Here is a 1,008,639-nt window from a genome sequence, read left to right as displayed (position 1 = left end):
ATAGCTTCAACATTTTCCCCTTGGAATTCTCCAGTTTTCATAAGTAAGAAAAAAAACAGGTAAATGGAGAATGTTAACTGACTTTAGAGCCATTAATTCAGTTATACAACCTATGGGGATATTGCAGCCAGCACTGCCTTCTCCTACTATGATTCCAAAAAATTGGCCTTTAATAGTCATAGATTTAAAAGACTTTCTTTGCTATCCCCTTAGCTGAGCAAGACTGTGAATAGTTTGCATTTACAATTCCTGTGTACACAACCTACAGTCTGCTAAGTGTTTTCATTGGAAAGTGTTGCCACAGGGCGTGTTAAACAGTCCAACAATTTGCCAGATGTATGTAGGGCAAGCAATTGAACCTACTTGTAAAAAATTTTCACAGTGTTACATTATTCATTATATGGGTGATATAGTTTGTGCTGCCCCCACTCGAGAAATATTACTCCAATGTTATGATCACTTGCAAAATGTGATTTCTCATGCTGGTTTAATTATAGCTCCTGACAAAATTTAGACTACTACTCCTTACTCCTACTTCGGGACCTTAGTAAATGACACTACAATAGTGCCACAGAAAGTAACCATACGTAGGGCTCAATTGAAAACATTAAATGACTTTCAAAAATTACTGTGGGGCATTAATTGGATGCAACCTGCTCTAGGCATTCCTACCTATGCCATGAGTAATCTATTTTCTATCCAGTGATGCCCAACTTGCCAAATGGTGCATTCCTCATCGTTTACAGGAGGAGTTAATCCTTGAGGATTGGAACCTAATTCTTTTTGGCAAATAGATGTCACACATGTTCTCTCATTCAGGAGACTAGCTTAGGTACATGTATGTGTGGACACCTTTTCTCACTTTGTCTGGGCTACATGCCAATCAGGAGAGTCTTCTGCCTGTGTTAAACGTCACCTTTTGCAGTGTTTTGCAGTGATGGGCATTCCAGCTTCTACTAAAACAGATAATGCCCCAGGCTATACTAGCCAAGTTCTAGCTACATTTCTCTCTGTATGGAATATTAAACACATTATTGGTGTCCCATATAATTCTCAAAGACAAGCCATAGTCTTTGAAACATAGTCCCTGAAACAGCAGTTGCAAAAGCAAAAGGGGGAAAACAGGGACTACAGGACACCTCATATACAATTGAATCTAGCATTATTGACTTTAAATTTTTTGAGCCTGCCTAAAGGCCAGGTGCTATCAGCAGCTGAACAGCATCTACAGAAACCAGCTGCAAAGACAGAAGCAGAACAACTGGTTTAATGGAGAGATCTGATGACAAAAAGTTGGGAAATAGGTAAAATAATAACTTGGCATAGAGGTTATGCTTGTGTTTCTCCAGGACTGAATCAACAGCCAATTTGGATACTATCAAGACAGCTGAAACCTTATCATGAGCCAGATGCTGAGGAAGAGATTCCAAGAGGATCCCGAGGACCCCCCAGTTGCAGCCATGTCAAGACTGATGCTAAGGAGGACCCCAACTGTCACAAGCAACACCCATTGAACACAGCCACCAACCAGAGGACAGATCAAGAAACTGTCACAGATGGTGGAAGAAAACCTGAGGAAAGTGGGACAACCAGTCACAATGAGTAATTTAATGGTAGCTATGATAGCAGTGATCACCATTGCCATGAGTATTGCTTCAACAAGGGCTGACACAGAGAACAATTATACTTATTAGGCATATTTATCAATCTTGGCTAGCAATAATGCCTGGATGTAATCACTCTATAACACATTTACACATGCTTTCTAGTCTCAGTATTTACCATAATGAATCTGCTCCTATAATTCAGGCATACCACCCTCAAAAATCTATTTGTAAAAGAATTGGACCTGGCCAGAAATAATGAACATACTTATTTAGGAAGACTGCATTGCAGAACAGGCAGAGGTGCTGCGCAGCGATTCCTATGGAATCATTATTGATTGGTCCCCTAAGGAGATGTTTAGCTTGAATTATACCTCTTAGTCTGCGTGCCACAGCCACACTATGTTCAGCTGGTCTAAACAAAACAGTCAGATGGTAGAAATGGTAAGAAATATGGCAAGAGTTCCTATTGTCTGGAAACATGGCGGTATAGTGGCACCTCAACCTCAAATGATACGGCCTGCTCTAGAAGCTAAACATAAGGATTTGTGGAAACTATTAATGGCTCTTAATAAGATCAAAATTTAAGAAAGAATTAAAAAGCATCTAGAAGGATACTCTACAAACTTCTCTTTGGATATTGCAAAATTAAAAGTACAAATATTTAAGGCATCCCAGGCACACCTGACCTTAACACCAGGAACTGGAGTACTTGAAGGAACTGCAGACGGATTAGCAGCTATTAACCCATTAAAATGGATAAAAACACTTGGAGGCTCTATGATTTCAATAATGATTTTGCTATTAATCTGTGTTGTTTGTCTTTGTATAGTCTGCAAATGCAGATCCCGACTCCTGTGAGAAGTGGCTCATCGTGATAAAGCCGCCTTTGCTTTTGTCATTTTGCAAAAACCAAAAGGGGGAACATGTTGGGAACAGGCCCCCAAATCTGGCCATAAACTGGCCCCAAAACTGGCCATATACAAAATCTCTGCAGCACTGTGACATGCTCGTGATGGCTATGATGCCCATGCTGAAGGTTGTGGGTTTACTGAAATGAGGACAAGGAACACCTGGCCCACCCAGGACAGAAAACCACTTAAGGCGTTCCTAAACCACAAACAATAGCATGAGTGATCTGTGCCTTAAGGACATGTTTCTGCTGCAGATAACTAGCCAGAGCCCATCCCTTTGTTTCGGCCCATCCCTTTGTTTCCCATTTTAATCTATAATCTATAGAAACAATGCTTATCATTGGCTTGCTGTCAATAAATATGTGGGTAAAACTCTGTTCATGGTTCTCAGCTCTGAAGGCTGCCAGCCCCCTGATTTCCCACTCCACACTCTATATTTCTGTGTGTGTGTCTTTAATTCCTCTAGTGCCGCTGAGTTAGGGCCTCCACGACTGAGCTGGTCTCGGCATCATTCCACCCCCAACCCCTCCCAAATCTCATGTCCTCACATTTCAAAACCAATCATGCCTTCCCAAAAGTCCCCCAAAGTCTTATTTCAGCATTAACTCAAAAGTCCACAGTCCAAATTCTCAACTGAGACAAGGCAAGTCCCTTCCATCTATAAGCCTGTAAAATAAAAAGCAAGTTAGTTACTTCCTAGAATGTACCCCATACAATGAGGGTACAGACATTGGATAAATACAGCCATTCCAAATGGGAGAAATTGGCCAAAACACAGGGGCTAAAGACCTCATGCAAGTCCGAAATCCAGTGGGACAGTCAAATATTAAAGCTCCAGAATGATCATTGAATGCAGCTTTTCCAAGCACACAGTGCAAGATGTTGGTGCATCTACCATTCTGGGGTCTGGAGGATGGTGGCCCTCTACTCACAGCTCCACTAGGCAGTGCCCCAATGGGGACTCTGTGTGGGGGCTCCAATCCATTTCCAATCCACACTGCCCTAGCAGAGGCTCTCCATGAAGGCATCGCCCCTGTAGCCAACTTCTGCCTGGACATCCAGCCATTTCCATATGTCCTCTGAAATCTAGGCACAGGTTCCTAAACCTCAATTCTTGACTTCTGTGTACATGCAGGCTCAATACCACATGAAAGCTGCCAAGGTTTGGAGCTTGCATGCTTTGAAGCCATGGCCCAAGATGTACCTCGGTCCCTTTTAGCCATAGCTAGAGCAGCTGGGATGCAGGGCACCAAGTCCCTATGCTGCACATAGCAGGGGGGCCCTGGGCCCGGCCCACAAAATCATTTTTTTTCCCTAGGCCTCTGGGCCTGTGATGGAAGGGGCTGCTGCAATGGTCTCTGACATGCCCTGGGGACATTTTCCCCATTGTCTTGGCAATGAACATTTAGCTCCTAGTTACTTATGCAAATTTCTGCAGCTGGTTTGAATTTCTCCTCAGAAAATGGGTTTTTCAGCTGGGCATGGTGTCTCACCCCTGTACTTTTCAGCTGGGTGTGGTGGCTCACTCCCAGCACTTTGGGAGGCCAAGGCAGGTGGATCACCTGAGGTCAGGAGTTCAAGACCAGCCTGGCCAACATGATGAAAACCCATCTGTACTAAAAATATAAAAATTAACTAGGCGTGGTGGCAGGCGCCTATAATCCCAGCTACTTGGGAGGATGAGGCAGGAGAATTGGTTGAGCCTGGGAGGCAGTGTTTGCAGTCAGCCAAGATCGCACCATTGCACTCCAGCCTGGGTGACAAGAGAGAAACTCCGTCTCAAAAAAAAAAAAAAAAGAAAAAAAGGCCAGGCATGGTGGCTCATGCCTGTAATCCCAGCACTTTGGGAGGCTGAGGCAGGCAGATCACTTGAGGGCAGAGGTTCGGGACCGGCCTGGCCAACATGGTGAAACCCCATCTCTACTAAAAATACAAAAATTAGCTGTGTGTGGTGGCAGGCACTTGTAATTCCAGCTACTCGGGAGGCTGAGGCAGGAGAATTAATTGAACCTGGGAGGCGGAGGTTGCAATGAGCCGAGATGGTGCCACTGCACTTCATCCTGGGTGACAGAGCAAGACTCTGTCTCAAAAAAAAAAGGTGGGGGGTTATTTTCTATCCTATTACATTGTCCGGCCTCAAATTTTCTCAATTTTTATGCTCTGTTTCTCTTTTAAAATTGAATGCTTATAACAGCACCTAAGTCACATTTGAATGCTTTGCTGCTTAGAAATTTCTTCCGCTGGGTACCCTAAATCATCTCCCTCAAGTTCAAAGTTCCACAAATCTCTAGCACAGGGACAAAATGCCTCCAGTCTCTTTGCTAAAACATAGCAAGAGTCACCTTTACTCCAGCTCCCAACAAGTTCCTCATCTGCATCTGAGACCACCTCAGCCTGGATTTCATTGTCCATATCATTATCAGCATTTTGGTCAAAGCCATTCAACAAGTCTCTATGAAGTTCCAAACTTTCTCACTTTTTCCTTTGTCTGAGCCCTCCAAACTGTTCCAACCTGTTCCTGTTACCTGGTTCCAAAGTCGTTTCCACATTTTCGGGTATCTTTACAGCAGCACTCCACTATACTGGTACCAATGTACTATATGAGTCTGTCTTCACACTGCTGATGAAGACATACCCAAGACTGGGTAATTTATAAAGAAAAAGAGGTTTAATGGACTTACAGTTCCACGTGGCTGGGGAGGCCTCACAATCATGGTGGAAGGCAAAAGGCACGTCTTACACAGCAACAGGCAAGAGAGAATAATAACGAAGCAAAAGGGATTACCCTTTATAAACCCATCAGATCTCGTGAGAATTATTCACTACCACGAGAACAGTATGGAGGAAACTGCCCCCATGATTCAATTATCTCCCCTGGTCCCTCCCACAACATATGGGAATTATGGGAGTTACAATTCAAGATGAGATTTGGCTGGGGACACAGCCAAACCATATCAATGACTAACCCTGACCTCATCCTAACTCTAGTACTGATACTCACTTTGACTCTGACCATGACTCTCACCCAGATGCCTATCATGACATTGACCATAAACCTGGAAGTCATGTAAATCTGACTCCCACTCATCCCTAACCCAGATTCTGGCCCTGATCTTGGCCCTATCTCTCATGCTGATCTAACCCTGCCCTTGACCTGATTCTCACACTCAGCAATGCTGACACTGGTTGTCATTCAGGCCCTAGGACTCCCCCTGGACCCTGACCCTGGCCTGAACAAGATTCTCAACCTGACCATAATCCATGTGTAGATCATGACTGATTTTGACTCTCAACCAGATCCTGAACTCAGCTTGACCCTGAACTCATCTCACCTTTTTCCTCACTCTCAGCTTCTGCTTAATCAGACCCTAACCTTCATGCTGATCCCAACCCTACGCACGAGTTGGTCATTAGCCTGACCCTTCTAATCTTCATCCTGACATGAATGTGTTCTGACCCTTACCCTCACTCTGACCTTGACTGTGAGCTCCACTCTATCACTGATACTGAACCTCATTAGAACTTGATCATGACCCTGACCCTCACCATGCCCCTGACTCTGATCTTGACTTTTACCTTGAACCTGATGATTTTCCTCACTCTGAATAGGACCCTTACTCTGACCCTCACTTTCTCTCAGGCTATTGCGAGCCTGACCCTCGCAATAATTCTGACCTCGATGTCAAACTGACATAATTTGACACTGACTTTGACCCTGAGCCTGACACTCACCTGGTTCTTACTTTCATACTGACCTTGACTCTCTCACATAGACACTGACCATGAACCTGAACCTGACATCAAATCGCACACCCATTCTCACCCTCTGACCCTCAACTTGAGCTTGACCCTTACCCTCACCCTGTACCTAACCTTAACCTGATTCTAACCCTAACTCTTACCCTCACCCAAATTTGTTCCTGCACTTGAAATGTGAGTTTTGTGGTTCAGAAGTCAGCCATGGGCTTCACTGGACTAAAATCAAGGGGTTGGCAGGGATGCATTCCTTTCTAGAGGCTCTAGGGGATAATCGGTTTCCTCACCATTTCCAGCTTCTAGCGGCTGCCTACATTCTTTGGTCTGTGGCCCCTGCCTCCATTTTCAAAGCCAGCAGTAGCAGGTCAAATCCTCACTTTATATCACTCTGAAGATTCTTTTCTGGCTTTTCTCTACCACTTTTAAGGATTTGGGATTTTTTTTTTTTTGATAGCTTTGCTCTGTTGCCCAGGCTGGAGTGCAGTGGCATGATTTTGGCTTACTGCGTCCTCTGCCTCTTGGGTTCAAACAATTCTCCTGCCTCAGCCTTCCAAGTAGCTGGGATTACAGATGCACACAACCACATCTGGCTAATTTTTGTATTTTTAGTAGGTATGGGGTTTCGCCATGTTGGCTAGGCTGGTCTTGAATTCCTGAGCTCAAGCAATTCTGCCCACCTCAGCCATCCAAAATGCTGGGATTACAGGTGTAAGCCACCATGCGTGGCCAGGATTTGGGATTATTTTGGGTCCACCTGGATAATCCAGGGCTTCTTTCTACCTCAAGGTAAAACGATTAGCAACTTAATCATTTTTGCCATGTAATGGGATGTTCACAGGTCCCAGGGATTAAGGCATAGGCATCTTTGGGGGCCATTATTCTGCCCACCACAACTCTAACTGTACCCTTGCTTTCATCTGACCTACATTCTGACACTGACCCTGACCATGAAGATCAACATGTCCCTTTCTCTGATCCTAACACTGAATTTGACTGTCACCTTGTCCCTGGCTGGCACCATGAACCTAACTGAAGGTGTGACCTGACCCTCACCCTGACTCTGACCTTGACATTGACAAGGAATAGACCTTCACCCTGACAGTCACCATGACCCTGTGCTGACCTTGATGGTGACTCTCACTGACTCTGGCCCTCATGCTGACCCTGACCCTATTCTCAACTTTACCTTTATTCTGACCCTTATCCTCACCATGACCCTGACCCTAAACCTCATCTTGACTGTGGTTGGCTGAGTAATAGCTCCCACAGATGTGCATGTTCCAATTCCCAGACCTGTGAATATGGTACTTTGCCAATATGATTAAGAGTCTTAATACAAAAAATTAGCCTGGTGTGGGCCAGGCATGGTGGCTCACGCCTGTAATCCCAACACTTTGGGAAGCCGAGGCAGGCAGATCACAAGGTCAGGAGTTTGAGATCAGCCTGGCCAATATGGTGAAACCCCGTCTCTATTAAAAATACAAAAATTAGCCAGGCGTGGTGGCAGGCGCCTGTAGTCCCAGCTACTCAGGAGGCTGAGGCAGGAGAATCGCTTGGACCCGGGAGGCGGAGGTTGCAGTGAGCCGAGATCTCGCTGCTGCACTCCAGCCTGGGTGACAGAGCAAGACTCCATCTCAAAAACAACAACAACAACAAAAAATTAGCCTGTTGTCATGGCGTGCACCTGTAGTCCCAGCTACTCAGGAGGCTGAGGTGGGAGGATTGCTTGCTTGAGCCTGGGAAGTTGAGGTTGCAGTGAGTTGCAGTGAACTGCACCCCATCCTGGGCAACAGAGTGAGACTTAATTAGGCCGGGCATGGTGGCTCACGCCTGTAATACCAGCACTTTGAGAGGCCGAGGGGGATGGATCACTTGAGCCCAGGAGTTTGAGATCAGCCTGGCCAACATGGTGAAACCCCGTCTCTACTAAAAATACAAAAATTAGCTGGGCATGATGGTGCATGTTTGTAATCCCAGCTACTTGGGAGGCCAAGGAAGGAGGATCACTTGAACCTGGGAAGTGGAGGTTGCAGTGAGCCGAGATTGCACCACTGCACTCTAGCCTGGGTGACAGAGTGAGACTCCATCTCAAAAAAATATTTTTTAATTAAAAATTTTTTAATTAAAAATTTTTTTTAAAAAAAACAGGGTCTCATTATGTTGCCCAGGCTGGTCTTGAACTCTTGAGCTCAAGTGATCCTCTTGCCCCTGCCTTGCTAGGATTACAGGCATGAGCCACCACTCCCAGCCCAAAAGAAGAGTCTTGAGATAGGGAGATTGTTCTGGATTATCTGGGTGAGCTCACTATAATCACAAGGGCCCTATATTAGTCAGGGTTCTACAGAGAATAAAAAACAAGAGGATGTGTATCTATGTACAGACTTGGAGATATACTTTAAGAAATTTGGTTAGGCTGGGTGTGATGGCTCACCCTTGTAATCCCAGCACTTTGGGAGGCCAAGGTGGGTGGATCACCTGATGTCAGGAGTTCATGAACAGCCTGGCCAACATGGTGAAACCCCGTCTCTACTAAAAATACAAAAATTAGCCAGGTGTGGTGGCAGGTGCCTGTAATCCCAGCTACTTGGGAGGCTGAGGTAGGAGAATTGCTCAAACTCAGGAGGTGGAGGCTGCTATGAGCCAAGACCGCACCATTGCACTTCAGCCTGGGCAACAAGAGTGAAAACTGTTAAAGAAAAGAAAAGAAAAGAAATTTGCTTACATGATTGTGGAGACTTTGTGCTTCTAAAATCTGATAGGGTAGGCTGGAGACCCAGGGAAGAGCTGCAGTTTGAGTCCAGAAACAGGCTGCCGGCAGAATTCCTTCTAGGTAGAGGAAGGTTGGTCAGTCTTTTTTATGTTCAGGCCTTCAACTGCTCACCTGAATTATGGGAAACAATTTCCTTTACTCAGAGTTCACTGATTGAATGTTATTCTAATAAAAAAAATACTTTCACAAGAAATATCCAAAATAATGTTTCTTTTTTTTCTTTTTTGATAGAATCTTGCTCTGTCACCAGGCTGGAGTGCAACAGTTAGTGTGATCTCCACTCACTGCAACCTCTGCCTCCCAGGTTCAAGCAATTCTCATGCCTCAGCCTCCCCAGTGGCTGGGAGTACAGGTGTGCACCACCATGCCCAGCTAATTTTTGTGTTTTTAGTAGAGACAGGGTTTCACCATGTTGGCCAGGCTGGTTTTGAACTCTTAGCCTCAAGTGATTTGCTCACTTTGGCCTCCCAAAGTGCTGGGATCGCAGGCGTGAGCCACCATGCCTGGCCAGAATAACGTTTCATGAAATATCTGGGCCCAATGGCCCAGCTAAGTTGACACATAAATATTAATCACCACAAGTCCTAAGGGAAAGAGGAGTAAGGATGATCAGAGTTAGAGAAGATGTGACTAGGATAAAAATAGTGATAAAGAGAGAGGGAGAGAATGGATGGAGGAGGAGAGAGAGGAATTTGAAGATGCTTCCCTGCTGGCATTGAAGATGGAGTAAGGGAGATGAGCCATGAAATGCAAGAGGCTTTTAGAAGCTGAAAAAGGCAAGGAAAGAAATTCTCTCCTAGGGCCTCTAGAAGGAATACAGCCCTGCTGATCCATTTTAGACCTATTTTGGGTAGTAACTATCTAGGGCTGGTGGTGCAGGAGGTAAAGGAATTTACCAGGACTGTTGTAGATAAAGACAGATTTATTAGAGAAGGTATGAAAATACTTGCAAGATTGCAACGGGCAGTACAGCAGAGAAGGGGCTGCCCGCAAAGAGGCTAGGGCTGCAAGCAAGTTTTTTTTTTTTTTTTTGAGATGGAGTCTCACTCTGTTGCTCAGGCTGGAGTGCAGTGGCATTATCTCAGCTCACTGAAACCTCCACCTCCTGGGTTCAAGCAATTCTCCTGTGTCAGCCTCCCAAGAAGCTGGGATTAGAGGCGCCTGCCACCATACGTGGCTAATTTTTGTATTTTTAGTAGAGATGTGGTTTCTCTATATTGGTAAGCCCGGTCTTGAACTCCTGACCTCAGGTGATCCACCCTCCTCAGCCACCCAAAATGCTGGGATTACAAGCATGAGCCACTGTGCGGGCCTTGGAAGGAAGTTTTATAGGGTTGTGCTGGAGGGGGCTACATGCAGAATGAGGTCATTGTGCCCTGGGGACAAGGTCATTGTGCCCATGGAATGAGGTAGAGGTCATTGTAATTAGCCATCTCTCAGAGCAATTGTTTCTTGTTCTTGCCCACCTAGACCCCTGCCCAACCCAGGGCCCCTTCCTCCTGGTTGCTTACTTACCTTCTCAGGACTCCACACTTCTGATCTCCACAGCTGTAAGATAATAAATGTGTGTTGTTTAGGCCATCAGATTTTTCACTCCTGTAGTTCAGCAAGCAGGAGGGAGTGGCACCCAGTGGCCTCTTCACTTCTGTAGCTCAGTGAGCAGAAAGGAGTGGCATCCAGCGGCCTCTTCACTTCCATAGCTCAGTGAGTGGGAGGGAATGTTACAGCTCTTTTACTCCTGCCACCCATAGCTAGGTGAGCAAGAGCATTACAGCCCTTTAGCTCCTGTGGTTCAGCAAGTTCCGGGTTCTTGTCCTGCAACCAAGAGGAATAAGGTATGGGGACACTGGAGAGTGAGTAAGGCAGAGTAGAGTTTTACTGAGCAACAGAAAGAAAGCTCTCAGCAGTGAGAGGGTACCCAAAATCAGGTTGCTGTCTGTGAGGCTGAATCTGGGGGTTTTATGAGCTTAGAATGGGAGAATGCATGCTGATTGGTCCATGGGTAGGCTTGGAAGATGAACCATTCATTTGGTTAAAAGGCATCATTAAGAAGGAACCAATCAAGAGAGAATGGGTAAGATGGAGATAGAAGCTTTCACTCTGGTTGTGGACTCTACCCAGAACTGGCAGCTCAGTTTTCAGGCTTCAGACAGTCCTTGGCCTGAAGGTTGAGTTTCACCAGGGACCTGTCTGCCTAGGATTTTGTCTGTCTCCTGTCACTATCAGTAATGTGCTACAGCAGCAATAGGAAAGTAATATACTACTCAAACTTTAGATGTCAACTTAAAAATCATTTCTGTTTAAATTTGTAAAACAAATGTTAACTGAGTCCCACTCAGTAACACCCACTGGGCTTATAGCAACCATGTTCTGAGATGGATCTGCATTGTCTCTGACTCCCTCCTGTGATTTCTTTGTAGCACTAATCACAAGTGCTAATGGAAGAGTGATCTGATGGCTTTCTGTTTAATATCTGTATCCCTGTGCTCCTAGACAGTAGGCTCTTTGAAGACAGTCACCATAGTCCAACTTTCCAGGAGACCTGAAGGAAGGGGCTAAATGTGGGGCTTTGGGTCCTGGGTCAGCACAAGAAAGGTGGTGGGTGAGGACTCACTTGGATTCTCATTTGTCCAGGCTCTGTCCTGGAGGGAGCAGAAGGGAAGGAGCAAGGGAAAACCTGCCCAGGCCACTAGCCCCGCTGGGCCTACGAAGGCAGTGTGGGTGTCAGTGTGTAACAACTGGCTCTCCAGGATGGGGGCAGGGAAGCCATCTGCCAATTTCTGTGGTGTAAATGCTCCTGACATGGCTGATTTCCAGACACCAGTGATGTTCCTGAAAGTGGAGTTGGGAAGTTTAGAGTGTGTTCTCTGATACCAACCAATTCTTCAGATTCTCTGATATCAACTGGGTGTCCAACAATTTAAGAAATAAAAATGAAATCCTAAACTCCCCAGCCAACTGAAGGAACTCCCTCTTGGCCAAGGAGACCCCAGAGAAACCTTGAAAACAGTTCCAGGCCATGACAGGGTGGAAGGTTGGACACATCTTGTTATACTCCTCCCTAACCACAATTAGGCTTTTTCCCCTAAGGGCTAAACAGAACAATCAACCAATTGCCTGCTGCTACCCCTTGTTTTGTGGTTTTGGCACAACCACCACCAATCATGAAGTGGTTTCGGCCAGTCTACAGAGGATGTGTAGTAAGGGTTTTTATGTCCTCTGCTTCACTTTTTTATGTCAGAGCACTGAAAAACTCAACCTTCAGATCATGCTAACACCACCATTTTTGAACATCGGTTTCTTATAAAGGCATGAAGCTCAACTGCACGTGCACATGGTTCTACGTTCATAAATATTCATGACTCCTTCTATAGCTTATTGAATATGTATATTTGGCCACACCATTCAGCATAAATCCCTATCTCACTCTTCTACCTTCGAAGTGTCTGTTTCTGGCTTCTGGACCGATGCTATGCTCCCCAGCCTCTCAGAATGGCTACCCTGGAGGCTGCAAACCTTTGTGAGAAATAAAGCTCTCCTTTCCACATTTATCAATCTCATTATTCTTCTTTGGTTGACAAATTCATTTCAATTCTGACACTAATCACCCAGATTAGCATTAGACCCCACAAGTTAAATGGCTCAGTCCCACAAAACTGCCCCCACTTCAGACACCCAGGCCACCCATATCTCTGTCTGGCTGACTACAAATTAGGGGTTCCTACAACACCCTCATTATATTTGATAATTTTCTAAAATGGCTCACAGAACTAAGGAAAACACTTTTACTTACATTTACTGGTTTATTATATTTAAAGAGTGTTTTTTTTTTTAGAGATTGGGTGTCAGGATATTGCCCAGGCTGGTCTCAAACTCCTGGCCTCAAACGATCCTCCCACCTCAGCCTCCCAAATGTTGGGATTATAGGCATGAGCCACTGTGCCTGGCCTACAAGTTTATTATAAAGGACAGAAGTTGGTTTTGTTTTGTTTTTTTAGTCCCGCTGTGTGATGTTACCCAGACTGGAGTGCAATGGTGCAATCATGGCTCACTGCAGCCTCAACCTCCTGAGCACAAGTGATCCTTCCAGCTTAGCCTCCCAAGTAGCTGGGACTACAGCCACATGCCACCACACCTGGCTATTTTTTTTTTTTTTTGTATTTTTTGTAGAGATGGGGGTCTCACCATGTTGGCCAGGCTGGTCTTGAACTCCTGGGGTCAACAGATCCTCCCATCTCAGCCTCCCAAAATGTTGTGATTACAGGCATGAACCACTGCACCCTGCCTACTAGTTTATTATAAAGGATACAACTTGGGAACAGACAAATGGAAAGCACGCATAGGGAAAGCTATGTGGGGAGGGGTATGAAGCTTCCATGCCCTGGAGGCACCACCCTCGTGTCCTCAGTGTGTTTGCCAATCCAGAAGCTCTTGGAGTCTCATTGTTCAAGAGCTTTTACAGAACTCAATCTCTAGCTCCCCCTCCTCCTTCCCAGCTGTCAGTGGGTACAGCTGAAAGTTCCCACCCTCTAATCACTTGGTCTTTCTGGTGACCAGCCCCCTCCTGAGGCTATAAGTGGGGCTCATCTCATTAGCATAAACTCAGGTTATCCAAAAGGACTCATTATAAATAACAAAAGACACTCTATCACTCAGGAAATTCTAAGTGTTTTAGGAGCTCTGTGCTAGTGTACAAAGACCAAATGTATATATATTTTTGTATTACACCATAGGAAAAGATATGCTGCAGCACGTTACTGCACTATGCATGAATAAATATCCCTCAAGAAGATAGTCACATTCAAATTAAATTAAAATAATTATGGAAACTGACCAGGTGGTTGAAATGAAAAAAAATTAAATGTGATTGGTATTATTTTATTTTATTTTCTGAGACAGGGTCTCACTCTGTTGCCCAGGCTGGAGTGCAGTGGTGTGATCTCTTACTGCAACCTCCGCCACGTGGGCTCAAGCAATCCTCCCATCTCAGCCTCCCAAGTAGCTGCAACTATAGGCATCACCATCATGCCCAGCTAACTTTTATATTTTTTATAGAGATGGGGTTTCACCATGTTGCCCAGGCTGGAGATGTGATTGGTTTTAAATAGATATTACTTTTGTTTTAAAAATAATTTAATTGCAAGTTTTACAATTTAATTGTTAATAATAGGTTAACTGCAAGAAATAAAAATAAAATTCTAAGCCCCCAACTGACTGAATGGATCCTCTCTTGCCCATGGGAACCCCAGAGAAACCCTGGAAGACAGAATTAATGGCCACAATGGGAAGGGAGATCAGAAATACCTCATTATACCCCCTCCCTTACTAATAGCTATTAGGTTTTATTCTGTAAGGACTAAACAGAAACCATCTCTTTCAAATACTACTAGCTTATCTTCCCAGGTACATAACAAAGACAAGATAAAAGTAATTCTTCATTCCTCCCCGAGCCCCCCTGCTTCATCTGTTCCCTTTAGCTTCAAATGTTCACCTTATCTTATGTAAAATGTAGATTTATTGGGTATTAACAAAAGCCTCACAAACATGTAATTATTTGTCTCACTGCTGCCTCCCCAGCCTTTTTTTTTTTTTTTTCTGAGGCAAGGTCTCACTCTGTTACCCAGGTTGTAGTGCAGTGGCTCACTGAAACCTCTGCCCCTCCAGGCTCAAGCTATTCTCCCACCTCAGCCTCCCAAGTAGCTGGTGACCACAGGTGTCCACTACCACGCCCAGCTAAGTTTCTTTCTTTTTTTTTTTTTGTAGAGATGGAGTTCTGCTACGTTGCCTAGGCTGGTCTTGAACTCTTGGGCTCAAGTGATCAGTCCATCTCAGCCTCCGTAAGTGCTGGGATTACAGGCATGAGCCACCACTCCTGGCGCACCCCCCAACCTTTTTAAAGGAAAATGTATAAATAATAAACCTCTTTGGGAAAATACAGTCACAGAAGCTTCTGTGACTCCTGTTTTCCCAGGCATACCCTCTACTTGGCTGAATAAACTTTGATGATTCACGACTTAGGTCTAAATCACTCATTTTGGTGGTCAACTGTCAGCTCACAACAGTCCTTAAAACTTAACAATTTCCTCTTGTGAGCCGGTATAAGCTAGCCTCAGCACTCCACTCCACAAAATTATTTACTTTCATCATTTGTCCATATGACAAGCAATGAAATGTCTGGCAAAGATTTCCAAATATAAGCAAACATTTTATATGTATATATATATTTTAAAAGTATATCTTAATATACATTTATATATTTATATACTATAATATATAAGTATTATAAATATATGTATTTATATAAATATAATATATAATATGATATTTATATTATAAATATATATATATATATTTTTTTTCTTTTTGAGATGGAGTCTTGCTCTGTCACCCAGGCTGGAGTGCAGTGGTACAATCTCTGCTCACTGGAACCTCCACCTCCCGGGTTCAAGCGATTCTCCTGCCTCAGTCTCCTGAGTAGCTGGGATTACAGACGTTCACCACCACGCCCAGCTAATTTTTTGTATTTTTAGTAGAGACAGAGTTTCACCATGTTGGCCAGGCTGGTCTCCACCTCCTGGGCTCAAGTGATCTGCCTGCCTCGGCCTTCCAAAGTGCTGGGATTACAGGTGTGAGACACTGCGCCTGACCACAAACACATATTTACTTTATTTTATTTATTTATTTTTTTGAGATGACTCTGTTGCCCAGGCTGGAGTGCAGTGGCACTATCTCAGCAACCCCTGCCTCCCAAGCCCAAGTGATCCTCCCACCTCAGCCTCCCAAGTAGCTGGGACTACAGTCACACATCACTGGGCCTGGCTAATTTTTGTATTTTGTGTAGAGACAGGGTTTCACCATGTTGCCCAGGATGGTCTCAAATTTCTGGACTCAAGCAATCAGCCCACATTGGCCTCCCAAAGTGTTGGGATCACAGACACAAGCCACTGTGCCCAGCCTGCAAATATATATTTAAATAGATTCTAGGCTTGTGTTTGAAAAGAGGAGTAAGAGCAGACCTCACCAGCCCATCTGGCCTCTTGTTTCCAGTGGTCAGCATCTGAGAAGTGAGCAGAGGCCTTTCTCCCATGCCTCCTCCTGGATGTCCCATGGGCACCACCTCCACATGCTAGTTTCAAGCACAGGCTACCCTGGTGAACAGACCACATTTGGAAATGCATATGTTTCTGTTTGTTTTCTGGCCCAGAGCCCATTCGGTAAGCTGAGTTTTTAGTGTCCCCATTAAGGACAGTGACAACAGTGACAGAAGCTCATTCACTGTCAGTGGCAGCCTTGACTTTAGGGCCCCAGGGGCTGTCCTCCCTTTATCCTGCCTGGCTCAGAAGATGCCCACAATGGTTTATCAGTGAGTCCAAAAGCATGGCCCCAGCCCCCAGGTGGGCTGCCTGGATTCTGCTTTGGGTCATGGGCCTATATCTTCCTACCCTCAATCTGCTGTCTTTTCACCCAGAGCACAGTTGCCAGAGCCCCAGAGGGTGTGCATGGCTCAGAGATTGGCATCCCCAGCAGGCAATGGCGTCAGGGTGGGGGCTGGCTGGTTTTGAGAGAGTGGAAAGAGTTTCCAAGTCAGACTGATCTGGACGGGGGTCACTGGCCCACCAAGTCACTTTCCTTCTACAAACTATTGTGAAGATGATAATGTTATAGCTCAATGGGTTCTTCTTACCTGCTGCACAGATAAAGCCAATGCATTGAGATAGTGGCATTGGAGCAGAGAAAGAGTTTGATTATCACAAGGCAGCTGAGTGGAAAGACAGAAGGTATTTCTCAAATTGGTCTCCCTGAGAATTTGGAGGCTAGGGTTTTTAAGGACTTCTTTCACGGGCAGGGGGCCAGAGAGTGAGAAATCCTGATTGGCTGGGTCAGGGATAAAATCATAGGAACTTAATTCCTGGTGGGGGGTCAGTGGTCTTAGTGGCATCAGTTGTTCCACCGGAATGCAAAGCCTGAAAAATATCTCAAACACCAGTCTTAGGTCTTACAATAGCAATGTTATCAATAGGGGCAATTAGGTACATTACAAATTATAAATCTTGTGACCACTGGCTACATGACTCCTGAGCAGTAAGCAAGTTACAAAACATGACTAGTTGTCATTTATTTAATTTAATTTTTTTTTGTTTTGAGACAGGGTTTCACTCTGTTGCCCAGGCAAGAGTGCAATGGCACAATCATAGTTCACTGAAGCCTCGACCTTCTGGGCTCAAGCAATCCTCCCACCTCAGCCTTCTGGGTAGCTGGGACTACGGGTGCATGCCACCACACCTATCTAATTTTTTGTATTTTCTGTAGAGATACGGTCTAGGCTGGTCTCAAACTCCTAGGGTCAAGCGATCCACCTGCCTTGGCCTCCCAAAGTGTTGGGATTACAGGCATACCCACCTTGCCTGGCTTGCCTAGTTATCATTTATCTATGCATAGGTCTTAGCAGAATTCAGACCCCTCCTATAATTCTAACTTTGTGGTCTTTTATTAGTTTTACAAAGGCGACATCCATCCCCAGACAAGTAGGGGGGTAGTTTTGGGAAGGTACCATTGCTATTGCTTTAAGGTTAAACTGCACACTAAACTCCTTCCATGGCAAGCTTGGCCTACACCCAGGAATGAGCAAAGACAATCAGCTTGTGAGGTTGGAAGCAAGATGGAATCAGTTACGTCTTTCACTGTCATAATTTTTGCAAGAACAATTTCAGTAAGGCCTATTCAGAGCACTTAGCTATTGGCAGCCACTCTGGTGGTGGAAATGGTGACAGTGGCAGTGACAATGATGATGATGATGATGGTAGTGATGATGACAATAATGACTACAATGATGAATCGCCCCCATCCCACTGGGCAGCACTGCACTGGTGAGGGATGTCCCTCCATCCCCACCTTTATATACAGAACCTTGTCTTTTACAACCCTCCCAACTCCAGGACAGTCTTCCTGTGGGTGAGCCTGGAGGTCATCACTGTTTCAAAGGGAAACCTTTGAGCAGAATGAGATGCAAACAGTGATGACTTCCAGGCTCACCCACAGGAAGACTGTCTTGGAGTATTATAAGGATGAATGAGTAGTAGCAGAATGAGGATGTTTCTAAGCTCTCTCCAGTCCCTGAACAAATTATTCCAGTTAGGTTGCATTGTCACTTGATATCATTTGCTGTAACAGAACTTGTAGTCACAGTGTCTCCGGTATATGACTCAGTGTAGTGGCACAGAGCGGATCCAGGAGAGTCCCATCAAGCTCATTGCTCACTCAATGGATGACTCTTCACTGAGAACTTATGATGTGCCATGATCTAGCTGGTGTTCTGAGGACATTGAGAGGATCCCTCTCAGGGATGGTTACAATAAAGCTCCTGGTCTCTGGAAGAAACAGACACACATTCAAACAATTACAATGCCATGCTATGGGCAGGGACCAGCCTGGCACCAAGAGAAGAGTGGCAACTCCACCTGGAGGAGTGAGCCATCATGCCTGGCTTGTGTAGTAAATTTCTATTCAACTCCATTGGCTTATCCATTTACTTATAAACATACAGACATCCAGATAGTAACTTTAAGCTCCAATACTGCAGTCTTTTGTTTCTTAGGAATTCAGGCCTACTTTGGTGACTGGGGGCTCTTTCTATTGGCTCTTTTTTTTTTTTTTTTTTCATTTTGTGACAGAGTTTTGCTCTTGTTGTCCAGGCTGGAGTACAACGGCGCGGTCTTGGCTCACTGCAACCTCCACCTCCCAGGTTCAAGTGATTTTCCTGTCTCAGCCTCCTGAGTAGCTGAGATTACAGGTGCATGCCACCACACCCTGCCAATCTTTGAGTTTTTAGGAGAGATGGGGTTTCGCCCTGTTGGTCAGGCTGGTCTCAAACTCCTGATCTCAGGTGATCCACCCACCTTGGCCTCCCAAAGCGCTGGGATTACAGGTATGAGCCACCACGTCCAGCCACTGGCTCCTGTTTTACTTTGACTTAATGAAGCGACATTGTTCGTTTGGGGTAATACTTGAGGTTCATTGCCTCATGCTGAGGAAATCAAGGATGCGGACATATGTGGAGTGAGGTTAAGAGCAGAGGTTTAATAGGTGAAAGAAAGAGACTGGCTTGAGGAGGCGGTGTCTGATTTACATTAGGGCCCAAAGATCAGTTGGACCAGGGGTGACATTTACATAGTGCATGAAGAAGCTGGCTACCCCACCCTAATCTTCTTATTATGCAAATGGATGTTCTATTCAGCCAGCGCCCATGTTGTCTGCTCCTTACTGTACATGTGGTTGGCAAAGCAAAGGGAAGATGGAGCCCCCATGTTGAACATGCTTGGTCCCCAGGTAGCCTTTTCCTATTGGCACAGCTGCCAGCATTCACCTGTGCAAGTTTCCAGCTTGCTTATCTATGTCTGCAGCTCGATTTTACAGGCTGCTATTTGTTAGAAAATAAATGATTTTGGGGCTGCTTTTCATTAAAAGGGAAACCTTACTGAGGACTTCCTTACCCTCACTATCTGCCTAAATAATTTCTTTTTAACTCCAATATCATTAATTTCATCTGTTTTTTTTTCCTGAACACTTTTTAACTTTTTTTGTTTGTTATTTTTCATCCTTTTTTGAATGTCTGAAGACCACACTTTTTGATAGTTCAAGATTATCCTAGCTCATATATTTACTGTCCCAGCCCTAGTACCAGCCATTTCTTCAAACAGCCCTGATTCCTTTTATTAAAGAATGATGGCCAGGCGCGGTGGCTCATGCCTGTAATCCCAGCACTTTGGGAGGCCGAGGTGGGTAGATCACGAGGACAGGAGTTCAAGGCCAGCCAGGCCAAGATGGTGAAACCCCGTCTCTACTGAAAATACAAAAATCAGCTGGGCACAGTGGCAGGTGTCTGTAATCCCAGCTACTCAGGAGGCTGAGGCAGGAGAATCGCTTGAACCAGGGAGGCAGAGGTTGCAGTGAGCCAAGAATGTGCCACTGCACTCTAGCCTGGGCGACAGAGCAAGACTCTTTCTCAAAAAAAAAAAAAAAAAAAGAATGATATTAGCTGGACGTAGCAGCTCATACCTGTAATCCCTGCTGAGGCAGGAGAATCACTTAAGCCCAGGAGTTCGAGACCAGCCTGGGCAATGTAGTGAGACCCTGTCTCTACAAAAACTAAAAAAAAAAAAAAAAATTAGCTGAATGTGGTTGCACACACCTGTAGTACCAGCTGCTTAGAAAGCAGGAGGATTTCTTAAGCCCAGGAGTTTGAGGTTGCAGTGAGTCATGATCACACCATTGCACTTCAGTCTGGGCAACAGAGTGAGACCCTGTCTCAATAATAATAACAACAAATCTGGCTTTCCAGATTTTCTTTTTCTTTTCTTTTTTAAAAAATTAATTAGATAGAGATGGGGTCTCACTATGTTGCCCAGGCTGGTCTCAAACTCTTGGACTCAAGCAACCCTGCTTCAGCCTCCCAAAGTGTTGGGATTACAGGTGTGAGCCACCATGCCTAGCCTAATTTGTTTCTTTATATTGCTGATTAGTATTCTATTACATGAATATATCCCAATTTGCCCATGCATTTTTGAGAGCAAAACTTGCCTCTTCTAACTTTGTTCCAGTGGTTGAAGATCTGTAAGTTAACTGACAATAGACACATTAGCAGGGGACAATACTTGGCTTCTTTTCCTGCAAGTATCTTTGTAGGACATAATGCACCAAATGGCAGGATCCAGTTTTCAAAGAGGTGAAAATAGCTCAAAGACAATGAACAGGATTAGAATCTGATCCTGTGAGATTCTAAAATCTCAAGAGTGAGTTATCGTTTTCCATTGAAACATAAAATTTTTTGTACAGTCACCCTTATTTTTGATGAAATATAATCAAAGTAAAATTATTCTTGTTTGCAAAATAAGTCTAGATCAGACTTAGAGTTTGCCTGATTATTTACATAAGTTCAGTAAGAATGGTAACCATATAGGTCTTTTTAAGTTGGCTTTCCTGGAACTTTTCATAAGGAATGTTAGGTTGAGGCTGGGCATGGTGTCTCATACCTGTAATCCCAGCACTTTGGGAAGCCAAGGTCAGGGGATCTCTTGAGCCCGGGAGTTCGACCAGCCTGGCCACAAGCAAAACCTGTCTCAATTTAAAAAAAAAAAAAAAAAAAAAGGACTATCAGGTTGGACTTTTAAAAGCCCTCTTGAGGCTAGGAAGCCAAGCCAAGGATCTACCACCAGACTTCACCTGCAGTAACTATAGATTTGGGTGAATTCTCCTCTTCTTGACCCCAAAATATCCTGTTTTCTGGTCTTTTCAGGAAGTGACCATCTCTACTCACTTGTTAGGTTTGGAACTCTGTAATTCAGGTATCAGGCTCCCTGTCACACAGAGGGTTTTGTAACCTAGAGGTTTTGGTGAACATTGGTTCTGTAAAGTCAACCTTAGTTCCTTAAAATTATCTGGTCATATCTGATCCTATGTACATCATTCTCAACTGGGACATTACAGTCAATGCATTTGTGACATTACCAATTTTCTCAATTATGTCCTGTTATAAGGTAAAGAGATTCTTATTGAATTTATGCAAATAACTATATTGCCATGAAACTAAAAATATTCAATAAGAGTTTCTAAATTCTGGAGGGATCAGGCAGGGAGAAAAAGATAAATATTTCATTTCTGTTTATAAAAGTATAGTCTCCTAAATTGTTATAGGATATAGTTATCATAAGAGAAAAAGTTTCTTTAAATCCAGAAAATAGAACATTAAAGAACCAGCAATAGTTGGGTGTGGTGGCGTATAATCCCAGATACTCAGGCAGCTGAGGTGGAAGGATGCTTCAACCCAAGAGTTTGATACCAGTGTGGACAACATAGTGAGGCTCCATCTCTAATCCATCAAAAAAGAAAAAAAAAAAGCCTGGCGTGGTGGCATATGCCTGTATTTCTAGCTACTTGGGAGGCTGAGGCGGGAGGATTGCCTGAGCCCCAAAATTCCAGGCTGCAGTGAGCTATGATGATGCCACTGTACTACAGCCTGGGACACAGAGCAAGATGCCGTCTCTAAAAATAATAATAATAGGCCAGGGGCAGTGGCTCACGCTTGTAATCCCAGCACTTTGGGAGGCCCAGGTGGGCTTGCTTGAGATCAGGAGTTCGAGACCAGCCTGGCCAACATGGTGAAACCCCGTCTCTACTAAAAATACAAAAATTAGCCAGGCGTGGTGGCAGGCTCCTGTAGTCCCAGCTACTGGGGAGGCTGAGGCAAGAGAATCGCTTGAACCCAAGAGGTGGAGGTTGCAGTGAGCCCAGATTGTGCCACGGCACTCCAGCAGCCTGGGTGACAGAGTGAGGCTCCGTCTCAAAAAAAAAAAAAAAAAAAGATATAAATTGGCTATGGTTAAGATCTAATGAAAGTTCATTATAATGCAAGGAAATTTGGTTGTTTCTGTGGCATACAACATTTAAAATACTAACTGAAATTATGACTTATAACATTACATTGGGACATATCTTGGATAGGGAGGACATTGACAAATTTCCAGGGACTTGACACAATTTCTGAAACAATAACATTTTACCCATACAAATATAACCTAGAGAAGGTTAGTATCTCTTTCTCTCTCTCTCTTTTTTGAGAGAAGGTCTCTTCCACCAAGGTGGGAGTGCAGTGGCCTAATCATGGCTTACTGCAGCCTTGACCTCCTGGGCTCAGGCGATCCTCCCACTTCAGCCTCCCTAGTAGCTGGGACTATAAGTGTGTGCCATCACACCCGGCTATGGTGTGTGTGTGTGTGTGTGTGTGTGTGTGTGTGTGTGTGTGAAAGCAAGTTTATTAGAGAAGTAAAGAAACAAAAGAATGGCTACTCCACAGGCAGAGCAACCTAATTTTTGTATTTTTTGTAGAGGTGGGTTGGTTGCAGGGTGCAGGGGTGTCTAGGCTGGTCTCAAACTCCTGGGCTCAAGCGGTTCTCCCACCTCAGCCGCTCAAGGTGCTGGGATTAAGGTGTGAACCACTGTGCCTGGCTAAGTAGTTCTCATTTGACATTGCTTTCCATGTGATTTAATGTAACTTTAGAATTTTTATAGCTTGTATTATTATTTTTTTGAGACGGAATTTCGCTCTTGTTGCTCAGGCTGGAGTGCAATGGCGCGATCTCGGCTCACAGCAACCTCCACCTCCCAGGTTCAAGCGATTCTCCTGCCTCAGCCTCCCGAGTAGCTGGGATTACAGGCATGCGTCACCACGCCCGGCTAATTTTGTATTTTTAGTAGAGACGGGGGTTTCTCCATGTTGGTCAGGCTGGTCTCGAACTCCCGACCTCAGGTGATCCGCTCGCCTCAGCCTCCCAAAGTGCTGGGATTACAGGCGTGAGCCACCGCGCCCGGCCAGCTTTGTATTTTAAATTTAAGTCAATGGACTATTTTGAATGAATTTTTGTGAAACTTGTAAAGTTTGGATCTACATTTATTTCGTTCCGATTAATAATTTCTTTAACATTTTTGAGAAAGACACAGGATAGTGGGCCCCATTTTATTTTGAACGTCCGTAATCATGGCATTGAACGATCTGAATTTAATTAATTCAACCAGACAGCCAGGAGGGGGCACGCGGCCACCGCTAAACAGTGAGCGAGCGCCGAGGGCCCCGCGCTGCCCCAGATGACCAGCAGGGGGCGTGCGAGCCGCCTTGTCGGACCCCTGAGAAGCCCCCACCGCCTCCGTGCTCCTACTGCGGCCGCCAGCGCCGGGCCCGCAGTGAGGAGGAGAACCTCATTTTCCTCAACACAGATCTAAGGGGACACCGCCTCACTTTGAGACAACTTGAGGCTGCGTCAGTGGTGAGTAAAATCCTTCCTGTCACAGTCCTGACTACTGAGGAGCAGTTGGTCTTCAGAACCCCCAGTAGAGGAAGGGCTTCATGTGGAATTTTGGAAATAAAAAACCCCGGTTTCCACCACACAGGAGGTCCTTCTCAACAGCTAAGACACAGTGGCTGCTAGTATAATACCACGCAGCAGCCTTTTAATACTAACATCACATTCAGAGGCTTACCAGGGAGACTGGTTTCCTAGCTTTGGCTGAACTGGATTTGGGTCAGGCTTAGCCTCTGGAATGAAGTTTGGTGTCACCTCTGCTTTACTGACGCGGTATTGACGTGGTTGATTGATTGATTGATTGATTTTTTTTTTCTAGAGACAGAGCTCCCTATGTTGCCCAGGCTCCAAATCGTGACCTCAAGTGATCCGCCCGCCTCAGCCTTCCAAAGTGCTGGGATTACAGGCCTGAACCACCATGCCTTAGCCTTATTTTTCATTTTTTAGACAGTCTCAATCTGTCAGGCTGGAGTGCAGTGGCACGATCATAGCTCACTGCAGCCTTTAACGTCTGGGCTGAAGGATCCTCCCGTTTCATCTTCCTGAGTAGCTGGGACTACAGGCATGCACCACCAAGCCTGGCTAATTTTTAATTTTATTGTAGAGAAGATGTCTATGTTGCCCAGGCTGGTCTTCAGCTCCTGGATGCAAGCGTTCCTCACGCAAGCGAACCCAGCCCACATGGTTGTTTAAAAAAGTAATTACTGAGGTCAGGAGTTCAAGACCAGCCTGGCCAACATGGTAAAACCCCGTCTCTACTAAAAATACAAAAATTAGCCGAGTGTAGGGGCAGGTGCCTGTAATCCCAGCTACTCCGGAGGCTGAGGCAGGAGAATCGCTTAAACCCAGGAGGCGGAAGTTGCAGTGAGCTGAGATTGAGCCACTGCACTCCAGCCTGGGCGACAGAACAAGACTCCGTCTCAAAAAAAAAAAAAGTAATTACTTTTTGAGGCTGGGCGTGGTGGCTCACGCCTGTAATCCCAGCACTTTGAGAGGCCCAGGCAGGAGGATCACTTGAACCCAGGAGTTCGAGATCAGCCTAGCCAACATGGTGAAACCCCGTCTCTACCAAAAAATACAAAAATAGCAGGGCATGGTGATGTGTACCTATAATCCCAGCTACTCGGGAGGCGGAGGCAAGAGAATCTCATGAACTTGAGAGGTGGAGGTTGCAGTGAAATTGCACCTTTGCATTGCAGCCTGGGCGACAGAGGGAGACTGTCTTAAATAAATAAATAAATAAAAGTAATTACTTTTTGATAATTTCATTCTTATGGAAAACTTGCAATAGCAATACAAATCCCTGTCCTTTCTATCAAAGTCTCCAGTGGTTATTGCTGTACCAGATTTGTAATTTCACACAAAATACTTGTTTTTTTACCCAAAGCAGGGACACTCTCCCAGGTAACAATCACTCTCCCCTTTATCAGGAAATCGACAAGAATTACAAAAATGACCTGGGCGTGGTGGCACACGCCTGTGATCCCAGCTACTCAGGAGGCTGAGGCAGGAGAATCACTGGAACCTGGGAGGTGGAGGTTGCAGTGAGCAGAGATGGACCCAGTGCACTTTAGCCTGGGGGACAGAGTGAGACTCAGTCTCAGAAAAAAAAAAAAAGAAAGAAAGAAAAAGAAAAGAAAAAGAAATTAACACAGTGTCCACATGGCAATCCAGTCCTCAGACCTACTTTGCTTCACCACCTGCTCCAGTGTGGGTGGGAAAAAGATTATCTGCATTTAAAAATTTTTTTCTAACTCCTTGAGTGGCAGATAAAGCAATTTTTATGCCAGACACTGATACTTACATTATGGCTCTGAGCTCAAGATTTTAACCTGTCTGATCTGAGAGCCTAACTTTTCTAAACATTTATGTAATTCTTCTAGACTATTAGTCTTTCAATTACCTGTTTTGTCACCATACACAGTTGTTAGGCAGGCAAACCTAAATTTACATTTCCGAAAGGGACAGTTCAGGTGTCTAGGTTGTTTATCATGGAGCTGTTATTTGTAAAGTCATTAATTTGAAATGGCTTTAAGTCTTTTTTTAAAAAATCTTGGCTCAAATGTCATAAGCAGTGATTTTTATCTCAACACCAGCAGAAAAGTCAGCAGATTGAAAGTAGGCAGGAAAAAAATAAAATAGAGAGATAGAGAACTTCGAAGATTTTGCTTGTTAACCGCATAGTTGGTTGTAGTTTTCTTAGTGACCATCTGAGCTCTGAACTTTCCTTGATAGAATTTGCCCATCTGTTTCAAAATGTGCATGAGAATGAGCCATAATATAGTCAGCTGGAATCCTCAAAGGAAGGTTGTTTTGGCATGGCTTTAGAGTTTAGGATCTCATTCCATTTCTTTTTCTTTATTTTTATTTTTTTGTTTTTGTTTTTTTGAGACACAGTCTCACTCTGTTGCCCAGGCTGGAGTGCAGTGGTTTGACCTTGGCTCACTGCAACATCTTCTGGCTGGATTCAGGCTATTCTCCTTTCTCAGCCTCCTGAGTAGCTGGGAGTACAGGCGCCTGCCACCACGCCTGGCTAATTTTTGTATCTTTAGCAGAGATGGGATTTCACCATGTTGGCCAGGCTGGTCTTGAACTCCTGACCTCAAATGATCTGCCTACCTCAGCCTCCCAAAGTGCTGGGATTGCAGGCATGAGCCACTGTGCCCGGCTTCATTCCATTTCTTATTAATCTCTTGAGAGCAAAGAAATTCCCATAAATCTTTTCAGGGAATGTCAGGAGTTTGGACCAATATTTTACATCAATTTCAGTATGGTAACCACGTTCCTTCACCAAAGTAATACTTTTCACAACACACTGCATAAGTAACATTTGTGGAAACGTCTTTTTAAAATAGTATATAAATAACATTTCAGAAGCCTGTTTAACATGACTACAAACACTTCACTACATTCATTACTTCCTTACATGGAAGTTACACGGTTCACAACAAACTTTGTAAGTAGCATTTAAAAATTTTCTTCTACTTCTTTCCTATCTGGATGTCTGTCATGCTTTTTCTTGCTTGATTGTTGTGGCTAGGACTTCCAGTACTATATTGAATAGACATGGTGAGAGTTGGCATCTTTGTCTTGTTCCTGATCTTAGAGGAAAAAATATTTTCACAGTTAAATATGTTAGCTGTGGGCTTGTCAGAGATAGTCTTTGTCGTGCTGAGAAACATTACTCTTTTTTCAACATTCCTCTTTTGTTTTGGAGACAGGGTCTTGCTCTGTCACCCAGGCTGGAGTGCAGTGGTGCGATCTTGGCTCACTGCAACTTCTGCCTCCTCAGTTCAAGTGATTCTCCTGCCTCAGCCTCCCAAGTAGCTGGGATTACAAGTGTGTGCCACTGCACCCGGCTAATTTTTGTATTTTTAGTAGAAATGGGGTTTCACCATGTTGGCCGTGTTTTACCATGTTGGCCATCTTGAACTCCTGACCTCAGGTGACCCGCCCACCTGGGCCTCCCAAACTGCTGGGATTACAGGCATGAGCCACTGTGCCCGGCCTCAAAAGATTTTTAAATTTCTTCTTTGAGGCTGGGCACAGTGGCACACACCGGTAATCCCAGCACTTTGGGAGGCCAAGGCAGGCAGATTGCTTAAGCCCAGAAGTTTGAGACCAGCCTGGGCAACATGGTGAAACCCCTTCTCTACAAAAAATACAAAAAGCCAGATGTGGTGGTATGAGCCTGTAGTCCCAAGCTACTGGGGAGGCTGAGGTGGGGGGATCACTTGGACCCAGGAGGTTGAGGTTGTGGTGAGCTATTGAGCGACTAAGTGGCTAAGTTGGCTGGACTTCCTGGGTCAATAGGGACTTCCCTAAGGGGACTTTTCCCTAAGCCAAAATGAGTCATAGCTGCAAGCTAAGGGATTGAAACTTCAACCAATCAAAGGGGACTTTCTCCTAAGCCAAAATGAGTCATAGCTGCAAGCTAAGGGATTGAAACTTCAACCAATCATATAGGGAGTTTAAGCTCTAGCTGCAGCGTGATGTTTTTAACCAATCAGGCCCACCAACCCACAAGCGGATAGAAAATAAGCTAATCCTATAGGACAGGAAAAGGAAAAGGAAAAGGGAAGGAGTCATAAGGGCATATAAGCATAAGACACTCAAGCCAGGGCAACCCTTCCAGGTCCCCTTCCACCACGTGGAAGCTTTACTTTCACTTTTGCTTTACATTCACTTTCGCTTTAATAAATCTTGCTGCCACACACTCTTTGGGTCCACACGTTTCTCTAATTGAGCTGTAACACTTGCCACTGTGGTCCACAGCTTCATTCCTTGAAGCCCATGAGACCACAAACTCTTCGATCAAGAAAAACCTTTGATCGGAAGAAGACTTCTCATCTCACTATCATGTCACTGCACTCCAGTATGAGTGACGGAGTGAGACCCCATCTCAAAAAAAAAAATAATTCTTTGACCCATTGGTTGTATAGGAGCATGTTGTTTAAATTCTACATATTTGTGAATTTTCTGAAATTACTCCTATTATTGATTTCTAGTTTTATACCATTGTGATCAGAAAAGATACTTGTTATGATTTCAGTTTTCTTAATTTGTTATGACTTATTTTGTGACCTGATATATACTCTATCTTGGAGAATGTTCCATGTGCACTTGAGAAGATTGTGTATTCTGAATGACATGGTTTGCAGCTGTCCATAAGATCTGAAACATTATTTAAACATGTGTCTTCAGACGCTTCACTACATACATTACTTCCATTCACTAAAATAACACTGTTCATAACATATTGTAGCTCTGTCACCCAGGCCGGAGTGTAGTGGTATGATCACAGCTCACTGCAGCCTAGAACTGCTGGACTCAAGTGATCCTTCCACTTCAGCCTCCCAGAGTTCTGGAACTATGCCACCACACTCTGCTAATTTTAAATTTTTTGTAGAGAGTATCGTTATGTTGCCTAGGCTGGTCTTGAACTCCTGGACTCAAGCAATTCTCCTGCCTCGGCCTCCCAAAGTGCTGGGATTACAGGCATGAGCCACCATGCTTGACCACTAAGTAGCTTTCAAAGAAGCATCTTTCAAACAAGTATGTTTGTCATTTATTATATGCATGAGTGTGGCAAACCACTTTCATCCACTGAGTTAACACTGTTAACAACATAGTGTGTAAGTTACATTCTTTAGAAACATCATTTTTAATTAATTAGTTAATTAATTAATTTTGTAGAGTCTCATTATGTTGTCCAGGCTGGTCTGGAACAAAAATTAGCATAGTGGCATGCACCTGTAATCCCAGCTACACGGGAGGCTGAGGCAGGAGAATTGCTTGAACCCAGGAGATGGAGGTTGCAGTGAGCCAAGATCGTGCCATTGCACTCCAGCCTGGGCGATAGAGTGAGACTCTGTCTGAAAAAAAAAAAAAGTTGATTCAGGTCACAGTTAATGCAAATGTTTCAAAACTGGGTTTCTGATATTTGTAAATGTCTTTGTTTATTACATAAGAGTGTATTACCATTAAAGTTGGTATTGTATTGCTTTCAAAATGAGAAGGTAGGCTGGGCACAATGCCTCACACCTGTGATCCCAGCACTTTGGTAAACCAAGACAGGAGGATCACTTGAACCCAGGAGTTAAAGACCAGCCTGGGCAACATAATGAGACCCTGTCTCTACCAAAAAAAAAAAAAATGGTGTGGTGGCATATGCCTGTAGTCTCAGCTACTCAGGAGGCTGAGATGGGAGGACTGCTCGTGCCTGGATGGTTGAGGCCGCAGTGAGCCACACGCCACTACCCTCCAGCCTGGGCAAAAGAAGTGAGACTGTCTCAACTGTCTCAGAAAAAAAAAAGAAAAAAAAGAAATATGGTCTGTAAAACTCTTAGCACCTTGCCTGGAACATAAAGCTTGCTTAATAAATGGTAGTTAATATAATTTCTAGAAGTCAGCAAAAGAGACTGTAACTGCCCAAGGGGTTCACCTTACCCACTGCCTAGACAAGAGCCAATTCATCAAGACAGGGAATTATAATAGAGAAAGAGTAATTCACACAGGCCCGGCCATGGGGGAGACTGGAGTTTTATTATTACTCAAATCAGTCTCCCCCAGCATTCGCCCACCTTGGCCTCCCAAAGTGCTAGGATTACAGGCATGAGCCACTGCACCTGGCCTGGGGAGCAGAGTTTTTAAGGATAACTTGGTGGGTGGGGGGAAGCCAGTGAGCCAGGAGTGCTGATTGGTCAGGGATGAAATCATAGGGAGTCAAAGCTGTCTGCTTGTGATGAGTCAGTTCCTGGGTCGGGGGCCACAAGATCAGGTGAGCCAGTTTATTGATCTGAGTGATGCCAGCTGATCCATCAAGTACAGGGTCTGCAAAATATCTCAAGCCCTGATCTTAGGAGCAGTTTAGGGAGGGTCAGAATTTTGTAGCCTCCAGCTTCATGACTCCTAAACCATAATTTCTAATCTTGTGGCTAATGTTAGTCCTACGAAGGCAATCTAGTCCCCAGGGAAGAAGGAGGTCTGCTTTGGGAAAGGGCTGTTACCATCTTTGTTTAAACTATAAACTAAGTTTCTCCCAAAGTTAGTTCAGCCTATGCCCAGGAATGAACAAGGACAACTTGGAGGTTAGAAGCAAGATGGAGTCAGTTAAGTTAGATCCCTTTCACTGTCTCAGCCATACTTTTGCAAAGGTAGTTTCAATCCCTCCCTTTGGGTTTTATAATACCTCAATCTTAAGGTGTAGGCTATGAAGATGGGAAAAGGCTGTTGATCACTTTGGCTTCTTCCTGCTGAAAGGGGACATAGTGGGAATGAGAGTGAACCCCAAGGTGGGAAGAGTGGAACTGCTTTGCAATTGTCTGAGCATACTCATGCAGGCATGGTTGAGCTTCCAAGGCTTGCAAGGTAAAAACATTAGTATTCTCATCTATAGTTTTAGTACAGTATTTATGTGAACAGCATACTATAAGGTAAATAATGAGTCCTAGGATGAGGAGTACAATTCCCAAGTTTAAAAGCAAAGATTTGAAAGCATTAGTTTGGAGACTTCTAACCCATAAAGAATTTAGAATTTAGTCTAAACTGCAGAAAAAACCTCAAGAACAGCTAACAACAGTGTACTATAGTTTTTCTTTTGAAGCACAATTTTTCTCTCTCCAGTGCCCATTTTTATTAAAAACAATCATGATAGAACTGATTTGCTTACAAAATAAACTTCAGTCTTAACTGTACTTGGCCTGATTATTTGCATAAGGTGCAGCAAGAATAATTATTTTTCAATTAGGCTTTTAAAATTGGCTTTGATAGAACTCTCTTCCATGAAGAATCTCAGATAAGACTTTTTAAAGGCCAACCCCAGCCATGGATTTGTACCCTCAAATACCTATGAGTTGGGTGAATTCCTCTCCTCTTGAGGTCCCAAGATAACTTGGTGTTCCTGGGCCTGTTAGAAAATGACATTCTTTACTTACCACAGATCAGAAACCTTGTACAGGCACCCTGTGTGGACAAGGTATAAGGCCAGATGCCCCAATGGGCTTTAATTGGCTCTAAAAGTCCACTTTGATTCTTTAAAGGAAGCATGCCATTCAAGTCAAAGCCTTGGTAAAATAACCAATTTCTCCAGTTGTGTCCTGTTACAAAAGAAAACAGATTCTTATTGCACTTATGCAATTAACTATACCTCTGTAAGTTGAGAATACTCACAAATAGTTTCCAAATTCTGGAGAAATCAGGCAGAGAGGAACAAATATGCTCCAAGTTTTGTTCACAGGAGTATATTTTACTCATTTGTTAAAAGTTGCAAATAGCTCTAAAGAAATAAGTTATCTTGACTGAACACAAAAGGTTTAGCAATGTTTAACACATTAGCTCTCCATGAGAGTCCTAGAAGTTTGGTTTTTTTCCTCTATTCCAATAGCACATTTTTTTTTTTTTTTCTGAGACAGAGTCTTGCTCTGTCACCCAGGCTGGAAGTGCAGTGGCATGATCTTGGCTCACTGCAACCTCCACCTCCCAGGTTCAAGCAATTCCCCTCCTTCAGCCTCCTGAGTAGCTGGGATTACAGGTGTGTGCCACCACGCCCAACTAATTTTCATATTTTTAGTAGAGATGGGGTTTCACCATGTTGGCCAGGCTGGTCTTGAACTCCTGACCTCAAGTGATCTGCCTGTCTTGGCCTTCCAAAGTGTTGGGATTACAGGCATAAGCCACCACACCTGACCAATAGCACAGTTTTTAAAGTTATCTGAGACCTGAACTCAGAGTCCTGTATCTGATTATAAACTACCTTTTGAAAAGGACTAAAGCAAGACAAAATGTCTGTGGATGACAAAAGTCTATAGCTACAATTGACTAGGAATTTTGGTTACTTCTGTGGCATACAACAATTTTACATAACAATTATAATTATTGATAAAGTACACTAAATTATATCAACATTATAGAAGTTTCTCATAATTTTGGAACACATACCAATAACATATTTATACAAATACAGTCCAAAGAAAACCAAACACTATTCACTCTTCTATTTGAAAGTTTTTTTTTCTATTCTAATGTCACAATCTCCTAGTTATTAATCAGAAAACTGGATTTAAGAGCACCTGTTAGGCTGGGCGCTATGGCTCACGCCTGTTATCCCAGCACTTTGGGAGGCCAAGGTAGGTGGATCACCTGAGGTCAGGAGTTCGAGACCAGGCTGGCCAACATGGCAAAACCCCGTCTCTCCTAAAAATACAAAAATTAGCCAGGTGTGGTGGCAGTTGTCTGTAATCCCAGCTACTTGGGAGGCTGAGGCAAGAGAATTGCTTGAACCCAGAAGGCGGAGGTTGCAGTGAGCCAAGATTGTGCCATCGCACTCCAGCCTGGGGGACAAGAGCGAGTGAGATGTTGTCTCCAAAAAAAAAAAAAAAAAAAAGAGGACCTGTTAAATTTTGTAGCTGATTATAAAATTACCTTTTAAAGAGGAGCAAAGTGAGACAACAATTATCGGCAGATGACAAAAACATTTTAGGGCAGCCACAGTTAAAGGCACAATTGACAAGGAAATTTACCTCTGTGGCACACAGTCATTTTTGGGTTTTAGAGGACCTAATATCTAAAATATTAGGTTAGGAAGAGACATAATTTATAATTTGATTTTGGAAAATTTGTCAAATATCAAAGGTTTAAAACACTGGATGTCACAAAATAGATTCTTGAACTCCTGACCTCGTGATCTGCCCACCTCAGGCTCCGAAAGTGCTGAGATTACAGATGTGAGCCACTGCGCTCGGCCGGGCACTTATTTTTCTAAGCCAAGTAATCAGAGCTCTTTTATATGTAAACACACACACACATGCAACACATATAAATACAGACAGACAGAAGATTCAGCACTTGTAAGATTTTTCATTTGCCAGTTTCTTAATTGGATTACTGGCTTCAGGCTGGAGCCCTTGGAGGAACAGGACCAGGAAAGCATCCATTTCTAGGGCCAAATAAGCAGCAAATAAGCAGCTGAAGGCAAAGACAGAGCCCCAAAATTAAGGGTGCCATTTTATACTGGATCCCCAAAAGGAGAAGACAGTGCAGTGCTTCTGCTCTGCATTTCGCTGCAGGTAACCCAAAGCTAATCAGCCCATTTTGTAATTAGCCCATCCTTCATGGGAGTTTCATCTCCCAGTGTGGGGTGAGGATATTCCCTTATCTTCCAGGTGGCCAAGAGCATGCTTCCCTGATCCAAGTGTGCAAAGAGTCAAGTATCCCTCCATAAGTACTATTAGCCATCCCTTAAAGTGTATTTCCTACCTAGTGGTTACACACCAAAGCTCTCTCATAATGCAAAGTAATTTCTGATACCCCCAAAACTCAAAACCGTCAGATAACACAATGTAAAACAGAACAGAGCCTTTGATTTTGAGAGGGAGCTATCCACTTTTAATTCCTGGAGTTTTATAAGGAAAACAGAGGTTTTTCCCCAAAACGGGGTCTGTGGTACTTCCTCTGTTTTTCCCAATGAGTCCCAGGCTACCAGAAGTTATCTCAGAGCCTCTCATGTGTGCATGAAGAGTGGCAAGACAAAAAAAAAAAAAAAATCGGAGGAAAATAATTCAGTTGACTGAGAAGAAAAAAACCTTTTTCCAGAAAAACAAGGTCCGAGAAGAGAAAAAGTTAAAGGACTTTAAAATATATCTATAGCTTGTTTATCCACTTTTAATTAAGCTGAATTTTAACCATAGTGCTCTTTAAAAAAGAAATCCGTTCAGATCTCTTATTACCCAACTTTAGCCATGCCAAGCAGCCAATATTTCTAGTTTCTGAGCTTTACCAGAGGTAAACTCCTAGGTGCTTCAAAGACATGGTAGGCAGTTTCTTTTTTACAAGATTTAGAATCTCCACAAAGTAGCTCAGAGAAAGGAAAATTCAAGAGAGGAAATTAGAAGCTATCAATCGGGGGGGGGGAGGGGGGGAGAACCTCAATAAATGGCAAAGTTACAGAAATAACAAACCAGAAAGGAATCATTCCAGACGCCAACAATTGAACCCAGGCCACCACTGTCAAAAGATAATGCCTTAGCTACTGAGCTATCCAGCATTGAGCAGTTTCTAGCTTTCCCCAGAAGGAGCCTAAAGAAGCCAATTTCAAATTTGCAAGACTTTTAACTGTTCAAGAAAAATTTTTAGGACTATGATATGAACCCCAAAATTCCTGTCTTCTGGATGGTGGAAACCAAAAGAAAGTATCTCCACATTGTCACAAGGTTAAGCTCTTAAGCACACAGAACAAGACAGAGAAATTTCATACAGTATTGGCTTCAGGAACCCGTAGCAAAGTTTGTAACTGACCAGCCTGCTGAGCTGGCTTGAAAAGCAGGCTTATGGGGTCCTAAACCCACGTTCTATCCTGTGATACCCCTTTCTCCATTGCAGAATACAGAAGGACAAATTCTTAGCACAAACTACACCAGATTTGCTACAGCCTAAGACTAGTCTCGCAAATCCTTTTTTCTACTAATCAAACCCTCGCAGAGGAGACAGTTTACTATTTACCAAGACAGAGAAAGAGAGAGAGAGACCAGAAACTTGGCTAATAAGAATTTCTTACCCTTTTTGCTGGCATATCAGGTTTCCGGGTTCCCTTTCTCTGCAGCTTCCAGAAGAACGGAGTGGCTTCTGATGCCCCTGCTTGCTTGTGCTATAGATGTGGGTTTCAAGCCACTTTACAAGAGAAAATCACCCTTTATTGTTTTATGAAACCATAGACAATATTCTTAATTTGCAAGATGCTGCCCAATGGGCTGCATGGGGAGCCGAATTAACATTTTCCAACCCAGCAAAATATACATAACAAAACAGACATTAGTTACCTCGTTCAGCACCCATAATCAACCTAGCAAAGCTCAAACTTCTTCCCGTTGGTCCCTGTTGTCTTTGATCCACTCTAGGTGGGGAGGGACGACCTCCGAATGGTAATTCACAGTTGGGGTCTCTGGGCAAGGCAAAGAAGAGATAGTCACCTTGTTGAGCCTCCTTTAGGGCTCATTGAATGTGACCAGACAAATAAGGAGGGTTCTCTGAGTTGGGCCTGCTGGACTTCCATCAGCAACCCCTTCTGAGATCCCTTTCACATGTACAAACACACACAAAGATGAGATGGACAGAAGGCCTTCCAAATCAGATCCCTAACCAAGAACTCCGAGAGTATCCCTTCCAAACTGTCCTCCTATTCTCCATCTGAGAAACCTCCTTGAAATCTTCCTGATTGAGGAGAAGTCTCCCGAACCAGGACTCTTCCTACTAGTTAGAAAGAGCCAACTGAGACCCTCACAGGAGCTGAACAGACACCCCTCAGTGGGGCTACAGACACAGAGACCCCATGGTGGAGCCACAAACAGATGCCCCACAATGGGGCTACAGACACCCCACCACAGGGCTACAGAACCAGTCAGGAGAAGGAAGTCAGCGTTGGCAGTGCCTAGGATACTCATCAATCCAGACACCCTGCAATGGGGCTGCAGACAGACATCCACCATGGGGCTACAGGCAGATACCTTGTGATAGGGCTACAGTTAAGGGACATCTCCCCAGGACTATTACTCCATTGCAATTAAACCCATGCACATTGGGTTGGCAGCATCCTGCCAGTAGAGAGAGTACCAGAGACAGCCCCCAGTCCAAGAGAACTAGGTAGCTGCTTGGGCTTGCTTCTGGATCCATCGCTGGAGGGGGGCCACTGACCCACGGGCAGGTAGCCACACAGGCAGTGCTGGGACCGGGTGGTTTCAAGAGTTTCCTGTTTCTTAGTAGCTCATTCTTATTCCACAACTAAAAAAAAAAAAAAAGAAAAGAAAAGCTGGGTTTAGAGAATTTAAGGTACCTGTTACATTCAGGGAAAGTGCTGGCCTCAGATGTGGCTGTACGCAAGGCTTCTGCACATGCTAGTCCCTCTACCTGGACTGCTCTCCCCATCCCTTGCCCACTGGCACCTGGTGAAACTCGTCAACCTTCAGGTTTTAGCACATTCTTTAGGGAAGTCTCCTCTGACTTGCCTAAAAAAAACTCTCCCTAGCTTAAGCCTTTAAAAATCTCTTTGTAGGCCAGGCATGGTGGCTTATGCCTGTAATCTCAGCACTTTGGGATGCCAAGGTGGGACAATCACTTGAGACCAGGAGTTTGAGACCGTCTCTATAAAAAACAATTAGCTAGGGTGGCCTATAGTCCTAGCTACTTGGGAGGCTGAGGCAGGAGGATTGCTTGAGCCCACAAATTTGAGGTTACAGTGAGCTGAGATCACTCCACTGCACTCCAGCCTGGGCAGAAGTTTAGCTGTCTTGGGCCTCTTACTCCCTTTACACCTCCATCTCCAATGTCACAACTAATTGGCTGGGTTATCGCAGGATTTTCCAAAAACAACCCTTTTCTGGAGGAACTCAGGTGTCATTGACTAAAATGTAATACTTAAAAAATTTTGACTTGATTCCTTGAGGTGGAGGATCATGAGGTATATTTTTGGGATTTCAAGGTCCCATAAGGAATATTTTTTTCTCTCCTCCCAATTTTGGAGACCAATTAAGCTATAGATGAGAGAGAGAGAGAGAGAGAGAGAGAGAGATATGAAGTTTTAAAAAATAGTTTTTTGGTAAAGTTGGTTGGGGAATGTGGGGATCTGCAGCCAAATAGGTTTGGCTCTGTCTTAGGGTAACTGTGTCATAGGGTAATGCAGAGCACCCGATCCTGTTGCTGTTCGGGGCGCCACTTGTAACCCCCAACATAAGGCTGGAAAGTCCAGAGTGAGTTTAAGGTTGTAAAAGTTCTTTAATAAATAAACAGAGTAACCTTAGCTCTCTGGGGCTAGTAAACTCAGATCGAGTGATTGAATTATGTGGTCTCTACTAGACAGCCGCTTTTCCATCTTTACCAGACCTGTCAGTAAACAGTGTTAAAGCATTAAGTATTGGGGAGTGCAATGCTGCTCCAAATTGCCTTTTACTTAAAGGAATCCTGATGATATCAGGGTCATAACTTAGCAATTGACTTCATTAATCATTAAGATGGCAAGCTGAAATAAGTAACAAGAAGTTTAAAAAGAAAACCTGAAAGCATCTCTAGAAGCAGAGACTTAAATAATAAACTTTAACCATGTGCTTAAAGCCATAGGCAGAGTAGCTTAAATCTTGTAATTGAGTTTTCAGGCTGGCCAAGTTTATAGACTTTAATCTAGCAAACAGTCTTGAAAACTGTGACTCACTAGCTGGGAAACTCAATTTAGGACTCTTTTAGCGAGTACAAATCAAAGACTCTCTGTAATCAGTGGGTTAAGATAGTCATTCATGCATAAGTTTTCACTACACTTAGAACTTTTCTTCACTTTCTGAGAAGGACACAACATTTTTACCCTCTAATTTAACTGTAGCAGGATGAGCTGCAGACAAAACCCCTCAGACGCCGAGTTAAAGAAGGAAGGGCTTTATTCAGCCAGGAGCATTGGCAAGACTCACGTCTCAAAAACCGAGCTCCCCGAGTGAGCAATTCCTGTCCGTCTTAAGGGCTTACAACTCTAAGGGGGTCCGTTTGAGAGGGTCTTGATCGATTGAGCAAGCAGGGGGTACGTGACTTGGGGTGCATGCACCGGTAATTAGAACGGAGCAGAACAGGACAGGGATTTCACAGTGCTATTCTATACAATGTCTGGAGTCTGTAGATAACATAACCAATTAGGTCAGGGGTCGATCTTTAACTACCAAGCCCAGGGTGTGGCGCCGGGCTGTCTGCCTGTGGATTTCATTTCTGCCTTTTAGTTTTTACTTCTTCTTTCTTTGGAGGCAGAAATTGGGCATAAGACAATATGAGGGGTGGTCTCCTCCCTTATAACAAATATCATTTAATTAGGTTTACAGTTCTCCTTTAAAGGGTAATGTGTGGTTTTACATGCCTAGCTTTTAATTACTCTTTAATTCATGGGCCCTCTGTAATCTCTCTCCCTTCAGAGGTTACTGTTATATTTAATTTGAATTTGGAAAGCTACATCAGGGGTAGGAGAGAGATAACAATAGTGGCCATTATTAGAAAAGAGGCTTTTCAAATTCTTACATTTTACTTAAATCTTAGTAGAGAATCATAGCCTGGGACATAACACATGAAATTTTGCTATGGGCTGCCCACAGAGCCAGAGGGCAGCGGTGCAGGTCCTGGGTGGCAGCCATGTTGTACTTGCTTAGGCTTTGCCTGTGTCTGCCCCGCTCCCTCCTTCCTTTGCTGGGGGGATGCTGCCGGCCTGGATGGACCTTGTCAGCTTGATCACTGAGAACTTTTCTGCCGCTGAGCATTTTCTTCCACCCACTGCCTGCTTGGCCATGCGGTTTCAGCTTCTAATGCCTTTTTTCTTATCTTTTTATAAACATACACCTGATTGCCTTGCCGATTTTGCATTACTGAGCAGGTTAAGAGCTTTCTTTCCAATGCTGCCTGCTTAGGACAGGGACTTGTTATAAGTAAAGTTTCAGTGCCACAAAAGAAATAGCACTCGAATATAAAGTTTTCTTTTTAATTCTCAGCAAGACACCGTACTTCTGTAGAAGGGTTCACCCTTACAGATGGAGCAATGGTGAATGCACACCTGGACAAGGGAGGGGAAGGGGTTCTTATCCCTGACATATGTGGCCCCTGCTGCTGTGTCGTTCCCCTATTGGCTAGGGTTAGACCGCACAGGGTAAACTAATTCCGATTGGCTAATTTAAAGAGAGTGACAGGGCGAGCGGGTTAGTGGGAAAAATGGTTATGGCAGAGCAGGAAATCGGAATGAGTCAGGGTGGAGCAGGTAATCAAAAAAGGTTGTTTTATGAAGAAGTTAAGTTTAAAAGTCAAAGGCAAAGAATTAAACATACTGGCATATTGATTCTTTGAAGAGAAATTTAGAACTCATATCTAACATTCCCTCCTCTTGCATTTCCTTACAGCTCTTTCTCTTCAAACTTCTTTAACATGCCTTGGCTTAGTTGTTCTGCTTGATTTTCCAAAAGAAGAACCTTCTCTGGATAAGGCAGAGGATAGTGAAGGGAGGATTTAGTAAGTACCATTTTTATGAGCCTCTGCACCAACCCACTGATGCATGGTGTGACACAGCACCTGACAAGAATAAGTACAACTATTACGGCTGCGAGGGAAGTAAGAATTGAGGCTATTATTGTTTTCCATTTACCGAACCACCTTTCTAGCCATCCTGTAAAGGAGTCATTTACCCCTGAGTTGTTGGCTAACTCACTGGACAGAGCAGTCAGACCTTGCAATGGCTTTGTTATAGTTCCATCAGGGGTGGTGTTGTTTGGGATGAAGGTACAACATTGAGTTTTAATCATGACACAAACTCCTCCTCTTTCTGTTAATATCATGTCTAAGGCTATTCTGTTTTCCCAAGCCATCTGGCTGGTAGCCCGTAATTGCTCAGCTATTCCTTTAACAGCATCTCTACCATAGTTAATAAATCATTGTTGGTTGTAGTAGATGTAGGCTATCCAATCTACATTTTTATGGTCACCCACCAAAATATTGACTCAAATCCTGTAGCTGTTTGATTTTGGGCTTTAAATTGATCTGATATTCCCCAAGGGACTCCAATTGCATTTAAATGGATGTGAGAGTTGAAAGACCCATAAGGGTTTTCTCTCACTTTACCATGTCTTATTTTTCCTCCCTCTGGTTGATGAAATGCCAGGGTGAAAGGGATAGCCAATTGGACTAAAGCACAAGTGACACTCCAATTATTTGGCAGAGTGCCCAGTAAAGGTCCACCACAATACCACCACACCTCCACTCAGGGATGAACAAGGGCTGACTGATAAGCTCTTGAAAATTCTTAAACTCACTGCATCCCTTCAGGTCTCCAAGGAATGCTGAGTTTCCTCCCTGTCGTGAGAAACATGAAGTAAACTTAGTGTTGGGAGATGGAAGCTGGTTGGCACTTGGGGGCCGACATACAGGGTGCCGGACTTCGGGATATAGCAGAGAGAGAGCTTGGCACGACTTACTACTCCAGGCTGTAGAATCCTGGAAAAGACCTACCGTGCAGCCCTCGCCCAGTCGACTGGAGGACCACCCTAGTGGAAAGGGGACAATCTGGGCCTCTGGCCTGCCATGTGCACAAGCATAACAATTGCTTTTGTTTAACGTGTGGATGGAATATTTGATCCATTCCAACCAGGCATTTGCATCTTGGTATTCTGTCTTAATTGCCAAAGTTTAAGTCTTTAACTTCTACAATAGCTATCTTGGTCTTGTCATTAGATGGAGGAGGAACAGTTGTTCCATTGCGAGACGTTTTGGAAAAAGGCTTAGAGGAAGGTGCAGGCAGCAGTGGATCAAAGAAATGCATTTCAAGGAATCCAATAGGGTCTGTCCCTGAAACCTCAGCCCCCATACCATAAAACCAGCTTAAAGAAGGAAACTGGCTTAGAAAAGGGGAAGAACTTCGAGGGTTTGAGATAATAACCTGTGTAGGATTGCACTGGTTTAGCTGACAGTTAGTGAAGGGCTGTCCCTCTGGTAAAATAAATGTATGGTTTTAGGAAATTACAAAAACCGGTTGGGGCAGTCCATTCTTGCTCTTTAGTGGTCCACAGAATGTAGGACCAACTACGGCATAAAAGCTCCACCTCGGATGGGGCAAGACTCCTGGCTGACACTGGGGTCTTTATTGAAATCTTCCCAGATTAAATGGTCCCAATTCACTAATGCCCAGTCTGAGGAGAGTCAGGAGGAACAAAGGTACTTTTCTGAAGTAGAGAGCTGTCTTTGACTTGGCAAGTCCCCACAGGGTATAACAAGGCAAGCATTAAATGCAATAGTTTGAGGCAAAATTGACTTGGTTATGTTAAAAACTAGATGTTCAGCAATAGAGTGAGGAAAGAAGAAAGAGTAATAGAATAGGTGAAAGAGGGTTAAATTTTCCTTGGCTTTAGTTGGTAGGGTTTTCCCCTAGGACTATGGCCCACAACTCTGGAGGGGGCAGCGCTTTCTTGACTCAGGTGTGATGAGTCCTTACCCTTTTTGCTGTACAAACAGCAGTCTCAATGGTTAGCAGCACAAGGTAGGGTCCTTCCCAGGCTCGCTCGAGTTTTCCTTCTTTCCACCCTTTGATGAGAAGGTGATCCTCAGGCGGGTGCTGGTTTACTGGAAATTCTAGGGGTGGACCTGTGCTAAAAGACTTAGTTTTGAGGGAAAGGAAAGTGGAAGATAAACCAAGTATATAATTTCTAAGAAATTGATCTTTTGTCTTAAATGTGGGGACATCAGCAGTGGACTTCATAGTCCTTGGTGCCTTCTTATTGAGAAATTTCCTTTAGCACCTATTTTTATTAGTTTTTAGACCAAAGAAAGCCAAACACCATTTCATATTTGACAATGCTTCCTGTATGATTTTATACCAGAAAAGCTAAATTTCACCTTGATATTAGTGTGTTATTAATGTTAAACTAAATTTTAATAAAACCTTGTAGACATATTTATCTAATTTTAATGTCTCACCATAAGGTAAGATTTTTATAGACTCTTTTTCACATTTTATAATTTTTGTTAAAGAGCAGGTTAGTGCTTTTAGAAAAACCTGTTGTGCTTTTATTTTAATGTCCAGTTCACAGAAAGATTGGATGATACCCCTTTTACTTTAGCCAGTATGTTTACACACAGAATTTCTTTTACAATTAACATTTTAAAGCTTGCTTAAGCCTTTAAAACAAATTTTTAAACCTTTTAATGTAGGTAAAAATCCACATTCTTATGCCTCCTTATAATCCTTTTACCAAAAGTGTATTTTACTTTCCTTGCACACCTTGCACATAAACTGTTTCTTCAATAGTTTTACATTCAGGAGGCCTAATTACTTGTACATTATACAATATCTCTTGCATAAATTCTCTTTTATAACTTTTTTTTTCATGACTTTCACAATCTTCAACATGCCTCAACTTTCTGACTTGTTGCAAACATCCCTTTCTTTAAACAACCAGTTAACTTATTTTAGGACAAGAATTTACCATGTAACATTCATTTTATATAAATTCTTCCCCCCCATCCCCTTTTTTTTCCATTCTTCTCCAAAGCGAACTTCCTTCATGTCTGTGGACTAGACTGCCTAAGGCCACGAGATTAGAAGTTAGGATAATACATGTTACACTGTTAACTTTTAGCAAATTTTACTTTTGTTGAAAACCTTGTAAGTTTGGGATTTCCATTATCCTTTGCTATTAATAAGACCTTGTTTAGTCCAAATTAACTTAGAATTGGTATAGATGGTTCCTTCCTGGTTCTCTAAGTACTTTAAGGCTTGGCTGAGTGCAAAGAGCTCACACGTTTGAGTAGACCAATTATTAGGCAATTTCCCTAACTCTGCTTCTACAAGAGTTTCCCTATTGTTATATATAAACTTTCGGTGCCGCAAAAGGAATAGCAATTGAATATAAAATTTTCTTTTTAATTCTCAGCAAGGCAAGTTACTTCTATAGCAGGCTGCGCCTTACAGATGGAGCAATGGTGAGCACACACCTGGCCAAGGGAGGGGAAGGGGTTTTTATCCCTGATGCACGTGGCCCCTGCTGCTGTGTCGTTCCCCTATTGGCTAGGGTTAGGCCACACAGGATAAACTAATTCCGACTGGCTAATTTAAAGAGAATGGCGGGGTGAGTGCTTTGGCGGGAGTCAGGGCAGAGCAGGTAGCAGGTAATCGGAATGAGTCAGGATTGAGAAGGTAATCAAAAATGTTGCTTTACAAGGAAGTTAAGTTTAAAAGTAGAAGGCAAAGAATTGAACATACTGACATATTCTTTCAAAAGAAATTTAGAACTCATATATAACAACCCCTTCCCTTGTATTTCTTTACAGCTTTCTTTTCAAAAGTTTTTTTAACATGTCCTGGCTTAGTTGTTTTGCTTGATTTTCCAAAAGAAGCAGCTTCTCTGGATAAGGTGGAGGATAGTGAAGGGAGGTTTTAGTAAGTGATATTTTTATGAGCCTCTGCACCAACCCAGGATGCATGGTATGACACGGCACCCAACAAGAATAAGTACACCTATTACGGCTGCGAGGGAAGTAAGAATTGAGGCTATTATTCCTTTCCATTTACTGAACTACTTTTCTAGCCATCCTGTAAAGGGGTCATTTACCCCTGAGTTGCTGGCTAACTCATTGGGCAGAGCAATCAGACCTTGCAATGCCTTTGTTATACTTCCATCAGGGGTGGTGTTGTTTGGGATGAAGGTACAACATTGAGTTTTAATGATGACACAAACCCCTCCTCTTTCTGCAAATATCATGTCTAAGGGTATCCTATTTTCCCAAGCCATCTGGCTGGTAGCCCGTAATTGTTCAGCTATTCCTTTAACAGCATCTCTACTGTAGTTAATAAATTGCTGTTGGTTGTAATAGATATAGTTTATCCAATCTACATTTTTATTAATTGTCACCTACCAAAAATATTGACTCAAATCCTGCAGCTATTTGATTTTGGGCTTTAAATTGATCTGGTATTCCCTGTGGGACTCTAATTGTGTCTAAATAGACATGAGAGTCAAAAGACCCGTAAAGGGTTTCTCTCGCTTTATGATGTCTTATTTTTCCTCCCTCTGGTTGATGAAATGCCAGGGTGAAAGGGATAGCCAACTGGACTAAAGCACAAGGGCCACTCCAGTTATTTGGCAGAGTGTCCAGTAAAGATCCACCACAATACCACCACACATCTGCTCGGGGATGAACAAAGACTGATTGATTGATAAACTCTTGAAAATTCTTAAGCTCACTGCATCCCTTCAGGTCTCCAAGGAACACTAAGTTTCCTCCCTTTCGTGAGAGACATGAAGTAAACTTAGTGTTGGGAGATGGAAGCTGAATGGCCCTTGGGGGCTGACCCGCAGGGTGCTGGACTAAGGGATATAGCAGAGAGACCGCTTGGCACGACTTGTTGCTCCAGGCTGTAGAATCCCGGAAAAAAGCTACCATGCAGCCCACACCTGGTCGACTGGAGGACCACCTTAGTGGAAAGGGGACAATCTGGGCCTCTGGCCTGCCATGTGCACAAGCATAACAATTGCTTTTGTTTAACATGTGGATGGAATATTTGATCCATTCCAACCAGGCATTTGCATCTTGGTATCCTGTCTTAATTGCCAAAGTTTGTTTTAAGTCTTTAACTTCTATGATCCTTTAGTAAAATGAATGTATGGCTTTAGGAAATTACAAAAACTGGTTGGGGCAGTCCATCCTTGCTCTTTTGTGGTCCACAGAACATTGGATCAACTATGGCGTAAAAGCTCTACATTGGGGGCAACAATCCTGGTTAACAATGGGGTCTTTATCAAAGTCTCCCTCGATTAAATGGTCCCAGTTCACTAATGCCCAGTCTGAGGAGAGTAAGGAGGGCCAGAGGTACTTTTCTGAAGTAGAGAGCTGTCTTTGACTTGGCAAGTCCCCACAGGGTATAACAAGGCAAGCATTAAATACAATAGTTTGAGGCAAAATTGACTTGGTTATGTTAATAACTAGATGGTCAGCAATAAAGCTAGGAAAGATGAAAGAGTAATAGAATAGATGAAAAGAATTAAATTTTTCTTTGCTTTAGTTTGGTAGGGTTTTCCCCAAGGACTATGGCCTATGACTCTGGAGGGGGTGGCACTTTCTTGACTCGGGTGTGATGAGTCCATCCTTTTTTCACTGTACGAATAGCAGTCTTGGTGGTTAGCAGCACAAGGTGGGGTCCTTCCCAGGCTGGCTGGAGTTTTCCTTCTTTCCACCCTTTGATGAGACCGTGATCTTCAGGCTGTTGCTGGTTTACCGGAAATTCTAGGGGTGGTACCTGTGCTAAAAGACTTTTAGTTTTGAGGGAAAGGAAAGTGGAAGATAAACCAAGTATATAATTTCTAAGAAATTGATCTTTTGTCTTAAATGTGGGGACATCAGCAGTGGGCTTTATAGTCCTTGGTGTCTTCTTACTGAGAAATTTCCTTTAGCACCTATTTTTATTAGTTTTTAGACCAAAGAAAGCCAAACACCATTTTATGTTTGACAGTGCTTCCTGTGTGATTTTATACCAGATAAGCTAAATTTCACCTTTATATTAGTGTGTTATTAATGTTAAATTTAGTTTTCATAAAACTTTGTAGACATATTTATTCAATTTTTAATGTCTGACCATAAGATTTTTATAAACTTTTTAACCTTTTATAATTTTTGTTAAAGAGCAGGTTAGTGCTTTTAGAAAAACCTGTTGTGCTTTTAAGGTCCAGTTCACAGAAAAACTGGATGATACCCCTTTAACTTTAGCCAGTATGTTTACACACAGAATTTCTTTTACAATTAACATTTCAAAAGTTGCTTAAACCCTTAAAAGAAAATATTTATTTATTTATTTAACCTTTTAATGTAGGTAAAAATCCACATTCTTATGCTTCCTTATAATCCTTTTACCAAAGGTATATTTTACTTTCCTTATACACCTTGCACATAAACTGTTTCTTCAATAGTTTTACATTCAGGAGGCCTAATTACTTTTAAATTATACAACACTCCTTGCATAAATTCCCTTTTATAACATTTTTTTTTTCCACGACTTTCACAGACAATTCTTCAACATGCCTCAACTTTCTGACTTGTTGCAAACATCCCTTTCTTTAAACAACCAGTTAATTTATTTTAGGACAAGAATTTATCATATAACATTCTTTGAACATAAATTATCCTCCCCCTCCCCCTGCTTATTTTTTTTTCAAAGATGACAACCATTCTTTTCCAAAGTGAACTTCTTTCATGTCTGTGGACTAGACTGCCTGAGGCCACAAGATTATAAGTTAGGATAGTACACTTACACTGTTAACTTTTAGCACATTTTACTTTTGTTAAAAACCTTGTAAGTTTGGGATTTCAATTATTCTTTGCTATTAATAAGACCTTGTTCAGTCCAAATTAACTTAGAATTGGTATAGATGGCTCCTTCCTGATTCTGTAAGTACTTTAAGTCTTGGCTGAGTGCAAACAGCTCACACGTTTGAGCAGACCAATTATTAGGCAATTTCCCTAACTCTGCTTTTACAAGAGTTTCCCTATCAATTACTGAATACCTATTGTGTCTTTTTCCCTCAATCACCTGGGAGGAACCACCTATCATCCTGTCCTGAAGGGAGTTCCTCCTAGGTCTGGTCAAGGCTTTGTATGGTCATTAAGATTTAGATCCCCTGTTAAGAAACTTGCTGGGTTAAGGGAATTATCAGTGGTTAATGTTAAATCATCTTTTTCTAACAGAATAGCCCCATATTTTAAGATTTTTGAGTTAGTAAGCTACCTTTGTTTTCTTTTTTTACTTAGGATAGTTCTGAACTGGTGAGGTGTGCTCACAACGAGGTTTCCTCTAAAAGCTATTTTTCTACTTTCTTCTCTTAGGAAAGCAATTGCCGCTACAGATTAAATGCATTTGAGCCACCCACTACTGAGTTAAGGATTTTTTATAGGAAAGCTATGGGTTGTCAGTGGCCTCAGTGCTTTTGAGCTATGCCCTTGTTTACACTGACAACAAGGTGGTATTGGAGTGTTATGGGGTCATGGAGAAGACCTTCAATTATCAATTATAGGTTTTAAATTTACCTGGCTTTTAAAGGAATAGGGTACACTGTTTTCTCTTTACTACTTCTCTCTCTCTCTCTGGCATTGTCTCTCTTTCTCTTTGACTCCCTCTTTGTCTGTGTCTCTTCCTGTCTCTCTCTGCCTTTCTTTCTCTCTCTCTGACTCCCTCTTTGCCTGTCTCTTCCTCTCTCTCTGCCTCTCTTTGCCCTCTCTCTCCACCCCCCCCCCACCTTTCCTCTCTGCTGTTCTTTCCCTGCCTCTGCCAGCCACTTACACTGCTGTTCTCTCCTCTCCTTCCCCTTCCCCTGGGGAGGGACCGGCAGGAGCGGAGCTACTCTTTCTTCCCCTGAAAAGAGGATGCCCAAGATGGACATTAACTCGACACAAGTGTACAACTGAGGTTCTAAGAATTGGTCAATATGGTCTGCCACTCTGTAAGGGTCATCTAGTAGCAGTTTAAGCTCCTTTTTAAAATTCTGGACTTCTGAACTGGTTAAGGGAGCATTTACAAAGCCAATGGCCCCCCCTCCTTGTGGTAACTCTTTCAAAGGAAAGAGCGTCGGGGCTGACCCCTTAGGTACAGAGGGAAATGGGAAATTCTGAATATCCTTTTTTACATTGTTCTATCTCACGCTGGAGTCCTTTTAGAGAGGGGTATTTAGGCTGAGAGGGAACAGGCTGTTGGGATGGTAATTCCCAAGAGTCAGGGTTATAAGGAGGAGGGATAATGTGAGTAGAGAAGGACTTTGGAACGGGATCTGAGGCAGCACTGGCTGTCTGAGGGGAAAGACTGGGGACACTGAACAGGGGAAGATAGTCTAGGGGATTCCATGTGCTGGAATTTTTAGGCATGAGAACTAGCTCCTCTGACTTTTCATTTTGAGGTGCCAGATTGGGTTCTTCCCTATTTGTTTTTAAGGGAAAAAGGAGGGCAAGTCCTTGCCTCCAACGAAGGGCATAGCCTAGTCCTTCTTGAGACACTGGACCTTTAACATATCCGATTAGAAGCTGACACATTACATCCTCATTCGACACAAACTTTGGCCAGAAGATTGAGGGTTTGAGGATGGGTCCCTGAGTCCAAATAAAACAGAAATATTTTATCATTTGTTGCTTTTTCCTATGTTTAGTCCTTTCATTATCCTTCCAGTTTTAGCATGAGACCTAGGGGGCTATCCGGGGGGATATCTTTGTTACCATCTTATTCCCCTTGCTCCCTGTCTTGCTTGGGGTATTTCCCATCTTGTTGGTTTTGGGGTAAGGTTCAAGGTTCAATTTCCCTTACTGGAAATTTCTTTGTTTTTTTGGGGTGAGGCTTGATTTCCCCACTGGAAATTTCTTGCCTTATGGGGTGAGGCTCGATCTCCCCACTATAAATTTCTTGCCTTATGGGGTGAAGCTCAATTTCCCCACTGGAAATTTCTTGCCTTTTGGGGTGAGGCTCAATTTCCCCACTGGAAATTTCTTGCCTTTAGGGGTGAGGCTCAATTTCCCCACTGAAAATTTCTTGCCTTTTGGGGTGGGGCTCAATTTCCCCACTGGAAATTTCTTGCCTTTTGGGGTGAGACTCAATTTCCCCATCGGAAGTTTCTTGCCTTTTAGGGTGAGGCTCAATTTCCCCCACTGGAAATTTCTTGCCTTTTCTACTACTGGAGGTTTATGTGAGGTTCAATCCCCCCCAGTGGGGATGTCTTGCCTCTTTTTAACCTCTAAGCCACCCCGACCAAGGAGTACTTCACCACACCCCACCCCCACGGCTTTTTTACCTTGGTTCTGACCCAGGAAATACTTTACTGGCTCCCATGGCTTCTCCTTCCTTGGTCTGTGCACAGAGTCATCACCGCAGTATGTGAGGATCCTTTAAGCTAGGTTGCTGGCCAGTTTTTTTTTCTTTTTTCCATGTTGCTGAGAGCTCAGGCTATTCCTTGCATTGGGTGGGTCTTGATTTCTCACTCCTGAGGCCACCAAAGGGGACAGGGTGCACCTCCTCACGAGAGAGAACCAGAGACCACCCCCGGAGGGGAATGTAATCAAGGGCAAGTCTCCAAATTGTTATATATAAAGATTCGGTGCTGCAAAAGAAATAGCACTCGAATATAAAATTTTCTTTTTAATTCTCAGCAAGGCAATATACTTCTATAGAAGGGTGCGCTCTTACAGATGGAGCAATGGTGAGCGCACACCTGGACAAGGGAGGGGAATGGGTTCTTATCCCTGATGCACATGGCCCCTGCTGCTTGCTGTGTTGTTCCCCTATTGGCTAGGGTTAGAAGCACAGGCTAAACTAATTCCGATTGGCTAAAGAGAATGATGAGGTGAGTGCTTTGGTGGGAATCAGGGCAGAGCAGATAGCAGGTAATCGGAATGAGTTAGGGTGGAGCAGGTGATTGGATTGAGTCAGGGTGGAGTAGGTTAATTGGAAAAGGTTGCTTTATGAGGAAGTTTAAAAGTAGAAGGTAAAGAATTGAACATACTGACATATTAATTCTTTGAAAAGAAATTTAGAACTCATATCCAACTCTATCAGTTACTGAATACCCATTGTGTCTTTTTCTCTCAAACACCCAGGAGGAACCATCTATCATCCTGTCCTGAAGGGAGTTCCTCCTAGGTCTGGTCAGACCTTTTTATAGTAATTAATTGAGATTTAGATACCCTGTTAGGAAATCTGCTGGGTTAAGGGAATTTTCAGTAGTTAATGTTGAATCATTTTTTTTTAACCGAATAGCCTCATACTTTCTTCTGTTAGCAAAGCAGTTGTTGCTACAGATTGAATGTATTTGGGCCATCCATGGGTTACGGATTTTTGATTAGGAAGGCTATGGATTATCAGTGGCCTCAGTGCTCTTGGGCTACGCCCTTGTTTACACTGACAGAAAGGTGGTATTGGAGTGTTACAGGGTCACAGAGAAGACCTTCAATTATCAATTATAGGTTTTAAATTTACCCTGGCTTTTAAAGAAATAATGTACACTGTTTTCTCTTTACTACTTCTATCTCTCTCTTTCTCTCTTTAACTTTGTGTTTCTCTCTGACTCCCTCTCTGTCTCTTCCTCTCTCTCTGCCTTTCTCTTTCTCTTTGACTCCCTCTTTGTCTCTTCCTCTCTCTCTCTCTGCCTCCTCTCTCTCTCTCTCTTTCCCCAAAACATAAGTTTTGTCTTTTGTTTCTGTTTTTCTTTGTCCCTTTTCAAGTATACTTTCTGAGCTTCCCTGAGAAACTCACTTAGGAGACAGTCTTCCCAATTGTCTGTCTTTTGTAACTTTTTTGAAATGTCTGGCCAACTTTTAGTGACAAATTGGAGTTTCAACATTCCTTGCCCAAGGGGATCATCCAAATCGAGGCCTGCATATTACCTCATTTGCTCCCTCAGTCTGTCTAGGAATCTCATAGGCCCTTCATCCTTTTCCTGTTGTATATCAAATGCTTTAGAAAGATTTGGGGTTCAGGGTACTGATTCCCAAATCCCTGTTATTATCATCTCCCTTAGGTCCTGCATATTTTCGCAGTGGTCTGCGTTGTTATTGTCCCACCAGGGGTTTCGAGCGGAGAATTTCTGGTCCATGGTAGGAACATTTTCAACGGGAGTGTGCTTATGTTCCCAAACTACCATAGCAGCCCTACGAATTATACTCCTTTCTTCCCCTGAAAAGAGGATGCCCAAGATGGACATTAACTCGACCCAAGTATACAACTGAGGTTCTAAGAATTGGTCAATATGGTCTGCCACTCTGTAAGGGTCATCTAGTAGCGGTTTAAGCTCCTTTTAAAAATTCCGGACTTCTGAACTGGTCAAGGGAGCATTTACAAAGCAAGTGCCCCCCTCCCCCACCCCTCCTTGTGGGACCTCTTTCAAAGGGAAGAGGGTCGGGGCTGAACCCTTAGATACGGAGGGAAATGGGAAATTCTGAATATCCTTTTTTACACTGTTCTACCTCACGCTGGAGTCCTTTTAGAGAGGGGTATTTAGGTTGGGAGGGAACAGGCGGGTGGGATGGTAATTCCTAAGAGTCAGGGTTTTAAGGAGGAGGGATAACGAGAGTAGAGGTGGGGATTTGGAACAGGATCTGAGGCAGCAGTGGCTGTCTGAGGGGAAAGATTGGGGACACTGAACGGGGAAAGATAGTCTAGGGGATCCCATGTGCTGGAATTTTTAGGCATGAGAACTGGCTCCTCTGACTTTTCATTTTGAGGTGCCAGATTGGGTTCTTCCCTATCTGTTTTTAAGGGAAAAAGGAGAGTAGGTCCTTGCCTCTAGCAAAGGGCATAGCCTAATTCTTGAGACACTGGACCTTTATCATTAACACGTCGGATTAGAAGCTGACACATTACATCCTTATTCGACATAAACTTTGGCCAGAAGATCAAGGATTTGAGGATGGGTCCCTGAGTCCAAATAAAACAGAAATATTTTATCATTTGTTGCTTTTTCCTATGTTTAGTCCTTTCATTATCCTTCCAGTATTTTAACATGAGACCTAGGGGGCCATCCAGGATGATATCTTTGTTACCATCTTTATTTATCTTGCTCCCTGTCTTGCTTGGGGTATTTCCCATCTTGATGGTTTTGGGTTAAGGTTCAAGGTTCAATTTCCCTTACTGGAAATTTCTTGCCTTTTGGGGTGAGGCTCAATTTCCCCCACTGGAAATTTCTTGCCTTTTGGGGTGAGGCTCAATTTCCCCACTGGAAATCTCTTGCCTTTTGGGGTGAGCTCAATTTCCCCCCTGGAAATTTCTTGCCTTTTCTACTACTGGAGGTTTGTGTGATGTCTTGCCTCTTTTTAACCTCTATGCTACCCCAACCAAGGAGTACTTCATTGCCCCCCCGCGGCTTTCTTACCTTGGTCCTGACCACCAAGGATATACTTTACCGGCTCCCGTGGTGTCTTTTCCTCCGTCCGTGCACAGACTTGCATGGCCGTTAGGGAGGCCATTATGGAGGATCCAGCTAGGTTGCTGGCCAGTTTCTTTTTGCTTTGCTGAGAGCTCGGGTTATTCCTTGCACTGGGTGGGTCCTAATTTCTCACCCCTGAGGCTGCCACAAGGGGGCGGGGCGCGCCTCCTCATGAGAGAGGACTTGAGACTACCCCTGGAGGGGAATGTAATCACAGGCGAGCCCCCAAGTTGTTTTAAGTAAAGTTTCGGTGCCGCAAAAGAAATAGCACTTGAATATAAAATTTTCTTTTTAATTCTCAGCAAGTCAATGTACTTCTACAGAAGGGTGCGCCCTTACAGATGGAGCAATGGTTGAGTGCACACCTGGACAAGGGAGGGGAAAGGGTTCTTATCCCTGATGCACATGGCCCCTGCTGCTGTGTCATTCCCCTATTGGCTAGGGTTAGACCACACAGGCCAAACTAACTCCAACTGGCTAATTTAAAGAGAGTGACAGGGTGAGTGGTTTGGCGGGAAAAATGGTTATGGCAGAGCAGGAAATCGGAATGAGTCAGGATGGAGCAGGTAATCGAAAAAGGTTGCTTTATGAGGAAGTTAAGTTTACAAGTAGAAGGCAAAGAATTGAACATACTGACATACTGATTCTTTAAAGAGAAATTTAGAACTCATATCTAACACACTGATGGCTATAGCATATCCTCTGTCCTTTTTCCTATCTATTGGAGGAGGAGACTTAGGTGAGACCTCCGTTTCCTGTTATTTTGACCCAGTGATATTGGGACTGAGGGAAGAGGAGGTGATAAGGCAGGTGACATTTTCTCCTCCTTCCTCTTTTTAGGCTCTTCTGTGTGTAACTGAGCCAGGGCTGCTCTAATTAAAGCCCATAACATTAAAGATTTTACTGGGACCTGATGCCTTTGCACCTGATGTTGTTTAAGATTTCTCCCCACTTGTTCCCAGAGTTCTACATCTAGTGTTCTTTCCTCTGGGAACCATGGGCTTTGTACTCCATTATTGACCACACTAGTTTTTAATTCCTTCAACAACTGAAATTCTAGTGGGGTGTGTTCATGAATAAACTGCTGTGGATTATTGGGATCAGGCCTTATGGAAACAGGAACAGCGCAAGGTCCTAAGGGCTCTCCAGCTATGACAGCAGAGCGTAAAATTCTTTGTATTGGGGTTTCTATTTGTGCTACTGAAGGAGGCAGTACAGATGTTTCTGCAATTGGAGGAGGCGGTATAGGCCAATTTTTATCCTCTCTGTTTTTTATTTTCAATTGGAGCTGTGGGTGGGACAACATATTCTTTCAGATTTTTAGATTCAGGCTGTTGTCCCACAGAATAATAAGGAGATAATGGTAGAAGTACAGTACAAACTAAACTCCAAGTGGAGAAAACAGAAGAATCAACTAAGAATCAGCTAAGACCTTTTTGATGAGCCTGTTTTAATCCTTCTCCTGCTTTGTCTCAATTTTCCATATCAAGGATGCCTGCCTGTGGGAACCATGGGTTATGCGTAATAACCTTTTGTGGCTTCTGCAGGAGGTTAGTGTCTGCGAATTAACCTAAGCTCCAGACTGTCTCTACAGAACTTTAAGCAACTGCACATAATGTTTTTCTTCAATAGACAAATTCTTCCCCTTGTTAGCCTGATTCAGAAAACTTCCTGTTCCTAGTACTTCTTTAAAGCACTGCTCCCAGTACCTCTTTACGGCACTGATCAGTACCTCTTTAGGGCACTGACCTTATCTCTGCTGCTGGCAGACTCGTTTCGGGGTCCCCATTCGCCTTGTCAATTTCAGTTCCTCTGCTCCAGCGGACTTTCTTCATTCATGTCCTCGAAGTCCTGTGTTCGGATGCCACTATGCAGAGCACCCGATCCTGTTGCTGTTTGGGGTGCCACTTGTAACCTGCATGGACCTCGGGGGACTGAACAAAGGGGGGCGAATGTGGGAATAAAAGACAAGACACAAAAGAGTATATTTGGAAGAAGAGGTCAAGGGGCATCTTGCCTCTAGTGGACAAGGGCCGTGAGCTTTACACAGCCCTCTGTATTTATTAGGTGAAAGAGACAGCAAGAAAGTGGGAGGATGGTTGTCGGGTAATTGTCAGTCAGCCGTTTGGTTCACAGCGGGCTTGTGAACAATAGGCGCTAGATTTCTCAATAGATAACTTCCAGGAGCCCGGCGCCAGGGCATGATGTCCCTCAGCAAACATTTTGGTGGCAAGGCAGTGTGAGTTTGCCCACATCCTGCATTCATGATAAACAGTTCGCTGTTTGATCATATAGCCTCCAGCGGAATGCTGAGTTGGTCACGTCCCGCGGGCCTTTGGCTCCCTGCAGGGTAACTCTGTCTTAGGATAACTCTTAGGCTCCACCTTAGGGTAACTCTGTCTTAGGCTCTTAAACTCTTAGGGTAACTCTTAGGCTCTGTCTTAGGGTAACTGTCTTAGGCTCTGTCTTAGGGTAACTGCCCTGTCTTAGGGTAACTCAATTCTTCATCACAGCTGCAGGTCACCTACTTGCAGAGGAAGAGTCTGCTTTAGTCACCTGCCACGTGGACAAGCTTGGGTGCATCCTAAGGATGTCGGTTCAGAGGGAGAAGGTGGCTGGGTGTCATGTGTTTAGTCCCTTTTCCAGCTTCACCAGACAGGCAGGTCACTGCTGCCACAGGGAGAGGGGCTGAGGGGCAAAGGGCACCTCTGTGGTCACTCTTGCCTGGAGACACAAGGCCCTCCTGAAGGACCCCTCAACACTTAGGAGCATTAGTACAGCGGGATTAAGGGCTTTTTTTTTCTTCAAATTGGACAGAGGGACAGACTGCTGAGGAATACATGTGGATTCTTTCCTTCTGTGACACTCTGAAAGAATTGTGACTGGGGCATGGGGTGCCACCTTCAGAGGCAGGAGTGTTTAGGAAATGCCACAGTGGCACATGACCTGCGTGGGCTCCAGCAGCAGCAGCAACCTGCAGGGTAGATAGGGCAGCTGAGAACACGAGAGCAGAAGGGCGGTGACTCTATCATCTCGGAGGGTTCTGTTCAAACAACATTTTCTAGTATACAATGAAAAGAGACCTGGTGCCAGGCATGGTGGCTCATGCCTCTAATCCCAGCACTTTGGGAGGCCGAGGCAGGTGGATTACCTGAGGTTGGGAGTTCGAGCGAGACCAGGCTGGCTAACGTGGCGAAACCTCATCTCTACTAAAACTACAAAAATTAGCCAGGATTAGGCACGCGCCTGTAATCCTCAGCTCCTTGGGAGACTGAGGCAGGATAACTGATTGAACCCAGGAGGTGGAAGCTGCAGTGAACCGAGATGGTGCCACTACACTCCATCCTGGGTGACACAGTGAGACTCTCAAAAAAAAAAAAAAAAAAAAAAGAGGCCTGCTAGTACTCATCTCATAGGGCTGTTAGGAGGAGTAAGTGAAATCAGACATACAAAGCATTTAGCTCAGCTCAACCAACGCTCATTCTCGCCTTGTCCCCACTGCATAGCCCCTAACCCCAAATATCCCAACATAGCTCATAACAATAAGATTCTTGTTTCCCCAACATGTTTAATTTTAAGAATAGAGATAATGGTCAACTCTTGAGAAGAACCAAATGCTGGTGCCATCTTGGAAGTGCTACATCACCTCCTCCTCTTACTTCCTTGAACAGCAATATTTCTGGATTTCTTCTGCAAGCCCCAGGCAGTGCAGGATGCGTTTCTTTTCAGCAGCCAGTTCCTTCTCAGAGAACTGGCCCAAGAGTTTCTGGACAAATATATTTTGATCTTTCAGAAATATGTTCTTATTCACTCCTACATTTGGCACATTCTCCAAGGACCCAGACTTGAAATGGAAGCTTAAATATCTGTTTCGTTTTAGACCAGGTCCTTTTTCTTCAATCCATGACAGTGGACTGCAAAGACAAAAGACAAAAGAATCATGTTAGAGATTACACAAGAGCACAAGTGGGTGCTTGCTGGCACCAGACCGCCTGGTAACATGTCCTTGTCAGGCACCCATCCTCCTTGCAGCCACCAGCCTCCCAGAGGCTGTGGGTGACTGTGTCAACCTCACAGCCAAACAGTCTTTAATTTAATTTTGCCATCAGGCAGGGGAATTCATTCAGTGACTTTTTTTTTTCTGGGATGGAGCCTTGCTCTGTCACCCAGGCTGGAGTGCAGTGGTGCAATCTCGACCCACTGCAACCTCTGCCTTCTGGGTTCAAGCAATTTTCCTGCCTCAGCCTCCCAAGTAGCTGGGATTACAGGCGCCTGCCACCATGCCTGGCTACTTTTTAAAAAAATATTTTTAGTAGAAATGGGGTTTTGCCATGTCAGCCAGGCTAGTCTTGAATTCCTGACCTCAAGAGACCCACCTGCCTTGGCCTCCCAAACTGCTGGGATTACAGGCGTGAGCCACTGCACCTGGCCTCCCATGACTAGTTTTAAAAGCTCATAGTACAGTCTAGCAAATGTTCTGGGAGATGGCAACAAAGATTAACTTTTATTTTGGCACTGAATAAAAATAAACTTGAGGTATTCTACGTAGTCTGCCTAAGAAAATTTCTCATGTCTTTTTTTTGAGATGTTTGCTCTTGTTGCCCAGGCTGGAGTGCAGTGGTGCAATCTCGGCTCACTGCAACCTCTGCCTCCAGGTTCAAACGATTCTCCTGCCTCAGGCTCCCCAGTACCTGGGATTACAGGCACCTGCCACCACGCCTGGCTAATTTTTGTATTTTTAGTAGAGACAAGGTTTCACCATGTTGGCCAAGCTGGTCTTGAACTCTCAACTTCAGGTGATCCAACTGCCTTAGCCTCCCAAAGTGCTGGGATTACAGGCGTGAGCCATTGTGCCCGGCCTCTCATGTCCTTTTAAATAATATGGAATCTTGGGATTTGAGGGAATGCAGAATGTCAAGATCTTTCTTGTACCTCAATTTCCTCACTAGTAAAAATAAGTAATGGTAATAAGTATACAGCTTTACCTATCTTGCTGTGACATTGTGAGATAAAAATGCAGTTTGTGGCCAGGCGTGGAGGCTGATGTGGGTGGATCGCTTGAGCCCAGGAATTTGAGACCGGCCTAGACAGTATAGCAAAAACCCATCTTACCCAAAAATACGAAAATCAGCCAGTCTCATAACCCGGTCTCAAAATAAATAAATAAATAGATAAAAAAATTTAAAAATGCAATTTGGGACACGGAAAGTACTATGATTTTAAGAAGTTACTATTATATTATATTAACTGCTCTCTGTCCCAATCCCTCATCTGATGCTTGCCTCTCCTGTGCAAAAATGAGAGCCAGGGCTGGGTGCAGTGGCTCATGCGTGTAATCTCAGCATTTTGAGAGGCCAAGGTGAGCAGATCACTTGAGGTCAGGAGTTCAAGACCATCCTGACCAACATGGTGAAACCTTGTCTCTACTAACAATACAAAAATGAGCCGGGCGTGGTGGCAGGCGCCTATAATCCCAGCTACTCGGGAGGCTGAGGCAGGACAATCACTTGAACCCGGGAGATGGAGGTTGCAGTGAGCTGAGATCACACCACCGCACTCCAGCCTGGGTGACAGAGCAAGACTTTGTCTCATAAAAAAAAAAAAAAAAGAGAGAGAGAGTCAGCCTCTGCCTCCCCAACATCTTGCTTCCTCATTGACTTCTACTCAACTTCAAGACCAAACAAGGCACCGCCTCCCATCAGAACCATGAGCTGACCTAGTCCAGGTTCCCCTTCCCTGTGCTCCTACAGCACCCTACAGTATCTTTACCTCTAATTACAGGGTGCTACAACTGTCTGTGTATAGGTCTGACCACGGCTGCAATCCTAACACTCACATGGCCACACCAGAGCCCGGGCCACCACTGTTGGTCACTCCATAGGGAGCACTGCCAAGTTCCATGTGCTTTGCTTTCATCTGCCAGGCCTCTCTGCCTTTTCCTAGCGAAGAAGAAACTCCTCAAAATGGACTAGATCAGGCTTCATTCAGGAACTCAAATTCTTTTTTCTTTTTAAAATACCCAGTGTCTGCTTCTTTTACTACCAGGAGACCCACCTCTCTGCAAAGGCATCCAGAAACACTCTAAAACCCTTACTGTTCTAAATAATTTACAGAGCCCAGGTGCTTTGGGAGGAAAATTATGAATGTGCTTTTGTTAAAAAAGACCTGGTATGAGAAATAAGTCAGAATGTTTTGGGAACAGTGTGACAGGGTGATGGGATGCTAAAGCTGAAACACAGACCCTCACACTCTGGCTGCACTGAGGGGTGAATGTGTGGCCCTGCGGGGAACATGTACAGTGTTAATGGCAGGGTCTAGGGAGTAGGTGGATGGGTGTTTACTTAAAAATTCTTTCAACTTCACAATATGCCCGAAAACTTTCATAAGAAAACACAGGAAAAAAATCAGGTCACAGAGTTAACATAATTTCTTTTTCTTTTCTTTTTTTTCAAGAAGGAGTCTCGCTCTGTTGCCCAGGCTGAAATGCAGTGGCCTGATCTCAGCTCACTGCAACCTCTGCCTCCCAGGTTCAAGCAATTCTCCTGCCTCAGCCTGCCAAGGAGCTGGGACTGCAGGCATGCACCGCCACACCGGCTAATTTTTGCATTTTTAGTAGAGACAGGGTTTCACCATGTTAGCCAGGCTGGTCTCAAACTCCTGACCTCAGGTGATCCACCACCCTTGGCCTCCCCAAGTGCTGGGATTATAGGCCTGAGCCACCACGCCCAGCCAAGGTAATGTAATTTCCACTACTAATCTGCTATGAATGACTTGCATGACTTAGGCAACCTGCTGGCATTCTGTAAGCCTCTGTCTACTGACTGGCAGATGGGATTATGTTTGTCTTCTTTACCTCACAGGGCTGCTGAGAGGATGAGATGAGGCAACACAAGTGCAATCTCAGCACTCCATCTGCAGAAGCAGACAGCCCTTCTGGAGCTGGGAGTGAGGGTCTAGCCCCTCGGGGCTCCCTTTGGATCATACCTGCAAATGTACTAGGATGTCCTTAAATTTCCTCCTCCTCATGGCTTCTCATGACTTACCTTTTCTTCTCTGTCTCCAGACACACTGTCATTTTCATATACTGATCTTCCTTTCGCTCTTCCAAAGTGGCAGACACAAGAGAAAGCTCCCCAAAGAGGGAGACCAGCCAGGTCAGGCGAGAGATGCCGCTGAATGCAGGGAAGCCAAACCGCTCTTCTTCCAACGGGCCAGCTGTGGGAAATCACAAATGCTGTGGGAACTGGGAAGCAGGAATGCCAAGTGGAAAGCAGGACAGGGGGGTGGGGGTGGCGGGGGTGTGAAAAGATGTGGCCGAGTGATCAGTACAATGGGACCTTGCCTTATGTGGTAGGCAGGCAACGTGATTAATGATACTGATGAAAACTCAGGTGGCTGAACTTCAACTCTATCATAAAAGCATCTCTGTCTTTTCCTGTTTATTAAATTGAGTTTTAGTAAAACATTCTACTGGAAACAGCAGTCAATCCAGCCAAACAGGATAATAAAAAAGTTTCAGGCTTCTAATATATACATCTATGTACACATATGTAGATATACATACACACACACACACACACAACACATACCTACATATACATATATATATATCCTCTTTAGTGATTTAAAGTAGTCTGGTAAAAGTAGAAGAATCAAAGTATTTTAGCCCTGCAAGCCTGTATTCTTATAACTACCTGATGTGTAAGTGGCAATAAGGTATGAAGGTATTATAATAGCTATGGAGAAAATGGTAATACCTTTGAGCTATTTCAATATCAAGAAAATTGATACAATGTTAAATGTTTTCTTAGTCTTCCTAATCTTGTGAACAAAAAAGTACACTCAAAAGAGTATTGGGGCCAGGCGTGGTGGCTCACGCCTGTAGTCCCAGCACTTTGGGAGGCCAAGGTGGGTGGATCACTTGAGTTCGAGACTAGCCTGGCCAACATGGCAAAACCCCGTCTCTAGTAAAAAAAAATACAAAAATTACCCGGGCATAGTGACGGGTGCCTGTAACCCCAGCTACTTGGGAGGCTGAGGCAGGAGAATCACTTTAGCCCGGGAGGCAGAGGTTGCAGTAAGCCTAAAAAGGCCACGTACAGTAGCTCATGCCTATAATACCAGCACTTCGGGAGGCCAAGGCTGGCAGACTGCTTGCGCCCAGGAGTTCAAGACCAGCCTAGGCAACATAGCAAGACTCTGTCTCTACAAAAAAACACACAAAATTAGGCGGGTGTCGTGGTGCACACCTGCAGCCCCAGCTACTCAGGAAGCTAAGGTGGGAGGATCATCTGGGCCTGAGGAGTTCGAGGTTACAGTGAGCCATAATTGTACCACTGCATTCCAGCCTGGGTGACAGAGTGATACCCTATATCAAAAAAATATATATATATAAACATAAAAAAGAGTATTGGTGTGAGAAATCCATTTGGTCAAGATACTGCTCCCGTCTGCCTCCAGCCAAAATCTTAAACATAACCTAAGTTTAAAAGACTTCATATCTGTTACATTACATTATAAACAAAACATTTCTTATGACCTTGATATTCACTTAAAACAATGACTAATAACAATGAGTATATTCTTAAAAAGTAATAAGTTATATATAAAACCAAACAAAAATTAGAATTTTCATAGACAATATGGTTTGAAATCACTGGGGCCTAAGTATCAAACTTACAAAACAAAAAGACTTCCCCAGGGCTGGTTACTGTCTGCTCTAGTTCTTTTTTGTTTGTTTGTTTGTTTGTTTTTGAGACAGAGTCTCGTTGTCACCTAGGCTGTGCAGTGGTGCGATCTCGGCTCACTACAACCTCTGCCTCCTGGGTTAAAGCGATTTTCTTGCCTCAGCCTTTCAAGTAGCTGAAATTACAGGTGCGTGCCACCATGCCCGACTAATTTTTGTATTTTTTTTTTTTAGTAGAGACGGTGTTTCACCATGTTGGCCAGACTGGTCTCAAACTCCTGACCTCAGGTGATCCACCAGCCTCAGCTTCCCCAAGTGCTGGAATTACAGGCGTGAGCCACTATGCCCAGCCTAGTTCTTTGGACAGAATACTAAGCAGCCACCCACAACAGTTCCAGCCACTTAGAGAGCTGAGCTCCAATCCAGCTCTGTCTCATGACCGCTACGTTACCTCTGTGAAGCCACTCATGCCTCTGAACTTCAGTTTATCTGTATAATGGGGGTAGTGAATACCACTTTATAGGATTGTCATATGGATTAATGCACATCACAGTTACTTGTACTTAACTTACTTAACTTAACACAGTTTCTTGTACAAATTAATGGTTTGTACTCTCATTATATTACCATTTTCAAGGATGAAGACAGATTTTGAAATGAGGTTCTACTATGTATCAGTGGCTTTACCGTGCAAAAATGCCAGGCCATGTCAGGGTCTCCTTTCTGTAATGAAAGCCCTCAGGAATGGTGGCCCAGGTGCCCAACGATACGGCCAGAGAAGGAGCCCATCCAAAAGTGGCCACAAGAGCAGGAGCTTCCTGCATGCCCATTTCCTATTGCTAACGGAGCTGCTCAAAGAGTGACCAACATCAAGTAAACAGCTACAAATACAGATCAGATACTGTGGTCAGCTGGGCACGGTGGCTCATGCCTGTAATCCCAGCACTTTGGAGGCCAAGACAGGTGGATCACTTGAGCCCAGGAGTTTGAGATGAGGCTGGGCAACATAGGGAGACACTGTTTACACAAATTTTAAAATTAGCTGGGTATTGTGGCGCACATCTGTGTTTCCAGCTACTTGGAAGGCTGAGGTGGGAGGACTGCTTGAGCCTGGGAGGTTGAGGCTACAGTGAGCTATGATTGCACCACTGCACTCCAGCCTGGGCAACAGAGTAAGACCTGGGCAACAGAGTAAGAACAGAATAAGTAAATATTTATTATTTATTATAAATAAATAAATAAATACTGTGGTTGCTGCCAATGTCCTTGTAACTTGCTAGAGGAGGAAGGGAGCTCTTCATATTATATTTGCTTTGCAAGGAAGTATAAAAATGTTCTCCTCTCCAAGCACCTCTCATCCTTTTAAAAGAGTTTTAATGTACAACTTCCTGTTGAAAAATAATCTCCAACTAGTTAATAGGTTGGGACAGAGCACAAATATGCTTGAGATTTCTAACATACTCTTTACCCAAGGGCCACCAAGGAATTAAATCCCATCTGGGAAAATTAAGTGGCCCTGAGTCAGAGAGTCTTGAGCAGAAATGAATATAAGCTCCCATCCCAGAGAGCCAGGAAAGAATCTGGCTGGTCTTTGGACCTCACATGTGACCTGTGATCCCACGTAGCACTGACCTGTGAAGAGGAGCGACCCTTTCAGCAGGTCTTTCCCCACCACTTCTTTTTTCAGGAAAGCGAATTCCTCCATCAAGAGTTCAACATGCTCCTCGTGCAAGACTTTTCCTGTAACGACAAAAATGGAATAAAAAGGGCAGTCGTCAGTTGTGTCTAGGTGTGCATCCCAGAGGGTACTCTGTCATCCCCTAACACAAGACATGAAGCACTCATAACTGCCCTGGGCACATGGCCAGGATGGCCTCCCTACCACTGTCACCCACCCCAGCTGAAGAGGCTGCTACTTCTAAGCTTACAACAGAAATGAATGAAATGAAGGCCAGGCATGGTGGCTCATGCCTGTAATCCCAGCACTTTGGAAGGCCGAGGCTGGCAGATCACCTGAGGTCAGGAGTTCCAGACCAGCCTGGCCAACATGGTGAAACCCCACCTCTACTAAAAATACAAAAATTACCCAGGTGTGGTGGTGGGCACCTGTAAGCCCACCTTCTTGGGAGGCTGAGGCAGGAGAATCACTAGAACCTGGGAGGCAGAAATTGCAGTGGGCCAAGATTGCATCACTGCACTCCAGCCTGGGCGACAGAGTGAGACTCCGTTTCAAAAAGAAAAAGAAAAAAAGAGAAATGAATGAAACGAAAACCTGAGAAATGAAATGAAAATTTAAGAGAACAAGATGGTATCTACCTGTGTCCAAAGGCAAGATGAGATCAGGGATGTGTCTGTGGGCCAGGAGACAGTTAGCTACTGTTCTAGACAGGAGGAGGCAGTGCAGCATAAAAATCTAACAGAGTAAGAACGTGCCCAGGCTTGGTGGCTCATGCCTATAATCCCAGCACTTTGGGAGGCCAAGGCAAGTGGATTGCCTAAGCTCAGGAGTTTGAGACCAGCCTGGGCAACATGGCAAAACCTGGCCTCTACAAAAAATACAAAAAATTAGCTAGGTGTGGTGGCATGCACCTGTGGTCCCAGCTACTTGGGAGGCTGAGCTGGGAAGATCACTTGAACCTGGGAGGTGGAGGTTGCAGTTAGCCAAGATCGTACCAGTGCACTGCAGCCCATCTCAAAAAATAAAAATAAAAATAAAATAAAATAAATTTTGGATTATAAAAGAAAGCTGTTAACAATTTTTTTGCTATATAAAATTTTTTCGCTCTATAAAAATTTTTTCATTTCTAGGCCAAAAGCTTCCTAAAACACCAGAACTATTTTGTGATTAAGTACAAAGTGTGGTTATGATCTACAGTTTCACTGAAACAGACAGAAATCTGGGTCAGTGGGAGATGCTCCTGGGACGGTTGCCTTTGTCTAACCCAGCATCACAGCAAATACTGCCAAATGCTCTGGGCTTGACCTGCACCTCAGGAGCAAGGAGGATGTCTGTCGCAGGAGTCTCCAGAAATGTCAGGTGTGTGGGAGGATGGGGTCCTTCCCACCCACTCCTTCAGACGTGAATGTGGCAAAAGGAACTTCTTGTGATAAGTAGAAGCTTTCTGGCACAAAATGGCTTTGCAACAACTAAATGGCACAAAATGCTTTGCAATAAGTACAAGCTTTTCTCCTCACAGGTAGTTTCGCCCACTGCCCCCCACCCCACCGTGAAACTCTGGGGAACATGTTATATTTTCCCCAGCACTATGTAACAGTCTCTGTGTTTCCACATCCATGGTTATTAAAGAAACTATGTATTTTCCAGCTGTGTCTTTTGTTGTTTTCCTGTCGTTCACTCAATGCCTGATTGTGATAAACACACATGGTAACCACAGTACACACACACATCCGTATCCATATATTCCCAGGTCTGTTCACTGAAAGGGCTTGCAGAGATAGCCCAAAGCCATAAGCACAAGCAGTGTCCAAATCTTGCCATCAAAACGTTATTAGCCATTGGAGAACTGACTAATTCCAAGGCTGAGGCAGAGAAAGTACAAGATGAGCCTTAACCACTTTGTGCCAGAAAGCAAGAATTCAAAGAATAATGGAAACATAACAAAATGACAAGGGAGCTGGCAGGAAGAGGTTCCCCACTGAGCAAATTTGGAACAATGTGGACATCAATATGAATAATAAAAAGTAACAACAGCACTGAATAGAAAAACAAAACAAAGCTATGAGTTTCTACTGATATAAAATAATAAATGAATATCAGACAGTGTGATGAGAATGGATATTTAACTAGTTATAAACTACCTTCTCACAAAATAATCACTGATTACAAAGGGAAAAAAAGTAACTTTCAGTGGAAAAGCCCGTCAGACACCACCTAATGAAGTGATATCATTAGTAATTAGATGAACTGATATTGGATGTTACCTGACAGAACACAATGTGAAAAACAGCATCGTTTCCTTTTTTTTTTTTTTTTTTTTTTTTTTTTTGTGAGATGGGGAGTCTCCCTCTGTCACCCAGGCTGGAGTATAGTGGTGCGATCTCGTCTCACTGCAAACTGTGCCTCCCGGGTTCAAGAAATTCTCCTGCCTCAGCCTCCCGAGTAGCTGGAATTACAGGTGCCCACATCATGCCTGGCTAATTTTTTTGATATTTTCAGTAGAGACGGGGTTTCACAGTGTAGGCCAGGCTGGTTTTGAACTCCTGACCTCAAGTAATCTGCCTGCCTTGGCCTCCCAAAGTGCTAGGATTACAGGTGTGAGCCACCATGCCTGGCCACTTGCATACTATTTCTGTGAAAGATGCATACCCCAAATCTAATCATGAAGAAACATCAGATATATTCAAATTTAGGGACATTTTACACAATAACTAACTGTAATATTCATAATTGTCAAGAAAAGATGGAGGAACTGTCCAGAATGAAGGACACTAAAAGTGACATGTCAATAAAAGATAATACATGATTTTGAACTCAGTCATTTTGCCATAAAGAATGTTATTGGGACAACTGGTGAAATTTGAATGAGGTTTGAGGATTAGATTGTTGTAATGTACCAATGCCAATTTCCAGATTTTGATGGTTGTATGCGGTTACATGCATACCTCAGAGATCCTGCAGGTTTCATTCCAGACCACCACAATAAAGTGAATATTGCAATAAAGGGAGTCACATGAATATTTTAGTTTCCCGGTTCATACACAAGTTATGTTTATACTATATTGTAGTTTGTTAAGTATGTGATAACACTATGTTTAGGAAAACAACGTACGTACCTTAATTTAAAAATACGTTATTGAGCTGGGCATGTTGGCCCATGCCTGTAATTCCAGCACTTTGGGAGGCTCAGGCAGGCGGATCACTTGAGGCCAGGAGTTCAAGACCAGCCTGGCCAACATGGCGAAACCCCATCTCTGCTAAAAATACAAAAATTAGCTGTGTGTGGTGGTGTGCACCTATAATCCCAGTTACTCAGGTGGCTGAGGCACAAGAATCACTTGAACCCAGGAGGCGGAGGTTTGCGCCACTGCGTTCAAGCCTAGGTAACAGGGCGAGACTGTCTTAAAAAACCAAAAAACAAAAACAAACAAAAAATGCTACCATCTGATCCTCCATCTTTTTGCTGAAGGAAGGTCTTGCTTCCATGTTGATGGCTGCTGACTGATGCTGGTGGTTACTGACGGTGGCTGTGGATTTGATTTGCATTTTCTATAAGGATTAGTGGTATTGAGCATCTTTTCATATGATTGTTTGCCGTCTGAATAACTTCTTCAGAAAAATGTCTATCCAAGTCCTTTGCCCATTTTAAAATCAGTTTATTTGGTTTGTTTGTTGTTGAGTTGTAGAGTTCTTTAGACATTCTGGATATTGATCTCTTATCAAAGATAAGATTTGCAGATATCTTCACCCATTACATAGACTGCTTTTTCACTCAGTTGATTGCTTCCTTTGAGGCACAGAAGGTTTTAAGTTTGATTAGTCCATTTGTCTGTTTTTTGCTTTTTTTGCCTGTGTTTTTGATGTCGTATGTAAGACATTATTGCCAAATCCAATATCTTGATGCTTTCCCATGTTTTCTTCTAACAATATTACAGTTTTAGGTCTTAAATTTAGTTCTTTAATCCATTTGAGTGAATTTTTTATATGGTGTAAGGTAAGTGTCCAACTTCATTCTTTTGCATGTGGATATCCTGTTTTCCTGGGACCACTTTTTGAAGAGACTGAAACACTTGGTAGAATTCTCCAGTGAAGCCATCTGGTTTTAGGCTTTTCTTTATTGGGAGGTGTTTAATTACTGGTTCAATCTCCTTACTAGTTATAAATCTGTTCAGATTTTTGTTTCTTCATGATTCAGTCTTAGTAGGTTATATGCTACTAGGTATTTATCCCTTTCTAGATTATCCGATTGTTGGAGTATAACAATTGTATAAGTGTTCATTGTAGTCTCATATAATCCTTTTTATTTCAGCAGCATTTGTTGTAATGTCTCCTCTTTCACTTCTGACTTTAGTTTGAGTCTTTACTCTTTTTTTCTTTTCTTTTCTTTTCTTTTTTTTTTTTTTTTGTGAGACAGAGTCTCGCTCTGTTGCCCAGGATGGAGTACAGTGGTGCAATCTCGGCTCACCACAACCTCCCCTCAGCACAACCTCCACCTCCTGGGTTCAAGTGATTCTCCTGTCTCAGCCTCCCGAGTAGCTGGGACTATAGGCATGTGCCACCATGCCTGGCTAATTTTTGTATTTTTAGTAGAGATGGGGTTGCACTATTTTGGCCAGGCAGGTCTTGGACTCTTGACCTTGTGATCTGTCCTCCTTGGCCTCCCAAAATGCTGGGATTACAGGCGTGAGCCACTGCACCCGGCCGACTCTTTTTTTTCTTAATCTGCTAAAATTCTGTCAATTTTATGGATTTTTTTCAAAAAAACTTGGTTTTGTTGATTTTTTTCTATTGCTTTTCTACTCTCTATTTTATTTATGTTCTAATCTTTACTTGCTTTTTTCTGCTAATTTTCGATTGAGTTTGCTCTTCTTTTCCTAGTCCCTTGAAATGTAAAGTTAGGATGTTGAATTGAGATCTTTCTTCTTGTTTAATGTAAGCATTTACAACTATCCACTTCTCTCTTAGTACTGCTTTCATTACATCTTGTCAGTTTTGTATTGTTTTGTTTTGTTTGAGCAGAGTCTCACTCCATCGCCCAGGCTGGAGTGCAGTGGTGCGATCTCCCTCACTGCAACCTCTGCCTCCTGGGTTTAAGCAATTCTCCTGCCTCAGCCTCCCCAGTAGCTGGGACTATATGTGCGCGCCACCACACCTGGCTAATTTTTGTATTTTTAGTAGAGATGGGGTTTCACCATGTTGGCTAGGCTGGTCTTGAAATCCTGACCTCAGGTGATTCGCCCGCCTCAGCCTCCCAAAGTGCTGGGATTACAGGCACAATCTATTTTTATTATTTATTTATGTATGTATTTAATTTCTGAGATGGAGTCTCACTGTGTCGCCCAGGCTAAAGTGCAATGCCACAATCTTGGCTCACTGCAACCTCCACCTCCTGGGTTCAAGCGATTCTCGTGCCTTAGCCTCTGGAGTAGCTGGGATTACAGGCACGTGCCACCAGGCCCAGCTAATTTTTGTATTATTAGTAGAGACGGAGTTTCACCATGTTGCCCAGGCTCCTCTTGAAATCCTGACTTCAGGTGATCCACCAGCCTCGGCTTCCCAAAGTGCTGGGATGACAGGCATGAGCCACCACACCCGACTGCATAATCTATTTTAAACTGCTAACAACTTAACTCAATCACATACAAAATTCTACTCCTTTATATCTCTGACCCCCCATTTTGCTATTAATGTTACCAATTACATCTTTTTATACTATACATCCATTAACATAGTTTGTATTTTTTTGTCTTTTAAATTCTATGCCAGGATTTAAAGTGATATTTATTTATTTAGAGATAGAGTTTCATGGTGTTACCCAGGCTGGAGTGCAGTGGCACCATCTCAGCTCACTGCAACCTCCGCCTCCCAGGTTCAAGCAATTCTGCTGCCTCAGCCTCCTGAGTAGCTGGGACTACAGGCAAGCGCCACCACGCCCAGCTAATTTTTTTATTTTTAGTAGAGATGGGGTTTCACCATGTTGGCCAGGATGGTCTTGAACTCCTGACCTCAAATGATCTGCTTGCCTCGGCCTCCCCAAGTCCTGGGATTACAGGCTTGAGCCACCGTGCCTGGCCTAAAGTGATTTATATGTCAACATTACAATACTACGGAAGTCTGTATTTGTCTATATATTTACCTTTACCAGAGAGCAATATTTTTGTGTTGCTGTCTAGTGTTTTCACTTTAACTTGAAAGACTTCCTTTAGCATTTCCTGTAGGGCAGGTCTAGTAGTGATCAACTCACTTGGTTTTTGTTTGTCTGGGTAGGTCTTTTAAAGAATTTTTATTTTTATTTTTGAGACAGGGTCTCACTCTGTTGCCCAGACTAGAGTGCAGTGGCCCGATCATGGTTCAGTGCAGCCTCAACCTCCTAAGGTTCAGGTGAACTTCCAAGTAGCTGGGACTACCGGTATGCACCACCACACCCAGTTAATTTTTGTATTTTCAGTAGAGATGGGGTTTCACCATGTTGCCCAGGCTGGTCTCAAACTCCTGGGCTCAAATAATCTATCCATCAGAGCCTCCTAAAGTGCTGGGATTACAGGTGTGAGCCACTGTGCCCAGCTGAGTCTTTTTTTTTTTTTCTTGTAATTAAAAATTTTGTATGCCGGGCACGGTCACTCATGCCTGTAATCCCAGCACTTTGGGAGGCCGAGGTGGGTGGATCGCGAGGTCAGGAGTTTGAGACCATTGTGTCCAACATCGTGAAACCCCATCTCTACTAAAAATACAAAAATTAGCTGGGCATGGTGGTGGGCGCCTGTAATCCTAGCTACTCAGGAGGCTGAGGAAGGAGAATCCCTTGAACCCAGGAGGCGGAGGTTGCAGTGAGCTGAGATGGTGCCATTGAACTCCAGCCTGGGTGACACAGCAAGACTCTGTACCCCACCAAAAAAAAAAAAAAAAAAGTTGTAAAAGATTTTTGTAGAAACAGGGTCTCATTATGTTGCCCAGGGTTGTCCCAAGCTCCTTGGCCTCCCAAAGTGCTGGGCTGACAGGGCATGAGCCACTGCGTCTGGCCTGGGAAAGTCTTAATTTCTCCCTTCTGGAGGGTGGTATGGCTTAGGGGAACAAATGTGAACTTAAGAGCCCTGTAGGATTTGATTAAAATCTCTACCTCCCACTTAGTAGTCATGTTATTAGCTTTGTGACCTGGCACAAATTAACTTCTTTGAGCCATATTTTTCTATACAGCATCTAGAGAAAATATATACCTCCAAGGGATTCTAGAAGAATTAAGCAAAATAACATATGAAGTGCTTAGCAGAGTTTCCAAGTTCCTAGCATATACTAAATATTTAATAAATGGTTATTCCTGTTTAGAAACAACAAAAACTACAAACTATGCAAATAAGACAATCAGTTTCTCTGATTTGAGCATTTTTAGGATATCCCAGCATTTAGCAATATAAGTATCACATGAATAAAGCCAAAATAATATCATGACATAAGCATAGGTGAAAACTAATTCATATTTTTTCCTTAGAGTGAGTAAAATAAGCTGATAAGCTTTGACCAAAAGTTTGCAAATTCCCACCCATCCTTCTGCCCTCCACTATCTGTGTTTACAGTGTGGGGGTGAGGAGGCAGTTGGGAGCCCACAGTGCCAGTGTAGCCAGGAGGAGGAGATATCTGAAATGGGGTTAAGTTTTAAAGGCATAAAGATGATATCACAGAAATCCTGGAGGCAGAAACTCTTGGTAAGATACATTACCTTTCTGCTCAGCCAGCTCCCACAGTTCCTGAGCGGCCGCCAATGACAGTGTCATGGGGTATTCCACAAGGACGTGCTTGCCAGCATTAAGGAACTGCCTTTGGTAAACGAGACAAATACAGAGAAAGAACACTTCGAATAAGCTTCACTGAAATGCTCTGCATAATAGAGAACAGAATGTTATAAAGGCATGAGAGTTTCTGTGTGTGAATGTGTCATGACTGGGGGTAGGAGTCAGTGCCACGGGATATGGAGGAAGAACTGTATCCCACATTGTTTTCTACTATCCTGTGACAGATCAACTTTCTGGTTATGTGTTAATTTGAACATTCAACCATTCATTTATTCAACTAAGTACTATTTACCAATTACTGTGGAGGAGAAATAAAGACACATTAACAAATAAATTTCCTATCACCACATGGTAGCTATAAAGGCTACAAAACCCACAGCGGCTAGCTTTGCCTGAGGCAGTCTGAAAAGATTTCACTAAGGACCTATGAACTGGGTCTCAAAGTATGAGCAGACATTTTCCAGGTGCAACATGTGAGTATATTTCACTGTGAGCAGCGTATGCAGGGGCTTGGGCATTTGTGGGGCTTTGTTCAATCGGCAAACTTCAGTGTGGCAGGGGAGTGGACTACAGGCCGTGGAGGATAATAACGTTGGAAAAGTAGCTGGGGGCCTGACTGTGAAGGACCTACAATTCTGTGCTCAGCAGTTCAGATTTCATTCTGTGGATACCAGAGTACAAATATTTATAAGCATGGGACTTATGTCAGAATCACTTTTCTTAAGGAAATACACTCTGGTGCCAGAAAAGGTTAAGGAAAGCCAAGGAGAGGTGTTTTTGTCTACTCTAGAGCTAGACTGATAAAGAGGAAGCATCTTACCCGTGGGAAACAGCATGGTGGGAGCAGCTGTAAGAACCTAGAAGGAAGCTAGACTGAGGAAGGCAGCTGGCACTTCCCTGTTAGCTGCCAGGTCCTGAGGGTTAAAGGAACTCAACCGTTATTTTATGACATTGAAAGCACAAAGGAGAAAACGTTGGAAGCTGATCCAAACTGAGAAGGGAGTATGATAATTTGCCAAGGATGCCGGCTCCACATCCTAAACTGTCTGGTGAGAAGAAGGAGGCCACTACTGTTGAAAACTACTCTCGATGGGTTTTTACAGAGAAATAAAACACTTTAATTCTGAATGTTTCTAATGTTTCAAATTACACATACTAAATATTAATTTTACTATTTTTCACTTCCTTATATATTTATAACCAGCAATAAGAATTTCTTAATGTTTTGACACTTCTGTGATTGGTCACAGAGCAATTGTAATTTTCTCACTGGCTCTTCTGACTCCTTTGCAGGGTGTTTTAGCTTGCTTGCTCATTTTTGCAGTACTGCACTGCTGTGTAAGGCAAGGACTGCCTGTGTGGAAAACCCACCTGATGTAGTCCTCATGGCTGGAGCTCTCACTGCAGATATAGGCGACCTCCACCTCTTGGCTGGAAAGAGCATCCTCCAAAGAAATCTGCTGGACTCCATCAATGCTCCCGAGCTCCCTTCTATTTCAGAGTAACAGAGAAATGGAACTCAATGGTAGACAGAAGAAAGGAGCACCATCCTTCTCCCCTCCTCCCGACAGGTCCTGGTGATCTGCTGCCAGAAATGAAGAAATGAGTTTCTTCTCTCCCACTTCCAGGCTATTTTCCATTGTGGAGTGAGAAAAATAGCCTCAGAGTTCAAGTCAGGGGATCTGGCATTGAGTGCCAACAGTACCATTCACAGCGTGTATGACCTGGGAGAGTCTTGAATTACTTCATCTCCAAAACAAAAGAAACAGCTGGGCGCGGTGGCTCAAGCCTATAATCCCAGCACTTTGGGAGGCCGAGGTGGGTGGATCACTTGAGGTCAGGAGTTCAAGACCAGCCTGGCCAACATGGTGAAAACCTGTATCTACAAAAAATACAAAAGTTAGCCAAATGTGGTGGTGGGCGCCTGTAATCCCAGCTACCTGGGAGGCTGAGGCAGGAGAATCACTTGAATCCGGGAGATGGAGGTTGCAGTGAGCCGAGATTGCACCACAGCACTCCAGCCTGGGTGACAGAGCAAGACTCCTCAAAAATAAAATAACATAAAAATAAAAGGAACAATCTACTTTTATCTCATGAGAAGTGATCTCTATGGTCACTTCCAGTTCCAAGCACTTGGCCAAACATTGTGACTACCAAACCTAATCCAAATCCAATACGTTAACACATTTAGGGTGCAAACTGGCATGCGACTTCGAGCTACTTTATAGCTAAGCTAACGAAGCCCAGTAGTATGTACGCACACATGTTTGTGTGTGTGTGTGTCTGTGTGTGTGTTTGTGTGTGTGTGTGTGTCTTCCTCCCTCTGGCCGACTGAGCTCATTGGAAGGTGAGGAATTCGTTCTCCATGATTTCTCCTATAATGCCTAGCACATAATAGGCAGTGATAGCCTTGACTAACCAGGAGCAGAAGCAGGAGGGGAACCCAAGGCCTTCTGACTCTTCTAGAGCATGGGGGAGCTGCAGTCTTCGAAGAGCCAAAGCCCCAGCAGTCCGTACACCTCCCAGTGCAGCGGCTGGGGCAGGAGAGTAGCCCTCTAAGGGTGGCAGTCATGGGGGAATGTGGGACAGCTAGCAAGCAGAAGGCCCTCAGCCCGCTCAGAGCTCCAGCTGAGCTGCAGCAGGCAGAAAGCATTCAGGAAAATTTAGCTCCCAAAGAGTATTATGCTAGGTTTCTTTAATGGGGCCACCCAAACTAAATTGCTCAATTTCAGCAATACTTATTGTTTGCCTATTATGTACTAGGCGCTGTAGGAGAAATCATGGAGAACAAATTAAAATCATCGCCTTTCAATGAGCTCAGTCAGCTAGAGGAAGACACACACACACACACACACACACACACGTACATACCACTACCACAAGACTACCAGGAGAAATGTGGTGCTTGGAAGTAGGAGATGGAGACTCAGGGTGGGAAAGGAATACACCAGAAAAGCTTCCTGGGGAGGAGGTAGAACTTAGCAGGTAGGTCAGGAAGGGAAGGGTATGTGAAGAGGGAAACAGTGTGAGTACTGGCAGGGCTGTCATGCAGGGGTGTGACCTGGCCATCCTCCCATACAACCTGGGTAGTGTAGGTGTTCCCACTGAGCTGACCCTGGAAGCCAACTGGCAGAGGACTGGGGCTTAAGGGAAAAGGAAAGGTCCCATTTCAGCCTTGCGCCCAAGTGCTGTGTGTGGTCCCAGCTCCAGATAGGGGTGCGATGGGGGTTACGGTGCTGCCTGATCTTAACTTTGCTCTCCCATTTGTGTGCAGCTCCCTTGGAATCTTATGGGGAGGAGAAGGCTGGCCCAAGGGCAGATTCTAGCACTTCTGGGTCTCCCTGGTGCTTCCAAGCCCATTTTAAATCCTTAAAAGTGGGGCCATGTTTTGAGACAGGCCGGAAGAGGATGGCCCCATGAATGAAAACATGAAAAAATTTCTACATAGACTATCACAATTGTTACTTATGCTTTGTGTAAATATTTATCTGATGTCTCTAAAGCACTAGAAAAAGAGTTGCCTAACTTGCTCACTACCATGTCTTCAGGCCCAGCCCAGTGCCTGCACCTAGTCCAAAATTAATATGGATAAATGATGTTACACAGGATTAGTCTGGTGCCTGTATCTAGTTCACAATTAATATTGACAAATGATGTTATACAGGATTAGTCTGGTGAGTGGTGCGTGTGTGTGTGTGTGTGTACAGGGGTGAGTGGAAAATTTGAGCATGGGGGAAGAAGAAACAAGGTGATAAGTTTGATTTTGACTGGAGATAAATGAATCCTTAAAGAAAAGGGGGAGGCTGGGTGCACTGGCTCACGCCTATAATCTCAGCACTTTGGGAGGCCGAGGCAGGAGGATCACTTGACCCCAGGAGTTTGAGACCAGTCTAGGCAACATAGGGAGACCCTGTCTCTACAAAAAAAAAAAAAAAATTATCCAGGCGTGGTGGTGTGTGTGTCTGTAGTCCCAGCTACTCAGAAGGCTGAGGCAGGAGGACCACTTGAGCTGTGAGGCGGGAGGATCACTTGAGCCCAGACGGTCAAGGCTGCAGTGCGCTGTGATTGCACCATTGCGCTGCAGCTTGGGTGACAGAGTGAGACTCTGTCTCAAAAAAAATAATAATAATAATAAAAGTGAGGCTCAAAATTACCAATGGCAAAAGAACACATGGTGTTTAAAAGATGGGCTTTGGAAACAGACTTCTGCTCAACTTCAGTTCTTAGACTTTCCAGCTGTGTGACCTCAGGCAGATTACTTAACCTTTCTGTGGTTCAGCCTCCTTATCTGTAAACTGGGGGGTTAATAACACTACGCAGAAGGAAATATCACATGTAGAGCCCAGGACCACCTAGGATGGCTGTCATGATGACTATGTCAGGATTCCCCGGTGCACACCGAAAGCCTTTCAGGCCAAAGCCCCATGCATGTGTTTTCTGTGCCCCTTCTCTAACTGTCAGCCTTGAGCTCACCCTCCTGCCTCTGTCTTCCAGTCTCCCAGGCCAACCTACTGTGCATCCCAGCTGCAGGCCCAGCAAGCTTCAGTTCCCAGACCCATCCCAACCTGAGATCTTATGGGGCTGACCCTAAGCACAGTTCTCAGTTGGGAGATGGCTCTCCCTGCCCTGGGTCTGGAAAATCTCCATGTCCTGCAGCTAATCCGCCTCACTGGGCTTTCCATGAATTATGAAGCACAAAGACATTGTGAGCCACCTCGACACGAAGCCAATCAGGTTCAGGAACGCTGAGGAAGGGTGTGGATTCCGCAAGTCCCTCATCCGCACGGAGCCGGCTCGGCCAACACCAACCACCACCACGCCAAACTTCCTCTCGGGCTGAAACACAAGGGACCAAGGTGGAGTCTGAAAACACTGTAGGCATCGAGCAGAAAACTACAAAACAAAGGAGCTGGCAGGGTCCCGACGAGCAAGATGGAAGCCAGCCCAAAACACACAGGAAGCCACAGCATCAGGATGGGATGAGACAGTCCCCGAAATGGGGGCTTGGAGAGAAGTCAGTCCCGCCAAAACCTGTTCTTGAAGGTGCTCCACCATGTCTTTAGGTTGAAAACCTTCCGAGTACCCACAGAAAGTGTTCCCCCAATTTGGCTCTCCACTTCTACTGCCCCATCTCCAATAATGAGGGAGCTTTCCCCATTAACCCAGACCCAGCCCATGGCCTGGTACTTCTGCCCTCCCTGGGTCCCTCCTCCAGTGGACACATGAATCTGATACTACTGGGAGTCATTCAGAGGGCACAGCTTCTTCATCAGATGCTGGCAGAGGAGGCAAATGGGCAAACCATGATTGGTCACCTTACTCAGCGTGGGATCCAGAGGCTTTGACTCTTCACTACAGCCTTCTGAGTTCCACATTTAAGATACTGCAGTATCTTAAATATTATTTAAGTGCACTGCTGGAGGCTGTATGTGAACAGTATTACAGTGAAAAATCAAACTGACTTTTAAGTTATACAGCAACTCAGTATAATAAAAACTGATAAAATTTATCTCCATGCACTGGGCACGGTGGCTCACGCCTGTAATCCCAGCACTTTGGGAGGCCGAGGCAGGTGGATCACTTGAGGTCAGGAGTTCCAGACCAGCCTGGCCAACATGGAGAAACCTCGTCTCTACTAAAAATACAAAAATTAGCTGGGCCTGTTGGCAGGCGCCTGTAATCCCAGCTACTTAGGAGGCCGAGGCAGGAGAATTGCTTGAACCTGGGAGGCGGAGATTGCAGTGACCCAAGATAGCGCCACTGCACTCCAGCCTGGGTGACAGAGTGAGACTCTATCTCAAAAAAAAAAAAATTATCTCCATGCATCCCTTAAACTCACTTCTTGGATGCCTCTGAGCATAGAAACATGAATGTCATCTCAGATTTGCCCCTTTTCTTCACCTCTGTACCCAGTTGTCACCACTTCCCACTGACTCTGCCCCTCTTCCTGTGCCCACTGCTCTTGTCTTCTCCTTCCAGGATTTCTTCCAAATGTTTGGGGATTTGCCAAATGTTTTTCTATTATTGATTTCTCATTTAATCCCACTGTGGTCAGAGAACATTCTTTAAATGATTTGAATCCTTTTAGATTTATTGAGATATTTTATGATACGGGATGTGGTCTACCTTGGTTAATGTTCTGGGCACACTTGAAAAGAATGTGTATTCTGCTATTGTTGGGTGGAGTGTTCTATAAGTCTGTTAGATCAAGTTGGTTGATTGTGTTGTTCAGGTCTTCGTATCCTTCCTGATTTTCTGTCTCCTTGCTCTAGCAATTATTGAGGGTAGAGAAATCTCTGAATATAATTGTATATAACTGTGTATTTCTCCTTTCAGTTCTATCAGTTTTGACCCACATATTTCAAAACTCTGTTATTAGATACATACAAGTTTAGGATGGTTATGTCCTTTTTTTTAATTGACCCCTTTATCTTTCTAAAATGACCATTTTTATTCCTGGTAATATTTTTTGCCCTATAATTTATTTTGTCTGATATTAACAATCCATTCCCAATTTCTGTTGATCAGTGTTGCATAATACATTTTTTCCCCAACCTTTCACATTTAATCTATATGTGTTTTCATAGCTATAGTTAGTTTCTTATAGGCAGCATATAGTTAGGTCTTGCTTTTTTTTACTCAGTCTAACAATCTCTGCCTTTTAGTTGAAACGTTTAGACAATTTACATTGTGATTATTGATATGGTTGGGTTTCCATTCAAATTCTATAGAAATCCTGCTATTTGTTCAATCTGTTCTTTTTCCCCTCTTTTCCTGCCTTATTTTGGATTAATTAGAATATTTATTATGATTCCATTTTATCCCATTTGTTGGCTATTAGCTATAACTCTTTTTCAGAAGTTAAGGATTTTATATTATATATTTTACTTACCACAGTCTACTTTAAAGTAATATTATGCACTATTCCACATATACTATAAAGAACCTGACAACAGTACACTTCCATTTCTTTTCTCCTAGACCTTGTACTGTTGTTATACAATTCAATATTGAAGCGAGAGATTCTCCAGAACTTGCCCAGAAGCCAAGACGTCTGGAAAGGATCTCAGCCTCTGTCAGCCTGCAGCTTGGGAAGAGTGATTCACAGAGCCTGACTGTCCACTGCTGCTAAACCATACACTGGCCTTGGCTCACACATCTGACTGAACTGTCTCCTATGACTAACTGCCTCTCTTTCTTCAGCCTTGCAAGTTTCCTGGGAGTCCTGGGAGTGGACTTCACATATAAAAGGGGACTCTGGGAGACCTAGTTCCTGGCTTCTCTTCTGGAAGTCAGGGAAGAGTATAGGAAGGAGTGGCCACAGTGCCCAACTGACAATTGACAATTTCACCAAGTAAGTCCTTTTTGGGTTACTAGTCTTGTTTTCTTTTCTTTTTTTTTTTTTTTGGTAATTTCTAATTACCAAAAAGCAGTAAGACAGCCTCTGGAGAAATCTGTACAGCCAAAACACATATTAATGATCAAATATTAATATTTGTTTCCCTTTCAATCAAGAAAAGAAGACTAGCAATCCCCTTATTAGGTTAAATATTTATGGCATTCTTAAGGTTACCGTATTACTACATTCCAGATAATAACCAGGATATGCTTCTACCAGCTTAAAAAAAAGGCACAAGGTTAAGAAACAGCTCCATTATCTATAAATAAGCCAAACTGCTTTTTAAGATTTCATTAGTTAATGATACACACAAACTTGCATACAAAACCTGGCTTGCACAGTGTGTCAGGCTAAATTATAAACTGCTTTAGGATTTGGTTTCGATATTACTGCCTTGCAAAACTGACACACAGGGACAAGATATGGGTGAAAGGCCCAGTGCAGTAGCTCATGTCTGTAAACCCAGCACTCTGGGAGGCTGAGGTGGGCGGATCACTTGAGGTCAGGAGTTTCCAGACTTGCCCGACCAACATAGTGAAACCCTGCCTCTACTAAAAATACAAAAAATTAGCCAGGTATGGTGGTGGCGGGTGCCTGTAACCCCAGCTACTTGGTAGCCTGAGGCAGGAGAATCGCTTGAACCGGGGAGGCAGGGGTTGCGGTGAGCCAAGATTGCACCACTGCACTTCAGCCTGGGCGACAGAGCAACACTCCATCTCAAAAAAAAAAAAAAAAAAAAAAAGATATGAGTGAAGACACTGGTATCTTAATAGTCAAGCTGCTCTTAGGGGAAGAACTTTATTTTTGAGAAAAATTACTTGTTAGGCCTTTTAACGTGAGCCTCTTCATTTTACATGAGGGATCTTGAAGGTGCGTTCTGAAGGGAAACTGCAAATCAGAGATGGCTAGACCACTCTGTAGTAGCAGCTAAAACTTTGGGGCTAGGAACCAGTAGGAGGCAGAGGAAAGGGGAAAGTGCACGCAGGTTAGCAAAAGGCTAAAATCTGCAGAGAAGGAAGCCAGTGAGAAACGCCCAGTGGAGGAGGGAGCAATGGACTTCCAGAAACCAGGACATCCACAGTTCCATTTTCAGTTGTCTGCTGTGCTCTGCTATCCTGAACCTTTGGGAAAATGCCACTACAAATAGCCCTATAGAGGTGGTATTTAAGGAACAAAGAACAGGAGCAGTTTTGAGACAGCAGAAAAGGACACATAAGCACAGCAAAGTGACTAAAAAACTCACTTAGGTCCAAATCACAGTCACAGAGTGAGCTTGCGCCCCCACCCTTGGACTCAGAGAAGCTGGTGTTTGGCACTCCAGATGCAAAAATGGAGTTCATAGTTAGGAATGTGCTCTGCCAACTTAGAAAAAAAATTTTTTTTGAGATAAAGAGGGTAGAAGAAAATGTAAAATCACTGTAGAAAAACTTCAAGGTGAGGCATGAGGGCAGGTGCTGAAAAGGTGGAAGGAGAGTCCAGGCAGTTGGACAGAACAAACTAGTCGTTTTCATCCACTATTTGCAAGAATTAAAAAAAAGTTTGATAACACATTGGTTGGCCTGGGGAAACAGGTATGTTCATATGTTGCAGGAGGGAGAGAAGAACCTGCTTTATGGAGAGCAACTTGGAAATATTTATTACAAATTAAAATGCAAATGCCCTTTGTTCTGGTAAATCCAACTGTAAGATAATGTGTCCTATAGAGCTACACAAGTCAAGTGACTTAGGCTTACTGCAGCCTTGCTTATAACAAGCAAAAGATGGAAATAATCTATATGTCATTAATAACAGGCTGGCTATGAAAGTTATGATAGACTCGTGATATAGAGTATTACATGGCAATATAAAAATAAAAGAACGAGGAAGCCCTTTATATATTGAAAGGGACTGGTCTCCAAGATAGATGATCGGGTGAAAGAAGCAAACGACAGCCTAGTGTGCACTGTGTGCTACAGTCTGTGTAGTAACAGGAGGGGTGGTAGCCAAAGGAAAAAGATACTGTCTATGTTTAGAATCTCTTTGAAAGGACAGCCCAGAAACCTGTAACACTGAAACTGGCGACATGCTCTTGCTGGGAGCAAGAAAAACAGAGTGGCTGGGAAACAGGGATAGGAGGGAAGAAGGCTTCTCATAGAAAATATTTTTTTTTCTTTTTTTCCTCTTTAAAGTTTAGAATCACACAAATGTATTCACTATCTAAAATATAAACCACCACTGAAAACAGACATAAATATCAGAGGGCTGCTCTAGGAAGGTGAGAATTCTGCAGTGTATAGCGCCTTGGCTCACTCCCGCTTCCCTTCCTGGAGCTCCCTCTACAGTGCTCAGAGTCCTCTGCTGCCCCTGCCCCTGCCCTGTCCAATGACCCCAAGTGCCCCAGACTCCTCTCACCCCTCCTGGCCCTGCTGCAATTGGTTTTCACTCCCATACCTCCCTGCTTCACCGTGGGTCATCCAAGACCTTCTCATCACATTCAAGGGCTTCTTCTCAGCCACATCCTCCTGGACTTCAGACATGAGTGACCCTTACCTGGACCTTCTTCAAACTCACTCCTTCCTTTCTTCTCTTACCTCATGCTACCGAGGTTTTCTTTTCACATTTCACTTTCTTTCTTCATTTTACCCAAGATGTGCATATTTCCCAAAGCTCAGTCTTCATCCCTCTATTTTTCTCTCTCTCCCATGTCCCCAGAATATGGGGGTCCCTCATTCTCAGGGTTTCCATGACCACCTCTATGCCAAAGACCCTAGCATCCTGAGCTGTGGGCCATCCTCTCTTCCAAGCCGCATTCCCAAGGCATTTCAACCTGGCTTTCCCACCGCGCCCTGGATCTTCACGCTGTGTGCTAAACTCCAATTATCCACCCTTCCTGACAGGTTGTACTCTGAACTTCTGGGCAAAAGCCAGTAGCTCTAGGAATCCTGGCAGCCCCCAGCTTTAAATGCTTGGAGTCATTCCTGCATTCAACAAACATCCTGGGATCAAAGCCCGACTGTGGCCGATGGTCCTTCTTCTGTCTTTCTCCCTCCAGCCAGCCTCTGGGCCACAACTAGTTTTGCTTGAAAATTTCTGTCATATGATTTCCTTTCTCTACACTTTCACTGACCCTCCCAAGCTCTGGATTGCATTAGAAGATTACTTAACAGTCTCTGAATCATCCTATCATTTAGTCAACTGATAATTAGTGAAGATAAGCTATGCATGAGGCATCAAGTCAGATGCCATGGGGATGCTAAGATGAGCGAGGCACCCCGACAGCTACAGTCAAAGCAGGAGGGGAAGGTAACGAAAGAAAAGATACATAAAGCACAATGGAAATTCATAAGAGGGAGGTATGACTTCCCGAGAGAGGACTCTTGAGAAAACTGTTTGTGCAGTACAAAGGACATTTGAACTGGATGGATGGGATTAGCTGGATATAGGCAAGAACAAAGGCATTCATGGGTCAAAAACATCAGGGCTTAGATCTCTGTGATGCTCCTTAACCCCCTGTGACTTACAGCAATTGACTTATTGCTCATTTTCCTCATCTACAAAATGGGTAATAATAGCATCTTGCTCCTAGGCCTTTTGTTAGGACTAAATGGATGCACATTCTGGGCTGCTGTGTAGCAGATTAACTATATATCTTTAACATACAGAAAAATGGAGAATGAGATATAAATGATATAAAATACAATTATGTACATTAAAAGTATATCAGGCTGGGCACTGTGGCTCATGCCTGTAATCCCAGCACTTTGGGAGGTCGAGAGGCATTTGGGTCACTTGAGGTCAGGAGTTCAAGACCAGCCTGGCCAACATGGCAAAACTCAGTCTCTACTAAAATTAGCTGGGTGTGGTGGCCCACTCCTATAATCCCCGCTACATGGGAGGCTGCAGCTGAAGAATTGCTTGAAACGGGAGGCCGAGGTTGCAGTGAGCTGAGATCACACCACTGCACTCCAGCCTGGGTGACAAGGGTGAGACTGTTTCAGGAAAAAAAAAGTATATCACACAGGAGGTGATATATGTTGCCAGGGGTCAGTAGCAAGGGGAGGTTGTGACTATAAAGGGGCAACAGAAAAGAATGTTTTGGGGTGAGGTTCTGCATCCTGACATCCTGGGGTGATGGTTACACATATGTGTTTTAATGGGTAAACCTCTACACCAAAAAAAAAGAGGCAGTTTTACTGCATATAATTTTTTTTTTTTTTTTGAGGCAGAGTCTTGCTCTGTAGCCCAGGCTGGAGTGCAATGGCACAATCTTGGCTCACTGCAACCTCTGCCTCCTGGGTTCAAGTGATTCTCCTGCCTCAGCCTCCTGAGTAGCTGGGATTACAGGCATGTGCCACTACGCCTAATTTTTGTATTTTTAGTAGAGATGGGGTTTCGCCATGTTGGCCAGGCTGGTATCAAACTCCTGACCTCAGTTGATCCGCCCACCTCGGCCTCCCAAAGTTTTGGGATTACAGGCATGCGCCACGGCGCCCAGCCTACTGTATATAAATTTAGAAGGTATTTGCACAAAAACAAAATGTTTCATGAACATACACAAATAAAAAAGGAAAACCACTTAATTCATTAGAATAGTTGGCTTTGGCAGGGTGAGAATGGGGATGGAGAGAAAATGAATAAAATATAAATAAGTCTGAGAGCGGGGCCTTGCACAGCACAACAGAGGCAATGTGTCAGGAACTGGGTGTGTGGACCGTCCCTGTGCCTGAGGTCTCTTCCCCCTGCCTTCCAAAAGGGAGAGGGAATGGCCTAGAGGAGGGTGAGGAAAGCAAAGGAGAAGAAGAAAAGAATTAGGTAAGTGAGGAAGTGATGAGGAGGCAGGAAGTAGGATAAGGAAGGGACAGACTGGAAAGATATGGTGGTCCCACTTAGCGATAAGTTCCATGAGCATGAGTACCACACTTACATTTTTACCATTAGAGCCATCAAGCCAGGTCTAGAGTCTGGTACAGTATGGTGTCACATAAATATTGGTGACTACATCAAGGCAATGACAGGATTTACAGCCTTGGTCACTGGCTGCTGGCTTGTGGGAACAGAGTGAGGGGACTGGAGCGCCTGGCCCACAGATGGCCCTTCGAGGAGGAGCAGATTTGGGGCAGGTGAAAGCAGAAAGTACAGCCTGGGTTATAACGGGCTTGGGGTCCCTGTGGCAGCTGTGACTGAGATGAGTGACAGGCATGGTGGCTCATGCCTGTAAACCCAGCACTTTGGGAGGCCGAGGTGGGAGGATCACTCGAGGTCAGGGGTTCAAGCCCAGCCTGGCCAACATAGTGAAACCCCATCTCTACTAAAAACACAAAAATTACCCAGGTGTGGTGGTGCTCCTGTAATCCCAGCTACTTGGTAGGCTGAGGTGGGAGAATCGCATGAACCCGGGAGGCAGAGGTTGCAGTGAGCCAAGATCACGCCACTGTACTCCAGCTGGGTGACAGAATGAGGCTCTATCTCAAAAAAAAAGAAAAAGAAAAAAAATATAAAATATATATATGTAAGGAACAGCAGAGGAGGACCCAAGTCTAGCATGTTCTTACAAGGTTAAGAGGAAAAGCCATCAAAAAGGACAGAAGAGATCACTGATGACTGATGGAACTGCTCCTGGACCAGGGTGTATAAGCTTAATATTAATGCAAAGCTTCTATTGTTTCTTTAGAACTTAAAAGATCCTAAGAATTAGAGCAAGCCACAGGGTGAGCCACAGGGGCCTTCAGATAAGGAGGTCAGAGGCACAAGAAAGTGGTTACCAGAAGTCAGCCCCAAGTGGGGCAGGGCTGGTCAAGATAACGTAATAGGGAGACTTACTTTTGGCTGTTTTCCATTCTGTAGCCTGAGTTTTACACTATGAACATGTGTCTACATTATTACAAAATAAATTTTTATAAAATTTACAGAGATCATCATTGACCCTGACAAGACTCATTTCGGTATATAATATGGGAAAAGAAACCAGACTGCAACAGGCTGAGAATGACCCAGGGAAGAGAAAACGGAGAAATTAACTGCAGGTATCTTTTTTGAGAAGCCTGCCTTGCAGGGGATGAGAAAGATAGGATAGTGGAGCCAAGATGGCCGAATAGGAACAGCTCCGGTCTACAGCTCCCAGCGTGAGCAACGCAGAAGACGGGTGATTTCTGCATTTCCATCTGAGGTACCGGGTTCACCTCACTAGGGAGTGCCAGACAGTGGGTGCAGTGCACCGTGTGCAAGCCGAAGCAGGGCGAGGCAGTGCCTCACTCGGGAAGCGCAAGGGGTCAGGGAGTTCCCTTTCCTAGTCAAAGAAAGGGGTGACAGACAGCACCTGGAAAATTGGGTCACTCCCACCCTAATACTGCGCTTTTCCAACAGGCTTAAAAAACAGCACAACAGGAGATTATATTCTGCACATGGCTCGGCGGGTCCTATGCCCACGGAGTCTCGCTGATTGCTAGCACAGCAGTCTGAGATCAAACTGCAAGGTGGCAGCAAGGCTGGGGGAGGGGCGCCTGCCATTGCCCAGGCTTGCTTAGGTAAACAAAGCAGCCGGGAAGCTCGAACTGGGTGGGGCCCACCACAGCTCAAGGAGGCCTGCCTGCCTCTGTAGGCTCCACCTCTGGGGGCAGGGCACAGACAAACAAAAAGACAGCAGTAACCTCTGCAGACTTAAACGTTCCTGTCTGACAGCTTTGAAGAGAGTAGTGGTTCTCCCAGCACGCAGCTGGAGATCTGAGAACAGGCAGACTGCCTCCTCAAGTGGGTCCCTGACCCCCGAGCAGCCTAACTGGGAGGCACCCCCAAGTAGGGGCAGACTGACACCTCACACAGCCAGGTACTCCTCTGAGACAAAACTTCCAGAGGACCGATCAGGCAGCAGCATTTGCGGTTCACGAAAATCCGCTGTTCTACAGCCACCGCTGTACTGCAGCCACCGCTGCTGATACCCAGGCAAACGGTCTGGAGTGGACCTCTAGCAAACTCCAACAGACCTGCAACTGAGGGTCCTGTCTGTTAGAAGGAAAACTAACAAACAGAAAGGACATCCACACCAAAAACCCATCTGTACATCACCATCATCAAAGACCAAAGGTAGATAAAACCACAAAGATGGGGAAAAAACAGAGCAGAAAAACTGGAAACTCTAAAAAGCAGAGCGCCTCTCCTCCTCCAAAGGAATGCAGTTCCTCACCAGCAACGGAACAAAGCTGGACGGAGAATGGCTTTGATGAGTTGAGAGAAGAAGGCTTCAGATGATCAAACTACTCTGAGCTACAGGAGGAAATTCAAACCAATGGCAAAGAAGTTAAAAACTTTGAAAAAAAATTAGATGAATGTATAACTAGAATAACCAATACAGAGAAATGCTTAAAGGAGCTGATGGAGCTGAAAGCCAAGGCTCGAGAACTACGTGAAGAATGCAGAAGCCTCAGGAGCCAATGCGATCAACTGGAAGAAAGGGTATCAGTGACGGAAGATGAAATGAATGAAATGAAGCGAGAAGGGAAGTTTAGAGAAAGAAGAATAAAAAGAAATGAACAAAGTCTCCAAGAAATATGGGACTATGTGAAAAGACCAAATCTACGTCTGATTGGTGTACCTGAAAGTGACGGGGAGAATGGAACGAAGTTAGAAAACACTCTGCAGGATATTATCCAGGAGAACTTCCCCAATCTAGCAAGGCAGGCCAACATTCAGATTCAGGAAATACAGAGAACACCACAAAGATACTCCTCGAGAAAAGCAACTCCAAGACATATAATTGTCAGATTCACCAAAGTTGAAATGAAGGAAAAAATGTTAAGGGCAGCCAGAGAGAAAGGTCGGGTTATCCACAAAGGGAAGCCCATCAGACTAACAGCGGATCTCTCGGCAGAAACTCTACAAGCCAGAAGAGAGTGGGGGCCAATATTCAACATTCTTAAAGAAAAGAATTTTCAACCCAGAATTTCATATCCAGCCAAACTAAGCTTCATAAGTGAAGGAGAAATAAAATACTTTACAGACAAGCAAATGCTGAGAGATTTTGTCACCACCAGGCCTGCCCTAAAAGAGCTCCTGAAGGAAGCACTAAACATGGAAAGGAACAACCGGTACCAGCCACTGCAAAAACATGCCAAATTGTAAAGACCATCAAGGCTAGGAAGAAACTGCATCAACTAACGAGCAAAATAACCAGCTAACATCATAATGACAGGATCAAATTCACACATAACAATATTAACTTTAAATGTAAATGGGCTAAATGCTCCAATTAAAAGACACAGACTGGCAAATTGGATAAAGAGTCAAGACCCATCAGTGTGCTGTATTCAGGAAACCCATCTCACGTGCAGAGACACACATAGGCTCAAAATAAAGGGATGGAGGAAGATCTACCAAGCAAATGGAAAACAAAAAATGGTAGGGGTTGCAATCCTAGTCTCTGATAAAACAGAATTTAAACCAACAAAGATCAAAAGAGACAAAGAAGGCCATTACATAATGATAAAGGGATCAATTCAACAAGAAGAGCTAACTATCCTAAATATATATGCACCCAATACAGGAGCACCCAGATTCATAAAGCAAGTCCTGAGTGACCTACAAAGAGACTTAGACTCCCACACAATAATAATGGGAGACTTTAACACCCCACTGTCAACATTAGACAAATCAACGAGACAGAAAGTTAACAAGGATACCCAGGAATTGAACTCAGCTCTGCACCAAGCAGACCTAATAGACATCTACAGAACTCTCCACCCCAAATCAACAGAATATACATTTTTTTCGGCACCACACCAGACCTATTCCAAAACTGACCACACAGTTGGAAGTAAAGCACTCCTCAGAAGATGTAAAAGAACAGAAATTATAACAAACTGTCTCTCAGACCACAGTGCAATCAAACTAGAACTCAGGATTAAGAAACTCACTCAAAACTGCTCAACTACATGGAAACTGAACAACCAGCTCCTGAATGACTACTGGGTACATAATGAAATGAAGGCAGAAATAAAGATGTTCTTTGAAACCAATGAGAATAAAGACACAACATACCAGAATCTCTGGGACACATTCAAAGCAGTGTGTAGAGGGAAATTTATAGCACTAAATGCCCACAAGAGAAAGCAGGAAAGATCTAAAATTGACACCCTAACATCACAATTAAAAGAACTAGAAAAGCAAGAGCAAACACATTCAAAAGCTAGCAGAAGGCAAGAAATAACTAAAATCAGAGCAGAATTGAAGGAAACAGAGACACAAAAAACCCTTCAAAAAAATTAATGAATCCAGGAGCTGGTTTTTTGAAAAGATCAACAAAATTGATAGACCGCTAGCAAGACTAATAAATAAGAAAAGAGAGAAGAATCAAATAGACGCAATAAAAAATGATAAAGGGGATATCACTACCAATCCCACAGAAATACAAACTACCATCAGAGAATACTACAAACACCTCTACGCAAATAAACTAGAAAATCTAGAAGAAATGGATAAATTCCTCAACACATACACCCTCCCAAGACTAAACCAGGAAGAAGTTGAATCTCTGAATAGACCAATAACAGGCTCTGAAATTGTGGCAATAATCAATAGCTTATCAACCAAAAAGAGTCCAGGACGAGATGGATTCACAGCCAAATTCTACCAGAGGTACAAGGAGGAGCTGGTACCATTCCTTCTGAAACTATTACAATCAACAGAAAAAGAGGGAATCCTCCCTAACTCATTTTATGAGGCCAGCGTCATCCTGATACCAAAGCCTGGCAGAGACACAACCAAAAAAGAGAATTTTAGACCAATATCCTTGATGAACATTGATGCAAAAATCCTCAATAAAATACTGGCAAACCAAATCCAGCAGCACATCAAAAAGCTTATCCACCATGATCAAGTGGGCTTCATCCCTGGAATGCAAGGCTGGTTCAACATATGCAAATCAATAACGGTAATCCAGCATATAAACAGAACCAAAGACAAAAACCACATGATTATCTCAATAGATGCAGAAAAGGCCCTTGACAAAATTCAACAATGCTTCATGCTAAAAACTCTCAATAAATTAGGTATTGATGGGACATATCTCAAAATAATAAGAGCTATCTATGACAAACCCACAGCCAATATCATAACGAATGGGCAAAAACTGGAAGCATTCCCTTTGAAAACTGGCACAAGACAGGGATGCCCTCTCTCACCACTCCTATTCAACATAGTGTTGGAAGTTCTGGCCAGGGCAATCAGGCAGGAGAAGGAAATAAAGGGTATTCAATTAGGAAAAGAGGAAGTCAAATTGTCCCTGTTTGCAGATGACATGATTGTATATCTAGAAAACCCCATTGTCTCAGCCCAAAATCTCCTTAAGCTGATAAGCAACTTCAGCAAAGTCTCAGGGTACAAAATCAATGTACAAAAATCACAAGCATTGTTATACACCAATAACAGACAAACAGAGAGTCAAATCATGAGTGAACTCCCATTCACAATTGCTTCAAAGAGAATAAAATGGGTAGGAATCCAACTTACAAGGGACGTGAAGGACCTCTTCAAAGAGAACTACAAACCACTGCTCAATGAAATAAAAGAGGATACAAACAAATGGAAGAACATTCCATGCTCATGGGTTGGAAGAATCAATATCGTGAAAATGGCCATACTGCCCAAGGTAATTTATATATTCAATGCCATCCCCATCAAGCTACAAATGACTTTCTTCACAGAATTGGAAAAAACTACTTTAAAGTTCATATGGAACCAAAAAAGAGCCCGCATTGCCAAGTCAATCCTAAGCCAAAAGAACAAAGCCGGAGGCATCACACTACCTGACTTCTAACTATACTACAAGGCTACGGTAACCAAAACAGCATGGTACTGGTACCAAAACAGAGATATAGATCAATGGAACAGAACAGAGCCCTCAGAAATAATGCCGCATATCTACAACTATCTGATCTTTGACAAACCCGACAAAAACAAGCAATGGGGAAAGGATTCCCTATTTAATAAATGGTGCTGGGAAAACTGGCTAGCCATATGTAGAAAGCTGAAACTGGATCCCTTCCTTACACCTTATACAAAAATTAATTCAAGATGGATTAAAGACTTACATGTTAGACCTAAAACCATAAAACCCTAGAAGAAAACCTAGGCAATACCATTCAGGACATAGGCATGGGCAAGGACTTCATGTCTAAAACACCAAAAGCAATGGCAACAAAAGCCAAAATGGACAAATGGGATCTAATTAAACTAAAGAGCTTCTGCACAGCAAAAGAAACTACCATCAGAGTGAACAGGCAACCTACAAAATGGGAGAAAATTTTCCCAACCTACTCATCTGACAAAGGGCTAATATCCAGAATCTACAATGAACTCAAACAAATTTACAAGAAAAAAACAAACAACCCCATCAAAAAGTGGGCGAAGGATATGAATAGACACTTCTCAAAAGAAGACATTTATGTAGCCAAAAAACACATGAAAAAGTGCTCATCATCACTGGCCATCAGAGAAATGCAAATCAAAACCACAATAAGATGCCATCTCACACCAGTTAGAATGGTGATCATTAAAAAGTCAGGAAACAACAGGTGCTGGAGAGGATGTGGAGAAACAAGAACACTTTTACACTGTTGGTGTGACTGTAAACTAGTTCAACCCTTGTGGAAGTCAGTGTGGCGATTCCTCAGGGATCTAGAACTGGAAATACCATTTGACCCAGCCATCCCATTACTGGGTATATACCCAAAGGACTATAAATCATGCTGCTATAAAGACACATGCACACGTATGTTTATTGCGGCACTATTCACAAAAGCAAAGACTTGGAACCAACCCAAATGTCCATCAATGATAGACTGGATTAAGAAAATGTGGCACATATACACCATGGAATACTATGCAGCCATAAAAAATGATGAGTTCATGTCCTTTGTAGGGACATGGATGAAACTGGAAATCATCATTCTCAGCAAGCTATCGCAAGGACAAAAAACCAAACACCGCATGTTCTCACTGATAGGTGGGAATTGAACAATGAGAACACATGGACACAGGAAGGGGAACATCGAACTCCGGGGACTGTTGTGGGGTGGGGGGAGAGGGGAGGGATAGCATTAGGAGATATACCTAATGTTAAATGACAAGTTAATGAGTGCAGTACACCAACATGGCACATGTATACATATGTAACTAACCTGCACATTATGCACATGTACCCTAAAACTTAAAGTATAATAATAATAAAATAAAATTAAATTAAAAAAAGAAAGATAGGATAACAGTTGCTGGACAAGATGTGAGGTGTCATTTTGTTCTGAAGAAAGCATTTTGAAATATCGATGAGAAAGAGGTAGTGGGAATTAGGTTAATGATGCACATGGCAAAGGAGATAACTAAGGAGGTGGTGCAAGGTCTGAGCAGGCAGGAGTGTGCAGTTTCAGAGGAGAAGGGTATACCGTCACTAGGTGATATGGTTATACTTTGTGTCCCCACCCAAATCTCATCTTGAATTGTAATCCCCATAATCCCTGTGTGTCAAGGGAGGAGCCAGGTGGAGGTAACTGAATCACGGGGGTGGTTTCCCCCATGCCGTTCTCATGATAGTGAGTTCTCACGAGATCTGATGGTTTTATAAGGGGGTCTTCCCCCTTCGCTCAGCACTTTGCCTTCTTGCCACCTTGTGAAGAAGGTGCCTTGCTTTCCCTTTGCCTTCCACCATAATTGTTGTTTCCTGAGGCCTCCCCAGCCATGCTGAACTGTGAGTCAATTAAACCTCTTTCCTTTTTAAATTACCCAGTCTTGGGCAGTTCTTTATAGCAGCATGAAAATGGACCAGGAATGTCTCATACCAGACAGGGATACATCCCCCTTTCTTCTTTCCACACCCAGCCCTGGGGCAGGGGGGAAGCTGCTCCAGGATGGGCCTGAGTAGTTGAAGCCAATCACAAAATCCCTGCTCCTCAGACACACTATGGTCCAGGACCTGATTCTGGCCAATAAGACCGAAGGAGACATTTGATGGGGCTTCAAATAAAGGCTCCCACTCCCCTGAAGGAGTTGCAGGAAGCCACTTCTTCCTGCTGATGAAAGGGAATGCGAACATATGTGGCCCCAACTGCCACTGCAGCCATCTTGCTGCCACATGGGCACCTGCCCTAGGATGCAACCAACAGCTGGATGGAGAGCAGAGAGATGAAAAGCTCCTGGATCCTTGAGGCAGTCACTGAGCCGCAGGATCGACCAGCCCTGAAGCCTGCCCTTCACCTGGACTTCCAGGAAAAAGCCACATTAAGTCAGGCTTTCTGGTGTTCACAACCTGGAACTTTCTCACTGACAAACATCCCTTGCACTGTGACAGGAGGAACAGGACAAATGGAGAGGCAGGAATTGAGGGAGATGATGTCAGATGGAATGTTTACATTTTCCTCTGTAAAATGAAAAGGGATCCTGATGCTAAGAGTGAGGGGGACCTTCGAGGAGGACAGAGCTTAGGGAGAGGGATGAAGCCTGGAGCTGGGGGTTCAGGGCACTGGCAAGGAGCTGCCTAGAGTGACAGGGGGCCTGGCGGGTGGTGCTGAGCACCAGATAAGGGTGTTGAGACATCTGCCAGCTGCAAACAGCACAAGGCTGTGCCACTCACCCAAGACCCCCCTCTTGTGGGGATGGCCTCTGTGTTTGCCATGTGGATGGACAGGACAAGTGGGAAAAGCATAGTGGGCGTCAGCACAGCAGTGGCTGAAGTGATGAACCCCAAGGTCTAGGCTCCACTTGGAAGGGAGTGAACAGAGGAAGGGGCTGATGGGTAAAACAAAAGGAAAAAACAAAAGGATAAGGAGCTAGACATCTCCATGCATCAAAGAACTGGAAGTGAGAGCACCAAGGAGACAATGCAGAGAAAGTGTTTCCAGAATAACACAAAGCAGGGATCTGGGCCCAGCAACCTCCATGCCCCACTACTAGCCAGAGCTAGGGAGTGTTGTTTCAGGATTAGCTGCAGTGGGTAAGTTCGAATGAAGCCAGACAGACACAGATAAGAACTCAGAGGGGCCTAGTTCTTCCTGCATCACCCAGAACCACGTGCACTTCAGTAGGCTAGAGGGGAAATGTTCTCAAGTTTGTGCTGATGTTTCTGAAAGGGAATGGAGACTCTGCAAAGGAGAAATGAGGGACACAATAAGAAAAGCATCCCTTAAACTGGTCTTTGTAAAGAACTCACCTCTGCATTCATCTTGGTCTCTTCCTTCGGTCACTGTAAAGACAAAAGCAGAGGTTCAGGTCCCTGGTGGCACCTGCCCAAACTCCAGGCAAACATTCCCCTTTGCCACCCCATGCTCCCCCACTGCTTCCTGTCCCATCATTCTCATGTTTCCCAAATGCCTTCACCACCTGTGCCTTCCAGCTAGGATACCCAGGCCAGTGTCTACTTTGGGGCTGGTGGTAGCTGACTTCCCTGGGATGTCACACCAGCAATGCTTCCTTAGAGAAGGGCATTTCCAAGCCCAGATCCGTCTCCTACATTGGAAGAGCAGCTGCAATCGGGATGCCTCCATGGGAAGGATGCACTTCCCAAAACTGGTGCTTGAAGAGGACAGTTTTTTATCTGGCTTTTTAAATGGGGACAAGCAAGGCAATAAGAAATATGTACTTTTTTTTCTTCCTAGCTGAGTTTCTGGAGGACTGCAATTTAGTATGTTCAAAGAATAGTCCAAGAAGCCGCTCCGGACCCTCAGCATTAAGACGAAGGAGGGGGCAAACAGGTGAGCAGGGGTAGCAAGGAAGGAGGGGTGACAAGAGGAGATGAGGGGAGACCAGAGAGTGAAGGAAAAGAAAGCAACAACACGGCTTAACAGGGGTCCTCAACTTTAATGTACCCCTAGGATTCTTGTTGAAAATGCATATTTCTGGGTTTCACTCCCAGATTCTGATTTGGAAGGCCAAGAGTGGAGGGGAGGCCATGAATCTGCATTTTCACCAAGCATCCAGGTAAAGGCACACAGACGGTCAGGAGCCACACCTGGACAAACACTGGAATGACAGTAGAACAGAGGCCTGTAAAGATTAATTTTTTCTCTCACTTGTTAGAGCCACTAGAATCACCACTGTATTTTAACTAAAACTGGGCAGGAAAGGTCAGGCAAATGGATAACCAGAGGTGATGAAAAATGCACTACAGATGCCTCTCCAGCCCCTCCACCTGCATAGGCTGTCCAGGAAGCCGATGACGATGACCACTCCTAGCTTGCAGAGGGCAGAAGGCCTCTGAAAAGGGAAGGCTGTGGCAACCCCTGCCCTTGGACCCAGCACAGCATTTGATCTCATTCTCTTTGGTTAAGCACAGGGATGAGAACCATGAATGACAGTGAAATAACCACCCCCATTCCAAAACAAACAAAACCGACCTTGGCAACCTTAAGACTACCCGGGGAAGGGGGCATGGGTGATCGTGTAGGCTTTGTGTTGAAAATAGCCTGCTTTTGGAGCTGGGCGCAGTGGCTCACGCCTGTAATCCCAGTACTTTGGGAGGACAAGGAAGGCAGATCACCTGAGGTCAGGAGTTCCAGGCCAGCCTGGCTAACATGGCGAAACCCCGTCTCTACTAAAAATACAAAAATTAGCCGGGTGTGGTGGCGCATGCCTGTAATTCCCACCTACTCGGGAGGCTGAGGCAGAAGAATTGCTTGAACCTGGGAGGAGGAGGCTGCAGTGAGCCAAGATCGAGCCACTGCACTCCCAGACTGGGCGACAGAGTGAGACTCTGTCTCAAAGAAAAAAAAAAAAAGAAAATAGCCTGCTTTCGGCAACTCCCCTCCCTTCTCTCTTCCCATTGCTCCTTCCTGCTTTGAGAGTGGGTCTCATGACCCAACCTGGCCAGCACACATGATGCCTTTCCTTTTGCAGTCTGGAGCCTTTTCACATCTGAAAAAAATCTGAAAAAGGGAACCTACTAGAAGAAAAACTCCAAAAAGCAGAATGTGACAAAGAAAGTGGACTTTCTTCTCAGATCCTGGGGAGGCAGTATAGGTGTGATGTCTTTTTATGCATAAAATATCTCAGAAAGGCCGGGCACGGTAGCTCACACCTGTAATCCCAGCACTGTGGGAGGCTGAGGTGGGAGGATTGCTTGAGCCCAGGAGTCCGAGACCAGCTTGGGCAACATGGCAAGACCCTGTCTTTACTTAAAAAATTAAAAAATTAGCCAGGCATTGTGGCATACACCTATAGTCCTAGCTACTTGGGAGGCTGGGGCAGGAGGATTACTTGAGCCCAGGAATTTGAGGCTGCAGTGAGCTATGATCACGCCACTGCACTCCAGCCTAGAGTGATAGTGACATGAGTCACTATCTCACATGTCGTCACCTCTGTCACTCACAGGGTGACAGAGACCTTATCTCTTTTTTCCCCAAACTATTTTGTACCCAGATGAGAGACCCTGTCTCATTTAAAAAAAAAAAAAATCTCAGAAGGATAACTAAGACACTGAGAGCTGACCCGCAGGTGGTGGGTGGGGTGGGAGCGCCAGCACTCTAAGTAGGAGGGTGCATGAAGACACGGGAGCAGAGGGTCCCCAGCAAGCACACTCTGCTCGCCCTCCCCTGGCTACCTGGAGGCCCCACAGAGATGCCCTCCCCAACACCCTACTGTGCTTTACTTCTGTTTTTAAGAACTTTCATTCAAGTCTCCCTTGGAGCTTGCACGTGAGTGATAGTCAGATAACAGAACAGTGACAGAACAGATAACAGATAACAGAACACCCAAATGTGAGGAGGATGAGAACAGATGTGAGCCTCTCTGGGTCAGCTAGTTCATACACATTAACCCTAATCCTCAGAACCCTGGCAAAAAAAAAAGCTAGTATTAATTCCATTTTACAGACGAAGTGCCTGGAGTTCAGGGAGGGTAAAGCACCCTGCTTCACAGCCAAGGCACTGCGGCACTGCCCTGCAATTTCCAGACTTTCTGGTTCTAGACTCAAACCCAGGCTGTGCCAGAGGCCTTGACAGGTCCTGTCTTACATTCACCCAGAGAGCTTCAAGGATAAACAGGAGACCTGGTGTCCAGTCCTGTCAGTCCTGAACTACCCAAGCAACAACGACGGTCAAACGGGTCATAGGCTGTAGGCTGAATGGTTGGACTTCATCTCCAAGGTCTGCTCCAGCTCTAAATTGCTCTCTGGTTCCCAGAAAAGGAAATTCAGGTAACTCTTATAACAGGCAGAATGATACCCTCAGTCATGATCACAGAATGTAAATTCTGATTATAGCAAGAAGGCCTATCTGACTGACAGATCAAAATGTTTGCCAGAGTGTGTTGGTTAAAGTGTGGTCAGGAATACACTCTGATATTATTGGGGGACTACAAGTGGGTAGCATCTCTGTGGAGGGTAGTGCAGCAATAGCTCTTAAAATTCCAATCTGACCTAGCAATTCTACTGCTTCCTATTTCTTTCTCCAGCCCCCAAACTACATTCAGAAGAAACTGCCCTGAGTCCTTTGACCTTGCAGAAATCTCACTACTACTTGCTCTCCCTTTCTTTTTTTTTTGTAATTAACATATCTATTTGTAACTAATTTAACTTTTCCAAATTCTCATTTGCAAATGAGATTCATATAGTTAAAACTGAATATACAAACAACATATTAGGAGGATCAAAATTTACACTACTCAAACATGACTCCTTAAGACTGACTTTAACATGTTCTTTCAATTTTATTCAAATCAGATGTCCCCCCTCCAGCATTTATCATTTTAAAAAATGAATTTAATGCTATCAAAAGGTGATGTTCACTTTAATCCTGTTTGCCTTCATGTCACTGTCATGAGCCTTCATTCCAGACCACATACATAAAGAGGGCCAGCACCACATGGCCGGTGACCACGGCAACAATAGCAGCATAAAAACAGCTGTCCTTATTGGATATCCCAAGGGCGCCTCCAGATATATAAGATTTAGTTGTGAAATATAAATAACCCGATAGGAACAGTGATCATTAAAGCTGTGAAGAACAGGAGCGTCTTCAGTGTAGATGCTAATGAGCTTTCTTTTCCGAACTTAGGAGGCTGCAGTGCGTTCAGCGCCACTTTATCTGGGTGCTCCACAGTGTAGTTGTGCTGGCACAGGTGCTCGGTGGCAGGCTACTTGCTTTTCTTTTCTAATGAGATCTTAGAGGAAAGTTTTCCTATAAAAGTGGCCTACAGAACATTACTTATGAACTTTATTGTTTTCCTACATAATCTGGGGAAAGCAAAACAAAAGAAAACAAACAAACGAAAGGATGTGGAGAGATGCATATGCACGAGAAAGAAGCCTAAATGGAACTCGTACACTGGGCATCAGGGGTGTACCACCTAGAATAAGTGGCATTGCTGTTTATTTGTTTATTTTTCAGGGTCAGGGTTTTGTTCTTTAACACAGACTGGAATGCAGTGGCACGCATGATCACAGCTCACTGCAACGTCGAACTCCTGGGTTCAAGTGATCCTCCTGCCTCGGCCTCCCAAAGTTCTGAGACTGCAGGCATGAGCCACTGCACCTGGCCACATTGCTGTTTTTAAAGCACATTCAGCTGGGGTACCCCAGCTAGTTGCTCACAGAGCTGTGAGTGACTGGCAGGACCTGCCATGGTCACATAACTGTAACGGCCAGACAGATCCTTTCTGTGCTGTTTCCCCTTCTGCTTTCAACTCCCCCTTACGATAAGATGCACCGTCAGGAGAGGCAGCAATCCCAGGCCAAGCGAGATCTGGCTCCACCTTCCAACTCTCTGCCTGCCCATCACACAGCTCCCTCTCCTTTCCTCCCCATTGTCTGGCCAGGACTAGTTAAACTCTGAACAGAATCAAGGAGGAACTTTATTCTGTATTTTAATATATCTTAAAATATCTAAGACCTAATCCTGTAACAAAAAGGTTTTGGTTTGTTTAGTTTTCCTTTTTTTATTTAAATTTCAAAGGTGTACTATTTAAATGGTCAAACACAAAAACATTCTATTTTCTAACTTTTAGTATTATGCTGAGAAATATTTTCCCAAAAGACTTATATTAAATAGATACATTTTTATTTTCTTTTAGATTTTTAACTTTTTTTTTTTTTTTTTTCCCTGAGACAGAGTTTCACTCTTGTCACTCAGGCTGGAGTGCAATGGTGGGATCTCGGCTCACTGCAACCTCTGCCTCCCAGGTTCAAGCCATTCTCCCACCTCAGCCTCCTGAGTAGCTGGGATTACAGGCGCCTACCACCACACCACCACGCTAATTATTTTTAGTAGAAATGGGGTTTCGCCATGTTGGCCAGGCTGGTCTGGAACTCCTCACCTCAGGTGATCCACCCACCTCGGCCTCCCAAAATGCTGGGATTACAGGCATGAGCTACCACGCCTTGCCTTAACTTTTCTTTATTTACATTTTTATTTTTTAATCAAATCTAAATAGTATTTTGGTATATGGCATGAGATAAGGCTCTAAATTTACATTTCTCCAAATAGTTGAGTTGTTTCTACATTATCGAATATTTAATCCTTTCCCCCAGTGACTCCACATTTAAATTTTTATGAATACAGTTATTCTTTTTTTCACTTTTTTCTGCTGTATCACAGACCTCTATTCCCATGGTTATAACATACTGTTTACATGATTGTGGCTTTACAGTGTTTCAATACCTGGTAATTCAAGTTCTCTCATTAATTTTAGAACATCTTACCAAGTTAAAAAATTCCACTGGGACTGTGACTATGATTGCATCAAATTTATACATTAAATTAGGGTGAATTAATAAGCCTTCCCATCCAGAAACATGGTATGCCTTTCTAAGAGCAGCCAATTTAAAAATAAATAAATAGGCCGGGTGTGGAGGCTCACGGCTGTAATCCTAGCACTTTGGGAGGCCGAGGCGGGCGGATCACTTGAGGCCAGGAGTTCAAGACGAGCCTGGCCAACATGGTGAAACCGTGTCTCTACTAAAATTACAAAAATTAGCAGGGGGTGGTGGCACGAGCCTGTAATACCAGCTATTCGGGAGGCTGAGACATGAGAATTGCTTGAACCCAGGAGGCAGAGGTTGCAGTGAGCCGAGATCACACCACTGCACTCCAGCTTGGGCAACAGAGCAAGACTCTGTCTCTAAATAAACAAATAATTTAAAAAGAAGAATCTTGAGTTAGTTCCTGAATTATTGCATAATGACAAATAACAGCTCAGGCTGCAGTGACTCACTAGAAAGTTGAAAGAAAAAAGTCAACACCTTTGCAGAAACAACTTGCTTGAAGCAATTTAAAGCAGGTTTCTCCTCCCCCCGTATCTACTGCAGCCGGTCTGCAAAACAGTCTTGGAGTTTGAGCCTTTATTTGCTTTGACTCCGAAACACAACGGGCTCAGGTGCACACAGATGAGCTATCTCTCTAGAGGGATGAAGAGCCAGCCTGTGACCCCAGAGAACAGAGTTCTAGACCTGGCTTGGCACCCACTAGCTATGTGATCAAGAGCAGGACACGGGGTCCCTTGTGCCTTAGTTTCTGCACCTTGAAATAGAAGAGGGGGCAGATGAACTTAGATGACCCTTATGTTCTCTTTCTGTGCTAACATATCACTTTAACCCACTTTACTTCTTTTTTTTGCGGGGGGTGGGGGGTTCTCTTTCGGTTTAACTTTCTTGGTGTCTGGCTTGGTTAACTGAAGGTTTTTAGCTTCTCTTCTGGCTCCGCAAGCAAACTAGGTTGAGGCTCAGGTTGCAGCCATCAAGTTCCCAGGCACAAAGGTTCTGTACAGATAGGGCTTTTCCTTGGTACTCTGCCAAAGAGAAGCCACTCTCTTCCCCACCCCACTTTCCAGCCCCTATCTGCTCTATGTCCCTCCTCTACCTCCTCCTCACCACTTCAAAAGCTTCTACCTTTTACTGAAAGTGATCTTAATATAACAGGAGAGAAATGAGATGAGGTCAATTACTTTCACTAAAGTCTAGTGTATTTAAACTTGGAAGGGCATAATCACGTTTGAAAAGAGCTGCTTATTAACTCAAATAATTGTAGAACAATGTGTAACTCTATTTCAAAATAGGGTTGAGAGCAGAACTTTCTGGAGTCCCATACCTGTTCTTGGGCACTGACCACTCCCAGAAGGTCCAGATCATAACTATGTTCCCTTAGTGCTGAAAGATGATTTCTGCCCAGCCGAGTGCTACAGGAACTGCGTACACAGGCACAACTCACAAGTGCGGGGGCGGGGCGGGCAGGGGAAGGAATGCAAATCTTCCACACGCCAGAATATGTGTGGGTCTAACTTTTGTTTCTAACATTTTAAAAGCTCAATAATTATGCTTTCAAAGATCTCTAGAGAGAACATCTTTCTTCAGCAGATCGAGATTTTTTACAAGCAAGATTTCACAACGTGTTATCTGCATCCTCAATATTAATTACATAAATAATTTTATTCTCTACACTGACTATATCATGTTCTTTCACTGTTTTGTTTTCCTTTAGATTTTTTAAGGCGCTCCAAGTTCTCAGATTTCAGGTGAGGAACTTCAAGGCCTTTTCAAAGTCTGAGGTTTTCTGAGTTTGTAAAAGAGAAACGGCTAAGTTACAAGAAAAATCATTACGTATAAATTTGACTTATATAAAATATTCAACTATTCACTCAGGCATCAGCAAATATTTGTTTTAGCACAACAAACAGCACACATGAGTTGAAATATGGTGGACAGAAAACAAACCTAAAGAAATCCTGTAGCACCTAAAAAGAGAATGACACGACATTACTTCATGAAACAGAGCCAGGGGTCAAAAGCAGTAGTGGCCCACGGGTGCGCAGTATGTGCTTTGTTTTTCAAAAACATTTTTTGCCTATTTCCTTTTATTCCCACAATATCCCTAAGAAGTAGAGCGCCCCCCGTGCCCCAACCTTCATTCTGCAGAGGCAGAAAGACATTGGATCCCTTGCTGATGGTGGTCCCTGGTGGTCCCTCCTCAGCAGGCAGGCTGACTGTACTCTTAGCATCCAGCTGGGTTTAGCCAGTGGAGGAGATCGGCAGGCAAGAAACAGAAAGAGAGAGGCTAGGGTACTTGTGCTCCCCCTGCCTGGTTCCTCAGGCTGCTGCTCTGGCAGTGGCTGCATTCTGTGATGGCCACAGCAGGTCTGGAAGGGAGTGGCTCCTCCAGCAGTATTCCAGCCCCCTCCTCCCAGCTCTGGTCCCCTCCCTACCCCTTCAAACCAGAGAGGGGATGGTGCCCACTGAAGCTCTTCCCTGTGTGCCTCACCATCACTTGTTGGCTCCTCCAATCCTGCCCACTCTTCTATAAAAAGTCTCCTTAAAATTCCTTTCATTTTTATGCTTTTCACTGTTGGGATTCCCAACTGATAAACTTGGCAGTATATCAGTTTGCAGCATCCCTGGCCTTTCCCCACTAGATGCCAGTGGCACATACCGTTTTCCCCCCAGCACGACAATCAGAAATGTCAGTAACAACTACTGGGTTAAGGGCCGGGCACGGTGGCTCATGCCTGTAATCCCAGCACTTTGGGAGGCCGAGGCGGGCATGGGGCTGATCATGAGGTCAAGAGATCGAGACCATCCTGGCCAACATGGTGAAACCCCATGTCTACTAAAAATACAAAAATTACCTGGGTATGGTGGCGTGCACCTGTAGTCCCAGCTACTCGGGAGGCTGAGGCAGGAGAATTGCTCGAACCTGGGAGGCGGAGGTTGCAATGAGCCGAGACCGTCCCACTGCACTCCAGCCTGGGTGACAGAGCAAGACTCCATCTTAAAAAAAAAAAAAAAAAAAAAAAGGAACTACTGGGTTCATGGAAATCACTAAATTATTGCTGACAAAGCTCTAGAGTTTCACATTCCAATTTGCACGTGGGAGAGATGCAAAATCTCACAGTAAATTAATAGCACAGCCAGGACTAAACAGCTTCCTTGGCTTACATTATGTTTCCCTTTTGATTTCAGTCTCTTTCCCACATGCAAATTGGAATCTGAAACTCCAGAGCTTTGTCAGCAATAAATTAGTGATTTTCATTAACCCAGTATTTCTCACCAACATTTCTGATTGTTGTACTCGGGGGGAAAAGGGTATGTGCCATTGGCATCTAGTAGGGAAAGGCCAGGGATGCTGCAAAACATCCTGTGATGCACAGGACACCTTCCTACCCCAACTACACATACACAAAGAATTATCCAGCCCAAAATGTCAACAGTGCCAGAGTTGAAAAAGCCTGGATTACACATCATGCAGAATGAACTACAGCTGTGACCTTCCTCCTTGTTCCTCCTCAAACGCCCTCTCAAGTATCTATTATTGCCCCAAAGCCAGGTGACTCACAGAAGTATGGGGAAGGATTAGGGAGAGGGTGACCCTCTCAGGTGGGGCCAGCTGCCAGCCTCAGAGGTCTAAGGGTAAAGGTAAAAGCAACTCTTGCCCTGGAGGGAGTTGGATACTTTGGGATCTATTGAGAAAAATATAATAGCTACATGGGACACAAGTCTGGAAATATATACATCAAAATATTACCAGTAATTATGTCTCTAAGTGGTGAAACTTTTAGTGACTACTTTCTTTTTGCTTCTCTGTACACTTTAAACTTTTCTATAAAGATTAGTTAACATAATTATTCAAAACTCTAAAAAACATTACAAACTATGCCACTTTCACTGACTGCATCCCTCCTAGCCCCAAACTGAACAGACTTTCACAGGGCAATAACATATCAAGGTGCTCTGATAATGAAGTCCACAGAAAATTTTCCCTATAACTGAGAATCAGGAAAGGCTCTGCTTCCTTCAAGGCCATTAACATTTGGGGGATCAATGAATGAATGAATGAATGAAGTTGCCATGTATGTTTTACTTTCAAAAGACAAGAACCATGTAACTGACCAAGTTTACCTTTCTAGAAACAAATTTGGGACTCAACTACAAAAATATAGGCCTGCAATGACCTATAAGGGAGCCGCTACACAGAGTGGCTATTGGAATATAAATTAATTAAATATAGCACATTTTCATAATCACAGAAAATTCTATTGGATAACACTGAAACACTTCATTCTTTTTTTCCCCTGGAATAGTTTCTTGTACTTATACTTTCTCTCATCTCAATTCCTGGCCATATTTATCTTCTATTTATTTGTTACTATTCTGTGATTTTGTTGCAAATGACCTTAATTCCTTTGTGGATCAATTTGGGGCATTGTACTTTGGAAATATCAGTGTGTATATATGTCACTGTTCCTGAGAGTTCAACCTTCATTTCTGACCATAAGGCAGATCTAGCAGCTCATGTAATGTAGCTATTTCCTCACAGCTCAAAGACGGAAGAGAGGCCGGGTGAAATGGCTCACGCCTGTAATCCCAGCACTTTGGGGAGGCCATGGTGGGTGGATTACTTGAGGTCAGGAGTTCGAGACCAACCTAGCCAACATGGCAAAACCCTGTCTCTACTAAAAGTATAAAAATTAGCTGGTCATGGTGGTGCGTGCCTGTAATCCCAGCTACTTAGGAAGCTGAGGAATGAGAATCACTTGAACCCAGGGGGCGGAGGTTGCAGTGAGCCAAGATGGCGCCACTGCACTCCAGCCTGGGCGACACAGTGAGACTCCATCTCAAAAAAAAAAAAAAAAGACTCAAGAGGACATTGTCAGGAACTAAGCTCCCCTGTCACAAAGGCACTATATTCAGTGTTTTTTTTTTTAAATACACAAAAAGGTATACACTGTCCATTAATGGAAAGTTTCACTATTTGATTAAAGCTTAATTTGAAGCTGAGTAATGCAATGTCTTTTTCAAATTCCAAAATACATGGCTATCAACTTATTTCTAAAATCTTAAATATATGATTTACCACAAAAAACAAATGGCCCAACCTGTTACTACTGATAAATATATGATCATGTCATCAGAGTCCTGGATACGCCAAAGAGAATCAGAAATGAAAATGCGCGCAGCTCCTGCACAGTGGGATTCCCTGTCAGCCCACGGTTCTGATGGAGTGTCGCCTCTACATAGAAGTCAGTGCAATTTTGAGTATTTTACCAGATTTTCAGTTCTAGAAAAAATGACTGGGAGTAATAAGCAGTGTAGATCAAAAACTAAATACAATTATAACAAAGATGAAAATTAATAGATGTGGCCCAAAGTGGCAAATCTTTGACTTTAATCACATGCTAACTGGATAGGCAGGGGGTACAAAGAATAAAAAAGTAAAGATCGGCCGGGCGCGGTGACTCATGCCACGCCTGTTATAATCCCAGCACTTTGGGAGGCCGAGGCGGGTGGATCACCTGAGGTCAGAAGAATTGCTTGAACCCAGCAGGTGGAAGTTGCAGTGAGCCGAGATCGCGCCACTGTACTCCAGCCTGGTGACAGGGCGAGGCTCTGTCTCAAAAAAAAAAAAAAAAAAAAATTACATATGAAATGTGGGAAAACACACTGAGAATTATTCCTAAAAAAGTTGAAGTATAATTAGAGACCCTATTGTAATTTTTAGCTCTCTGGCTACAGAATTTCCCTTCTGATACTTTGTCTAACATTTGACTTGTTTTTCTGGAATGCATCCCGTTAAGGGAAGGATGAGCATATTTATCAATACAATCTTTTAGGAAATAATTAGGAATATACCAATACCTTTATTTCCATAATTTTAATATCTTCTTGGGAATCGTACTATAGAAATTACATTAATGATGGAAAAACTTTCAGCACAGTATTGCTTCCTTTGTAGGTGGTGATGATGACAGCTAACATTTACTGAATCCTTCCCATGCTGAAAACCCTATTGTAAGCTATTTATGTTCGCTAAGTCACTTATTCTTCAGGGCTATCCTACTAAGTAAGCATTATGATTACCCCCACTTTTACAGGTGAGAAAATCGAGGCAACAAGAGGTTGGTTAACGTGCCCAAGATCAGATCGCACAGCGGTATAATAGGATGGAAAACTCCTATCACATAATGAACGTTAAGTGAAAAAAATTAGTATCCAAAACTGTAAGTCTGATGTCTCATTCTTTTTATAATTTAAGTAGTTTATAAATACCCTCATTATTAGCCATATTTCTGAGCACTTCATATGTAGAGTGCACTTTACAGAACACTGTCATGTAACCCTCACACCGTCTACGAAATAAGTGATAGTTTCCAGTTTCCAAAAACGAAAGCGGGGCTAGGAGAGGCCAAGTGCCTCGCGTGGCGCCTCAGGATTCGCCCCAGCGGAGCAGACCCCAGGGCATCCCAGGCGGGTCCCGGCCGAGCTAGCGGCCCTGCGGTGGCTACGCCCGGGCCCAGCCGCTCGCGCTCCTGGAGCCGCCGGACTACGCGGCACGCGGACGCCGAGCCTGCCCTCTTGGGTCTACATAAAAACCGAAACTACGGGCAGTCTTAACCGAAATGGAGACTTAATTTTTTAGACTGTCTTTTGTGTAGTTGAGAAAGCCCCTTGCCGGGACCCGCGCTGCTGGGCCTCCGACCGCGTCCTCACTCCGGGCCCGGGCGGGGCGGGGCGGGGCAGGCGGCGCCCAGGCTGCGTCCCGGCTCTGGCGGCCGCGGGCCCGGGCCTCCTGCGGGCCTGGGGCTTCGAGCTCAGGCCCTAGCGCTCTATGGAAGCCGCGCGCGACCCCCGCTCCCCTGCGCGCGACCCCCGTTCCCCGCGCGCGCCTCACCTGACGCGGGCACCGCTCTCCGTGCAGCCTCCGGGCGCCACCGGCTTTGCGGACCGGGGCGGGATCCCAGCTCCGATTGGCTGCCCGGCTGGGGGGCGGGGGCCCCGAAGCGGGGTGGCGGAGACCGGGAGGGGACCGGAGGCGGTGGGGAAGGGAGTGGACGGAAGGGGAGGGAGGGTCCCGGCCTCGTGCGGTCGCGCGTGAGATCCTGGCCTCTGTGCCCTGGGTCTGGCGCCTGGGGCCGTAAGAACCGTCCGTGCGCCTGCCCTGTTCTCTGCACCCAGCTTGGTGGCGAGGGGTGGGTGGTGGGTGCCGGCCGACCGGAGGGCGTATGGAAGTGGCTGGGCCCCCTCACGGTGTGCCTGGCCCCCTCACGGTGTGCCTGGCCCCGGCGTGGGGGGGGCAGGCCCGGGGGGTGTCGCATCTCTCTTATCCGCCCCCCACTCACCACGTAGAACCCACTGGATCCCATTGGTATTTAGTGGCCCCGGGCCGACTGAACTGGCGCCGAGGCTTACCTGAGTCCTTCCTGTAAATGTGAGGAGCGGAGGGAATATTCCAGGAGGCCGGTGTCTGCGATGTCCTGCTCTTGGGTAGCTAGGAAGTAGTGAACGTGGTCTAGGGAACTGCCTGGGCTCTTATCCACCTGGGAATGGGTTTGTTGGGGATCCTGATGTGGGAGAAGCCAGGGAGCTTCTAGCCTAGTGGGGCTAGGGGAGAAAACAGGGAGAGGGGTGGATTAGGCTGAAGGAAAGAGATCTCTGATCTTAAAGGCAGCGTTCTGACGGGTAAGGTTGACTGGCATTTTCCCCAACAAAGAGTTCTAGTACCGTATTCCATGACCTGACAAGCCTGTTTAAGTGAGGTTTTGTTGAGTGCAAAGAGAGAAGGCTTGGCTTTGAATTTTTATCTCCAGGCGGGACCTGCCTCCTGAACTCCATACTCCTCTATCCAGCTGCCTCCTTAATACCTCCTCTTGGATCTCTAAAATACATTTCAATCTCAACACATCCAAATCTGTGCCCCTGATCTCTTCCCCATAGCATCACCATCTCGATGGCAACTCCATCTTCCAGTTGTCAAGGCCAGAAACCTTGCTGTTTCAGAAACCTTTCTCTCACATCCCACCTCCAGGGCCCAAAAATTCTGTTGGTTGGATCTCCCTAGCATACCCAGAGCCTGACCACTTCTTACCTCTGCCTCCATCATCTGCTACCTGGGTCATGACAGTGGTCTCTTCCCTGATATCCCTGCAGCCTGTCCCCATAAAGCAGCCAGAGTGACCTTAAAAAAAGAAAGCCAGATCAAATTCCTCCTCTGCCCAAAACCTTCCCAGTGGTTTCCCAAACTCAGAGTAAAACCCAAAGCCCTGCCTGATCTGCTCCTCTGTTACCCCTACAACCTCATCTGCTACTGCCTCCCCACTGGCTCACTCTGCTCCAGTCACTCTGGCCTCCCTGCTATTTCTTATGCAAGGCAGACAGGGCTCTGCTGCAGGGTCTTTGCACAGGCTCCTGTCTGTTTGGAATGCTCGACTACTTCTCACTCTTCCTGATATTTTCTCAAATGCTGCCTCATTGAGAACTACCCTAACCACTCCATTTGAAATTGCCACCTGCCCCACTCCTGAATGACTTATTTCTTTAGCTCCTGACTGAATTTGTTTATTTAGCTTATTGTTTGTTATCTGTCTCTTCCATCCACCCCTCCCTGCTGCTGCCCCTTGGGTCATGATATGTCCTTTCTCGGAAAAATAACTGCCACTGATGAGGTACCATATTTTCACTGGCAAGGCCTAGGACATAAGCCAAACTCTGGGGTCTGATTGTGCAGTCACTTTAAATAAACCACAAGAGAAAAGAGTGATTCCCCAAAAGGACATGCTGAGTGCTGCTGCTAGGAGAAGGGATGCTGGCTAGGCAAAACCACAGATGTTCACTTGCTGAGTCAGACCAGTACACCCAGAGGAGCTTTGGGAAAGCCTGTGAGAGGGGCCCTCCATGTCCTTGAGAGCAGAATTTAAAGATGAGACCTCTAACCCCCTCACTTTCTTGTAATGATGTGTTATGAATGCATTGATTTATTTATCTTATCCTTCTAAAGTCTAGTTTTGTATTCAGTTTCTACTTTTTTGAGTAAGAGCTTCCCATTCTACAAAGTAGTGACTCTCTTCAACCTGAAGAACTTTGTGGGAGGTTGGGGGGACAGTAAGACTGCTGTAGGCCACAAGTGACAGAAACCCCACCCAAACAGATTAACAGTTAGGAGGTGTATTAAGGCTCCAGCTCCATTTCTGTGTCATTCTCTTAGCTCTTTTTCTCCTATGTGTAACAAGATATGAAAGTATAGATTTTGATTAGGACAACAAGATATACTAATGTGAAATTCTAGGAAGAGATCTCCAAAGATGTAAGAAAGAATCAGGCGGGAGCCACCTGTAATCGCAACACTTTGGGAGGCCCAGGCAGGCAGGTCGCAGCCTGGGCAACATGGTAAGACCCCGTCTCTACTAAAAATACAAAAATTAGCCAGGTATGGTGGCATATGCCTATACTCCCAGCTACTCTGGGAGGGAGGCTGAGGCATGAGAATCACTTGAACCCGGGAGACAGAGGTTGCAGTGAGCCAAGATAGCACTACTGCACTACAGCCTGGGAGACAAAGTGAGACTCCATCTAAAAAAAAAAAAATTAAAAAAATAATAAAAGTAAAAAATAAAATAAAATAAATAAATAAAAAGAAGGAATTGGAGAGTGGAAGGAGGGTTTGGTGAAGAAATCTCTGACAGAGGCCGGGTGCGGTGGCTTAATGCCTGTAATCCCAGCACTTTGGGAGGCCGAGGCAGGCAGATCACTTGAGGTCAGGAATTTGAGATCAGCCTGGGCAACATGGTGAAACCCCGTTTCCATTAGAAATACAAAAATTAGCCAGGCACAGTGGAGCGTACCTGTAGTTCCAGTTATTCAGGAGGCTGATGCAGGAGAATCGCTTGAATCTGAGAGGCAGAGGTTATAGTGAGCTGGGATCTCCCCACCTCACTCCAGCCTGGGCGACAGAATGAGACTCCGTCTCAAAAAAAGAAAAAAAGGGGCAGGCGCGGTGGCTCACACCTGTAATCCCAGCACTTTGGGAGGCCGAGGTGGGCAGATCACCTGAGGTCAGGAGTTCAGGACCAGCCTGGCCAATGTGGTGAAACCCCGTCTCTACTAAAAATACAAATAAAAAAAAAAAATTTAGCCAGGCATGGTGGTACGTGCCCATAATCCCAGCTACTCGGGAGGTTGAGGCAGGAGAATTGCTTGAACCTGGGAGGCAGAGGTTGCAGTGAGCCAAGATCATGCCATTGCACTGCAGCCTGGGCGACGAGTGAGACTCTGTATCAAAGAAAAAGAAAAGGCCAGGCGCAGTGGCTCACACTTGTAATCCCAGCACTTTGGGAGGCCGAGGCGGGCAGATCACGAGATCAGGAGATCGAGACCATCCTGGCTAACACGGAGAAACCCCGTCTCTACTAAAAATACAAAAAATTAGTCAGACGTAGTGGGGGGCGCCTGTAGTCCCAGCTACTCGGGAGGCTGAGGCAGGAGAATGGCGTGAACCCGGGAGGCGGAGCTTGCAGTGAGCTCCAGCCTGGGCAACAGAGCGAGACTCCGTCTCAAAAAAAAAAAAAAAGAAAAAAAGAAAAAAGAAATCTCTGACAGAGCTTTTGCTGTGCTGTGAGTTTACTTCCTCCCCACTGAGGGAAGCTTCCGCAGCCCATTTCCTTCACTTCATGCCTACAGGCTTCCAGCCATTTGGGGAGCTTGTTAGGTATGTTGGTGCACATGGAGACTCTCTGGTCACTTACCTCCCACCTGAAAAAGGCATGCAGTGGTCGGCTGTCAGCCCACACATGCCGAGGGGTCCCAAGATGCATTTGTGTTTCCCATGGATCAGATATGGGCCATGCAGGAGACAGTGCCCTTGGATCCAGTCCAGTAAGGCTGCCTGGAAGGGCAGGAAGCTGGCGGTGAATGCCAGATATGTAGAGGTGAGGAAGAAGTCACAGTACATGTACCCACAGGGAGAACTGCTGGAGAGAGGTCTGGCATGGTCATCTCCAAAGAGCTGATGAACACTACAGTCCAAAAAATGACATCATGTATTGTCATAGTCCATTCAGGCTACTATAACAAATACCTTGGACTGGGTAATTTATAAACAGCAGAAATTTATGGCTCTTAGTTCTAGGGGCCGGGAAGTCTAAGACCAAGGTGCTAGGAGATTCAGTGTCTGGTGAGGGCTCAGTCTGCTTCAAAGATGGTGCCTTCTCATGCATCCTACATGGTGCAAGGGGCAAGCCAGCTCCCTTCAACTTTTTTTTTTTTTTTTTTTTTCTGAGACGGTGTCTCACCCTGTCACCCAGGCTGGAGTGCAGTGGCTCATCTCAGCTCACTGCAGCCTCTGCCTCCCGTGGAACCTCCTGAGTAGCTAGGATTATAGGTGCGTGCCACCACACCCAGCTAATTTTTAAATTTTTTTGTAGAGACAAGCCCTTGCTATACTCCCTGCGCTAGTCTGAAACTCGTGCACTCAAGAGGTCCTCTGCCTTGACCTCCCAAAGTGCTGAGGTTACAGGGGTGAGCCACCACACCCAACCAAGATGTTGCAGTTTTGAAAGGATCTCAGGCAGAAGCAGGACAGTGCAGTATTCAGCGTGCATTAGCCTATTTATGAAATCCTCTGAGATACCACCAGGGGAGGGGGCCACTGAGTAAGGTTCTGCAAGTACAGGTAGAAATAATTATCCAGAAAAAAAAAAGGAGAATAAATCTAAATGTGAACTTATTTATAAGTACAGGTGAGGGAGGTTTGAAAACATGGTGGCACATGCCTGTAATCCCAGGACTTGGGAGGCTGAGGCAGGAGAATTGCTTGAAACTGGGAGGTGGAGGTTGCAGTGAGCTGAGGTCGCACCATTGCACTCCAGTCTGGGCAAAAAGAGTGAAACTTTGTCTCAAAAAAAAAAAAAAAAAAAAGATTTGGAGGAACTCCTCCTTCCTCAGAAAAGACTGCCCAGGAAAATCTTCCTTGTTTTTGAAAAAGGAAGCAGTGATCTAAAATGCTATTTAAAATGTTTACCAGAAAAATGATTCAACTATCTGTTTCATCATTTACCTCTCCACCCCTATTGGCTTCCTCTGTAATCTGCAGTGGGTTTTTTTAATTGACTCCTTTTGTTGACCAGTATTTTATTTTTCTTCTGCAAAATGTGCTAACTCATGCCAATTACCCACAGCTTTAGGATGGCACACCCACATTTTTTCCCTCCACCTGGGTGATAGACTCACCAAGAGTCAGGGTAGTGAATGGACTACCCTGAGTGGAATTGTGTCCCCCCAAAAAAGATACATTGAAGTCCTAACCTTTAGTTCCTCAGAATGTGACTTTGTGAAGATAGGGTTGTTACAGAGGTAATCAAGTTAAAATGAGGTTATTAGGGGAGTCCTACCTAGTATGACTGGTGTCCTTACGAGAAGAGGAAAGTTGGATGCACAGACACTGTATTAGTCAGGGTTCTCTAGAGGAACTAGACCTAATAGGATATAGGAGTTTATTAAGGAATATTGACTTACATGATTACAAGGTCCCACAATGTAGGCTATCTGCAAGCTGAGGAGCAAGGAAGCCAGTCAGAGTCCCAAAGCTGAAGAACTTGGAGTCCAATGTTCTAGGGCAGGAAGCATCCAGCACAGGAGAAAGATGTAGTCTGGGAGGCTAAGCCAGTCTAGTCTTTCCATGTTCCTCTGCCTGCTTTCATTCTGGCTCCACTGGCAGGTGATTAGATTGTGCCCACCCAGATTGAAGGAGGGTCTCCCTTTCCCAGTCCACTGACTCAAATGTTAATCTCCTTTGGTAACACCCTGACAGACATACCCAGGAACGATACTTTGCATCTTTCAATCTAATCAAGTTGACAATATTAACCATCACAGACACCCACACAGAGAAAATGGCCACATGAAGACAGAGAAATGGACTGATGCATCTGCAAGCCAAGGAGTGCCAAAGACTGTCAGCAAACGACTTAAAGACAAGAAGAAGCAGTGAAAGAGCCTTCCCCTCCAGGTTGCAGATGAAGCGCAACCCTGCTGACACCTTGATTTTCAGACTTCCGGCCTCCAGAGCTGAGACAATACATTTGTGTTGCTCTAAGCCACCTAGTTTATGGAACTTTGTTGGGTGGCCCTACAAACTAATGCAGCCTATGTATGCCAATGCCAGTTATATTTTTTATTGTAATTATATAATTTAAGTAAATATATAAACTCATTAATTAATTTAAAAAGAAGTTATTCCTAAGAAAATTAAGTTGAATGCTTTGGAAAGACTTGATAGAAGAGGATCATTTAAAAAATTGCTGTTGGATTAGAAGTGGGAAAGCAACTGTAAAATGCCGGAAGGAAAAAAATGTAGGGTTCTGCACTCAAAATACTCTGAAAGTATTTTAAAGCTCTCCTTTAAATAAATATTAGAAATCTTTGATGATGCCTAGTGTGGGTCATGCAGAAACGATGATATGAAACTCTAGGCCAGGTGCCATGGCTCATGCCTGTAATCCCAGCACTTTGGGAGGCCGAGGCAGATGGATCGCTTGAGTCCAGGAGTTCAAGACCAGCTTGGGCAACATAGCAAGACCTCATCTCTATAAAAAATACAAAAATTAGCCAGGTGTAGTAGTGCATATCTGTAGTCCCAGCTATTTGGGAGGCTGAGGTGGGAGGATAGCTTGAGCCTGGGAGGTTGAGGCTGTAGTGAGCTGTGATCATGCCACTCCACTCCAGCCTGAGTGACAGAGTGAGAACCTGTCACACACACACAAGCACACACACACACCCATGCCAACTTCTAATCATCAGTTATATATTCAAATAAATGCTTTGAATCTATGGAAAAGATTGACAATCAAATATGTATTTATGTGTTTTAGTTTAAATTATGTGAGGTATGCATGTGTCATTTTTTAAATTTTATTTTAATAGAAAAAATAGAGACAGGGTCTCACTATGTTGCCTAGGTTGGTCTTGAACTCCTGGGCTCAAGCGATCTTCTTGCCTCAGCCTCCTAGGGTGCAGTGATTACAGGCATGAGCCACCATGCTTGGCGTGTGTATAATTTTTTTTTTTTTAAGACAGATTCTCACTCTGTCACCCAGGCTGGAGTGCAATGGCATGATCTCGGCTCACTGCAACCTCCGCCTCCCAGGTTCAAGCAATTCTCTTGCCTCAGCCTCCCGAGTAGCTGGGACTACAGGCACACGCCGCCACACCTGGCTAATTTTTTTTTTTTTTTTGTATTTTAGTAGAGATGGGGTTTCATGTGTTGCCCAGGCCGGTCTCGAACTCCTGAGCTCAGGCAGTCCACCCACCTTGGCCTCCCAAAGTGCTAGGATTACAGGCGTGAGCCACCGTGCCCGGCCTGTGTATGAATTTTTAAGTAATTCTTCATTTTGACTTTTGTGGTTAGCTGATCATCTATGTGCAGACTAAATGGATAAGAGAGCCACTAATGTGTTGTTTTGGGGGTTTCAGAACTAGATATGAGTTTGAAAGTTCGTTCAAGGAGCTGTGCATATTGTGCAAGTTACTAAATTTTTCTAAGTTTCAGTTTCCTGATTTGTATAAAATGAGAATAATACCTACGACCCACAAGTGTTGTGAAATTAAGTGACACAATGAACTTAAACGGTCTAGTAGTATTAGATGTTTTTCCACTTAAAGTGGGAGAAAACTCAATCTAACATGGCTTAAACAAAAAGAGAATAAATTGATTTGTGGCAATAACGAAATTGTAAGGGAGCATTGGCTCCAGACACAACTAGTCTCAGTCCTGCAAGTGATGTCCCAGAACCTGGTTTCTCTGTGTATATCTGTCAGCTACTCCTTGTTGGCTTAATCCTTGGACACAATCTCTCTGGCAAGATGTGCACAGCAGGCATTTCCCCCCGCCTTATCTTCCTAAGTTCAAATTCAGTGGCAAAGAGTGCCTGTTAAAGCCCCTCTTGGAGCCCTGTAAAATGTTTTCTTGCATCCCCTTCTGATATGGTTTGGATCTGTGTTCCCGCCCAAATCTCATGTCGAATTGTAATCCCCAGTATTGGCGGTGGGGCCTGGTAGGAGGCGATTAGATCATGGGGGCAGATTTTCCTCTTGGTGCTGGTAATGAGATTTGGTCGTTTAAAAGTGTGCCTCACCTCCCCCCAACCTCTCTTGCTCCCACTCTGGTCATGTAAGATGAGTCTGTTAACCCTTCTGCCAGGATTGTAAGTTTCATAATGCCTTTCCAGAAGCCAAGTAGATGTCAGCTGCCATCACGCCAGCTGCAGCAGAGGCTGCACACTCCATAGAGCTGGTGGGAGCCCCGCCCCTTCTGAGTCGCAGAGGGAGCTCCCTGGGTCCCGATGCAGCTGCCCAAACTGCAGCTGCAGACCCAGGCCTCCAGCTCTATGGAGCAGGCTGGAGCCATGCCCTCCTGGGTGGGGCTGCAGCCACCCAAACCTCGGCTGTGGATCCAAGCCTCCCTGTGCTCTTGGTGGGGACCGTGAGCAGGTAGGATTTGCCCTCCCGGGTGCAGATGCAGCCTTCCAACCACAGTTGCAGACCTGGGCCTCCCACTCTAGGGAGCAGGCAGGAGCCAGGACAAATGGGACCTCCACCCCTTCCGAGTTGGTGGGGCAAGAGCTCCTGGGGCGCAGCTGTGGCCTCCATCCCAGGCTCAGGACCCGGGCATCTCTGCACCCTACACGCTCAGTGGCCCAGGAAGAGCCCCCCAACTTCCCTGGAGGCTGGGGGTGTCTGCCACTGCTGCCTGGCCTCTCTCCTCTCCGGGGGCCTGCCCTGATCTAGGAGAGGGGTTGGGGCTGAGCCCCAGGGCCATGAATGGCAGCAGGAGGCAGACAGCTTCCTGGGTGGAAGGGGGCAGGTCCCTGTAAGGCCCCTCCTTCAGGCCAGGGAGGGCCTGAAGCCTGGGGGCTAGGCTGCCAGTCTTGCAGAGTGGAGTGGGGACTCGGTGCCTCTTCTGGCACCCATGGCCACCCATGGACCAATTGGCATGCACGTCTTCCCCTCTGAGGTCCATAAAAGCCCTGGGCTCAGCCAGAGGAGGGCAGAGGGTGGGGAGTACAGAGAGAGTTGATGGGACAGGACGATCAGCTGCAGAGAGGAGCTACTCTCTCTGTTGAGAGCTTCAGGGACCTGCAGATATGTCGGGACTACCAGCTGCAGAGAGGAGTGACCCTCTCCAGGGCACCCTCTCTGCTGAGAGCTGGACACTCCATGGGATGACCTCCCTACAGAGAGGAGCTATCCCCTGCTGGTCTCCTCTGAGCTCTTCTAACAGTTGATAAAGCTCATCTTCATCTTGTTTACCCTTCACTTACCTGCATACCTCATTCCTCCCGGATGTAGGACAAGAACTTGGACAAGAACTTGGGCAAAGGTGCCACTGGCCACAGAGGTTTCTGGCCAGGCAGTTGACACCCCAAAGATCCCATAACACCAGCATCATGCTTCCTGTACAGCCTGTGGAACCATGAGCCAATTAAACCTCTGTTCTTTATAAATTATCCAGTCTCAGGTATTTCTTTATAGCAGTGCAAGAGAACAGACTAATACACCTTCATTCTGATTAGGCTACATAACTACCTCTGGGTTAATCAGTGTCCCAGAGGAAAGCATGATTTGATTTGGAGGGAGTAGGTCTGATGCTCCACACAAATCATGTGCACTGGTTGGGGCAAGGGAGTTCTCTCCAGAGAAACTGGAACAGTATTGAGAGCAAGGGAAATGGATTCTGAGTAGCTAAAAACACTAACTGTTCATACACTAGCTCTGAGGGCGATGTCTAGTAAGAAATCAGCATTAGCTGACTCTCTGCAGTGTCTTCCACCCCAAACCCTTAACTCCAGCTTCCCTTTTGGCTTTAGTGAGAGCACTGCCTTTGTTAGGGCAGATGCTCCTGGCATTCCCCCAACTCTGCTATTCCTTTTGGTTTTATTTTATTTTATTTTATTATTTTATTTTATTTGAGACGGAGTCTTGCTCTGTTGCAAAGGCTGGAATGCAGTGGCACGATCTCGGCTCACTGCAACCTCTGCCTCCCAGGTTCAAGCAATTCTCCTGCCTCAGCCTCCCGAGTAGCTGGGGTTACAGGCACCCGCCATCACACCAGGCTAATTTTTGTATTTTTAGTAGAGATGTGGTTTCACCATGTTGGCCAGGCTGGTTTCAAACTCCTGACCTCAGGTGATCTGCCCGCCTTGGCCTCCCAAAGTGCTAGGATTACAGGCATGAGCCACTGCACCCGGCCCCCTTTGGCTTTAAATACTCAGCTGTGAACCCAGCTCATCTGCCAGGCCAGAATGTGGCGAATCTCCCCGCATCCAGTCCTGCTCTTCCAACTGCCTGGCAATGTCCTTGGCTATTAGGGCCATTATCAGCCCATCCCTCCCACCCACCACTCCAGTTCAGTCCAATGCCTCCTTCAAGTTTCAAAGTTGCCTCTCAGTTTCAGGACATCAAGATGTGGTAAAGTATCAACTACTTCATGAATCTATACATTTAATGCTTATCCTTGATTTTTTTGTCTTTTCGAACTTAAATTTTAATTTTTGTCTAAACTACATATGGAAACTTAGCCATCTCCTATTATTTGGATTGGAAAACTCGACTTTGTCCACTTCTTTAAGTGTTTGTAGTGTAGTAGTTGTCCACCCAGTGAAGTTGGCTGTTTAATACAATACTGCCGTAAAAACAAGGAATCAACCTCAATATCTATTCTCCTGCTTTCGGTTCCCCAAATGTTGGCTGGACACATGCTGCCCAGAATAGACCATGTTACATAGCCTCCTTTGCAGCAAAATATGGTTATGAGATTAAGTTCTAATTGGAAGTATGCAAATTGATGTGACTTGTACAATTTCTAAGGCATTCCCTTAAAAGACAAGAGTGTTCCCTCAACTGCTCACGTTTCCATCCATTTTGGCTGGAATGTAGATCCAGTGGACATGGTGGCATGCTCTTTTGCCTTTGTGGAAGAGGGTGACACCCTAGAACAGGGAATGGCACATTTCTTCTGTAAAGGGCCAGATGGTAAATATTTTCAGCTTTATGGGACACCTAGGCTCTGTCACAGCTGCTAACTCTGCTGTTGTAGGGGAAAGCAACCACAGACAATATGTAAACAATGGGCATGGCTGTGTTCTAGGAAAACTTTATTTACCGAAACAGGGAGTGGCTGAATTTTCTCTGCAGGCTACAGTTGACTGACCCCAAATCTAGAACACAATAAGGCAACAATATAAAAAAAAAGTGGGGCCAGGTGCAGCGGCTCACGCCTGTAATCCCAGCGATTTGGGAGGCTGAGGTGGGCCGATCACTTGAGACCAGGAGTTGGAGACCAGCCTGGGCAACGTAGCGAAACCCTGTCTCTACAAAAAAAAATATAAACATTAGCCGGGTGTGGTGGTGCATGCCTCTAGTCCCATCCACTCGGGAGACTGAGGCCAGAGGATCACTTGGGCCTGGGAGGTTGAGGTTGTAGTGAGCTGAGATCGTTCCACTGCACTCCAGCCTGGGCAACAGAGTGAGATCCTGTCTCAAAAAAGAAAAAAAGATAATAAAAAGCTTCTGTCCCCAACACTATCAAGGTATGAGGGGTAGGGGAGAGTTAACTGGTCTTCTATAGAGAGATCTCTTTTGTTTAAGCCACTGTATTTTGGGGAATCATTGTTTCAGCAGCTGTATCTTAATAATGTTTTTTTTTTTTTTTGATACCATCAAGCCAGAATCTTCTTTTTTTTTTTTCTTGAGACAGAGTCTCACTCTGTTGCCCAGGCTGGAGTGCAGTGGCGCAATCTCGGCTCACCACAACCTCCACCTCCCGGTTCAAGTGATTCTCCTGCCTCAACCTCCCGAGTAGCTGGGATTACAGGTGCCCACCAACACGTCTGGCTAATTTTTGTATTTTTAGTAGAGACAAGGTTTCACCATGTTGGCCAGGCTGGTCTCAAACTCCTGACCTCAGGTGATCCACCTGCCTTGGCCTCCCAAAGTGCTGGGATTACAGGCATGAGCCACAACACCCAGACTCTTCTTAACTTTTTGGACCACAAAGCTCAGTCCTTCTCGCTCATTCTCTCTGACTCTGTCCTCACAGGACCCTGTGAGGTTATAAACTGGCTTGACTCCTAGAAATTCTCATGGAATCTACATAGCTCTCAGGCCACTCTCCATGTTTTTTTTCTTTTACCAACAGACTTTCCTGTGTTTCTCAGTGTATTGAAGTCTGGCTTCTACCTCTGTCCTCCACCATAACTGAAGATCCCTACTGCCAGTGTGGGCTTCCCAGGTGTCACCCTACTTAGCCTCTCCATTGCATCTGCCATGGTGACCCCCTTCTGCAGCCCCTTCTCCCCATGGCCCCCTTCCTTCCTGCTTTCATGAAGCTCTCCCCCGTTGCGTTATGCAGCACTAACCTATCCTTCCATGTTTCTTCCTCATACATCTCTGCCTAATTCAGCTTAGCCACTTTCACTAGTTATTCTTCCTCTGCCTGGCCCTCCGTGTTGACAATATGGCCAGTTGCACCCTTGGTTCTCATTCAGTCCCCTCCTGGATTCCCACAAATTCCTCAGGCTTTCATGATGCATCATATTCTAATGACTTCTGAATATGTACCTTCAGGCTAGATTGCTCTCTGAAGCTCAAACTTGTATGCCCAACTGCCTATTTTGTTCCAGGTGATCTTCTAAATCTGTCATTCTTGGGCTTGGCACAGTGGCTCACACCTGTAGTCCCAGCATGTTGGGAGGCCAAGGTGGGCTGATCACTTGGGGTCAGGAGTTGGAGACCAGCCTGGCCAACATGGTGAAACCCTATCTCTACTAAAAATACAAAATGAGCCAGGTGTGGTGGCGCATGCCTGTAATCCCAGCTAGTCAGGAGGCTGAAGCAGGAGAATCACTTGAACCCTGGCAATGGAGGTTGGAGTGAGCCAAGATGGCGCCGCTGTACTCCAGCCTGGGCAACAGAGTGAGACTGCTTCAAAAAAATAGAATAAAATAAAATAAATCTGTCATTCTCCTTTTGTTTATTAGTTGGAATTCTTCTATTCAGAAGAATTTTCCCTCATCAGCTATTTGGTTACCCTGAAATATAATATATATAGAAAATGCAGATGAATGCTTACTTGTTTTTCCTTACTTACCTATATTCAGAACACTGTTGGTGTTCTAACAACCACCAAAAAGAATCAGGAAAGTAGTTTCTGTAGTTAACACTATGAACTTATAGGTTTTCATATAGATTTAATGAATTTTGATTCAAGATAGTCATTATTTATTTTGATGCTCAAATTTGCCGCATATTTGGCTGGGTCCAGTTGATGTCTGCATTCTTTTAACGTGATTCCAGTAGACTTTGATAGCTTTCCTCCTTTCAGATATAACAAGATATTTCAGGTTCATTTTTCATATTTCCCGTTCCATATCTGGAGATGATAATTTCTTCAAAGAGCCCTGGTTTCTCTTGGAGAGGAATGGTATTAAAGACCACAATCCGGACCGGGCGCGGTGGCTCATGCCTGTAATCCCAGCACTTTGCGAGGCCGAGGCGGGCGGATCACGAGGTCAGGAGATCGAGACCATCCTGCCTAACACAGTGAAACCCCGTCTCTATTAAAAATACAAAAAATTAGCCGGGTGTGGTGGTGGGCGCCTGTAGTCCCAGCTACTCAGGAGGCTGAGGCAGGAGAATCGCGTGAACCCGGGAGGCGGAGCTTGCAGTGAGCCGAGATCGTGCCACTGCACTCCAGCCTGGGCGACAGAATGAGACTCCGTCTCAAAAAAAAAAAAAAAAAAAAAAGACCACAATCCGACCACTAGGGATATTCGTTGCTAATGGGTTATCATTATTTGTAGGACTTTTTAGTAAATACGGCTAGGATATTATTTGTTTATTTGTTTGTTTGTTTGAGACAGGGTCTTATTCTGTTGTCCAAGCTAGAGTGCAATGCTGTGGCCATAGCTCGCTATAACCTCCAACTGCTGGGCTCAAGCAATCCTCCCACCTCTACCTCCCAAAGTGCTGGGATTACAGGCATGAGCCATCATGCCTGGCCTGGAAATATTTATTTCTTTGGGAGAGAAAAATAAGTTAATTCTATACTTATTACCAATACTTTTAATTCAAAATAAAGACTACTAGGTTTTTATTCTTTGATTTTGTATTTGCATCCCATTTTCTTGTTGTGAAAATGTTGGTTCCCAGCAACACTTATATAATTATTTATTGTCTTTTATCCTAATACACACATATACATTAAATATATAAACTATTATAACATCAAAATGATAATATTACTCCAAATAGAAATGTACTGAATTCAATTTATAATTTCTTTGCAGATATTTTTGTCATGAGATGTATAGTTAAAATACAGTGCTTTAAAGTCATGATAATCATGGCTGGGCGTAGTAGCTCATGCCACCTGTAATCCCAGCACTTTGGGAGGCCAAGGCAGGTGTATCACTTGAGGTCAGGAGTTTGAGACCAGCCTGGTCAACATGGAGAAACACTGTCTCTACTAAAAATAAAAAATTAGCTGGGCGTGGTGGCACTTGGCCTGTAATCCCAGCTACTTGGGAGGCTGAGGCACGAGAATTGCTTGAACCCGGGAGGTGGAGGTTGCAGTGAGCCAAGACTGAGCCACTCCATTCCCAGCCTGGGCGACAGAGTGAGACTGTGTCTCAAAAGAAAAAAAAAAAAAAAGGCGGGCATGGTGGCTCACACCTGTAATCCTAGCACTTTGGGAGGCCAAGGTGGGTAGATTGCCTGAGCTCAGGAGTTTGAGACCACCCTGGGCAACATGGTGAAACCCCGTCTCTACTAAAATTAAAAAAAAAAAATTAGCCAGGCATGGTGGTGGGCGCCTGTAGTCTCAGCTACTCGGGAGGCTGAGGCAGGAGAATTGCTTGAACATGGGAGGCGGAAGTTGCAGCGAGCCGAGCTTGAAACATTGCACTCTAGCCTAGGTGACAGAGTGAGACTGTCTCAAAAAAAAAAAAAAAAGAAAAGGAAAAAAAACCCATAAATACATGATAATCTTTCTCCAAGTGTTTATACCACTACCTTTTCTTTTTTGCTTTTTTTTTTTGAGACAGAGTCTCACTCTGTAACACAGGCAGGAGTGCAGTGGCATGATCTCGGCTCACTGCAACCTCCGCCTCCCAGATTCCAGTAATCCTCCTGCCTCAGCCTTCTGAGTAGCTGGGAATGCAGGTGCGCACCACCACACTGGGCTAATTTTTGTATTTTTAGTAGTGACGGGGTTTCACCATGTTTCCCAGGCTTGTCTCGAACTCCTGAACTCAAGCAATCCGCTTACCTTGGCTTCCCAGGTGCTGGGATTACAGGTGTTAGCCAGTGCACCTGGTCCTAACTTTATGTAGAATTAGTCTCATTTGTTTCATTTTTCCTTTGTTTTTAGAGTTTGATGTTTAAATGTATTTTTAATTTAAATTTTTGTTTTAAATTATGTATAACATATATTTGGTTCCAAAATAAAAGCCATAAAACTTGGTATTTTCAGAGGATTACTTTCCATCTCTGTTTCCTTTTCTCTGTTCTTCCCCTATTTCCTATAAAATGGGAATTTAGGTTATTTCCAATGCTATGCATTAAAAACAATGCTCATGGATGTATATTTTCATATTTCATAATATACAGCTTAAAGTTGCATATTCACAGTAGATTCCCAGAAGTAGGATGGCTGTGCCAAAAAGTACCTATTAGCTTTGTTAGACATGGCCAAAATTCCCTTTCAGAAGAGTTGCACAAATTTGAAAATCCACCAGCAATGAGGTTTATTTCCCTACAGCCTCACCAACAGGATGTATTGTCATACTTTAACATTTTTGCCTAAGTGTAAAGTATTATGTCAGTTGTATTTTTCTATAGTGAATGAGTTTACACTTTTTTTCATATTTTTCATGGCCTTTATATTGTGAATTGTCAGTTCATGTCTTTTTCCAAGTTTGTATTGGATTTTTGGCTCTTTGTCCCTCAACTGACAAGATTTCTTTATAAATTAGGGATATTAGTCATTTTTACATGATATATTTATTTTTATTTTTGGAGACAGGGTCTTACTTTGTCACCCAGACTGGAGTGCAGTGATGTGATCATAGCTTACTGCAGCCTTGAATTCCTGGGCTCAAGTGATCCTCCTGCCTTGGCCTCCTTGGGACTACAGGTGCATGTCACCATGCCTGGCTAATTTTTAATTCTTTTTTTTTATAGAGAAGGGGTCACACTATGTTGCCTAGGCTGATCTTGGATTCCTGGCCTTAAATGATCCTCCCCCTTGAACCTCCCAAAGTGCCCTACAATACGTCATGTGGCTGCACCTACATCATATATTGCACCCAGCCACATAATATATTGTGCACCCAGCCAGAAGATATATTGCAAATTGAATATTTTCTTACATTTAATAGTTGTCTTTAGATTTTGTTTATGGTGCTTTTGTCATGCAAAATTTTAAAATTTAATTTTCTGTCAAATTTATCTTTTTTGTTGTTGTTGTTTGTTTTTGAGATGGAGTCTTGCTCTGTTGCCTAGGCTGGAGTGCAGTGGCATGGTCTCAGCTCACTACAACCTCTGCTTCCCAGGTTCAAGCGATTCTCCTGCCTCAGCCTCCCGAGAAGCTGGGATTACAGGTGCCTGGCACCATGCCTGGCTAATTTTTTGTATTTTTAGTAGAGATGGGGTTTGACCATGTTGGCCAGGCTGGTCTCCAACTCCTGACCTCATGATCTGCCCACCTTAGCCTCCCAAAGTGCTGGGATTACAGGCATGAGCCACTGCACCTGGCCAAATTTATCCATCTTTTAATGCCTCTAGATTTGAAGTCATAGTTTTAAAAACCTTTTCCTACCCCAAAGTGTAATAGGAATTCACCTATGGTCTTTTTTTCCCCTCTTACTTGTATAGTTTTATTTTTTACATATAGATTCTTAATCCATTTGGAGTTTCTTCTCGTTTATTGTGTGAAGTATGAATATGATTTTATCATTTTTCCAAGTGACTACCTAGTTTTCTCAGAACCATTTATTAAAATGTCTACCTCAGTGATTTGAGAGATGGCTTCTATCTAAATTTCCATATGTACAGTACTTGGGTCTATTTCTAGGCTTTCCATAATATTCCACTTATCTACTTATCTATTCATGTGCCTGTATCACTGTTTTAATTATGGCAGCTTTATAGTATGTTTTAATATCTAATAAGGCTACCCTCACAATTTTTCTTTTTCATTGTTTTCCTGGCAACTCTGGAATCTCTGCTTTTCCATATAAACTTAAGTATTGACTTGTCTAATGCTCTAAAATAGCTTGTTGGTAATTTCTTTGAGATTGCGTTGAATTTATAAATTAACTTAGGGAATTTATAAATTAACTCATTATAAATCTTTATAATGAGGTTTTTTTTTTTAATGGTGGTGTTCTAGTCTGTATTTGTATCTTTCAAGGGTGTTTTAAAATCTTTCTCATGTAGGTTTTGCATATTTCTTGATAAATTCAATCCAAGTATTTAATATTTTTTGTTGCTATCATAAATAGGGTTTTCTCTACCTTTTAGTCCTCTGTTTAATGTCTGTGTCTATGAAGGCATATATGATATGATCATCATATATTAACTTTATGGCCTGCATTTTTAATAAGTCATGTCACTACTTGAGTTATTTTTATCATTGTTTCTCTGAGGGTTTTCAGGTTTTACTATCATATCATCTACAAACAAAAATAGTTACGATTGAGCACAGTGGCTCACATCTGTAATCCCAGCACTTTGGGAGGCCGAGACTGGCAGATCACTTGGGGCCAGGAGTTCAAGACCAGCCTGGCCAACACGGTGAAACCCCATCTCTACCGAAAAATACAAAAATTAGTCAGGCGTGGTGGCATGTGCCTATAGTTCCAGCTACTTGGGAGGCTGAGGCACGAGAATCGCTTGAACCTGGGAGGCGACGGTTGCAGTGAGCCGAGATTGTGCCATTGTACTCCAGCCTGGGTGACAGAGTGAGAGCCTGCCTAAAAAAAAAAAAAAAAAAAGAAAAAGAAAAAAGAAAAAGAAAAAGAAAAAGAAATAGGGTTACTTATACATTATTCATTCTTCTGACTGATTGGATTTCTCTCTGTGGTGAAAAGTTACTTTGTTTCTGATCCTAATGGAAATACTTCTAGTGTTTCCCATTAAGTAAGATATTGACTTTAAAACTAAAATGTGTGTGTATATGTACGTATGTGTGTAAACATTGTCATATTAGGAAAGTCTCCTTCAATTCCTTTTTTCTTAAGAGGTTTTTTTTTTTTAAAAATAATGAAAAGGTATGAAAATTTATCAAAGGCTTTTTCATCATTTATGGAAAGAACCATGTGAATTTTTCTTGATATTGGACCAATGTTGCATCCTGGAATAAATCCACTAATTCATGGTGTGCATTGTTTTCTTAATGTGTTGTTAGATTCCATTTGCTAATATTTATGTTTCTGCATCAATATTCATGATATTGACCTGTAGTTTTCTTTCTTAGCACTGACTTTATCTGGTTTGGTATCAGTGTTATACTTGCTTTATAAAAGGAGTTAAGAAGATTTTCTTCCTTTTCAATGTTCTAGAATAATGTAGAAAACATTGGGACTATTTGGTCTTCGAAAGTTCAGCAGAATTTTTCTATGAAACTATTTAGGCCTGGTGCTTTTGGGGAGTAGTTTCTTAATAACATTCTCTACTTCTTTTATGGAAATGTTTTCTTATAACAAAGAATGTGATCAATTTTGGTAATCTTTTGTGCTTCAAAGAACACCATCAAGAAAGTGAAAAGACAACTCATAGAATAAGTTAATTTTTTTTGCAAATTATGTATCTGATAAGGGACTTGTATCTAGAATATATAAAGAAGTATTGCAACTCATTTTTAAAAAAAGACCAAGAGACCAATTTAAAAAGGGGTAAAGGATCTACACAGGCATTTCTCCAAAGGAGATATATATATAAGCACTTGAAAAGATGCTCAACACCAGTACTCATCAAGGAAATGCAAATATAAAACACAATGAAATACCACTTTGCTTCCAGTAGAATGGTGATATAGTTTGTATATCATCTCATGTTGAATTGTAATCCTCAGTATTGGATGTGAGGTCTGGTGGGAGGTGATTGGATCATGGGGGTGGATTCCTCATGAATGGTTTAGCACCATTCTCTTGGTGCTGTCCTCGTGATAGTTCTCAAGAGATCTGGTAGTTTAAAAGTGTGTAGCACCTCCCTCCAACTGTCTCTCTTACTCCTGCTCCTGCCATGTAAGACTCTAGCTTCCTCCTTTGCCTTCTGCCATGATTGAAAGCTCCCTGAAGCCTCCCCAGAAGCAGGTGCACTATGCTTCCTGTATAGCTTGCAGAACTGTGAGCCATTTTCTTATAAATTACCCAGTCTTGTGCGGTGGCTCACACCTGTAATCTCAGCACTTTGGGAGGCCGAGGCGCGTGGATCACCTGAGGTCAGGAGTTCGAGACCAGCCTGGACAACATGGGAAAATGCTGTCTGTACTAAAAATACAAAAATTAGCCTGTCGTGGTCGTGGGCACCTGTAATCCCAGCTACTCGGGAGGCTGAGGCAGGAGAATAGCTTGAACTCGGAAGGTGCAGATTCCAGTGAGCCAAGATCTTGCCACTGCACTCCAGCCTGGGTGACAAAGTGAGACCCTGTCTCAAAAAAAAAAAAAAAAAAAAAAACCAAAGAAAAAGAAAAAAAGTAGGTAAAATCACTCACATCTGCTCATCATAGTTGTTTTGTAAAGCATTGGAAAAAATCATCTTTCAGAGTAAGAGGAAGAACTGGAGAACAGAAATTTAGTGACAGTAGGTTTGCAATAACCTTGGTAAAAGTGTCTTGGATAATCTGACTACTAAATGAAGGAATTTATTAGAAGCTTTAAAAATCCAAGATGAAGATGCTACTAAGTTTCTCACAAAGTAACATTGGCTGTAATGAAAGCTATATCGTAACTGAAAAGACGGCATACTTGCCATAAAGTTACAGAGATGAACAGATTAGTGGTTGCTAAGGCTTACAGAGAGGGTCTGGCAGGAAAGACAGGAATTGACTGTGGCTATGAAAGGGAAGTAGCAGGGATCCTTGTGATGAAATTGTTTGGAATCTTAACTGGGGTGATGGTTAGATGAATAGAAATGTGATAAAATTGCATAGAACTACACACACACACACACACACACACACACACACACACACACACACAGATGTGCATATAAAACTGGTGAAATCTGAATAAATTCTGTGGATTGTACCAATGTCAACTTCCTGGTGTTACAGGATCTCTGGGGTGTCAACTTTTCTGGTCAGAAACCTCTGTGGCCGAGGCGCCTTTGCCTGAGTTCTTGTCCTGTGTCCAGGAAGAATGAGGTATGCAGGCAAGTGAAGGGTGAAGAAGAAGAGTTTTATTTAGTGTTAGAATAGTTCAGAGGAGTGGGTAGCTCCTCTCTGTAGGCAGGTCTTCTCATTGAGTGTTCGGCTCTCAGCAGAGAGAAGGCCCTGGAGATGGTGGCTTCCCTCCGTAGGCAAGTCATTTGAATGTCTCTGCAGGTCTCTGAAGCTCTTCCAGAGAGGGTGGCTCCTCTCTGCCAGCAGATCATCTCTGCAGCTCTCAGTGGAGAGGGTACTCCTCTCTGCAGCTGGTCCTCCCACCCTCTCTCTGTCCTCTTCCTCCTCTGGCCATCCTCTACCCTGCTCTGGCTGAGCCCAGGGCTTTATGGACCTCAGAGGGGAGGAAGGGCCGGCTGATTGGTCCATGGGCAGCCATGGGCACCCGGAAGAGGCACCATGAGTCCCCACTCCAGTGGTGGGACTGGCAGCCTGGCCCCCAGTCTTTAGGCCCTCCCTGGCCTGAAGGTGGGGCCTTACTGGGGACCTGTCCTTTTCTGCCCAAGAATCAATCTGCCTCCTGCTGCCATTCATGGCCCTAGGGCTCGGCCTCAATCCCTAGTCAGAGATCAGAGCAGGTGCTAGGAGTGGAGAGAGGCCAGGCAGCAGGATAAGACACCCCCAAGGCTGCAGGAATGTTGGGGGTTGGGGGAGGAAAGGGGGCAGCCACAGCTGCACCTGGGAGTTCCCACCCTGCCATCTTGGACGGAGCAGGGCTCCTGCATATCCTCAGCTCCTGCCTGCTTCCTGGAGCCAGGAGGCCCACGTCTGCAGCCGTGGGCATGGGCAGCTGCAGCTGCACCTGGGAGGGCAGATCCTTCCTGTTCCTGGCTCCCCCAAGAGCACAGGGAAGCTCGGATCCACAGCTGCAGTTTGGGTGGCTGTAGCTCTGCCCAGGAGGGCAGGTTTCCTGCCTGCTCCATAGAGGAGGAGACCTGGGTCTGCAGCTGAGGTTTCAGAGCTGTCCCAACTCAGAAGGGGCAGGGGTCCCACTGGCTCCATGGCATGTGCAGTCCCAGCCATACTTCCCGGCTGCAGTCGCCATGATGGCAGCAGTCACTGCCATCACTGGTTTCAACACTGTTGTATAGCTATGTTACCACTGCAGAATACTGGGTGAAGGGTACACAGGACTGCTCTTTACATTTTTTCTCCTAAATTTCCTGTGAATCTATAATTATTTCAAAATAAATTTTTTTAAAAAAACAAGATTCTTGGAAATCCACATAAAGTTTCAATAATTTTAGAAATTAGCTCCTCCTTTTTGTAACTCTGTGCTTTGTCTCAATATTTCCTTGGCTGGAAATGCTCTTCTTTTCCATTGCCTAAATCCTATTTTTTTAGGACATCTTCCAGGATGCTTTCCCTAATTAATTTTTTTCTTGTTCTTTTGTTGAGCTACTGATACATCTTAGATCTAATCAGACTCTCTCCAAATATTTCCCTCCCTTCCTCTCATAGGTGGATGGTGGTTGCTGCGGTGCACAGCCTAGGAATGAAATGCTCATTACCCCACTGGCTTAGGCGCTTCCTTCAGGAACTGCCTCGGTGAAAAAGAACTGTTTCATTCTTGGTCGTGGTTCCCTCCTGGAGTGGCTGATATACAATGTGGGGGTGTTAAAGTTTAACCTTTTGCTTCATTTCAGGACATCTGTGAAGGTCATACCATCTTCAGAACTTTTAATGTTTGCAGGACCTGTAATAACTCCTCCTCTTTCATATCTGATATTGTTAATTTGCCCTCCCTCCCTCCCTCCTTCCTTCCTTCCTTATCTCACGCTGTTGCTCTAGCTGGAATGCAATGATGCAATCATAGCTCACTATAACCTCAAAGTCCTGGGCTCAAGCAATCCTCTCACCTCAGCCTCACATCTGTAGCTGGGACTATGGGCATGTGCCACCATGCTTGGCTATAAAAAAAATTTTTTTTTTTTAGAGATGAGGTCCTGCTATCTTGCCTAGGCTGATCTTGAACTCCTGGCTCCAAGCAATCCTCCTGCCTTGGCCTACCAAAGTGCTAGGTTTATAGGAGTGAGTCACTGTGCCTGGCCGGCCTTCAGTTTTTGAGTCTTAGATGGCTCAAAAGGTTTGACACATGTATGTTTCAGATGTCAGCCAGAAATGTGGGCAGCTCATACATACAAATAGTTTGGTTTGCCTTCTCTCTGACTTCTTTCCTTTATGGGGGATTTCCTTTCTTGGATTTCCCCCCACTTTCCAGATGCACTATGTATCAAAAACTCTGGTTTTTGAAGCCAGTAAGATTGAGAGTAACAACTGGGGCCTGTCCTCAAGCAGAAAGCCCATGACAATGGGAAACCCCCTGGGTCCCATTCCTTTCTTCCCAGCATCAACTTCCCTCTGGTATCTACCTTCTTAGGGTGTTCTCCAGTACCTTTAGGTAGTTATTTTTTGTACTTGGTCCAGAGCTTTTAGTTTTTATCTATGGGAAGATTGGTCCAATAGGAGGTACTCAGCTCTAACTAGAAACAGAACTCCTTATTTTTCTTCTAATGTCTCTACTGATCTCTACTGATTTCTCTTCTTTCATTCCTGATATTGGTAATTTGTGTTCTCTCTCTCTTTCTTTTGACTGATCAGTTTAGCTACAGGTTTACCAATTTTATTGGTCTTGTGGGCGGAGGATCACCTAGGTGACAAGGCAAGAGACTAAAGGCACAAACTGTTTCAGTATAATAAAGAAAACAGTTAGAATAAGAATAGTCATAATACAAATTAGATATAGAGATGATCATGGACAATTATCAATCATTATTATAAACATTATTAATCATTAGCTTTTAATATTATTCTTTGTTGCATTACTAATATAACCTAGGAATAACCAGCGGGTATACGCTCAGGTGCTGAAGGGACATTGTGAGAAGTGACCTAGAAGGCAAGAGGTGAGCCCTCTGTCACGCCTGCATAATGGCCGCTTGAGGGTTCCTTGGTCAAGCGGTAATGCCAGTGTCTGGGAAGGCACCTGTTACTTAGCAGACTGTGAAAGGGAGTCTCCTTTCCTTGGAGGAGTCAGGGAACACTCTGCTCCACCAGCTTCTTGTGGAAGGCTGGATATTATCCAGGCCTGCCCGCAGTCATCCGGAGGCCTAAACCCCTCCCTGTGGTGCTGTGTTTCAACGGTCATGCTCCTTGTCTACTTTGATGTTCCTCCCATACTCCTGGTTCCTCTTTGAAGTTCGTAGTAGATAGCAGTAGAAGAAATAGTGAAAGTCTTAAAGTCTTTGATCTTTCTTATAAGTGCATAGAAGAAAACGCTGACGTATGCTGCCTTCTCTCTCTCTCTGCTTTGGCTACCTAAGAGGGAAGGGCCCCCTGTCCTATGATCATGTGACTTGCTTCACGTTGTCAACCACTTAGAAGATTCACCCTCCTTACCCTGCCCCCTTGTCTTGTATGCAATAAATATCAGCGAGCCCAGCCGTTCAGGGCCACTACCGGTCTCCGCATCTTGATGGTAGTGGTCCCCCGGGCCCAGCTGCTTTCTCTTTATCTCTTTGTCTTGTGTCTTTATTTATTACAATCTCTTGTCTCCGCACATGGGGAGAACACCCGCTAAGCCCCGTAGGGCTAGACCCTACAGGTCTTTTAAAAAAACCAGCTTTTTTAGCTGGGTGCAGTGTTGAGTGCCTGTAATCCCCAGCTACTCCAAAGACTGAGGTGGGAGGATTGCTTGAGCCCAGAAGTTTGTGACCAGCCTAGGAAACATAGCAAGACTTCATCTCAAAAATAAATAAACTGAAAAAAGAACTAGCTCTTTTACTTAATTGATTTCCAAAATTATCTTTATTATTTCATTTTCTATTATTTTTAATTTTCCCCCCAATTTCTTAAAGTGGAAGCTAAAATAATTTAACTTATACTTTTTCTTTTCTTATATTTTTATTCCTTATATTAAGAATGCAATGCTATAATTTTCCTCTCTAAAGCACTACTTTAACTGCATTCAATGCCTTTTGATATATATTTTTATTTTTATTCACTTCAAAATACGCCTGTTTCCTTTACCATTACTTCTTTGACCCATGAGTCAAAATGTATACTTAATTTCAAAAGAAGTGTGTTACTTAATTTCAAAATATTTGTGTTTTCCAGATATCTGTTACTAATTTATAATTATGGTAAGACAAAAAACTTTATACAATTTCAATGTATTTAAGTTTATCAATGTTTATGAACTGGCATAAAAATATTCTACACACTTAAAAGGTGCATTTAGCTATTTATGGAGTGTTCTATAAATATTAAACAGGTCAAGTTGGTTAATAGTGTTGCTCCAGTTTTTTATGCACTTACTGATTTTTTGGTCTAGTTTTTCTATTAATTGCTGAGAGATGAATGTTAAAATCTCCACTACAATTTTCAATTTTTCTTTTCTTTTTTCTTCTTTTTTTTAGATGGAGTCTCACTCTGTCACCCAGGCTGGAGTGCAGTGCTGCAATCTCGGCTCACTGCAACCTCTACCTCCTGGGTTCAAGCAATTCTCCTGCCTCAGCCTCCTGAGTAGCTGGGATTACAGGTGCACGCCATCATGCCAGGCCGATTTTTGTATTTTTAGAAGAGACAGGGTTTCACCCTGTTGGTCAGGCTGGTCTTGAACTCCTGACCTCGCGATCCGTCCACCTTGGCCTCTCAAAGTGCTGGGACTACAGGTGTGAACCACCGCACCCAGCCTACAATTTCCAATTTTTTGAATTGTCCTGTCAGTCTTTGCTTCACATTTATTGAAGCTCTGCTATTAGTTCCAAACAATTTTTTTTATTTTGAGACGGAGTCTCGCTCTGTTGCCCAGGCTGGAGTGCAGTGGCACGATCTCGGCTCACTGCAACCTCTGCCTCCCAGGTTCAAGCGATTCTACTGCCTCAGCCTCCTGAGTAGATGGGATTACAGATGCGCACCACGACGCCTGGCCAATTTTTGTATTTTTAGTAGAGATGGGGTTTCACTATGTTGGTCACACTGGTCTCGAACTCCTGACCTCGTGATCCGCCTGCCTTAGCCTCCCACAGTGCTGGGATTACAGGCGTGAGCCACTGCGCCTGGCCAGATTCATACAAATTTAAGACTGTTATATCTTCTTGATGATCTAACCCAATTATTATAAAATGTCCTTTATTTTTTGCAATCAGCATATTTGAACAGCTACAATTTCCTATAACAAAATTATAGGAGGTGCACATTATTTCCTATAACAAACATGTAGAGCATGTGCTTGGAGTACATGTAAAAGCAAACACAAAAGCAAAAAACAAAAAACATGTAGAGCAAGCATTAACTTTACATTAAACAGGACATATTGTAAGAGATAAATAACTTTTTCAGGGTTAAAAATCAGGATATCACAGGTGAATTTCTTGTAAACAAACTAGGCAGGACTGAATTTCATGCTGGTAGTAAGATAAGCAAGAAAGGACATTCATACCAACCTAGCTAATGTTAATTTTCTCAGTGTCTTTGAGGTAAATACTGTCTAACTTTTACTTATTTTTATGACAGGACATTATGGCACGCTCAATGCTTTGTTTTCTCAAAGCTCTTATGCCAAAATTTTCTTCTTTCTCTCAATAGGTGGATAGTTCCTTAACATGATAAAAGATGTCTACTTCAGTCCTTAAAACCAGCATCATGCTTAATGGGAAAATTCTAAAGATATCTCATTAAAGATAGGAATAAGACATAAAAGTCTACTGTCATTATTATTATTAAATATTTTACTGGAGATACTAGCCAAAACAATTAGATATGAGAAAGTAGAGGTATAAAACTTGGAAAGAAGTAGGTAAAACTATTTCAATGATAAGATTGCAATCTTAGAAATTCTACCAGAATGAACTCCAAACAATAAAGCAACTTAGTAAGGCAGTGGATCACAATATTAATATGCAGGAAATGATACTTTCATGTATACATACAACTACGATGTGTAGTAACCTCATTCAGATTTGATAGTTATAGGATCCTGCTGCTCTTGAGTGAATCTCAAAGCAGCCATTTAACCACTTAACAGTAGCCCTCATACAGCATTATAGTCAGCCCCTCCTCTCTTCACCTCCTACCCCTTCCCTGGCTCCTTAGTTTAAAAGTATCAAAACAGACCCTTTCTTTAAATATATAGAAAAAGAGAGGTAGAATGTGTATTTTGATGGGTAATTTTGGCTATAAGAAACAGAATCCCTGACTTAAGGTGAGTTAATAATAACTAAAATTTATTAAGCACTTAAAATACTTACAATATGACCAGCACTATTTTAACCCATTTAATCTTTATGGCATCTCTATCAGAAAACAGTAAGGATCCCAGCACTCTGGGAGGCCAAGGTGGGTGGATCACTGAGGTCAGGAGTTCAAGAGAAGCCTGGCCAACATGGTGAAACCCCTTCTCTACTAAAAATACAAAAATTAGCCAGGCGTGGCAGTGCATGCCTGTAGTTACAGCTACTTGGGAGGCTGAAGCAGGAGAATTGCTTGAACCCGGGAGGCAGAGGTTGCAGTGAGCTGAGATCATGCCACTGCATTCCTGCCTGGGCGACAGAGTGAGACTCAGTCTCAGAAAAACAGAAAACAAAAACAATAAGGAAACTTATTAGACATTCCTACAAGGCATTCAGATACAGGGTGAGCTCCAGGTTTGGAATGATGTCACCAAGGACATTGTTTTATAACTTGTTCAGTTGTCCTCAGCATTGGTCCATCAGTTTTATTCCTTGTGATGGGCAAGATGGCTACTAATGACAGTGTGGGATAGATGTTTCGACGTCAAGAGGACAGTATATCAGAAACTTTCTCCTGAGCATGAAATAGAGGTCCTTTCCTTCAGTCAGATTGCGCCAACCTGGGTCATATACTCGTTCCTTGATTAGCAACTATTTCCAAAAAAATTCTGTGTGAAGACTGGTTTAATCAGTATCATTTTGATTCTGGGAACAGGGCAGCTATCTGAATAAAATAAGGATTTTGGTACAAAGGAGTTAGAGGAAAATGAATATTGGATAGGTAACATTATTCACTATAGAGTTTTGTTTTTAATGTAAAATTTAGACGACAAAAAAATTCTGTGTGATGACTGGTTTAATCAGTATCATTTTGATTCTGGGAACAGGGCAGCTATCTGAATAAAATAAGGATTTTGGTACAAAGGAGTTAGAGGAAAATGAATATTGGATAGGTAACATTATTCACTATAGAGTTTTGTTTTTAATGTAAAATTTAGACGAAAACTTTAGCAGATTTAAGTCCAGTGATAGAAATGTTAAGTTCTGAGTTTTCAAGCAAATGGTCAGAAAAGCCTATTTAATGTTTTATTACTTACAAAGTAAACATATTTCTCTTTCTGGTACAGAACGGGAGCTAATTGATCTCGGGTTCATTTTCATGAACGTTGTATGAAATGCACATATACCAAACCTCATAAGCTTTTTATTAGTTGATTTATTCTTTGAAATATTAAGCTTGGTGTAAGGTATTATAACCTCAATCTCTTTGAAAATGTAATAAGTCAATAATCAATGTTGCATCAATGAATATTACTCAGTGGATGCCTATTTTATTTCTTCTTTTTCTCTAAGAACCATTTAAATAGTCCTTATGGCCGAGCACTTCACAATCTGATTAGTTTCTATTAATTCTTTGGAAAAGAAACATTCTGGGAAGTCAGAATTCAGCGGTAGGTTGCTTTGATAATGTGCTCATTTAGCTAGTGGATTCCAGAGTGATAGAATGTATGTTTGGCAACCTAATTGTTGTGGAGGAAGAAAAGAACTTCTGTTAGAAGTTTTTAAAAAAGTTTAAAAATTGTTTTTACCTCATCAAAAGTTTGATGTCTTGTGAGTTTTATAGCATGCATAATATATTAATGCCATACATGACACATGTAAATATATATATATTTTTTCTGATAGGGATGTGTGAGCAAGAGTTTAAAGAAGAATGCCCCAGTCTAAAGTTAATTAGTCTTGGAGTGATGGCTTCGCAGAGGAAAGATACTGGATTTCAAGCTTGACATTAAGGTGATAATAGTGGTGACTATGGAATAATCAATATAAAAATAATAACAGCTAACAGTTACTGAGCGCCTACAAACTGCCAGACACTACTCTAAGTGCTTCACATCCTCATAACAAATTTATGAGGTAAATGCTATTATTATCCACCAGCCTTCTGAAATTTTCTTACCCCGTTACTCCCTGGTGTTAACTGGGTACTTAATTTGTCGAATAAAATAAAATTTAGTGCTGCCAAATTTGTCAGCTGAACGGGGCGGCAGGAATTTCAGTGCTAGAGTGGGGGGCCAGACGGCCCGGGGCTTCGTGTCCTTGGAGGCCAGCGGAAGCGCCGCATACCTGTGAGGAGCAACGTGAGCCGGTGGCTTATATTTCCTGGGCTAGTGCTACTGGACTGAATGCATTTGCAATAACCGGACGCAGAAAAAAAAAAAAAAAGCGGGGACCAGGGGAGGCGAAACCCTTCCCGGCGCGAGTCCGAGCGTCTGAGAAGCAGAAGCCACACGTCCCGGCGACCTAAGTTCTGGATCAGCCGGCCGGAGGACCCGTGTTAGCATTTACAATCCGAGGTGAGCTGAAGCCTCCGGTTGTCCCGGTTCGACGCTCTAGCCCTGCGAGCAGCCGACGCCGGAAGTCTCTACTGCTCCCCGCTGGCGCGCAGGACCGCGGGCATTTACCCGTGCTTTCCCAAGCCTGGAAGAACTCGTCATGCTCTTTGTAGCGTGGTGCTTCTGTTGCTCACAGGTTAGTCTCCCGCGGTATAAGAGTCTCCGTCTTCCCCCCAGCAAGAAGCGTTTGTTCCTGCAATTCGGGGGGCCGCCTTTGCGCGCGGGGTGCGCTGCTTCTTGGAGAGTTCCCTCACGGGTCACATCGCGGAGGTTCGCGCCGGCGCCGGGTCGCGGCCTCCCTGCGCAGCTTCTTTGGCACCTGGTAACCTTCAGTGGCTCCGTCCGCTCGGAGTTAGGAGGCTGTGTCGAGCTAACCTTGACCTTGTCCTGCAGTTTTTGCTGACCATCCCCAACAGCACACTGTAAAGAGTTAGGGTCCTCTCGAAGAGTTGGGACTGGGCACTTTTGTTGGTAGTGCTAAATTTCAACACCCTGAGGAGTACGCTGCCCAAATTATTGTAGGAAAGAATTACCTGGTTTAGTGGTTATAATACTTTTTGTCCCCACCACACTTGAATAACAGAAAAACCCTCCCAACAGGGGCTGACTGCAAAAGTGATTTTCTGTGTAGGGGACATTGGATGTATTTATGTATATATCAGTGCCTATCAGTCTGTATGTGTGTTTGGGGGTGGATGCTGTGTAATTTAAAAAAATCTATGGAGATTCTGATAATTTGATAACCTGTTTCTCCGGTCTTCCCCTGATTCCTCCCCATTCTCCCCGGAGGGCTATTGCTTTATTTCTGAGGTGGCTCACGTTTGGATAGAAGTAGCAACTCTCCGCTTACACCTGCACGTTTAAAACGCATATCAGATTGTGTTATTTCTGTCCTCAGAATCTTCCTGGCCTTCCCGTTGCTTTCAGGATAATACACATTTCTTAGCCTAACTTCAAGGGCCTACAGGGTCTTGATTCTGCTGAGTTTTTCAGTCTTTGCTACTTTCATGGAAAACACACCTGCAGGTACACTCATATTATGCTCCCACCATGCCAGTCTACGGTAATTTAATAACTTTAGATATGGCAAAGTTTTATATGGTTTACTCAAGTTTTAATTTTTGTTCTAGCATTTAGCCAAAATCGATTGAATTCATAATATTGCTAGGCACTGTTTTAAAAACGGGATAAAATGAAAACAAAACAAAACACAAAACAAAAGTCTTCAGTCCTTTAAAAAAATAAAACAGCTTCCTGACACATAGTTCACCTACCGTAGAGTTCACCATTTAAAACGTAGCGGTGCCTCACGCCTGTAATCCCAGCACTTTGGGAGGCCGAGGCGGGTGGATCACGAGGTCAGGAGATCAAGACCGTCCTGGCTAACACGGTGAAACCCCGTCTCCACTAAAAATACAAAAAATTAGCCGGGCGTGGTGGCGGGAGCCTGTAGTCCCAGCTACTTGGGAGGCTGAGGCAGGAGGATGGTGTGAACCCGGGAGGTGGAGCTTGCAGTGAGCCGAGATTGCGCCACTGCACTCCAGCCTGGGCGAGAGAGCTAGACTCCATCTCAAAAAAAAAAAAAAAGAAAGAAAACCTAAAAGTAATTAGTACATTAGTACATTCACAAAGTTGTACAACCATCATCATAAAATATGCTGTAATCTTCTTCACCTTCATTAGTTGGTTTAATTTTCTATTTCAGACAGACTCCAATAAGTTATTCTTGTATTCTTTTGTTCATGTTTAATATGCTGCATTCAGTTTGTGAGAGCCATATTGGAACAATTGAACATTTTCATCACTCCAAAAGGAAACCCTGTACTTATTCAGCAGGCTCACCTGACTTCCCCATCCCCACTCCCCATTCTAAGCCCTAAGCAACTATGAATTGACTGACTGTATATTTGACTATTCTGGATTATTCATGTGAGTGAAATCATACAGCATGTGGTCTTTTTCAACTGGCTTCTTTTACTTAACATTCATGTTCATCTGTGTTGTATTTAATAGCATGTGTCAGTACTTTTTTTTATTGCTGGTTAATCTTTTATGGGTATTACCACGATTTATTTTCCATTAGTTAGTGGACGTTTGGATTGTTTCCACCTTTTGGCCATTATGTGTAATGCTGCTGTGAACATTCACCTACAAGTTTTTGTGTGGACATCATGTTTTCATTTCTCTTGCGTATGTGCCTAGGAGTGAAATGGCTGGGTCATATGGTAGCTCTGTTTAACATTTTAAGAAATGGTCAGACTGTTTTCCAAAGCATCAGTGTGCATCTTTTTAACATTCGCACCAGTAGTGTATTAGGGTTTTGATTTCTCACTCCTTGCCAACACTTGTCATTATCTGTCTTTCTGATTCTAGCCATTCCAGTGGGTGTGAAGTGTGTGTCATTGTGTTTTCATTCTTTTTCGTTGACATGTAATAATTGTACATATTTAGGGACTACAGAGTGATATTTTGATAAATGTATACAATGTGTAGTGATCAAATCAGGTAATTAGTATGTCCACCACCTGAAACGTTCATCTTTTCTTTGTGTTGCGACCATTAAAAATCTCCTAACTTTTTGAAAATATTATGGTTTCAAATCGTATTTCCCTGATGGCTAATGATGTTGAGCATCTTTTCAAGTGCTTATTGCCCATTTATTTATCTTCTTTGGAGAAATGTGTACTCAGATCCTCTGCCCATTTTTAAATTAGGTTCTTTTTTGTAATTGAGTTGCAAGAGTTCTTTATATATTCTAGATACAAGTCATTTATCAGATATGTGATAGTCTTTTAGATTATGCTACCGTTCTTTTAAATGAAAAGCACATGAGATTAATTTTTTGTAGCCCTGGAGACCTCCTTATGGGTATGTGGCTGTGGTTTAGAGAGTGATGGTTTTCCAACAACTACGTGGGAGGCCAGGCCCAGGAAAAATGCTGTGAAAGAACCCGTGAGGAGCATTTTAAGACTTGAAAAATGAAGCAAGGAAAAACTTTATAATTTGCCATTCCGTATGGAGTTTTGTCTTTATTGATTTTTAGGAGTTCTTTGTGTAGGGATTTAAGCCATTGACTGTTAGATATGTGGCAGATATTTTCAATCTATTTAGTTAACTTTGTTTTATATTTTTTACTATATTGTTTTACATTTTTGTGTAGTCAGGACTTTGCCTCTAAAAGCCTTCTGGCTAATAGTTTAGGATATTGTTCTTTAATTATAGGAGTTATAGAAACTGACATAGTAGTTCCCAGTTAGTGTGACATCTGAGTCCCTGGTGGTATATTTAGCCTAAGAGTGTTCATTGTTTCAGACATTGTTGCCTCCCTGTCTCTCTGCCTTGAAAAATGTGCCATGATCTGCTTCAACTTTGTTCATTTAACTCTCTATTTTAAACAGACTCCAAGAAGTTATTCTTTTATCCTCTTGTTCATGTTTCATATGCTGCATTAGATTTGTGAGAGCCATATTGGACAGTTGGTCACCAAATAGTAGGTACTTTTTTCATACTAGCAGGCATTTATTTGAAGATTATTTAATGTATGCAGAGGTTGAGTGTAGCTATTGTGTTCTGTATTGTTTGGGGCATGTTGGAAAAAGTAGTTTTATAAAATCCTATTAACATTGTTTTGTATTTTTTTAATTTTGTTGGTTAAAAGGCAGTAGTAGTAATATATATAGTATATATATAATATATATATTTTTTGAGATGGAGTTTCGCTCTTGGTACCCAGGCTGGAGTGCAATGGTGCGATCTCGGCTTACTGCAACCTCCGCCTCCTGGGTTCAAGTGATTCTCCTGCCCCAGCCTCCTGAGTAGCTGAGATTACAGGTGACTGCCACCATGCCCAGCTAATTTTTTTGTTTTATAGTAGAGACGGGGTTTCACCATGCTGGCTAGGTTGGTCTGGAACTCCTGACCTCAGGTGATCCACCGCCTCGGCCTCCTAAAGTGCTGGGGTTATAGGCATGAGCCATTGCGCCCAGCCAGTAGTAAAAGTATTTTTAGAAACTGAGCATTTTGAGAATCTAAGGAAAGTGATATACAATAGCTTCCAGAAAAAAATTGCATCTCTCTGTTTACATATAATGGCCAAGATTTCATTCTTTCCCCTTGGCTTGATTCCAGTTAGAACTGTGTGTTTCTTGTTTCAGTGTTTTGTCTTTTCTTTTTTAAAATTGTGATAGAATATACATAACATAAAATTGGCCATTTTAACTATTTGTAAAGATACAGTTCAGTGCCATTAAGTACTTTAACATTGTTGTGTAACCATAACCACCATCTATCTCCAGAACACTTTTTTCTTTTTCTTTTTTTTTTTTTGAGATGGAGTTTCGTTCATGTTGCCCTGGCTGGAGTGCAGTGGCGTGTTCTCAGCTTACCGCAACCCCCACCTCCCGGGTTCAAGTGATTCTCCTGCCTCAGCCTCCCGAGTAGCTGGGATTACAGGCATGCGCCACCACACCTAGCTAATTTTGTATTTTTAGTACAGACGGGGTTTCTCCATGTTGGTCATGCTGGTCTTGAACTCTCGACCTCAGGTGATCTGCCCACCTCAGCCTCCCAAAGTGCTGGGATTGCAGGCGTGCGCCACTGCGCCCGACCCAGAGCACTTTTATCTCCACACACTGCACCCATTAAATGATAAATCTCCGTTCCTCCCTCTTTCCAGTCCCTGGCAACTACCATTATATTTTCTGTCTATGAATGTGACTATTCTAGGGTCCTCATAAAAGTGGAATCATAAAATATTTGTCCTTTTGAGTCTGGTTTATTTCATTTAGCATGTCTTCAAGGTTAATTCATGTTGTGGCATGTGTTGGAATTTTCATTTTTTTAAAGACTGAATAGTATTACATTGTATTCCATAGAACACATTTTGTTTATCCATTCATTAGTCGATAGATATTTGGGTTGTTGCCACCTTTTGGCTATTGTGAATAGTGCTGCTGTGAACATTGGTATACAAATGTCTGAGTTCCTGCTTTCAATTCTTTTTTTTTTTTTCTTTGAGATGGAGTCTTGCTCTGTCTCCCAGGCTGGAGTGCAGTGGTGTGATCTTGGCTCACTGCAACCTCTGCCTCCTGGTTCAAGTGATTCTCCTGCCTCAGCCTCTCGAGTAGCTGGGACTACAGGCGTGCACCACCACGCAGGCTAATTTTTATATTTTTAGTAGAGACAGGGTTTTGCTATGTTGGCCAGGCTGGTCTTGAACTCCTGACCTCAAGGGATCCGCCCACCTCAGTGTCCCAAAGTGCTGGGATAACAGGTGTGAGCCACCGCGCCTGGCTGTGCTTTCAGTTCTTTTAGGTATACGTATCCAGAAGTGGAATTGCTGGATTGTAGGGTAATTCTGTTGATTTTTTTGAGGAACTGCCCGTATGCTTTAGTGTTTTTGTTATTTGCATAAAAGATGAGATTTAAAGGAATTGTGTAATTTAGGCATGGATTATCACGTTTACCTTTCCAAAGGACTATTTCCTACTTGAAGGGGTGTAGGTGTTTTTGTATTAGGACTTGGAGATCTTTGAGTTTTAAAATTATTGCAATTCAGACTAAATAAAAAGTTTATCATGGATAGTTTTCCAAATTGTAAACATCTCTATGATCCAAGATTTTTTGGTTTTTGTTTTTTGAGACAGGGTCTCACTTTGTCACCCAGGCTGGAGTGCAGTGCCATGAACATGGCTCAGTGCAGCCTTGACCTCATGGGCTCAAGTGATCCTCCTGCTTTAGCCCCTCAAGTAGTTGGGACTACAGGCACATGCCACCACGCCGGGCTAATTTTTATATTTTTTGTTGAGATGGGATTTTGCCATGTTGCCCAGGCTGGGCTCAAACTCCTGAGCTCAAGCGATCCGCCCACCTCAGCCTCCCAAAGTGCTGGGATTACAGGTGTGAGCCACCTTGCCTGGCCTTTTTTTTTTCTTAATGCTTTCTGTGTTTTTAGTCTTTTTGGGGAAATTACCCATCATGACAGACTCTAAAATGGAGGTGAGTTTGCAAACTTGTATAGTTCCAAAAGTCTGTGAATTATTCCGGTATCATACTACTGCTCCATTTGGATGCTTTGGCAATTACCCTGGTGTGCTGTGACTATTGCTGCTTCTGACAGGCAAGTTTACCTCCCTCAATGCAAATATAACCATGTCATTAGTTGAAGATTAGGAGATGACCAGCATTATTCTCTTTTACGACTGTATCATTCTTTTTTCAACTATTCTCCTGTTGTTGGAACTGCAAATTATTGTGGGTACTGCAATCCATTTGAATAGCTGTGACCTCCCAGGGATCACTGGGAAAATGTAGAAAAACAGACAACAGTGTGGCTCAACCAAAACTTAGAAAACTAAGATTGCATGTAGCTGCCAGATCCTGGGAACAGGATGGCTTAAGGGCAGCCCTAAGGGATAAAGGGTAGAGGATTATATGTGTTACACCCTTTCTACCAACCTCTCCCTCCCATTGCAACAGCTTTCATAAGGTCTCAGTTTAATATTTCATTATTACTTTACAACCCATATCATTTTATTAACAGCAAGTATATTATCAGGAGAGATGGGAGGAACTGGTATCTTAATGTGACTTTTGCTCTTAGTTTGGGTCTCTGTCATTTGGACTCTGGTGATCTTTTATCTTGTGGGCTCTTGGTGCCTTAAGACATTTGGCATTTGCAAATGTACTGGAAAGGTCCCCAGATGGACTTAGATGTTCCAGATCTCGTGGAACTTTGATGTCACTTGCATTCATAAGTGATCTAGCAAATACCAAGATTACATAGATGCCAAGCACCCAACTTTCCCTGTTTATGCACCAGCTTTTTGAGGGAGATGAAATGCAATCACATAAAGAATGTACTAGCTGGGCGTGGTGGCTCATGCCTGTAATCCCAGCACTTTGGGAGGCCAAGGCAGTCGGATCACTTGAGATCAGGAGTTCCAGACCAGCCTGGCCAACATGGTGAAACCCCGTCTCTACTAAAAATACAAAAATTAGCTGGGCGTGATGGCATGTGCCTGTAGTCCTAGCTACTCGCAGCTGGTACGAGGCACAAGAATCTCTTGAACCTGGGAGGCAGAGGTTGCAGGGAGCTGAGATTGTGCCATTGCACTCTAGCCTGGGCGATAGAACGAGACTCTCGTTTTGTCGTAGGGAAAAGCATTTCCTAGCCAGGCGTGGTGGCTCATGCCTGTAATCCCAGCACTTTGGGGGGCCAAGGTGGGCAGATCACTTGAGTCCAGGAGTTTGAGACCAGCTTGGGCAAAGTGGCGAAACCCCATCTCTCTACTAAAAATACAAAAGAACTAGCTGGGCATGGTGGTGCACACCTTTGGTTCCAGCTGCTCAGGAGGCTGAGGTGGGAAGATCACCTGAGTCTGGGAGGTCGAGGCTGTAGTGAGTTGCAGTGGCGCCACTGCACTCCAGCCTGAGTGACAGAGTGAGACCCTGTCTCAAAAAAAAAAAAAAAAAGTTACCAGAATCAACGGTGAATGTCCTAACTTTTGGTTATAGATTGTTCCTCTCATTGAAATGTTCTGTGCTAGGGGCAAAGATTGACTTCTGGTGTGCAATGGTAGTCTTTAGAAACACTTCTACATCCATATTTAAGTATGTCAGCATGCAGTATTACATTAGAATCTTTCTAATGTTTTTTGGGCTTCAAGCCTTTGAGCTATAAGTAGCAAAACTTTGAAATTTATGTGAATACTTTCACATTATAACTTACGACTTTTCCCATGGTACTGAGTATTTGTATTCTCTTACCTTGTTTTTTTTTTAAATTACCGTACAGTAAAATAAACTTTTTATATTATAAATTTTAACCCATGTACTGATTTCTATAACCAACACCATAGTCAGGATGCAGAATAGTTGCCTCACCTCAAAAACTCCCTAGTGCTATCTCTTCATGGTTAAATCTTCCCCTTACCCAAATAACCAAAACCAAAAAGTAAATGCCATTTTGTGTTTTTATTGTGGGAAGCAGTTACATTACATCCTTGCTTTTCCTCTTTATTAGGGATTTAATCTAAGCATGTTGGGCTAGAAAGGATAAAGTCAACAGTCTCTTCATTTTTTTTTGAGAAATTCATAAACTTTCTCATGCATTTAGTGTTTAGGAATAAAAACATTTGGCTAGTTATCTCTTCCAACAGGTGGCAGTGTTGTGCTATATAATAGGATTTACTAATAAAGATTGTGGCTTTTTGTCAGCTGGACGATAATTGCTGTACATTTTTTACATCAGAAAATCAAGATGGTTAATTAAGAACTGACATTTAACTATTGAAATTATTTTTTAAAGTCTATTTCAAAATTCATCTTATTCTTGTAATGTTACTAGTAAAGCAGTCTATGGATAAAAGTATTCCTTAATACATTTGTATTTGTTTTCAGTGTTTGCAGAATTATGAATTAACTCTTTCCTTAAGGTTAACCTTTGTAGCGGGAATAACTCCAGTGTTGTGGATGAATCTGTGAGTAATAGAGGCTTATCAGTGTGACTTCAGATGTTTTATGTTTCAGCCTTCTCTATCACATGTAGGAATCCCTTTATAACATCTCTGGTAGTTGGTGGCATTGATCAGTAAATGGAGCAGCCATGGAAGAAAGATACAGGTTCTAATTGCCAGCATCCTGATTGTGAAGCCTTAATGGAGATGTTCAGTGAGAAATGATGAAGAGGAAGCTTGTGAGACATTTGCACTTAGGTGACTCATAGGTTTTCGAAGCTAACCCATCCAAAAAATGGATTCTCTTTTTCTTTATACTTCCAGCAACTTAATGTCTGGCAGTATATACTTCCCTAGGGACTGGGGCTGCCATTCATCCAGAGGCTCCTGAGTAATATCCAGGGTCACTTTAAGACCTCTCAGTGTTCTCTAAATTCTACCTCCTAAATATTTTCAAATATGGCCACTTCATCTTTACCTCTCTCGTTGCACAGAACAATGATTTTTCACCTAGATATACTGCTTCCTAATTGATCTGCCAGGATATATTATTACCCCTATTTTTCACACAGCAGCCATTTTTAAAAAATGTAAAATCTGATCATGTCACTCCCCATATTTTTATTCTTAAACAAGTTTGTGAGAAAGTTTGTAAGTTTCTGAAAAAAAAAGAAAAAGGAAGGGGACCATGTTGATTTTATCCTTTCTAGTCCATCATACTTAGATAAAACGCTTAATAAAGAGGAAAGGCAGGGATGCAACATTACTGCTTCCCACAATAAAAACACAAAATTATACTGAGCATTGGAACTCTTTTTTTCCTTTTTTTTTTTGACAGAGTTTTGCTTTGTTGCCCAGGCTGGAGTGCAGTGGTGCGATCTTGGCTCACTGCAATCTTTCCTCCCGGTTTCAAGCAATTCTCCTGCCTCAGCCTCCCGAGTAGCTGGGATTACAGGTGCCCGCCACCATGCCTGGCTAATTTTTATGATTTTAGTAGAGATGGGGTTTCACCATGTTGGCCAGGCTGGTCTTGAACTCCTGACCTCAAGTGACCCGCCCACCTTGGCCTCCCAAAGTGCTGGGATTACAGGTGTGAGCCACCATGCCTGGCCTTTTACTTTTTATTTTACGTAGAATAAACCCCAAATATTTAACTTGACCCACAACATTCCTCCCTCCTCCCTGTTCTGTGATGTGGCCTCTCTTCTTTCTGTTATAGTCTCATCTCATGCCAGTTTCCCCTTGTTCACTGTGCTCCAGCTTCTCTGGTGTTCTCTTTGCTCCTTGATTGGAGGAGGTGGGGAGAATAGATTCAAGGAAACCTGTTTGTAAGCAAACATACATTTCAGGTAATGAAAACAAGGCTTAATACTATATTGAAATATGTGGGTCAGGGGACATTTTCATAGTAGTCAGGAAGCCATCCATCCCTTTGTCACTTTTCAACTCCTCAGACTGAATCTAGGGATAAATGCACACCTGAGTACAGATTCGGTGTGTGGGGAAAGTTATGTTCTAATAGAAAAGGAAATTTAGAACTCGACAGTGATTACCTGTAATACTGTTAGTTGTGGATAATCCTTTATATTTGGTAGCTCTCACTTAGTTTGACTTTATTTTTGTAATTTCATTCTTCTAGCATTTCATTATTTATTAACTTTGATTTTTCTGTATGACAGCCTTGCCTCACTAACCACTTGGACTATACAGCCATCTGGGGCTTAGAGGCTATTAGTGGCATCCCTAATAAGTAATAGTTGTGCAGTCTGTGCTTGAGTTTCTTGTTTCCAAGGCAGTTCATTCCTGCTGGAGATAGTTTTATTTATTAAGAAGCTCTTCTTGGCCAGGTGTGGTGGCTCATGCCTATAATCCCAGCACTTTGGGTGGCTGAGCTGGGCAGATCACTTGAGGTCAGGAGTTCGAGACCAACCTGGCCAACATGGTGAAACCTCGTCTCTACTAAAAATACAAAAATTAGCTGGGTGTGGTGGCGCATGTAATCCCAGCTACTTGGGAGGCTGAGGCAGGAGAATTGCTTGAACCTGGGAGGTGGAGCTTGCGGTGAGCTGAGATTACGCCACTGCACTCCAGCCTGGGTGACAGAGTGAGACTCCATCTCAAAAAAAAAAAAAAAATGTAGATTCCTGGTAGATTGAATCTACTTCTAATCTTGCTCCCTGTTGAAACCCCATTAAAACTGCAGTAAAAACCCAATGGACATGGAAAATAGACAACATCAACATAGTGTAGAGTACTGAAAAGCCTAAGAATGAGTCGAAATTAACTGACACCCAAGACTTATGAATCCTGAGTTGGCAGAGGGAAAAACTATGAACCAATCAGATTTATCCTCTAAATCCTCATAAAGCTCAAGAAGTAGCAAAGCCAAGTATCTCTGAAAATTGAGGTGCAAAAGACATGAAATAAGGAAGATTGGATAATTGTTGCTAAGAAACAACTCTCCCAATGCATACTATTCACCTTGGGACAGATTCTGGAGGTTCAGAGCAGATGATCTCTGGATAAAGTTATGTTTCTGTATGGGAAGTCACTCCCAGAATTTCTCAGGAAATTTGTATGTTATTTTAAATCCCAAACCCTGAGGAAAGTTACTGGTAATTCCAAATTGGGAAAACAGAATCATTTTCATGAGAATTAAAGATCTGTGGTCAATAGTATTAGATGTGATTGGTTCTTAGAGCTCCACTGATGTCAAGTGGAAAGCAAGAGCAGGACATGCTGACACCGACTAAAACCTTAAGTTGTACATCTCTGGGAGCTGAGACAAGAGCATCTAGGAGATAAGCTTGTGATCTAGACAGCCAGTCTCATAGCTGTTGCCATCTTATAAATAAATGTGTTTTTATACTCTATCTGCTGCTAACAGTTATTCTTACAAATAAATAATAATACATTTGTATGCATAGTCCACTTCATATAAACGCTATTAGTGGTGTTTCAAGAAATAAAAAATTTGAAAGCAAAATAAGTCCTAAAGTTGGCAGTACAATATATTATTCTGTATGGTAGTATATTAGTCCGTTTTCACACTGCTGATAAAGACATACCTGAGACTGGGCAATTTACAAAAGAAAGAGGTTTAACTGGACTTACTGTCTCATGTGGCTGGGGAATCCTCACAGTCATGGTGGAAGGCAAAGAGGAGCAAGTCCTGTCTTACATAGATGGCAGCAGGCAAAGAGAGAATGAGAAAGATGCAAAGTGGAAACCCTTGATAAAACCATCAGATCTTGTGAGACTTATTCACTACCACAAGAAAAGTATGGGGGAAACCGCCCCCATGATTCAGTTATCTCCCATTGGGTCCCTCCCACAACACATGGGAATTATAGGAGTACAATTCAAGATGAGATTTGAATAGGGACATAGAGCCAAACCATATTGTTCCCCCCCCGGCCCCTGCCAAATCTCATGTCCTCACATTTCAAAACCAATCATGCCTTCCCGACAGTCCCCCAAAATCTTAACTCATTTCAGCATTAACCCAAAAGTTCACAGTTCAAAGTTTCATCTGAGACAAGGCAAGTCCCTTCTGCCTATAAGCCCGTAAAATCAAATGCAACCTAATTACTCCCTAGATAGAATGGGTTTACAGGTATTGGGTAAATATAGTCATTCCAAATAGGAGAAATTGGCCAAAACAAAGGGGTTTCAGGGCCCATGCAAGTCTGAAATCCAGCGGGGCAGTCAAATTTTAAAGCTCCAAAATGATCTCCTTTGACTCCAGGTCTCACATCTGGGTCATGCTGTTGGAGCTGCCTATGGTCTTGGGTAGCTCCACCCCTGTGGCTTTGCAGGGCATAGCCTCCCTCCAGGCTGCTTTCATAGGCTGGCATTGAGTGTCTGTGACTTTTCCAGGTGGATGGTGCAAGCTGTCAGTGGATCTACCATTCTGGGGTCTGGAGGATGGTGGCCCTCTTCTCACAGCTTCACTAGGTAGTGCCCCAGTAGGGACTCTGTGTGGGGGCTCCAACCCCACATTTTCCTTCTGCACTGCCCTAGCAGAGGTTCTCCATGAGGGCCCCACCCCGCAGCAGACTTTTGCCTGGGCTTCCATACATTTCCATACATCTTCTGAAATCTAGGTGGAGGTTCCCAAACCTCAGTTCTTAGCTTCTGTGTGCCTGTAGACTCACCACCATGTGGAAGCTGCCAAGGTTGAGGCTTCCACTCTCTGAAGCCACAACCCAAGCTCTGCATTGGCCCCTTTCAGCCACAGCTGGAGTAGCTGGGACACAGGGCACCAAGTTCCTAGGCTGCACACAGCATGGGGACCTTGGGCCTGGACCACAAAACCACTTTTTCCTCCTGGGCCTCTCGTCCTGTGATGGGAGGGGCTGCCGTGAAAGTCTCTGACATGGCCTGGATACATTTTCCCCATGGTCTTGGTGATTAACATTGGGCTCCCTGCTACTTTTGCAAATTTCTGCAGCCAGCTTGAATTTCTCCTCATAAAATGGGCTTTTCTTTCCTATCACATTGTCAGGCTGTAAATTTTCTGAACTTTTATGCCCTGTTTCCCTTTTAAAATGGAATGCTTTTAACAGCACCCAAGTTACCTTTTGAATGCTTTGCTGCTTAGAAATTTCTTCTGCTAGATACCCTAAAAATCATCTCTCTCAAGTTCTAAGTTCCACAAATCTCTAGGGTGGGGCAAAATGCTGCCAGTCTCTTGCTAAAACATAACAGGAGTCACCTTTGCTCCAGTTCCCAACAAGTTCCTCATCTCCATCTGAGACCACCTCAGCTTGGAACCTTACTCTTCATATCACTATCAGCATTTTTGTCAAATCCATTCAACAAGTCTCTAGGAAGTTCCAAACCTTCCCACATTTTCGTGTCTTCTTTTGAGCCCTCCAAACTGTTCCAACCTCTGCTTGTTACTCACTTCCAAAGTCACTTCCACATTTTTGGGTATCTTCAACAACACCCCACTGCTGGTACCAATTTACTTTATTAGTCCGTTTTCATGCTGTTGATAAAGACATACCTGAGACTGGGCAATTTACAAAAGAAAGAGGTTTAATTGGACTTACAGTTCCATGTGGCTGGGGAAGCCTCACAATCATGGCAGAAGGCAAGGAGGAGCAAGTCCTATCTTACATGGATGGCAGCAGGCAAAGAGAGAATGAGGAGGATGCAAAAGCGGAAACCCCTGATAAAACCATCAGATCTCTTGAGGCTATTCACTATCGGAAAACTGCCCCCATGATTCGATTATCTCCCACTGGGTCCCTCCCACAACACGTGGGAATTATGGGAGTACGATTCAGGATGAGATTTGAGTGGGGACACAGAGCCAAGTCATATCAGGTAGTGTTATTCTTGCTATATTGTGTCTCTAAATACTACCCGTGTTTGTTGGTGTTTTTGAGTTTAAATATTCACTATAGACTGTCATCCTTTGTAAATACTTTAGGAGAGGAATTACAAGAGAAAAAGATATAGTGTTTTTGTGGGATACTTCAACATGAAATGAGAACTTGATCTAAAATTAGTGAAAGCAATATTCAAAGGCAAAACAAAAATGAGAGGAGGCAGCCAAAATAGTTAATCATTAAGAAGGTAAACAAGCTTATATGAAGCAACATACTCTTTTTTTTTTTTTTTGAGATAGAGTCTTGCTCTGTTGCCCAGGCTGGAGTGCAGTGGCACGATCTCCGCTCACTGCAACGTCTGCCTCCCGGGTTCACGCCATTCTCCTGCCTCAGCCTTCCGAGTAGCTGGGACTACAGGTGCTTGCCACCACGCCTGGCATTTTTTTTTGTATTTTTAGTAGAGACGGAGTTTCACCAAGCAACATACCCTTAACATTCAATTTAAAGATGCTGTTTGATGCACTCAGATTAATTTGATCAATGTCAATGTTAAATGTATGAATTTTTTCCTGTATCAGGAATATTATGAAACAAAGTTCAAGACTATTGGAAAAGGCAAGTAATACTTGGTGTGTTTCAAGCTTTCATATTAAGAATGATAACTTCTAAATACAGTATTATCTTTCAGTTTTTAGAATGATTTTTATTTGGCATTTATTTTTGTATTAAATGTTTCCTTTTTTTTTTTTTTTTTTTTTTTTTTAGACAAGAGGCTCACTCTTTTGCCCAGGCTGGAGTGCAGTGGTGCAGTCTTGGCTTACTGCAACTGCTACCTCCCGGGCTCAAGTGATCTTGTGCCTCAGCCACCTGAGTAGCTGGGATTATAGGTGTGCACCACCATGTCCAGCTAAATTTTTTGTAGTTTTAGTAGACGAGATTTCACCATGTTGGCCAGGCTGGTCTCGAACTCCTGGCTGCAAGTGATCCATCTGCATTGGTTTCCCAAAGTGCTGGGATTACAGATGTGAGCCACTGTGCCCACCCTATTGTTTCTTTTTTAATTTCTTCTAGTATCCCGTGTCTGTGTCAGATACAAATCATTTTTATACATTTTCTCAATATATAATTTTTTTTTTTTTTGAGATGGAGTTTCGCTCTTGTAGCCCAGGCTGGAGTGCAATGGCACTATCTCAGCTCACTGCAACCTCTGCCTCCCGGGTTCAAGCAATTCTCCTGCCTCAGCCTCCCGAGTAGCTGGGATTACAGGCTTGCACCACCATACCCGGCTAATTTTTGTATTTCTTAGTAGAGATGGGGTTTCACCATGTTGGCCAGGCTAGCGTTGAACTCCTGACCTCAGGCAATCCACCCTCCTCGGCCTCCCAAAGTGCTGGGATTACAGGTATGAGCCACCACACCCAGCCTCAATATATAATTTTTATACTGTATTGGTTCATACTAGTAATAAGCCATAGGTTTATAATTGTATCTTTATTTTTTAAACAGAAAATCTTTTAAAGTTTTAGTATAACTCTATTACAAAAAGATGATTCACTATTTATTTTTATTTTTAATTTTTTTAGAGACATGGTTTTGCTCTGTCACCCAGGCTGGAGTGCAGTGGCATGATCCTACCTCATTGCAACCTGGAAGTCCCGGACTCAAGTGATCCTCCCTCCTGAGTAGCTGGGACTATTGGTGCATACCACCGTGCCTGGCTAATTTTTTTTTCCTGCCATCTGTGTTTTAATATATTTTTTAAACAGAGTGCAGTGGTGTGATCTCGGCTCACTGCAACCTTTGTCTCTTTGGTTCAAGGAATTCTGCCTCAGCCTCTTGAGTAGCTGGGATTATGGGTGTGCGCCACCATGCCTGGCTAATTTTTGTATTTTTAGTAGAGACAGGCTTTCACCATGTTGGTCAGGCTGGTCTCGAACTCCTGATGTCAAATGATCTGCCCACCTTGGCCTCCCAAAGTGCTGGAATTACAGGCCTGAGCCAGTGCACCTAGCTCTAGACCCCCAGTCTTAATCATAAGCAAATACCCAAGGATTACCAGTTATTTGAGGAAAGCATCCAGCATCAAAGGTGGGTGGTGGGAATTAAGCAAAACAAAAAAGCAACTTGGAAGAAATACAGACTTTGCAGGGGAAAAAAACAGTTACCAACAATCTCCTACCCCAATTACAGATATATTCAGAGAGATGAGATGAAGATGAATAAAAACAGGATGCTCTATAAAGGACTAGCCATAAAACTTACCAGAGACTTGGGCAGGGAGAGGGGAAGGTAGGTAGGGAGAGGTCGTTCAAATGAGTACAAAGTTATAGTTAGGAGGAATAAGTTCTGGTATTCTATTCCACAGAAGGGTGATTATGGTTAATAGTAAGGTATTGTAGCAAAATTGCTAGAAGAGAGGCTTTTGAGTGTTCTTACCAGAAGGAAGTGATAAGTGCGTGAGATGATGGACATGCTAAATACTCTGATTTGATCATTATATAACATATATATGTATTGAGGCTGGGCATGGTGGCTCATGCCTGTATCCCCAGCACTTTGGGAGGCCAAGGTGGGCAGATTACTTGAGGTCAGGAGTTCAAGATCAGCCTGGGCAACATGGCAAAACCCCATTTCCACTAAAAATACAAAAATTAGCCAGGCATGGTGGTGCATCCTGTCATCCCAGCTATTTGGGAGGCTGAGGCAGGAGAATTGCTTGAGCCAGGAGGCAAAGTTTGCAGTGAGCTGAGATCACGCCACTGCACTCCAGCTTGGGTGACAGAACGAGACTCTGTCTCAAATAGCAAAAGAAAACAAGACAAAAAAACCATATATATGTATTTAAACCTCAAATTGTACCCCTCAAATATATGTAATGACAATGTGTCAATAAAAAAAAAAGTCCAGCTAGAAAATGAAAAAAGTTTAAAACATGATAGTGGAAATGAAAATCTTTGGAAGGTTGTAAGATAATGGTCAGGAAATCTCCTAAGAAGTAGGCAAAAAGACAGAGGACACTTAGCTGACTGTTCCTGAGGTTCAATGTTTATACAGTTGAGTTGCAGATAAAATAGGGGAAATGAAAAGGTGAAAATAATTCAAGAAAACGACCAACAGTAGAAGATTGAAGTTTGCAGATTGAATGTGCCTGCCATGTGTTCAGTCTAATAAATATACCCACACTGGGGCCCATCATTAGGAAATTTCAGGACACCGTGTGGTAAAGAGATGATTCTGGAGTGAAAAAAACCCAGATCACATATACAGGATCAGGAATCAGAATGACTTTGGATTTCTATGTAGCACCCTGGAAGTGTGAAAGCAGTGAAGCAATGCCGCCTTCAAAATTCTGGAGGAATATGAGTGTAGTGGCTCACACCTGTAATCCCAGCACTTTGTGGGGCCGAGGCAGGTGGGTTACCTGAGGTCAGGAGTTGGAGACCAGCCTGGCCAACATGGTAAAACCCCGTCTATACCAAAAATACAAAAATTAGCTGGGCATGGTGGTGGGCGCCTGTAGTCCCAGGTACTCTGGAGGCTGAGGCAGGAGAATCACTTGAACCCGGGAGGTGGAGGTTGCAGTGAGCCGAGATTGTGCCATTGTACTCCAGCCTGGGCGACAGAGTGAGACTCTGTCTCAAAAAAAAAAGTTTCTTTTTCCCTGGAGGGATAGAAGAAAAACAAAAGAAGAAAAGAAAAGCAAGGGAATGATTAAATCAGGATAATAGCTACCTCGGTGGAGGGAAGGGGATGGGATCAGGGTGTCTTAATGTCTTGGTAAAAGTCCGTGTTTTAATAGGGGTAGTGGACACTTGGGAGTTTATTGTTATTAGTTTCTCTTCGTATTCACACATATATTTTATATATTATATGTTCAGTCATGTGCCACTTAGTGACATTTCAGTCAGCAGTGAACTGCATAGATGACACTGGTTCCATAAGATTATAGTACTATATTTGTACTGCACCTTTTCTGTGTTTAGATACACAAATGCTTATCATTGTGTTATAATTGCCTACAGTATTCAGTACAGTGACATGCTGTACCTGTTTATAGCCTAGGAGCAGTAGGCCATACCATACAGCTTAGGTGTGTTGTAGGCTGTACCATCTAGGTTTGTGTAAGTACACGCTATGATGTTCACACAATGATGAAATTGCCTAACTATACATTTCTTAGAATGTATCCTGATTGTTAGGTGACACATGACTATTTGATACATGTGAAAATACAAACTTTTTAAAAAGCAGATTCCCACCTTTTGACTCAATGGATCAGAGATTCTCTTTCTCTCTCTCTCTTTTTCTTTCTTTTGACAGAGTCTCGCTCTGGCCAGAGATTTTCTAAATAATGGTCAGGAATCTGCATTGTAAGTCTTACTCTTTGGTAAGAATATTACTGTAGTTGATCTGTTGTTCTTATTGTGTTATCTAGTATTACTGATGTGGTATGATGAGCACATAATAAAGTGGGTACATTATTTCCCTACATTGAGTTAACCATGCTCTCTTATATATGTATATATGGAAATTGTTGGTCTCTGATTAGTTACACCCAGGTGTATGCTAGTGACCCTTATTTTTTCATGAGCCTTTAATACCCTCATTTTAATTTCTCTCAGAATATGTTAAGAACCAAACCACAAGATTTCTGCTGTCACTGCACTGAAATTGTAAAAAATGTGGGATGGGATATTACATGTGCTCTAACATGTATTAAGGATCCAACATCTTTTTACAAAAATGAAAAAAAAAAACCATCAACAAATACAGTATTGTTCTTAAAGATTGCTGGTTGGAGCAGTTATCTCAAAAGGCTTCCATGTGACTTGCTACATTTAATGACAATGAAACCCTGGCAGCTGCTTATTGTTTTAGTGTCACTTGTATATTCCCTGGTGGAAAATCTAGTTTTTCAGCTCAGTTGTGAAACAAATATCACAGATACCAGCACTGTGGTGTTTTGGAAAGGGCTTAGCACCTGAGGTTTCAGTTAAGATCTGATATCCAGTAATTTATTTTTCACTTTGGACAAGTTTACCTAACCTTTCTGAATCCTATTGTTTGTTTGTAATTTGGTTCACCAGTAATACCTATTGGAGTTGGGAGAATAAAATGAGATAGTTTATGTCAAGCACCTGCTGCACTGCCTAGTTGTTAAAGAAATATTATTTTCCTTCTGTAAACATCCTTTACTCAAGCCAGACATCTGGGAATCATCCATAAATCTTTTCTATTCTTCACCTACCAAAGAGCTATCCATTTCATCTTCTTAGTAGCTCTAGAAAGGGAATGAGACATGACCCATATTTTATAACATTGGGCTTTAGGCAGTAACTATTAATAAATCAACTGTTTAGGACATATCTTAAAAATATATATATATATATATATTTTTTTTTTTTTTTTTTTTTTTTTTTTGAGACAGAGTCTTGCTCTTTCACCCAAGCTGGAATGCAGTGGTGTGATCTCAGCTCATGGCAACCTCCTCCTCCCAGGTTCAAGTGATTCTCCTGCCTCAGCCTCCCAAGTAGCTGGGATTAAGGCATGTGCCACAATGCCTGGCTGATTTTTGTATTTTTAGTAGAGGCAGGGTTTCACCATGTTGGCCAGGCTGGTCTCAAACTCCTGACCTCTAGTGATCCGCCTGCCTCAGCCTCCCAAAGTGCTGGGATTACAGGTGTGCGCCACCGCATCTGGCAACTCATAATAATTTGAGTTGGTGTTGGAATAATGCTCATTGTTATTTTTACTTTCATTTATTTTTATTTTTAGGCTTAACATTTTCATGTGTGAGTTTAGCCTTGCAGGATGTTAATAGTGAAAAAGTGTGCACTTTGCACAGAGACATTTCTAGGTTCAAATCTAAGTTTTGCAGTCTTAGGCCCTCAGGCAAGTTAGGTACCCCTTCTAGGCTGGCTTTATGATATTTTTTAAGTGTGTTAATAAGATTTAGTTACGGGCTATCACATCATTAAAAGATAAATTTATATGACAGTGCAGAAGGCCAAGAAGAGCCAAGATACTCTTCAAGAATAAAGTGGGACAATTTGTTTTATCAGATATGAAATTAAAAAAAATAAAACTGGATTAACAAAGACAGTGTTATATTGGTGCAGGGATACACAACAGTCTTGGTTAGTATAGTAGATTGGTGGGACAGAATAAGTAATACAGAAATAGACATGTGAATATGTAGATACTTAATTTGTTATAAAGATAACGTGCAGAACGGTGACAATATATTTCAGTAAATAGTGCTGAAGCATTTTATATATATGCATGTTCATGCGTATACACACACACACACACACACACACACACACACACACACAATAAAACAAAGTGAATCAAGACCTGTATCTCATATTACACCCCAAATGAATTCTCAGTGGATTGTAGATCTACCTGTGAAAGGCAAAACAGTAAAGATTATAGGAGATAGGCCGGGCATGGTGGCTCACACCTGTAATCCCAGCACTTTGGGAGGCCGAGGCAGGTGGATAACGAGGTCAGGAGATTGAGACCATCCTGGCTAACATGGTGAAACCCCGTCTCTATTAAAAAAAATACAAAAAATTAGCCAGGTGTGGTGGCAGGCGCCTGTAGTCCCAGCTACTCGGTAGGCTGAGGCAGGAGAATGGTGTGAACCTGGGAGGCGGAGCTTGCACTGAGCTGAGATCGTGCCACTGCACTCCAGACTGGGAGAGAGAATGAGACTCTGTCTCAAAAAAAAAAAAAAGATTATAGGAGATAATATAGGAAAATATCTATGTGACCTTACAGTATGAAGAGTTTTCTTAAATGGACACAAAAAAGCATTAACCATAAAAAATGATATATTGGAATTTATTAAAACCAAGAATTTCTGCTTATCAAAAATCATGTTTAAGAGAGTGAAAGGCAAGCCAAAGAGTAGGAAAAGATGGTTGCAACTCTGTGACAAAGGGATTATGTATAGGATATGGGAAGGACTACAAATCAGTGAGAAAAAGGCCAGTAGAATAATGGTAATAAAAGATAAGAGAGAAAAAGACAAGCCAATAGAATAATGGGTAAGAGAGAAAAAGACAAGCCAGTAGAATAATGGGTAAGAGACTTGAACAGGCACTTCACCAAAAAGAATATCCAAGTGGCCAGTAAAAATAAGAAAAGGTGCCAAAGAGCACAAATCATTAGAGAAATGCAGATTAAAATCATAATGGCATATAACTGTTACACACCTGCCAGAATACTAAATAGAAGGATTAATAATGCAGAGGGATTGTGGGAATATGGAGCAATGGAGCAAGGAATTTTTTTTTTTTTTTAGAAAAGGTCTTGCTTTGTTACCCAGACTGGAGTGCAGTGGTACGATCTCGGCTCACTGCAGTCTTGACCTCCCAGGCTCAAGCAATCCTCTCACTTTAGCCTCCTGAGCAGTTGGGCCTACAGACATGTGCCACCACACCCAGCTAACTTTATTTATTTTTTGTAGAGATGAGTTCTCACTATGTTGCCCAGATTTGTCTTGAATTCAAGTGATCCCTCCGCCTCAGCGTTCCAAAGTGTTAGGACTTTTTTTTTGAGACGGAGTGTTGCTCTGTTGCCCAGGCTGAAGTGCAGTGGTGTGATCTTGGCTCACCGCAACCTCCGCCTCCGGGGTTCAAGCAATTCTCCTGCCTCAGGCTCCTGAGTAGCTGGGATTACAGGCGCATGCCACCATGCCTGGCTAATTTTTGTATTTTTAGTAGAGACGGGGTTTCACCATGTTGGTCAGGCTGGAAGTGTTAGGATTATAGGCATGAGCCACCATGCCCAAGGAAATTTTTTTACACTGTTGGATATAACCACTTTGGTAACCTGGCAGTGTAGAAGCAGAATGTATGCATGCTCTGTGACTTTGTAATTTTACTTCCACAGAAATGGTGGGCATGTGTGCGTTGAAGTAGTGTGTATAAGAATGTTTATAGCACCACTATTTGTACTAGCTCAAAATAGTTGTGTGGGGAGATTTCCATCAACAGTATAGTAAGTAAATTATTATACATTTCAAACGTGGACTACTGTACTGTAATGAAAATGAACAAACTCAATTTACACAATATGGATGAACCTTAAAAACATGATGTTGAACAAAACCCACACACAAAAGAATCCATACTACTGTATATGATTCCACTTAAATAGATTTTAAAATCAGACAGTACAGAACTAGAATGTTAGAAGTCAAGATGATAGTTACCTTTGGAGAGGAGGGAGGGGTTAATGATTGGAAAGAAGTGGGAAGGAACCAATGGGCTACTGGCAGTCCTCAATTTCTAGGACTCTGGTGGTTACATGGGTGCTTGGTTTGTTTTAATTCATGGGGCTGAACATTTATGTTTTGTGCACTTTTCTTTGTGTGATAGACTTTTAAAAAAAAGAACCACTCAGTTTTTAATACCCAGTAAATATTCAATATGAGATCTTCCTCCTCCTCCATCTAATTTGTAAGTATTTGCATATGCCTTTTGCCCATTAATTTGTTTCAGTCTTGATGTTGTATTTATTAATTTGACTGAACTCTTTAAAGATTACTAGAGACAGTTTTAGCCAGCAAGGCTTTGCCCTTGAAAATTCACTCAGGCTGGAGTGCAGTGGCGTGATCTTGGCTCACTGCAACTTCAGCCTCCTGCAACCTCAGCCTCCTGGGTTCAAGAAATTCTCCTGCCTCAGCCTCCTGAGTAGCTAGCTGGGATTACAGGCACCTGCCACCATGCCCGGCTAATTTTTGTATTTTTAGAAAAGATAGGCATCTCCATGTTGGCCAGGCTGGTCTTGAACTCCTGATCTCAAGTGATCTGCCCACCTCAGCCTCCCAAAGTGCTGGGATTACAGGTGTGAGCCACCATGTCTGGCTTTTTCTTTTTCTTTTTTTTGAGACAAGGTCTTTCTCTGTTGCCCAGGCTGGAGTGCAGTGGTCCTATCACAGCTCACTGCAGCCTCAGCCTCCCAGACTCAAGCAATCCTCCCATCTCAGCCTCTCAAGTAGCTGGGACCTCAGGCATGCACCACCATGCCCAGCTAATTTTTCTATTTTTTTGTGGAGACAGTCTTTCACTATGTTGTCCAGGCTGATTTTAAACTCCTGGGCTCAAGTGACCTGCTGACCTTGCCCTCCTAAAGTTCTGGGATTATAGGTGTGAGCCACTGCACCTGGCTGGGTTTTTTTATTTTTTTATTTTTTTATTTTTTATTTTTTAAGATGTGTTCTTGCTTTGTTACCCAGGCTGGAGTACAGTGCCATGATCTCGGCTCACTGCAGCCTCCGCCTCCTGGCTCAAGTGATTCTCCCACCTCAGCCTCCTGAGTAGCTGGGACCACAGGTGTGTGCCACCATGTCTGGTTAATTTTTGTATTTATTTATTTATTTTTTTGTAGAGATGGGGTTTTGCCATGTTCCTCAGGCTAGTGTTGAATTGAGCTCAAGTGATCTGCCTGCCTCAGCCTCCCAAAGTACTGGGATTACAGGCGTGAGCCACTGCGCCTGGCTTGGATTCTAATATTAATATATACTTTTTTAGCTTTTGAATCAAAATGCTCTAAGTATTTGTGTAAAAGAGATTTTTTTTTTCCAGTAGTGTAGGAGATGAAAACTTTACTTTTATTCAAGTTATGAAAATTGCTTTCATGCTTTATTCTTTAACAATAATTTTGGACAAATAGCAAGATGGCTATCTAGAGGCAGCTAGGAAGAGCCTCTCCCACTGAGACCAGGCCATCAAGTAGGCCAGCACACTCTGAACAGATCTTTGGAAAGAAGGCATTGAGAGTGGACAGAGGGAGGATGCAGATACCAGGCTGAAAGGGGAGGAAGCTGGAAACCCTGCACAGGGTTGCCAAGCACCACGGTTTGTCGGTTTGTCGCTGGCCCTGAGTCGCTCCTAGGGATGGGGTGAGTGAAATTGATGTGGAGTGGCCCACTCTTGCCGCGGACCTCTGGGAGCCTACCTGTGGGAGACCCCATGATTCTCATGAACATCTGAGCTGGCAGGAAGAACTTCCTGGAGAGTTGACAGAGATGGAACTCTAGCCTGCATGGAGCCCAGAGGGTTTGTTGTGGGAACAGTTGCAGTGGAGCATGGCTGTGGATATCCATAACACCATACTCCTCTAGGCAGCTCTAGCCTTTGTTGGCTGCCAGACCTGGACAATAGAGGGCTGGCTTGCTTGTGGAATGGGACCAGTCTGATCTGAGGACCTCCCCCAACTGCCCGTTGCTGGCCTCTGTTAGGGTCCCTCCCTGCCTGGCTGTACCTGCTTGCAGCACAGCCTCAGCTTGCCAGCAGCCATCACTATAGCTTTTTGCCATAAGACCGTATCTGTCCATTGGAGTGCTTTTGCAAATGGACCCAGACCCCTGCCAATGTGCACCTGCCGGTAGCCTTCCCCTGCTGGCACGTGCCCACCTGCAGCCTTCTCCTGCCAGTGTGCATTTGCCCACAGCTTCCCCGTGCCACTCTGCAGGCATGCATGTGCGTGGGAGCCTATTGCTGCCCCACCAGAGTTCTTTTGCTGGCAGCTGCCATCGGAGTGTTGTTGCCAGTGGACCGGGAACATCTCAGCTCCTTCAGAGCAGTAGGTACTTAACCTCAAGGAGCCAGAAAATAAAGCCACAGGCCTGGTCCCAGCACCACAAGGATTAGAGCATGTAGCCCAGGAGTGCTCTGTTGAGCCTTGGCCTCCTGAAAGCATCCACAATGAAGCCAGTTGACTAAACCAAACAAATATTAGTCAAACTTTCAGGAGCATCAAAGAATATAAAAAGCAAGAAGTCCCATGCAAAAAGTAACAACTTCAAAGATTACAGGATATCAGCCCACACAGGTAAGAAAGAACCAGTGCAAGAACTCTGGCAACTCTAAAAGCCAGAGTGTTTTTTTAACCTCCAAACGACTGCACTAGCTCCCCAGCAATGGTTCTTAACCGGGCTGAAAAGACTGAAATGACAGACATAGAATTCAGAATCTGGATAGCAAGGAAGCTAGTCGACATAGAGGAGAAGGTTGAAACCCAATCCAGGGAACACAGTAAGAGTGCAAGAGTTGAAAGACCACAAAGCCATTTTAAGAAAGAACCAAACTGAACTTCCAGAAATGAAAATTTACTACAGGAATTTCAGAATGCAATTGGAAGTGTTAATAACAGAATAGATCAAGCTGAGGAAGGAATCTCAGAACTTGAAGACTGCTCCTTTGAATCAATGCAGGTAGACAAAAATGAAAAAAGAGTTAAAAAATGAACAAAACCTCCAAAAAATATGGGATTATGTAAAGAGACCAAACCTGTGACTCATTGGCATTCCTGAAAGAGATGGGGGGAGAGCAGTGACTTGGAAAACATAATTGAGGATATCTTCCGTGAAAATTTCCCCAACCTTGCTATAGAGGGACATGCAAATTTAGGAAGTTCAGAGAAGCCCTGTACCATACCCACATACTATACAAGATGACCTTCCCCAAGACACATAGTCACCAGGTTGTCCAAAGTCATCATGAGAGAAAATATCTTCAAGGCAGCTATATAGAAGGTGCAGGCCACATACTAAGGTAGCCCCATCCAGCTAATAGGAGGCCTTTCAGCAGAAACCTTACATGCCAGAAGGGATTATATTCAGCATCCTTAAAGAAAAGAAATTCCAAGCAAGAATTTTATGTCTGGCCAAACTAAGCTTTATAAGCGAAAGAAAAATAAAATCCTTTTCAGGCAAGCAAATGCTAAGAGAATTTGTTACCAGCAGACTTACAAGAGGTCCTTAAGGGAGTGCTAAACATGGAAATTAAATACTGGTACCTGCCACCACAAAAACACACTTAAGTACATAGCCCACTGACACAATAAAGCAAGTATATTATCTACATAACAACTAGCTAATAACATGACAGGATGAAATTCTCACATAGCAATATTAACCTTGAATGTAAATGACCTACTTAAAAGAGTGGCTAATTGGATAAAGAAGCAAGACCCAACTATATGCTGTTTTCAAGAGACTCATCTTGCATGCAGTGACATCCATAGGCTCAAAGTGAAGGGATGGAGAAAGACCTGTCAAGTAAGCAAACAGAAAACAAACAAAACAGAGCAGGGATTGCTATTTTTATTTCAGACAAAACCGACTTTAAACCAACAATAATAATAAAAAAGGACAAAGAAGGGCATTACATAGTGGATGATAAAAGATTCAATTCAACTAGAAGATTTAATGATCCTAAATATATATGCACCCAACACTAGAGCACCCAGATTCATAAAACAAATTCTTAGAGACCTGCAAAGAAACTTAGATGACCACACAACAATAGTGGGAGACTTCAATACCCTGCTGACAGTGTTAGAGCATCAATGCAGAAAACTAATAAAGATATTTGGGACCAAAACTTGACACTTGACCAAATGGACCTAACAGACATCTACAGAATACTTCACCCAACAAAAACAGAATATACATTCTTCTAATTTATACATGGTACCTATGCTAATATTGACCACATGCTTGGCCATAAAGCAATTCTAAAACAGACAAAAACCGAAATCATGCTAACCACACTGTCAGACCACAGTGCAATAAAAATAGAACTCAATACCAAGAAGATCCCCAAACCATACAATTACATGGAAATTAAACAGCCTGTTCCTGAATGACTTTTGGGTAAAGAATGAAATTAAGGCAGAAAAATATTTGAAACTAATGAAAACAAAGACACAACATACTAGAATCCTTGGGACACAACTAAAGGTTAAGAGGAAAGTTTATAGTGCTAAATGCCTACATCAAGAACTTAGAAAGATCTAAAATTAATGACCCAACACCACACCTAGAGGAACTCTAGAAAAACAAGAGCAAACCAACCTCAAAACTAGCAGAAGAAAAGCGATAACCAAAATCAGAGCTGAACTGATTGAGACATGAAAATCCATACAAAAGACCAACGAAACCAAAAGTTGGTTCTTTGAAAGAATAAATAAGATTGATAGATTGCTAGCTAGTTTGATAAAGAGAAAATCCAAATAAACACAATCAGATACGACAAAGGTGACGTTACCACCAACCCCACAGAAACACAAAAACCCTCAGAGACTATTATGAACACCCCTATGTAGAGAAACTAGAAAACCTAGAATAAATGGATAAATTTCTGGAAACATACAACCCCCCAAGATTGAACCCAAAAATGGCTAAAGCAATCCTAAGCAGAAAGAACAAAGTTGGAGGCATCATATTATCCGACTTCAAACTATGCTACAAGGCTACAGTAACCAAAACAGCATAGTACCAGTAGAAAGACAGACACATAGACCAATGGAACAGAATAGAGAGCCTGGAAATAAAGCTGCATACCTACAATCATCTGATCTTCAACAACGTTGACAACAGTAAGCAATGGGGAAAAGAGTCCCCTATTCAATAGATAGTGCTGGAATAACTGGCTCGCCATATACAGAGCAATGAAACTGGACCCCTGCCTTTCATCATATACAAAAATTAAGATGGATTAAAGACTTAAATGTAAAATCTAAAACTATAAAAACTTTAGAAGAATACCTAGGACAGTTATGTCGTAGGTTTTGTCATAGGTCCAACATTCTGGACATAGGCCTTGGCAAAGATTTCTTGACAGTTTTCCAAAGCAATTGCAACAAAACAAAAATAGATAAGCGAGACCTAAAAGTAAGGAGCTTCTGCACAGTGAAAGAAACTATCAACAGAGTAAACAGATACCCTACAGAGTGGGAGAAAATATTTGCAAACTATTCATCTGACAATGATCTAATATCCAGAATCTATAAGGAACTTAAGCAAACTTACAAGCAGAAAACAACCCCATTAAAGAGTGGGCAGGGGACATGAACAGACACTTTAAAAGAAGACATATATATGGCCAACAAACATGAAAAAATGCTCACTATCACTAATTATTAGAGAAATGCAAATGAAAACTACAATGAGATACTATCTCACACCAGTCAGAGTGGCTATTAACAACTCAATAACAGATGCTGGCAAGGTTGCAGAGAAAAGGGAATGCATATACACTGCTGGTGGGAGTTAAATTTGTTCAACCATTATGGAAAGCAGTTGTGACTATTCCTCAACTAAAAACAGAACTACCAATCTCATTACTGAACCCCAAAGGAATGTAAATTGTTCTACCAAGAAGACACATACATTTGTACATTTATTGCAGCACTATTCACAATAGCAAAGATATGGGCACCCAGGTGCCCATCAGTGGTGGACTGGATAAATAAAATTTGGTACATACACACCATGGAATACTGTGTGGCCATAAAAAAGAGCAGAATCATGTCCTTTACAGCAACATGAATGCAGCTGGAGGCCATTATCCTAAGCAAATTAACACAGGAATAGAAAACCAAATACCACACATTCTCACTTATAAGTGAGAGCTAAACAGTGAATGCATGAAGACACGAAGGGGAACAACAGACACTGGGGCTGTTGATGGAGGATTTGAGGATGGAGAGTGGGAGGAGGGTGAGGGTTGAAAAAACTACCTATTGGGTACTATGCTTACTACCTGGGAAATGAAATCATTTGTTCACCAAACCCCAGTGACATGCAGTATACCCATGTAAAAAATCTGCACATATACCACAGACCTAAAAAGTTCAAAAAGATTTTAAAAAGTAAAAAAGATAATTTTGTGACAAGGAGGTATTTCAACTTTGTTATGAAAAAGAATCTTCAAAATATATTGCTGTAAGTTTTAACAAAAACTTTTTGGTTTTGTTTATAGCTTGCTTGCTTTTGTAGGAGGGAAAGCAGGTGAGATAGGCAGGATTTACCAGCATAAGCTTATTACTACTGTTGGCAAAATGCTTTGTTTATGGCATCATTGCTGTGAGTCGAGGGAAGTCTTCTGTGCTTCCAGTAACAGCCTGAGATGTACCTACTTCTTTACAGAGCACCTAGTAGGGAGGTGTTTGTTTTGGGTGCTGTGGCCAGTGTTGCTATGGCTTCATTTTCTTAACTCACTACACTTGTAAACTATAAACAACATTTGCCAGTTTGTTTTTTCTTTAAAATAGGACTATTGTAAGAAAATGCAGAAAGGTTAGTGTGAGCATTGAATATTAAAGTAGCTATTTAGGTACCTTACTCTAACACACACACACACACACACACACACACGTATATATACACGTATATATGTGTACATATATATACGTGTATGTATATATATATATATATATCTGCCTACATTTTTATAAAAGCTGATTAGGGCATCTTTGTCAGTTTTTTTCTGTGATGGTAACGTATTTGAAATCTCAGGCCGGAATGAGTCAGAATATGGGTCTAGAAGAATTTTCTATGAGACAAATCAGACTACTTTCAGAGGCTTTCTTTTTTTGTTCTTTTGTTATAGAAAATTTTATGTATATACAGATTTAAAGAGCCTGTTAGATAGGTAGTGGATACCCATGTTAGCTATCATCTGTATTCAACAGCTATCAAAAGCATTAATTTGTACCGATGTTGAAATATTATTACTGATCGAGGTTTTTCCATACGTATGATTGTGGTCCATATTTTTTCTCCAACTTAAAAAATAGATTTGCCACTAGATGGTGCTAAATATTAAGAGGCCAATTTGGACAAGCTCCATTAAAGCCATTGAGCATCCTGGATTTGCTGGTACAGTCTTGATTTTTGTTTTTTTGCCGTATGAATACTTGGACTTCATGTTTTTATTTTTTAACGAGGACACTAAAGAGGTTGAAGTTAAGTCTTCACTTGTCCTTAGAGTGCTTACAAAGCGATGATAAAGATATATGTATACTTAATAGCTACTAGATGAAAAGTCAAAGGACAAACCAAAATCATACCTAAAATAATCCCAAGCCCTTGCATTTGTGTATCTGACTTTTTTTGTAAGACTGACTCTAATCATGCCTCAAGAATTCCGCACCTCCTGCTTAATTTCTCTTTCAACATATTTCTCAAGTGCCTTTGGCCATAACTTCTAAGATAGCTCTAGTTCTGAAATGATACTGTTGATGATATGCTAATTAGGTATTGGGATGTTGACAGCATTCTAAATATGCTTAGTGTCACTTTGAAGCCATCAAATAAGCTTCTGTGTAGGACATATTGAAACAAAACATTCTCTATCACAATTGTTTTACATTTGCTTCTCATGTCTGCGTGACAGTTTTGCTGTCTGTGTTAGAGAGTCAAGTGGAAATCTAATCTTTCAAGACTGGAAACTGTACTAGGAGCAAATATAAAACATACCTTTGCTAATTAGTACTTAAAACATCTTCACTTTTTAAAAAAAACAAATAGTAGGTTGGCTCTGCAAATCCCACAGTTCACTTTAAACAGACATAATTAACTCTGTAATTAATAAAGTGAATAAGAACTTCTAATTAAATCATAATAACTACCTTGGTTACAGCCAGAAAGATGCATGAATTTCTCCTCTCAAGGAGTTATGAACTAGGTACTTCTTGTTGCTGTGCTCTCTGTAAAATTCACTAACTGAGGGGTATATGTGTTTTTTTTCTGGATTTAATCCAGAAAAAGTGTATTGGAGTGCAGGGTTCATTTTTAAGGGTGTGTTCTTTTACGAGTGTCTCAATTAATGTCTTTACCTCCCACTCCTGTAATTTGGTGAAGGCAGTCAAGATATAATTGTAGCTTTCCTAACCCACGCTGTTCTGAGTTTTCCCAAGCCCTAGATGTCACTTCAGTGCTAAAATAAAGTACTGAGAAATGTAAAACTTTCTGGTTGACAATTGCAAGAATATTTATGCTAATATAAGATGGTGGCAGTGAGGGCTTGTGATTTTCAAATGTTCACTTTTCAGAATGGATTTATCAGCCTTTATGCAGATGGATAATTTGTGTGGTGGAAAAATGTGTGCTTGATGGTGTAACCTTCAAGCCGTATCTAATTGTTAAATGATTTAATCAGTGAGAACTGATAATGGACTTTTAAAACATATTCTAGCTTAGCTTAGTGTCCTTTAAAACTGGGAACCAAAGATCATGTGTAAGTATGGTATGCTATTTATGATTCACATCTCACAGCCACTAACAATTTATACAAATGATTAGCATAATAAGGTTGTCAGAGCTAGTTGGCTGGCGTCACTGTTGGCTCATGGCAGCCTACTGCATCAACTCTAAACCTTTACTATGGTTATGTATAGGAGGCTTTGCATTGCCTTTTGTCCTATGAGTCTCAAAGGTATTATATAAATATTAGTGGATGACAAGTTTTCAATATCTGTGTTGAATTATAACGAGGAAACCTTGAATTACAACAAGGAAACCATGGCATTGAGAGGTTTGTCATTTATACCAATGAGCTGGTCTTATACCTCTGCATCTGTAAATTGTGTATCAGTTTTCACATTTGAGATTTAAAAAAGGTAGACTTGCCTGTAAGAACAAGTTGGTTAGCAAGCAGTGAGTTCCTGGAAAAAAAAGCGTTTTAAGTTGGTTGTATTGACACCACTGAAATTAATTATCACTGAAATTAACCTTTCTGATTTACCTACTGGCTAAACGTTTGTTTTTCATATTGTCTATGATGCCATAAATGTGTTTTGACTTTGCAAAGTCAGTTTTTCTATAGGTTATGCTTTAATGTTTCTGGACTTTCATCCTGTATTAATCTAATTAATAAGTGATCTTGGTAATTTTTCTACTGATTTGAGCTAACATAGGCGCTTTCTGGTTTTGGTAAAATGTCTGAGAATGCAGAAGAGATTATCCTTCTCTTGCTGTGATTCGGAAACTCATGTCCCTAAATGAAAGAGCTGCTATCTACCTTTATATTAGTCATCCGTGGCAACTGGTGATTTTAGATGCTCACATGAGTCTTGGTGCCTTTTGCTGTGGTGTGTCTGCTTCAGATTGCATTTCCATTTCACAGCCCTTGCGTAGGGCAGTGCATTTATGTGGGAATGTTTACAGATGATTAATATTTAAATAGAAATGTGCCATGGAAGGACTTTTTAAGGAAAAGAAGCTGAGATGGAATACTGAGTGTGAGGGCAGCCAAATCTTTTCTTGTGGAATTCCAGAATTTTCAGGAAAGCCCTGACAGCTTTACCATTCATTTCAATTAGAAGAAGCTGGCAATTGTCATTTATGAAGTTTGGAAAGAAATTTTAATCAAATAAGTTTCCAGCTGGGTGCGGTGGCTCATACCTTAATCCAGCACTTTGGGAAGCCGAGGCAGGCGGATCACTTGAGGTCAGGAGTTTGAGACCAGCCTGGCCAACATGATGAAACCCTGTCTAATACAAAAATTAGCTGGGAATGGTGACACATGCCCCTGTAGTCCCAGCTACTCGGGAGGCTGAGACAGGAGAATCACTTGAACCAGGGAGGCAGAGGTTGCAGTGAGTCGAGATCATGCCACTGCACTCCAGCCTGGGCCACACAGTGAGATTCTGTCTCAAAAATAAATAAGTTTCCATGTGATATAATATGCTTAATTAAAATTATGAATATGTTAAGCATACAGAAGAATTTAGAGAATAACATAACAAATACCCATGTACCTATCATTTACTGATATCAGATTCTTATATTTTTACATATTTGCCAGGCTTTTCTTTTTTTTATTTGTTTTTTGTTTTTTGTTTTTTGAGATGGAGTCTCTGTCGCCAGGCTGGAGTGCAGTGGCATGATCTCGATTCACTGCAGCCTCTGTCTCCTGGGTTCAAGCGATTCTCCTGCCTCAGCCTCCCGAGTAGCTGGGACTACAGGCGTGTGTCACCATGCCGAGTTAATTTTTTGTATTTTTAGTAGATATGGGGTTTCACCATTTTGGCCAGGATGGTCTTGATCTCTTGACCTTGTGATCCGCCTGCCTTGGCTTCCCAAAGTGCTGGGATTACAGGTATGAGCCACTGTGCCCAGCCAGGCTTTTCTTTTTTGTAAAGAAAGAAAACAAAATGGATACAGTTGAAGCACCCTGTGTAATCTTCCCTGATTCTCTTTTTCTGTCTTCCTTCCTGCTCAGAAATAACCACTGTCTATATATATACATATATATACACACACATATGTATATATCAACATTTTTATTTTTATTTTATTATATATGGATGTAGCCTACACACACACCATCATACCTTACATATCATTCTGCAGTTTGCTTTTTATTAGTTCAGCCTTGTGATTTTGAACTACAGTCATGTTGATATTTGTAGTTTGGTCATTCATTTTAGGTGCTGTGTAGTATTCCATTGTATGCTTCTATTATAGTTTATACATTTCCTGATGATAGTCAAGTTTCTGGTTAATTTGCTTTTATAGACAATGGCAGTGAATATCTGATATGGTTTGGTTCTGTGTCCCTACCCAAATCTCACCTTGAATTATAATATTCCGCATATGTCAATGGCGGGGCCAGGTGGAGATAATTGAATCATTGGGGGCGGTTCCCCCCATACTGTTCTCGTGATAGTGTGAATTCTCACAAGATCTGATGGTTTTATAAGCATCTGGCATTTCCCCTGCTGGTTCATTTTCTCTTTGCCTCTTTACCGTTCATTTCAATTAGAAGAAACTGGCGATTGTTATTTATGAAGTTTGGAAAGAAATTTTAATCAAGTAAGTTTCTGGCCGGGTGCGGTGGCTCATACCTTAATCCCAGCACTCTGGGAAGCCAAGGCAGGCTTCCATGTGAGATGTGACTTGCTCTTCCTTGTCTTCCGCCGTGATTGTGAGGCCTCCCCAGTCCTGTGGAACTGTATGTCGATTAAACCTCTTTCTTTTGTAAATTTGCCCATTCCTCGGGTATGTCTTTATCAGCAGTGTGAAAATGGACTAATACAATATTCTTGCACAAGTTTCCTTTCGTATTTGTAAGGGAGTTGCTGTAGGCCCTGGGGTCTAGGATATATATGCAGAACTGCAATTGCTAGGCTGAAGGGTATATGCATTTTCAGTTTTACTAGTATTGCCAAATTGTTCTGTAAAGTATTTGGATTAATTTACATTCCCAGCAGTGGTATATAAAACTGTGTTCCAGATGTTGGTCACTCTTGGTTTTACCAGACTTAAATTTTTGGCATATGATTGGTATGTAATGACTTTTCATATTTCTCTAATTTGTATTTGCCGTAGTATTAATGAGTGTAAGCACTATTCATTCATTCATTCAACACATGAATTGAGGACTGCTCAGTGACAGGCCAAGTCCCATTTGCATACATTCTAGTGAAGGGAAATGGAAAATGAGTAGATGTGAAAATGCATAGTATCTTAGATGGTAATAAATGCTGTGGATAGAGAGAGAGAGAAGAGAGCATGTGCCATGTGGATAACTGGAGGAAGAAGATTCCTGGCAGAGAGAATACCAAATAAGACCCTCATGTCTGACATGCTCATAGAACTGCAAGGAGATCAGTGTGACTGGATTAGAGGGAGTAAGGAGGTAAAAAGAAGGAGATGAGGGGAGACAATAGAGAGGCCATAGTAAAGACTTCGTCTTTTACCTTGAATGTGATTCCATCTGAAATTTGAGGGTTTTGAGCAGAGGAAACAGTCTTATTTAGGCTTTAAAAGGATCACACTAGTTGCTCTGTTGAGAGGGGACTGTAAGGGAGGAAGCAGGAGGTTTGTCAGGACGCTGCTGTTATGATCCAGGGAAGAGATGATGGTAACTTAGTCTAAGAGTGTGGACAATGAAGGTGGCGAAAAGTGGTCAGTCTAGATCTAGATATATTTTGAAAGTAGAATCAACAAAATAAGCTGGGAAGTGTGAGAGAAAAAGTACAAAGTTTTTGGCCTGGCAGATAGAAGGCTGGAGTTGCCATTCATTGAAAGGGATCTGTGGCAGAAGCAGGTTTGAGGAAGAGGGAGAAGCCTGGAGTTTAATCTTGAACAACCAAGTTCCAGGTGCCTGCTCAGCATTCAGGTTGAGATGTGGACTACGCAGGTGATAACATGAGCCTGGAATACAAAGAGGCCTCAGAGGAATAAATGTCAGTATAGAGGAGTGGCTTAAAGCCATGAGATGGGATGAATGAGTGAGTGTAGAGAGAGAAGAGAAAGTCCAGAGTGAGCCCTGGGCTATTCCAGTGTTTAGAGTTGGGAGGATAAGGCTTACCAATAACAGAGATGGAAAAGAATTGCTCAATAAGGAGGAGAACCAAGAGTGAGTGGTGTGTCTTGGAAACCTAGTATAGATGCTGTTTCAAAGAAAGGACTGCTCAGCTGTATGGAATGCTCTAATAGATTGAGTAAAATGAGCGCTGAGAATTGACCTTTGGTTTTAACAATACGGAGGACATTAAAGACTTTCACAGGAGTTGTTTTGGTGGAGTGGTGAGGAGCTAAAAGTTAAGTTGGTGTGTTTTCAAGAGAAAATGGGAAAACAGGAATTGGAGATGGCAAAAATAGACATTATTTTTGAAGAGTTTCTTTCCAAAGAGGAGTAGAGAAATGGGACCATTGCTGAAGGAAGATATGGGATTAAGAGTGCTTTTTTTTTTTTTTAAAGATGGGAGCTATTATAGTGTTTTTGATGCTGATGTGACTAATATAGAGAGGGGGAAATTGATGATTCATGAGATGGGAGAATTGCTGGAATGTGGCTGAGGAGATGAAAGGAACTGGGATCTAGTGTGCAGTGGCGGGGTTGGTCTTAGGAGCACAGAGCATGCATCCATAGAGGCAAAGGGAAAGAGTACTTTGGCAGGTGAACTGGTAGATCCTTGTTGCTGTGGTTTTCTTAGTGAATTAGGAAGCAAGATCATCTGCTGAGCCTGAGGAAAGCAGAGGAGCTGTAGAGGTAAGAAGAGGAAAAGTTGTGACCTAGTCAACCAGGAGACTAAAATGGTGTGTGATTACAAGGCTGTACCAAGGTCCACTTGGAGTCAGCTGTCATAAGTGTATAGCAAGGTCAGTCAGTAGAGTTATGTTTATTTTTTTCCTCCAGCCAAATTCACTTGTTCGGATTAGGTAGAGAGTAGGATTTATCCAGGATTGGGGTTCCTGGTGATAATGATAGGGTAAGATGAGGTACGATAGTTGAGGGTATATTCGAAGGAGGGAAACTTTGAGTCTTAACGGTGGATCTAGACTCTAAGCTGGGTGAAGGATGGTGAAAAGATGGTAGGATCAGTGGATTATGGAACTTTAAAAATTATGGACTTTAAAAATGTTGGAGTGATGATATTTGAGGAGGGGAATTGAAAAGATAAGGGATGGCAGGAGAGTGGGATGCTAGAAATTGAGATTGTGGAGGGTGTCAGCTATTGGTAATGACAAGTTCTGGGGTATGATTGTGGGAATGAACCGCCGAGGTCAAGTGGAGTACTGGATTATGGGAGGAGAGGATGAGGTCAAGGATGATCTCTACAGATATTAAAATCAGTATGCATTTGACAAGAACAATGTTGGAGAGAGTGTCATAGCCAGGAGCTAAAATCTTTAAGGATTAAGGTTGGGGGTATCCTAATCCTGCCACAAGGTGGATTAGGGATGGGTGCAGTGATGATATAAGACTTGAAGCTGGGATCTTAGGGAGGTAGATGAGATAGTGATTTGGAAATGGCAGTGAGAAACGAGAACACCTGCCCTGTCTCCAGGCCTGCTGGGAAGAGGGATGTAAGAGAGAAGACAGCTGTGGCTGAATAAGGCTGCAGTGGAGAGCCAGGTTTCAGTTGGAAGTGGCTCTCAGCCCTGGTTGTACATTAAAATTGCAGGGGAGGGCTTGTAAACGTACCATTTCCCAGTCCTAGCCCCTGGACATTCTGACTCAGTCTGAGGTGGAGCTTGGACATAGATAATTTATTTTTAAAAAACTCCCAGGTGATTATAATATGCCATTACATTTAAGTCAGGGTTGTATCCCAAGCAGGAACCTTCAGAAAAGAGGTTGAGTAGTTGGGAATGATGGACATGCATTTCTGAGGATATAGGGAAAGGGGTTTGGGAGGGGTGGGGCATCTTTACAAAGTTTATTGGTCCTTTGGATCTTTGGATTTCCTATCTTGTGAATTGCCTAGTCATACTCATGACTCTTTTTTCTGTTGGTAAATGTTTGATTTGTTGTTTATTTTGGTTTGAGCTTTTTATTGAAGTATTACATGAATACTGAAAAATACACATCTGTACATCATGAAATGAGAACATTTCTAATAGCCAGAAGTTGCACTTGTGCCCCTTTCTGTCCACTGTCCTTTCTGCTGGGGAAGGTGGTTTTTTTTTTGTTGTTGTTGTTGTTTTGTTTTTTAAGACAGGGTCTTGCTGTGTTGCCTAGGCTGTAGTGCAGTGACGAGATCATGGCTTGCTGTAGCCTTGACCTCCTGGGCTCAATCGATCTTCCCAGCTCAGCCTCCCAAGTAGCTGAGACCACAGGCGCTGCCATCGTGCCCGGCTAAGATTTGTATTTTTTGTAGATACATGGCTTCACCATGTTGCGTAGGCTGGTCTTGAACTCCTGGTCTTAAGTGATCTGCCTGCCTCGGCCTCTTAGAGTGTTGGGATTACAGGCATGAGCCACTGCGCCTGGCCCAGGAAAGTTTGATTTTTAAAAGGAACTTTTATTAACTTGGTGATTATAAATTTCTCTCAGGATCAAATGTGGGACAGAGGCTAGCAGGCCCATCACAGAGGATCAGATGGTTGGATAATTCCCAGGCTGTGAGATATGGGGGTTATCTCTCTCTGGGTCTTTGTGTGAACCATACTAAGCTGGGGGCCACAGCTGAGGGGAGCTTGAACCAAGTTACAGGGTAACTTCCAGGTCCACTGCTGAGACTGATGTTGGTATGCAGATGAGCCTTTGCTGAGGCACAAGTGGGTGCGATTCCTCCTGGACACCTGGGCAGATGATTTTGGTTGCAGGCTCTGGGCCAAACGGCTGTAGCCAAACCCTTTGGGAATGGGGCTGTTTCTGAGTTTGAACCCGGGAGCACAGTCAGCAGGTCTGCTACCTGAGTGCTGACCTACACTTTCAGAATAGCCTTCCTAGGTCTTGGGCTCTACCTTGGTTTCATAACTGCCTACCTGAATCCTGAGGTTCTCACAGAGAGACTTTTTTCTGTGGATGGATGCAGAATTCTTGTCAGAGGATAGAGCAGGTGTCCTCTTATTCTGCCATCTTGCTGAGGTCTAGTGTAATTTTTTATGTGACTGGGAGGCTTAAATTCACCCAGAGTTTGTCTCCTCAGCAGACTATATGTTAGAGCTACTAGAAGGGTAGAATTCATGATTCTGACTTTCTGCATTTGTTTACTTCTGGACAGGAAAATGTTATATTGATGATAATTTCTTTCTTTCTTTCTTTCTTTCTTTCTTTCTTTCTTTCTTTCTTTCTTTCTTTCTTTTTCTTTCTTCCTTCCTTCCTTCCTTCCTTCCTTCCTTCCTTCCTCCCTCCCTCCCTCCCTCCCTCCCTCCCTCCCTCCCTCTCTCTCTTTCTCTTTCTTTCTTTCTTTCTTTCTTTCTTTCTTTCTTTCTTTCTTTCTTTCTTTCTTTCTTTCTTTTCTTTCTTTCTTTTTTTGAGTCAAGGTCTTGCTTTGTCACCCAGGCTGGAATGCAGTGGCATGATTATCGCTCACTGCAGCCCCAAACTCCTGGCCTCAGGGAGCAATCCTTCCACTGCAGCCTCCAGAGTAGCTGGACTATATATAGGCATGTACTACTGCGCCTGGCCAATTTTCTTTTCTTTTTGTTTTTTTTTTTTTTTTTTTTTTTGTAGTGATGAGGTCTCGCTATATTGCCCAGGCTGGTCTTTAACTCCTGGCCTCAAGTGAGTCTCCTGCCTTAGCTTCCCAAAGAGCTGAGATTACAGGTGTGAGCCACCATCCCTGGCCTGATGATGAATTTCTTGATTCTCTTGTAGGGCCCTCCTTCTTGCACTGTCCATTAATTTTCCAGTTATAGGGAAGAGGATATTCCATATGTTTGTAGATCTGAGAGACATTAGTCTGTGTTAGACCAACTAATTCTTACAGGCAGTGTATCAATGAGTCTTGCTTTTTTCCCCCTTTATTCATTAGGACAATCTCTGCCTTTTAGTCATAGTGTTTAGACAATTTACATTATTTTTTTTTAATTTATTTTTCTATTTCAATAGGTTTTTGGGAACAGGTGCCTTTGCATCCTCATAACTTAGCTCCCACATATGAGTGAGAACATACAATGTTTGGTTTTCCGTTCCTGAGTTACTTCACTTAGAATAATAGTCTTCAGTTCCATCCAGGTTGCTGCGAATGCAATTATTTCATTCATTTTTATGGCTGAGTAGTATTCCATGGTGTATATATGTATGTGTGTATATACATATATGTGTGTGTGTGTATATATGTGTGTGTGTGTATATATATGTGTGTCTGTACATACATATATATGTATATACCACATTTTCTTTATCCACTCGTTGATCGGCATTTGGGCTGGTTCCATAGTTTTGCAATTGCAAATTGTGCTGTTATAATATAAACTATGTTTGTGCAAGTATCTTTTTTGTATAAGGACCTCTTTTCCTCTGGGTAGATACCTAGTAGTGGGATTGTGGATCAAATGGTAGGTTGCTTTTAGTTCTTTAAGGAATCTTCACACTGTTTTTCATAGTGGTTGTACTAATTTACATTCCCACCAACAGTGTAAAAGTGTTCCCTTTTCACTGCATCCACACCAACATCTATTATTATTATTTTATTTTTTGATTATGGCCATTCTTGCAGACAATTTACATTTAATTATCAATATGTTCAGGTTTAAGTCTACCATCTTCATCTTTGTTTTCTATGTGTCCCATCTGTCTTTGTTTCTCTTTTCAGTTTTTAAAAACCTTTTGAATTAGTATTTTTAGTGATTTCATTTTATCTCCATTATTGGTTTATAAGCTGTGCCTTTTGTTTTATTTTTAGTGATTACTCTAGGGTTATATGTCTCTAAGCTTATCATAGTCTACATTTAAGTAATATGCCATTACATTTAAGTAATACACTATTTCATACAAGAACCTTACAACAACATACTTCCATTCTAACCCCCTGTCCCTTGTGCTATTTGTCACATATTTTATTACTATGTGTTATAAACCCCATAATACATTACCAGGTTTGCTTTAGTCATTAACTTTTAAAGAGCTTAAAAATGAGAAAATATGCCTTTTAACATTTATCCACATTTCTCATAGTACAAGTCTGCTTTCAGTGAATTCTCTGAGCTTTTGTTTGTCTGGAAAGTATTTATTTTGCCTTCATTTTTTGAAGGTATTTGTGGCTGGGCGTAGACTTCTGGGTTGACAGTTAAAAAAAAAATTCTAGCCAAACATTCTGCCTGCTGAGAAGTGTTTTTTTGACACAGGGACTGATTTCCTGCCCTGTGAGACCCCTCATTTCTGACCACTGAATGCCAGCAAGATTCTCCACAAACACACACATACCAGATTACAGTCAGTCTCTGCCTTGCCTTAATACATTTACATGGTTGAATGGAGAGTTCCTCCTTTGCTAATACAGCCTATATGAGCCTGAAGGAGAAGGCATGGTGCTTCCCACTCACATGACTCTTTCCATGCTTAAGGCAGTTTGTATTGTTCCTGAGTTTCTGTGCTCAAATGGAATCACTCATTTCTATCTGGGTCAAGGAGCTCAGTTAGGATGCTATTATCCAGGCAAAGGTGATGGTTGTGTGAATATAACTTCTTATTGGGTTGGTTTAGTTAAATTATGATGAACTGAGAAGATTTAAATACGTGGGGTTAGAGAGAAATAACACAGACTGTGAGCCAATCTCAGCTTCCCTTTTCTTCTTTTTTGTGTGATAGAATCGTAATTTGTAGCTGGGCACATTGTTGCTCTGTGAAAAAAAAGATTACATTTTTAAGTTCTTTTTGTAGCAAGATGTAGCCATATCACTATATTAAGATTAGTGAAAGTTGAAGCATTGTGAAAATTCTAGAAAGTATTATTGAAAGGACTGAGCCCTGCTTTACCTCTTTCCTACTGGCTATTATGTACATTTGATGGCAGGAGCTCAAACAGCCATTTTGGGCCTGGAAGTGGAAGGTGCATTTTGAGAATGACAGGTCATTAAGATGGAAAGAGCCCCTGACGTTATGAAACTATACACTGGACTGACTATATCTGGACTATTTTTTTTTTATGAGGATACATTCACTTTCTATCTTGTATAAGCCATTGCTTTTGTCTGTTTTTGTTCTTGTCTTATGTGGCTGCATGCAGCTGAACCTGATCCTGACTAATGAAGAAAGTGTGATAAAGAGGTTTTTAATCCTGGAAGACTGAGCAAATAGTGATACATTTGATAAAGTTATGGAATACAGAAGAAACAAACAGGGGCTTCTGAGGGTACATAATACTTAACTATAAAACAACTATATACTATTAATAATATGGAAAAAATCTCTTCAATGAAAGTTTTTTTATCATAAAAATATTCAAGTTGTATTTGAATCTTTTGTTTTCTGAGGCATAAGCATTAATTGCATACATTAATTACTTTAGGAATTTGATGACTTAGTCTTATGTCATAGTGGAGCTCTGATATATCAAGGCTCCTTCTGCTTCATACTCCTGTCCGTATTAGTTTGTTTTCATGCTGCTGATAAAGACATACCCAAAACTTGGAACAAAAAGAGGTTTAATTGGACTTACAGTTCCACATGGCTGGGGAGACCTCAGAATCATGGCGGGAGGTGAAAGGCACTTCTTACATGGTGATGGCAAGAGAAAAATGAGGAAGAAGCAAAAGCGGAAACCCCTGATAAACCCATCAGAGCTCGTGAGACTTATTCACTATCAAGAGAATAGCACAGCAAAGACTGGCCCCCATGATTCAGTTACCTCCCTCTGGGTCCCTCCCACAACACATGGCAATTCTGGGAGATAGAATTCAAGATGAGATTTGGGTGGGGACACAGCCAAACCATATCACTGCCTGTTAATGGAAGTACAGGTTTCAGCCACCTTCTTGAATTACAAAGAATTTTTTTTTTTTTTAGGTTTTGGGATGCTCAAAAGATATGTTGAAATAAAACATGGAAGAATGCATGATATGTTGGAACTATTTATAAAACACTATTTTCTTTTTGGATTAGGTCTTTTGCCTCAATCACTAACTATTGAATAACTTTTATCATGTGTTTTGAACTTTAATGTCAATTTTTGTCAAATACATGTAGGGAAAATTAATTCCATTTACTTTTTTTGCTTTATTTATCATCATAAAACTTTCAAATGCCAGTAATTTGGGAGTGTAGATTTCACAGTCCTTTTTTATTCTTTAAGCTATTCAGAGAATTTTTAGGATGCAGGTATATGTTTATATATATTTACTCTCTCCCTCTGATCTTTCTCTCTCAGGACAAATATGGTGGATTTGTAATGGTAGTTTTAAGCTTGAAGCTATCGAGGAAGCACTTTAAAATGTCTTAGGCAAGCTTGTTTTTCCTATTTTCTTGTCTGATAGTAATGAAAGCTGAGTGTCTCTTTTTATGCCTTTTAAAAAATGTCTTCTCTAGATGTTGGCAAACAAGTTGGAATATGAATGAACCATGAAATCGTTCATGGCAATTACTGTGGGAGGGAATAGGAAACTTCAGGGCAGATTCTGAGCTAGAGCTGATTTAATGCATCCTGGGGAAGCATTGGTCACTACTCAGGTAGCTTTGATGAGGTAAGTTAATAGCAGAGGATACTGCCAGAAACAAGCATGGATAAAGGAAGAAAAGAAATGAAAACAGTAAGACTATTGATTATAAAGTATAGGAGGGAATAGGATTTGGGGCCTCAGTGGAAATCCTTAGAGGCCAGAGGCTCTAAAAGCTGGGACTGCTTCATTTTTCCTTTGATATAATAGTCATTAAAAAACAATAGTAAGGCACAGCTAGTATCAACATGGGAACTCACTATATCAATTTTTTAAATACTTGTATTATAGGGTAGTACCATATACAGAGCCTTTTTCTCGTTGAAAACAAAGGCAAGCATGCTTTGAACTGAATTGACAGCTTTGTGCCTGTACAGATAAATATAACACTTTTCAGGTATTAATTCATGAATAGTCAATGAACCAGTAAAGGACAAAAAGTGACATATGGCAGCCTGGTGTGGATTAAGTGTGACTGTCACATTCCGCTCCCCACCTTTTTCCTTTCTCTAATTTATTAAAAGAAACAAAGCCGGCCGGGCGCGGTGGCTCACGCCTGTAATCCCAGCACTTTGGGAGGCCGAGGCGGGCGGATCACGAGGTCAGGAGATCGAGACCACGGTGAAACCCCGTCTCTACTAAAAATACAAAAAATTAGCCGGGCGCAGTGGCGGGCGCCTGTAGTCCCAGCTACTCGGGAGGCTGAGGCAGGAGAATGGCGTGAACCCGGAAGGCGGAGCTTGCAGTGAGCGGAGATCGCGCCACAGCACTCCCGCCTGGGCGACAGAACGAGACTCCGTCTCAAAAAAAAAAAAAAAAAAAGAAACAAAGCCAGAACACATAGCCAGAACACAGTACCTCCAGAAAAATTTACTTAAGGGAAGTCTTAACAGAAGAGAGTTTATTCATTAAATGTCTCATCTACTGTTTGGTTGTTTATGTTAATTGAAATTTTATTCAAAATGAAAATTTGACTGGAAGTCTTCAAATAAAGTTAAGCTGGTAAAGCAGTTTTTGTTTTTTAAAATTATTACTAAACCAGTATTTCCAAATAAGTAATATTTAGCCAGTTGTGTTAATTTTGCCAGAATGTTTCTCTGTAAATAAACTACAGGTGTAGCCTGTTTCTGTGCATTTTAGTACATAAACCAAAATAGAAAGCATTCTTGATTTTTTTGTATCAACCAGGATTTGTTAAAGATAGTGATTTATTATTTTTAGCAAATAATCAGATTTTATAGAAATTTCTTGGTGACTTTGAGGTGTTTACAGTAGTGTTTGGAGGAACTCTTAATGGGGAGGTATTTGTTCACAACCCAATTAATAACCCTACCACTTAAAAAACATCAGTCTTCTTGGCTGCTAATGAAGGTTGTGGTGTTAATTTGGTGAGACAGTTTGTACCTTGCTTTTGTCTGGGTTTGTTCCAGGACTCTGATTCTGACAGATTTAACACTGGAGAGGGTCTTCATAGCCTGATTCTCCAGCTCTCTCAATTCTACTCTAGTCTTTCCAAATCATTTGAAATCAGCAGAAGAATTAGCAGTAAGTTTTGATTAAGTACTTGTGATATAATCAATTAATATTTGTTTGGAATAGCTCCCCAACTTTCCCTACCCACCCCACCGCAAACCAAAAGATTCTGGAAACTTGCTCCTAGAATTGCAGCTTTCCTTCTGATATGAGAAAATTGTTGATATATATGTAAAGCATGTAGATCTTGTGTTGTAGATGTTTTAATGACACGTCAGAAATTAAAATCTCATTTGGGTTGGATCTGTAATGTTGGACACCAGATGATGGTGAGAAGTCAAGTTTGAGAGTAGGATGTCTATAGGGCACCCCTTTGCCTCTTCCAGAGCATTTACAATGATTTTTGTGATGGAATTTGCCACTACTGGAAATGACCATGGTGGAGAGGTTATAAGAGACACACATTTTATTTATTCTTTTCCTTTTTTTTTTTTTTTTTTAAGAGATGGGAGTCTTGTTCTGTTGCCCAGGCTGCTGGATTATAATGGTGCAATTATGAATCACTGCAGCCTCAAACTCCTGGGCTCAAGTGATCCTTCTGCCTCGGTTTCCCAAAGTATTGGCATTACAGGTGTGAGCCACTGCTCACTAACTAGTGAGCTAGTTTTCACTGCTAGAAAAACTAGCCTTGTTTTTCTTGGTAGAGAATCTCTCACTCTCTTCACTGATGGCTTCAGAGGGAGATGAATGTGAAGATAATAAAGTCTAAAGTTTCTTCAGAGCTCAGTCTGTCTCTCTGGGGTCCCATTGCCTATTTCAGATTCTGAATGGTATTTCAGGCTACCCCAAAAGTGTCAGATCTGGTCAAGAGTGTTGTTCTTATGTACTATAGAGTGTGCCACTTTTTGAGCAAGCAGTCAAGTATGGTAGTTAAGAGCATGCACTGTGAATCTTTGCTATAAGATGGTGGCGTCTTGTACTTTCCAGACATGTTATTTTCCACTTTCAACCCCTTGCTCTTTATAGCCTTCATTGAGAAGAGGGGTCTCTATCCTTTCCTCTTGAATTTGCACTGGCTCACGACTAGCCACAACTAGATTATGACCAATAGAATATGGTGAAAGTAATGCACGATGACTGAGGCTAAGTCAGAAAAGGCAGTGCAGCCTTCACCTTGTTTTCTGGGACACTTGCTTTTGGATCTCTGTGCTGCCATGTATGATGCTTGGCTATTCTGAAGCTGCAATGCTGTGAAGAAAGCTCAGGCTACAGAGAAAGGCTATATGTAGGACCCTAGTTCAGGGGTCCCCAATCCCATTCACCCACTCCCGGCCGCACAGCAGGAGGTGAGCTCTGCCTCCTGTTAGATCAGCAGCTATATTGAATTCTTATAGGAGTGCGAACCCTGTTGTGAGCTGTGCATATGAGGGATGTAGTTTGAGTGCTCCTTATGAGAATCTAATGCCTGATGATCTGAGGTGGAAGGTTTTATCCCAAAACCATCCCCCTGCCTCCTCTGTGGAAAAAAAATTACCTTTCTTGAAACTGGTCCCAGTGTCAAAATGGATGGAGACTGCTGCCCTAGTTGACAGCTCCAGTTTAGATTCTAGCCGACAGTAGCATCAACAATCGCACATGTAAGTGATTTCCTCAAATGATTCCGGTCCCATTGAGTCATCCCTAATTGTTGTGTCTTTTCAGTTGTGACCTCAAACATTGTTCCTTACCTTTGTGTTTGCTCTAAATTACTGACCCACAGAATTCATGCGTATGATAAAACTGTTTTTTCAAGTTGCATTTTGGTGACTTTCTTATGCAGCAAGAATAAAAACTTTGGCAAATTCTTGACTTTTGTGTCCCCTAGTTTCCAATCTTTAAAATGGTGATAATAATAGTACTTCTTCAGAGAAATGAGTTAGTATGTGTAAAGCACTTAAAACAGTACCTGGCACATAGTAAAGGTACTAAATTTGAACTACTTACTGAGAGAAATTCATTAGACTATTAAATGTTTTTTTTTTGAGACAGAGTCTCGCTCTGTCGCCCAGGCTGGAGTGCAGTGGCGCAATCTTGACTCACTGCAAACTTCACCTCCCAGGTTCATGCCATTCTCCTGCCTCAGACTCCCGAGTAGCTGGGACTACAGGTGCCTGCCACCATGCCTGGCTAACTTTTTGTATTTTTTTAGTAGAGATGAGGTTTCACCGTGTTAGCCAGGATGGTCTTGATCTCCTGACCTCGTGATCCACCTGCCTCGGCCACCCAAAGTGCTGCGATTACAGGCGTGAGCCACTGTGCCTGGCCAACTACTAAATGTTTTTGGGAGCATAGTTATGTTAAAAATAGTGAGCTCAGGGTTACTTTACTAATGAAATGATCATTATGATATGTAAAAAGGAAAAAAAACACAACTATATGACTTTTCTTAATTTGAAGTTATTTTCCACATTTGAGGAGTTAACGATTCTGATAATTGTTCTCAAGAGTATCAGTTGGTGGCTGGGCATGGTGGTTCATGCCTGTAATCCTAGCACTTTGGGAGGCCGAAGCTGGCAGATCACTTGAGGTCAGGAATTTGAGACCAGCCTGGCCAACATGGTGAAACCCCATCTCTACTAAAAACCCCATCTCTACAAAAATTAGCCAGGCGTGGCGGTGGGCACCTGTAAACCCAGCTATTCAGGAGGCTGAGGCACAAGATCACTAGAATTTGGGAGGCAGAGGTTGCAGTGAGCCAAGATCGTGCCATTGCACTCCAGCCTGGGCGACAGAGCAAGACTGTGTCTCAAAAACAAACAAACAAAAAACCCCAAAAAACAAACTATCAGCTTGTATAGGTAGGCTGTCTCCTCAAAATAACCTTGGCTTTCCTTGCTTGCCTGTTTATAGCTACCTATGAATTAAATGCTTTTGAAATGCATTTGTCATTTCCTTGATTATCTAGAATGACAAATTCTGTGTTTACTCGATAGAGTAGAACTTTAAAAAAAATCATCCTAAAATGTCATGTTCAAACTTTAAGTGATGTGGAGAAGAAATCAGTGTTTATATCATTATGTATAAAATCATTATAGACATTTATACTTTTCAGATGTTTACAATAATTATGTCTCAATTTTCATCTTTCTGTTGTGAAAGAATTCGGATTACTTCACTTTCTGTAATAGTACCTGTCACCGTGACATTTTAGTTGACCATGTTCAAACAGAGATCAATATCAACTTCTTTGTTTAAAAAATGTACCTATTGAAAAATATTTACTTTAGGCTAGCCATGTATGATATGCTTTCTTCCAGTTTCTCATTAAAATATGCGTATAGTTCCATAATGGCATTGAGAAAAGTAGTGATCAATAATTTCTCAGTTTTAAAGTTGTTTCTACTAACTACTTACTACATTGGAGTAGACTAAGAAAGTCTTAGTGGTCTGTTTATGGTTTGACTTCTAAAACAGGAGATTAACGTGGGAAGTGGGTAGGAAGAGGCTTTGATCTATTCCTGTTGTTCATACCTTGGAGACATGGGTTACCATGAATGACTATGGGAACTTGCACTATTTCGTTCATATTATGTATTTTATTACATATTAAAAGCCCATTAACCTCCTTAGAGATTTTTCTCTCTCCCAACTCTTCCAAACCCGCACGTTCCACACTATTTTTTATACATCTATTCAGAGACTAAATTTCCAATGTGCAATATGGAAGAGAATGAAAAGAAGGTGTTAGGATATTACATTCCAGGGATGTGATGTAGCAGTAGATGTGGTGTTAAGAAGAACCTTAAAAGGAGTGTGCTTTTGGGTTTTCAGGTTATCATTTATTTTCTGTTAAAAGACAAACTACAGAATGTTCCTGTTGATGTAGGAATGAATTCTCATAATATGAGAAGAAAGGAATAATAGATTTTAAATCAGCCCAACTTGGTTGTACTGCCTGCTTAGTACTATAAATTCAGCCATGGACTGTGTGTGTCAGCCTGTACACTTAAAACCTAACCAAATTAAGTGTGAGCAAATTTTCACCATCCACATTGATAGTGATGGGAATCAAGGGCAGTCTACAATACCCTGCCATTAAAAATTGTACCTTATTTTTGCAAGGATGATTTTCATGGGGACTATGAAAGAAATCTGTGTGAAAGATATCTCCGTAAAAGAAGGGAACCATTTCCCCAAAGATGCGGAAGAAAATCTTAAAAATAATATTGAATATGATTTATTACGATGTACAAAAGATATTTGTGAGAAGTGTCAGATTTTATTCTTAGTAACAGAGCAAAAAATATGACCTCTAGGAAACCAAAACAAAGTTATAACAAAAAATCAGAATGAGATTTTAAAAGGAGCTGGAATAAAGATGACCAAAAGAAAACAGTGACAACAATCTAAAAATGCAATAGCCAAAATCTGTAATGGCAGTTGCACATAGCAGAGCTGATCCTGCAGAAAATGGAGTCAATCCTATATACGATGAATGGGTCAATCCTATAGTATTTATTTGAGATTTTTTTAGGAGGAGAAAAAAATGACAGAAATGATGAGGGTAAAAATGACAGATACTGAAGACAGAGAAGTGCCATACTGATGAATAAGTTCCTAATGGAGAAACCAGAATAAATGGAACAGAAGCAAAATATAAAAGCAGAAGGAAACTTTCTTGAGCTGAAAAGTACCCCCCTCCCCAGAGACAGGGTCTCACTATATTGCCCAGGCTGGAGTGTAATGGGGCAATCTTTGCTCACTGCAACCTCTGCTTCCTGGGCTTAAACCATCTTCCCATCTCAGCCTCCCGAGTAGCTGCAACTACAGGCACACGCCACCATACTTGGCTAATTCTTTTGTATTTTTTGTAGAGATGGGGTTTTGCCATGTTGCCCAGGCTGGTCTCGAACTCCTGGGCTCAAGTGATTCTCCTGCCTCTGCCCCTCACAGTGCTGGGATTACAGGTGTGAGCCACCATGGCCCAGCCACTTCAGCTGAAAAGTTCTGAAGCTGTAGTTCCACAGCGTAGGCTTATTGTAGGCAAAATTAATGAAAATAAATCTCTGTCTGTCTCAATTCTGGTAGCATTTATAATTTTTGGAGATAAAGGGAAAAACTCATAGATTTAAAAACACATAGGCTACTCTAATGATATAGAAGTCAGTCTTACTTCATTGCAGATTTCTTTTTATTTATCCTGCAATGCATTCATTTGGCTTCTTAAATCTATGATTTGGTAATTAGTTCTGGAAAAAGCCACTAACTGATAAAGTGTTTCTTTTCTCTATTCAGTTTTTGAAACTTTAATTAAAGACGTTTTGGGCCCTCTTTTATACCCTTTACATTTCTTATGCTCTCCTCCCTACTTACTTTTTTTTTTTTTTTTTTTGTCTCCCTGTCCCAAATTCTGTATGGTAACTTCCAAGTGTGTGCTGGTGAAATGGCTCTCCGGGGAAAAAGAAGCCCTGATTTGTAGCATTTGTTGATTTCCATAGTATAAATATCCTTATCAAGGGTAGTTTCAGGCAACCAATTTGACTTTACTGATGCAGAATTAGGAAGAGCTACACATAATTGGTTCTTGAAAGCTTATTCAAACTACTTCCAGCATATCTCTAGACTTGTCTTTTGTCTTTCCATTATTTATTATCTCTGAAGGTGAATCTAATCTGTTAAACCTTTCCATTCAGTTCTTAGTTGGAGTTATATTTTATTTTTAGTTCTAGAGTCTCTATTTTTTCTTTTAGAAATCTGTTACTATTTATAGTGTTTAGTTCTCTGCTAAATGTTTCCAACCTGTCATTTTATTTCTTCTGTCACAGAAAACACATAGAATCTGCATCTGATAATCCACTTTCTAAGGTTCTTTCCTGACCCCTTTTCCTTTCTGCTGCTTCTTATTCCTACATTTCTTGCATACTCCACTATCCTTGACTGGGGCCTGGATATTGCATTTGAAGAATTATTTATAAGACTGATTTTAAGTCCACAGCGTAGGTACTTAGACAGTGTGCACTTGTGTCTGACCGAAACTTGGGAGTATTCTAGTCCAGGGGATGATTACAGACCCAAGTTTGAAGTTTGAGAAAAGCAGTGTGATGTTAGACCATAATCTAGTTCATGTCATTCTCACTGTGAGGATGTGCCCCTTTAGGATTCCAGTTTATTGTGAGGAGAATCTCAGATTAGATGGCCCTTGTTGTGTGGCCCTCAGCTTTATTTCTATCTTGGTCACCCTGAGAATCTTTTAAAACATAGGTTCTAGTTTCCCATGACCAATAAAGATACTTTAGAGGAAATGTGGTTTCAGAACTTGCTTTTCATGCTGAGTTTTCATTCTCCTTGTACTTTTTTTTTTGTGGTAAAATATAACATAAAATTTAGCATTTTTTTTTTTTTTTTTTTTTTGCAATGGAGTTTAGCTCTTGCCCAGGCTGGAGCACAGTGCTGCGATCCCGGCTCACTGCAACCTCCGCCTCCCGAGTTCAAGTGATTCTCCTGCCTCAGCCTCCCCAGTAGCTGGGACTACAGGCGCACGCCACCATGCCCAGCTAATTTTTTGTATGGGGTTTCACCATGTTGGCCAGGCTGGTCTCGACCTCCTGACCTCAAGTAATCAACCCGCCTTGGCCTTCAGAAGTGTTGGGATTACAGGCGTGAGCCACCACGCCTGGCCCTCAAGATACTTATAAATTTTCCTTTTGATTTTTCTTTGACTTAAAGGTGGAATTGGTGGATCATATGGTAATTCTGTGTTTAATTTTTTGAGGAACTGCCATATTTTCCACAGCAGCTGCACCATGTTATATTCTCACCAGTAATGCCATAATGGTTACAGTTTCTCCACATTCTAGCCAACATTTGTTATTTTCTATTTTTTTTTAAATAATTGCCATTCTAATGGGTGTGAAGTAGTGGTGTCTTATTGTGGTTTTGATTTGTGTTTTTCTGATGATGTTGAGCATCTTTTCATATGCCTATTGGCCATTTCATATCTTCTTTGAAAAAACATCTGTTCAAATCCTCTTCCCATTTTTGAATTTGCCTATTTTTTGTTGTTGAATTTTAGGAGTTCTTTATATATTCTATATAGTAGTCCATTATCAGATGTGTGAGTTGCAAATATTTTTTCCAGTACTGTGGGTTGCCTTTTAACTCTGTTGATAGTGTTTTCAGTTTCGATGTAGTCCAGTTTTGTCTATTTTGTTCTTTTGCTGCTTGTGCTTTTGATATCATATCCAAGTAATCATTGCCAAATCAAATGTGACAGAACTTTCCCCATATGTTTTCTTCTAAGAGTGTTATACTTTTAGCCCTAATGTTTATGTATTTGATCCATTTTGAGTTAATTTTTGTGTATGTTGTAAGCTAAGGGTCCAACTTCATACTTTTGCATGTGGATATTTATTTTCCCAGTGTTATTTGTTGAATTCTCTTTTTAGTTTTTACTTGGTAATTTCTTACTATCTTGTAATTTTTCAGTTCTTTTGAAAAGATGTTTTAAAATACTTTATACAAATTACTAAGTTGTTTTCAACAGGAAGGTTCATCTCTCAAACCCAACTCACTGTTATTAGTAATAGGAAAAATTTAGTGTTTCAAATCAACTTGATGAGAACACATGTGCTACCTGAATCCTCTAGGAGGGAAATTGCCTGTAGTCAGTGTTGTTAGTTTTTAAATACTGTTTGGTTGCAATTTTCATGGGAAAAAGGTACAGCTCATTAGCACATATCTGTATCTATATATGTATATATTTTGTATAACTAAATTCAGTAGGCTGAATTTCATCTTAGATTATAAACCTTTTTAAGTATTAAAAGACTTGTTAGAGGAGCAAATTACAATTTTTTTTTTTTTTTTTTTTTTTTTAAGACAGAGCCTCCCTTTCTCACCCAGGCTAGAGTGCAGTGGTATATGATCTTGGCTCACTGCAACCTCCTTCTCCTAGATTCAAGCGATTCTCTTGCCTCAGCCTCCTGAGTAGCTGAGATTACAGGCATGCACCACCACACCCAGCTAATTTTTGTATTTTTAGTAGAGGTGGGGTTTCACCATGTTGGCCAGGCTGATTTCGAACTCCTGACTTCAGGTGATCCACCCTTCTTGGCCTCCCAAAGTGCTGGGATTACAGGCGTGAGCCACTGAGCCCAGCTACAGAACAAAGATACAATTTTTTGTCAAGGATATGGGAATCATTAAAGCATTCCTGTTTCTCTCTTTTATTTGGCAAACCTCTGTTTTATTATCCCAAAACTTACTAAATAATAATTTTTCCTTTTTTGGTCATTAAATAAGTTCATACACCACATATATTAAATAAACGGTGTTAGAGTTTGTCCTTCCTTTTATGTTGTTAACTGAAATGGGTTTCTTTCCCAGATGTTTTAAAAGAGCATTTGTTGAGGAATAATGTAGTTTTTAAAGACTCCACAGTTTCTTTACCAATGCTGTAAAAGTTATGTTTAGAAAGAATTGAGTATTTTTCTCTATAGTATTTCCATGAACTTTCTTCTAATATTCAACATGAGAAATCTGAAAATGCTTACAAGAAAAACATATAGAAAGCAAAGAATTCTTAAGGCCAAGAAAGTGGAACATTAAGCATTTTGATCTGTTAGGCATCGTACAAAGGATGAAGAGACCCACCCCAAGGGGACTTAACAGTTGGCAAGGACAACCATAGTATCATAAATAAATTAAGCTAGAAAAAATACTAATGCATACTGTACCTCTATTATTTTAAGAGTGTAGAGCTTTCTTACACAATTCTTAGTGATAAATTCTCTTTGCTACCATTGACCATATAGTTTAAAATTTTCAGTTATTTTTTTCAGCCAACTTTGGATGTGTTCTGAAGTTTTTTTTTTTAAATTGACACATATTAATTGTACATATTTATGGGGTACAATGTGATATTTTGATACATGTGTACAATGTGTAATGATCAAGCCATGGTAATTAGCATATCCATCATCTAAAACACATCATTTCTTTTTGTTGGGAACATTCAGTATCCTCTTTTTTGCTGTTTGAAACTATATATTATGTTACCTATAATCATCCTACTGTGCTTTAGAACACTAGAACACTAGAATCTTCTGTTCTACTTTTTACTTATATGAGATCAACTTTTTTTAGCTTCTGCACATGAGTGAAGATGTGGTGGTGAACTTTCTGTCCTAGCCTATTGCACTTAATGTCTTCTAGTTCCATCTGTGTTGCTGTGAATGACAGGATTTCATTCTTTTTTTGTGGCTGAATAGTATTCTATTGCGTATATATACCACATTTTCTTTACCCATTATTCTGTTGTTGGACACTAGGTTGATTCCATATCTTGGCTATTGTGAATAGTGCTGCAGTAAACCTTATTTCTTTTTATTGTTTGTAAGTTTTTCACCCAGTAGGAAATCTGTAAGGCTTAGGTCTTCTATTTAAAATGTCACCTATTTAATCATGTTTAATTAGGTTGATGGAGGGGCAACTTTCCTATTTTTAAAATTTTGAAAACAAAGTGGATACTAATCGTACTTTCTTAAAATGGTATGCTGCTAACATTTTAAATTTAATGTTTTAAGTTGTATTTCTTTTACGAGATTTCTTTATTAGTAGCTACTTTGTTTATGAGGGAGCAGGGATAGGATTCCCATAAGTGAGAATAAGAAGCAGTTATCACCGATGGGTAGTAATTTTTAGGGGTCTGTTAAGGGTCTCTTAATATTAAAGGAATCAGAATAATACCATAATTCTTTTATTTAAATAGTACAAGTGAGCCATTGATTAACATCTGGCTTAGATGTTAATCTAGTGTTAGAATTAGATGTTAGATGTTAGAATTCAGTATAGGATCCCTTGATAAGATTTTTTAATGTAAGTTCTCTTGAACCAGTAGCACCTTTTTTCCCTTCAAAGTGTAATCTTGACATCTCTCTACAATTCAGAGTAGTGAATGGTCCTCAGGTGTTTAGCAGGTAATTTGTTACATGTAAAAATTAAAGTTTGTAATTAATATACCTCTATGCTACAAATTAGGGTGGATTTACACTTACTCTTTTTTTATTTTATTATTATTATACTTTAAGTTTTAGGGTACATGTGCACAATGTGCAGGTTTGTTACATATGTATACATGTGCCATGTTGGTGTGCTGCACCCATTAACTCGTCATTTAGCATTAGGTATATCTCCTAATGCTATCCCTCCCCCCTGCCCCCACCCCACAACAGTCCCTGGTGTGTGATGTTCCCCTTCCTGTGTGATGTTCCCCTTCCTGTGTCCATGTGTTCTCATTGTTCAATTCCCACCTATGAGTGAGAACACACGATGTTTGGTTTTTTGTTCTTGGGATAGTTTGCTGAGAATGATGGTTTCCAGTTTCATCCATGTCCCTACAAAGGACATGAAGTCTTCATTTTTTATGGCTGCATAGTATTCCATGGTGTATATGTGCCACATTTTCTTAATCCAGTCTATCGTTGTTGGACATTTGGGTTGGTTCCAAGTCTTTGCTATTGCTTGAAATAGTTTTGACATGTTTCCTTGAGCAGAGGAGAAAGTGATGGTGTTACAGTGAGTGCACTTATTTATTCTATAGCCTGACAGAGTATTTGTGATTGTAAATGTCATCTGTTTGTGTTGGGGAAGAACAAAAAATGAAGGGCTACTCCTGTGTTCAGGGTTTCTAAGAAAAACACAAAGTGTAATATCTGTTGAAAACAAACTTGGATGATGACTTTTAACCTTTAAAATTACCTTCAGCCAAGCACGTCTATCAACTTTACCAGCTGTTTTGAAAATACCTAATACCTGTGCCATGGTTCAGCTGTGAAGAGGACAGAGTTGGTTTGAATAAGAGTAGTTATAGGAAGTTTGTCCTTAAAAGTCCTGAAGATAAGTCTTGATGCTGAGTCATACATATTTACTCCCTCTGTGACTAACTGAATAAACTCAATTCATCAAGGAAATCGTGTCCTTGACTCAGGTCCATTTGTCACAAATCACACCCTCCAACTTTAGGATTACATCAGACTAAAATTATGGACAAAGCAAGTTGCTATGTTAATTCTTTTCTAACACAAGGAGTGGTTTATCATCACATTGCCCACAGTAATATCATTGCAGTTTTATATGTTTAGGGTGATTTCTCCAACTCTTCCTCAAAATTATAGAGTTTTATAAAGCCATTTTCATTTTTGGAGCAAGAAAGAAGTAAGCTTTGTTGTGTATTAGATGCTTACCACTTGCCAAACGTTGTATTATATGGAACATGAGACAAGTAACACACAGTTTCTACTTGCAGGCAAACAGGACAATATAACACATGAAACAGAATGAAAGTTTACTCAGAGTTGAATTTTAAGAATAGTTTTGATTTTTATCAAAGACCATCTTAGTTATTTATATGTGTTGAAGGTTTATAATCTGTAAATCTGAAGTGTTGGAGCTATTGGGTGGGGGAGAAAGAAGACTTAAAAATTCTACTTAGGAAGCTATTTGTAAACTCCCTTTTTTGTTTTTAACTTTTAGGTTGAGGGGTACATGTGCAGGTTTGTTATATAGGTAGATTTTGTGTCACAGGGGTTGGATGTACAGATTATTTTGCCACCTACGTAATAAGCATAGAACCTGATAGGTAGTTTTTCTGTCCTTACCTTCCTCCCTCCCTCCCTCCACCTTTAAGTAGGTCCTGGTGTCTGTTGTGCCTTTCTTTGTGTCTATACATATCCAATGTTTAGCTCCTACTTAGAAGAGAGAACCTGTGGTATTTGGTTTCCTGTTCCTGTGTTAATTCACTTAGGATAATGGCCTCCAGGTCCATCTGTGTTGCTGCAAAGGACATGATCTTGTTCTTTTTTATGGCTACATATTATTCCATGGTGTATATATACCACATTTTCTTTATCCATTCCACCATTGGTGGGCATTTAGGTTGATTCCATGTCTTTGCTATTGTGAATAGTGCAGTGATGAACATACGTGTGCATGTGTCTTTATGGAAGAGCAATTTTTATACCTTTGGGTATATACGCAATAATGAGATTGCTGGGTCAAATGGTAATTCTGCTTTGCGTTCTTTGAGAAATTGCCAAACTGCTTTCCACAATGGCTGAACTAATTTACATTCCTACTAGCAGTATGTAAGTGTTCCCTTTTCTCCGCAACCTTGCCAGCATCTGTTATTTTTTGACTTTTTAATAATAGCCATTTTCACTGCTGTGAGATGGTATCTCATTGTGGTTTTCATTTGCATTTATCTCATGATTAGTGATGTGGAACTTTTTTTCATATGCTTCTTGGCCACTTACATGTCTTCTTTTGAAAAGTGTCTGTTCATGTCCTTTGCCCACTTTTTAATGGGGTTGTTTATTGATTTAAGTTGCTTATAGATTCTGGATATTAGACCGTTGTTGGATGCATAATTTGCACATATTTTCTTCTGTAGGTTGTCTGTTTACTCTGTTGATAGTTTCTTTGCTGCACAGAAGCTCTGAAGCTTAATTAGATCTCACTTGTCAATTTTTGCTTTTGTTACAATTGCCTTTGGCATCTTCATGAAATCTTTGCCGTGTCCTATGTCCAGAATGTATTTCCTAGGTTATCTTCCAGAGTTTTTTTAGTTTTAGGTTTTACATCTAAGTCTTTAGTCCATCTTGAGTTGATTTTTGTATATGGTGTAAGGAAGGAGTCCAGTTTCAATCTTCTGTATATGGCTAGCCCATTATTTCAGCACCATTAATTGAACAGGGAGTCCTTTCCCCATTCTTTGTTTTTGTTAACTTTATCAAAGATTAGATGGTTGTAGGTGTGCGGCATTATTTCTGGGTTCCCTGTTCTGTTCCATTGGTATATGTGTCTGTTTCCTTCTTTCTGTCTCTCTCTCTTTTTTTTTTTTTTTTGGTTTGAGATGGAGCCTCGCTCTGTTGTCAGGCTGGAGTGCAGTGGCGTGATCTTGGCTCACTGCAACCTCTGCCTCCTGGGTTCAAGTGATTCTCCTGCCTCAGCTTCCTGAGTAGCTGGGACTACAGGTGTGCACCACCATGCCCAGCTAATTTTTGTATTTTTAGTAGAGATGGGGTTTCACCATGTTGGCCAGGATGGTCTCCATCTCTTGAACTCGTGATCTGCCCGCCTTGGCCTCCCAAAGTGTTGGGATTACAGGCGTGAGCCACTGTGCCTGGCCTGTTGAGGGTTTTTAATATGAAGGGATGTTGAATTTTATTGAAAGCCTTTGAGTTTGGGGATGATCATGTGGTTTTTGTTTTTATTTCTGTTTATGTGATGAATCACATTTATTGATTTGCATATATTGAACCAACCTTGCATCCCAGGAATAAAGCCTACTGATGGTGGTGGGTTAGCTTTGGATGTGCTGCTAGATTCGATTCGCTAGTATTTTATTGAGGATTTTTGCATCTGTGTTCATCAGGGATCTTGGCCTGCAGTTTTCTTACTGTGTCTCTGCCAGATTTTGGTATCAGAATGATGCTGGACTCAAATAATGAGTTAGGGAGGAGTCCATCCTTCAATTTTTTCAAACAATTTCGGTAGTATTGTTCCATACTAGCTCTTCTTTGTATGGGGTTGTTTTTGCATGTTGAATTGTTTCAATTTCTTACAGATTCTGGTTATTGGACCTTTGTTGGATGCATAGTGTATTAGTCTGTTCTCATGCTGCTATGAAGAAATACCCAAAACTGGGTAATTTATAAAGAAAAGAGGTTTCATTTACTCACAGTTCCACGTGGCTTGGGAGGCCTCAGGAAACTTAGAATCATGGCAGAAGGCACTTCTTCACAGGGCAGCAGGAGAGAGAATGAGTGCAAGCAGTGGAAATGGCAGACGCTTATAAAACCACCAGATCTCATGAGACTCACTATCACGAGAACAGCATGGGGGAAACTGCCCTGTGATCTGATTACCTCCACCTGGTCTTGCCCTTGACACATGTGTATTACAGTCCAAGATGAGGTTTTGGGTGGAGACACAGCCAAACCATATCACGTAGTTTGCAAATATTTTTTCTCGTTGTAGAAAAATATTTATCTCATGGCCTGCAGCCATGAGCATGGAGTGTTTTTCCATTTGTTTGTGTCATCTCTGATTTCTTTGAGCAGTATGTTTTGTAGTTCTCCTTGTAGAGACTTTAACCTCCTTCATTAGATATATTCCTAGATACCTTCTTTATTTTTTCGTGGCCATTATAAATGGGATTCTTTGTTCATTTTTAATTGGGTTGTCTTTTAATTATTGAGTTAACAATAGTTCTTTATATGTATTCTAGATACAAGTCCATTGCCAAATATATGATTTGCTTTTTTTTTTTCCGTTTCTGTGGGTTGTTTTCACTTTCTTCATGGTGTCACAAGTATTTTTAATGTTGTTAAAGTCCAATTTATCTATTTGTTTTTTGTCACTTGTGCTTTTGGTGTTATATCAAGGAACGATTGTCTAATCCAAGCTAATGAAGACTTATTCTCATGTTTCTTCTAGGAGTTTTAGAATTTAGTGCTTACATGTAGGTCTGTGATTCATTTTCAGTTGATTTTTGTGTATGGTGTTAGGAAGGGTTCCAACTTCATTTATTATTTTGCATGTGGATATCCAGTTGTCTCAGCATCATATGTTGAAAAGACTATTCATTCTTTCTCTATTTTATTGTCTTGGTACTCCTGTTGAAAATCAAATGACCTTGGATAAAAGGGTTTACTTCTGAACTCTCATCAGATGTTTTTAAATGGCAGTTTTAATTTTAATAAATTTACTGATAATTTATTGGAGAAATGATTATGAAACACATCCTGTGAGCCAGGCACTACCTTAGCTTGCAGAGTTATGGCAGTAAACAAGAGAGAGACTCCCTTGACCTTGCAGATTACATTTTAGTGGAGAATGAAAAGATATGTGAAGAATATAAAACACTTGGGAACATTAATTAGAGAAGGATAAAAGTATATGTTTGTGGGCATTACATTGTTTTCTTCACATAGCCCTCTATGTCTCTTTTAGTGCATTTAGCTCTTCCTGCCATGTCTATAGTTAATATTTTTATATGCATGTGTAATCTACCCGACTAGGCTAAACACTTCTTCAGGTCAAGGTCTGTCTTTGCCAGTCTCTCCCATCTAGATATAGTACGTGTTTAGTGGGTATGTGATGAATGAATAAATAGATTAATTACTTTTGGGGACTGAGTTTATGATGAAAATTTTTTTTTTTTTAGACCAAGTCTCACCCTGTTGCTCAGGCTGTAGTGCAGTGGTGCAGTCTCGGCTCACTGCAGCCTCTGCCTCCCAGGTTCAGGTGATTCTTCTGCCTTAGTCTCCCAAATAGCTGGGACTACAGGTACCCACCACCACACCCAGTTAATTTTTTTCTGTATTTTTAGTAGAGATCATGTTTCACCATGTTGGCCAGGCTGGTCTTGAACTCCTGATCTCAAGTGATCCTTCTGCCTCGGCCTCCCAAAGTGCTGGGATTACAGGCGTGAACCACTGTGCCTGGCCTGAATGTTTTATACACATCCATTAATATATGCATAAACCTTTAAAATATCCATGTTATTCAGAGCTGTTACAATAGTTTGGAAATAAGAGTGGAATCCTTTATATTTGTGTTACTCTAGGTTACACTTCTTTTTTTATCTAGAATCTCAAGCTAAGTCTCCCTGCTTCAGCCCAGATTTCTATTTGGTACTTAACCTCAGCCAGGGCCCCGCTTTCCTTTCCTTCCTCACTCAAGTAATTTCAGCCCTCATTCTGTCCATAATGAGTCACTGAGCACCTCTCTCATCTGTTTCCGTCAGGGAGTGAACCAATATTTTAAATTTTAACCCAAGAACAGAAACCTGGGCAAGTCCTGGGTAGGGTAAAGTTATTTGATGTGATGGTTTTTTTTTTTTAATTTTTTTTTGGTTTTAAGGAGTGAAAAGTTTAATAGGCAAGAAAGAAGGAAGGAAGAAGAAAACAGCTCCCCTGTACAAAGATAAAGGGAGGGGGCGATTCGAACAAAGAGAAAACCCTGTGTGCGTCAGAAAAGTGGCTGCTTATATGAGGAGGCTAGAGGAGGTGGTGCCTGATTTGCATAGCGCTCAGGGGATTGGTTTGACCAGGCATGTCACTCACGTAGCCCGCGGAAAAAACTGGCCCTCCCACCCTAGCTTTTTAATATGCAAATGCAGGGTGCCATGATGCTCTACACATATGGGGATATGTGGGGGCGGCCGTGTTGCCAGGCACCTGTGAGGCGAGGGGAAGAAGGTGGCAGGAATCACCATGTTTGGGTGGACCCAGTTTCTAATGGCCTGTATTTGCATATCAAAGGTTGCTGACTCGGCTCTAAGAGCTGGGGTTTGCTAGACAAGAAACGTTTCTGGAGCCGCTTTAAAGGAAATGAAAACTTCCCCAAGGACCCCTTTTCCTAGCTGCCTAAAATAATTTCTTAATAAACTCCTATAACATCCCCCCATGTGGAGATGTCACCATAACTGCTCTTAAGGGGTTTTGGGTGATGACTCTTTCTGGCTATTTCCTGCTGAGAAGGGGCATCGAATGGGGAACAGCAGCTAGGGCTTCTCCTGGGGTTGATCTAAGGGTCCTTGGAAGAAAGGTGTGTTCCTGTGTGGTTTAGTTTGCAGCACTATTTGGAGTTTGATTGCTTCTAGGTGAGAGGAAACAATTCAAGTTATAGTATTGAGTATACAGGGTCCAAATATTAATACAAGACATAAGTTCTCTGTCCAATATTTCAGTTAGAAGGTGCTACTCTGTATAACCCTATTGCAAATAGTAGAGTGAGTATAGCAGTTCCCACAAGTGTGGTATAGTAGATAATTTTCATCTAAAATTTTACTTGCCAAGATATTTGGGGATTTATGAAGTTCCTTGGTTTTATTTCCCAAACAAAGAAACCTCAGGGTTATGGGCACCCTACTCACTTTCATTACCTGGCAGAATTTGCAGGATAATTGCCCAGAACCAGCATATTGATCCAGATTTTTATGTTATCCATCCCATTTTGTTTCATCCAAGCTGTAGGAGATCGCCACTTGATTCACAGGAATAAGCAGGGTTAGTCTAAAATGTAGGCAAAAAGCTTAAAAACAATTAGACTAGGATTTAATGACAAATGTATGATAAGCTTTGGAGCACAATTTCTCTCTCCAGTCCTCATTTTTTGTAAAAACAAATTATGATAGGACCGTGTGTGTTGTTTGTAGAATAAATTTTAGTCTTATACTTGGCCTGATTATTTGCATAAAGTGCAGCAAGAGTGGTTATTTCTACATAGGCCTTTTGGATTGGCTTTGATGGAACTCTGTTCCACAGGAATCTCAGATAAGACCTTTAAAGCTGAGCCCAGCCATCCACATGGGTTTGTATCCTCAAATACCTGTGAGTTGGGTGATCTCCTCTTGAGGTCCCAAGATAAACTTGGAGCTGCTGGACCTGTTAGAAAGTGACATTCTTTACTGACGACAGGTTAAGATCTCTGTTCATGGACTGTGTAGACAAGGTATGAGGCCAGTACTCCCCAAGGGGCTTTTATTGGCTCTGCATGTCAAGCTTGATTCCTTAAAGGGAAACACACCCTTTCAGTCAAAGCCTTGGTAAAATAACCAGTTTTACCAATTGTGTCCTGTCGACAAAGAAAAATGGATTCTTATTGCACTGATGGAAACAATTATATTGCTGTAAGTTAAGAGTACTCACAGATAGTTTCCAAATTCTGGAGGAACCAGGCAGAGAAAAAGAAACATGCTCCAAATTTTGTTCACAGGAGCATACCTTATTCAATTATTAAAGGCCATAAATAGTTAAAATAAGTTTCCTGGACTCTGAAAAACAAAACAAGGATCAGCAATATTGCAAGCGAAAGTCAAAAAGGTGGCTTTAACTTTCTGAGTCCAGTCCATTTAATTAGCTCTTGTTTTGCTTGATATTTGTGAACATGTCAGTTCTTTGAGTCCTGTATGTTCTTCCTCTATTCCAGTGTTAACAATCTTCAAGGCTATTAAGAATCTGCATTTGAGAACATCTGTTAAAGTTCTTAATATGGCTTGATTATAAACCGTCTTTTGAGAAGGAACAAAGCAAGACAATTGTCTGTGAATGACAAAATTTCCAGGATACAGTTAAAAACATGTCAGACAAAAGTTTATTTATCTCTGTGGTTTACAATAACTTTACCCTTAATTATGATTGATAGCATATACTTAGACGTTAGAATTTTAGAAATCCCATTCAATTTGGGAACATATATTAGTATTCACCAAAATATAACTTAAAGAAGATTGGAAATATTTTGGCAATCTCATGTGACTAAACATGTCAAATAATCTTTTTTACCTCTTTTCTGAATGTTTCAGGGACCTTCTGAACCATCCAAAAAGCCAGGCATCAGGAAGGACAGTTTTGAAACTTGAAGTTTGATTTTGGGAGGCCTGTTAAATGTTAGAGGTTTAGAACATTTGATGTTATGAAATAGAATTCCAGATTGCCAAATGATGACTCAAAAGGCAAAAACCTTTCATTAGCCTTTACCATGACATGGAAATCCTGTTCAAAGCCAAAGTTTACCCTTGCATTAATTTATTAATGTTAACCCCAATTTGTTTCTATGAAATCTTATAGATCATTGCTTCTAATCATAACCAATTTGACTGGGAGGTGAAATTTTCACAAGCCTTTTATAACCCTTTTACTAAAGGGCAGATTAGTGTCTTAAGACCTGCTTGCCATGGTTTTATTTCAATGTCCAATTTGTGAAAAGACCATATAATACCCTTTTGAGTTTAATTAATATTCACTGTTAACTTTTAGCAACTTTTATTTTTGGTGAAAAATCTGGTTAGTAAGCAGTTTTAATTATATACTTGGTGTGGATCCTAGGACCCAGAGAGAAATGCAGATAAAAGTTTGACTTTTCAGCATCCAGCTCTATATGTCCCAGCCTTACCTATCTGTAAAGCAGGCAGTATACAATCTTGGAATGTTTAGCAAACCTAGTATCTAAGTTGTATGATTTAGACCACCTATTTGCATTTTGACGACACTTGCATTTTACCAATAATTCTTAAGACTGTTTTTATTTCTTGAAGTCATGTGAACTAAAAAATATTTAAGTGCTTATTTTTCTTTAAGCCAATTAGAGCTCTTTTTATAGACATTACACACAACACATATATAGCAACACAAACATATAGAAGATTGAGCCCTTGTTAAGATTTTTCATTTGCCAGTTTCTTAATAGGGTTACTGGCTTTAGGGTGGAGCCCTTAGAGAAACAAGGCCAGGTAGCATGCATTTTTTAGGGCCTAATAAGCAGGTACAGCTGAAGGCAAAGACAGATCCCTAAAATTAAGGGTGCCATTTTATACTGGATCTTGGGTCCGTATAAACAGTGTAGTGCTTCTACCATGCTCTTCATTGCAAGGCAACCCAAAGCCAATTGGCTTATTTTGTAATTAGCCCATGTGATGGTTATTTTTGTGTGTCAGCTTTAGTATAAGTATATAACTTAAAGAAGATTGAACATCTTAAGTGGCTAAAAGATGAGCTAAAAGATGTCCAGATGGCTGGTTAAACACAATTTCTGGAGGTATCTGTGAGGGTATTTTCAGAAGAGATTAGCATTTGAATCAGTAGACTGAAGATCTCCCTCACCAATGAGGTGGGTATCATGCAGCACATTGAGGGTCCCAAAAGAACAAAAAGGCAAAAGAAAGGACAAATTTACTCTGTCTGTGATACGATTTGGCTCTGTGTCCCCACCCAAATCTCATTTTGAATTGTAATACCCACGTGTGGAGGGAGGGAGGTGATTGGATCATGGTGGCAGTTTCCTAGATGCTGTTCTTGTGATAGTGAGAGAGTTCTCAGGAGATCTGATGGTTTTATAAATGGCTTTCCTCTGGGCTTTTCACTTTCTCTCCTGCCTGCCGCCATGAAGAGGTGCCTGCTTCCCCTTCTGCCATGATTGGAAGTTTCCTGAGGCCTCCCCAGCCATGTGGAACTGTGAGTCAACTAAACTTCATTTGTTTATAATTATTCAGTCTCAGGTGGTATCTTTATAGCAGTGTGAGAACGAATTAATACACTCTGCTTGAGCTGGGTTTTGCAGAACTCTTCTTAAGTTCTGTGAAACCACACATCTGAATAGGGCACTGCTTTTGTACTTTTTCCTGAAAAGTACAGAAGAGTGATGTATGTGAATGTTTACCTAAGCAATACCTTTCCTGTTTATAGCAGAAGAAGCCATTGTATTTTCTTTAAAGCATGGAATAGTAATGATTTATTTTCCTCACAACTGCAGATCCTTGGATTAATAGTTGATTTTCTTAATTTTGACGCTCTATACTGCTCGTTAAATACTGTGTATAATTTGGGATGTTGAGCAGTATGTTTTGTGATCTCATAAGACATCAGATTTAGATTGAAAGCTCAAATCTTTTCAGGAAAATGTCTGTTTTTTTCCCCATTTTATTGAAGTTGTAGTTCACAGTAGTAATAACGGTGTTATAGTGGATGAAATTTTTTTTTCCACCAAAAGCCATTAACATGTAAAACACATTAATGTTTTTTGAAATGAGCAATTCTCCTATTTTTCATATATTTCTTTTTTATTTTGAGACAGAGTTTCAAAATAATTTTGAAATGAGCAATTCACCTATTTGACTACACAGACTTCCAGTATGCTTGCATAAAAGGAAAAGTCATGTGAGAACATCGGAATTTAGAAGTACTTGAAAGTAAAAGACTGAAGACATAAAGGAAATGTAAGCAGGATGATAAATGTCAGTTGATTTAAACTGACAGGAGCTCTGTTCTGCTTTATAGCATATTCTTGTAGGGAGAGCTGATCCTAGCTGATGGCTAGCTCTGGAGCAGGCTTGTTGAAGCTGTTCATAAATGTATTTATGTTTTTAGAGACAGTATCTCACACTGTCACCCAGACTGGAGTATGGTGGCATGATTATGGTTCACTGAAGCCTTGAACCCCTGGGCTCAAGTGACCCTCCTACTTTAGGCTCCCAAATAGCTGGCATTACAGCAGTGTGCCACCTGTTCATAAATTTAGAACAATATTTAGTGTCAAGTTAGTGATTTTTCTAAGGGTGGAACAGGGATTACTACAAGGTGAACATGCTTCTGTAATCGCCACACAGGTCAGGAAATAAAACGTTATTTATATTCTATATTTCTTTATGTGATGTCTAGACACTATCTTCATATTCCCCAGAGGTAACTACTGTCCTGATTTAAAACACCATAGATTTTATGTGATTTAAAAATATATGGACACAGTATTATTTAGCCTAAAAAAGGAAGGGAATTTGGTCACCTTGATACTATGCGAAGTGAAATAAGCCATAACAAAAAGACAAATAATGGAGCCGGGTGTGGTGTTGCATGCCTGTAATCCCAGCCACTTGGAAGACTGAGGCAGGAGTATTGCTTGAACCTAGAAATTAGAGGCAGTAGTATGCCATGATCACAGCAGTTAATAGCTATTACAATCCAGCCTGGGCAATATAGCAAGACTCTCTCTCTCTCTCTCTCTCTCTCTCTTTCTAAAGACAAATACTAAATGATTCCATTTTTTAAAAAAAATTTATTTTTTGAGACAGGGTCTCTGTCACCCAGGCTGGAGTAAAGTGGCACGATCTTGGCTCACTGCAGCCTCTGACTCCTGGGCTTAAGGGATCATCCATTTTTCTCTTTTTAGTAGAGATGGGGTTTCACCATGTTGCCCAGACTGGTCTCAAACTCCTGAGCTCAAGCCATCTGCCTGCCTTGGCCGCCCAAAGTGTTGGGATTACAGGTGTGGCCACTGTGCCTGGCCTAAATGATTCCATTTAAATGAGGTATCTAAAGTAGTAAAATTCATAGAAGATATTAATAAAATGGTAGTTGCTGGGGCTTGGGGGATGGGGAAATGGAGAGTTGATGGTCAGTGGGTTTTAGGTTTTTTTTTGTGTGTGTGTTTTTTTTTTTTTTTTTTTTTTGAGATAGGGTCTTTATGTCGCAGAGGCTGGAGTGGAGTGGCATGATCATGGTTCACTGTAGTCTCAAACTCTTGGGCTCAAGTGATCCTCTTGCCCTGCCTCAGCCTCCTCAGTAGCTGGGACCACAGGCACGAGCCCGTAAGTTTTTGTCTTTAGTTTTTGATGTAGTAAATCTGTGTTGAAATTCAGAGTTATCGCAGATATCAAGAATTAGTATAAATCTAAATAATTAAGGCAGAGTGGTATTGTCACAAGGATTGACAAATAGATCAGTGGCATAGACTAGACTTGTATTAGGCTGTTTTTATTTTGCTATGAAGGAATACCTGAGATTGGGTAATTTATAAAGAAAAGAAGTTTAATTGGCTCATTATTCTGCAGGCTGTACAGGTGTGGTGCCAGCATCTGCTCAGCTTCTGGCAGGGGCCTCAGGGAGCTTTTACTCATGGCAGAAGGTGAAGTGGGACCAGGTACATCATATGGCAAGAGCAGGAGCGAGAGAGAGCTGGAGGAGGTGCCACATACTTGAAACAACCAGATCTCGCAAGAACTCACTATTGTGAAGATAGCACCAAGAGGATGGTGCCAACTCATTCAAGAGAAATCCACCCCAATCATCCAGTCACCTCCCACCAAGCCCCACCTCCAACATTGGGGATTACATTTAAACATGAGATTTTGGGGGACAAATACCCAAACTATATCAAGACTTTAGAAACAGATCCATACTGGTATGGCACTTGATTTATGACAAAAATAGTAATAACAGAGCAGTTGAGATAGGCCTGAGTTTTGAGACCTTGGGTCTCTTGGTTCCTTAGAGAGGCAATTCTCAAATATTTTGGCGTCAGGGCCCCTTTACATTCTGTTGTTTATGTGGGTTCTATCTATTGCTATTACTGTATTAGAAATTAAAACTGAGAACTGAAAAAATATTTATTCATTTTGAGAAAATAAACCCAGGTAACATTAACATAAATGGCATATCTTTATGAAAATTTTAAGATTTAGTGAGAATAACATTGTTTTACATTATTTCAAAAATTCTTTAATGTCTGGCTTGATAGAAGACAGATGTACCTGCTTCTGCATTCAATCTGTTGCAATATATTTTTATGGTTGAAATATATGAAAATAGGCCAGATGCAGTGGCTCACGCCTGTAATCCCAGCACTTTGGGAGGCTGAGGTGGATGGATCACGAGGTCAGGAGTTCAAGACCAGCTGGCCAACGTAGTGAAACCCCGTCTCTACTAAAAATACAAAAAAATTTAGCTGGGCGTGGTGGCAGGTGCCTGTAGTCCCAGCTATTTGGGAGGCTGAGGCAGGAGAATTGCTTGAACCTGGGAGGCGGAGGTTGCAGTGAGCCAGGATCGTGCCACTGCACTCCAGCCTGGGTGACACAGCGAGACTCTGTCTCAAAATAAAAAAGAAATATATGAAAATAATCTGTCCTCAAATAGATGCGTAGTTGGAAAAGGGAGGAGCATGTTCATAGCTTTTTCATGTTAATAGCCTTTTCAGATAATTGTAGATCTTCTTTGATACAACACCAAAACTTGGCAAGTGATAATTTCTTAAAGGTTAATTGTCATATGTAATCTGAAGGCTGATCAGTAAACCTTTTTGTATTCTGTTACATTAAAATTAATTTCTCTTGCATGATTTTGAAATACCATGCCTTGGTCATTTAAAAAATACTGATTTTTACTAACTTATGCAGATCATTAAAATGGTAAAACATTTTATTATAAATAACAAAAATTCATATTCATTACTTTCACCATGAATCTCATTAGCCAAAGTCTTATTTATTTGGTGGTAGATACAGTTTTTCCTTTTCAGGACAAGTAACATATTAGTGTTTTTTTGAAAATGGTTTTGACCTTGTGTTCACCCTGGAATGGTCTCAAGGCCCTCCAGAGGTACAAGGACCACACTCCAAGAGTGATTGAAGTTAGATAGAAACCCTGGATTGTGATCTAGGAAACTGGTATTTTCTTTCTGGAAATGTCTCTTTTTTTTTTTTTTGAGATGGAGTCTCGCTCTATCGCCCAGGCTGGAGTGCGGTGGCGCGATCTCGGCTCACACTGCAAGCTCCGCCTCCCGGGTTCACGCCATTCTCCTGCCTCAGCCTCCCCAGTAGCTGGGACTACAGGCGCCCGCCACCACGCCTGGCTAATTTTTTGTATTTTTAGTAGAGACGGGGTTTCACTGTGTTAGCCAGAATGGTTTAGATTTCCTGACCTGTGATCCGCCCGCTTTGGCCTCCCAAAGTGCTGGGATTACAGGCGTGAGCCACTGCACCCGGCCTGGAAAGGTCTGTTTCTTAGTAGAATCCCACTCTTTACCTACCACAAATCTAGTAACATCCTGTTAGATTGATGCCACAAACATTGATCTCCTATTCTATGTGTTAGATATGAGGCATTCTAAAATGGAAAACCCAATCCTAGCCTTAAAGTAGTTAAATGTCTATTGAGAATTAGGTAATTTAACAGCCATAGCATACTAAAGTAACTATTGTGAAAGTATAGGTGAAAGAAAATTAAGTTTGCCTTGGTAAGCCAAGGACCTCTTCTAACACTAAAATTAGCATTTGAGCTGAGACTTAAAGGGTGGTTAGGGTTGCCAGGGTGGACAGGAAGTGCCAGGGCCTGTGGCACTTACCATGTTCTGCTCAGTGTAACTCAGGAGGGTGGTTGGGATTTAAGAATGTGGTGAGGAAACTGGGCAGTAAGACCGTGTAATGCAAAGAAGCTTAGATTTTATTCTGAATAGGATGGGGAGCCATTGAAGAATGGGATACAATCAGTTTTCTGTATTAGAAGGATTCTAGACTAGAGAGGAATGAGGCCAAAGGCAGAGCAGTCTTGATAACCCCTTGGTTGAAAGAGATACTTAGGGGCCAAATTAGGGCATTTGGAGGATAAAGACAAGGTGGAAAATATCCAAAGATATTTAGGAAACAGATTGTATGGGTTTGAGGGGGCCTGATTAGATTGGGGGTAATTTAGGTGAGGAGCATAGGCCCTGGAGTCAGGCAGACCTGGGCTCAAATCCTGACTCTGTCACTTCTTAAAGGAGTGGCTCTCACAATTAACCCAAATCTCAGCTTCTTCACTTACAAAATAGGGAGAGTAATTCCTGCTTTATAAGACCCTTAAGAAGATTTGATAAGATACATGCAAAGCTCTTTCTTGCATGTGAGTAAACATATGGAAGCCACTTTTGTTTTTATGAGGATGACTCCCAGGTATCTGATTTAGGCACCTGGGTTGGTTCCGTTCACCAAGTAGGGAATGCAGGAAGGGGAGACCTGGTGTGGAGTGGAGGAGGGTCAGGGCAGGAGCTCACATGGGGACTTGTGGAAGTATTTACTAGGAATTTCAAGTGCAGAAGGGACACCTGGCCTGGAGATAGAGATGTGGGGATTATTTTAGTAGACCTAGATTCATGCCCTTGAATGAGATGTTCTTGGGGTCGGGGAGTAGGAAAGGGTATATAGAGTGTATCAATTTGCTAGGTCCGTCATTAACAAAATAGCACAGACTGGGTGGTTTAAATGACAGGAATATATTTTCTCACAGGTCTGGAGGTAGAAGTTGAAGATGAAGGTGTTGTCAGGGTTGGTTTCCTCTGAGGCCTTTTGCCTTGGCTTGTAGATGCCACCCTCTCCTTTTGTCTTAACACAGTCTTTTCTCTGTATGTGTGTATGTCTGAGTCCAGATTTCTTATCGGATTAAGATGCACCCTGAAAATCTCATATTAATTTAATTACCTCTTTAAAGACCTTTTTTCCAGATACTGTGATGTTCTGAGGACCTGGGAATTAGGGCTTCAACATATGAATTTTGGGAGGACACAATTCAGCCCCTAATATAGAATGGGGGGCTATGTAAAACAGGCAGGGGAGTGGAGAGGACTCTCCAGAGAAATAGAAAGCAAACACCTGAGTCTGTGAGAATAAAGGGAGGACTCTAGGGAGGGAAGAGTCAATAGCAAACCTCCCAGATTCCTTTTGTAGTCACTGATACCAAATTGTTTTATTTTTATAAATGTTTTTTTCTAAAATGGAGGCTCTTAATAGGAATGCTGAAGTAAATGTTTAATAGGGTTTGCCCTACTCATATTCATTTGCAAAATGGTTATGAATCAGAGTCCATTCCATGAAGTTTTTATGCCAGAAAGTACTGAATACCTTCTTGCTGTGGTTTAAAATCTACAAGAGAATGGCCTTGAAATGTATTTGTTCAAGCAGATGTCATGACTAATGATTTAGAAATCATGGTTTTCTATTTAAAACTTTCCATCAAGACTCTTTATCATTACTAAGTTCCAACTGCATGGTAGTTTTCAATGCTCAAGTTTTTTGTAAGGAGGTTTAAGGATAATATTGATAAATTCAGAAATCACTCTGCTATGCGCCTTGTCCTTCACCCTTTCCCCAATTTCTGTTAATAATTTGTCAACAAGTCCTGTTAATTCTGCTTCATATCTCAAGTGGATTTACTTCTTTGCAGGTCTGCTGCTACCAGCTAGTCCAAGCCACCACCAGCTCTGCCATGGAGCCTTTTAATTGGACTCCCTGCTTCCATTCTTGTCCTTTCTAGAGAAATCTTTAACAAAAAGCAAGTCATACTGTGTCATTTCCTGATTGAAACCTTCAGCATCTTCTCTTACACTTTGAGTAAAATCCAGACTCCCTACCATACCTACAAAACCTGCATGATGAAGACCCTGCCCTCTTGCCTGGCCTCCTCTTCCACACCTCATTCACGAGCCTGCCTTCTGCTTCTTGAAGATACCGAGCCTGTGGCTGCCTCAGGGCCTTGGCGTGTTTGGCGTGCCCTTCCCCTGGTTTTCAAATGATCCCTCCAGTCTCACATGTCACCTTGGCAGAGGTGCCGTTCTTCACTGCCACATTAAAATTGCGCTTCCCCCTTTCATATTCTAGTATGTCATGATATTTATTTGTTTGCTTATTTTTGAGAGAGTCTTCACATGGCATTTCCCACTTGAATATTTCAAGGTTTTGATAGTGAACACTGGCGAGAGGTAGGAGTGAAATTAGAGTAGATTTTAGAGGGAGAACAACCCTTACTATGTTATTTGGTCTTAAGAAAGTACAGTTTAGAAAACAATTCGATTTCATTCATTATTTGGGTTTTATAATTCATTATGAATATTAGCATATGTTTTATCAGGTGTTTATGTTATATCTTAGTTTCGAGAGGTTTGATTTGTTCTCAGATGACATTTTATCACATCTTTGAGCTAATTTCTTTTCAGTGGTAAATTTTTTTTTTTTGAGACAGTCTCGCTGTGTCGCCCAGGCTGGAGTGCAGTGGCGCAATCTCGGCTCACTGCAGGCTCTGCCTCTCAAGTTCACGCCATTCTCCTGCCTCCGCCTCCCGGTGCCCGCCACCATGCTGGGCTAATTTTTTGTATTTTTAGTAGAGACGAGGTTTCACTGTGTTAGCCAGGATGGTCTCGATCTCCTGACCCCGTGATCCACCCGCCTCGGCCTCCCAAAGTGCTGGGATTACAAGCGTGAGCCACAGCGCCGGGCCTTCAGCAGTAACTTTTTTAAAAAAAATAAATAAAATAGACTTAATTTTTTTATTTTAATTTTTATTTTTTGACACAGAGTCATACTCTGTCTCTCAGGCTGAAGTACAGTGGCAGGATCTTGGCTCACTGCAACCTCCGCCTCTCGTTGTTTTAATTTGCAATTTCCTAATAAACATATAATGTTGAGCACCTTTCATATGCTTATTTGCCTTCTCTGTATCTTTGGTGAGATGTTTGTTCAGCATTTTTGCCCATTTTCAAATTAAGTTGTTCATTTTCTTATTGTTGAATTTTACAAGTTCTTTGCATATTTTGGGTAACAATTCTTTTATCAGATGTCTTTAGTAAATATTTTCTCCCAGTCTGTGGCTTTTCTTCTTATTTTCTTAACACCCTATTTTTTTTTTAAAGTACTTATTACTAACTGAAGTGATCTTATTTGTTTACTGTTTGTCTCCTCACACTACAGCACAGGGTAAGGTCCATAAATGACCTGTCTGTTTTGTTCTCTTTTTTGTTTCTAGTGCCTAGCACGGCGCCTGGTTTTGGATGCAGTTGGCAAATATTTGTTGATTGAATGAATGGGTAACAACTGTTAACATTTTCAGTTTGTTTTATTCTCATTGAAAATGGCATCAAACTGATTTGAGTTCTTCCATCTTCTAATTTAAAACTTAAATTTCAGATTTTTACCATAATTTTCAAAATTAGGGATAATGGTTAGCCACTTGCAGTAGTATGAGAAGATAGTTCCACTATGGTTCAGATGAAGTTGATTTAAGATATGTAATTGCTAATCTATACACTTGCTTTGCCCTCTCCAGAGTGGTTCAGATTTACTTTCCCGGAGTAGTCACAGGACTGGGCAGTGAAAACAGGTTGGTTTATGTCAGTCCCACAAAGCTTTATGGGATGGGTGCTACCTGCTAGTGTTTACACATATATCGCCACAGATAACACATACACACATGTTGTACTTTGCAAGGTAAAAACTATATTACTCAAATTCTCTGTTCTTGACTGTTTTTTTTAATTTTTATTTTATATTTTATTTTATTTCTTTTTGAGATAGGGTCTCACTGTGTTGCCCAGGCTGGTCTTGAACTCCTGGACTCAAACAGTCCTCCTGCCTTGGACTCCCAAAGTGCTGGGATTACAGGCGTGAGCCACCGCAACCGGCCTTGACTGCTCTTTTGTTAGCTGGATTTGCTAAAACTGGAAAGCGATCTGTGGTCTCCCTCTCTAGTTCTTTTCTTTTCTTTTCTTTTCTTTTTTAATATTTGCGGTAGGTGGTAGTTTTTGGCTTTATTTTGGTATAATGATATTTGCTATGTTATGTTAATAACTACTGTATTATTGTTTATCTTTGTCTCAAATACTTTTTGTTTTTTTGTTTTTTGAGATGGAATCTCGCTCTGTAGCCATGCTGGAGTGCAGCAGCACGATTTTGGCTCACTGCAAACCTCTGCCTCTTGGGTTCAAGTGATTTCTCCTGCCTCAGCCTCCCGAGTAGCTGGGATTAGGGCTGCGCCACCATGCCCAGCCAATTTTTATATTTTTAGTAGAGACAGGGTTTCACCATGTTGGCCAGGATGGTCTCGATCTCTTGACCTCGTGATCCGCCTGCCTTGGCCTCCCAAAATGCTGGGATTACAGGCATGAGCCACCATGCCTGGCCTATGTTTTGTCTTAAATTCAACTCTTTGAATATTTCTGCCCTCCTTGTGTTTGTTTGAATGTTCCAAGTCTTCTATTTTTAAGTCTTTCTTTGCTTTTTAAATTGCTGCTCTTAAAAGTAACATATCTGAAAGAGGTTTTTAAAAATCCTTTTAGAAGATATTGTAAAAGGTATTTCCATTTTCAATGGCTGCATAACAAACCTTGTCAAAATTTAGTAGCTTACAACTAAAATAATTTTATTATCTTTCATGATTCCGTAGGTTGACTTGGATCAGCTGATGGTTCTTTTGTCCCATGGATGTTCTGCTGGTACTGCAGTCATCTGGTAGCCCACTTAAACTAGAATGTCCATGACAGCTCATTCACATGGCTAGTGCCTTGGTAGGGATGACTGGGTTCAACTGGAATATTGGAACAGTGGGGCATCTTCTCCCTCCCACCCATCTTAGGCCTCTTCCTCACAAAGTGGCTTCTTACGTGGTCTTTTTATGTAGCAAGAACCCCACTAGCAGGATAACCATAATTCTTATATAGTGGCTTAGGCTTCCCAAGAGTGCCAGAGTGCAAACTGCCAAGCCTCCTTAAAGTGGAGGCATGGAACAGTTCCAACATCAATTCTGCCTCCTCCTGTTGGTTGAAGCGAGTCATACAGCCAGTTGGATTAATTGGGGGAAGATACAACTATCAGGTGGTGTGGTTCACTGGGGCTGTCTTTACCTACATTTTATATGTTAATACTGGAGTTTTTAATTTTTTTTGAGATGGAAAATGTCTCAAAGGCTGGAGTGCAGTGGCGCAATCTCAGCTCACTGCAAACTCTGACTCCAGGATTCAAACGATTCTTCCGCCTCAGCCTCCTGAGTAGCTGGGATTACAGGTGATTACAGGGATTACACCACCATGCCCGGTTGATGTTATATTTTTAGTAGAGATGGGGGTTTCACCATGTTGGCCAGGCTGGTCTCGAACTCCTGACCTTAAGTGATCTGCCTGCCTCGGCCTCCCAAAGTGCTGGGATTGCAGGCGTGAGCCAACATGCCCGGCAATATCTGGAATTTTAGGCTGTATTGTAAATTTAAATATTGTATGTCTTTTTAAAAACTATGCCACTATGCCCGGCTAATATTTTGTATTTTTAGTAGAGATGGGGTACTAGTACTTGGCAGGAGGATTACTGGAGGCTAGGAATTGAAGACCAGCCTGGGCACCATAGTGAGATTCCATCTAAAATACTAAAAATAATTAAAATAATAAAAAGTAAAATAACAAAACACTAGATGTTTCTGTTCATTTTATAAGTAAACAATTATTTGGATTAATTGGTCTCAGTGCATGCTGCTGGTCCTAATATGCCATTATTTTTAAGGAATTTGGATTTTTTTTCAATAAGTTGCAATATGTTTTCAAATAATGTTTTCAGGATGTCTATGTAGATTATAGAATATCTTGAGTTTGTTCCAAATTTATAATGTCTTCCTCTTCACACAGTTTGGTTGGGCCTTTATTCTCAGGAATTTGTAGTTACAGAGAAGAAGCCTAAGGCTACTCCAATATGTCATCCTTTGTTGGTATACCTTTTGGGAAAATGGTATGTAAAATTTTACCAGGAGGTGTTGGTGAACGGAACTGGAACATGTTCTACATTTTTGTCTTTTTTCAAGTTTTCTTTTAGTATCATTTTTGTTTTATCTCATCTTCCATTTACTCTAGTTATTTAACATCAGAAGCAATGATCTGTTGAACAGATCTTAGTTTCTAAATCTCCACTTGCCATTTTCTTGCTCTTCATTTTTATATTCTTGTTCTTTCATTATGCATTTGGATTTTTTTTTCAATAACTTCCTGAATATGACTTCATTATGAATTTGGCTTTCTGCTATGTTAATTCTAGTTTGTGAGTTTCCTTGACATCACTCCTTATTTGAGTTTCTTCCCTTTCCTTCTTTAGCGTGTAGTGTCCTTTGTTCCCATCACGTGTGGTTCTTAACAGGCAGTCTTTCTACAACCAATTAAGTACCCAAAGTGATATTTTTCTCCATATTCTTTTATTTCTTAGAGTGAGTTTGTTATTGCACCGCTGCCAATCCTGCCTCTCCTTACTGCTGGGTTTACTTAGGATTGTAGTCTCTGAATGGATATAGAAACAGAGTGGGGTGGGGAAATGACAATGGCTGTCTCTGGAAGCTGGACTCATACCCAGTTTGGGGCTGGCCAGCCTGTTTCCTGATTGCTACAAACCCAGAAACTTTGAGCTGGGTGTGGAGAGAGGTGAAGGGCCGAACCCTTTCTCCACAGGCTTTCTGGCCATCTCTGCCAGGGTTCATTTGTCCATGGACATGTTTCTCTTTCTCTCTTCACTTACATTGTGGTTAGTGGAAATTTCCTCAGACTTTTGCAACTTGTTATGGTTCCAAGCAGGCCCTACTTTCTGTCTTTTCTTGTGTGTATCTTTATAGGTATTTTAAATGGAATTTCTGAAGTCATATCAGGAAGTGGTAGCTTGATACCCTCTTAAACTAAATGGCATCTTCCGTCATTTTACAGTTTATTAATCTTTAAAAAAAATCATTAATCCTTCCCATTGGCACAGGGACCCTCTCTCCAGGCAGTCTTGGTCTTCATGGGATGAGTAGCAGACATCTCTGATATTAGGTTGGTGCAAAAGTAATTGTGGTTTTCGCCATTACTTTCAGTGGTGAAAACCACAATTACTTTTGTGCCAACCTGTAGAAAGGGTGTTGGACAGCCTTTTATTAACATTCTTAACTCAGCTTAACAAAGGGAGCTTGCCTCGTGATTAAGAATAAAGGGTTACGGTAAGCCTTTCCTCTACAAGCATTCAAGTTATTCCATGATTTCAGAGCCAAAATGTGGTTAAAAAGTCAGCGCTAACATTTGTATACTTAATTTTTAAAATGCTTAATTTCATAGTCTTTTACTTAAAAAAACTTTTATCATGTTTACTCACATGCTTTTATCATTTTGCTTTTTAGTACTATCCTTTTGTCTCCCTTACCTTAAATTTGAGACATTTCATTCTTCAAAAAAGTTTAGCCTTCTTTTGTTTTGTTTTTGCCGTTCATACTTTTTTTTTGTTTGTTTGAGACGGAGTGTCGCTTTGTCGCCCAGGCTGGAGTGCAGTGGCGCAATCTCGGCTCACCGCAAGCTCCACCTCCCGGGTTCACGCCATTCTCCTGCCTCAGCCTCCCGAGTAGCTGGGACTACGGGTGCCCGCCACTATGCCTGGCTAATTTTTTGTATTTTTAGTAGAGACGGGGTTTCACCACGTTAGCCAGGATGGTCTCGATCTCCTGACCTCGTGATCCACCCGCCTCGGCCTCCCAAAGTGCTGGGATTACAGGTGTGAGCCACATACTTCTTTTTCTTAAATGCCAAAGTTTTAATCTTTATTTTTGGCCTTTTGGATTTTGTTTCTTATTCTTTTTCATTTTAATTTATATTGCCTTACTTTTTTCATCTCTATTGTCTTAAGCATAATTCTCTGTACTATCTTTCCACTGTCCCCCCACCCCCTCCCACCCTGACCCTTGACAACGGTTCGATTTTTAAAGGCTGGATGATATGTAATCCCCAGAGTGATAGTAGCAGTGGGCCATGCCCATTCAACAATAGGGAAGAACCATCTCTCCATTTCCTCCCAGTAGTCTCTAAGTGATTTTGTATCTCCTTTTTTTACCTTGTTCCCTTAAATTATAACTTGGGGATATATTGATTAAAACTATTTCCCAGAGTAGCAGTGATTTGCTTCTGGCAGATGGAAATGGCTTTTGGACAGCACATCCTACCTGTGTGAGAAGCTGATTCTTCTGAAATCCATGGTCTTGGCTCAGTGGAGAGACCATGCCCTCTGGAGTCAGACAGATGCATGTAATAGTTCTGATAGGGAATAGCTGCATGACCATAAGCAAGTTTCAGAACCTTTCTTTCTTAAGGCTTTTTTTCTAGTTCAGAAAGGCAAAAATAATATCTACCTTTCATGATTGTTTTAAGAACCAGGAGTAGTGCATATCAAACATCTTGCATGGTGCCTGGTCCGTAGTAGTTACCCAGATGTAGGACAAGCCAGGCCAGCCATGTTACCCAGAGGAACAGAGGTGAAGTGAATAGGTTATGCTTGGCAAAGCGCTGATTTAGAGGACTCTGGGTGTTAATAGGTCTGCTGGGAATGTCACATGGCCTGTGTTCATAGCCAGGCTTTTGGCCCTGCTCCTGCTTCAGGTACCTGTAATGCTGCTTTATGTGCTTTGTTCCCAGTATACCACTGGTTCCCAAGCCCGGCTGCAGATTGCGACTACTTGAGAAGGTTAAAACCCACCATTGCCTGGGTCTTTCCGCTGTCAATTCTATTTTAATTGGTCTGGGTGTGGCCTGGACATCTGTCTTGTTTGTTTGTTTTGAAACAGGGCCTCGCTCTGTTGCCCAGGCTGGAGTGCAGGGGCATGGTCTCGGCTCATGGCAACCTCCACCTCCTGGGCTCAAGCCATCCTCCTGCCTCAGCCTCCTGAGTAGCTGGGACCACAGGTGCATGCAACTACATCTGACTGATTTTTGTATTTTTTGTAGAGTTTCGGTTCCACCAAGTTGCCCAGGCTGGTCTTGAACTCCTGGGCTTAAGTGATCTTCCTGTCTTGGCCTCCTGAAAGGTGGGGATTACAGGCGTGAGCCACCGCACCTGGCCTGTTTTTTTTTTTTTTTTTTTTTTTAAGCTCTTCCTGTGATTCTGATGTGCTTCCCAGGTTGAAGTTGCACCACCTTCCTGCTTCCACCCTTGCCTTGTGGGATCCTGTCTATGGCTTGAACTCCCTGGCTGTTCTGTTGATCCGCCTGGTGATGCTTCCTCTGGTCCTGGCTGAGGGGAGGCTGACAGGAGGATCCTCCAGCCTGTGCCAGCTTGAGCAGCTGCTGCATCCGTTTAGCAGACTGTGCTTTGACTCTAGAAAGGGTTTAGTACTTTGGAAAAGGTTTATAAACTATTTGCCTTTGGAGGCCAAAGTCACCCCTTTGTGTATCAGAGCAGAGTTAAGACTGCTTTCCTCAGAGACCTTGGCCAGTGCTTTGTGCCACCTTCCTGTGGCTAACAAGTTCCTTGATTTTCAATACAGATGCAACCCTTGCCTTTTGGCGAACAGTTAAGCAAGTAAATCTGCCCTTATTTGGCAATGTAGTAGACTGATTGAACTTGAGTTTATTGCAGAGAATGGCACATCACATTTTTAAATTTTCACTTCTTACTAGAAGACTAGTTCTAAGAGGTAATATTCGTGCAGTTAGCCTAAACTCCATCTATTCCTCTACAGTGCCTTTTTGAATATTTGTTTTTTTGTGAGGTCGGGGGCTACCTAACACTCTTTGAAAGGCAGCTGAAGGGGCAGGTAAACTGAAGCTAGTTGAAAAGGAGCCCCTGCTGCCCCCCACTGACCCCTGAACCCATTTCCTGCCCACCACTCACACCCCAACCCCTGCTTTGACGTGGAAGGGCTCTGGGGAGACTTGGTTGATCCTCACTGCCTGAGCACTCTTGAGTCCTCACTCTTTCGGCTGCTTGTAAAATAATTCTTCTGTTTTTTTTTTTTTTTGGTGGTGGGGGAGTATGAATGTGGCTTTCAGAGTTGGATGTTATAAAACATAGTCATTTGGAAGTTGGGAACTTTTTATTTTTGTTATCTTGTTTTTAATACAGGATGTTTGCCACACGAGTCACTCGAGAGAATCTCTGAGTCCTGGCGAGGGCTTTCTGAGGCTTCGTGTGTTAGCAGCTGTTGTCTTCCAACTCAGCGGCAGGTTTGCCTTTCCCCACGGACACTCTGGACCTTGTAGCTCCTCAAGCTTCCCTGTCTATTGAGCAGATAGGAAGCCGTGTCAAATATGTGGCACCTTGAGGAAATGCCTAGTGAATGACAGTATGTCCTATTGTGCTCTAACTTTATTTCAGCCTTATTTCTTTTCTGAATATTATTTTTCATTTATCTTCATTTCCTTACCTATTTTCTTTTCTTCTAAAGTATGTATCTTTGTTAGCTCCATCATCCTTTTTGGAATGAGCAAGTATAAAAATAAGTAAATAAATAAGACCCATCCTAAGTATTTTAAGAAACCACCCTTTTGCGGCACACTTGCTACCTTGGTCTTAGCTCTGGGCTTTGGTGTCCTCTGGCAGTCCTGCTGCATTGCCTTCTCTCCCCCATCTGCCCACCCCTGTCCCAGAGAGATTTTTCTGTAGCCCCTCATCTGCAGAGTCCGACAGCTCAGGGTCGAGGGTCTTTCTTAGCAGTAATCACCCACTATGCTCTCACCCCTCCATTTCTGGACATGCTTCCTGTGGCTTCTCTCCTGCGCTTTACACTTCAGCAGTTCTTGTTTCTGCTCACTCTGCCTTTGTTTGTCATTTCCTGGATTTGAAGCTGTTCTGCTCTTTTCACCTTTCTCTTCTCAAGGTAAACTTCCTCTGTGAAACCTCCGCTGATGCCCTGCAGCAAGGTTGACCACTTCCTGAGTGTTACTTCCTCTCTTGGTGCATATGTCTGGTTGCACTAACCAGGCTGCTGCTAGCCCAAAGGCACCTTTGTGCAAATTAGAAAAAGACAACCATCCCCATCCCTTCTTCAAGATACTTTATAGTACTTCCAACTGTTGGCAAACTGTCTTAATAAAGATACAAATCTTTGATTTCTCTAATGTGCATGGTGCCCTACAAGGGTTGTGCAGTGCATAGCCGTGCAGTTGCATGTGATAGATCTATGTTATAATTATTTGTTTAATTGTCTGTATTCCCCTCAGGACCAAGGAAAATTCCTTATATCTTGATACTGTTTTTATATTCTTACTGTCTGACCAGATCAGACCCTCAGTAACCGTTTGCTAAACAAAAGAAGGAATGAAGGTACAAATATGTATCCACCTTGTCTGGAAAAATAGCAGGAAAGGCATGCCTGCCAAGGACTTTTACACTGAACAGTAAGAATATATTTTAGCTCAGAGACACTGTTTGTTTTCACATTTCAATATTGCTTTAATTAGATATCTTAAAGCTCGTGTACCACAGTGGTTGAAAGAGCAGATGCTGGAGCCAGACTGCATGAATTTGAATCCCAGTTCTACCACTTATTCACTTATTAGTGCACCTTTGGGCATGTTACTTAACCTTTCTGTGCCTCAGTTTACTCATCTGCAAAATGAGCGTGATGATAATAGTTCCTACTTCAAAGGGTTGTGAGAATTAAATGAATTATATAAAGTGCTTAGAATAGTACAAGACACATAATAGTCAGAGACAGAAGTATTAGGTATTATCAATATTGTTAAAGTCCATGTATAAGTTTACTGTACTATTGTTTCTTTTTAACTCTGAAGTGCTGTTTTCACTCTGTCACGTACAGCTTTTATTGCTAGCATCTTGCTTCTGCAGGTCCAGCCTCCTGTTGATTGGCCCTGTGTTTGTGCTGTGGTCAAAGCACTTGCTGTCTGCGGTTCTCCCTTGTGCACACCGGTTCTTTGGTTGCTGTAACAAAAACTACATAGGACACAGACAGGAAACCCGCAGGCTTTGTTTTTTCTTCCTAATTTGGCAGCAGAAGGGGGAAAAACCAGGGCCTTTCACAGACAAGGCTTGTTTTAGAGTTTAATTTTAACTTCTTGTTCGTGTTCTAAAGCTTGGGTTGGTAATAAATCTTGGCTGTATGAGACTAGAGAGAACTGGGCTTTAAAAATATGATTTTAATGTAAAATCTTTTCTAATTGCAGGACAACTTGCCTTTGATGATTTTCAAGAGAGTTGTGCTATGATGTGGCAAAAGGTAATGGAATGTTCCAGGGCCAAGTTCCCCACTAGAACCTGCCAGGGTATTCTCGAGTTAGACAATAGAAGAAAGTCACTCCCTGAATAGTTATGGGCTTCTCCTGGTCTTTAGGGTTCACTTGTGCTTTAACTTCACAGGAGGGATGGGCATTTTCTGCATTGTTTCCCACTCTGTCTTTCTCTCGTGTCTCATGCTGGCGTTGGAAGCTGTAACACTCTGGGAACCTCTCCATAACCCAGTCTGGCTGCCTCACCCTGTTGAGCTCTCTTCAAATTAAGCAAGATCTGACTAATACATTCTTCAGAGATGCTCTGACCGTTTTCATTATGAGAACTAAATGACTTTTCCCAGATCACATTACTGTAATTAACTTTACACTCATTTTGATACTCTTACATATTATAAGAGTGGATGGATGGTATGCTGTATTTACCGAGCTGGCATCCCTCCATCTGTTCATTCAGCCTGAGTCATAACCAGAGTTTCCTCATCCCAAGGGTGGTGCATTTTTCAAAATATGAAAGGAGCCAGTGACAGCTCCAGCCCATTCGCAGGCTTACAGGACCAGCCATTGCCACAAAGGATAAGCTTCCTGTTTACCAGTTGGCCTGAGACAAAGTGGTTGTGCTTCCTGGCCATGCGGGGCTTGGCACACAGTCTGGGCTGTGTCTGTCAGGATGGTGGGCTGAATGCTCGCTCTGTGCTGGGCTGGCTGGGGGTGGCAGGGCCCCCACAGCATGGGTCCTGGACATGGGCCACTCTCGAGAGGGCACCCTCAGGAGGGCACTCAGTTTGGCTTCAGAACCAACCCTGGCATTTGGAAAGGAAGCAAATGAGGGAGGGCGGTCTGGCCTCCTTTCTGGCTTCCTTAATGCTTCTTTCCTTTAGGGGTCCAAGCCGGGCAAATCCCCTTGGCACAAAACTGGGAATCCTACAATAAATTTGTATCTTTTGTTTTTAAGTATGCAGGAAGCAGGCGGTCAATGCCTCTGGGAGCAAGGATCCTTTTCCACGGTGTGTTCTATGCCGGGGGCTTTGCCATTGTGTATTACCTCATTCAAAGTAAGTATCCTGCTAGCCGCCTGCGGCCTGACCTCCTCCTAGCCTGCTCCTGCTCCTCCATCAGAGGAAATACTTGAGATGCTTTGTTTAGATTAGAGAAAGGAGGAGAGGGTGATTTTAAAGGCTAGTCCACCATTTCGTTGGCTATAGCTTCCTCTGTATCCTGTAATCTCAGTTTTTCCAGGAGCAACGAGTACAAATAAAAGGACCAGGACTAATATGCATAAGAAGCCCAGCAAAGCACGATGGGCTTTCAGTCCAGTGCACACACAGGGGCTCCATCAAGATTCTGAGATTATATAAAGAAGGGACAGAGGGAAGGGGAATACCAGATGGTTCACAGGTGGGGAAAGCTGTGGCTGTGCGTCCAGCATTGTCAGACTTTTTTTGCACTTTCATTCTCTGCTGTTGATTTAATGGAGGAGGGACCATGAGCAAGGAACTCTGGCAGGGGCAGAAAATAAAAGCAGAGACCACGATGGCAAAATCCCGACAGATGCCGCTTCCAGCCCCACTGCACTCAAATTTGAATTTGTAAAGACAGGCCACAATTACTGTCAGCAGCCAGGACATTTAAGGTCATTTTAATGCTACTGGTGGCAAAGCGGCAGCAGTTTTTTCTAGACTGGCTTTTTTTAGGCTCCTTTATCCCCACCCAGCTTGGCTCGTCATCCACTCTGCAACATTTTCACTTCTTCCCAGGATGTGAGTGTCACCAGCAGACAAGCAGACAGGCTCCAGTGTCCTCTCCAGCCTTTCTGCACCATCCTGCAGAGTTGGTGGAGTTGCAGAGTCTGGAGGGGGCCTGAGATGAGCGTTCCCAGGAATGATTCAGACTGAATAATTTGGCCTCCTCTTCCCTCTGCCAAAGGGACAGGGGCAGGACATGAGAGGGATGGGTGCACTTTTGGGTCAGGGTTCAGCTTTCTGGTGTGACAGCCTTTCTCCCTTAGGAGGCTGCTAAGTCGGTGAGACCTGGGCACTGCAGCCGACTGCCTGGGTTGAATGGTTGAATCTCGGCTCCAGCTCTTGACCAGCTATGTGGCCTTATGGGGGAGTCCGTCACCTTTCTGGGCATTAGTTACCTTATTGGTGTGATGTGTGGTAATGTTAGTGCTTGTGTATGAGGTGAGAATTGAATCTCACAACACAAGAGCTGTTGAACATTGTGAGATGTGTGGAATATTGAGAACAGTGCCTAGCCATAGAAATCACTCAATAAAGATTAGCTGTCTGGACCCTGCTTCTGTCCCTTCTTTTCCTATCATAGCTGGCACCGTGTTCATGCCTGTGGTATTCCCTGTATCCCTATTCCTGGGAAGCAGCCCAGGAGGGGGATTCCCTTGGCCTCTCCAGGGTCAGGTCACCTTTCCCTTCATTAGTGTGATGGGACCTTCAGAAGAGAAGCACTTTCTGCGGCCAAACTGAACACCCTGCTTGGGAAGCCTGCCTCTGCTCCCTCCTTTGGGCAGCTGATTATTAGAACTTACAGCTTCAGGGAGGTGCTTCCCGGAGTTCCCAGGTAGCCTGTGGGCTCAGAAGGATTCCTGAGACTGAGAGCAGTTTGAGTTGAAATGTTGGCTTAAATCTTGATGAATGAACATTTTCATATCCTGTTTCTAGGCCTGAGGGTTTTGTTGTTAATGTTGTGGTCTTTCTATTTTATGTCTCAACTTAGTGGAACAGGCAGTGTTGAGAAGTCAGGTATCATGGATTCTGGCCTCGGCTTTGCCATGGACCAGCTGTGTCACTTTGAACAAGTCATGGAATCATAGTAGGACTTTAGAGCAAACTTAGAGACTTGAGAGGAAACTTAGAGAAGAGCTGACCAAACCTCTTAGGTGTCAAAATAAGGCAATGAGTGAGGGTAGAAATGAGGTGAAGCAGAAAGGGTCTGCATGAGGTCAAGGCCCAAGGTCATCTGCACATCCCTGCAAAACACTGCCTGCCTGTGCTTTGGTTTTTGAGTCTGTAAAATGGACAATTTAGAGTAGATGGCCTTAATTATTCGTCCATCCACAGATTTCACGTTTCTGTTTCTACCCTGTACGTCAGTTGGATTATTTAATTTTCTGTGTAGTAGATTCTACCTGACCAAGTTCAATAAAGAAAATAAGTGTGTCTTTCGTCCTTAGAGTTTCATTCCAGGGCTTTATATTACAAGTTGGCAGTGGAGCAGCTGCAGAGCCATCCCGAGGCACAGGAAGCTCTGGGCCCTCCTCTCAACATCCATTATCTCAAGCTCATCGACAGGGAAAACTTCGTGGACATTGTTGATGCCAAGGTAATGTGCTTTCCCTGCGAACCGCAGGCTGGTGCCTGCTGAAGGAGAGGAGAGTCTACTGTCTCCTGGAAAGTCCTGGAGTTAAGGATTTGGGATGGGAAAATCCACTAAGTAAAGCTAGGTTTGGCACCTTTAAAAAAAGTTTTTCTATTATGGATTTTAATGTTTATATAAAATATATTTTATATTATAGATATTTCTGTATACTTTTCTTCCATTCTGGGGAATTGATGTGGCAGGGAATGCAGTGGGTATGCTGATGTCGCCATCTTGAATTGAAGGTAGTAGAGAAATGACCAGTGGTGGTTTGCTACCATGTTGGCTTTGATAGCTCTCAGCACTTTGGGAGGCTGAGGTAAGAGGATTGCTTGAGCCCTGGGGTTTGAAACCAGCCTGGGCAACACAGCAAGACCCTGTCTCTCTCTCTCTCTCTCTCTCTCTCTCTCTCTCTGTCTCTCTGCCTGCCTGCCTGCCTGCCTGCCTGCCTGCCTATCTATCTATCTATCTATCTATCTATCTATCTATCTATCTATCTATCTAATCTATCTATCTATAATTTAGCCAGGCGTGATAGTGCACACCTATAATCCCAGCTACCCAGGAGGCTGAAGCAGGAGGATCGCTTGAACCCAGGAGTTGGAGGCTGCAATGAGTTATGATCATGTCACTGCACTCCATCCTGGGTGACAGAGTGAAATTGTCTGTAAAATTAAAAAAAAAAGAGAAATGCATCTATATCCAGTCAGTGCTCATTCAAATGTACCCAACTCTTTAAACTTTGATTTTTAAAGTGTATTTATTTACATTGCTTCCACAGAATACCAACCCATTTTTTTAGCTATAACTTATCTTTTTGTACTTGATCACACTCACTTGCATGTAAAACACATTTGTTCTGTTTAACAAACATATTTTGAGTATATGCTCTGGTTTGAGAAATGATTCTAAGCTATGTGGGGAATAGAGGTGCAGAAGGCTTTTGGGGGTTTACAGTTGAAAATTCCTGAGTAAGACAGGGTGAGGGAAACCCTGTCACTATTGTGCAGGCCTAGGGGAAGTGGCTCGAGGCCTGGGAGATGGCTGTGAGGACTTTGAAAGGTGGAGAGGAACACCCGGCTGAGGAGCAGCATGCCTGGGAAAGTTCATCACTGTGTCGCCTGTCAGTGTGATACGGCAGTGGAGGCACAGGTGGGCGAGGTGGGTGTGGGCAGGTAGGAGGGGCTGCGGCCACCAGGGGCCACAGTGTCATCTTGGAAGGTGTGTGCTTGACTCTGGCAGCAGAAGCCCGTAAAGTATTTGGAGGATGAGTGAGGTGATCCGACCTACATTATTTTTTGTTATTTTTAGTATGTTCTTAATGGACCCAGCTCTAATGAGACTTTTTTCTAACTACAAAAGCAATTCATGCTCTGGTATTCTGATTAAAATATTCGGTTTTAAAAGAAGGTGGATTTGTGTAGATTGGTAATGCCCAGGGACTGGCTACGGGGAGCCATCTTTAGGAGAGAGATGTGGCCACACTGGTGTGCAGTGGTGAGAGCATGAACCAGAGGTGTGGCCTGGAGAAGCAAAAGACGGATGTGAAGCCATCGTGGCATCCAAGTGACAGAACTTGGTAACAGTCATGTATCAGGAGCGGGTGGGTCAGAGGTGATGGTCCAGTGTCCAGCATGGACGTGAGTGGAAGGACGGCAGCGACACTGCGTGAGAGAGGACATCCTGGAGGAGGAGCACAGGGAAGGGCTGGGCATGTGTGGAGTGCTCACTCTGTGCCAGGCCACCGGATTGCTCCCATGGTGTGGCGGAGCCTGTCTGTTGCTTCCTTGCCTTTGGTCACTTGGCTAGACCCCAGCAATCCTGAGAACTTGGAAAAGCCACTGGGTAGGTCTGGCTGTTGCGTTTCTCTCAGCACAGAGCCCAGCTGTAGCACTGAGGAATTGTGTGCCAAAGGCGCCTTTGCTGGGGCTGGTTGATGCAGCATCCATGATCTGGTGCTCCAGGAACCCCAGTGAGAGTAGGGTAAGGCCATGGTGGTTTTGGTGGGAGCTTTGTCCTGTCCAGCTTTCACTTTGGCCCCAGTGGTGCTGAGAGGGCGCCTTCCTGGGCTTCCCCACATCCCTGGGGCCTTGGCCATGCTGTGACTATGTTGGTTGTGGTGCTAGGTTCTGGCTTCTACTGCGGCCAAATGCTGTGACTCTGCAGTGACAGGAGTTCAGAGTCTGCTGCATCATGGCCACCTGGAGCCTCAGTGCACGCCTTCCAATTTGTGGACTATTTTTGACATTCTGTCAGGGTCCTTTCTTTATAATCAGCGGTTTGTGAGGATGCCTGTATACAGCATATGCCCTCTTATCCCAAATTCCTTTATTTGCAATTTTTACAGTTTTTCCAGAGGTGAGATGTTTCAGTTGTTCATGAAGTAATTGTCATACATTGGGATTTTTTCCCAAGTATGTGTGTGAGATAGTCACCAGTGACCAACACTTTGCTTTACCAGAACTCCTGCTTTAATCTTTGGCAAGGTCTGGCTGGTGAAGGAACCAACCTGTAAAGTGTCACATCTACCCATGGAAGCACAGCTGCCCACAGTTCAGACATTGGCCCCTCAGAGTTTGCTCTTCTTCAGAATCCTTCTTGCTTCTGCCCATTTCTTTCTCCTTCCTTTTTAAATTTTTTTTTAAAGCATCCAGAGATGCTCAGTGTATACTCTGTTGCTTAATTCTATAATTTCCAGAGAAAAGCTGTAGCTTGACTCAAACAGTGGGACCCTGAAAATTTGTTCTTTTTTAAAATTTTTTCTTGAGATGGAACCTTGCTCTGTTACCCAGGCTGGAGTACAGTGGTGTGATCTTGGCACACTGCAGCCTCCACCTCCCAGGTTCAAGCGATTCTCCTGCCTCACTCTCCTGAGTAGCTGGGACTATAGGTGTGCGCCACCATGCCCGGCTAAGTGTTTGTATTTCTAGTAGAGATGGGGTTTTGCCATATTGCCCAGCTGATCTCGAACTCCTGGCCTCAAGTGATCCACCTGCCTCAGCCTCCCAAAGTGCTGGGATTACAGGCGGAAGCCACCATACCCGGCCAAAGATTTGTTCTTGAAGTGTGACTAGGTGACTGCCTATTCACCTGAGTTATGGAGCCATGTTCCAAATCTTGTGCCTTCCTTCAGGTGTGTTTGGAAAGCACAAATGTGTACCTCAGTAGTTTCTTCTCTTGGTGGCAACTTGGAATGGGTGGGATACTCCCCGCCCCAATTCCCTCCCCTGCCCCTGCCCCGGGAGGTATCTTTGGCCATCACCGAGGACACAGGAAGGCACTCTGGGAGATGCCTGTCTCATGATGGGCTTCCTTATTAACTGTGCCTGTGTCTCCTTCGCGAGGCTCATACCTTCTTTGGTTTTCATGAGAAACCAAAAATATTGCATTCACTGTTTTTTTTCTCAATCGGAGTGTGATCAACTGCTTACGGGCTCTCAGGCTGACTCCCTGAGCATGGGCATGGCAGCACCTGGCAGCATCCCTGTGGTACGAGCCCAGCCTGTGGTGCTGGGGATGAAGGAGAAACTGAGAACTCTGTGTTGTCTTTCTCAGACAAGCCTTCATGTATTGTATTTTCTTTAAAGCCTGTTCTTTAGGGTCCAGGTCAAAATATGTACCAATTTCCTGGCAATAGGTCCCTCTTTAAAACAGTGAATTTTTTTTGGTATTTTATTGTGAAAAATTTCAAACGTACAAAAAAGACAAAAGAATTTATACTGTGAGCACCTATAGCTGGTACCTGGATTCTACAATTGGATTTTGCTCTGTTTCCATGAATCTGTATTGTTATTTTGTTGGATTACAAAGTAATTTTCAAACATCATACACATAAGCACATATATCATTAAGTAGAGTTTAATATTTGTTATGGTTCCTGGTTTTTTTTTTTTTTTTTGAGGTAAAATTTACATTCTGTGAAAGGCACAAATCCAAGCGTCCTATCTGATGAGTTTTAACAAATACACCCAGTTGTGTCACTCAAGCCGTTATCTAGATGTAGATTGTTCCCAGCACCTGAATTCCCTCGTGCCCTACCCAATGGGTCCCTTCTCACATCTTCCAGCTCCACCAGAGGCAGTCACTTTTCTTTTTTTTAAAATGATGTTTGAAAATTACTTTGTAATCCATCAAAATAACAACAGGTTTCCAGGACAGTTTAGCCTGTTCTAGAATTTAACATAAATACTTGTATACTCCTCCTGTGTAAAGCCCTTTGGCTTGGTGTGTTTTTGATATTCATCGATGTTGCTCCGTGTATCAGGAGTTTGCTCCTTTTTAACAGTGGACTTTTGAGCGATCATTGGAAGTACCCAGAGCATTGACATAGGAGTCCTCCTTGCCAAATGGAAAGACTGCCATTGACCTTACCAGCCAACCAAAGAGGGGCAGGACATTTGGAAAATCAAGTGGATTCTCCAGCTGGGCTGTTAGAAAAGAACTCACTTCTGTGGAGAATCACTGGATTTTATAGGCTTAGCTCTAGAAAGCATCATTTTGTCATCTTCTGAAATGACAATAATTATCCAATTACATCTCTCCTTTCTGTCATTTTACACCCACAGTTGAAGATTCCTGTCTCTGGATCCAAATCAGAGGGCCTTCTCTACGTCCACTCATCCAGAGGTGGCCCCTTTCAGAGGTATCCTGGGAAGGTGACGGCAGTGGGGGAGCGGGAGGAAGACTTCCTGATGAAAGCAACCCCAACTCCGTTTTCATTTGTTGTTAAATTACTGTGGGCATAGGAAGAATTATTTTTCAAGCTTGAAGCTGAAAGCTTCGTGGCCTGGGCAGCAAGCCAGTACTGCGGCTCTTAGCTGAGTCCAGTTTATCCATACAGTCTACTGAATTGCCCTCTCCTTATGCCGTTGAATTTGTAAAACTTTCCAGTTATAGTGATCTGGGTCTATCATAATTTGATGCTATGTTACAGCTTCTCACTTGACTGCCTCAATTGTTATAAATGAATAAAGGGCATGGACTCTTGTTCCAGAATTTATTCATCACATTCTTTGCATAAGCTCTCCACCCCTTAATTGGCTTTGCTTGTCTGGTTGCCAATAGCTACATCCACTCACTTCCCCCACGGGAAGCCTCTCTCATAGATGTTTGCTGTTTAGCCAGGCTGTATTTTAATTCCCAAGGACAAAAGGAGCAGGAGGCCCCACCTAGCTCACCCTGGGCTCACTGACCTCTGAGCCTGGGATTAGTGTACAAGCTGGCTGGATTCCATGCCAGGAACTGAAGGTCACTGTGAATTAGGAAATGAGAAATAAACTGCTCCTTCTTCCTGATGTCCCTTCCATTCGCCTGTCAGTCATTGTTAAGCCTGCCTTGAAGTCGAAGCTGGTTAAATAATGAGAGCCCATGGTAGAATGTTAAAAATTGTGTTGACACAGCACTCGCACAAAATAATGTTTAAAAAAATTTAAGGCATTATTCAAAACAACTGCTTTCCGCGCCCCTTTTTTTGACTACGGCTGTTGCCTCAGCCTTCATAGATTAGAGATACTATACTTTTGGTTTCTCTCAGGTGGCACCTTGACGAGGTCTTTTTAGAGCTCAAGGATGGTCAGCAGATTCCTGTGTTCAAGCTCAGTGGGGAAAACGGTGATGAAGTGAAAAAGGAGTAGAGACGACCCAGAAGACCCAGCTTGCTTCTAGTCCATCCTTCCCTCATCTCTACCATATGGCCACTGGGGTGGTGGCCCATCTCAGTGACAGACACTCCTGCAACCCAGTTTTCCAGCCACCAGTGGGATGATGGTATGTGCCAGCACATGGTAATTTTGGTGTAATTCTAACTTGGGCACAACAAATGCTATTTGTCATTTTTAAACTGAATCCGAAAGAAACTCCTATTATAAATTTAAGATAATGTAATGTATTTGAAAGTGCTTTGTATAAAAAAGCACATGATAAAAGGAATCAGAATTAATAAAATGTTTGTTGATCTTTGCTAGTTCTCATTTCTTTCCTTTCTCTTCCTCTTCCTTTCCCCTGGAATTTTCAGTCCTCATTACAAAGCCTGAAGCTTAGTAGCACTGAAGGGATTTTTTCTAAATTATTGACCTGAGAATGATGAGGAAGACCACTGGTTTTTCACTCTACCTTGAATTCATGTTGTTAAGTAGCTTGTGGACATTCTCTATCACTTTGGAATATTTTGTTTGCTTTGCTTTTATTTATTTCTATTTCAGACACCAACCATCTGCCCAGTTGAAGATTTGCAAAATAATTGTTTTTATTCCAAACATTTTGAAAGCTTAGAAAATTTATATGTGTACATATACATATAAAGTTAACTTAGGAAAGTTAGTTTGAAGCTAACAGCATCTGGCTGGGTGTGGTGGCCCATGCCTGTAATCCCAGCAATTTGGGAGGCCAAGGCAGGCGGATCACCTGAGGTCAGGAGTTTGAGACCAGCCTGGCCAACATGGTGAAACCTCGTCTCTACTGAAAATACAAAAAATTAGCCAGGCGTGGTGGCGGGCGCCTGTAATCCCAGCTACCTGGGAGGCTGAGGTGGGAGAATTGCTTGAATCCAGGAGGCAGAGGCTGCAGTGAGCCAAGATTTCATCACTGCACTCCAGCCTGGGCAACAAGAGCAAAACTCTGTCTCAGAAAAAAAAAAAAAAAAAAAAAAAAGGAAAGAAAAAGAAGGGAAAGGGAAGGAAAGGAAAAAGAAAGCTAATAGGTTCTTATCCATCTGCTTTCCAAACAACTTAACCGCATGTTAGATAATTGTATCCTTAGGTTTTATTAGTCTTATAAGGAAACATATTATAAAGCAAAAGAACTTCCTTCTGGGCACCAGAGCCTACAAAAACAGAAATCTGGTATCTGCTTTGAAAAGGTCAGTTTAACCCTCTTAGCATTAGCAGGCTTAATGCCATTGTGGTTGTCTACAATGAAGGACAGCCATGAGCTCTCTTCCTACATTCTTAATATTCATTGAAGAGAAGCCTCTCAGGAAAAAAAAAAAAAAAATGAGCTTAAACATGCTAGTAGAGTATGAGGTCTTCAGTTGTTACAAGTTATCTCTATTCTGGAGTTGTTTCTTTAAAAACATATTTATGTGTTCTTTGAGTAGATTATACAGTGAAAAGTGTCTCCCTGAGAGCACTTTTGTCAGTGTGTTCAGATAAATATTCCAATCTCTACAGTCTTTTAAAATAAATGGCAGAGCACTGTACAGTTTTGTGCTTTTGCTCTTTAAGTTACACACTGTCCTATTGTCTATATGTTGTGAATTTATGTGGTGCTTCCTATCTGTCTGTTCTCTGACAACTTTTACTTTATCTTAGTGTTTGAATTTTGTTTCTTTGCTATGGCCAAATTATAGAAAACCAGGGCTTAGGTTGGCCATCTGTTCTGAAGTAAAAGTAAGTGTAGAGTTTGAATTAATGGAGAGGCTTTTCTAATCTACCTGATAGGAAATAGTATTATGTAGTGAAGTGCTCCTTGATTTCTATTTGAAAGCCGCTATCTCGGGTATTTTTTCTGTTCACATTTACTTCCTGTGCACTTAATGCCTTTATGGGTGATTCTGAACAGGCTGGAACTTGATCACTGCAGTAGACACTGTCTTTCCTGTTCTTTGAGGATAGCAGTGATGTACACTTGCAGTCCACTGTTTCCTGTATATCCATTCATCACTGTGACTCAGCCATCGACTCCACTAACTACCTTAATGATGTCTTGGATAATGCATCAGAGGAAAAGGTGACTTTTTGAGGAAGGGCCCCCAGTACATCCCATAAAGAGACAGGATAGCCCAGAGACCAGAGAAAGGGGTTTCCTAGAATTATACAAACTGTAGACTTGTAAAGACTGCAGGAGAGGGATCACAGCCAGCAAATGGTAGCGTGACTCCTATGTGCTTTACTATAGAAGAGGCTGCAGGGCCTCCACCCACAAGTTCCTTACCAGCTAGTGTGCTGGGTGGATGGGCAGGGGTTGTAGAGAGTATTATAATACTGTGCCAAAAGAATTTCAAGCTGTGGTGCTAAAAATGATGTAGAAAAGAGAGATATCAGTTAGGGGGAATCTAAGAGGCTGTCCAGAGGCAGTAGTGTCCCTGTGGGCCTTGAAGTCCAAGATTTTGATAAGCAGACATGATGGAGAGCACAACATGCAAGTGGAAAGCACAACATGAAGAAAGGCCCCAGAGCGGGCAGATGGGAGCTGTGCTCCAGAAATCAGAAGCCCAGTTTGGACAGCGTGTAGATGAGCGCAGGTAAAGTAAAAGAGAGGCCTGGAAAGGTAGGTTGGCCACAGTGTGTGAATGCCACTGTTGACATTTTGCATACAATTTGTGGCCATCAAAGATTTGGGGGTAAGCACATGATTCTACTGTTAATGAAGGTTTCAGAGATTGTGCTGAATGTGTACTGACAAGACCTGTATGACTTTCAAGTAAGTCACAGATTTTACTGTCTTTGTTCAATTTTCCTAGAATTAGCCTCCACTTGCCTGCAAACATTCCCTATTCACCAACCCAAGGACATGATAATACCTGATAAGGTTTTATTGCTGAGTTTTGGTAAAATTTGTATACAGGAACAGTGACACTAAAATTACATATACACAAAACAGCCAGAACTTAACAATAGTTCCTTCTGTCCTCTGGCCACCAGCAAGGCCAGGGAAATGCTCAAGAAGCGGCAGTTCTGAAGGGTTTTCCCAAAGCAAGCAGCTTTGGAAGTGGCTTTAGGCCACTTGACTCTCTGGCGTTTTCAGTTTGTCCATCTGAAAAATATGAATAAATATTTACCAATCACTTGCCTTACAGGTGAGACAATGTTTATACTGCTCATTGGGATGCTTGGGCAAAAGATGCTGTTTTACACAGGAGGCTCAATGATGGGGGCGGTCCAGAAAGAGGTGGGAGGGTGATTGATAGGAAAACCTCCAGTCTCCACCCACTAGAAGATTCTCACCTCCTTAGTAATGCGCTCCTGGTTCAGGCATGTTTTTTGGCAGAGTTCCTGAGTTGAAAGCACTGTCAGGAATGTGTACAGAAAAACTGCGCCCATGTTATAATCCAGGGCAGAAAAGTAGGAAATGAAAATACTAAAAACATGCCTCTAAGACACGGGTTGGGTGCCGAAGTGAAATCTGACTTTGCAGGAGAGAGTACTTTTCATTCCTAAATTATCTTGCAAGTTTTTTTTCCCTTAGAGGAAATTTCCAAAAGGAATTTTTTTAAGGAAACTTTTTAATTGACTTATCAGATCACATGAGGTATGTTAAAAACCTTTTATTATTAAATAATAAGCCGCCAAGGCAGAAATTAGACCCCCTACTATACACCTAAAACATGTAACACTTATCTTTTAACACTTATCTTTTAACTTGAGCTACCACATCAGTCACCTTGCAGTCTTAATGACAAAGTAATTTTTCACTTCCAAATTATTTTTATGAAACGAGAAACTATAGACCTGTCTCCCTTATGAAGGTTGATGCAAATATTCAAAATAAAATATTAGTGAACTGAGTCCAGTGATATGTAGTGGTATATTGTATTATTTTTCACGAAATAGGTTGGTGCTTCTCCCTCTCAGTGCTCTTTCCTGTGGGAGGATTATACATCCCTGCCTCGTTGAACTTAGGTGTGACTGTGTGGCTTGTGAGTGGAAGTGGCATGCAGGACTTCTGAGTAAAAGTTTTAAGTGCCAGCCCTTGGTTCATGCTGTCCACTTTGCCTTCGTCCCTAAGATTGGTAATGTTCCAGATGGTGGCTACTTCAAGGGCTTGGGGGCTCGGACAGCTGACCCACAGTGGGACACGGAGCATAAGGGAGACATAAACCCTTACAAGCCCCTAAGATGGGGGGCTATTTGTTACCCCAGCTTAACCTAGTGCACCCTGCTGTTAACAGTGACTAATAGAGGTTTATTCCAGGAATGCAAAGGTGGTTCAATATCGGGAAATCCTGGAATTATTTTAACCTAAGACATGGCTTAGATCTAGGACTTAATATTCAATTGGAGAGACACACAAACCATTGATTGCAGAACATGTCCTTGGTGGTTTGACTGAGTCAATATTTATAAAATTATATAAAAGTTATATTTATAAGCATATATTTTATAAATTAAGCTACTTTCTAGGACCACATTGTTAGAAAATTCACTATTCAAAACAAAGTAGAAGAAACAAGAAAGAGTAGACACACTTCTCGCTATTCCTCCACTAAGTGCAGCCTGGACTTCCATAAAACAAACATCAGACTACTGTGAAAGATGAGAAGACCAAATGGCTAGGAACTTCAGTACCCAAGGAATAACACAGCATCGATTTCCCTGGGTTTTCTTTTGCCTAATATTGGGCAAATATGAGGCACTGGAGAAACCAGTACCCCAGAAACACCAATAGGAGCCAACGGCTAAGCAAAGCCTGGTGTCTCTAGCCAAAGGATCAGGACAGGGCAACTTAGAAAGATGGAGAACTCTAAGAAGTAACTGCCCTACTCTATGCAAACACCATGGAAAAACCCATGGCCCCAATCCCACAGCCTCATCAGCAAAAGCCAAGTGGGGAGCCTAGACCTTCTTTGCCTGTTGTAATGAGGCCTCCCCATCCCCTGCTGGAGCAGTGTCAGAGCTAGCCCAGCAGAGAGCTTGGGACATCTATCCCTGCAGGATGGTAATGAGGCCCACCCCCATAGTGTCAGTGGAGGCCATGTTGGGAGCTTAGACTTTTACCCTGACCCAGGAGGAACAACTGCCCCCACTCCCATGGTATCAGTGGGACCCACGTGTTCTAGCGGGAAGCTGCACTTAGCCACCCCTCCCCCTGCCTGTATTCAAAGGGGCTCAGTAGTGAGCCTGAACCATCAACCCCACCACATGCCCCCGTCACCCACTTGGGTGGTGTCAGAGTAGACCTACGAAAACATGATTCAAACAAGGTCCAGCGTCTCAAACCCAAATGGGCAGAATAGAACAGAAAGCCATGCTCTTATGCCAAGAACCAGGCAAATGTCAACCTGAATGAGAACAGAGAGTTAACAGACACCAACACCAAGATAACACAGATTTTAGAATTATCTGACAAGGATTTTGAAGCAGCCATCATTTAAAAAAAAGATTCAGTGAGCAATCATGAACATGCTTGGAATAAATGAAAAAAATAGGAAGTCTTAGAAGATGGCAGAATCAAATGGAAATTTTAGAATTGAGAAGAGTAAATGAAACAAAAATCTCACTGGATGGGTTAAACAGCAGAATGAGGAGTAACGAGAAAACAATCACTGAATTTAAAGATGAAATAAAAATCTGAGCGGAGAAAACAGACTGCAATTGGTACCTGTGGGCCTCTAGCTAAAGACCTAACATTTGAATCATGGCTCTAAGAAAGAGGAGAGGGAGGGTGGGGCTGAAAAAGTATTTGAAAAAAAAAATGGCTGAGAGTTTACAAATTTGTCAAAAACAAATGAACCTTTTATAGGCGTATATACCTAGTTTCATTGTGTTTTACTTTATTACACTTTGCAGATGCTGTGTTTTTTACAAATTGTGGGTTTGTGGCGACTGTCGAGCAAGTCTTTTGGTGCCACTTTTTCAACAGCTTGTGCTCACTTTGTGTCTGTGTCACATTTGGTAATTCTCACAATACTTCAGACTTTTAAATTACTCTATTATGGAGAGCTGTGATCAGTGATCTTTGATGTTACTATTGTAATTGTTTTGGGCACGATGAACCTCACCCACATAAGATGGTGAACTTAATTGATAAATGTGTGTGTTCTGACTGCTCCACTAATTGGCCATTCCCTCGTCTTTCTCCCACTTTTCAGGCCTCCCTATTCCCTGAGACACAACAGTATTGAAATTGGGCCAATTAATAACCCCACAGTGGCCTCTCACTAAATGTGAGAGGTGAGGAAGCTGCAGGAGAAAATTTGAAGCTAGCAGTGTTCATGAGATGTAAGTAAAGAAGCCATCTCCATAAAAGTACAACGTGACGCAGCAAGTGCTGATGGAGAAGCTGTAGAAGTTACACAGAAGATCTAGCTTGGACCATCGATGAAAGTGGCTACACTAAACAACAGATTTTAAATGTAGATAAAACAGCATTTTATTGGAAAAAGATGCCATCTAGGACTTTCATAGTTAGAAAAACTCAATGCCTGGCTTCAAAGGACAAGCTGACTCTTGTCAGGGGCTAGTGCAGCTGTGACTTTCAGTTAAAGCCAATGCTCATTGACTATTCTGAAAATCCCAGGGCCCTTAAGATATGCTGTATAAACGCAACAACAAAGCCTGGATGACGTTGGGTCTGTTTACAGCCTGGTCTACTGAGTAAGCCCACTGTTGAGACCTAGTGCTCAGAAAAAATAGATTTCTTTCAAAATATGGCTGGGTGCAGTGGCTCACACCGGTAATCCCAGCACTTTGGGAGGCTGGGGCGGGTGGATTGCTTGATGCCAGGAGTTCAAGACCAGCCTGGGCAACATGGTGAAACCCTGTCTCAAAAAACAAATCCAAAAAACCAAAATATTGCTACTCATTAACAATGCACCTGGTTACCCAAGAGCTCTGATGGAGATGTACAAGGAGATGAATACTGTTTTCATGCCTGCTAACACAGTATCCATTCTGCTGCTGATAGATCAAGAAGTACTTTTGACTTTCAAAACTTGTTATTTAAGAAATACATTTTGTGGTTTCTCTGATGGTTCTGGGCAGTCAGTTCAAAACCTTCTGGAAAGGATTCACCATTCTAGATGCCATCAAGAGCATTCAATTCACGGGAGGAGGTCAAAATATCAACATTAATTGGAATTTGGAAGAAATAGATTCCAATCCTCATGGAGGACTTGGAGGGTTTCAAGACTTCAGAGGAGGAAGGAACTGTAGATGGGCTGAAAATAGCAAGAGAACTAGAAGTGGAGGGGCCTAGAGATGTGACCGAATTGCTGTAACCTCAGGATCAAACTTGTATGGATGAGAAGTTCCTTCTCATGGACGAGCAAAGAAGGTGATTTCTTGAAATGGAATCTACTCCTGGTGAAGATGCTATGAACATTGTTGAAATGACAAAAGATTTAGAATATTCCATAAACTTAGCTGTGGCCAGGGTTTGAGAGGATTGACTCCTAATTTTGAAGTTCTACTGTGGGTAAATGCTGTCAAACAGCATTGCATGCCACAGAGGAATCTCTCATGAAAGAGTTAATAAATGCAGCAAACTTCACTGTTGTCTTACTTTAAGAAACTGCCACAGTCACTGCAGGCTTCAGCAACTTATCTTTTCCTACCCTCCTCTCGCATTTAAAAGTACTTTTAAATTAATGTATGTACATTATTTTTAGGCATAACACTGCTGCTCATTTAAAAAAACTACAGTATGAACCATGTTATATGCAGTGGAAAGGCAAAAAATTCATGTGACTTACTTGCTTGTATTTGGTTTATTGCAGTGGTCTGGAACTGAAAGTGATGCGTATTTCTGAGTTATGCCTGTATTTAAGAAGCTGAGTGAAACCCAAAGAAGTCCATGATAGGACAGACTTCTGAAAACTAAAGACAGAAAAAAGCTTGAAAGCATCAAGAAAGAAGTGAAATCTTAGCTAGAGGGAAAAGTAACTCAGATGACAGTGGATTTCTCTCTGGAAACCATGGAGGCCAGAAGGAAGTGAGACAAGTTCTTTTAGTGCCAGAAGAACTATCAACTTGTGGCTGGGCACGGTGGCTCACACCTGTAATCCCAGCACTTTGGGAGACCAAGGTGGGCAGATCACTTGAAGTCAGGAGTTTGAGACCAGCCTGGCCAACATGGCAAAACCCTGTCTCTACTAAAAATACAAAAATTAGCCAGGCATGGTGGCACATGCCTGTAATCTCAGCTACTTGGGAGGCTGAGGCACGAGAATTACTTGAACCCGGGAGGTGGAGGTTGCAGTGAGCCAAGATCCTGCCACTGCACTCCAGCCTGGGCAACAGAGCAAGACTGCCTCAAAACAAAACTCTGTCAACTCCAAATTCCTATTTGGTGAAATGATCCTTCAGGATTGATGGGGTAATAAAAACATTCTCGGTTGATAGAAAACTAAAAGAATTTGTTGAATGAGTCTACCCTATAGACCTTGAAAAGACCAACCCTAAAGGAAGTTCTTGAACCAGAAAGGAAACATTTAAAAAAAAAAAGTTTTGGGATGTCAGGAATAACGATGGAAACAGCAAAAATATGGGTAAATACAATAGACTTTCCTCCTTGAGTTTTCTAAATTGGTAGTGGAAGCAAAATTGTCTGACATAGATCTCAATGTACGTAGCAGGTTATGTTTAAGACAATTATAAATGGGGTGGGGAGGGGACGGGCAAGAGAGTTTTCTACATTTCACTCTAACTGGTAAAATGTAGATATCAACAGATCTTTATATAGCAGTGAAGCAGTTCCATATCTCAAATGTGTTGGTAGGAAGATAAAATGGCATAAAATGATATACATTGTGCAAATATCAATTTCCTGTAGTTACGTAAAGATGTATCTGTACTGTCTTTTCAACTCCCTGTAAGTCTGTAACTATTGCGAAATCAAAAGCTTTAAAAAGTATAGGATGAAAGTATTGAATATGCTGCTTTAAAAGGGACAGGGTACAGTTTTATTGGCTTAGAGAAAAAAAGCGGGGGCAGGGATGAGGTGACAGTCCTCCTCACCTGAATAATTGCAGCTGAGGATTAAACATATCTCTTCCCAAATACTTTATCTTCTAGGTATACTTCTCTTACAATTTATTAGAAAGCTGGTTACTTGAGATAACTAAAGAGATACTAATTTTCATGCAAACCCATCACAATGTATTGAAACTGAGATACTTTTCTGCTGCTAACATATTTAGGAAAAATAGTTTTATTTTTAGTAAATAAAATCTCCACTTATTTCAATAAAAATGGCAAGGAGAAAATGTCATAAGATTATCCTGCCATGTAAAATAAGCTGCTCCCCAAAGGACTGTGTCAAGATTGGTTTTAAATAGAAAATATCTATTTTAAATATATTTAGATTATAATTGCCTGGGGGTTGGCAAACTTTTTCTGTAAAGGGCCAGATACTAAATACCTTAGGCTGTACGGGCCTTCAGATCTCTGTCACAACTGTTCACCCGCGCGGTGTAGTGTGAAGGCATCCACATACAAAATGTAAACACACAGGTGTGGCTGTTCTAATAAAACCTCACCAAACAGGCAGCACAGGCCACAGTATGCTGACCTCTGCACTAGCCTCATCTCAGGTTAACTGTCCTCTAGTTATTAAAAAAGAAACCCAAAATTAAGTTACACAAAAGTAATTTTTAAAAACTACTTTGGACGTTAAAATGGGGCCAAAGGTAGAATCCACGGAGGTAAAAGTTCTTGACGAGCAGTCAGGAAATCTGAATGATTCTGTCCTTTGTTCTGCCCATAACCAGCTGTGAGCTCTTGGGCAAATCACATATTCCCTCTGCGATTCCATTATTGCATCTCTAATCTGAAAAAGTAGAGGAGGGATTCCATCCAATTTTGTTACTATAAATTTCAGTTCAAGCAAACTTACTCCCACTGTTACCAACAAAAGTTTCAAAAGACTCATTTAAATAATTTATAACATAGTTCTGGTTAGGCATGATGAGCTAAAAATGAGAGTTGGGGTATTAAAAGCAAACAAAAAAAGCTGAAATATGAAGACTATCCAAAAAACAACAGCATCAAAAACCATGAAATACACAGGGATACAGTTAAAGGATATATAGGATCTCTGCACTGAAAAATGTAAAACACTGCTGAGAAAAAATGAAGTAAATGGAAAAACATGTTTATGGATTGGATGACTACTTGACTTATAGATTCAGTGAATCCTAATAAAAATCCACAAGGCTTCTTCTGGGAGTAGTTTGGTGGAAATTGACAAAATTTATTTGGAAATGCAAAGGACCTAGAATAAACAAAGCAGTTTGCAGAAGAAGAAATTAGAACGTCTGTTTTACCTGAGATCAAGACTTACCAAGTTTTGACAAAAAGATAAACAGAATGGAACAAAACTAGAGCCACAGATATATGGTCAAATGATTTTAGACCGGGCACCAAAACAGTTTAACAGTGAAAGGAGACTCTTTGACAAGTGGTGCTGGAACCACTGAACGTTCAGTAGAATGTTCAAAGGTATTTGATGCCTACCTACTTTATGGCATATAAAAATACTAATTCAAGGTGAATCACAGACCTGAATATTCGCTACAACTATCATACTCCTAAGAAAAATAAGAGTATCTTCATGAGCTTGGGTAGGCAAAGACTTCTTAAAGAGCACAAAGAAAGCATTAACTATAAAACAAAAATTCATAAATTGGATTTCACCAAAACTAAACCCTTCTTCTCATCAACAGATACTACTGAGAACAGGCAAGCTATAGAGTGGGAAAAGATATGTGACACATAAATCTGACAATCCTTTATGTCCAGAATGCACAAAGGAGTCCTATCCAATTAAAAGGAAAAAAGGACATGAAAAGTACTGTCCATTAGTCATCAGGGAAATGCAAACTAAACCACCATGAGATACCGCCACATATCCAGAAGCATGGCTAAAATGCAACAGGTGGACAATACCAATTGTCGGCAAGGATGTAAAAAACAACCAGAGTACAATGTGCTGGCAGGAACACAAAACAGCACAATGGTTTTAGAAAACTGTTGGGCAGTTTCTTAAAAAGTTAAATATACAGCTACCATAAGACCTAGCAATTCTACTCCTAGCTTTTTAATCCAAGAGAAATGAAAACATGTCCACAAAAATCCCTGTACAAGAATATTTATAGCACATTTATAATAGCCCCACAGAAACAGCTCAGGGGTCCATGAACAGAAGGATAGCTACATAAACTGTCATGCATTCAAATAGCACGACACAACAATAAAAAGGAACAAACCAGGCTGGGCATGGTGGCTCACGCCTGTAATCCCAACACTTTGGGAGGCTGAGGTGGGTGGATCACTTGAGGTCAGGAGTTCGAGACCAGCTTGACCAACATGGTGCAACCCCATGTCTACTAAAAAAAAAATACAAAAATTAGCCGGGTGTGGTGGCGCATGCCTGTAATCCCAGCTACTTGGGGAGCTGAGGCAGGAGAATCCCTTGAACCTGGGAGGTGGAGGTTGCAGTGAGCCAAGATCCCACCATTGCACTCCAGCCTGGGCAACAAGAGCAAAACTCCAGTCTCAACAACACAACACAAAACAAAACAAGAAAAAGCAACAAACTGCTGATATAAGCATCGACATAGATGAATCTCAAAGACATCATGCTGAGTTACAGAAGCCAAATGGTGCATGCTGTATGATTCCAACTACATGAGTTTGAGGATAAGGAAAACCAGTGCAACAGAACAGGAGTGTGGTTAAAGGAGTGAGTACATTTGTCAAGCCTGATGAGACTGTATGGATTTAGATCTGTACATTTCATGATATGTAAATTATATCCCCTTCTCTCCAAAACAATAGTGATTAAGGCTCTCGAGGTTAAGATCAAGGTGTTCAATCTAGCTTTTTAAATTCCGCAACAGATAGAATGGATGAGGTGGCCAATCTTGGACAATAAATATAGTACATGGCTATTTTTCATTTTTATCAGTCTAATTCAAATTGAGGTGTGAGTTTAAAATGTATTTAGGATTAGTCTGCTGATGCTAGTCATCTTTCTCCTATCTATATTCATGTATGTTGGTGTCCATGGATTGGTATTTATTTTTTCTAAACAGGTATAGGCCTCTATGGACTGAGTCACGCACCACCCCCATTACATTACTGAGGACTATAATTCATGTTCTGTCTCACATTCTCTAAGTGATCTTTATAACCCTTTAATACATTTTTCTTCCAAACTGAGGTTAGCTGGAAAAATTTAAGAGATTCAACAATGAGCATCTGTCCTTCCTCTATACCACTACTAGAGAAAGGTATTAATTACCTCCTAGTTTTCATTTGAAAACAACAAAACACAAGATCAATCAAATATCATTTCCCAGTTGATTAAAACTTATACATTTTATACATTTCATAAACAACGTTTCACCACACCAAAATATTGTTGAATTATAGTTAAAACTGGATTTATAAACCGAGTAAACTCAATAGTACTGTTTAGTCCTTTATAAATTTGGTGATAGAAAAAAAGGAACATTAACAGCTTTAGATAAGTGTAGAGCTAGCTGGCAGTTATTAATAGATTTTATTTGGCCTAATACTATGAAGGCTCTTCATGCCCTGTTTTTATCTTATAAACCAAAAAATGCCAATACACCTTTACAAGTATATTCTGAAGGGCCTCTTAAAAAAGCACCCTATGACTCAGTATTTAAGCACAACAGCAGCTAAAGATACGCAGCAAACTGAAGTGGCCAGCTAAAAGAAAACAGATCTTTCTCACAAATACAGCAATTATATTAAATATATTTATTACGAGTATAAAATGGTTTTTAAAAAGCCCAAATGATTCTGATTTTAAAACTTGATGACAGATCCATCAAGTACAAACGTGTCATTCAATAGTGGTTATTTTTTCCTGGTCACCTCCTCCCTATTTTTTCAGAGAGATAAATATTTGCCTAATACTGTGTTTAACTTCTTCCAAGACTTACCTGAGACTCAAAACTGTGGCCATGGATATTCATTAAAAACTCTATCACTGTGGCACAATTTCTTCTTCTGCATTTTGGAGCTTGTTTAGGAATGCTAGGTTCCAGGAAACTGTATAAATAAAGCCAATTTAGTGAGAAAACAGTGCAACCTGGTTGTCTGAAGTGCCTGATGAATTTCACCTAATGGTGTAAAGGGCACTCCCAGGTGCTTTGACAGGTTCACACAGCAGGACTGGGTGAGATTACTGACTTTGTATATGTCTATGACATTTACACACATTTGGGTATTTACTGTACATACTTTAAAATAGTGGTTAGGTGCTGTCATTTTCATGATTTTGACAGTTGAGAAACCATGTTAGGGAGAGAGCTTTGTGTGACACCCTAATCAGACCGTGAAGGGACAGGTCTGAGTTGTTCATAGTGCAGAGCGAGGCATGGCCACGGTACACAGCACACAGGTGATAGGCAAATATTTAATGCACTGAGCCTTTTGTGTGTAAGGATAATTAGTTACTTTAAGGTATTCGGCATACACTTTTACATTTCCATATTTTAATTGGACTTTACTGGTCACTGTGGGGCATAGATACAACTGAACTGTTCAATCCTAATCAAATAAAACTATTAGTACATTCTTATACATCTTTTTGGGACAAAGTACCTCCTACTTACAGAGTATCCAATGTAAATTTTTTATGGACAAAGTAAATGTTTATAAATATTTTGGCATTTTATAACTTTTCCTAGCATAGCTTGAGGGCTGATAAGAAACTCAGCAGAAACAGGCTGTGGTTGGCATGAAGACACTCTCTCTCTCTCTCTCTCTCTCTGCTCTAGGGGATTTTACTCACTTTGGGACAAAAGCAATATAGTAGCATCTTTTCACTGACCAAGGTAACCAGAGTGTTGATCAGATCACACTGATACCTACAAGTGGCCAAAATTAAATGACAAGCATGGGGGGAGGTGCCAGGAAGTGGCAGGGGTATAGAGTGTGAGAGAGAACAGATGCATGTGAGTGTGGTGTGATGAGGGAAGCAGCTCAAGAGCTGACACCTAAACCCAGAATAATTTCAGAGGTGAAAAATTACCACCTCTCTTACTAGTGACATTGAAGAGAAAAAAAATTAGGGTTTTTCACTGATATGTTACTAGTATTTAGGCAAAAACACAACAGAAACCAAATCAAGTCACTATAAAGCAGTAAGAAAATATTTAAAAAAGACATTATCAAACTTTAGTGAATGTTATTCTAAGTCTCGAAAATTTAGATGTCTGTTTAGACTAAAATTTTGCCAAAAACAAATCCAAAGTGAAAAAGTAGCAATTTTAGTAGACATTAACAAACATTATGCAGATATAGATACACATATGAATAATGCAAGAGATTTACAGAAGTGTAGTTTTGGCACTTTTACTTGGATTTTTTAAAGAAAGTGAATACAAATATCTTTGTACACAAATTCTCATTCTGGAGAAACAGGATGTAGAATTCAAAGGTGCCAACATCTCCCTTCTTAAAAATAACATTGAAACGGGTAACTGTACCTGTTAAATCTCCTGGTTGGCAACTTTTAAAATCTGGCTTCCACCTAACTCCACAAATTTGACAAAGTTATTTTTGTTTGTGTAAGTGATACTGGTTATCCACTTCCAGTACATGTACCATTTGGCCAGAGGTCCATAAATAATATTAACATTTTCAATGTAGAAATCTTGAAGTTCTAAAGGGAAATATTGCTCAGTAGATAAATTCTCCTGGAATTTCTTGTAGCAAAGGTTCCTCAAATTTAAATCGTTTGGAAATGGCCTTTTGCTCCATTTTCTCTTTTTCAGACTGTCTGCATTGTCCTAGAGTATATGAAGTAACTACAATTAACTCTTCGGTTACAATGGATTCCTTGGTTTCTGATTTGTCGGTATCCGAATTAATTTCAGGCACAGAATGACCTTCTTGGAGGGCATTTGCTTCTTCTAGTGCCTTTTCCATCCTGAAAGAAGGCTCTTGAATACTGCTCTGTGTCAACCAGGGGTGCTTTAGACATTCTTCAGCAGTGGCTCGATCTCTGTAAAGATACATGTTTTACAGTTAAGACATGTTAGAACTTCAATTAAAATTAGAGCATAAGGTACTGTATTTATTGCATTATATTTTGGGAAGTCTGACAAGTTGGCAAAAATCTTACTGTGATTCCTGAATAAAACTATTAGTCTTGGAATTTGGGTGCAATTTCCCACAATGCTGAAAATTTTGTGAAAATGTTGAAATATTTTAAGTAAGTTATGTCTGAAACGCTCTCTTGAGAGACACCAAGAACAGATGGGAAGTATCTGCTAGAGATTAGCTGTCATTTCACTGTCAATTTCTACTAACCATGAATTATGAGTGCTATTTACTGCCATGACACATTTGCAATAATACAGTTTTGCTAATTAATATTTAAATCCTGTTATACTGAGGTATGGTTCACATTTTCTCAAAATATTTTCATTTTTGCCCCCTTTTCTTTCAAGTTATATTAAGCCAAGGGTTTCACCTAGATTTATGTCAACATTTTTGTGTTTCCATTATGGTGTTTTAGAAGTTGAACTATTTTTGGTTGGAGGAGATTCAAGAAAAAACTGTCAGTTTTTTAATACTGAATTTTTTAATATTGAATTAGTTCAATATTAAACTAATAAAAATAATACTTACTCAGGTTTCTTAACTAAAAGTGTCCTGATGAAATCAACAGCCGACTCAGACAAAACATCAAATTCTTCCTCAGAATAACTTAAATTCATCTGTGAGATGTTTAAGAATGTTTCTTGTTTATCATTGCCTAAGAAAGGTGATATTCCTGTAAGCATGACATATGTTAACACTCCAATGCTCCTAAATTAGAAAGAAAATGCAAGAAAAATTTAGTACCATACTCATTTCTTGAAACTAATTTGATCAATTTTTCATTAATAACTCTTACCACATATCTGTTGCCATGCTTATAGGATCATAACTAAGAATTTCAGGAGCTAGTATCAGAAAGAGAAGAAAACATTTAGTTTTGTGGAAAAAAATTCCTAATTTGCTCTAAGAGATAAAAAACTAAGCATTAGAAACTATAAGGCACTATCCAACGTTTGGGCTAAAATGAAAGGTTACCATAAATTAATATGAATTAATATAAAGCCTAACTAGATGTTTGTAATTAACTTGTTTACTTTTCACACTTCTACCCACCATTGTTGAGTCCCTAGTATTTTACAAAATATTTAAATATTTTAAAAACACCAAACATAAACTGACAATCTCTGTGTTATTAAGCATTGTCTCTATCAGATCATGGCTTTTAAAACTTTCTCACTACCACTGATATTTCTGCTTCTCCATTGCCCCACCCTCACCCGTGGCACTTTCTCCTCTCACCTGGGCCTTTTCAACTACTTGTCCCACCCCTCTGATCTATTTTTCTGTTGCAGTCAGAGTGAGCTTTTTAAAACATCTACCCATTAACAAAAAGTCAACAAGGTTAAAAAAAAAAATTGGGCATTCTGACACTACAGGCATGGGACAAAGGCAACTAAGTTGCATCTATAGAATTGAGAAAAATAATATGCTTTGAGGCTGGGTACCCAGCACTTTGCAAGGCCAAGGCAGGAGGATCGCTTGAACCAGGAGTTCAAGACCAGCCTGGGCAACATAATGAGACTCTGTCTCTACAAAAAATAAACAAAAGCTAGCCGAGTGTCATGGTGCATGCCTGTAGACCCAGCTATTGGGGAGGCTGAGGTGGGAGGATCACTTGAGTCTGGGAGGTCAAGGCTGCAGTAAGCCGAGATAGTGCCAGTGCACTCCAGCCTGGGTGATAGGGTGAGACTGTGTCTCACAAAAAAAAAAACAAAAACAAAAAACTTTGATATAAAGTAAATTGCTGCCACACATAAACACAATAGAAAGACACTGTCAAATATGCAAGGATTCAGGAAAAATATTATAAAAATGCTCCTTAAAAAAATCTACTCACAATCCACTTAACTAAAGATTTTTTTTTTCAAAACTATACAAATAAGGAGGCTAAACTATTAAAATGCAGTCAATAAGTACTGAATCCACAGAAAAACAGACCAAAGACTAAAAACTGTGGTAATTACAATTAAAAAAAGGAATGAAAATGTTCTATTTCTATGAAAAAACGAAATACTCAAGGTCATGTATCTACTACTCATTTGTGACAAACCCCCATAGAATAAATGAGTGGGAGGAAGAGGTTGGAAAGGAAATGCGAGGTATGCTAATCTCCTAAATTTTGATTTCTGAAATGGTTGAGTGAGAAACAGAGGTTGTGAATGTTAAAGTTTCAAAAGAAGTGACTAGGAAATTAAAAATGAAATGCATAGCATCCAAATTACCGGGGAAGAAACAGTAAAACAGACCACATAGCAAGACTGTGGGAGGAAGGGTACAGGAAATACCAATAGCTTACTTTTTTGAGTGCTTATTATGTGCTGAATACTGGTTTAAGGGCTTTGTACAGCAAATCCAATGAAATCCTTACAAATTCCCTATGAGGTCGGTACTATTACTAGCCCCTTTTTATGGACAGAGGAATCTGAGGTATAAAGAGATTTAAGGGCCAAGGTCACATAGATGGCAAGTACAGGGCCAGAACTCACACCAGTTTCTGTGTGTATGTAAAATGACTGTGGGAGGCATAAACTCACCTTTTAAAAGGTGAGTCACGGAAGGAAAAAGAGGAGAGTCCCTTTGTTTTTCTGTATTATGTACTTTTGAATCATTTTTAGTTTTTTTCTTTTTGGATTGAGCTTGTACTTCCATTATAATGTTTTGAGATGGGGAAAGGCTCTTGATAGAAAATTTAAAATTTACTAAGGAACAGAAAGCTCTAAAACAAATCACTAGCCTGGGCAACACAGTGAGACCCATCTTTACCAAAAAAACAAACAAAAAACTGGCCCGCTGTGCTGGCACGTGCCTGTGGTCCCAGCTACTCGGGAGGCTGAGGCAGGAGGAGCTCAAGTTGGGAGCTGCAGGAAGCTATGATGGTGCCACTGCATTCCAGCCTGGGTGGCAGAGTGAGACTCTCTCAAACAACAACAAAGAAAGCATTAAAACAAAACAAAAACCCACCTCATTCAGGGCAATAATTACTATTTTGATTTTTCAGCTCACAGACCTACATTCTGCAGTCTTGTGTATTTGAGCTTACAATGGTACCCATTAAATTTGGCTAAAACACTTGGGTTGCTGTTTTCCCTAAAGAAACACTATTAAGTCACATCCCCAAAACTAACTTAGTGGTCATGACGCATATTAGTCAGTGTACTGAAAATTAAGTATTCTGGCCCATTAAAATATATAAAAAATTTTAAAGGTTGTTTCTGTGCCTGTGGCATCTTTTATTATCTAATTAACTAAGGATCTTTTAAAAAATCTCTGAATTATTTTTTGAACTATCATTGCCATACAGGTTTGTTTTCTTCAACCCTATCGGCCCTCCTGAGTCTTTCTGTGCTCCGGATAGCTCTTTTCTTGTAACATCCTCAGTCCTTCAAGAACTACACACTCCTTTTACCCTCTTCTCTGAAAGGAGACCCTGCTCTCTTCATTCCCCCTCTTCTAGCCTGTATTTGCTCACTTCACACTTCTACCCTCAGGCACAGAGTCTTCCCTCAGGCCCAGGCCACAGCCTTCTCCATTCCTGCCACGGCCGCCCTCCTCTTCTCCCAGGTCTGCTGGCAGCCTAGGTGACTTCCACACTGATGTCCATGACCCAGACAGCCTACCTTCACAGCTTCTTGATTTCCTGGTCTAAAAAACTGCCTTTCCAGCCTTATATCCAAGGCCTCATAATTACAAAGAGCTATTTCACCACTGAAATTTTAAATATTAATATTCTTTTTTTTTTTTTTGAGACGGAGTCTCACTCTGTCGCCCAGGCTGGAGTGCAGTGGCACGATCTTGGCTCACTGCAAGCTCCGCCTCCCAGGTTCACGCCATTCTCCTGCCTCAGCCTCCCGAGTAGCTGGGACTACAAGTGCACACCATCACGCCTGGCTAATTTTTGTATTTTTAGTAGAGACGGGTTTTGCCATGTTGGCCAGGCTGGTCTCAGATTCCTGGCCTCAAGTGATCTGCCCACCTTGGCCTCCCAAAGTGCTGGGATTACAGGCGTGAGCCACTGCACTTGGCCTAAATATTAATAATCTAATCTCTGGTCACAACCTCTCAGTTTCACAGCCTTATTCTACAGATACCTTAAAAAGACCATCAAACTATTAATCTTTCAAACTCCAATTTTCCTCAGTCTATCAAAGAAAGTAATAGTTGACTTCTTTGATGATACGCCTACACCCATGGAGTATCATCATTCAGCTGCTTTCTTGCTGCTACCTTCAATGTTTAAGCTCCTTTTTCTTTCTGCCAGAAGCACTCAACCATGGATCCAACCAAATGCCCTCTCTGCTCCACACTTCTATGGAGCCTCAGACTTGGCAATTCCTTTGTCAATGTTTGTTATCAACCAGAACATCCTTAAAGGTCCTTACTTGTTAAATATCCTCCCACCCTCAGATAAGCTAATATCCTACTTTGTTAAGAAAATCCTCTCCTATTCCTTTTAGAAGTAATCCCTTCAAATTCTCTTAGCTCTGTAGTGAAGAGATAGTGAAGAGATCACCAATTTGGTATCTTACTCTTGAACGTTTTCCATTGTAAAATGTAATCCAAAGGAATAGATCTCTGATGGTAGAATTTCAACATAGTAGATAGCTGGCTCCACTATGAGTCATGCCACATGGACAAGTCCCCTAATGAAGGTGATGCCTGACCCCAGAACAAAACTACTTTTATGAATACTTACCCACATATTCAGGGGTACCCATAATTTCTCGGAGCTCTTCACTGTTCTTCAATATTCTTGAAAGGCCAAAATCAACAATCTTAATGTCACCCAATGGAGATTCACTTGTCAACAGAATATTCTGAGGCTAAAAGAAAATACACCCCCGCAAAAATCAATATAACTATGATTAAGTACACAAAACATGCAGCCCATAAAACATATTTCACCTATGAAACTGAGACTGAGGAATTTAACAGTAAACAGTCATTTGTTAAAGAAATATTTTTACAATTTATTGCCTATGTATAAGGCAGCAGGCCTGTACTCTCTTGTATTTTCAATCTCTTCCCCTACTCTGGCTCTTCCTCAGCATATAAATATGTTTCTATCCCTACCTTATGGAAACCATTCCCCATGATCCTGAATCTCCTTGCATGCAGCACGCTTGCTCCTACTATTCCCTCAAAGCTCAGCTTCTTGAAAGCATGGTCAAGCACAATTGGTATTGTTTTCTCAGTGCAACTAAATCTCTTCTGACCCCTTGACTGAATCTGCCTTCATTAAGGTCACAATAACTTCAATAATCAAAGACCCACCAAATCCCGTCTGTGTCTTTCAGGGACTATTTTGCATGCAATGATTTCTGTAGCACTGGGCACTGTCAAGCATCCTTGTATTGTTGAAATTCCTCCCCATTTTCTCCACCTTGGGTCTCTTCCTTCTTCTACAGATCCCTCACAATTTTCTCAATGTTTTCCTTCTGTCCTCCTTTTAAATATTTGTGTTGTTCAGGATCTCTCGCTGCATGGCCCTCTTCTCCCACCACTCTGCATTCTATTTTGGAGCGATTTCATCTACTTCCAAAGCTTCAGCTGCCACTTACATACTGATGACTTCTACCCTAAGTTCTCTCTGGACTTGTGAGTGGGGATATGTGGGGTGAGGACATGTACAGTAATGGGAAAGAGCTCCCCAGAGCCACAGAATCAGTGAGGTTCATATCCATGGAGTCATTTTTACCCAGTGGAAAATAACCTAAGATACTTTCACATAAAAAGACAAGCAAATATATTATGGACTAGAATGTAAAATTCATTAAATTTTTAAAACACGAAATTTGAAAGGAAAGTTTGTGCTTGCATTATAAAGGGTCCTCACTTAATGTTTTCTGCCATTAAGAATATTTCCAAAGGTAAGCTGAGAAACACTGGTAAATTACAAATACTTCACTCTAACACCCAGTGTTTTAAGATTGGGCCCCTGCTTCCTTTTCAAGATTAATCTGTCACGGCTCCAAAGGCAATCTGTGCTCCAAATCAAACAGTCTGTAATCCCTAAATAACACAGCTACTCCCACATCTCATGCCTTTACACACGTACTGCCTTTGTTCAGGACGCCCTCTCCCCTTTTCTGCCTGACAGATTTATTCTCATCCCTCATTCCATGCATGATGGGTCTCAATAAAGAACCAATTCCTCTGTAAAGCCTGCCCTGGCCTCCCCTGCTCCTTCCAGGGAGGGCTTAATGGCTGCCCCGTCCCTGCTCCACAGCATGGTGTACACAGCATGCTTACTCTATTGTTCTGTTAGCTGTTTGTTTCTGTCTCCATCACATTGGTCCTCTAGATGTATAGAATGAATGTTCACATTTCCTTTCCTTCCATTCATATTCTGCCCCTCCATCTGACTTCTGTCCTCTCATTCCACTACAAATCACAAAATCCAGTGATATTCTTCAATGCTTTTTTCTGGACCCCTCCCTTAGCAGTGTTTGACAAAGTTAACCACTCCTTCCTTGTTTATATGTTATCTTTCTCTTGGCTCCCATGACAAAACACTGTCCTGGCTTTCTTCCTATCTCTGGCTGTGTCTTCCATCTCCTCTGATGGGCCACCTTCTTTTACCTGGTCCACTGGATGCTGGGTTTCTCAAGGCTTGATCTTGAGGCCTTTCCTCTTTTTACTCCAAACTCTCAGCTTGCATGATCTGCACCCAAGGCTTAAATATCACCTACACCTTAAGACTCACAATGTTTTTCTCTCTTTCAGACCTCTTCAACCAGCTGCTTACCTATTATCTCCCCTTTGATGTCTCAAAGGTACCTCAAATTCAACATGACCAAAAACAGACTCCTATTTTCCTTCCTAAATCATATTCTCCCTATGCCAATGACAGGCGTCTCAGTGAATGCTATGATCATCCCTCAGAATAGGAGAGAACACTAACAATCATCTTGGCCATTCCTTTCCTCCCCGCTCTTCCATTTAGCTAACATGTCACCATAGTTGATTTTAAATACTAAATTCCAAGCATTTCTAGACTTTGCCTATTTCTCTCCATCTACGGAAAATTAAAGCTACCTTTCTTGCTCTATTGCAATGGCCTCTTCAAAGGTTTGCTAGGATCTGTTTTGCCCACATTGAAGCCAGAAGGTTCTTTTGTATTATATAAATTGGATCTGTTGTCCCCTTTCCTAAACCCTTCCACAGCCTCCCATTGCTCTTAGGTAACCTCCAAACTCCTTCGCATGGTGTGCATGTCCTGAGGTCCAGCTTCTGCCTAACTAGCTCTCCAGACTCATCATATGCCATGATCCCCCGGCTCCATGAAGCTGGGTCCCACGGGACACTTTCCAGTCTCATACTTGCCATGCTCCCTCTCACAAGAGTGAATTTGTATATGGTATTCCCTCAGTCTAGAACGCTTTTTTCTGTTCTTCTTTGCCTAGTCTCAACTTGGTGAGAAGGCCTAAGATGGTAGTGAAGCAGATTACAACAATTTCCATAGATGAGAGGGGCTACAATATGAAAAACGAAATTGAGGCATAGATGGTCCCTCCTTTTTTGAGACGGAGTCTCACTCTTTTGCCCAGGCTGGAGTGCAGTGGCGCGATCTCGGCTTACTGCAAGCTCCACCTCCCAGGTTCAGGCCATTCTCCTGCCTCAGCCTCCCGAGTAGCTGGGACTACAGGAGCCCGCCACCACGCCCGGCTAATTTTTTGTATTTTTAGTAGAGACGGGGTTTCACCGTGTTAGCCAGGATGGTCTCGATCTCCTGACCTCGTGATCCGCCCGTCTCAGCCTCCCAAAGTGCTGGGATTACAGGCGTGAGCCACCGCGCCCGGCCAGACGGTCCCTCTTTTTAAAAAGGGTCTTACCTTCTATCCAACCATCCTTCCTACCCTTTTCTATTATGAAAATGCCCGTAGGTTTATCAGTCTGAATTCAGAGAACGGGAAGAATCTACAGCTTCATGAGGACAGAAGCCACAGTACTGATTACTCTTTTGTCACTGTGATCAGTGCCTACCACACATTTATATTTGTTGGGTGAATGAATGGAAGAAACATAACTATAAAAAAATTAACAGGGTGTCTATTTTGTGTTAGGACTAGTGGTAGTATAAATATTAGCAATAAGAACGCCCTACTGTCAGAGTTTATAATCAAGAGAAAATAGATGAACCTGCCAGGCTCAAGTCACTCTTCTGTGAATTGCACCATGAAAGCAATATATACAAAGTGCTCAGGCGATAAATATATCAGAGTGATTAATTCTGCCCTGGAAAATTACAGAGGAGATATGTGAGCAGACCCTGAAGGGTAAAAAGATTTCCTCATTTTTTCAACAAATATTTATTGATTGCCTAATGAGCTAGGCCCTGGGGAAATAACAGAAAACAAGACACCAGTCCTCTCTTTTGGAGCCCTGCATCTTAAGACAAATAAGTACACCTCAGGTCGCTTTAAGCACTATGGGGAACTCAAAGCAGGGTGATGGGCGAGAGTGGTTGCTTGGGGTGTGTGCATGGGCATGTTATCTTTAGGGGAGTCAGAGAAGGCCTCTCTAAGAAGGCAACCTGAGGGAGGAGAGGACAATGTTAAAAAAGAGCCAGTCACAGCTCAGTGTCCTGGAGGGGTTGGAGTAAGCAGGAAGCATTCCAGGCAGAGGGAAGAGAAGTATAGAGGCCGTACTGCTGTGGAGCATCTGCAGGAAATCCTGTGTGGCTGGACGACAGCACAAGGCAAAAGGGGTACGAGTGGTGGGAGGCATGAGGTTGGAAAGGAAATGGCTAGGAGATCACAGGGCTTTGTAGGCTATTCTGGAGTAAATGGCAGAAGGCAGGCCACGTTTTCTTTGTTAATTAGCTTCTAGCTAATTCTTCACGAAAAAAACACCTATGTACCATCATGACTATGAGTCCTCAGACTTTTCAAGGCAATTTTAGTTTTCGTATGTTAATAAAATACTATAGTACAACAAAAGGGCTGGGCGCAGTGGCTCACATCTGTAATTCCAGCAATTTGGGAGGCCGAGGTGAGTGGATTGTTTGAGCTTAGGAGTTCGAGACCAGCCTGGGCAACATGATGAAAACCTGTCTCCACCAAAAATACAAAAAATTAGCCAGGCATGGTGGTGTACACCTGTAGTCCCAGCTACTTGGGAGGCCGAGGTGGGAGGATCACTTGAGCCTGGGAGGCAGAGGTTGCAGTGAGCCGAGATAGTGCCACTGCACTCCAATCTGGGTAACAGAATACGACCCTATCAAAAACAAACAAACAAACAAAAAACAAAACAAAAACTATAGTAACCACAAAATGTCTTATTATTCAGGCAAATTTGATAGGAGGGCTTTGGTTCAGTGATACATATTCATAATTGAATGTTTTGCCCTTTTGAGTACACGCAAAATGCCAGGTGAAATACTGCTAGGGAAAATCTTCACCAAATCTTGAGATTTTCTTGTGATTAGTAAACATGTACATTCTATGAATGTTCTTAAATACCATTTGTTCCCTTAAAATAGTTTAAATGTTTTTCCCTTTTATGTATTTACACTTTATATTCCCTGAGAAATGCTTTCTTTAGTTACTATGCAAAAACTAATTGGTTTGGTGGTAATGTTGTAAATCCTAAATCAGTGTGATCAAATTATTAAAATCTTATTGTATGAGAAGTCTAGGCCCTGTTACATGCATCTATGATACACCAATGTGAGAGACTTTCTAAAAATGAAGTTAAACAACTGAGAGAGAGGTTGCTAGAATAAACACATTTCTCATAAAATCAGAGCTATTTCATGGGATTTCAGTTAATATTTATTATGTGGCCTTTACCAACTAACTGTGCCCAATTTTGACCACAGGGCTATTTTTAAAAATAGACTTTGCTTCTCTAAATAAAATATATATACAATTACAGGACTATAAGCTCTGTTAGTTCTTCGATGGTGAAATATATCTACTTCCAATAAGCCGAAATACATGTCCTGAAAACAAAGCTAAGTACCTCAGCATTTACAATTTAGTTAAACTTCCTTTCTAGGGAATCCAGTTCATTATAAAGAAGTTGTGGCACACAAAATCTAGTTCTATTTAAAATATATGAATCCCAGGTAGTAAGGGAGAGAAAGAAGCAAGGTCAATCAATAGAGAGGTGATAACAGTGGAATAGGCAGAAAACCTGCAGACGGTCCGTAAATAGATGGTGGCTGTAGGGAAGTCTTTTATTTATCTCGGTATCTTCATCTTTGTACATAATCCATTTAACGTTTACTGAACAATCACCACTGGAGAAGATTTGGCGGCTAAGATCATTGTAAAGTTGAGGTTAACCTGCTCAATAAGGCTTAGGGTGTCATGGGCAGGGTTTTAAGGAACATTTTATCAGACAATTAAAGTTCTAGTATATTAACTATTAAAACCCAGGTTAGAGTAGAGAAATAGGTTAATAATCCCATCTAAATTAATTTGGGGGACTGTTTAGGAATGTTTTTATTACCCCTGCTTTCAAGTAATATACTGATGCTCAAATTTAAATCTCATATGGAAAGTCCCAGCTTCTGGCTACTTTTTTTGAAATTAATTTTTAGAAATTAATGTTTTAATAAAAAAGTTTTTGAGACAGGATCTCACTCTGTTCCCCAGGCTGGAATGCAGGGTGCAATCATAGCCCACTGCAGCCTCGAACTCCTGAGCTCAGGCAATCCTCCCACCTCAGCTTCCTCTGTAGCTGGGACTAAAGGCGCGTGCCACCATGGCTGGCTGATTTTTTTAATTTTTTGTGGAGATGAGGTCTCACTATGTTGCCTGGGCTGGTCTCAAACTCCTGGGCTCATGTGGTCCTTCTACCTCAGCCTCCCAAAGTGCTGGGATTACAGGTGTGAGCCACCACACCTGGCCTTCTTCTAGTCTACTTTTAACCATGAGCATAACTGGGTGGAAAAGTTAGTGATAGAATCCTAGTATAGTTGTCCCATGGTATCAGTGGGGATTGGTTCAGGGACTCCTTGCAGATACCAAAATCTGTGATGCTCAAGTTCCTGATAGGAAATGGTACAGTATTTGCATATAACCTAAGCACATCCTCCTGTAAACTTTAAATCATCTCTAGGTTACTCAGAATAGCTATTATAATACCACACATCACCTCATTTGTGTGGATTCAATGAAATACTTGGTGGGGGGCCAATTCAAGTTTAGCTTTTTGGAACTTTGTGGAATTTTTGCACCCTGAATATTTTCAACCTGTGGTTGGTTGAATCCATGGATGCAGAGGGCTGACTGTACTAACACTGCTGAAAGACTGAACCAGTACAACACCATTTGAAGAAAAAAGAGCAATAGATTTTAAGACCAGATTTCTTTGTGCTATTTTTAGTCAGTCCTCCCTCCCTCTGACAGGACTAAAACCAGGCCGCTGTACTGAATGACTAATTCACCAAATTATTGAGACTGTTTGGGTACTTTTAGTTGGTTTTGTTCTGACTTTGCCAGGGTTGTTGTTTCTCAGATTTGCAATTTCTGCAACATTTTATATATTAAACGAATGGGTTTTCTCTTAATCATGGCTTGTCTTTTCTATTTTTGTGGCTGTATGGACTCATACTTTTACAGACTCCTAAATCTGCATCTGCTACTCCCTCCCCCACCCCAAGAACTTTCCCAGCTCTATTTAAGATATTTGGCTGACAGTCTTCAGTGAATCAGTCTTTTGGCAAATTGATCATTCAGGCTCTGCACCAAAGCTAAGCAGTGTATTTCCCATAGCGTCAATTATATCCTTAATAGAAGCAACTATAACAGTTGTTTTAACTTCCAACTAACTTCTGTCACAGGGACAGGAGTTTCCCATTTTAACCAGCATGGAGACTAAATAGCCTAATAATTCAAAATTACCATACATATTGGGATTATCAGTTTTTAGAGAATGAAAACATAATATATTTAGCTTTGAGGCAATGTGGGAAAATAATTTCTTAAAAAATAGCCTAGTCTTTCAAACGCTTCTAGAGACCAAGAGTCAACATTATGAGCACACACTGTCGAAGACAGAGGACAGCAGACTCACTTCATCCAGACTCACAGAGGCCAATTGGAAATGACCTTTTAGTAGAAATCACTCCCGCATGCATGGTTGCCATACCAACCCCATCTCTATCCTCTCCCTCCAGTAGTTGACTCAGAGACATGTCTGACTGCACATGGAGGGGCATGAAGGCAGAAGGAAGGCTGAGAACCCTTTGGACCACTTTGTCTTCTAGTTCCTCTGGGTCGAGGAAACATGGAGAGTCCAGTTTCCAACATCAAAGGCCTGTCATCGTCATCAAGGCCTCTACTGAATCTGGAAAGAATTCTAAACCAAGTGTATTAGAGAGAAAGGAATATGATTGATACTGAATATACTGAGGAGAAAGGGATATAATTTCCTTGTGTAAATACACACTTAAAGTTGGTATTCAAGAACTTAATATTCACCTTTGATGCTCTCAAGTAACATCAAAGATCCATGACACATGGTGCTGACAACCTGTTTGACTTGCTACTTAATTAGTTCTTGAATAGTCACAGGTTCAACTGTCATAAGCTGAAAGCTCATTTCCTATAGGTGCAATGCTATTTAAATTGGGGTTCTCTTCCTGGAAGTCCATCATAAGACTAGTAAAACATCATTAAAAAATAAAACAGATACACGATTTTGCAAAGTTAAGAGTGTAAAACCAAACATGAAAGAAGCTACAGCATAAACATTTATTTTGGGAATTCCTCTGCATGGCTAATACTTAAAGTATTAGCCCAGTGAAAGTCCGTACTGCGGAGGCCATATCTTCCTTGTAAATGTTCCCGAGGGAAGCAAGGTGGAAATTTCTTGCAGCAAGGATCTTTGAACTTCTTATGCATATGACACACTGAAGGGGAAAAGCAATGCCCCCACCCAAGCTATGAAAGGTTTTAACTAGGTAACCTTCAGCATTAACATCAGGCCACCTCAGCGTGTGGGTGTGCACATGTCCATACTTGCTTTCAAAAAACGCCACTGTGTACCATGTGGCTACTGGGTCCTGAGTGTCCATTTTAGCCATGGTATTAAAAAATTAATATCTTTGAGAAAAGATAAATGTGTATAAAATGAATTTACATTGGCATCTTTCAAAAGAGAACAAGAAAACTTCCACATTGTTTTCTTTTCCCTGTATTTTTCTGTAGGAAACGAGTAAATTTTTCTGTAGGAAACTAGTATTTAAAAAGAAACTACCTTTCCACCTAAATTCAAATGGGACATTATCAAGTTTGCTGTAGAAGTCAACCTCCAGATTATACACACTGTATCCTCTTTTTTTTGTTTTGAGACGGAGTCTCATTCTGTCAGCCAGGCTGGAGTGCAGTGGCGCAATCTCGGCTCACTGCAACCGTCACCTCCCAGGTTCAAGCGATTCTCCTGCCTCAGCCTCCCAAGTAGCTGGGATTACAGGTGCCTGCCACCACACCCAGCTAATTTTTGTATTTTTCGTAGAGATAGGGTTTCACCATGTTGGCTAGGCTGGTCTCAAACTCCTGACCTCAAGCGATCTGCCCTCCTTGACCTCCCAAAGTGCTGGGATTACAGGCATGAGCCACTGCGCCCAGCCTGTACACTCCTTCTTGAGAGTGCGCCTTCATGCAATAAAAATTAAGCAGTTATTTATATAGTATTAAATATATACATATATGAATTTATATTTATATAGTATGACTCTATCTATCTATATAAATAAACAAAGGTATTACGGAATGTGCCATATAGCAGTTCTTTTTTTGAGACGAAGTCTCGCTCTGTTGCCTAGGCTAGAGTGCAATGGCGTGATCTCAGCTCACTGCAACCTCCACCTCCCGGATTCAAGCGATTCTCCCCCCTCAGCCTCTGGAGTAGCTGGGACTATAGGCGTGCGCCACCACACTTGGCTAATTTTTTGTATTTTTAGTAGACATGGGATTTCACCATGTTGGCCAGGCTGGTCTTGAACTCCTGACCTCAAGTGATCTGCCTGGCTCGGCCTCCCAAAGTGCTGGGATTACAGGCATGAGCCACCACACCTGGCCATATAGCAAGTCTTTTTTTTTTTTTTTTTTTTTTTTTGAGACGGAGTCTCGCTCTGTTGCCCAGGCTGGAGTGCAGTGGCACGATCTCGGCTCACTGCAAGCTCCACCTCCTGGGTTCACACCATTCTCCTGCCTCAGCCTCCCAAGTAGCTGGGACTACAGGCACCCACCACCATGCCTGGCTAATTTTTTTGTATTTTTACTACAGACAGGGTTTCACCGTGTTAGCCAGGATGGTCTCGATCTCCTGACCTTGTGATCCGCCCACCTCGGCCTCCCAAAGTGCTGGGATTACAGGCGTGAGCCACCGCGCCCGGCCCTGGCCATATAGCAATTCTTAAAGTGGCCCCTGGCCTGAAGTTTAAGCCTCGCCTTGCCCTACCCTGAATCAGAAACTTTAGGGTTGTGGCCTAGCAATTTGTATTAACAAGCCCTTCCAGGTGATTCTGATTCATGTCTGGGTCAGAGAACACTGCCATTAAGCATCTACTTTCTGCTAGAGGGGATACTACAGCAGAGGTCAAGGTAGATCAGTAGATGATCGTGGTGTGAGATGATGCTGCAATTCAGGATGGGAAAGTTTTTTGGGGGTGGTCCAGAGGCTTCGGCCTTCTCAGGTTACCATCCTTCCTAACCCTATTTCCTCTGGCCAGTAAGGCCATCTTTGTAAATGAAATAAACACTAGGAACTAGGGTTGCTGTGGCATGTTCTGTGTTTGAGGAATGTTTCATTTCCCCACAGTTGCACCTGGACTTGATATGAAAGTAACCATCAGAAAATCAACAGAGATCTTAAACTTGCCTACCACAGACACCTGCAGGAATATACTAAGAATCATCATAGTGGACCTTTATTGTCTCCTGAGCACCCATTCTTTGTTCTTTCAGAAACACAACTGGTTTTGAGAATCCATCCCTTCTTCACTCAGTCCACGTAAAGGTTAGGATGGTAGAAAGTGTTATACCTCTTCCTCCAGAGTTGGAGCCTATGACACTGATGACACTGGCATGGAAAGCCAAAGCCCTACACCAACCAGCACACTTACTGGTTCCAAATTGATCTACGCTGGTGTAATCAGAGTGAATCTCAGAACTTTGGACAGAGCTGTGAGCAGAGACTGACTTTCCTGCTGTCTCCAGGTAGCTGCAAGGCTGAACAGCAGCACCTACTTTATTACCATCTTACTGTCATTCAAAGAAGGCAGAGCTGAATGCTGGAGAAAAACTGAGTACTAGCAACAGTTTTTGAACCCTGAATACTGTCATAACTGAAGCTAGAATTATCCCTGGACTTGTTTGCCACTAAAATTTCCTTGTTTTGCTTACCCTGGTTTCAGCTGGCACCCTGATCACTTGAAAGGAACATAACTGATATACTGTCCTTTGTTTTTCTTTCCTTCCTCTTCTCCGCCTTTGATGATTTTAAATTAGAAATCTACCTGCCTCTAATCTCTTTAATTTTCTCATTTATTTACTGCTGCCTATTTTCCAAAACACTGCTTCTCGAATATTCCTGGCTCAAAAATCATCTATGTCTTCATGACATATGAAACCCCTAGAATCCAGCCTTTCCCCAGCTTTTAATATCTCCTAATTGATTTCTCAATTCCAGTGAAATGATTCCATTTATTTTTTTCCCAAACACATCACAAATATTCCTAACTCTTGTGAGCAATTTTCTCTCATTCTTCTCAACTTATCTAAATCCTAACTTTTCAAAAGATCTAGCTCAAGTTCTGTCTTATCATATTTTGAGTTCCTTTCTTTGGCATTGTATTATTTTGTATCTTTCCATGTACACATGTGTGCATTATCTCCCTGATAAAACTAACTGGCTAGAGGATAGGAGTAAAGACTCAATTCTAATATCCTTGTTACCTAATAATACACAAACGTGAAACATGTTTGAATAAATCACTGTTAAATATTTTATGTCTTGAATGTCATTCTTTAGCAATCTCAAAATTGTAATTTGAATCTTACCTTCAAATCAAGATGAACTACATCACGAGTGTGTAAAAAGTGAACACCTTCTAAAATCTGTCGCATAAGTCTTTGAACATCTTTTTCTTTAAAGGCTTCTTCTCTGTCTGCAACACACTGGTCAAAGATTTCACCCCCAGCAGCACTAGAGAAGGGCAAAATTAAAGTAATATATAACTCATAAGAAATGGCGAACACTTACACCAAAACTACAGAGTAAATTAATTACAGTCTGGCAGTAACTGTATACCTTTTTTAAAAAATGTATTTTTATTTTGAAAAATAGAGATGGGACCTCACTATGTTGCCCAGGCTGGTCTCAAACTCCTGTGCTCAAGTGATCCTCCCACCTTGGCCTCCAAAGGTGTTGGGATTACACGTATAAGCCTTTGTACCCAGCCTGTATAACTGTTAGTATGGATTTAACAACCTGAATCAAAACACGGTATAGGCTGAGCCAACTCAGTTCCAAGTAGCTCAAGATGCACCACGATGTAATGTACAGTTTACTAAGCCCTCTGCACATACAGGCCACAATTTGCTGGTAACAGAACTGTGTTCCTCAATTGAAATAAAGAACTGCATTTTGGCTGAAACAGTTTCTTAATCACAGTTTATTGTCATCTGAGTTCCTCAGCCCATTACTATCAATTTACATAAACACAAGGATTTCTTTACCTAAATTTTAAGAGCAATTAGTCTCTTTACACTATAAAGTTACCCATTCTTGCTTTTTTTTTTTTTTTTTTTTTTGAGACGGAGTCTTGCTCTGTCACCAGGCCGGAGTGCAGTGGCGTGATCTCAGCTCACTGCAACCTCCGCCTCCTGGGTTCAATCGATTCTCCTGCCTCAGCCTCCCGAGTAGCTGGGACTACAGGCGTGGGCCACCACGCCCGGCTAATTTTTTTGTATTTTAGTAGAGACGGGGTTTCACCAGGTTGGCCAGGATGATCTCGATCTCCTTGACCTCGTGAGCCACCCACCCTGGGCTCTCAAAGTGCTGGGATTACAGGCGTGAGCCACCATGCCCGGCCCCATTCTTGCTTTAACAAATGGTTTCTTCTTGGTGTTTTCAACAATTTAAGTAGTTTACATAAGCACAAAATATACTGCTAACTACAGTTTTGTGAAAATTTTCAAGTATGTATTTCAAATATAGACTATTATAATAAAATTGAGGCTGGGCACAGTGGCTCACACCTGTAATCCCAGCACCTTGGGAGGCTGAGGCAGGCAGATCACCTGAGATCAGGAATTCCAGACCAGCGTGACCAACATGGAGAAGCCCTGTCTCTACTAAAAATACAAAATTAGCCAGGCATGGTAGCGCATGCCTGTAATCCCAGCTACTCAGGAGGCTGAGGCAGGAGAATCACTTGAACCTGGGAGGCAGAAGTTGGGATGAACCGAGATCACACCATTGCACTCCAGCCTGGGCAACAAGAACAAAACTCCATCTCAAAAAAAAAAAAAAAAAAAAAAAAGAAAATCGAAAAGCTAGATTGAGTGACCATTAAGATGACATTCATTCCTCTCAAAAAAAAAGAGACTATATTTCTCTCGGTACAACATATAATCATATAACCCTGTTTAACTGTGGATTTTACTCATTAACTAAACTAAATGCCATATTAACTAATATCACTAAATGTGATCTCACTAAAGAACAATCTGAGATGTTAAAAGCATCTCTCAAGTATAGTAACAGAAAATATAATATTAACTAATTTACACAAAGTACTTTCCTTCACATGGAAGCTAGAGAAGCCCTATAATAGCTTTGCTTTTTCTATCTTTAACTACAGCAACACTACTTTTTAACCAAAAAATTTTACTGGGAAATTAATTAAAAAACTGTTAACAAAAAAAGTTTTGTACAAAAACTACTTTTACAGAAAACATTTAGAACTTTAAAATTTCAACTTTCTAGTGGTCATTGGAAAGTTGTGAGATGATTATCTTTTGACCAACATTATTCAGAGCCATATAACTGATGTTTAGAAGCTAAGAGTAACTGAGTTTCCCTAGCTGCCTGCACCTTGGCTGTATCATAGCTTCCCGCCTCAAACCAAACACTGTTTTTTCTATCTAAAGTAGCATTTCCATTTCTGTCCTGCTCTGAGGCCCAGTTTGGATCTTTACTTTCTCATTATTCAAATTCAACAAACCATCAAATATGTTAGGCCCTATGCTCCATCCTAGAGATAGAAAGATAATTACAAATAAGTATGTCTGGTCCTTCAAGCTCTAGTGGGGAAGAGAAAAATGAAAGATATTTAAATAACAAATACATATGCATTAATATATATGTGAAATTATATATTAAATGACTTGATAACTTAGCAATTGAGCAATTAATTGGAAAGGAAGTAGAAAAAAAAAATCTTGGAAAGATGACATTTATTCTGAGCCTTGAAGGATTACTTAGAAGTCCACTAGATGAAATGGTAACAGCACATCCTAGATAGAGGGAGCACATGTGTGAGGGCACATTGTGTAAAAAATACATGGTACACTCATTAAAGGGCAAGTTTCTACTTCCCCATCCAACCAAATGGTATGGCACTTGCCCTCTGGCTATAAACAACTAGAAAATTAAAGCATATGAACCAACTATTTCAGGCATTAGAACAACAGGTATAGGACCATGAGCTGTGAGAAAAGGTAAGCTCTCCAATCTTCCTACTTGGTAACAATTTATGGACAGGGGTATAGGGTAGGGGAGGAACCCAAGCAGAAGTGGAATGCAGCAGCCATGCTAAGCTGAGAAGACAGACTGGGAGTTTGGCAAGGCTAAGACAGCTGGAATTGGCAGGTGAGTACCAGAGAGGAGGGAGCTGCACAAAGAGATCTGCTCAATAGTACTTTGAAGTCTTAGACAAAATAACTCTGGAAAATTATAAGGCTGAGAAATTCCCAGTGTTCACAAAGAACAAGGGTAAGACATTTAAATTTTGTCAAGCTAGAGTAGAAAAGCCACTCTAAACACTGGGGCAACGAACAGACTTCTTTGGGAGGGCCATCCTTTATATCAAGGCTAACCTAGTTCTAGGTCTGTCCTAACCAAACTGATCTACAAGTAATTTAAATGACTGCCAAAACATACTTCACCATTCTTTAATGGGATAAAATCTACTCAACCCTGCAACATTCCAAATGTATGTCATTTTACCAAAAATTTCTAGATATCTGAAAATGCCACAAATTACAATTCACAACCAATAGGAAAAATAATAAAAGCAGACCCAGAAATGACAGAGATGATGGAATTGGCAGATAAGGACCTTAAAACAGGCATTATAAAGATGCTCAAAGATTTAAAGTAAAATATGAACATAATCATGTAAGAGATGGAGGTTACAAAAAGAACCAAAAGGAACTTTCATAGGTGAAAAATACAGTATCTCAAATGAAAAACCCATTGGATAGTCTTTATAGCAGATCAGACACTGCAGAAGAATCAGTGAATTTTAAGATGCAGCAAAATAAGCTGTCAATGGAAGCACAGAGAGAGAGAGGGAGGGAAAAAAGACTGAACAAAACAAACAGGACCCCAGGGATCTATGGGACAGCATCAAGCCATTTAATACACTGTAATTCAAGGAATAAGAGAAGAGAGGTAGGGGTAGGAAAATATTAGAAAACATACCCATGGCTGAAAAATTTCCAAATCTGATAAAAACTATAAACAAAAAAATTTAAGTAGCTCAATGAACTCCAAGCCAGATAAATACAAATAAAACCAAGGCACTATACTCAAATTGCTAAAAACCAGTGAGAAAGAGGAAAATCTTTAAAAAGGCACATTTATAGGTGAACCAAGGTAAGAATGATCACAGACTTCTTGTCGTAAATAATGCAGGGAAGATGACAATGGAATGACAAAAAAAGCAGTGTGCCAAGAATGTAGGGTGAGGTAGAAAAGGACTAGAAGGAGATGAGGTAGAATAGAAGTCAGGGAGAAGAGCACAGGATGAGGGGAAAACAACTCAAAAAATTCAGAGTAAGGCAATGATGGGCTAATATATACTGTGAAATGCCTCCTCCTCCAGGAAGCACTCCCTAACCTCCCAGGCAGAGTAAAGGAGCACAGTATATGGATAAAAGCAGAAGCTTTGGAATCTCACACTCCTGGACTAAATTCTGGCTCTGCTATTTGTAATACAGCACAACCTAAGGTTGATTTTTTTTTCTTATATATAAAATTGTGTTCTAAAATTTATAAACAGTGTAAATAAAGCATATAAGTAATATATATAAAGCTGGAAGACTTAGCATAGTGCCTGGCACATAGTGAATGCTTAATACATTTTGACTATTATACTCTAGTTCACACAACAACTAGTAAGAACTCCTAGTAAATCATCAACATTGCTGCAATCATTTATAGGCCAAATATCCCTTCTCTTAAATGTTTGGGACCAGAAGCATTTGGGATTTCATATTTTGAAATATTAGCATATACATAATGAGCTATATTGGGGGAGGGGACCCAAATCTAAACACAAAATACATTTATATTTCATATGCAACTTACATACATAGCCTGAAGATAATTTTATACAATGTTTTAAATAATTTTGTGCATGAAACAAAGTTTGTGTACACTGAACCATCAGAAAGTGAAGGTGTCACTCTCCGCCACCACGTGGAATCACAGCAAGTTTACACTTACACATACCTGCTGCATTAGCACAGCCCCCAGCATAGTTATTCTATCCTTAGCATCCTTAATTCCTATAAAGGTGATCTTATCAGCTGTGGTCAGCATCTTTCTGGGATAATATATAAGGTCAGATGTGGAATTTTCTACTGTGGCATCAGGTTAGCGCTCAAAGTTTCAAACTTTGGGACATTTCATTTCCAGGTTAAGAATGTTCAACCTCCATATCTATTTCCTTTGCTAGACTTTTAGCACCTGGAGATAAGGGGCTATGTTTTTTCACTTTTTATATGATCAGTACCTATTAGTATCTAGTGCACATAGCAGGTGCTTCAGGAATGATTAATTGATGCAGTGATCATAACTTGCCTGTTTCCATAACAACAATCTATTGATGCGGCTGAGAATTTTGGTATCTCAGTATCCAGAGTATATCTCTAAGACTTCCTCTTCAAACTAAAAGTAGAACATAAAAATTTTTGGCCAATTCATACTGATTTTGGTCTAAAAAAAACCTGATCATCAAAGAAACAGAAGCCACCAAACGTTTCTAAGCAAGAGAATAATATCACCAAATCTGTATTTTTATTATTTATCTAACAGTAGCAGGAGGGATTTCCCAGGATTGAAACCAGGGTGACCAGCTGAGAAGCTACTGGAGAGGTTTAAGCGGAAGACTTGGTAATTCATTATACTGTATAGGAGTGTTAAAGAGGAAAAAGGAATTAAGGATAACTTCGAGGTTTCTAGCTTGAGCAATGAAACAGATGGGGATACTAAACAAAAGAAAAACAGGCCTTAATAGGGCAATGCAGGAGTACTGATATTGACTGCTATTGACTGCACTGATACTGATATATTGACCAATAATGATCTGCAGTTGGACACAGGAATACGCAACAGGCAGCTGGAGCTTAAGAAAGGGGCAGAGGTTGGAAACAAAAATTTGGAAATAATCTGCATGTAAATGATAGCTGAAGCCACAAAAATAGATTGTTATCCAGGGTAAATGTATAAAACATAAATGTATGACATAAGTAACGCTGATGGAACTGGGGGGAACACTTACATTTATATAGTAGAAAAGGATAAACGGCTCTGAGAGGAGGAGGAGATTTTAAAAAAATAGGGCTGTGAAAGCCAAGGAAGAACATGATTTCAAGAAAGAAGGGATAATATCAAGTGTTCAAAGAGAGCAAGAACTGGCATGAATACTAAAATGAGGAGACTAATTTTGGCACACAGGACTGGTGACCTCATCAAAGTATTAGAAGAGCAGATGGCATTAGATTAAAAAGTGAATGGGGTATTGGCCCATGAACAGATGAGTGAATCAATGAAGTAGAACAAAACTGGAAGGTGAGGAATGCTATAAATCCAGACTATTCTTTTAACAAGTATAGCAGTAAGGAAAAGAGAAAGGCAAGACATAAGAGTCAAAGCTGAGGAAGGAATTTTAGCATAGAAGAGACTGAAATATTAGAAAACAAAGGGAAAAGAACCACCACGGGAGGAGGGACTGAAACTCTAGAAGAGGTTACATAACTTAGGAAAAAACAAAACACAGGTCCTAGAAAAGAAAGGATGAGAATTAAAGAACTTAAATAAGGGTTTCAGTCTTGGAAATAATTAGCTGAATCTCTTCCATTGAACAGCAGGGAAGGGCATGAGAGCAACAAAGACAGATATTAGAGGAAGAGAGGAGGGATGCTTGGGGAGTGTGTGTCTGATGGCCTTGATTTCTCCATATGGGGGAGAAAAGGCTAGGTATCTCATGAATGGTAGGAAGTAGGTGACACAGTAAAGATATTGATTAGCTCAGGGGGTGGGGGTGTTAAAAGGACATAAGAGATTAGGTACAGACTTGCCAAGCTATACCATGAGCCTAGCTGAAGATGGAACTCTTACACTTGTACTAAGTAGATGAAAAACGATCCAAGTCCTTCCAAGAATGTGTGGCAGCACAGGAGGAGGGACACACAGCATGCATTCTGGGTTTCAAATGGGCAAATGAGTTGCAGAGGATGACCAAGAGGAAGAGGGAAATAATGTGAGGTGCTGGTAAGAGAGGAATTGAATTAACTACTAAAGAGGAGAAGGAAAGAAAAGGGAAGAAAAAAGTCAGAAGCCGGGTGAAGACTGGAAGAACTGAAATGGGTCCCAGGATGAAAGGCTGAAGAGCAGGTTTTGCAAGAATGAGGAGATTTTGGAGACAGAAATTTCAGGTGGTCTTTTCTGGATCAATTTCCAATTCTACCTTAATCCTATCTGTAATAAACAGAAAAAAACAAATCCTTGGTAAGCAGCGGGCTCCCATATGAGATTCCTAAACTTATTTTTTAAAAAAACTTTTAACCGTTCTGCCATTTTTGGATATTCCTACTATCATAAATTAGAAATGCACTGTGACAAATACTTTTGTGCTTCTCATGTTCGTATTATTTCTTTAGAAGGGATTCCTACAAGTGAAATTATTGAATTAAAATATAAGAACACCATGTTTTTGAATTACATTCTCAAGAGTAACATGCTTAATATTTTAGCCATCCAGACTTCACCCGCTATAAACTTTTAAATAAAAACAACATAATGCCATACACATTATTTTGTAACATGCTTTTTTAAACTTAATATTTTAAATCTTTGACAATATATTTATAGTTACCTTAGCTTTTTAATGACTGCCCAGTAATCCACTTTGTGACATCACTTATTTAACCAACCTTTTTTCTAACAAACATTTAGATTATTTCTACCTTTTTGCTACATGGAGAATGCCATAAGGAACATTTTGGTAACATATCTTTGCAAAACTGCCTAATATTTCCTTGTGAAAAAAATTAATAAAAGTAAAATTAGGCCATGCATGGTGGCTCATGCTTATAAGCCCAGCATTTTGGGAGGCTGAGGCAGGAGGATTGCTTGAGGCCAGGAGTTTGAGACAAGCCTGGTCAACATAGTGAGACCCCATTATGTACCATCAAAAAATTTTTTCTAAAAGTAAAAGTGCTGGGTTAAAATGTATTTTTTTAAGGCTTTTGATACATACTTCAGACTGTCCTCCAGAAAAGTTATACTAAAATGGCTCAATCAATGAATATCGCTTTTGTTTATAATCACTGCCAGTTTGATAGGTGGAAATTCACAACTTATTTTAAAATTTACATTATAAAAATAAAAATATTTTCATCTGTATATAGGCAATTTACATTCATGTATGTCTGTGAAAATTTCTCTTCATATCACTTGTTCATTTTTTTTAAACCAGAGCTGATCATAATACTGAAAGACACAATCACAGATGCCATGATCCAGAATGTAAAAATCCCAAAAGATCAAAATCCCAAAAGATAAAAAATCCTTAAAGTCTAAAATCCCCAAATCACAATCTTGAACAATTAAAATCTCGACTGTTGAAATCCTGAAAACTGAATTCTAGGGAGGGGATTTCCACTGTGTTTTCAGTTGTATGCAGGCTAGGTGCATCATGGTAGGTGCATCTGTTACTGTCTTTATTTGGAAATTAAGTACAGTTTAAAGGAGATGCATTATGGGTGCCAAACTGACAAGGGGTGGATTTATGGTCTTAATTTCAGTTGTTGGCTTGACTGGATTAAAGAATACCTAGAAATTTGGGAAAGTATTATTTTGGGCGTGTCCGTGAGGGTGTTTCCAGAGATTAGTGTGGGAGTCCGAGTGGACTAGGTAGGAAAGAGATGCCTTCAGTGTTGGCAGGCACCATGTAATTGGAGAGAAGAAATATAGAAGGCAAGCTGGTCTCTCTCTCAGAGCTGGGACCAATTTTTCTCTTGCTGCTGTGGACATCAGAACTCCAGCCTTTAAATGCCAGGACTTACACCTGACCACCCCTGCTCCCTACACTCCCACTCCCTGGGGTTCTGAGGCTTTTGGCCTGGATTTAAAGTTAATGATTGGTTTCCCTGGTTCTGAGGCCTTTGCACTTGGACTGAGCCATGTTACCAGCATCCCAGGGTGTCCAGCTTGCAGGCCTATTGTGGAACTTCTCAGTCACCATAAGCACATAAGCCAGTTTCCTAATAAGTCCTTTCTCATATTTATACACATATCCTATTGGTTCTGTCTCTCTGGAGAAGCCTGACTAATAAAGATTTGGTACTGGGGAGGCCCAATATGATTCCTTCTCACTGTATTCCTTACAATACAATGGAAGAGACCTATGAAATTGTTCCTTCAAAAAAGGATGTGATTAAGTTAAGCATACAAGGCTACCTAATGGTTTAAAAGCTAATTATTATTGGTGCTTTGAAAGCAGAAAATAATTGAATTGCAATGGCTGAGCAATAACCAGGCTTTCAGGTGGACAACATATACTTACAAAATTTGTAGATCACAACCACTGTCCAAATACAAGTGCAGCAGGTGTTTCAAAGGTTATAGAAGTGAAAATGCAGGTGAAAAATCTAAGAACTCTTTCCTGCCAAATTATTCAATCATGTACAACTTCTGCCCCTTCACATATTGCACCAATTCACTATGCTATGCATTTCATCTTCGCATTATTTTCAATACTGGAAGTATGAATTGGGTGAAAATTTGAGGAGAGTTCTAATTCATTTTATGAATATTTTGCAAATTTGACTCCATCAAAATATATTATCACAATGTTGATTTTGTGTATGTAAAAACATTGAGGCCAGGCCTGGTGGCTGATGCCTGTAATCCCAGCACTTTGGGAGGCCAAGGCAGGTGGATCACCTGAGGTCAAGAGTTCGAAACCAGCCTGGCCAACATGGTGACACCCTGTCTCTACTAAAATTACAAAAAAATTAGCCAGGCGTGGTGGTGTGCACCTGTAATCCCAGCTACTGAGGAGGCTGACACAGGAGAATTGCTTGAACTGGGAGGCAGAGGTTGCGGTGAGCCGAGATCATGCCACTGCACTCCAGCCTGGGTCACAGAGGAAGACTCCGTCTCAAAAAAAAAAAACCAAAAACCAAAAAAGAACAACAAAAACATTTAAACTTTCTTAATAAATGAAGAGATGTCCTTTTTGTACATCTGCATTTGTGAAAAAAAATTTCTTGAGCTCTTGGCTCTTTGGGCAACTGCATATATGGTGATGACTCACTGAGGTTTTCGATCAATTTTGTCAAAAGACTTAGGTTGTTTGTCGTAGTATTTCAGAGGACCACAGTTATCAATGGAGGTGTACAGAATTATCAACTATGGGGATATACATTTATATATTTCACTTTTTGACCTATTTCCTTTTTTTTTTTTTTTTTTGAGACGGAGTCTTGCTGTGTCACCCAGGCTGGAGTGCAGTGGCACGATCTGTGCTCACTGCAAGCTCCACCTCCCAGGTTCACGCCATTCTCCTGCGTCAGCCTCCTGAGTAGCTGGGACTATAGGCGCCTGCTACCATGTCCAGCTAATTTTTTGTATATTTAGTAGAGACGAGGTTTCACTGTATTAGCCAGGATAGTCTCGATCTCCTGACCTCGTGATCCACCTGCCTCGGCCTCCCATAGTGCTGGGATTACAGGTGTGAGCCACCGTGCCTGGCCGACCATTTCTTTTATAAATATGGTTTATCTGCTCATAACCGTTACATTTGTGTGACTGTCGGTATATCTGAGTGTTATGTTTGTAAAAACATGTATGTTATTACTCTCTGTTTTAGCATGTAAATAAAGTGGCCTATGAAATGTCATGTATTAAAATTTTATTTTTAATTGACATAATAATTGGACAATTTATGGTATATAGTTATTTTTATGTTTCCTAAATAAATCCCCTTTTAAAATGTAAATAAATTTTTTTTGTTTTTTGAGACAGAGTCTCACTCTGTCACCCAGGCTGGAGTGCAGTGGCACTATCTCGGCTCACTGTAGCCTTGACCTCAGGTGATCCTACCACTTCAGCCTCCCAAGTAGCTGGGATTACAGGCATGCACCACCACTCCCAGCTAATTTTTGTATTTTTTGTAGAGACAGGGTTTCGCTATGTTGCCCAGGGTGGTCTCCAACTCCTGGGCTCAAGAAATCTTCCCACTTTGGCTGCCCAAAGTGCTGGGATTTGGCTGGGCTCACGCCTGTAAACCAGCACTTTGGGAGGCCGAGGTGGATGGATCACCTGAGGTCAGGAGTTTGAGCAGCCTCACCAACACGGTGAAACCCCATCTCTAAAAAAAATACAAAAAATTAGCCAGGCATAAAGGTGGACGGATGCCTGTAATCCTAGCTACTTGGGGGGCTGAGGCAGGAGAATCGCTTGAACCCATGAGCTGCAGTAAGCCGAGATTGTGCCAATGCACTCCAGTCTGGGCAACAAGAGTGAAAATCCATCTCAAAAAAAAAAAATAATAACAACAAAGTGCTGAACTACAGGCATGAGCCACCGCACCAAATAAATGTCTTTTACAGAATTTTTTAGGATTTTTTTTCCATAATTATATTTTCAAGATTTTGATCTTTTGGGATTGTGATTTTTGAGATTTTAGACCTTAGGGTTTTTGATTTTTTGGAATTTCAACATTTAAGATTGCATCTTTTGGGATTACGGTCCAAACCCTTTGTAAACTGGGAGGTTCATGTGTTTGTGTGTATTTGCAAGATCTGGTTATATATTCAAGCAACTTTAACCGCTTTGGCTAGATGAATATTAGAGGTATTTTTCCGAGTTTGTCTTTTCATTTTGTTTGGATTTATTGATGTATTAAGTCTTTTTTGTTTTTTTAAATTAATTATTTTTTAAAAGAGACAGGGTCTTTGTTATGTTGCTTAGGCTGATCTCAAACTCCTGGACTCAAGTAATCCTTCCTGCCTTGGCCTCCCAAAGTGCTGGGATTACAGGCATGAGTATTAAGGTTTTTTTTTTTTTTTTTTTGAGATGGAGTCTCACTTTGTCGCCCAGGTTAGAGTGCAGTGGCGCAATCTCAGCTCACTGCAACCTCCACCTCCTTGGTTCCAGCAATTCCCCTGCCTCAGGCTCCTGAGTAGCTGGGATTACAGGCACATGCCACCACGCCAGGCTAATTTTTTGTATTTGTAGTAGAGACTGGGTTTCACCATGTTGGCCAGACTGGTCTTGAACTCTTGACCTCAGGTGATCCTCCTGCCTCGGCCTCTCAAAGTGCCGGGATTACAGGCATGAGTCACCACGCCTGGTATGAAACCAGGATTTCTTAAGGAGAAAGAACAGTCCTTCATTTTTCAAAGCTGTTTTCTGTGCTGTTATCTACCTACTTAAATTGAAAACATAGTAAGAATCAAGACCACTGTTTCTAAAAGAAAGGAGATTAACTCAGACTATAAGAACATGTAAGGATTATAAAATGCCTTTTATTTTAATATTAGTTTGGTATTACTTTGTTAAGAATGCCTCTAATAAAATTGTAAGATAACCTTTTATCCAATTATGACAAGAATTTCATTAAAGAATGAAAATAAAAAAGCTAATATACATGCATCCTTGCAAATTTGGAACATGTTATATTAATAAGAGGAACACCTGAAGATGATCTAGAAAATTCTGAGATTTCCAGAGAACCAGGCCTGGCAACATTATCACAGATGAGTGGCATTCCGTAAAGGAAGTGTAGACTACCAAACAAACTTAATCTAAGAAAGACAATACTTACTATTCCAGAACTAAGATCATTTCTGATGCAGTCTCATAAACTTCATGTAAATTAATGACCCAAGGATTGTCTTGTGCTAGTTCAAGTACAGCAATCTCATGAATTATTTCCATCCGACAATCTTGGCCTTTTCTTCTTTTTCTCATGAACTTTGCAGCAAATTCTTTCCCAGAATCTTTCTTTATACATTTTCTCACCACTGCAAATTTCCCCCTAGAATTAAACAAAAACATTCACTGTTAAAGTTGACAACTTTCCAGAGATGGCAGATTTCAATGAAATTTCCAAATACCCATTGGTAGATATTCAAATTTAGCTTATATACAATCACAAAAGTAGAAACATCACTTAGAAATTTATATAGGCTACATCTATAGATTTATAGATTTATCAAATAAAACAAAATGTATAAACCTGCACAATTCATTTTCTAAAGAATAACAAATATTAAAGTCCATTTTTTTGCAGAGTTACACATAACTTAATTTTTTGCACATTTATACATAAAATGATTTAGGTCTCTAAAAAAGCCAGTTGAAGCCAGGCATGGTGCACCTTTGTAATCTCAGCATTTTGGGAGGCTGAGGCAGGTGGCTCACTTGAGGTCAGGAGTTCTGGACCAACCTGGCCAAAATGGCGAAACCCTGTCTCTACTAAAAATACAAAAATTAGCCAGGTGTAGTAGTGCTATGCCTGTAATCCCAGCTACTCAGGAGGCTGAGGCATGGGAATCGCTTGAACCTGGGAGGTGGAGGTTGCAGCGAGCTGAGATCATGCCACTGCACTCCAGACTGGATGACAGAGTGAGACTCTGTCTCCAGGGGGGAAAAAAAAAAAAAAAAAAAAGCCATTTGATTTTTTAATAGAAATTGGTCACCAGAATCCCTAATATGATGAATTTCACTGCACTAATTGACTCTAAAGAGCACTATCACTTTCTAAAGGTAAGGATCTCACTCATTTATCATTTTAACTAGAGCGTCAGCTAGAAATGTATTTTCTCATAAAGACAGATACAACAAAGTGTTATATTGATACATTACTATTTGTCATTACACTAATAAGTGGGTAAACCAGGGACTCAGTATAGCATACTGATTAAAAGTATGAGCTCTGGAATTAAACCTATGTGGGCTTGAACCCTATAAGTGGCACTTGACAGTAACCTTAGGTGGTTTATTTAACCTCTTTTAGTTTCATTTTTCTTTTCTTTTCTTTCTTTCTTTTTTTTTTTTTTTAAGAGACTGGGTCTCTCTATGTTGCTCAGGCTAGTATTGAACTCCTGGCCTCAAGTGATCCTGCTAGGATTAAAGGCATGAGCCTCCATGCCCTAAGTCTCATTTTTCTAATCTGTATAATAGGGACACAAATGGCATCTACTTCACAGGGTTCTAAGAATTAAAGAATAATATATTTCAATTGCTTAGCATGGTACTTGCCACACAGTAAGTGCTCAATAAATATTACTAATCACACAAACATCATTAAGCTGTGATAGTCATCACCCGTAAACATCCACTGAATCCTTAGGTTGAAAGACAACTTAGAAATCATACAGTATTTTACCTAACACCAAATGCCAATGTCTTATTTCAAACTGTGAGGTAATCTTTTCCACTACTGGGTACATATTATCTTAATAAGGTCTTCATTACAAGCCTAAACCTGACTTCAGTTGAAGGGTTACAGTCAGGGTCCTCTGCTGAGCAGTACAGACCAGACCTCACTCTCTTTTCCACATGGCAGTCTATCAGATACTGAACACAGCAAACACCATCTGTTAGCTGCCACTCCCTCTTCCCTTTCCCAATTTGCAATCAATCCCCATCCCCATGGGTTTTTTTTTTTTCCTTTAAGAGACAGGGTCTCACTCTGTTGCCCAGGCTGGAGTGCAGTGGCACCATCATAGCTCAATGCAGCCTTGGACTTCCGGGCTCAAGTGATCCTCCCACCTCAGCCTCCTGTATAGCTGGGATTACAGGCACATGCCACCATGCCCACCTCCCCATAAGGTTGACTCCCTATTATGGCTCAGCAGAAAATGTGCCAACCAAATCTGAAGCAACTAATCCAGGTATAATCGATCAAAGCATTACATCATTATTATTTTTGTTGCTCCTGGAACAATACAACCTAAGATTGATTGTTAAAAAACTTGACATGTTTTCATATTTCAAATTGGGCTGATAAACTACCTAGATTTTTTTCCACCTTGAATTTTTATCAAGTCAGTATCCTCATACTATATTTTAAAAATGATTGCTAAAAAATTTGGAATAATCAACAGCATAAACAGACAACCTACAGAATGGGAAAAAATATTTGCAAACTATGCCTCCAACAAAGGGATGATATCCAGAATCTACAAGGAACTCAAAAAACGAGAAAAAAAAACAACCTCATTGTTTTTTTTTTTTATATGAACAGACATTTTTTCAAAAGAGCAGCAAACAAACACATTAAAAAATGTTCAACATCACTAATCATCAGAGAAATGCAAATTAAAATCACAATGAGGTACTGCTTTACAGCAGTTGGAATGGCTATTAGTAAAAAGTTAAAAAACAACAAATGTTGGCGAACATACAAAGAAAAGGGAACGCTTATACACTGCTGGTGGAAATGTAAATTAGTTCAGCCACTATGGAAAGTAGTTTAGAGATTTCTCAAAGAACTACCATTTGACTTGGCTATCCCATTACAGGGTATCTGCCCAAAGGAAAAGAAATTATTGTATGAAAAAGACACCTGCACTCATATGTTAATCACAGCCCTATTCATAATAGCAAAGATACCAACCTAAGTGTCCATCAGTGGATGACTGGACTAAAAATATGGTGTGTATATGTATCATGGACTACTACACAGCCATAAAAATGATGTCTTGTGCAGTAACATGGATGGAACTGGATGTCATTATCCTAAGTGAGATGACTCAAGCAGGAAGTAAAAAACTGCCTGTTTTCACTTTTAAGTGGGAACTAAATGGATACACAGGCATAGAGTGGAAAAACAGACCAAACAGTAAGAGAGTGGGAAGGGGGTGAGGAATTAAATACTACCTATTGGGTACAATGTACGCTATTTAGGTGATGAGCACACTAAAAGCCCAGACTTCACCATGACCCAATATATCCATGTGACACAAATGCACTTGTACCCCTGAATCTATTTTTTTAAAAAGCTTTCTAAAAAATTAAGTGCAAGGCTTTAATTGCCCTGTTAAATTCTTTTTTGTTGTTGTTTTTGAGACACAGTCTCGTTCTGTCACCCAGGCTGGAGTGCAGTGGCACGATCTCGGCTCACTGCAACCTCCGCTTCTCGGGTTCAAGCAATTCTCATGCCTCAGCCTCCTGAATAGCTGGAATTACAAGCACATACCATCATGCCCAGCTAATTTTTTGATTTTTTTTTTTTTTTTTTTTTAGTACAGATGGGGTTTCGTCATGTTTGCCAGGCTGGTCTCGAACTCCTGGCCTCAAGTGATCCACCCACCTCGGCCTCCCAAAATGCTGGGATTGTAGGCATGAGCCACCATGCCTGGCCTGCCCTGTTAAATTCTAACTTCTAGGCTTTGATCTAGCATTCTAGACTACTGACATAATTTTGAGTAATTCTTCCTTCCCAGCTATTGTTAACTGCAAATATAATTTTCATGTCCTCCATGTTTTTATCATTAGTAATATAAATGTGGAATGACAAATCCTTAAGCATAGCCCTATGGCTGTTCAATTTGGTAACAACCTACCTAGCAGCACCCTTATTCAGATAAAAGTTCTTTTGTTCACAGAAATATGAAAGACTTCTACAGATATGGGAGAGAGTAACTATAAATGAATTCCTCAAAGAGTAATTAATACCTTTCATTTTATCCCACAAAATCATTAGGCTAACATCTCCATCAAGTTTTAAAAGGTTCCCAATGATCTCTGAATTCTTTTAAGACAGAAAACAATTGTTATTAATTTGATATTTTCATACCTACATGTCTGAAGTTTCAAGAGAAGAGAAAGTTTAATTTGTAAAAAATTCGTCTGAAATGAAGTCTCAACATATAATTGGCAGCAAACATGTTCCTGGTAAATTAGAAATGACTCAGTAGAACGGCCCTCAAACACATATCACACACACAAATGTTTACTGTTGCCACACCTGACATTCAAAGCAATAAAGTACTGTGCAGTAAGTAAAAAACTACTTATTACATAGCCTGAAAGTCTATTTTTAAAGACCAAATGGAAAGACAGCTAATTCAGCAAACAGAATTGGAACTCAAAATTATGTCAGTAGTCTAGAATGAAAGATCAAAACCTAGAAGTTAGAATTTAACAGGGCAAATTAAACACGGACTCACACACATTGCTAACCTGTGAACTGTGGGAGCCCTGTTACAGAACAGCCATTGCTAAATTCTGGGGCCTCTTCCCCATACTTATTCATCTGTTGCTCATGCTCCTCACCCATTCCTTTAGGTGCTAGAATGCAGTTCCCACGGCTCTCCTTTCATATCAATGACTACACTGACACCACCTTTGTTTTTCTGGAAACATTCCTCACAGTTCTAGATTTATTCTTTTCTTTCCAACATATCCTGTACTATACTAGGGTCAGCAAGTTTTTCTGTGAAGGGCAAGCAAGATGGTAAATATTTTTGGCTTTGTGGACCAGAGGGTCTCTGCAGCAATGACTCAAGTCCACTGTTGCAGAACAAAAGCAGCCATACAAGAAAGGTAAATGAATGGGTATGTTTGGCTTCCAATGAACCTTTTACACTGAAATTTAATTTCATAAGCTTTTCATGTTATTAAATATTACTCTTATTCTAATTTTTTTAACTATTAAAAAATGTAAAACATAAAAAATGTAAAAACAGCTTGCAAGGCTTTCAAAAATAGGTGGCTGGCTGTAGTTTGCTGACCCCTGCTCTATCCTATGCTGAATAAAACTCTTCCATCATTCTAATACCACATACCACTGAAACTGACATTATGACAGCAGGTCGCAATGATTTGAGGAAGCATGCATGCCTTCATCTCTAAATGACTGGTGCAATGGGAGGGGGACCCTTCAAACCACTCAAGGAGGAGTCAGAGAAGATAATAACGGATTTCTTGGAGCTGTTCTACACAGCCACATTGTATAAAGAAAACAGGAGATTCAGCATTCAAGCTGCAAAGTCCCAGTGTATATGCTCAGAATTACATTGACAGAGTTCCCTAAATTCCATACCTCAAAAGGGCTCCAACATGCATATTTTACCATGACTTTATGGTAAAAATTGTGACTGTACCTCAACCTTTAACTTTAGGTTATTGAGTCCTCTACAAAACATTTTAAAAATGATGTTTCCCTGACATTATGGGCCATGGTTATATACAGCTCTCTTGGGGCTGATGAGGTCCAAAGGGCATAAGATGTTTGTTGCACATCTACTTTTTTTGTTGACTCAAAAGCCAAACTTCTTCCTGGAATAAACAGTTGCCATAATTTTCAGGTATATTTTTTCATTTCAAAAACATCTATATTTTGCTAATAGGTACAAAACTGAGAACTTAGGTTTTCATTAAATATTTTGGGATGAATATCAGAAATGAATACATTTCAGAACTACTCACTGAAAACATATTCCAGAGAGGTGGGAAAGGTAAGATACATAAACAATTATAACAAGAGGAGGTGACATTTGATTGAGACCCACCAGTCCGAGCTCCCTAAGTCCTTTGCATTATCAGTGCCTAAAAACACTGCTTAGGGAGACAGGGTGAGTATCTTTAGGTAGGTATGTTTGCTAAGGAGTTTGGGCTTCATCAGGCTTAAAACTGGAACCTATTAGAATACTGAAAATAATTGTTTAGAAAAGATAATTCTGGTTGGGCACGGTGGCTCATGCCTGTAATACCAGCACTTTCGGAGGCTGAGGTAGGCGGATTGCTTGAGCCCAGGAGTTCGAGACCAGCCTGGGCAACGTGGCGAAATCTTGTCACTACAAAAAATACAAAAATTAGACAGGCGTGGTTGTGTGCACCTGTGGTCCTGGCACTTGAGATGCTGGGATGGGAGGATCAGTTGAGCCTGGGACATCTAGGCTGCCGAGATCATGCCACTGTACTCTAGCCTGGGCAACAGAATGAGACCCTGTCTCAAATAAAATAAAATAAAATAAAATAAAATAAAATTAAAATTAAAATTAAATAAAATTAAAATAAAATTATAAAATAAAATAAAACAAAACAGGTAATTCTAATAGTGTTGTGAAGAGTGGATTGCCAGTGATAACTAGAAACAGAGAGGCCAATAAAATAATTCAAAGCAGTAGGTCTGCACTCAAGTACCAGCGTAGGGACTGGGAAGAGAGAATATGTTTAAAAGACACTCAAAGTCAAGATTTATTAGCACTCCCTGGCAGGTGTGAGTTGTACGCAGAGATGAGAGGAGAAAGGAAAGGTGAAAGTCATGGATGACTTTTAGATTTTTAATATAGGTACTGTGTAAATGTGGTACCAGTTATAGTACTGTGTAATGTGGTAGGAGTTATAGTTGGACAGAAGGTTGAGCTGCCTTTTTTGGTAAAGAGAATCCCATTTATTGAAGGGATTCCAAATACAAATTCAAGTGTTGGATTATAAGCAAAGGTGAAGAGATAATAGAATATATAACATTCAGGTAAACATCAGAAAATGCACATGCTAATTTGAGCAGTACAAAGGGGAAGTAAAATAATGTCCAAGGTCCTGTTTTATTCTAGGTTAAAGTGCTTTGTTTATACCTTTATTATATTTATGTCAATCTTATATATTACAACTTGTTGTACTATGTCTCCCAGCTGGACTGTGAGTTTCAGGGACCTCACTTATTCTTCATCTTTTTATCTCCATAGTGCCCTGCACATGGCAGGTGTGCAAATATAATCAGCACACCTAGTATATATACTGCTTATTATTTTGTTAAATAAAAGTTTTATGGCAACTTAACCTCATGACATTTAATATACTGGACTACTTGCCATTCTCTCTTCACTGAATTTTTCTACTGCTCTGACTTGCTGTTTTATTGACAATGGCAACTACTACTGAAATTCCATCCATTCTTTACAGCCCAACTGAAATGTTATTTCCCCCATAAGACCTTCCAGTGGCATATCATCTTGCCTATAAAGGGGACAGTGATTGATCTGTTACATTTGGGAATAGCTTCCAGAGCCTAAGGTAGTGCTTTTATGTACTTGATACATAAGTACAGTATTTGCCTAATTACACTGGAGTGATGTCTTTTTTCTTTTTTTGAGACACAGTCCCACTCTGTCACCTAGGCTGGAGTACAGTGGCACTATCTCTGCTCACCACAACCTCCACCTCTCAAGTTCAAGGAATTCTCCCGCCTCAGCCTCCCAAGTAGCTGGGACTACAGGTGTGTGCCCAGCTAATTTTGTAATTTTAGTAGAGATGAGGTTTCACCATGTTGGCCAGGCTGCTCTCAAGCTTCTGACCTCAAGTGATCCGCCCACCTTGGCCTCCTAAAGTGCTGGGATTACAGGTGTGAGCCATGTCTTAAACGTAAAGAAGTTCCATTCAGGAAAAACCTAGAATGGATTTTGTCTTCCTTATCGCTGAAAGGACCAAGGAAAAGACCCTAGGCGTAAAAATCAGTGAGTCCATTCAAATAAGACATTAGCATGCGTGATAAGAAAAGGCAGGGCCTTACAAGTCAAACTTGGTTTTAAATTCTGGCTAACAAGTGTGTAATACTGGGCAATTTATTAATCCTTTGGAACCTGGGATTCCTCATCTGTAAAATGAGATCAATGGCACTTTACCATACAGGGCAGTGAAGACTATACAAAATTACATCTTTAAAGTGTGTAGCATTCAGCAAATGATCAATAATCAGTGGCTATTTTTATTGTTTTTGGCATTAATTTCAGATCTATGATATAACCAATGATAATAATTTAAAAAAAATATCAGAACAGGAGTTCTGGAGGTGAGCTATTAAGTCTACATAATGTGTAAATTCTCTCAAGAAATCTAGTTAACTTCTTACTTACCTGAAGAGGTGACTATAGCTACTTAGCTTTCTAATGCATTTGGTTCAATAATCATATTTTATAAAATTGTGTCATCTATGGTTTTATGAAAAGATTAAAATTCAAATTCTTACATTCATGTATTTTAAATTAAGATTTTAACATTTGAAGCATGAACTTTTCAAAATTAAACAGCTGACTGACTTAAAGTACCTGCCTAAGAGCAGAAGCCATACTTTCCAAGTAACTTTATTGTTGAACCACAAATATGGCCAATTTTCTTTTATCTATCCAAAGTATCAGATTACCCAAAACTGTTTGTAAATAAAATTCTTCAAACTAATGACTAGCTGTCAAGAAATCTTAAATAACATCTGTGTTAAAACAAAGCAATTTCTGCATGGATATTACTTAATAAAGGTCTTTATTTGTTAAAAAATGATAACTTATGACACACGCTTAAGTTCTTGTCAGATACAAAAACTGAAGCTATTACCTACAGCCATCAATCTAGGTAAGGACACACAGTCCCCAAAATACCCACCCAGAGTCCCCTTTCAGTTTGAATATTCTCTTATTCTCTGATAAAAATCCTCTCTTGTCCCTATTACCCCTGACTGCTCTGAGGAGAATGAGATAGGACATCCCTAATTTACTTTAAGGCCCCAGTGGGAACTTAACTATATGACACTGAAGCTTGGTCATGTTTGTTCCAATGTAGAACTCATTAACAGATCCTTTCCCCTGTCTCTACTAAAAATACAAAAAATTAGCCAGGCATGGTGGCAGGCGCCTATAGTCCCAGCTACTCGGGAGGCTGAGGCAGGAGAATGGCGTGAACCCAGGAGGCGGGTCTTGCGGTGAGCTGAGATCGCGCCACTGCACTCTAGCCTGGGCGACAGAGCGAGACTCCATCTCAAAAAAAAAAAAAAAAAACAAAAAACAATAAAAACATATCATTTCATTAAAATGACAGGAAATTGCTTTAGTCATAAGATACAGACTACAAATTATTCTTTGAAAAACATGTGTGGTGTAATGGGAATGATTTCAAAGTCAGGAGTCCCAGCTCTGTTATCTCTCACAAGACTTTTAAATCTGTCTTTGTTTTCTCATCTGAAAAATGGGGCTTTCCAAACAGGCTTGTGGTGAGAATCAATGAGATAATGCATGTGAAAGCACTTGTAAAACTGTAAGGCCTGCACATTATAAAGTACCTGTTTCAGATGGGAACTTGTATTTGTAACTTTTTTCCTTAGGAAAATCCAACTATTAGCATGTACTAATATTTTTAAAGTGTTCTTTTGGCTTAAAATATTTTTTTCTTAAGAAAAAATTTATCGGTATATTAAAAACATTAAAGTTGAGGACTAGATAATGAAAACAAATGTAAGGCAAATCATTTGCTATGAAACTGGTGTTATCTTTAAGTTCCTTGAAACATCTTTCTGTTTCTATATTATCAATAAACTCAAGGGAAATCAACACGAAAAAATTATCAGAACCCAAGGTCATTTCTCTTGTGTGCCCCAGTAACGAAATCATTAATGTGGTTTACATTGGCATACATCCTGACTCAAAGAAAGGTAACAAGCCTTAACCAGTCAAGCTTCAAGCAATAAAAGAATGTTTTACATCATATATTTACCCTTATTTACGCTGCTATGGACTCTGTTGGAGACATGAAAGAATGCAACATTTCTTAAATGATCAACATCACATCCTGTCATTACTCTGGAATCAATGTTGACCATTTAAAAAATTCTCTTTGAACAGTCATCTCATTGAAAGTTTTAGATCTGTGATAACATAGTAGCACCTGAAAAAGAATGATTTGTTTGAACAGTTAACTCATCACACCCCTTCTGCATTTTACTAAATGAAAGGCCATAGAATAAAATGAAAAAAAAAATCTGTTTTTCTTCCCACATCATTAAACTATTAACACGGGTATTCTCCAAGTTCTTTATCAGCGTGAGATTAATTAGTTATATCAGAAATGCAACCAGAGTTAATTGTTGGAAAAATAGGTTTTCTATCTTATCAAAGATGAAGCAGAGACACACTTAGCTATGTTAAAACCATAAATACAGGCAAAGTTTATAAAACTTAAACAAGGACTGCTTATACACAAACAGAACTTTTCCTTCCTGAGACTTCTGAACAGTTCCTGTGACTTCATTACTTTTGCCAGACATAGAGGCATTTTTTGAGATTGTGCAGGTTTTCTTTTTGGGTTACATTTAAAATAATAACATTTATTGAATTACACCATGAATTACATTTATTGAGTGCTTCCCCTAAGCTAAGCACAGCCTTAAGGCTATGTGTTTTACTTAATTCTCTCACCAACCCTATGAGGCAATAAACGGTTAGGTAATGCACTCAAGTCCACATAACTAGTAAGAGCCAAGATTCAATCTCACACTGTCTGACTCCAAAGCCAATGTTCTTAAGCACTGCATTAAACTCCTATGCGATAAAAAAGGGTGCCACAAGGGAAAGAATAGATTTAATTTTATTTTTCAGTTCCAGGCTCTTATATCAAGTATTTATCTAATAACTGCATTGTTATGCAGCTTTACAATCTACTCCTTTTGTAAAGAAATTTATGTAAGAAAAGATATGTAGAAGATATCACAATCTTAAAAAAAAACCTGATCGGAAAGCTAATTTTATAATGGAGTTTAAAACAAAAGTTGAAAGAAACATTCCTGAAGGAATTGGTACCATAACACCTGGTGGGGTGCAAATCAGTTTCCAGATTATAACATCTCCAAGACAGTGCTTGCCACCTGAAGACATTCGTTTTGTAATATTTGCACCGGTTTTCCTTGTGGAATGAAGCCAGACAACCAAATAATGGAAAAACGTAGTTTTCCTTTTTTTTTTTGGAGATGGAGTCTCACTCTGTCACCCAAGCTGGAGTGCAACGGCGCGATCTTGGCTCACTGCAACCTCCGCCTCCCGGGTTCAAGTGATTCGCCTACCTCAGCCTCACGAGTAGCTGGGATTACAGGCGCCCACCACCAGGCCCAGCTAATTATTGTATTTTTGGTACAGACGGGGTTTCACCATGTTGGCCAGGCTGGTCTGGAACTCCTGACCTCAGGTGATCCACCCGCCTCAGCCTCCCAAAGGGCTGGGATTATGGGCGTGAGCCACTGCGCCCGGCCAGTTTTCCTTTTTTCAGGTAATAGGGGTTACTTCAGAATGTTTGGAATGTCGACAAATTAGAATACACAGCTAAGTCACAGCTCCCTTCATCTTTTGTCACAAAGTATGCACAGATCCAGTCAACTAGGGCCTAGCAGTGAAGTAAATCTTGTTCCTGAAAGGTGTTTTTCCTTTTGTTAACATTTAGGAATAAGTAAGACTTTGTTAAGGTAGGATTCCACCCTCCCTACACCCCCACCCCCCAAAAAAAACTATTTCCAAAAGTTACCTTAATATGTGTAAGGCAGTGTGTTTTTAACATTATAACCAATGTTACATTGTTTGCCTTTCCAAGACCCCAGCTGAAGGCTGTTCCAACTGTCAGGCCCTTTCCCATTACAACATGGTGCTATTTTGCAACCATGACAAATGCTGGCAATAATGCGAACATTTACTGAACGCCATGTGGCAAGCCCAGTGGTATGCGCTTGACAAGCATGGCATCTTCAGGCCACCTCTGAGGTAGGTACTGTCATCATTATACGATTTTACGGATGAGGAAAGTGAGGCTGGAGAGTCTAACCCCTCCAAAGGCAAACACAGCAAGAAGGGCACGAATATGAACTCAGGTCTGCCCCCAAAGCCAGAGTATTTAACAACTTCTTCAAACTGTTCTCAAGGAAGAGTCGCCAAACCCCACAAAAATCACTCGATCACCCCTCTTCAGCATACAAAATGTAAAGCATCCGAACAGCCTGCACCTGCAACTTTACAGACCAAGTTGTAAGCTCTCTCTACTCCCACAAAAAAAGGGTGGGCTAGCGTGGGGTGGGGGGAGAAGGCAAGAATCGGTTCCCAGCAAAGTAAAAAGCGAGAAAAGGGCCAAGCGCCCACGAAAGAAACCAATCTAAACTCGAAGCAAAGGGACCTAAATGCTTTAGAACTAAAACGGCAGAAAACCAACCAAGAAAACGAAAATGAATTCAGCAGAAGACCGACACAAGGTAACAGAGCGCCGGTGCAAAGGAAGCGGTCACAACGGATGCTGTATTTTATTAAAACCACACAGGCAGACCAAGAAAGTCGCAAGAGTTGAAGGAAAAATGCAAAGTCGGCTCCACAGACCTCTGGTTTTCAGACCCGCTGCTCGGGGTGAAAGGCAGAGCGCGGCCCGCACCTTCTCTCGTTAAATAGCCATTCGAAACGCCACAGAGAACGAAAGGGCTGAGGAAAGTGTCCGCGCCTCCGGGACCGCCATCGAGTTACCACCACTCGCTTGCTGGGCGCGGCGCGTGGAGGGGGCGCTGGTGCGACTCGGCTGCCCTACTTGCCGTCGGCACCCAAGTTTGTGCCAAGTCACAACGCGCGTTATCGGCAGCAGCAACGCCACTTCAGCCTCGCCGCCGCGGCGCCGGCACTTATCGGCGCCCACGTCCCGCCCCGCGCGTCCGGGAAGGTTCCGCGCCGGGCCCCGCCCGTCCTCACCTGCCCAGCTCCCGGCCCGGGCACAGGCTGTAGCCGTCCTGGAAGGGCTCGGTGCGCACCACGGCGCGTATCTCTGTCAGCAGCCCGCGGGCCTGGGGCGGCGGCGGCGGCCGGCACGGCCCGCTCAGACCCCGGCCTGCCCGGCCCGAGCCTGAGGTGGCGCCTGGGGAGGAGCCGCCGCTGCCTGGCTTCTCCAAAGGGATCATGGTGTTCAGGCCCGCTTCTTTCCTGGCCGCCTGTTCACTCCGAGCAGCCGGAGGGTCACGGACCCGCCCCCGGCTCCTAGTGCCGGTCCGCGGAGCCTTCAAACACCCGCTCTCCCCAGCGCGGCGCTCGGACTGCGGCAGGCAGACTACCGGTAGCTCGGGCCCGCCCCGCGCCCCGCGACCGGCCCCGCCCCCGTGACCGCCCCGCGCCTGCCCTGCACCCTGCTTCTGGCCCCGGCCAACCCCTCCCCACGTCCGCCCCGCGCCCGACCCCGCCCCGGCCTCACTCCGTGGCCGCCCGCCCCCTCGCTGAGCTCCCGCGGGGTCCTGAGCGCCCGATGCCTCACGCGCGCCCTCTGCAGCTCAGGGGGAGAAGGTGCAGCTTTCGGGACGGCCCGGAGGCTGGAGGCGACTCACAGCACCACCCTTTGGCCAGGACAGCCTACTGCGTTAGCAGAGTTGCGCACCTGTTGAGCGTCTGAGAGTCACAAAAGCTGACCTTCGGTTAATAAAAGGCATTTGAGCTGTAAGCGGGACTTCACGTGGTGAGGAGGGGAGGGGTCTGGAGGCACTTCGGTTAATAAAAGGCATTTGAGCTGTAAGCAGGACTTCACGTGGTGGGGAGGGGTGATGAGATCCTGATCTCCGTACACTGGGAGAGGGGTCTGGAGGCAGAGTTGTATAAATATTATTAACCCTGCACACCGGCCCTATGAAATAGACACTATTATATTGTCTGTAGTCGTCTCTATATTTACTTTCGAGGTCCTCTCATCCGGTCTTACGACTTTAATTACCATCTATATGCTCATGACTACAGAATTTGTATCTCTAGCTTCCAAATATTCCCTGAACTTCAGACTGGTGTATTTGACTATGCATTTGGCATCTCCACTTACATGTCAAATTAGCATCTCAGACTTAACATACACAAAAGTAAGTTGCTGATTGGTCTTCATGAATGCACTCCTACCCAGCTTTCCCCGTCTCAGTTTTCTTCATCTCCTTCCTTCTAGCTGTTCAGGCCAAAAATCTTGGGATGAGCATTGATTCCTCTCTCATGCTCATCTCCAGTTTGTCAGTAAACCCTCTTGTCTTTTCCTTCAAACTAGATGCGGCGTTTGATCACTTCTCTCTATTTCCACCTTACCACCATGGCCTGAGCCATCGTTATCTCTTACCTGGATTATTGTGATAGTTTACTAACTGGACCACCTGCTTCCATCCTTCTTTCTCCCTAATGTCGCATAGTTCATTTTCAAGGCAATGAGAGTGATCTTTTAAAAATCGAAACCAAATCACACCACTGCTCTACTCAGACTGTCTCAGTGGAGTTTTGCTTCTGGCACTGATATACTAGTTTATTTGTGTTCAATATTCTCACTAAGAAAAAATAGAAAAGTTGACAAAAGTTAAAAATTTCCTCTCCCAGCAAGGACTTGGATGACTGAAATCCTGGAAAGATAGGCAGCTCAGAAAGCCACCACTTTTCCCATGAGGTATTTGATGATTTTAAAGCCATGGCTGAAAGAGTGAGAAAGTAAGCAGAGCTTTCAGTCATCTCATGGGGTTGGGGAGACAAAAAAAAAATTGGAGTTTAGGACCTATTTATGATGAGGGGCTGGTAAGCAACTAGGCTTTCAGCTGGGACTCCGAAGAGCTATACCCTAGGGGTGTGGATGAACGGGAAATAGACCCAAGGGCTGAAAACCAGCTTCAAATGGCAACAGTAAATATTCTCTCTGGGGAAAAAAAGCATCATTCAGAGCAACACATTACCCATATAATATTTTATACACCATGTCTGAAACTTAATTTAAACAAAGGACACAGAATTGTCTTAAAAACTAAGGGAAAAAGAAAACAGAAATAAACACACAGAAGATCCAGATATTAAAGTTTAAAGACAGATTTTAAAATAATTCTGTTAAATATCTTCAAGAAATTAAATTGCAAGATAAAGAGTTTTCAGCAGAGAACTGGAAACTCCAAAGAAGAATACAATGGAATTTTGGAATTGGAGAAAAAAACACACTAACTAAAACTACTACAGAATTATGGGCTTAATAACAGATGAGATACAACTTAAGCAAGAATTAGTGAAGCTAATAAGCAAAACAAAATATGAAAAATGACATACAAGAGATATGAAAGAACTTTCTATAAAAGAGATAAGGTCTCAGAAAGGAGACTATGACACATGTGATATGTGGTAAAACATTCTAACACACACGTAATTGGAATATCAGGAAGAGAGGTGAGAGAAAAAAGGAAAAGAAGCAGTATTTGAAAAGATAACGGCTGGAAATTTTTTAAAACTAATGAACAACAATTCTCAGAGTCAAGAAACATTATGAACATAGAGCAGGATTTCAAGCAAAGAAAACCATGTCTAGGCACATTGTAAACTACTGAGAAACAAAATCAAAAAGAAAAGGTTTAAAATCAGCAAAGAAAACAGAGATATAATCTGCAAATGAGCAACAATAAAATTAAAAGCTTATTCTCAAAGAACCAATGGAAGCCTAAACACCTTCAAATGTTTTCAAAGCGCTAGGAGAAATTACCTATCAACCTATATTATATACCCAGTAAAAATGATCTTCAAAATTGAAAATAAAATACAGCCAGTTTTATAACCAAGAAACACTAAGATCATCAGCTGATTTACATTAAAGGAAATTCCAAAAGGAGTTTTTCAGGCAGATGGAATATAATCCCAAATGAAATCATGGAGACATCTAAAGGAATGAAGAGCAATCAATCCTTTTATATATGGATAGATATAAATACATATATATATATGGATAGATATAAATAAACACAATTTATATAAAACAATAAAAATAACGTCATGTGAAGTTTAAATATATGTAGAATTAAAATATACACAATAGCAGCACAAAAAGTGAGATAGAGTAAATGAAAGTAAAGTGTTCTAAAGTCCTAGGATTGTATAGGAATTGATAAAAGTACTTGGCTTTAATACATCAATAATGAATATTATAATCTCTAGAATAACAGCAAAAGTAATAGAAAAAGAATGAATAACATGTAAAAAAGAGGGGAAATGAAAAAATAAAAAATAAAAGAAGCAAGAAAGGGAAAAAAGGAACACAGACAAGTAGAAACAAATAGATGATCACTTTGGGAAGCCAAGGAGGGTAGATCACCTGAGGTCAGGAGTTCGAGACCAGCCTGGTCAACATAGTGAAACCCCCATCTCTATTAAAATAAAACACAAAAAACGAGCTAGGCGTGGTGGTGGGCACCTGTAGTCCCAGCTACTCGGGAGGCTGAGGCAGGAGAATCACTTGAACCCAGGAGGCGGAGGCTGCAGTGAGCCGAGATTGTACCACTGCACTCCAGCCTGGGCAGCAGAGTGAAACTCTGTCTCAAAAAAAAAAAAAAAGGTAAATTTTTTAAAACAGGAGGGTTTTTTGGCAAGTACATTAAATATAAATGGAATCTATACTCCAGTTAAAAGGCAAATGCTATGGACAGAATTAAAAATAATATCAATTATATGTTGCTTGTAAGAGACACCTCAAATAAAAGGCTACAGAAAGATTGAAAGGATGGAAAGAATTATGCCATGTAAATACAGGCATATCTCATTTTATTGCAATTTGCTTTATTGCACTTTGCAGATATTACATTTTTTACGAACTGAAGGTTTGTGGCAACCTTGCATCAAGCAAGTCTACCAGTGCCATTTTTCCAACAGTATGTGCTGTCTTCATTTCTTTCTGTCACATTTTGGTAATTCTCACTATGTTTCAAACTTTATTATTACTATTATATCTGTTATGGTGGACCGTGATCTTTGATCTTTGATGTTATTATTGTAATTGCTTTTGGGTACCATGAATTGCACTCATGCAAAGTTAATTGATAAATGTGTGTGATCTAACTGCTCCACCAATCAGCCCCCCATTTCTCTTCCTCTCCTCAGGCCTCCCTATTCTCTGAAACACAACAATATTGAAATAGACCAATTAAAAACCCTAAAACAGCCTCTAAGTGTTCAAGTGAAAGGAAGATTCCCATGTCTTTTACTTGAAATAAAAGCTCAAAATGGTTAAGCTTAGTGAGGAAGGCATGTAGAAAGCCAAGATGGGCTGAAAGCTAGGCCTCTTGAGCCAGTTAGCCAAATTGTGAATACAAAGGAAAAGTTCTGGAAGGGAATTAAAAATACTACCCCAGTGAACATATTAAAAATACTACCCCAGTGAACATAGGAATGATAAAAATAGTGAAACAGCCTTCTTGCTGATATGGAGAAAGTTTGAGTGGTCTGGATAGAAGATCAAACCAGCCACAAGATTCCCTTAAGCCAAAGCCTAATCCAGAGCAAGGCTTTACCTCTCTTCAATTCTCTGAAGGCTGAGAGAGGTTAGGCAGCTGCCAAAGAAAAGTTTGAAGTTAGCAGAGGTTGATTCATGAGATTTAAGGAAAGAGACTATCTGCATAACATAAAAGTTCAAGGTGAAGTAGTAAGTGCTGATGTAGAAGCTGCAGGAATTTATTTAGAAGATCTAGCTCAAGTAATTGATGAAGAGAGCTATATGAAACAACAGGTTTTCAGTGTAGATTAAATGACTTTCTATTGGAAGAAGATGTCATCTAAGACTCAGAGTTAGAGAGTAAAAGTCCAGGCTTGGCTTCAAAGCTTCAAAGGACAGGCTGACTCCCTTGTTAGGGGCTAATGCAGCTCATGACTCTAAGGTGAAGCCGATGCTCTTTGACCACTCTAAAAATTCTAGGGCCTTTAAGAATTATGCCAAATCTACTCTGCCTATGCTCTAGAAATCGAAAAACAAAGGCTGGATGACAGCACATGTATTTACAACATAGTCTACTGAACATTTTAAGCCCAGTCTGGAGACCTAGTGCTCAGAAAAAAAAAATAGATTCCTTTCAAAATATTACTGCTCATTGACAATGTACCAACAACCCAAGAGCTCTGATGGAAATGTGCAAGGAGATGAATATTGTTTTCATGCCTGCTAACACAACATCCATTCTGCTGTCCATGGAACAAGGAGTAATTTTGACTTCCAAGTCTTGTTACTTCAGAAATATATTTTGTAAGGCTGTAGCTGCCATAGATAGTGAATCTTCTGATGGATCTGGGCAAAGTCAATTGAAAATCTTCTGACCATTTTAGATGTCATTAAGAGAATTCATGGTTCATGGGAGGAGTTAAAAATATCAACATTAACAGGAATTTGAGGAAGTTGATTCCAATCCTCATGGATGACTTTGAGGGGCTCAAGACATCAGTGGAAGATGCTTGTTATAGATGAGCAAAGAAAGTGGTTTCCTGAGATGGAATCTACTCCTGTTGAAGATGCCGTAAACACTGTTGAAATGACAACAAACGATTTAGAATATTACATAAACTTAGTTGATAAAATGGTGGCAATTTTGATTCCAATTTTGAAGGAAGTCCTACTGATAGAGGCAAGAGGCAGACAAAGGCCTAGGCAGATAGGGAAGGGTCCCCGGAGAATCTCCAACTCGCCCCACAAGTGTTTACATCAGATGTTTTGTGCAGATAAGGGAACCTGCACAGGGGACTTGCCTGAGCATGCCCGCAGTGAACTGGAGGCCCACAAGCACTGGGGGAATGGGGTGGAGCCACCAGGAATTCGTGTCTTATGCAGGGGAGGAGCCTGGCTAAGGAGCCTAGATAAGGAGCAAAAAAATCCTGCATCACTACTGTGTGGGTAAAATGCTATCAAACAGCATTGCATGCTACAGAGGAATCTTTTGTGAAAGAAAGGGTCAATCAATGTGGCAAACATCATCTTTGTCTTATATTAAGAAATTGCTACAGCCACCCTAACCTTCAGCTACCACCACCTTGATCAGTCAGTTGCCATCAGCATGGAGGCAAGACCCCTCACCAGCAAAAAAATTACAACTTACTGAAGGCTGAGATGATCAATAGCACTTTTTAGCAATATAGTATTTTAAAATTAATGTATGTTGTTTCGCATATACATTCATTTAAAATGTACAATGTATGTACATTGTTTTTCTAGACATAATGCTATTGCTCACTTAATAGACCATAGAATAGTGTAGACATAACTTATATATGCACTGGGAAACCAAAAAATTTGTGTGACTTGCTTTATTATGATATTATTACTGCAGTAGTCTGGAACTGAATCTGCAATATCTCTGGGTTATGTATGCCTATTGTGCCTAATAGAAAATTGGTTGTACCTATAAAAATATTAGACAAAGTAGATGTTAAGGCAAGAAGTATTATAAGAGATAAAATGCATTAGTGAAAAAAGAATCAATTCAATGCTATCTTTAAAAGATAGTATTGAAATATACGAAGCAAAATGACAGAACTAAAAGGAGAAATACACAAATCTACCATCACAACCTGAGATTTTTAACACATTCCTCTCTGTAACTGATAGAACAAGCAGGGAAAAAAATAGAAAGGACATAGAAGCATTGAACAACACAATGAACAAAATTGACATGATACACATACAACACTACAGAATATATATTATTTTGCTGCAAAAAGAATATTTATTGATTATGTAGTGGGTCGTAAAGCACTTTTCAACAATTTTAAAGGACTGAAATTCTATAGAGTATGCCCTATCATCATAGTGGAATTAAGGAAGAAACCAAATGTCATCTATTATTTTGATATAAAACAACCACAACCAAAAGCCACAATCACAAATAAGTGGAAATTGGCCAATTTACTTCTCATCTATGTTGACAGAAAATGCTGGGAAAAAACATTGCATAATATTCAATACCCACTCATGACTGATTAAAATAGAAGGGAATTTCCTAAACTTAAGAAGATACATCTCTAAAAAACCTACAGAAGTATTATCGTTGAAGTCAGAGGCACAGCAAAGTTACGTGCTATCACGACTCTTATTCAGTGTTGCAGTTGAGAACCTAAATAGTGCAGTAAGACACTCTGGCATTAATATTGGAAAGGAAGAATTTAAATGGTCATGAAGGAATAGTCACAATTGTTAAATGTAGAGAATTCTATATTCTACTTCTAGAATATCCAAAAGAATAAACTGGACCGGGCTCATGCCTGTAATCCTAACACTTTGGGAGACCGAGGTGGGAAGATCGCTTGAGCTTAGGAGTTTGAAACCAGCCTGGGCAACATAGTGAAACCTTGTTTCTATTAATGCTATTTTAAAATGTAATAAAAAAGGGCTGGGTGTGATGGCTCATGCCTGTAATCCCACCACTTTGGGAGGGAGGCCGAGGTGGGTGGATTGCTTGAGGTCAGGAGTTCAAGACCAGCCTGATCAACATGGTGAAACCCCGTCTCTACTAAAAATACAAAAATTAGCCGGGCATGGTGGCGGGCATCTGTAATTCCAGCTACTCGGGAGGCTGAGGCATAAGAATCGCTTAAACCCGGGAGGTGTAGGTTGCAGTGAGCCAGGATAGTGCCACTGCACTCCAGCCTGGGTGACAGCATGAGACCCCATCTCAAAAAAGAAAATTTTAAAATAAAAGAAAATAAATAAATAAGTAAAATGTAATAAAAAAGAATCAACTGAAAAATATTAAAATTAATATATTTTAAAAGACAATTAGGTTTAATAAAAATAAATCAATAGCATTCCTACATAATAACAATGAGATATGAAAGCTAATGGGGAACTATTCCATTTGAATAAAATGAAAATAAAGCATGCAGAAACGACCCTCACAAAAATGCACAAAGCTTATATTTTATTTTAAAGAATGTATCTATTCTAAGAGACATAAACAAATGCTTCAATAGAGATACATAGATGAAAAGATTAGATTCTGTAATTCTTTGGAAATAAATCAGTATCTTTAACAAAATTCTAATAAGTCTCAAAAATATGTCTTTTGGAATGTGTTAAAATTATCTCAGAGTTCATCATGAAGAATATCCAAATGAGTGTAGCTAGAAAATTTTTGCAAAAGAAAGTCGTAAGGAGAGAACTGTCCTAACATATTAAAATACAGTATGAAATAAGATAGCTCAACATAGCAGAATAGTTTTGAAATAGAGTTATAATATTTAAGAAACCACAATAAGCCCCAAATCTTCTAAATCATTAAATGTAAAACAAACAAACAAAAACTACAAAATCTAGAAAGAAATGACACATAACAATTAGCTGACTTTTTCTTTTTTTGTTGTTTTTTTGACACGGGGTCTCACTGTTGCCCAGACTGGAGTGGAGTGGTGCCAGCTCGGCTCACTGCAACCTCTGCCTCCTGGATTGAAGCGATTCTCTTGCCTCGGCCTCCCGAGTAGCTGGGATTACAGGCATGTGCCACCATGCTTGGCTAATTTTTGTATTTTTAGTAGAGACAGGTTTTTGCCATGTTGGCTAGGTTGGTCTTGAACTCCTGGCCTCAAATGATCCATCCTCCTTGGCCTCCCAAAGTGCTGGAATTACAGGCATTAGTCACTTTGCCTGGCCTTGACAATTAGCTGATTTCTGAAAGAAAAAGTAACTTCTAAGAAATAAAGCAGTGGAAAAAAACTCCAAGAAAAATATTTGACTACCTAATAATTCAAAAATCATTGCATATCAAAAAATGTTATATGCAAAGTTAGAAGGCAAACAAGCTGGAAATACATTAGCAAAAAGCATTATAGATAAAAATCATACCCTAAATGAAGAACATATAATAAGAGGTGTGCCAACACTATATTAGAAAGAGGTCAAAGAAAATAAAAGATTTTTTTATAGTGAAATGTTCAAATTTAATTTATATTTCCTGGAGAAATATAAATGGGGTTTCATTTTTGCCAATAAAATTGGCAAAGATTTTTAGGGTAATTCAATGCCCATTGTTAGTGATAATGGGGAGAAAGACTGGAAAGATAAAAACCCAAGTGCTTTTTGTTTCCTTGTGTTGTTCTGATCTGTGTTTTTCTGTATAGAGCGCTATACCTGATTTTATCAGATATTCTTACCTGGCCCACCTGTTTTAATATCAACCTGAGTTTATCTTTATCAAATTGCATTATAAGTGTATACTTTCTTTCTTCCTAGTTAGATCAGAAGGGACCATTTATTCTATATCCTCAGTGTGTATAAGTGACACTTTGTAAATATTGATGAATAGATGTGGTTGAATTGAGTATGCAATGCTCTTACTATCCGAGTAAGATAATGGTTAAATGAATTTTGATATATTTACCTGATAGGTTATTATGCAATACTTTTTTTTTTTTGAGATGGAGTTTCTCTTTTGTTGCCCAGGCTGGAGTGCAATAGTGTGATCTCAGCTCACTGCAACCTCCGCCTCCTGGGTTCAAGCTATGCTCCTTCCTCAGCCTCCCAAGTAGCTGGGATTACAAGCATGCACCACCATGCCCAGCTAATTTTGTATTTTTAGTAGAGATGGGGCTTCCCCATGTTGGTCAGGCTGGTCTCGAACTCCCCACCTCAGGTGATCCGCCTTCCTTGGCCTCCCAAAGTTCTGGGATTACAGGCGTGAGCCACCGTGCCTGGCACTTACATATCAACCTTTTGAAAAAGATTTTTAGGGTAGAAAATCAGTTTTCTTAGGTCAATCTGACAGAAGTTTAATCTAAAAAAAATCAACTGGGCAATATTTTTAAACATACAATTATAATAAAAGTATACTTTGTAAATATATATATATATGAAAAAGATAGATTCACTTATTTTTAGAAGCTAGGTCTTTCAAGTGCTGTAAGCTGCCAACATTCTCATTCGTGTTAAATACTTACAGGCTTCAAGGGACTTGTTTTAGCAAACAAACAAACAAAAAAGTAGGCCGAGCATGGTAGCTCATGCTTGTAATCCCAACACTTTGGGAGGCTGAGGTGGGCAGATGGCTTGAGCTCAGGAGTTCGAGACCGGCCTGGTCAACATGGTGAAATCCTGTCTCTACTACAACTACAAAATAATTAGCTGGGCGTGGTGGTGGGCGTCTGTAATCCCAGCTACTCGGGAGGCTGAGGCAGGAGAATTGCTCTAACCCAGGAGGCGGAGGTTGCAGTGAGTGGAGATCACACCACTGCACTCCAGCTTGGGCGACAGAGTAAGACTCTGTCTCAAAAAAAAAAAAAAAGTAAAAAGAAACTGTTCTTCTCAAACCTGCCTTTTCATGGTTTATAATCTTTCATCCCTGATTCATATATTTGAATCTTTCTTCATCGACTTGGACATTTAAAAGTAGTTATGTTGTGGCTTTTTTAGAATGCAGTACTATTTCAAGTTCCATTGGCTCATTCCATCTGTGGATTTTCTTTCCTAGTAATGGAGTTCCTTATATATTTTATACTTTTTTGATGATGAGCTCCTATTTTAACTGTAACTTTGTATTTTTAAATGTTTCAAATAGGGTCTGAGTTGGGAAAGAATCTCTATGATGTGGTTTCTAAATGGCCTCTGCCCTGACTACAGAGCTTGTTGATTGGGAGACAAATTTCTGGCTTAATTTCTCAATGGAGCTTGGGGGTTCTGAAGCATTTGGATGACGTGAATTTGTGTTCTGCACTGTCATGAGCCATGAGTCAGGATTCAGGATCTGTGGTTCACACCACTTCCTCCATCAAACAACTTATTGCCTGCTCTGTGCCAGCAGAGGAGGTTTTTACAACCCAGTCATGAAGAAGTCAGCACTTTCCCAATTTCAGGTTCAATGCCAAGAGTTCATTTTCAGTTCCTTGCTCTATAAGAAGACTGAGGGCTCAAGTCCTGACCCAGAAGAAAACCCATGTCCTTAAAGTGTTTAACCAATTCTTACTAACCACTGTAGCTGTAGGTTTCTTTTTATTGCTAGCTTCTTAGCTTCACTGTATATTACATTAAAAACAATATATATATATATTTTTTTTTTTTTTTTGAGATGGAGTCTTGCTGTCACCCAGGCTGCAGTGCAGTGGCACAATCTCAGCTCGCTGCAGCCTCTGCCTCCTGGGTTCCAGTGATTCTCCTGCCTCAGTCTCCTGGGTAGCTGGGATTACAGGCACACACCACCATGCCTGGCTAATTTTTGCATTTTTAGTAGAGACGGGGTTTCGCCATGTTGGCCAGGCTGGTCTCGAACTCCTGACCTCAGGCAATCCGCCCGCCTTGGCCTCCCAAAGTGCTGGGATTACAGGCGTGAGCCACCACGCCCGGCTTTTTTTTTTTTTTTTCTTTTTTTGAGACAGAGTCTCGCACTGTCGCCCAGGCTGGAGTGCAATGGCGCAATCTTGGCTCACTGCAACCTCCACCTACTGGGTTCATGTGATTCTCCTGCTTCAGTAATTAAGTAGCTTGGATTACAGGCACATACCACCACACCTGGCTAATTTTTTGTATTTTTAGTAGAGTCGGGGTTTCACTATGCTGGCCAGACTGATCTGGAACTCCTGACCTCATGATCAGCCCGCCTCAGGATCCCAAAGTGCAGGGATTACAGGCGTGGGCCACCATCTTTTTACATTTCGAGCATGAGGGTGGTGGTTGTTTTCAAGTCAGCTTAGTGCTCCATCTTAATTGGAAGTCTGCTATTGTTTGCTTGTTTTTTTGTTTTGGTTTATTTTTCAGTCAATTCAGCTGTCTTTTTATGTATTTTGCTTCTATTTCTCAGGGGTCATGTCTTCTGGCTAGCTATTCAGAATGCCAATTAGAAAATACATATTTTTTTTGAGCCAGAGTCTTGCTCTGTTGCCCAGGCTGGAGTGCAGTGGCATGATCATAGCTCACTGCAGCTTTGAACTCCCAGGCTCAAGGGATCCTCCCACCTCAGTCTCCTGAGTAGCTGGGACTATAGATGTGTACCACTGCATCTGGCTAATTAATTATTATTTTTTTTTTTTAGGAGAGATATGGTCTTGCTATGTTGCCCAGGCTGGTCTTGAACTCCTGGCCTCAAGCAGTCCTCTTGCCTTGGCCTCCCAAAGTGCTAGGACCACAGGCATGAGCCGCTGCACCTGGCCCAATTAGAAATTTTTTAATAATTTCAATTGTTGCCAGTAGTGAGTCATCTTCAGGGATGAACTCTTCCTTTGAGTCTTCAGGGTGCTGTTTCTTTTTCTTGTTCTGTGATGTTTGTCATAGTTTCCAGAATTATTTGTCCTTCAGTGAGTAAATTAGACCTAGCTTTTGCTAAGGAACTGTGTGTCTGTGTGTGTGTGTGTGTGTGTGTGTGTGTGTTTTGGTTCAACCCTCTGTTCATTTGGACACCTGGACTCCTACATCTGGACAGCAGGTAGGTGAGCACAGACCAACTGGAGAATCTGGTAAGTATTCATCTAAGTGAAGCTCAGTGGAACTGAGGAAGTATTGCCTTCTACCTTTACTGCTTGCTCTTCTGAAAAACTATGAAAACTACAAGCCACCGCAGGCTTGACCAGAAATGCTTCAGTTTCAAAGGCATTTGCATTTGCTGTCGCCTTTGACCAAGCCACTCTTCCTCCAGAGAGTGTCAACGCTCATTCTCTCATCTCTTAAGATTTTGCCCAAACATCATCTTTTGTCAGCACCTTCCCTAAAAATTCTTTTTATATTTCTAATCCCTTCTATTTCAACCCTCTTCATTTCCTTTCTCTTCCTTTCCTCTCCTTTTTCCCCGTCACACTTACCACCTCTCAACATACTCTATTATGTACTTACTTATTCTTTGTTTTGTTTACTGATGCAACACCAGTGCCTAAAACAATGCCCAGCACAGTGCTGATGTTCAATAAACATTTATTGATAAATTGAATAAATAAGTGCTTTGCCACTAGGGTTCTTCTTTCTCCTACCCTCCCCTACAGAATTTGTGTATGGGGGCTTCATCTTTTGGAATATGCGATACAGGATAATTTTCCTTTAGTTCCTGCTGTCTACATAGGAGTTCTAATCCAGGATAAACATAGAGTGTTACTGATGATGGGGTGGAAAGAGTATCTAAGAACAGTTTAGTGTCTGACCTGAATGAACGAAGTCACCTCCAGATCCACCAGTAAGATGCAATTTTGAACCATAACTTGGCCTTTGATATTTTAAAACTCTTGATACATATCATCAAATTATATTCAGAAAAGTTATGCCAACATGCCAATTTCTCTTTTCTCTGCAGTCTCATTATTAATTAATTAATTAATTATTATTTTTTTGAGACAAGGTCTCACTATGTTGACTAGGCTGGTCTCAAGCTCCGAGCCTCAAGCAGTCCTCCTGCCTTAGCCTCCTGAGTAGTTGGGATTTGTGAGCCACCAGACTTGGCCATTGTCAATTGAAACTAAAGAGTAGCTACCATGCATAGTGAATGCTCTCCTAAGGGTAAACGGTCAGTGTTTCTTCTCAAAAGTTATCCTAAAAAGGAAAGAATGCTGAATGGTCTTTGAATCAATTATCTATTGCCACAAAAAAGTACAGTGATCACAAAATATCACTGGTGTTTAACCATGCACTTTTAGTGTTGATGTCTCCGGGGTCAGCTGGAGGTTGGCCGGGTGGCTCTAATGATCCTGGCTGGGTTTGCTCAAGTACCTGGTGGTCAGCTGGCTGTTGGTTGATCTAGCCTGGCTCGGTTTGGCCCCTGACATCTCTCATTCTCCTCTTATTCCAGGCCTGCTCTCATGGTGATAGCACAGCAACAAGAGAGAGAGGTCAAGCTCAGCCGTGCAAGTACTTTACATGCCTCTGCTTGTGTTATGCTGGGTGGGTGGTTCAGGGAATGACTCAGAATGACCAACCACAGATGGAGGTGACTGCAAAGTTACAGGGTAAAGGATGTGACTTCAGGGGGGCTGAAGAATTGAGGCCCTTTTATGTGATCCACCACAATCTTAGAAGAGAGTTATTTCCCGTTGTCGTTTAATTTTTCCTACTGAAAGAATAAGGTTGGAAAAAGGGAAGAAGCTCTTTTTATGAGTGAATATAAAATTCTGGACAGGATAAAAGCCAGGACCCCATTTTTATTACATTTAAAAAGTAATAGGGATTATGTAACAACTGTGTAAGAAAAACAGAAAACTCTATAGGATGTACTCTTTGGAATAAAATGGAAAGAAATACAAGTTCTTGGGCATATATAACTTGCCCAATTATTTGAACAAATTAATTCTAATCTGAATAAGTTTTAATGCTAATTCAATCAGAAGTTCCAGACATTAAAAAGAAATCTCTTTGTAGCTGTATTCTCCCAGCTTTTAAAGATATGAAGGTTCTTAGGCTGATTGAATCACCTCTGCTCATTTCTTTGTTTACTGTTTCAGAAAAAAATATTTCCCTCTTTCTGGTATAATACATTTAAATTATTTTTCCCATTTTTATACATGCTCAAATTCTGTCTCCGAGTTCATTCCTGCCCATGCTTCCTCACCAGCAGAGACAATTGCTCCTGTTGCCTTTTCCTGTAGCACGTTGCTTATTATTTTTTAATGGCGTCATATTGTACTCAGGAGCCAGGTTTGGCGAGCTGGGTTGGGGAGACTACTCACACTGGAATCGGGCCAAATCTCAACTGGAGGAGAATAATGCATTATTATATTGTTAGATCATGAGCTCCCTGAGGGCAAAGACTGCCACTGGCCCCTGTGTCTGGCACAAGACCCAACACGTAACAAGTATTCAATAAGTGGTTACTTGAATGAGGTGGTGTGTGGTTGAGTGCTTGGGCCCTGGAGCTGGCTCCTTGTTCTCAAATCTTGGCTATGTCGTTTACTAACTGTGTGTCTTTGGGCAAGTTAGTTCACTTCTTTGTACTTTTTTTCTTTTTCAGCTTAAAAGAGGGATATAAAGGTAGCTATTTCATAAGATGATACATAAAAGGCATGTCAGAATTTATGATTGTTACTATTACTGCTGGAGGCTCTTAAGGTGGCAGGAAGGAGGATGTTACAGATTGAATCATGTCCTCCAAAGAAGATATACTGGAGCTCTAACTCCACCCAGTACCTCAAATATGATTCTATTTCCTTATTTGGAGGTAAGGTCTTTACAGAACTAATCAAGTTAAAGTGAGGTCATTAGCGTTAGCCCTAATCCAATATGATGTTGTCCTCATAAAAAGGAAAAGTGTAGACACACACACACACACACACACACACACACACACACACACAGTCATACAAAGATGAAGGCAGAGATCTACAAGCCAAGGAATGCCAAATACTGCAAGAAAACCACTGGAAACTAGGAGAGCGGGGTGGAATAGATGCTTTCCCACAACCCTGAGAAGGAACCAGCCCCCGACACCTTCATAGCAAACTGCTAGCCTTCTTTAAGCCACCCAACTTGGGGTTCTTTGTTCTGGCAGCCCTAGCAAACTTGCACAGAGGGGCCGTGGGAACCAGCAGCCCACATCCTTCTTTGGTGACTGCACACTGACCTTGGATTCCTGGCATCCAGTTGTACTCTTTCAGGTTCCATCTCTTCTGCATACCTCATGCTCCTGGCACATTTTTGAATGGTTATGCCAGGTCCAGAGCCCAGGACCCCACAGGATATTTTGTGATAAGGCGGTAGCCTTCAAGGTAAAACTCAGTGGCCTTGACATCAACTATTCTGTTCTCAGATCTCCAAGGTAAACCTGTTGGACAAAAGTGTCTAAGCCTATTCCCAGCCATAAATGTGATATGTAATTCCTGCAGCACTGATAAAGGTTGGCCTGATCCTCCATAACTCCCTTCACTTATTCTGTTAGAGAGCCATCCTCTATAAACACATCTAAACCATGTCTGGAGTACAAGCTATGTGTGTCACTTTTCCCTTTACAGTATATAATTAGTGAGCTGTCAGCACATTAATTGGAAAAGTATGGCCATAGAAATCAGGAGACCTGGCCGAGTGCGGTGTCTCAACCTGTAATCCCAGCACTTTGGGAAGCCAAGGCAGGTGGATCACTCGAGGCCAGGAGTTTGAGACCAGCCTGACCAACATGGTGAAACCCCATTTCTACTAAAAATACAAAAATTAGCTGGGCATGGTGGTGCACACCTGTAATTCCAGATACTTGGGAGGCTGAGACAGGAGAATTGCTTGAAACCGGGAGGTGGAGGCTGCAGTGAGCCGAGATCACGCCATTGCACTCTGGCCTGGGCAACAACAGTGAAACTCAGTCTCAAAATAAATAAATAAATAAAAATAAAAAAGAAATCAGGAGACCTGAAGTCCAATCTTGATTTCAGAGTAAGATTAAAGCAGAATACTATAATCTATGCCTCACTATAAATGATGATCTAGTCCAGATTTTCTCTTTATGACTTAGAAGAAAAGTGATTTTCAGTTAGAATAAATCTGAAGTCAGCCCAGCACGTGTGGAAAAATGCAATATTGGCCGGGCATGGTGGCTCATGTCTGTAATTCCAGTACTTTGGGAGGCCAAGGTGGGTGGATCACCTAAGGTCGGGAGTTCGAGACTAGCCTGACCAACATAGAGAAAACCTGTCTCTACTAAAAATACAAAATTAGCCGAGCGTGGTGGCGCATGCCTGTAATCCCAGCTACTCAGGAGGCTGAGGCAGGAGAATTGCTTGAACCCGGGAGGCAGAGGTTGCAGTGAGCCAAGATTGCACCATTGCACTCCAGCCTGGCCAACAAGAGCAAAGCTCTGTCTCAAAATAATAATAATAATAATAATAATAATAATAATAATAATAATAATAATAAAAGAAAAATGCCATATCAAGATGACTCTCTGTCTCCAAATCAGTCCGTCAGGTTTTTCCTTCTCCCAGTCCTCCCCACACTTTTTTCTAATAATAGAATATTTTCTCTTTAAAGAATAAATCAGCTTCCAACCACCCAGTAAGAGCCACATGGTTTGTCTTTTAGAGGCTTGGAAGGAGATCATGCTGTTTCCATCTTGGGAGTTTGTGATACGAGCCATAGGACACAATATGTTTGCCTAGTGGTGACCGTTGTCCTGGGATGACACTGGGTGTTAGGCAGTAGCCTGAAGCTTTCATAGAAGCATCTCCATAGCTAGGAATTTATATAAACCAGTGCACAACTGGTTTACATAAAGGGCACTAAAAAAAATGCTGCCCGTGTGGTTTGTGTAGGGTTCTTACAGCCATACACAAGGAACTTGTTACAAAAGCTCTCCTCTCTATTCATGGATATGTGAGCACATATTATGCTTTTTTGGGACTTTAAAAAAATCAGAGCAGCTGGTAACCTTCTGTGTTGTTTTATTGCTTACATCCAGCGAGAGAGTAAGGCAGGATACAGATTGTTATGTGTTGTCCTAGACTTCCGTTTGCAATAAGGAGCATACACAATGCCATACCAAAGTGAGTTTATTGACATTCCTTGAAGATGGTGTGATGGAAGAGAAAGCGCGGCCTGAGTATCACGTGACATTTCTCTTGCTGATGTAAGCAAAATCAGCCCAATAACGTGGACTTCTCCTGCTATTGACTAGAACAGACTTTTGAACAAAATTGTTGTAGACATTTCCTTGGATAAATTGGAAGCTGCAGGAAGTAGGCTAAAGGAACAATATTTACTCTATATACTACCTCTAGGCACCTTTTTTCCTACTAGAACAAAGGGACTACATGTCACTAACAGGAAAATAACACTTTCTCTTTTCTTTTGGACCTTATGATGGCTGGAACATCCATCCCAGATTTTTATGATATAGTATTGCGGTAGTTTTAATAATGAACACTGAAGTACGTAATAATAATAATAATAAAAATAATAATAATAATAATAATAAAGCACCACATTTGTTATGTAAAGTTCTAACTACTTTCATTTGAAAGTGTTTCATCTTGACTGGGAAAATATTTGTGGCAACTGAGAAATTTCCGAACCCAAATTTTGGACACATGGTTTGACACATGGACTGAAAATATGATGGATGTAATATTAAAACTACCCTGGAAAACTCAGCCATTGGCTTGCCACACAAATATACTTACTGTTCAAGGACATATGGTCATGTATTAAAAGAAAATTTAGATCTTGCATGTTTAACGCCTGCTCCCCCAAATCATATGTCTCTTTTTCTTAATTTTTTCACCACTCTCTCGGCATCTTCACAACCTCCACTCATTTATATACATAGGAAATTACAAAGAGTTCAGTAGATTTAGAATACTTCTCCTGACCTCACAGAATCAATTTCCATTTTTAGGATTATCATCTTCACACTGTAGAATAAAACATTTGTGATATCCATGAAATTATTATAACACTTTATAGAATTTTAAAAGCATTTTTCAAAGTTGTAACATAAATCTTCTCTTATTTATTGTTCTTGTTTGTCCCCTGATTAAAGGCGTTACACTCTTACTAAAATCAATTGTTTTAGGGAGATTGTGGCTTATAAATTTATAAGTGATTAATTTTGCAATTTGCCTCCATGGAGAAAACTCATGCTTAAAAAAAAATTACAGGTGGTAACAAATAGATCTGTCTTTCTGCCGAACTATATAATTTAAGGTGGTTTATACCTCCACCTAAGTGAAATTTAGTTCTATAGCTATTTCATTTCATATACATATTGAATGAAAAATTATATATAATTTAAAAATCAGCCTTATAAATAAGGTAAACATGAATTTCCATAACTTGTTTCTGTGTTCCTCTTCTCTTTGTTTTTCTTCCTTAAGGATTCTATGCAAGGTTGCAATAAAATATTACAAGCTTCATCTTCTTTCAGGTGACCGTGACATCAGCATTTCTTCATGAAATTTTGCACTTTTGTGAAAGAATGTTCCTGTTATGCTTTGTGGGATAGATCTATAGCTGTGACATCAGTAGTACTGGTGGATAAGGAAACGGTAGTTGAAAAATCATGTATGCCAAAGTTACCTATCTATATATAATTTCTGAGATACTGCATTCCTTTTGTATATGGGTAGATTAGATATTAATTAATCTAATTAATAGATTAATTAGTAATTTATATAAATTGCAAAGCTCTCCAGGAGCTGGTCCATCTTGTAAACAGCTTTCTCCTTTTCCAATGCCTGACAAATAATGTGAGTACTAGAAAGAGAGTGCTTGAATTAATGAGTATTTACATATATATAACACCAAGTTCTAAAGATAAAAGATGCCCCTATATTAGAGATGTTGTTGCAAGAGTTAGAATAAGGTTATGGTTCAATGATTTGCATAGTCCTTATGCTCTGATTTCATAAATAAAACAATAGCTCCATTGGAATCCATTATTTTTCAGATGCTGAACGTGTACTGAATTTTACATATCCCTCAAATTCTATATCATATAACTTACAGATTCCATCCTGTCTCAGTAAATATTCTTTTTAGACAATAAAAGTCTAAATTTCTATAATGTATACTCCTTGATTGACAACGGACACATCGCTGCAAGGGGTGCTGGGCATTGTAGATAATTCCTACTAAAAAAATGCTTTTATTTTTATTTATTTTTTTTTTAGATGGTGTCTCCCTTGATCATCCAGGCTGGAGTGCAGTGGCACAGTCTTGGCTCACTGCAACCTCTGCTTCTCAGGTTTGAGCGATTCTCCTTCCTCAGCCTCCCAAGTAGCTGGGACTACCGGCATGTGCCATCACGCCCGGCTAATTTTTGTATTTTTAGTAGAGATGGGGTTTCACCATGTTGGCCAGGCTTGTCTTGAACTCCTGACCTCAAGCGATCTCCCCACCTCGGCCTCCCAAAGTGCTGGGATTACAGGCATGAGCCACCGCTCCTGGCCGGAATGCTTTAGAGTGTAGGAACACAAATAACACACTGTCCAGACACAAACTGGTATAATGAGCCATTGGCTTCATATGAAATTCACTTCGTCTTACATTTCTCCCTTGTTTTAATATGGAAAACAATTAAATGACATTTAAATAGTGGGGTCTCTTGAGCTCTTCTTTTTCCCAGTGAAGAAAAACACTTTCATTTATGACCTATTTCAGGCAACATGGATAACAACGTTAGAAAAATAGCAAATGACCATTATGGTTGGGTTTATTTCAAATGTAGTTGAGAGGTTAGGCTGTCTTTGGAGCCTGCAGCTGTTTTTCTGACAACATGAAGTTTTCTGAGATATGTTTTCACTGAATGCTAAAAGAAACTGGATATTTATTTTGATACAAATCAACGTGCCTTTGGGGTGTTATGTTTCTGCCCCAGGAGGATTACTATGGGTGAAGGAGAAGTACTATGTTGCCCTTGATCCCTAACAAGCACCATCACTCTCTGCAGCTTCCTAGTGTGGTCCCGATGGACAATCGAATGCAAAGGAACTTGAACTCCATGATTAAGAAAGGAAAAGGAAAAAAAAATGTGAAAAAAAAATATCAAAGTTTTAAAAAAAGGGTTTGTCTGCCAAGCAAACAAAAGTCATGGCTTTAACAAAAGTCATGGTATCATCTACACATTTTTTTTTCCTTTGTGAAGAACTGTGGCTAGACTAAACAAAACAGAACAGTACAGAACTCAGGGATTCAAACCAAGGTAATATGTCCTTCTTCCCTTTCTCCAGTTGGCATTGCCACATTCTACATAAGACAATGGGGGCTGAAGCCTCATCCTTCATGCTACCTCAATCAAGAAGCTTTCTTTCTTGGACATGTGCACAAGTTTGTCCTTCTTGTGGTGTGAGTATTCACTAGGGATGCTCCCCCTCCTAAACTTCTCTTGAGTTGAGCCCACAATCCCCACAACCATTGGGATGCATTGCATTGCATCAGCAGCAGGTGTTTTCTTGCTGTTGTTAATCGTTAGAAGTGTCATATTTGCACCGTATGTCTAGGCTAGTTCCGGCTGATGGGACTGATGCCACATGTGAATCATGAGTTGAATGTATAAAAATTTCAGCTTTGCCACTGTTGTCCTTTGGATGGATATTATGCACAGGGAAAAGTAGATGGAGAGGAAAACAAAGAGTTGATCAGCTCCTAGTTCTGGAGTTGGTTATTAGAAATTATAAAAAATGGTGGCTCTGCTCAGAAGACATGGGCATATGAAAGCCTGGAGTGCTTAATGCTCACATTTTCCCTTCAATGATAGAAATGGAAGTAAACATTTATTACCATTTGGTCAAGTGTAGCTTAACTTGCATTCATATTTCATTGTTAGTAATGGAGGTATGTGGAGATATACACAGACCTTGAGACAGCTGTTTTTTAATATTGCATACAGGCTAGCAGTTCATTGAAAACAGAGGAGAGAAGCCTGAAGGTTAGATCTTAGAAGAAGGCAGTTCTTCATGCACAGCTTTTGTCAATCCTGATTTGGTTTGAAAATAAAAATCATGGAATACCAAAATCAAAGGAGAGTTGATTAAGGGAAAGGGAAAAGGGGATCATCCCAGGAAGGGTGATGTCACTGGCCAGGAAAATGTCAGGCGAGGTTCCATGTCCTCACTCAAGTCCAAAGGTGCTGGTTTCCTCTACTGCTGTTAACAGCTTTTCATACAACATGGAGTACGAGGGATACGGTGGAAGATCCAGTCGGTTGAAGCATGTGTGTGCCCTGAATGGGGAGAAGAGATTGGTGAGAGTGTTTGTTTCAATGATACAACTGGTTCTGGATCTGTGACTGTCTGAAGTTGTGATTCAAAAAGGAATCAAAAGTGAGCAGGACCATGATTTAGGACCACCATAAAACATTGCACACTAAAGAGCCACATTCCTCTAGAATGAATAGACTGGTGGAAGGAATGGAATAACTAAAAATGGGTTGTTTGCATTTGCAAGCAAACCAACTACACTAGAATGACACTAGCAAACTGATTATAAACTCTATGGTATCAGCCTGATTTGCAAATGAGTTACAAATTTTGATGTGGTCAATGAAGGAGGCAGAAATATAATTAGTATTGAAGGATTATATTCCTAAGTCTTCTTGCCCAGCTCTGATTTCTGAGCCTCTGTGAACCACATGCATCTATTTAGAGGAACCTGAGATGGCCTGGAATTCTGAGATCCAGTTCTCCATTCAAGTCAAGTGTGCTCTGGAGACAAGTCTGACTCCTCTACCCCAGTAGAACCCACAGAACCTAAAGTCGAAGTGCTGCATTTCCAAGAAAAGCTGCCCGTGTGAGCCAGTCCTCTCTGGATGCCTGGAGTGTCCTGGCGCCCGGGGTTCTAGCTTGCTTCATGTGCTTCCTCCTGCATGGCCAGTGTCTGCCTTAGACAAGGAATGTCTTCCTCGCCAGAGGCTAACACCTGGACCTGGAAGACTCATGTGGCTCTCCAGCAGTGGGTACAAGAAGCCCAGCACACATAGATTCCCTGCTGTGGAGCCTTGAATCACCTGACTAGCTGCTCCCTGCCAGAAGTTCTTTGTTTTTACAGAAACTTTGGCTGATGCCGAGTCCTGTACCGTAGTAGAGAGAAAGGTGGATGGGTGCAGGTGAAAGTTCATTTCCTGCCTTTTCCTCCCTAAGGGTGGTGTGTTGAAATGGTGTTTTCAGACACCAACCAGCACAGAAAAGGGCACTCTAAAATCAAACCAAATCAAATAAAATCAAATCACAAAACAAACATACAAAGAAACAAACAAAACTAAACTCTTCATTAGAGTTTTATTTGGGATATTAAACTCTTCTTTTCATTACAAGATCCCTAGGGGACTTGTGTATTATTTACACCTTTGTTTTAAAGTATATAAATCAGAGTATCAGATCACTGCCCAGGCTGATGCAGCACTCAGGTTACGGGGGGAGATTATTTTGGGAATAAGGAAGATGGGAAGAGGAAAGAGGGAAGGTGGGGTTTCCTGCCCATCGAGAATCTAGGGAGGATGCTGGTGTTTTCATCTGCCCAGCACCCATTCCTCCTCCTGGCAGTCCTTGGGGAACTATCCCTAACCCCTACCTCCCTCCTCCCTGTCCCTTTCCCCGCTCAAGCTCCAAAGGCAGGCACAGGGCAGTAGAGTGTCTGGTCTTAGGCCTTAAAGACATAACTGGGAAGAAACATACGAATACAGATTGGCAGAATTCTTAAATTATTATCTAAGATTCAAACAGGCCTTCCTTTACTTTAAAAGAAAATAATTGAAATACTTTACCTAGATGTAAATATTTGAGTGAAAGGGAACTCAGTAAATTGAGTAGGATGGTTACAGTGATTTCTCTCTATGTTAAAAAGATTGCAATGAAACTAGAACATACATTGGGCTATGGCTAAACAGGCGAAGTGGGGTGAAAAATCCCAAGCATGCTTTTGGAACTAGCTGAATTAGCCAGGGGCGAGATAGGAGCAGGCATCATCTTCATAGTTTTCTTCCTCTGGTCATTTTAACTGGCACTCATGAGTGGAAATATTACAGAAAAAAAATCACCTTTACAAATTAGTTGGAACCAAATTAATTCTGTAAAAGATCATTTCTGGGAGTAAACAGAAAGCATTGACGAATAGCACCTAGTCTGAACACTCATGGTTTACTTACTAGTTGCTTTTATTGCATTTATTTAGAGCCTTGGTGAACTCCCTTAGTTTGTCATCTAGAATGAACGAACACAATCAAATCATGATCCAATTCAGCATTCCTAAGAGCTCACCACCCTCCAGGTGTGGTTCTGACAGCACCGAGTGCCTGCTTACCTCATTCCCGTGCACCAAACCAAGCATTGCCCGGTGGTGTGGGGCAGTGGACAGCAAGAAACCAGGGCTTGGAAGACTTCTATGCTGACCCCGGTCTAGTCACTTACCAGCTTTATGACACTGGAAAAGTCAATTAATCTTCCTGAGCCTCAGTTTTCTCACTTGTAAAGTGGGGATAATAATATATGCTGCGTGCACCTCAAAGGGTTATGGGGAGGATCAACGCCAGAACACACATAAATGCGTTTTGTAACCTGTGAATCATCATTTAAACATAAGATTCTCTTAATAATGCAACCATGATTGTGATAATGATTTGGGGAACCGTGTCATACTTGTGGCAACTGAAGCCTCTGGAGTTTTGCACGTGACCTACTGGCAGGTGACTCACTCTCTTCTCACACTTGGTGCGATGGATGTTTTGGAGATCTGCACGGGTCTTTAAGTTGTGTCGAATTCCATGCCATTGGTGTCAAGCTAGGGTTCCAGCATTTTGAGATAATTTTGGATTGGGTTGTGCCAATCCCTGTATTGTTTATCCTTCTAACTGTGTCATCTACACAGTTGATCTCCCCGTCTCCTCTATTTTTCCAAGTTATAGATTGAAATGTTAACCAACACAGGGCCAAAGAAAGTCTTGCTCCTCTCTACTAGAGACCACTTTAAGGTTGTCTAGAAACACACAAAAGTGGCAGCAGTCACTCCTCTTTGCTGCCAATTGTTCAGCCGGTTATGTAAGTTGTGTCTTCCCTTCATGCCAATCTTCTTCCACTGCCTAACTACAGCCTTGTTCTCTTCAGATAGGCCTTGCTCTCTTTCCTTCTAAATTTACTCTTTTTCAAGTTTGCCAATAACCTCTTGATCCCTAAATCCAGAAGCCCATACCGCTCCACCTGCTCCAGCTCTTTAAAAGCATTTGACAGCTCTTCCTCTGGAACATCTCCCTCCTTGGCTTCTCCTTGGTTTCTCAATGGCTGCCATTTTCTCTGCTGAGCTCCCTGATGGCACCCTCAGGCCTCCTTTGTAGGTCCTCTTCTGGCCTTAGGTACTAGAGAGCAGCATTTCTCAGCTTGACACGATTCACTTTTCAAACTTGATAACTCTTTGTTGTGGGAGCTGTTTTGTGCATTGTGAGATGTTTAGCAGCATCCTTGGCTTCTACTCAATGGACACCAGTAGCACCCCTTCCCCTCAACCAAAAATGTCTCCAGACATTGTCAACTGCCTCTTGCGGGGGAAGAGGGGCAAAGTCGCCTTCCCCAGCCCCACTTTGAGAATCACTGCTACAGAGTAAACCAACTACTAACTTAACCAGGCCTCCAACTCCACCCTGGGTCTGGGCTTAGTTTACATCTGCAGTGAAACATGTTCATATTAGAATTTCGTTTGCAACTTTTAGGCCAGTTAATTGCTCATGACTCATAGCTTTGATATCCCTGGTCCCTGCCCCAAAGGTAAACCCAAAGATTCTCCCCTCTCCTTTATTCTATCTCCACACTGCCCAGTGCTACTTCGACTCTGACCTAGCTTCTGCCCTTCTCTTTCCTTCTGAGCCTTTCCTCTGTCCTCCTTTGAGCTCTTGTTCAAAGTAAAGAAACTTTGCCACCTCCTTAAGCTCTTTCCAGATGCTGCCTCCGGGTCCTAGTGTCCCATCTCCAGTTCTCATGGGTGGAAATTGCTCACTGCCCCACACGCTGTGACGTGGATGGACATTCTTCACACTCCCTGCTGTCAATTCCACGTCATGACTTTTGCAATCCTTGATCAGTTTCCATTCCTTTGAATCTCATGTCATTTAGATAATTTATTTTTAAAACCATAGGTTTTGGCTGGCATTTCATTTTAATGAAATAGGATAGAGCAGAAAATAGATTTTATTGCAGATAATAAGGGTAAAGTGCTGTTTTGAGGAACTTGAGTTTCAGATATACACACACATATGTGCAAATGAGTACATGTGCATGTCCTGAGTTGTGATATAAAAGGCATTTCTTTCTGTGGACTATGGTTTAAGAAGCTTGAAAATCAGTGATCCAGATAGATCTTTGGTTCCTTCTGACCCTCTGAACTTCTAACTTATTATGACTATTATCTGGCACTTTGCTGAAGTCTTCTTTTCCACTTCAAGTCCTCCTACCAGACTGTGTGGCAACTAAGTCCACATGGCTGACAGGGTGAACACCCAAGCCCCCAGTTCCTTGACCTCAACTCCAGTGACAGTCCTGCCTCTCATCTACTTCAACTATGAAATTATATCCCAGAAGCCTCTACCCTCAAAGTCCTTTCTCCTGGCCCTCACACATCTTTTAGCAGGCAGGGGCTTGGACTGACACAAAGGTTTTATGTAGCCTGGGCTATGACCGGGTTTTGCTGTGGCGGTGTCTGGCGCTCTCATCTGGGAAGCCAGTTGCCTTTCCTTTCTGCAGAGGAAGGACTTGAGGAAAGAGCTGAAGGCTGCCTCTCCCAGAGTGCAGGCCACATGCACTGTGGCTCACAGTACCTGGGAAGCCCATGCCACCCTGGGTCTGCTTTGCTTCCTGCCTGCTCAGGGCTTCCTGTCACCTGCCATAGTCAGGTCAGGTCTTCCCGAACGACAGTTTCTGGAAGTCAGAGGTTCTTTCTTTCTATCCACACATAGATGACATTTTTTTAGGTTCTTTGATCTTCAGACATTGTCCAAAGGAGATTGGACAGGGGTCACTATTCAGGGAGTTATTTTCAGTGTCCTCTTAGAGGCATTTGCTTCTTGTCCCAAGAAGAGGTCCCTACTTCCCCAAGAAACCATCTCGGGGGCTTGTGGTGCAGCAGCCCTCTTAGGGGTGCCTTGGTTCAGATATGAAGAACGTGTTCATAAGCCCAATGTCTGCCTTAGAAGCTCTCTGTGTGGGTTAATAATATTAATGTGTATTTCAAAGCTTCCAAAGCAAATATGGAAATTACATTCAATCTGTGACCCCAGATAACAGAAGCAATGACTCTCATTTCCTAAAGAATAGAGACTCCTCAGCACGGTCTTTTCTTTTTTCTTTCTTTTTTTTTTTTAATTTAATTTGAGACAAGGTCTCACTCTGTTGCCCAGCCTGGAGTGTGGTGGTGCAATCACAGTTCACTGCAGCCTCAGCCTCCTGGGCTCAAGTCATCCTCCTGCCTCAGCTTCCCAAATAGCTGGGACTACCGGTGCATGCCACCATGCCCAGCTAATTTTTTAAATTTTTTGTAGAGACGAGGTCTTGTCCTGTTGCCCAGGTTGGTCTTGAACTCTTGGGCGCAAGCTATCCGCCTGCCTTAGCCTCCCACAGTGCTAGGATTACAGGCGTGAGCCACTGCGCCCAGACAGCAGGGTCTTTTGTTTGTGGCTCACCAAACTCTTTCTCAACTGCATCCCCTGTGATGTTGCTCCGGGCATCTTACCCTCTGCACTGGCCAGCTGCACCTTCCTGAACACGTGCTGCCATTCCCCGCTCTCAGCCCTTGCTTGTGTTATTGCTTCAGCCTGGAAGCCCCCTTCTCCCTATTCCTTGCCTCCCAATCCTCCCCTAAATGCCAGTTTTTTAGTGGCATGTTCTCTAGGCAACTTGATTAGGAGGCTCTGTTTCACACTCTCGCAGCACGCTGCTCTTACCCCCTGTGCTCCTCTGATTCTACCTTGTGCTGTGATTAGTTACTATCAGGCCGTGTTCTCCCTAGATTGCAGGTTCCCACGGGCAGGTGTGTGGTTGTAGCTCAGCCCCTCCTCAAGCTGCATGCTATCATCAGTGATGACTCAAGCTGCATTTCTCTAAAATAAAAGCAAGATGTTTCCAAATAACTATATTCTTGAAATCATCATTCAACTTAACAAATGCAAATTCTGCCTTTTTAGTCTTCTTTTCTTGCCAGACTTACATTCACTAGGTTTAGCTATTGGTAGAGCCATGCAAACAACAAAGACCCTTGGAACTGAGGGTCTGCTGAACTGAGTGGGTGAAGCCAGGGCTGAAGCCTGCACCAGGGTGTTCAGCTGTGGTTAACCAGCTGGGCATGCCCATGAATGCTGACCGACACCAGGTGAATTGTCCTCGGGGAAAATCTGGGAAACCTAGGTGAAAGCTATAGTCCAGTAAATCCTTCTGCAATAAGGATTTAGCAAAGGTATTTGGGTGGCCATGTAGAAATAGAGCTGAGTTAAATGCAAAGCTTCTTTATAATTCGAACGTATCCTATTAGCAAAAGATAATAGGGGTCAATCTTTTCTTCTGTCTGTTGCAGCAGCGTTTCTCACTATAGCGCCTATGCACAACTGTCTCTTCAGTGCTTCCTGATCAGGAATGCACTACCCAGAGTGGCATAGAAAGGATTCAGGAAGTGCTGGGATTAAAACTCACAGTGCAGGGAATTTCTTCTGTAAAACTGCCTGGAGCCCCAGCGTCTCCTTTTCCACATTTATCCCACAATAGATGTGCTTTCTAAATAGAAGTCACCATAGAGACCCAGAGATACATGTATCCCCACATGTTCTAAAACTTGATAGGAAAAATCCGACACACCACAAATATATAATGATCCTATGAAGTATCAAGTGATACGCTGCAGAAGTACAGATAACGATGCTCGAGAGGTTACTTCCAGGTTCCAGCATTTTTATATTAATGTCCTTGCCTCTGCCCTCTCCTGTGTCAGACATTCATCTTTAAATTAAGTTGGGCTATGACAGCATCCCACAACTGACACATGGACCAAGATATTACAGCTCAAATACCATCAGTCATCAAAACCTCCCTAAGAATAATATAGTTTCAGTGCAAGTCTCACAGCCACCTCACCTTCACCTTTCCCTAATAACTCCAATGACAATACTTTGGGTGACAGGAAAGAATTCCATCCCAAAGGATGGTCACTCAAAATCAAATAGCAAAGTATACTTTGCCCTCTTCAGCAGGTTTCCCCGAAGGCTGGCAGGAGCTCTGTACCTGGGGAGAGAAGTAATTTTCCCCCATTTCTCTATGCAGAAGCGCCGAAGCCCATTGCTCCCACGGAGGGCTGCGAAGCCTTCGTAGGGCACGCTGGATGTTCCCGTGACAAACTGCAGTAATCTCAGCCTCTGCTCATTATTGAAGCGCTCCACCGCAGCCCAGAACCAGCGGATCACAAGATGCCCATCGTGGTAACCTGCACGAGGCAAAGGGAGGGAGGAAGACAGGATGTGGAGAAAAGAGGAAGGGGTGAGGAGGGAGAGAGAGATCAAACACATCAGGTATGATAGGAACGGAACCGCTGCTTTTGATCTGATTTCTCTTGTGATGGCCTTTAGAGAGGTCTAAAACAATTTGTGCAACCAGGTCAAGTTTTAGAACAAGAGCAGATTTAGAAAATAGTCATTTTATAAAAGGACTTTATGTTCTGTGATGTTCTCAGAGATGTCTGCTTTCTATTTAAACAACTGAGACTCCACTTAAAATGTTCCTGCCTCATATAGGTGTAGATAAGGAGTAGAAGGGCCTGGTAGAGACCAAAGGGCCTATGAATATAATATTGCATCATATTTCCTTTGTTTTGCTGTCTTAGCTCTTGGCAACCACATACCACGGGAGAGTCTAGGACTTACCAGTCTAGGCTGGAGGCGAACAGCCAGTTTCGTGAACAGGAGATCCCAGGCTCTCCCCTTGAGCAGCTGCTCTCAGGCCAGCCCTGGATGGATACATGCTGGGCCCATGGATTAAGTACTGGGTCCCTCTCACAGTAAGCTGGGGAGACCATGCTTGGATATATCAATTAAACGATTTGCCATTGACTGCAAATGCAAGAGGCATTCAGAGAGAGGAGAAATCTATGTGTGCCAAGGTAGAAGCAAGGAAAACTTCAGAAAGGAAGTGAAGCTACGAGCAGCGTGCAAAGGGCTTGTGCAAGTGGAGGGAAGAAGGAGGACATTCCTGGCAGGAAAAATAAAGAATAACAAGAAAGAGGAGGAAATATGCAGGCAACAGTAAGCCACTAGAGTAGAGGTGTGTCTGGTGAAGGCAGGAAGGAATATTTCCGGGGGGTGTTATGGGGCCTTAACAGCCAGGCAGAGACTTTTTTTTTTTTTTTTTTTTGAGACAGAATCTCGCTCTGTTGCCCAGGCTGGAGTGCAGTGGCATGATCTTGGCTCACTGCAACCTCTGCCTCCCGGGTTCAAGGGATCCTTCTATCTCAGCCTTTTGAGTAGCTGGGACTACAGGCATGTGCCACCACACCTGGCTAATTTTTGTATTTTTTTTAGAGGCAGGGTTTCACCAGGCTGGTCTCGAACTTATGAGTTCAAGCAATCTGTCTGCCTTGGTCTTCCAAAGTGCTGGGATTACAGGCATGAGTCACCATGCCCAGCTAGGCAGACAGCGGTTTTCATTCTATACCGATTTTATACTATAAGAGGCATTGCGGGGCTGAGTGTACTGGGGACATGAGGGAGGCTGAGGCGATGCCCCCAGCTCACTCTCTACTGTATTGATGGGATTTCTCTGTGATATTGTAAATGAAGAGTTGTGAGGCTAACAAAACCCTTCAAATCTATAAGTAATAAGGAACTTGTTTTGTGGGTAGGGAAGTGGCCTGATGAAAACAATGTTTCAGGAAGACAGGTCTGGCAGTGTGCAAGGTGAGTATTTAGGAAGGGTTAGACATTAGCTTTGGTGAAGGCCACGGTTAGAACCGTGTTGTGGCAAACCAGGATTGAGGCAGAGAGGGCTCCAATTCTGTAGGAAATGAGACACCCTTCCCTGGAGCCATGCACACTGCTCAGGAGCTGGGTCCTGGATGGAATGTTCTCTGCAAGCCTCTACATCGAGTTAAGCCAGAGACTCGACCAATATGAGGACGATGTCACCTGAAGGAAAGTTCAGGTTGGGAGTTGGAGAAAGGCATGTACAAGCTCCTGCTTTGTACTGAAGTAAGGCCAAGCTTTTTGTAGTCTTCAAAAAGTGATGAGTTATATATACATGCAATGGAATGTTATTTGGCTATAAAAAGGAATAAAATACTGAAACATGCTACATACAACATGGATGAACCTCAAAACAGTAGGCTAAGTCAAAGAAGCCAGACACGAAAGACTACATTTTGTATGATTCTATTTATATGGCATATCCAGAATAGGCAAATCCATTGAGACAGAAGGCAGATTGATGGTTGCCAGGGGTTGGGGGAAAGGGGCGTGAGAGTGAGAGCAACTGCTTCATGGGTACAGGGTTTCCTTTTGGGGTGATGAAAATATTCTGGAAGTAGCTAGAGGCAATGGTTGCACAAAACTGTGAATGTACTAAATGCCACTGACTTGTTCGCTTTAGTCAATTTTATTTTACATCAATTTCACCTCAACAAAACAATCTTTTGGAAAGTGCTGAGTTCTATTTGTGATCATTGCATCATTACAGCTCCTGCCCACTCACCTCCCCGGTACTCAGTGTTATTCCGCCAGTCATTTAGGTCGATTTCCGCGGTGCCAGCTATCACCAGCTCCAGCTCCCTGGCATCAAACACGGACACCAGCCTCGAGTCTACAACCTGAAATGCAGGTTAGGCTTCAGCATCCAGGTCCAAACACATGGAAAGGCTATGTTCATTATTATATTTATGTGGGTTAAACTGGGAAATTGACCATCACTGGCAATACTTTTTTTGAGTCTGTAATCATTTTTAACTTGAAAATTATTGCTATGATCTGAATGTTTATATCCTTTTCCTTCCCCAAATTCATATGTTGAAATCTTCACCCCTGAGGGGATCGTATTAGGAGGTGGGGCCTTTGGGGGGGTGCTTAGATATGAGAGCTTCATGCTTTTATTAAACACGCCCAAGACAGACCCCGTGTCCCTTCCTCCACATGAAGACACAGGGAGAAGGTACCATCTATGAACCAGAAGGTGGCCCCTTACCAGACACCAAATCTGCTAGTACCTTGATCTTGGACTTCCTAGCCTCCAAAACTGTGAGAAAAAAATGTCTGTTGCTGCAAGCCACCCACCTCACAGTATTTTGTTATAGCAGCTTGAACGATGATCATTGACTTAAATATTTTAGAACACAAGCCTTCATGAGCGGGGAACAGAAAAAAGAATCGCATGCTCCACTCCTAATGCTCCCTCTCAGAATGATTCTGTAAACAAATCTGACTCGACTTTCTTAAGTCACATTGAAGTTTTCAAATAATATTGGATTTTAAAGGCCAAGAGTCCACATCACTTTGAAGGACTTATTTAATAGCTATTAGTATTACTATTTCACTTAAAATGTAACCTTTCACATGCAATTATGACTTATTTCCTAAAATTGAGCATTTGTATTAAAACGACTGTATTTTCCATCCCTTCTCAAACCATGACCCTAAGATTAAAAGCCTCATGCTCACTGGACTGAGCTAGCTGGGTGGAAATTTGTCTTTTCCTTCTCTTCTTCTCTCACTTCCTTCCTCCCTCCTTAGAGATCTGGGAAGACTTGTTTTGTTAGGGTTCTGCATTCTGACTTTGCATCTTGTGCCAAGTGTACCCAGGCACAACTGAGGTCCTGTGGTGGTACCTCCTTTAATCAAACCAGTGGTGGACAAGACCATGGCCAGTGCACTTCTCCATTCTGGCAGGGAAGGAGAGCCTTCCACGACCCAAGACCTGAGAAAACGTTTATAGCCTCTGGTTTTTAAACTGGAGTTCAAGGACATCATAGGATGTCTAGCGGCCCTCCCTGTCTTCCTCATTTACCACTCAGCATAGATTACGTGGCACAACATGATGCTATAACAAAATAAAATTCTAGTGACAGTGGACAATACCCCCCAATGTCTTCACTTCACTTATTTTTGTTTCATTGACTGAAAGGAAACACCAGCTGCATATATTGTGACAAGAGATGCTAGATGTTTTCACGTCTGGCACGCCAGGGTCACATGCCAGTTGCTTGAAAGCATTTTTCACCCATAAGAGTTGAGTTTCCCAGAGAACTCTGACCCCTCAGCCCTCCACCACAAGAAGATCCTCAGTACTCCCTGGTGAGGAGCACTCGCTGAGCCCACTGCCCACCTTGGCTCTCCCTCTCTGTTTTCACCACCTGAGCTGCTGCTCCCTCAGGGAGCCTGGAGGATGAGGCCCCGTGAAGCAGCACCCTGGCCACAGCTTGCCTTCCCCAGGCCACCGGGCCTCACCTCGTAGAAGCCGCGCACCAGCGCCTCGGTCTGCTGTACCACGCCGCGCTCCACCCGCCACTTCACCATGCGCTCGATGTACTCCTTCTTGTTTTTCTCCGTCACCTGTGTGTTGGCTCCTCCAGACTTCAACTCCCTTTCCGTGACCTTGTAGGAAAACAGAAATATTGCGATGCTTGTCAGTTCTGCTTATCTCTCAGGGAGGCACACTGATTTTAGGGGGATGACCGTATGCCAAAAATCCTCTACAGGGCATTATTCAGCATTATTATCCCTGGAGTCTTTTTTCCTTGCTAAAGGTCACTAAAAGAGCTCTGGCTGTTCTAAGCAGATTGGAGCACAGTGGTGCAATCATAGCTTATTGCAGCCCTGCATTCCTGGGGGCAAATGACCCTCCTGCCTCAGCCTCCTGAGTAGCTGGGACCACAGACAAGCCCCACTCCGCCTGGTTAATTTTTTTTCTTTCTTCTTCTTCTTCTTTTTTTTTGGTAGAATGTGGTCTATGTTGCCCAGGCTAGTCTTGAACTCCTGGCCTTAACTGATCCTCCCAACTCCAAAGTATTGGGAGCCACTGCACCCGACCTCTAAGCAGATTGCTAAGCACCTTGGAAAGGCTACAGTTTTTGTTTTATACAGAGGAAACAAGTTTCCTATACTCAAGAGGCATAATGGAAATAAAAGGAAAATGTCCTAGGTTGTCCCTAATGGTGAAGCTGAATGTCTCAACACTACAATCACATACTTGATGCCCCCAAATCTCAATGACAGCAAATTCTTAACAGCCATCAGCTTCCACTCCCACAGCTGGCCAGAAGACAGTGGTCTTCTGGCAGAGGGTGGGGTATAATATTACACAGCCAGGGCAGCCTGACCCTGGGAAGGGAACCAGAAGCATGTAGGCACACACAGCAAATGGCGCTGCCACTTGTGTGATGATGCCTGTTTGTTAGGACATGCTTGAGTCATCAGGGAAGGCTATTATCTGTGTATCATCTTTTCACAGGCAAGGAGGTAGATAACATGCTAGACATTTTTTAAAAAATCAAAATATGTTCATGTATGAAGGGGGTAATCTTCAGTCATCTTAAATTCACTTAAGGGCTCACTGCAATGCTCAATGCTGCAAGACAAATGAGGCATCACTGGACTTAGTTACTGGTTTAAAGAAAAAAATACATATATGTTTGGCACTTGTGGACACAGGTACCTAAACAAAGCAGTCCATAAGTAGTCTGATGGTGACTTTTTCTTTTATCACTTAGGTGATTAGTGCCAATTATAAAATATTGGCTAATGATAAAATACTTGTTACCACCCAGCATCCATATTCTTTGGAATGTCTGATTTTTAGCGGCCCAGTTAAAGACTTTATTTTCCAACCTCTCTCACAGCTAGGTGTGGCATGTAAGTAAATTCTGTCCAATGGGATGTAAGCAGAAGTGTATGGCACTGTCAGGAGGCCTCCTTGAAGGGATGGGCTGTGTGTTCCTTTGTCCGGCTGCACTGAACACAGTTGTGATGGTTGGGATGCTGTACGCATCTGGGCTAAGAGTGCAGGGGGCCTACCCTAGCGATAGCAGTGGGGAGACCTGGAAGGAGCTTGATCCCTGAGGATTTTATCAAACAGAGCTTTTTTTGTTTTTGTTTTGAGACAGGGTCTCACTCTGTCACCCAGGCTGGAGTGCAGTGGTACAATCTCAGCTCTCTGCAACCTCTCTCTCCCAAGCTCAAGCGATTCTCCCACCTCAGCCTCCCAAGTAACTGGGACTATAGGTGCATGCCACCACACCTGACTAATTTTTTTTTATTTTTAGTACAGACAGGGTTTCGCCATGTTGGCCAGGCTGGTCTTGAGCTCCTGGCCTCAAGCGATCCACCCGCCTTGGCCTCCTGAAGTGCTAGGATTATAGGCGTGGACCACCACACTCAGCCTCAACAGGGCTTTTATATGAGAAAAAAAAAGCTTCTATTAATTTCAACAGGGTCATTTTTGGCTTCTTCACTAGTAGCTGAATCTAATCCTAAAGCCTACGGTGTCTTTCACCTGCATCCCTCTGCTCTCCACTGTCTAACAACTTGACAAAAGAAGGGCTGCAATTCAATCTTCTAAAACCACTCATTGTTCTTGGTGACCCCCTTTTGAAGAGAAATGAGATAAACTTTAAACAGGTATACAGGCTGACCCTTGAGCAGCGTGGGTTTGGACTGCATGGGTCCACTCGTACATGGATTTTTTTCAATAAATATATTGGGAATTTTTTTGGAGACTTACAACAATTTGAAAAAACTCGCAGATGACCTGCATACCTAGAAAATTAATAGAAGCTTTTTTAAAATGAAAAAAAAAGTTAGAAATGTAATGAGTCCATAAAATATATGTAGATACTAGTCTATTTTATCATTTACTAACATAAAATGTACACAAATCTATTATTAAAAAGTTAAAATTTATGAAAATGTACACACACAAACACTTAGAGCCTGTACATGGTGCCACTGGCAGTTGAGACAAATACAAACATCAAAATGCGGTATTAAATCATAACTGCATAAAATTAACTGTAGTACATACTGTACTATTGTAATAATTTTGTAGTCACCTCCTGCTGTTTTTTGCGATGAACGCAAGTGTTGCTGATGAATAGCCTCTCTCCAGTAAACTGTGTATCACAGTAAAAAGTGATCTTTCTTGTTTACTGAATATTTTCCACTGTGTTTAAGTGCAATATTGTAAACTTTGAATAACATTGTGGGACCCACACGAAGGGCCACTAATGATGCTGGAAATACTCCCAAGAAGCAGAGAAAAATCATGATATTACAAGGGAAAATTGAATTACTTGATAGGCACCATAGATTGAGGTCTGCAGATGTGGTTGCCCATCTTTTCAAAATAAATGAATCCAGCATAGGGACCATTGTAAAAAAGGAAAACGAAATTCATGAAGCCATCACTGCAGCTATGCCAGCAGGTGTGAAAACCTGGCACTTTTTGTGGAATATCTTTTTATCTCATATTGAAAACACAGCTTTTTTTTTTTTCTTTGAGCCAGAGTCTCACTCTGTCGCCAGGCTGGAGTGCAGTGGCGCAATCCTGGCTTGCTGCAATCTCTGCCTCCTGGGTTCAAGCGACTCTCCTGCCTCAGCCTCCCGAGTAGCTGAGATTACAGGCACGTGCCACCACACCTGGTTAATTTTTGTATTTTTAGTAGAGATGGGGTTTCACTATGTTGGCCAGGATGGTCTCGATCTCTTGACTTTGCGATCTGCCCACCTTGGCCTCCCAAAGTGCTGGGATTACAGGCATGAGCCACCATGCCTGGCTGAAAACACAGCTTTTATGTGAGTGCAGTATTGCTAGAACAATGGCATACATACCTGTAGACTCTAATATGATTCTAGATAAAGCAAAGTCATTATATGATAACTCAAAGCAAAAGGAAGGTGAAGGATCTAAAGTTGGAAAATTTAATGCCAGCAAAGGACGGTTTGATAATTTTAGAAACAGGTTTGGCTGAAAAAAATGTCAAGATAAGAAGAGAAGCAGCTCGTGCTGACCAAGAGGCAGCAGACGAATTCCCAGACACCATTAAGAAAATCACTGAGGAGAAAGGATATCGGCCTGTACAGGTTTTTAATGCAGGCGAAAGTGCCCCGTTCTGGAAAAAAAGCACCACAAAGGTCCCTTATTAGTAAGGAAGATAAGTGAGCACCAGGATTTAGGGCAGGAAGTGATAGGCTAACTCTGCTGTTTTGTGCAAACACATTTGGATTTATGATCAGGATTGCCCTTATCCATTAAAGCTTTAACCCCCGAGCCTTGAAGAGAAAAGATAACACCAGCTGCCAACAAGAAAGCCTGGATAATGAGAACCTCTTTTCTGGATTGGTTCTGTCAGTGCTTTGTTCCCGAAGTTAGGAAGTACCTTGCCAGAAAGGGACTACCTTTTAAAGTTTGTTTGTTTTTTTTTTTTTGATATTGGACAATGCCCTTGGCCACCCAGAACCCCTTGAGTTCAACACCAAGGCATCAAAGTGGTCTACCTGCCCCCCAAAACAACATCTCTAATTCAGCCTTTAGATCAGGAGTCATAGGAACTTTATGTCTCATTACACATGACACTCTATGGAAAGGATGTCAACACTATGGATGACTTCAATAGAGAGAACATTGTGAAATTCTGGAAAAGTTATGCCACTGAAGATGTTATAGAATAAGCCATGAAAGTCATCAAGCCCCAAACAATAAATTTCTGCTGGAGAGAACTGTGTCCAAATGTTATGCATAACCTCCCAGGATTTATGACAGAGCCAATCAAGGAAATCATGAAAGAGACTGTGGATATGGCAAAAAAAAAAAAAAAAAAAAAAAGGTTGGGGGTAAAGGGTTTCAAGATATAGATCTTGGAGAAATTCAAGAGCTGACAGACACCACGCCAGAGGAACTAACAGAAGATGACTTGATGGAGATGAATGCTTCTGAACCAGTGCCAGGTTCAGAAGGGGAAGAAGATCTAGAAGAAGCAGTGCCAGAAAACAAATCGATGTTAGACAATCTGGCAGAACGGTTCTGATTGTTTGACTGCTTTTGACTTCTTTTATGATAATGAACCTTTCTAGATATGGGCACTGAAACTAAAGCAAAGGATTGGTACTATATAGACACATTTTTAGAGAAAGGAAAAAGCAAAAACGACAGAAATTATGATGTATTTCCATAAAGTTACACCAAGTGTGCCTGCCTCTCCTGCCCCCCTTCCACCTCCTCCACCCCGAGACAACAAGACCAAACCTTCCTTTCCTGCTCCTCTTCAGCCTATTCAAAGTGAAGACAAACTTTATGATGATCCACTTCCACTCAATGAATAGAAAATATATTTTCTCTTCCTTATGATGTTCTTAATAAGGTTCTCTTTACTCTAGCTTTCCTTATTGTAAGCATGCAGTTTATAATACCTATAACCTACAAAATATTTGTTAATTGACCATTTTTGTTATTAATAAGACTTCTAGTCAACAGCAGGCTACCAGTAGTTAAGTTTTTGGAAAATCAAAAGTTATGCATGAATTTTCAACTGTACAGGACTCAGCGCCCTAACCTTTGCATTTTGAAGGGTCAACTGTACATTATTATAGATCTACAACACATTCTTATTTTTAGCACTGGGAACATTTAAGCTTTTTTTCTAAGTTGTCGAATTCCTACACTTTACACTAGAGGATTGTTCTTCTGTATCTTCAACTTTATTTTTTCCTCTAATTTTATGCATTCAGTTATTTGTAGTTGACTTCGTTTTCTTGAATAGACAGTATATGGCCATGGAATAAAATTCAAGTGGTGTAGAAGGCCATAAAATGAAAAGTCAGTTTTTCTCCCACCTAACCTCCCAGCCATGCAATCTCCCTTTCTGGAGACAGTCATCTCTACTTCCCTTCCAGGGAGATTCTATGCATATGCTGGGGAATGTATATATATCACCTTTAAAAATTTTTAGAGATGGGGTCTTGCTATGTTGCCCAGGCTGGTCTTGAACTCCTGGCTTCAAGAGATCCTTCCACCTCTGCCTCCCACAGTGCTGGGATTACAGGCATGAGCCACTGTGCCTGATCAACATAAACTCTTTTTCCCTGTAAACAGTAGTGTGTTTTACACACTGTTCTTCACTATCCTTTTTCTCTTAAAACTATATCTTAGACATTTTTCATGCCAATTTAGACCTGTGTTTTTCTTTCTTTATTGTTGTTAGTGTACCCTGTTTATTGCTCATGATTATATGTGAATTGAGGGGTTGGGGTGTCCTCATGCTTTTTAATAACCCCACATGATTTCACTACTTCATTTAGTAAATGTATCATTTATTTAACCAGTGCTCTACTGCTGGACATTTAGACTGTTACAGATATTTTTCAACTATCAACAAGGCTGTGATGAAGATCCTAATATATTAGTAATTTTAATTAGGTGTTAATGTATCGGTAGGACAAATTTCTAGACGTGTGCTGAGTCAAAGGCATGTGATTTAAAATATGAACCGATATCACCAAAGTGCCTTTCATAGAGAGTGAATCACACTTCCACCTACAATGGACAAGAAGGTCTGTTTCTCTACACCATCCCAAAATACTGGTAAATTTTCTGATTCTTGACATTCTAATGAGGGAAAATGGTATCTCACTATAGCGTTAATTTATTTTAAAAAATTGTAAATGAGATTATCTCCTTGTCTTTCCTTTTCTGGGAACTATCTATATTCTTTGTGACTTTTCTATTAGGTTGTTGACTGATAATTTCTTATTGATCTGTGGGATCTCTTCTGATATTGAAAGAAATAGTCTTTATGTTATGTATTAAACATTATGTTGCTTTCAATTTGTTTATAGTATAGTTTGTCATGCAGAAATTTAAAAATAATATTTGACTATGTCAGATGACTTCTATGACTTTGAGAATTTGTGCGATATCTGTATCAGCATTCTTTAGTGCAAGATTAAAAATAAAAATTATCTCTTTTTTCCTTTTTTAAAAATTTTTACATTCAGGTTTCTGATCCAGCTGGAATTTATTTAGTGTCATGAGTTAGGTTAGGGATCTAACTTAAAACTTTTACAGATGGCTACCCAGTTGTCTTAATACAGTTTGTTAAGTAATTGTGTATATTTTACAAACTTACCCTCTACAATAGGGCATATGTGAAAGATGGGCTAAAAGTAGTCATGCACAGAGAACAGTGTATTTTGCCTGTTCAGTGAGTACATGGCAGGGAAGTTAAATGAGTAGTTTTCTTTTTTTTTCTTTTTTTTTTTTTTTTTGTGAGATGGAGTTTTGCTCTTGTTGCCCAGGCTGGAGTGCAATGACGTGATCTCGGCTCACTGTAACTGCTGCCTCCTAGGTTCAAGCAATTCTCCTGTCTCAGCCTCCTGAGTAGCTGGGATTACAGGTGTCTGCCATCATCCCCAGCTAATTTTTGTATTTTTAGTAGAGACGGGGTTTCACCATGTTGGTCAGGCTGGTCTCGAACTCCTGACCTCAGGTGATCTGCCCACCTCAGCCTTCCAAAGTGCTGGGATTACAGGCGTGAGCCACCGTGCCCAGCCATGAGTAGCATATTCTTGAACATATTTAAATGTGCTCTCCAGAGTTGTAGGAAGAAATATTTTTTTCTCAAATACGTAAGACAGCATTCTTCAGAGGCATGTTTTTACAGAAGAAATACAACAGAATGTTGACATTTTCCAGGACCTAACCAAGATTCTTGACTGGGATGCGGTGCTTGGTGGCCTGCAGCATTCATTCATTCTCATGCAGCGACCCAGTGCACTGTCCACATTGATGTGAGGCACCTCTAAAGCATTCTGATTTAACTATCACAACAACCGCTGTTACGAATTACCTTATGTCACAGACTTTAGGTCTAGAAAATGAGGTTCCCCAAACCTTGTTTGTTAAATCTACTCAGGCTATGGTTATTTTCTGTTAAAATTGTAACCCATTTGATCCGAAGATTTGATGTTATATAAATGCTAGTAGAAAACAAATGGGAAACTTTATCTTATTATTTAGTGTTGAGATATATGTATTTTGGAGGAGTAGCTATCTGGATGTGATAAAAAGAATCATTTCTGTAATGGCACAGATAGCAGAAATCCCTGACGTATGTATGACGTACTTCACAAAAATGCTTTCTGATCCATTATCATATCTGATTTTCAAAAAACTCCATAAAGTAGATCCAGGTCATAACAAGAAAAAGAAGAAAGAGGACACGGGCAGATTTATTAAAGGAAGTAGTTCCCAAGGAATTGGTTTGAATGAATGAGATCCCTTATTCGCTAATTTAAAAACAAAATCCCATTACCACATGATCTAGCAATCTCACTTCTGTGTATATATCCAAAAGAATTGATCTATACAGCAGGGACTTGAACAGATATGTGTACACTCATGTTCATAGCAGCATGATTCACAATAGCCAAAAGGTGGAAAAACCCAGGTGTTCATCAACAGACAAATGGGTGAATGGATAAAGAAAATATGGCATATATGTATATATATTTGTTTATATATATATAATATACACATAATGAAATATTTTTCAGCTTTAAAAAGGAAGGAATATTTTATATACATATAAAGGAAGAATACTATATATATTTGTATATATATGTGCATATACATATATATCTACATAATGAAATATTATTTAGTCTTAAAAGGGAAGTAAATTCAGACACATGCTACAACATGGATGAGCCTTGAGGACATTATGCTAAGTGAAATAAGTCAGCCACAAAAAAACAAATATTGTATAATTCCACTTATATGAAGTATCTAGAGTAGTCAAATTCATAGAAACAGAAAATAGAATGGTAGTTGCCAGGAGTTGTGGGTGGGAGAAATGGAAAGTTATTGTTTAATGGGTACAGTTTCTGTTTTGCAAGATGAAAAAGTTCTGGAGATTGGATGGCCAACAATGTGGATATACTGAAGCACTGAAGTCTACACTTAAAAATGATTAAGATGATAACTTTATGTTATGTGCATTTTCCATAGTAAAAAACAAAATCCCTTTTCCAAACCCCATGTCACACAAACCTGTCCAAAAACCTCTTCATTAACAGTGAAAGTGAGGTCTAAGATGTCTGTGATGTTGTTGTCCTTCATCCACTGCAAACTCTGGTGGAATTCCTCATCCAAATATTCCAGGTCACTCAAATCACAGGGCCTGGGTGAATTCAGTGAGAAAGGCAAATTACCAAACAAATGGCTGCCCAGACCTCACTTCAAAATGTGGTTATATCATTCCTGGCTAAAACATCACAGACTTATCCTAACAATTGGATACTTTTGAATCCACTGATGAATCAGATTATTCAGTCATTTTAGTTCATTCAATGATTTTCCTTTGAAAAGGAAATGTGAAATTGTTTACAATAACAAACATGAAATAACTATTGACTCAGGGACTCTGCATGAAAATTGGAGAAAACTATCATTTTAAAACAGTTATGCTATAAACAGATCAGTTCTACTTAACAGTTTAATGCAATGTTTGTAATATTATTATAATTTTATATAAAATGATTCATCTCCATGATATGAGATTTTGATAATAGAATCTTCCCTTACAACAACAACAAAATCCCCAAATACCTTTTTATTGTGCTAAAAAATGTAAGTGATATCTAAGCACTCAGAACAGGAAGCCACCATAACCCTAACAGGAATGGTTAGGGCAAAATAGTGACAAAAGGGTCAGTGGCACCAGAGAGGTCGGTGTCCTTGCCCTGCAGACAGGGCTGGGTTGGAAGCATGGTCTGCAAAGCACTTACAGTCTCAGGAGTGCCTTGTAGAAGGGCCTCGTGAAGAAAGCGTCAAGAAGGTACTGATGGATCAGAGCCAGACCCAGGATGCGACCGCTAAACCTGAACCTGGAACACAGACAAGGCAGAGAAATCGGTAAGTGGAAATTTACATTGTTAAATATTTTAGTTTGCACTTTTATTTGATGTGTTTGAGCATTCATCTTAAGCTGCTTAAGGAATCTTCTCATTGATGACACAAGGGAGGCACCTGTTCTTGTCCTTTTGCTTTACCATGAACAATCCCTGTGTGCTTGTTAGGGACTAAAGGAAGCCTCCTCTTCCAGCCATGTAGCAGACTCGAGTCATTTTTCCAGAACCTTTTTCAGACCGTGGAGAATGAGGACCCAAGAAGAGAAAAGCACTGGGAAGGGGAATTCAGAAATCTTAGATAAAAAGCCCACACTGAACTGGAAGAGGACCCAGATCCAGTGACACAGAGGGCTTTCTGGATGTGCGTCCTTACCCATTCAAGCATTTTATCTACATTACCTAAGGTCCATGCTGGCAGGTGGAGGGTTTGAGTATGGAGCCCATATGGCAGTTGTGCTTGCAGATAGTGGGGAAGAGTTACATAGAATCACAATATGGTAAGAGATAAGCTGAATGAACATCACTCTTTAAAATTGCCAGCCACATAAAAGACAGAACGAGGTCACTGCTAAGAAGAACTGGCCATACAGATCTGGCCACCTCCAGATGTAAGTGCCTTTACTGATTTAAATGCTTGTCGGAGCATTGACTTCCTGAGCATTTTGCAAGTAACCTGCTTAGCAAAATGCTGAGGCTACCTGGGCTTGGTTCCATTGTTGCCTGCTCCTAAACCAGCTTCTTGCCTGCCTGGTCTAGCATCCTATGCTTTCCCCACCATGTGGGCCTTGCCTATCTCTGGCACCTACTTTCATAACTGGAGTCTTCCTGGTGTCCACTCTAAGTAGGTTTTCACCTTATCGGGGATTTAGTGGTGAATTTTCTCAGATCCTCCCTGGTGGAATTTCCAACTAATCTATCTCCAATGCCTTTTATGTGGCTCTTTTTAGACTCAGAGGGTTTCCTACTCTATAGCTGCTATAAAGATGTTAAAATGAATAGATTATCTGATTCCACAGAATAAATATATTTATAAAAACACTTCAAATTGGTATGTTTGAAGTAGTTGATTCTTTTTCCATGAAATAACATGCTAGTGTTATTGACTCTGAAGAGACTAGAGTCAAACAAAACCTCAGTGAAAGTGCTATGGGGCACTGTGGATAGGGGGCTTCTGGGACAATGGGTCCTTGGGCCTGGGTACCCCACCAGTGCTTCATTCCTGGGTGCCCTTTCCCGACCACCCCATAACTGACCAGTCTCCAAGACAGTAACCACAACCTGTGTATAAAAACAGTTATCTTCTACTCCAATAGAAGATTGGCTCACCTACTCTAAATAGACTCTAGGGCATTGTAACCAATGCTTCTAACATGATAGTAGGGTTGTGGCCATCTAGGTCGAGATGACCGAGATGATCCAAACCAGGAAAAGACTAAAGGTCAGCACAGAGGTGATGGGCCCGTGGTTCCGCACTTAGAGGTGGCCCCTGAGGGTCCAGTAAAGAGAGCTGGGAATCAAAGCAGGTAGTAAATATATGCAGATATGAAATAAATGATAACATTAAATGAGATTACTATTTTCAGCTTAGTGCTAAAAAATTAAATATCTCAATGAATTACAAATTTTCTAGCAAAATAAAAATTATTCAAATTTATTCAGGAAGATGTAGAAAACTTAAATAGACCGATAACCACAGTGCCAAGTAGGAAACTTTGAGGAGAAAGGACTATCTCCAAAATTGATACTGGGACTGGATATACATATTTTTAAAGACATGTTCTTTCAAAAACTCAAGGACAGTAAACCTTTCTGCTATTTCAACAGTTCCAGAAATCAGAAAAGGGTGGAAAACTTCTTAATTCATCATTGTGAGCTACCATAAACACAAAGTGGAACCTGGAAAAGATACAACAAGAAAGAAAACTAGAGAAATTGCACTTGTACATAAATCCTAAATTAACACAAGAGAATTGAACCTACTAGTTCATTCCCAGAATAATGCAAAATGATTAAGGATGTTCAATTAGATAAGGATAGTTCAGTATTAAAAATTCTATTACTAAAATCAAGTATAAGGTCAAAAGACAAAAATCATACCACTTTTTTTTGGTTACAAACTGGAAAGTTACTTGAAAATATCCATCACCAATTTCTGGAGAAAAAAAAATCTTTGTAGTAAACCAGCAATAGAACAATGCTTCCTTAACAAAATAAAGCACATCTATCTCAGCAATATATTTAACAGTAAAAATACTGATGCTTGTTACTACCACTCTTCACAATATTCTGTCAGTTCTAGTCACCGCGGTTAATTATAAATGAAAAATTGGAAACAGATTAGAAGTAACTTTTATCAAATGCCTACTGGGTAAAGGGCACGTTATTTACAATATCTCATTGACCCTTGCAACAATTCTATTTTATGGTTTTGGTCATCTCCATTTTGCAGATTAAGAAACCGAGGGTCAATAATTAGCCCCAGGCAAGTGGTTCAGCGAGGAAACTGACCCACATCTGCCTGACACCAGACCAGGCCTTTTCCTCTGTGTCTATTTTGAGATGTGAGCGATGGAGAGGTTGCTACTCTGGGTTCTGGGGCCAGGCTGCCTGGTGTGTGATCTTGTGCAAGCATTTAACCTCCCTCTTCTCAGTTTCTTCTTCTGGAAAACTTCACTATTTAATTGTTACCTATTTTTGCTATTAGTTTTTTATGTTAGCTACCAACATCTCTTGTGCTAATTAGATATATTTTGGTTCAGGTAATCTTCAACCAGCTTAAGCCCTCTAAGGCCACAGTGGTATCTCAAGGAATCCAGGGTCAGGAATGCAGTTGGGCCTCAGGAACTCCAGGGACATGAGTGATATCGCCCTCCCTCATCCAGTTTCTCCCTTTGGCTCCTCTAAGCTCATTTCTCCTCTCTCACTGCCAACACCTCCTGTGGTTTACATACCAGAGTTCAAGCGCAAGAGAGACCAACTTGACTCCCTCTGACCTAGGTCTAAATTTTCAGCATGATTCTCTGACTGTTCTAACTCAGGTTGGATGCCCACCGGATCAATCATGAGCAACCAGGGAAGAAATCTGAGTCTCGAGTACTTTGCAGCAAGGACCACTTTGCAGCAAGGACCACTCTCAACCAGCGGGTGGGATCACTGTTGCATGCCTCTCAACCAGGGGGTGTGGCGACGGGGTTTCCTAGCCCAGGGGACTGCAGCGCAGACTGCCAACAGAGAATTGTATATTTGCTTTGAATTGGGAAGACCATAAGGTGGAATTTCCAAAGTCAGAATTACACTGGTTTCTCGGACTGACATGGGCAACAAACAAGCCATAGCTTTTTTAAAAAAAATAACTGTGCAACAAAGCTATGATAACGTGGTTTGGCTTTACATAACCACAGACGGGATGACTCTAAGCCAGTCCCATATATACCATAAAATATATTCCAGAGCCATGAACTATGATCTGGGGCATATTTGTATAAAGCAAAATACAGCAACTGTACAATTCAAATCTAAAACAATAGCTGAAGGAAAATAAAACAATAGCTGATGAATTGCTGTGTGTGCAATTCCATGAATGAGAAAACACCTTCTAGTAATGGTGCACCTCCTTTATTTATCTTGTATATTTATCTCCCCTAAACTAAACAATTGCCTGTGGGGAAGTTGATTACATTAGCTGTTAACACAGGTCACAAACGAGGAGGAAGTATGAGACAGAAAGAAAATACTTTTCCTTAGTCTCTGGATCTAAGATAGTGTGTCTAGGTATGAAGAAACTATCCCAATAATTTAAGCAAAATTAAATGCTGAGGTTTCGAGCTAAGTTACTTGGCATAAATAGAGTTCAGAGGATAAAGTAAAATAAGACCCTACAGGAGTAGCGGAGCCGCTCCCTCTGCCTGTGGGTGTGAATCTGTTACTTAAATACCGGGCCCCAGGGCCCCGTTCGAGAGCCTGTGTGTGTGAGCTTGCAGGGCTTTGCTCACTTCTTTCTCTCCATGGATCTCAGGAGTCTCGACCGATGTTGCAGGCCACCCCTGCTCCTGGGGTGTAGCACTGCTCCCCTCTTTTTCTGCGCTGACATTCTGGCGGCCATGCTTGAACGCAGCTTCTACCGTCTCAGCCTCTGCAACTCAGCACATCACAGACGTGTGGTTCATGCGCTGCCTGTGCTGGTGCCGCCGCTGCCTGCCCAGGCTGCAGCCCCGCATCTGTGCTTTTTCCTGGCCTGTGCTCAGTTTTACTTTGCCAGGAGGGAGTGGCTCCTCCGTGTTGTCCTGCTGTCTTAGAGGGGCCTCGCGGAGGAGTTGCCTGGGCCCTAAGAGTTTACAGGGACTCTTTTGAAGTTTGCTCACCGTCCTTTAATCCCTAGGGCAGCCAGGGCCTGGTGGGTGGAGGGAACAGCTACCATGTTCACCTCTACCCCTCAGGCTGTGTTGGGCACCCTGGCTCCCTAGGCCATTCTTCTGCTTCTCATGGGGGCCATTGTATCTGAAGGGCCCCCAGGTCCCTGCTCAGAATCTGCTTTCTGCTGTTTCCCATGTGTGTCTAAGTTCCAACGATGGGTGCCCTTCAACTCCTCTTCACAAGAGAGACCTCAGCTCCCAGGTACCCAGCAGGTGCACATGCACACGTGGCTGAGGAGAGGAGGCAAGGCGGGTCAGCCCATGTAACCTCCCAGCAGCGGGTGGTGGGTCCCAGCCTTTTCCCCATTCTAGCCACACCCAGATGGGTCAGGAATGGAGCCTCCCCTGGGCAGTGGAGGGGGAAGAGTCTCTCTCTCTGGCAATGTTTTCGGTGTAATTTGAAACCTCCCAGGAGATTCTGACATGCCATCACCGTAAGACATATTCCTGACTTTTAAGAAACACATAAAGCATATTTTTCTATTTATTTATCAATTAGAGATGTGTTTCCACCCATTTAGACCTGAGACCACAGAAAGATTAGCAATATAGCAAAATACCAAGAACCCACATTTAACAACAACAACCAAATCCTTTCTATTGAGGATCAATGAAGTCCAAGTCTCCTTGGTGTGGAAAGCATGCTCTGTTTTCCTTCAGATGAAGAGCACAGACAGTTCATGGTTAGATTCCTCAATCCAAACCACAACTCTGTGGTTTGTGGGAACATTCCTGGACTCTGATATAAGTTATTTTCATATCCTTGGTTTTAGTATGTTGCAAGTTTTTGTTTTTGGTATCATCAACCCCTTCCCTCCTGCCAAAGAAAAATAACAGAATTGGTATTTTTTAGTGTAAAGTAAAATACAAGTGATATATAAAATATTTTTAAAAAAGTGAGTCAACTCTGTCACCCAAGGTGACATTTATGGCCCTGAGATGACTCTTCCCCTGATTACCAGTTGGTGAGAGCAGGGGCATACATACGTAGATGGGACCTCTGTGCCATCATGTTCCCACCACGGTACAGTACGGACACCCTCGATACATGCAAATAGTGGTTTTCATTATCCTTTAATACACTGCAAAATATTTCTTTTTAGGAATGCTCTATGCTTGGTTCAGCCGTTTCCCCTCTGATGGAAACATATATGTTTTTCATCCTTATCCTTCTGCTCATAGATCCTGAGGGGAAGCCTGGACCCAGTGTGCACTGGGACTGTGAACTGGGAATGAGCAAATGTCACTCTTGGTGCGCGCACATCAGCACCTCCCCAGATGTCTGGGAGATGAACTTGACCTACGCTGAAGAAAACTACAGCCACTCTGACCTTTCAAAAACACATGGAGGGCTCTTACGGCAGGAGATCTGAAGGGAGCTAATGTTATTGGCAAGGATTTCTCATAGTTCCATCTGGGTTTTGCACATTTTAGTGAGAGTTCAAAAGGTAATTGAGTTTCACACATTTCCAGCCCATCTTCCCAAGTGGCTTAAAGGCCCCAAAAAGACTCAACCCTCCCCTTCAGCGCATTGCTGTTTGTTGACTTGACTCTTCTTCGGGCCATTTGCCAACAATTCAAGGAAGGCAATGTGCTGTGGAGGATGATATCACAAGGTCTGATGTTAGGCTGCCTTGGTTTGGATCTTGTGACCTGTGTGACTTTGGGACACCTGTTTAATATCAGTTAACTTGCCTGCAAAATGGGAATCATATTGGCACCTACTGTATAGGACAGCTGCTAAGATGCTAAAAGTCCTTTGTACAAGGACTAGTGGAGGTCAGTCCACCTGAGAGTCTAATGAATTCCTATCCATAGACTGGCATGTCTAGTTTCTTACATCACACTCAGAACCCTAGGCCTAAAAACCCATTCTGAATTGAAGAGTGAAAACGTGGATTGGGCTGACAGTGGCTAGCCTGAAATTTCCTGCTGCAAACTTCTGCTCTGCTTACAAACAGCATTTATGTATCATGGTACCTGGCACAGTTAAGGTCTCAATTAAGATTTGTTGAATGGAATTAAACTGAAAATTATCATCTGGTTTTATCCCAGTGGAGCGCAACTATACAAACCCACAGAAAATGTCTGAAATGTCTTATACCATTTGAACCCTGTTTGACTAGGTTAATTGCTCAAATTTCCAATAGCTGCAGTAGGTCTCTACCCAGGAAGATGGACAGAAAGCACAAACTGCAGAGGAGAATTTAGGGGCTGAGTCAATGTATGGAAAGATGTGGCAAATGTTTTACATCAAGGGGCTGAAATAGCAGGTCTCCCTCTCCCTTCCTTCTCTCCCTCTTCAGTTTCTCTAGTGAACTACTGTTGGGGAACATGTTTTAGCAGGAATTAGTATGTAATGATTTCAGTGTATTTTTCAACAGATTATTTAAACGAAAGCAGTTTTTGTAATGACAAAAAAATGCAGTTGGGAAGTCTGCAAGAGGAATCTCTTATTTACAGGCCACGATTTATGGAAGGGGAAGCGGGATAGTTTGCCAAGCCAAGAAAATAAAAGACCTAATGATACTCTGGAAGGACATTTTGGATAGTGAAAGAAAAGACTTTAAAAGCCTTCTAGTTAATCCTTTTATACGAAAGTGATATAAAAATTGAGCGAAACCCTCAGTGCAGCACCCAGGCAATATGCCAAGTCTGAAAAGGCTCTGTAGGGCATTTCTGGCAGTTTGATTTCCCGGCATTAAACTTGGGCTGCTAAGGATTGATTCAAGGGGTCTCCTGCTTTGGGTGACCTTCTTAGTCTCTTCTTCTTGATCTGTTGCCCCAACAGATCAGGCTACTCATCTCCTTCTGCTTAATTCTTGGCTTCTGCATCTTTTGATGCATCACAGCTCAGCATGAAAAATACTCCCTGATAAGCTTCAGACTTGGGAGACCCAAAGCTGGGTCTTCCTGCCTGGAGAGCTGATCACATGGTGTACTGGGCACTGTAAAGAGGCTGGGCATTTGGTGATAATGTGCTTGGCTCTTGTGCCTTTGGTGAGGAGGTGGGGGCTGAGGCAGATGCAGGAACATGTGGCAGGACACTGAGGTCTGTTAAAAACCCTGCACGCAGTCGTTAGTCTATAAAGGCCTCTTCTAACCACTATGGCATCTTCTGGAGCACAAACGTCTGTCGAAACAAGCACTGTACTGGCAAATTTTGGGGGTTCACACATTTTGTTGGGTCAGTGAATGAGGCCAGAGGGTTGCTATAACTGCATCCATGCCTGGATGCCTCCAGGACACCATTGTAATGTCCTGTTTCCCAAGCCATGACTCTGGGGACTGCATTCACCTATGCATTGCCTACCACCTGTAGGTTGACAGCCAGGTGGTTTGTGTCAGCTGAGTTCTAGAAGATTCTTTCTGTAGCAGTCATGTTTTCTATCTCTGATACTTCCTGGATCTTTCCCAGACACTGCTTCCCTGGTAATGGACCAGGACTTGCATGGGTTAAGTTCCTTTAAGGAGTCTTTTGCAGTTCTCAAAAGAATAGAGTTGGTTCCTCAGCCTCAGCACTGTTGATGTTTGCTTTCTGGTGTATTATAGGATGTTTAACAGCATCTCTGACTCCTACCTACTAGATGCCCAGTAGTACCAGCCTCCCAAGCTGGGACAACCCAAACTACCTCCTGACATTGCCAGTGTCCACTGGCGGTGGAGAGTGATGGTGCAAAATCAACCTCTCTTGAGAACCACTGGAATAGAGCACAGGGTGTGGGAAAATATATCTAAACAGGTGATGATATACTCCTTTCTAACTTGCCTTTCTTGAAAACTTGAAGAAGGCTGACTGGGCCCTCTGAGGCAATGCAGGTCTTACCCCTAAGGCTTTGTGCTCCACTCTGCACATTTGAGCAGCTTTTCATCATTCTCTGAATCTGTAAGTGTACTTCCTACCCCACCAAATATCATCTTAAACTCCCACCAATAATTTGGGCTCCAGGTTTCTTTTGGGGAAGTGATGATGGGGGAGAATAATTCCTTCTGAATGTGCCAGGGAGTGTCAACATTGCTGAGGGGATGATGCAGGACCTGAGTAAAGAAAAAGAGTGAGCTCCTGGAGAATGAGCATCACAAGCTGGGGGACAGCTTAGGGGATCTAAGGTGGGAAGGTGTGTGGTTTGCTTGAGCAATGCAAAGAGGCCAGTGGGGGTGGACTCCAGAGAGAGAAGGGGGAAATGGCAGAACATGAGTTTGGAGAGGCACCCAGGGGATAGATCATGCCGGACTTGGCAGGCCATGGGAAGGACTTTAGATTTCATTCTAAGTATGATGGGAATCCATTGGAAGTTTCGTGTAGGGTCTTTGGAATGAACCGATGTGTTAAAATGATCACTCTGGATGATGCATGGAGAGAGGTGAGTCTGGCAAGAGTGAAGGCAGAGGCCTGTCTGGAGGCTTCTGCATCCAGATGGGAGGTGATGGTGGCTTATACTGGGGGTGGTAGTGGAGGTGAGGAGGTCAGAGTCTGGATGTATTCTCAAGATACAGCCAAGGGAATTTACTGATGCATTTAAGGGGAGAGATGAGAAAAAGAGAGGCACCAGGAACAGTCCACGGCCTTGGGCCAGAGCAACCGGGTGCCATTTACTGAGATGGGAAACACCAGAACAGGGCTTGGAGGAGGAAATGGAGAGTTCTCTTTCAGACATATTACGTTTGTGCTGCCTATTTATATCTGAGTGGAGCTGTGGAGCAGGCAGTTGTACTTAGGAGTCAGTACCTCCGGGCACAGGGCCGCACTACAGATGTCACTGTGGGGCCGTCAGGATGCAGATGGCATTTGAAGCCAGGCATCTGGACAAGATCATGGAGGAAGTTTGTGCAGATGGAGAGGCGGACCCAGGGCTGAATGTTAATTGATGCAGCATTCGGGGATCTGGAAGATGAGAGGCAACAATAAAGTACATGAGAAAGAACAGGTGGCGAGGCTGGAGGAACAGGGATGTGGAGCGCATGGTGCAGGAAGGAGGCAGAGGCCGACTGTGTCAAATGCCTCTGAGATCAGGTAGTAAGCAGTCTGAGAGGTCACCAGATGGTTTTGGCAATCTTCATTAGGGGTGCAGGGGAGGAAGCTGGCTGGAGAGAATGGGAGGAGAGGCAGTGGAGAAAGCCAGCACAGATAACTCTTTCTAGGAATGCACCTCTAAAGGGGAGCAGTGGAGTGGTCAGTGGAGGAGGGCATGACATGGAGGTTTGGGTTGTTGTTTTTTCAATGTGAGGGAAATTGCAGTGTGTTCATACGTTTCCAATTTCAACAAACTTATCAAGTGCCTACTATGTGCCAGGTGCATAGGAAGATCCTAAGGTACTCATTCATTTTGAGTTTACAAGCTAGGAAGGGAGATAGACACAGCAATGCAGTATCTCATCACCACAGAGCAAGTGGTGAAGAGAAGTGCACAGGGTGCTGTGAAAACTCCGGGGAGGAAGCATAGCTTGGCTCTGGCGGGGTTAAATCCAGGCAGGCCTCCTGAAGGAGGTGACAAGTGAGGTAAGCCTAAGAATTAGCCTGGAAGAATGAATAGAAATTAGTTTGCTTAAGAGGACAGGGAAAGGCTTTCCAAGAAAATAAAATCACATCGGAAAAGAGTCAGGAAAGATAATGGTATGTGTTTAGAACAGCGTGCAATTCATGATTACTAGAGCATACAGAATGAGGAAGGACAAGATGTGAGATAAGGTTGTGGAGAGAGATAGCAGGAGGTCCTGGAAGGTCTTATTTTCCATGCCAACAAGTTCACCCTTTAAACTGTAGACGATGAGAACCCATTGACAGGTTTAAACAGGGGAGTGACATGCTTGTTTTGGCATTTTTAGAGAAATCACTTTGCACCCATATGAAGGATATAGATTTTAGGAGGGGGCAGATTTGGAGGTTATTACAATATGTCAAGGGCATCATGCCGAACAATTTGGAGGTAAATCAGCAGGACAGTGAGCAGCAGCAGAAGAGAAGGATGACAGGAAGAAGTGGCTTGGTGGGAGAGATTAATTATTAACTTGGAGGAGGATCAAAGTGGAGATGTCTAGTAGGTATTTTGATAATAAAGTTTGAAGCTCAATAGAGAGGTCAGAGCTGAAAATATAAATTTAGAATTCATATGTTAGTATGGAGAGAAGTTTATAAAGCAGTAAACTTTGATTACATTGCTATATTTTATATAAAATTATATCTGTCTTTCCATCCATCCATCCATCCATCCATCCATCCATAAAAGATATGGAAAAACTTAGGTCAGAAGAATAATGGCATTTATTTCTGTATGGAGATATTTTCTTATGTATATTAAATTTTTTCATAATGAGTATACCTTACTGATGTGATAAAACTATGTTTATTTACTTATAATAAAGATATAATAAAAACTAGGTGACAATGGCATGTCAGAATCTAAGATGGTAGAGTTTCAAATAGGAGTTTGTATCTACTGCAGTAAAGTGTCGATTACAGTAAAGCATGAGCCAGGCATGGTGGCTCATGCCTGTAATCCCAGCGCTTTGGAAGGCTGAGGTGGGTGGATCACCTGAGGTCAGGAGTTTGAAACCAGCCTGGCCAATGTGGTGAAACCCCATCTCTACTAAAAAAAAAAAAAAAAAAAAATTAGCCAAGCATGGTGGCACAGGCCTGTAATCCCAGCTACTTGAGAGGCTGAGGTGGGAGAATCGCTTGAACCTGGGAGGCGGAGGTTGCAGTGAGCCGAGATTGCACCACTGCACTCCAGCATGGGTGACAGAGCGAAACTCTGTCTCAAAAAAAAAATAAATAAAAATAAAAAAAGTAAAAAGTGGTAAGAGTTCACTGGCTCTGTTGATTAGATGGTCTCTGCTGCTCATGGAAAGGGCAGTGCTGGTGACGATTACTGAAATCAGACTTCAGTAGGTGAGGAAGTGAGTGAGGGAGAGGAGCAGAGCAGGGGGAGAGCATGAAGTGTAAAGATCCATGAGAAAGGGATGACTGCTGGAGAGGCATGGAGATGGGGACTGGTGGGCCTAGAGCCTGAGTGGGCAGGTCCAACTTGAGTGGAGGAATGGACTCCAGCGAGGGTGTTAAGGTTGGGTAGCATTTTTATTTGGGGTGAGAAATTGAAGTGGTCACCTCAGTGTTTCCATTTCAGTAGGGTCTGAAGTCATCTCACAGTGGACGTGATTTTGGTTGATGGAGGCTTTTGGGACAGTCAAATGGAAGATGCCCCTGTAACAGGACTGGTGAGCTTTGCTGTGGCACTTTCTGAGGTCAGGGAGTGTGATTTAGAATTGTACCCTTTCTTGGAATTATTTCATTTTCTCCAGGGCTAGAGCTATAGAAAACTACCCTGGCATGGAATGGGGAAGAGTGAGTTACAATACTAATCCACAGTGGCGTTTTGTCCTTCAGATGGGGTGCAAGCATGGAGCAGGGAGGGAATTGGGTGTGCAGGGAATGAAGGCGCTCAGGAGGCCTGGGATGAAGGAGGCCATGCCAGACTATGAGGAGACAGAGAATCCAAGGTGAGAACGAGCTTGGCAAGGAGCGATGGTAGGGGGAGGAGGTGGGAACGCCGGCTGTAGAATGATTGACAGTAGGATTTTAGAGTTTTCAGTTTCTGACATGGCACAGTTCTGGGTGATAATGAGGTTGAGAGGGCCACTGTGGGAGCAGGTGGCTGGAGTGGAATGTAGGTCACTGCCACGGGGGTTAGGTAGGTTTGGTCTATTCTCTACACCCACCTTTATTCAGATACTGTTTTGGGGAATGTGTAAAGAATCTCCTCCCCAATGCCCCATAAAAATTGTTTAAATATTGCAGATGCAAGTCATGATTTATATTTGGTTTTCATAGCTTCCCTTTATGTGGAAATGATTTTACAAATTAGCTGAGAAAACTTGAAGTTTTCTTCATCTGCCATGAAAGAGACTCTGCCAACACAGGATAATGACAGGATATTATCTTCGGATTGCTAATTAGCAACTGAAATGAATGTCTAGCCCTGGTGCCGCCAAGTCCCCTCCATTAATATCTGCCCTGCAGGGGGGCAGAGGAGTGAGACCAGAGCTGCTTCCCCTCAACGTGGTGGGCCAAGTGTGCGGTGTGCCTCTCTTTTAGAGAAAGCACTTCTAAAAGTACCTTATGCAGACTCTTAACAAACCCTCTGACCATATAGAGATGGCAAATAACATACTTAGTATTGCTCTTCAATTCAATGAAAAACCAGTTGTGGTAAAACTGATCATTCGAAAGTGTGATATTTTTTGACCCATCATTCTGGTTAGCTTGTGTTAATACTGAATGTATCAATCACATTTTCCCAGATTATAAGGATTAAATTAGGTTAATGTGGAAAGGAGTTAAGGAACAAAGATCCAGGAAAATAAACCTTCCCATAAATATAGAGAACATTACCCCACCTTTGATTTCCTCCCGTATCTAGATGTGTCCAGGTATGTTACCACTCTGGCCCTCAAAGATGCTTTCATTGACCTCTAAAGCATGATTTCTCCTTAGCTTCCAAATATTCTTTACTGGGAGAGTTGAAATATTTTGTTTTGCGATATCATGGATGCTCATGACTGAGATTATGTCTACAAGTCGCAAAAACGATGTGCATTTAGTTATCCAGGCAAGCAGCCTTTCATGGTCAAACGACTGAACAATTCACTCTACAAAATTAATCAAAGTAGTTAATTAATGGACCAAAATAGCTTAGCTCTCAGTTTAGCTATTAACGTTAGCTAATAGCTCAGTTTTTAGTTATTTAACTTTCTAGCTATTTTACCGTTGTCTGAGCCTCAGTCATTAGTTCTCCAGGTTGACTTTTTTGTGAATTTGCTTTATGAGCTCAGGCAAACAGTTGAAATTTTTTTCACTGGTTTCTCTGTTTACCTTGGGAGAATACTACCAATTTCTTCTCAGAGGCCTTTGGGGGCTTTTGGAAAGATTGGTGAATTTTCTATCAAAATCTGGTGTATTCTTTAGAAACAGACACTCCAAAGGTTCAGAGTGAAACATAATACTGCATTATTAAACTTGGTGGTTTCCATGATGGGAGGTATCTGAATGGGTTGAATATTGGCTCCCACAAGATATGCCCATATCCTAAACCCTGGAACCTGTGAACGTGATGTTATTTGGAGAAGGAGTCTTTGAAGATATAATTAAGTAAAGGACCTCAAGATAAGATGATCTTGGATTATCCAGGTGGGCCCTAATCCATCGACAAGCGTTCTTATAAGAGATAGAGAGGAGAGGACACAGGAACCGATGAGAAGGCCATGTGAGACAGAGGCAGAGACTGGAGTGATGCAGCCACAAGCCAAGGAGCCGTTGAAATCCCAGAAGCTGAAAGAGGTAAAAAAAGGGTCTCCCCTGGAGCCTTCAGAGGGAGTGTGGCCTTGCTGACACCTTGATTTTGGCCTTCTGGCTTCCAGAACTGAGAATGGCCAGTTTGTGGTAATTTGCTATGGCAGCCTTAGGAAAGTGAGGGAGTGCCCACCCGCAGCATAGCCCTCCTCCTTGCTTGTCCAGAACACCTTTCACTCAGCATAGGATCTTGGAATTTGTAAGTGTTCCACTAAAGTAATATATTTAATTTCACGCAAGAAGGGAATTTATCTAGTTTTAGAATGAGATACAGTGTCTAGTTCCAAGCCCAGAATTATATAGAAAATTTGACCATAAAAGGCTGCTTGCCTGGATAACTAAAGTGCTCTGAAACCTGCTATAGCCTCAAAAATTTTTTCTTTTTTTGAGACAGAGTCTCACTCTGTTGCCCAGGCTGAATGCAGTGATGCGATCTCGGCTCACTGCAGCTTTGACCTCCTGGGTTAAGTGATCCTCTCGCCTTAGTCTCCCGAGTAGCAGGGACCACAGTTGCACACCACCATGCCTGGCTAATTTATTTTTTGTAGAGACAGGTCTTGCTATGTTGCCCAGGGTAGTCTCAAACTCCTGGACTCAAGCAATCTTCCTGCCTTGGCCTCCCAAAGTGTTGGGATTACAGGCGTGAGCCACTGCACCTGGCCCTGCTATATCTTCATCTAACTGGATAATACAGGAAGGTGAAGGTTTAGAAGCCTTAATTATTTGAGCTGCACAGACCAGAGAATACAGGAATGGCAATGCCATTGTGTTCCGGGCAGAACCCAGAGTGCCTTATTGACCCTTTAAATGTTATTATCTCTTTCTTACCTGTGATGCATTAACCAATGCACAATATTTCCATAAATCTGAGTCAGGTTAAAAAAAATCAACTTGGGCTAAACCAAACAATGTTTAGAATTTCCACTCCATTCATTCATTCAATCTTTCTATGAATCATAAGTTATCTATCATCTGCAAGGCACTGTGCTAACTGCTGGAATACTTAGTGAACATAATAGACAAGGCCCTCATGCTCCCATGGAGTGTACAATCTAGGGACATTATGCTTCAGGAAGATGTTAGAATTATTTAAATATGACCTAAGTCTAAACTGATGTAGCATTCTGTAATTTTCACATGAATGGCAAAATAATAATGGCTCTGACAACATCAAGTTGCCATGCCACACAAGATCTATGTACTGATACAATCAGGATACCAGAAATACCTGAAGCTATTTAAGTAATTGGTTCTGAATTAATTGCATAGATAGAGGGAAAATATGGAATGCATAAGCCAAATAAAATACTAAATCAGTATAATATTGAGGCTTGTGACTATGTTCTATGATGCTTTATTGTTTTGAAGATTTACCTACTGATGATATTTTTCTTTAGATAATAGAATTTATTGATACTCTTTAAAATTAGACTATAAAGAGAAAGTCCCTAGAAGTCTGGATAGTAGGGACAGCCAGTGTAGCCTTTGTTTTCTATTCATCATCTGAAAGTAGGAAGCCTCCCCTCTCCTCTGTACCCCTAAAGGTCCCAAGGCTGATCTGCTCTCAGCCTAGGCTGGAGGATCCATTTCCTGGATTACATCACACACTTCCCTAGAGGTCTATAGTGATTCCCATTTATCGTTCACAATGATATTCCTGATCATTAGTTTTATACATCTCCACCAACATCCCCCTTCTCCGATCCTGAGATCACTGAGCTACCTTGGTTCTGTTCTCAATTTGATTAGGATTGTACCTCTGTCCCTGGTCCACCTCTGCTAATGCCATTTGCAGTACTTTTTTCAGCTGCGCTATTTTTAATTGAGAATAACTGATGCTAGGTGGTTTACAATGGGCCCACCCCTCCTGTCATTCCAGTTTCTGTTGTTGTCAAACTCTTTACCCTCCACCCCGCTGAATGTATCCCTCCTCTCATGAAACTGGGCTGAACAGAAAGACGTCTTTATACTTTCATATAATTTGCTTTTTAAACCTCTCCCAACAGACAAAAAGACTTTTGAATGCAATATATTGATTCTGTCCATTCTATTTAGCATTTAAATATTCAGGAAATGAACTGATTTCATGGAAATTACATTTTCAGTAATTTAAATAATAGTTCCAATTTTGTTAATTTTCATACTTAGAGTCAAGCCTAAAAATTTCTCAGCCATGATGCTGACCACATATTCCGACCGATTATTGGGCTTGATATTGTTACTAGAGTGCTTTACTTTCCTTTGTCCTTGAAGCAAATTTCTAAGGTAGGCAGCATCGATGTTCATTTGTGTAATCATGCCATAATACATTCATAAAAAAGAGTTTTGAATCAACAAATAAAGCATAATTTTTAATCCCTATTTTATATTAGGATGCTGAAATAAGATAATGTAAAGAGTCTGCTCAAGTTAATTAACGCTGATTCTCGTGAAAACCTCCTCAGTTTAAATCCTGATATACCAGGGAAATTTGGAGACTTGTAAATAGCATTTCATGCCCCTCTACAGGACACAGGAGCTCCTTCCACCTCCCACTAATGCTTGCTTACATAATTTTGCAGTAACTTCTTTTCCAAATATTACAAGCACACGGGAGAGCTAGAGGTGAAACAATAGCCCCAAACCTGGGTCTCCACAGTCTCTAGTAGGAACTTGTGAAAAAAGAATTCTTTCAATTTTAGCTCTGCATGGGCATGTCAAAGCCTCTCCACTCCTCTCTTCCCATCTACAAATAAGGGATAATAATGTTAGTATTTGCTTACTTACCTCACAGGAGAATGAAAAGAAAGAGTAATTTAATGTTAATAGGTTCTTTGAAGATGAAAAGTACTTCATAATTGCTAAGTTCTATTACATTTTTAAAAACCCATCTCAAAGATACCCCTCTTTCCTTATCCTTCTAACTTTGTTTAATTAAAAATAATTATCCTTTCTCAACCTCATTATTTAAGTAATAAGACTTCATGACGTTCCCACACAATGTATGTTTCCATGCTTTACTCAGTGTTACTGCCTTCAGGTTTGGTCTTCTCATATTTTCTAACTTCTTATATATTAGAAAATCTAGTGAAAACCTGTTGTGTCTGCCTGGGGTAGATTTCATTTCAGAGTGTGAAAACTGCATGAACAGCCAGCTTTTTTTCTCACACTCTTTGAAAGACTCTTGACGCTGCTAACATCTAAGGCAAAATTTCTCAAAGGTGGTGGTGACCCTTCCATTGGTATCTGAATCCCTGGGGTGTTTGTTAAGATCTAGGTACCTGGAGATCAGACTCTATGGGGTGGGTTATGGAAATCTGCATTTAAAATAAATTCTGCAGTTGCCGACTAAAATTTGAGAACCACCCATTCCAAGTCCCTCATCTTTTTTTTTAAGATGAAAAACATAGTCTGAAGGTCAAAAGTGAAGTTTTTTGCCTTAGGCATCACTCATTGCATTTCCTCATGGATACTGGAAGAAGGGATGGAGGACAGAGGCTTTTCTAGAAGCTGAGAGTATGAATGGCTCCACTTGGCCTCCTCTCACACCACCGCCTGCAGGCACATGCATCCTTGCCTCCTTACACCCCACTAATTGGGGGGGTCTTCTTTTTATCTAATCCCCCTCATATCACCAGCCTCTCCCTCCCTCTGGTTCTTGCTTTCGGCGCCTCTCTCATTAGTAAGTACATCTGCAATCTACACTTGCCATTTATTTCCCTCGATCTCAAGGAAAAAGGGGCTGACTCTTTTCTTTTTTTCGAGATGGCGTTTCCCTCTTGTTGCTCAGGCTGGAGTGCAATGGCGAGATCTCTGCTCACTGCAACCTCCACCTCCCGGGTTCAAGCAATTCTCCTGCTGGGGCTGACTCTCTTTCAAAGCTAATGTCTTCACTTGGGCTATCTATTGTCTTTCCCTGCCTCCTCTGGGCTCTTCTTCCATCCACTTTTTGCTCTCTCTTATAATTCAAGATTTCTCTCTCTTCTGACATTGTCTCCTCAAAGGCCTTGCATCCTTCTAGCGGCCCCACAAAGCCAAGCTCCTAGAAAGAGCAGTTTTCAGGGCTGTTTGATGCTGGTGTTTAAAAATACGAGCAAGGCCAGGCATGGCGGCTCATGACTATAATCCCAGCACTTTGGGAGGCCGAGGCAGGTGAATCAACTGAGGTCAGGAGTTCGAGACCCCCCCCGGCCAACATGGAGAAACCCCTTATGTACTAAAAACACAAAAATTAGCCGGGCCTGGTGGCACACACCTGTAATCCCAGCTACTTGAGAGGCTGAGGCAGGAGAATTGCTTGAACCTGGGAGGAGGAGGTTGCAGTGAGCCAAGATCGCACCATTGCACTCTAGCCTGGGGGACAAGAGCGAAATTCCATCTCAAAACAAACAAACAAACAAACAAGCAGAACTACCTTTGGAAAGAGAACACACAGTACAAAGAGTAGGCGGAAGTGCCAGCAATAACATCCCCACCACGGAGCTGTTTTTGGAATAAATATTAGGGAAGCAGAGTTTTGATTCTCTGCAGCTCCCTGTCCTCCTGGCACAATCAAATTTCCCTGCTCCTGGCTTTTATACCAAGGCCAGCATTGCTGTCATTCCCTGTGCTCCGTGCACATTCTTGTGGGCTGAGTTCAGGGTTTGGCCACAGGCTAGTCTCCTGTCTCCACAGCTAATAGGGGGTTTGGTGTAGGCCCTGGCATCCCCACCAGTGGTTTGCTTTGTAATTTTTCCCTCTTGGCCTGTGGGAGGACTGAGGCATGGTGTCTAGAACTCCTGCGCAGCTGCAGGCCTGCTTGGAGGGTGAGGTGGCTGTTGTGGGGCAGGTGAGAGCACGCCAGGGCCATAGCTAACCTCCAGCCTTCATGAAGAGCCCATGGCAACTCTGTGGGAATCCTTCCAGCAGCCCGCTTATGGCTGGAGACAGAGGTGTGGCTTCTATCTAAGCTTTTCCCTCTGACTCAGTCCAGGAGGCAACTGTCTTGGGAAGCAAATGATAACAGCATCTGGGAGATTCTCTTCTGGATGGACTAGCAGGGAATCAGGACATGAACTCAGTGGACTAACTGCACCGAGACTCACCTGGTCATTACTTGAAGGTCATTACTTAAAGTAAGTTCTTCAGTTGCCAACATTTGAAAACTAAAGTGTGTGGTTCAGTTATGCTGGTCCAATAATCAGAGAAGTCTAATATGTGAGTGTCTTAGTTCATTCCTGTGGCTATAACAAAATACCATGGCTTGAGTAATTTATAAATAATAGAAATTTATTTCTCACAGCTCTGAAGGCTGAGAAATCCAAGATCAAGGTGCCAAAAGATTCAGGGTCTGGTAAGGCCTTGTTCTCTGCTTCTAAGATGGACACCTTGCGGTATCCTCAAATGGCAGAATGGGAAGAGCAAAAGGGACTAGGCCACTCCCTTCAACCTCTTTTATAGGGGGACTGATCCCATTCACAAAGGTGGAGCCCTCATGACTTAATCACTTTCCCAAACGCCTCACTTCTTTTTCTGTTGTTGTTTATTTTTGAGATGGAGTTTTGCTTTTGTTGCTCAGGCTGGAGTGCAATGCAATTAGGCTCACTGCAACCTCTGCCTCCCAGGTTCAAGCGATTCTCCTGCCTTAGCCTTCCTGAGTAGCTGGGATTACAGACATGTGCCACCACGCCTGGCTAATTTTTGTATTTTTAGTAGAGATGGGGTTTCACCATGTTGTCAGACTGGTCTTGAACTCCTGACTTCAGGTGATCCACCCGCCTTGGCCTCCCAAAGTGCTGGGATTACAGGCATGACTTTCCTTGCCCAGCCAAGGTCTGACTTCTTAATACCATCACCTTGGGGGTTAAGTTTCAACCTATGAATTTTGGAAAAACACATATATTCAACCCGCAGCCATGACGTATTCCAAGGCTGAAAATGTTTTCCTAAAACTCTAGGCCTACAGAAATACTTTTAATCCTGCAAAAATTTTGCTTAACCTTTTCTTTTTCCAGTCTTCCATCATGAAAACAGTGATTCTCAACAGAGTGATTTTGCCTCCTAGGAGAATTGTGGCAATGTCTGGAAACATTTTTGGTTGTGACAGCTGGGGGTGATCGTGGTGGTGCTACTGTACCTAGTGGGCAAACTCACTCTCTCAAGGCCTTTTATAAGGGCCTTACTCCCATTCATGACTCTGCCCTCATCGTTTAATCACTTCTTAAAGGCCCCACCTCTTAATATCATCACGTTGGTGATTAAGTTTCAACATATGAATTCTGAGAGACGCATCCGTCAAACCACATCAGGCACTCTTATGTCCTTTTGGTGAACTAGGAGGCTGAGACTCAGATAGGTTAAGAAAGCTGCCCAGGTTCTACTGAGAGTTGGAGCAGGCATGAAACCTGGGTTTGCCTTTTGCTGTGTGGCACCTGCCTCAGGACCTGAAGGGTGCTGCCTCCATGCCAGAAACCACGCTGGCTGCAGAGGGCAAACCTGAACAATAAGATGTTGCCCTGATCCAGTTTAAAAGCTAACACAAAGTGGCCAGGGAGGGATGGAAGGAGAGACGCAGACAGTAGATTAGAGCAGTGCTTTCTCAAGCTATTTTGCACAGAAGCATAGAGATGGGGAGGAGGAAGAGCCTGAGGGGCTCAGTGAACCAGGCACCCCTCCTTGCCAGAGGCAAGGCTTCACTTTCGTCTGTTCTAGATTGGAGAACAAGGTTCCAGCTAAAAGGGTTTGGAAACCTTTGTGTTTTTTTTAAAAAAAACCTTAAAGTAGAATAATAATAATAAAAAAATAATTCAAGAGAAGATGAACATATTTGTCTTGAGAAGGTGCAGGAAATCATGAAGAAATCATGAATGAACTACACAGTATTTTAAGTGGATTTTCAGGGTAGGAAATTTGCGCCCATGTAAATGAGAGAAGAAGAACAGAAGAAACAATCGCGCACATATGGGCAGCAGAGCAAAGCCTAAGGAAGCGTGGGGAGGGCAGAGGAGGAGCTGCCCGGGAGAGGCAGATGGTGTCTCAAGGCAGGTGGTCCTCGTGCTTTGGCTGTCCTGAGAATCCGAGGAGTCCAGACTCCATTTCGTAGACAGTAGGGAATTAGTAAAGAGGTCTGTGCTGAGTAAAGGGGGGATAAATGGAAAAAGAGATAAAGAAGGGAAGAGACCCAGGGTAGGGTGAGCATAGTTGTACCATATACATGAGGCATTCACAATATGCCAGGAGCTCATGTGTAGAACAGTTTGTAGAACCCAGCATCAAGTCCTTAGGTGATAAGAATAGTGCATTGATGAATGCATATCTAAGACATTTGTTTACCACTAATAATTAAGCTAAGACATTTTTACCAAATGGCATCTTGGCTGTAAGAGATTTATTTATTTTTTACCCACAGATGTAATTTTTATATAGACTTTGGCTTCTCCTGGCATGGCTGGCTCCTGTTACCTCGGCTCATCTCCTGTGACACATATTGATAATCTAAAATGTGCCCTTCCATATTTTTTATCTGAATCATATAATCACATACTAATATATTTATATTTACATATCTCTAGCTACATACACACAGGCTTGGGGTTACTATTTTTCAGTTTTTGAATTGCGTTTTTCATGCTTTTCTGCTTTTCTTCTCTCAACAATATCTTGAGGAAATCTTTCTCTATCACCTGGTAAGGTTCTAATTCAGTCTTTTTTATGCCTCATATGACTGTGCAGTGTGGATCTGCTGTAATACATTTAACCATTCCCCTGCCGATGGACATTTGCATTGCTTCTAGGTTTGTGTCTTTACAAACAATGCTGAAATAAACACACCTGGGTGTTTTGTGCGGCAGTCCAGCATAGCTTTTAAAAGTCTGCACTAGGCCAGGCGCGGTGGCTCACGCCTGTAATCCCAGCACTTTGGGAGGCCGAGACGGGCCAATCATGAAGTCAGGAGTTTGAGACCAGCCTGGCCAAAATAGTGAAACCCCGTCTCTACTAAAAATACAAAAATTAGCCGGGTGTGATAGTGGGCGCCTGTAGTCCCAGCTACTCAGGAGGCTGAGGCAGGAGAATCGCTTGAACCAGGAAGGTGGAGGTTGCAGTGAGCCAAGATCGTGCCATTGCACTCCAGCCTGGTGACAGAGCAAGACTCTGTCTAAAAAAAAAAAAAGTCTGCACTCTAGAGTCAGACTGCATGTGATTGCTCCCTACCTCTGTCACTTACTAGCTCTTGTATTGGGCAAGTTTAAACCTCTATGGGTATGAGTTTCCTCATTTGTAAAATAGAGGATTATACTAGGTTATGTAATTCATGTTGAGCCTTTGCAAAAATACCTGGCCCATAATAAGGGCTCAATAAATATTACCTGTTATTACAAAAGTACTGAATATTAGTGCTTTTGTTTCTATGAGATAACTTTATGGGCTAAAGGGTATAGGGGTTTTAAAAATTTTAGTTTATATTGTGGATTGCATTCCCCCCTGAAAGGCTATAAAATTGCTTTCATGCATGTTTCTACCAACAATGCATGAAAGCATCCTTTTACTTATGTCCCCTCCAAAAATAAATAACTCTTCAATTTTTGGCAATTTGATCGTTATAAGGTGATATATCATTGTTACCTTAGTTTTCATTTCCTTCACCACTGGAAAAGTTGACATTTTTTAATGGGTTTATCAATCATTTGAATTTGTTCTTCTCTGACCAACTTTTTCATATTCTTTACCAGTTTTCCCAGGGTTGTATCTCCTCTTTTTTTCAAGTTGCAAGAGCTCTTTGAAATTTGTATTACAGATTTTCAACCTCTGATTTTCTTGAGTTGCAAAGATTAATTTTCAAGATCAAAGCTTGTCTTTTGACCTTGTTTATGGTATTTTTGTCAGAAAGTATTTTAACTTTTATATATTCAAATACGTTTTTTTTTTTTGAGATGGTGTCTCACTCTGTTGCCCAGGCTGGAGTGCAGTGGCGCAATCCAGGCCCACTGCAACCTTTGCTACCTGGGTTCAAGCAATTCTCCTGCCTCAGCCTCCTGAGTAGCTGGGATTACAGGCATGTGCCACTAGGCCTGGTTAATTTTTGTATTTTTTAGTAGAGATGGGGTTTCACCATGTTGGCCAGGATGGTCTCAAACTCCTGACCTCAAGTGATCCACCCGCCTTGGCCTCCTAAAGTGTTGGAATTAGAGGTGTGAGCCACTGTGCCCGGCCTTTCTTTTCTTTTATAGATTCTAGTTGTTGATTAAAAAGATTGTCTCTAAAAAGGTCTCTACCACTCAAGGTTTCTTGAGTTCATTTTATGTTCTCAATAATTTTTATGTTCTAGCATATGCATAAATTCACCTAGATTTTCCTGAAGAAATTTCATTCCTTTTTTTCACGTATTTTCAAAGTAGAGAGGAATCTAACATAATTTTCTTTTGGTTGCATACCCAGTTACAGTACTGGCATCATTAACTAAATAGTTAATTCTTTTCCTACTGGAAGTTTCTCACACATTCTGAAGAAAGCTGGGTTCAGAAATAGGACAGGCAGAATCCCAACCAATCCCGTACATTCTATGGTGACTTCTCATCTAACTTTTGCTCCACATCTTCTTTGAGAATTGATAGGGAGGCTACTGAGATTCAGCCAGAGATGGGGTCAGCAAAGCTCTTGTAGGTGTTCGTGAAAGAACCCAGGGGCTGTTGTTAGGGGTAGGGCTGGGGCTGGGGCTTACCTGATCTTAAACTCAGATCAAAAGTCCACACTGAGCTCTTTTGTCAGGAGGGCCCTGGGAGGTTGAAGGGCCATGAGACACCCAGTGGGATCTCATAATGTTGTGGTTTCTACCTACTAATTCAAGACTCTGCAGATGTAGCAAGGGATATTTAAAATGTGTTATCCGGGACTTCTTAAGTTCCATAAAACTCTACAATTACACTTAATACCCACTTACCCACTTGGCCAAACTCTAAACATGCACAAAAGAGCTTCCCTCCTCCCCCACTTCCCCTTGCTAAAGACCTGAAAACAGAAGATTTTTACCACCCAGGTAGTATCTGCTTGGGAAGGGAGAGAGGTCGGGGCTGGGGCAGAAGGGGGCAGGGGAGTCTGTTTATTTTGCAGTTAGCAAAGGGCCTTGGGATCCTCTTGGAAATTTTGGTTTGAGAGGTGGTAAAATGTCTGATTGTGACAACTGTAAGGTTAGATTCGTCACCACCACAGACATAAATGAGCTCACAGACATTTTGGTGGCTGCAGAGAAACTGATTAACAGCATCAAATCTGAAATCTGGCCCTGAAAATCCTTCTCACACTGACAATTATGTAAAGAGTGACTCATAACGTAGTCGTTTCTTAAAATGATACATGTTAGCACAAGCATAGGCCACATAACCACATTTCAGTTAATGACAGACCACATATACAACGGCGGTCTCAAAAGATTATAACGGAGCTGCCCTATACAGGTGTACCATTTCTTATCTTCTATACAATAATTTTACTGTACTTTTTCTATGTTTAGCTATGTTGAGATACACAAATACTTGCTATTGTGTTACAGTTGCCTAAGGTATTCAGTACAGTAACATGTTGTGCAGGTTTGTTGCCCAGGAGCAATAGGCTATAGCATAGAGCATAGGTGTGAGGTAGGCTCTGCCATCTAGGTTTGTGTAATTCCACTCTATGATGTTCACGCAATGATAAAATTGCTTAGTGATGCATTTCTCAGAGGTATCCCTGTCGTTAACTGACACATGACTGTACTTAAGACAAAGAAAATGTGTCTGAGGCGCTGGTATTCTTCCTAGGAATAGAGAAGGAACTCACCTATTTCAGTTGTTCAGACTTTTAGGGCATCTCAGATTTGCTCCAGGAAAAGTGACATTCAGAATGATTGGGACAAAAAGAATTTCCAGTGGTGATTTCAGAGAGAATAGTTGGTAGGAGCTTAAATGACACTCAACAATGAGTGAGAGGCTCCAAATTTACTTATTTATTTTTACTGTTTTTATTTATTTTATTTTAGTTTAAATATTCTGAACTAAAAATTGAAATGAGATAAAAATTCTCATTAACCAAGAAGTTTTACCTGAGAAGTATTCCATCCGTCCATCCATCCTTCCACTCAACCATCCGTCTATCTGTCCAGCCTGTCTTCTTCCCTCCCTCCTTTCTTTTTTTCCTTCCTTCCTTCCACACATATTTACTGAGCGCCAAGTATGTGACTAGGAAAGCTACAGCCAAGACTCTGGTCTCACTGGGCTTACATTTTCGGGAAGAAACGACAACGAATTATAAACATATTAATACTTTTTATAGTGATAAATTCAGTCAATATATTAAAGTAAGATGTTAAGTTGGAAAATTATAAATGGATGCACTATTTTAAATTGAGTGCTCAGGAAAGACCCTTAGAGAAGGGAATGTTTGAACTTAAATGTGAATCTTTCCTATATAAACATAATAGTTTGAAACTATATGCATTTGCAATATTCATGCATTGTATTAGACATAAAAATAAATTTGGACCTTTCACAATTCATTTATAGTTTTGTTTTTTATGCCTCCATTCAAAATATGCGAGCATTTTAACTTGGTAGTTTCTTATATATAATTTTGCAGCAAGTAAGTGAAGAGTTTCCAATGACACAAAGTTTTGGTAAATATTAAAAATGTTGAAATAACATATCTCACAGCATCTGGGAGTGTGCTACTATAATCTGGCTAATTCAGATTATAAAGAAGTATCATTTAAAATAGAGGGTACTACATAAAGAAGGAATGGTAGGTTGATTTTTAAAAAGGTGTCTTTGCACTGATAAGTATTTGGTAGAATTTTAGGTGCTCACCAGTGTCATTTCAAGCTATTTAGCCTGTCATATACTTAACTTCCCACCATTTATAATCTATCACCAAGTTTTGTTCATTCATTTGTTCATGCTCCTTCTGAAAAATCTTTCCATTTCTACTGCTTCTGCCCTATTTTGATTCTTTAATATCTCTTCCTACAACTATTTCACTAGCCTCTTAAATGACACCCCTATTGCCCACTCCAGTTCATCTTCCACTTGTAACCAGAGTTGACTTTCTGAGTTTAATAAAGATCTGATCAGGCTCTTCCTTTACTAATGAAATGCCTGGCTCCCTGTCATTGTCATCTTCATGACAAAACCCAAACGCCTGGGAATGCCATCAAATGCTTTTCCCTACCCGACACCAGGATGCCTTTCCAGCCTCTTTCTCTCTTCTGAGGCCACACCAAACTGACATCTGCTGTGAATGCTGGGCCCTCCATCTAGAATTCCCCACTCCTCTTCTCTGCCAGCCAATTATTCTCATTCATTTTTCCAAAGTTCCTTGTACCTCATTATTACAATACAATGTGATAAGCACTATAATAGAGGTATGCACAGCATTGGTCACATTGTATTTTAATTTGACCAATTATATATCTGACTTTGCCTTTGAATGGGGGCTAGATCCTGATGATAGAGCCATGATACCTGGGTTCCTATTCCTACCTGGTCCTCGACTATCTCTGTGGCTTTGTTTATGTCTGCACCTCATTTTCCTCATCTGTAAAAGTAGGATAACTCAGTATGTGGGTTATAATGTTGTAATAATAACATTATATCTGGGTTATAATGTTGTTAGACAGTGCCTGGTATATTTAGCATGTTCTCAATGGATCCTTCATTATTTAGCTTAATTATTAAATTATGTATCCCTAAAGATAGAAAATCAGGATACAATAAATATGAAAAGGATAAAAAAGTAGCATATGAGTGCCTCATCAATATGCAAATGACATCATCATAATCAAAGAATGAAGATATGAAATGTGGAATAGGCTGGGCACGTTGGCTCACGCCTGTAATCCCAGCACTTTGGGAGGCCAAGGAGGATGGATCACCTGAGGTCAGGAGTTTGAGACCAGCCTGTCCAACATGGTGAAACCCCGTCTCTACTAAAAATACAAAAATTAGCTGGGCGTGGTGGCATGTGCCTGTAATCCCAGCTACTTGGGAGGCTGAGGCAGGAGACTTGCTTGAACCAGGAGGTGGAGGTTGCAGTGAGCAAAGATTGCACTCAGCCTGGGGGACAAGAGCGAAATTCCATCTCAAAAAAAAAAAAAAGAAAAGAAAAGAAAAAAGAAATTTGGAATAGTATTCCAAGACTTCTGTCATCAAAGACACAACAGACACATACTGTTCTGTAAATTATAAGATTTCTGGTGGATGGGTTGAATGTCCTGAAATGTAGAGGCTCTTGTGGTAATTTTCCATTCCCTGCTCTCCTGTCCTCCACTAATTTCCCATCTTTTTCTGTCCTGCTCTGTGACTTAGGGACTGGCCACTGTGGGTTGCAGTATCTGGAGAGCCTCTGTCCTCTGGTTCATGGTTGGGTTTGGCCATTGGGACTGGAGGGTGGAAGAAGAGTGTTGATTGAGAGTGTTATTTCCCTGCTTTGCCCTGCTGTGGCCAGGTCTCGCAGGGGCTGTGTCCTTGAGTGACCACAGTGTCCATGGGTGGTCCCTTATAGGCTCCAGCTTTGAAAGAGCTCTTCTGACTCTAACTCCTCTTTCTCTTTGGCCTGAATATTATCACTGCTGACTTTGACATGGTCCTTTCAGTTTGGAAGTCAGTCGTACAAATAAGTAATGAAACAGCAATTGCAGAAAGTCTCTTTAGGTCAAAGGCAACAAAACAAAACAAAAATCAAAAATCCTGACCAAAAGCAAAAAACAAAAAAAAACCAAAACCCACAAACAGTTTTTTTTTCCAGCTTACTTAACGTGTGTAACACAGAATTTTCACTATATTTATTCATATTCGTATGTCTCAACACTGCACGAGAAAGAAAGGAAGTGGGTGGAATCATGATGCCCTGCTAGGGCTTTTGATTAAGCTGGCTCTATTCCAATGGATACAAAGCCCACACACAGGGAGCAGGAAGCCCAGAATGTCAAGTACCCACTCTCAAAGGGGAGCTTTCAGAGGAAGGACACACTGTCAGGGGTTTCTCCATTGATGTCTTTGGGCAGTGCCTTGCCTGGAAGTGGCCGCTGCAGGACCACGTGCAGTGTGAGAAGAAGGAGGAGGCCTTCCTTCAGTAACAAGCAGCATTCACGCGTCGTGGAGAGCAGAGTCCCAGAGTGTAAAGATCTTAAGGGACATGTGCATTTATCACTGACTTTGCAAGGGCTTTAAAACCACAGATAATACAGAAAAGTGTGAAATTTGAGCAATTAATTGCACATGGCAGGAGGGAGCACTTTATTAATCTTAACCCTGGTAGAAGGAAGAGACTGGTAGGACTTGTGGAATAATACTCATTTATGCACCCAGTGGTCGGGGAGATGTTCTGAACACCTGAAAGTGCCAGGTGTTGTGCTAGAGTGAAATAAGACAAAAGTGTCTCTGCTCCAATAGAGCTTATTTTTTAGAGGGAACTCAGAAAATGTGTAAGAGGATGGGACGCAGAAGAAGGTCAGCGAAGGATAAAGAAGCAGAATAACAACAACAAAAAAAGATAAAATTGACCACTGCAAAGTTGCTGCCTCCAGCCACAGCTGAGTACCGTGTCAATCCTGAGTGATGTTTAATCCTTTGAAGCCTTATAATGGATTTTTGCTAGGCATTAAAAAAATATAATCATGTAAGAGCAGCTGTGTTGAAACATTCATATAAACTCTACTCAGTGCATTTGGTTTCTCAGTTATTCCTCCATAGCAAACCAATCGGTATTAAATGTGTGTATGTTAAGCAGTAATAATTCTTCCAGTTAAAGGAAAACTCTAGTCCTTTCACTATTTCACTAGCCTACAAGCAACTGACTTTTAAATTCATCTAATTTTTATTAATGATTATGATAACATATAAAATTATGCTCAGCAGTACAAAATAGATCCATTTAGCTCATCAGCGTTTTACACATTTATAAATTTTATAAAATATGAATACCAATTTCACAGCATTTTCTGATAATGCCTCACTAGAGAATAAAATTTCTATTTTTGGAAAAAACCAACAACAACTTTTGAAGCTGACCTGGTTTGCCATGTTTATTTCGGGTCTGTGGTTATGCTTATCTCTGATTCCAGAGTGAAGGGAGGTGGGCAGGGCGTGGGTGTCCATTAAGGCACCTCTGTCCTTCCTGCAGGCCAAATCCTGCCCTGGCTTGTCCTGTGTCAAGGGACAATGTCCTGCTTTACAAAGTCAAGGCTGTGCCCATAGAAAGCCTTGTAATCTTTTGGTTTCTCCGTTTCCTTATGAGTGATGCACAGGCTCTGATGATTGTCATCCTCTTCACAGCCTCCATGAATCTCCTGATGAACTCCCTCAGAAGGTGGAAGGAGCACCTGACACCGACCCGAGATCAGCAGCAGCTACGCCCACGCTGTGGGCAGTTAAGAGGCAGCCAGTGGTACCAGTCGTGAGCGATCAGATTTGAGGACTCAGGATTCTGGTTTCCTGAGTGTCATGGACCTGCGGGCTGCAGAAATGACAGCGACAGGTCTTCAGGCAGGTGCCACAGCACCCACACACTGCCAGCATTTTGTGCAAAATACCCAAAGCCACATCACCAGATCTGGGCTCTCCTAGCTTCCCTTTGCTAAAATGCTGGCCAAAGAGCTTAACGAGCCACTCAGGGGCACAAGATAGGTGAAACCTGCATGTTTTGTTTGTTAAACTATTTGCCACATGGCACAAGAAAATAACAAAAAATAAACAAAAGGAATAACTGCAGCATCATGGTTTTGTTAAGATGTCCCAAAGCTGATCAGGGCTTCCTGTTGAAATCTAAATGAGACTCTTCCTAGGTGGCTTACATTCAGTCAGCTGTGGCTCTGTGCAAAGAAAACCAGTTTCCCTTGCTCAGAAATTTGGAGCCACTGATAAGAGAAGAAAAGTGTGATTCCACATGGAGGGTCATGATACAATCTGATCTCTGACCCCGTGGAGGTGAAGGGGCTTGTTCTGCATGCCAGGCTGAGGACTCTCGGGACTGAGGCATTCAGAGTCGCAGCTTTAAATCATAAGGGTTCCCTGCCCATTTCATCACAAGTCAGCAGCATCCAAAGAGTGGCGTTGAAGAAAATCTCATCACCGTGGGCTCAGTTTAGATTGCTAGTCGGCTCAGAAAGCTACCTGCAATTGCGTTTCCAGGATGCACCACAAATACTCTCCACATGAGGGAGAACATCAGTGGATGAAACTCAGCATGCTTAGTGCGGGGCCAAGTCCTCTAACAAAGGACACAGCGGTTAACCTGCATTTCGAGGACAGGCACTGTCAAGCCCTCATCAGGGATCCATCCAGAGAACTTTGGTAATTCTTGCAAAATCCCTGTATCACACAATTTCCTTCCTTAATGTGATGAAGTGTAACGGACACATCTATAAAGCTTCTTCAGTCCTGCAATGCATAGATGAGCAGAAGGCCACAAAGCCAGGTTGGTTGCAGGGACGGGGCAGCAGGCAAGGCATGGTCACTGTGGAAAGTGACGGAGGCCACTTTTAACAGGTAGTCCAGCCAAGTGTGGGCCACAGTATCTTCTGTGCTTCCCATCAGGCCTTCACCTGTGGCCTTATTTTGTGGCTGCACTGAAACATGCTTGACACCAAGGTTTTCTTCAAACGTCAGCTTCCATTCATCCCACCGTGGTACTTGTCCCTGTTGTCCTATGCCACCGTCTCCTCTTTTTGAAAGATTCACAGACTCCACTCCCCACTCCCTGACCCCCTAACTTGGACAGAGTGCGATATTTTTCCCTTGTGATTGAATACAATTCTCAGGCTTATCTATGTATCTCAGGCAAACATATGCCCACATATGTATATGTGCGTATAAGTGAGCATTTAAGCTATTGTATTGTAATTGTTGGTTGGCTCATGTGTTCCTCACACTAGTCTCTTTGAGGCATGAGACCTTGCTCATTTTATGTTTGTATCCTCCCAGAACATACTATGTGCTTAATTTATAATTGTTAAATTAGCGAAGGTATTCCTGATGCTATCCAGCATAGTCTTATATGGTAAGATATTTGATGAAAATATTTCTCTGTTGATTGCTGATTCCAATTCATGATCTCTAAGACACCATCTTAAATTTCATGCTCACAAACTAAGAGCTAGTTGAGGGATTGTATTAGGTATAATCTGTGTATGTGTATATTCCTGTGTTACAGGTCATAGCACTCTCTACCATCAGAATGGAGCCTGCCTGAATGTGAGCTCAGTGAGAGGCAGATTCCATTCTTGGGCCCGTCCACGGTGACTTGTCTGCTCTGCTCCATCATCCACTTATTCACAAGTTCTGGGGCAACAAAGGGCACGTTTTGTTTCATCTTGTGCCAAACCCTCGATGTGTACTCACTCACTCTACCTCATCTCAAGAACTTCAGGGCTGGGAGTGCATTTGGAGAGAAGGCATGTGCAATATCTGGAAGCCTTAGCACAGGTGGGTTATACTGATGCTCTATAGCCAAACTATAGGAACTTGGGTTCTAAGGCCAGCAGGCCCAGGTGTCACCCCAATGGCTCCCTTCAACAGCAGCATAAATAAGTCATGTCAGAAGAACTCACATTAGCCATCTCCAGGACTCATTTCCCTCTCAACAGCAGGAGCTCCTGCAGTCAGAACAGCGGTAATTTTCAAATCAGGCATGTGGTGATGCAGCAGGAAAGTGCCTGCATCCCAGGTGTCCCAGCAGCTTTCTGGAGACCTCTAATACCCACATCTGCACCACAAAACTGCACAGCATTGAGTGATACCAATCTTCTTATACATATAGGTAAGTGGTAATAGAATGCCTCAACAGCAGACCACCCAGGAACCAAAGACATACTGGATTTTCAAGTCAGAAGAATGCTTAGAGATCATCTGACCCAATAGCCATATTTTACAGTAAGATGCAGAAGCCAGTGTCCACAGTGCTAAAGCCACTGGTCCAAGGTGAAAGAATTTCAAACCCATAAATACCTCCAAGAAGCTTCCACTGGGACCCTATGATTTTAGTAAAATTATCAACATTCATGACCTATGTCTACTGATCTTAGCGTCTTCTCAGTAGGCAATTATTCTTTCTCACATCAATTTGCAGTTGCTATATTATCAGCATCCTTGGTAAATCCATCTTGTGTTCTGGGTGAAGACTAACAGATTCTTCCTTCTTGGACTCTGTCATTCACTCTCATCCCTCATAACATCTGGCCACTGCTCTAAACACAGTGGCCTTTGAGAAATGCTGCTGAATTCTGACTAAGAAAGAGGAGAACTTTCAAATACAAGAAAGTGAACATTATAGAGCTTACCACTCAAGATGGTTTTCTACAAATGCGGACATGGGGCTGATCTGCACCGTGTAAGTATCATTTGCCGAGTACTCAAAGAGTCCATAGTAAGGGTTGAAGAGCTCCTGAGACAGAAGGAAGAAGAACTCCCGCGAGGGGCCACTGTAGTCCAGGCTGCAAAGAAAGCAGAGGTCCAGGAAGCTCATTCTGTGCCCGGAGGTGGGGGGACCTGTTTGCACCCAGATTCTAGTGTGCCCTTTCAGAGTTGGGTGCTGGGGAAAGCAGAGAGCAGCCTCTGCTCTTTGGAGTGAATGCCAATGGCAGCATCAATTTGCTGTAGAAAATGAGGATGCAGTAATTGGTTTGGAGATGTTTCTTAACCAGATGTCCATGAATAAACTCTTATGGCAGCTTTCCTTAGTGTTTTCTTTTGATCATCTAACACCTCTGAGCTAAAACACACAGCTGGCCCATTGAATACAAGGCCTTTGTTGTGGGACACATAAAAGAATTTCCTGCAACAGTGAATGTGTGCATGCATGTGTGTGTGTGTATGTGTATGTGGGTGGACTGAAAAGGCTTCCAAGTTCATTTTGATACGCCTTCCTACATGGGCTTGCCCTTCATGGTTGAGGTGGTTTCCCATGAAATCACTGAAATGATATGAAAAGTTTGGCATGAAGTTGTATACATGCACTTTAAGAGAAAGAGTTTTTTAAATTAGATACTCAGAGGGGTACACCACCTAAAAAGGAAAGATTCAGTGCCCTGGGACTGTATTGTTGGCATATCCTCTTGTGCATGTCAATAATCTTAGGTTTTTGAAGATCATGGCATTTTTTAAAGCTTGGCAATACCTGAAAAGAAGGACCTCCTGGGAGAATGTGATCAGAATCGCATTGGGGTGAAGACTGACAGCTACTGTGCTCCTTCTTGAGAAAAATCACCCCTGACCCTGAGGCTCTGGCCCACCCTTGCTTAGGTGTCTGCATAAAACTCCTGGTGCCTCACCCCTCCTCTCCAACAAAGGTGACGTAGAGCTTGTTTCGCTGGAGCTCTTTCCGCGAATAGGCCATCACCTGATTGAAGGTTCCCTCCAACAAATGATCCCGGCGAATAATGAGCCTGAGAAGGAGAAGGGGTGGTGAGCAGTGGCCCTGAAGTCAGGATGCTGGACAGGGTTCTAAGTGAGTTGTGAGTCCAGGTTTAGGTTCTCACTCCCCAGCCTCTCCAAAGAGAGAGGAAAGAGCAGGACCCAGGTTCCGTCAGTTCATCGAGGGATTATCTGAACACACTTTTCAAAACATCAGGAGCACAAGGAAAATGTGTACACTTCTCGTGCATTCCATCATATGGAACTACTTTTAAGATAATTCATTTTGATCAACTCATAGGATATTGCTTAAGATTCCTGAGTTTGGGTTCAGCTTTTTGAGATGAAAATAATAAACCCAGAAGGGAAAATATAAACAACATTTTACTTAGACTTCAATTACAAAGTTACCAAGAATTTAAATTTGACCAATGAGTTAAATTTTTTTCCCAAGAATAAGTGAAGGGAAATATGAGATTTTTTATTTAGTTCAAGATTTCTTGTTTTCTGGAAAGGTCTACCCTGTGATTTTCGACATGCCTTTGTCTAAAATCTTCTGTTCTTTCTCATTCTCTTTCCCTCTCTTACCTTCTCTTCCTGCTTCCCTTCCAATTTCTTAATGTCCTTTCCTCTTTCCTTCCAGCTTCCCAACTTCCTTCTTCCCCCGCTTCAGACCATAACCACTACCACACCAGAGTAGCCAGTCTCAAAAACAATATTACAAGGGTGTAGGGGAGAAAGGGATTGAAAAATCTACTGTCTGAATTCAGTGCCAAGCACTGGAGCACTCACTTAATTTTCCCCGGACCCTGACCAAATCCTTTGGCTTCCAGTTTTCTGTAGAAATTGCGGAGCTTGGCCTCAAAGTCTCTTCGGTAGGGGGAAGGGGCTCTTGCACTGGCTCTCTGTAAACCTGCAGAGAGAAGCACACAGAGGTCATCACTTTCTTTCTTCTTCTTCTTCTTCTTTTTTTCTTTTTTGAGAAGGAGTCTCGCTCTGTTGCCCAGGCTGGAGTGCAGTGGTGTGCTCTCGGCTTACCGCAACTTCCACCTCCTGGGTTCAAGCGATTCTGCTACTTCAGCCTCCCGAGTAGCTGGGATCATAGGTGTGTGCCACCATACCTGGCTGATTTTTTTTGTATTTTTAGTACAGACGGGGTTTCACCATGTTGACCAGGCTGGTCTCAAACTCCTGACTTCAGGTGATTCACCCGCCTTGGCCTCCCAAAGTGCTGGGATTACAGGCATGCACTACCACACCCAGATAATTTTTGTTAATTTTTGTATTTTTAGTAGAGATGAGCTTTCACTACATTGGCCAGGCTGGTCTGGAACTCCTGACCTCAAGTGATCCGCCCACCTAGGCCTCCCAAAGTGCTGGGAGTACAGGCATGAGGTCATCAATTTCTGTGGAAGAACAAATACACAAAGTGACAGTGGAGCAAGAGCTCAACAGAGGCACATTCTGGCATCTCCATATTTTTCTTCTCCCACAAGCCCTTCATTTCCATCACTCTCTCAGTGACTTTTATAATAAATAGAAATAATATACTAAAGTATAAAAATAATATACTACATTCATTTATGAGTTCTAATGAGAATAAATATTTATGTCTTCCTCTCTAATTCTTTCAAGTTGTATTTCTCTTAAAAGGACATGGATGAGCATTTTTCTCAGCTTTAATTGTACTTGCATAATCTAAAATAATTAACATAAGCTGAACTAGACTAAACTTTTCTTGTAAGTTGCTACAAGAAGTGATTGAAACTATAATGAGGTAAGTAGGACTTTAGTACATGTGTCCATCATGTTCCTGTATTGATATTGATGCTCAAATAAACATACCTGTACACAAAGGCTCAGAGCATTTAGGAGTTTATATTAGATTAGAGTTTATATTAGATGACCTTGCATCATAAGAGTAAAGTTTACAATAATAATAATTCACTAACTCTACATAGAGGAGAACTTTTGTCTCATTTAGAGTGCTTTGTAAATACTTTACTATATATACCTTTTAATTTAAAAAAGGATGGAAAATTAACATTCTTACCCAAGTTTTAAAGGTGGTCAGAATCAAGGCTTGCCCATTCAATAACCATTTATTAGTTACTTACTATATTCCAGGTACTAAGCTTACAATTTAGAGAAGACTGATGCTGGTAAACTCTCAGAAATGAGTATATAATACAAGTTACAATGATTGCTATCCATGAAGGAAAGAAAACCAGTTCTTTGAGATCACAGAATCTGCTGGCTAAGTCTGGGAAGGCTTCTCTGGGGACAATCTAAAGAATAAATAGGCACAAATTAGATTGCATGGGTCAAGAAAAGCTATGCTTTAACTAAGAGAGGAGATGAGCTGGGAGAAGAAGAGCATTCCAGGTGGAAGATCAGCATGTGCAAAGGTCCTGTGGCGGAATGGAAAGCGGTACTCCAGTTTGTCTGGAGCACAGAGTCCAAGGACCAAAGTGGTACAAAAACAAGGCCTGAGAGGTGGGCAGGAGCTGCATGAAACAGGACAAGGTACATTGTTAAGCAATTTTGTTTTATGCTAAGTGTAGTAGGAAGCCCTTGCATAGTGGCTGGCATGATGTCACTTGAATCATAAAAACATTCATCTTCCTGCAGAAAAGAACAAAACCCCAGAGGACCAAGGGGGATTCAAAGAGCTCAAATGGGACTAGGCTGGCGTCAGTGGAGATGAAGTGAAGTGGGCAGAGAGGAGATGTATTTAAGAGGCAATGAATTGGATACAGGTAGTGGAGGAGAGGTGGGTTTCAGATTTTGTAACTGAACACCCTGCGGTGACATTCACTGAGACGGGGAGGAGTAGAAAAAGAACACATTTGTGGGGGAAGAGCATGAACTTGGTCTTTGATGATAGTCCCTTTGTCTGGAGAGATACACAGTTTGAGTGGAGAAAAAAGCCTGGGTTTGAGACTTAAGGATGATAGAAGGGGAGGATGAGGCTGCGGGAATGGCCAGGGAAGTAGATGAGATGTCTGGAGTGGTGTCCCAGAAGGAAACTGAAGAGGGGATGTTGGGGGACAGCAGTTGGTCATGTTACACGCTGCCGGAGATTAGGAAGGCTGAGAACTGCCCGCTGGATTGGGTGGCCAGAGTTCATGGCGACCTTAGTGAGGACACCTCCTTTCGTGACCTCCAGAGATGACAGAGAAGATGTGTACAGGTTTGCTAGCCTTGTGGGCAGGCCTTTGAAGAAGTTTCTGCTGGATGGCTTCAACTTCTCAGTGAGGTAAAACAGGACGTCATTTGCTAGGAGAGAGGAAGGGTGCTGAGGGTTGGAGGCTTTAGGGGAAATGTTTGAAATAATAGTAGAGGAGATCGAAAAAATGTGCTAGAATTTTCCTTTGGGTGTTCAAGGTTCATGTGAGATGAGAGATGACTAATTTAGAATTAATAATCTGCCTTGTGAGGTGAATTTACCCAAGAGTGCCTGATTGCAGAAGTGGGGGAAGCAGACAGGAAGGTTCATCTAGGGGTGAAGCTCTGCCAGAGGGTAGAAACAAAACGGAGAGGGCCAGGGGAGTTCAGGGCATTGGCAAGGGTGCTATTGAAATGATGAACCGCAGAATCTACGCTGCATCAGGGAAAGACGTTAGAAAGGAAAGGAGAAAAGTCCGTGAACCAGAGGCCTTGATGAGGCCAAAGGGTGGTAGTAGGAAGGGTAGTGGATCAAGCACATTGGAAGAGAAGAGGAGGTTTGAATTAGCGATTGTGGAGATGATCACAAGGTCAGGAATGTGATTTTGGGAGTAAGTGGTTGAGGCAGGGGAGGAGAAAGTCATTGCAGACAAAGTCTAGAGACTGGGAAGCCAGGGAACGGAATGAGGGTCCCTGTCGATGTTGAAGTCATCCAGGAGGACGGAAGGACCTGCTTGGGAAGGAGAGGAAGACTACAAGGCAGGGGCCACAGGCCTTGAGAATGAGAAAAAGGTTGGTAGATGACAGTAACTGGGAGAAAGGGAGGGGAGGGATATGGCTGAGTGATAAAAGCAAGGAAGCGTTGGGGCCCCGCCTACCTGGGCCCCAAACACCTGGGCCTGAGGGAACCAATGGCCACCACTTGAAAAGAAGTGGTCTTGGTGGAATACCAGGTTTTGGGATGTACACAGAACTAGAATACAGGTCTGTAAGTGCAAGTATAATTTTCTGTCCAGCACATTTCAGTATATTTTATTAATTATGATTTTCACTACCGCTGGTACTATCACCTGTCCCCATGATGACTGCTGTGCATTTTTCAAATAATTTCTGCTTTACAGAGTACTTTGGCATAAACTTCATGATTCACCATCTCTGTAGCACCTGGGTAGATTTCATACCAGTCTAAGAGAATGGGGATTGTAAAGTTTAAAATCAACGTATTTGGATTACATATTCTAGGACCCTGTGGTCAATGCTAGAGAATAAAGAAGTACTTTGACAAAATGAATTGGATGATTACTTAGATTCACGGCATCAGTCATATCTCTATCAGGAAAGTTTATTCCTTTTAGAATATCCAAATAATTCTCATATAGGAAATAACTCTTCATTTACTCTTATTTTTCTATTTGCAATATGATATCTCTCCCATATAATGATGTTAACATCATAGTCTAGTATCAAAGTCTGTAGACCAAAGCATAGGCACATTATCAGGCTGGGACAATCTCTACAACATGGCAGACCATCATGCAGTCCTACAGCTTCTCCAAACTTTTCCCCCCAAACCCCTTACTTTTGTCTTCGCTCCCCAAAAGTAGGTCATCCTATGAGTGCTAAAAGTGTGTGACTGTATTGATGTCGGCTCCAGCAAAGCTCCTGGTCTTTTTAGGCAATGGGATTTAATTATGTTGTGCGTCAGAGGTAGCAAGCATTGCACATTTCCTTAACAATGCTGTTGGTACACTTGTTTGGAGGAAGTGACAACAGGGAGATACTATCTTGAAAACATATTTTAACGACGAGCACAACTACCTCTAAGAGGGACTTCTGAATGCTACAACTTGGAGGAACCAGACTAAAAGATACTCTAGTCTGGAGACCTACGGCAGTACTGAATGATACTAACTCTGAGTGCGACATCCCTTCTCAGAGACAAAGCTTATTACCAAGTTCTGTTTCTCTTGGGAATTTTACCACTGGCTTCAAAAACCATGCTCCAACCCTGGCCCTAGAGCTTCTGAGATAGGATGTTCCTACATGTTTCAAACTGATCTCTTTTACTTTAAATGAAACCTACAACAATGTGATAATGCAAGTCAAATACGAATGGAAAAATTCTCCAATATCTGGATCCAGTCTGGAGGTATGGATTTGACCTAAGCTCTTTATCTTGATGAATCCAGAAAATATCTTTTTTTTCGTTTGTTTGTTTTTTGAGACAGGGTCTTGCTCTGTTGCCTAGTGCTTGGAGTGCAGTGGCACAATCTCGGTTCACTGCAACCTCTGTCTCCTGGGTTCAAGAGATCCCGCCTTAGCCTCCTGAATAGCTGATACTAAAGGCGTGCACCACCACACCTGGCTAATTAAAAAAAATTTTTTTTGGTAGAGATGAGGTCTCACTATATGGCCCAGGCTGGTCTCGAACTCTTGGGCTCAAGTGATCCGCCCACCTCAGCTTCCCAAAGTGCTGGGATTACGCGGGTTAGCCATTGTGTCTGGCGAAAATATCTTTTATTCACTAAACAGTTCAACATATGTATTCTCTCACTTGGAATGGAAAATACCTGCAAAGAATTTTTGTACCACAAGTTCATTCTCATACATAAAGAAAACAGGAGGAATAATTTTGAAATGTGTAAGGAAATTCTTTGGAATCTTTGTGGAGATATAACAATGGTTCCTAGTAGCTGTATCACCAAAAGTGGTGTGCAATCGATTCAGAGTCACAAGGCAGAATGTTTCAGAAAGGGCTCTTCCGTTTGAAATGCTCGGAGAGTGACTTTGGAATGCAACAATTTAGAGCAGGGACAGTAACCTTTTTCTGCAAAGGACCAGAGAGTAAATATTTGAGGCTTTGCAGACCATGTGGTTTCTGTTGCTATTACTCAAGTCTGGTGTGAAAGCTAGCATAGAACAGGCATGGCTGAGGTCCAATTACACTTTATTTATGGACACTGCAATTTAAATTTCATACAGTTTTCACATGTCATAAAATACTGTCTTAATTTTTTTCTTTTCTTTCTTTCTTTCTTTTTTATTTTTTTTTAGATAGGGACTCTCTTTGTTGTATGGGCAGGAGGGCAGTGGTGAAATCATAGCTCACTGCAGCCTCAACCTGCTGGGCTCAAGGAACCCTCCTGCTTCAGCCTCCCTAGTAGCTGGGACTACAGGCACATGCTACCTCACTTGGCTTAGTTTTAATTTTTTTGTAGAGAAGGGGAGCTCGCTATGTTGCCCAGGCTGGTCTTGAACTCCTGGACTCAAGTGATCCTTCTGGCTTGGCCTCCCAAAGCCCTGGGATTATAAGCATGAGCCACCTGCCCAGCAAAACATTTTTTTCCCAACCATTTCAAACTGTAAACCCCATTCTAGCTTGGGGGGCATTACAAAAAACAGGCAGCCATTTGTCAAAACCTGATAGAGTGCATTTTCAATTAGGGAATTGGGAAGGCCGAGAGAAAGAACACACACATACAGTTGCCTTTCATTCACCTTCACTGGAGGAAACACACGTGGCCACTTAACAGGAGCTATTAGGCCAGATTCCTGTTACCTGGGGAGTTCTGAGGTGAAGAACAGGGTGAACATCGGGGAGAGAAGCTATACCCAGGGTGGAAGGCAGCCTGCAGGGGGACGTAGGACATAATCTCTTCTTCAAAGAGACTGCATATGAAAAAAAAAAAAAAAAAAAAGAAAGAAAAGAAAGTCAGTTTTACATCCCTGAGAAAGTGTTCACGAATTGGGGTAGCAGCACTTACACTTCTCACAAAGCAACAAAAGCAATTAGATTTAAATGTAGTACAGAAAGATAGGTACATGCTGCTTGCAAATTCTCAGTGTTGTTTTAAACCTTGATTAATCCTACAACAAAGTCTCCATCAAGTACTTTACGCAGCTCTTGCTAGCTCAATTGCAAATCTAAGGACTGTGATGGACACAGGTACAAGGGTGGGGTCCCACTTGCGTTGCAGTTACTAGAATCCTCTAGAACAAGCGGTGAGTTTTTCAGTCTAGGCCATTTTCAGGGTGGCCGTGATGGAGGAGAGCTGCCCAGGGAAGCTTTTCCAGAAGGATTTCAGGCCTAGCCCCCTACCTCAGCAAAATGACCAGATCCGCATCACAGGACAACTTCTCAAGCCCGTGATTACCCTCAGTCCGAATGTAATGGATTTTCTCCCTGAATCATGTGAGAAAGAAGAGGAAAATTAGATGCCAACACATAAACTCAGAAATACATTTTCTTCTGATCTCTTATTTCCTCTTCCAATACTGCTGAATAGCAATGTCCTAACGTCCTATGTATTTTGCAGAATTCTAAGTTTGTATCACAGGCTCTCAGGATGCTCTATGAGGGATGGCTTTTCTACAGACTTGCACAGGTACAGAAGCTGAGGAACACAGCAAAGTTAGGTCCTCAGGTAGCTAAGACAGTCAGGAGTGGAGCTGGGTAAGAGATTGCTCCTGAAAGACTGTTCTGGGGCGGGGCACAGTGGCTCACACTTGTAATCCCAGCACTTTGGGAGGCTGAGGCAGGCAGATCACGAGATCAGGAGTTCAAGACCAGCCTGAGGAATATGGTGAAACCTTGTCTCTACTAACAATACAAAAATTAGCCAGGTGTGGTGTTGCCTGCCTGTAATCCCAGCTATTCAGGATGCTGAGGTAGGAGAATCGCTTGAACCGGGAGGCGGAAGTTGCAGTGAACTGAGATCGTGCCACTGCACTCCAGCCTGGGCGACAGAGGAAGACTTCATCTCAAAAAAAAAAAAAAAGACTGTTCTTGGCTCATGTCGTGTTGGAAGCCATGGGAGGAAAGAGTGAGTTGCGGGGTGAGTGTCTCTTGAGAAATCTTGTGCCTGATGGAAAATTTATGATGCCACATTGGGCACAGAGGGGGCCCGGCCCCAAGAACCAAGAACAGTCTCCCAGGTCAGTCAAGGCACAGGCATCAATTTTGTCTCTGTCAGCTACAACTCGTGTATTCTGATCCTTTTAGACAACCTCCAACTCCAACTCGGCAAATTATTTCAAGTAAGTCTATGGATAAGTAGGATTTTTTTGGATCAAATTAACTTTTTAATTTGCTTCCCTGATGTTACTCAAATATTACAAACACCATATCCAAGAATCTTTCTATCGTATGCATGCTTCAAAGGAGTTAATATTTTTTGCCTTTTTTGAAGAGATGCAGCAGAAATAGGGAAAATTAAGGATGTTTTTTTTTAATCTTTAACTTTTTTCTTTTCTTGTTTAATTTTTACACTTTGAGGTAATTTTAGAGTCATGTGTAATTATAAGAAATAAACAGACAGATCCTGTATACCCCTCACTCAGTTTCTCCCAGTGGTAAAAGATGGATGATTTTCTTTTCTTTTGTTTTCTTTCTTTCTTTCTTTCTTTTTTTTTTGAGACAGAGTCTTGCTCTGTTGCCCAGGCTGGAGGGCAGTGGTAAAATCTCAGCTCACTGCAACCTCTGCCTCCTGCGTTCAAACGATTCTTGTGCCTCAGCCTCCTGAGTAGCTGGGATTATAGGCATGCACCGCCACACTCAGCTAGGTTTTTGTATTTTCTTTAAAAAATTTTTTATTTTTTTGAGACAGGGTCTCACTCTGTTGCTCACTCTGCAGTGCAGTGACCTGATCACAGCTCACTGAAGCCCCAACCTCCCAAGGCTCCAGTGATCCTCCTGCCTCAGTCCCCCCATGTAGCTGGGACTACAAACGCACACCACCAGGCTTGGCTAATTTTTGTATTTTTAGTAGAGACAGGGTTTCACCATGTTGCGCAGGCTGGTCTTGAACTCCTGGGCTCAAGAGATTCGCCTGCCTCAGCCTCCCAAAGTGCTGGGATTACAGGCTTTAGCCACTGAGCCTGGCCCAAAAGATGAATGAAAAAAAAAATCTATTTTCCAAAATACTGCAGGTACAACTTTTTCCTCTCTTTGATTATATTAATATAAATCCAAATCTTCATCATAACTTAGAGATTTTCAGGCAAAAAATATAGTCAATTTGACCTTTTGGTATGGAGATCTTTTTTTTTAAGGCAAGGGAAGATTTTGAGCCTCTACAAAGATAGACAGAATGGGATTAAACAGGGAAATGCACTCTGATCCAACTTCAGTGCGGGTGAAGCACCGTTGCAGGAAATGGCATCACCAGAACCTGGGGGGTGTTCACAGTGGCTTCTTTGACTGGGTTGAAAAAGGGAGCAGCAGTGTCCACATGTCATTTAGCAGGGAACATGTGAAAGCCCAGCAAAGAGAACAGAACATCCCCATCTCTCTCATCACCTTCTTCTCCCTCTGCCTATGTCCTCAACCCCAGCCCTGGGCTTTCTCCTCCAAATCCTGACACCACCTCACAGCCCCGTTATTTGGAAGATGCTCTTGAATCTTCTCTAATTTAATGATTTTGGCCTTATGAATGACCTCAAATCTATATGCTCTCCCAATGATAATGTACCCTTGGGCAGGTTATCCTCCTGCCCCAAGGGATCAACATCTGGTTAAGCCACTGGCCTCCCTCCCTGCGGGAAAAAGAAGCCCAGAGAGGGCCATCTCCACTAGGGCAGCAAAGTGCAGTCCCCAGTTTAGAAAGTGCCACCCAGCACAGTGGTTCTATCGTGGCACCACCATATGGACCACATCCAGGTGTCTGAATGCTAAGCCCGATTTTCTGAGAGTTTTGGTGGCTCTCCACCAGACATTATATCCTCTGTCATGTCTGGCAACATGTCATGCATAGCCAGTGGTGTAAGGGACCTCCAGATGCCCCTGGGACTCCATCCCAAAGTGCACTGAGAACTGAGGAAGCCATCTAAGGGCAAGAATGCCAGCTGTCTCTCCTACATATATCCCTTGACCATCGGGAGAACTCCAGAGCACACTTTCCCTAGAGTTCAGGACAGGACAGGCGACTGCCTCCTTGACATCTTGACATTTGAAGCCGCTTGTGGCTTCAAAGACCTCAAAACTCAATATCCAAAATAAAATCCTTGACATTCTTCCTCTCCTCAAGCCAGTTCCTCCTCCACTCTTTCCCATCTCAGTAAATGATGCCATTATCCATTCACCTGCACAAGCCCCACACTTGGCTGTCATTCTTAATTACTCTCTTCTCCTCACCCACCATGTTCAAGCTGTCATCAGCTCCTGTTGTTTTTGCATCCACAGTATCACCCCAAACTGCTCCCTTCTCTTCATCCATATTTTCCCATTATCCACACGACCATCATCATGGATGAATATAATAGTCTCCTGCATAGCCCCTGTTCCATCTTATGCCCCTCCCCAGCCTATCTTTTCCCCACAGAGCTGCCTAAACATTGCATCTGTGTTTTTAACGACCACAGCTGCAATCATATTTCATTGGTGGTCATGAAAAACAGATGAAATATGATTGCATCTGTGGTCACTAAAAACACAGATGCAATCATATTTCTTTCCAGCTGAAAACTTCTCAATCACTTCTCAAATAGAATCGCAATTCAAATAAAATGTTTCCGGTTGGTGATAGGGCCTCCCTCTCCAACTTCACCATGGTAGGTCTCACCTACCCTCCCAATCTACTCCTGGGCCACACTAGCTTTCTTTCATTTTTCACCTACATCTAAGCTTTTCCTGCCTCAGGGCCATTGCATACTCTCTCCCTGATCTCCACTTTGCATCTCAAGGGACAATGCCTTCTCATCCTTCAGGTTTCAGCTTAAGCATCACCTACCTGGAAAAGCCTTCCCTGTGTTCTGTTTAGGATGTAAGTCCTCTTCCTCTGCACCAGCATATTATCCACTATTGCTGAATTCTAATCATGTTCTTCATGGCACTTAACATATTATGCAGCTGTATATGGCTTAAAAAAACAAACCCCAAGCTTGTCTATTATCTGTCTCCCTCAGTAGATTGTAAATTCATTGAGAATTTACAGGTCTGTTTCGCTTGCTACTGCATACATAGCCCTGGGACAATCCTGATTCAGATGAGTGACACAATCAAAGCACTAGTTGAAGGACCACCTCCATGCCCCTTGAAGATAACAGATGCCATTAACCTCTGGGTTTTCTGGCTCCATCCCCTTCTCTACATGTGGCTTCCTGCTTTTCACCGCAAGTCACTGCTGTCAACTGGACAGTTTTCTACATACTCAAACCCAGCAACTGGCTTTGCAGACCCAAGACAGAGACTCCATGACTCCCTGAGAATAGCAATGGCTGAACAGGGGTCACCATCTGCTCTTGGGGACCACAGAGGAAGCCATGAGTTCTTCTGGGTGGGGTCCTGAGGAGAGTGGTATTCTCTTCAACTCCTGAACCTTCAAAGTGGATCTGACTCACCCTGACATGGCACTCAGGGGCAGGTGGATGCCTCCTCATGGAAAGCAGGGCCTGGCTTCCTGCATCTCTTAAGCTTGACCTCCTGAAGAACAAGTTCTTGCTCTTTGCTTTCTGCTGTTTTAGTTCTATCATCACATAGTCCAGTTTCTGATAGTCATCGTGAGCCTTCTGTTTTTGATGAAATATTTGGGTTCTCAACCTGGGTCCACAGTTTCCTTAGGGTCCATTAACTATTTGAAATTATATTCAGAGGTTTATATTTATATGTGGAGGAGAGTCCATAAGTGCTTCCATCAGCATCTCAAAGGAGTCCATAACCTTAAAATAGGTTATTAGTTTCCATACTAGATAATTTCCAAGTTTTTTTTCCAATTCCAACGTGGCCTGATTTCAAGTTCCCCCAGCTCTGCAAAATCATAATTGTACAATCCCATATTGCAACAAAACATTTAAAGTTTCTTGGATTGTTGTAATGTGATATATAATAGGGATGAAAACAGTCTACTGCCTTTTGGAAATACATTCCACTCACTTATGTAGGGAATTACTTAAAAAAAAACCTTTTCTAATGATTAAAATGAGACTTTTGTGTCTTTGGTGAGTTGAAATTCTTCCACAAAGCAAGCAGTGAACTCACTACTTAATGGTAGAATCAGTAACGTAAAGAATGTTCAAGAACAACCACGCGTCAAAAACCCTTAAGATAATACAACATCCCTGGAAATCCCTTGAAAATTCCCTTGGGTTGTTAGGTGAGTCAAAGAGCAGCCCATGAATGAATGACCCAGGTGGCTGAATATGACTCTGCCTTCTGCAGCAGTGCAGTAATGAAACCAGGGGAGAGAATTCTTAAGAGTTGAACATAAATGAAAGTGGCCATTCATCACGCTAAAGATCACTTGTTCATGCTAAAGATCTTTCATTCACTCTAAAAGTAATTGGTGTTTCCTATTTTCAAAGTAGAGGACCAGGTTGTAAGGGGCAGAGTGGGCACAAAGACAAGGAAGAGAAAGGCCTTGCTCTAAAGAGCTTAGAGTGCTGTAGGGAGACACAAGTAAATGACAGAATACAAGAGATCTAAAAATATCTTCGAGGCACAAAAAGCATACTATCAAAGCAAGACAAAAGAAATACTAGGAAACCATCATTCTCAGCAAACTAACATAAGAACAGAAAACCAAACACTACATGTTCTCACTCATAAGTGGGAACTGAACAACGAGAACACATGGACACAGGGAGCGGAACATCACACACCGGGGCCTGTTGGGGAATGGGGGCTAGGGGAGGGATAGCATTAGGAGAAATACCTAATGTAGATGACGGGTTGATGGGTGCAGCAAACCACCATGGTGCATGTATACCTGTGTAACAATCCTGCACTTTCTGCACATTTATCCCAGAACTTAGAAGTATAATAAAAAAAATTAAAAACAAACAAACAAAAAAACAAATGCCATGGTAACATCAGGAAGTTCCCACCCCCTCAAAGAAAAAGAAATACTAAAGCTTGCCTAGATCACTGAAGTTTTGCTTTTGATCTGAGCCTTTAAAACGGGATGAGATGTCCTTAATAGGGAAGTCATTCCCGGAAAGACAAAGGCAGGAGAGTACGCAGCCTGTGTGGTGGAGGTGGAATACCCTGGAAGGAAAAGCTTAGTGCAGGATGGAGAGTTAGGTTAGGGCCAGACTTTGAGACCATGGACATTATGCTTAGAAATCTTGACTTTAGGCTGGGTGAGGTGGCTAACACCTGTAAGCCCAGTACTTTGGGAGGCTGAGATGGGTGGATCCCTTGAGGTCAGGAGTTTGAGACCAGCCTGACCAACATGGTGAAACTCCACCTCTAATAAATGCACAAAAATTAGCAAAATTTTGCTGGGTGTGGTGGCACATGCCTGTAGTCCCAGTTACTTGTCAGGTTGAGGCTCAGGAATTGCTTGAACCTGGGAGGCAGATGTTGCAGTGAGCTGAGATTGTACCATCTCACTTCAGCCCAGGCAACAGAGCAAGACTCTGTCTCAAAAAAAAAAAAAAATCTTGACTTTATTTCATATGTGATGGAAACCATGAAAGCTTTTTTGAAGGGTAGGGAGGTCATGATTTAATCTATGCTTTACGTAGGTAACTCTGGTTATGATAGGGTGATAGGGAATATTTTAGGAGAAACCCCTGTATGGTCCAGAAGAGAGATGATGAGCACCTAAACTTGAACCATGGCAGGGAGAAGAGAAAATGAGGATGGAGGAGAGAGTATGAGGAGGTGAATGTTTAGGTGTGGAGGTGGAAGAAGAGGGAGGAGAGGAGATCAGGGACAGCTGGGAGGGTAGTGGCTCTAATTTACAGAGTGAAAATACAGGGAAAAGAGGTGTCAATGAGGGGGTGTTGGAGGGGAAAGAATAGTGAATGATCCATTCTGGCGGGAGTGGCAAGGGTTGAAAAGCAGAGACTACTTGAAGCTGTCAGTGATTCCCCGAGGAAGTCGGAGTATGGTATTGCAGGTATCAGCCCCATTCACAAGACTGCACCACATGGGCAGGGAATAATGAAATGCAGCCGTTGATGGGATTCTAGCCTGCCCTGCCTTAACCTTTACACATCCTCAAGTAAGTATTGCAACCATGCCCACTTTGTGACCCCCATTTGGGAGACTAAGGGCAGAGAGTTGAATAACACGCCTCCATCAATAGTCCCTACCTGTTGGAGTGAAAATTCAAACGTCAAAGAGATGTACTCTTAACCCCCATGCCTCTCCAGATTTTGGAACGTTGGAGAGTAAACCGAAGGAAAAAGATGTTTGAATATTTTGGTGAGAAAGCAGGATTTAAGTTCAGGGAATATTTTCTCTTTTTATCATTTCAGATCGCTATCCCTTCCACATGTGATTCAGAGTTTCAGGGCACTTGTTCAAAAATGACCCTAATGAAGCATAAGATGTAAGTAGTTAGAACACACAAGAAACTTTTTGTTTGCTTTTTTATTTTCGAACACGGCTGCTCAATATTTGGTTTACCGTTCAACAATTATATTTCAAAACTAAAAGTAATTTATACAGTGCTGTACATAAATAATTTTTTAATGGAAGCTATTTTGTTTCCTTTCTGTCCTTCCCCCCCCTACATCAATGGAAATCATTTCAGTACCATATAAATGATATGTAATCTGATAATATGACCATCTCTGATTATGCCATTTCCCAGAATACAGGAACCCCGAACCCTTCATCTTGAGGATTCAAGTTCTCATTTAAATGCACAAATACAATGTATAATAAGCTTCCGCTCTGTCTCCACAGAGGTGTTTTCCCACCGGGAAAAATGGCTGGAAAGACCTAGAGTTCCAGGGAGTGAGGGGCGAGGCTTACCTGAGTGTGTGGTTTCTTGCTAAGCTTGGCTGACGCTCTTGCAGCATTTCAAAAATGTTTGGCTGGCGAAGAAATGCCACAATCTTGTCATTATATGCTGAAACAGACAAAAGCACAGTTGTGGTTGAGTCTGCAGCCCAGAGATAATCACTCTGATGATTGGAAAATGGCTGCTTGATACCAGGATTAATGAAGGAGTTTGAAGGGCAGGCAGCATACTCATCAAAAAAATGCAAGCTCTTGAGAGTTTTTAAAATATGACATAATAACATTATAATTTTTTAAGGGATCAAACTAAAAGTGAACCAGATCTCTGTTAATCGTCCTTAACGTTTCAGGATCTTTACTGGGTATTAATGCATCTCTGCATGAACAGGTAAAGGAGAACAAAATAGCTCTCCCATAAGAGGAGTTCTCCTCTCTTCCTTCTAACTTTTCTTGGTCATTTTGCTGTAGTTATGGAAAAGATTCTTTATGAGTGCAAAGTAATCCATGTGTCGATTTCCCAGTAGTGATAATGGAAATACCATTTAGATGCTCTCATTTCATTTTCCTCGATACAAGTGGCATATGTTTTGGAAAGAGGTGGCTGAAGTTAGGAATGGACACTGCAAACTTTATGCCATACATACATGGAAAGAGAGGTATACATTAAAAACTGTCTAAAAACAGTAAAATTCACCTCATTTAAACCTTGCTCTTGTGCACGGGATTAACAAATCACTGAATAGAATAAGGAAGAAAGGACCTGAGAGTTTGGGAAAGAACAGAAAAGACAGGGAGGGGAACAGATAGGTGAGGAGGAAGGGAGAGGGGAAAAGGACAGAGGGGTGGATGGTAGCAGGGGTCGGGGTGTGCACTATATCCTAAAAGAGGAGAAAGGAAAGACAGAATGTTGAATAGTAAAGGGTTCATGACAAAAACCAGAAAAACAAACAAAAAATCAAGTCTAGGTGTTGCTATTCTTTGAGCCAGGGGCTCAAACAAGCATGATACATACCCAGTGGCAATGACTCATGTTGATGTTGGCTTCGAATAGCAGCTACTAAGCTGTGTCCTGGCCTGGCCAGTAAAGAGGCTCCTCTGTTTCTAGAAACTTCTGAGGCCTAATTTTAGAATAAAAGCATAAGCATTAGAAATTTGTATCAATTTCAGATGTCTCTTGATACCAGTTTTTCAACCTAAGGGGTAAAAGATTTTGAAGTCACCTAAGTTGAAAAAGTAAAAAAGTGATGGAAAAGAAAGCTTACAAAAGTGTCTAAGTAGAGTTGATGATGTGCTATACTATGGTTAAGAAAGCCATCTGGCTCACGCCTGTAATCCTAGCACTTGGGGAGGCTGAGACCTTGATAACAAGGTCAGGAGTTTGAGACCAGCCTGGCCAACATAGTGAAACCCCATCTCTACTAAAAATACAAAACTTAGCCAGATGTGGTGGCAGATGCCTGTCATCCCACCTACTTGGGAAGCTGAGGCAGAAGAATCACTTGAACCTGGGAGGTAGGGGTTGCTGTGAGCCGAAATCACTCTGGCCTGGGCAACAGAGGAAGGCTCTGTTTCAAAAAAAAAGAAGTGATCATGTCAAAGTCATGAATATTAATCAAATTAATACACTGAATAGCCCAAGAAACATTTCTCATCATAAATTTGTTAAAGAGAGATAAATCCTAGATAAATATCATTGGTAAGGTACGCCTATAACTTTCCAAGGTAGCATTGAACTTTAGTACCAAATGTATAATGGACTTCTTGTTTAAATAGTATTGATTACATTCATTCTTTCTTGAATGCCTGTTATTGCATTCACTGTGCTGGCTTCTGTTCACATAGCATCTTATATATCCTAACAAATTCTGCAAGATAAGCATTATTAACCAAAATTTACAAATAGGGAATCTGAGGATCCAGGAAAAGTAAAGTTTCCCCAGGTTTACAACCGTAAGACAGGGGGATAACCAGGATTCTAATACTTGACTGCAAAGCACTTGTTTACTCCTTCCACACTGCCTGCCTGCTTCCAATATCTTGGTTCAGCTTAGGCATTTTGACAAAACTTCAGAGATAAATAACTTGCTTAGCCTAAAGTTGATACTTGTGATGATTAACTTTAAACTAAATTAGCTCAATTTTGCCAGTGCGGTGGCTCACACCTGTAATCCCAGCACTTTGGGAGGCTGAGGCAGGTGGATCACTTGAGGATAGGAGTTTGAGATTGGCCACCAGGGTGAAACCCCATTTCCACTAAAAATCTAAAAATAAGCCAGGCATGGTGGCGCATGCCTGTAATCCTAGCTACTCGGAAGGCTGAGGCACGAGAATCCCTTGAACCCAGGAGGCATAGGTTGCAGTGAACCGAGATTGCACCATTGCACTCCAGCCTGGGCGACACAGCAAGACTCTATCTCAAAAACAAAACAAAACAAAACAAAAAAACTAACTTAGCTCAATTTTAAATTTTGTAAATTAAAAAAAATCACCTTTGTAAAAGGTGAAAGAAAACTTTGCTGATCAATAAACTATGCAGTTCTAGAGCATGATAATGGACATTCTCACTGTGATTCTACATACATTTTGTTTTTTAAGACCCTTGCAGAGTAAGATGTTAAAATCTATAGAGGCATTATAGATTTTCCACATTGCAGTACATTCACCAGATATATGGGATTTAATGTAGAGTGTAACTCATCCTATGATATTTGTCAAAGTATGCTAAAATAGGCTTTAAAATAGTTAAGAATTTTGAAGTGTTAAAGACTTTAGACAAAGTAAACTTACAGAGTTTAATTGATCAAAGAATGGTGTGAGAATGGGGTGGTCCTCACTCAGAACCAGAACCAGAAAGGGAGGAGAGAGCTCCATTCTGCAACCATGGGCAGGCAGCATTTACGGTTGGGGAATGGGAGCATGGTACGGAAGCAGCTCAGTGTTTGCCTTATTTGAACATGGTCTGATCAGTTAGCCACCTGCAACTGACTGAAGCTTGGCTGTTGTGATTGGCTGAGACTCAACCCTTTGTTGCCAAAGTATACTCCCAAATTAGGCTTTCAGTTAATTCATGTCCCAAGTGAGGTGGCAATCCATTACGTAATGACTCAAAAGTATGAAGGCATCCTCAAGCCAAGTTTAATTTAATGTAACAGATGATAATTTTGTAAGACACTTAGAAAGAGTTCAAACATCCAGATTTAAAAAAAAGGAAAGACATTTCTCCCTCTGAGACCAGCATAAAACTCACTCACACAGAATTCAGGAAGGTGATGAGGACCAGTGCTACAAAGTCTAGACAAGTCAGTTCCAAACGGCCACTTAAGAATAGGCCATGTGTGATATTGCAGATCGTAATGTAGGGCAAATTACTTAACGATCCCTAATGACAAACACAGGCATTGCTGATTTTCCTTTGGTTCCCACTTCCATATTCCACACCCAAGGATAACATCCTTTGTATGCAGACAGGGGCCACCAGTTCACTCTCTGTGTGTGGTAGTCTTTGCTGCTTTTCTGGAAGTTGGGTAGAGATGCAGATGCATCTGTTTTCTCTCCTGGTCCTTCTTATTGCCCATGGCCTACTTGAAGGACAAGGGAGTAGATTTTGTGCCACTTTGGTGGACTTCTCACTTTGATGTCATTAGATCTCAGCTCTGCTCAGCTGGCAAAGCCAGACACCAGGGTTTAGAAGCTGGTATTTCTGCAGCAGCACATTCCAGTCTCAAATGTTTACAAAGCAAAAGATGAAAGAAAAGTTTGCTGATCAATAAACTATGCAGTATTGAATCCTCATACTTCTCTTTTTTCTCCATGAATAAATAAATAAATAAATATGTAAAGGCTTTCTGGGATTGAAATTATAAGTCTCTTTTTCTTGGAGGGAATCATGCCAGTTTGCCTTAACGTGTATTTAAAATATTATTGATCTTGTAAAGACAGGATTCTCAGAGACCCACCAGCTGAAGGTTATCTAAGTGATAAATTACAGAGGGAAACTGGGGAAACAGCCAGATCTGCTGGCTGAGCTCGGGAAGGCTTGGCTGTGCACTGGACTCAGGAAACATTTGTTGTTTCGCCCTGAGTGAAAGTGTCTAACTGTCAGGGCATCACCCAGAAATGAATAAGGCTTTGAAACAGAAAGAGGCTCACTTCTATTCCTGGCCTTCACAGGAAATTCATTAATGGTGCCTACTTCTGAGGTCACCCACTCACGGGTAAAGCTGAGCCAGATTGAAAAACTTCAGAAACCAGCTGAAGTCCAGTTAGCCCAAAGGCAGATGACTGACTGACAAACATTCTTCATGCCTAATATGAGTGTGATAGAGGAAATAACACAGGGGGAGATACGGCTTGCTGCGTCCCTGAGCCACAGAAATGTCTGCAAACGGTTGGTTGGTACTGGATGGCTCAAAGACCAGAGCCTGGAGAACAGGAGGATTGGATGGAAACGCCCTTCTCCAACAAGGGGCCCAGGAATGGACAGCGATGAAGACAGTTTCAGGCAGGGCTGGAGGAAATTCCGAGGGTCTGTTTGAACTAGGATTTAGTATGTGCTAGGATCCTTGAAGCCCTGTACTGGTACTAAACAATCCATCCCGAGGGACGTCTGACAGCAACTGAGTGACTGATTTGAATCTCACTGCAAACATGATGCCAACATGGCTTTCTTTCTTTTTCTTTCTTTTCTTTTCTTTCTTTCTTTCTCTTTCTTTCTTTCTTTCTTTCTTTCTTTCTTTCTTTCTTTCTTTCTTTCTTTCTCTTTCTTTCTTTCTCTCTCTCTCTTTCTTTCATTTCCTTCCTTCCTTCCTTCCTTCCTTCCTTCCTTCCTTCCTTCCTTCCTTCCTTCCTTCCTTCCTTCCTTCCTTCCTCTTTCTTTCTTTTTTGAGATGGAGTCTCACCCTGTTGCCTAGGCTGGAGTGCAGTGGCGCGATCTTGGCTCACTGCAACCTCTGCCTCCCGGGTTCAAGAGATTCTCATGCCTTAGCCTCCCGAGTAGTTGGGATTACAGGCATGCACCACCATGCCTGGTTAATTTTTCTATTTTTAGTAGAGATGGGGTTTTGCCATGTTGGCCAGGCTGGTTTTGAACTCCTGACTTCAGGTGATCTGCCTGCCTCGGTCTCCCAAAGTGCTGGGATTACAGGCTTTAGCCACTGTGACTGTCTGCCTGGCTGGCTGGCTGGCTGGCTTTCTTTCTTTCTTTTTTCTTTCTCTCTCTCTCTCTCTCTTCCTTTTTTTTTGAGACAGTCTCTGTTATCCAGGCTGGAGTGTAGTGGTGCAATTATAGCTCACTACAAGCTCAAACTCCTGGGCCCAAGCAATCTTCCTGCCTCAGCCTCCTGAATAGCAGGGACTATAGGCACACATCACTGTGCCCAGCTAATTTTAAAAATGTTTTTGTAGAGATGGGTTCTTGCTATGTTGCCTAGGCTGGTCTTGAACTCCTGGCTTCAAGAGATCCTCCTGCCCTGCCTCCCAAAGTGCTGGGATTACAGGTGTGAGCCACCATCCGCGGCCTGCTTTGTTTTCCTAAGGTCAGAAAATGACTACAGGACTGATTTTCCATTTAAAACCAAAATGACATGACTCTAATTTCCTGGCATTTGACCCCTTTGGTCTTATTAAGTTTCTCAGGGGTGTACGTGCGTGTGTGGGCACATGTGGTAAGGGGTGAGCGAGGGGAGAGAGAGCCCTTGGTGGCCTGCCTTTCCCCAGACATGCTGCAACAACTCTTCCATAATTGGGTAAAACCCAGTTTGTAGTAGGGACTACTTTTAGGATTTCTTTTTCTTTTGATATCGATCGCTTTCATCATAATTGTAAATGTGAAAACTTCAAACATTTAGCTCTCCAGACAAAACAAAATAGATATCCTCAGAAAATAGTTTTCAGCAACTGGTAAACAAGCTGCTCTTCAATGTTGCAATTTGGGAATGTACACTTGTGGGTTTCCTTAAAGCTGTGATTGAAAATTGCATGTTTTAGACTGAATTTGGGTTAATAATCAGCTAACCCTCTCTCTGCAAACACTGGAGACTTGATAAAAAAAAATGTAGCAAGTTCACAGGAAGGGCTCAAAGGACGAATTTACATTCCTCTCTAGATTCCTTCTGTGTTCTGAAAATAGATCATTAACAAAGTTGTCAGAATTATCTTAAGGAAACAAAAGAGAGATATTTGAGTTGTTCAATATTTTTATAATAAGAAGCGGGCAATAAACATCATGTTCAAGAAAGGCTTGTGTTAAATGATGGTAGATCCATGTGATTAAATATAGAAAAATGTTAATGGTGTGGAAACTGTCTACGAGGCACTAGGATATAGAACCATAGACAACACAATCTAATGTCTTTATTTTTATGTGTACCTGTGTCTCCAGATGGGGAATTATGCTTTTCCATCTGTGTCTGTATTCTGCATTCATTACATATTGTTCATACAGTGATGTGCCACATAGCGATGTTTCAGTCAACAATGGATGCATAGGCAATGGTGTTCCCATAAGCTTATAATAGAGCTGAAAAAGTCCTATCACTGGTCATGTCATAGCTGTCACAATGTCAGGTGTAATTGCTTTAAAAAAATAAAATTAGGCCAGGCACGGTGGCTCACGCCTGTAATCCCAGCACTTTGGGAGGCCGAGGCAGGTGGATCATGAGGTCAGGAGTTTGAGACCAGCCTGGCCAACACGGTGAAACCCCGTCTCTACTAAAGATACAAAAAATTAGCCGGGTGTAGGGGTGCGTGCCTGTAGCCTCAGCTACTCAGGAGGCTGAGGCAGAAGAATCACTTGAACCCAGGAGGAGGAGTTTGCAGCGAGCCAAGATCGTGCCATTGCACTCCGTGCCATTGCACTCCAGCCTGGGAGACAGGGTGAGACTCCATCTCAAAAAAAAAAAAATCGAACCAACCCAAATGCCCATCAATGATAGACTGGATAAAGAAAATGTGGCACATATACACCATGGAATACTATGCAGCCATAATAAAGGATGAGTTCGTGTCCTTGGCAGGGACATGGATGAAATGGATGAAACTGGAAACCATCATTCTCAGCAAAGTAACACAAGAAGAGAAAATCAAACACCTCATGTTCTCACTCATAAGTGGGAGTTGAACAATGAGAACACATGGACACAGGGAGGGGAACATGACACACAGGGGCCTGTAGTGGGGTTGGGGGCTGGGGGAGGAAGAGCATTAGGAGAAATACCTAATGTAAATGATGAGTTAATGGGTGCAGCAAACCCACATGGCACATGTATACAAATGTAACAAACCTGCGCATTGTAAACATGTACCCCAGAACTTAAAGTATAATAATAAAAAAAATTTAGTGTAGCCTAAGTGTGCAGTGTTTATATTCTACATTAGTGTACAGTAATGTCCTAGGCCTCACAGTCACTCACTCACTGACTCACCCAGAGCCACTTCCGTCCTTCAAGCTCCATTCACTGTAAGTATCCTATACAGGTGTACTATTTTTTAAATCTTTTATATTGTATTTTTACTTTACCTTTTCTATGTTTAGATATGTTTAGAGGCACAAATACCATTGTGTTACAACTGCCTACAGGATTCTGTACAGTTAATATGCTGTACAGGTTTGCAGCCTGGGAGCCATAGCCATACCGTACAGCCTAGGTGTGTGGTAGGCTATACCATCTAGGTTTGTGTAAGCGCACTCTAGGATGTCCACAGTGACAAGATTGCCTAACAACAACATTTTCAGAATGTATCCCTGCTGTTAAGTGATGTATGACTGTAATTAAACAGTTTATTTTCAAAGGTGTCTGAATTTTACAAACTTCCAGCCAAACCTGTGATCAAGTGCAGGTTACATTGAGCCAAGAGGAAAATGACCAATTTTAAGAAGCAATGCAGCAATTACTCTCCCCAAAAGCAAGCTTCCTGAATGAAGATTCCTTCATGTCACCAGAGCCCATGAAATGACTTCTGCCATCAAAGAAGCTCACTGCAAAGAATGACTAAGAGTGACTTCTGCTTCTAAAGTGAGAAGCAAGCTTCTCTTCCCTGTCAGACTCTTGCCCTTTCCTGAGGCAGTCACTGTCAAGCTTTTTTTTCGGTGTGTACCTTCCAGAAATTTTCTATGACTAACGATTTTCTAACCTGACCAAGATAAGATGGCAAAAGAAATGAAAATTATGTGCTCTGCTTATCCTTCCTTATTGATGTCAACTTATATTAGGAATTGCAGTGTAAACAAGGCAAATGTGTTACCCTTTCGTGATTTCCTTGCTAAGATGGGATCCAGTATTCATAGCACTCCACTTATCTGTGACCTATTCTGGTCACACATTCTGAGGAGAGATAAGGCCTGCTTTGCTGGTGCTTGAATATATTGCAGACAGATGTGCCTCCGCCTTAAAATGCAAGTGAAAGTGTCAAATAACGATCTTTTTATGTATAAATCCTATATTCGTAATAACTGCTTTCAGGAATCTGTCTGAAAATTTTCCAGGTGAGGTAAAGGACAATCCAAAATATTTTTAACAATGTTTCTATTAATAATCTGCCATTGGGGTTTGAAGAAAAACATTTTACCATTTAGGATCCTTAATATAGAAACCCATTTTAATTCTGTCCTTACATGCAATTTATAAAAAAATCAACTGCTGAATAACACTCAAGAGAATGGCTTATGTAGGTGAACAGAAAATACCCACACTTGTAAGTTGTAGTCTAAGAAATATCTATAGTTAATTCCCTATTGCCTGTGATACGGGACACAGAAAAATAATGGATTATGGAAATAACCCATCGATGATTGCTGAGTCTCATATTTCCATCTGTTTAACTGTCATATCTAATCAGATACCCTGCTATTTTCACACACATTATCAACTTGCCTAAAGACAAACCTGCCATCCTTCCGTCCTGCCTTTCCTGCTCCTCTTAGCTCTATGTAGTTAATGGGTCTCTTAGTTATGCGGTCCTGAAGACGTGGAATCAAGCCCCACAGACTCTGAGAATCACACAGCTGGAACACACGTTAGTGGTCACCCATTTGCAGAGGAAGCTGGGGTCCCTGGCAGGGGAGGAATGAACAATGATTGATACTCAGCTCCTCTGTGGACATGCCGGAGCTGGAACGCCTGTCTGCAGACTGAAGTCCCAGTGACTTTTTCCTCCACAACCCCTGACTTCCTTGAGCCTTCTCCCTATGGGCTGCCCTTTGTTTTCTCTTTGTCACCTCAACTCGGCCTCATCCCCTTCCATCTGATTGTGGCAGTGGTCTCTAGCAGGCCTCTCTCGAATAGCTCTTTGCCACAGCCCTTCCTCTTCTTGGCTTTCATTGTCTTCTTTTAAAAATATAAGTTTGTGGCTGGGCGTGGTGGCTCACGTCTGTAATCCCAGCACTTTGGGAGGCCGAGGCAGGCAGATCACTTGAGGTCAAGAGTTCGAGACCAGTCTGGCCAGCATGGTGAAACCCCGTCTCTACTGAAAATACAAAAATTAAACAGGTGTGGTGGTGCACGCCTGTAATCCCAACTACTTGGGAGGCTGAGGCAGGAGAATCGCTTGAACCCAGGAGGCAGAGGTTGCAGTGAGCCGAGATCGCACCACTGCACTCCAGCCTGGGTGACAGAGCGAGACTCTAGCTCAAAAAAAAAAAAAAAAAAAGAGTTTGCATGGATGACTGTTAGGAAACCTGAGCTGTGGTCCTGAACTCCCTATGTGAAGTGAGCTCTTGGTATTTCAGTTTACTGGACTGTAAAATAATGGTTCTTCACTGGGGTAATGCTACCATCTATGGGTGTGTGGAAATGCTGGGGGGCTGTTCTGTTTTGTTTTGTCATAATGACTTGGGGAACTGGGGGCACTCCTGACATTTAATGGATGGGGTCAGGAAAAAAAGTCCTGCAAGGTAATGGGATGATTCCACACATCAGAGAATTGTCCTGCCCCAAATGCCAAGAGTCTTTCCCCATCTCTCAAATGTGTTTTAGAGATGACTTCACCCTGAAACAATGGATGAATCAATTACTTTCCTCAAATTCATTCAGTGGTCCCTTAAAAAAGTTCCAACTCTTCCATGCAGCACTAAAGTTTTCTGAAAACCAAGGCACAGCAAGCGGGAACCTGTTGCTTGGCTCAGACCGAACTAGTCACTGTCTCTCTGTGAGCCTTTCTCAATCCGACCTCTGCACCTTTGCTTAGGCTGTGCTCTGTAAGGCTTCCCTTCCCCATCCTTTGTACCTATTCTACCAGTTTTCAAGTTCTAGTCAGGTACTTTATTTTATTTTATTATTTGTTTTGTTTTGTTGAGACAGAGTCTTGCACTGTTGCCTAGGCTGGAGTGCAGTGGTGTGAACACATTTAGCTTCAGCCTCTACCTCCCAGGCTCAAGCCATCCTCCCACTTCAGCCTCCCGAGAAGCTGGGAGCACAGGTGCACGCCACCACATCTGACTAATTTTTAAATTTTTGTAGAGAAAAGGTCCTGCCATGCTGCCCAGACTGGTTGCAAACTCCTAGGCTCAAGTGATGCTCCCATCTCAGCTTCCCAAAGTGTTTTCATTACAGGCATGAGTCACTGTGCCTGGCCAGGCACCTTATTTTAAAAGATACTTTTCCTTGGCTTCTTTTGAACTTTTGTGGCACTTATCCTAACATCTCTCTTGCCACTCAACCATATTCTGATTTCTCTCGTTACTTAACTCTGTATGTATTTTTGGCCTGGCTTCAAAAGTGGAATACAAACTTCTCTAAGGCAGGGATTGTCTCATATTTTGCATTCCACAGTGCTCATAGCAAGCCATGCATGGAATCAATTTTTGCTGAGCAAAATCACATCACAGCAAATGCAGTCAACATTTCCTACCACCCACTCCCCTCTATTTTGATACCAGAGTCCCTCTGTCTCCTTATCCCTAGGCTGAGGGCTCTTGCAGTGGGAGGAACCACATATTTATTTTCTTAGAGGCCGAGTCTTTGTTTTCTCTGGTGCACTGCCTCTGGATCAGATACTCTCTGCCTCTTGGCTTCTCTCTCCGTTGCTTTTCTTGGTGTCCTCTTCTGTCAGCCAAAAGCTACCAGAAGAGAGAGGATGGGCATAGGGATGGGTGAGGTTTGGAAATGTGACGAACAGTCAGGGTGGATGCATTAGGAAGCAGACAGATGGCTGGTACACAGCAACGCCCTTTCATCATATGTGTTAGAGTCTTCCAGCTAGTTCTTTTTTTTTTTTTTTTTTTGAGATGGAGTCTCGCTGTGTCGCTCAGGCTGGAGTGCAGTGGTGCCATCTCGGCTCACTGCAAGCTCTGCCTCCCGGGTTCACGCCTCAGCCTCCCGAGTAGCTGGGACTACAGGCACCCGCCACCATGCCTGACTAATTTTTTGTATTATTTTAGTAGAGATGGGGTTTCACCATGTTAGCCAGGATGGTCTTGATCTCCTGACCTCGTGATCTGCCTGCCTCGACCTCCTAAAGTGCTGGGATTACAGGTGTGAGCCATCACACCTGGCCCCAGCTAGTTCTTAACTGATACAGATGGCACTTTGCCATACATGTTATGGCAAATGATATTAATGATTTAAATGATATTAAATTAACTCTATTTGGGCTATTCAATCACATGAAACACATGTTTTAAAACAGGTAATGCAAGTGGTGTCCATGGTTTCAGTCTTGTTCTTTCAGTTAGAAAGGTTTTAAATATTTACATTTCAGACTAATTTCTTGTAATTGTAAGAGATCTGTATTTTAGGGACTTAATCTTGCACAACTGAAGTTTTTGTTTTATTGACAGTGAATCTGTCTGCAGTACTCAGCTACTTTATCACATGTAGTTACCCTATGTGGATACTGAAATTGTCTTAATGAGATTAAAGAGCTTGAACTTTTTAAAGGCATATTCAACTTCATGAAGAATTTTGAATTTATTCCCTATAATCTCAAGACAACCCACCTTGTACTTTGTGAAGTGTTACAGGAATGCCACCAGGGAGGGAGACTACGCATGTTGAACTGGGAAGCTGGGGCATTGCTTTCTGTAGTCTGTGAACACGTCTGCATCTAGCAAATCCTGACACCCATGTAATGCTCAGGGATGTGTAGTACTCCCTCTCTGCCTAGTCACATACACCTTATATATATGAAGAAAGAAAGATTTAGCATGCTTTCAGCAGTCTCCTGAAACAATGATACTTAAGACGACTCCATGAAAAAACATTCATTTTATCACACTGGCATTAAGCCATGAGTGCCACTGGTTGGAAATAGTTATGTTTCTCAGAGTATACACAGGACTCCTTCTGAAAAAGTGGTAAATAACTGGTGCCGATACATCAACAATAGGCTCTTCCCTTGAGACTTATGTTTGCTATCTGGAGGAGGTGGCTGCAGGGTGAATTGTTATCTTCCCAGTTTCTCTGGAGAGAAACTCCCTGGCTCTCCCTGGAATGACTCACTGTGGCATATGTGTGTGTGTGTATATATATATATATATGCGTATATATGTGTGTGTGTGTGTATATATATATATGCGTATATATGTGTGTGTATATATATACACACACACACACATATGTACACACACACACACGCACACACACACAAACTCACTCACCTACATACACATATATTCCTTTCCTTCCTACTCCATATTTTTGATTTTTTAACCTTATGATAATCCAATTCTAAAAGCTGTTTTATGGGAAGTAGTTCTCAGAAGCCACATCTCTTGAGGTCCTGGTGGTTTCCACAAAAAGAAGGCACAGATACTTGGGAAATGTCAATTAGGACATAAAAAGAAATTTGCTCATGATATTGTCAGGAACTGATCAGGAGCAAAAAAAGAGCTATGTTTTGAGTTTTGGCTCGAGAAAGAAGGGCAGGAAGAGTATGGGATATAGATACTAATTCAGAAAGGCAATGAAGTGATCCTTAGCCTTTCATGGTAGCCACAAAGTGCTGCCAAGGAAAGAGCACATTGTAGAGCGCGAATAGAGTGGGAATAGAGCACCACTTCCTGTGGCCTGGTTAATTCCCCCTAGTTTCTAGTCCATGGATACATTATTGAAGTATTTTCTAGGATGTTTTGGAGAGGTAGAAGTTTAAAGTTAGTCAGACATACCATGGCAGTTCCATGTATTCACACATGACAGGCCTCAGGAGGCACAGCTCCAGCCATAAGTGTAGGGATCTCCTGACAGTGCATTTTCAGTTTCCTTTCAACTAGACAGGTTTTTAGTAGTGGTGATTGTGTGGGACAAAAGGCAAGGCAGAAAAGGTAACTGAAGACAGCTCTGGGGTGTTAAGTGGGTGTCCCGGTCATCATTCTTCTACAAAGCAGGGTGCATATGGCTTAATCTCTTCCAGCGCAGGCAACCCTAGATCCTAGCCACTGAAGAACTGTTCTGCTCCCATGGAAGAGGCAGAGACTGTGACCGGTGAACAGTAGGGCGGGGTGTAGGGAGGGTTACCTCTCCAGCGCTGTAACTTCGGAGCCTCTGGAGGTGCTGTCGGTGAGTTAGATGATTGGGAAGACGACCGTTCTGAAGAGGGATTCGGGGGTCAATGAAAGTGGTAGCTCGACTGTTGTGGTCCACGAAAAAAGACTGCGAACAGACCAGTGAAAAAAAGCACCGTGTGGTGTGAGAATAGGCCAAAATGGAGTCAGTAATATACAGGAGTGCTACAGGGCCCAGGCCTCAGGTTTATTTCTGCCCAGCCTCCCCTACCCCTACTTCCTTTTTTAATCTACTCAAAACTCATCTATCTAGTTCAGGTTAAAAACTTGGCTGCACAGCAGGAGGTGAGCCACGGGCGAGTGAGCATTACCACTTGAGCTCCACCTCCTGTCAGATCAGTGGTGCCATTAGATTCTCATAGGAGCACAAACCCCATTGTGAACCGTGCATGTGTGGGATCTGGGTTGCACACTCCTTATGAGAATCTAATGCCTGATGATCTGTCACCGTCTCTCGTTACCCCCAGATGGCAGCATCTAATCACAGAAAACCAGCTCAGGGCTCCCACTGATTATACATCACAGTGAGCTATAGGATTATTTCATTATATAATACAATGTAATAATAATACAAATAAAGTGCATAATAAATGTAATGTGCTTGTCTTCCTAAAACTATCCCCTACCCTCCCATCCGTGGAAAAATTGCCTTCCATAAAACTGGTCCCTGGTGTCAGAAAGGTTGGAGACCACTGATCTAAATGGGGAACAGGACACTGTGCCTGTTTGCTCAGTAGCTGAATGAAGCAGTATCAGTCATAGATAAAACATGGAGTTTCTAAGTAGTGACTATAATACTTTATTCAACACAGAAAGTAAGAGCAATAGAGCCTTTACTGGGTTAAGATAATACTAGTAATTAATAATTTGTAGAGTATTTTATTTATATTTAAGATAAATGCTCTTTTTTATTATAGAATGTGTATATTTTCACTGAGAAAAAACTTTAAAAAGATAAAAAAGTAGAAAGAAGATAATAAAAATCACCCCAAATCAAAAAAAATTTTGATTTTTTCCTCCTTAGTTTTTTCTTTTCTATACATTCAAATATATACATATTTTCTTCACATCAAGATCTATAATTTTATGAGGTTTTTCACTTGTTATTTTATAAGTATTTCCCTAAATTATTAAATATTCTTTTAATGGAGAATTTTAATGACTACATGATATTGTTTGATGGAAGTATAACAATTAATTTTAGTACCCTTAATTGTTAGACATTTGACTTTTTTACTGTTTTAAAATAATGCTTCAATGAACACTTTTTTTTTGAGACGGAGTTTCACTCTCATTGCCTGTCACCCAGGCTGGAGTGCAGTGGCGCGATCTCAGCTCACTGCAACCTCTGCCTCCTGGGTTCAAGTGATTCTCCTGCCTCAGCCTCCTGAGTAGCTGGGATTACAGGTGCACACCCCCACACCCAGCTAATTTTGTATTTTTAGTACAGATGGGGTTTCTCCATGTTGGTCAGGCTGATCTCGAGCTCCTGACCTCAGGTGATCTGCCCACCTCGCCCTCCCAAAGTGCTGGGGTTACAGGCGTGAGCCACCAAGCCTGGCCGAACACTCTCGAATATAAATCCTTGTGCCATGTCTGAGTACCATATATATTCCAATATATGGCAACATTGTTCTTTAAATTTAAAATTATCTCTCATAAAAGAGAAAGTTATTACCTTTTTTTTCAACAAAACCCTTTGTACCATAAGACAACTTTTTAATTACTCTCTTTTCAACCAACAGTAACATTTGGTGAAGTCATATCAGCTTTAAATGACCTCAATCAATGCTAGTTTTAGATATTTTTAGGTTTACCTGACAAAAGTAGTTAAAAGAAATTTTATACAGATTTAGAAATTATTCTTGGAAGGTATGAGCTTATAATTTCAAGTATTTGATGTCACTGTAAACAAGCAGTTTAAAGAGCTTTATAAAAACTCATACAGGAAGTGGTTTCATAATTGAGATAAAAATACACCCCCCAGGAAAAAGGTAAATAACAACACTACTAATATCATGTGAATCAATATTTGTGACTTGCAGTAAAATTCCCCAAGATAGCATGCCACACAGATTCAAAAAGGGCTGTATGTTCAATTGGAACTGAAGATGATATACCCTTGAAAAATTGGTAGAGGACTCAAAAAATGACACTAGTGACGTCAAAAATACAAGGAAATGGAATGAGACTTAAATGGGAATGGGAAAAAACAAAATGCATCAACATGCTTTTTAAACACACAAGTGTAAGCTAACCTAACAAATATTAAAAATAGACTTTTCATTATTCAAATACATGCTGAGATGTTTAGAAATTAAATTAAATAGGTTCCTTATATTTGTGTATCTGTGGCAATTGTTTAGTATGCATTTCTAAAAGTTGAATTAATTACTTGGTTAAAGTTAGAAAAATATTTATGATTATTGATCCATACTAATAAACTATCTTCACAACAGTTGTCCAGATCTATCATGTTACCATTAGTTCATGAATCTTCCTCTTTATAATGCTCTCACAAATACTAATTTTGAAAGAACTCTTAGAAATGTTAAATGGTAAATAATGATGAATTACAATTTCCCAGGGAATCTACAAAAGAAAAACATTTTCTCATGGGCTAATTAGTCATTCCTTCCTTAGTGTGTTGCCTGCGATGTCTGTTCCCTTTTTTGCTATTGTTGTCGGGATGTTAAAGTTTTCTTATTTATTATCCAAGTGCTAAGTTATACATCTGCTTTCAAATTTGCTTTTGATATTTGTTTGCTTTATTTTCTAATACACTGAATTTTTAATATTCCTATGTATTCAAATCTCTCAATCATTCCTCTCCAGGGGTCAGTTAAGTGTTTAACTATATTTTTCTAGCTTTAGTTTAGGTGAGTTAATCGTTAACACTAAATCTTTACCTTTCTGAAACTTATTTTGGTATAATATTAAGTTGTAGTTTGACAGTTTTCTCAGAGAGCTCACTTTTCCAAATCATTCATTTCCTATTGTTTTATTATAAATACATTTCTTATAAATACTACTGTGTTTCAGGATATTTTATTTGCTCCAGTGGCCTGAGGCTTTTCACTGGTACCGCACTATTCCAATTATTAACATCTGTAGGGCAAGTTTCCTCTTTCTTTTCCAATATTTTCTTACATATTCTTGTCTGTTTTCATTTTTCCAGAGGAACTAATATTAATTTTATTAAGTTCCAAAAATAGTTCTATTGGGATTTTGTTTAGAATCACTTTGAGACTGCAAATGATTTCGGAGAGAATTCTTTCCTCATGATAGTTGGTGTAACCATTTCCCATTTCTGAACATGTCTATTAAAGAATTTTTTTCTTAGTACAGTTTTGTAGTTGTTTTACTGAAAGACACATATTTCTGGTTAAGATAATTTATAGGTATTTAATATTATCTGTTGCTCTTCTGAGTGTATCTTTTCCTATAATGTTTTATAACCCTTCATTGCTGGTACTCAGGAAAGTTATTATTTGTGTATTTACTTTTTGTCTGCTCATCATATTAAATGCTTCCATCAAATAAATGACTCTTAAGTATATCCTCTTGGATTTTTAATTGCAAATCATGTTAATTTTGTCTCCTTCTTTAGGAGGGCTCTTCTATTTTTACCTCCTTTTTTTGTAATATTGGTGAGTACTTCTAGAACAACGTTAAATAAGAAGTGGTGGTTGAAATCTTTTCTTATTCTTGATTTTTAAGGGAAAACTACTAGACCCGATTGTACAATAAGATGTCCACTGTTTTAAAGGAGGCTTTATTAGGTCACGAAAACATATTTACATTCTTAGTTTACCAAGAGTATTTGTTTTTAAAATATAAATGTGTATTCATCACACCTGTAATCCCAGCACTTTGGGAGGCCAAAGTAGGTGGATCTCTTGAGCTTGGGAGTTTGAGACTAGCCTGGGCAACATGGCGAAAACCTGTCTCTACCAAAAAAATACAAAAATATACCAAAAAAGCTAGGCGTAGTGGTTTTGCATCTGTGGTCCCAGCTACTCAGGAGACTGAGGTGGGAAGATTGCTGGAGCACAGGAAGTCGAGGCTGCAGTGAGCTGTGATCATGCCACTGCATTTCAGCCTAGGACACAGAGCGAGACCCAGTCTCACTAAATAAATAAATAAATAAATATTTAATTTTTATCAAGTAATTTTTAAAAAACACTTCTTAATCAACTGAAATTCCCTAATGCTACTAAGTCTTTGAGTATATCCTTTCTATATTTTATTAAGTATTGTTCACATGTATTTTCAACAATTTCTCAATGGTTTCTAAGTCTTTATTTTATTTTAAGCCCAAGAGTCATCTAGAACATTGCTTTTACTTTCCAGCTGGCAAAGATTTTGTTCTTACAATTGTGCTTAAATTTACTTACAATTCAGTTTTATTGCTATATGGCCACAGGATGTGACCTGGCTATATTCTGCTTTTTTGTTTTCTTTGCATTGTAGACTATCACCACTTACAAAAATAATCATGAAAAGTTGTCAGCTTCATTTTTGGGGCCCTTTTCCTTTTTTGTTGTTGTGGCAAAATATACGTAAAACAATAACAATTTTTAAGTGTACAGTTCAGTGGCATTAAGTATAATAAATTCTCACGGTTGTGCAACCATCACCACTCTCCTTCCCCAGCACTTTTTCACCTTCCCAAATTGAAACACTGTATCCACAAAACAATAACTCCTCATTTTCTACTCCTTGAAGCCCCTGGGAACCTCTGATCTACTTTCTATCTCTATAAATCTATTCTAGGTTCCTCATATGAGTGGAATCATAATTCTTGTCCTTCTGTGTCTTGCTTATTTCACTTAGCACAATGTCTTCAAGGTTCATTCATGTTGTAGCATGTGTCAGAATTTCATTTCTTTGTAAGGACAAACATTTCATTGCAGGTATATACCACATTTTGTTTATCCATTCATGTAAACTCTATTTCTAATAAAAGAATTAATATGTTTCATTCACATAAAGTTATATTATTTAAATCTCAAATTATTTTGTCTATTTAATCTGTCAAACTGATGGATATAAAACACATTTTCCTACTACGACTGTATGTCTTTCATCTCCTTTCATTTCTCCTTGATTTTTCTTTATTTAATATAATGTTATTATTTGGCTCATAAGGTACATGATTATTATATCTTTATTTTGCCATTGATTAATATAAAATATTTCTTTGATCCCCATTTAAGGATTTTTATTTATTTATTTATTTATTTTTTGAGACAGAGTCTCGCTCTGTCGCTCAGGCTGGAGTGCAGTGGCGCCATCTCGGCTCACTGCAAGCTCTGCCTCCCAGGTTCACGCCATTCTCCTGCCTCAGCCTCCCGAGTAGCTGGGACTACAGGCACCCGCCACCATGCCCAGCTAATTTTTTGTATTTTTAGTAGAGACGGGGTTTCACCATGTTAGCTAGGGTGGTCTCGATCTGCTGACCTCGTGATCCACCCGCCTTGGCCTCCCAAAGAGCTGGGATTACAGGCGTGAGCCACCGCGCCTGGCCCATTTAAGGATTATGATTGAAACTCCCCTTTGTATTATATTAATACATCACCACTGGTTTTTCTGTTATTGTCTTCACACTATATTAATATTTATTCTTTTATTTCTAAACTTTCTAAATCACCTCTTAGGTATGTCTTTTTGTAAACTGGATCTGTTTGTTACCAAAGCTGAGAGTGTTTTCCTTTTGGTATCTAAGTTTATCATGTTTCCACCTATTGCCATAACTGTTATGCTTGGCTTTACTTTTTTACTTTACTTACTTACTTGTTATCTTACTTTTATTATTTCCATCTTCTTTGCAATTTTTTGTGTGCTTTGTCATACAAACTCTATTTTGTTTGATTTTATCTTTTGAAGGATTTTGGAAGAGAAAAATTCTATTTTAAATGGTACAAACAGTTGCCTTTTAAGCTTGTCAGATTACCATATTTAACCTTTGTTTTTTAAATGATCCCGTTTTACTCCCCTTGAGCCCAACTAGCATAACTTTCCTTCCCCTGCTCATCTTCCCTATTCTCACTTCCTTACTTTTTTTTTTTTATTCCAGTCTGGTGATGTTGATCCAGACTGTTATTATACAACTATTCCATTTGTATTATACAACTTTTCCCATATTTTATTTAGACTTTTCCAATATGTTTTAAAGCATTTTAACAACAATTACTTTTATTTATACTTAGGTATTTGATTGATTTAAATACTCACCACTAGTCCTTTTTATACTATCATTTTCTCACTATTAATGTCGTGCTTTGATTCATTAGTGATCCATCTGGAGAATGGCTTTTGGTGTTTCATCAGTGTCTTAGTGTGTTTGTGTTGCTACACAGGAATACCTGAAACCAGGAAATTTCTAAAGAAAAAAGGTTTATTTGGCTCATGATCCTGCTGATTGGAAGACTGGGTGTCTGGTGAAAGCCCCAGGCTGCTTCCTTCCACTCACGGTGGAGGGTGAAGGGGAGCATGTGCAGAGATTTCATGGTAAGAGATGAAGCCAGACAGAGTGGGGGTAGAGGGTGGGTGCCAGGCTGTTTTTAACAACCAGCTCTAGAGGGAACTAATAAGGTGAGAACTCACTCATTGCTGCAAGGATGGCACCAGTTCTTCCTGAGGGATCTGTCCCTGTGACCCAAACACCTTCCACTAGGCCCCACCTCCAACACTGCCACAGTGGGGATTAAATTCCAGTGTGAGATTTGAAGGGGTCAAACAAATCATATCCAAACTATCAAACTGTAACAATCAGGATGGGTAAAAGAGTAGGGTAAACTCTGATTTTGCATGAGGTTGTTTTTGTGTCTGTGGATTTCTCTAGTTTCATTTTTAGGATGGGAAATTTGAAGCTTGTCTGATTTTTAATCTTTTGTAGGTAACTTTTATATTATCATGGCTGCATATTGATAAGATTTTTAAAGAATTTCTATTTAAAGACATTCCAGAACATGTGTAGATATATAATGTATTTTAATTACCTTTACTGTAATTTAGTGAGCCCAATTAATCTGCTCACCTTAATAATTTGTTTTAAATCAGCAACATTTTAATTTTAATATTTAATTAATATTTATTTAATATAATTAACATTAATACTTAATTATTCCTGCTATACCTAGTATTCTGGTTTCTTCCCTCAGGTAACTCTATAAGTCATTGGTGCAACAGAGATTTATTGAATGCCAACTATATACTAGGCACGATTCTTGGCCCTTGATGTTTTATCAATGAGCAAAACAAAGATTTCTGTTCTTAAAAAGCTTAAAATCCTGCCACAAGAAACAGACAATAAGCAATAAACCTAATAAATGTGTAAGTGACATGGGGGAGCACATGGCCTAGGGGTCAGGGAAGGTCGTGGTATTAACTTGGATGGTTAGGACAGGCATAGAGAAGATAAGTTTTTTCTTTTTTCAGTTTTTGCATTTCTTTTTTTTTACTGTCTCCTCCACTGATTGAAATCTGGTTCCTTCCTTCTGCTTTAGAGGCTGTTTCCGTGTTCATACGCCATATCAGTGATGAGATTTCACATAGCATCAGTGCTGCTCTGTTTTATCCCTATGCTATTATTACCTTTTGCTTTTCCCTGCAATCTTAAAACAGCTATTTTCAGACTACTTATGTCTGTTTCCTCTCAGCTTGTTTTCTGTTTGCGGCTTTTTCCTCTTAGTTAATAACAGAAGTCATGTGCTCCTGTACCATTTCATGGATGATGAATAGATGTCTTTTAAATAGTTCTATTTTCCAAAGAAAATTATACTTTCTGGGAAAAAAATATACTTTCTGAAAAAAAGACATGCTTTTTGTCAGACCAAGATTCTGTTTGCTTCTTGCAGTAGTGTCTCTTCCTAGGCCCCTTCTCATTTTATTTATTCATTCCTTAGCAGAGGCTGCCTTGGTCTCATGTCTGCCACAAGATAGGACCCATGGGGCCCATCACCCTACCTCTCTGATGGTGACTGCCTCCCTCAGCTTAGACTTGGAATGAGGTTTGAGGCACACATGCAATCTCTATAAAATTGGGCAGAAGGCTCTGTCCTCCTTTCTCAGACTCTGAAGATGGCAGATGAGTCAGATGCCAGCGTGTTCTTTGCCCCGGTCCTCCTGAAGCAGCAGAGCTCTGAGCTGCTTACCTCTGTCCCCTTTGTAGAGATGACCACGCATTCAAAGACACCAAACAGCTCTGCCCATCCCTTCTACTTCCTACCATGGTGGATAATAAAAGCAAATGTTGCCATCTTTGAATGTGTAGATAAAGCAAGAAGCAGATTGTCCAGGGTGAGGGGCAAGGACCTGCTCTGGCCAGCTATGAAGGTGGCTTTTGCATAGTGAGCTATGGCCACCCCACTGTTTAGTGAGTTGTATTCCTAACTCTCAGCCTCCTGTGCAGCATATCCTTTCCAAGTTAGAGGGTGAAACCTGTAAGACACGGTCCAAACATACTTTTCTCAATCTATTCCCCTTATCAATGGGCTTTGGCAATGAGATATTCTTTTATTTCCCCCACTTCACAATCTTGATCTTGGATTATTTTTGGGGACATTAAGAGAAAGTGGTAGATACTACTAATCTGTCATGATATTAATAATCATTCCTTCATTAACTTATTAACTTATTTATCTGGTTGTAAAATCATGAAGGCAACATAGGCATTACTGTTGCTATTTTAAGGCTCAGAAATGTGGAGTGACTTGCACAGGGTCATGTATTTAGACTGAGATGGACTAGTCCATGTATTTTTCCCACTATCCTCCTTTGTTCCTCTCTGACCACCCTATGGACTGTGGTAATACATTGCAAGTCTAAGGCTACTTTCCCCAGCAATTCACTACATGGTATGCCTCTTAGACATTCTGTAACTATGAGTGTGTGTATGTGTGTGTGTTCAATTAATAAGAAATTGCTGAGACCATTTATGTGTGTGTGTGTGAGCATGTGTGTGTAGGCACACAGCTAGTTTGTGTCATAACTGAAAGTCTTCTCATTTGAAATTCAGATTTTTTCTTTCTCATGTATGATATCTTCTTGCTAAAGAGAATTAGGGGGAAGAGGTCTTGTCAGAAATTCCCTCATATGCATTCCCAAATGGAACAAAACTCTCACAGTGCATCTCTGTGCTTCCCTGCTGGTGTGATGACCAGGAGATGTCACATCATCTGCATGTGTGCCATGGAGAACTAGGGCTTATTGCATTGGGAAGCCTCCTTGTCATTCCACTGTGCTCCCTGTCATCCTTATCTTGGTGCAAAAGCTGCAGTCATGGAAATCCAAGGCTCGGCAAACTGTTCACATTGGTGTGTGCTGTTTGCATGATGAACATGGTGGTGTCATCTTGGCATCCTGGTTAAGCAATAAATGTAAACGTGGCTACCCGAAACCGAGCTCTGATAAGCCACTCCTTCACTTTCTGTTCTGGCTCAGGCTTCATTTTCCCACCCTAATACATATCACCAAGTCCCCACATACAAATCATTGTCACTCTCCCAACAGAGGCCACGTCCAGTCAATGAGAAGGTCCCAGGGAGCAGATCCTGGCTACAGTGACTTTTCTACTACACATGTCCTTTCCCCTCCCCTAATTCATCCCTGGTTACAGAGGAGCTGGTCCTGGAGATTCATTTTATGAATGGACTTGTAATGAGTCCCCCATTCTTTCCCCATACACTCCAGAGAGTCCAGGTTCTGAGGCATACTAAGGGGTTTATAGGAGAGAGACTCATGGCTTCGAGGGGACATTGATGCCCCATCAGCTCCCTTTGGGGAACGTGGCTTTGCAGGCCCATGTTCACAGAGGAAAGGACACGTCACAGACATGACTGCAGGCAAAGCTTCTGGTTCCTTGGACCATAAAGAGGGAGGGATTCTCTCTGGTAAAGTTCATAGAAGGTTACACAGGTTCAGTTCTAGTACTTGGCCTGTCCTTTGAATACATCGAGATGGCTGATGAAGATTAGGAAAAATCCTTCTTGTTTTCAGACTCAGCTGGTCTTCTAAAGCATGGCCAGGAAGACCCAGTTTGGGTTAAGGTTATACAGAAGCAAAATGTAAGCCAGGAAGATCACATGGGCCTAGCACACCCCACCCTGCTTGTTAGGCTGTTTTACAGAAAACTTAAGGTGTATTAGAGAAATCACAACAAATAATCTAACAATGTCACTGCATTTAACCAATGAGTTCATCCCCTGAGAGTTAGCTGTCTAAGGAGGCAAACAACCGAAAGGTCATTGGACAGAATTCAGTTCCACATTCCAAACCTAAATTTAAAAAAAATGTAGACAGTGGTTCTTAATTACAGGGAACACATAGCAATGTCACAACAGTTGGCATCTAGCAGCGTGAGGGCTAGGAGTGCTGCTAATGTCCCGTAAGGCACAGGGTATTCCTCAGAGTAGTGCTGAGGTTGAGAAACCCAGATGTGGGTGGTTATCAGCCCCTTTACTGCTGGCGGCCGATAGCACATCTCTCAGACATAACTCCTCCCCACACTCTCCTCCTCACGCCCTTGCTAGCTTCACCCTGGGGAAGGAGCCTGTTTGATGAAAGCCCCGCACGTGGGTCACACTCACCTTTCCCTGCTGGTCCGTTTTGATCTCCCAGCCCCGGGGCAGTTCCAGCCGAGTGTCTGCGAACATGTTGATGAAATTCACCAAGTCCCGGTTGTGCTGGTAGCGTTCAAAATTGCGAGCATCCCGTCGGACTTTCAGAATCATGTGCTTTAAGCAGGTGCTACTGGTGAAGACTCGGTAGGCACTCTGAGACAGGTCAGGGCGGACGGGGTAAGGAGTGGGGAATTAGGAAAAACATAGAGCAAGCACACTATGAGCACCCTAACACTGCTAAGTGTGATTGTGACACAGCAGTTTATTGTGAGTGTGAGGTAGAGGCCTCAGAAAATGAGCTCTTGCTCAAGAAGTAAACACCCAGGAATTCGAGACCAGCCTGGGCTACATAGCGAGACCCTGTCTCTACAAAAAATTTAAAAAATTAGCTGGGCATGGTGGCATGTGCTTGTGATCCCAGCTACTTGGGAGGCTGAGGTGGGAGGATCACCTGAGTCTGAGAATAGAGGCTGCAGTGAGCTATGATTGTGCCGTTGCACTCCAGCCTGGACAACAGAGCAAGGCCTTGTCTCCAAAAAAAAAAAAAGTGAATGTGCATTGAATCATGCCCCCTTGGCCCACATGGACTATCTGTGATATCCGTTCCACCTGAGTGCTGTGCAGCTTGGGACACGGCCCACCTCTCTGTGCGACTCCACATGGTTTTCTCGCTGTCTCAGCCATGCCTGGCTCTCCTTGGCCTCCCTCTACCTGCCTGAGCCTCACTCCTCTCTCTCCTCCATGGTCCCTTCTCTGACTATTGAGGTCTGCCTTTGGTCCTCCTACTTGTCTAAAATGGGGAGCATTAATTTAGGGCCTCTGGGGATTGAAGGCTGGACATGAGAGGTCTGTCATTCCTTTGAACCCTATGTAAAAACTTGTGTGTGTGTATGTGTAGGGGGGTTGGAGGATGGGAAGAGATGAAGAAAGAAATGACAATGTGACGGTACACAGGGTTGGTGTGTGTGTGTGTGGTGGGGGCTGGTGGTGAAAGGACAGACCACGTGTAGACGGGGGGTTGGGCCAGTGGCACCTACTGGCCCAGTGCCACCTGCACCCAGGGCTGGGGCATGGCCATGTGCCATGCGCGTTCTCCCTGTGGTCCCCACAACACCTCTGGGGAGCTGCTTGGAATTGAGCCCAGGGCATCCCACAGGCTTCTCAGAAATAACCTGCTAAAAACTGATCCCCCCCTTTGCAGCCACGCCCTCCATCACCCAGTCAAACTCCACCTCCAGCTTAGTGCGGTCACTGCCTCACTCAGGTGCCCAAAGCAGAAACTACACTGTCTTTTTTGAGTTCTCATCTTGCACCCACTCGTGATCACGGTGGACCTAAGTGCTGCTGAGTCCACGAGAAATGTCCCTGAATGGAGCCATTCCTTGCCATGCTCCCACCCCTTCCTTAGGTCAGAGCCAGATCATCTCTCACTCAGCGGTTGAATCAGCCTGTGTCTTAACCCCCTCAGCTCAGTCTCTCCCCGACACTCTGCCAGAGAAAATGCATCATCAACCCCTCTGGTCAGGCAGCCCAAGTGCTACTCTTGGTTCCTGTGGCCTGCTGCAGTAGACCCAGGCTCCTTTGCATGAGTTACCAGGTGATCTGCTGCCCAATCTCAAGCCCCTCCTCCCCTCTCCCTCCTGCCAGCCACCCACACTCACCACCCTGGACTTATCCCCCAGGCCTCCTCACGGGTGCATCCTTTCTACAGATGTCCCTCTGCCTGGACTTCTTCCTGTCCACTTTCGACCTTCAGGACTCAATTCAGCCGCCTCCCCAAGAATGCTCCCTGGCGCCCCCAGAGCACTCTGTCCTCCCTCAGTTCGGCCTGGTCCTGTCACACTGGGCTGATGTTTTTCACGTCATTGCTCCTCAAAATGGGAACTCCTACTCTTTAGGTGTCACCTTAATCTGTCTTTGTGACTCCAGCACCTAGATCTGAGCCTGAACCACAGAAAATGTTTGTTGAATGGAAAAATTAATGAATATAGTGATATCATGCCATTGCTTTCTTGAAAATACCAAAAAAGCAATGAAAAAACTACATATGTAAAATCATATGAAATTTAACTTCAGCACGATATTCGAAAAAACCATATCAAAAGGAAACCTAGTTATTTACCTAGAAGAACTCTGCTTTGAAATTGTATCAGTGAAAATGATTTTATAAAATGATTAGGCTGAAGGGAATCTGGCCAATTCATAATCTTGCTCCTTTAAAATTTTAATAATAATAAAAACAGGTTTGTTTCCAAAGCACTTTCACTGACATTAACACATTTCAGCCTTAAAAAAAACCCAAAGAGGCAACAGCATTTCCAAATCCAGCCTTTTTCCTTTTTGGGAGACTCACGGATAGTCAAAAGAGTGGACTGAGCTGTTTTCTTTGTTTTTTCTTGCTTATGTTAAAATTCTACCCTTTTAGATCTATCAGATGACTTTACAAAGCTGTGTTTTGGGTCTTGCCGAGCCAGGCCGCCCCCTCTGCATTTTAGGGCACTCACATAATTGGCATGTAGCACAGTGAAGAACTCGGGGTTGGTGATGAACTTGACCGCTGGGGACTGCAGCAGCAAGGTGATTTTTTGTGAGTTCACTGGAGAAAGTGACCCTTCTCTCCTTAGATCTGAAAAAAAGTGAAGCAAAGCAACAGAATGCATTGGGAAAAAGGCATTTCAACCTCTGTACTTCGCTCCTGACAGTGGCAGCACACAAGCCTTCACCCACACAGCAGACTGTTGGATTTAGGCCAAGTGTCATTACTTTATGTATGTCAGTTAAGAATCATCATTTCCTTAGTAGTGTTTCGCATAACTTCAGTAAGGCTCAAGTCCTCCAACATCTCTTCCCTTTTATCACAATGATTTTCTTTCTTTTCTTTTCCCTCCCTCCCTTCCTTCCTTCTTTCCTTCCTTCCTTCTTTCTCTCTCTCTTTCCCTTTCTTTCTTTTTCTTTCTTTCATCTTTCTTTCCTTCTTTCTCTTTCTTCTCTCTCCTTCCTTCCTTCCTTCCCTCCCTCCCTCCTTCCCCCTTCCTTCCTTCCTTCCTTCCCTCTGTCCCTCCCTCCTCCCCCCTTCCTTCCTTCCTTCCCTCCCTCCCTTCTTTCTTCTTTCTTTCTCTTTCTTTTCTTCCTTTCTTCCTTTCTTCTTTCTTTCTTCTCTCTCTCTCTTTGTCTTTCTTGAGACAGCGTCTCGCTCTGTCATCCAGGCTGGAGTGCAGCCGCGCAATTGCAGCTCACCGCAGCCTTTAATTCCTGGGGTCAAGCCATCCTCCCAGATACTCAGCCTGCTGAGTAGCTGCGACTACAGGCATGCAGCACCATGCCTGGCTATTTTTTTCTTATTTCCTTCACAAGTTGCTAACCACAGCTGTGATAGATTGTTTGCAGAAAGGACCACAATTCCTCTCCTCCTTGTATCCACACCCAGTTGTATTGGGACTTCGCTGCTCTTCCCCTTGCTGAATTGGGGCTGGCCTTGTGCCTTGTTTCAACCAATAGAACATGTCAGAAGTGACAACGGGTCAGTTCTGCATCAGGGTTTCAAGAGACCTGTGTGTCTCCACTCTCTGGTAACCCTGCCACTGCCATGAGAATGAGCTTGGGCAAGCCTGCTGCAAGATGAGAGGCCACCAGGCCACAGGAGCAGGAACAAGCCACCCTAGTGGCAGCCATCTCAGGTCAGCCTGTGGCCGACTCCGCAGCTGACCCACGATGGACAGGTGAGCCCAGCAGCATCCTGAGGAACCACCCAGCTGAGCTCAGCTCAAATTGCCAACCTGTAGAACTGTGGGGTAGATGCATGGCTGTGAGTTTCAGCCACTAATTGTGGGATTTTTTTCTATACAGTAAATGCCAACTTATTTAATATCAAACTCAGAAATAAACTTTCTGCTGCTTTTTCCTCATGTTTCTAGTTACTTGGCTATTGTACCATGTCTCTCTCAGAAGTTTGAACAAAGAAATTAATAACAGGCCAGGTGTGATGTCTCGTGCCTGTAATCCTAGCACTTCGGGAGGCTGAGGCGGGAGGATCACTTGAGGCCAGGAATTTGAGACCAGCCTGGGCAACATAGCAAGACTCTGTCTCTACAAAAAATGAAAAAATTAGCCAGGCATGGTGGTGCATGCCTGAGGTCCCAGCTACTCAGGAGGCTGTGTTGGGAGGACTGTTTGAGCCCAGGAGTTTGAGGCTGCAGTGAGCTATGATCGCACCATGCACTCCAGCCTGGGTGAAAAAGAGAGACTCTGTCTTCAATAATAATAATAATAACAGAAAAACCTAAACTAGTCAGTTTAGTTAGCATACCTGGTAAAATGAATAGAAAGGGGGAAATTAAAATTGGTGGTGGAACTGTGGATGTGCATTTTGAAAAATCACATGAAAATGTCCAATATTCTGCATTGCTGTAGACAGCTAAGACCTGGCAGGATTGGAATCCCAGTGCTGCCTGCCCAGACTGTTCTCTAAGCCTTCTTTTGGCAAATAAATCTGCCATCATTTACCCAACTTAAAAAGAAAGTGGATTATTAGGATGTCACTGTGATAATCTTATCTCATTACAGGTTAAAAAAAAAAAAGTGGAAGCCAGTCTCATGCCTTTTGATTATCCTTGTCTGAGTCCCACTTGGGCAAATTCAAAGAAATGAAAACCATGAAAACCAGACCAAGGTGAATGCCTACTGTAGTGGGAAAAAATTCCCTCCTGTGGCATGCTGGAAAACCTCTTCACTCCCAGGTTCCTCTCTTGGGGGAACTGAATTTTATTCTACAAACAAGTGATTATTCCTAGTGTTGTCACATGGCTCCTTTGCAATATACTGTGAATTTTTATTGCATGTTTTATTTATAAGTGAAAAAATCCTTAGAACACCAACAAATACAATAAATTTACTTAACAATAACTTATAAATAAATAAAACATTTACTTAACAATAAATGATTGAGCCACTGACAAAGTTGCCTTGCTCCACAAGCACTGTAGCAAACTCAGCTCCATCCCCAGAATTCATCTGCTTTCCTGTCTCCAGATCCCCATGCCAGGGTGGTGGTGTTTCCTTCACTGTGATCACTTCTCCTAAGTTTCCTGGTGGGAAGCTCATTCTGTCTGCTTTCCCTTGCGGGCACCAGGCATGCCTCTGTCCTCCACCCTGGACTTCCACTCTCTTCACCCTGGGGCACATTGCTCCCCATGAGGCAGGGTGGGAGGCTTGTAGCCCTCTGTCACACAGCCCCTGAAAGCCATCACAGGTTGTGGGGACCCCTCCTCCAATACCTAAGCTGGACTGGGAAGATTCGGCTTCTGAGTCACTCCCTCCACCTCCGCCTCCTCCTGCTGGGGCTTGCTCGCAGCTTTGGCTGCCAGAATCTTCTTCGGACCTCTCTGTTGCAATGGTTCGCTGAATGTTTTGATACCTTTGCATTAGAAAATGGAAAGACAGGAGTTAACTTTGGTTTGCTCCTTGGGGGCCAAAACTCTGAATCAGATAATTGGAGAAATCTGTAAAGAATTGTCTTGAATGTCAGGAAAGAAATGCTTAAAATTCCCACAAGATAGCCAGAACAATTAGCAAGACAAGTATCTCTAAGACGATTCAAGTTCTTTTTGTTTTGCAAGCTATGATGAGTTTCAAGTATGGCGACTTTTAAAAAATCAACACAAATAATAACTAATCATGCAAAACAGCCTGTGCCCTGCATTAAACAAAATCAGGCTAAGTCTAAAATAAGAGTGTGGGAAGTAAATTAAAATGCTACAACTAAGATATCAAATTACCTCAACATTATTGTAATAAGTGTACAAACTGGGCTAGCAGTTCTACTCAGTTTTATTTGTCGGGTAATTGATATAATTGGGCAGAGGTCATGGAAATATTACATCTGATAGCATGCTGGCAAATAAATAAATGTTTTCTGCTTATTCAAAGGCTCATTTTGTTTTTCTTCCCAAGTTGGGGATTTAGTCATTTGGCCTGCCAGCTGGCCACCTTGCCAAGTACTAAATATTTCCTAACCCTTCCAATGTGTGCAGGCTCTGTGCTGGACTTTCAGATGGAAGAGAGGATTAGAATATGACATTGCCCTTTAAACACACACAGTCGAGATGTAACAAAAGGGAAATGGGACAGAAGCCATAACTCCAGCCAGGTGAAAGGCTGTCACAGACAGGCAAGAGGTATGTGGGACACAGATGAGGAGACTCCCAAGGTTTGTAAATTGTGAAGCTGGAGTATGAATTTGTTGGGGAGCTTGTTGGGAAAGGGCATTTCAGAAAAGAAACAACATGTACAAAAGCAGGCCACCCTTGGGGAGCTCTGAGATGCCTGGCAGCGGCATCAGGATGTGTGGGCACCTGGCAGGGCCAGGAGACCAGTGGAGAGGGAAGAGGGAGCCCCAGAGGGCGCCCTGCAGTAGGATGGGTGTTATTCTCTAGGCCACAGGTTCCCCAACCTGAGCTACGCAGAATCACCCGCAGGACTTAAAACACAGACTGCCAGCCCCACCCCCTGAGTCTCCGATTCAGTAGGTTTGGTGTAGGGCCCAAGAATGTGCATTTCTTTTTTCTTTTCTCTTTTTTTTTTCCAGAATGTGCATTTCTGATGAGTTCCCAGGTGATCCTGATGCTGCTGGCCCAGGGATCAATCTTGAGAATGAACCATTGCTCTTGGTGATGGGTGGCTGCTAAAAAAAAACCAGGCAGGGCCAGATGTACATGGAGATTGATCATCCAGTGTCGGAGTGGAGAATGCACTGGAGGAGAGGAGCTGGGAGCTGTGGAGAGCAGCTGGGGGCTCCTGCAACAGCCTAGGCTGGAGACTTTCCTGGAGACTTTTTGTCTCCAGGAAAGCAATGAAGGGGTGGAGGGAGGGGGTGAAGAGGAGGAGGAGGATGAGAGACAAGGTAGCAGGGAATAGCCTGTCTCCAAGTGCAGTCCCAGGTGGGAAAGCACGGGGATGCTCGCTGCACAGATGAGGCTCCACTATGGCAGGATTTCTGCAGACCAGTGCCCCGCTCTTTCCTTGACCTTACAGAGGAAAGCTTTTTTTACTGTAGTCTCCAGCCATTTGCAAGAGCATCATCTGAGTGATTGTTAAAGTTACAGAAATTGAAGCAAAAGAAAAATCTGCATTTCTAACGAGTTCTTTAGGAAGTATTATTTATATCTAGGTTTGAGAACTATTGGTCTAAGGGCTTTCTTTCAGTTTTATTTTATCTGGAGAGACTCCCACTCACTCTGACACCTTTCAGAAGCCACCTTTGCCTGTAGTGGTTACTGCAAGGCATTTCCTGAGCCGGCCTCTTAGAACAAAATGTGGAAGGGGGCAATGAGCTGAGTGGTGGTGGAATTACAGAGAGAATCATTTGTTGTAATTCACCACCCCGTACATCTGTGGTGGGAGGTTATGAAGAGTGATGGATGGTGAAGGATGGCACTCTGTGATCTTCTCTCTGCTGAGGACTCAGGGAATGTAGCCATGGCAGGAAAGCAGGGGTTGCCAGCAAGAAGCTGCCCAAGTGTGTGACCTTGACCAAGGCAGGGAACGGGGCCTGCCAAAGACTAAGGCAGCTGCTACTGGGAGGATTCCCTAAATGCTTTATGGCAGACTGCATTTCTCAAAATGGTTCAACGATATTTTTAGACCCACATGCTCTTCCAGAACTGTATCTCTCCTTTTAAAAGGTAGAATCCATGTCCCCTTCAACTACCTTGACTAATAGAGTTTGTAACAGTTCGTGATGGAACTTAGCAGCCATGCTCTGAGGTGGCCCAGGCCTCGTGGAAAGTCTCTGTGCAGGTGTCCTGGCTGAGAGGCCCAGCCCACAGCCAGCATCAACCTCCTAATATGTGAGTCTCCAGCCCCGGCCACCCTCTGACTGCAACTAGGAGATATTCTGGGAGAGAACTGCCTAGCTGGGCTCAATCAAACCAGAACCATGAGAAATAACGGTAAGAAGAAATGTTTGTGGTTGTTTTATGCCACTACGTTTGGTGTAGTTTTACTCAGCAACAGATGCCTGGAATAGGGCTTAGACAAATGTCAAGTTGTAGCCTCTCCTTTCCTTCCCAATATGCAGTAAACACAGCAGAGCATTATGAGTAAATATGATCTTATTTGATGAGGATAATGTCAGCAGTGTCACAACCTACTTCACATGTCCTCAGCTGGACCTTGGTTATTGCAGGCCTTACTGAGTCAACAGCCTCAAATCCTGCATTTGACCCTACGTCTGACCTCTGCCGAAGCACAGAGGCAGTTTGGGGAAGCAGGTCATGCAGTGACTTGAGGAGGGTCTCTCAGTCTTTCAGGGCAGGACTGCAGCCTCAGAGGCTCCCGAGCTTTAAACAGGAGAGGGAGGCAGCTCTCTTCTATTTCATTAGGAATTATCCATCAATATCCTCCTCCATTTTTTTGTAGCAAAAGGTTAAATATTTATAATAGATAGAGGGCTAATGAAAATTAGCTAGAAAGTCAGCTGAAATACATAATTTGTAAATGGACACACACACACACACGCACACACGCACACACACGCACGCGCGCACACACACGTACAAAGCCAAACAAGAAGGAAAAAAGCCCTCCAAAACCAAGCCAAACCAATCAGCCAACTACACAACCTCCCCCCTTTAAAAAAGCCCAAGAACAGACAATTCACATGGGAGAAACTACTCCTTATTAAAGAAAAGCTTATGGAAAACAAGTTGACCCTTGCTCCAACAAGTGAAATGTAAGTGGCATCAAAATACGAGGAGCACCTCTTACATCAACAAAAACAAATCAAAAGATAAGATGGAAGTGAAGCTGTAGCTGTTGGTAGAATAAACCCCTAGAACCGCAATGTCTAATGTAGAAAGCAGTTAGGCATTGATACCAAATGCCAAATCCACATTTATCTCCCTTGGCCTAATCTTTTGGGAATAGAACCCTAAGGAAACCCTCCACTATAAGGCAATCTTAGTATTTAGCAGGCCCTTGTGACAAAAAACAGTGACAAAAGCAATAAGCAAAACATTCAACAATATGAAATCAGGTTAACTAAACTTCAGCCATTCAGTGGAATACTATACAAGCAATTACATGTTAACCTGAAGACTATGCGGCAATATTAAATGCTTACAGTGTAGTAAGTGAAAAAAGAATATGAAACTAACTACATATCACCATCATAACCATGTAAGAATTGTGCATGCATATGGAAATTGAAGATGGATACATGTTTTTAAAAAGCTAAATTGGCTGGGCACAGTGGCTCATGTCTGTAATTCCAGCACTTTGGGAGGCCAAGACGGGGGGATGACCTGAAGCCAGGGGTTCGAGACAAGCCTGGCCAACATGGTGAGACCTTCTCTCTACTAAAAATGCAAAAATTAGCTGAGTGCAGTGGTGCATGCCTGTAGTCCCAGCTACTCGGGAGGCTGAGGTAGGAGAATCGCTTGAACCCGGGAGGCGGAGGTTGCAGTGAGCTGAGATAATGCCACTGCACTCCAGCCTGGGCGACAGAGTGAGACTCCATCTCAAAAAAAAAAAACTAAATCATCCTTGGGGTAGAGTGTAGATCACTTTTTTCTATTTAAAACTTCTATTTCCCTTAAATTATCATAATTTTATACAAATAATTAAAAAATAAAACTTCAGTTGATTATTTAAAATAAGAATACATATTTATATTTTCTGCTTTTCAGTAAATATTTGTGAAAGTAGAATTAATTAATTCTGGATATTCTGAAAGCATGGGAATTAACTCAGAAAATGATCTTGTACTGAGTAGTATTAAACTTCTGGTACCACACTAGGTGCTGGGAGCAGAAAAGGGTAGAAAGAAGAGTAAGGCAAAAAGGTAAGAACAGGCACAGAGGCAGGCACATTCCAGAAGCTATAGGGGAGGAAGTCACTGGCTCTGTGTGAGGGATTCTGGGACGGCTTCCTGGGGCACGACATTGAGTCAGGTCTGTAGGATGAGATATGTTTCAGGTGGGAGGCAGGTGGGAGGCATTTTCCTGCCATGGGAGCATGTGGCCAAGCCATAAAGGCCTGGAAGAGTGTGCCGCGTCTGGGGAATGGCTGAGTTGGAACATGGTCACTGCGACCTACCACACAAGCTTACACATTGATTGCTATTGTGTACTCTGTACTTCCTAGTTTTATGTCTCCTTGCACAAACACATTTGATTTTCACAATCATCTGGTTCAGCTCAAGGGAAACTCCTTGCAACACTGAATAATACTTCCACATGGCTGTGAGCCAGTAATCATTGTAAATTTCTCTGGATAACTGTGGGTTATCAAAAAAACGACTTTCTGTGTGGTCGCATGTGAGATGGATAGAAGACTGGAAATGTACTTTCTTGGGCTGCCTGTTATAATGCCAAATACAAAAAATTTTAAATGCTTCAAAGCAATAGGTTAAGTATGGAAAAATCTGGATACTTATCTGAAGGTTATCTGATCTTCCCTAGGTATGCTTTTTCACAAGAAATAAGTACCTTCTCAAAGTGCTAAATTCCTTTTCTTTTTATCTGTCCAGATGGATGTAGCAAATGCAACTTCCTATTCAGCAAGGTCCAGCTGCCTCTCCCAGCATGTTCATCTCCACTGGAGGGCACAGGAGTTTGTATATCAAAGGCTATAAAACTTATTTGGAGACCTGGTTCAGGATGGATTTGGCCTAATTTTTATATTATGCAAGCAGATCACCCCGATAAACTTTCATGGGTTTATGCCATAGGTCAAGGTGCTTCCTTCTGCTTCAGATTCATTGTCTTGCTTTGGTTAGTGTTCAAAACAGTACCTCTTATGAATACAGCCTGACGATACCCTCCCCTGTTTCTCTGCTAAACAATTGGAGCTTATCATTTTTGGCAAGACAGACCTAGGGGCTAACTTCTGCCTATGGAATCAACAGGGTCTCTATGTAAGATGAGCTTACTGTGTCTTCTACATTTTTAGTTACACGAATCTTGTTGCAATCACCATGAAAGGACTCTCCCATGGATTTTTGGTCCATTCATGTCTAGTAAAACTGGGTTATCAGGACTTCCTCTCTGTAACACGCTTTGTTGGGGTGAGAATGATTGTAAAGTGTGCTGCCAATGCAAGTCTTTTATGGTTTTTGTTAATGACTTAAAACACTCGGCTGCTGATGGGGAAAAGTGGAAAGCAAATGTCTTCCAAACGCTCAGGCAATGAAAAAATGTTCTGGTGATTTTCACCTAAAGCATGCTCCTCTGTGTACAACAGTAAACAGAAGTTCATTTTTATTTTTTTGTTTCCATGTTTTTTGTTTGTTTTTTTTTTTTTGAGATGGAGTCTTACTCTGTCTCCCAGGCTGGAGTGCAGTGGTGTGATGTCAGCTCACTGCAACCTCTGCCTCCCGGGTTCAAGCGATTCTCCTGCCTCAGCCTCCTGAGTAGCTGAGATTACAGGTGCCTGCCACCACGCTTGGCTAATTTTTTTGCATTCTTAGTAGAGACAGAGTTTTACCATGTTGGCCAGGCTGGTCTCGAACTCCTGACTTCAAATGATCCACCCGCCTCAGCCTCCCAAAGTGCTGGGATTACAGGCGTGAGCCACTGCACCCGGCCCCATGTGTTTTTAATAGGACTAAATTGTTTCTCCTCCTTTTCTTTCTGGCAGATAACAGTTAAGTCTCAAAGGCATTTGCTATCAGTAGGTGTGTTCCACAAACCCAGTTCTTCATTCTTTTTCGTCTTTCTCAACTTTTCCTTCACCTTCATACTTTTCATACTTGACATGAAAGCAAGACAGCATGTGGGTGCAATTTCAACTGAAGGAAGCCTCAGTTTGCATTCCTGGTAATTAAAAGTATCCTGAAGCTGCCACTCCAGTCTTAAAGAGCAAGATGTCAGAGACAATGCTTTATACTAGCTTACTGCATCATCTCTGACATGAATGGACCACTGTTTAAGCCTGATACTGTTTAAGGCTTTGTTTGCAGGTTAAAAACAAAATGACATCTTTACAATTTCAATAGAGAGGGCCTAGTTTTTCAACAAAATAATTCTCAAAAAATGCTTGTAAACATTTCTTTTTCTAAGATGCAGGCTTTTCAAGAATTATTATTGATGGGCATATATCAATTATGGAATCAGGGTAGGAATGCATACAGTGATTTATGAGACAGTTTATTCTCCAAGCAGCTTTTAGTTTTCTTATGGAACCTATCCTTGGAATGTGTTTAACTGAGGTCTCTATCCTTTTGAGAACTGTATGATGGGTGTGGACCAGTCTGCCAGAAAAATGTGTATCTATGTATAATTTGGGTACAGTGCCTGGAAAGTTCAAGGAACACTGACATCCTTGGTGAACATCGCAGGAGAGGGGCATACACTGGCCCTTGGTTAAAAACTCCTATTTTTGTGCCTAGGCTATTAAGAAGTTTAGACGATTTCCCATCCTTAAATGACACTCAAGCTTAACTTGTCTCTCGCCTCCAAATTCTAAATCTAGCTTTCCAAATACCTACTAGGAACAGGTTTCTTAAGATACTTAATTACTTTCCAGTCTCCTCATACAGTCTGAGCAGAAAAGTGTAAGGGGAGCGTCTCTAGCTGCCATTCTCCTTTCACTGTGGTTTAGGGGAGCTCATTGCATACTGATCACCAACCGCCTGTTGAGTTGCTCCATCTGCTGGATGGACCCCGATCTCCGCATGCCATCCGGGGTGGCTGCTGCCGTCGGACGCTGCCAGGTGGTTGTGCGGTTCACGTGGTCCACATAAAAGACCCGCCCGTGGCTGTCAATTCGAGCTTCCCAGTCTAGTGTTTAATAAAAAGGCAAAAAGAAAAATCAAGGACAAACTACTGACCCACGTGAAACACATACAACTTCCAAGTCTTCTGCAGGTAGAACTCACCATTGGTTCATGGCTGCAGGCCAGACCCTGCCCACAGCACCTGCCACCACGACTTCTGGGGCACTGGCATGAACTCGGGAGCTCAGAAAACAATTTAATGAACTTAGACTCTCTGCTGGGCCATATTAAACAGTAATTGTGGTTCCTTGATCAACACCTATGTTAAAATTCTAATACTTTCTTTTTTTTTTTCTTTTTGAGACAGAGTCTTGCTCTGTCACCCAGGCTGGAGTGCAGTGGTGCGATCTTGGCTCACTGCAACCTCCACCTCCTGGGTTCGAGCAATTCTCCTGACTCAGCCTTCCAAGTAGCTGGGATTACAGGTGCCTGCCACCAGGTCCGGCTAATTTTGGTATTTTTTAGTAGAGACAGGGTTTCACCATGTTGGCCATGGTTGGCAGGCTGGTCTCAAACTCCTGACCTCAGGTGATCTTCCCACCTCAGCCTTCCAAAGTGCTGAGATTACAGGCACGGGTCATCACACCCGTGATGGTGTGATGGTGTGACGAATACAAAAATTCTAATAATTTATAAAGAGAAAATCTACTGTTTAATGAATTTATTTCTTTAGAAATGTCCATCACCACTGTCACTCTTGTTGGCTACTCAAACGACAGCTGTGGAAGATTGGGGTATCCTCCAGTGCGAGCTGACACTGTGATGCTGGAGAATGCTTTCTTTGCTAAGTCTAACAGAGGGCGATTAGGTTCAGTGGAGAGAAGAATGGCCCTCAGATTAAAGCCAGTTTTAACTACTGTTCTAAAATCTTGGATGTGCGAATTTAGATGACCTCTGTCTTATACTTAGTAAACTTAATAGATTGCCTTTCCTTTTGAGTGGGTGAATGGAAGGAAATGATTGTTAGGGTTTCAAAACAGCGTTTTGATAAGTTGTTAATTAACAGTGTATATTCAACACGCAGCTGTCAAATATCTCTGGCCACCAAACGAAACCAGTAACTAGGAAGTACCCTTTTGTTGATAAATAACCATCACAAACTGTAGAGGGAGCCCGAGATAAAGAAAAGTTCCCTTGCTTCCCAAATTAAAAACAAAAGAAAACAAAAAAAAAGAAAACAAAAAGGTGGAAGCATGGATGATTCACTACATAATACAGGCAGGGGCTGAGCTGGGGTGAGGTGGGTGGAAAAGAGCTGGAAGCAATGTGTTCACGTCTGAGCGAAACATAGAAGAGCAATGCCTGCTGTACAGAGATGGGCAAAGCTTTTAGAGTCCACATATCACATTGTGGAAACAGCAGCAGTGTGATAAAGTTATGCTGAAAATGCACAAGACTAAAGAAGAAGAAGGAAAAGCAAAAGTGACTGCAAAAGGAGGAAAACCATCCAGCCTTTTCAGTGAGAAAAGCCATAGCTTTCGGGAGTAGGTCAGATACTAACAGTTTCATTGAAAACTTATCATTCAGGTAATGACATAGCAACTCTCATTTTTTTAAGGGAAAAAATATATTTGGCATATTTATGGTTTTATATGTACATAGTATATCTGTTTGTGGCATGATGGCTTATGCTTGACCTGATGGATTGTCAAATAATGCCCAGTAAAAACCAAAGTATCCCCAAACACCAAACTTAACTTATGAGACAAATTGAAGGAAAAATGTAGGCAGATTGTATAAATATGTCCTAGGAGATTTTGATTAAAATAGATCTAATGATTATCTAATGATAATCCAGCTGTCAAGTGTTAAGTGTAAATGGTAATTAGCTCATGGATGAAATTGTATATACATATGATTACTAGGTAATTAATCTTGATCTAGAAACTTAAAAATTTTAATGGATCCCAAACTAATATTAGTAAAAGCAGTAGGACAACTATTTTTCTTGAATCCAACATGACTGTCATCCAACAAAAAATGAGCATTAGTCTTTGAAGAGCATTGTGGAATTTAATTTGACTGAACAAACTGTGTAGCACTCACTCTGAACTAGAGACTGTGCCAGGTCCTGAGGACACAGAGATGAGTGACACATGACCCTGCCCTCCAGGAACCTACAGTAAAGAAAGGGGTCCTTCGCAGACAAAGGTTGGCTTTTATAAATTAAGGGAAAAAGCTAGAAAATGAAGCTGCAATAATGATAATTTATCATCACATGTTTCAATTCCTCATGGAAAAGTGTAGTAAGCCAAACAGCTGGGCTCTTTTGTCAATACATTAAATACCTGGAATGTATTGTGCTAATTATATACTCATATGTATTCAGAAAATAATAGCTAAGTGTAATCAGAAATTATGAACATGTTTTCTGGGTTGCTTTGTAAAGAATTTACTTTCACATATTTTATAACCAAAGGAAATAAATTTGAAATGGAACTTCAGGCATCAGCATGACTTGAAGGGCTCAGCACTGTGATGCCATGGGTTTGTCTAAAGAGCCACCTGAAAACAGTACCTTCACGATTCTGGGGCAAGTTATAGCAGTGCAGGTCAGGTCAATTCATTTGTGACCAAAGGATCTATTGCACACTAAATTATATGTTCTCCACAAAGTCCAAGAACAATATAGAACCTGATAATGTATCATATTTAGTTATTATATTAACAAAAACCTATACAACTGTGTATTTTGAACAATTTTAACAAATGTAATACTATTGCATAGTCTAGACCTTTCTCTTGAACTTCAGAGTCACACATTCAATTTCCTTCTTGACATTACTACCTGGATGACATCTCAAACACAGGATGATCGAAACCAAGTGTTGGATCCTTCCCATCAAAACCTGCTCTGCCTGCAGTCTTTCCTACCCAACTCAGTTGAAGACAACTCCATCTTTGTAGGTTGAAACTCTTAGGTCATTTTTGATACCTATCTTTCTCTCACATCCATATCCAATCTGTCATCAAATCTACCTTTAAAATATATGTCCAGAATCAGACCACTCCTCACCACCTCCACTGCTCCCACCCTGGCCCAAGCTACTATTGTTTGTCACCTGGGTTCCTGCATAAAGACATAATCTTATGTTGAATCTCATGCTTCTATCCTTCCTCTTCCCAATTTATTCCCTACACAGCAACTTGGGCAAACTTTTCAAAACCTGAGGCAGACAATGTCACTTCTCTGCTGAAAACTCTACAATGTCCTCCTTTCGTTCAGAGTAAAAGCCCTTAAGTGATTTACAAAGCCCTTAAATGGTTTACAAGGCCCTGCATGATCTGGGCCTTGCTAGTTCGCTAACCACATCACCTGCTGCCTTCTCCCTTCCTCAGTTTGCTCCAGATGCACTGGTCTCCTGTTCCTTAAACCCAGCAGGGTGTTTCCAACTCCCGACTGGCAGTGGCCATTCCCTGTGCCTGCAAAGCTCTTCCTGCCCAACACTTGCAGGGATAACTCTCCTAACCCTCAGGTGTTGTCTTCTCAATGAAGCCTATTCTCACCACTTGTTTTAAAACTGCAAACCAGCCACCCCCACACGAACTCAGAGATCCCTCACCCTGGTCTATTTTTGCTTTTCCATAGCATCTCCTATGCTAGGCCAGTCCCTGTTTAATTATTTTATTGTTTGCTAATCTGTCTTCCAGACTAGACTGTAAGCTCCATGAGGGCAGGAATCTTTGTTTTGCTTACCCACAATAGTACCTAGCACAGGGCAAACATTCAATAAATATTTGTTGAATGAATGAATATCAGCAATAAGGTAATTCTTGTACTATTTGAGATTATTTAACAATATTCAGTTGGTAGGATTCATTACCAATTTTTCTAAGGTCTTTCACTGTTATATGGATAGAAAACTGAAAGCTGTCTGGAGAAATTTGTTCTCATTATTGAAAGTGGCTTATATAAAGCAATTATTTTACAACGGATTTATGTACAATCATTTATAATATTTGCATGTATAACTAGTCATCTGTACTGCACAGATTCGAAGTAGATTCATGCATTGAAAGGTTATTTGTTGTGGGGAAAGCATCCCTTTCCTGGAGATAACATGTTATACATATTTTTCAAATAAATGTTACCTAGGAAGTATTTGTAGTGATGCTAAAATGTTACTCTTCATTTATAGAATGTCCATAAATCAGTGTATAAAGAAAGAAAGAAATCAGGCATCAAAAGTTCAAGGACATGATGTTTGGCTTTGCCCTTGAAAAACAAATATTGTGTTTCTTTAAATTAGTCCACATATAAAAGATGTTCTTTGATTTCTCACCAATAAATTACAGTTGAATAGGGAGAGGAGTGGTGTTCCTGTAAAGTACAGCACATTACCAAGAACAGATGAACTAAGAAATAAGCACTTCTCCTTTTGAAAACTGTAACTGCTTCATGTAAGCACAGGCAAAAGAATGTAAAGAAACACTGGGTCCTTGCATTCTGGAAAGATTTCGTAGTTGTAAAATCTATCAAATCTTAAATACTATCTTTGCTTGAAAAATAAGCAAAACCAAAACAGAGATGTTCTAGAATTCATGAACATATGTGATGCCAAGTGAATATATAATGTCTGGGGTATCAATTTCTTCCTATAAATTTATTAAATGGAGTATTATGAAGTTAAAGCTAGAATGGTATCTAGAGACTATCTAGGTCAAATCTTTCATTGAGCAGATGGAGACATTTAAACTTTATTTTTTAAATTTTACAAATGAGAAAACTAAGTCCCTGAGAGATTAAATGAATTTCCCAAGTTCAGATGACTAGTTAGATAATTATTAATTACCCACTACAGTTACCAGGAGAAACTGACATTGAATTCTATCTTAAAGATGATATTTTGCCTGGCAACCCCTAAGAACTGCAGAAGAAATTTGAAGCTATTCCCTATGGATGGAAGTTATAGTAAGGAAAGTACAAGTTCATGTGCCCAGATGGGTTGAAGTTGTTTTAACATATGGAGATGCTTGTGACGTAACAGATCCAATGGAGAACAATAGGATTATTCTATCTTGAACTGCAAATTTTAAATATAAAATGTAAAATTTGGGACTTAAAGGTCATGAACAGTTTGCAAAGACTAGTCAAGTCTAACAGAGAAATGCTCTCCATTTCAGAAGTTGAGAGGCACTGAAAACACTGTGTTATCTCTTCAAGATCACATGGTGAAACTATTAGTCAAAAAAACAAACTAAAAACCCCCAAAAAACCACCAGTTTTTAGAGCAGGTGTCATATTGGTCTTTGTTAACACTGTAAGGCACGGAGTCGGGAAAGACTTTAGATGTTTACACACAAATTCATACTGACCTGCTTAGACTTGATAGGAAGAGTTAAGACACAGATTTTAAAAACTAAAGCTTACTTGGTGGAAGAGGCTCATCGATTGTTGGGTAGTGATGATGTTCAGGCCTCAGGGAAGGAAGCTGGCTTACTGGCTGGGAATTATGGAGTATAGGACATTCACCTACGGACAAGATAGTCAATACATTCAGATTCATTCACTGCCGTGGCAACATCATCAAAAAAGCATGACTGTAAAACTAAGCACTACAAGAAACAACCCCAAAGAGTGGGAAATCCATTTGTGTGTGTGTGTCAGTTTGCTACATTCACAGTCATTCGTGAGGGGGGAAATATTTTTTTAAAAAAGAAGAAAATCAAAACACTTCATAACTAATGATCTGCGCCACACAGTCCAATATGTAGGATTTGAGTCTGATTCTGTAATGACCCGAATTTCCTGAATCAGAAAGTGGCACCAGAAAGGAACACAAGAGAAAATTAGCAGAGCCTGATTTTAGCCCAGTGGAGGAAATAGGCCTGTTTGAGGGAAATGCAGCGTTTTATAAGGTTCCACAAAAGTTCCTTGGGCTTATGCAAAATGACACCTCCTCACTTGGATAGGTTTCATCACAGGGCTGCCGAAAGGCTGTTTTTCAGATTTTTGAGGGGAATGAACTCTTAGATGGTACCAAGACAGGTCAAGGAGCTGGCGAGCCAAGAAAGTAAATTCCTGTAGTAGGAAAGCTGGAGGTTGGGGGGTTGGGGAGGGGAGCCAAGGGGCTGAGGGATCTCAGGACTGTCCAGATTATTTTGAGGAGAAATCAGACAAGCCAGGGTGCTCCGGAAAGAGGAAAGGACAAGAGACAAAGGAAGTAGATAAAAAGCAGAAAGACGGCGACAGGAAAGCTCAAAACACAGAAATGGGAAAGAAGGAGGAAGAAAGACAAACATGGAGAAAGTTTAGAAATAAACATTATATCCACAGGATGCATGCCTCAGATTATTAAAAGAAAACCTACAACAGACATAGCTTATACTGTTCTCAGTTCGGACTTATAATGAACTGAACGATGTTCTGAAGTGGTGTCCTCAGGCATGTAGAGCAGCCATGCAGAAGGCAGGCCTGCAGCACCAGCTGCTTGGGTCACATAATCAGAGGCCAGTGCTCTTGATCTTTGCAGAGTGAGAAGGGCCCGGGACAAAGGATGGCCCTTTTTTCAGATGGTTCCTCCTGCCTCACACCATGCTGGTTTTCTTGCAAAAGCCTTTAAGGGCCAGAGGGCAAAGGTCAGGCCTTTTCCTTCTTCTGTCCTCTGCTGATGCAAATAGCAAGTGTTCCATTATCCCTTGGGTCAAAAAGGAGAGAGACTGAAAAATGGTGGTCAAATGGTTGTAGGATCTCAAATGCTGAATATTTCCTAGAATATCCACACATGGAAAGGATGGTTATTTCTTCTCACTCTAGTTCTACGGAACTGATCAAAAATAAAAATAAATTAATTAGGAAGAAAGGTGGGTTTAATTTTGTGATTTAATTCCTAGAGCTCACTGGCAAACAGAAGGAGAGATATATTCAGGAACAAAGGGTCCTTTTAAATGTTAAATATAGAACATTATTTGTTGAGCAAATTCTGCTATGTTACTCAAATCCTCTGGGTCCTTGGAGATGCTAATGGAAAACAAGGAAGGTTCCCCTCATGCCGGCACCCAGTTCATTGTGGACAGACTGCTGTTCCAAAGATGGGCTCTGTGTTTAAGTGGATACCACACTCATGTTTGTTTGTATACATGTTTAGTGTCAGAAATTAAACAAAACCATGGTATAGTTGTTATGTCATCAGCTGCTGCATTTTTAACTTAGTTTCTTTAAAATCAACAATAGACTTACCTCTTGAAATTAATGCAACCAATCAGGTTAATTACTCCTCCAAGCTAGTGGAAATACAACATTGTTGACTGCCTGGGGTTAATGCAGCTGATCCCACCTGCTTGTGAACCCCAAGCAAATGCAATGATGTGACCAACATGTCTCAGCCGACTGAATGGATGGAGGCACTGAAGAAGCAAGCAGTTCTATTCTGCACAAGGACAGGGTTCCACATCATCACCCTTGCCTCAAACACAAAGCAAGTGTTGAAACCCGCCAGAACCTCCCAGAAAGAGATCTATTCCTCAGCTAAAAGCAAGCAACGTCGTTTTAAATTCCCTTCTATTTATAAATAATATAACCTAATTGTAGAGAAAGATAGGTTGCCTTGCATATTATTTGAAGCAAAGTGATTTATACCTAATAATGTGAAAATTTCCCTTGAATTATAAAGTACAGGAAATGCAAATTCAAAGGATTGTTTTAGATGCTTTATACAACATAATATAAACAGTTACCCTCACTGCTTGTCTGCCTGGAAGAACCCTCACTTGGTGGGAAGCAGAGTGCTTTTGTAGTATCATCTCATTAAATTTTCCCAACAACACTTTGAGGGAGATTCTGTAATTATACCCATTTTGCACATGAGGAAACTGAGGCACAGAACAGCTAGGTAACTTGGTGAGGAAGTGGGAGGAGTGAATATAAATCCAGGAGGCCTGACTCCAGGGCCTGAGCTCATAACAATGACATTATGTTACTCTTTTCATTTATCTGCAGAAGGTCTTTCAAGAACTATTTTAAATTAAACTTTTAAAAAGGAGGTATTTATAGAGGGAAATAAAGCAAAAAGTATGAAAAGAATACTAGCCTGTATAGTTGTCAGTTCAGACTTAGAACAGTGTTCCTCTATAAATTGTTGCAGCCTTATCTATGTGGGCACGTGGACAACAAATCCACCTGGGTTAATCTAATGCAGTTTTTTTTTCTCTCTCTCTTTTTTTTTGAGACAGAGTTCTGCTCTTGTTGCCCAGTTGGGAGTGCAATGGCACGATCTCAGCTCACTGCAACCTCTGCCTCCTGGGTTCAAGTGATTCTCCTGCCTCAGCCTCCCAAGTAGCTGAGATTACAGGTGCCCGCCACCGTGCCCAGCTAATATTTTGTATTTTTTTTTTTTTAGTAGAGACAGGGTTTCACCCTGTTGGCCAGGCTGGTCTTGAACTCCTGACCTCAGGCAATCCACCCACCTCGGCCTCCCAAAGTGCTGGGATTACAGGCGTGAGCCCACACACCCAGCCGTCTAATGCAGTTTCTACAGTAAAGGAATTTGCAATCTTAGAAGTCAAGGCGAAGGAGCAATAGGGATTTTTATGGAAGCAGAGGTCACCCACACAATCACGTATCAGGCAGGTCATGTTAAAGCCCTGCTTTCTTGAAGCATCTGCTGTTGTGAAGCCTGGTGGCAAGTGAAGGACAGTCCCACAATGCAGACACGGTTAGCCTGGGGACTCACTGCTGAGGCGGGGAAGGATGGCTGGGAAGAAGTCACATGCCAGCGTGTGCATGGCCTTCAGCAGATCAAGAGACCCCTCGGGAATCTTTTTATTTCCCCTTGTGATCGCCATAGTGAAGCATGTAGGTGCTTCTTAACCTTTTCTGAGTTTACACTCTGCAGAGTTCAGGAACTTAGATATTTCTTTAGAAACTGCCAGTGCCAATTCAGAGATGTCCACTGTGACCCTGAAACACTTCCTGCTCTTCCACCTGCTAGACTGTTGGCCTCTAAAGGGCAAGGATGTGACTTTTTTGTTTGTAAAACATGATCTTATATAAATTTACATTGAGCCAAGTTTCAATTGACCATGTGTAGATTATCTCCCAACATGGGGGCCAAAAAACTGTGCACTAAAACAGGGTTGTATGGCTCTGAGCTAAGAAAAGTGTCAGTACACTTTTTAATACAAAAAAAAAAAGCTTTTTAGTGAGAACAGTTATTTAGCTTTTTACCTCTTGACCCACAAAGCCTAAAGTATTTACTATCTGGCTCTTCACAGGAAAAATCTACAGACCTCTGTAACCCAACATCCCTGCCAGCTCCTATGTGTGCCTTTTATGTGGGAATCCCCCAATCTCCTTTTGTTGTATTATTTTAATTATGCTGTAATTATCGAGTAATGTCCATACATCACCTGATGCCACTCCATCTTCCTGCGCCCAGTGCATTACATCTGGCCTAGAATAAAGGAAGTCCTCGAAACATCCTTGTGAAAGAAAGGCATTTCCCATTCCCTTCTACTCACAGGAGGGATTTTCCATCCCGCTCCTTGTGGGTACCTTTCCATGCTGTCTGTTTTACCTTTCTGCCTGTGTTTCTTTTTCTCTACCAATTTCCTTGCGTTTCTCATTATTGCATGTGCCACCTTCTCTCACTCTTTTTCTGAAATGTAGAAGCGGGCATTATTGAATACTTAAAATTATTTTTTTTAATGCTCACTTTAGCTCCTGTTAAAAAAAAAATTTGTAGGCACCAGGGGTTTGTTTAGGTGCTAAGAATTCAAACATAAAGAAACACAACTCTGGCCCTTGATGAGCTTACAATCTAGAGAAAATATCCCCGCCTTTTGTTGGAGGCTAATTTCAACAGCAGAACAGCAAAATAGCAGAGGCTATGTTTTTCTCTTTTAAAACAACTGAATTATTTCATATTATTATGTGACTTTTCAATTTTTTTTCCCAGTCATACCACTGTCACTTGACTGGAAGACAGTTTCCACTCCTGGATAAGGAAATGCAAATTAATTTCACATATAATTCCACAGGCATGACTAAGAAAGAACATCTTTGGTTAAAACACAGAATACGTTTTAAAACTAATGGTGGCAGCTTTTGGATTTGATTCTTATTGGAAACAAAGTCATTTATACACAATCATGTTATTTTTCCCTTCCATTAGCCAAAATAGCCAACAACAACAACAACAACAACAAAACAAAACCAACAGTAATAACAAGAATTGAGTGGACATAAATAATGACAAATATATGTAGGCTAGACATATCTATATGTACGTACATGGGCTAGTTGAATTCTAAAACAGAGGTAAAATCTGTTCTTCAACTAATATTAACATCTATTGCTAATCTTCCATGTGCTTTGAAAGTCAGCAGATATTTACACATTATCCATTTAATGTAGATAGATTTTTCCCATGTATATCATTTGATACTAGTCTTGGGGCTCTGGCTGCTGTTAAGACTAGGATAACATGTACACTAACCAGTTCTGGTGATTAGTTAAAACAAACATAGAAGCACACATACAAGTGCACGCTCACATCCAACCAGTCGTAATTCCTGGTGTGTATCTGAGACATTGTGGGGTGTCAGCTACTCACAGTCATCTATGCTCATACACAGATACACATGCACACATGTATATACAAGACAGGCATACATTGCCCCAGCAACCCCGTTTGACACCGATCCCCCGCCCTTCTTGTTTTTAAACTGTTGGTGACACCTTTGTCCCCCTGATGGTCCTATTCTCACTCTGATCAGGTTTGAGGTCTAACCTTCTCTCCGATTGCTTGGACCTGCCACGGGGGATTCCAGACCTTCCGGGCTTCTTTCCACGTGCCCGCTAGGGGCGGCCAGCTCGTCTTGCCACGGCCCAGCGCCGTTCGTGGACTCCGGGTCCAGCTCAGGGCTCTGCATGGAGTCGGGTACCGACTCGAACGCGCTGTTCTCCTCCTCCTCGTCGTCTTGCGAGGAGAAGACCGTGCTCTCGGAGATCTTGGCGCTGTCCACGGAGGAGAAGCGCGTGTGGCTGGCGAACCTGTTGCCGTTGTAGCAGGAGGGGCTGTAGCACGAGGCGCTGTAGCACGAGCTGCTGTAGCAGGACGTGCTGTAGCACGAGGAGCTGTAGCACGAGGGGCTGCAGCAGGACGCGTCACAGCCCTCGCAACTGTGGTCCCCGCCTTGCCTGGGGCTGGAGTCGCTCTCGCTCCCGGTGCTGGGGTGCGTGTCGCCATCCTGGGCCGCGCCATTGGCCAGGCTGGGGAAGTGGCCCCCGGAGTGGCCAGGGTGCGCCGTGCCTGGAGTAGCCCCCTCGGGCTCTTCTCTGTCCTCTTCCAGGGCAGACGGGTCAGCGGCCACCGTGTCCACCTCGCTGAGCCCATCCTTCTCCGAGGAGTCCTTGAGGGTGGACTCCTCCTCCGCGCCGTCCTCCTCCTCTGCCGCGCTGCCGCCCTGGGCGGAGGGCATGCTGTGCAGCAGGGTGTGGATGCGGATGTAGTGTGTCCGCGGGGTCTCGGGGTCCCCGCAGGCTGACGCGATCACCGTCTCCAGCTCGGACACAGGCAAGGAGCAGGGCCTGCTTTTTCTCTTCACCGAGGCCCGCAGCTGCAGCCTGCCCTCTCCCTGCTCCAGGGTAGACACATCTCCCTCCTCCTCCTGCTCCTTCTCCTCTTCTTCCCTTCCAGCCCGGCTCTGGGTCGTTGCTTCCTCCTCCAAGGGCTCCTCCTTGGTGCTGGCTGGGGCTTCACCGTCTTCCAGCAGCAGTGCTGATGCCTCCTCACCCAGGTCCAGCTGCTCGGCCAGCTCTTCTGCACTGGGGGCAGGCTGGATGTCCTTTTGCACCTGGGCCAGGAGCTCCCCAGCCCCTTCAGGTCCCACAGAGACCATGCCCTGGTCTCCTGCCTCCGTGATGACTGCTGCTTCCTCAGCTGGTCTGGAAAGCTCTATGCTTTGGTTCCCTGGACCATCGGGGACACTGCCCTCACCCAGCTGCTCTGGCTTCCAGCTCTCAGAGGACTCTGGTGCCTCAGACCGAGGTTCCCCACTGCCGCTTTCCATCAGGTTGTTCATGGGGCTGTCCTGAATTTGGGCTGACTCAGGCTCGGTACTCAGGGAAATCTCCTCATCATCTGCTGGTAAGAAGAAAAATATGTCATTTCTCCCAGAAGAGAGCATTGTGGTGTTAGGATACCCTGTGGGACATGTAAGCCATCACTAAGGGATTTCTACATTAGGATATTGAATGTAGGTTGATGAGGGTTTCTCACTGGCCAGAGCTCTAGTGAAAAATTCTGTAAGAATGAGTTCTTGCTATGTTAACAACAACTTGCAGTCATGGATATATTTCCGAAATACGATTCAAAAAGGGAATTCATCTTTTGGTTAAAATGCCCAAAGCCTAGCACTAACCCAGTTCTGGGCACATAGTAGGTGCTCAACAGTGTTTGCCACATGGAATGACTTCCAGGGATGAGGGTAGTAGTGGTGTTATTTATAGCTCCTTGATGATTATATTTAGTTAATTGCATTTGCTCAGAATGTTTCCTATGCTTAGGTCCTGCAGGGTGGCATAAGGGGTAAGCAGGATTCTCAGGCAACCAGATTCTTCAAAGGCTGGATGAAGAATAGGAACAATCACAGTCATTCAATATCTCAGGCTGGAAGGTTCCCAACATTTAGAGTTTATTCCAATTTAAAAAAAACAAGGTCTTCACCTCAAGCAGCCATTCACGAGGTAGCATCCAGCCAGTGTTTAACTCTACCTTCCTGCAGCTGTTCTACTGGATTCCTGCCAGATGTGAAATTCCCCATTTCAAATGCATTAGTGCAAGTCACTAAAGAAAATCAGTCCCTCTGGTGAGCTGTAAAGCTGTCCTTATGGCTACACCAAAGGAAGAGTCAGTTGTATTCTCAGAATATAGAAATAGACTGAATTTGAAAAGACAAAATAGTCAAGGTGTTTTCTTACAATCTAAGTTGTATATTGGCACAGGAAAGTAGACCTGGAGTTTAATGAGTGGGTAGTGAAAAACTCCAGGCTCTAAGTTCTCAAGAGCTTCATTAGACTTAACAGCAACTTGTAAATGGTCCAGGAGGTCCTAACAGTTCTCAGTATGATCTATATTGAGATGTATGGGGGCTGCAGAAGAAGAGCAAAAATAAAATTATGAGGCATCTTATCATTCGTATTTTGAAATCTGTTTTAGCATTAAATGGAACACTGGATGATTCTGGAGTTTTCTGTCCTATTTATACTTTTCTTGTTTTTCTGTGATATTATAAAAATTCATTGTACAATTATAGTTCTTCAACATGACATTCTTCAGCAACTGGCTAGTCTATATCTAGTTACTAGGTAGAAAGATGTTTCACGTTCATTCATTCATTCATGTATGTGATGATTAAACACCTATGTGGGTGCTGGGGGTAGGATGATAAATAAGACAGAACTCCCTATCCATGTTGGCCTCATTGTTAACCTTCAGTCCACTGTCTACTCTGTACCTTTGGGTCACTAGAATGAAGAGGAGCTTCTCTATCAGGGGGACAGCAACCTGGCTTCCAGAATAGATCACTGGCTTCTGGACCTCAAATGGAGAAGATAACCACAAAACCTAGGATACATCTGGAGAGAACCATAGTTATTGTATTTTAGAAAAAGGAACCACACTTATGACACTAGCCTAGGACAAGACATGAAGTTCATGCTGAAAATACCTGGGTGGATGGAGGAAGTGATCTCAAATCGGAATTGCAGCTGTCCACTCACATGATCTGTTGGAAGCCTGCGGCCAAGTGTGTAGCTGACCACCCTATCCCTAGAAGGAAATAAGCACCATCACAGTTCTGGTCAATACCTCTCTTCCTAATGACCATGCAGTGTGCTTTCTATACCAGTGGGTGAGGCAGGCAAGCCCAGGGAAGTCCTGATGTGCTCAACAGCAATACAAAACTGTAAGGAAGTCCTTATCGAATACAGATGCCCCTTGAACTACCATGGATTATGACCCAATAAACTCATCAAAAGTTGAAAATACTGGCAATTCAAAAATGCATTTAATACATTTAGCCTGCCAAACATCATAGCTTAGCCTAGACTACCTTAAAAGTGCTTGGAACACTTACATTAGCCTACAAGTATGCAAAATCATGTAACACAAAAACAAAACTATTTTATAATAAAGTATTGGATATCTCATGTAATTTATTGAATACAGTCTACTGTAGAGTACAGTATCACTTGTTTACCCTGTGATCACATGGCTGACTGGGAGCTATGGCTTGCTGCTGCTGCCAGCTTCACGAAAGTATCGTGTTGTGTATCGCTAGCCAAGGAAAAGATCAAAATTCAAAATTCAAAATTCGATGTATGGTTTCTGCTGAATTCATTGTAAAGCAAAAAATGGTTAAGTTGAACGGACTGTCTGTATTCTAAAGCAGGGGTAGGGTAGGCAAATTACAGCCTGTGGGCTAAATGTGGCCCACCACCTGTTTTTGTGTGGTTGTGAGCTTTTTACATTTTAAATTGTTGGAAAAAGAAATAAAAGAAGAGTAACATTTTGTAGCATGTGAAAATTATATGAAATTCAAATTTCAGTGTCCATAAATAAAGTTTTATTGGAGCACGGCCATGCTTGTTAGCTTACGTATTATCTGTGGCAACTTTCATGCTATATTGGTAGAGTTGAGTAATTTAGACAGGGACTGTGGGCCTTGCAAAGCCTAAAATATTTACTACCTGGCCCTGTACAAAAAAGTTTGCCAACCTGTGTTCTAAAACAGAGAGAGAGAGAGAATAAAAAAAGACACGGATGTCCTTGGCCTGCTTTTCCTGTGCAGATTGCCATTTTCCAAATATGTCCTCAACGATGGACAGTGCCAGCAGATGCATATCTTGTGGTATATATGTAATGTCTAAGAAAGGATGCTGTCATGGTTACTGGAGAGTCTGTGGGCGCTACAGAATGGCACCTGCTCCAGGATGGAGCAGAGCAAGACTCGTGGGCTGAATTCTTTGGCTTGTGAGTTCCACTTAACACCAATTGCAGGGCTCCACATGTAGGGACCCCAAGTCTCCACCCTGGATTTTCATGCCATCCCCTCCACCCCCTCAAAGCAATTTCTTAATTATAAAAAGAAAACTTTCTAGAGGCAATCAACCTGAAACTTTGCTATTATATTTTCATTAACAATGCAGCTTCAGCAGAGTAAATTGCCCCTTACCTGGGCCTAAATAGGAAGAGTGACCACCTTTGGATATTCAGGAGTTAACAAACCCAGGGTACCCAGTAATAACAAACACATAGCCCCAAACCAGTTGTTACTCAGATGACTCTGTATTTATTCCATTTATTAGTTTGTGACATGAAAATAAAAAGATAAATCACTGGCTGATAGTGTTTTAATGTTTCTTTCTAGAAAACACTGGCATTATGAGACAACCTATATCCCAACAAGCCCCGACTTAAAAATTGTTCTTTGATAAGCCATGATTTAGTGTTTGGAGTTCCTCAGAAGTCCATTAAGTAAAGCATTATGTGCAGAAAAAAATAGGATGAGCTTCAGTATTTTGTCTGTTTAGAAAGAGCCTTTGGTCAATATTATGAAGTAGGTCTATTATGACCATAACAAAGACATCCCGAACCCAAAACTTAATTGAAATCAGGGGAGGCCTAAAGACAATCAGACAGTGGCACAAAAATTACATTTATTATGCTTTGCATTTACTTTCAGGGCTTTTCTTTTTTTTGCTTTTCACCCACTTAACAAATATTTTTTGAGCCCCTGCCATGTGAAAGGTGCTGCAGTTGATACAAAGCATGTCATACATCGCCCCTGCCTTTAAATAGCTTATGTCCAGCTGGGGGCATAAGGTAGGACCACTAAATAATGGTTCAAGACAGCCAGTGACACTTCAATGCGAAGGTGAGATGGTTAGAGTTACAGGCAGACAGCCAACAGAAGCCTGGGATTTTACAGGCCAAGGAATCGAAGGAGGATTGGAAATGAGAGTGCATGTGTGCCCAGGGGGGAAAGGTGCAAATATCTCAGGGCAGGGAGGCAGCCAGTACAGGTGGAGCCAAACGTTTCAGAAACCACGGATGCAGGGGGCTTTATGGGGAGAGCATGTGCTGAGGGCAGAGGGAAGCTGCGGTGCAAAGTGGATTCACTTTTGTTGTGGGTGCACTCTGGGGTTCTGCCATGGCTCAGGCTGCATGGCCACTGCTTCCATGGCCATCACCCCAACACTCTGCTCCTAACCACGGTGGGACACCTCCGGAGGAGGCAGCACTGCAGAAGTGGCCCCCAGGGGCTGTGGAAGCAGAAGGCTTTGGAGGAGGAGCTGCTCTGCGCCGCCACCAGGGGGCAGTCTATCATCCCATCAAAGAGGGTGGGAGGAAAAACGCCTCCATGGCTTGCTGTTGTTGCCTCTTGGAGAGGTGTAAGCTCAATCACACTCGATCTGTGCTCTCCATTTCCCTGGGTGGCAAGAACACTGGGAAAATCATAGCTAACCTTCTTTTGGTCGGGGACACCCTTTTCCACCTCAGGTACTTGCTTTCAGCTGGGGATGTGCCTTTCCACAGTGGGAGGCTTGGAGGGCGGGACAGTGCTAAGAAGATAGGAGCCGGCAGCTTGGACTTAGGAGAGAACTCAGCATGGGAGGGCAGAGGGGCTCTGCGGCTGCAGCGAGCTGGAGAGAGAAGTTCTGTTCCTTACGTACGAACTGGTATCTATCTAATGCATGCTGGGCGGCAGTGCACTGGGTGCTGGGGTAGAAAGAATCCCACACAGCCCCTGTTTTTGTTCTCCAGCCCACCCCCTGGCAGAGGTGCTAACAGCTGTGAGAGCAGCCAGTAGGGCAGAGAAGGAGAGAAATGAAAAGCATGGCCCACAATAAACTACAGAATCAGTCCTAGGAACCCTGAGAGAAGCCTGTTGTGTGGGGATGGCCCTCGGACTTTGGAGAGACACAGGTGTGAGTCTGAATTCCGGCCGGATCTCTGCCACCCACAAGCCTTGGGTTTACATAATTATTGATCCTTTTGAAGCCTTGTTTCCTCGTGCAGGAATGGTGATAATGCTGTCACAGAAGCATTATGAGGACTAAATGAAATAAAAAAGATCACAAGGAATACCATTTTCTTTTGTGTTCCTACTACGTGCCAGTGGCCGTGCTAGGTTCTTTATGTACACTTTTTGTCTGTTTAATCCTCACAACCATGAATGGCAAGTGCAAACACTGCATGTGACACGTGACTGCAGCTCCATAAACTCAGCTCCCTTTGGCTGGAGAGTTAGTGGCAGGTCTCTGTGCACCCTGCTGCCTACACACCATAAGGTTCCAATTAATAATAAATGTCTTTATGATAATTATCCGTGATTCCAAAGTCCTTCTGATAATCCAAAGAACTTTAAATTAAGACACTTGGAAATTCTGCATATTTTTTTCTCATTCTTTTGCTATCTTTGTAAGGGTTACATTGTATATAAGTATATGTTTATCAATAGAAAGCTTTATTTAGTGTTTTCAAATGTAGTCCCTGTTACCTAAAGAAATACATATTATACATAGGGCTGTTATCTGGTCATAGTCCACTTTAATGAGAACCATGAGTGGACATGAATGTAAAAGAGACAAAACAGAAACCCATTCTCATATACAATTGAATTCTGTGAGCATCTTAATTGCTGTCATTCCATGAGAATCATGCTTTCAAATTCTTATCCATGTTATCTAGCATCTGCAGATACTAGTGTCTTCTAAGTAAGAAACTCTACAGTAGTTACCCAGTATTCCATCTTGTTATGGAAATGTCACATATGATTAAATCTTACATACCAGACTGGCATATGAATGAAATAATATTCTTCATAGTAAAACAAACTTTAGTTTCTACCTGTACAGAAAAATGCCCCATTGAGGGCTTCTTTTAATACTGTTTAATATTTTTAATAGGATTTTTTACTCTCTTGGGTAAGTAACCAGTGTTACACATCAAGTGAAAAGGGATGGGTTTGTTTAATATAACAAACACTTATGTTGGCTCAGGCAACATAATTAGTAGGAAAAACAAAGGAAATATAATGATACCATTTTGACTCTCTGTGAGACTATACTATTGCAGCCTACAGGCCACCTTTGGGCACGACCTGTTGGTGGGAACCTAGTGATAGTAAGATCTCAGTCACAGGTTTACCCTATGGCGTGTCTCTCCAGGAGTCTTTGAACGGGCATCGACAGCTTTCCCAAGAAGCGCTTGATGATGGGGCGGCTCTTGGCAAACTTGTCCTTCACCTCAATTTCCAGCACGTCAGTGGGCAAGGACACAAAACTGAATTGCTGCAATGAAAGAATATGTCACATCAATTAACTGAGAGGTTGGAGGGCTGGTCAATTCCCAGTCCATCTGCCTTGATGCTGTCACTGTAAAACATCCTAGCTATAATATACCTATATATAAAGGGTCTCAGAAATGTTGTGAACCTGTTTATTCAGTAAATGAGGGGCAGCGACAAGATGCTTCTGCAGGGCTTAAAAATAGGCTTATTCTTTGAGATTCAAGCAGTAAAATCAGCATGCTTTAAAGAGAAAGAATGCCACCAAAGCCTCATCATACTTGATTGAAGGTATTATCATACTTTAAGAAAGAACAAGCACAAACTCACCTGTAATTAAGAAAATGTACTTTAAATAAACAATGCAATATGGTTTTTCATGATTATGATGGAAGAGATTTCTAGAAGTTTGGTAATACCCTGGATCCTTGAGAGGGGGAAGAGACAAGAATTCTCACACTGTTTTGGTGGGAATGCAAATTGATTTGACCTTTGGGAAAGGAACTGGCAATATTTACTGGCATTTAAACTGCAAATTCCTTCAACCTAGAATTATATTTTTAGAGATTTTCCTTCTGGATTAATTTGCGCAAATGTGCAAAAGATACATTTAACAGGGATGTTTATTGGAGCATTACTAACAATAGTAAAAGACTGGAGAAAAACCCAAAACTGTTTACAAAGAGGAAACTGGTTAAGTGAAGGCTGATAAATCTTTGAAACTGAGAACTCTGCCTTCGTTAAAAAGAAAGGGGTGAATCAACATACACAGACATGAAAAGACACCCGAGAAACTAGGTGAAAAAGCAAAGCACAGAAGAATACGAAGAGTAGGATTTCATTTGTACTTTGAACTGCAGAGAAAATGTCTAGAGGGGGATGCTCCAAACTGAAGTCCAGGAAGTGGGCTGGTAGGGGAGGGAGAAAGCAGGTCTTTTATATTTTACTTCATTTGATTCTAAAGTATTCATTTGTTAGCCGGTTATGGTGGCGGGCATCTGTAATCCCACCTGCTCTGGGAGACTGAGGCAGGAGAATTGCTTGAACCTGGGAGGTGGAGGTTGCAGTGAGCTGAGATTGCACTACTGGACTCCAGCCTGGGTGACAGAGTGAGACTCCATCTCAAAACAATATACACAAAAATTTTAAAAAGTACTTGTTTGTTAAATAGTGTATGGTGTGACTTTTAAAATAAAACAATACCAATTAAAGGAAGACCGTGACCATCAGAAGTTGGCTTGGTCAACATGAATGTCAGGCCTCAGAGCCCAAGCTAAGCCATCATATCCCCTGTGATCTGCACGTATACATCCAGATGGCCTGAAGTAACTGAAAAATCACAAAAGAAGTGAAAATGGCCTGTTCCTGCCTTAACTGATGACATTACCTTGTGAAATTCCTTCTCCTGGCTCAGAAGCTCCCCCACTGAGCACCTTGTGACCCCCACCCCTGCCTGCCAGAGAACAACCTCCTTTGACTATAATTTTCCACTGTCTACCCAAATCCTGTAAAACAGCCCCACCCATATCTCCCTTCGCTGACTCCCTTTTCGGACTCAGCCTGCCTGCGCCCAGGTGATTAAAAAGCTTTATTGCTCAGACAAAGCCTGTTTGGTGGTCTCTTCACATGAACACACGTGAAAATTAAAAGTGTAAAAAGGAGACTCGGGAAGGTAAATGTTGGCATTGCCCAGCCCAAACTACCTGGGAAGAGGAAGTCTTAATTAACATTGAATGTTACAGTCCCCTTAATCAAGGGCTGTGAAACACCTGAAATAAATACATATTTTTCTTTTATTCTGATGAATCCTAACAGCAATCCTTTTTTTTTTTTTTTTTTTTTTGAGACAAAGTCTAGTTCTCTTGCCCAGGCTGGAGTGCAGTGGCACAATCTTGGCTCACTGCAAGCTCTGCCTCCCAGGTTCACGCCATTCTCCTGCCTCAACCTCCCGAGTAGCTGGGACTATAGGCATCTGCCACCACGTCCAGCTAATTTTTTGTATTTTTAGTACAGACAGCGTTTCACTGTGTTAGCCAGGATGGTCTCCATCTCCTGACCTCGTGATCCGCCTGCCTCGGCCTCCCAAAGTGCTGGGATTACAGGCGTGAGCCACCACGCCCGGCCTAGCAATCTTTTAACTTTAGTTGATTTCTATTTACAGAGATTAAATATGTTGGGCATGCTAATGTGAGTATCTTCTTTGTGGCAGTCAGGATGAGCTAGGGCATGCTGCACTAACAGCCAACTTCCAAGTCTCAGGGGCTTCAAGTTGTATTTCTTGCTCACATTCTCACTGTGGGCTGATGGAGCAGCCACCCTCTCAAGCATTGCCAGTTACAGTGACAGAGGCAAAAAGAGCTCCCCCTGTAAATAAGTGTTCACTTCCAAACATAGCTCCTCAGAACTAGACACAGGCCCCAGCCACCCTCAGGGAGCAGGAAGTATAATCCTATAAGGTGCCTGGGAGATGGACCACAGAAATATTTGACAAACAGAACTAACGAGTTCCACAGTGACCATGTGGTACGTCTGATTGCTATTATAAATCAGTTTTAGTTAACTCCTATATAACTCCTAAGAACTAATCATTCCCAGTACTGAGAAAACTGAGTTATGGACATGTCAAGTTTGAGAATCCAACCCAGGAATAGGTACTACTCTAAAAAGGCCTTCCTAAGTGAGAATCCAGCCCTGCTGATTGTCTCAGGTCCTTAAAACTTCTATATCTTTGGTCCAGTTATTCCATTCTGGAGTGTATTATAATATATCTTCTAATCTAAATACCCAACAATAGGTTAGGTATAGGTGATATGCACATATAATAGTTTAACTTTTCTAAATTATAATAATTTATATATAAATATATATAATTACATGTAACACTAAATGCTAATAAGATGGGAAATGCTTGTTTTGCAGTGTTAAGTAACACAAACAGGACAAATACAATTCATGATCACAATAATATGAATTATATGAATAGAAAAAGACTGGAAAAAATTACAACAGATTTTATAACAGTTGTTTTACCAAGTAAGAATATATTTTCCCCCATTTCCTTTTTCTGTATTTTCCACACTTTCTATAATGAACACTTATTATTTTCACAAGGAAAAACGTAATCACCTTTATTAAAATGAGACTATTTCTACCTACAGTAGCCTACATGGGACACTGAAGCTAGCTTATCAAAATATATTATGAAACTTAGTGGGAGCTTCTGGGTTCTTTCCTCCCTCCACAAGAACTTTCTTCTTAAACTCTCTTCACACACCCATCCCTTCATCCCAGACATCAACCTCTCTCCCCACCAGGCCCTTTTCTCCATGCCATGGTTACTGGAGTCCATGTAGACCCCCAGCTAGGTCAGGCTCTGTTAAGAACTAGTGAGTAGTCCTGAAAATGTAAAAGTCTGTCTGTTTGTGGACCAGCTACTTGCACCCATGAGCCTCAAGCCAGTACATGGATTTCACCTGGCTACCCTGACTTGGCCTTTACTTCAAGCCTCTAAAGAACCTTTGGAGTGAGATAAACTTGGCTTTATTCCTAGCTCTGCACATCCAAGTTCTGGACTCTGTTATTCACAACCTCTCCAAACCTCAGCATCTTCACCTGTAGAATGGGAAAAGAAGGCCCACGCCATGTTAGACCAAATTTCTTCCCTCTCCATTCCTATTCTATCCAGACCCCACCTGCCTCATGATTTACTATCACCTTCTCCTTTTGACTCTCTGGTTATTGAACTTTCTTAAGTTTACTAACTCATTTCAGCTGGCCCTTAATGGCCACTAATCCTATACAGCTGTTTGTAGTAATCTGTAGGCCTATTTCAAATGCTTAGTATGCAGACAAAATCTATGATTGTCCTATTACTAAGGCACACTCTTTGTTTCCAGAGAAACGGCCACTTGGTTAAAAGATAAATTTGTGAACTATATCTGCAAAAGGTTTTTTGTTTTTTTTTAAAAAAAAGGATGTATTGTTGCCTAAGCCCTCTGCTGGTTTGGGAATTTTATCTCTTTGCATCTTACTTCACCAGTGAAAGAAAACCAGTGTGGAAATGACAAAGCCAATCCTGGGCATCCTTGGGGGTCTGATGTCTGGCTATTTTCCATCTTTGTCCTTTACCTTTTGATCTGAGCTTTTCAGAGCAACTGTAACACATGCTTGGGCCAACCAATGAATAAATGGCTCCTCATCTTCTCACAAGCTGTGAAACTGTCCTAAACAAAAGTCTACTGGCACTCGGGTCAGAAAAGAAAGTTCCATAGGTCATTTCTTCATCAGAGCATCAGAGTCTGAATTCTCTTTCTTGGCTTCACTTTAGGACTGAACTGTCAGGCCTTTTCAACTGAGCAGCAACAGCAGGAAGACAGCTGTACAAGGCCCACCGCTGGGGCCACTATGAGCAAGAATGATGCATATGGTATTCCTACAGGGTCACGCACCCTTCTGCCTAAAAGTAAACTTTCTTTTGTTTAAGCGCAGATGTTGGGATGCTTACTTTTGCTTTGACCAGTGGGTCTTAGCCTTGGTTCTCAGAAAAATCTGGAAGCTTCCACAATAGTACCCATTACTGGGTCCCATTCTTGACTATATTAGACTCCCTTGAGAGAGCAGGGCACTGGTAGTGTTTAAAGCTTATCAGGTGACTCCACTGTGCAACTGGGTGGAGAACCACTGTTCTCTCAGTAATAATCTATTTTAATATCAAATAATGTTACAGTTAGGAAAGTATTTCTTACACCAAATCTAAATCTTCCTCTGTGGCCTAAATATTTAGTCCAATGATCTGTAAAGCATTCTTCAAACCTGAGTTTAATAGCTTATTTTTTGTTGGCATTCTTATTAATGGAAGCAGATGGAAGTGAATCTCTACCCATTAGATGCCAGTGACACTCCCCTAGATATGGTAGCCAAAAATGTCTCCAGACATTGCCTCATGTCCTTTGGGGAGACAAAATCACCCTTGTTGAAAACCACTGATGTGCTCCTATCATCTTCAATCGTCCAGAGAGATATTAGCACTGGTGCTGCAATATAGGAGGATGTTATTTATTTTGTTTGTGTTGTTTACTCAATAGGCCATTTATAGAACTAAGATGCTTATTATATTCCATCTTGCTTCAGAAAAGATCTGAGGTAGATCGCCTCTAAACAGAACTTTTATAAATTGAACTTAATGAAATTAAAACAGGGTAACTAACTAAAGGAAATATTTAATTGGCAATTATGTAAACTGGTAGCAGTTGCATAATGAGCAATTTAGGCAGAGATTAGGAGAGTGTTGGTAAATAAAGGAGGGGAAAGTTGTATCCATTCATTCATAAACACTTTTTGGGCACTGGCTGTGAGCTGGGTGCTGGGACACAGCTACCACCCTTCTGTGCTGGAGTGCTGGGGCCACAGCCTCCAACTTTAGACCTCAGAGTCTTACACTGCAGGCAGAAAATGACAAAGCAGAAGATGCTATAGTAAGGCTTCCCAAAGGCTCAGCCTGATGGACAGGTAGAGACGATTTCCTAGAGAACATAATGCTTTAACTGAGTCTTAAAAAATAAACAACTGGGCCGGGCGCGGTGGCTCACACCTGTAATCCCAGCACTTTGGGAGGCCGAGGCGGGCGGATCACGAGGTCAGGAGATCGAGACCATCCCGGCTAAAACGGTGAAACCCCGTCTCTACTAAAAATACAAAAAATTAGCCGGGTGTAGTGGCGGGCGCCTGTAGTCCCAGCTACTTGGGAGGCTGAGGCAGGAGAATGGCGTGAACCCGGGAGGCGGAGCTTGCAGTGAGCCGAGATCCCGCCACTGCACTCCAGCCCGGGCGACAGAGCGAGACTCCGTCTCAAAAAAAAAAAAGAAATAAAATAAACAACTGGCCGGGTGCAGTGGCTCATGCCTGTAATCCCAGCACTTTGGAAGGCCGAGGTGGGTAGATCACAAGGTTAAGAGTTCAAGACAAGCCTGGCCAAGATGGTGAAACCCCCATCTCTACTAAAAACTACAAAAATTAGCCAGGCATGGTGGCAGGTGCCTGTAATCCCACCTACTTGGGAGGCTGAGGCAGGAAAATTGCTTGAACATTGGGTGACAGAGTGAGACTCCATCTCAAAAAAAAAAAAAAGCAAGTGTCGGTGGGATGAAGAAGGGGTGGGAGGAACATTCCAGGTAGAGGGGTGCCATGGGCAGGGGCTGAAGTTCACAGAGTACATGAGTCCCTTGGGGAACTGCAAGTGGCTTACTACCTCTGGGTCATACTGGAGAATCTTGTTGTGGATGAAACTGAATAGATATGCAGAATCCAGATCATGAACAGCCTCCTGGCCACAGCTTGGACTTATCCTGAAGGCATCTGGGAGCAACTAAAGGATCTGCACCATGCAAATGACACACTCAGATCTGCAGTGTAGAGAAGCCACTGAGGCAGTGCTGAGGGGTGGCCCATAGATGGGTCAGGCCTGGAGGAGGCAGATCAGGTAAGATAAGTGCAAAGTGGTGGGGAGACTAGCAGGCAAGGAGAAAAGGGTGGCAGAGTGTGGACTGGTTAAATGTCAGTGAGAGCTATGGAATGTGGGAGAGGAAGAGGTCACAAATTCCCGAGCCTGGATTCCCAAGATTGAGGGCATGTGGGAGGAGTGACATAGCTAGGAATGCAGAGAGGGGCTGAATGACTGAGTGTCCCAAAGCAATGAAGGAACAGAATGATGGAAATAGAGGCCTGGGCATGGAAGGATAGAAGACTGTACAGGGCTGGAGAGCTTGTGATATTTCAACAAGTTCTACGGTATAAGTGCAGGAATAGATGGCTCATGGTGAATGTAATTGAAGGTCAAAGAGATTGGAGTGGTCAAGGAAACTATGAGTCATTCATGTAGACCTTGATCATCTGGAGAAATGTTAAAGACATTGTTAAAGAAAAATAAAAATGGGGCTGGATGTGGTGGCTCATGCCTGTAATCCCAGCACTTCGGGAGGCTGAGGCAGGAGGAATGCTCAGAAGTTGGAGACCAGCCTGGCCAACATGGGAAAACCCCCTCTCTACTAAAAATACAAAAATTAGCCAGGCATAGTGGCATGCGCCTGTAATCCCAGCTACTTGGGAGGCTGAGGCAGGAGAATTGCTTGAACCCAGGAGGCAGAGGTTGTGGTGAGCCGAGATCACCCCACTGCACTCCAGCCTGGGGGACAGAGCGAGACTCCATCTCAATAATAATAATAATAATAAAGAAAAATAAAAATGGAGGCCACAGTCTAGATATACCCCAAAGCCAACTGCCCATAACCATGTAATCAAAACTTGTCATCCTAATTTCCCTGAAAGGCTCTTTCTAATTATAAACATAAAATGTAAGCTTTACCATCCTTGTCCACATGACTCAGCAAAATTAAACCAGTCAGCTATAGACAAATCGGCTTAAACAGCTCTGTTTTGCTTGAAAAGAAAAACGATAATGTATAACAGCCAATCATGGGAAAAGTCAAAATACTTCCTCCTTTATGCTTTATAAACTGTGTTGTAACTGCTTAGTGGAGCTTTTTACCACTTGGTTTGAAGTCTCCCAGATTGTAATCTATACTTTTTGTGTGACAATAAACTTTGCAATTTTTACTAACTTGATCTGCTTTTATTGTTGATATTATAAAAGGAAAATTGTGCCGTGGGTAGAAAGAGTTTTACTGGCTGTGGCAGAGTAAATAAGGGGATCCATTATTGCCTCAATGTAGCTAAGATGATGAGGATATGGATGTGAGGGTGATGCTACAATCAAAAAGGAGAAAACTTTGTGGGAAATTTCAGACCTGAGTGAGAAAGTATTTTCACTTACTATTTTCATTTAGGGAGAGGTATGAGAAAAAATGACTCCAGTCTGTGAGAACAGAGGTATAGTGATTCATTTATGCACACTCACAAATTTATGAAATTCAGAAAAGGTTAAGGATGGAAAACTGGTAAGGAAAGTTAATTTGATTTGGGTTGTGTTAAGTTTGAAGGGGTAGAGGATATTCAAGAGTAAGGCAGGAATACCAATTAGAAGTGGAGATTAGATACCTCATGATGTGGAGGAAGGTTAGTCTTAACTGTGTGACATAGGTCATGACATCAGTTAGACTGGCATCTAGCTTTGCCTCTCCTCTCTTGCAGCGAGATATAAAGGGGGGAAATGAAAAACAGGTTTCATTCACAAGAGGCTGCCTGGTACCATTCAGCCAATGCCATTATTTATTACTAATGGAAATTAAATGGACTGGACATGGTGCTTTCTGTGTAAAAGTTCTACCTGGAGGAGAAAGAGCAGGCAAGAAGCAAATGGAGCATGTGAACTATAGCTACTTTTCCTTAGAACCTTGCAATGTATGTGACTTTCAGTTCAGGTGGCACTAGTCATTAGGTTTAAAAATGACATTCAAAAACAGTGCTGCCTAAAGTCAAGGACAATGATAGACAACTCCATTAGTAGAGTAGGAATTGAATCAGGAGCATTCTTCCCCCTTCTCGCTAGCAATGTAACAGCGTTTTACATTAAGAAGTGGTGCCCTTGGAGTCTGGTCATGGGAGAAGATCTGCCCCTCCCAGTAGTGTGTGGTTTGACTCTATCCTAGGGAGGAAGTGCCGGAGACCATGCTGCTGAGACGTAAGCCTTGTAACTGCAGGGAATCTGCATATATGTATATATATATATATATATATATATATATATATATATATATATATATGCATATAATATATGGAAAGTTTATATTTCTTCTTGAAATATTTGCATAAGAGCAAATAAACTGGATTTTGATCAAGCCTTCACCATCTCTCTCCATATGAGAATCCTCAGCCACAAAACAGAATAATATTGATTTTATTTACACATACTGCTATGGCAAATTAGGCCAATATCAATATTTAGTTGTGGTTTGGTAGAATGGGAAGCAAGGTCTCTGTGTATGTATTTAAATATGTAATATGCATATAATTGTATATTATATGTAAAATTTGTATATTATATATTTGTATATTATATATCTGTACGTATTTGTATACATACATATACACATACATATATTACACATATATGTATTCTGTCTATGTCTGTATCCATATCTATATTTATATCCATATGTATATCTCCCATCTTTTACTTCTGGAGATGATTCACTTAAACACCTATAAAGAAAGCATAGGATTGGATGAACAGACTGGAAGCTAAGAACAAAATCTGCTGTGTGATCATAAGCAATGTAACTGACCTTCTTGTGCCTACTTTAGAGTGCCCAGAACACAGAAGGAAGAAAAGAGCTATTATTCTAACTTTGCCTTCTGCACGTGCTTTGTTGATAAACTGTCATCTTCAGTGATGCTCCTCATCTGTATATCTTGGTCAACCTTGGTCAAACTTCAGGAGCCCATATCCAATCAGTCAGTAAGTCTAAATTTTCTTCCTCACTCTAGAGTCCATTCTTTCCTCTTTACTTCCACTGGTCTAGGTATGGCTCTTGTCATTCCTTGTCCTTGTAATTACTTCCTAACTGGTCTCCCTGTCTTCAGCTTCTCTCTTACAATTGCCAGTAATGTCTCTAAAACACAGAAAAGCTTGGTACACAGAAACCACACGTGATGTGAACTGAGCACATTGATAAATGAGAAAATGAATGAATGGCAACTTCCTGTGGTAACTGGATAATGATACTGCAAAAATGGAATACAATCCAGGGTTGTGGGTCAGCTTAAATATACTCCTTTATGCATGCTAGACTGCACACTCAAAGCCCAACTCACACCAGTTATTGTTCTGGCAGAAAATCTACGGATTACGTTATAGTGATGGACTTCTCTGAAGAGGAAGCAAAGTGAAACTTTTCATCTGGTGTGGGGTTGGCACTGAAGGATAATAAATGTGGTAGAGAGAATTCTGAGATGGTCCTCAAGATTCCTGCCCCCTGTGTACACACTCTGTATAATCCCCTTCCACTAGGTGCAGGTGGGGCCTGTGAATGTGTTGGATGCCAAGCCATGATTAGATTACCAAACAACGGACCTTGAATTAATCAGTCGAAGGGGAGATTATTTGGGTGAGCCTGACCTAATTAGATCAGCCCTTAAAAACAAAAACACTGGGCCCTGTCTGAAGTCAGAGGGACAAAATGTGAGAAGGATTCAATGCAAGGGACATTCTCCATCAATGGCTTTGATGATGGAGAGGGTCAGGTGTCATGGACTGCTCTGGCCAATAACTAGCAAGGATCTCAATTCTGCCAACAACCTGAATGATCTTGGAAACAATGTTTTCACCAGACAAGGCCCTAGATGAGAACACAAGTGGTTTCAGCGTCTGAGATCCTGAGCCGAGAACGCAGGTTGTGCCCAGACTTCTGACCTACAGAATTGTGAGATAATAAATGGCTGCTCTTGTAAGTTGCTAAATTTGTGGCAATTTGTTATGTACTGATAGAAACCTAACGCAGTAGTCTAAATTAGGGCAAGTAACAGCATAATAGAGATATACTTTGAACAAATATGCAGTTATTTGTTGACAGTTGATGTTTAAATAAGTGTGCTGTAGGATCTCTGACACTTGTTTCTATGTGATGTTGACAATTCTAAGAAAAAGAGCTCTGAAGAGAAGTACTAGGTTAAAAGGGTGAAGAAATTTTACTGTTAGATGTCTCAAAGGCTTTAATTATACAAAATTCACACATTGTGAATTTGCAAGATAGTATGCAGTGCTTCCATATTTGACTGTGGCACCTCCCTCTGTGTGTTGTGTGTGTAGTATATGGTTGACTGACATTATATTGATCATAGTTGGGGAAACTGTTATTTTGTGTCTAGTTATACATCAAAGTACTGAGGGAAAAATAACTGTCAACCTAGAGTTCTATGTCCACAAAACTCTCATTTGAGAGTGAAGTAAAAATAAAAACATTTTCAAATATACAAAGACTTAGAGAGCTTAGCAACCATAAACTTTCAGGGCCTTTTTTTCAAACTTATAATTTATAGATTATAATAATACATCAAGGCATCAGATTAATAAAAAGAGATAGTAGAGATATAAAAAAACTATGGTTGTTCTCTCTATATATTTTGGAGATACAGCTTCCACGTTTTGCATATATTTTGGGTATATTACTATGAAAACATTCTGAAAATAAATAGAAAGCATATATAATGAATATTTTCCAGAAAATAAAAATTTTAAAATTAATTCAAGAGGAAATAGAAAACCTGAATAAATAACAAATAATTGAATTGATAATCAAACATCATGTAACCAGAACACGTTATAAGTACATTTTACCAAAATTTCTTGGATCAGATAATCCTGGTCTTTTACAAGCCAATCAAAGAAAATTTTTAAAAAGGGACAGCTACCCAAATCATTTTCTAAGGATAAGACATCTTTGATACAAACTGAATAAGCATAAGAAAGGAAATGAAAGACATTTTATTAACATAGATAATTACAGAAATCCCAAATAAAATTAGCTGCAAATCAAAAACAGTATTTGTATGAAAAATACTAAAATATGTCTTCCAGGCCAAGTGCTATCCATATGATCCCTCCTGTGAAATCAAGAGACCCTTTCTCCTTGGTCATTTCTAATGTTATTCAGGAGGGTGTGCAAGACTTTTGACATTCACCTTTTATACTAACTTTATTTCATCTTACTTTTTACTAAGACATTTCCCTGGTTTCCTGTTTCTCAACTATATTTAAATATATTTTATCTTGCCGTATTCTATGTATTTTGTATGTTTTCAGTACTAGAAGGGATGCAAATATTTGAAAGTGTATCTATATATAAACAGATGTAAAAGGATGTTCTGTGACCTCAGATTTGGCACTTTTGTGCTCATAGGAAAACTCAGGTCATTAAGTGCCCCATGATTGGTCAATAATTGGGGCCAGATACCCTCCTCATCCCATCAGACAGCTTGTTAGCAAGAAAATTTTGACTCTGTCTCTCCTCATCCCAGTCCCAACAATGCAGCCATAATCCTTGCAGAGAAAAGTTGAGGGGGATCTCTAAATCCCTTCCCATGACTCTGTTTTCTCTCAAAGGTGCTGGAGTAGAAAAAAGGGACAAAATAATATATGTCCTCTTCTCTGCGGTGGCTTGAATATCCCTACGAAAACTCATGTTGAAATTTAACTGCCATTTTAGCAGTATTAGAGGTGGGGCCTTTGAGAGGTGATTAGGTCATGAAGGCTCTGCCCTCATAAATGGATTAATGCTATTATTGAAGGCATTAATTATCAATGGGTTCATGATAAAAAGGATGACTTTGGCCTGGTTCTCCTTTCTCTTGTCTCTTGCTTCTGCTTCTGTCTTTCTACTATGTTCTCACCAGATGCCAGTGCCATGCTACTGGACTTCCCAGCTTCCAGAACTGTGAGCTGAATAAACTTCTTTTATTTATAAATTACCCAGTCTGTCGTATTCCATTATAGCAACAGAAAATGAACCAAGACAATTTCCAAGACCCTCAAACCACAATTCCAATCTGTAGTGGATAGCGCAGGAGGCTGGGGCAAGAAACAAGAGAGGTAAGCTGAATATAAAATTAGACTTGATTGGATTACTTATAAATACAAGTGACCAGAAGGTTATGGAATATGCCCAAGACATTATTAAGATACCCTACCGAATTGAGACTGCTCAATAAAGCATCTATCTATCTATCTATCTATCTATCTATCTATCTATCATCTATCTATCTATCTACCTAGCTATCCACATGTGTACATCTGCATATATGTACACGTGTGTGTGTGTGTGTGTGTGTGAGTGTCTTGGTAAATATATAAAATATCCACTTCTGTTCAAATGTCCTTGATTGTATTAGCTGGGCTTGAAAGCTTGTTGCAACTCCATTGCTATGGCTTTATGGCTTTGCCATTCCACTGTTCCACATTACCGGCAGGCTGCATAATATCCCCCTTCTGATTACTCTATCAATCACTGGACTTGTGCTGTATTAATTCTGTTTGTATGTTTCTCTCAAAAACACACTAAGTTATACCCATACCCATTATTCCCTCCCTAATATATAATGTTCTCTTAGTCAAGGATGGATGCGTTAATAATTTAAATGTTTGTCATAAGCTTTTACAAGATACATAATACCTTCTCTGCTCCCATTCTGGGCTTAAAATTTTAAAAAAATCCCAGAAAATGTGGGATTAGCTAATTAATCATGGTATCAGTATAGTGATAATTACATAATACATGAAATCAATAGCATAACCACAGTAATTCCGTTGTGACAAAATTGCAATTTAAAGTAATTTACAATATCACAAGAACTCTATTGATATTTCCTGATATTTTTAACTTTGAAAAGACTGCTGTTTTATTTTATTTATTTATTTATTTTTTTATTTATTTTTGAGACAAGGTCTTGCTCTGCCACCCTGGCTGGAGTGCAGTGGTGTGATCATGGCTCACTGCAGCCTTGACCCCCCGGGCTCAAGCCATTTTCCCACCTCAGCTTCCCGAGTACCTGGAACTACAGGCACACAACACCAGGCTCAGCTAATTTTAAATTTTGTGTGTGTGGAGATGGGGTTCTGCTATGTTGCCTAGGCTGGTCTTGAACTCCTGGGCTCAAGCGATCCTACCACCTTGGCTTCCCAAAGTGTTGGGATTAGAGGCGTGAGCCACTGCACCTGGCCTGTTCGTATTTTTTTAGTAACTTTTTTTCCAGGCTAATAACCCATTGCCCTGAAAAATGCTGAGAAAGCTACACGGAGCAAAGCCTGTCAGGACTTGAGATTTGTCACTGGAGCATAGTAATTTTCTTCCAGCAAGACAAGCCTGATGGAGACAAAGATGGGGACCTGCTAAGAGGGCCCCCAAAAGGATGGAATCACAGTCAGAGATGAGCCTGGCTGAAGTGGAATTTCTGCTGTGGCCGTTTTATGTAGATATGCCAAAGACAACTGCTACCATCTCTGAAATTTCTTTTGTTCTCTCCCACCTGCCTGCTCCATCATTCCTGATTCTTGTATTTCCTCATTTCTAGATACTCCTTTGGCTCTGTCTGTACCTGGTTTCTGTTTTTCTGAAGCCTTCGTGCTTAGAAATCTGCTTAGATCTGCTCTCCTCAGACTCTAGCCCCACCTTTGATTTTTGGTATCAGTCTTACAGGATGTCACTTTTAGTGTTAGTCTTCAACTTTTTCAATCAATGAACGAGGCACCAGTTCCAGCTCCAGTCTGTAGTGTTTGCCAATTTTCTTGGTGTAAATACTCCCTCGATGGCTGATTTCACTAAATGTGGAGTTGGGAAGAGTTGCACATGAGCTGTCAGCTCACATGAGCTGGCTCCAGCTCACCACCCACCACCATGGATGGATGTGCCAAGCTAACCCCTTGCCCAGCTCACTCTATTCCTCCATAAGACATTGGCAATGGTTTTCAAGGAGTTTCACTGCTGCACTCAAAAACTCCATCTTATGTCCTCAGAAGTTGAAAAATGATGCTAACAGACAAGTACAAGGAACACTTTGGCAAGTGAATATCAAACAGTGTGTCTCTGAGTCTCAGGTTCTGTGAATGAGCCTCAGGCATCACTGTAGAACAAGAGGCAGTACCTCCAGTCTCCCACCCCACGTAAACAGAAGAGTGTCCCCTATGTTTTCATGTTGGTGATTCATTCATGAGTTCCTTTCATAAAATGGTTCAGCAGCTGATTTTACTAACAAAAGAACTGGTTTTTGTACTTAGATGATGGTTGTCTATGTCAGGGAACTTAAAAAATCATTTGTGAAACTGCTGTCCTGGGGAAATAATGCCGTCTTTAGGGCTGCTCACACACTCACCACCAGTACCAGCTCTGCGTTTCAGAGAATGATTTTCTTCCATAAATGTGATTTTTTTGTGCTAATGACACTATGTTTACTTTGTCCAGGTCAAAAGCACACTTTAATGTCTGATTAAATTATCTTGTAATTTCTAATCAGTCAGGACTGAAGTGAATGATCTATCTTAAACCAATCAGAGATTGTTTACAACGCCTTGGGGCTGTCTGATGACAGTAATCACTTAGCAATTGTGCTTAAATCCTGGAGACCACGACTCTCGGCCAGGCACTGCGATTTATCTCCAGGTGACGACTCTCGGCCAGGCACTGCGATTTATCTCCAGGTGACAGGGCTTTTAGCTTAACCTGGCTGATTGTTCTGCTCCATCAAAAAGGTTTTGGCAATTTCCCTTTCTAATAAGTCTCATTCTCATTTACTCATGGTGTTGTTGAAATGATTAAATGTGGTAACTCTGGTAAACAATCTACCAGTATATATAATTCTGGTAAAGCACTCGGCATCAAGAAGTATCCTCTAAAGGCCGGGTGCTGTGGCTCATGCTTGTAATCCCAGCACTTTGGGAGGCTGAGGCAGGTAGATCATCTGACATCAGGCGTTCAAGACCAGCCTGGCTAATGAACATAGTGAAACCCCATCTCTACTAAAAATACAAAAAAATTAACCAGGCGTAGTGATGTGTGTCTGTAATCTCAGCTACTCGGGAGGCTGAGGTAGGAGAACTGCTGGAACCCAAGAGACGGAGGTTGCAGTGAGCTGAGATCGTACCACTGCACTCCAGCCTGGGTGACAGAGCGAGACTCCTCAAAAAAAAAAAAAAACAACAACAACCAAAAAACAATTAAAAAAAGAGAAGTATACTCTAAAAGTTCAGGCCCAACCCTGACCCCTGGTGTTTATGCCCATATTTGACTCTTTAAGTTGTCTGGCAGTGGTTTGGGTAATTGTAGGGTAATGGTTTGGTTATGTTTAAATTGTTTGGTAATGTTTTGGTTAGGTTGGTGCAAAGGTAATTGCAATTTTGGCCATTACTTTTAATGGCAAAACCGCAATTACGTTTCCTCCAATCTGATATTTAACAACATCTCACAACCAGCACCAGCATTAGAAAACACCCTGAGCTCGCTGTACTGTTTGTTTGATGTTCTTCTCACACACCAGAGCCCTAGTTTAAACATACTGTAGGGAGATAAGCAAAGGGATATTAAAGAGACCAGAAGACAAAAGCAAGGGATCATGGCTAAGTATATTTACCTCCACACTTCTCTGTGTTCATGCCTCAGGCTGGTCCAGGCTTCCTCGTTTCCCACCTGGCTTCTGTAATGTCTCCTAACTGATGTCCTTGCTCCCTGCCTCCTATCAGCAGAGTTGGAGAGTCTATGTTCCACACCTCACCAGCAGCCATCATTGTTGATCTTCTTCAGTTTGGCCATACCATTGCACACTGGTGAGTGTGCAGTGGTATCACACCATACTTTTAATTTTCATTCCTGGATGTCAAAATAAGTTAAACACCTTCTCATAGGTTTAGTGGCATTTGGACATCCCCGCTTTGTGTGGTGGCTGTTGAAGTCTTTGTTCCATTTTTCTGTTGGTTTCTGTCCTTTTCTTTTTGATTTTAGGAGGTAGTATTTATAGTCTAGATATTAGCTGTCACCTAGACATAGCTCAACATCTTTACCCACTCTGTGGCTTGCTCTTAATGTAAAGTTTTGATGAACGGTGGTTCTTAATTTTATTGCCATTCAATTAATTATTCTTTTATTTTATGATTAATGCTTTCTATTTTCTATTTAAGATTTTTTTGGCTTCCACAAGGACATGAAAGTATTCTTACTTGTTTTCTTATGAATTAGAAGCTTTATTGTTATAATTTCATATCTAAATGTACAATTGATTTGGAATAGACTGTGTATGTTGTGAGACTGCATTCAAGGTTTCTTTCTTTTCTGTATGGACAGCAAATTGACCCAACATCAAATATTGAACAGGCTATCCTTTCCATAACATACAGCAGCAGCACTATTGTCGTAAAACGATGATGCTATGTGGTGCATCTATTTCTGGATTCTCATCTATTTAATTAGCTATTTGTCTGTTCTGTGCCAATGCCACACTATTTAATTCTTAGAGCTTCATATTTTATCTGGACATCCGGCAGTATAAAAGTCCTGCTTTTTTTTTCTTTTCTTTTTCAAGACTCTCTTACCTCTACTTGGCATTTTGTATTTCAATACAAATGTTAGAATTAGCTTGTCAAGTTACATTAACATATCTCCCAGGATTTTGATTAGGATATCGCTGAAACCACAGATCAATTTGGGGAAGAATTGACACCTAAAGAATATTGACTTTTCTAAGCCTTGAACAATATCTCCTTTCATCTAGGCTGTTTTAAATTTCTCTCAGCAAAGTGGTAGTGCACGGTGTAACCATATTCCTCCTCTGCAGTTAGATTTATTCCTTGGTTTTTGATGCTACTGTAAATAATATCTTTTAACAATTTTTATTTTCTATTTGCATATAGAAATATGATTTATTTTACGTATCTACCTTTTATTTATTCAGTTACTTTGCTAAATTCACTAATTTGGGTAGTTTGGGTAATGTTTTGTACTGTTTACTGACACAACAATGTTATCTGAAAATACAGACAGTTTTGTGTCCTCCTTTCCAAAGCTGACATACTTTATTTGTTTATTTTTTTACCTTGTTGCACTGGCTAGAATCTCTAGCACAATATTAAACAGAAGTGGCTAAAGTGTGCATCCTTGTCTTGTTCTTGGTTCTAAGGAAATATATTTTAATATTTTACCAGTAAGTATAGTGTTTGCTGTGGATTTTATTGTTATTATTATTAATATATTAAGTCCTCTATTGGATTGAAAATGTCAAAAGTAAAGTAGAGGTTCCTCTTCAAAGACTTTCCTCACCTTCTAATTAGGAATAAATAGTAACTTCCCTTAGAAGCAAAATTTATTCAAAGACCTGTGCTAACATTCCTAAATATCTGCTAGCCGTAATAAAGAAATCAATGTACTTTATGTTCTTAGCTCCCACAATTTAGCCTAAATATTTGCCCTGGCATGCTTATATTGGTCCAAGTAAGCATTAGGTCATAGCCTGTTCCTCTTCCTTATTTGAAGGTGTTTTTACCTTTCTCAGCATTCCACAAGTTACTTCCTCCTTGCTTTGTTCTCCTCTGCCTTTGCCCCTTTTAAAAAGTTCTAAGTTGCTAGCCAATCGGGACAAATACAGAATGTGAGGTCCTGTGCCAGCCATTGGAAACTGGACACAGCAATAGAGTGGACGTGTCAGGTTATAAATGACCTTGTCTCCTTTGTTCGGCGTACTCTCGTGGCAAAACTGCTGGTGAGTGTACCCTTTCTGCAGAAAGTAAAAACAGCCTTGCTGGGGAAATTAAATTTATATTCAAATGCTATTTCTTTACGGCATTGGGAAACAAGCATTTCTAACAAAAAAGTTCCCTTCTATTCCTAGTTTTGTAGGAGTTGTTGAAAATCATAAATGAATATTAAATTTTATCAAAGTCTTTTTATGGATCTATGGAGATAAACATGATTTTTCTTCTTTATATTGTCAATGTGGTGGCTTACATTAATTTATTTTTATGTTAAATTATTTTACTAGTACACTTACAAAGAATAGCACAGAAGACAACATTTAAAACCTATATTAGCTTATAGGATAACTTATAAAGTACAGTGAAGAGATGGAATCTACTGGATGATAAAAATGCTACAAAATACATTTGTTGCTTGTTTTTAAAAATCCAAATGTTGGTAATGTCCAGAAAAATGTAAAATAATTGTTTCTAATTGCTACACAGTTAATTGCTAAAACTTGTTCACTGCAACAAGAGACGGGCATGGAATGAATTCTTCACAGTGGGATCTTTGCCCTGAATGCCGCCACAGTCACTGCAATAGTGGTACAGAGCAGCTAAAATGCCAATACAAATCTCACTATCTTTTTGGCTGGATGAACCAGGCAAAGAAGCCTGGGGCAACCAGCACCACCAGAGAGTAAAGGAGGAATTCCGGAAAGAAGAGAGCCAAAGGAGAGCCCCAAACGATGTATAGAAGCTCAGCCCAAGTTTATGGCTGATCCCAGAATCATACACGCACAGGGCAAATGAAATCAGTTTGCAGTTAGGGCTTAAAGAACTGAACTGAGATCTGAGGTGCCTCCCACCATATGGATGACAGTAGGAGCTGCGCCAAATCAATTGTCTGCTGTAACAAAACATCAATACCCCCTGGAGCAAAATCCAGAGTCTCTTCAGTATAACATTAACAATGCTCGAGACATCATCCAGAATGACTTAATTTATTAAAAAACACAAAACATGACCCATTTTCAATATTCTCCAGATGTTGAAATTATCAGGAAAATACTTTAAAGCAGCTATTATAACTATATCCAGTGTGGTAAAGGAAAATATTAACTTATGATGAATATAGATAGGTAAGAAATATCATCAGCAAAATAAAGCACATTAAAAAAAACCAAATGGCAATCTTAAAATAAAAAATTCTGATATCTGAAAATATTCATTGCATAGAAGCAATAGTAGAATGGAGTTTATAGAGAAAACATACAGTAAAATTGAAGATAGATCAATAGAAATCATGCAATTACAAGGAGAGAGAAAACAGCCTCAGGGACCTGTGGGACTCTGAAGATCTAGCATATGGATCATTTGGAGCTCAAGAAAAAGGGGAGAGAATTAAACAGAAGAATATTTGAAAAACATAAATAATGGCCAAACTTCCTTGATTTGGTGAAAACAAACTTATAGCTTCAAGAAGTTCAGTGAACCAACAATAGATTAAATTAGAGGAAAACTGTTATGAGTTGAATTGTGTCCCTCAACAGGTATGCTGAAGTCTAAGACCCTGGTGCTTTTGAATGCAAACTTATTTGGAAATAGGGTCTTTACAGATGTAATCAAGTTAAGATGAAGCCATTAGGGTGGGCCCTAATCCCGTATGACTGATGTCCCTCTAAGAAGAAGAAAATTTGGAACCAGAGACACACAGGGAGAACACCACGTGAAGATGGAGGCAGAGATGGAGTCTGCAAGCCAAGAATGCCAAGAATTGCCTACATCACTGGAGCTAGGAGAGAGGCATGGAACAGCTTTAGAGCCTTCAGAAGGAAACAACTCTGCCCACACCTTCATTTTGGACTTCTGGCCACCAGAACTATGAAACAATATATTTTTGTAGTTTTAAGCCACTCAATTTGTGGGACTTTGTTATGACAGCTCTAGGAAACTAATACAAAAACCATGCCTGGGAATGCCGAAATCCAACTTGAAAACCAAAGACAAAGAGAAAACCCTGAATCTGACAGAGAAAACTGACACCTGACAGATAGGAAAGCAACAATGATTTAAATCATTATAGATTTATTATTGGAAACTATGGAGACCATAACACAGTGGAACTGCATTTTAAACCTTTTTTTTGAGATGGGGTCTTGCTATGTTGCCCTGGCTGGCCTTGAACTCTGGGCTCAAGTGATACTCCCACCGCAGCCTCCCGAGTAGCTGGGATTGTAGGTGTGTGCCACCTCACTGGGCGGAACCATATTTTTTCAAGTGCTGAGGGGAAACATACCAGTTAACCCAGAATTCTATATCCAGTGAAAATATCCACAGAGAAAATATCTGCAGGACATTAAATAAAGACATTCAAATAAACAATAAGAGGATTAGACTCACCAGGCCCACTCTAGAAAGGCCAGGGGAAGGAGCTCATGATGAAGGGAAATGATATCAGAGGAAAACCCAGGTCTTCAGAAATAAATGAAGAGGCCAGGTGTGGTGGCTCATGCCTGTAATCTCAGCACTTTGGGAAATCAAGGCGGGTGGATCACCTGAGGTCAGGAGTTTGAGACAAGCCTGGCCAACATGGTGAAACCCATCTCTACTAAAAACACAAAAATTAGCTGGGCGTGGTGGTGGGTGCCTGTAATCCCAGCTACTCGGGAGGTTGAGGCAGGATAATCACTTGAACCCAGGAGGTGGAGGTTGCAGTGAGCCGAGATTGCGCCATTGCACTCCAGCCTGGGCGACCAGAGTGAAACTCCGCCTCAAAAAATAAATAAATGAGAGGAGCCAAGATGGCCGAATAGGAACAGCTCCGGTCTACAGCTCCCAGCGTGAGCGACGCAGAAGACGGGTGATTTCTGCATTTCCATCTGAGGTACTGGGTGCATCTCACTAGGGAGTGCCAGGCAGTGGGTGCAGGCCAGTGGGTGCGCACACCGTGCTCGAGCCGAAGCAGGGCGAGCATTGCCTCACCTGGGAAGCGCAAGGGGCCAGGGAGTTCCCTTTCCGAGTCAAAGAAAGGGGTGACGGACGCACCTGGAAAATCGGGTCACTCCCACCCGAATATTACGCTTTTCAGACCGGCTTAAAAAACGGCGCACCACGAGACTATATCCCACACCTGTCTCGGAGGGTCCTACGCCCACGGAATCTCGCTGATTGCTAGCACAGCAGTCTGAGATCAAACTGCAAGGCGGCAGCGAGGCTGGGGGAGGGGTGCCCGCCATTGCCCAGGCTTGCTTAGGTAAACAAAGCAGCCTGGAAGCTCGAACTGGGTGGAGCCCACCACAGCTCAAGGAGGCCTGCCTGCCACTGTAGGCCCCACCTCTGGGGGCAGGTCACAGACAAACAAAAAGACAGCAGTAACCTCTGCAGACTTAAATGTCCCTGTCTGACAGCTTTGAAGAGAGCAGTGGTTCTCCCAGCACGCAGCTGGAGATCTGAGAACCGGCAGACTGCCTCCTCAAGTGGGTCCCTGACCCCTGACCCCCGAGCAGCCTAACTGGGAGGCACCCCCCAGCAGGGGCACACTGACACCTCACACAGCAGGGTACTCCAACAGACCTGCAGCTGAGGGTGCTGTCTGTTAGAAGGAAAACTAACAAACAGAAAGGACATCCACACCGAAAACCCATCTGTACATCACCATCATCAAAGACCAAAAGTAGATAAAACCACAAAGATCGGGAAAAAACAGAACAGAAAAACTGGAAACTCTAAAACGCAGAGCATCTCTCCTCCTCCAAAGGAACGCAGTTCTTCACCAGCAACGGAACAAAGCTGGATGGAGAATGACTTTGACGAGCTGAGAGAAGAAGGCTTCAGACGATCAAATTACTCTGAGCTATGGGAGGACATTCAAACCAAAGGCAAAGAAGTTGAAAACTTTGAAAAAAATTTAGAAGAATGTATAACTAGAATAACCAATACAGAGAAGTGCTTAAAGGAGCTGATGGAGCTGAAAACCAAGGCTCGAGAACTACGTGAAGAATGCAGAAGCCTCAGGAGCCGATGCGATCAACTGGAAGAAAGGGTATCAGCGATGGAAGATGAAATGAATGAAATGAAGTGAGAAGGGAAGTTTAGAGAAAAAAGAATAAAAAGAAATGAGCAAAGCCTCCAAGAAATATGGGACTATGTGAAAAGACCAAATCTACGTCTGATTGGTGTACCTGAAAGTGATGGGGAGAATGGAACCAAGTTGGAAAACGCTCTGCAGGATATTATCCAGGAGAACTTCCCCAATCTAGCAAGGCAGGCCAATGTTCAGATTCAGGAAATACAGAGAACGCCACAAAGATACTCTTCGAGAAGAGCAACTCTAAGACATATAATTGTCAGATTCACCAAAGTTGAAATGAAGGAAAAAATGTTAAGGGCAGCCAGAGAGAAAGGTCGGGTTACCCTCAAAGGGAAGCCCATCAGACTAACAGCGGATCTCTCGGCAGAAACCCTACAAGCCAGAAGAGAGTGGGGGCCAATATTCAACATTCTTAAAGAAAAGAATTTTCAACCCAGAATTTCATATCCAGCCAAACTAAGCTTCATAAGTGAAGGAGAAATAAAATAATTTACAGACAAGCAAATGCTGAGAGATTTTGTCACCACCAGGCCTGCCCTAAAAGAGCTCCTGAAGGAAGTGCTAAACATGGAAAGGAACAACCGGTACCAGCCGCTGCAAAATCATGACAAAATGTAAAGACCATCGAGACTAGGAAGAAACTGCATCAACTAACGAGCAAAATAACCAGCTAACATCATAATGACAGGATCAAATTCACACATAACAATATTAACTTTAAATGTAAATGGGCTAAATGCTCCAATTAAAAGACACAGACTGGCAAATTGGCCTCATTTTATGAGGCCAGCATCATTCTGATACCAAAGCCGGGCAGAGACACAACCAAAAAAGAGAATTTTAGACCAATATCCTTGATGAACATTGATGCAAAAATCCTCAATAAAATACTGGTAAACCGAATCCAGCAGCAGATCAAAAAGCTTATCCACCATGATCAAGTGGGCTTCATCCCTGGGATGCAAGGCTGGTTCAATATACGCAAATCAATAAATGTAATCCAGCATATAAACAGAGCCAAAGACAAAAACCACATGATTATCTCAATAGATGCAGAAAAAGCCTTTGACAAAATTCAACAACCCTTCATGCTAAAAACTCTCAATAAATTAGGTATTGATGGGACATATTTCAAAATAATAAGAGCTGTCTATGACAAACCCACAGCCAATATCATACTGAATGGGCAAAAACTGGAAGCATTCCCTTTGAAAACTGGCACAAGACAGGGATGCCCTCTCTCACCACTCCTATTCAACATAGTATTGGAAGTTCTGGCCAGGGCAATTAGGCAGGAGAAGGAAATAAAGGGTATTCAATTAGGAAAAGAGGAAGTCAAATTGTCCCTGTTTGCAGACGACATGATTGTATATCTAGAAAACCCCATTGTCTCAGCCCAAAATCTCCTTAAGCTGATAAGCAACTTCAGCAAAGTCTCAGGATACAAAATCAATGTACAAAAATCACAAGCATTCTTATACACCAACAACAGATAAACAGAGAGCCAAATCATGAGTGAACTCCCATTCACAATTGCTTCAAAGAGAATAAAATACCTAGGAATCCAACTTACAAGGGATGTGAAGGACCTCTTCAAGGAGAACTAGAAACCACTGCTCAATGAAATAAAAGAGGATACAAACAAATGGAAGAACATTCCATGCTCATGGGTAGGAAGAATCAATATCGTGAAAATGGCCATACTGCCCAGGGTAATTTACAGATTCAATGCCATCCCCATCAAGCTACCAATGACTTTCTTCACAGAATTGGAAAAAACTACTTTAAAGTTCATATGGAACCAAAAAAGAGCCCGCATTGCCAAGTCAATCCTAAGCCAAAAGAACAAAGCTGGAGGAATCACACTACCTGACTTCAAACTATACTACAAGGCTACAGTAACCAAAACAGCATGGTACTGGTACCAAAACAGAGATATAGATCAATGGAACAGAACAGAGCCCTCAGAAATAACACCGCATACCTACAACTATCTGATCTTTGACAAACCTGAGAAAAACAAGCAATGGGGAAAGGATTCCCTATTTAATAAATGGTGCTGGGAAAACTGGCTAGCCATATGTAGGAAGCTGAAACTGGATCCCTTCCTTACACCTTATACAAAAATCAATTCAAGATGGATTAAAGATTTAAACGTTAGACCTAAAACCATAAAAACCCTAGAAGAAAACCTAGGCATTACCATTCAGGACATAGGCATGGGCAAGGACTTCATGTCCAAAACACCAAAAGCAATGGCAACAAAAGACAAAATTGACAAATGGGATCTAATTAAACTCAAGAGCTTCTGCACAGCAAAAGAAACTACCATCAGAGTGAACAGGCAACCTACAACATGGGAGAAAATTTTCGCAACCTACTCATCTGACAAAGGGCTAATATCCAGAATCTACAATGAACTCAAACAAATTTACAAGAAAAAAACAAACAACCCCATCAAAAAGTGGGCGAAGGACATGAACAGACACTTCTCAAAAGAAGACATTTATGCAGCCAAAAAACACATGAAAAAATGCTCATCATCACTGGCCATCAGAGAAATGCAAATCAAAACCACTATGAGATACCATCTCACACCAGTTAGAATGGCAATCATTAAAAAGTCAGGAAACAACAGGTGCTGGAGAGGATGCGGAGAAATAGGAACACTTTTACACTGTTGGTGGGACTGTAAACTGGTTCAACCATTGTGGAAGTCAGTGTGGCGATTCCTCAGGGATCTAGATTTAGAAATACCATTTGACCCAGCCATCCCATTACTGGGTATATACCCAAATGAGTATAAATCATGCTGCTATAAAGACACATGCACACGTATGTTTATTGCGGCATTATTCACAATAGCAAAGACTTGGAACCAACCCAAATGTCCAACAATGATAGACTGGATTAAGAAAATGTGGCACTTATACACCATGGAATACTATGCAGCCATAAAAAATGATGAGTTCATGTCCTTTGTAGGGACATGGATGAAATTGGAAATCATCATTCTCAGTAAACTATCGCAAGAACTAAAAACCAAACACCGCATATTCTCACTCATAGGTGGGAATTGAACATTGAGATCACATGGACACAGGAAGGGGAATATCATACTCTGGGGACTGTGGTGGGGTGGGGGGAGGGGGGAGGGATAGCATTGGGAGATATACCTAATGCTAGATGACGAGTTAGTGGGTGCAGCGCACCAGCATGGCACATGTATACATATGTAACTAACCTGCACAAGGTGCACATGTACCCTAAAACTTAAAGTATAATAATTAAAATAAATAAATAAATAAATAAATAAATAAATAAAAGAAATGAAAAGCATTAGAAATAGGAAATGTATGGGGAGGCATTAAGGACTATATTTTTTTCCTAGTTTCTTTAAAATACACATCCACTTAAAGCAAAAATTTTTAACATCGTCATGTAGGGTTTATAATGTATATACAATGTGATATATATAATAACTATAACAAGAAAGATCACGAGTGTGGATAAATGCAGGTAATATTGTTGAAGAGTTACTGCATTTTATGTAAAGTGGTACAAAATTAACTCAATGTAGATCATGAAAATATAGGAAGGTATTTTATGGTCCCTAAAGCAACTACAAAGGAAGTAACGCAAAGCCGTGTACCTAAAAATTCAGTAGATAAATTGAAATGAAATTCTAAAATATATTCAAATAATCCAAAAACAAGTCAAGAAGGGGAAATAAGAAAACAATCCAGAGGACAAACAGAAAACAAATAATAAAATAGTAGGCCTAAATACAATTACATGAATAAATATGTTAAATGGTAATGGGCCATTCATTCCTATTAAAAGGCAGAGATTATTGTAATAAATGAAATTAAGTCCGAAGAATATGCTGTCCATAGGCAATGCACTTTATAAGTAAAAACACAAACATTTTGAAAGTAAATGGAACAAACACTAAACATAAGGGAGGCTGGAGTGGCTATATTAGTGTGATAAAACAGCCTTCAAGACAAGGAGCACTACCAAAAATAAAGAAAAATATTTTAGAATTATAAACATGATGCATAGACATAACTATGCAAGTACCTAATACCAGAGCTTCAAAATACATGAAACAAAAGTTGACAGAATTAGAGAAACAGACAATTCCATGAACATAGTAAAGGATTTAAACATGCTTCTTGTGGCAACTGATAGAACAGCTAGACATAGAAAGCAATAAAGACACAGAGAATCTCTACAACTCAGTCAACCACCTTGACTCAACTGATATTTATAGGACTTGATATGCCACAATAGGAGAATATACATTCTTTTCAAGTTGATATGGTAAGCCTACCAAAATGCATCATATGCTGGACTGTAAAACATGGCTTGATAAATTTAAATAGATTGCAATCATATAGAGTATGTTCTCTAACCACAATAAAATAAAATTAAAAGTCAGTAACAAGAAGATATTTAGGAAAATCCCCAGGTTTGGAAATTAAACAACTTATTTCAAAATAATCCATGGGTCAAAGAAGGAATATGAAGAAATATTTTTGACGGAATGATAATAAAAGTATAAATTATATACAAATTTATAAAATGCAGTTAAAACAGAGATTAGAAGAAAACTTATTGCTTAAATAATTGTATTAGAGAATAAATGTAAGTCTAAAAGCAAGACCTAGACTTTTACCCTAAGGAGCTAAAAAAAAAAAAATAGAAGGCAATAAAGGAGATAAATAAATGAAAATAAGGGCATATATAAAAATAAATAGAAAACAGTTAAACATAGAGAAAATGATGTCAAGAGCTAGTTCTTTCACAAAATAAACAAATTTAATAAACCCATATTTAGATTGGTTAACAAACAAAGAGAAAAAAAGCAATTCACCAATATATAAATGAAAGAGGTATTGTCCTTAATAAGCCTACAAACATTAAAAGACAATAAAACAATACTTTGAACAACTTTATGCCAAACAACACAAAAAGATGGCAATATTTCTTGAAAGACAAATGCTTTCTCTTAGAAGAAATAGGTAATCTAAATGACTCTTTTTATTTAAAAGACTAAATTCATAATTTAAAGTCTTCTCACAGAGAAACTCCAGCCTAAGATGTTTTCACTGGTAAATTATATCAAACATTTAAGGAAGAAATAATAATTATACACAGACATTTCCAGAAAATATGAGGAGGAAAACTTCCTGTTGTGGACTGAAACCTGTTATAGACTGAATGTGTGTGTGTGTGTGTCTCCTTCCACCACCAACCCCCAAGTTCATATGTGAAACTCTAACACCCAAAGTGATGGTATTAAGAGGCCGGGCCTTTGGAGGTCATTACGTTTAGAGGAGTCATGAGGATAGGGTCCTCACGATGGGATTAGTGTCCTTATAAGAGTGTGCTCTCTTTCCTTTTCTCTCTTTCTAACGTGTGGATGGAGCAAGAAGGCAGCCATCTGCATCCCCAAAGAGGCCCTCACCAGAACCCAACCGTGCCAGCATCCTGGGCTCGGACTTCCCAGCTTCGGAACTTTGAGAAATACATATCTGTTGTTTAAGCCACCCAGTCATTTTCTCCCAGGAAGAAAATGCAAAGTCTTGCAAGGAGAAGGCTTTTTTGGCCTGTTGCTTTCTTCCTGCCTGGAATTTGGACTTGAGGCTTTAACAGAGGAGGATGAGGCCATCTGCTAAGGATGGTGCAGTGGCAGGCCCGGAGAGCTGGGATCCCTGGGGGCTCACTCAGCAGCGGCACCGCCTGGATCACCTCCCTCTGGATGTCTTGTTTGTGAGAAATATCAGAGCCAGCCAGACTTTCCCTTGCATGGAGCCAAATACATCCTTAACTGACATAATGGTAAGCAATGCCTGATCAAAGAAGGCTTTGAATGCTCTGCAGAGGAGCTATGACATTGACACTTGGACCCTGGGAACTGTAGTACAATTTAGGGGTTGAATGGACAGTTTTGCAGCAACACAAACCTTGGTTCAAATCTCCTTTAGCCAGTTACACACTGTTTAACTTGGGACATCAGTTATCCTCAGCCTGAGCCTTACCAGGGGGACATGAGATGAGGCATATTTTAGATCAATAACTCCAACTGCAGCACGTGGGATGGAAGGGAGGTGGCCCAGAGCAGAGGGCTGGGGAGAGTTTGCCAGTATTCTGCCAGAACAAAATCAGTGTTAACCAAAGCTTCAGAAATCATTTCAGAACTTAAAGTGAATTCTAGTTGACGTTTTTAGCCAAAAAACATTCTGATAGTGCTGGATTTTCCAAACATTCCCTGACACTTAAAACACCTTTATGACTAAATGTCTTAGAACAGGTTCCTCTAAAGTCCTTCAGAAGAGAGAAGCCTTTCCCCCCATACAAAATAAATTCTTTTGACATCTTTTATTATCTCTAGGAATGCAGGGAAGAGTTCAGAAATAATTGATGAACACAGGCAGGACTGAAGAAACAAATTAAGATTCATTATTCCATTCTAGCGGTGCTATCAGTGTTTTAGAATCTGTTGATAACCAACGCTAGGAGGAAGTTTAAGTACAAGTCTATTTCCCTCACGTCCACTTCAAAGCTCTAACGAAGCTCTTCTGGGAAGCCTGGGAGAGCGCTAATTAAGCCCAGGAAGGGGGTGGTATGATTTAATAGATAATAAAAAATCTTTGCTCTCATATGTCTAATTATGTTTTCTTGTCAAGGATGCTTGAAAGCTCTAAATCAGAGATGATCTACTCTGAAAAATAAAGGAAGAAATCCTCTCCAAAGCAAGTTCCTTTGGTGGGAGCACGTTTCCATCAATAATAGGCTGATGAGGGTAATCTAAGGCTCAGGTGGAGGATAACTGATCTCTCAAATTTATAAACTATTAACTGGCCACACTGGGATTAGAATCCAGGTTTCTATGACTGTAAAACTGTACTTTTAACCTACATTATACCCCATCCACTCTCATGACCTAGGCCTCCCCTCCCCTCAGTCACATGGTTTGGAGGTTATAGCTTCAAGCTCAGGTCTGGCAGGGAGGCAGCCAAATGGGTGGTGATGACTTTCTTTTTTCTTTCTTTTTTAGAGACAGGGTCTCGCTCTGTCACCCAGGTTGGAGTGCAGTGGCATGATCCCAGCTCACTACAACCTCTGCCTGTCAGGCTCAAGAAGTCCTCCCACATCAGCCTCTCCAGTAGCTGGGACCACAGGCACACACCGCCAGGCTCAGCTAATTTTTTTTTTTTTTTTGGTGGAGATGGGGTTTTGCCATATTGCCCAGGCTGGTCTTGAACTTCTGGAGTCAAGCGATTCACCTGCCCTAGCCTCCCTAAGAGCTACCTTGCCTGGCCAAATAAGTGGTGCCGACTTTCTACATGTCCTTTAGGAGAGAACTTGGAGGACCCTCCTAACCCCTGGCAAAGGCAACACTTTCAGGAGTGGAGAAGGGCCTTTGTAGACAACATAGACTATTCAATACTGTAGCAAGCTGCCCAGCCCTTTGCAAATCATGAAGATAGGATAAACCATTAGGCTTCATTATCTATTTAAATCAAACAATATTTAACCCAACCAGGGATATTTTAGGGCTTACTGATTCACCTATCCCAGGAACCTCCCAGTTTTAGAATCTCTGAAACTGGTCTAGAAGGCTATATTTAAGATTTGACACCCTTGCTCAAGGATCACATGCATGGGAAGAGCTGTGGAGAAACTGGAAGGCTCTGATCACAACTCTTGTCTTCCTTCTCCCACATGAAGGGCAGAGGGAAAGGCCGTCCTGCTCGCGGCATGGGTTCTGAATCAGAAGAGGCTACTGCATGCAGTGCAATGAAAAGTGTGTTAGTACTGTCCGGATGGACTTGATCAAGATCCCTGAGTTGCAACCCCTGGAGAACATGGCTCCCTTCTAAGACCATGACAGCCATAGATTGAGCAGCAGAGTCCAGGGCTCCATGAATGGAGGGAAGGAGGAGGGCTGGTTCACAGTCAGCCCTTTCACTTTTACTTGGGCTTTTTTTCAGGGCCCACAGCACTCACCTCGGCCTGCCAGATGGGGTTCACGGTGTTGCCTATGATCTTGGATCTCCTCTCCTGTCCATGGTGAGGGAGGGCGGGGAAGATGCTGTGTTTCCCAGGCTGAATGGAAATCTTCAGATAAGGGTCTGGGTTGAAAAACATCCCTTTCTTCAACCCCATGGCTTGGAAATCTATAAAATAAAGGATACTTTAATTTAAATATGTTTTAGGGAGGTTAACGACTGGCATTTGGTAACCACACCTTTCATGAGAGGACCATTGGCCCTTATGAACTAGATCTCTAGTGTTACTCAGGCAGGTAAACAGGCTGGGGTGAAGGAGTGAGGGTCACCCCAGGAAACGTGGGTAGCACAGGGAGAGAAAGTCCAACTTTGGAAATTTGATGGGTCCGGGTGTAAAATTCCTCTGCAAGGTGGAGACATTAAAAAAATAGGGGTTGTAGTCTCACGATATATGTGGGCCTCACTGAGTAAGGTGAGAGAATTGGCAGAAATAAAGAGAAAGGAGAGGATTAAAAGAGCACAGAGCGTGGACAATGGAGGAAAGAACAAACAAGACCTGGCCTCCACGGGGCTGAGTGCAGTCAATGAGGAGAGTTCTGAGAAACCCTGCTGCCAGGGAGGGCAGGGCTTTGAAAATCGAGCTGTTCTGTTTAATTGAAGATATCTGACCATGTACAATTTCATGCTGCACAAGGAGAGAGAGACAGAAAGAGTGTGTGTGCACAAGGTCATTTAAGGCAACAGTTTATAGTTGGATAATGTGAAATCACATTATATTTATTAGAAATATATTGATGATGTCAAGGAATATAATTTTTTTTGAGATGGAGTCACCCAGGCTGAAGTGCAGTGGTGGGATCTTGGCTCACTGCAAACTCTGCCTCCTGGGTTCAAGCATTTCTTCCTGCCTCAGCCTCTCGAGTAGCTGGGATTACAAGTGCCTATCACCATGCCTGGAGAATTTTTGTATTTTTAGTAGAGACAGATTTTCGCTGTGTTGGCTAGGCTGGTTTTGAACTCCTGACCTCAGGTGATCCGCCCGCCTCGGCCTCCCAAAGTGTTGGGATTACAGGTGTGAGCCACTGTGCCCAGCCAAGGAATATAATTTTTAAAGCTTTTCTATTATTGAAGTATTTTTCAAACAAAATTATTTACATTTATACACAAGTGAAACAAATGGAGGTAAAGATACACAGGATCAGGGATTCCCAGTCATGGTTTAAGTTGTGAGGGGTTTCAATAATTTGTTACTGACGAAAAAGCACAGTTGTTTTCATATGCACTTATTTAAAAGTTATTTTGAGTTGATCCAAGGTTATCCCCTTAATAAAATTATTCCTACTCTCTGGCATGATAATGTATTACTGCTCTGTGAAAGGGCTGTATATTCAAAATGACCACCAAATGCCAAAGGAGTTGAGAAACCAAAGAAGGAGGCAGACAAATCCAGTTTGTCGGTAAAAGGAGTTTTATTAGGGAACTCACAGATAAGCATGGTCTTGGGCTGTAGGAGACTGGTAGATCTCTGCACTGTTACTCCCTAGACCCAGGGCTTATGTACCATAGGGAAGGGGTATATAAGCCCTTGCTCTGTGCAAGACAATGAAAGGCAGCCCTCCAGAACAGGCAGGAATGCTGCATGCATCACAGCCTATTGTTTCTGTCATAACATCAAGGTTGACATGTTCTTACACTAGAGACAGTGGATAAAGTAGGAAGAGGAGGCATGCGCAAGACTGGGGGGTGATCAGAAGTCAACACAGCAGATTCACATCCACAATGGAGTCACTTTTGCCCCCACAATTGCCAATGAAAGAAAAAAGGCAGGAAGTACAAGCATCACAGAAATTTGCAAAACCCAGGCCACATCTGCAGGAATGTGTGTAGACAGAAGTTAACATAGCAGCCTGAGACTACTCAACTGCTTATAAGGTTGGCTCTTGGCTAATGTCTAGAAACCTGGATTTCAGGAGGGCTCCTACCTTCCCAGAACGGGTACGAGTGGCTCACTGTGCCTAAAGTGTTTGTGTAAATGATGTGGCTTATGGTGAACACTGCTTTCCTTCTGGGAGGCCGGAAGTTTGATGTGGGCTAAGCAGAAGATGCACACATGACCAGCACCACCCCCACTGTCCCCCAACCAGCCATCTAGTAGAAACCCAGTCTCAAGTCTCTAAGAAGCTTCCCTGGTAGACAGCATTTCCACGTGCTGTCACAGTTCACGCTGGGGGAATGAAGCATGTCTGTGTAACTCCACCGGGAGAGGCCCATTGGAAGCTTGCTCCTGGCTTCCTCCAGACTTTGCCCTAAGCACCTTTTCCCTTAGCTAATTTTGCTAAGTGTCCTTTCACTGTAATAAGTCATACCACGAGTATATCTAGATGCTGAGTCTTGTGAGTCCTCCTAGCAAATTGTTGAACCTAGGGGTGATCTTGGAGATCCTGACTTATTAGAGTGTGAAAGACATATATATATAAAACATTCATCATAAAATAGTGACTACCATTGCCTCCACCACCACCTACTATTTATTTGTTATCTACTAAATTCTGGGAACCATTCTAAGCACTTAAAATACATTTTCTGATTTAATCCTGAACACAAACTCCGCAAGGTAGAGATTATATCCTTAATACAAGAAAGAGAAAATGAAGGCTTACAGATTGTCAGGGCTGGTTGACATCAGAGATGAGATTTGAACCCGCCTCTTTGATTTCAAAGTCTGTGCTTTTGTTTTTTTGTTTGATTTTTTTGACATGGAGTTTCACTCTTGTTGCCCAGGCTGGAGTGCAATGGTGTAATCTTGGCTCACTGCAACCTCCGCCTCCCGGGTTCAAGCAATTCTCCTGCCTCAACCTACCGAGTAGCTGGGATTACAGGTACTCACCACCACCCCTGGCTAATTTTTTGTATTTTTAGTAGGGATAGGGTTTCATTAGGTTGGCCAGCTGGTCTTAAACTCTTGACGTAGGGTGATCTACCTCGGCCTCCCAAAGTGCTGGGATTACAGGTGTGAGCCACTGTGCCCGGCCCAAAGTCTGTGCTTTTAACCAATCTGTTATATTGTCTTTTTATAAAAATGTCAACTTTGGCATAGGTTAAATTCTCAAATATAAATGAGTCTTTTTCGATACACTTTGTTCTGTTCTATCAAACAACTTGTCCACATCTGCACCAACATGTCTTCATCAAATGTTTGATAGCTGCTAAATTAAGTCACTCTTATTGTTCTTATTTTTTTAAAAAGATAACACCTTTCTTTATCACTCAGCCATTTATTGTTCCAGATGAGCCTTATTAAATTTTAACAACTCCTTTCAAAACACTTGGATTTTGATTAGAACTGCATTGAATTTATATCTTAGCTTTGGGAGAATTAGTAGCTTTAGAAAACGGAGACTTCTACTCAAGAGCACATGTTTCTTCATTTGTACAGGTCTTCTTTCCTGTCCTTCAGCAAATGTTTACACTTTTCTTTATAAAGACTTACATATTTAATTTCAGTCTAAATACTCACTGAGATATACGTTTCATGGAATAAAAGTACTTGAAAACTGTTGCAATAAGAGGTATAATTTAAAAGGCACTGGACTGGTAGTCATTTGAGAACACTCATTGTTGAAATTTGTAACTTTGAGTAAACCAATTTAACTCTTTCAGGTCTTAATGTTTTCCCCTATGAGACTGTTGGGAGAAATGTCCATAAGAGCACATAGAGTTCTAGAATTTTCCAAAAGTAAATGCTACGTTAAAGGAGAATAGTTAATTTCTTCTCATTTTTGCCTGTATTTTTTGGTTCTGGTGATAGACATATGTACATTTATTATAATACTTAAAAATATAGAATGAAAAAATAGAATTTTAAAGTTATTTCAAATAACTAATTGAAATAATTATTTATTTCAAGTTAAGTACCCCCTCCCCACCAGTGGCAACCTTTGCCAAACCTTATTCCTCCTAGTATTTTTCTTTGCGTAGTTGAGAACATACTGCATATTCATTACTGCATCCAAGATTTTTCTTTTGACTTGCATCATATGTGTAAGAGACAAGAATATATCACCCCATTATATGTGAGAGCCTGGGAAACAATATCCCAAAATCTGTGACTTTGGCATAAGGATTATTTTGAGCTGAAGACAACTGAGAAGAAGTAGATAAAAGAAAAGCTCTTTGCCCTCTCGCTATTTTCCCAAAAGCAGGGCATAAATTTACAAAGGTGTCCCTCTTCCGCTCTCTACCAGGGGGATCAAAGGTTGATCACCAGAGATGACTTCAGACCAGTACCAACCAGGAGACAGCACCAGACGAATCTGCATAATAAACTGTACTAAACAGCATCTATCTACCATACCATAGCCTTCCCAGAACTTGCTGCCCCTGAAGACTCAAAGTCCTTTTCCTTTGCCCTGTCACTTCACTACAAATTGTACTGTTCTTTGTTGAAGACATTATGTAAGCTGAAATTCTAAGCCACTTCTTTGAGATTTACTCATTTTCCCTGGGTATCTCCTATGTATACATGAGATATACATGTTAATAACTTCTGTTTGTTTTTCTCTTGTTAATCTATCTTCTGTTACAGGGGGTCCTCAGCCAAGAACTTATGAAAACCAGAGGAAAAATTATTTCCCACGCCAACAACATCATAAGGATGTTCCCATGCCTTTTAGAACATTTTGAATACCCAATTCTTAAGAGTATATAGCATTTAATAATTTGGCTCTACGGTAATTTATTTAACCAAGCCCTAATTTTGAATGTTTAAGTTGTCTCCAATATATTTGTAAATAAATCTTTGTTTGCATTTCTGATTTTTTCAGTTAGAATGCTAAAAGTGCACTTCATTGAAAATTAAAGTGATAATATTTATCTAGAAAATGTATTACCTCCAGGCAGTGGTAAAAACAGGAAGTATAAATAGACTTGACAAGTAAAGCATTTGCATGAGCAATCTTGCTTTGATATGTTCATTGTACTGTTGGAGCTTTCTAAGAAGGCAATTCCATTATCTACTTTCTGCTTATTTCCCCTTTTAAACCCTAAAAAGAAAATCAGTCTTTTTATATTGCAATGTCCCCAATTCTCGAGTTTTCTTGGATTTTATCTCTGTATGCTGGAGTACATGCTTACATATTATTTTAAAGTGAGGTGTAAGTGTGGTAGTGTTTGAGCCCTTATAAACCTGAGGGTGTTCCTCTTGCCTTCCCACATATATGAAAATCTGGTGGACATGGAAATCTTGGGTAAAACAATTCTCCCCTTAGAACTTGTGAAATAGGAGAGTTCCCTGACCCCCCTCACAGGACATGCAACAGGGGTGTGGCTCGTATGCTCAAACCTCTTATGGGAGAGGGAGCATGCAGACGGGCAGGTGCAGGAACCGGAGTGAGTGCTTTTGGGCTCCGGCCCCGCGGTAGCATCTAGGGGAGGGTGTCTGTGACTCCTGGAGCCCCAGTGGGTGAGTTACAGTGCTCCTTTAGCTCTGCCATCTGCGGCTGGCTTAAGTGTTAACCAATTCATTGCCTTCTTGGTATCTGGATCCTTGTCTGGCGTCCAGGAAGAATCAGATCACACACCGACCTGAAGGATGGTGAATGCAGGGGTTTCAGTGATTGGCGGAGGTAGCTCTCAGCAGGATGAGTGGTGAGCTGGAAAGAGGATGGAGTGGGAAGATGATCTTCCCCTGGAGTTTGGCTGTCCCTCGGCCAATCTCCTCTTCGACCTTCCCCAACTGAACTCCTCTCAACATTCGGATGCTCCTTCTCTTCTCTCCTTCTCTGCCGTGCCACTCTTCTGTTGCTCTGCTCTTCTGCTCATCTGCTTGTGGAGCCTGGGATATGGGGCTTATATGGGTACAAGATAGAGGGGCATGGTGGGCCAAAATGCAACATTTGGGTGCGAAAACAGGAACGCCTGTTCCCATTTAGGGCCATGGGTTTCCAGGATTGAGGGTGGGGCCTTTGCTGGGTAACTGCCCTCTTCTACCCAGTATTTCCCTGTCTCCTGTCCGTATCACTTGGTAGGCTTTGCTTCATTATTTTGGCATCTCAGAAGACAAGTCTGAGATTAGCATGAGGATTGTTCTTTTGTACGTATCATGCATTTTCAGCCCAGATGTCTACTGTGGCTATATTTGGGGGAAAAAAAAAAAAAAAAAAACCTTTTTAAATGAGATTTGTCTAGGTGTTGGTCTCTTCATATACATTTCTTTCTCTGAGCACCTGATGGTCTTCTTTAATTTAAATACTCAAAATTATCTTCAGCTCAAGGAAGTTTTCTTCTATTACTGTTTCTGTTCAGTTTGTTCTGATTTCTTCATCAAAAACACTGATTATGTGTTGGCTCTGTATGTGCCATTCATCTTTTTTTCCCTCGTCCTTTTTGGACTTTGCCCTTCATTGATGCCTTCCGGGAGAGACTCTCAAGTCAATCTGTCATATCACTGATTCCCTTTCTGTAGTGGTGAGTGTGACCTGTACTGCTTTTGAAGGCTTTTAATTCTGTGATTGTACTTTTTAGAGTTTATTTTAAATCTCTTCTTGACTGCGGTAGACAGAATAATGACCTCACAAAGATGTTCACATCCTAATCCTTGGAGCCTATGAATATGTTACCTTACATGGTAAAAGGGACTCTGCAGAGTGATTAAGTTAAGGATCTTGCAGTAGAGAGATTTATCCTGGACTGTCCAGGTGAGTGCAACGTAATCACAGAGTCCTTGTCAGATGGAGGCAGGAAGAGCAAAATGAGGAGAAGGCAATGTGATGAGAGAAGCAGAGATTGGAGCAATGTAGCCATGAGCCAAAGAATGCTGGCAGCCTCTAGAAGCTGAAAGTGGCAAGGGATGGATTTGCACCAGAGCCCCCAGAAGGAACCAGCCTGGCTGACAGCTTGATTTTAGTCCCTTAACATTCATTCTGGACTTCTGACCTCCAGAACAGTAAGAGTACATTTGTGTTGTTTAAGCCACTAAGTTGGTGGCAATTTGTTATAGCAGCAAGAGAAAGCAAATACACTTGACTTTCTAAGTTTCTATTTTTGCAAGCTTTAAAAAACTCCCTTATCATCTTTTCTCATCTTTGATCTCTTATTTAATATGCTCTGCACTTCCCTCTATTTTGTTGAGGGTACAAGCAGATGAGTGATAAATATTTTACTTCTCTTTAGTAGGTATCTGTCAATAGAATAGTTTCTTTTTCTCTTGAGTATTATAGTCTTCGACTTTTTAATAGGGTAGAGTATTTTCTCCACACATTGTTCAAGTCAAAATTTCTGTTGTTTACCTACGAGCATGTCATGTAGTCCCGGCGTTTGTCCATCTTTAGTGAGTTTGGTTGTCCAACTGGTTGTTGCTGGAATCCTTAGCTCTGCTCTTATACTCAGAGCTGACCAGCATGGAGCAAATTTTTGATATTTTGTGGGCTTTGCTGATCTTTCTGTCTTGTCTTTTTTTGAGGCATGGAATTTATTTTTATTTTATTTTAGTCTTTTGAAGCAGGGTCTTGCTCTGTTGCCCAGCCTGGAGTACAGTTGCACAGTTAGAGCTCACTGTAGCCTCTAACCCCTGGGCTCAAGTGATCCTCCTGCCCCAGCTTCCTGAGTAGCTGGGACTATAGGTACATGCCACCATGGCTGGCTAACTTTTTTTACTTTTTGTAGCAATGGGATCTTGTTATATTACCCAGGTGGTCTCAAACTCCTGGGCTCAAGCAATCCTTCTGCCTTGGCCTCCCAAAGTGCTGGGATTATAGGTATGAGCCACCATGCCTGGCTGCATGGAATTTATTTTGATAGTTTCAACAGTATTTGCTTTTTGTCCTAGGCAGACATAGTGAATGCAACATACATATACATAGCCAACTACTGAGCATTATATGTCCATGACCATTCCAAGCTTGCTCCGCTAGCTACTAACTTTATATTCCTAGTCACTTTCCTTTGCTGGGAATGGTTGTCTTGGAATAAATGTAAGAAAAATGATGTGTTTGGGGACTGCAGGAGATGAACCAACCCTGATCACCTTATAAAGTAGCTTTGTGAACCAAGTTGGGGTGGTGGTGGGGCTTCCTCCTCTGGTAGGTCTGTGAGCCCATGTCTTCATGGCAGAGGCAAAGCAGAGATAAAGGAATAGAGACTGTCCCCTCCCCAGTCCTGCCCTGCTCACCATGCATGGCATTCCTCTTGGGCTTCAGGACTTGGACTTCACTGGACCTTTGGTTAGTGACAATTCCTCTTGGTTTCTGGCACATAGTTGTGCAGTATTCCTGGTTTCTACTGTTTTTGAAGGTTGGTATTAATCATTGTTATTTCTTAAGCATTTCAATAGGAGTTGCTAGCTTTTGCCTTAGAAGTACAAAATTAGTGAGTTGAAACCACCACTGCAAAATTATAACTGAGACAGTGAAAGAAATCTGACCTAACCAACTCCATCTTGCGTCTAACCTATAAGCTGTCTTTGTTCATTCCTGGGAACAGGCGCAACTAACTTTGGGAGGAACTTAGTTTATGGTTTACCTTTGAAACAAAGACAACAGCAGCTCTTTCCTGAAACAAACCCCCTTCTTGCCTGGAGACTAGACTGCATTTGTAGGACTAACAAATTAGTCAAAAGATTATAAATTATGATTTAGGAGTCATATAGCTGGAGGCTGCAAGATTCTGACTACCCCCAAATTGCTCCTGGAGATAATGTCAGTATTGTAAAACCTAAGATTAGTGCTTGAGATATTTTGCAGATGCTGTACTTGATGGATCAGCTGGCACCACCCAGGTGGCTAAACTGGCTCATCTGATCTTGTGACCCCCACCCAGGAACTGACTCAGCATAGGAGGACAGCTTCAACTCCTTATGATTTCATCTTCAACCCAACCAATCAGCACTCCTGACTAACTGGCCCCTACTCACCAAACTATCCTTAAAAATTCTGATGGCCGAATTCTCGGGGAGACTGATTTGAGTGATACTAAAACTCTGGTCTCCTGCACAGACAGTTCTGTGTGAATTACTCTTTCTCTACTGCAATTCCCCTCTCTTGATAAATCGGCTCTGTCTAGGCAGTGGGCAAGGTGAACACATTGGGTGGTTACAAGTTTTTTCTTCTTTTTTTTTTTCTTCAGCCTAGATATACACATGCTAACACTGTCAATGGATCAAAACATATTTGCTTTACTGGGCTCACTTAGACTTGAAAAGCCCAGTTAACAGTGTAGCTCCCAAGGAGGCACATGTACTTCATGCCTGTGACCTCTGGCATTCATGGCCTGCAACATCTGTTGATTTGACAAGCTAAGGTAGTAGTTTTCCAACTGTGCTCAACAGAGTCCTCAGGCTTTATGCCGCTGTGTCCCCTTAAAGACTGTTTAGGGTGGGATTGAGTGTGTGAAGCCCTGAGCTTTGTATATCATGTTAGCCAGAGCAGCTCAGTTTTTCTTTTAAACTTTTATTTATTTTATTTTATTTCATTTTTTTTGAGATGGAGTCTCACTCTGTTGCTTAGGTTGGAGTACAGTGGTGCAATCTCGGCTCACTGCAACCTCCACCTCCCATGTTCAAGCCATTCTCCTGCCTCAGCCTCCCAAGTAGCTGGGACTACAGGAGCCCGCCACCATGCCTGGCTAATTTTTGTATTTTTAGCAGAGATGAGGTTTTGCCAAGTTGGCCAGGCTGGTCTCAAACTTCTGACCTCAGGTGATCTGCTCACCTTGGCCTCCCAAAGTGCTGGGATTACAGGTGTGAGCCACCACTCCCAGCCCTAAACTTTTAATTTTTATATAATTCTGGGTTTACAGAAGAGTTCCAAAGATAATACAAAGATTTCCCACATAACCTTTGCCCAGTTTGTCCCATTATTAACATATGATGTTGTCAGGCATCTGAGCCCAAGCTAAGCCATCATATGCCCTGTGACCTGCACATATACATCCAGATGACCTGAAGCAACTGAAGAACCACAAAAGATGACATTCCACCACTGTGATCTGTTCCTGCCCCACTCTAACTGATCAATTGACCTTATGACAATACACCCTCCCCACCCTTGCAATAATGTATTTTGTGATACTCCCCCACCCTTAAGAAGGTACTTTGTAATATTCTCCCCACCCTTGAAATGTACTTGGTGAGATCCACCCGCTGCCCACAAAAAATTGCTCCTAACTCCACCTCCTATCCCAAACCTATAAGAACTAATGATAATCCCACCACCCTTTGCTGACTCTCTTTTCGTACTCAGCCCACCTGCACTCAGGTGAAATAAACAGCCATGTTACTCACACAAAGCCTGTTGGTGGACTCTCTTCACACAGACATGCATGACAGATGGAACCATGGTACATTCATGAAAACTAAAACGTTAACTTACTCTTAAATATTAAACTAAAATATTATTAGTTAACAGACTTAATTGGATTCCACTGATTTTTTTTCCATGAATGAGCATTTTTGAGCGGCTCAGTTATCTGTTTTGCCAGTTGTGCCCCATGTGAGGTTTTGTTTAGACAAAGAGTTGAATAGCTGCTTCTCTTCCCAGGTTTTCCTTACTTCCCCTTGTATATGCTCAACTACTGCTACATGGACCTGGGGGAAAGGTAGAACTGCAGCCTCCCTTTCCATCATCTCAACATGCTTTCACATCTATTACTTCCTAAACTCTCTATTATCCTTATGTGGTCAAGGGAAATTGAACAGATTTAAAAAACATTTTTGCTTTACAGATTGAGAAATTGAGGCACAGAGAGGTTGACTGACTTGTAGGTAAGAGTGAAATGGAAGTGAGTGTCTTCACTCTTGGTTGACATTCTTAGTCTCTCCACAAAGTCTCAGGTGAGCAAAACATACCTGAGAGAGAGAAGCTGATCAGCCTCCGACTTCCTTGTCCTTGGACGGTCTCATCAGCACCAATGCTTTTAAAAATCTGTAAAAAGAAGGAAAATGGGAGACAAACAAAACAAGCACTGAAATGGATATTCACACTTCAACACAAGCATGGTTATTCACAGTGATTTTACCAGCTACAGGCAACGAAGACAGTGATTTCACTGGGCAACTATTGATTAAAACAACTTTCTAGCAACCTAATGTTTTTCCCAGTAGTAGAGGATCTGCTAGTGGGGGTGATGGGTACTTTTCAGGAAAATGGAAATCAACAAACACAATTACTGTAATAGAAAAGACCCTTTGTAACTACTTATGCAAACCATGTCTTTTCACATTCAAATTTGCAAAAAGTATTTATTAAAGCAGGGCCTAAGGCACTAGAATGATAGGTCAATAGATGTTTACTATTGTAATTATAATGTATTTCCATTTAGCAAAGTAGAGTGTTGAACTGCTGCATCTCCACTTATTATTATTTAGGGATTTCCAGGAAACTGCTGGAGAGGAGCCTGAACAAGGCATTAAGGAGCTCTTCTGAGGTCTCTCTTAATTAATCAATTGCCTTCCTCGGAAATTTCAGAACACAATTGTTACATGGATTATCTAGAATCTAGTAGGTATTTGAAAACAATGTTGCTAAAATGTTTTGTTTTTCATCATTGCTCAATATTTAGTAATAGGTTAATCAAAATAGCTAGGGTTTTTGCTTCCATTCTCTTCTAGGAAGGTTTTATTCAGAAATGATTTTGAGTATTTGAAGGCAGAATGACTCTTCCTATTTGCCTTTGCATGTGTTGTATGTTTGCAGAAAATAATTTTAAAACTCTGGGTATTAAGCAAATCCACAGTGTCCATTTTTTAGAAGGTAATCTGTACTAGGAAGAGAAAAATGAAAATATCCATAATCTCTTGCTCAGAGTCTCACTATTTGTAGATTGTGTGGGTTCAGTCTTTTTCTTTCTTCTCTTAGTATTCTTGATGCTGTATAGGTTGTGATTGGATATTCACATCAACCTGCCTGATATGAGACTGGGAGTAATGACTGGGCATCACAGGGCTCACAGCTTCAGGCAAGGGGAGTACAAAGGGATTATTATTCATCTTTTCACACTGAAGCAGGTGCCCCTGGTGAGCCTGTGAGCTTGGCTGCTGCTTGTAGACAAATCTTGGTATGACTGCCCTGAAGCCCAAATGTGATGTGCATCTCAGGGATCCTGGGCTGTTCAGCAGAGGGAGCCAACCAGTGGAGTGACATACGGAATGGGGCTCGGCACCAGGCCAGATAAGAGATTGTCAAATTCTTTGACACATGTCTGTCCCTTAGAGTCTCATTTGATAAGAATCAGAGTAAAACATGGCCAGGATTGGTGAGTCAAAACTCTCATAGGTCCTGAGGTGTTATGAAAACTTGAAACTTACATTTGTCTTAAAGCTGCCTTTGCAAAATTATGGCTGAGACAGTGAAAGGGATCTAACTTAACTGACTCCATCTTGCTTCTAACCTCCAAGCTGTCCTTGTTCATTCCTGGGCATAGGCTGAACTAACTTTAGGAGAAACTTAGTTTGTAGTTTACAGTTTAAACAAAGACAGTAAAAGCCCTTTCCCAAAGCAGATCTCCTTCTTGCCTGGAGACTAGATTGTCTTTGTAGGACTAACGTTAGCTGCAAGATTAGAAATTATGGTTTAGGAGTCATGCAGCTGGAGGCTACAAGATTCTGGCCCTCCCTAAATTGCTCCTGAGATCAGTGTTTGAGATATTTCATAGACCCTGCACTTGATGGATCAGCTGGCACCACAAGATCAACAAACTGGCTAGTCTGATTTTGTGGCCCCCACCCAGGAACTGACCCACTGCAAGAAGACAGCTCCGACTCCCTATGATTTCATCTCTGACCAATCAGCATTCCTGGCTCACTAGCTTCCACCCCCTCCAACCCACTACTCCACCCTGCCCCACCAAGTTATCGTTAAAAACTCTGTCCCCTGAATGCTCCGGGAGATGGATTTGAGTAATAATAAACTCCGGTCTCCCGCACAGCACAGCCGGCTCTGCATGAATTACTCTTTCTCTATTGCAATTCCCCTGTCTTGATGAATCGGCTCTGTCTAGACAGTGGGCAAGGTGAACCCTTTGGGCAGTTACAGTCTCATTGGAATTCCTTCCTCAGGAAACTGACTCTCAGGTGAGGGACTGAAACTCACCAGATGCCCAGATCTAGACCATTGGATGCCATACCCCTTATTCATCTTCCTTAGTTCCTTAGACTCCTCCTTTGTTCCTGTTTTACATTCCTTCCCTGATATATAAACCCCAATTTTAGTTGCTCAAGGAGATGGATTTGAAACTTAACTCTTATTCTCCCAGTTAACATCACCCAAATAAAAAGCCTTCTTTCCTGGCAATACTCATTGTCTCAGTGATTGGCTTTCTATGCATGGAGCAATGGGACCTAGAATAAATCCCTGGCATTTTGACAACAATTAGCCTTCTTCACATCAGAGGGCCTTCTCCCTCCTCCTTTATGTCTGTTATTCCCATCAATGGCTGACACCAAGAAATGGAGATCAGCCATCAGTTCAGAGACCACATCCTCAGGCTAGACCATGCTTTTCTTAACTCTGAAGGTGGCCAGTCCTCATGGCATAATCAGGGCTTCCAAATTCCTTAGTGTTGTGGACTTTTCTTCTCTTGCAAGCCTGTGCCTGGACATGGCTGTGGGAGACCTCCACATGCTGACCACCCCTCCTCACAGTGCTATACTGCACCACCAGGACAATTAACAATCAATGGCTAAAGCCTCTGGCTCCTAATTCTAATTTAAAAATGTCCACCCCAAATTTGTCTCTTTCTAAGAATAAAAGTTCTTTGGGGGAACAATAGAAACTATAATTTTAATAATTATAGTTTATAGAATCGTAAGTCTAGAGTATGTGCATTCCAATGTATATTTTTTAAAAGTATAGGATTAAATGGCGTATTTCATGCTAAGCTGAAATGAGCTCAAACATGCAATGATAACAAAGGATGGTACATTTATTCCTTCCTTTTTAAAGCATACATATTTTGGTTCTTCATATTTAAATACTCCTCTGCTGGCATTCATAGTATTTACAAAGAAGCCTCTTCATCTTTATTGCATCAAAAACAGGTCTGTAGATGAAAAAAAAAAAAGAAGAAGAAAAAAGAGTATGTTTTCCAAAAGCTACTAAGCTCAGTGAGGAGACACATCATTTAAGTCTCCATAAAATCCCACCTAAATTCTTGGCTTTTCACTAACATCATTTACAAAGTCATCTAAGCACCACACTGATGATACAAAAATGGAGGGAATGGTAGCCATAATAAACATTTTCCAGGAAGTAAAAATGTTTGCCCAGTCTTAGGAAGGTTTGACAACCTGACTTCTCACTCGAGATGCGTTGCAGAAGCATGTTTGACGTTGAGAAATATGCTATACTCACAGACAGACTCTTTACAGTTTATTGACTGTGAAAATGATGTGAAGACTCAGCCCAAATAGTTTCACCCTGGAGCAACCTGAGGCTGCAGGCCTGCCAGGGACATGGCTGGTCTTCTCAGGGCTGACAAGCTCCCTTTGCTCTGTGGCTTGTCTGATGCCTGACTACCATTCTAACTGCTTGGTGCTGGGTCCTGTTGCCCCCCCTCTCTCTGTTGAAGCTCTGGCAGTTTCACTGTGTGTGTCTTGCACCCAAATGTTTCCACAACAGAGCATACTTGGCAAATGGTTTAACAGATTCCAAACTGAATCTGTTGTGGGGTGTAGAAGATTCTGCAGGGTATTGAGAAGCTCTTGGAGTTAAATTAAGAGCTTTGAGGTTAATTCAGATGTCTTTCTCTCCTACTCTCATTCTCATTTTCTCTCTACAATTGCCTTTTGAAAAGTTGTAAATATGAATTCACACCACTGTTGCACACCCCTAAAACTGCAATTCAGCAAAAGAGTGTGAAGATCAGCTCTTTTCACCCTGGCAGGGGATCTTCTGTTTCAGCAGTCCGGAGACTATAGCTCAGTTGACAGGGCTCCCTCGGCCTTTAGTCTCCAGCATGTTATTCAAATTTTACCCTTTCTTTGCACAGTATCACTGCATGAAAGATGAGGTGGTTTGCTAAAAATACACAGCAGCATCTAATCACACAGTCATATATGTGTGCTGACCTATATCCCAGGTCTTCCAGCCTCCCAAGACATCAGGGCTTCTCATACAGGCCCCTTCTGTTCCCAGAGGTAAGCAGCTATGCCCAAGGGCAAGGGTGCCTGCCTGGGAACATCATTTTACCCAAAATTTTGGGTTAAATTGTCTTTATTTTAAAAACAAATATGAAGAAACCTAAAGCTGAATGCCAAATGAGCATGTATTTGGAAGGTAAAGCAGGAGATTTCGAAGAACTTTCTAAGCTGCCTCTTGGAATGGCCCAGACCTGGGTTTACTTCCTTTGGGTAAAAGCTGGAGCTGCTCCCTTTAGTGCATATGGCATTTCCAATAGGAGTGTGGCCACATTATGCTCAATTCTGATGTGATAACTCCATTTACATACCCACGATTATTCTCAAATAATTACAGAATTATTTCCCCTAAACATGCTGACAAGGTTTGTTTTAGTTATAGAACAATTAAATTGACAATGAGGCAGAGATTAAAATTCATTATGTCACTGAGTCTTATTCATCTGGCCCAGAAAACTTTGATTTGCCTATAAATGAAAAGTATAAGGCTCCATAATAATAATGGAACCTAAAAATGAGGTGAAAATATCATTACATTATCATAATATGTAAGCTGTGGTGTATTGGCAGCTGAAAGTAGGGAATTACGAGTTCCACTTTGCATCAGAGATCTAGGGATTCCTCTAAAGTTCAGTATCTTTTACCTCCAAGACAAAGTCTATTAAATAATCAGATAGGCCTCAAAGCCACCTTAAAAGAGCAAGAAACAAAACTAAAAAGCAAACCAACCAAAGGCCCAAGTTCCTTTTCCACCTCCAAATCTCTGAGATGTTCAAACAAGTAAATGGTAGATAAGTAAACACACCTTACCCACGTTTACAGAGCACTGCTGAGTGCATTTCCCTCATTAGACCCTCATTATATGACTGTCATTCTAACTGCTTGCTGTTGGAGGCAGCACATTTCAAGTTCTCCAACAGAAAGACCTGTAAACTGAAAGGGCAAAGCCAACTTTAGGGGCCTAAACAAAAGAAACATAAGCCAACTGAATCCCAAGGAAATCTCCCCAACCTCAGGGACACTTGAGATAAAGACTAAGAAGTCCCAACAAAGGGGCTGGGGAAAGCAACACAGGTGAGTGGCACAGAGCCAGTTCTTCCATACGCACTATTTTAACTGTTTAAGAATTAGGTATCATTCACTCCCACTCCTGCTTACAAATGTGAAAGCTGAGCTAAGAACAATTCAATGACTTTGTTCCCGGACCAAACTGAGGGTCAGGCTGCTATTTCTCGTGGCCCAATAATGAGATACAGATGAACTGGGGAGGAAGAGAGTTTTCATTTCTATAACCAGCTACAGGGAGAAGATATAGAGATTATCACCAGACCAACTCAAAATTACAAAGTTTTCCAGAACTTACATACCTTCTAAGCTATATGTCTACGTGTAAGTGTGCATTCACCTAAAGATGTAAGTGATTAACTTCTTTTAATCTATGACTAAGGTCTGAGTCCTGAAGACCTTCTTCTGGAGCCTCAGTAAGTTTATTTAATTTAAATGGGTCTAGGTGCTAGGATGATTACCCTTATCTTGTCTCCTGCCAAATTCTAAAGGTTTGGGGAGTTCCTTTAGACCCCAATAAACTTGTTTGTGGAGGCCTGGGGAGTTTTTTCAGACCCCCAATAAAACTTGTTTAATTCTAAAAGGGTCCTGTTAAGAATTCCCTCCTTATCTTGTCATGCTTCAAGGCCCAGGAAAAGCCTAGGCAAAACTCTTGGTGGGCTCTTTGTTACATTCCAGCCATTGTATAAGGGCACTGGCTCAATCAGCTTTTAATGTTTAACCTAGCTCCTCAGTCAGTGCTGGGACAGTTGTAACGGAGGCCTGTGTTAGTGAGACCTGGCCTGCCACAACTTCACAAAATTCACTTGAGATGAATCAATATTTGGTCTGAAAGACTTAAAACAAGAGTTTCAGAACTCACTACCCCAACTCCATAGAGTCTGTTAACCCCCTGGGGTCATTTCCTCAGATCTAGCCTGGCTGCTTGCATCTCTTTTGCTCATATTTTGTTCATATTCTGCCTCCACAACTCTGCTGTTTTTTTTTTGTTTTTTTTTTTAAGAGTTGCTTGCTGTGCCACCCAGGCTGGATGCAGTAGCACCATCATAGCTCACTGCAGCTTTGACTTCCTAGACTCAAGTGGTCCTCCCACCTCAGACTCCTGGGTAGCTGGGACTACAGATGTGCACCACCATGCCTGGCAAATTAAAAAAATTTTTTTGTAGGAACGGGGTCTCACTATGTTGCCCAGGCTGGTCTGGAATTTCTGGGCTCCAGTGATCCTCTTGCTTTGGTCTCCCATGTGCTGAGATTCCAGGCATGAGCCACCATGCGTGGCCTCCCTTTGCTTTCTGATGCCACCATCACCAAGCCAGCTTCCAGTCTGCACAGCTCCTGCTTTCTTTACCACCTTGAAGACAAGGCACAGGGTCCTCAATTTCAGGGCTCTTATGCTAATCACTACGAGGAAAAAGAGAGGGGTTGGAAAAATGAGGCATTTATCCTATAGCTTTCATGGTGCGAATTGGAAATAATGAGTTAATTAGGAATGATTTTCTTTACTCTGATTGCTTTTGACCACACAGGCCTGCAAGATTTTAGCACCAGGAATACATCTCCTTCAGGCAAAGATCTGCTGCTTTTAGCTTACTAAAAATAATGAGGGGGCCAGGTGGGTGGCTCACACCTGTAATCTCAGCGCTTTGGGAGGCCAAAGTGGAAGGATCACTTGAGGCCAGGAGTTCAAAATCAGCCTGAGCAACATTGTGAGACTCTTTCTCTACAAAAATTTAGTCAGGCATGGTGGTGCACACCTGTAGTCCCAGTTACTTGGGAGGCTGAGGTAGGAGGATCCCTTGAGCCCAGGAGTTCAAGGCTGCAATGAGCCATGATCACACCACTGCACTCCAGCCTGGGTGACAGAATGAGATCCTGTCTCTTTAAAACAACGACAACAACAACAACAACAACAACAACAGCAACAACAATGTGATGAGAATGTGTAAGAAGCACTGTGCAAATGAAAATGCTAGCTGAGATTAATCCAATAGTAGATTTTCCCTGACGGTTCTTAGGGTGTAAAGTGATTCTTCTCTAACATAGCTTCTTGTGTAGTGCAGACTGTTCTAAAAGTGAGGACATACATTGTACTGAGTCCTAAAAAATAATTGAGTGGCATCTGCTCTAGTGCAGAGGTTCTCCAACTTTAGCATGCATCAGAATCGCCTACAGGGCTTGATAAAACACACATTGCTGGGCCCACCCCCAGAAGGACTGATTTTGTAAGTCTGGGGACGGCTCCAGCAGTCTGAATTGCTAACAAGTTCCCAGGTGACGCTGACGCTGGCGGTGGAGGGACCACACTTTGAGAAACACCACTCTCAAGGGTCTACATCTCTTAAATGGTAATGGAAAGATAGACATCTTAAAGTTGTCTCTAACTAAACCTCACCTACCCTCAAAACTGTCTTTCCCTGACTTGCGTGAGAATTAGATTCTGGCGACCCCTTGGCCACACAGGCTTTTGTTTTCAGGGCTTGGGCCTGCATCTTCCACTAGAAACAATGACCTGCTTCTTTGCATCCCCATCACTGGCACCTTGGTCCAGGCCCCACTCCTTTCTTGTCTGGATGACCATTACCCAGCCAGCTGTCCCCTCGGCCTGTGAAGGGGTCATCATCCCACCCTCTGTAGGCCAATCATTCTTACCTGGTTCAAACTCATCAAGAGGCACCCACTGGCACAGGTAAGGCTGGGCAGTGGGCTGCATGGCAAACTGTTGGGGTTTTCTTTGGCTCACAGAGTGTTTCAGCTGGGCATGGTGGCACACACCTGTAATCCCAGCTACTCGAGGGGCTGAGGCATGAGAATTGCTTGAGCCCAGGAGGCAGAGGTTTCAGTGAGCTGAGATTATGCCACTGCACTCCAGCCTGGGCTAGTCTCAAAAACAAAACAAAACAAAAAAACCCAGAATATCCAGCAGTAACACCCTGGGGCTGAGAAACAGTATCCTCCTCAGAAGCATCACACATCCCCAGGTGTCCTGTGACTGCTTCTTTCATTCCAAGCACCCACTGCTTCACGTTTGATAATCATTATGCAGTACACCACTCATAAGTCTTGTAATTAAAATTAGGAAGTTTTTCTAGCTTGGCAATATGAAAATCAATGGTTGGTCTGAAAGTCCATGGCATTTTAGATCTGATGACATGTGATAATGACCTGGCTCCCTGGAAGCTTTTGAATTTGCAGTTCTTGTCCTGAACATTTGACCTACAAATGTGATGTTGGCCATTATTGTATTGCATAATAACCAAGTCATGTTTTATTCCTTCTTTACAAAGAGATAAATAATTCAGGAATGCATGTTGAATTCCCTGGATGTGGAGTGGATGGATGGTTGGGAGCATTTACGGAGGTGGTCACAGGCAGGTGTACAATATGGTGTGAAGAGGCAGCCAGGCTGGAGCCAGCATGTCCCTTTCTCTGCCAGCTCCTCCTCTGTCTGTGTTAGGGTGAGGCAATCAATTGCTCTAATGCTCAGTTTTCTTTTGCATCAAATGGAGATCATAATAAAACGTATCTCACTGAGTTCCCCTGAGAACGGAATGGCATAATGTGTATAAAAGTGTCACATAATACATGTTCTAAATCAGGCTAATGTTGTTATTTATATTGTATTTGTTTTTTAACCTCTGACTTCTATCTTAAGAATTATGTTAGCAGATTATCTAATATCTGATTCCTTACTTTATAGATGAAAAACGTGAAGCATAAGCTAGTCAATCAAGGGGCCCACGAGGTCACATAACTGGTCACACCAGACAAATCGGGGCCAGAGCCCAGAATCCTGAACCCTCCATTCACTGTGGAGGAGAAATCTGTTGCCCTTTGTTAGATCATTTGGTCCAGCTTAGAAGAGTTATAAATATACCATAAGCTGAAAACCAACAAAAAGCATTGGTCTGTGTCTAACACCTATGAGTTATCAGTATGGTAATTTATATCCTTTAAAAAGGCTTCCTATGTAAATGTCTTGCTGCTGTTAGCATTTTCTGCATGTCTACAAGTCTGTAAAAGACCTGAAGATGGATGGTCCTGTTTCTCTAGTTGGTTATGGAATTAGATAAACATACAGGCAGAAGCAAGAAGGAAAGTTTCCTTTGTAAAAAGTATTTAAAACTTACTTTCTCCTTCAAACTTGAGGAACCTGAGTCCTTTAATCAGAAAGACACCAACACTGTAGTAGTTTTGGTGAATAAAGACCACAGAGAAAGACCTGGATCCTCTAAGACTTAGAAAAAGGTAGAACAGGAAGAGTGAAGATGAATCCGTTTCCATAACCTCGATCCATTCAAAGCCAGCCCAAGGGAAGGGGCTGGCTGGGGGCTGTGTGAGGAGGGGAGGGAGAACAATGGGATTGGTGGTGGGGAGAGATGGAAAGGGAGTGGGAGAATGAGGGCTGATGGTTTCATGACAAGAAAGAGCTGCTGTGAGGAAAAGATGGGACCAAAACACAGTTCTGGAAGCTGCCTCAGTACCTTCTAAATGGCTGGATCATGTTTCTGCCCATCCAGACTCTATTTGAAATACACACCTCAGGAAAACAAATGCGTTGCCTGGCATGCCACACTCATCTGGATTGACTTAATATGTGGGTAGTCTTGGCCTTATGTTTCTATCCTGTTTTCTAAGGAATTCATGTCAAGCTGCTATTTTAATTATTTTGTAAACAAAACCTGTCCTTATGTGAAATAAAAAATAAAAGCACAGTGCGGTGAGCTTCTGTTAGCTTCTACACCCTTCAGCTGGCCCAAATGAGGGAACTGATGGACACATTCCTCCCTCATCTGAGCTGATTTGAGAGTCCATGGACCTGAGATGAGGGCTTACAACTTGAGATGATAGGTGACACAGCTGAAGCTGGTGGGGAAGTGGGTGGGGCAGAATTTCTGGAAGGGTTTAATTAGAAGACAGCAGAAACATGCAGGGGGGGCAGGAACATCTCCCTGATTGCTTTGGCATCACGCTGGATCTAGGGGCAAGTGTTGGCAGCTCATGTAGGGTAAGTTGTTTGAGCTGGGGCAGCACTGCTTCTTCAGGGCTCATGCACATCCCTGGGAGTGGGTTTCTGTATCATGTGGGTAGTTAGAAACTCTGGGCTGAGTCGGGATGGCTTGGCTCTTCTCTTTCCTCCTCCACCTTCAACCTCCAAATACCAGGATGACTAGGGGGACCCTTCTGAGCCTTTGCAGCAGGCAGAATTCTAAGATGGGCCCCAAGATTTCCTGCCTCTGTGGTGTATGTGCTCAGGGACTGTGAATTACTCTGGAATCAGGATAGCTGACTTTAACAAAGGGACATTATAAGGGGCTGACTGAATCACACAAATTCTTTCAATCTGGGCCTAGAGGTCAAAGAGAGAGAGGAAGTCAAAGATTCAAGGTGAGAAGGGTTTGACACACCATTGCAGGCTGGAAGATGGAGGGGACCACGTGGTAAGGAATGTGGGCGGCATGAAGGACCCAGGTTGGCCCCTGGCTGAGTCAGCAAGGAAACAGGAAACAGGCACTTCTGTCCTAACCACAAGGAACTGAATTCTGCCAACAACAAGAATGAGCTTGAAAGTAGGCTTTTCCACAGAACTTCCAGATGAGAACTCAGCCTGGCTGACATTGATTTCAGGTATTTTACCTTGCAATAGACTGAGCAGAGAATCCAGCCATGCTGTCCAGGACTTCTGACCTATAGACCCACGAGCTAACTTTGTGATAATTTGTAACACAACAAAATAGGAAATGAATACAACCTTCTTCAAGCAATTTCCTTCATGATCCAAAGCTCATTTTCAACATATTCTTTTGCCTTGGGAGAAATATCTGCCTGATTGTAGAACCAACAACAGTTGTATTTCTCCTGGGAAACTATGGCTGGTCTTCATCTTCTGGAAACCATGAACTGTGTAATTGGCCTTGCTCTTCTGTTAGCAAGGGCAACATGAACTCATGGAGATCAGCCCCTTACCCCAGCTCTCTGAGGGACGGCTCTGCCATGGTGTAGGAGCTGCCCCAGGCTTTACCAAGACCATGTGAGTCAGACTGGGGGTGGGGAGGTGGGTGGGACTTGGGCATCTGTCCTCTTTAAGGCTCCCAGGTGAGTCCAGTGTATACTCAAGGATGTGAATCACAAAATTAGAGGGCAGAAGACAGAGGCAGAGAGACTAATTTGGAGGCAGCTGCAACAGTGTCTGAGTGACACTGACACAAACCCTGTCTGTCAGTACGCAGGAGGGGAGGGGAGAGGGGAGGGGAGGGGAGAGGGGAGGGGAGGGGAGAGGGGAGGGGAGGGGAGAGGGAAGGGGAGGGGAGAGGGGAGGGGTGGGGAGAGGGGAGGGGAGGGGAGAGGGGAGACTGCCAAGTGATAAAATGGATAGAACTTGGTGACCGATTGGAAGAGGGTGTTGAGGGAAAGAGAGATGCCCCTTTGGCTGAACCCGTTTCTTTGAATTCAGGATCTTTTTCTTACAAATTATGAAACTCCTTGTAATTATTGTCCTTCCAGAACTGCGTTTTGTCCTTTATCACCAAGTCTAGTTAAGGATGCAGGAGTGACAAGAGTTAGCTCTTTTCATCTAAGCATGTGAGGTTGGAGGGAGAAACTGCTTTGATTCTACTTTTTAAAATAGCGATTAAACCAAACGACTGCAAAGCCTTTGGGTAAATGAAATCATAGGAAGTGTGTCGGTTGCTGTTCCATCTGGGTCAGACAGTCTGCTTAGTGAAGACAAGGGCTGCATTTTGCATAGAGCTCTTTCCAGCCACCCACTCCCTCTCACGGAATAGATGAGCAATTTTGAGGGATAATCCAAAGAAGAATGGACATGGCTCATTCATGTGAGTGTAATGGCAAAAACATGATAATATTTACTCCTCACTGAATGAAAAGATGCCTAGAAAATGATTTTTTTTAAAGGCAAACGTTTTCCCCCTCACTGACTTGCTTTAAAATTTCTAAGTTGTATTCCCATCTAAAAATATGTTTAAGTTTTAGGCAAAGACGTATTTTTTTCTTGCTAATGTAACATCTTTTTTCCTATGGACATGCCACATGGATACTTAGGAAAAGCTCTCTAAGGTCCAAGGGTGAGCTTGCTGCCAGCCCCAGGCACACCGCCATCTTGGGGCTCTGTCTTCCTGCAGCAGCTGCCACATTCCCTCCAGAGGTGTTCCTGGGGCTTCCTGCTACCCATGGGTTGCTGGATCATGGGATGAGTGAATTAATCTTTCATTAAATACTGGCCAGCATCCAAGAACTTCACACCTACCTTCTTCTGCATTTCCAGGGGGTACGTGGAGAACCCCAAGACAACACTCACTTGTGCTCTAGAAGTAACCGGTAGTAATTCTCAACAAATTACAGTTGACTCTTGAACAACATGGGTTTGAACTGTGTGAGTCTACTTACACATGAATTTTTTCAGTACACATATTTGAAAACATGTTGGAGTTTGCAACAATTTGAAAAAACTTGCAGACAAAGCACCAACTCAGAGACAGCAAGACCAACTCCTCCTCTTCCTCCTCCTCCTCCTCAGTCTACTCAATGTAATGACAAGGATGAAAACCTTTATGATGATCCACTTCCACTTAATGACTAGCAAATATATTTTCTCTTCCTTATGACTTTCTTAATATTTTTTCTCTAGCTTACTTTATTGTAAGAATATGGTATATAATACAAATAACATATAAAATATGTTAATCAACTGTTACTGGCAAGGCTTCTAGTTAACAACAGGGTGTTAGTGGTTAAGTTTTGGGGGAGTCAAAAGTTATACACAAATGTTTGACTGCATGGGGGATTGGAAGCCCTAAACTCCTGTGTTGTTCAAGGGCCAACTGCATTTTCTTAGAAATATTTGCTAATATCCAGAATCTACAAGGAACTTGAACAAATTTATAAGAAAATAACCCTATCAAAAAGTGGGCAAAGGATATGAACAGATGCTTCTCAAAAGAAGGTATTTATGTGGCCAATAAACATATGTAAAAAAGCTCATCATCACTGGTCATTAGAGAAATGCAAATCAAAACCACAATGAGATGCCATTTCACGCCAGTTAGAATGGCAATTATTAAAAAGTCAGGAAACAACAGATGCTGGCGAGGCTGTGGAGAAACAGGAATATTTTTACACTATTGGTGGGAGTGTAAATTAGTTCAACCATTGTGGAAGACAGTGTGGCAATTCCTCAAGGATCTAGAACCAGAAATACCATTTGACTCAGCAATCCCATTACTGGGTATATACCCAAAGGATCATAAATCATGCTACTATAAAGACACATGCACACATATGTTTATTGTAGCACGATTTACAATAGCAAAGACTTGGAACCAACCCGAATACCCATCAATGATAGACTGGATAAAGAAAATGTGGCACACATACACCATGGAATACTATGCTGCCATAAAAAAATAATGAGTTCATGTCCTTTGCAGGTACGTGGATGAAGCCAGAAGCCATTGTTCTCAGTAAACTAACACAGGAACAGAAAACCAAACACCACATGTTCTCACTCATAAGTGGGAGTTGAAAAATGAGAACACATGGACACAGGGAAGGGAACATCACACACTGGGGCCTGTTGGGTGGTGGGGGACAAGGGGAGGGAGAGCATTAGGACAAACCCCTAATGCATGTGGGGCTTAAAACCTAGATGACGGGTTGATGGGTGCAGCAATCCACCATGGCACATGTATACCTATGTAACAAACCTGCATGTTTAGCACATGTATCCCAGAACTTAAAGTAAGATAATAAATCCACATTTCAGTCATCATTTTGAACTATGTGCAATCCATCCACTCAGTTCACTCATTTATCCAACCCCTCCCCCCACATCTATCCTTCCATCTGGTGGGATAGATCCACTGTCTATTCATCTTACAGATACTATTCTAGGGTCAGTAAATTCCTTTAAAAGAGACATCTTGAATGAGGGATTAAGCTCCTGCTTATAGGCAGTAACTCGTTATTTTTTGCACTTTCCAGTTTTGTATATGTTGTCCAAATATGCATTTTCTCTATGATGTTGAAATCTATGTATTTTGTAACCAGAGAGCTGGAGTAGTCCCAGAGAGAAACATTATAGAAAAGCTCACAAAACAGTACTAATTAACTTTTACTGGGTAGTTACCCCATGTGGGGCAAGTGCTGAGAGCATCACAGGCATTGCTTCACCGCATCCTCAGACACACTTTCCACAGTCCTCTGAAGGGGCTTCTATTTTTTTTTTTTTTCTTTTTTGAGACGGAGTCTCGCTCTGTCGCCCAGGCTGGAGTGCAGTGGCGCGATCTCGGCTCACTGCAAGCTCCGCCTCCTGGGTTCACGCCATTCTCCTGCCTCAGCCTCCCGAGCAGCTGGGACTACAGGCCCCCACCACCATGCCCAGCTAATTTTTTGTATTTTCTAGTAGAGACGGGGTTTCACCATGTTAGCCAGGATGGTTTCGCTCTCCTGACCTCGTGATCCATCTGCCTTGGCCTCCCAAAGTGCTGGGACTACAGGCGTGAGGGGCTTCTATTTTTATCTTCTATCCATATCATTATAAATCCAGAATTTGAGGCTCAGCTGGGTGTGGTGACTCACACCTGTAATCAGAGCACTCTGGGAGGCCAAGGCAGGAGGACTGCTTGAGGCCAGGAGTTTGAGACCAGCCTGGGCAACACAGTGAAACCCCATTTCTAAAAAAATTTTTAAAAAATTATCAGCCAGGTGTGGTGGCTCACACCTATAATCCCAGCACTTTGTGAGGCCAAGGCAGGCAGATCACCTGAGGTCGAGAGTTTGCGACCAGCCTAGCCAACATGGTGAAACTCTGTCTCTACTGAAAATACAAAAATTAGCTGGGTGTGGTGGCACATGCCTGTAATCCCAGCTACTTGGGAGGTTGAGACAGGAGAGAGAATTGGTTACTTGAGAGGTCGAGACAGGAGACAGGAGAATCACCCGGGAGGTGGAGGTTGCAGTGAGCGGATATCGCACCACTGCACTCCAGCCTAGGTGACAGAGCAAGACTCCATCTCAAAAAAAAAAAAAAAAAATTAGCCATGCATGGTAGCATGTGCCTGTAGTCCTAGCTACTCAGGAGGCAAAGGTGGGAGAATTGCTTGAGCCCAGGAGTTCAAGGCTGCAGTGAGCTGTGATCAAGCCATTGCCCTCCAGCTTTGGTAACAGAGCAAGACTCTTGCCTCCAAGAAGTAAATAAATAAATAAAAGTAAGAACTTTAATTCACCACAGCACCAAGATTCTAAAATGCCATCCACAGGTAGAAGATATATAACAAAGAACTATATCCAGAATATATAAAGAACTACAAATTAGCATGAAAAAAGTAAACAGCCCAATGGGAAAAGAGGACAAAAGATTTTGCAAACTCTTCACAAAAGCAGGAATCCAATGGCCAATAAACCTGGGGTCCCTAACATGAAAAAATGTTCACTTCATTAATCATCAGGAAGATACAAATAAAGCTACACTGCAATACTACTACATACCCTTTCACAACTAAAAATAAAAAGACAATATCAAGTGTTAGCAAGGATGTGGAACAACTGGAGCTCTCATACACTGCTGGTGGAAGTGTAAATTTGTAAAACCACTTTGTAAAACTTTAGCAGAATCTACTAAAAATTATCATATGCATAAACCATGACCTAATAATTTCACCCTAATTATATACCCATCAAAAGTTACATATATTGGCCAGGCCTGGTGGCTCATGCCTGTAATCCCAGCACTTCAGGAGGCCGAGGCAGGTGGATCACCTGAGGTCAGGAGTTTGAGATCAACCTGGCCAACATGGTGAAACCCTGTCTCTACTAAAAATACAAAAAAATTACCCGAGTGTGGTGGTAGGTGCCTGTAATCCCAGCTACTTGGAGGCTGAGGCAGGAGAATCGCTTGAACCCAGGAGATGGAGGTTGCAGTGAGCCAAGATCTCACCATTGCACCTTAGCCTAGGTAACAAGAGCAAAACTTCATCTAGGGGGAAAAAATCACATACATTCACCAAAAAAATGTATAAAAATATTCATAGCAGCAACACTAAACCCAAATGTCCATCAACAGTAGAATAAACTGGTACAGTCACACAAAAGAATGAAAAACTACAGCACGATATGGATTAATCCTACAAAAGTAATGTTGAGCAAAAGAAACTCAAAGAGGCTGGGCACAGTGGCTCATTCCTGTAATCCCAGCACTTTGGGAGGACAAGACAGGAGAATCGCTTGAGCCCAGGAGTTTGAGACCAGCGTGGGCAACAAAGCAAGACTCCATCTCTACAAAAATTTAAAAATTTTTAAAAATATTAGCCAGGTGTGGTGGCATGTGCCTGTAGTCCTAGCTACTCAGGAGGCTGAGGCAGGGGGATTGCTTGAGCACAGGAGGTCAAAGTTGCAGTGAACCTGATAACACCACTGAATTCTAGCCTGGGCTACAGAGTGAGACCTTGTCTCAACAAAAGAGAAATTGAGGCCCAAGGCCACCAAGTTATTAAGTGGCTGAGCCAGGGAATAACCCATGTTTGTTGGATACAAATGTTTTATGGGCCGTCTGCTGTGTGCCAGGTACTGCTCTGGTGGGTGATAAGGAACAGCTCTGAAGAGGACAGGCAGGTACATCTCTGCCCCTGGAGGCTGCCCTTTAGGAGGGAGGCAAACACAATTACAACACGAGCACCATGAATGAAAATAGTGATTGGAGAAAATAAAGAGCTGTGTGGAGAATAGTTTAGATAGGGTGGTGATGTAAGGCCTCTCCCAGGAGGGGACATTTGAGAAAACGATCTAAATGGGGGGAGGGAGTGAATTATTTATTTGGAGGAACTGTCCCAAGCAGAGAAACCTGAAGTGCAAGGGCCCTGAGGGAAGAACCATCTTGCTGTATTCAAGGATTAGAAAGAGGACTCTCGAGGCTGGAATTAGGTGGAAAGAATGAGGCAGTGTCAGGCAAGGGCAGAGCAGCAGGAATGATGGTGAAAAAGCCACTGGAGAGTTCTGAGTGGAATCGTTATGTAATGGGATGGAAGTGATTGAGCGGAGAGGACAGTGGACTATGCAGGAGAAGGAGGAGCTACTTTCAGGATCAAGGCTGCATAAAGACAAGATGGGATGGGATCCCATGTGCAAATGGAGAGGCTGGCCTGAGACAGTTGTCACTGGAAGGAGGCACAGCATGGGAGTGTGTGTGCAGGCAGGCTGGCTGTGTTCTGATTGCCTTCATTTCTCAGTGAGAGAGGGAAGGGCACTCTAGGTGTGAGGAAAATGGAAGTGTAAAGCAGCCTTCTCTCCACATCAGAGAGGTGCAGTGCTTCTGGGATTGAGCGTTAAAGGGAGCTTGAGATCTGTGGTCATAAGATTAAAGGAACACTCTTATGCTGCCTGCATGCAAGTAAAGAGTGGACAGAGAATTAAGTTTAACGAGGGTGGGGTTTTGCCAGGTGAGGGTGATGGGTTTTGTTTTACTTCAGTTGTGCTCTTAACTTCCTATGCCTATTAGTCCAACACAGTGCTTGTGTGAGCAAGGGCACACCGCCCCCCCATAAGCAATAACCACCCCATGTTCTATGTCTGGAAGGTAGGTTGTCCCTATTTTCTTTCCTGTTCAAAGCGCAAAGGGTTTTTTATTTTGTTTTTTGAGACAGTCTTGTCTGTTTCACCATCATTCCTGCTGCTCTGCCCTTGCCTGACATTGCCTCCTTCTTTTGTTTTTATTTTTGTTTTTTGAGACAGTCTCACTCTGTTGCCCAGGCTGGAGTGCAGTAGCGCAATCTCAGTTCATGGCAACCTCTGCCTCCTGGGTTCAAGCTATTCTCATGCCTCAGCCTCCTGAGTAGCTGGGATTACAGGTGCACACCACCACACTCAGCTAATTTTTTGTATTTTTAGTAGAAATGGGGTTTCACTATGTTGGCCAGGCTGGTCTCAAACTCCCGACCTCAAGTGATCCACCCGCCTTGGCCTCCCAAAGTGCTAGAATTACAGGTGTGAGCCACCATGCCTGGCCGAAAGTGCCAAGGGTTTTAACCATGCGTATTTGGGATGTCTGACAGGACAATGCAGAATCTTTCTAAGGCAGGTTATCTGAGAGAGCTCCGCTCATAAACCACATGATTGTTCTAGATAGCTCTTTGTTACAGGCTGCTCTCTGAAAAGTTAGATTCTCCTGCTCTTGAATAATCCTATTCCTGACAAGTCCTCTCCTCTCTCCTCATCCAGTAGTCACTGTGTACACAGGAGAGCAAAATCACCTCATATTTGCTAAGTCCTTAATAAAAGGCAAACTAAAGAGACTTAGAAATTTCTAGAAATGAAGGGTCTACAAAGAAGATGATTAGATTAGAATAACTAGATTACAAAAATATAATGTTGACAATTTTAAGCAAGCAAGCTTTTTTTCAAATCTGAAAGTGTAACACACATATATACATATTATATACTTGGCTAATAAAATTAAGTAGTTTCCAATTAAACTCAACTCTTTAAAACACAACTATTTATTAGTGACTATGTGTAAATGTATAAATTTGGATGTATAACTACATTGTACCCATAAACTGAGCATTAATGCTAAGGGTCTACTAACCTCCTTGGAAATGCAGTCATCTTTGTGTTCTGCCAGAGCAGCCATTTCTCATAAAAGAGAGTTGCAGTGAAGAATGCAGGCAGGGAAATTATCCATAGCTCTGGGGGAGGCATAAGAAAGTCCCCAGGATCAGACTTCCCTTTGATCCAAGGGCTGCTTGATAATTCCGACTTCCCATTGGCAGAGAGCACACAGATAAGGGCCTTTACACCCTGGCAACATGCCTGGGGACTTCATTAACTTAAGGGCTTCTGCCATCTTTGCTGTAAGTAACATAGGAAAAACTCACAAAGAGAAAAAAAATGTTATTTCTGTGCATTCATATGCAAGGATTTGATTCTAATTTTTTGGACTCTTTCAGGAAACAGCCCACCGGAGAAAACCCCTGATCTAAAAGCACCAGTCCTGTCTTAATCTACAGCACCTTAAATCCAGGGACACTTTCACCTAGTTTAGATGGTTGAAAGAAGTGGGATCTAATGCTCTACTAGAACCTGAGATTAATTATTGTGAGGGGGCAGGGTGAGGTCACAGTGAACCACAAACTCTTGAGTAAGCGCATTTTGAGGGCTTTGCTCCTTGGGTTAGTCTTAATGTGTGTTTTGAAGCAAAAGAAATGAGTTGATCATAGTTAATCCATTTGTTCATCGACCTGAACTTCCCTGTCCTCATAGAGCAAGAAGGGTAAAAAGCACTGATGGTAGAACATTCTGCCTTCAGAACAGGCTTGAAAAGGTAGTTGGTATGGAGGAGGAGATGGGCCTGGGCTGCCTTCCTCCCTACTCTGGGTCTCATGGTGTTGGGTGAGGCCAGGGATGGGAAGAGCACAGTCCCAGGCATCTCTGACTTGTCCGAATGCCTCTGTGCTACATTCATTCACCTGCTTACAAGTCAGACTAACTTTACTCATGTTGGCTCTGTGAGATCCTTGGGAAGTAAGAATTTATTTTTCTCAAGACTTTTACCTGAAGAAAAGTCTTTTTTTTTCACTAAAGTGTGACCACTAAATTGAATGCTGGAGTTGAAAGTTACAAATCTGAAATCAAGATCTATATATTTGAAATGTCTTTTTTTTTTGAGACAGAGTCCTTGCTCTGTCACCCAGGCTGGAGTGCAATGGCACGATCTCGGCTCACTGCAACCTCTGCCCCCTGGGTTCAAGCAATTGTCCTGCCTCAGCCTCCCAAGTAGCTGGGATTACAGACGCCTGCCACCACGCCCAGCTAATTTTTTATATTTTTGGTGGAGATGGGGTTTCACCATGTCAGCCAGGCTGATCTCGAACTCCTGACCTCAAGTGATCCACTTGCCTAGGCCTCCCAAAGTGCTGGGATTATAGGTGTAAGCCACTGTGCCGAGCTATATTTGAAATTTTTTATCCTTCAGTGAAATGTTAATACAAAGAGTTTTTATTGAGAGGCCATTTAGGATTTAAAAACCAGGATGTAATCAGCTAGACTTTTGCCAACTCACGGGCACCTACTGAGTAAAGGGCATGGTGTCCAATGGCCTGGAGAATCCACATAGCCCAGACGCTGGCTGGCTACCCCCATCCCAGGGAGACTTGCTATACTTATTTTAATTGCTGGCTCTGCAGTCAGAGATGATCAAAAAGCCCTTCCTTTCTGCAGGTTCCTGAGGCTCGTTGGGTGGTGAGATTATTACGGTGACATTTTTCTTCTGTTTATATGGATTCCCAAGGAACATGTACTATTTTACTTTTTAAATGTTAGAGCTGGTGGCATCTTACACGCTTATTTTGGTCCTAATTTTAATTCTAAAAACCTCTAGTGTTTCATGGTTAAGTATTGTAATAGGTGAGTATATGTTTGGTTTATTGGGTTATGTGGAGATGATCAAGCTCATATAAATAAAAATAAAATAGTGTGTGTATATATATGTGTGTATATATATACATATTTCATATATATATATATGATTATATATATGCACCTCAACCAGTAATTATACTGCCTTTTTCATTCAAATGTTATCTTTACCATGGCAAGTCTTGATTTTTAAAGAGCTTTTTTTCCTTTTTTTTTTTTTTTTTGAGAAGGGTCTCATCTGTCACCCAGGCTGGAGTACAATGGTTTGATCATGGCTCACTGCAGCCTTGACCTCCAGGGCTCAAGCAATCCTCTCACCATAGTCCCTCCAGTAGCTGGGATTACAGGCACATGCTATCATGCCTGGCTAATTTTTGTAGTTTTTGTAGAGACAGGGTTTTGCCATGTTGCCCAGGCTGGCCTTGAACTCCTGGTCTCAAGTGATCTGCCCACTTCAGCCTCCCAAACTGCTGGGATTATTGGTGAGCCACCATGCCTGGCCTGGAGCTTTTTTAAAAACAAGTGTTACAGAATACCTCTTTATTATTTTTTATTTAGCTAATTGGTGCAATAAGCCATACAATATATATTTAAGTAATAAAATAATAATACATCCTTGCAATCATTTCAGCATATCTCTTTATAAGTAATTAGTTTCCTTATTCACTACCGGTTTCTGCCATCCACAATTTTCGCAATCCTGAAATCGTATATTTGACATGTGGGCAATTTCTCTATTTTTACGTGCTTGAGAATGTCTGTATTTGGCATAGTCACATATCACTGACAACTGGTACAGTAGAGAACTATTTTTTTTTTCCCTTTAAATAGACATCTTACCAAGCACATCTTTGTGCTGTGAAGAGAACATTCAAATTTTCTTGGCTTTTGCTATTTTCCAGGCGTCCGACAGTTTCTCCTGTTTGTTTATAGCATTCTTCAGTTCAAAAATTCTTCCTCCAGGAACCCCTTGGCTCCTTTTGGAGTAAATTCAATGCAAGAAACTGAAGGAAATTTTAGGAAATTTCACAATGTTCTTAACATGATTCAAAAGAACATTTTATTTTTAAAACTTTATTAGAGCAATGAATGGTAAGAAGGACTATGTAGTTGCAGAAGCTTGCTGTGTATTGGATTATTATTGTTTTTTCTTATTTATGTGTCTACAAATTTTCTACTATGAACCTACATATATATTTTATTATATCAATTCCAGCTATCTGAAATATGAAGAATTTCAATTTTAATTAGGTATGTATTTTTTTAGATAAAAAATATTTTCATCTTTTTTTCACTGGTTATTATATTTCTCTATTTTTTTTTTTTTTTTTTTTTTTTTTTGAGACGGAGTCTAGCTCTGTCGCCCAGGCTGGAGTGCAGTGGCGGGATCTCGGCTCACTGCAAGCTCCGCCTCCCGGGTTCAAGCCATTCTCCTGCCTCAGCTTCCCAAGTAGCTGGGACTACAGGCGCCCGCCACTGCGCCCGGCTAATTTTTTGTATTTTTAGTAGAGACGGGGTTTCACCGTTTTAGCCGGGATGGTCTCGATCTCCTGACCTCGTGATCCGCCCGCCTCGGCCTCCCAAAGTGCATCTGTTGTTCATAAATTAGATTTCTGGGTTTTAAAAAGTTCTATTTTCATCTTCTGTTTCCACTGGGTTGGGGATGATTTTGTTTTAGTTTGTCTTCTAATTCAGTAATTCCTTTTCCCGTGGTCTCTAAGTCACATACCTGTGACTGTTGGTCAAAAGGTTGGACCCATTATCTCCTTACTGTCCTTCTTACCATTCTTTGCTCTCTCAGGAAGTTTCAAAGATACAATGTTCTCTTGAATCATGTAGAGAACAGGTGTAATTTTCTAGAATTTCTTTACATTGAATTTATTTCAAAAGGAGCCAACCTCTATGAATTTTCGTAGTGTTTCTTTTTATTTGAACCCCAGAATACTTTTTATATGAAATGAGTGATAACTTATTTCAATGCAAAGAATGAAACAACAAATAATTTTCCTGACCAAATAACCAGTGGAGTTTCCTCAAAGAAATACCTATATCAAGCAACCCGTGGATCCTCCTACAGAGGAATGGATAATCAGAATAGAGCATATACATACTAGGGAATACTATTCAGCCTTAAAAAGGGAGGAAATTCTGGCACACGCGGCAACATGGTTGAACCTTGAAGATACTATGTTCACTGAAATAAGCCAGGCACAAAAGGGCAAACACTGTATGATTCCTCCTATATGAGGTGCCTAGTGTGGTCAAATTCCTAGAGACAGGAAGTAGGATGGTGGCTGCCAAGGGCTCCGAGGATGGGGAGAATGAGGAGCTGGTGTTTAGTGGGGACAGAATTTCAGTTTGGGAAGATGAAAAGTCCTGGAGATAGACGGTGATGATGGTTGGACAACGTGAATGCACACAGTGTCACTGAGCTCTACATGCTGAAAAATGGTTATGATGGTAAATTTTGTTATGTATATTTTACCACAATTAAAAATTAAAAAAAAACAAACATGTAAATCTACTATACCAGCCATTAGAAGGGACAGTTTACTCAAATTTGTATTTGTAGGCACAGGCAAAGAAAAAAATAAGTTTAAAAAAAACAGTGAGATTCTTTTTTCAGAGCGAGACAGGGAAAAGAAAGAAAAGAAAGGAGCCGGGCATGGTGGCTCATGCCTGTAATCCCAGCACTTTGGGAAGCCAAGGCAGGAGGATCACTTGAGATCAGGAGTTTGAGACGAGCCTGGCCAACAGAGAAACCCCATCTCGACTAAAATACAAAATTCAGGTAGGAGAATCACTTGAATCTAAGAGGCAGAGGTTGCAGTGAGCCCAGATCAAGCCACTGCACTCCAGCCTGAGCAACAGAGGGAGACTCTGTCTCAAAAAGAAAAAAAAAAAAAAAAAAAAGGAAGAAGGCAGAACGACACCAACGTGCATGGGCAGCACCACAGAGCTCACTGTGATGCCTGCAGTGACTCCCAGCACCGTTAGTCTGCTTTGCCTCCATCTCTTCCTGCTCCAGGTTTGGGGCATCTTAATGACATTATAATCATCAGAAATTCCTCTCCATTTCTGGCCTAAGCACTTTCTTCATCTCTGGATTTAATTAAATCATGGGTTTCAGTATTGATTGGTTTTGTCTTTTCTGTTTATCATTCCCATAGGAATGGCTGTGGGGTTGATGGGTAGACTAAACAGGCATCTATATCACTTGATGAGCGTCTGACCCCTGCTCTGGAAAAGGAGGGATTTGGCAACCGTTTTAGCACTCATATATTAGCACATGCCAACATTCTTTCCCTTTGCATCAAGGACTAAATTGTGACACTACAAGTTTGAGCATCTAGATAAAGCCAGACCAGTCATGAGAAGAGAGAAAAGGGAATATTTAAAAAAAATTTAAAAATATTTTACAAGGCTTTTTCCTTGTAAAAAAATTTATTTAAAAAAATTATAGATGTTAAAATAGTTAACAGAGAAAACACAAAAAGCCACAATCCCACTATTTTGATAATTCCTGTGATTTTTTTAAAAAAGAAATCTATTGTTAGAAAACATAAACAAGTCTAAAAAAAGGAAAACAGTGGGGAGCGGGGAGGGATAGCATTAGGAGATATACCTAATGAAAACGACGAGTTAATGGGTGCAGCACACCAACATGGCACATGTATACATGTGTATACATATGTAACAAACCTGCACGTTGTGCACATGTACCCTAGAACTTAAAGTATAATAATAATAAAAAAAGGAAAATAACCCTTTGTTAGTAAATATAAACAGGTAAAAAAGAAAAGGCACAGAATGATAAGTGAAATCCTGCACACCCCACCCCCACATAATCCTCAAAGGTAGTCACTGTTACTCATTTCTTGTTATCCTTTCCTGGAAATAATTTTTCTAACTATTAATTAAAAACTACATCAATGGGGTAATATTAAAGGCACTGCTCTGAGCCTTGCTTTTGCACTTCATAAAACATATTGAGGCCGGGCTTGGTGGCTCACACCTGTAATCCCAGCACTTTGGGAGGCTGAGACGGGCAGATCTCCTGAGGTCAGGAGTTCAAGACCAGACTGGCCAACATGGTGAAATCCCATCTCTACTAAAAATACAAAAAAATTAGCGGGGCGTGGTGGTGGGCACCTGTAATCTCAGCTACTAGGGAGGTTGAGGCAGGAGAATCACTTGAACCAGGGAGGAGGAGGTTGCAGTGAGCCGAGACCGTGCCATTGCACTCTAGCCTGGGCAACAAGAACGAAACTCTGTCTCAAAACAAAACAAAATCCACCATCAACAAAAAATGTATTGAGAACCTTTCCCCATAATCACAATCTGCTCCCCTGCTGCTTTTGCCGTTAGAGTGTATCATCCAGTCTCCCTAACGGAGACACTGGCTTTCCTGTTGTTGCTGTTCCCACAATGCAGCAATGAATAATTTTGTCTATATATCCCAAATAGCTTTTGCAAATATGCCCAAGATAAATTTTGATAAATTTGATAAATTTTGCTAAACTGCCTTGAAAAAAATGGGCCCAATAGTGTACACATGCTTCTTTCACTCTCTTATCATCCCTGGGTACCATAAAACTTTTGAATTTTTGCTTTCTGATTGGAGCATTTAAAAAAATAGCCTTTCATTTATTTTACAGCAGGTTTAGGTCCACAGCAAAACTGAGCAGAAAGCACAGCATTCCCATATATCCCCTGTCCCCACACACGCACAGCCTCCCCAACTACCAACGTTCCACATAAGAGTGGCATATTTGTCACACTTGATGAGCCTACCCTGGCACATCATTATTACCCAAAGTGCATACTTCCCATCAGTGGTTACTGTTAGTGTTGTATATTCTGTGGGTTTTGACAAATGTATAATAACATGTAGCCACCATCATAGTATCATATTAAAGAATTTCATTGGCCAGGCGTGGTGGCTCACGCCTGTAATCCCAGCACTTTGGGAGGCCGAGGCGGGTGGATCACAAGGTCAGGAGATCGAGACCATCCTGGCTAACATGGTGAAACCCTGTCTCTACTAAAAATACAAAAAATTAGCCAGACGTGGTGGCGGGCACCTGTAGTCCCAGCTACTCGGGAGGCTGAGGCAGTAGAATCGCGAGAACCCAGGAAGTGGAGCTTGCAGTGGGCCGAGATTGCGCCACTGCACTCCAGCCTGGGTGACAGAGCAAGACTCCATTTCAAAAAAAAAAAAAAAAAGAATATCATTGCCCTAAAAATCCTCTGTGATCCTCCTATTCATCCTTCCCCGCTAAATCTTCACAACCACTGATCTTTTTTACTGTCTCCATATGTTTGGAAGGTCATATAGATGAATTGTGAAATTATGTAGGCTTTCAGATTGGCTTCTTTCACTTAGTAGTATGCATCTAAGATTTCCTCATGTCTTTTTATAGCTTGGCAGCTCATTTTTTTTTAGTACTGAATAATATTCCATTGTTTGGATGTAGCACAATTTATCTGCTTGCCTGCTAAAGGACATCTTGCATCCAAGATGCCTCCAAGTTTTGACAATTATGGATAGAGCTGCTGTAAACATGTGAAGATGTTTGTATGGACATAAGTTTTCAACTCCGTTGGGTGAATACCAAGGAGTGAGATTGCTGAATCATATGGTAAGGGTATGTTTAGTTTTGTAAGTAACAACCAAATTGTCTTCCAAAGTAGCTGTACCATTTTGCATTTCCACCAGCAATGAATGAGAGTTCCTGTTGCTCCATATCCTTGACAGAATTTTTTGTTGTTAGTGTTTGGATTTTGGCTATTTTAATAGGTATCTTTGGTACCTCATTGTTTTAATTTGCAGTTCTCTAATGACATATATTGTTGGGCATCTTTTCATATGCTAATTTTCCATTTGTGTATTTTTGGTGAGATATCTATCCAGGTGTTTTGCCCATTTTTAAAAGTTGGCTTGATTGCTTTCTCATTGTTGACTTTCGTGAGTTCTTGGTACATTGTGAATACTAGCCCTTGATCAAATATGTATTTTGCAGATATATTCTTCCAGTCTGTAATTTGTCTTCTCATTCTCTTGATGGAACATCTTTTGTGTGTTTATTGGCCGTTGCATTTTTCCCCCCTAAAAACTGACTTTAGGTTCTGGCCCATTTGTCAGATGGTTTGTCTTTTCTTTAATGATGTAAATTAGTTGATTTTGCTCTTAAAAGCTTAAGCTGTATCAGATTTATCTATCCCTCCATCATTTGAAAGACTTCACCTGTGAACTCATCCATTTCGTTTTGTTTTAGGGAAAGTGAACATTTCGTTTTGTCTATTCTGTGCTAAGCTCCTTGCCTCTAATCCCTGAGAAGTCAACATTTGGACCCTGCTGCAGAGAAAGAAGAGAAAAGCCTTTGTTTAAGAAGTCCTCATTTAATTTTCACGTCCTCTTTTTTCTAGGTCACTGGATATATTCATGTCAAGATTCATCATATGAATATATTTATCTTGATGTGTTCATTCACAATTTCTAGGTCAGGTAGTAAATGCCTAGGTAGTAAATAAATAATTCCAGCTTTCATAGTGCTGCCAAAGATTAAGGTGTTCTCTCCCAAAAAGGCAAAGGTAGACTTTTAACAGTACCAAGACTGTCAAATTGTCTCTTTATTTTTTTATTTTTTTTGAGACGGAGTTTCGCTCACTCTTGTAGCCCAGGCTGGAGTGCAATGGCGTGATCTTGGCTCACCGTAACCTCCGCCTCCCGAGTTCAAGCGATTCTCTTGCCTCAGCCTCCCGAGTAGCTGGGATTACAGGCATGTGCCACCACACCCGGCAAATTTTGTATTTTTAGTAGAGATGGAGTTTCTCCTTGTTGGTCAGGCTGGTCTCGAACTCTTGACCTCAGGTGATCTGCCTGCCTCGGCCTCCCAAAGTGCTAGGATTACAAGCATGAGCCACTGCGCCCGGCCCTAAATTGTCTCTTTATGTCAGCAAAGAGTGACATTTATATTTCCTGTGACAGAAGTCCATTATCTTTCTGGAGCCATGAACCCTGTTTATCTGATGAGTGCCTTGGATCCATTCCTAGCAACATGTGCAAATGTGCCCATGAAACACCAGGGCTTCATAGATGTCCTGACCCCAATTTCAGAATGTGGCTCTTACAAACATAGAAAGGATTTCCACTTTCCATTAGGATTTCCATTTCCACTTTCCATAAATTTTTTCTAATGTCATTTCTACAGAAAATGCAACTTGAAGAGAAGGTTTAGAACCAACTATTGGGGATCACAGAATGCTATTTGGCGTTTTGCTTCTTAGAGTCCAGACAGGAAGGATGTAAACCACCCACCCCTACACTATGGCAGCTGAACCATAGCTGGTGGGAAAGGTGTTTCAGAAAACAGCATCTCCAGACTTGAGACCCCAGAATGCCTCGTTAGTGTGAGCTCTGGACCTCTTCCCCTCAAACTGAACAGATTCCTTAATGTTGGGCTAGGATAGAATCTAAACTTCCAAAATGCCTCTTTGAGAGGTTAGAGATTGTGAGTAGGGCCTGGGTAAATTATCTAGAGAGAGGATGCCGAATCCCTTCCCTTTCTTTCTGTTCTAGAAGGGCAAGTCCACCTGATGCCTTGCCCAAAAAGCAAATGTACAAATGTCCCCACTGCTGATCAAACCTGAAATTAGTCTGATCAAAACCTGAAGGGACTTTTGCAGGAGACACATTTATGAATAAGCTGCCACTATATTCTGGGTTAAATTTGCTTACAAGAAATAAAAGGCTTGATCAGAAATCATGGCTGTGGTGTGTGCACATTTCAGCTTACTCCTTCTGGAAAACCCTGCATCATGTTCTGGGCCTGCCCATAATTGGTCCTTACAAAGTACCCTATATTGTCCACCTCCAGAGGCATGGAATAGTGCTCTGTCATTGCCTGTTTTCTTGTCTGTCTCCCCGCTACACACTTGCCCGTATCTTAGGCAGGTGGCTTGATGAGCATGGGGATTTGTCTTGTTTGGTTTTACATGCCTAATGGTTAGCCCCAAGGAGCTTACTGACAAATATTTACTGAGTACATAAATGACACTGAAGGCACAGACTACATAAAGATGCCCAGAATAACTGTTCTGAGCAGACCTCCATGGTTGAGGGGCAGAGTGTTGCATGGACTGGAGAGGTGGAAGCAGAAGGGCTGAGGAAGTGGAAGCAGGTTCTGGGAAAAGAAGATTAGAGGCAAGAGGCTTTGAGCATCAGAAAACAATTTGCCAGATTAGCAGCGAGAAAAAATGTGATGTGGATTCTCAGCTAGAATAAATTATACATTATGTTGATATCTAACCATCAACTTATATCACCCTTGGAAACTCCTTTTCTATTCCACCCTTGACTTTTGAGAATGGAGACAAAGTTTAAAAGTTAACAATAGTCAGAAGATCTTGTAAAATAACCCCTTAAAAAGGTCATTCTAAAACTCTCTAGTAAATGTCTGGGCAGCATTGATCCTTTGCATGTAAATAAATCATGTATGTAATTCTAGCTCAAGCACTCAAGATTACTTTTATTGTGTTTTATCTGTATCATTTAATCTATAGCTCCTACAAATCAAAATGCTTTCTTAAATTCTCCTCTAAGAAAAGGCTAGCAGACATTTATGAAGGGAATAAATAAAAATAGAATATTGTACTGTATAACTTCTTCAGACGTCTTGCTTCCCTAGCATAACTAGAATTACTTCAGTTAAAAACAGATTTTCAGAATATTAGGGACTAAGTCTCAAAATTTTGTCTCATCATAGTATTGTTAATGAGGTTTCCTTTTAGTGCTGGTTAGCTAAGTATTGGTGATATGCTGCAAAAATAAATTCTGGATGTAATAGTAAGGCAACAGGAAAACAATTCACAAAGGCTATTATAAAATCCAAGTCAAAAAATAAATGCCATGTCACTTTCCCAAAATACAATGGGGCCAAGTTTCCAAAATCAGAACTGGAAATGAGGCAAGTTTAAGAACATGGCTATAGTGCCATGAACCTGGTGATATCATGAAAGCCAGAATTCCAACTAAATCCTTAGAAAGCCCCATTTTCTTACGAGTTGAGGAAAATGACTCTGAAATTTCCCCAAGTCCCTCTTTGTGCAGAGACAGTTCTTTACATAACATAATGAATAGAAAACTACAATTAAGAGAAAATAGCATCTTGGGCAGTCCTGTGGTTCTGAGGTCTGTGTAAGGCTGCCTGCTCTCCCGGGATCTCAGGGGGTGGGTCCATCTCACTGGGGCAATGCAGTCCATCCCAATTAAACAGAGAACAAACTCTCCTTCTCCATTAGTTTTTGGATACTCCTTTTTGACACATTTCAAGGGTAAAATTGAGACTTCATCTGGACACACTGGATGAAGGGGATCCTTTGGCAACTTTGGGGACCTTCACCCCAATATTGAAGATACATGGTGATTGATGTTTATTGGAACCTGGTCTTGCCATTTAATCTCTGCCAAGCACAAGGGCTCAAGACCATTTATTATAAAGTTGAGGTGTCTTCCAAATTAATTGGCTTATGTCTAACAATTCTAGGTAGCTGGTCCCATCAGTCGGCAACCTGTGGATTCCTTTTGCTACTAATGCTACTAACTTGGTTGAAGTATTTTCCAGGACATTTTATAACCTATAGCAGCTGGTCCATAGTTGCTTTATTATGACTTGAAATTTTTTTTGAAATATCTACTTTTAAAATCCCCAAGAAAAATGCTACTATAGCCAAAGGTAATGACCTAGAATTTGGGGAAGGGAGGGTATTTATCAATTATTTGTCCACTGCAGGAGACTCAGACTGATGTGGAGGAGGAAAATCTTGGCCCTATTTTAGAGTGCTAATTTAGCCTATATTGGTGTGGAAATGTCCTATTGAGTTGCCTTTTTTTTTAAGAGAATAGTGTCAACTCTTACCTCTGCTCAGGGGGTCTGACAAGTATATGAATCTGTAAACATGAACTAGTGAAAAGATAGTTTAAATTTGTTCTTTGTTCTTTTTTTTTTTTGTGAGACAGTCTTGCTCTGTCGACCAGGCTGGAGTGCAGTGGTGTGATCTCGGCTCACTGCAACCTCTACCTCCCAGGTTCAAGTGATTCTTGTGCCTCAGCCTCCCAAGTAGCTAGGATTGCAGACATGCACCACCATGCTGGCTAATATTATTTTATTTTTTATTTTTTTATAGAGATGGGGTTTTGCCATGTTGGCCAGACTTGTCTTGAACTCCTGGCCACATGTGATACACTCACCTTGGCCTCCCAAAGTGCTAGGATTACAGGCGTGAGCCACTGCACCCAGCCGTTCTTTGTTCTTTGGCAAATAACTTTACTTTGAATGTTATGCTGTTCAGTTATTATCAAAAGCTTGGTTGCAGAGGCACTAGATTAACATGAAGGAAGAAGAAGAGGACCTTCCTATGTTTACTTCCAACTTCTCATTGAAAGAGCCAGAAGATACAGAATATGAAGTAAATAAATAAACAATAGCAATCTGAGGTAAGAATAAGAATAATCCAGTGTAACATAATCCTGATGGGTTTTCCACACATTTTAATGCTGATAAAGACAACATAAGAAATACATCTTTGACTACACATGACCCAGCCTCTAAATCTAGAGAAGTCTCTACTCCAGAGTAGATGGCCCCACACGGGTGGGAATGTCATGTCCTCAGCCTGCCCTGCATGCTGGTGGCCTTTCCCGATTGCTTGGACTCTACCAGAGTCATTCCCCAGCTACCTATTTTCTATCTGGAGGCCGCAGTCCCAGGCCTCAGAGTGGGTGGGGAGGAGGCCCACTGCACTGCCAGGTGAACGCTCTGTAGGGAGGGTCTCATAAACCAGGTGTGGGAGCAGTATGCTCGGGACTTGAAAGACTCTCACTTACCTGGCTCACACCAACAGCTTCAGACTGCATCAGAGTCTCCGGCACTGCAGGAGAACCGGCAGGCAAAGGGAGGGCCCCCACTCCCTCCAGCAGCCCCTACAGATGATGCCGGCTGGGTGCCTGAGAGTGGGAAGAGGAGGATGTGAAAACTCACTGTCAGGTCTAGACCCAGCAGGGCAGCCTGGTTATTTTCAGTGGACTGTGTGTTGGGCTAAGGACAGTTTACCCACCCTGTCTTTGGCAAACTGTCGTGATGGGCTGATTTCTGTTTTTTGATGTATAATCAGAGAAAGAAAAATATATCATGGGGCTTATTTAAGAAGACTGTAATGGTAATGCACAAGGGGGAGTTAGCAAGGGCCAGAATATGGAGAGGAAGAGCTTGCTTTGACAGTGATTTTCTACAGAAAATAAAAGAAAGACATAAAACGTGATAGGTGCTACTAATAAGACACAAAAAGTATGAAAAACAGGAAGATATATAGGGACAATAAGTCCTATATTCTTTAAACCTAAGACAACTAGGTCTCCTTCCCTGCCAGGCCTGAGCCATTTCTCACCCCGTGCCTTTGTACAGGCCATCCCTTCTGCTGGCCTTGCCTGTCTGTCTTCAAGGCATGGCCAAGGCCCACTCATGGCGCCTGCCTCAGGCCACGCCCCCTCCTCCGCAGCCAGCACAGCTGCTGCAGGTGCCTGGTCACGGCTTTCTCTATACATCAGCACAGCAGGCTTCACGCTCCAGTACTGGAGACTTTATATAGTATTATAATTTATAATGGAGTAACCGTGAGTTCTCAGTGACAGGGCTTATATTTCATTTATCTCTATAAGCACATCCATCATAGTTTCTGATATACAATAAATGAGAGCCCCAGAAAGACAAGAGTAGAAGACAACCTCTTTTTAAACAAGGACCTCAACAGTTGCCCATGGGACAAAGACAAAGATGAGAGGGAACAAGACAATGAGAAAAAGAATTGATGCATCGTGAGACCATACAATGCTCAGAAAATTAAAGCGCTGATTACACCAAAGGAGCATGTGACAGCTTGTTCCTCCTTTTCAAAGAATGGTAGGTTTAGCGTATTGTCACAGACCAACTCAGTGACTTTGGGGACATGATATAATGGCAATACACAGCAACTCTTCATAAGAGATGAATGCAGCAGCAGCAATCCTCAACCTAGAAGTTGACACTCCAAGTTTATCAACAAATTGATAGAGGGAAACCTCACAGCATTTCCCCTTAGAAACTGTGTGCTCAAGTCCCCAGACGAGACTGCAAAGGCTTATTTAACCCGGAAAGTTGCTAGATTATACCCAAACTGAGCTGGGTTGCAAAAAGTATAAGCGAAATGTGGTTCTGCTCCATCACCATATAGCCAAATGATCACTTAACCAGAAGGGTAGTTCCTGCCTCTCTCCACAGATGTGCTGGGCATCAACTAGAATAATGCGTGATAAACAGCTTTGAAAAGTGTGCCACGCCATCAAACAAAGGGGGCTCCTCCCAGTGGCTCCTATGAAACCTAATTGCCCGTGAAAATACAGTCCTGTGGGATTGTGTGTACTGCCTTCTGCCCTGGGACTCCAGGGACTCATTTTCACCATGACAATAGGAGCCCAGGATTTCTCTCTTTGTCCCTGGTGGCAGAGGGGCTATGCGATCGAGCTCTCACATGCTTGGGGACTAGAAGTTGTCTGCAGGATGTACATTCAAGTGTCAACCCAAGTGTCTACTGATTTGTGTGACAAAATCATTAAGGAGATAAAAATCAGGGTGACAGCAATATGTCAAAATATTTCAAGATGCCAGAGTTTGAAGTATGAGCAGCAGCAGCTCATGTGGAATGACAAAGATGAGGTCAGGGCAGTAGCAATCAGGCACCTGCTGAACCTTATGTCAACAGTGTGATGGAAGCATCTCATTTCCTCTTCTGAGGTACAAGCCTTTGTTTCTGGTGATGGCAGCCCTTGGGGAGCATATGCTTGTTGAAAATTTATCCTGCCCTAAGGGGCTGTACATCATACTTTAGAGGCCATTTTCTGGGCAGTTGGCCTCTTGCTTAATTTTAAGCCTACATTGCACAACACTGTGATGATGTGTCACATTTTGCACTGGTCTGAGCAGCAGGTGAACATCTGGAGTCTCCAGCAGGCTGAGTTCAGAGACGACAAATGCTCTAGGGAGCTTTATTTAAATAAGAAAAAGTGCTTCAGGTAAGAATTTGAATTCCAGGGCTGGCCAACACACCCACAGTATCATTCCAGAGCAGAAGAAGGTGAGGAACTCCTCTCCCCTACGAGCCTTGAGCCAACAGGCCAGTCCCATCAGTGGGCACAGCCCATTCCTGCTAAGGGATCCTTGTGTCTGCCTCATTCAGTGAACTGCTGTGTGTTGGCAAGAGGCCAGGCCTGCAGTGGAAGGGTTTTCCCTAATTGGCTTCACTCCACTTCCTGCCTCCTTCCTTCTCTGCCTGTTGTGTGCTCAGTGCCTTCCTGCTCTGTCTCCCTAGCTTCTGGTTCACTTTTTCTTTTCTGCCTCGATTTAGCTGTCTCTAAGCTACCTTGATTTAGTTGTCACTCCACCCTCAATGATTGGCTAACAGGTGTCAGGACATGTCTGGTTTTAAGGGGTACCCTCTTTTGAGGGATGCCCAAACAAACGGGCCTGGAAGAGAGGTTCTGGCACTCTGAGGACACTTCCCTAGATTCTCACACTTAAATTGCTGTCCGAGTCAGACAGGAATCACGTTCCAATCTGCATGGCCAGTGAGGGAAAAACAGCGAAGCCGTCAAAAGCACATGTGCCTCTCCCTCTCTTCCCACTGCGCTTCCCGCTATGAGTTCCGGGATGGGAAACCCAGTTCAGTGTCCAGTCCTGCCGAGGATGGAGGCAGCCAGGCTTTGGGCCTCGGGCCTGCTTACCTTACTGCTTACTACCAAGGCCTCAATTAGCTCATCTTCAGGATGCTGCAGAACTGATTTGCAAAGCAGCAAAATGGAATATTTTTTGGAGTCAAAGTCCTTTCTGAATCATTCATATTTCATGTCAAATACTTTCTCTCTCTCTCTTTTTTTTTTTTTTTTTTTTTGAGACGGAGTTTCACTCTTGTTGCCCAGGCTGGAGTGCAGTGGTGCGATCTCTGCTCACTGCACCTGGGTTCAAGTGATTCTTCTGCCTTAGCTTCCCAAGTAGCTGGGATTGCAGGCGCTTGCCACCATGCCTGGCTAATTTTGTATTTTTAGTAGAGACAGCGTTTCACCATGTTGGCCAGGCTGGTCTTAAACTCCTGACCTCAAGTGATCCGCCTGCCTGGGGACTCCCAAAGTGTTGGGATTACAGGCGTGAGCCACTGCGCCTGGCCTGTTTTTTTTTTAATGTAAAAAAAAAAAAAAAAAAAAAAAAAAGAGAGAGTCTTTTTTATTTCCACTAGCATGACAAAGTCCTCCACTGGTTTCTGTCCAGCCTCCCCAGTTGGTCATTTAAAATTTATGTGAAAAGGAAAAGGAATGCCATTTCTCAGTGCATTTCAGCCTAATCAGATGCATTAAGAACTAAGTGAGAAGCACTACAAAGATTAAAACTGGATTGTAACTTAGGAAGATGGCATCTATTACCACAGGCCTGAGCAAAGCCACACAGCAGGGAACAAAAGAAGTGACTTAAATCCTGGATCTGCAACGAGTTCTGTGACCTGAGATAGATTATTTAGGCTCCTTGGCCACTGTCCTCATTTATACACAGAGAAGGGTGAGAGATTCTGGTCTTTCCAGGCCTATCATGTTATAATTCTATGACTAAAATCAACCTGAGGCAATAAATCCTACTCCATTAATTTATTTACAAGACTAAAAGAAATAAAAACATAAGAAAATATAAATATTTAAAACCAAACAATTAAAAAATGTGATCCAAAGAAAAGGCTTCTTCACTGTGATTGCACATGTCTCTATTAGAAACATTTGGCCATCTAAGGAAAATAAAGAAGCTTGGCTCCTCCCTAACACACAAGTGTAGCATGAGCTTTAATAAGGTCGACTATGGATCTCATTCCTCTTGACCATTTTGAGGTGTCTTTCCATTTATTCATAATCAATCTATCAGTATATCTCCATATGTGTGTATGTACACGTACACACACACACACACACACACACACACACACGCACGCACAAGAACAAAATAGGAAAGTGAAGAAAGACCAGAGTTAGGTCTAACCAAAGACGGAGAAATGAGACTTACAGGAGCTGCCGAGTTTTTGACCGTGACACTGGGGGTGGTTGCTCGCAGGGCCCCACTCACTCCATGGTAGTATTTGAAGCAGATCTTAGTTTCAGCTGAAAGACAAACAAAAAATGAGACTGAGAAGTAGGGTGTAACCCAGGGAGAGACAGCTATGGCCACAGAGGACATCTCTAAGAACTGCAACATAATTCCCCCACGAGCAAGCCAGGCCACACTCGACAATGATGCTCCTCATGTGGCCTCAAGGACAGGTCTGACTTCTTAAAACTGTGACATGAAAAATTGTTCTGGCCTTAACATTTTTGTATCCAAGTTAAGTCCATTATTTAGACTTCTCAGCATCCATCCTACCCCATTAGAGGTCATTGATTTAAAACACTTAGTTCTAAGATGTGAGGTGGGTGGATGCCTATCACCTGTCTGTTTCTTCTGTAATGTCCTATTATTTAATTCATTGTGATTAATATCTTGGTAATTTGCAGAAAGACTTTGAGAAGTTATTGAAGTACATAGGAGAGAGGCATATTTTCTAAACTCCTGTACCCATCAATGATAACCTCTTTGCATCACAATTTGTTTCCTTCAAAGTTCTATAGATGTAGCTGGCAGTGGTAGCACGCATCTGTAGTTCCCAGCTACTTGGGAGGCTGAGGCAGGAGGATCACTTGAGCTCAGGACTTTAATGCTGCAGAGAGTTATAATCACATCAGTGCACTCCAGCCTGGGTAATAGGGTGAGACTCCATTTAAAAAAAAAAAAAAAGAAAGTTCTATAAATGGTTAAGCAGAATGTAAAGAGTTTAGGGGGATCACACTGGGTTTGAATTTCAGCTCCATTATTTACAATCTGTGAGACAATGAATAAGTCCCTGTACCCCCTGTTAAAATAGGACTTCATAAGACGTTGGTTAAGCAAATAAAAGTGCTTCGATTCAATTAAGTGCTCAGTAAATGTTAGTGATTGTGATGATGTGATGACTAAATGACAACATCAGTCCTTTTCCTTCTGGCATTTAGTTCCCTAGAGGACAAGATCTGTAGCCAACATGAGTTTAGTTCATTTGAAGGTGATTTGCTTTCCCCAATTCACTGTTTATAGGATTTGTTTTCTTAAAATTTAAAAAAATTACCAGGCTATGTCTTGGTCCCTTATATTTTGTTTGAAACAATATGAGAAATCTCCAATTTGAGATATTTTTTCTCAAATATGGAAATTTGCCTTCAATTATCATTTTAAAAATAATGTCTACAATTTTATTAGCATGCATTTGAAATGTGCTCAGAATGGAAAATACGAAAAATGAAGATAAGTATAAATGAAATAACAATCTTCTGAGATTTTTGCATAATTGAGACTATAAACTATAGAATAATACATTTTGCTTTTTTAAAAAATTGACATTATGAAATAAGCATGGCCAACTATCATTTAAAACTCCTCAAACAACATTACTTATTATACAGAACAACTGAATAGATTTACACATTGCAAATATTTCCTATATTTGGAAATTCAGGCTTTTCTCTGAAAATCAATTACTTTTTACAAATTATTTTTTAAGTTCAAATTTTCTCCCTAGGACAATGGAGCAAAAATCGCTAGATACCTACCCGGCATCCATTCTACCTTTCCTCCTTAATAACAGAATCTCAGTTTTATTTTGATTGATAATGTCCAGCTAAAGTACTACATTTTGCAGCCTCCCTGGCAGAATAACACCTATGCAGTTTACCATTGTTATTTTAGGATCTCTGTTATATGTAGCTAAACATAAACCTAACTGATATGTAAAGGTTTCCTCAATGCTGTAGATACGAATATTACAGTAGTCTTCTTTAGGTTAAAAGATATGGGCCGGGCACGGTGGCTCACGCCTGTAATCCCAACACTTTGGGAGGCCGAGGTGGGTGGATCATTTGTGGTCAGGAGTTTGAGATCAGCCTGGCCAACATGGTGAAACCTCATCTCTACTAAAAATACAAAAATTAGCTGGGCGTGGTGGTGCACTCCTGCAATCCCAGCTACTTCGGAAGGCTGAAGCAGGAGAATTGCTGGAACCCGGGAGGTGGAGGTGGCAGTGAGCCAAGATCACGCCATTGCACTCCAGCCTGGGCAACAGAGCAAGACTCAGTCTCAAAAAAAAAAAAAAAAAAAAAAAAGAATATATTTTAAGGATCCTCCCTTCCTGGGGCCAAATTGCTTTCCAAATAACACTTTACACTTCTATCAGGAAATGTGACTCTGACCATCTCATAGAACGCTTGTTAGCACTGAGCATCATCACTTAAAAATAGGCTTAAAATAGAATCCGATTATTATTTTTGTTTCATTTATTTGATTATTAGTAGGGTTAAACTTTTTCATTAAATTTTAATCAGCTATTTAAATTTTTTTGAAGCCATTTAATTGCAGTTGCTCAGGTTTTCCATTACCTGGGTGATGCCTGGATGCTAACCAGTCCCTCTGTTAGTGGATGTGTTCTTACTTCAGATATGCCTGTACTTTGAGTTTCCTTCCTGAGTCACTTTCTCGATAGTTCTTTCACATGTCTGTTGATTGTCTTTTCAAGCTCTTGGTGGACAATCTTATAACCCAGTTCTGTACTTATTCTCCAAGACACCTCAAAGTTGTCCCCATGTTAGGTCTACACACTCAGATCCAATACTGTGTTGGCCTGAGAGGCAAGTTTCCCATAAGTCAGGGATCAGGGAAGGACTCTGAATAAAGCAGTAAGCCATCTATCTAGTTAATCACAATGAGTTAGTGTTGCCTAGTGCATGAGTTACTCTGCCTGTAGGTGCCGGTGGGATCAGCATGGAGGGGCCAAATGGCCTCACCTTCATCTCAGTTGGGTGGAAAGGAATTTTAGGTACCAGGAATCCCAAACGGGCACTACTAGATTTCCATTTAAAGAAAAAATTATTTCAATGCCTTTGAGCAAAAAGGTCAGGGAAATTACATACAATCTTGCATTGAACTCTATTGCTAGATGAAAAGATCAGTGCATATTTTGAGCCAAGAATTCATGGAACACTTCAAACTCTGTACTCTTCTTTGTTTCTTCCATTTATAGTTTTTTATTGATACATAATAGATGTACATATTTTCAGGATACATGTGATGATTGAATACATTCATATAATTTGTAAAGATCAAATGAATGTAATTGGGATATACATCATCTTAATTATTTGTCTTTTTTTGTGCTAGAGACATTTGAATTATTGTAGCCATTTGGAAACATATTATAAATACATATAAATATATAAAAACATATTATAAATTACAAATTATAAATTATTATAAATTACAGTCACTCTATTGATGTATCAAACACTAGATTTTATTTCTTCTATCAAACTGTATATTTGTACCCATTAATCAATCTCTATTCATCTTCTTCTTCCTTCTACCTTTCTTGGTCTCTGGTAACCACCAATCTACTCTCAATCTCCATGAGATCCACTTTGTTAGCTCCCACATACGAATGAAAACATGCAATATTTATCTTTCTGTGCTTGGCTTATTTCACTTAACATAATGACCTCCAGTTCCATCCATGTTACTGCAAATGACAGAATTCCATTCTTTTTTGTGACTGAATACTATTACATACCACATTTTCTTTATCCACTCATCTATTAATGGGTACTTAGATTGATTCCATATTTTGACTGTTGTGATCAGTACTGCAATCAACATGGGAGTGCAGGTATCTCTTCGATATATTGATTTCCTTTCTTTTGCTATATACCCTGTAATGGAATTGCTGGGTCATATGGTAGTTCTATTTTTAATTTTTTGAGGAATCTGTTAGTTTTTCATAGTGGCTGTACTAATTTACATTCCCACCAGCAGTGTATGAGGGCTCCCCTTTTTCTGTGTTCTCACCAGCATTTGTTGCTCCCTGTCCTGTTTTAATTGGGGTGAATGATAACTCATTGTGGTTTTGATTTGCATTTCCCTGATGATTACTGATGTTGAGCATTTTTTTCATGCATCTGTTGGCCATTTGTCTGTCTTCTTTTAAGAAATGTCTATTCACATCTTTTAAAAGATGCTACTTAAAAATCAGATTGTTTTTTGCTCTTGAGTTGTTTACTATACCGCATACATTTTGGTATGCTGTATTTCTATTTGATTTGTTTCAAAAAATTTTAAAACTTTTTTCTTAATTTCTCCATTAGTTGTTCAGGAGCATGTAGTTTAATTTCCATGTGTTTGTGTAGTTTCTGAGATTTCTCTTGTTAATGATTTTGTTTTATTCCTTTTGTGGTCAGAGAAGATACTTGATAAGATTTCTACTTTTTTGAATTTGTTGACATTTATTTTGTGGCTTAATACATGGTCTATTCTGAAGAATGTTCCATGTGTTGATAGAAAAAATGTGTATTCTGCAGCAGTTGAGTGAAATGTTCTATAGATGTCAGTTAGGCCATGTGGTCAGTGTGTAGTTTATTTACATTTCCTTGCTGGAATGATATGGCCATTATGGAGAGTGGGGTATTGAAGTCCCCTATTATGATCATATTGTAGTGTATCTCTCATTTTAGATCTATTAATGTTTGCTTTACATATTTGGGAGCTCTGGTGTTGGGTGCATAGATATGCATAGATTTTCATAGCCGCTTGCTGAATTGACCCCTTTATCATTGTATAGTGACCTTCTTTATCTCTTTTTACAGTCTTTGATTTGTAGTCTATTTTATCTGATGTAAGCATAGGTACTCTTGCCCTTTATGGTTTCTAGTTGCATGGAATATCTTTTTCCACCTCAATACTTTCAGTCTATATGTGTCTTTATAGCTGAAGTGGGTTTCTTATAGGCAGCATATAGTTGGGTCTTGTTTCTTTATTAACTCAGCCACTCTATCCCTTTTAATTAGAGAATTGAGCATATTTATATTTGTTATTATTATTGATAAGTAAGGACTGATTACTGCCATTTTGTTGCTTGTTTTCTGTTTTTTATTTCATTTTATTTATTTTTTTAACGGAGTCTTGCTCTGTTGCCAGGCTAGAATGCAGTGGCGCAATCTTGGCTCACTGCAACCTCCGCCTCCTGTGTTCAAGTGATTCTCCTGCCTCAGCCTCCTGAGTAGCTGGGACTACAGGTGTGCGCCACCACACCCAGCTAATTTTTGTATTTTTAGTAGAGACAGGGTTTCACCATGTTGGCCAGGATGGTCTCGATCTCTTGACCTCATGATCTGCCTGCCTCAGCCTCCCAAAGTGCTGGGTTTCAGGCATGAGCTACTGTGCCTGGCCTCTGGTTGGTTTTTAACTGCTCTCTTCCTTTTTTCCATATTTCCTATCTTCCTTTGTGGTTAAGTTATTTTCTCTGGTAGTATGTTTTTTTGCTTTTTATTTTTAGTGAATCTATTATAGGTTTTGCATTTTGGTTGCCATGAGGCTTACAAAAAAATCTTATAGATGTAACAAGTTATTTTAAGGAGATGACAACTTATCTTAGATCACAAAGAATAGAAACAAAGAACAAATTTAAAAAAAAGCCTCTATAATTTAACTCCATCCTCCCAACATTTGGATTTTACATTGTCTCAATTTACATATTTTTATATTACTTATCTCTTAACAGGTTGCTAAAGGTATTACTGTTTTTGATCAATTTATCTTTTGGGCTTCCTACTAGAGATATGAATAGATTGCACACCACAATTACAGTATTAGAGTATCCTGGGTTTGTCTGCGTACTTAATTTTACTAGTGGATTTTATATCTTCAAACGTTTCCTTTTTACTCACTAGTGTTTTTTGTTTTTGTTTTTCAGATTAAATAACTCTCTTAAGCATTTCTTGTATGATGGGTCTGGTGGTAGTGAATTCTTTTAGCCTTTGTTTCTCTGGGAAATAATTTATCTCTTTTCTGTATTTGAAGGATAACTTTGCTGGATACGGAATTCCTGGGAGGCAGTTTTTTTTTTTTTCCTTTCAGCACTTGGAACATGTCATCTCACTCCCTCTTGGTCTCTATGGTTTCCATTAAGAAGTCTGCTGCCTGATGAACTGGAGTTCCTTTATATGTTCTTTGCTTTTATTCTCTTGCTGCTTTTAAGATGCCATCTTTGTCCTTGACCTTTGAAAGTTTGATTATTATATGCTGTGGGATAGCCTTATTTGAGTTGAATCTGTTTGGTGTTCTCTGATCTTTCTGTATCTGGATGGATATATACCTCTTTCTCAAGTTTTGGGAAGTGTTCTGTTATTATTTCTTTGAATAAATTTTCTCCTTGCTGTTGCTCAATTCCTTTTGAACACCAATAATTCTTAGATTTGGTCTTCTGAGGTAATTTTCTATGTCTTGTAGGTGATCTTTGTTCCTTTTTATTGTTTTTTCTTTTTTCTCCTCTGCGTATTTTCAAATAGCCTCTCTTTGAGCTCACTGATTCTTTTCTCTGTTTGATTCAGTCTGCTGTTGAGAACGTGTAATAAATTTTTCACTTCAGCAAATATATTTCTCAGTTCCAAGATTTGTTTTATTTTTAAAATTATTTCAATCTCTTTGTTAAATTTCCTTGATAAATTTCTGAATTGCTTTTTCTGTCTTATCTTGGAGATCGCTGAGTTTGTTTAAAACTGCTATTTTTCAGTTGTTAGAGAGTACACGTATTGCTGTCTCATTGGGGTCAATCACTAGTTCCTTTCTTTGCCCACTTGAGGAGGTCATGGTTTTCTGTTTGCTGTTTTTCTTGTAGATATACAGCTATGTCTTTGCATTGAAGGATTAGTTATTTATTTCAGTCTTCTCTGTCTGGCCTTTTTTTTTTTTTATTATTGGATATGTTTGTGTAGAGATTCTTTGTAATTTACCTGTTGATATCTTTCTTTTTTTTCCCCTACTATAAATAATTGCCTCCTTTTTGACACTAGATGGCACATTAAACCCAGGTTTGCCTCACTTCTAGTAAACAATCAGATTGCTGCCCATCCTGAATGGAGGAGGTCCCAAAAGGTTTATCCCAGGACTATGGAAAAACTGGCTAAGGGCTCATGCCAAGGGGATCTATGGAACAAGCTTTCCACGGCATGGTGCTGCTGAACACTCACTCTGATTTAGTGTCTCCTTTGGCTGAGCTATATCTCAGAGTTTCCAGGGGTGGTGGTCTTTCTTCCTTGCTTTGTCTATGGTTGCTCTCAGGGATAGTTCTCTCTTCAGGCACTCCCAATGCTTCTCGTGGGTTGAGGCAGGGACAAGTCTCCTCCCAGGGAACCCAAAATGATGTGGAAGCTGGTTGTCTACCTCCATTTCACTTTTTCCAGTGTATAAATCATGAGTTGGGGAAAAATTTTCCATGCACTTGGTGCCAGGTAGATTGAGGGGAGGGAGGGGCATTGTGGATATGGAAGTCTGATTCTCTTACCATCTGCTCAGAGTTTTTTTCACTGCTTTGTGGCCCTGAGAGCTGTCTTACCCTCATATTTGAGTTCTGGGATATTGCTGGTGATCATCTTGGTGCCATACAATTGTTTTAAATTTTCTGTGGGGGGAAGTGAAGCCATCTTGCCTCTATACTACCCTTTTGGAAATGGACGTCATGGTACTCTTCTGAGAAGTTGTTGGCAAAGGTTGTTTTCCTTTTTCTTAAACGAGTATTTTAATACTATGTTCCAGTGTTTAGCAACTTGATTATAAATTGATCTTCCTTTTATTTAACCTAAATATCCCTGTAATTTAAAATGATTTCCCATTCTAGCTGAAAAGGGATATTAAATCATTAACGTTTCTTCTTATTTAGGGGTGGGCTACAAATGAAAGCCATCCATAAATATTAAAACACATGCATCAATAATATATATATATTTATATTTTCAAGTTTGGGCCGGGGTGACCATGTCCTTCACGAAGTAGAGCAAAACTGAAGTTTCTACCACTATAAATATGTATATTTATACACAGATTGCAACTATAATCTTTATTTAAGGGCATGTATTCAGAGAGTACAGATTGTTTCACTTCAGTTTATTACCACTTAAAGAAAGGAGAAAATTGCTTCCCTGCCCCCCCACCTTCCTACACTGTTAAGGGATTAGTAGGCCAGCTGTAGCACTGGAGACATCAGTATGCAATGATGATAGGAGACCTGAGTAAGTAAAATGTTCAATTAAGTTTAAAAGCAATGACTTAAATTTGTCTTAACAGTTAATTAGCACTTACTATGTACCAGGGCATTAATAATATTTTCTAATTTGATCCTCACAAGAATCCTATGATGTATAGCCAATCATTATTAGCCTTCTTAAAAAAATGTGTTTAGCACAATGCTTGGCATATAATCAGACCTCAGTAAATGTCACCTGTCATTCTTATTTTACATCTAAGGAAAATGAGGTCAAAATTAAGGCCACTTACATAAGGTCACACATATGGTTCATGGCAGACCTAGGATTTAAGCAAACATTAACTCCTTTCTTGGTGATTTGTCTCTCAAAAGTTTTTAATAACTCAAGTTTGCTGACCAGCTAACAGAAGTAAACTTCCACTTTCAGTAATAATGTACTAGGTAATTCAGAGAACATCTAGAAAAGCTGTTAAAATGTAGAAATAATTCTGCCAAAAGTAGGGTTACCAAATCAAATACAGGACACCCAGTTAAAATTGAATTTCAGATAAACAAAGAATGAATTTTTAGTATAAGCAAGTTTCGATTATTGCATGGAATACACATACAATAAAAATATTATTCATTGTTTATTTTAAATTCAAATTTAATTAGATGTCCTGAAAGTTTTTTCCCCTAGATCTAGAAACCCTAGCCTGAAGGCATCAGAGACCTAGCAAGGCAGTGGAAAATAAAATAATGAGGTCAAGATACAGAACATGAAAACTCAGAGATAAGCCCAGGATTTGGGGTTGTTTCTCTAGGGGTAAGTGTGTTGATTCTAAAAGAAGCATCTGAGAGGCTGAGAAGCTGAAAAGAATATTTGACAGGTTTGCCGGGTTAAGGGGATAAAACTTAAAAATCTAAAGCCTGTCAAAAAGGAAAGCTCTGGTAATTCCCTTACGATTCAAGGTGGGACTCTGAATAATAAACGGATATACTGTTGAGAAATACACCAGCCTTAGCCCTCTGAATCATCTCAAGCCTTGAAATTCAATTGAGGTTATTCTGGATTGCTAGACATTGGTCAGAAGAAAATGTAAAACCCCTCAGGAGGAAAGTAGCATCATTCTAAGCCTCATCTGATTTCTACAAGTTTTCATTTACATTGTACTGTTCTTAATTAAAATTGACCAAGCACATGCAAAGACAAGGCAATGTAAAAAAAAAAAAAAAAAAAGAAGAAAGAAAAAAAACAGCTGACAAAGAAAAGGCAGATACATAGAATTTCCAGATATCAGAGTCATCAGATACAGGCATATGTTCCATAACAAGTAGATGTCACTCCTGGGAATCTCACCCCCATCCCCCACAGCAGCCACAGCAAGACCTGCCCTAAAAGTCTGAGCTCAGACACGTCTAGCCCTGCCCCCACCTGGTGGTCCTTCCCTACCCACCCTGGTAGTGGAAGATAAAGGGCATATAATCTTGAGAGTTCTAAGGCATCGCCCACCACTGGTCCCTCTGCATACTACTACAGCCGAAACTCTCTGGAAAGTGCCACCTCCTGGTAGGAGGCCAACCAGTACAAAAATAGAGCATTGAACAACCAAAGCCAAGGACCCCTATGGAGTCCATTGCACCCTCTGCCACCTCCACCAGAACAGGCACTGGTATTCATGGCTGAGAGACCTATAGATGGTTCACATCACAGGACTCTGTGCAGATAACCCCCAGTAACAGCCTGGAGGCAGGTAGACTCGCTGGGTGGCTAGACCCAGAAGAAAGACAACAATCACTGCAGTTTGGCTCACAGGAAGCCACACCGTAGGAAAAGGGGACAGTACTAATTCAAGGGAACACCCCAGAGGCAAAAGAATCTGAACAACAGCCTTCAGCCCTAGACCTTCCCTCTGATAGAGCCTACCCAAATGAAAAGGAACCAGAAAACACCAACCCTGGTAATATGATAAAACAAGTCTTGTCAATGCCTCCCAAAAATCACACTAGTGCACCAGCAATGGATCCAAACCAAGAAGAAATCCCTGATTTACCTGAAAAAGAATTCAGGAGGTTAGTTATTATGCTAATCAGGGAGGGACCACAGAAGGGCGAAGCCCAATGCAAGGAAATCCAAAAAATGATACAAGAAGTAAAGGGAGAAATAGTCATGGAAATAGATAGCTTAAAGAAAAAAACAATAAACAATTCAGGAAACTTTGGACACACTTTTAGAAATGTGAAATGCTCTGGAAAGTCACAGCAATAGAACTGAACAAGTAGAAGAAAGAAATTCAGAGCTTGAAGACAAGGTCTTTGAATTAACCCAATCTAACAAAGACAAAGGAAAAAGAGTAAGAAAACATGAACAAAGCCTCCAAGGAGTCTGGGATTATGTTAAATGACCAAACCTAAATATAAACGATATTCCTGAGGAAGAATAGAATTCTAAAAGCCTGGAAAACATTTGGGGGAATAATTGAGGAAAACTTCCCTGGCCTTGCAAGAGACCTAGACAGCCAAATACAAGAAGCACAAAGAACACCTGGGAAATTAACCACAAAAAGATCTTCCCCTAGGCACACTGTCATCAGGTTATCTAAAGTTAAGATGAAGGAAAGAATCTTAAGGTCTGTGAGATAGAAGCACCAGGTAAACTATAAAGGAAAACGTATCAGATTGACAGCAGATTTCTCAGCAGAAACCCTACAAGCTAGAAGGGATTGGGGCTCTATCTTCAGCCTCCTCAAACAAAACAATTATCAGCCAAGAATTTTGTATCTAGCGAAACTAAGCATCATATATGAAGGAAAGATATAGTCTCTTTCAGACAAACAAATGCTGAGAGAATTTGCCATTACCAAACCACCACTACAAGAACTGCTAAAAGGAGCTCTAAATCTTGAAACAAATCCTGAAAACACGTCAAAACAGAACCTCTTTAAAGCATAAATCACACAGGACCTATAAAACAAAAATACAATTTAAAAAGCATAAAAACAAAAACAAAGTACACAGGCAACAAAGAACATGATGAAAGCAATGGTACCTCATATTTCGATACTTACATTGAATGTAAATGGCCTAAATTCCCCACTTAAAAGATACAGAACCGCAGAATGGATAACTCACCAACCAACTATCTGCTGCCTTCAGGAGACTCAACTAACACATAAGGACTCACATAAAGTAAAGGGGTGAAAAAAGGCATTTCATGCAAATGGACACCAAAAGTGAGCAGGGGTAGCTATTATTATATAAGACAAAACAAACTTTAAAGCACCAGTGTTTAAAAGAGACAAAGAGGGACAGTATGTAAGGGTAAAAGACCTTGTCCAAAGGAAAATATCACAATCCTAAACATACATGCACCTAACACTGGAGCTCCCAAATTTATAAAACAATTACTAATAGACCTAAGAAATGATATAGACAGCAACATAATAGTAGTGGGGGAACTTCAATACTTCACTGACAGCACTAGACAGGTCATTAAGACAGGAAGTCAACAAAGAAACAATGGACTTAAACTATACCTTGGAACAAATGCACTTAACAGATAGACATAGAACATTTCATCCAACAGGCCGGGTGCAGTGGCTCACACTTGTAATCCCAGCACTTTGGGAGGCCGAGGCAGGCAGATGACTTGAGGTCAGGAGTTTGAGACCGGCCTAATCAACATGGAGAAACCCCGTCTCTACTAAAAATACAAAATTAGCCGGGCGTGGTGGCGCATGCCTGTAATCCCAACTACTCGGTAGGCTGAGGCAGGAGAATCACTTGAACCTGGGAGGCAAAGGTTGCAGTGAGCCGAGAGTGCGCCATTGCATTCCAGCCTGGGCAACCAGAGCAAAATTCCGTCTCAAAAAACAAAACAAAACAAAACAAAAACAAAAACGAAGAAAAAAAAGAACATTTCATTCAACAAACACAGAACACACATTCTATTCAACAGTGCATGGAACTTTCTCCAAGATAGATCATATGATAGGCCATAAAATGAGCCTCAATAAATTTAAGAAAACTGAAATTATATCAAGCACTCTCTCAGACCACAGTGTAATGAAACTGGAAATCAACTCCAAAAGGAACCTTTAAAACCATGCAAATACATGGAAATTAAATAAACTGCTCCTGAATGAGCACTGGTCAAAAACGAAATCAAGATGGAAATTAAAATATTCTTTGAACTGAATGACAATAATGACACAAACTATCAAAACCTCTGGGATACAGCAAAGGTGGTGCTAAGAGGAAAGTTCACAGCCCTAAATGCCGACATCAAAAAGTCTGAAAGAGCACAGACAGTTTAAGTCATATCTCAAGGAATTAGAGAAACAAGAACAAACCAAACCCAAACCCAGCAGAAGAAAGGAAATAACCAAGATCAGAGCAGAACTAAATGAAATTGAAACAAAAAAAAAATTACAAAAGATAAATGAAAACAAAAGCTGGTTCTTTGAAAAGATAAATAAAATTGACAGACCATTAGCAAGATTAACCAAGAAAAGAAGAGAGAATATTCAAATAACCTTACTAAGAAATGAAACAGGAGATATTACAACTGATACCACAGAAATACAAAAGACTATTCAAGGCTAGTATGAACACCTTTATGCACATAAACTAGAAAACTTAGAAGAAATGGATAAATTCCTGGAAAAATACAGCCCTCTTAGCTTAAATCAAGAAGAATTAGATACCCTGAGCAGACCAATAACAAGCAGTGAGATTAAAATGGTAATTAAAAAATTACAAACAAAAAAAAGTCCAGGACCAGACAGATTCACAGCAAAATTCTACCAGACATTGAAAGATGAATTGGTACTTTTGACACTATTCCACAAGATAGAGAAAGAAGGAACCCTCTCTAATTCATTCTGTGAAGCCAGCATTACCCTAATACCAAAACCAGGAAAGGACTTAACCAAAAAAGAAAACTACATACCGATGTCCTTGATGAACATAGATGCTAAAATCTTTAACAAAATAGTAGCTAAATGAATCCAACAATATATCAAAAAGATAATCCACCATGATCAAATGGGTTTTATAAGAGGGATGTAGGGATGGTTTAACATATGCAAGTCAATAAATGTGATATACCACATAAACAGAATTGAAAACAAAATCACATGATCATCTCAATAGATACAGAGAAAGCATTTGACAAAATCCAACATTTATGATTAAAACTTTCAGGAAAATCGTCACAGAAGGAACATACCTTAGTGCAATAAAAGCCATCTATGACAAACCCACAGCCAACAAAATACTGAATGGGGAAAAGTTGAAAGCAGTCCCTCCGAGAACTGGAATAAAACAAGGATGACCACTCTCACCACTCCTCTTCAACATGGTACTGGAAGTCCTAGCCAGAGCAATCAGACAAGAGAAAGAAATAAAGGGCATCCAAAGCAGTAAAGAGGAAGTCAAACTGTCACTGTTTGCTGATGATATGATCGTTTACCTTGAAAACCCTAAGGACTCCTCCAGAAAGCTCCTAGAACTGATAAAAGAATTCAGCAAAGTTTCTGGATACAAGATTAATGTACACAAATCAGTACCTCTTCTATACATCAACAGCAACCAAGCAGAGAATCAAATCAAGAACTCAACCCCTTTTACAATAGCTGCAAAAAAAAAAATTAAATTAAATTAAATTTTAAAAAATTTAAAAAACCTTAGGAATATACCTAACCAAGGAGTTGAAAGACCTCTACAAAGAAAAGTGCAAAACACTACTGAAAGAAATCACAGATGACACAAACAAATGGAAACACATCCCAAGCTCATGGATGGGTAGAATCAACATTGTGAAAATGACCACACTGCCAAAAGCAATCTACAAATTCAATGCAATCCCCTTCAGAATACCACCATCATTCTTCACAGCATTAGAAGACACAATTCTAAAATTCATATGGAACCAGAAAAGAGCCCACATAGCCAATGCAAGATTAAGCAAAAAGAACAAATCTGGAGGCATCATACTACCTGATTTCAAGCTATACTATAAGGCCATAGTCACCAAAACAGCATGGTACTGGTATAAAAATAGGCACATAGACTAGTGGAACAGAATAGAGAACCCAGAAATAAACCCAAATACTTACAGCCAACTGATCTTCCACAAAGCAAACAAAAACATAAAGTGGGGAAAGGATGCCCTTTTCAACAAATGGTGCTGGGATAATTGGCTAGCCTCATGTAGGAGAATGAAACTGGATCCTCACATCTCACCTTATACAAAAATCAACTCAAGATATATTAAGGACTTAAACCTAAGACCTGAAACTATAAAAATTCTAGAAGATAACATTGAAAAAACTTTCTAGACATTGGCTTAGGCAAGGATTTCACGACCAAGAACCCAAAAGCAAATGCAATAAAAACAAAGATAAATACCTAGGACCTAATTAAACTGAAGAGCTTTTGCATGGCACAAGGAACAGTCAGGAGAATAAACATACAACCCACATATTGGGAGAAAATCTTCACAATCTATACATCTGACAAAGGACTAATAGCCAGAATCTACAACAAACTCAAATCAGTAAGAAAAAAACAAACAATCCCATCAAAAAGTGGGCTAAGGACGTGAATAGACAATTCTCAAAAGAAGATATACAAATGGCCAACAAACATATGAAAAAATACTCAACATCACTAATTATCAGGGAAATGCAAATCAAAACCACAATGTGATACCACCTTACTCCTGCAAGAATGGCCATAATAAAAAAAATAAAAAAACAGTAGATGTTGGCGTGGATGTGGTGAACAGGGAACACTTCTACACTGCTGGTGGGAATGTAAACTAGTACAGCCACTATGGAAAACAGTGTGGCAATTCCTTAAAGAACTAAAAATAGAACTACCATTTGATCCAGCAATCCCACTACTGGGCATCTACCCAGAGGAAAAGAAGTCATTATTTGAAAAAGATACTTGCACAGGCATGTTTATAGCAGCACAATTCACAATTGCAAAATCGTGCAAGCAACCCAAATGCCCATCAATCAACAAGTGGCTGTAGTGTGTGTGTGTGTATATATATATATGATGTGTGTGTATATATATATGATGTGTGTGTGTGTGTGTGTGTGTGTGTGTATATATATGATGGAATACTACACAACCATAAAAATGAATGAATTAACATTTGCAGTGATCTGGATGAGGCTGGAGACTATTATTCTAAGTATAATGTAACTCAGGAAGGGAAAATCAAACATTGCATGTTCTCACTGATATGTGGGAGCTGAGCTATGAGGACACAAAGGCATAAGAATGATACAATGGACTTTGGGGACTTGTGGGGAAGAGTGAGAGGGGATCGAGGGATAAAAGACTACAGGTATGTTGTGGTGTATACATGGGTGATGGGTACATCAAAATCTCACAAATCACCACTAAAGAACTTACTCATGTAACCAAATACCACTTGTACCCCAATAACTTATGGAAAATAAAATAAAATAATAAAAATAAAAATAAAAAACCATAAAAGAGAATGATTTCAGTAACTTTCTTCTGATAAGAGATTGCCAACCATAGACTGGTTCTGGCTTGTTTACAGAGGCTGCACACCTGAGTGCCTCCATGTCCCTGCTTTAGCTTTTGATGTATACGGCCTAATAGTAATTCATTTAAATGTTAAGTCTCTACCCTAATGTTAACTTGGGTTGTATGTTACATACATGTTTTTCAATATGCATATTTCAGGAACCCCTTTGTGAATATTCATAACTCCTGCTATAACCCATTAAATATGTATACTTGGCCAACCTGTTCAACATAAGTTCCTCTTCTGCTCTCTCCTCCCTTAAAGTGCCTGTTTCCAGTCTTTGCTGAGCGGAGTCTATACTTCACAGCCTGTGGAATGGCCACCCTGCAGACTATAAACCCTTATACAAAATAAAGTCCCCTTTCTAAATTAAAAACAAAAAACAAGTAGATGTCACTGAACATATACTTAAAACACTCGAGCAAAAAGAAGACAAGATTGAAACTACTAGCAAAGAATTAAGTCTACAAAATGAACCAAACAGAAATTTTGAATCCGAGAAATTCTGATAAACTGTACTTTGAAATAGTGAACTCAATGAATAGGTTTAACAGTAGATTAAACAACACAGAGGAGAAATTTTAAGGAACTGGAATATAGGTCAGAAAAAAACCCAGAAAGAAGCATGCAGAGGAAAAGGATGGAAAATATAGACGAAAGAGCAAGAAACACACAGGATACTAGCAGATAGTCTAAAATATAGGTAACTGAAATCTAAAAGGACAGCAGAGAGATGATGGTGCTACATCGAAAGACATCAAGGTATAGATTCAAAAAGCCCTATGAATCCAAAAGGAACAAAGCAATCAGACATCAGAGAAAAAAAAAAAGACAAAAACAACATCATCATCCAATGAAGGAAAAAGCTAGCTTACCTTCAAAGGAGCAAGAGTCATATTGACAGACGACTTCTTAACACAAACAGAAACAATGGAAGACAAGGGAATGAGAACTTCAAAGTGCTGAAAGGAGATATCTGTCAACATAAAAATATGCTTTAAGAATACTGTTGTCCAGAGGACTTCATGACTAAAACACCAAAAGCAATGGCAAGAAAAGCCAAAATAGGCAAATGGGATCTAATTAAACTAAAGAGATTCTGCACAGCAAAAGAAACTACCATCAGAGTGAACAGGCAACCTACAGAATGGGAGAAAAGTTCTGCAATCTACCCATCTGACAAAGGGCTAATATCCAGAATCTACCAAGAACTTAAACAAATTTACAAGAAAAAAACCAAACAACCCCATCAAAAAGTGGGCAAAGGATATGAACAGACACTTCTCAAAAGAAGACATTTATGCAGCCAACAGACACACGAAGAAATGCTCTTCATCACTGGTCATCAGAGAAATGCAAATCAAAACCACAATGAGACACCATCTCACACCAGTTAGAATGGCGATCATTAAAAGGTCAGGAAACAACAGATGCTGGAGAGGATGTGGAGAAATAGGAACGCTTTTACACTGTTGGTGGGAGTGTAAACTAATTCAACCATTGTGGAGACAGTGTGGGATTCCTCAAGGATCTAGAACTAGAAATACCATTTGACCCCATTACTGGGTATATACCCAAAGGATTATAAATCATGCTACTATAAAGACACATGCACACGTATTTTTATTGCGGCACTATTCACAATAGCAAAGACTTGAAACCAACCCAAATGTCCATCAATGATAGAGTGGATTAAGAAAATGTGGCACATATACACCATGGAATACTATGCAGCCATAAAAAAGGATGAGTTCATGTCCTTTGCAGGGACATGGATGAAGCTGGAAAACATCATTCTCAGCAAACTATTGCAAGGACAGAAAACCAAACACTGCATGTTCTCACTCGTAGGTGGGAATTGAACAATGAGAACACTTGGACACAGGGCAGGGAATATCACACACGTCTGTCATAGGGTTGGGGGGCAGGGTGAGGGATAGCATTAGGAGAAATACCTAATGTAAATGACGAGTTGATGGGTGCAGCAAACCATCATGGCACATGTACACCTATGTAACAAACCTGCACGTTGTGCACATGTACCCTAGAACTTAAAGTATAATTAAAAAAAAAAAAAAGAATACTGTTGCCCAGACATTGCAGTTTGCCAGCACCGTGAATATCTGAACATCATGGCAAGTTTTTAGCTACTCAGGTGTTACAATATCTGCAATGCAAAAACACTGAGATCTTATGAACCAGAGTATAATCAGAGTTGATGAATTAGACAGAGATAGATCAGCACAGCCTTCCATTGTGAAGTCACTTATTTTGCAGAAAGGATCAAATTATCTACGTAGAAACATTTTTTTTTTTCTTTTGAGATGGAGTCTTGCTCTGTCTCCCACGCTGGAGTGCAGTGGTGCATCTTGGCTCACTGCCAGCTCCACCTCCCAGGTTCATGCCATTCTCCTGCCTCAGCCTCCTGAGTAGCTGGGACTACAGATGCCTGCCACTACGACCAGCTGATTTTTTTGTATCTTTAGTAGAGACAGGGTTTCCCTGTGTTAGCCAGGATGGTCTCGATCTCCTGACCTCATGATCTGCCTGCCTGCGCCTCCCAAAGTGCCAGGATTACAGGCGTGAGCCACCATGCCCGGCCTCTATGTATAAACATTCTTAAGAATAATGAACTTAAATCTGCTAATATGTCATTTACAAAATAGATGTGAGACTATATCCTCAAACCCCAAGAAAAGCAATTTTAACCAAAAAAGCTATAATTACTCTGTAAGAGTTAGCCTCAAGAGTTATCTAGAAGGAGGAATGGAAAGTACAATGTCTTCAGATGCTCAAAAAGATTAAGTAACAGTAGAATAATGTGATATAAATTGAGTCTGAAGAGTGTTTAGTTTCAGCAAGAGGAAACAATAAGAGCAGTACTTTTAGAGAAATAATCAACATTAATTGTATAAAACCTTGAGTCCTGCCAGTCTATCCTATATGGCAGTATATCCATTTGTATTTCTTTTTATGAATTAAATGGATTTTAAGAAATAAGCAGCTTAGAGAAAGGCTGTGACTTTTGATCAAAACAAAGGAAGGGTGAAGGGTTTCCAAATAAATGAGGATAAATGGAAATAATGTTCATTGACGAGGCATCTAACATTGATGATTCCACTCTAAGTGTAAATATTCATAGTAAACACTGGAAAATTTATGTTAATTTAAAAACTGATATTACCTGTTGAATCTCCTTAAGGTAAAATGTTAAAGCTTTTCAGGCGTGAGTCTGGTTTTTAACCAACACCAGAATGAAACAGTCATCTTTTATACATACTTGTCCTGCTGCATTTAATTTTAGCAACTTGTATCTAAGAACTCATTCAAAGGGATAAAATTACATAATTTTTAAAGCCATATTAAATTGCACCAAAACAACAACAAACCCTTGCTCTACTATAAACAGCCCTGAAAGTCATGATATTTTTGCTACTCAAATGATATTTTTGTAGTAAAATTATCATTAAAGTAATATATGGCTCTAACAGAAAAAATCTTATTGTATTACAGAATGTCATATTGACAGTCAAAATTTTATAATTTGATACAGGTATCATCTAACTTGGATTTGTACTTCCAAAAGTCATCATGATTTAGAATGCTGTATTACGGACTGGTTATATTAACTAAAACTAAACTAAAATTAAATTAATTTTAAAATAACTGGAAAAGTCATAAATGTTTAATAAACAGTAGATGTTTGTATTTTTAAGAATTTCACATTTGCCTAACTTATACAAATTGCCACGTGATAAACTCATGCTTCTCTAATAGCTAAATTCTGAGCTGTCTGGTTATGTGAATGAAAAATGGTTAATTGCAACTTCTTTTTGAAGTAATTGTGATAGCTGATATATATTTTTTACATGAGTAACTGTATATTACTTGACTAATTTGTTATTTAGAAGAATAAATCCCATGTTAATGTCTTTAAATACGATAGCATAGCAAAAGTGACCAAAACGAACCAATATGTAAAATGACACTGTAACTATTTATTTATTTATTTATTTATTTATTTATTTATTTATTTATAATACTGTAAGTTCTAGGGTACATGTGCACAATGTGCAGGTTTGTTACATAGTTATACATGTGCAATGTTAGTTTGCTGCACCCATCAACTCATCATTTACATTAGATATTTCACCTAATGCTATCCCTCCCCCTGCCCCCCAACCCTATGACAGACCCTGGGGTGTGATATTCCCTGCCCTGTGTCCAAGTGTTCTCATTGTTCAATTCCCACCTATGAGTGAGAACATGCAGTGTTTGGTTTTCTGTCCTTGTGATAGTTTGCTGAGAATGATGTTTTCCAGCTTCATCCAAGTCCCTGCAAAGGACATGAACTCATCCTTTTTTATGGCTGCATAGTATTCCATGGTGTATATGTGCCACATTTTCTTAATCCACTCTATCATTGATGGACATTTGGGTTGGTTCCAAGTCTTTGCTATTGTGAGTATTGCCACAATAAACATACGTGTGCATGTGTCTTTATAGTAGCATGATTTATAATCCTTTGGGTATATACCCAGTAATGGGATCAGGGGATCAAATGGTATTTCTAGTTCTAGATCCTTGAGGAATCGCCACACTGTCTTCCACAATGGTTGAACTAGTTTACACTCCCACCAACAGACGACACTGTAGCTTTAATTTAGGGGAAATACTTACTTCACGTGTCAGGGGGCCAATTCTAAATTCAAAAACAATCAAAAAATGCATTTTGTTTTCATTTCAGTGTTGATTACTGTCACCACCCCCAGACAGAGTTTTTGATCCCTGGGGCTATTGCTTGCACAGTTCAAAGGTAATTAGAGGCCGGGCGCAGTGGCTCACACCTGTAATCCCAGCACTTTGGAAGGCTGAGGTGGGTGGATCACCTGAGGTCAGGAGTGTGAGACCAGCCTAGCCAATATGGTGAACCCCCGTCTCTACTAAAAATACAAAAATTAGCTGGGCGTGATGGCTGGCGACTGTAATCCCAGCTACTCTGGAGGCTGAAGCAGGAGAATTGCTTGAACCCGGGAGGCAGCGGTTGCAGTGAGCTGAGACTGCTCTGCTGTACTCTAGCCTGGGCGACAGAGCGATACTCCGTCTTAGAAAAAAAAAAGGGGTGGGGGGTGGGAATTAGAGACTTCTTCTTTCTGCTAGGATAGAGTAGTTGCAGCACATGAATGCTTCTACAGCTAACTAAGTAAGCTGATTTTAAAACAAAATGTTTCCAGGCACTGCAGAGCAGTGGAATCTCAGATAGGACTAAAACTTCTAGATGAGAGGTTTCTGGTAACCTGTACCCCCTTTTTCCTGGTGGCTCACTAGATGGGGCGAGAGTTACAGCACAGGAGATCTCAAATACACAACTGGTTTCCCCTCAGACATTCACAAATACTGAAGCTTTGAGGGCAAAAGACTAAAAATCTAATCATGAAAACATTTGAAAAGTAGAGGCAAAATTTTCCATCTCTTGGTATTGAGGAGATCTGGCAGGGAGAGGGGCCCCACTGAAAGCCCTTGAGAGGGGTCCTAAGGAACATGGGATAGCCAGAGGGAGACTGTGGCTTACCAGAATTGGACTGCACCCCGCGGAGCTCCCCTCTTATTGGACAAGGCCATCAGCACCCCAACTGCCTAGCTGAGGACATGGCAAACCCTCTTTGGGAGAAGATGTCATCACCTAAAGTAACTCAAGTGTATAATATTTCATACCCAATGTATGGCAATTGACAGAAAATTACCAAGTACAGCAATAGATAGAAGCAGGGAAACAGAATCCTGATGCTGAAGTCATCTGGCAAAGACTTTAAAGAAGCAATGATGTACATAGAAAATGGATATATTAAGTACAGCCTTTGCCAGAAAATTAAAACCAATAGAAAAGAATCAAATGAGGATTTTATTACTGAAAAATAGAATAGCTGAAATTAGGAACTTTATGCATGTGTTTAGCAGGAGATCAGGTAGAGCAGAAAGAGGGTTCGTAAACCGGGAGATAGGTCGACTGAAAATATCCGGATTGAAAGAAGGTAGAGGAAAGAAAGGGGAGAAAGTACATAGAGAAAAAGGAACAGAGGGACACAATGGAATGATCCACCGTATGTAATTGGAGTTCCAGAGAATGGGGTAAAGCCAACTTTTGAGAAGATAATAGCTTCTCATTAAGCTTCAGGATAAGCCGTAGGATAAAAACAAGAAGCTCTGGTAAGCACATCATAGTTAAACTGATGAAATCCAAAGACAAAGATAAAAGTCTTAGAAGCATAAGATGGGGGAAGATAGTTACCTTCAAAGGAATGACAAAAAGACTAACCATTGACTTTTCAGAAGATAAATGACATTCCTAAGTGCTAAAGAGAAAAACACCTAACTTTGAGTTCCCGCTATATATATTGTGAAATTACTCTTCAAAACTATAGGTGAAATAGTGATGTTTTCAGACAAACAAAAACTGAGACTATTTATCTCCAGTGGGATTGCACTAAAAGAAATACTAAAGGGAACTCTTTTTTTTTTTTTAGAGGAAAATGATCCCAGACAGAAACACAGATGTGTGAGAAGGATGAAGAGAAACAGAACAGATTAAAATGTGAGTAAAGCTCTGCTTCTTGATTTGAGCGCTGTTTACGTGAAAGAGTTCCCTTTCTGAAAAATTCATAAGCTCTGCACTTAAATTTGTGCACTTTTCTGTGTGTGTGTTGTGCTTCAGCAAGAATTTTACCAAAATAAAGCAAAATAAAAACTGCTTAGAGGAAAATTGACAGTCTCATTGCATACATTAGACAAGAATGGCTACAAACCAACGAGCTAAGCAGCAATCTCAAGAAATTAGCAAAAGAACAACAAATTAAATCCAAGGAAAGTAGAAAGAAGGAAATGATAAAGAATAAAGAGCAGAAAGTAATTAAACAGAAAACAAACATATATAGAGGATCAAGAAAATCAAAAGTTAGATCTTTGAAAAGACTAATAAAATAAAAAATCCCTGGTGAGGGATATAGAAGGCAAGAGTGAAGAATATGAAGTATGAAAACAGGGCATCACACAGCACTGACGCTGCAGTCCCCTATCCTGGATGGAACCAGCTGAGTACTTTCTAAGCCTATCCCAAGCATTCAGGCTGGAGGCAGGGTATCCCAGCAGTGTCTCCCAGGCCAACGACAAGAGCAGCAGTAATATCATCACTGAGTCTAGTGCCTTCTGTGCCACAAAAGTCCCTAATCCTAGATCACTGGAGTAGGTCTCTGTGTTTCAATCTAAGTGGAGAGAATAATCTTGGCTGGTCAGATGGTGGAGGACTGAGTTGCCTGAAACCAGTTTTAGCTCTCTGGCACACAGGACATGGCAACTCAAAGCACATAAATATGCCAGGCCATCTGGCATGGTGCATATTCAATTGGTAGTTGCTTCTCCCAGTTGCAGTTGATTCAGATTCAGGGTGCAGGAACTGGATGTTTGTTCCTTCTAAGGGGCCCCTGACACTGCAAATGCAGCCTTCACAGCAAGTGAGTGTCTTCTATAAAAAAAAAGACATTGTGCTCCATTGGTGTGGGATTTCATGAAACTATAATGTCTGTAGGTTTAGAATTTGCTGGAATTGTTGCCTCTTGGGAGACAATGATCTTGGCTATTCGGCTGAGTTGGAGAGGCCATCCAGCAAGAGCATCTGAAGACACTGAGATGCTGTGATGAAGCAGGTTAGTGTCAGACTGTTAGAAGAAAAGGTGAGAAATGAAGTACATGCACATACCATCCTGTAACACCTGGGAAATAGTGTGTGCCTTCCCACAACATGTTGCAGCATGCACTGGCCACTTGGCTGACCTAGAGATGTCACCTTGGGGCTCTTGGCCACTTGACTGACCTAGAGATGTCACCTTGGGGCTCTCAAATATATCTTTGTCTGGGTAGGCTCAGAGATGAGTCTATATCAGATGACTCAAACAACTCAACAAGAAAAAAACAACCACATTAAAAACTGGGTAAAGGGCATGAACAGACATTTTGCAAAACAGGAAATACAAGTGGTCAACAAACACATGCTCAACATCACTAATCATCAGAGAAATGCAAATTAAAATCACAGTGAGATATTATACTAGTCAGAATGGCTATTATTTAAAAAGTCAAAAAACAATGGATGTTGGCATGGTTGCAGAGAAAGGGGGACACTCATATACTTTTGGTGGGAGTGTAAATTAGTTCAACCTCTATGGAAAACAATATGGAGATATTCCAAATAACTAAAAATAGAACTACCATTAGATCCAGCAAACCCACTACTAGGTACCTACCCAAAGGAAAAGAAATCATTAATTAAAAAGACATCTGCACTCCTATGTTTATTGCAGCACTATTCACAATAGCAAAGTCATGGAACCAACCTAAGTGTCACCAATAGTTGATTGGATAAAGAAAATGTATATATACACCATGGAATACTACACAGCCATAAAACATAAAATCATGTCCTTCGCAGCAACGTGGATGGAGCTGGAGGCCATTATCTTAAGTGAACTAACTCAGAAACAGCAAATCAAGCATCACATGCTTTAATGTATAAGTGAGAGCTAAACAATGGGTACACATGAGCATAAAGATGGAGATAATAGACTGAGGACCCCAAAAGTGGGGAGATTGGGAGAGGGATAAAGGTTGAAAAATTACTTATTGAGTTCAATATTCAATATTTGGGTGATGGGTAGATTAGAAGCCCAATCCTCATTATTATGCATGTAATACCCTTATAACAAACAAGCCATGTACCCCTTGAATTTAAAATGAAATAAGAGAAAATAAACAAGAAAAGAAAAAGTCATGGTCTGCACAGAGTCCTGAGAGGGAAGCTGGATTTTCTTTCAAAAGTCCAAATCTTGGCTGGGAGTGGTGGCTCACACCTGTAATCCCAGCACTTTGAGAGGCTGAGGTGAAGGACCACTAGAGGCCAGGAATTGGAGACTAGTCTGGATAACATAGTAAGACCCCATCTCTAAAAAAAATTTTTTTTTAAGTAGCTGGGCATGGTGGTGTGTGAGTGTGGTCCCAGCTACTCAGGAGGCTGAGGCAGGAGGATCACTTGAGCCCTTGAGGCCGCAGTGAGGTATGATCCCACCACTGTACTCCAGCCTGGGCAATAGAGTGAAAGAGAGAGAGAGAGAGAGAGAGAGAGAGAGAGAGAGAGAGAGAGAGAGAGAGAGAAAGAGAGAGAGAGAGAGAGAAAGAAAGAAAGAAAGAAAGAAGAAAGAAAGAAAGAGAAAGAAAGAAAGGGAGGGGAAGAAAGAGAGAGGAAGGAAGGAAGGAGAGAGAAAGAAAGAAAAAGAAAGAAAGAGAAAGAGAAAGGAAGGAAGGAGAGAGAGAGAAAGAGAGAGAGAGGGAAAGGAAGGAAGGAGAGAGAAAGAAAGAAAGAAAAAGAAAGAAAGGAGAGAGAAAGAGATAAAGACAGAAAGAGAGAAAGAAAGATGAAGGGAGAAAGAGAAAGAGAGAGATGAAGGGAGAAAGGGAGTCAAGGGAGAAAGAGGAAAAATGAAGAAAAGGAAAGAGATGGAAGGAAGGAAGGAAGAAAGGAAGAAAGAAAAAAGAAAGAAAGAAAGAGAGGAAAGGAGGAAGGAAGGAAAGAGATAAAAAAGGAAGGAAAGGAAAGGAAGGAAGGAAGGAAAAAGAAAGAAAGATTCCAAATATTGTAAGAATTTGTTTTGTGAGTATCTAAGTCATTTTGGACTGCTATAAAAATATCATAGACTGAGTTGCTTAAACTACAGACATTTATTCCTCACAGTTCTGAAGGCTGGAAAGTTCAATGTCAAGGTGCTGGTGGATCAGGTTTCTGCTAAGGGCTCTCTTCCTGGTTTGCAGATGGCTGCCTTCTTGCTGTGTTCTCACATAGCAAAGGGAGAGAAATCATGTGTCTCTTCCTCCTTTATAAAGGCATTAATTCCATTAGGAGGGCCCACTCACAAACATTAGTCTATAGCAGCGAGGTTGTAAGGTCACCATAACCACTTCATATGTGTCAAGCAGCTAGACTTCCATTTAACTGGTTCTGATATTTGAATATTAATTTTTTATATTGAGTTTGCCTGAAATGTATTTTTCTCTAATTTGGGAACTGCTGGTGATTAGGCTAGCAGTAAGGGTAAGGCCTGATTGTGGATTATTTTGACTACTTTTTTCTGCATGTTCCTGAACTCTTTCTGCCTTTTCCCTTCTATTATTGACTGTTTAAAAAGAATTGACATAATCTACTCTTCCCCTTCTGAAAAATATTTCATCATATTATTTTAATACTTAACCTTTTCATTGTTGAAGGGTTAGGCAGGTTTTAAGTGTTTAATTTTCACCAGAAATTTATGTTCTGTGTTATAGAAAATTCATATTGTAAAATAAGCCTCTTCTTTTCGAGGGTAAATATGAAGAAAAGAACAGAAGTTCCAAGAAAAGGCTGTGTCTGTAGGTCCAAATTTCTAGACTCGGTATAGAGATAGAGTATTTCATATGCCATTCTCTGGTAGAGGGTAGACTATTTGTAACTGTATTTTCCCCAAAGGATATGAGAAGCATAATGTCACAATTTCTCCCCTCTAAGGTGGGTTCTCTGATTTGGGATTTAAATTCATAAGCCTTGGATAACCTGGAAGAGACTGACATTCATTCTAATGACAATAAAACAAGGATGACTTTCTCCTTTTTCTTTTCTGCTTTTTGTCTGCTTACTTTCCTCAGGTAACACAGCTGGCAACAGCAATGTAAGTCTAAATATGTACCAGGTTCTGCAAACTCTGGTTTTGCTTAGAGAGAAGGAACAAGGCTTAGATTAGTAGCTGCTGCAACGGATAAGGGTTGTTTGTGTCTAAATTTTGTGGGTGTTGGCGGATTTTTCAATATTCTTAGGTACCATATTGACTCTAGAATTTTGGGAACGTGTGATACATGAGACAGAGACATCTGCATTAACAACATTTTGGGAGAGGTTTTGTATATTTTTGTATTGTTTGGACTCTGAACACTTTCCTGGTTGTTGAAAGCTGGAGTGGACAATGTAGCTGGCACCATTTGACAATGGCCTTGCAGTTGACTAGAGACCTATCTTGACTGATGTCAGAAAGTCCTGAGAGTGACCTCCGAATTGGTCCTGGGTAGATAAGATGCACAGAAGCTGCGAAAGTACTCAGGAAGGCACACACAATGTTCAGGCAGGACTTTCTGAAGCTCCACAGATCTCTGTCCTCACCAAAAACAGCTGTGGCTATGCACAACCATTGACTTGGCTGAAACACTCAATAGGTTAAAAGAGAGAGGTATAACGTAGGAATAAAGTGGAAAAAGTGAAAATTCTCCCTTTCCACTGCTTTTCTAACATCCGTTTCCTGGTCCCAGTGGAGGGAGGAGGAGTTGCTAAACTGGTTGGTCAGATTCCCAGTGTGGATTGGGCCATGTTTGACAGAGAGCAGAGTCCTCTGTTTTCAAAGGTGGTAACTTTCTGCCACCTCTTTATTACAAGGGGAAGGTAGATAGGTCAGTTGACTCTGTTATCTCCCTGTGGCTGACCCAGAGACCATCTGGCCCCTTCCCTCTGCCCGCATTTCCCTGTCTCTTCCTCTAGCAGGGAAACCCAACGTTTTGGGCTCAGGGGCATCTATAGGAAAGACAAGATGTAATGGCTGCTGTCCTTCAGCATAAGTCTCATGCTTCCTGCACTGGAATACTGAGCACCAGCTTAATTCATTCATTATATAATTGAATACATACTTATTAAGCCTTCTAAGGGGAAATGCTACTAGCAATAAAACACTCTTCTAAAATGTTATCTAGGTGTTGAAATTATAGACGATTTTTGCTTTGATCTTTTCCTCAAATTTTCTGTAGGGAATAAGTAATACTTTTATAAATGCATATACAAATGGAATCCATCCATACATAACAAATGCACCAAAACAGGGGCGATTCTGGATTTACCTGTGAGGAAGCGATTGAAATCCTGTGTTGCCTTTTCTTTTAATGTGACTTTCTCTACAGCTTTTTATAGGAGGCACACTGAGCTCCCCACTTGGGATCATCTGGATATGAGAAAGACTGTATACTAACCACCTTGATCTTCCTTCCAGACCTCCATTTTGGTAGAATGTGATAGTCTAGTGATGTCTGTATTCTCTGATGCCCCCCACATTTCCTTGCCTATCATACCAGGGAGGTAAGGCCCCCAGGAATGACTCCTACTTCAAAGTTCTATCCAGTGGATAAGCCAGTACTGAGCTCTCTATGGGACCAGAATTTTGCACCAATCCTCTGCCTTAGTCATGGGACCCCTACTGGCCTACTTTGGTCTATTGGCTAAAGAGCAGTCTCTGAAGGCAGGCTGTCTTGGTTCCCATCCCAGTCCTATCACTTGTTTGTTACCTGTGACTATGGGACCGGTTGAATTATCTTCCTCTGCCTCAGGTTTCTCATTAACAAAAAGGAAAAATAAAAATATCTGCCATCTAGGGTTCCATAAGGATTAAATGAGGCAATATATTTAAGGTGCTCAGCATGATGCCAGGTACATTGGGATGGCTCAAAGAAGTTTAGCTGCTGGTATTATTAGTGTTATTCCTCTACTCAGGACAGTAGCCTTACCCCAAACAACAGCCCAGGGGTCGGACCTTGCAGCCCATGTACTGTTCCCCAGGGATGAGCACAGGCCACACTCCTGAAGTGACCGCAGCCGCCTTTGCTCCCATCTGCTGTGTCTGTCTGTGTAATTGGACACCGTGGTGATCAGCTTGCCATGCCCTTCAGACACTGCCTCACCCACCTGGCTGCAGGTCCAGACACAGAATCTTAGTTAGGTCAGTGTCCCTTGTCTGCCCCATATTCTTGCCTGCCAAATTTGGCCTCTCGCCACACACACCTGCAACAGGCCTTTAGAGCAAGGCCCCATTTCAAGAATGTGGCCTGTGCGCATGCCTGGGGATCTGTATCCATCTCATGGAGATCAAAATGGGTTAACAGTCCCTTCCTTGGGTTGTTGAAGTCTTTAGAGGGTCTCAGCAGCCCGGGTTGAGGTTCCAGCTCCGTGTGTCTGTGATTTTGAGCAAAAGAGATTCATTTTGTATGTAGAGTGGCTTTGAAGAGGAAGAGGAGAAGCTTTTTATTTATTTATTTATTTTTGTAGAGATCCAATTTCACTGTACCACATCTGTGTAGATGAAAATCACTCCTGAGTTCTTCCAATTTCTTCTTATTATTTCTCTTCTTGTTAGGAAAGCGGGCACTGTAGAATGGTCAGCAGAAACACATTTCTTCCTGTCTCTTTGTTCCCATCTTGCACCTGCCACCTGCGTCACCCACACTTCTGGTCATCCCACCCCTAGCCAGTCAAGAGCTTCTAGGAAAGTCCTGTCCCATAACTGTTCTCTGGATCCTGTTGCCTACTGACTCCTCATGGCCTTCAATCCATCAAACTGCCCTTCAATGTCCCATATCTCTGACATTCCCATGGGCTCTGCCATGGTGCTGAAGCACAACAGATAATCCTGACCTCAAATCCCAGCTCCACCACCTACCACTCTGAACCTTAGGCAAGCTGCCATGATGCTCAGAGAATAAGATTTCTCACTGGATACAACAGTGATGGCGTCCACCTCATGGTAACATCCTTGCCAAGAACGTTGATACCTGTAAGCACTAAGTTAATGAGAGTCCCTATTTTTATGGCCTATTCCACTCAGTCTATAAACATGTGCAAGCTCACCCTGATCTTTTTTTTTTTTTTGAGACAGAGTCTTGCTCTGTCGCCCAGGCTGGAGTGCAGTGGCGCAATCTCGGCTCACTGCAAACTCCACCTCCTGGGTTCACGCCATTCTCCAGCCTCAGCCTCCCGAGTAGCTGGGACTATAGGCACCCACCACCACGTCCGGCTAATTTTTTGTATTTTTTTTAGTAGAGATGGGGTTTCACCATGTTAGCCAGGATGGTCTCGATCTCCTGACCTTGTGATCCGCCCGCCTCAGCCTCCCAAAGTGCTGGGATTACAGGTGTGAGCCACTGTGCCTGGCCCCACCCCGATCTTACATGGATGAAGCTAGAAACCATCATTCTGAGCAAACTATCGCAAGGACAGAAAACCAAACACCACATGTTCTCACTCATAGGTGGGAATTGAACAATGGGAACACTTGGACACAGGGTGGGGAACATCACACACGGGGGCCTGTCGTGGGGTGGGGGGAGTGGGGAGGGATAGCATCAGGAGATATACCTAATGTAAACGACGAGTTAATGGGTGCAGCACACCAACATGGCACATGTATACGTATGTAACAAACCTGCACGTTGTGCACATGTACCCTAGGACTTAAAGTATATAAAAAAATAAAATAAATAAATAAATAAATAAATAAAAGACTTCCCTTTGATTTTATTCCTCATTTGGTTACCTTCTCAGAGCCACTGTCATTGCCAGCCATCCCACAGGACTGCTGTATTCCCCTGGCCTCTTCTTTATCAGTGCAGACTCACCAGAGGGTCACCAACCACTCCAGCATGTTCACGCCTGAGCTTTTTCCTGGGACACAGAACTATTAGGGCCCAAACCAGGAGAGTTCCAGCAAACCAGGATGAACCAGTCACTCTATACCTTTCAGCCTACAGTCTTTCTCACCAACTCCTCGAACTATTTAGACAAAGCCCATAGCCCCCACATGGCCACCCTCCACAGGTGACTTCTGTATCTTCTGTGACTCTGTGGCGCTCAGCAGGTCATATTGATGACATCCTTGATGGTTTCTCCTCCCTTGACTTCCAGGGCCTTGCTCTTGATGGTTTCTCTGGTGCTCTGGTTACTATGGCTGTATAATCATCAAACCAAAAACTTGACAGCTTCAGCAGCACCCTCTTATTATCTCTCAAAGTTCTGTGAGGTGTGGGCTCAGCATGGCAGTTCTCCTGCGGATCTCACATGCTGTTGCCATTGACAGCAGCTAGGGCTAGACGTATGATGTGGCCTCTTGCCTGGTTGAGGATGGCTGGAAACTCTGGGCCTGCCAGCATGCTCTTGTCACACAGCCCCGAACACAGCTAGCCAGGGCTTCTCCCAGCCCAGCTGTCTCAGGGCTTTAAGAGTGAGTGTCCCAGGAGGGAGGAAGTGGAAGCTTCCAATATCTTGAGGCCTAGGCTGGAAGTTGGTACTTTAGTTTGGAAACCAGCCCAGGTCACAGCACCCACCCAGGCTCAAGGGGAGGCGACATGGACCCCGCCTCTCAATAGGAGGAGCATCAGGGAATTTATGGCCACCCTTAACCTGCCTAACTCCATGATCTCTCTTTCTCTTCTTCTTCCTCTTGCTCCTCGATGGAATTCCGTCCTCAACTCTCCTCTTCTCACAGTCTGTATCAGTCATCTTCACATTTACAGGCATATCAGAATAACATGGCATGCTTATTAAAAAGAAAGGCTCTTGCCTATGGAATCTGCATTTCTAATAACCACCCTGGGTAAACGACTGCCTTGCAATTTTCAGCAGGCTACACTTTGAGAAACACTACTTTACACTCCCCCTACACAAAGTCCTTCACACCCTCACTTCACACAGCAGTTGCTTGTTCCTTTCCCATCTCTGTTTCAAAGCCGGGTTCTTCTCCTTAGCACGCCGTGTCCGGGCAACTGTGTGCTGCATCTTTCCAGCCCACAGACACTTCAGCCTGAACTTGGTGTCTTCAATCCCCAAACTCGCCCCCTTTCTGACCCCTCAGTCTTGGATGATGTGCCGTAGAGGCAGCTGATTCTCCTTCTGCCCCTTTCCTCTCCCCAGGCACACATCCAGTTCCTCACCAAGCCATGTTGATCTTACCTCCTAAGCCTCTTTCTGAATCAGCCCCTTCCATTTTTCTCATTCCAGGTGTTCTTTGTTTCTCACCTGTTTTTATGCCATAGTTTCTTGGTGGTCTCAAGCCTCTAATATCAGCACCTTACAGTCTTCTCGCCACACTTCTGCCAGAATGCAGTTTCTAGAATGCAAGCCTAATCGGAATGCTTTTTCTACTTAAAGCATTTGCATAGCTCTGTGTGCTCTGCAGGCATATGTCTAAACTGCCTAGAACCTCTGACCCTGGGCTCCTTCCCTGGAATGTTTCTTTTCCAATTCTGTCTCACCTACCCCAGCCTCACCCCTTCCCACCCCTGTATGCCACTTGGCCCTGAGCCCAGACCTTCCTTCCCAACTGGCCGAGTTCCTGTAACTTGGAGGTGATTAGGTCTTTGCCCCAAGGTCAGGCTAGGGCTCCTCCTCTTACTATTTCACACAAAGCACAAAAAGAAGTACATGCTTGTCTCCCCAGTGTAATGCCAGAACCTTGGCATGCAGGGACGGAGCCTGCATGTCTAGATCTGAGCCCCTGGAGACCAGCACGATCCCCAGCAGGCCTCCAGCACAATAGGGCTAAGAGAGACAGCTGTATCTGTTATGTTCTCACACCGACTTGGCAACTTAAGGTTAATCCAGAAAAGTGTGACTTTGGGTTAATAGGGCCTTGACCCTTTATTTATGTCGATTGAGTGTTTTCTTCTCATTGGGAAGATCTGACATGTATCTGACTGGAAGCCGGCACCATCGTTTTGTATTGCTGCGAATCTGAATGGAATGTTCCGGTTATATCTTTCTGGCTGTTTTCTGTAATAACGCTCAGTCATGCTTTGTTATTTAATCTGAGGGACTGAGACCTCCATGCACTGCAGGTCAATTTTGATGTCCCCCAGATGCAATGGAATCCTTGATGTGCTGAGAAGTGACTGCACGCCTGCGTCTTGTCTTCCCACGTGGGCTGGGCCCTCCACTGCCACACGCCATTGTCTCATTGGCCGTGTTCAGTCAGATTGGCCTCTGGCAGCCCCATGCAGTTCAGACAGGGACCAGCAGCAACCGCAGCCCCTCTAGTTCACTGCTTCTTCTGTGTCCCATGTTGCAGGCCTTGACTGGGATTGCTGAAGGTGGATATGTTTCCCTGAAGTTGCCTTGCACGAATAGTCACAAACCCTTGTTTTTTTTGTTTTTTGTTTTTTGTTTTTAATTTGAGACAAGGTCTTGCTCCATAGCTCAGGCTAGACTGCAGACCTCCCCAGCTCAAGTGATTCTCCCATCTCAGCTTCCCAAGTAGCTGGGTCTACTGGTGCATGCCACCAAACAGAGCTAACATTTTTAAATTTTTATTTTTTGTAGAGATGGAGGTCTCACTTTGTTGCCCAGGCTGGTCTTGAGCTCCTGGGCTCTAGTGATCCTTCCGCCACTTCCTCCCAAAATGCTACGATTATAGGTGTGAGCCACTATGCCTGGCCCCAAATCCGTTTTATCATGTCATCCTAAAACTAAAATAATAATGATAATAATAATAATAATAATAATAATAATATAAATGGTTCATAGACTACATAAAGTCTAAGCACTTATCTTTCCTGTACTTCTCAGCTCCACCCTGCCGTGCCTTTAATCTTGCTCTTTAATCACTATTATGTTCTTTCTACATCCCATTAGCACACAGGATGCATAATATCTAATATATGATATCACATGATGCATGATAACCTCAAAGGGACAAAATTATCACTGTATGAATATTTCCAACCCTTTCACTTGGGGCTGCTAGAGAGTGCCTATGGACTTGGTAGCTTGGGCTCCTTCCTCTACCCAGGGGATGCCTCTCTAGCAAGATTAATTCTTTTGGGATTTTAAAGCAAAACTGGAAGGAAATAACGAAGGGAAGACCAACATGAGTACGAGGTATAACCAGAGGTAGGTTTATGGAGAAGTTTAGGTGGTAGGGACAGCAGGGAGGGGAATTAATTGTGTGGTGAAAGGATAAAAAGAATTTCAGGAGTATCACTGTGAACTCTATATTATTTTCCTAAAATTTAAGAAACACAAGTAAGAATATAAGCAACACGAATTACTTCACGACCGTTACACAGTGCAATTTTAACCATGATTTCAATTTAGCGTAGTGCTAAAGTGGGTGGGCAGCGGTGGGGGGAGTCTTGGTTTCCACGGAGCTCTATAAAAAAATCAGATGGCACAATAATATAAATACGCCTATTATCTTGCAGATATGTATATGGAGTCATACTTTTTCCTAACAGAAAACCTGTGAAGCAGTGCAATGATCACACCTTTACGTTGCACAGGTGGGGTTCAGTCTCCTCATGTAGACTTAACCTTCTTAAGGGCTTAGCGCCTATGGCCCAAGTATTTATTGTAGCACAGATTGAGACATCTCCTTGGAAATAACACAACAGTGATTGAAAATGGCAGCCCGCGGTGCAGTCCTTAGCCACACTGGCTCTAAAGGCAGAGCAGTCCTGGTGAAAACATGCCCAAGTTGAAATAAAAGGCTCTAACAACATGTCACCTTAACCATCTGGACTGTGGCCTGATGAAGCCCCTGTGTCTAGTCTTGGTGCTGGTGCCTCTGGTCCCAGCGAGCTTGTTCTGGCTCTGGCTGCTTCGCCGCAGGGAAACATTGCTCTGAATGTCAAGGGAGAGAAGGCCACCGGCTCCCCTGGAGCCCTGCTTTTCCTCCAGTGCCCTTTGGTCTCCAGCTTTGGCTGCAGAGCAGAGGGTTTCCCCACAGAAAACTCTCAGCATAAAGCCATTCATGTCTCAATTGTCACCAAGACACCAATATGTTCATTTCCAGAGCAGAAATAAAAGGTGGATGTACGATCCTGCCCTGTTTCCTCTCAGAGTGACACCTGTAATTCCTAATTCACAGCCCTCTAATTATGGCAGGGGGTCTGGTGTTGACTGAGCTCTTACTGTCCCTGACACATGGCTGGGCACTTCTCCTGAGTTTTTTCAGGTCATCTTCATGGGGCCGCCTTGTGGAGGACATATATCACTTTCATTTTATAGATGAAGAAACAGAATCTCAGAGTCCAGAGGGCCTCCCTGGGCGTGGGGTTGAGCCCCAAGTCACCGTGGCCATCATGCTGCCTCTGGCTTAGAAGCCACTGGCTGAAGCCCAGAGTGAGGAGGCAGATCCCGACAGCCCCTACCTGTGTGAGGTTCACCTCACCATGGTCAAGGGGGGAGTCATTACAAACTGTCAGTAAGGTTGGCTGCTTAGATTTTCTGTTATGTATCATCAGGAGCCCCTGTGTGTTTTTAAAATATGGGATGATGATTTAAATGGGATTAATGCCCTTGTAAGAGAGGTTGAAGGGGCACCCCAGCCCCTTTGGCCCCTCTGGTCCTACGCAGAAACAGCAAGAGGGCACTGTCTTTGAAGCTGAGCAGGCCCTCAGCAGAAGCAGAATCTGTTGGCACTGTGATCATGGACTTCCCAGCCTTTAGAATGGTGAGAAATAAATTTCTATTATTTATGAATTCCCCAGTGTAAGGTATTTTGTTATAACAGCCTCAACGGACTGAGACAGATGGCATGATGGAAAAGGATTTTAAAATGAGGTGCTAAAAAGGTTGAGGGGCGTTCTTCTGATGGGTGCAGGGAATGATGAGACCACAGCGTGCAGCAATCTGGGTGTGCATCCAGCCAGGTTTCCACACGAGGAAACGAGGGGCAAGACAGGCCGAGCCTAAGACTGACCCGGGAGGTGAGGTGGGATCCGGGATGAGTGGTGCTGACTGGCGGGGGCAGGACACTAGGGCAAGGCACGGAGGTTGAAAATGACTCCTGATTTCTCATTTATGCCTGGACAGCTGTGAGGAGGCGGTGCCTACGACAGTGACGACAACACAAGGGCGGGGGAGAAGGGCAGCCCCTTTGGCAGTGGTCTCTTTTTGCTGTAATCAGAGGTCAGTCCAGACACACTGCCCAGTTCTTCCTACTAAAATTGGATGAACAAGGAGGTACACAGAGCAGATCTTGGCCAGAGATCAAGACAGGATACCTTCTTTTCAGGATCACCTCATCTCAGTGTTCTGGGGCAATCCAAGCCCTGACTTGGAAGGATTCTGACAAAATACACAATGAACAAGGACTGTGCTAGCTCCCTCTGAAGGTCTGAATGGGCCAGCGGAGCCCAAATGCATGTATTAAAAAATGATAATTGAGTTACTACAATAATACAGTATCATATGACTTTATAGGATGGGTCAACTTAAGATTTCACCAGTTCTGTCTTCTGTCAGTGTTCAAGTTTGTATCTTTAGAGTTCTCATGTTATAGCCATTGACACTATGGTCAAATAGCCAGGTGCCCACTGGAGAAAAATTATGCCAGAGAATAAGAAATGATTCAGGCTTTATTTTCTTTAGTATTTTTATCAGGTATGTTACTCCTTGGAGAGTGCAGAAAATATTTGTTTAAAATATTCCTAATTTGATGGTACTTTCAAAATCAGATTTAGTCAGACCATTAAAAATTGTATAAATCAATAGCAATTACCTACTTCTAAATTGAATCATTATCCCCAAAGAAAAGTGCTATTAGAACCCTGCAGACTCCAGGTCATCTGCAATATACATCCAATCTCATAAAAAGAAATAACAAAAGGAAAAAATAAAGGGAAAAATAAAAACCAAAATAAAAGGTACACCTCATTTTATTTTATTATGTTAATTTAATCCCCAGGTAGAAAGAATGAGCTTCTGTTGTACTTCAATGTTTAAAATCTGGCCAATTTTTAATGTTTACAAAATTATTTTTAATTTTAAGAGAGTATAATTTACCAATTAGATTAATTGTGTTTATTACTGCCGGGAGACTGCAAAGAGTCTTATTTTTAGTTCATAATAGAAGCTTCTGTAACCCTTTGGATCATGGCTGGGATTCTGCATTTTTATTATAGCAAGAGAGCTTTGATGCTTGGATGTGTTAGGGAAGGATAGCCATATGAGAACGTTTCGTAGAGCCAATCTCTCCCTACTTGTTAATTTGGCACCTCTCAATCATACATTTTTGAAAGCACTAATTATTTCACATAACATGTAAATTTATATAGCATCTTATATACAATTTTAATGCATTCAGATCCCTAAAGCTATAATTCATTATAGCATCTTATTTTATTTATATTAATATATGTGCCTTGAGTTAATACTCTAATCATTTGCAAACTGAAGCTTTGTCTCAATAAATTTTTACTTTTTGACAAATTATACTACATTAGTTTGATATATTTGCAAAATGTAAGTACCTGCCTTTCCCATTGCACTTTCATTGATATTCCCAAAACACTGGGACATTGCTAGTCCAACAGGTATATTGTGGACCAACATCTTCTCAAGTCTGCACAAAAACATTTTACAATGTCATTATCTAAAGTGTTCAACTTTCAGTTATTTGGAATATGCCTTCTGCAAGCCTTTTTTTTTCTTTTTTGAGATAGAGTTTCACTCTTGTCGCCCAAACTGGAGTGCAATGGTGCGATCTCGGCTCACTGCAACCTCCGCCTCCCTGGTTCAAGAGATTCTCCTGCCTCAGCCTCCTGAGTAGCTGGGACTACAGGCTCATGCCACCGTGCCTGGCTAATTTTTGTATTTTAGCAGAGATGGGGTTTCACCATATGGGCCAGGGTGAAACCCTAGGTTGAACTTCTAACCTCGGGTGATCCCCCTACCTAGGCCTCCCAAAGTGCTGGGATTATAGGCATGAGTCACCGCGCACGGTCAAGCCATTTGTTTTTTATAGGATGCTGCTGCTTGACCAAGTTTGAATATGCTTTCATTCCATTATGCCAATGTTTATGTATTATAAAGAGATGGTTTTATATTATAATGTATTTTTGTCGTTGTTGTTGTGTTTGTTTTATGAGACAGGGTCTCATTCTGCCGCCCAGGCTGGAGTTCAGTGGCCAGGCTAGAGTTTAGTGGCACTATCATAGCTCACTGCAGCCTCAACTTCCACGGTACAGGTGATGCTTCCACCGCAGCCTCCCAAGTAGCTGCGACTACAGGCATACATCATCATACGTGACTAATTTTCTGCAGAGATGGGGTTTTTCCACATTGCCCAGGTTGGTCTCGAACTCCTGGGCTCAAGCAATCTGCCTGCCCTGGCCTCCCAAAGCTGGGATTACAGGTGTGAGCTACCTTGCCCGGCCTATAATGTATTTCTAATAATACTTAAAGTGTGTTTTCATACTGCCCATGAGGACAATTATATGAAGTGGTTATTTGGAATAAATATACAAGAAATGTTCTATATATGTTACAGAAATCTTTCAAAACTGCTTTGAAGAGAATGGCACTAGGGCTGGATTAATTTACAACACAAATTCCCCATTTTTTGGTGTGTTGGGCCATGCAAATGAGGAGATAGTCAGGAGATCATATAGTATCAAAGTGTAGAAGAGATGTGGCTTTATGGGATGTGGTCACTGCCCTTTGAATCTGAGTCAGGTATATTGAAATTCCCACCTAGGATTTCCTCTTCCTTAATATTTATCTTCTGGACTTAAAAAAGATAAAAACTTTCAAGTTGTGTTTGTGCCAGCACCATTGAGAACTGCTACTTTACTGTGACCTTAAAATGGGTTCTTATGTCTATTTCTCAATTAATTAGAGGCCAAAGGGAAAAAATTGGTGCATGGTGAGAGAGAAAAACCTCTCTTACCAAACTTCCATTGTAGGTTTGTGCACACATTCGAGTATTATGTCTAACAATCACTACTCATGCAAGTTTGTATCCTTTCCATTCTTCTTGAACTTTAGGAGGTTTATATCAGGTACCACTTGCTGGAGCCATCTTTACACCCCAAATAAGCCCATATTTCCTATGCTGAATGATGCTATTTGTTAGGTAATGGGAGAGGTCAACATGACCAGGGTGAAGGGTGTCTGCTGGGGAGGATGGAGAAGTAGGGCTGTGGGCTGAGGGCGAGTTTATGTTGGGGCTTGGCAGCTGAGCAGAGAGATTGCAGCTGATGCAATAGGAAAGAGGATCCATGGAGCTTTGGGGCAGATGGTAGCAAAATTGGGTTTAAGGGATTTTGCCTGGCATGGATTAGAGAGGAGAAAAGCCAGAGCCAGGGAGATAAGTAAAGAAAAGAAATTCTGGCCAGGTGCGGTGGCTCACGCCTGTAATCCCAGCACTTTGGGAGGCCAAGGCAGGTGGATTGCCTGAGGTCAGGAGTTCGAGACCAGCCTGGCTAGCATTCTGAAACCCCATCTCTACTAAAAATACAAAAAATGGTGGCAGGTGCCTGTAATCCCAGCTACGCGGGAGGCTGAGTCAGCAGAATCGCTTGAACCCGGGAGGCGGAGGTTGCAGTGAGCCGAGATTGTGCCATTGCACTCCAGCCTGGGCAACAAGAACGAAACTCCGTCTCAAAAAAAAGAAAAGAAATTCTCTTGCTGGGAGTTTTATTATGCCTATCTCAAACACAAGAGCCAGAAACCATATCTTACAAAATCATGTTCCCTCTACACCCTGATAGCATAAAAATTTCCTCGTTGTCTATTCATTCTGCATGAGCCAACACAAGAAAGAGCTATTGGTGTCATTGCCGGGAGCGGGGATACCATAAGTTTCTTCAAAGACAGACACCAGGACTTTCATCTTCACATCTATAGTCCTTGAAATACAGCAGGTCTTACAAAAATGTTTGTCAAGGGAGTGAATGAAAATAAGAGTGAATGAAAATGAAAGCAAAATATACTTGAGGATATAGTTTTTCCTGGACCACAAGTCAAATGCCAATGGATAACTTCAGATTCCTAGCCATGCATCTTTTTCTCTGAGAACTGGATAGCCGGAATAACAGATCACTCCATTTCCTTTCTGACATGCCACATTGAATGAACATCTGCTAACAACCAGAAAGTGCATGAAGAAGTTTGTCCATGAAATCACTCCATACCCAAGTGGAGGAGAAGGAGCTGTGGACTGAAGGTAAGCTGTGCATTCCCTCAGCTGGCAAATGTCAAGCCCATAATCTGAGCTTCGTATGTAGGAAATACCTACACACGAAGCCCACCTAGGTATTTCCTCATGCAATGAGAAATACACCAGTATGGGGACCCATGAAAAAAGCCTGCCATAACTCTGATAATGATTTATTTTCAAAGGCAGAAGAAAATTTTAGAAAACATATAAATAAGATATATGATAGAAAGTTTATACATTCAGAAATGTCAGTAGATTAAAAATCAAAGAAACAGGCTGGTAGTACCAATGTCTCACAGCCCTCCGGGGGAGCTGTGGCCAGAGCCAAAGGTCAGAGCAAAATGTGGAAAATCACTGACAGACTGGGACCATGGGCAGGAAGCCTTGAAGGATTTGGTCAAGCAAAGGCAAAACTGGAGGGTAGGATGCCTGTTGAGAAGACCTGGTCTAACTATGGCCACATTGGAGATGCCCCCGGAGGAGCCATGGAGTGAAAGTTAAGGGACCTGAGCCAAAGGGTCCCAAGTCCAGAGGCTTATGAATAGGAACCAACTCTTTCTTGGTATTAAAGGGGCAGCCCTCTGGGCTGGTTGGCTGGCTTTTATCCAACTGCCCTAGACCTCACCACTTACTACTGAACATCTTTTTAAGGATCTCTTTAAATCTACACCTCTCTTTTAGAGGGCCCATTTCTTAGTGGAGGCAGTGCAACGGGAACAAATAATGAAACAGTTGAATTCTGCTTCATCCATGTCTGCCAAGCCACAAGAATGGTAAAGGTACTCACGTTCCACAAAGTACGAGCTGGCATCGATCTTCCAGATGATCTGGCCCCGATGAGAACCATTGACTCCACGGTTTTTATAGTCCAGAAAGTTTTCGGACAAGACCTCATCTATATTCCCAGAGGAAGAAAGCAGAGCAGAGAAACATATCAGTCAACAGCATATTTAGGGGAATAAAAGAAAAGCAAAGGATACAAATGCTGCTTCCATCTCAACAGAAGAAAAAGCACCTGGAACCAGAGAATCAGAGAGCAGGAAGCACCCCAAGACGCCATTGGGACCAAACGCTTTTTATGCCGGGATCGCCTCCCAACCCCATAGCACTGCTGGCAGGAGATCATCTAGCTGGTTCTGGAACACCTCCAGAAACAGAGAAATAATTACTGCTATCGCGGTTCACTTCACTTTTAAATAGCTTTTCTATGTGTGAAAGCTCAGTGTGAAAATCTTCCTCCTAAAGCTTCTATGAACTGATCCCTATTTGAGCCTAAGGGCGAGACATAAAGAAAAAATCTCCCTTTGGGGTCTAGTTCTCACGGACTCCACTTCGAATCATCTCTCCTCCCACCTGGGCATCACCACCATCCTATACATGGTCGCACCCATGAACTTATCCATCCATCCATCATGCACTCATGCATTCATTGTTCATTCAGCAGCTGAAATCTAACCATCTGCCAGATGCTGGGGAAGGTGCAGGGGCTGTGGTGTTGGGCAAAACCAGTATGGTCTCTTCTGAACCAAAGCTTACAAACAATTGAGAAGACAGACTGTAAACACTAAGCAAAGGAATAAATGTTTGATTGTAACTTGTGATAAGAGATGGAAAGGAGGCGGGGTGCAGTGGCTCACACCTGTAATCCCAGCACTTTGAGAGGCCGAGGTGGGAAGATCACCTGAGGTCAGCAGTTCGAGACCAGCATGGCCAACATGGTGAAACATTGTCTCTACCAAAAAAAAAAAAAAAAATTACAAAAATTAGCCAGGCGTGGTGGCAGGCACCTATAATCTCAGCTATTTGGGAGGTTGAGGCAGGAGAATCGCTTGAACCCAGGAGGTGGAGTTTGCAGTGAACCAAGATCATATCCAGCCTGTTTACATAGCGAGACTCTGTCTCACAAAAAAAAAAAAAAAAAAAAAAAAGAAAAGAAAAGAAAGGAAAAGAACAGGGTGCTGTGATAGAGAGTGACAAGGAAGGAGGCCGGCGGGTGGGGGGCGGGTGGTCAGGAGAGCACTGAGGGAGGAGACGAGGCCTGGGAGGAGCTCTGGGTGACAGTGTGCTTTCACCTCCTGCTGTTCTCTGCTCATCACTTTGCAACCTATCGATGTTCTCTCTTTTTTTTTTTTTTTTGAGACGGAGTCTCGCTCTGTCGCCCAGGCCGGACTGCGGACTCCAGTGGCGCAATCTCGGCTCACTGCAAGCTCCGCTTCCCGGGTTCACGCCATTCTCCTGCCTCAGCCTCCCGAGTAGCTGGGACTACAGGCGCCCGCCACCGCGCCCGGCTAATTTTTTGTATTTTTAGTAGAGACGGGGTTTCACCGTGTTACCCAGGATGGTCTCGATCTCCTGACCTCATGATCCACCCGCCTCGGCCTCCCAAAGTGCTGGGATTACAGGCGTGAGCCACCGCGCCCGGCCCGATGTTCTCTTTAAAACCAGTGCCTGGAGAGAAATGCGGCATTCTTGAGGAGGACAGATCTGAGAATACCAAGCTGCCTGTCACCTCCTTGGTTCCAGACCCCACACTTTCAGTGCAGACTAAGACAGGGATGTGGCTTTCACCTTGATCTTCTATGGAGCCCTTGTAGTTTCCACTTCACCAGAAATAATCTGAGCTAGGTGGATCTGAGGCTGTGGGGAAAACCAAGTTTTGAGAGTCCAAATCCACCGTAGGGGCTGGAGGGACAACCTGGGCAAGGGCACCTGAGGGCAGGCCCAGAGCCCCAGCTCTGCAGAGAGCCCTTTTCATGATTGCCCTTTTCTCTCCTGACACCCTGCAGTTCACATGCTGCATCTGGCTGGACTGAGAAAACAGACAAGAGATGAAGTGCAAAAAGCACTGAGCTTGAAGCCAAAGGGCCCAGCTCTTGCCTTTTGTGCCATTTGCCAATAGTGTCACTTCTATAGTCTTTCTTCATCTGCAAAGTGGGGAGTACTTACAGGGGAGCACTAAATGAGATAACTGGTAAGCCTACTTGTAATCTGCTATGTGGATTGCACATTTTAGGCTGCCCCTTCTCTGGCAAAAAAATGACTGGGCAAATGAACACTCATTACCGATAAGAACTGTTTGTATCCTTTGGAAAATCGCTTGTTTGCAAAATTTGCCTGTCTTTTTATTCACAGTGTGTGCTCACAGCCCTGTTTGGGTTACCATGAAGATTGCATAATACATCTTTTACAGTAATTGCCTCATTTCTGCAAAAAGGCATAATATTTTCCTAGCTCCCTGGGTCTTCAGCAGAGATATAACAAGTTTCACACCCAGGTAGAAATTTGCCTCATTATAGCAGTTCTCCAAGGGATAGTATTTCCCCGAATTTCTCCACTCTGATCACTGGGATATTCCCTTTAATAGTCAGGGTCAGGGATTTATAGACAATAACACCTGGAAGAAGGATGTCCATTCATGCATGAGATAATGGGTATTGGGTACTTTGTTCTGTTCCAGACATAGTGCTAAACCCTGGGGATACACTGGTGAACAAGTCACGGTCTATGTTCTCAGGGAGTTTCTAATATATTTGGAGATTTATTCAAGAAAACAGGTAATTTCATTAGAATATAGAATGTACAAAAGGGGGTTAATTATCAAGGAACCACAGGAACATGAATGAGAAAAGGATGAAGGGGAGGTGGGAAGAATCAGCAAAGGATGACGAGGATGGCAAACACACACACACACACACACACACACACACACACACACACACAATAATGAGAAAAAAGTATATTTTGCTGTACACATTTAAACACAATATATTTTAAAGGACTGGCTGTTAGTCCTGATAAGCATCCCCTTCCCTCACACTAACAATAACACTTAATCACAAGTATCACACAAGAAAAATAGAGTAGTCAGTATTCTTGCCTGGGCTGAGAGGTCAAACCCTTCCCCAAAGGCATTTGTTACCAGTTGTTAGAAAAGTTACTAGTCTTTGCTTAGGAATCAAACTGCATTGACAGGGTCAGCTGCAGAAATCCAAAATCAGTCTACATATTTTATGCAGAAAGGGATTTAATGCAGGGAATTCAGGGCTGGAGAAGTGGACTCTAGGCAGGGCCTCTGGAATCAGGATAACTGCCTAACTGGCTCTCCAACGAGGCTGATGCCTTTGCCTCACTCGCAAGGGCTGCCCTGGGACCTGCTGAATATGAAAACTCAGTACAGTCACTGCAATCTGGAGGGCAGGAGGCTGCTGTCCAGGCCATGGCGGCTGTCTCTCCACCGGCGAAGACAGTGACCAGCCAGTGGCAAGCGGAGTAGGTCACTGCCTGCCCCCACCCCCACTGCCTGTTGGTGTCCAGGAAGCTAGAGAGTAGACACAGGATGCTGCTGCAGAAAAGCTCCATTTCTCAAGGCCATGCTTGTAGCAGCCACAGGCCCAAGAGCCTGGTCTAAGACCACTAGCTGTATTAGCTCAAGGAATCCTTTCAACAAGATTTTGAGGTAGGTGCTTATAGTATTTATCCCTATTTTGTAGTGAATGATTAAATAAACTGCCTAAGATCACATAGTAATGGTAGATGTAAGCTTCCCCACATTTCACATATTCACCTTCCCGATCTTGCACAGGTGCAGCTAAATGAATCGAATTTGCATCCAGAACATGGCTGCATGGGAGTCTGGGAAATGTAAATTTAGAGGACCAGATTCTGCACTAGGGGAAGGCACAGGAGATGAGAGGAAAGAAGAGAGTAGAGGGGAGGAGACGGGACGGGAGAGGAGAGGAGAGGAGGGGAGGGGAGGAGAGAAAAGGGGAGGGGAGAGGAGAACTGGAATGGATGCTGTGGGCCAAGCCACACTCTCCACCTCAGTGTGGAATGGGTGCTCTAGGCTCTCTACCAGGAGGCTGTTATTTTCTGCATTCTTGTCATGATGGAAGCCTCTTTGTGGGAGCAATATTACATCCCCTTTGAGGCAGGAAGCTTACATCTACCATTATTATGTGATCTTAGGCAGTTTATTTAATCACTCACTACAAAATGAGGATAAATACTATAAGTACCTACCTCAAAATCTTGTTGAAAGGATTCCTTGAGCTAATACAGCTAGTGGTCTTAGACCAGTGTCCAACATCTAATAAGCAGCTATTTCTGCTTAGAATCTGGGCCAAAAATAGGGCCCTCTATTGCAAATCCCTATGACACTTACTATGTAAAACCATTAATAATAACTTGAAGCACTAGCTCACATCAGTACTGTTCAAGATTTTGTCATCGTACATTTTGTACATAACATGTACAGAAAAGTTCCTCAGGAAAAGATTACATTTTCTGAGTGGTATGCATTTCTTCTGGTGTGTAGAATCCTACCACCTGCTCCTCAGTTTATAATAGAGAAAGGATCTTTGTGGATTATTATAATTTTAATCAGAAAGGTCTAATAAAGCTTACAGAAACAGACATACCTAAGAAACAAGTAATATATTTTCTCTGGATTTGTCTTCAAAATAAAAATCATAGCTATGATTTCCATGCCATAATCTATAATAGAAGAGTGGACAACAAACATGCTATTGCTGTTAAGAGTGGAATGAGCAAGTGAGCCCATAACTGATTAAAAGAGAGAATCAATATACTACCCAGGTCTCCTACACCCATCAGAAAAAAGATATGGCTTCCATTTTTCAGAGTAATTCATGCTTTCTGACAACCAAATCTTGGGAAAAAATCTCCCAGGATTCTCCCACTGTGGCTGGACCATGACTTCACTAAATAATGGGACAGGGCCAGGCGCGGTGGATCACGCCTGTAATCCCAGGAGTTTGGGAGGCCGAGGTGGGTGGATCAACTGAGGTCAGGAGTTTGAGATCAGCCTGGCCAACATGGTGAAACCCCATCTCTACTAAAAATAGAAAAATTAGCCAGGGGTGGTGGTGCATGCCTGTAATCCCAGCTACTTGAGAGGCTGAATCAGGAGAATCGCTTGAACCTGGGAGGCGGAGGTTGCAGTGAGCTGGGATCGTGCCATTGTACTCTAGCCTGGGCAACAGAGCGAGATTCCATCTCAAAATAATAGTAATAATGATAATAATAATAATAATAATAATAATAACAATAATAATGGGACGGGAGATATGGGGAGAATCTACTTGTCTTTCTTACTACTAGGCCAATGATGTAGAAGCGCCATTCTCTTGCAGAAGCAGGAACTCTAAGCATAAAGTGATAGAGGAGCTCCTAAAAATCAATGCCACTTTCTCCCCTTCTGTGGCCTTTCCTTCATATTGTTTCTTTGGACACAAGAATTCTGTTTGTGCCTTATACAGCTTCTGCTCTTCTAGATTCTAATAGGGTGCCTGATGTAAAGGAAAAACTTTAATTCTTCAAGAGTTGGGTTCCATAAATCAGCAGCCACACTTCACCCTCTACATCCAGGTATCTTCCCCCTCTTATGTCAGAACAGTCCTATTTGCTTTGAGAGCTCTAGAAGTCCTACCATGCTGAAAGCATCACAACCCTGGCCTCTGCTGGACATTTGATGGCACACGGATGTGCCATGGCCCATACCCAACACTGCACCACAATGCTGTGCTACCCCTGTGGCAGCATGAGTCCTGAGCCAGGGGAGGCAGCTGTGTGACTGTGGGAGCCACTGATTCGACATCTCCTCATTCATGAAATGACAGATGAGATGAAATCACCATCTCTACATTTCTCAGCCTAGATCTCTGATTTGATCTCTGGCAAAGCACGGAAAATGTGGAAGATAAGCTACTAAGGACTTACACATTATTGACTTTTAAGATTCACAGACAATTTCGGATTTGGAAGTTATTTTTGAAATGCTATGCCGTTGAAAGTGTTGGCATTTTGCATTACATAACTTCACAGTTATATATGTGTAGCTACAATGAGAATAACAAACTGTCAAATTAAGGTTCTAGGATGATAAGTTGTGGTTACTTTTGTCTCAGTCAAAATGTCATGTTAACACCAGATCTTATTCATTCATGGAGTTTCGTAATACCTGATATGGCTACCCACCCCCTCCTCTACTACCCTCTTCTTTGTTCTCTCTAGTCTCCTGGTTATCCTGCCCCTTCACCACCTCCTCTTCTTCTGTTTGAGTTCCTCGTCTGCCTCTCCCCTGCCCCCTCTCACTGTGACTATCTGGTGCTCTCTTTCTATACACAACACTAGAGTGAGCTTATCCACCCCCAAGGTGTCTGTTATCCCAAATCTACAACCCTAGCTCGGATCCCTGGTTGAGCTTCAGAACCATTCATTCATTCACTCACTGTGGACGCACGTCCCTCAGGTGTTCCACACTCAGTAATTCCATCTTGAGCTCATTACCTTCTCCCCAAACAGGCTTCTCTTCCAGTGGGTACCTAACTTGAGGAATAACATCAGCACTCACCAGCTGCGGGAAGATGCCCTTGAGTTGACTCAAAACTAGATCTGGGCTGGGCATGGTGGCTCATGCCTGTAATCTCAGCATTTTGGGAGGCTGAGGCTGAAGGATCACTTGAGCCCTGGAGTTTGAGCCTGGGCAATATAGTGAGACTCCATTTCAATAAAAAACCAAACCAAAAAACAAACCAAAACCAAAACCAAAACCAAACCAAATCAAACCAAAACCCTAGATTCGGAGCCTAAACCTAATTGCCTCAAGTGCTAAACAAAAGACACTCATGATGAAGGTCCGAATGGGTGGGAGGGGACTGTGGCAACACTGAAGGTTACAGGCCAGTCTAGGGAGGGTGCAGACGCTTAACTCCAGCTGATTAGAACCATGTGGTATCACAGGCTCAGGCTGCCAAATTGGAGGCTTTTGTGAAAGAAGCTAGAAAGTTGTGTTTCAACTTGAAACTTCTACATTTTAAGTGTGGATAATCAATCAAATTTAAAACAAAACAATGTAAATGAAACAAAATATGCGGCCGAGGGCAGTGGCTCACACCTGTAATCCCAGCACTATGGGAAGCCAAGGCAGGTGGATCACCTGAGGTCGGGAGTTCGAGACCAGCCTGACCAACATGGAGAAACCCTGTCTGTACTAAAAATACAAAACTAGCCAGGCGTGGTGGCACATGCCTGTAATCCCAGCTACTTGGGAGGCTGAGGCAGGAGAATCACTTGAACCCGGGAGGCAGAGGTTGCGGTGAGCTGAGATCGCACCACTGAACTCCAGCCTGTGCAACAAGAGCAAAACTCCATCTCAAAAAAAAAAAAAAATGCTCTTTAGGCTGTTATTTTGCAATCTCTGTTCTTAATCTATAGTATCTACTTTTATTCAAGAACAATTTTTTTTCAGAAATAAATTGAATTTTAACTTTTGGAAATCCAGTTCAGCTAGTCACAGCTATTTGTGTAAAAATTTCAACAATTTATGTACCTCCATCTTTACATTAATGTGTGTATTATAAACGCACTAACCAAGCTGATGGAAAAACCTTTAAGAGACCCAAGAATATTTCCCTGAGAACTAGTTAGTCAGCTAAGATCCCTTTTATTTTATCAGAAAAACTGTGCAGGTTGTAAACTACTCATAACAATCCATTACTTTCTGTGATGTTAAATCCGGTGTTGTGTGTCTGAATGTGCAAATGTTGCAGAGCACAGACTGAAGGCAGAAGGCCTGGCCTCGGATGACCCGGTGTTGAATCTGTTGACTCTTGTGGCCTTCCAGCAATTATAACTCGACTTTTGGGTAAACACATCAATTTCCATGACAGCTGATTCTATCACATAAAATAGATGAAATACATTTTTCATTTAAATTGGTTTTCATAATTATAAGATTTTCAAAACCAATCCGTGGGAATGGTGAAACTTTCATAAAAATAATTGCCTCAGCATCCAACTTATTTGCATAATTTGTTTTGTTTGCAAAGACCTGAGAAAATTCACATAGAACAATTTCTTCTAGTAAACTTTCAACTTTGGAACTTTCAAAATTTTGAATAAATCTCCACCTAAAGTAAGGCAAGTCAACTTTCTCCAACACCATGCCTGTATGCCTGTGAGTATAATCCCAGCTTGTCTGTTGAATACAAAGCAGTAAGAATGTTGGAAGAGCTGGCAAAGATTATGCTGGAAACTAAAGTGAAATTACCTCTACATACATTGGTTGGGCATATGGTGTTACTTTGTCTTATAAGCACATAGACTTAAAAACAGGCTTTGATATTAACTTATTCACAAGTAGAAGAGCTTCTATAGTTGCAAATGATAATGACATTTGTGTTTAACCACACCTGACTCTGCTATATCTCATGATTTTCTTCCATGGAATGGAGATGGCAAGAGAGACCTTATTGTCCATTTTGCAGAAAAACAAGGTCATGCAACAGTGGTCTTCAGTGTGTTAGAATCTGGCATATAACACAGTTGCTTGTATATTTTAATTATATTGTAGAGTTTATTAAAATGTGACAGCATATGTAAAAGTGAATTATGAATAATACACTTGGCACATTCTACTCACCAATGAGGTACATGCCAATCCAGTCCCCAGCGTCCACTTCCTCCTTTATGTCCCAGTGGATGACCAGGTCCTGAGAGTGCCCGATGGAATAGTAGGAGCTGCTGACCATGAGCGTGGAGCGGCTGTCCGAGGTGACCAGGTCAGTGTCGCTGGTGGAGCGGGGAATGGTGACGCCATCGTGGGGGCCGCCCCTGAGGTCCATGTTGTGGAACTGGTCGGGGTTGTAGCTGTATCGGAGCGGCTCCTTGCACCGGCGTCGGCTCTGGGAGTTTCTAGAAGGAGACGCCATGGCGGCCAGGCCTAAAAACCTGTTCTGGTACAGATTCTGTGGGAGCAAAGAGACAGTGAGCAGGGTCAGGGCACGCCGGCAACTCAGTCACCGTCATCACACGAAAACGAAAGATGTGCTGGGAGACACGCGCTGTGAGTGAGCTGCCCTGCTGGGCAGATATGAAACATGGCATAGAGCATCTTCCTCGTGACAAAGGCTGCAGCTCTGGGTTCACACGGGGACAGCAAGAACAAAAACACAAGTGCACCAGGGTGTCCTGCGTTTCCATGTTTTGTTGGAGTCTCTGCCTCTCCCGGCTCTAACCCACTTGATACCAGAAGGACTGGGATGTGCAGAATGACCCTGAAGGTGTGACTATTCCCCAACCAAATGCCATCCCTCGAGTTCTCCAACGTCAATTAGATTGGATCTGATTTTATCCTTCTTTAAGGCAAACGATGATTATCATTATTAACCTCTGAGTGATCCCTGCAGCATTCAGGTCCCTACACACAGCCCAGAATTAGGAGTGGTCCCTGCTGGGTGAGGCAGTCACTCCTCCATTTACATCTTTCACTCTACAGAATGCCTTCGGGCTGTATGAAGTTTCTATGAAGGATTTCAAACATCCTAGTACTCTTTGAATACGATGATTTTCAATAAAATCCAATCTCAGAGGACTGTATCTCCCTTGGAGCCAATGTTATTGTAGAAAACATTGTACCTGATGAGAAAAAATGCATTTTTGTATTGTTTACAACTTTGAGCACTTAAAATGAGCCAACCTGATGCAGAGCACTAACTCGTTTTGGGCACAGATAACTTTGAAAATACAGAAGGACAGGCAGCAAATAGAACTCATGCAGAAACAAGCAAGGGTGATTCTGACTTCATCAAAGTATATTAAAATTGCGTTTAAATGAACATTTTTGGGGGGTCCTGGTTATTGAAGTTCATGTTGTTCTATATGTAGTTTTCAAGAAGAGAAGATTAAGGCCTAAAAAAGTGTTGACTCATGAAGTTTAGATCCCAGGAACTGTAACTTCTTATGCACCTAATCAAATGCAAATTATTGACTTTTTGTTTACCAGCTATGATGAGCAGACCACAGCAATAGTCTACTCTTTCAGTTAGATCAATCTAGTTAGCAGTAATTTAGGCCTGCACTTTTTCCATCCTCCAAGACCAGGATGTTGTAAAAAGTCTATTAGCCTGAGAAAGCACAGCGTTGGCATTCTGAGTCTTGGTCCTCTATGGCCATGGGGCAGGCAGGCCCTTTCACTCATCTGTGTCTCCTGTTTGGAATTCCTTTGGCCCTACTGATGGTTGCTGCAGAATTATGACAGGCAGACAAGACAGACTCCAAAAAGCATCTCATCACCTTATTGGGGCCATATTTCTTATTTTTTCAAAATGCTTGTCACTATAGCAGTATGAAAATAGATGGACCATGGTGTTGCCTGGAAACCATCCCTCCTCTCAGGAAGACTGGCAAAGCGCTGAAGGCCAGGGAAGCAGGAACCACCCACCTATCTCAAGGCACCATGGCTATTCTGGGCAGTTCAGGGAGGATCTCAGTAAACTGACAGCCCTCCAGGAGGCTCTGTCCAGAGACCTTTGTAAAATCCCCAAACAGAAAGGCTGCTGCAAGAGCACAAGGTTTGTTTAGTTCCCACATACTTTAAGTGGGCTAATACCATCTTACAGTATTACAGAGATTCAAAATAATTATGAATTAGACCATAATCAAAGCTGAGGCAGCATCTACCAGCTTCCCAGCTGTGGGTCTATCACTGGACAATTTAATCTTTCTGGACCTCGGTTTCCTCCTCTGTAAATGGGCTGTTGTCAGAATTTAATGAGACAATGCAAGTCAAGTTCTTAGTACAGTACCTGCTCAATAAATAAAAATCTCTTGCTAAGATATTACTGGTAATGCTTTAGGAAGGAAACCTCACTGAGACATAGGGCCTGGGCACTCAGCCAGGCTCCGTCACTGAACAGGCTTCCTTCATGTCACCCCAGAGTCCTCACTCTTATGAACTTGCATTAAATTCAAGAAACCTTCAGGTTTTCTTACAAAATCAAAGTGCCAAGGGTTACACAGCCTAGTGTGTTTGTAAAGGTGCTCTATATACTGGTGCTCAGGGGAGAGGCTCCTTTATTTGTAAGGTTTACGATTGAGTAGGATATATTTGCATTCATGATGAAGAGCCTAAGATAAAGATTTTTATGTACGTGGTTTCAATCAGGGCCTCAAAAGGATTGTAGGGTCTTTCTCTTTTGCTGAAGACAATTCTGCTATTGTATTTTTACCAAAATCCCCTGGAAACTAGAGAACTCTCCTGAAACTGTCAAATTACGCCAGTGATCACTGTCCACATGGTGAGAGCAAAGATAGAGAAGGAAACATTAGTCAAAGAAGACGTTTGTCAGTGATTACTGGATTGGAACGATGACATTTGTCCGGGGTAAGCAGGGCAGCCTCAAAGCCGTCCCTTGCACCCCACCCTCTCCCACCACCCTGTCTTTGCACACATCCTCCCCATTCCTACTTGCAGGCAGGATCTGCACTTCTGCATCAGAATTATGCTCCAGCACCAACTCTGCTGTAACCGCTCCTTGCCTCCTTCCCATTCCCAAGAGTGGAACTTTCTGCTCCATGATGCACAGGAATCCCATTCCCCTGCAGGGATTCTTAGGTACTGTTGCTAGTTGATCTGTCCATGTTCACTCCTACACTGTGAAGTTTTCTCCTCTGTATATCCCCTGTACCTGGCATAATTCCTGCCATGAAAAGCCCCCAAAGCTTTAATTTATAGAAATTATTTTATTCAGTGATATCCCTTCTTGTTCCAGAAAGGGTTTAAGATGGCTTATAAAAATAGATAAAATGGCTGGGAGTGGTGGTTCAGGCCTGTAATCCCAGCACTTTGGGAGGCTGAGGCAGGTGGATCACTTGAGGTCAGGAGTTCAAGACCAGCCTGGCCAACGTGGCGAAGCCCCGTCTCTACTAAAAGTACAAAAATTAGCCGGGCGTGTTGGCAGGTGCCTGTAATCCCAGCTACTTGGGAGGTTGAGGCAGGAGAATTGCTGGAACCCAGGAGGCGGAGGTTGCAGTGAGCCAAGATTGTGCCACTGCACTCCTGGGCAACAAGAGCGAGACCCCGTCTCAAAAAAAAAAAAAAATTACAGAAAGGCATGATAATTTAGTAGTAGATGGTACATAGAAGAAAATAAAGATATGAACACAAAGTTATGTAGGAAGGAGATGAACTTAAAATTGTATTCCATCATGTCCTAAACAGATGTTTTATTAAAGACTCACAACAGTTGCTCCTTTTTATTTTTAATTTCCCAGCTTTATTGAGGTATAATTGACAAATAAAATTGTATGACTTTTAAGGTGTACAATGTGAAGATTTTATATATATATAAATATATTATATGTTATATTATATATAAATATATCATATAATATATATAAATATATCATATAATATATAAATATATCATATAATATATATAAATATATCATATAATATATAAATATATCATATAATATATATATATTATATATTATTATATAAAAATATATCATAATATATAAAAATATATATAAATATATTATAATATATAAAAATATATTATATATAAATATATAATATATAATATAATATATTATATATAAATATATTATATGTTATATTATATATAACATATATAATATATAATATATTATATTTATATATTATATGTTGTATTATATATAATACAATATAATATATAATATATTATATATACTGTATATTATATATTATATATTATATGTTCTATAATATATAAGATATACAGTATATATAATATATAATAATACATTTCACTATATGTGTGTGTGTATATATATATATATATATGTGTATATATATATATATATATAGTGAAATGATTACCACAATCAAGTTAGCTAGCACATCCATCCCTCACCTATTTACCCCATTTTTATTTTATTTTGTTTTGGTTTGTGGTGAGCACATTTGAGCAAATGTCAACAGTTGCTTCTTGAACACAGCAGGTGGATAGAGCTGATTGCTCAACATGCAATTCGTTTGTGGCTATGTTTCTCCCAGACATTCACAAGTGTTTCTAGCATATACTATAGACTCATCAGTCTGGAAGAAGCAATTTAATCATTCTCTCTTCACATCTGAACTGTGGGAGATAGATGAAGCTCTGTCCTGTTTTTAAATAGCCCTGGATAAAAGGCCACTGTCTTCCTAGACAGTGATTCCAATGTCTTACAACTCCACCATTCTTCCTAACCTCTAAAGCAGATCTCCCCAACAGGAGACCTCCTTTCTCTTTCCTCTCTGCAAAGGGTGGCCCTCCCAATCTCTGTATGTATGGGAAATCAACGGATATCACTAAATTTCTCCCAGCCTTTTCTCCAACCCACTAATAACTCAAGTATCTTTTGTCTTCTTTTCCCTTTGGTGATAGACAATATGAACTGATAGGAGGACCACAAGAATATCAGCAATAGTTTCAATAACACTGTAATTTTCCAGTTATTGGTTGTAATCACGTGGCCCTAGTTACGGGCTATGTCAAGCATAGATTTTAGTTGACGCTTGAAAAAATGGGTCTGATAAGTGAGCCTCTGAGAGCAATTTAAATACACTGTACAAAGTGCCCTGCTATGGGAGTAAAAACCATCTGCTGGTTTTTTTGTTTTTGGTTTTTTTTCCTATTTGTAGCAGAAGAGCCACCAATGTTTTGTTTATTTGTTTTGCTTTCCAACTTAAATGACATCGTAATTGTTGAAATGTTTTGAATTAAGTGATGTGCTCTTTGTTGTTTTTCTTTTTTTCTTAATCTTGGAATAGGCCTTGTGGGTTTAATATGTTTTAAGATAGTCTCATGGAGTATAGCACATTAACAAAAACAAAACCTGTAAAAAAACAGAATCTTAAAAGCAGAAAATCATCACTTCTAGGGATGGAACATGTTATTATGCATGGATTTTTTTTTTAAGAACCTGGAGACAAAAGATTCTGCTCTGTCAGTTTTTATCTAACTAAGTCATTAATAGCATTTCTGTCTTGGAATATAAAGCCGTGAGTGAGTGCCATCTCAGAAATGAAAAGAAAGCAGACAAAGGCATGTCTATAATAGAGAAAATGACTCTTAAAAATGGCCTCTACACCAAGGAATCAAAAATTGTAAGCGAAATACACAGCCCTTGAAGGAAGCTTCATTAAAGTATATAAGATGAGGTTATAGAAACTGGCATTACTTAGTTGGAAGAAAGAACGTAATACTTTTTTAGTCCATGAGCAGATTTTACTTTGATCAAGAAGATGCCTGCAGCTTTTGCTATCCTACACTCGGCTTTGTTACGCCACCAGGTGGGTAATGGGATTTAAAAAAAAAAAAAATCAAAGCTTATCTTTTTCTACAAAGGATTTGAGAAAATTTACAAACCAAGAAATGTATAATAAAATAGGAAAATACAAAACAGACAGAAATCAGGAAGTAGCAATATGAAGGAAGACAAAAATAGTTCTGAGCATTTGCTCTATGCAGCGGACTGTTGTACATCTCATTAAAACATTATCAAGGCCAGACATGGTGGCTTATGCCTGTAATCCCAGCACTTTGGGAGGCTGAGGTGGGTGGATTACCTGAAGTCAGTAGTTCAAGACCAGCTTGGGCAACATGGCGAAACCTCGTCTCTACTACAAATACACAAAATTAGGCTGGGCAGGGTGGCTCACACCTGTAATGCTGGCACTTTGGGAGGCTGAGGTGGGCGGATCATCTGAGGTTGGGAGTTCGAGACCAGCTTGACCAACATGGAGAAACCCCGTCTCTACTAAAAATACAAAATTAGCCAGGCGTGGTGGCACATGCCTGTAATCCCAGCTACTTGGGAGGCTGAGGCAGGAGAATCACTTGAACCCAGGAGGCAGAGGTTGCAGTGAGCCGAGATCGTGCCATTGAACTCCAGCCTGGGCAACAAGAGCGAAACTCCGTCTCAAAAAAAAAAAATTAGCTGGGCGTGGTGACGGGCGCCTGTAATCGCAGCTGCTGAAGCTGTGGCAGGGAGAATCGCTTGAACCCGGGAGGTGGAGGTTGCAGTGAGCCGAGATCATGCACTGTACTCTGTGACAGAATGAGACTCTGTCCCCCCCAAACAACAAACAACAACAACAACAACAACAACAACAAAACACTATCCAGTTTCACTATTCTCAGGTTGCTAGAAAACCCAGCTCAGAATGTTAATAAAAATTCTGAGGTCATCCATCGTGTGGCAGGAAATGGGGATTTGAGCCTGTTTATGGGCGATTATAAGAGGGCACTTTTATCATTCTTAAGCATTCTCTCCAAATTATAAAACAGATGGACAGAATTGCAGTAATTGAGATTCAGATACTTCTCTGAGCTTCTCGGCAGCCAAGAAGATAAAAGGAAAGCTTAGTTCTTATGATCAGAATACAGGGACTTTTTTCTTCCTCCAAGTTCTTAACGAAATGTTTCATCTTAGACTTTCTGTAGGAAACACAATGAAATGTGGTGAGTAAGATCTTAAGAGACTTTTAATCACGATTATAGTGGCAGATTCCTGGTACAAGGCTTTGACAAAAGCCAAGGTCATCGCAGGAAGAGAGTTCATTAGGGACTGAGCGACTGTGCTGTGTTGCCTTCCGACCACATTCCAAAGTCTACCTGGCTCAGTCACTTCTAGGGGAAGCTTTACCCCAAAGCTTCCACTCTGAACTCAGTGACTGTTCTCAGTCCCGCAGCTTCCTCTCTGGCCTCAATGGAGATTTCGATCAGAGCCTGAATGAGATGTTCTGTCTAAAACTGCCTTACCTGTCAACTTATTTTTTGTCAGTCCCCTCTACTTAGAAGGCAGGCACCAAGACAGCAGCCCAGCCTAGCTCCTTTAGGTCTGCATTTCCAGCAAAAGTAGTGCCTGGCAAGAACATAGATGATGCTCAGTAAATACTTTGTTGAGGCTGGGTGCTATGGCTCACGCCTGTAATCCCAACACTTTGGGAGGCCAAGGCGGGCATATCACCTGAGGCCAGGAGTTTGAGACCAGCCTGGCTAACATGGTGAAACCCCGTCTCTACTAAAAATACAAAAAAATTAGCCATGTGTGGTGACACGTGTCTGTAATCCCAGCTATCCCAGGAGGCTGAATCAGGAGAATCGCTTGAACCAGGGAGGTGGAGGCTGCAGTGAGCTAAGATTGCGCCACTGCACTCCAGCCTGGGTGACAGAGTGAGACTCCATATCGATAAATAAATAAATAAATAAATAAATAAATAAATAAATAAATAAATAACTGTGTTGAATGAATGAATGCACTTGTGGGTAACGTGTGGGCTGGGGTGCACCTGGACATGGGGCTCTGCTCCTTGAGCTCAGGAATTCTTGTAAGCACTAGGCTTGGTGCCCAGAATTGCTCGAATTGAGTTCCTGGTTCCTGGACTGCACTGGGATGGGTCAGGTGTCCGGATGCAGGACCAGCAGAAGCACCGGGAATCCCTGAGGCAGTACAGGAGAAGTGGGGATGGCCTGGGTTGGAGGGTTTGGAGACAGGCCAGGGCAGCTTTATCCAGAGCTCTACTTGCTGCTGGGCCCTGCTGGTCCTAACAGTCTAAAAGCAGAAACCTCCTACCCAACCCAATGGCAGGCACAAGAGATCACAAAAATCACTGCAGCCCACGCATTTCCTCTGAGTCACGACTGTTAAGGGAAACAATTCGTTAGGCTAAAAAGAAGGGCTCCACCTCTCTGGGAATTGCCTTCATCACCTGTCAAATAAGAAGAAAGTGTTGGGATGAGATTAAATACTGCCCCTGGGTCCTCCTCTCCCTCTCACATCCTGAGATTTGAGTCCTGCTTACCCATTTGTACCTCTGCTTGGGAACTGCTGTGTATGAGGGATGTTGTGGGACAGGGGCGGGTGTAGGGGCTCTCAGGTGTAAGGGAGGAGAGTGGGAGGTGGCTGCTAAACCACCATCTCTGTCTAACTCTTCAGCTCCCAGACACCTGTTCCTGAAACCTGTGCCTCAATTTGTGCTTTCAGCCTCAAAGCCATGTGCTAAAAAAGCTTTCTTTTGTGCTGGCCATTGTGTGGAAGAATATCACAGAATTACATAAACTAAATTGTGTGGGCTTCTTTTCTTTGAAAAAGAAATAAAATCCCACTCATTGCTGGCTGAAAGGGAACATTAGGGGGAGAAAATTTTAATAAGCAAATCAAGCCAAGCCAGATAATATCCACACAGGAAGTCATGATTTAAAATACAAGGAACTTGTTAAAATGCCAGTCAGACACATTATTTTAGGAACACATAATGCCTTATCGCTCATAAAAAAAAATCCACCAATAAGTGTAAGGTTGAACATCCCCTCCCACTTTTGACTCTGCAGCCCTTTGATGGCAGGTGTTGGGGGGCGGGGGGTGGGGTGGTCTTTGCTCCTTGTCGCTCGCACACCATTCTCACTCACACGTAAGAGAAACCAGCTGGAGGCCAGGCTCCAGGAGGGGCATGATTGGACCATTCACTGCTTTGCTCAAGTCTAGGACTGCTTGGTGCAGCTCTGGGTTATTTGGGAGGTTTATGTTTGGAGGCGTTCAGCAGCGAAGTTGCTGAAATCTGGGTGGTTTGTATGGGCAGAGGAATGGGCAGGGGGCTGTGGGTGTGGGAGAGGGAGGAAGGTGGCAGCCAGGAGGGCCTCGTCAGGTTAGCTGGGGCAAATTCCTGTTCATAATATTTAGCACCTCCTCTGGTTTACACAGAAAGGAAAGGTGAGAACTGGTATTCCTGTGTGTGTGTGTGCGCGCATGTGTGTGTGCACGTGTGTGGGTGTGTGTGGTGTGTGTGTAAGACACAGAGACAGAATGAATGGGAACTTACAGATGTGAGAAAGAGACCCATTTTTCCCTTCTCAATGTTAGGAAATACTGTTTCTTCCTCAGGAAGGCACTAGCCTGATTGAAAGTGGAAAAGTTTCCTCTTTACCTACTGATACCTGCAGAGGAAAAGGATATGTGTTCACCTCCCAGAACCACAGTGCGGCTCCAGGGGCCCAAGGCGCCCAGCTCCAGGAGCCCTGCGGACCATACAGGAGAGAAAGGGAGGTGGAGCTGCTGTGAGCCAGCCACATCATCCTCCCGGGGCGGCCCCGTACCGGGCATTTGTGAGGAGCCCCCATGATGACCTCAGCCTCACTCCATCCTGAGCCCAGCAGGGCTTGTGCTGTGCTGAGTGGGGTCACTGTGCCTCTTCCCGTAACCAGGGCACCACCACCTGCTTGGCTACAGTCCAGTCTCCAAAAGCCAACCCACAATACTGTGAATCACACAGGAACCCACAGTGACAGTCATGGGAGGGTTCTGGGCCAGCCCCTCCTCTTATTCACCGGGAAGCTGAAGCCTGAGAAGGGCAGCTGCCTGCCCTGACCACGCAGCAGGGGAGCAGCAGGGCCCCAAGTGGACCTTGAGACTCCCTGCGGCCAGTTAGCTGCCTCATCCATGGCCTGAGCTGCCTGGCTTGGGAGGGAGCCTCAGGCTTGTTGAGAAGCCTGAGGAGCCTCAGGCTGTTGTAAGCCAGTGTGTTTCCCTCCTCCATTCATGGTCGTGTCCTCATTTGCCTGCTATTAGGTGATGGGGCCAGACAGGGATTACAGTTCTAAGAAATACACTTAGGAGGGTTTCAGATGCAGTGCTGAGTTTGTATCCTCATTGAAATTAATACTCAAAAGCATGTTATCATTTGTCATGGAGGATCAAGGTGCTGTAAAGATGCTCTCTTTTAAATTCTTATATCCCCTGGGTGGTTTGACCCAGCATCTTTGGGTTTATTTTTAAGTAAATCCTGTCTTTGGTTTTATTCTCCTGCTTCTTTTTTTTTTTTTTTTGACAGAGTTTCCACTCTTGTTGCCTAGGCTGGAAGGAAATGGTGCGATCCCAGCTCACTGTAACCTCTGCCTCCCGGGTTCAAGAGATTCTCCTGCTTCAGCCTCCCGAGTAGCTGGGATTACAGGTGCGTGCCACCGTACCTGGCTAATTGTTTTGTATTTTTAGTAGAGAAGGGGTTTCACCATGTTGGCCAGGCTGGTCTTGAACTCCTGACCTCAAGTGATCCACCTTGACCTCCCAAAGAGCTGGAATTACAGGCGTGAGCCACTGCATCTGGCTTCTTCTTCCTTCCTTTAGCCCAGTCAATCAGGAAATGTGGATGGAGTCTTTAGTGTGTACCAGGCCTTGTGCTAAATGCTGAGTATGGATACAGAGAGGACTTAAACAGTGCTCATAGCCTCGGAGAGTTTGGTGCAGGAGGCAGACATTTAAGCAGTCAACTATGACACAATGGTGAGGGCAATAATGGGGTGGTGGGCATGGTCCCCCCTAGAAGGGAGAGAGATGCTGGGACCACCTTCCCAGATGGGAGGACATGGAAGCTGGACCTGGAAGGAAGGGGCAAGAGCTGAGGGAAATCCAATCTAAGCAGAAGGAACTTCTCGTGGAAAAGCGTATCTTTACTAGAAGCATGCTGAGCTTCCAGATTCAGCAGAGCTCCTCTTAGCTGTCTGCCAGACAGTGTTGGGGGCAGCTGGAAGTGTGTGAAAGGGGTCTCCCATGGCACACCAAGAAATAAGACCTTCTCCATTGGAGAGTGGGGGGCCACGGAGGTTTTGTTCACCTTAGAAACTTCACACTGCAGCAATGAGGGGGAGAGCAAGGTGGACAGAGCTGCTGTGTCTTGGGGAGCCCAAGTATAGCTCTCCTGAATGCCAAGGTCTACATGCAGGGAGAAGCTTTACCAATCAAGTGGTCCCTCAAGTCTAAACAAGTGGCACCGTGGCAGAAGTTACTGACAAAGTAGCAGGGGCGGCTCCTGGGCGGGTGCAGGGACAGTGTGCAGCTCTCACATCAGTGTGGGAGGTCATCGTACCTGCTTTTCCAGATCACCCATCAAGCCAGAAGAAGGCCCCATGTTGGACTGCAGCTCTGATAAGTGTGCCAGTCATTGGGATTATGAACCATAATGCCCATCATCAGTACACAGTGGGGTTGAACCAGCAGCAGCAGCACTTTCCTTTTGTGATCAAAGTGCCCCGGATGAACACGGCCATATCTGATATAAATTCAGTGTTGATGTCTCAGAGCATTTATGAGAGCAACTTAGAGCCATGATGAAGAGTGAAGCAGGCATGGCCGTTAGCAATATAAAGTCATCTCTCTCTCCTACATTTCATACCTATATTGGCAATATAAAGGAATCTCTCGCTCCTTCCACCCTTCTTCCACCCTCTTCTATCCCTCTTCCACCCTTGAAAGGAGACAAAGCCAGTTCATATTCCAGATGGGGCCACAGGTAGCACGTTCCTTCCCAGGTTCCTTCCCTGTCATCACTCTGCCCACTCTTGTGCTCTTTCTAGCTCTAACTGTCACTCAGTTCCAATTCTGGCTGCCACACGCCTTAGCCACACCAGGCTGCACCATCTCAGCAGCAGGCTGTGATAGGAGGACTGGCAGAGGTGGTTTACCTCAAGAGATTCCTATTGGAAGAGGAAGGAAATAAGGAAGAACTGGCAATATATGTATAGAATAGGCCTATCTGTAGTGATTTAGGATAGAATGGGGGAATTGAAAGGATAAGGAGGAGAATTAACCCACCAGCACCTCCGTCAAGCTCTCAACATTGATAGAAGAAAGAAATCACAACGAGGCAAAGACAAAGCCTTGCTTTTTAAGTGAGCCACAGCAGAATGGACACCTGTCTAACAGAGTAAGAGCTCCATGGGGAAAAGTCCAACAGCATCAAGATATCCCTGTGATCAAAACCAGCAAATCAGGTGACCTAGATGAGTGGCATATTGCTTTATTAGCAATTATTCAGGGGAATGGTAAAAGAAAGGAACAATTCTATTTTGAAAACAAAAAAATGGGATTTGATACTCAGCTCTGACAGCAAAGGAGAAATGATCACTAAGACTCTGTGATGTGGGCTGGGAGTGTGGAGGAATCACCTCAGTCCAAAGTTTCACTGGGTTCTAGAAGAACATTAAAAGGAAGGGGACACTTAGCTACTATGATTTCTTAAACGTCTCAGGCGACACTTACTGCTGAAATTCTTTAACATATTTAACAGAAAGTCTCTTCTGACATTTTCCACACAGCTAATCTTTCTGATTTTTCAGAGCTAAAAGGAAGGGACAACAATTGAGGCAGTTTGGAAACTTTTTTTTTTAAGTCTTTTTCTCAATTATGCAGGACTAAACTTGGAACCTTTGAACTCACGGACAAAAGCTATAGTCTGCTGTGGGATTTTGGACAGTATTTTCAATTTTACAGATGAGGGAAAAGGCACGGTTTTCGTGCAGTCCATCTCTATTGCTTAGATGCCCGTGACCATCTCCTAAGCTTGTCTCTGATACACCAAAGATGCACCAAATATACACCAAAGATACCGGGAAGGTACCAGCCCCACGGCCTCTCCCACCGATTCCGGCCTCGTGGAATCTTTGCTCAACAGTGTAGTATAGGTTCACATTAAATTCCATGAGATAAACAGTTGAATTGGTACTACCTCCTTGACTCTCTGTAGCAATTATCAGATGGCAAACCGATGATTATCATCTCACTAAGACATTTTTCACTTGTAAGCTGATGCTTAGACATCTCTGGCCTCGAGGATACGGTAATAGATTCAAGGGCACTCACTGCCATTTCCACTGGTTACAAGACAAGCCATCTATGTCCAGACTAATAGAAACTCAGAAGTCTCAATGATCTGGATATTTTAGAATTTCCTTTTCATTTGAGGCTTGAATTAATTATTCAGATAACATCTCTAATTTTCCATTTTTTACCTTGTATGCGGAAAACAGCAGAGATTAAAGTGCGGTCTCGCTCCAGAGAATAAGAGCTGTGAAAGGAGCCTCGAGATGTGGGGGCGGCAGACAGAGCCTGCACCTCGTGGTAAGTGGTGGCAACGGAGACCAGCTCATTGCAGCGAGGCCCCTGACTTGCCATTCACACTGCTTCTCAGGCTTTCTACAAAGCTCCAAGAGACTAAGTATTAAAAGGAAAGTGAGACAATGAAAGTAATTTGGGTTTTTCCAAGAGGAAACATCAGTGCTGAGGAAGCTAGAGCCACAGGTACATGCTACTGAGTCTTAATGCCTCACACACTGCAAGACTAGGGCTTTGCTCTTTGCAAAGGACAGGTCTCATTGCCATCGGTTATCAGAGATAAACTCATCATGTCAGTGCCTCAATTATGATCCCCAGTCGGAGGCTGGCATATGACTACTGCTTTATTAATACTACTTGGAGGCAGTTAGAAGCACATGTCAGGGGGACTGTAAACTGCTAAGGGTGCATTTCCCAGCAGGGCTTCATTTATTTATTCAGTCAACAAATGCACATGCCAAACCCTGGAAAATGAACTGAAATAGAAATCATGGCCTCTGCCCTGGAGATTTAGGACTTATTCGCGTGAAAATTTAATAACTCCAAATATTCTATGGAGTTTTCCATACCTAATTGCCAAAATGAGGTTGTTAGAAGAAAGCACCACTGCAGGGAGAGAGTGGGGTGAATATTCCAGACAGGGCGAATGGTGCACTCTATTCCAACTAGAATATAAAGGTACCAGGGCACATACTCTAAGTCCTATCCAATCTAAATTGTTTTTTTTCCTATTTTTCCCCAGAAACAGGGTCTCACCCTGTCACCCTGGCTGGAGTTCAGTGGTGCCACTAAAGCTCACTGCAACCTCGAATTCCTGGCTCAAGCTATCCTTCTGCCTCAGCTTTTTGAGTAGTTGGGACCACCGTCATGTACTATCATGTCTGGCTAATTTAAAAAAATGTTTTTCTAGAGACAGGTCTCTCTATGCTGCCCAGATTGGTCTTCAACTCCTGGCCTCCAGTAATCCTCCTGCTTTGGCCTCTCAAAGTGCTGGGAGTATAGGCGTGAGCCACCATGCCTGACCCAATTTAGTTTTTTTTTAGAAAAATCACTATGTTGTTTTCTAGTGACTCCACTGTATATATGTTTAAATTGCCATCTTATAAACACACTGGAGAAGAATCCTTAGAGCCAAACCCAATGCAGCTGTATTTTTCAGTCTTAGAGTGTCCATCAAAATCTGGGCAGTAATTTTCATCTCGATTACAGGAGCAGCGGAGGCATGATGGATCCTTGCTGTGACTGGTGCCTGGACATCCCTGCCAACCACCTTGGAGAATGGCACCTTCTGAGTGTGCCTGAACCACTCTTCTCCTTGGCTACCACTCTGAGTACTATCCCTAGAGACTACTGGCCACACACATCCACAGTCTCAATGTCCACAGAAGACATTGTTTTGCAGCATGCAAAAACAATCTGAAAGATGATAAAAAGCAATTTTCATAATTAATAAATTTCTACCTGCTGATTAGGAAGTGTTAGAAATAAATAAACAAACAAACAAGTGTAATTGTGACATTTTGGCAAGGGTTCCAACTTAAGGACTGAAATGTGCCCTTGCTCTGACTGTATCTAATTCAGTTCAATTGAACAAACATCCATTGAATATCTATTGTTTGTAAAGCTCTGGGCTAGCTGTTGTTCAGCATATGATCTCTGTTCTCAGGTCAAAACAAATGAGGCAGAAAAAGCTGAATGCATGAGATGAAAACAAAATTAAAAATAAAACAGCCTTCTTCCTGGAGATTCTAATTCAATAGGCTGGATGGGGCCCAGGCAGCTATATTTTACCAAGCATCAGCTCAGCCTGGTTCTGACCAGCAGGCAAGCACTCAGAAGGAGGCCATCACTGTCTCTAATTGGTGGTTGTCACAAAAAGCTGCAAAGGGGAGGTATAGTCACCTTGAGATATTTCAACAACAACTGCATGTTAAGTGCCTTGAAGGCACAGGTCAGACTTGGGCAAGTGGAGGACACAGAAGGGGGATGTTTCCAGCAAGGAGCAGAGCTGTGGAGGCCGCAAAGTGCACCCTGAACGGCTGGCCCTCTTGAGAGATGTCAAGAAGAACGTTGTTGGAACAGTTCATTTCTAAATGAACTCATCAGCCTTACTTTTTTCCATTAGTTCGCATTTGGCCTCATTTCTCAATCCAGAATGATGCAAAGGAGCCATAAACCTGAATTAAGACAAACAAAAGTGACATGGATAAATTTTCCTTGGACATCAGAGCACCAGGGTTGAGAGAGGAGAGAGGAGGGCTCATGTTTCAACTTGAGGCTTCCGCAGCTGCGTCCACAGCTGCGCCGCCAAGTTCAGAGTTGAGCATTCATGAGTGTGTGTCTTGTCATGAACCAGGGGCCTCACTGTCACCACTAGGAGGACACACCATAGACCTTCCTGGGCAACAAGAAAAGCTGAGCCACACTCTGCAAATTCCAAAGGCCTGAGAGAAGTCCAGAGTCGGGACTTTTGAGGAAAACCAGTCCATGCTAAAAATTTGAAAAATACAGAAAATTAAGAAAAAACAGCAAGGCCCCATAATTATGTAACACAGAGACTACCAGAATAATTATGCAGAAATATTTCCTGCATTTTTCCTTCATGCGTTTTACAAGATAGTTGGGACCACACATTTTTGTATTCTGCTTTTTTAAATGGTTAACTATTATAGTAGAAGAATTCCTCTTATGTGATTACAAATATATCACAAAATTATTTCAATAACCATAACATTTTAACACATGAATATTTATAATATAATTAGCAAGGTAATTCTATTTTTGTAACTTTAGGTTTCTTTAATTTTTCTCCATTATAAGTAATGCTAATTAAGCAGGCATGACCATGGGCCAATGAAAATATCTAAGTCAAAAGCAGCAATTTGTCTATAGATTTGAGTTTTTAAAAAATGATTAAAAACAATACGTCAATGTCATAGATGCCACTACTTTTGGAAAACAGTTTATTGCATCTTTCTCTGTTTATCTGGTATGAGTATAAATGGGCTTACAATGAAAAAGCTCCCTTACCAAAGTGATGTAGGAATTATTGCTTAGAGCTATGAGACTGAGAGATAGTGGGATATAAACAAAGGTCTCTTCTAAGGTCTTTAAAGGAGCTGGAAAATACGTAGGTCATGCAGATGTTCCACTGCCGCCACCAGCCCCTCCTCCACCACTCCTCCCCTCCCCCTTGGGCCTCTTGCCTCCCTGCCCTCTGGTCTTGTCTTCATTCTAGGGAAAGTCTCCCTCCAACAGCAGGCTGATCCAGGCCCCCCTGGGGAGTGGGACCTTCTCCGTATTCAGTATTGGTGTCTGCATCAAGGATGGCATGACAGTGGAACATCCCTGAACATAAAGATTGGGAGAGTGAAAGGAAAATAAATCTCAGGACTTTAAAAGCACTAAGCCACAGGGAAAATTCATGCTGGGAATTGTCTTGGGCCAACCTGCCTCCTATTCTATTCCTAAATAAGATAGCTACAAAGATAAAAAAGCCATATACCCCCCTCACAATTATAAAAAAGCTATATACCTCCCTCACAACTATAAAAATGATATACACCTCCCTCCCTCTCTCACAAAAGGAAATTCCTTGTGGACAAATAACAGGCAGAACTCAAAGTCGTCCCTCTGCTCACACGAGACAATGCATACCTGATTTTTTTCTTTTTTTGCCCTATTGTTTCACTAAGCCAGACTAAGGCATAAGTGACTATTCCTGTAAATTGTGTATTCAGTGAAAAGCTAATCAGAAACTCTAAAGAATGTAACTGTTTTTTTCTTATCTGCCTGTGACCTGGAAGCCCCCTCCCTGCTTGGCGTTGTCCTGCTTTCCGGACTGAATCAATGTACATCTTACATATTATACAATGTACATCTTACACATATAGATTGAAGTCTCACGTCTCCCTAAAATGTATAAAACCAAGCTGTTCCCTGACCACCTTGGCTCATGTTGTGAGGACCTCCTGAGGCTGCGTCACAGGTGCATCCTTAACCTTGGCAAAATAAACTTTCTAAATTGATTGAGACCCGTCTCAGATACTTTCTGGTTTATGGGGACAAAAGCTTTTGAAGTCAGACTGACCTGGGCTTAAACTCTCTTCCACCTGCTGCACAATCCTGACCAAAGACTAGGCTCTCCCAATGTCAGCAGGTTCAATCAAATAAGTCCTGACCCCTTCAGGAAATGTTGCTACAGCCACAAAACTGGAAGCTGGGACTGGGATGGGGACCGAGGAGCCAAGTATTAGCCAGGTGAATAATCTGCTTTTTTCTGACTGCATCCAGTGAGACCGGGAGGAGCTAGTTTTACAGCAACAGTGGCAGCTGATTCCCCAGGACTTCTGGAAGGCTCCTGGGAGGCTGAGTCACTTCACCTCTCTCTGCCAAGAAAATGCTATCTTAGAAACACCCTCCCTCTCTCATCCTCCCCCCTCCCCCCATGGGAACAGCTAGTTGCAGGACTATTGCCATTGTCTTGGAGATCTTCCCTGTTGTGGTCAGGTCACCTGTGTGGATGTACACGTTGCTCTTAAAGCCAGTTAGTGGACATGCCAAAGGCACCAGAGCCTCTGTGGTCCTAGGAGATGCAGCACCCTTTTTCCTTTTGGGAGTGAGCAGCTCAAAGTGTTTGGAAAACAGTGCATTTCACTGAGAGGTTTCCACTGCAATGCACATGAGAGTTTGCCCCTGCAGCAGCGGTCCCCAAACTTTTTGGCACGAGGGATCGATTTCATGGAAGACAATTTCTCCAAGGACAGTGTGTGTGGTGGGGGGTGTTTTCAAAATGAAACTGTTCCACCTCAGATTATCAGGCATTACTTATGTTCTCATAAGGAGCATGCAACCTAGATCCCTCAGATGTGCAGTTCACAATAGGGTTCATGCTCCTACGAAAATCTAATGTCGCTGCTTGTCTGATGGGAGGTGGCACTCAGGTGGTAACGCTTGCTTGCTGCTGCTCACCTCCTGCTGTGTGGCCCAGTTTTTAACAGGCCATGGGCTGGTACCAGTCTGTGCCCCAGGGGTTGAGGACCCCTGCCCTAAGGGTTTAAAGGTTATATAATGCACTAAAATTAAAGTTTCTAATTTAAAAAACAAAATCCTACCACCACACTAGAGGCTTTCTTCAGATCTGGAGCACTCCTTTAGGCATGTGATGCTGAAGGTTGAGGACTGAAGCTACAAGAAATGGCGCATTATTTGATACACGTATCTGAGGCAGCAGAATAGGGTCTGGAGACAGGGAACCTAAGGTTGTTTCATGCCGACTTCCTAGGACTAAATTGAAAGGAAAACCCTAACTTTCCATGCTTAAGTAACAAAAGGACCAGAGGCTACTCCCTTTGACCTTGTCTGCACTGCAGATGGGAATTTGGCTGTTTGTAACCAATCAGACTGATTGTGGGCTACCACTTCAGTTACAGGAGGTGAGCATGAAGTGGCCAATGGGAAACCTCTAGGGGGTATTTGAACCCAAGAAGATTCTGTATTCGGGCCCTTGAACCGCTGCTCGGGTCTGCTCCCACACTGTGGAGTGTACTTTCATTTTCTTTTTTTTCTTTTCTTTTCTTTTTTTTTTTTTTTTTGAGACATAGTCTCGCTGTGTCGCCCAGGCTGGAGCGCAGTGGCACAATCTCGGCTTACTGCAACCTCCGCCTCCCGGGTTCAAGCGATTCTTCTGCCCCAGCCTCCAGAGTAGATGGGACCACAGGCGCCTTCCACCACGCCCGGCTAATTCTATTTTTAGTAGAGATGGGGTTTCACCGTGTTAGCTAGGATGATCTTGATCTCCTGACCTCATGATCCACCCGCCTTGGCCTCCCAAAGTGATGGGATTACAGGTGTGACGTACTTTCATTTTCAATAAATCCCAGCTTTCGTTCTTTTGTTGCTTCATTCTTTCTTTGCTTTTCTGGGCATTTTGTCCAATTCTTTGTTCAAAATGCCAAGAACCTGGACAACTTGCAGTCACAACCCTCTACTAGTGACATATCCAGATTTTGCCTTGTACTATCATAGGGGCTGAGCTGAAGACAAAGCCCTCACACCCTGCTAGGAAAGTTTGCCTCACATGCATAACTTCAGAGAAGAGCCCCGGGTGCTGGGTGACATGTGCTGAATGGAAGAGGTATGTCACCAAAGGTCACCTTCCTAGCTCTGTTCCCAGTCCTCCTCTCCTCACACCTTGCCACTTACTGCTCAGCTGTCCCCTGAGCTCCCTCTCAGGCTCTGGGCCACACTTGTGCTTAGTCCTTGGTGGGGAATTTCAGGTGACACAGCAAAAAATACAACTGGCTTCTATTCTACTCTGACTTTGTGACCCTGGGTATTAGTTGGGCTTCAGTTGTTCTTATAACTACACCTTTGCCCTGATGCCTTGTTATCAAGGCTGGTTTCCAGGGGCCTTGTGATACAGAGGAGAGAGCATGGGCTTTGGGTCTGGACAGACCTTTGCACAAGTGCTGGCCGTAAAACTTAACTAGCAATGTGTTCTTATGAAAGCTAGTTGGCCTCTCTGAGCCTCCATTTCATCAGGTGAATAACCATCCTGGCTGGTTGTGATGGGGCTTAGGACACATTATCCTAAGATATGATTGTAGGAGACCAGAATATGCCACCCCAAAATATGCCTCTTTGGCATAAGGATTATTTCGAGCTGTTTATTTTGAGAAACTGCAGATGCAGAGAAGCTCTGAAACTGTTACCCTTTTGTAAGAGAAATTTACATCTATAAAGGAAATCTCCATTTGTAAGAGTTTCTCTCTCTCAGCCCCAGGAAGAGAAGGGTGACCCTGAATCACTAGAGACTGAATTAATGGAGAAGGCAGGGACTTAAAACTGCATAAAAAGCCTTACCTTTGTTTAAAGTGCTTTTCCTGGCCTCCTAATCTTAACTGGGCCTTTCCCTAGGCCCTTCTCTCTTTGTATTGGAGAACGATGTTATTTAAGCCTGACTTCTAAGATAATACTTTGAAATCTACTCGAGATTTACCCATTTCTCTGAGTTTTCCCCCATGAACAGATGAGATATACATTATTAAACTTCTGTTTGTTTTTCTCTTGTTAATGTTAATCTGTCTTTTGTTAGAGGGAGTCCCAGCTAAGAATTCATAAAGAACTGTAGAAAGTAAAAAGTTTCCTCTTCAAAGTTTCCTTTGTTGTTGAAGAATAAATCGTAAGTGTTAGAAATAGTAGTTTCTTTTAAAGACTAACTTCCTTCAAGTTTCCTTGCTTTGTGCTAATAACTCTTTGTTAAGCCCTATCCTATGTAGCTGCTAAATATAAAGGAATAAGTACATTCTATGTCCTTGTACTTTAACCAAGATATTTGTGCAGGACATGCTCACAGGAACGTTCCAGCTTGCAGCCTATGTCCCTTCCCTACTTGGCATAAGCAACTTCCTCTTTTCCTTTGTTCTCCCTTGCCTTTACCTATTTAAAAAAAGTTTTAAACTGTTAGCCAATCAAATTCAGTTTAGATTGTGAAGTCTAGCTCCAGCCAATGGATGCAAGACACAGCAGTAAGGATGATCCAAATGCGTAAAGGATAAATATGTCTGCTTTTCCTTTGTTCAGTGTACTCTCGTAGCAAGACTGCTAGCAGGTGTACCCTTTCTGCAGAAAGTAAAAATTGCCTTGCTGAGAGAACTAAATTTATGTTCGAGTGCTATTTCTTTGCAGCACCACGGAACAAGCATTCTGTTTCTAAATAAACATTGTACATATAACAGCGTGGAGGAGAAAACTATTTTTCCCCCCTGCAGATCTAAACAGTAAAGGGAACTGAGGTGGGGTTCTCTTGGCAATGGTTCATGTTACCACTGTGAGTATTCTCCATATGCAGTCTTCTCTTGATGGAAACTTCATCCTGGCTCCTCTGGGATGGGGTCCCTGCCTCGTCCTGCTATTCTCCCTGGACTGAAAACTGCTCCTGGAACTTCGTTCCACCATGGCTCTTAGGTCTCCACCATGACAACAGCTGGCTTGGATCCCAAGCACTGCCTCCCTGGGCCCCACCATGGGCACTCATGTGGGGGACTCCCTGTTGGCTTCAGAGACCCTCTGACTGCATGGACTATCCCCTACTACTTGTCACTGGGGCTCTGGACGTTATGACGTCCCTGTCAAGCTCCTAGGGACTGTAAACCAAAAATAAAATTCAGACATTGCCCAACTGACGGGATGGACCCCCTCTTGGCCAGGATGACCCCAGAGGAACCTGAAAAATGGAATTCCCATCCATGACAAGAAGGGAGGCCAGACATGCCTCGTTATACCCCCTCCCTTCTGGAGTTTAGGCACAGCTAACCAGCATTGAGGTTAAAAATCACAAGACCTCTATTTTATAGACAGAACAGGCTCTTTGTGGCAATAAGATACCAATACCAAATTATAAACAAAACCTAAAGCCATGCAATGCAAGTCACACCCTACAAACCATAAAATCTCATTAAACAGGCTTTTAAAATTTATCTTGGTGTCATGTGGCTTACTTTCCAAACTGACTGTGGTATAACATCACATGACAGATAGCAGACCCTGGAGAAAATAAAAATATTTTACCCCCAAATATATGTCTTTGACATCTTTTGAAATGGCCCTGCAAAGCTGTCTTTTGAGGGGGAAATCTGCATCTGTAGAGAATCTACATGAATGCAGACAGGCCTTCACTTTCCAGACCTTTCTTAGATCTAGGAGAGATTAAGTAAGAGTCTGACACCTTAAGTTCTGAAAAGAGACATTTACAATCTGTCTTTCTGAAGCCTTCTACCGATAAGGCTTCATCTACATAACAAAGGCCTTGGCCTCCACAACCCGCTTTATCCTAACTCAAGCTTTCCTTTCTACTGACTTCAAGTCTTTAGACAAAGCTCAACTCTCTCAACCAATTGTCAACTAAAGAATCCCTAAAACCCATCTATGACTTGCAAGCCCCCACTTCAAGATGTCCTGCCTTTTCCTGCCTAACCAGTGTACACCTTCCATGTACTGATTTATGTCCTTTCCTGTAACTCCTGTCTCCCTAAAATGTATAAAACCAAACTGTAACCACCTGGGCCACACTTTCTCAGGACCTCTTGAGATTGTTTTCCAGGCAGTGGTCACTTATATTGGCTCAGAATAAACCTCTTTAAATATTTTACAGAGTTCTGTTCTTCTGTTAATAAGACCACCTATGGGCCAGGCCAATGGGCATATGCCTGATCTACCAATGGTGGCTGGATTACTGTCCCCAGGGTCCTCGTTCCTCCTCTTCCACACTAGCCCATGACCTCCTAAAGTCCAAGCTATCATTCAGACAAGTAAGAACATCAGGGAGGTCTCATAAAGAGTCTGGAACCCAACCCCTGTAAGGGTAGAGCTGCCACTGCATGTAGGGACAGCATTAGAAAGTGCTGGAGGCTGGGCGTGGTGGCTCATACCTGTAATCCCAGCACTTTGGGAGGCCAAAGCAGGCAGATCACGAGGTCAGGAGATTGAGACCATCCTGGCCAACATGGTGAAACCCCGTCTTTACTAAAAATACAAAAATTAGCTGGGCGTGGTGGCACATGCCTGTAATCCCATCTACTCGGGAGGCTGAGGCAGGAGAATCACTTGAACCAGGGAGTCGGAGGTTGCAGTGAGCTGAGATCACGCCACTGCACTCCAGCCTGGTGACAGAGTGATCGATACTCTGTCTCAAAAAAAAAAAAAAAGAAAAGAGAAAGTGTTGGAGATGGCACTCCATTCTTTCACTGGATGGGAATTGGGAAATGCCTAGTACCAGCCAGGCACTGTTGTAGGCCATGGGATAAATTGGTGAGTTAAAGAGACAAAAGGCCCTGCCTGTGTGGAGCTTGTATTTGACTGCGTATAGCGCACCTGGATATCCCCGTAACTAAAATATAAGAATAAGGCAAGAGAGGTAGGCTGGGGCCAGGTCTGGGGAGCCCTGAATGTCAGCAGAAGAATTTGTCTTTGAGCTGAATTACCAACAGTGGGTGAGATGAACCACTGCACATTTGTCAGAAGAGTGGAGAATAACAGGGCAAAATGGACTTTTAGAAAAATGTCTCTGACAAGAGAGGGTGGGTGAATAATGACAACAAAACCTTTGCACAGCATTTTCCAATTTATAAGAGGCTTTATCAGCTATCACATCTCACAATCCTCCTGGGCTCTGGGAGTCAAATAAAGGCTCCACTCAGAGACAAGCCTGGGCACTGAGGGAGGAACTAGCCTGGGGCCACAGGATGAGTGAGTGGAGAGCGGGGCCTCAAAGCTCTGCCTTGTGACATCTCATCTTCTAGTCTGTATATTTCCCTTTCCTAGCAAAGACTGTATTTACCAAACACAGTGCACATTTTCTCTTTAAGGAGGGTGTTCAACTTAAAATTATGGAAAGCTTTATTACAATGTTTGCAGAAAAATGTCAAGAGAGAAGAATACTACCAGTATTGCCTGGGGATTTTTTTCAAATACACATGGCCACCTTCCTCCCTCCCTGCTCCCGGATTTTGACAGTGTCACTTAGATGTGTCTAATTTGCAAGAGCTCCTGTGACTCTACTACCTACAGCCTTCACTGCAGCATGTCCAGCTAATTCCCCTCCTCTTCTCATTGAGAAAGTTCAGTCCTGGTGGTTTGGGCTGTGTGTTTAATTGAAAAAGCCCTAGAGAAAGAAGAGATGTTAATATAACACTCTTGATGAAACAAGACAAGGGGAATATGTTTCCCATTTGTAACACACAGAAAATCTAACAATGAGTGCTGGTGGGTTGCTTTCCTCAACTATCTCTGTCTACATGGATATCTAATATGCATCTCAAGCCCACCTCCAAAAACAAGTTCTTGATTATCCCAGCCTTAAATGTGCTCTTCCCCATCTCCGTAGATGGTAACTCTATTCTTTCAGGTACCAGACTGAACACCTAGAGGCATCCTTAATGATTCTTCACACTCCTCAGGTACAATCCAGCCAATGCTGAAATGCAAGCTGTCTAAATCCAGACAATGCTGGCTTCAAAATCTGCCCTGTCCTCTGACCACTTCTCAGTCTCCCACTGCTATCTTCCCAGCCTCAGCCACCAGTATCTCTTACCTGGTCTATCAGGTCTCCTGACTTCTATCTTACATTCTGCTCTCCACAGAGCAGCCAGAGAAACCTTTAAAAAACCTAAATCAGGGATGCACATGGTGGCTTATGCCTGTAATCCCAGCACATTGGGAGGCTGAGGCAGGAGGATCACTCTAGGCCAGGAGTTGGAGACCAGCCTGGGCAATATAGTGAGACCCTGTCTCCAAACAAAGAAGAAAATGAAAAGAACTCTAAATCAGATCACATCCCCTCTGCCAAACCTTCCATGACTTCCTTCTCCCACCATTGCCTCCTTTTCCCTTGGGTCCAGCAACCCTGGACTCCTGGCTCTTCCTCCTGCCCGCCCATCACAACCCTGCCTCGGGGCCTCTGCACTCCCTACTCCCACTGCCAGGAATGTGCACCCCCAGACATCTCTGGGCCTCTGGCTCTCCCTTCATCAGGCCTCCATTCCAGCATCTCCACAGTACCTGCTCATCTACTCCTCCCTAATCCCCTGTGTAACATCCTTTGCCATGCTCACTCTCTTTCCCTATTCCCTGTATTATTTCTCTTTACAGAATTTAACACCACTGAAAACAAACATACACTCCGTTAGTTTATTGTTCATTTCCTCTCACAACAAGGTACATTCCATGAGGACTTTGTTACGTTCACTACTACGTACCTCCCCACCACCCCCAACCATCCTTAAACAACTCCCCGCTACCCCCAACCATCATTAAACAATGCCCGGGACACAGCAAATTACTCAATAACTTTTGAGTGGATGAATGAGAGAATGTCATTGCTATCATTGTATGCAAATTCTTCAAATCTATTGACTTTCACATTTCATTAGTATGGACAACTTAAATGATGACCCATGAAGTTCAGGGTGCTTCAACAAAAGGCAGGCATTCATGTAGCATATGGAGCTTCCTGAACTCTGTCCACAATTTTCAAAGTCTATGTAGGCCGAGACTATGACTTTTTAGTAGTTATAAGGTGTGATTCTGGGTGAGGCCTTGGTTGGTGATATCCCTCCTCCCAAACACCTTTGGGGGGGTGGGTGGCAGTTTGAACTTTTACCGGGCACAAAAATCATTTAAAAAGTGACAAACGAAAACTGCATTTGCCAATAGAAGTAGTAAAGAAAAAATAATAGCTGCCATTTTTGAGAGCTTATCATTTGCCAGCACTTTTACTAAATATTCCTTTAAATATTTACTATAATGAAACTGGCATTAAATTTACTTTCCCAGGGTAAAAACTGAGCAATGGTCAACTGGACAATCAGGAGAAAGGAAAATGCAGAAGTCAGCGATCCTGGTTGCACTACATCTCTGAAGGTTTGAGGACCCAAGCTAGCCTCAAAATCAAGGAAGGCTGTCATAGGGCACCCCCATCATAGGCTTGGGCAGTCTTGATGGCATTATCACTGGGCTGCATGCTCTGTGCTTCATGTGGTCCCAATAGTTGGATCTCAGAGGTCTCTTTTCTTCAAGGGAAACTTGTCTGTTTGGACTGTGCTGATTTCTCATCATCTCTCTGTTCAATTCATTTCTCTACCTGCCCTCCCTCCAAGTCATCCACCCTCTCAGGGTCCTGAGCTCCTCTCTTGAAAGCAAGGGCAATAATGTACTTACCCTCTGGCTTGTCCTTTCCATCTTGGACATGGCTCGAAGGTCTCTCTGATCTATCTCTGTGGTCTCTGATTTTTTGCAAGCCATATGACTTACTGACATAGACTAAGACGTCCCTAACTAGTTCTTGTGTTTAGACCACTGGCCTTTGCCAAAACTTGGATTCCTAGTACTTTCAGTATAATCTATTACTTCATGTCTAAGCATTTTCCTGGGATTAAAAAGAGTTAGCTTGCTATCTAGCTCACTGTCATTTATTTATTTTGCCCACTCAGTTTCTTTATTTTATTTTATTTTATTTTATTTTTTGTTGAGATGGGGTCTGTCACTCAGGCTGGAGTGAAGTAGTGCAATTACGGCTCACTGCAGCCTTGACTTCCTGGGCTGAATAGATCCTCCCACCTCAGCCACCTGCATGAGCCACCACACCCAGCTATTTTTAAAAATTTTTTAATAAAGATGGGGTCTTGCCATGTTGCCCAGGCTGGTCTCAAACTCCTAGGCTCAAGCAATCCACCTGCCTTGGCCTCCCAAAGTGCTGGGATTATAGGTGTGGACCACTGTAGGTTCTTTATTTTTTATGACTTTGGGTGGGCTCATTCCCGACTGCACTCCTGATGAATGGTTACAGTCCAAGTGGCATATGACTCATGAACTTCAGAGATCCTCATGGACCTATGCAGGCTGAGTTTTGATTTCCTAGTCCAGTGGTTGCCAACCTGGGATGCATGTTGAAATAGCTTGAAGAGCATTAACCAATGCAGATGTCTGGGTCCTAGCCTCCAGGGATTCTGACTTAACTGGCCAGTGGTGAGGTCTGAGTATCACGGTTTTTCAGAGCTCCACAGGTGAGACCCTGATCCAGTTTGTCTACATATCTAATCCCAGGAAGCTCTCACAACAACCTGTTCCATTTCCCCCTTTTGTCTTGAGCTGCATTTTACTGTGTCTATAAATATTGTCCTAGCAAGACCCAGTTAGCAGTAAGACTTGCTCTTTTTAAAAAGAGCTGGTCCATTTTTTACCCAAAAGTTATAATAAGTTAATATAACTACACTTAATAAATTCAAATATGAGAACCTTAAAGCAAAAAAAAAAAAATCCATACAGAAAGCACATAAATGTGAATAAAGCACAAAAGGAATAAAATCAGAGCCCTTCAAAGTTTCACATTATAAGACCTGGGGCAGTCCTGGCTCTGCCACTTGCCAGATCTGCAACCTTGGGTGTTTCTTAACCTTTTTCCTCCACAATTTCCTCATTAATAACATCAAATGTAAATTATATGATTTCCCATGTTTGTTGTGGAAAGAAAATGGAATAATACTTGTAAATGTACCTCATAAGGTTATTATTTTATTAAGAATAGAATAAAAATTATTTCAGGGAAGGGAAATTGGGGAGATGTTGGTCAAAGGATACATTTGACAGGATACATTAGATAGAAAGAATGAGTAAGTTCAAGTGATCTATTGTACAACAGGGTAACTGTAGATAATAACAAGGTATTGATCTTGAAAATTGACAAGGGAATAGATTCTTTCTTTCCCTTCCTTCCTTCCTTCTGTTTCTGTCTTTTTTTTTTTTTTTTTTTTTTGTAGAAATGGGTCTCACTTTGTTGCCCAGGCTGGTCTCAAACTCCTGGGCTCAAGCCATCTGCTGGTCTTGGCCTCCTAAATTGCTAGGATTATAGGCATAAGCCACTGCACTTGGCCCCAAGAGAATAGATTTTAAGTGCTCTCGCCACAAAAAAATAAGAAGTGTGTGAGATAATGCATATGTTACTTAGCTTGACTTAGCCATTCTACAATGCACACATATTTCAAAACAACATGTACATGATAAAGAAATATGATTTTCATTTGTCAATTAAAAAATGTTTAAAAAAGAAAATTATTTCAGATCTGGGAAAAACAGTCCTCCCATTTCCTATAAGATTACCTGTCACTAGGCAGCCTGCAGAGAACCAGGTGAGAAGGGTCCCCGCCCCACGGTCCTGCTTTAGAGTCACGTATCTCAAACACAGGAGAGCCCTGCTGCTGGAGACCCCATTATTAGCCCAGGCCCCTGACTCAATCCCCACATCTCTACTTCCCTTGTCCTTGAATCAAAGGGCAGACGCATCCTGGTGCTGGGAAGAGGTGTGGCTGTTCCACTCCTGACACTCAAGGCAGCCGCAGCTGGGGGAAGATTTCAGAAATGACACGCTCAGGTAGGAGAAATGACAATTTAATTAACTTGTCAACTGTTTCTCTCAGAAAACATGGAGGAAATAGATTGCTGCATTAAAAAAGCATCCTTTCCCAGCTGTGTCCAGTCTTATGTTTTTCCTCTTCCAAGTCAAGGTCCTACTTTGGGGTCCCACTTTGAGGGACGTTTTGCAATATTGAACAATATATGTTACTCTTACATCGATATATCTGTAGGTCTAAATCAGTGCTTGGTAAACGTTTTGGTTTCAGGACTGACCAACAATCTTGAATATTATTGAGGATGCTAAAGAACTTTTATTTATGTGGCTTATATCTATCAGTATTTATTATGTTAGAAATTAAGGCAAAACATGCAAACTATTTATATTGGTTCATTTGAGAACAATAAGAAACCCATAAAATGGATAACATATTTTATGCAAAATAAATACATTTTCCAAAATTAAAAAAAGTGAGAATTATGGCATCATTTAACATTTCTGAAAATGTCTTTAAGAGCTGGTTTAACAGAAGACAGCTGGATTCTCACACATACTTCTGACTTCAATGGGTTGTGATTATCACACTTCATGGAGCTTCTGAAAAACTCCGGTGTTCACTCGTGAGATAATGAGAGTGAAAAGGTCAAATAAAATCTTAATATTGCAATGAAATTAGTTTTGATTAGTTTTGACCTTACAGACCTTACTGAAGGCTCTGGGGGCCTTCCAGGGGTCCCCAAACTGTACACCGAGAATTTCTTTCTTTCTTTCTTTTTTTTTTTGGAGATAGTCTTACTCTATCACCCAGGTTGGAGTGCAGTGACAAGTGACATGATCTCGGCTCACTGCAACCTCTGCCTCCCAGGTTCAAGCAATTCTCCTGCCTCAGCCTCCCGAGTAGCTGGGATTACAGCTGCTTGCCACTGCGCTCAGCTAACTTATGTATTTTTAGTAGGGATGGGGTTTTCCCATGTTGGCCAGGCTGGTCTCGAACTCTTGACCTCAGGTGATCTGCCTGCCTTGGCCTCCCAAAGTGCTGGTATTACAGTCGTGAGCCACCGCACCCAGCCAACACTGGGAATTTCTGTTCAAGATATGCTGTGAATATCATGCTGTGAAGCATAATATTGATTCTATACATTGTCAGTTAGATGACTGTTGGATGCTAGAGAGGCAAATGGTCTTATAATAATATTTAATAAAATATAATTATTGAAAGTGTTTAAAATCAGCTTTATTAGTGACTTGCATTTAAATTTGGTATTTTATTTAACAATTTTAAAAGATATATTTAATGATATCTATTTATTATATTTTCTTGAACAGTTTGTGTCTCACTTTATAACTTCCAAATACTTAATCATATGTTCGGTCTCTCTTCTTATTCTTGCTCTGCTCTGGGCCTGGCATGTAGTGGGATTTGAGACAGCCTGTGAACACTGAACACTAGGCAAGAAACATGCCCATAGGGGCTGGAAACGACTTTACAGAAGGCAGATCTGACCCTTGTCGCCAGCTCCTGTCATCCGGATGGCATCACAGGGAAGGAAGTTCTCAGCAGATGAGTGAAGTCAGCGAAAAAGAGTGTGATGCGGGGCCCTTGCCACAGCAGCCCTTGCCTTGTCCTGCCACCTGCCTTTCCTCCTGCTCTGTTCATTAAAGTGATGCACCAGCCACTGAACTGGGTTTGCCCATTAAGCATCCTGGCTGGAGGGACATAAGTGACCCATGCACACAGCCGTAAGAGGCACATTCAGTGATCTAAGCTGAGCAAGACATTGCTCCTGCTGTAAATACATGTCCTTCAATCTAGCAGTAGAAATTAGACCTGTAACTAAATAGCTGCACAACTAATATCTGAGGCAGAGTGCAATAAAGTCACATTGCTCTATGACAGCTGGAAAGGAAACACAGTTAAGCTGGATGAGGGACTCGAAAAAGGCTCATGGAGAGAGTGTCAGACATGTTGGGACTTAAAGGATGCAGGGCAGGACTTTGAGTTCTTGCACATGCAGGATGCCATAAGAATCCAATTCTGAGCTAAGCATGGTGGCTCACACCCATAATATTAAATCCCAGCTACTTGGGAGGCTAAGGCAGGAGGATTACTTGAGGCCAGGAATACAAGAGACTAGCCTGGGCAACATAGTTAGACCTTGTCTCTCTAAAAAAAAAAAAAAAAAAAAAAAAAAGAAAGCAAAGAAAGAGAACAGAAAAAGAAAGAGGAGGATCTAATTCTGAAGGCAGAGCTAGAAGAGGCTTAGCAAGCAGTCTGGTTGTTAGCTGCAGTGCATTTGAGGGAGAGTGGACTGAGAGAAAGAAGAGCTGAGGCTGGAGAGGAGGCTACAGACTTGAAAGAGCTTGTGTTTGAAGTCAGGTCTGGGTTTAAACTCCAGCTCTCCCCTTGCTATTGTGATATTGCACAACTTCTGAATAACAGGTTTTCTATCTGTAAATGAGGAATAATTGTATTTCCACGATAAAGTTGTTTGAAAATCAGGGCTAATTCATGTATAGAGCTTGGCACACAGCAGGTGTCCACCCAATGTCAGCTATTGTTGGACACCAGCTGTGGAGAGCCTGGTGCAACAAGTCGCAGAGAGGGGCTCAGTCTGCAGGAAACAGGAGATAGGAGATGCCGTTTTGGAGCTGAGCCTGAGACAGTGATGGCCATGACGCAAATGATTCGGGCTGGGGCTTCCTGCAGTGACAGGGCCAAAGGCTGCTGAAGGGACTCTCAGCAGTGCTCTTTGCCACTTGCTTGGGTGGGCGGAGGTGAGGGGTGCAGAACTGCTGTGATGAGAAGCAGCGGGTCAGAAATCGCCTCACCTCCACTCCCCCAGTCAATGAGTGCAGGATCCTAGAATCTTAAGCCATCAAAAATCTTAAATGCCAATTTTCATGGGGGGAGAAACAGCCCCAAACAAAACGGGAAAAGAGAATACTGTGTCGGGAATGCATGAAAACCTCAGCATTTGGGTTACATTTCCAGTCTTCCTCTAACTGGAGACTTCCCCTCTCTTAACTGCCTTCTCCCTGTTCCTCAAACCCATTTGCTCCTAGTGAGCAAGAGTGTTATTGTCCACCTGAGGATATAGTTGGCTGGGGTTCTTTTCTTCAAGTGTCTCAAAGTGTTCTTTTCTGGCAGTGTCTTGAGGTCCTTTGTGTGTTCGTTCTCTTTCCAACAAAGTTGTAAAGGGAATGAGCCGAGATCCATTTCAGATCACAGAAACGGGGTGCTGGCTTTCTCATTGTACTGGGATTATCACGAGTACTCATCCTCCTCTCAAAAGTCTTCTAAGTGTGCTATTGTGCTCTTGCTTAAATTTGTAAAACTTTTTCTCCTTGTATTTCTGCTCACCAGGAACTACAATTCATCAAATAAAAGACAAGCTGGCAAAACTTGTCTTACGTCTCAGTGGCCTGGGATTGAGGTAACTTAGGTTCTAGTTGTCATTCTGCAGTTAACTAGCTGTGTGACTCGGCATTTTAATCGCCCTTTTTTGGAGTGGATTGCTATTTCCTAGAGTAAATTTGGACCAAATCCACAAGGTCCTGCCCCTCCCTGACACTGGACGGGTAAGGTCACAGGTGTTCAGTGGTGGAATCGCCACTCCATCTTGTGACCCTGCACTCCTGCACGATGCTATTTCCATGAGGATCTTGGATTAAACCAAAAGTGCAGATGGGCTCTGTCACCACTGGTGTTACCTAGAGGAGGCACTCTCTCCTTGGAGCATCTGACTCCTTTGGGAAAAGGTGATAAGAATTCCTAGTCCTGACCCAGCATCTGGGACAGAGATTTATCAGAGGATCCAGGGTCCCTTCACTCACCACTCCCTTTCCATGCTGAGACCACCCCAATCCCATTCTGACCTTCTCCTCTTCAGCCTCCCCAGTGAGCTGTGAAGACCATCTGTCTTCAGCAGATGCTCTGTCTCAGAAGATGGTCTAACTCAGAAGAGTTCCCCAGTGAAGGGAGCTCTTGGTGATTCTTGACCAAGGGGAAAGGCCCACTGAGCATCTACTGTAATAGTCGCTGCACTGCTGTGGTTTAGACAAAACAAGCAATGGTCCCTGTTCTCAAGCAACATAGAGTTTCAGGGAGACAGTCAAGGAAACAAATACACCAATAAAAATATACTTACAAATTACTATACCCCATGAAGGAAAAAAATCAGGTGCCATAAGAGAATCAAGGTGGGAGATATTTTGGAGAAGGTGGCAGAGGAGCTATCTGCAGAGAAAACACATCAGCTTCAGAACAAATGAAATGGGGACAAGGAGGGCGCACATTCTAGGCAGACGCATAGCCTGTGCAAAGGTATGAAGATGGGAATTCCCAACAGGTTCAAGGAACTAAGTGAAGACTAGTGAGGCCCCAGCATAGTAAAAAAGAAGAGCGTGGATGGTCGGGTTAGGCTCTAGATGAGGCAGAACCTTGCAGCTCACCGAGAGGATTTGCAATTTGGCCTAAATGCCATGGGACACTTTAGAGGGCAACAGGATCTGATGAAAGTGCAGGGCCTCTGGCTTATGAACAAATATTTTATTTAAAATGCTTCTTCTCACTCAATTGAAACTGTAAGGTAATCCCTCCCACACCCTAAAAAAAAGGACACAGAGAAGCATTTTGCTTTGTCTGCTACTTGTTCAAAATTAGTTCATAAAAATAAAACTTATTCAGTCAGTTCATTATCACAGAGTCCCCACAGCTGGAAGGGGAATGCCCTTACACATAGCACAAATTGAATACCCAACCTCAAGCCCACACCAAATGTTGAATCTGAAATAAATGGGTAGGAAATATAATCTAACCCAGCTCAAAGAAATAACACTGTCCTTGCTCTCAATCACTGAAAACTGCTGGATGTATTCATTTATGCAACTGACTTCCTGTAAGCCAGGGACTATGCTAGGCACTCCAGATACAGCAGCAAACACAGACAGAAATTTCTGTCCTCACAGAGCTTGAATCCTAATGGGGAGGAGACTACAAACAAGACAGTTAGGTAAATTATAATCTATATTAGAAAGGGATGAGGGTGTGGAGTGTGAGGCAGGGAAGGGAGTTAGGGAGCGTGGGTGGTTGCAATTGTAAATGCGGTGGTCAGGAAAGACCTCCTAGGGGTGACTTAGGAGGAGGAGGAGAAGTGACAACTTAGACCTCAAGGGAAAAAGCACTGGAAGCAGAGGGGAGACCAAGCCTGACACCCTTAAGCAGGTGCACCTGGGGAGTGGCAGGGAGGCCATGTGACTGGAGTGGAGAGAGAGGAGGGGAAGGGGAAAGAAGGCAAAAGGGGGATCAGATCACATAGAGCCTCGGAGGCCATGGTTGGGGCTCTGGGAGCCATCTGAGGCTCTGAACAGGGAAGTGACATGTTCCATGCTTTGAGAAGGCCCATGCTGGGGTCTGTGATGAGAACGGGCCGCATGGGTGGGAACAGGAGGAGCAGGTGGGAAGCCGCTGCAGTGATGGGGGAGCTGCCGCTTGCTAGAACCAGGGTGGGAGCTGCGGATGTGCCGAGAGACGATCAGATTCCAGATCTATTTTTGAGGCTAGAGGTTTGGATGTGGGGTGCAGAGAAAGGATGAGTCAAGGATGACACCACAGGTTTTGGCCGGAGAAACAGGAAGGAGGGAATCGCTGTTCACTGACATGAGGAAGATTGAAATGGCTGATGATCAGATAAGGATGTTGGCTGGAATATTTTAAGTTTGAGATGCTTATAAGACATCCCAGTTGAAGACCTCAAGCAGGAGCTGAATATTCAGGGGAACATTCAGGGGCAGGGTCTGAAATGGGCATATACATTTGGGGGTCACCTGCCAATATATGTTATTTCAAGTCACAAGAGTAGATGCGACCACCAGGAAGGGTATGGATAGCAGGAGAGGGCCAGGTCTGAGCCCAGGGGCAGCCCACAGTTAAAGGTCTGGGGGAGTCAGGGAAAGAGCCCAAGAAGGAGCACGAATTTGGAAAAAGAAAACAGGGAATGATGACTTCCTGGAAGCACATCAAGCTGCATTTCCTGGGAGGTACAGTCAACCGTGTCCAGCACAGAAGATGAGGGCTGAAAATGGGCCAGGGGAATTTCCAAAGTGGAGATCCTTGGTGGTTCTAACAAGAACAACTTTACTGAGGGAGTAGGAAGGAACTTCAGGCAGTCCAGATGCTTCTTGGAAGAAGTTCTGCTGGAAGAGGGGAGAAGACAATGTGTGGTAAATGGAGAAGGAAGTGGGAGATGACAAGATCTGGGAGAAATTGCTGGTGGATGCCTACGGAAATGGTCTAACTGAGGGAGAGAGAAGCTGCTGGAAAGACATCCTAGCAGGTGGCAAAGGGCAAGGCCTGGTGTGCAGGTGGGTCCCAGTCATGGCGGAGAATACAGTCATGGGTTCTTAGTTTCTATTTTTGGTTGGGCCAGTAAAGCCCCTTCCTCATCCCTCTTATCTGCTTATCAGTACAGACAGAAACGAAAAACCATGGCTTCAGGCTGCTAAACACCTAAAACAAAACCAAACGGAACAACAACAACAAGATAAGGTGGGTTTCACAAGCTTGGACATGCGGGCCGTTCACCTGTCATATAAAGGCAGGGAGGCAGCGTCATGGCGGCAGGTGGCAGTGGGAGTCAGTGGAAGCTCTTTTCTGATCCCTGCAATTGTCTCAACAAAGTGTGAAGTAGGGTCATCCATTGCCTGAGTAGGAGGATGGAGAGGAGATAAGGGAGGTTTGTTCATCTTCACATTTTACCTAATGAATGAACTGATTTCTCTTTCACATATATTATAAAATCTGTTCTTACATTAGATAGAGAAAGAAGAGGAGGACTAGAGAAAGGAGGAGACCAAAGAGCCCTGAGCATCCTGAAAATCCAAGAGAAAACCCAAATGAGGCTTCTGGCCAACACTGAGAAGATCCAACACATTTCTGAGTACAAATATAATCTGGCGAAGTGGGATTAGAGACGCCTGTATTTCTGCTGAACGCACTTTCTAAGCTCCGTGAGTGAAGGAGGGTTGCAGAGCATTCTGTATGGTTCAGGTGGTTGACTTCACTTTAGGAAAAGTAAAACTAAGAAAACAGAGAAGCTGGAGCATGTGCCAAATAAAGAACTTGCTCCTCAGGAGACAGGAAAGCTGAGCTAATTTTGTACGTACTATAAATCGTCAGTCAGCTTCAGTTTCAGATCTAGTTTCAAACCTGGAGTGTGCCAGTGGACAGGGAAGACTGCATTGGCCTAAAGCATTTAAACTTGCAAAAATAAATAGTATCATCAAATAAATAAGGCACATTTTATCAGGATTAGGCATAATTTATAATGACATAAAGATGATGGAATTCCACATGACACAGGAAAAGAACAGGCTACTTATGATTTTTAAAAGTAATTGTAATGTGAATTTCTACCTGCATTTTATTTTGACCAGTATCTTATTACCTATATATTTTTTAAAATGTAGTCTCTTTTTAAATTCTACAAACGACTGTGTGAGAAACTTATCCTTTTAAAATCAATGCCATACTGGGACCAGCATCACTGGAGGTCTCTATTTACTTGCTGGGACATAAGGGGAATTCTCAGGGGACCCCCACACACAAAGAGCTTATGAGTCTTGACATGGAAATCAATGTCCCTGGCCTTTTAGTAACTCTAAAGAACAGGCTATGCTAGGAGTCAGTCTGCTAGATTGATCCAAAATAAACTGTCCCTGGCATAGTTGTTATGTAAGATCATTTCTTACCATTTCTGATATCCCTTACACAGACAAGAAAAAAAATGAAAAGGTCACATCTTCCCACTGGGCCCCCATCAACAGGAACCAGAGCAGAGCCATCTGATAAGGGGCCTTCTGCACAATTGATTCTTTAAACCTCCTTATTCCTTAAACCTCTGCCTCTGTCTTCCAGTACAAGTATTGAATGCCATACACTATAATAGATCTCAATGTATGAAACAATTTTAACCACAAAAATCTAGTAAGAAAATTCAATAAGAGCTGACACTATAAAACACCATAAATCACCAGAGGTGGCCTGTGGATCAATTAGCAGGATATTGGCAAAACTCTGTAAAGCATTTGATTGAATAAACCCACAGCCACCTATCCAGCAAATTAACAATGACTGAAATTGTTGCAGGGAGTGAGTGGGGGAGGGTGGGAGGGTAGTGTGTGTGTGTGTGTGTGTGTGCGTGCGCATAAGAACAGACTACTTGGTGAGTAAATAGTGGAGGAAGATAGTGTGGATGAATTAATGACCAGGCTTCAAGGCAGCTCCGTAATTTGGGGAGGTGATTAGTGCATTTGCATCTACATTACTCTCCCTCACCCCTACTTTTCTAAAACTTAATACCATTTCTTCCATATTCACAGTTTTTATGATAAAAACAATGCTTACTAATTACAAGTAGTTTATAACAAATTTTTTAAGAAGCATTCAGAGAAAACCAAAAACCACCTCAAGCGTCATCACCCCAAGATAAGCACTATTATTATATTAGAGATTTCCTTCCATTCTATTTTCAATGCATGCATGTGTATTTTTCAGCCAACAAATACTATGCTGCATATACCATTAACATTGTGATTTACTTATGTAACATTATGTTATGAGAGATTTTTATTTTATTAAATAGTCTTAGGAGAATTCTTTCATAAAGGCTACACATTATTCCATATTATGGTATTACTAAATAGGATTTCAAGTAAACTTTTTGTTGGATTTTTAAAGATATTCTTAATTTTACACTATTTTAAATATATATATAATGCTGCAAATGAACATCTGTATAGCTTATTCCTTGCACCAATTTCTGAGTACTTTGCTCTGTTATTCTCTGAGGACCCTGATAACTCAGTGACACCATGGATGCTGAGCACCAAACTGCTTGCAAAGCACACGTAGAGACCCCTGGACACTTCCCTCTGCACTGAGTGCCCGTCTCAGGACATCTTCAACAGCATTGAGTTGTATAGTTTTTAATTTTTTTAATATGATAGGCAAAATGACAGTACTTTTCATTAGTTTGTGGTTTGTTTTCTAGCATGAGTAAATATCTTCTCATTGATTTCACAGTCTTTTTAAAGTTTTTACATGTCCTCACGTGTGACTCACATCTATCACATTGGCTGGTACACCATAGGTGCTCAATAAGTGTGTATCAAATAAAAACAATAAATGGAGAGATAGTTCGTGTCTATTTTTGTAATAGGATTTTACTGCGCGCTCTCTCTCGCTCTCTCTCTCTCTCTCTCCCTCCCTCCCCCGGGGCGTTCCTGAGTTTATTTGGGGCACACCCGGGGCGAGGAACCTGCACCTAAAAGAAGATGTTGGGCCTCTTGGTGGTGAAGCGTGGCCCGGCGGCACTTGTTGGCTGCGATCTCCTCCACCTTCATGATCTGGATGCAGTGGGCCTGGGTGCGGTGCCGGCCCATGGTGGTCAGGTCCCAGTATTCCCTGTATGTGTTGTGGGTGCAGCTCCGGGAGTCATAGAGCAGCCAGACGCTGAAGTTCTTTACCCGCAGGGGGACCTTCTCAAACACCTGTCCACAGTAGACAATCCAGCCTGAAGTCATCTTCATCTTCTTTAACTGAGATACAAAGTACCAGAAGCGGGACTTGGCGACGACATGATTTAGGCGCAAAGATTCGCATGCAGTAGAGGGGCAGTGTGTGGCATTTGGGGGTGGGCAAAGAGAGACCACCACCTTGTACTCTTTTAGTGCACCCGAGGCCTTCATGGCGTCCTTTCCGTGCCTGCCGCCACCCGCGCTTTTCTCCAGCACTTTGGGAGGCCGAGGCGGGTGGATCAACTGAGGTCAGGAGTTCGAGACCAGCCTGGTCAACATGGCAAAACCCCGTCTCCACTAAAAATACAAAAATTAACTGCGTGTGGTGGTGCGACCTGCAATCCCAGCTATTCAGGAGGCTGAGGTAGGAGAATCGCTTGAACCCGGGAGGTGGAGATTGCAGTGAGCCGAGATTGTGCCACCGCACTCCAGCTTGGGTGACAGAGAGACTCCATCTCAAAAAAAAAAAAAAGAATCATATTTTACAACTTCTGTCATATATTAAGGGAAAATGGGAAATTATCCACCGTTGTTGTAAATATGACACAATTTCCCAATATTTGCTTATCTTTTTATTTTGCTTATTTTTTTAACTTACAAAACTTCAACATTTTATATTGTCAAATATCCTGATTTCTTTTCCATTGTTATCATTCTGTTATTTTAGGCTTAAAAGATTTCTGTCTCTAACTTATTTATCCATATTTTCTTTTGAGTTTTTATGATTTCATACTTTATGTTTCACTCAAATCTATCAGGGATTGAGGTATGGGTAAAAGAGGAAATATATCTTAAAGTTTTTTTCAAAGTAGTTAACTAATTGTATTAGTAATACTTATTGTTTAATATATTCTTTACTCAAATATTTTTTATTCTATCACTATTATTTACGAAATTTATATTAGGGTCAATTTCTGTTCAATTTATATAGTTCCACTAATCTGTCATTATGTTGCTGCACTCATACCATTTCAATCTATTTATTTATTTATCTTTATTTTTTTCAACTTTTAGATTCAGGGGTACACGTGGAGGTTTGTTGCTTGGGTATATTGTGTGATTCTGAGGTTTGGGGTACACGTGTTCCTGTCAACCAGGTACTGAGCATTGTACCCAGCAATTAGTTTTTCAACCCTTGCCCCACTCCCTCCATCCCCCTTCTAGTAGAACCCAGTTTCTACTGTTGCCATCTTTATGTCTGTGAGTACCCAATGTTTAGCTCCCACTTGTAGGTAAGAACATGTAGTATTTGGTTTTCTGTTCCTGCACTAATTTGCTTAGTATTAATGGCCTCCCGCTGCATGCATGTTGCTGCAAAGGACATGATTCATTCTTTTTTATGGCTGCCTAGTATTCCATGGTGTATATGTACCACATTTTCTTTATTCAGTCCACAACTGATGGACACCTAGGTTGAATACATGTCTTTGCTATTGTGAATAGTGCAGCGATGATCATGCATTTGCCTGTGTCTTTTTGGTGTAACGGTTTGTTTTCTTTTGGAAATACACAGAGTAATGGGATTGCTGGGACAAACGATAGCTCTGTTTTAAGTTCTTTTGGAAATCTCCAAACTGCTCTTCACAGTGGCTGAACTAATTTACATTCCCACCAGCAGTGTATAAATGTTCCCTTTTCTCCACAGCCATGCCATCATCTGTTTTTTGACCCTAATAATAGCCATCCTGACTGATGTGAGATGGTATCTCATTCTGGTTTTGATTTGCATTTCTCTGATGATTAGTGACACGGAGCATTTCTTCATATGTTTGCTGGCTGCTTATATGTCTTCTTTTGAGAAGTGTCTGTTCATGTCTTTTGCCCATTTTTTAATGGGGTTGTTTTTTGCTTGTTCAATTAAGTTTTTATAGATTTTAGATATTAGACTTTTGTTGGATGCATAATTTGCAAATATTTTCTCCCATTCTGTAGGTTGTCTATTCACTCTGTTGATAGTTTCTTTTGCCATGCAGAAGCTCTTTAGTTTAATAGGTTCCACTTGTCAACTTTTGTTTTTGTTGCAATTGCTTTTGAGGACTTATAAATTCTTTCCTAAGGCTGATGTCCAGAATGGTGTTTCCTAGGTTTTCTTCTAGGATTCTTATAGTTTGAGAATTTAAATCTTTAATCCATCTTGAGTTAATTTTTGCATATGGTGAGAGATAGGGATTCAGTTTCATTCTTCTGCTTGTGACTAGCCAGTTTTTCCAGTATCATTTATTAGGGTCTCCTTTCCCTATTGTTTATTTTTGTCAATTTTGTTGGAGATTACATGACTGTAGGGGGGTGGCCTTATTTCTGGGTGCCCTACTCTGTTGCATTGGTCTGGGTCTGTTTTTGTAGAAGTACTGTGCTGTTTTGGTTACTGTAGCCTTATAACACAGTTTGAAGTCAGGTAATGTGATGCCTCCAGTGTTGTTCTTTTTGCTTAGGATTTCTTTGGCTATTCAAGCTCTTTTTGGTTCCATATGAATTTTAACATAGTTTTTTCCAATTCTGTAAAAAATGACACTGATAGTTTGATAAGAATAGTGTTGTATCTGTGGATTGCTTTGTGAAATACGGCCATTTTAATAATACTGATTCTTTCAATCCACGAGCATGGGATGTTTTTCTATTTGATTCCGTCATCCATGATTTATTTTATCAGTGTTTTGTAGTTCTCCTTGTACAAATCTTTCACTTCTTTGGTTAGATGTATTCCTAGATATCTCAATTTTTTAATCTATTGTAAATTGGATTGCATTCTTAATTTGGCTCTCAGTTTGAACATGTATAGAAATGCTACTGATTTTTGTCCATTGATTTTGTACCCTACAACCTTGCTAAAATCGTTTATCAGTTCTAATAGCCTTTTGACAGAGTCCTTAGGGTTTTCTAAGTACAGAATCATATAATTCGGGAAGAAAGAGTTCGACTTCTTCTTTTCCTGTTTGGATGCCCCTTTCATTTCTTTCTCTTGCCTAACTGCTTTGGCTAGCACTTCCAGTACTATGTTGAATAGGTGAGAGTTGTATCCTTTTCTTGTTCCAGTTCTCAAAGGGAATATTTCCAGTTTTTGCTCATTCCATATGATGTTGTCAATTACTTTTTAAACATACATTAATGTTCAATGTGGATGTACATACATCCACACTTCTTTCCCCAAAGTTTCTTGGTTAAGTTTTCCACTCAGTCTTCTAGATAATTTGTGGAATTTTAGAATGAAATATATATACATACAACACATGTACATCAAATTATATAAATCTATCTCCTTGACATTTTTAGATTTGCATTAAACCTGTATATTAATTTGTAGAGAAGTGAAGTTATCTAAAGCTCAGTGTTTCCATCCAGCCACATGATGTACCTCTCAATTTCTTCCCATCTTTCAGGTCCTTTAGTGAAATTTTATGGTTTTCTTCAGAGAGTTTCCACATACTTCTTTTCAAAGTTATCTCTAGGTACTTTATAACTAAGATTTTCTTACTTTCATATTTTCCAATTTGATATCACTGGTGTAAGTGAAATCTATTGATATCTACCATACTTATTTTGTATATTGCCACATTATTTAACTCTTTTTAATTCTAATAATATTTAAGTTGAATCAGTGCAATTTTTTAGTTCAATAATTAAACATCTGCAAATGCTATATTGATTTTTTCTAATACCTTGGTTTGTTTTGGTAGAGTTTTTGCCAGCCCCTGAGATGGTCTCAATTATCCTTACCACCTGATGTTCACAGCATTATGAAGTGCCCTTCCACACTGAACCAGAGCTTGTCAGTGTGACCAGTAGAATTCAGCAGGAGTAACAATGTGTGACTTCTCAGGCTAAGTCATAAAGGCACTGCAGCTTCTACCTCAGTCTCCTGGCTCCCTTGTTTGTGGAGAGGCAGCTGCCATGCTTTGAGGATGCACATGCAGTCCTGTGGAGAGCCCGAGTTGCTAGCTGATACCTCCATCTGACAGTTTCCCTAGTTTGCCAGCCACACTAGTGAGACACATTGGAAGTGGGTCCTCCTGCCCTAGTCAACCCATCAGATGACAGCAGCCCCAGCTGACATCTGACTTACAACCTTCTAAGAGATCCGAAGTCTAAACCTGCCAGCCAAGCTGCTGCTGAATGACTGACCGGCAGAAACCACGAGAGACTATTAAATGATTGCTGTTTTGAGTCACTAAATTTTAGGGCTGATTTGTTATGGTTTATTATTAAGCAACAGATAACACACAGAATTTCAAAAGAATGTAAGTGAAAAAAATCCAACAATTATTGAGCACTTACTATATTCTAGTAACAGGGCTTACAACAATGCTAATGTGGACATTCCTATTTCAGAGATGAAGATATAGAGGCTGAGAAATATTAAGTTAAAGCACGGCTTCTCAACCTTGTTTTACATTTTGAGCCAGATAATTCTTTGTTATGGCGGTTGTCCCATGCATTGCAGGGTTTCTAGCTTCTACACATCAGATTTCAGTAGCAGTCACCCAATTGCAAAAACCAAAAAATGCCTCCAGACATTGCCAATTGTCTCCTCAGAGGTAACCCTACCCTCACTTCCCGCCCCCAGCTTTGTATTCTTGCATGCATTAGACTACTTGTGTGTTATCAGACAGCCTAGACTTTTGACAACAGTTAAAAAGGCTCTAGGAATGCCCCAGTTTTCTACTTCCTGGTTATTCTGTAGGCTCTGTGGTGGGGTATTCCCAGATGGATGGTCTTGCCTTTCAATTCGTTTATTTCCTCCAGCACTCCAATCATCCTCTCCAGCTTCCTTCACTCCTATATTGAAACTGTCTTCCTAACCCAAATATGCTTCAAGTGTGAATTTCACATGTGTCTTTCTGGTTCCGACAATAGAGTGTTATTCTATGTTAGTGAAATGCCATGGGCGTGCATTTGAGGGGCACCCAGGCCTTGTCTCATAGAAAACCTCCTGGAGGAATCAACTCATCCAGTGAAGTGTGTGTCAGGGAAAGGGATCGGGGGCAACTTCAAACTGCTGCAGACAAAAAGAGCAGAATATGTGAGGGTTCTGTGGCCAATAGGAGCATGGCACATGCCAGCTGTGCTGTATTCAGTACAACTAAAACAGAGAATATTTCCAGCATGCTTGTTGTAGGAGATGGCAAGGTGTATGAATGGCAGGCAAACTGAAGAAGTAAGTAGAAGCCTGACAAAGGAAAGCAGTAGATGGTTTCCAGAGATGTCAAGAGGTAGATGGTCAGAACTTTATTAAATATTTCAGTGGTGAGGGAGAGGATGAATTAAGAATGGCACTCTGAGCTCTGACATGAGAGAGTGGGTAGAGGGTGGCACTGTTTACTTAAAAAAATGAACATAAGCCTAGGCAACATACCAAGACCCCATCTCTACAAAAAATAGAAAATAGAAAAATCAGCAAGGGTTGGTGGCGCACACTGGTAGTCCCAGTAGCTACTCAGGAGGCTGAGGTGGGAGGATCACTTGAGCCCAGGAGGTTGAAGCTGCAGTGAGCCATGATCACACTACTGCACTCCAGCCTGGGTGACAGAGCAAGATCTTGTTAAAAAAACAAACAAACAAACAACAACAACAACAACAAAACACAGGTCAGGAGAAGATGACACATTTGGAGTTTGTCATGCCTGAGGCACATGAAGTGGAAAAGCCCAGTGGACAGTTAGAAATGTGGATCTGACTCTCAGGAGCCCCCAGGGATTCATCATCCTACAGAGGAGTGTTTCTCAGTGTTGGCACTGGTAACATTTTGGGGCAGATACAGCTTTGCTGTGAGGCTGTCCAGGGCACAGTGGGATGTGCAGCTGCATCCCCGGCCTCTGCCCACTAGGTCCAGTAGCATGTCCAAGTCATGACAATGAAACATGTCTCCAGACATTGCCAAATGTCCGCGGGGGACAAAATCACCCCCAGGTGAGAGCCTCTGGGTTAAAGGTTTCACAGGGAATAAGGCTGCTAGGCTGCAGATCTTTGATTCAAATCTTGGTGGCCTATCTCTAAACTACAGCCCTTCTCCACTGAGCCATGTGTAAGGATCCCTGCCACACACTGTTACAGAACACTGCGAGTCTCCTTCTAGGATTTATCTCATTGGCTTATGTAACTAATTCTGTAGCTGAGTTGGAAATGTCTGTTTCCCCGAGGAGAAAGTAACCACCCTGAGGGCAGAGACTCTGCACACACAGGATGCCTAGTAGAGTCTCTTGCACTTTAGAGAGACTCAATGAATATTTTAAAATAAATGCGTAAATTATAAGTTGTTGGTTTTGATTTACTAATAATTTAAAGGGATTCTAGCACCAATATGAAGTGGCAAGTGTTCTATATTTGTCTGTGATAACTATCAGGTGAATTTTGTACTGCTTGAAAGTTTATCAGTATTCATTTGTGAAATGGTGTGGTTCTGAAAACTTCATTAAAAATTATCTGGCAAGTTTTATAGTTATGTTCATAACTTCAGTGTTTTGAAATTTTCTACTTCTTAAGTATGGTAATTTTCTAAGGAAATTAACTCATCAAGTCTTTCAAATATATTATTAAAATTCTGAACATAAAAATTTCTATTAATATTTCTCTTTGAACTATACATAATTTTATATTCCTTTTCTGATTCTAATCATGAATATTTGTTTTCTCTTAATTAGCTATGCCAGAGTGTTTGGTCCCCCAAGTAAATATTTTTAGATTTATTTATCAATGCCACTGTTTCACTATATTTTGTTTATAGTTTATTAATTTCTTCTTATATTTTAGTTATTTAATTTTTCTTTCCCTAGGTTTCTTTGGCTGAGGGTTTTCTAATTTTTTTTTACTTGAACACAGTTATTTTCTTTTCTTTCATCTTAAATAATAAAAACATACAGAACTGTGAATTTTTCCCTGTAAATAATTTTAGTCACATCTGCTAAGTTTTAATGTATAATTATTATATTGACATTATTTCCTAAATAGTCAAATTATGGCTTCAATTTCCCCTTTGGCCAATAGTACTTTTCAATCTGAAAATGTTTGAAATTTTAAAAATCATTAATGTCTAATTGTATTGTGATCGGAAAATGTGCCTTCAATAATTTCTCCTTTTTGAAATTTATTGAGGATGTTCTCATGCCCCAGTAGTATATTGCTAATTGTATAGATGCTTTATAGATCCTTGCAATGATGACATAGTCTATTTCATGGCAAAATGGTCAGTACAAGTTTTAATTGTAAATATTATTTGATTTTATGTAATATTATTTATCTTTTTTATGTGCAAAATAATGAATTAAAACTCCCAACACAATTACATACATTTCTGCTAACTTCTAGCAGTTTTTGCTTTACCTATTTTGATTCTATACTATTAGGAGTGTAGAGGATCATGGTCCTTTGTCACTGTAGATTATAACTTCATCAATACAGAATAATCAACTTTGTCCCATTAAACACTTCTCCTCCTCAAATCTCACTAGATTTCATATTAAGCTGACATTTATTTATTTTACTTTTATGTCTTTACTTTTAATCATTCCTTTTGCGTGTCTCTTTTAAATAGAATATAGATGAATTTTGTAGTTTGGTCCAGTTTGAGAATTTTTCTGTTGTTAGGTGATATTTATTTACATTTATTCTTGAAGGAGGTGTGCGGTATAATAAAAATATATATTTTATTTGGTCTTTATTTGTTCCTAGTTCCTGGCATAGAAGTTCTTAAAACATTTCCTGAGGCCGGGCACGGTGGCTCACGCCTGTAATCCCAGCACTTTGGGAGGCCGAGGCGGGTGGATCATGAGGTCGGGAGTTCAAGACCAGCCTGGCCAAGATGGTGAAACTCCGTCTCTATTAAAAATACAAAAAATTAGCTGGGCGTGGTGGCAGATGCCTGTAAGCCCAGCTACTCAGGAGGCTGAGGCAGAGAATTGCTTGAACCCGGGAGGCGGAGGACGCAGTGAGCCAAGATCGCACCACTGCACTCCAGCCTGAGTGACAGAGTGAGACTCTGTCTCAAAAAATGAAAACAAAACAAAACAAACAAAAAAACACTTCCTGAGTGAGAGAAGTGTCTTTTGTTACTCATAATCAGCCCCTTCACCCCTACCAGAGTTTATGGTAATGAGGTAGCTCTTGGTAGGTCCCTAGACAGCTTCAGGATGGGGGGCTGTCAACAGAGGAAACAACCATGTGACAAGAGGGTGGAAATTTTTAGCCCGCCCCTTGACCTTGGGAGAATGGGAAGGGGTAGAGACTGATCCAACAATCAATGGCCAGTGATTTAATCAATCATGCCTACATAATGCAGCCTCCATAAAAAACCCTAAATGATGTGGCCCAGGGGTGCTCCCGAGCTGGTGAATACACCTGGGTGCTGGGAGGGTGGTGCACCCCACCCTCCAGAATCCACACCCCCCCTCAAGTTTCCTCTTCATCTGGCTGTTCATTTGTACCCTTGATGAGAAGCTGTCATAGTAAGTATAGTTCTTCCCTGTGTTTTATAAGTCATTCTAGCAGATCATTGAACCTGAGGGGGGAGTTTTGGGAACCTTCAAATTTGTAGTTGCTTGGGCAAAAGCATGGGAATCCTGGGAACCCTGTTTTCGGCTGATGCCTGAAGTGGGAGCAGCCTTGTGAGAATGTGCCTTTAACCTGTAGGATTTGGGCTAACTCCAGGAGTGAGTGCCAGAATTGATTTGAATTGTTGGATACCCAGTTGGTCTCAGGGAACTGGAGAATTAGTGTGGAAGACCAGATGTTTGGTGTCAGGAGTGGTGTCAGAAAAAAGACAACAAAAGGTGTTTTAAACTTATTAGCATGAACCTTATGAAATTGCCATTTTTGTAGGTCAAGATAGCAAAGTATGAACAATTTTATACATTTCAACATAAACTTATGTTATCTGATATTATAGCTTCTCTTTTTATGCTTCTGTAATAAAATCTGTGCTCTTCTTTAGGCTGTCTGCTCTCAGCTACCCAGCACAAGGCAGGATGACACTTCCTGGCCCGCTGTGGTTAGGAGGGCCATGGGACCAATTCTGGCCAATGAGTTGTAAGCAGAGTAGGTGTAGCTTTCATGCTGAGGTGTTTAAATGGCTGTGCAGAACCCCAGAATTCTCCTTACCTCTGAGATGGAAACTGGCAACCTCAGAGATGGTGGCTGTCACCAGGACCAAGAGCGGCTAGAATGAGCAGAGCTACCCTCCCGACCCATAGACTAGGACAATGAGCAAAACATGGTCACCTGTTTAAGCCACTAAAATATGAGGGTTGTTTGTTTCCATGATAGAAGCTAGTGCATCCTGACCTACTTTCTGTCCATTTTGTTTTCCTAATTTCTTGACTATATGAAAATATACTTTTGCATCCATATTATCAAGTTTTCACGGTAAATAAGAAAAAATGGAGGAGCAAATTCAGTATTCCAAGTCATCTAGACTAATTATCCTCAGATATTTTAGAAGGGGAAGCAGACTGCAAGAACTATTTCTCGACAATAGCAATTTTTTTTTTTTTTTTTTTTTAAACCGAGTCTCACTCTGTCGCCCGGGCTGGAGTGCAGTGGTGCGATCTCGGCTCACTGCAAGCTCCGCCTCCTGGGTTCACGCCATTCTCCTGCCTCAGCCACCGGAGTAACTGAGACTACAGGTGCCCGCCACCACACCTGGCTAATTTTTTGTATTTTTAGTAGAGACGGGGTTCACTGTGTTAGCCAGGATGGTCTTGGTCTCCTGACCTTGTGATCTGCCCGCCTTGGCCTCCCAAAGTGCTGAGATTACAGGCGTGAGCCACCGCGCCTGGCTGACAATAGTAATTATTTTTTACAAAAGACAGATGCTCTATTGAAGAAAAACAAACATAAAAGCAAAATGTAGAGATTTATGGCTAAAGTCAGTGTGGTATACATAGAAAATGGAATACTATTCAATCTTTAAAAGGAGTAAAATTCCGTTATTTGCAATAACCTGGATGAACGTGGAGGATGTTCAGGTTATATGTTAAGCAACATAGCCAGGCACAGAAAGACATATGCTGCATGATCTCACTTATATGTGGAATCTAAAAAAGTCAAATTCACAGAAGCAGAGAGTAGAATGGTAGTTACCAGAGGCTGGGGGAAGGGGGAGGGATGGGGAGATGTTGGTCAAAAGGTATAATGTTTCCGTCAGTTAGAATAAGTTTTAGAGATCTATTGCGAAGTATGGTGACTGTAGTTAATAATAAGGTGTTGCATATTTCAAAACTGCAAAAACAGTAGATTTTAAATGTTCTCACCACAAAAAATAACTATGTAAGGATGGATATATTAATTAGCTTGTCTGAATCATTCCACAATATAAACGTATATAAAAACATAACATTTCATCCCGCAAATATATATTTGTTGGGATAATCCCACAGTTATTATTTGTCAAGTAAAATTTTTAAAAATTAGAGATTTGTGCATTTTTATCATTACTTTGTGATTTGTGAATGGTAAATAATAAAATTAAGAGGTAAGGAGTGGAGAAACATGAACTTAAATAAAAACAATAATAATGCTAGAAAGAATACAACAAATCCTGCAGCCTCTTCTTCTTTCTCTTTCTTTGGTCCCCTCTCTCTCCCTCCCTCCCTTCCTTTTGTCTCCTTCCCACCTTCCTCCCTCCCTTCTTCTCTGTTTCCTAGTATTTCTCCTTATGTTTTCCTTCCTATTAACAGAGCTCAGGGCCAGGAGCAGTGGCTTATGCCTGTAATCCCAGCACTTTGGGAGGCTGAGGCGGGCGGATCACAAGGTCAGGAGTTCAAGACCAGCCTGGCCAATATGGTGAAACCCTGTCTCTACTGAAAATATAAAAATTAGCCGGCCATAGTGGCACACGCCTGTAGTCCCAGCTACTCGGGAGGCTGAGGCATGAGAATTGCTTGAAACTGGGAGGCGGAGGTTGTAGTGAGCCAAGATGGCACCATTGCACTCCAGCCTGAGTGACAGAGTGAGACTCCATCTCAAACAACAACAACAACAACAAACAGAGCTCAGATTATTTTAGCAATTCCATGGCTTGTTCTGCAGTGCTATGCTGACAGGAATATTTGTAATTTTCTTTAATTCTTTTGTGTTTAATAAGTTAATGAAAACCCCCATCTCTATGTCCTTAAGAGGCAAAAATCTTTGAAGTTTTGAAGCTTTTAGATGCTTCAATAAAATTCCTGTTTCCTCTCTGAGAAAAATAACAATTTTTCTCTCTTTAGAATGTGGAAATTGAACTGTATTCTTTTCATCGCACAGGTAAGTAATTGCGGAAAATGCAGATAAGAAGAAATTATGCAAAATCCTGCTAGCCATCATAACCACTCTTGTCATTTTGATATCAATTCTTTTAAATATAACTATTACATACAAATGTGTAGCCTTCTGTTTTCAACAGACATGTGATGTGACTGTTCATAAATGGGTGGAAGCGACCTCCTTGTACTCAGATCAAGCCATATATGTGTCATGTAAGAGTCTGAGGATGTGATTGAATGGCAGGAGGGCCTGGGGACTGGGAAGTAGGGAGAAGGTGGAAGTGCAAATGGACAAGGATAGTGGCCCAGGGCTGTATACTTTACTTATAGAACATCTCCGGTCTATTTATAGTAGCTATTCAGAGGAAGCAAAGGAGGAAATGGCATTTTAAATGGTAAAGTTATTATTTTTAATAGTTTGTTTCCCCCTAGGAATGCATGTTAACCTCATTACTGCATTGAAGACTCTTTGGAGGAGAAAACTACTTTTCATAGCTTAGTTTTTGTGAGGTAACTGCTAAGTAAGTAATTATAGATTCATTTGAAGGCATCATAACACCAGGGAAAGAACATAGTTTTAAAATCATGAAGACTGGGTCTGAATCTCATCTCTGCCTCCATAGCTATAGGGTCCTGGGAAAGCCCAGGACTTATCCCTGCAGCCTCAGTTTCATCATATGTGAAATAATATCATCAATACCTTGTAAGCTGCTGTGAATGTTAAATTAGATGAAATCTATAAAGTGGCTGATATACAGATATCATTCAATGAATTATAGCCATTGTTTTCTTTTTTCTTGTAGCCTCAATATTTATTGATTTCTTTAGGTTATACACACACACACACACACGCACACATACATATATATATATTTTTTGAGACAGTGTCTCATTCTGTCACCCAGGGTGGAGTGTAGTGGCGCAATCTCAGCTCACTGCAACCTCCATCTCCTGGGTTCAAGCAATTCTCATGCCTCAGCCTCCCAAGTAGCTGGGATTACAGGTGTGTTCCACCATGCTTGGCTAATTTTTGTGTTTTTAGTAGAGACGGGGTTTCACCATACTGTCCAGGCTGGTCTTGAACTCCTGGTCTCAAGTGATTCTCCTGCCTTGGCTTCACACAGAGCTGGGATTACAGGCATAAACCACTGCACTGGACCAGGTTTGTAATTTTTTACTGACTAATTTGGTTAAGCAAGAAATAAGTAACACTGAAAAATTAAAAAAAATAAAAAATAAAAAATAAAAAACAAAACAAAGCAAAAACCTGCCAGTTACTCTTTTGTTATGAGACAGAAGCACTCATTGATGGGCCCCTTACTGTCACAATAAAGATATGATTGATATGGCCAAAATTCAGCAACCACTGAAATCTGAATTTTCGCTTTGTCAGTAGCCACTTGGTAAATAACATCACTGTCACAGAACAAAACGCTTTCCAGTTTGTCCCCTGCTGGTGTGCTTATCCCGTGTGTTTAACTGAAGGTACCATGTAATTGGGGTGGAGTCCGTGCCACATGTTCCTGGAGTTCAGAGCTGCCCGGTCCTGTACCAGGGGCAGCCAGGTCACTCTGCACCAGCTGCATTTAACCCCCAAGGGTTTAAACTGCCTTGCACTTGGGGCAGAGCTTCCAAGGGCCACTAGGGGGCAGCAAACATGTGAGAAAGAGCAAATAGAAGAGAACAAATCCGACGAGGAAGACATGGAAGTCATACTCCTCAGGAAAAAGGTTCTGCCCTCTTCAAAGAACATGCTTGGGATGCTACTCACAGCACAGCAACAGAACTGGAGCTCTAGACATAAGGCTCCTGTTTAAGGGGAAAAAAAGGCAATTTCTTTACATCAAGACAAACTACTTTTCCTATGCCAATAATTTTCAAATATTCATCACTAGCCATAACTTCTCTTATCAGTTCCAGGTCCCTATGGCCACTTGAATGCCTCAGTCTCCTGCGACTCATCCTCATTATACTTCCTTGTAAGCAACCTAGTGCAGAGCCCAAGAACTTGTTCCCTGGAGCCACACTGTCTGGGTTCCAATCCTACTTCAGCATTTACCAATTAATGCTTTGGGCAAGTTAATTAATTTCTTAATTTCCTCATCTGTAAAACTGGGGCAAAAATTGTACCAACCTCTCACTCTTGTAAAAGAGGTTAATGTTTGCAAACTTTCTTAGAATAGTGCTTGGCACACAATAGGCACTATGTGAATGCTTGTTGAATAAAAATAAATAATTCTTGCTCCTTTTCACAGTTTCCTTCATCAGTAAATGGCACCTTCATCCACCCAACTAGATGAAACCTACAAGTCAGTCTTGATACCCCTGTGTCCCTCATCTCCCACATCCAAGCAATGACTAAGTCCTATGACTTCTATCTACTAAATCACTAAATCAACCTTACATCTGTCCACCTCTCTCCATCTTCACAGATACCATCAACTAGTCCAAGCCACCATCATTTCTCACCTGAGCCACTCCTATGGCCTCCTGGTATCTCCTCAGCTACTCTGGTGCCTCTCTACTTTATCCAGAATTTTTCAAACACAAATTTGCTGCTTCATGACAGCAGAAGTGATCTGCACAGCTTAAAACACTTGAAAATCTTATTTTTCTTAGAATGAAAACAATAATCCATATTGTGTCCTATAATGGCTAGTGTGGCTCATCTCTTTTCCTTGCTCCCTGTGTTGCACCTATCTTGCCACTTTTCGGTCTTTCCACGTGAAGTGTTTTCTTTTGCAATGGGGGCTTTGCATATACCAGGAACATCTTCCCTTCTCAGTGCCTACTTAACATCTCACGCTTCTGATCTTAGTTCAGATAGTTCTTTCTTCAGAAAGCCTGTCTTGATCCCTTAACCAGATTGTACCCTCTATTATCTGTCCTCAGAGCATGGTGTATACATCCTCCACAAATTCTTTCTCAACTGGGGATGCCTTTCCATTGCCTTTAGGCATTCATTGTTCTGATAAGAAGTCAGCCATAATTTTTTGTCATTATTCCTCTATATGCAACATATCATTTTTTCCTGTGGTTGCTTTTATATTTTCTTTATCTTTGGTTTTCAGAAGTTTGACTATGATGTGCCTGGGTGTGGTTTTATTTGTGTCTCTACTACTTAGAATTCACTGAGATTCTTGAATCTATAGATTGATATTTTCTCATTGTATCCCATATATTTCAGCTGTTATTTCTTTAAATATGTTTTCTGGCCCATTCTCTCTCTCATTATTCTAGGATTGCAACTACTCACATTTTAGGCCATTTAATAGGTCACTGATTGATGATGGGTAAAGTGTTTTTAAATATTTTTTTTCCCTGTGCTTTAGTTTGAATAATTTCTATTAACCATTCTTTAAGTTCACTAATCTTTTCTTTCAGTTTCTGTTCTGCTGTTAAGCCTATTCAATCCATTATTTACATCAGATGTTTATTTTTACTCTAGAATTTCATTTGTTTCTTTTTTATGGCTCCCATTTCTCTGTTGTAATCCCCCAACTATTTATTCATTCTGGCCATCTTTTTCTGAACATCCTTGAATATATTTACAGTAGATGTTTTAAAGTCTTTCTCTGCTAGTTCCAGTATCTGATCCATCTGTGGGCCTGCTTCTGTTGATAGTATTTTTTCTATTTATTTATCATATTATCTTGCTTCTTTCCATGTTTTATAACTCTAAAAATTATATATTGAACGGTTTTTTTTTTTGGACATGGAGTCTCACTCTGTTGCCCAGGCTGGAGCGCAGCACTGCGATCTCAGCTCACTGCAACCTCCACCTCCTGAGTTCAAGTGATTCTCCTGCCTCAGCCTCCTGAGTAGCTGGGACTACAGGCATGCACCACCACACCTGGCTAATGTTTGTATTTTTAGTAGAGACAGGGTTTCGCCATGTCGGCCAGGCTGGTCTCGAAGTCCTAACCTTAGGTGATCCCCCCTCCTCTGCCTCCCAAGGTGCTGGAATTACAGGTTGAGCTGCTGCTCCTGGCCAAAGTGGACATTTTTTGTAGAAGAATAGTGCAGACTGAAGCATACTATTGTTTGTTTTGTTTTCCTTGAGAGTGCTGACTTTTTCCCATATCTGGGGGCTAAGGTAAAAGAGATCATTCATATTTCACTAAGAGTTGAATTGGTAAAAACAAAAACAAAACAAAACAAAACAAAAAAAACAAACTGGGGTGCACTTCCCACTGCTAGATGTAGGGATTTTCTATCCAAGCTTTCACCCTACAGAAGCCATTCCCTACCATCAGCAATGTAACTGTTGCCCAACTCAAGACATTTGCCTCTGTTAGCTCCAACAAATAAAAATATGTCTCTTTTTGCCAACCAAAAACGACAGGGCCAACAACAACTCTATAAGCACAGGCAATTTAACAAGTACGTTTTCAGTTAGTGCCATTTTTAATTCTAATTATCTTCTGTTAGGTAAAGTGGAGGATTTCTAGCTTTGCTGGGCCAATACATTAAAAAACATTCCAAGTCTGTCCTGGTTGTCTATATTCCCATTCAAGTACACTGGCTTAATCCAGTTTTGGAGACATTCTTGACCAGGATCTACCTGTAAATGAAATATATAATTAGTTCCATAATCTGGTATCCATACGCCTCTCAGTCGCTTTATTGGCACGCTACACTAGAAAAACATGGGGCTTGGGGTTAAACTAATGTGGGTTTGAATGCTAGCTCCACTACTTTTTAATGGGTAATTCTTTTTTTTTATTTTTTTATTTTTTTTATTTTTTATTTTTTTGAGATGGAGTCTCACTCTTTTGCCCAGGCTGAAGTGCAGTGGTACAATCTCGGCTCACTGCAACCTCCGCCTCCCAGGTTCAAGCGATTCTCATGCCTTAGCCTCCCGAGTAGCTGGGACTACAGGCCATGTGCCACCACACCCGGCTAATTTTTTTGTATTTTTAGTAGAGACAGGGTTTCACCATGTTGGCCAGGCTGGTCTCAAACTCATGACCTCAGGTGATCCACCTGCCTTGGCCTCCCACAGTGCTGAGATTACAGGCGTGAGCCACCACGCCTGGCCTTTACTGTGTAATTCTAACATCGCATTAAACTTTCTGATTTTCAATTTTATTATCTATAAAATAGAGAAGACAATATCAGATTCATAGGATTGGGAAGACTAATGAGCATTTAATAATTAATGAGCACTTAATGAAAACCTGCCAAGTGCCAGGAATGTGAAGAGTGCTTCACCCATGTTATCCCACTGAATACCACTATTCTTCTTCTTATTTCTAATTGCATATGAATAAATTAAGACATAGAGAGGCAAAATAACTTGCCTCAAGTCATCTAAGTCAGCAGTGGTAAAACATGGATACAAACCTAAAAACTCTGAGCTGAGAGTCTATACTCTTTAGCCCTTGTGCTAAAATTCCTGGTACTCTGTTGAGGGTCACCTCAACACACTGCTTTTACTAGTAATAATTAATAGTGTTAACATTAACCACACAAATAAAATAAATCCCCCATCAAGTCTGCTTGGTCTAGAGGATGGTGCTTGGTTTTGGTTTTTCACCTCCTCTCCACTGGAGGTTTGCTGCTACCCCTCCATCAGAGTGGGAATCTGACCCACCCAAACCCCATGCCTCTTGCTTCGGGCCCTAATCTGCCTTACTAATATCAGCCTTCTTACCTTGAAGGCAGAACCCTGTTTTACTGCCTACGTTAGTGATTCCCAGAGTGTACCCAACTAATCATGAGTTACTAGGTGATAGGTTAGAAAAATGTGATATAAATGCTGTGTTTCAAAATCCCCTTCTTGCCACATATTAGACTCAGAGAGGTCCTGCAGCAAATACATCAGATCAATTCTGTTTAACTTGGTGTTTCCCAAATTTACTTGACCACAGAACTCTTTCATGACCAACTACTAATAGCTCACTTTGGAATATTAATTAACATATACACTGTATTTGTGTGAACATCTCTTTGTGTCTTGTGCATTCGGGTGGCCCCACAGCCCTTAGTACAATAATCAGTTAAGGCTCACAGAATGAATGAATGAATGATGAAAAGGATGAGTGAGTATCTAATAACAATCATTGTGACACTAACTGTTAATTTGGGAACGGAGAGAGAGTGGGCATTTTTCTTTTTTGTTTCCTGATTTCTGTATCAATATTCTAAAATGCTTAGCTCTCAAGTTAAAATTAAGTCTTACTTGGCATAAATAGAGTTGAATAAGTGATTGTCAATACATGGTTTATATACCTTACTTTCTTTCTTTTTTGTGAGGGAGGTTGTTGGGGGAGGGGAAGCCAGATGCAGAGAAGGGGGATGAAGAATAGCAGGTTCTGTTCTAGGAAATATTGCTTTTAGTGAAGTAGCTTTTACTTATCTTATCACTCCCTTGGCACACATTAAGCTAATGTACTACTTATTAATTATTCCAGTATTTCACCATGATATTATTAATCAGAAATTACTTTGATGTTCATCTTTTCTTTTCTTTTTTTTTTTTTTTTTGAGATGAAGTTTCCCTCTTTTTGCCCAGGCTAGAGTGCAGTGGCGCAATCTTGGCTCACTGCAACCTCTGCCTCCCAGGTTCAAGCGATTCTCCTGCTTCAGCCTCCCGAGTAGCTGGGATTACAGGCGCCTGCCACCACGGCTGGCTAATTTTGTATTTTTAGTAGCGACAGGGTTTCACCATGTTGGCCAGGCTGGTCTTGAACTCCTGACCTCAGGTGATCCATCTGCCTTGGCCTCCCAAAGTGCTGGGATTACAGGTGTGAACCACCGTACCCAGCCGATGTTCATCTTTACTATGTTTTTACTTGGCTTGAACTATAATGCTCCCTTTTCACAGTGCTCCATGAGATCTTCAATGACAAACACAGTTTCAAAACCCACATACTCACTTTTCACATTTACTATTTTGGATTGTATGATAAAGCAAACAGCCAATCATTATTCTTTGCCTTAAAGAATCTCAAAACATTTACGAGGGCCTACTATGGACCTAGAGCGTGAGTTACCTATCCAATAATAGAAGATGGTGTGTGAGATGGTGAGCAGCACACTTTAAAGATTAAAAGGACAGTTTTAGCCATGACAAACTTTAGCTTGTTTTATTTTTCATACCTCTTCATATTAAATAATTAGGTCAGATTTTCTTGGAAGCAGATGACATAACTTTTTATAATAAGGAAAAGAAATCCTTCCTTCTCACCTAATTAACTACAACTCACATTTTAGTTCCTTAACTTCAGTCCAAATAAAGTCCTCCCTCCTCCCTCATGCATGCTCATAGAGCTGTCTTCTTTCCCTTCAGAATATCCACATTTCCTGTGAGTGGAATGGCTTTTCTCCTTCACTAAACTGGAGTCCTGTTAATAAGCTGGGGCTGGCTTGGCTCATCATGTCATCTCCTGCACCTGGCACAGTGCATGGCCCAGAAGAGCCACGTCACAAATATTTATGAATAAATCTGTTGAAAAATACATATTTATTGAATAAATCTTGTTTTTTTTTTTTTTTTTAGACAGAGTTTCACTCTTGTCACCCAGGCTGGAGTGCAGTGGTGCGATCTTGGCTCACTGCAACCTCTGCCTCCTGGGTTCAAGTGATTCTTCTGCCTCAGCCTCCTGAGTAGCTGGGATTACAGGTGTGCAACCATATCCAGCTAATTTTTGTATTTTTGGTAGAGAGGGGGTTTCACCATGTTGGCCAGGCTGGTCTTGAACTCCTGACCTTAGGTGATCCACCCACCTCAGCCTCCAAAAGTGCTGGGATTACAGGCATGAGCCACCAGGCCCGGCCTGAATAAATCTTATTTTATGCAACGGTGACTGAAGTTATCAAAATAAGGTAATGTAGTACCTGGAACAGTACTTGACTCTCTCCAGCTATTTTTATTTCAAACTCTTTTGCTTGGAAGTAGAATTCCAGATGAGGTATTAGCATAGTTGGGTTAGCTCCTTGGATCACATTGGGCACACTTGTCAAGTTTTTGATGCCCTAATTCTTAAATAACATAGAGTTTGTGTTCTAACATCTAATTGTCTTAATTGACTAGGGCATTGTGTTTCCTCTTCTAAACTTGTAATTATGGATCACTGGACTGAGTGTAAAGTAGCTATTGCACAGCCCAGCAAGGAATGACAAAGCTATCCTTAGTCAACAATAGAAAAGGTGATGAGGGGAGCAAACCAAGATGGCAGCCCCTAGTGGGGGTGATTCAACATCCCTTCTTCTAGTGACATAAAAGAAGGTTAGGGTGTATAAATGACTCTAGCAAAGACAAGTTTAGATAGATACAGTTACAGTTGGTTCTGTGGTTTTCAAAAGTAGAGAGTAGCCATCTCTCTGGGCATTACGACCAGTGCTGGAAGCGAAGAGAGATGGTAATTAAACTGAGGTGCAGCTGAGGAAATTCCTGGCTCCTCATACACTTTCGTATATCATATCTAAGAAAGCTGGAAGGCTGAACTCTCTGCTGACAATGGTGGGGGAGGCAAGGGGGCTTTTGTTGAGGTTCCTGCTAGTATGGTGTCAGCAGATTGTATATTGACTTAATGTTTGATTTGTGTGTTTTCCAGTACATTCTCCTGAACTCCTTGACATAACTTTCCAGTAAAAGTGCTTGTCTAGTAAGTCAGATATTTCCAGGAGGGCTGGGAAAGTGGAACCATGCCACCTGGCATTATTTCATAAAATTAATTACCTGAACGAATTCATGAAAAATTGCAAATACAAGTGCTACAATATAGAGTTACTGGGCCATGCCATATTTCTTCTCTCTAACAATTACCTGTGTTATTTTCACTTAAGTGGGGCTTCATTATTTTACTCTCAGTGGTCATTGATTCTCCACTGGAAAAAAAAGATCTTCTGTGTTTGGTCTCCTGGGATTTGAAAAGACCTGACGATAAGACTAAATTGGAGCCTGACTCAGGAAACAAAGACGCTTCCCAGGCAATTGTTCATCTAATCTGGGGATATTCATTACCAGTCAATCAAGATTTGCCTGGAAAATTTCCCTTAATATGAGCTTTAGATAGAAAGACTAGCAGTCAGCACAGACTCAGAGTCCAGAGATCTAAACCTCACTCAAGGTTGCACAGTGGGCAGCTTTAAGCAAGCCCCTCACTTCTCTAAGCCTGTTTCCTCAGTTATAAAATGAATGTATTCATGTGATATCTCTGCATATCTGTCTTTTTTTTTTTCTGAGACGGAATTTCACTCTTGTTGTCCAGGCTGGAGTGCAATGGCATGATCTTGGCTCACTGCAACCTCTGCCTTCCAGGTTCAGGCGACTCTTCTGCCTCAGCTTCCCCAGTAGCTGGGATTACAGGCACCTGCCACAATGCCTGGCTAATTTTTTTGTATTTTTAGTAGAGATGGGGTTTCACCATATTGGCCAGGCTGGTCTTGAACTCCTGACCTCAGGTGATCCACCCTGCTCCTCGGCCTCCCAATGCACATCTCTTAACATTGGAGGGAATGTCAAAGTTGATGATATATTTAAAGCTCTTGGAAAACTGAAGGCACGGAACAAAACTAAGTCAGAGTTATTAAAAGGTGGAATCAAGCTTAGAACAGAGCTATCAGCAGCCATAATAAAATAATAGGGTTTATTCTGACAATCTATGTTTGTGGGCTTCTAAACAGATGTGTACATAAAGTAAGGCTTGTATTTGAGAAATAAAGGAGGCTAGATTTGAGTTTATTCAGTGAGTGTGTAAATGGAGCCTGCATCCTCGCCATCACCACCACCATGGTCATCACCGTCATCATCACTACCAACAAGTGAGCAACAACTATGTGTAGGCATGTGGCAGGACTCTTCCTTCCCTTCATGCTACCGTTCAGTTCTCTCAAAAACTCAGGAGGCTTCTCTGTTACTGTCCTCATTCAAGAAAGGAGGAATGAGAGGCTCCAAGAGGTTGCCAGTGGTTCCCGAAACGGGCTGTGCATCAAAATGACCAGGATTTTTTTTTTTTTTTAAAGTGCGGATGTTTGAGCCTTGACCAGCTACTGAACCAGGTAAATCCCAAGCAGCTGAAAATCCATGTCCAAGCTCCACAGATGATTTTACTGAGCAGACAGACTTGCAAATGACTGGGCTAAATAACTTCTCCAAGGTTACGCAGCTGGAAGCAAAGTTGAACTCTAACCAAGGTTGGCCACTGGACTCCCGTGTCAGCTCTTAACCACTTTTGTCTTGTTCGATTGGTGGTTAACAGTGTATTTAACAACAACTGTCTTTTATTGACTTTAATTAGTTTTTCCACATTCTACATCTACTGTTAAACTACACTGCAAGACTACTTTCCCCCAGTAACCATTTAGGTGTTTTATAATAAATGACTTAGCCCCCAAGGATCTTTTATAGTCTGGCCAACTGCTAGTTATATTTACCTATAGATGGAGAGTGTAACTATCCATGATGAAGGTTACAAAATGCGTGGGTATGACTATGGGAACTCATAACCAATGATCAAATGACATCTGTACATTGGTGAAGGGAGTTTTTAATGAGAGGCTGGGATCAATGGGCCCAGAGGTAGCTGTGAAAGCCTCTGCATGGCTTGGGCCATGGTATAAGCCAGGGTGTTCCCAACTTAAATGTCTGCATGAATTACCTGGAAATCTTATTAAAGTGCAGATATTGATTCAGCATTTCTGGAGTGGGCTCTGGAGTTTACTTTTTGGAGCTCCCAGGTGATGCTAAAGCTGCCAGTTCTTGGGTGTAAGTACACATGGCCCTAAGACAGCTATGAAGAGATCCACTCTCAGCAGAAGAACCACAAGCCCTGGGAGTGAGCATCAGACAACTCCTCACTGACACGGATACTGACTGGGGGCAGAAACCTGGGAAGGATGCTCAGAGGTGAGCTACTGAAAGACCCACGTAGCAGGGGAAGGCATTGCCCAGAGAAAAACCTATTATCTATCATGGAGTAAGGAAGGGTGATGAGTGTAAGTGAAACACTTATATGCTGAGTAGAGGGCTCGCAGGTGTATGGTTCTGATAGTGATGCACATTTGGAAATATTCTGTGTGTTAAGGGAGTGAATTCTAGACCAACATTGGTTGAATCAGCAGAAACAGGAGGAGGATACTGCTGGATGCTGAGATTCTTACAAGTCAAGCCAAGGACCCCGTGGAATGTACCCCCCCAGAGCACTGGGTCCAGCTTGGATGAATGACACTGCCTCTTGCGATTGCTGAATTTCTACACCTACCTGTCAGGTAATAGCATTCTACTCTGAACAGCCACATGGAAATAAATAAACAGTAACTGGAGCAAAATAACATGCGCTTCAGCTAATTCCATTTGGGGAAGAAAGAGTCTGAGAAGGACTTTGTGGGTGGAATTGTATAAGGGAGAAAAGAGGAAATAACCAGAGCATCGGCTGGGTTTTAATTAGGCAGGAGTGTAATGAACCCGTAACTCCAAAAGCATCTTAGCTATTTAGACCTGTGAATATAATAAGTAGAAAGAAACTAGATTTTGTGGCCAGGCATGGTGGCTCACGCCTGTAATCTCAGCACTTTGGGAGGCCAAGGTGGGCGGATCACCTGAGGTCAGGAGTTCGAGACCAGCCTGGCCAACATGGTGAAACCCCATCTCTATTAAAAATACAAAAATTAGCTGGGTGTGTTGGCAGGCACTGGTAATCCCAGCTACTCAGGAGGCTGAGGCTGAGGCTGGAGAATTGCTTGAACCTGGGAGGCGGAAGTTGCAGTGAGCCAAGGCCGCGCTATCGCACTCCAGTCTGGGTGATAGAGTGAGACTCCATCTCAAAAAAATAAAAGAAAAAAAGAAAGAAACTAGATTTTGTGCATCCACATTCAGTCCCCTGTCCCACTAGGCTAGGCAAAAGGAATCTGGGATTGCAGAAGGACAGGGCTCATTCTTCGACAGACAGCTTCTGTGACTTGGCCTGGGACTCTGATAGCTTGGCACCTTCACCACCCCTTGCAGCCCTCAAGGAGAGGCAAACCTCAATAAAATGACTGGGAGAGAAAGCCAGAGGAGGAAGCATCCACAGGGCCCATCCAGTAAGGGGGGTGGGGTCCCTGACACCAGAAGCATTGCTGCCCTGGGAGAAGTAACGAATGATTGTAGGGCCAGCAACAAAATAGGCTAAAACACAGCTGCCTTCAGAGGAGGTGAGCTAAGTAGGAGTTGTGAGGATCTGAAGGTCATATGCCCTCCGGCCTAACAGGGCCCTCCTCACTCAGCTCTGTGGCTAAGCAGAGGGTGGGCCCAGGACTGTAGGAGCTTTTGATTTTTTTCAAGAGAAGCTAAGATTCTGAATTTTTACATAAAATTGCCTGTTTTTATTTAAAAAATCATTAATAAAATCAAACCTAAAAAATCAAAAAGCACCGGCAGCCAAATAAAATAAACTTGCAAGGGAGCATGAGTTGGTGACCTCTGGGCTATTTTTTTACGCAAGTTCAGAGAGACAGCATGGGTTTTTAGATTGTACCCAGAGGCGGAAGTACAAGGCAGGGCAGGTACACACAGGACGTTCCTGGCGCTCTCTTCTCCACCTTCCTTCCCCTGTCCTCTCTTCTTAGCACTTCCTAGGGCTTTACATTGTGTTCTACACTTGTGTGGGTTCTTCATTTTCTGACACTCCTTCTCACAGCTAGAATAAAACCTCCAGGAGGCCAGAGACCTGTTTGCTAACAGCTGTATCTCTCATTTTTTGACTATATCTGGTACACAGTAGGCGCTCAATAAATAGTGGCCCAGTTGAAAAGGAATGACTGGTCCATGCTCCCATCTACAACATCCAAGCCAGGCTGAGTTGGTGTCACAGACCCCTCATTTCAGGGTCTGTCATCGAATTCAGAGTAGTTCATGAGGCTGCTGTGGACCAGAGTGACCCAGCATAATCCCTATCCAGAATTTTAAGACAAATACAATGCTACCAAATCCAGTTTTATTTTGTATTTCTGTGTGTGTGTGTATGTGTGTGTGCGCGTGTGTGTGTGTGTGTTTTGGTTAAAAAAAATCTGCAAGAGAGGAAGAAAAATACACATCCATCCGTGGCGTATATTCAGCTGTGATCATGAAAATACTGAGTTATTGTCTGAAATCGTGTAAAGCAAGAACCTGCATTAAGAAAGCATAGCTAAGCAAACAGGCCCGGGACCCATATCTGCTGACATACCGTGCTATCCTGAGACTGCCGCAGAACATTTGCAAAGCCGTGTTCTCTAAGAATTCTGCACAGTGCAAACAGGCATGAGGGGAAAAAATACTACTAGGGAACTTCTAGTTCTTGCTGAAAAGGAAAATTTTGAGCTCTAAATCTAGCACTACCAAGCAAGAGAGGCATCTGTGGCTGCATATAAAGCTGGTACTCCTTTGCTTGAACAAAATCCCTCAGTATACAGTACTTAAAATAAACAAAGCTCAAAACAGTCAGCTACACACGCATGTTTTTTGGCCACATGCTGCCTGAAGAAAATAGCTATGCAGTGTGCATGCCCTAGTTTAAACCAAGCCTGAATACCGCACAGTCTCATTCCTCTCCCGGTCTCCTTTTCTAGACAGAAATACATTTCCCTTTAATGTACAAGTGAGAAAAAAATATGTTTAAAAGACAGTCCAGGCCCTTGATAAAAGCACTTACTTTGAAAGAACAGGACAGACTACGTATTCAAAACAAGAGCGCCTTCTTAAAGTGCAGGCTCAGAAGTTGTTCAATGGCCAGGACCTTCATTTGTGCTGGCAGCTCTGGTCCTGCTGGGCATGGTTAAGGGCGAGGCTCGCAGCCCGCACGGCGTGGTCCTTCAGGGGTGCTGCGTCAGGCTGACGCTCCGGAACAGTTACTGGGACAGGCTGTGAGCGACTCACCAGGACAGTTTTATTTCTGTGCTGAGCTTGCTGCTTCCTGCTGGGAAAATGTTAGTGGCGGAGTCACACCCAGGTACCGGGCCGCAGCCAAGGCTCCGCAGATGACCCGAGTTCTGATGGAGGTGGGGACGGGCGGCGCCCGGCACCTAGGGGGCAGAGGGCGAGCAATCCCGGAAGAAGACTCACGCTAGGCGATTGGTCTCCTCACGGGAGCTCCTCGACCCTGCCAAGGGCATGACTCAGCTCACCCAGGGCAGTGCTGGACCACACTATTTATCCCCTAAGGTCCAGGAAAGCCGAGTTCAGGCAATGACTGGCGAAGAGCTAGAGGGGAGGCAGGGAGGCCCCTAAGTCACTGGGGTCTAGAGGTTGTGGCCTCACATGCACACAGATTCAGCCCCTTTCTCTTTGGTAGCTGTTGCAATAGAGTGGCCTAGGACTCCGACCCTGAAAACTATGAGGAGGGGGAGGGGAAACAGGAGGAGAACGGGGAGATGGGGGAAGAGGGACAGGAGAAGGAGGAGGAAAAGGAGGAGGAGGAGGAGGAGGAGGAGGAGGAAAAGGAGGAGGAGGAGGAGGAGGAGGGAGAGTAAAGCAGCCGGCCTTACAATGGAGGTTCCAAATCAATAAGTGTAGAGAATTAATGATGTCCTGATTTTCTGTTGGTGTCAGGATGACAAACTGCAGAGTTAGAAGAGAGGCTTCTCATGACTTTGTCAATTTATATCTGCACAACATTATAACCAAAAGCAAGCCGGAGATTAGTGGAAGTTTAGGGAAGCTGGCTGTGGTTCTACACCTCTGTCTCCTGATACGTTCTAGACCCAGGATGTGTCTAGATGAAGGATGTGGTGGGGCGGGGTATGGTGTAGGGAACCTCAGGATCGTTTTCAGTTTGGAAGATTTAAGCAAGAACATAAAAGTTCTGGAGCCACAGATTTTCTTTATTGTGTAGAGTATGGGGTGAAGGAGACTGATGTAACAATGCCCATTCTGTGTCAGGAGAGGGGTGTTGCTGTCAGGAGCCCTGGGGCTCCACCTCAGCCCTGCGATCTCTGGGTGATCTCTGATGACACACAACCTCTCTGGGCTCCTCTCTCTTTCTTCTTCTTTCTCTCCTCTCCTCACCTCTCCTCCTCTCCTTTGTCTTTCTCTTCCCTCCCTCTCTCCATTGTTTTCCCTCCCTCCCTCCCTTCCTTCCTTCCTCTCTCCCTCCCTCCCTTCTTGCTTGCTTTCTTCTTTCTCTCTTTCTTTCCTTCCTTCCTTCTTCCTTCCTTCTTTCCTTTCTCTTTTTCTTTCCTTCCCTCCTTTTTTCTCTCTCTTTTTTCCTCTTTCCCTTCCTCCCTCCTTCCTTCCTTCCTCTCTCCCTCCCTTTCTTGCTTGCTTTCTTCTTTCTTTCCTTCCTTCCTTCTTCCTTCCTTCTTACCTTTCTCTCTCTTTCTTTTCTTTCCTTCCCTCCTTCTTTTCTTTTTTTCTCTCTCTTTTTTCCTCTCTTTCCCTTCCTCCCTCCCTCCTTCCTTCCTTTCTTCCTTCCTTCTTCCCTCCCTCCCTCTCCCCTTCCTTCCTCCCTCCCTCCCTCCCTCTCCCCTTCCTTCCTCTCTCTCTCTCTTTCTTTCCTTCCATAGCATCTTGCTCTGTTGCCTAGGCTGGAGTGCAATGGCACGATTATAGCCCACTGCAGCCTCTAACTCCTGGGCTCAAGCAATTCTGCCTCAACCACCAGAGTAACTGTGACTGCAGGTGCACTGCCATGCCTGGCTAAAATTTTATTTTTATTAGAGATGGGGTCTCACCATGTTGCCCAGGCTTATATAGACTGGTCTCAAGCTATCCTCCCGCTATCCCCCTCCCAAAGTGCTGGATTACAGGCATGAGCCACTGTGCCTGGTCTGGGCTTCACTTTCGACATGAGAAGTTGTTATGATCCCTCAAATTTTAGTGCCCTATTCTTCCATGTCCTGCCATCTAGCACATGCCCTAAACAGAAGGAAATCAAATGAACCAAGTTTTCCTGCATATTTCTTCCATTGTCCTCCCTTCATTCCTCTACCTTAAGGCAGTAAATTCCACCAAAGGATCACACCTTGGCATTGTAGTCAAAACAGAGCTAAACTCTGAACAGCCCAGAGGAACTGATTTTCTAGTCTTTGGAGAGTATAGCAGACATGGAGCTGTGCTTCTCTTTTAAGAACAGATTCATTGCCTAGTTGTCAGGATGCTGTCAGCTGACAGCTTCCAGCCACCAACTCCTTCCACTCCACCTATGTATGGAGGGGTGCTCAGGCTCTCTTTAGGGTGCCTTGGCCTAACATTAAGCTAGTTGGGGATGCAGGGGTCTAGCCATTCCCACCCAACACTGGGTCTCTGAACAGGCAGTTTTTGCTCCTGAGAGTCCACTGGGCTGGCAGAGGCTCTGCCAGGCTGCAGCCCCCACACAATTCCACTTCCTCCCTTTCCCTGTCACAAACGTTAGTTCTCTCTTGCCCTCTCAGGGGACCTAACAGACACAGAGATGCCAGTCATTTGCAATGCATGTTTTGTTTTTTCTCCACAGAGGGCCTTTGATAGGCTTAGAAAGCCATCTTTGGGTGACAAGATACTTGTCTTTGTAGCATAAAGATCTTCAGCACAGATTTCTTTCTCATTCTCTTATTCACAGATGTGGAAAGGCTTAGTTCCCGTCAGGTCTAGCTAGTGTTTCTCAACCAGGAGTGCATACCAGAATTACCTAGAGACCTTTTCAGTGTGCAACTACACAGGCTTCACGTGCAGAGCTAGACTTGGTGGTTTGCGATGTACCCCTGGTTGAGAACCGGTGTTTATAGCATAAAATTCTTCCTTGTATGAGCCTCTCCCAGAGATAAGCATTCATCCTGCTAAGGATCATTCCAGAAGCTGAAAATACATTAAGTGGTCAATTAAATGATCCCTAGTTTATTTCCTTTCTTTTTTAGAGACAAGGTCTTGCTACGTCACGCAGGCTGGAATGCAGTGGTGCCATATTAGCTCACTGTAGCCTGGAACTCCTGGGCTCAAGCGATTCTCCCTGTTCAGCCTCCTCAGTAGCTGGGACTACAGGCACACACCATCATGCCCAGCTAATTTTTTTTTTTTTATTTTTCATAGAAATGGGATCTCCCTATGGCTCGGGCTGGTCTCATACTCGTGGCGTCAAGTGATCCTCCTGCCTTAGCCTCCAGAGCTTATTTCCAGATATTTTCATAAGTCCACCTAGTAGTGCTGCAGACTCATTTCAGAGCATGATGAATCTTCTTATAAAATATTAGGGGAAGGTGTAGGGAACTTTGAGATTATTTTTAATTTTGAAGATTTACATGAAAGCACAGAAGTTATGGGGCCATAGATTCCCTTTACTGAGTAAGGTGCGGGGTAAGGAGCTTTGCATTTAACTTCCAGGAAACCTGGAAATAAGGTTGCTGCATCCTGTCCTTTCAGGTTCCCTGTGTCATTGCAGGAGGCTGTACTGATGCTCATGTTTTGTTTCACAAGCTAAGTCCTTGACAGCATCAGCTGGGATCCCAGTCTTCTCTCTCATGTTACCCAGTGAGAACTCACTCACATAAATGTCAGGGGAGAATACTTGGCCTTCTGTTTCCTGGATCACTGAATAAAATCCCCTATGATGATCTGTGTGCGTATTTGGCTTTGCTGTTTGGTTCCAGGAGTTTTATTTCAAGGCAAAGCTTGTATCTGAAGATGCCATGAGCTGAGATTGTCTAGGACTGAGAAGCCCTAACTTCCCAAGGACACTAGTCCTGGAAAGAAGAAAGAGGCGGCATTCTTCCTGAATGTGAAATGCACTCAGAAGGAACTGCTTGGTATTTAAAAACTACTTCTCATTCTATCTTTAAAGCCAAAGAGAAAACACCGAAGTCCAAGGGGAATGCAAACAGACTGAGTGCTATGGAAACTTTCTCTTAGCAAAATTAACGCCTTCCCCAAGGGATGGCTGGAGGGTGGAGTAAGCTGAGTGAACTGGGGAAATCAAGGCTTTGCTGAGCTCTGAGTTGTGAAAATGGTACAGAGGAAGTGGCTCCTGAGCGCACACCAAGCTGGGATACTCAAGGAGATAAAGGGGAATTTAAGTGACTGTGCTGACACTGTTCCTGGATGTTTGGCAGCACAGGATTAAGTATTAATTTAATGCTTCCTTAATCCAACACATGCTATGCTCATTCTTTAAGTGCATTAGGCAGAACTTGTGAATTAAGAGAGCTGCCCTCTGCATGAGTAGGCAGCAGGGCCCTGTGGCAGAGGAGAAGCTGCCTCTGCATGTGAGCGTGGCCTCATCTTCCCGCCCGCTGACGCGTACCAAGGCACACACTGAACATCTCAGGGCGTCCCTCTCCTTCTTGCAGGGTTATTTCAAGGATTAGCTGAATATGCATGTGGATGTGCTTAATAAATTTGCAAAGTGCTATGCAAATGTGGGCTTTTATTTCCTTTTTAGAGAAAAGCCTCACATCAGGATTGGCTGAGTATTACCCGAGCAGCACAGGGCCCAGTGGATGGACTCCAGCTCAGACAGGCAGACCTCAGTGGGAATCAATGCTCCTCAGTTACCCACTGGGAGACTTCAGAGCAGCCACTCAACCCTCCATGACCCAGTTCCCTCGTACATCAAATGGGGACAATGATCATACCTACCTCTCAGGAGAGGAGCTCATGGGGAGCTCATTCGGCACAAACCATGATTCATGGTGCCCAGTAAATGTGAGCTGTGATGACTGTAAACCTGGGCTGTCACCAAAAGTAAAACCATGACACAGAGGAAGGAGGACCATTGGCAGGAAGTCTTGGGGAGCTGGTGGAAAGTACTTCCAGGGAAAGCAACCCTGCTGCAAGAGCCCATCCTAATGAGCCATCAGCCTCCCAGAGGATGGCCTGGCTCTGAGTCAGGAGGAGAAGCTGTTGCTCTTGTCTCAAGGCCTATTTCTGTCTGTCCATATCAACTGTACAGCAATTACCCATAGACAGCGGAGCTCTCAGCTGTAATTCTGGAAGTAGCATCATAGAATGTTTCCAGGTACAAATTCACTTGTAACAACTGTACGTTCACATCACACAAGGAGGACTCCACATGCAAAAACATCATCTCAAAATGGAGCACAGTCGAATTCTGGGGTGGATGCAGGTGGTGGGGAGGGAGGGTGATGGATCTCAAATGTCCAGCCACACTTGAGATAATTCCTGGGCTGGGCAACCGCAATGGCCCTAGGCTGAGGCACATTCCATTATGAGTGGAGTGGGTTTATAATGGAATGACATGGATGGTTTCTTATAATCAGAAAAGCACACTGACCTTCACACTACACAGGTGCAGCAGCATAATGACCCACCACGTGTACGCGCATCAATTCCTGGGGAAAAGTCCAACGAGGTTAACTTAGCGTGTATCCCAAGCAAACAAAATCAGCAACATTACCCACACAAACAACATTGTTTCCCCCACCCCCGCCAAGATACCTGGCCTGGGCAACCGACGTGCAAAAGGAAAAATCACACAAGGACCACACTCATTTTGATAAAGTGGATAAAAAGTTGCAAGCAACATTATTCTGTGCCATAAGTAATTTGATTTGATTTTAAATTTTAATTTAAGGAATGAGACTCATGAGCCTAGAATTTTTTTTTTTCTTTTTCAAGAAACAAGGATCTGGTGTGGGTGTTTGTGGGGAAAGAGAAGTTCTGCTCTCCCAGCCGTCTGAGAAGGCCAGCGAAAAGCATCCTCACATATGATCCACTCCTGAAGCTCCCTCAACCACAAAGGAAGGGGAATCTACAGTTAAACTGCTGAAAATTCACTGCCTGTTTCAGTGCCCTTACTCCCTCAGGCATTTACTCAGATGGGAAAGACTCAAGAAGTGCCATCCCCTTCCACTTGTTGTCCTGCGGAGTGACTGTCACCACAATAAACTTGGCATCACTGGTCTCACCATTGGCACTTTAGAGCTACCATGTCCAAAATTAGCATACAGGACTTGAGCAGAGATGCCAGGCATGGGACAGTTGCTGACGGCATCATCTGTCAGGGCCCTCTTAATCCAGGTATTGTTTTGGTTCATACGTCTTTATTCTGATTTTATAACCTCATCTTCCTTGGGAGTTACAGTCACCATGAAAATAATCAATGTGGCCTGATTCCAGAAAAAAGCAGTCTATGATGTCAGCATTCCCAAACCCCGATGAAACCTGAAGCTTTGCTGACAAATGAAGTCGTGTAAGAAACAAGTAGCAAGCTTGCATTCTGGGTGCAGAGATTATGTTCTCAACCCTGGTCCAAGCAGATCTGAATAGAAGACGGAGAGAATTCAACATCTACGTACTGAGATCCTGCTCTGTGTCCAACGCCCTGGTGGACGCTACTGGACTTCTCAGTGGTGACGCACACCGTGCAGCACCCTTGCTCCTTCCCGCTCCCTGCCACAGCCACTGGCTTCCTGGATGGTTCTCAGGCTGCCCCAGCTCTGCCCCATCTGCAGGCTCCCCTGCACTGCCTTCCTCCTTGGAGAAGGTCCAACTAGGAAAAGACGCAAGAAGGAACACACTAGGGCCATGTCCCTGCCTCTGGCCTTAGTTACCATGTGAACATCGCCAACTCTCCAATTTCTGTGATAGGTCAGAGCACTCATCTGATGTCCAGACCCAGTCCCCATCCACTGGAGCTTTGCGCAGCCACCCAAGCACCATGCAAGAAAAACTCAGGATCTTTATTCCTATGCCCAAGCTTCCCTTAAAAGTCTAGCCTTAGTCATGGTTCCTCTGCCGCTTAGAGCTCCCTGTCAGGAACTTGGACAGCTTTCTTTCTCCAGTCCTCTTTCTTCATCCTTTTTGTCCAACCAAGCACTGAGTTCGTCTGCTCCTACCTCCTAACGGTTCTAGAATTCATCTGCCTCTCACCATTTCTGCCTCCTCCAGCGTGGTCCAAACCTCCCTCTCCCACTCAACTCCCATGGAGCCTAACCGGCCTCCTCGTCTGCACCTTTGCTCTTAATACAGTCTCCATAATGGACAGAACACTTTATTGAAAAAGGAAACCTGATGTCGCCCTTCCTTGTTTTAGTGGCTTCACACTTCCTTTAGGCTAAAGCTCTAAATACCAGTTTGAGACTTACTTTATACAAACATGCAAAGTGGATCTGGTCCTCCCTCCTCCCTGACCTCACTGCTGCCTCCCTCCTCCTGACCTGTGACACTCTGGCCACTTGGGAATCCTACAGTCTCCAGAGGCACTTATTTACCCCTTCCTTGGAGATGTCAGTGTGCTGTCCCTGCTGCCTGACCTGAGCTGCCGTCAGCCCTTCTTCCTCCACACCCCCCACTCCTTGGCCTCCCCTGTGCTTCCCCTTCCCCCATGACAGAGGCCTGGGAATAGTACCCTGTAGTTATTATTTTTTGACAGTTTTAAAAATAATTCTAATGAACTGTTTATGTATATATTTGTTTAATGTCTATCTTGCAAAATTGACTCAGAATTCTCTGGGAGCTGGGGCTGCCATCCTCAGCACTTAGCACAGAGCCTGGTATAGGGTGTGCTCACTGTCCTAAGCCAAATATTGATCCAATTAATTAAACACACACACACACACACACACACACACACACACACACACACACATACATTAGGAGAGTAAAAAGAAGAGGAAAAAAGACCACTCAAATGGGCTGTTTAGACATTATCTATTTAGCACTTAGTACTGGGGATACCGGTGTATTTCACTTTACAGTTTACTGTAAATTATTTCTTTACAGTTTACTAATTGTTTAACTGCAAAGCTTGACTCTGGAAATAAAAAAAGAATGAGAGCAGAAGTGGAGACTTCATAAAGAAAGTGAATGGGGATCAAAAAGGATCCAGCTCCAGCTCCTGGAAGCTTACCCCACCCCACCAAAGAGAACCTGGATGGAACCCTCTTTCATCAGGAATAAACTGGAGCCCAAGGAAATGAAGGAATCAGATGGGGACCAAGTGACCTGTCCACACAAAAGCCATCTGATGAGTGCTTCTACTCCCTGCTCGCAGCCCACCTTCAGCTACACAGATCTGCACGGCCCCTTGCTTCTGCCATATGGGATCCAGCCTGACAGCAGCGAATGAGTGCACAGATTTCAAGTAGAGGAAATCCCCAGGAAATGGCAAGGGACAGTATTAGGAATCGACAAAGTACTACTTTAAAATAACCTTAGATTAGATGATTCTTCCTTCAAAGGCACAACTGGTTTACACACAGCTATACACAGCCAGTTCCTCTGTTGGACTCAAGTGGCCATGACCCTCAGGAAAATCCTCTAGGAGTGCTCGGCACAGGGCAGCAGGAAGTCACGTGGGGAGGGTCCCTCTGCAGACCCTTGTGGCACAGCAATAGGAGAGCAGGGCGGTGTTGGAGGCCCAGCCCTGCCTGAGGCCACTTCTTCATAGGTCCTGGCTGCCGCACCCTGCTTATGCCCTGCAAACCCCTGGCACCTCTCTAAAGCCCTGTGAATCAACCATCTGACACGGCCTGTCACTACTCATCAACGCTGACTGGCAGTGACACCACCTCTGAGGCCTGATGCTCTGCCACAGCTGCTAGGTCACCTGAGTAGAGTTAGGATTATTAAAAATCAAATGAACCAAGCAGGATGTTTCTCCTGGGCAAATATTTATCTGTCCCTACCCAAATGAACTAAGATTAAAAACCAAATATTAGAAAGCACGTTACCCTTCAGACCATACTGTGATTTATCATAGGCTAAAACAAATTGTTTCATTGTTTTGCTTCCCTCCTCTTTCATTCGGTCTGTCGTCTGATAAGTGGAGGATTTTTTGAGGAAGAGGTCAAGATCATTCATGGGTGGAATACATAAAAGCTAGCAATATAAAAGATGACATTTATTTATTTATTATTACTTTATTTGAGACGGAGTCTTGCTCTGTCGCCTAGGCTGGAGTGTAGTGGCCAGATCTCGGCTCACTGCAAGCTCCGCCTCCCGGGTTCACGCCATTCTCCTGCCTCAGCCTCCCGAGTAGCTAGGACTACAAGCGCCCACCACCATGCCTGGCTTTTTGTATTTTTAGTAGAGATGGGGTTTCACCGTGTCAGCCAGGATGGTCTCGATCTCCTGACCTCGTGATTCTCCCGCCTCGGCCTCCCAAAGTGCTGGGATTACAGGCGTGAGCCACCGTGCCTGGCAAAAGATGACATTTAAAAAAAACTTTTTTTCCTAATTATAGAAACAAAGTACATTTGCTTTTGAAAAGCCAAGCCATACGGACGACAAACAATATGATGAAAGGTCACTCAGAACCCCACCCTAGAAGAAAGCCAGAAGTCCTGGTTCGGGTAAGGTTCTCTTTTTTATGGGGTGGTTTGAGAGAGGCCCAGCCAGTGTGCCGCCTTCTGGGAGGGACATGTCCCTACAGGTCTGGGGCTGTAAGAGCGCATCACAGCTAAGAAGCCCTGGAGTGGCTGGTCCTCAAAGGGGGCTTGTGATATTTAAAAATAATTTACACTTATTTTAAGTGGGTGTATCTGACATCCCCAGAAATCTGGTCAGCTGGGGCAAGTGCCCCTCACAAAAGACTATCATTGTGACTGTCAATTATTTTAAGTTGTCCTAAGTATGGACAATTGGCATTTAGGATTTGTTGAGTTCCAGCAGGAGGTGCCAAGCTGTAGAGATATTTAAAGACATACAATTCCTATTTCAGTGACCCCAAACCCCTCAAGGAAATTTACGGCCCGCCTCTTCTATCTTTGCCCTCTAGGGCAAAGACCCTAGCACAGTGTGCGCCATCTAATAACTATTTGCCGACAGACCAACCAACCCGGTACATGAAGGAAGGGAAAGCCTGTGTGTGCATTCCCATATATGTGGTTAATTCCTGAAATGTCACACTAGACACCCTTGCAAAGACAAAGTAAGCTCAGTTGCACATATTTTGAAGGGGATTTTTAAAACTTGCTTCTTCTTAGAGACCAGAAAATTACATTTGCTAATTTAACAAAACTATTCTTTGTTGCAAGAGCCCAAGAGGTGGGATGAAGAGTTTCACTAGATCGTCTCCCTTTTGGCTGATGTCACAGCAAATATTCATCAGCCATCAGCCAGACTGGATAGCAGGCCAAAAACGTGGCCGTCTGGTCTCACGTTGGAAGTTCTGTTTTAAACTTTGTGACCTTGATTCCATCAGCATGAGTTGGGGTCTGACTGATTTTGTTTTGTCCCAATCTATTGTCTTTCAGTCCCTTGTTTTGATCCAACATCAATTTTCAGGAGATATAAAATTTACTGTTATATAACATTATGGTGTTATTGTCACTGAATTCATTTTCCTGGGAGGAGGTCTCTTTATGATCCAATACCTAATAGCATCATTTCCTGTCAGCAATGACTTACAATGCCTTCCAAATTCCCAGGCCCCTCCTCTATGACAGAAAAACCCTCTTACATTAGAGGGAAAAAAAAGGCTTTGACAAATAGTCCAGGCTTTACTTGAAGAGCATGAACTTAGTGGTATAGCCAGTGGGCTATTCCTTTTTAAAGATATTTATTTTACTCATATATTTTTCATTTTCATTCATTCATACATTTTTTCACTTCTCTAGCATATCCATACGGCGAAACAATGACACACAGGGAGAACATAAAGATGGCTTCACTTTAAACTTCCACGTTCCCTAACTTCCCATTTGACACTTTCTTCCCAAGCTGAGGGAGCCATCCTTGTTTGTAGATAGACTGGTCCAAAGATCCAGTTTGTCCCTAGAGGAACAGTTCTAACTCCATACCAGGCAACATAAATATGACCACCTGTGGGTGTGGCCACCTCCTCCCCAGGCCTTACTCCTCAGACTCCAATTTCTGAGCACCAGAGGGAAAAGTCACATGAGAAGTCAAGCTGGGTCCTGGAGCCAAGGTGGTAAGAACAGGGATGGGGACAGCTTCTGGACAGCACCCACTCTGGTGCCAGCATCATGGCCATGAGCTGGGACCCCTCCCCACCAGTGCCATCCCTCCCAATGCAGCGCTTTATTGCTGCTCAGCCCAGAGCTGTTTGCTTTCTTCCCTAACCTTCATGTTTCATCTGAGGCACATCTGTGGTGGGCAAACACACGTAATAGAACTCCATCCTTGAATAACTCCACAACAGAGCTGTCTTCTAAGAATAATAGCTAATCCTAGGGTGTTTTCATTAAAAACAGATTTCAGTGACAGACTATCAAAACATTTTCCTTTTACAAAAAGCAATATGATGGGGCAGAATTATGCAAAGGATACAGGCTTCACTCTGCCCTGAGCAACCAAGGGCCCTCTCCCATCGGCTTCAGTATCTCATTTAACTTTCCTGTCATGGATATGCAAGCAGACTAAGTCCTACTCAGCGCTTTTGCAGGCTCCAAGTGGGGGCGGCGGGGGGGAAAGACTGGTGAATTGCATTTCTGCCTCTATTTTCAAAATCTGTCACCAGTTATCCTTGAGGGGTGGTTTGCTTGTGTTCTTAGGGAGTTGGAGAGGTATTATCTAGCAAAGCAGGCTCAGAGTCACCCAACATGCATTGACTGTCTCCCACATAGCTGGCATTGTTTTGGGAGCTGCAGATACAATGGTAAATGCTCATCTTGCTTTACACATATTAACCCATTTGATCCTCACAATAATCTAGCGAGGCAGTTCCTATAACTGTCTACACTTTACAGAGGAGGAAACTGAGGCATGGAGAGTCACTGTAATATGCCCAATGTCATGCAAGTAGTAAGGAGCAGAAAAGCAGATTCAGAGCCAGGCACCTGGCTCCAGAGTGCCAATGCTCAGTGGTCCACTCTGCAAAGATTAGTGTGGTCCCTGCCCTTCAGGAGGGGAGACACACCGAACAGATGAGCTGAACACACAACAAGATGTTACAGCATTCCATTTAAGAGCCGAGGAGGGCTCCAGGCAGGTCTTCTCCAGTGATTTACATTTTATTTTGGTCAGAAATACCTTTAAGACACTGGCAGCAATGTCCCTTTTCCCCAGAACCTCTGAAGCCCCAGCTTCCATTAGGCAAACAGTCACACTTTACCTACCTACCTACCTACCTACCTACCTACCTACCTACCTACCTACCTACTTCCTTCCTTCCTTCCTTCTTTTTTTCTTTCTTCCCTCCCTCCCATCCCTGCTTCCTCCCTCCCTCCCTCCTTCTCCTCCCTAGTTTTCACTTTACCTTTATAGTCTCTTCTTTCTGAAATTAATCATTGGGTATAGTTAGTTTTTTTTTGGTTTCATTTACTATTGTGAAAGGAAAATAAATCTCGGGACCCCCAAATCACTAAGCCAAGGGAAAACTCAAGGTGGCAACTATGGCAGGCAAACCTGCTTCCCATTTTATTCCTAAATAAGGCAGCTACAAAGATTTTTAAAAAGCTACACAACTCCCTCATAATGTGCCCACAAGGAAATTTGTTGTGGGCCTCATGATCTTTACCCTAAAACAGTTCTGTTGAATTTCACCCTGGCAATGTAAACTGATAGCTAATCTTCACAGCTCACCTGAGACAAATGCATATTTGATTGCTTCCTCTGCCCTACTGTTTATGTAAAAATGCAGATTCACCGAGCCAGACTACATTGAGTATTCAGCGAAAGGCTGATCAAGGACTCAAAAGAATGCAATCTTCTGTCTCTTATCTACCTATGACCTGGAAGTTCCTGCTTCAAGTTTTCCCACCTTTTGGGACCAAACCAATGTACATCTTATACATATTGATTGACGTCTCATGTCTCCCTAAAATGTACAAAAGAAAGCTGTACCCCAACCACCTTGGGCCTCAGGACCTGACACCGTCAGGAGTGCAGCCTTAACCTTGCCAAAAGAAACTTTCTAAATTGACTGACACCTGTGTCAGACACTTTGAATTCACACTATTTCATTTGAGCTTTTCCCCCCCATGAATGGTTTCCCAAATCACTTAATAATTTTAGTAATTACTTAAATAATGATATAGATTAAGTAATCACTTAATATATCATAATATCTGAAATTTCTTATTAACTTGTGTCTATTTCAGGACTTTACTCCTATTGCTCTTTCCATTCATATGCCCACACATGAAGTTTTAGTGTTTGCATGTGTGTATATACACGGACTAGTGCATATAAACATATTTACTGTATATTTATTATATATATCACATTGGGTAGCACAGGTACCTCCTTCATTAATTTTAATTTCTCATTTCTATAAAAGAAACGGAGTCTCACTATGTCGCCCAGGCTGTTCTCAAACTCCTGGGCTCAAGTGATCCTCCCCTCTTGGCATCCCAAAGTGCTGGGATTACTGGTGTGAACCACCGTGCCCGGCACTTCATTAATTTTTGAAATAAGTTCTCTTAGCTGTGCTTGCATTTTTATCCATCTAGAATCCAGAGAGCTGGTTACTGTGGGCCCAGGGGAGTGTGCTGGGTGTGTAGGAGAATGCCACCCACACCCATGCCCACACTCAGGACTCCCCACCAAGATGCCAGTAGAGCCCAATACTGAGACCCACTGGCCATCCTCCAGAACATAAAGATTCACGTATCTTGTTAGTGGGATTAAATTAAACTAACAAATGACTATGGGAAAGTTTTGCACATTAAGTTATCCCATCCAGGAGCACCATGTCTCTGTATGGATTAAATTCCTGTTTTCATTTTTAAAATGAATCTTCATAGATTTCCTCATGTAGCTCACACAAAGTCCTGGCTGCTTGGTAGTCCATGTTTTCTTTTTCTTGAGTTCAAAATGTTTTCTGAAATTATCATAGGCTTGGGCCAAGGATGCCTCTCTTATTCCGCAGTTTTAAAGAATAATAGTCCCTTATTCCCTTCTGTTGTCTTTTATCAGTCTAGTATTTGTTCCCAAGTATTATCTTTAAACACTTTTCCTGGTCTGAAGTGCAGGCTGGGAGGACAGAGGTCCCCCATCAAGGAGGGCCAAACCTCCTCCTGCTGTGGCCACTCCTCAGAGCAGGGGGTACTCTCTGTGGATTTCACCCCAAGTAAGGTGATGGGTGTGGGGGCCGGGGAACTCCACTTCTTCCTGCAGGGTCCCCAGGGACAGAGCTCCGGGCTCCCTTGGATATGGCTCTGCCAGTTCCAGGGGAGGCTCTCCTGACCTGGCCAGCCCCAGGTGTGCTCTGGCTGGCTTCCAAGGGACTAGTGCCATCAAGACTTGGGTCTGGACCACGGGTCTGGCAGGGGATTGGCCGGATTTGCTGGTGATTCACTATTGTGAGGCAATGAGATAGGGAGGAGAGGCCTGCACAGGGACCCAGATAGTCATGAAAGGCGACCTTATTCAGCATTTATTTCATTTGCTGTGCACATATTTCCTTTCAGGGCCTCATGTGGAGGGGGCTTTTCATTCATGCATTCACTCAGCAAATGTTTGTGGTGGGCCAACTTCATACCAGGCACTGTGGATCAGGCAATACGTGAGTGAGCAACACAGCCTACAGGCCCTGGCTGTGGAGCTCGTGTTGAGGGAAAGAGAGCAACCAAAAACACAATAAATAAGTAAACTGCACATGTTAGAGATCATGCAACTTCAAGAAATAACAAATGAGAAATGAAATGTTAAGACGTGGGTAGGAGATGAAGGTTTCCCTGGGTCTCCAGGAAAAGCTTCAAAGATAAGGAGGTTTTGAATAAAGACCTGAAGGAAGAAAAGGAAGTGTCCATTCCTGCCCAAGGGAAGAATATTCCAGGCAAAAAAAAAGGCCTGAGGTGGGAGAGCATCTGCAGAGGCCAGTGTGGCCAGAACATGGGGAACAAAGGGGAGGACAGAAGGAAATAAAGCTGGGGATGTCACAAGGGGCCGGGTTGTGTTAGGCTTCTAGTTCACTGGAAGGACTCTGGTGTTCACACATTGCAAGGTGGGAAGTCACTGGTGAGCCCTGAGTGGGGAAGCGACATGATCTGGCTGGCAGCGAGCAGGGGCTCTCTGGCTGCTGCTTTAGGAACACACTGGAAGGATGAGGAGGGAGGAAGTTGGGAGACCTTGCAAGAATCTAGGCCAGACACGGTGGTGTGAACAGGGTGGGAGAGGTGTGGGTGGTGAGAATTTGGCAGAATTGTAGACAGAAGAGAGCTGTCACTGGCAGGGCGGTATTGCATGTAATTTGTAAAGTCTGTGGATAACCTTTTGCTTGTTTAGCAACCCGTATATTGCACGCTGCTCTTGCAGACTGTGGAGAGAAGCTGGCTGCTCCTCACCTGCTCATCTCGCTACCTGCGATGAAGCTTATTTCTGGATGATATGAAGTATCTTATCTTTCCCGTACCAGAAGCTGCAATCTATTTCCATGCCTCTCTCTCTCTGAATCTGCCTTTTTCTATTGAGGCTATCACAGCTTCTATTATGCCCATTGTGTTGCTATACCTACTTCCAGCTTTGCTGCATTTTTGGGAACTGGAGAGCTCCAATAAACACAGGAAGAGAGGAGCAAGTGGAGGCTTTGAGACTGACTGGTGCAGGCCTGGAGCTACTGAGGACAGGTGAAATGTGCAGGTAGGCAGAGGTCTGGGCTGATCTTCAGAGTCCAGTTGCACCTTTATCCTGGAAATCAGTTGTGGAGTCAGATATACCGATCCCTATTTCTAGCTTCCACAAAAGTATTATTTTGCACCATTTTGGAAGCTTTCATAAAACTATTTTTATGGAAGTTATTATTTGGGGGAAGGAGAGGCATCCAGGAAAATCTATCATCGGCCTGCTAAATGGACTGCACCACCACCTTTTCCAATTACATATTTTTCCACTGGATAATATTTTAAGATTCTACAGACACATGAGTGTCTAAGACATTGAAAAGCAAACAGCAGCATCTTTCAACATAAATATATTAAAGCCCATAGGCATGCACTGACTTGGATATATGCGACTGTCTGTGGTCAACTCTTGTCTTTACCATAATAGAATCTAAAAAGTCCTGGAGACTAAATAAATTATGTTAGTTGGTGATAGGATATGGAGGGCTAATGAGGCAAGAAAAATTATAATATCCAAATTGTGATTTTTTTTAGTAACTGTTGTTTCTACATTGAATATATATGAAAACATTAAGAGTTTCCAGATGTGATATTGAACATAGAAATAGAGGTTCTGGGAGATAGTAACAACCAGCTAGGGAGAAGGAGAGAAGTTAGATTTTGGATCCAGTCTCTATATGTCAGTCAAAGGAGAATATGTGCCTGCTGAGAACTATGAGCCAGAGGGGCACTCATCTCCACAACTCTGAAAACTGGGTCTCTACAACTAAACACAGTAATCAGAATATTAAAAAGCATGAGTGTCATGAAACAATGTTCCATGAATATTTTTGTGTTTTTGGTGTTAATGATTTCTGAGCAAAGGCACATGGGTTAAAGGACGATTATTGGCTATCCTAAAGATAGAGACTTCTGGAGAAATATAAAGTCTTCTCTCTTCTGGAGATGGTGAAAGCCTAGAGTCCTTTGCCTCCTCTCCCCAGAGAGGATTATTTTACATTCCAGAGCGGAGGTCTGGCTTTGGCCAATTAAATGTGATGTTCACTGTAAGCAAGAAGTTTTAAGAGGTATCATGAGTTTCACCATCCCTCTTGCTACTGCCCCTTTTCCCGCAAGAACATCATGTTCAGTTCTAGATTGGGCTATGCCTTCAGCCTACACTTCAGAAGCACATCTGAGCCCAAACCACAAGAGGAAGGAAAGCTGCAGCTGACCCACAGCCAAATGTGATGTGAGTGAGAAATAAGCTTTTGTTGTGGAAGCCACTGAGATTGTATGGGTATTTATTTCACAGCATAACCAGCAAAAGCAAGCTAATGCAGTTGCACAGCCAGCCTCCATTTCTACTCTTCTTCTGAATTAAATTCCACTGCTCGGGGCAAGATGGCATGTCCTGATTCTTTTATGCCACCAGCACTTGGCTTTTCCCTAAATTGACCTACTTTGAAGGAGGGTTCTTATAGTTCACCAGTGGAGGACGGGTTCTGGCACAAATAGAGACTTGTAAGGTTGCATTTAAGGATGTCTTTCTTCTTTCCTGTGGCCCATTCAAACTATCCCAATCAACCAGGTCCTCTACTTTTTCTTTTTGTATTTGCTGGTTTCTTTCTTTCATTGAAATTCCAAGCTCTTTCCTTACAATCAGTTTTCTCCAATTACTGTCAACTCTGGGATCAAATTCCTCCAAGAGGTTCCTTTTTTTTTTTTTTTTTTTTTGAGATGGAGTCTCGCTCTGTCGCCCAGGCTGGAGTGCAGTGGTGGGATCTCAGCTCACTGCAAGCTCCGCCTCCCGGGTTCACGCCATTCTCCTGCCTTAGCCTCCCAAGTAGCTGGGACTACAGGCGCCCGCCACCACGCCTGGCTAATTTTTTTTTTTGTATTTTTTAGTAGAGACAGGGTTTCACTGTGTTAGCCAGGATGGTCTCAATCTCCTGACCTCGTGATCCGCCCACCTTGGCCTCCCAAAGTGCTGGGATTACAGGCGTGAGCCACCGCGCCTGGCCCCAAGAGGTTCTTATGTCAGAATACATTTTGTGTGCCCTCCTCAATGCTGCCACCGGGACTTGGTTCCTGCTGACGACAGCTGAGGATCTATGTTACTGGTATAAGCCCACAGCTGAATTCCTATATCTTCACCCCAAGCATTGAAAACCAGGGGAAGTATGTCTCTGGCACCATCCAAGGTCTACATAGTCACCTTGAATCTACTATCTTGGGTCCTTTTCAATCTCTTTAGCTGGCAAGCAGTGAGTCTCCGTGAAGGCACTAAGTTCCCTAACTGGCATCCAATAGTTTGAGGAATTCTAAGGTGGAACATGATTTTAATGGTAGCACACTGAGCAAAGCAGATAACATGCCTTGGTGGAAATCAATTCAGTGAATCCACGTCATGTGAAAACACCAACAGGGATGCTTTCAGATTTGTAAATGCCCAGAAAAAAAGACTTACATTCAAGGGGCTGTGATGGGAGGGACATATGATTCCCAGCTGTGGAAAGGACAGAAGTGCAGAGGGAGGTAGAGAAGCCCCAGTTCAAGTCTCATTCTGCTACTTTCTGGCTGTGGGATCTTATGGAAGTTAGTTAGCCTCTCTAAATGTTAGTTTCTTACTTGTCAATGAGAATTAGAATTCTATCTACTTCATAGTGCTGTCAACAGATTTTGGAGGGAAAATAAATGCAGAGGACTAAAGAATAGCACCAGACACATAGCATCTATTCCCTACAGAACAGACAGAGGATTCAGTGTTGAAAAAGGCATGTCAAACTCAGGAGCTGGAGGGCCCTGATGATGTGCTAATGCTTGGAAGAGCTGCAACCAACAGTCCCTTTCTGCTTTAATTTATTTTTTTTAAATCTTGGCATACTTTCAGACTTACAGAGAAGTTGTATGAATATGACAATGAATTCCCTAATATATTTCACTCAGATTCTCCAAATGTTCACATTTTGCTGTTTGTTTTTCCTTTTTCTGTCTCTCTGTATGTGAGAGACATATAATTTATATACGTATACATATTTATACATACATATGTGTCATGTTTTTCTGAACCATTCAAGAGTAATCTGTTGACAGGATGCTCCCATACTCCTAAATACTATGATGCATATTTCCTAAAAACAGGACATTCTTTTATATACCTACAGTACAATTATAAAAATCAGGATATTAATCTCAACATGGTCCTATTATCTAATCTACAGACCTTATTCAGATCTCATCAATGTTCTCAATAATGTCCTTTGTGAAAAAGAAAAATCCAAGATGCAAGATCTTGTGTTATATTGAGTTCAGTTGTTTTCTTTGTATTCCATGACACTGGTTGTTTTTATTTATTTATTTTTGAGACAGAGTCTCTCTCTGTCACCCAGGCTGGAGTACAGTGGTGCGATCTTGGCTCATTGCAACCTCTGCCTCCAGGGTTCAAGTGATTCTCTGGCCTCAGCCTCCTGAGTAGCTAGGACTATAGGTACCCGCCACCATGCCCAGCTAATTTTTTGTATTTTTAGTAGAGATGGAGTTTCACCATGTTGGCCAGGCTGGTCTCAAACTCCTGACCTCAAGCAATCCTCCCGCCTCGGTCTCCCCAAGTGCTGGGATTACAGGCGTGAGCCACTGTGCCCAGCCCACTGATGGTTTTTAAGGGTATAGGCTAGTTACTTTGTACAATACTGCCCACTTTAAATTTGCCTGATGTTTCCTTGTGATAAGAGTCAGGCTCTGACTTCAGCAGGAGCCACAGAAGCCACGATGAACCCTCAATGCCCTGTAACAGGAGGTATTAGGCTGGTGCAAAAGTTACCGTGGTTTTTGCCATCAAAAGTATGGCAAAAAAGACCCACAATTACTTTTGCACCAACCCAATACAAGCTGCACTGATGATGGCAACTCTTGGTTAAGGTGCTGTCTGTCAGATTTCTCCACTGTAAAGTCACTATTTTATCCTTTGTAAATAATGAGTATCTTGTGGAGAGACACTCGGAAATTACATAAATATACTGTTACTTCTCAAAATTTCACCCATTTCCTTTACCATCCATTAACTAGTTTTTGCTTGAATCAGAGGCCGCTTTATTTATTTATAGCCCATTAATTTTTTTTTTAACTTTTATTTTAGGTTCAGGTGTGCCTGTGCAGATTTGTTGTACAGGCAAACTTGTGTCACAGGGGATTGTGGTACAGATTATTTCATCACCCAGGTACTAAACCTAGTACCCAACAGTTATCTTTTCTGCTCCCCTCCCCCTCCCACTCTCCACCCTCAAGTAGATCCCAGTGTCTGTTGTTCCCTTCTTATGTGTTCATGAGTTCTCATCATTTAGCTCCCACTTATAAGTGAGAACATGCTGTCTTTGGTTTTTTTCTGTTCCTGTGTTAGTTTGCTAATGATAATGGCAGAGGTCTCTTTTTAAACAGAGTTTTGAATTCTATCGTTTAAGAAATATTTTCCATGGCAATGGATCTTAGGAGACTCATCAAAGCCATTATGGTGTAAAGCATCCCTCCAAAAAAATGAACTCCTATTTGGTGTCAGCTGATTGCAAAGACTTCAACATAGGGAAGGAGGAGAGAGCTCAACACCGGAAACGTATCTAATTTACCAGAAAGCGAATACAAATTAAATGTCTCTTGACCTTAAGGTACAGCAGCTATCTCACATCTGGTTTAAACAGAGCATTAATTGTTCTTCCTTTTTATTACAAAAATAATTCATTCGTACTGTGGAAAATCTGAAAGCTATAAAAAGCAGAAAACAGAAGAAAAAAAGACACTCATGATGCAGAATCTACCACTGTTAACCAATTTGGTAGATTCCTCGTTGTCATTTGTTTTTCCTTTTCTTTTGTCTTAAGACATATTGTATACGCAATTTTATATTCCAATTTTAATAACTGGAATTCATTGAAAATTCTAACATAGTTTCATAAATTTTAATGGATGCCTTTTATAAGCATACTACCATTTAGTTTTTTGATACCATTTTGGACACGTAGATTGTTTATATTTTTGCTATTAAATAATCGTGGAGAAGCATCTTTGCACACACACAAAATGTGTACTGCATTTTGCTTCATTTGTGTAAGAAATATTATGGCCTGAATGAGCATAGCTGAGTGAAAGGCTATGAATACATAGCCAAGTGAACTTACAAAAGGGCCTAATTTATACCCAGCTGGTGATCCATGCAAGTGTTCTTCTCCCCCAAACTCAACAACATTGAGTGTTCCCATAGTTCTTTGCACCTCCTGACGGTACATTTTCAACCTTCTCTTAGCCAATTTATATTGCCCTGTTGTGAGCTGTCTGATCTTGTTCTTTAAAGCCTTATCTACTCAAGCTTGCTATTATTTTTTACTTAAGTATATGAGCTCTGTGAATTCTAAAATATCAAGCTGCTTTTTTTTTTTTGATTTTGTAGAGATGAGGTCTCTGTATGTTGCCCAGGCTGGTCTTGAACTCCTAGACTCAAGTGATTCCCCTGCCTTGGCCTCCCAAAGTGCTGGGATTACAGGCGTGAGCCACTGTGCCTGGCCTACAAGATTTTGTCTAACATACTTGTTGCAAATATTTTCCCTGGGCGTTATTTGCTTTTTAATTTTGTGTATCTGGCTGTTAATGGAAGATTTCCAATTTTATGTGTTAAAACTATTCTTTCTGGTTCCTCCTAACACTTTAATTTTGGAAAGCCCTGCTTACTCACCCTTCCCAGCCAGATAGAGGTAAACATTATTTCTACACCCATCTAGCATGTGATAGCACTATTTTGAAAACATCAGCTCTTAGATCCATTTGTAATTTATTTGGGTGCATGTGAATAACATACTTCTTCCTTACTGGTAACCTGCTTCCCCCTTATCATGTATCAGATTTTTCTGTGTGCCAGAATTTACTCTGAGTTGTGCAGTTTCATGGATGTATTGCTTTTTCTGTAGTCAGGATCACATTTTGTTCATTATGGTAGCTTTAAAATACAGTCGTATTAATCTTATTTCATTCCTCTTCTTTGCCCTCTTGAAATGTACCTCTTCTGGACTATTCATTATTTCAGAATATTTTAAAATAATGTTAATAATTTCAAGTAAGAAAAAATGTCAATTAACAGAAAAATAGAGGATATTTTATTAATAACATCATAAACTATATATGAATTAACATAAAATGTAACTTTACAATATTCAGTTTTCTCATGAAAGAACATGGCATATTGGTAGATTAAATTAAATCTTTTATGTTTCTTAGTAAAGTTTTGTACTTTTATTACATACTTTCTGCACTTAGTGATTAAAGTATGGATAGTTTATATTTTCATTATCATTGAAACCCAGACGCTTTTTAAATGACTTAAATTTTATATTTGAATACTGTTAGCTTTGTAAACTTATATTAATTCAAATAACTAGATATTTTCCTTACACTTTACAGGTATAAACTCACACCCCTAAAAAAAAATGACCATTTGTTCTCCTTAAAATAGCCATCCCTGGAGCTTTTGCTTCACATATTATTTCAGTAGCCTGAATTTCAAGATCAATGTTAAATAATCACTAAAAACAGTGGTCAATTTCATATTGTTTCTGTCAGTGACAGGAATGCATTTAACATAAAGCAGGACACTGGGCATTAAATAATGAAATAATTAATGTTAATAATGAGACATTAATGAGAGAGGCATTGACTTCCAGATTATATTGTCTAGATGAATATATTCTTTTAATATGTCATTTTGCTAAAAATAATGGCAACCATGGTCATCCAAATATGACAGGCAGTTTTCATGACGTTGTGACAGCCGTGAAAATGTAGTGCGTAGATTTTGGACGGCTGGAGATGGCCCCCATCCTGTGTTCTGGAGCCCCCACACGCAGGCCATCCTCTGCAGGCTGCCCTGACCAATGACTGAACACAGCAGGGATGCAGAGGGCGCCCATGTGCGGGAGACGCCAGGCTCTTCGGAGGGCAGCATTTTAGAAATGATGTTGCTGCCTGGGGGCTTCTGCTCCACCCTCCTCCCTTGCACTCTCTTTCAGGAGGGTCAGGCCTTTTCCCCTCACAGGCTCTTTCCTCACCCATCTCCTGCATGTCCAGTCCCACCCTGGCACCCGCTTCGTCAAGGATCTGGAACGACACAGACCCTAATGGTTTGGTCTGTGAATAGAAAAGCCAGGCTGCTTTACTGTCGTTTTCGACCTGTCAGTTGAGTGACAATGTTATTTTGAAATCTCTTACTTCCACGAGATGAAAAAAGTAAAGCATTTAGACAGTGAATTATTAGTAACAAGCGCTGGAGGGCACTTACATGTGGCAGAGCCCCTTTCCTGATACCATCTCGTGATCCTCAACATCATCACCCCACTGGGGAGGCAGGGTAGATATTCCTGACTTCATTTTAAGACAAACCAACCAATAATAGAAGTCTCAGGTTGTTTAAAGGATATGAGCAAAATTACGGAAATAAGAAGGACAGAGTCAAGGCTAGAGTTTGTAACATTTGAACTTTTATCAAAATTTTTTCCATTTTAACCCCGATGTTCCGAACCTAAATTCATATAAAGCATGATATTATTATTTGGTTTACAAAAGCACATATGGTATTTAGTGGCATTTTGAATTTTCATGTAGGCATCTAAAAATAATAAGATGCAAATCCAAATCAAAGGTCTATTCAACTGGCCAGGCATGGTGACACCTATAATCCCAGTACTTTGGGAGGCCAAAGCGGGAGGATTGCTTGAGTCCAGGAGATCGAGACCAGCCTGGGCAACATACTGTGACCTCGTCTCTACTAAAAATAAAAAAAAAGTTAGCTGAGTTGGTGGCATGTGCCTGTGGTCCCAGCTACTCAGGAGGCTGAGGCAGGATGATCAGTCGAAGCTGCAGACAGCTGCGATCATACTACTGCATTCCAGCCTCGGTGACACAGTGAGACCCTGTCCCAAAAAAAAAAAGATCTATTCAGTTAATAATCATGGCATCCTATGTAGATTCTATATTGATCTCATAGAAAATCAGCAGCATTTTCTATCATTATTCATGGTTTTTAATAATTTTTTGGTAGCATGAATAGTTTCATAATCATAATTTTAAAAGTTCCTCACATTATAGGAATAAAATTCTTATTTGGGATACTTACCTACATTAATATAGGCATCTCGGGTTTTCTGGTTTAATCTTTCTATAATATTTCCTTGATGTATATTCCAAAATTTATTTATCTGTTCTCCTACAGATGAGCATTTAGGTTGTTTCCAGTTTTTTTATTTTGCTATTTCAAGCAAATCGCTTTCTTACCTACAACTGGTTATACATATGAGTGGTTTCCCCAGGGTATGCACAAGCCCACGTCTCTTGGTGCAGTAAGTCAGCCCATCCTCCACTTTGCTAGGTGGGGCCTTCGTGCTCACCAAAGGGAAGGGAAGAGTTGATTCTCCCACCATCTGTGCAGTTCACCTATTTTTACACTCTTTCCAGTACTTGCTATCGCCAGCCTTCTTTGTTTTTAACTCGATGGTTGTAAAATAATTTAAGTCTCCAGTCATGGCTTCAACCATGAAAAACAGTCCAGCCACCATCTGATAGCTGGGTGAGTCCCTCGATCTGGCTCAGTCCATCTCCAGGATCTCCAGGCCCCTGACAAACCTCCAATGTGTCACCTGTCATCTTCCCCCACACCTTTGCTACAGGATTTACCTGCCACCAATCTAATCATGTCATTTCTTTGCTCAAAACACTCAATAGGCCCCGAGTTGCCTGCAGGATGAATACAAACTCACCAGCACAGCAAACAGCCTGAAAAGCTGGCCTTATCCCTGCCCTTTTTCCAGGCCTCTCCCAGCCACTCCCTCCACTACACCCACGTCCCTCCTGCTGTCCAGCAATCCCAGAGACACTTCCTACGTGGGTCCTTTTTCTTTCTTTGTTTGGTTTTCATTTGAGACAAGGCCTTACTCTATCATCCAGGCAGTGGTGCAATCACGGCTCACTGCAGCCTCAACCTCCTGGGCTCAGGTGATCCTCTCACTTCAGCTTACTGAGTAGCTGGGATGACAGGCGTGTGCCACCATGGCCGGCTTTTTATTTTCTGTAGAGCCAGGGTCTTGCCGTGTTGCCCAGGCTGGTCTGGAACTCCTGGGCTCGAGCAATTGCCCACCTCAGCATCTCAAAGTGCTGTGATTACAGGCGTGAGCCACTGCGCTTGGCCTTACCTGTGCCCCTTTTCACATGGCACAGTCTTTGTTAAAGGTGCATTCTTTTTCTTTGCTTGGGACTCCCATTCTGCACAAGTACAAATGCCACATCCCCGAACTCAGCTAGGTTGTGAGTGTCCCCCTGGGCTCCCAGGGCATCTGATTTTGAGCTACAAGTACACGGATCATTTTGTATTGTGCTTGTTTGTACATCAGTGCCTCCACTAGGCTATGAACTTAGAGATGCAGGGATAATGTCTTACTGATATTCCCCAACTCCTGGCATGGGCCTGGTAAGCACTGGGTGAGAAATGCATGATGTTTTACATTAAATGCAGTTCGATGTTCTTTGGAATAGCAAATACATCTATTCATTCATTTTATGTGCCTTTTCTAGATGACAGAAGACAGCAGTGACTAAAATAATCAAAGCTCTTTTTTCCACAGTCACAGAGCTTACATTCTAGAGTGAGAAGACAGGCAACGAATAAAACTAATGGAGTCCTGTAGTATAGTAGAAAGTGATGTGAACTCTGGGGACAATGATACATGAATGTGGGAGCGGGAAGAGGGGATGGGAGGCTGTTGAAAGGGTTGAATCTCAGAAGGGGCAATCAAAGGAGAGAGAAGGTGGCATTTTTGCAGATTTGAAGGAGGGAAGAAGTGAGACCTGGGGATTCACAGCCAGGGTAGGGGAGCTTTCAGGCAGAGAGAATGGCACAGGCAAAGGCCCTGAGGCAGGAGTGGCTGGAGTGGCCAGAGCGGAGACCCAGCAGCAAGGGCAGAGAGGCAGAGTGAGAGGTAAGGAGAGAGCACATTAGGTGGCACCTTGTAAGTCACAGCAAGGACTCTGATTCTACTCCCAAGGAATAGGAAACCACTGATGGGATTTGAACAGAGAAGTGACACAACTTGGCATATTTTTTTTTTTTTGAGACGGAGTTTTGCTCTTGTTGCCCAAGCTGGAGTGGAATGGTGCAATCTCAGCTCGCTTCAACTTCCACCTCCCAGGTTCAAGCGATTCTCCTGCCTCGGCCTCCCGAGTAGCTGGCATTACAGGTGTGCATCACCACGCCTGGCTAATTTTTTGTATTTTTAGTAGAAATGGGGTTTCACCATGTTAGCCAGGCTGGTCTGGAACTCCTGACCTCAGGTGATCTGCCCGCCTCAGCCTCCCAAAGTGTTGGGATTACAGGCGTGAGCCATGGCGCCTGGCCTTGACAAATGTTTTAATGGGCTGTGGATATACTGAAGATGACCAAGAGCAAGCACAAGAGACAGATTAGGAGCCTTTGCAATAGGTCTGGTGAGAAATAGTGGTGGTCTGAACCAGGATGGTGGTGAGAAGCTGTTGTTGGATTCTAGATATATCTTGATGATAAAAGCAAAGGATCTGCTGCTAAACTGAATGTGGAGCAGGATAGAAAGAGAAGGATGACTTCATTTTTTAACCTGAGTGAACTGGAAGAATAGATTGGCCACGAACTAAGATGAGGAAGTAGTCAGGGGAGGTTTGGAGAAGAAAAACAAGAGTTTGGTTTCGGACATTTTCTGTTTGAAATGCTTCTTAGACATCCAAGTGGTGATAGAAAAACAAGTCTGGCATTCAAGAAGGAGATGTGGGATGGAAATGAAAATGTATGTCACCAATGCACAGGTGAAATAGGTCATAAGATGGGATGGGATGACCAGGGCAGGGAGTGGAGACAGGAGAGAAGATCACAGCCCTGAGCCCTGAGACGGCCCAATGGTAAGAGCTCAGGGAAAGGAGGAGCCTGCAAAGGAAACAGGCATCCACATGGTGGGGGAAGGTCACCTGTGACCATGGGAAGATAGACTGAATGCTACAAATCTCACACATGTCAGGTTTCCAGACTAATTGAATAATTTGAAACTCCGGTGTTAGCAAGCTTCCCCCTACTGAATTTGGCTCTCTATGGAAGAAGAACAGTATCTTTAGACTCTAATTCAGCAGTAGCAGCTGAAGAAAATATGATCAAAAGATCTCACCCCAGAAAGATGCATTGTACATTTCTTGTGCTCTTCCTCAAGGCACTTCAATCCTCTTCAGAGTCAACATTTTGAAAACATCTGATCCTAGATTAGAAAGGCCCCAAATGCAATCCCTCTTATACAAAGTACCTTCTGGACATAGAACAGTCCATAATCTTTCAAAGATTGTTTGCATAATCTTTGAAAGATGTGCAAAATACAGAGATGGAACCAGATTTTATTGGAAGGAAAGCTGACTTGGTTCATGAGTATTCGGCTTCTTATTTTCAGAGCAAAAAAAACCCAGGTTCTCTGAATGGATCCAGGCTATTTCCTTGTGATTTGCAATGCTTACCTCAGTGGTTTTCCTGGAGAGCTTTACTAAGTACCGAAGCCTGGGTTCCAACCCCAGAAATTCTGACCTAATTGCTCTGAGATTCTCATGTGCCAAGACAGTTGAGGAACGCTGGCCTAGAGGAACTTTTAAACCTTAACGTCCATATGAATGGCCTGCAGATCTTGTTAAAATGCAGATTCTGATTCAGTAGGTCTGAGACTAAGCATTTTTATTGAGCTACCAGGTGAGGACACTCTGGTCTAAGGACTACATTTTGAGTAACGAGGATCTGCATCTCATAATCGTCTCTGCAACAGTCATTTGGCATTGCAACCTATGATGATAAAATGCAATCAGCTCAACAATTAAAAACTAACCCTGCTGGGTGCAGTGGCTCATGCCTGTAATCCCAGCACTTTGGGAGGCCAAAGCAGGCAGATTGCGAGATCGACACCATCCTGGCTAATACGGTGAAACCCTGTCTCTACTAAAAATACAAAAAATTAGCCGGGCGTGGTGGTGGGCACCTGTAGTCCCAGCTACTCGGGAGGCTGAGGCAGGAGAATGACATGAATCCAGGAGGCGGAGCTTGCAGTAAGCCGAGATAGCGCCACTGCACTCCAGCCTGGGCAACAGGCTGTCCCAAAAAAAAAAAAAAAAAAAAAAAAAAAAAAAAAAAAAAAAAACCTAATTCCTCTGACATTTAGTTTAGCAAATACTTACTGAGCACTTAGTGCACAAGGCTTAGCATTACAGGCTTTAAGAGATAAGGAGATTTAAAAATTTGTGGTTCTGACTAGGGTTAGGAAAGGTAAATAGGCTTCATTTCAATTATCTTCTCTGATTGATTGGTACATATTTCATCCTTGGCCTAAAGAGATCAAAATATAAAATGACCCTGGAAACACAGTGTCAGAAACCACAGGATCTCCCTAATCCTCTAGATGTGGTGCCAGGTACCATCACATTCTTCTAGTGTATGTGAAATGGGACCCCTGGCAACTGTTGACTCACAGCTGCCTACCTAAACTCTCTTAGCCCTAAAGCCCAGGTAATTAACCCTACTAACTGATAAGGGATCCAAGTAACAAAAGTAATATGTACTGTCCCCTTACCAAATAGTACTCAAGGTGCTTCCAGGTCACTAGAAGAAAGATTCTTTAAAACATTCATCAAGCCCACAGTGTCTTGCAGAGGTAGGCACTAAATGCTGAGCCCAAATGGTCCCTCTCCAGCAGTAGGAGTCATGATCATGAATATGCATTTCTAATGGCTTCCTTCTGTGACACCAGCCACACATGGTCTGCACAGGGAGGCCTGTGAATTTCTGGCCCAGCCCTGCCCATTTTTAAAGCCAAGGGGCACCATAATGGAAAGCTCACAAGAAACTGGTCTCCCTTCTCTCCTTTGTTCCAGGGCAGGCCATGGGGGTGGAAGGGATTGGTGGCTTTCCTAAACCTACTATCTGGTTGCCAGGCCCAGGCACCAACACGTCAACATTTTCTTTAATGTACCTGCTCAGCCAAAAATGATTAGGATTCCTGTGTCCTAGAGTTTGGCTGGACTTTGTTTCCAATTCCTGGGAGGTAGCCTCTAAATCCTTAGAATTTCTTGGATGATAGTAGTGCCTTTGTTATTCACGGCAGGCTCTAATAGTTTATGCTAGAGCTGGTGGGCTGCTAGTTAGCTTATGACTAAGAGATGACTTAGGATGAGGGCTGTGATTAGAGTGTTGTGTCTCTGAGTCACGTGACATCAGCCTGATCTCTGGAGAGGAGCTAGTGATTGAGGTCAGCCACATGGCCAATGATTCAGTCAACTGTGCCTTCATATGAAACTCCAATAACAACTCTGGACGTGAAGACTCAGGCGAGTGTCTCTACTGGCAATACTCTGTGCTGGGAGGGTAATGCATCCTGACCCCGCAGGGAGAGGACACAGGAAGCGTTGCATTCTAGGTGCTCCCAGACCTCACCCTATGCAGCTCTTCTTTTGGCAGGTTCTGATTTGTCTCCTTTTGCTATAATAAAACTGTAATAATAAGTATACCACTTTCCTGTGTTCTGAAAGTTATTCTAGTAAATTAGAAAACCTAAGGGGTACTGGGAACTCCTAAATTTGTAGCCAGCTAGTAGAAGTGTAGGTGGCCTGGGGCCCATGGCCTTGTGGCAGTGTGTGGGGGACCGTGTTGACTTGCGAAGTCTGGCCCAGCACCAGGTAGTTGGTGTCAGAACTCACTGCAGGAGCCTTCCTCAGTTTCCCCAGCAGCACCACACTGGAGGGCTGGCCCAGCTGACTGAGACTGTGTCCATTTCCTGCCCACAAAAGAACCTTTTGTGGTAGTAAGGGAGGATACCACCCCTCATATTGTCTTATGCCCAATTTCTGCCTCCAAAGAAAGAAGAAGTAAAAACTAAAAGGCAGAAATGAAATCCACAAGCAGACAGCCCTGTACCACACCCTGGGCTGGTAATTAAAGATCGACCCCTGACTTAATCAATTATGTTATCTATAGATTACAGACATTGTATAGAAAAGCACTGTGAAAATCCCTGTCCTGTTCTGTTCTGTTCTGTTCTGTTCTATTCTAATTATTGGTGCATGCAGCCCCCAGTCACATACCCACTGCTTGCTCAATCGATCATGACCCTCTCACACACACCCCCTTAGAGTTGTAAGCCCTTTAAAGGGACAGGAATTGCTCACTTGGAGAGCTCGGTTGTTGGAGACAGGAGTCTTGCCGAAGCTCCCAGCTGAATAAAGCCCTTCCTTCTTTAGCTCGGTATCGGAGGGGTTTTGTCTGCTGCTTGTCCTGTTACAGTAGAAATTATTAAGAAATTATTTTAGGCAGACAGAGAGGAAAAGGGGTCCTTGGAAAGTTTTCGTTTTTGAAGCGGCTCCAGAAACATTTCTTGTCCAGTAGGAAAGCCCTGGGTCTTAGAGCCTAGCTGGCAACCTTTGATATGCAAATGCAGGCCATTAGAAACTGGGTCCACCCAACATGGCGATTCCCACTGTTGTCCTCTTGCCCTTGCCCCTACATGTGCCTGGCAACATGGCCACTCCCACATATCCCCACATGTGTAGAACATCATGGCGCCCTGTATTTGCATACTAAAAGGCTAGAGTGGGAAGGCTAGTTTTTTTCGCAGGCTACATGAATGACATGGCTGGTCAAACCAATCCCCTGAGCCCTATGCAAATCAAACACCACCTCCTCCAGCCTGTTTATATACCTGGCTGGTGTTCCCCACAGGTGAGTTCCCTCTCTTGGCTCCCCGGCACTGCTCTCTCTGTCTCTGTACAGGGGAGCTTCTTCCTTCTTTCTTCTTCTTTCTTGTCTATTAAACCCTCTGCTCCTTAAAACCACTCCACGTGTGTCCGTGTCATTTTATCTAAATCACGTGAGACAAGAGCCCTCATGTTCCTCCACTCGTTGTATCACTTTCTCTATACACCTTCCAATCCTGGCTGGGGACTTGCTCCAAATTAATGAACCTCTTAAACCATGACATGCTCTTTTCCCTTGGGCTTTGTTCATCAAGAACTATCAATCCAGAAGATGAGGGTGGCTTTATCAGCCCATGAGTAAAACACCCTAGGTATAAATGTTGCCCAAAGCCAGCTTTGCTGTGCCTTCCAAGACACTGTGATCTATACTGCTGGTCACAGGCACACTGTGGCCAGGTTCATTCCCTCTGCCCTGCCATACCCCATTCCTTGCTTCCTTCCCTTCTCCACCAAAATGTGTTATCAGGACCCAATTGCTTCTAAGATAAAGATGTGCATCCAAGATGTGATATCCTAAACCACTGCTGTGTTCAGATCCATGATACGTCTTGTCCTCTTGTTTGGAAAAAAATACCCTGAGCTCTAAGAGGTTCAGATGAGCAGGTTCTCAAGGTGACCCAGTGCTGCTGCAGGAGAAAGCAGTGAGGCCTCCTGCCTCCTCTCACCTCCCCTTGGATCATATTGCTGCTCAGGAATAACAATTCAATCCGTGATCTAAATATATCTTACACTGAATGGCCCAGCATTGTGGTATTGATTTTTTAAGTTAAAAATACAAGATGAACTATCAGTTTTCACCTGCAAAATCCTGTTTCTAAAGCTTCAAAATCCTTTTTGACACAGACTTTGTTGGGCCATTTACACAGCTCTCCTCCAAAGGGGAATCTAAAACTCTTCCTAATACCTAGCTGGTGCTGTGCCCCCATTCCCTCTAGTGGACCCCACAGGCCTCCCTGGGAGGCTTTTCTTCGAGGAAATCCTGCACTCTCCAGCCCCAGAAGGATCGGGTGCTGGTGGCCAGGCTTGTGCTAGATAACACTGCTCTTGGGCCAGAGATGGACATGGCACCAAAAGGAGCTAATTAATTAGATGCTCAGTGACCAAAAATAGTTCCTTTCCTGATAATTCTAAAAGACATGAGTGGTGGGTGTTAAGTCTTTGAAGTCCTCCAAACCATACGCCAAGAGCTGTGTAAGGACATGGCCAAGAAATAGGATACAGTTCAGAAAGAGAAGAGGAGTGATGCCTAAGCCCCTCATCATTTTGCAAGTAAAGCTGTCTGTTGTATAATCTTATTACACTGATCCTTCTGTCCTCTTCCCCCTTTTACGGTCATTTGAAATTAGCTCAGGTAGGTTTCACTTCCTTGCAATCAGTGATTCTGGAGGGAGTGAGACATTCCCTGCTTTCGAGGGTACCCCAATTCATCTACAAATGAAAAGCAGCAACAGTATCTCTCATTAATTTGATATAGACATTCAACTATAATCCAACACCTACCCTAGTTACCAGAACTCATGCACTTGAAGTAGAGAGAAACATGTTTCTTATTTCTTATCTGTATTCCCAGAAAGGGACTTCATTTAGCTGGAACCCAAAGTGTATTTTATACATAGCTAACTGAGACTCAATTTTAATTTACAGTAGTGGGTTCAGGGTCAGAACTCAAGCATAAAGTGCCTATGCAGCAAAATATGAAGAGATGAGAAAGGTAAGTGAGTGTTTAAATTTATTCCAGTATTAAAAAATTTTATTAGATAAAGGGCTCGCTTTTTTCATGTACTCGGTAATAAGTTGCTGTCATTAAAATGTGTGCCTAGCCTAGGGATGGGACACAAACAGGAGAGTGTGATCAGAGAAGGAGCTATTAAAATGGTGTCCGAAAGCACTCTAATGCTGCCACTATGATCAGACTGTGAGCCACAGAACCCTTGACAGCTGGTCCCTCTGGTGCAAGGATGCTTTAAGATTACACTGCAGCTGGGAGTGGTGGCTCACGCCTGTAATCCCAGCACTTTAGGAGGCTGAGATGGGAGGATCACTTGAGGCCAGGGGTTCGAGGCCAGCCTGGGCAACATGGTGAAACCCCGTCTTTACTAAAAATACAAAAATTAGCCGAGCATGGTGGTGGGTGCCTGTAATCCCAACTACTTGGGAGGCTGAAGCAGGAGAATCACTTGAACCTGGAAGGCAGAGGTTGCAGTGAGCTGAGTTCACGTCACTGTACTCCAGCCTGGGGGAAAGAGCAAGACTCTCAGAAAAAAAAAAAAATTACACTGCATTTGCCACACTGCTAAAGGGAAGCAGGATGTGGGCTAGTGGAGACTTTTGTCCCTGGGGCTAACACGGCATCTGGGGAGCAGTACCAGGCAACATCTTCAGCTTACCATGATCCAGGAAAGAGAAAAACTCAGTGGTGCTGATGGCTAAGGTGGATGGACTGCCTTCTGCCACAGCAGAAACCTTTAAGGCATTAAAAACCTGCTTCGGCTGGCATGCGGTGGCACACACCTGTAATCCCAGCACTTTGGGAAGCTGAGGTGGGCGGATCATGAGGTCAGGAGTTTGAGATCAGCCTGGCCAATATGGTGAAAGCTCGTCTCTCCTAAAAATACAAAACTTAGCTGGGCATGGTGGTGCACACCTGTAGTCCCAGCTACTCAGGAGGCTGAGGCTGAAGAATCACTTGAACCCAGAAGGCGAAGGTTGCAGTGAGCCCAGGTTGCACCACTGCACTCCAGCCTGGGTGACAGAGCAAGACTCTGTCTCAAAAAAACAAAAACAAAAACAAACAAACAAACAAAAACCTGCTTCATCTCACCAGACTCAGCTTTCATCTTATAAAACAAAGACCATATAAAATGACAGACAGAATAGGAATTCTGTCTTCTACCTGACTCAGGGCCAGAGACTACTTCCATAAACTGTACAACATCTCTCCGTCATGGGGTCAGACAGTTTGAAGAAACTACAGTGGTCTCTGTCTGCCCCACTCCTCTGCCTGGTCTCTGAACACTGGCCCTATACGTCCTTGGAGACACAGCAGTGACCAGAACAAAGCTACAGAGAGAGGCACAGACATGGCAGAGGATGTTGACCTAACTCCTTCAGCATTTGACACATCAATTTAATAAAATATAACAGTATACAGGGACTCTGATTTAAATAATATCAGTTAAGTAGATGTCTTTCAAGATCTTTACAATCAAAGAATAGACTGTTTTCTAATATCCATGGACCATTTACCAAAAATTGATTATACAAGGGCCTCAAAGAAAACCTTGATAAATTATGAAATGCATAAAGAGTGGTGATAACATTTTCTGACTGCAAAGCAACTAGGATAGATATTGTATTAATAATACAACTTTGAAGTTTAAAAATACCTTAACCATTTGTTAACGATTTAACCTTTGGTTAAAAAGGAATTTTAAATTGCAATTACATACTGCTCAGAAATGAAAGACAATGAGAATGCCACAAAAGGAATACAAATAAAATTATGTGCAACAGTGGAATCCATAGCATTACGTAGGATTGCCGTCTAGCCAGCACTGGCTGGGTCAGCCATGCTGAACCATGTTAGGACAGGGCAACGCTTCTGTGAGGATTGGAAAACAGCACTGCTTTCAGCCTCTCTGGGGACAACCGACCCTTGCAAGGTGCAGCAGCTAAAGGGTTAATGCGGGCACAGCAAGGGCTCTCCAGGAGTCCCAAGGGCAGTGTGCATTCTGACTAGGCGGTGCCTATACAGTCACTGGTAATTAAATATTGTATAGTTTAGCTGCTATTGTTAGTAAACAAGAAGAATGTAAATCAAGAACCTGAAAATTCAATCCTTACATTTTTTAAAATCAGGATAAAAAGAACAAAGCAAACCCAAGGAGAGCAGGAAGAGTAAGTGAATAAATACCCAAAAGGGGTAGGCTACCTTGCACCTGCCTCTTCTGTCCCACTTTGCTCTTCCTGGCCAGGGTCCTGGGACGCTGACTGGGAGGAGGCATTCATGGGCCCCCTCACCCGCTGCCTCCCAGCTGGGTTCAGCCAATGTGGAACACACAGAAGACTGGAGGGAGGGAGAAGTGCAAGGTCAGAACATGCCCCCACATGGTTCCCTCACTGTGGGCTGTGAGCTGGCCCCTCTCTGGGGGTTCCTCCTCCTTCTGGGCTAGTGCCCGTGCCCACCTGCATCTGCTCATGCCTGCCCAGCCACCCTGCCGTCTCCTGTGCTCTGCCCATGCCTTGGTCAACAGTCCTTTTATGAAATGCTCCTTAAATTAGGCACCTTGAGTTTGCCATAATTTCCTGATTGGATCCTGACTGACATAGTAACGATCACCACCACCACCACCACAGAACAATAAAAACCAAACAAAACAGGGGCAGGGGAAAGTAGCGTTGCCATCTAAATTAAACAGCTATTTTTTGATAAGGATATATAGATGCATATACACAGACACACACATGAAACTCTAGTTTGTCTAGTTTTTTGTACCTATTACTCAGAAAAGTTATTTGAATATATATTTGAATGTATTATTTCCTAAGTTATTTATTATGATATTTATATTACTCTAGTTCTTTAGATGGCATTCTTTTATTCTTTAAAAGCTGTTTTCCCTATCAAGGACAGTTACAATCTCCTTTCACATTTCTAATATTGTTTATTTGCTTTATTTTCTCTAATTTTACATGTATGTACATCCATGTATAAAAACAAAAAAATGTATTTGAAAAAATGAAAAATAACTATAAAAATTAGAGAGAAATATATATGAAAAACTAGAAAAACTATAGAAATACATATGTGTATTTCAATTAGAAAAGAAAAACTAGAGGGAAAAAGCAAGTAAACAATACCAGTAATATAGAAGATTACAATCACCACCAGTAGGGAAAACAGCTTTTAAAGAATTAAAATAAAGGTCTCTAAAGGTCTTATATAATAAATTCCAAAATCCTGATGAAATGTTTAATTTCCTGAAAAAATACATACTGATTTGATCACATAGAAACTTTATACCTTTTGTTTTTCTCATTGCAATCATATTCCCATTCTAAGTCCCCAACAAAATTTCTTCCTAATGCTATAGCTATTTATGATGTAAAGTCTTTTATTAATTATATCATTCTTTTCTGTGATAAAAATATGTATAAAGATTTAAATTTAATTTTTAAAAAAATTATTGGCTGGGCGCAGTGGCTCACGCCTGTAATCCCAGCACTTTTGGAGGCTGAGGCGGGTGGATCACGAGGTCAGGAGATCGAGACCATCCTGGCTAACACGGTGAAACCCCACCTCTACTAAAAATACAAAAAATTAGCTGGGCATGGTGGCGGGCGCCTGTAGTCCCAGCTACTCAGGAGGCTGAGGCAGGAGAATGGTGTGAACCCGGAAGGTGGAGCTTGCAGTGAGCCGAGATCACGCCACTACACTCCAGCCTGGGCGACAGAGCGAGACTCCGTCTCAAAAAAAAAAAAAAAAAAAAAAAATTCTTATGATCACCAGCTCTAAGTGTTAAACCATTTCTTCCAGGTTGAGTAATCAATTAGTATTGTTAGAGTTATCATCAGTAGTATACAGATGATCCAAACAAAATAAGCACATGTCATTTATGATAAAGTCTCTTATCATGAAATCATCTTTAATGATTTACAAGTCAATAACTCAATCAAGTCAGTCCTGCTTCAGTTTGATGAACGTAAAAAACTTGAAAACACCTCACTTGGGGCAAGATTTGTTACCCAGTCCCAGAGTCATGCACTTTCTGGGAAGTATATAAAAAAGACTTATCATGCCTTATCAGGTGATGGAGAATTACACCTGCTATTCTTTCACCGAGAAATACATAGATTAACTCATGAAAAGGCAAGAAAATTGACATATTACTAATTTCATTACGCTTTTACTGATATAATATTGTAATAATATGATTTAATCTTAGCTCATGCTTTAAATATACTTCTGTCATAATCTTAGAGCTACAGATTTAGTTGTTCTATTTGTGGAAAATATCTACCATATAATATAAATGGCAAAGCCAGTCCTCTTTGTCAAACCAACTAGCCAAATAAGATCTTTTTCAGAAAAATGTCTGACTTCATTTTAAAATCCAGATAAATGTGTTAATGTACATTTTAAAGAATATTAGAAATATGACTGGAAATAAAGTAAAAGATGCAATTTGTAAGTTAGAGTACTTAGACATTCCAGTAAGATTAAAATAATGAAGATCTAATATATTTATCCATTTTAAAGTAAGTTCTATAAACAAGATAATAAATCATTCTCATTACTTAATTTGCTATAGTGCAATGTAATTTGCAGCTAAAATTACCAGTTACTTAAGAAGAGTGCAGCGTAATAGCCTTGGCCTCCCTTCTGTAATTGTGTGCATATGATTTGGTTTTGAGGAACAGTTAAATGAGTCTCATGTATAAATACCAGAAATAACTCCAATAGTCTTGTTAAACATAATTATAACATAATTTATATATTTTAAAAAGTGAAAAGAATATTTTGCTAAAAATTATCAGTCTAGCAGCTAGTATATAATTTTGTTTAGTAATAATAGCAGGAAAAAATTATTGAATGTTTTATAAGATGGCAAATGACTGTAAATAAAGAGTGTATGATCTGATTTGATAAACCAGATTTTGACTACCTTAATTAATAACACAACCCTAATCTGAGAGAGATTGGGTAAAAGTTTTATTCATGCATTTCATTTAATAGCCTTGAAAATGTTGATAGTTCAGGAAACATCACAACTGTGTTTACAAGAATCAATAGCAAAAATCTCTTTGAAGAGACTGCTCTCTTAGCTGAGGGATGAGTGCTGAGGACAGGTGTAAAGAAATGCTTACATTGAAATATGGGTAGGGGTTGTTTCCAATATTCAGTCTTTCTTACAGTGCTCTCTTTGCCTTGTTCTCCTGTAAGTCTCCCTTAAGAACTCCTTGCATAGTAGACAGGGAGAGGTAAAGTCATTAAAATGAAACTTGTCATTACTCCACATACCATACATCTGAAGAATTCCAAACATCACAAACATGCAGGACAAAGCATCCCCTTCTAACACCACCCTTTATTCTTAACTGAGGTGTACAAGGCAGAAACAGAAGGGAAGCTCAAAGGGTTTATGATGTCTTGATTTATTATTTTGAGAAAGGTTTTCCCTTTGTTCAATATCCTCAAAGTTTTATGCTCTGTGGGTAATGCACAGGCAAAATTTGAGGGAGGCAAGGGGGAACGCCCCCCTTTTGTGAAGGGTTATTATGAACACAGGTTTATTCTAGCAGGTCAATTTTAGAAAAGAATAGATAGAAGTTGAGGTTTTGAGGACAGGATTCCATAGAATCTCCATGCTTGAGTCCCCCTTGGAAAGTCTTTCACCCCTGGGAATCATGCCCTCTGGTGGGAGGACACTGTCCCATGAGACTGTGAGTTCCCTGAGGACAGAGATGATCAATCCTAACTCTCCCTGCATCCCTAGCGTCCACAGGGTGCCCGCATGGAGCATTCACACTTGGATACTTACAGAACCGTTTCATTCATTCACGGAGGAGAAAGGTGATGTGTCAGATGGAACTTAAACAATGGGAACTGCCTGAATAAGCCAAAAGCAGTTTTATTTACATAAAATGGTAAAGGTTGGATTTTTCATCCTGATATTTAGCCTACCTGCCTCCATACTGAGAGACAGGACTAGCTGGATTTCCTAAACCGACTAAGAATCCCTAAACCTAGCTGGGAAGGTGACCGCATCCACCTCTAAACACAGGGCTTGCAACTTAGCTCACACCCGACTAATGAGAGAGCTCACTAAAATGCTAATTAGGCAAAAATAGGAGGTAAAGAAATAGCCAATCATCTATCGCCTGAGAGCACTGCAGGAGGGACAATACAATGACCGGGATACAAACCCAGGCATTCCAGCCGGCATCGGCTACCCTCTTTGGGTCCCCTCCTTTTGTATGGGAGCTCTGTTTTCACTCTATTAAATCTTGCAAGTGCACACTCTTCTGGTCCGTGTTTGTCACGGCTGGACCTGAGCTTTCGCTCGCCGTCCACCATTGATATTTACCGCCATTGCAGACCCACTACTGACTTCCACCCCTCTGGATCTGGCAGGGTGTCTGCTGTGCTCCTGATCCAGTGAGGCGCCCATTGCTGCTCTGGATTGGGCTAAAGGCTTGCCATTGTTCCTGCTTGGCTAAGTGCCCGGGTTTGTCCTAATTGAGCTGAACACTAGTCACTGGGTTCCATGGTTCTCTTCCGTGACCCAAGGCTTCTAATAGAGCTATAACACTCACTGCATGGCCCCAGATTCCATTCCTTGGAATCCATGAGGCCAAGAACCCCAGGTTAGCGAACACGAGGCTTGCAGCCATCTTGGAAGTGGCCCAACACCATCTTGGGAGCTCTGGGAGCAAGGACGCCCTGTAACAATACCACACACACACACACACACACACACACTCACTTCTACTTGATCCTTCTTGAGTCTTCTATCAGTGGCCCAGGCATGCAAAAATCCTGTCTCAGGATGACCTGAGCCCCTCTTAATGATGTTCTACCAGAGCCACCCAGGGCCTCATACTCTGCAAGTTTTCCTATTCTCACCTCATCACAATGCACCTTTTCAATGACCTATCTCCACAATAAGTTCGTTTTGGGCAGTGACAACAGACACATCAACTTCTATGAAACCCCTCCAGTTAAGAGAGTCCTTGGTCAGCAAGGTCTCCCCATCCAGGCAGTGGGACAAGCTGCAGGGATCCTTCTGTGGGAAGGAAGGCCCTGCACTCACACCCCACATACGGCTGGGTCCGCTCAGGCCAGGAAACTGCCAGTCCCCGGCTGTTGACTTAAAACCATCAAGAGCAGTAGATTTTAAGTTTCTCTCAACTCTGTCCCACCTTCGCTTTGGAGAAGAGCCCAAAGTTCAGAGTGGTGGCTGTGTTCCTTTGGTTAAAGTTCCACTCTGACATATTGAGTACCTCACCTTAAGTAGAGATGCTGTGGGACTGGGCACGGCAGATGACCTCGGGGTGAACGCCAATGCCCGGCCCATCTTGTGATTTGCTCTATTAATGCTCCCTTCACTCTTCTGGAATGCCCGCCTCTCATTTTGCTTCAGCTCCTTCCTGCCAGCATTCAGATATGTCCACTCTTCTCCACATTCTTCTCACTCAAATAACCAATTTTCTTTTCTCCTTCCCAGCACTTGTGGAAAGACATTGATACTCCAGGCTTCGCATCTGTACGTCTCCATCAAATCTTACCCAGTTGTAGCCTGGCTGCAAAATCACTCTCCAACTGAAACTTTTTTCACAGAGGAAAAAAATGGGCAAGGAGGCTCTTTCTTGCAAATTCTAATCTCTTTGAGACAGGAGAGAGAGAGAAGCTCTCTTGTAAATTTGACAGTGCTTTACAGAGGAGACAGGAGCCGCGAGATACCCCTGAGAAATAAAATAATAGTCATTGGCCTGAAAAAGGCAGAGAACCGGATCCAGAGTGAGAGGCTCAGGAAGCAGAGTGATGCCTGGTGCCTGCAGAGTGTCACACACCCGCAGGCCCTGGCTGAGGACACTTGCCTGCGAGGCATCATCAGCTCTGGCTCTGATCAGCAGGAGCAACAGGGGACAGGGGAGCATGGGTCTTCAGGGGGCCAGCGTGCCGTATGTGGTCTTGCCTGGAAACCATTTACCACGATGGCGATCATGGGCAAGATTGTGAGGGGCTAGTGGGTCTGATGCCACTGTTAACGCTGGCTTCATAAAACAATTTGGGGCCTCACACCACAGGGCAAGCTGAGCTGGCATGAAAGGCTGCCCGCCTCCCACTCCTAACCCTGCCCTACCTGCCTCAAATACATAAAAATGCTAAATAAGAGGTAATGTTTTGTGCATATAGCCAAGTTCAATATCAAAAGAGGTGCCAGGAATGAAGCAAAATCTTCTAAAAGCCAGGGTGACTTGGCTAAAATGGAAGCCAGAGGCAGGCACAGGTATTTCAGAGCCAGATCCGGGCCTCAGCCTCCAAGAGTGTGTGGCTTCTGATGCTCTTGCAGGGAGATGAATCCAGACCTCCGGTTCCATGCTGGAAGCCAGACACCTTGGAGGGCTGGCTTGTTGCTTCGGTGGAAAGAAACAGCACTGACCACCAGCCCTGGGAAACGGTGGCTCCAAAGAGGTTAAGAGGGATCAGAATTGCCTAAGAGGAGCATGTCCTAGACCTAAACCACCAATGAGAATGAAGCCAGAACTCACACTGTGTGGGTAGTAAAAAGACACACATTTGCTTCCCCAGCTGAAAGCTGACACAAAAAATTACCCTAAACTGCTGAATCCTACAAGGCCCAGAAGAGATGAATGTGAGCTCTCCCCTGGAGATACTGCCAGGCCCAGACCCTGGGGACTCTCAGTGATAGAAAACTACCAGGAGAGGCAGCAGGTGAAAGACCGGGAGACTTTAACCCCAATAACTCAGGATAATAAAACAGCTGAAGAGAACACTTAAAATAAGAATGTCACCTTTCATTGTTTCGAGGTAAAGGAAGATGTGGGAGTCATAAGACAGTAACAGGACCCTGTGGGAAAAGACCAAGTTGATTTGCAAAAGAAGCAAAGGAATTCTACAATGAAATGTCTAGCCATTGAAATAGAGAAATCAATAGAAGGTTGAAAGAGCAGACTTCAGAGAATTAGTCTATTGGAAAAAAGATTTGAGAAAATCACTCAGATGTCACATGAAGAGGTAAAGATCTGGAAAATATGAGGGTTTCAATAATAGGGAAGAGAAATGAAAATGTCCATTATCTGTTAACAGGAGCTCCAGAAACAGAAAAAGAAAATGGGAGAGGAGCGATGTTTGAAGGGATGATGGTGAAGTTTCCAGATATAAAGAAAAATGGAATTTCTAATTGAGGTAACATCACAACTCCTAATCAGAATGAATTAAATAAATCTACACAAAGGTACAGCTTAACAAATCTGCAGACCATAAAAAGACAACTACTTTAATTACCAAGAGAAGAAAGATTATCTCAAAAGTAATGGCAGTGTTCATTTCTGCAACACACCTGCCAGAATTGGAACAGTAAGAGAAGATAAGCATGGCTCCTGCACGAGATGACAAGCCAAACTGTGAAGCATTCCATGTTTTTTAAAGTACAATAAGCCAGGAATAGAAAGTTAGGCACCATATGTTCTCATTCATACCTGGAAACTAAAAATGTTGATCTCATAGAGGTTAAAAGTAGAGCAGAGGATACTAGAAGCTGACAAGGGAACGGGGAGGGAAGGATAGGGAGAGGTATGTTGAAAGACATAAAATTTCAGCTAGACAAGAGGGATCAGTTCTAGGTTCTATAGCATGGTAAGATGACTACAATTAACAGTAATATATTATATAGTTTCAAATAGCTATTAAATAGAAGGAGGGTATTGAATATTTCCAAGACAAAGAAATGATGAATGTTTGAGATGGCAAATATGCTAATTACCTTGATTGCATCACTATCCATCACTTTGTACACCACGAATGTACAATATTATTTGTCAATTTAAAAATAGAATTTTAGGCGGCGTGCGGTGGCTCACATCTGTAATCCCAGCACTTTGGTGGCTGAGGTGGGCAGAGCACTTGAGGTCAAGAATTCGAGACCAGCCTGGCCAACATGGTGAAACCCCGTCTTTACTAAAAATACAAAAATTAGCCAGGCATGGTGGCATGCACCTGTAATCCCAGCTAGTCTGTAGGCTGAGGCAGGATAATTGCTTGAACCCAGGAGACGGAGGTTGCAGTGAGCTGAGATCGCACCACTGGACTCCAGCCTGGGCGACAGAGCAAGACTCTGCCTCAAAAATAAAAAAATAAAAATTTAAAAGGTAATGGCAATTAGGCAAAAGCACCTTCTTACAAAGCAGCAAAGGACTTCGGAAGATAATGCAATAATATATTCAAAATGCCAAGTGAAAATACAACGGCTATCCTAGAATTATATATTTAGCAAGTCTGTCAATCAATAATAAAGGTTAACTCAGCTATAACAAAGACCGAGAGAGTTTTTCATTCTAAATAGCTTAAAGATTATTTCAGCACAAAGAATACTGAATCTAGAAGTGAACTGGATTTAAGAAACCATCTGAAGAGATGAAACTGGCAAACATTTTGATTCACTTAAATATGAACCGAGTGTAAAAATAATGATAAATGACCAGACTTGGAAGTTTACAAAAAGAAGGAAATAAAAGCAGCACCCAGCACCCAGTATGGGAGGTGGGGGAGGGAAGCTGGGCATTGTAAGGCTTTTGTGGTGTTAGAGTACAATACAGAGATTAATGAGCTTCAGTGTTCATAAAGTTAATTACGCCTCTTAAAAAATGAAAGTTAACCACTAAAGAATTGAAGTAGAACACATTACTTCCAAGCTAGTGGGGGACTGAGGGGAGGAAAGAAAGCTATAAAACAAAATATGTTTGATCCAATAGAGAGCAGAAGAGACAAAAAATAAAAGACCAGAAAAAAGCACGGTAGACCTTTTTGGCCAACCCTTACCTTCGCATTCCATTTCCCTCTCCTCTCCCCTGTCTTCCTAACCCCTTGATTTACAGAAATGACAGAGCCTCCCGGAAGATCCTCTTGACTCCGTGGCAGATCAGCTGCCGCGTTCCTGGTGTCTGTTCCCAGGGCTCCCAGAACTCCACCATCAGAACCCTTAAAATGCTCCCTTGTGAGTGCACATGGTAGGAGCTCATCTAAAAGTATTAGTTCATGTGTTTCCTCTGTACATTAATTTGCTCTCCGGTTCCAAAAGATGGGTTTTCTCCCCTAGTCCAATGTAAAGAGGAGAAAGAAAGAGCCACAGCCTATAGCGCCAGACAATGTATACTTATGGAGAATTTCAGTGTCCAGGGGAGGAAGTGGCAGGGGAGAGAGGGTGTCCTGGATGGGGAGGGGTAACAAAGACCTTCTCCTTGGAGGGCTAAAGGACAGGCTGGAAGGAAGATGGGGCCCAGCTGTGCTCAGTGTAGGGGGCCCCCAGCCGCCTGCACTGTGGACCACAAATCATCCAACAGCCCTGGGCACTTATAACTCTCCCATCATCTTGCCCTGAAATGAGAGTAAGGGACCTGAAGATCTTGGGTAGGGGTAGGACAGAAGGGACCTTGTCCACTGACCATGATGAAACTGAGGAGAACCTATTAGAAATTTTTTGAACAGCTGAAGCAGCTGTGGTCACGAGACCACTGCACATGGCCAGGCATGCTGTGGAGTGTACAACCTGCGCGACATTCTTACTGCAGACACAATGAGCCTTGTTTTAACTGCCAATGTTGGGACAAAGACTCTCCTTGACCAGACTCTATTCAGAGTTCTCAAGCAGGCCTTGACCTTGGCCTAGAAGAACTACGACTTGCAGCACAAGTGATTTCATCCACCCCACTACAGGAAAAGTCTTGAATAAACACTAGCATAGTTCCCATCAGTTCCAGGCTGTGTTCCTAGGATGACAATTCCAGCCCCCTTAAAATGCCTGCCTGAGAAAACTCAATGCTGCCGAAAGAATTTATTGTTTGTTTGGGAGGCCAAGGCGGGCCGATCATGACGTCAGGAGTTTGAGACCAGCCTGGCCAACATAGTGAAACACCACCTCTACTAAAAATACAAACAGTTAGCTGGGCATGGTGGTGGGTGCCTGTAATTCCAGCTACTTGGGAGGCTGAGGCAAGAGAATCTCTTGAACCCAAGAGGTGAAGGTTGCAGTGAGCCAAGATCGCACCACTGCACTCCAGCCCGGGCAATAGTGCGAGACTCCATTTCCAAAAAAAAAAAATTACTGTTTGTTTCAGACAACATCTGATGATAGGCCTCTGAGCTCACTTTCTTAGGGCATTTACTTTAGAAAGCTTGCAATTATATATTCTTTCTGTGCCCGTTTGAGATAGAAACCTTCTACCACCCAGAAATGTCCCATCAAGTATGTGGGAGCCATCTCTTTGAAATGCAAACATTCAGTGAGATAGCTCTCTTGTCTCCCAGTTCCTGTGGGATGGTAAGATCCAAACTTTGCGGGGCCTTAATCCAGTTGGCAAAACTATGTCCTGTCCTAAAGATAGGAGACTTTTGTTTCTCCTCCAGGTAAGTGTCAATTAACAAACTCAGATGGCCTAAACCCAGAGACCACCCCCTTACCTTCCTTTAGTCCCTTTCCTTTAGCACATACCACCTTTGTCTCAGGGGAGCTGAGCTGAGGTTTCACTGAGGTCTCTTCCTTACTGCAGTAGTACTGACTAGAATCCGTCTTGTCTCCTTAACTAGTGTTCAGCTTTGTGTTTCTTTGACAATTCCAAGCTGGGCCAAAAGTTCCATGAGGGCATGGCCATGCCTGTCTTGTATAATTGGCCACCACCAGAGTCAAGGTGTTCAGTAGATATTTACATAATGAATAAATGAACATAAGATTTTTTTTCACTTGATTTGCACTCTGATAGTGAGTTGCATCCTTTAACTGCCATCTTGCAAAAAATACAGTGCTGGACAAACGAATGCACCAAGAAAATGACTTAGGGTTTCTTGAACAAAATCTACTGCCAACTAATCATGGAGTGATTTCACTGCCATGGGTTTATTTTGTTTATTCAACAAACTTTACATGAGTCATGCAAAATGGTCTTCAGTTTCAAGCTTTCTTTTGAAATTTCCTCAGGATAAGAATGAACTAACACAATGATGGAGCAACAAAATTAGCTGCTTTGACATCTACTGTTGAAGAAGGCAAAAATATTTATTTATTATGGTGCCAAGGTATAAGAGTTCTAACCATAATCTGCCAAGAACCTCAAGAATTATTGATGTCTTGAACTAGTCACAATCAGCATTCTTGCTAAGCAACAATTCATTTGTTATTACAAGTTCAAAATAAATTCTTTAGGTAAGACAAAAAGAGTCCATTTATAATTCAATTTGTGCTTTTTTCAGCAATATACATCTAAACATAGTGAATACAAGATATTACATAATAGCAAGAATTGTCAGCTATTAAATACATACAATTTAAGAAAGTGGGGTATACAACTGCAAAAGGATTGTAACATTAAAATACAATAATCCTTTTGATATGTTACTGATGACAATACACAATTACCCATTAAAAAGTGATGTGGCTTGGCTGGGAGCGGTGGCTACCACCAGTGACCAGCATTTTGGGAGGCTGAGGTGGGTGGATCATTTGAGGTCAGGAGTTCAAGACCACCCTGGCCAATATGGCGAAACCCTGTCTCTACTAAAAATACAAAAATTAGCCGGGTATGGTGGCAGGTGCCTATAATCTGTAATCCCAGCTATTCAGGAGGCTGAGGCAGGAGAATCACTTGAACTGGGGAGGCAGAAGATGCAATAAGCAAGATTGTGCCACTGCCCTCCAGCCTGGGCAACAAGCAAGAAAAAAACAAAAAGTAATGTGGCTTTATTCTTACAAGAAACAAAAAATATCCTTATCCTTTGTTCAGTAATCTCACTCCAGGAATTATCTTTAAAAAATAATCGAAGAAGGAAAAGAAATAATATATGGGATGTTCGCTGCCATATTATTTGCAATATTACACAAAAAAGGAAACTAAGAGAGGACTATCTCAATAAGTTAGGGAACATCAACTTCCTGTAGCATGTTGCAGCTATCACAACTGATGATGATAAAGATAATATAGCAAAATAAAACTATTTGAAATATAATAAGTATAAAAGGCAAGGAGAGGGCTGGGCATGGTGGCTCACCCTTGTAATCCCGGCACTTTGGGAAGTCGAGGCAGGCAGATCGCCTGAGTGTCACGCGCGTCCGTGTGAAGAGACCACCAAACAGGCTTTGTGTGGGCAACAAAGCTGTTCATTTCACCTGGGGGCAGGCGGGCTGAGTCCAAAAAGAGAATCAGCGAAGGGAGATAGGGGTGGGGCTGTTTTATAGGATTTGGGTAGGTAGTGGAAAATTACAGTCAAAGGGGGTTGTCCTCTGGCTAGCAGGGGTGGGGGTCACAAGGTGCTCCGTTGGGGAGCTTCTGAGCCAGGAGAAGGAATTTCACAAGGTAATGTCATCAGTCAAGGCAGGAATCAGCCATTTTCACTTCTTTCGTGATTCTTCACTTGCTTCAGGCCATCTGGATGTATACATGCAGGTCACAGGGGATATGATGGCTTAGCTTGGGCTCAGAGGCCTGACACTGAAGTCAGGAGTTCAGACCAGCCTGGCCAACATGGTGAAACCCCATCTCTACTAAAAACACAAAAATTAGCTGGGCGTGGTGGCAGGTGCCTGTAACCCCAGCTCCTCAGGAGGCTGAGGCACGATAATCGCTTGAACCCGGGAGGCAGTGGTTTCAGTGAGCCGAGATTGCACCACTGCACTCCAGCCTGGGGGATAGAGTGAGATTCTGTTTCAAAAAAAAAAAAAAGGCAAGGAGAAAAATTTTATGATTATAATCTTATAATAATTATGTATGCATATGAATGTAAAAAAGAATATGGAAAAGGAAAGATACTTTTCTTTTTGGTTCTGCAACTATTGTCATTATTGATGTCATGTTTTTAGTGCCCAAAAATATGCACACACAATTTTTTGATGAGAGAGAGATCCTACGGAGTACAGATCTTGACCAAAACAAATGAGAAAACTGTTGGGAGAGGACAGTGTGCATTGTGCAGACTCTAGTACAAGACTCTGTGTTCAAATTCTGGCTCTGCCACTGACTAGCTAGGTATCCTTCAGCAAGTTACTCAACCTCTGTAGCCCTTGGCTTTCACATCTACTTGTATTTCATAGGGTTACTCTGAGGGTTAAATGAGTAAGTGGAGCATCATAAGTATCTGGAGCATCATGAGTAGTTCAGTGTTGGCTAAGTATTATTTTTATTATCATCAAGGAACCTCTTTACACAGAAGTCTCCTTATTATGAATTTCTCTGAAGCTCTCACAGATAAAATGGACTTTGATTCTACCCCAGAGTCGTAAGTCATACTTCTCTCACATGAACCATTATTTTAGTCAGTCCTTTATCTATACTTGGACATTTAGGCATTTTTCTTTTTGCTTTTATGTCCTAATGTTAATGAAATCTTCAAGCATATATTTTTTTCGTTTAGTTGTAAGAATTCAGCATAGGTATTTCTCTCCACACAAGACCATTCTCTGGACGTAAGTCATTGCAGACAAATTCTCTGACCAAGATTCCCTAGTCTAGAGTCTAGGAGAATTGCTGATTTTCTTTGGTGACTTCATGCAGGAAAAAGACTTGGAAAGTGGAATTGTGAAGAAAATGTCAGCTTTACCACTTGGGTACCTTAAGTCACAAATCTACCACGGGGAATGTAAAGATGAATGAACACTGGCTGTTCCGTTACTGTTTTTCTTATCATAATTACCCTAAAAATATTATAGGTTTACAGAAAAGCCCCCTAGCATCCCATTGAGCGTGGATTCTCAATTTGACTTCTGGGCATCCTTCCTCCTTTTTGTGTTAACACAGCATGCTTCCCCATGAACATGCACAGAGGTAATTCTCTGTACATCCTGCCTCTACAGTCTCATGGACTTCCGCAGCCTCAGCTCTAGAAGAAAGACTCAGAAATCTGCATTTCCAGCTTCCAAACCCCCTTCTCTGGAGCTCTGTGATTGGGACTGCCTCTTCCATTGGAGTGTCCTCTAATTCACCACGCCCAGAGAGCAGGAGGGACTTGGGCAGGCCAGTCAAGGGACATTTTGATGAAAAGGAACACCAAGGACCAGTGTGTGATGGATTTGAGTCCAGCCTAGAGCAAGTCTGTTACTTTTTGTCCACGGTCTTCAAGCTGAATAACACACACACACCTCCCCTATCACAAATATCCTTCTCCCACGTTTCAAAATAACAGAGGTGTATTTCTTCCCCACTGTGAATCTTACATCGACTCTGGAAATAAAAACCTTCTGGAAAATGAAGAAAGGGTTAATGAGATCATGTCCTTGTGAAGCTTCCTTCCATCGAGCCGCTTTGGTAAGGTTTCCCATCTTGCTGGCTTTGTAGCTATTTTTGTTTAGGGTAAAGCATGGAAACAGAGTCAGAGGTGAGCATGTTGGGCCACATTGCTATGTTTGATAATAAGACTTACTATCCAACAGGGAGGCAGAAGTGGTAATAAGTTTTGAAGACCCTGTTTCTTCTATTACCCAGCTGAAGCCAAATTGCTCCTGCAAGAGCTGGCCATAAGAGCAGAGCAATGAGCCCGGGACAAAACATTGGCAGCAGAAGAGCTTTATTTCGTCAGACAAGAGAACATGGCAAAGCTCTGTGTCTCACCTGTGTATTTATCTTAGAAGGCAACCTCAGAAGTGGGATGGCTGTCTCAGCACACACATCAACACAAAGGGTTTGAATCTAAAAGATTGGAAGGTAGGGTTACCCAACAGAGAAGAAATCTGACTTGGCTGCCGGGTTTGCTGAAGAGGACTGGCTTTGCAGATTTTGTTAAAAGGTGATCATTTGACTAATTGAGTGACATGCATGAGCCAAAATTTTCCATTCTTAAGTTTTTGACGAAAGCATTTTAAAAGAAGATTTAAAAATACTGCATCATATTACAAAGGTGTACTAACGGACAATATTTCAATCTTACTTTTTCTAACAGTATTAATCAATTATAGAAGGTACCTCTAATAAAATAAGTATAACTAATGCCATTCAGGAAAGCCTTTTTTTGGTAGATGTTCCAGAAACTGAGACAATGACTCTAATTTGGGCCAATCAAATCCGTTTGAAAGTTAACTGGTTTCTAGTACTTTTAAAAAATAGAGGAGAACCTAATCAAATTGTCAGATAATAGGACCTTAAAAGTAATTTTCTGTGATTTTTGGCATGAGCCCTAAAAGGATTTATAAAAATTGAGCGACGCTTAGTGACTTCTTCCATTCCTATGTACTTATTCACAGATTATTACTATAACCATGCCCCTAAATACAAACAGAATTAAATCTTAAAATTGCCCTCAGTACTTACAACAGTGAAATTAAAAAACAACCACAACAACAAACCAAACGTGTATATATAGAATTTATGCCAAAACTGTCTCATTTTAACAGGAAATAGCACTCATTCGTGGGTACTGGAACACGAGAGAAATAAAAGCCCCTTCCTACTCAGTAAGAGATACATTTTGGATAAAATTCTATATTTTTTTCTACTAAAAATATATAACATGTGTAATCAATTGTGTATGAATCACAACTGTAAAATATATTAATCTAGATATTTCTCATATATAAAAACTCGATGCTTACAAAGAATTAAAAAAATCTAATTCCCACTATGTACTTATTTTTGTTGACAGGACATATGACATAGTGATGAGTAAGACTTCCTGCCAGAGGGTTATACTATATTAGGATAAAATGCAGCGGGGTTGGTGAAATAGAAATGTAAGTTCCAGGGGGAAAAGAATAATGTAAATATTCAACTGTTAATGAAAAGCTTTACATGTATTTTATAAATTGATCATGGAAACTCTCAAAGTCTATAATATTCAGATTCCATAGGATATATATTCTTGAACAGATAACTTTATTGTAAAATGTCAATACTGAAGTAAATACAGATAATATACTTTGCTACTGATTAGACTTATAAAACACACTTTTAAAATGTCAACATTAAAAGTGCAAAACTCGTGAGTTGAACGGAGAGCTAAAGACAGGCAGGCAAACTGTAATCATAAGAGACCAGGCGTGCAGAAGGGAAGCACAGAGGCTGTTCCCTGAGCGGGAGCTCTCAGCTTGCCTGGAGAAAACCGTGGAGAGAGAGAGTGTGCAATGAGGGTCTGGAGGGTTCTCCGTGTGGAGGCAGGATATTTGGACTCTCTTATATCGGATTTGTGGTCATACCAGGCTTTGGAACTGGGAAGGCAAATGGTTTAGCTTAGCGTTATTGAACAAATACAAGGTAGGAAGCATGCTGTGAGAGCCTTCAGAGGAACAATAGCCAGCTAGCTCTTGATGATGAGAACGCTGGAGAGGGTGCTTCCTACTTCACCAGTTCTCCTGGGAGAAGAACATGGCCAGCCCAAAGGGATCTCAGGAGGACTGCGGGTGTGCGAGGATGTGTGTGTGCACGTGAGTGTGGAGTGTGTGTGAGAGAGTGTGCAAATCTATAGTGTGTGAGAGTGTGGGGTGTGAGAGTGTGCAAATCTGTATTGTGGGGGGTGTATGTATGGTGTGTGTGGTGTGTGTGTGAGTGTGGGGGTGTGTGTGAGATAGAGTGTGGGGTGTGTGACTATGGTGTGTGAATGAGTGTGTATGACTGTGGGGTGTGTATGGTGTGTGTGGTATGTGAATGTGTGTAAGTGAAGGGTGTGTGAGAGTGTGGAGTGTGAGTGTGGTGTCTGTGGTGTGTGACTATGGTGTTTGAGTGTAGGAGAGAGTGTGGGGTGTGACTATGGTGGGTACGTGTTAGGGTGGGTGAGTGTGTGAATGTGAGTATGAGTGTAAGAGAGTATGGGTGTGTGACTGATGAGTGTGTGTAAGACGTGTGTGTGAGAGCGTGGGGTGTGTGACTATGATGAGTGTATGTAGGATGTGTGTGTAAGTGACAGTGTAGGGTGAGTGTGCGAATGTGTGTGGTGTGTGAGTGTGGGGTGTGTGTGAGTGGGTGTGTGAGAGACTGTGGGATGTGCGACTATGGTGGGTGTGTATAGGGTGAGCGTGTGAATGTGTGTGCTGTGTGTGTGAATGTGGGGTGTGCGTGAGTATGAGTGTGAGAGAGTGTGGGGTGTGTGACTATAGTGGGTATGTGTAGGGTGAGTGTGTGAATGTGAGTGTGTGGTGTGTAAGAGAGTGTGTGTGTGGGGTGTGTGACTATGGTGTGTGTATGTGTAGGTTGTTGGAGTGTGTGCGTTGAGGGTCGAGATGACCTAGGGGCAATGGCAGGAAAGATGTGGGTTGTCATTGCTCAGACTGAACGGGGCAGCCACAGCTGACAGGGAATCAGGGGCCCAGTGCCAGCTCCAGGGGCCTGTGAACCAACGCCTTCACTGGGAACCCTGTGCTGGGTTTAATGCTCTGCTGTCGCCATCTTGAAATCCTTAATAATTTTTGCACAAGCTGTCCCGCATTTTCCTTTGTCACTGGGGCCACGGTTATGTTGCCAGTCCTGGAAGCGGTCTGTGTTCGTCAGAGTCCCCCACCTGCCCAGCAAACTGACATCCCCCTCACCTCACCGCTCCTCTCCCAGTGGGCAGAGTCCTGCTGATCCTTGTCTTACCATGAGCCACACCTGTTCTTCATGCAGCAGTGACTGATACAGATTTAGGGGCTCAGTTTGGAGAAATCGCTCAGGGCTGGGGGAGCTGTAGAAGGTTATTTAGCAGAGGCAGTGATCGCTCTGTGCCAAGAGGTGGGTCCCACCCTCTCCTTGGGCCACTGTGCACGCTCCTGGGCATCTGTCCACCCAGGACGCATCGCTTTGCAGGGGGCTAATCAATGCCTCTCCACAGGCAGCAGGAAGGTGGTCTAGGGCAGCGGAGCCTTTCTCTGATTTGCATAAAGTCATTATCTGGAAAAGCTGTTTCTCTGTGTGAGTGTGTGGGGGTGGGATGGGGTATTCCGCTCCCTCTTCCACTTAATGAGTGAGTTCCTACCATGGTAAGACTGTGACCCCCACCCATACCCCCAAAAGAAGAGATTTTCCTTTTTTTTTCCTCATCTTTCCTAATTTTCTTGAGTGTACACAGAACAAAAACTATTTTTTTCTATAAATTCTCTTTTGGATTACATCACCTTAGAGAAAGGTGCACTGGGACCAGGGATGGGGGCTTTTGTGTTCCAATTAATAGGTCTTTTTTCTTTTCTTTAAGAATTTAATTTATTGGATAATATGAATGCATTTGAGAGATATGTGCCCGTCCTTTAGCTCACTGATCTCCTACAACAATCGGTGCTTTTATGAAATGAATATGATGCACACACTACCATGTATATACTTAAAAAAATGGCTCAAGGGCAGGGGGAAAATAAAACTCAATTTAAAACATAGTTTAATTTTTTCTCACTTTCTGATGCACATGAATGTAAAATATTACAAATTATTCTTCATATGTTTTAAAACCACCATAGATTTAAATTTAATAAATAAAGGTATGTAATGTAACTCCAAACTTACTTAAAAACTTGCTGAGCTGACTTTGTAGCTGGGCATATTGTGGAAAAAACTATCAAAACACACTCCTAGAGCCTCTCTCTGGAGCCCGGCCCATCTCCCGCTCAGGTCAGAAGTGTGCAGAGAGAGTGGCCCACTGCACTCATCCTGAGGGCATTAAATCAATGAGGCAAGAGATTCATGCATATGCAGTTACCCTCTGAGAGCCGGGACCTGTGGCAAACTACCCTGGACTCCAACGCTGAATGAGATCATCACAGAGGTGCTGGCTGTTTGTCATCAAAGCATGGTTCACTTATGCAAAACGGAACAATTGAATGCAATAAACCCTAGACACTGATTGAAATAGTTGTCTTAGAAACAATAAGACCTATTTGGGTTCAGATAAAATCAAGTAAAGATAGAGGCAGTGCCTACCTTTTTATATATTAAAATACCTGCAAAATACTAAATTCTTTAGAATACCAAAATATCAAAATCCCATACTGTGTCAAAATTAAGAAACAAACACATATCTCCTAACAGTATTGGAGAGGAAGGAGAACAGTCAGTCATAGGAGGGATTTCACCCACTATAGCACTGGAGGTAAGATAAGAATAATACAAAGTGGTTGCAGGAGATTGGAAAATTCCAGGCGGCAGTTTCACATGACTAGCAAAAAGACACCTGAAATAGCTGCAGAAGCTATGAGCTTATAAAATCCTGAAAAACCAGGGTGTGGACCAAGCTGGCTAAGACCGACTGGACCCAACGTGGTGCTGGATTTGGCCTGGGTTTCTCCTAGAACCTCATTATACGCTCATTAACATCCTCAATCACACACCCACCACCCCGTGACAGTTCTGGGAATACCTATATTTGGTGTAAAAATGGGTGGCACCACAGTTCTGAGAAATTTCTACCTTCTTCCAGGAATTTTCATGAGTATTCCACCCCTTGGTTAAAGAAATCCATAAAGGTAGCAGCCCAAATCCATGGGGCAAACTCTCTCTTTAATATGCCTGCACTTCCTTTTCTTGAGTATGTAATTTTGTTTTGCAAATAAATCTCCCAACTTTCATGATTTTTGGATTCATCCTCAAGTTCCTTCTCACAATGGTGTCAAAAGTCTGGACATCGGCTTGAGTCCAGGTCCTACTGGTATTTGGGGACCGACCCCAGCCCACCAGTATCAATGGTGCCAGCCTAAGAGATGGAAGTGATGATGCCCATGGGCTCTGCTTTCTGGGGCAGTAACATAAGAGGCGTGGCTACCAAGCAGGGAGGGCTACTGGTCGTTCAAGTTACCAGGCAGATCTGCCGCCCTGTGGCTGTGTGGGCAACTTCCTGAGGCAGCCAGCCTTGCCCAGGGCCTGGCCCCCAGGAGATGCCTTTGTGTGTGGATGGGAGTTGAGAGCTCCTTTAGGAAGCCTGACAAGGTGGCACAGGGCCTCCCAGACTGTGCGACCTCACACACAGTGCAGTGCACAGCTTTGCGAAGTTTATATTCCCCTTTTAAGACTGAAGCCCCAGTAATGAACACCATACCATTAACACTTCTTTCTTTTTTCTTGGGAAATAAATAGAATTAGCAATATGTGACAGTTATCTATTGCTATTAAGTCATTCTTAGGATCTGGGAATCCTTCTATGTGGAAAGTAAATCATACTTGTGGCAGTAGGTAAGGGGAACACAATGATTGCCAAAGTCTTGGGAAAAAAATCTCCCTCATTAAAAAACAGTCCTTCAGAGAAACCTTCACCTGACCTGCCTGAGATGAGGTAGCGGGCGCTCATGCCTGTAATCCCAGCACTTTGGGAGGCCAAGAAGGGCGGATTACCTGAGGTCAGGAGTTCGACACCAGACTGACCAACGTGGTGAAACCCTGTCTCTACTAAAAATACAAAAAGTAGCCAGGTGTGGGGGCAGGCGCCTGTAATCCCAGCTACTTGGGAGGCTGAGGCAGGAGAATTGCTTGAACCCAGGAGGCAGAGGGTGCAGTGAGCCGAGATCGTGCCATTGCACTCCAGCCTGGGCGACAGAGTGAGACTCCATCTCAAAAAAAAAAAAAAGGGTGGAGAGCATCTCCTTCCCCCTCTGTTGAAGCATTTTCCTGGTTGAATCCACAGAGCTTGGCCATCTTAAAGGATTTCAGAGAAAGGACAGGGCAGGGACTAGCCAAGAAAAGAAGGTCCTTGTCTCTGATTTCAGCAAGGTTTTGCGGAAAAGAAGGGTCCAGGGAGCACACACACAGGCTTATGGTTTTTCTTTCTTTTTTTGGGGTAGGAGTGGCTTTCTGGTAAAGACTGGAAAACCTGCTAGACAAATTCTAAAAGAGCTGTAACACTAGCTTTATGGTTCTTCATACACTGCATCTGAACTGATCAGAGAATGAACGAGCATCCCAGATTTTTAAGGAAGAGAAAATCTCACTTTAGTTCAGCATTTTAAAAAATGTCTACTAAGATTAAGTTTTAGTGATTAAATGCTGACTAAATACAGAAATTACCATGGTCTTATAAACCAAAAAAATAGAATTCCAAGCCACTCAACTGACTGAACAGACCCTCCTCTTGGCCAAGAGGACCCAAAGAAACCTGAAAAACCAGTTCAGGCCATATGGGACACGCCTCATGATACCCTCCTCCCTTTGGAGTTCAGGCACCACTGACCAGCATTAACATTAAAAGAGATCCCAAGATTGACAGAACAGACTCTTTGCAACAATAAGATGCCAAATTCCAAACATGTTTGCATAGCATCACATAACACATAGCCAGTGCTGAAGCGAATCAAAGCATTTTACTCCAAAATATCTTTTTTGACATATTTTGAAATGGCCCTGCAAAGCTGTCTCTTGTGGGGGGCATTCACAATCTGCAGAGAATCTCCTTCCCTTACTAGGTCTTTCTGTTAGAGTACATAGTTAGGCAGACACAAGCAAGGCAGGAGAGGCCACCCAGGAATGTCAACCTGTAGCCATCAGGCAAAAGGTCAGGCAGTTGTTAACTGTCTCTCTAAAATAATAATTGGTCACAGCCAGTGGCAGGGAAAGGCAGTCTCCCACTAGATAGAAAACACATCAAGTGGCCGGGTGTGGTGGCTCATGCTTATAATCCCAGCAATTTGGGAGGCTGAGTCGGGTGGATCACTTGAGGTCAGGAGTTCAAGACCAGCCTGGCCAAGATGGTGAAACCCCGTCTCTACTAAAAATATAAAAATTAGCTGGGCGTGGTGGTGGGCACCTTTAATCCCAGCTACTTAGGAGGCTGAGGCAGGAGAATTGTTTGAACCCCGGAGACAGAGGGTGCAGTGAGCCAAGATTGCACCATTGCACTCCAGCCTGGGCGACAGAGCAAGTTTCCATCTCAAAAAAAAAGAAAACACGTGAAGTAAGATAGGAAGATATAATACATATAATATTTTGGGAAAAGGGCATGAGATAGGAGTTCGGCAGGACTGGTTTCTCAAGATACAGGTCACGAAGATCCTGCTGATGAAACAGGACGCAGTAAAGGAGCCGGCCAAAACCTGCCAAAACCAAGATGGCTACAAATGCAAATTCTAGTAGTCCTCACTGCTCATTATTCACTAATTATAATGCATTAGCATGCTAAAAGACACTCTTACCAGCATCATGACAGTTTACAAATGCCATAGCAATGTCCAGAAGTTACCTTATATGGTGTGAAAGGGGGAGGGACCATCAGTTCCAGAATTCCCATTCCCTTTCCTGGAAAGGTCATGAATAATGCAACCATCATTTAGCATATAATCAAGAAATAGCCATAAAAACAGCCAGCCAGCAGCCCTTGGGGCTGCTCTGCCTATGGAGTAGCCACCCTTTTATGACTTTACTTTCTTAAAAAACTTGCTTTCACTTTACCCTGTGAGCCGGCTCTTGAAGTCCTTCCTGTGTAAAGCCAAGAGCCCAGGTGGCTTTCCAGGCTGAATCCCAATTTTGGGGTTCGCCCTGTGACAGTAAGGATATAGAAATGTATGTACAACCTTAACAGATGGGGAAAGATATCTATTAAAATAAGATCTAAAAAATAAAGTATACCAAAATGTTGACATTGATTGTCACCAGCTGGTAGCATTAAGGACAATTTTTTTCTTTATACTTTTCTATATTTTCCAATGTCTTAAAATAAGCACGCGTAAGTTATTAATATAATTAGGAGATTTAATTGAATTTATTTAAAAAGAATCTTCAATAGTGTACCACTTTTTTCTTTTTATGAAGTTTATCTTTACGTATTTAGTCATTTTTATTGATACATATTAGATATATGTATACTCAATGTACATGTCATATTAGGTTGGTGTGAAAGTAATAATAATTTGGCACATTCATATAATCAAATTAGGGTAACTGGAATATCCATCAACTTAAATATTTATCTTTTCTTTATGCCAGGAACATTCAAGTTATTCTCTACTAGCTATTTTGAAATGTATAACCAATTAATGTTAATGAGTCACCCTACTGATCTATTAATACTAGGTCTTGCCAGGCGTGGTGGCTCACGCCTGTAATCGCAGCACTTTGGGAAGCCAAGGCGGGTGGATCACCTGAGGTCAGGAGTTTGAGACCAGCCTGGCCAATATGGTGAAACCCCATCTCTACAAAAATACAAAAATTAGCCGGGTGTGGTGGCAGATGCCTGTAATCCCAGCTACTCAGGAGGCTGAGGCAGGAGAATCGCTTGAACCCAGGAGGCGGAGGTTGCAGTGAGCCAAGATCATGCCATTGCACTCCAGTCTAGGCGACAAGAGTGAGACTCCATCTCAAAAAAAAAAAAGAAAAAAACAACAACTAGGTCTTATTTCTTCTAAATGAGTAATGTGCCACTTTTTAAAGGAGCACCAATTATTGGCTAAGCCATCAAAAATGTATTTTGCACCTTGTGTTTTCCATCAGTCCTCCTATTCTACTGCATAATATGAGTTTGCTGTATTATTTGAGATTATTCAATTCTGCTGAAGAAGACAAGAAAAGCAAATTAAGTGGATGAAATACTTAAGCAATGTAAAAGCATACATAGTGAGTTAGCAAGTGGTTTGTATGCCACAGGAGAACCTTGTAGTCTGTGTTAAGTCCCGAGAATGAGTAAGCAAATGGCTTGCAAGACATGGGCAGAATTGATCATATATGCTAAATGCTGACAGTAAATTAGAAACCTGAAAGGCTAAAAATAGAAAATGGAATATATGATGGCAAAAATGTGTTACTTAGAGCTAGAAAAGGATGGATAGACCCAAGTTATAAGCACACACATGGTGACAGCTGGGCCACGCCTGACATTGACTATCCACTGGTGACACCTCGCATGTCCCCATTCTGGCTCTGCATGTGTTTTGTCCAAGAAGTGTAATTAGAAAGCATGGCAGTTTAGCAGCTAACTGGCAAGCTACAGCTATAGGCTGGCTACATCGCTGTAATAGAGCTAGTGTATGTCAATGGCCTCAGGTATCTTCTAGTCTGGGGGTACTCTTGCTCAAACTCAACTCTGGCCTCTTAATGACACCATCACTGGAGAAGGCTCCTATGGCAGACAGACAGGACACATGAACTTGACTAGCCCAGGATTTAGGTAGTGTGTGCCTTCCTCTTGCATATATATATATAACCCAAGAGTGTTAATCTACTCCGCAGTTTTCCACTGTTTGCATTTTATATTGATTTAGTAAACTGTGGGATTCAAGCATCTTAATTTGGTCTGTGAGCCTTTTTGTTTTGTGATTTCTGGGATAGCTTGCTTGGTGGGTACTTGCACCAAGGTCCTTCCCTACACAGCTTATGGAAGGGGGAAAATATTCTTGTCTTTCACAGAATGGTATTAATACTTGAGACAGACTCCAGTTTGGGATTTGATATGAAGTCATGCAGTGACCTATTAGCAGCCAGAAACAAGACTGGGTCTAAATCAGGGAGGAATAGTTTGCACAGAATAATCCCTTATGAACTTAGAGGCCTTGAATAAGGGAGGAGATGAGTTTGGAACATGGAGGGAGAGCATTCTGGGAAGAGGGTCTGTGTGCAGATGGGTTTTTTGGAAACCTTAAGACTGCCCCATTTGGGATGGTTAGAGCATTTCTCAATCTTTCCTTTAGCAGCAAGCTCTGGTCCTTGGAGAGAGCATAGAAAGATGAGGACTGAAATTATTCCACAAATACATCACCGGACAACTGAATACATTATGAGAAATAGTTCTCAATCCATGGCTCCACTGTATCAATGTATTTCATTGTCATTTTTCCTTTGAAAATCCCTCAAGCTTATCAGGATTTAGTTGTACAATGAAGAAATACATTATCCCTCCCCTTCCCTACTGTGACTATAAAACACATTTCTGGCCAGGCGCAGGGGCTCACGCCTGTAACCCCAGCACTTTGGGAGGCCAAGGTGGGCGGATCATGAGGTCAGGAGTTCAAGACCAGCCTGACCAACATGGTAAAACCCCATCTCTACTAAAAACACAAAAATTAGCCAGGCGTGGTGGTACACGCCTGTAATCCTAGCTACTCAGGAGGCTGAGGCAGGAGAATCACTTGAACCCAGGAGGTGGAGGTTGCAGTGGGCCGAGATCATGCCACTGCACTCCAGCCTGGGCGACAGAGCATGACTCCGTCTCAAAAAACAAACAAACAAAGCAAACAAACAACAACAACAACAACAAAAATTTCCACAGCTGTGACCAGGGGTGTGTGAAGGAAATGTCAGAAGTAAAGAGCATTTATTTGCCTTGAAAACACTCAGTAAGTTTTTCTCTCTCCCAATATTGGCTCCTGAAATATTGAATGTTACTAACCTTCCCCTTCTTAGAAAACAAAACAATACACAAAAAGCCCCGAGATTCAAAATATGTTGCAGGTCTGCTACTGTATTCTATATACCAGGCACTTTTGGAACTGGGCAGTGAGGTGACCCTGACTGACATTTTATGAGACGTATCTACTTAAAGTTTGGTTAATTGCCAAGAGTCTTGTTATCAACTTCCATTGGTAATTATGCATTTAATACAATATGGTAGAAACTCTTCTCCAGTGCAAAAAGTTTTCTTATGTAATGAATCACTTAAAAACAATAAAATGCCTCCAGAAACTTTTACTTTTAACCCCATGTATTTATTTTTCATAATAAGGTCAAGTTTTCTCTCTTTCTTTTTTTTAATGTGTTTTACTGAATGGTATTCACATTATCTTTATGAGAAGAAGCAGCTTCATGATATCCAGATTTAGGTTTTTTAAAGTGGAGTGAGCTCTTGAATAACTTAAAGTACTAGCAAAGCGACCTGCACACAATCTCTTTTTGTATTTTAATGATTTTCCAATAAGCTTTTGTAACAGTCTCATATTTTGCTATTCACTGTGTAATCTGTGGACCAGCAATGTCCCTATCGCCTGAGAGCTAATTAGAAATGCGAAGTCTCAGGCCCCACCCTCACCTACTGAATCAGAATCTGCCCCTTAACAAGCTCTCTGGGTGGTTTGTGTGCACATTAAAATTTGAGTAGTTATGATATGGCCTATTCAGTTCCTATTTCAGTAGCAATTTTAAAAGAGATTTGTTCTTTCTTTCTGTCCTTATATTTTATAATATTATGTACTATTTAACTAAATTATGTCATTGTAAAAGTAAGTATTACTGGCATAAACAAGCTTGGGCAAACACACAACTGCCTCTGTAAGCATTCAACTCAACCGTGAGAAAGGAAGCGAACGAGTGTAAGATTAGCCGAGTGCGCCTCACCCTGTGGGCATCACTCAGGATGTATTGCAGAGGGAAGACAGCTTCTAGGAATCCACGGATTGGCTTAAATGTAGGCTGTTTAAAAGAACCAGTCCTATAATTGTAATTGATATTCCCCGATGACTTTTCATGAATTGTTTCTAACCCCAATGACAAGATGGCAGGAGGGTGTTAGCAGAAGGCACTGTACTGTTGGCCAAGTATCCCCAGTTCTTCCCCCTCCAGCCACTTGCAGGATTGCTCTTTCTGGCCAGATATGGCACGGGGGCAGGAGTCTCATCTGGCCAATGAATTGTGACCCAAAGTAACATGTGTCATTTCCAGCCAGTACATTTAATTTTTATTGAACTCCTCAGAGCCCTCAATTTCCCTTTGGCCCAACAATCTCAGAGGTGTCAGCTATGAGCCAGCAAGGAAACACCTCCAACATTTTAGTTGCCTGTGATTCTGGGGTTTCTCACAGCAGAACCTAGTCAGTGCTGACCGAGACAGTATTCTCACTTAGAGGGTACAGCCCTAGGTTAGTGATTAAACTCAAGCACACCATCTGTCAGGAGTTAGCTTTAAAATGCCTTCGTGTAGATGGTGTGCTTGAGTTTAACCACTAACCTAGTGTTGGGTAAATAACACTGAATTTCCTTGATTTAAAATCCCCACACACCAATCATAGGAGCAGTTATTTAGCTCCTACAGGAGTCTTCAGTTCAGAATGTGGCTTTCCTTCAAAAACCTCAATCTAAATCTGTATCAGAGAAGATTGCTAGTTGATCTGTGGGATTTGGAAATAACTTTTCATTAACCAGAGTATTGTACAGGCATCTCCAACTTGGAATGAATGGGGCTGAAGAAACTGGTGAGCCACGAAAACAATCCCTTTGAAGAGACATCCTCAGTCTGGAACCACATTCTGCCCTGTGCCCAGAGAACATCCCTCACAAGGTAAGCCACTCCTGTCATCAGGACATTTGTTATGTTTGTGCTGGAATTAGTCCTTCCTACAAGGTATGTGCTACGGTGCCAAAAAGGCAGCAGTGGGGTCTTCACGGAGTCCACTGATGGGACATTCAGCCATTTAGTGCCTGCTTGGTAACAGATGGTTGCACATGTGAAAAAATTCAGTCTGGGACTGACTTGTGCTGTAGTATATCACTTTTTAGTGTAGTTTTGGGGTAGGAGATATAGAGCTCCCATCTACCTCTAAATGTTGGAGCTCACCTATAATTACCAAAAGAATCGGATAATTATCAGAACCTATTTGGTCGAATTGGGTGAGAAGGCACACTAATAGACAAGAAAGGCAAGCTTGAAGGAGTTGGAAAGAAATCCAACTATTTAAAGATTATCACGGTTAATATAGAAAAGAAAATTATAATATAAAGGAAAAGCCCAAATTCAATCACATAAAATCAAAATTTCACACAAACAACATAAGAATATTAGTAATAGAAGTCACAAAAACGATTTTAGAATGAGTAAAAGGTAATAGTATCTAAAAGAATAAAATATAGATAATATAATGAACTATTAAAAAGTAAAATAAAAACCCTAAAATTTGAAAGCACGAATCAAAATAACAAAAATGAGTTAAGTTACCCAAAATTATGGTATGTGGTGGTTCAAAATACGTCCACAGATTCTTTGACACTACCTTCAGCAGGTGGAGCCCAATTTCCTCCACTTGAAAGGCTGCACTTAGTGACTCACTTCTAGTGAAGAGAATAGAGTAGAAGTGATGTGCGACTTCTGGGACCAGGTCTTAAAAGACATCATGACTTCTGACTTGCTCTCTTCTGTGATCATTTGCTCTGGAAGAGGCATCTGCCATGTTGTGAGGGCAACTGAGCAGCCCTATGGAGAGGTCCAGGTAGCAAGGAAAACAACCATGTGGTGAGTCCTCATAGGAGCAGACCCTGCAGACCAGTCAAGCCCTCAGACATTGTAGTTTTGACTGACGTCTTGACTGCAACCTCATGAGAGACTGAGGCAGAGCCTTCCAGATAAGCCACTCTAGACACCTGCCCTCAGAAACTGTGAGAAAATCATCAATACATTCATGTCACTTAATATGTGCTGGGATATGTCCTGAGAAATGCATCGTTGTGTGAACATCCCAGAGTGTACTTAAACAAACCTAGATGGTTCAGCCTAAGACACACCTAGGCTGTATTATATAACCTATATGACCTATTGCTTCTAGGCTGAAAACCTGCACAGCATGTTACTGTTCTGAATACTGCAGGCAATTGTAATGCAATGGTAAGTATTTGTGCATCTAAGCATATCTAAATGTACAAAAGGCACAGTCAAATTATGGTATGATAATCCTTTTTTTTTTTTTTTTTTTTGAGACGGAGTCTCGCTCTGTCACCCAGGCTGGAGTGCGGTGGTGCAATCCCTGCTCACTGCAAGCTCTGCCTTCCAGGTTCATGCCATTCTCCTGCCTCAGCCTCCCGAGTAGCTGGGACTACAGGCGCCCTCCACCAAGCCTGGGTAAATTTTTTTGTATTTTTAGTAAAGACGGGGTTTCACCGTGTTAGCCAGGATGGTCTCAATCTCCTGACCTCGTGATCCATCCGCCTCGGCCTCCCAAAGTGCTGGGATTATAGCCGTGAGCCACTGCGCCCAGCCATGGTATCATAATCTTAATGGGACCACTAGCATACACAAGGTTCATCTTTCACTGAAACATTGTTATGTGGTGTAGGTGTGTACTAGTTACTTTAAGCTACTAACTTTTAGGTAATTTATAAAGCACAAACAGATAATGAGCACAAACTGCTAGAGCTATGTTTTATAAATTAGCAAATAAATCATGTAGGGGTTAGAAATGAATCAGAGAAGGTGTGTTCTAATGGAATCCTCCTGTTTAAGAGAGGTGACCTCTAAGCATGAAATTCCCAAAGAAGCTCTATGACGATTATCTTGCTCTTGATCTTTGAGCAAGTGAGCCCTGGAAACCACCTGTTATCCAGGACCTACTGAGTAGTATAGGCCCATCCTCTCCTGCAATACATCTAAGGGTTCTTCAACATACAACCTAACCCATATCCCATCCCAGCTTGCTGGAGCCAGCCGACACTGCCTTGTGAGAGAAGATTGTTAAATTTTCAGAAAGTTTGCATGCCAATTGTTAAATAAAACCATGAAATCATTATTACAAATTAAATTATATAACTTAAAATTAAATTATATTAAAGGAAAATGTAACAAATACTCAAAACTCATTCTATCCTAATGATTTTACTATATTATACAGTCATCTGTGCTTTTGAAGTTATTCTGTGTGTACTGAATTTATATGATGGAAATTCTACTATTAAATATAGAAAAAAACCAAGCCAAAATGCTTTCTCCTACTCTCATACAATAATCAGCAAAGAATACTTCTGTGACCCTTGGCCACCAAAATGTGTGCGGATTTTTCCCCACCAAGCAGTCTTTCAGGGGATTCTCTAGCAAACACTAGCTGGGTGTCCTCCGATTCAATTCTGACACTCTACCTGGAGATAGCATCAGATCTCACAGGTTGACGGCTCAGTCCCACAAGATTGGCCCCACTTCAGATGCCAGTTGCAAGAAGCAGGCTGTCACCTATAATTGAGACAGTTCCGACTATTTACCCCTCGAGTTTGATTAATTTGCTGGAGGAGCTTACAGAACTCAGTGAAACACTTTACTTACGTTTACCAGTTTATTGTAAAGGATATTGCAGATGATACAGGTGAACAGCTAGATGGAGGAGACACACAGAGCAAGCTCTGGGGCATGGGGAGTGGACTTTCCATGCCCTCTCTAGGTGTGCTACCCTTCAGGAATCTCCCCATGTGTTCAGCCATCAGGAAGCCAGCCCCTTCCCCCCCACCATCCCTGTCCTTTTGGGTTTTTAATGGAAACTTCACTACACGGGCATTGATAGGGTTTGCATCTGCATCCCCACACAAATTTCATGTTAAAGTGTAATCCCCAATGTTGGAGGTGGGGCCTGGCAGGGGGTGGGGGTGACTGGATCATGGGGGTGGTTCTAATGGTTCAACACCATGCTCCCTTGGTACTGTATAGTGAGTGAATTCTCCTGAGATCTCATTGTTTAAGGGTGTGTGGCACCTCCCCTCATCTGTTCCTCTTGCTCCAGCCATGTAAGACCTGCCTGCTTCCCCTTCACCTTCCGCTATCACTGTAAGTTTTCTGAGGCCTCCCCAAGCAGATGCCAGCATCGTGTTTCCTGAACAGCCTGCAGAACCATGAGCCAACTAAACCTCTTCTCTTTGTAAATTACCCAGTCTCAGATATTTCTTTACAGCAATGTGAGAACAGATGCATACAGGCATGATTGGTTAAATCATTGGCCATTGGTGATCAACTCAACCTTTAGCCCGTCTCTGCTCCCCAGAAGTTGAGGGGTAATGCTGAAAGTCCCAATCCTCTAATGTTCTTTCTTATGACCAGCCCCTATCCTGAAGCTATCTAGGGACGTCCAGCCACCAGCCATTTCTTTAGCATACAAAAAGCACTCTTATTATTCCAGAGATTCCAAGGATTTTAGAAACTCTACCTCAGGAAATTGGGATGAAGACCAAATACATATTTCATAGTATCACAGCTATATAATGGTCTGCTACTGGGCATCTCTGCCCAACTCAGTGTTCGGTAGCATCACACTGATAGCTTGAAATTGGACATGGTGAGAATATAATGTAAGAATTGGCAGGGCGGTGGCTCACGCCTGTAATCCCAGCACTTTGGGAAGCCGAGGCGGGCGGATCACGAGGTCAGGAGATCGAGATCATCCTGGCTAACACAGTGAAACCCAGTCTCTACTAAAAATACAAAAAATTAGCCAGGCATGGTGGTGGGCACCTGTAGTCCCAGCTACTCAGGAGGCTGAGGCAGGAGAATGGCGTGAACTCAGGAGGTGGAGCTTGCAGTGAGCCAAGATCTAGCCACTGCAATCCAGCCTGGGCAACAGAGCGAGACTTTGTCTCAAAAAAAAAAATAATAATAATAATAAAAGAATTGGCAAATGCTACAAATCACATCTTGATTTTTTTTTTAAATTGTGTAGTCTTAAAACAGTGATGAAGAAAATGTTAATAGCATAGATTAAACTTAAAAGTGTGCCTACACTTGTTATACTGTAAATAGCAAAAAACATTGATGATATATTCTTCCAGTATTCAGAAAAATTCTATCCTTAGCAAAATAGTTACTCACATTCCAGAAGAATAAGTGAAGTTCCAACATATGTCTTATTAGTTAAGATAAATGAAAGTATCAAACAACATTCAATTTGAATTATACTCGTTCATCAGTTGTAACCATAGATTGACTATGGATAGTCAGAAATTTGGCAAAAATCAAGGTAAACATTGTATGAAAATCAATTGACTTCACAGAATTTATATAAAGAAGATTTTATATTTTATTATTTTTAAACTGTGTGCTACACATCCTTTATATCAGCAATATTTTTAAATAAGTGTATGTGTATATATATTCTTCTTTTTTCAAAAATTGTCAGGTTTTAAATGTTTACCAGCATACCAATGACACTAACTCATGCTGACTATAGTAGATAAATTACTTTTCTTAATAATGAGTCTACATTGTGTATTGAGGGCGGAGGATGTTTGCATTATATTTACCTGCAGGCAGGAGCAGGAAAACTAGGAATAAGGGAGGAAAACCAGGTATCTATTCTCCAGCCTGGCTCCACCTACCAGGTCGACAGGGAAGTGAGACTTGTGGTAGAAGTGGAAGAGCTGTTCTCACAGGGGAAAGGTTTATGAGACTGATGTTACTGTAACTCAGTTATAACCTAAGTAGTGAGGTCAAGTGCAAATGGTAGATGTGTACCTACACAAAAGACTATATCTTATATGCCTTTTTCCCCACAACTCTGTACTTACCCTCACAGAGCACTGCGCTTAGGAGATGCTCAAAAATATTTGATAAAAACTTGCATTAAAATAAAGATATAGTGATAAAAATCAACATATAAAAGTCAGTAGTACTTCTATGTGCTAATAGTGAACTATCTGAAAAAGTAATCAAGAAAACAATACCATTTAAAATAGCTACCAAAAAAAAATCTATTTCTAGGAAAAATTTAACCAAGGAAGTGAAAGATCTCTACATTTAAAACCATAAAACTCTGATGAAAGAAATTGAAGAGGACACAAATACATGGAAAGATATCCCATGTTCATTGACTGGAAGAATTAATATTGTGAAAATGATCATACTACCAAAAGTGATCATACTACCAAAAGTGATCTACAGATTGAATACCCTCCCTATCAAAATACCAATGAATACCAATGTCATTTGTCACATAAATAGAAAAAAATCCTAAAATTTGTATGAAACCACAAAAGGCCTCAAATAGGCAAAGCAATCTTGAGAAAAAAGAACAAAGTTGGAGGCATCATACCACTTGGCTTCAAAATATACTGCAAAGCTATAGTAACCAAGACAGCATGGTACTGGCATAAAAACAGACATGTAGACCAATGGAACAAAATAGACAGCCCAGAAATAAATCCACACATCTACAGCCAACTGATTTTTCTGTGAAGGGACCAAAAACACACATTGGGGAAAGGACAATCTTTTCAGTAAATGGGGCTGGGAAAACTGGATGTCCACAGGCAGAAGAATGAAACTTAACACTTACCTCTCACCATATACCAAAATCAACTCAAAATGGATTAAAGACTTAAATATAAGACCAGAAACTATGAAACTTCTAGAAGAAAACATTGGGGAAATGTTTCATGACATTGGACTGGTTAAATACTTTCTTAAATAAGACATTGAAAGCACAGGCAACAAATGTAAAAATAGACAAGTGGAAATATATCAAATGAAAACACTTCCACACAGCAAATGAAATAATCAACAGAGTTAAGAGAGAACTTAAAGAATATGAGAGGCCTGGCGCGGTGGCTCACGCCTGTAATCCCAGCACTTTGGGAGGCCAAGGCAGGTAGATCACGAGGTCAGGAGATCGAGACCTTCCTGGCTAACATGGTGAAACCCCATTTCTACTAAAAATACAAAAAATTAGCCGGGCGTGGTGGGCACCTGTAGTCCCAGCTACTCGGGAGGCTGAGGCACGAGAATGGCATGAACCCAGGAGGTGGAGCTTGCAGTGAGTGGAGATCGCACCACTGCACTCCAGCCTGGGCGACAGAGTGAGACTCCATCTCAAAACAAAAACAAACAAACAAACAAAAAACAATATGAGAAAATATTAGGAAACTATACATCTGACAAAGAGTTAATATCCAGAATATATTAGGAACTCAAACAACTCAATAGCAAAGAACCCAAATAATTCAATTTTAAAATGAACAAAAGATCTGAATAGACATTTCTCAAAAGAATACAAATAGTCAACAAGTATGTAAAAAAATACTCAACATCACCAATCATCAGAGAAATGCAAATCAAAATGAGATACTGTCTCACTCCAGTTAGAATGGCTATTATCAAAAAGATAAAAGAAAACAAGTGCTGGTGGGGTGTGGAGAAAAAGAAACCCTTATGCAATGTTGGTGGAAGTGTAAATTTGTACAGCCATTATGGAAAACAGTGTTGAGGTTCCTCAAAAAATTTAAAATAGAACTACTATATGATCCAGCAATCCCACTGCTGAATATTTATCCAAAGGAAATGAAATCAATACGTCCAAGAGATCAGCACTCCCTTATTTATTGCAGCAGTATTCACAACAGCCAAGCCATGGAAACAACCTAAGTATCCATCAAGACATGAATGGATAAAGTATGGTATATATACACAATGAAATACTATTCAGCCATAAAAAAGAATGAAATGGTGTCATTTGCCACAACATGGATGAACCTGGAGGACATTATGTTAAGTGAAATAAGCCAGGCACAGAAAGACAAATACCACATGAACTCCCTCATATGTGGAATCTTAAAAAGTTGATCTCATAGAAGAAGAGAGTAGAATAGTGGTTATCACAGGCTGAGGAGGTTAGGGGAGAGAGAGGAATGAGGAGAGGTCGGCCAATGTGTTACAAAGTTACAGTTAGATAGGAGGAATAAGTTCAGCTATTCTATTGCACAGTAGGGTGACTATGGTTAGCAATAATGTATTGCATATTTCAAAATAGTTACAAGAGAGGATTCTAAATATTCTTGCTACAAAGAAATTATATATGTTTGAGGTGATGGATTTGCTAATTACCCTGATTTGTTCATTAAACAATGTGCACATGTACTGAGACATCACATTGTACTTCATAAACATGTATAATTATTATGTGTCGATTAAAAATAAAATAAAACTGGCCAGGCGCGGTGGCTCACGCCCGTAATCCCAGCACTTTGGGAGGCCAAGGCGGGTGGATCACGAGGTCAGGAGGTCGAGACCATCCTGGCTAACACGGTGAAACCCCGTCTCTACTAAAAATACAAAAAATTAGCCAGGCGTGGTGGCGGGCACCTGTAGTCCCAGCTACTCAGGAGGCTGAGGCAGGAGAATGGCGTGAACCCAGTGGGTGGAGCTTGCAGTGAGCCGAGATCGCACCACTGCACTCCAGCCTGGGCGACAGAGCAAGACTCCATCTCAAAAAAAATAAAAATACAAATAAAAAAATAAAATAATAAAATAAAACTTAGAAAGCAATAAAAATATAAGTCAATTTGATTACTCAAAATCCTGAAGTTTTTTGTGCACCCTCCAACCATTAAAAGGAGTGGGAGCTAGAGGACTCTACCTACACAGCTTGTCCCAGGAGCCACAGTGCAGTGAAAGTAATCCTGGGCAAACATTCATTACCAGCAGGCTCAAACAGTCACATAACCTCTGCTATAAGTTGGTGATGTCCCCATCTTTTGTTCTTTTAGGCTCTGCAAAGTGCATCTTGCATAAAAGGGAATGTTACCAACTCTGCTAAGGGCAGATAACGTAAACTGGCAAGTGCAGTTGTGAAACTCCTCTACTGATTTGGGGGCCACAGGATCAGGGTGTCAGATCTAAGGTTGCTGGAGATGTCTGATTATTTTACCCTCCACAGATAAAGCAAAGGTTCCTGTATAACATCCCTGGTCAAATTGAACCTTCATTCATTTTACCTATAAAAATTACTGCGCTAGTAAATGCACCTTTCAGGGTCGATTTACATGGTGATAAATAAATCTCAATCATGTTTTCAAAAATGAACTCTCCCTTAGGCTCTTTTATATAACACTGAGGTATGGGCTACTATTGGGAAAATTTGGATGTTATCTAACTTTCCATAGGTATAAATTAAGGCAGTCATATTCTATGCTGCAGTATTTAATACAGACAATAAGCAATACTAAATATATTTAAAACACTTCTTTGTAGTCATTTGTTCTTAAAACTAAAAAGTATAAACCTTGCATTTAGATGTATTTGCTGTCTCAGCAAAAACGACAACAACAACAACAACAACAACAACAAACTTAGCAAATATACAATTCTCCCAAATAACCAATGGTATTTCTTTTAATGGGTGAACATAGCCATGTTAAGACGTTCAGGTACCAGTAAAATATAAAGCCATTCAATTTTAGTACCACACCTAGCTCTTGAGCACAAAGAACTTCTACTGAAGCATGGCATAATTCAAGCAAAGGTTGCCATTTTTACCACACTTGGAACTCTCAGACTTGGGAGTAAGGGGCTTCTATTAATATTACAGTCTCCTTTGCTCTCAATGCTGTAGACTTCAGCTTCACCTTGATGCCGCACAAATAATACAGCTCGATTCAAGTTGGAGCCCTTGGGTGCTGCTGTCAGCCACTCTCTCCAGCATCTTGGTTTGGCTATTTTGCATTTATTATTTTCTGCGGAAAGCAAGAACCTGTGCCTTTTGAGTGTCAACAACTTTGATGTTTTCTCACTGCGGAGGAAAGGAGATGAATTATTCTGGAGAAAATGCTTTCTTTTTCCTCGGTGTTACTTGTGAAGGGCCTGGCACTTCTAAGAAAGTAGTTGATATTCTCCAAGGCTTTTTTCTCTAGACAATATTATTTTCAGTGCTTGGTGAATATGAATCAGGTATCATGCTCCATAAAAAAGATATTTTCAGGAAGTGTTCTGAAAAGGCTGCTTTTGCAATTGAGCTTTCCATTTTAACAAGCCATCCTTAATTTAAAGAATCTACAATGAAAGGATCTTTGTAAGCCTTGAAGGTCCAAGTGGGCTGGAGTTGAGGAACGCCACAGCGGCTCTGGTAGTGAACCACAGTGATTCAAAGCATACAGTCCCCCTTGCTGCCCAACCTCTAGCTGTGGCACCTTGGACATGTTTCTTTCCATCTTTCAGCCTCCACTTTCTCACCTTTAAATTAGGGATGTGAGAGAACGCAAGACAAGGGGCGAGTGTGAGGAGGCAGCGCTCTGCACAGTGACCAGTGCCTAATAAGCATTGAGGAGCTCAACACATGTGAGCTATCATAGAAAGCAGCAGCTTTACAGAAAGCTGTCTGGAGGCCAAGCTGGAGGATCACTTGATATTTGGCACTTTCTTTCATGTTACCAAGTGGTGGCTTATTTAATCCAGTAAATTCCTGGGTAACATGGAATACATCTTACACTAAATTCCTGTCTATCATGAATAGCATTAAAACCAAGTTCCAGTCTTGCACCTTTTATGTGCAAGAAAGCTTGTGGCTCGGTCCATGGGGATAGTTAGATAGAACCCTGCTGGCCAGGTGCGGTGGCTCACGCCTGTAATCCCAGTACTTTGGGAGGCCAAGACGGGCAGATCATTTGAGTTCAGGAGTTTGAGACCAGCCTGGTCAACATGGTGAAACCTCGTCTCTACTAAAATACAAAAATTAGTCAGGCATGGTGGTGGGCACCTGTAGTACCAGCTACTTTGGAGGCTGAAGCAGAATTGCTTGAATCCAGGAGGCAGAGTTTGCAGTGAGTCAAGATCATGCCACTGCACTCCAGCCTGGGTGACAGAGCGAGACTCTGTCTCAAAAACCAAACCAAACCAAAAAAACCCTGCCCACAGGGGCAGGGGAGATCAAACAGATGTCTGAAAAGTTCACAAAGCCAGGATTGGTTAAGTGCTAAAGAAAGATGAAAATAATGTGTTACCAGTATTCAGAAGAGGGAGACAGTGCCTCCTGTAGGGGAGTAAAGGGAAGAACTGAGAAGACTTCAGGAGGAGATGGATAGGTTTGGGATTTGTAGAGAAGGGGAGAAGGCATTGAGATGGGAGGAAGGGTGCCAGCCAGAGTGTTTGTGCCAGACGCTGTGCTAAGCTTCATGTTCACACAGACTCATTTAACCTTCACAAAACGGGTTGAAGTAGGTGCTATTTTTCTTATATTATTAAGGATGAAATGAAGGCTCACAGTGATTAAGTCACTTGCCTAGACTCACACAGGTGACAAGTAGCAGAGCCAGGGCTAGAGTTCAAGTTGTCTGAATCCACAGTCTTTTTTAAAACCACAATACATGGAGAATAAAAGGATGCTGGCTCAAACCCTGGCTGGAAGACAGCACGGGAAAGATGACTGTGGGGAATACACTGAAAAACTTGATGAGGGACAAACTCAGTCCAGACTGCCCTGGGATCAGGCTCAGATCCTGAGATTCTGGTCATTAGGTACTAGGGAACACATGACCTTTTTGAATGAAGGGTGACATGATCAGACCTGTGTACTGGTAGATTCACTGTGGAAGGCCCCACCACCAATGATCAGAGAGAAGAGTGCTGGGACTTGTTCCTACAAAGTTCTCATTAAGCCTCTCTGGGCATCATCCACAGAAGCTGAGCCACTTAATCCCAAATGTGTGAGAGAGCAATATTCTTCCAGGGTCCAAGCTTCTGTTTTCTAGAGTAATAGTTCCAAATATGTTGAATGCCATAGAAAAAAAAAGTTTATATGCAAATCGCAAAAATGTTTGCCTACAATTTCAGGCAATTTTCAACCCTGAAACTCTAGAGGAGTAGTTCTCAAACTATAATGTCATAAAATAATAGCCAGAGAGCTTGTTATAATGCAAATTTTCAAACTCCAGCCTCAAAAATAGTAATCTAAGGGATCTCAGGAAGAGGCCCAGGAGCCTGCAAATGAACAGGCACTGCTTCGTAATTGCAATGCAGGTGGCCTTTAGACAAACTTCTAGAAACTCAGACCTAGGGGCCCCCAGTCCCTAGAGAAAGAGCCCCTATTCTAGAACATCACATAGTGGTATGGTTTGAATGTGTCCCCAAAAGTCAATGTGTTGGAAACTTAGTCCGCCATGCAGCAGTGTTGAGAAGTGAGACCTTCGGGAGATGATTGGGTCAAGAGGACTCTGCCCTCATGCATGGGTTAACCTATTTATGATTTAGTAGATTAATGGATTAATGGGTTATTGAGGGAGGGGGTTAGTTATCACAAGAGTGGGTCTGTTATAAAGCCAGTTTGACCATCTATTGTGAGCCCCCCACTGTGTGAAGGCCCCAGCCACCTCAGGCCTCTGCAGAGTCCCCACCAGTAAGAAGGCCCTCATTAGATGAAGCCCCTCAACTTTGGGCTTCCCAACCTACAGGATTCAAATAAAGAATTTTTTTCTTTATAAATTACCCAGTCTTAGATGTTCAGTTATAGCCACAGAAAATTAACTGAGACACAGATTCATAATGAAAATGGTCCTAAAATACAAAATGAGGACTGCTTCACGACCTCTTATTGAAGTTCTGTTGTATACTCCTTCTGACTGAAGCCTCTTTCTGCTTTCTGAAAAAAATATGGCAGAGCAAAAGGAGACATTGAGAGTTTCTTTTACAGTTCAGCCACAAAGTCCTCTACACACAGTAACAGACTCCAGAATTGAATCCAGGGGTACAAATGTTTGCCATTATTTACCAAATAAATTGCCCATATTTGCCACTTTTTATTTGCAAATGCTGTCTACTGTATCAGGAAATCCATTTTTCCTCCTCAAGTAGTACTTGCAAAATAGGTAAACATTTTGCTGAGAAAACACTACATGGCTCACTGAGAAGAATTATCCAAAAGGTTATCCAAATCTGAGCTGGCCATTAGGCACTGTGAGCATTAAGAGGAAATGTGCTCTGGTGGGTAAGAGAAATTTAAGACTTGAGATATAATTAGGTATTGAAAAGGTGGCAGAACCGAGAGGGTGTTAAAATGAGGTGCGCCTGTGAGAAGGAAAACGTGACTAGAACAACCAAAAGCCGTCATGAAGGCTGCATTTATCAAAGCGGGCAGTTTGCACAAGCCTGGAGTGAAACGTTAGCTCCGTGCGTTCATGACTTGTTCGTTACACAAAGGTTTCATGCTTTTCCCAAAACACTTCATCTTACATCCACGGACAAGGTCTAGCAAAGATTAGATTTACTCTATTTGCCTTCACATTGGTTGCATTTTTGACAGTTATTTGTGGTGCTTATAAAGAGTCTTTCATCTGGAAATTCACAACCTGCACCGTAAGGGAAACTCCTAACTCGGTCAGCACTGATGTTCATGAAATGGTCTTCAAAAATCCCCAGAGAAAGTTTAACTTTAAAAATAATGACAATGTTCACAGCAAAATTCTTTTAACCTTCCTGTATGCTGGGACATTTTCATAATAAGAGATGGAAAAGATGTTGGTCAAAGGATACAAAATGTCACTTAAGAAGAGTAGTAAGTTCAGACCTATTGTACAACATGGTGACTGTAGCTATAACAATGTATTACATACTTACAAATTGCTGAGAGTGGATTCTGAATGTTCTCATGACAAGAAAATGGTAAGTGTGCGAGGGAATGAATGTTAATCAGCTTGATTTAGCCACATCACTGCGTGTGTGTGTGTATGTGTATGTGTACACACACATCGTGTTGTACATCAAAAAAAAAACATGAAATCCAACAAAAACTTATACCTCAACTTAAAAAAAAGAGAAAAATTTCATAATAAAATGTTGGGAAAAGGATATCAGGAAATCAGCAGGATGGGATTGGGGAGCCCATAGGTACCTCGAGCTGTTCTAATCCTTGAGTTTGGGAGATGTGTTTGTTTTATTAATATGCCTCATATATACATATACCTATTCCTTTTGTTCAAATATTATATAATAAAATTTTAAATAGAACAAAACAGAGATGAGTAAGTATATTCCATCTGAGTTGCTGTTAGGGGCACAGCAAAATGTCAACTACTTTAAACCATTCTTCTTTGCTTACTATCCACACGTGGTAAAGGAAGGGACATAGTGACAATGTTTTCTAGTGTGTCAATGAGTTGGTTAAAATAAAAACTTTGTGCATCCCCCAAAAAGGAAACAAAATTCCCTGGAGCTGTTTTTGTTATTGTGAGCTGACAGCCTTTTTTCATAAGGAAAGAAAAAAAAGCTACTAAGATTGAGTGCGAAGGAGAGAAATAGTGAAGCTTTGACGTGGTGGCCAGGGAGCTCATCTGAGCTCATTCAATCCCAGGGGACAAGAACCTCGCTCAGGGGCTAGTCCAGAGAATTATTCTTGATCTGGATTGACACTGGGAGAAGATCAAGGAAGCAGAGAAGTAATTAGGGTTATCTCTGAATGACATCAATAGTAAGCAGAACAAGACACACCTTTGGATCAAGGAGTAGAATAGCTGCAGAAACTAAGAAAGAAACAGCATTTGCAAAGTTGGCTGGTTGGCTCTGAGACCCACTATGTATGACCCAGAAAACCCAGGCTGATAAGGGTCCAGCCTCCCTCATAAGGGATCTCCATGGATCCTCCAGTAGCAATGATGATGTGTCAGAAAATGGGGCTTTGTCAGGAACTGGGGGACAAACCCATTTCTTATGTAGCAGGGATATTTAGGACATCTTCCCAGTATGCTCTGAAATTCCACCTATCAAGACTCATTTAAGGCTAGGCACTGTGGCTCATGCCTGTAATCCCAGCATGTAGGAAGGCCAAGGTGGGAGGACTGCTTGAGGCCAGGAGTTCAAGATCAGCCTGGCCAAAAAAGCAAGACATTGTCTCTACAAGAAAATTTTAAAAAATTAGCCAGGTGTGATGGTGCATGCCTGTAGTCCCAGCTACTAGGGAAGCTGACGGGGAGGATCACATGAGCCAGGAGTCGTAGTCTGCAGTGAGCTTTGATCACCCCACCCCACCCCAGACTAACAGAGTGATACCCTGTCTCCAAAAAAAAAAAAAATCATTTAAAACAACAGGCACCTGGGTGGTGGAGGTGATACTGTGAGTCTTTCACACTCCAGAGCTGAGGTCCCCAAATCCTGGACCATAGACCAATAGTGGTCCTTGGCCTGTTTGGAACTGGGCTGCACAGCGGGAGGTGAGCTGCAGGTGAGAAAGCATTACTGCCTGAGCTCTGCCTCCTGTCAGATCAGTGGCTGCATTAGACTCTCATAGGAGGGTGAACCCCACTGTGAACTGCGCATGAGAGGGATCTAGGTTGCATGCTCCTTATGAGAATCTAACTAATGCCTGATGATCTGAGATGGAACAGTTTCATCCCCAAACCAACCCTGGACTCTGTGGAAAAATTGTCTTCCATGAGACCAGTCCCTGGTGCCCAAAATATTGGGGACTGCTGCCCTAGAGAACTTTATTTAATCAGATGGCTTTCCTAACACATGGGGAGGGGTGGACAGCCACTGGAGGCAACACATGGTCACTGGATGCTCAGGAGAAACCCAAACTTTCTATTGACTGGCCCCAAGGAAACCAAACCGTTCTTTCCAGAAACCAGATAGCAAAACCATTCTTCCTCTGCTTAGCCATGCAAAGTGGCCCTTTAATTTTCCTCTGCGTCTTTTTTAGTCACCATTTGCAGGTGACTCAGATGTGACTAGAATGGTATCATACATCTGAAACCTGGGATCTGTTATCTTTGTTTTAATTTTCCCCAGAGAACCCCAGTTTCAAATTAAATTTTACATAGAACCAGAATATGTAAAATAGAGAATCAGAGGAACTTTAGCTTTAAGGAGTTGGGTGTCTGAACGCGGAGGCTTCTGTCAATGTGGTGTGAAACCACTGCTTTGGAGAGACTCAGGATTAGGAATCACAGACAGTGGGTGCTTAAAGGCACATTCAAGGGCTAGACAAAGGCAAACGAATGTGAAATGGTCTAGCTGTATGTGTTTTTCTGGCTGCTTGTTTGTTCTATCCTGAGTAAAAAAGTGTGCCTGCTCCTACACACGAGTCCTTCATGCTGTGTCCAAGGATCGCTTACAATGCCACTCAGAAAATAAGAGTATTTCTCAATATCAGGTATTCCTGTGAGCCTCTTATAATGAGGGCAGACTTCTAATTGTCACATTTGTTCCCTTTAGGGATCTGTGCCAATTAAGAAGATTCTGAGTTCTGGGGAAGGGACATAGGGCAGAAAGGGCTGAACCCTAATTGTCTCATGTCTTTTTGTTTATTTTTCTCACATGTAAAGCACGTTTATAAAAGTGACATTAAACATTAGGTAACACATTACATTTAATGCATATAGTAATAGTTAAATTAGTAAACATGGGTATAATTCAACCCTGCCTAGATGTATACATGGATTTTGATATATAAACATGGGCATGTGTGAAAGAATTTATTGAAAAAAAAATCCTAGAAATCTCTAGGATTTCTAGAGATTTTTAGAAAATACTAAAAATTTTCTAAAAATAGAAAATTTTTTTCTATTTTTTCCATAGTGAAAATACTAAGAGTTGTAGTTTGTATTTTATTTTATTTATTTATCTAGAGACAGAGTCTCACCCTGTCCACCAGGCTGGAGTGCAGTGGCGCAATCTCGGCTCACTGCAACCTCCACCTCCTGGGTTCAAGTGATTCTCGTGCCTTAGCCTCCTGAGTAGCTGAGATTACACATCCCCCCACCCCCACCATTGTGCCTGGCTAATTTTTTTTTTTTTGTATTTTTAGTAGAGACAGAGTCTTATCACGTTGGCCAGGCTGGTTTTGAACGCCAGACCTCAAGTTATCCACCCGCCTCAGCCTCCCAAAGTGCTGGGATTACAGATGTGAGCCACTGTGCCTGGATTTTTATTTTATTTTTGTACCTATAAGCAATCTACATAACACTGAGCAACTGTAAAAATCTTTTATCTGCTTGAAGATTCAGCTCATCAAAACTTAAAGCTCACAGCACACAAGTAACATTAAACTAATCTCAAAAACTGTCAAAAGAAAGACCCCAAAAGCATTTTACTTTTATTATCTACAAGTGCCATCTTACTGCAAAAGAGTTCTTGCAATGTAGCCAACAACAGGGAGAAGGGATAAGGATGCCCAATCCATTGAGGAAGATTCTGTATTAAACACTTTCAAGTCTGATAGTTTATCATTCTCAGACAATTCTTCAAAATCTCAGGCTTAGATATTTTTCTAGGATATGAGCTAAACGCCCCTTTTTTCCTTTCATTGTACTGCATGCATCTGTTAAAACCTATTGTATTGAAATGGTTTTTAAGAGGCTGTTTCCCACTTGTTTGCGAACATGGAGCTCCTGAGCATTGTCCTTTCCTTGGAGCCCCTGAGGGTCGTCTTTCCTTGGAGCCTGGCCAGCACGCAGTGGCTGACCAAAAGTGTGATGCCCAAACTTTTCAACGTTCATTCAAGCTTTGAGCAAGAACTAAAGAAATAGCAGACTTATGGACTGGAAAATACAACTGTGAAAAAATGAGATTTTATAAAAGCAGCACACGAAATCTTAACCATCTGAGTGTGTGTGTGTGTATGTGCCTGTGTTTCACCAGTAACTTTGGACAGTTCAATATTTAGTGGAATCACATTTCCCACCACTCAGAATATATGGAACTCCTTGATTGTAAAGGCACAATCTTCATTCCGCATAAGAAAGTCAAGCATTTTACTTTTTCTAAACTCACACACTTATTTTCATGTTTTCATTTTTAAGTTAAAATTTGAGAAGACTCAAATACCAAATCCATGGATTTTCATGCTTGTGCACTCCCATCTGACCAACCACAGTGTGCCCCTGTTGAGCTTTTGTAAGGAAGCGAAAATGCGACTGATCCACAACAGTGTCACTTTCTCTAGCTCAAGGACACTGGTTTCATTCATGTTTCCCCTGGCTGCCTAACCTTTTGCACAAACGTTTTTCTTTTCCTCCCTGTGTGGGCAAGGACACTCACCCTGCACATGTGCTGCTCCGCCCTACTTTCAGCTCAGCCAACTCTGATTTCCTTGGGGTCTATGTACTCACTCTATCCCCACCTTTGCACGGTCAGCTGGGCCACTTTCATCCCTCACTGGATAGCTGGCATCCACTTAATAAGTCCTTCCTGAACTCACTCTCACTTCCCAACCCATCCTCCAGGCCTGGATGATCTGTGAATTTGCTTTCTGTTAATACATACCATGCACCTTTGACAAGGCCCTTTCAAATGCAACCCCTGCTACCTCTATTTTCCAGCCACCCTGACCTCTGCCAGTGAGAGTGTGCTGTCCCTTCCGGGTCTGTTCACGAGCTGTAACCTTACGGTGACTAACCCCTTCTTTTGGCCTAAGCTAATTTGCATGGGTTTCTTCCATAACCAAGAGTCCCAACTCATATGTGACTGGGAGCCAAGGGTGCCCGTGAAACCAGCGGTCTCCAACCTTTTTGGGACCACGGACCTGTTTCGTGGAAAACAATTTTTCCACAGACAGGGGTGGGGGAGGATGATTTTGAGATGATTCAAGAACTTTACATTTATTGTGCACTTTATTTCTACTATTATTACATTGTAATATATAATGTATATACATGTATATATTATTACATGTTAATATATACAGTAACAGATCATCAGGCATTAGATCCTCATGAGGAGCCCACAACCTAGATCCCTTGCATGTGCAGTCCACAATAAGGTTCGTGCTCCTATGAGAATCTTGTCACCACTGATCTGACAGGAGGCAGAGCTCAAGCGGTAATGCTTGCTCACCTCCTGCTGTGAGGCCCAGTTCCCAACAGGCCATGGCCCAGTACCAGCCCCATGGCCCGGGGGTTGGGGACCCCTGCATTAAATGATCTGTCCAGCGGTTCTGATAAAGACGATGTTGGCAGACAAAGTAATCACTTACCCTCTATACATGTGGCTCTGTGCTACCCTAGAGGCTCAAAATCAATCAGCCTCACCAGGTAGGGGATTGTCTCCTGGGGGTGGGGAATTGGCATCATGAGGAGGAAGATGAGATGTGTTTAAGATACAAAGATCGGGAGGCTGAGGCAGGAGAATGGCGTGAACCCGGGAGGCGAAGCTTGCAGTGAGCCGAGATCATGCCACTGTACTCTAGCCTGGGCGACAGCGAGACTCCGTCTCAAAAAAAAAAAAAAAAAAGAAAAGAAAAAAAGATACAAAGATAAGAAAAGCAATATAATGTACTTTTTGTTAAGGAGTTTATAACACTGGTCATTTTAGGCAAGAGCAAAGTACTAGCATATGATGATTAAGCCCATTACTTTTACTCTCATAGAAGTGAAATTGGGCTGAGTTGGGATGCTTAAGTTCTTTTTCTGAGCTTTCTCTGGACACCAGTGGTTCTCAATGGGGAAAAGGGTGTATCTCCCAGGGGTATCCGTCAATGTCTGGAGACATTTTTGGTTGTTACACCTTACAGTAGAAAGGGTGAGGGGTGGGTTGCTACTGGCATCTGGTGGGCAGAGGCCAGGATGCTGTGTCACACCCTGCCATGCGCAGGTCAGCCCCCATGACAATAAAGTGTCCAGCCCCTGGGAAACACAGCTCTAGGCTTTACATTTCACCTCCATACAGGTATTTCCTGAACTTCCGGATCTCATCTAACTTATCATCAAAATGTAGTGGAAAGATGACAGAATTGGGAATGCAGGGTCCTCTTTCAGCTATGGGAGTAGCAATGAATAGCATATGATCCCTTGTAATTACCCAGTAATGTAAATTGAGGGAGAGCATTTGATTTCTTTCCCTACTAATTTCAAATATACAAGTAATGCATGAACATATTCTCCTGGTAAAACAATTTAAATACTACAGGTAAAAGTAAAGTCCTCCAAGAAATCACCCCTCACCCAAGCTCTCAGAAGCCACCATTTCAGTTTATTATCAGTTTGGTGCATATCTTTCTATAGTGAACAATGAGAAATTTCCTGCCCCCCTTAAATGTTTTATTTCACCAATCTGGTTGGAGTAGAATCATATCTTGTCAGTGTTTTAACATGCATAGTGCTAATTGCAGGTGAAACTGAGTATCCTTGCGTATACTTATTGACTTTTACTTCCTCTGTGAATTGCCTGTTCACCTCCTTCACTGATTTGTGTCTGTCTATGTATGTGTCTCTTATCCCTATTGATTAATACATACTATTATTATTATTCTTATTATTATTTTGGAGACAGGGTTTTGCTGTGTCACCCAGGCTGAAGTGTAGTGGTACAATCACAGCTTACTGCAGCCTCAGAATCCTAGGCTCAAGTGATCCCTCCACCTCAGTCTCCTGAGTAGCTGGGACCTCAGGCACACACCATCATGCCTGGCTAATTTAAAAAAAAATTTTGAGAAGATAGGGTCTCAGTATGTTGCCCAGGTTGGTCTCAAACTCCTGGCCTCAAGGGGTCCTCCCACTTCAGCTTCCCAAATTGTTGAGATTACAAGCGTGAGCCACCATGCCCAGCTGGCACATACATATGAGATGCATCCCAAGGTCTCTGTGTGTTCACCTGTATCCCTGCACACCACATACTGTATAATAGCTGTATGTTTCCTTGTCTCTCTCTCTCTGTCTCTCACACAGGCTGAACATATAATTGTGGTCTGAATTAAGATAGCATCCCATGATTCAACACTCATAAACATGATCTTTGTGCAATGCAGGTGCAAGATATTGGGGACATCATGCAAAAGTGAAACATGTCCAGTCCCTCTCCTCACGACACGTACACAAATCTACTTGTAAAAATAAACTAGTTGGTAATTGAACAAATGCCGAAAGGAAGCGTACACCACGGGCTATGGGGATTTAGAGATGGGAGGAATAATTTTACTTGGTGGTGTGGTGTTGGTGAGGGGTATGTGTGATGTGTGAGTATTCAGGAGTGCTGGGCTTACAGTATGGTTGTCTGGTTCAAATTCTAGCTCCAGCATTTATTTACTAGCAAGCCACCTAACCTCTCCAAGCCTCAATTTGTTTCCTCTTTAAAACAGGGTGTGTGTTAGAGTGTGAGTGATCATAATAGTACTGTTTAAGAATTAAATGAGGTGATCCTAGTAACACTTTTGTCAGCCATTACAGGAGAGAGGGTGGTACTTGAACTAGAACTTAATGCTAGAAGATACCTACATGGGTGGAAAGCAAATTTGTGAAGGTTTGGCTTTTACGCCACAATCCCTCATCCTTCTTTTTTACCCTTTCCTCCCTTATTCCTCCTGAACACACATTTCTTGAAACCTGCCCCAGCATGCCACCTATGCATTCTCTTTCACTTCTTGTAGGTTCCTCTGTAATGTCCTCCCATGTCCTGCTAGACCTCATCCTCCGAACCTCTTCCAACCTCCCTCCATCTGGAGTTGTTGAATAGTGGATCCCTTAAATTCATATCCACCCTTCTAGAACTTCAGAATATGACTTTATTTGGAAAGAGGCTCTTTGCAGAGGTGATTAAGCAAGGATCTTGAGATAAAATCACCCTAGATTTAGGGTGGACTCTAAGTGCAATGACTAGTATTCCTCGAATAGAAGAGAAGACACAGAGACATAGGGGAAGGAGGCCATGTGGAGATGAAGGCAAGGGCTGGAGTTATGTGGCCACAAACCGAGAAAGGTCAAGCACCACCAGGAGCTGGAAGAGGATAGGGGAGGATCCTCCTCTAGGGCCTTTGAAGGGAGCATGGCCCTTCTCATACCTAATATGAGACTTCTGGCTTCCAGAACTGAGAGAATAAATTCCTGTTGCTTTAGGCCATAAAGTTTGTGATAAGTTGTTATAGCAATGGGAAGTGAATCCACTATCTCATCAGAAAGGGGTCTTTTGGAAACATCCCACTCTGGTCATGCCTCTTGCCTGCCTTGCGTCATTCAGTGGCTGCCTACAGCCTGAGAGGTGAAGTCCCCTGGGGCCTGGCACACGGGGTCATCCACATGCGGCCACAGTTGCTGAGCTCTCCAGGAGCACCTGTCATCACCCATGACCAGCCATGGCCTGGGCCTGTGCTGCCCTCCCTGGCCCCACCCTCAGTCCTGTGCTGGTAATTAATTAAGATCAATAATTCAAATGGGCCCTTTCCACCTGACCAACAGAATGGTTTGCAGCATTCACCTCAGTGTCTTAGTACTCTTTAGTGGACAAAGGTTCCTATTATACTTCCTCTCAAGTTATGAATCATCTATAATCATCAATAAAATGTAATCTGAAGGATAATGTATACTGTACAATGTGAAATAAACAAAACATCTTTTTAGTAAAGAAAAGCTTTTACTTGTAATGTGACTAACCCCTATCTTTTCTTAAAATATCAGTAATAATAAGAGTTGGCTCAGGGGTCAGCCTTCCCTCATCCATCTCCACCCTGCAGCTGGCCTGGGTGCTGCTTCTAGATCCTAATACTATTATAGCTTGGGTAGGCATCTAGCTTATCACTCACCATTTCAAAGTCAATCTCCTTCACCAGGCCAGGCACAGTGGCTCATGCCTATAATCTTAGCACTTTGGGAGGCCAAGGCAGGTGGAACACACCTGAGGTCAGGAGTTCGTGACCAACCTGGCCAACATAGCAAAACCCCATCTCTACTAAAAATACAAAAGTAGCTGGCTGTGGTGGTGGGTGCCTGTAATCCCAGCTACTTGGGAGGCTGAGGCAAGAGAATTGCTTGAACCCAGGAGGCAGAGGTTGCAGTGAGCTGAGATAGCACCACTTCACTCCAGCCTGGGCGAAAGAGTGAAACTCTGTCTCAAAAAAAACCAAAAACACAAACAAACAAAAATCCCTTCACCAGAGAGGAAGGAAGACTTTTAACCATGTCCAATTCATCTTTGTGACCTAGCCACTCCAGCTGTGCTTGAACCACGGCAGGAGCTCATAGACACTGGTTGAATAATTGAATGAGTGAATGAGTATATTAATAGGCAAGGAGTTAGAGGGAAAGTCCTCTTTTAAATCTGCATTGGGACTCAGAATCTCAACACATGCAAATGGCTGATGGCATGGTTTTATATCTCTGGCATGACTGATTGAAATAAGAAATAGAAAGGAAGTTATTTCTGCTGGAGACACAGCATCTCAACTTTATTTGTCTTAATATAAAGCTTATAGCATATTTTCACAACTGCTGGCATGATTGATTGTAAGGAAACTATTACTAAAAAAAAATCTAAGTGATTAGAGTGGGCTCACAACGCCTATGTATGGATAAAAAGCATCATACAACCAGAAACCAAAAACTCTGCATAGGAGAGTTGTGTCCTTTTCAAATGCACAAAAAGCAAAAATAAAATCACTCTTATGTTCTCAAATCTATCTAAACTCCACAGAGTAAGCATCTTACACCTTCACGGATAATTGATTGAATTGTTATTAATGACCTTTGATGTCATTAGAGGCTGTTGTATTCAAACACACACACATACCTGTGTGCACACACACAAACACCCCCCCCCGCCAAAAGCCCAGTGTCCTTTGCATTATTTTCTAACCTCATGATATGTAACATAATTCATACACAGTGTTCTAAAGTTGGAAATTGTATGCACATGGCTGCCAATGTGTTCTGGAAATCTCCAACTCTGGACACAAAAGTGAAAACAGAGGAAAAGAAAAAGGGAAATTGACACATTTCAATAAACATTACAAACAATCAGTGCACTGTAATAATACTTGAAATAGATGCCAGGGAAAATTAAAATCCCTTTTATTTCCATTATTTTATTATTTTCATCATTTAGGGATTGAGAAGGCCTTACTATTGAAACCAAATTTCAAGCCAGACTAACTTATGGCATTTCTCCAAAAGTGGAAATGTTCTGAAACAAGGGAGCAGTTACAAATATAGACAAAGGGGCATTCCCTGACTCAGAGAGAGAGGAACCTTTAGAAACCACTGATTCATCCTTCTGCTTTCAGCCATGACTCTTCACTCTTAAGACACTCGCTGATGAATGAGCTTGTGTTATGATGACCTGCAGAGTGCAGGACAAATATTCTGAATCATACACCATGGAAGCGCGGCTGCATGCTCGGCATCTCCTTTCTAATTCTGGAAGAGTCTGCACTTGCCTCACATGCACCATCAGTCCTGGAGATCTGACCCCAGGATGTGGCGCTCTCTGTCCTCGCCTCTTTCTCCATTGCTTCTCCCTCCCTCCACACCAAAAGGAAAGTCCAGTCCAGTGGCCCTGAAACACACCCACTATGCACCAAGGACTGTGCCATGGCTGCTGGCCCTGCAGGGGCCTGACCCTCAGGAGGCCTGATAAAGGAAGGAGGGAGGGGTGTGTCTTCCCATGGGGAGCACAGGAGGGGTGCACTGAGGGGAGTCTGGGCACACAGCACAGATGCCGAGCAGCCCCCTCCACTCAAGGCTCGATCCAGAGGACACCCTGGTGCCTTCTTGATTTCCCAATGTTGCTGAATCTTCCCCCAGGAGGCCCCACTGGCACCTTCAACTCAACTTATGCAAAACACTGTTTCAATATGTGCTAACATTTTATTGGTCATGCACTTTTTATTAGCTGCTTTAATTTTTTGAAAGTAATTGAGGCATAAATAAATCATAAAAATAATAACTATTAAGTGCCAATGGCTGAGCCCTTCCTCCTCCTGCCTTCTCTGCTGCCTCCCTGTCTCCAGCCCATGCAGACCAGATGACTCGGGCCAACTCTGACTTCTCTTTGGCCATTCCTCTCCCCAGCCTGGTCCTTAGCTGCTCTTTGACTTCCCCCATGTATTGGCTCCCTTTCATTCCCACTACCTCCACCCAAGCCTGGGCCTCCAACCGCTCTCTTCGCTGCCTGCCCTGGCTCTTCTCCCTGTGTGAAATCTGCCAGCCAGGGCAGGATGAACTCCTGCCCACCTCCTGTCACCCAAGGCCCAGTTTTTTCTCTTAGACTGAGATTCTAGAAATACTAAATAAATTACTTGCTCTTGCCAGAACAGGACAATGACTTCCTTCTTTACAGTTGTACTCAACTGTTCGAGTCACCTGCAATACCCTCATCTTTGCTTGTCCAAATCCTTCCATCAAATCCAAACATCTCCACCATTTCTCAGTGGTTAGACCCAAGATGTGAGGGTTCCTGGCAGCCACATGTAGCAGGCAAGGAGGGAATGAACAAGATTAGGAAGAATTAAAGCAGAGCCATTTGGGGGAGCTTAGTTGATCGAACCTGGGGCAACTCTTTCCCAGGGGTCATAACTGGTCACTGAATCTGGGTTCTGGCTGACGGCTGGGAATGGAAGACCAGGAGCATGAGGGTGACTTGTAGCAAGCTCCCTGGATAACTGGCATATGGTCTGCGACTTGGCCTGGACCTTCAAATGGAAGGTCAGGGAGCCTAGGGAGGTGGGTTGAGGAATCCAGCCAGAAGCAGAGCCTGCCTCCATCTCCCCAGTCTTCGCAGCACCTCCCCCCGGACAGAACAAGGGTGGTGTTTGGCACACAATGAGCACTTCTGTCACTGCACACAGTGGGGGTGTGTATGTGTGTGTGCATGCACACTGATCAACATGGTGTCCTTTCCATATATGGTTCGCAATCCAACCCAAGGTGAAATGTATTTGCAATCCTCAAACTAGTAATGAATCTGATCGGATTTGCGTTCTTTTCTTCCAATAGCTTGGCAACGGGGAGAAATTGTTCAAGAAGCCTGGTGTGTGTTTGTTTGTTTATTGGGAGTGGTTTGCACAGATGGGATACAGCAAAAGGCTTTGGGACTGTTCTCGTCTGTGCTGTGTGCTCCTGGTCAACTCCCTTGCCTTTGCCTGCACAGGTCCAAAGGTGCCGGGTTGTTTCAGTTAATGAGTTTCATAGTCACACAGGATTTGGAGTCTAACAAAGGTAAGCAACTCCTCTGCTCACTGCTCATGTGACCTTAGGCAACTTCTTTGACTTCTCTAAGACTCATGTTCTTCATCTGTAAAACAACAGTAACAATAGTTGCCTCTTTATAGAGTTGTTGAGAGATTAGCTCAGATGATGCTTGTAAAGGTAGTTAGAACAATGCCTCCCACAGAACAAGTGCTCCATAAATTACTGCTGCTATTATTACAATGTTATTATTACAGTAGTATGGGAGCTTTGTTTATAGGGACCACTACCTCTGTATTAAAAGGCATTCCCAGGATCTCCAAGTGAGATCTTACTCAGTTTTTCTCCCTATGGAATCTCCTGGCTTACTGCCTGTAATAAGATGAATGGTGGGCCTCCAAAAGATATGTCCATGTCCTAATGCCTGGCAACTGTGAATATGACCTTATCTGGGAAAAGGGTGCATATGTAATTGAGTCAAGTATCTTGAGATAAAAGTTCATCCTGGATTATTCAGGTGGATCCTAAATCCAATGACAAGTGTCCTTGTGAGGGACACGCAGAGGAGAGACAGAGAGAAGAGGAGGCAGACCATGGAGATGGAGGTTGGAGTGATGCAGTCATAGCCACCAAACAACTGGAGCCCCCAGAAGCTAGGAGAGGAAAGGCACTGATTGGGCTCTGGAGCCTTGTGAGGGAGTACAGCCCTGCCAATGCCTGGATCTCAGACTTCTGGCCTCTAGAACTTTGAGAGAATACATTTCTATTGTTTTAAGCCACAAGTTTGTCGTAATTTGTTACGGCAGCCCAAGGAAACTGATCCACTAACAAGTAAGTTCTAAATATCATCTTGCTTTCTTTTTCAATTCCTTACAAAACACAAGGAAACGAAAAAAAGTAGCTGAGAGTGATAAGACACACTAATGGATAGATCTTGATGTTCACTAAAGTGGATATCCAATTGTTTATGGTGTTCATTAACGTGAAATCATTTTTTTCCTTCCACCAGTTATGAGAGAAGAGTGATCACAGAGCAAGTGACAGATGCCACCATCACATCTGCATGTTCAATAGTGGGCGGTGAAAGGCGCAAGCCCATGAAAAGCTCAAGCACCACCCCAGGACATTCATGGGAAACGGGTCACATTGCAGTTATAGCACAGAGGACACAGATACACACAAGTGACACCACAATGAAGACACTTTGCAGAGAAGTGTATATGGGAATTAGGGACTGGAGAAAAAGGAAAAGGAAAAATCTAAAACATAAGCTTAATTAGCCAGGAGTAACAGAATCACCTTAGTGATACAGAGACCTTGGAAGTTCACCCTCCAAAATAATGGAAACCGTCATCACCTCTCCAACCTTAGCTTGAATACTTCCAGGAATGGAGAGTTCACTATCTCACAAGGCTGCATTATCTGAAAGCGATATTTGAAATATCTTTCTCAGTCAGAGCCAGAGAAAATGTGTCTCACTGTACCATGCACTACTGGTGCTGTTTCTGATTTAAGAACTGTACACAATCCTTACATTCATTTACTCAACAGATACTGCCTAGGGCTGTGCTGTGCACCAAGCACTGTAATTACACAAGGGATCTAGAGGCTTAGGAGCCCTCTGCTCTCAGGACAAGGCCACACTTCAGAGAGGTTGCTATGGGATCTCTAACTTCCCTCCACCAGCTCTTCTCATTCTCAGACTGAATCTAAAACATTACCAATAGGAATACCATTAACCAACATAATGAAAAATAATTGTACCAATAGCATTAAAAAAAACCCAAAGCAATCTCAAAAACCATGTCATAGAAACCAATGGGCAACTGCAAAAGGGAGGCCTCTTGAAAAAGTGACACTAATTCAGATTCTTTTGTCATCCTTCATTCCCAATCAGTCATGACACACAGTTCCACCTGTGTGTCACCACTCCCTGGACTCTGAGTTTTCAAAGGTCCCAGCCCCGCTTTACTCCACAGGACCCAGGGGACTCACACACCCAGGGCCAACATCCCTTCAAGAAAGCTGATGGTTTAGAAGGAGAAAAAAAAAACCTGTAGAAATGGAGAGATGTTATAAAATTTAAATAAGGAAAGTAAATTGAATAAGGTAAAAATAAGTAAGTAAATAAATAAATACGACAACTGTAAAAGGCACAGCACAGCGGGCGGGAACAGTAGAAGTGCTGAAACTCATGAACAAAAGAGCTTGTCCCTGAGGTGAAATTTGATACAATTTTATTGGCCTTTGTGAAAGAAATAGGAGAAATAACATTTTATTTATTTGTAAGCCATCATAATTGCTAAAGAAATTTTGAAAAAAAGAAAATTAATGAGATGAATTAAAAGTATAGTAAATGACAATAATTAACAGTGTGGTTCTGGACCAGAACCACAGATCAATGGAACGAAAGAAACTCCAAAAACAAACACTGATACGTTGAAGACTTTGCGATGAATAAAAGTGACATTTCCAAACCAAGGGAGAATGGATGAATTACTCAACGCGTGCCTCTAGGACATTTATGGAGGGAAAACATTATATCTCTCTTTTATCAAAATAAAGTCAAAGCATTGAAATGTAAAAAGAAAGAAAACCATAAAAGTATTAGAAAATCCAAGTGGAGGTGAAGGCAGCTCTCATTTTTCTAACCGCAAGACTAAACCACAACAACACAAGTGAAGCATTGAGAGCTCTGACCAAAGAATGAAAAAAAGTATTTGCATAAAAAAAATTAACAAAAATCCAAAGGCAAACAACAAATTGGGGGGAAATATTGAAAATATGTATAAAAGGCAATTCTTTACATATAAAGGATATCTTAAATTATAAAACAAATGACAAACAGACCCATAGAAAAATGGGCAAAGATCACGAAGATGCCACCCACAAATCAGTAAGTGCAAAGGGACAAAAGTATCTGCAAAACTGTTTAATCTCACTAGTTATCAAAATAATGTGAAGTGAAACAATAGTTTAATTTGCTCATTTATCAATTGGTGAGGATTTTAATAAACAAGAAAATAATGTATGTACTATATTTGTAAAGATACAGCTGGGCGCGGTGGCTCACGCCTGTAATCGCAGCACTTTGAGAGGCCGAGGCGGGCAGATCACGAGGTCAGGACATCGAGACCATCCTGGCTAACATGGTGAAAATCTGTCTTTACTGAAAATACAAAAAATTAGCCGGGCGTGGTGGTGGGCACCTGTAGTCCCAGCTACTTGGGAGGCTGAGGCAGGAGAAAGGCATGAACCTGGGAGCAGAGCTTGCAGTGAGCAGAGATCGCCACCACTGCACTCCAGCCTGGGCGACAGAGCAAGATTCCATCTCAAAAAAAAAAAAAAAAAAAGATACAAGGAAATAGGAAATGCTTTCATATATTTGTAAAGATATAAGGAAATGTTTTTTGTATGTGTTAGTAGAATTGTAAATTCATAAAAACTATCTGATGGACAATTTGGCAATCTCAGAAACTTTAAAAATGTGCATATACCTGTGCCCAAGTTCTACTTTTTAGAAATTTTTTTTAAGGAAACTAATATATCAATGTATAAAGATTTAGCTAAAAGGATATAAAAGCCAGAGTTATTTGCATATGAGATAAATGGTTAAATAAACTGTCAGATTCCAATGAGATCACTTGGACACAGGGTGGGGAACATCACACACAGGGGCCTGTCGGGGGGTTGGGGGCTGGGGGAAGGATAGCATTAGGAGAAATACCTAAGGTAAGTGATGAGTTGATGGGTGCAGCAAACCAACATGGCACATGTATACATATATATCAAACCTGCACATTGTGCACATGTACCCTAGAACTTAAAGTATAATAATAAAAAAAAAGAAAATGAACAAAGGTAAAAAAATTGAAAAATAAAAAATTCCTCTTTAAAATAAATAAATAAATAAATAAATAAATAAACTGTCAGATTCATGCAATGGCGTGAATGTTTACTGCAGCAGTTCTCAGGCTGTGGTCCCTAGACCAGCAGCTCCAGCACCATCTGGGAACTTGTTAAAAATGCAAATTATCTGGCCCTTTCCCACCTACTCAATCAGAACCTCTGGAGAGTGATGCCCAGCAATCTGTATTTTAACAAACCTTCTGTGTGATTCTGATGCACAGTATAGTTTGAGAACCTCTCTCTTGGTGCATAAGTCAGGGTCCTAGGAGGAACTAGATGAGACACTTGAATTGGTTTTTTAAAGTATTTTGAACTATTCACAAAAAGAAAGTAAACCACGAGCATGGTGCAGTTACCATTGTCTCAAGGGGATGGTAACTGGAACCCAGGGAGAGGTAGCTGGGTGGGAATGACTGCCTGATGGAGCAGGCAAGATGGAAAGGGGGAGGGGATGGGATTGGAGGGGTAGATGGGAGATGTGTGGCACATGCCCTCATTGTAAAGGATTGTGCAGGAGAATATCCACATGAAAGGTGTTCATGAAATATCCAGTTTTTAAAAAGCGGTACCCAGCTCCTTTTTCATTCAGAAATATATATCATACATATTTTGTATGCACCCACAGATATGCATGAAAAAATGCTTGTAGGATATATGCCAAAGTATTAACAGTAGTTATGTCCAGATCTTGAGATAATGGGTAAGTTCTTATTACTTGATCCTTTTTGCTTATCTATGTTTTCTAAAAGTTCTACAATAAACATGCAAGAAACAAATTTAATGCATTCCCTTAAGCAAAATCATGAATATAAGAATCTCAAAGAAAATTGGAAAACTGGTGTGTTTCCCCAATATCTTAATTTTTATGGTTTATGTATAATAACCACCCATATTGGTCAACCTGTATTGCCTTTTACCTTGACAAGTTTTTGGAAGCAATGTGGTTGTAAGAAGAGAAAATGTAGTAAGTAATAGTACTATTTAGTAAACATTTCTTCAGTGACTACTCCAAATAAAACACTGCACAAAGTGCTTCCTGAATTATCTCAATCAATACTCACAAGAAGCTTAAAAGCCTTATATTATACTTCACTGTATTGATAAGGAAATTAAAGCTAAGATACATGAGTTATCTGTACTAGACTACATCTTCACTCTTCATCTTAGGGGAGCAAGGACTCAGACCAGAGCTGTCTAAGGCCAAAATCTGTGCTCTACATTTCTGTGGATGTGAGGAAATATGATTTTGAAAATAATGTATTGGCTGGGCACGGTGGCTCATGCCTATAGTCCCAGCACTTTGGGAGGCCAAGACAGGTGCACCGCTTGAGCTCAGGAGATTAAGACCGGCCTGGGCAATGCGGCGAAACCCCATCACTACAAAAAATAGAAAAATTAGCCAGGTTTGGTGGCATGTGCCTATAGTACCAGCTACTCAGTAGGCTAAGGTGGGAAGATCTCTTAAGCCTGGGAAACAGAGGTTGCAGTGAGCTGAGACTGCACCACTGCACTCCAGGTTGAGTGACATAGTGAGACCCTGTCTCAAAAAAAGAAAGAAAAGAATATATCAATTTTATCCTTATAAATGTAAACCCTGTGACAGCACAATTCACTGCATAATTTCACACAGTAATTTATTATTCTATGAGTACAGCAATGGTTTTCATGTAAGTATCTGAATATTACAGTCAAAATTATTATTTTAATAGTCTACTCAGAAATGATTTAATATATCAAATGTAAAAACTTTTTTTTTATACTTTGGTCTTGAATAATGCAGCCAGAGGAATGAATCTACTGATAACATTTTTTTGGATGTTTGATAGAATCTACTGGAAAGAATTCATTTTCAACTATGAAAACTCTGGAGTTTCCTAAAGATTAATTCAAGCCATTATACCTGAAGCAACACTTCCCACAATGTTTAATGTGTCCCATAAATGTTTGATTTTGGGCTTATAGTCTGAGTGGTACTTTTTTATACGCATGCCTCTCCTATTGAATGTAAATTCCTTTGAAATAAAGATGCATATTTTATTAGTATTGACTTCCACTATGCCTAGCACAAAGCCCAGGTTTGCGAATGAACATGTGTCAGTCAGGACAGGCTAAATTATGCTGTGGTAACAAATAGCCCCTCAAATCTCATTGACTTAATCTGATAAAACTTTCTTTTCTCATTCACACTACATGTCTAATCTGGGTGGGTAGGGAAGGCCTGCTTATAAGAAACTCATGCTGATGGAAGCTTCAGCTTGACCCATGCTTTCCTGATCACTTTGGTGTGGGAAGATAATGTGGTGAATGGCCTCATAAACTTCAACCTAGAGGTAACACACATCACTTCCACTTATTCCACTGGCCAGTGCAGATCACATGACCACGCCTAAGGTGAACAGGGCTACCACATGCCTGGAAGATGGAGAACCAGAAACATCTGGTACAATATTAAGGACTGGCACAAAAAGGTTTTGGGAATGAATCATGAAATTATTAATTAGCACTTGTTAATTCATTTACTCACTAATGACAGCCTACTATCTCAGGTTATCTTTTCTGACACGAATCAAGCCAAACATAGAAATAGATACACATCATTTTGAGGTTGCAGTTGTGTTATCGCTGAAATATTAATTTTATTTCATTATGTGTGGCAAAATTCATATTAATTCTACATTTACTCACTAGTTTGATCTTTCCAGAGGTACTAAGATAAGAGAAATACCATTGATTAATAATGACCATTAAGAAAAGTGAGAGAAGAAAGACTGGCTTGGGCACACCCCATAATTCATTCACTTAATTCAGTGAACACCTACTGGGGGCCTGCTCTGTCCCAGATACCTCAGAGACTCTGCGAGTATGAAGCTGACGAACACTTAATGCACACCAAAATCTTAAAGTATTGTAAAGAATAAGTTTTTCTTTATATGGTAGTCTTTCATGTACAAGATATTTGTCTTGTTTTCCTTTTATAATTTTATTAAAAAGTCATTTTTAAAAAACTTCCAATTATTGATCTTTCATCACAGTTTAGAATTGGTAGAATTTATTTCCCCCAGTTAAGTGTTCTTAACTATTTAACTGCAGTGCTAATTTTCTTCCTTTATTACTGTCACTGGACTCATTCTGGATTTACTGTTTTAAACGAACAAAGAAAGACACTAGTGAAATGTAGACTGTTGCCAGTCTAAGTGGTTCTGTCCATGAACAAAAGACCTTTGTGAGCACAGGCCTTTTGTGTTCATTCACGAATCTGCTGTTACACCTGTAAGATTGTTGTACTGGACCTGGGAAGGTGGCAGGACCTCTCTGAGCTCAGCATGCCTGTGAGCACAAGGGTTTCTCTGAAGTCAATTTCATAAAATCAGTGTCCATTGTATCCCATGATAAATGCTCGCCAGGTTTTATTATCTTAGAGACAATTGCTGCAGAGAAAAGTCAAAACGGTAATACAAACTGAGTAGAGAGGTACACACTCAGCAAATTTATCAAATAGCCTGTTTTAAATCAACCTCCCTGTGTTCACTATACAAAGCATTTCAATAATACATATATATAAAATTCTTTTGCCAAAGTAAAATACAAATTTCTGTAAAGACTTTATAATAATTTTTAGTAAACTCAATTTCCTTATAAGATGAATTTGTTTTCCTTTGTTTACTTGTTCTTCCTATTTTCATCTTGGATTTTAACCAAAAAATATCTTTGAAGAGTTATGAACCTTTTTTGTCCCCAAAGTCTCCTTTTTTCCCCTCCAACTTCCAGTTGCCATGTATTCTAGCCCTCTTGGTATATTCTCTGTTTATTGTTTATTTTTAAGAATTGTATTTCTTTGAGGACATTTTAGAAAGTTGTTAAATTTAATAGCAGCATATTGTGTCTTCATAAGGACATTTACATGTGTGTACAATTTCATAATTTCCAAGAACTTTCCTATATGTGGTCTCACTTGGTAGAGCAAAGCACAAAGTTTGTTATTTTGAAAGTCGTGCTACAAGTTAGCCAGCCACTTGAGGATGTTCCTCAGGAGGTGCATGAATTTACTCCATGACTTGAAAGCAAAAGGCAGGCTCCCTAAGTCACCTGAGCTGCAGCCTTGCGTTGTAGTCTGTACCCCTCACAGAAGGTTACACTAAATACAAAGTTCAAGATTGGGGAGGAGCACCTGGGTAGATGAAGCAGTCTCAGTAATGTTCCAGTTCTAAGTTTACATATGTTCTCTGTACATATCAAATGTTACATAATTTTAAAAATAAAACAAAAAGATAATGCCTAACCTTTCCAGAAAATTATACCTATTTCACTATGGAAGAAACATCACTCTGCAAAAATGCATCTTAGAACCTACCAGTGAAGGAAGGTTTGAGAGCAGGGAGATGTCTCCAGCAGAAACAGCGCAGTGTGGCTTAAGACATTCCTGCTTCCTGTGCTGGAATACAGGGCTTTCTTGAAATTTCCTCTTTAGGATGCTAGGGGCAAAAATTTCATTTCAAATGCATACTAATGTTTCCTAATATACACTATTTACCCCCACAAACAAATACACCTAAGGTGTAAAGAAGAACAATACAAATGCTCGTGAAAACCACTGATTACTACAACGAGAATATAATTCACTGGAGAATGGAGGAAACTTTCACGACCTAGAAATGCAAAGGGGACAAATAGCAACTAACCTGGGGAGATTTTACCATAATTTATTTTGTCTTTGACAGATAAAGCAGGTGAATGAATGAGTGAATGAAATTGGTCTTCTGATATTTAACTAGTAAGGAAAAATTAATAGTACATATCAAACTTGTACCTACTAAACAGGAAGTACATCTTCCTTGTAAATGGAACATGCTCAAATATATCAATATATTTGACAAACCACATCACTGGACCACAATGCAGAAATGTTAGAAATTATTAATAAAATTTTAGACACAGACATGTAAACACATTACTACTTGGAAAGATTGTTGACTATTGTAAATAAGTATTTTGCCATAGAGGAAATCAATACCACATTTATAGAACCTTAAGAAAATGGAGGCAGTCATTCATTATTTGCAAATCCAAGAAATAATTTTAAAATACTATTAGAACTGACATGGAATTTGAGTAACAAGATTAAGGCTACATCTCCAAAGAGAAATTGCTTTTCTAACAACTACCAAAAAAAAAATTACAATCTTCAAAAAGTAAACATCTCATTTATCTCATCAACAAAAAGCATAAAATACACAGGCATGTACCTAGAAGTGCCTTGTTCTAATAAAATAGTAAATATTATCTCAATCCTGTATGCTTCACATGAACTCTTTCTGATTCTCACAACTCCACAAGTGGGGTTACTGTCTCCATGTTTACTATACAAAGCATTTCAACAATATATATAAAAAATTCCATTTTCCTCGGTCAGACCTCAGGAAAATGACGTCTGGACAACTAAGTAAATTGTCAGATGCCACATAGCTCTTGGAGAGGCAGGCTGGAAACCTCTGTCCTTCTTCAAAGCCTCTTCAAAGTCTTTCCACTCTCCACTGTCCCTTGATCAGCTGCACAACCAATACAAAGAAAACAGATGCTGACAAGAGGGCTCTGAACTGAATGTAGAGACATCTATGTCCCCAGATGGGAAAACTAGACATGAGAAAGACTTTTTTCCCCTTAAAATAATGTACGGGTTGAATGTAACTCCAACCAAAATCTCTATGAGACTTCCTTTTTGTAGGGGGAGACACTTTTGTGGAAATGTTACCCCAAAGTTCACGGATATACATCGACAGGAAAGGGAATACATATGCCCATCTCCATTCTCTTTTTCCAATGCTGACCAGACAGCAGAAGAACACTGTAAAAGCAGTAATTTCACAAGGACAAGAAAATTCAAGAAATAATGACAATGAAACAATCCATATATTTTTTAACAATGGGCTTGATGGAGATCAGTGGTTTTAAAAAAAAATGCAAAGACCAAAAACTAGTGCCCCAAAAAGGAAGTCAACAGGAAACAAGCCAATTCACATCACAGAATCATAGAAAGTTCTAGAACTCGAGAGAAGCCTACATAAGAGAAGGTGTATATAGGGAAAGCTGGCTCTCGCATCCTCTTACCCACCCCAGCAATCAACAGAAAGTTTATTCTCAGAGGAATTTTTTTAAAAGAAGCTCCAGACTAAGAGGCACCAGGCACAGAAGAGGAGTGACGGACATTACTAAATTGCACCATGCTGACTTAAGCCTTCTCCAGCTCCCAAACTCACAGTCAAGCTCATATCCACAGGAAGAAGTCTGGAGGCTTCTCTGAAGAAAACAACCAGCTCAGGGGGAAACGCCTACAGATATGAAGACCCGAGGGCCCCCGGAATGAAGTGAGCTCCACCAATTGATAGACTAAATCTCATTCCTAAATGTGACCACAGAGCCAAGGACCACCAGATAGTTGAAGAAAGCTTCTAACAGGAAATATAGAGACCAAAACAAACAGGCAGGTAAAAAGAACTTGAAAGAAACAGAGATATTAAGGAACAGAAGAAAACTAACAAAAACAACAACAACAAAGCAATATTGTACCCTTATAAGAGAGAGCTCATCCATGAAACAGGAATATGAGTCTATAAAAAAGAATAAAGAGCAATATAATGCTCTGAAAAATTAAATACTTCTATCCAACATATTTTAAAAAACCATTTGAAACTTTAGTTCTGGATTGTTACGATTTTATTAATTTATGCCTCTTATTATTAGGACTTTTTTGTTCACAGTTGTATTCCCAAAATACATAGTTTCAAAATACATTTTGGCTTACCTGTGAGATTACTGCTTTCAATGCTTATAACTGTCTCACGTATGTACTATCTTTCACTTGTATTTGTTCTGTATTCTGATGGGTTTTAATGAGTGGTATAGGTCCTTGAACATTTTTTTTCCCAGAAATTATGCATTAACAGAATATTTCCTAAGTATTTTCACATCTCAAAGTATATTTCATTTGTAGCTATACAAATACTAGTTTGTCTACACAAAGGAATCCAGGTTCACAATCTTGGTGAATCTTGCTCCTTTGTCATCAGGCAATTAGTGTGGTAAATGAGCTGTTTGATGACACTTTAGGTTGATCTCTCCCATCTTTTTTTTAGTTTAGAGATCTATAGAATTTATGTCTTTACTCATGAAATTAGAACATATTATTAGGATATGTATATGTATGTGTCTTTTTCAATATCTTGTATGGGTTTGGGAGAAATTTTCACCAGCAACCTCAAATCTTTCTTTAGCCTAGGTAAATTTTCTCTTATATATCTTTAAATATTATCCCTTCTCCATCTGTTCCAATTAGAGTGAAGAGAATAAACATATGTTGGATACACTAAATCTATCCTCTCAGTCACTTCTATCTTGTAATTCCTATTTATATTTTCATTCTATGTTCTGTGAAAACCCCTCAAGTTAGTTTCTAAATCCCTAATTCAATTTTTAGCAATGTTTATTTGGTATTTGTTGCCAATATCAGTGGGGCTCCTTCAGCAATCACATTTTAAATTTCCTTTTTCAAAGCAGCCTACTTTTTTGGCACAATATCCCCCACAACTCTCCTTGAGATTGCTAATTGAGATGTTCTTCAATTTTTATTTTAAAAATTAATTCTGTTTTATGCATTTTCCCAAACACTTCACATCTTCCCCCAACCCATCTGATCTGCTGCTTTTCTTAAAGTGTCTTCAGTTAAAATCCTTCATTGTCTGTCCATGTTTATCAAAGAAAAGTGTAAATCAATCATTTTTACAAGGTTTACTAAGTACTTTCTGTGCCCCAGGCAGAATACTAAAGAATGGAAACTCTAAGTCAAGGAAACCCCAAAAATAATCTTATGAGATCATGTTATCCTCCCTGAGTGTCACCTGGGGAAGAAAAGGTGTAGCCAGCTGCACCCAGTTGGGAATTTTTTCCAAATTACTGAGATCTTTCTGCCTCTTGGCTCCACTCACTTCTCCAGCCTCTGTCTTGGGACCACGGGACCATCTCTGCAGTCAGGGCTGTAGGTGCCAGGAGAAGTCAGGAAAGGGCACATGAACTGATTTTTCTGTTTCTTTTTTTCTTGTATTTGCTGTGCAAGCCCGGAGTTAGCTGGAGGCCTGTCCAGGTAGGAGCCAGCCGTGGCCCACCCCCCACTTTACTTAGCAAGTTGTCCACGCCAAGTGAAGCCTGGGGGCTAGGCCGCAGCTGCCGTCTGTGTGGGGGGGCGCTGATAAAGATGCTGAAGTCCTTCATCACCCGCTCCCTGGCCCATGGACCTTCCCAGCCACAGCTGTTCTGAGCCAAGAATGTGGCAGGTGTCAACTTGGGACTCCTATCTTCTCTGGATGCCCTGCTGTGCCTGTACTGGGCGGAGGATCACAAAGCACTGACTGGTTTCTTTGCCATTGTGACGCCATCTTTAAAATGCTGATCCAGGCCTGATGCAGTGGCTCATGCCTGTAATCCCAGCACTTTGGGAGGCCAAGGCAGGTGGATCACTTGAGGTCAGGAGTTCAAAACAAGCCTGGCCAGAATGGTGAAACCCCATCTTTACTGAAAATACAAAAATTAGCCAGGCATGATGGCAGGTGCCTATAATCCCAGCTACTCAGGAGGCTGAGGCATAAGAATCACTTGAACCCAGGAAGCAGAGGTTGCACCGAGCTGACATTGCACCACTGCACTCCTGTCTGGGTGGCAGAGTGAGACTCAATCTAAAATAAAATAAAATAAAATGAAATAAAATGCTGGTTCAGTGACGGTAGCCTTCCAATGTTAAAGCAAATCTAACTGAAATCAATTGGTCAGAGGAATACACAGTGTTATAGACAGCGTAACTAAAAGCTTTCTTAGAAAGTTAAGTAACCTTGGTTCAAATCCTGGTTTCACAAATTACTATGTGAACTTCAGCAAGTTATTTTACTTCTCTATTTCCTTTTCTGTAAAATAGTGAAAATAATAGGGTTATTGGGCAGAACAATGAAGTAAGACACTTAAAACAATTCAGCACAGTGCCTGATTTGCAGTAAGTACAATAAATGTTAGTTATCATCATTTTTAACCATAAGATATATTGCACTGCAAGAAGATATCATGAGATAATATTAGACAAACCCAAAATAAGGGACATTCTATGAAATAGAATTGCATTGCATTCAGCAATGCCAAAAGATATCTATGACCACTACAGTAATTCAAAATTGTTTGAGTTTTACTTTTTTTGATGAAAAAAGAAGTAAAAATAGTAGAAAATTAAAAGTAAAATCATCATTATTTGCAAATCATGCAATATATAAAGTCTAAATAAACCCTATTGTATGAGTGTGTTAATGTATAAAATATGTCTGAAAAAAATTTTGAAGAATATATCTGTAAATATTTTTATTTTAACTTTTAATTTTTGAATAATTTTAGGCTTATAGAAAAGTTGCAAAAATAGGGCAGAGTTACCATTTATCTTCCACCAAGCATCCTCTTAAGTTAATATCTAATCTTACATCATCATGATACATTTGTCAAAATTAAGTATTGGTACAGTACTATAAACTACTGACATTTGCATGTTTTACCAACATCACTTTTCTGTTCCAAGATTCAATCCAAGATCCCACATTATACTGTTATGTCTCCTTGCTCTCCTCTAATCCATGAGAATTCCTCAGCCTTTCCTTGTCTCTCAGGATGTGGACATTTCAAAAAATTCTGGACAGTTATTTTGTAGCATGACCCTTATTTTGGGTTTATCTAATATTCTCTCATGATTAGACTGAGGTTGTGTGTTCTGGATAAGAATACACAGAAGTGATGTGTCTTTCTCAGTGCATCATATCTGGAGGTGATATCGATATGTCAACATGATGACAATATGTTTTATTACTGGTGATAATTGACTTTGATCACATGGTTAAGGGGGTCGCTGCTCTAACCTCATTATTTTTTCTTTGTAATCAATACGTATTTAAGGGGGAGATACATTGATACTATGCAAATATTGTATTTCTCCTAAAACTTTTTAGCTTCTAATTTTAGCATTCATCTGTGGATTTTATTTGCCACAATTATTACAGGGGTGTTCTGATGGTAATTTTGTATTTCCTTAATTTCTTCTATGTTTATCAATTGGAATTCTTCTGTAGGGAAGAACTGTCCCTACATTTTTGAGACTCATTTACTTTCAGGGCTGAAGAAGACATTGGAGTCTTCTGAGATTTCAGTTTGCCAGCAGTGTAGACATCACCTGAGAGCTTCTTAGAAATGCAAAATCTCAGGCCCTATCCCAGACCTACTAGATCAGAATCTGTATTTTAGCAAGATCCTTGAGGTACTCATGTTCTTCAAAAGTCACTTTAGTTCCATGTCATCAAGGGACTTGATCAATTGAGTGTAAACTTGAAGTTAGCAGCAGAGCCAGACCACACCTCAGTCTCCTGACTCCCAATGCACTCTTCTTTTCTTATTTGATTGATCCATTCTCTAGAGAAATCCAAAGAGTACAGGCTTTGGACTCAGACCCAAATTTAAGTATCCAACACTGTTTACCTAGCAAGCTACTTAACCTCTCTGAACCTGAGTTTCTGCATATGTAAAGGGCAGGGCAAATATTAGCTAACTTTAAGGATCACAGTGAAGACAAGAGCTACTAGATGGAAAGCATCTGGCAGAATGGCTTGGGCATGAGGACACAGAGACATGCAGGCACATCCTCTTCCAGGAGGGACTGCAGCCAGGTGCTGGGAGTGCTGTCAGCACATGCCTTCAGCTGCTAGCCTCTTCAAGCCTCACCCAAGGTCATGCCTTTTCAGTGGTGACTCACATCCAAAGACAGGGATGTGGAGGCCCAGGCATTTTGGCCAGACACAGAATGGGACAACCTTGATGTCCATTTCAGCTCCAGAACTCTTTGAGGTCTGCTGGCCTTCTTTCTGCTCTGTCCTGTTTTATAGCTCACCTCTCCCTTGGCTCATTCCCCTTTCTGCCCCCTTCCTTCACAGATGTTGAATTCAAGGGCACTCCCTACACACAAATCCATCTCAGGTTTCATTTCCAGAAGAACCCAAACTGCCACATGGCACAAAATAGATTCTCAAGAATTGGGAACAACTGTTATAAATATTATTATGCCTTTGGGGGATGAGCTTTGCAAATTGCCCACTATCACTAAATAGAAAGTGACCCAAATATGTACTAAGTTTTTATTATACACCTGGCCTAGTGCTCAGCTTAGGGATATAAAGTTTAGTAAAACAATGCTAAGTGCTGTCTAGTAGGGAAGACTGAAAATAAACTAGACGGTGCAATTAACCCAAACATCATTCTGGCAAGACTACTGTGGCCAATGGCCAGTCCCTTCGCAGCTGAAACTCTCCTGATACACACAACTTGAAACAGCACCATCAAGGGCCATTACTGGAGAACCCTAGTTGGGAGATGGAAGATGAATCATCACTCCTTTTTTAATTAAAAAAAGGGTACATGACCTGATTTTAAACTAAAGAAATTTATTGTTTTCTTAAAAACTCTTTGTTTACCTTTGATACAAAAAAGTCCACAAATAGATGTAAGCAAGTTCTGGACATCCAAGCCATGATGAATATGGAACTGAGTTTTATAGCTCTGCTTTCAAAAGTACCTCTTACACGTTTATCTATGGTTTCATTTCATCTGTTCTGCAATAACAAAAGAAAAACTACATTGTGCTTCAATTGCAAAGGAATGGGCACTGAAAGCTGAACAAAATCATGTTTCTTCAAGCAAAGGGCAAAATGCACTCTATGTCACTATTTCAATTGGATGAAATGGTGTAAAGCTCAATTCTCAATTATTTACTGTAATGCAAGATGCTTAGCCTGGAGTGCTGTTAAAAAAAAACAAAACTACATTCTTTCAAGATTAAATGCATATTACCATTAGAGAAATCAGAATAGGCACATTAAAATATTTACCTGGGAACTACCTATTATTCTTTAGCTCTGGCTTTGAAAGCCTAGTAAAGGTTTCCTTGGATAACAGACAACTTTAATAGTCTTTCACAACAAAAGTTAAAAGTACAAAATTTCCATTACCCACTGCTGGCCAGAGGCAAGTTCCTCAAGGGGTATGCAAATACACTGCCACATAAAGCAGCCATAAAATAGTCTTTAGAAGCAATATGGCACCCCCAAAGTGGCAAATAACCTAGTTCCTGTATCCCAGTTTGATGATCTTCACCACCTACTCAAGTCCTCCATCTTCATTTCTTCATGTCCACATATTCTGGGATAAGCACCATACACTAATGGGCCATGAGCTGTCTGTGCACAGACATGGGGCTTGGCCAGTGCCCTGCTGCCACTGGCTCCTGATTAGCCTGGCACATCTTCCTTGTCTGCATGGAGTGGGCATCCCCAAAGAAGCCTTGTCCATCATACATCCTCTATTTCTCCCCTTCAGAAGCTTCTCTCTTTAAAGACATGATACTTCAGTGAAATTCCATCTAAGAACCACCAGGTGAATAGACAAGCAGTGGTTCAGAATTGTTACAGTAATGCTTGGGCAACTTATTAAGACTCGAATTTCCAGGTCCAACTGTAAATGTTCCATTCCCTTTCTCCCCTTTTCACCAGTTAAGGCTTATTCATTTCCTTATTATTAATTCAAAATATTATATACTGCCTTATAACCAAAATATTTCAGTGATGGCATTGATACATATAATCTAGTGGTTCCCAACCAGAGGCAATTTTGCTCCCCATGGGACATTTGGAAAACTCTGGAGATATTTTTGATTGTTACAACTGGAGAGGGTAGGGTGGGTGCAGCTGCTACTAGCAAGCAGAAGCCAGAGATGCTGCCAAATATCCTACAAAGCAAAGGGCAGCCTCCAACAAAAAAGAATTATTGGACCCAGAATGTCAATAGTGCCAAGGTGGAGAAACCCTAAATCCAATACCACAGAAAATTAAGTGGAAAAGGAAATTAGGACAAAGCAAAATTGGAAGCAAGATAGTAAAATTCAGTCAAAGGCAAACATTTTGCTGTAAATGGGGATAGATTTGGCTTTGAGTTTCCTATCAGCCAAACCAAAGAGGAGACACGGGGTAGTGGAGAGAATCACATCTTCCATTGTAAGGGCCCCAAGTGATAAATCCAGGTGTGATTTAACTGTGGCTTCTTCTCACCGCATACCACTGTGCAAGGAAGGAAGGAGCAAAAACCAACACCGTTCAGCAAGAGCAGTTCTACAAAGGACCCAAAGTGGTAGACCCAAGTCAACTTCCACTCTGTTATTATTATTTTTTTTTACCCTGGAGGTGACACACAGAAGATACAGAGGGTTGGGTAGCCTACAGATCTTTCATAAAATGATTTAGTGCTCTGTTTCTCACAACCATCCTCTGGATAACACTTGGGCAACAGAGAGTTTGAAATTATCTCTTGTGGCAATACATGAGAGCATACAGACTTTTCAATTAAGGGCAGAGACATATTCTCTAGACCTCTACAGCAGGAAGACACCTCTGCCTCCAGAAGCTGTTCATGAAGATATAAGAAAGACATGCCTGTAATCCCAGCACTTTGGGAGGCCAAAGCGGGAGGATTGCTTGAGCCCAGGAGTTCAAGAACCAATCTGGGCAACATAGCAAAACCCTGTCTCTACAAAAAAATACAAAAATTAGCCAGGCGTGGTGGCACATATCTGTGGTCCCAGCTACTCAGGAGGCTGAGGTGGGAGGATCGCCTGAGCCCAGGAGGTGGATGTTGCAGTGAGGTCAGATCACACCACTGCACTCCAGCCTGGGCAAGACAGCGAGACCCTGTCTCAAATATATACGTGTATGAAAGAAGGAAAGGGCAAAGCCATGCTGATTTTACCAGGGAAACACACTCCATTAATCATCTTAAGGGGCCATGCAGACTACATTGAGTTCATACAGCTTAACCCACAATCCAATCAACCCATATCTCAAGATTCAAAAGATAAGGAAAAATACCTTAAAAAGTATAAAATGATTTCTGTTGAGAGAGTTAGTAATTTATTTTGGGAATAAAGTTGTAAAACATCCACACCATGTACCAAAAGTATAGCTCATATATTTAAAGATTCAAATGTTAAAAAAAATGAAAGGACATATATGCAGATTATTTACATCTAAATTCATATAATTATCCACTGATTTGTCTTTAGAAAGAAGGAATTTTAAAAGCAAGTGAGAAAATAGAATGTAAAAGGTTGATAGATTTTGCTACATAAAATTTAATTGGGTTTTCGAACATCAAAAATACCGTAAAACCAGCACCCACATCTTGATGTCTGATTCTATTCCACAATAAAAGAAAATAGGGCACCTTGGAGAAATGGCTGATCTAGGACTAAAACAAGAAATATACAAGATGAGTCTGGAGTATTTTGTAGTGCCAGGAAATAAGAAAGTGCTCTAGAAAATAAAGCAACAGACAAAGAAACAAGAAAACTCCACAAAATGCAGCATATCAAAGGGACACACAAGTCAATAAAAGGGCTCCCAGACAAGTTCAACAACAAAATAATGTATTATTGGATTATAATTGAAATAATAAAAAAATACTCCTGAGTTCATACTGACAAAAATAAGTGAGTAAACTAATCAATGGGGGAGAAGAGTCCAATCTCCCTTGGGGAAAAATTCCATAGGTAGGTAGGTGTCTGCTTTCAAGGAGGAAGAACAGACTTCCTACTCCTTCAGTGTGAGCTATGCATAGTGACTTCCTTCCAAAGAGCTCTGCATGGGAAGGGGAAAAAGAGAAATTTCATAGAGGAGAAACCCAACAAACACTACCTCAGCCAAGTGATTAAGGTCAACAGTGATGAGTCATATTGATATTGTATACCGTTAATATAATGGAATGAAATGGCACCTTACTCTTCAAACCACATAGCCCCAGTATAATTGTGAGAAAAAAAGTCCCAATGAAGGAACATTCTATAAAATACCTGATGAACATTCTTCAAAACTGTCAAGGTCATCAAAAACAAGGAACGTCCGAGAAACTCTTACAGCCAACAGGTGTCTAGGAAGACATGATGACTCGATGTCATTTGGCATCTGGAATGGGATCCTGGAACATGCCAGACTTGCTGACCGTGAGTGCAGCAATATCATCATCTGTGACAAAGTGGCAAGAAGCCTGCTGGCCATTGGCTGACAAACACAGTCTTAGCAGGTCAAATCTTGACCAGGAAGGTTATGAGTTATACTCCTGAGTATGCAGAGAAAAACTACCTAGTTCCCTCTAGACTTCTGAGCTGGAAAAATTTCTAACTTAATCAATGTCTTGTGCCCACCCCAAGTGGCCATCAAATAAGGCAAATAACTCAGTCTCCCCAGTGAGTGTACATGGAATGACCACATTTTGCAGGTTGAACAAGCGGTTGGTAGCCAGGAGGATCTTCTCCAAAGTCCTTTGGGCAGTTGAAGCAGCAGCTGCATAAGGGTTCCAGGGCTAGACTCCTACAATTATGCCCACAGCTTCATCCTGGGGAGTGAGAGCTGGCATCTAAAGGAGGCATCCAGCTGGGCACCATGGCTCACACCTGTAATCCCAATACTTTGGGAGGCTGAGGTGGGAGGATTTCTTGAGCCCAGGAGTTCAAGACGAGCCTGGGTAGCATGGTGAGAGCCTGTCTCTAACAAAAAAATAAAAAAATTAGCCAGGCATGGTGGTGCATCCCTGTAGCCCTAGCTACTCAGGAGGCTGAGGTGGGAAGATTGCTTGAACCCAGGAAGTTGAGGCTGCAGTTAGCTGTGATCAAGCCCCTGCACTTCAGCATCATTGACAGAGCGAGACCTTGTCTCAAAACAATATATAAAAAAGAAAGGCGGCCTTGGCCGGGCACAGTGGCTCACCCCTGTAATCTCAGCACCTTGGGAGGCTGAGGTGGGTGGATCATCTGAGTTCAGGAGTTCACGACCAGTCTGGCCAACATGGTAAAACCCCGTCTCTACTAAAACTACAAAAATTAGCTGGGCGTGGTGGCATGCACCTGTGATCCCAGCTACTCAGGAGGTGGAGGTTTCAGTGAGCCAAGATCATGCCACTGCACTCTGGCCTGGGCAACAGAGCAAGACTCTGTCTTAATAAAATAAAATAAAATAGGCAGCCTACCACTCTCCAGTCTGGAGTGTTACATGGCCAAGCCCAGCTTTGGCTACCACAGCACCCACCACTCTGAGCCAGCCTGGGACCTGTCGATTTTACAGATCTGGGACCTGTCGATTTTACAGATCTGGGACCTGTCGATTTTACACCCTGTGCTCCATCCCACAGATAGGAGTGGATGCAAGACAAGCCGGAACCCCGCTTCTGAGCATAAGGCACAGGAAGCTATCAAGTGGATGCTGAAACTGGAGTGCTAAAAGAACCAATGTGTATACATGCTAGATCCTCCAGGAACTGTTGTCAAATTCCAGAGGTAAAACAAAAAATTAGAAGCCACATAGGATTTACCACAGAGGTAAAACAAAAAATTAGAAGCCACAGAGGGGCCAGGCCTGTGGGCAAAGAGATGTGAGGATGGGAAGCCAGTCTGCTGTCACTTTGAGCTGAAACCTAGCAGGACGTTGGCTTTGTGTGGGGAGGGAGCTGAGCCAGAGCCAGGACTGGTGGGCACAGCAGCCCACCCTCGACCCTCGGAAGGGAGGAGGTAACTTCCCCCAGCTTGGTCTCCAGTGCTACCCTTCAGCATGCTAGATTCTGTGCATGAATACATTTCTAAGAATTTTCTGTTTGGGTGACAAAGCTGCCCTAGGGGAACACTGGAGTGCGAGTAAGAATTATCTTGGGAACTTGTTTAAAAGTGCTGATTTTAGGCAATATCCACAGTGTTGTCCAAGTCCCAGGGGCCCGATTCCATGGGCCCCCTCCTGGGAGTTCAGAATCTGCAGGTTTAATTGGCATCCCCAAATGATGAGGATGCAGGGTATCCAGGCCAGGCGTTCACAACAAAAACAGGCATCCCACACCTCCATCAGACCCAGACCTCAATCTAGTTTTCAAGTCCTCAGAGAATTTTCTCTATCATAGAGAATGTGGAATGCAGTAAAATAAATGGAGAAATAAATACAGACTCCAGTGCAAGCACAGCGTGTGCAGGTTTTCGGGAGGAATAGAACTTTGAGGTCAGTTGCACCCAAACTCTCAAAGCCTAAATTAGAGCCAGTGGGAGGAATCCTGCAGTAGGACTTGAGGTGTCCGGCTCATAGACTCCAAGTCGCCAGTACACCCATGCTGTTAGGAAGGATTTGTATTTCTTTGGTTCCTTACAAACTGAGAAATTAGTTTTCTAAAATCCAAATATCTCACCGGGTGCGGTGGTTCACACCTGTAATCTCAGCACTTTGGGAGGCCGAGGCTGGCGGATCACCTGACGTCGGGAGTTCAAGACCAGCCTGACCAACATGGAGAAACCCTGTCTCTACTAAAAATACAACATTAGCCGGGGTGGTGGTGCATGCCTGTAATCCCAGCTACTCAGGATGCTTGAGGCAGGAGAACTGCTTGAACCCAGGAGGCGGAGGCGCGGTGAGCTGAGATTGCGCCATTGCACTCTAGCCTGGGCAACAACAGCGAAACTCTGTTTAAAAAAAAAACAAAATCCAAATCTCAAACAAAAATATGTTAAAACCCAAGAGAAATGTCAACACTCTTGGCTACATTCCAAGAGAAGCACATTCTAAGAAAACCACTAGCTTCAAAGGGCTCAGCCCCAGGTGCAGCAGTTCTCTGAGGTAAGCACTGTGACCCAGCAGGGGGTCAGCGTGCCTGTGTCTGGGCAATTCCTGGACAGGTGGCTTCGGTGAGATTCCAGGGCCGTGGGGGTGGGCACCCTGGTGAGGCAACTGAATAGAGTTTCCTAATGACCCCACTCAGTGGATTCAAGCAAAGAATGTTATAGCCAGAGGGAGCCAGCTTTCAGTCAGGAGTGGGTAGTGAGAAATGTCACCTCGCAGTGCTGGCAGACCAGACCATTGGTCAGCTTTCTCCATACCAAAGACGGGTGTTATGAACTGAATGTCTGTGTCTCCCCACAATTCACCTGTTGATGTCCTAACCCACCGCATGGCTGTATTAAGACACAGAGCTTCTAGGGAAGTAATTATGATTAAATGAGGTCAGAAGGGCAGGGCTCTGATCCAATAGGACCAATGTCCTAGGAAGAAGGGACCCCTGGGAGCTCTGTCTCTCTCTCTGCTTCTGTCTCTGTCTATGATGGAGAAGGCCACGTGAGCAGAGTGAGGTGGTGGCCACCGGGAAGCCAGAAAGCAAGCCCTCACCAGGAACGGACTCAGTGGGAACCTTGACCTCAGACTTCCAGCCTCCAGAACTGAGAGAAAATAAATTTCTGCTGAAGATGCCCAGTCTGTGTCATCACTTACAGCAGCCGAGCTGATACCGCAAAAAGGGAGCATTTGCATTACTTTGGGTTCTCCTAATCTCGTGGGAGAATACTGAGCACGATATATTGAATCATTGAATCACGTAATTTAAGACTAGAGGATCTTTTGGGACGCCATTTAGAAACTACCTTCAAAAAGTAACAAAAGAAGATAAATGAGGGACCACGAAGGCCAGAAACGATGGATTCGATGTGTGGTTCTTCACGGTTAATGAGTGTGACGGAACAGCATTACTTCAGCACTTAGATATACCCTTAACCAATGGGAAATAGCTCACAGTAGGATTTTTTTGGAGAACTGACAAGAAAAGAGACAGGAGACTTACGAGGGGGCACAGTCGCTCATCAGTCAAGAAGCACCTCTATGGCCTGGGACCTCCCTGCTAGTCCTGTGAGTCCACTAACTTCAGCAATCCCTTCATCCCTGCTTCATGTACTGTATAAAGATGTCAGCATAAAAATAATCAAATTCAGAAGAAATGGAAAAAATTTAATGAGGAGAAATATAGATGAAACAGAGCCAAAAAAGGATGTCAGAATCCAAAATTCCAAAGTTTCAAGGTGAATGGGGAAAAAATATGAAACAAATAATCAAAAATATTAAATAAGTATAAATTTAACAATAAAAAGATGACAAAACAACTTAAAATGTAATAATATTCACATTGCAAATAACCTTTATTAGACATTTCTTATCTAGCTAGGCACTGGGCTAAGAACTTTGGATGCATTTTCTCATTTAATACTTACAACAACTTATCACCAAGTCCATTTCACAGAACAGAAAACTGAAGCTTTGAGAATGGTTAAACAATTCACCTAAGACACCCAGACAGTAATGGTTGGGAAGGTAGTCAAAACCACATAATCTGATCCCCAAATTTGCCCTTTTTCCAAAGATGAAAGCCTCAAAATGAATAATGAAATAAAGCAATTAAGAGAAACGAAACCAAACTTGGATTAAGAAAGTAAATTAAAAGATTAGAAGCCGGGAACAATATAAAATTGTGTTAAATTTTTGAATGAAAAGAAATAAGGGAAAACTAAAAAGCAGAAAAATTAAGAAGGTATTATAATAAAATGGAGGTGGAAACAAAAAGAACACCAATTAAAATGGCACGAATCATGTGAAAACGCCTTGTTAAAACAATGCTAAAATACTAAATGTTATAGAAGAGAAAATATGACATTAATTAAATAGGAAAACAGGAGTCTCTAAGTAGGAAATGGATTCACAGCACGGTCTTCCTGGCAGCACAAAGGAATAGTTGCATGTTGCGTCTTTGACTCATCCTCTATGCAGGGGGTCTTTTGAACATTTCTGAGCCAAGCCAGTAGCATTTTAGTGGCCAGACAAGCTGTATGGCAAAACTTCCATTTTACTCTGATTACAGGATTTGCAACAGCCCAGGCTGAGGTTTGCCATGGTGCTCCCCATTAAACACTAGGCCTGAAAGATATTCTTTGAAGAACAAGAGTTTCATGCCAAATGCTTCTGGGGATGCTGTGGCAGCCCCCCTAGGGTCAGGTCAGTATTTCCCTCCTAGAGGCACCATTCACATCAGAGCTGCTCATTAAGAATAAAGAAGATATCATAATAAAATGGAGATGGAAACAAAAAGAACACCAATTAAAATGGCACGAAGGATGTGAAAACGCCTTGTTAAAACAATGCTAAAATACTAAATGTTATTAAAACAAACAAACAAACAAACAAAAAAACCAGTCTGTCTGCACAGCTGCACATGGAAACCTGGCCCTGGTGGAGCTTTACCATGCACAGCAGCCTGCCAAAGGCCTTGAGAAGTCCTGCAGTAAAGAAGCAAAGAAATCTGTTTCTCTTTGTTCAGGCCTCTTTATCTGACATTTAAAATCTCTCACCCACCCTTCCCCCTGCCCCTACCCTGGAATAAGCTCTATTTTCATCCTAAAACAGTTTTATGGAAAGCGCTTTGGAATACTCCGTCCTAAAACTGTTGCTTGAGGTTTTAGGTCACTTGGTCTAAAAGAGAGAGAGGGTTTTTACTAAGGCACAGAACACTAGCCTAATTGTCCAACTTATGTAAAAGCAAACGTTGTAGACATAGTTTGAGAAGATGATGATTCTATAGGGGTGGTAAATAGACTGTGCAGACAAGTACATATCCAGACAGAAAAGCAAGGCGTTTTTATAACAACACTTCAGAAATGTGGAAGAAAGGACACGACAATGAACTCCCCCAAAGCGACCCTCAACTCCTACTCCCAGAAGAAAACCACCCGGTGGTTCCTAATTAATTTACTGGCAGTGCTGGAGCAATCTGTGCTTTAGGAACTAAAATGGAAAAACAGACATAAAAACAAAACAAAAAACTCATGTTTTTAATAAAGAGATATTTAATCATCAGCATAGATTAAACCATTGACTACATAAGCCGAGAAAATGTAAGTTGAAATGATATCTTCACCAGCATCCAATAGTTCCTGAACAACTGGCTTATGCCAGTCCGGGCAGCAGCAATTCCAATCACTGAGAAAACATCTTCTTTCATTACCTCTCCCAGTTGGAGGGTTATTATTCTGACTTTTACAGCTAGAGAAAAAAATTCGAGGGTTATTATTCTGACTTTTATAGCATCTATTTATTGAACATTCTTTTGAGGAATCACACACATAAATGAGAGAGATGCAAAAGAATTTACAAACAAAGCCACTGAAATCATTTCCAAATGTGCATGTCTCTTATTCAGTATATAATGGCCGGAATCTTAAAAAAAAAAAAAAGTGTTGGTCAGAATAATATGACATCTGGATTTGAGCTGCATCTTTGGGAGGGAGTAAGATCTAAACAGGTGATAAAGAAAGCAGAAAGTGGCTGGGCACGGTGGCTCATGCCTGTAATCCCAACATTTTGGGAGGCCAAAGCAGGCAGATCACTTGAGCTCAGGAGTTCGAGACCAGCCTGAGCAACATGGTGAAACCCTATCTCTACTAAAAATACAAAAATTAGCTGGGCGTGGTGGCACATGCCTGTAGTTCTAGCTACTCGGGAGGCTGAGGTGGGAGGATCACCTGAGCCCAGGAGGTGTGGGTTGCAGTGAGCCGTGATTGTACCACTGCACTCCAGCCTGGATGACAGAGCAAGACCCTGTCTCAAATAAATAAATAAATAAATAAATAAATAAATAAATAAAAGAAGGCAGAAAGCATTCCAGGCAGAAAAGATATTATTTACAAGTTCCAAGAGCTGAGGATAAATATAGAATGGAATGTGCGGAATCTACTGATGAGTATCCATTTTAGAGAGAGGCAGGAAGGAATACTGGATGAATGATGAATGTGGGCCACATCTCTGGAGGGTCTAGACCATTTAATCATGGTCTTGGAACCTGAGCTGCAGATCACAGGGAAGAGACAGCAGCTCCTCAGCTAAGGGTAGCATGACTGAGGCTCTGCTGAAAGCATCACCCTGGGATTGACATGCCTGCTGGGAGGGAGGGGAGAGGAGATGCAGAAGAGATGAGCAGGAGTGCTCCTTCGGTGATTCAGACATGAAGCGATTGAACCCACCCCACACACTTGTGACAGCAGTGAGAATGGAAAGGAGGGAAAGTGGAATTCTGGATAACCTCAAGGGTATTTGGGTGATACATCTGTGTCTCACTGCTTAACTCTAACAGGTTGACCTGGATGGTGGGTCTAGTTGCTTAACTACAAGATTTAAGGGCAAGAAGAATTAAAATGTCATTACCAGGAAAAGTCATACTGTTGGCTTTGGGCATATTAAACTTGAGATAATAAAGGGTTTCTCAGCTGAAATGCCTTGAAAACAGTGGGATCAGTCTTAGGTTGGGAACATCCTGGGCTAGAGTCGGCCACCACCAGAACAAGTGAGAGTGGACGTGCATTGACTATAATGCTCCCCAAGGCACAGCACTGGGAATTGCTAATGCTGACCAATGTTTTGCAGCTCCCTGGGAAAAAGTTCTCTTATCTGCAGTTTGGATGGGTTGGATTGCAAAACTGTGATCTGTTTGAGAGGGTAATTTAGATGAAAACGGGCTGGAAATCTTCCACCTGTAGCCTACCACCCTATTTCAGATATGAGGCTGAGGCCACAGCCATACACTGCCAGAAAATGGGTTGTCATTCCTCCATTGTGGAAGGAGTGCTTCCAGAAGTGACCCGTTTTTGCCAGCTCTCCTTCCTAAGCAGTCTCTTTCTACAACTTCTGGGAGATGAGAGAACCTCCCTGTAATTTCAGCCCAGCTGAGGAAGGAGTGTGCTCTCAGCCCTGGGGCTGGAATTGGCCCCCTTTGGGAATGAAGAGCTAAAGAGCTCTGCAAGTGCATCCTCTTATATTATTACCCAGGAAACAACCCTTGTTCCAGTCATGAGAGAAACACATATAACAGCTTTGGGAAGCTACTCATTCAAAATAAGCCCTAGGAGATATGCCTCAATAGATAAGTGCCAACTAAGCATTAAAATTTGGCAAGGTCTAGAGCCCTCATCCTGTCTATAGTAGTATCAGGCGCCTCTGATTCAGGCAGAACCCACATAGAGACAGGACGAGGTTCTTCTAATAATTTAGTAAACATCAGCCTGGATTGTTTTACTGTCCAAAGGTGAATAAACTGAGAAAAAAAAAAGTTGAATACAGATAGGGAGTGCAATTCTAAGAATTTGGGGAAAATCACAGTTTGAAAAGGAGCTATCAGCAAATAGTAAAAAAAAAAAAAAGTGTAAATGGTATCTATTTTGCATCCTGAAAAAAATGTCATAAAAGCATAAAAGGCCTTGTGAAATCAGGTGAGAAATGATGTGAAAAATAACTTAATCTTGATTTTAGAAAAAACTTAAATTCAGAAATCAAACGAAATGAAATGCAAGTTGAAATGAAAAAAGATATAACTCAAATAGGGGATTAGAGCTATATCTTTCCAGCATGAAAATTAAAAGTAATAGAAACAAAGTCTGCTTTAGAGTGAAAATTCAAATCAGAGGTATCAAAAAGGAATAAAAACCTCTTTAAGAATATGAAAGAATGGGTCAAAGGAAAAAGCTATGCATGAAAAGATGATAGGTGTAGATGGATAATTTACCTTTATTGGCTTATCAGAGAAGTTATTTTGTTCAGACATTGACCAAACAAGCCATGAGCATTTCCTTAGTCAAGAGAAATATTTATTTTCTCTTATGTGGCAAGAAGTCCAGAGATGGACAGATCTGGGGTGGGAGGGCAGCTACATGATATTCTAAGAACCCCAGACTGTTTTTTTTAGCCCTAGCTCCATCAAATTTAGTGTGTGGCCCTCCTCCCCAGCTTCCAAGGTGGCTGCTGGCACTCTAGCCATTACAATAACATTCCAGATCTAACAGAGGAAGAGTAAGAGGTGAATGAGGCATGTCAGATGAGTCATCTCCCCTTAAAGAGCATTCTCAGGAGCTCCACCTGGCAGCTTCCAAATTTATCTCATTAGATTCAAATATGTCATATGACTACCCCCTCCCTGTAAGGAAGACTGGGAGATAAAGCTGTTAAGAAGAGACCATTCCCAAATTAAGTCGTGGCCCTGTTAGTAAGTGAAAAAAGAGAGGGAAGATATTGGTAGATAGATAACAGCCTATAACAACATCCCCGAGATAAATACAGTACCACAGGGGGAAGAATCAATACACAAAAATATAATAAGTAAAGATTTTCCTTCACAGAGTAGGCAAATCAGAATTCATGTTTCAGGTAAAGTCAACGAGAGCAAAAACCTATATACCTAGACATTTTAGCAAAATGCTCTGATACATTTTTTAAAACTCTTAAATGTACCCAAGTAGAAAAACAATCCAGATTATCTACAAAGAATTTAAATTTAGGCTGCCCTCAGACTTCTCCATGATCACCAAAGGTAGAATAATATGTCAAGAGTCTTGGGGAAAAAGTCACAACACAAAAATGATAGTCGCAGACAAAACATTATTTATTAAAGTAAGAAAAAAAAATCCCCCAAATATTGAAAGATTGAGGAAAATATGCCACTTAAAAACCTGCAGAAGCCCAGCATGGTGGTGCATGCCTGTAGTCCCAACTACTTAGGAGGCTGAGGCAGGAGGATTGCTTGAGCCCAGGAGTTCAAAGCTGCAGTATGCTATGATTGCACCACTGCATTCCAGCCTTGGGGACAGAGCAAGACCCTGTCTTTAAAAAAATTAAATTTAAATTTAAACATAAAAACACTTAAACATAGACTTTCCCAAAAATCTATAGGTGGGAAGTTCATTCCATTCATATTTTAAAACACATTTATTCTTTTTTTTTTTTTTTTTTTTTTGAGACAGAGTCTCACTCTCTTACCCACACTGGAGTGCAATGGTGCAATCTCGGCTCACTGCAACCTCTGCCTCCCGGGTTCAAGCGGTTCTTCTGCTTCAGCCTCCCAAGTAGCTGGGATTACAGGCATGCACCACCACGCCCGGCTACTTTTTGCATTTTTAGTAGAGACAGGGTTTCATCATGTTGGCCAGGCTGGTCTGGAACTCCTGACCTCAGGTGACCCGCCCACTCCCAAAGTGCTGGGATTACAGGCTTGAGCCACCATGCCCGGCCACAAATTTATTCTTAAAATTTAAGAATGAAACACTTGGGCTATAAAAAAACATAATTTAGGTAAGTTTGAACAAGTTAGAGAGGGCTTGTGACTAATTATATTTTCCGAAGATGGACACAGCTATATATCCTAGCCTACATGTGACAATGTACAGCTCTCTGTTGAGAAGAATTCTTAAGCTAAATCTAGACTTAGCAGAAAAGAATGACTTAAAATTATTGACATGCCAAGATGGGAATCAACAAATAAAGTTTTCATCCAAAACAGCATAAAAAGAAAAGTAAAAGACACTCATGAAAACTGTATTATTAAAAATATACATATATTTGAAAACAATAGATATAAGAAAGTACAAAATAAAGGAAATGAATATCAGCATTAGTTCTTGAGTTAAAAAAACAATAAAATAGACACATTTACAACTAATCTTAGTTGAAAAAGAGAGGGAGGAAGAGAGGGAGAGAGTAAGGGACAGAGTAAGGAAGGAACAGAGAAAGAAAGAGAGAAATATAAAATGTAAAAACAACAACAAAAGGAATTAAAGCTACTAATAAACAGGAAACTATAAAAGAAAAATGGTCAAAAACTTGAATTTAGAAAAATAGACAGTTTTCTAGGAAAAGATAATTTATTTGTCTCAACTAGAAATAAAAACTAAAGAGACCAATAACCATAAGATTAATGAATTAATTTATCAGATTGATACGGAAAAAGGCATAAAGCCCAAGGAGATTTTCCAGGGAATAATAATCACATGATATTCATTTCCCAGGAGAATTTAAAAAGTTTACCAATTCATTTTATAAATGTTAAATACATAGTATAATAAAAATGCAAACTAATCTTATTTATTCATTTATATATAAATGTGTATATATTTCATATGTAAGTATATCATATATATATAAAACTAAACACATTGAGTCATCACAGAATTGAAAAAATAATAGTGCTCAGGTTGGGTGTATTTGAAGGCTGTAAAGATAGTTTAATTCTAGGAAACTTATTAATGTAATTGATCATTTCATTAGGTCAAAGGAAAAAACGCACTAGTTAACTTCAGTAAATTCCCCCAAATTCAATGTTTAGACATGATTAAAACACCAACAAAACTAGAAATAGAATCATCCTTCTTTCTTATTAAAAAACTGAAACAAATAGCCCTTATTATTTAATAATGAAAAACTAAATCCAGCTTAATTAAAGACAAGAACTAAATAGAACTCTTCTTTCACCACATTATTTATTATCGTTCTAATTTTAGCCAATGTTATAAGCACCTCCCACCTCCAACTGAAGAAGAAAAGAAGGGAGGAAGGAAGGAAGGAACAGAGGAAGGGGAAGAGACCAGGAGAGTGGAAGGAAGGAAGAAAGAAGGGTCAAGAATTAAAGAAAAGTGTAAGCACTCAATTTCTTGTGTTAGAGATAACATAAAAGGCACTCACTGGGCAAAATTGGGTTAATTTGAGCACCATGAAGAATACTGATTGTATCACACTGAGTAAGTAAAAATCCTTAAGAACCCAGTGACTCTCTTCCCCTAAAGGGAGGGGTGGAGGAAGGGAGAGAGAGAAAGAGAGAAAGAGAGAGAGAGAAGGAAACTCTTGTTCACAGAAGAATGACCACTAATGAATGTGAAGGGAATCATATGATTGTAAAGTTACCATTTTGCAACCCCCAATGTAGATTTAGGGGCGATCCATTCGATGATACGACAATTAAGTGCAAGGTTATTGGGGAATAGGAATTTGTCCCTATTAGTAAGTGTGAAGACAAATTGTACTTTTTGATGGAGACATCTGAAGATCATTATTTTAACCAATAGGTCATCACAAATAAAATTAAAAGACACATCTTAAACTGCATCAAAAATGATAGTTAACATCTATAATATATAGACTTAATTCAAATTGGCAAGAGAAACACCAAAACCTTACTTGGGGCGGGGGGGCGCTGTGAGGGGCTGTGTGGAGATGCAAAGTCCCAGTACAGAGAATTTGCAGAAAATGAGATACAAACATGATCCTTTCACTAAGAGTCAGAGAAAATAGAGTGGATAGGATTGCATTTGCCTTTGCATCTGAACCTAACAACAGAGGTTTCACTAAACTGGGTATTTTCCCCACTCGATGCCCTTGTAACCCAGGCCCCCAGGCCACCTTTCCCTCCATGTGGAGTCCTCAGCATGCAGCTTTCAATCCTCGGTCATAAGACAGCAGGAGGAGACAGAAGGACAAAGGGTGAACACTTGTGCCAACTGAAAATGTCCCTCCTGATCAGGAAAACAACATCTTTCCCAGATGCCACTCTCAGGAGTCACCTGGCTGCACCTACCTGCAAAGAGCCCACCTCCAGTATCCCTCTTCCTTTGGCAAAAGAGCAAAACTAAAAGGGTTTAAATCATAGCGCTGAGCACTGACAAGTTGGAGTCTGGCACCTTCATAGAGGGTTGGAATACAATATATGTTGTTACAACTTTCCTGAAAAGCCACATTCTTCAGTATGTTTGAGGAAACCCCAGTGTACCTTTTGATTCATCAGTTCTGCTTTTGAGAATCATTTCTATGGAAATACCAAAAAAATGCAGTCAATGATTTGTATACACTGTATTAATCAATTCAATGTTTCTAACATCCACTCCTCTCAAAAAACAAAACAAAGGTACATTTAACTTCAGTGCCCAGTAATAAGTGAAAGGCTGAAAATGCAGGGTTGGTCATTGGAAAGCCCAGCAGTGTGAGCTGGTCAAGCCATAGAAACACTTCAGGTCTCAGTACTCCCATCTGTAGACTGAAGTTAATAATACTTTTCACACAAACTTGGAAGGATTAAATACAAAAAAAATTTTTTTTTGAGATAGAGTCTCACTCTGTTGCCCAGGCTGGAGTGCAGTGGCAAGATCTCGGCTCACCGCAACCTCTGCTCCTGGGTTCAAGCAATTCTCCTGCCTCAGCCTCCCAAGTAGCTGGGATTACACGCGTGTGCCACCACGCCCATCTAATTTTTGTATTTTTAGTACAGATGGGGTTTCACCATATTGGCCAGGCTGGTCTTGAACTCCTGACCTCCAGTGATTCACCCGCCTTGGCCTCCCAAAGTGTTAGGATTACAGGTCTGAGCCACCATGCTCAGCCAAATAAAATTTTATACATAAAACATACAGTAAAGTGCCACACTAAAGAATCAATGCATAATAGATACATACATATACACAAAGTACTAAGTAGATTATTGTATACCCAGTTATTAATACAGGTTGAGCATTTCTAATCCAAAAATCTGAAATCTGAAATACTACAACGTTTGAAATGTTTTAAATGCCGACATAATGCCACAAGTGGAAAATTCCACAATGGACCTCATGTGCCAGGTCACAGTCAAAATTCATGTGCACCACACACAATTGATCCAGCCTGCTGATGTTTGTTGTCATTGTCTAACAGCTGATACAGGTATTCTGGTGATGCTACTGTGTTGCTTAGTTACCTGGAACACATTGTTTATCACTATATTAATGATATGCCATATTGTTTTACTGTTGAGTACTGAAGTGCGAATAAGTGTAAGAAAATGATTACTTATCATTTTCTTTGTAGCATACAAATTCTGAGTCAGGAATGATGGTGATGTCAAACACCCACAGACTGTCCACATGGGTGCCTGAGATAGTGACACCCTTGCTTTCTGACGGTTCAATGTACACAGACTGTATCATGTATAAAATTATCAAAAATATTGTATAATTACCTTCAGGATATGTGCATAAGGCGTACATGAAACATAAATGAATTTCACGTTTAGATTTAGGTTCCAGCCTCAAGATACCTCATTGTGTATATGCAACTATTTCAAAATTTGAAACACTCTAGGCCCAAGCATTTTGGTAAGGGATACTCAACCTGTAATATACACTTATACAATGTCAAAAAATCTCTGAGAAGAAAATGCATCTAATATATTGCTAAATGAACATAGGTGTTTTTGAGTGCTTAAAATCACACCTAGAATTATGTAAGTCAAAGCTTAAAAAAAATTGTATTTATGGTGTGATTTCATATTGCAATGTATACAATCAGCCTTTCTAATCTAAAAGTTCTGCATTTGTAGATTCAACCAACTGCAGATTGAAAATATTTGAGAAAAAACTGCATCTATATGAACATGTACAGACTTTTTCTTGTCATTACTCCCTAAACAATATAACCCCTATTTACATAGCATGCACATTGTATTAGGTATTATAAGTAATCTTGAGATGATTTGAAGTATACAGGAGGATGTATGTAGCTTATGGGCAGGTACCACACCATCGTATACCAGCGACTTGAGCATCTGTGGATTTTGGTATTCACAGGAGGTCCTGGAACTAATCCCCCATGGATACCAAGGGACAACTGTATACGGTTAGAGGAAATTAAGACACCAGTGGTTTGTCCAGCTAGTCATTGCATTACAGATGGTTATTTTGTCCTTTATCCGTTTTGTTTTTGTTTTTCAATTACCTATTTAATATAAGCATACCTCAGAGATATTGCAGGTTCAGTTCCAGACCACTGCAATAAAGTGACTATCTCAACAAAATGGATCATACAAATTTTTTGCTTTTCTGGTGCACATAAAAGTTATGTTTACACTATACTGTAGTCTATTAGCAGTGCAATAGCATTATGTCTAGAAAAATAATACACACACCTTAATTTCAAAAATATGCTAAGAAATGCAAACAATTATCTATCTGGGCCTTCAGTAAGTCATAATCTTTTTGCTGGTGGAGTGTCTTGCCTCAGTGTTGATGGCTGCTGACTGATCAGGGTGGTGGTTACTGAAGGTTGGGTGACCGTGGTAATTTCTTAGAATAAGACAATGAAGTCTGCCCCATCAACTGAATCTTCCTTTCACAAAAGATTTCTCTGTAGCATGTGATGCTGTTTGATAGCATTTTACCCATAATAGAACTTCTTTCAAAATTGGAGTCAATCCTCTTAAACCCTGCTGCTGCTTTATCAACTATGTTTATGTAATATTCTAAATCCTTCGTTGTCATTTCAACAATGTTCACAGTATCTTCACCAGGAATAGATTTCATCTCAAGAAATCACTTTCCTTGCTCATCCATAAGAAGCAACTCCTCATCTGTTAAAATTTTATCATGATATTGCAGCAATCAGTCACATCATCATGCTCCATTTCCAATTCTAGTTCTGTTGTTATTTCCATTCCATCTGCAGTGACTTCCTCCACTGAGGTATTGAACCCTTCAAAATCATCCATGAGGGTTGCAACCAATGTCTTCCAAAGTCCTGTTAATGTTGATATTCTGACCTCTTCTCATGAACCTCAAGTGTTCTTAATGGCATCTAAAATGGTGAATCCTTTCCAGAAGGTTTTCAATGGACTCTACCCAGATCCAGCAGAAGAATCACTGTCTACAGCAGCTATAGCATCAAGAAATGTATTTCTTAAATAATAAGACTTGAAAGTCAATATTACTCCTAGATCCATGGGCTGCAGAATGTGTTATCTTGGCAGGCATGAAAACAACATTCACCTCCTTGTATATCTTCACCAGTGCTCTTGGGTGACCAAGTGCATTGTCAATGAGCAGTAATATTTTGAATGGAATCTTTTTTCTAAGTGGGTTTAAATATTTAGTAGACCATGCTATAAACAGATGTGCTGCCATTCAAGCTTCATTGTTCCATTTACAGAGCACAGGCAAAATAGATTTAGCATAATTCTTAAGGGCCCTAGGATTTTTCATATGGTAAATGGGCATTGGCTTCAACTTAGTCACCAGCTGCATTAGCCCCTAACAAGCAAGTCAATGTATTTTTTGAAGATTTGAAGCCAGGCACTGACTTCTCTCTAGCTATGAAAATCCTACATGGCAACTTTTTCCAATAGAAGGTTGTTTTATCTGCATTGAAAATCTATTTTTGGCCAGGTGCGGTGGCTCACGCCTGTAATCCCAATAATTTGGGAGGCTGAGGTGGGAGGATTGCTTGAGCCCAGCAGTTCGAGCCCAGCCTGGGTAACATAGTGAAACCTCATCTCTACATAAAAATCAAAAAATTAGCCCAATGTGGTGGTGCGCACCTGTTGTTCCTGCTACTCAGGAAGCTGAAGCAGGAGGATCATTTGAGCCCAGGAAGCCGAGGTTGCAGTGAGCTGTGATCATGCTACTACATGCCAGTCTGAGTGACAGAGCAAGACCTTGTCTTTAAAAAAAAAAAAGGAAAATCAATTTTTAATGTAGCCACCTTCATCAATGATCTTACCTGGATCTTCTGGACAATTTGCTGCAGCTTCTCCATCAGCACTTGTTGCTTCATCTTGTACTTTTATGTTTGAAGATAGTGTCTTTCCTTAAACCTAATGAACCAACTTCTGCTAGCTTCAGACTTTTCTTCTGCAGCTTGCTCATGTCTCTCAGCCTTCATAGAATTGGAGAGAATTAGGGACTTGCTCTGGATTAAGCTTTAGCTTAAAGGAATGCTGTGTGGCTGGTTTGATCCTCTATCCAAAACCATGAAAACTTTCTTTATATCAGCAAGAAGGCTGTTTGTTTTCCTTTTTTTTTTTTTTTTTTTTTTTGAGATGGAGTTTCACTCTTGTTGCCCAGGCTGGAGTGCAGTGGTGCAATCTCGGCTTACCGCAACCTCTGCCTCCCAGGTTCAAGCGATTCTCCTGTTTCAGCCTCCCAAGTAGCTGGGATTACAGGCATGCGCCACCACACCTGGCTAATTTTGTATTTTTAGTAGAGATGGGGTTTCTCCTTGTTGGTCAGGCTGGCCTCAAACCCCTGACCTCAGGTGATCTATCCGCCTCGGCCTCCCAAAGTGCTGGGATTACAGGCATGAGCTACCTTGCCCGGCCAGCTGTTTGTTTTCTTATCATTCAGGAGTTCATTGGAGTAGCACTTTTAATTTCCTCCAAGAACTTTTCCTTTGTATTAACAACTTGGCTAACTGTTTGGTGCAAGAGGCTTAGCTTTTGACTTGTCTCGGCTTTTGACATGCCGTCCTCACTAAGCTTGATCATTTCTAGCTTTTGATATCAAGTGAGAGACATGAGACTCTCCCTTCCACTTGAACACTTAAAGGCTGTTGTAAAGTTATTTATTGGCCTAATTTCCATATTGTTGTGTCTCAGGGAATAGGGTGGCCCGAGGCAAGGAAGAAGGATGAGGGCATGGCCAATGGGTGGAAGAGTCAGAACACACACCACAGTTATTGATTGAGTTCGCCATGTTATATGTGTGCAGTTCATGATGTCCCAAAGCAATTACATTAGTAACATCAAAGATCACTGATCAGAGATCACCATAACAGATATCATAATAAAGAAGCTTAAAATATTATAAGAATTACCAAAATGTGACACAAGGAAACTAAGTGAGCACATGCTGTTGGAAAAAATGGCACCGATAGACTTGCTGGACTCAGGGTTGCCCAAATCTTCAATTTGTAAGAAAAATGCAGTATCTATGGAAGTGCAATAAAGTGAAATGCAATAAAACAAGGTATACCTGTATACTTGTTTTCATATAAATCAGCAGTTAGGTCAATTTTTTCTTAAAGGGCTAGTTAGTAAACATTTAAGGTTTTGTGGGTCTAATGGTCTCTGTCTTAACTAGTCAGCTCTGCCATTATAGCATGGCAGTAGCTTTAAGCACAATGTAAATGACTGGCATGACTGTGTTCTAATAAAACCTTATCTATGAAAACAGAAGGCCAGCCAATTCAGCTTGCAGACCCTTGCTTTAGACAATGATATATATGTGTTATATTTTAAAAATAACATTTCTAAGGTGTTGTAGCAAAAATCAAGTAAAGAGAGGAATTTTTCTAGTGGTGGGGAAGAGATATAGATGATGAAGAAGGTTTGCACAATGCTTTATGGACAAGAGAAAATAGAACAATTATAAAAGGGAAGGAGCAATCCCTAAGAATCCAAGGAGACTCAAGCTGGTAGGGTTTCATTTAAATAGGAAAGTGATCCTCGTCAGTACAGTGGTGAGTAAAAACCAAAAAAAAAAAAAAAAAAAAAAGTGAGAACAAACTCATATACACGCACGCCTTGCATTTACATGGATTTTGTCCCCCAAAGCTTTTGGACCATTTCCCATGGCATGTTAAGGCAGTTGGAGGTTTTCAGGATGACTACAAAGCCAGGTTAGAAAGCAAGGTCTCCTTGAGCTTAGACTGAGGAAGTTATGAGTTCACTTCTCCAGGATGGGACAGGACCAGCCTCCATCCAGCAGAGACCTTTCCAGCATCCCTTACAAAAGGCCGCTTGGCTCCATTCAGTGGCAACTTTCGTATTAATGCCTCACTCTTTTTTTTTTTTTTTTTTTTTTTAAGACAGAATCTCGCTCTGTCACCCAGGCTGGAGTGCAGTGGCACGATCTCGGCTCACTGCAACCTCTGCCTCCCAGATTCAAGCAATTCTCCTGCCTTAGCCTCCCAAGTAGCTGGGATTACAGCCATGTGACACCATGCCCGGCTAATTTTTTTTGTATTTTTAGTACAGACGAGGTTTCACCATATTGGCCAGGCTGGTCTCGAACTCCTGACCTTGTGATCCACCCACCTTGACCTCCCAAAATGCTGGGATTACAGGCGTGAGCCACCACACCCGACCAATGCCTCACTCTTCTTGAATAAGTCTGAGTAATAGAAAATATATATTGTTATTGAATCAAAATCTTCTACCCGCTACTTTTCATTCTGGACTCAGAGCAAGTCAGGAGGTGCCAAGCCCCTCTGCCACATTCAGATTTTAGTTATTCGAAGCCATGATCATGGTCTTTTTCCATTCATAGAAATCCTCTGTTAGAGACTGAATGTTTGCACCCCTCAAATTCGCATGTTGGAATCCTAACTCCCAGTGTGATGATACTTGGAGGAGGAGCCTTTGAAGGTAATAGGTCATGAGGCTGGAGCCCTCATGAATGGCATTAGTTCCCTTATAAAAGAGGCCCCAGAATGCTCCCTAGCCCTCTTTCCACCAAGCGAGGGTGCAAGGAGTCAGCAGCCTGCAACCCAGAAGGGGGCTCTTACAGAACCCGACCACACTGGGTTGGATTTCCAGCCTCCACAACTGTAAGAAATAAATTTCTGTTGTTTATAAGTCACTCAGTCTATGGTATTTGGTATAACACCCCAAACTAAGGCATCTTGAAAACACAGTTTTCCTACAGCAGAGGTTGCAAATTGGAGACTTACAGTTATACTTGGTTTGGCCCACTGAGTATTGTAAAATCATTAAGTTGAGTGAGAAAAAAAATCTTAAAATTATAAAATTTATCTTAAAAACACAATCTTTTGGTTTGCTTAGAAAAATGTGAAGAACTAGCAATACTGTTAATAATTGGCTTGAAGATAAGGCACAACCAGGGTAAGCTCCTGGCTACTCCCAGTCCCCTATCCCAGCACTGACTTTGCACCTCGATCGTTGATGCCACCAGCCTGCACCCTGAGGACAGCCCCTGAAAAGAGCTAGCAAAAAGTGCTGCAGAGCATGAGGCCCCAAGCTCAGAGACAGGTTCCTCTTTCAGGTTTAACAAATATAAGTTCTGTGGTCCTGGGAGATGTGTGCTCACAACGTGTTTCACTGTGTGGAAAATGAGTGGGTTGAATGGGACCATGGCTTAGGTTCCTTATCCAGACAGCATTCTATGAATCTACAAATGGCTTAGCTAATTTTCAAATCTCACTGAGCTCATTGCCTGAAAATTGCCTGAAGTCATGAGTTCCACCTGCTAATAGCACTTTGAAAAAACAGATTTGAAAAATAAAATATCTGGATCCCTCAAAAGCTATTTGCGAATTTATACCAACATGTGCTAAATGTAAAAGCAAAGCCGTTCACTCTCTTTTGCCTCTAAAATGAAATTTCAAAGGCAGGAGTTCTAACAGTGAAGAAAAAAATATCTACCACAAAGTTTCATGTTTCTATAAAAATAGTGCGTCGATTACATCGTTTAGTAGACACAAATGAACACTTGAAAAAGGACGGAGTCAGGAGCACAGAATGAAGGTTTTCTATCTTAGAGCTTGATGCTTCCCTTCAGTTCCTACCCACCCCCAATCACTCCCACACCTGTAGATACAATTTGGGTTTAGATTTGTTTTCTCTCTCTTGCCATAATCTCTCAACTTTCTCTATATAGCTTAAATGGTTCATTAAACACTTTCTCCAAGAAACTAAAACACATTCTAGAATAAGACAATATGTGCCGTTTAACTGAGAGCAGGACACAGACTTCTGGAGAGGAGGGCCTGGTCTTCCAGCCTCCACTCCCAGCCCACAGCCCACCCGGTTGGAAGGGCTATGGTACCACTATTCCACAGCATCAGGCAGGCAAGAGGGCTGGGGCTCATGTCCAGTGTGGTCTGGAAACATCTGCCACCCTGGCCTCATCCACCTGCTAATTATGTGCACCAAGCCAGATCATTCACTCTGCCTGGGTCCTGACCAGGCAAAAACCACAGAAACTTGACTTTCAGGCCAAATCTGAACCTCAGAATGGGCAAAGACTGCAGATGGGCAAGGACACAGCTTTTCATTAAAGTCCATATGCAATATTTAGACAGAAAGTGCTCCCTGCTCCAGAAGACTCTCTGGATCCCCTGGAAAAAGGCAACTTATGTCAAAGCGCAGGGTCACAGGAGAGCATGTTCCTACAGCAGTGGTCTCTCGGCAAGCAGACCTAGTGCCTTGGCCCTAAGGGACCCAAGGTCAACGGCAGGTACACTCAGTTTTGGTAAAATTAAGTTTAAGCCAAGAATGTCACGATGATTTCTAAGCTCCTGACAAGGGCAATGTTCTGTTTAATGACCGAACTGTGAGTAGCTCCTCCGGAAGCAATATTGTAAAATTGAGGAGCTCACTCTGTAAAGACAAGAAATGTGCTGTGGATTCATTCATCGTGGTAATGGCCCCCAGCCCAGCGTCTGGTACAAAATAGATGCTCCATGAATAGTGCAAAAAATAAAATAATCACCCTTAAAGGCTACAACTTTTTCATTTTGCCTTCTCAAATTAGATGTTTCTGCATGGGAGGGATTTAATTCTGCTTTGTCTTTGGACATTTTCACCTTTAACCATAAGCAGATTTTTGTCTAGATGGAAAAATCTCACACACAAAAGAACCGAAATGCTTTTCACATAATAGCTCAAGAAATGTTTTCGGAATAAATAAGCAACGGAAAATGATTTGAAAATAACCAGAATTTTAAAAATTATATGCATGTGTTTATATATGTTATGTGTATGTAGTTTTATACATATTTGTGTATAGATATATAGGACTTATTTTTAGATTTGTGATTTAGTAGTCCCTTGGTCAAATTTCTCTTTAGAATCTCGAAGCTTAACATTTATTATACATATAGTGATATTTTTTTCCTTTCCTGGGAGAAAGGAGAAAATAACAATTTGTGAATTTCCGCTATTTTTCTCAAGGATGTCACACCATGATCTGAATGTATGTTTCTAAGAAAGATAAATTTTACTTTATTGCGACAACAGGATGGATAGTGCTTGCAAAGTTCTTATGAGAGAGGTCTCATCAAAAAGTTTGCTACTTGCTGTTAAAAGTTGTTTCTAAAGCAGGAGAGGAGCACTGCCAATAAACCCCCCTTTCTGGGTCTCTGAGTCCTTTGAAATTCTGCAATTTCTACTCTTGCTTCTTTCAGATGACCTAAAAATTAGACCTTGCCTAAAGAAGGAAGCTCCTCAGATATTGGTAAGAAAGTAACACTAGTGAGCATCACCTGGAAAGAGTTACTGGGACAATTCTCGCTCCGGTCTGACACTATTCATGGCAGGGGTGGAGATCAGGAGAAAGACAGGATTCACGCTGCAGAAAACTGGGCTCTACTTCTGACCTTGTGAACCTGGGAAAGCTCTGCAGTCCTCGGCTTTGCTCATTTATAGAACAAGGGTATTAGAAATTTAAGATGCCAGCTATGTACTTCATTCATTCTTCAAATGGTTACTGAGTGAAGAGCACTGTTCTTTGTCCTTGAAGAATCAACAAACAAATAAAAATCTGTCCTTGTGGAGTGCACCTCTTCTAACTTTCTACTTACCTTTGGGGTACGCATTTTGTGGACACAACATGGCGTATAGCATTCTAGAAGCAACGAAATGCAGACCTTCTCAACTCTTAGGTTGTTCCTTGAGCTCATTTCACATTCGGAGAAAGAAGTACCTGCTGAGGCAGATACTGAGGCAAGTAGTTTCAGGAATACTAAGAGAAGTGTGACAAGCCCTTAACCTAGAGGAGCTCAGCATTTAGTAGGGAGGCTGAAAGACAGGAGAGTGAAGAATAAGCAAATAATGATACTCATTCCAGGAGAATTCTGTAGGGAGATAAATCATATCCTATTAGGAAACTGAGTGATGGACTCTGCTAGGAGGTAAGGTTTAAGTTAGATCTTAAAAATGGTTACATTTACAGAGGGATGGGGAGTCTAAGAGCAGAAAATAGCATCATTTATTATACATATAGTGATATATAAAATATCACTATATGTATAATATAGTGATTTTACATATCACTATATGTTTACATATCACTGTATGTTTACACAACTACGGAAAAGCACAGAGCATGTTGGGAGAAATGGGAAAATGATTTGCTTGGCTGCCACAGAGGGTCAAAAGAGTGCATGGGGATATGAGCTGGCCAAGGCCTACAGCCCGACGATGCCAGCCTAGGGAATTGTGCGTACTTTGGCCACTCCTGAGAGCTTTGAACACAGGACTGACAGGCTCACATTCAAGATGACAAAGTCAGTGTGGCCCAGAGGAAGCAAAGAACAGTTTTTATCAAGTCCTGGCAGCAACAATAACAACAACTAAGTGATTCAACTCAACAATAATTGAGTTGCCGGGTCTACTTGCTGGGTGCTGAGGAAGCAAAGACAAGCTCAAGCTAGCCACTCTCTTTAACTGTTAGAGAACACCAGCCAGGAGAAAAACACGGAAGTTCAGGACCAACAAAATGTCCAGGCAGGAAGGAAGAACCCCAGCCACCTCCTTGTAGGGGAGGGAAAAATAGTGCATGGAAAAGGGAAGATATATGCTCAGAGGATCCTGAGACCTGAAAATATCATCTAAACTCTAATCCAGCAGCTTTTAGGGGGGTTTTATCTGCCCAGGCGTGGTGGCTCACACCTGTAATCCCAGCACTTTGGGATTACAGATCACTCAGATTTGCAGATCACTCGAGGCCAGGAGTTCCAGACCAGCCTGGCCAACATGGTGAAAACCCATCTCTGCACAAAATACAAAAATCAGCCGGGTGTGGTGGTGTGCACCTGTAGTCCCAGCTACTCAGGAGGCTGAGGCAGAAAAATCACTTGAGCCTGGGAGGCGGAGGTTGTAGTGAGCCAAGATCATGCCACTGCACTCAAGCCTCGGTTACAGAGTGAAACCCTGTCTCAAAAAATAAAACAAATAAATAAATAAATAGAGGGGATTTATCCAATATAATGTGGACATAGAGAAAGTTCTGAGGTTGGATTTCAGTTAAGGAAAGCACCTGTTACATCATTCGGTCAGTCAGCAAACATTCAGTGTGGTGTCTAATATGTTCCAGACACTTTTCCAGGCACTGGGTAAACAAATAGGTTCCTGCTCTAATGGAGATTACAAGTTAGAAGGGGAGACAGAGAATAGCACATAAGCAGAAACTATGTAACAAATTGCGTGGTGCTAAGTGGTATGAAGAAAAAGCAAGCAAACAAGCAGATGGAAGAGAGCACATTGTGTGTGGTCAGAATAAGCCTTTCTGAGGGTGTGATATCTGATAAAGGGGGTCAGGATGCAGGTGGCTGGGGGACCGTCCCTCCAGGTCAAGGGAACAGTATTTGTACCTGGCACGTTCTAGGAAGAGCAAGGACAACTGGGGACTCGGAGAGTGGCAAGGCAAGCCCTGTAGGCAAAGTAAGGAGTTTGGGTTTCATCCTGAACAGGGCTATGGTCAAAGAAGTAACACAATGTCCACTCCAGGAGGACAAGGACTTGTGACTGTTTTGCACTGTGATCCTGCTACATCCCAGCACCTAAACCAATGCCTGGCACACAGCAGATGTCTAGGCAGTATTTGTTGAATGAATGAATGAATGAGAAGACTTCCACTTTTAAAGGCTCGTTTGGGCTGCTGTATAGGGAACAGACTGCAGATGGGCAAGGACTACAGAAAACCAGTTAGGAAAGCTTACTAGCGCTTAGACGGGGATGGCTGTGCTGGATGGAGAGGGAGAGAGAAGGGACAGAGATTTATTGAAAGCTGGATCTGGGTGAGAAAAAAGTCAGAGGGACTCACAGGTATTTGACCTGAACAACTGAAAGGACAGAGTTGTCCCTGAGAGAGATGGAGGACACCAGAAGAGAAGCACGTTTAGGGAGCAAAAATCGGGGGTTGTATTTTGCACATGTTAATTTTAAGCTAACGTGCCATTCAAAGGGAGATGCTGGGCGGTTGCATTTTCAAGTCTGGAGTTCTGGGAATGAGTCAGGGCTGACGAAATAAACTTGGAATCATGAGCATGAAGACAGTGTTGAGAGAAGGAATTTAAGTAAGAAGGGAAGAAGTCTGAGAGCCAAGGCCTGGGGAATCCCCGTACCCGCATTTAAAGGTCAAAATTCAGTTGAGATCAATCGGGATAAAAACTCAGGGGCCATCCAAAGAGCCTGAGAGAGAAGAGCCAGAGAGGCTGCGGGAACACCAGGAGAATCTGGTGTCCTGGAAGAAGCCAGGTGCTTAAGAAAAGAGTGGTCCCCCACAGCCCCATGGGAAATGCTGCTCAGATCAGCAAAGCTGTGCCCTTGTACTTCACCAGGTAGAGATCATTGGTGACCCTAATGACAACAGGGAGGGGAGTGACAGGAACGAGTGACTGATACCTGATCGAGGTGCTCTCAAGACAGGCAAAAGGTGAGAGGTGGCAGAAACACAAAAGTAGCTTCAAATAAGATGGTGATCTTCTGGTCTCAGGCTGCATGGTGGGTGTGTGTCATATTTTGCTTCATATATTTCATATATGTTCAATGTGCTGTTTGTCAAAATCAAATATGTCACAATAAAATATGTCTTTAGAGGCTGAGATGGAGGGAGTGAAGAAGGCCAGTGGGACAACCTTTTTGAAGCATATTCTTTAAAAAGAAACAGAAAATCCATCATGGGGGATGTGGAGTCAGGGAGCGGTTTTATAAATGTCATACATCACAGTACCATTTGTATGCCAATTATTTCCTTATCATCATCCTCTTTATATGCAGGTCCTATGCCCGGTCATGTAGAGGGGACACCAAGGACAATGCTGGGGGTAGGCAGGGGGAAATAAAGCTGGCAACAATCCTCAAAACGATTTTTTTTTCCAATTTCAAAAAGCTCATTTCTACAAAAATAATTTATATTCAAAATAGAGGGAAAACGTCATTAAGTAGTTTTAAGTTTTGATGGCACAAGGAATTATGAATAACGGTAAAGAAAAAAAGAAGTCCTTTTGAGGATAAAAACTTACTGACTGCGTCCTGTGGTTTCTTCAGCTCATCTGTGTGTTACAGGAAAGAGGATGAGGAATCACTTGCTGATTGATTTCATCAGCTCTGGTACTGACGGCACTGATGGCAAGGTCTTATATGTTTAATTTTATTCTCCCCATCTTTTCCCCCCTTAACCTAGATCTCTGAATTTTAACAATGTGTAGGGCTGAGATTTATGTTTCTCCAACTGCTCTGACTTGAACCCCCAAAGCAAAAGCAAAAGCAGGGAACATCCATGCACGTTAAATGGATGTCAATTTCAGGACAAAATGATTGAATTACAATCCCTGGCCATGGATGTGAATTTTGATCTTTTTTTTTTCTTTCACACACATGATATTTCCCTGACATCTGTGCAATACAAATATATCTAGAAAGTGTGAAATGGAAAATCTGCTTCACTAAATATATAAAAGGGACCCCGAATGAAGTCTCCATGATGGCATTTGTCATCATGGGCACAGATGGCGTCCTTTCCCAACTCTTCCCCCGCCCCCCTGGTACCGGCTTAAGTTCCATCCACCAAATTCTCCCTGCATATCACATGCATAGATGCCTGATAACACCAGGAGAGCCTGTCTGTATGCCACATCCTTATTTTTCAGGCCTCCATATGCATCAAGCTTCAGACCAATAAATCAGGAAAAGTATCAGTTCTGAACAAATAATGCAAACAGTGTATACCACTTGTTGCTATGGGAATCCAGATGACCTAGGAGCTTAGTGATCTTTGTCATATGTTGCCAGTAAGTAATTGCATTATTATCATTCTCCTTTCAGTGCCCATGTCACAGAACAGTACAACTACTTACCAATACCCACACATCCAAACACTGTGGGATGGGATACATAAAATTGCTAATATGCTGCTTTGCTTCCTAAAATATTTAAAGAGGCTTTAAGACACCTAAATGCATGGCATTGAGGTTCCAAATGGTGGTCAGAAAGTCTGTGAGAAAAAGACGTAAACGATAAACAATATCGTTAAAAGATTCGACCTGCTTCTATATCTCATTGTGTCTTAACTTGGAAAAGCAATGGTAATGAATAAACCTCAGAAAGTAGAAAAGATTGAGCTGAGTAAGGAGGTTGTGAAGCTCTGACTCCTGCCTTTGGTGGGGCGGGTGGGGGGTGGCAGTGTACTACTGGCATATGGCTTATGTATGTGGGGGATGTTATAGGAAGTTGAGTGGAGCTAAAGAAGTGGAAAAAAAGAGCAAAATGAGGAACCAGAGAGAAACTGAAAGGGGAATTTGTTGGATGAATTGCAGGGAACACTTTGACCATAAGAGTTATTCAGCTGTGAAACATACTCAGTGGTGAGAATAAAAATGCTTGGAACCTTGGCTATTAAACCCCCAAATTCTAAACACTTTGTACATTTTGGAGATTGCATACTTTTTCCACCACTGCATTCCTCACTGGGAACAAGAAATGCCACAAATCTTTCCCCTTAATATAGTAAATTTAGTTTTACAAATAAGAAAGGATTATAGAAATGTATAAAGAATAGTTTTAACAGAAGGCTCAAAGTAGTTATCAGATAACCACAGGCTGCACCATGTAGCCTTAATTATTTCTTCTCTACATATTGCCAAATTAAATTATTTCTAATCTTTTTCTCCTTTCAACTTGCTCAACTGAATAAACCAACAAAAATAATCACAGAATGGTGATGTTAGAAGTGACCTTTGGGATTACTTGATTCAACTTTCTACTCTTAAAGAAGAAGAAACTAACCCTCAAAGAGGAAAAGTGACCTGAAGAAAACCCCACAGAGCATTTCATACTGTTTTCTCTAAAAGTCCGTGAACATCAAATGTGCCAACGGCTGTTTTACAGAGAGGACATGTGGGTATTGCAACTTCCTGGTTTCCTAATGTAGCTTGTCCTGTTTTTTAGGATGGAAAAGGAAGCAGGTAAATGGGAGAGAAGCAGGTGTCTTGATGTCTGTAAGTCACACCTGTTAGTCTAGAAACCTGCCATTGGGAGACTCAGTCAAGCTTGGCTGGCCCAGGAAGGATGGTTGTCTCTGGTCTAACTGTAGGTCATTTCAGAAGCACTTACAGTGGTTCAATGTTGCTTGAGCAAATAATGAGTAGACATTCCCTAGACGTGTCCATCATCCTAGCAAGCTCTGGTTGATAGAACCAGGACTTAGAGAGAAAGTGGGCAGAAGGGTGCTCACGTCTTCTGTTTAAGTGTGGATTAGAGGTTAAAGTGCTTGGGCCATGTTTCCTTCTAAGGCCAGAGCAAGACAGAACAGAGCAGTTATCAGATAAATTTTGTCAAAATGGATAATCCAGATCATTCAAGGAAAAAAATAAATAACCAAAACCTACAGCATTTGAACTCATTCTCTACGTGTTTTTTTGTTTACTGAGGGTGGGTGGTGGAAGGCCTGGATTTGAGTCCTGGCTCTCGGTTCCCCCTTAAGCATCTTACATAACCTCTCTGATTCCCCCAGCTGACTCACAAAGTGAAGGATTCCTACCTACCTCCTGCCTATACAATTAGAGGGCATTTTTATGACCTGAAATCCACTCAATAAACATTTCTGAGAACACATGATGTACCAGGCAAACTGCTAGGTGCTGGAGAGATGAATATAAACATGTCCTTGTTCTGAAGAAGCTCATCCCATATTTAAGATAAGGAGACTGTGGCACATTTACAACTCAGATAACTGCAATATTGTAAGTGCTATCTTAGCTCTATGAACAAAAAGGCTATGGGAAAACAGGAGAAGAAGTGGTTAATTATGCCTTGCAGGGACTGTAATTTCAGGATATTATTTTGATTGTAACTTAAAACAAATGAGTGCACAACTACGGAAAATTGTGTGGCTAAGCATGAATCAACAAATACCTTGACTATACCTAAATTATAAAAATTACCATAGCGCATGAAAACACTGCCTGCCTGCCTATTTAGACCAATCATTGCTTCACCCATTTTTGTGACAAGCAACAGCGCTAGCAAGTTTTGAGAGCAACACCAAATTACATCAGAGAAAGTAAGTCTCATGCCATTGTCAATTACTGCATAGGATGAAACAGCTATCTAGAGTGTCTCATTAGAAACAAACAAAAACCAATGATTGGAAAAAGTGAATTCTCAATTATCTAAGATGGGGTTGGAATGAATAACTCCACAAAAGGAGAACACCTGTTATCCAATTAATTCAATCTTCTTCTCTTTTCCCCAACCCTCCACCAAATGTTTTGCTATAGTGGACAAAAAAAAAAAAAAAAGACCTGTTTGAGTTGGTGAGTAATTTCACTTATGGGGAAAATGCAGACGCTTGGGTTTTAAAAGCTGCAAGGTATAAAAATAAGCCGCAGATTCTACAGTCAATCCTTGGTTTGCTTGCATGGTTCACGTTATAATTATTTGCCTTTCCAACACTGGGTAACTTTTCTTACTCCTCTGTCAGTTACCACAGAATGCTGGAACTAGAAAGAACGATAGAAACCAGCCAGTCCAACTTCCTTTACCATGAGGAATGAGACTCAGGCTTGTCTTTCCATATCACATCTGGCCTTTTAATATTTCTTTTGTTAACAATCATATCAGATGGAAGCATAATAGAAGGTAAAGCTCAAAGTGATCTTGTAATACATCCATCTTTAAAAGCCAGAGTGTAAAAGGAATCAAGTCAAATGATGCTATATACACAAATAACAGAGCTGCAGTCCCTCTGTATTGATACATTGATGGGCTGTTCCAGCTCCGGATGTGACCTCCCTATCAAGTCAATAATGTCACAATCTAAACAAACTTAGGCAATTTGCCTTCATGAAAAAACTACTCCAAAAAAAAAGAGAACTGTCATTCCACAAAGCAGCCAACTGCACTAGACTGGGATTATAGTGTGGAATTAGTCAGAACGTGGATTATTAAATAAAACACTAGAACGGCCAATTTGCCTGGAGGTCTAGGAATTAAAATAGTGCTTTGTTTTTCCAATGCCACATTCCAGAGGAAGCAGCAAGCGGAGGGAACAGGCAACAGGGAATTCTACCAACAGGGAATTCTACCACAATCTATCTCTCTACCAAACAGGCACACACATTCATACCAGGGTGGGCATGTGGACTCTAATCCCTTCTTAGTGGAAAACACACATTTTTAAATGAATCCCCAATCTAGAATGAATTACCGTAATAGCCACAGCCGGAGTGAGTCTGCTGATGAGAAACGCAGATCTGGCCACCTGCTTTGAGACGCCTTGGACCACAACACTGCCGGGGTCTTTAACGGTTGGCCTTTTCGGGTAGGGCATCTGCCCTCCTAAATCGCGTTTAAATCCCAGGAAAAGAGAGAAGATGCCTCCCTCAATTTTTGAACTATGCTGCTCTTGCTGTATCCGTTTCTGCTGAACATAGCATTGATATCTTTTCAAAGAGAAGGGGGGAAAACAAGGGGAGAATTGCACCACTGCAGATTCCAAGAGAAGTAAGCACAAAACTACAGCAACGTCAAATAATATCTTCTTCGGCAACTAGGAAAATCCCCACATGCTCTCTGGTGTCAGCCCAATGCAGACTGAGGCGCGCTGTGCCCGGAACCACAGGAAGCCGGGCATCTCTGCAGCCTGTGTCCCTGCCAGCTCCCCCTACGCGCTGAAATTCGGCAGGGAAGAAGTTATGGTGCCCAGCCTCTGTGTGCAAGACAGAGACACCGCGCATCATGGCTCTGAAAATCAGCCAAGTGGCCGGGACGTCAAAGCGGCAGAGCAATCAGAATGCCCTGGAGCCGGGGATGGAGGGGCCACATTGTTTGAGCCCTCGGATTTTGCTGCATTGTCACCGCCCGGGAACGTGGGGGTAGCAGGAAGCGCACCTCCAGCCAAAAATGGACCGGACGCATTCCCCCCCCCTCCCCGCCCCGGCAGCTCCCTCCCTGCCTGTCTGCAAGTCGCAATACGGTAGGCGACATGACTGCTCCCGCTAAAACTCAGGTGGCAGGCCCGGCTGAGCGGCGCAGCCGGCCGGTAACAGGGAGGCGCTGGGGGAGCACCCACACAGCGCCTCCTCCCCTCCTGCACCCGTCCATGGGAGCAAGGGCCGGACCTGGCCACGCGCCCCTCGAGCGAGCACCGGCGAGCCCGTGCGGAGGCTCTGGGCGCTCTCTGGGCTAACCACGGGCATTGCATGGGACACAATTGTTCAAAAGCGAGCCCAAGGCGAAGCGCAAATCCAGAGCTTTGGTTCACAAGGGGTGGGTGTGGGCTGGGAAGGGGGATTACGTAGGTCTCTCCGCCCCCTCCCCTGACACCTCCTCGCCACTGGGAGGGCGCTGAGGGGCGGGGGAGGCGCTGCGAACCCGCTTGGGGGCTTCTTTGTTTCTCTCCGTACCCCGCAGGAGGGCCGGGTGCGCCTGCAGTACCCAAGCCGGGGTCGCCACCCGGGGATGCCGGCCCGGACCGGGCGGCGGCGCGACCCAGGCTGACAATTGAACCTCGCGGGAGAAGCGAGAGGGTGGGGAGGAGGGTGGATCTCGGCCCCGAGAAGGGAGGGCGCTGCCGGGGCCTCGCGTGCGGCGGGGAAGCCGCCCAGAGAAGGGCGGGGGGGAAGGGGCGGCAGACAGTGTCCCCGCGCTACGCCCGCTTACCTTGGCAGCCCTGGCCTGGGCACAGATCATGCTCCTGTCAGCGCGCAGATTAGAGCTGGGGGGCGCACGTGCCCCGCATAGTGCACCGGGCGCCTGGGACTGGCTGGGGAGGGGACCCTGGCGACCGCCCGCTCTCGCTGCGCTCTGGCTGCCGGGTGCCCCGAGAGAGCGGAGGCCACGGCCACTGTCACGGCGGAGGGGCGCGCGCGGCTCGGCGAGTGTGTGCGCGAGGAGGGGGCCGGTTCGGTCAGAGTCGCACGGTGTTCCGGCTCCAACAACAGCGCCTGATGCGCGGTAACGCAGCACACTTCATCGCTTTATCCTCCCGCTTGCATCCCCTCCCTCCCTGCCTGCTCCTCTGTGGGTACCAGACTCCAGAACCAACCACAAGCCGGGCTTGCTCTCATTAGCGCTGCCCCGCCCTGCAGCCTCCGCGCACCCCCACCCCCGCCCCCGCGGTAAATATATATCGATTCTTGTTACCGCCGGCCCCATCCTTCCAACACCCAGCACGCGTACTGGGCATATCCAACACCAACCCTGGCTCCTCGGCCCTTTTGTGTGTGTGCAAACAGTGTAGCAGAAAGGATGCGGTACAGACACTCTAGGCGGGTACCCTGTGACAGGTGTTCTTGGCCTCTGTCTTAGACACTTTCCTCGCTTACCTTACACACAGTTAAGAACGCTCAGAGACACATTTCAGGAACCGTCCTGTATTTGCACAAGCACACAAAACATCGTAATGACAAATGCAAAGGATGAAAATCACCCCAGAATATCTATTGTTGGGCAAACCTAGCTCCCAAACCGCGTTTTCTATTACACTGCACACAGTGTCAGAATGCTAGAACGAGAAGGAGGCAAAGTCTAGACCCTTCCAGGTACAGCCAACTGAGATGCAAAGAGAAGTGAAATGCTGGTTACTATTGGTGGTTGGCTGCTCCATGTATGCACATTTTTGTGCATCTGGTCGACATTTGGTTTGTGTGTGTTCACATAAAATGCAGAGGCTTTGAGCACATAATCTCTATAGCCTGGGATTTTATGATCCAACCACATTCTCTACAATGCTGATTTATTCCTTCCCATTATTTTGCCCAGCATCCTCTACATGAGCTTTTTTTCACTTTCTGAGAAGTTATCTTCTTTCCCAGACCCCAAACTCCGCCTCCTCTAGAATAAACAAAGGCTTCACCCTGACTTCAGAACTCCTTACTGAAGACCTGAGTACGGACTTGTCAAAACCAAATCTCCTTCCCCTTCCACCCACAGTGGCTAGTTTCTCAGTGCCTCTCATTCCACTGACCTGCCTCTTGGCATTGATTTCACTCTTACAACTGGAACTTTCCAGAACTGGAAACTTTGGACGATGTGAAGGCAGCTTCACCAGCTGTGCTCTTTTCTGCAAGGAGGCACAGCCCTTCTCTTTCCGTATTCCACTTGGGGTGCCCAGTCCTTTCCTGACAGACCCTTTTCTTTGCCTGACAGCAGTCAGATCTTCTGGTCAGATGAGCTCAAAGCAGACCATTTTCAAACCTTAGCTAAGAATCCACACAGAAAGCTGTGCACACATTTCTCCGGATTTTACACTTGGATTAGTACCAACTCCTATATGAAGAAAACTCTCCGAGAATAGACTTGAACAGGCTGTGGCAGTAAACAGCAACAGCAACCAACCATGTGATGTTTCCAACCAGAGACTTGAAAGAAAACAAAAACTTTCACATAAACCAGCATCCATGGTTTCTAAATTAGCACAATGTCACCAAACCACAATAAAGGATAATTTTTTTACCTCAACTAATTGCCAGGATGTTCACCTCATTATTTTCAGTGAATCAGCATCAACTTGGCTCAGAGATGTTTGCTCTCTGTTCTATCCATCATGGAGATGACTTGACAAGTCCACATCTCTCATAGAGGTTATTGATGTAGCAATCCTTGTGGTGTGCTTTATCCTCCCCTGAGGAGTTGCTTTTTTTATACTGAAGACAAAAGATATTAAAATAGCAGTACACAAAGTTTCACATCCTGAGTAGATAAAGAAGCCTTGTAGAGCAGCTTCTACATGTCAGGTGCAATGGCAGCATATACAGACTCCTGTGTATTGTCCCCTTTTATTTTTATTATTTTTATTTTTTGTGAGGGGTCTCACTCCAATGCCCAGGGTGGAGTATAGTGGTGCAATCTCCATTCACTGCAACCTCCGCCTCCCAGGCTCAAGCAACTCTCCCCCCTCAGCCTCCCGAGTACCTGGGAGTACAGGTGTGTGCCACCATGCCTGGCTAATTTGTTTTTTGTATTTTTAGTGGAGATGGGGTTTTGCCAAGTTGCCCAGGCTGGTCTTGAACTCCTGAGCTCAAGCAATCCTCCTGCCTCAGCCCCCCAAAGTGCTAGGATTACAGACGTGAACCACCATGCCTGGCCTGTTTTGTTTGTTATTCCTAACAGTCCCCCTGTAGTCTGGGTAGCATGATCCTATTTTACAGAAGAAAGCAAAAAGGCTATGTTAGTTCTGTAATTTCCTTAAGTCTTGTTTCAAGCAGAAGACCTTGAATCTGGAGTTTACAGATGTCAGCTGCCCTAACCTTAAAGAGAAGAGTATTTGGTGGAGAAAGGAAAAGACATGGCATGAATCTTAAAGCCATCCTAGTAGTCATATTTATTAAGTTTCTAATGTACTCAAAATACTGTTATAAATAATAAGTCACAGTCCCAGTGCGTCCCTCCTAATACTAACCTTATATAATGGCGTAAAGTGAATGTTGAAGGTTTTGAGATGCATATACAAACACCTGTATTATCATAATGCCCATGCAACCGAATCTTCCACCTTTTGTAACTCGAGGCCCAGGAGGACCCAGGGAGGGGGTGACATGCCTGCTCACCTGCTCATCTCAGGCCACATGCAGATAAAGATTAGCAAACAGAGCACCATTCACAAATGGTCCCTACAATGCTGAGAAAACGATAACTTGAACCAATCCGGGGCTTTATCTTTGGGGATAGGCCTTCAACATAATGTCGGAAGTGAACGCACTATAACTAGGGGAGGAAAAAGACCGAGCTGTTGAAGCTATCTCACATAGTCTCTGCACAGGAGCAAATTGTAGCCAATAATACAAGATTGTCATTTGGACTTTCCTAATGACTAATGATGGTGAGCATCTACTTTTGTGCTTCTCTTCCATCCGTCTATCATTTGTAGTAAAGTGCTCAAAATTTTTGCTCATTTTTAAGTGGGTTGTTTGCTTTTATATTGTTCATTTTTGAGAGTTCTTTCTGTATTCTAGATACAATGTCTTTGTCAGATAAGTTTTCTGAATATTTCCTCCCCATGTGTGGCTTGTCTTTTCATTCTCTTAGTAGTTTCTGTCACAGAGTAAATGTCTTTAAAGTTGATGGAGTTCAATGTATCAACTTTTTCTTTCAGAGATCATGCTTTTGGTATATCTAAGAACTCTTTTGACTAACCAAGGTTACAAAGAGTTGTGTTTTGCTGATAAGTTTCAAGATTTTACATTTTACACTTAAGTATTTGGTTCATTTTGAATTCTTATTATTTTTTAGGTGTGAGCTATGGATGGTGACTTTTTTATTTGTTGGCTTGTTTTTGCACATGGGATGTCCAATTCTTCTAGCACCACTTATTGAAAAGATCCTTTCTTGATTGAATCGCTTTCGCAACTTTTCAATAATCGCTTGGTTAGATTTGTAGGGGTCTCTTTCTATATTCTCTGTTTTGTGCCTCTGATCTGTCTTTCTATTGTTTTACAAATAGTACACTATTTTGTAGATGTATACTGCCTTAAAATCAGGTAGTGTGAACCCTCCAATTCTGTCCTTTTTAAACATTATTTTGGCTATTTTCATTTCTTTGCCTTTTTATATGAATTTAGAAATGGTTGTCAATATCTACAAAAAAATTCCCACTGGGATTTTGATTGCAGTTGTGTTAAATTTATAGATGAATATCAGAAGAACTGACATTTTAACAATCTTCCAATTTCTGAATACCTTTCAACCCACAAACTTAGCATTTCTCTGCATTTGTTTAGGTTTCCTTTGATTTATTTCATCAGTAGTTGAAGTTTTCAGTATGCAAATTCTACACAGATTCTAAGAGTTTCCATGTAGATTCTAAGAGTTTCATTTTTTTGGTACTATTGTAAAAGGTATTGATTTTAATTTTGAATTTCACTTTGTATTAAAGTGTACCTGGGATTTGTTTTAATTAAGTATGCACATGCAGACATACAGACATGGAAATGCTTCTCATGAAGGGAGAAGTTTATACTCACAGAACCCTAGAAACAGGAGGCATGGCATACCGCGCAGGGCCACAGGGGGAGCTCCTGGGTCAATCAGGAGGCAGAAGCCTGGGAGAGCATGGCTCAGAGCCTCTATTTTGTATGCTGTGGTACGGAATGGCCAGGCAGGGCAGGCCAGTTTGAGCAAGTCTAGGATTTGATAGTTCCAATAATTTCAGTGGCTGTGGGCTACAGAGGTAGTCTCTAGTTGTCCTGTACTTGTCCCTGGGGAGACTTAGGGCAAGGGAAATTGGTTTGCTATGTGAGTTGGACAAAGGAGGTGGTTGTGGGCATGGACTCTGGATTGGTTGGTTTACATATGAATGGTGGGCTCTCAGACAAGTTGTTTGCCATCTCTAGGAATTAGCTAGCCCTGGGAGGGGCAGTTTCTTCCAAGCCTGCAAAGTCCCTAAGATGTCAAGGCACCACAAAATATGGAAAATAAAAAAACATAAAAACTCATTCACTGGTAGAATAGAAAAAAAATAATTAGTGTGTGTGTGTGTGTGTGTGTGTATTTTTTACGTATCCTGTGACCTTGCTGAACTCATTTATTCATTCTAGTAGCTTTTGTATAGATTTCTTGGAATTTTCAATGTAGATAATTATGTTGTCTGTGAATAGAGGATGTTTTATTCTTGCTTTCCAATCTGTATGCCTGTTGTTTCTTTTTTCTACCTTCTTTCACCAGCTATGCTTTCTATTTATTGCACGTATTTTTTATTTTATTAATTAAAAAATTTATTAATGAGCTTTTACTTTATGATAGGCAGTGTAAATATCAATCACACTAAACTTGTGGTCAAGTTAAACATGTAAGTACAATATGATACAGGTGCTGAGAGAGGGACATGTTATCAGTGTGAGAGGAGCAACCACTCTAATATGGCTAGGGAGGCTAGAAACGCCTCTATTAATAGAGCTTTGAATGAAGAACAGAAGTTTGTTGGGTGACCAAAAGACATCCGAAGAAGAAAGAAAAGCATACATGAAAAAGCAGAAGACAGAAAGAACAGAATGTACTTGGGAATGTACTTGGTGAAGAGTTCAATTTGACTGGAGCAAAGAGAGTGGTGTCAGAGAGAAGACTGGAAGCAAAGGTTTGAGACATACGTGATAGGCCAAACATGCCCTGCTCCAGCTGTTAGAATTCATTTGGCAAGTAATGGAGAACCCTAAAGATTTTTAAAGCCAGGAACGGAAACAACGAGATTTGTCATTTAAATATATAGCAAAAGCCATGTGTGGTGGCATGTACCTGTAGTTCTAGCTACTTGAGAGGCTGAGGTAGAAGGATCACTTGAGCCCAGGAGTTCAAGTCCAGCCTGGGCAACATCATGAGACCTTGTCTCTATTTTTTTTTAATTAAACATAAATAAATGAAAAACATATTGTGAAGCAAAATATACAGTGTATAAATTTTACAAATTATTATTTGTAATACTTTTAGATTATTAATATATGTTGATCAAAAATTAAAATTAAAAATTCAAAAAAGAGAGAGATGTTGATAACAAGTGTCAGATGAGGATGGCAGCTGGCTAATTTGCCCTCACCCACCTTTCCATCAAAATACTTATTAAAAAGCACGAGACTAAGAAAAGTGACACACAAGTATGAACTATGAATGCTTATCAACAATTTATCATATGCCAGAAAGTTTCTCACTAACCTAATCAAAGTGTGTTTAGGCATTAAAACACAGCCAGACCAAAAAAAAGAAAGAAATTAGAAACAAATGCCTTTAGAAAGGTGAAGCCTTCATTTAGGAACAGCAATAGAGGGTGATAATAAGAGTACAGACACAAGGCAAATCACCTGGGTTTGAAACTTCGATCAATTATTTACTTCTTTGTACTCTTCTGCAATTTATTTAAATTCAATTTCCTCATCTATAAAACTACTTATGAATATTTTTACCTTAAAAATTGTTGGCTGGGCGCAGTGGCTCACACCTGTAATCCCAGCACTTTGGGAGGCTGAGGCGGGCAGATCACGAGGTCAGGAGATCAAGACCATCCTGGCTAACACGGTGAAACCCCGTCTCTACTAAAAAATACAAAAAATTAGCTGGGCATGGTGGCAGGCGCCTGTAGTCCCAGCTACTGGGGAGGCTGAGGCAGGAGAATAGCGTGAACCCAGGAGGCAGAACTTGCAGTGAGCTGAGATCGTGCCACTGCACTCCGGCCTGGGCGACAGAACAAGACTCCATCTCAAAAAAAAAAAAAAAATTGTTGAGAGTCAAGTGAGATAACAAATGTAAAGTTTATAACGTTGTGATTAATACGTGGTAGCCTTCAGTATTCCTTAGCTCATTCCATCAGTAATGTTCTTTTCAAGTCCATTTGGAGATTTCAACAGGCTGTAATGTATATGACTAAGTTTAAAAGTGTTTTGAGGAAAGTGAGATATTGCAAATTTTTTTAAGTTTTACTCAAAAAATTTTTAAACCAAATTACACAAAAGTAAAGTGGGCAAAAGTTACTAAAAAACTTTGATGGATGATTTAAAATTTGCAATGAATGCATGAAAAATTCTTAAATAGCCCTATGACCCAATTAAGTGCAAATTAAATTGAGATACCTTTTTCCTCATTTTAGGACTTGTATTTCTCCTGGTAGGAAAGTAAATCATTCCAACATATCTGAAGTGTAATTTGCATTTATGTCAAGGATCTTTACACAGCTCCTGTGATTAAATGTAATGCATCAGTTAGTTATTGCTGCCTAACAAACCATCCCAAAACTTAGTTAACAACCATGTACTATTTCTCCTGAGTCTATAAATCCACTATAAATTGCTGATCTAGTCCAGACTAAGCTGATCTCAGCTGGGCTCCTTTGTGTGGGCAGTTGGCAGGTTTCCTAGGAGCTGGCTCATCTAGGACAACTTCATCTGGGACAACTTGGCTCTGTTCCATATGGTCACTCATCCTGTAATAGGCTATTCCAGTCTTGTTTTCATAGCAGTAGCTGGAGCGAGCGAGCGAGAGAGAAATATGCAAGGCTTCTGAGGTCTGGTCTCAGAACTAGCACACTGTCAGTTCTACCATATTCTGCTGGCCAAAGCCCATCATGAGGCCAGCCCAGATTCAAGTGATAGGGAAAGACACTCCACTCACTGATGGAAGGAACTGCAAGGCCACAGGGTAAAGAGTATGAATACAGAGTGGATGGAGAATAGAAGCCAAAAAACAACAGTATTGTCAGAAATAAAAGAGATAAGAAAACCACACTGGCCAAAATCTGAGCAGGAGTCTAACAATTGCACCCTTAAAATGAAGGACTGAGATTGTATTCTTGGACTGTATATCACATAATCTGACCTCTGGAATCTAGCAGGGATCATACAACATCAAATGAGGTAGGATAAAACTTTGAGCCCTCCTCCCACCACATTTTCTTTGACCAACTTTGAGGCATTCACCTAAACACACCAGGGGTCATCCTTCCACTGTTTGACATTTATCTTCTGAGCTGGCTAAAAATGGTCTTGCAATTGTCCCTCTATTTTTTTTTTCTATTCATCCGCTTAGATCTATATCTCACAGAATAGACATGACAGAGAACATAAGGGCCAGGAAGAGCTACACTGCTCTCTAGAATGCTTAGTCACCCATGATGAAAGCTTTATGAGCTAAAGTGGATCCAGGATGAGCTATGGAAGGAGTGAACACTGGAGCAGGAGTATAGACTTAAATGAAGTATGCTCTTCAAAAACATTGCAAACTGGGTGTCCAGTTTAAATAACCTAGCCTACCAAAGGATGTATACACCCAACCACAATCCTGTAGACCCCTGTTGCCTGCAAGGCACTGAAAGTTACAGTTAAACTGAAGTCAGCAGTGAGGAGGCTAAGAATGTTCCTCTCACCGCACACTCCAAGAACCTGGAGAACTCTCTGGCCATTTGAGGAATCATAAAATAAACAATTTAAAAACAAAAATGGGAGCACTAGAAGTACACCTTATTAAAGTGATAATATTGTTCTGAGAAATTTAAAAAAAGATCATATAGATGAAATAACTTTATGCCAATTTTTTTAATTTAGAAGGTATTTCCTAGATAACTTTATAAAGTTGACAAAGAAAATATAAAAATTTTAAAAAAACTGATGGACGTAGATATACAAAAAGGAGAGGAACAACAAAAATGTAAGAAAATTCTAAATGCAAATACAAATTAAAAATCAATATTGGAGACTGACAGGGAAGAAAAGGCACTATAGAAAATAAAGGATTGATATAAAAGATAACCCTGAGGAAACTACCAAATTCCAGAGGAAAATGACAATGAAATGGATAAGAGAATAAATGCAAGCTATATAGTACAGATAAAGGAGCCCCAACCTTAAAGTTTTGTTTTTCTCAGGGGAAAGAGGGAAAACTTGAACCAAAAGTAAAATAAAACAATCAAAACTTTACAGAAGCAAAGTTTCCTGAGTTGATGTAATCCTTGGGTCTACAAGTCTAAAGAATTCTTGGTATTCCAAAAAAATATATAAATAAATAAAAATCTTACACCTAAATATATAGTAAATTTTAGATTATTATCAATACTGAAAAAATTATACAAGTGACATTAAACATATAGAAAAAAACAAAAGAACAAAAGACTGGCTGAACTGATTTCTATTCTCCATCATCAAATGCTAACATACACTAAAACAACATTTGAGAGTGCAAAATATTTTGTCAGTAAAAATTCTATACCTTCCTAAGTTATTCAGATGTAAAAGCAATAGAAAGATTGCTCAAGATATCGAGGAGTTCATAAACATAATACTCTTGTACCTTCCTAAAAAAATCTCCTCTAAAATATACATCAAGACAGCAAGATAGAAATAAAAATGCAGAAATATAGAACTACAACTTACATATTTTGACTCTGTGTGCCCACCTAAATCTCATGTTGAATTGTAATCCCCATGTGTCATGGGAGGGACCTGGTGGGAGGGGATTGGATCCTGGGGACAGATTTCCCCCATGCTGTTCTCCTGATAGTGAGTGAGTTCTCAAGTGTGTCGCTTTCCACCTTGCTCTCTCTCTGCTGTCACCATGTAAGGTATGCCTTGCTTCTCCTTTGCCTTCCTCCATGATTGTAAGTTTCCTGAGGCCTCCCCAGCCATGCAGAACTGTGAGTCAATTAAACCTCTTTTCTTGGCCAGGTGTGGTGGCTCATGCCTGTAATCCCAGTACTTTGGGAGGCCATGGCTGGAGGATCACTTGAGGTTAGGAGTTCGAAACCAGCCTGGTGAAACCCTGTCTCTACTAAAGTACAAAAATTAGCCAGTCGTGGTGGCTGGCGCCTGTAATCCCAGTACTCAGGAGGCTGAGGCAGGAGAATCGCTTGAACCCAGGATACAGAGGCTGCAGGGAGCAGAGATCACACCACTGAACTCCAGCCTGGGCAACAGAGTGAGACTCCCTCTCAAAAAAATAAATAATAAAAATAAAAATAAACCTCTTTTCTTTATAAATTATCCAGTCTTAGTTATTTATAGCAGTGGGAAAATGGACTAATATAACAACTGAACATTGAAACCAATTAAATATAAATCTCATTAGAACTTTGGTAATAGAGTAACAAAATCAATGAAAAAAAATGCTCTTATTGAAGTAGAAGTTATATATGGAAAAATCATGATAAAGTACAACTGTAATTGTGTGTTGATAAATTGTGTGGCTAAAGACAGGAAAACTGATGGTTGGGTGGGAGGTAAGGATACACAATAGTCGTTGTTCTGATTTTGATAATTTAAAAAATATGAGTACTTAGTTGATTAAGAAAACTTTTTTGGAAAGCAGTTGTGGAGTATTTATTAAAATATGAAATATGTTATGCAAATACCCAGCAGTTTTACTTATGAGTCTATTCTTAGACAAAGCAATAGTTAAACAGGTAAGTAAAAATATTTATGTACAAGGATAGCTATTGTTTGTAATAGCTATTGTAATAGCTATTTATTGTTTGTAATGTACAAGGAGTATTGTTTGTAATACAAAACCAAGCAAAAAACTGGGAAAGACTTAAATGTCCATTAATAAGGAAATGATACATATAATCAAAGGAATTCTATGTAGCCATTATAGAAGAATGGAGGAGAGCTATATGTGCTGGTCTGGACAGTTGTCCATGTTTTATTGGTAAGTGAGAATGAAAAATTATAATATGATCCCATTTTTGTAAATAAAACATGTTATTGCATATTAATAGCTAAACATCTCTATATTGATTCATGCCAATATAAATATATTTTATGTCTATAAAATCATAGGGAAAATATAGGAAGGACAAAAACCAAACTGTTAACAGTGCTTTCCTCTGAGGATTAGGCATGGGAGAGCTTGAGCTCTTTTAAACCATTTAAATACTAGAATATAAAATAAGATTTCAACATCTTTTCAATCCACAAAATAGAAGCAAACAAATCATAAACCATATTCATAGAGACAGAGAAAGATAAAGTAATAATAGAATTAAGGTCAAACATACCATTTGGGTCTGATAATTGTTGCCCTATTTAAAATAAATGGCTTAAATTCCTCTTCTAAAACTCCTGAAGTTAACCAAGCATGGTGGCGCCCACCTGTGGTCCCAGCTACTCAGGAGGCTGAGGTGGGAGGATCGTTTGAACCTTAGAGGTCAAGGCTGCAGTGAGCCATGATTGCACCACTGTACTCCAGCCTGGGTGACAGAGCAAGACTTTGTCTCAAAAAAAAACATACACACACAGAACCCTGAAGAAGGTTTTAAAACCAATATAACACGTTAATTCACACATATACAACATATATACATATATTAAAAGTGTAAAGTAAATATAAAGAGATTTAAAAGGAAAAGTAGGCAGAATAGGCAAAATAATACATTAAAATAGCATTTGCAACTCTACTGACAAATTTAAGCCTTAAACATACCAACAAATTGCATAATGAATAATTTTATACTGATATTAATTATTTATAAAAAAAGTTCTTAAAATTGGCTGAAGTGGCTCACACCTGTAATCTCAGGACTTTGGGGAGGCTGAGGCGGGAGGATCACTTGAGCCCGGGAGTTCAAGACCAGCCTGGATAACATAGCGAAACCCTGTCTTTACAAAAAATAAAAATAAAAAATTAGCCAGGGATTATGGGACAGGCCTGTAGTCCCAGCTACTAAGGAGGCTGAGGTGGGAGAATCACTTGATCCCAGAAGGTTGAGGCTGCTGTGAGCCATGTTCACACCACTGCACTCCAGCCTGGGTGACACAGTGAGACCCTGTCTCAAAAAAAAAAAAAAAAAAAAAAGAAAGAAAAGAAAAGAAAAAGAAAAAGAAAAGAAAAAAAAAGTTTGTAAAGTCAGAATGTGTAGAATAACCTTGTATCAAGATGTGAACAAGTGTTAAGCACAGAGAAACTGTTTACAAAATCTTTTTTGGGGTGACTTCAGTAAATCTGAACTAATTAATACCATATTGCACAGAGAAATTTAAATTGCATACTTAGAATAACATTATTGAAAAAAATAGTAGACACATACCACGTTTTAAAAATCAAACAGATATGTTTGATTTAATCAGCCAAGAAACATTTATAAAAATGGACTATATACAAGGCTACAAAGTAAAGCTCCTGAATATCTAAAATATTTAATACTTCATATATTATAATATATTAATAGGTTAAAACATCTTTGTCTTCTTTCATATTTTCCTCCATAGGATAAATATTCTTTGACTCTTTCTTTCTAGTTCTTAACTGCAAAATCCTGGAACTTGCTGGTACACATTAACCAGGTCCTGCAAACCCTGCAGTGTGAAACCTATTTTCTCTATCTTGGAAAATAGACAGTAATCACCAGTTGTTATGCTGAGACCTGACCCTAATTTAACAGGATAGAGATAATGACAGGAGATCAGGGCAAATTTGACAGAGGACAAGATTCATCTTGTAAGATTCTTGCCTCACATGTGCCTCTACAAGGCCTCCAAGCAAGGAAAACTTTTCTAGCAAAGGCGAAACAGAGCTGCCTCTGCTGGACTATGGTTTTCAGGAAAATCAACCAAATGTCCCACTCTCAGGTCTTAAGTCCCATTCTTTTCCTACCAGGGACCTAACTTTGACATAGGCAACCTATCAAGGCTGTGCTGTGCATTCAGTTTCTTTTGCAGCTTTACCACTCTCTGACAGTAAGATCGTTGGCCTGATTTTCAGCAGTCTGCCCTGTCACTGAAAGATGTAAGGATTTCCCAAAGTCCTGTCATAGAGACCTTCCGGCTTTTATAACATGCTGGAAGTGCACAGTTAGCTGATCTAAGCCTGTCATTTTCTCTGCTAAAGGATTCCAAAACAATTAAGAAAACCCACTCAGGATGTTACTCCCCATGCATCTACAAAGATAGGGTTATAAATTATTTTGTTCTATTGCCAATAGAACAAGGATGCCAAAAAGGCATCCTTTTTCAGTGACTGGATGTTTACTCAAATAATGGTAGGTATTGAATATTTGAATAAACATCCGGTCACTGAAAAAAGATGCCTTTTTGGATGTGTGTTATTAGCAATAAAAGGTCATCAGGGACCTTTCTATACAGTGGTTCTTGATATCTTTATGATCAGCTCAAACGTTCTACTTCCACACTCTGGGGAAAGTCCTAAACGTGCTAGAGAGTTATTCAAATTCTTGGTGTGCTCATATTCTCAGTCATCTCTGACCCTGGACAACTTCTGCTTGCTATCGTAATGGACTGCATTGACACAGATGTGATGCTATAGGATGCCCCAGTTACCCCTGTTTTCTTTCTTTGTCCTGACCAAAAATGACAGAGTACTTCGACTGTTCTGTGACCTAGCCAGCTGCATGATTTCCCCTGCAGGCTTGAACCAAAGCAGGCGAGTGGACTATTCCCGGGCACTGATAAAGTTGTCTAGGTTTTTGCTCAAAACACTGAAAGACCAACCATGTTGCTACACCTGCAGAAACTAGCCCCGGCCTTGAGCCAAATTCCTTAAACCCTCAAATAAACTCCATAACCTGACCCCTACCCCAGCCCATTACTGACACATGTGGGTAGGACATCTTTTGTCTCACTGTCCCTTGGAGAATGCTGCAGCCCTTTTGATGTAAGTTACCCTAATACATTCTTTGGACTGAGCACCCTGGCGTTTAGTGCTTTTTTCTTTGGAATCTCAAAGGGTCCCATCTTGGGATGGTTTGGGGTGGTTTCTTGAGGGAAAACTTCACTGTCACTGCTTTTGGGATTAATCCGGCTGCAGGTTCAGCCAGACGGAACAGAGGCTGTTCTTCACCTACCCAAAAAGAAAAAAAAAAAAAAAGACAAAAATGACACATGGAGGTATTTCTGGATATTTGGGAGTAGGTTGTAAGGGAGGGGAGGTGGCATAGCAAATGTTTACCGACTCAAAATCTAACAATCTGTTGTTCAAATTCTCTCCATCATTTTGCAACTGGAGCTTTGCCCCACCTCACGGGTTCTTCCCTTTCCTCTGGTCCTAATTTCCTCCCACCAAGATTGCCTTGGAAACCAAAATAGTTTTTCCTCCTTACCTTTATGAAGAGATAAGCTTCCCTCTAACTCCTCCCCAAAACTTCCCCACACAAACCCTTCAGCCCAGCAGAAAGGTGCTGCTGTTCAACTCATGTCACTTTTGTTATCAGACATACAGATTATAAATAATAAAATTAATTATTCTCTTATACTTTCCTAATTTTGACTCATTGTTATCCCCTCATAGTCTCAGAGTGCATAATACTAATGCTTTTACAAAGATACAAGAATACTCCTCTACTGTCAAGATCTATTTATCCCAAGGTAAAAATTTCTATGCACATTCTACTATGCTTTATTGCCTTATGTAGTCCTAAAGTCCAGTTCCTTCTTTTTCTAATTATTCTCAGTAGCAGTGGCTCATATATGTACAGGTGTGTTTTTCACCTTCTTTTTCTCAGTTTCCCTCATTTGAAAATGGGTACAATAATGTCTTCATAAGTTTATTATGAGGATTAAACAAATAAATACATGTAGGCACTTAGTGTCTTCTTACTACAAATAAGTTTCGGATATATGTTAATTATTCTATTTTCATTATAATTAGCACATGCTGGACCCAAGAGTCCTCTAGTTGCCAAAAAAGTACAACATAATGCAGCAGAACGTCACTGACGTCAACAAGGGGCAGAACAGGAGCTGACTGGGAAACTTCACTGCCAGTTTAAAATAGCACTTATTACAAAGTACTCCCCCACCCTCCAGTCCCATGTTTTTTCTGTTTTTTTGAGGCGGAGTCTCGCTCTGTCGCCCAGGTGGGAGTGCAGTGGCACGATCTTGGCTTACTGCAACCTCTGCCTCCTGGGTTGAAGTGATTCTCCTGCCTCAGCCTCTCAAGTAGCTGGGATTATAGGCATGCACCACCATGCTGAGCTAATTTTTGTATTTTTAGTAGAGACAGAGTTTCACCATATTGGCCAGGCTGGTCTCAAACTCCTGACCTCAAGTGATTCACCTGCCTTGGCCTCCTAAAGTGCTGGGCTGCATTTTTGCACATAAGACTCTACCCCATTCTTAATGTATTACTTCTCCAGCTAAAGACTAGCAAAATAGACTGAATCTCATGTTTTTCTACAGACACACACACACACACACACACACACACACACACGAGATCCATGTGACATATTTCCCAGCCATACCTGCACACCATCCAGATTTCAGAGCTTCCTGTTGGACATAAAGCTCATTTGTGAAATCCCATTTCTGTACATGTTGAAGAGTGTGTTCTCTCTCCCATGAATATTGGGAGCATGTGGCTGCCAACATCCTGGTAGAGTTGTACTGGGGAGCCATTCTCCTCTTTTTCTTTTGCTCCAAGAGGAGACTTAAACTCAACATTTGCCTTATTCAAATGGGTAAGATAAGCAATGTGTCTTAAATAGCATTCTTATAATTAGAAATAAGCATGCAAAGATGAATTTTGGAATTTATGCCTTTTTTTTCCCTGAAGAGCAGTTTTCTAAAATCTGGGGGAAAATAGTTTATGTTCACACCAAGTTTTTGAAAAAGACAAAAGAAGTCTCAACAAGCCTTCTTGTTTTCTTAATTTTCGCTTTGCAACCTGAATTTTATAAGTTGAGTATAAGTACAAAATGTAAATGGTAAAAAAACTAGGCAAATTTTTTGACACCCGTATAATGGATAAATTAATAATGCTTAAAGAACAATGACAAAGCAAAAAGTAAAAGGAATAATCCATTAGAGAAAGAAATAAAAAGGACAAACTAGTTATGAAAGAATTACAAGTGACCAAGAAACATTAAAAAAAAGTTATACTAGTAATCTAAGGTAAGCAAATTTAAGATGATGGGTCTTAAAAAACGTTTTAAGACTAGTGTATTAGTCTGTTCTCACATTGCTAAAAAGAACTACTTGAGACTGGGTAATTTATAAAGAAAAGAGGTTTAATTGACTAACAGTTCCACAAGCTGTACAGGAAGCACGGCTGGGGAGACCTCAGGAAACCTACAATCATGGCCAAAGTGGGAGGGGAAGGAGGCACGTTCTACATGGCTGGAGCAGAAGGAAGTGAGAGCCAAGTGGGAGGTGCTATACACTTTTAAACAACCAGATCTCATGAGAACTGTATCATGAGACAGCCCTAGGAGGATGGTGCTAAACTATTAGAAACCACCCCCATGATCCAATGACCTCCCACCAGACCCCATCACCAACATTGCGAATTACAATTCAACATAAGATTTGGGTGGGGACACAGAGCCAAACCATATCAACTAGTCAAGTGCAGTAGTGAGAAGGGGTGAAAGAGTAGAGCAAGCAGTTTGCTCTATAACTGACTGTGAACAATCAATTGAGATAACCTGCTACCTTCAGACCAGCCAGATCTTTTTGTCTAAGAAATTTGTGGATACTAATGATAAAGTAAACAAAACTACCTGATTTTGGTGATGGTGCTGGAATACTACTACTCTCTTACAGCATAGAAAATGAGGATGAGTTGATTCAAACTTTGTAGAAGGCAAACTGGAAATGCTTTTAAAACCTTATCCTTTGACTCAAAAATTACTCTTACAGGAATTTATCTTAGAAAGTTATCTAAGAAATATTTAGATATTTATCTCTGGTGATGCTTAGGGGGTATTTTTGCAATTGAAAAAAATTACAAATTACCCACAAATCCAAAATAGTACATTTGTTCAATGTAATATGGCATTCTTCAAATGGACTATTATACATAAATTGACAATGATACTGTAGAAAGATGATGGATGATATGGAAAAATATTTATGGCATTTTAAGATACAAAGAAGGTTAGAGAACTCTCTCTCTAGCTATGCATTCTTTTCTTAACACAATTCAAACATTCATAATCCTTCAAATTTCTTATCCAACACACTTTCTTTATTCACACGTTCTCAACTTTTACCTAAAAGGAAAAAAAAATCTTTCCTTTAAAGCAAGCTTGTCTAACCCATGGCCTGTGGGCCCCATGCAGCCCAGGATGGCTTTGAATGCAGCCCAACACAATTTTGTAAACTTTCTTAAAACATTATGAGACTTTTTTCTGACTTCTAATTTTTTTCAGCTCATCAGCTATCATTGGTGTTAGTGTATTTTATGTGTGGCCCAAGACAATGTGGCCCAGGGAAGCCAAAAAATTGGAAACCCCTGTTTTAAGGTAAAGATAGGACCTCTCTCAATTTCTATCATGACACCTACAAGGTTCTTGACTTACAGCCATGGATGCTTCATATTCTCTCTCTCTCTCTCTTTCTCTCTCTCTCTCTGTCCTTCAACAGTGAAAAGGTACTCCCTCATCTATTCCAAGCTCATTCTATCACCTGGGTTTTTGGGAGCAATCTGGCCCCCTATAATAAATGAAGGGCAGGGCAGACTTCAAATGGACACTCACATATTGTGTGCATAAACAATTTAAAATTAGAATTCAAGTTAACTGTTATGTAAAATATGTTCAATCCTCCTGATGAACAAATATGCCTTCCTAAGACTTGGAAAACCAATTTGGAAATCAAATTCCTGGGAAGTTCTGAGCTGAACAAGCTAGGTGCAGGAATGGCTGGCCCTGGCTTCACTCTCAGCCTGCCCTCCTTCTCTTCTGGCCTTGGGCTCCATCCCACACTGAAGGGACCTCTCCTGCAGGTCCAAGCTCTGTGCAACCCCCAAAACAGTCACCTTTGACCTCCACCTTAAGGGTGGCTCAGAACTACTGAGCCCACTCACAGGAGGAAGAAGTCTGGGAAGAGGCCACTCGGACCCAGAGGTGGCTGTGCAGGGTCTTGTAAACAGAGAGTGAGCTTCCAATGGGCATCAGACTGGTCCCAGGTAGACACATCTCCTACAGACGTTCCCTTTCCTTCAGAGAGGGGCATCTTCTGAGGAGGGACAGAACGACCCGGGACCTGGTTTTTGTCTTCTCTCATCACAGGGAGACCACCACTGTGTGTGGGAGAGAGAAAGGTTGCTCTTCTTGGAAAAGGTAAGATTTACTTTTTGTTTTGAATAAGACTTGAATACAATGTTTAGCAATGCTGAAGAACAAATAAAAATGTAATGGTTTTACAATTTAATGAGTCTTCTTTTATATATTTTAAATAGTCCTATGTTAATTATAAGATGGGCCACCAACAGCCTCAGGAAACTTACTCCATGTAAAATTCCTCTTCCCAGTGGATTCTTTCAATTGTCATTCACCTGCTAAGTCTAAGTCTCTCGAGTCTCATCTTTAAAAAAATCTTATTAGTAAACACATTGATTCCTAGACTGTTCATGTAGTATATTTTCCCAGTTTATCATTAGTATTTGGATGTTTTATATATCATCATTAAAAAATTTGTATACACTTCCAGAAATCTTTTTGTTTTTCAGTGTTGTGCACTGAGGATCATAAGTCAAATCACCTTCAATTTCTCGTCTTCTTCCTGCTCCCCAAGGTTGTATATTCTCCCATATTTTCTTCTTGAACTTTAAATTGTGCTATTTTTTACATTTAGTTACTTAGCTTATTGGAATTTATTTTAATATATGGCATGAAATGCTATTAATATCTAACCTTTCCTCTAGAATGGAACCAGATATTATAACTTAATCTTACTATATGGTGTGAAATCGTATCTAACCTTTTCTGCTAGAACTTAACCAAATTTTATAACTTAATCGGTTGACAAATCACTTTCCTACTTTTTCATAAAAGATGCCGTTCAGTGAATTATCACCATGTGAACACATTCATAAAAACACCATCCAGCCCAAGAAATAAAACATTGCCAGCATCTGGGATGCCCCCACCAAGTCTTTTTCTGTCACTGTATATCAGCAGTGACCAGTTTGTGCTAGAAAGGAAAAATCATAATAATTACTGTATGTTTACTAGTCATGATAGTATCATATAGGTAGTAGTATAGGTCTATACTACTAAATATAGTGGAAGGTTTCTTTCTTCTATTTGTGATGTTTTCCATTTCCATGTAAATTAAAGAATCCTCTTCAACCCCCCTCCCCCAAACATTTAAATATTGATTGGGATTACATTGAATCTTATATTAGTTTCAGGGCATACTGAAATTTTTGCTATACTGAATGCTCATATACCTCCTCAAAGTATTTAATTCCCCCAATAGTGCTTTAGATTCTGTGAAGAACTTTTCCTTATCTTTTGTTAGTTTTATTTTTATATGTCAGATGTTTTGATATTATTTTAAATAAAATATTAAAAATTTTTTAATGTCTAATTGTTTGTTGCTGGTATATAGAAATAAAGTTGAATTTTTTTTAATCTGGTTTCCACAGACCTTGGTAATTCATGTATTAATTATAATGATTTATTGGTATTTTTTAAGGTAATTACAAATACACAATCTTACCATCTGAGAAAAATGCGGGTTTTCTTTCTACCTTTTTAATCCTTTATCTTTCATTTCTTTTTCTTGTCTAATTACACTAAGACCTCCAGCACAATATTGAATAAAAGTCAAGTAGGCAGAAATCTTTATCTGGTTCCCAGTCTCAGAAAGCTTCCAACATTTTACCATTTGACTGTTCAGAGATCTGCTATAGGTTTTTGCAGATACTCTAGGTTAAGGAGTTAATTCTCCTCTCTCCCTAATATACTGAGAGTCTTTTCCCCCTCAATAAAAGGATGATGAATTTTATTAAATGCTTTCTCTATTTCATTGAGGTTATTATATAAGGTTTTCTTTTTTGTGTGTGAATTTGGTAGTTTATTTTTGAATGTTAAATCAGCCTTACTTTCTAAGAATAAATCAAAAGGTTAGTATTATTTCTTTTTACATATTACTAGCATGGAGTAAGATTTTATTTTTTTATCAGATTGCATTATCAAAGTTTAGCTGGCTTTACAATATGAATCAGGCAATGTTCTCTTTGTTGATAATATTTTCGTTCTGTCATTTTAATATTTGTGAGATGTCCCTTTGTTCATTCCTTATATGAATGATGTATGTTTTCTTCCTCTCTGGTTCTTGATCATCTTGCCAGAAGTTTATCAATTTCAGTAGTATTTTCAAGGAACCAACTTTTGGAATTGATAATCCTTCACATTTTTCTACATGATAATGATGATGATGTCATACTTTTTACACTTACCTATTTTATTTCATTTTTTTCCTGCTTATGGGTTTAATTTGCTGTTCTTTTACTAATTTTTAGATGGATGCTTAGATTATTGTTTTTCAGTCTTTCTTCTTTTCTAATATATGCATTTAATTCTATAAATTTCATGCAAGTATGGCTGTAGTTGCATTTGACAAATTTACCATGTTACAATCTCATATGTTGGCCTAGATGGAGAAATCCTTTTCTGTGCTACATTGTAATTGCTATATTCTGTGTGCACTGGACTCTGTTTCTGAACTTTCTTTTCTGTTCTATTATTTTTCTGTTTATTCTGGTCATATTCCCACCTTGTTTTACTCTTCCTGGCTTTATAAGATGATGTGATAGCTCACAGAACAAGCCCTCTTCATTGTGTAAGATTCTCTTGGCTCTTATTGGGCACTCATTCACAGTTATGAACTTGAAAATAGTTTTGTCACGTTCTCTAAAAATATTTCATTCCACTCATGTTCTCACTGGAATTTAAAATATAGATTAGTTTAGAAAGAAGTGGCATGTTTATGATATTAAATTTTACATCCATGGATATGTCTTGTTATTTATTCAATAATTCCTCAATAAATATCAACCATTATCTACATTGTTTCTCAATTTTACATTTATATATTATAGGTTTGTAGATTTTAATATAGATCTTATATATATGTATTTCCCAACAACAGTAATTGTAGGAATTATCTTCCAGGAAATATTTCTGGGTATTATTTTTCCATTCTAGCACAAACTGGTCACTGCTGATGTGTAGAAAAATTCATTGACTTGGCCGGGTGCAGTGGCTCACACCTGTGAGCACTTTGCGAGGCCGAGGTGGGCAGATCACCTGAGGTCAGGAGTATGAGACCAGCCTGGCCAACATGGTGACACCCTGTCTCTACTAAAAATACAAAAATTAGCTGGGCATGCTGGCAGGCACCTGTAATCCCAGCTACTTGGGAGGCTGAGGCAGGAGAATCATTTGAACCCGGGAGACGGAGGTTGCAGTGAGCCAAGATTGCGCCATTGCACTCCAGCCTGGGGGGACAAGAGTGAGACGTCTCTCAAAAAAAGAAGAAAGAAAAAAAAAGAAAAATTAGTTGACTTGTTACTATTTACTTTTTAACAGGTTAATGTTTTTAACTATCTGTTTGATCTTATGATTTTTTAGTTAATTCTGTTGGCTTTTCCAGATAAAATCATATCACCTGCAAATAATGATGACTTTCTTTTCTTTTTCAGTATTCCCATTATTTTCTCTTTATTTCTTATTGCATTGATTCTCTCAAACATGTTAACAACTGTAGTGACAGCAGCCATGGTCTTTGCCCTGATTTTAATAGAACTATTTTTAGTGTTTCACTACTAAGTAGAATATAGGTAGTAGGTATGTATTGCATTAAGCAAGCCACTTTTTATTTTTGGTTTTCTAAAAGCTTACTTTTATTTATTTTTAAATTTAAGAAGGCTGATTAATTTTATCATCCCTTTTCAGCCTCTATGATTCAAGGATCTCAGTTCCAAGTGAAAGAACTGAATAGCAGATCTAATCAGAAAGGGAATTTGTAAACTGGAACCTGGGGGGCCCAGATCATTCCCATGGAAGATGGGGAATCAGGCTGGCAAAGTCCTCAGAAAGGGGAGACATCAATCAGGATGACAGCCACATCATCCATGAAACCAGTGAGATCACTTCCGCATACCAGATGACCCTGGATTCTTCTGGGGGCACAGCTGTGCTGCCACCCAAGAGCATGGACATGATGCTGCTGCTGGCCTGACTTCTTTGCTTACCTATTTAATTTTTATTCAAATTTGGTGTCAGTATGATTGGCCAAACCTAGGAGATGTACCCATGCCCTGGATGCAGAAGAAGCTGAAAGAACAGATAATTTCTACTTCCATCTTCTCTCTCACACCGTACATTACTCACAAGGTATGGAATTCCATAGACATAAGAAGAGGTTCTGATGCTGAACAGTCACCTACACACAATCACAGAGGCAGCTTCCCTACTTTAATTTAAATTATGTAATGGGTTGCCTCCTTTAACCTATTAATGCAAAAACACATGTTCTATTAGAGTCCCTGCTGCTGTATGCCTGGAAAGACAGTTGTCCTTGGCCATGGTGCATTATTCTTTTAATATGGTATCGGTTCAACTTGTTCATACTTGCCTATTTATAATCAAGGGTGGCCAAGTAGTTTCCTTTTCTGTGCTCTGTGAGGGTTTTCAAAGCTATACAAAATGTGTTGAGAGGATTTCCAATTTTATCTAGGCCCCCAGGCAATTCATGTGAACCAAAGCATCATCTGTTCTTGGAGGGATTGGTCTAAATGATCAATAAAATAGCCTAGTATATTTTGGGACAGACATTCTTTGACAATATTCCCAAACTCTTCCACAATTATTGGTCTATTCAGGTTTGTCTCTGCTGGAATCAATGTCTTAGAAAATGTCAAAGTCTGAAGTAAGTATGTTGAAGTCTGTGAGAAAGCAGCAAGAACTGGTTTCTGGTTCCTGAATACGAGTGGCAGGGATTGCAAAGAGGTCATTTCAGCTCAGTAGACTGTTAGACTGTTAAGTTATCTATGAAGGGGATATTGAGAAAGGGTCTGTTCGGAGGTTGAAAACTGGAGGTGTCTGGTTGGACATACAGAGTGAATTTCTTTTTAATGAAACTGGTTTGTTCCTGTTTGCTACAGTTCTCTAAATTCCCAGACTTTGTCACACCTCAATATCTTCCTAAGGCTTGAAGGCATTTAAGTCTATTTCCCTTTATGGTATCATTTTTAAAATTCTTTTTTACACTTTGAAAATTATAACAATAATACATGCATATTATATAATAAGTCAAACAATGCATTATAAATAGGTATAATGACACAGCGAATCCTCTCTAACCAGTGCTAATAGCACGCTGTGTGCCAGCCCTCCTATCCCTCACATATACATTTAAGCATATCTGCTTTCTCTCTATCTTTGTTTTTTCTGAAATGGAATCATACTATATCTACAATTGATTTTCTTTTAGTGTTTCATTGTGAAAAATCTTGAACGTGTACAGGGGTAGAGAGGAAAGCATAATGAATTCCTATGCATTCACCACAGAGCTTTGGCAAGTACCCACTCATTTCAATGCTACCCTCACCTATCCACCTCCCCCACATCTTGGATTAATGTTATTTCTTTAATACGTGGCATCCCCCACCCCTGCTTAACATTTTAGTTTTTAAAATTTCAAACCTATAAAAGACGCTGGAAGGCTAGCACAATCCATTTACCCATCACTTAGCTTCATCAGTTGTTTTTCACCATTGAAAATATTTTATAGACACTCTTATATTTACGGCAGGAGTTTGGTGAGATGCTTAAAGCAAGCTGGCCAAGTTCACCCAAACAGAAGGATTGAACCAACATAGCTGCTGAAGACAAAGCAAAGAAGGAGCATCCATGTAATGATTGTTGAGGCAGGCAAGCTCTCATGCTTACCTGGGAGACTTCCAAAAACCTCTTTTGCCAAAGCGCTTGCAGACACTTAGGATTGGGCCAAGGCAGCTGTGTATTTGAGGTAGCTGCACCCCTGGAGGAAGCCTCTGGGAGCACTGGGTCCTGGCCTTGGACTCAGCCAACTTCTTCAGTGGTCAAACCTCTAGGCAATGTTTCATTTAATAAACTGTTGGAACAGCAAGTAATTCCAAGTCCAACTATTTGTAGATCATTCCAGTTGCCTCTTGAATTGGGTGAAGTTTATACTAATGTTGTATTTCTTGTCAATTCTCCATGTATTTCTAAAAGATTGTGCTTTACATACTTTTTCAAGGCATTTTTGTTATATCAAAGCTCATGACATTGATAGCTTCATTTTAAATGTCAGTTTTTATAAAAGAAAAATGATCCATTTTCCCCCTAGCTAGTAATAAGTAGCACACCTTTACCTAGCCTTCTCTGTACTCATGTCCCTTCTTACCCTGGAGCAGCAGTAAGCAAGTCTTCTGAGAAATCTGAATGCCAGCCCATTTTCTCTGTATAAATGTTTCTATCTTGGGCTATGATGAATTATACCTAACATCTGCCCACATAGTGATGTTTAAATCTCCTCTCCAGATTCAGATATGAAGGGAAGTTTGGTATGCATCAAGACTTGAAGTCTACATCAACTAATATCAACATCACAATCCCAATAATATTTTGTCTGCATCTCCCTGCTATGCTGTTAGGCATTCTAAGAGGTTTAGCATATCATTTTGTTTGAGATTTTAACTTTTTATTCACTATCTAAAGCTACATAACAAATTACCCCAAAACTTAGTGGCTTAAGTAATATACATTTATTATTTCATGATTTCAGTGTGTCAGGAATCTAGGGATGGCTTATTGGATGGTTCTAGCTCAAGGCATCTCATGATCATGGTTATGGTTAAGATGTTACCCAGAGCTGGAGTCATCTGAAGGCTGGACTGGGGATGAATAATCTGCTTTCAAGATGGCTCCCCTCACATACTTGATCAGTCAGTGCTGGTTGCTGTAAGAATGTCTCAGTCCCTTGCCATGCAGACCTCTCTGTAGGAGTGCTTAAGTGTGTCCTCATGACATGGCAGGTGACTCCTACTCAAGGGATGGATCCAAGAGAGTGAGAAAGGAGGAAACCATAATGCCTTTTATAATCTTGTTTCAAAAGTTACACATCATCACTCCTGCCACATTCTACTCATTAGAAACAAGTCATTAAGTACTCACTTAAAGGGAGGGAAATTAGGCTACCTCTTTTTTTGGTTTTTGAGACTGGATCTTGCTTTGTCACCCAGGCTGGAGTGAAGTGGCATGATCACGGCTCACCACAGCCTCAACCTCCTGGGTCAGGTGATCCTCCCACCTCAGCCTCCTGATTAGCTAGGACTACAGGTATGTGTCCCCATGCCCAGCTAATTTTTGTATTTTTTGTAAAGATGGTGTTTCGGCATGTTGTCCAGGCTGGTCTCAAACTCCTGGGCTCAAGTTACCCTCCCACCTCAGCTTCCCAAAGTCTTAAGATTACTGGTGTGAGCCACTGCACCTGACCAGGTTACATCTTTTGGGGAGGAATATTCGATAATTAATTTATTGACCTCTTTTTAAACCATGACAAAGTCTCCTAAACAACACTAGTTGGACTTTGTTTGGGGACACAATTCAAAACTCTTTGTCATCTAATCGTAATGTTTAAGCCATATACATGGACGTTCTATTCCTTCCAATTTTATGCCCTCTAACTGTTTACTTCATTTTCTTGTAGTGTAGGTCTATTGTTGATGAGTTCTTTCAGACTTTGTATGACTGAAAGAGTCTTTATTTCATCTCTGTTTTTTCTTTTTATAAATGTAGAGGATACAAGTGCAGTTTTGTTACATGGATATATTGCATAGCAGTGAAGTCTGGGCTTTTAGTGGACCCATCACCTGAATAGTGTACATTGTACCCATTAGGTAATTTCTATCCCTCACCCACCTCCCACCCTCTCACCTTTCTGAGTCTCCTACATCTATCGCTCCACTCTCTATGTTTATGTGTGCACATTATTCAGCTCCTACTTACAAGTGAGAACGTGTGATATGTGACTTTCTGTTTGTAAGTATTTTACTTAAGATAATGGCCTCCAGTTCCATCCATGTTGCTGCAAAAGACATTATTTCATTCTTTTTATGGCTGGGTAGTGTTCCATGATGTGTGTGTGTCTGTGTGTGTGCGTGTGCGTGTGTGTGTGTATCACTTTTTCTTTATCTAATCATCCATTGATGAACACTTAGATTGGTTCTATATCTTTGTTATTATGAATAGTGCTGCAATGAATATGCAAGTGCAATTCTCTTTTTGATATAGTGATTTCTTTTCCTTTGGTTAGATACCCAGTAGTGGGATTGCTGGATCAGATGGTAGTTCTATTTTCAGTTATTTGAGGCATCTCTAACCTCCATAGAGATTGTATTAGTTTATATTAGTTTACATTCCCACTAGGAGTATATAAGTGTTCCCTTTTCTCTGCATTTTCACCAACATCTGTTATTTTTTGACTTTTAAATAATAGCCATTCTGATTGGTATAAAATGGTAGGTATCTCATTGTGGTTTTAATTTGCATCTCTCTGATTATTAGTGATATTGAACATTTTTTTCATATGCTCATTGACTGTTTGTACGTTTTCTTTTGCAAAATGTCTGTTTATGTCCTTTGCCCACTTTTAAATGGACTTTTTTTTTTCTATTGAGTTGTTAGAGTTCCTTGTAGATTATGGATATTAGTCCTTTGTTGGATGAATAGTTTGCAAATATTTTCTCCCATTCCTAGGTTGTTTGTTTACTCTGTTGATTATTTCTTTTGCTGTGAAGAAGCTTTTTAGTTTAATCAAGTCTGATTTGTCTACTTTTGTTTTTATTGCATTTGCTTTTGAGGTCTTAGTCATGAATTCTTTGCCTAAGCCAATGTCCAGAAAGTTTTTTGTAGATTTTCTTCTAGAATTTTCATAGTTTCAGGTCTCCCATTTAAGTCTTTAATCCATTTTTTGTTAATTTTTGTATATGAGGAGAGATATGGGTCAGTTTCATTCTGCATATGGCTATCCAATTTTCCCAGCACAATTTATTGAATAGGGTCTCCTTTCCCCAGCATATGTTTTTTTTCAACTTGTCAAAGATCAGTTGACTTTAAGTAGGTGGCTTTATTTCTGGGTTCTCTATTCTGTTCTTCCATTGATCTATGTGTCTATTTTTATACCAGTATCATGTTGTTTTGGTTACTATGGCCTTGTAGTATAACTGAGAGTTGGGTAATGTGATGCCTGAAGCTTTGTTGTTTCGCTTCAGATTACTTTCACCTCTGTTTGTGAAAGATATTTTTGCCAAGCATAAAATTCTAGGTTGATAGGTTATTTTTTTATTTGTTTTTTTTCTGTCAGTACTTTAAAGATATTGTTCCACTGTCTCCTGGCTTGCAATAGTTTGTATTATTTCAAACAAGAAGTTAGCTGTCACTCTTAATTTTATTTCTCTGTACATAGTGTGTCTTTTTTCCTCCAGCTGCTTCAAGATTTTTTCCTTTATCACTGGTTTTGAGCAATTTGATTATATGTTGTTCTTTGGTAAAGATTTTTTCATGTTTCTTGTGTCTGAGTTATTGAACTTTATGGATCTGTGGGTTTATATTTTCACCAAAATTGGGAAAATTGAAGCCATTGTTTCTTTAAATATAAGTCCCCAGTCCTCCATGGGACTTCAGTTACATGTAAGTCGGGCAGCTGTGTACCACAGCTATGCTCCATAGGTCCCCGATGTTTCATTTATTTTTCTAAACTTTTTTTCTCTTCTGTATACCTTCTAATGCTGTGCTTTCAATTGGAGACTGCAATCTTCTTCTGTAGTCTCCAAGTTTCTGTTAATCCCATCATATATATTTTTTGACTCAGACATTAATTTTTCATGTTCAGGAGCTTAATTTGGATCTTTTTCATACCCTCCGTGTCTCTCCTTAGCATGCCTGCTCTCTCCTCTGCCTACTTGGACATATTAAATATAGTTGTTTCACTCTTGATGGTAAAAATACAAACTATTCTTGATCCTGTATGAGTTCCCAGGATTTTTCTGCTAATCCATCCGCTTGGGAAGTTCTTTCACCAGCCTGGGGTAGTTCCTCACACACATGCACTGATTAGTACTCAGCTGAAGGTTTGAGGGGAACCCGCTGTGGATCTCCAGGGCTCTCCCTGCACAGCTTCCTCCTCTCTAAGCAGTTCCCTCCTCTCTGTGCTTTGTGCTGTGACTTCCAGCCTCTGTGGCCTCACTGATTCTCATCCTATCACCTCACCACAGGGAGACTGCCAGGCTCTGTTTCTTTGGGTTTCTCTTTCCTGCACTGAAGCCCAAAAAGTCTCTCTAGGAACTAAGCTGAAACAATCATGGGGCTTACTTGGTTTGTTTCTCTCCTCTCAGGGACCACTGACCTGTGTTACCTGTTGTCTGATGTTTGAAAGTCTTTGTTTCATATATTTTGTCAGGCTTTGTACATAGTTAAGGGGAGAGAATAAATCTGATCCCTGTTACTCCATCGTGATTGGCAACAGAAGACCCTCTAGAAACTGGCTTTGAAATCAATATGCTACATAACTATTTGTATCAGATATCTATTGCTGTGCAAGAACCTCCCCAAAACTTGTGGTTTAATATTATAACCATTTGGGGTTTTTTTGTTTGTTTGTTTTTTTCACAATCCTATGTGTTGGCAATTTGGGTTGGGCTCAACTGGATAATTCTTCTTTTCCTTATGGTATCAGCTGTGCTAACTCATGCATTTCAAGTCAATTGATAATTTGGCTGTTTGCTGGTCCAGGAAAGCCTCACTCATCTGTCTGGCTGTTGGTGTATGGTTTCTGCTGGGTTGTTCCCTCTTCATGGTCACCTACCCTCTAGTAGGCTAGACTTGTTTTGCGTAATTGCAGAACATATCATTCTCTTTACTTCCTATCTTTGGCTATATGGGTTATACTTTTGTGTGTGTGTGTGTGTGTGTGTGTGTGTGTGTGTGTGTGTGTGATGGAGTTTTGCTCTTGTTGCCCAGGCTGGTGTGCAATGGCGCAATCTCGGCTCACCACAACCTCCGCCTCCCAGGTTCAAGTGATTCTCCTGCCTCAGCCTCCCGAGTAGCTGGGATTACAGGCATGTGTGCCAACACACCCAGCTAATTTCTGTATTTTTGTTTTGTTTTTTAGTAGAGACGGGGTTTCTCTATGTTGGTCAGGCTGGTCTTGAACACCTGACCTCAGATGATCTGCCCACCTTGGCCTCCCAAAGTGCTGGGATTACAGGCATGAGCCACCACGCCTGGCCAGGCCATACTTTCTTTACCTTTATCCTTCCAAGTATTTTAGAAGGCAAATATGTATGTATTGATTATTGTGACAAAGACAGCCACTATTCATCTCCTTCCTGGGCTCAAAAAGTAAGCTACCTTTCCCAGCAACTGGCTCTTCCCCACTTGGCATCCAATGGTGACCTCGTGACTGCCCAATAGAATGTCAGCCCTGGTCATGAAATAGCACAACCTTCCTCATGCAGAAGATTGGTCTTCTGTTGCCAATCACGATGGAGTAACAGGAATCAGATTTATTCTCCCCCCTTAACTATGTACAAAGCCTGACAAAATATATGAAACAAAGACTTTCAAACTTTCTTCCTCCGTATGGCTGGAAGTGAAAGTCTCCCAGATGGTGGAGCCATATGTTAGAAGAAGCAAAGTTCTTGAGAAGAATCATCCAACCAGAAGATCACACTGGACTTAAACCTCTGCTGTGCTAAGCCACTGTGATTTTGCTACCGCCACTTACTCTTTACTCAGGCTTACATTTACCTTCAAATTCAAAAGTGTTCTATCATCAGTTTCTCTATTGTGATAGTGAGAAGCGAATAGCATTACTTCAAGATGAAGAATCTATGGGCTTTCAACATTTTTTTCCTTCCCTTCCCATTTTATAATATAAATTGATTAACATATTATACAGTATAACTTATTAGTGATATGATATTATATAGATTAAATGGTTTTAGATATAAACCTAGGTTATTGCTAATATGTGAATTTTTTTTACCACATAGATTCTTTCTCAGGACTTTGGATCTGGGCATTCAGTTTTGTGCTCAGAACACAAAAACCACAGCTATGCAGGGCTAACTCGGCATTTCACTTATTTCAGTGGTATTTATCATTTGTCTTTTTAGAACATGACTTTCTCTGTATGAGTTCTGAATTCTGCTTTCTTTTTCCAGTAGCTACAGTACATCTTTTTTTTTTTTTTAGACAGAGTCTCACTCTGTTGCCCAGGCTGGAGTACAGTGGCATGATTTCGGCTCACTACAACCTCTGCCTCCTGGGTTCAAGTGTTTCTCCTGCCTCAGGCTCCCAAGTAGCTGGTATTACAAGTGCCCGCCACCATGCTCGGCTAATTTTTGTATTTTTAGTAGAGACGGGGTTTCACCATATTGGCCAGGCTGGTCTCGAACTCCTGACCTTGTGATCCGCCCGCCTTGGCCTCCCAAAGTGCTGGGATTACAGGCATGAGCCACCACACCTGGCCTACAATACATCTTAACTCCGATTTTTCAGAATCAGACATTTTTTTCTTCTGTTGCCTAGATGATTATTTTTATGATTCAGAGTTTTGGTTAGAAAGGGTCTAGATATATATCACTTTTGTTGATTGTTTTTCTTGAAACACTGTGTAGCTTTTCCTTCTGCATAATCTGATGTTTTGTCAGCTAAAGAAAGTTTTCTTAAATCATGCCTTTAATTTTTGCTGCTAAGTTCATTTGTCTGTTTCCTGCTTTAGAGAATCCATGATTCTTTGATTAGATCTCCATTCTGTGCATATCATGCATAGACTACAGTCTCTTGTAACTTTCATATTTTTGCCCTTTTGTCCTGGGAGACTTTTACACCCTAGGAGATTTAGCCAGGTTTGTTGCTCCTATCACTTACTCATTGGGGGCAAATTTTATTTGTCATTTTCTGCCATCATTTGTGTTTTAACTCTTCTGTTGTATTTTGGGTTTCCTTGTGTGACTTTCCTAATTTAGAAATCTCATTCTGCATCTTTAAAATTTTGTCAACCTGTTCTCTCCTTATGGATATTTATTCAAAGACCATGTCTGCAATTTGATTTGGGGATACAGAAGTTTAAAAAAAATTCTCCTGGTCTCACTAAAAGAGAGTTTCAGTCATCTGTTCCTCCTCTGAGACTTGGTGATCTCATTCCACTTCCCTGATTCTATCTACTTTTTCCTTAGGGCTCTGCCTCTGAGCCCATGATGTTTTGGACTCACCTTTGAGTAAGGGGCTATTTGCAAACTTGGTGTTTGTTAACCAATTCTTGCATTCTGGCCCTTTTTGCTGTCAATAGGTGTTACTGCCAGATTTTCAAATACAAATAATAAATGAAATATTTATATGGTTATACAATCTATTCTTGTGATTCACAGTAGTTAGAACAAAGTTACCCTGAACACAGAATTAGTGAAGATGGAACCATTGTTCCTAGAGAAAATACAGAGTTAGGTTCCTGCAAGCCCCTGGTGCACAACATTTTTGTCAACTGATTGATATATAACCTTGCATTATGTGTGTTTCTGTTTAAAGATACCTTATAATTGCTGATTCATTAACACTGAACTCATGGTCAACAGCACTACAACTCATGGATGAATGAAGCTTATCTAACATGTATTTTCTCCATAAGGCACAAAACAGCCTTCTCGTGCTTAGGAACACTAGACAGCATGTCAGTACTATCCCGGAGGGGCATTTTAAACAGAAAAATTACCATCAAAAGGCTGGGCACGGTGGCTCACGCCTGTAATCCCAGCACTTTGGGAGGCCGAGGTGGGTGGATCACCTGAGGTTAGGAGTTTGAGACCAGCCTGGCCAACACAGTGAAACCCTGTCTCTACTAAAAATACAAAGAACAAACAAAAAAACTAGCTGGGTGTGGTGGTGGGCACCTGCAATCCCAGCTACTTGGGAGGCTGAGGCAGAAGAATCACTTGAACCCAGGAGGTGGAGGTTGCAGTGAGCCGAGATCACGCCATTGTAGTCCAGCCTGGGCAACAAGAGTGAAACTCAGTCTCAAAAAAAAAAAAAAAAAAAAACCAAGAAATTACCATCAAAATGCATAAAGCCATAAAAAAATGTGGCATTAAGTAGCCTGTGAACAGGACACTCGTTTACAGTATGAGAGCTGAAACAAGAAGGCAGAGTGTTGGCTTGCTCAGCCTTGGTGGAGAACGTGCATGTTGAGTGACTCAAATTTTTTGCTGTTCTGTGCATGCCCACAAATGGCCTCAAAATGCTGCAAGTATTGATTTGGGGGCTGCATATAAATGTTAGCTAGAGGTAAAACTCATTTTTTTGGAATCTGCAAGTAATGAGGATTGACTATAAATGTTAAAAGATATTCTGGTCTTTCTGCTTCTACTATCTACCACATCAAGTCCCTCTGCCTGGTGAGTGATTTTGATGACGCACAGGTATAATCACATCATTTCCCTACATTTTTACCACCCATTGATGTCTACTTCCTACAGAATGTACACAGCAAATATGTATTCAGTGCTGACCAAGTGTCAAACATAATGTCATAGAGTGGGATCATATGAGATACTGTACCTGAAATGTACTTTTGGATCTGTTGATGTATTGATGTGCATTGATGTCTGCCCTGATGTACAGTCAGAGGTTGAGTGATGGGCTGCACCTGTGAGGAGCTGGATTAAGATGTAATTTCCCCAGTGTCTCTTGTTCTTAAGTTTTAAATCCACAGACAAGAATCTGGTAGAATGGCTTTTTATATAAAACTGTAATATAGGTAGCATACAATACTACCAAAGGGCATTTTTAACTTGTGGATACTACAGCCACCTAGATCCAACCTGCCATCATCACCATGCTTACTCTTATTCCCTGTACTGTGTTGTTTCTGGTGGTTGTAATCTCTGAATGCATGTAGTGTTTGAGGAATAGCACATAGGTTGGAAGGGGCTAATGTGGGAAGAGTGTCTCTAAAGAGGAGAAGAATGGGAGTGAGTTCTTTCCTTACAACATGAGCTGGAGAGAGGAGGGTTGCTCAGCCCTCAGAGGGGACTAGTATTCGGGGTGCTGGGGGGACTAATCAATATACACCAATGTGCCCAGTCTGTGGGAAGATGTTTTAGTGCTGTACCATTGACAAAAGATCATAGAGCTTTGAATAATAGCATATCTCTGGTTACTGGTGTGACTTAAAGATTATAATAACTATTTTGGAGCTATTTTTTAAAATTGGTTCATAATAATTGTAGATATTTATGGGGTACATATGTTATTTTGGTGTGTGCACACAGTGGGTAGTGACCAAATCAGGGTAATTGGGATATTTATTGACTCAAACATTTATCATTTCTTTGTGTTGAGAGCATCCCAAATCTTCTCTTCTAGCTAATTTGAAATATACAATAAGTTGTTGGTAACTATGGTCACTCTACCATGCTACTGAATGCTAGAATTTATTCCTTCCATCTAACTGTGTTTGCATACTCACTCAAACCTCTCTTCATTTCTCCCTCCCTTCTTCCCTTTCCAGCCTTTGGTGTCTATCATTTTACTCTCTACCTCCATGAGATCAACTTTTGTAGCTCTGATATTAGTGCTATTTTGAATGACATGATTCTCTTGAGACTTCTGTAGGAGCCTGGGCCAGTGAGGGAGCCCAAGCAGTGTCAGAGACTGAATCCTCTGCCAGCAATTCAATTAAACTTGATTTAGAAAGTAAGAACAGATTATATTTCTTACATCCTGTGTGATGGTGTAAAATTCATAAGACTTGCTATGAAGTCTTAGGTGTTTTACTTTGCCTTTTTAATTCTCGAATTTTCTCATCTGTAACAGAAGTATAGTAATTCTTACCTTGTAGTGTGTTTTTGGAGCTTAGTGATTGTACGTGTAACGTACCTGGGAGTCAATAGCAGGTCTCAGCACACGATGCTCATACAGTAGGGCTCTCTCCTTCCATCTGCTGAGTTCTGTTTTTTCAAGGTTATCACTAGCTGTCAAGTGTTTTGTTCTGTCCTCTTTTAGGTGATGGTCAGTCAGGTGCAGCCACAAGAGGGAACACAGGAGAGGCACAAGAGAACAAAGTATGTTATATTCCCAAGTTCTAGAGCAGGGGTCACAGCAAATCATCAGGGTCACAGGGGAAGTGCCGGGTTTTGGTCAACTGGCCGAGGAAAGTCAAAGCCAGTATTTTTATTCTGGATTTTGCAGAAACGGAAAGGCAAGGCAGGGGAGGCAGTGTAGAGTTGGCTAGTTTGAATCATTTCGGTGGGCTCTAAACCAAAAAGGTGGTCCCTAGTTGCCCGGAACCTGGCCTGGGGTAATAAGGCAGATAATGTTGCCTCCTCCTCGGATGGAAGAGGAGGTATGGCTCCGGCTGGTTAGTTTGCATATCAAAGGCATGCTCCTAGCTAAGTTCTCTGTTACCTCCAGGAACTGGCTAGCCCCAGGAGAGTCAGTCTGTACTCAGAAAGAGTATTTTAAGATGTCAAAACGTTGTAATACACAGAAAATGAAAAAATATGTACATGATACACATTTATATTTTCCTATGTTCATTTTTGTGAAAGTTTGCAGCCATGCATTTATGCAGGTACATCAATATTTTGATGGGGTTGTATCATCATTTTATACACCAGTCAGTCTAGGGTCCCATGGGTTGGCTGGTTTGCCATCCCATTTACTTCAACCACACCTGGGAATTTATTCCCACTCTGATCCAAGAATGAGCAGGAATCCCCTTTCCTTAGCTGAAATAATTGCCCACTTTAAATACTTTTAGTTTCTGATTTTAAAGATATATATTGATATAGGTATAGGTATATAGTGTAAACTAAAAATAAAATCCCAAGCTCCATACTGACTGAACGGACCCCCTCTTGGCCAAGAGTACCCCAGAGAAACTTTAAAAATTGAATCCCCAGACATGACGGGAAGGGAGGTGGAACACGCCTTGTTACACCCCCTCCCTTTTGGAGTTTAGGCACAACTGACTGGCATTAATGCTAAAATAGAGATCATAACATTAACAACAACAACAAAAAGAACATAACATTAACTGTTTGTGACAATAAGACACCAAATTATAAACAAAACCTAAGGCCATGCCAGACAATGGTTAAGTCACACACCCCTATACGTCACTCTGACCCATGTTAACAGAATTTCTTATCTTAAACATTCCTTTCTGCTGACTCCGAATTTTTACAGAGTATTCTTCCTTTAACCATTTGCAAATTGAAGAATCTCTGCATCTATCTATAACCTGGAAGCCCCTACTTGAAGATATCCCACCTTTTTGGGCTGAATCAGTGTATATCTTCCATGTATTTGAGACAGCCAGGGAGGATGGGGTTCCCAGAGAAACTCCAACTGGCCTGCACACTGGGGCGGAGCCACAGAAGTCTGCACCCTTTGCAGCGGGGTGGAGTTGGCTCCTCCTCTTCCTGTGTGGAACCTGCAATTCAAGCTGCCGGCCGGAAGCTCTCTAGCAGGGACTCTGACCTTGTAGAGGATCCCTGTTTCCCCTGTTTTTTCCCTTTTCACCCAATAAAACCCTGTCTTACTCACCCTTCAAACTGTCTATGAGACTAAGTTTTCATAGCTATGGGACGGACAAGGACCCTGTCTTTAGCTGAACTAAAAAAGTCCTGTAACATTTTTGGCTCCCAGTGTGGGGCTTGAGAAGCAGTGAGTGAAATGGGGACTCAAAAACTCTCACTGTTGCTTCTGAGCCTTTTCATCCTCACACTTCTGAGGATGGAGGAAACCATTTCGCTCCCTCCACCCCGCCCCGTCACTCCCGGGCCTTTTCATGGCCTTTTCTTTCCTTTTTTGGGAGGGACCCGTGAGCAGCAGCTCCCCTCCACCCGCTATTCCCTGCCTGTTCCCTGCTGGGCCTAGGACGCATGGCCCAAGGGTCCGGCACAGCTGGCTGGCTGGTTCCCAGCCACGCACTGCTGCTGCAGTCTTCCCCTTCCCTGGCCAAGGGGTTTAACTCTATTGGACAGTAATTAAGCTTAAGCTTTTTTCCCTGCTGGAGGAACCAGTTGCATAAGAATAAGAGGTTCTTCTCCAGGCATTTAAAAACTGTTTTTTGCTTCCACTTCTCTACCCCGTCAGCAGTTAACTTTTAAAGTTGTTTTTTTTTTTCTTTTGGAAGACTTTTTTTACTAGGCCAGGTCCCCCAACTATCACTGTTTGTACTCTGTAAAGTTTTGCTTGTGAAAAAGGATCTTGTGAAGACTGGGTTTTCTTCTGTCTCTCTGTGTGTGTATTGTGTGTAACGTCTGTAAAAAGAGCTCTACTTAATTTGCCCTAAAGAAAAACAAGTGCTTGGATCAAGTATTTTTTTAAGGAAAGTTAAAAGCTGTGGTACCTTTCAGTTCACGTGACTTTAATCTTTGAGAAATAAAAACAGCCTTAAAGATTATTGGTTAAATGCAGGTCAGATGTGAGACAAGAAGTCTTCTTCAGATCAAAGGTTTTTCTCGATTGAAGCGTTCGTGGTCTCACGGGCTTCAAGGAATGAAGCTGTGGACCGCAGCGGCGAGTGTTACAGCTTGATTAGAGAAACGCACAGACCCAATGAGTGTGCGGTAGCAAGACTTATTAAAGCGAAAATAAAGCTTCCACGTGGTGGAAGGGGACCCGGAAAGGTTGCCGATTTTGGCTTGGGTGTCTTATGCTTATATCCCATTATGACCCCTCCTCTTTTCCTTTTTCTGTCCTATAGAATTAGCTTATGTTCTATCCACTTGTGGGTTGGCAGGCCTGATTGGTTAAAAACATCAGGCTGCAGCTAGAGCTTAAACGCCCTATATGATTGGTTGAAGTTTCAATTCCTTAGCTTGCAGCTGTGACTCATTTTGGCTTAGGGGAAAGTCCCCTTTGATTGGTTGACGTTTCAAGCCCTTAGCTTGCAGCTGTGACTTATTTTGGCTTAGGGGAAAAAATCCCCTTAGGGAAGTCCCTAGGGACCCAGGAAGTCCAGCCAACTTAGCCACTTAGTCCCTCAAGATGCAAGGTTTGCTAAGTGTTTTGAGGTTGCAAACTGACTTCTGGGTTTTGAGAACTATTTGACTTTCTGGCTTCACAACTGGTAAGACCTGGGGACGTAAGGAACTAACCGCGTCCTTAACTAAGAGGGCAAAGCTTAGCTGCAGTTAGCACACAATTAAAGCAACTTACCAAGTTTTACCTTAAAGTTAAAAATAGCTAGGAGTTAATTGAAACTACTAGAAATAGATTTGCATGCAAGGTGTGTAAGAACAGTAAAATGTATTTTTTAGTAAAAGGTTATAAGAAGGCATGGAAATGTAAACTTTTGCCTAAAGTTTTTAAGGATTAAAGGATTAAAGGATTTTTTGAGTTAAATCAGGAAAAAGCTGAAGGTTCAAAGAAGGGGTAGAAGAATTACGGAAATCAATCTTGCAGAAGAGGTTCTGTGTGTGAACGTATTGACTAAATTCAAAAAAGGGTATTATATGGTTTTTTCTGTAAATTGAGCATTGAAATAAAAGCATAACAAGGTTTCCTAAGGCGTTAATCTGCTCTTTGGCAAAATTTTTAAAGGATTATAAAAGATTTTTGATTATTTAAAATTTCGAAGTCATCTTTTTGGCAAAATAAATAACTTATGGTAATCTGGAATTCTATTTCATAATATCAAGTGTTTTAAACATATTTAAAAGGCTGCCCAAAATCGACCTTAAGTTTTAAAATTGTCTTTCCTGACACCTGGCTTTTTGAATACTTCAGAGGGCCCATGAAGTGTCCAGAAAAGAGGTAAAAGGAATTATTTAACATGTTTAGGTACATGGGATTGCCAAAATGATGCTCAATCTTCTTTAGGTTATATTTTGGTGAATAATGCTAATATATGTTCCAAAATTGTATGGGATTATCTAAAATTCTAATGTGCAAGTATATGCTATCCATCGTAATTAGGGTTGTTATGTTAGGTTATTGTAAACCGTGGAAATAACCAAACTTCTTTGTCAATCGTTGTTTCTAACAGTAACTATCCTGGACATTTTGCTATTCACAGACAATTGTTGTCTTGTTTTAATCCTTTTCAAAAATGGTTTATAATGAGCTATAGAACTTTAACAGGTGCTCTCAAATGCAGGCTTCTGATAACTTTAGAGGTTGTATCACTGGAATAAAGGAAAATGTATAGGACTCATAAAGAGCTGAAATGTTCATGAATAGCAAGCAAAACAAGAATTAACTAACTGGACTGAACTCAGGAAGCTGAAGCAAATCTTTTTGACCTTTGCTTGGAATATTTCTGATCCTTGTTTTATTTTTTCAGAGTCAAGGAAACTTATTTTGAACTATTTACAGCCTTTAATAAGTAAGTTATACACTCCTGTGATAAAAATTTGGAGCACGTTTGTTTCTCTCTGCCTGAATCCTCTAGAATTTGGAAACTATTTGTGAATATTCTTATGGCAATATCATTGTTTGCATCAGTGCAATAAGAATCCATTTTTCTTTTGCAACAGAACACAATTGGAGAAAGTCGTTATTTTACCAAGGATTTGACTGGAAGGGTATGCTTCCCTTTAAGGAGTCAATTTTGACTTGCAGAGCCAATAAAAGCCCAGTGAGGAAACTGGTCTCATACCCTTGTCTATGCAGTCCGTGTACAGGGTTCTTGACCTGTGGTCAGTAAAGAATGTCACTTTCTAACAGGTCCAGGAGCTCCAAGTTTATTATGGGACCTTAAGAGGAAAGGATCACCCAACTCACAGGGTTTTGAGGATACAAACCCATGGTTGGGCTCAGTTTTAAAAGGTCTTATCTGAGATTCCTTGTGGAACAAACTTCCATCAAAGCCAATCTAAAAGGCCTAATTAGAAAGAATTATTCTTGCTGCACTTTATGCAAATAATCAGGCCAAGTATAAGACTAAAATTTATTTTGTAAACCATTCAGTCCTATGATGATTTTTTTTTAACAAAAATGAGGACTGGAGAGAGAAATCATGTTTCAAAACTTATACATTTGTCATTAAATTCTTTTTTTATTATACTTTAAGTTCTGGGGTACATGTGCAGAACATGCAGGTTTGTTACATAGGTATACATGTGCCATGGTGATTTTCTGCACCCATCAACCTGTCACCTACATTAGGTATTTCTCCTAATGCTATCCCTCCCCTAGCCCGCACCCCCTGACAGTCCCTGGTGTGTGATATTCCCCTCCCTGTGTCCATGTGTTCTCATTGTTCAGTTCCCACCTATGAGTGAGAACATGCGGTGTTTGGTTTTCTTCCCTTGTGTTAGTTTGCTGAGAATGATGGTTTCCAGCTTCATCCATGTCCCTGCAAAGGACATGAACTTATCCTTTTTTATGGCTGCATAGTATTCCATGGTGTATATGTGCCACATTTTCTTTATCCAGTCTATCGTTGATGGACATTTAGGTTGGTTCCAAGTCTTTGCTATTGTGAATAGTGCCGCAATAAACATACATGTGCATGTATCTTTATAGTAAAATGATTCATAATCCTTGGGGTATTTACCTAGTAATGGGATTGCTGGGTCAACATTTGTCATTAAATTCTAAACTCATTCGTTGTTTTTAAGTTTTTGCCTACATTTTAGACTAACCCTGCTTGCTCCTATGAACCAACCAGCAATCCCTGGCTGCAGCTCAGAAAGAACAAAGGGGATAGGTAATGTAGAAATTCAGATCAATATTCTAGTTCTGAGCAATTATCCTACAAATCCTGCCAGGTAATGGAATAAATAGGATGCCCATCACTCGGAGGTTTCCTTTTGGGAAAGTAAGACCAAGGGAGCTAACAAAAGCCAAGCACCATGCACCCAAATTCTGTCAAGCATAAATATAGCTACCAGTTATCTGGGTGTGTCACAAGACATCCTTTTCTCTCTTGTTGGAGGAGGACTCAGTTCCACAGCTTCACTTTTGCATTCGGCTTATGATAAGAAGTCCATGCAACCCCCGCTGAGACACATTTTTGTCCCAAACTCAATTCCAAGCATCGGGTCAAAGCCCTAGGAAAGAAAACTGGATCTGAGGGATCCAGAGGCAGACAATAACAGAAATTAAAAGGCACAACACAGGTAAGCGTGGCTGATTCCTGCCGATTAAGCCAACCCCAGGCTTCCTGTTTCATGGATAAAGACCACATTAATATCCGTGGCATAAATGAGGTCTAGGGAATCCAAGGCTGCTGGCAGCAGGGGAGATAGGGCATATGTGGATAAGAGCGGATGATTCTCACCCACTAGGCCCCCTGCTTCATGGGTGCAAGCCGCTCTTCCACCCAAGGTGGCACCTGCCAAGGTTGCTGGGACTTGGGGATGCAAAGATGGAAGAGGAAAGAGGATGCTTTTCCCTCTCTCCCTCATGTACCTCTGAAGAAGGAATTTATGAATTTTACAAGTATAATCAAAGACAACCAAAAATGTTTACTTTTTCCTTCCAAAGCTAACTGTAGTGTAGCCCCACCCCGTAGTGTAAGTTAGAGAAAAATACTAACTGCCTGTTTTTCCTTTTGTGCTCAGCGAGCCTTATCTGTACTTGCTAGTTTCACATTCCTTGAGGCTCAGCGAGTTCCTGCTTCACCTCCCTAGCACAGCTGCAAAGTTACAAGGTTGACACAGAAATGGTTTATACAGTTAATGGTTTCCCAAAGATGTGAAACATGTAATATAAATAAATGTAAAAGACTGATCAACTGCCTTTGCTCTCACTTCTGTAAGTACACTTCCTGCATCACATAGTTCCCGGCCACTGGCTGCTTAAAAAGTGGCTGTTTTCTTTGTCCGGGGCTCAGACTTTCCTGGACGCTAGTCCTACTGAGCCAGGTGATCACCTTTTAATAAAGACCTTTCCTGGACTCACTCTGTTCGGTCTCTCCCATCTTTGATTGTCCCACAATACCTTGGGTATCTTCTAGGAAGAGAAGGGAACCAGGGATGCCTGCCCCCCTCTTTCTAGATGGGTAGCCATTCGCCTTCAGTCTGTACCCCTTTTGAATGCATCCTGAACCTCTAGGACTCCTTTTAAAAAAAAAAAACACCTTCTTTTTTTCCTTTCTCCTCCTCTGTCCTCTTCACTGATAGGTAATTGTGTCTTCATACTATGGGACACTCCCCTCAGAAACATCCTCCAAACTGGAAAGAATTAATTTCCCAAACCTTAACCTGGCTGGCTTAGGAATGGGCTCAGGGGAAGGGAACCCAGAAGACTGACATGCTGGCAAAAGCGTAAAGTTTTTTCTTAACCAGTTGGGCTTTTGGCCTTGTGCAAACTGGTAAAAGGCCTTGGAATTTTTGAGCTGTTCTTACCCCTCTCCTTGTTTTGTTTTGATACATGTTTTCTAATAAGCTGGTTTGTCTATTCTTGCCTTCAGGCCATCAAACTACAGTCAGTCATGCAACAGGAGCCTCTGATGACGACCCTTTCTGCTGGGAACCCTTAAATAGGCCTCTGAGGGAGCTCTGACTGCGGCTTCCCCCAAAACAGCGCCCCCTGTCAGCAGGAGGCAGTTAAGATCGCTCTTCTTCCTTATCCTTATTCTAATGGCAGTTAGATGTACCTCTCTAGAGCGGGGAATGAGACAGCCAGGTGGGAGGGGGTCCCCAGAGAAACTCCAGCTGGCCTGCACACTGGGATGGAGCCACAATAGTTCACATCCTTTGCAGCAGGGAGGAGCCAGCTCCTCCTCTTCTGTGTGGAACCTGGAATTCAAGCCGCTGGCGGCAAGCACTCTAGCAGGGACTCTGACTTGTTGAGGATCCCTGTTTCCCCCTTTTTCTCCCCACTTTTCACCGAATAAAACTTTGTCTTACCCACCCTTCAAACCGTCTTTGAGCCTAAATTTTCATGGCCCGGGGACGGACAAGGACCCTGTCTTTAGCTGAACAGACCTGCAAAATATTGATGTCTTTGCCTGTAACTCTTGCCTCCCCGAAAGGTATAATACTCAACTGCAACCCAGCTCCCTCAATATTTTAAATCTTTATTGTAAAAACATCTTATTTTAAGAAATGGGATGTGCAAGGGAAATGGTAATTATGTTCCCAAAGCATCAATAATTTCAAAAAGAGAATGCAGGGGAAGATTGCTTTCCATAGTTTTAGCATAGAAAGTTTAATACTCTATCACAAACAAGGCACCTTCTCCCTGTAGCCCTCTGCAGCTTTCAGAGCACACTGTGATACAATTTCAAAAGGAAGCCACTTTTATAAATTCATACCCACCCTGGTGTGCAACTGAAAAAAGTGAAAAAGTAAAACCCACTTTCTCAGGACCTCTTGAGACTGTGTTCCCCCGCCATGGTCACTCATATTGGCTCAGAATAAACCTCTTTAAAATATTTTACAGAGCTGGTTTTTCTGTTAACAATGCCTATTTTATCAGTTATTTTATTCATTTACCCCTGAAATCTTAAAACAGACTTAAGGAAATTCACAAATACCAATAGATAAGATAAAGCTACGTTAACAATAAGTAAGGAAGGAAATATGGGCAAAAGAAAAATAAAGCAGAGAGCTGGGATGCCAGATGGCTTGAAAGTCAAACATATGTAAATAAAAAGCATTAATAATCATCTTAATTATATTCTATGTTATATTTTATTTCAGATAATGGAGCTATTTTTTTCTTTCGTTGTCCAAGTGGAAGATGTTAAAAAAGAAACCCTCAATGGTAATGCAGTTTATACCAACTTCACACAATCTGTTACACTCATTGATCCGTGGAATAATCATGACACTCAAATGAATTTGTATGCTGGTATTTACTATGGGAATGTAAAAAGAATATTACACTAGGTTTTGACAGATTTGGGCTAACAGGTAAATCTTTATTGTAAAAGATTTTATTTTAAGAAATGGGATGTACAAGGGAAATGGTAATTATGTTCCCAAAGCATCAATAATTTCAAAAAGAGAATGTAGAAGAAGATTGTTTTCCATAGTTTTAACACAGAAAATTTAATACTCTATCAAAAAGAAGGCACCTTCTCCCTGTAGCCTCTGAAGCTTTCAGAGCACACTGTAATACAATTTCAAAAGGAAGCCACTTCTATAAATTCATACCCACCCTGGTGTGCAACTGACAGCTTCAGAGGTAACATTATTGACTGCTTACACAAGAAAATCTTCATGCAATGCAAATTTAAATTTCCAAGCATTTAATATTTTTTCAAGATATTGTAGAACCAAAAATTAGTAAATATTTTTTAAAGTCCAGCACCCTTTTGAGAAAGAATAAATCTTCTTATTTATGGCCTTGCTTTTATCATATAATAGTTGAATCTGTGTAATATTTTCTTAAGTAATAAGCATAATAACAAAATTAATACCTGTGAATCTAGCACTCAAATTGTGAACTCAGATCTTCCTAGTCTCACTGGAGTTACCTGAGTCTTACAACCCCACCACCTGCCGCACCAGAGGTAGCCATAGCACAGAAATCCATAGCTTTTATGTATGCGTAGATCTTTAAACATTATGTTGTTCCCCTTTACTTGTGCTTGAGTCTTAGAAAAAGGCACAATACTTTATTTAGTTCTCTGTAATTTGATTTTATTTATTTACCATTTTAAACTGAATAATTACTTCTAAGATTCATCCATTTTGTTCCATTTAGCTACAATTTATTATACACTAGTGAAATGAGTATTTTGCATACTAAATAAATATTCTACATTAAATAATAATTCATTCTCTCATCAATCAATATCAGGTTTTTTCCAATATTTTGAAATACCAAATAATGCTACTATGAGTATATTTGTATATATGACTTCTGGAACACATATTCATGAAAATATACTTGAGAATGAGATTTCTGGATCACAGGAAACTCAAGTATTTAACTTTTTCAAGTAATGCCAAGTTGACGCTCCCATAGACAGCGTGCATTTTCTTCTTTTGCATTCTGACACTTGGTATTGTTAGAGTTCTTATGTATTTACCCATTTAACAAAATTATGTTCTCGTTTTGAATTTCCATGACTACTAAGCATCCACTAAGCATACTTCCCTATCACTCTATCTATCTATCTATCCATCCATCCAACTATCTACCTATCATCTACCAGTCATTTTTGTTTTGTTTTCTATAGAATGCCTGTTCATGTTTTACTCCTTTTCCCAGTGGATTGTCTTTTATGATTAAATCATAAGAATTTTTATATTTCTGGATATTAGTCTTTGTTGTAAGTTCTCTCAGATGATGGCTTATCTTTTTGTTTTCACTATGGTGTCTTTTGGAGAACAGTAAGTCTTAATTTTAGTTTCTTAACTTTTATGTTGGTGGCTTTTGGGTCTTATTTAAGAAAAAATTTCTTAAAGTCAGAAAGATAGTGTCCTATATTTTCCACCAAGTGTTTAAGTATGACTTTTATATACCTTTTAAGTCACTAATCCATTAAATTTTCTGTATGGTATGAGAGAGAAATTCAATTGCATTTTTTTCCATGTGGATAAGCCAATTACCCCTGCACCATTTATTGACAAATCTATCCTCCTCCCACTGATGGGCAATTGCACCACTGTCACATATCAAGTCTCCTTCTATGTATTTGTTTGTTTCTGGGTTCATTATTTTGTTGCCTTGGTCAGTATGTTTAATTCTGCATTAAAAACATATTTTAAAACTTACCATTTTCAAAAACTTAAAACTGTAGAGACAGAAGGAAGATCAGAGGTTGCTGGGGACAGGAGTGGGGAAAGGGATTGGCCACAAGAAGACACGAGGATATTTGAGGGAGGAGGTCACAGAAATAATTTATAACTTGATTGTGGGGAGGATTATATGGCTGCATACATTTGTCAACACTCAGAGCTGAACAAATTTTACTGTAACTTAGAAACATTTGCAAAACAGTAATTTTATATTTTGTTATTTTTCCTCATAAATGACTTCACTCTTCTTGGGGTTTTGCTTCTCTGTATAAATTTTAAAATCCTATTTTGACAAGTTTCACCAAAAATAAACCTGTGGGAATTTTGATTGAAACTGTGTTGAATATAGATAAATTTTTGGAATGTGGCATCTTATCCATGAAAACAGTATATTTCTCCTGTTAAGACTTTTTAAATGTCATTTAATAATTAAATATTAAAAATATTTTAGAGCCAGGTGTGGTGGCACATGCCTGTAGTCCCACCTATTCGGGAGGCTGAGGCAGGAGGATGGGTTAAGCCCAGGAGTTGGAATCTAGCCTGGCCAACAAAGTGAGACCCATCTCTAAAAAAAAAAAAAAATCTAAATATTAAACATTAAAATATTCTATATACATATGGCTGGATTATTAAACTGTTGTCTCTTGTTTCAAGCCCACCCTTCTATACCCTGCCATGGATACTGGACTAAGTCTCTGCAAACTGTATTTCTGCCAAATGGCTTCCTTTTAGGTTCCATAATGACGGATGCTGGGGAAGAATGGAAGGCAGGAAGGGAGAAGAGCCTTGTGTTCACTCAAGCAATGGATTTTTACCGTGGCAGGCACATTTGGTTCTGGAATAATTGGTTCCAGTTTCCAGCTCTTTTTTTCCATTCTCAGACCCGATTTAATCGACTTAATCATATCACCTTAAAGGTATAATCATTACCTTGGTAATTTCTGTTTCTCAGAAACCTAAGCCCTATTCTCTGGGTCCCCTCTTCAAAGATTGCGAAGCACCAACACATGTCAAGCAGTCCTTTCTGACTGGTGTACAAAAGTGCAGTTGACAGCTGGGAGTGGTGTCCAATGCCTGTAATCCCAGCACTTTGGGAGGCCTAGGCTGGTGGATCCCTTGAGCCCAGGAGTTCAAGATCAGCCTTGTCTACATGGTGAAACCTCATTTCTACAAAAATTGCAAAACTTAGCCTGGCATGGTGGTGTGTGACTGTAGTCCCAGCTACTCAGGATGCTGAGGCAGGAGGATCACCTGAGCCTGGGAGGTCGAGGCTGCAGTGAGCCCTGATCACACCACTGCATTCCAGTCTTGGTGACAAGAACGAGATCCTGTCTCTTAAAAAAATAGCAATTGACTTAAATCTAATAAGCTTACGTCTGGATACCTTGCTATACTCTCACATTTATCATGATTTGCATGCAGATTCTTTGAGATTTTCTATATGGACAATCATATTATATACAAATAATGACAGTTTTGTTTATTCTTTTCTATTCCTTATGCCTTTGTCTCTCTTTCTTCTTTCTTTCCTCTTACTCTGCTGAATAAGATCTCCAGTATAATGAGGGATACAGGATATCTATTATGGCCACAGTACATATCCTAGTTTTATTACTGGCTTTAAAGGGAAGACTTCTAATGTTAAATCATTAATAATATTTATTATTTCCTGTAAGTTTTTTTGTGGACATCATTTAACATGTTAAGGAAATACCAGCTTGGTCAACATGGCAAAAACCCGTCTCTACTAAAGATGCAAAAATTAGCTAGGTGTGGTGGTATGTGCCTATAATCCCAGCTACTCGGGAGGCTAAGGCAGGAGAATTGCCTGAACCCAGGGGGTGGAGGTTGCAGTGAGCCGAGATTGCACAACTGCACTCCAGCCTGGGCAAAACAGCGAGACTGTCTCAAAAAAAAAAAAAAAAAAAAAAAAAAGGAAATAATACACTTATATTCATGATTTGCCAAATTTTTTATCAGGTACAAGTGCTGAATTTTTCAAAAGCTTTTAAAAAATGTATTGAAATGATTACATTTTCTGAAATTTTGTTCTTCTTGAGGAGAACTATATTCATAGATTGCTTTAATGTTTATCCATCTTTGCATTTCTGGGGTTTGTTTATCTCTCTTGGCTGTGTTGTATTATCTATTCTTGTACATGACTAGATCATATTTACTATTATGTTGTTTAGGATTTTTAAATCTCATTTATGGATAATTAATTTTTTCCTTTCTCACAGTACCATTTTCTGATATTGGTATTAAAATAGAAAGTGTTCTCTCTTTTACATTTCCTGAAAAAAGTTTGCATAATATTGGAAAGATCTGTTCTTTGAAAATTTCCTAGAACTTGACTGTAAAACCATCTGAGCTTGATGTTTTTGTGGGAACACTATAGGTTTCTCTAATGGTTAGAGAAGCAGTCAAGCTATTTCACCCTGAGTTAGGTTTTTTATAAGCTATATTATTCTCAAATTTTATTTTTATTTTTTTTATTTTTGAGACAGCATCTTACTCTGTCACCCAGGCTGGAGTGCAGTGGTACTCTGCATTGAGTGAGTGCAGTGGCTCACTGCGGCCTTGACCTTCTGGCCTCAGCCTATCCTCCTGCCTCAGTCTCTCGAGTAGCTGGGACCACGGGCATTCACCACCATGGTTGGCCAATTATTTTTATTTGTAGAGATACGGTCTCCCTGTGTTGCCAAGGCTACTCTTGAACTCCTGGGCTCAAGTGATCTGCCCACCTTGGCCTCCCTAAGTGCTGGGATTACAGGTGCGAGCCACTGTGCCCTGCCTAGGATTTTATTTTGTACACATTTTAAATTGTGTTGGCATTAAGTTGTTCATGGTATTTTCACCTCTTATCTTTCATTCCTAATTTATTTATTTGTGCATCTCTCTCCCTCTCTTCCTTTTTTTTCTCTTTTCTTTATTCATCTTGGCAGAAATTTGTCATTTTATAGGGATGTTCTGAAATTCAGCTTCCACCTCCGTATTTGGCCAAAATATAACAGTAAATTTCTGCTTCAATCAAACTTTTAGAAATCCAAATAGCCAAATGGCTATTTCAATATCGTCTGTACAGCCCTGAATGGTGTGCCATCGGTGATTATTTAATGGCATGGATTAATTACCATAAGAATAATATAGCAAACATTTATAAAGTTTTCATTCTTTTATCACATCTTAGAAGACAGACATAATGAACCTAGGTCATCTTAGATCAGTAGAAGCCCAAAATGTACCAACTTCCAACAAACAAGACCGTTTACATTATTGTATTATCTCACTCCTGAGGCATGGGAGTCTAAAAGAACTGACATTTCAGAAAAATCCCCAGACCTCAGTCCATTTAGCAAGCAAATTTGACTTTCTAAAGCTTCTTGCTTCTACTTCTCTCATAGGTGGTTTGTTTTTACTTTTGGTTTTGGACATAGTAGCCAGATCTTCCTTTTCCCTAATCTGCATGTTAGATGCTTATATTCTGAAGCCTTCCCTCCCTCCCTCCTTCCCTCCTTCCTTCCCTCTCTCTCTCTCTTTCTTATCTTTTCTTTCTTTCTTCTTTCTTTTTTTTATTTTTTTATTTTTATTTTTATTTTTTATTATACTTTAAGTTTTAGGGTACATGTGCACATTGCGCAGGTTAGTTACATATGTATACATGTGCCATGCTGGTGTGCTGCACCCACTAACTCGTCATCTAGCATTAGGTATATCGCCCAATGCTATCCCTCCCCCCTCCCCCTACCCCACAACAGTCCCTAGAGTGTGATATTCCCCTTCCTGTGTCCATGTGATCTCATCGTTCAATTCCCACCTATGAGTGAGAATATGCGGTGTTTGGTTTTTTGTTTTTGCGATAGTTTACTGAGAATGATGATTTCCAATTTCATCCATGTCCCTACAAAGGACATGAACTCATCATTTTTATGGCTGCATAGTATTCCATGGTGTATATGTGCCACATTTTCTTAATCCAGTCTATCATTGTTGGGCATTTGGGTTGGTTCCAAGTCTTTGCTATTGTGAATAATGCCACAATAAACATACGTGTGCATGTGTCTTTATAGCAGCATGATTCATAGTCCTTTGGGTATATACCCAGTAATGGGATGGCTGGGTCAAATGGTATTTCCAGTTCTAGATCCCTGAGGAATCGCCACACTGACTTCCACAATGGTTGAACTAGTTTACAGTCCCACCAACAGTGTAAAAGTGTTCCTATTTCTCCACATCCTCTCCAGCACCTGTTGTTTCCTGACTTTTTAATGATTGCCATTCTAACTGGTGTGAGATGGTATCTCATTGTGGTTTTGATTTGCATTTCTCTGATGGCCAGTGATGATGAGCATTTTTTCATGTGTTTTTTGGCTGCATAAATGTCTTCTTTTGAGAAGTGTCTGTTCATGTCCTTCGCCCACTTTTTGATGGGGTTGTTTGTTTTTTTCTTATAAATTTGTTTGAGTTCATTGTAGATTCTGGATATTAGCCCTTTGTCAGATGAGTAGGTTGCGAAAATTTTCTCCCATTTTGTAGGTTGCCTGTTCACTCTGATGGTAGTTTGTTTTGCTGTGCAGAAGCTCTTTAGTTTAATTAGATCCCATTTGTCAATTTTGGCTTTTGTTGCCATTGCTTTTGGTGTTTTAGACATGAAGTCCTTGCCCATGCCTATGTCCTGAATGGTAATGCCTAGGTTTTCTTCTAGGGTTTTTATGGTTTTAGGTCTAACGTTTAAGTCTTTAATCCATCTTGAATTGATTTTTGTATAAGGTGTAAGGAAGGGATCCAGTTTCAGCTTTCTACATATGGCTAGCCAGTTTTCCCAGCACCATTTATTCAATAGGGAATCCTTTCCCCATTGCTTGTTTTTCTCAGGTTTGTCAAAGATCAGATAGTTGTAGATATGCGGCGTTATTTCTGAGGGCTCTGTTCTGTTCCATTGATCTATATCTCTGTTTTGGTACCAGTACCATGCTGTTTTGGTTACTGTAGCCTTGTAGTATAGTTTGAAGTCAGGTAGTGTGATGCCTCCAGCTTTGTTCTTTTGGCTTAGGATTGACTTGGTGATGAGGGCGTTCCATATGAACTTTAAAGTAGTTTTTTCCAATTCTGTGAAGAAAGTCATTGGTAGCTTGATGGGGATGGCATTGAATCTGTAAATTACCTTGGGCAGTATGGCCATTTTCACGATATTGATTCTTCCTACCCATGAGCATGGAATGTTCTTCCATTTGTTTGTATCCTCTTTTATTTCCTTGAGCAGTGGTTTGTAGTTCTCCTTGAAGAGGTCCTTCACATCCCTTGTAAGTTGGATTCCTAGGTATTTTATTCTCTTTGAAGCAATTGTGAATGGGAGTTCACTCATGATTTGGCTCTCTGTTTGTCTGTTGTTGGTGTATAAGAATGCTTGTGATTTTTGTACATTGATTTTGTATCCTGAGACTTTGCTGAAGTTGCTTATCAGCTTAAGGAGATTTTGGGCTGAGACGATGGGGTTTTCTAGATATACAATCATGTCGTCTGCAAACAGGGACAATTTAACTTCCTCTTTTCCTAATTGAATACCCTTTATTTCCTTCTCCTGCCTAATTGCCCTGGCCAGAACTTCCAACACTATGTTGAATAGGAGTGGTGAGAGAGGGCATCCCTGTCTTGTGCCAGTTTTCAAAGGGAATGCTTCCACTTTTTGCCCATTCAGTATGATATTGGCTGTGGGTTTGTCATAGATAGCACTTATTATTTTGAAATACGTCCCATCAATACCTAATTTATTGAGAGTTTTTAGCATGAAGGGTTGTTGAATTTTGTCAAAGGCTTTTTCTGCATCTATTGAGATAATCATGTGGTTTTTGTCTTTGGGTCTGTTTATATGCTGGATTACATTTATTGATTTGTGTATATTGAACCAGCCTTGCATCCCAGGGATGAAGCCCACTTGATCATGGTGGATAAGCTTTTTGATGTGCTGCTGGATTCGTTTTGCCAGTATTTTATTGAGGATTTTTGCATCAATGTTCATCAAGGATATTGGTCTAAAATTCTCTTTTTTTGTTGTGTCTCTGCCTGGCTTTGGTATCAGAATGATGCTGGCCTCATAAAAAGAGTTAGGGAGGATTCCCTCTTTTTCTATTGATTGGAATAATTTCAGAAGGAATGGTACCAGTTCCTCCTTGTACCTCTGGTAGAATTTGGCTGTGAATCCATCTGGTCCTGGACTCTTTTTGGTTGGTAAGCTATTGATTATTGCCACAATTTCAGGTCCTGTTATTGGTCTATTCAGAGATTCAACTTCTTCCTGGTTTAATCTTGGGAGAGTGTATGTGTCCAGGAATTTATCCATTTCTTCTAGATTTTCTAATTTATTTGTGTAGAGGTGTTTATAGTATTCTCTGATGGTATTTTGTATTTCTGTGGGATCGGTGGTGATATCCCCTTTATCATTTTTTATTGCGTCTATTTGATTCTTCTCTCTTTTTTTCTTTATTAGTCTTGCTAGCGGTCTATCAATTTTGTTGATCCTTTCAAAAAACCAGCTCCTGGATTCATTAATTTTTTGAAGGATTTTTTGTGTCTCTATTTCCTTCAGTTCTGCTCTGATTTTAGTTATTTCTTGCCTTCTGCTAGCTTTTGAATGTGTTTGCTCTTGCTTTTCTAGTTCTTTTAATTGTGATGTTAGGGTGTCAATTTTGGATCTTTCCTGCTTTCTCTTGTGGGCATTTAGTGCTATAAATTTCCCTCTACACACTGCTTTGAATGTGTCCCAGAGATTCTGGTATGTTGTGTCTTTGTTCTCGTTGGTTTCAAAGAACATCTTTATTTCTGCCTTCATTTCGTTATGCGCCCAGTAATCATTCAGGAGCTGGTTGTTCAGTTTCCATGTAGTTGAGCGGTTTTGAGTGAGATTCTTAATCCTGAGTTCTAGTTTGATTGCACTGTGGTCTGAGAGACAGTTTGTTATAATTTCTGTTCTTTTACATTTGCTGAGGAGAGCTTTACTTCCAACTATGTGGTCAGTTTTGGAATAGGTGTGGTGTGGTGCTGAAAAAAATGTATATTCTGTTGATTTGGGGTGGAGAGTTCTGTAGATGTCTATTAGGTCTGCTTGGTGCAGAGCTGAGTTCAATTCCTGGGTATCCTTGTTGACTTTCTGTCTCATTGATCTGTCTAATGTTGACAGTGGGGTGTTAAAGTCTCCCATTATTAATGTGTGGGAGTCGAAGTCTCTTTGTAGGTCACTCAGGACTTGCTTTATGAATCTTGGTGCTCCTGTATTGGGTGCATATATATTTAGGATAGATAGCTCTTCTTGTTGAATTGATCCCTTTACCATTATGTAATGGCCTTCTTTGTCTCTTTTGATCTTTGTTGGTTGAAAGTCTGTTTTATCAGAGACTAGGATTGCAACCCCTGCCTTTTTTTGTTTTCCATTTGCTTGGTAGATCTTCCTCCATTCTTTTATTTTGAGCCTATGTGTGTCTCTGCACGTGAGATGGGTTTCCTGAATACAGCACACTGATGGGTCTTGACTCTTTATCCAATTTGCCAGTCTGTGTCTTTTAATTGGAGCATTTAGTCCCTTGACATTTAAAGTTAATATTGTTATGTGTGAATTTGATCCTGTCATTATGATGTTAGCTGGTTATTTTGCTCGTTAGTTGATGCAGTTTCTTCCTAGTCTGGATGGTCTTTACATTTTATCACGATTTTGCAGCGGCTGGTACTGGTTGTTCCTTTCCATGTTTAGTGCTTCCTTCAGGAGCTCTTTTAGGGCAGGCCTGGTGGTGACAAAATCTCTCAGCATTTGCTTGTCTGTAAAGTATTTTATTTCTCCTTCACTTATGAAGCTTAGTTTGGCTGGATATGAAATTCTGGGTTGAAAATTCTTTTCTTTAAGAATGTTGAATATTGGCCCCCACTCTCTTCTGGCTTGTAGGGTTTCTGCCGAGAGATCCGCTGTTAGTCTGATGGGCTTCCCTTTGTGGGTAACCCGACCTTTCTCTCTGGCTGCCCTTAACATTTTTTCCTTCATTTCAACTTTGGTGAATCTGACAATTATGTGTCTTGGAGTTGCTCTTCTCGAGGAGTATCTTTGTGTTGTTCTCTGTATTTCCTGAATCTGAACATTGGCCTGCCTTGCTAGATTGGGGAAGTTCTCCTGGATAATATCCTGCAGAGTGTTTTCCAACTTGGTTCCATTCTCCCCATCACTTTCAGGTACACCAGTCAGACGTAGATTTGGTCTTTTCACATAGTCCCATATTTCTTGGAGGCTTTGCTCATTTCTTTTTATTCTTTTTTCTCTAAACTTCCCTTCTCACTTCATTTCATTCATTTCATCTTCCATCGCTGATACCCTTTCTTCCAGTTGATCGCATCAGCTCCTGAGGCTTCTGCATTCTTCACGTAGTTCTCGAGCCTTGGTTTTCAGCTCCATCAGCTCCTTTAAGCACTTCTCTGTATTGGTTATTCTAGTTATACATTCTTCTAAATTTTTTTCAAAGTTTTCAACTTCTTTGCCTTTGGTTTGAATGTCCTCCTGTAGCTCAGAGTAATTTGATCGTCTGAAGCCTTCTTCTCTCAGCTCGTCAAAGTCATTCTCCATCCAGCTTTATTCCATTGCTGGTGAGGAACTGCGTTTCTTTGGAGGAGGAGAGGCGCTCTGCTTTTTAGAGTTTCCAGTTTTTCTGTTCTGTTTTTTCCCCATCTTTGTGGTTTTAATCTACTTTTGGTCTTTGATGATGGTGATGTACAGATGGGTTTTTGGTGTGGATGTCCTTTCTGTTTGTTAGTTTTCCTTCTAACAGACAGGACCCTCAGCTGCAGGTCTGTTGGAATACCCTGCCGTGTGAGGTGTCAGTGTGCCCCTGCTGGGTGGTGCCTCCCAGTTAGGCTGTTCGGGGGTCAGGGGTCAGGGACCCACTTGAGGAGGCAGTCTGCCCGTTCTCAGATCTCCAGCTGCATGCTGGGAGAACCACTGCTCTCTTCAAAGCTGTCAGACAGGGACATTTAAGTCTACAGAGGTTACTGCTGTCTTTTTGTTTGTCTGTGCCCTGCCCCCAGAGGTGGAGCCTACAGAGGCAGGCAGGCCTCCTTGAGCTGTGGTGGGCTCCACCCAGTTCGAGCTTCCCGGCTGCTTTGTTTACCTAAGCAAGCCTGGGCAATGGCGGGCGCCCCTCCCCCAGCCTCGCTGCCGCCTTGCAGTTTGATCTCAGACTGCTGTGCTAGCAATCAGCAAGTCTCCGTGGGCGTAGGACCCTCCGAGCCAGGTGCAGGATTTAATCTCGTGGTGCGCCGTTTTTTTAAGCCGGTCGGAAAAGCGCAATATTCGGGTGGGAGTGACCCGATTTTCCAGGTGCGTCCGTCACCCCTTTCTTTGACTTGGAAAGGGAACTCCCTGACCCCTTGTGCTTCCCAAGTGAGGCAATGCCTTGCCCTGCTTCGGCTCGCGCACGGTGCGGGCACCCACTGACCTGCGCCCACTGTCTGGCACTCCCTAGTGAGGTGAACCCGGTACCTCAGATAGAAATGCAGAAATCACCCGTCTTCTGCGTCGCTCACGCTGGGAGCTGTAGACCGGAGCTGTTCCTATTCGGCCATCTTGGCTCCTCCGGGTAAATCATTTTATTGTTATAAAAATATATAAGGTAGTTGTCATTATTATTCCAATTTTTAGATTAGTAAACAGAGGCACAAAAAAAGTAAAATAACTGACTCAAAGGTGATATGGTGAATAAGTAGTGGAGTTGGCACTTGAACCCAGGCAGCCTTCTTCTGGAGTCCTTGTTCTTAACAGTGTTCCTTGATTTTTGTCACCTGGTACCTCTGACCCAGGCACTTGTGGCACCTGAGGCCAATGTGCTCAAAAAGGGTTGAGAATTGCTTGCAGTGATCACATGTTCATAAACCATATTCTTGGGCAAACGTGTGTATACTCTCAGTCAGAAATGGATTTTCACTGTTTCCAGGAGTCTGTGTTGGAGAAAGGGAAGGGCGGGTTACTCTGCTGTATGTTCAGTACATCTGTAAATGGCCCATCTGCAGATGAGCTCAAGGTGAATGGGGGTTTCAGAGGACCATTTGCATCAAAGAATGTAAGACAGAAGTGAAACTCTACTGAGAGCTCAACTCTTGAAATCTCCCTGTAGAACAGACTAAGGAGTGGTAAGGAATGCCCACACACTGAGTCCCAAAAGAACCCCACGTGTCACTAAAATGCTGGCTACTCCAATGGAGCCAATAACCTTCCAGGGTTCTTCAGGGGCACAGCAGTCTGCATAGGAGCCTGAAGGTCAACATGGGTGGGCTGCCAAGTTTCCTTCCCACAGCCAGCTATAAGGTAGGCGGATTAACCATGAGACGAGGTCTATGACTTCATGAGGTGCTAGAAGGGGTTGGATGTCTTGTAATTCTTATCTGAAATGTTTTGGGAGGGGCAGAGGGAGGAGACAGATGAGATGTCGGGAAAGTGTAAGGATAACACCCAGTTGTTAAGGTTCTAGTCTTTTAGGAACTCTGGGACCATTCATATACAGACCTTCTTGAGAAACAACTTTTTCCTAGTCTCACATGTCCCCTCCCTTTAAATATGGAGAGAAATAGCTGGGATAGCTGGTCTGGCCTAAACAGACTCCTATCTACAAGAATGTGGAGATGTGTGCACACACACATGCACACGCACACACTTACTGCTTTCCTTACTTTTAGCCAGGGAGGAGTCACTGAGGGCACTCCATTGACACTCCTTCCTTCTATTAAACACCTAAGTCTTAGGCCAGGTGTGGTGGCTCACACCTGTAAGCCCAGCACTTTGGGAGGCTGAGGCGGGTGGATAACCTGAGGTCAGGAGTTTGAGACCAGCCTGGCCAACAATGGTGAAACCTCATCTCTACTAAAAATACAAAAATTAGCCGGGCGTGGTGGCATGTGCCTATAATCCCAGCTATTTGGGTGGCTGAGGCAGGAGAATTGCTTGAACCCAAGAGGTGGAGGTTGCAGGGAGCCAAGATCGAGCCACTGCACTCCAGCCTGGGCAACAAGAGCGAGACTCTGTCTCAAAACAAAACACAAAAACAAAAAAGTAAGTCTTCGGGTTGAGATTTTTATATAAGTAGGACAGGTGAGGTAGCATGGCTCATGCCTGTTACCACAGAGCTTTGGGAAGTCGAAGTGGGAGGATCACTTGAGGCAGGAATTCAGGACCATCCTGCACAACATAATGAGACCCCCATCTGTACCAAAAAAAAAAAATTTATCTGGATGAAGTTTGTGTGTGCTTGTAGTTCCAGCTACTCGGGAGGCCAAGGTGGTAGGATTGCTTGAGCTCAGTAGGTCAAGGCTGCAGTGAGCCAAGATTGCACCATGCACTCCAGCCTGGGTGACAGAGTGAGGCCCTGTGCCAAGACAACAACAAAAAAGACAAATAGAAAGCAGGGAAAAGTGGTATTGCAGAAGCCAAGGAAATATAGAACTTTATAATTTATAAGAGGCTGTCCGAAATTCAATGTAGCCAAGTTTCTGCTGGATGGGACCTGAAAACGAGGTGCTGATTTTGGGGGAGAACATTGCTGGTAACTTCTGACCCAGGGATACTAACAGCAAAACCAAATGGTAATGGATTGAAGAGCAAAACCAATGGATCTACTGAATGTAGATTTTGTTTAGTTCGGTCAAAACCTTGAGTAAGATTTTAATAGGAAACCAATAAGAAAGAATGGAATTCCGGCACATGAACAAAGACAGGCATAAAGGCATAGGAAGGGCTTTTTCATCTTTTCATTTTTTAAAGTGAAGTTTTATGTCATGTACTCAATGTGAATGTAATATTCTTTCTCTTTTGAAAATAATTGTTTTTTAAACTTTGTCTTTAATTGTGGAATGAAGGGTAATAGTACAGGAAAAGAATTAGAGCCCCTGAAGTTAATCCTTCATTGCCAGTCACTTATTTGGCTAACCCTGACCTTAGGGGGCACAGTTATGAATTATTTTAGCATGGCATAGAGAAACAACATTTTGCAGTAAAGAAATGCTTGAATCATTAACATTTAATATAAATAAGTGCACATTCTACATAGTCCTTTTTGCTTTCGAGAGCATTTGGGGTTAGGCTGCACTCGTGAGCTATAGTCCATCTTTGTCCAAATAGCAATAAAGAGGATAAAAAAGAAAAATGGGATGAAGCATTAACTCCCTTCCCCTGGCCACCTGTTCTAAACCCTTCTGGAAGCAGCAAAGGACAGAAGGAGTTATCAAAGTATCAGGCTTTGTAAATTGCTAGCAAAGACAGTTCACAACATCATCTCACCAGAAGAGCTCCAGCATCTTCCCATCCTAGGTTTTCTGCAGTGAAGCAGCAACCACCAGGGGAAGCATCTGGAGCATGGCTGTGGGGTACACAGCAGGTCTGCGTTTTTCAAGGCTTGCTCCACTGTTTTTATTTATTTATTTATTTTAAACAGGGTCTCACTCTGTCACCCAGGCTGGAGTGCAGTGGCATGTTCTGGGCTCACTGCAACCTCCACCTCCCAGGATCAAGTGATTCTCATGCCTCAGCCTCCTGAGTAGCTGGGAACACAGGCTTGCACCACCATGCTCAGCTAATGTTTGTATTTTTATTAGGTTGGTGCAAAAGCAATTGCATTTTTTTGCCATTACTTTAATGGCAAAAAAAACGCAATTGCTTTTGCACCAACCTAATAGTGGAGACAGGGTTTTGCCATGCTGGCCAGGCTGGTCTTGAACTCCTGGCCTCAAGCGATCTGCCCACCCCGGCCTCCCAAAGTGCTGGGATTACAGGCATGAGCCACCGCGCCCAGCCCATTGTTTTTATTTATAACCCTAAGACTATCCCTCAAACCCTTCCCAAGCTCTGCCACTATCCTATTTAGAATCTCTTTATTTCTGTGTGGCTTTCTTAATGAGGCTAGAATCTGTAACGAAGACATTTGTGAGGGAAACAGGCAGAGCTTAAATATTATGGAGACTTTCCATCATTTGAATGCATTCTAGCCATATCTTTAATTACTTGTAAATATAATTGGGAGTTATTTTTTTCCCCTGATTCTGTCAGTCAGCCATATAGCTCCTATTTATCTTGTTAACCAAGATGCTTAAAACTTTTCGGGTATGGCTGGGCGCGGTGGCTCATGCCTGTAATCCCAGCACTTTGGGAGGCCAAGGTGGGTGGATCACCTGAGTTCAGGAGTTCGTGACCAGCCTGGCAAACATGGTGAAACCCTGTCTCTACTGAAAATACAAAAATTAGCCGGGTGTGGTGGCATGCGCCTGTAGTCCCAGCTACTTGGGAGGCTGAGGCAGGAGAATCACTTGAACCCGGGAGGTGGAGGTTGCAGTGAGCCGAGATTGCGCCATTGCACTCCAGCCTGGTGACAGAGCAAGACTCTATCTCAAACAACAATAACAAAAAGAAAACCAACCAACCAAAAACAAAAAAAGCGTTTTGAGTATGTATGGCATAGACCTTCTTCCTGTTTTTAAAGCTTCTTAATACATACAGGTGTAGCTTTCATGAGTATATATACATTTCGCTACAAATGACTATTGGTTTTATTCTAACACAATAGATTGCCTTTTAAAAGACGCCTACCTTTTCATTTCCTTACAGTCTTTCCTCATTTTTCAGACCCAGAATCTCCACAAAATGCCTTACTCTACTATTCAGTGGGAAAGTAGTAATGTTTAACCCTTATGAAACATCTCTCGGTCAGGTTTCAGTCCCAGTGATACCAGAACCAGGGAGCGAAGGTGGTTACAACTGAGTGATGTAATTCCCTAGAGACATGGGTTTCCTTTGTCTCAAGCCTGGCAGCCTAATTAATATGCTGAAAACACCTTAACTCTAACTGGGCTTGAGACATTTGCAGAAGATGACTTTCAGCTGCCTGCAGGAGCGGCCAAAGGAGCCTGGGCCTTGCTTTTTACCAATCTTAACATCATCTCTCAGTCTGCAGACCAGCTTTCCATTTTACCACATTGTTGACATCCTCCTTCAAGAGCTTCACTTCACAAAAAAATGTGGTGCTCTCTTTTGTCTTCTTAGTCTCATGAAGCATTGGGATAAAAGCCTGAAAGCTTTGCATCTAAAGAGTTAAAATAATTTGCATGGCAGAATCTCAAATCTCGCTGCTTCTCCCTGCCAAAGAGGGAGAAAAAAAGAAAGCAATAAGGAGGAAGGGAAAGCGGGAACATCACTATTAGAAAATCAATCAGTTCCTGGAAAATAATCCTCTTAAATCCTTTCCTAAAGGTGGGGAGAGCCCTCTTATCAGGGTTTTCAGTGAAATCTATAGCAAGGTCTGGCAACTCTGTCATGGTTGATAGTCTGCATTTAGTCCTATTTATCTGGATTTCAGGATCATCCTATGGAAATGATCCACGAGTACAATTATAGGAGTACTTAGTAATTTTATCCTTTTACTCATTAATATTAATTAGTGCTTGGAGGGGAAAGAGGACAGGGAACAGCTTCTCATATCCAAACTAATTAACTTCGTCTAGCTTGTATGAAAGTGAGAAAGCACTTTATTAAAAACCATAAGGTAAGCTCTCAAGGGACTTTTATTTTCTGCTTAGGCTAAACTATGATAACATTTGGCTCTTAGTGAGCTCCCTAAAATTGCCAGAAAGAATAAAAAAAATTGTGGCCAGGAGATTAAAGACTCCTGCATGGTTTCCAAGACACCCACTGTATTGGTGGTAACGTACGTTTGATGTTTTTATGCTATTCTGGAAAATGAAGGGTAGTTTCCAAGCCACCTATTTAGGACATAATAATGCTAGAAATGAAAAGGAAGATTAAGGCAATGGTAGTCATTGTTACTTCTTTTTAGTAATATATGTTGATACGTCATCTATTGACACTGAAGCGGTGAGTTAAAATCCTTTTTAATCTAATGCCTAAAAAATGTATTCGTCTCCCAGTTAGAATTGGGAACATTTTAAATTATTTATTTATTTTTTGAGACTGAGTCTCACTCTGTCACCCAGGCTGGAGTGCAGTGGTACAATCTCAGCTCACTGCAACTTCTGCCTCCCAGGTTCAAGCGATTCTCCTGCCTCAGCCTCCCTAGTAGCTGGGATTACAGTTGCGGGCTACCATGCCCGGCTAATTTTGTATTTTTAGTAGAGACGGAGTTTCACCATGTTGGCCAGGCTGGTCTCAAACTCCTGACCTCAGGTGATCCACCCACCTCGTCCTCCCAAAGTGCTGAGATTACAGGCATGAGCCACCACACCTGGCTGGAACATTTTTTTAAACCAAAGATTTCATTAGACATATATTCCCCCTGCTGAATCCCACATTCTTTGACTTTTTTCCAGTTTTTCTTTTTTTTTTTTTTTTGAGACAGGGCCTCATCTGTCACCCAGGCTGAAGTGCAGTGGTGCAATCATGGGCTCACTGCAGCCTCGACTTCCCAGGCTCCAGTGATTCTCCCACCTCAGCCTCCCAAGTATCTGGGACCACAGGCATGCACCACCATTAGCCTGGCTAATTTTTTTTTTTTTTTTTTTAAGATGGAGTTTCCCTCTTGTTGCCTAGGCTGGAATGCAATGGTGCGATCTTGGCTCACTGCAACCTCTGCCTCCTGAGTTCAAGTGATGCTCCTGCCTCAGCCTCCTGAGTAGCTGGGATTACAGGCATGTGCCATCATGCCTGGCTAATTTTTTGTATTTTTAGTAGAGATGGGGTTTCACCATGTTGGCCAGGCTGGTTGCAAACTCCTGACCTCAGGTGGTCCACCCACCTTGGCCTCCCAAAGTGCTGGGATTACAGGTGTGAGCCACCACACCTGGCCATGCCTGGCTAATTTTTGCATTTTGGGTAGAGATGGGGTTTCACCATGTATCCCAGGCTGGTCTCGAACTCCTGAGCTCAAGTGATACACCTGTCTTGGCCTTCCAAAGTGCTGGCATTACAGGCATGAACCACTGTGTCTGCCCAATTTTTAATTTTTGTGCGTACATAGTAGGTGTATATATTTATGGGGTATGTGTTAGGCCATTCTTGCATTGCTATAAAGGAATACCTGAGACTGGCTAATTTATAAAGAAAAAATATTCAATTGGCTCATGCTTCTGCAGGCTAACAGGAAGCATAGCACCAACATCTGCTTCTGGTAGGGCCTTAGGTAGCTTACAATCATGGTGGAAGGCCAAGGGGAAACAAGTATTTCACATGGCAGGAGTGGGAACGAGAGAGAGTTGTGGAGATAGGACACACTTTAAACAACCAAATCTCCCGAGAACTCACTCACTCAGTACTTTGAGGACAGCACCAAGCCATCAGGGATCCACCCTCATGACCCAGACACATCCCACCAGGGACCACCTCCAACACTGGGGATTATATTCCAACATGAGATTTGGGCAGGGACATATATCCAAACTATATCGGGGTACATGAGATATTTTGATACAGGTGTACAATGCATAATAATCACATCAGGGTAAATGGGGTATTTATCTACCTCAAGCATTTATCCTTTCTTTGTATTACAAACAATGCAATTATACTCTTTCAGTTATTTTTAAATGTATAATAAATTATTGTAGACTATAGTCACTCTGTTGTACTATCAAATACTATATCTTATTCATCTATTTATATTTTTGTGCCCATTAACCATCCTCCCTTCACCCCACTACACTCTCCAGCCTTTGATAACCATCATTCTACTCTCTATCTCCATGAGTTCAATTGTTTTAATTTTTAGCTCCTACAAATGAGTAAGGACATATGAAGTTTGTCTTTCTGTACCTGGCTTATTTTACTTAACATAATGACCTTCAGTTCCATCCACGTTATTGCAAATGACAAGTTCTCATTGTTTTCTATGGCTGAATAGTGCTCCATTGTGTGTATGTAACACATTTTCGTTATCCACTCATCTGTTGATGGACACTTAGGTTGCTTCCAAATCTTGGATATTGTGAATAGTGCTGCAATAAACATGAAAGTGCAAGTATCTCTTTGATATACTGATCTCCTTTCTTTTGGGTATATACCTAGCAATGGGATTGCTGGATAGCTGGTAGCTCTATTTTTAGGTTTTTGAGGAACCTCCAAACTGGTCTCCTAGGGTTGTACTAATTTACATTCCCACCAACAGTGTATGAGGGTTCCCTTTTCTCCATATCCTCAGCAGTGTTTGTTATTGCCTGTCTTTTGGATAAAGACCATTTTAACTGGGATGTGATAATATCTCATTGTAGTTTTTATTTGTATTTCTCTGATGATCAGTGATGTTATGCACCTTTTCATATGTCTGTTTGCTATTTGTATGTCTTCTTTTGAGAAATGTCTATTCAGATCTTTTGCCCATTTTTAAATCAGATTATTAGATTTTTTCCTATGGAGTTGTTTGAGCTCCTTATATATTCTGTTCATTAATCCCTTGTCAGATGAATAGTTTGCAAATATTTTCTTCCATTCTGTGGGTTGTCTCTTCACTTTGCTCATTGTTTACTTTGCTGTGCAGAAGGTGTTTAATTTGATGTAATCCTATTTATCCATTTTTCCTTTGGTTTCCCGTGCTTATGGGGTATTATTCAAGAAATCTTTGCCCTATCCAATGTCCTGGAGAGTTTCCCTGATGTTTTCATAGTTTGAATTTAGTAGTTTCATAGTTTGTAGTCCTAGATTTAAGTCTTTAATCCATTTTGATTTGATCTTTGTATATGGTGAGAGACAGACGTCTAGTTTCATTCTCTTGCCTGTGGATGTCTAATTTTCCCAGCACCATTTATTGAAGAAAGAGTCCTTTCCCTATTGTATGCCCTTGGCGCCTTTGTTGAAAATGAATTCACTGTAGATGTATGGATTTATTTTGGTGTTCTCTTTTCTGTTCTGTTGGTCTATGTGTCTGTTTTTATGCCAGTACCAGGCTGTTTTGCTTATGATAGCTCTGTAGTATAATTTGAAGTCAGGCAATGTGATTCCTCCCGTTTTTTTTTTTTTTTTTTTTCCTCAATATAGCTTTGATTATTCTGGGTCTTTTGTGTCTCCATATAAATTTTAGGATTGTTTTTTATATTTCTGTGAAGAATGTCATTTTTTTGATAGGGGTTGCATTGAATCTATAGATTGCTTTGGACATTTTAACAATCTTTCAAACCATGAAAATGGAATACCTTTCAAATTTTTTGTGTGTCCTTTTTAATTTCTTTCATCAATGTTTTATAGTTTTCATTGTAGAGCTCTTTCACTTCTTTGGTTAATTTCTAGGTATTTAATTTTATTTGTAGCAATTGTAAATGGAATTACTTTTTAAGTTTCTTTTTCAGATTGTTTGCTGTTGACATACAGAAATGCTACAGATTTTTCTTTGTTAATTGTGTATCCTGCAAATTTACTTAATTTATCAGTTCTAATAGTTTTTTGGTGGATCCTTTAGGTTTTTCCAAATATAAGATCATATCATCAGCAAACAAGGATAATTTGACTTTTTCCTTTCCAAGTGAGATAAATGCCCTTTATCTCTTTCTCCTGTCTGATTGCTCTAGCTAGGACTTTCAGTACCATGTTAAATAACAGTGATGAAAGTGGGCATCCTTGTAATGGTCCAGACCTTAGAGGAAAGACTTGTTTTTCCCCACTCAGTATGATACTAACTGTGGGTCTGTTGCAAATGGCTTTTTTTATGTTGAGGTATACTCCTTCTATAACCAGTTTTTTGAGGGCTTTTATCATGAAGCGTTACTGAATTTTAATCAAACACTTCTTTGCGTCAATTGAAATGATCATATGTTTTTTGCCATTCATTCTGTTGATATGATGTGATCATTGATTGATCTGTATATGTTGAACCATCCTTGCATCCCACAAATAAATCCCAGTTGCCCATGATGAATGATCTTTCTAATGTGTTGTTAAATTTGGTTTGCTAGTATTTTGTTGAGGATTTTTGCATTAGCCCTCATCAGGGGTATTGGCCTGTAGTATTTTGTTTTTTGTTTTTGTTTTTTTGATGTGTCTTTAGTTTTGATATCAGGGTAAAACTGGCCTCATAGAATGAGTTTGGAAGTATTCCCTCCTCCTCTATTTTTCAGAACAGTTTGAGTAGGATTGGTATTAGTTCTTCCTTAAATGTTTGGTAAAATTCAGCAGTGAAGCTATCAGGTCCTAGGCTTTTCTTTGCTGGGAATCTTTATTGTGGCTTCCATCTCATTTCTTGTTATTGGTCTGTTCAGGTTTTGGATTTCTTCATGGTTTAATCTTGGTAGGTTGCATATATCTAGGAACTTATCCATTTCTTCTAGTTTTCCAATTTATTAGCATATAGTTGCTTGTAGTAACCTCTAATGATCCTTTGAATTTCTGCAGCATTGGTTGTAATGTCTCCTTTTTCATATCTGATTTTATTTGGGTGTTCTCTATTTTTTTCCTTAGTCTGGCTAAATATTTGTCAATTGTGTTTATCTTTTCAAAAACCAACTTTTCACTTTATTGATCTTTTGAATTGTTTTCTTTGTTTCAATTTCATGTATTTCTGCTCTAATCATTATTATTTCTTTTCTTTTATTAATTTTGGCCCATTTGGTCTATAGTGCAGATTAAGTCCAAAGTTTCTTTGTTGATTTTCTGTCTGGATGATCTGTCCAATGCTGAAAGTAGGGTGTTGAAGTCTTTAGCTATTATTGTATTGGGGTCTAGAGCTCTCTTCAGCTCTAATAATATTTGCTTAATATGTCTGGGTCCTCCAGTGTTGAGTGCATATATACTTATAATTGTTATATTCTCTTCCTGAATTGACCTCTTTACTATTATAAAGAGACCTCCTTGTCTCTTTTTATGGTTTTTGTCTTGAGATCTATTTTGTCTGATGTAAGTATAACTACTACTGTTGTTTTTTGGTTTCTATTTGCATGGAATATGTTTTTCCATCCCTTTATTTTCAGTCTATGTGTGTCTTTATAGGTGAAGTATGTTTCTTGTAGGCAACAGATCATTGGGTTTTTTTTTTTAATCCATTCAGAAACTGTGTCTTTTGAATGGAGAGTTTAGTCCATTTACATACAATGTTATTATTAATAAGTAAGAATTTACTCCTGCCATTGTGTTGTTTTCTAGTTGTTTTGTGGTCTTCTCTTACTTCTTTCCTCCCTTCCTGTCTTCCTTTTAATGAAAGTAATTTTCTCTGGTGATGTATTTTAATTTCTTTTTTTTTAGTTTTTGTGTATTCATTGTATGTTTTTTTAAATTTGAGGTTACTATGAGGCTTGCAAATAATATCTTATAACCCATTATTTTAAACTGATGACAATTTAACTGTGTATTTTCAAATAACCTATCTTCAAGCTCACTAATTCTTTCTTCTGCTTGATCAGTTCTCTGATGCATTCTTCAGTATATCAATTGCATTTTTCAACCCCAGAATTTTTGCTTGATTCTTTTAAATTATTTCAATCTCTTTATTAAATTTATCAATAGGATTTTGAATTCCTTCTCTGTGTTATCTTAAATTTCATTGAGTTTCCTTAAAACAGCTATTTCGAATTCTCTGTCTAAAAGGTCACATATCACTGTCTCTCCAGGATTGGTTTCTGGTGCCTTATTTAGTTTATTTGGTGAGATTTTGTTTTCCCAGATGGTTTTGATGCTTGTGGATATTTATCAGTGTCTGAGTACTGAAGAGTTAGGTATTGTAGTCTTCACAGTCTGAGTTTGTTTGTACCTGTCCTTCTTGGAAAGGCTCTCCAGGTATTTGAAGGTACTTGGGTGTTGTGATCTACGTTTTTGGTCACTGCAGTCATATCTGCATTAAGGGGCACCCCAAGCCCAGTAATGCTGTGGGTCTTTTAGACTCATAGGAGTACTGCCTTAGTGGTCTTGGATAAGATCCAGAGGAATTCTCTGGATGCCCAGGCAAAGACTCTCATTCTCTTCCCTTACTTTGTCTCAAATAGATGGGGTCTCTCTTTCTGTGCTGAGCTGCCTGGAGCTAGGGGAATGGTGACACAAGCACCCCTGTGGCCACCACTGCTGGAACTGCATTGGTTTGGACCTGAAACCAGCATAGCACTGGGTCTCACACAAGGCCCACTGTAACCACTACCTCACTCCTGCCTATGTTTGCTCAAGGCCCTAGGGCTCTACAGTCAGCTTCAGGTAAAGCCAGCCAGGCTTGCATCCTTTCCTTTGGGGTGGTGAGTTCCTCCTAGTCCTGGGCAGGTTTAGAGATGCCATCTGGGAACAAGGGCCTGGAGTCGGAAACCTTAGGAATCTACCTGATGCTTTATTTTACTGTGGCTGAGCTGGCACCAAAACCACAAGACAAAGTCCTTCCCACTCTTCCCTTCCCTTGCGACAAGCAGAGGAGTATCTTCCCATGGCCACCACCACCACACACCCATGAGGAGTCCTGCTAGGCTACTACCAGTGTTCACTCAAGGCCCAAGGGCTCTTCAGTCAGCTTGTGGTGAATGCTTCCAGGCCTGGGACTCACCTTTCAGAATAGTGGACTCCCTTTTGGCCCAGGGCAGTCCAAAAATGCCACCCAAGAGCCAAGGACTAGAATCAATGATTCCAAGAGCCTGCTTAGTACTCTACCTTACTGTGACCAAACTGGTACCTAAACTGCAAGAAAAAGTCCCCTTTACTCTTCCCTCTTCTTTTCTCTAGAAGAAGGAGTATTTCTCCATAGCCATCACAACTAGGAATGTACTGGGTCACATCTGAAGCCAGCACGTCTCAGAGTCTCTCTCAAGGCCCATGGTGTGTACTATCTCATTATTGCTGCTGATTATTTAGGGTCCAAGGGCTCTTCAGTCAGCAGGTTATGAGTTCTGTCAGTACTGGGTTCTTTCCTTCAAGGCAGAAGGCTCCCTTCTGGCCTGGGGAATGTCTAGAAATGTATCTGGGAGTTAGGGCCTGGAATGAGTGCCTCAGGTCCCTGTCCAGTGCCAGATCCTACTGTGGCTGAGCTGGAATCCAAGTTGCAAGACAAAGCCCTCTTTACTCTTCCTTCTCATTAAGCAGAAGGAAGGAGTGTCTTTTGAAGCTGCAAGCTGTGCTACCTGGGGTTGGGGGTGGGGAGGCACAAGCACTCCCTTGGCCACCCCGGCTTGGTGTCTCACTAGGTCACATGCCCCACAAGTTCACTGGGTCTGAGCCCAGCACAGCACTAGGACCTGCCTAGGAGTTGCAGTCCTCGTGGCCTAGACTGCCTTTCAAATTTATTTATGTCCCCACAGCACTTTAGCCTGTGGTGGCGAGGCTCACCGAAACTCAAGTTCAGACTGTTGGGATGGACTATTCCCCTTTGGTTGGGGCTGGTCTAAATGCTACCTCCGAGAGTGTTGGCTGAGTTCTGCCTGGTGTTGTTTTCTGCTGTGACTGGGCAGCACTGAGTTCCAAAGCAAAGTCCCACAATCACTGTGCTGTCACTTCCCCAAGCACACAGATTCTGTTTCTGTACCATGCAGCCACTGCTGGGGGATGGGGAGGGGTAGTGCCAGTGATTCAAGACTGTCTTTCCTACCCTCTTCAATGCCTCTTTCTGTGATATGAAATTAAAACCAGGTACTGTGATCACTCACCTGATTTTTGGTTCTTATGAAGGTACTTTTTTTGTGTGTGAATAGTTGATCAATTTGGTGTTCCTGTGGGGGGAATGACTAGCGAAGGCTTCTATTCAGCCATCTCCCATCCTAGAGGTATATCTTATCCTCCATGAATAAAATGTCATAAAAAAGGAAGATCACAAATATGTAAAATTTGGTGTGTGATTGGAAGCTACATATTTCACACATTTTTTACTATGATATTCATTGATAAAATGAATATCCTTTTTTTACCAATTCGATTAAGTACTATGTAAAAGGTACTAAATTAAGCTCTAAAACTTCAGAAATAAATACAAAATTCAAGAAAATAAGTTATCACAGTTTTTACTTTTGTTTGATGTGAATGTATGTCTTTTGAGAAGCAGACACCAAGAAAGGATTAAACATGCAAGGATTTTATTGAGTTATAAAATAGGAAGTGGAGAGAGAGCTGGGAAAAGCTGAAAGAGCTGTCAGACTGCATTGCAATCCTGGCCCTGAATGAAGGAGAGAGAGAAGAATGACTGGATGGGAGACATCCTAGACCCCATGTGGCAATAATGAAGGTTCAGCAAGACTCAAGGGGTCCTTGAGGCACAGTTGGCTGTCAAAGAGTGTTATGTCTCCCCAGAATGGGGCTGTCCCTGCTGTACTCAGCTGCTGGCTGGGAACAGCCCATGGGAAGTGTTGCTTTGGGTCAAACATGGCAATGAATTTAAAAATGAGTGGCTGGGCTCTTGCTCAAATGTGTTCCATGTACTTAGAGGCTGCAAAATGAATTTTCATGGCTGCCATATACTTTGTTCACTTTTTAATTGAAACATTACCCAGTTTAATTCATCCTCCTTGCTAATAATAAAAATTAAACCTTATTTATGCCCAAATCATAAGATAAAATGTTGATTTTCTGTTTTATAAAATTAGATTCGGGGAATGTGACTGTGAAATCCCTGAAATATCAAATTCTTCAGTCCAACGTCTAAACATATCTGTGGTTTGTATATTTGGTGCTTGATTCCAACCTGAAGGCAATAAAATGTGTTTGTAAAACAAGAGCAAAGCTTTAAAATCATTCACGGGAAAATAACCTGCAAAATACAGGCTACAGAGCAAAACTTTGGTGATATCCTATTACCTTTATTTCTTTTACATTCTGAGTCGGTATCTTTGAATTGGTAACAAAGTTGGTGTCTTTCCATTGTTGAAATCAAGGTTATTGTGAATGCAAAGCATTTTCAAGCATCTTTAGTATCTTTTACTTTGTGTATCAGTCTAGTTTGAGGCCATTGAGTTTTATTGACTTCTTGACAGTTTGGTGCTCAATTTTTTTGTTGTTGTTCTTTGCTTGCAAGAATTCTCAAGTCTCAGATGCCTTTGCTAGCTTAAGTATTTGTTTATGTTTTAAATACTTTTGAAATAGAAGTTTTGAAGGCTGTGTCATTTGGTGGAAAGACCACGGTCTTTGAGGTCAAACAGATTGTATTGGGTTCTCATTTCAACAACTTATTTTTTTTTCTTTTTAAAGATCAGATTTATTTGGAGAAGACAAAAAACCCACAACCCAAAGGATGGGATTTTACATCTCAAGACATCTCCTAGGTAATAAGTCTACAGATTACAAATCATTTTCACAGAAGATATTTTTGTACAAATTTTACATGTATTCAGGAGTAGGATATTAATCCCAATTTCTATTTTAACAGGAGGGCAAGGTAGGGGAGAGGGAAAAACGGTTTTGGATATAACTATTTGGAAGGCAAGTAGACATGAAGAGGGCAAACCCTAGCTTTTCATTATCTACAATCAATATTTTTTTCTTTCTTAAAAAAATTTTTTTCAATCTTTAGTATCTCTTTAAAAACCCACTTCTTAGCTACTAGTCAATCCACACCAATTATTTAAATTCACTTGGTACACACCTTTGTCTACTGGGTAAATTATATTCATTATGCCCACTGCTGCAGCATGCATAAACCAACACCCCTGCATGGCCTAATCTGGGACTGATGGGAGAAGTGCTTGCAAACCAAGATCAAGGTGTCATTTCTCTGCTAATACTGTCTAACAAGCTGACCCTTACAAAAACGCACGTAAAATCAGGCAGGTTTAGCTACTGTGTTGCAAGAGAAACCAGGACCTTTCTAAATAGTTCTCTCCATTACCATTTATTCTCTCAAGGGAAACTTAAAAAAAAAAAAAAGAAGAAAAAGAAAAAACAACACATTAGTCTGGCCACCTCATAAATCGAACAAGCATTGCTGTGGCATTTCAGTGGAAAAGGAAACTTGAGGGGGAAAAAAACCATCAACGTTGTAAGAAAGGCTTCCAATTTAACCGTCCCTGTCCCTATTTATCCACTTTAACTCACCACCCAAGACCATCCATTATTCTAGAGCACCCTGATCTATAAAAGGGGTCAAAGCATCAGGAACAGGCAAGGAGTGAGAACCAAAAGACATCAAGAAACCGATTTGCTTGAGAAAAGCAGTGATTCTTCCTCTTATAGCCTCCATGGCTGAGAGAGAAAATGCCCAAGAGATTATCCATGTGACTTGGAGACTGCTTATTTATTGCATTACTTTAGACAAGCTGACAAATCTTTCTGAACTTGCTTGCTTCATCCTCTGTAATTTAGGGACAGCAATTCCTATCTTGTAGGTTGCTGTGGGACAGAGGCGAGGCAGCATACACAAGTTAATCCTGAGGCTCCCCATCTGGACTGTTGTGTTACCCAGTGTTTTTGCCTTCCTCTCACTTGGGGTCACTGGAAACATGCAGGTTCCAAGCTTGGCCAGAAGAATTGCCCAAGCGCCAAGCACAGCCCCTTAGCAGCTTGCCGCACAATGCCTGAGCTGAGAGGGCCATAGCCCATTGGCCTCCTGGGGTCTTGCTGTGCTCTTGTAATCCCTCCTTCAGCCCATGTGTCAAATGCTACCCAATGCTCTCATTTCCACCATGATCCAATAATTATAGTGGTGGGAGGGAATATTGTCCAGAAAGGACCAGGAGGGTGGGAAGCAAGGTCCTCAATGACTGCATTCACCTGGACCTTTGGCAGTCAGTGGTCTACTGTCAGTGGGTTCCAGCCATCAGGTGTCTACCACGAGGCATGCCCCTCTTCTTGTCTTACTGCCAATTCATCTCCTCCTATAAGTGCTCCCTCAGTCAAGGCTCTCATATCCATCAAATTCTGCTCTTACAATCTTGCCCACTCAGCTCTATTAACCATGCATTCTGAAATTTCCACTTCCCCCATTCCCTCAATTACATACCCTCAGAGGCAGAGGGTCCTGACAGTGCTGGACACATGCAGCTCAGAAGCTGAGTAAATGCCCCTTCTCTTGTCCCCTTGTGTCCCAGAAGCTAGGTGGTCTATGTGGCTGGAGCTCCATGTCAGCTCTGTGGTGTTCATCACACTGCCCTGTGTGAGATTCTCCTGCAAGTTGGTCTCTGAGAGACTAGCTGAGTTGGATATTCCTTCAAGACTCTAAAAAATAGGACATTTACTGAAATCATTTTTTAATCCTTTTTACTGAATATGTAGAGGTGCAGTATTTGTTTGTGTGCTTAGTCCTCAATCTGTTTGCATTTTCATGAATAAAGTCGTCGAAAGAAATACATAGCTGAGCCATGCAATGCTTCCGGGTTGTGGGAATTATGCATTCTTTAGACCATGGGGAATCTGAGGGGAGAGGCATTTGTTACTTGTCTGCTGCTGGTTTGGCTCCCTCAGTGTCTGTGTCTAACAGGACACAGTTTTAGTTGCAACAAGGGGCCCTGGTGGGTAGAGGGGCTCTCAAAGGGCTGTTAACATATCCAAGTACATGATGATCTGAAGAACCCAAAGGTTATTTCTGATGTAAGTGTCCAGGGATGGAGATTGTGTGTTGAGAACTAGGGCCAGGACGACGGTGAGGTGAGTAGGCACCTGGCTTGGGTGCAAAATTTGTAAATAATATTTTAATGCAATATTTTTAAAAAACTCAAATAAAAAAATTCATGTTGGACAAAATATAAAAATTCTAAATAAAGAGAGGATCAGTAATGGTGCTGTGTTGAGCCATATTTGAGCTTGTAGTAAAAGGAAAAATCAGTAACCTATCCAGTTTTCATTTAAAATTTTTATATTTGATTCATCATGAATTTTTTGCATTCATTTGATTTTCCAGATCAGATTAAAATATTATTTTTCTTGAAAATAAAAAAATAAAATTAAAATTAAAAAACCAAAAAAAAGCAAATAAAAAAAGGAAAATATATAATAATAATATTAAATTATTAGTTCTGACCCTGCTGAGAGCCATTGGATTTAAAAAGCATTCCTTTTGCTTCCTTTAAATCTTTTCTTTAGAAAAGATTTTCTTTAGAAAAGATTTAAGACTAAAGAAAGACTAAAGAAAATTTTGTTTTCTTTAGTCTCCTGCTGACTGGTAAAAGGCATTTATGGCCCAAGGGCCACAAAACTTCTATATATCAGAAACCATACTGACAATATTTAATATTAATTTGCATGTGATTTATTTTTGGTTTTGTAAATCAATCTTTTTCTGTACCAGAAATCCTTCAGGGGAAATTCGAATACTACTAGAGTAGATTAATAATGAAAACAATAAATGATTTTTAAAAATAGAATTTTAAGTACTGTAAACCTTCAGGGTATTTTTAAATAATGGCCTTATTTTTCACTTCAACACATTTTCCTCAACACATTTTCCAAGTGGAGTGGTACTCACCTTGTCTATGAGATTATTGCCTGGCATATTTCAAACTCCTACCATTGGAAGCCATCATGAGTCTGTGACCTATGGGGGTGTGGCAGCTGTTAGGAAGAGCTATCTTCACCCCACGCCTCGTATCTTAAGGAGGGGGTGATATGTTGGGAAGTGCACAGGATTCATGAGCAGAAGACATCAATTCCTCCCTCATTTTTAACTCATTACCTGGCTGGGCTTCAACTTCTCTAAGCTTGATTAGCCACATCCTTGCAATGGGAATAACAATAGATTTTTTTCCAGGGTTGTTGGAAGGGGAAAAAAAGGAATCATAGGAGAAAGAGCTTTGCAAACTGCCAAAAGGCTCTCCAAATTAAGCAAGCTCTTTCTTGATCAATGCCCACCCACAGGGATGGCTCCTCTTGGCTGGAAACTAAAGTTGACTTCTCTGCTAGAGAGATTATCTGTCATCTAGGTTGCATTATCAGCTGTAGTATGTTATTCTAAAACACACTAAACATATAAAGGAAAGAAAAGGAAATCCTGAGAGGTCTTCATGGAAAAGTTCTTGCTTATAAAGTGCAAAGTAATCATAGAGTGTGGCCTCCAACAAAGCTTCCTGAGAAAGGTAAAATGACTTCAAATGAACTCTAGTTAATTCCACAAAACTTTCCTTGATCAGCAGTGTGAAAAAATGAACAAAGAAGTGGATTATGCCCCATGAAGAAGATAATTGCTTCTTCAGGAAATGCAAAAGTTGTACCAATTCCTGGAACTAAGCCAATGCATCTTCAACTAATTGGACTTGCAGTTGGTCATCTCAACTTTAAGTGTCCTAGCTTTTGGATACTGAAATAATCCCTTAATATGTCTAACTGAAGCACAAAAAGAGGTAAAATTATCCTTTAAGATTTTCATCTGTCATAGTCTGGACATGATGGCTCACTCTTATAATCCCAATACTTTGGGAGGCCAAGGCAGAAAGATCGCTTGAGGCCAGGAGTTTGAGACCAGCCTGGGCAATATAGAGACACTGTCTCTACATAAATCATTTATTTTTTAAAAAAAGATTTTTATCTGTCATACATATAGACATCATTTTTGAAGAGTGATTATTTTTCAAAACAAAAACAGCTGAATTCAGAGACCGCCAGTTTCATTGATTTCACAGCCCTTACCTGGTCAGTGAGCAGGTGGTATAAGAAGATCTGGTCTTTGGTTAAGCTGATGGCAATGCCATGTGGCAAGGGAAAAATATTCATTCTTCACTGACTGCACTATAGGACGTGCTATGTTTGAATCTGAAGCTAGAGGTGGATCAACTCCTATCTGACAATGCTGTGGATTGTCATTAGTTTGATCTTTGGAAAACCTTGAAGCCTTTGAGGAACTCTCTAAGGAATATACCTCTACCACTAAGGAGAAAATAGCCAAGGGGCTTATTTCCACTATACACTTAACCCAGATCCCAAAAATGCAGTTCCCTGAAGTGAAGGATTTACTTGGTCTTACATAGTATAGTAATCAGGTCTCCTAAAATACTTGCTGATAGTAAACTAAGATATCTTGGTGGGATGAGGCTATTTTTCAGTAAACACCAATGGCATTTGGCATCCCACCAAATGCCATTGCTTATCCAACAACATTTAAAAACTTGAGTTTTGTGTAGAACTTATTAAAGGAAAGTAACAAACATCTGTTACTGATTTAAATGATTTTTATTATACTGTTATTTAAAATATGTCAAACACAGTGATACACCAAGTAGAATCATCATGCTTGCATGCTGTGTTGCCTGGGCAATGAGCAAACAGGGACCAGGGATCCCCCTTTCCCTTGGGACCAGCAACTTCCTTCTTTTGATGGCAGGGCCTGAACTATCCTTTCCAGACCACTCCTGCAAATAGCTGGCATCCATATCCCAGCTGCTGGCACCCTGCTGGGGTTATCTCCCCATTGACAAGACAACATTTGCATACTTGCTCTTTAAGGAGGAACTTCCGCATGGGAAAGGGCCCCTGCACTGGGACACAAGCCCCATCGTGTATCCATCACGTTCTGGCTGGCCCTGGGCTTCCTCTCTATGGAGTGATGGGAACATGGGTGATCTCTTTGCCTTTTCTTTTCTTAATCCAACCTTGTTACTTTTTTTTTCTTCTCAGTAATGCCTATTCCTTATGACTTTCCTTGTGGAATTTGTCCCAAATTCTGGTAAATAACAGATAGAGACCTGCTAGGACTCAGTTTTTATGACAAACATGAAACTAGGTATAAATGCTCTTATAAGCATGGCTCTTAACCACAAAACTAAAACAAAACTTAAATATAAGTATAAAAAAATCACATTAATGACCATAATGTAATATAATAATTGATGTTATATTGGTGAAATTAAATCATTCAATTTGGGCTTAATGAAATAAATGAGATAGCCTTAGTTCAACTCTTTATTTAATCCATTTCTATATTTTAACTTGAACGAAATTTTTAGAGAATGCTTGTTTGGATAAGTTTGATGGGCAAAGTGATATGAATAACTACAAGGCTTTTTCAGTTCAGGATAAACAGACTTCATATTTAACCCAAATTCTGCTAGCAAGCAATCATTGAATGCCTGTTTTGAAGAGGCGTCATATAGTAACTTGTAATGACTAGTTCATCTGAAAATAAGATCGGCATTGTGATATTATTAAATCTATAATAAATGGGTATTTAATCCAATTATTTCTGGAATTGAAAACAAAAAGAAATCTTCATTGTAATTCCAATAGTTGCTGCTTTTGAATTTTTGCAAGTGACTACGGAGCAGGAGGGGCTGGCTGGACAGGGTGCCATGTGCCTGCCTGAAATGGAAACCTGGCTCGATTGTTGTCTGGTGCAGACCTTTGAGTTTTATAAACCTTGGCTCCATGCACTGTGTGAGAACTCACATGGCCCACAACTGTTATCTATTTAAAGCATGATGAAAGTTTCCTTGAAGCAGAAAGCTATGCATGATTCATTCTATTCTGCATTCTATTCAGTCGCTCACTCACTTGCACACTCATTCAAACATGTGCCATGTGCCAGACAGGCTCTAGGCAATTGCATACACTGGTGGACAAAATGAAAAACCTAATCTTCATGAAATTCCTATTCCAGCAGGAAGAGACAGAAAACAAGTTATTTTAATAAGTAAATTTTATAGTGTGTTTAAAAACAATTTTTTTAAAAAGGGAAAAAGTAGGACAGGGCTTTAGGGACTGCTGGGGCTGGAGTGGGGCAGGTTGCAATTTGAAATAGGGTTCAGGGTAGGCTTCACTGGAAAAGTGTGATGAGAGAAAACATTTGTGAAAGGTGAGGGTGTGAGCCAAGGGGCTGTTGAGGAGAAGTGAGCAGTTCAGGCTGAAGGACCGGGTAGGGCAGATTCTTGAGGTGGGGATATACCTGATGTGTTCAGGAAAGAGCTGAGAAGTCAATGTGGCTGTACATCAGTGAGCTGGGAGTGGAGGAGTAAGAGAGGAGGTTGAAGAAGTAAAGGTTATCTTAGTCTGTTTTCTGTTGCTTATAACAGAATACCTAAAACTAGGTAATTTATAAAGGAAAGAAAGTTATTTCTTATAGTTCTGGAGGCTGGGACCAGCTCCAAGGTCGAGGCAGCATCTGGTGCGGGCCTTCTTGCTGTTGGCGACTCTGCAGAGTCCCAGGGTTGCTCTAGGCAACACATGGTGAGGGAGCTGAGCGTGCTAGCTCATTTCTCTCTTTGTCTTCTTATAAAGCCACCAGCCCCACTCTTGTGATAACCCATTAATCCATTAATCCATGAAAGCTTTCATGACCCAATCCCTTCTTAAAGGCCCCACCTCCCAATACTGCCACATTGGAGCTAAGTTTCTACATGATTTTCAGAAGGGACAAAACATTCAAAGCATAGCAGCGGGGAAGAATGTGAAAACTCCAAGAAATCACGGTAAGCACTTTGGCTTTTTCTTTGAGTGAAATGGGGAGCTATTTCAGTGCTTTGAGCAGAGTTGTGGCATGATCTCACTCACAGTTTAGAAGTGTCACTCAGGTGGCTGGGCTCAGTGGCTCACCCCTGTAATCCTTTGGGAAGCTGAGTCAGGTGGATCACCTGAGGTCAGGAGTTGGAGACCAGCCTGGCCAACATGGCGAAACCCCGTCTCTACTAAAAATACAAAAATTAGCCAGGCATGGTGGAGGATGCCTATAATCCCAGCTACTCAGGAGGCTGAGGCAGGATAATTGCTTGAACCTGGGGGGTGGAGGTTGCAGTGAGCCGAGATCGCACCACTTCACTCCAGCCTGGGTGAAAGAGTGAAACTCCATCTCAAAAAAAAAAAAAAGGAAATGTCACTCAGGAAGGATGGAGCTGCCTTCACCAGTGTTGGGGAAGCTGCAGGTAGAGCAGGTTCCAAAGTGGAAAGAAATAACAAGCTCAGTTCTGACTCGATTAACTTTGGCACATCTGGTAGGCATCCAAGTGGGGTATAAGTTGGGTTCTAGCATCTGAAGTTTGGGAGAGAGGTCTGAGCTGGAGATTTATAGTTAAAAGTCAGGGAGTAGATGGATGGCATTGAAGCCAAGGCACTGAATGAAAGATGCAAGGGAGTAAATGTGGCTGAAGAAACAAAGAGGACCAAGGATTCAGGCCTGGGGCCCCCATAACACAGAGGATACCAAAATCCTACAGGAGGTCTCGAGATAGTTTTCATCTGGATGCTCCAGTCTACACTATAGTTACATTGTTTCCAAGTTATCATTACAGTGAAAGCATCACTTATAGGTTATGTGGAGAACTCACAGACCTTGGTGATGCATCTGGAACCCTCCTTTGAGAAATCCTGCTTCACAGGCCTCAATCATAGGCAAGATAGTTCTTCAAGTTGAGACAGAATGATATGATTCTAAAATCATGTTCATCACTGTCTTGCTCCACAGGGGAGATTTTCACATTTACACCCTTGTTCTACTTTATCAATGTATTAGAAATTATACCCAAAATATTCTTCACCACAGAAAAGGTAGAAAATTTAGAAGTGAGTGTTTAAAAAGTAAAGTTTTAATGGTTTCATTTCACCCCACACTGGGATATACCCCACTTGCCCTTAGAGACTGTTTTCCTTGAGCAGTGATGTACATTGAAGTTCACTTCCCTGGGCTTGGACAAAGGCTTCCTAGGGCAATTGGTTTTCAGGCCCTCAAGGTTCATATGTACTCTTTTCTCACACGGAACCACATGGGAACTCATCTGCCACATTAATGCTTTCTCAAATTTCCTACCAGTACTTCCTTTCATGTACCTTACAAAAGATTCACCCAACTGAAATCCAACTCTGGTGCAGTGACTCAAGTTGCAAAAGTGTCTGGTGCTCTAAGCAGAAGAACAATTGTCAATATCACTCAGGAAAGTCACCTTCAGCAAAGACCTCATAGAATTCCTCCCCTAGTCTATTTTAGTAACAGCTTCATTTCCAATAAAATTTTCTTTTTATGGTTAAAAATAATTTATCAAAATTTATTATATGTTTAAGGTGTTTTGATTTATAATAATTAAACTAAAATGAAAATTTTAAGTTTAGAGAGTTTTAACCAGAAAAAAATAAAAAATAAATTTTAATTTATGGACATGTTTTTCTTTCAAAGAAATTTGACAGCATAAAGAATAAAAGTTGCACTAAGACAACTCGATGGAGGAAGTGTGATGGAAATGTGATTTAAGTCAGAAGTGAATGATGTAAATTTTCTCCCTGTTAAATAAGAAATGTTCATATATTTAAAAAATGGATGTTGCCTATCAAATTGCAATAGTGTTTATATTCCATTTTCAGAACACATTTTATAATTATCAGAGCAATGTAACCGTTTCATTTGAAAATGTTAACATTTACAATATGCCAGAAATCACATATTTTGCCTCTATTTTAGAGAAAAAAGTTTTAGATATCATCTTTAAAATATAGAAGGGAATACCTCATTTTCCAAACTCCATTCAATGAGCAACATAGGTTTCAAATTCCACAATGACTTAAACTACACCAAAGACAATCTCAGCAAGATATGTATCAAAAGATCTCAACGGCAATGGAAAACTTCACTTTTCCGAAGCAGACCAATCAATTTTGAGCCATCAATTTCTTTCTTTTGTAAGATTCATTCCTACTGCACTGACCCCAAAACCTTATCTTATTTCTTGACCATGGATTATACCAGTACATATTGATCATGTTAAACTGTTAACACCCACAATGATATGCCCCAGACACATTTCTTACAATGAGCAGAGGGTTCTGTGTATTGGATATAGGTCAATCACTGAAGGTAGCAGTAACTCAGTGGCTCTCTGCACTTTACCTTCTTAAGGCCACCACACTCACGTACTAGGTGTTGTCCCAGTGGAGGACAGTTGGATACAAAGTCTCTTCCATCTTGACATCTTGGTACTGCAGTGGCCTCCTGTTCCATTTCTCACTTCTCCCACCCTTAGTTTTCTAGCTTTGGGGAACATGGCTGCCTCAGCAACCATCTTATCTGCTCCCTCTACCCCACCGTTTTGCAAGGAGGAACGGGCATTGGTTTCTTTCTCACACTGTCACTACCTTCTCCCCTTTCCTTTACCATTTTTTCATTTGCTCTTCACTTCCAGTCTCCCTTGCGATCTTCTTCCTTTCTTTCTGGCCAGCCTCTGACTTCTGCAGAGTGGTTCCCTCCACCCAGACAAAACCCTGGACTGATGCCAGGCACAGGGTATGTGACCTATGCTTCCATCTCCTCTTCCGTCCCTGGGACTGTGGCCATAGATATTCACCTCCATCAGGTTCCACTGATAAAGGAGAAGGAGAGGACACAGTTCATAGAAAAGGAAGCTCTGGCCAAACTGGAAGCCACCAAACCCAGGGTGTGGCTCCTAGAGTATTGCCATCTCTCAGGAGCCTTCCAAGGCTTATCCCGTAACACCTTCCACTCTTCTTAGCATCTCTCTTCTTACCCTTTATTATTTTTTATGTGAAAAAATATACATAACCATAAAATTTACTATTTTAATCATTTTTAAGTGTACAGTTCAGTGGCATGAATTACATTTATATGTTGTACAAACATTACCACTATCAATTTCCAGAACTTTCTCATCATCCCAAACAGAAATTCTTTACCCATTAAACATTATTTCCTTTTCCTTTCTCACTCCAGCCCTTGGCAACTGCCATTCTACTTTCTGTCTCTATGAACTTGACAATTCTAGGTACCTCATATAAATACAAATAAAAATACAGCATTTGTCCTTTTGTGACTGGTTTATTTCATTTGACATAATGTCTTCAGGGTCCATCCATGTTGTGGCATGTGACAAAATTGCCTTCCTTTTTAAGGCTGAATGATATTCCATTGTGTATATATCCACATTTTGTGTATATATTTATCCCTGCGTGGGCACATGGGTTTCTTCCTACTCTCAGCTATTGTGAATAATGCTGCTAAGAACATGAGTTTATAAATATATGTTCAAGTCCCTTCTTTTACTTCTTTTCAGTATAAACCCAGAAGTGAAATTGCTGTATCATATAGTAATTCTATATTTAATTTTTTGAGGAACCACCATACTGTTTTTTATAGTGGCTACACCATTTTACATTTCTACCAGGAATGCACAAGAGTTCCAATTTCTTTACATTCTCACTGATGTAGTTTGAATACATGAGCCCGCCAAATCTCATGTGGAATTGTAATCCTCAATGTTAGAGGTGGGGCCTGGTGGGAGGTGATTGGGCCATGGGGGCAGATCCCTCATGGCTTGGTGCTGTCATCAAGATACTGAGTGAGTTCTCACAAGATCTGGTTGTTTAAGTATATGGCACTTCCCCTCTACTCTCTCTCTCTTGCTCTCCCTCCCACCATGTGAGATGTCTGCTCCCCCTTTGCCTTCTTTCATGATTGTAAGCTCCTCGAGGCTTCCTAGAGGCAGAAGAGCAGGTATGCTTCCTGTACAGCCTGCAGAAGCACAAGCCAATTAAACCTCTTTTCTTTATAAATTACCCAGCCTCAGGTATTTCTTTATAGCAATGCAAGGATGGACTACCACACTCACCAACACTTGTTATTTGTTTATTTATTGATTTTCATAGTAGCCATCCTAATGGGTGAGAAGGGATATCTTCTTGTGGTTTTGCTTTGCATTTTGCTAGTGACCAGTGACACTAAACACACTTTCATGTGTTTATTGGCCATTTGTGTATCTTCTTCAGAGAAATACCTATTCGAGTCATTTGGTCATTTTAAATTGGGTTGTTGGTTTTGTCGTTGTTGTTATTGAGTTTATTTTTATTAATTGTAATTATTTTTTCTCTTAAAAATTCTAATGCTTATTTTAGAAAATTAAATTAAGAATTGAAAAAACATTGAGACAAAAATGATTCATATTACAAATAAAGAATATATTTTCTCAATTTATTTTAAGTGTTTATAAATTTTATTTAGGCCACATTCTTTGAGTGCAATATGAAGAAGCTAGGATTCATTACTTAGGAATTAAAAGTAGACATTACTAAATAAGTCTTGGGTAAAAGAGAAAATTTAAATTTAAAGCAGGTCACAGATTATAAGACTAGTAGGTAACACACTACTACCCAAACTAATGAAATATGTTCAGAGCCATACTTAAAAGAGAATTCCTGACTTTAAATATTCTTATTACAAATCCAAAAGAATTTTAGTTAAGCATTCAATAAAATACAAATTCTTGAAAATACAAATGCATAAAAGAGGCTATAATAGCTGGTAAAGAATTATTTCTGGATGTGTCTGTCACGGTGGTCTGGAAGAGATTAGCGTTTGAATCTGTAGACTGAGAGAAAATCACCACCTCCGGTGTAAGTAGGCATCATCCATTCTCTCAAGGGTTCTGAATAGGGCAAAAAAGCAAAGGAAGGGGGAATTTGCTCCCTCTGAACTAGTGTATCTGTCTTCTTCTTCTTCTTCTTCTTCTTCTTCTTCTTTTTTTTTTTTTTTTTTTTTTTGAGACAAAGTCTTGCTCTGTTGCCCAGGCTGCAGCACAGTGGCGTGATCTCAGTGCACTGCAACCTCTGCCTCCCAGGTTTAAGCAATTCCCGTCTCAGCCTCCCCAGTAGCTGGGACTACAGGTGCAAACCACCACACCCAGCTAATTTTTGTATTTTTAGTAGAGACAGGGTTTCACCATATTGGTCAGGCTGGTCTCAAACTCCTGAGCTCAGGTGATCCACCTGCCTCAGCCTCCCAAAGTGCTGGGATTACAGGCATGAAGCCACCACACCCAGCCCACATCTGTCTTCTGATGTTAGACGTGGGCACTCCTGGTTCTCAGGCCATTGGACTGAATCATACCACTGGCTTTTCATGGTTCACCAGCTTGCAGACAGATCATGCAACTTAGCCTCCATGAGCCAATTTCTATAATACATCAATCTCTTTCTCTAAGTATATGTAAATGTAGAGAAAGCGATATATATGTTCCATATGTATACTGTTTCTGCGAAGAACCCTAATACAAACATTAATAAATTGTTTTAAAACTCACAAAATAATATAATTAAAGAGCAGGTAACCCCCAACTGTGTTTTCAGTTTGCATATTCTAAGATAATTACTAAGAACATTGGTTTCATATCTCTGGATGCTGTGCTTCTGTTAGTCCCGTAATTATTCATGACCATTATATCTTCATTTTGGATTATGTATTTTATTTATAAAGTCTCCATTGTTCAAGTGATTTTTCCTTAATTCTATTTGGTCTATATTAATATTCTTATTTGTTTTCTATTTGCATTCATCTGGTGTGTCTTTGTCCACCTCTTCAAAAAATATTTCTGCTTCAATTTGTTTTACATATTTTTTTGAAAATAATGTTTAGCTAGATTTTGTTTTGCTGACCCAATTTAAAAATTATCTTTTAAAGATGAAATTTGATCAACTTACATTTATCTTAGTTGATGCAGTTGTGTTTCATGCTTTTCTATTGCTTTGTTCTTTACTTTTGCTGGTTTTTTGTTTGTTTATTTTAGTATATTGTATTTTATATTTCTACTGATTTGGAAAATATACATTCTACTCATAGTCTGTTAGAGAACATCTTTCATTAAAAGCATGTAAGCCTTTATTTCTCTGTTATAACAATAAAACCTCAATGCCTCAAATAAGATGAGGAATTCAGCTTGCTTTTAAAAGTTTCCTCTTTTTTCTCTATCTCCCAGATTACATTAGAATTATCTCAGATTTTAAAACCAGAATATTACAAGTAGGTTTTTTACTCTGCAATTTCTCTTTAAAAACCATTTGGACATTTTAAGTGTATCTCATAACCACAGAAACAGCAATTATTCACTGGGATACTTTGTTTCATTGGTATCACTATTGTTTACCTCTTTCACTTTCTTCCTGGATATTTTTACTGTAACATGGATAATTCCCTCTTGGAATACTTGCCTATCTCAAACTACGTTTGTCATTTTCTGATGCTATGATGATAAATTGTCCTGGTTTACAAGTCCTGAGCCACATCCTTTCCCCTCTAAACTCTGTGGATCTTATTCCATGATCTTTGGCATGACTATATTGCAGAGAAGCCTGGAGACAAATCCTATAGTTAACCTGGTTTTACTGTCTATGTCCTTTGGGAATTTTCCTTTATCTTTGAAAATCTGAAATTTCATTGGAATAAATACAGGTGTGTCTTCTCATTTTCTAAGGTAAAAAGACAAAACAAAACACAACCTAATACACTGAGAGCATCTTCAACCTGAAGTGTCAAGCATTTCTGTGATTTATTTAATTTTGTGTTTGTTCCTCCACTTGCTCTTTTTCTTCACTCTTAATCTTCATCTTCCATGACCTCAACCTTACTCTTCATGGGTATTCTAGTTTCCATCAAAATCTCTTTTTCCAGCACATTGGAGAAGATAAAAAGGCTGGGAAGGAAGTGAGGAGAATTGTGCGTGCCATTAGCTGCCTTGCAAATTATCTCTTCCCTGGGGCTGGTGTGGCTTCTTGGCCCTGCAGGGTGCTAAGATGGTGCTCAGTGGCTCCAGTGGAATCTGTCTTCATCACTGGCACACGTGGGCCGCCTGCAGACTCCCCAGACAGATTTCTCTGTGGCACCTGAGCTCCTCTCTCATGGATAAGATCTCCTTTGTGACTGAGATTAAGCTGCTGAAATTTGCCTGCTGGAAACAGTCCTCTCATCACAGCCAAGCCTTTTTCTTTCTGCAGCCCATGAAGAAGTCTATTCCGACTTTCTTTCCATCCAGGTTCCAGGGACTTCTCCTGCCTGCATGTTCCTTCTCCACCAATGGCTTCTGCCATTCTAGCTTTCACTTTCTCTTGGAGGTGTCAGCCAGAACATTTCACTTGGAAGCTTTTGGTATGGACATTTCCCTCCCTACTTCCCACCAAACATCCCAGTGAAATATTAATACTTGTAGTTTCTTGACCAGAGATTCCAACGGGTGATAGGAAAATTGGCAGAGGTCATGTTGTTGATTTTAGGTTTGTTGTTGTTGTTTATTTTAATCATTTAGCTAAGAACTCCAGAAATGGCCTTTGGATATAGCCTCCAAAATACTCCAAATAGCTTCAAGAAACATGAATCGTAACCGCACGCATAGCCTGTGATCAGAAATAGTCCCAGCAGGAAAGAAAATGAGTTACAGAATGAGTTTGCATTCCCTTTGGCTGGGAACCTCAGCACCGGCCCTGGGCTCCTTCATGAAGCAAGAGCCTTTCCCAGGTCCAGGAGTCCTTGATTCTTGTGGTTCTCTGTTCTTCTTCTTCTTTCTTCTTCTTTTTTTTTTTTTTGAGAGGGAGTCTAGCTCTGTAGCCAGGCTGGAGTACAGTGGTGTGATCTCAGCTCACTGCAACCTCCGCCTCCTGGGTTCAAGTGATTCTCCTGCCTCAGCCTCCTAAGTAGCTGGGAACACAGGCATGCACCACCACACCCAGCTAAGTTTTGTATTTTTAGTAGAGGCAGGATTTCACCATGTTGGTCAGGATGGTCTTGATCTCTTGACTTTCCGATCCACCCATCTCAGCCTTCAAAAGTGCTGGGATTACAGGTGTGAGCCACCGCACCCGGCCAGTTGTCTGTTCTTTTAGACACCTCTGGGATCACACTGTGAGAAGCAAAATCTTAAGAGACTATCATGCATTCATTAATTCACATGGGGATGAAAGGGCTGGTGCCCAAGCTCCAGCTCTCAAATCCCGCTTTTGATTCCCCCACCTCATTCTCCACCTCAGCCACACTTTCTTTGAAGGATTTGACAAGTTTGGCCCCCAATCCATGTAGTGAAGTGCCTCTCTTCTGCCCATCTACTGAGCTTTCTGCTGTTGATGGATAATTTCTCTGGAATGTCTTGATTGAGCCCCTTCTCCTTTTTGCCTGTGTTTTACACATGGGTTTCCAACCATTGCCCCAAGAGATGAAGATTCACCTGGGATGACTAAATTCCACTGTAGAATCTAGAAACCCTCTCACAGCTCCTGGCCTTCCAACAGGTGTTACAGTTTACAGCTGTGTCCTACCTCCTAGACTTGCAAAAGTGGTGTCTGGTGTTTTTTTTTGGAGATGGAGTCTTGCTCTGTTGCCAGGCTGGAGTGCAGTGGCACCATCTTGGCTCACTGCAACCTCCACCTCCCAGGTTTAAGTGATTCCCCTGCCTCAGCCTCCTGAGTAGCTAAGACTGCAGGTACACGCCACCATGCCCAGATAATTTTTTGTATTTTGGTAGAGTTGGGGTTTCACCATGTTGGCCAGGATTGTCTCGATCTCCTGACCTCATGATCCCTGGACACCCACCCCGGCCTCCCAAAGTGCTGGGATTACAGGCATGAGCCACCGCACCCGGCCTGGTGTCTGGTTTATATGAACGAAAGATCTGGCTGGAATAGCAAATGTCTGCAAGGGAGGCTGGGCTAGATATCACCAGGGCCTGGAACACTTCTCACATTCTTTCCTCCACTAACCTCCAGTTATCTAAGAGGATTATGACTCTTCTTTCTCTCTTGTCCTCAGAATGTCTCTCTGGCTTCCTCTCCCTCTCAGAGACCCAATTTGGAACTGAAACCCTGAGGTGAGATAACTGAGGTGAGATAATTGCAATAATGGAATAATTCTTTACCAAGTCACTGCGGTAACTCAGTAACTCCCCCTTTTGTGTTGGTGCTACACAAGGCTAAGTTCTGAATCTACAGCTATTCGTGATGCTATTTCTTTAAAAACCTAGATATCAACAAACGAAACTACATTAATCCAATGTGGCAATCAGGCGCCGTGAACTAATCCTAGTACTTTAATTCTAAAAGCTGAACCCTCTTGGCAAAAGAAAATGATAGTCAGAATTTCTCTTCCCAAGACATTTCATTTAGCCACCTCTATTTGTCTTCTATTTTCTTCCAAGATTTCCCACTACCAAGCATAGTAGTTTTTCTTCAAACTACTCTCAATAGCCTAAGGTAGTCTAATTAAAGCAATGGATCATTCACTCTGCTTTTCAGTAATCCTACAGTGACTTAATGAACAGAGTGCAGCAATTCAACACATGGATTCTTACTCATTGTATCCTAATTGTATGTAAGTACCACACAATTCTATTGAGACTCACAGACATTTCTTTCTTCTCCTCTTCAATGAAAAAGCAAACATTAATTGAACCATACCACGATTTGGGAAATAAACATTTCATGTAAATTGAAAAAAATACTTCTCTACTTGTAACATGCACCATTCTTGTTTATCTGAGTTTTCTTAATTTTCTACAATGAGCATGTACTAGTTTTGTTAAGGGAAAAAAATACGTTTTTTTTATCTTTAAGTCAGGAGTCTGCCTATTGAAAATAGCAGTGTGGTACCTTTATCTTTAGAAATAAGTGTCTTTACTTTTGATAGAAAAGATTAGAAGTGTTTCAACAAAAGAAATAGTACATTATGGTTTCAAACCTCAAAGCATGGAGACAACCTGGGATGTTAATGAAGGAAACCTGAATTCCGAGATCCATCTGCAAAAGGGAGGCTGGAAGTCTTGGAAGAAGATTCTGATTGTGTAATCAAGTTATTAATATCAGAAATGCTTTTCCATAGGCCTTTACTTTGAATTCATTTTTCGAATGAGATAGCTGGTCTTTAAAAACAACTTACTTTTTACTGTTACAGCACTACACATGTATGGTGAAAATAATTCAAATGGTAAAAAGAAAGAGGTGCTGTGAAAAAGATGAAAAACTCCTGACATCCCAACTCTGCAGTCCTCAGAGATAATGATCATTTCTTGTGCCCCTTTTTAGAAATTTTCTCTGGGCATACACTCCCTCTATGCGTCTATTCCTTTAAATCTATATTCTATTGCTTTATATCTCCATATCTATGTATTAATATGTAGATATTACAGTTGCTATATACTTATATCATTAAAACAGTTATTTGACTCTTTGTATTTCACATTCTGGGGCTTCCAGCTGGCACCATGACTCCAAGCACCCCTCTGCTAGGACATGAGAGAGAAGGCATCAGTCAGGATGATAGAGCTTGACTGATGCACGTGCCCGAGCCACACTAGTGATCTTTGAGTGCAGGCTGGAATCCAGGTAATCTGGCCGGGCCTCCTCATTCATGGCAATCTCTGGGCAGAGATCTTAGGAAATTCTCCTCCCCTCTCAAGACTGAGCCATCTCATTGGTAGGATGAAGGGCTGGGAATACCCGAGATACAGTCTAATGTTCTATGTCTCTTGTCTGTGATGTCATAACTGTGGCACCTAGGGACACTTCCAAATGACCAATATTCCGCAAAGATCCACATCACGTTCTTTAAGACCCACGCCTGTCAGAGCTGTCAGACACTGGCCAGGGCCCTGCAGACGTGCACATTTTCTCATAGCCTCGCCTGGTGCTTTGAGTTCCTGCCACACTCAGTGGGTAGCTGTAGCTCACTGATGTGCATTTAACTGGCAGGAAGTGGGAGAGAGAAACAGAGGAGTGGGAGAGTGGAGTTCTTAAGGTTCAGACAGAAGCTTCATTTTCCGCCTCACTCCTGGCCTAAGTGCTACCCTGTCCTCATGCCACTTTGTCCTCTACTCTCCAGGGGACTGCTATCACCACAGAATATCTATATTTCCTGACTTGGCCTTGTGAGAATCAAATGATTTACTAAATACTGTCTATACTCCTGCAATTTGCCACACAAATGCAGGGTGAAAATCTGAGGATAGCAAAATGAGTCCTTAAACTGTGTGCTAAAAGAGGTCTAAGTTCAGGTGGGGAAACAGAAATGTACATAGATAAACTGGAACGCAGCACTGACAATGTCAGATGAAAACGGGGAAGCTCTGCAGAGAAGAGGGACCTTGGGCAAAGAAATGGAGGCCAAAGTGGGGTCTGCCAGGTTCAGGAGGTAGAAAGCACTCCAGGAAGTAGCGAAGTGGAGTAGCAAGGCACAGAGACATATATGAGAGTGGCATGTTCAGGGGATGACAAGCTATTCTGGATGCCTTGTGTGTAGGGTGCACATGGGGAAGGACCAGGTGAATGAGCCTAGAAAAGTAGGCCTCTGCCTGACCATACAGGGTTTGGATAATGAGCTAAAAAGTTTAGAATTTGTTCTGAATAGCAGCAGCTCCCAACCCTACCACATCCAATGGCCCTTTTTATAACAAGTATTTTGTAATGTCGTCTATATGTCCTGAAATGAAATTCATATTGCTATATATCCTACCTACATATACAGTGAAAAATTAAATGAAAAATGAAAATCACTATAATGGCTTGACATGAAGAACACCAAAGGAAAATATGTATTTCATGTAAATGCTTGAATCTGACTAAAAAAAAAACAGAAAACATACTGTAGTGGTTGGTTGTTTATGACTATACACAGAAGCACCAAGATGTGACAGCTACAAATACAAACAATACAGGGGCATGGAACTAGCGAGTCATGGACCTTGTCATTTGATGTGATTTTCTGAAATGTTAACTTTGGAGAAATGCTGAACACAAAAAAGTACAATCATCTCTTGATTCACTTAGTGTTTTCACTTGTAGATCATTGAATATATTAAAATGATGCAAAAATACTTTGTGTGTCTATGCAAATTGGAATTCATTCTAGGTTTATACAATTATAAAAAGCATTTTCAATTATTGGCATGTTTAATAAAACATTCAGAGTCACATTAAAAGTGGGACCGTTTCTCCTTTGAAAGGATAGTTTTGTGTGTGTCTGGATGACCTAGACATATATGTTTGGTTGCAAAGGTCAGGGACGTGGAAGTGGCTGTGAAGATGAGGCACTGCCACATGGCCATGGGAGTTGCAGCTGCAGGTGCCCAACAAGGGAATTCCTGAGAAGCCCATAGAAGTGCCCTAGAGAAAGAGTCAGTCTGAAGCCACTGCTGTGGTCAGAGGAAACCAACAACAGATTATGTCAATTGTATCTTGTATCAGAACCAGCCACGTAAGGGTTCTCTTGACTCTTAACTCTCACTTAAGGCCCTGCTTCAACTCTGGGAAGCCAGCAGCAACACAGTGAGTAGGGAAAAAGAAATAGAAATTTTAGTTGAAGTGTTAGAAAAATTCATTGTTCACTCGGGGAAAAAAACCTAAACTGTTAGATCACTTCATAACACTGTACATAAAATTAACTACAAGAGGATTAACCATCTAACAATAAAAAATAAAATTGTAAAGAACCAATAGAATATATTGTTAAACATCTTTAGAATCATGAGTTAGGTAAGACCCTCTTAGATGGAGAAAATCAATTTCTTAGAAAAATCTGAAAAAATGAATGGGCAATCCCCAGAGAAGAAATACAAGCAGTCCAAAATCATGAGCAGATACTCGACTCAACTTCACCAGTAACTGGGGAAATGCAAATCACACCAAGTATCTATTACCAGAGTGGCAGCATACCAAATTGATAATATTCAGTGTTGTCAAGGAATATGGTAGTATCTATCAACATTTTAAAAGTGTGTACCATAAGTCTGGCTAGTCTATGCATAGAGATCTATCCTTGGGAATAAGTATATACAAAGTGTGTGCAAAAATTTTCACTATGGCATTGTTTTAATTGTGAAAACATGAAACATTACATATGTTTATCAATAGGAGTATGCTTGAATGGATTATGGTGCCTCTATACTGTAGGATAATCTGTACAAGTTAAAGAAAAAAGACATGAATTTATACATATTGACATGAAGAAAAACCACTCCATGACACATTCTTAAGTATAGAAAGAAATTTCGCACACTATGAACAAATGATCCCATTTATATAAAGAGTAAAAATTATGCACACACAAATATATCTATCTATCTATCTATATATATACACAAAAATACATGAATATGTATGCATCCCCCCATACACACAAACAAACACATGCACATAAAATTGAGGAGATTGACTGGAAGATATATACAATGAATAGTTAAAAAAGGTTTACTTCTATGCTAGAAAATAAGATTGGGCCATGATGAGGACCTTTACTTTGTGCTCTTTCTGTATGTTTATTTTTTAAGTGTTATGTGAGAACATACTGATGTATTTCTGATGCAGACTTTTACCAAATGTTTAAAACTTGGCAATCACAGATTTTATATGGAAGCTATACTGACTTCAGGAACACCACACTCTTGGTTTTGCTGTCCTCATTGGCTGCCTCTTCTTTGGGTTGTACAGTGTCCTTCTCATCTCGCTGACCTCTAAATATTAGAGTGCCCCAGGGCCCAGTCTTGCAAGCTATGCTTTCTCAGCCAACAATTATTTCCTACACATTGACAACCAATTCCATGACTTTTTGGCAGGTTAAATTTTAGCTCCAACCTCCAGCTTTGCCGCTTTGCCCTGACTTGCGGAGTCTTATAAACAACTGTGTACTCAATATCTGCAATGGGATATCTGAGAATATCTACACCTTAACTTGTCAAAACCAAAACTGCCTGTTTAACTTTTTTTCTTCAAACCTGCTCCTCCCACAGTCTTCCCCACTCAGGAAGTGGCATCTCCATTCAAGTTGCTTGGACAAAAGTCCTTAGGGCCATTTTTTAACCTTATGACTAGACCCAAATAGAGCTGTTTCTCACTGCTCCAATCGCTTTGACTCTAGTCCAAGCCACATCATCTCTCACCTTGACTATTAGAATAGCTTCCAAAAACCCATCTTTGTGCTTCCATCCCTGCCCAGTCTGCAGTCCATTTTTCACTCTGCAGTCAAGGGATCCTTCTAAAATCTGAATTTCAGCCTGGCACATGCCTGTAATCCCAGTGCTTTGGGAGCTGGAGGTGGGAGCATGGCTTGAGGCCAGGAGTTTAAGGCCAGCCCGGACAACATAGTGAGACCACATCTCTAAAAAAAATTAAAAATAAATAAATAAAAGCTGAATTAGGGCCCCGGCACAGTGGCTCATGCCTGTAATCCCAGCACTTTGGGAGGCTGAGGCGGGCAGATCACGAGGTCAGGAGATCGAAATCATCCTGGCTAACATGGTGAAACCCCATCTCTACTAAAAATACAAAAAATTAGCCAGGCGTGGTGGCACATGCCTGTAATCCCAGCTACTTGGGAGGCTGCGGCAGGAGAATCACTTGAACTGGGGAGGCAGAGGTTGCAGTGAGCCGAGATGGTGCTACTGCACTCCAGCCTGTGCGACAGAGCGAGACTCCATCTCAAAAAAAAAAAAAAAAAGCTGAACTAGGTCATGTATTATGCCACTTTTCTACTCAAAACCCTGCAATTACTTTACATCACAATAACAATTTCACATCACACTAACAATTTCAAATCTCTTATCACAGCTGATCACATCTACCAAGGTCCATTCCCCCCAAGGGGCCTCCCCCATTGACCTCAGCTTCCACCACTCTCCTCTTACTTATTACCTGTGAATCCACCTGCATTGGCAAGCTAGCTGGTCCTCATGTACCCTAGACAGTACGCTGTCTTAGCACACCTGTTCTGCTCTTGGCCTGACGCTCTTCCCCCAGATATTTGCATGCATCCTTTTCTTGCTTCATTCAAGAGTTTGCTCTAAACTCAACTCCTCAGAGTGCATTTTAACACCCTCCTAACTACGAAACTATCCCCCATCCTTCTGTTTGCCTGTCCTCCACATAAGGGGCTTTCCTCATATGTATGGCCATTCTTGATGGCATGGTCAAGATAAAGAGTGGGAGGAAAGAAAGCCACGTGGAAATTCTAAACCCATGCTGGTGTGGTGGGGCTTGTCAACTCTGAGCTTCACTTTAAGATATTTTGTGTGGGCCACTGGTCGGGCTGCCTTGACGTCAGTATTTTCAGATCTGTTCGTTTGGTCTGGGCACATTCCCCAGAGAGGCATCTTGCCTGTTAGGTTAAGGTCTGACTGCTGGTTTTCCGAGAGCAAAGAAAAGGCGTGAGGCTGGGAGGAGGTGTCTTGGGAGTCAGCATTCTGTATGCCGGCAGTCTACTTAATTCCCCGGATTTTGATAAGATCCAAAGGCTCTCAACTGTACTCCCAGTCCAGAGAACCTGTTTTTACAGTCTCTAGGGGAAAAAAACCTTCAGAAATCTAGGAGAGAGGATGAGGGAGCAGCAGTGAGGAGCAGCTGCCTCATGTATGGAGTAAGGAGTCGGGAGATGTAGGTGCTTCCCAAACAACTTATGTGATTCTCCTTAATTTAGCAGGTTTCTATGCCCCATGAGCCAGAGATTTAGAGATTTAGTGCTGACAGTTCTCAAGCATTTTGAGGATTCTGAGTGTATACTGGGTTGAACTCTCAGGAGAGCCCCGGCTGAGGTATATGAGTATGTGGATAAGAATGCTCTTCTAGACAAAGGCAGTTGCTGAGCCCACGATGGCTTTGAATGAATTAGCAAAGGCACCCCTTCTTCAGGGCAGACATAGCCCCATGTCAGGGTGCATGCTTGGCTGGAGAAATGTGTGGCCAGGATTTCAGCTCCAACTCAGCCTCCAGAGTGGGAGCCTTTTTACCATGACCAAGCCACACACAGCTGCGGGCTCTCAGCTTCCTCCATGACTGCCCTGTTTACACCTTGTCTGTTTCCTTGCATCCATTTTCAAGAATGTGTTGCTGTTGTCTTCTCCCATGTTCTCAATGTTCTTGTGGATTTATGTGCTCTTTGTAAATGCCTTTTTTTATGGGATTTTAGCAGGGTTTTGGGAAATAATAAAATTAAATGAATGAATTTAATCTATTAACTCAGAACGGTGCTCCCTCTTCTGAACTCCTGCCTTTTCCCATGTTGTCCTATTTCCTGTTTGTTCATCATTATGTGGAAGACATTTGTGTTTGTTCCATACACAATTTGTATGAATTTTGTTTGTTCCATATACAATTTGACAGAATGGTCAAAAAATGGTCTCATCTTGGTCCCTTACTTTAAGCCAAGATGAAGGAATAGGTGGAAATTTATGCTTCTAGCTATTAAGAGGAATGCTCCAATGACCATCTTTGAAGCTGTCTATTTTAGTCCACTTTAGCCTTCACCTAATCTTTTAATAAGAGAATTAAATATGTTTATACTTTTTTGGTGTAAATTGCACATCCAACTTAATGTTGTTACCTTAGATTTGCTTTCCCTTTTTTTATTCCCTTCCCCCCTTTTTATTGTGTTATATATTCTGTATACTTTAATTTCCCTAAAGACTTTTTACTTAGAATGATTTTTGATATGTGCACTAGTTTTAAATTCTACTTTTAGGTGTTAACGTTAACCTGCAATTTATTTATATGATAATTTTCTTTTTCTTTTTATTAATTAACTGGAAATGCTTTTGATACATTTTATAGAAAGACTGTATATGAGGTTTATTTTGGAATTATTTAATATGGAATAGTATTTCTTTTGCCTTTATGATAATATATCGTTTAATATTGTGAAGGTGAGATCTGAAGTCTGATCTTTTTTTCTTTAGAATTAACTTAGGTGAAATTTTTCCTATGGTTGAGACAGAACAGGGAGCCCTCTTAGCAACCTGTGACCAACCCCCAACCCCTGGCAAGCATGAAAATAAAGAAAAATCTCGAGTTCTGTCAAAGGAAATTCCAGGCACCTAGGTAGGCCTGAGAAGTAAATAAGCAACTTGATAAATAAGAAGGTAATAGCAACCTAAAACAATAGCCAAGGAAGCTACAGTCAGGAGAATCATTCCCTATAGAAACTAAAGATAACATCTTAACAGGTGTTTCATATCTTAAGATATACATACATTCTTCAGAAACCCAGACCCCCACCAAACGAATCTGCTGGCACAGACCTCAAATGAGGGGGGAGCTGAGGACTGAACCTTGACTGCCATGTTTTGTTCTAAATTTCTTCCTGGGGGCCTAGAGGAGGTCACGTTCATGAGCCAGAGCTAGCATTCTTTTCTGATAACCCAAAATTTTTAGACAAAGCTTCTCCTCCTTAACCAATCACAAATCAGAAAAGCTTTGAATCCACCTATGACTCATGGCCCCTGCTTTGAGATGTCCTACCTTTTAAAGTCAAACCAATGTAGAGCCTCCATTACTGATTTATGACTTTGCCTGCAGCTTCCACCTTCCCACCTTTAAAAACCCTTACCTGTAAGCCATTGGAGAAGTCAGGGCTGAAGCAAGAGCTGCCCAAGTCTCCATGTTTGGTGCCCTGCAAATAAACACCCTCGTTTCTCCTGCTGCAAATCTCAGTGTGGTTGTTTGCCTTATTGCACCAGCCAGTGGACCCCAATTTGGTTTGATAACATGGTGAAGTAGACTTTGTACTCTATTTATATGTAAGATATGTGTGTGTGTGTGCGTGTGTGTGTCTGTGTGTATGCCTTGCTGAATTCTTTAACTTTGAAAATCTAAATTTTACTATGATAGGTTGAAGTCTCTTTTCATCTATGTATGGAATGGAAATACTGATGACCAACAAAATAAAAAAGATGCACAGACACAGAAGTAATCAGGGAAACTCAAAGTATCTGTAACAAGATACTTTATTTGAATTGTCAAGCATTTTTTATTGAAGTCTAGTATGTATACAGAGAAAAACACATATCATAATTGTATAGCTTGATGAATTTCCACAAACTGAACCCCTGTAACCAGCAGCCAGACCAAGAGCAGAACTGTGCCAGCTCCCAGGAATCCTCCGCTGGGCTTCTGTCCAGCTATTGCCTACCCCCAGAGCAACCGTGATCCTGACTTCTAAAAGCCTAGTTTAATTTCGAGTTTGGCAAACAATTTAAAGTTTTGATGATATGCAAGTCATGACCAGATTGAGGGAAGAGTATATAAATACTCTTTATATTTATATATAAATTATATATAAATTTTGCAGGTGTTTGGAGAACAGCTAGGCAATGCCCATATTCTTATTTTTTTTTTTTTTAAGATGGAGTCTCACTGTGTTGCCCAGGCTGAAGTGCAGTGGCATGGTTTTGGCTCACAGCAACCTCTGCCTCCCAGGTTCAAGCGATTCTCGTGCCTCAGCCTCCTGAGTGGCAGGGATTACAGGCATGTGCTACCACGCCCGGCTAATTTTTGTATTTTTAGTAGAGACCAGGTTTCGCCATGTTAGCCAGGCTGGTCTCAAACTCTTGACCTCAGGTGATCCACCCACCTCGGCCTCCCAAAGTGCTCGGATTACAGGCGTGAGCCACCGTGCCCACTCATATTCTTAATTTCTCAGTTTTCCTTTCAGCTCATTCATTGCTTACTCTCCTTGTCCTCTTTAATACAGGTTTAATTGTTTCCTCTTACCTAATTATGATTCATCCAACCAACATTTGCCATTGTACTTCCTCAGAAAACAGCCTTGCTCTTAGAGATGACTAAGAATGTTTTGGCCTATGGTGTCTCTCAGACTCCTCAATTCCATGCTGCCTGCCAAATGTACCTTGGCTTAAAATATCTCTTTCAATGCCACCTTGTCCTTCCAGTCATCCTCAATTCCTTTTATTATTTCCCTAATGAAAATTGAAATTTCTGCCAATTGCAAATATAATTAAAGCTTCTCATAAATGAAATAAAATGGAAATAATGTCTATGAAGCATCTACTACAGCAACTAACACGTAGTATGTTGTTTGAAATGTTAGTTTCCTTCCTTTTCTTCCTTGTCCTTTTTTAGAAAGCCTCATTTACCCTCAAAACAGCTGTATACAGCATGAAAACCACTCTGAAGCACTTGCACCGTGTATAAAGAATCCTTTTCTCTTTCAGAGAAATGTTCATTCATGCGTCAAGTTTTTTAAAATAATATTTTTGCTTATTCTTTTAACAGTGATAAATGCCATCTGTAAACTTGGAGTTTCCTACAGACCAATTATATTGGGGTGTTTTCCAATTAGTAAAATCCTCATGGTGTTTTATACTCTGGGACAAGAATAGTATAGATGAGAAATGAACCTGTAGGGACTGGAAGCAGGCAACATGAAGCATTTAGACACAGGACACAGCGTACAGCACTCACGTGCATGGAGCACACAATTATATACATAGAAGTCAGAACAGGCTTCCCGTGCAGAGTCTCCTGGGCTACACCCAGCATTTAAATGTAGTGGCATTTAGCCTCATTCTTCCCATTTCCGTATTCCTCTGATATGGCTTCCCTGCGGGATGCTGTGACTTAATTTGTCTGACAACCAAAATTTTGCCACGGTGCCCCCAAAAATATTTACTCTGTTAGTGGCCTAATTTTCTGGGATCTAGAGAAGTAGGCAAGAAGACTAAAAAACTGACATAATTCTTCAAAACTGAGCTGCAAAAGGATTTAAAGAAATAGTTGTGGATTCCAGGAAGATCATTAGTAGCTTAGACACCAAAATAAAATACCATCTTGCACTCAGAGCAGGCTCTTTACTCTCTGTAGTTTAAGGAGACATGCTGAATATCCATGCACAGACATACACGTTGAGGTGTCTTCTTATTTTCTTATTGAAATGGATTTATACTAAACTCCTTCATCTACCTCTCGCTGTAGTATTCCACATGACTTTTAATTTGTGTATTTGTTTATTTATTTATTACCTAAAGCTTGGAAAATAATCTACAAATAAATATCCCTTCCGAGATCAATTCCCTAACTAGGGTTTCATTAGTACCTCTGCCCCCCATTTTCTTCGCAGGAATGCAAGGCTTTATATGATAAAATTAGTAACTGACAAGCTCTTGGTCTTCCAGTTTCAACAGCCTTTATTTGTTTTACCATCATCACTAATGTCAATTGAACGCCTTCTTGGCTCTTGATCTTCTGAGCCTCTCAGACACTTTGTGACTTTAGAGATAGTAGTAGTACTCTATGACTATTTAGAAGGTAAGGGAAATTAGAAGCTCAGCTTGGAAACAACTATTTTTGTTTTTCCAACTTCTCTCCTGTGTTTTCCTTTCTTTCCAATTACCTAACCACAGTCCTGATCTGCTGCTCTATTCCAGGGCATCTGTTTGTCTATCACTACACTTGGCTGCTCAGGAACCTTGTTCATTTCCTCGTTTTCTTTGATCACTCTATCCTGATATAGTACATACACACTTGTGATCTCCAAACTTCTATTTTCAGCTGTTTCTGGGATATTACCATTCAAATGTTCCCACTCTCTCACTTCAAAATAAGCACACCTGGAACTCAACTGCTTATCTCCTCCTGTCTCCTAAAACCAGCTTCTTGTTCCCATTTCCAGCATTATTCTGGTTAAATTTCCCAAAAGACTGGTGATCTGACCTGGAATCAGAAAAGGACTGAGTATTAATTTTCTTTTTCATTGGTTAGAACAACAGATTATTAGTTTCTTGAAGGTGGGGATTACTTTTTATGATGTGTATCCCTACAGTGCCTTGTAAAGTATCTCAGTGAATATCTGTTAAGCGGGTGATACATTAAAATGCTGTGCTAAGTGAGGCAAAATATAACGCTCCCCGATTGCAATCATCTGTTAGCTAACAATCCATAAGATAATGTGAATATATGAAGACCTACCCATGCCAGGTGCGGTGCCTCATACCTGTAATACCAGCACTTTGGGAGGCTGAGGCGGGCAGATCATGAGATCAGGAGATTGAGACCATCCTGGCCAAGATGGTGAAATCTCATCTCTACTAAAAGTACAAAAATTAGCTTGGCATGGTGGCGCACCCCTGTAATCCCAGCTACGCAGGAGGCTAACACAGGATAATCGATTGAACCAGGGAGTCAGAGGTTACAGTGAGCCAAGATAGAGCCACTGCACTCCAGCCTGGTGACAGAGTGAGACTCTGTCTCAAAAAAAAAAAAAAAAGATGTACCCATTTCTGCTACTACCAAAATAATTCCATGTACCCGCCTTACTAATGGTGGGTGGGTAGCAGAATTCCTGGTTTCTAATTACTAGCTTTGGTCCTATTTAACCAAACTTGTTGGGTGGACAGAGATGGAAATAAATTAGGCTTTACTAACCTAATTGTAACTGGCTCTTTGGGAGTAAAAAATTAAAAAATTAACCCTAAGACTATCTTCAATCATGGGATGAACATAATAGTACCGGAAGCTACCAAGAACAAAATAAAACAAAGCAAAACAAAAACCAACAGCCCTCATTTCAAAAGTGTTCAAACTTCCTTATGAATATAATGATTCTGTGTGCATAATTACTTTGTGCAATACACCATTAATGGGACTATGTATCACCTAAATTCTTCAAAGGCATTTTTTTCTGAGATGGAATAGATCTTCAGAGACTGTACCCTATAATGATACATGAACTTTTTACTTTGATGCAAGAAAAACATCAGCAGAGGCTTGCTGAGGGGTGCCTGGGAATTAACACTCTCTCCTTTAAGAATTACCCTGGAGTCCTAAATAATTAGTCAACTATGCATGTTTTTCTCTAGCCTTACAAACTAACTATATTGCATATAAGATTAGAAGGTAGGCGGGCAGGATTAAGGGCTTTGCTATTAGATGACAATGGCTTGAATACCTCCGGTGCCTTTGTTAGAAAGATACCATGGTTCCCTTGTGTGAAGTCCTTAATGGAGGTGATCAAATGTGAACTGCTTGGGAAAATGACTGCCTTTTCAAATGATTGTTGTAAAATGTATGGCGATATTCCCGTTTACTGTATCTTCTTCTTCTAAGCCCAGAATTAACAATTAAATGTGTTTTACTGGCTATCATCTAACATTTTTTTCATTAAAAGAAGTTCTTTCTCTAACAATAATAAAAAATCTGTAAATGAATCTACTTTATGAAAACAGCTTGGTGTTAAGGCTATTTTTACCTGATAGTACTCCTGTGTGGATCTATATCATTCATTCATTTAATTAACCATTTGTTGCCATAATTGTTATTATTCAGCAATTATCACCCACAGAACAAAGAACAATGCTTGTGCTAAGTTGCGGGGGTGGGGGGGGGGCGGTAAAACAATAAATAAGAAAGTATAAAAGGAGTTCAGAATGTAATAGCACAGCAATTTAGTACATGTAGCTAGTCACCAAAATAAAAGCAGAGTATTAGAAATCTCACTCCCGCCCCCACCCACACACCTTACAGCAGTTTACTCCATCCACATTGGCCACAGCCACACCATACATGAGGGAAGTTTTTCACTTCCCCAGACTACCTGGCACCTGCATCTGGGCCTCATTTTTAGCCTTGAAGAGCGCCGTTCAAAGTCTTTGTCTCTAAGTGCACATGCCCTCATTCTTCTCTTTCATACTCTTCACCAATGGATAGATCTTACAGATGGGTCTTTCTAATAAATCACCTTTATTGCCGCACATCTGACAGGCTTTATTTATAATGGGTCCACCTACCCTTCCATTGCACAGAATGGTGTTTAACAACTCATTGTACTCTTTACCCACAGCACCATTTCATAGCAACTATGACCCCTCCCACTGCTTTTAACATTCCTGATCACCACCATGACACCCTCTGGCATGCCAAGTATAGCAAAACACAAATGCAAACAGGCAAAGAATTGAGGGAGACAATCTGAATTGAACAGCTGGCTGGTTTTCCTCCTGACAACTGAGCCTAACCCACTCTTTCTTTCGGAAATCAGGAAAACTACTACTAGGGAAAATATAACTTCATGGAAAGCATAAAAGATATCAAATTTGCAGCATTCTACCTTCGACTGTCAGCACCATGGGATTCTGTCCTTTTTTCTACAGCTTTCTTCAGGGCTCCTCCACAAAGAGCCCAATGTGAAACCCCAACACCCCATTCCAACTTCCCACACCAACCATGTGAAAGGAAGAAATAATTGGGCATGTGGGAGAGAAAGATGGGACTTTGGCCAGCACTGCACTCAGTTCTACTGCCAGTGGTGATTGAAAGGATATGGGGTGGAAAACTGTTAATGAATCTTCTTGCCACCTTAAGAGTGGCTTAAAGTGCATGAAAGCAACCCACTGGGATATCCCAACACTGGGCAGAATGTGAGGGGATCTGGGTAGAGGTGATTTCTGCTCCATCAAGGACGTTTAATGTGAACTTAACAAAGTAATCAGGATTCACTTTCCCACCCTATACCATTCCCAGATCAGCCAGGTTTATTTCTCCTACCCTTAGTAGTTTTGAGCCCTAGGTCCTAAATTCTTGGCTCCTTGCTTCATGTATGATCTGGACCTTTACAAGTTTGTTGCTGTTTCTGTCTTTCCTCCAGCTTTTGTAGTCAGTGTTGTTTCTACTGTTTCTGAGTCTTCTGGCACTACGGTCTTTGAACTCATGCTGTCTCAGGGGTGGACTCTCAGCCCTGGCTCCTTCTTCCCCAGATCCTCTTGCCCCTTCTCCCCCTTGGGGTTAGGAGATTCAGACAGGCAGCAGGTAATAAGGTCCTTGTCATTTAAAAGTATGAGATTAGAATTGTCAAATCAAGGCAATGCTAGGCCAAGATGAACTAAGATGCTTTAGTTTTTGCAACAGTGAGAAACAGCTCCAAGAAATCTGGATGGCTTACAACAAGAACAGTATTTCTTGCTAAAGATACATGAGGGTTGTAGATGTCTGGCACCCAGATTGAACAAAAAGTTTCTATAGGAGAACTGCTATTCTCATGGCAGCGGGCAGGAATGCAGAAGACCCTGGGCTATCTTTACATCACATTTACCATATGATGTAAAGCTTCTGGTAAAATAAAGCTGATGTTATGGACATTTATAACCCATTGGCTAAAGCACAGTGGGCTAAGTTCATCAATGAGGTGATCTCATGTGCTCCTTCCCTAGGATGTGGACAGATCACAACACAGGGTGGGGATGTATAATCCCACCATAGAGAAAGAGCAAATATTTGGAAACAATATTATGGCAAATGGATTAAGGGAGGGCAAGAGGAATAAACAACCCCAGTTACTAGATTAAGGTACCAGCTGGGTTTTGTCCACACAGAATAAGCAGTAACTTGATTATTGACTTTCTGTTAATATTTTTTTTTATTACAAGCAATAGGCAGTAACTCAAATTAGCTTCAATGAAGAAGGAGCTAATGGGTTCACATAACTAAAAGTCCAAACAGAGTTCAAGCATGAAAGATCTATGCTCGAAAATGCTGTCCCTATGAATTGCTTTCTCTCTGTTTCAGGCAGCCTCTTTCATATAGTTTCAAAATGGCCTCGGGAAGCTCCTGGCTTAGCAACCCCAGTGGAAAGAAAAATGCCTATTCACCAGTAGCTCTAGAACTATCCTCAGGTTGATGCTCATTGCTTCTGATCATCTGGCTTGATTCATGTGCCCAGCACTGGTTCATCTGTCAAGAGGGATGTGATAGTTGCATAGGCCAGAGCCACGTGTTCACACTTAGAAATGAGAGCAAAGTCAGTAATGCCTGGAAACATGTGCATCGAGACTATGGATGAGTTCTCCCAAGAGAATTTGAGGTGCTTTTACCAGAAGGAAATGCCAAAAGTCCCACAAGCCCATTAGGGATAATTGGTTGGTTAAATTAAATTTATTCTTGCTGGGCAAGGGAAAACACTCACAAATGCAGTCTCATCAACAAGGAAAGTATGGCAGGATTTTTACAGGACTAGTGCTGAGAAGGTCAGGTAGAACTCCAATGATATCAGAGTGGGATTTTGGAAGTGGAGAATGAGTGGGCAGGTGGAAGGAGCTTTCAAAAGGTTGATAGTGAAAGACAGTGTAGGGATTGCTCAAATACCTAAAGAGAGAAATACCATTCAACCCAGCAATCCCAATACTGGGTATATACTAAAAGGAATATGAATTGCACTATTATGAAGACACATGCACATGTTTGTTCATTGCAACACTATTCACAATAGTGAAGACATGGAATCAGCCTAAATGCCCATCAGTGATAGGCTGGATAACAAAAATGTGGTACATATACACCATGGAATACTATACAGCCATAAAAAAGAATAAAATCATGTCCTTTGCCAGGGACATGGACGGAGCTGGAGGTCATTATCCTTAGCAAACTAACACGGGAACAGAAACCAAATAATGCATGTTCTCACTTATAAGTGGGAGCTAAATGTTGAGAACACATGGACACAGGGAGGGAAGCAAAACACACTGGGGCCTCTTGAAGGGTGGATGGTGGGAGGAGGGAGAGGATCAGGAAAAATAATGAATGGGTACTAGGCTTCATACCTGGGTGATGAAATAATCTATCCAACAATCGCCCATAAATTTACTATGTAACAAACCTGCACTTGTACCCCTGAACTTAAAATAAAAGTTAAAAAAAAAAGGTTGGAAAACATGAAGTGGAACTTGTGCAGTACATCTTCAGTGAAACATCTCAGTCGTCCCCAGAGACTAATTTTCGCAAATCAACAGTAGCAGTTTCCCCTAGTTTGGCACTTGCTTGTTGCAGTGACAGTCTTAGTAAATATCTATTTCTTAGTAGGGGATAGATGTCTGGCTGATAAAAAGGGCAGATGTCTACCGTAGCTATCAAGTGACCTGTTTGACTAAACCCTTAATACCCTTTATACCTGAGGATGGCTTAGCTTAGGAACTGGGTCATTACTGGGGGAGTTGACAGGCAGCCTCTGAGTGGGTTATTTCTCAGAGCTGCTCCATTGGTCACTGCAATCTCCTCACAAGCTTCCAATTTCGTATTTTTTCTCTGGACACTGTAGACAGGCATAGACAGAATTGCATTTCAGAGGGACCAGGAAGAAGGTTCAGAATGTTAGAGAATCAGACAGACAATGGATGGTGGTAGACAGGAAATATAAGACGAGAATGTGATTAAGGAGCGAGCCAAATATTTCCTTTTAAAATAACCTGGGTTGGGCATGGTGGCTCATGCCTGTAATCCCAGCATTTTGGGAGGCCGAGGCGGGCAGATCACTGGAGCCCAGGAATTTGAAACCAGCCTGGTCAACATGGTGAAACCCCGTCTTTAATAAAAATACAAAAATGAGCCAAGCGTGGTGGCAAGTGCCTGTAATCCCAGCTACTTGGGAGGCTGAGGCAGGATAATCGCTTGAACCGGGGAGGCAGATGTTGCAGTGAACTGAGATTGTGCCACTGCACTCCAGCCTGGGTGACAAAGCAAGACGCCATCTCAAAACAAACAAACAAAAAAACAAAAAAACCCCTGAGACTACTATATGAAGAAGGCTAGGAGCCAGCAGGTTTGAATGATAAAACAAACAAACAAACAAAACAAATAAAATACCACACCCATTTCTTCCAGTGAGCATCACATAATTTCTTCCTTTTTTGCTTATGTTAATGACTCTTTTCCCTTAAGCAGACTCACAAATTTTGAGAAACTTGAAAAGGTCTCATTAATTACTGTGAGCTCAGAAAAATTCTCAATTTTAATGTTCAGTGTTGCTGCCCCAAATAATTTTTGCATGATGGAAAAAAATTATTTTTATTTTTTCTCTGACTAGCATAAAATCTTACCAAACAGTGCTAAGAAATAGGACTCAGGCCACTCCTGTGAGGTAGGTAAGACTGAGGACCTTGACAGCCAGCAAATGATGTGAGCAACCTCTAAAGGGTGCCCTTTCCTGTCTGCGGGGTCTTGCACCTCACTTCCAAACCCCTCTGTTTCTTAAATCATTCCTTACTTTCCCATGCTTTTGGAAAACAATCAACACAATTAAACTAAGGGGCTATTGGCAGAAGAAAGGAGAGTCTTTTCTCTATTTTTCCAATGTCTCTCTGGAAGAGGCCCCATGTGGGCCATTGCATGCCTTGACTGTTAACAGTTATGATTTAGTGAATTCCACCAGCAAGGCCAATCCAGATTGAAAGCATTCTTCTAAAGACAGACAAATTCTTAGTGTTTTTTTCTGGTGTTTAATGATAGGGTTATGTATGTTTGAATAAATGAAGTTCAAATGTGCAAAACTAAAATATATATATATGTAGCACATAGTGCTTCACAGTCCTCCTCATGCTCTGGGTCTAGGAGTCTTTATAATGGTCCTGCTCTCACTTTGCCTCCATCAGCACAATAGCCTGAGCCAGCAACTTGCGTTCAGTGTATTCTGCTAATGCGTACACAGTGTGGCACCTGCTCACTTTCTAATAAGGGCACAGTGAGAAGCCTAACAGCTCCCCTGAGCACTGTGTGCAGTATATCTTGCTTGGTGAGGCAGAGTTTGGGCGCTACTGCCCTTTTCCACATCTACAATTGACCAGAGAAATAATATTCCCATTCCACTGCGGGCGTCAATGACACTGACTGACTGTTTTTTAAAGCTTAAAGATGAATGGACATCTGTTGAAAGAATTAGCAAGATTCCTGATTTTATTTTTCAAATAAAAATAGAGACATAGATGTTGAAGACACATATTTGGTTTGGAGTGTTATTAGGCTGGGCTTTTTGTCTTGTGACCTCTCAACCGATACCTATTGCACAGCCAACCTTCCAATTCTGCATGTGTCTCTTCTGCCATTTTGAGGATGCATTGGAGCACAAATTGCCTAGACTCTGCTGGACAAAGGAAATAGGAAAAAATAGAGGGAAAAATCAGTGAAAATAATAGAATTACCACCTACCAGGTACATTTTATATATGATAGATACTTCTCATAATAAGTCCACTTTTTATTACTGTTGGAAACTACTTTTATTAACTATGGGTGAAATGAGAGGAAGGTTTGCAAGACTGAATTGGAAGATCTTGAAGTTGACAAGGAGTCTACAGCCCTAGAAGGGAGCCATGATGCTTCTGTCCTCCCACATCAGGCAGAGGAAAAAATGCCCTAAGGTGGTGGTTGTGGAAAAGAGTCAGGACCACCCTGCAATTAACTCATTGTCAGAACATGGACAAGTCTTTTTCTTTAAGCCTGGGTCTCTTCCTCTGTTGAATGAGCAGGTTCTCCTGTGTGATCTCTAAAAGCTCCTCTAGTTCTAAAATTTGATTTTTATTTTATCTAGAGACTTGCCCTCTAAAATAACTCATGAAATTTATTATTTTTAAATACCCCATGAGAAATCAGGGAGAATTATTTTTAACCCCACACCCCAAGGATGATTAATAAAGGAGAAGAAATTAATTTTGTACTTTACACATAATAACATAACATTAATGAAACAACCAGAAATATCTGGGAGAATTTGCTTTTTTGAAAAAAAGAAAGATCCAGAAATAGAATAGAATACAAATTCACAGATGACCTGACTTCCAGTCACTTCAGTATCCGACTTCAGCAAAGTGCATGTTGTAAAAATGAGAGTAGACTGGAGTCTGGCAAATAGGAATCCAAATTCCACTTCCACATCCATGTGGCCTCAACTTACTTTCCTCCTTGTTTGGGAAATGGGTGACCCCACACAACCCCGGGAGTTGTTGCAGGATGAAAGTGATTAAGCTATATAATTACTGTAGCTTGATGCTTGATATGAAGTAGGCCTTCAACAAATCTTTGTTTCTCTCATACCCACCCTCTCTTCTTTCTGTTTATTTCCATTTCATTCACTTTTCTAGGGGCCTTCCCAGTAAAACTTCTGAACAAATGTAGGGTAATAGCCCCTGCCCATTACTATGCTCTGATTATGTGCCTGACACCATGCTAAACCCTTTACCTGCATTTCCTCTTTTTATTACTTATTTATTTATTTATTTATTTATTATTTATGAGACAGAGTCTTGCTCTGTCACCCAGGCTGGAGTGCAGTGGCTCAATTTCAGCTCACTGCAACCTCCACCTCCTGGGTTCAAGTGATTCTCGTACCTCAGCCTTCTGAGTAGCTGAGTAGCATGAGGGCGCCTGCCATCATGCCTGGCTGATTTTCGTATTTTTAGTAGAGATGGGGTTTCACCATGATGGCCAGGCTGGTCTCAAAATCCTGATCTCAAGTGATCCACCCACCTTGGCTTCCCAAAGTGCTGGGATTACAGGCGTTAGACACTACACTAACCTCTATTTCCTCTTTTAATATTTACAAAAACTCTATGAAGTAGACACTGTTCTTATCGTCCTCATTTTCCAAGGAACCTCTGTGTTTAGAGATGCAGACTTCCTCAAGGTCATGCAACTAGTAGGCCCTAGATTTGAACAAAGCTCAGTCAAGTCCTAAAGTCCATGCAATCAGCCACCACTGTATAATTTCTTCTTTGCTATCTTAAGAGGCATAGCATAAGAAATGATCAGTCTTTTTCTTAGTGTAAAAAGTAATCAAATTAATATTCAATCAACTGTACTGCCAGACATGTAACCTAAAACCAAGAAGATATAGTTTTGACTGTGAGTCTTCATGGATGACAAATGTTCAGATAATTCTCTGGTATTTGACTTTTAGGTGATATTTCCAGGGGCTTCTGCCAAAGCACATGAATTCTAAGGGTTATGTACCACTACTGTGCTTTCTCAGATGACTTTTACTAAAAGAAATGTACATCAAAGAAAGAGAGAGAGAAAGAGATTGCAGTGTAATTAGTTATTTTGTAAGCTGTAGACTCTTTGAAAACTGCATGAATATTGCATTTAATAAACATATATACTTCCTTTTATTGCTATTATTAATATTTTGATTGCTAAATTCTTACATGGCACAGTGAATGTGTGCAACACAAGAGTTGAAAGATTACTTCCTGAGATGTGCATAATTACTTAAGAACTTTGAAGTAAGTTTCCTTCTTTACTAGAAAAAAAATTAAAATGTTTTTATTTTGCCTAGGACTTCTCTACATTAAATTAATAGATTTTTTTTTAAGCATAAGCTTTGTTTAGCTACGGCAGAAGGCATAACATGAGAGTGAGCATATGATGGTATAGCATGAGAGCACATGCTCCAGCATCAGACAGATTTGTGCTCCAAACCCAGCCTCTCCACCTCCTAACTGAGTGACCATGACACTTTATCTTTAAAATTAGCACAAGTAGCCGGGTGTGGTGGCTCACGCCTGTAATCCCAGCATTTTGGGAGGCCGAAGTGGGAGGATCACCTGAGGTCAGGAGTTTGAAACTACCCTGGCCAAGATGGTGAAACCCTGCCTCTACTAAAAATACAAAAATTAACCAGTCATGGTGGTGGGCGTCTGTAACCCCAGCAACCTGGGAAGCTGAGGCACAAGAATCACTTGAACCTGGAGGCTGTGGTTGCAGTGAGCCAAGATCCTGCCACTGTACTCCAGCTTGGGTGACAGAGCAAGACTCCGTCTCAAAAAAATAAAAATAAATAAATAAATAAATAAAATTAGCACAAGTATTCTTAGTGTTGTTGAGAGAATTGTGAGAGGAAATTAAATTTTGGGACCCCAAACTCAGTTAGCCAAAGGGAAAAGTCAAGCTGGAAACTGGGTCATGCACACCTGCCTCCACCTTTTGGTTCCTAAATGAAATGGCTACAAGATGAAAAGCTACCCAACTTCCCCTTCCTTTGCCAACAAGGAAATACCTGGTGCTGTTAAAACTTCACCATGGCAATGCTAATTGATAGCTTTACAGGCAGTCACCCCGGCCTGCCAGACACAAATGCATATCCGATTGTTCCTCTACCCCGTTTTGTCTGTGTTATCTTATGTAAAATGCAGATTCCCCACGTTTTTCTTTGCCCTTTTGTTTAAGTGAAAACTGTGTGCTTCTCAATATCCCGCCCTTTCCCCTTTAAATTTGGAGCCCCCAAAATCATCCTGGGGAAAAGGCATAGACCTGTCTCCTGGGCAGGTGTTAACTTTGTCCTTAACTTTGGCAAATAAATCTCCAAAAATGATTGAGATTTGTCTCGTCATTTTCTTGACTGACAGAATTAAATAGGCTTCCGGTAGACCTGGGGGCTTAAACATGTATTATCACCACTCCCTCCTGCAACCCCATCAAAGTGGCAGCATTGAGATAAAAGCATATACAATCTTCAGGGAAAACAGAATAGGAAAGAAAAGGACAGCTGATGGCAGATATCAGCACATGTTTTGGAAGATGAAAGGTGAAATAAAAGTGGAAACTGACCTAGCAGAGAAAGTAAAATCTCATGTGTTCAAAGAAAGGATGACTGACAAGAAGCAAGGACTGTGTCACAGAATTCCAGAAAGGCCCAGGAGCTGGAGGCATGGCTGGGGAGCACACTAAGTACAGGAAGTTCTGAGAAGAGCCTTTATAAGGAATGCCTAGGTCTGTAAATCTCCTTCTATGCCCACGCAGCCAAGTGACTAGCCCTCTCCTACCCCAGCAAGAAAAGGGAAATGTATTATTTGTGGGAACTGAGCACACATAGCACAGAACTCAGAGCAGCAGGTGTGGCAGAGGGGACATGCTGAGGCAGAAGAGTAAGTGAAAGTCTACTAGCTGAAGGGTGATGCCTCTGTGATTGATATGAAGATGGACAGAATGGAGGAAAATATTGGCAAATCACGTATCTATAAGAAATTAATATCCAGAATATATAAAGAGCTCCTGACACTCAACAACAAAAACCCAAACAATCCAATTCAAAAATGGACAAAGGATTTGAATAGACATTTCTCCAAAGAAGATACACGAATGGCCAATAAGCACATGAGAATGTACTCAACATCTCTAACCATTAGGGAAATGCAAATAAAAACCATAACGAGATACCACCTCATACTCATTAGGATGGTTATTATTAAAACAAAGATCCCAGACAAATGGAGCCCTTGTGCATTGCTGATGGGAATGCAAAATTGTGCAGATGCTGTGGAAAATAATATGGTGGGTTCCTCAAAAAATTAACACAAAAGTACCATATGTTCCAGCAATTCTACTTCTGAGTACATACCTAAAAGAATTGAAAGAAAGGACTTCAGGGCCAGGCATGGCGGCTCATACCTGTAATCCCAGCACTTTAGGAGGCTGAGGCGGGTGGATCAGGAGATCAGGAGTTCAAGACCAGCCTGGCCAAGATGGTGAAACCCCATATCTACTAAAAATACAAAAAAAAGTAGCTGGGCGTGGTGGTGGGTGCCTGTAATTCCAGCTACTCAGGAGGATGAGGCAGAGAATTGCTTGAACCTGGGAGGCACAGGTTGCAGTGAGCTGAGATCACGCCACTGCACTCCAGCGTGGGCAACAGAGTGAGACTCTGTCTCAACAACAACAAAAAAAAAAAAAAAAAGAAAGGATTCAGCAGATATTTGTACACCCATGTTCATAGCAGCATTACTCACAATAGCCAAAAGGTGGAAGAAACACATGCGTTTATCCAGGGATGAATAGGTAAACAAAATATGGTATTTGTGTGTGTATATATATGTGTGTGTGTGTGTTTGTATATGTGTGTGTGTATATATATGTGTGTATATATGTATATATAAATATATATGTGTATATATGTATATATAAATATATATGTGTATATATGTATATATAAATATATATGTGTATATATGTATATATAAATATATATGTGTATATATGTATATATAAATATATATGTGTATATATGTATATATAAATATATATGTGTATATATGTATATATAAATATATATGTGTATATATGTATACATAAATATATGTGTGTGTATATATGTATGTATATATAATTCAGCCTTAAAAGGAAGAGAATTCTGACACATGTTATAATATGGATGGACCTTAAAGACACTATGCTAAGTGAAATAAGTCAGACACACAAGGACAAATATAGAATGATTCCAATTACATGAGCCACATACCTAGAATAGTCAGATTCATGAAGACAGGAAGTAGAATAGTGGTTATCAGAGAGTGAAGGGGAGGAGAAGCTGGGGGAGGGGGATGGGAAGTGCTTGTCTAATGGGTACAGAGTTTCAGTTTGAGATGGTGAAAAAGTTATGCAGATGGATAGTGGTGATGGTTATATAACAATGTGAATGTACTTAATGCCACTGAGCTGTACAGTTAAAAATGGTCATAATAGTACATTTTATGCTATGTATACTACTACAACTAAATAAATCTGCTTTGGTGGCTAGGAGGTAAAAATTACTAAGACAAAGCTGAGAGAAGGGAACAACAACAACAACAACAAAACAAGGCAAAACAAAAAGCAAAACCAAAAAAAATGGAAAGAGAAGCCTAACATTTGAGACATCTTTCTGTCCAGGAACAGTTGCCAACCCAAAAGAGGTGGCTGAGAGAAATCGGCATTTGTCAGAGTGTGGAGTCCTGGAGAAGAGAGGAAGAGCTGAAGAGCACCAAGGGTAAGGTCCCTGGAAAACCCTGTGTGCTCCAGGTGTGGTTCTAAAGGATGGTGCCTTAGGAGTGGAGGAGAATTGGAAGTAAGCTAGTGCTCATTCCCACTGAATCCCAGCTTACCATCACCAGAGCAGCCCTGGAAATGGCAAAAGCTGAAAAGGAATCAACATGAGCCCGGATGTCTCAGACCCCACAGGGATGTGGCAAGAGGAGATGAAAAGCATCTTTGGAGGAAAATGTCACAATTCTAGGCTTCGAGTTACATCTATAATTTTCATTTACATTTATAAATTTCATTTCATTTACTAAATGTGTTTATGACATAAACACATTTTCAAATACAATTCCTGGAAGCTGATACAAAATAAATCAGTCAGAATAGAAGTCAATACTACACGGAAGAGAACCAGCAGAAAGATTACATGGCTCCAGACATTGGAATTATTAGATCTAAACTTTAAAATAACTCCTTTTATTATGGTCAAGTAGCTAAAAACACAGGATTGAATATTTCCCCATAGAGTACAAAACATAAAAAATAATATGTGTTGAAAAAGAACAACATTCAAAGAATAGAAATAAAAATACAGTGAAATTAAGAACTCAACGATCAGGTTTTATGGCAGATTAGAGAAATTTGAAGAGAAAATTAGTGAATTTCATAAAGAAAGTTCAGAAGAAAAACATTCAAAAGATCAAAAAATATTTAAGATAAAGGAAGAGGAAACACAGAAGAGGGTAGGAGATACAGTTAAAAATCCTAACATAAATCATGGCTTTGAACTCTCTAAGACTAATGAAAAACATCAATTACAACAGATACAAGAATTTAAAAACAAAAAACAAAAAACCCAAGCCAGAAAAATAGAAATGCACATCTAAAAACATCAGAGTAAACCTGTGGTGGTGGAGGAGGGGAAACTAAAAAGAAAATCATAAGAGCAGAAAGAAAGATTACTTCCAAAAGAATAACAAGGCAAACTAGGCACTATGGCTCATGCCTGCAATCCCAGCACTTTGGGAGGCCAAAGCGAACAGATCACTTGTGCCCAGGAGTTCGAGACCAGCCTGGCCAACATGGCGAGACTTTATCTCTACAAAAAATGAAAAATAATTAGTTGTGCATGGTGGTGTGTGCCTGTAGTCCCAGGTACCAGGGAGGCTGAGGCAGGAGGATTGCTTGAGCTCAGGAAGTTGATGCTGCAGTGAGCTGTGATTGCACCACTGCATTCCAGCCGGGCAATAGAGTGACATTGTCTCAAAAAAAAAAAAGCCAAAAATCAATGGCATAATATCTTCAGTGTTCTGACTTCTAGTTCCCAGCAAATATATTCTAGAAAAAAATGGTGAATTAAATATATTTTCCAGCAAACAAAACCTGAAGTAATTCACTAGCAGACCTGATCGTCAAGGAAAACTATAGGATATATTTCAAGCAGAAGAGACCTTATCCCAGATAAAAAGTTTGATAAACAGGAAAGAATAAAAATGAAATATAGATTAATCAAAATGAATATTGACTGTATATTATTTTTATAAGGTTTATGTTGTTGTTAGAACTAAAATTATATAACAGGAAGTGATTAAACTTAATTAAAATGTTCCAATATCCTTGCATTGCCCAGGAAGAAAGTAGAAGTGCAAAGTAACGTCAAACTCTGGTGAGTCAGATGCATGCTGTGATCTCAGGAATAAACTGCTGAAAAATATTAAAGAGTACATATCTTCTAAACTGCCAAAAAAAGAATAATTTTTTTAATTCAAAAAAGTTAAGAAAAGAGAGTATAGAATAAAAAATTAGAAATTATGTAGTAAAATTATAACTTCATATTAAAATATACACATATAGTATTCAATAGAATTACAAAACAGAAGAATTATAACTCAAAATAAAAAACTTATAAGACTGATAAAAACCTATATGCAATTTAAGAAAGACTTATCTTAAACAAAGATACAGAAAGATTGAAAACAAAAGGATTGACACTTTGGGAAGCCAAGGCAGGAGGATTGCTTGAGTGAAGGAGTTCAAGACCAACCTGGGCAAGATTGGGAGAAAAAAATTAAAAATTAGCTGGGCATGGTGGTGCATGCCTGTAGTCTCAGCCACTGGGAAGGCTGAGGAAGGAGGATCGCTTGAGCCTGAGAGATTGAGGCTGCAGTGAGCCTTGATTGTGCCACTGCACTCCAGCTTGGGCAACAGAGTGAGACCCTGTCTCAATTAATTAAATAATAGCGGAATTTAAAAAATGTATCATACAAACACCAAAAAAAAAAAAAAGTTGAAATAGCAATATTAATATTAAAGTGGATTTTAAGGCAACAAAAATTACTAAGTAAGGGAAGAGACACATCAAAATTGTAAAATATTTCATTACCACAGATGATACAATAATTCTAAATGTGTATACATTTAATAGCATAGTCTTACATACAATAAAAAATTTGACAAATATAAGGATAAATACACAATTAGTAGCAAATAATAAAACAAATAGGCAAAATATCAGTAAGGATTTAGGTTTCAGTAACATAATTACAAATTAGACCTAAAAGACATATACAGAATGCTGCATCCAACAGCTGCAGAATGAGCACTATTTTCAAAAGTAAATGGACCACTTATAAATATTGATCATATACTGAATCATTAAGCAAGTCTCTACCAATTACAAAAGATTAAAAGCATACAAGATCTTCTCTGACCACAATGCAATAAAGAGAGAAATATAGTTCATAAAACATCTTATGTTTTAAAGTTAAGAAAATGTTTATAAGTCATCTAAAGGTGAAAAGAAAAGCAGTAAGAAATTAAAGTTAAACCAAAATTAAAATTAAATTGAAATGAAAAAGAAAAATGGAAATTAGAAAATATTTCAAGCTAAATGATAATGAAATATTCCATATCAAAACTTGTGAGATATACCTAAAGCTGTGTATAAAAAGAAGTATTTTAGCTTTCAATGCTAAAAAGCATAAATATCCATCTCAATAAATCAGAAAAATAACAATAAAATACCAAAGTAGAAGAAAGTGAATAATAAAGACAAGAACAAAAATAAATGAAATAGAAAGGAAATATACAAATAGAATTGACAACCCAACAGTTGTCTTTCAAATTGATTTTTACTGAAGTGTATCATACGTACTAAAAAAGTCACACATCACTTAGCATATAGCTCAACAAATTTTCACAAAGTGAACATTTTTGTAAGCAACATCCAGATCAAGAAAAAGAGCACCCCAAGCATTCCTGGTGCCCCACCCTCATCCCTGCCTGATACTATGACTCTCACAATGAAACTACTAGCCTGACTTCTAATTCCATAGACTGATTTGTCTTATTTTTATTTTTATTAATGAACAAAAATTCATTTTTAAAAGATGAATGAAATTGATAAACTCCTGGTGGGAGTTTCTTATCAAATTGAAAAAGAGAGCAAGCACAGGCATGCTTCACTTTATTGCACTATGCAGATATTGCCTTTTTTTACCAAATGAAGGTTTGTGGCAACCCTGTGTTCAGCAAGTCTATTGGTGCCATTTTTCCAACAGTGTGAGCTCACTTTGTGTCTCTGTGTCACATTTTGGTAATGCTCAAAATATTCAAATTTTTCATTATTATTATATCTGTTATGATGATCTGTAGTCAGTGATCTTTGATGTTACTATGGTAATTGTTTTGGAATGGAATGCTATGAACCACACCCATATAAGATGAAAAACTTATTCAATAAATGTGTGTGTTTGACTCCTCCACAGGTTGGCAATTCCTCCATCTCTCTCCCTCTTCTTGGGCCTCCCTATTTCCTGAGACACAACAATATGGAAATCAGTCCTATTAATAACCCTACACGACCTCTAAATATTCAAGTGAAAGGAGGTATCACACATCTCTCACTTGAGATCAAAAGCTAGAAATGGTTAAGCTTAGAAAGGAAGGCATGTCAAAAGCCAAGCTAGGCTTCTTGTGCCTAACAGTTAGCCAAGCTGTGAATGCAAAGTTCTTAAAGGAAATTAGAAGTGCTACTCCAGTGACCACATGGATGATAAGAAAGCAAGAGAGCCTGATTGTTGATATGAAGAAAGTTTTAGTTGTCTGGATACAAGATCAAAGCTGCCAAAACACTCCCTTAAAGCCCAATCCAGAGCAAGCCCCTAACACTCTTTAATTCCATGAAAGCTGAGAGAGGTGAGGAAGAAGGGCTGGAAGCTAGCAGAGGTTGGTGTGTGAGGCTTAAGGAAAGAAGCCAGCTCCAAAACATAATGGCGCAAGGTGAAGCGGCAAGTGGTGAAGTAGAAGCTACAGCAAGTTTTCTAGAAGAACTAGCTAAGATCATTAATGAAGGTGGCTACACTAAACAACAGATTTTCAGTGCAGACAAAACAGCCTTCTACTGGAAGAAGATACTATCTAGGACTTTCATAGCTAAAGAGAAGAAGTCAATGACTGGCTTCAAAGCTTCAGAGGACAGGATGACTCTTTTGTAAGGGGCTAATGCAGCTGATGACTTTAAGATGAAGCCAAGGCTCATTTACCATTCTGAAAATCCTAGCCCCTTAAGAATTATGCTAAATCTACTCTGTGTGTGCTCCATAAATGGAACAATAAAGCCTGGATGACAGCACATCTGTTTATAGCATGAGTTACTAAATATTTTAAGCCCACTGTTTAGATCTACTGCTCAGAACAAAGATTACCTTCAAAATATTGCTGCTTATTAGCAATACACCTGGTCACCAAGAGCTCTGATGGAGATGTACAAGAAGAGGAATGTCACTTTTATGCCTGCTAACACAACATCCATTCTGTAGCCCATGGATCAAGGAGTAATTTTGACTTTCAAGTCTTACTATTTAAGGAGTACATTTCCTAAGGCTATATAGCTGCCATCAATAGTGATCCCTCTGATGGATCTGAGCAGAGTACATGAAAACCTTCTGGAAAGGAGTCACCATTCTAGATGCCATTAAGGACATTCATGATTCATAGGAAGAGGTCACGATATCAACATTAATAGAAGCTTGGAAGAAGTTGATTTCACCCTCATGGATGACTTTGATGAGTTTAAGACTTTAATGGAGGAAATTACTGTAGATGTGGTGGAAATAGCAAGAGAACTGGAATTAGAAGTGGACCCTGGAAATATGACTGACTTGCTTCCATCTCAATATCAAACTTGAATGGATGAGGAGTTGCTTCTTATGGATGAGCAAAGAAGTGGTTTCTTGAGGTGGGATCTACTCCTGGTGAAGATGCCGTGAGCATTATTGAAATAACAGGATTTAAAATACTACATAATTTTAGTTGATAAAGCAGTGGCAGGTTTTGCGAAGATTGACTCCAATTTTGAAAGAAGTTCTACTATGGGTACAATGCTATCAAAGAGCATTGCATGCTACAGGGGAATCTTTCACAAAAGAAAGAGTCAATCAGTGCAGCAAGTGATGCTTGTTATTGTTATTTTAAGAAATTTCCAAAGCCACCCCTATGTTCAGAACCACCACCCTGATCAGTCAGCAACCATTGACATTAAGGAAGACTCTCCAACCAGCAAAAATATTGCAACTCACTGAAGCCTCAGATGATTAATAGCATTTTATTTTTTTAGCAGAAAGTGTTTATTAATTAAAGTTTGTACATTGTTTAGAATGCTATTGCACACTTAGACTACAGTATAGTGTAAATAGAACTTTTTAATGCACTGGAAAACTGAAAATCTGTGATTTGATTTATTGCAATACTCACTTTATTGTGGTGATCTGGAACCAAACCTGCAATACCCCTGAGGTATGCCTGTATATAGATTTAATGCAAACCCAATAAAAACTCCCAGATATTGCGCTTTTTTTTTTTTTTTTTTCAGAGACAGGTTCTTACTCTGTTTCCCAGGCCGGAATGTAGTGGCAAAATCATAGCTCACTGCAGCCTCGAACTCCTGGGCTCAGGCAATTCTCACACTTCAGCCTCCCAAGTAGCTGGGACTGCAGGTACACACAACAATGCCCAGCTAAATTTAAATTTTTTTTTGTAGAAAAGGGGTCTCACTATGTTGCCCAGGCTGGCAAACTCCTGGACTCAAGTGATCCTTGTGCCTTGCCCTCCCAAAGTGTTGGGATTACAGGCATGAGCCACCAAGCATGCCTGGCCCTACTTTTGTGTGTACATATGAGTGGGCGAAACTTGACAAGCTGATTTCAAAATTGATATGAAATTGCAAGAAGAATTTAGGAATACTTGCTCTACTGAATTTCTTTTTTTCTTTTCTTTTTTTTTTCTCTCTTTTTTCTTTTTTCTTTTTTTTTGAGACGGAGTGTCGCTCTGTTGCCCAGGCTAGAGTTCAGTGGCGCGATCTCGGCTCACTGCAAGCTCCGCCTCCCGGGTTCACGACATTCTCCCGCCTCAGCCTCCTGAGTAGCTGGGACTACAGGCTCTCGCCACCACGTCCGGCTAATTTTGTTTTTGTATTTTTAGTAGAGACGGGGTTTCACCATGTTAGCCAGGATGGTCTCAATCTCCTGACCTCGTGATCCGCCCGCCTCGGCCTCCCAAAGTGCTGGGATTACAGGCGTGAGCCACCACACCCGGCCTACTGAATTTCATAACAAAATAAAGTTATGGTAATTAAGAGAGTGTGAAATTGGTGGATAGAAAAACAAATAGACCAATGTAACAGGATGAAAATCCCAGAAACAGAAGCACGTGTGCATGAACACTTGATTTATAGTGAAAGCAGCAACACAAAGCAGAAAACCATAGATTTCATTGAATTGTGCTGGGACAATCTATATGAACCATATCAATTCTTGGTGGATTTTAAGTCTAAATAAATAAATAAATAAGCATCTTTGTTCATCAGGAAAGTGAACATTAAAAGCACACTAAGTCACCATTTCACACTCCTAGAATGGCTAAAATCAAAGAAGACAAGACTAGGGGTTGGTGAAGAGCAACTGGTGTTCACACACATTGCTGGTTGGAGCGTAGATGGGTGGACCATATTGGCAAATGTTTTCACATTTTCTACTGAAGTTATGATTTGCCTACCTTGTGACCCAGAAAGCCCACTTCTATGTAAATGTTTTACATAAATCTCTATCAAAAGTAAAAAGGATTAACACATTGTAACATGTGTGTAATAGACTGCCGTAAAGAATAAACATGAATGTACAAAATTATGTGCAACGTGGATGAATTTCTCAAACCTGAAGTTCAGCAAAAGACTAAACATAATGTATACAGTATAATTTCAGTTATATGTTTTTAGAAAAGGCAAAACTAAGGTTTTTCAAAAAGTTATTATTTTTTGAGACACAGTCTCATTCTGTCACCTAGGCTGGAGAACAGTGGTGTAATCAAAGCTCACTGCAGCCTTGACCTGTGGGCTCAAGCGATCCTTCCACCTCAGTCTCCTGAGTAGCTGGGACCACAGGTGCCACCATGCCCAGATAATGTTTATTTTTATTTTTATTTTTTGTGGACTTGGGGGTCTTGCCATGTTACCTATGCTGGTCTTGAACTCCTGGGCTCAAGCAATCCTCCTGCCTCGGCTTCCCAAAATGCTGGGATTATAGGTATGAACCACCACGCCTGGCCTATGTATCAAGTGTTTACGAATGCATGATTAGATGATATAAGTTCTGTAATGAAAGCAAGCATATGGGCTGCTATAAAACTTCGAATAGTAGCTCCATCTTGGGGCTATCACAAGACTGTTTGGAGAGGACCCTGTATGAGGTGGCTTTGGGGTGGTTAGCAATCTTCTGTTTCTGCTGAGACTGGTGGTTACAGGGGGTTCATTTTATAGTCATTCATTAAGGTGTACATTTGTTACATATAACTTATTCTCATTTGCTGTTTTACAATTTTTAAAAAAGGAAAAATCATAGAATAAAAACATTTCTTAAGAAATAAAAATGTGATTTTCAGAATTAAAAAAATTCAAGAAGAAAAACTCTAGGATATTGTCTGTAAAGACAAAGAAATAGAAAACCGAAACTAAATGAGATAGATGATCAGCCTTGAAGGTGTTATTATACTCATTGGTTAGTAGATTCAATAATGAAAAAGGGAAGATGGATGGGAGCATATTGTCAAAGAAACAAAATAATGTTTTCCAGAACGAGATAACCCCGTTTTTAAGGGCCGCCACAAAATAGCACCACACCAAGTGAACCTTGCACTTTAGAACAAGAGAGGTGAAGAGAGGATCCTAAGGTTTCCTGAAAACAAACAAACAACAAATTCAAACAAACAAACAAAATGTGCTTATATAAAAGATCAGGGATCAGAATCACATTGTGCTTAGCAACAGTCTTACTGGAAACCTTCGAATTTCCTAAAAATTATTATCGACTTCTAATTCTGCAACAGCCAAATTATCAGTCAAGTGTGAGGGTAGAATCAAGAAACCCATGATGTCTCCATTTGTTTCCTTTGCTTTCTTTCTCAGAAAGAAACTTACCTGTGGTCCTCAAATGAGCTGCTAAGAAAGCTAGTCATCTGACACAGTGCTGGGATGACAGACACCAGCCATCACATCCAGCCTTATGAATTTCATAATTCCATAATCAGCTGTTTAAGAATCATCATGGCAAGAGAAGGTTCAACTTAGCACAGCAAAAGAAATTTCAGGAAAAGAGTGAAGAGACGTGCCTGGCCATTTGTTGTGCAGTGAGGGAGCAAAGACCAGAGGAACAGGAGGTGATTGAAAGGCCCCACGGATTGTGCCTAAAAAAAAATAAGAAGGAGGAAGTGGTAGATTTCCTGACTTGTGATTGGTGAATGTGTTGAAGAAATTTAGAGTTCTTTAGGTGAACTTGGGCAGGATTTAACAATAGCATATAGAAAACTAAGCAAATGAGGCAGGGCGTGGTGGCTCATGCCTGTAAGCCTAGCTCTTTGGGAGGCCGAGGTGGGCAGATCATGAGGTCAGGAGTTCGAGACCAGCCTGGCCAACATGGTGAGAAACCCTATCTCTACCAAAAATACAAAAATTCGCTGGATATGCTCGCTTGTATCCAGGAGGCAGAGGTTGCAGTGAGCTGAGTTTGTGCCACTGAACTCCAGCCTGGGTGACAGAGCAAGACTCTGTCAAAAAAAAAAAAAGAAAAAAAGAAAGAAAAGAAAATTAAGGAAATGAGACTGTCTCAAAAAAAGAAAAGAAAAAAAAATTCAGCAAATGAAAAAACAAGGTAGTTATTAGCTCCAGAAAAAGCAAACATATACATAAAAAGAAGTGTAAGCATGGGCCGGCCGCATTGGATCATGCCTGTAATTCCAGCACTTTGGGAGGCTGAGGAAACAGAATTGCTTGAAACCAGGAGGCAGAAGTTGCAGTGACCTGAGATCGCACCACTGCACTCCAGCCTGGGTGACAGAGCAAGACTCCATCTTGGGGAAAAAAAAAAAAAAAGTGTAAGCATGGTGCGTGGCTCAACTCTGAAAGGAAAATAATTAATACAGATTGAACCAGATATAGTATGATGCTATATTAAGAGATGGAGGGAGGGAAGTGAATGTGGGGATAGTAGGGAGGGTCAGAGGACTAGAGATCTAAAATTCGATATTAGGAAGTCAGTCAATAATGACTCAACTTGTAAAGTTAAGAAGCATGTTATTTAAACACAAGAGCTATAGAACTTCTAAAAGAAAACACAAGAGGACATCTTGGCAATTTTGGGATAAGCAAAGATTTCTCAGCTAGGACATAAAAAGTACAAACTGTAACAGAAAAAAATTGATAAGTTGGACTTCAGTAAAATTGCCAAATTCACAGTGTCTTCATTACTGCAGCTTTAGAACAATTCATGACATCAGGTAGTGTCAGTCCTCCGATTTTGTTCTTCTTAAAGATTTCTTTGGCTATTCTAGCTCCTTTGGCTTTCCATAGTCATTCTAGCAGCTTATTAATTTCTACAAAATAAGCCTGTTGAGGTTTTGACAATCAATTCATTTGACTAAAAATATTAATATATCAAAGTTTGTGATCATTAGTCATAAAACCTGGGTCCCATGTGTGAATTCTGCTTGTAACAATGCAACTAATGTATTTTTGAATCAGAGGTGTAGCTTATTGGTCAGGATTGTGCATACTACAGCAAGCTGGCCTGGGTCTAAATCCTGGTTCTGCCACTTACTAGATGTGTGCACAAGGTTTTTGACTCTCTATCCCTCATCTATACAAGTAGGGGTCATAACAGCCTGCAGTTCATGAGGTGGTTGAAATGTAGATGAGTTACTATACAGAAAATTCTTAGGTTGATATCTGGCCTGTATCAAGTACTCTTGCTCTTAAAATTTTATTGATTTTTTTTTTTTTTACCTTATCTCCAAATCTATTTAAGGTGGCTTACAAGGACTCACAAAGTATATCAGTGTAGATTAAATTAAAAGTCAAAACAAAAGCAAAGAAAAAATAATTCTAGAACTTCTACCTACAGATTTTGTATTTTCAGTATTTTCCAAAAACTCTCGTTAAAAAGGTTTTTCTCTCTTATCAGGAATTTTACATGTCTAGTTAGACACACAGATAAAAGAAAAAATAAACCAGAAAGAAAGTCCAAACTAAGTCCACAAGGAGGCCTGCTGGAGGAACAAAACCAGCAGAACAGCAAGCTCAAAGGTGCCCTGGGAGTGATGGAAGCGGACCGGGAGCACCCTGCCGGTCACTTGTTAAGCAGCCTGAAAGCCACTCTGAAGAATTCCATCCAGGCGTAAGAGAGAGACAGTAAAGGCTTTAGAGAAAGGAGATTGCGTCTCTCAAGCGATGCCTCGGAAGAGTGATCGCTCTTTGGCCTTTATTAATTTCATAATCAGGTGTTTAAGAGTTATCATGGCAAGATCTAAGAAACCCATTTTAGTTTAAGGAAACACTCAACTAAACTAAAACGAAGGTTAAGAAAATAGAGTTCTTTTTTATTAGGATCGGCCATTCACAGCAGACTGGCTATCACTCATTTTTGGAAATCTAGGTCTGAAATAAATATGTCCGTTGGGTAACTCATGCTGAGAATCAAAGAGCAATATTTTAGGGCCCCAAAACTCCAGACTTTCTTTAGTTTTTCAAATGATCTCCCGTGGTACAAATACATTTAATGGAAAGACAGAGAGCCAGTGTTCCTAAAAAATTGCTTTTCTTTTTTATACTTTTTTGCAATCAAGGTTGAAGTAACCTGGGAAATGTTAAACTTGTGGGTTCTCTTGGTCTGGAGTTCTCTCATTAGCCCGGGCAGCTAGATCTGTTTGCAACTTTGCTATAATATGTACCCTGTACTGGAACAGTAAACCTCTGGAGACAAGGAAGCATTTATCACCCTAAGGATTGATTTGCACTTTCTCTAGTTTTCTAGGGGTAACAAAGAGGTGATGGCAGTTTAACCCGCAGCGTAGAGCAGTCATGCTCTCATGGCTGGGCATTGCAGTCCCCTGGGAAAGAGTGCAGATGCCTGAGCTGTATTTCAGGCTCCCTGAGCCAGAATCTCTACAGGTGAAGGGAAAGCATCTGTAAGCATGAGCAAAGCCCACAAGGAGGCCTGCTGGAGACTCAAAGCTGGCAGAACCAGCACAAATGTGCTCCAGGAGTAGCAGAAGGGGACAGGGAGGGCACGGTGGGATCACTTCTTAAACATCTCATTCACTTCACACGTGATTTTCGTAAGTAGCCACCCTTGGTAAGCATGAGCACCGAGGGACCTGGCACCTGAAGAAGATTCCCTGGGGGAGTTCATGCAGTGCCGTCCCGCCCCGCCCTGGGTGGCTCTCCCCTGCTGTTCCTGCTGCCCAGCAGCAGACACGGTAGGGGCACAGTAGCAGGTGGTAGGAAGGGGGCTCCGTGGTTCTCTGTCCTAGAGATAATAGAGCATACAGTTAAATTTGTTTTGTGTTAAGGGGGTCCTTTTTGTCGCATTATCTCAGGGTCAGCTGAGAACAACCTAATGATCGTATTTAATTTCCAGGCTCTAAAAGCCTGTTCTGTTTTTAGCCAATACTTTGTTCTCCTCTTCTCCCTAAGTTATAAAAGGAATCAGATTTTCTCTCTCAAATTTCATCTGAATGTTATTCAAAAGCAAATAAACTCTGAGGTACTAGAGAAGGTCGAACATAAGAAATTTCAGGAAATGTGTTTTATAAGGTTAGTTAATGTTAAATGCAAAGTAAGATCTAGGGGGAGAATAAAAAACGTGTCCTGTCCAGTGAAAGCATTGTAAATAGAAGTTTCAACCCAGATCATTATAAATTCATGTTGCATCTTTTGGTAATATGTTAAAAAAAAGTAGTAAAGAAATAAAGAAAAGAGAAACCGTGTTTGTCATCTATATTGATTCAGCCTTCTGTACCAAAAGTGGTGGGACATTGAGGGAAAATGGCTCAAGTAGCAAATGCATTGAGGTTGGAAACCTATTACTAATTCAGGAGCAAATGCATTAGGAGGTGCAGTCCAGTCAGAGTCTATTAAAGAGCAGCACATGGAGACAGCCTCTTCATAATTCATGGGGCACTTTCCCTTGCTTTTGGGGGAGAAGCATTCTTATCAATACAAATCTGTCCTTGTGAGTGAATTGTTAAGATTGTCAATTATGTGTTTGACTATTTAATTCCACAGATACTCTTAGTTAAGTTGTGAAAGTGTGTAGCTGATCAGAAGCTGATTTCATCATCTTTTTACAGTGTTGTTTTTTAACTGTTCCAGTCTTGTAATATGTTGGTTGATTAAAAGCAAAGTTTATTAAGAATTTGTTCTTTGGTGTTTAAATAGTTCTAAGGCCAAACCCACCTTCGACAAAAAACAAAAAGCAAAAACAAACACAAGCATAAACACACAAAAAAACCACTTCTAACTTTGATGTAAGGAAAGTAATATATTTTTATTCAGGGTTTAATCTTCTCTTCTATTGGCTTACAAATTTTAAAAAATCCAGTTAACTTTATGGATGAAAACAAATGGCTTCGTTTATACTCAGTTCCAACATATTTAACTTTTTTTTTTTTTAGATAGGGTCTCACTCTGTCACCTGGGCTGGAGTGGAGTGGTGCAATCTTGGCTCACTGCAACCTTCACCTCCTGGGGTCAAGCGATCTTCCCACCCCAGCCTCCCTGGTAGCTGGGACTACAGAAACATGCCACCACTCCTAGCTATTTTTCTTTTTTATCTTTTGTGGAGATGAGTTTTCATCACATTGTCCAGGCTGGTCTTGAACTCCTAAGCTCAAGCTGTCCTCCCGCTTTGGCATCCCAAAGTGCTAGGATTACAGGTGTGGGCCACTGCATCTGGCCAATTCCTATGTATTTAAAGATGTTAAACAAAAACAAAAACAAAAGAAGAAGTTGGGGTTTGGATTGGGATTTCTTTTCCATAAGTATATTTTAATGGCTCTGTTAAAAAAAAAACATTATTTCCCATTTACTACTAAGAATTACTGATTTTTAAGTGTATATTTGCTAAAATTCCGCCAAGAATTTGCAGCATCTCAGTACATATTTTCATGTAACATTAGTTAAGTTCACAACCAGATAGGACAAAAAAGTAAAATTTTTAAATGGAAAACAATAAAAATTATACTTAATGTCTGAGATTAGAGAAACATAAATATTTGGTTTTGTCCCAATAACCAGTTATTACTCTCAATGTAAAAATAATCCTAGGAAAACAAAAGTAACCTCAACAGAGAGATACTTAGAGAAAAATACTTGTTCATCCTAAAATGTCTATTTGGGAATATTTCACTGAAACATGTCTGATACCCTTACCTTTTTGTTTCCAAGGATGTGTATTTTGAAATTCTGTTTTTGAAATAGACATGAAAATTAATGAATACAATATAAAGCCCTTGGAAAGTTGAGATTTCCAGGATTCATATATAGTCTGAGAATTGAAAAGTAAGCATGTCATGGGGAGTTTGGGCCATGGCTTTTCCTTGGAGGCCACCAGTGGTGTGACTTAGAAATGGCCACAGCAAGGGATCTGTGGATATAGGAAAGAATCCCCCAAGTAGACTAAAACTGGCTCCTCTTACCAACAGTGTGAAAGGAGTCAAAATTCTGGTGTTATACAAAAGGGCAGATGTCAGCATCCAGGAAGAAACAGAGTGGTTTTAGTTAGATATTCCCAACTGTAAACAGTCAATTTGGTGTGCCATCCAAGCACAAAAAGCAATTGTAAAAGTTGAACTGGAGTTCAGGAGAGTGTCTGATCTGAAGATGGAGATCTGCAAAGATCTGGTTGCTGAAACCACAGTAGTAGACTAGAACCCTAGGTGGGTTGCTTTGATGATAGGACTGGAGATTCAAAACAGATTTGGGATATATTCAGATTTAGTGTATAGGAGGCAAGAAAGAAACCAGTGTTGGAAGCTTCTCTATGGCTCTTAACTCAACACACATTTAATTTTCAGTATACAGATTTATTTATAAAGTTGAATTATTTTCTTGATATTGGATAGGAAGAGTCCCTAATGGCTTATATTAATCACTGTTTCTCTACGTTTTATTAAAAAAAAACATTTCACACATACTCCCACCACCTGTGCACTGTATCATAAGTAATTTAACCAGTCTTTCAGCCAGGCAGTATTTTTTCCCTCTGCTTATTACCACATTCCATGTTGAGCCACAGTTTCTTAACAAGGCAAGATTTCTCCCTATTTCTTTATCTTCCCCACAGATCTTGAGAATAGAATTTTTAAAAATTTAAACAGTTGAGAAAGCTTGCAGATCTAATGCAGTTTTGCATGTTTGAGTTATGATGATATTGGCTCCTCCAAAAGACATTTTCTGTTTCTGGTGTAGAATTAGCTCATTACCTCAGCTAATGCTACCACATTCCAATTAGAATCCTTTTGAAAATCTAAAGCACTCAATACACAATAAGCATTTCAAATCACTTCTTTAAGTCTTGGTTATGGAAATGGAAGCATTCAAATCCCTGATATGATGATTACACTTGAGGCCTTATACCTATACAGCCAAGGCAGACTATACAAAAGCAAATCGTGATTTCAAATTGAAGCCTATCTTTTGCTCTATTGTACCTAAGACTTTGAATCTCCTACTTTTAATCACTGGAATGGGTTGCTCCCTCTGAAGGGAGTGTGGTAGCTGGATAAATGGCCAAAGTGAGGTTGGGTTTCTCAGGCTGGGGCTGGGGGAAGGACACTGCTACCTCAGAAAAAGGGGGAAATCAGAGAGTGAAGCTGTGGGATAATCCAGAGCCCATAAAGGAAGTTTGAGGATCAAATGTTTGGAGGAATAAAGATGGAATGAGATTAAAGATAAAAACTGAAGTTTGAGCTTAGGTTTGATTTTGGGAGGCAAGAGAATGTGAATGGAAAGATCAGACAGGGGCCCTGAGCTACTTTCTGGAAACTTGCTGTGTTTGAAGCTCACCTTTTAGAATGTTACATGATTTACTGTACCTGTTTTAAAGGACTAGGAGTGGAGCAGATCAAACTCTACTCAAGCAAAAAAATCTCCCAGTTAGGCTTATTGACATTTGACCTGAGCCCCATCTTGGGCAATCTTAGGTGGGAGGTAAGAGATGGAGGTGAAGAAATCAAGATTTTAACCTTGCCCTCCTTTCAAGTCCAGTATTGAGCACGGACCACGATGCTGACAGGAATCCTGTACTTCATGTGTTTACCCTGTTCTTGTGTTGTTATAAAGAAATAACAGGTTAGGTAATTTATAAAGAAAAGAGCTTTATTTGGCTCACAATTAATTAAAGGCTGTACAAGAAGCATGGTGCTGGCACCTATTGGCTTCTGGTGAGTGCTTAGGAAGCTTTTGCTAATGGCAGAAGGTGAAGTGGGAGCAGCAACTGACGTGGCAGAATGGGAGCAAGAGAGTGGGGGTAGAAGAGGTGCCACAATCTTTTAAACAACCAGACTGCCATGAACTCACTCATTACCACAAGTATGGCACCAAGCCATTCATGAGGGATCCACCCCCGTGATCCAAACACCTCCCTGCAGACCCTGCCTCCAACATTGGAGATTACATTTCAAAATGAGATTTGGAGGGGAAAAACATCCAAACCATATCACTTCATTACAGACTGCTTATCACAGCTGATGAAGCAGGCAGCTTCCAGGTGGGTGTTCTATAACACAGAGGTTGAACCTGGGCTGAATTCTTGTAGACAGCGGTGCATGAAAATATAGAATTCATTGTTTCTATGACCTTAAATGATTTTTAAATAAAAATTTTCTAGTTTTCCAGAAGGAATCATGGGCCAAAATTGGTCTTCCATCTTGATAATGTGACTTCTGCATGATGTTTCTTTATTCTTTTTCTAATCTTTGACTCACCGAAGGGTGTCCTCCCCAACTTTACATTCATGTATAATCCAGAGAAGAGCTAATGAGCCTCTGGACCATCCTACAACTAGTATCAAAACAATGGGTTTAATTAGGTGAGAAACTCAGTCTCCTGTTGAGCCTTGACTCCCTCATATCCCATATTCAATGAAAAACAAAATCGAGCCCATTTAAAACATTTTTTCTTCAGCTTTGTTTTTGTATCTTAGATGCAGAGAGTTGGGCAAACCATTTTCTTCCTTCCTGACACGTGGATATCAGTGGTCCATTCAAGGCTGCTTTTGTTTTAGTTATTTATTTTTATTCCCCCTTATCCCCTACCACACTCCTATTTATCTCTCTAATTATATATGTCCTACTTCTATAACATCTCTTCTTTTCCACTTTAAGCCTTTGGCATTGATCAGACAGATCATTAGAATAGTATATTAGCTGGTTTACCTCATTTCACCCTAAACTTCTCAACTCATTCTTCGCCCTTCTGACATCCTGAAAATATGGTTATAATCATCCAGTGTCCCACCTTTGGTCCTGCAAGATAAAGCTCAAGCTTTTTGACACAAGGTGAAATACTCCCCAGTATCATGCTCTCTGTACTCTCACCAGTCTTATCTTTTTTTCCACAGCCATACCTAACCCCCTACACCCTTCCTCTTTCTTCCTATCCTGCACCTCTAGGTCTGTTTGGTAAACCCATATTTATGCTCCAAGGCTCTGATGATGGTTCCTCTATGAAGACTTCTTAATTGCCTGTCCATCATACAGAACTGACTATATATATTTTTTCTACCATATCCTGTTCTTATTTCTATAAAATAACTCCAGCACTCCATTGCATTTATAGTTTACAGATTTGAGTCCTCTGGAGGGAGTGACCATGTCTATGAGTCCTGGTGTCATTTTGAAAGTGCTTGGCAGGGACAAAGTCTTCATTAGATGTTTTTAAGTTGAATGAACAATGAAATCTCGTGATTAAGCAAAATCGTCCCAACAATTACATCAAACTTGTGCTGCGTATCTATGGCTGATTATTATTCAGGAAGGAGGAAAATGTGTGTGGAGAGGGGGTGGGGTGGGGAGTGTCAGCCTGACTTAGAGCATTGTTCTGATCACGTCACTTTCTCTGGTCAAACATGTCAACGGCTTTATTAAAAATATGGCGGCCAAGCCCAACTTTTAAGCCTGATGTGCAAGTCCCTTCATGGTCTGACTTAGACTTACCTTTGCAGGCTTATCTCCCATGACTCTCTTTTATGTATTTTATGTTCCATCCAAAATGGGTCACCCATGATTATCCAATCCTGCCTATACCTGCCCATCTCTGCCCCTTCTGTTTGCTGTCCTTTTTCCCTGTTAAGTCCAACCCCACCTCTCTTGGCTTTGGCTCCTGATATTCCATCAGTCCTTCAAGGTACCAATTGAATGCAACCTGTTCTAGGAAGATTTCCTTGATTCCTCTAGCAAATATCTCCTTTTAAAAATCTTCCTTGCAGGCCGGGCGTGGTGGCTCACGCCTGTAATCCCAGCACTTTGGGAGGCTGAGGCCAGTGGATCACCTGAGGTCAAGAGTTCAAGATCAGCCTGGTCAACATGGTGAAATCCTGTCCCTACTAAAAATACAAAAATTAGCTGGGTGTGGTGGCACGGGCCTGTAATCCCAGCTACTCGGGAGCCTGAGGTAGGAGATTCGCTTGAACCCAGAAATGTGGAGGTTGCAGTGCACTGAGATCATGCCACTGCACTCCAGCCTGGGAGACAGAGTGAGACTCCATCTCTCTCTCTCTCTCTCTCTTTCTCTCTCTCTCTGTGTGTGTATATATATATATACATACACATATATATATGTTTGTTCATGAGGTTTAAGGAATATATATATACATATATATATATAGAGAGAGAGATTTATATATATAATCTTCCTTTTAGTGTCTCTTTATGGCACAAATACTAGCATGCTTTGTTATTTGGGGGTGTATTTATTTCACCAAATCCACCAGGAAGAGGTTAAAACACAACTCATTTTATCGTACTTCACTTTATTGCACTTCACAAATATTACACTTTTTACAAATTGAATGTTTGTGGTAACTCTGAGTCCAGCAAATCTTTCAGGGTCATTTTTCCAACAGCATGTGCTCACCTCATCTCTGTGTCACATTTTGGTACTTCTTCCCATATTTCAAACTTATTCATTATTATTATATGTTAGGGTGATCTTTGATGTTACTATTGCAATTTTTTGGGGTGCCACAAAGTGCCTTCATGTAAGGCAGTGAACTTAATAAATGTGTGTTCTGACTGTTCTACTGACCAGCCAATCCTCCATTTATCTCCCTCTCCTCAGGCCTCCCTATTCTCTGAGACACAAAATGAAAATTAGGTCAATTAATATCCCTACAATGGCCTGTAAGTGTTCGAATGAAAGAAGGAGTCGCATGTCTCTCACTTTAAATCAAATGCTAGAAATGATGAAGTTTAGTGAGAAAGGCATATTAAAAGCTGAGCTAGGCCAAAAGCCAGGGCTCTTATGCCAAACAGTTAAGTAAGTAGTGAAAGCAAAGGAAAAGTTATTGAAGGAAATTAGAGATGCTATTCCAGTGAGCACATGAGTGATAAGAAAGTGAAAGGGCCTGGTTATTGACATGGAGAAAGTTTGAATGGTCTGTATAGAAGATCGAACCAGAAACAACGTTACCTTAAACCAAAGCCCAATCCAGAGCGAGGCCCTAACTCTCTTTAATTCTATGAAGGCCGAGAGAAGTGACAAAGCTGCAGAAGAAACGTTGGAAGCTAGCATAGGTTTGTTCATGAGGTTTAAGGAAAGAAGCCATCTCCATAACATAAAAGCACAAGGTGGAGCAGCAAGTGCTGATGTAGAAGCTGCAGTGGGTTTTCTAGAAGATCTAGCTAAGATCATTGATGAAGGTGGCTACACTAAACAACAAATTTTCAATGTAGACAAGACAGCCTTCTATTGGAAGAAGATGCCATCTAGGACTTTCCTAGCTATAGAGGAGAAGTCCATGCTTGGCTTCAAAGCTTCAAAAAACAGGTATACTCTTGTTACGAGCTAATACAGCTGGTAACTTTAAGTTTAAGCTAATGCTCCTTTACCATTTAAAAAAATCCTAAGCCCTTAAGAATTATACTGAATCTATTCTGCCTGTGCTCTATAAATAGAACTACAAAGGCTAGATGATAACACATCTATTTACAGAGTGGTTTACTGAATATTTTAAGCCCACTGTTGAGACCTACTGCTCAAAAAGAATCCTTTCAAATTATTACTGCTCATTGACAATGCACCTGGTCACCCAAGAGCTCTGATGGAGATGTACAAGGAGAGAAATGTCATTTTCATGCCTGCTAACATAACATCCATTCAGCTGCCCACAGATCAGGGAGTAATTTTGGCTTTTAAATTATATTATTTAAGAAATACATTGCATAAGGCTATAGCCACCAAAATGATTCTTCTGAAAGATCTGAGCAGAGTACATTGAAAACATTCTGGAAAAGATTCACCATTCTAGATGCCATGAAGAGCATTCATGATTCATGGGAGGAGGTCAAAATATAGACATTAACAGGTTTTGGAAGAAGTTGATTACACCTTCATGGATGACTCTGAAGATTTTAAGACTCCAGTGGAGGAAGTCACTGCTGATGTGGTGAAAATAGGAAGAGAGCTAGAATTAGAAGTAGAGCTTGGAGATGTGACTGAATTGCTGTAATCTCAGGATCAAACTTGAGTGGATGAGGAGTTGCTTCTTACAGATGATCAAAGTGATTTCCTGGAATGAAATCTACTCCTGGTGAAGGTGCTATGCACATTGTTAAAAATGACAACAAAAGATTTAGAATATCACACAAAGTTAGCGGCAGGATTTGAGACAATTGACTCCAATTTTTTAAAAAGTTGTGCTGTGAGTCAAATGCTATCAAAAAGCATTGCATACTACAGAGAAATCTTCCATGAAAAAAGGAGTTTGTTGATGCAGCAAGCTTCATTGTTGTGTTATTTTAAGAAATCTCCACAGCCACCCCAGCCTTCAGAACCACCACCCTGATCAATCAGCAAGACCCTCCACCAACAAAAAGATTACAACTTGCTGAGGGCTCAGATGATCGTTAGCATTTTTTACCAAAAATGTATTTTTTAATTAAGGCATGTAGATTGTTTTTCTAGATATAATGCTATTGCACAGTTAATATACTGCAATATAGTGTAAACATAACTTTTGTATGCACTGAGAAACCACAAAATTTGTATGGCTTATTTTATAGTGATATTCATTTTATTGCAGCAGTCTAGAACAAAATCCACAATATCTGAGGTGTGCCTTTATGTATTGTTGATTTTAATGTAGCATTCTTATTGCATCTCAGTACAAGTAAAAGGGAACTTAAAAAGCTAGCATTTCCTGAGAATCTGCTATGCAGTAGGCATCAGCTGAAGTACATTTATACATTATGTCATTGTCCACTTTGACAGATGACAAAGTGAATGATTTGCTCATAATCACTGACCTAACAAGTGAGGGGCCAGGACATGGACTCAGGTCACCTCTCCCACCTCCATGGTACTGCTGCTCAGGGCACTGTCAACATGAGCTGGCACATGAGTAAAGGTGATTCCCATTTGTGGACTTCTCTCTGCTGCTGCTGTTCAAACAGAAGGGAGACCCGTGAGCCACAGCTCACACCTGATTACTCAGACATGGACTCTTGGGCTTATGTGTTATCCAGGCCCTACATTCTTCCTTTCCTGTTGCTGGAGCTTTGATCATCACACTTGCTCTTTCGTATGACCTTTACCCAGGAAAACCTCAATGGAAGCAGGGGGCGCTCTGCTGTGGACTTTATTCTTTGGGGGAAGCTCTGGAGAAATGTTGTACTTTGAAGCTATTTGCTTGTTAGTTTCATAAAGCAACATCCTGATTTCATAGAAACTTAAAGTTTTCTGTTTTGAAGGGATCTGAGAGATCATTTGTGCATCCATTTTCTTCCTATTTCTTATTACAGATAAAAGTGACTATGTGAAGGGCTGGGCGCAGTGGTTCGCACCTGTAATCCCAGCTCTTTGGAGGCCAAGATGGGCAGATTGCTTGAGATCAGGAGTTTGAGAACAGCCTGGCCAATATGGTGAAACCCTGTCTCTACTAAAAAATACAAAAATTAGCCAGGAGTGGTAATGCATGCCTGTAATCTCAGCTACTATGGAGGCTGAGACAGGAGAATTGCTTAAACCCAGGAGGCAGAGGCTGCAGTGAGCCAAGATAGTGCCATTGTGCCACTGTACTCCAGCCTGGGTGACAGAGTGAGAGACTCCATCTCAAAAAAAAAAAAAAGTGACTATATGAGTTATACTTTGGAGATCTCTGGGGTTAAGGCCTGTTGTTACATATTATAGAACATCTTCTCTTGTTTTTTTTTATTTGTTTGTTTTTGTTTTTGTTTTTGGCATTTATATCATTTTAACAAAAGAAGTGAGAAAGGCTAAGTGTCTAGAATGCTTTCTCTTTTAGCAGTAGAACCTCTGGAGGTAGACATTTAGCAAGAAGCCTGCTAAACTGCAGACTAATTCCCTCCAACTTTGGTTAAATTTCTATCCCCCCATTAAAATCCCCAAATGCAATGTCATTAGCAGCATTCATTGCTCCTTGTAAGAGCTGGGAATGCACCCCAGATGTTGTGTTTTGAGCACAAAGGCCTGTGTGCCAGATTCACAGCATGGCTTAGAACCTTCTGAACCCCGCCCACTCTACAAGATACTCTTTGTGGCCTCTCCTAGGCTTCCAACATTATTATACAACCCCAGGCTTCTTCCTCTTTTGTAACCTCTCAGACAAGTAATAGATGCACTGTAGTCTTTGCCAGAAAATAAAATGAAAAGGAATGAGAAGTCCCTGCCAGAGTGGTTTTCTTTTGATGCTTTCTTTCATCTTCCTTCACCTCCCCTGTGGGGAAAGATAGGCAATGTATTTATCAGCTTTTATTATCTTGATTTATAACCTCAGGTCCCAATTAGAAGGTAAAACATGAAGGCATAGATTTAAATGGTGCCAATTGTGCCCTTTCCATTTCATTCTTTTCTCTCTTTTGTCAGAAAAAAATCCTTTGATTTCATTTCTTCGTTCTTTATAATACTGTATTGATCTGCCAGTATAGAGAATGCATCAGCAACTCTCTTATCTTTGGCTAATACTACATTTTTCTGCACTAACTACAACCCACAAACTGTACATTTGTGTCATTACATGTCTGGTTTGCACACATTAAATTAGATATACAATGTGCATTCTATACTTTATTGAGTCGATTATGACAAGAATTGTGATGAATGGCATTTGGTAGCTTTCATTTATCATCCAGAAAGCTTCATTTTCCAACATCAATCAGGCAATTAAAAGGACCGCTAGTAGGCTGACCTATTGTGTGTCTTCATTCTCTTACTTTGTTTCATGTTCATTATGGTTCACAGTACAGAATGATGACATTCCTGCATTCATTCATTCAGTCATTCAAACAATTTTCATTGCATGCCTTCTAAGTGCTGGACACCAGTCAAGGCACAGGGAAGAACACTAAAATAACAGACAAAATCCTTTCTCTTGTGTGGCTAACAAGAAAGGGCTGGGAAGGATAACAGACCAATAAACCGTGTATTTGTAATATATGCAGGGGCATGAGCACTAGGCTGGGGAAAGGGCTAGTGAGGACAGGAAAGGGAAAGGAGGCCACAGTAGTCAGGAAGATCCTCTTTAAGAAGGTGACCTGGAGCAGAGACTTGCATGAAGTAGAGAAGCAAACTCTGCAGCCACCTGTGAGAGCCTTCCAAGCACAGGGAGCAACATGTGTCAAGCAACATGAGGATGCAGCAGAGCCAGCATATACGAGAAACTGAAAGGACATGAAATCTGGTGCACAGGGAGTGACCGGGAAAGTGGCTGGAGAGTAGGTAGCAGATGGATAGATTTATGTAAGGCCATGTGAGCCAATGACAACTTGATTTCATTCTGAGAGAGTTGGGATGCCATCAGAGGACTTTGAGCAGAGGGAACATAATCTGACTTTTGCTTTAAAAGAGTCACTCCAGCTGTAGTGAGAATAGACAATTGAGGGTAACAGTAGAAACCAGGAAACCAGATATGAGTTATTACAATAATCTGGGAAAAGATAATGGTGTCTTAGACCAGGATGGCAGTGGTGGAGGGTAGAGAGACAAGGTTAGGTTTGTATTGTGAAGGCAAAGCCGGTAGGCTTTGCTGACTAACTAGATAGCGATGAGAGGAGTAGGAACAAGGGTAACTCCAAGAATTGGAGATGCATATCTGGATGAATGAAGTTGGTGTTTGCTGAGAGAGGGAAGCCTGAAGAAAGAGAAATTAGAGACAGGCAGGAAGAAACCAAGAGGTCTCTTTTGGGCATATTAACTTGGGGTTCCTACTCCCCAACAATCACCAATTAATAAATTTTCATCCTTCTCATAGATTAGTCTTGATTGCAGCATAGACTTGTGGCTGAGTGTGGTCTCTGGAGCCTGTCTTCCTTGTCTTGAAGCCCACCCACACTAGCTCTGTAATCTGAAAGAAATGACAACTTTTCTGTACCTCAGTTTCTTTTAATGTTTAGTTTTCTTATACAAACAACTTTTTTTTCCATAAGTTTTTGGAGTACAGGTGGCATTTGTTTACATGAGTAACCAAATAAGTTCTTTAGTGGTGATTTGTGAGATTTTGGTGTACCCATTACCCAAACAGTATACACTACACCATATTTGTAGCCTTTTATCCCTCGCCCCCCTCTCACTCTTCCCCCCAAATCCCCAAAGTCCATTGGATCATTCTTATGCCTTTGCATAATAATTAAATTAGATGTACAATGTGCATTCTATACTTTATAGCTTAGCTTTACTTTATAGCTTAGCTCCCATATATCAGTGAGAACATGGGATGTTTGGTTTTCCATTTTTGAGTTCACTTAGAATAATAGTCTCCAATCTCATCCAGGTCACTGCAAATGCTGTTAATTCATTCCTTTTTATGGCTGAGTAGATAACATAATACCACAGTTTCTTTATCCATTCGTTGATTGATTGGCATTTGGGTTGGTTCCATTATTTTGCAACTGGGAATTTTGCTTCTATAAACATGCATGTGCAAGTATCTTTTCCGAATAATGACTTCTTTTCCTCTGGGTAGATACCCAGTAATGGGATTGCTGGATCAAATGGTAGTTCTGCTTTTAGTTCTTTAAGGAATCTCCATACTGTTGTCCATAGTGGCTGTACTAGTTTACATTCCCACCGGCAGTGTAGAAGTGTTCCCTGTTTACCACATCCATGCCAATATCTACTGTTTTTTTTATTTTTTTGATTATGGCCATTCTTGCAGGAGTAAGGTGGTATCACATTGTGGTTTTGATTTGCATTTCCCTGATCATTAGTGCTGTTGAGCATTTTTTTATGTTTGTTGGCCATTTGTATAGCTTCTTTTGATAATTGTCTATTCATGTCCTTAGCCCACTTTTTGATGGGATTGTTTGTTTTTTTCTAATTTCTCAGTGATAAATACATATTGTTTATTTTATAAAATAGTTCTTTTTCAAGGAAGAAATTCTAGTGATAGCAGAATTAATATGCACTGAAAAATATGGGTATTTCAGTTATGTTAGAAACTTTAAAATCATTTAAAGACAGAATCCAAACAAGGTTTGATTGGAGAGAAAAAAAACAGTAAAATACATTTTTGAAGCAATCTGGAAAATTTCATCATGGACTGGAGATTAGATTGCATTTGTCAAACTAGGGCCTGCTGCCTGTCTTAGTAAATAAAGTTTTGGTAGACTACAGTCATGCTTGTTTGTTTATGAGTAGTCTAAGGCTGCTTTCTTTTCATAACAGCAGAAGTTGAGTAATTTTGACAAAGAACCCAGAGCTCACAAAGCCAAATGCACTTATTATTTGGCCTTTTATAGGAAAAAAATGCTGATACATTAAAGTTACATGAAAAACATTCATAACTTTTGGAGAGTCAAATGGAATAATCTCTACATATTTCTCTCTCATATCTAAAATTTGCTTTAATATATTTCAACAAGAAAGACTAAAGTAAAAAGGGTTAGATGGAGAGAATCTTGATAACTGCTGCAGCTAAGTGAAGACTATCTTAGGATTCATTTTGTTTTCTTCTCTACATTTGTGTGACTTTTTGTACAAGGAAAGAATACAGAACTGTTTAAGTCAGTTAATTAGTATACTTGATAGATTATTTACCAAAGTGGCTGCAATTACTCTTCTCCATATCCTTCAGCTGGGGAATCCTGCAGTGTATGTGTACAGTGAAATATTACTCAGCAATAAAAAGGAAGAACTATTGACCCACTCAATAACATGGATGAATGTTAAATGCATATTGCTGAGTGAAAAAAGCCTAGATTCAAAAGGCTACATATTTGTATTGGTCCATTCTTGCACTGCTATGAAGCTCTACCTGAGACTGGGTAATTTATAAGAAAAGAGGTTTAATTGGCTCATGTTTCTGCAGCTGTTCAGGTAGCATGGCTGGAGAGGTCTCAGGATACTTTCTAAAGGGGGCAGGCACTCTTACACGGCTAGAGAAGCAGAAAGAGACAGAAAGGGGAGGGGCTACATGCTTTTAAACAACCAGATCTCATGAGAACCCACTCACTGTCATGAGAACAGCAAGTGGGAAATCCACCCCCATGATCCAATCACCTCCTACCAGGCTCCTCTTCTAACACTGGGGATTACAATTTGACATGAGATTTGGGTGGGGACACCAATCCAAACCATATCAGTATTGCATGGCATTCTGGAAAAGGCAAAACTATAGGGATGGTGAAGAGATCAGTGGTTGTCAGGGGTTAAGGGTTGTGGGAGGGGCTTACTACAAAAAGAAAATTTGGAGGGGTATGGGAACTTCTTAGTATACTGAGTATGGTGATGGCATTATTTTATGCCCAGTCTTGGGTGATTTTAGTTATTATCAGTTAATCACCAATGATCTGAGCAACTCTGCATTAGAAAGAATATCCAAATTCTGAGAGGCTGACACTGTAACCCCAACTCTCTAATGAGGTGCTGCCCCTGAGAAGTTCCTAGCTCTTTACTATATTCCCTTTGATCTGGACTCCCCACACCATGAAAACCGTCCACGCCAACCTCCTCTTATAACTCCCTCTCATCAGAATGCCTTACTTCCCCTTGCTTTAGCCTCATAAACCTTTGTCTAAAGAATAGAGAGTGGTGTGTGCAGAACCTCAGGTTGTCACTCAGCTATCTCCTGGCCAGTCCCTGAGGGACATGAGCCTAGTTCTTAAGGAGAAGGTGATTGAAATAAGCTGAATGAGTCAAGAGAAGATGTCACCTCAGAGGATGATGCCAGAAAATTAAAGCAAAATCTGTTCTGTCTCACAGCCTAATAACAGCAACAAAAATTATGTCAACACAGGGAGGCAAAGGTTGGAGTGTAAGAGAGACTAACTCCACACTGGAAAAAGTTCTGACAAATGAACAACCAGGAGCATATACATGGTGACCAACATGAGGCCACCAGTGGCCTTTATGGTCCCAGGAGCTGTGACCCATAGAAGCACAGGTGGGTCTACAGAGCACAGAGTGGGTCACAAGAGCACAGAAGAGTGGCCATATCGACTTCACGGAAGACATGCAATTTGCCCTAAGATCTTGTGACAAAAAAAAGAAGAGAGAGAGCTAGGAGACAGTCAAGGAAAAGATTCTGTGACTGTGAAAACTGCTTCTTAATGGTACCCTGCATTGTGGTACCTGCAATGAGTGTCACAGTGTGGTACCCTGCACTGAGTGTCACAATGATCATCTAAGATTGAGACATTCTTATCCTTGCTATGTAATATAATTTGGCTCTGTGTTCCCACGCAAATCTCATCTCAAATTGTAATCCTTCCTGTGTCAAAGGATGGGCCTGGTGGGAGGTGATTGGATCATGAGGGTGGTTCCCTCCTACTGTTCTCATGGTAGTGAGGGAGTTCTCATGAAATCTTATGGTTTTAAAAGTGGCAGGTTCCCCTACAAACACTCTCTCTCCTGCCGCCTTGTGAAAATATGCCTTGCTTCCCTTTCGTCTTCTGCCATGATTGTAAGCTTTCTGAGGCCTCCCCAGCCATGTAGAACTGTGAGTCAATTAAACCTCTTTCCTTTATAAATTACCTAGTCTCAGGTAGTATCTTTATAGCAGTGTAAGAAAGGACTAATACAGAGAATTGGTACTGAGAGTGGGGTACTGCTATAAAGATAACCTGAAAATGTGGAATTGACTTTGGGACTGGGTAACAGGTAGAGTTTGGAACAGTTTGGAGGGCTCAGGAGAAGACAGGAAGATGTAGGAAAATTTGTTACTTCCTAGAGACTTGCTGAATGGTTTTGACCAAAATGCTGATCGTGATGTGGACAATGAAGTCCAGGCTGAGGTGGTCTCAGATGGAAATGAGGAATTTACTGGGAACTGGAGTAAAGGCCACTCTTAGTATGCTTTAGCAAAGAGGCTGGTGGCATTTTGCCCCTGCCCTAGAGATCTGTGGAACTTTGAACTTGAGAGAGATGATTTAGTGTATCTGGCAGAAAAAATTTCTAAGCAGTAAAGCATTCAAGAAGCGACCTGGCTTATTCTGAAAGCATTCAGTTATATGGGCTCACAAAGAGATGATTTGAAATTGGAACTTATGTTTAAAAGGGATGCAGAGGATTAAAGTTTGGAAAATTTGCAGTCTGACCATGTGGTAGGTGCTCTCTCTCTCCTGCTGCCTTGTGAAGACGTGCCTTGCTTCCCCTTCACCTTCTACCATGATTATAAGTTTCCTGAGGCCTCCCCAGTTATGTGGAATAGGGAGTAAATTAAACGTCTTCCCTTTATAAATTACCCAGTCTCAGGGAGTATCTTTATAGCAGTGCTAGAATGGACTAATGCATAATGTAAGAAGGGGAGGAGAGGCTCCTGACAGCCACAGGCAACCTAAGATGCTAGCTCCTCAGGGAACAAATCCTTGCTACATTCCCTGAAAGTAGACATAGAGTTCAACCTGCACCTATTCAGAATCCCTCTCACCTTTGGCTACCAGTGGCCCACAATGCAAAGCTCTCTTATCATCTAATTTTGAGTTTACTGTTCTGTGTCTTCTTACATAATTCTTTTTAGTTCTGCACCATTCTTTCTCCATCATCTTCTGGAATACCTCATTTCATTCTAATGAGTCTTCTTCTATCCTATCCTCTTCAAAGAACCCTCTCTCCATGTCCATGTCTGGGCAACATCTCCTTCTCCTAGTGCTGCATTTTGCTTTCTCTTCTTCCACATGCTTAACCCCCTCCACCTTTGGTCACCTAACCCTATGTCTGTGCTGCAGATCCCCTGGCCACTTTTCCTCATTCACTGAGGACGTTGGCACCTGAACAACAATCTTCCAGTCAAGGCCTAGTATATCACCAGAATACCCCAGTGCTCATGTCTTGAAGCCTACAAATACCCTAGGCTCATAACATTTGTCCTCTGAACTCTTTTCTTCACCACTGTAAGAATTAAAGAAAGAGGAAAGAAATACGAAAGGTGGCTTGCCAGTCAAGACAGATTTATTTTAGAGAAAATAAACCTGAGAGGAGCCTACTGGCTGAGTCAAGTCAGAGGCACACTCTCTTACAGACTAAGAGTTTTTAATGATTCAGGGTGGGAGAGTTTATCAGAGTCTTTGACTGCTTCTGTGTTTTTTTGTTTTTTGCTTTTTTGTTGTGCTTTTCCCCAACCTCCCTCTGTGCCCACGCTGTCTTATCTGTGTTTTACTGTCTGCCCTTTCTGGCTGCTTGTAGTTAGAAGAGAGGTGATTTCCTTGAAATGCATGAGGCTAGAAAGGGAGCTGGAATTTAAAGTGGCGATGTTTGTCCGAGATGATGGTGCTCCTGCTCTATCAACTACCACTTCTCATTACCCAACCTTCTGTGACCACACTTAACATCAGTAATGGCAAACATGCAGCACTACTGCCAAAATGCCTGCATCCTGAGATCCTTGCAAATTGGTTGTGTCCTTTTATTAATTTTTTATAGATTGGGTCTTGCTATGTTGCCCAGGTTGGAGTGCAGTGGCTATTCACAGGTATAATAATAGCATGCTGCAGCCTCAAATTCCTGCCTTCAAGCAGTCCTCCCACCTCAGCCTCCTGCATAGGTGGGACTATAGGTGCATGCTACCATGCCCAATGGTCATGTCATATTTTCCCCAACCTGGATAGGGCATTAGAACCATCCTCACACAGTGCAAACTGGGTGAATATTATTCATGTTTCTACATTAGGTCATTACCCAGAACTTCACAATGCCTACAATCTTAAATTCCCATAAAACTATTCTCTGTCATTACCACCTGCTCTTCAAATTCATGGAGAACTCTATCACTCCATTTACCTCTTTCAGGGCTACTTGGCATCCTAGTAGCCTTGCCTTTCTTCTGCAACTATCCCAACATCCTAAACTCAGGATCAAACCAACAATTCCTTTTCTCTGTTCCTTTCTGGGTTTGCCTGGCACAGCTGGGAGAGATTTATACAATCATACTAAAACAAAAGCATGATCACCAACATCAAATGGCCCTTCAGTACCGTTCGGAAATCTTTTTATCTGCCATATTTTCTGCCTGCCCCACACATTTTAAAACACCCTTTTGGGAAATTTGAAAATGTGCACTCCCCACTTTTCTGGCCTCCTGTACAACTAAACCACAGGCCTATGATCTACGTATTCCCAGGTAACTCACCCTTGCGAGATCTTGACTTGGAAGTCAGCAATGTAAAGAAAGAGGTATCAGTTTGTGAGGCATCAGTTTGACTGGTGAGGGCAGCAGCAGAAGCCTCCAGCTGTTGGAGTAGGCAGTGGCTACAATGTGGACAGAAGTCCTTTCCACCAAGGGCCAAGACAGACACACAGGGGAAGTGAGAGAACATGTCTTATATTGTATTACAGTAAGTGCTTTGACTGCCTGCAATTTATTTTTACAACCTCTGTCCCTATGTACTTGGCTTATAGTAGGTGCTTAATGAATTTTTAGCATGAAAGACTTGCCCAAGATCACTCAATGGGCAGAGGAACCAGATGTCAAGCTCATGTCTTCTGACTTTAAAGCCACTAATCTTTCCCAGATGTAATTAGCAGAGCTATTTCCTCTGTCTGACTCCCATTGGGCCTGGGATAAATAGTGATGGTTGCTTGCAATAAATTACTCAGTCTCTGGCTTTCCTGCTTTTGGCTCAGCAGCAGACATAGTGGGACCATTTGCAGAGGTCACAGGGAATTCTATATTTGCTAAGAGGGATGATTCACTGCGCCCTCTAAAAGGAGCGGCTGAACTTATGTTCCTGTAAGAGACTCGACCTTGAGGAAACTGTGAGCAGGCACTGCGGGAAGCCTGGCTGTTGAAAAATGATGAGGGGCTTGGAGGACTTCCAAATGCCAGAGAATGTTGCAAAGGAAATGTTCAGGGTTAAAGTAAAACAGTTATCTTCCATTCCTAAAACAGAGAATAACAACAGCTTGAAGTGAATGCAACTCTTCAGTCATTTCAAAAGTATTTTTATAGTACTGTTCCTCAAGACTTTCCACAAATGTACTATGAAACAGTTGGCAGAGACAATGCTCTGTGTTGATCTATTCCTTTCTTTTTTATCCTAGTACAGCAAAACTGCATTTCCCAAGCTCCTCTTCTCTCAATGGGTCACATGACTTGTTCTAGCCAATAGAACGAGGGTGGAAGTAATGTGACCACTTTCAGGTGTCCCCTAAAGTCTCCTGTGAGATCTTCCAATCTTGCTCTCCTCACTCTGCATGGCTGGAAATGAATACTCTGATATCTGAAACAACATGATGAAGGAGCCAGGATGCCTAAGTTCACCACTTAGAGAAGAGACAGCTTGAAGAGTCATTCTGGAGAACTGGCTGACCAAACTCATTGGATTGTAACAGAATATAAACCTTTTATTCTGATATGCCAGAGGCACATTATGGATTGTATTACAATGACTAGCATTAGCTGTCCTGATTAATAGACACTGTGACAAGATTCTTTATTGCTAAAAGAAAAAAAAAGCAATGGCTGATACCTGATTAACAGACACTGTGACAAGATTTTTTATTGCTAAAAGAAAAAAAAAAAGCAATGGCTGATACCATTTAAAATAAAACTTACAATTAAGGCAATTCAGTTTGAAATGTGTTTATGAAGTTATTTCATAGCACTAATTACAGTTCTAACAATATGTATTTCTGTAGGTGTATTTTCAATTCTCTACTAAGTAGTAAGCTCTGTGAGACTGGAAGTTGTACATGTTTTGTTCTTCACTGCAGAGGTCATACTCCTCAGAGTACAGGACCCATGGTGGGAAATATTAGCTTCATGAATGAGTGAATGAATGACTACACACAAGGTTTGATAATTAGCATCCAGAATAACAAAGATATATACAATGAATTAATGATTCATAGTGAGGCTTAGTCAAGTATACAAAAAGAACAAGATGAAATGCAACATAATTGTGATATTGTGAAGTGTATACTTGGTCTTCACCCCTGTTTACTGTCATACACACAATTCCTAAGATGCTTGGAATCTCCAAAGTGTTGTCTTTTTGTATGCTAATGTTCACTGATAGCTTCAGGATGGAGGTGGTCACCAGAAGGACAAAGGCATGATTATAGGGTTGGAACTTCTGGGCCCACCTCCCCAACTTCCAGGGAGAAGAGCGGGGCTGAAAGACAGACTGATCAGCAATGGCCTGTGGTTTGATCATAATGAAGCCTCCATAAAAACCCAAGTTGACAGAGTTTGGCAAGCTTTTAGATAGCTGAACACATGGAGGCTCCCAGAGGATGGCATGCCCAGTGAGGGCATGGAAGCTTCACACCCCTTTCTTCATACCTTACCATACACATCTCTTCATCTATATTCTTTGTAATATCTTTTATAATAAACCAGTAAATGTAAGTAACTATTTCTCTGAGTTTTGTGATCTGCTCTAGCAAATTAATTGAACCCAAGATGGGGTCATGGAAACTCTAACTTGAAGCCAGCTGGAGAGAAGTTTCAGAGGCCAGACTTGCTACTAGTGTCCAAAGTGGGGAGCAGTTTTGGGGACTGAGCCCTCAACCTGTGGCATCTGATGCTGTCTCCGGGTAGATAGCCTCAGAATTGAATTAAAGGACATCCAGCTGGTGCCTTCTGCAGAACTGATTGCTTGCTTGTTGATAGAGAGAAAACTTCCCCAACATTTGATCACAGAAGTCTTCTGTATTGATGATTATTGCAGTGTGAGAGCACAGGAAAAATAAGCTTTTTCCAAACAATAGTATTTTTAAAAAGTAATAGAGTAAGAAGCCAACCTGAAGGGTTCCCAACGGAACATAGGAGCAATAAAATAAATAACATTGTATTGGGTTATGATCTGTAAACCAAAAAAAAAAAAAAAATGTCTGAAACAGGTTTCAACCAATTTAGAGGTTTATTTTGCCAAGTTTTGCTGAGGTTTATTTTGCCATGGTTGAAGATGTACCCAGGAAAAAGAAACACAAGCCACTGTAGGATCTGGGGCCTGCAATTTTTCCAAAGAGGATTTTAAGGACTTCAATATTTAAAGGGGAAAAAATGGGCAAGAGGGGAAAGGAAGACAGAAAAGAAGGGGCAGCATATGGTCACATTCTTATGAGGCTTTGATTGGTGTTCCCTGAATCCACATGTTGCATGTGGAAAGGAGAGGCTGTAGGGGCAGTCAATTATGTATTTTCCTCCTGTGCAGTAAATCTGCACTTTACATAAGATAAAGTAAATACGGAGTAGAGGTCAAACATGCATTTGTCTTGGGGTGGGCAGGAGGATGATTTCTAGCCCCTTCTTGTCCTATAGCCATGAAGATAAGCTGTTAATTTACATTGTCAGGGTGAAGAAGTCCTCCTAGGAAAATATTTGGCCTTCTGTCTACAATGATCTGTTTAAGAACAAAAGGAAAGGCAGGTTTTTGTGTCACTCAGTTTCTAAGTTTAATTTTTCCTTATGGCATATTGAGTTTGAGGTCCCAAGATTTTGTTTTCCTTTCACAGATCCAAAGCATGAAATAAATATCCAAGAATTCATGATGATATAAATAAATATTTGGGCTGGGCACAGTGTCTCAAGCCTGTAATCCCAGCACTTTGAGAGGCTGAGGCAGGTGGATCACCTTAGGTCCAGAGTTTGAGACCAGCCTGACCGATATGGTGAAACCCCATCTTCACCAAAAATACAAAAAGTAGCTGGGCATGGTGGCACACGCCTTAGTCCCAGGTGCTAGGGAGGCTGAGACAGGGGAATTGCTTGAACCCAGGAGGCAGAGGTTGCTGTGAGCTGAGATCATGCCACTGCACTCCAGCCTGGGTGACATAAATAAATAAATAAATGTTTGAATAAATAAGTAAATGAAAATGAGAGATAAATCTCACATGTAGAAGAATCCAAATAGTTGATGTAGGTAATTTCCCTTCAAGGACATGGAGTTTACTTCCTTACCCCTTGAGTGAGTGTGTGCTTAATGACTTGCTTTCAAAAAGCAGAGTGTGAAAAGATGGTATGGGGGGAAGTAAGTTTACTGTAGAGAAGTCTGGAAAAACTACCTTGGCCAAGTGATTGAGGCTAATATTATTAATAATAACTCATATTGAAAAATGTGTACTCTTACAGTAATGTGATGGGAAAGGCATTTTACCTCTGAGGTTTCCCTCCCAAAGACATGTAACGCTGGTGTAATAATAAGAAAAGACATTAAAAAAACCCAGCTTGAGGAGTATCTCTTCCTCAAAGGTCATCAGAAACCAGGAAAGTCTGAGAAACCATTTTAGCTAAGAGAAGCCTGTATTAGAATTCTCCAGAGAAATATGTGATTATGAAGGCTGGCAAGGCCGAAGTCTGCAGAGCTCATGACCCAGTTCAAGTCTGAAGGCCAGGAGTTGCCTGGAAAATCAGGAAGAGACAACATCCAGTTTGAAGGCCATCAGGCAGGAGAAATTCTCTTACTTGGGGGAGGGTTAGTCTTTTGGTCCATTCAGGCCTTCAACTGATTGGATGATGCCTACCTATATTATGTAGACCATCGGCTTTACTCAGTTTTCCAATTTAAATGTTTATCTCATCCAAAAACACCCTCATAGAAACATTCAGAATAATGTTTAACCAAATATCTGGGCGCTCCATGGCCCAGTCAAGCTGACACAAAGTTAACCATTATAGAGCCTAAGGAGACATAATAACTAAATGTAAGTGATATCCTAAATTAGATCTTGAAACAGAAAAAGGACATTGAAACCAGGTATGGTGGCACATGCCTGTAGTCCCAGCTACTCAGGAGGCTGAGGTGGGATAACTACCTGAGGCCAGGAGTTCAAAGTTGTAGTGCATTATGATCATGTCTGTTAATAGCCACTACACTCTAGCCTGGGCAACAGAGAGAGACCTCATCTCTCAGAAACAACAGCAACAGAACATTACACAAAACTAAAGAAATCCAAACAAAGTATAAATTTTTATCAATAATAATGTACCAATATTGGTCCAATGGTAACAGATGCACTGTACTAATGTAAGTTGTTAATAGTAAAGGAAACTGGATGAGGGGTCTATGGGAACTCTCTGTACTCTCTTCAACTTCTCTGCAAATCTGAAACCATTATAAAATTTTAAAAGTGTACTTGTTTTAAAAAGTGATATAGTTTTGTACACAGGAAACACCACATCAGTTGATGAGTGGCATCAAGAATGGCTTATGGAAGAGGTGGCTTTTGAAATATTCATTTTAAATGCAGGTGGGCATCATATTATAAAAGGTTTTGGCCGAGTGGGGTGGCTCACTCCTGTAATCCCAGCACTTTGGGAGGCTGAGGCAGATGGATCACCTGAGGTCAGGAGTTCAAGACCAGCCTGGCCAATATGGTGAAACCCCATCTCTATTAAAAATACAAAAATTAGCCAGGTGTGGTGGCATGCACCTGTAATCTCAGCTACTTGGGAGACTGAGGCAGGAGAATTGCTTGATCCCGGGAGGCGGAGGTTACAGTGAGCTGAGGTCGAACCACTGCACTCCAGCCAGGCAACAGAGTGAGACTCTGTCTCAAAATAAATAAATAAATCCTTTGAATGCCAGATTGTCAAGTATTTATGCCTGATGGTCTTAGAGCTCTAGATATTAAACATTAGATCAGTAAAAGAGTGAGGAAAGGGAACATAAATCGAGAAATGATTTCTGGGTAAAGGCAGATCCAGTGTGGAGCCAACTGTGGGAATGGAAAGGAGGCAGTGGTGTTGGACACTATATTTTCATACCACTATGAAGAAATACTTAAGACTGGGTAATTTATGAAGAAAAAGAGGTTTGATGGACTCACAGTTCCACATGGCAGGGGAGGCCTCACAATGATGGCAGAAAGCGAAGGAGGAGCAAAGGAACGTCTTACCTGGTGGCAGACAAGAAAACATGTGCAAGGGAACCGCCTTTCATAAAACCATCAGATTTCATGAGACTTGTTCACTATCATGAGAGCAGCATGGGAAAGACCTGCCTCCATGGTTCAATTACCTCCTGCTGGTCCCTCCTACAACACATGGAGATTATGGGAGCTACAATTCAAGATGAGATTTGGGTGGGGACAGAGCCAAACCATATCAGACACCAAGGAGTGGCTTGACAGGATTTAGGAACTGATTGGATATGACATGGTAGAGAAGAATTCAGAGGATTTTATATTATTTTATGGGACTTTAACTTGCATGACTTGAAGGATGGTGATGATCTAAAGGAAGATGTGAATGTTAATTATACAAATTGAGTCATTCTTGTCAAACCCAAGCAAATCAGAGTCGAGGGACCAGGGAAAAAAGCACTCACGGCACATGACACCTGCTCCAATAATTAAATTTTCCACAAGCCCAGCTGCTGAAACCATGTGCTGTGACTCTGACTGGTTTTACTACCACAATCTCTCACCAATCAGAGCTGGCCAGATCTCTAAAGCTTCTCTAGTGCCTATGAGCTTTCTTTCAAAAACAATGCCTGACATTTCTCTTTCTAATGAAACTCTCAACCTTCTCTTTTTTCTTTGAACATACCTAAGATCACATTGTCTGTGTGTTTGCCCTGAATCTCAATTCTTGCTTCTCAAATAAAATGTTTTAATGGTTGAGATTCATTTCTATATTTTATTTGACTTCAACGAGGGTAAAACAAGAGCAAGGGCAGATTTAGGAAAGAATGAAATGTTGGATTTGCACTATTCTCAACTCTCCAGACAGGAATGTCTGGAAGACTTGGGAAACACATACAGGGTACTTGGGAGGGCATGTCTGTTTAGAGATGTCCCTGGGTCCTCATCAGAGATGGGAAGCAGCTGCAGCTCTGAAAGTAGAAAAGACCTCCCAAAGGAGGAGGAAGGAAGAGGGTTAAGGCCAGAGTGCCAGAGGACACCAACCTTTTGGGGGAAGTATGGGGAAACAGAGTGCCTAAAGAGGTCATAGTAGAACCAGAAAATAGTGTGCAACTGAAGCTTGAGATTACCCTCCTGCCCCCTTCTTGAAGAAACAAAGTAAAAGAAAAAAAGAAAAAACAAAACCCTGTAAGATGCACTGTAGATCGATAATTCTAAACCAAAAATTCAGGAAAGGAGAAGGTGCAACCTATTCAGAAGTCCTTTAATGTTCAGAAAAAGACCATTGTAGGTATGGTTAACAAATTGAAGACAAAGACAAAAATGATTTAGGGGGTGTCTGCTGGGGGGTGGTTGTTGATATAATGAAGGGAATATTACAATAATAACCTAGAACTATAAATTCCAAATAAAAGAGCAAAGGTTGAATCATAGAATTAAAGACATATATTTATATTTAAAGAATATTTTGTGACAAAACAATAAAAGTTATTGTTTCAAAGGTATCACAATACTGTTTTATCCTGATATACATTTATTATTTACTTGATACATTTGAAAGCAAATGGTTTCAAACTAATGATTTAAGCATGATTTCTAACATCTATGTTACTTCAAAAGAAGAAAATAAATGAAATATAGCCTATGTAAGATGAAAACATAGTTTACAACAACAAAAAAGTAAACAACAAAGAAGAATAAAAAGCAGGACACCTTAAAGGCATCAGAAATATAGAAAAATACACCAATTTCACTATGAGTGTAAGCCATTTAATCAAAACTATTAAAATGTGAAAATATTAGATTAGACTAAAAATACCAGAAAAATTTAAAAATAGACAAAGATACACTCAGGAAAATGAAAAATGAAGGCCAGGTGTGGTGGCTCACACCTGTAATCCCAGCACTTTGGGAGGCCAAGGTGGGAGGATCACCTGAGGTCAGGAGTTCGAGACCAGCCTGACCAACATGGGGAAACCCTGTCTCTACCAAAACTACAAAATTAGCTGGGCGTGGTGGCACATGCTTGTAATCCCAGCTACTCCGGAGGCTGACGCAGGAGAATCGCTTGAACCAGGGAGGCGGAGGTTGCGGTAGCCTGAGATCACACCATTGCACTCCAGCCTGTGCAACAAGAGTGAAACCCCGTCTGAAAAAAAAGAAAAAAAAAAAGAGAAATGCAAAATGATTTATGCCCAGTGCCCATCATTTGGACACTGGTTGGATAAACATTCACACAGTGGAGTGCTACCCTCTCTTCTGACATTTAACCGGAATAAGGATGATCTCTATGTCCTGCTATGGAGATGTTCCCAGAGCAGATCCCTGCAGTGGCCATTTAGATGATTCTCTCCCTCCAGACAATGGCAAGAGTGCACTTCTCTGCTATAGGATAGAAAAATAACAGTGTTTTCCCTGCTCTCTACTCTCAGTCACTCAGTGCAACACTTCTGCCACCAGTTGTACAGGGGTTTTCCCCACATGAAGCAATTCTTACCCCACATGAAGCAATTTCATGTCCTCTCTGTCTCCTCCAGGCACCTCCATGTGTTCACCTATGTGGAAGCTCCCCAAACCCAGTCGTTTTGGGTTTTTATGGAGGCTTCATTACATAGGCATGATTGATTACATTAATGCCCATAGGTGTCAACTCTACCTTCAGCCTTTCTCCCCTCCCAGGAGACTACAGGATGGGGCTGAAAGTCCCAACTCTCTAATCATGCCTAGGTCTCTCCCATGACCAGTCCCCGTCCTGAAGCTATTTAGGGGCTGCTAGACAGTAGTCATTCATTAGCATACAAAAGACATTCTTGTCACTCCAGGAGCTAGCTCTTATCACGTTTAGGAGCTGTATGCCAAGAAATGGGGACAAAACCCAAATATATATTTCACAATATCACATCCACCCACTTGAATTTTGTCTTGCCAATAAAATGTAAGTGATGTGCACCACTTTTCTGTGAAATTGTTAAGAGGAAGCATGATTCACCTTTCTCTCTTTTCCCTTTGCCAAGGCTACAAAATGTTCTAGATGGTGGCTGCTCCTTTAGCAAGGATCCAAGTCAGGATGACAGGGACACAAAACAGAGCTCCTGGCTGACTAGCAAAGGGCACGTAACATGAGCCTGACATAGACCTTTGTTGTATAAAGTCGCTGAGACCTTGTGTTAGTTTGTTGCCATAGCTTAACACAGTATCCTGACAGATACATAAACAGGCACGCAGAAATAGAAAGCGTTTGGGATATAGAAAATGATTCTCCCAAATATGGCACTTGGGCATACTGCATGCTTTTGAAAATTGAGGCCCAGTGCAGTGGTTCATGCCTATAGTCCTGGCACTTTGGGAGGCCGAGGCGGGAGGATTGCTAGAGCCCAGGAGTTTGAGACCAGCCTGGGCAACATAGTGAGACCTGTATCTTAATAAAAAGGAAAAAGAAAGAAAATTGAAAGGACTCAGAAATAAGCCTCAGAATCAAGGTCCCTCTAACCCTCTTCTCCTTCCTTTCGACAGCAGAGAGAGGGACTGTCTCTGAAATTTCCTTATCTAACCAAGAAAGCTTCTTGCCAAAAGAAATACAATTGCCTGTTCCCTCCCTGTTACCTCATTATCTACAGCAGAAAAGAAGGTTGAAGAATGTAACCACACCTGGATAAACTTTTCCACAAGATAATGCCTGCCTCTCCACCTCACATTCTAAAGATAATCATCATTTACAAGTTAATTTCTGTATCCCTGGTCCATTCATTTTCCCTAATAATCGTTTACCACCCTTTAAAGAACTGGCTACATTCCCTATATCCTTCCTCCTCTATGAAAAAGGGTATAGAAGCTTCTGTACCCCATTAGGAGATTGGGGTAATCACTGTTTGATTCCCTCACCCACATGTTAATAAATTTGTATGCTTTTTCTCCTATTAATCTGCCTTCTGTCAGTTGATTTTCAGTGAACTTTTACAGAATGCAGGGGAAGTTTCCCTTGGCCCCTACAGTTTTGCACTGTGAGCAGGATAGCAAAACTGCTCTGCTCTTCTGGAAGCCACAGTCAAGGGAGCCCAGGACTCAACAAACCCGTAGGATAAGAAATTCTTACCAGCCAGGCTCCAAGCCTCTCTTTGTGCAATCTGGTCCAGTAGACAGTAAAAGTCACTGTCCCTTTCCCTCTCCAAAGTCTTTTTTTTTTTTTTTTTTTTTTTTGAGACAGAGTCTCACTCTCTTGCCAAGGCTGGAGTGCAGTGGTACGATCTTGGCTCACTGCAACCTCTGCCTCCCAGGTTTAAGCAATTCTTGTGCCTCAGCCTCCCGAGTAGCTGGGATTACAGCCATGCACCACCACTACCTAGTGGTGGTGCTAATTTTTGTGGTTTTAGTAGAGATGCGATTTTGCCATGTTGGCCAGGCTGGTCTCAAACTCCTGACCTCAGGTGATACACCCACCTGAGCTTCCCAAAATGCTGGGATTATAGGAGTGAGCCACCGTACCTAGTTGAAAGTCTTGATTAATGGAGGAAAAGGATTTGTGAGCCTAGTCTTAGGTGTAGCAACTCTGGTGTACTTTTTGGTATGAAAATTCATATTGTCTTTTTCCTCCCAGAAATAGTCTTGTCTTTTGTCTTTGTCTTTCTGTGTTGTTCTGTCATAAAGAGGGATTGTGTCAATATGAGATAATAAGAAGGGTCAAAATCTAGTTTTAAAGAGTTTAATCAAGAAGAAAGCTGGGAATGGCCATTCTGGGACACACAGATTTCAGAGAAATAGGATCAGTGCTCTGAAGTTAAAAGTTAAGTTTTTGCTTATATAGGAAGAAGACAAAGAAATTTAACAGGATTATATTTCCTATATACTGGTTTAAGAGTTATAACAAATTAATTAGTTAGAGTTTGTTTTCTTTTCTGTATGGCTTGTTTTATTCATAGCTGATTTTCATTTCCTTTCCAATTTAAAAGAGTATGTTTAACATTCCATCTTAAGACAATGTGGTAGTCATGAAGTCTTTGTGTGAGAAAGGTGAGAGGGAGGTTAATCTACAATGAAGATCAACAGAGGAGAAGGAAGGGGTCTTCCTTGGTGCCCTTCTGTCATTCATGTCATTTTATTAACACAAAACAATACAGGTAAGGAAGGAGGCTTAATCTATAATCAGAGAAACAAAGGTTACAGCTGTCTGTTATGTGATGCAGGCCCATAATCACATTCCTTTAAGGTTCAAAATAATTTTAGAGTTCCAATACCTTCAATTTGGATTACTTATTTTTACATTTTTCTTCTTTTTGGAAGAAAGTTCTTCAAGAACTTTTTGAAGAAACCATCATAGATGAATTTAATGGTTGGACTCCTTTTATGTTGAGAAATTTTGATCCCATGTCACTAGGAAGGCACACTCCTAGGATGTCATGTCCCCTAGCAAAGGATGATTAAACCAGCTGTAAGCTGATGTAGTATAGGCTGAATTTAAGTCAGCATAAAGAAAGTGATTTTGTGTGTTAGGCTAAATAGCTATATCTTCAATTTATGCAACTATTTGGGGGACCATTATTTTAGTCTTTTCAGTCACAAGTTGACTCCATTTTAAACAAATGCTGTAACAACAGTGTAGACAAAACCAGAACAAAACACAATATGCAATTACAATTCCTAGAATAAGTAACAGCTTTTGCTGTTAAGTTACCCAAGATCCAAACCATCTACTTAGCTAGTCACTTAGAGAAGATTTGGGATCTGAAAAGTTGGTTATTGAGGTTTTCATATCAGCCATTCATTTATTGATGTTATTAGACTCATCTAGTATAGAGACACAACATTCAGTTTTTATGATGGTACCTTGGGCTGCAGTGGGTGTGTCTAAAACTTGTTGTGCCATACAGCCTTTCTTGTAATAGCAACTTCATTGTTTAATAACAAAGTACTGATGTGGCTATCATTTAGAGCCTGTAGTGTATAATTGATCGGGGCCTCTACATGCCAAATAACATTCTCAAATACCCAGTTGTGGGATGAAGATGGAAGCTAAATGATCATACCAATGGAACACAGAAAAAGCCCAGCAGGATTATAAATGAGGAAAATTTGCAGGTTTTGATAGGGAATGAACTATTTGACCTTGTGCCCAAGCATAACCCAAGGAACATTGTCCTAGCCATCCTGGGAGTAGCCATGTCCATAGATTAGTGCCACATGACCAAAACTTTCCATTTGAAGCTAACCAAGAAATACTCAGTTGTTGTATCTATTCAGTGGCAGGCCAATCAGTATTTTGTAATGTAATGGTGTTGAAACACTGTTCTTTGGGTATCCATCCCATATTTCTGGTGCAATTAGGCCAGTTATCTTTAATGTAATTTCTCTGGTCCCAACATAGACAACGTAGCTGAGCTGACGGGAGGGAATAAGCCAGATAAACCCATCTTAAATTTGTGTTATATGATACTGAAGTTGAGTTTTCTTATAACTGAGTACCCTATTTTTAAGGTTTTTTTCCTCTTCCTTCTTCAGTCCTTTTCTATTAACTTTTTAGTAATAAAATAATATCCTTTACTCTCCTTCTTTCCACAAGGCACTCCCTTGCATTGCTAGCTTATCTAATTATGCTTGCTTAGAAGTTCCAGAGATTGAATCTTGAGACAATCCAGGTGCCTATGGAATTATCCCCCACCAGGAGATTACTTCAAGCCTGCAGCTAATTTACAACCCAGTCAAGCCCGAGATGGCACCAGCTCATTCACAAGTTGGAGCAATAACTCAAGATAAGTCATCAGAACAAGTCATATAGACCCACACCACCTTGCCACCCCCAACTCCCGCATTTCCTCCATACCAAACTTCCCCTTCTCAAGCTCTAGTGTTTTGCCTGAGAATTTTAAAGTGGTTTCATCAAGGCAGGAGCCTGAACTACTTCCCACTGTCAATATTGGAACATAAAGTCACTTCACTTTCTTTCTATCACACCTTGTCCTTGTTACTTGATTCTGCAAGTGACAAACGGCCAAATCTGCATTCAGTTACAATTTTTGGTGTCCTGTACAGGGAAGCTGTGCATTCTGGGTGATCCTAGTCTGTCAGTCTGGCTTCATGCTACCAAATGGGCCAGGGGGCTGCCTGTGAGCACCAGCTGCTTATAGCTAGCTGACATTATGGCCAAAACCCTGGGGAATTTCCCTGAAACTGACAGTTTTGTCCTGGGGAACCTCCCTGCTCTTTCTGCCATGGCACTGGCTGGCTTCTACACTTCACTGGTACAAAGAAAGTGACCTCTGAGTAAGTCGACACACTTTGGAAATTGGATGAGGCAGCTGGTGTGCACCCAGCTTAGCTCTGTCTTTTTGGGTGGTATTGCTTGGACTCTGCTCTGCTTAGAATTAGGTGCTCACAACACAGTTTGGGCATGCACACCATTTGTGTTTGTGATGCCACTGGAGCTTTGCTCTGTTTGGACTCAGCTGCTCTTGGAGCCATTTGTGATCAGGATGGAGGAGGTTTCCAGACTCTTTACCCAGCCCCTTGAGCGGGGACTTTGTTTGGGAGAGCGCCATTTGAAATTGTGACTGTGTGAGTGTGTAGCATTTATATTTGGACCCTTATCTTTCTTTATTTCTTTTCTTTTCTGCCTACTTTGTATCTGCTATTATTAAGTTACTAGTACTGAGATTTTGTTTTTCTTATACAGTTCAGCCACTTCTAACTAAAATGTAAACAGTGAAAATTCATTCAAAATTGAAGGAAAAAAAATTCAAATGCCAGAAATATTGGCTGCTTTTCGTAGCTAAAATCTGGTAATAAAAGATTTGAAAGGATTTTATTTTGAGAGCTTTATAGTTAAAAGTCAACTTACTTAAAACTGATATTTAAGACATATATTGTTTTAAAGCCCCTGCTTTCTCTCTGTAAACACTTCTTAGCAGAATTCCGTCTGACTCTCCATATACTCCTGTCTGTTGTTCCTTCCTCTTTTATCCAGTCTTTTTTACTTTGTAGGGGGAGACCAGAAATTACTTGGCATTATGAGAGAATTTTGACCTTGATATGTAATAGCTAGATTTAAAAATATACTTTGTAAAATGGCTGATGGCAGTTATAATAAATAATTCTTCTTACAGGGCCATACAACTTTCATTGGGCATTTAAATAAGCAGAGTATGCTCCTGGACAACTGGAAGGTATGGAACGGGGGATGGGCTGATTACAGAAAGGGCTGATTGGCTTTGGGTTGCCCACCAGCCTCACAGAAATGTCCTTTTGATGGTATACACTGTGAAAGCATTGCACTATCTCATCCTGTAGCACTTCCCTCTTTGGGGCACCCAGGATTCGGTGGAAAAATGAGATCTTTGATTTGGGGAGGTCTGTTTGCCTTCCAGCTGTGCCTGCTTGTTAGCCCTACAAAATGCATGTTTCCTGGCCCTATTCCTTAAAAGTCTCCACCTTAAAGCCAGTAATCTTAAAGCCAGATCTAAGTTCCAATTAAGAAACTCAGATCTTTTAGAAAATTTCCATTTGTAAGAGTGTCTGCCTTTGCTGGCTGTCTTGACTGAACTTTTACCCACACCATTTTTCCTCACTCTAAATAGAATATGAATTCTCTATTTTGTTTCACCTAATAAATATTTCTACGAAAATGTAAATTTGAAGCTGTCTGGCTGGCAATTGTTTGGGAAAGGGAACAGGTAATCAAGAGACCGATCGTCTAAAACAAGAAAAAGAAACTTAAAACTGGCAAATGAAAAATAATATCACCTGCTTCTGTCTGTCTCTCTGTGTATTTATATGTGTTGTGTGTGTGATGTTTCACTACCAAAATATAGAAAAGGGCTCTAATTAATTGGCTGAAAGAAAAATAAGCAGCTAAACACAATATTTTATTAGAAAAATAGAAAAACTTTAAAATGTCATGTGACTTTAGTAATCTTTGGGAAATAAAGACAGTGGTAAAGATTATTGGTAAAATAAAATAAAATTGTCTTCAGAATTTAGACACTTACTCTGAATTAAGCAAGCCAGATACTGTCTTTGCTAGATGTTTTAAGATCACAAACTGCTTCTGTGACATTTTAATAATTGTTGGACTCGCCAGCTTTGGAGCCATTAAATTCTAAGTAAAGCCAGGGCACACATGGACTTAGCTGTGCTCCCTGGCTATGCTGGAAAAAGTCAAACATTATCTGAAGTTCTATCCTGTCTCCTAGGTTCTACACCTGGTATATAATTAAAATTGCTTACTTCCTTTATCTTTCATTAAGAATAAAAGTTGCTAGGAGTTTACATTATAACATATGTAATTGGGACTACTAGAAAAACAGTTTTACATGCAAGTTGTCTAAAGAAAGTAAAATATGTCTTGGTAAAAAGTTATAAAAAGGCATGGAAACATGGTTTTTTATTAAAGATAAAGTAATTTTGCCTAGTTTAGATGGTTTAAAGATTATTTTAAGTTAAAAAAACGAAGTTTAAGTAAGTTATAAAAGGTTTATAGAAGATTAATTTTTTTTTTTTTTTTTGAGATGGAGTCTCACTCTGTCACAGAGACTGAAGTGAAGTGGTACGATCTTGGCTCACTGCAACTTCTGCCTGCCAGGTTCAAGCCTCCCTGGTAGCTGGGATCACAGGCACATGCTATCATGTCCGGCTAATTTTTTTATTTTTTGTAGAGATGGGGTTTCACCATGTTGGCCAGGCTGGTCTTGTACTCCTGACCTCAAATGATCCACACACCTTAGCCTCCCAAAGTGTTAGGAATACAAGTGTGAGCCACTGTGCCCAGCCTGATTAATCTTATAAAATAAATTCTGCATGTGAAGAAGCTGGCTAAAATTAAAGGATATTATTTTGTATATCCATAAATTGAGTATTAAAATAAAAAGACACTGATATAGGGCCAGAATCTGGGCCCATGTATCAAAATAACAGAGGTTTCTTAGAGCATTGATCTGCTCTTTAACAAAAAATTATAGAGTTATAAATGGTTTATAAAAGTCTTACCTTACGGTCAAACTAATAGACTGGCTTACAAGGTTTTATAAAAAATTAACTTTAGGTCAAGCATGGTGGCTCAAGCCTATAATCCCAGCACTTTGGGAGGCCAAGGCAGGTGGATCACATGAGGCCAGGAGTTCAAGACCAGTCTGGCCAACATGGTAAAACCCTGTCTCTACTAAGAATACAAAAATTAGCCAGGAGTGGTGGCATGCACCTGTGATCCCAGCTACTGGGGAGGCTGAGGCATAAGAATCATTTGAACCTGGGAGGTGGAGGTTGCACTGAGTTGAGATCATGCCACTGCACTCCAGCCTGGGTGACAGAGGGAGACTATGTCTCAAAAAAGAAAAAAAGAAAAGAAAAAAAATAACTTCACTGTTAGTAATGCAACAATACAAAGGTGAAATTTGTTTTTCTTTTTTAAACAAAATTTTCATATAATATTGAGAGATAATGAAAGGGTTTTCTTTGACTTTTGAGTAAGCTACAGGAAAACAAAGAAAACAAAGAAAAAAAAGACAGAAAGAGAGAAGAGACAGATTTAGTTGGCCTGGTGTTTTCTTTATTGGGTCTTTGTATTAGGCTTTTCTTGCTATGAAGAAATACCTGAGACTGGATAATTTATAAAGAAAAGAGGTTTAATTGGCTCACGATTCTGCAAGCTTTATAAAAAGTATGGTGCTTGCATCAGCTGGGCTTCTAGGGAGGCCTCAGGAAGCTGACAATCATGGCAGAAGGCAAAGGGGGAGGAGGCATCTCACAAAGCAAGAGCAAGAGAGAGAGAGAATATGGGTGCCACACGCTTTTCAACAGCCAGATCTCATGAGAACTTACTCACTATTGTGAGAACAGCACCAAGTGGGTGGTGCTAAGCCATTCATGAAAAATCCACCTCCATAATCTAATCACCTCCCACCAGGCCCCACCTCCAATGCTGGGAATTACAATTCAACATGAGATTTGGGTGGGGACAAATATACAAACTATATCAGTTTGTTGTTTAGAAAACTGAGTCTCCCCTCTATTAGTGAGTAAAGGTTTTTGTCTTTTGATATTTTTGAGTTGTCATTTCAGCTAAATGAATAATCTGTGATTCCATTTTGTGTTATCAAATGTTTTAAGCCGTTGATATTTGACAAACCTTCCAAAATTGAAATTCCAAGTTCTAAATTAAGCCTTTTTAGATCTCATTAACCTTTTTAAATATTACATCTCCTGAAGTCTAAAAGAGACATATTTGACTTATTTGGATATTAAAATCATACAGGAAGCATTGTGAAATATAAAATAATGTTTAACTTTCTTGGATTCATTATACATTCATATAAATGTATTACTAATATCTGTTCCAAAACTGTGTAAGATTCCTATAATTCTGATATATCTCAGTATATGCTATCAGTAATAATTAATGGTTGCTATGTTAAATTATTGTGTGCCACAGAGATAATGAAATTTCCTTGTCAATTGTGTCTTCAACCAAGGCTGCTCTGAAACTGTTGTCATCTATAATTGTTGTTTTATTTTGATTCTTTTCAAAATGCGGATTTATAATCAGCTATAGGACTCTGATCCTATAGGTAGGTGCTCTTGAATGCAGGTTTCTGATAACTTTTGAGAGTATGACATTAGAATAAAGTAAAAAACTTCCAAGACTCCCATGAAGAGCTAATGTGTTCATGAATATCAAGCAGAAAAAGAGTTGATTACACAGACTGAACTAATGGAAGACCAAAATAATCTTTTTATGACTTTTTGTTTAAAGTATTGGTAATTCCTTTGTTTTTCAAAGTCCAGAAAATCTTTCTTTTTCTTTTGAGTGATTTACAGAGTATATTCTTGTGAGAAAAATTTGAAACATTTCTGTCCTTTACCTGATTTCTCCAGAATTTGAAAACTATTTGTAAGTATACTTAATTTATGGCAGTATGTTTATTTCTATAAGTTCAATAAAAATCTGTTTTCTTTTTTTTTAAACAGGACACCATTGAAGGCACTGGTTATTTTACCAAGGCTTTGACTGGAATGGCATGGTTTCAGTTATAAACAGACTGCTTTAAGGAATCAAAGTTGACTTACAGAGCTGATAAAAGGCCCCTAAGAAAAACTGGCCTCACCTCTTGTCTATATAGTCCCTATATAGGTTTCCTGACCTGTGGTAAGTAAAGAATGTCACTTTCTGACAGGCCTAGGAGCTCCAAGTTTTTATGGGATCTTGAAAGGAGAAGAATTTACCCAATTCATACAGATATTTGCAGGCAGATAAATCCATGGCTGAACTCAGGGCTTTAAACAGTCTAATCTGAGATTTCTTATAAAAAAATAGCATTCCAGCAAAGTCAATTTTTTTAAAAGGGCCTATATGGCAAATAATTATTCTTGCTGCACTTTATACAAATAATGAGGCTAATCAGGCCAAATATAATAATACTAAAACTTGTTTTACAAATAGTTCCATGATTTGTCTTTAGTAAAAATGGGGACTGAAAAAAGAAAATTTGTGTTTCAAAAAAAAAAACTATAGTACACCTATTGTTAGAGTGTAGTCTTGTCCATTGTTTTTGGATCTGTATTATTTTCTGCAATTTGGAATGAATCTTTATTTTTTCCAGGCAACAATTCCCCAGACTAATGCTTTTAAATTTCTTTTTCCAGTTTTTTGACTTGGACTCAATAAAATTGCTGCTACCTTTTTACTGAGGCCTTACAAGCTAAAGCTTATTCCTTGAGACACAGGTGAGAAAAATGAGTCAGATTGCCACTGCCTTCTTCTTTTGAAACTGAAGATAGATTCTGCCCAACATCAACTTTGTTTTTCTTCTGTTTCCATAAAAATACCTCCTATTCACCTTCATCACATATTGAGACCTAGCCCATCTGCAATGGCACCTCCTGGAATGGGAAACAGCCATTTAACTAAACTGATCCATTCTTAAGAACTAGACAGGGTTTATAACCATCTTCATGAATATTCATAGCTCCTCCTGTAATCTGTTAAATATACATATATACATACACACACACACGTATATATACATATATACATACACATACACGTATATATACATACATACATAAGACATGCAAGAAATTCAAGCCATGTTAAACCCAGACCCTACATTGCCATTAGATGGTTTACATCCTAGTTTGGGTCAGGACCATCCTGATGGGAACAGTTACTGGTAATTCTCACTATAATTGTGGGAAATAGGGATACTTCTGTGCTGTGGGTTTTACTGCTGCAGCGCCTTTTGCATGGGATACTAGATAGACTTTCTCAGGGACTTGCAAGGCTCTCCACCATAATGCTGCAACAGGTTTCATCTGAGCCCAGGTACCTGAGAACACTTTCACCTCCAAGTAGATCAGTTCCATTCCAATACCTTTTAACTACACCCCTTTGCAATAGGAAGTAGCTAGAATGAATATGTCACTTGAGTTCCATAGAAATAGAATGGCATTTGATAGTGAGGTGTTGTAACCAAGGACCCTATTTTTGTTATTTTTTTCTTTTTCTTTCTGCAGTCCTTTCTACAACTTATTAGTAATGAAATAATAAGCTTTACTCTCCTTCTTTCTACCAGGTACTTCCTTGCATTGCTAACTTATCTAATTATGTTTGCTTAGAAGTTCCAGGGATTGAATCTTGAGACAATCTGGGTGCCTATGGAATTATCTCCCACCAGAAGATTACTTCAAGGCAGCAGCTAATTTACAACCTGGTCAAGCCTGAGATGGTGTCAACCCATTCTCAAGATGGGACAATAACTCAAGATAAGTCATCAAAACAAGCCACGTAGACCAGCACCACCTCTCACGCCCCCACCCACCACCCCCCACCCACCACATATCCTCCATACCAAACTTCCCCTTCTTAAACCCTAGCATTTTGCCCAAGAATTTTGAAGCAGTTTCATTAAGGCAGGAGCCTGAACCACTTCCCCACTGTTAGCTTTGGAAAATGAAGTCAATTTCCTTATACTGAACCTTGTCCTTGTTATTTAGTTTTGCAAGTGGTGAGCAGCTGAACCTACATTTGGTTGCAGTCTTATTTCTCAATTGGGGCAGTGTCTGTTTCGTCTCTCAACTGGGGCAGCACAGCGTTAAAGCTAGTGAATTAATTTCTTTTATGGAGAAGTTCTTCCCTTACCCTTTATTTTGTAAGGTATTAGTAATAGACCAGTGATGGTTATTATGTTTAGTCATACTAGTGTTAAGTACCAATAACTGTGCTGGGGAAACATGGATATATAATATTTCTGATATTCTATCCAATCTTGCCCTTGAAGAGATTTCCACCATGGGAAATCCAGAACTACTGGAAAGGGACATGAGACCACATACCCAATGAGCATCCTTTTGTAACCTATTAGCATAGTGTTGGGCCCATTGCAAAAAGAGGTTGCTTTATGGGCAACAAGTGGTATAGTAGTACCAAGGCATGAGAACTAAGGAGAAAAAAAAAAGAAGTTGGGTGGAAGCTTGTAAAATAAAATATTCTCCATCTATTAACAATTGTTAATATTAAGCATTAATTTAGATACAGACCTGGTCCAGGTCTTGGGACACCCAACCATGTCTGCGACCATCTTCTTCTCAATTGGCATCGCCTTATTTTAAGTAGAAGATTACTCTCTGGTGAAACAGTCTATTCAGGAGGCTCAGCTTTCCTTAGATGTGAGACGTGAATCCAGGAGTCTATGCCTTCTAGTTTAGCAGCACAAGAATTAGTAAGAAGTACCTGGTAAGGTCCGCTGTATCCTGGTTGGAGACAATCTTTTAAGAAATGTTTCCAATAGACAAAATCTCCAGGTTCAAGTCTGTGGTTCTTTAGATTTATGTTTCCAAGAAGCTTTCTGTGAAAAGATTATTTTACTAAGTCACAAGGTGGCACAATTTCTAGGAGACATTTTGATAGGTTTGCCTGTTATTTTAAATGGAGATAACTGTTATTTTACCAAAAGGAGTAAATCTTTTGTTTAGCAAAACCAATGGAATGGATTTTGGCCAAGGAATTTTAAAAGCCTCAGTTAATTTTGCCATTTGGGTTTTTATTATTCTGTTTGTGCATTCTACTAACCCAGATGATAGGGAGTAATAAACACAATGGAAATGCTGAAAAATAGGCCAGATGCTACATGCTGATTGAATTATCTATCCAGTGAATTATCTATTCCAATTATTCAATACCTCTGTTGCTATGAAGTTCCAATGAAATGTCTGGGTTGGAATAATTTTTTCTACAATAATTTTACTTACTGCTAAGGCTATTGCTCTTCTTCATGGAAATGCCTCTACCCAATAAGAAAACATGCAAATAATTACCAGGACATATTTGTAGCCTTATGAAAGTGGCAATTAGAAAAAAATCTAGTTGCTGTATTTCAAAGGGAGTCTCAGATAAAGGAAAGTGTCTTTGGGAAGTAAGTAATGCTTTTCCTGGATTATATTTTGGGCAAATATGACTGCTTGTATACCTTATGAGCTATCGTTGGAGAAGGTTTCCAGTAATACTGTTTTTCCTGGGCAACCATTTTGGCAGGACTCCAGTAAGTTAGATCATGCACATGTGTTAAAAATGATAACTGTAGGCCAGGTGCAGTGGCTCGCACCTGTAATCCCAACACTTCAGGAGGCTGAGGCAGGAGGATTGCTTGAGGCCAGGAGTTTGAGACCAGGCTGGGCAACATGGTGAGACCCCATATCTACAAAAAATTTACAAATTAGCCAATCATGATGGCGTGTTCCACCTAGTCAGGAGGCTGAGGTGGGAGGATAGCTCGAGCCCAGGAAGTCAAGGCAACAGTGAGCCATGTTCATGCCACTGCATTCCAGCCTGGGTGACAGACTGAAACCCTGTCTTTAAAAATATGATGGCTGTAATTCAGCAAGAAGTATGGGTGAGTTGTTTCACCTGTACCATTCTTCATCTTTTGGTGAATATTTACGCCCTTTTGTGTCCCAAACTTTTTGTGCTGATTTTGGGACTCTGGATTAATTTTATATCAATTTCAAGTGCTTCCTTAAAAGTTAATACAGGTAGATTTTCCTGTTTAGATGCGTTTTGAGTAGCACTCTTTGTGACCTTATTAGATCACTAATTTCCTCTGCATTCTGGAGTATCTTTTTTGGAATGACCCGGAATTTTAATAATGGCCAATGATTTTGGCAATAATATGACTTTTAGTAGTTGTGAAATAAGATGTCTTTTTTTTATGGATTGACCTGAAGAGATTGAGAATCCTCTTTGTTTCCATAACACTTCAAAATCATGGGCTACTCCAAAAACATATCTACTGTCTGTATAAATACTAGTGAATATATTTTTCTGCCAATTGACAGGACCTATTTAATATTATTAATTCCACTTGTTGAGGTGAAGTGGCTTTTGGAAGATAGGCACTTCCTGTTTCTTCAGTTAAAGACACTATAGTGTATCCAGCCCTATAGAATCCAGATTCATCCATTAAGTAAGGTCCATTTATAAGCCAAACAACAATATTAGTATTTGCAAGGGGGATATCTCAATAGATGTGACCTGGGAGAAAGACATTGATCAATTAGGGCTATGCTGTTGTGCAGCAGCTCATCTTAAAACAAAGGCAAAAGAGTTGCAGGGTTTACATTGTTACACCTAGATATGGTGATATAAGGAGCTAAAAGAAATAGGACCTCATGTGAGGCCAGTCTGAGAACTGAGTAATACTGAATATGGTATGAGTTCAGCAGTGCCTCCATAGAATGAGAGATGAAGATAGTAAGGGATGTTCCCATTGCAATGTCTTTAGTTGCCTTAACAAAGCATAAGCTGTTAATGGTTTGCATACAAGTTGGCCATCCTCTTGCTACAGGGTCTTTATTGGCTATAATACCCCCAAGTCTATTTTGATCTCCATGTTTTTGAGTTAGAATCCCTAAAGCGTTTCCATCACTTTAGTGTTTAAATACTGAAAATGGAAGGTTATATAATAATTTGGATGTACTAAAGCTGAGGATTTAGCAAAGTCATTTTTGATCATTTCTAATGTTATTTGATTTTTTTCTGTCCTGTCTAGAAGGTCTGTAATGTCCAGTTATAAGAGAGTATATAAGGGCTGGGCCTTTGAAGAGAAGTTGGCTATCCAATTTCTACAATATCCTGTCAGCCCCCAAAACCCTCTCAATTGCTTCTTGCTTCTCAGTGGTGGAAAAGCTAGGATTCCTTTCAACCTAGCTGGATTAATAGGAAGTCGTTCCTTGACTGTTACATGGTATATTAGACTGTTCTCACATTGCTATAAAGAACTATCTGAGACTGGGTAATTTATGAAGCAAAGAGGTTTAATTGACTCACAGTTCCACAGGCTGTATAGGAAGCATGACTGGGAGGCCTCAGAAACTTACAGTCATGGTGGAGGGTAAAGGCGAAGCAAGCACGTCTTACCATGGTGGAGCAGAAGAGAGAGAGAGAGTGAAGGGGCAAGTGCTAAACACTTTTAAACATTCAGATCTATGAGATCTCACTCACTGTCACAAGAACAGCAAGGGGGAAGTCCGCTCCCATGATTCAATCTCCTCCCACCAGGTCCCTCCCCCAACAATGGGGATTACAATTCAACATGAGATTTGGGTGGGGACAGTGGGCCAAACCTTATCAGATGGCCTATGTACTTTACTTGTTTTTGACAAAATTGAAGTTTTTCCTTTATAAACCTTATCACCCTTTAGGGCCAATTGTTGTATATGAAAGCCCATTGTTCTTTAAGCAAGTAAGTAAATCATCTACTTATTGTATTAAGACAGACTTCTCAATGAAGTCAATGTCTGAGTGGTCTGTTTTTAATATTTGTAAAAAGTAAGTCAGACTTTTTAGTGTATCCTTGGGGCCTGACTGTCCAGGTATATTGTCTATCTTCCCACATGATGTTAAAGATAAATTAGCTATCTTTATCTAAAGGAATACTGAAGAATGCACTACGTAAATCTATGACTGGCCGGGTGCAGTGGCTCACACCGGTAATCCCAGCACTTTGGGAGGCCAAGGCGGGCAGATCATGAGGTCAGGAGATTGAGATCATCCTGGCCAACATGGTGAAACCCCACCTCTACTAAAAATACAAAAAATTAGCTGGGCACGGTGGTGCATGCCTATAATCCCAGCTACTTGGGAGGCTGAGGCAGGAGAATCACTTGAACCTGGGAGGCGCAGGTTGCAGTGAGCCAAGATTGTGCCACTGCATTCCAGCCTGGTGACAGACCAAGACTCTGTCTCAAAAAAAAACAAAAAAACAAAAACAAAAAACTATGACCGAAAATTTCCGCATTAGATGGGAAGGCTGTGAGCAGTGTGTGAGGATTAGGCACAACTGGATGCTGTGGAATTACTTTGTTGTTTATTGCTCTCAAATCCTCTACAAACCTCCACCCTCTACCATCAGGTTTTCTTACCAGGAGAATTGGTGCATTGCAAGGACTTGTACACAGAATGACCAGTACTCTTTCTATATAATCTAAGATTATATGTTTTTTTTTTTTCTTCTAGGGCTACAGTTCTGAAGGGATATTGTCTGCTATTTGGAAGCCATTTCCAATGAGTCTACTTAAATTATCTGCTATTTGGAAGCCATTTCCAATGAGTCTATTTAAATTTTTATTGAAGTAGTTGAAACAATATTTTCCTGTATCAATGCAGGACTTTGACCACAATTGATCAGGTATTGCCTTATTGCATTTTGTAATTCATCACTTAATAAGTCAGTGACTTGAAGGCAAGATGGATAGCAATTGGATTCGATTTTGAAAAAATTCCTTTTTTTTTGAGATGGAGTCTGACTTTGTTGCCCAGGCTGGAGTGCAGTGGAATTATCTCTGCTCACTGCAACCCCCACCTCCCAGGTTCGAGCAGTTCTCCTGCCTCAGCCTCCCAAGTAGCTGGGACTACAGGGGCACACCACCATGCCTGGATAATTTTTGTATTTTTGGTAGAGATGGGGTTTTACCATGTTGGTCAGGCTGGTCTCAAACTCTGACCTCAGGTGATCAACCCACCTCGGCCTCTCAAAGTGCTGGGCTGACAGGCATGAGCCACCACTCCCAGATGATTTTGAAAAATTTTCTGTCTGTTAATTATGTTTTATCATGTATAGCATCTAATTCTAAATACATTTCACCTTTCTAGGAGAAAGAAATATGGGTATTATATAGTTCTAAGAAGTTTTCTTATTAGATGGATGGAAACTAAGGAAACCAAAAGTAAAACATGTGTCCCCTGTAAGGGACCTAGTTGAAAAGTTACAGGTTGAGACTTATGCGCTGATACAGGAGTATTTATAACACCCGCCATTTGGACCAAGTGTTTACTCGGAGGAGTGGGACCTTGCAATAAGGTAGGATGTATTAGAGATAATGTTTGGAACCTAGGAGGGGCCTTGCCAAGGGCTCCTGAAAACTTTGGCAAAAGTCAATTGGATAAAAACAGTCCTGCTGGTACCAGGTATTGATTGACAAAGCAGCAGCAGTCAAGGCAAGATTCACTTTGGGTCCCTTCTTGGGCAGCCAGATATGTCAACCTGAAATGATATAATAAAAAGGGTCAGAATCCAGTTTTAAAGAGTTTATTCAACTGAAAAGCTGGGAATGACCATTCTGGGACTCACAGACTCCAGAGAAATGGGATCAATGCTCTAAAGTTAAAAGTTAAGTTCTTGTTTATATAGGAAGAAGACAAAGAAATTTAATAGGACTAATTTCAACATTTTCTATACAAGTTATAGAGTTATAACAAATTAATTAGGTACAATTCGTTTCTTTTCAGTATGGCTTGTTTTCTTTATAGCTGGTTTTCATTTCCTTTCCAATGGAAAGAGTGAATTTAACCTTCCGCCTTAAGACAATGTGATAGCCATGAAGTCTTTGTGTGAAAAAGGTAAGAGGGAGGTTAATCTATAATGAAGATCAACAGTGTAGAGGGAAGGGGTCTTCCTTGGTGCCCTTCAGTCATTTACAACTAAAATGTTGTAAATTAAAATTGTTACAAAACAATGCAGGTAAGGAAGAAGGCTTAATCTGTTATCAGAGAAACAAAGGTTACAGCTGTCTGTCATGTGACTCAGGTACCATAATCACATCCCTTTAAGGCTCAAACCTAATTTAGAGTTTCAGCAGCTTAGATTTTGAATTATTTATTTTCACCACAGGGTAGAACATGGGCCTAAAATCTCTATAAGGCTGTTGTTCAAGCTGGCCTTGCAAACTGGACATTTTTGTGGTTTTGACCAGACTTTTGTCTATTTAGACAAATTTTGTTGTGAGTCTCCAAAATAAAACCGGATGAGGTTCCCCTCTTGTCTTATTTTATATCCTTGAGAGTTTGAGTAGTGACCAAGTGGGAGTGCTGTCTTTTGGTCTCTACCATCTGAGAGGCATGATGTTCTGGTCACATTCAGTGGCCAGACTAAACAAATTAGAAACCCCAAGACAAGTAATATTTTAAGCAGCACACTCTTTGTTCCAAACCTGTCAGGCTTCAGGATAGGTTGTCTTAAGTAGTTCCATCTGTAAGTGGTCTCAACCGTGGTTGCCTGGTTAATCCTGGGGAGATTCAGTCCTAGGAGGGACCATCTGGTGACTGGCAGCCCACACAAATTTGTGAGATATCCAAAGCAATGAATTAATGGGTTTGCAATGATTGGTGGCCCCCCACAAATTTGTGAGATACCCAGAGCAACATAAGCACAAACACCATCCTTAATTGTCTTTAGCTATAAGAATCTTTTGCCATCTTAGTCTACTCCTGGGAATAAATTCTAGGGGCTCATGGGGGCTGCATCTTCTATGCCCTCTCCAGGAAAATCTCTTACCCTAAAATGAAATCATTGGACTAGACATTTCCTTTCAAGTTATTATTACCTATTCTGCTGTAAATATCCATATTCCATTAGAGAGACTGACCAATACAGTGTTTTAGAATTTAAAAAGTACAGCTGACCAGGTGCAGCAACTCATGCCTGTAATCTCAGCACTTTGGGCGACCAAGGCAGGTGGATCACTTGAGGTCAAGAATTCGAGATGAGCCTGGCCAGCATGGTGAAACTCTGTCTCTACTAAAAATACAAAAATTAGCAGGGCATGGTGGTGCACACCTGTAGTCCCAGCTACTTGGGAGGCTGAGGCATGAGAATTGCTTGAATTCAGGAGGCAGAGGCTGCAGCGAGCTGCGATGGTGCCAGTACTCCAGCCTGGGTGACAGAGCAAAACTCTGTCTCAAAAAAAAGAAAAAGAAAAAAGTTCAGCTTTAAAATTAGTACATACTAACTCTAAGGAGGCAGTGAGGCATGTGACAAAAGAGCCAAGACTGGGTTCAGACACCAACTTCCCTCCATGAGCTCTGGATTGTGGGCAAGTGTTTTCATCTTCCCATGAGTCATGTTCACCATCTATAAATCCCAAGGCAATCTAGCATAGTGTTAGACTCCCTAGGATTAGAATTTGCAGTCAGTTTAGGCTCAAATCTTAGCCCCTTTGCTGGTTTGACACTGGCAAAACTTTGCTTCTACACCCAAGTGTACATCACAGGGTTACTTCATTCCTACTGTGAGGCTCTATTCCACCAGATGATGACACAATTGCCAGCTCGGGACAATGGGTTCCCTTTGTGCCCAACACACACATACACCCATGCACACACACAGCACACTGTCTTTCCCACAGATGCTTTTACCTTTTTTCGTTAATTTTTGGAGTGCTTGCCTAGTGATAAAGGAGAGAATGGGGATTCTCAGCATCCAATGAGAAGTCATCAAACTTCTGGCCCTTAGTCTTCATATACCTACAGTCTTAACTGTCATCCTTGGTTCCTGTCTGCATGACCTTATCAGGACCAGAGACTGCTGTGGTTCTTTACTTCTCTGAAACACTGCAAAGGGCTCCACCCACTTAAAAACACCACACATCCACTTCTTCCCAGGAGTCTTTCTGCCTTCCTGGGGCTCCACCCAAAAAGCTTACAGCAGCCCTCCCTGCAGGGGTGGACCGTGGCTGGGGACTGGGTGAGGTGGACAGGACAGGGATCTTTTTCATATTCCTGCTCTCTGACAGGGTTGTCCAGGGGAGAGAATACAGTCATGGGTTCTTAGTTTCTGTTTCTGGTTGGGCCAGTAAAGCCCCTTCCTCATCCCTCTTTTCTGCTCATTACTAGAGACAGAAAGTGAAAACCATGACTTCAGGCTGCTAAAAGCCTAAAACAAAACAAAACTGAACAGCAACGACAAAATAAGGTGGGTTGGACAAGCTTGCTAGCTTCCCTCATACAACCCCCCTCACCCGCCTCTGGCCCAGGGCATTTTTGTCTAGTTCTTGGGGCAGGAAAGCCCAGCTACTAAATAAACATGTGTTTGCCCCAGTCATTTTTCCAAAACTTTAGTTCTTTGCTTTTTCCCCAAAAAAGGCTAGGATTTTGAAATGCTTCCCACCCCAACTTTCTGCTTTTCCTTCCTGGGGAAAATGAATAAAATGCTCTGCCTCTCTGAATCAGATGAAGGCCAAAAGACACAAGAAAATGTCACAGAAAAAAATACCAGTTAAAATTTTATAATATTATGCCATATAAAAATTTAATAAGTAGTGAAAAAAGAAAAATAGCTCAGAGCAGCCTGAGCTATGTGAGGTCTGCAAAAGCCTCAGAGAACCTTGCAGACCTTTGCAAAAGCCCAGAGAGACAGGAACATGGGTCTTCAGTCACACTCCACCACCTGGGGCAATTGTTTAAGGTTATTTTGTTCCTGATTTGCTGCCTCACCTGTTATCTTCACGTTCCTGGAATATGTGTTACAAAGAACAATGTATAGCCAATCAACAGCTTGTGTTATTTAATGCAAATTCCTGGTAAACAACTTAGAAGTTGCTGCTTCTTTTTTCCTTTAAAAACCTGCTTGTGGCCAGGCGTGGGGCTGACGCCTGTAATCCCAGCACTTTGGGAGGCAGAGGCAGGCGGATCACCTGAGGTCCGGGAGTTCGAGACCAGCCTGACCCCATCTCTACTAAAAATACAAAATTAGCTGAGTTTGGTGGCATGTGCCTGTAATTCCAGCTACTTGGGAGGCTGAGGCAGGAGAATTGCTTGAACAGGGAGGTGGAAATTGCAGTGAGCAGAGATTGCGCCACTGTACTCCAGCCTGGGCAACAGAGTGAGACTCTGTCTCAAACAAACAACAAACAAACAAAACCTGCTTGTAACTCCTGCTAGTCTGAGTGTATATTCAGGGCAACTTGAATTTATGTTCCTGGGCTGCAGTTCTCAAACTTGGCCCAAATAATCTCTTTACTAATATTAATTTAGCGTCAGATTTTTTTCCTTTATGTCAACAGTAATTTATGTAAAACTCTTGACACAGTGCCTGATGCATAGTAAACACTAATAAATAGTGACCGCAATTATTACTATCTGCTCCATAATATTATTTTAAGGATTAACATAGGCAGAATGCCTGACACATAATAGGTGTTGAGTGAATGCCACCCATCATATTGAAGAAAAATGATTTCGAGCTCAATGTAAAGAATATATTAATAAAAATATTATTTTTAAAATATTAAATATCTGTACATATATTAATAAATAGTTTTTGAATGAGAAAGTTTACTGGCAATAACTTTTTCAAAAGCTTTGAGAATGTGTCTTACCTATTGCTATTTTTAACCCCCTATAACTACATCTTATGCTAACTAGAAGTACATACTTTGATTTCCCTGGCCTTCATACTCTGCAAGATAAAATCAGGAAAAATAACCATTAAACCTCTGGAAAAACACATGACATATGACACTGGCCATTAAATCATCAATATATTTGACTGAATGGAATTTTTTATTTTGTCTACATCTAGTGGCAGAAAAACATGAAAAGCAAAATTATAGATGGGGCTGTGGTGACGGCAGGTTCAGACACTCATGCTTCTAGACATATGTATTAGTCCATTCTTGCAATGCTAGAAATACCTAAGACTGAGTAATTTATAAAAAAAGAAGTTTAATTGGCTAATGGTTCTGCAGGCTGTACAGGAAGCATAGCAGCATCTGCTTCTGGTGAGGCCTCAGGAAGCTTCCAGTCATAGTGGAAGGCAAAGGAGGAGCAGGCACATCCCATGGCTAAAGCAAGAGCAAGAGAGCGAGGAGGGAGGTGCCACACACTTTAAAGTGACCAAATTTCATGAGAACTCACTTACTATCATGAGGACAGTACCAAGAAGATGGTGCTAAACCATTCATGAGAAATCTGTTCCCCGATCCAATCACCTCCCACCAGGCCCCACCACCACCAATGGGGATTACATTTCAATGTGAGATTTGGTGGGGACACAGATCCAAACCATATCAACATATTCCAGAAAAGCATGAAAATGAATCAGGCTTCTAGGGTATTGTCCTAGGTCCTCCTCCTGGTTCAACTTTCAGGTGTAACAATAGAGAATGCATTCTTCTTCCTAATAAGCGCAAGCCTTGAGGCCCATCCTCTCATGATGGAGCTGCATTAAAGACCTCCCCTGAACCTGGCTTCATTGCATCCACAGTCTCCTCTCCTACTTGATAATTCCCAGCAGCATAAATACATATTGATCTCTCAGTTTGCAGTGCACACACTTACAGACACTCATACACACAGTGGCCTCTTAATTCCCTATCTTCCTCTAGCTATTGCTTCATTTCTCTACTCCCTAGCAGAAGAAAACTTTTGGGAAGAACTGTCTAGGAACACGGCCTCTACCACCTCAGCAAACATCTTCTCTTTAGCCCACTCCAGTCTGTCTTCTGCCATCAACACTGAAATAAAATCACTTTTGTCATCTTGCAGATGAATTCCAATTGCCACAATCATTGGGTACTTTCCTATCCTCATCTTCACCTCCCAGCAGCATTTGACAGGATGGCTGGTTTCCTCTTCTTGAAATGCTCTCCCTCTTGGAATCTGTGGCGTGACAGTCTAATGTCCTCCTCGACAGGCTACCCCTCTCCTCGGGGCTCAGTTTCGGGTTCTCTTCTTTCATAAGTACTTGCTGTGGATAATCTCATTCATTTTAATGGCTTTAAATACACTCCATCTGCTGACTGCTTCCAAATTTACATACTCACATATCCATTAGCCTGCTTGCCATCTCAGTTTCGATGTCCAATAAGTATTTCAAATGTAGCTTCTCGAAAATGGGTATCTTGAGTTTCCTGCATAATCTGCCTTCACCTCTCACAGGCTCCCTAATCACATCCTCTCTGTTACTCAAGCTAGAAACCTGGGAATTATCCTGTTTTCCCCTCTCCTGCATTTCTACAACCAAGTCCTCACCAATTCCACTTCTGAAATATGTATCTCTATTTCCTCTAGTTCTTTCTGTCCTTGGCCACCATTCTGATTTGGGCTACATCATCTTCAGCCTGGATTTCTTCCAGAGACCCTTAGCCTGTCTCCCTAGATCCCTTCTTGCCCCTTCCCAGCACATTCTCCTTACACTGGCATCCCTTCCTGTCATTCCAAACTGAATGCCACTTGGGACTCAGGATATGTTATGGGGGTAGAGTCAAAGGAGTTGCTTATGTGGGATGAGAAGGGAGAAATCAAGAATGAGTAGGATTTTGCTGGAGCAATTTGATTTGTGTCAAGGTGGGAAAGTTTGGATGAGGTACAAGTTTGGCTAGTGGGGTAAGGGATAGGGGTGATCAGCAGTTCCGTTTTCAATATGCTAACCCCGAAATGTCCATTAGTCAATCAGAGGTAGTCTATGGTTGGAGAAATGTTAGACATATTTGTTGAATGAATAAGCGAACCAAGCTAGGCTATCAGAGAAGCAAATTTACAGGGAGAGATTTGGAAAAGTTGTTAGGCTATGATCTACTGAGACTTATGTGACGTTCTAATGGAAATCTCGTATTATTTGGAAACATGGGTCTGGAGATTAATAGAAAAATGAGACCTAGATACACAGACCTGAGGGTCATCACTGCATATTTAAATTATGGAAGAAAATAAGATGGCTCACTGAGACTTCTAGAAAATTAAAATATTTTCATGTCACATTTTTTATTCAAAAAAGTTAGTGTTATTGAGTCTGATAGAGGAAAATATTGAGCATCGTCCCTGGCTTCTACCCACTGGAAGGCAGTAGCTCTCATCATCCCTCACCCCCCTACCCCAGCGTGACAACCAAAAATGTCTGTAGGCATTGCCAAATGTCCTCTGGGGTGGGAAGGGGATCATCCCTGGTTGAGAACTACTGATTAGAAGAATGTCAATGAGAAAATCAGTAGTTCTTTTTAGTTACCGAAATGTAATATTGGGGAATATTGGAAAAGAGTTTTTATCCTGAAAGATGCTCTTGGAAAGGATTTTAGAATTAAGCTGGCTGCATGTACCCAAGGATGTAGGGTTGGAAAAGAAGAGGATCAAGGAGGGAACACTGGCGAGAGCAAACTGACCCAGGGCGGAGGGAGAGAAGCCCTGGACACAGTGATAGGGAGGCTCAGTTTTGTTGGCAGCCTCTAGCTTTCACTCAGCGTTGCAGACAGCCTTTTCTCCCCCTGCAGTAATCCTGTCTGCTAGCCACAGGCTGATGGCTTTGGCAGAAACAGACAATGTCCCCAGCATTGCTGTACCTGATGGTTTATTATTTCATTTGAGAATTTCAGTGCAATTCACCTGCTGCCCCCTAGTGGAGCGGCTTGCTGATGCCTAGTAAACTGTAGCAGTTCCTCATGTGAGTTTAAAGGCTGAAACTGTAAAGCTGGCTCTGAGCTTGAACACCAGGGTCCAGAGACTGGAACTCGTTAACCCTCTAGCTTTCTTCCTGTCCTACCTCCAAATTGCATGCCTAATGCTTACTAGCGACTCCACAAACGTGGAGGAGGTGAGTGCACAGACCGTCACCGGGGCCAGCAGAGGAACACAGGGGCAGGGTAACACGAAGGTTGGAAGTAAGGTAAAGAGTAGCCCAGGGACATTCCACTGAGCACCAGGGAATATCTCTCTATTTGCCTTAGCTGTTGCTGTTCTGGATGCCCTTTGTGGAAAAAACGAGAGGACAGCAGCTGGAAGCGACACCATCCTGTTTCAAAGGCAAGATGGAAATGTTATTCACTAATCTAGACCATGGAATGACACTGCTCCCTAAAAATTGCAGTTGAAGACAGAGCATCTATGTTTGTGTATTTGCCAGAAAAACACTAATCGTAGCAGAATTCCTTAGCACAGATTTAGAAATATTGAGGGGCAAATCCTGCCCCTGAAACATAATTGCATATGGGAGGGTGGAGGCAGGTGTAGAAAACAGTTATCTGAGGAGAGTGGGAGGGCAATCCCCGTATCATGAATGTTACAAAGGCCCCTACTCATTGAACCTCTTTAAATAATAAATTTTTAACTTAAAAGTCACACTACACAAATTATGAAAAAATCGTATTTTTAAAAGATCACAATTTATTTACATTAGGGTCATCCATAGTGCACCAAAACTATTTTTGGTTTCCCAAGAAAAAATATGTATGCATAAATCTTCATGTTAAATGGCCAGATTCTAAGTATATAATGAGGGTAGAATCAATGGGATTTTTGGATTTGCTCGCAGGTTGGATGTGAAAGGGAGAAAAGGTGGGATGTCAGAGTCAAGAATGACTCCTTCCAAAATAACCTAGTAAGATGTCTCAACATCTTCATGTTGTAGGGAATGAGTAGGGACAAGGGAATTAATTTCTAATTCAAAACCTGAATCAGTTACATAATTGGTTTAATTCCAACTCATAATGATTTTCTGCCATAGTAAAAACTGGAGGCATGAAGTGATAAAATGTATTATAAAGAAAACTTTGATGGGACAACCCCTTCGTAAAAGTGAAAGTACTCTCCTTTATGACATGGTTTTCTGACATGGACTAGATATCTGGTTTTGCTATCTAATAATTGCCTAATTTGGGATGCATTTTATAATAAGTTTCTCCATTCATGAATTGAAAACAGAAAACAGTCACTCTGCCCACGTACTCTCACTAGGTTACCTGCATATAGAGCCTCTGTCTTAGCTCAAGCTCCTGTTAAGAAATTAACAAACAGCGTTTCTTCAACGATTCATCTCTCACAGTTCTGGAAGGTGGAAAGTCCCAGATCAAGGTGCTGGCAGATTTGGTTCTGGTGAAGACCTGCTTCCTGATTTGTAGTCAGCCTTCTCCTTGGAGCCTCACATGGCAGAGGGCAGAGAGAACACTCTTGCGTCTCTTCTTATAAGAGCATCAGCCTTATTCATAAGGGGTATACCTTTATTCCCTAATTACCACTCAAAGGCCTCACTTTCTAATACCATCACATTGGAGGTTAAGCTTTCAACATAAGAATGTTTTTTTCTCACATCTGTAGCAGCCAGATCAATACATGAATACATTCAGTCTGTACTATCAAAGGACAATTTGTTACCTGGAGATACACTTTGCAACCTATTAGTCAACTGAGGATACTGAGTAGGCAGTTGAATATATTCATCCCCAGTGTTCATGAACCACTGATTCCACCTCAAGTCTATCTTTGACACACAGCATTGTATGACTTCTCAGGGTTAAAAATAATTATCTGTAGAGGTTTGTCTAAATAATATGCAGATAACCAATTCCTCTGGAATTTCAACTTTTTAATGCTTAGATCAAGCCCAGCCTTGAAAGAGCTATTTGCTGGGATTCTAACACTTTGGAAGTTTTAAAAATTTTTTACTGAATTGCACTTCAACGTAACATTGGCCTATACCATACCCAATGAAATTGGTGATTTTACCTCTAGGAATGTTAACATAGATTGCGCCATTATACAATTTTCATTATGAAGCCCCAGGCCTTAGTACACTTCAGGCCTTAGTACCAAGATAGTGATGCATCTTCTAGATTATCTGTCTTACTTTGTGAAGACTGATCCATGCAAGTGAATCTTCTTTCTTTCCAAAGAAAAAAATGTTCAGCCTGTAATTCTGGCACTTTGGAAGGCCAAGGTGGGCAGATCACCTGAGGTCGGGACTAAAAATACAAAAATTAGCTGGGCATGGTAGCCGGTGCCTGTAATCCCAGCTATTTGGGAAACTGAGAACAAGAGACTTGCTTGAACCTGGGAGGTGAAGGTTGCAGAGAGCCGAGGTAGTGCCACTGCACTCCAGCCTGGGCGACAGAGTGAAACTTCGTCTCAAAAAAAAAAAGAAAAAAAGAAAAAAAATGTTGAGTCAAATATGCTGCCTAATATAGTATGTGTTCAGGTTACTGCAGCATGTATTTTTGCTGTAAATACTTCCCTGGGCTTTATCTTGTCTACCGATGTTACCTTTAACTATAATTCCCTAAGTTGCTTATCATTATGTGTTTTAAATAGCTACCTCACTTTTTTCATTTTGAATGAGGCAAGAAACAAAATAGCAAACCTTGGGCTCAAGGTGGACACAGGAATGAGAGAGGTAGAAGAAAATAAGAAATTAACTGTAGAAAGTTAAGTTAAAGGCCAGGCACACTGGCTCATGCCTGTAATCCCAGCACTTTGGGAGGCTGAGGAAGGTGGGATCGCCCGAGGTCAGGAGTTTGAGACCACCCTGGCCAACATGGTGAAACCCTGTCTCTACTAAAAATACAAATATTAGCTAGGCGTGGTGCCAGGCGCCTATAATCTCAGCTACTTGGGAGACTAAGACAGGAGAATCTCTTGAACCCAGGAGACGGAGGTTGCAGTGAAGCTGAGATCAGGCTATTGCACTCCAGCCTGGGCGACAAGAGCGAAACTCCATCTCAAAAAAAAAAAAAAAGAAAGTTAAGTTAAAGAGCCTATTGCCTATTGTTACAATGAGATAAAATTGATAAAACGTGAAATAAACTAAAAGGACATATTAAAAGAAAAATGCAAAGAACATTCGTATCACATTTTCAGTGTGCTATGGAATCTGCTCACATCTTTACTAATAATCTCTTCCAAAACATAGGCTATCTCATATATTCTGAATATGATTTTGATTTAATGTAAAATGTAAAGAAGTACTTCTATCACCTAAGTAAATTAGTATGTTTCATAAAAGTAATTTCCTCCAAAAGCAATTTTAATTTGCTAAGAGAAAAATAAGAACAAAAACCATTCTTACTGCCACACCTACCATCTTAAAAAACAATACCAAAAATGCAAATAATAACCTATTTCCATGTGTTACTTAAATGGAGTTATCTGTGTTAAGTATTCTTGTCTAAGAAAAGGCACTGGCAAACAAAACCAAAGCCAAAACACAGAATTTTTGCTATGAATTTTAAATTTTTTATTTTTGTTCTGGAAATTTTATGTTTACTTAAAACCTTGTATATAATAGAAACATAATCCATTGAGCCTTTGGATAAACAAAATTTTCGGAGTTTACTCATAATATATTCTTCAAATTATCCCACACAAAACTGCTTAGAAAGAATGTGTTAAACTATACTGATGATTTAAAAACAAGCACAACAACATAAAGAATCTTCCTCTATTTCAGGAGAAATGATTTACTGTGAAGTTACCCTTTTAACATCTTTGGTGTCAATTCTGGGTGAACCAGGATGGTCGCTTTCTGTCTCGTTCAATGATCCTCTTGCCCTGATCTTGTTCAGACGGTGTCTCTCCCGTGTACAGCACCACAGTCTCTATGGTGGGAGCCTTAAAAGGGCCCCCTTCTTGCTTCCCTATCTGTCGTCTGATTTCTGCAGTCTCCTTGCACACCTTTTCATAGCAGTAGGCACAAAGGACATGTTTCTGTTTCAGGTGACCACATTCAGGACAAACGTCTATGTTGTTCTTTAAAACAATAAACAAAAACGTATTTTAACATGAGGCAATATAACGAACAAATAACCACTGACAGGAGCAATGCTTACATTTTAACTTTCTTAGGATGTTCAGGCTACATGAGGTCATCATACACCATCTAGTTCCACCTCACTTTAACAGGAAGACTGAAGACAAGCAACACTGAGTTTGAATTAGAGAAAAACTAGAACTAGAATTCAGCCAACCTGAATCTGGTATCTTTACTTAAACACAGCAGTTGTAGTTATGTAAAAAAGAAAAAAGAAATACTCATTTCCCCTAACTCCAAATACTAAATATCAAATAAGGAATTTGTCAACATAATGAAGTGACCCAAACAATCAGCATCTTAAATAAGACACCAAGGAAAAGTGAATTCCCTTTGTCTTTCAATCTATCTTAGGGAAAACAAGATAAGAACATTACAAGTTGACTTCCTTGGCTTCCTCTTTTTATCACAGTGTAATTCAAATTCCTGTACAGAATACAGGTTTCGTATATGGTATAATTTTTCTTTTTAAAAATGAACACTGATTATTCCTTAATGTAAAATTATTTTCTATGTTACATTCTTAGGGTATTTTAATGATATATATATGTGTGTGTATATATATATATATAGAGATAGATATAGATATATATATATCTCCAACTTTAAATATAAAATAGAAACATTATAACCTCTAAAAGATTTATCAACTTATTCTAGATGTAGGTTTGAAAGAAAATACAAAGAAAAATACTAAACAGGATCATTAAAGAAGCTTTAAACACTTGATAAGATTAATATACTAACATTTGTGAGGCAGATAACAAAAGAATTTCCTTTTCTGAAAGGAAGAAAGAGGCTTGTATATTACTTGCCTAACCATATTCTCATTTTGCTCCACTACTGGAAACTGGATTGCATGCACAACTGAAGGTATGAAGACACCCACAGTCAGCTGGTCTTCCTTTCGTGATCAAAGTACCCAACATAACACACTATATACCGTATGTAACAGAAAATAATTCAAGGAAGAAAATAAATGCACAGGATAAGAACTATTCCTTCAGAATAAATGCGATCAGGGAAGTCACATAATAGATCAGTGCAAGATCTCATTCCTAAAATCTTACGTCCTCTTGAGCAAATTTATGAATTACTGTAAGTCTTAAGTAATAAAGTGTTTTTCAGTTCTACATTTAAGTTCAGCCCCAACCATCACTCAATAATACTTTCTGGCTTAAGTTCTAAGGTTTTGCTTAACAGAATGTGGATGCTTATGAAAGTCAGCTTTCTGTTCTCGAGTTTCATCTGTATGGTGCTGCTGTTGTGGAACGCCATGAAGTAAACAGTAACTGAAATCCTAACTGTTAAAACCATACATGAACAGATCAGAGGTAATACACACTGTAATTTTTCTTTACTAGATCAATGAAGACAGTACATCCATGTTGTCAGCGAGGAGAATCTGAAATTGTCTGAGGATAGGAGAACACAAAGAAAATCTTTAAAAGAACATGAGGTCAAAAATCAGAGCTCGAAAATCTACTGCTTCATAGCTGTGTGACCACAGGCAAATTCTTTTTGCCTCAGTTTTTTCATCCTAATAATGAAGAATATCTTATTTGCTTTGGAGGGCTATAAGACATGATGAGATATAATAAACATAAGGCACTGAGATACATCATAGACACTTAATTGTTGTTAGCTATTATATTACTTATCTTAGGGTTTTCCTTCATGGTATTTTGTTGGAAATGATAAAAAAATAAAACAAATATGTAAGGGCTTGTAAAACCCAAGATTCAGTATACCTACTGCTTCTAGCTTTAATTCTAGGCTCTGCCATAGTTAGGATGTTTACTCATCTGTAGTTCAAAACTCACACAGCTCAAGACTGACACAGCTCACAATTCAGAAGTCATGTAGGCACCTCACAGCCTCGTTCCTTGCCCAGTCTCCAAACTCACTCCTTCCTTGACTGTGTTTCTAATACTCAGGCTAGAGGACAGCAGGCTCTAGCCTTCTCATTATGTATATAATGAGAATACTGTATTTCATTTAGGCCAGAGGAAAGTAGACACATATAATCTGATAATAATTTATTCCTAGGCTATAGGAATCTACCATGAGCTTATTCAATGGAGGACTTGAGGAAAAGCACACCCACAAAAATCAATGCATTACCTTAACTTTAATAAGCTTCTGCGGATTTCTTCTCCTACACCGGTTAACTTCAATGGTGCGTCTATTTTTGGGAGCTGCCATCCAAAAGATACTGTCCAAAAGGCTGGAATTCTCTTTACTTCCACTGGTATCATTTGCTGGCTCTGTAAACATGGCTGGGCCCTGTACTGCTAATGCTGGTCCTAGGAAATAAAACATAAGAGATACAGAATTAGTTTCTAGCTTCTAAATTACTATTTACAGATATCATTTTCCTTAACAATCAATGGTCAAACATACACACACACAAAAACTATATATAAAATTTAGAATGTGAAACTCAATAATGAGAAACCTTAGCTATTAAAATACACTAAAGCTTATACAATTTTAAGGAACACAGAATTTTTTCTTAGCGGATCCTGCTGAAAAGAAGATCAGTGAAATTCCATCAAGTTTCTTATCTCATAAAATACAGGACTCTGATAGGCACCTAACTTGAACAAAACAAGCAAAGAATCACTCAACTGTCCACATTCTATTAATACTTGGCGGGTAGTAAGTACCTGATTAATTTACAAGTAAATCTAGACAGATTTCCTGAATACACTTCTGACCGGCACTGATGTAACTGCCAATTGCCTTTTCTTATATTCAAACTGAGTCAGGTCCTTTATGATACAACCTCTTAAGTCACTTAGTTCCTCATAACATTTAATCTTGATTCCTGTCTGCTCTCTAAAGAAAAGAGCCAGCTCACCATTTCTCTGTATGGCCTTATTTATGTGACTATCAAAGTTTCTCTTTTTCTGAATTGCTTATAAAATCAACATTCCTTTACCCTTTCCTTGCTATTTCTTAGACGTGCCATACTTTTTTTTTTTTTTTTTGAGACTGAGTCTCACTCTGTCACTCAGGCTAGAGTGCAGTGGCGTGACCTCGGCTCACTGCAACCTCCGCCTCCCTGGTTCAAGTGATTCTCCTGCCTCAGCCTCCCAAGTAGCTGGGATTACAGGTGTGCACCACCACGCCTGGTTAATTTTGTATTTTTAGTAGAGACAGGGTTTCACAATGTTGGCCAGGCTGGTCTTGAACTCCTGACCTTAGGTGATGGACCCACCTTGGCCTCCCAAAGTGCTGAGATTACAGGTGTGAGCCACCGCGCCCAGCCCACATACTTCTTTTGATCTTAAGAACTCTTAAAAATACACAAAGTTCTCTAACACTTAACAACTGGCATTTATTTTCAGTATGTCCACAAGTATTGCCAAGCATGCCCCGGTGATTAACAACACAGGCTCAGGACTGTCTGTGAACTTGGGACCATTGTGAGCCTACTGTTTCAGTTGGAAAGTGTATACACCTAATGGGACTGTTGTCAAGATTATCCCAGGAAGTACATGTAGAAAGCTTGGCACATTGCTTGGCATATAGTGGCATATATTTTCTTGGTATATTTCTGGATATTATCACTTTCAGGCTGCTTAGAAATTGAGTAGAATGTAAATGCCAAAGCCATGACAGTTTCAACATCCAAGATACTTCCAATTAAAATTAATTCCAAGTGAAACATGGGAAACAGAATTCAGCTCCTCAGAGCTCAAACACCACAGAAAACATGTACTGCGCGGGAGGGAGGGAGGAAGGGAGGAAAGAAGGGAGGGAAGGGAAGGGAAGAGGAGAGGGGGGAGAGGGGAAGCGGGAGGGGAGGTGAGGGCAGGGCTGGAAAGGAAAGACAGATCCAGAGAGTGGTGAGCCTTGATGCCAAGTGAGACCTGCAGAACTGTCCTCTCAGGACAACTCTGTACAAATCCCTGAACTCCACAGACTTGACCAAACTCTAGCATAGTTTCTAGCAGCATAAGGCTGTATCCTAGGATGACCTCGGCCCCCCCTTTAAAGTGCCTGCCTGAGAAAGCTCAACGCTGCCTGGAAAATTTCCTATTTATTTTGGCCAACATACCCCGATAGTAGGTCCCGAACTCCCTTAGAGCATTTCCTGGAAAGGGCATATAATTGTAAATACGTATCCCTTGCAACTAACTCGGAAGCTTTTCTTTCAAGGCCCTGAGAGCCATTCCTTCGAAATCTAATCATTAGGAAGGATAGGGCCTTTGTCTCCCAGTCTCTGCGGGAGGATAGAATTCTCCCTAAGACAACTGCGAGCTAGCAGACACAGCCGGCTAATCACATTTGCACTGACTTCACTATACTACACTTCTCTGACTCTACAGAGCCCCTACACTCCCGCCTCGCTCATTCTCCCTTTAAAACGCCCAAAGTCACCTCTGCACAAACCGGGATGGAGCTCAGCTCTTTACCTGCAGTAGTTACTGAATAAAATCTGTTTTCAGCGCTTTACTTACTGGCTGGCTATGATTTATCTTTGACACAAGCTTGGGTTACATTCTGTGTACGAATGGAACAAGCAGAGGAATTTTTTTTTTTTTTTTTTTGCGGTGGAGGGAGCGCAAAAACAGTCGTTCTGTTCTCGCTAATATGGGAATGTCACGAACTACGTCCCCGACATGAGGCCGCGGATCAGAACCGGGGCTGAGGGCGAACTGTGTAAGCTGCGTCTGCTACGCTGCCCGAGGTCCCGTCATCAGCCCCCTCTCCCACGGAGCCCTTCTTTACCTACCCCACGGAGGACTGGGAAAGCCCGGCCGGCTCTGCGGAAGCTTCCGTAGCAGTCGCTCCCAGTAGTTTCGAAGCACTCCCCGGGCCGCAGACCACGGCGAAACCACCAAGACCAGCATGGCCAGCGCCATTTTCCCTGCTGGAAGACCGCCCCGGTCCCGCCCCTGCTTTCAGCATGCGCACAGGCACAGAATCGGGCAAGCCTCGCTTCTTAGAACTACAACACCCCGCATGCTCTTGGAGCAGCTCTGACTCTCCTCCAATCATAGAGAGTAAAGGAAAGGTGAGGGGCGGGGAAATGAAAGGAAATCGGCCACAGTGCGCATGTGTGCGGCTGTGCTTTGGCTCTTCGGGTAAAGATGGCGGAGCGCGGGTACAGCTTTTCGCTGACTACATTCAGGTATGGAAGGGGCCCTCGAGGTCTTCAGCGTAGTCGAGGTTGCTGGTACTCTGTCGATTTAGTTTTTCCCATCCTGACGTCGGCATTGGTGCTTCTGGAGGGTCCAGTAGGGAATGGAGTTGGAAATGCGGCTTTGCAAAGTCATTTGCCAGGCCGACCCGGGATTCCTGGAGCTTCCTTGGTCGGAGGCTGCTGGAGGGTCGGGGGGATGCGGTTTTGCGGGGTTAACATGGGGCTGCGGGACGGTGAGGCACATAGCCAAGGATTCGCTTTCACTTTGGAGACCAGAAAAGAAGGCAGTTTTAGCTTAACCATCTCTGGGTGGCCCGTTCCGAACTCAGGATTTTTTTCCTGGCTCAAGTAGACCTGATGCGGTGGTTTCTGAAACTTGGAATCTTGGTCAAATATGTGGGGTTCCCTTTTCTTGGAAAACTCTCAGCTTTACAGTTAAGTCGGAGTCTTGGTCTCCATTTGGCACTAGTGTCTTTCAAAACCTCCCGCTTTCGGTTTCTTCGATGCACGAATTAGAAACATAAGGACTAAAAACCGAAAGCCCCTATCACTTTTTTGTGAACCCCTAACAACGAGGCAAGTTTGAGTTTTGGTCTTTTTTTGGTGGACTGGGGGGAACGTCGGGGAGGGGGATGTTTACTTTAAACAAGATTGTAGGTTTTTCTATTGTAGAAAAGGGGATTAGAATAATAAGTTTACTTTCCAAAATACAGTTGGGGCGAACCATGGCTCTCAACGTGAGAAAACCATCGCCGAAGACTTTTAAAAATTGACTGGGGAAGTTTTCTGACTTACCCATTTTCTTAAGGATCAGTAATGCCCAGTTTACTTAAAATGTACTCCTGACAACTGAAGGCAGGCGGGATCTAACTTGTTGAGTACTTTGTTAGGTGCAACTTAACCTTAACCTGCTCCATCTCTTTCCACTGCTATAATGAATGTTATCTCAGCTTCTTACAGATGAACTAACCGCAGCTTGTACAAATTAAACAACTTGTCTAAGGTCATCGGTGAGTAGCTGAGTTGACATTCAAACTGGGTTTTTTTTCTGATAACAAAAATACACTTTCCATTACATAACGTTGTCTTAAATTCCAAAAGTACTTTTCTCTTGGCAGTTTTCAGTAAGCAGTGGGTGTATGTAATAGTTTTTTTGTAACCTTTGAACGAGATTAATTTAATTATGCAATAAAAGGTCTCATTATATTACATATGACAGAATAGTGTGTGCAGGATGTATTCACTGTTCCTATTTATGAAGAAAACAAATGTGGTCCTTTTTTTAGGGACAGGGACTTGGCAGCCTCCAGCTCTTGGGCTCAAGGGATCCTCCTGCCTCAGTCTCTGGAGTAGCTGGGACTAGAGGTGTGCACCACCCTGCCTGCTAATTTTTTTTTTTAAGGCATGAGGTCTTGCGATGTTGCCCAGGCTGCAAATGTGGTCTTTTATCGCGAAGAAAGTGTAATCCTAGTGGAGCTGAAAACATAAAACAACCGTATACCTTCAGGGACTGAATCTTTTTATAACAAATTTTCTTTATTAAAATAAACTTTTGGCCAGGCAGGGTGACTCACACCTGTAATCCCAGCTACTCAGGAGACTGAGGCAGGAGGATCACTTTAGCCCAGGAGTTCAAGACTAGCCTGGGCAACACAGCAAGACCCTATCTCTGAAAAAAATTAAAAAATTAGCCAGGCATGTGCCTGTAATCCAAGCTATTTGGGAGGCTGAGGGCGAGAGGAGCACTTGAACCCAAGAGTTTAGGATTCAGTGAGCTGTGATTCTGCCACTGCACTCCAGCCTGGGTCACAAAGTGATACCCCATATCTAAAAGTTTTTTTTAAAAAAACCAAACTTGTGTGTGTGTGTGTGTGTGTGTGCGTGTGTGTGTGTGTGTGTTTTAACATGGTGGATTCACCTGTTTTAGATAAAAAGAAAATATTTGTTTCTAGCCTCTCATAATCAGAAGTAAACTAATGGTGGAAGGGACTAGAGACCATACAGGATGAAACAGTTCTTGTGGACTACATTTGGTTGAGGAATTGACAATAAATGAGTAAACAAATTGGTGCCTACTAATACATTCTCTTACTAAGGAATTTTATTTTAAATGGGTGAAGGAAGGAATATGACTTTAGATTGAGTAATCAGGAAAGGCTTGTGCTTGGGGGTGATTTTTGAGACTGGAAGATTAAAAGTAACCAGCTATTTGAAGATTCAGGAATAAGGAGACTTGTAGACAGAGGGAACAGCATGTATGAAAGCCCTGAAACTGGGAAGGAGCTTGAGCTCTTAAAGGAATAAAAATGAGGCAAATGTGCTATAGTGAGCAAGGAGATAATGTGGGAGAGGGCTAATCGTGTAGGACTTTGTAGGCCAGAGAAGGAGATTTTATTTTACGTGAACAAAGAAGTTATTACAAAATCTAAGTGTAGGTGACATGGTCCAAAGGTAACTTTGGCTGGGGGTGGAAGTAAGGTTGAGAAAGAGGAAAACCAGTTAGAAGGCTATTTCAGTTATCCCATGTAGGGATGCTGATGCTATGGAATGGGATAGTGGCATTATGGAATATAAAGATGGTTGATTGCTCAGCCAGCTCACAGGTTAGTGAGCTTTCACGCAGTGAAATCATGCAGTGGTAAAGATAGGTATGTACAGGTAATAGGAACAGAGAAATGGTAGCTATTAAGTTTACATGAGCCTTTAAATGTTACCCAGGGGTATATGAATTAGGTATTGAACAATAATTGAAAGCTGGATGGACCCAGAAAGTTATGATATGATTATTGAAATAGTGACTATTAAAGGAAAAGTTCAGCCTAATTTTTTAATTTAAATGTCAGTTGATGTTATTCTGCTCAAATTAATTATATCAAGAGCCTTAAAGCTGTCACCCTTAGGTCTGTTTCTTTAATTGGTCTAGATGTGTCTCTGTCAGCCAAATGATTGTGGATTCCTGGTATTAGGTTATGTGCTGGAATCCTGACTGAACATAGCTACTTTATTGAGGAAGACAAATATTGTAAAAATAATAAAGAGACCGAGGCAGGAGGATTGCTTGAGACGAGGTGTTTGAGACCAGCCTGGGCAGCATAGCAAGACCCTGTTACTAAAAAAAAAAAATAACAATTCAGATATGATGAATCTTAGACAAAGAGGAAGTGCAGGACATCACAGGCATCAGTGAATAGGTATTCAACTTAATCTTGAGGGTTCAGGGCAACTTCCCTTAGGACATGATTGAATGAAAGGAGTTCACAGGGCAATAGAGAAATGCATTTCAGATGGAGGGATTAGCTTGTCAATGAGGCGTTTGAAGTCTGAGAGTAGTCTATGTGTTTGGAGCAAGGAGGGATGGAGTTGAGATTTGAGTGACCAAGGGAATATTCGTAATTATATGAAGAGAAAATACGGCCTTCTGAAATTTATATTTTCATTAGTAGACGGGAGATAAGGACCTAGCTGTGTCACTTTGGACAAATTACTTTCACTCAGACTTTATCTATGAAATTAGGTTGGTTTATGATGATTCCATTTAAACAACTAGGTTGAAATAAAGGATAACTTTAAAAGGCCAGTTTGAGACTTGCGTTTAGCTACCAAATCCATGGAACCAGATCTGTTAAGTGTGACCATCTCATGACTTCTAGAAATAGTTGTATATTATATAGAGAATACTTAATTGTGAGTGATATCTAGGTCTTATTGTCTTAGGCCATGTCTGTTTTCTAAAACCACCCTCCGACCTGAAATATGTGCTGCTGTTTGGTTTTTAACAGACACATACATGTTCTTAATAACATTACTATTCAGTATGTGCTTGTTACTGATTTTATGCCAGACAGTTTTATAGGAATTACTTCACTTAATCACAACAATGCTTTGAAATAGGTACAGGACACTTGTAGGGGACGGTGATTTCAGTACCCCCACAAATACCAAGTGAGGGCGTATTCAAGTCCTGTAGTCAGCCCTGTGGAATCCACTGATACGGAAAACCAGTTGTGGTTACTGTGTCCTCATTTTACAGGTGAGAAAACAGGCATAGAAAACTTAGGGTGAAAAGAAGCAACAGTAATACCACTGCTCCATGTGGCAGACAAAAAACAACCAAAGAGAAAGTAGTGCTTCAGTAGGAGTATGTTCCAATTGCCTTGTAAACTTGGTTTCTTTCTTTCTGTCTTTCTCTTTTTTTTTTTGAGACGAGGTTTCGGCCTTGTTGCCCAGGCTAGAGTGCAATGGTGCAATCTTGGCTTACTGCAACCTCCACCTCCCGGATTCAAGCAATTCTCCTGCCTCAGCCTCCCAAGTAGCTGGGATTACAGGCATGCACCACCATACCCGGCTAATTTTTGTATATTTAGTAGAGACAGGGTTTCACCATGTTAGTCAGGCTGGTCTCGAACTCCTGACCTCAGGTGATCCACCCGTCTTGGCCTTCCAAAGTGCTGGGATTACAAACTTGAGTCATTGCGCCCAGCTGTAAACTTGGTTTCTGTGCCACTTCATGATAGAGGTCAAAGGCCAGTTACTCCCTGGAGTTGGATAAATTGGATTTGACCTGTATGTCTGTACTATCTCAGAGATGTTCTTACAATAAATATTTGATGATATGTGAACTTACAAATACCTGTGTTTCTTTTAAGCCCGTCTGGTAAACTTGTCCAGATTGAATATGCTTTGGCTGCTGTAGCTGGAGGAGCCCCGTCCGTGGGAATTAAAGGTAATGAAATGCTTCATTCATTTCAGATGCCTGTTAGTAGTTATCCTAATTATTTTGGAATTCATTAGTAATTAATTTATACAGAGCTGCAGCAGTATAATTTTTAACAATTTTTTGTTAATTTACAGTGTTTTGGAGTTTAAATAGTAATAAGTCTAAGGTCATTCAAATTTCTTTTCAAAGTAAATAGTAACACCTTTATCTGTTAGTTGTGATATTCACAATAGTCTTTCTCATTCAGAAAACTGAGTTCTTTTTTTGTTTTTCCACTGATTATATCACTACTTCCTGGCAGTTTTTATCCTTATAATTTAGGAAAGCTTAATTATAAAACATAAGCTAAATGTGTTGTGTTTCACTTTAAAAGCCTGTATCATTTATTGTAAATTTCATGTTATAAGAATATTGGGACAAGTAGACAGAAATCCCTTATTTTAAAACATGTGAACTCTCAGGTATCCTTAGAGTGCTTTACAAAAGTTTATGTAATACCTTTAGCTGTAGGGAGGATTTTTTTGTGTAGTACTAAATGACCAGTGAGGGAAAAACTGACTTACCATTTCTTAGGTAATTTTGGTAATAGGACTCCGGAAGAAAAGGTTTTATAAATTAAAGGAAATAAAGGAGTTTGCGTTTAGCGCATCCATAATTAGAAAGCTGTTAAAACAGTCTTAAAAATGATTAAACATTTATGTCTCTCTCTTTTTTTTTAAGCTGCAAATGGTGTGGTATTAGCAACTGAGAAAAAACAGAAATCCATTCTGTATGATGAGCGAAGTGTACACAAAGTAGAACCAATTACCAAGCATATAGGTTTGGTGTACAGTGGCATGGGCCCCGATTACAGGTACTTTATACTTTTTATAGTGTTTCTCACCATCTCATGAATTGATTGTAATCTGTATTTTCAGGAGAAAAACCAAGGTTGTTTTCCTTTAATCTTCCAGTTCCTCTTTTTTTGTGTGCTTTGTTTAGCAATAGCAGCCTCGTTGAGAGCTGAATTTAGTTTGCCTGTATAGGTTACTTTAAAGAGAATAACTCAGATGTGAAAGAGGAGGTAGATAGATTACATAACTCCTCTTTTCTCTGTTCAGCGGACTTTCTCTTCTGACATATTCCTCTTCTACTATCCAGGAACTGGGCGTAAGGGCTTTAGTTTTCGCCAGTGCAGTTTAAAAATGATAAAAGCAATTTAAGTTATAATAAACTATATTTTAAAAAGTATGAGGCAACAAAAGAAAGTATCACTATCCAGAGTTATCTTTTTTCCTGTTCTTCACAAAGGAACAAAATTCTCAAACACCACTGCAAGTTGTTGAGTGTGGCAGCCAACCAGGATCCCAATGCTTGTGTAATCACCCCCTTTATATTTCACAGGAAGAGAGAATAATCTTGTTACTCAGGGTACCAGCAAGTTGAAAGAGATTGACAGCTTTCTGTGTCTGTCATTTAAACAAGTAAAAGGAGTATTACTTTATTGCTCATGATTTTGTGGAGCAAGATAGGTAGAGGCAAAGTTTCACTTCAGTGAATCAACGCAACAAGGTCAGTGGAATGTGATCAGGCAGTGAATCTTGTCACCACTATATAGGCTGGATACTGCATTGTGCTGCCACTGATAGGATAAACTGAGGGATGGGACATGACTGTCACACAGAGGGAAAATGTGCATATTTCAGATCAGTAGTATATGAGCTGGCAAAGATAAATCCTATTTGTCTTGCTAATATATTTGATTGTTATATAATATCTTCTTAATCTCTTTTGACAAATTTTACTTCTGAAAAAAAATTTTAAGAGACAGGGTCATGCTGGGTATTGCTTTTATCATTTTAAACTGCACTGGAGAAAACTAAAGCCTTATGCCCAGTTCCTGTATAGTAGAAGAGGAATATGTCAGAAAGGAAAGTCCATTAAACAGAGAAAAGAGGAGTTATGTACTCTATCTCCCTCCTCTTTCACATCTGAGTTATTCTCTTTAAAGTAACCCAGGGTCTTGCCCAGGCAGGTCTGAAACTCCTGGCCTCAAGTGATCTTCCTGCCTCAGCCTTTTAAAGTGTTGGGATTACAGGCGTGAAACACTGCACCTAGCCGAATTTTACATTTTTAGTTACAAGTAGTTTCTTACTGTTTCTTAATCTCTGAAGGGTACTCCGTGAAGCACAGGCAGAGAGATTGAAACAGTCTGCAGAAAGTAGTGACCTGAAGTGAGAAAAATATGCCCAGAATTGTGTGCCTGTGTGTTTATGTGTGCTTGTGTGTGTGGGCTGGGGTGAGCTGTAAAAAGACAAGCGGCTGCCCTTGGATGGGGGTACAGTCTTGAAGAAGCCGTGGAGCAAGATAAAGTTCTCATTTTTGTACATTAAATCTGTTACTTTTAAGCTAACTGGTACTCTGATGCTCTGATATTTTCTTCTATATCAACTGGAATCCAGTGTTAGAGTAAGACTAGCTTTGATCCAATAGCCACCATTAAAGAGATACATGTTAAACTTGTGCTGCAGGTACATGCCTGTAAAAGGAGAATGAGTCTTCAGGTAGTAGAGCATGTTCTGTGTAATTAAATCTTATTTTTTCCTTGTTAGAGTGCTTGTGCACAGAGCTCGAAAACTAGCTCAACAATACTATCTTGTGTACCAAGAACCCATTCCTACAGCTCAGCTGGTACAGAGAGTAGCTTCTGTGATGCAAGAATATACTCAGTCAGGGTAAGTTGCTTTTTTTACTTGAAATGTGCCATGAATTGTAGGGGGAAGTTATTTTAAAGAGTAGGTATATAAATAGAGTGGGACTTACCATTTCTGTATTTGCTTAACAAGTGGACAGAATCACTATGATGAATATTTCTGATCTTATCTGGCTCTGGAGTATTTATTTAAGGAAAAAAATGTGTTTTCTTGTTGCTTATGTAACAGCAGAAAGCAGCTTCTAGATATACAAAGTTCTTTTGCCAGTGATTAAAACACTTTATGGACAGACAATCATTGCAACTTTAAATTTTTCTTTTTTTTTTTTTTTTTTTTTTTTTTGAGTCAGAGTCTCACTCTGTCGCCCAGGCTGGAGTGCAATGGCATGATCCCGGCTCACTGCAACCTCTGCCTCCTGGGATCAAGCAATTATGCGTCAGCCTCCTGAGTAGCTGGCACCACAGGCGTGCATCACCATGCTTAGCTAATTTTTTTTTTTTTTTTGTATTTTTTTGGTAGAGATGTGGTTTCACTATGTTGGCCAGGCTGGTTTCAAACTCCTGACCTCAAGTGATCTGCCTGTCTTGGCCTCCCAAAGTGTTGGGACTGTGCCTGGCCGCTACTTTCAAATTTATCTTTCTAACCAGAAATGATGGTAAGCACATGATGAAAGCAGCTCTTGGACGTATTCATATTTCTTTTCATTCCCCAGTTTCTTAAGTTTGGGTGTAGATGAGATAGCATATAGGTAGTTGTTGATACGTAAACCTAGTGGAAAAGCTGCATTAACTGAAAGTTGTCATTTTGTAATAGGTAAACCTAGTGGAAAAGCTGCATTAACTGAAAATTGTCATTTTGTAATAGGTAAACCTAGTGGAAAAGCTGCAGTAATTGAAAGTTGTCATTTTGTAATAGGTAAACCTAGTGGAAAAGCTGCATTAACTGAAAGTTGTCATTTTGTAATAGGTAAACCTAGTGGAAAAGCTGCATTAATTGAAAGTTGTCATTTTATTAGGACACTAAATGTTACTACACACTTATTAACCCCAGTGTCTTAGGTAACACTGTTCAATTCAAATTTTTTTTTATTTGGCTACCATTCCTCACTACCATAAAGAGAATTAGTTTTGAATTGATTCATTCAGAAAGGTGTTAAATACTTTCTAAGGAACTTAAAAGTCTAATTCAGTTTGCCTGATAATTTGCTTTATTTGAGAGTACTGATAAATTCTTGAGGATGACTTTAACACCATGAAAATGCCAAGTAATTTTCATTTTCCTCCCTGCAGTGGTGTTCGTCCATTTGGAGTTTCTTTACTTATTTGTGGTTGGAATGAGGGACGACCATATTTATTTCAGTCAGATCCATCTGTAAGTATCATTTAATGTATTTGAGGGATTTGTTAAAAGTGCTCTTTGAATATCTAACAGAAATAGAAGCCATAAAAACTTTACAATTTAGCAGTATTTTCTTCTTTTCTCTTGGGCTTTAGAAAGTATGAGGTTGTGCATTTTTGTGTGTATATTTAAAATTTTGGTAATTTGGTCTTCTGATAAGGAAGCTGTATTAGTTCTACCCTCTTTTGCCATGTTCATTAACTTCATACACTTGGGTGATTTGTTGAAATAGTTATCAAATGTATTTAAACCTGTTACTTCGGGAAATACTGCAATTGAAGATGTGGATCTGGAGGACAGTGTTGTAGTGTTTGCCATCAGTTGAATCTTGGGGCTGACTTGAGTGAGTTTTCCAGCAAAAACATTAATTTATCTTGAATTCAGTGTTTTGCAAAAATGATTGTGTAATTGGTACCTTGGGTAAGTTGTCTGCTCTAATGCAGAAGAATGGTATCTGAATAGAAGGTGTTTGTAATGGATAATACTACTCCACATCTGTCCCATTTGCTATGAGAACCTTAAGACAAAATTCAAGATTAGGAAATGATCTTTCATGTTTTATGGATTATTAGATAATTACAGGTTCACTCAATGCAAACCTTATAATCTACTTTTATAACCTGAGATGGCAAAAGAAAAATATTTTGGTTGTTAATTAAATCAGAAAAATAAGTATTTTGGGAACTTTGATAGTGTTGTTACTCCATCTCTGAGCTTCCAAAGCTAAATGACAGGCCCTCTTATCTTCCTTTCCAGAAGGTAGCAGAAGCCACCATTTCTGGAATCCTGATTTTATCTTTTGTCCTATTTTCCTCTGTTGTGTCTAAAAAACAATTGTTTTCATTTAAAACATATTGGATTATGTTTCTTTTGGTATTTTTTTCTAATGAGATGCTCTCTTTTTAATTCACTAATGATCAAGAGTTGATCACCATTTTTCAGATTTATATGATAGATTTTTAAATCGCTTCAGTCTATTAAACTAAAATACTACTCTTGATTATTTGCTTTAAGTTAACCTCAATTTCTTTTAACTGGATTTTTTACATAATTTTACACTTAATTGCATCATCACCAGCTCATCAGTTTGATGAGTTCTGATATATGTAAATGCCTGAAGAAACCATTACTACAATGAGGATATCAAAAATTTCCAGAACCTCCAAAAGTTTCTTCATGCCTTTTTGGTTTCCATCCTTCTAGCCTTCTTAAAAAATAACCTATTCTGTGACGTTTTCCATTCTAATAATATTCTGTGACCTTCGAAGTTAGAGAACAATTAATAAAGCTAAAAATTAAATGGCAGGGCAATATAATTGTATTTGTGTTTTAAAATATGGTTTTTTACTCTTTCTTTCCTGATTAGGGAGCTTACTTTGCCTGGAAAGCTACAGCAATGGGAAAGAACTATGTGAATGGGAAGACTTTCCTTGAGAAAAGGTAGGCCTACTCATTGTAACTGCATTCTTTAGCAAACTCACTTTATGGTTTTTGGTGCTCTTTAAGTAAATTAATATCATGGGACTAAAGAAACTTGCTATATTACTCTGTATATGAATCTAGTTACAGATAAACCAAAAACTTCTCTCCCTTCTAGTTTCCTAGACTTCAGTATATTAAGTGGTAATTAATATTCATTTCCTAAGGAGTTCTCTTTCTACATTCTATGGTTTCCTAAATGCTTTTGGTTTTTTTACTTTTTACTTCACTTTTTGTGCCATTTCAGGAGGGAAAAAAAAGAACATTGAATCTGGAATAAAACATTTGGGGAGACAAATTTTTAAATGATTTAATGATAACAGTTTACGACAGTAAAAAAAATTGTGAAACCAAATGCCTGGAGTTGAAGGTATATTAAATATTTGATACATGTGCTTGATAAAAAGTGGAGCACTATGTAAAAATCTGTCGGTGCCCAAGTACAAGCTGCTCTTACTTATTTCCAGCTGTATTCTAGTCTCAGTGTTACTGTAGTCCTTCGGGACTCTCCAAGCTTTTGAAGAAGAAAATGTTTTATTTCTTGATATGTAATAGTTGCACATATTTTTGCAGTACATGTGATATTTTGATACCTGTATACAGTGTCAAATCAGGGTAATTGGATATCCATTACCTCAAACATCTGTCTTTTCTTTGTGTTGGGAACATAGCAGATCTTCTAGCTGTTCTGAAATATACAGTAAATTGTTAACGATAATTTCCTGACTGTACTACTGGACACCAGAACTTATTCCTCCTGTCTGACCGTATTTTTAGACCCCTTAACCAACTTCCTTCAGTTCTTCTTCCCTTCTCCCTTCCCAGCCTCTGGTAACCACTGTGCTACTCTCTCCCTCCATGAGATCCACTTTTTTAGCTCCCACATATGAGTGACAACATGCAATATTTATCTTTCTGTGCCTGGCTTATTTTGCTTAACGTAATGACCTCGAGTTCCATCCATGTTGCTGCAAATGACAGGATTTCATTTTTTTATGGCTGAATAATAATAAAAAACTTCGTAACTCCGTTTAACAGATGAGCCTTCACAGTACATTTTTCACGTAACGTTAAGGTTATTAAAAATCTTAGGCCTGGATTTAAATGGTAAACTTAATCTTAGGCTCTTAAAGCACTTTTTCATTTTTCTTTTATATATTAATGAGTCTTCCAAAGATTTCACATTGTTATTACATGATATGTTATGATTTGTTTTATTTTTTGTTTCAGAGGCATTTTATTTAGACAACTAAAAATAATTAGATGTTCAGAACCAGTGTACAATGAAAGAAATTAAACCAGTTACTTTATCATGTATTCCCTCTTTACAACCAAAGCAAAAAACAATAGCAACAAAGACATTCTGCTTTAAGGGAAAAGTCAGACAAATAAGCCAATATATTTTTCTTCTCCATAATGACATAAACAGCTGCAAGAACTCTTAATTGTAATAAGAGAAGTTGGATGTTATCTTGTACATATTCATTAAAAAGATGACAGGCCATTGTACTACAAGAGGATAACTCAACCTCCCTTCATCTGATACTCTTGAGATTTCACTTATGGGTAACACCATGTTAGTTGTTTCAGCAATGGAGCTAATTCATATTCCTCATTATTTATTGCTGTTTTTGCCTTAAGCAGAGAGTAACTCTGGAAGGCTGATGCTTTTCTCTGCTTGCTCGTTCTAGTCCAGTTGTATGCTGTCTGTGGCACATGCTTGATGTTCAGGCCTTAACTTGAGGAGTTGAAGAATAGATGGAATCTGAATTCTCTGAAGCAATTTCTTCTAGCTCTTCTCTTGTCTTTGGAAAACCAATCTTTGGCTTTGCCAGCTCACCAGTATCTTCTTCAGGAAGCACACATTTCCAAAGGCCATATGTTTTTCCTACCACAGTTTGCCAGTCTCAGTGTTCCATCTTCAGAACCACTGGCATAGAGTTCTCCATCAGGATCAAATCTCACACAGTGAATAGGACCAGAGTGTCCTTTGTAGGATTCTAATTCTTCTCCACTATTATCATCATACTTATAAGTTTAACATCTTCACCACCTGCAACAAGAAATTCTTTCTCAAGGTGAAGAGATTCAGAGTTAATGTTTGCAGGAGCTTGAAAGGATTTAATTGGTTCCAAACTTACTGTACTGTCAAAAGCACTGGATCAGCCATAAGTTATTACCAAAATCTCTCCCTCAGAAATATATTCCATACTACTAGCCAACATAATAAAATTTAGAGATTTCACTTCTGTCATAGTAGCATGATCCCAAAGTCTTAACAGTTTTGTCATCAGAAGAAAGAATCTGTTTATCCTCACTGTACCATAGGGCCTTTTTAATATCAGAGCTGTGATCACTAATTTCCTCAGGTTCTGCTTCGGGTTTGTTCAAGTCATATATGCAAAACAGTTTATTCTGTCCCCTGGTTAACAAATAATTACTATCCTGCATGAAATCCATAGTCTTGATAATGTGTTTATGAGCCAGGGTCATCAGTTCATCTCCTGGGATAGCATCCCACACTTTGTGAAATCTGCAGCTGCTGTGGCTGCTTTGGTGGCATCCTTATTCAGTGTTGCATTCCAGACAGCATCTTTATGACCCAAAATTGTTCCAATCCAGTCTCCTGTATCTCCCTGGCATAGCATAGGTTTGCCGTCTTTGCAAGCACTGATTTAGAAATACTCATAAGACTGGCCAGGCGCAGTGGCTCACGCCTGTAATCCCAGCACTTTGGGAGGCCAAGGCAGGCGGATCACCTGAGGTCAGAAGTTCGAGACCAGCTGGGCCAACATGGTGAAACCCCGTCTCTACTAAAAATACAAAAATTAGCCAGGAGTGATAGCGCGCGCCTGTAATCCCAGCTACTCGGGAGGCTGAGGCAGGAGAATCACTTGAACCTGGGAGGCGGAGTTTGCAGTGAGCCAAGATTGCACCACTGCACTCCAGCCTGGGCGACAGAGCAAGATTCTGTCTTGAGGGAAAAAAAAGCCCCTAAGGCATGATGCCACTGAAGGCCAAGTCAGCCACGGGCCATATGTGGCCAGAACAGGTGAGCAGCATCAGTCTCATTGCTATGGAGGTGGTGAACCCAGTGATTGGGCTGGTGGGCTGAGGGTCATCCTTGTCTTTTCTCCTCTGGTACAGCGCCCGGGGTTCCTCCAGGCTTCACCCTAACACGGGCTGAGCAGAGAAAAAGGAAAAGGTGGCACCGAGATTAGGAAGGAGCTAGGGAGGGGCTGGGGAGTCTGGGAAGGGTGAGCAACAGTTGACAATGGAGGGAGGAAAGTAGGGGATGGGGAGAACCGAAGAAACGACCCAGCCACTCTTCGCACCGTCCACACTGGTATCGGCAGGAAGTGACATGTTATGTTTTAACTTATAAGAAAAAGATTTTAGCAAAGTTCTGATTTTTCTGTGTTTTAAAAATTATAATAATGCCACCACATCCTGATTGTTAAAATATTTATACTTAAGAAGTTTCCTGGCTGGGTGTGTTGGCTCGTGCCTGTAATCCCAGCACTTTGGTAGGTCAAGGCAGGCGGATCACGAGGTCAGGAGATCGAGACCATCCTGGCTGACACAGTGAAACCCATCTCTACTAAAAATACAAAGAAATTAGCTGGGCGTAGTGGGCGCCTGTAGTCCCAGCTACTTGGGAGGCTGAGGCAGGAGAATGGCATGAGCCCGGGAGGTGGAGCTTGCAGTAAGCCAAGATAACTGTGTCTCAAAAAAAAAAAAAAAAGTTTCCTAAACTAAACTCATTTTAGGGTCATACCGTTCATGATGTTGGGAATTGAGCACCAGATATTGTCAGTTTTTTTAATCTGGAGACAGCTACAAGGAGGTGATTAAAAGAATGTGTAATTTAGTATTTTTAAGATGTTTAGAGTTTTAAAAACTTACGTTGTTGCTGTCATTGTATTTAAATAGTTATAAAGAATATAAACAATGATATAAGTAATTTTTTTTAAATTCTTCAGATATAATGAAGATCTGGAACTTGAAGATGCCATTCATACAGCCATCTTAACCCTAAAGGTTAGCTCAGTATTCAACAACTGGATTTATAATGATTTCATGATTAACTGCTTAGAAAATTGACCTTTTTTCCTCCCTCCTCAATAGGAAAGCTTTGAAGGGCAAATGACAGAGGATAACATAGAAGTTGGAATCTGCAATGAAGCTGGATTTAGGAGGCTTACTCCAACTGAAGTTAAGGATTACTTGGCTGCCATAGCATAACAATGAAGTGACTGAAAAATCCAGAATTTCAGATAATCTATCTACTTAAACATGTTTAAAGTATGTTTTGTTTTGCAGACTTTTTGCATACTTATTTCTACATGGTTTAAATCGACTGTTTTTAAAATGACACTTATAAATCCTAATAAACTGTTAAACCCACCTTCCAGCCTTTTAGGAGTTGCTAAAATTTTAACAGTTATTTCCTGCTTTTTATCACAGTTGATTTCTGAAGACTACATTGCCAAGCAGAATGATGAAATGACTTTTTCGTTGTCAGGCAATTTTGGTTAAGTCAAATCTTAATGCCCTCTTCGCTATCAGATGTTGCCTGTGTTTCCATAAAGCAAAATGCTGATTTTGGTAAAAAACATGACTGCTTCTAGAGCTGGGAGGATCTGCAGACTTTCACGGATTCATGGAACAAGAAAAGAAGCATAGGTACTTTTAGGTGCCATTAGGTATTGATCAGTGAAATCCTAGGGTGCTCTATGAGATTGTACTAGGCCTATGAAGAGTGGTAAGCCAAATAGGTCTCCATGGGAGATACATTATGTAAATAAATAAACAATGGTTTGCTGGTTCCTGTTGGTGTCTCCACAAGTAGGTAAACATGTTTAAAGGAACCCGGGTTCTTAGATTTTGTTAGACTTTTTAAACTCAAGGATGAGCATAAGTGCTTGAAATAAAATGCTAATACTTAAGTGTCAAAACTATGGCTTAAGGCTCTTGTTAATTCATTAATGTAATCTCAGTATAATAAATAGCTTCACTATAATGAAAGTTATAATTAAGTATCTGCACTCATATGAAGGCAGTGCTTAGGTTTTTTTTTTTAAATTTTTTTTAAGGCAACTTAGGATAAAATCATTAATTTGGTTTACAGAACATAAGGAGAGTTTATAAGCATAATCATTCTTACCAACGTGAAAGTATAGTGGGCAATTCCATGATTTAAATGGAGCTCAGAAGATTCTAAGATTTAGTTAAGGGCAAAAGAACCTTATTTTGGAGATTTTTCTCAGGGTCCCCAGTTCTGTTCCCTACCATCACTATAACACCCATATCTTGTTTTAGGTGGCAAAAGCATTAAGGAGATGAAAGATGGTAACTTTGGCTTCCTGTTTCAAGATGTTTATCTTGGCCTTGTCTAATAATCTCTCTTATGGGCTCTTGATATATTTTGACTTTGGCACACTAGAAAGCGGACATAGTAGCAAAAAGGTCTTTGAAGTCAAGTCTCAGCTATCTCACTTACTGGCTGAGTGACTATGTGAGGTAATTATCTCAGGGTTGGTTGGTTGGTTTGTTTTTTGAGACAATCTCTCTGTCACCCAGGGGGAGTGCAGTGGCGTGATCTTGGCTCACTGCAACCTCATCCTCCCAGGCTCAGGTGATCAATCCTTTTACCTCAGCCTCCCGAGTGGCTGGGACTACAGGCGCGTACCACCATGTTTGGTTTATTTTTGTATTTTTAGTAGAGACGGGGTTTCACCATGTTGCCCAGACTGGTCTCCAACTCCTCAGCTCAAGCGGTTCACCCGCCTTGGCCTCCCAAAGTGCTGAGATTATAGGCATGAGCCGCTCTGCCCGGCCATATCTCAGGGTTTCCTAAGGACTAAATTTGATAACACAAGTTAAAGCCTGGTGTGGTTAATAGTTACTCTGTTAACTGCCGTTGATTTTGTTTAGTCCTTCTATAATGTCCAGTATCAAAAGAGCAAAGCAATGTCAAAATTCTACAAATCAAAGAAGGGAAAATTAAAGGCATGTTAATATTTCAGAGGTAAGGAAAACTCATGTAGGTTTTTATTGTGTGCTAACAAAATTAGGCCTAAAGAATAAAGGGAGGAAAAATCAGCTGAACCAGATTTGATCCAGGTTCTGTTTTCCACCTCCTGCCCCCATTAAATGCAAAGCCCAGTTCCAGTTCAAGCTGCCTACAACACTTCTCCCTTTGTTCTGTTTATTCTTTCCACGGGCCTTAAAATTAAGTTGTTCCTTTTTGTCCCAGTTCTTAGAGTTCTTTGATGTAGCAACCCACTGCATTCCTAAACATTCCAAAACTCTTGAACCATTTCCAGCCTGTGGATTTTAGCTTAAGTATCATAATGTTTCTAATGTTCAGAGCCTCTGCCTTTTGGTTCATTTTGTATCTTCTAACCCTTAAAACATTTTAACTCCATTTGTTCTACTTCCTCCCAGTTCTACTGAACCATGAATTTAAATTTGCAAAGCAATTAATAGCAGTGAAACATGGAGATGCTTAAAATTCACATACACAGGCAATAAAGAATACTAATACAGAGCCTTATAATTATCAAGTGCTGATAACACTCAAGCATCCCTGAAGGAAAAAAAAAAAAACCCAACCTTGAGATAATTACCTTGCACAGTCTCTCAGGCATCAAGTAGGTGATAAGTGAACATTGAAGGGTTTTCATCTATTGCTCAGTTTTCTTCATAGAATGAAACTGCCAACTCTTAGTACTTACCTCACCTTTTTTTCAGGAGTCTACTCACCCATGTAGGCAAGCTCTCTGAGCCCCCCATTGCAAAGAAGAGCAAGTTGATGTTCAGCGAATTGCCCAAGAACATATAGGAGTTGAGAGTTCCCTTGGATTAGAATCCTGATTTCCTGAAAACCAGTCCTGGTGGTTCTGTATGAAAGTCACATTGCTTCACACAGTTCCTTCAATTTAGAGCTCCTCCCTCCACCCTGTTCTCAAGAAACTTATGAAACTAGCAATATCTGGCTGCCAATTATCTGATAACTTCCTAAGCATGAGCATATTTAAAAAGTTAAGTAAAATGTGAGTGCTACTCCCTGAAAGCCATCACTTTTGACTTTTTTAGGTGTTTCATGAGGTACTTGCCTCCGTATTTCAAAATAGTAGGATTATATGCCTTTTTCTTGGATTCCCGGAGTTGAGCTGCCAGACTTCCCATTGTGCAAGATGAGAATTTAGAATCCTCATATCACACTGACTTCCTTCTCCCTACCTCAATTAAATCATGTTGAAGATTTTTCTTATGACTAAGTGTACTACAATTTACATTTCCGGAACAACTTTCCTGGCAGTGATAACCGCTTTTTTTTCTTTTTTTTTTTTTTTTGAGACAGTCTCACTCTGTCACCCAGGCTGGAGTGAGGTGGCACAAATCAGTTCACTGTAGCCTTGACGTGGGGTCAAACGATCCTCCCACCCCAGCCATTGCAGTAGGTGTGAATACAGATGTCAGCCACCATGGCCAGCTAGTTTTTTTACTTTTTGTGGAGACAGGGATCTCACTACATTGTCCAGGCTGGATTTGAACTCCTGTGCTCAAGTGATTCTCCCGCCCTGGACTCACAAAGTGTTGGGATTACAAATAAGCCATGGCGGCGCCCAGCCCACTTGGTTACTTTGTTTTCTGCGTAGCTGTCACCAATCCTTGCCAGATTCCCCCAACAGAAATTTAACACCCTCTGCTTAATATTTTCCTCATCAGTCAGATATCAGGCACTCTGTATCAGTTCTCTTCCCCACACCTCAGAGAAGTTTCTCTTAGAACCCTCTGTCTTCCTGTTCCAATCCAGGCTAGGTGCTTGTTTGAAACTATCTTTATTCTCCTTGCTTTCTCTCTGAATTGGCTGGGTTTAAAAACTCTAAGAAATAAATTATCTCCACATTTTGAAAGCATTACTCCCTTCTAAATTCCAGTGTTGCTGATAGGAAGCCTAATACTATTGCGTATGTGATGCCAAGTCCTTTGTAAGTTTTCCCCTCTGCAGCTCTTGGTTTTTCTCTTATCTGCTGTGTTCTGAAACTTCACAACCATGTTCCTTTGTGTGGGTTTCTTAATAGTCATTGTGGTGAGCACTCAGTGGGCCCTTGCACTGTGAAAAACGTTTCTGTTTGCTAAATTTTCTATTAAGTTTTTGAAAAATTTTCTCTTCATTTTGTTTTTGTTTCTAAACTCCTGTTAATTGGATACTGGATCCTTTTGTTTTTGCTCCATTTTTCATCTATTTCTACTTTCTAAATTTTTCCAACTCATTGATGTTTTGAAATTTGGGATATGATTTTTACTACAGAAGAACCATTTCCTGTGCTCTGCTGTCTCCTTAAAAAAAGAAATCCTCTTGTTTCATAGCTGAAATATCTTTTATTTGAAGATGCTAGTTATAGAATACTTTTTGAGACCATTTTGTTCTGTTTTCCATTTCCTTCAAATAACAAAAACGTTGGGAAATGCTGTGTTCGTGAGGCTCACACTAGGGGATGCTGAATGTTGGTATTGCCGAGCCATTTCTCTAGGGTCTTTTGTCTACTCATTTCTTCAGAGAAAAATAGGGTTATGGGGAGATAGTGGTAGGGAGCGGTAGAGGGGTGCCTGCATTATGGGAGGGGCAGAGAAGGGGGCTGCTAGCATTGCACTATTCAGTAGGAAAACATCATGGCACCTCTCATCCTTTGTTAGGCTTTGTGTCTGGAATCCCTCTGATGCCCTGTCTTTAGCATCTTAAACTAGTCTTCTGCCTGAACAATTTACTGCCCTCCCTTCTACCTTCAAGGCACCTGAAGCTTTCTGGGGTTCTGCTTTGTGAATCAGTGGCTAAATATCCCCTTCTACAAGCAGTTTGCTCAGTTCTCCTGACACCATCTGCAAAGAGGGTGCTTGGGTTCAGGTAACCTCCCTATGGCTCACTTATCTGTAAAGCATACTTAATATCTCTACCTTTTAGGTTGTTTAAAGGAGTGAACAATGTGTAAAACACTTAGAACAATGTCTGTCACGCTGTAAGGACTGAATAAGTTATTGCTCTTGTCCTCCAAAAATGTGTTGGTATAACCGGTCTGCAGTCATCTCTTCTCTTGTTCTTTTTGCCTTTGTTTGTTCCCTTTGTCATTGCTTTACTGTTATTTGGAGAAGGAGCATTGCTTTACTGTTAAGTTTGGAGAAGGAGCAGGATACACAGGATTAATTATAACTGGAAGTCCTCTTTAATATTTTAAATTAGCTTTACTTTCTTACAGCCCTAATCTTTCTGGGTGACTCTGGACACTCTACTACAGTAATATGAATATGGCAGCCCCTCGGAAGCCATGCAATCATTTCTTCTCTTCAGAAGGACAGCACACTTTCTTTGGAGGGCCCAGGACAATGCAGTGGAAAGTGCTTTGGCTTGGAGGCAGAAGTCCCAGAGGCAGTACTTCTCAGCTGTCACCTCTGACAAGCTTCTCCAGCGTTTCTTCTGTTAAAATGAGCCCCCAAAATGCCTACGACCCGGTTGCGATCGAGTGGCCGACGCCCCCAGTGGGAGTGAGGCCCAGCACGCGAGCTCGGTCCCTCTTCCTGGAGCCAGGTGGGTGCGCGCCTTCAGGCTCACCCGGCGGCGCAAGCGGGAGAAGCCAGGTGCCCTCAATAAACATGGCCGCCACGCCAGCGTCAACCCGGCTCGGGAGGCCGCGCTGCCGCTTGGGAATCGCAGGTTTGGCGTCACCCGGCCCGGAACCACGTGATGCAGGAGGTGCCCGAGGCGGCGGGGCTCGCGCGGGTGGAGCCGCCTCGGCGTTCGAGCGGGGTGGGGGCTGCCCGGTTGAGATTTCCCGGCGGGTCCCGGCCTCTGCGTGCACGCGCCTGCGTGCTCGCGCTCGCGGTTCTGGCGCTGCCGGTGAGGAGCCGGGGAGCGAGGCGGGGAGGCTGGGAGCGGGGCGCCTCTTCTGAGGCCAGAGGGGGCTGGGCAGGGCCGGCCCGGCGGGAAGGGGGTCGGCCGCGCGCTATCAGCGCCTGGTCCCTGAGCCGCGGCGCTGGCGGTGGGGGCTTTTCGGCCCCGGCCCCTCCTGGCAGGGCCCGGCTGTGCAGGTGGCCGGGCAGGGCCGAGGGCCCCGCAGCCCACCGAGAAGGCCCCGCCGGCCTCTGGCCCGCCCACCCGGCGACCTGCGCTGGGGCCGCTTGCACGGCCGCCGCGGGTTGCAGCCTTGGAGTTTAGTTTCATCTTCGGATTTTCCTTCAGAGTCGGAGTGGGAGTGGGACGCAAGTTGGTGGTCTTCTTCGGTCTTTTAAAATAGTCTGGGTTGACGTCAAATGCAGAAATGAGGCAGTGTTGATTTTTTTTGGCGTAAGTACCCCAAGCCTCGGGGGAAATCATGAGGCAGCCGGTTGAAGGAGACCAACTCGGGAAGGAGGAAAAGGTTAGGGAGGCTGAAGTGCTCAGTTTAGGACAGACACTTGCTTTGGACAGTTTGCTAACTAGCCAGTCTGTGTGTATTTTTGTTTTCGGCATTTTTGTCGCCTTTATTAAAATTTCTCAGCAGTTAAACAGGCCGCTGATAGACATAAGGGAATTATTTATATAGCAGATTGCCCAACTCTTGCATTGTATCCTAACCTAGGACCATGCTGTGTCCCCATGGCTTTCAAGCTGAAGAAATGAAGGTCTAAAGTGTGTCAGACGTACCTAAAGAAGAGTTCAAAAGTGTAGCTGCCATCCTTTCCTTAGCTATCAGAGGAAGCAGTCACTCCAGAATGAGACATACACAAGCCCGGGTTCATAGACTCACCCTCCATAAGCTGTGTTGCTAGATTGAAGTTTTTAATCACCAGTGAAGAATTGATTGTCATAATTTTAGGAGACTACTGAAGTTTGCCTTGTTTCTTTCCCTAGGAAAGGAATAATGCTGACAGCATGTCTGCACATTCCATGCTCTGTGAACGAATCGCCATAGCCAAGGAACTGATCAAGAGAGCAGAATCACTTTCTAGATCAAGAAAAGGTGGCATAGAAGGTGGTGCAAAGCTGTGCAGCAAATTGAAGGCAGAATTAAAATTCTTGCAGAAAGTAGAAGCTGGGAAAGTAGCTATTAAAGAGTCTCATTTACAGAGCACTAACCTAACACACCTGAGAGCCATTGTGGAATCAGCAGAAAACCTGGAAGAAGTTGTTAGTGTTCTTCATGTCTTTGGTTATACAGATACCTTAGGAGAAAAGCAAACCCTTGTGGTAGATGTAGTTGCAAATGGTGGTCATACTTGGGTGAAAGCCATTGGCCGGAAGGCTGAAGCTCTTCATAACATCTGGCTGGGCAGGGGCCAATATGGTGACAAAAGCATCATTGAGCAGGCTGAAGACTTCCTCCAGGCCAGTCACCAGCAGCCAGTGCAGTATAGCAACCCTCACATCATCTTTGCATTTTACAACAGTGTCTCCAGCCCCATGGCAGAGAAGCTGAAAGAAATGGGCATATCTGTGAGAGGAGACATAGTAGCAGTCAACGCTCTGTTAGATCACCCTGAAGAGCTTCAACCAAGTGAGAGTGAATCAGATGATGAGGGCCCTGAACTTTTGCAGGTGACCAGAGTTGACCGAGAAAATATACTAGCAAGTGTTGCGTTTCCAACAGAAATTAAGGTCGATGTGTGCAAAAGAGTAAATCTGGACATTACTACTTTAATCACATATGTATCTGCCCTCAGCTATGGAGGCTGCCACTTTATTTTCAAAGAGAAAGTGCTCACAGAACAAGCAGAGCAAGAGAGGAAAGAGCAGGTTCTACCTCAGCTGGAGGCCTTTATGAAGGACAAGGAGTTGTTTGCTTGTGAATCTGCTGTCAAGGACTTTCAGTCTATTTTAGATACCTTAGGAGGACCTGGGGAGAGAGAGAGGGCCACTGTGTTAATTAAGCGAATTAATGTGGTACCAGACCAGCCTTCTGAGCGTGCCTTGAGACTAGTGGCCAGTTCAAAAATTAATAGCCGCTCATTAACAATTTTTGGGACGGGAGACACCCTAAAAGCCATCACAATGACTGCTAATAGTGGTTTTGTCAGAGCTGCAAACAACCAGGGTGTTAAATTTAGTGTGTTTATCCATCAGCCCAGAGCACTTACTGAGAGTAAAGAGGCTCTAGCCACCCCCTTACCAAAAGACTACACAACTGACAGTGAACACTAAAGATACCCTTTAAATATTTTTGTGGAAGTAAGTTATTTATACCAAAGGCTGGGTCTTCCCATCTAAACTGGTGGGAAAAAAGGTCTATAGTAAAAGTAAAACTGAGAACTCTTAAACCAGTAGAGTTTCTTTGTCTCTCATCTAAAGTATATAACCTCCCAAAGTAGAAAAAGCACAAGAGAGAAGCTTATCTATCAAACTGTCTGCATTAGTGCAATTAAGAACCGAAATACGTCTATATAAAGCTTTCAGCTGTATTGTAATACTTTGATTCGATAGGGCTACAACTCCCCTACTGCTAACCACATTTCATGGAATATGGCTACATTGCATCTTGCATTAAATATCTGGAGAAAATTCAAGCCTGTTTTTCATTGTATTGCTTTATATGGTTTAGGCTGGGAGGTAGTCGTTGGTAATCAATTTTAGATTCTAAGGTTAACCATTAATGAAAAACTTATTTGCTGTATGTCAGGTGCAGTCTGATAGGTGTTTTTACAAAAAGTACATAATACAGAAGAAATGAGAAAGTGAATTATGGTTATTTGAGTGCCATGAACCCATTGGTAGACCTTTGTGAAAAGAAAGCCAACAATCTTACTACTATAAGATAAAACCAGGACACTTAAGGTAAAATACTAATTTGAATGAATTGAAAAAGGATTATGTAAAAGATTTTAAAAATTCAATACAGAAAGCCCCCATATTATAAGTATTTGAACAATAAATACTATTTTCATGTTTCATTTGCAAGTGGCAAGTGACAACTGCATTACCTTACTTTCATGAGATGGTGACAGAATATTCCATGCCAATTCCATGACACAAGTTGTAGTTAAAAATACACTTCTATGGCTACATTGCGCTAGATACTTTATCAGTTTTCAATAAAGCAAAACTAGCAAAGTCGGTATGTATTCACCACATTTAAAAATTTGGAATTTGAGTCCTGGAGCTTAAATATTAACTCATGCTAAGTGTAGGAGCTGGTATTAAAACTTGATGTTTCTAGCCACAGTCTGATCTCTTTCTACCATGCCAAATGTCGTATTTGTTGAGAAGAGAATCTCAATTTACAGCCACAGTGTTTGTTGGGGTGGAATTTGGTTATTGGCATTCATGAACACCCTGAAATGAATGCAAAATTAAGTGTATGGGGGTGGTTCTCTGGGGAGAGATTGCTTTACTAAGTCAGAATACATTTTCTAGTAGAAAGGCTGTGATTTGCTTCCAGTTTAGTGTAGAGTGGTATATGTCTAGTGTTAGAAATGGAATTTAAGCTTTTTGAGCATCTATTAAGGTCATGTAGTACTTGATACTATTAAGTACCAAGCATTATAATAGTTTGGTGTGAAAAGATGAATGTTTGCTCTAAGGAATTCTTAAGTCTAAAGTGGAAGTAAACAACTGAAGTGCAATTAAATGTACTAAATTCTCTAGGATATGTTGAAAATACTATGGGGACAGAGTAAAGGAGTACTTGTTATGGGGCCAGGAAGTCAGAGAGGAAGTGTTGTTTGAGGGTTTGGGGTGTGAAATTTCACAAGATGTGTGAGAAAGGGTACTCAAAAGTACATGGAGGAATGGGATTGGAAAAGTACCAGAACTGTGACTATGAGGACCTGTTCAGGGACCAGGCTCAAGTGGACAGTTTATAAAACAAGATGGAGCTAGAAAAAAAAGTCAAAGTTCTCTAAAGAGTTTGGCATTAGAGAGCCATTGGTGATTTTTAAGAAAGTGTGGCTTATGATCAGGTCTCTTAAGGAAACCACAAAAATCTGTAGTGTGGATAAAAATTGAAAGAAAGTTTGGACTATAATGACCTTAGCTAGAGCAGGAATGATGGACTGTAGAGTCATGGATACATGTTGGATTTGTTTGAGGCAGAATTGACATATTAATGTACTCATTCGTTTAATAAGCATTGAGTGACAGCCATGTGTCAGACACAGTACAAAGGGCATGGCATATAAAAGACTTGTTTTAAAGGAGCAGAAAGAAGGTAGATTTCTATCCCTGCTCCCTATGAATCAATCAATACCTAAGAACTTGGGATCTTTGCCAACTAGAAAGTGGACAGGCCACAGCACTCTTTAGGAAACTGCTTTGTGAAGTGACCACAGCTGTGCCCTGCCAAAGACCATGATGTTTTTTCAAGCATTCCAGTGATTGCAACTCCTAACAATGTAATAAATAATGCAAGCAGTACATATGCTCAAGTAGTAGGGCACTGGATCCTGGAATGTAAGAAATAGCACCTTCCCTAGAGACCACACACATGATCTACACTGTCAAGGTCTATTCCAGCTGGCCAAAACATTCCTTTCATAAAGGTAAAATATTAGACAATAAAGGCCGGATGTGGTGGTTCACACCTGTAATCCCAAAACTTTGGGAGGCTGAGGGGCAGATCACCTGAGGTCAGGAGTTCAATACCAGCCTGGCTGGCATGGTGAAACCCTGTCTGTACTAAAAATACAAAAATTAGCCAGGCATGTTGGTGGGTATCTGTAACCCCAGCTACTCAGGAGGCCGAGGCAGGAGAATCACTTGAACCTGGGAGGTGGAGGTTGCAGTGAGCCGAGATCACGTCATTGCACTTCAGCCTGGGTAACAAGAGCGAGGCTACATCTCAAAAAAAAAAAGAGACAATAAAAACAATGAGGGAAGTTATAAAAGGAATGTTCAATTAAATATCAGTTAACTGGTAAGTCAAAGGAATCACAGAGCTATAGCTATAAAGCAAACAAATGTCCAAATAGTTCTAAAGTGTGAAGATACGTAATAAACTGTCGTTATGCCTGGGAATTGGAAGTGGTTGAGGAAAGTAAAAGCATGCTAAAAATCCTCATCTTACTTAGAGTCAACAGACACTTTGAAATTTTGCTATTGAAAAATAGAGCTATTTAGTTTTGAGTGTCAAACAGGAAATATAACTGATAGTATAAATTAAACCAAGCTGAATAGCTGAATAAATTCCAAACAAAAGGTGAGGATGGAGAATAAATGTAGTCCATATAGAAAAAGACAGGTCAGGCTGGGCGCTGTGGCTTACACCTGTAATCCCAGCACTTTGGGAGGCTGAGGCAGGGTGGATCCCTTGAGCCCAGGACTTCAAGACCAGCCTGGGCAACATGGCAAAACCCCGCTCTACAAAAAATACAAAAATTAGCCAGGCATGGTAGTGCACTCCTGCAGTCCCAGGTACCAGGGAGGCTGAGGCAGGAGGCTCACCTGAGCCTGGGAGGTCAAGGCTGCAGTGAGTTTTGGTTGTACCACTGTACTCCAGCCTGGGCAACAGAGTGAGACCCTGTCTCAAAAAGAAAAAGATAAAAGAATTGTGAATGAGGCATAAAAAGCAGAAAGCATAAAATAAGAGTGCTAGCTGCAAGCACAGGAAGGATATAAAACAGCTTTGGAGGGAGATATATAGATAATTGTGATATACTGGGAAATCTCATTGGAACAGATGACTGTTTCAGGAAATGTAAATTAGAATTGAAAAATAGCCTAAATAAGCAATAACCATTTAAAAAATTGTTAAAGAAGTTAAGTAATTTCTCCAAAATATGTGCAGATGCAGTTAACTTTATTAGACAAGTTTTTTCCTACTTTTAAATACCGAATAATCCCCGTGCTCTAAAAGGTAATATGGAGCATAACCCCGTAAGTGGGGTTGAAATGTAACATGGTAAGATGTGTTGTTCCTCTTACTCCCTGTCCTCTGCCCCAAGAGGAGAACTTTGGCCTGCTCTCCTGTTTGAGAACAGGGCCTGGGTATGGGACTGAAGCCCATGGGGTGTTTCTTGACTCATGTAATAACAGGCTGACTGTCTCAGGTCATCCTTGTATTGGAAATGTTTTCAGACTCATTTTACAGAACATGAGTATAACTCTGATACTGAAACCTGACAAGATTGCATAAAAAAGAAGCTGGAACAAAATTTCAGTTTAAAAAGATACATAAACATCCCAGACAAAATGGCACTGCAGACAAAATGGATTCAGGCAGAGAACATTTCACGCTGTGGGAATCTTTTTGTTGTTGTTGTTTTGTTTTTTGAGATGGAGTTTCACTCTTGTTGCCCTGGCTGGAGTGCAGTGGCACAATCTTGGCTCACTGCATCTTCCACCTCATGGGTTCAATTGATTCTCCTGCCTCAGCCTCCTGAGTAGCTGTGATTACAGGCATGCACCACCACGGCCAGCTAATTTTGTATTTTTAGTAGAGACGGGAGTTCGCCATGTTGGCCAGGCTGCTCTTGAACTCCTGACTTCAGGTGATCCACCCACCTCGGCCTCCCAAAGTGCTGGGATTACAGGTGTGAGTCACTGTGCCCGGGAATCTTGTTCCCAAGAGGAAGAAAGGCAAGGATGAGTTCCCAACCGTTATAGTAGGGATGTGGGGATTAACCTTCATGCTGGGATAGAATCAGAGGCATGAGGCCTGCTTGAGGTAAAGAGGTAACCCCAAGACCCCCACTGAGTGAACCAGAACCTTAAGGCTGTAATGCCCATGAAAGAGGATCTTGTAAACTTTGCCCAGGGACACAGCAAGGGTTTGACTCCAGTGGTTCTGGGGGCGGGTGTGGGGTGTGGGGTGGGGGTGGTGGGGCGGGGGGAAGAACTCTGAAAGAAATCAAAGCCCAGACTGTGTCCCACATAGAGTTCAAGTCATTTAACAGCATCATGGGGGAAACCCAGAGATGTGAAATTAGTATAAAAATTGGCCGCTGGCAAGTGCTATCTCTCAGACACCTGAGAACAACATACGCAACCTCATTCTGGACTTAGGGACATTTTAGTTTCCCGGCTACGTAGATGTCTATAGAAAAACTGAGCTTTGATTGGATGCGCTTACAGTGAGAAATAGTCAAAACGTAGAAGGAAACCTTCCACCACCAGCAAATCAGCAACACATAAAGAGGAGCATTAGTTCTTCAAGAACTTAAGATTATAACAAAATACATTAAAATAAAATATATGATATTATAGAATATATATGTAAAAATATATAATAGCAAAATATAAAAGAAAGTAAGTTTGGGATCTTCTAAGTGTTCCCTATCCTCTGAAAAAAAAACAAAAAACAAAAAGAAGTAGTAATTCAAAGTAGCAGAGGGAGGCTGCAACCAAACATTGCACACACAGCTCAGGTGGAGGATGTGGTGTATATGCGCAGCAAGTATGTTTCCTAATACTGAAGCCCAGAATTAGGCAGACATTAACCACTTGATTGCAGGTAATTCTGGGGCATGTGACAGGGAGAGCTTGTCCCAAAAGGGCTGCAGAGAACACCTCACCCTGTGGCAAACTTATTCACAAAAGGAAAAAGCGCAGAGATGAGCCAAGCCAAGCCTCCAGGCATTCGTCTGAAACTTGCAATCAAATACATTTCTCTATATTCCCAGGAGAGAAGGGCCAGGCATATGCTGGGGGATATAACGCCTCCACTTCCCTGCCATCATGCAAGTAAGAATGGGGAAAAAAGGCATTTCCCTCTTCACCTAAATAACAAATGATTAAAGGGGATAAAAAAAAAGGCATAGAAACTATAAGGGGCCAGGTGTGGTGGCTCACGCCTGTAATCCCAGCACTTTGGGAGGCCAAGGTGGGCAGATCACCTGAGGTCCCGAGTTCAAGACCAGCCTGGCTAACATGGTGAAACCCCGTCTACTAAAAATACAAAAATTAGCTGGGCATGGTGGCGTGCATCTGTCATCCCAGCTACTAGGGACACTAAGGCAGGAGAATTGCTTGAACGTGGGAGGTGGAGGTGACAGCTGAGATCATGCCATGGCACTCCAGCCTGGGCAACAGAGCAAGACTGTCTCAAAAAAAAAAGAAGAAGAAGAAAAGAAAAAAAAGGAAAGAGTACAAGCAAATAAAACTTCAGGAAATAGAAAAACTCACTAAAATTACAATCTCAGAAATAAAGTTTAAAATAGTAGGTGAGATAAACTAAAAGAATTCTGAAATGAATAGAATTTCCCAGGATTCAACAAATAAATTAAATGATGAAAAATATAAACAAGATGCTGAGACATGGAGAAAAAATGAGTCCACTCCATCAAAGGTTCTGGCAGACAACATGGACTGAGCACAAAGTCGGGTTCCCATCCTCACCGCCTTTGCCTGCCTGTGCCATAGAGACTGGAGACTAAAAGCCTCATGCTCCCAGTGTTGCATTTAGCTGGGGGCGGCCAGATTCCTTGCCTCTGAGACACGAGTGGAAGTGCAATAGTGCTGCCTTCTCCTTCCACCACAGGGTCCGATGTGGTCGATGGCTGTACTTGCTTCCATGTTATGGTGATGAGAGAAAGACCAAGTGCGGCATGTAGGCTTTGGTGCTGACATATGCTTCCCGCAGGACTTCTTGCTATGTGGAAAATCAATCCCAATTTATTTAAGCCACTGTAGTTGGCTTTTCCATTACATGTAGCTGAAAATATTTCTAACTGATATTAAAGTTTATTTGTTCCTAAAAGAGACAATTAGATAGCATGGTGGAGAGGGAACAAAATCATTTTGCAAACATACAGACAAAAAAATAGAATAGAATACGGACACCAGTGTACCATTCACCGAGGTTTAAACAGTCATTATTTTGCCTTACTTGCTTTCTCTAGGTTTTTCTTTTGCTGAAATTATTTTAAAATAAATTACAGACATCATGATATTTAACATATATCCCTCAGTACTTGGCTCTAAAAAGAACATTTTTCTAGACAACCATGATTCCATGAGTACATCTAATGAAATTAATAATTCTGAGCATCATCTAGTGCCCAATCTATATTCAGATGTCAGGGGATTTGTCTACCAGAATCCGGTGAAACACCAGATATTGCATTTGGGTTTAACGTTCCTTAATTCTGTTGCAATCTATGGTATTACCTTACCCTTTTATGACTGAGTTTTTTGAAGACACCAGGACAGTTGTCTTACAGAATATTCTATATTCTTGATTTCTCTGATTATTTTCCAGTGGTCAGTTTGATTTCCTGTAAACTGAAAAGGATATCTAAAGGCTGGATTCAATTCTGGTTAAACATTTTGGGCAAGAATACTTTGTGGTTGATACTGTGTTCCTCATTTTCGTTACACGAGGGGGCACATAATATCTGGTTTTTCCACTGTTAGTGATGTTAAGTATTGTTCCTTGAATAAGGTGGTAACAGCCAGAACTCTCCATTGTGAAGTTAGTTTTTGCCCTCATGACTAGTAAGTAAACTGTGAAGTCATGCTTTGGCGCCACTGTGAATGTTCAGTTACCCATTGCCCTTTTGCCTAAGATTTTAGCATGCGTTGATGATTATAACCCTAATGAAATATTCCATTCAAGTGACAAAATGGTGATTTCCCCAATTCTATCATTTCCTTTACACTTATCAGTTATCATTCTTCCATAAAGAAGAGGTTTCCCTTAGGAACTGGGGCCATTTGGCTCCCCTTCTGGAAGGGCAATATGTATCCTTGATTCTTTCTCTCCAGTTAATGATTTCAGAATGAGGGATTCATGTTATGGTCACCTCCAATAACATCAAATGAACCTTTTAGGAGGAAGATTCTATCTTGTGAGTACTATATTGGACTCATGAATTATTATATTTTCAAATATGCCCACATCAATTACCTTACTTTTTTAAACTTATTATTTTGAGATAATTATAGATTCGTGTGAAGTTGTAAGAAATAATACAGAGAGAACCCATGTACCTTTTACGCAGTTTTCCCTAGTGGGAGCATTTTGAAAAACTGTAGTACAATATCACAAGGATATTGATGTTGATGATGTCAAGATGCCGAGTATTTCCGTTACTGTAGGATCTCTCATGTTGCCCTTTTATTTATCATTCTTTTTGATGCTTTGACTGTCCAAACTTTGGCCAGTAGAAACGCGTTCAAGATTCCTGTGTCTTTTTCACATAATCCCATGCTGTTTGATTTCATGCTTTCTGGCAGTACAAGGTGTCTCAGAGTTGCCCGTGCTTTCTGCCTGAGACCTGGAATCCACTATTTCTTCAAGGAGCCTTTCCTAGTTCGTGGCATTTCCAAAGAAAAGTCCAAGGGCTAGGGGTACTCAGTGCCACTCAGTTGTCATTGATCCTGGGCTCTTGCAATGCACAAAATGGAAATGTTTATATATTTCAAATTAATTAAAATATCTTCAACTGATGGGGAAGATCAAAATTAACATTATATAACATTCCCAGATTTTTACTTAACATTAATTTCAAACTTTTGTCTCTTGCTCTGCAAATCTTTTTTCCTAACATACTTATTTGCTTTATGCTATGCTATACATAAAAAAGTTTCAAAATATGATTATTACGGCTTACAATAAAGTCACTGAATCAATATGAATATTTCTTTGCAGTTCTTCTGTCCTTTTAGCCCAGATATAAGGTTAAAGTACTGTTTTAAAGTCATATGATTTGTATTATTTTATGAGGCTATGTTACTAATTTGATATATAGTGAGCTTCATTTGTTCTAGTTTATTTTCAATTTTAGAGTTTTCTTTTTTGACTTAATTTTATTCTTTAAAATATAAGGATATAAAATTTGTGGCTCAAAAGCAAAAACTATATAAAAATTGCCATCACAAATGTATTGTTTCTATATGTCCCTCTCTTTTTACCTCTTTAGTCTCCCCTCCACTCCCCTTCCCTCCCTTCTTTCCTTCCTCTCTTTCTTCCTTTCTCCCTCTTTCCTTTTTTCTTTTCTTTCTCACATAAAGCACATACATACAAATAGTTTTTTTTTCCCATTCCTTTTCTTCATAAGAGGTAGCAATTTGTCTTCTTTTGTTTTCATTTAAAAATATAAGCCTGAGGTTACTCCTCCTGATAGTGGTCCTCATAAAGCCTATGAAAGGGGCATAGTACTGTGTGGGTCGGCCACAGGGTAGGCCACTATCCCCGTCCTGATGGATGTTTGCATTGTTTTCAATCTTTTGCTTTTCCAAATAAAGCCAGTAGGATAGCTTGTGCATAGTTTGTGGTTTTGTTTTGTTGTTGTTTGTCCTTGTGGAAGTGCATCTACACTAGTAAGAATTTGTTGTCAAAGGGTGTCTTGGTAGCCAGGTATTATCCAATGTCTCTGATTGGGAATTTTAACAGTTTGCATTCTCAACAGTAATGTCTGAGTGTGACTGTTTTTCCATAGCTTCATCAGTAGAGTGTATTGTCTCACTATGACATTATTTAATTAGTTAATTATTTGCATTTTCCCTTTTAAGAATGAGCTTGAGAAACTTTTTCTGTGTTTAAGGGATATTTGCATTTTTATTTTTTTCTGTGAACTTTTCATTTATTCTTAGGGCTGCCTTTTTGATTATGTTGCTCATTTATTTTTCTTTTCTTTTTTTTTTTTTTTTTTCTGAGATGAGATGGAGTTTTGCTCTTGTCGCCCAGGGTGGATTGCAATGGCGTGATCTTGGCACACTGCAACCTCTGCCTCCCAGGTTCAAGTGATTCTCCTGCCTGAGCCTCCCGAGTAGCTGGGATTACAGGTGCTGACCACCACTCCCAGCTAATTTTTGTATTTTAAGTAGAGACAGCGTTTCACCATGATGGCCAGTCTAGTCTTGAACTGCTGACCTCAGGTGATCTGCCTGCCTCAGCCTCCCAAAGTGCTGGGATTACAGGCGTGAGCCACCGCGTCCTGCCTATGTTGTTCATTTCTTTTATATATTCTCATTTTCTGGTTCATTTAATCTATCTTACTGAGAAAGTATAGTAACACCTCCTTGAATATTCAATAGTTTCTGTTTTGTGCAAATTGCTCTTTATTTATTTGGTATATAAAAAATGTGTTAACTTCTAATTGTGAATTACAGCTTTTATCATTAGAAAGTATCTATCTTTGTCATCCTTAATACTCTTTTTATTTTGTCTGATATCAAGATCAGGACCTCCCGGTGAATATTATATTAATTTGCCTAGTATACCTTTTTCCATTCTTTTTATATGTTTTTTACTTTTTAGCCCTTGAATTATTATATATATTTTTTATTTTTTCATAAGTTATTGGGGTAGAGGTGGTATTTGGTTACATGAGTAAGTTCTTTAGTGGTGATTTGTGAGATTTTGGTGCACCCATCACCCATGTATACACTGCACCATATTTGTAGTCTTTTATCCCTCACCGTCTCCCACTCTTCCCAAGTCCCCAAAGTCCATTGTATCATTCTTAATGCCTTTGCGTCCTCATAGCTCAGCTCCCACATATCAGTGAGAATATACGATGTTTGGTTTTCCATTCCTGAGTTACATTACTTAGAATAATAGTCTCTAGGCTGGGCGCAGTGGCCACACTTGTAATCCCAGCACTTTGGGAGGCTGAGGTGGGCGGATCACCTGAGGTCGGGAGTTCAAGACCAGGCTGACCAACATGGAGAAACCCCATCTCTACCAAAAATACAAAATAAGCTGGACATGGTGGTGCATGCCTGTAATCCCAGCTACTTAGGAGGCTGAGGCAGGAGAATGGCTAGAACCCAGGAGGCAGAGGTTGTGGTGAGCTGAGATTGCACCATGGCTCTCTAGCCTGGGCAACAAGAGTGAAACTCTGTGTCAAAAAAAAAAAAAAAAAAAAAGAATAGTCTCTAATCTCATCCAAGTTGCTACAAATGTTAATTTATTCCTTTTTTATGGCTGCATAGTATTGCATTGTGTATATATATATATATATGTGTATATATATATATATGTGTGTATATATATATATATACCACAGTTTCTTTATCCACTTGTTGATTGATGGGCATTTGGGTTGGTTCCATGATTTTGCAATTGGGAATTGTGCTGCTATAAACATGCACGTGCATGTGCAAGTATCTTTTTTGAATAATGACTTATTTTCCTCTGGGTAGATACCTAGTAGTGGGATTGCTGGATCAAATGGTAGTTCTACTTTTAGTTCTTTAAAGAATCTCCACACTGTTTTCCATAGTATCTGTACTAGTTTACATTCCTACTAGCAGTGTAGAAGTGTTCCCTGATCACCACATCCATGCCAATATCTACTGTTTTTTAATTTTTTTATTATGCCCATTCTTGCAGGAATAAAGTGGTATACATTGTGGTTTTGATTTGCATTTCCCTGATCATTAGCAATGTTGAGCATTTTTTCATGTGTTTGTTGGCCATTTGTATATCTTCTTTTGGAAATTGTCCTATTCATGTTCTTAGCCCACTTTTTGATGGGATTTTTTGTTTTTTTTCTTACTGATTTGTTTGAGTTTGTTGTAGATTCCTGATATTAGTTCTTTATCAGATGTATAGATTCTGAAGATTTTCTCCCACTCTGTGGCTTGTCTGTTTACTCTGCTGACTGTTCCCTTTGCTGTGCAAAAGCTCTTTAGTTTAATTAGGTTCTAGCTATTTATCCTTGTTTTTATTGCATTTGCTTTTGGCTTCTTGGTCATGAAATCCTTGCCTAAGCCAATGTCTAGAAAGGGTTTTCCAATGTTATTTTCTAGAAATTTTATAGTTTCAGGTCTTAGGTTTAAGTCCTTAATCCATCTTGAGTTGATTTTTGTATAAGGTGAGAGATGAGGATCCAGTTTCGTTCTCATACATGTGGGTACCTGATTATGCCGGCACCATTTGTTGAAAAGGATGTCCTTTCCCCACTTCATATTTCTGTTTTGCTTTGTCAGAGATCAGTTGGCTGTAAGTATTTGGGTTTATTTCTGGGTTCTCTATTCTGTTCCATTGGCCTATGTGCCTATTTTTATACCAGTACCCTGGTGTTTTGGTGACTATGGCCTTATAGTATAGTTTGAAATCCCATAGTGTGATGTCTCCAGATTTGTTCTTTTTGCTTAATCTTGCTTTGGCTATGCAGGCTGTTTTTCGGTTCTATATGAATTTTAGAATTGTTTTTTCTAATTCTGTTTGAAAGGATAGTGGTATTCTGATGGAGATTGGATTGAATTTGTAGATTGCTTTTGGCAGTATGGTCATTTTCACAATATTGATTCTACCCATCTATGAGCAATGGGATGTGTTTGTATTTGTTTGTGTCATCTATGATTTCTTTCAGCAGTGTTTTGTAGTTTTCCTTGTAGAGGTCTTTTGACTTCTTGGTTAGGTATATTCCTAAGTATTTTATTTTTTTTTACAGCTATTGTAAAAGCGGTTGAGTTCTTGATTTGATTCTCTGCTTGGTCGCTGTTGGTGTTTGGAAGAGCTACTGATTTGTGTACATTAATCTTGTATCCAGAAACTTTGCTGAATTCTTTTATCAGTTCTAGGAGCTTTCTGGAGGAGTCCTTAGGGTTTTCAAGGGAAGTGATCATATCGTCAGCAAACAGTGACATTTGACTTCCTCTTTATCAGCTTGGATTCCCTTTATTTCTTTATCTTGTCTGATTGCTCTGGGTAGGACTTCCAGTACTGTGTTGAAGAGGAGTGGTGAAGTGGGCATCCTTGTCTTGTTCTATTTCTCAAAGGGAATGCTTTCAACATTTCCCCATTCAGTATTATGTTGGTTGTGGGTTAGTCATAGACGGCTTTTATTACATTAAAGTATGTCCCTTGTATGCCGATTTTGCTGATAGTTTTAATCATAAATGAATGTCGGATTTTGGCAAATGCTTTTTCTGCATCTACTAAGATGATCATGTGATTTTTGTTTTTAATCCTTTGTATGTGGTGTATCACATTTATTGACTTGTGTATGTTAAACCATCCCTTTATCCCTGGTATGAAACCCACTTGATCATGGTAGATTATCTTTTTGACATATTGGTGGATTCAGTTAGATAGTATTTTGTTAAGGATTTTAGCATCTAAGCATCTATGTTCATCAAGGATATTGGTCTGTAGTTTTCTTTTTTGGTTATGTCCTTTCCTGTTTTTGGTATTAGGCTGATGCTGGCTTCACAGAATGAATTAGGGTATGTTTCTTCTTTCTCTATCTTGTGGAATAGTGTCAAAAGGATTGGTACCAATTCTTCTTTGAATATCTGGTAGAATTCTGCTGTGAATCTGTCTGGTCCTGGACTTTTTTTTGTTGATAATTTTTAAATTACCACTTTAATCTCACTGCTTATTGGTCTGTTCAGGGTATCTAATTCTTCCTGATTTAAGCTACGGTATTTTTCCGGGAATTTACCCATCTCTTCTAGATTTTCTAGTTTATGTGCATAAAGGTGTTCATAGTAGCCTTGAATGATCTTTTGTATTTCAGTTGTAATATCTTCTGTTTCATTTCTTAGTGAGGTTATTTGGATTTTCTCTCTTCTTTTCTTAGTTAATCTTGCTAATGGTTTGTCAGTTTTATTTATCTTTTCAAAGAACCAGCTTTTTGCTTCATTTATCTTTTGTATTTGTTTGTTTGTTTGTTTGAATTTCAGTTAGTTGAGGTCTGATCTTGGTTCTTTCCTTTCTTCTGCCGGGTTTGGGTTTGGTTTGTTGTTGTTTCTCTAGTTCCTTGAGGTATTACCTTAGGATGTCAGTTTGTACTCTTTCAGTCTTTTTGGTGTAGGTGTTTAGGGCTATTAACTTGCCTCTGAGCACCACCTTTGCTGTATCCCAGAGGCTTTGGTAGGTTGTGTCATTATTGTCGTGCAGTTCAAAGAATTTTTACATTTCTATCTTGATTTTGTTTTTGACCCAGTGCTTATTCAGGAGCAGGTTATTTGATTTCCATGTATTTGCATGGGTTTGGAGGTTCCTTTTGGGGTTGATTTCCAGTTTTATTCCACTGTGGTTTGAGAGAGTGCTTGATATAATTTCAATTTTCTTAATTTATTGAGGCTCATTTCATGGCCTATCATATGGTCTATCTTGGAGAAAGTTGCATGTGCTGTTGAATAGAATGTGTATTCTGTGGTAGTTGGATGAAATGTTCTGTATATACATGTTAAGTCCATTTGTTCCAAGGTATAGTTTAAATCCATTGTTTGTTTTTTGACTTTCTGTCTTCATGACCTGTCCAGTGCTGTCAGTGGAACATTGAAGTCTCCCACTATTATTTTGTTTCTATCTCATTTCTTAAGACCATTAGTAATTGTTTTATAAATTTGGGAGCTCCAGCGTTAGGTGCATATATGTTTAGGATTGTGATATTTTCCTGATGGAGAAGGTCTTTTACCATTATATGTTGTCCCTCTTTGTCTCTTTTAACTGCTGTTGCTTTAAAGTTTGTTTTATGTGATATAAGAATAGCTACCCCTGTTCACTTTTGGTGTCCATTTGCATGAAATGCCTTTCCCCATGCCTTTACTTTATGTGAGTCCTTATGTGTTAGATGAGTCTCCTGAAGGCAGCAGATGGTTGGTGAGTTCTTATCCATTCTGCTGTTTTGTATCTTTTAAGTAGAGCATTTAGGCCATTTACATTCAATGTTAGTACTGAAATGTGAGGTATTGTTGCTTTCATCATGCCCTTTTTGCCTGTGTACTTTGGTTTTTGTATGTTGTTTGTACTTTTTAACTTGTATTTTTGTTTTATAGGTCCTGTGTAATTTATGCTTTAAAGAGGTTCTGTTTGGATGTGCTGCCAGGATTTGTTTCAAGATTTAGAGCTCCTTTTAGCAGTTCTTGTAGTGGTGGCATGGTAATGGCAAATTCTCTCAGCATTTGTTTGTTTGACAATGACTGTATCTTTCCTTCATATATGATGCTTTAGTTTTGCTGGATACAAAATTCTTGGTTGATAATTGTTTTGTTTGAGGAGGCTGAAGATAAGGCCCCCAATCCCTTCTAGATTGTAGGGTTTCTTCTGAGAAATCTGCTGTTAATCTGGTAGGTTTTCCTTTATAGGTTACCTGGTGCTTCTGTCTCACAGCTCTTAAGATTCTTTCCTTCGTCTTAACTTTGAATAACCTGATGACAATGTTCCTCGGTGAAGATCTTTTTGTGATGAATTTCCCAGGTGTTCTTGCTCTTATTTGGCTGTCTAGATCTCTCACAATGCAGGGGAAGTTTTCCTCAATTCTTCCCCCAAATATGTTTTCCATGCTTTTAGAATTCTCTTCTTTCTCAGGTACACCGATTATTCTTAAGTTTGGTTGTTTAACATAGTCCCAGACTTCTTGGAGGCTTTGTTCATATTTTCTTATTCTTTTTTCTTTGTCTTTGTTGGATTGTGATATTGTATTTCTTTATTCTACTTGTTCAATTATATTGCTGAGACTTTCCAGAGCATTTCACATTTCTAAAAGTGTGGCCAGAGTTTCCTGAGTCTTTGATTGTTTTTTCTTTAAGCTACCTATTCCCATGAATATTTCTTCCTCTACTTTTTGTATCATTTTTTGGATTCCTTGCATTGGGTTTCACCTTTCTCTGGTCCCTCCCTGAATAGCTTAATAACTAACCTCCTGAATTCTTTCTCAGGTAAATCAGGGATTTCTTCTTGGTCTGGATCCATTGCTGGTGAACTACGGTGATTTTTTTGGGGGTATTGAAGAGCCTTGTTTTGTCATATTACCTGGGTGGTTTTCTGGTTCCTTCTCACTTGGGTTTCCTCTGTCAGAGGGAAGGTCTAGGGCTAAAGGCTGTTATTCAAATTATTTTGTTTCACGGGGTGTTCCCTTGATGTAGTACTCACCTCCTTTTCTTATGGATGTGGCTTACTGTGAGCGAAACTGCAGTGATTGTTGTCTCTCTTCTGGGTCTAGCCACCCAGTGAGTCTGCCTGGCTCCAGACTGGCACTGGGGGTTGTCTGCACAGAGTCCTGTGATGAGAACCATCTATCAGTCTCTCACCCGTGGATACCAGCACCTGTTCTGGTGGAGTTGGCAAAGAGTGCAATTGACTCCTTGAGGGTCCTTAGCTTTGGTGGTTTAGTGCTCTATTTTTGTGCTGGTTGGCCTTCTGCCAGGAGGTGGTGCTTTCCAGAAAGCGTTAGCTGTATGTAGTATTGTGGAGAGGGACCAGCGGTGGGTGTGGCCCTAGATCTCCCAAGATTATATGCCCTTTGTCTTCTGCTACCAGGGTGGGTAGGGAAGAACCATCAGGTGGGGGTGGGGCTAGGGGTGTCTGAGCTCAGACTCTCCTTGGGCCTGTCTTGCTGCAGCTGCTGTGGAGCTGTGTACCTAGGAGGATTATGGCTGCCTCTGCTGAGTCATGCAGGTTGTCAGGGAAGTGGGGGAAAGCCAGCAATGGCAGGCCTTTGCCGGCTCCCATGGAAACTGAAGGGCCAGTCTCACTCCCACCGTGCACCCCCCAACATCCTGAGTCCATGCACCCCCCTAACATCCTGAGTCCATTTCCAGGTGAAGGCAAGACTGGCTTGAAAATTTGCCCGAGGCTATCTGCCTCCCAGCTGTGAGAGAAAAGGACTTTAGTTCTTCCTGGCCTGTGAATTCTACATGCCCAATTTGTGCCCTCCCACTGAGTTCTGGCCAGGAGGCTTCTCCCCCATTCAAACTGTTACAAAGTTCGGGTAGAGAATTCCTTCTCCCTGTGGAGGTTTACCCCCCTGTTCCTCTGGCCAACCTCCCGATGGATCGCTGTGGTGCCAGGCAGGAATGGGCTGCCTGGGGACCCAGAGAGCTCCCAGGGCCTTTCTGCTGCTTCCTCTACCCCTGCACTTTGCTCAGCTCTCTAACCTGACTCAGCTCCAGGTAAAGTCAGAAACTTCTCCTGCAAACAGATCTTCAGCTTCTCCAGTGAGGATATGTATTTGGGAGAGGAGGGTCACCCTTTCCCACTTCCACAGTTGGGGCACTCACAGTATTTGGGGTGTCTCCCCCGGCTGCAGGAGCAGCCTACTTCCTTCAGAGGGTCTGTGGGTCCTCTTGGGATTGCTGGTTTTTACTTGCAGTTGATCTGGAGCTAAAATTCACAGCGCAAGCCTCCGCATGCTGCTCTGTCCAGAGCTGCAATCTAGTCCTTGGAGTTATTATATTTTAAATATGTCTCTTGTTTTATCGCACAGGTTTGAGTTTTGCTATGTGATCAAATTTGAAAATCATGATATTTAATTGGTCAGTTAAGTCCATATATGGCTTCAGGTTTCATTTTGAATGAAATCCACTGCAATTCACCTCTTGGTGCCTCAGCATCTTATTCAAAATTAAGGCAGTTGTGGTTGAGTGCTGGAGATTTCTCAAGAGTAAGGGGAGAGAGGGATCATAGTGGTGATGTTCGGAGATGCAGGGTGAGAGATTGTGGTGAAAACTGGAGGGGCTTAGTAGGAAAGATTTCAGGGAGTAGGTGGTCATCTCCCCAGGGAGCCACACGATTGACTGACATGGGGCTGGTGTCTCCTGGGAAAGGCAATAATCTTCATTCATTTTAGTAACCTGTATTATGAGTTCCCTTTAGGTATGGGAGTGTGGAGGTAGCAGAGAGTAAGAAGTATAGCAGGATCAGGTAGACAGTGAGTTCAGGAAGAAAAATAATAAATGTGCGTTTTCTGCTTTTGGAGAGGCAGTCTGTGAGTATCACTGGGGGGAGATTTTAGTGTCCAGAGTGAAGCCATGTCTGGCACAGGGAGCAAAGTCATCTCCAACGCTGAGGTCTTGAGTTGGGGCAGTGTCCTCCAGGAGGTGAGACTGAGATGTCTCAATGGGTAGGCACCTGAGTTGGTGCGGGCCTCAGCATTTGTCATAACTGGTTGAAACAATGATCTACTACTGGAGGGTTTGGGTGTCCAGTTGTAAACCAATGAAAGCACCCAAACTGATAGTAATAAGACCAACAATCAAAGAAATGGTGTGCAGCTGCACCTGACAGGGTTTTGTTTTGGGTGGACATTTAGGTTCAAATGGGTTTCATATAAGATGAGCAGCTGCCAGGCCTGTGGGACAATATATGGTTAATGAGTCCCAGGAGAGTCTATGTCCTTGATCTGACCTACAGACCTTAAGGGATGGGGACAAGATAAAAAAATTGTTAAAAAAAAGTAGGTTAAGGCCAGGGGCAAACTAGAGAACTTTAGTTTATTTGTGGTATTGAAGTTTGAAAAGGAGTTGTTTAAACCATCATGATGTCTCTTATTGAGACCAGTCATTTGGGACCTGTCATGGACATGAAAGTTCTATTGAATGTTCCTCAGGAGCCCAGCATGATGTGTTCTAAGAAGTGAATTGTGTGCCTTGGTTACTGTTAGTAACAGCCATGACTCTGAAGGGAATAAGGCATGGCTAGCACGGCCTTGCATTGTGGCCTCAACTCTAAGTGGAGAAGTATGATTCTAATTTATGTTTTGGGTGAGTGCGAAGTAAGAGATTCCCAGAGATTTTCTTTTTCTTTTTTTTTTTTTTATCCTTGAGGGGCCAATTTTTCAGTAATGGCCTAATAGTTTATAATAAACATGAAGACAGGACCAGTTGTTGACCAGGGTATCCAGTGCTAAGATGACCACCTGGAGTTTTGGCCACGTGCGTTGTATTTGGGCCCCATCCTTTATTAGGGACATCCTGGCTAAGGAATGGAAAGCAGCACATTCCACTAGGCTCCACCATGCACAGGGGCTGGCAGTGCCATTCACATAGTCTATGAACTCCCTTTACTGGTCACTCAGTTAATCCACAGGGCTTCCTAGTAGTCAAGGGGTTTAGGGGAGGGATGTCATCCTCCAGCACCCTGGCGTCTGGCAAGGGGCTTAGAACAGGGGAAGCTATACCCTCCTGTGGGTAGAATATACCAGAGGACCCAGGTTTGTTCCCATCTGTCTTAGGGAGCCTCAGTAGCTGTGTTGAGCTTGTGGGGTCTGTTTCCATGGCCCAAAGCATAATGGGCAGCTGGGTATAGAGGGTCACAGGCTCAGGGTCTGGGAGAGCCTCTATTTCTGGGACAGCCCAGTAAGTGGGGGCCAGTCATCTATTGTATTAATGCTGTATAGCATGAGGCCAACAGGGGCAATATCTCGTATCAGAAATCCTGGGGCAACTGATAGCTATCCTAAATATCCAGAGATTGCAGGAGGCATTTGAAAAGGTTGAGAAGACTCTACAGTAAAGGCTTTTTTTTTTTTTAAGAAGTCACTTACAGGAGTGTCTGTAGACTTTAATTTAGAAGTAAAATTTATAAATGAGGAATATGTTGCCACCAAAACCCAAAAGTACTAAGAAATATTGGTCTCGAATGTCATCAATGTATGTATTAAGTGAGTCTCCTTGGCTGAGAATGTCCTGGATGTACTCTCATACCAGTGCTCCTGGAGAAGGTGGATGTCGTTAAGATTAATTAAAGATTGCATGTGATGACACAGCTGCAGAGGTCTGAAAAGGTGTACTGTGTTCTTTTAGAGGAGGAGGCGAACTGCAGTGAAGACGCTATTGAAACAGCACGTTAGCCAAATCCACAAGAGCAAAATATTTACCAGTTGTTGATTGAACGGAATCAGCAATTTTAATAATATTAGGTATTGGATATAGGGGCCCTAATGAAAGGGCTGTTAAATGGGGAAGTGGGAATAATCACGCCTTTATTAATAGGTTTTTTAGAATTGGTTTTAATCCATTTCAACTTACTTTGGGCCATATTAACTATATTAACTGGGGGTACAAGGGGTTCCATTTTATTAAGTCAATTTGTAAGTGCCAAAGACTTACTTTAATTTTAATTTGTTATTTATTGTGTCAGAGCATCTCTGCCTAATATAGAATATCTTACAGCAATGGATATATAACTATGGGAAATTTAGGCCATGCTACAAATGAATATGCAAGGCATATTCATTTACAAAATATTATATTCAGTTACCTGCTCAAGATTACATGGGCAGAGTGTTTAAGTTTAGTGGAATTCCCCAGGTATAAATATAATTTGAGCCCCAATATTAAGTCCATGCATTTTTGTTAGTGCATTTTAACAAATTGTTAAAGTTAAATTAGAACTGACCTTGTAGAAGCACAAAGCCAGTACGTGTCCTTTTTAATCTTTTTGTTATGTAAATTCTTTGATATATAAATTGCTATATGCATTATGAACTTCTAACTATATCAAAAGATGCAAATATATCATATACACCATTTATCAACATATATTTATGTTAAAATATTATATATAACTTTTATTTAATTACCTTTTTCCCCCTCTGTATCTAGGGGTTTGTTTATAAATCAGTAAGTGATCTAGGGCTAGCATGTTTGCTAGACCTGGCAGCTGCTAAGTATTTAAAGTTTAAAGTTCATCTCTTTTTTTTTTTTTCTTGGACTTGTAATAGCATAAAGCAACAGTCTCTCTCTCTCTCTCTCTCTCTCTCTCTCTCTCTCTCTCTCTCCCTCCCTCTCCCTCTTCCTCTTTTCTTTCTTTTTTATTTTAGGCTTTAGTTGCTTGAAGGCATTCTTAGTCTCTGCCTCTGGTTGATAAGAGGAAAAGAGGGAGGAGGGAAGGGCACAGTGTCTCTAGGCAGCCAGCTCTCTACAACTTCCGTGATTGCAAGATCATCGGTCCCCTTTTTCCTTCCTTTTTTTGTTTTTTTTTTCTTTTAAGTATAATCTTTAGAACGGCTTGTATTTCTTGGTGGCTAAAATAAAATTTTTTCTTCCTTCATCTCTCTGGATGTTTACCTGACATGCTCCTGGTGGTAGGAGTAGCCTCCTGGTGTTCTGTCCTTACAGAATGTTACCCGAAAAAATTGGAGGGTGACCTCTGTGTCTGCTGGCCTTGCAGGCAGCGGCTTCCCTTTCCATGGTGACCCACCGGAGCTCTGGAGGTGGTGGGGAGCGAGGAGCGACAGCAGCAGGAACCGAACAGGGCGGCGCCTGCCTGGCAGCGTCACTCTTGCGGGGCCTGTGGGACGCAGGTGAAGTTACTCCCATTAGGGTTAGGGTTAGGCCATATGATCCTTTCACCCTGGCTCCGCTTCACGAGCACAGTGAAGCCCAGTGTGTCGCATCACCCTCTCTGACTGTGACTAAGGAGAAATCGCTGCTTCCCAAGAGCCTGCTGGCGGGTTCTCGGGAAGTAGCGCGCAGCCGTGCCCTTTGCCATGGACAGGCCCGCCCACCACCCAGGCCCCAGGTCACGCAACAGCGCACCCAGCTCCAGGGACAACGCATCCTCCAATGGAGGCCGGCGACAGAGGGTCCCCACAGTCCCAGGAGGGGGTCTGATTCTGCAAAGGGAACACATCCTCCTACCACTGGGACCTGCCCTCCGCGCCGCAGGCAAGGAGCCGGCTACAGCCGCTACAATTCCGGAGAGTCCCGGAGGCGACTCGGACGACAGCAGGACCTAGTAGCGCGCAGCGACGAGCAGCGAGATCCAGCGCCTGTAAGCAGCGCGCGGCCCCAGACCTGCTGGGCCAGCTGATACAGCAAGGTAGCAAGCCCTCTGCGGGGGACAGACACCGGGATGGTGTCCAAGCCGCGACTGCAATCCTGCAGACTAGGCTAATTGTTTGGAATGAAACTTTATCAGTTTAGCCCGGCAATTACTCTCCTCAACAGCTGAGAGGCCAGGATAAAAGAGCATCAGCATGGGATCTACCTGCTTGGGGCCCTTTGGGGCGGCGTCACACTCAGGGATTAGATTTCAGGCACTGCTTCAGTGACACAACCGCAGTGTGAAAGTTTAAGCGTTTTTGGTACTTACAGATCCTGGAGGGAGCGCGGGCGCGCGCGCGCGCACACACACACACACACACACACACACACACACACACACACCACACACCAAGGAGTACAGGCAGAGAGAGAGAGAGAGAGAGAGAGAGAGAGAGAGAGAAGGGACCCGTAGACCAATACCTTTATTGGGTTCAGAGTGTTATCCAAACAGGTTTAATTGTTGAATTTAAAGCAAGCAGGCACTGGTTCCAGGAGGTCCCCCTGACTGAGAGGCGGTCACGTTAAGTTTGCAGGCAAATGTCTGAATGGTTCCTTGAAATGAAGCAGTATCTCTGGCCACCAACTGGAGCCATTCCAGTGGGGAATAGTATTAGAAACGGTGTCAAGGCTGACTGAGCCCTGCTTCTGGTATGAGAAAGTTAAAACATATTTTAAGATGGATGCCAAGGCAACATAAAATTATAAGCTCTCACCACATGTTTATACCCAGTTCTGGCATTAAAAAATGCTTCATTTTTTTCAAAAAGAGTTATAAAAAACTTTTGCCATGTGTTCTGTTTTCTTAGTTTTTCTGTTCTGTTTTTTGCTTTTGATAATTGGAAATGTTTGAACTTTTGTATTAGTACTGACGTTTTTATAATACCCATTCTTCCTTCTTTCCTTTAGATAATATTGACTGGGTCTCTACTGTAAGCAAGAAGAATATAATTTGTTTTGCAAACTCCTCTTTCCTTCCTTTCTCTGCCATTCAATTTTAATGATTAGAATAATGCATATTCTCTTTCTTTACTTGCACTCTGTGCACCTAAATATATTTAAGCTTCTGCTTTTTTTTTTTGGTAGCTTGAAATGATGTCATTTGTTTCCCAACTTTTGTAAGTAAATCATTGAGCTAATTATGCTTTTCCCTCTCTTTCTTTTTTTAGGTTGTGCTTTTTTCTGACTTTGTCAGAGAACATGTTTCTATATCATCCTTTGATTCTTATCTTACCTTTGGTTTAGTCTTAGATCTTCAGTTAAATATATTAAACACTCACTATTAATCTTGTTTCACCAGTTTTCCCAGGTGTCAGGTTTCTTGAAAAAAGCTCATGGGTCAGCATCCCCTGAGTTCCAGCATGTTCAAAACTGTTTCTCCATAGCTTGGATATGTGAAGGAATCTTGCTTGGTTATAGAAGCCTCACTTCACACTTTCCTTGCTTTCTTGTAAATGTTCCTCCATTTTGTTCTCTTTGACTCATTTTACTTTTTAAAAAATTGTGCTATTTTAAAATACCAGTCATAAAGCCAGCTAGCTATTACAGAGATATGTGTACTTTATCACAAATTTAATTTAATTTCTTATTATTATATATATATTTTTTTGAGACAGGGTCTCACTCCGTGGCCCAGGCTGTAGTTCATTGGTGCTGGTTCCAGGAGGGCTCACTGCAGCCTATAACTCCCAGACTCAAGTGAAACCCCCACCTCAGCCTCCTGAGTAGCTAGGACTACAGGCATGTGCCACCACACCCAGCTAATTTTTTGTATTTGTAGTAGAGAAGGGGTTTCACCATGTTGCCCAGGCTGGTCTCTAATTCCTGGGCTCAAGTGATCTGCCTGCCTTGGACTCCCAAAGTGCTGGGATTACAGGCATGAGCCACCGTGTCTGGCTCACAAATTTTATATAAAATGACTTCCTATTACCTTTAGATGAGAAGGAAAAAACACATAGCCTGTGGTTCCCTCAAAACTCTAACATGTAACTTTTAGTGGGGAAAATAAGGTACTTTTGCTAGTTATCCACAAGGGGGAAGACTGATTCCATTTCTTCTGGAAGGTATCCATTGGGCCATCATTACTGATCATTTATTTTTATTTTTATAGATTTAGAGAGTACATGTGCAGTTGTGTTACATGGATATATTGTGTAGTGGTGAAGTCTGGGCTTTAGTGTTCTATAAATTACAATAATTTGTTAAGATATCTTTTGCGGTCTATTTTTCATACATGTGCTGTCTCTTTACCATATGTAGATTCAGAACTTTTTTTTTTCCTCAGGAAAGTTTTCTTGATTATAGTTTTACAATTAGTCCTAGTCTATTATTTGGTTTTTCTTCTTCAGGTTCTCTAATGATACTTGTGTTCGATTGTGCTTGTATCCTGTTCTTTCTGCTTCCATTTTCTTGGTTTTTATTATTTCTATCTGTTATGTCTCTTACTGTATTTTTTGTCTTCCTGTTCTCCCTTGGCTACCTAGTAATGCAGTTTTTGTTTCTAAGATTTGTCTTTTTCTCAAGTTCTTAATTATGTCAGTTTTTATTTTTATTTTTATTATTTTTTTAAGACAGAGTCTCGCACTGTCACCTGGGCTAGAGTGCAATGGCACGATCTTGGCTCACTGCAACCTCCACCTCCTGGGTTCAAGTGATTCTCCTGCCTCAGCCTCCCAAGTAGCTGGGATTACAGGCACCTGCCACCACACCTGGCTAATTTTTTGTATTTTTAATAGAGATGGGGTTTCACCATGTTGGCCAGGCTGGTCTCGACTCCTGACCTCAGGTGATCCACCCGCCTCAGCCTCTCAAAGTGCTAGGATTACAGGCGTGAGCCACTGTGCCCGCCTTTTTTGTTTTTTTGAGACGAGTGCAATGGCTCCATTTCAGCTCACTGCAACCTCAACCTCCCGTGTTCAAATGATTCTCCTGCCTCAGCCTCACGAGTAGCTGAGATTAGAGGTGTGCGTCACCACACCTGGCTAATTTTTGTATTTTTGGTAGAGACGGGGTTTATCTATGTTGGCCAGGCTAGTCTCAAACTCCTGACCTCAAGTGATCCTCCCACCTTGGCTTCCCAAAGTGCTGGGATTACAGGCATGAACCACCATGCTCGGCTTGTCAGTTCTTATTTCACTGTTTGATCATCTGTTTTCTGAGTTGTGATTTTTGTATTTGTGGTATTATTTAATATCTTCAATTGCTTATTTAATTATTCCTAATAAGACCCCCTCCCAGATATAACCAGTATTCTGACCTCTAGTACCCTAGATAAGTCTTATCTATTTTGAGCTTCCCATAAATGGAGAATACATTATGTATTCTTTTGTTTCTGATTATTTTCCTCAATATTTTATCTGGAAGATTCATTAATATCATTGCATGCAGTAGTAGTTCATAATCTTTCATTTTTCTGTAGTACTCTATTGTATGACTACAAACTCTAATTCAAGTATTGATAGAAATTTGAGTTGTAGTCAATCTTTGGCTATTATGAATAAAGTTTTTATGAGTATCATTTTACATCTCTGTTATTTTACATGTCTTTTGTGGAACATATGCACTCATTCCTAGAGGTGGAATTGTTGATCATGGGGTAGATGCATGTTTAGTTTTATAAAATACTCTGAAACATTTTTCTAAAGCATTGTACATATTGACACTATTTTGAATTTGAAGTGTTATCTCATTGTAATTTTTAATTTGTAATTCTCTGCTGACTAATGATATTGAGTATCTTTCCTGTTTATTTTGGATTTTAATATCCTTTTTAGTGAAGTTCAAATGTTTTACTTATCATTTAACTGGGTTGTCTGTGTCTCCTTATTAATTTGTAGAAATTCTGTATATATGCTAGATATAAGTCGTTTGTAAGAGATATATATATATAGTATATATTGTATATGTAGTATATATTTTATATATATATACATATATTGCAAGTATCTTCTCTCCATTCTGTAGTTTTCTTTTTCACTGTCTTGTATCTTTTCATGAGCAAGTGTTCTGTTAATGATGTCCAATTCTTTTACTTTTTTTAATTTAAATTTTAATTTTTTTAAGACAGGGTCTCACTTCATCCCCTAGGCTGGAGTGCAGTGGTGCAATCATGACTCAATGCAGCCTCATAGTCTTCCTGGCTTAAGCAGTCCTTCCACCTGAGCCTCCTGAGTAGCTGGTGATGGCAGCAGTGGCCTGCCTGAAGCAGCCACTGCCAAGAATCTAGCTGCAGTGGGGGAGGTGTGGCTGGGCTGCATGCTCCACAGAGCCAGCGGAAGCCAAGAACGCACCCTCCTGGGTACAGCTGCAGCCGCCCAGCCGTGGCTGCGGACCCGGGCCTCCCTGTGCTCTTGGGGGTTGGGAGCAGGCAGGAGCCCTGCCATCCTGGACACAGCTGCAGCCATTCAGCCACAGTTACAGACCTGGGCCTCCCTGTGCTCTGGGGGGCCCAGGAAGGCCTCCCTGCCCCCACAGACTCAGAGGCATCTGCTCCCACTGCCTGGCTTCTCCCCACTCCTGGCACCTGCTCCGATCTCGGAGTGAGGTTGGGGCCAAGACCGGGTGCTGTCACACATGGCAAGGTGTGTGCACACTTGGGGCAGCACTGACACATGCCAGCCGTCTGGTACCTTGGCCCCCTGTGGACTTTGGGTGCTGATGAGCATGGGAGGGAGACTGAGGGGGTGTGAGGGCAACTCAGCGCTGGCCTGCAGGTGCCCCTCAGCATGAACAGCCTAGGCGCTATGAATGGCAGCAGGAGGCAGACAGGCTCCTGGGTGGAAATGGGCAAGACCTCGGTGAAACCCCACCTTCAAACTGCAGAGTGTCTGAAGCCTGGGGCCAGGCTGCCGGTCCCATGGACCGAAGTGGGAACTTGTGGTGCTTTTTCTGGGCCCACCCATGGCCACCCATGGACAAATTGGATGCATTTCCTCCCCTCTAAGGCCTAAAATGGCCCCAGACTCAGCCAGACTCGAGGGGACAATGACCTGCCAGCTGTGGAGAGGAGCTGCCCACTCCAGGGTCTCCTCTCTGCTGAGAGCTGGGAAGACAACACAACAATCAGCTGTGGAGAGGAGCTACCTACTCCATGGTCTCATCTCTGCTGAGAGCTGAACACTCACTGGGACACCCTGCCTGCAGAGAAGAGCTACCCATTGCAGGTCTCCTCTGAGCTGTTTTATCACTCAATAAAGCTCCTCTTTGCCTTGCTCACCTTCCACTTGTCTGTGTACCTCATTCTTCCTGGATACAGGATAAGAACTCAAGTCCTGCTGAATGGTGGGGCTAAAAAAGCTGTAACACAAACAGGGCTGAAATGCCCCTGACTCGCCACTTTGCAGGCGACAAGGAGAGAAGACAAAATGATAGAAGAGCTGCAGCCCTTTGGGGAGCACAGACCTAGGAGATCCCCAAGCCAGGGCTGTGACACCCTCTTTCAGGCTCTGTGGTTCCTGGCATCTCCAAGCTTCCAGGTGCCACCATGTTTCCCAGTGCCAGCCACGGAAGCTGCTTGTGGTACACCTGGTCCAGCCACAGCCTAACAGGGAGCTGGCACCTGTGCCAGTGCCTGGAGCTGCCCACCCCACTGCAGCTGGTATGCCTGTCTGTGCACAGTGGCTGGACTGAGTGCTCGCTCACACACCCTTTGCTGCTCTGTGCCTGGCTTGCTTTTGGCAGGCATGGGATCCAGGCTGGTAGTTATAGCTGAGTACAGCCTGCCAGGCCGAGTGGGCAGAATGAGCCCAGCAAGTCCAAGCAAAACTCAGGCAAAGGTGCCACTGGCTACAGAGATTTCTGGATGGCAAAGCAATACCTCAAAAGTCCCATGACACTAGGACTACAGGCAGGCCACCACACTCAGCTAATTTTTAGCTGAATTTTTAGTCTCCCTGTGTTGCCCAGGCTGGTCTCAAACTCCTAGGCTCAAATGATCTTCCTGCCTCAGCCTCCCAAAGTGCTGGGATTACAGGTATGAGCCACCATGCTTGGCCTGTTTTACTTTCTTAATAGTAGTTCTGTAATAACCTGATAGGTTCTTCCTGCCTGCTGCACAAACAACGTCAATCCACTGAGACCATGACATTGCAGTAAAGAAAGGGTTTAATTAACCCTTGGCTGGCCATGCCACATGGGAGACAGTTATTACTCAAATTAATCTCTCCAGAAATTTGTAGACTAGGGTTTTCCAAGGAGAATTTGTTGGGCAAGGGTATCCAGAAGGGGACATCCTGATTAGTTGAGGATGCAATCATAGGGGTGTGGAAAATGATCCTTGTGTGCTGAGGCTGTTTCTGAGTGGGGGCTACTAGAGGAGTCCAGGTCCAATGTCCAGGTCCAAGTGGAATCATCTGGTTGTCAGAAATGCAAAAGCCTTAAAAGACATCTCAAAAGGTCAATCTTAGGTTCTACAAGAGTGATGCTATCTGCAGGAGTAATTGGGGAAGTTGCAAATCTTGGGACCTCCAGAATAATGACTAGTAAGTATTTAACTATGCCTACATCTAGCAGAATTCAGACCCCTTTCATCCTCCTAACTTGGTGGCCTTTCATTAGTTTTACAAAGAAAGTTTAGTTTTTGGGAAGGGCTGTTATTATTTAAACTGTAAACTAAATTTCTCCCATAGTAAGCTTGGTCTATACCCGTGAATGAATGAAGACAGCCAGCCTGTGAGGCTAGAAGCAAGATGAACTCAGCCATATTGGATTTCTTTTATTGTCATAGTTTTGCAAAGGCAGTTTCAGTTTTGGTGTCATGTTTGAGAAATAGTTGCCTCTTCTAAGCTCATGAAGATATTGTCCTATATTTCTTATAGAAACTTGATTTTCTCAGCTTTCCTAAAGTAGGGGGCCAAGGTTTCTTGTTTTTGTTTTCCATGTACCTTTTCCCACTGAATTGCAGTGGAGTTCCCTCTCTCCCCATTAGGGTGTGGGAGACTTGTGGGTCTGTTTCTGGACTCCTCTTCCTATTGGATTGGTCTGCTCCATATTCTAGTACCAGTACTGCACTGTCTTAATTTCTGTAGTTTTCTAATAGGCTTTATATCTCATGGTTTAAAATATATGAGCTTTGTTCTACTTCCTTACGTCCTTGGACATTCTAGGCTCTCTGCATTTCCGTATGAATTTTAGAAACAGCTTGTCTGCTTTGAGGGAGCCTAGCCAATGGGGGAAAAAGAGAAGAATCGGCTTGTTAGTTTCTACCCCCCCACCCCGCCCAACCCCCAACACAACAACAGAAAACCAAGGGAGTTTTAGTGGGATTACATTGAATTGCATTGAATCTATAGACCAATTCTGGGAGAACTGACATCTTAACAACATTGAGTTTTCCAGTCAAGGAACAGACACATCCTGTTTACTTAAGTATTTCAAACATTTTCTTATTAATGTTTTGCAGTTTTTTGTATAAAAGTCTTACACATTTCTCATTAGATTTATTTATAAGTGATTTATGTTTTGATGTTATGGCAAATGGTAATTTATATTTTCTACTTGTTTGTTGCCTTTATATAGAAATACCACCAACTTTTGTATAGTGCCCTTGATAAATTCTTTTACTAATAGTCTGTTTCTAGGTTTATTTGAATCTTACTAGCTTTTCTCATTTGTTTTGTTAATGTGATTAATCACATTCACTTTTAAATGTTAAACTAGCCTTTTATTCCTGGAATAAACTACCCTTGTTCGAGATGTATTACTTTTTTAAATATGTGCTTGCATTTTATTTACTTAAGTTTTCTCATGTGTTCATGAAATATATTAGCTTGTGGTTTCCTTTTTTAAAATAATGCACTCATAGGTTTAGAAATAAAAATTCCGATGATCTCATAAAATGTGTTGAAATGTATTTCTTTTTATTCTCTCTGTCTTTAAGAGTTTGGATAAGATTGGTTTTAGTTTTTTCATAAATGTGAAGGAGAATTCACTAATAAAGCCATCTCACAGTTTTCTTTGTGGGAAGTTTTTTTTTTTTTTGTAAATTAAAAACAACTATTATTATTACAAATTCAATATCATTCACATCTTTCATTTCATCCTGTGCCAGTGATGGTATATTGGAATTTTGAGGATTTTTTTTCTCCATGTAATCTAATGTTTTGACACAAAATTTTTTAAATTTATGGGCATGAAGTTTTTCATAATGTCTTTTTATTATCTTTTTAATATTTCTAAGGTCTATGTGATTTCTCCTTGTCTATGCCTGATACTGATAAATTGAATTTTCTCATTTTTCTTCCCTTGATTAGTCTACCTAGGGACTTATTAATTTTAGTAAATTTATCTAAGAAGCAACTTTGACTACATTGACTTCTTATGTTATACCTTATTGATTTCTGCTATTATATTTATTATTTACTTCTCTTATCCTTGGGTTTAATTAACTGTTCTTTTCCTCGTTTATTGAGATGGAGGCTTAACTTAGTGATTTTCAATCTTTTCCTTTCACCTAATATATGCATTTGAAGCTATTAATATTCCCCAAAGCACCTTTTGGTGTATACAACAAGTTTGGTTTATTGTCTTTTCTTTATCTTTCAGCTCAAAATAGTTTCTATTTTTTCATTGTGATTTCTTCTTTAACTCATGGGTAATTTGAAATGTGTTGCTTTTCTAGCTTCTATTTATCTTTCTCTTACTGAGCACTCAATTCCATAGTGGCGACAGAACATGCAATATATGATCTAAATAATTTGAGATTTGTCAACTTGTTATATGAGCCTAGGATATGCCTCTGTCTTGTGGTCTATGGTAAATGTCTTATGTGCAATTTATATATGGATATATAGATACACAGGTGTGTTGAAAGTTTCCCAATTTCCATGTGTGATGATTAGCTATGTGTTAACTTGACTGGGCCACATGATGCCCAGATAGTTGGTTAAACACTATTTCTGGGTATATCTGTGAGGGTGTTTCTGGGTGAGATTCACATTTGAAGGGGTAGACTGAGGAAAGAAGATTGCTGTCTCTATTTTGAGTGGGCCTCACCCAATTTGTCAAAGGCCTGAATAGAATAAAAGGCTAAGTAAGAAAGAGTTCTTTCTCTGCTTGTCTTCAGTCTGGGACACTGGTCTTCTCCTGCCTTTGACTCAGACTCAAGACTGGAACTGATACCATCAGCTCTTCTGGGTCTGAACTTCTCAGCCTCCAGTGTTGCATGAGTATTCTTTATAATAAATCCCTTTTTTTCTCTGCACACACACACACACACACACACACACACACACACCCTATTTGCTCTGTTACTCCCTGACTAATATATCTTTCATATTTAAAAAAATGTTATTCAACTAAGTCCTAGTCAGCTAACTCCCAAATATGGATCTTCTAGATCACTATTTCTATTGGTTATTTGTTCTCTTAATTATCTATAACATTTTCCTTTTTTATGTGCCTCATAATTTTTTTTGCAGACATTGTAGATTATAAGTTTGGGAGGTTCTTCCTCTAAAGATTTGTTAAATTATTTTCTGGTGGACAACTCATTTACTTGTGGATTACTTGATCCTGTCAAAGTCTGGTTTTCTGGGTAGCATTACTTTCAGCTTTGCTGTTAGTGCTACAGCACAGCCCTTATACTAAGGTGTAGTCTTTATGTTATAGGATCTTTGGGGTGTTGCTTTTCTGACTGGAAACCTGTGGCCAGTGGTGCCTTTGCTTGAGTTTACTCGATCCTGCGGGGCTTGCTCTGTCCACTCAGCCTGGCAGGTGGTGCTCAGCTCACACTACCAGCCTGGATCCCATGACTGCCAAGGGAGACTGTGTGGAGCAGCAAGGGCTGTGTGAGTGAGCCTGGTGTCCAGCCACTGTGCAGTCAGACATGCTGGCTGCTGCAGCGGGGAGGGCAGCTCCAGGTGCTGGCCCTCTGCAAGGCTGCGGCTGGACCAGGTGCACCACAGGCAGCTTCTACAGCTGGCACCAGGGAACATGGGTATGCCTGGAAGCTTGGAGACACCAGGAACCACAGAGCTCTGAAGAGGAAGTCACAGACCTGGCTCAGACGGTTCCCAGGTCTGGGCTCCCTGAAGGGCTGCAGCTCTTCTCTCCTTCTCTTTGCCTGCAATGTGGTGATCTAGGGGCATGTTTCAGCCCTGTTTGTCTTATAGCTCTTTCAGCCCCACTACTCGACAGGTCCCAAGTTCTTCTCCTGTGACCAGGAAGAATGAGGTACACAGAAAAGTGGAGGGTGAGCAAGATAAAGAGGAACTTTATTGAGCAATAGGGTAGTTCCTTTCCACAACCAGAGTGTCCTGACAAGTGTTTAGCTCTTAGCAGAGAGGAGACCCTGAAGTGGGAAGCTCCTCTCTGCAGGCAGGTGATCCCATTGTCTGCCTAGCTCTCAGCAGTGTGGCGGCCCTGGAGTGGGTTGCTTCTCTCTGCAGCTGGTTGTCCTGATGTCTGCTCTGCTCTGGCTGATCTCAGGGCTTTTATGGGCCTCAGAGGGGAGGAAGTGTGTGCCGATTGGTCCATGGGTGGCCATGGGTAAGCCTGGAGAAGGCACCACAAGTTCCCACTCTGGTCTGCAGGACTGGCAGCCTGGTCCTCAGCCTTCAGACCCTCCCTGGCCTGAAGGTGGGGCCTCACCAGGAACCTGCCCACTTTGTTGCTCAATGAAGCTCCTCCTCTTTTCAGGGTAGAATTATTGATTGAGTTATATATATATAAGTTATAAGTTATATGATATATATTATATATAATATATATATATATATATATAAAACTCAATAATTCTATCCTTAAGGAGTGGGGAGTGCAGGAGGGGGACTGGTGGGCAGAGGGCTGTGGTTCCTAAATCTCCAGTTCAAGAAAAAGGCAAAGAGCCCTTGAGTCTTCTACAGTATTTCATGGTGGATGAAAAAGAAAGATTTCTCAGAATTACCTCAGAACATGAAGACAATGATAATAGCAACAATAGTAGTAATCATAGCAGTATCAATGGTAAAAATGTCCTCTCTGGGTCTACTTTAATCATTTATAAAACAATGAGAATAAACTAAATAATCCTTAACTTCAACTTAGCTCTGAAGATCCATTGTTTCTCATTTTTCTTTTCTTTTTCTCAAAAAGAGGAGCATAGAGGTGGTTTAGTGATCTTATGTTAATCCCTTAGTATTCACCAGTCATTTGTGAACATGTCCAGTGTGAAAGATGTCGTTCTTGATGCCTGGAAGACAGAGGTGAATGAAGTTATCTTGTTTCTGGTTCTCATGGAGCTTTATATGTATCGCAATAATTATATTCTTCAGGACTGGGATGAGTGTGACTAATTATTCATAACATGTAATTTATAAATTCTAGGCTGAATGAATTGCTATCGTTTTGGTCATGAGGTCAAGATACTTAAAAATCAATTTGATATGTGAACATATTTTCCTAACTTTGGTGCAATTAAGAATGCTAGAAATAAAAAGGACTTTGGAGATCATTTTTATTCAACCTATCTGATGTTACAGGTAAGGACAGAGTTCTCTTTTTCAGTCTGGGTATTTTCACCAAGCATGGGGTCTCTGAGCTTCATTGGTGTTGCACGTATTAGCAGCATATTCCCTTTGATGGCTAATTAAATATGTAGGTATTTACCATGATTTGTTTATCCCTTGACTCATCTATCAACACTGGGACTGTTTCTGGGTCTTGGCTATTGTGAGTAAGTTCTCTATGAAACTGTTTAAAAAAAAATTAGTTCTAGGGAAATGAAGGAGTAATAGAACCAGAGTTCAGGCTTGGTAATTACCAGCTCTTCCCACTGGGAGGCAGCACATGTAAAAGTCAGAGCTTGGCCTCTGGAGTCAGGCCCTAATTTGATTGTTAGTTTTGCCACGATCTGTGTGATCCGGGGCAAGCGACTTAACTTCACCAAGCTTTAGTTTTCTTATCTGTAAAATAATAATAGTATCTTTGCTTTAGACCTGTTATGAGGATTAAAATGAAATAAGATATACTGTACTGCATTTAGAGGAGAATTTGGCATAAAATAAAGACTTAGTAGCTGTCAGGCCTCTGAGCCCAAGCCAAGCCATTGCATCCCCTGTGACCTGCATGTATACGCCCAGATGGCCTAAAGTAACTAAAGAATCACAAAAGAAGTGAATATGCCCTGCCCCACCTTAACTGATGACATTCCACCACAAAAGAAGTGTAAATGGCTGGTCCTTGCCTTAACTGATGACATTACCTTGTGAAAGTCCTTTTCCTGGCTCATCCTGGCTCAAAAAGCACCCCCACTGAGCACCTTGCGACCCCCACTCCTGCCCACTGAGCACCTTGCGACCCCCACTCCTGCCCGCCAGAGAACAAACCCTCTTTGACTGTAATTTTCCTTTACCTTCCCAGAATCCTATAAAATGGCCCCACCATTATCTCCCTTCACTGACCCTCTTTTCGGACTCAGCCCGCCTGCACCCAGGTGATTAAAAGCTTTATTGCTCACACAAAGTCTGTTTGGTGGTCTCTTCACACGGACGCGCACGAAATTTGGTACCGTGACTCGGATTGGGGGACCTCCCTTGGGAGATCAATCCCCTGTCCTCCTGCTCTTTGCTCCGTGAGAAAGATCCACCTATGACCTCAGGTCCTCAGACCGACCAGCCCAAGAAACATCTCACCAATTTCAAATCCGGTAAGCGGCCTCTTTTTACTCTCTTCTCCAACCTCCCTCACTATCCCTCAACCTCTTTCTCCTTTCAATCTTGGCGCCACACTTCAGTCTCTCCCTTCTCTTAATTTCAATTCCTTTCATTTTCTGGTAGAGACAAAAGAGACATGTTTTATCCATGAACCCAAAACTCCGGCGCCGGTCACGGACTGGGAAGGCAGCCTTCCCTTGGTGTTTAATCATTGCAGGGATGCCTCTCTGATTATACACTCATGTTTCAAGGGTGTCAGACCACACAGGGACGCCTGCCTTGGTCCTTCACCCTTAGTGGCAAGTCCCGCTTTCCTGGGGCAGGGGCAAGTACCCCTCAACCCCTTCTCCTTCACCCTTAGCGGCAAGTCCCACTTTCCTGGGACAGGGGCAAGTACCTCTCAACCCCTTCTCCTTCAGCCTTAGCGGCAAGTCCCGCTTTTCTATGGGGCAAGAACCCCCAGTCCCTTATTTCCACACCCCAACCTCTTATCTCTGCACCCAATCCCTTATTTCCGTGCCCCAACCTCATATCTCTGCGCCCCAATCCCTTATTTCCGTGCCCTGACCTCTTATCTCTGCGCCCCAACCCCTTTTCCCACTTTTCTGGCAGGTAAGAACCCCTGAACCCCTTCCCTCCGTTTCTCTACTCTCTTTTCTCTAGGCTTCCTTCCTTCACTATGGGCAACCTTCCACCCTCCATTCCTCCTTCTACTCCCTTGGCCTGTGTTCTCAAAAACTTAAAACCTCTTCAACTCACACCTGACCTAAAACCTAAATGCCTTATTTTCTTCTGCAATGCCGCTTGACCCCAATACAAACTCGACAGTAGTTCCAAATAGCCAGAAAATGGCACTTTGAATTTTTCCATCCTGCAAGATCTAAATAATTATTGTCATAAAATAGGCAAACGGTCTGAGGTGCCTGATGTCCAGGCATTCTTTTACACATCAGTCCCGTCCTAGTCTCTGTGCCCAGTGCAACTCGTCCCAAATCTTCCTTCTTTCCCTCCCGCCTGTCCCCTCAGTACCAACCCCAAGCGTCGCTGAGTCTTTATAATCTTCCTTTTCTACAGACCCATCTGACCTCTCCCTTCCTCCCCAGCCTGCTCCTCGCCAGGCCGAGCTAGGTCCCAATTCTTCCTCAGCCTCCGCTCCTTCACCCTATAATCTTTTTATCACCTCCCCTCCTCACACCTGGTCCGACTTACAGTTTCGTTCCGTGACTCGCCCTCCCCCACCTGCCCAGCAATTTACTCTTAAAAAGGTGGCTGGAGCCAAAGGCATAGTCAAGGTTATTGCTCCTTTTTCTTTATCCCAAATCAGATAGCGTTTAGGCTCTTTTTCATCAAATATAAAAACCCAGCCCAGTTCATGGCTCGTTCGGCAGCAACCCTGAGACGCTTTACAGCCCTAGACCCTAAAAGGTCAAAAGGCCATCTTATTCTCAATATACATTTTATTACCCAATCTGCTCCCGACATTAAATAAAACTCCAAAAATTAAGTTCCGGCCCTCAAACCCCACAACAGGATTTAATTAACCTCGCCTTCAAGGTGTACAGTAATAGAAAAAAGTTGCAATTCCTTGCCTCCACTGTGAGACAAACCCCAGCCGCATCTCTAGCACACAAGAACTTCCAAACGCCTGAACCTCAGCGGCCAGGCATTCCTCCAGAACCTCCTCCCCCAGGAACTTGTTACAAGTGCCAGAAATCTGACCACCAGGCCAAGGAATGCCTGCGGCCCAGGATTCCTCCTAAGCCATGTCCCATCTGTGCGGGACCCCACTGGAAATCGGACTGTTCAACTCACCTGGCAGCCACTCCCAGAGCCCCTGGAACTCTGGCCCAAGGCTCTCTGACTGACTCCTTCTCCGCTTAGCGGCTGAAGACTGACGCTGCCCGATCACCTTGGAAGCCCCATAGACCATCATGGACGCCGAGCTTTGGGTAACTCTCACAGTGGAAGGTAAGTCAGTCCCCTTCTTAATCAATACAGAGGCTACCCACTCCACATTACCTTCTTTTCAAGGGCCTGTTTCCCTTGCCTCCATAACTGTTGTGGGTATTGACGGCCAGGCTTCTAAACCTCTTAAAACTCCCCAACTCTGGTGCCAACGTAGACAATACTCTTTTAAGCACTCCTTTTTAGTTATCCCCACCTGCCCAGTTCCCTTATTAGGCTGAGACACTTTAACTAAATTATCTGCTTCCCTGACTATTCCTGGACTACAGCTATATCTCATTGCCGCCCTTCTTCCCAATCCAAAGCCTCCTTTGCGTCCTCCTCTTGTATCCCCCCAACCTTAACCCACAAGTATAAGATACCTCTACTCCCTCCTTGGCGACTGATCATGAACCCCTTACCATCTCATTAAAACCTAATCACCCTTACCCCACTCAACGCCAGTATCCCATCCCGCAGCACACTTTAAAAAGATTAAAGCCTGTTATCACTCGCCTGCTACAGCATGGCCTTTTAAAACCTATAAATTCTCCTTACAATTCCCCCATTTTACCTGTCCTAAAACCAGACAAACCTTACAAGTTAGTTCAGGATCTGCGCCTTATCAACCAAATTGTTTTGCCTATCCACCCCATGGTGCCCAACCCATATACTCTCCTATCCTCAATATCTGTCTCTACAACCCATTATTCTGTTCTAGATCTCAAACATGTTTCTTTACTATTCCTTTGCACCCTTAATCCCAGCCTCTCTTCGCTTTCACTTGGACTGACCCTGACACCCATCAAGCTCAGCAAATTACCTGGGCTGTACTGCCGCAGAGCTTCACAGACAGCCCCCATTACTTCAATCAAGCCCAAATTTCTTCCTCATCTGTTACCTATCTCGGCATAATTCTCATAAAAACACACGTGCTCTCCCTGCCAATCATGTTCGACTGATCTCTCAAACCCAAGCACCTTCTACAAAACAACAACTCCTTTCCTTCCTAGGCATGGTTAGTGTGGTCAGAATTCTTACACAAGAGCCAGGACCACACCCTGTAGCCTTTCTGTCCAAACAACTTGACCTTACTGTTTTAGCCTAGCCCTCATGTCTGCGTGCAGCAGCTGCCGCTGCTTTAATACTTTTAGAGGCCCTCAAAATCACAAACTATTCTCAACTCACTCTCTACAGTTCTCATAACTTCCAAAATCTATTTTCTTCCTCATACCTGACGCATATACTTTCTGCTTCCTGGCTCCTTCAGCTATACTCACTCTTTGTTGAGTCTCCCACAATTACCGTTGTTCCTGGCCCAGACCTCAATCCGGCCTCCCACATTATTCCTGATACCGCACCTGACCCCCATGACTGTATCTCTCTGATCCACCTGACATTCACCCCATTTCCCCACATTTCCTTCTTTCCTGTTCCTCACCCTGATCACGCTTGATTTATTGATGGCGGTTCCACCAGGCCTAATCGCCACACACCAGCAAAGGCAGGTTATGCTATAGTACAAGCCACTAGCCCGCCTCTTAGAACCTCTCATTTCCTTTCCATCGTGGAAATCTATCCTCAAGGAAATAACTTCTCAGTGTTCCACCTGCTATTCTACTACTCCTCAGGGATTATTCAGGCCCCCCTCCCTTCCCTACACATCAAGCTCGAGGATTTGCCCCACCCAGGACTGGCAAATTAGCTTCACTCAACATGCCCTGAGTCAGATAACTAAAATACCTCTTAGTCTAGGTAGATACTTCCACTGGATAGGTAGAGGCCTTTCCTACAGGGTCTGAGAAGGCCACTGCAGTCATTTCTTCTGTTCTGTCAGACATAATTCCTCAGTTTAGCCTTCCCACCTCAATATAGTCTGATAACAGATGAGCCTTTATTAGTCAAATCAGCCAAGCAGTTTTTCAGGCTCTTAGTATTCAGTGAAACCTTTATATCCCTTATGGTCCTCCGTCTTCAAGAAAAGTAGAATGGACTAAAGGTCTTTTAAAAACACACCTCATCAAGCTCAGCCACCAACTTAAAAAGGACTGGACAATACTTTTACCACTTTCCCTTCTCAGAATTCAGGCCTGTCTTCGGAATGCTACAGGGTACAGCCCATTTGAGCTCCTGTATAGACGCTCCTTTTTATTAGGCCCCAGTCTCATTCCAGACACCAGACCAACTTAGACTGTGCCCCAAAAAACTTGTCATCCCTACTATCTTCTGTCTAGTCATACTCCTATTCACCGTTCTCAACTACTCATACATGCCCTGCTGTTGTTTACACTGCCGGTTTACACTGTTTTTCCAAGCCATCACAGCTGATATCTCCTGGTGCTATCCCCAAACTGCCACTCTTAACTCTTGAAGTAAATAAATAATCTTTGCTGGCAGGACTATGCTGAATCTCCTTAGGCACTCTCTAATCAGATATCCTGAGTCGTCCCAATTCTTAGACCTTTTATACCTGTTTTTCTCCTTCTGTTATTCCATTTAGTTTCTCAATTCATCCAAAACCGTATCTAGGCCATCACCAATCATTCTATACGACAAATGTTTCTTCTAACATCCCCACAATATCACCCCTTACCACAAGACCTCCCTTCAGCTTAATCTCTCCCACTCTAGGTTTCCACGCCGCCCCTAATCCCGCTTGAAGCAGCCCTGAGAAACATCGTCCATTCTCTCTCCATACCACCCCCCAAAAATTTTCGCCGCCCCAACACTTCAACACTATTTTATTTTTCTTATTAAGAAGGCAGGAATGTCAGGCCTCTGAGCCCAAGCCAAGCCATTGCATCCCCTGTGACCTGCACTTATACGCCCAGATGGCCTGAAGTAACTAAAGAATCACAAAAGAAATGAATATGCCCTGCCCCACCTTAACTGATGACATTCCACCACAAAAGAAGTGTAAATGGCTGGTCCTTGCCTTAACTGATGACATTACCTTGTGAAAGTCCTTTTCCTGGCTCATCCTGGCTCAAAAAGCACCCCCACTGAGCACCTTGAGACCCCCACTCCTGCCCACTGAGCACCTTGCGACCCCCACTCCTGCCCGCCAGAGAACAAACCCTCTTTGATTGTAATTTTCCTTTACCTTCCCCAAATCCTATAAAATGGCCCCACCCTTATCTCCCTTCACTGACTCTCTTTTCGGACTCAGCCCACCTGCACCCAGGTGATTAAAAGCTTTATTGCTCACACAAAGCCTGTTTGGTTGTCTCTTCACAAGGACGGGCATGAAAGTAGCCTTGTTATTTTACTCCCAGTACCTTTTTTTTTTTTTTTTTTTTTGAGACGGAGTCTCTCTCTGTCGCTCAGGCTGGAGTGCAGTGTTGTGATCTCGGCTCACTGCAAGCTCCGCCTCCCAGGTTCACGCCATTCTCCTGCCTCAGCCTCCCGAGTAGATGGGACTACAGGCGCCCGCCACTACGCCTGGCTAATTTTTTTTTTTTTGTATTTTTAGTAGACACGGGCTTTCACCGTGTTAGCCAGGATGGTCTGATTCTGCTGAACTCATGATCCACTCGCCTCGGCCTCCCAAAGTGCTGGGATTACAGGCGTGAGCCACCGCGCCCGGCCATTACTCCCAGTACCTTTTAAATGTAATTATTTTAATTTTCATGCTAATTACTTATTTTTTGAATAATGTGTACATTTGCATTATATGTACTATATATGTCCCACACACACATGCTTCTTCCTTGTCTATAATTTTGCATCTCAACTACTTTTCATTTTGAGAATTCCAAATTTTTTCTGCTTTTTTGCTTGAATCCTAAGAAAAATTGCACCTCTTTCCTGGTAATAATTCTGGCAATAATTCAGGCATGACAATTAGAGAACCTAGTGAGGCTTGACGGTGGCACCCCGTGACCAAGCACCTCCCCAGAACAGGAGACCTAACAATTTGTCACGGGGGCTATTTTCAGTTTCTATGAAGAACACATTGGCCAGGCTACCTTACCTGTATGTCTGTGTATTAAGAAGTGGGGGAGGGCAGATGGAGTTGGGGAAGATGGGACTTTTGTGGGCAGGTAGATTGGATGTGGGGGAAGTTTCAGTGCTGATGGTAAACAGTTCAAAGACAACTCAGATGTTCCAATCAACCTTGGTCCCCAGTTCAAGACTGCTCATCTGTGCATATGCTGCTTGTCATTTGTTCAACGAATTCTGAGTTTGAACTCTGCCTAATTGTGCATGAACCCTCAGGGTAGACAGTGGTGGAAAAGATGACTCAGCCTCTCCTTGGTCACCCGCTGTAAATGTCACCCAGAGAAAGCGTGGGAGACTATGTGGTGTTTATTTCTTAAATATTGACTTTAGTTTTGACTCTAGTTAAAGTTCTTGTCTTTGTTAACTCTCTTTCCTTCTAACCTTATTAACTACCTTAAATCTTTTTTTGAATCAAAGTGGCGATGCAAGTAAAATAAGCCCTTATTAAATAGTCTGTGTGATTTTAATATCCATCAATTACTAAAGACATGTATGACAAAAAGAGTGAATCATACAATGTTGCTAGTGGAGCACTTTTGACTGTGATGCATGGTTTTATTTTCTATAATGACAAAAGGAAATGAAAATATTTGGCAAATAAGGAGAATTGAAGGGGGAACATTCATCTCACAATATTTATATTCTCTGTGCTATTTTCAGACTTCATGTCTTTGTCATTGGTTCTAGTTTGCTCCATTATTAATACCACCATCTGTAAGATTCTAGCTCTCTTGGCATTTCTTCTGTTCAAGAGTCTTGTGATCTCAGTCTATGAAATAAAAACAAATAGGGGATGTTTGAGTTGGGACCAGAAAGTAAATTCATTTCTGCTTATTTAAAGGGGTGCCTTGTGCATTCTCTGCTGCACCTCTTTCTCTTTCTATTTTACAATGTGTACTGATCTAAGGGAACACATTATTCTCTTCCTACATGATTTCTGGAATACAGAACATTGGTTCAAAAGAAAAGATGTGACAGTAGGGCATGATTACAACTCTAAAGAAAACTTTGCAGGAAGGAAATAAAATGGGAAATGCTAATAGAGCCTATTCATTTCTGAGAAATGAGTTAGAATACATTTTGGCTGCAGGAGAAGAGTTGTTTATTGTTCCACATTTATCAAAAGTGACAGGATGGAAGCTGTATTAGGCCATTCTTGCACTGCTATAAACATCTGAGACTGGGTAATTTATTAAAAAAGGAGGCTTAATTGGCTCATGATTCTGCAGGCTTTAGAGGAAGCATGGTGCTGGCATCTGCTTGCCTTCTGGGGAGGACTCTGGAAGCTTACAATCATGGCAGAAAGGGAAGGGGGAGCAGGCACGTTACATGGTGAAAGCAGGAGCAAGACAGAGGGGAATGGGGGGTGATGGATCCTTTTTTTTTTTTATTTGAGACAGAGTCTCACTCGGTTGCCCAGGCTGGAGTGCACTGGTGCAATCTTGCCTCACTGCAACCTCTGCCTCCTGGGTTCAAGCAATTCTCCTGCCTCAGCCTCTGGAGTAGCTGGGATTACAGCTGCCTGCCACCATGCCTGGCTAATTTTTTTGTATTTGTTTTTAGTTGAGACGGGGTTTCACCATGTTGGCCAGGCTGGTCTTGAACTCCTGACCTCAGGTGATCCACCTGCCTCAGCCTCCCAAAGTGCTGGGATTACAGGTGTGAGCCACCATGTTTGGCCCCGGTGCCACACACTTTTAAACGACCAGATCTGGCAAGAACTCACTCACTCTTGCAAAGACAGCATCAAGCCATGAGGGATCCGCCCCCACAACCCAATCACCTCCCACTAGGACCCACCTCCATCATTGGGAATTACAGTTCAACATGGGATTTGGGCAGGGACAAATATCCAAACTATATAAGGAGCCAAGCAGAGTGGTGGACTGTAAAATGTGCATGAATGAAAAGGAAAAACAGACAAAATAGGGAAATCCAAATGAACAAAATTTGCACTGGAAAGTTAACCAACAGCCTCTACATAAAGTCAAGAAGCAGAGCATGCTTACTGGCCATGGAATCCTCACATGGGTTGCTGGTTTCTCAGCAGGGTGCTGGACTCTAAGTGCCAGTCATCCAGTCAGTAACACTGCTAGACCCTGATTGCTGAGTTGGCTCTTGAATGGTCTCTTCAATGGAGAAGGTAAATGGTCTTCCTCTAGTTACTTCATTTGCAGTTAGCTCTATAACCAAGGGCAATCCTCCATTAAGTGTTGGCTAGTTCCTTGACTAGGTGGAATAGTTATTTCTTCTGTAAGTATTGGACTTGGACTTGTGTTTCTCAGGTGGCAAAGTTGGAGATAGCTCTGGAAAACAAGACCTACGGCAAATGAAATGCGGCTCTATATAAGATTGCTTTCATCTTTCTGTTGAGTTTGCCCCATTTTTAAATCAAGGCAATTAATAATAAAAAGGGGATAAAGACTCAAGTTATCTTAGGAAAAATTTATTTCCACATAAAAATCATGCCTAGATCACAGTGATTCAGTTTATGTAAGCTCTCCCATTCCCTTCTATGAGAATTGCTGTTGGCCTCCAAATGTTAATACACAAATGATCAGATAATCAGGCCTGGAATTTACCAGATTCACATATCTTAAGGCATCTGATACATTAAATCCAGACACTATCTTTCCATAAAACCAGCATTTGTATTTGAATGTGTCCTAGGAAGGAAAATGATCCTTTCTATGTCTGGAGATCAACAGAAATACATAATAGTCAACCCAACACAGATAAATTCCTAAAACTTTTACTTTTCCATGCTCAAATATGTTCAGACAGTGGTTTAGATGACTGAAGAGTTCTATGCTTAGCCAGAAATGGGTCTGCGGCAAACCAGCAATGGAAAATAAACACTTTTCATTAAGGAAGACACAAAATCATACTGAACACATTTTCTTAAGTTAAAAAGTATAGAACAACAAGTTATCCACTTCAGAATCAACATAGCAAAATACAAGCCAATAAAGAGAGAAAAGGATTGCAATTACCTTGCCATTTTATTAATTCCATCCAAATCACAGCTTTTAGGCCTGAAAGGTTCAAAATATCCCTCAGTGTCTTGTCAAGTTATCTTAAGCATGAGGGATAGAAAGGAACCAAGGCACCAGCTGCCTGCTAAGTCAGTTGGTCAAATTTAAAGAGACTCAGTCCTTTGGTATTAGTATTCTCCACCCATCATGATATGTTGTTGCAAACATGAATAGATCTTGTAAGTGAAAGTTAGAGTCCTCCAGTTCGATCACCACAGAAAAATCTCGATGTTTCAGTTCATTCCCACGGGGAAGATCTTGGGTGAAGTGGGGGCTGGAGGGGTGACTGGCAAGATAGCAATGACAGAGAAGGTCAGGAGATGGGATGGGCTGGAGGATCAGGGTGACCTCTCAGGGGGCTTCTGCTGGAGGCCCTGGGCCAAGGAATTCCACTCTGATGGCACAAGCTGAGCTTTCTTAAAGTCAGCAGGAGCTGGCTGTGAAATAGACCTGACTGCATTCTGGCACAGGGAAGTTCTCTTTCTCCTTCTTTATTCAGACCAGTGATAAGTGGGGCATAATTTAAAGATAGCTGGAACTCATTTTAAACTATATATTTTTTCTTTCTTTTTTTTTTGAGATGGGGTCTTGCTCTGTTGCCTAGGCTGGAGTGCAGTGGCACGATCATAGCTCAGTGCAGCCTTGAACTCCCAGCTCAAGTGACCCTCTGCCTCAGCCTCCTGAGTAGCTGGGAATACAGATGTGTGCCACTACCACACCTGGCTAAATTTTTAATTTTTTGTAGAGAAGGGGTCTCATTGTGTTGCTCAGGCTGGTCTTGAACTCCTGGGCTCAAGCAATTCTCCTGCCTTGGCCTCCTGCTGGGATCTCCTGCTGGGATTATAAGCATGAGCCGCTGCACTCAGTTTTTTTTTCTTTAAAAACTGATTCAGAGATGCCCAGGCAAGATGGCCGAATAGCAACAGCTCTGGTCTGCAGCTCCCAGCTAGACCAACGCAGAAGGTGGGTGATTTCTGCATTTCCAACTGAGGTACTTGGCTCATCTCATTGGGACTAGTTAGACAGTGGGTGCAGTGCACGGAAGGCAAGCTGAAGAAGCGGGGGGTGTCACCTCACTTGGGAAGCACAAGGGGTCAGGCAACTCCCTACCTAGCCAAGGGAAGCCATGAGGGACCTTGCCATGAGGGACAGTGCTATCTGGCTCAGATACTATGCTTTTCCCATGTTCTTCACAACCCACAGACCAGGAGATTCCCTTGGGTGCCTACACCACAGGGGCCCTGGGTTTCAAGCACAAAATGGGGTGGCTGTTTGGGCAAACACTGAGCTAGCTGCAGGAGTTTTTTTTCATACCCTGGTGGCACCTGGAACGTTAGTGAGACAGAACCATTCACTCCCCTGGAAAGGGGGCTGAAGCCAGGGAGCCAAGTGGTCTTGCTCAGCAGATCCCACCCCCACAGAGCCCAGCAAGCTAAGATCCACTGGCTTAAAATTCTTGCTGCCAGCACAGCAGTCTGAAGTCTACCTGGGACACTCCAGCTTGGTGTGGGGAGGGCATCCACCATGACTGAGGCTTGAGTAGGCAGTTTTCCCCTCACAGTGTAAACAAAGCCACCAGGAAGTTCAGACTGGGTGTAGCCCACTGCAGCTAGCAAAGCCACTGTAGCCAGACTGCCTGTCTAGATTCCTCCTCTCTGGGCAGGGCATCTCTTAAAGAAAGGTAGCAGCCCTAGTCAGGGGCTTATAGATAAAACTCCCGTCTCCCTGGGAGAGAGCACCTGGGGGAAGGGGTGGCTGTGGGTGCAACATCAGCAGACTTAAATGTTCCTGCCTGCCAGCTCTGAAGAGAACAGCAGATCTCCCAGCACAGTGCTCGAGCTCTGCTAGGGACAGACTGCCTGCTCAAGTGGGTCCCTGACCCTCATGCCTCCTGATGGGGAGACACCTCCCAGCAGGGGTCAACAGACACCTCATACAGCAGAGCTCCAGCTGGCATGTGGCAGGTGCCCCTCTGGGACGAAGCTTCCAGAGGAAGGAGCAGGCAGCAATTTTTGCTGTTCTGCAGCCTTCACTGGTGATACCCAGGCAAATAGGGTCTGGAGTGAATCCCCAGCAAACTCCAGCAGACTGGCAGAAGAGGGGCCTGACTGTTAGAATGAAAACTAACAAACAAAAAGCAATAGCATCAACATCAACAAAAAGGAAGACCACGCAAAAACTCCATCCGAAGGTCACCAACACCAAAGACCAAAGGTAGATAAATCCATGAAGATGAGGAAAAACCAGCATAAAAAGGCTGAAAATTCGAAAAACCAGAATGTCTCTTCTCCTCCAAAGGATCACAACTCCTTGCCAGCAAGGGAACAAAACTGGACAGATAATGAGTTTGACGAATTGACAGAAGTAGGCTTCAGAAGCTGGGTAATAACAAACTCCTCTGAGCTAAAGGAGCATGTTCTAACCCAATGCCAGGAAGCTAAAAACCTTGATAAAAGTTTAGAGGAATTGGTACCCAGAATAACCAGTTTAGAGAACAACATAAATGACCTGATGGAGGTGAAAAACACAGCACGAGAACTTCATGAAGCATACACAAGTATCAATAGCCGAATTGATCAAGTGGAAGAAAAGACATCAGGGATTGAAGATCAACTTAATGAAATAAAACATGAAGACAAGATTAGAGAAAAAAGAATAAAAAGGAATGAAGAAAGCCTCCAAGAAACATGGGACTATGTGAAAAGACCAAACCTACGTTTGATTGGTATACCTGAAAGTGACAGGAAGAATGGAACCAAGTTGGAGAACACACTTCAGGATATTATCCAGGAGAGCTTCCCCAACCTAGCAGGGCAGGCCAATATTCAAATTCAGGAAATATAGAGTAGACCACAAAGATACTCCTCGATAAGAGCAACCCTAAGACACATAATCATCAGATTCACCAAGGTTGAAATGAAGGAAAAAATATTAAGGGCAGCCAGAGAGAAAGGTCGGGTTACCCACAAAGGGAAGCCCATCAGACTAACAGCTGATCTCTCTGCAGAAACCCTACAAGCCAGAAGAGAGTGGGGGCCAATATTCAACGTTCTTTTTTTTTTTTTTTTGAGACAGAATTTCACTCTTGTCACCCAGGCTGGAGTGCAATGGCATGATCTTGGCTCACTGCAACCTCCTCCTCCCGGGTTCAAATGATTCTCCTACCTCAGCCTCCCGAGTAGCTGGGATTACAGGCACATGCCACCATGCTCAACTAATTTTCGTATTTTTAGTAGACACGGGGTTTCACCATGTTGGCCAGGATGGTCTCAATCTCTGGACCTCATGATCTGCCCACCTCGGCCTCCCAAAGTGTTGGGATTATAGGCATAAGCCACTGGCCCGGCCTCAACATTCTTAAAGAAAATAATTTTCAACCGGGAATTTCATATACAGCCAAACTAAGCTTCATAAGTGAAGGAGAAATAAAATCCTCTACAGACAAGCAAATGCTGATGGATTTTGTCACCACCGGGCCTACCTTACAAGAGCTCCTGAAGGAAGCACTAAATATGGAAAGGAAAAACCAGTACCAGCCACTGCAAAAACAAACCAAAATGTAAAGACCATTGACACTGTGAAGAAACAGCATCAATTAATGGACAAAATAACCAGCTAGCATCATAATGACAGGATCAAATTCACACATAACAATATTAACCTTAAATGTAAATGGGCTAAATGTCCCAATTAAAAGGCACTGACTGGCAAATTGGATAAAGAGTCAAGACCCATCAGTGTGCTCTATTCAGACAACCCATCTCATGTGCAAAGACACACATAGGCTCAAAATAAAGGGATGGAGGAAGATTTACCAAGCAAATGGAAAGCAAAAAAAAAAAAAAAAAAAAAAAAAAAGCAGGGGTTGTAATCCTAGTCTCTGATAAAACAGACTTTAAACCAACAAAGATCAAAAGAGACAAAGAAGGCCATTACATAATGGTAAAGGGATCAATGCTACAAGAAGAGCTGGCTATCCTAAATATATATGCACCCAATTTAGGAGCACCCAGATTCATAAAGCAACTTCTTAGAGATCTACAAAGAGACTTAGACTCCCACACAATAATAATGGGAGAGTTTAACACCCCACTGTCAATATTAGACAGATCAATGAGACAAAAAATTAGCAAGGATATTCAGGACGTGAACTCAGCTCTGGACTAAGCGGACCTAAAAGACATCTACAAAACTCTCCACCCCAAATCAACAGAATATACATTCTTCTCAGTACCACATAGCACTTATTCTAAAATTGACCACATAATTGGAAGTAAAACATTCCTCTGCAAATGCAAAAGAACGGAAATCATAACAAACAGTCTCTCAGACCACAGTGCAATGAAATTAGAACTCAGGATTAAGAAACTCACTCAAAACCGCACAACTACATGGAAACTGAACAACCTCCTCCTAAATGTCTATTGGGTAAATAACGAAATTAAGGCAGAAATAAATAAATCTTTTGAAACCAATGAGAACAAAGACACAATGTACCAGAATCTCTGGGACACAGCTAAAGCAGTGTTTAGAGGGAAACTTATAGCACTAAATGTCCACAGGACAAAGCAGGAAAGATAAAAAATCGACACCCTAACATCACAATTGAAAGGACAAGAGAAACAAGAGCAAACAAATTCAAAAGCTAGCAGAAGACAAAAAATAAGATCAGAGCAGAAATGGAGGAGATAGAAACAGGAAAAACCCTTCAAAAAATTAATGAATCCAGGAGCTGGTTTATGAAAAGATCAACAGAATAGACTGCTAGCAAGACTAATAAAGAAGAAAAGAGAGAAGAACCAATAGATGCAATAAAAAATGATAAAGGGGATATCACCAACGATCCCACAGAAATACAAACCACCATCAGAGAATACTATAACACCTCTACACAAACAAACTAGAAAATCTAGAAGAAAGGGATAAATTTCTGGACACATACACCCTCCCAAGACTAAACCAGTAATAAGTTGAATCCCTGAATAGACCAATAACAAGTTCTGAAATTGAGGCAGTAATTAATAGCTTTCCAACCAAAAAAGCCCAGGACCAGGCAGATTCACAGCTGAATTCTATCAGAGGTACAAAGAGGAGCTGGTACCATTCCTTCTGAAGCTCTTCCAAACAATAGAAAAAGAGAAACTCCTCCCTAACTCATTTTATGAGGCCAGCATCATCCTGATTCCAAAACCTGGCAGAGACACAATGAAAAAAGAAAATTTCAGGCCAGTATCCCTGATGAACACCGATGTGAAAATCTTCAATAAAATACTAGCAAACCGAATCCAGCAGCACATTAAAAAGCTTATCCACCACGATCAAGTGGGCTTCGTCCCTGGGATGCAAGGCTGGTTCAACATATGCAAATCAATAAACATAATTCATCACATAAACAGAACCAATGACAAAGACCAAATGATTATCTCAATAGATGCAGAGAAGGCTTTCGATAAAATTCAACACCACTTCATGCTAAAAACACACAAGAAACTAGGTATTCGTGGAACATATCTTAAAATAATAACTATTTGTGACAAACCCACAGCCAATATCATACTGAGTGGGCAAAAACTGGAAGCATTCCCTTTGAAAACTGGCACAAGACAAGGATGCCCTCTGTCACCACTCCTATTCAACATAGTATTGGAAGTTCTGGCCAGGGCAGTCAGGCAAGAGAAAGAAACAAAGTGTATTCAAATAGGAAGGGAGGAAGTCAAATTATCTCTTTTTGCAAATGACATGATTGTATATTTAAAAAACCCCATCGTCTCAGCCCCAAAACTTCTTAAACTGATAAGCAACTTCAGCAAAGTCTCAGGATAGAAAATCAGTGTGCAAAAATCACAAGCATTCCTATACACCAATAATCGACAAACAGAGAGCCAAATCACAAGCAAACTCCCATTCACAATTGCTACAAAGAGAATAAAATAATTAGGAATACAATTTACAAGGAGAGCTACAAACTGCTGCTCAAGGAAATAAGAGAGGACACAAACAAATGAAAACACATTCCATGCTTATGGATAGGAACAATCAATATCATGAAAATGGCCATACTGCCCAAAGTAATTTATAGATTCAATACTATTCCTATCAAGCTACCATTGACTTTCTTCACAGAATTAGAAAAAAACGACTTTAAATTTCATATGGAACCAAAAAGAGCCCGTATAGCCAAGACAATCCTAAACAAAAAGAACAAAGCTGGAGGCATCATGCTACCTGGCTTCAAACTATACCACAAGGCTACAATAATCAAAACAGCCTGGCACTGGTACCAAAATAGATATATAGACCAATGGAACAGAACAGAGGCCTCAGAGATAACACCACACATCTACAACCATCTGATCTTTGACAAACCTGACAAAAACAGCAATGGGGAAAGGATTCCCTATTTAATAAATGGTGTTGGGAAAACTGGCTAGCCATATGCAGGAAACTGAAACTGTACCCCTTCCTTACACCTTATACATAAAATAAGATGGATTAAAGATTTAAACATAAGACCTAAAACCATAAAAACCCTAGAAGAAATCCTAGGCAATACTATTCAGGACATAGGCATGGGCAAAGACTTCATGATCTAAAACATCAAAAGCAATTGCAACAGAAGCCAAAACTGACAAATGAGATCTAATTAAACTAAAGAGCTTCTGCACAGCAAAAGAAACTATCATCAGAGTGAATAGGCAACCTACAAAATGGGAGAGAATTTTCACAATCTATCCATCTGACAAAGGGCTAATATCCAGAATCTACAAGGAACTTAAACACATTTACAAGAAAAAAACAACCCCATCAGACAGTGGGTGAAGGATATAAACAGACACTTTTCAAAAGAAGACATTTATGCAGCCAACAAACATATGAAAAAAAGTTCATCATCACTGGCCATTAGAGAAATGCGAATCAAAACCACAATGAGATACCATCTCACACCAGTTAGAATGGTGATCATTAAAAATTCAGGAAACAACAGATGCTGGAGAGCATGTGGAGAAATAGGAATGCTTTTACACTGTTGGTGGGAGTGTAAATTAGTTCAACCATTGGGGAAGACAGTGTGGTGATTCCTCAAGGATCTAGAACTAGAGATACCATTTGACCCAGCAATCCCATTACTGGGTATATACCCAAAGGATTATAAATCATGCTACTATAAATGCACATGCACACGTATGTTTATTGTAGCACTATTCACAATAGCAAAGACTTGGAACCAACCCAAATGCCCATCAATGTTAGACTGGATAAAGGAAATGTGGCACATATACACCATGTAATACTATGCAGCCATGAAAAAGAATGAGTTCATGTCCCTTGTAGGGACATGGATGAAGCTGGAAACCATCATTCTCAGCAAACTAACACAGGAACAGAAAACCAAACACTGCATGTTCTTACTCATAAGTGGGAGGTGAACAATGAGGACACATGGGAACAGGGAGGGGAACACCACACACGGGGGCCTTTCAGGGGGTGGGAGGCAAAGGGAGGGAAAGCGTTAGGAGAAATACCTAATGTGGATGATGGGTTGATGGGTGCAGCAAACCACCATGGCACATGTACACCTATGTAACCTGCACATTCTGCACATGTATCCCAGATCTTAAAGTATAATAATAATAATAATAATATAATATAATAATAATAACAGAAACAAAACTGATTCTGAGCGTTTATAAAATCTATACAACATTGAAAACTGGACATGGACCCTTTTGATTTTTAATCTTTGTTAACAGCCATCAGACCACAGTTTCAATTTAGCTAAAGTTTTGGAAGTTAAAAAAAATTATTTGTAAATGACACCGACAAAATTAATCTCATTCAAAATAAAAACCACTGCTGTGATTCTGCAGGCTTTCCAGTGTTTCCCTGGAGTGGGTGCTTGGGAGGAACTGGCAGGCAGAGGGGGACAGAATTGTCATAACTGTCCATTTAGCTCTACTTCCTGCTAAGTTTCCTACTTTTGCCTTCTGCATATTTTAAACATGAATAAGAGGTGTTGGATATGAGCAGTCTGCACAGGTCATCTCAGGAAGCTGCAGTCTAGATCTATGGCCCAAAGGCCTGAAGCCAGGCCCAGAAATGAGAATCACATGTGATACCAAAATAGGTTCAGGATAGACTATTGATAAACTTATGGTCAGACCAGGGACTGAGAGCTGATTGTTGAATAGAAGCATCTGATTTTATGTGTGTATTGCAAAGGAATATTTGTTATGCAATTTAATATTGATTGCCATAAATTATTATAAGAAACAGCATTATTAACACATACCCCAATAATTTAAAATTACATGTGATTCTAAAATGCTCATCTAGAGTTCACTGCACTGTTGATGCAGGAAAATAGGTTTGCAAAGCAAATTAATAATTTGAAGAGAAAGAAAACTAACATTTAGAATGTGCTGGGTATGGTGCCAGATCCATTTCTGTCGTTTATCTAATTTAATTCTGACAAAAGCTCTGTGAAGTGCTATTCTTATTCTTTTTTTTGTTTTCTTTCTACAGATTAGGAAAGGATGCTCATAAGGTAAATAACTTGCCCAAGTTAGTAGTGAGTGGAACCTGAAGCCCAGGTCTTCTAAGTCTAAAGCCCAAGACTAATATTTTTAAGAATGAATGGTAACAACCTGTTTTCAAACACCTGAGAAACTGCTTTAACAGTGGTCTCTACCTGACAACACAGGAAGTGTTCATTATAATATTTTAAAATATGGTTCATTTAAACCTAAAATGTGTGGCAGCCAAAAGTGGACTAGTTTGTAAAAGCATTGTATTTTAAAAGAACTCTACCATAAAATCATTTACTCTGAAAATTTCAGCTTCACTAAAGAGTTCACCGTGACTAAGTAGTTTAACAAATTCAAATTCGAGTTTAGGAGTAACTCAGTTCAAGGGCAGGGCTGGCACCATTAAAGATCCGGAATGTAGGAGACAGGGATTGCTCCAGGGGTTGGTAATTCATACTGCTTTTTATTCATAATGCCTGTGACTTAAGTCAGCCCAGGCAATCATTAATCATCCACTTTTCCCTCTACCTTTCTTTAGCGGGGCGTGGGGGAACCACCTTCAAATTTATCCTGTCTGGGAGGATGTGGCCAGAAGGCAGAAGTGTGAGAGAGAAATTGTGTCTTCTGAGCTCTCCATTCTCATCTCTTTCTGAAATTGGGTGTTTCTTTCTTTTCTCTTCTTTTCTTTTCCTTTCTTTTCTTTTCTTTTCTTTTTTTTTTTTGAGACGGAATCTCGCTCTGTCGCCCAGGCTGGAGTGCAGTGGCGCGATCTCGGCTCCCGGCAACCTCTGCTCCCGGGTTCAAGCAATTCTCCTGTCCCAGCCTCCCGGAAATTGGGTTATTTCTTTCCTCGTTAATGATTTCTCCAGCCGCAGTACCATTTCTGAGGGCGTCCAGTGATCTCGACCGTCCCCAGCACTTCTCACCTGCAGCAGCTGTGCCGCCCTCCTGAGAACACTGCGTGTCGCCCCGTGTACCCCTCTCTCACTGCAGCCAGAGGGCCCCTTCCTGGGTCCTGGTTAGATCACATAGCATCCGTAGCCGAGTGGCCCCACGGCCCGGGCTCCAGGCACGCTGCACTTCAAGAAGCACAGTCCAAGGGGCAAAAATTATGACTCCAAAAATTACGGAGGGGAATTCCATTCATCAACCCAGTCAGCCTTTCGAGTATCTATTACTTTCCCCATTCTTTCTCGCGCGCACGCGCACACACCGCAGAGTCTTTGCTGCTCCAAGCGCCACCTCCTCCTCCTCTCTCCCAGTTTTTTCCAAGCGGCTCTCACTTCCATCACCGCATCCTACTTTCTCTCTTAGTCTACGTATTTTACTCTATCCTCCACGTGCTTTTCCTCTTCTTCATGCCGACCCTCAGGAACTGGTCTTGCAGGTGGGGACGTTGGATAAGGGCTTAGAATGAGGAGCAGAGGCTGATTTTCTTAGGCAGGCAAGGGTCGGGCTGCCTCGGAACATTCCCAGAGTAATGAGTTTTATTAACAATGGCCTGCAGGCAAAGCCCTCGGCCTTCCCTAGCTCAGCTCCCCGGCTCCGGGGGCTGTTCCAGGCGGCGCGCTGGGTTGAGGTGGAGTGCGCCTCCCGCACGCAGGTCTCACTGTGCAGCTCCACTCGCCCTACCTCCGCGCAGGGCCAAGCCTTTTCTAGCATAAATTGCATTGCGTGGCATTTCTCCTCTAGTTTGGTTTGTGCGGGAAAATCTGTGCTTTGAAATGCAATGATCAAACTCAGCCTATTTCCAATATCCAGAGTGTCAGTGCCTCAAAATAATAGCCAACGCGTAAGTCTTTATTCAATTTATTTTTTCTGATTGGAAAAGCTTAAAAATGAAAGCTCCACAGAAACATGTAAGATAGGACCATGAAAGGTCTCCCATTCAAGGGATTTTTTGGTCCACTTTTTGGTTATACAGTCCTGGAGATATTTTCAGTACATACACTATATTATTACTATAAAAGAGGGAAATACTATAGATACCACTTGGAAATTTGCTTCTTTACTCAGTTACAATGCTTCTATCTTGGACATTAATAATGTCAGTTCCAAAAACCAGTCTTCAAGCATCCCAGGGCAAAGGGCCAGTTTCTTCACATGATTATTTTTTTTTTTGTGTGATGGCGTCTCACTCTGTTGCCCAGGCTGGAGTGCAGTGGTGCGATCTTGGCTCACTGCAACCTCCACCTCCTGGGTTCAAGCGATTCTCCTGCCTCAGCCTCCTGAGTAGTTGGAACTACAAGCGCATGCCACCATGCTTGGCTAATTTTTGTATTTTTAGTAGAGATGGGGTTTCACCATGTTAGTCAGGCTGTTCTTGACCTCCTGACCTTGTGATCCACCCGCCTCGACCTCTCAAAGTGCTGGGATTACAGGCATGAGCCACTACGCCTGGCCTCATATGAATTTTTTTTTTTTTAGGAATGTATCCTTTTTTTTAAAATTAGATTTTTGCATTATGTAAATAGTTTTTGAAGGAATTCACTATTATGTGGTGCTAACTGAAGACATAAGTATCTGCCTTTAATCTCTAAGATAGAGAATGCAAAAATGAGGCAAGAGTCTTTCCGAAAAATAAATCACACAACCCTTAGAACCATTGGGTAGACATTTCTGAAAGTTTTATTATTATTATTTTGGCCTTGAGATTTAAAAATATTATTAAGGATTTAGAAATATTGTGGTCCAGTCTCAAAGTAATTATGTAATATTAACAAATGGACATTTTTGTGATCATTAAGTATCTTTTACTTCATTAGATAGGAAGCTAAAACCCCAGACTGTTTTGTCACATACATTAAAAGAAGTCCATGAGAATTTCAAATTAAGTGAAGAATTCTCATTCAACTGAAATAATTTTTGGTTTCCATCTTCAAATTTTTGAACCTTTCTTTGTTGTCTATTCAAGTCTAATTTTCTGTCACTTGGCCTGTGAGATCGTCACTGACCATACTAACTCTGTCAGCGAAAACTCCTCGTTGTGGAGATTTATTGAAGACATCTTTAAATAAACAAAAGGAAAGTCAAAAAGGCATGAAGACGGGCATTGTGAAGTGGCTCACCAATTAGCCATCTGGGTTAGATATTCGGGAAATGTGAGCTAGGGAATTTAGTTTATGAGCACCTTATTTTTCCTTCGAAAGATTCTTGTTGACATCCCCAAGCCCTAATGAGCATCTGATCCCTCTACAAGGTCTGAATCGTTCAGGGGTTTGTCTTACCCCATAGACACAACAGCAGCCTTTTAAACCCATGGCTGGAGATGTCCGTGCGATGACTGGCCTCGGGTGCTCTATCGAAAGGGTTCATATTTCTCCTCGCTCTAATCCCAGCCTGCACCTGGGAAAATACACACAACCTCTCCGCCGGCGCTCCCTGCCAGCAGCTTTCTTATCACAATATTTTAGTTAGGAGTCTGAGGACTGGGGCACAGCAGCCATAGATCTTCACCGGCAAATGAACTGGAGACCCTCACTGTGTCCCACCGTCCTCAGGTCCCACCTGAGGGAGACTCTGGAGTCCCTGAGCAGAAACAGGAGCTGGGGTGAGGCTTTCTGAGTGAGTCTTTTCAAGAGTTCAGCAGCCACTGTTCTGTCTTCATTGTCCCTAATACCATGGCTCTGCCTCAGCACACTGGACATGCTGTCACTTGATCCCTTCAAGTCTCCATGGCTTTGGGAAAGGAAACAAGCAAACGTTCTCTAAATGCACCTTTCCTTTATCCAGTCCTCCTTTCTGTCCATCAGTGTCTCTGGGATCAGAGGACTTTGTTACTCTGTGTGTCCTTCTCTTGCTTTGGAGTGTCTTCCATAAGCTTGTTGACCAGAGTCCTGCCCACTACCCGGTGCCTCTGTGCACTCCCCTAGAATTGGTTCATTTGTCAGCGAGAGACAGAGAAGCCACAGCCACCACAGAGGTGACCAGTTCAAATGGTGCCCTTTAGTAGGCACGATCTGATGGGATCCTTGCAGCAATTGTGAGGGAGTCTGTATCATCGTGCTGTGTTCAGGGGAGGAGGCCAAGGCCCTGAGTGAGTGACAGCCCCACAGAGACAGCACCCATGATCGTGAGTGCTGAGACTAACTCTCCTTAATCACCTGCATTCACACCGTCTGCTGCAAGTGTAGCTCTGATGGGAACATTGATATTACAAAGAATTTTTAATTAAAAA

At 41.5% G+C, this 1,008,639-nt stretch overlaps 7 protein-coding genes, 7 long non-coding RNA genes, 1 other non-coding gene and 5 pseudogenes across 127 annotated transcripts, besides 72 other annotated features; 9 read left to right on the top strand and 11 right to left on the bottom strand.

The window, feature by feature from the left end:
- Window positions 4,673–4,842: an enhancer, noted in NCBI's record as "experimental_99190 CRE fragment used in MPRA reporter constructs". NCBI's record gives its function as "activates a minimal promoter by MPRAs in K562 erythroleukemia cells, with activity observed for both the introgressed and non-introgressed 7:43897567 variant alleles {active_cell/tissue: K562}" and the evidence as "EXISTENCE:reporter gene assay evidence [ECO:0000049][PMID:34662402]".
- Window positions 23,554–23,633: a silencer, noted in NCBI's record as "silent region_18128". NCBI's record gives its function as "represses an Ori minimal core promoter by ATAC-STARR-seq in GM12878 lymphoblastoid cells {active_cell/tissue: GM12878}" and the evidence as "EXISTENCE:reporter gene assay evidence [ECO:0000049][PMID:35858748]".
- Window positions 27,540–27,909: an enhancer, noted in NCBI's record as "active region_25920". NCBI's record gives its function as "activates an Ori minimal core promoter by ATAC-STARR-seq in GM12878 lymphoblastoid cells {active_cell/tissue: GM12878}" and the evidence as "EXISTENCE:reporter gene assay evidence [ECO:0000049][PMID:35858748]".
- Window positions 27,540–28,159: a biological region, named in NCBI's record as "Sharpr-MPRA regulatory region 4653".
- Window positions 27,821–28,115: an enhancer, noted in NCBI's record as "tiled region #4653; HepG2 Activating non-DNase unmatched - State 2:TssF, and K562 Activating DNase matched - State 5:Enh". NCBI's record gives its function as "activates a minimal TATA promoter and a strong SV40 promoter by Sharpr-MPRA in HepG2 and K562 cells {active_cell/tissue: HepG2 | K562}" and the evidence as "EXISTENCE:reporter gene assay evidence [ECO:0000049][PMID:27701403]".
- Window positions 28,040–28,159: an enhancer, noted in NCBI's record as "active region_25919". NCBI's record gives its function as "activates an Ori minimal core promoter by ATAC-STARR-seq in GM12878 lymphoblastoid cells {active_cell/tissue: GM12878}" and the evidence as "EXISTENCE:reporter gene assay evidence [ECO:0000049][PMID:35858748]".
- Window positions 51,837–51,936: an enhancer, noted in NCBI's record as "active region_25918". NCBI's record gives its function as "activates an Ori minimal core promoter by ATAC-STARR-seq in GM12878 lymphoblastoid cells {active_cell/tissue: GM12878}" and the evidence as "EXISTENCE:reporter gene assay evidence [ECO:0000049][PMID:35858748]".
- On the bottom strand, window positions 55,383–104,603 carry BLVRA (biliverdin reductase A). 5 transcript variants are annotated; one of them, NM_001253823.2, is made up of 9 exons: window positions 103,991–104,045; window positions 102,615–102,708; window positions 91,555–91,587; window positions 74,700–74,821; window positions 71,357–71,476; window positions 69,913–70,010; window positions 62,153–62,260; window positions 58,878–59,049; window positions 55,383–55,748 (listed from the first exon to the last, which is right to left on the bottom strand). In NM_001253823.2, the coding sequence occupies exons 3-9, from the start codon at window positions 91,564–91,566 to the stop codon at window positions 55,490–55,492; spliced, it is 891 nt and encodes a 296-aa protein (NP_001240752.1). In that variant the 5' UTR covers window positions 91,567–91,587; window positions 102,615–102,708; window positions 103,991–104,045; the 3' UTR covers window positions 55,383–55,489. The 5 variants fall into 5 exon arrangements, with proteins under 5 accessions (NP_001240752.1, XP_011513776.1, NP_000703.2 ...); XM_011515474.3 differs by lacking the exons at window positions 102,615–102,708; window positions 103,991–104,045 and adding an exon at window positions 104,509–104,603; NM_000712.4 differs by lacking the exon at window positions 102,615–102,708.
- Window positions 78,217–78,366: an enhancer, noted in NCBI's record as "active region_25917". NCBI's record gives its function as "activates an Ori minimal core promoter by ATAC-STARR-seq in GM12878 lymphoblastoid cells {active_cell/tissue: GM12878}" and the evidence as "EXISTENCE:reporter gene assay evidence [ECO:0000049][PMID:35858748]".
- Window positions 95,022–107,884, bottom strand: LOC107986727 (uncharacterized; annotated as a pseudogene).
- Window positions 103,621–103,940: a silencer, noted in NCBI's record as "silent region_18127". NCBI's record gives its function as "represses an Ori minimal core promoter by ATAC-STARR-seq in GM12878 lymphoblastoid cells {active_cell/tissue: GM12878}" and the evidence as "EXISTENCE:reporter gene assay evidence [ECO:0000049][PMID:35858748]".
- Window positions 103,951–104,340: a silencer, noted in NCBI's record as "silent region_18126". NCBI's record gives its function as "represses an Ori minimal core promoter by ATAC-STARR-seq in GM12878 lymphoblastoid cells {active_cell/tissue: GM12878}" and the evidence as "EXISTENCE:reporter gene assay evidence [ECO:0000049][PMID:35858748]".
- Window positions 105,362–106,129: a transcriptional cis regulatory region, noted in NCBI's record as "candidate enhancer chr7.1855 targeted for multiplex CRISPR interference". NCBI's record gives its function as "positively regulates expression of the BLVRA gene with high confidence and the COA1 gene with lower confidence in K562 cells {active_cell/tissue: K562}" and the evidence as "EXISTENCE:mutant phenotype evidence [ECO:0000015][PMID:30612741]".
- Window positions 112,140–112,659: an enhancer, noted in NCBI's record as "H3K4me1 hESC enhancer chr7:43789665-43790184 (GRCh37/hg19 assembly coordinates)". NCBI's record gives its function as "activates a minimal SCP1, AML or CMV promoter by ChIP-STARR-seq in primed H9 embryonic stem cells {active_cell/tissue: H9 hESC(primed)}" and the evidence as "EXISTENCE:reporter gene assay evidence [ECO:0000049][PMID:30033119]".
- Window positions 112,660–113,179: an enhancer, noted in NCBI's record as "H3K4me1 hESC enhancer chr7:43789145-43789664 (GRCh37/hg19 assembly coordinates)". NCBI's record gives its function as "activates a minimal SCP1, AML or CMV promoter by ChIP-STARR-seq in primed H9 embryonic stem cells {active_cell/tissue: H9 hESC(primed)}" and the evidence as "EXISTENCE:reporter gene assay evidence [ECO:0000049][PMID:30033119]".
- Window positions 126,617–127,096: an enhancer, noted in NCBI's record as "active region_25916". NCBI's record gives its function as "activates an Ori minimal core promoter by ATAC-STARR-seq in GM12878 lymphoblastoid cells {active_cell/tissue: GM12878}" and the evidence as "EXISTENCE:reporter gene assay evidence [ECO:0000049][PMID:35858748]".
- Window positions 127,602–127,681: an enhancer, noted in NCBI's record as "active region_25915". NCBI's record gives its function as "activates an Ori minimal core promoter by ATAC-STARR-seq in GM12878 lymphoblastoid cells {active_cell/tissue: GM12878}" and the evidence as "EXISTENCE:reporter gene assay evidence [ECO:0000049][PMID:35858748]".
- Window positions 132,458–133,186: an enhancer, noted in NCBI's record as "H3K27ac hESC enhancer chr7:43769138-43769866 (GRCh37/hg19 assembly coordinates)". NCBI's record gives its function as "activates a minimal SCP1, AML or CMV promoter by ChIP-STARR-seq in naive H9 embryonic stem cells {active_cell/tissue: H9 hESC(naive)}" and the evidence as "EXISTENCE:reporter gene assay evidence [ECO:0000049][PMID:30033119]".
- Window positions 132,892–133,091: an enhancer, noted in NCBI's record as "active region_25914". NCBI's record gives its function as "activates an Ori minimal core promoter by ATAC-STARR-seq in GM12878 lymphoblastoid cells {active_cell/tissue: GM12878}" and the evidence as "EXISTENCE:reporter gene assay evidence [ECO:0000049][PMID:35858748]".
- Window positions 133,187–133,916: an enhancer, noted in NCBI's record as "H3K27ac hESC enhancer chr7:43768408-43769137 (GRCh37/hg19 assembly coordinates)". NCBI's record gives its function as "activates a minimal SCP1, AML or CMV promoter by ChIP-STARR-seq in naive H9 embryonic stem cells {active_cell/tissue: H9 hESC(naive)}" and the evidence as "EXISTENCE:reporter gene assay evidence [ECO:0000049][PMID:30033119]".
- Window positions 133,202–254,268, top strand: COA1 (cytochrome c oxidase assembly factor 1). 86 transcript variants are annotated; one of them, XR_007060108.1, is made up of 11 exons: window positions 133,202–133,296; window positions 205,456–205,509; window positions 206,572–206,692; window positions 212,013–212,232; window positions 214,073–214,125; window positions 215,091–215,190; window positions 217,326–217,474; window positions 222,076–222,152; window positions 223,044–223,276; window positions 230,943–238,270; window positions 253,084–254,268. XR_007060108.1 is itself a non-coding variant. In NM_001371313.1 (9 exons), the coding sequence occupies exons 5-9, from the start codon at window positions 214,111–214,113 to the stop codon at window positions 223,141–223,143; spliced, it is 441 nt and encodes a 146-aa protein (NP_001358242.1). In that variant the 5' UTR covers window positions 133,202–133,296; window positions 205,456–205,509; window positions 206,572–206,692; window positions 212,013–212,113; window positions 214,073–214,110; the 3' UTR covers window positions 223,144–223,468. The 86 variants fall into 86 exon arrangements, 30 of the variants coding, with proteins under 30 accessions (NP_001358242.1, NP_001358236.1, NP_001358240.1 ...); XR_007060113.1 differs by lacking the exon at window positions 133,202–133,296 and adding an exon at window positions 197,003–197,067 and having other exon boundaries at window positions 212,013–212,113; XR_007060105.1 differs by lacking the exons at window positions 205,456–205,509; window positions 206,572–206,692 and adding an exon at window positions 229,317–229,446 and having other exon boundaries at window positions 212,013–212,113.
- Window positions 187,890–188,034: an enhancer, noted in NCBI's record as "145 bp enhancer 272 fragment used in the MPRA reporter construct; PK_construct_3136". NCBI's record gives its function as "activates an SV40 promoter by MPRA in HepG2 cells {active_cell/tissue: HepG2}" and the evidence as "EXISTENCE:reporter gene assay evidence [ECO:0000049][PMID:23512712]".
- Window positions 187,957–187,967: a transcriptional cis regulatory region, noted in NCBI's record as "NFE2L2 motif; enhancer activity is reduced when this motif is scrambled". NCBI's record gives its function as "necessary for full MPRA enhancer 272 activity {active_cell/tissue: HepG2}" and the evidence as "EXISTENCE:site-directed mutagenesis evidence [ECO:0005528][PMID:23512712]".
- Window positions 192,823–192,872: a silencer, noted in NCBI's record as "silent region_18125". NCBI's record gives its function as "represses an Ori minimal core promoter by ATAC-STARR-seq in GM12878 lymphoblastoid cells {active_cell/tissue: GM12878}" and the evidence as "EXISTENCE:reporter gene assay evidence [ECO:0000049][PMID:35858748]".
- Window positions 210,143–210,886: an enhancer, noted in NCBI's record as "H3K27ac-H3K4me1 hESC enhancer chr7:43691438-43692181 (GRCh37/hg19 assembly coordinates)". NCBI's record gives its function as "activates a minimal SCP1, AML or CMV promoter by ChIP-STARR-seq in primed H9 embryonic stem cells {active_cell/tissue: H9 hESC(primed)}" and the evidence as "EXISTENCE:reporter gene assay evidence [ECO:0000049][PMID:30033119]".
- Window positions 212,598–212,687: an enhancer, noted in NCBI's record as "active region_25913". NCBI's record gives its function as "activates an Ori minimal core promoter by ATAC-STARR-seq in GM12878 lymphoblastoid cells {active_cell/tissue: GM12878}" and the evidence as "EXISTENCE:reporter gene assay evidence [ECO:0000049][PMID:35858748]".
- Window positions 213,330–214,191: an enhancer, noted in NCBI's record as "H3K27ac hESC enhancer chr7:43688133-43688994 (GRCh37/hg19 assembly coordinates)". NCBI's record gives its function as "activates a minimal SCP1, AML or CMV promoter by ChIP-STARR-seq in primed H9 embryonic stem cells {active_cell/tissue: H9 hESC(primed)}" and the evidence as "EXISTENCE:reporter gene assay evidence [ECO:0000049][PMID:30033119]".
- Window positions 214,461–214,755: an enhancer, noted in NCBI's record as "tiled region #11574; K562 Activating non-DNase unmatched - State 17:Gen3'". NCBI's record gives its function as "activates a minimal TATA promoter and a strong SV40 promoter by Sharpr-MPRA in K562 cells {active_cell/tissue: K562}" and the evidence as "EXISTENCE:reporter gene assay evidence [ECO:0000049][PMID:27701403]".
- Window positions 215,054–215,915: an enhancer, noted in NCBI's record as "NANOG-H3K27ac-H3K4me1 hESC enhancer chr7:43686409-43687270 (GRCh37/hg19 assembly coordinates)". NCBI's record gives its function as "activates a minimal SCP1, AML or CMV promoter by ChIP-STARR-seq in primed H9 embryonic stem cells {active_cell/tissue: H9 hESC(primed)}" and the evidence as "EXISTENCE:reporter gene assay evidence [ECO:0000049][PMID:30033119]".
- Window positions 215,786–215,905: an enhancer, noted in NCBI's record as "active region_25912". NCBI's record gives its function as "activates an Ori minimal core promoter by ATAC-STARR-seq in GM12878 lymphoblastoid cells {active_cell/tissue: GM12878}" and the evidence as "EXISTENCE:reporter gene assay evidence [ECO:0000049][PMID:35858748]".
- Window positions 226,261–226,555: a silencer, noted in NCBI's record as "tiled region #11578; HepG2 Repressive DNase matched - State 14:Gen5'". NCBI's record gives its function as "represses a minimal TATA promoter and a strong SV40 promoter by Sharpr-MPRA in HepG2 cells {active_cell/tissue: HepG2}" and the evidence as "EXISTENCE:reporter gene assay evidence [ECO:0000049][PMID:27701403]".
- STK17A (serine/threonine kinase 17a) lies at window positions 235,346–279,617 on the bottom strand. 2 transcript variants are annotated; one of them, NM_004760.3, is made up of 7 exons: window positions 279,276–279,617; window positions 266,612–266,824; window positions 254,325–254,469; window positions 243,002–243,128; window positions 239,105–239,153; window positions 238,837–239,016; window positions 235,346–238,207 (listed from the first exon to the last, which is right to left on the bottom strand). In NM_004760.3, the coding sequence occupies exons 1-7, from the start codon at window positions 279,479–279,481 to the stop codon at window positions 237,883–237,885; spliced, it is 1,245 nt and encodes a 414-aa protein (NP_004751.2). In that variant the 5' UTR covers window positions 279,482–279,617; the 3' UTR covers window positions 235,346–237,882. The 2 variants fall into 2 exon arrangements, with proteins under 2 accessions (NP_004751.2, XP_016868281.1); XM_017012792.2 differs by lacking the exon at window positions 279,276–279,617 and adding an exon at window positions 278,916–278,997.
- Window positions 253,760–253,929: an enhancer, noted in NCBI's record as "experimental_99082 CRE fragment used in MPRA reporter constructs". NCBI's record gives its function as "activates a minimal promoter by MPRAs in K562 erythroleukemia cells, with activity observed for the non-introgressed 7:43648480 variant allele {active_cell/tissue: K562}" and the evidence as "EXISTENCE:reporter gene assay evidence [ECO:0000049][PMID:34662402]".
- Window positions 275,740–275,799: an enhancer, noted in NCBI's record as "active region_25911". NCBI's record gives its function as "activates an Ori minimal core promoter by ATAC-STARR-seq in GM12878 lymphoblastoid cells {active_cell/tissue: GM12878}" and the evidence as "EXISTENCE:reporter gene assay evidence [ECO:0000049][PMID:35858748]".
- Window positions 278,528–278,637: an enhancer, noted in NCBI's record as "active region_25910". NCBI's record gives its function as "activates an Ori minimal core promoter by ATAC-STARR-seq in GM12878 lymphoblastoid cells {active_cell/tissue: GM12878}" and the evidence as "EXISTENCE:reporter gene assay evidence [ECO:0000049][PMID:35858748]".
- Window positions 278,768–278,817: an enhancer, noted in NCBI's record as "active region_25909". NCBI's record gives its function as "activates an Ori minimal core promoter by ATAC-STARR-seq in GM12878 lymphoblastoid cells {active_cell/tissue: GM12878}" and the evidence as "EXISTENCE:reporter gene assay evidence [ECO:0000049][PMID:35858748]".
- Window positions 279,218–279,997: a silencer, noted in NCBI's record as "silent region_18124". NCBI's record gives its function as "represses an Ori minimal core promoter by ATAC-STARR-seq in GM12878 lymphoblastoid cells {active_cell/tissue: GM12878}" and the evidence as "EXISTENCE:reporter gene assay evidence [ECO:0000049][PMID:35858748]".
- Window positions 284,397–285,596: an enhancer, noted in NCBI's record as "MED14-independent group 3 enhancer chr7:43616728-43617927 (GRCh37/hg19 assembly coordinates)". NCBI's record gives its function as "activates an origin of replication core promoter dependent on BRD2, BRD4, P300/CBP and CDK7 cofactors, and independent of MED14, by STARR-seq in HCT116 cells {active_cell/tissue: HCT116}" and the evidence as "EXISTENCE:reporter gene assay evidence [ECO:0000049][PMID:35650434]".
- Window positions 284,764–285,265: an enhancer, noted in NCBI's record as "H3K27ac hESC enhancer chr7:43617059-43617560 (GRCh37/hg19 assembly coordinates)". NCBI's record gives its function as "activates a minimal SCP1, AML or CMV promoter by ChIP-STARR-seq in naive H9 embryonic stem cells {active_cell/tissue: H9 hESC(naive)}" and the evidence as "EXISTENCE:reporter gene assay evidence [ECO:0000049][PMID:30033119]".
- Window positions 290,096–290,175: a silencer, noted in NCBI's record as "silent region_18123". NCBI's record gives its function as "represses an Ori minimal core promoter by ATAC-STARR-seq in GM12878 lymphoblastoid cells {active_cell/tissue: GM12878}" and the evidence as "EXISTENCE:reporter gene assay evidence [ECO:0000049][PMID:35858748]".
- Window positions 296,724–750,078, bottom strand: HECW1 (HECT, C2 and WW domain containing E3 ubiquitin protein ligase 1). 19 transcript variants are annotated; one of them, NM_015052.5, is made up of 30 exons: window positions 749,788–750,078; window positions 748,334–748,568; window positions 618,793–618,850; window positions 550,638–550,962; window positions 541,983–542,090; window positions 501,745–501,839; window positions 465,836–465,911; window positions 454,994–455,163; window positions 424,580–424,722; window positions 420,096–420,196; window positions 417,155–418,507; window positions 411,796–411,897; window positions 406,278–406,428; window positions 398,926–399,065; window positions 396,157–396,278; window positions 393,620–393,805; window positions 382,981–383,115; window positions 370,545–370,650; window positions 369,545–369,641; window positions 361,943–362,026; window positions 361,403–361,512; window positions 355,468–355,588; window positions 354,594–354,707; window positions 353,604–353,756; window positions 321,464–321,562; window positions 320,727–320,856; window positions 312,134–312,280; window positions 310,389–310,503; window positions 307,935–308,133; window positions 296,724–300,910 (listed from the first exon to the last, which is right to left on the bottom strand). In NM_015052.5, the coding sequence occupies exons 3-30, from the start codon at window positions 618,817–618,819 to the stop codon at window positions 300,799–300,801; spliced, it is 4,821 nt and encodes a 1,606-aa protein (NP_055867.3). In that variant the 5' UTR covers window positions 618,820–618,850; window positions 748,334–748,568; window positions 749,788–750,078; the 3' UTR covers window positions 296,724–300,798. The 19 variants fall into 19 exon arrangements, with proteins under 19 accessions (NP_055867.3, XP_016867372.1, XP_047276020.1 ...); XM_017011883.3 differs by lacking the exon at window positions 618,793–618,850 and having other exon boundaries at window positions 417,155–418,510; XM_047420064.1 differs by lacking the exon at window positions 749,788–750,078 and having other exon boundaries at window positions 417,155–418,510; window positions 748,334–748,403.
- Window positions 307,454–308,653: an enhancer, noted in NCBI's record as "MED14-independent group 3 enhancer chr7:43593671-43594870 (GRCh37/hg19 assembly coordinates)". NCBI's record gives its function as "activates an origin of replication core promoter dependent on BRD2, BRD4, P300/CBP and CDK7 cofactors, and independent of MED14, by STARR-seq in HCT116 cells {active_cell/tissue: HCT116}" and the evidence as "EXISTENCE:reporter gene assay evidence [ECO:0000049][PMID:35650434]".
- On the top strand, window positions 340,183–353,997 carry LUARIS (lncRNA upregulator of antiviral response interferon signaling). Its single transcript, NR_038276.1, has 3 exons — window positions 340,183–340,437; window positions 350,602–351,742; window positions 352,478–353,997. It is a non-coding gene; the product is annotated as a lncRNA upregulator of antiviral response interferon signaling (long non-coding RNA).
- Window positions 394,724–395,224: an enhancer, noted in NCBI's record as "H3K4me1 hESC enhancer chr7:43507100-43507600 (GRCh37/hg19 assembly coordinates)". NCBI's record gives its function as "activates a minimal SCP1, AML or CMV promoter by ChIP-STARR-seq in naive H9 embryonic stem cells {active_cell/tissue: H9 hESC(naive)}" and the evidence as "EXISTENCE:reporter gene assay evidence [ECO:0000049][PMID:30033119]".
- Window positions 485,548–486,047: an enhancer, noted in NCBI's record as "H3K27ac hESC enhancer chr7:43416277-43416776 (GRCh37/hg19 assembly coordinates)". NCBI's record gives its function as "activates a minimal SCP1, AML or CMV promoter by ChIP-STARR-seq in naive H9 embryonic stem cells {active_cell/tissue: H9 hESC(naive)}" and the evidence as "EXISTENCE:reporter gene assay evidence [ECO:0000049][PMID:30033119]".
- Window positions 516,171–516,340: an enhancer, noted in NCBI's record as "experimental_98938 CRE fragment used in MPRA reporter constructs". NCBI's record gives its function as "activates a minimal promoter by MPRAs in K562 erythroleukemia cells, with activity observed for the non-introgressed 7:43386069 variant allele {active_cell/tissue: K562}" and the evidence as "EXISTENCE:reporter gene assay evidence [ECO:0000049][PMID:34662402]".
- Window positions 557,999–558,499: an enhancer, noted in NCBI's record as "H3K27ac hESC enhancer chr7:43343825-43344325 (GRCh37/hg19 assembly coordinates)". NCBI's record gives its function as "activates a minimal SCP1, AML or CMV promoter by ChIP-STARR-seq in primed H9 embryonic stem cells {active_cell/tissue: H9 hESC(primed)}" and the evidence as "EXISTENCE:reporter gene assay evidence [ECO:0000049][PMID:30033119]".
- LOC102724903 (uncharacterized) lies at window positions 562,414–565,382 on the top strand. Its single transcript, XR_428133.5, has 3 exons — window positions 562,414–562,791; window positions 563,827–563,917; window positions 565,121–565,382. It is a non-coding gene; the product is annotated as an uncharacterized LOC102724903 (long non-coding RNA).
- Window positions 567,363–568,297: an enhancer, noted in NCBI's record as "H3K27ac-H3K4me1 hESC enhancer chr7:43334027-43334961 (GRCh37/hg19 assembly coordinates)". NCBI's record gives its function as "activates a minimal SCP1, AML or CMV promoter by ChIP-STARR-seq in naive H9 embryonic stem cells {active_cell/tissue: H9 hESC(naive)}" and the evidence as "EXISTENCE:reporter gene assay evidence [ECO:0000049][PMID:30033119]".
- Window positions 568,298–569,233: an enhancer, noted in NCBI's record as "H3K27ac-H3K4me1 hESC enhancer chr7:43333091-43334026 (GRCh37/hg19 assembly coordinates)". NCBI's record gives its function as "activates a minimal SCP1, AML or CMV promoter by ChIP-STARR-seq in naive H9 embryonic stem cells {active_cell/tissue: H9 hESC(naive)}" and the evidence as "EXISTENCE:reporter gene assay evidence [ECO:0000049][PMID:30033119]".
- Window positions 588,091–588,596, bottom strand: RPL18AP10 (ribosomal protein L18a pseudogene 10; annotated as a pseudogene).
- Window positions 589,422–589,565: a silencer, noted in NCBI's record as "fragment chr7:43312759-43312902 (GRCh37/hg19 assembly coordinates)". NCBI's record gives its function as "represses an EF-1alpha promoter that drives an FKBP-Casp9 reporter gene in an ReSE screen in phorbol 12-myristate 13-acetate-treated (for megakaryocytic differentiation) K562 erythroleukemia cells {active_cell/tissue: K562(+PMA)}" and the evidence as "EXISTENCE:reporter gene assay evidence [ECO:0000049][PMID:32094911]".
- Window positions 613,427–617,116, top strand: LOC124901619 (uncharacterized). Its single transcript, XR_007060295.1, has 2 exons — window positions 613,427–613,542; window positions 616,926–617,116. It is a non-coding gene; the product is annotated as an uncharacterized LOC124901619 (long non-coding RNA).
- Window positions 647,390–647,906: an enhancer, noted in NCBI's record as "H3K27ac-H3K4me1 hESC enhancer chr7:43254418-43254934 (GRCh37/hg19 assembly coordinates)". NCBI's record gives its function as "activates a minimal SCP1, AML or CMV promoter by ChIP-STARR-seq in primed H9 embryonic stem cells {active_cell/tissue: H9 hESC(primed)}" and the evidence as "EXISTENCE:reporter gene assay evidence [ECO:0000049][PMID:30033119]".
- Window positions 647,907–648,424: an enhancer, noted in NCBI's record as "H3K27ac-H3K4me1 hESC enhancer chr7:43253900-43254417 (GRCh37/hg19 assembly coordinates)". NCBI's record gives its function as "activates a minimal SCP1, AML or CMV promoter by ChIP-STARR-seq in primed H9 embryonic stem cells {active_cell/tissue: H9 hESC(primed)}" and the evidence as "EXISTENCE:reporter gene assay evidence [ECO:0000049][PMID:30033119]".
- Window positions 654,859–654,963, top strand: RNU6-575P (RNA, U6 small nuclear 575, pseudogene; annotated as a pseudogene).
- Window positions 664,517–665,028: an enhancer, noted in NCBI's record as "H3K27ac-H3K4me1 hESC enhancer chr7:43237296-43237807 (GRCh37/hg19 assembly coordinates)". NCBI's record gives its function as "activates a minimal SCP1, AML or CMV promoter by ChIP-STARR-seq in primed H9 embryonic stem cells {active_cell/tissue: H9 hESC(primed)}" and the evidence as "EXISTENCE:reporter gene assay evidence [ECO:0000049][PMID:30033119]".
- Window positions 665,029–665,541: an enhancer, noted in NCBI's record as "H3K27ac-H3K4me1 hESC enhancer chr7:43236783-43237295 (GRCh37/hg19 assembly coordinates)". NCBI's record gives its function as "activates a minimal SCP1, AML or CMV promoter by ChIP-STARR-seq in primed H9 embryonic stem cells {active_cell/tissue: H9 hESC(primed)}" and the evidence as "EXISTENCE:reporter gene assay evidence [ECO:0000049][PMID:30033119]".
- Window positions 668,243–668,303, bottom strand: RNU7-35P (RNA, U7 small nuclear 35 pseudogene; annotated as a pseudogene).
- Window positions 698,097–698,156: an enhancer, noted in NCBI's record as "active region_25908". NCBI's record gives its function as "activates an Ori minimal core promoter by ATAC-STARR-seq in GM12878 lymphoblastoid cells {active_cell/tissue: GM12878}" and the evidence as "EXISTENCE:reporter gene assay evidence [ECO:0000049][PMID:35858748]".
- Window positions 699,538–744,829, bottom strand: HECW1-IT1 (HECW1 intronic transcript 1). The gene is made up of 7 exons (NR_135295.1): window positions 744,150–744,829; window positions 743,530–743,778; window positions 740,706–740,922; window positions 715,140–715,277; window positions 713,898–714,084; window positions 701,010–701,115; window positions 699,538–699,799 (listed from the first exon to the last, which is right to left on the bottom strand). It is a non-coding gene; the product is annotated as an HECW1 intronic transcript 1 (long non-coding RNA).
- On the bottom strand, window positions 711,731–711,830 carry MIR3943 (microRNA 3943). The gene has a single exon (NR_037508.1). It is a non-coding gene; the product is annotated as a microRNA 3943 (primary transcript).
- Window positions 723,584–724,180: an enhancer, noted in NCBI's record as "OCT4-NANOG-H3K27ac-H3K4me1 hESC enhancer chr7:43178144-43178740 (GRCh37/hg19 assembly coordinates)". NCBI's record gives its function as "activates a minimal SCP1, AML or CMV promoter by ChIP-STARR-seq in primed H9 embryonic stem cells {active_cell/tissue: H9 hESC(primed)}" and the evidence as "EXISTENCE:reporter gene assay evidence [ECO:0000049][PMID:30033119]".
- Window positions 743,243–744,442: an enhancer, noted in NCBI's record as "BRD4-independent group 4 enhancer chr7:43157882-43159081 (GRCh37/hg19 assembly coordinates)". NCBI's record gives its function as "activates an origin of replication core promoter dependent on BRD2, P300/CBP, MED14 and CDK7 cofactors, and independent of BRD4, by STARR-seq in HCT116 cells {active_cell/tissue: HCT116}" and the evidence as "EXISTENCE:reporter gene assay evidence [ECO:0000049][PMID:35650434]".
- Window positions 754,324–754,838: an enhancer, noted in NCBI's record as "OCT4-NANOG-H3K27ac hESC enhancer chr7:43147486-43148000 (GRCh37/hg19 assembly coordinates)". NCBI's record gives its function as "activates a minimal SCP1, AML or CMV promoter by ChIP-STARR-seq in primed H9 embryonic stem cells {active_cell/tissue: H9 hESC(primed)}" and the evidence as "EXISTENCE:reporter gene assay evidence [ECO:0000049][PMID:30033119]".
- Window positions 784,523–785,315: an enhancer, noted in NCBI's record as "NANOG-H3K27ac-H3K4me1 hESC enhancer chr7:43117009-43117801 (GRCh37/hg19 assembly coordinates)". NCBI's record gives its function as "activates a minimal SCP1, AML or CMV promoter by ChIP-STARR-seq in primed H9 embryonic stem cells {active_cell/tissue: H9 hESC(primed)}" and the evidence as "EXISTENCE:reporter gene assay evidence [ECO:0000049][PMID:30033119]".
- LOC107986790 (uncharacterized) lies at window positions 786,346–793,924 on the top strand. The gene is made up of 3 exons (XR_001745189.2): window positions 786,346–786,446; window positions 790,737–790,871; window positions 791,971–793,924. It is a non-coding gene; the product is annotated as an uncharacterized LOC107986790 (long non-coding RNA).
- Window positions 789,101–789,395: a silencer, noted in NCBI's record as "tiled region #5110; HepG2 Repressive non-DNase unmatched - State 21:Repr, and K562 Repressive DNase matched - State 8:EnhW". NCBI's record gives its function as "represses a minimal TATA promoter and a strong SV40 promoter by Sharpr-MPRA in HepG2 and K562 cells {active_cell/tissue: HepG2 | K562}" and the evidence as "EXISTENCE:reporter gene assay evidence [ECO:0000049][PMID:27701403]".
- Window positions 802,739–803,339: an enhancer, noted in NCBI's record as "OCT4-NANOG-H3K27ac-H3K4me1 hESC enhancer chr7:43098985-43099585 (GRCh37/hg19 assembly coordinates)". NCBI's record gives its function as "activates a minimal SCP1, AML or CMV promoter by ChIP-STARR-seq in naive H9 embryonic stem cells {active_cell/tissue: H9 hESC(naive)}" and the evidence as "EXISTENCE:reporter gene assay evidence [ECO:0000049][PMID:30033119]".
- Window positions 804,281–804,575: a silencer, noted in NCBI's record as "tiled region #4044; HepG2 Repressive non-DNase unmatched - State 24:Quies". NCBI's record gives its function as "represses a minimal TATA promoter and a strong SV40 promoter by Sharpr-MPRA in HepG2 cells {active_cell/tissue: HepG2}" and the evidence as "EXISTENCE:reporter gene assay evidence [ECO:0000049][PMID:27701403]".
- Window positions 815,567–816,067: an enhancer, noted in NCBI's record as "H3K4me1 hESC enhancer chr7:43086257-43086757 (GRCh37/hg19 assembly coordinates)". NCBI's record gives its function as "activates a minimal SCP1, AML or CMV promoter by ChIP-STARR-seq in primed H9 embryonic stem cells {active_cell/tissue: H9 hESC(primed)}" and the evidence as "EXISTENCE:reporter gene assay evidence [ECO:0000049][PMID:30033119]".
- Window positions 897,331–897,390: an enhancer, noted in NCBI's record as "active region_25907". NCBI's record gives its function as "activates an Ori minimal core promoter by ATAC-STARR-seq in GM12878 lymphoblastoid cells {active_cell/tissue: GM12878}" and the evidence as "EXISTENCE:reporter gene assay evidence [ECO:0000049][PMID:35858748]".
- Window positions 901,981–902,100: an enhancer, noted in NCBI's record as "active region_25906". NCBI's record gives its function as "activates an Ori minimal core promoter by ATAC-STARR-seq in GM12878 lymphoblastoid cells {active_cell/tissue: GM12878}" and the evidence as "EXISTENCE:reporter gene assay evidence [ECO:0000049][PMID:35858748]".
- On the top strand, window positions 906,596–908,598 carry LOC105375253 (uncharacterized). Its single transcript, XR_927207.3, has 3 exons — window positions 906,596–906,770; window positions 907,268–907,348; window positions 908,240–908,598. It is a non-coding gene; the product is annotated as an uncharacterized LOC105375253 (long non-coding RNA).
- Window positions 908,599–924,867: 16,269 nt separating this feature from the next.
- On the bottom strand, window positions 924,868–930,349 carry MRPL32 (mitochondrial ribosomal protein L32). 2 transcript variants are annotated; one of them, NR_156497.1, is made up of 4 exons: window positions 930,209–930,349; window positions 927,589–927,770; window positions 925,484–925,561; window positions 924,868–925,403 (listed from the first exon to the last, which is right to left on the bottom strand). NR_156497.1 is itself a non-coding variant. In NM_031903.3 (3 exons), the coding sequence occupies exons 1-3, from the start codon at window positions 930,336–930,338 to the stop codon at window positions 925,149–925,151; spliced, it is 567 nt and encodes a 188-aa protein (NP_114109.1). In that variant the 5' UTR covers window positions 930,339–930,349; the 3' UTR covers window positions 924,868–925,148. The 2 variants fall into 2 exon arrangements, 1 of the variants encoding a protein (NP_114109.1); NM_031903.3 differs by lacking the exon at window positions 925,484–925,561.
- Window positions 930,171–930,400: an enhancer, noted in NCBI's record as "active region_25905". NCBI's record gives its function as "activates an Ori minimal core promoter by ATAC-STARR-seq in GM12878 lymphoblastoid cells {active_cell/tissue: GM12878}" and the evidence as "EXISTENCE:reporter gene assay evidence [ECO:0000049][PMID:35858748]".
- PSMA2 (proteasome 20S subunit alpha 2) lies at window positions 930,551–945,864 on the top strand. The gene is made up of 8 exons (NM_002787.5): window positions 930,551–930,607; window positions 935,266–935,342; window positions 936,057–936,189; window positions 937,928–938,050; window positions 939,319–939,400; window positions 940,794–940,867; window positions 944,890–944,947; window positions 945,035–945,864. Exons 1-8 carry the CDS (start codon window positions 930,567–930,569, stop codon window positions 945,149–945,151), a joined length of 705 nt encoding a protein of 234 aa, NP_002778.1. The 5' UTR covers window positions 930,551–930,566; the 3' UTR covers window positions 945,152–945,864.
- LOC105375252 (serine-threonine kinase receptor-associated protein-like) lies at window positions 942,634–944,272 on the bottom strand (annotated as a pseudogene).
- Window positions 948,853–948,912: an enhancer, noted in NCBI's record as "active region_25904". NCBI's record gives its function as "activates an Ori minimal core promoter by ATAC-STARR-seq in GM12878 lymphoblastoid cells {active_cell/tissue: GM12878}" and the evidence as "EXISTENCE:reporter gene assay evidence [ECO:0000049][PMID:35858748]".
- Window positions 950,432–951,128: an enhancer, noted in NCBI's record as "H3K27ac hESC enhancer chr7:42951196-42951892 (GRCh37/hg19 assembly coordinates)". NCBI's record gives its function as "activates a minimal SCP1, AML or CMV promoter by ChIP-STARR-seq in naive and primed H9 embryonic stem cells {active_cell/tissue: H9 hESC(naive and primed)}" and the evidence as "EXISTENCE:reporter gene assay evidence [ECO:0000049][PMID:30033119]".
- Window positions 950,655–953,452, top strand: C7orf25 (chromosome 7 open reading frame 25). Of its 4 annotated transcripts, XM_047420827.1 has the most exons (3): window positions 950,882–951,257; window positions 951,532–951,685; window positions 951,804–953,452. In XM_047420827.1, exons 2-3 carry the CDS (start codon window positions 951,665–951,667, stop codon window positions 953,088–953,090), a joined length of 1,308 nt encoding a protein of 435 aa, XP_047276783.1. In that variant the 5' UTR covers window positions 950,882–951,257; window positions 951,532–951,664; the 3' UTR covers window positions 953,091–953,452. The 4 variants fall into 4 exon arrangements, with proteins under 4 accessions (NP_076959.2, NP_001093328.2, XP_047276783.1 ...); NM_024054.3 differs by lacking the exons at window positions 950,882–951,257; window positions 951,532–951,685 and adding an exon at window positions 950,655–950,810 and having other exon boundaries at window positions 951,809–953,452; NM_001099858.2 differs by lacking the exons at window positions 950,882–951,257; window positions 951,532–951,685 and adding an exon at window positions 950,655–950,810.
- Window positions 950,824–951,083: a silencer, noted in NCBI's record as "silent region_18122". NCBI's record gives its function as "represses an Ori minimal core promoter by ATAC-STARR-seq in GM12878 lymphoblastoid cells {active_cell/tissue: GM12878}" and the evidence as "EXISTENCE:reporter gene assay evidence [ECO:0000049][PMID:35858748]".
- Window positions 951,129–951,826: an enhancer, noted in NCBI's record as "H3K27ac hESC enhancer chr7:42950498-42951195 (GRCh37/hg19 assembly coordinates)". NCBI's record gives its function as "activates a minimal SCP1, AML or CMV promoter by ChIP-STARR-seq in primed H9 embryonic stem cells {active_cell/tissue: H9 hESC(primed)}" and the evidence as "EXISTENCE:reporter gene assay evidence [ECO:0000049][PMID:30033119]".
- Window positions 973,806–974,349: an enhancer, noted in NCBI's record as "H3K27ac-H3K4me1 hESC enhancer chr7:42927975-42928518 (GRCh37/hg19 assembly coordinates)". NCBI's record gives its function as "activates a minimal SCP1, AML or CMV promoter by ChIP-STARR-seq in naive H9 embryonic stem cells {active_cell/tissue: H9 hESC(naive)}" and the evidence as "EXISTENCE:reporter gene assay evidence [ECO:0000049][PMID:30033119]".
- Window positions 974,161–974,210: an enhancer, noted in NCBI's record as "active region_25903". NCBI's record gives its function as "activates an Ori minimal core promoter by ATAC-STARR-seq in GM12878 lymphoblastoid cells {active_cell/tissue: GM12878}" and the evidence as "EXISTENCE:reporter gene assay evidence [ECO:0000049][PMID:35858748]".
- Window positions 974,291–974,340: a silencer, noted in NCBI's record as "silent region_18121". NCBI's record gives its function as "represses an Ori minimal core promoter by ATAC-STARR-seq in GM12878 lymphoblastoid cells {active_cell/tissue: GM12878}" and the evidence as "EXISTENCE:reporter gene assay evidence [ECO:0000049][PMID:35858748]".
- Window positions 978,151–978,953: an enhancer, noted in NCBI's record as "H3K27ac-H3K4me1 hESC enhancer chr7:42923371-42924173 (GRCh37/hg19 assembly coordinates)". NCBI's record gives its function as "activates a minimal SCP1, AML or CMV promoter by ChIP-STARR-seq in naive H9 embryonic stem cells {active_cell/tissue: H9 hESC(naive)}" and the evidence as "EXISTENCE:reporter gene assay evidence [ECO:0000049][PMID:30033119]".
- Window positions 984,209–984,730: an enhancer, noted in NCBI's record as "H3K27ac-H3K4me1 hESC enhancer chr7:42917594-42918115 (GRCh37/hg19 assembly coordinates)". NCBI's record gives its function as "activates a minimal SCP1, AML or CMV promoter by ChIP-STARR-seq in primed H9 embryonic stem cells {active_cell/tissue: H9 hESC(primed)}" and the evidence as "EXISTENCE:reporter gene assay evidence [ECO:0000049][PMID:30033119]".
- Window positions 985,960–986,891: an enhancer, noted in NCBI's record as "OCT4-NANOG-H3K27ac hESC enhancer chr7:42915433-42916364 (GRCh37/hg19 assembly coordinates)". NCBI's record gives its function as "activates a minimal SCP1, AML or CMV promoter by ChIP-STARR-seq in naive H9 embryonic stem cells {active_cell/tissue: H9 hESC(naive)}" and the evidence as "EXISTENCE:reporter gene assay evidence [ECO:0000049][PMID:30033119]".
- Window positions 986,113–986,202: an enhancer, noted in NCBI's record as "active region_25902". NCBI's record gives its function as "activates an Ori minimal core promoter by ATAC-STARR-seq in GM12878 lymphoblastoid cells {active_cell/tissue: GM12878}" and the evidence as "EXISTENCE:reporter gene assay evidence [ECO:0000049][PMID:35858748]".
- Window positions 991,573–992,153: an enhancer, noted in NCBI's record as "OCT4-NANOG-H3K27ac hESC enhancer chr7:42910171-42910751 (GRCh37/hg19 assembly coordinates)". NCBI's record gives its function as "activates a minimal SCP1, AML or CMV promoter by ChIP-STARR-seq in naive H9 embryonic stem cells {active_cell/tissue: H9 hESC(naive)}" and the evidence as "EXISTENCE:reporter gene assay evidence [ECO:0000049][PMID:30033119]".
- LOC107986735 (uncharacterized) lies at window positions 993,426–996,396 on the bottom strand. Its single transcript, XR_001745013.2, has 3 exons — window positions 995,896–996,396; window positions 994,912–995,208; window positions 993,426–993,671 (listed from the first exon to the last, which is right to left on the bottom strand). It is a non-coding gene; the product is annotated as an uncharacterized LOC107986735 (long non-coding RNA).
- Between the last annotated feature and the right edge of the window lie 12,243 nt (window positions 996,397–1,008,639).

Source organism: Homo sapiens, chromosome 7, assembly GCF_000001405.40.
Source record: "Homo sapiens chromosome 7, GRCh38.p14 Primary Assembly".
Classification (NCBI taxonomy): Eukaryota; Metazoa; Chordata; class Mammalia; order Primates; family Hominidae; genus Homo; species Homo sapiens.
Note: the sequence above shows the minus strand (reverse complement) of the source record. Positions and strands in the feature narration are given on the sequence as shown.

What these genes read in the sequence shown, in the direction of transcription:
- BLVRA (XM_011515474.3), bottom strand. An exon ending in GGAGCTGGCTGAGCAGAAAG is followed by an intron (nt 62,261 to 69,912) that starts GTAATGTATCTT and finishes TTGTCGTTACAG; the next exon opens with GAAAAGTCTTGCACGAGGAG. An exon ending in AGGGTCGCTCCTCTTCACAG is followed by an intron (nt 59,050 to 62,152) that starts GTCAGTGCTACG and finishes GATTTCCCACAG; the next exon opens with CTGGCCCGTTGGAAGAAGAG.
- COA1 (NM_018224.4), top strand. An exon ending in TGGACATTGTTGATGCCAAG is followed by an intron (nt 217,475 to 222,075) that starts GTAATGTGCTTT and finishes TTACACCCACAG; the next exon opens with TTGAAGATTCCTGTCTCTGG. An exon ending in AGAGGTGGCCCCTTTCAGAG is followed by an intron (nt 222,153 to 223,043) that starts GTATCCTGGGAA and finishes GGTTTCTCTCAG; the next exon opens with GTGGCACCTTGACGAGGTCT.
- STK17A (NM_004760.3), bottom strand. Translation starts at nt 279,481, where the DNA reads ATGATCCCTTTGGAGAAGCCAGGCAGCGGCGGCTCCTCCCCAGGCGCC. An exon ending in CCGGGCCGGGAGCTGGGCAG is followed by an intron (nt 266,825 to 279,275) that starts GTGAGGACGGGC and finishes GTTTAATTCTAG; the next exon opens with GGGGAAATTTGCAGTGGTGA. An exon ending in CTTTTAGTTAAGAAACCTGA is followed by an intron (nt 238,208 to 238,836) that starts GTAAGTATTATT and finishes GTATCTTTACAG; the next exon opens with AGATCGAGCCACTGCTGAAG.
- HECW1 (XM_017011883.3), bottom strand. Translation starts at nt 748,456, where the DNA reads ATGCCCTACCCGAAAAGGCCAACCGTTAAAGACCCCGGCAGTGTTGTG. An exon ending in CACTTCCTCCATCCACCCAG is followed by an intron (nt 418,511 to 420,095) that starts GTATTTTCAGCA and finishes TCTTCTTACCAG; the next exon opens with CAGATGATGAGGAGATTTCC. An exon ending in GATCTGGTCATTTTGCTGAG is followed by an intron (nt 361,513 to 361,942) that starts GTAGGGGGCTAG and finishes TTTCATATGCAG; the next exon opens with TCTCTTTGAAGAAGAGATTA.
- MRPL32 (NM_031903.3), bottom strand. Translation starts at nt 930,338, where the DNA reads ATGGCGCTGGCCATGCTGGTCTTGGTGGTTTCGCCGTGGTCTGCGGCC. An exon ending in CTTTCCCAGTCCTCCGTGGG is followed by an intron (nt 927,771 to 930,208) that starts GTAGGTAAAGAA and finishes TTTATTTCCTAG; the next exon opens with GACCAGCATTAGCAGTACAG. An exon ending in AGAAGCTTATTAAAGTTAAG is followed by an intron (nt 925,404 to 927,588) that starts GTAATGCATTGA and finishes ATTGTTTTAAAG; the next exon opens with AACAACATAGACGTTTGTCC.
- PSMA2 (NM_002787.5), top strand. Translation starts at nt 930,567, where the DNA reads ATGGCGGAGCGCGGGTACAGCTTTTCGCTGACTACATTCAG. An exon ending in CAAGAATATACTCAGTCAGG is followed by an intron (nt 938,051 to 939,318) that starts GTAAGTTGCTTT and finishes TCCTCCCTGCAG; the next exon opens with TGGTGTTCGTCCATTTGGAG. An exon ending in CAGCCATCTTAACCCTAAAG is followed by an intron (nt 944,948 to 945,034) that starts GTTAGCTCAGTA and finishes CCTCCTCAATAG; the next exon opens with GAAAGCTTTGAAGGGCAAAT.
- C7orf25 (XM_047420827.1), top strand. Translation starts at nt 951,665, where the DNA reads ATGAGACATACACAAGCCCGG. An exon ending in TGAGACATACACAAGCCCGG is followed by an intron (nt 951,686 to 951,803) that starts GTTCATAGACTC and finishes TTCTTTCCCTAG; the next exon opens with GAAAGGAATAATGCTGACAG.